General features: G+C 46.7%; 2 protein-coding genes across 2 annotated transcripts; one reads left to right on the top strand and one right to left on the bottom strand.

Moving 5' to 3' along the window:
* Nucleotides 1-271,221: 271,221 nt before the first annotated feature.
* On the bottom strand, nt 271,222-271,752 carry LOC146832791 (GTPase IMAP family member 9-like). The gene has a single exon (XM_085603980.1). The coding sequence runs from the start codon at nt 271,750-271,752 to the stop codon at nt 271,222-271,224; it is 531 nt and encodes a 176-aa protein (XP_085460106.1).
* Nucleotides 271,753-274,866: 3,114 nt separating this feature from the next.
* SLC6A19 (solute carrier family 6 member 19) lies at nt 274,867-1,068,114 on the top strand. The gene is made up of 12 exons (XM_085606111.1): nt 274,867-275,721; nt 312,421-312,561; nt 356,625-356,762; nt 453,253-453,434; nt 562,854-562,964; nt 572,772-572,884; nt 652,617-652,745; nt 708,721-708,877; nt 796,594-796,798; nt 880,087-880,246; nt 967,976-968,138; nt 1,066,600-1,068,114. The coding sequence occupies exons 1-12, from the start codon at nt 275,505-275,507 to the stop codon at nt 1,066,810-1,066,812; spliced, it is 1,929 nt and encodes a 642-aa protein (XP_085462237.1). The 5' UTR covers nt 274,867-275,504; the 3' UTR covers nt 1,066,813-1,068,114.
* The last annotated feature ends 85,319 nt before the right edge of the window (nt 1,068,115-1,153,433 follow it).

Genomic DNA, 1,153,433 nt, shown 5'->3' with positions numbered 1-1,153,433 from the left:
TGATTGCTACTGCGAAAAGTGTGGTGCATATGATGTGAATAGAAAGATACAACCTACATAAACCTGTATCTTGTAAGGGAAGACCTCACAAGAATGTTGATGTCACCTATGGGGAAAAAACACAGTGACTTTAAATTATGCACAGTGAAGGAGATTTAAATTAAGCTTGTACTGAATGATGTGCTCCACGTATGGGTGAGCAGCCCATCGTGTGGTACCTTAGCATGTACAAAACACTTTGAGTGTATCATAAATAATTAGAAAAAGATATGCTTACCCAAAGAAGTATGGGTCAACACCTCACCTCACCTGGCAACAGCTCAGGACGTGAGGCACCGCTCTGTAGAAAAGGAAAACTATAATTACAGAACCCACAAGCATTCCGTAAGTTAGCAAAAATGTTAAAGTCAAATCAGGCACCTCATGTGCATCTAGTGTTTGGTCGCAAACCAAAACGTATAAATCATGATGAATATTATATTATGGGTCATGCTTAGAGAGGTAGTCTCGATCTAAATAGCTTCATACACCAGTTGGAGTCCGAGCTATTTAGAGAAACCCTGCCTTCTCAACATAGAAGGAAATCTAGTCACAATATAAATAACCCCATCGCTTGATGTAAATGTAGGGGTAAGAAAAAATTCCAAAACAAAGGAGTCATGAGTGCCAGATGTCAAATGGTACAGGGCATAAATTCAAACTAGTGCAAGATGTATTGGTGACATTCTAAACATCTAGAGGCCCATTAGTATGTCCGGAAGATCGCCACCGCCCGCACGGCGGTGGGAATCCGCCAGACATATCCCCCCCCCACCGCCATATTACTATGGCGGGGAGGACCCTGGCGGACGGAAAGACCGTCCGCTGGTCTTCCGCCGGTAGGCAATCCGCCCGATTGCCTACCGGGTGGAAAAGCTGTTGATATGGTGGCGGTGTCATGCATATCAGGATGCATGCGGGGATTTGCCGCCACGGAAAGGCATGCGGTCTTTCACATTGGGGGCCCGTAGCGGGCCCCCAGGTAATTTTGGGGGGTGCACATGCCTGCATTTGCATGTACAACGTGGCAGGCACCGCGCAGTGCCTGTCATGTTGTTCATACAAATGCACAAATTGCATTTATGGCATTGCGGCGGGCGGGGCTTTCTGCACCGCTTGCCGCAATGTTAAAAATGCGGGATGCGCCCGCCAGTGTGGTGGGCGCATCCTAACTGTATCTGCGGGACCGCCGCATGCATTGCGGGCGGTCCCATTGTCATGTTCCCCGTTTCTGGTATGGCTGGCGCGCAAGGTGTTGTGTGCGCGCCAGCTCCCTTTGCAGAAATCAGCCTAAGCAGGTCGGCCGTCTAGTCTTCCTAGACGGGACCTGCCTCGCACCAACAGCTGACCGGCACTTCCGGGAGAGGACCTATATCCGAAGAGAAGCCGCCGTAATCGGCGCTTCGTATTACCGTACTGAGCTTCGCAGGAGCGAATGCCCTAACAGCAACCGGAATTCCTCCGGACCGCGCAAGGGCGCCTACAGAACCTCTGGATACGTGACTCGTGCAAGGGCACGGAGCCGCGCTTATTCCGACTTTCCCGCAGCACAGGAGCGCTTTCAGAGACACACACGACTCGTGCAAAGGCACGAAGTCGCGTCTACTTTGTTATTTGTTTCCCTGCAAGCGTAGGAGCGCTTTCCCTGGTTTTACGTGACCCGCGTGTAACACGGAGTCGCGTTCACTTTAGTTTCTCCCCCAAGCGCAGGAGCGCTCTCACAAAGCACCCACGACTCGTGCAAGGGCACAATGTCATACTTTGCTCCACAGTGCCAGAAAGCGCAGAAGCGCTTTTGTTTTCCTTTTCCCAGCAACACTCCCCTGGATACTCCCACCAGCACAGGAGCGCTTTTCTGGTTACCTCTGCAACGTGTACTATCGCACAAAGTCCCACACTATACTTTGGCAACCAGCGCAGGAGCGCATACTCTTATACTTTGGCAACCAGCGCAGGAGCGCTGTGAGAAGTTGGCCTGGCATATGCTGTCTCCTAGTTATAGGGACACCTGTACCAGTCCAATTCGACTCTTATTGATGATAGGTTTAAGACAACCTTTAAAGAAAGCTATCCTAGTGGTAGCTGTGGAGAGCAGCCTTCAGGCTAAGTCTTGAAGGAGTGTTAAGCTTATTGTTTTACCATAGATAACCTCTTGAATAACCAAATGTAAGAGTAGTCCACACAGGTATATATATAAAATATATGTATTTATTCTAGACAGAATCCCAAAGTCTCTTTATGAGGCTGTGGCAAAGTTACACATCAAACAAGCATTGATAGATACAAATAAATAGCACTGTTAACATTGGGCCCCAGGGGGGGACCAAACCATATACTAAAATAGTGGTATAAGAACCACAACAATTCTACAGACAATGCCTAGGGCATTTAGGATCGCTGGCCCCTTACGAATCCACCCCAGGTTATGAGGAAGGGGACCCACGGGAGGCGTGTGCAGTGGAAGTAGCTGCTATCGGGATCTCTATTAAAGCCTATGGAGAATGTTGCTGTTGGAAATAAATAGATTAAAAATACTTCTAGCAGGAGTACAAAGTTAAAACTTTAGACTTAAGCTTTTGAAGAGCCCACTACCACGGGAGTACCGAGGTACCACTGTTACCTGCCCCAGGGAAGCCGGGTGCATAGCTCGTTTCTGCTGTCGGGTCGCGGGCTGATTTTCAATGGGAAAATAGTCAAAAGTTCTGCTAGGCGAAAGCGTCGATGATTCCGTGAAGATCAAAGATGTGAAGATTGAAGAGAAGAACCTGAAAGCAGAGGGGACAGAGTCTGGGTCACGGCAAAGTGACCAGGAGGCTCAAAGCAAGGAGCCCTTCGATGTCGGGTGCTTCAGGTGGAAAGTGGTGTAGCTTGGATCTGCAGCCACGGGCTCCGGAAGGCTTCAAGGAAGGCCAGCTTCTGGAGTGCAACTGTACCATGTCGGATGAGGGTCGCTGCGGTGTTAGTGTCCGGATTGGATCCACTAAGCCTTGGCAACCGCAACCCACGCAAGATAAACAAATCTGCTACGGTGCAGACCCACGAGGTCTGAGAGAGGTCTCCTTCAGGGAGACTGTAGAGCAAGCCTGGAGCAACCAGGGGAGCTCTTGATTGTCGAGATTGATCTCTGCTAGGGCCCACAAGTCGAGAGACAAGGGACCGCGGGAGGCGGCAAATTGGAGTGCGTAAAAGGGCACCCACGGGCCACCGGAGGGGGCTAGGGCGCTGGTCTATGGCACAATTGCTGTTGAGTGGTTGGCTCGTAAACGGGCCAAAGCACAACTTCCCCACTGGTCAGGGTCGTGTGCTACGCAAGAGGTGGCCGGTGTCCTGGGGTATTGGGGATCTCGGCACCCACGCGGTCCACGGTGCCCAAACTCGTTGAGCACACTCACTGGCCTCTGGGATGCGCTGGAAACCCACCTCAAGGGTGCTGGAAGTCGTCGAAGTCCGCAGGAGCAGCGAAGTTCCAACCGGGTCACTTGCAGTGTTTCAGGTGCCTGCCAAGCAGGGGGATAACTCCTTTATCCCAAGGGAGATTTCTTCAGTCAGCTGGGCAGCAGCTCGGCTAAGGTCAAGTCTTTGAAGTCCAAGATTAATCTGAAGCTCTGGGGCCACGTTATTCACCTTTATCCTCAAGATTAGGGGGAGTGTCCAGAGTAGTGTCCACCAATGGCTGGTGAGGCGGGAAAGGGTGGCTACACCCTCTCCCCTTTGTGTGTTTCCCGCCTGGGCGAGGGGCAGGATGCCCCTGAACCGGTTCCAAGCGTTGTATGCAGAATGAGGACTCTGCAGCTGCCTACGTGCAACTCTGAAAGGACATTTGGTGCACCCACCCTGTTCCAATCCACATTATCTTGTCTGGGGAGATGCTAGCACCTCTCTGCCACAGGAGCCCTATTGTCCAGCTGGCGAGGCTGGGATTTTCCCCAGCAAAAGCCAGCCAGGGTCGTGTAGGTGGCGGGTAGTAGCCATTTTGTGCTACTTGTGCACTTTTAAATTGGTGTCTAAATTCTGCCGCTTTTCCCATATCGCCCCTCTAGCAGGGGGGAATCGTACCCTCATGCCCATGACTGGACTGGGGGTATGATTCCTACATGTTTGACACCAAACACAATATGGTTCTGTGTAGCCATTCTCAAGTTATCGCGATAGACTTATAATGCGGTTAAGAGTATATGGTATGGCTACACTACAAACAACCCAGCAATGATTTTATGAAGGTTGCAGGGAGGCCCTACTCATGTAGGGGTCCCCCCTCACACATACCTCAGCACCCTGCTTTGTAGGATTAGCAAGGCCTGCCATAGGGGTGACCCATGAGAGTACATGTGTTGTAATGGGGTGGGATATAGGGTACCTATATCCCTGTAAGGGGTGCTAGCACCACCTTACCCAGACTACAGTAGTGGTCTGGTGGTGTCAGTTTGTGTGGCTGTCCGAGGGTGGCACAATAAGTGCTGCAGCCCTGGTAGGCCTACTGAGGGACCCATGCCCTGGGTACCTAGGGTACCATCTACAAGGGACTGTCAGGGCATCCTCAGCATCCAATTGATTTGTACCTAGGGTACTTACAGTAGTTTTAGGGAGAAAGCAGATAGGCTGGGGTCCTGGATAGCAGGATCCCAGCCAGACTAGTCAAAAACCATTCAAATACCAGGCAAAAAGTTGGGGGCAACCATTAGTCAGATTCCACCTTCCTACAAGCGCATACTCTTTCCTTTCCACAGCAGCCTGTGCAAGGGTAGGAGACTGCCGTTTAGCTACTTACGGATCAGTGGTGTTCGCAACGCTGCTTCTTTGGGGATCCAGAACACTGCTAACTGGTCTTCTCCGCTCTATAAGCGCTGCATCTCAGGTGACTACACTTTTTCTTCTATTCTGTGTTGTTTCTCCTTGTTACCTGGGTCTGGAGTGTGTCCTACCCATCTGTTCCATTCCTTAGGCGGTGTCCACCACGCGACCCCAAGAGGATCCGAGGGCAGATCACTTCCAGCATCCTTCTGCGCTGCTTACACCCTATTTTGGTTGCCTCCCCCAGTCCCCTCTTCAGCCTAGTTAGTACTCAGCCCTTTCTAGGAGACGGAGGGAGCCGGAGGGGGTTATCCACAAACAGACGGTGAGTGTTGTGGGGACCTGACACTCCTTTCCCGGGGCTATGGCGGGCGGGCGGGCGGGGACAAAGTCTGCCCGCCATGCTAATGGTGCCTCAAGTGTTAACTGACTGGAAAACCAATTACTATATCCGGATACTAGTTAAACATCAGGTAAAATAACCACACTATTGCCCGGGACATACTTGAATCATCCACTCGTTTCGGTATTAAAGGCAAAGAAGCTGCTTCAACTTCAAAGCAGTGGGTATTGGGAAGCAAAGCACTTTAGTATAGCCGGTGATGGGGCCACACATGACCGGTTTACATTATAAAACTCGCCAGCAAAAAATGGATTTAGAACTCAAGTTCCAAGGCAGCGCATATTAATAACACCGGCTGTGCAAACTAATACAGTGGGGAGCTGACAAAACCTCTTCTTAGCGCGTCACGCATGCTGTTACTCACATCTCCGTCGGTACCCCGGACCTCAAACAAGCTGTAACCGGAGGGGCCTGAGGGCGGGGGTGGGGGGGTAATGCCCTTAAATACTATTAAAGCGTGCTAATTGTAAAACGGTGTGTGCAATTAAATAACACCATTGTCGTCTATTGCTGACGTAAAGCCCCTAGAGACTACAAGGAAAGCACAGGGACCATGGGAAATGTAGTGTATGCCGGGTTAATCAGGATACTCGAGCACACAAACTACAAAAAAATGGGAACCATGGGAATTGTAGTGTGTACCGGGTTTGTTGGTGTTCTCACGCCCATATGACAAAAAGCCTACAAAGCCAATTCACATGGGAAATATAGTGTGAACGTATTGAGAAACACAAGCTGGATGTATGCATCTGGACACAGCGAGTTAAAAACGGCTGTAGGAGAGTAGGATCTGCTTCTTACAGTTACCCTCACTATTGTGCTAATGTATCACTGTTTTCGACCTAGACTGACTGGGATCCTGCTATTCAGGACCTCAGTCTATCTGCTTTCTCCTCTACATTGATTGCATGTACTTTAGGTACACTCCAGATTGGATACTGGGGTACCGTTATCAGTCCCTAGTATATGGTACACCATGTACCCAGGGCATAGGTACCCCAGATGCCTCACAGGGTCTGAAGCATGCATTGTACCACCCCTGAGAGGCCATTCAAAATGACACCACAGGTCTGCTACTGCAGCCTGTGTAAGGTGGTGCATGCACCCCGTACTAGATATAGGTTACCTATATCTATTCTACATCACTGTACATATAAACCTATCAGTCACCCCTATGGCAGGCCTTATCCATCCTGAAGACAGGGTGCTGGGTTTTATGTGAGGGGTGCCCCTGCATGAGCAGAGCCCCTCTGCAGCCTTCGGAACCTATTTTCCGGGGTTGTCTGTGATGCAGCCAGTCATATATATTTAAGTGCATTATAGCCTTTCGGTAAATGCTAACTTTAAAACGGCTGCTTAGAAACATGTTGTGTTTGGTGTCAAACACCTTGGAATCATACCTCCCCTCCAGTAACCGGTGGGGGAGGTATGATTCCACCCTTCTAGAGGGACTTATGTGAGACACCGGTACACCCAGTACCAGCTTTCTCGACCTGGACATCACAAAATGGTTGCTGCCAGCCACAGACACGAGTCTGCCCTCCTGCTGCTGAACCAAGCTTGAGCAGAGGAAGGCCTGACAATAGGTTTCCTGTCACAGGGAGGTGTGACCACCTCCCAGACAGGCTTTAGTGTATTGGGGCTGGATGGGTGCACTCTGAGAGTGCCAGAAATTCTGCACTGGAGGCACATTTGGTATCCCTGTGCATAGTCCAGCTCAAACCGATTGCAGGAGCCATTAGCTCCTGCTCTGGCGTGAAACTGGACAAAGGGCATGGGAGTAGCCGCCCCTCTGGCCTGCCCTCCCCTAGGTGAGTCCCCAGAGTTAGTCCAACCCCTTCCTTGGGTATAAAGTAGGAAACCTGACTACAGGACCATAGATTTTACCTGGACTAAACTGCAAGCAGAAACCAAGTACTTTGATGATCTACACTTCGCTGGACGACAGAAGAATCTCCCTTGACCTATTTGCCTGTATGGGATGTAGGGGGGAGGGGGAGGAGGGTGGTCTGGTCTGGGGGGGTCCAGGGCTTGGTGGGGGGTAGGTCACAGCACAGCACAATGAATGAGGCAACATGGGGCTAAAGGTCTTAGGAAGCATAGAGGATGGTTTTCCTCTAAAAGGGAAGAGGAGGTCATGCTGGTATTAAAGGAAAGGAAAAGAAATAACTATGCCAAAGGAGAGCTACCCAAAATTGCTTTATGAATCCTATAAATCTTAGAGTTGTTACAATTAATATCTGTGGGCTTAACGGCTAAGCTAAGCGGCAAAGGGCGGCAATTATCTTAAAATCCATGCGAGCCGACATTCTGTGTGTTCAAGAGACTCATATAGAGGGCACTAGAGGAGGAGTTCTTGAACAACTTGGGTTTAGGTTATTGGTGGCCACCAAACAAGGCACTAAGACCAGAGGGGTCGCTATCCTCACCCGAAGGAATGACATAATCATTAAAAGGAAGCTATCAGATAGATGGGGTCGGTGGGTTTTAGTGGAATGCATGTTTGCTGGAGAGCCTTTCACTGTGTGCTCAGTGTATGGCTCCACTGCAGATGATCCAGAGGTATTGGAGTATTTAGATGGTGAGTTAGCTAAATGGCCTATCCCACTATTAATATGTGGCAATTTTATGGGCTAGGTGGACAGTGGGGCAATGCTGGAGATATATATTCTGAACGAAAGAGAAAGGTCTTTAAGGCACTTACCAATATGGTCAGAAATCATGGACTCATAGACCTATGGAACCATTTAAATTATAAAGACCCCGGCAGTACGTTTTTCTCTGCCACACATAAGGCAGTTTACATTCTTTAGCGCATCAGGCCAAAATAGAGAAGTACCCTAGGATATTATCGGACCATAACCCCCTAGCCCTCACTGTGGTCTTTACTAATTGCGAGCGCGGTGAGCGGACATGGACCTTCGGAAGGGGGTTCTTAACAGACTCTGAATATGTCCTCTACATGAAGGTGTGGATTAAGACTTATTGGGAAATAAATAGATACAGTGCCACTGCTGGTGCTGTGTGGGATGCTTTTAAAGCTGGGGTCAGAGGGGAGACATTTAGTTTTAGCCTCTATTGGCAGAAGAGGGAGGTGCACCTTGTGGAAACGCTCTATAAAAATGTAGCTAGATTCGAAGAGAAGTTGGCAATAGCGGTGAATGCTGGTTTGTTAACTGATTATATTTTGCTCAGGCTCGCCTGGGCTAAGGCAGAAATTGGAGATCGTGCTTCCGCAAAGGCAACTGAGCTTTTTTCAGCTAACTCAGGGTTATCTCAATAGCATACCAAGCAGAGTATTGAAGATGAGGACAGTGCGAAACTGGAGGCTACTCTGACACAGGATAAGATCTATTGCGCCCTGGGGAATCTTCCCTCAGGCAAGGCCGCCGGACCCGACCAGATTCCTTTGGAGTTTTACAAAACATTTTTGGAAGAAATCGGACTTGTCCTGGTTGATACGATCTGCCTTGCACAATCCGGGGGCTCAGTCCCCGATTCCTGGGCAGGAGCCGATATTATAATATTTTTTAAAAAGGGTAAACCATCTCGGGAACCCCGATCATATCGGCCAATTACTCTTATAAATTGTGACGTTAAGATTCTGTCCAAAGCTCTCGCAACTAGATTAAACACTATTTTAGGGAAAGCAATTCAGCCGTATCAACATGGGTTCATTCCTGGAAGAGGGACAACCCAGCATATTCGTCGGGTAATAACTCTATTCGATGCAGCAGAAGTCTCAGGGGACTCTTTGGCTTTGCTGTTCTTGGACGCAGAGAAAGCCTTTGAGAGGGTCTCCTGGGATTATTTATGGGAGGCAATGAAATGGTTTGGTATCGAGCAGGGGTTTATTAAAGCCATCCGTGCTCTGTATAGAGCACCAACTGCTCGTCTCAGAATAAACGGGAAACATACTGCGCCTTTTGTAATTAAACGGGGCACCAGGCAGGGTTGCCCGTGTTCACCCCTCTTATTTGCTATTTACATAGACCACTTAATTCGGCAGTTGGAGGCCTGTCGGGATATTGAGCCTATCATTTACCACGGGGTAGCAACAAAAGTCCTTGCATATGCGGATGACGTTGCCTTAGTCACCCCCAACCGCTTAGGAGCAATAGTAGCAGTTGAGGAGATAGTTTTAGCTTTTGGGGGGATTTCTGGATACGCCCTAAATAAGCAGAAGACCCAGATAGTCGCAAACGGGGAGATCAGCCTTTCTGATCCGTGGATGACAGACGCAGCAGTTTATCTCGGTATCACTATAAACCCAGATTTAAATAATCTGGTGGTTATAAATATTGATCCTGTAATCCGGAAGGCCAACATAGATTTTGACAAATTCCATAAACTGCACATGTCATTGGTGGGCCGCTGTAACATGATTAAAATGATATTTTTACCAAAAATATTGGATCTCTTCAGGGCAATACCCATAGAATTTGGGAAGAAGTGGTTTGCCGCACTGGATAATTTGGTCAACCCGTTTGTCTGGGCACATGGTAAAACAAGGAGGGCCCTACGATATATGACACTGCCTCCGGCCAGAGGTGGCTGGGCGGTCCCAGATTTTAAACTTTATTACTGGGCTGCGGCTCTTCAATATATGTGCGGGATGCTCGGTGGGCGATCCGAAGACCCCAGTGCTGAAGATAAGATCCCTGATGTATATAGGTTATTGGTAGGTGAAGATGCAGTAAACTGTTTTATGAAATTCAGCGAGCCTAGTTATTATAAGAGAACTAAATTTAAAACCATGCAGGCAGCCTTTAACATCTGGGCAGCCTTCAAGAAGAAGACGGGCCTTGGGAGGATGAATTTCTATACCCAACTGTTTGGAAACCCCACGCTGCCAGAAATCTTTTCCGATCGAACTATGGCGGAGTGGGCTGGGTGTGGCCTTTCGAAAGTTGGGGATTTATTGAGCTCTGACGGAATCTATCAATTTAAGGATATTCAGGACAAATTCGGTATTGGCACCAGGAATTTCTATAAATATCTTCAGCTTAGAAGCTTCCTGAGTAAAAAGGTGGACGGACTCAATGGATTTGGCAAAGTGAAAGCCATAGATATAATAAGAAGTGGTGATGGTTGCACCATAAAAGGAATTTATACTGAACTCACAGCACTTAAACCAGATGATATTGAAAAGCACTGTGAAAAATGGGAAGGTAGGTTGAGAATTGACGCAGATAATTTTTTTTGAGTGCCTAGAGCTGGGGCAGACAGTTTTATGTTCTGCTGGGTTTCAAGCCCAGCATTACAAAACAATCTTCTCACTATATTACACCCCGGTAAAGATTACACAATGGGGGGGCAGGAGGTAACTAGGTGCTCCTGGTGTGATTTTCCAAGTGCTGATTTGGCCCATATGTTCTCCACCTGTCCTCGCCTTGATACGTTAAAATCCTCAATTACGACATTCAGTGAACATACCCTGGGCCTTAAAGTCAAGCTAACCCCAGCACTAATGCTCCTTGGGGTTGACAATAGCCAGGGGCAAACTATGTCTTACCGCTTCCTTTTTCTTGCTATGGCAGTTTTGCAAATTTGTGTTGCCTCAGCCTGGCTAGATCAAGCCGCCCCAACTTTTCTGCAATGGCTTGCCAGGCTTCTTGCGGTATTTAATCTTGAGCGGGGAATATACGAAAGGAAGGGCAAGAGAGGGGGCGTGGCCAAGCAGGCTACCATGGCGGCTGCAGCTTGCTAGGGCTCCGAGATCGGGCCAGAAGTTCGACCGGTACCAGGCATTGCTCCTGCCCATCAACGCAGCCCCAGACGCCGGAACGAGTCTGGCATACGCCGATGCGGCGATCCGGTGTATGGAAGGGGAGATGAGCAGCGGCGACGAGGAAAAGTGCCGGGCCGGGACTCGGAGCCCCAAGATGGCGAAGTGAGGTGGGACTACCAAGACTGGCATGGAGATAAGTGCGCTCCCACTCCACGCACCGATTATAGGCATCCGTGCCAACATTTGACACAGTATGAGCAACGTCCATTTTTCCTACTAATGGCCCGATTCGCGTCTGGCCCTGCATGCATGCACCTCCGCCCCCCCCTCATACATTGTTGCACCCCCCTTAATAGGGTACGCAGGTTTGGACGCTTCGTTTCTGGCGATGGGTCCTTGGCATTGGGAATGTTTCCCGACCCCACTTGTTCAGTTGGTTTCCCCAGTTCAGCAATACCCCAACCCCCGCATGGAATGGCACAGATCCAGACACCCACTACCCACGGCCAAACAGCGTCGTGGGGTACAGGCACCCTCATTCCGCTAGTCCGATCGAGCGTAATGCACCTCAACAGGCACAGTCCCTGCTCATTGCGAACAGACACTGAGACATGGCACCGAATACGTCACACACTGATGTTACCATCCTCACCCTAAATGTTAGGGGGCTCCACACTCCGCGCAAGCGATATGCGGTATATTCGTATGCAAAACGTCACAATACCCCGATTGCTTTTCTGCAGGAGACACATCTCATTGCAAAAGAGGTTGGGAAACTACAGTCAAAATGGCGGGGTCTCATATGCGCCACAACTTATTCTGCGTATGCACGGGGGCACTGATCTGGGTTTGACCGGGAACCCCTTTTCAGGAACTTCGGAGGGTGGTAGACAAAGACGGCAGATATGCTCTACTGGAGGGCCTTTTGGACGGGCAGGCAGTACTTCTTGGTAGCATTTACGCCCCCAATGTAGAACAAGACAAATTTTGGGATCACCTCACCGGGGTCCTCGCCCCATTTGCTTCAATACCCTGGGTCCTGGAAGGAGACTATAATTGCACGCTCGACCTAAACCTAGACCGTTCACACACCCCTACGGCGCACTCCCCGGCACACAGGCAAACTGAAAGATTTAGGGCTTGGATTACACACTGGTCGCTTACCGACGCGTGGCGACTGCGCCACACCCTGACCCGATTGTACTCCTTTCATTCCATCCCGCATAATTTGCGCGTCCGTCTTGACCGATTTTATGCTCGGCAGCAATACTGCCCAAGATTGCCCACACCGACTACATGGGCAGGGTCATTTCGGATCACGATGCCCACATTCTCCGGCTAAACTGGCGGCCCCCACACCCCCCAGTCCCCACTTGGCGCTTGCCACGGGACTGTTTATCGGACCAAGCTTTCAGGCATGAGCAGGAAGGTAGGTAGCATCCAAGACTATTTCACACACAATGCGGGTACAGCGTCCTCCACTTTAGTAGAATGGGACACATTTAAGGTTGTGGCCCGAGGAGAGTGTATGAAACAAATAACTGGAGTTAAGCACTTGCTAGAACAGGCACTCACCAAGGCGGAGCAGCACCTAGCCGCTCTCACTAAACGGGATACCACATCCGAGGGAGAGACGCAGCGTATAGCCGAAGCAAAAACAGCTTATCAGACCGCCTCCGCGGATCTCCGCCGGTACAATTTCAGATCGTACGCTACACGGATGCATAAAGAGAGGGACAAAACTGGCACTCTCTTGGCGTGGCTGGCCAGGCAGGTCACGGATGTCAAGCCCATCACCGAGATACTGGACTCCCGGGGGGTACTGGTGCGTTCCCAGACAGAGATTCTTGGGGCTTTTTGCGACTACTACGCGGAGATATATAATGACCCAGCCTCTACCCCACAAGCCGTAGTGGATCGATTCCTCGATCCCTTGACTATCCCAAAAATCACAAGGACAGATAGGAAGGCTCTAGACATAACGATAACAGCGACAGATGTGACACATGCCCTAGCCCGCAATAAAGCTCCGGGATTAGATGGGTTCCCACTAGAATACTACACGAAATTCTCAGTACACCTGGTCCCTAGATTGGTGGCGATGTTTGCGGCGGCGCTTGAGAAGGGAGAGTTACCGAAATCTATGAGGGAATCAGTACTCGTGACTTTTTTGAAACCGCATCGGGACCCGCAGCAAATGGCCTCCTATCGCCCTATATCGCTGCTGTACGCCGATTGCAAACTCCTCGGGAAGATACTTGCGGATAGATACATACAAATAATACGTCCCTTGGTCCACCCGGATCAGTGCGGATTTATCCCAGGCAGGCGCACATCCCAGAACATACGCCGGGTTTTCCACATCCAAGACCAGGTGAAGGGGATTTACCCCCGGGCGGCCTGTCTCATCCTAGATCTCGAGAAGGCCTTTGATTCCCTCACATGGCAGTTTCTTTTTGCGGTCCTGCGGCGGGCGGACATTGGTGCCACCCTTCTCGCATATACACACCTTCTGTACACTAAACTGACCTCGCGAGTGTGCCTAGGTCGCTACATCTCGGCAGAGTTTGCGGTCCAGAGGGGCACGCGGCAGGGATGTCCATTGTCCCCCTTACTTTTTGCCCTGGCAGTCGAGCTCCTAGCCATACGACTTCGTCAGGAGGGAGAGCGTTGGGGCATCCCTATAGCAGGCACAGTGCACAGTGTTTCTTTGTACGCTGATGACCTATTAATATATGTGCGAGACATTACGGATGACTTGACCCCCCTCTGGGAGACATTGACGGAATTTGCGGCGGCCTCTGGACTACGGGTGAATTGGGATAAGTCCACGATATACCCGCTGCACCCGGGTCTACCCCCGCAGGAGGTTAGACTGGGTACTCAACGAGTGCCCTGGACTGCGGAGGCCCCTAGGTACCTTGGGATCCGTCTCTATCACTCCTCAACAGATATTTTCGAGGGTAACCATAACAGGGCGTTGGCGGGCATTAGGGCGGCAGTCGAATTCTGGTAGAGCCTTCCGCTGGCCCCAATTCCACGAGTGGCATTGGCCAAAATGTTCATGGTCCCACGATTGTTATACTTTTTTACCAATCTGCCAGTGATCCCACCTAGGGCCTTTTTTCGGGACTTGGACTCCCTCCTCAGTGCGCTTATTTGGGGGGCTACCAGACACAGAATAGCTTTGAAAAAATTGCAGTTGCCCACCACACAGGGCGGCCTGGGCGCTCCCTCATTCGGGGCCTACTTTTTGGCGGCACAGCTGCAGTGGCTGTCTCACTGGACGGCAGACAAGTACACTGTGGAAACTCACACCATCGCAGGGCAGATATCGGTTCCAGAGATCCGTCGCCTACTGCTCCCAGGCACTAAACCGAAATGTACGTACCCCCTTCAGGTGGCGGTGGCACGTAGGTGCATGCAAAGAATTTGCCGCATGTCCTCGGGGACGCCATTGTATTCCCCGTTACTCTCTTTGGTTGGATGGCCCAAACGGGAACACTATTACACAAACAGCGTGCTTCGCACGTGGACATCTTGTGGCATTACAGAGATGGAATCCCTTTTTGAGGACGGGCAGCTAAGACCATTCCGCAATCTTGTGGATGAATACGACCTTCTCCCGGGGCAGTTCCTGCTTCACCGCCAACTATTAGATAGCTACCGGCCATATCACGACCTCACAAGGGGGAACCGCACACCCACCCAGTTCTCCACACGCTCCTACACATGGGAGCGGGGCGCCATCTAACTACATGGCTCTATAAAGCCATACGAGAACTGACCAACAAACCACTAGAGACCCTGCGGGCCACATGGGAGGCTGAAATTGGGCACGTGCTTCACGAGAAGGAGTGGGAGAGGGCTCTGGAGTACCCCAAAAAGGTATCTAGAAACGCACGCTTTAAAAACATTCAATATTACATAATTCACAGGGCTTATTTAACACCAGCACGCCTCCAACGATTCTACCCCGACACGCAGTTCCTTTGTCCCAGATGTCATGCGCAGGATGCAGATTTCCAACACATGTTTTGGAGTTGTTCTATTATCCAAGTTTTTTGGCAACACATCCACACTGCTCTGGGTGACCTTACAGGGATTACCTGCATGAACACATGGGAGGCCAGTGCCCTAGGTATCTTTCGCGCACGCAAGCAACACAGGGTGCGGACTCGCTTCCTCTCCCTTGCGGTGCTATTAGCCAAACACAGCATTGCCATGCACTGGCGATCCCCCACCGGCCCTCCGCTGGCGGCTTGGGTGGGAGCTACACACAAATGGGCAGCGGCGGAGGAGGAGACACTGCGGGAGGAGGAGGTGAGAGGGGTCCGCAAGAACCCTATATCTATGGAATGGGCCATGTTATTATATCATTTCGAGCAGCTAACCCCGGGCGAGGACCCTAAAGTCGACACACCCACATTGTCAGCCCTGCAAGCGCAGTCGCAGACCCTATCCGACCAACCCCGTAATATACCGACGATATGATCACATACAAAGCCCCAGTATTGGGTATACTATCACAGTTGCAGGTCGAACCTAAGAGGAAGTGCAATTACGAGTCATAGAGGCACTATACCCATACGACTATTTATGCACTCGCTTGCGAGGACCGGATATGACCTTCCATGCCCATCCCCTAGTTTATACCTGTGTTACACCCCAGTTCCGGTGACATATTATGTATCAGAACCCATAGGGTACACACATCGTGATGTATTTGAACGTTTCTTTTCCCCGCTGACTCTCCACTAGTCGATGCAGGTGATGTGTGATACCGCATACTGTACAATATGGCATAACTACTCGATGGATCCGTATAATGTACAGTATGTGAACTTTGAAAATGTCAATAAAAATATGTTACAAAAAAAAGGAAGGGCAAGAGAGGAAAATCCTTAGGCAGACGTATATGGGCACCTATATATAGCTGGAAGGAATCGCAGGTTTATAATGGGCCCTAGATTACTGTAATAGAACGGCATCCAATTACTGTTGACACATAATCCCTTTTTTTATTTTGTCTGCCTGAATTTTACCTTACTGGATATGTGCTTGAGTTCTTCTCTTTTTTTTTCTCCTTCTATAGGCGTCCTTGCTTGTTAAAAAAAAAAAGAAATCAAAAGTGCTTTTCTATGAAATGTTGTTTGTAAAAGATGGTATGATTATTCCCCATACGTAATTGTAATGATCAGACATAAGTGGTGCTGTATATAAATGGAAAACACAATTATTTTGGTTGCCTCCCCCAGTCCCCTCTTCAGCCTAGTTAGTACTCAGCCCTTCTTAGGAGACGGAGGGAGCCGGAGGGGGTTATCCACATCGTCTTTGCGGGATTACTCCACAAACAGACGGTGAGTGTTGTGGGGACCTGACACTCATTTCCCGGGCCATGCTAATGGTGCCCCAAGTGTTAACTGACTGGAAAACCAATTACCATATCCGGATACTAGTTAAACATCAGGTAAAATAACCACACTATTGCCCGGGACATACTTGAATCACCCACTCATTTCGGTATTAAAGGCAAAGAAGCTGCTTCAACTTCAAAGCAGTGGGTATCGGGAAGCAAAGCACTTTAGTATAGCCGGTGATGGGGCCACACATGACCTGTTTACATTATAACACTCGCCAGCAAAAAATGGGTTTAGAACTGAAGTTCCAAGGCAGCGCATATTAATAACACCGGCTGTGCAAACTAATACAGTGGGGAGCTGACAAAACCTCTTGTTAGCGCGTCACGCATGCTGTTACTCACAGCTCCGTCGGTACCCCGGACCTCAAACAAGCTGTAACCGGAGGGGCCTGAGGGGGGTTGGGGGGTAATGCCCTTAAATACTATTAAAGCGTGCTAATTGTAAAACGGTGTGTGCAATTAAATAACACCATTGTCGTCTATTGCTGACGTAAAGCCCCTAGAGACTACAAGGAAAGCACAGGGACCATGGGAAATGTAGTGTATGCCGGGTTAATCAGGATACTCGAGCACACAAACTACAAAAAAATGGGAACCATGGGAATTGTAGTGTGTACCGGGTTTGTTGGTGTTCTCACGCCCATATGACAAAAAGCCTACAAAGCCAATTCACATGGGAAATATAGTGTGAACGTATTGAGAAACACAAGCTGGATGTATGCATCTGGACACAGCGAGTTAAAAACGGCAGTAGGAGAGGAGGATCTGCTTCTTACAGTTACCCTCACTATTGTGCTAATGTATCACTGTTTTCGACCTAGACTGACTGGGATCCTGCTATTCAGGACCTCAGTCTATCTGCTTTCTCCTCTACATTGATTGCTTGTACTTTAGGTACACTCCAGATTGGATACTGGGGTACCGTTATCAGTCCCTAGTATATGGTACACCATGTACCCAGGGCATAGGTACCCCAGATGCCTCACAGGGTCTGAAGCATGCATTGTGCCACCCCTGAGAGGCCATTCAAAATGACACCACAGGTCTGCTACTGCAGCCTGCGTAAGGTGGTGCATGCACCCCGTACTAGATATAGGTTACCTATATCTATTCCACATCACTGTACATATAAACCTATCAGTCACCCCTATGGCAGGCCTTATCCATCCTGAAGACAGGGTGCTGGGTTTTATTTGAGGGGTGCCCCTGCATGAGCAGAGCCCCTCTGCAGCCTTCGGAACCTATTTTCCGGGGTTGTCTGTGATGCAGCCAGTCATATATATTTAAGTGCATTATAGCCTTTCGGTAAATGCTAACTTTAAAACGGCTGCTTAGAAACATGTTGTGTTTGGTGTCAAACACCTTGGAATCATACCTCCCCTCCAGTAACTTGTGGGGGAGCAATGATTCCACCCTTCTAGAGGGACTTATGTGAAACACCGGTACTCCCAGTACCAGCTTTCTCGACCTGGGCATCACAAAATGGTTGCTGCCAGCCACAGACACGAGTCTGCCCTCCTGCTGCTGAACCAAGCTTGAGCAGAGGAAGGCCTGACAATAGGTTTCCTGTCACAGGGAGGTGTGACCACCTCCCAGACAGGCTTTAGTGTATTGGGGCTGGATGGGTGCACTCTGAGAGTGCCAGAAATTCTGCACTGGAGGCACATTTGGTATCCCTGTGCATAGTCCAGCTCAAACCGATTGCAGGAGCCATTAGCTCCTGCTCTGGCGTGAAACTGGACAAAGGACATGGGAGTAGCCACCCCTCTGGCCTGACCCTCCCCTAGGTGAGTCCCCAGAGTTAGTCCAACCCCTTCCTTGGGTATAAAGTAGGAAACCTGACTACAGAACCTTAGATTTTACCTGGACTAAACTGCAAGCAGAAACCAAGTGCTTTGATGATCTACACTTCGCTGGACGACAGAAGAATCTCCGTTGACCTATTTGCCTGTATGGGATGTAGGGGGGGAGGGGGAGGAGGGTGGTCTGGTCTGGGGCGGTCTAGGGCTTGGGGGGGGGGGGGGTAGGTCACAGCACAGCACAATGTATGAGGAAACATGGGGCTAAAGGTCTTAGGAAGCATAGAGGATGGTTTTCCTCTAAAAGGGAAGAGGAGGTCATGTTGGTATTAAAGGAAAGGAAAACAAATAACTCTATGCCAAAGGAAAGCTACCCAAAATTGCTTTATGAATCCTATAAATCTTAGAGTTGTTACAATTAATATCTGTGGGCTTAACGACTAACCTAAGCGGCAAAGGGCGGCAATTATCTTGAAATCCATGCGAGCCGACATTCTGTGTGCTCAAGAGACTCATATAGAGGGCACTAGAGGAGGAGTTCTTGAACAACTTGGGTTTAGGTTATTGGTGGCCACCAAACAAGGCACTAAGACCAGAGGGGTCGCTATCCTCACCCGAAGGAATGACATAATCATTAAAGGGAAGCTATCAGATAGATGGGGTCGGTGGGTTTTAGTGGAATGCATGTTTGCTGGAGAGCCTTTCACTGTGTGCTCAGTGTATGGCTCCACTGCAGATGATCCAGAGGTATTGGAGTATTTAGATGGTGAGTTAGCTAAATGGCCTATCCCACTATTAATATGTGGCAATTTTAATATTAATGGGCTAGGTGGACTGTGGGGCAATGCTGGAGATATATATTCTGGACGAAAGAGAAAGGTCTTTAAGGCACTTACCAATATGGTCAGAAATCATGGACTCATAGACCTACGGAACCATTTAAATTATAAAGACCCCGGCAGTACGTTTTTCTCTGCCCCACATAAGGCAGTTTACATTCTTTAGCGCATCGGGCCAAAATAGAGAAGTACCCCAGTATATTATCGGACCATAACCCCCTAGCCCTTACTGTGGTCTTTACTAATGGCGAGCGCGGTGAGCGGACATGGACCTTCGGAAGGGGGTTCTTAACAGACTCTGAATATGTCCTCCACATGAAGGTGTGGATTAAGACTTATTGGGAAATAAATAGATACAGTGCCACTGCTGGTGCTGTGTGGGATGCTTTTAAAGCTGGGGTCAGAGGGGAGACATTTAGTTTTAGCCTTTATTGGCAGAAGAGGGAGGTGCACCTTGTGGAAACGCTCTATAAAAATGTAGCTAGAATCGAAGAGAAGTTGGCAATAGCGGTGAATGCTGGTTTGTTAACTGATTATATTTTGCTCAGGCTCGCCTGGGCTAAGGCAGAAATTGGAGATCGTGCTGCCGCAAAGGCAACTGAGCTTTTTTCAGCTAAAAAAGAGCATTGCCATGAATTTAGTGAGCGGGTTGGGCACACGTTGGCAGCTATACTCAGACAAAGAAGTGTTGTGAGTGAGATAAATGAGATATAGATGAATGTGGAAATCTAGTTACGGACCCACCCGGGATCCAGATAGTGTTTCGGCAATTCTACCAACGACTATATGGTGTGGAATCCCAGGTGCAGCAGAATATAACTCAGGGTTATCTCAATAGCATACCAAGCAGAGCATTGAAGATGAGGACAGTGCGAAACTGGAGGCTACTCTGACACAGGATAAGATCTATTGCGCCCTGGGGAATCTTCCCTCAGGCAAGGCCGCCGGACCCGACCAGATTCCTTTGGAGTTTTACAAAACGTTTTTGGAAGAAATCGGACTTGTCCTGGTTGATACGATCTGCCTTGCACAATCCGGGGGCTCAGTCCCCGATTCCTGGGCCGGAGCCGATATTATAATATTTTTAAAAAAGGGTAAACCATCTCGGGAACCCCGATCATATCGGCCAATTACTCTTATAAATTGTGACGTTAAGATTCTGTCCAAAGCTCTCGCGACTAGATTAAACACTATTTTAGGGAAAGCAATTAATCCGTATCAACACGGGTTCATTCCTGGAAGAGGGACTACCCAGCATATTCGTCGGGTAATAACGGGTAATAACTCTATTCGATGCAGCAGAAGTCTCAGGGGACCCTATGGCTTTGCTGCTCTTGGACGCAGAGAAAGCCTTTGATAGGGTCTCCTGGGATTATTTATGGGAGGCAATGAAATGGTTTGGTATCGAGCAGGGGTTTATTAAAGCCATCCGTGCTCTGTATAGAGCACCAACTGCTCGTCTCAGAAAAAACGGGAAACATACTGCGCCTTTTGTAATTAAACGGGGCACCAGGCAGGGTTGCCCGTGTTCACCCCTCCTATTTGCTATTTACATAGACCCCTTAATTCGGCAGATGGATGCCTGTCGGGAAATTGAGCCTATCATTTACCACGGGGTAGCAACAAAAGTCCTTGCATATGCGGATGACGTTACCTTAGTCACCCCCAACCGCTTAGGAGCAATAGCAGCAGTTGAGGAGATAGTTTTAGCTTTTGGGGGGATTTCTGGATACGCCCTAAATAAGCAGAAGACCCATATAGTCGCGAACGGGGAGATCAGCCTTTCCGATCCGCGGATGACAGACGCAGCAGTTTATCTCGGTACCACTATAAACCCAGATTTAAATAATCTGGTGGTTATAAATATTGATCCTGTAATCCGGAAGGCCAACATAGATTTTGACAAATTCTAGAAACTGCACATGTCATTTGTGGGCCGCTGTAACATGATTAAAATGGTATTTTTACCCAAAATATTGTATCTCTTCAGGGCAATACCCATAGAATTTGGGAAGAAGTGGTTTGCCGCACTGGATGATTTGGTCAACCGGTTTGTCTGGGCACATGGTAAAACAAGGAGGGCCCTACGATATATGACACTGCCTCCGGCCAGAGGTGGCTGGGCGGTCCCAGATTTTAAACTTTATTACTGGGCTGCGGGTCTTCAATATATGTGCGGGATGCTCGGTGGGCGATCCGAAGACCCCAGTGCTGAAGATAAGATCCCTGATGTATATAGGTTATTGGTAGGGGAAGATGCAGTAAACTGTTTTATGAAATTCAGCAAGCCTAGTTATTATAAGAGAACTAAATTTAAAACCATGCAGGCAGCCTTTAAAATCTGGGCAGCCTTCAAGAAGAAGACGGGCCTTGCGAGGATGAATTTCTATACCCAACTGTTTGGAAACCCCACGCTGCCAGAAATCTTTTCCGATCGAACTATGGCGCAGTGGGCGGGGTGTGGCCTTCCGAAAGTTGGGGATTTATTGAGCTCTGACGGAATCTATCAATTTAAGGATATTCAGGACAAATTCGGTATTGGCACCAGGAATTTCTATAAATATCTTCAGCTTAGAAGCTTCCTGAGTAAAAAGGTGGACGGACTCAATGGATTTGGCAAAGTGAAAGCCATAGATATAATAAGAAGTGGTGATGGTTGCACTATAAAAGGAATTTATACTGAACTCACAGCACTTAAACCAGATGATCTTGAAAAGCACTGTGAAAAATGGGAAGGTAGGTTGAGCATTGATTCGGATAATTTTTTTTGAGTGCCTAGAGCTGGGGCAGACAGTTTTATGTTCTGCTGGGTTTCAAGCCCAGCATTACAAAACAATCTTCTCACTATATTACACCCCGGTAAAGATTACACAATGGGGGGGCAGGAGGGAACTAGGTGCTCCTGGTGTGATTTTCCAAGTGCTGATTTGGCCCATATGTTCTCCACCTGTCCTCGCCTTGATACGTTAAAATCCTCAATTACGACATTCGGTGAACATACCCTGGGCCTTAAAGTCAAGCTAACCCCAGCACTAATGCTCCTTGGGGTTGACAATAGCCAGGGGCAAACTATGTCTTACCGCTTCCTTTTTCTTGCTATGGCAGTTTTGCAAATTTGTGTTGCCTCAGCCTGGCTAGATCAACCCGCCCCAACTTTTCAGCAATGGCTTGCCAGGCTTCTTGCGGTATTTAATCTTGAGCGGGGAATATACGAAAGGAAGGGCAAGAGAGGGAAATCCTTAGGCAGACGCATATGGGCACCTATATATAGCTGGAAGGAATCGCAGGTTTATAATGGGCCCTAGATTACTGTAATAGAACGGCATCCAATTACTGTTGACACATACTCCCTTTTTTTATTTTGTCTGCCTGAATTTTACCTTACTGGATATGTGCTTGAGTTCTTCTCTTTTTTTTTCCTCCTTCTATAGGCGTGCTTGCTTGTTAAAAAAAAAAAAAGAAATCGAAAGTGCTTTTCTATGAAATGTTGTTTGTAAAAGATGGTATGATTATTCCCCATACGTAATTGTAATGATCAGACATAAGTGGTGCTGTATATAAATGGAAAACACAATAAAAATATTTTTTTTAAAAAGAAGACTCTCCCTTGGAGTAAAGGATTTACTCCCCTGCAGCAGCAGGCACCTTTACGCATCTGACCGGTTTGCATCTCCCAAGGTCCTGAGGACTCCGAAGATTTCTGCAACACAGGAGGTGGGTTCCCGAGCGTCTCTGAGGTCGATCTGCTCTCTCAACAATCCTGAGACCAGTATCCCTCGTGGGGACCGTGCAACCCAAACCCCTGTGCACCGTGTACTTTTGCAGCTGCATATGCTTTTTGGCAATCCCTGAGGCTGTGCTTTGGACTACTTGTAGTCCCAACACCGAGCAGCATTTCCACTGAAGATTTCCGTCCTCTACTCCACGAGTGCACCGTTGGCTGGTACTTCATAATTCAGCTTGAGGACCCTTCGCAATCCCTGGTCTGTTGACCTGTGGGTCCTAGCGAGGGTCACTTTGATTTCCCATGGGATTCCCTGGCTGCTTCAGATGTGCCCTGACTCCCCATAGCTTGAAGAATCTCCTCAACCTTGCTGGTCCTCACCGTAACTTGTGTCCTCTGCCTGCGTGGGTTGCATTTGCCAAGGCATGTTGGTGTTCAATCGGACACTGACCCCCCCCGCCAGCACTCGACATCCTTCGTGGGACAGCTCATCTCTAGACGTTGGTCATCATCGACGTCTCCTGGTCCCCGTGGCTGCAGAGTCAAGCATCCTATCTTCACACCCGAAGCACCCGACATCCGTGGGCATTCGTCTACCGAGCCCCTGGTCACCCTGAAGTGACCCAGACTCTGTGCCCTCTGCTTTCAGGTTCTTCTCACCTCGGATCCAGGCTTGGATTTCACTGGACACTTTTCATCTTCACAGCAGCAGCACTTCTTTGCATCACGCCATTGAAAACAATGAGGGTTTCCTACACCACTTGACCCCTATGCACCCGTCTCCTCTGGGAAAGGTAACATGGGTACCTCGGTACTCACAAGGCTGCTGGTCTTAGAACCTTCTATGTTCCAAAGGGTTTAATTGAACTCCTCTCGGAAGTGTCCTTAAACTGTAATTTTCCAACTCTGACTTTCCCATAGAGTTGTATGGAGCTCGCGTCTGTGTTCTCACACTGCACCCGTCCTCCGTGGGCTCCCTGTGTCACTCCTTTGGGTGGTTCCTTGGGGTGCCAGTGATTCTACGTGCTGTAGGCACTGTTTCTAGAAAAGTCGTTGTTGTTATACCATTTGTTTTGTATATGGTTCGGTCTCCCCCTGGAGCCTGCTGTGTATTGTGCTATTTACTGTCGTTCTATTGATTAAGTATTGTGTGCCTTGTGCTCTGATCTCATAAAGAGGTTAGTAGAGAGTGTTTAGTAATAAATACATATATTATATATAACACTTGTGTGGTTCTCCTTTCATTTGAGTATTCAGGAGGATCTGATCTGGTCAAACAAGCTGCTTTACATTCCTTCAAGACTTAGCCTGAAGGTTGCTCTCCATAGCTACCAGTAGGATAGCTTTTATGAAGGTTATCTTTAACCTAATCACTATAAGGGTCGTTTGGACTGGTACAGGGTGCCCACTTTAATTAGTGGACAGCATATAACAGGCCAACTTCTCACATTGGTGTGCAACGGTTGGGTTTCAAGCTCGGTATTGTTTTACCAGATAAATCTCATTGAGTGATTAACTGAAAACCACTAAAAGATTTAGACACATATAATACATCAAGATTAGAATAAGAAAGCGCTACTGAACTTGGAGTTGGGTAAGCCAAGGGTCTAGCATACCCCTTCTCCAACTCAAGAGAGTTTAGTTCCCACTAGGTTAGGTAGGTGCCTACACCACATAACACTAGTATGTCTTCTAGAGGAGAAGCCAGTGGCTCTCTGCCAACTAGGTATGACCATCTCTTATTCCAGGAATTGAGAAATATGTGTAAATCTAGGAAACTGAGGACAGGGAGAAGTGCAAGCACCCAACGTCTCATAGAGATGTTGCTTAGATGACCTCAGAAAGACCCCATGGTCTGATAAAGTAGAAAGAGTGGGTGGGACAGGAGGTGAGGACAGAGCAGGAAGTAAACATTTCTTTGATCTGGAATCAAACCCTGGCCAGGAGGATCAAAATGATTCCAACCTGGGAAATCCAACTCTTCCTTTAGGTGGAGAAGAAGGCCCCAGGGGCCTTTACTCCACCAGGAAGAGTACAAAGTTTGCCTAGAAGATCAAGATCTCCCTCTGTGGAGTCTAATAATTCAGGTACTTCTGTAGGGACCTCTGCTTCTCGTAGAAGACAATCCTCTTAAGATAAGAAGTGCCAATTACTAGAGTATGAGAGAATCAAACTCAAGCTCAAGAAAGAGCAATTGGTCTTACACAGAGAATCCCTAGAACTGCAGAGAGATTCCAGAAGATTGGGACTAGAGTCCCATGGTGGCAGCAACAGTGTCCCTAGAACTAGAGAGTATTCTCATGATCATAGGAACCTGAACAAGATAGTCCCTCCCTATCAAAGTGGGGATGACATCTACAAATGGATGACTACACTAGAGAGGGCATGTAAAGTACAGAGGGTCCCTCAAGAGCAGTGGGCACCTGTTGTGTGTCTCTCATTTGCTGACAAAGGTAGAGATAAGCTCCTCACTGTAAGAGAAGAGGATGCTGACAATTACTCAGTCCTGAAAAGTGCTCTCATAGATGGGTTTGGCTTAACCACTGAACAGTACAGGATTAAGTTCAGAGACACCCAGAAGACACAGACCTTGGACTGGGTTGACTTTGTAGATTGTGCCACTAGGGCTCTGGAAGGCTGGTTACTTGGCAGTAAAGTGTGTGATTTTAAAGGATTGTACAATTTAATTATGAGGGAGCAGATCCATTATATTTATCAAAATCAGTTGTTGCATCAATACCTGGTGGACTCTGATCTGACCTCTCCCCAAGAATTGGGAAAGAAGGCAGACAAATGGGTCAGAACCAGGGTGAAGCAGAAAACCCAGAACCAATGTGGTGACTCTAAGAAGCAAGATTCTAAAACCTGAGATAAGGGTGGGGAGAAGAGTAAAGACCAGAAGTCTTCACAAGGGCCCCAAAAGTCTTTATCTGGGGGGGGGAGTCACAATCAAACAAGGGTAAAGGCAAAAAGAAACCTTGGTGCTATATCTGTAAGGATAACACCCATTGGACAAAGGATGCTGATAGTCCAAAGGCCAAGGAATCTACTTAAACCACCACTGCCCCTAAGGTAACTGTTCCCCCTAGTTCAGCTCAAAGTGGTGGTATACAGAATAAGGGTGTAGTAGGGTTAACCCTGAGATCTGAGATGGATTCTGGCCTACTCAGAGTTCCAACTCAGGCTGTGTTAGTCTGTGATAGAGGCATGGATATTGCCTTCTTATTATTCAGATAATAGGGTCTGGCCGCACGATGCATCCTTGAGCCACTGAGCTAATTTAGGTGCAAGTTTGCGACCCTGTCACAAACCTCCAGATAGGAGTCAAGCATCCTATCTTCACACCCGAAGCACCCGACATCCGTGGGCATTCGTCTACCGAGCCACTGGTCACCCTGAAGTGACCCAGACTCTGTCCCCTCTGCTTTCAGGTTCTTCTCACCTCGGATCCAGGCTTGGATTCCACCGGACACTTTTCATCTACACGGCAGCAGCACTTCTTCGCATCACACCATTGAAAACGACGAGGGTTTTCAACACCACTTGACCCCTATGCACCCGGCTCCTTTGGGATGGGAAACACGGGTACCTCGGTACTCACAAGGGTGCTGGTCTTAGAACCTTCTATGTTCCAAAGGGTTTGCTTGAAGTCCTCTCTGAAGTGTCCTTAAACTGTAATTTTCCAACCGCGACTTTCCCCATAGAGTTATACGGAACTTGCGTCTGTGTTCCTACACGGCACCCGTCCTCCATGGGTTCCGTGTCACTCCTTTGGGTTGTTCCTTGGGCTCCCAGCATTCTACATGCTCTAGGCACTGTGTCTAGTGAAGTCGTTGTTGTTATACCATTTGTTTAGTATATGGTTCGGTCTCTCCGTGGAGCCCGCTGTGTATTGTGCTATTTACTATGGTTCTATTGATTAAGTATTGTGTCCCTTGTGCACTAATCTCATAAAGAGGTTAGTAGAGTGTTTAGTAATAAATACATATATTTTATATAACACTTGTGTGGTTCTCCTTTCATACGATTATTCAGGAGGTTCTGATCTGGTTAAACAAGCTGCTTTACATTCCTTCAAGAATTAGCCTGAAGGCTGCTCTCCATAGCTACCACTAGGATAGCTTTCATAAAGGTTATCTTTAACCTAATCACCATAAGGGTAGTTTGGACTAGTACAGGGTGCCCACTTTAATTAGTGGACAGCATCTACCAGGCCGACTTCTCACAACAGCACCCTCTCAACCCTGGACATGGCTAATACGGTTTGACTGAGATAACTGTAGACACATGAGTGAACTAATCACCTTTAACGGCATATACAAGCTAGATGTATGCATCGGGACACTGTGAAAAAACACAGCACCCTCTCATCCCTAGTAAAGCTTGTCCGGTGTGTATGAGATAAATGTGGACACGTGCAAAATAATTGCCTTTTACTGTATAAAGTAATCATATCTCATACATGCTACCATGACCACATAGAGTATTATTCAAATAGCCCATACCGTCATCTGGGAATCGAAAGCGTAGTGTTCTCTATTGAAGTACGAAGCAAGGTGTTATGCACAAGTATAATAACCCTGCTATCAAAGTGCAGGGTTACAGACATGCAACAAACGTCTGCGTCTGCTGACAAGACAAATCAGTGTCTGCACAGTTCTACTAGATAACAGTACAATGGGACCTCAATAAAGTCGGACCTCTCGCACGGCCCTGCTTATCTTACAGTAATAAGGTCTCATGAAACCACACGATGATATACATCAGGGCATGATCACGTGGTGCTACAGCAGGGTCCAGGGAATATCATCGTTCAAACCCCTAGTGTCACTTTTCAATTTAAAATCCATTTTTGTTCTTTGTAGAACAAAAAGTTTGTATTTTCTGTGACATGGGGAGGGGGGGGGGGGGGGGGTGAACCAAAGGTTGCCCGAAAACTGTTCATTTGAGTGCATCTGCTTTGTGTTTCATGGTTAAAAAATGATCCGTGAGTCCTGTGGCTTGTTTGTTACAACGGATTGCGCTCTTATGTTCATGTATCCGTTGTTTCACCTTGCGGGTAGTCATTCCGACATAGCGGAGCTGACAGGGACATATAATTAGGTAATTGACCCTTTCACTGTTACAATTCATGTGCTTAGTCAATCTCCATGGTCTATCAGTGCCTATGTCTATAGTAGTTACAACAAACAAATGATGGACGGAATGCTGACAATGCATACATTCTCCCCCAGTCAAGAGATCTGGGTTAAATCCATCGTTCTTTTGCCCACTACACCACCCCAGTTCAGACATGGCCATATGCAAATCAGTCTTGACCCTGTGCCTCATGGGAACAGTCCAGCCCGAACTGCCAAGCCATGTCTTCCCTGGACAGGAATCAAGCATCCTACGATCGGTTTCTGGCTATCAGCCGTCATCAGCCAGGATAGCTTGACTACAGTGGAGTAGTGAGCACGGGTCCCACGTCTGGGAATACCCATCCCACTTAGGGCGAAAAGCGTTACAACAAACAAATGACGGACGGAATGCTGACAATGCATACATTCTCCCCCAGTCAAGAGATCTGGGTTAAATCCATCGTTCTTTTGCCCACTACACCACCCCAGTTCAGACATGGCCATATGCAAATCAGTCTTGACCCTGTGCCTCATGGGAACAGTCCAGCCCGAACTGCCAAGCCATGTCTTCCCTGGACAGGAATCAAGCATCCTAGGACCGGTTTCTGGCTATCAGCCGTCATCAGCCAGGATAGCTTGACTCCAGTGGCATAGTGAGCACGGGTCCCACGTCTGGGAATACCCATCCCACTTAGGGCGAAAAGCGTTACAACAAACAAATGATGGACGGAATGCTGACAATGCATACATTCTCCCCCAGTCAAGAGATCTGGGTTAAATCCATCGTTCTTTTGCCCACTACACCACCCCAGTTCAGACATGGCCATATGCAAATCAGTCTTGACCCTGTGCCTCATGGGAACAGTCCAGCCCGAACTGCCAAGCCATGTCTTCCCAGGACAGGAATCAAGCATCCTAGGACCGGTTTCTGGCTATCAGCCGTCATCAGCCAGGATAGCTTGACTCCAGTGGCGTAGTGAGCATGGGTCCCACGTCTGGGAATACCCATCCCACTTAGGGCAAAAAGCGTTACAACAAACAAATGATGGACGGAATGCTGACAATGCATACATTCTCCCCCAGTCAAGAGATCTGGGTTAAATCCATCGTTCTTTTGCCCACTACACCACCCCAGTTCAGACATGGCCATATGCAAATCAGTCTTGACCCTGCGCCTCATGGGAACAGTCCAGCCCGAACTGCCAAGCCATGTCTTCCCTGGACAGGAATCAAGCATCCTAGGACCGGTTTCTGGCTATCAGCCGTCATCAGCCAGGATAGCTTGACTTCAGTGGCGTAGTGAGCACGGGTCCCACGTCTGGGAATACCCATCCCACTTAGGGCGAAAAGCGTTACAACAAACAAATGATGGACGGAATGCTGACAATGCATACATTCTCCCCCAGTCAAGAGATCTGGGTTAAATCCATCGTTCTTTTGCCCACTACACCACCCCAGTTCAGACATGGCCATATGCAAATCAGTCTTGACCCTGTGCCTCATGGGAACAGTCCAGCCCGAACTGCCAAGCCATGTCTTCCCTGGACAGGAATCAAGCATCCTAGGACCGGTTTCTGGCTATCAGCCGTCATCAGCCAGGATAGCTTGACTCCAGTGGCGTAGTGAGCACGGATCCCACGTCTGGGAATACCCATCCCACTTAGGGCGAAAAGCGTTACAACAAACAAATGATGGACGGAATGCTGACAATGCATACATTCTCCCCCAGTCAAGAGATCTGGGTTAAAGAACGATGGATTTAACCCAGATCTCTTGACTGGGGGAGAATGCCTGCATTGTCAGCATTCCGTCCATCATTTGTTTGTTGTAACGCTTTTCGCCTTAAGTGGGATGGGTATTCCCAGACGTGGGACCCGTGCTCACTATGCCACTGGAGTCAAGCTATCCTGGCTGATGACGGCTGATAGCCAGAAACCGGTCCTAGGATGCTTGATTCCGGTCCAGGGAAGACATGGCTTGGCAGTTCGGGCTGGACTGTTCCCATGAGGCACAGGGTCAAGACTGATTTGCATATGGCCATGTCTAAACTGGGGTGGTGTAGTGGGCAAAAGAACGATGGATTTAACCCAGATCTCTTGACTGGGGGAGAATGCCTGCATTGTCAGCATTCCGTCCATCATTTGTTTGTTGTAACGCTTTTCGCCTTAAGTGGGATGGGTATTCCCAGACGTGGGACCCGTGCTCACTACGCCACTGGAGTCAAGCCATCCTGGCTGATGACGGCTGATAGCCAGAAACCGGTCCTAGGATGCTTGATTCCGGTCCAGGGAAGACATGGCTTGGCAGTTCGGGCTGGACTGTTCCCATGAGGCACAGGGTCAAGACTGATTTGCATATGGCCATGTCTAAACTGGGGTGGTGTAGTGGGCAAAAGAACGATGGATTTAACCCAGATCTCTTGACTGGGGGAGAATGCCTGCATTGTCAGCATTCCGTCCATCATTTGTTTGTTGTAACGCTTTTCGCCTTAAGTGGGATGGGTATTCCCAGACGTGGGACCCGTGCTCACTACGCCACTGGAGTCAAGCTATCCTGGCTGATGACGGCTGATAGCCAGAAACCGGTCCTAGGATGCTTGATTCCGGTCCAGGGAAGACATGGCTTGGCAGTTCGGGCTGGACTGTTCCCATGAGGCACAGGGTCAAGACTGATTTGCATATGGCCATGTCTAAACTGGGGTGGTGTAGTGGGCAAAAGAACGATGGATTTAACCCAGATCTCTTGACTGGGGGAGAATGCCTGCATTGTCAGCATTCCGTCCATCATTTGTTTGTTGTAACGCTTTTCGCCTTAAGTGGGATGGGTATTCCCAGACGTGGGACCCGTGCTCACTACGCCACTGGAGTCAAGCTATCCTGGCTGATGACGGCTGATAGCCAGAAACCGCTCCTAGGATGCTTGATTCCGGTCCAGGGAAGATATGGCTTGGCAGTTCGGGCTGGACTGTTCGCATGAGGCACAGGGTCAAGACTGATTTGCATATGGCCATGTCTAAACTGGGGTGGTGTAGTGGGCAAAAGAACGATGGATTTAACCCAGATCTCTTGACTGGGGGAGAATGCCTGCATTGTCAGCATTCCGTCCATCATTTGTTTGTTGTAACGCTATGTCTATAGTAGTGGTATGTTCAGTTTGTGGACAGGCTGCGCACAAGCCGCATGGATAGTGACCTTGAACTGCCGGCATGTTCCATAGCGTCTCTTGTTTGGTGGGTGACCTCACTTTAGGTCTAGAGTGGACTAAGTTGTCCCGCAAGTTGAAACCCCTCTTGAAGGAGAACAGTGGCAAGGGTATTTATCTATTTCTTACGTTGAGAATGCGCCAGTGTTTTCCCACACTTTTCTGTATTCCATTAGATAGTGTGCTGAAGGTGTTGAAGCACGTGAGTCTCGTCATAGGTGATTTAGGTGCTCTATGTTCTAGGAGTGCCTCCCATTTATTATTGGAAGCACGCTTGTAAGAGTGCTGTATGAGGTTTTAGGATAACTCCTGTCAAGTAAATGCCGGCACAAGATTTTAGCATTATGTTCATATTTATCTTTCACGGAGCAATTCCTTCGTAAACGAAGGAATTGCCCCTAAGGCAAGTTCTCACAAAGTGACTTTGGATGATAACTGTAAAATGGCAACAGTGAATTCCTGACCATTTTTTTTGTACAATTCACTCTACAGTCCTGTCGCTGATGGAAAAATGCGAAGATCAAGGAAGCGCAAGCTCTCTTTGCTATATTCAACTGTGAATTTGAGCAAATTGTTTCTGGTATTGAGCCACATATGGAATTCAAGAATGGCAGTTTCGTCTCCTCTCCAAATGACAACAATATCATCTATATATATATCTTTCCAAAGAACAATCCTTTCATGGAAGGGATTGTCATTGTTGTGTATATGCTCTTGTTCAAAGAGATGGACATAAAGGTTAGCTAGGCTGGGCACAAAAATGTTGCCCATGGATGTTCCTGACGTTTGAAGAACAGATGGTCTCCTCAATTTAAAGAAAGTTTTCTTTCATAGCTATCCTAGCACACTCCATTATGAAGTGTACGGGAGTGATCGTGTCCAGAGCTCTCTGGGCCAGAAGTGTCCGTATCGCGTCTAGAGTCTCATTCTGGGGAATGCAAGTATACAGAGACTCAACGTCGAAAGAGACCAAAAAGTCAGTACCGATGTTGAACTCTGTCTCCGGTAGCAGCTGGAGGATATCATTAGTGTCCTGGAGATAGGTGGGCATCTCCTTAACCATGGATCTCAGAAAGTGATCCACAAAAGTAGATAGGGGGTTCCAGCAGGGAACCTATGCCGGAGATGATCGGCTGACCAGGAGGTGGTCTTTGAGGTTTATATATTTTTGGTAATACATAAAAACATGGCATGGCCGGATGTGTATTAGTGAGAAAGCTGGCCTCTTGGGGGGTGATCCACCCTTCTATTTTGCCCTCTTCCACAAGGTCAAAGATTTCTTTAGATATCCTGGGTGTTGGATCCACTTTGAGTGGACGATAAAACCGTCTATCGGTCAGTTGTCTTAGACACTCTGTGCTGTATGAGGACGTACCCATGATTACTATGGCACCTCCTTAATCCTCCGGGTTGATGGTTACTGTGACATCATTACTCAGGGTTTGTAGGGCCTTTCTCTCATTAGAAGGTAAATTGTGGAAGGAGCGGTTCTTTGTGGCGCATAGTGTGGAGACATCCTTCATTACTGCCTTTCCAAAAGTCAACACCTGGTCTGGTGGAAGGTGTGTAGGAGGATTGAAAGTGGATCAGGATTTAAGTCCACTATTCATAGATTCGGGTACAGCGATGATGTTATCTTTTTCCTTAAAAAAGAAATGGAGCCGGATTTTCCTACAAAACTGGGCCAGTTCACAATGAATTTGAAAAGGATCACCATGGTTTGTTGGGACGAATCCCAAACCCCTGTTCAGTACCGCTTGTTCATCCTCTGAGTATCCGGTCACTTAAATGAACAACTAGGAGGGTCGATTCCGAGTCCGGCCGCAAATCGTACCGACCGACACGGGCCAGCGCCGTACGACCTGTGCAGTATGATGCAACGCGTGTGAATTACAACCGACACGTACGGAATACGAGCCGTACGACCGAGCCGTAAGGAAAATAGTGATCCGGCCGAAAAACCGACGCGAATTTCACTGACCAACACGAACCTGGAATTAACCCGACCGACACGTACCCGCGATGTCTGATCCGCGCAGTACGATGCAATGCGTGTAAACCCAGACCGACTCACATGGAGACCAAGCCGCACGACTGACACGCACAGAAAACCAGGCCCACAAGTAATAGAGATCTCCGCGACCGACGCGTATGAAACACAGAAGATAGTCAGCGTGAACGAGGCAAAGCCCGCACGAGCCAACATCAGCATCCGTTTCCGTCAGAAGAACGTCTCCTTCATGCCTACAAAACCCAAAGGAAAAAAGACAAAAAAGGACCAAGCAAGCAATGACAAAGCCAATAAATATCAAATAAAAAAAACCTGGGACAAAGACACACCCACAACTCCAACTATATAAAGGACTACAATCACTACCATGATCCCTTGTAAACAGCCAGCAGGAAACACCATTACACAGCAACCACAGACACACTCAAACTCACCCATCACACAACTCACACACCATCAGCACCTCATCCAAAAGCACACACACATACAGCCAGCAAAACCAACACTAACCCACCCTCACTTGTACCCTTACACACACATCACCATGTCCCCAAAGAAGAATCCAAAGTTCACAGATAGTGAGTTAGAAGTGCTGGTAGACGAGATCATCAGAGTAGAGCCACATTTGTTTGGTACATTGGTCCAAAGGACCCCCATGTCACAGGAAACCAAGATGTGGGCGAGGATTGTGGACAAGGTGAACGCTCAAGCACCAGCAAGGTGCACAAAGGACGATATCCAGAACAGGTGGTATGACGTGCGCAGGAGGGTCAAGAAACTCATTGAAAAAGATCACGCCCTGAATGGCCCTCCTGCCAAACCAGTCTACTTCAGGACCTGGGAGGAGAAGGTGCTGGACATCCTAACACCAGAGAGTGTTTATGGTCTAACAGACATACCAGAGCCTGGTGAGTACACAACCAACATACTCAATATTGTGTGGCAAGGGGACAGTGAAGAGAAAAGTGGGAGAAGCCACTTGGTGCCTTGCACTGTTCACAAGTTTGAGGGATCCCCCCAAAAAACAATCTAATTCAGGTGAATTTCAAATGGAAATGAAAAGTGTCTGAACAATACACATATTTAATGAAACAAATATTAACATGTTTGACCAATCCGTATTAAGGAAAAATTTATAAAGATATTCTATGGTATATCAAGTTAATAATTTCTTAACTGAGTGTACAGGTAGGCTTTTCAACTTCCAACATAAAATAACAGTATTATACATGGTACAATGTTTTCAAGTCGTTGGTGAAAAGTGCCCAATGCATTTCGGGATCATAAAAGTCCCTTCGTCAGGAGCCAACCTAGAACAAATATGAACATAATAAATATTTCATGTGGTCTGAAAAAATATGAACTTGGTGATGCTCAGGTGGATGTTAGTAGTTGCACGTAGCATGCTGGTGGCTCTGAAGAATATCGATAGTAAGAGAAAGACGGCTGATGTGGGAGTGCACGTGTATGGAAATGGTGACGGATACAATAAACAAAGTGAGTCAGTCATATAGGTGATGATAATAGAGTAAAGTACTGTAGAAACGTTATCATGGATAGTGAAGTGTAATGACAACACATTGGGAAAACAAGTTGAGTCCGTGCGTTAGACAAAAAGCGGAAATGGAGTATGAAGAATGGTGAAGAAAAATGAGCGAATCTCGCTCACCTTGAAAACGCATAATAGCTGTTTAATCAAAGTAGTTCCAGGGGAAAAGAAACTGGAACAAGGGTGCAATAAATCTGTGGGAAGATGGGGGAATCGATGTATTACATGAAGTGGAATTACATGAATACGAGAAGTAGCAGGAAAAGTTGAGTGGCTGTACGCTTACCTAAGTTCACTGGAGGTGAAATGGCAGCGCTGCGTAATCCACAAAGGAAAATGTTCACGGTGAATACTTCTGGTTGAAGTGGACTGAGGTAGGTCGCTAAACCAGTGGCAAATGTGAAGGACGACTGCTGTGGGCTGTAGAAATGTAAAACGCGTCATTGAGAGTGCTGATCAAGTGCACGAAATGCAACAAGCATCAGCGTGTTTGGTGCCGAGGTATACCTGCGATCGTGTTCCAAGAGACGAGAAGCCTGATCCTGGTATCCGGAACTCGTTCAATAACAAGCGCGGTGATTGGAAGATACAATCGGGTCATTAAAAAGGTTGAACACCGTGGATCTGACGCATGGAATGAATGAAAGTGAAGATATACTACCAATATGGTAGCAAGGGAGCGTGAGTTGGAGAAAAAGAATCAATGAGACTTACTCATGAACATGAGTGGAAGTAAAAAGATGATGAATAATGTGGGACAACGGACGGGATAAATATCTTGGTGCAAAAGCGTTGTGTGACAGAAATAAATGTAATGAAAAAATGAAAGCGAATAGCAAGATCCCAAATAGAGTCAATGTCAATGCAAAGTAGTGACAAGTGTAATGTGGGTGGAAAGGATAAATGGAAAAAAGAAAAAAAGAATTAGTGAGGTGCTCGATATATGAAACGTGACAGGTTGACAATAATGAACAAATATTGTCTTTGCACATACAAATAAACACAAGTAACTGGACATTGGTATGGATCTATGACATCAATATAAAAATGTGTCCCCATGTTGTGTGGAATGAAGGAAGTTGGTGGGGGTCATGTTTGGTACGGGGACAAAGTGAGTGTGAAGAAATAGAATGTGTGTGATGTTTACAGAAAACAACTCATATCAATCCGGTCATTGAGCCCGGATGGAATCAAGGTGTTAAGATATTTGATCCAATAAATTTCTCTTTGAAGCAGTTTTTGCGTTGTATCGACGCCTGGGATGGTTTTGATTGATTCAACTATCTGAAATCTCAGTTGGGAAATGGTATGATGTGTTTCGTTCCAATGGGTGGCAAGTGGAGAGGAAATACTGCAGTTCCTGATTTTGCTTTTGTGTTCTGTGATTCTCACCTTGATTTTTCTTTCCGTTTTACCAACGTAAGCTTTGCCACAGGGACATTTAATGCAATAAACCACATTCATGGAGTTGCAGTTGCTCGAGTGTTTAAGAGTGATTAGTTTTCCGGAAGATGTATGAGTTAAAATATTTCCAATAATAACATTATTGCAGTGCACACAGTTATTGCATTTGGTCATCCCTTTGTGCTGCGCGGTAGATGAGGTAGTAGAAGGCGTAGATAGAAGTGTTTTGAGGTTTTTACCGCAGGTATACGCGAATAAAGGTTTGGTGGCGAAGATTTTGTTGAAATCCTCTTCTGATGATAACATCTCCCATCTGGCATTAATGATGTCTCTTATTGATTTCGCTGCTGTAGAAAACTTAGACACAAAAACTGTACAGTCAGTTGGTTTTTGTATTTGTTTTTGAAGAAGAGTAGTTCTGTCTAGTTGTTGTGCTCGTTTTAGACATTCTTGTAGGACGTTGTCGGGATATCCCCGATTTTTTAAACGTGCAATCTATTCCTGTTCTTTGTTTTTGGTAGTATCAGCATTTGAGCAAATCCGTCTGATTCTGAGAAGTTGAGAGAAAGGTAGATTCCTAAGTAAACTGTTGGGGTGAAAACTGTTATAGTGTAGAATGCTGTTACGATCTGTCGGTTTTAAAAAAACTGAGGTTTCAAAGTTGTTGTTGTCTTTAGTTTTGGTAATAAGTACATCTAAAAAATGAATTTTGTGTTGTTGGATGTTCCAGGTAAATTGAATCCTTGGATTAATGGTGTTCAATTCTGTTATCATAGTCTCTAGTTGGATGGTAGTGCCTGTCCAGAGGATGAATCTGTCGTCGATGTACCGACAGTACATTAGTATATTGTTCCACCGATTCAGGTTAGACATGATGTTCTCGTGTTCAAAAAGTGACATAAAAGTGTTGGCATATGCTGGTGCTCCTGAAAAACCCATGGAAGTGCCAGTGAGTTGTGCGTAAAACTGGCCGTCCCATTCAAAATAACTGTAGTTTAGGCAAAAGTGTCGAATTTTGAGGATGAACAATTTCTCTGTTCCAATGCCCGATGTTTGAAGAAGTGCCCATTCTGTGGCTTCTAGACCTGCTTGATGTGGAATAGATGTGTATAGTGCCGTAACATCAATGGTGCATAAGATAATATTGGAGAGATCCATGTCTTGAAACGTGTTCAGCTGTTGTAAAAAATGTGTGGTGTCTTTAGTATATGAAGGCCATTTTTGAACAAATTGTTGTAAATAGTGATCGACAAGTTTGCCTAGAGGTTCAAAGATGGATCCGCAGCCTGAAACAATGGGACGAAATGGTGGGTCTGTAGGGTTTTTGTGGATTTTAGGAATCATGTACAATTTTGGTCGTCTGGCATTTCTGGTTGTGAGGAAATTTTTTGTTTGGTCAGTAATCCAATCTTGTTCATTGCTTCTTGAAGTAATTGGAAAAGTATGTTTTCCAATTGTGTGGTAGGATCCTGAGGCAATTGCATGTAAGTGTTGGTGTCCGCGACATGATTGTTGACTTTGGATATATAATATGAGGTGTCCATGAGGACTATGGCACCTCCTTTGTCTGCTGGTTTCAAAGTGATGTTTGGGTTGTTCGCAAAGTTGGTGATAAGTGATCGTTCTCTGTCACTCTTCCTACTAGACTTACTTGGTTGAAGTCGAGGACGATAGCCAGCATCCACGGGAGCGAAGAATAGGGTTACCCCTCTGCCCTAAGGTATCTCTACCCTCAGTGATATTGTTACAACTGAGCAATAAATGACACCTCTGGGAAGAGCTGGGAACATACAGGGAGCTCTGGGTAGTAGGGCAGTGGTGGTTAGGTCTTGATGGGTATAGGCCAGGTACACGTAAGAAGCCCTGCAGCGGTTTCAAAACAAATAACAGGGAGACAAAGGGAAAGGAGAGAAGGACAAATTAGTATAGAGAAGGTACTAAGCAGAAGCACTCTATGTTCCCTCCCCCCTATAAGCAGACAGAAGAGTATGAGGCTAAGAGGTTGTGTACCTTCTTTCGTGTGGTAGCTAACAATGAGAGGAGGCCAACTCTAGAACAGTTCGTCCAATGAGAAGCCCATGCAGGGGAGAGTCGTATGGCCTGTTGGAATTGTTAATAAAGTTTTTTGTATGGCTGGTTGGAATTGTCAATAAAGTTTTTTGTAGAAAGCAAAAACCAAAATAAAGTTCACACCGTTATCCACGGTCAATGACTGCAGACTAAGTCTTTACCAACAACAGCCTTGGAAAATGGGGCGGAGAAAATCACAACTGAACAAGAGGTGAACGGAGTCACAATTACTCGCTTTATGCAGGAAGCGTTCAGTGCGTTCAACGTACCGGTAACGCAGCTGTCACACAGAGTATGCCGGTTTCCGCTGACTGCTGACTCCACGGACCCTTCGTGAAGAGGAATTTAGAACCCCCTTGGTCCAACGAGGAAGGAATAGGATCCCGACTATGTTCCCAGCGGGGGAAGGATAGGAAGTGAATGAATCCCAGCAGGCGTCACGATTGGAGGACCCAAAGACTGAGAAACAGAAAGAGGACTCCCAGTTGCGGGAGCAGTTCTCAGAGCCCAATGCCCAGGAGGGCTTACACCGGTCACAACCAAAGCAAGGCAGAACAACAGCCAGAGTAGACAAGAGTTGCTAGCAGAGCGTCCGAGTTCCGAGGTAGGCGGAAATCCAAGAATTCCAAATACAGGTGCGGCGAGGTTTCAACGAGGTTCCCAAGAGCTTCGAAAGCCAAGCACTGAACGTAAAGAGGGGCTTGGTTTTAAGCACATGTTCAACCAATCAGCTTGTTAGCTCACAGAAGGGGATGGTACACAACATAGAAGGGGATGGTACACAACCTAGAGCCATCCAGATGCATTATGGGTATTGTAGTGGGAAAGTAGTGAGTGCGGAAACAGTGCAAGTGGAGACACGTGTAACATTCTCGCTGTGTGAGATTGATATGTCTCAAGGTTTGGAAGTTGATGAGAGAAACATCTTTGTGTACCAATCGTTCAAAGGTGTCCAGAATTTTGTGAGACACTGGAGATGTGAATTTACTGCGTGGTTTGAATGGATTAGGAGGAGTAGAAGTTTCTTGTTCACCGGGGGGAACAATGTTAGTGAAGAAGTGTTTCAATCGTAATTGACGCATGAATCTGTGAAGGTCTACTTCAACATCTAATAAAGTGGTTTTGTTGGTAGGTACAAATGACATTCCTTTTGAAAGAATGTCTTTTTGTTGTTTGTTCAAGTTGTACGATGAGATGTTGATGACTAAGTTACTGTCTTCCCGCTCCGGAGTGATTTGCCTGTTTTTTCTTTTTCCTCGCCTTGTTTTTCTGGGGGACGGTTGAGATCCGTGACCTGTGATAAAAAAGGCGGTTGAGCCGTAATTGATGAAGGATCTCTGGGTGTAGTAACTGTTGCTGAGGTTGATGGTTGTGCTGATATTGGTGTTCTTTTGGTGGTAAGTTCTTGATCAGAAACTGTGCTTTCATCTGATGATGTTGTGCTTTTTTTATCAAATCGCCTTCTGGAATAGATGTCAGCCCAGGTTTAAACTTCATTTAATTTGTAGTCTATTGTGTCTCTTTTAAATTTCCGGAGTTTGCCCTCTTGAAGTTCCTTTTCATATTTATCGAGTTTCTGATTAAGGACCTCTAATTGAAGTTTCCATGCTTCAGTCTCTAAACGTGATTGAAGTTCACTTTTAAGGTTGTAAATTTCTTCTTCGAGTTCTCTTATGGTTTTTGATAATTCTTCTATGATAAGTAAGATTAAGTCAAGTGAACATTTATTCAGTATTGCATACCATTTCTCCATGAAAATTGGATTCAGATGAAAACGGAATAACATGGGTTTAATTGCCAATCTGAGACCCCTAGGAATGCGTTTGGCCTTGTGATACTGCACAAGGGTGGATGCATGTAATTTTTGATTGAGTTGTCTTCTGGTAACAAACTCTAATTGTCTAAGTTGTTGGGAAATTGAGCCTCCATGAGCATCTGAAAATTTTACATCCTGAATTAATGAGTAACTTTTGGTAGCTTCATCTGTGGTGTAGGTCTTTGTAATAGCCCTGTTATCAGTGAGGTTGGTAATGGAGTCGAACGACATTTTAATAGTTGGGTGCTTCCTTATTGTGACATGTGAGATAATGTGGTGACGTGGGAAAGGAGCACTCCCTGTGGATGAACTATACTAGGTTGTTAATCTTACAAGTTTAAAGAGTTTTAACGTAAGGGTGCTAAGGTACTAGTTCGGCTGTCTCTGCGGATATGTAACATTGAAGAGGAAAGTGGGAGAACCCACTTGGTGCCTTGCACTGTTCACAAGTTTGAGGGATCCCCCCAAAAAACAATCTAATTCAGGTGAATTTCAAATGGAAATGAAAAGTGTCTGAACAATACACATATTTAATGAAACAAATATTAACATGTTTGACCAATCCGTATTAAGGAAAAATTTATAAAGATATTCTATGGTACATCAAGTTAATAATTTCTTAACTGAGTGTACAGGTAGGCTTTTCAACTTTCAACATAAAATAACAGTATTATACATGGTACAATGTTTTCAAGTCGTTGGTGAAAAGTGCCCAACGCATTTCGGGGACAGTGAAACCATGCACCGTAAGCAAAGCCACAGTAACCAATAGATAATCATCCCAAGATGTGTATGCTAGTCAGACAAACACAATACCTGCTATCTCATAGTGACTTGGAACTGTTTCATGACATGTACAAACCTACAAACAAATAAAGCAAGGCAATAGCACAAAGCGAAATAAACACTGCCAGGCAGTTTGCCACCACAAACACACTACCTCACCGTGCAGCTGACTGACATGAAGGAATAGTGGGGATGCAGGTGAAGTGAGTGTATCCAAAAGCATGATGGGGTTTGTAGTCACAGATAATGCTCCCCCTCCTGATTGGCCCATCAAGACCTCTCTGAACCATGCCCACATCACAGGGAGTGGAAAATGACTGACAAGATGGCTGACACTGGGTCCTGCTGTGGGGAGCACAAGGCCCTGCTGGGAACTGGGCAACAACAATATCAAACTCTGTCCGTGACAAGCTGGAAAAAAGCAGTGTACATGCAGGCATCTGTTCGTATAGTGGAAAATGTCATGTTTGTGAACCATTGATGCCTGTAGAAACATAACTTACATTGTGTGTCTCTTCCAAACACAGGTGGTGATGGGGACCCAGCACCAAATGAAGAGGATTCCCACTCCCAGACTCTGGTGGACACTGAGCTCTCTGGTTTGACTCTGTCTCTGTCCTCTTCGGATGACGACGACCAACCTGGCCCCTCCGATGTGAGTCATCATGCAGCACCAGCAGCATCAACATCTGCACCCCCTGTACCCACCCCTCCAGCATCTGGAAACCGACAGGGCACCCCCGCCAACATGGACAGACCAAGGCCACTGAACACCCACTGCACAGGGACACAGGACCCCCCGGAAGCTACAGCAAACACCACCAGCAACACCACCCAAGGGGTCCCAGTGTCACATGTGCGTCCCACCCCTGGTCCTGCCCGTGTGGATAGGGGTGCTGGGAGGGGTGGGAGGCAGAGGGCACGCCTTGCAGAGGGGTCTGGACTGCATGAGGACCCCCAACTGACATGCATCATAGATGCGTACCAGGATAGCACCAGAGGATTTGGCCAGGTAGTGGGGATCCTCAAGGACATACAACAGGAGCAGGCTGCCCACCATGCCCACATTGAGGCAAAGTGGGATGCCCTTACTGCGGTGCATCGGGGCATACTCCAATGCCTCCGCCAGATCAACACAAACCTGTCCACACCTCCCTGTGTGGCCACAACATCTGTTGCAACACCATCTACCAGCGCCACAGGGAGGGAGGAGGACTCTGGCGGAGAGTCCCCTGCACCGCAGAGGCCTGCACCTGAGGACCCCTCCCCCAAGAAGAAGAGGGGTCGTCCGAAGAAGGACATGTGAGAGGCAGATGTCCCAGCACATCCCCCAGGGCCTCTAAACCTGTTCTGGACAATGTTCTTTGTGCGCAATCTGTTCACCTTGTTCAATCGCACACAACTCGCCCACATGACATGGAGGGTTCATGTTGGTCCAATGTAGCAGATGACTGTGGACTTTACTCTGGACATTTCATCTACCAGCACTTCCAACTCTAATGTGAACTTTGGATTCCAAAACCAATGTACAGCACCCACCACCCTGTGCACTTTCCTCACACATGTTCAAAAATAAACTCACCAGTACACCATACTTGCCTCTGTTGTGATTCCAACTTGTCATGTGTCATGGAGATGTCGATCTGCTACACAACACAGTGCATGCCAAATACTGCAACAATGTGACCAACGTTAGGTGAGTCATGGTGATGTGACACATGTGAGGGAGACACACCACTATGGCAACACAACACATACTCACCATGACCATGTTACTCATCCCACACAATGATGTTGACCTGAAACACATAGGTATGCCCAAACACAACACCTATCCACAGTCATTGGTAACAAGTCCACAGGTGAGGTAAGCAAATGTCACTCAGATGTGGGAAGACAGACAACGCACCTAACAAAGCATAGCACAGGTTCATTACACATCAGCAACATGTTTATTCAAAAATAGTTGCAAGGCAATTGTACGTTACGGTGGACACACGGTCACAGAGTGTCTGAGAATTGTAGTCCAGGGGTGTGTGGCACATCACTTGATGTCAATTGACTACTTCCACACTGGTGTCAGATTCTGGGTGTTGAGGATCAGTGTTGACCAAACAACAAGCAAATTACCCTGTGAAGGACAGAGACAATACACAGTCAAAAGCACAGCAGAACAGGAGAGAAAGGCAATACACATGCACAAAACATGTCACAAGAAACCTACACAGAAACAAGTTATCAGTACTACCCTATTGTGGAGTACACACCACCTGAATGGACACATCACTGCCCGCATCCAGTCAAGTGGCACACAGACACACCCATACAGCAACAGAGCAGCCACAACACATTCCAGGCTAACTCCATACATTGACATAACAACCCTGTAAACTCACATTCAGGTGAAGAAGTTGTTGATGAGCTGTGAGAGGACGTCACCCTCATCCTCATCATCACTGGCATCGTGGCCCAGGCCGGGATCCTCCACAGGTGGGGGAGGTTGGTCATCGTCATACAGATGACCTGTGCACACGTTATAGTATCAGCAGTATGAGTTACTATATGTAATGAAAAAAACAAATAAAACAATCATCAGATGGCGTTTTTCTTTCTTTGTGGATTTAATCGGTGATCAAATGCCCAGCCAACACGTGTTTCGTCAGGGTATGAACCCACGACTTCTTCAGGGCTACAGGATGTACAATGGCAAAGTATTAGCACAGTATACCACAAGGTACGAATGGCATATCAACCAGAAGGCGATACATTGTGACAAAGGTGTAACAAGAACCAGTACAACCAAAGACCAGAACCTATAATTTAAGATTTAGGACACATAGTGGCACCCGGATCAAGTTAGGGTGTGAATATAACTCACTTGTAAATAATACAACGTACGTAGAACATGTGCGTATTGGGCAACATTATTTCAGAGCAAAAGAGAAAAAAAGAAAAAAACGAAGAAACAGACATGGTAAGATTTTACTGTACAAGATATATGATACAGTGTAACAAAAAAAGTTATAGGAACCTATTAGGCATGACAATTGTTCAGGTGACATGGAGAAGGGAGACAGTAAACCAATAACCAATATGGAGATTAAGAGAAACACCCAGTCAAGAGCAACGGAGCTGAAGGGTGAAGGTAAGGGAAAAGGATAAAGGAGACAGAATAAATCTTACCTAATGGACAAAGAGGGCAGGAATGATAAATTTGTGAAGAGAAGGGGGTAATAGAGATGAAAAGTGGGATAAAATTAACAATAATTTTACAGAGAAAGTATGTCAAGCTCACCACTCCGCCAGTTGTAATTCCGTCCCGGCTGTAGAAGGGAGAATCAATCCCAGGAGGGGCAACAAGTACAAAACGGTGAGTACCAAAGTCAAAGCACTAAAGAGAGAAAAAAAAAAAAACACAGGATAAGGCGGTAGATATTATCAACCTGTCCTCACTTACTCTTACAGATGACATGATTTCTCTTCTAAAAAAGGGCTTAGGCTTCTGCCCAACTGACCGGGGGGATATATGTAAAGCAAAATTGGACTTGTTTAAATTTGTGAGAAATCTTAAACTTAAGAAATTGTTCTCTAACAACCCCTCGATTAATAAACATGCTAAGAATATTCCTCTGTGTGGAGAATTGAATGTACTTAGTATTCAAGATCTATACGACACACAACTGCTATTATCGATCACCAATCACGATGCAACACCAAATGATCTAAGCCAATTACTCACTGACCTAGATGTAGAAACTGACTACTTCTTATCCAGTGGGTTGAAATCCAAATCTAAATGGACCCCACACTACCTGGGGGGAACACAATTGATACATTCCATAAACTAGTCCTACAAGATATAGACAAACAAGAATAAAAAAGAATAAGCATTGGCATAGCCAATAGGTCTCGCCTTTGGGACCTTATAAGTGTTTAGCTATTCAACAGTTGCATAACAAAATACTTATAAGGTCCCAAAAGCGAGACCTATTGGCTATGCAAAGCGGCCGCAAAAGTGAAAGTGATCGTGATCACGATCAAACATCAAAGCATCAAAAGTGAAAGTAATCGCGGTAAACTGCGGCGCGTGCACCCGCGCACATGCACTGTAGCTCTAGGCTGGCCTGGTTGCACTTTTTGGAGCCCTCTCAATAAGTCTCGCCAGACCAGCGCATGCGCTGGGTCAGGCGAGACCTAAAAACTAACATGAGACACAATCAAGATAACCTGACACAAGGTAAAGGACAGGCTCTTACACTACTATCTACTAATGCATCAATCACCACCAGAGAGGCTGACAAGGGAGGTAATATTGTGATCATGAACAGACAGGATTATAACATGGAAGTCTTGGGACAACTCAATGACTCAACGTGCTATGAAACTCTCACAACCAACCCAACAGGCACACTCATCCTATTGATCAACAAACACCTCAGAACCTGGAGAGAAGAAGGGTTGCTCAGTGAAGAAGAATTTCTATACCTGAGGGTTGAAAGACCTAGATACCCGGCACTCTATGCAGTACCCAAAGTACACAAAAACCTCCCCTTCCCCCCTGGCAGACCCATCGTTTCAAGAATAGGGGGACCTACCGAGAGAATTGCAGAATATGTGGACATGTTCCTTCAACCCATTGTTCAGAACCTCCCGGCATACATCAGGGACACGAAACACATCTTAAGCCTTCTTACTGATCTCACATGGCAGGATGACATCATTTTAGCTTCACTAGATGTGCTTTCCCTATACGAGACATTGATCCTTGTATTGGTATGCAGGCCTTGGAATGGTATTTTAGCATGAAACCAGCCGCACAATGGCAACACACGAGAATGTTACTGACAATGCCTGAACTGATACTCAGCAACAATTGCTTTATCTTTGAGGGACATTGGTATAAACAAATACGCGGAGTGGCCATGGGCACTAAATTTTTACCTTCCTTCGCCAACCTCTTCATGGGGTATTTTGATATGGAGTGACAAAGGCAGTAGGTTCAACCAACACATTGGGGCCGATTCCGACAGCCGGTCGGACAGCTGTCTGTAGCCTTACCGTGCGACCGACAAGTACCCGGAGCCGGTCCGTCCTGTAGAGTAAGTACGATGCGCATAACTGCCAAAAACACGACCGACACGTAGGCTGTGAATCAAGCCCCATTCTCCGTCCAAGCCGTAACTCGAGAGGAACCGTGTCGCCCGGAAGCAGTATCCATAGCAGTTTCCGGCATGACAAGTACGATGCGTACTTCCTACGTGCCGGACGGGTCGTCACGTATGGCACGTCACAGCATCCGGAAAACAAGCATATCAGCTACGATTCGCGCCACAAATCAATACACGGCTACGAGACGGACCAGCTTGCAGCGGGTATGAGACGGAGCAACAAGCAGCGTGTACGACACAAACCCATCATGAATCCCATCGCGCAGGTCATACCAGTACTCTACATCTATGAACGGCTCAGGGACCGACGCCGACGGCGCAGGCGGTAAGTCAGACACCTACCACATAAACAAATGACACATACCCGCAAAATGGCACACACACACAGGGGATCCATATCCTGGCCACTAACAACAGCCCACCATAGGGGTTGCATGGCCAGCACCACTAGCACCCCCACCCATAGGGGGTCTGTTGCCCATCACTACTGCCACCCCCACCCATAGGGACTATGTTGCCCATCACCCCTGCCACCCCCACTCACAGGGCTTATGCTGCCCATCACCCCTGCCACCCCCACCCATAGGGACTATGTTGCCCATCACCACTGCCACCCCCACTCACAGGGGACCTGTTGCCCATCACCCCTGCTACCCCCACTCACAGGGGACCTGTTGCCCATCACCCCTGCCACCCACACCCCTAGTGCTTATGTTGCCCATCAACCCTGCCACCCCTACCCATAGGGACTATGTTGCCCATCACCCCTGCCACCCACACCCCTAGTGCTTATGTTGCCCATCACCCCTGCCACCCCCACTCACAGGGCTTATGTTGCCCATCACCCCTGCCACACCCACTCACAGGGCTTATGTTGCCCATCACCCCTGCCACCCCCACTCACAGGGGACCTGTTGCCCATCACCCCTGCCGCCCCCACCCATAGGGACTATGTTGCCCATCACCCCTGCCACCCACACCCCTAGTGCTTATGTTGCCCATCACCCCTGCCACCCCCACCCATAGGGACTATGTTGCCCATCACCCCTGCCACCCACACCCCTAATGCTTATGTTGCCCATCACCCCTGCCACCCCCACTCACAGGGCTTATGTTGCCCATCACCCCTGCCACACCCACTCACAGGGCTTATGTTGCCCATCACCCCTGCCACCCCCACCCATAGGGAGTATATTGCCCATCACCCCTGCCACCCCCACTCACAGGGGACCTGTTGCCCATCACCCCTGCCACCCCCACCCAAAGGGACTATGTTGCCCATCACCCCTGTCACCCCCACTCACAGGGGACCTGTTGCCCATCACCCCTGCCACCCCCACCCATAGGGACTATGTTGCCCATCACCCCTGCCACCCACAGCCCTAGTGCTTATGTTGCCCATCACCCCTGCCACCTACACCCCTAGTGCTTATGTTGCCCATCACCCCTGCCACACCCACTCACAGGGCTTATGTTGCCCATCACCCCTGCCACCCCCACCCATAGGGACTATGTTGCCCATCACCCCTGCCACCCACACCCCTAGTGCTTATGTTGCCCATCACCCCTGCCACCCCCACTCACAGGGGACCTGTTGCCCATCAGCCCTGCCACCCACACCCATAGTATGGGTGATGCACAACACATCCAGCATACACAAACATCAGGTATGTCTGCAAAATACATCCCCCATGAAATCATGACAACAGTGTGTAGTCTGTGACAAATGCCCACAACAGTGATTATGGCTACAAGCATACAATGTAAGTAACAGCACATATGTCGCCAACACATGAGTGTGACATACACAAGGCAAGCATCACCATAGCACTGTGCCAATGAAAAAAGAACACCCCCTCACTGTTTAGAACAAAAGTTAAGTGTGGGCTTCCAAACTGCAGCAGATGTTGAGCATTGTGGTGATGGGGTCTAAACCCCCCCTCATCACAGTGACCAAAAGGTAAGTGTCATCGTGGTCAAAGCTGCAAATAACAAACAGCATGTATGAACACTGCTCCCAACACATTAAACACTTCTGGGGTGAAGTAGTGTTTGTGTCCCATTCCCACAGAGATGTGGTGAGGCTAACAGTGCTGTGAAAACATAACACACTCTTGGCCATGTGCAGACAGGCACCACACATGGGGGCTGACAATCCATACAGTGTACAATGACACAAGAGCAGAAGTGACCACAACAAAGCATACACACATCTCGAAAATAGACACACTAACCAAAACAACCTGTGTAGACTGTAGGTGTCAGCTCACAAACTCCCATTTCATGCCAGCAATGGCACCTAACAACCAGGATGAATGTGCACAATGATGTGATATGACTCACAGGGACAGCAGGCAAAATCACAGAAACGGCATCCAGACAATGGCCCACGACAGCAATACCAATGCACTGATGCAGATGCACAATCACAAACAGGCAACCTCACACTGCACATCTGACACAACATGTGTGCATGTGTGTGTCTCAGTATCCCCAGGCAACTACGCAACACATGAGGGGGGTTGAACCACAGTAACACAGATGTGGACACAGTGCCATACAAAAGGAAAACATCATTGGGACACCCTCAGTGGGCAATCAGGCGTTGGGAGATGAGAGGAAGCACAACAGACACATGTGACACAAGCTGGAATGAACACCGACTAACACAGCAACAGACTGACACACAACACCACTACCCCCAGGGAACAGACAGTGGGGTGACACAAGCATGCATGACACCTCCACTGTGATGACAAAGGCAGATGTCGTACAAACTGGGAAACCCAGACATGTGTCCAGTGCCACAAACGTACATCACACATACACAAACACAAATCACTAAGCATGGTCCCTCATCCATGGACAAACGGGAGCTAGGGGACCATCCATGCAAACATTCACATCAGTCCACCATCAACACCACACACCTGAACTGCAACAATGTGTATCTGTGAAGTCCACATGGACAGGTGACATTGCACATGCACCCATGACAAACACAGGAATGTTGCCAGGAACTAAGGTGCACACACACATCACACAAGGACTGTTTACCACCCTGGGGAATGACAGACACACTGCACAATATGTGGTACATGGCCATGACCACAAAGGTCATGTAACCTTCAGAATCCCTGCCACAGTCCCAGGACTATGCAGATGCCAAGGAGGAACACAAGGCACCCATGCTGACACCTGCCAGCATCGCTGCCGTGAACCCGACCAGTGGGAGCAGTCACACACACATACAAATGTCTCAATCACTGAAAACTACCACCTAGGGACAACTACATGATATTGCGAACAAACAAGTGCCTTGAGGAACCCTGACTGTGTCCCATCTGTGTCTGACAACATCATCAACACTCAGAACTGACAAATCACAATGATGATACAACAATTAACAGTAGTGTGTCATGCACTCACACATCTGGTATCCCATTGGAAAAGAAGTGGGATGAACCCACCACCACTCAGCAAGCATCAACAACAGGAACATATCAAGGGAACCCTGTCTGTGTATGAACAGGGATGTGGACACGCACACATGCACATACAACACACACCATGGGCCCAGGCCATGTCACTGAACAACACACTAACGTGAGGGGATACAACTCCTGTGGGAGCCCAGCTGTGCCAAACATATTCACCGCAAGTCCCACTCATGTCTGCAGAACACTTGGTCAGTCAGCCATCAGTTACCACACAATGAAGGCACTGGTCACAACAGCCTGGGTATGGGAGTCTCCCCTAAGTCATCTGCACATACCCAAAACATATGTCTAGCAAGTTGCACAGAGGACCCAGTTGCTCCTATTACAATGATGCACACACCTGTAGGGCCTGTAGTGATGAGCACGAAGTATGTGGAAGTGACAATTTGGACAATGGGAAGCACATCATATGTGCAGGGGTGCAAGCCACAGATGTGACCATGCCAATGAAATGCTCACAGAGAGATGTACACAAATAGTTGATCCTGACACATCCAGGTAGCTGCAAAGGATGACATGGATACCCACCAGAATAGGATACATATCTCATGGACCACAGGGAGTACCTCACATCAACACATCAGTATGCAACAGTGTAAACCAAGCATTACAGGTGCAAGGGCATGTAAAACAACATCAACATGATGTACAGCTAAATCAAGTTCACAGGGACAAAGTAAAAAGCTTTATTCAGCATATGAAAAGTGAAACGTCTGTTCCAACAAAAGGCCAATGGCCAGTCCATGTCCAAATGGCAAGGAGTGAACTAGAGTGACAAATTCAGTATATGAAATGCTAAACGTCTGTGCAACCAAAAGGCCAATGGCCAGTCCATGTCAAAATGCCAAGGAGTGAACTAGAGTGACAACTGTCACACCTTGCCTGCCTGCACTGCTAAGGACCGGGGTCATCCCCTCGGAGGGGCATACATGGGGGTAGGCCAGGCACCGCAGGGACAGGATCAGGGCGCAGCAGAAAGAGGCAGTGAAGAGGTGGGGGATGCAGGCGAGACACTTGCAACTGCAGTGGAGCTGACTGAAGTGGTGGGTGCTGTCACAACTGTGGGGCACAAGTCAGATGGGGTGGGTGCCGGCACAACTCCAGTGGGCAGGTCAGATGGAGTGGATTGGCTCACCACTGCAGTGCCCAAGTCAGACGGTGTGGTTGTGGACTCCAAAGCAGTGTCTACATCCATGGGAGCGGAATGGGGGACAGGTGAGGTCGGCAGGGCAGGGGGGGGACACGGTCCCCACATCAGTGGCACCAACTGTCTGACCAGGTGTGGAGGAGCAAGTGCTAGGGGGGATGGCCTTAGCATTTTGGGGATGGTGTATCTGTGTGTGGGGGAACCCGGGTCAGGGAGTGTTGGGGGAACCTCTGGAGTGGTGGCCTGGGGGATGGAGGACGGAGACTTTGCTTTGGAGCTGCGTGGTGGCGGGGGGTCTTGCTCTTCTTGCGCCGGGGGGACTTGCGGGTGGGCGTCTCCGTCTGACTGCGCCTGGGGGAGGGTGTCCGGGTGTAAGGGACACTCCCTTCTGTGTGTGGGGACTTCCTCTTCCCCTTGTAATCTGGATCTGCTGGGTCAGTGGGGAAGAGGCCAAGGTCACAGAGGAAGAGGGGATGGGGTTGCAGGTGAGGCAAGGGAAGGGGGCTGGGAGGGAGAGGTCTCGGAGGACTGTGGAGTGGTTGTGGATGACTGTGTGTGTGTCAGCAAACAAGCCCCTGTGAGTGTGGAATCAGTCCCCTGCGCTTGCTTGTGTGCACGTCTAGCCCTTGGTTTGGGGGTTTCTGTGCTTGGGACAGGTAGGGTGCTAGGAATCGTGGGTGGTGCAGGGGTAGGTGGGTTGTGGGACTGTTGGAGGAGGGACACTGCTGCCGTCAGGGAGGAGGCCACGGACTGGTTGGTCCTCTGTAGGGCAGACATGCCCGAGGAAATGCCCTCCATGAATGACACCAGTTGTGTCAACAGACCTGTGTGTGCATGGAGGACCTTCAGCATCGACGTCTGCCATGCATGGATCTGTCTAAGTAAGTACACACACTCCTCACTCAGGGCAGCAGGGGACACAGCGGCAGGGGGTGCGGTGCCTGGCACAAAGGAGACATGCTCACGAACACGGGAGCCCACAGGGACCTCTGGGATGGGAGCCGATGGGAGGGGGGTGGTGGTGGTGGTGGCGGAGACAGCCTCAGTAGCTGGTGTTTGGTGGCTGCTGACACCCGCCTCCACAGAGGAGTCATCCTCAGAGCTGCTGTGGCCTTCAGCTGGGGGGGATGGTGCTGACGGCTCCTCTGTGTGGCTCAACTCGCCCTCCGTGCCACTGGGTCCACCTGACTCCTCTCCTTCTGTCGCTGTAAGGCTCTGTGGCTCCTCCTGGTCCATGGAGCTGTCCCCTCCTGTGGCCGTGGATGTATCTGGATAGTAATAGGAAGTAAGAGAACAACATCAGTCACCTGCACCGACTGCACACACCACAGTGAGTACATCACATCACAGGGCAAGCCCTGGCATCATCAGCTGAACACAGCTCAAAGTGCCAACACTGTTTAGGTTGAGACAAATGTCATTCTCAACATCAACCATGGCACACATATCCCTCCTTGACTTTCACACATATGTCCGTTGCATGTTGGATGCTAACACACCAATGTGCCAACATGCACCACCCACACATTAGTTGTACATGCAAGTGAACATGTAGGAGTATGTCACTAGACACACAGCACATCTCTTGCGACTGACTCAGTACAGGTGTCCGGATGAAGGGATGGGCAGAGACTCATTTCACATGCTTGAGATGCATACCAGCAACACACACTATGATGTACTCATGTCCTGATGGGCAAGGCCACAATGGGGTGCATGGTGCACACTTAAAACACAATGCAGGCTCACTCATAACAAGTTCAATGCCATGGCACTGGGATGCCCTGAAAGTCAGTCAACACGGTCTCCTGTCACAGGGGCAAGGCATCCAGACAACAACAATATGCACTGACTCACAATCCTAGCTCAGGGGTAAAGCTGACTCTGCAGATGACCGGTGCACTTGCCCATCCCATGCAAACAACATATCCAGGACCCAGAAGACCCCACATCATGCAAATCATTCATATGAGTCTCAGCAAACACAAATCCATGTACATTAACACATCACAGCCTGCCATGCATGTAACCCAGCTGCATGAGCGACACAGTTGCATACACCATTGTGCACTGTCAGATGATCACACACCTACATGTCACACAGATCTGGTCTCCCACAGTCACATTGCAGATGTCATGCTGACCCTCTGAATCATGGACACCCCAGTTGTACGTAGCAACAAGCCACACCCTAATGACACAGAGGCAGACACCTGAGGGCCCATGTCACTAAGCACAACCTGCAATTTCATACACAGGAGTGGGATTACAGAGTGTTTCTGAACGCCCTTGAGGGAGCATGACTGGGCAGGACTAAGTGAAACAGTGTTTTGCCCCGGACAGTAGTCAGGTGGCTAAGCAATTGTGACATACTTGATATACATACTCCTGATGCCCAAAAATTGGAGTCCCCTGCTGCATGGTTTTGTTTTGAATACCCCAGAAACATGTTGCGAGTCAGACCAGCAATTGGTACACATCTCAAGGGCACACACAGTTCACATGTAAGATCTCAGGCATTGTGTAAACAATTGACCCACCCATGAAACACAGAACAGAGTCACGGGAACTAATGCTGACTGGTACCTGAAACATAGCTGACTGCAGGGACACAGTGCCCGAGTGACACAAGTAATAGACTGTAGGGGCCACACCTGTGGAACAGATGAGGAGGGTGCATCACACAGATGAGGGACCTGATTTTGGGACTACAAGACCTACGTAATGTGGAAGTGTGACCAGGACAAAAGACTGATATTTGCATGTCAGACATAGTACACAGATCAGGCATGGACTTACCCCCTTCCTGCTGCTGTCTGGCCTTCAGCTGCCTATCCAGGTCCTGGGAAGACCACCGCCAGTATCCGGAGCAGGAGGGGAGTCAGGGTCTGGTGTCCGCCCCTCCTGCGTGGAGGTGACAGCTTCAGCTGGACTCTAGCTATCCTCCGGGTCCAGCCCCGAAGGTCCTGCCACCTATTCTGGCAGTTGCGGATGCGGTGCTTGTAGACCCCCACAGATCGAACAGCCCGGGCGATTGTCAGCCAGATCTCCTGCTTCTGGTGGGCATCAACCTGTGAGGATGACAAAGTGAAAAGTACATTAACACACATGCCCCACATTTTTGCAGCACACAATTGGATATACATGTCATGATCACAAAAGGAAATAAATTACACAGGTAGTGCAACCATGGGGAAGGACAAATAACCTGCATGTCTGACATGTTAACAATGCCTGGATAGTTTAAGCTTGCAACAATGCACGTTAGCAGCAGGAAAACTATTCATTACATGTACCTACACACTTTGGTGGATGAAAGTAGTCAGTAAGAATGCTTGCCACTGGTGTACACACTGCTAGTACTGCTAGTCAGACAACATGCATAATTAGGAAGGCAGTGGACAGCACACTCACCTGCTCCCCTGGTGTCCCATAGAGCTTTCTGTACTCTGGAAGGAGCCCGTCCAGCAGGGCCTGGTTCTCCTCCTCAGTGAAGGCTGGGGCCCTCTCCAGTGTACGTGCCATAGCAGGAGCAAGAGGATGCATAGACAGCAGCAGTGGTAGCAGGGATGTGGTCCAGTAGCATGTAGTGCAGGCAAGTGAGCTCCCTGGGGGCCAGCCAGCTTTATATCTGTGCTGCAGAGGCAGACTCTGTGCCATGTGTCCCAAGTGATAGGTCCAACACGGTTGCACCCTATGAATCTGGCCAATCCATTTAAAAGTACGACTCGTACACGCCTTCCGCATAGTTCAAATCTTCACCTTCATGGAACACTTGAATTTGCATCATTGTTGTAGGCATCCAACTGAATTTCCAGTGCACAACTCGTACAAGTTTTGAATTCGCATCCGTCTCCATGACAGTCCTGAGCCAATGGGTGCGCCCGGCTCGTTCAACTGACTGTACAACACGTATTTTGAATATACACATGCACCCGTCTCCATACGATTCTATGGTCAAGGCGTACGCCTGTCTCGGACCATGCCTGTCCGACGCGTATGCATGATAGTCACCAGCGTCGGACCTTCAATGACAAAGCGTACGCACAGCTCGGTCATGACCCGTGCAATGCGTACGCATTGTCACCCGCTTCGGACCTCATTAGTGTGACTTTTATACGGATGCAACACACATATACCGGCCATGGACACCTGCACACACCTGCCACACTACAGCATTGGCCACACAGTGTCCCATGGCATGTGAGTCTGCATTCCCTGGGTGTTTGAGGGGACCATAGCTGTTTTTTTGTCTGGCACTTTGTTATCTTGTACATGGGGGCAGAGTCCTTTGTGTGTTGTGCACATTATCACTGTGATGTGCAATTGGACAGTAATGGGCATGAGTGAAGGCCACAGTGTCAGGTTGGATATGTTTAAGACATGTCACATACACCCTGAGTCCTGGGGGTGATGGCATGTACGTCACAGTGAGACCTGTAGCCCCAATACTGATGTGCAACCACAGTCTGTGTGCATGTTGTGTCTGATCACGTTACCAATGGGTGGCAGTCTCCACATCCATGTTGGATATGCATCAACCTTGATGGGGTGTGTGTCTAAGAGACATACATGTAGGGCTGGCAGGAACAAAAGTGGCCACTACCTGTGGGACTTACGCTTGCCTTGTGGTGTGTACGTGCTACGCCATGTCCATTGCTGTGTTGATGTGGCAATACAGGGACCCTGGGTTTCTGCATGGCAAAGATCTGTGATGCCTGGGAGACATGAGTCCTCATTTGTCACTGGGGTGTTTTTTTTGACCGTTGCAGAAGCACATAGGTTGGGTGACACAGCCAGATGATTAGCCCATTGCACTACATGGCACTCATGTGGAATTGAGATGTGAGGTAGTGGTCTTGTAGGTGACATATGTGTCCATGCCCAACAGCACACACCTCAGTACATTGTGTAATGTCATGAACTAGCATGTGATAGTGATCGTGGTCATGGCCACATGGGTGGATGTACTGACAATCTTCCTTTGTTCATCTCTGTTCTACTGGGCACCAGCTGTCCATCGACCGTTCCCAGACCTTCAAACCATGCAGGAACGCGACTGCATCCGACGGTACCGCTTCACCAGGCCACTGATTGAGAAGTTGGCGGAGCAGTTGGCGCCACATCTGCTACCTGGTCGGACATACCCTACAGCACTGACCCCAGAGGTGAAGGTGACGGCAGCCCTGCACTTCTTTGCTACCGGTACTTTCCAGTACACTGTGGCTACTGCTGGTGGTATGTCGCAAACGATGTTTAGTCGGGTGCTACGCGATGTCTTGGAGTGGTTGTTGCAATTCCTTGACCTGTATATCAAGTTCCCGAGCCAAGATGAACTCCCTGAAATTAAGGATGCCTTTTATACACTGGGGAGGATTCCAAATGTCATTGGATCCATTGACGGGACACATGTTGCCCTGATACCACCACAGGCACATAAACAGGCATACCGGAACAGGAAGTACTACCATTCGATCAATGCTCTGGTGGTCTGTCTTGCTGACATGTTGATCACACATGTGTGTGCACGGTTCCCTGGTTCGGCGCACGATGCCTACATTATGAGGAGTAGTCACATTGCAACGCTGATGTCACAGATGCCAGCTCAGCGTGCCTGGCTTGTCGGTGTGTACTGACTGTTTCTCATTGTGTGTGTTTGTCAGTGTTGTATTCCGCACTCCTACAAAACTCAGCTACTTGTTCATTTTTGTGTGTGTAGGTGACTCTGGATACCCCAACATGCTTTGGTTGCTGACACCCCTCAGGATCCCTGTGACACCAGCCGAGCTGCGCTACAATGAGGCACATGGTCGGAGCAGGAGGGTGATTGAGCGAACATTCGGCCTCCTGAAAAGCCGCTTTCGCTGCCTGGACAAGACCGGAGGAGCCCTCCCATATGAGCCTGCAAAGGTGTGCAAAATAATACTGGTCTGCTGCATGCTACACAACATGGCGGAAGGAGGTGCGTCTCATCCAGGATGACGATGACGACGACCAACGTCCAAGACCTGTGGAGGATCCCAGCCTGGGCCAAGATGCCAGTGATGATGAAGATGATAGTGACGTCCGCTCCCAGCTCATCAACAACTTTTTCACCTGAATGTGAGTTTCCAGTGTTGTTATGTGAATGTATGGAGGTAGCCTGGAATGTGTTGAGCCAGCTCTGTTGCTGTCTGAGTGTGTCTGTGTGCCACTTGACTGGATGCGTGCTGTTATGTGTTCATTCAGGTGGTGTGTACTCCACAATAGGGTAGTACTGCTAACTAGTGTTTGTGTAGGTGTTTTGAACATGTTTTGTGCATGTGTATTGCATTTCTCTCCTGTTCGTCTGTGCTTTTGACTGTATCTTGTCTGTCCTTCCCAGGGTTATTTGCCTGTTGTGTGTTCAACACTGATCCCCAACACCCAGAAGCCAACACCAGTGTGGAAGTTGACAATTCCCTTCAACTGATGTACCACACAACCCTGGACTTCCATTCTCCAACAGATTGTGAGCGTGTGTCCACTGTTACGTAGAATTACCGCGCAACTAGTGTGGAATTAATGTGTTGTTGATGTGTAATGAACCTGTGCTACGCTTTGTTATGTGCGTTGTCTGTCTTCCCACATCTGAGTAACATCTGCTTACCTCACCTGTGGCCCTGTTACCACTGACTGGGGTTGGTGTTGTGTCTGTGCATGCCAATATGTTTCAGGTCAACATCATTGTGTGTGATGAGTAACATGGCCATGGTGAGTATGTTTTGTGTTGCCATAGTGGTGTGTCTCTCTCACATGTGTCACATCCCCATGACTCACCTTACGTTACTCACATTGTTGCAGTATTTGGCATGCACTGTGTTGTGTAGCAGATCGACTTCGCCCTGAACATGACAAGTTGGAATCACAACAGAGGCAAGTATGGTGTACTGGTGAGTTTATTTACAAACATGTGTGAGTGAAGTGCACAGGATGGGGGGTGCTGTACAGTGGTTTGGGAATCCAAAGTTCACATTGTAGTTGGAAGTGCTGGTAGATGAAATGTCCAGAGTAAAGTCCACAGTCTGCTACATTGGCCCAACATGAACCCTCCATGTAATGTGGGCGAGTTGTGTGCGATTGGACAAGGTGAACGGGTTGCGCACAAGGAACATTATCCAGAACAGGTTTGGAGGCCTTGGGGGATGTGCTGGGACATCTGCCTCTCACATGTCCTTCTTCGGACGACCCCTCTTCTTCCGGGGGGGGGGGGGGGGGATCCTCATGTGCAGGCCTCTGCGGTGCAGGGGACTCTCCGCCCGAGTTCTACTCCCTCCCTGTGGCTCTGGCAGATGGTGTTGCGACAGATGTTATGGGCACACAGGGGGGTGGGGACAGGTTGGTGTTGATCTGGCGGAGGCATTGTAGTATGTCCCGATGCACCGCAGTTAGGGCATCCCACTTTGCCTCCATGCGGGCATGGTGGGCGACCTGCTCATGTTGCATGTCCTTGAGGATCCCCACTACCTGGCCAAATCTTCCGGTGCTATCCTGGTACGCATCTAAGATGCGTGCCAGTTGGGGGTCATCATGCAGTCCAGTCCCCTCTGCAAGGCGGGCCCTGTGCCTCCCACCCCTCCCAGCACCCCTCTCCACACAGGCAGGACCAGCAGCAGTACGCACAGGTGACACTGGGATCCCTTGGGTGGTGTTGCTAGTGGTGTTGGCTGTAGCTTCCGGGGGGTCCTGTGTCCCTGTGCTGTGGGTGTTGATTGTCCTTGGTCTGTCCGTGTTGACGGGGGTGCCCTGTCGGTGTCCAGATGCTGGAGGCATGGGTACAGGGGGGGCAGATGTTGCTGCTGCTGGTGCTGCGTGATGGCTCACATCGGAGGGGCCAGGTTGGTCATCGTCATCCGAAGAGGACAGTGAGAGAGTCAGACCAGAGAGCTCAGTGTCCACCAGAGTCTGGGACTGGGTATCCTCGTAATTTGGCGCTGGGTGCCCAGCACGACCTGTGTTTGGAAGAGACACACAATGTGATTTATGTTTCTACATGCATCGTTGGTTCACAAACACGACATTTTCTACTTGTCATACAGATGCCTGCCTGTACACTGCTTTTTCCCAGCTTGTAACAGACAGAGTTTGATCTTGTTGTTGGCCATTTGCCAGCATGGCCCTGTGCTCCCCGCAACAGAGCCCAGTGTCAGACATCTTGTCAGTCCCTTCCCACTCCCTGTGAGGCGAGTATGGTTCAGGTTGATCTTCCAGGGCCATGTGGGTGGGTGTAGGTTGTCTGGGACTGCGAGTCCCATCATACTCTTGGCTACACCCCCCTTCCCAGCATGCCCATACTTCCTCCCTCTTGACTCTGCTTCCCTGTGAGGGGGTGTGACATCAATGGCAAGATGGCTGAATGTGAAATCCTGGTGTTTGTTTGGCTACAAGTCACCAGTGAGCCCCTGTGCTTCACACAGCAGCACCCAGTACGGGGTATCTTTTGCTGATATTTCAATGAGGTGTGTGTTAATGCATTGTACCCGGTGAGTTGTGTAGAGTTTGTGTTGGGGGGGTGTCTCCCCATGCTGATTAGTATGGTCAGAGCTGTCAGTCCTCCTTCCCATCATGAAACGTGCTTCCATTGTAGGGCATGCAAGTTGTCTTTCAGGATGTGAGTCAGTGGTGTCCTGCTTCTGATTTGCACACAAGCTCTAGCAGGGCCTTGTGCTCCCCACAGCAGGAGCCAGTGTCAGCCATCTTGTCATTCATATTCGACTCCCTGTGATGTGGGCATGTTTCAGAGGGGTCTTGATGGGCCAATCAGGAGGGGGAGCATTATCTGTGACTACAGGCCCCATCATGCTTTTGTCTACACTCACTTCATCTGCATCCCCACTATTCCTTCCTAACCGTCAGCTGCACTGTGAGGTGGTGTGTTTGTGGTGGCACACTGTCTGGCTGGGTGTATTTGGCTTAGTGCCACTGGCTTGCTCTATTTGTTTGTAGGTTGGTAAATGTCATGACACAGTCCCCAGTCACTATGAGATGGCAGGTATTGTGTTTGTATGACTGGCATACACATCTTGGGTTGATTATCTATTGGTTAGTGTAGCTTTGCTTGGGGTGCATGGTTTCACTGTCCCCTTGACACACAATCTTGGGTATGTTGTTTGTGTACTCACCAGTCTCTGGGATGTCTGTTAGGCCATGGATGCTCTCTGGTGGTAGGATGTCCCGCACCTTTTCCTCCCAGGTCCTGAAATAGACTGGTTTGGCAGGAGGGCCACCGCCGGTGTGCTGACTCAAGGCGTGATCTTTCTCGATGAGTTTCTTGACCCTCGTGCGCACGTCATACCACCAGTTCTGTATATCGTCCTTTGTGCACAACGTTGGTGCTTGTGCGTTCACCTTGTCCACAATCCTCGCCCACATCTTGGTTTTCTGTGAGATGGGGGTCCTTTGAACCAATGTACCAAACAAATGTGGCTCTACTCTGATGATCTCATCTACCAGCACTTCTAACTCACTATCTGTGAACTTTGGATTCTTTTTTGGAGGCATGGTGATGAGTGGTGGTGGTGGGGGATGTGTGTGTGAGGGTGCAAGTGATGTTGGGTTGGTGTTGGTTTTGCTGTGTGTATGTGTGTGTGCTTTTGTATGAGGTGCTGATGGTGTGTGAGTTGTGTGATGGGTGAGTTGTGAGTGTGTCTGTGGTTGCTGTGTAATGGTGTTTGCTGCTGGCTGTGTCTCCTGTTTGCAAGGGATGATGGTAGTGATTGTGGTCCTTTATATAGTTGGAGTTGTGGGTGTGTCTTTGTCCAATTAATTTTTTTAGGGTATTTATTGGATGCTGCTGTTGTCTCGTGTGGGCTTCTCCGCCTTGTTCACGCTACCTGTCTTCTGTGTTTGGTACGCGTCGTTCGCAGCGGTCTCTATTGCTTGTGTGCCGGGTTGTCTGTGTCGGTCGTGCGGCTTGGTCTCTGTGCGGGTCAGTCTAGTTTTACACGCATTGCATCGTACTGCGCTAATCGTACATCGCGGGTACGGGTCGGTCGGGTTGATTCCGGGTTCGTGTCGGTCGGTGAAAATCGCGTCGGTTTTCCGGCCGGATCACTATTTTCCCTCCGGCTCAGTTGCATCGTACTGCACGGGTCGTACGCCGCTGGTCCGTGTCGGTCAGTATTCGATCCGGGTCCGTGTCGGTCGGTTCGTTTTGTGGCCGGAATCGGAATCGACCCCATAGTGTACTGGGGCCGCTATATAGACGACTGTCTATTATTGTGGTCTGGGCCAGAAGAAACACTTCTTGAATTTTACCTCTACCTAAATACCAACACACTAGGAGTCCAATTTACACATCAACACAGGAAAACACACCTTGTCTTCTTGGATGTAGAGCTGTATGTTCAGAATGGTTCAATACAGAGCAAGTTACACCGCAAACCCACCGCTTGCAATTCGGTCTTGCATGCCGCCAGCACACACCCTAGACATCAAATCAAGGCCATCCCATTTGGGGAATTCACTAGAGCAAGAAGAAATTGTAGTGAGGATACAGAATTCCAAAAATGCATACATACCATGAAAGAGAAATTTCAGAACAGAGGTTACCAACAAACTAATCTAGACAAAGCAGAGAGACGTATCCTAAGGGTTTCACGCGCTGAGACACTAAGGGAGAGAGAGCCCAGGGGCACACAAACACAACCAGTAAGACTCATCACTAATCATAACCAGAGAGCAGATGTCATGACTAAGAGCATGTACAAACATTGGGACACACTAAGAGCTGACAAATCCCTTGAGACATTTACTACACATAGACCTCTTGTCACCTACAGAAGAGGAACTACTTTGAGAAGCATTTTGAGCCCTACTATTCCCAAGTCTTTGATTGACACAAATTGGCTTACCAAACGTACATCATGCTTCCATAAATGTGGGAGCTGCGGTGTGTGCAGGTGGGCTGTACACAACAAATCTAAATCCAGTGGTCCTGATGGGAGGGAATATCAGATCAGGCAGAACATCAATTGCATGACACGATTTGTAATATACATTGTTCAGTGTAAATGCCGCAAACAATACGTGGGCAGCACCATCCGGATGCTCAAAGACCGGATTGGTGAACATGCCAGGGCACTCAAACAAGGTGATAGTAGATATCCCATGGCAATCCATGCAATCAACTGTAAAGAACAAGGCAAATATAAGCAATTTAACTTTTTTGGTATAGAGGTTATACCAATACATCAGAGGGGTGGCGACAGAGAATTGTCCTTACGCCGCGCAGAGGCAACTTGGATTATACGTCTGAAAGCGGTAGAGCTAGGACTCAACACCGACCATGAGCTACAATTCTTTTTGGGTAATTGATGCACTGGTGTATACTCTGTGGAATTATGCTTCAGTATATGGAACACCTATATGTTTTATGTGCCCGGATCCACTTAGACACTGGACGATACCCACTCTAATTGAACATGTTTATGCTCTGCATATTTTTGCCTGATCTATTTGATATCGAGTTTAACTAGTACTGCTTCAATGGTGTTTTGCACTGTAACCTGTACGTCTAATATACTGCAGGCAACGCTAATAGAGATAGATCAATGTTTCACCGCTAATGAAGAACTATATACCCAGTAACTTGACACTTTACCTTTACCCTCCCTTTATCCTTGTACTTTTCCAGGTCTTTCTGGTTATCTTCATATTTGAGAAGACACGTCTACTGTTCGCTAGTGGAGATATATCAGTGTTTCACCGACAGTTTTGAATTTATACTTAGCACCTTGACACTCACTCTTGACCCCTCCGCTACTCCTGTACCTTCCTTAACGTTCTGGCTATCTTCACACTTGGATTAACCTGGTCACTGTATTCCAGATCAATGTCTGTGCGCACCCTCCTGTTGTACCTACACCCCACCCAGGCGCTTACTAACTTTTTGTGATACCTGGGATTGCTTTCTAACTTGGAGTTTCACACATGATGGAGTGCTTTCTTCATCCACTCTTGATTTTGCATACCACATAGCTTTTATTTTATCTCAGGATCTTTCGTTTTCCACTTGCTTTTTACTAGTTTCTATACAGTCATCATTGGTTACATACGTTGGGGGATTGTGTATCTTTTCGCGCATCGAGTGACTTACTTCAGGTTTGGTTACCGGTCTGGAGTCAGCGGTCTACCCTTTCAATTTTTACTGATATTTAAACGGAAGCCATGGATATCCGTACATTTCCGGTGGCTGCTGCATTCCTTCATACGCTGGCGTACTCGCTTGGCTCACCCCGCAGTATACTCTGTGGTAAGACTTGTCACGTTTGTCTGTGCTTAGTTTATTTACTCCCCTCCGTGTTTTAATTTGTTCTGATACCAATTTGGTGCCGTTTAACTTTCACCAGCTACTTCAACTACTCGTCCGGCCACCACTTTAACTTTGAGCCATGTAACTTACTGCACTCGCACTTCCACTTTTATCTACGCGCCGCTCATTAGACTTCACTGCCCATAGACTTACTTCCGTTGGCTCTAGCCCTTATGGTCTTGCGCCTCCGTACTTCCGATGCCTTGCTTATCAAAATATTTTTTCACACCCCTTAGCCAGACATTTACCGCAGGCACGCGCCTGAGCTTGCTTATTGTTTTTTCACTTATGCTTACTGTACGTAACCTTCCCAGGTCACGTTACCACACTCAATGCATTTACATATGAATGCTCTTTTAGCACTCGCTTTCACTACTGCATTTACTCATAGACCATGCGGTTATCAGTTTTGTCCTAGACCGCTCGCGATCTAGTCCTGCCACTGCACACCACACTGTTTTCCAGTACTCACAGATACAACTTTATAGTTCCTCCCCCTCCCCCACGTTCCTTTTTCCCCCCATTCCTACCTACCTTTCCCTTAACCCCACCACCTGCTATTTTTCTCTCTTTAGTGCTTTGACTTTGGTACTCACCATTTTCTACTCGTTGCCCCTCCTGGGTTTGTTTCTCCCTTCTACAGCCGGGACGGAATTACAACCGGCGGAGTGGTGAGCTTGACATACTTTCTCTCCGTAAAATTATTGTTCATTTTACCCCAGGTGCAACCTTTGCACTGACCTACTTTTCATCTCCATTACCCCCTTCTCTTTACAGATTTATTATTCCTGCCCTCTTTGTCCATTAGGTAAGATTTATTCGGTCTTCCTTTATCCTTTTCCCTTACCTTCACCCTTCAGCTCCGTTGCTCTTGACTGGGTGTTTCTCTTAATCTCCATATTGGTTATTGGTTTACTGTCTCCCTTCTCCATGTCACCTGAACAATTGTCATGCCTAATAGGTTCCTATAACGTTTTTTGTTACACTGTATCATACATCTTGTACAGTGAAATCTTACCATGTATGTTTCTTCGTTTTTTTCTTTTGCTCTGAAATAATGTTGCCCAATACGCACATGTTCTACGTACGTTGTATTATTTACAAGTGAGTTATATTCACACCCTAACTTGATCCGGGTGCCACTATGTGTCCTAAATCTTAAATTATAGGTTCTGGTCTTTGGTTGCACTGGTTCTTGTTACACCTTTGTCACAATGTATCGCCTTCTTGTTGATATTCCATTCGTACCTTGTGGTATACTATGCTAATGCTTTGCCATTGTACATCCTGTAGCCCTGAAGAAGTTGTGGGTTCATACCCTGACGAAACACGTGTTGGCTGGGCATTTGATCACCGATTAAATCCACAAAGAAAGAAAAACGCCATCTGATCATTGTTTTATTTGTTTTTTTCATTGCATATAGTAACTCATACTGCTGATACTATAAAGTGTGCACAGGTCATCTGTAATTCTTTTTACTAGACTTCGGTCTGCTTATGGGGTTTAAGGTTATCCCCCCACCTGTAGCACCGTGCTGATTTTCTGTGCTTGACACTGACGTTCATACGCAGAGGCGCAATCACGTACCACACTACTTTAAACCCCCTGCGAGAGTCTGTCGTTGGTCACCGTCATCCTGGATGAGAGTCACCTTCTTCCGCACTGCCATGTTGTGTAGCATGCAGCACACAAGGATTATTTTGCACACCTTTGCAGGTCTTGTCCAGGCAGCGAAAGCGGCTTTTCAGGAGGCCGAATGTCCGCTCAATCACCCTCCTGCTCCGACCATGTGCCTCATTGTAGCGCATTTCGTCTGGTGTCACAGGGTTCCTGAGGGGTTTCAGCAACCACAGCATGTTGGGGTATCCGGAGTCACCTACACACAAAAAATTAACAAGTAGCTGAGTTTTGTAGGAGTGCGGAATACAACATTGCCAAACACACACAATGATAAACAGTCAGTACACACCGACAAGCCAGGCACGCTGATCTGGCATCTGTGACATCAGCGTAGCAATGCGACTACTCTTCACTATGTAGGCATCGTGCGCAGAACGAGGGAACCGTGCACACACATGTGTGATACACATGTCTGCAAGACAGACCACCAGAGCATTGATCGAGTGGAAATGTTTCCTGTTACGGTATGCCTGCTCATGTGCCTGTGGTGGTATCAGGGCCACATGTGTCCCATCAATAGATCCGATGACGTTCAGCATCCTCCCCATTCTATAAAAGGCATCGTTTATTTCAGGGAGTTCAGCTGGGCTAGGGAACTTGATGTACAGGTCAAGGAAATGCAACATCCCCTCCAAGACATCGCGTAGCACACAACTAAAAATAGTTTGCGACATCCCACCTGCTGTAGCCACAGTGTACTGGAAGGTACCAGTAGCAAAGAAGTGCAGGGCTGCCATCACCTTCACCTCTGGGGTCAGTGCTGTAGGGTATGTCCGGCCAGGTAGCAGATGTGGCGCCAACTGCTCCGCCAACTTCTCAATCAGTGGCCTGGTGAAGCGGTACCGTCGGATGCAGTCGTGTTCCTGCATGGTTTGAAGGTCTGGGAACGGTCGGACAGCTGGTGCCCAGTAGAACAGAGATGAACAAAGGAATATTGTCAGTTCATCCACCTATGTGGCCATGACCAGGCTCAATATCACATGATACATCATGACATTACACAATGTACTGAGGTGTGTGCTGTTGGGCATGGACACATAAGTCACCTACATGACCATCACCTCACATCTCAATTCCACATATCCACATAAGTCTCATGTAGTGCAATGGACAATCATTTGGCTGTGTTACCTGACCTATGTACTGCTGTGACGTTACAAACACACACCACAGTGACAAGTGAGGCCTGATGTCTCCCAGGCATCACAGATCTTTGCCATGCAGATACCCAGGGCCCCTGTATTGCCACATCGACACTGGCATGCACATGGCGTTTCACGTACACACCACAAGGCAAGCGTGAGTCCCACAGGTAGTGGACACTGTTGTCCCTGCAGGCCCTACATGTACGTCTCTTAGACACACACACACACCATCAAGGTTGCTGCATATTCCACATGGATGTGGAGACTGTCTCCCATTGGGCACATTTGATCAGACACATCTGAGACACAACATGCACACAGACTGTGGGTGCACATCTGAATTGTGGCTACATGTCTCACTGTGACGTACATGCCATCACCCCCAGGACTCAGGGTGTATGTGACATGTCCTAAACATATCCAACCTGCAACTGTGTCTGTGACTCATGCCCATTACTGTACATTTGCACATCACAGTGGTAATGTGCACAACACACAAAGGATTCTGCCCCCATGTACACGTGCACAACCTGGGAGTGGCTGAACAAAAGTGCCACCCAACAAACCAAATGTTGCCCCACCCCCCAACACACAGGGAATGCAGCCTTACTTGCCATGGGACACTGTGTGGCCAATGCTGTAGTGTGGTAGGCGTGCACAGGTGTCCCTGGCAAGTAATTGTGTGTTTAATCCGTCAAATAGTCACACCAATGAGGTCCGACGCGGGTGACAATGCGTACGCATTGCATAGTTCATGACCGAGCCGTGCGTACGCCTTGCCATTGACTGCAATGAGGTCCGACGTGGGTGACAATGCGTACGCATTGCACGGTTCATCACCGAACCGTGAGTACGCTTTGCCATTGACTGCAATGAGGTCCGACGCGGGTGACAATGCGTACGCATTGCACGGTTCATGACCGAGCCGTGCGTACGCTTTGCCATTGACTGCAATGAGGTCCGACGCGGGTGACAATGCGTACGCATTGCATGGTTCATGACCGAGCCATGCGTACGCGTTGCCATTGACTGTAATGAGGTCCGACGCGGGTGACAATGCGTACGCATTGCACGGTTCAAGGCCCGAGCCGTGCGTACGCTTTGCCATTGACTGCAATGAGGTCCGACGCGGGTGACAAAGCATACGCATTGCACGGTTCATGACTGAGCCGTGTGTACGCTAGGCCATTGACTGCAATGAGGCCCGACGCGGGTGACTATCATGCATGCACGTCGGGCAGGCATGGTCCGAGACAGGCGTACGCCTTGGCCATTGAATCGTATGGAGACGGGTGCATGTGTATTTTCAAAAATACGCGTTGTACAGTCAGTTGACTGAGCTGGGCGCACCCATTGGCTCTGGACTGTCATGGAGACGGATGCGGATTCAAAACTTGTACGAGTTGTGCGCTAGAAATTCAGTTGGATGCCTACAACAATGTTGCAATTCCTAGTGTTTTATGAAGGTGAAGATTTGAACGATGCGGAAGACGTGTACGAGTCTTACATTTCCATGGATTGGCCAGATTCATAGAATGCAACCGTGTTGGACCTATCACTGGGGACACATGGCACAGAGTCTGCCTCTGCAGCACAGATGTAAGGCTGGTTGGCCCCCAGGGAGCTCACTTGCCTGCACTACATGCTACTGGACCACATCCCTGCTACCACTGCTGCTGTCTCTGCATCCTCTGGCTCCTGCTATGGCACGTACTCTGGAGAGGGCCCCAGCCTTCACTGAGGAGGAGAACCAGGCCGTGCTGAATGGGCTCCTTCCACAGTACAGCAAGCTGTATGGGAAACCAGGGGAGCAGGTGAGTGTGCAGTCCACTGCCTTCCTAATTGTGCATGTTGTCTGACTAGCAGTACTAGCAGTGTGTACACCAGTGGCAAGCATTCTCACTGACTACTTTCATCCCCCAAAGTGTGTAGGTACATGTAATGAACAGGTGTTCTGCTGCTAAAGTGCATTAGTGCAAGCTTAAACTTCCCAGGCATTGTTAACATGCAGGTTATTTGTCCTTTCCCATGGTTGCACTACCTGTGTAACTCATTTTCCTTTGTGATGATGACATGTATATCCAACTGTGTGCAGCACAAATATGGGGTATGTGTGTTAAAGAACTTTTAATTTTGTCATCCGCACAGGTTGATGCCCACCAGAAGCAGGAGATATGGCTGACCATCGCCCGGGCAGTTTGTTTGGTGGGGGTCTACAAGCGCCGGATCCGCAACTGCCAGAAGAGGTGGCAGGACCTTTGGGGCTGGACCCGGAGGATCGCTAGAGTCCAGCTGAAGCTGTCACCTCCACGCAGGAGGGGTGGACACCGGACCCTGACCCCCCAAATGCTCCGGATACTGGCAGTGGTCTTCCAGGACCTGGATAGGCAGCTGAAGGCCAGACAGCAGCAAGGAGGGGGTAAGTCCATGCCTAATTTGTGTTCTATGTCTGACATGCTATTTGCAGTCTTTTGGCCTGGTCACACTTCCACATTTCGTAGGTCTTGTAGTCCAATACTCAGGTCCCTCAATTGTGTGATGCACCCTCCTCATCTGTTCCACAGGAGTGGCCCCTACAGTCTGTTGCTTGTGTCACTAGGGCACTGTGTTCCTGCAGTCAGCTATGCCTCAGCTTCCGGACAGCATCTGTTCCCGTGACTCTGTTGTGTGTTTCATGGGTGGTTCATATGTTTACCCAATGCCTTGGATCTGACATGTGATCTGTGTGTGCCCCTGATATGTGTTCCAATTACTGGTCTGACTCGCCACATGTGGCTGGGGTATTTCAAACAAACCCATGCAGCAGGGGACTCCAATTTGTGGGCCTCAGGAGTATGTATATAAAGTATATCACACTTGCTTAGCCACCTGACTACTGTCCAGGGCCAAACACTGTTTCACGTAGACCTGGGCAGTCATGCCTCCTCAAGGGCATTTACAAACACTCTGTAATCCCACTCCTGTGCATCAACTTACAGGTTGTGCTTAGTGACATGTGCCTTCAGGTGTCTGTCTCTGTGTCATTATGGTGTGGCTTCCTGTTACGTACAACTGGGTGTCCATGATTTTGAGGGTCAGCAGGACATCTGAGATGTGACTGTGAGAGACAAGACCTGTGTGACATATAGGTGTGTGATCATCTGACAGCGCACAATGGTGTATGCAACTGTGTACTTCAGGCAGCTGGGTTACATGCACGGCAGACTGTGATGTGCTAATGTACCGGGAGTTGTGTTTGCAGAGACTCATATGTCTGATTTGCATGATGTGGGGTCTTCTGGGTCCTGGATATGTTGTTTGCAGGGGATGGGCAAGAGCATTTGTCATCTGCCGAGTTAGCTTTACCCCTGAGCTATGATTGTGACACAGTGCATACTGTTGTTGTCTGGATGCCCTGACCCTGTGACAGGAGACAGTGTTGACTGACTTTCCAGGCATACCAGTGCCATGGCATTTAACTTGCTATGAGTGATCCTGCATTGTGTTCAAGTGTGCACCATGCACCCCATTGTGGCATTGACTATCAGGACATGAGAACATCATAGTGTGTGTTGCTGGCATGCATCACAAGCATGTGAAATGAGTCTCTGCCCATCCCTTCATCTGGACACCTGTACTGAGTCAGTGGCAAGGGATGTGCTGTGTGTATACTGACATACTCCTACATGTTCACTTACATGTCCAACTAATGTGTGGGTGGTGCATGTCGGGACATTGGGGTATTAGCATCCAACATGCAACAGACATATGGGTGCAAGTCAAGGAGGGATATGTGTGCCATGGTTGATGTTGAGAATGACATTTGGCTTATTCTAAACCGTGTTGGCACTTTGAGCAGCGTTCAGCTGATGATGCCAGGGCCTGCCCTGTGATGTACTCACTGTGGTGTGTGCAGTCAGTGCTGGTGACTGATGTTGTTCTCTTTCTTCCTATTCCTATCCAGATACATCCACGGCCACAGGAGGGGACAGCTCCATGGACCAGGAGGAGCCACAGAGCCTGACAGGGACAGAAGGAGAGGAGTCGGGGACCCAGTGGCACGGAGGGTGAGTGGAGCCACACCGAGGAGTCGTCAGCACCATCCACCCCAGCTGAGGGCCACAGCAGCTCTGAGGATGACTCCCTTGTGGAGGCGGGTGTCAGCAGCCACCAAACCCCAGCTAGTGAGGATGTCCCCGCCACCGCCCCCACCACCACCATCACTACCCTCCCATCGGCTCCCATCCCAGAGGTCCGTGGAGGCACTGCACCCCCTGCACCTGTGTCCCCTGCTGCCCTGAGTGAGGAGTCTGTGGACTTACTTAGACAGATCCATGTAGGGCAAACATCGATGCTGAGTGTCCTCCATGCACACACCACTCTGTTGACGCAACTGGTGTCGTTCATGGAGGGCATTTCATCGGGCATGTCTGCCCTACAGAGGACCAATCAGTCCGTGGCCTCCTCCCTGACAGCAGCATTGTTCCTCCTCCAACAGTCCCGCACCCCTCCTACCCCTGCACTACCCACGATTCCTAGCAGCCTACCTGTCCCAAGCACACACACACCTGCACATTCTCACAAAGCCACAGACACGGGCAGCACACAAACACCCAAACCAAGGGCTAGACGTGCACATAAGCAAGCGCAGTGGACTGATTCCACACTCACAGGGGCTGGTTTGCAGACACACACACAGTCATCCACAACCACTCCGCAGTCCTCCGAAACCTCTCCCTCCCAGCCCCCTTCCCTTGCCTCACCTGCAACCCCATCTCCACAGAAGCTCTTCCTCTGTGACCTTGGCCTCTTCCCCACTGACCCAGCAGATCCAGATTACAAGGGGAAGAGGAAGTCCCCACACACAGAGTGGAGTGCCCCTCACACCCGAACACCCTCCCCCAGGCACAGTCAGACTGAGGCCCCCACCCACAAGACCCCCCGGAGCCGGAAGAGCAAGACCCCACCACCGCCACGCAGCTCCAAGGCAAAGTCTCTGTCCTCCATCCCTCAGGCCACCACTCCAGAGGTTTCCCCGCCACACCCTGCCCCGGGTTCCCCCACCCTCAGATACACCATCCCCAAAATGCTTAGGTACTCCCCCCTACCACTTGCTCCTCCACACCAGGTCAGACAGTTAGTGCCACTGTTGTGGGGACCGTGTCCCCCCTCTGTTCTGCAGACCTCACCTGCACCCCATTCCGCTCACATGGATTTAGGCACTGCAGTGGAGTTCACGACCACCCCGTCTGACTTGGGCACTGCAGTGGGGACACAATCCACTCCATCTGACCTGCCCACTGAAGTTGTGCCGGCACCCACCCCATCTGACTTGTGCCCCACAGTTGTTACTGCACCCACCACTTCAGTCAGCTCCACTGCAGTTGCAAGTGGCTCTCCTGCATCAACCACCCCTTCACTGCCTCCTTCTGCTGCGCCCTGATCCTGTCCCTGCGGTGCCTGGCCTGCCCCCATGTATGCCCCTCCGAGGGGATGTCCCCTGTCCTTACCAGTGCAGGCCAGCAACGTGTGACAGTTGTCACTCAAGTTCACTCCTTGTCATTTGATAATGGACTGGCCATTAGCCTTTGGTTTGAACGGACGTTTACATTTTCATATGCCGAATAAAGCTTTTTTCTTTATCCGTGTGAACTTGATTTAGCTGTACATTAGGTTGATGATGTTTAGCATACCCTTGCACCTGTAATGCTTGGTTTCCAATGTTGAATACTGAGGTGTTGATGTGAGGTACTACATGTGGTCCATGAGATATGTATCCTATTCTGGTCGGTATCCATGTCATCCTTTGCAGCTAACTGTGTGTGTCATGATCAACAAATTGTGGACATCTCAGTGAACATTTCATTTGCATGGTCACATCTGTGGCTTGCACCCATGCACATATGATGTGCTTCCCATTGTCCAATTTGTCTATTTCCCTGACTTTGGGCGCATCTCCACTGGACCTACAGGTGTGGGCATCATTGGTATAGGAGCAACTGGGTCCTCTGTGCAACTTACTGTACATATGTGTTGAGTATGTGCAGATGACTTAGGGGAGACTCACGTACCCAGGCTGTTGTGACCAGAGCCTTCATTGTGTGGTAACTGATGGCTGACTGATCAAGTGTTTTGCTGACATGAGTGAGACGTGCTGTGACTAGGTTTGGCACAGATGGGCTTCCACAGGAGTTGGGTCCCCTCAGGCTATGTCAAAGATGTGTTGTTCCGTGACATAGCCTGGGCCCATGGTGTGTGTTGTGTGAGCATGTGTGTGTGTGTCCACGTCCCTTTTAATACACGGGCAGTGTTCTCTTGATATGTTCCTGTTGTTGATGCTTGCTGAGTGGTACTGTGTTCATCCCACAACTTTGCCATGGGCTACCAGATGTGTGGGTGCATGACACACTACTGTTAATTGGTGTTTCATCATTGGGATTTTTCAGTTCTGAGTTGTGGTGATGTTGTCAGACGCAGATGGGACACAGTCAGGGGTCTCCAAGGCACTTGTTAGTTCGCAATATCATGTAGTTGTCCCGAGGTGATACCTTTCAGTGATTGAGACGTGTATGTGTGTGTGACTGCTTCCACTTGTCCGGTTCAGGGCTGGAATGTTTGCAGGTGTCAGCATGTGTGCCTTGTGGTTCTCCTTGGCTTCTGGATTGTCCTGGGACTGTGGGAGGTATTCTGAAGGTTACTTGAGCTTTGACATCATGGCCAGGTACCGCATACTGTGCAGTATGTCTGTCATTCACCAGGGTTGTGAACTGTCCTTGTGTGATGAGTCTGCGCACCTTAGTTCCTCCCAACATTCCAGTGTTTGTCATGGGTGCATGTGCAATGTCACCTGTCCATGTGGGCTTCACAGATGCACATTGTTGCAGTTCAGGGTGTGTGGTGTTGACGGTGGACTGATGTAAATGTTTGCATGGATGGGCCCCTAGCTCCCGTTTGTCCATGGATGACAGGCCATGCTGAGTGATTTGTGTTTGTGTAGGTGTGATGTACATTTGTGGCACAGGACTCATGTCTGTTTTTCACAGTTTGTAAGACATCTACCTTTGTCATCACAGTGGCGGTGTCATGCATGCTTGTGTCACCCCAATATCTGGTCCCTGGGGGTAGTGCTGTTGTGTGTCAGTCTCTTGCTGTGTTAGTTTATGTTCATTCCAGCTTGTGTCACATGTGTCTGTTGTGCTCCCTCTCATCTCACAATGCCTGATTGCCCACTAAGCGTGTGCCAATGATGGTTTACTTTTGTATGGCACTGTGTCCACATTTGTCTCACTGTGGTTCAGCCCCCCTCATGTGTTGTGTAGTTGCCTGGGGATATTGAGACACACACACATGTTGTGTCAGTTGTGCAGTGTGAGGTTGCCTGTTTGTGTTTGTGCATCTGCATCAGTGCATTGGTATTGCTGTTGTGGGCCATTGTCTGGATGCTGTTTCCGTGATTTTCCCTGCTGTCCCTGTGAGTCATATCACATCATTCTGCACATTCATCCTGGTTGTTAGGTGCCATTGCTGGCATGGAATGGGAGTTTGTGACCTGACACCTACAGTCTACACACGTTGTTTTGATTAGTGTGTCTATTTTCAAGATGTGTGTATGCTTTGTGATGGTCACTTCTGCTCTTGTGTCATTGTACACTGTACGCATTGTCAGCCCCCATGTGTGGTGCTTGTCTGCACATGGCCGAGAGTATGTTTTGTTTTCACAGCACTGTTAGCCTCACCACATCTCTGTGGGTATGGGACACAACCACTAGTTTGCCCCAAAAGTGTTTCATGTGTTGGGAACAGAGATCATACATGCTGTTTGGCATTTGCAGCTTTGACCATGATGACACTTAACTTTTGGTCACTGTGATGAGGGGGTGGGTTTAGACCCCATCACCACAATGCTCGACATTTGCTGCAGTTTGGAACCCCACACTTACCTTTTGTTCTACATAGTGAGGGGGTGTTATTTTTACTTTGACACAATGCTATAGTGATGCTTGCTTTGTGTAGGCCACAATCATTTGTTGGTCACACATGTGCTGTTAGTTACATTGTATGTTCGAAGTCATAATCACTGTTGTGGGCATTTGTAACAGACTACACACTGTTGTCATGATGTTAGGGGGGATGTATTTTGCTGACATACCTAATAGTATGATGGATGTGTGGCGCATCACCCATCCTATGGGTCAGGGTGGCATGGGTGATGGGCAACAGGTCCCCTATGGGTGGGGTGGCAGGGGTGATGTGCAACATAAGCCCTATGAGTGGGTGTGGCAGGGTTGATGTGCAACATAAGCCCTATGAGTGGGGGTGGCAGGGGTGAGTAGCAACAGGTCCCCTATGGGTGGGGGTGGCAGGGGTGATGGGCAACATAAGCCCTATGAATGGGGATGGCAGGGGTGCTGGGCAACATAAGCCCTATGAGTGGGGGTGGCAGGGGTGATGGGCAACAGGTCCCCTATGGGTGGGGGTGGCAGGGGTGATGGGCAACATAAGCCCTATGAGTGGGGGTGGCAGGGGTGCTGGGCAACATAAGCCCTATGAGTGGGAGTGGCAGGGGTGATGGTCAACAGGTCCCCTATGGGTGGAGGTGGCAGGGGTGATGGGCAACAGGTCCTCTATGAGTGGGGGTAGCAGGGGTGATGGGCACAGGTCCCCTATGGGTGGGGGTGGCAGGGGTGATGGGCAACATAAGCCCTATGAGTGGGGGTGGCAGGGGTGATGATCAACAGGTCCCCTATGGGTGGGGGTGGCAGGGGTGATGGGCAACAGGTCCTCTATGAGTGGGGGTGGCAGGGGTGATGGGCAACACGTCCCCTATGGGTGGGGGTGGCAGGGGTGATGTGCAACATAAGCCCTTCGAGTGGGGGTGGCAGGGGTGATGGGCAACAGGTCCCCTATGGGTGGCGGTGGCAGGGGTGCTGGGCAACATAAGCCCTATGAGTGGGAGTGGCGGGGTGATGGTCACAGGTCCCCTATGGGTGGGGGTGGCAGGGGTGATGGGCAACAGGTCCCCTATGAGTGGGGGTGTCAGGAGTGATGGGCAACATAAGCCTTGTGAGTGGGGGTGGCAGGGGTGATGGGCAACAGGTCCCCTATGAGTGGGGTGGCAGGGGTGATGTACAACATAAGCCCTATGAGTGGCGGTGGCAGGGGTGATGGGCAACAGGTCCCCTATGGGTGGGGGTGGCAGGGGTGATGGGCAACAGGTCCCCTATGAGTGGGGGTGTCAGGAGTGATGGGCAACATAAGCCCTATGAGTGGGGGTGGCAGGGGTGCTGGGCAACATAAGCCCTATGAGTAGGGGTGGCAGGGGTGATGGGCAACAGGTCCCCTATGGGTGGGGTGGCAGGGCTGATGTGCAACATAAGCCATATGAGTAGGGGAGGCAGGGGTGATGGGCAACAGGTCCCCTATGGGTGGGGGTGGCAGGGGTGATGGGCAACATAAGCCCTATGAGTGGGGGTGGCAGGGGTGCTGGGCAACATAAGCCCTATGAGTAGGGGTGGCAGGGGTGGCAGGGGTGATGGTCAACAGGTCCCTTATGAGTGGGGGTAGCAGGGGTGATGGGCAACTTAAGCCCTATGAGTGGGGGTGGCATTAGTGATGGTCAACAGGTCCCCTATGGGTGGGGGGGCAGGGGTGATGGGCAACAGGTCCCCTATGAGTGGGGGTGGCAGAGGTGATGTGCAACATAAGCCCTATGAGTGGGGGTGGCAGGGGTGACGGGCAACAGGTCCCCTATGAGTGTGGGTGGCATTAGTGATGGTCAATATGAGCCCTAGGGGTGGGGGTGGTAGTGGTGCTGGCCATACAGCCCCTATGGTGGCCTGTTGTTAGTGGCCAGGATGTGGATCCCCTGTGTGTGTGTGTGCCATTTTGCGGGTACATGTCGTTTGTTTGGTAGGTGTCTGACTTACCATCTGCGCCATCCACGTCTGTTCCTGATCCGGTCATAGATGTAGTGTACTGGTATGACCTGTGCGATGGGATTCATGTTGTGCTCGTTTCGTACACGCTGCTTGTTGCTCCGCCTCGTGCCAGTTGCAAGCTGGTCCGTCTCATAGACGTGGATTGAGTTGTGGCGTGAAACGTAGCTGATATGCTTCTTTTCCGGATGCTGTGACGTGCCGTACGTGGCGACCCGTCCGTACTTGTCAGGGCGGAAACTGCTATGGATACTGCTTCCAGGCGACTCGGTTTCGGCGTTAGGAGTTACGGCTCGGACGGAGAATGGAGCTTGAATCACAGCCTACGTGTCGGTCGGGTTTTTGGCAGTTATGCGCATCGTACTTCATCAACAGGACGGACCGGCTACGGGTACGTGTCGGTCGCAAGGTAAGGTTACGGACAGCTCTCGGAGAGCTGTCCGACCCGGATCGGAATCGACCCCTAGATCGTTGTGTCGGTGCTGGTCCCTGCTTGTTGTGTGCCGCTCTTTTTGCTCCTTGTGTCCCGTGGAGATGTTGGAGGGCTCCAATGTACCTGTGCTTGTTGTCCTCTTCTCCTTCCCCTGTAGCGTCCTCGGCCAGACCCTAAAAAAGGCTGGTTACTGAAAAATTGGGGTTGTGGGTTGGGAAAGCCCCAGGTGGCAGGGGGCCCCCATTGTGTTTGTGGTGGGCCCTGCGGGTCATTTCTCCATTGTGATCTATTGTTGCGGCTCCAACCTCCAATCTGTGGTCCACTCTGGTTAGACAAATCCGAATCACTTGACCAGTCTTCTGCGCCAGAGGAGGAGTAATTTGAGCCATACCGTCTGCCCTTTCTATTGCATTCTGGTAGCACAAAATTATCATTGGTGTAAGGATACACCTTTTCAAAAGAGAAACGTGCTAAGTCTTTTTAAAATTTGTCGATCTTAGTTATCAAGATCGTATCTTTGAATTCTTTGTTCGATTTATTAGACTCCTCTAGATTTCTTTTGTATAGAGTCGCAGATATGATGTTTTTTATCTGTCCTTCTAGTGTCTGAATTTCTATAAGAATTGTGTCTGCCACGCGCTTGGCTGTGCTGATAATTAAAATGAACCAAACGCGCGTGCATCGCCACACGATGAGCGACCAATCTTTAAGAAATGCTTTATCCTGAAGAAAAAGCCTCAGTGTGTTTGTGACAATCAAGCCCGTGGGGGCACAATTACCTCGAAGGTACTCAGTTATTATCGCGCTGTGGATGACGGTGCGGGAGTGTGATTTCTTAAGACCAAGTAACTTGGTCCAGTCATCTCCTCCGTTGGTTGCTGCACCTTCAGTGTGTCGATAATGCTGTGAGTTGTTAAGATGGCTTGAACTGTGGTATCGTCAAATGCCAAACCAGTCAGTTTCGTCATGATGGGTGCAAGATTGGCTTATAGAGCTATATGAACACCTGGATAGGTTGGAGGTGTAGTACTTAAAAAGACCCGCAGCCGTAGCTGCTTAAAAACAAACAACACAAAACGCTGGGTAGAGGGTCTAAGAGAACTTTTTTTTAAAGACCTGCGCAGATTAATTCCTCACAAACAACAATGTATCAAATCAATAATCAGCGAGTCTACTGAGCTCAAAACAGCTCAGAAGGCAACAATCAGTACGAGCATATATCAACCACTGAGGTGGCATGCTTCATCATGTGGGATCTCCTCTTGGTTGCAATCCCTAGTGCAACCAAGGGCTACAATCCCCTCACTAAAAGGGAGGAGCTCAGGGATGTTTTATTGATCAATGAACTGGATATCCTAAAATCCACTAGGTGTGAAGTGTCAAAAGTATTGAGGATGATGGTGGTAGTGCAAGAGATAGTGATGTGAACAGTGATAAATAAAATTGGCTACCAAGAGAGAAAATAATGTATTAATTAACTATTGGGTGCCGATTCCGATCCTGTAAAACCCGGGTACGAATGGTCGTACGGAGCGTATTCTCCGTCCGACTCGTATGCGGGAAAACCACCTTACAAACCCGCAAGTACGATTCGTACAGAAATGCCATTTCCGTACGAGTCGTACAAAACACCGACCGGCTAAAAAATACCCACAATTCCGATCCGGGACATCGCGTACGTGACGTCCGGACGGAGTCAGGCAGCGTTTTACGAACCAGCAAGTATGATTCGTGCCTACGTCACTCCGCACGTAGCATATTTTACGGGAGCCAAAAACTGTCGGGAAATTGAGGACGACACGAAGAAGGAGCACCTGTACACGACGGACAGCCATGGACCCCATCCTACGTTTCATCCCGGTCCTCATAGCCTACGACCTGGTGCACAGGAACCGACGCAGATGCCGCAGAAGGTCTGAACAACAGCCAGGGGCAAAGGTGGGGGGCAGGGGCAGGAAACATAACCCCCACCCAAGTTAACAAGTAAACATGCCCTGTACATACCTTACGCGTGGTACGGCCTGTACCCACATTCTGAAGGCCTGGGTACGGGCCGTACCACCATTCTTGGGCTGACGTAGGGGTACGCATGGTGCGACCCGTACCCACGCTCTGAAGGCCTGGATACGGGCCGTACCCCTACGGCACCCCAACATTGGGGGTACGGCCCATACCCAGTGTTGGAAACGGGTAGCGTGGTGCAGAGCAGTTGGGCCAAACTCCGGAGGAAGTGTGCAAAACATCCACGCAGTACACACAGGCGACACACAAGGCACACTACAAAAAGAGACACCACACCAGTTTAGGGAAAAAGAACTTTTGTATTGTCAAAACCACAAGGTGTCAGGTAATCTCTACACTGCGCCAACTGGCGCTTGGTTCAAATTTACAGGGGGGGAATTATGTACAGGGCAGGGCCAATCGGGCCCCTGCCGGAATCATTGCGATTTAGAAGATAGTAAAAATAAGTCCATCAGCTGCAACCCTGCAAGAAAAGCATCATGGCACAACATCAGCAATAGTCCGGGACACCTGGAATAAAAACATCATGGCATTCCCTTATGCATCACCAATATGATTGACTCCTGAGCCTGAGGCAGAAATTAGGGTAGGCAGTGCATCAACACATCAAACCCTGGCATCTAAAACTAGCGCTGCACATAGCAAATCAATGGCGCTTCACGTAGAGCCTGTTAACATAGCGCTGCACATAACAAATGACTAGCACTTTAAATCAGGCCTAGGAACATAGCGCTGCACATGACAATTGAATAGTACTTTAAATCAGGCCTAGGAACATAGCGCTGCCCATGGCAATTCATTAGCGCTCAGAGCATAGCACATAACCATAGCGCTTCAAACAGAGCATTTTAATACAGCGCCGCACATAGCTTTACACCAGGATTCACCAGCAAGTTGAACTCCCCCAATGGAAGCCTGTGGGGGGGGCAACATCATCCCATCCGGCGACCCTTAGGCATACGACAGGACCACCCACCTACTCAGGCCCAAGGACGTTGCAGCTGCCCACTGTCCTGCGGGGCAGCTGAGGAAGGTAAGTTAGTCCAGTCCGGGGGAACAAAGCAGCCCCTCCTCGGGGACCCTGGGATGGGGGTAATGGCCCCCGATGCGTTGCAGCTGCCCACTGGCCTGCGGGGAGCTGTACCGAGTCCAGCCAGTTCCTGCGAGGTTGAGGTCCCCGCCGGGACTTGGAAGGCAGGGGATGTACCCACAGTAAGTATGGGCCCCACGGGGCCCTCCGGGCATTCACCGGGGCGGGCACCGACTGTGTGCCCTGACTTCGCCCCTCCCACCAAGGTAAGGCCGAGCCACACTCACCGGGCTCACTTGAAGGACTTCACCCGGGTTCCCGCTGGGGACCCGGGACTTCGACGATGCTCCCGCTTCACGGCTCCACACGGGGCTTCCCTCGACTTCACCCGGGCCCCCTCCTGGGACCCGGGACTTCGACGATGCTCCCGCTTCACGGCTCCACACGGGGCTTCCCTTGGCTTCACCCGGGCCCCCTCCTGGGACCCAGGACTTCTCGGAGCAGATGCGCGGGGCTCCCCTCACGGCATGGGAGCCCTGCGAGAGCGCCGACGTCCTCTGGTCACCGTCCAGTGCGGGGTAGGCTCCCGCCTGGATTCTTCTCCCCGTCGGCTCCAGAGGCCCACGCCCGCAGCCGCCAATCCCAGCGCGGTCTGCAGGGGCGCGGCCCAACGGACGAATGGCACAGCGGTGGGGGCGGCGTGTGGCAGTCCGCCCCCGTCAGGTGACACAGGCCTTGGCTTCCAGGCCTAGCGTGGCCCTTGCTGGATGGCTTCAGGCCTAACGAGGCCTTCGCTGAGTTCCGGCGGCCCTCTCCGCCCTGGGGGCCAAGTTACCTCGGCTGCGACGGCAGCGACGGGGCCCCGGGCTTCTCCGCGGGCCCCGGTGATGGCGGGGGTACTCTTTCCGGCCCTGGGCCGCAGCGGTGAGTTTTCTTTTTGGGTTCCCCGACGGGGGGTGGCAGAAATTAAGGGCTGGCCTCTAGCCTGGGGGGTGGCGGTTTATTCGGCGCTCAACGCCCCCTTTCTTCCACAATGATGCCCTAGCTCAGGGCAGGCAGGCTGGGAGGCGGCAGGCCACACGCCCGTGGCAGAACCAGCTAGAGGGGGGCGGCAGCTGGGAAGGCAGCACTCTCCAGCCGAGCACAGTCCATTCAAAGGTAGCGCTCACCAACTATAGCGCTCTCCTTCCAGGGGCAGCTTGGATATAGCGCTCTCCTTCCAGGGGCAGCTTGTAAATAGCGCTCTCCTTCCAGGGGCAGCTTGTAAATAGCGCTCTCCTTCCAGGGGCAGCTTGTAAATAGCGCTCTCTGGTTCCTGCCCCTTGACTGAGGGTTTCTTGAGGGGGGAAGTTGCGTTGGTGGCTGAAGGCGGACTAATTAGTCTCTGCCTGTCGTCCCTGGATTCTCCTCTCGCCGGGCCAGATCAGTGGGTAGTTCAGGATCCCTCACTCACTTGAAAGGCAGCACCTAAGCCCTGTCACTTTCAGAGGCATAGGTCCCTGACTAAACCCTACCGCCTAAAACTCCTGCGAAGGCTTCTCCAGGACTGCGTTGCCCGAACTATAGCTTTCCCTCGCCCTGGGGACAGTAGAGGGGGGTAGGTAGGCTCAGGGCCCAGCACACAGGCCCATGTGGCGGTAACCCCTGGCAGAAGGTCCCCTCTCTCCCTGGTCCACCCTCTGTCTGAGCACATGGCAACCCAGCTCCGCCCTTTATACGCCCCTCACCCCACCTTCCAGACAGTGCCAGAAGCTTCTAGAAGTGTCTGGGGAAACTGGCTCTAACTGGCCTAGGGGGAGGGGTAGAGCACCCTGGGTGCCAGGCTTCCCTCCAAAAGCTGGGGTTGCTGGGAAATAACCACTAGACTGTTAACCCAGCTCAGTCAAACGGCGCAACCACACAGCTATGGCATCCATTTTAAGTTACATTTTTAAAATGGGGAAACTCAGTCTGCACACATTCAATCTTTGCATTTACACATGTGGTTCCCCAGAAAAGCGAAAAATTTCTGGGAAAAAGGGCCAAGTCCAACACCCAGGCCTTCAGAGCGTGGGTACGGGTCGCACCACGCGTACCCCTATGTCACCCCAACAATGGTGGTACGGCCCGTACCCAGGCCTTTAGAATGTGGGTACGGGCCGTACCGCCATTGTTGGGGTGACGTAGGGGTACGCGTGGTACGGCCCATACCCACGTTCTGAAGGCCTGGGTATGGGCCGTACCCCCAATGTTGGGGTGCCGTAGGGGTACGGCCCGTACCCAGGCCTTCAGAGCGTGGGTACGGGTCGCACCACGCGTACCCCTACATCACCCCAAGAATGGTGGTACGGCCCTTACCCAGGCCTTTAGAACGTGGGTACGGGCCGTACCACGCGTACCCCTACGTCACCCCAACAATGGCGGTACGGCCCGTACCCACGATCTAAAGGCCTGGGTACGGGCCGTACCACCATTCTTGGGGTGACGTAGGGGTACGCGTGGTACGACCCGTACACCCGTTCTCAGAGCGTGGGTGCAGAGCGCATCACGCGTACCCCTAGGGCACCAGCACATCATTGATACAAGGCGTACACACGCCATGAATGATGGGATAGGGCCTGGTGCAGCATCTGACCAGTATATTGGGGGGGGTGTATGGCCAGGTGAGCAGTGTACTGCACCAAGGGTGCAGGCGGGTGGGTGGGTGTCGTGCTACCATCCACATCAGTGGACAGAGACATAGGGGTGGGTGCCTATCACTCCCAGCAGTGCCCAGACATATGAGGGGTGGGTGCCTATCACTCCCAGCAGTGCCCAGACATATGAGGGGTGGGTGCCCAGGACTCCCAGCAGTGGACAGAGACATGTGAGGGGTGGGTGCCTATCACTCCCAGCAGTGCCCAGACATATGAGGGGTGGGTGCCCAGGACTCCCAGCAGTGGACAGAGACATGTGAGGGGTGGGTGCAGAGGACTCCCAGCAGTGCCCACACATATGAGGGGTGGGTGCCTATCACTGCCAGCAGTGCCCAGACATATGAGGGGTGGGTGCCTATCACTCCAAGCAGTGCCCAGACATATGACGGGTGGGTGCAGAGGACTCCCAGCAGTGCCCAGACATATGAGGGGTGGGTGCCTATCACTCCCAGCAGTGCCCAGACATATGAGGGGTGGGTGCCTATCACTCCCAGCAGCCCCCAGACATATGCGGGTGGGTGCAGAGGACTCCCAGCAGTGCCCAGACATATGAGGGGTGGGTGCCTATCACTCCCAGCAGTGCCCAGACATATGAGGGGGGGGTGCCCAGGACTCTCAGTAGTGGACAGAGACATGTGAGGGGTGGGTGCCTATCACTCCCAGCAGTGCCCAGACATATGAGGGGTGGGTGCCCAGGACTCCCAGCAATGGACAGAGACATGTGAGGGGTGGGTGCAGAGGACTCCCAGCAGTGCCCAGACATATGAGGGTGGGTGCCTATCACTCCCAGCAGTGCCCAGACATATGAGGGGTGGGTGCCCAGGACTCCCAGCAGTGGACAGAGACATGTGAGGGGTGGGTGCAGAGGACTCCCAGCAGTGCCCAGACATATGAGGGGTGGGTGCCTATCACTCCCAGCAGTGCCCTGACATATATGGGGTGGGTGCCCAGGACTCCCAGCAGTGGACAGAGACATGTGAGGGGTGGGTGCAGAGGACTCCCAGCAGAGCCCAGACAAATGAGGGGTGGGTGCCTATCACTCCCAGCAGTGCCCAGACACATGAGGGGTGGGTGCAGAGGACTCCCAGCAGTGGACAGAGACATGGGGGTGTGTACATCCTCCTCCGATGACCAAAACTCCATGGGTGCATGAAGGCATCCACAATGTTCGACTATGTTGAGAGTGCCATGACAACACATCACTGACAGCAGTGTCCCACTCCCATGAGGATGGATGTCCTTCCCCCACTGCATGACACACCACATGTGGGTGTGATGACAAATTACACATGCATACCCACCCCTGGCGGTGGCAGCACAATACACACACTGAGATCATGCAACAAGACTGTATACTCATGTTAAACCCTACTAAACTAAGAGGGCCTAAGGGAACACACACTGTCACGCACATTCCAGGACTGATAGGAATGTACAGGTGCTGGGGCAGCCAACAAGTTGTTGCCTCCCATGGAAGGAAAAGGGTGGAGTACCCACAGATACAATGCCCACAATTGTCAGTCAGGTGCCCAAATACCCTGCAGAACAAGTATCACATGTGTGCTAAGCTGGGAGTACACACATGCATAGTGCGGGAAAGGGGCCATGTCCACATGAAGCCATGGCAACATACTCCACACACAAGTACAGTGACTACCAATGATGGCACAGACGATGCAGGCGGAGCCATTGCTGAGCAGGCATGGCCAAAGTTGAAGGGATCCGTCACACACCAAGGAAATGCAGACACAGGTAAGCACAACAATTGGGAAACACCCTGCAGGGAAGATTTCAGGTGCCACAGAGGAAGGAACACTCCTTGGGACAATGTCACCATACAGTAAGAGCTTACATGACCAAAGATTATTTGCAGAGACCTTGTGATGGCACGCAGATACCAGAGTCCACCCCATGACCAGCACACAACAACATTTCCCAGACACCTAACACATTATCACCACCCCAACTCATGGAGCAGCAGCACCAACAGCAATCGCAGAAAAGCATTAGTGTGCAAATGAAAAACAAAATGCTTTATTCAGCATAAAAATAATATTTGAATTGAAATGTACACTATTTTCAAGGCCCAGAGGCCAGTCCATATGCAAACTCCTGGGGGGGGACACATTGGGACGCGTCTCCCCTAGCTTGCCTGCACATTTCAGAGTTCCTTTTCATCCACAGGGGGGAGGGCATCATGTGGGGGGGAAGGACCAGGCACCGCAGGGACAGGAGGGGCAAGGGTAGGTGTTGTGGGTGCAGGGACGGACGACTCCACCACAGGGGGTGGGGCAGCGCCAAAGGTGGTGGTTAGGATGGCGCTGCACATGGTCGCAGGGTCTTCCAGCATCTCCCCTGCACCCCATGGAACCACAGGCCCCAAGGAGGGGGGGGGGGTCGGAGGGATGGGTTGCAGCGCTACTGGGGGAGGGTGTGGATAGGGGGGGGACTCAACTCCCCTGCCCGGGGACTTCCTCGACCGCTTGCGGGGTGGTGTCACACTAGGGCTGAGGGACAGACTGTCCATGAAGGACTCTTTGTCTGACTGTTGGGCAGGGGAGCTAAGGGGAGTGGTTCTGGAGGAAGTGGGTCGTGAGGACTGCGGACTACCACTGTGGCTGCGTGGCTGCCGTTTCCCCCCCGACCCATTGGGAGTGCCTACTTCCCCCTGTGTGTGCGTGACAGGAGGTGTGCGCTTGGCCTTCCCTGTTGGTGTGCTGCCTGTGTCTGGTGGGGTGCGTGCATGGGGATGTCTGGGTGTGCTTGGGACAGGCATGAGAGTAGGAAGTGTGGATGGTGCAGGGGTAGGGGGGGACGGAGCACTGCAGGAGACCCACTGATGCCGTCAGTGACGAGTCCATGGACCTCAGCAACATCCGTTGGTCAGACATCGCTGCTGATATGCCCTCCATGTACGACACCATCTGTGTCAGCAGTCTGGTGTGGCCATGGAGGACATTAAGCAGCGATGTCTGACCAACCTGCAACTGCCGCAGGATGTCCACAGACTCGGCATTGACGGCAGCAGGGGAGACAGGGGCAGGGGGTGCGGTGCCTGGCACGAAGGAGACATGTTGCCGCCTAGCACGGACAGAAGGGACCCGAGCAAGTGGGAGGGCGGTGATGGGAATGGAGGAGGCGGCGAGAGATGGAGTGCTGCTTTCAGCTGTGGGAGCAGCCTCCGCCCCTCTGGGAGCTCAGCCTCGGACCCGTCAGCGTCATAGTTGGTGTTGGGACTGGACAGGTCCTCCGCCTGACTCCCCTCGCCCTCCGTGCCACTTGCTGCGCCAGACTCCCCAGCACTGGTGGCACCGGTGCTGGATCCCTCCTCCACGTCCGTGCCGGTGTCTCCCTCGGTGTCCCCCGACGATGCTGTGGGCAAGGTGAAGAGACAGGAAATAATCAGACACCTGTATACATATGACACATGAGTCCAAACTACATAGGTCACAGTGCATAGCATGAAAAGCATCATGAGTTACATCTACAATACTACGCACATATGTAGGCCCTGCACTACACAGTTGGTTGACCCACCATGCCACTTGGAAACAATGGAGAGCATGACACAGCAGCAAATAACTTGATATCGAATTATACAGAGAAGCAAGTATCTGTGGACAGTCGAGCACAGCATCTGGACCACACACCGTTGCAAAAAAAGGATGAGCAGGAACCATGTCTTTAAACTTTAGACACATGCTGCAAAGCACAAACATTAAAGCCTGCACAACGTGAGTGGGTCAATACTTGTTGAGTGCCTGTTCAGACTGTCATCACACACAGGCCAGACCTGGAAAGGAGACATAAGGTTTGGACATGTAGGCCTTGGCCGCACAACCCCCCACCCCCCTACCTGAGACTATGTGATTGAGACAGAGGAAGGACTTACACCTCTTCATCTGGGATCACAAAAATGGGCTTCATGTAATCCAAAGTGCACTCTAACTACCCCTCGTGGGGCTGCCCACACATATTATTGACAAACAACCATCATCAGATAGTTGTACCGAGACACACAGGCACTGGCCACAGTGAGTATGCACAAGCCACATTGGGTCACCCTGTACAGTGGACACATGTAGCACACTTTACGTAAATACAAATGAGGCCAGGGTAAAATGCCACAGAGCCCAACCTATGCTAGAGACACAGAGAATGTCCACAGTGTTGGATGACACACATGATTCCTAGGAAAAGGTGTCTCAGGGGACTGTAGTGGCCTCACTGCTCCTTGGTCCTGGATAGATCTGACTGCAACAGGAGTAACCGTCCCCGCACTATGCATATCTCCCCCTCATGCACATCATGTCTGAGGCCACAACATCGGTCATGCATGCTGCAAGTCTGTTCATTTCAAGCCTCACACTCCTATGTTGAGACTCAGCATCAGTGCCAACAATCATGGACCCCAAAATGACTGAACTGGACAGGGCAGGGGCAAGGTCCCATCACATGTCACAGACCACCCCCACACATGATGCTGCAAGCTTTGGGCACTTGGATTAACTGGCAGCCTAGATTACCTTGTGCAAGAGTGACTACACACAGACCACGGAACACATGTCAAGGAGGGGAAGGGAGGAAGAACAGCACCGGGTGACTTGGGGGAACAGGATAGGCACTGCACATATAAACCCTGACAGTGTATCCAGGCGACTGAGCACTTCCAAAAGCTGGTGACACACAACAAACACACATGTACCTACCCCCTTGCTGCTGCTGCTTCTCCTGTAGCCGCCTATCCATGTCAGGGAAGACCACCGCCAGGACACGCTTCATTTGGTGGGTCAGGCGCTGGCGCCCGCTGTGTTTGCGTGGTGGTGAGTCCCGCAGCAGGACCTGGGCGATCCTCCTGGTCCAGCACCGGATGTCCTGCCAGCGTTTCCTCACCTGGGCCAGGCGCCGACTGCGACCCTCCACCGACCTCACGGCCCTGACTGCCCGCTTCCATATCTCCCCCTTGGCGTAGGCGGCTACCTGTGAGGATGACAAAGTGAGACAACATCAATACACCTGCTCCATGTCACAGAGACACACATTAGAACAATTTGGCTTGTTTGAACAGGGCATAGTATGCAGCCAACTCATTGCACCTTTGTCATAGGGACATTATCCTCTAGGGAAGGCCAAAAGCACTACGTGGCATTGAAAGTACACAGGTGGCATGAGGGGTGCAAAACAATCACTGATCATGGCTCCCACTGTGCATCACAAGCAACACCAGGATTATGGACAGCACCTCAAAGCAGTCACATGCCCCAGGCCACTCACGCAACCTCAGCGGAGTACACAGACACACACAGGCACAGGCCAATCATCTGCCATTGGCAACTGCGAGTAAAAACCTCACTGCACATGTGCCACTTGACTGGGGGGTGTCACAGGTGTGGGGCTAGCTCGCACGTCAGACACACAGCACGGCTCCCTGCTCACATCAGATGGGTAGGGCATATGCATCCTCCATGCAGCTGGGGTGCAACACTCCACATAGACACTCACCCACATGACAGGGGACTTACACACACACCAATGTCCAGGGCCCGTACACATCATTTGGACACTCTCACCACAGGTACACTCAACTCACACACATCTGTGGGTGCAGTCACCTGTCACACTGGGGGGACCACAGAATCACATCAGGACTATAGAAACAACATTCCCAAGAGGATTAGCCAGGCTGAATGTGGCATGCACCATGCTGTGATAGTCACAGTAAGCACAATGCAAGTGAGGAGTGCAGATATGAACCACATCATGCTCTGCATGGGAGACATAAGGCATTCCCCCCCCCTGGGACCCACCATGAACAACATTGCATGTCTGTCACACCTGGACACAATGCCAGAAGTGACAGACACAAAAAAGGGGCACAGTCAAAGCTAGTGGAGTCAGCACTCACCTGCTCCCCTGGTCTCCAATACAGGCAGGGGTACTGTGGGAGGATGACGCCCAGCAATGCCTCATTCTCCTCTTGGGTGAAAGGCTGGGCCCTCTCCACAGACCTGGACATGGTGCCAGAGGAATCACAAGCAGCAGCAGTGGTGTGGAATGAAAGGTTGTGCAGGCAAGTGCTCTCACATGGGTCCTGGCTGCCTTATATCTGCCTTGCTGGGCTGTTTCATTTACAGGAGTACAGAGTGATTGGTCAATCTCATTTGCATCCTACGTTTCCTCCAATCCCTTTAAACCTACCCCAGTGAGGGCCTTTGCATGGTTCAAAATTTGAGCATGATGTCAAGTCAACAACCACTTTGCAACATAGTATATTGTCTCCAACCGACTTTTGCTGGCCACCTGATGAAAAAATTTGAACTGGAAACTCGGTCTCCATGACAACCAGCATGCATTTAGGCCCTTATACTTGTCCCTCATGTGTCCCCTATGTTATTTCACTATCCACACACAGGTACGGTGCGTTCCACACGTACCCCTAGGGCACCACTACTCCAGTGATACGGTCCGTACACGCGTGTGTACGGTCCGTATCACTATGGTAGTGTTGCCGTAGGCGTACGCCATAGTGATACGGTCCGTACACACGTGTGTAGGGTCCGTATCACTATGGTGGTGTTGCCGTAGGCGTACGCCATCGTGCTACGGGCCCTACACACGCGTGTACGGGCCGTAGCACTGTGGCGTACGCCTACGGCAACACTGCCATAGTGCTACGGGCCCTACACATGCGGGTACGAGCCGTAGCACTATGGTGGTGTTGCCGTAGGCGTACGCCATCATGCTACGGGCCCTACACACACGGGTACGAGCCGTAGCACTGTGGCGTACGCCTACGGCAACACTGCCATAGTGCTACGGGCCCTACACACGTGGGTACGAGCCGTAGCACTATGGTGGTGTTGCCGTAGGCGTACGCCCTCGTGTTACGGGCCCTACTCACGCGGGTACGGCCCGTAGCACTGTGGCGAACGCCTACGGCAACACTGCCATAGTGCTACGGGCCCTACACACACGGGTACGAGCCGTAGCACTATGGTGGCGTTGCCGTAGGCGTACGCCATCGTGCTACGGGCCCTACACACGCGGGTACGGCCCGTAGCACTGTGGCGTATACCTACGGCAACACTGCCATAGTGCTACAGGCCCTACACACGCGGGTACGAGCCGTAGCACTATGGTGGTGTTGCCGTACGCGTACGCCATCGTGCTACGGGCCCTACACACGTGGGTACGAGCCGTAGCACTGTGGCGTACGCCTACGGCAACACTGCCATAGTGCTACGGGCCCTACACACGCGGGTACGAGCCGTATCTCTATGGCGTACGCCTACGGCGACACTCCCATAGGGATTGGACCAGTGTGTACACGTACGTGTGTACGGTCCGTACACACACGCGTACTCCTACCCAAACCCCATATAGTGATACGACCGTACACACGCCCTCAGAGCGTGTGTACGGTGTGTTTCACAGCTCACACTGGTGATAGGAGATGCACAGGAAAGGAATGGAGGTGTCAGACTCGCACAAGGATGGACATCAAGTCATTGTCAGTGCAGTGCTTCATATGTATTTATAGATGCCCCTGATGAAGGGAAATGATTTTCCGAAATGCATTGGGCTATTTTATTAAAATCATGGCAAGTGGAACCCTACATGGAACTCTGTGTTTTTTTGGAACAACTACACTCACAAGATTGAGTAAAATTTATTGATAATGAACGAAGAGTAAAAGGGTTAAAAAGTATGATGAAACAAGGAGTAAATATGTAAATTCAAGAAATTGATACATTGGACTCAAACCACGTGCGTGGCAGTGCAGCCTGGTGGAATCAGAAAAGGGGTTCCTTGTGGTAATATAGTTCAAGTCACAGCGCATAGAGACGAAGCGCGAAGCAGGTTTTTGCACGCCGATAAAACATTACGGTTGAAGAACATCGGTTAAACTAAGGATAAAGAGGAGTGCATCTCTTTTCTCATGAACTCATCAGTTTGATTTTTTCGTCTCGCCATGAGATTGCACCCAGAATTAAATAATGAAGACACATGGATTACCACGGAAGAACTAGTTCGAAGTTCTAACAGCGTTAAGGCACAGATCTTGGGCTCCCTTCCATGGTGGAGTATGAGGGAGTGAGAAGCACCTAATCAAGGGACAGTTCTTTTTATAAAGACAGAAGCGGATTTATATACATATGTTAAAAAAGATAAAATAGATAGAAGTGGTTTTATTTACAGCAATGAAACAGCAACCCATATACATATTGATTACGGCACAAAAGAAAGATAATGGGTACGATTGCAAAGCATTGTGGGAGTTGTAGGAATACATCTGTGGGAATAACTACATTTCCTGAATAGTCCTTCGTTAATGTCAGTGATAGAATTTGTCAGGTACACACCGGTTGCGAATTAGAGGCTGAAGTATGGGCGTGAACATAAAAGTGAAGGTTTGTTCAATACAACAAGGTTCTATAACGTGTTAGCATTGCTCCGGTAGACGGAGAATGAAGGAAGGAAGATTTTAATAAACGCGGGACCCACACGCCATGGTAAGCCTACAATGGTTCACGTTTGTCGTTACGTCTTTGTTACAAATTGTCACATTGAGTAGTATAAATAGGGGTAAACGGATTGAGAAATCTGTGAGCTCAGTTTTAATGATGTAATGAAATAGAGCATAACAACGTACCTTAACGTACAGCATTGAGTAAACTGTTGTTGTTAGATTGCTAATGAAGCTTCCTGTTTTGAACAAGTTTTATAATGATGTATCCTTGTATTTATAGATGCCCCTGATGAAGGGAAATTATTTTCCGAAATGCATTGGGCTATTTTATTAAAATCATGGCAAGTGGAACCCTACATGGAACTCTGTGTTTTTTTGGAACAACTACACTCACAAGATTGAGTAAAATTTATTGATAATGAATGAAGAGTAAAAGGGTTAAAAAGTATGATGAAACAAGGAGTAAATATGTAAATTCAAGAAATTGATACATTGGACTCAAACCACGTGCGTGGCAGTGCAGCCTGGTGGAATCAGAAAAGGGGTTCCTTGTGGTAATATAGGGCCCAGGTGTGTCAGGCAGTGAGCTGGCACATGTCTCCTCATGTTTTAACCCATTAGTTGTGTGATGACCTGTGTACACATGTGATATGTGATGGGGCACTATGTGGCGCACTTCCCCTTGACACCTTTTACATGTGTGCATGTAGTTCAAACTTGTCAAGCACTGCATCACTGGCATGGCACAGTGACCAACACCCGCAACTGTCCCCTAATGCCAGGTACACGGATGATGACACATGACATCTCACTACCAGCGTGCCCCGATGTGACTATGTCATGTGTGTGTCATGTGTTTCCATGATCTTGCTATTGGTGTTCCGTTAACGGCATCTGCTGTAGCTGCATCCAACATGTGTCTGTGTGTAGATGCCCATGTCACACTATTACGCACACCAGGACACATGTGGAATAACACGTAACATGTGTCTGTATGCATCGAACAGGGACTTGCGAGCTTAGAACATATCAGCGTAGTTTTTATGTCTGTGTGATCATTTTTGACATGTACCCCTTCATGGCAATGTGTGTGGTCTGTCCTTTTTCCATGACATGTGACCTGTGCGTCTAGCTTGCCGGCAGCTGTCTGTATGAGATAACATCCTTCAAATGCACATATGCGGATGTATGTCACTCCTGTAATGTGTCTGGCTGTTCACTCACACTGGCCCACAGCTACTTTCATGGCATGTCATGTAGACCTTGACAATCCACGTTTGTAGCTGGCTCTTGTTAGGAGTATCACCTGGCTGGCATACGTGTGCAGGATGTATTGCACAAACCAGACTCTGTATGTAGCATATGTGTATTAGCTGTTGAACATGTGCTCAGTTCTTTGACATTGGTGTAGTAATGTATTCAATCATCGTTATTCCTTCCAAATTTCTGCAGGGCACCGCCTCTCCCCCGACCAATGCCAGACTTGGCTGCCATGAGGGAACGCGACTGCATACGCCGCTACAGATTCCCCCAACGGTTAATTGTGGACCTGACAAACAGGCTGGCCCCACACCTCCAACCGCGACACAGTTATCCGACTGCGCTGACCCCCAAGATGAAGGTGATGTCAGCCCTACATTTCTTTGCCACCAGTACGTTTCAATTGACCATAGCTGATGTGGGTGGCATGTCCCAGACCATGTTCAGCCGTGTCCTGCATGATGTTTTAGAAGCCATGTTGGAGAACCTGGATTAATGCATCCATTTTCCAATCCCTGAGCAGTTGACAGTTATCAAGGGTGAGTTCTATGCCCTGGAAGGGATGCCCATGTAATTGGGTCCATTGATGGGACACATGTGGCTTTGGTACCACCACAGGCACAGGAGGTAGCCTTTCGTAACCGTAAACATTACCACTCCATTAATGCCCTTGTGGTGTGTCTTGCTAACATGGTGATTTCCCATGTCTGTGCACGTTTTCCAGGGTCAGCACACGATGCCTACATCATGAGGCGTAGCAGGGTGCCAGAAATGATGCTGCAGCTGCACAACGAACGAGCATGTCTTGTTGGTGGGTAGACTCTGTTTGTCAAGTATTCAGCGGTATCTTAGTATGTGACGGCATCTCCTGACCCACTTCTGTACATGATGTTTCCATGTAGGGGACTCTGGCTATCCCAACATGCCATGGCTGGTGACGCCTCTCCGCAACCCGAGAACAGCTGCAGATCACCGTTACAACAACGCCCATGGGCAGACCAGGCGAGTGATTGAGAGGACGTTTGGCCTCCTGAAGAGCCGATTCCGTTGCCTCCACAAGACCGGCGGGTCCCTCCCATATGCACCGGTGAAGGTCTGCAAAATCTTCCTCGTGTGCTGCATGCTGCACAACATGGCAGTGAAGAAAGCTGTGCCACTCATTCTGGATCCCGATGAGCAGGAACATCCACCCGTGGAGGATGACGGCCTTGGTCACGAGGCAAGTGAGGAGGAGGAGGAGGAGGAGGAGGAGGAGGAGGAGGAGGAGGAGGAGGAGGAGGACATCCGGAGTCAGCTCATACGCAAGTTCTTCTCATAATGGTGAGTCCCTGGGTCTGAGTGTGCACGCTTGGAGCCTTGTGTGGCATGTGTTGCAATGTGTGTGACCAGCTGACTGTATGCAAAGTGACTTTGAGGTGTGTGCTGATGTGTCACTCGAGTGCTGAAGTCATTCCACACATTTTAGCTGACACACTCAATTGACAACTAGCATGGTGTCAACCTTATTCATGTAGAGTACATGACCATGCATGCGGATGACTATGTGTTTCCTGACTTCTTGTGTGTCTCTCATCCCCAGGTATTTGCGCATGCTGTCTGCGAGTGGCATCGTTGTGCTCCTGCTATTCCTCATGAGTAATGCAACGTGTGCTGAATCAGCGATACATGCACAGACATGGTGAGAAGTCTCCTTTGGGTAAGGATTGCAGCAAGGCTTTTTGGGTGTGGTAGTTGTTTGTAATGTGTGGGCACTGCTCCTGTGCAGGTATTGTTACTATGCATACATGTCGACTCACCATGGGGCACATAACATGTAGCATGACTCACATGAATTGATAGTCTCACTTCGTGACAGTCATCTGTTATGGGATTGTTGATTTTGATGAAGGCATCTGTGTGTGTACAACTTCCCTCTGAAACATACAGGAGGCTACGGGTGGACATATTGCGGGACATCCCCATGAGAGGCTCAATGGGGAATTGCAGCCTCTCCGTGTGCAGCAGGGGATGTTTGGCTCACCCCCTTCACTTGTGTGCCACTCCCATGGATTGACAGCATCTGTGGTGCGAAGGGGGTGTCCAATGTAGGTCCCACATGTTAATCCAAAAGACCATGTGAGTCTGTTAATATTGATGCATCTCCATAGGTGTGAGCCTGAGTAATAAAGGTGTTCCACAGCCTCCAAGGTGCCTCATCTCTGTCAATGCAGGTCTCTTGCCACTGTGCATGCGCCATCTCTGGCATGGTTGTCAAGGATTGTGCATATGAGTCTATGTGTAGATTAGCAACCTGCATGCTGTTCTACATGTATTTGATTCTCTATTGGGCATGACGTCCATGGCTATGTATGTGTTTTGGTATGTTGGTCCCCACAACGGGCCGTCAACACCTTTTGGGGTGTGTTTCCTGTGCGCAGCTTGGCCTTCAGTTTCATGATCCGGTGTCAGTCATCTTTGGGGATTGTGCATCCTTTGTCTCTGGGTGTGCCATTGAAAACCGGTCACTCCTTCCTTGACATACACCTGTTGCAGTAGTCCTTTCTGACATCCTAGTCTTTGTGTGGAAATTGTGGTATAGTTCCCAGGACATGCCGCATGCTGTTGCAGCCACTGCAGCAATGGCACACGAAGTTTCCTGATTTGGCAACACACACACATCAAAGATGCTCCTCCCTTCCTCCATCAACCCATTCATTTGGCTGTCATCAGCTTGTCTGTGCCACAGTTGCGGCCACGCCGTCCCACAGGCTGGACCGTCTGCACATGCAACGTGCACATTGCACGAGCCTCATGTCCTTGCATGACCCACATCACACTACAGTCTGATGTTGCAGCCACCCTCCAAGCAATGTCCATCCACACATCTGCCGCCAGCTCTCAGGCATACACTAAGCTCACACACAACACCTTTGCATGATGAGTGTGCAACTCCGACTGCCTACACAGTGCTGCCACGCCTTCCAGGCCCTGTCACACCCACCAGGTCATGTCCCTCCTACTCCACACCGGTTCTGTAACCTGGCAAGGACATGGGAGTGGGACTCAAGGCTTCTACATGTAGTGCTGTCGTTGTGAGGCACATGGCACAGGTATCATCTGTCAGCGTGTCAAACTACAATGTGTCCAGGACCCCCCTCTCCACCATCACATGCGCACACAACCTCATCATCAACTCGTATGCCATTGACAGCCAGATGCTCCTTACCCTCACCAAGGGCGCAGACATTGCCAGTTCCAATATTCTAGATTGCATGAGATCCATTGATGAATGGCAGAACAGCAGCCACCTGAGGCTGGACTTGTACAGGACTGAGGTCAACATCTGAGCATTGTCCCCTTACAGCTGGGTCAACTGCTTGTGTCCCACCCGCAGAAGCCCTGCACAAGCACCCAGTGTCCATGCACACAAGATGGTGTGCATCATGGATTGCTTGCTCACATTTGCCATGGTAATCACCAGCATCTGTGCCGCAGACTGCAACACCCTCTGCATTATGCACATGATCTCCAGATAGATCCACTCCAAGGAAAGACGGACCATCCCCTAGGTCCACGACAACATCCGTGTCAAATACTGCCCTGCCCTCTACGGGGCAGCCACATCCAAACTCCCAGGACACTTGTCCACATCCAGGCTGCATCTGCACACCTCAGCTGCAACATCCGGCACCCCAGCCACATCACCGTCCAGCAGAGATAGCTGCAATGGATCACTGTGTGCTGCAGGATGACCTTCAGACTCCCCACCCACACTCAGGAGCCAGGCCACAACCTCGACCCAACACCAACCTTGTACCACTGTCATCCGAGACCCCGTAGTGCCATCTCCGTGCATCCAACCTTGACCTGGCCACCATTCTTCAGATCCACCGTACTCCAGCATGCAGGACATAGTTCTCCCACCTGGGAACACATACATGGGACTCCCTCCCCGGGAACCTCCGAATGAAGCATGACCTTTACACCTTGATGGTACTCTTCCAAATCGGCCTGTCGGCACAGTATTGCATGCACCCCCTCAGCAGCTTGAGGCCATCACAGTTAAATATTGTGCTCCATGTCTGCATTGAATGATACATTGTGACCCATGTGTGTCCTGTACCAGACTCCTATCCCAGGGTATGGATGTGTGGAGTTAGTTCAACACTCAGGCATAGTTTGACATTTACACACACATATGTTGGGGAATAATGCTAAATGACAACAACAACTCATGACAAAATAAAGTATTTATTTTTGGTGGGGTAAGTCTTTTGATGGATGAAGTAAGGTGCTTTACCGGGTGCATAGAATCCAAAGTTCACAGGGGGAGATGGCATCCTTGTCAGTTGGAGTCATCAGAGTCGTGACCACAGTGTTGGTCATCATTGGTCAGACTGTGACCAGCAAGTCCATGTGGCAGAGAATGACATTGGGTGGGGTGGTGCTGTTGCGCCAGAGGGCCAGGTGCCAGGCCAGGTGACCTGGGAGATGTGGATGGTCCGCTGACTCTCACGGTCTTTTCCGTGGACGACCCACCTTCCTCTGGGGACCCTCAGATGCCGGCCTTGACGATGTCTGTGATGCTCCGTCGGACGAATCCTCCTCCTCCTCCTCCTCCTCCCTCCCTGTGGCTGGTGCTGGTCTTCGCCTGGTGTCACAGGGAGGGTTGCCCATGTTGTCGGCAATCCGACGGAGTGAACGGCTCATGTCCGTTTGCACCGCCAGGAGCCAGGAGCTCAGCTAGTCTTGCCTCCATCCGTCCTTGGTGTTGTTGACTGGCATGTTGCTCGGCCTGCAGGTTCTTCATCTCGTCGAGGGTCCCCTTCATCTCTGTGAGGCTCGACACTACCTGGCTGATGCCCCTGGTGTCACGCCGGTATGTGTCCAGGATGTGGCGTATGTGTGACATACCGGTTCCCTCAGCTGGCTGGTCAGGTTCGCGCCTCCGCCTGCCTCCACTCCCACCACCCCTGCCCGCACGAGCCTGGCCTGCTGTTGTGGGCACATTGGGTCTACGGGACCCCTGAGGGATGGCATTATCGGGTTGTCTGCCTCCTCCTGGGTGCCCGGAGAACCTTGTCCCTCCTGGTCAGACTGGCTGTGTTGTTCAGTGCGAGCAGGGCTCCTGGGTGTCTCCTGGGATGTGGCAGGAATGGGGGTGGTGGTTGGTACAGATGTACCTGACGCAGGTGCTGCAGGGGCTTGGGCACCAGAGGGGCCAGGTTGGTCGGGGTCATCCACGGAGTGGTGAGAGTCGTCTCTGCCGGTGGGATCATCTTCACGCTGAGCCTGGGACTGTGATTGTTCCCCCCATTGTTGGGGGGAGGTCGATGACGTTACCCTGTGTGTGAGAGAGAGACAATGTTAATGCTGTTTCATGCCACATCCATGTTTCATACATATTCAAGTTGTCACAGATCCTCCAGGTAGTTGGATGTGCCTAGCATTCCTCTCAATGTCCACTTGGGGATGGGGATGTTGCGGGGGACAGTTTAGTATGTTCTCCTGAGTGTTTGACCAGTAGAAGTTTGGCTCGGATGCTTATTTGGCGATGGATTGGTCTTGTTGTGTCACATGTCCATTGTGAGAGTGGGTGAATCCGTTGCCTGCCCCGGGGGGGGGTGTGCTTGTGTGAGGGGGGGGGGGTGTGACCGGGCCTGCTGTTGGGTGTAGTGTGATTTGTCATTGGGTCTCCCAGGTGATGTGTCTGTTGTCCCCTCATGGTGCATGCTGGCATGACAGTGAGTTTGAGTGCCTGTGCTAGTTATCTGAGCTTGTGTAGTTGGTGTTTGAGTGTACAGTGGTCACAGAAGGGCCTTGTGCTGCATACAGCAGGGCCAAGTGTCAGCTACCTTGTCAGTACTTTGCCAGTCCCTGTGCATTGGGCATGGGGCATGAATATGTACCTAGGCCATATGGGCTGAGGGCATTGGTGTCTGCTTCGGAGTTGCACAATGTGTTGTGTGAGCCACACCCTCCCAGCATCTCGGACATCCAGTCTTGGGTTTGTGGTTGGTGTGGCCTGGGACATGGCATTGCCTTTATTTGTGAATGGAGCATGGAGACGTTAGTGGCATGAGCGTGGTTTTTGAGTGTGGTTGTGTGCGGTGAGGGCTTGGGGGAAGTTGCGTGCATTTGGTGTATTTGTGGTGTGGATGGCATTCCCCCCATGTTACGTGAGTTGTTTGTGTATTCACCAGGCTCTGCGACTCCTTCGACTCCGTGTACTCCCACCGGCGGAAGCATGGCCATCACCTTCTCCTCCCAGGGATGGTAATGTACGAGTCTGCGGGGCAGCCTGCCTCCAGTGATGTTACTCTGGGCGTATTCCTTGTTCATCTTCCTCTTGACTGCCCTGCGCAGATCGTACCACCTGGCTTGGCATTCATGCCTGGTCCTTCGGATGGGCGCAACAGCATTCACCTTATCGACGATCTTCTGCCACAGGCTTGTTTTTTGGGCTATGCTGGTCTGTCTGACCAATGTTCCAAACAGCTGTGGCTCGACTCTGATGACTTAGTTGACGAGGAGGTCCAGCTCCGCCCTTGTGAACTTTGGATTCTTGTCTGTGGGCATGGTGTGGGGTGTGGGTGTGGATGGTTGTGGGTGTGTGGGTGTGAAGGTGTAGGTGTGTAAGTGAAGGTGTAGTTAAGGTGTAAGTAAGGTGCAGTTGTTTGTCTGTGGGGTCTGGCAGCAGTGAGTCTGTTGCAAAGGCTCATGGGTTGTGTGTGTGGGCCCTTTTTATTGGTCCATTTGTGGGTGTGGGTGTGGCTGGGTTTGAATTTGTGGTGGGTGTGTTATAAGAGGTGGATGTGATTTAGGGCCTCCGTTTGCCTATTTGGATGTGCCAGGTCAGTCATAGAGATGTATTTTGTCATGTTGACGTGTTTTGTGGTGTTGTGCGAGTCGAATTGACCCTCCTTGTGCTGTTTTACAGTGTCCTGGTTCTGTACGAGTCTTTTTCGCGTAGGTAAGGTCCGTACATACGCGATGCTGGGTGAGGGTGCTGGGGTACGGTGTTGGGGTATGGTGCGTACAGGTACAGGGCTGGGGTACGAGCCTGGGGTGCGTCGCGTACAGGTGGGGGCTGTGCTAAGGTGTTGGGGTACGGTGCGTACAGGTGCGGGGCTGTGCTACGGTGTTGGGGTACGGTGCGTACAGGTGTGGGGCTGGGCTACGGTGTTGGGGTATGGTGCGTACAGGTACGGGGCTGGGCTACGGTGTTGGGGTACGGTGCGTACAGGTGCGGGGCTGTGCAACGGTGTTAGGGTACGGTGTGTACAGGTATGGGGCTGGGCTACGGTGTTGGGGTACGGTGTGTACAGGTACAGGGCTGGGCTATGGTGTTGGGGTGCGGTGCGTACAGGTGCGGGGCTGTGCTACGGTGTTGGGGTACGGTGCGGGGATGTGCTACGGTGTTGGGGTACGGTGCGTACTGGTGTGGGGCTGTGCTACGGTGTTGGGGTACGGTGTGTACAGGTGCGGGGATGTGCTAGGGTGTTGGGGTACGGTGCGTAAAGGTGCGGGCTGGGCTACGGTGTTGGGGTACGGTGCGTACAGCTACGGGGCTGGGCTACGGTGTTGGGGTACGGAACGTACAGGTACGGGGCTGGGAGACGGGCCGGGGGTGCGGCGCGTACAGGTGGGGGGCTGGGGTACGGTCCTGAGGTACGGGGCGTACAGGTGCGGGGCTGGGAGACGGGCCTGGGGTGCGGCGCGTACAGGTGCGGGGCTGTGCTACAGTGTTGGGGTACAGTGCGGAGAGGGGGGTACGGTGCTGACATACGGGGGTACGGTGCTGACATGTGCAGGGTGAGGGGGGCTGTACGCTGTAGCTGTGGGGGCTACAGCGTTCGCTCCGTACGGGGCATTTTACATGCAGTTGTGTATTCGGACCGGCGGTACGGATCGTACTTACGCGCTCGGACTTCTGTTTTACGAGTTGCACGTAAAAATGTCCGGCTCCCTGTCGGACACTTTTCCCGACGCTATTCGGACGTAAAAATTTACAGCTCCCTCTCGGACCATTTTCCCGACGCAATTCGTATGTATTTTTCACGTACGATTCGTACTTCGCAGTTTGTACGGTACTTGTACGATTCGTACGTAAAAAAATACGGATACGATTCGGACGGTACATTTTTTTAACGGATCGGAATCGGCCCCTTGGTGTCAAGGTTAAAAACAGTGCATGTGCAGTTTAAGAAATAATGACTGCACTGGTCCGACAAACAGGTCTACATGTTTCAGCCATAGTGATCATAATTTGATTGTGGCCTTCCTCAGGACATAGATAGTGATTGCTACTGCGAAAAGGGTGGTGCATATGATGTGATTGGAAAGATACAACCTACATAAACCTGTATCTTGTATGGGAAGACCTCACAAGAATGTTGATGTCACCTATGGGAAAAAACACAGTGACTTTAAATTATGCACAGTGAAGGACATTTAAATAAAGCTTGTACTAAATGATGTGCTCCACGTATGGGTGAGCAGCCCATCGTGTGGTACCTTAGCGTATACAAAACACTTACTGAGTGTATCATGAATAATAAAAAAATTATATGCTTACCCAAAGAAGTATGGGTGAATACCTCACCTCACCTCACCTGGCAACAGCTCAGGACGTGAGGCACAGCTCTGTAGAAAAGGAAAACTATAATTACAGAACCCACAAGCATTCCGTAAGTTAGCTAAAATTGTTAAAGTCAAATCAGGCACCTTATGCGTAACAAGTGTTTGGTTGCAAACCAACACATATAAATCGTGATGAATATTATATTATGGGTCATGCTTAGAGAGGTAGTCTCTATCTAAATAACTTCATACGCCAGTTGGAGTCTGAGTTATTTAGAGAAACCCTGCCTTCTCAGCATAGAAGGAATTCTTGTCACAATATAAATAACCCCATCGCTTGATGTAAATGTAGGGGTAAGAAAAACCTCCAAAACAAAGGAGTCACGAGTGCCAGATGTCAAAAGGTACAGGGCATAAATTCAAACTAGTGCAAGATGTATGGGTGGCATTCTAAACACCAAGAGGGTCATTAGGATGGCGGGCGGACTTTGTCCGCCCGCCATCCTCTTGGGGAATGGGAACACCCGCCATCGGTGCGGGGGTCCCGTTGATGGTATTAGGATGCGCCCGCCACACTGGCGGGTGCATCCTGCATACTTGACATGAAGGCATGTCATGCACATCCATGCACAACGTGGCAGGCACCGCGCGGTGCCTGCCATGTTGTGCATGGAACGGCAGGGGGATACCATAGGTGCCCCCCATGTGCACCCCCCACCCCCCAGAATCCCTGGGGGCCCGCTATGGGCCCCCAATGGCAAAACCCACCTGCATAGTAATATGGATGGCGGTGTCTACCAGACACCGCCACCATATAAACTGCTTTTCCGCCCGGTAGGCAATTGGGCAGATTGCCTACTGGCGGACGGTCTTCCCATCCGCCGGGGTACCCCCTGCCATGGTAATGTGGCGGGGGAAATTTGCAGCGGGTGGAGGTTTTTGGAGAGCGTATCGCCACCACCATACGGGCGGTGGCGATCCGCCCGTTATCCTAATGGACCCCCATGTGTTAACTGACTGGAAAACCAATTACTATATCCGTATACTAATAAAACATCAGGTAAAATAACCACACTACTGCCCGGGATATGGTGAATGGACTTAATATCGAAGTTAAAATATCGATATGACATAATATAGAATTTTTTATATCGAATGTACCAAAATATCGATTTTTAGTATATCGAATGTCAAAATATCTTGATGACAAAATATAGGTATTTTGTAAAGGTAAGTAATATCGAAAATGATATTTAGGGGCCGATTCTGATCCGGGTCGGAAGGGCACAGAACGCGATCCGGCCGGAAAAACTACGCGCCGTACGCGTGTATTCCGCCCGACTCGTACAGCTGTACGAGCGAGCAAGTACGATGCGAGCTACATGAAATTCACCGACCGACTCGTTTCTGGGTCCGAACCGCTCCGTACGTCTCGGTCGTAAGCTAACCGTGGTGTGCAATGGATGCGATTCACGACCGAGCCAGAGTGTCCGGCTTGCAAATCGTCTGGGTGGTTGCCTTTGGAGGTCCGCGTCGGACCCCCTGTCACCCACAGCCCTACGACTCGGACACAGGGGGAGGCCCATGGGTCTCCCCAACACAGGCATGTACGGTGCGGATGGCACCGACGCGTACTCACTGTAGGGAGCGCACTTGTCTGCGGCTTACCCATTCAGTCAATGGGAGCCCATGTACGCGTCGTACGACCGGCTCCCATTGACTTCTATGGGAGTCCGACCGAACCGAGTCTGACAGCATACGGCCGCATCGTACTCGCTCGGTTGGACTGCAGGACTCCAGCTCAGTCGGAAAACACTCCGGATCCGGCTCGGTCGGAGTGCTTTCCGACCCTGATCGGAATCGGCCCAAGAATGTTAAAAATATTGAATTTTTTGAAATATCGAAATGTTATGAATGTAATAATAATAATGTAAAAATAGTATAAATAATAATTGTTTAAAATGTATTAAAAATGTTATTTGTTATATAAATTTTAGGAGCGGGATGTTGGGTTATTAGGGGATAAGGGTGGGAAGTGTTTTAATAACAAAAGATGTTCCTATAGTTCCTCAGAGAAGAAGGAGATAGAGTAGTGTAAACGCAAAGGCTTCAGGAGGATAAAACACACCGTACAGTCAGTGTGGAAAATCCTTATGTCGGATTTAAATGCCCTCACACACCCTTGCAGGTGTCATGCTTCATCATTTGGGCTGCTCCTCGTCGGGCCGGCGGTGCAATGCCCGATGGGCTCCCTAAAAAGGGGCTCTTTGGCGGAGATCTTCAATCCGACTGCCGTATAGATGAAGTGCGGGTATGGGGCCAAATAAATGTAGATAAAGATAAGTGATATTAAAATAGGGTAAGGAATGCCTATTTGAGGTAAATTTTATTGATGAAGCATGACACCTGCAAGGGTGTGTGAGGGCATTTAAATCCGACATAAGGATTTTCCACACTGACTGACTGTACGGTGTGTTTTATCCTCCTTGTTATTATTGTACCAGGGGCCCCTGTTCCTATTGGACCTCCCATTCCTTTGTGAGTGGAAAACGGCCTCTCCTGTCCCTCCATTTGTCCTCTGGGAAGTGTTTTAAACATATAGAAACTAAAAAAAGGTTAATACACATTTTTTTTGTTGAGAGTAAATAAAGATTTATGAGATATTATTAATTTAAAAAATGTATAAAAAAATTATTGGTTATATACATTTTTGGAGCGGGATGTTGGGTTATTAGGGGATAAGGGCGGGGAGTGTTTTAAAAATATAGAAATGAATAATATGTTAATACAATTTTTTTTGTTTGAGAGTAACTAAATTTTAATGTGATATTTTTAAATAAAAAAAAATATTTGTTATATAAATTTTAGGAGCGGGATGTTGGTTTATTAGGGGATAAGGGTGGTGAGTGTTTTAAAAGTATAGAAATTAATAATATGTTAATAATATTTAATTTTTGTTGAACGTATATAAAGTTTAATGAAATTTAAAAAAGTCAGTTTATAATGTTTTACATTTGTTAAATTAAAAAATTTAAATATTAATTTAAAATGTGTTTGTGATGTCATATTTGTTAAAAATGTTATGTAAAAAATATTGTTATATACATTTTAGGAGTGGTATGTTCTGTTGTAAGGGCATAAAGGTGGGCAGTGTTAAAAAAATTAAACAATTCTTCAAATCTTAATTAATAATTACATTTTTAGAGATTAAGGTGCCGATTACGATCCTGTAAAACCCGGGTACGTATGGTCGTACGGAGCGTATTCTCCGTCCGACTCGTCCCCGGGTAAAACACCTTACAAACCCGCAAGTACAATTCGTACAGAAATACAATTTCCGTACGAGTCGTACAAAAGACCGACCGACAAAAAAATACCCACAATTCCGATCCGGGACATCGCGTACGTGACGTCCGGACGGAGTCAGGCAGCGTTTTACAAACCAGCAAGTACGATCCGTGCCTACGTCACTCCGCACGGCTCATATTTTACGGCAGCCAAAAACTCCCGGGAAATTGAGGACGACGCGAACAAGGAGCACCGGTAAGCGACGGACAGCCATGGACCCCATCCTACGTGTCATCCTGGCCCTCATAGCCTATGACCTTGTGTACAGAAACCGACGCAGACGCCGCAGAAGGTCAGAAAAACCCCCAGGGGCAAGGGGGGGGGGGGCAAGGGGCAGGAAACATAACCCACACCCCACAAAAAACATATATATCCTGCACATTAATTACCTCCATGGTCTGGTCACTTCGGGGGACGGGTCCACCAATCCCACGTCCCGCCACAACGGAAATGGAAGTGGACGCGTACCCGTCACCACCACAATGGTGGTACGGGACGTACCCACGCCCCCCAGAGCGTGGGTACGGTCCGTACACGCGTACCCCTACATCACCACTACAATGGGGGTACGGACCGTACCCACGCTCTGAGGGACGTGGGTACGGTCCGTACACGCGTACGCCTACATCACCACTGCAATGGTGGTACGGACCGTACCCACGCTCTGGAGGGCGTGGGTACGTCCCGTACCACCATTGTGGTGGTGACGGGTACGCGTCCACGTCCACTTCCCGTACCCACGCTTTGGGGGGCGTGGGTACGGTCTGTACCACCATTGTAGTGGTGATGTAGAGGTACGCGTGTACGGACCGTACCCATGCTCTGGGGGGCGTGGGTACGGTCCGTACATGAGTGTACCACAGCAAGGGGGCAAGTGGGTGGGTGCAGAGGAATACCAGCAGTGGACACAGACATGTGAGGGGTGGGTGCAGAGGAATACCAGCAGTGGACACAGACATGCGGGTGGGTGCCTATCACTCCCAGCAGTGGACAGAGACATGTGAGGGGTGGGTGCCTATCACTCCCAGCAGTGGACACAGACATGTGAGGGGTGGGTGCAGAGGAATACCAGCAGTGGACACAGACATGGGGGTGGGTGCCTATCACTCCCAGCAGTGGACAGAGACATGTGAGGGGTGGGTGCCTATCACTCCCAGCAGTGGACAGAGACATGGGGGTGGGTGCCCATCACTCCCAGCAGTGGACAGATACATGGGGGTGGGTGCCTATCACTCCCAGCAGTGGACAGAGACATGTGAGGGGTGGGTGCCTATCACTCCCAGCAGTGGACAGAGACATGTGAGGGGTGGGTGCCTATCACTCCCAGCAGTGGACACAGACATGGGGGTGGGTGCCTATCACTCCCAGCAGTGGACACAGACATGGGGGTGGGTGCAGAGGAATACCAGCAGTGGACACATACATGGGGGTGGGTGCCTATCACTCCCAGCAGTGGACACAGACATGTGAGGGGTGGGTGCCTATCACTCCCAGCAGTGGACACAGACATGTGAGGGGTGGGTGCCTATCACTCCCAGCAGTGGACCCAGACATGGGGGTGGGTGTAGAGGAATACCAGCAGTGGACACAGACATGGGGGTGGGTGCCTATCACTCCCAGCAGTGGACACAGACATGGGGGTGGGTGCCTATCACTCCCAGCAGTGGACACAGACATGGGGGTGGGTGCAGAGGAATACCAGCAGTGGACACATACATGGGGGTGGGTGCCTATCACTCCCAGCAGTGGACACAGACATGTGAGGGGTGGGTGCCTATCACTCCCAGCAGTGGACACAGACATGTGAGGGGTGGGTGCCTATCACTCCCAGCAGTGGACCCAGACATGGGGGTGGGTGTAGAGGAATACCAGCAGTGGACACAGACATGGGGGTGGGTGCCTATCACTCCTAGCAGTGGACACAGACATGTGAGGGGTGGGTGCCTATCACTCCCAGCAGTGGACACAGACATGGGGGTGGGTGCAGAGGAATACCAGCAGTGGACACAGACATGGGGGTGGCTGCCTATCACTCCCAGCAGTGGACACAGACATGTGAGGGGTGGGTGCCTATCACTCCCAGCAGTGGACACAGACATGGGGGTGGGTGCAGAGGAATACCAGCAGTGGACACAGACATGGGGGTGGGTGCCTATCACTCCCAGCAGTGGACACAGACATGGGGGTGGGTGCAGAGGAATACCAGCAGTGGACACAGACATGGGGGTGTGTACATCCTTATCAGATGATCCCAACTCCATGGGTGTATGTACACATCCCGATATTTGGACTATGTTGATAGTGCCATAACAACACATCACTGACAGCAGTGTCCCACTCCCATGAGGATGGATGCCTCTCCCCCACTGCATGACACACCACATGTGGGTGTGAGGACAGATCACACATGCATACCCAACCCTGGCGGATGCAGCACAATACACACACAGAGATCATGCCACAAGACTGTATGGTCATGTCAATGCCTACTAAACTAAGAGAGACACTGTCACGCACATCCCAGGACTGATAGGAATGTACAGGTGCTGGGACAGCTACCAAGATGTTGTCTGTCATGGAAGGAATAGGGTGGAGTTCCCACAGATACAATGCCCACAATTGTGAGTCAGGTGTTCAAATACCCTGCGGAACAAGTACCATATGTGTGCTAGGCTGGGATTACACACATGCATTGTGCGGAAAAGGGACAATTTCTCCATGAAGGCATGGCAAAATACTCTATACACAAGTACAGTGAGTACCAAGGATGGCACAGACGATGCAGCCGGAGACATTGCTGAGCAGGCATGGCCAGAGTTGAAGGGATCCATCACCAACAAAGGAAATGTAGACACAGGGCAACACAACAATTGTGCAACCCTCTGCAGGGGAGATGTCAGGTGCCACAGAGGAAGGAACACTCCTAGGGACAATGTCTCCAAACACAAAGAGCAGACACGACCAAAGATTCTTTGCAGAGACCTTGTGAGGGCACGCAGATACCAGGTTCCACCCCATGAGATGCAGACTACAACATTTCCATGAAACATAACACATTCCCACAACCCCAACTCCTGGAGTCTCAGCATCAACATCAATACATGAAATGCAAGACTTTTCAAAACTGAAAAGAAAATGCTTTATTCAGCATGAAAAAATAAGATGTAGTAAAGAACACTATGTACAAAGGCCAATGGCCAGTCCAGATATGAAGTCCTTGGGGGGGACACATGGCCACGCATCTCCCCTAGCTTGCCTGCACATCAGAATCCTCTGGTTCATCGACTGGGGGGGGGGGTGGCATCATGTGTTGAAGGACCAGGCACCGCAGGGACAGGAGGGGGAAGGGTGGGTGTGGTGGGTGCAGGGACGGACGACTCCACCACAGGGGTGGGGCAGCGCCAAAGGTGGAGGCGAGCTCGGCCCTGCACACTTCTGCCAGATCTTCAAGCGTCTCGCCTGCACCCGGAGAAACAACAGGCCCCAAGGAGGGGGGGGGTCGGAGGAATGGGCTGCAGCGCTACTGGGGGAGGTGGTGGACAGGCTGGGGGACTTAACTCCCCTACCCGTGGAGTGCCTTGACCGTTTGCGGCCAGGTGAACTAGTGAGGCTGAGGCCCAGCCCAGCGAAGTAGGCCTCCTTCTCCGATTATGGGGCAGGGGAGCCAAGGGGAGTGACATCGGAGGGACTGGGGAGTGAGTCATGTGGACGAGGACTGTGGCTTCGTGCCTGCCTGTGTGCCCCAGACCCAGTGGGTGTGCCTGCTTCCCCCTGAGTGTGCGTGTCAGGAGGTGTGCGCTTGCCCTTACGTGGTGGTGTGCTGCTTGTGTCTGGTGGGGTGCATGTGTGTGGATGTCTTGGTGTGCTTGGGACAGGCATGGGTTTGGGACTTGTGGATGGTGCAGGGGTAGGGGGGGACGCAGCGCTGCAGATGACTCACTACTGCCGTCAGTGACGAGTCCAGGGACCTCAGCAACATCCGTTGGTCAGACATCGCTGATGACATGCCCTCCATGTACGACACCATCTGGGTCAGCAGTCTGGTGTAGCCATGGAGGACAGTCAGGATCGATGTCTGCCCAACCTGCAACTGCCGCAGAATGTCCACAGACTCGGCAGTGAGGGCAGCAGGGGGGACAGGGGCAGGGGGTGCGGTGCCCGGCACGAAGGAGACACGGTGTTGCCTAGCACGGATAGAAGGGACCTGAGCAAGTGGGAGGGCGGTGATGGGAATGGAGGGGGCGGTGACGGATGGAGTGCTGCTGCCAGCTGTTGGAGCAGCCTCCGCCCCCTCAGCGAGTTCAGCCTCGGACCCGTCAGCCTCGTAGTCAGGGTTGGTACTGGGCAGGTCCTCCGCCTCACACCCCTTGCCCTCCGCGCCACTTGATTCCGCCAACTCCTCAGCAGTGGTGGCACCAGTGCTCGATCCCTCCTCCACGTCCGTGCAAGTGTCTCCCTCGGTGTCCTCCGAGGATGCTGTGGGCAAGGTGAAGAGACAGGAAAAAATCAGTCACCTGTATACATCTGACACATGAGTCCAAACAAAATAGGCAACAGTGCATATCAGGAAAGGCATCATGAGTAACATCTAGAATACTCCCCACATATGTAAGCCCTGCACTCCCCAGTTGGTTGACCCACCATGCCACTTGGAAAAAATGAAAATTAGGACACAACAGCAAATAACTTAAAATCCCAAGATCCTGAGAAGCTAGTGTCTGGGATCAGTTGAGCACAACAAGACTATGACGGCATGCCACCTCTTTTTCACTGTGAACCCAACAGTAATGTCGCACCCAAGGCCAAATACCACATGCCAATGCAGAAGGTGTCCCCACACTCGGAGACCTGTGAGCACTTAGGAAACCCCAAAGAAATACATTGTTGGTATCAGCAACAACCAAGGACTAACCCAAATGCAACCACACTGTGGGAACATGTATATGTATGAACTCTAAACAAGTTTTGTTCAAACTGTGCCTTACTTTAAAATGTGCCAGAGGGTCCCTGGAAAGTGTAAAAGTGGTGTCTTGTGCACTTCCTTGGGAGACATCTGTCATGCAGGCACATTATTGTCCTTCACAACAAAAGAACAAGGTCAAGCATATGAAACATTGAGACATGTTGACAGGTGTAGTGATTGCCAAGGGACAATTTCTCTGAGTAACAACTTGAATAATGTCATTTGTCACATGGCTATCAGTCACCTGATTACACAGTTGGCTACAAATATGACCTACTGACTGTCATCTGGAGTGGCACACATGTCCACACCCAGGACAATGAATACGCTAATGGGCCTGCAATTGTTTTGTAAAAAAGCCTAGCTGTACTGTGGGGACACCCTCATGGCAAGACAGAATGTACCCACAGATGTCAGCACACAAAGTCACAACTGTGTAGCATCTGAACCACACACAGGTGCAAAAAATGTACAAGCAGGATACATGATTGTCAAAAACTGACACAGGCTACGAAGAACAAACATTAAGCACTGGCCAACATCACGGGGGCACTGCACAGTGACTTTCTGTACTGTGAATTATCACACACAAGTCAGAACTGGCAATGAAAAATCAGGGTTGAACATGTACGCCCCTCCCGCACACACCCACCCATACCTGAGTCAATGTGACTGATACCGATCAAGAAGTGACACCTCTTATTCATGGTTACAATAACTGTGCTTGAAAACTAGCTTCATTAACACAACATCACCTTGTAGGGCTGGCAAAACATATTTGTCACAAACAACCATCAACAGATTGTTGTGAATAGCCACACAGGCACTGCCCAGTGTGAGTATGCACAAGCAAACTTGTGTATCCCTGTCCAGTGGACACATGTAGCACACATGTGAAAAATACAACCTAGGCCAGGGAACAATGCCACCGAGGCAGGGCCATGCTGAACCCACAGTGAATGTGCACAGTGTTGGATGACACACATGATTAGGAGGGCAGGCTGTGTCAGGGGACTGTAGTGGGCACACTGCTCCATGGTCCTGGAATGAGCTGACTGTAACAGGAGCAACCGTCCCGGCACTATGCATATCTCCCACTCATGCACATCATGTCTGATGCCACAACTTTGGTAATGCATGCTGCAAGTCTGTTATTTTGAAACCTCACACTCCTATGTTGAGACTCAGCATCAGTGCCAACAATTATGCACCCCCAAATGACTGAACAGGACAGGGCACAGGCAGACCATCCCCACACATGATGCTGAAAGCAGTGTGTACCTTGATTAACTGGCAGCCTAGATGACCATGTGCAATAGTGATAACACACAGACCAGGTAACACATGTCAAGGAGGGGAAGGGAGGAAGAACAGCACAGGTTGACTTGGGGGAACAGGATATGCACTGCACATATCGCCCTGGCAGTGTAGCCAGGCGACTGAGCAGCTACAAAAGCTGGCGACACACAAAAAACACACATGTACCTACCCCCTTCCTGCTGCTGTAACTCCTGTATCCGCCTATCCAGGTCAGGGAAGACCACCGCCAGGACACGCTTCATTTGGTGGGTCAGGCGCCGGCGCCCGCCATGCTTGCGGGGAACCTCCTCCTTCAGCATGACCCGGGCGATCCTCCGGGTCCAGCACCGGATGTCCTGCCATCTCTTCCTCACTTGTGGCAGGCGCCGACTGCGACCCTCCACCGATTGAACGGCCTCGACGGCCTCCTTCCAGATCTTCCCCTTCTGGTAGGCGGTTACCTGTGAGGATGACAAAGTGGGACAACATCACCATGTCACAGAGACACACATTTGAACATCTTTGATTTGTTGAACAGGGCATAGTATGCTGGCAAGTAATAGCACCTTAGTCATAGGGACATTTGCCACTGTGGACGCACCAATGCACTACATGGCATAGTAAGTAAACAGGTGGCATGAGGGGTGCGAACCAATCCCTGATCATGGCACACACTGTGCATCCCAAGCAAAACAAGGCTGATGGACAGCACCGCAAAGCAGTCACATGTCCCAGGCCACTGACAAAACCTCAGCAGTGTACACAGACACACACAGGCACAGATCAATCACCTGCCATTGTCGACAGCGGATACAAAGCTCACTCTGCACATGTGCCACTTGCCAGGGGGGTGTCACAGGTGTGGGGCTAGCTCAGCAAGTCAGACACACAGCACGGCTTCCTTCTCACATCAGATGGGTCGAGCAGTTGCCTCCTCCATGCAGCTCTGGTGCAACACTCCACATAGACACTCACCCACATGACAAGGAACATTCACACACATCAATGTCCAGGGGGCGTACACATCATTTGGACACTCTCACCACTCTCACCACAGCTCCACTCAACTCACACACATCTGTGGGTACAGTCACCTGTCACACTGGGGTGGCCACTGAATCACCGCAGGACAATAGAACAAGAATGCCCAAGAGGATTAGCCAGGCTGAATGTGCCATGCACTATGCAGTGAATGTCACAGTAAGCACAATGCAAGTGAGGAGTGCACACATGAACTACATCAAGCCCTGCATGAGAGACATAAGCCATCCACCCCCCCCCCCCCTGGGACCCACTCTAAACAACATTGCATGTCTGTCACACCTGGACACAATGCCAGAAGTGACAGACACAAAAAAGGTGCACAGGCAAAGGTAGTAGAGTCAGCACTCACCTGCTTCCCTTGTCGACCATACAGCATGGGGTATTGTGGGAGGATCACATCCAGCAGGGCCTCATTCTCCTCCTGGGTGAAAGGCTGGGCCCTCTCCACAGTCCTTAACATGGTGCCAGAGGGAGACAATACAGCAGCAGTGGTATTGACTGACATGTTGTGCAGGCAAGTGCCCTCTCATGGGTTCTGCCTGCCTTATATCTGCATTGCTGGCCTATTTCATTTACAGGAGTACAGAGTGATTGGTCAGACTCATTTGCATCCTACGTTACCTCCAATCCCTTTAAACATACACCAGTGACAGCCTTAGCATCTTTCGAATTTGCAGCATCATGTCAAGTCAACAACCACTTTGCTACAATGTATAATGTGGCCAACTGCTTTTCCCAGACCACATGATGTAAAGTTTTGAACTTGACCTCGGTATCCATGACAACCAGCATGCATTTATGCCCTAATACTTGTCCCTCATGTGTCCCCATTGTAATTTTTAAATCCCCACACAGGTACGGCGCGTTTCACACGTACCCCTAGGGCACCATCACTACAGTGATACGGCCCGTACTCACGCGTGTACGGGCCGTACACGTGTGAGTACGGCCCCTATCACTATAGTTGTGTTACCGTAGGCCATAGTGATAGGGGCCGTACTCACTCGTGTACGGGCCGTACACGCGTGAGTACGGCCCCTATCACTATAGTTGTGTTACCGTAGGCCATAGTGATAGGGGCTGTACTCGCCATAGTGATAGGGGCCGTACTCACCGTGTACGGCCCGTACACGTGTGAGTACGCCCCTATCAAAATGGCCTACGGTAACACAACTATAGTGATAGGGGCCGTACTAACGCGTGTACGGCCCGTACACACGTGAGTACGGCCCCTATCACAATGGCCTACGGTAACACAACTATAGTGATAGGGGCCGTACTCATGCGTTTACGGCCCGTACACGCGTGAGTACGGCCCGTATTCACGCGTGAGTACGGCCCCTATCAAAATGGCCTACGGTAACACAACTATAGTGATAGGGGCCGTACTCACGCGTGTACGGCCCGCACACGCGTGAGTACGGGCCGTACTCACGCGTTTACGGGCCGTACACACGGCCTCAGAGCTTTTGTACTGCGTTTCACAGCTTACATTGGTGATAGGAGGCCCACACGAAAGGAATGGAGGTGTCAGACTCGCACAAGGCTGTACATCAAGTCATTGTCAGTCACTCTCTACTACACTCTCGCTACTACTCACTGTCTACTACTCTACTACTCACTCTACTACTCACTCTCTACTACGTAGTGAGTAGTAGAGAGTGAGTAGTAGAGAGTGAGTAGAACAGAGAGAGTAGTAGAGTGTGAGTGGTAGAGAGTAGTAGAGAGTAGTAGAGTGAGTAGTAGAGAGAGTCGTAGAGAGTAGTAGAGTAGTAGAGAGTGAGTATTAGAGAGTGAATAGCAGAGAGTGAGTAGTAGAGAGAATAGTAGAGAGAGTAGTAGAGAGCGAGAAGTAGAGAGTGAGTAGTAGAGAGTAGTAGAGAGCGAGTAGTAGAGAGTAGTAGAGAGTGAGTAGTAGAGAGAATAGTAGAGAGAGTAGTAGAGAGCGAGAAGTAGAGAGTGAGTAGTAGAGAGTAGTAGAGAGTGAGTAGTAGAGAGTGAGTAGTAGAGAGAAGTAGAGGGTGAGTAGTAGAGAGTGAGTAAAAGAGAGTGAATAGTAGAGAGTGAGTAGTAGAGAGTAGTAGAGAGTGAGTAGTAGAGAGAGTAGTAGAGAGTAGTAGAGTAGTAGAGAGTGAGTAGTAGATAGTGAGCAGTAGAGAGAGTAGTAGAGTGAGTAGTAGAGAGTGAGTAGTAGAAAGTAGTAGAGAGCGAATAGTGAAGAGTGAGTAGTAGTAGTAGAGAGAGAGTAGTAGAGAGTGAGTAGTAGAGAGTGAATAGTAGAGAGTGAATAGTAGAGAGTGAGTAGTAGAGAGTAGTAGAGTGAGTAGTAGAGAAAGAGAAGTAGAGAGTGAATAGTAGAGAGTGAGTAGTAGAGAGTGAGTAGTAGAGAGAGAGTACTAGAGAGAGAGTAGTAGAGAGTAGTAGAGTGAGTAGTAGAGAGTGAGTAGTAGAGAGAGAGTAGTAGAGAGTGAGTAGTAGAGAGTAGTAGAGAGTGAGTAGTAGAGAGAGTAGTAGAGAGTAGTAGAGTAGTAGAGAGTGAGTAGTAGATAGTGAGCAGTAGAGAGAGTAGTAGAGTGAGTAGTAGAGAGTGAGTAGTAGAAAGTAGTAGAGAGCGAATAGTGAAGAGTGAGTAGTAGTAGTAGAGAGAGAGTAGTAGAGAGTGAGTAGTAGAGAGTGAATAGTAGAGAGTGAATAGTAGAGAGTGAGTAGTAGAGAGTAGTAGAGTGAGTAGTAGAGAGTGAGTAGTAGAGAGTAGTATAGAGCGAGTAGTATATAGAGAGAGAGTAGTAGAGAGTGAGTAGTAGAGAGTGAATAGTAGAGAGTGAATAGTAGAGAGTGAGTAGTAGAGAGTAGTAGAGTGAGTAATAGAGAATGAGTAGCATAGAGAGAGTAGTAGAGAGTGAGTAGTAGAGAGTAGTAGAGTGAGTAGTAGAGAGTGAGTAGTAGAGAGAGAATAGTAGAGAGTGAGTAGTAGAGAGTAGTAGAGAGTAGTAGAGAGTAGTAGAGAGTGAGTAGTAGAGAGAATAGTAGAGAGTAGTAGAGTAGTAGAGAGTGAGTAGTCGAGAGTGAGTAGTAGAGAGTAGTAGGAGAGAGTAGTAGTGAGCAGTAGAGAGTGAGTAGTAGAAAGTGAGTAGTAGAGAGTGAGTAAAAGAGAGTGAATAGTAGAGAGTGAGTAGTAGAGAGTAGTAGAGTGAGTAGTAGAGAGTGAGTAGTAGAGAAAGAGAAGTAGAGAGTGAATAGTAGAGAGTGAGTAGTAGAGAGTGAGTAGTAGAGAGAGAGTACTAGAGAGAGAGTAGTAGAGAGTAGTAGAGTGAGTAGTAGAGAGTGAGTAGTAGAGAGAGAGTAGTAGAGAGTGAGTAGTAGAGAGTAGTAGAGAGTGAGTAGTAGAGAGAGTAGTAGAGAGTAGTAGAGTAGTAGAGAGTGAGTAGTAGATAGTGAGCAGTAGAGAGAGTAGTAGAGTGAGTAGTAGAGAGTGAGTAGTAGAAAGTAGTAGAGAGCGAATAGTGAAGAGTGAGTAGTAGTAGTAGAGAGAGAGTAGTAGAGAGTGAGTAGTAGAGAGTGAATAGTAGAGAGTGAATAGTAGAGAGTGAGTAGTAGAGAGTAGTAGAGTGAGTAGTAGAGAGTGAGTAGTAGAGAGTGAGTAGTAGAGAGTAGTATAGAGCGAGTAGTATAGAGTGAGTAGTAGAGAGTAGTAGAGTGAGTAATAGAGAATGAGTAGCATAGAGAGAGTAGTAGAGAGTGAGTAGTAGAGAGTAGTAGAGTGAGTAGTAGAGAGTGAGTAGTAGAGAGAGAATAGTAGAGAGTGAGTAGTAGAGAGTAGTAGAGAGTAGTAGAGAGTGAGTAGTAGAGAGAATAGTAGAGAGTAGTAGAGTAGTAGAGAGTGAGTAGTCGAGAGTGAGTAGTAGAGAGTAGTAGGAGAGAGTAGTAGTGAGCAGTAGAGAGTGAGTAGTAGAAAGTGAGTAGTAGAGAGTGAGTAAAAGAGAGTGAATAGTAGAGAGTGAGTAGTAGAGAGTAGTAGAGTGAGTAGTAGAGAGTGAGTAGTAGAGAAAGAGAAGTAGAGAGTGAATAGTAGAGAGTGAGTAGTAGAGAGTGAGTAGTAGAGAGAGAGTACTAGAGAGAGAGTAGTAGAGAGTAGTAGAGTGAGTAGTAGAGAGTGAGTAGTAGAGAGAGAGTAGTAGAGAGTGAGTAGTAGAGAGTAGTAGAGAGTGAGTAGTAGAGAGAGTAGTAGAGAGTAGTAGAGTAGTAGAGAGTGAGTAGTAGATAGTGAGCAGTAGAGAGAGTAGTAGAGTGAGTAGTAGAGAGTGAGTAGTAGAAAGTAGTAGAGAGCGAATAGTGAAGAGTGAGTAGTAGTAGTAGAGAGAGAGTAGTAGAGAGTGAGTAGTAGAGAGTGAATAGTAGAGAATGAATAGTAGAGAGTGAGTAGTAGAGAGTAGTAGAGTGAGTAGTAGAGAGTGAGTAGTAGAGAGTGAGTAGTAGAGAGTAGTATAGAGCGAGTAGTATAGAGTGAGTAGTAGAGAGTAGTAGAGTGAGTAATAGAGAATGAGTAGCATAGAGAGAGTAGTAGAGAGTGAGTAGTAGAGAGTAGTAGAGTGAGTAGTAGAGAGTGAGTAGTAGAGAGAGAATAGTAGAGAGTGAGTAGTAGAGAGTAGTAGAGAGTAGTAGAGAGTGAGTAGTAGAGAGAATAGTAGAGAGTAGTAGAGTAGTAGAGAGTGAGTAGTCGAGAGTGAGTAGTAGAGAGTAGTAGGAGAGAGTAGTAGTGAGCAGTAGAGAGTGAGTAGTAGAAAGTGAGTAGTAGAGAGTGAGTAAAAGAGAGTGAATAGTAGAGAGTGAGTAGTAGAGAGTAGTAGAGTGAGTAGTAGAGAGTGAGTAGTAGAGAAAGAGAAGTAGAGAGTGAATAGTAGAGAGTGAGTAGTAGAGAGTGAGTAGTAGAGAGAGAGTACTAGAGAGAGAGTAGTAGAGAGTAGTAGAGTGAGTAGTAGAGAGTGAGTAGTAGAGAGAGAGTAGTAGAGAGTGAGTAGTAGAGAGTAGTAGAGAGTGAGTAGTAGAGAGAGTAGTAGAGAGTAGTACAGTAGTAGAGAGTGAGTAGTAGATAGTGAGCAGTAGAGAGAGTAGTAGAGTGAGTAGTAGAGAGTGAGTAGTAGAAAGTAGTAGAGAGCGAATAGTGAAGAGTGAGTAGTAGTAGTAGCGAGAGAGTAGTAGAGAGTGAGTAGTAGAGAGTGAATAGTAGAGAGTGAGTAGTAGAGAGTGAGTAGTAGAGAGTAGTATAGAGCGAGTAGTATAGAGTGAGTAGTAGAGAGTAGTAGAGTGAGTAATAGAGAATGAGTAGCATAGAGAGAGTAGTAGAGAGTGAGTAGTAGAGAGTAGTAGAGTGAGTAGTAGAGAGTGAGTAGTAGAGAGAGAATAGTAGAGAGTGAGTAGTAGAGAGTAGTAGAGAGTAGTAGAGAGTGAGTAGTAGAGAGAATAGTAGAGAGTAGTAGAGTAGTAGAGAGTGAGTAGTCGAGAGTAAGTAGTAGAGAGTAGTAGGAGAGAGTAGTAGTGAGCAGTAGAGAGTGAGTAGTAGAAAGTGAGTAGTAGAGAGTGAGTAGTAGAGAGAGAGTAGTAGAGAGAGTAGTAGAGAGAGAGTAGTAGAGAGAGTAGTAGAGAGTGAGTAGTAGAGTAGTAGAGAGTAGTCAGTCAGTGTCAGTCAATCAGTGTCAGTGTCAGTCAGTGTCAGTCAATCAGTGTCAGTCAGTGTCAGTCAATCAGTGTCAGTCAATCAGTGTCAGTCATTGTCAGTCAGTGTCAGTCAATCAGTGTGAGTCAGTGTCAGTGTCAGTCAGTATCAGTGTCAGTCAGTGTCAAACTGTCAGTGTCAGTCAGTCAGTGTCAGCTAGAGCAGCTCTGCTGACCTGGTTCTCTGGTTCTAAAGCAGCTCTGCTGACCTGGTTCTCTCCCTCTAAAGCAGCTCTGCTGACATGGTTCTCTGGTTCTACAGCAGCTCTGCTGACCTGGTTCTCTCCCTCTAGAGCAGCTCTGCTGACCTGGCTCTCTCCCTCTAAAGCAGCTCTACTGACCTGGTTTCTCTGGCTCTACTGCAGCTCTGCTGACCTGGTTCTCTGACTCTAGAGCAGCACTGCTGACCTAGTTCTCTGGCTCTAGAGCAGCACTGCTGACCTGGTTCTTAGGCTCTAGAGCAGCTCTGCTGACCTGGTTCTCTGCCTCTAAAGCAGCTCTGCTGACTTGGTTCTCTGCCTCTAGAGCAGCTATGCTGACCTGGTTCTCTGGCTCTAAAGCAGCTCTGCTGGCCTGGTTCTCTGGCTCTAAAGCAGCTCTGCTGACCTGGTTCTCTCCCTTTAAAGCAGCTCTGCTGACCTGGTTTCTCTGGCTCTACAGCAGATCTGCTGACCTGGTTCTCTGGCTCGACAACAGCTCTGCTGACCTGGTTCTCTGGCTCTAAAGCAGCTCTGCTGGCCCGGTTCTATGGCTCTAAAGCAGTTCTTCTGACCTGTTTCTCTGGCTCTAGAGCAGCTCTGCTGACCTGGTCCCATGGCTCTAAAGCAGCTCTGCTGACCTGGTTCTCTCCCTCTAAAGCAGCTCTGCTGACCTGGTTCTCTTGCTCTAAAGCAGCTCTACTGACCTGGTTTCTCTGGCTCTACAGCAGCTCTGCTGACCTGGTTCTCTCCCTCTAAATCAGCTCTGCTGACCTGGTCCTCTGCCTCTAGAGCAGCTTTGATGACCTGGTTCTCTTCTTTAGAGCAGCTCTGCTGACCTGGTTCTCTGGCTCTAAAGCAGCTCTGCTGACCTGGTTCTATGGCTTTAAAGCAGCTCTGCTGACCTGGTTCTATTGCTCTAGAGCAGCTCTGCTGACCTGGTTCTCTGGCTCTAAAGAAAATCTGCTGACCTGGTTCTCTCCCTCTAAAGAGCTCTGCTGACCTGGTTCTCTGGCTCTAACGCAGTTCTGCTGACCTGGTTCTCTGCACTCACAATGCATGCACCGGACTTCGCGAAAATATATTTAAAAATATTATAAGTTTATTATAAGTACAAATATGTTATTTTTATGACTATTTTAGATAATCTCTTGCCCTAATATGTATATTAAAGACACATACAAATCATTTTGGAACATACATTTTTTTTGCGGGTGTCGCGCACCCAGCTCACGCCAGCACGTATATGACGTCACGAGGGACCCGCCACCACGCAAGCATCTCGTACCGTAATGCGCATGTGTCGCGAATGCGTGGGAGCAGGAGTCACGGACTGGTCGCATACCTATTGCGCACATCACGTAATATTAAATGTATATGATGTAACTGAAAAACACGCAGCCGTCGCACACCGTACGTGTATCCTTCACGACTTTTCTAAAATAGCAGCTAGAATCCACGCACCCACCGTGATGTGTACGCTTTGAGTGCGTGACTCGGAAATTATTTGGGAAAAAAATGTTTTTAAAAAGAAAATAATATAAATATATTAAAATAAAAAATGAAAACAAAAAAATTAATCAATATTTCAGTTTGAATTTTTGTGTGTGCAATTTTCAGAAAAATATATAATGTTATTTAATGAATAACATATTTATAAATAAACAGTTAAACTGTAGAAAATCAGTACAAAAAAATAGGTATAACTACTATCACACTTAAAAATTAGCATTTAAAAAACCTTTGAAATTCACTGAAAAAACCATAGGTTTCAGAGACGTTATAGTTCGAAATTAGCATTTAAAAAAGCTTTGAAATTCACTGAAAAAACCATAGGTTTCAGAGACGGTATAGTTAGAAATTAGCATTTAAAAAACCTTAGAAATTCACCGAAAAAACCCTACGTTTTAGGGGTGTTATAGTTAGCTGGCCATTTCACTCGTACAAAACCATAGAAATTCCTCCGTTATAGTTAGTTCTGCTAACTATAACTCGCGCGCCCGCAATGCACTGCTGATGATGTCACATATTGCATCATTCATGACATGGTCAGTGACATCACTGATGACATCTCAAATGACATCATCCACGTGACAATCTGATACACCTCGTCATACACTAGTTTAACCTTTCATCACTCACTGCAAAATACAGAGTACCATATTTGAAACCATTGACACACCAATACCAGTTACTACATACCCACTCACTGATTCCTAAGTCTACACACACAACTACCCATTCAACAACATAATCATTTACACATGCAGTCATTAATTAATAGAACACTATCAAATGCACTTATACACATATATAGACATTGACACATCAGCAGTCATCTTAGTCGGTTATGCAGTCATCCTATTCACTCATGAAAACAATTAATCACACTTACATTTACTCACACAATTATCCAACACCTCATTTATTCAAACACATAGTAACTCATGGTTAATATGTTAAAAAATCACCATTACAATTATACACTCATTCATATAGTTACTCTCACAATCACTGACTCCTACACATACTTATTTCTATACACCAACTCTCACATACGCCTTTTATGTTTTTTACTTTGTTGAAGATGTACAACTAAAACATATATTCGCTCACCAACACACAAATAATTACACTCAGTCAACCAAACAACTGTTTCCACATGCACTCTTAAACCTATACATCTAGTCAATCAACCATTCACACATCTATGCATAGAGTTACACACACCCTATCCAACCACACACAAACTCAGTGTCCCATACAAATTCTCACCCAACTAATCAATAACTAATATACACACTCATGTAGTTAGCAACCAACTGATGCAGAATGTTATACAACAGGGACAGTGATGCACACATTCACTTAGTTTAGTTACTAATCCATGTATCAAATGAGACACTTTTAATTATTTACTTAAACAGACTGTTAGACAGCTACTAAATCCTCCATCCAGACAGTTATATATCCACTCAATCTTCAATAGAGATTGGTATATATATAATACATATTTAAATTTCAAACTAAACTACATTCACTGGATGATGTCATCAGTGATGTCATCAGTGATGTCATTTGAGATGTCATCAGTGATGTCACTGACCAGGTCATGAATGATGCAATATGTGACATCATCAGCAGTGCATTGCGGGCGCGCGAGTTATAGTTAGCAGAACTAACTATAACGGAGGAATTTCTATGGATTTGTACGAGTGAAATGTCAAGCTAACTATAACACCCCTGAAACCTATGTTTTTTTCTGTGAAAAAATAATAATATATATATGTATATATATATATATATATATATTCACTGAAAAAATCATTGGTTTCAGGGGTGTTATAGTTAGCTTGACATTTCACTCGTACAAAACCATAGAAATTCCTCTGTTATAGTTAGTTCTACTAACTATAACTCGTGCACCCACAATCCACTGCTGATGATGTCACATATTACATAATTCATGACATGGTCAGTGACATCACTGATGACATCACTGATGACATCTCAAATGACATCACTGATGACATCATCCAGTGAATGTGGTTTGGTTCGTTATTTAAATATGTCTTATATATATAGCAATCTGCATTGAAGAATGAGTGGATATATAAATATAAATATCTGGATGGAGGATTTAGTAGCAGTGTTATTGACTGTTTATTTGACTTATTTATAGTGTCTCACTAAATATATTGGATAGTGACTAAAGTGTGTGAAAATCAGTATCACGTTGTCAGTTGTTGTGTAAAATGCTGCACCATTTGGTTAGTAGCCACATGAAAGTCTATATTAGTTATTGATTAGTTAACTGAGTATTTGTATGGGAGCGTGAATGTGTGTGTGGTTCGGTGGGGGGTGTGTGACTGCCAAAAGATGTGTGAATATTTGATTCACTAGGTATATCACGTTAAGACTACATTATATAACAGTTGTTTGGGTGAGTGAATATCTTTATGGGTGTGGTGATAAGGAAATATATCTCTGAATGGTACATGTCCAACAAACTAGAAATATAAAAAGCAGTGTATGTAACAGTTGTTGTATATAAATAAGTGTACATAAGACTCACTAATTGTATGAGTAACTGTATGGATAACTGTATACTTGTAATAGTGATTTTATAACACACTAAGTATGAGTTACTAAATAAATGAAGTGGTGTTTGTATAAGTGTGTAACTGAGTAAATGTAAATATGATCCATTGTTTGCATAAGTGAGTAGGATGACTGTATAAGTGAATATTTTGTGTGCTGGTGTGCAATGTCAATATAGGTGTATAAGTATTTTTGATAGTGTTCTATTCATCATACACAGCATATATGACTGAATCTATAGGTAAGTGATTAGATGTATGTGCAGATCTATGAATCACTGAGTGGGTTTTTAGAAACTTGTACTGGTGTGTAAATGAATTCAAATATGGTACTGTGTATTTTTCAGTGAGTGATAAAGGTTATATTAGTGTATGATGAGGTTTATTTGATTTTCACATGGATGATGTCATCAGTGATGTCATTTGAGATGTCACCGTGATGTCATCAATGATGTCACTGGCCATGTCATGAATGATGTAATATGTGACATCATCAGCAGTGGATTGCGGGTGCACGAGTTATAGTTAGTAGAACTAACTATAACTGAGGAATTTTTATGGTTTTGTACGAGTGAAATGTCAAGCTAACTGTAACACCCCTGAAACCTATGGTTTTTTCAGTGAATTTTTAAATGCTAATTCCTAACTATAACATACTTGAAACGTATGGTTTTTTCAGAGAATTTCTAAGGTTTTTTAAATGCTAATTCCTATCTATAACTTATCTCTAACCTATGTTTTTTTGCTGAATTTCATAGAATTTCTAAATCATTATTTTTAAGTGTATTAATTGCTTTATTTACGTTTTTTATACTGTTTATCTTAATTTTTGAAACTTCTTTTTTTTACATTTTTTTTTCAAAAACAATTACGTTTATAATGAAAAAATGTGTACAAATATTTTTAAAAATGTTTTAAATATTTTTTTTAAAAAATGTGTAAACTATATTGTTAATATTTTATTATTGTTTTTTTATTTTTTTTTGGAAGTCGCTCACCCAATGCGTATCGTTCTTGAACAATGCGCGGAACCTAGCCGCCAATTTACCACTATTGTTCAGGATCCGCGTAGGGTGTGCGATGAATACGTATTTACCTGCGTGATTGCTATGCGAACCATACACGACTTCCAGCACATACGCGACGCATACGTTGTACGTTACGCAACGCTCGCGCGCTTCCGCGTGACGTCATATACGTATTTGGCACGGTGGGTGCGCGATTCCCGCGAAATATTTCAATGTCAAAAAAGATAAATATATGTATTTAATATAAATATTAAGGCAAGACATAATCAAAGCTACTCATAAAAATAATGTATTTTTACTTTTAATCAACCTATATTACTTTTTAATGCAATTTCGCGAAGTCACGCTCGGTGAGTGCTGCCTATGCGCAGGGTGCGCTGATCCCATGTGACCTGAAAAAAAGAGATTTGATTGGTTCATTAGACTTCCTATTCTAACTATTGAAAGACCCCACCCATTTCAATCATTCTTCTTAGACCTTCTTTGGAGGAGCATCTCTGTGCTTTGAAGAACTTTTTCTTGGATAAGTGGACACTTAGTACAAACTTTTTGACAGAAACAATGGCTTCAGGACAGCAGTCATCACCCCCCATCTGAACATTCATCAGAAGATGAATTTTTGGTTGAACCACCACGCCCTGAAAGGTATACTTCTGTTGTGTGGAATTTTTTTACGTTCTCAGAGGGACCAAAATAAGACAAATGCCACCAAAGTGACATGTAAAATCTGTCAGAGAGTGCTGTCACGTGGTGATCCCACAAAGAAGTAATCATGTGGTACAGCCAAGATGATGAAGCATCTGAAAACTTTGCATCCGGTGAACCTGGCACGTGAAGAGTGCCGAAGAATGCGAGTTCTTCCAGCACCTTTAGCACCATGTACTTCTAGGACAACTCCCTCAGAAGAACATCTGGATATACGTCCTCAATTCGCAACACTGAAAGTGCACTGCATGAAGTGCAATGAATTATTATGCTATGGAGAGCAGTCCATTGATTTAATTTGCCGGTTGCAAGAGAACCATCGGTGTTAAAGGTTTTTTTTTCCGTGAAGTTCATTGTTTTGTTCCTCCAGTTCTGTTTTTTTCATTTTTGAAGACAAAACAAAACAATCAAAAAATTGTTCAGAGAAGATGGCGACCGGAGCAGACGCTTGAGCGCCCGGCTCCGTCGGCCCTTGGCCCCGGACTATTATCCTGATTCCTATCCTTGCCGACTCTCGAGGTGAAACGTGTACGACGACGCGCTGTCCACGCCGCCACTTCCCCGAAGTCTCAGCCCGCCCGGATGCCGGAGTTTTTGGTGTTTTTGTTCTCCGCCCTGGACCCCTGCTCCATTGTGGCCTTTGCCGGCCCCTAGGAAGCTCCGCAGTCCCCGGACCCGCTAGCGCAAATCCGAGCCCCGCGGCCCCGACCTCACCTAACACCACGGACTGTCGCAAGATGAGCCTGGGGAGGGACGGCCAGACACCTCCTGCACCCTGCGCCTGAAGGGCTGGGGCTGTAAGGTAAGCCCCGGTGAGGCGGGTCTCCTGCCCCGATCGGTGGACCGCGCTGTGGGAGGCTGCCGACCCCCCTCTTCTATTGCCTAGTCGGCTGCAAAGAGAACCCGAGGGAAGGGAGGCGACTGTTGGCTTTCCCAGTTGCGGCGCAGACCTGAGGGGAACTGACTCCTTGCTACGACCCCCCCCCCTGGCCATTGTACCGTCCGGCGGTAAAACATGGCGTTGTTTGCCTGCTCGCGGCTGGGGGGTGATACTCCGGTCTTGCCCGCTGCCCGCTTCGCCCTCCCTCCACCAGCCACCAGCTCCACAGTGCCGTCCCGGATTGCCGCCGATGTGGGGGTGCAGCTTCCGCTGACATGCGGCTCCGTACTGGCCGTCCTGCGGGACTTTCGTTTACAAATGTTTGCTCGCTTTCAGGCGCTAAGTGAGCAGTTTGACTCCCTGTTGTCGGCTGCGGGCCGTGAGCGCTCCGTCTGTCATCAACACGGCGTGGGTCTGCCAGTGCTTTTGTCCTCTTGCGGGGACGCAACGGCTGTGTGTGATCGTGCTACACTGGTGCCGGCATCTGGCTTTCCCGGCACCCAGGATCAATTGCTCTCCAGCTTAACAGCGGATACTTTGTTTCCCCGTTCATTGCTGCCTGCTTCATTGTTGCCTGCCTCACCGCGTCTGCAGGAGTATCCAGCTGAGCAACACCTAACATCCTCGAGGAATCGTTCACAGTGGCCTACTGCTTCTTTTCTGTGGAACTCCTGTACTCTACATGCCATGTCTGGACTTTATGTGGTGCACAAAGGGACCTCTACAGATGGTCGGCGGCCATTTTGGGATTCTACTTCACCATCTTCTCCCAAACGGCCATATTGTCTTTGTCTGCACGGGATGCGGGGCCTTCATGTAGGGGCTGGCTTAATCTCAAGCCCGCGATCGGGCCAGGGCTAGACTGATTAATATCGCCATGGTTTCACGGAGGGGCTGGACTGGGACTGGAACTGTATGTGTACTTTGTGCGCATTCGTCACGATTTGTCTTCCTTCATCTAAATTGTTGTGACAATTCATTTTCACACGACCGCTTTTGGGGTAGTGGGTTCTCAGTGTGTGGAAGCCAAAGATGGCCGATGGTTTAGGGCGCTCTGACGATACGTAGGCTCCTCCCCACCTTCTTCTTTTTGGGAGTTTAGATTAGAATAGTCCTATTCTTTTCTCACCCCCTTTAACATAGGTGTATTGTTTTTTTATCTTTCTTTACTTTATTCTTACTCTCTTTCTTGTCTAAATTTCGGGTTTATTGGGCGACAGGCACTATGCTGGGGGGGGGAAGGCCGTAGCCTCCGCATTGGTGTAGGGTGGGGGGGTAACTTACTGTTTTTAATTAGTTCTATGGGCCTTTTTTCTCTTTATGTTTCTGCGCTATACTTGTTTCGATTCTGGGTCCGGGTGGGGGGTTGACTGAGTGGGGGCGGCACTGGAGGGGTGCGTAATTGCTCATGTGACTATCCTGTTATATAACTGCATTGCCTCACTGCCTGCGATTTTACTTCCATTGCTGTTTTAATGATGCTGCTGCTCTCCCGTGTGGTGAAGATATCGTGCGGACTCGAATCTCCTTGGTTCTTATTCTTCACTGCCTATTTCTCGGATAAACTTATTTTGAAAACTTTAAAATTAACCTTCACTTCTCCTTTCCCTGGGGTCAAGGATCTCTCCAGTGTATGTTTCATAAATCGTTGCTAACCTTGACCGTTGAAGCACAGGGGCCGTAATGTTTGTATCAGTGCTTAATGTATCGTGGCCGGCCTGAAGGTTGTAGGCCCGTATTTGTTCTTTTAATATGCACGAATAAAGGTTTTAAAAAAATTTAAAAAAAAAAAAAAAAATTGTTCAGAAAAAAATAAATATATATAATACAGGAAAGAAGAAGAAAAAAAGTTATTGTCAGAACTAACTTCTCTGGTTAAAAAAGAGCTATATTTGTATGATAGTGTGTGAAAGTTTAGATGAATGTATGTGTAGTGCATAATTGACTGAACAAATGCATTAGTAGTGTATGGTGAATGTATAAGTGCAGAACTATGAGGAAGTGCTGCAGCATCACACAGTAAGCTCTTTAACTGCAGTGTGCTGTGGTACTTCCGAAGCACAGGGATGCAACATATGTACATAAATATGTTGCAAGTCTATGCTTCCCTCTGCACGGCTGCTTAAACTGCAGCCATGTGGTGACACAGGCACCCTTGCACCATGGTGTAAGGATATCTGTGTCGTGTGGAGTTTGTTTTTGTGCAGGAAGACACACCTTCTTGCACAAAAACAATCAGTAAAGGCATTTTTCTCCTTCAATGTATGCTGAGCATTGGAGCATATATTGAAAGATAAAAAATGAGGAGAAATGAAAACAATTCTCCTTGTTGTGCCTTGCTACACCAATTGGAGGATGGTGCAGCATTCACACACAAGTCCAGATTTATGATTTCTGATAAATCTGGAGATGTGTCTTGCTCTATGAGTGTTCTGTGTAATTACGCACAGCAACACCTATAGAACGCCCTTTCAACACAAAGTGGTGTGTATAATAAGGTCGTATTTACATGGAGAAGAAAAGGTACACAGAGTGCCTTTTCCTCTCTTTGTAAATATGAAAGAGTATCTTGTACTATAAGTATGTTACAAAAAGTGACATTTTTGGAACAGGATGCTTCTAAAATTGCCCTATAAGTGCTTAGGGATTGGTGGCAGACTATTACAATAACAACCTTTTGGTAGTACATTGTTTTAAAAATTGCATGAGAATGATAGGAGCTAAGCACAGACTATTGTCTCCAAAGATGCTCAAAGAAGAATGATTGAAAAGATTGCGGTTCTTCAATAGGTAGAATGGGAAATATTATGAAGCAGTCAAATCTTTTTTTTTTCAGGTCACATGATATCCTATGACAAGGAGATTCCAAACCTACATAGATATAAACTTGCTGTTTTGAAGACTGTATTAATACTTTAATGCTTTTTACAGATCTTTTTGCAAAGTATATAAAGAAATTTTCTTGTACTAAGGTTAATGGCTAGGCCAATCCTTAACTATATGAGTAATAAGTAGAGTAATTTCAGCACTGCAAACAGAGAACAAGATAAATTTATAAGTACTTACGTTTTGGCAAACCATGTCCCATTTATACCTCTCTCCAATGCAAGTCTTTGACCCTTTCTGCATATATCTGGTGGGTTACTTGGCCACAGGGACACTCAGTACTCATGTTAACTTTATCCTGTAACTTAAAACGCACACTGAGCATCTTTACAGACATATCTACTCCATCCATCTCCCGTTTCTTCACCAGTGTGGAAACACAGCCCATTGTGCATATTAATACTTAGTTAAATTTACCTTCACATTAATTGAAAAAAAATGCAACACATTTTTTTTTATAATTTACATTTCAGAAAATTTCAAATGTTAGAATTAGTATCTGTGAAAGAGAAGAAACAATACAGTTATAATATATAATAATATATTTTTTACAACACAACATAATTTGAACATTTTGTTAAATTATTTTCTTTGCCTTTTTTGCTGTTCTCAGAATAAATTGAATTTCACTACAAACAGTGATTTCAATCGTACTCATCATATAACAGCGGGCAAAAATACCCCAATCAATTAGATTGTTTAAAACAATAAAACTCTCTCTAACATATTTATCATATATGCAACTTTTTTTGAATATTCCACAAAAAGTACATCCTCATTAACAAACCATATAATACAAATCACCCATATGTAAAATGATTTCTGCTAAGAGAAATTTCTTACTTGAATATGTAAGAAATCAAATAATACGATAAACTATTACTCATACATCCTCAATAACAAACCATATAATACAAATTACACATATATAACATGGTTCCTTCTAAGCGAATTTTTTTACTTGAATCTGAAAGTACTCAAATAATGATTCAATGAAGGATTCTTTTTATAATTTCTGTACACTGTAAATGAGGTTTTAAAAAATATATGCTGTGAGAATGTGCAACAAAAAGTCCATAATTCAAATGTATACCTTTCCTTAGGGCCAAATGGTATTGCTGAAATCCTTTAAACAGAAATTGTCCAATAGTAATCATATTAAGACATTTTAACATATTCCTAATACCCTGAATTATGTTCCTAAAACTTTGACTTTAAAAATATTAGGTAGGAATTTGGTAATTCGCAAGGTAAGCGTTGTTTAAAATCCAATTGAGCATCATTACCATATGTCCATCCATTATCACATTTTAAATATGCATTGTAATGTCCAGATGTTGTAGAAGGACCATCATGGAAAATTATTGCTACTGCTACAAAAGTTCTTCCTGAAATTGATAGTTGACTTGCCACAAATTTTTTTATCAAAGTTTCCAATTTTCTTCCATCAGCTGTACAACGTTGCATCATTAAAATTATATATTTCACATATCTTTGTATAAATAATGTTGATAACATTTCTGAATTGCGTTGGCTACAGTCCATTTTCTGATTTGTTGATTTAACTAGTTTATTGAAAGACATTGATGTAAAGTCTGGTAACGTCAAATATATAAATCTTTCAGTGTCTATGTCAGTGCTACATGTGAACATACAATTTTCACATTGATGTTCCCATATATAACGAAGGCCAAAAAGATTTTCAATTTCTATACCTTCATTTTCCAATACAGTAAGCATACACATTAAAAATTCCTGAGCATCTTGTTGGATATTCTGCGTAAATTGTGTACAACCAGAACATATATCCAAAAGATTACGAATATTAGAAACGCTTTGCATTTTAGTTAAACTGTTCTCAATTTTTCATAAACAGAATGCAAGAAGGAACAAAATCTTTTTTTCCCGATTCTCCTAAATTTGTTCTTGCAATATTTCAAGAAAAAAAACAAGATTGACCATTACATTAGCATAACAGTTGATACCAGAAGTATTTTCAAAGTGATAACCAACAATCTGTTCTACAGTATCCTTTTTCTTTTTACTTGCAATCTCAACATTATTATGATTTTTTTCCTTTTCTAAAACTTCACTACAGAAATTCTCATATCTTCTTTTTCGACCTACCACACGCATTTCAAACACAGGATATTGCCCTAAATGGGGAGCATACACTCTTCTTAACCTATTATATTCTTTTACACAGTTTGCATCTGCAGTAATCTTTGACTCATCAAAATCAATCAAAAACAAACCAGATAAACTTCTGACTCGCGACAAAGCAACATATGCCATACGCTCTTTAAACACAGTACTTCCAATGTTCACCAAAGCACTGTCTACACTTAATTCTTGAGAGTTATGAATAGTCACTGCATATGCCAAAGAAAGAGGAAACTGTTTTCTACGTACATACAAATCTTTAACAAGCAAAAAACGAGCAGAACAACAAGCAATTTGTTTCACTTCTTCAATCTGATCAAATTTAATTTTTAAACATTCAATACCATCTTTTTTTTGATAATTCACAAAATCAACAACTTTTCCCATTGCTCCATTCACTAACCCTTTTACAACATCCAAATTACGCCCCAAAATAACCTGACAGTTTACACATACATAAAAATTATTTTCTAAACCTGCAGTTTTAGAAATAGATTTTTCTAAAGAATCTAACTTTGTTTTCAATTTGCCCGTCAAAATAATAGTGATTCCTTCATGCTCTATTTTATCAATGGCTTCAATTTTTATTATTTGTTCATTTTCTAGCTTCAAAAGTTCTTCATTAAAAAAAAGAGCACTCATGCACTGTTGGCATTAAGCAGATTATAGAATTTGTTTCTTCAACTTTTTTATATATTTTTTCTGGAAGTATATTTTCATTTGGAAACAAGTTTGTAAGTAGTCGACTTTGCAAAGCTTGTTTGCCATGTTCTGTCAGTATTTCAGTAATTCTTATATCCTGAAAAATACTTCCATATTCAGCATCATTTGCCTGTCGCATATTTTTCGTGAGTTCTTTGTACTCAAAATATGAACAAATGTTAACATTTCCAACACTTCCCAAGGACTTTTTGGTGTCTTCATGTGCAAGTGTTTTAAATACTGGTTGTCCTTTTACGGAAGTAAGTTGCAGTAGATCTCCAAAAACTATGACATGTTTTCCTCCAATTAACACATCATACTCAGTTTTAAGAATTTGCTGCATTCTTAAATGTACAAAAGCAAGCATTAAGTTTGAGACCATGCTTACCTCATCAATAATAAAAAAAAATCATTTTCTTTAGTACTCTGGAAACTTGTAAACAAGCTTCTCCAGATAGCTTGTGATATTCCAATTTGTTTTCATGCTCCACAGGTAGCATGAGTAAACAATGCAATGTAATTCCTTTAATGTTGTGTGCTGCCAACCCAGTTGGAGCAGTTACAACACAAGACAAATGTGAGTCCGTTGTTTTCTGTAGATAACTGGTGATTACTTTAATTAAGAAACGTTTTCCTGTTCCAGCTTGTCCACTCACATACATTCGTATAGGTTGAAATGAGGTGCATGTGCATTCTTTCTTTTCATGAAGAAGTCCATGGTCAATCTGTTGTCTGACTTGCTGATATATTTCATTCTGTTCAACATTTAGGGGCCGATTCCGATGGCTGGTCGGACAGGTGTCCGTAGCCTTACCCTGCGACCGACACGTACCCAGAGCCGGTCCGTCCTGTAGAATAAGTACGATGCGGATAACTGCCAAAAACACGACCGACACGTAGGCTGTGAAGCCCCATTCTCCGTCCGAGCCTTAACTCCCAAAGAGGAACCGTGTCGCCCGGAAGCAGTATCCATACCAGTTTCCGGCATGACAAGTACGATGCGCACTTCCTACGCGCCGGACGGGTCGTCACATACGGCACGTCACATCATCCGGAAAACAAGCATATCAGCTACGATTCGCGCCACAAATGAATACACGGCTACAAGACGGAACAGCTTGCAGCGGGTACGAGATGGTGCAACAAGCAGTGTGTACGTCACAAACACATCATTAATCCCATCGCGCAGGTCATACCAGTACTCTACATCTATTACCGGATCAGGAACCAACGACGACGGAGCAGGCGGTAAGTCAGACTCCTACCACATAAACAAACTACACGTACCCGCAAAATGGCACACGCACACAGGGGATACATATCCTGGCCACTAACAACAGCCCACCATAGGGGTTGCATGGCCAGCACCACTAACACCCCCACCCATAGGGGCCTGTTGCCCATCACCCCTGCCACCCCCACTCACAGGGGACCTGTTGCCCATCACCCCTGCCACCCCCACTCACAGGGCTTATGTTGCCCATCACCCCTGCCACCCCCACTCACAGGGGACCTGTTGCCCATCACCCCTGCCACCCCCACTCACAGGGCTTATGTTGCCCATCACCCCTGCCACCCACACCCATAGTGGACCTGTTGCCCATCACCCCTGCCACCTCCACTTACAGGGCTAATGTTGCCCATCACCCCTGGCACCAACACCCATAGTTGACCTGTTGCCCATCACCCCTGCCACCCCCATTCACAGGGGACCTGGTGCCCATTACCCCTGCCACCCCCACTCACAGGGCCTTATGTTGCCCATCACCCCTGCCACCCCACTCACAGGGGACCTGTTGCCCATCACCCCTGCCACCCCCACTCACAGGGGACCTGTTGCCCATCACCCCTGCCACCCCCACTCACAGGGGACCTGTTGCACATCACCCCTGCCACCCCCAGCCATAGGATGGGTGATGTGCAACACATCCAGCATACGCAAACATCAGGTATGTTCGCAAAATACATCCCCCATGACATCATGACAACAGTGTGTAGTCTGTGACAAATGCCCACAACAGTGAATATGGCTACGAGCATACAATGTAAGTAACAGCACATGTGTGACCAACACATGAGTGTGACATACACAAGGCAAGCATCACCATAGCACTGTGGCAATGTAAAAAGAACACACCCTCACTGTGTAGAACAGAAGTCAAGTGGGGGCTCACAAAATGCAGCAGATGTGGAGCATTGTGGTGATGGGGACCAAACCCCCCTCAACACAGTGACCAAAAGGTAAGTGTCATCATGGTCAAAGCTGCAAATAACAAACAGCATGTATGATCCCTGATCCCAACACATCAAACACTTCTGGGGCAAACTAGTGGTTGTGTCCTTTACACACAGCGATGTGGTGAGGCAAACAGTGCTGTGAAAACATAACACTCTCGGCCATGTGCAGACAAGCACCACACATGGGGGCTGACAATGCACACAGCGTACAATGACACAACAGCAGAAGTGACCATCACCAAGCATGCACACATCTCGAAAACAGACACACCAATCAAAACAACATGTGTAGACTGTAGGTGTCAGCTCACTAACTCACATTCCATGCCAGCAATGGCACCCAACAACCAGGATGAATGTGCACAATATGTGAAATGACTCACAGGGACAGCATGCAAAATCACAGAAACAGCATCCAGACGAAGGCCCACAACAGCAAGCACTGGTGCAGATGCACAAACACAAATAGGCAAACTCACACTGCACATCGGACACAATATGTGTGCGTGTGTGTCACAGTATCCCCAGGCAACTACACAACACATGAGAGGGGCTGAACCACAGTGACACAGATGTGGACACAGTGCCATACAAAAGTAAATCATCATTGGGACACCCTCAGTGGGCAATCAGACGTTGGGAGATGAGAGGAAGCACAACAGACACATGTGACACTAGCTGGAATGAACACCAACTAACACAGCAAGAGACTAACACACAACAGCACAATCCCCAGGGACAAGACATTGGGGTGACACAAGCATGCATGACACCTCCACTGTGATGACAAAGGCAGATGTCGTACAAACTGGGAAACCCAGACATGTGTCCTGTGCCACAAACGTACATCACACATACACAAACACAAATCACTCAGCATGGCCCCTCATCGATGGACAAACGGGAGTTAGGGGGCCATCCATGAAAACATTCACATCAGTCCACCATCAACACCACACACCTGAACTGCAACAATGTGTATCTGTGAAGCCCACATGGACAGGTGACATTGCACATGCCCACATGACAAACACAGGAATGTTGGCAGGAACTAAGGTGCACACACACATCACACAAGGACTGTTTACAACCCTGGGGAATGACAGACACACTGCACAGTATGCGGTACATGGCCATGACCTCAAAGCTCATGTGACCTTCACAATCCCTGCCACAGTCCCAGGACTATGCAGATGCCAAGGAGGAACACAAGGCACCCATGCTGACACCTGCCAGCATCGCTGCCGTGAACCCGACAAGTGGGAGCAGTCACACACACATACAAATGTCTCAATCACTAAAAACTACCACCTAGGGACAACTACATGATATTGCGAACAAACAAGTGCCTTGAGGAACCCTCACTGTGTCCCATCTGTGTCTGACAACATCACCAACACTCAGAACTGACAAATCACAATGATGATACACCAATTAACAGTAGTGAGTCAAAAACCCACACATCTGGTAGCCCATTGGAAAAGTAGTGGGATTAGCCCAGTACCACTCAGCAAGCATCAACAACAGGAACATATCAAGGGAACACTCTCTGTGTATGAACAGGGATGTGGACAAACACACATGCACATACAACACACACCATGGGCTTAGGCCATGTCACTGGACAACACACTAACTTGAGGGGACACAACTCCTGTGGGAGCACAGCTATGCCAAACATATTCACTGCAAGTCCCACTCATGTCTGCAGAACACTTTGTCAGTCAGACATCAGTTACCACACAATGAAGGCTCTGGTCACAACAGCCTGGGTACGAGAGTCACCCCTAAGTCAGCTGCACATACCCCAAACATATGTCTAGCAAGTTGCACAGAGGACCCAGTTTCTCCTATTACAATGATGCCCACACCTGTAGGGCTAGTAGTGATGAGCACGAAGTATGTGGAAGTGACAATTTGGACAATGGAAAGCACATCATATGTGCAGGGGTGCAAGCCACAGATGTGACCAAGGCAATTAAATGCTCACAGAGAGATGTACACAAATAGTTGATCCAGACACACCCAGGTAGCTGCAAAGGATGACATGGATAGCCACCAGAATAGGATACATATCTCATGGACCACAGGGAGTACCTCACATCAACACATCAGTATGCAACATTGTAAACCAAGCATTAGTTCTATAAGATCTTTTTAACAGAGATTCGGCAAGATCTCCTTGCTGTCTTTAGAGCTGCCCAGAAAGGAATGGTCCCTGACTCATGGCGGCAGACTACGATTGTCTTGTTTAAATAAAAAGGTAAGCAAGAGTTGTGCCCATCATCTTTTCGGCCAATTTCTCTTATTAACAGCGATTCCAAAATATTTTCGAAAATATTAGCCTCTAGACTAGTCGAGGTAATAGTCCCATTAGTATCCCTGCGCCAACATGGATTTATCCCTGGCCGTGACACAGCAGACCATGTTCGGCGTGTCATTGCACTATTGGATTGGGCCCAGGCCACGGCTTCTCCCCTCGGGGTGATCCTGTTGGACGCTGAGAAAGCGTTCAACAGGGTCTCCTGGGGGTTCTTGTGGGCCGTGCTCACGTGGAAGGGCTTTAGTACTGAATTTATCCATGCTGTTCAGGCACTGTACATCTCTCCAGAGGCAGCACTCCTTATTTCGGGCCAGATGACCGATTATTTCAATATTAGCAGGGGCACTCGACAGGGGTGTCCGTGTTCCCCCTTACTGTTCGCCATATACATTGATCCGTTTCTAAGTAAAATTGAAGGGGATAGGAGTATAGTACCTATAAGAGTTGGCACCACAGAGTATCGAGCCCTTGCCTATGCAGACGACATTGTTGTGTTAACATCGGATGTCTTCTCTGCACTTCAGGTACTTAACGTGTCTGCAGCACAATTTGGCTCAGTGTCTGGGTATAAGTTAAATGTGGCTAAGACCCAGGTTGTTCAAACACCAGATATGTCATACTCTGGGACTTTAATAGTCAGGGAAGCAATGTATCTTGGGGTAAGAATTTCAGCGGCAGTCGACACTATTCCGGATTTAAATATTCTTCCGGTAATAGACACAGTAAATACTAAACTTGAACGATTGGATCATTTACATTTGTCTCTTTACGGCCGATGCAGTGTTCTTAAAATGCTTATATTGCCAAAGTTCTTATATCTCTTTAGGACAATTCCTTTAGTAATATCTCAAAGCAGTCTGGCTAAGGCAGACAGGATCTGCTATAGGTTTCTGTGGGGGTATAAGTGCTCTCGCAGGGCTGCCAAGTGGATGTGCCTTCCTTTGAATCGAGGCGGTTGGGCAGTACCTAATCTGGTGCTATATTATTGGTCTGCAATAGTACAGACTTTGGGAGTGCCGCTTCTAGGTAATAGATTCAAAGTTTCGCTATGTAATCATCCTACTATTTTTGAGATTGGTTTAGGCACTGCGGCTGAGGGCATCCTGGTTAAAATTCTAGAACAGAGTTACTTCAAAAAAACTAGATTCAAGGTAATTAACGCCATGTTTCTAATCTGGCAGCGAATTCGGCGGAAATTGTCTATTCACCAGTTTAACGTATATACCCCTTTTAAAGCATCCCGACTTTTTTCACCCTCCATTTGTCAAGATCTGGTAATGTCTAGATGGCAAGTACAAGGAGTGCAGGTTATCGGAGATTTGGTGGGGGATGGGCAACTGCTACCTTTTTCAGGCTTGAAGGATAAATATCAGCTCTATCCTCATGATTTTTTTAAATACCTTCAGGTTATAGGTGTTTTGTTTGTACAGCTTGTAGGAAATCCCTCATTATTCGATAAAATAGAGATTTTTGAACTAATTCGGAAGAAAGCCAAAATAGGTATGATATATCAACATTTACTATCTAGCCTACCGGATGATCTATGTGCACAAGGGTCAAGGTGGGCAGATAAATTAGGGAAGACTGGTATGGATTTAAACCCGGCTTTGGAGTTCGCTAGTAAAGTCTTGGTCTCTGGTAGTCTTCGGACTCAAAGTTATATGTCAATGTTCGATCTTTATTATACACCTGCAAGAATTGCAAAATGGGGTAGTAGAAAAGGGAACCATTGCTCAAGGTGTGGGTTATACGCAGCAAATGCAAGCCATATGTTTTTTTCTTGTCCTAAATTGACTGAATTTATATCAGATATAGAACGTTTTATTAATTCTATGTTAAAGATTCAATGTACCTTGACACCTGAGATGGTGATAATGGGTTATGATGGGGTAGTATCTTTGGGCAATTCATGGCATACGTCTGCGTTTTTGTTCATTGCTATGTCCATGATCCGTTTATGTATAACTTCACAATGGCTTTCTCCTGAAGCCCCGACATTTATTAACTGGAGAACTAGACTGCTTGCTATCCATAAACTTGAATCCTCAGTCTATTCAATAAAGGGTAGGCGGAGGCGGGAGCTTGCTTCTAAGATATGGGCTCCGGTGGAGAAATGGATTAATTAGCTATGTTACTTTTTCTTAATGTTATTGAATATGTCTTTGCATATGAGAAGCAATAACTAGTGTAATTGTATCTTAGACTGAAAGCCATGACTGTATTGTTTGTTTGTGTATTTATGAAAATACAATAAAAATATTTTTTTAAAAAAAGAAAAAGTAAACCAAGCATTACAGGTGCAAGGGCATCTAAAACAACCTCAACATGATGTACAGCTAAATCAAGTTCAAAGGGACAAAGTAAAATGCTGTATTCAGCATATGAAAAGTGAAACGTCTGTTCCAACAAAAGGCCAATGGTCGGTGCATGTCCAAATGGCAAGGAGTGAACTAGAGTGACAAATTCAGTATATGAAATTCAAAACGTCTGTGCAACCAAAAGGCCAATGGCCAGTCCATGTCAAATTGCCAAGGAGTGAACTAGAGTGACAACTGTCACACCTTGCTTGCCTGCACTGCTAAGGACCGGGGTCATCCCCTCGGAGGGGCATACATGGGGGCAGGCCAGGCACCGCAGGGACAGGATCAGGGCGCAGCAGAAGGAGGCAGTGAAGAGGTGGGGGATGCAGGCGAGACACTTGCAACTGCAGTGGAGATGACTGAAGTGGTGGGTGCTGTCACAACTGTGGGGCACAAGTCAGATGGGGTGGGTGCCGGCACAACTCCAGTGGGCAGGTCAGATGGAGTGGATTGGCTCACCACTGCAGTGCCCAAGTCAGATGGGGTGGGCGTTTACTCCAAAGCAGTGCCTACATCCATGGGAGTGGAATGGGGGACAGGTGAGGTCTGCAGGGCAGGGGGTGGGGACACGGTCCCCACATCAGTGGCACCAACTGTCTGACCAGGTGTGGAGGAGCAAGTGCTAGGGGGGATGGCCTTAGCATTTTGGGATGGTGTATCTGTGTGTGGGGGAACCCAGGGCAGGGAGTGGCAGGGGAACCTCTGGAGTGGTGGCCTGGGGGATGGAGGACGGAGACTTTGCCTTGGAGCTGCGTGCTGGCGGGGGGGTCTTGCTCTTCTTGCGCCAGGGGGACTTGCGGGTGGGCGTCTCGGTCTGACTGCGCCTGAGGGAGGGTGTCCGGTTGTGAGGGGCATTCCCTTCTGTGTGTGGGGACTTCCTCTTCCCCTTGTAATCAGGATCTGCTGGGTCGGTGGGGAAGAGGCCAAGGTCACAGAGGAAGAGCTTCTGGGGGATGGGATTGCAGGTGAGGCAAGGGAAGGGGGCTTGGAGGGAGAGGTCTCGGAGGACTGTGGAGTGGTTGTGGATGACTGAGTGTGTGTCAGCAAACCAGCCCCTGTGAGTGTGGAATCAGTCCACTGCGCTTGCTTGTGTGCACGTCTAGCCCTTGGTTTGGGGGTTTCTGTGCTTTGGACAGGTAGTGTGCTATGAATCGTGGGTGGTGCAGGGGTAGGAGGGGTATGGGACTGTTGGAGGAGGGACACTGCTGCCGTCAGGGAGTAGGCCACGGACTGGTTGGTCCTCTGTAGGGCAGGCATGCCCGAGGAAATGCCCTCCATGAATGACACCAGTTGTGTCAACAGACCTGTGTGTGCACGGAGGACCTTCAGCATCGACGTCTGCCCTACATGCATCTTTCTAAGTAAGTCCACAGACTCCTCACTCAGGGCAGCAGGGGACACAGGGGCAGCGGGTGGGGTGCCTGGCACAAAGGAGACATGCTGATGAACACGGGAGCCCACAGGGACCTCTGGGATGGGAGCCGATGGGAGGGGGTGGTGGTGGTGGTGGTGGTGGCGGTGGCGGAGACAGCCTCACTAGCTGGGGTTTGGTGGCTGCTGACACCCGCCTCCACAGGGGAGTCATCCTCAGAGCTGCTGTGGCCTTCAGTTGGGGGGGGGTGTTGACGACTCCTCTGTGTGGCTCAAATCGCCCTCCGTGCCACTGGGTCCACCTGACTCCTCTCCTTCTGTCCCTGTAAGGCTCTGTGGCTCCTCCTGGTCCGTGGAGCTGTCCACTCCTGTGGCCGTGGATGTATCTGGATAGGAATAGGAAGTAAGAGAACTACATCAGTCACCTGCACCGACTGCACACACCACAGTGAATACATCACATCACAAGGCAAGCCCTGGCATCATCAGCTGAACACAGCTCAAAGTGCCAACACTGTTTAGAATCAGCCAATTGTCATTTTCAACATCAACCATGGCCCACATATCCCTCCTTGACTTGCACACATATGGGCGTTGCATGTTGGGTGCTAATACCCCAATGTGCCAACATGCACCACCCACTCATTAGCTGTACATGCAAGTGAACATGTAGGAGTATGTCACTAGACCCACACCACATCTCTTGCGACTGACTCAGCACAGGTGTCCGGATGAAGGGATGGGCAGAGACTCATTTCACATGCTTGGGATGCATGCCAGCAACACACACTATGATGTACTCATGTCCTGATGAGCAAGGCCACAATGGGGTGCATGGTGCACACTTGAACACAACGCAGGCTCACTCATAGCAAGTTCAATGCCATGGCACTGGGATGCCCTGAAAGTCAGTCAACACTGTCTCCTGTCACAGGGGCAGGGCATCCAGACAACAACAATATGCACTGACTCACAATCCTAGCTCAGGGGCAAATATGACTCTGCAGATGACCGGCGCCCTTGCCCATCCCATGCAAACAACATATCCAGGACCCAGAAGACCCCATATCATGAAAATCAGACATATGAGTCTCAGCAAACACAAATCCATGTACATTAACACTTCACAGTCTGCCATGCATATAACCCGCTGCATGAGGGACAGAGTTGCATACACCATTGTGCGCTGTCAGATGATCACACACATATATATCACACAGGTCTTGTCTCCCACAGTCACATTGCAGATGTCATGCTGACCCTCTGAATCATGGACACCCCAGTTGTACGTAGCAACAAGCCACACCCCAATGACACAGAGGCAAAGACCTGAGGGCACATGTCACGAAGCACAACCTGCAATTTCACACACAGGAGTGGGATTACAGAGTGTTTCTGAATGCCCTTGAGGGGGCTGGACTGGGCAGGACTAAGTGAACCAGTGTTTTGCCCCGGACAGTAGTCAGGTGGCTAAGCAATTGTGGCATACTTGCTATACCTACTCCTGATGCCCAAAAATTTGAGTACCCTGCTGCATGGTTTTGTATTGAATACCCCAGAAACATGTTGCGAGTCAGACCAGCAATTGGTACACATCTCAAGGGCACACACAGTTCACATGTCAGATCTCAGGCGTTGTGTAAACAATTGACCCACCCATGAAACACACAACAGAGTCACGGTAACTGATGCTGACTGGTACCTGATACATAGCTGACTGCAGGGACACAGTGCCCTAGTGACACAAGCAAAAGACAGTAGGGGCCACACCTGTGGAACAGATGAGGAGGGTGCATCACACAGATGAGGGACCTGATTTTGGGACTACAAGACCTACGTAATGTGGAAGTGTGACCCGGACAAAAGACTGCTATTTGCATGTCAGACATAGTACACAGATCAGGCATGGACTTACCCCCTTCCTGCTGCTGTCTGGCCTTCAGCTGCCTAACCAGGTCTGGGAAGACCACCGCCAGTATCCGGAGCATGTGGGGAGTCAGGGTCCGGTGTCCACCCCTCTTGCGTGGAGGTGACAGCTTCAGCTGGACTCTATCGATCCTCCGGGTCCAGCCCTGAAGGTCCTGCCACCTCTTCTGGCAGTTGCGGATGCGGCGCTTGTAGACCCCCACAGAACGAACAGCCCAGGCGATGGTCAGCCAGATCTTATGCTTCTGGTGGGCATCAACCTGTGAGAAGGACAAAGTGAAAAGTACATTAACACACATGCCCTAGTTTTGTGCAGCACACAATTAGATATACATGTCATCATCACAAAGGGAAATTAATTACACAGGTAGTGCAACCCTGGGGAATGATAACTCACATGCATGTCTGACATGTTAACAATGCCTGGATAGTTTAAGCTGGCAAAAATGCACTTTAGCAGCAGGACAAATATTCAGTACATGTACCTACACACTTTGGGGGATGAAAGTAGTCAGTGAGAATGCTTGCCACTGCTGTACACACTGCTAGTACTGCTAGTCAGACAACATGCATAATTAGGAAGGCAGTGGACAGCACACTCACCTGCTCCCCTGGTGTCCCATAGAGCTTTCTGTACTCTGGAAGGATGCCGTCCAGCAGGGTCTGGTTCTCCTCCTCAGTGAAGGCTGGGGCCCTCTCCAGTGTACGTGCCATAGCCGGAGCCAGTGGATGCATAGACAGCAGCAGTGGTAGCAGGGATGTGGTCCAGTAGCATGTAGTGCAGGCAAGTGAGCTACCTGGGGTCCAGCCAGCCTTATATCTGTGCTGCAGAGGCAGACTCTGTGCCATGTGTCCAAAGTGATAGGTCCAACACGGTTGCATTCTATGAATCTGGCCAATCCATTCCAAAGTACCACTCTTACACGCCTTCCGCATCGTTCAAATCTTCACCTTCATGGAACACTTGAAATTGCAACATTGTTGTAGGCATCCAACTGAATTTCCAGTGCACAACTCGTACAAGTTTTGAATCTGCATCCATCTCCATGACAGTCCTGAACCAATGGGTGCGCCCGGCTCGTTCAACTGACTGTACAACGCGTATTTTGAATGTACACATGCACCCGTCTACATACGATTCAATGGCCAAGGCGTACGCCTGCCTCGGACCATGCCTGTCCGACGCGTATGCATGATAGTCACCCGCGTCGGACCTCATTGGATTCAATGACAAGGCGTATGCACGGCTCGGACATGACCCGTGCAATGCGTAAGCATTGTCACCCGCGTCGGACCTCTTCGAATTCAATGACAAGGCGTACGCACGGCTCGGACATGATCCCTACAATGTGTACGCATTGTCACATGCGTCGGACCTCATTGGATTCAATGACAAGGCGTACGCACGGCTCAGACATGACCCGTGCAATGCGTACGCATTGTCACCCGCGTCGGACCGCATTAGTGTGACTATTAGACGAATGCAACACGCATATACTGGAAATGGACACCTGCACACACCTGCCACACTATAGCATTGGCCACACAGTATCCCATGGCATGTGAGGCTGCATTCCCTGGGTGTTTGAGGGGGCCACAGCAGTTTTTTTGTATGGCACTTTGTGCAGCCACTTCCAGGCTGTTATCTTGTACATGGGGAAGAGTCCTTTGTGTGTTGTGCACATTAGCACTGTGATGTGAAATTGGACAGTAATTGGCATGAGTGAAGGCCACAGTGTCAGGTTGGATATGTTTGGGGCATGTCACATACACCCTGAGTCCTGGGGGTGAAAGCATGTACGTCACAGTGAGACCTGTAGCCCCAATACTGATGTGCACCCACAGTCTGTGTGCATGTTGTGTCTCAGATGTGTCTGATCACATGTTACCAATGGGTGACAGTCACCAAATCCATGTGGTATATGCATCAACCTTGATGGGGTGTGTGTCTAAGTGACGTACATGTAGGGCCGGCATGAACAACAGTGGCCACTACCTGTGGGACTTACGCTTGCCTTGTGGTATGTACGTGCTACGCCATGTCCATTGCTGTGTTGATGTGGCAATACAGGGAGCCTAGGTTTCTGCATGGCAAAGATCCGTGATGCCTGGGAGACGTGAGTCCTCATTAGTCACTGGGGTGGTTTTTTTTAACGTTGCCGCAGCACATAGGTTGGGTGACACAGCCAGATGATTAGCCCATTGCACTACATGGCACTCATGTGGATATGTGGAATTGAGATGTGAGGTGGTGGTCTTGTAGGTGACATATGTGTCCATGCCCAACAGCACACACCTCAGTACATTGTGTAATGTCATGAACTAGCATGTGATAGTGATCGTGGTCATGGCCACATGGGGGGATGTACTGACAATCTTCCTTTGTGCATCTCTGTACTGCAGGGCACCAGCTGTCCATCATCCGTTCCCAGACCTTGCAACCATGCAGGAACGCGACAGCATCAGACGGTACCGCTTCACCAGGCCACTGATTGAGGAGTTGGCAGAGCAGTTGGCGCCACATCTGCTACCTGGCCGGACATACCCTACAGCACTGACCCCAGAGGTGAAGGTGATGGCAGCCCTGCACTTCTTTGCTACTGGTACCTTCCAGTACACTGTGGCTACTGCTGGTGGTATGTCGCAAACGATGTTTAGTCGGGTGCTACGCGATGTCTTGGAGGGGATTTTGCAATTCCTCGACCTGTATATCAAGCTCCCGAGCCAAGATGAACTCCCTGAAATTAAGGATGCCTTTTATACACTGGGGAGGATGCCGAACGTCATTGGATCCATTGATGGGACACATGTTGCCCTGATACCACCACAGGCACATTAGCAGGCATACCGTAACAGGAAGCACTACCATTCGATCAATGCTCTGGTGGTCTGTCTTGCTGACATGTTGATCACACGTGTGTGCACGGTTCCCTGGTTCGGCGCACGATGCCTACATTATGAGTAGTCCCATTGCAACGCTGATGTCACAGATGCCAACTCAGCGTGCCTGGCTTGTCAGTGTGTACTGACTGTTTCTCATTGTGTGTGTTTGTCAGTGTTGAATTCCGCACTCCTACAAAATTCATCTACTTGTTAATTTTTGTGTGTGTAGGTGACTCCAGATACCCCAACATGCCGTGGTTGCTGACACCCCTCAGGAACCCTGTGACACCAGCCGAGCTGCGCTACAATGAGGCACATGGTCGGAGCAGGAGGGTGATTGAGCGGACATTCGGCCTCCTGAAAAGCCGCTTTCGCTGCCTGGACAAGACTGGAGGGGCCCTCCCATATGACCCTGCAAAGGTGTGCAAAATAATACTGGTCTGCTGCATGCTACACAACATGGCGGTGCGGAAGGAGGTGCCTCTCATCCAGGATGACGATGACGACGACCAACGTCCGGCACCTGTGGAGGATCCCGGCCCGGGCCAAGATGCCAGTGATGAGGAAGATGATGGTGACGTCCGCTCCCAGCTCATCAACAACTTCTTGACCTGAATGTGAGTTTCCAGGGTTGTTATGTGAATGTATGGAGGTAGCCAGGAATGTGTTGAGCCAGCTCTGTTGCTGTCTGAGTGTGTCTGTGTGCCACTTGACTGGATGCGTGCTGTGATGTGTCCATTCAGGTGGTGTGTACTCCACAATAGGGTAGTACTGCTAACTAGTGTTTGTGTAGGTGTTTTGCAACATGTTTTGTGCATGTGTATTGCATTTCTCTCCTGTTCATCTGTGCTTTTGACTGTATCTTGTCTGTCCTTCCCAGGGTCCTTTGCCTGTTGTGTGGTCAAGACTGACCCCCAACACCCAGAAGCCAACACCAGTATGGAAGTTGACAATTCCCATCAACTGATGTACCACACATCCCTGGACTTCCATTCTCCAACACATTGTGAGCGTTTGTCCACTGTTACGTAGAATTACCGTGCAACTATTGTGGAATAAACGTGTTGCTGATGTGTAATGAACCTGTGCTACGCTTTGTTATGTGCGTTGTCTGTCTCCCCACATCTGAGTGACATCTGCTTACCTCACCTGTGGACTTGTTACCACTGACTGTGCTTGGTGTTGTGTCTGTGCATGCCAATGTGTTTCAGGTCAACATCATTGTGTGTGATGAGTAACATGGCCATGGTGAGTATGTTTTGTGTTGCCATAGTGGTGTGTCTCCCTCACATGTGTCACATCCCCATGACTGACATTACGTTGGTCACATTGTTGCAGTATTTGGCATGCACTGTTTTGTGTAGCAGATCGACTTCGCCCTGAACATGACAAGTTTGAATCACAACAGAAGCAAGTATGGTGTACTGGTGAGTTTATTTACAAACATGTGTGAGTGAGGTGCACAGGATGGTGGGTGCTGTACAGTGGTTTGGGAATCCAAAGTTCACATTGGAGTTGGAAGTGCTGGTTGATGAAATGTCCAGATTAAAGTCCACAGTCGTCTGCTACATTGGCCCAACATGAACCCTCCATGTCATGTGGGCGAGTTGTGTGCGATTGGACAAGGTGAATGGGTTGCGCACAAAGAACATTGTCCAGAACAGGTTTAGAGGCCCTGGGGGATGTGCTGGGACATCTGCCACTCACATGTCCTTCTTCGGACGACCCCTCTTTTTCCGGGGGGGGGGATCCTCATGTGCAGGCCTCTGCGGTGCAGGGGACTCTCCGCCAGAGTCCTCCTCCCTCCCTGTGGCGCTGGCAGATGGTGTTGTGACAGATGTTGTGAGCACACGGGGGGACAGGTTGGTGTTGATCTGGCGGAGGCATTGTAGTATGTCCCGATGCACCGCAGTAAGGGCATTCCACTTTGCCTCCATGCGGGCATGGTGGGCGACCTGCTCCTGTTGCATATCCTTGAGGATCCCCACTACCTGGCCAAATCCTCCGGTGCTATCCTGCTACGCATCTATGATGCGTGCCAGTTGGGGGTCATCATACAGTCCAGACCCCTCTGCAAGGCGTGCCCTGTGCCTCCCACACCTCCCAGCACCCCTCTCCACACGGGCAGGACCAGCGGCGGTACGCACAGGTGACCCTGGGACCGCTTGGGTGGTGTTGCTGGTGGTGTTGGCTGTAGCTTCTGGGGGGTCCTGTGTCCCTGTGTCCCTGTGCTGTGGGTGTTCATTGTCTGGTCTGTCCGTGTTGGCGGGGGTGCCCTGTCGGTGTCCAGATGGTGGAGGCGTGGGTACAGGGGGGGCAGATGTTGCTGCTGCTGGTGCTGCATGATGGCTCACACCGGAGGGGCCAGGTTGGTCGTCATCCGAAGAGGACAGTGGGAGAGTCAGACCAGAGAGCTCAGTGTCCAACAGAGTCTGGGACTGGGTATCCTCGTCATTTGTCACTGGGTGCCCAGCACGACCTGTGTTTGGACACACAATGTGATTTATGTTTCTACATGCATCGTTGGTTCACAAACATGACATTTTCTACTTTTCAAATAGATGCCTGCCTGTACACTGCTTTTTCCCAGCTTGTCACAGACAGAGTTTGATCTTGTTGTTGGCCATTTGCCAGCATGGCCTTGTGCTCCCCACAAGAGAGCCCAGTGTCAGACATCTTGTCGGTCCCTTCTCACTCCCTGTGAGGCGAGTATGTTTCAGGTTGATCTTGCTGGGCCTTGTGGGTGGGTGTAGGTTGTCTGTGACTGCGAGTCCCATCATACTCTTGGCTACACCCCCCTTGCCAGCATGCCCATGCTTCCTCCCTCTTGACTCTGCTTCCCTGTGAGGGGGTGTGACAGCAATGGCAAGATGGCTGGCTGTGAAATCCTGGTGTTTGTTTGGCTACCAGTCCCAGCATGGCCTTGTGCTCCCCACAACAGAGCCCAGTGTCAGACATCTTGGCAGTCCCTTCCCACTCCCTGTGACGCGAGTATGTTTCAGGTTGATCTTGCTGGGCCATGTGGGTGGGTGTAGGATGTCTGTGACTGCGAGTCCCATCATACTCTTGGCTACACCCCCCTTCCCAGCATGCCCACGCTTCCTCCCTCTTGACTCTGCTTCCCTGTGAGCGGGTGTGACAGCAATGGCAAGATGGCTGACTGTGAAATCCTGGTGTTTGTTTGGCTACCAGTCCCAGCATGGCCTTGTGCTCCCCACAACAGAGCCCAGTGTCAGACATCTTGACAGTCCCTTCCCACTCCCTGTGAGGCGAGTATGGTTCAAGTTGATCTTCCAGGGCCATATGGGTGGGTGTAGGTTGTCTGGGACTGCGAGTCCCATCATACTCTTGGCTACACCCCCCTTCCCAGCATGCCCATGCTTCCTCCCTTTTGACTCTGCTTCCCTGTGAGGGGGTGTGACAGCAATGGCAAGATGGCTGAATGTGAAATCCTGGTGTTTGTTTGGCTACAAGTCCCAAGTGAGCCCCTGTGCTTCACACAGCAGCACCCAGTACGGGGTATCTTTTGCTGATATTTCAATGAGGTGTGTGGCAATGCATTGTACCCGGTGAGTTGTGTGGAGTTTGTGTTGGGGGGTGTCTCCCCATGCTGATTAGTATGGTCAGGCCTGTCAGTCCTCCTTCCCATCATGACACATGCTTCCACTGTAGGGCGTGCAAGTTGTCTTTCAGGATGTCAGTCAGTGGTGTCCTGCTTCTGATTTGCGCACATGCCCTAGCAGGGCCTTGTGCTCCCCACAGCAGGACCCAGTGTCAGCCATCTTGTCAGTCATTTTCCACTCACTGTGATGTGGGCATGTTTCAGAGAGGTCTTGATGGGCCAATCAGGAGGGGAGCATTATCTGTGACTACAAACACCATCATACTTTTGGATACACTCACTTCAACTGCATCCCCACTATTCCTTCCTGACAGTTAGCTGCACTGTGAGGTGGTGTGTTTGTGGTATCAAACTGAGTGGCTGGGTGTATTTGGCTTAGTGCCACTGGCTTGCTGTATTTGTTTGTAGGTTGGTGCATGTCATGACACAGTACCCAGTCACTATGAGATGGCAGGTATTGTGTTTGTGTGACTGGCATACACATCTTGGGTTGATTATCTATTGGTTATTGTAGCTTTGCTTGGGGTGCATGGTTTCACTGCCCCCTTGCCACACAATCTTGGGTATGTTGTTTGTGTACTCACCAGTCTCTGGGGTGTCTGTTAGGCCATGGACGCTCTCTGGTGGTAGGATGTCCCGCACCTTCTCCTCCCAGGTCCTGAAGTAGACTGGTTTGGCAGGAGGGCCACCGCCATTACGCTGCCTCAAGGCGTGATCTTTTTCGATGAGTTTCTTGACCCTCCTGCGCACATCATACCACCTGTTCTAGATATCGTCCTTTATGCGCAACGTTGGTGCTTGTGCGTTCACCTTGTCCACAATCCTCGCCCACATCTTGGTTTTATGTGAGATGGGGGTCCTTTGAACCAATGTACCAAACAAATGTGGCTCTACTCTGATGATCTCGTCTACCAGCACTTCTAACTCACTATCTGTGAACTTTGGATTCTTCTTTGGAGGCATAGTGATGGGTGGTGGTGGGGATGTGTGTGTGAGAGTGCAAGTGATAGTGGTTTGGTGTTGGTTTTGCTGTGTGTATGCTTTTGTATGAGGTGCTGATGGTGTGTGAGTTGTGTGATGTGTGAGTTGTGAGTGTGTCTGTGGTTGCTGTGTACTGGTGTTTGCTGCTGGCTGTGTCTCCTGTTTGCAAGGGATGATGGTAGTGATTGTAGTCCTCTATAAAGTTGTAGTTGTGGGTGTGTCTTTGTCCAATTAATTTTTAGGGTATTTATTGGCTTAGTCATTGCTTGTATGGTCCTTTTCTTGTGTTTTTTCCTTTGTGTTTTGTAGGCATGAAGGAGACGTTCATGTGACGGAAACGGACCCTGCTGTTGTCTCGTGCGGGCTTCTCCGCCTCATTCACGCTGCCTGTCTTCTGTGTTTGGTAGGCGTCGTTCGCGGCGGTCTCTATTGCTTGTGTGGCGGGTTGTCTGTGCGTGTCAGTCACGCGGCTTGGTCTCCGTGCGAGTCGGTCTAGTTTTACACGCATTGCATCGTACTGCGCTAATCGTACATCGCGGGTACGGGTCGGTCGGGTGGATTCCGGGTTCGTGCCGGTCGGTGAAAATCGCGTCGGATTTCCCGCCGGATCACTATTTTCCCTCCGGCTCGGTCGTACGGCTTGTATTCCGTACGTGTCGGTTGTAATTCACTCACGTTGCATGGTACTGCACGGGTCGTACGGCGCTGGTACGTGTCGGTCGGTATTCGGTCCGGGGCTGTGTCAGTTGGTTCGTTTTAGGGCCGGAATCGGAATCGACCCCTTAGTTGTTCTTCCAAGTTGGCTAAGTCCATAATATCTTCTTGAACTTGATGCATTGCTGTTTCCACCTCATTCATGGCGATTGCTGCTTCATTTTCAACAATTGGTTGTACTAGTGGATCTTGACTCAGTGGAGCAGAGCTTTGACTGTCTTGAGAACTGTCCCTAGCAATCTCAGCTGCAATAGTAGCTTCTTGATCAATTTAATCGTTCAACATTTTCACATAATTCGCAAAAACAGAACATTCTATGGTATCTTTACAAGCATTGAAGGAATCTTCATAGCTGTGAAAATCTCCAAGTAATTCCAATTCTGAACACCATTGTTTGAACAGTTGCAAAAGTGCTAAATAGTAAAATTCTCTTTTATCAGGAGTGTTGTAACTCAGTTTCCTATGATTAATTAAATTTCCTTTCCTTTGTTTCACCAAACATCCTTCGGAACCAATAACTGCATATTTTCCATCATTGATGTTTTCTGTAGTATTCTGTTTAAAAGTGTAGTTTTGCAGCACTTCATAGAGACATATGTTCTCAAGATGATGACTTCTATTTGGATAATATGTGTCTAACATATTTGTTTTCAGAATATCTGTACTTTCTGGTTCATTTAATGCTAAATATTCAATTTCTTGTACAGATTTAAGAACTCCATTTCGTGTTGCAGCAAGACCTAGACTCACCCAAATGATTCTTCTAGATTTGGAGTCTAAACTTGCAAATGATAACCGAGCATTCATACGTTCCAATCTCTCGATGGGATAACATCTTCAAACTGAAACTGTATAATTTCTTACTTAGACTCTTCTCGTGAGAAATCTCTTCCCACATTTCTTTTAATTCCGTCTTTTCTGATTTTGTAATGTAAGATGTTACATACCGAGCGACAGCAATGGAATTATCCGCTACGTACTGAATATCCATGTTAGCATTCCACATAGAGAGAAGAACCGGATTGTAATCATTTATGTATTTTGATTCTTCACCTCTTCTCAAATTGTAGGAATTTTTGGGAGACTTTCTAGTGATAGTATGTCTCACTGCTGACATAAAACTGTTTACTCTTCCTTTTGATATTACAGGACGTGGAAATCCAAAACGACATTTGGTATAAAACTTTTCCTTAGACTTGTACTTTCATCGACAGTATTTTCCACATCGATGACTTTGGAATCGTAAGACTTGTCTTAAATTGTTTTCTTCTGTGCTTTTGGGTATGGCACATGTGGCATATTCTTCAATGAACGACAAAACAGTATCATCAGAATCAGTTCCGAATTTGGGGGCATCTTTGATCCATATGAGCATATGTATGTGAGGAGCACCTCGAGCTTGATACTCCTTTCTCCAAAAGAAATCCACAACTTCTCCAAGAGGAGGATTCTTTTTATTACAGATAAAAGACATCATAGCTTCAAATCTATGATTGAAATACCTGCATACATTAACAGGATCCAAAGAGCACAATTCTCCAGGTGTCTTGTATTCAATATTTTTTATATTCAAATTTGTCTCTCGAAGAAATTCAAGTAAATCATCCCAAGCGTATTCAGCACAGCTTAGGGTAAGGAACCACGTAGGAGTTCTACGTTTCTTAGCATACATTTAAGTTCTCCATGATGATGGTACCAATACTCATTAGTGCCACGCGGACATGCCATCAGATTAATCAGCTGAGATTCTAAATGATCATCTCTTTGATGTACTTTATCAATAAATTCCTTCGCAGAAACATTTTGAAAATGTACTCCTGTTTTCAATATGTGATTCACTGCATATGAAAGTCCAGACAAGTCAATCTTATCAATGGGATACATTGTCGAAATCTTGGATCTTCTGCATACAATCTTGTTGTCCGATATTCAGATGCAGGAATCTGCACAGGCCGTTCATCATATCGTCCACCAGTTACCGTTGGGAACAACTGCGGAAAACAACGAGCTTCCAAACTTTCTTCCCATACACTCATGGGACTTCCCTTTGCTTTTCTCATTTGGAATAACTCAATAGTATTCCCCATCACTTCTTTGGAATGAAGTGGATGTACACTGCAATGTTCATAGATTTGTTCACATCTGGACATGTCCACTTTTTCAGTTTGTCCACTTGACGTTTCAGTATCTTCTGCTAAATCTATTTCTTCTTCTCCTACATACACATTTCTATAGTACTCATTATTTTTTATCAGATACAATGTTGCCTTTTGCACTTCCTAATATCCACTAATTCTTGCCAGATTTTCTTGTTCTTAGTAGGAACACCATTAACTAGAATAACTAGTGGTTCATTTTCTACATTCTCTACACCAATAGTTTCAACATTTTTCTTTAAATCTAGAGGTAAATATACAACTCTTCCTTTTAATCCTCTCTGTAAATCTTAAGGAGGCAATTTACCTGTTTTAGGCTCCATACGAATGATAGCATGCAACGGGTGCACATATTGAATGAGAATAGACTCATAGGTATTTAAATCTATCAGCTCTGGAGGAATAGCAACCAACTCTAGATTATTATGAACAGCTCTAGCGGGCATTTTATTCTCATCTAATTTGTTATAACAATATTTGCAAATACGCTGGTCAGAACCCAAATCAAAACAATTCTCTACCAACACATAAGGTGCAAATTCCTTCCACTTATCATTATTTTCTCTTTCACTTTTTAAATACAGATCAACAGTCCTAGTCTTATTTTTATAGTGAGTTCGCCGGCAACAAATACAAGAATAATTTGGCCTATCACCTGAAATCACCTTAAACTTTGTAATTTGATCTTCAAAATGTTTTGTACTACTATGTTCAACATTCTCTTCAACATTTTCTTCTATTAATGTATCGGTTTCTGCACTCTCTTGTTCAGGACCAAAGTAACAAAACTCAATGTCATGACAAACCTTCTTTACATCTAAAACTGATCCACGCAAAAGAGCACTGTTCAACTCTTGTAACATTAGTGCTGGACTTTTTGCATAATACAATCTTCTGACTAATTTCCGCATTTGAGTATGGTGTACAGCTAACATCCTGAAATGGTGAAAAACACTTTGACATACTTTCTTAGAAAGACAAGCCAGAGAATGACCTTGCAAACCAGTATTTTTTCTCACTCTGCAAGGGTCTAGTCCTTGCATTATCTTAATCTTTTGTTTAACAGATTTTTTACTATATGCTCGTACAAAATTGCGTAAAATATCAATAGATTCTTGTCATACACTACAAATACTACTGCAATCCCGAATGTGTACACTGGGGGCCCGATTCACAGAACAAACTTAAGACTAAATCCTAAACTTACTACCATTTTTGTATTCACAGAATGCACCTACTACTACTGGTATTCACAGAGTGAACTTACTATTTTTGCTATTCACAAAATGAACTTAGGACTTTTGCTATTCACAGAATCCATTTACGACCACTAAACTTACGTCCGCACTCGGGCCGGAATTTCCGGCTCCGGAGCGGAAAGTCCGCTCGCGGGCCGGATAGTTCGCCTCCGGGCCGGAAAGTCCGCATACGGGCCGGAAACTCCGCTCTCGGGCCGGAAATTCCGCTCTCAAGCCGGAAAATCAGAATTGGGACCAGACTACATTAACTGTGGCCATTGATCATTTGAGCCAAGGGTAAACACCTGTCCAAGTCCCTACCATCCCCCACCATGCATCAGCTGACGCACTCCAGCCAATCCCAGCCAACAGCTCCAGTTAGCCATCATGTTGCTAGTGCCTACCATCCCCCACCATGATCCAGCTAAAGCCAAGTAACACTGATTGACCAGCAGCAAAAAACATTTAAAAGCAGCACACAGTGAAGGAACAGGTTTGGCCACACAGAGTTCTACTTTGCAAGCTGACACCGGCTAAGAAAAATGGACCTCCTGAAGAGAAAGAGAAACTACACAGCAGAGGAGACCACCATGCTTGTGGAGTTCATTGTCAGGCACCACAAACGCCTCTATGGACTCCCACCCTACTGCACCAGTGGGACACAGAAGGCAGCCCTGTGGCAGCAATTATCCACTGCTGTCACAGCATTGGGGGAGGAGAGGCGCACTGTCCAGGACCTAAAAAAAAATGGCAGGATGAGCGGCTGAGGGTAAAGGAGAAATACTCCCGGATTGAATTACAACGGATCCTCCCAGCCGCATACTCTGGACCACGCAACCGCCTCACCCCACTGGAGGAGGATATCCTGACAACCATACATCCCCACTTGGTCCATGGGCTGCCTGTCAGTGACGTCCTCTACGTGGTACCAGGTAAGTGGGATGAAAAGATAAAGTGCATGAATAGAATGTCTGTGTTGCACTGTCAGTGTGAATAAGGAAGTAGTCCAAAGTGTATAAATAAATCCGTCAGTCAGAGACTCCTGTGTCACCCTCTGTATGTAGCACTACAAGTCCCACAATCCTTAGCGGTGGAAATGGCAAATCCCTCCCCCACTTCAGAAAACATGGGCACTGTCCAGTTGCAGTAATACACCAGCCCGCTAAGTAGCAATTGACAAATATCAGCAGAGATGCGCCAGTAACAATGCCACACGCAATCCAACTCTTGTGCAACCGCGGATGCGTCACATTGACAATGCAGTGCACTGTGACGCTGGGATAGACAGATGGGTGTTGCAACTGATGGCATTAGGGGGGTGCTCTGCTGGAGTAGTGTCGCAAGTGTGACGCAACTCCAACAATGTCCATGGACCGCCTACACCTAACGTTCTGGGCCACTCATTACATGTGCCTCAAGCTGGTTTAAGTTTGCATGGCACCACCCTATGAAAAGTGACTACGTGAAATGCCGTCGATTACAATGCATCACTTGTACGAGGCATAACCAAATAAACACACACCCTGCCTACATCACAGCTGATGCATGTTTAATGTTGCGCAGGACCGCACACCATGAGGCATCCCCATAGATGCATAACATTGTGAATAAGTCTAAATGTGTCACCTGTATTACCCCACCGCTGTGTCACAGAAGTGACACAACTGCCGTGTAAATGTATTACAAGGGGCGTGTAAACATGTCACTAAATATCAAAGAAGTAAATCACCCTGTGCCAGCTTAAAGCACAAAGCAGAAGGTGAGAGAATCATCAGATCCAAAAGTCAGACACCTATTCTGTTGTACATTTCCCACCCTGCCACGCCATTACGTCCCCAATGCACCACTGCTCCTATCTGCCCAGTCAGCGGCAGTACTGCATAACACTGTTAGCATGCAGAAGAAATGGGGAAATCACAGAAATGTTCCACAAGCACATATTCCAGATGTTTAGTTTTCTCTCTTCTCACCCATTGACACATTCAGCCAGAGCACAGACAACTGCCGCAGCAGAGGTCCCTGCATCGACTGGGAGGAATCGCCACCGTACAGTGATAGGCATACCACCCTCACCGACTGGTAAGTCAAAGTGGCCAGGAGATGGTCAAAATGCATACATTGTCAGGAGTGACCGAGGGACATATAGTGCCCACATATGAAAGTCAACCAGAGATGAACAAATAGCTGCATTACTATTGGAGTTGTCAATGGACATCCACCTTTAGCTAATTATAATTGTGAACAGCTGAAGACAATATATTACATGTCTTGGCTCATCAAACCTTCGTAATTGTGGAACATGACATGTTTTTCAGCAACAGCCCCAGACCTGGCAATCCAATCCTGTTATCGAGTGCCACAACTACTCAAAAGGGTGTCCCCACTATGTTGTAATGGTGTCTGTAGACGTAATCAATCAAACTAATTGACCGAAATATGGCAATGATGAACAAGTGAGATCCCAGGGTCATTAGTATTGACAATGCATACACTGTCCAACTTTGAATGTTTCCAATATAGATAAAATTCCCAGTCCACACAGCTGGTCATGTACCACTTACATTGTCTGGCTTTTGTGTTGCCCATCAACAAAACACGATAGTGGACCTCACATGAGGATCCGTAGACATGTCATTGTGATATTGGTTGCATCCAGGTAGTGGGCCCATTCGAAGTCATGTGGGAGCAATCATGAAATTATGTATAACACACTTCAGCGACGCTGGTGGCCACAACTGCTTGTGCTCATCCTTTGTGCCAGAAATCTAGTGCATCACATGTGGCTGCAGGAATGTAAAGTAGCAAAACACACTTATCATTGTAGGTACAACGAGGTCCTCCCAGAATCAAAGACACACACTGACTTCTGCTACAAGGTTGGCTGTGACATCTGTTCAGGGCCAAACACTGTTCCGGTGCTGGGCCAAGGGAGGGGAACCCAAGAATATATCAGGCTGACTGCTCATGAAATGTGCCTTTCACGTCCGCCGTATGTTGTATGTGTATTACAACACTGTTGTCCTGCATCACAATATGCTCACATATGGCATTTGAACCCATGCAAGATCAGACCCTGGTGGCTAATGAAAGGATGACATAAAATGTATGCCAAGTGAGTGCAGAATGGACATTCAATAGTACCATGAGTCATATGAAGTGACCAAAACACAACCGGCTTGCAATTCAATGATAGGAAACACCATGATGAAAATAGCATGGCTGAGGCCAACACTGATACCAGTAGTGTACCTTTGAGATGAATGTAGGGGCTGCTAAGGTGAATCTTCATGCAGTTACACCTGCTAAATGACTAGGCTGAAGAGCAACACGCTAATCCAGTGCAGGCAGAAAGCATCAAAGCCTCTCAGCCTATCCGCAATGTGTGAGTATAAACCAAATGTTACATTCTGCTTGCCTCCTCTCCTACTGTATTCACATGTATAGGTGAGTGTTTGACATATGAGGTTTGGATGTCTGCTGTACAAGACACCAATCGTCGTCAGCTAAGTAGTACCATGATCTGGGAAATAGAGTACGCAAAGAGAGGACACTCAAAGGATGGACATAAGACATCTGTGTTCTCTCATACAAATATGTGTGACTTCATGCGTGGGGAAGCACAAATGAGCAACATCATGTCCCTGACTATTGCTAATCTCACACATGAAACCCTTTCTGACTTGACAACAAACAACATGAGACTCTGGAAATATGTAAGTCTGAATGGCAAAGGTGAAAGCAGTGTAATGGGGAGGAATCCGGGTCATTTATCCCTTCCTATCAGTAATCTTCTCATACATGTGTGTCTGTTGATGTGTCATCTTATTGATGTCACTGCTGTGTGGAGGAAATGGCTGGCAACTGCTGCATGTGAGCAGGTGCCCAAATATAAAGTTCAGGAGCTAAACATGCTGCACATTGTTCTGGATTACCCACAAATGGTCATTGAGAATGACATGTTGGCTCAGAGCTACCATCTGTGGTTGCAAAATATAGACCTGTATGTCTTATCACAGCTGCTGACCGGATGACACCACAGCAGCGTGCACCATCCCGGGGACTGAATGACATCCTGGCTGCAGCAGTTCAACCCTCGCGCACCCGTCCTTCAGGTAATTCTAGCATGAGGTGTCTGTTGATGTGTCATCTTATTGATGTCACTGCTGTGTGGAGGAAACGGCTGGCAACTGCTGCATGTGAGCAGGTGCCCAAATATAAAGTTCAGGAGCTAAACATGCTGCACATTGTTCTGGATTACCCACAAATGGTCATTGAGAATGACATGTTTGCTCAGAGCTACCATCTGTGGTTGCAAAATATAGACCTGTATGTCTTATCACAGCTGCTGACCGGATGACACCACAGCAGCGTGCACCATCCCGGGGACTGAATGACAGCCTGGCTGCAGCGTTGAAACCATCGCGCACCTGTCCTTCAGGTAATTCTGGCATGAGGTGTGTCACTGGCTTCGACTCCAAAGCCATGACAGAGATCCTGATTCCCCTCTGCATGTAATCAGCAGTTGTTGTGTACAAAGTGAAATACAAATCAGGAGTGTCATGTGCCTGTCTGACAATTGGTGATGCAGATAATTGAGAATGTTGTCACTTCCCTCCACAGCTGCTGGTTCAGGGACAGCTAGGCCTACAAAAGCCGTGAGGAGACAGGTCCAGCAGGTGACACTAGGGGGGAACACCAAGGGACAGAGAGTTGTGGCTGGAGCTGGTGAGTTTGCCTGTATCTGTGTAACACCTCAGTGCTATGGTGTGAGCTGTCATTTGTGGTGGTACCCTACACAGGTCACATGATCCTCACCTGTTGATGCAAAGTACAGTTAATACAAACCCTAGTGTTGCACCACATGTTATACCAGCTCAATCCCTAATACGGTTGCAACCTCTGTTCCAGGGGATGCTGATGACGAGGATGACAGGCCTATGACCAGTGCGGGCCGGCGGGGAATCAGAGGGGAGAATCCCCTGATCCTCCAAGCTGTGATGTCGGCTGCAAGCACTGCTCAGGAGGAGGAGGATGAATTTCCTGAGGACGTCTACTTGGTGGATGATAAGGACTACATGTCTGATGACGATGAAGATGCCAATGCGCGCTATCGTGCCAGATTGGCTAAATCGGTCAGGGCATCAACTCCTCTGCCAAGCAACGTCCGTCAGCCTCCTCCCAAGCATATCATGGCCTGTCCCCAGACTCGAGCAAACCAGCCACAGCAGCCACGCATCACAACACAGACATCACTCCCTCACAGTCCTCACGTCCAGGACCAACATGGTGGTTCCCCTACCCTCTCTTCCCTAGACAGTGTATCCCTGCCATCCTCTCCACCATCTGGGGGTAGTACCAGCCCTGTTGTGCTGCCGGAATCCCCTGGGCACCATTCACCTGCCCACAGGCTCCCACCTGCCACCCCCCCCTGCTGTAGGACCTGCTCGTCCCATCCATGGCAGACAGCTGCAGAGAGGGCCTGCACCTGGCTGTGATGGCCAGTGGGAGCAGGACTTCTACCAACAGCAGAGCGATGTGAGGCAGGACATTAGTGCCATAGGGGCTACCCTGTCCGACATGTCGGACTCCCTGCAGGACATGGTCCACTTCCCTCAGGCGGTGGAGAGGCTGAGCTAAGTGTTGGATAGGATGGATAGGACTTGGCAGGACATGTCCAGAAATATGCGAGACATGCTATCCATCCAAAGGGAAGAGAGTGCAAGACACCATGCCTTGGCCATGAAGATGATGGAGGGCATATTGAGAGTGAGCCAACCTTTCCCTTCACGGTTAATGCAGGGAGGGGAGCCATCATATCTGCCCACAGGACAGCACATCCCCACACCTGTACCAACTGCACAGCAACAGAGCAAAGGGAGACATCCACACCAGCGGCCTGAACTGGCACTCCCAACACCAACCCCTGTACAGGCACTCCCGCCACCTGCACAACCACCACCAACCCCTGTACAGGCACTCCCACCACCTGCACAACCACCACCAACCCCTGTACAGGCACTCCTGCCACCTGCACAACCACCACCAACCCCTGTACAGGCACTCCCGCCACCTGCACAACCACCATCAACACCTGTACAGGCACTCCCGCCACCTGCACAACCACCATCAACCCCTGTACAGGCACTCCCACCACCTGCACAACCAAAACCACCCCCTGTACAGGCACTCCCACCACCTGCACAACCACCACCACCCCCTGTACAGGCACTCCCACCACCTGCACAACCACCACCACCCCCTGTACAGGCACTCCCACCACTTGCACAACCGGCCCTTGTCCAGGCACAACCATCAAGTGTGCACACACCATCTGCACCAGCACATGTAGGTGACCCTGGACAGTCCCTTGGACAGTACCCACCTCCACTTAGGCGGCGAGCCAGAGCTGAGCACTCCGAGCGGTCCTCCCCCCCCCCCCAAATTGCGACGTCGCAAGCTCGATCCCCGGTGACAGGAACCCAGGACTATGTAACCACGTGATTGTGTGTTCACCAAATAAAGACCTCAAAATAAAGAACTCTGTTGTGTCTCATGTCCTGTGTAACGATGTAGGTGGCCTCGAGATGTGAGAAGGTATGTGTGTGTGTGACACAGTTACAAGTGTAACCCTTCATTGCAACAAGCCATTATGAGCATAGCAGATGACTCACCAAATATGTGTCCTGATTCAGAACCCGACATTCTAAATGAAGTCAAACAAGTAGAAGTAATTAGGATTCCTCAAATATATTTAGGCATCAACAGAACAACCGTCCGTTTGGAAGGGAGGAAGGAAAACAAATGATGGTCTTGGTGCAGAGGGAGAAGGGAACCTGGATTGGGGTGGGGCAACAAAAATATAACACGTCAGGGAGCGTCAGGGAAAACAGTCTATTTACAGGGGGAAACTGAAATAATTGTTCACGTCAATGTCTCCGTCAAAAGTCAAGTGTCCTTCTGGTCATCCTCTAGGACCACAATGTCCAGATCCTCTGAGTCCGACGCAGGCACACGTCTGGCAGGTGCAGTAACAGGCACCACATGTGTTCGTGACACACGAGGAGTACGGGGGGAAACAGTGTGGGGCAACAGACAGGGGGAGACATTGACGGTGGTATGGGAAGGGATTGGGGAGACAACAGACGACATGGCTGTGGTCAGTGAATTGATGCTGGTGGCGAGGGTGGCCATACATCGGAGCATGTCCTCTCGCATCATGCGTACCTCCATGCACACTTGTAGCTGGATGCGAGCGGACATGTCTGGCTGACCCTCACACATCCACATCAAGTCCACTGGCACAGCCACAGGAGGAACAACACCGGGAGGGGCCTGGGGGGAACAGGAGGGATGTGGTGCCTGAGGTCCGGAGCCAATGATGTTGTGGGGCTGGCGGCGACGATGAGGGGGACTTGTTGCAGGGGATTCAGCTGGAGCCCCCGATGGCATGGGGGACTCTTGAGGTAGGGAGGGGCTGATGGCAGGCCCAGGTTGTGTGTTGGCCTGCCCCGAGGACACCTCTTCAGGGCCCACAGGTGAAGTGTCATGGGGAGAGTAGCTTCCCAACACATCATGGTCCGAGGTGTCGGGTTCACCCCCCCCCCTTCAATGTCTTCAGCCTCCACCCGGGATGTAGCACCAGCATCAGGGTGTCCCTTGTCAGTCCGGGTGGGCGCAATCCCCTTGTCTCTTGATGTTGAGGGTCCCTCCTCATCCTCCTCTTCCTCGCTGGTGGAAAGAGGGTGTAGCTGCCGCCGCACTGGTGGCCTCTTGCTCCGGACCTGGTCCTACTGCCCTTCCGTTTCGCCAGCTGTTCCTGCAGAAATGTAAGCAAAATCATAATGTCATGGTTGTGTCATGCAGGACGAGACACATACATAGAGGAGCCAAGCTCAGACTTATTTTCCTCTGATCACACTTTGTAGTTGTCAGCGTCTATGAGCTGACATTACGTGTATGTTCACTGTCATCTACTGGATTTAGTCTGACATGGCCATCTCACGTGGATGTTTGTGGCTTATACAACTGTATTGCCCAACCCTCAACCTGGCATTCTGGTGATCTGTGTGTCCTGCCACTGCTACATGTGCAGGTTCCAAAAGCAGTCCACCAATGGAGAACATGAAGAGTCCAGATTTCTCGGATTTTGGCCATTCCTAGGGAGTCGCAGCTATTAAGGTCTGGACAAGTGTCAGCTGCTTTGTGTCATTGTATGGGACAAGACAAGTGGGGAATGGGGGTCACACATCCACTGAGGCTCTGGGCTATTTGTGTAGCTACATTGTGAGTCTAGCCTTGGGCTGTCCCCACACATGATCTGACTATCCAGTGGCACATATTGTCTTTGGTGACTGATATGGTAATGCAGTACACCGCTGAACAGTGGGGGATTGTTGTGACAGCTACCTGTACATGTGAAATGTCAAAAAGCCCACTGAGGGTGAGACGTCTGTCAGTGGACACCCCTTGCAAATTTAGAAGCACTTAGGAGTGATGCAAGGATGTCAAAGTCTGTCTTGACTCCATGGCACATGAAGATTTGTCACAATTTGAATACAAATGCAATGCAAGTCATAGCATCCAATGCCCTTTGGCCTGCCATGCTCACACTGGAAAGTGTCTGTCCCATTGCTCATCCAATGCACACATGATTTCCTAGTGCCAATTGTAGTGATGCGTGAGGAGCAGATTTCAGTATTAATGCACTATTATGGCTCATTTAGCCAGTTTATAAAGATACGTGGTATGGAGGAAAGGATATACAAATACATTCGAACAAGGACACTTTTAATTATCCATTCACATGTGATTAAATTCACTTCTCATTTTCTTTGTATTTGTGCTGAGCATATACAAAAACATATATTTACAGAACCAAACCTCTGTACATATAACAAAACTACGCTACTGTCCTAAACATTAATTTTCAATTGTGGGTCCACCCTTCAATAGTGTGGACAACCCCAGAGGGCATATACATTGCATGAGAAGTATCAATGTCCCCATAAATTCTAAGGCAATGCAAGGTTGTTGAATCCCAAAACAATCAAATTCTTATGGGTCCCTCTGTAAAACTAAAATGTCGACGCGGGCGCGTTTCAGCCAATCAATTCCTTTTGGCCTCTTCAGGACAAGGATAACCGCAGCAATCTTAGGCTGGTCCCTCTACTCAGCATACCAAGCGTAAGTACTGTACAATAGCCAGGAGTGGGACGCAGGGGATCCACGCCCTATTCCATCTCTTTATTGAAAAGTCAGCTGGGCCCCCTGTTCGTGTTCTAAAGTCAAGATTTCTTCCGTCGTGATTACACGCTTGCTTCTCTAGCCTCTCCTGGATAGCTCTTCCGCATCTATCGGTGCTAACTCTCGCTACGCGAGTTTGTTCAGGAGAGCACTATGCTGCAGATAGTGCGCTCCTGAACAAACTCGCGTAGCCTTAGCATTGCATTGCCTTGGAATTTATGGGGACATTGATACTTCTCATGCAATGTATATGCCCTCTGGGGTTGTCCACACTATTGAAGGGGGGAGCCACAATTGAAAATTAATGTTTAGGAAAGTAGCGTACTTGTGTCATATGTGCAGAGGTTATGTTTTGTAAATATATGTTTTTGTATATCCTCAGCACAAATACAAAGAAAATGAGAAGTGAATTCAATCACATGTGAAAGGATCATGAAATGTGTCCTTGTTCACAAATATAGTTATATCTTTTCCTCCATACCACGTTTCTTCATATATTGTGTTCACTTTAGCCAGATAATGGATGGTGTAATAGTTGGGTATACCCCTAGCTATCAGATTCATTTAGCCAGTTGTCATGACGAAACTACAACTCCCAAAATGCACTCTGCCCTGTACAGTCCATATGCCACAGTGTGCCTTTTTATGCTTGGTGACTGCTGCATGGACACAGAATCAGTAAATGGAAGCATCGGACACACAATGGTACAGCACTGTTTCACTCACATCATACTCCCAGACACATCGAGCATATGATGCACTTACCATGTCCCTGCTGCTCATGCTCCTCCAGCTGAGCATGGAGGGTCGGCCAAGCTGCTCGCAGGACCCTCCTGTACAGTGGGGATAGGCGAGGACGATGCACATGGTGCTGGGAGGACTGGCCCACCATCTCCTCAGCCTTGTGCCGGGACCACCGTTTCAGGTCCTCCCAGCGCTTGCGGCATGCCCTCGCACTCCTGGTGTGGACTCCCACTGCACTGCAGCGCTCCCCGATGTTGGCCCACAGCCTGGCCCGGGCTGCATTGCTCAGCTGGTGTTCAGGGTCCCCATATAGCTGAGGATATTTGCCCAGCACCCCCTCAGTCAAGATGTCTAACTCACTTTCAGTGAAAGGGGGTGCCTTCTCTTCATAACCCTCAGCCATTATGGGGATAATAAGTATGATGGGAGCAGCAGGCTGTCAGAGGATCTGATCTGTGAGTGAGGATGACTCAGAATGAACACAAAATGGCTGCCAACTATTTCCTGTGATGTATTTCCTGCCTCCAAGTTCCTGTAAAACATTTCCTGAATGAAATAATGTGTTCCGGGTCATTTTCGGAGTTTACGGCCCACGAGCGCAGTTTCCGATTCCGGAGCGGAGGGTCCGCGCACGCGCCGTACGCTCCGTGATCGGGACTTCCGCTTTTGTGCCGTAAACTCCGAAAAATGACCCGGAACTGATTTTTTAATACAGGATATGTTTGACAGGGAGTGGGAGGCAGGAAATACATCACAGGAAATAGTTGGCAGCCATTTTGTATTCATCCATATCCATCCACAATCATGAATGTAATCTACTGCCATCCTGCTGTTCTGTTGTGGATAAAAAAGAAAAGACAGTGCATGTGTAAATTATTAAAATGTAACAAGAGGGGGAAGAGACCATTTAAAGACATTTCTGCACTAATGGGCGGGGGGGCTGACACAACATGAAACCCCTGTTTCACTTTCTGATGCTTTGCATCATGGTACATGTAGTCCATATTGGGTGCTCAGTAGCAGAGTTGTGTGATGTGTTACGTAACATTGGGGTGGAGAAGTGTGGATATATCACAGACACATGGGGGCAGATTTATGTTCCCTGGCACATCCCTGCAGATCAGCAGGGATGCGCCATGGGAGATGCGTCACGCTAGTTTTCCCTTGCACCACCGCAGAAGCGCCGCATTCACAATGCCGTGCATCGTGGCGCAAGGACAAGCAGATGCGTGACGCATCTGGCCGGCGTAAGGTTGGCGCATTGCTGGAGTTACGTCTCAACCGCCACACAGCTCCAGCACGGCTCGGGGTGCCCCTATCCCTGACATGCTGCGTCAATCCTTAAGCCTGCTTCAAGCAGGCGCAGGGCTTTGACGCAGCATGGCCTGAAATGTGTCTGAGTGAAATCTTGTGGATTTCAATCAGCCACTTTTCGGAGGCATTCCTGTGCCAGAAGGCCCCCCCCCCGTGCAGGTACGCCCACATGTGGCGCAAGCTTGACAACGTGACGCATCTCCCTAGATGCGTCACGTTGTAAATAGCAAGCAGCATGGCGCTGTGTCGGCGCCGCCGCTGCGTCCCGCTGCGTCACTTAAGTAACGCAACGGGGGCGCAAAAGTGGTGCACGGGGTGTATTCATCTGCCCCATGGTGTCTGATTCCCCCATGACATCTTTTGGGGGTGAGTCACATCTGTTGATGGCACAGGCCCGCCAATGCTATGGTTAGGGCATTTTCTGATTCAGTGACCCATCCTCATGAGGTCCGGCTGTGTCTCTCAGTACATGTATCATTTTCCATCAGCGTCAATAGATTCTTTCGGGACATCCACTACACTGATCGCTGACATGGGCACATGAGCTGCAGCACGCTCAACCTTTTGACTACTGTCACCAGCTGTGATGAACATGCAGTTAGTGTGGCTTGCAAAGTTGTCTCAGGAAGGAATTTATTGACACAGTCGTGTATATCCAAGTTTCATCATTGAAAACAGACAGCAATCCACATTTAGTCTATTCCACTACAGGTTGCTCACGTGAAAAATGTGGCAACGAGCTGCTCACGGACTTGCATGCCCTGACCTCGGTTATGTGCCAAGGCCCGGTTTCCCAGATTCAGAGCTAGCCGAGGTTCCAGCGGTATGTGTAAGCCATGAGCTAAGGCAATGTTGTGCAAGACACAACAGGCTAGTATGATCTTGCACACGACTTCTGGGGAGTACTGCAGCACCCCCCCTGTACAGTCGAGACATCTGAATCGCGACTTCAACAGACCAAAAGTGTGCTCTATGATGGCTCGAGTCCGTATGTGTGCCCGATTGTACCTACGCTGTGGTACAGTGTTTGAACGCCTGTAAGGGGTGAGGAGATGTGGGGTGAGTGCATACCCAGCGTCACCTGAGGAGAGGGTAAAGGGCAGTTGGTTACATTTCCCTCTTTAACTTGCACAGGACATGATCTGTACTGTATTACATGCAGTATCTGTTTGGCCATGTATGTAGCTTTATGATTCTTATTGTACAATGGTTTATGTTGGGGGGCATTCATACATTTGCAAAACACATTTCCCTCATTTCTAACGCTTGGTACTTACCCAGTAGCCACATGTTGTCAAATTCTCCCGCAGCCATCCGCCGGGCAAGAGGTGACATGCAGAATATGAAGCTGTCATGGGTACTGCCTGGGAACACCGGATGCACATTGATGAACCTCCCCCTGGCATCACAGACAGCTTGCACGTTGATGGAATGCCATCGGTGTCTGTTGCAGAAGATGTGTGCAATGTGGCGGGGTGGCTGAAGGGCCACATGGGTACAATCAATTGCACCCAGCACACGTGGGAATTGTGCAATGAGATAGAAATCTCGTGCTGCCCTTTATCTCAGGGCCAGTGTACGTGGCATTTGGATGTGGTTGTGGGATCTTGCAGTGATGCATCTCAGTACCTGATGCAGGCACCGCGACTGGCTCGCCTGGGATATGCCCACATGGTCACTGGAGACCCTTTGGAAAGAGCCAGTGGCAAAGAAATGGAGCGCAGAGAGGATCTTGAGATATGCTGGGATTGCATGGGAGCAGCAGGTCACAGAGTCAAGTTCCTGCTCCCACTCACATACCATATCCAAGATGACTTCTGGAGGGAAACGGTACCTGGCCCTTACATCTTGGCTGGAAAGTCCAAATAGGTTGATCCTCTGCCTGAAGATCCTCTCTGCTTTCCTCCTCCTCCTCCTGGCTTTGCCGCATGGCAAGGGGCAGTGCAACAAACACATTCAGTGACATGTAAGGGTTTGTGTGTGTGTCTGCTCTGCAGTTATACGTGTTGCCGACCTAGGATTGGCTGGAGTGTGTCAGCTGATGCACGATGGGGGATGGTAGGGACTTGGACAGGTGTTTACCCTTGGCTCAAATGATCAATGGCCACAGTTAATGTAGTCTTGCCCAAATCGGAAGTTCCGGTCCGTGAGCGGACTTTCTGGCCCGCATGCGGACTTTCCGGCCCGTGAGCGGATTTTCCGCCCATAAAGCGGACTTCCCGCTCCGCATGCGGGCATTTCGCTCCGGACCCGGAAAGTCTGCTCCGGAGCCGGAAATTCCGGCCCGAGTGCGGACGTAAGTTTAGTGGTCGTGAATGGATTCTGTGAATAGCAAAAGTCCTAAGTTCATTTTGTGAATAGCAAAAGTAGTAAGTTCACTCTGTGAATACCAGTAGTAGTAGGTGCATTCTGTGAATACCAAAATGGTCGTAAGTTTAGGATTTAGTCTTAAGTTTGTTCTGTGAATCGGGCCCTGGGGCTTTAGGACGTCTGCCTAGAACTTCATCAGCTATCACTTCCTCTGCATTTCTGGTAACCATTTTCGCTTTCTCAATTGGACAACCATTTCTAACCTCATAAGCTCGACCACTGGTATCAACTGCATGCAACAAATTATTGGTCTGTAAATAACTTTCTTCATTAAAGAAAGGCTCAGAACTTGAACTGTGTTTCCATTCACCCCAAAAAAATCATAAAAATTAGTTCTGTTAATTACTCTTTTACTCTTACTTTTGGCCTTCATTAAATGGATTGGTTTATCTAGTGATCGAATTCTGTTTAAAATAAATAGTTTCCTTTTTATCGCAAAAGCCTTTTCAACAATGGATTCAATATGCTTCTTTTTATTTTAAATAAAATTGTGCTCTTTTTCTATATTTTTTCATATCTTTCATAAAATTAAGAACCACTCTTTTATAAAGAAAGTTTTTACGTATTTCTTTGTACTGATTTTGCCTTCTTTTACCCTACTTTGAATCTTTTGCATGTAAATAATCTTTTTTTCTTTTCCTGTTACTGATTTTCTTTTGTCTAGTCAAATCATTGTCATTAGTTTGCACATTCTGCACACTGTTTGTAGGCTTTGAAAGTTATTTAATGAATTCCTTGGTTGTCTTAACAGAAGACTTCTTCTTTTTAGCCACATGATGTTGGTCATCCAATACTTGTTGAATTTTCTTCGAATATTTTTCTTTTTTCTGTCCTTTTCTCTTTCTTGATTTTTCAGGCATGATAACTTTATTTTAATGATGATAAACAATATCTGTAAAAAGTAAACATAAATAAATGTAATTTAATACATTTATAAATTATACTTTTCAATTATTATACAAACACATTCTATATAAAAAACATTTAACCACTTCGTTTTCTCTTCACTAATTGAAATTGTAATTCAAGGTGATTACAGGTAGCGCATGTGTAATGGTCGAAGGTGTCTACCAGTGTTTGTGTTATGCCCTGGGACATTATATGAGTACTTACTCACTGACTGAATGATTACAGTCGTGCAAGGAGAATGCCTGGGTGAATGTATAAGTGGTTGGGTTTTGCTGCAGTGAATGGATTAGTATATGGTGCTGGATGTGTCATTATAGGACTGCATTAGGAATGACAGGGTGTTTGCTGGAAGTGTATGGATACTGACTGGGGAATTGAAGGTGTGAAAGACAAGAGTGTAGGTGCTTAGAGGACTGCATGCATAGTGGATAGGCGTTTAAAGCACTCCATGTGCTAAGGTCTGGCTCACTGCATGAGTACTTGGGTACTGACTGAATGATTAGAGTATTGCAAGGAGAGTTCCTGAGTGAATTTATAAGTGTTTGGGTTTTGGCACAGTGAATAGATTAGTACATGGTGCTGAATGGGTCACTGGAGGAGTGTAAGGGGAGTGACAGGGTGTTTATTGGAGTGTATAGATAATGACTGGGGTATTGAAGGTGTGAAAGACAAGTATATAGGTGGTTCGACATCTGCATGCATAGTGGATAGGGGTTTGAAGCAGTCCATGTGCTAAGGCCTGGGTCAACACATGAGTACCTGGGTACTGACTGAATCATTAGAGCACTGCAAGGAGAGTGCCTGGATGAATCTTTTAAGGTTTGGGGGTTTGATGCAGTGAATAGATTAGTACATGTTGCTGAATGGGTCACTAAAAGAGTACAAGGGGAGTGACAGGGTATTTGCTGGAAGTGTATGGATACTGACTGGGCAATTGAAGGTGTGAAAGACAATTGTGTAGGTGGTTAGAGGCCTGCATGCATAGTGGATAGGCGTTTGAAGCACTCCATGTGCTAAGGTCTGACTCACTGTATGAGTACTTGGGTACTGACTGAACGATTACAGTACTGCAAAGAGAGTGCCTGGGTGAATTTATAAGTGTTTGGGTTTTGGTTTAGTGAATGGATTAGTAGATGGTGCTGACTGGGTCACTGGAGGAGTGTAAGGGGAGTGACAGGGTATTTGCGGGAATTGTATGAATACTGACTGGGCTATTGAAGGTGTGAAAGACAAGTGTACACACTTGTCTTTCACACCTTCAATAGACAAGTATATAGGTGGTTCGACATCTGCATGCATAGTGGATAGGTGTTTGAATCAATCCATGTGCTAAGGCCTGGCTCACTGCATGAGTACTTGGGTACTGACTGAATCATTAGAGTATTGCAAGGAGAGTGCCTGAGTGAATTTATAAGTGTCTGGGTTTTGGCACAGTGAATAGATTAGTACATGGTGCTGAATGGGTCACTGGAGGAGTGTAAGGGGAGTGACAGTGTGTTTATTGGAGTGCATAGATAATGACTGGGGTATTGAAGGTGTGAAAGACAAGTGTGTAGGTGGTTACAGGACTGCATGCATAGTGGATAGACGTTTGAAGCAGTCCATGTGCTAAGGCCTGGGTCACTGCATGAGTACTTGGGTACTGAGTTAATGATTAGAGTAGTGCAAGGAGAGTGCCTCGGTGAATTTTTTAATTGTTTGGGTTTTGGCGCAGTGAATAGATTAGTGCATGGTGCTGAATGGATCAGTGAAGGAGTGCAAGTGGAGTAACAGGGTGTTTGCTGGAAGTGTATAGATACTGACTGGGGAATTGAAGGTGTGAAAGACAAGTGTGTAGGTGGTTAGAGGACTGCATGCATAGTGGATAGGCGTTTGAATCAATCCATGTGCTAAGGCCTAGCTCACTGCAGGAGTACTTGGGTTCTGACTGAATGATTAGAGTTTTTTAAACCAGTTATGTGTATGCAAAGACATGAAGTACCCCAAACCTTCTCTCAGAATGGTTCCTAAATGCATACAGACTCACAGTGTGATTCTAGACAACAAACACTATCCCTTGCATATTACCAAAACACATTTTCTCGTTTGGAATGGGTAAACAGTGTACACACAATCCACATATTTTACTACTGCACATTATTGTAGAACCCTGACTCATTTTACAAATACATAAGCAATTACTGGTCTCTAATTCTACCAAAGTGTGAGAACAGGATAGGTTTTTAAGCAGTTATGTATCTGCAAACACATAAAATACCCAAATCCTTCTCTCAGAACAGTTCCTAAATGCACACAGACTCATAGTGTGATTCTAGAAAACAAACAGTATCCCTTGTATTTTACCAAAACACATTTACTATTCTTGAAGAGGTAATCTGACTGCACACATTTCTCATATTTTACTACTGCACATTAGTGTATAAGCCTGACTCATTTTGCAAACACATAAGCAATAAATAATTTCGATTTCTACCAAAACGTGAGAACAGGATAGGTTTTTAAGCAGTTATGTGTCTGCAAACAAATGAAATATCCAAATGGTTCTCTCAGAATGATTTACAAATCCACACAGACCCATAGTGTGATTCTAGACAAACAACACTATCCTTTGCTTTTTACCAAAACCCATTTACTAGTCTACAAGGGGTAAGATAAGTGCATACATTCCACATATTTTAGCACTGCATTTTAGTTTTGAAGCCTGACTCATTTTGAAAATACATAAACATTAACTGGTTTCTAATTCTACCAAAACATGAGAACAGGATAGTTTTTTAAGCACTTATGTGTCTGCAAAAACATGAAACACCCAAATCCTTCTCTCACAATGGTTCCAAAATGCACAGGGGTAAAGTGACTGCACACATTCTACATATTTCAATACTGCACACTACTGTGAAAGCCTGACTCATTTTCTGAATGAATAAGCAATGACTGGCTTCTAATGCTACTAAAACTTGACAACATGACCGATTTTAAAACAGTTATCTCTCAGCAAATACCCGATGTAACCAAATGCTTCTCTCACAATGGTTGCCAAAATGCACACAGACTCACAGTGTGATTCTAGACAAGCAACACTATCCCTTGCATTTTTCCAAAACACATTTACTAGTCTACAAGAGGTATGGTGACTGTACACTTTGCACATATTTTACTACTGCACATTAGTGTAGAAGCATTACTCATTTTGCAAATACATAAGCAATGACAGGTTTCTAATTCTACCAAAACATGAAAACAGGATACGTTTTTAAGCAGTTATCTTCCTGCAAACACATGAACTACCCACATTTTTCTGTCACAATGGTTCCCAAATGCACACAGAAAAACCATGTGATTCTAGACAAGAAAAACGACTTTTGGACTTTTAGCAGCAGAAACACATTACTCTTATTAAAAACAAAATGCACCACATACATACCCTCACAAATTAATAACTCACCTTTCAAATTGTTTTGTAGATTAAAAAGTATGTCAGTCACGCACCAGATTTTCTTATACACAATCTCTGTATTATACTGCTTTCAGGAAAACCAAAGAATGGCAAAGTTTCCCTCTCATTCTGCACACATATACATGTAAATATCAAATCACATTGCTTCCCACATTAATTCAAATGCAAACACACATTTCTATTGGTTACACATTTCAACCCTTTCCAATTGACATAAGTTTGAACCCTACACCCAATTTGCCTTCTGCCTGTTACCACAGTAACAGTTCATGGAACACTCAACTGAGCACACTGGTCACAAGTTCAGCACACAGTGTTGCTAATCAAAACAACAAGTGTGCTTGACTTTTCACTATACCAGCTTATCCTATATGATGTTCTTTTCAAACAGTTTTTGTTAACCAATAAGAAACATGCTTTTAAAAAGGAGAAACATGCACTCTAGTTTTCAGATTAGAATGTTCTCAAACAACCAATCTTTTCTTTTTTCTTTTCAAAACTGTATCTTATCCCCCATTTTAGAAAAATCTTAGTTTTCAAACTGCCATTTCATTTACAGAGACCACCTCAGTGCATCCAGACCTCCTTTCAAGGTGCTTAGAGTGTGGAGTGTGGGACATAACTATATTTTCTGGAGCCACAGGTATGCAGAAACCAAAGGCATTGACAAAGACCTAGCTTTGCCAAATGTAGACATTAAATGGATTGGACAGAGAGGGTTAAAGTGGCACCGATTGATGCAATTGGTTAAATCCTTTTCACATCTCCAACACCCTGACCTCATAATTGTGCACTGTGGTGGCAATTACCTAGGCACTTTGACTGGGGTAGGTCTGGAAATGCTTATCAAGTACACCTTTGCAGAATTGATGTCACTTTTCCCCCAAACTGCCTTTGTCTATTCTAACATATGCCAAAAGCAGAAATGGAACTGATCCAATCAATTTTGTTCACAGATTGAGAAAGCTAGAAAACATGTCAATAAATATGTTTCTGCTTATCTCAGAGATTATAGGATGGGGTCCATTTACAACAACAATCTGCGTTTTAATATGCAAGGCATCTATAGGAGAGATGGTTTACATTTTACTGATGAGGGTAACAGAGTCTTCCCCAACAACTTTAGACTCTGTATAGGTACTCACTTATAAGTACAAAAATCTCTCAATGAACAAAACGGCGCTTTTTAGAGCCACTCAAGATCGAAACACATAAGCTTGATGTTTATCTAAAAAAAATGCATTTTTTTTTGCTTGGAGTCGCGCACCCAACGCGTTAGGAATCGCGCACCCTACGCGAGAGGGATCGTGCACCCAACGTGTACACACCAGGGACTGCAAGCGGAATCGTGCACCCAATGCGATAGGAGTCATGCACACAACGACTCCTAATTTTACCGTAAAAAAAAAATAGCACCTAATTTCTATTCTCCCCGGGGACCCCATCCCCCGGGGTCTATATATAACGTTGGAGACCGTGGGGGGATGCCCAATGCCCCCACTGTCCCAGCCGGCTCCCCGCGTCCTTCGTGAGCCGGCATTGCTTTTCCACACGGGGAGCTGCTAACATGCAGCTCCCTGTGTGGAAAAGCAATATGGTTTGCATTTCGAAAGAGAGAGCAGGTTTCCAGCTCTCTCTTTCAAAATCCAAACCAAGTTTGCTATGACAGGGCGGGAGCCTCGGCTCACGCCCTGCCATAGCAAACAGCAGTGTCCCGGGGGTGGGCACCCCGAGACACTGCAGGAGCTGGCCCTGGGGGCTTGGTCCCCAGGGCCATGACAGGCACCAGGATCGGGGCCACGCGGCCCCCCTCCCACAATATTAAATGCCCCGGGGGTGGTGGACCCTGGGGCTTAGGGGGGCTTTGAGCCCCCCCACTCATTTATTTTGTAGTCCCGGGGGAGGTGGGCCCCGGGACTGGGTGGCCCCCCTGGGACCCCTATTAAATTTTACAATTTTTCCCCCGGGGGCTAATTATTAAAGAGGCGCGGGAGCCCGCGCTTCATTTTTTTTTTTACTGCCAGATCCGCGCACCCAGTGCACATTTTGCAGTTTCCCCCCCCCCCAAAAAAGGTGTCCCTTCCTGCACAAAAACAATCTCCACACGACACAGACATCCTTGCACCATGGTGCAAGGGTGCCTGTGTCACTGCATCGCTGCAGTTTGTGCAGCAATGCAGAGGGAAGCACAGAGTTGCAACATATTCATGTACATATGTCACATCCCTGTGTTTCGGAAGTGCCACAGTGCAGTGCAGCTAAAGAGCTTGCAGTGTCACGCTGCAGTACTTCCTCATAAATCTTCACCTATAAATTCACCATACACTACTAATACATTCTTTCAGTCAATCATGCTGTATACATATATTCAACCAAACTTTCACACATTACCTTGCAATTATAGTTCTTTCTTTAACCAAATAAGGTAGTTCTGATAACTTTTTTTTCTTCTTTGTTCTTTTGTATTTTTTTTGTTTTTTTCATTCTGCACACTGTTTGTAGGCTTTGAAAGTTATTTAATGAATTCCTTGGCTCTCTTACCAGAAGACTTCTTCTTTTTAGCCACATGATGTTTGTCCTCCAATACTTGTTGAATTTTCTTCGAATATTTTTCTTTTTTCTGTCCTTTTCTCTTTCTTGATTTTTCAGGCATGATAACTTTATTTTAATGATGATAAACAATATCTGTTAAAAGTAAACATAAATAAATGTAATTTAATACATTTATAAATTATACTTTTCAATTATTATACAAACACATTCTATATAAAAAACATTTAACCACTTCGTTTTCTCTTCACTAATTGAAATTGTAATTCAAGGTGTATACATAACTAAATAGGTGATTACAGGTAGCGCATGTGTAATGGTCGAAGGTGTCTACCAGTGTTTGTGTTATGCCCTGGGACATTATATGAGTACTTACTCACTGACTGAATGATTACAGTCGTGCAAGGAGAATGCCTGGGTGAATGTATAAGTGGTTGGGTTTTGCTGCAGTGAATGGATTAGTATATGGTGCTGGATGTGTCATTATAGGACTGCATTAGGAATGACAGGGTGTTTGCTGGAAGTGTATGGATACTGACTGGGGAATTGAAGGTGTGAAAGACAAGAGTGTAGGTGCTTAGAAGACTGCATGCATAGTGGATAGGTGTTTAAAGCACTCCATGTGCTAAGGTCTGGCTCACTGCATGAGTACTTGGGTACTGACTGAATGATTAGAGTATTGCAAGGAGAGTTCCTGAGTAAATTTATAAGTGTTTGGGTTATGGCACAGTGAATAGATTAGTACATGGTGCTGAATGGGTCACTGGAGGAGTGTAAGGGGAGTGACAGGGTGTTTATTGGAGTGTATAGATAATGACTGGGGTATTGAAGGTGTGAAAGACAAGTATATAGGTGGTTCGACATCTGCATGCATAGTGGATAGAAGTTTGAAGCAGTCCATGTGCTAAGGCCTGGGTCAACACATGAGTACCTAGGTACTGACTGAATCATTAGAGCACTGCAAGGAGAGTGCCAGGATGAAACTTTTAAGGGTTTGGGTTTTGATGCAGTGAATAGATTAGTACATGTTGCTGAATGGGTCACTAAAAGAGTACAAGGGGAGTGACAGGGTATTTGCTGGAAGTGTATGGATACTGACTGGGCAATTGAAGGTGTGAAAGACAATTGTGTAGGTGGTTAGAGGCCTGCATGCATAGTGGATAGGCGTTTGAAGCACTCCATGTGCTAAGGTCTGACTCACTGTATGAGTACTTGGGTACTGACTGAATGATTACAGAACTGCAAAGAGAGTGCCTGGGTGAATTTATAAGTGTTTGGGTTTTGGTTTAGTGAATGGATTAGTAGATGGTGCTGAATGGGTCACTGGAGGAGTGTAAGGGGAGTGACAGGGTGTTTGCGGGAATTGTATGAATACTGACTGGGCTATTGAAGGTGTGAAAGACAAGTGTACACACTTGTCTTTCACACCTTCAATAGACAAGTATATAGGTGGTTCGACATCTGCATGCATAGTGGATAGGTGTTTGAATCAATCAATGTGCTAAGGCCTGGCTCACTGCATGAGTACTTGGGTACTGACTGAATCATTAGAGTATTGCAAGGAGAGTGCCTGAGTGAATTTATAAGTGTCTGGGTTTTGGCACAGTGAATAGATGGTGCTGAATGGGTCACTGGAGGAGTGTAAGGGGAGTGACAGTGTGTTTATTGGAGTGCATAGATAATGACTGTGGTATTGAAGGTGTGAAAGACAAGTGTGTAGGTGGTTACAGGACTGCATGCATAGTGGATAGACGTTTGAAGCAGTCCATGTGCTAAGGCCTGGGTCACTGCATGAGTACTTGGGTACTGACTTAATGATTAGAGTAGTGCAAGGAGAGTGCCTCTGTGAATTTTGTAAGTGTTTGGGTTTTGGCGCAGTGAGTAGATTAGTACATGGTGCTGAATGGATCAGTGAAGGAGTGCAAGTGGAGTAACAGGGTGTTTGCTGGAAGTGTATGGATACTGACTGGGGAATTGAAGGTGTGAAAGACAAGTGTGTAGGTGGTTAGAGGACTGCATGCATAGTGGATAGGCGTTTGTATCAATCCATGTGCTAAGGCCTAGCTCACTGCAGGAGTACTTGGGTTCTGACTGAATGATTAGAGTTTTTTTAACCAGTTATGTGTATGCAAAGACATGAAGTACCCAAAACCTTCTCTCAGAATGGTTCCTAAATGCATATAGACTCACAGTGTGATTTTAGACAACAAACACTATCCCTTGCACATTACCAAAACTCATTTTGAAAATACGTAAACATTAACTGGTTTCTAATTCTACCAAAACATGAGAACAGGATAGTTTTTTAAGCACTTATGTGTCTGCAAAAACATGAAACACCCAAATCCTTCTCTCACAATGGTTCCAAAATGCACACAGACTCACAGTGTGATTCTAGACAAACAACACTATTCCTTGCACTTTCCCAAAACACATTCACTAGTCTGGAAGGGGTAAAGTGACTGCACACATTCTACATATTTCAATACTGCACACTACTGTGAAAGCCTGACTCATTTTCTGAATGAATAAGCAATGACTGGCTTCTAATGCTACTAAAACTTGACAACATGACCGATTTTAAAACAGTTATCTCTCAGCAAATACCCGATGTAACCAAATGCTTCTCTCACAATGGTTGCCAAAATGCACACAGACTCACAGTGTGATTCTAGACAAGCAACACTATCCCTTGCATTTTTCCAAAACACATTTACTAGTCTACAAGAGGTATGGTGACTGCACACTTTGCACATATTTTACTACTGCACATTAGTGTAGAAGCCTCACTCATTTTGCAAATACATAAGCAATGACAGGTTTCTAATTCTACCAAAACATGAAAACAGGATACGTTTTTAAGCAGTTATCTGTCTGCAAACACATGAACTACCCACATTTTCCTGTCACAATGGTTCCCAAATGCACACAGAAAAACCATGTGATTCTAGACAAGAAAAACGACTTTTGGACTTTTAGCAGCAGAAACACATTACTCTTATTAAAAACAAAATGCACCACATACATACCCTCACAAATTAATAACTCACCTTTCAAATTGTTTTGTAGATTAAAAAGTATGTCAGTCACACATCAGATTTTCTTATACACAATCTCTGTATTATACTGCTTTCAGGAAAACCAAAGAATGACAAAGTTTCCCTCTCATTCTGCACACATATACATGTAAATTTCAAATCACATTGCTTTCCACATTAATTCAAATGCAAACACACATTTCAATTGGTTACACATTTCAACCCTTTCCAATTGACATAAGTTTGAACCCTACACCCAATTTGCCTTCTGCCTGTTACCATAGTAACAGTTAATGGAACACTCAACTGAGCACACTGGTAACAAGTTCAGCACACAGTGTTGCTAATCAAAACAACAAGTGTGCTTGACTTTTCACTATACCAGCTTATCCTATATGATGTTCTTTTCAAACAGTTTTTGTTAACCAATAAGAAACATGCTTTTAAAAAGGAGAAACATGCACTCTAGTTTTCAGACTAGAATGTTCTCAAACAACCAATCTTTTCTTTTTTCTTTTCAAAACTGTATCTTATCCACCATTTTAGAAAAATCTTAGTTTTCAAACTGCCATTTCATTTACAGAGACCACCTCAGTGCATCCAGACCTCCTTTCAAGATGCTTAGAGTGTGGAGTGTGGGACATAACTATATTTTCTGGAGCCACAGGTATGCAGAAACCAAAGGCATTGACAAAGACCTAGCTTTGCCAAATGTAGACATTAAATGGATTGGACAGAGAGGGTTAAAGTGGCACCAATTGATGCCATTGGTTAAATCCTTTTCACATCTCTAACACCCTGACCTCATAATTGTGCACTGTGGTGGCAATGACCTAGGCACTTTGACTGGGGTAGGTCTGGAAATGCTTATCAAGTACACCTTTGCAGAATTGATGTCACTTTTCCCCCAAACTGCCTTTGTCTATTCTAACATATGCCAAAAGCAGAAATGGAACTTATCCAATCAATTTTGTTCACAGATTGAGAAATCTAGAAAACATGTCAATAAATATGTTTCTGCTTATCTCAGAGATTATAGGATGGGGTCCATTTACAACAACAATCTGCGTTTTAATATGCAAGGCATCTATAGGAGAGATGGTTTACATTTTACTGATGAGGGTAACAGAGTCTTCCCCAACAACTTTAGACTCTGTATAGGTACTCACTTACAAAAATCTCTCAATGAACAAAACGGCGCTTTTTAGAGCCACTCAAGATCGAAACACATAAGCTTGATGTTTATCTAAAAAAAATGCATTTTTTTTTGCTTGGAGTCGCGCACCCAACGCGTTAGGAATCGCGCACCCTACGCGAGAGGGATCGTGCACCCAACGTGTACACACCAGGGACTGCAAGCGGAATCGTGCACCCAATGCGATAGGAGTCATGCACACGACTCCTAATTTTACCGTAAAGAAAAAATAGCACCTAGTTTCTATTCTCCCCGGGGACCCCAACCCCCGGGGTCTATATATAACGTTGGAGACCGTGGGGGGAGGCCCAATGCCCCCACGGTCCCAGCCGGCTCCCCGCGTCCTTCGGGAGCCGGCATTGCTTTTCCACACGGGGAGCTGCTAACATGCAGCTCCCTGTGTGGAAAAGCAATATGGTTTGCATTTTGAAAGAGAGAGCAGGTTTCCAGCTCTCTCATTCAAAATCCAAACCAAGTTTGCTATGACAGGGCGGGAGCCTCGGCTCACGCCCTGCCATAGCAAACAGCAGTGTCCCGGGGGTGGGCACCCCGAGACACTGCAAGAGCCGGCCCTGGGGGCTTGGTCCCCAGGGCCATGACAGGCTCCAGGATCGGGGCCACGCGGCCCCCCCTCCCACAATAATAAATGCCCCGGGGGTGGTGGTCCCTGGGGCTTAGGGGGGCCTTTGAGCCCCCCCACTCATTTATTTTGTAGTCCCGGGGGAGGTGGGCCCCGGGCCTGGGTGGCCCCCCTGGGACCCCCATTAAATTTTACGATTTTTCCCCCGGGGGCTAATTATTAAAGAAGCGCGGGAGCCCGCGCTTCATTTTTTTTTACTGCCAGATCCGCGTACCCAGCGCGCATTTTGCAGTTTTTTCCCCCCCAAAAAAGGTGTCCCTTCCTGCACAAAAACAATCTCCACACGACACAGACATCCTTGCACCATGGTGCAAGGGTGCCTGTGTCACTGCATGGCTGCAGTTTGTGCAGCAATGCAGAGGGAAGCACAGAGTTGCAACATATTCATGTACATATGTCACATCCCTGTGTTTCGGAAGTGCCACAGTGCAGTGCAGCTAAAGAGCTTGCAGTGTCACGCTGCAGTACTTCCTCATAAATCTTCACCTATAAATTCACCATACACTACTAATGCATTCTTTCAGTCAATCATGCTGTATACATATATTCAACCAAACTTTCACACATTACCTTGCAATTATAGTTCTTTCTTTAACCAAATAAGGTAGTTCTGATAACTTTTTTTTCTTCTTGTTCTTTTGTATTTTTTAGTTTTTTTCAAAAAATGAACAAAAAAAAGAACGAATAAAAGAGGAAACATTTGGAATTACTTATCATTCCAAAAACAAAAAAACAAAAAAATTAACGAGGGTTGCGTTGCGCAGCACAAACTGCATCCACTGACTGCTCACCGAAGCATATAAGTTTCTTACACTTCACGCAGTGTTGCTCGAGAAATGCAAATTCTGGCCTAATGTCCATTACAGGTGTTCCTGAGGACGCTCCAGATGTACTTGCCACAGCAGGTGAGGGGTTCAAAGCAGCTTGCCTCATTTCCTCCCGAGCAAGATTGAGAGGATGTGTGTTCCGGAGAGGCTTGTACATAGAAGCAGTGCCACAAGAGTATTTTTTTTCACTGCCTCTTGACAGGACTCGGTCACAAATTTTGCACGTCACCTTTCTCGCATTTACTTTCTACTCTCCAGGTGGAAAAGTGAAGAATTTCCACACGACAGATTCCGGCTTCTGTGGACGTGGTGCCTCCTGCAAGAATTCTTCTTCAGAAGATACTTCCTCCTGCTGCTGCTGCTGCTGTCCAGATGCCATTTTGTTTGATATTTTTTGAAAAACACCAAAAAAAAACAAGCAAAAAGGGTTCTTGGAGGAAAAGAGATGTCTCTCTAAAGATGCTCCAACAAGAATGATTAAAATGGGTGGGGTCATTCAATAGTTACAGTGGGAAATGTTATGAACCAATGAAATCTTTTTTTTTGGAGTTCACATGGGATCCGCGCACTCTGCGCTCACGAAGCATGCACCTGACGCGACTTCGCAAAAATATATTTAAAAATAATATAAGTTTATTATAGGTACAAATATATTATTTTTATGAATATCTTAGATAGTCTCTTGCCCTAATATGTATATTAAACACACATACATATCATTATATAACATTAAAAAAATTCACGGGAGTCGCTCACCCAGTGTGCCCCAGCACGTATATGACGTCATGCGGGACCCGCCACCGTGCAAGCGGCGCGTACCGTAATGCGCATGTGTCGCATCGTGAATGCATGGGAGCAGGAGTCGCGGACTGGTTGCATACCAATCTCGCATATCATACCATGTAATATTAAATGTATATGATGTAACTAAAAAACACGCAGCTGTTGCACACCGTACGCGGATCCTTCTCGACGTTTCTAAAATGGCGGATAGAATCCGCACACCCACTGTGATGTGTAAGCTTGGGGTGCACGACTCCGAAAATTTTGGGGGAAAAAAAAATTAAAAAAGAAAATATAAATATATTAAAATAAAAAAATACAAGAAACAAATTAAACAATATTTCAGTTATAATTTTTTTATTTCTTTTTTGCAATTTTCAGAATATATAATGTTATTTAATGAATAAAATATTTATAAATAAACAGTTAAAAAACTAGAAAATCAGTACAAAAAAATAGGTATAACTACTATTACACTTAAAAATTAGCATTTAAAAAAGCTTTGAAATTCACTGAAAAAAACATAGGTTTCAGAGACGTTATAGTTAGAAATTAGCATTTAAAAAAGCTTTGAAATTCACTGAAAAAACCATAGGTTTCAGAGATGTTATAGTTAGAAATTAGCATTTAAAAAACCTTAGAAATTCACTGAAAAAACCATAGGTTTCAGGGGTATTATAGTTAGCTGGACATTTAACTCGTACAAAAGCATAGAAATTCCTCCGTTATAGTTAGTTCTGCTAACTATAACTCGCGCGCCTACAATGCACTGCTGATTATGTCACATATTACATCATTCATGACATCACTGGTGACTTCTCAAATGACATCACTGATGACATCACTGATGACATCATCCACGTGACAATCTGATACACCTCATCATACACTAGTATAACCTTTCATCACTCACTGTAAAATACAGAGTACCATATTTGAAACCATTGACACACCAATACCAGTTACTACGTACCCACTCACTGATTCCTAAGTCTACACACACAACTACCCATTCAACAACAGAATCACTTATACATGCAGTCACTAATTAATATAAAACTATCAAATGCATTTATACACATATATAGACATTGACACATCAGTAGTCATCTTTGTCAGTTATGCAGTCATCCTACTCACTCATGAAACGAATTAATCACTTACATTTACTCATTTACACAATTATACACACACAACACCTCATTTATTCAAACTCATAGTTAATATGTTATAATTATACACTCATTATCATACTCTCATAATCACTGACTCTTTTATATACTTATTTATATACTTATATACTTAGTCCACAGGTGAATGGGAACACCCGTTGCCTCCAGAACGAAGGGCGCGTCGATGAAGAGACCTCCCAAACGCGGTCACAAATATTGTCCAAAACTTCTCCAAGTTCAAGAAAAGCAATCGACGCCGTGTCTGTGCTGAAAATTATTTATTGCCAGCCGAAAAAGCTAGACGCGTTTCGCCTGTCCTGCAGGCTTGTTCACTAGCAGTTTGGTAAAGTTTTCAAAGGCAATTTAAAACAGTGAATGACGATCAACGCACGTGATGGACTACAAGCATAGAAATAAACAGAAGACTCGTAGTTCACTTCAACTGCAATAGATACACAATCCTGGCATGTGCTATAAAATGTAAGACCAATGCATTATGGTCGAACACGAATAATATGTACTCATTATATTAGAGTATTTGATAACATTCATCAATTGTGACAATAAATGCATGGTATCTATAAAGTAACTTTATAGATACCATGCATTTATTGTCATTTTCAATTTGATATGCTAAATCATGTTTTGACACAATGACTGAAATTATATTCAGTGCGACTGATCACTTGATCCAAACTCCTTTGCAATGTATTAACTTTGCGGGCTAAAACAATATTCGTTTTTAATGTTTTCACAACTTGACCACTTGGGTAATAATTGTGTCACAATTGATGAATATAATACATATTTAAATTTCAAACTAAACCACATTCACTGGATGATGTCATCAATGTCATCAGTGATGTCATTTGAGATGTCATCAGTGATGTTACTGACCATGTCATGAATGATGTAATATGTGACATTATCAGCAGTGCATTGCGGGCGCGCGAGTTATAATTAGCAGAACTAACTATAATGGAGGAATATATATATATATCCATCCACAAGTTTGCCCAACTTGAAAACATCCACTCAGAAACTTGACTTCTTCAAGTGAAGTCTGCAGCCATCACAGCATACCGCTTCATCAATGTTGTCTGTGGCTTAACGCGTTTCAAATGCAATATTCTTGTTCACAAGCCAAACATATGACTGACACCAGCAACTCATTGTAACGACTGCATTTATTGATAAAAAGTCCCGCCATGGTAGGCGTGCTCTTGCGCCTCAGTGGGCGTGTGCTAAATGCATCATGGTCTTTGCAGTCTTAAAAAATAACCTCCACAGTGGGCTTTCTTTGTTGCTCAGTTCATGAGTACAGTTATAAATCCAAATCCCCTTCGTGGGTTGATATCAGCTAAGAGTGCTCAAGTGGCTGACAAGTACACAACACTCACTGTTGAAGGTTTCTGTCCCGATATCGGCATCAGAGTTTTCGGGCGTCGCGGGTCCGCCTCACAGCGGCGGGTCGTCCTCGCGACCTGAGCAAGGCCACAAAACATCCATCCACAAATTTGCCCAACTTGAGAACATCCATTCAGAATCTTGACTTCTTCAAGTGAGGTCTGCAGCCATCACAGCATACTGCTTCATCAATGTTGTCTGTGGCTTAACGCGTTTCGAATGCAATATTCTTGTTTACAAGCCAAACATATTACTGTCACAAGCAACTCATTGTAACGACTGCATTTAATGATAAAAAGTCCCGCCCTGGTGGGCGTGCTCTTGCGCCTCAGTGGGCGTGTGCTAAAGGCATCAAGGTTTTTGCAGTCTTAGAAAATAACCTGAGCAAACACTCTGTCACTCCCCTCGCACTCCTCTATTGACCCATTCAGCACTATGTACTAATCCATTCACTGCGCCAAAACCCAACCACTTATAAATTCACCCAGGCACTCTCCTTGCAGTACTCTAATCATTCAGTCAGTACCCAAGTACTCATGCAGTGACCCAGGCCTTGACTCATGGACTGCTACAAACCCCTCTCCAATACGCATGCAGTCCTCTAACCACCTACACACTTGTCTTTCACACCTTCAATTCCCCAGTCAGTATCCATACACTCCAGCAAACACCCTGTCACTCCCCTTGCACTCCTCTTGTGACCCATTCAGCACCATGTACTAGTCCATTCACTGCACCAAAACCCAACCACTTATAAATTCACCCAGGGACTCTCCTTACAGTACTCTAATCATTCAGTCAGTACCCAAGTACTCATGCAGTGACCCAGGCCTTAACACATGGACTGCTACAAACCCCTCTCCAATACGCATGCAGTCCTCTAACCATCAACACACTTGTCTTTCATGCCTTCAATTCCCCAGTCAGTATCCATACACTCCAGCAAACACCCTGTCACTCCCCTTGCACTCCTCTAGTGACCCATTCAGCACCATGTACTAGTCCATTCACTGCGCCAAAACCCAACCACTTATAAATTCACCCAGGGACTCTCCTTGCAGTACTCTAATCATTCAGTCAGTACCCAAGTACTCATGCAGTGACCGAGGCCTTAACACATGGACTGCTACAAATCCCTCTCCAATACGCATGCAGTCCTCTAACCATCAACACACTTGTCTTTCATGCCTTCAATTCCCCAGTCAGTATCCATACACTCAAGCAAACACCCTGTCACTCCCCTTGCACTCCTCTAGTGACCCATTCAGCACCATGTACTAGTCCATTCACTGCGCCAAAACCCAACCACTTATAAATTCACCCAGGGACTCTCCTTGCAGTACTCTAACCGTTCAGTCAGTACCCAAGTACTCATGCAGCGACCCAGGCCTTAGCACATGAACTGCTTCAAACTCCAATCCACTATGCTTGCAGTCCTCTAACCACCTACACACTTGTCTTTCACACCTTCAATTCCCCAGTCAGTATCCATACACTCCAGCAAACACCCTGTCACTCCCCTTGCACTCCTCTAGTGACCCATTCAGCACCATGTACTAATCCATTCACTGCGCCAAAACCCAACCACTTATAAATTCACCCAGGCACTCTACTTGCAGTACTCTAATCATTCAGTCAGTACCGAAGTACTCATGCAGTGACCGATGCCTTAGCACACAGACTGCTTCAAACCCCTATACACTATGCATGCAGTCCTCTAACCACCTACACACTTGTCTTTCACACCTATAATTGCCCAGTCAGTATCCATACACTTCCAGCAAACACCCTGTCACTCCCTTTGCACTCCTCTAGTGACCCATTCAGCACCATGTACTAATCCATTCACTGCGCCAAAACCTAACCACTTCTACATTTACCCAGGCAATCTCCTTGCAGTACTCTAATCATTCAGTTAGTACCTAAGTACTCATACAATGTCCCAGGCCTTAACACATGCACTGGTACAAACCCTTGTCCATTACACATGCAGTCCTCTAACCACCTACACACTTATCTTTCACACCTTCAATTACAATTTCAATTAGTGATTACAAAAGAAAGTGCTTAAATGGGTCTTTATATACAATGTGTTTGTTTAGTAATAGAAAAGTATAATTGATAGATTTATTAAAATAAATTTATATATATTTAGTTTTTTACAGATATTGTTTAGCATCATTAAAATAAACTTATCATGCCTAAAAAATCAGTAAAGAGAAAAGGACAGAAAAAGGATTATTATTTGAAGAAAATTCAACAACAAGTATTGGATTGGATCCGGTAAGAGAGCAAAACAATTTATCAAAAAACTTTCAAAGCCTATAAACAATGTGCACATTGATGAAAGTTCAAAGAATGCTTCAACAACAAGAAAGTATAATAAGGAAAGAAAAGTACATAAAAGAAAATCACATTCAAAAGACACAATGTATGATAAAAGGGGGAAAAGTCAGTAATTTGTTGAAAGATGTGAAGAAATACAAAAAAGAGCACTATTTTATAAAAAAGTAGAAGGAAATAGAAATTATTGTAGAGAAGGCTTTTGAATTAAAAAGGAAAGTATTCAATTTAGTTTTAAACAGAATTCGATCACTAGATAAACCAATCCATTTTATGAAGGCCAATAGTAAGAAGAAAAGAGTAATTAACAGAACTAATTTTTGTGATATTTTTTGGGGTGAATGGAAACACAGTTCAAGTTCAGAACCTTTCTTTAATGAAGAGAGTTATTTTCAGACCAATAAATTATTGCATGCAGTTGATACCAATGGTCGAGCTTATGAGGTTATAAATGGTTGTCCAAATGACAAAGAGAAGATGGTTCCCAGCAATGTAGAAGAAGTGATAGCTGATGAAGTTCTAGGGAGACGTCCTAAAGCCCCAGTGTCTACTTGGGATTGCAGTAGCATTTGTAGTATACGACAGGAATCTATTGATATTTTACACAACTTCTTACGAGAATATAGTAAAAAAAAGTGTTAAACAAAAGATTAAGATGTTGCAAGGACTAGATCCTTGCAGAATGAGAAAAAATACTGGTTTGCAAAGTCATTCTCTGGCTTGTCTTTCTAGAAAAGTATGTCAAAGTGTTTTTCATCATTTCAGGATGTTAGCAGTACAGCATTCTCAAATGTGGAAGTTAGTCAGAAGATTGTATTACGCAAAAAGTCCAGCACTAATGTTAAATGAGTTGAACAGTGCTCTTTTGCGTGGGTCAGTATCAGATGTGAAGAAGGTTTGTGATGAAATTGAGTTTTGTTACTTTGCTCCTGGACAAGAGAGTGCAGAAACTGACACATTAATAGAGGAAAATGTTGAGGAGAATGTGCAACATACTACTACAAAAAAAATTGAAGAACAAATTACAAAGTTTAAAGTGATTTCAGGTGAAAGGCCAAATTATTCTTGTATTTGTTGCCGGCGGACTCACTATAAAAATCAGACTAGGACTGTTGATCTGTACTTAAAAAGTGAAAGAGAAAATAATGATAAGTGGAAGGAATTTGCAACTTATTTGTTGGTAGAGAATTGTTTTGATATGGGTTCTGATCAGCGTATTTGTAAATATTGTTATAACAAATTAGACGAGAATAAAATGCCGCTAGAGCTCTCCATAATAATCTAGAGTTGGTAACTATTCCTCCAGAATTGATAGATGTAAATACGTATGAGTCTATTCTGATTCAATGTGTGCACCCATTTCAAGTTATTGTTCGTATGGAGCCTAAAACAGGTATATTGCCTCCTACAGATTTACAGAGAGGATTAAAAGGAAGAGTTGTTTATTTACCTCTAGATTTAACCCCTTCCATGCGGCGCGAATTCCGCCGCGGTGCTGACCGTTTCTTGCGCGGGCGGGCTCATGACGGAACGGTTCCGTCATGAGCACAGCTCAACCGACGCTCATGACGGAACCGTTCCGTCATGAGCATGGAAGGGGTTAAAGAAAAATATTGAAACTATTGGTGTAGAGAATATAGAAAGTGAACCACTAGTTATTCTAGTTAACGGTGTTCCTACTAAGGGGCCGATTCCGATTCTGGCCGCAAAACGAACCGACCGACACGGACCCGGACCGAATACCAACCGACACGGACCAGCGCCGTACGACCCGTGCAGTACGATGCAACGCGAGTGAATTACAACCGACACGTACGGAATACAAGCCGTACGACTGAGCCGGAGGGAAAATAGTGATCCGAACGGAAGACCGACACGATTTTCACCGACCGACACAAACCCGGAATGAGCCCAACCGACCCGTACCTGTGATGTACGATTAGCGCAGTATGATGCAAAGCGTGTAAAACCAGACCGACTCGCACGGAGACCAAGCCGCACGACTGACACCCACAGACAACCCGGCACACAAGCAATAGAGACCGCCGCAAATGACACGTACCAAACACAGAAGACAGGCAGCGTGAACGAGGCGGAGAAGCCCGCACGAGACAACAGCAGCGTCCGTTTCCGTCACATGAACATCTCCTTCATGCCTACAAAACACAAAGGAAAAAACACCAAAAAAGGACCAAACAAGCAATGACTAAGCTAATAAATACCCCCAAAAAACATGGGACAAAGACACACCCACAACTCCAACTATATAAAGGACTACAATCACTACCATCATCCCTTGCAAACAGGAGACACAGCCAGCAGCAAACACCAGTACACAGAAACCACAGACACACTCACAACTCACCCATCACACAACTCACACACCATCGGCACCTCATAAAAAGGCACACACACATACACACAGCAAAACCAACACCAAACCAACATCACTTGCACCCTCACACACACATCCCCCACCACCACCACCCATCACCATGCCTCCAAAGAAGAATCCAAAGTTCACAGATAGTGAGTTAGAAGTGCTGGTAGACGAGATCATCAGAGTGGAGCCACATTTGTTTGGTACATAGGTTCAAAGGACCCCCATCTCACAGAAAACCAAGATGTGGGCAAGGATTGTGGACAAGATGAACGCACAAGCACCAACGTTGCGCACAAAGGACGATATCCAGAATCGGTAGTATGACATGTGCAGGAGGGTCAAGAAACTCATCGAGAAAGATCACGCCCTGAGTCAGCGCACCAGCAGTGGCCCTCCTGCCAAACCAGTCTACTTCAGGACCTGGGAGGAGAAGGTGCGGGACATCCTACCGCCAGAGAGTGTCCATGGCCTAACAGACATCCCAGAGCCTGGTGAGTACACAAACAACATAACCAAGATTGTGTGGCAAGGGGACAGTGAAACCATGCACCACAAGCAAAGCTACACTAACCAATAGATAATCAACCCAAGATGTGTATGCCAGTCACACAAACACAATACCTGCCATCTCATAGTGACTGGAGACTGTGTCATGACATGCACCAACCTACAAACAAATAGAGCAAGTCAGTGACACTAAGTCAAATATACCCAGCAAGACAGTTTGCCACCACAAACACACCACCTCACAGTGCAGCTGACTGTCAGGAAGGAATAGTGGGGATGCAGGTGAAGTGAGTGTAGACAAAAGCATGATGGGGCCTGTAGTCACAGATAATGCCTGATTGGCCCATCAAGACCCCTCTGAAACATGCCATCACAGGGAGTGGAAAATGACTGACAAGATGGCTGACACTGGCTCCTGCTGTGGCGAGCACAAGGCCCTGCTAGGCCTTGTGTGCAAATCAGAAGCAGGACACCACTGGCTGACATCCTAAAAGACAACTTGCACGCCCTACAATGGAAGCACGTTTCATGATGGGAAGGAGGACTGACAGCCCTGACCATACTACTCAGCATGGGGAGACAACCCCTGACACAAACTCCACACAACTCACCGGGTACAATGCATTGACACACACCTCATTGAAATATCAGCAAAAGATACCCCGTACTGGGTGCTGCTGTGTGAAGCACAGGGTTCACTTGGGACTTCTAGCCAAACAAACACCAGGATTTCACAGTCAGCCATCTTGCCATTGATGTCACACCCCCTCACAGGGAAGCAGAGTCAAGAGGGAGGAAGCATGGGCATGCTGGGAAGGGGGGTGTAGCCAAGAGTATGATGGGACTTGCAGTCACAGACAACCTACACTCACCCACATGGCGCTGCAAGATCAACCTGAACCATACTCGCCCCACAGGGAGTGGGAAGGGACTGACAAGATGTCTGACACTGGGCTCTGTTGTGGGGAGCACAAGGCCATGCTGGCAAATGGCCAACAACAAGATCAAACTCTGTCTGTGACAAGCTGGGAAAAAGCAGTGTACAGGCAGGCATCTGTTTGAAAAGTAGAAAATGTCATGATTGTGAACCAACGATGCATGTAGAAACATAAATCACATTGTGTGTCTCTTCCAAACACAGGTCGTGCTGGGCACCCATCGCCAAATGATGAGGATACCCAGTCCCAGACTCTGGTGGACACTAAGCTCTCTGGTCTGAATCTCTCACTGTCCTCTTCGGATGACGACGACCAACCTGGCCCCTCCGGTGTGAGCCATCATGCAGCACCAGCAGCAGCAACATCTGCCCCCCCTGTACCTATGCCTCCAGCATCTGGACACCGACAGGGTACCCCCGCCAACACGGACAGACCAAGGACAATCAACACCCACAGCACAGGGACACAGGACCCCCCGGAAGCTACAGCCAACACCACCAGCAACACCAGCCAAGGGGTCCCAGTGTCACCTGTGCATAACGCCGCTGGTCCTGCCCATGTGGAGAGGGGTGCTGGGAGGGGTGGGAAGCATAGGGCATGCCTTGCAGAGGGGTCTGGAATGCATGATGACCCCCAACTGGCACGCATCATAGATGCGTACCAGAATAGCACCGGAGGATTTGGCCAGGTAGTGGGGATCCTCAAGGACATGCAACAGGAGCAGGTCGCCCACCATGCCTGCATGGAGGCAAAGTGGGATGCCCTTACTGCGGTGCATCGGGAGATACTACAATGCCTCCGCCAGATCAACATCAACCGGTCCACACCCCCCGTGTGCCCACAACATCTGTCGCAATACCATTTGCCAGCGCCACAGGGAGGGAGGAGGACTCTGGCGGAGAGTCCCCTGCACCGCAGAGGCCTGCACATGAGGATCGCCCCCCCCCAGAAGAAGAGGGGTCGTCCGAAGAAGGACATGTGAGAGGCAGTTGTCCCAGCACATCCCCCAGGGCCTCCAAACCTGTTCTGGTCAATGTTCTTTGTGCGCAACCTGTTCATCTTGTCCAATCGCACACAACTGGCCCACATTACATGGAGGGTTCATGTTGGGCCAATGTAGCAGACGACTGTGGACTTTACTCTGGACAATTCATCTACCAGCACTTCCAACTCCAATGTGAACTCTGGATTCCCAAACCACTGTACAGCACCCACCATCCTGTGCACTTCCCTCACACATGTTTGTAAATAAACTCACCAGTACACCATACTTGCCTCTGTTGTGATTCCAACTTGTCATGTTCCGGGGCGAAGTCGATCTGCTACACAACACAGTGCATGCCAAATACTGCAACAATGTGACCAACGTAAGGTGAGTCATAGGGATGTGAAACATGTGAGGGAGACACACCACTATGGCAACACAAAACATATGGCCATGTTACTCATTCCACACAATGACGTTGACCTGAAACACATTGGCATGCACAGACACAACACCAAGCACAGTCAGTGGCAACAAGTCCACAGGTGAGGTAAGCAGATGTCACTCAGATGTGGGAAGACAGACAACGCACATAACAAAGCGTAGCACAGGTTCATTTTACATCAGCAACACGTTTATTCCACAATAGTTGCACGGTAATTCTACGTAACAGTGGACATACGCTCACAATGTGTTGGAGAATGGAAGTCCAGGGATGTGTGGTACATCAGGGAATTGTCAACTTCCACACTGGTGTTGGCTTCTGGGTGTTGGGGGTCAGTGTTGACCACACAACAGGCAAAGGACCCTGGGAAGGACAGACAAGATACAGTCAAAAGCACAGACGAACAGGAGAGAAATGCAATACACATGCACAAAACATGTTGCAAAACACCTACACAAACACTAGTTAGCAGTACTACCCTATTGTGGAGTACACACCACCTGAATGGACACATCACAGCACGCATCCAGTCAAGTGGCACACAGACACACTCAGACAGCAACAGAGCTGGCTCAACACATTCCAGGCTACCTCCATACATTGACATAACAACCCTGGAAACTCACATTCAAGTGAAGAAGTTGTTGATGAGCTGGGAGCGGACGTCACCATCATCTTCTTCATCACTGGCATCTTGGCTCAGGCTGGGATCCTCCATAGGTGCCTGACGTTGGTCGTCGTCATCGTCATCCTGGATGAGAGGCACCTCCTTCCACACCGCCATGTTGATTTTGCACACCTTTGCAGGCTCATATGGGAGGGCCCCTCCGGTCTTGTCCAGGCAGCGAAAGCGGCTTTTCAGGAGGCCGAATGTCCGCTCAATCACCTTCCTGCTCCGACTATTTGCCTCATTGTAGCGCAGCTCGGCTGGTGTCACAGGGTTCCTGAGGAGTGTCAGCAACCACGGCATGTTGGGGTATCTAGAGTCACCTACTCACACAAAAATGAACAAGTAGCTGAGTTTTGTAGGAGTGTGGAATACAACACTGACAAACACACACAATGAGAAACAGTCAGTACACACCGACAAGCCAGGCACGCTGAGCTGGCATCTGTGACATCAGCGTTGCAATGTGACTACTCCTCATAATGTAGGCATTGTGCGCCGAACCAGGGAACCGTGCACACACATGTGTGATCAGCATGTCAGCAAGACAGACCACCAGAGCATTGATCGAATGGTAGTGCTTCCTGTTCCGGTATGCCTGCTCATGTGCCTGTGGTGGTATCAGGGCAACATGTGTCCCGTCAATGGATCCAATGACGTTTGGCATCCTCCCCAGTGTATAAAAGGCATCCTTAATGTCAGGGATTTCATCTTGGCTCGGGAACTTGATATACAGGTCGAGGAATTGCAACATCCCCTCCAAGACATCGCGTAGGACCCGACTAAACATTGTTTGCGACATACCACCAGCAGTAGCCACAGTGTACTGGAAGGTACCGGTAGCAAAGAAGTGCAGGGCTGCCATCACCTTCACCTCTGGGGTCAGTGCTGTAGGGTATATCCAGCCAGGTAGCAGATGTGGCGCCAACTGCTCCGCCAACTCCTCAATCAGTGGCCTGGTGAAGCGGTACCGTCTGATGCTGTCGCGTTCCTGCATGGTTGCAAGGTCTGGGAACGGCCGATGGACAGCTGGTGCCCTGCAGTACAGAGATGCACAAAGGAAGATTGTCAGTACATCCACCCATGTGGCCATGACCACTATCACATGCTAGTTCATGACATTACACAATGTACTGAGGTGTGTGCTGTTGATCATGGACACATATGTCACCTACAAGACCACCACCTCACATCTCAATTCCACATGTCCACATGAGTGCCATGTAGCGCAATGGGCTAATCATCTGGCTGTGTCACCCAAACTATGTGCTGCTACAACGTTCAAAATATACACCCCAGTGACAAATGAGGACTCATGTCTCCCAGGCATCACAGATCTTTGCCATGCAGAAACCCAGGCTCCCTGTATTGCCACATCAACACAGCAATGGACACGGCGTAGCACGTACACACCACAAGGCAAACGTAAGTCCCACAGGTAGTGGCCAATGTTGTTCCTGCCGGCCCTACATGTACGTCTCTTAGACGCACACCCCATCAAGGTTGATTCATATACCACATGGATGTGGAGACTGTCACCCATTGGTAACATGTGATCAGACACATCTGAGACACAACATGCACACAGACTGTGGGTGCACATCAGTATTGGGGCTACAGGTCTCACTGTGACGTACATGCCATCACCCCCAGCACTCAGGGTGTATGTGACATGTCTTAAACATATCCAACCTGACACTGTGGCCTTCACTCATGCCCATTACTGTCCAACTGCACATCACAGTGCTAATGTGCACAACACACAAAGGACTCTGCCCCCATGTACACGTGCACAGCCTGGGAGTGGCTGCACAAAGTGCCAGACAAAAAAACAGCTGTGGCCCCCTTAAACACCCAGGGAATGCAGCCTCACAAGCCAAGGGACACTGTGTGGCCAATGCTATAGTGTGGCAGGTGTGTGCAGGCGTCCATGGCCAGTATATGTGTGTTGCATCCATCTAATAGTCACACTAATGAGGTCCGATGCGGGTGAAAATGAGTACGCATTGCACGGGTTATGACCGAGCCGTGCGTACGCCTTGTCATTGAATCCAATGAGGTCCGACGCGGGTGACAATGCGTACGCATTGCACGGGTCATGACCGAGCCGTGTGTACGCCTTGTCATTGCATACAATGATGTCCAACGCGGGTGACAATGCGTACTCATTGCACGGGTCATGACCGAGCCGTGCGTATGCCTTGTCATTGCATACAATGAGGTCCGACGCGGGTGCCAATGCGTATGCATTGCACGGGTCATGACCGAGCCGTGCGTACGCCTTGTCATTGCATACAATGAGGTCCGACGCGGGTGACAATGCGTACGCATTGCACAGGTCATGACCGAGCCGTGCGGACGCATTGTCATTGCATACAATGAGGTCCGACGCGAGTGACTATCATGCATACGCGTCGGACAGGCATGGTCCGAGACAGGCGTACGCCTTGGCCATTGAATCGTATGGAGACGGGTGCATATGTATATTCAAAATACGCGCTGTACAGTCAGTTGAACGAGCCGGGTGCACCCATTGGCTCAGGACTGTCATGGAGACGGATGCGGTTTCAAAACTTGTACGAGTTGTGCACTGGAAATTCAGTAGGATGCTTACAACAATGTTGCAATTTCAAGTGTTCCATGAAGGTGAAGATTTGAACGATGCAGAAGGCGTGTACGAGTCGTACTTTTGAATGGATTGGCCAGATTCATAGGATGCAACCGTGTTGGACCTATCACTTGGGACACATGGCACAGAGTCTGCCTCTGCAGCACAGATATAAGGCTGGCTGGCCCCCAGGGAGCTCACTTGCCTGCACTACATGCTACTGGACCACATCCCTGCTACCACTGCTGCTGTCTATGCATCCTCTGGCTCCTGCTATGGCACATACACTGAGAGGGCCCCAGCCTTCACTGAGGAGAAGCAGGCCCTGCTGGACGGGCTCCTTCCAGAGTACAGAAAGCTCTATGGGACACCAGGGGAGCAGGTGAGTGTGCTGTCCACTGCCTTCCTAATTATGCATGTTGTCTGACTAGCAGTACTAGCAGTGTGTACACCAGTGGCAAGCATTCTCACTGACTACTTTCATCCACCAAAGTGTGTAAGTACATGTAATGAATAGGTTTCATGCTGCTAAAGTGCATTATTGCAAGCTTAAACTATCCAGGCATTGTTAACATGTCAGACATGCATGTGAGTTTTCATTCCCCATGGTTGCACTAACTGTGTAATTTATTTCCCTTTGTGATGATGACATGTATATCCAATAGTGTGCTGCACAAATCTGGGGCATGTGTGTTAATGTATTTTTCACTTTGTCATCCTCCCAGGTTGATGCCCACCAGAAGCAGGAGATCCGGCTGACCATCGCCCGGGCTGTTCGTTCTGTGGAGGTCTACAAGCGCCGGATCCGCAACTGCCACAAGAGGTGGCAGGACCTTCGTGGCTGGACCCGGAGGATAGCTAGAGTCCAGCTGAAGCTCTCACCTCCACGCAGGAGGGGCGGACACCGGACCCTGACTCCCCACATGCTCCGGATACTGGCGGTGGTCTGCCCACTCCTGGATATACAGCTGAAGGCCAGACAGCAGCAGGAAGGGGGTAAGTCCATGCCTGATCTGTGTACTATGTCTAACATGCAAATAGCAGTCTTTTGTCCTGGTCACACTTCCACATTATGTAGGTCTTGTAGTCCCAAAATCAGGTCCCTCATTTGTGTGATGCACCCTCCTCATCTGTTCCACAGGTGTGGCCCCTACAGTTTGTTGCTTGTGTCACTAGGGCACTGTGTCCCTGCAGTAAGCTATGTTTCAGGTACCAGTCAGCATCAGTTCCCGTGACTCTGTTGTGTGTTTCATGGGTGGGTCAATTGTTTACACAATGCCTGAGATCTGACATGTGAACTGTGTGTGACCTTGAGATGTGTACCAATTCCTGGTCTGACTCGCAACATGTTTCTGGGGTATTCAAAACAAAACCATGCAGCAGGGGACTCAGGAGATGTATATCAAGTATGTCACAATTGCTTAACCACCTGACTACTGTCCGGGGCAATACACTGTTTCACTTAGTCCTGCCCAGTCATGCCCCCTCAAGGGCATTGAGAAACACTCTGTAATCCCACTCCTGTGTATGAAATTGCAGGTTGTGCTTAGTGACATGTGCCCTCAGGTGTGTGCCTCTGTGTCATTAGGGTGTGGCTTGTTGCTACGTACAACTGGGGTGTCCATGATTCAGAGGGTCAGCATGACATCTGCAATGTGACTGTGGGAGACAAGAGCTGTGTGACATATAGGTGTGTGATCATCTGACAGCGCACAATGGTGTATGCAACTGTGTCCCTCATGCAGCTGAGTTATTTGCATGGCAGACTGTGATGTGTTAATGTACATGGATTTGTGTTTGCTGAGACTCATATGAATGATTTGCATGATGTGGCGTCTTCTGGGTCCTGGATATGTTGTTTGCATGGGATGGGCAAGTGCACCAGTCATCTGCAGAGTCAGATTTACCCCTGAGCTAGGATTGTGAGTCAGTGCATATTGTTGTCTGGATGCCCTGCCCCTGTGACAGGAGACAGTGTTGACTGACTTTCAGGGCATCCCAGTGCCATGGCATTGAACTTGCTATGAGTGAGCCTGCGTTGTGTTCAAGTGTGCACCATACACCCCATTGTGGCCTTGCCCATCAGGACATGAGTACATCAAAGTGTGTGTTGCTGGCATGCATCCCAAGCATGTGAAATGAGTCTATGCCCATCCCTTCATCCGGACACCTGTACTGAGTCAGTCGCAAGAGATGTGCTGTGTGTCTAGTGACATACTCCTACATGTTCACTTGCATGTACAACTAATGTGTGGGTGGTGCATGTTGGCACATTGGTGTGTTAGCATCCAACATGCAACGGACATATGTGTGAAAGTCAAGGAGGGATATGTGTGCCATGGTTGATGTTGAGAATGACATTAGTCTCATCCTAAACAGTGTTGGCACTTTGAGCTGTGTTCAGCTGATGATGCCAGGGCTTGCCCTGTGATGTGATGTACTCACTGTGGTGTGTGCAGTTGGTGCAGGTGACTGATGTTGTTCTGTTACTTCCTATTCCTATCCAGATACATCCACGGCCACAGGAGGGGACAGCTCCACGGACCAGGAGGAGCCACAGAGCCTTACAGGGACAGAAGGAGAGGAGTCAGGTGGACCCAGTGGCACAGAGGGCGAGTTGAGCCACACAGAGGAGTCGTCAGCACCATCCCCCCCAGCTGAAGGCCACAGCAGCTCTTAGGATGACTCCCCTGTGGAGGCGGGTGTCAGCAGCCACCAAACACCAGCTAGTGAGGCTGTCTCCGCCACCGCCACCACCACCACCACCCTCCCATCGCCTCCCATCCTAGAGGTCCCTGTGGGCTCCCGTGTTCGTGAGCATGTCTCCTTTGTGCCAGGCACCGCACCCCGTGTCCCCTGCTGCCCTGAGTGAGGAGTCTGTGGGCTTACTTCGACAGATCCATGTAGGGCAGACGTCGATGCTGAAGGTCCTCCATGCACACACAGGTCTGTTGACACAACTGGTGTCATTCATGGAGGGCATTTCCTTGGGCATGTCTGCCCTACAGAGGACCAACCAGCCCGTGGCCTCCTCCCTGACAGCAGCAGTGTCCCTCCTCCAACAGTCCCACACCCCTCCTACCCCTGCACCACCCACGATTCCTAGCAGCATACCTGTCCCAAACACAGAAACCCCCAAACCAAGGGCTAGACGTGCACACAAGCAAGCGCAGGGGACTGATTCCACACTCACAGGGGCTGGTTTGCACAGTCATCCACAACCACTCCACAGTCCTCCGAGACCTCTCCCTCCCAGCCCCCTTCCCTTGCCTCACCTGCAACCCCATCCCCCCAGAAGCTCTTCCTCTGTGACCTTGGCCTCTTCCCCACCGACCCAGCAGATCCTGATTACAAGGGGAAGAGGACGTTCCCCTCACACCCGGACACCCTCCCCCAGGTGCAGTCAGACCGAGACGCCCACCCGCAAGTCCCCCCGGCGCAAGAAGAGCAAGACCCCTCCGCCACCACGCAGCTCCAAGGCAAAGTCTCTGTCCTCCATCCCCCAGGCCACCACTCCAGAGGTTCCCCCGCCACTCCCTGCCCCGGGTTCCCCCACACACAGATACACCATCCCCAAAATGCGAAGGCCACCCCCCTAGCACTTGCTCCTCCACACCTGGTCAGACAGTTGGTGCCACTGATGTGGGGACCGTGTCCCCCCCTGCCCTGCCGACCTCACCTGTCCCCCATTCCGATCCCATGGATGTAGGCACTGCTTTGGAGTCCACGACCACCCCGTCTGACTTGGGCACTGCAGTGGTGAGCCAATCCACTCCATCTGACCTGCCCACTGGAGTTGTGCCGGCACCCACCCCATCTGACTTGTGCCCCACAGTTGTGATTGTGACAGCACCCACCACTTCAGTCAGCTCCACTGCAGTTGCAAGTGTCTCACCTGCATCCCCTACCTCTTCACTGCCTCCTTCTGCTGCCCCCTGATCCTGTCCCTGCGGTACCTGGCCTGCCCCCATGTATGCCCCTCCGAGGGGATGACCCCGGTCCTTAGCAGTGCAGGCAAGCAAGGTGTGGCAGTTGTCACTCTAGTTCACTCCTTGGCATTATGACATGGAATGGCCATTGCCTTTTGGTTGCATAGACATTTAGCATTTCATATACTGAATTTGTCACTCTAGTTCACTCCTTGCCATTTGGACATGGACTGGCAATTGGCCTTTTGTTGGAACAGACGTTTCGCTTTGCACATGCTGAATAAAGGTTTTTTCTTTGTCCCTGTGAACTTGATTTAGCTGTATATCATGTTGATGTTGTTTTACATGCTCTTGCACCTGTAATGCTTGGTTTACAATGTTGCATACTGATGTGTTGATGTGAGGTACTCCCTGTGGTCCATGAGATATGTATCCTATTCTGGTGGGTATCCATGTCATCCTCTGCAGATACCTGGGTGTGTCTGGATCAACTATTTGTGTACATCTCTCTGTGAGCATTTCATTGGCATGGTCACATCTGTGGCTTCCACCCCTGCACATGTGATGTGCTTCCCATTGTCCAAATTGTCACTTTCACATACTTCGTGTTCATCACTACTGGCCCTACAGGTGTGGGCATCATTGTAATAGAAGCAACTGGGTCCTCTGTGCAACTTGCTAGACATATGTTTTGGGTATGTGCAGCTGACTTAGGGGAGACTCCCGTACCCAGGCTGTTGTGACCAGAGCCTTCATTGTGTGGTACCTGATGGCTGACTGACCAAGTGTTCTGCAGACATGAGTGGGACTTGCAGTGAATATGTTTGGCACAGCTGGGCTCCCACAAGAGTTGTGTCCCCTCAAGTTAGTGTGTTGTCCAGTGCCATGGCCTGTGCCCATGGTGTGTGTTGTATGTGCATGTGTCTGTGTCCACATCCCTGTTCATACACAGACAGGGTTCCCTTGATATGTTCCTGTTGTTGATGCTTGCTGAGTGGTACTGGGTTCATCCCACTACTTTTCCAATGGGCTACCAGATGTGTGGGTGCATGGCACACTACTGTTAATTGGTGTATCATCATTGGGATTTGTCAGTTCTGAGTGGTGATGATGTTGTCAGACACAGATGGGACACAGTCAGGGTTCCTCAAGGCACTTGTTTGTTCGCAATATCATGTAGTTGTCCCTAGGTGGTAGTTTTCAGTGATTGAGACATTTGTATGTGTGTGTGACTGCTCCCACTTGTCGGGTTCACGGCAGCGAAATGATTCTTCTAGATTTGGAGTCTAAACTTGCAAATGATAACCGATCTGAGCATTCATACGTTCCAATCTCTCGATGGGATAACATCTTCAAACTGAAACTGTATAATTTCTTACTTCCTTCGGGTGCAGGGGAGACGCTGGAGGACCTTGCTAAGGTGTGCAGCGAGATCCTGGCCTCCGCCTTTGGCCCTGCCCCACCCCCTGTGGTGGAGTCCTCCATCCCTGCACCCACGACGCCTACCCTTCACCCTCATGTCCCTGCGGTGCCTGGTACTTCCCCCCCACATGATGCCCTCCCCGCTGTGGAAGACGAAGGAGTCTGACTGTGCAGGCAAGCTAGGGGACACGCGTCCCACTGTGTCCCCCATCCAGCTGTGACTCATGGACTGCCCTATGGGCTTTGTAAATATTGAACTTTATCCACACACAAATTTTTTTGTAATGCTGAATAAACCCATTTTTTTTTCCTTAGATCACTACTGCTTTTCTGGTATTGCAGTTGGTGGGGCTGCTACATGATTTTGGGTGGTGAACATGTGTTGGGTGTGTGGGAAATGTAGTAGTGTGCTGGTCATAGTGGGGACCCTGGTATCTGTGTGCCATCACAAGGTGTTAGCTAAGTGTCTTTGTTCATGTAAGCAGTTAATGCATGGTGAAATTGTCCCAAGGTGTGTTCCTTCCTCTGTGTACCCTGACATCTTCCCTGCAGGGTGTTTCCACTATGTGGTGCTGAGCTGTGTCTACATCAGCTGGGGGTGTGACGGACTCCTTCTACTTTGCACATGCATGCAGAGCGATGTCTCCACCTGCATCATTCGTGGAATCCTTGGTGATCACTGTACTTGTGTATGTAGTCTGTTGACATGACTTCATGTGGACATGTTCCCTTTTAGGCTGTATGCATGTGTATACTCCCAGCCTCGCACACATGTGGTACATGTACTGCAGGATCTTTCTGCACCTGACTGACATTTGTGGGCATTGGATCTGTGGGTACTCCACCCTTTTCTTTGCAGGGGCACTGCTGTGAGTGTTAGGCACCCACCACTCCTGTGACTGGGCACTGCTGGGAGGACTCTGCACCCACCCCTCCTGTGTCTGGGCACTGCTGGGAGGACTCTGCACACACCCCTCCTGTGTCTGGGCACTGCTGGGAGGACTGTGCACACACCCCTCCTGTGTCTGGGCACTGCTGGGAGGACTCTGCACACACCCCTCCTGTGTCTGGGCACTGCTGTGAGTGTTAGGCACCCACCCCTCCTGTGTCTGGGCACTGCTGGGAGGACTCTGCACCCACCCCTCCTGTGTCTGGGCACTGCTGGGAGGACTCTGCACCCACCCCTCCTGTGTCTGGGTACTGCTGGGAGGACTCTGCACACACCCCTCCTGTGTCTAGGCACTGCTGGTAGGACTCTGCACCTACCCCTCCTGTGTCTGGGCACTGCTGGGAGGACTCTGCACCCACCCCTCCTGTGTCTGGGCACTGCTGGGAGGACTCTGCACCCACCACTCCTATATCTGGGCACTGCTGGGAGGACTCTGCACCCACCCCTCCTGTGTCTGGGCACTGCTGGGAGGACTCTGCACCCACCCCTCCTGTGTCTGGGCACTGCTGGGAGGACTCTGCACCCACCACTCCTATATCTGGGCACTGCTGGGAGGACTCTGCACCCACCCCTCCTGTGTCTGGGCACTGCTGGGAGGACTCTGCACACACCCCTCCTGTGTCTGGGCACTGCTGGTAGGACTCTGCACCCACCCCTCCTGTGTCTGGGCACTGCTGGGAGGACTCTGCACCCACCCCTCCTGTGTCTGGGCACTGCTGGGAGGACTCTGCACACACCCCTCCTGTGTCTGGGCACTGCTGGGAGGACTCTGCACACACCCCTCCTGTGTCTGGGCACTGCTGTGAGTGTTAGGCACCCACCCCTCCTGTGTCTGGGCACTGCTGGGAGGACTCTGCACCCACCCCTCCTGTGTCTGGGCACTGCTGGGAGGACTCTGCACACACCCCTCCTGTGTCTGGGCACTGCTGGGAGGACTCTGCACACACCCCTCCTGTGTCTGGGCACTGCTGGTAGGACTCTGCACCCACCCCTCCTGTGTCTGGGCACTGCTGGGAGGACTCTGCACCCACCCCTCCTGTGTCTGGGCACTGCTGGGAGGACTCTGCACCCACCACTCCTGTGTCTGGGCACTGCTGGGAGGACTCTGCACCCACCCCTCCTGTGTCTGGGCACTGCTGGGAGGACTCTGCACACACCCCTCCTGTGTCTGGGCACTGCTGGGAGGACTCTGCACCCACCCCTCCTGTGTCCGGGCACTGCTGGGAGGACTCTGCACCCACCACTCCTATATCTGGGCACTGCTGGGAGGACTCTGCACCCACCCCTCCTGTGTCTGGGCACTGCTGGGAGGACTCTGCACACACCCCTCCTGTGTCTGGGCACTGCTGGGAGGACTCTGCACACACCCCTTCTGTGTCTGGGCACTGCTGGGAGGACTCTGCACACATCCTTCCTGTGTCTGGGCACTGCTGTGAGTGTTAGGCACCCACCCCTCCTGTGTCTGGGCACTGCTGGGAGGACTCTGCACCCACCCCTCCTGTGTCTGGGCACTGCTGGGAGGACTCTGCACCCACCCCTCCTGTGTCTGGGCACTGCTGGGAGGACTCTGCACCCACCCCTCCTGTGTCTGGGCACTGCTGGGAGGACTCTGCACACACCCCTCCTGTGTCTGGGCACTGCTGGGAGGACTCTGCACCCACCCCTCCTATTTTAAGATATGTACGCTTAGAACATACACAGGTGTGGGTTATCTCCATGCATACGAGGTGGGGGTACGTGTCGTACATACACTGTTGGGGTGGGGGGTACGCTCCATGCATACGAGGTGGGGGTACGTGTCGTACATACACTGTTGGGGTGGGGGGTACGCTCCATGCATACGAGGTGGGGGTACGGGTCGTACTTACACTGTTGGGGTGGGGGTACGCTCCATACGTACGCGGGTGAGGGTACGGGTCGTACTTACACTGTTGGGGTGGGGGTACGCTCCATACGTACGCGGATGAGGGTACGGGTCGTACTTACACTGTTGGGGTGGGGGTACGCTCCATACGTACGCGGATGAGGGTACGGGTCGTACTTATACTGTTGGGGTGGGGGGTACGCTCCATACGTACGCGGATGAGGGTACGGGTCATACTTACACTGTTGGGGTGGGGGGTACGCTCCATACGTACACGGATGAGGGTACGGGTCGTACTTACACGATTGGGGTGGGGGTACGGTCCGTACATACACTGTTGGGGTGGGGGTACGCTCCATACGTACGCGGGTGAGGGTACGGGTCATACTTACACTGTTGGGGTGGGGGTACGCTCCATACGTACGCGGATGAGGGTACGGGTCGTACTTACACTGTTGGGGTGGGGGGTACGCTCCATACGTACGCGGATGAGGGTACGGGTCGTACTTACACTGTTGGGGTGGGGGGTACGCTCCATACGTACGCGGATGAGGGTACGGGTCGTACTTACACAGTTGGGGTGGGGGTACGGTCCGTACATACACTGTTGGGGTGGGGGTACGCTCCATACGTACGCGGGTGAGGGTACGGGTCATACTTACACTGTTGGAGTGGGGGGTACGCTCCATACGTGCGCAGGTGAGGGTACGAGTCGTACGTACACTGTTGGGGTGGGGGGTACGCTCCATGCATACGGGGGTGGGGGTACGGTCCGTACATATCCGTACCCACGCTATGTAATGCTTGTGCGGGCCGTAACCAGGCCTTTGCCACGTGGGTACAGCCGTCCCGCCATTGTTGGGATGACGTAGGTGTGGGCGGGGTACGACTCGTACCCACGCTCTTAAGGCGTGGGTACGGGACGTACCTGTATTGTTGTGTTGCCGGTTCGCGTCGTCAGGCACTTCGGTTGTGGCGGACGCTGGCTTTGCTGGACACGCCCCCACCCCCTCGTAGTGACCAGTGCCTGAGGGTCAGGTATGTCCAGGGCATGTGTGCTGTGTGACTTTGGTGGGGGTTTTGTGGCCTGCCCCTGGTCCTGCCCTCCCCCCTTTCCCCCCTCCCTTTGTTGTTCTGACCTTCTGCGGCGTCTGCGTCGTAACCTGTAGAGGAGGTCGACTGCTATGAGGGCCGGGATGACACGTAGGTTCGGGTCCATGTCTGTCCGTCGCGTACAGGTACTCCTTGTTCGCGTCGTCCTGATTTCCCGGCAGTTTTTGGCAGGCGGAAAATATTCACCGTGCGGGATGACGTTGGTGCGAATCGTGATTCCTGGGTCGTGAATGGCAGGCTGCGTGCGTCCCGACGTCACGTCAGCGCTTTCCCGGATCGCATTTGTATGTTTATTTTCGTCGGTCGGGGTTTTGTACGATTCGTACGGAAATGGAGTTTCCGTGCGAATCGTAATTCCATGTTTATATATTTTGACGAACGGGTACACGTCGGACGGAGAATATGCTCCGTCCGACGGTTCATACCCGGTTTTTAAAGGATCGTGATCGGCACCTTTGTATTTTACTTTTATCAGTTCTCAATTTTTCATAAACAGAATACAACAGGGAACAAAATCTTTTTTCCAGGTTCTCCATAATTTGCTGTTGCAAACCTTCAAGAAAAAAAACAACATTGACCACTACATTAGAATAGCAGTTGACACCTGAACTATTTCCAAACTGATAACCAGCAATCTCTTCAACAGTGTCTTTTTTATTTTTACTTGCAATCACATTATCTTGTTTTTTTCCCTTCTCTATACCTTCACTACAGATATTCTCATACCTTCTTTTTCGACCTATCACACGCTTTTCAAATACAGGATACTGACCTAAATTGGGAGCATACACTCTTCTTAACCTATTATACTCTTTTACACAGTTTGCATCTGCAGTAACCTTTGTGTCATCAAAATCAATCAAAAACAAACCAGATAAAGTTCTGATTCGGGACAAAGCAATATATGCCATACCCTCTTTAAACACGGTACTGCCAATGTTCACCAAAGCACTGTCTACACTTAAACCTTGAGATTTATGAATAGTCACTGCATATGCCAGAGAAACTGGAAACTGTTTTCTACGGACATATAAATCTTTAACAAGCAAAAAACGAACTGAACAACAAGCAATTTGTTTCACTTATTCAATCTGATCAAATTTAATTTTTAAAAATGCAATACCATCTTTAGTCTGATAATTAACAAAATCCACAACTTTGCCCATTGCTCCATTAACTAAACCTTTTTCTACATCCAAATTACGCCTTAAAATTACCCGACAGTTTATACATGCATATAGATTCTTTTCTAAACCAGCAGTTTTAGATATTGATTTTTCTAAAGAATCCAATTTTGTTTTCAACTTTTCTGTCAAAATAATAGTGATTCCTTCATGCTGTATTTTATCAATGGCTTCCATTTTTATTATTTCCTCATTTTCCAGCTTCAAACGTTGTTCGTTGAATATAGAACACTCACGCAGTGTTGGCATTAAGCAGATTACAGATGTTTTCTGCAAGTTTCATATATATTTTTTCAGTAACTATATGTTCATTTGGAAACAAATTGCAAAGTTACAGACTCTGCAAAGCTTGTTTGCCATGTTCTGTCAGTACTCCAATTCTTATATCTTGAAGAATAGTTCCATAATTAACATCATTTGCCTGTCGCATATTTGTAATGAGTTCTTTGTACTCAAAATATGACCAAATGTTAACATTTCCAACACTACCCAGAGACTTTCTGGTATCTTCATGCGCACATGTTTTAAATACTGGTTGTCCTTTTACGGGAGTAAGTTGCAGTAGATCTCCAAAAACTATGACATGTTTTCCTCCAAATAACACGTCATACTCTGTTTTAAGAATTTGATGCATTCTTAAGTGCACAAAAGCAAGCATTAAGTTTGAGACCATGCTTACCTCATCAATAATCAGAAGTTTCATTTTCTTCAGCACTCTTGAAACTTCATCACAAGCTTCTCCAGATAGCTTGTGATATTCCAATTTGTTTTCATGCTCCACAGGTAGCATAAGTGAACGATGCAATGTAATTCCTTTAATGTTGTGTGCTGCCAACCCAGTTGGAGCAGTTACAACACAAGACAAATGTGAGTCAGTTGTTTTCTGTAGATAACTGGTGACTACTTTAATTAGGAAACTTTTTCCTTTTCCAGCTTGTCCACTCACATACATTCGTATAGGTTGAAATGAGGTGCATGTGCATTCTTTGTTTTCATGAAGAAATCCATGGTCAATCTGTTGTCTCACTTGCTGATATATTTCTTTCTGTTCAACATTTAGTTGTTCTTCCAAGTTGGCTAAGTCCATAATATCTTCTTGAGCTTGATGCATTGTTGTTTACACCTCATTCATGGCAATTGCTGCTTCATTTTCAACAATTGGTTCTCCTAGTGAATCTTGACTGAGTGGATCAGAAATTTGACTGTCTTGAGAACTGTCTCTAGCAATCTCAGCTGCAATCGTAGCTTCTTGATCAATTTCATCGTTCAACATTTTCACATAATTTGTAAAAACAGTACATTCTATGGTATCTTTACAAGCATTGAAGGAATCTTCATAGCGGTGAAAATCTCCAAGTAATTCCAATTCTGAACGCCACGGTTTGAACAGTTGCAAAAGTGCTAAATAGTAAAATTCCCTTTTATCAGGAGTGTCGCAACTCAGTTTTCTGTGATTAATCAAATTTCCTTTCCTTTGTTTCACCAAACATCCTTCGGAACCAATCATTGCATATTTTCCTTCATTGATGTTTTCTGTAGTATTCAGTATAAAAGTGTAGTTTTGCAGCACTTCATAGAGACATATGTTCTCAAGATGACGACTTCTATTTGGATAATATGTGTCCAACATATTTGTTTTCACAATATCAATATCTGTACTTTCCGGATCTTTTTCTGCTAAATATTAGTTTTCTTGTACAGATTTAAGTACTCGATTTCGTGTTGCAGCAAGACCTAGACTCACCCAAATGATTCTTCTTGATTTGGAGTATAGACTTGCAGATGATAACCGATCTGAGCATTCATACGCTCCGATTTCTCTATGGGATAACATATTCAAACTGAAACTGCATAATTTCTTACTTAGATTCTTCTCGTGAGAAATCTCTTCCCACATTTATTTCAATTCCGTCTTTGCTGATTTTGTAATGTAGGATGTTACATACGAGCAACAGCAATGGAACTGTCCGCAACATATTGAATATGGGAAACATCCTTTACCACGCAACCATTACAACGCGGTATGGTTACATCGTGGTTTTAACAACGCAAGTCGTTACACCGACTTGCACTGGAGGGCGCTGTAGGATAAGGAATAGTGTGAATTACTTTCCAACACCTTCCCTACTGTACGTAGACTGGAGTTGGAATAGTAATTCACACTATTCCTATGTCCAGCGCCCTCCAACGCAAGTCGATGTAACGACTTGCGTTGTTAAAACCACGATGTAACATACCGCGTTGTAATGGTACGCGTTGTTACATCATACATCCATTGAATATCCATTTTAGCATTCCACATGGACAGAATAACCGGATTGTAATCATTTATGTATTTTGACTCTTCGCTTCTTCTTAAATTGTAGGTATTTTTTTGAGACTTTCTTGTGATGGTATGTCGCATAGCTGACATAAAACGGTTTACTCTTCCTTTTGGTATTACAGGACGTGGAAATCCAAAACGACATTTTGTATAAAACTTTTCTTTAGACTTGTACTTTCGTCGACAGTATTTTACACAATGATGGCTTTGGAATCGTAAGACTTGTTGTCTTAACTTGTTTTCTTCTGTGCTTTTAGGTATAGCACATGTAGCATATTGTTCAATAAAAGACAAAACAGTATCATCTGAATATGTTCCAAATTTAGGGGCATCCTTGATCCATATCAGCATATGTATATGAGGAGCACCTCTTGCTTGATACGCCTTTCTCCAAAAGAAATCCACAACTTCTCCAAGAGGAGGATTTTTTTTATTGCAGATAAAAGACATCATAGCTTCAAATCTATGATTGAAATACCTGCATACATTAACTGGATCCAAAGAGCACAATTTCTCCAGGTGTCTTATATTCAATATTTTTTTTATTAGAATTTGCCTCTCGAAGAAATTCAAGTAAATCATCCCAAGCGTATTCAGCACAGCTTAGGGTAAGGAACCATGTAGGAGTTCCTATGTTCCTTAGCATACATTTAAGTTCTCCATGACGACGGTAGCAAGACTCATTAGTATCACGCTGACATGCCATCAGATTAATCAGCTGAGATTCTAAATGATCATCTCTCTGAAGTACTTTATCCATAAATTCCTTTTTTTTTTTTTTTACTTATTTTTATTGGCATTTAGAGGTTACAGTGACAAGGTATATTTGTATACAGAAAAAGTGAATTGTACTATACTCTATTTACCAAATGATCCAACTTTAGTCGTACTCTGAGTAGTCCATTGTTTAGGCAACCGTAGGGCGCCAGGATCAGTGATTGCCATTTAAAACTGGGGTACCAAACTGGGAAGGTAGGTGTAGAATTCTGGATACTGTTGTCGGATAATGGTTCGGGGCGATGCATGTAGATTGAACAGAGCAGTTGTACATTATTCAGGGGGCGTGAGAAACAGCTAGACTGAGGCATTCTGACATCTGGTCGACAGGTGCGGTGTGAGGTATAGTACTATACACTAGTGATTCTGCGGAGACGCCATGTGTGGAGATCTGGAGTGTGTACCGGGAGGCTGGTTTGACGGTTGCAGAGTTATGGGTACGTCTGGGCCTTGATCTGAGTCGTCAGGGAGCGGGGACTGTTTAAATTGGTGCAATAATAGGGCCCACTCCATGGAGATGGGAAGTTTGCATAACCCTTTCACTTCCTCCTCACGCAGTGTTTCCTCCTCTGCTGCCGCCCATCTGTGTACCGCTCCCACCCATGCCGCAATTGGGGGGCCTGAGGGGGATCGCCAGTGCATAGCTATGCCGCGTTTGGCTAGTAAAATGGCCAATGAGGCAAACCTAGTGGGCACTTTGTGTTGCTTTTGTTTTTGGAAAATACCCAGTGCACAGGATTCCCAGGTGGTCAAATGTGCGAGCCCGGTGAGCTCTGCAAGTGATTTGTGAATATAGTGCCAGTATGCTCGTATAAGAGGGCAGCTCCAGAATATATGATAAAAATCTGCTTCCAGTGAGTGACATCTGGGACATGGAAATTGAGTGTCAGGATAGAATCTATGGAGGCGGGCCGGCGTCAGGTATGCCCTGTGTAAGATATAGAATTGTATGATTTTAAAGCGCGCTTATCTGGATACTTTCTTGGGGAATTCTAGAGCCCTCTCCCATTCTTTTTCATGTAGGGGGCGTCCTATTTCCTCCTCCCAAGTGGTCCGTAGAGGCTCTAGGTGTCTATATGCAAGCTCCCTTATGGCTTTATAGAGCCATGTGGTGAGGTGTCGTCCCGCCCCCATATATAGGATTGTGTGGATGATCGGGTGTGTGGGTGGTTCTCCTGTCGATAAATCATGATATCGACAATAACTCTCAAGTAGTTGGCGATGAAGTAAAAACTGGCCAGGGGGGAGATCGTGATCATCTATGAGGCTTTGGAAAGGCCTTAGTTGTCCATCCTCGAACAGCGACTCTGCTTCGGTAATACCGCAGGCCGTCCATGTGTGTAGCATGTTGGGTGTGTAATAGTGTTCGTGCTTGGGCCACCCAACCAGTGGTAGCAACCGTGAGTACAGGGGCTTCCCCAGTAATATGCGGTGTATTCTTTGTATGCACTTGCGGGCTATCGCTACTTGTAGGGGGTAGGTCCGTCTTGGTGAGGTGCCTGGCACCAATAGGCGGCATAGTCCTGGGATGGGTATCCGGTCGGTTACAGTGTATGTCTCGCCTAAGTGTCTGCCTGCCGTCCAGTAGGATAACCACTGCAGGTGTGCCGCCAGGAAATAGGATTCGAAGGATGGGGCACCTAACCCTCCTTGCGTAGTGGGTAGTTTTAGCTTTGCCAGTGCTATCCTGCGCCTACCCTTTCCCCATATGAGTGAGCCTAGGAGTATGTCCAGGTCTCTGAAAAAGGTCCTGGGCGGGATCACCGGCAGATTCGTGAAATGGTACAGGAGCCTCGGGACTATTATCATTTGGGGCTAGCGGGAGATTCCGCCAAAATCCAACCGCCGACCTGATTCCAGCCAGCGCCCTACGGTGGTTGCCCTCAAAGATGTCGGCTGGGGAGTGATAGAGCCGGACCCCGAGGTATCGGGGGACCTCTGCGGACCAGGCCACTTGCCGGTCCCCTATCCAGATGTCCCGGGGGGAAAGATTCGGATGTAATGGGTATATCGTAGATTTATCCCAGTTCACTCGCAGCCCTGAGACGTCAGCAAATTCTGTGAGCGTCGCCCAAATGGGTGTGAGGTTTGCAGTGATGTCACGAACGTACAGAAGAAGGTCGTCGGCATACATAGATACACTGTGTACGGCGTCCGCTATGGGAATGCCCCAGTGTTGTCCCTCCTGGCGCAGCCGTACAGCCAGAGGTTCCACCGCGAAGAGCAGAGGCGAAAGTGGGCAGCCCTGCCTCGTGCCCCTGTGCACCTCGAATTTTGGCGAGATGTACCGCCCGATGCGAACGTTTGAGGTGAGTTTGGTGTATAGGAGTCGTGTGTACGCCAGAAGGGTGGGACCCAGTCCCGCTCGTTATAGGACCGAGAACAGGAACTGCCACTTAAGGGTATCAAAGGCCTTCTCCAGGTCAAGGATGAGGCAGGCCGCACGAGGATATGCGTCACCAGATTGATCCTGAACCAAAAACAGCTGGCGTATAGTTTGGGATGTGTCCCTGCCCGGGACGGAACCGCATTGGTCCGGGTGCACCAGCGAACGTATAATTTGTGAGTACCTGTCCGCCAGTATCTTTCCCAGAATCTTACAGTCGGCAGACAGAAGTGTGATGGGACGGTAGGGGGCCATTTGCTGAGGGTCGCGGTGTGGTTTCAGGAAAGTCACAATAAAAGACTCCCGAAGGGATCTTGGCAATTCCCCCACCTTCAGTGCAGCCGCAAACATTGCCAACAATCGGGGGACCAATAAAGGGGAGAAGGTGGCATAATATTCTAGAGGGAATCCATCGAGTCCCTGGGCCTTGTTACGGGCTAGGGCGCGTAGGGCTTGAACGATGTCGGTAGTGTGTATTGTCGCATCCAGTGTTGTTTTGTCCTCCTCCGCAATTTTGGGGAGTGTCAGGGGGTCAAGGAACTGATCAAGTATGCCCTGCTCGTCGGTACAGGATTATGATAAACCACTGAGCAATATTGGTGAAAGACCGCAAGGATCTCATCCTGGGACCGCACAAGATTTCCGAGGGGGTCCATTATTTCCGTTATGGGCCGCACGTCGGTGTCCTGTTTGGCTAACCATGCCAGCAGTGTACCGTCTTTATCCCGTTCTTTATGCATCCGGGCCTCGTACGTTCTAAAATTATAACGCCGGAGGTCAGCGCAGGCTGCTTGGTATTCTGTCTTGGCGTTCGCCACTAACGTCGCCGTTTCAACACAGGCTCACGTTCCGTTTAGTGGCAGTAGCGAGCTGTTGTTCAGATTTAATGAGAGCCTGTTCTAGCGTCCGTTTCACCCCGGCCCGTTGTTTAATACATTCTCCCCGGGCCACTACTTTGAAAGCGTCCCACTCCACTAATGTCGAGGACGCTGTCCCTGTGTTATTGGCGAAGTAGTCCTGAATACTTTGCCCCTATTTGTGCTTGAAGGTTTGATCTGTGAGGCAGTCCTGTGGAAGGCGCCAGGTAGGGACTGGGGGGTGTGGGGGTCTCCAATTGAGTCGCAGTAAATGGGTGTCATGGTCTGAAATAATCCTACCCAGGTAATCCGAGTGGTAGATTTTGGATAATATCGTCGTTGAACATAGGAATCTATCTAAACGGACCCGCAGATTATGTGGGATAGAGTGGAATGAATACAGTCATGCCTGTGGATTTTGCAGTATCCATGCGTCTGTGAGTGCCCATTATGTGACCCAAGCCTTAAACCTTTCAGTTTGCCTATATGAAGAGGAATTTGTTGGGGGGGGGGTGGGACCGGTCCAAAATGGGATCCAATATGCAGTTGTAATCCCCTCCCAGGATCCATGGAATGGGGGCAAATTGGGCCAGAACCTTTGTAAGGCGGTCCCAGAATTTGTCCTGCTCGAAGTTCGGGGCGTATATGCTACCCAGTAATACTGACTGCCCATCCAGGAGTCCCTCCAGCAGGGCGTATCTACCTTCCTTGTCTACCGCCCGCTGGATTTCCTGAAATGGGGTCCCGGGACGGACCCAAATTAGTGCCCCGCGAGCGTATGCCGAATATGACGTGGCGCAAATGGTGCCGCGCCATTTAGTCTGTAGTTTGCCTATCTCAGCTGTGGTAAGGTGCGTCTCCTAAAGAAATACGATCCGAGCATTCTGGCGCTTTACGTAGGAATATATAGCGTAAAGTTTGCTCGGCGTGTGAAGGCCCCTGGCATTGAGCGTGAGGATATTGATGTCAGTATTCTGCATTGTCATAGCCATGTATGGACGGTATCTCGTGCTAACGTGGCCAGTGTCTGCCAGAGCGTAGTGACCAGTGACTCCCGAGCAGCATAAAGCCCCTATGTGATGTATGCTGTGGCCTGTGCGTACAGTTTGGGTACCCTGTTATGTAGAATTCCGTGGGGGGGTGGGGCGATTCTGAACAGGGGTGATAAACAGTGGGGTCGGGAAACAGTCCCAATACAGAGGACCCAACGTTGGTGACGATGCGTCCAAACCGGCTCCCTCGAAAGAAAAAAGGGAGGGAGTACAACATTTTATAATGCAATGGGGGTGGCCGTGCATACGTGCCAGGCTAGGCGCTGATCGGGCCTTAGTAGGATTATTGTGCATCGCCTGAGGTGTGTCAGGACATGTCAATGTGGTATGGGCTCGATGGCCGAGCCTGTGTGTAGCAAGTCCATGCTGTGTTCTCCGTAGGACCATCTCATGACGAGAGGATGGGCGATTGACCGTCAAGCATGGCATCCGCTGTCTGGGGGGTGACTAGAGGAGGCTTGATTGAGTCCGCTCCTGACAGTGATCCGTCACTGTCGTCTTCTCCCTCCGATGAGAATATGTGCGGGGGCCGGTCTATGTCTTCCGTGAGAGGAGAGGCCTGCAGGTCAATCACCACCTGTAATGCCTCCCGTTGTTCCTTCATTATTAGCTCTAGGTCCGGAAAATCCTGTGTGCCGGTAACTTTGTTCGTCCCGCCATGGTTCTGCTTCGGGGTGCGTCTTCTGGAGCGTGGCGCTTTGAAAGAGGATCCTCGTGCTGCCTCTGCTTTGGGCTGCTGCGCACAGTGTTGTTCCGCCCATTCGTGCGCTTCTTCGGCATTTGTGAAAAAAATAGCGGAGCCATTATGGAGAACCCTGAGGCGGAAGAGCAGAGAGTATTGGATGTTGTTCGCTCACAAGTGCTGCTTTACCTCCAGAAACGAAGATCTTTTTTGCTGCACCGCTCGCGCATAATCAGGGGAAATCATTATCTGTTTATTGTCCACCCGTAGGGGGGCCGCTTGTCTGGCTGCTCATAGAACCGCATCCCGGAAGTGTAGGAACTTCGCCAACAACGGCCTAGGAGCGGATCCCTGCGGCGGTTTGTGGGCTGGTATTCTGTGGGCGCGTTCAATGGAAAAGAATGCTGTGCGGTCGGCCGCGGGGGTGAAAGTTTTCACCCAGGCTTCTAGGTACTCCAGCGGGCATGCTCCTTCAATTCCCTCCGGAAGACCCAGCACGCTGATGTTGCAGCGCCTCGAGCGTCCCTCTAAATCATCCGCGTGTTCCTCCACGGCGGATAGGCGACCCAGGACTTCCTGCAGCTTCTTCTGATGCGCCTTAACAATGGGCTGCATGTCGGCCAGTGTCTTCTCGCCTTCCCTCACTTTGTATGCCAGTTTGCAGTGGTCGTCTCGGATGAGGCTGATATCCGTCGCAAGGGTGCCAAGCCGTTTCTCCATGGATAGCCGAGAAAGTTCAATGGCGGTTAAGACCTTGTCCAATTTGGCCGAGATCGACATGTCGGGTGGGGGCAACGTAGTTGTGACCCATGCCTGGGTCTTTGGCATGTTCTCCGGGGCAGTCTCAGGGACCGTGGTGTGCAGTGTCGCTCTTGGTTTCCCCATTGTGGTGGCCGAGAAGGCGGTGCCCCCTGTGTGTATGTGCCAATGTTGGGTTGAATAGTCCTGCCGGAGAAGGGGCGTCTCCCTGGCAAAAGGCGGAGCTCACTCACTCACTCAGTGGTCTTCCGGAAGTGCTGGGGTGGACCCTCATTCTGTTCACCTCGACGGTGAGTTTCCCTCTCCACTGCAGCGGGGGAGAGGTGGGCACCACAGGGACGGGTGTGGCGCAGCCCGCACGTCGTCGCGGATAAAAAGGACCCAGCGGGCGCTCCCTAGGGGCTTAAGGTTAGGATGGGTAGGAGTGGAGGGCTGCGTCTTCAGGGCCCGGTAGCCACCAACATGGGTGCGTTATGTTCTAGCTGCCGATAGATGGATGAATCCACCTGCAGGGCCCGCGGTGGCCTAGTTGCCTGGTCGTGTGCCTCAGCGATGCTCCGGCAGAGAGGTCAAAGTCGAAAAAGTCAGGACCGTGGGGCCGGCATTTTAAGGTCAGGCAACCGCCATCGTGAGTACATGTCCCTGAACACGCTCAAACCGCCTCTCACCTCCGTCCCGATGATGTTGCACGCCTTCAGAATTCTGTGGAGCCGCCGATGTAGCTCCTTCGACTGTACCCCACCTCGGGTGCCATGTTGAGGTCAGGCGGCGATTACCAAATGGGGGCAATTTCGGCCTTCACAGCGACCATCGGTCTCCCCCGTGTCTGGGCAGCGCCGCAACCTCGCTCAATCAAGTAGCTGCGGCGTCGTAGGGTCCCCGCACCGCCACTGTGGCTGCGTTTGTGTGGCTATGCACCCCCCTTAATGCAGGGCACGGGGTGCCGGTCCGGGCTCACGGGGTCTGTGCTCGTGCTCTGGCGGGCGCCATCTTGCCGCTGAAACCCACACCGGCCACTTCTCGCCGGTTCGTCGTCAGGAGGGCACCCAGGTGTAACTTTGTCGCACCTCCTAGCGCTGCATGCGCTCCGGCACCCGACTGGTGTAACCACAGGTCAGGCGACGCTAGAAAACGGCTAGTCTGGGGGCCCGGTCGTGGAGCCTCAGCAGGTCCTGTCCGCCATTGTGGGCTGCTTGGCCACGCCCCCATCCATAAATTCCTTTGCAGAAACATTTTGCAGATGTACTCCTGTTTTCAATATGTGATTCACTGCATTGGAAATTCCAGACAAGTCACTTTCAAACAAAAGATGAAATATATATGGAATACATTGTCGAAATCTTGGATCTTCTGCATACAATCTTGTTGTCCAATATTCAGATGCAGGAATCTGCACAGGTCGTTCATCATATCGTCCTCCTTTTCCTGTTGGGAACAACTGCGGAAAACAACAAGTTTCCAAGCTTTTTTCCCATACACTCATGGGACTTCCCTTTGCTTTTTTCATTTAGAATAACTCAATAGTATTCCCCATCACTTCTTTGGAATGAAGTGGATGTACGCTATAATGTTCATAGATTTCTTCACATCTGGACATGTCCACTTTGTCAATTTGCCCACTTGACGTTTCAGTATCTTCTGCTAAATCTATTTCTTCGTCTCCTACATACACATTCCTATAGTACTCATTGTTTTTTATCAGATACAATGTTGCCTTTTGCACTTTCCTAACATCCACTAACTCTTGCCAGATTTTCTTATTCTTAGTAGGAACGCCATTAACTAGAATAACTAGTGGTTCATTTTCTACATTCTCTACACCAATAGTTTCAATATTTTTCTTTAAATCTAGAGGTAAATATACAACTCTTCCTTTTAATCCTCTCTGTAAATCTGAAGGAGGCAATTTACCTGTTTTAGGCTCCATACGAACGATAGCCTGAAATGGGTGCACACATTGAATGAGAATAGACTCATAGGTATTTAAATCTATCAGTTCTGGAGGAATAGCAACCAACTCTAGATTATTATGAACAGCTCTAGCGGGCATTTTATTCTCATCTAATTTGTTATAACAATATTTGCAAATACGCTGGTCAGAACCCAAATTAAAACAATTCTCGACCAACAAATAAGTTGCAAATTCCTTCCACTTATCATTATTTTCTCTTTCAGTTTTTAAATACAGATCAACAGCCCTAGTCTGATTTTTATAGTGAGTTCGCCGGCAACAACTACAAGAATAATTTGGACTTTCACCTGAAATCACCTTAAACTTTGTAATTTGATCTTCAACATTTTTTGTACTACTAAGTTCATCATTCTCTTCAACATTTTCTTCTATTATTGTATCAGTTTCTGCACTCTCTTGTTCAGGACCAAAGTAACAAAACTCAATTTCATCACAAACCATCTTCACATCTGATACTGATCCACGCAAAAGAGCACTGTTCAACTAATTTAACATTAGTGCTGGACTTTTTGCATAATACAATCTTCTGACTAATTTCTGCATTTGAGTATGGTGTACTGCTAACATCCTGAAATGGTGAAAAACACTTTGACATACTTTCCTAGAAAGACAAGCCAGAGAATGACCTTGCAAACCAGTATTTTTTCTCACTCTGCAAGGGTCTAGTCCTTGCAATCTCTTAATCTTTTGTTTAACAGATTTTTTACTATATGCTCGTAAGAAATTGCGTAAAATATCAATAGATTCTTGTCGTACTGTAACGCCCTGAACGTCTCAGGATCGTTTAACAGACACGATAATGAGGACGCAACCACTTGTGAAGGGTTAGGTATTTTAATGAAGGCAAAAAATAATACAAAGAATAAACAAAAGTTATAGTCCCTGGAATCCTCCAGGCTAAGTACGTTACCAGCCCACCGCACGGATGGTCCTAACCGTCCTCTGCATATACGCCGGTCCCGGCGTATGCCAACAGATGGCAGAAATGAAATGGCCGACAATGCCAATCGGTAGGCTGTGAGGGGCACGAAGAGTGTTGGGGAGAATCGAGGAGTCAGGGAAACACCCAGCCGGGGTCTCTACCTGAAGGGAGCAGCCGCTCAACCTCTTCCTCAGACTGCACCGGGACGCGGAGTCACCTCCTGGTGATGCGTCACCGATACCCCAATCAAAAGTAAGAAGACTGAACCGAGAGCAGCCGCTCGATCGATCCTGTGGACTTCCGTGTCTGTAACGCGGCAAACACCTCCTGGTGTGCGTGACAGCTGGCAGTCCCTGTATCTCTGGTCGGGCTGGGAGTTACGACTCCAACCAGCAAAAGCGCCACTGCGCTTTGACTCAGCCGAGTCAAAAAGCGAAGCTCAATGGTTGACCGGTAGAGCTTCCGGGTCCTTCACAGGTGACGATGGGGCAAGACACGGCCCAGGGAGTAACGACTCGACCTACCTCCGTTCTTGCCTTACTGGAGCACCACTCCGGAACACTGCTCTTCACGAAGCAGGTACATCGGTGTAAACACAATATCCGACAGCGTTGTACCTCCCGGTTCCTCCCTTTATAGGGCGTGTTTTCCTTGAGTTATGTAACAGCTCTCCTGTTTACATAAGAGCGTGTTTCCTTGAGTTATGTAACAGCTCTCCTGTTTACATAAGGGCGTGTTTCCTTGAGTTATGTAACAGCTCTCCTGTTTACATAAGGGCGTGTTTTCCTTGAGTTATGTAACAGCTCTCCTGTTTACATAAGGGCGTGTTTTCCTTGAGTTCTGTAACAGCTCTCCTGTTTTCATAACCTCTCAACCGCTAAGCATCCTGGGAGATGTAGTCCGTTGTCGCTGGTTACCGTTTTCCTCCCCACGCATGACAGGAATTCATGACACGTACACTGCAAATACTACTGCAATCCCAAGTATATACTGGGGCTTTAGGACGTCTGCCTAGAACTTCATCAGCTATCACTTCTTCTGCATTTCTGGGAACCATTTTCTATTTCTCAATTGGACAACCATTTCTAACCTCATAAGCTTGACCACTGGTATCAACTGCATATAACAAATCATTGGTCTGTAAATAACTCTCTTCATTAAAGAAAGGCTCAGAACTTAAACTGTGTTTCCATTTACCCCAAAATAAAAAATCACAAAACTTAGTTCTGTTAATTACTTTTTACTCTTACTTTTGCCCTTCATTAAATGGATTGGTTTATCTAGTGATCAAATTCTGTTTAAAACTAAAATATAGTTTCTTTTTTACTACAAAAGCCTTTTCCACAATGGATTCAATATGCTTCTTCTTTTTATAAAATTGTGCTCTTTCTATATTTTTTCATATCTTTCAGCAAATTAAGAACCACTCTTTTGTAATAAACTTTTTTTTACGTATTTCTTTGTACTGATTTGCCTTCTTTTACCACACTTCGAATCTTTTGCATGTAAATTATCTTTTTTTCTTTTCCTGTTATTTTCTTTTGTCTAGTCGAATCATTGTCATTAGTTTGCACATTCCGCACACTGTTTGTAGGGTTTGAAAGTTTTTTAATGAATTCCTTGGTTGTCTTACCAGAAGACTTCTTCTTTTTAGCCACATGATGTTGGTCATCCAATACTTGTTGTTGAATTTTCTTCGAATAATTGTCCTTTTTCTGTCCTTTTCTCTTTCTTGATTTTTCAGGCATGATAACTTTATTTTAATGATGATAAACAATATCTGTAAAAAGTAAACATAAATAAATGTAATTTAATACATTTATAAATTATACTTTTCAATTATTATACAAACACATTCTATATAAAAACCATTTAACCACTTTATTTTCTCTTCACTAATTGAAACTGTAATTCAAGGTGTATACATAACTTTATAGGTGATTACAGGTATGCATGTGTAATGGACAAAGGTTTCTACCAGTGTTTGTGTTATGCCCTGGGACATTATATGAGTGCTTACTCACTGACTGAATGATTACAGTCCTGCAAGGAGAATGCCTGAAAGAATGTATAAGTGTTTGAGTTTTGGCGCAGTGAATGGATTAGTACATGGTGCTGAATGGGTCACTAGAGGAGTGTGTAGGTGGTTAGAGGACTGCTTGCATAGTGGATAGGCGTTTGAAGCAGTCCATGTGCTAAGGCCTGGGTCACTGCATGAGTACCTGGGTACTGACTGAATCATTAGAGTACTGCAAGGAGAGTGCCTGGGTGAATGTATAAGTGTTTGGGTTTGGCGCAGTGAATAGATTAGTACATGGTGCTGAATGGGTCACTAGAGGAGTGCAAGGGAAGTGACAGGGTGTTTTCTGGAAGTGTATGGATACTCAGTGGGGAATTGAAGGTGTGAAAGACAAGTGTGTTGGTGGTTAGAGGACTGCATGCATAGTGGATAGGCGTTTGAAGCAGTCCATGTGCTAAGGCCTGGTTCACTGCATGAGTACCTGGGTACTGACTGAATCATTAGAGTACTGCAAGGAGAGTGCCTGGGTGAATTTATAAGTGTTTGGGTTTTGGCGCAGTGAATAGATTAGTACATGGTGCTGAATGGTTCAATAGAGGAGTGCAAGGGGAGTGACAGGGTGTTTGCTGGAAGTGTATGGATACTGACTGGGGAATTGAAGGTGTGAAAGACAAGTGTGTAGGTGGTTAGAGGACTGCATGCATAGTGGATAGGGGTTTGAAACAGTCCACATGCTAAGGCCTGGCTCAGTATATAAGTACTTGGGTACTGACTGAATGATTAGAGTTTTTTAAGCAGTTATGTGTATGCAAATACATAAAGTACCCAAATCTTTCTCTCAGAATGGTTCCTAAATGCATACAGACTCACAGTGTGATTCTAGACAACAAACGCTATCCCTTGCATATTACCAAAACACATTTTCTAGTCTGGAAGGGGTAGGCGGACTGCACACAATCCACATATTTTACTACTGCACAATAGTGTAGCAGCCTGACTCATTTTACAAATACATAAGCAATGACTGGTTTCCAATTCTACCAAAACATGATAACAGGATAGGTTTTTAAGCAGTTATGTGTCTGCAAACACATGAAATACCCAAATCCTTCTCAGAATGGTTCCTAAATGCACACAGACTCACAGTGTAATTCTAGACAACAAACACTATCCCTTGCATTTTACCAAAAGGCATTTACTAGACTGGAAGGGGAAAGGGGACTCCACACAATCCACATATTTTACTACTGCATATTAGTGTCAAAGCCCGACTCATTTTCCAAATGCATAAACAATGACAGGCTTCTAATTCGACCAAAACTTGAGAACTGGAAAGGTTTTTAAGCAGTTATGCGTAAGAAAAAACCCATGAAGTGCCCAAATGCTTCTCACACAATGGTTCCCAAATGCACACAGACTCACAGTGTGATTCTAGACAAGCAACACTATGTTTACCAAGACACAATCACTAGTCTGGAAGGGGTAAGGTGACTGCACACATTCTACATATTTCAATACTGCACACTACTGTGAAAGCCTGACTCATTTTCTGAATGCATAAGCAGTGACTGGCTTCTAATGCTCCTAAAACTTGACAACATGACAGATTTTAAAACAGTTATCTCTCAGCAAATACACGATGTAACCAAATGCTTCTCACACAATGGTTGCCCAAATGCACACAGACTCACAGTGTGATTCTAGACAAGCAACACTATCCCTTGGACTTTACCAAAACACATTCACTACTCTGGAAGGGGTAAGGTGACTGCACACAATCTACATGTTTCAATACTGCACTTTAGTGTCAAAGCCTGACTCATTTTGTGAATGCATAAGCAATCACTGGCTTCTAATGTTACTAAAACTTGACAACATGACAGGTTTTAAAGCAGTTATCTGTCTGCAAAGACATAAAGTACCCAAATGCTGCTCTCACAACGGTTGCCTAAATGCACACAGACTCACAGTGTGATTCTAGACAAGCAACACTATCCCTTTGACTTTACCAAAATACATTCACTAGTCTGGAAGGGGTAAGGTAACTGCACACATTCTACATATTTCAGTACTGCACTTTGATGTCAAAGCCTGACTCATTTTGAAAATACATAAACAATAACTGGTTTCTAATTCTACCAAAACATGATTACAGGATAGGTTTTTAAGCAGTTATGTGTCTCAAACACATGAAATACCCAAATGCTTCTCTCACAATGGTTCCCAAATGCACACAGACTCACAGTGCGATTCTAGACAAGCAACACTATCCCTTGCATTTTTCTAAAACACACTTACTAGTCTACAAGAGGTAAGGTGACTGCACACTTTGCATATATTTTACTACTGCACATTAGTGTAGAAGCCTCACTCATTTTGCAAATACATAAGCAATGACAGGTTTCTAATTCTACCAAAACATGAGAACAGGATAAGTTTTTAAGCAGTTATGGGTTTGCAAACACATGAACTACCCACATTTTTCTGTCACAATGGTTCCCAAATGCACACAGACTCACCATGTGATTCTAGACAAGAAAAACTACTCCCTGGACTTTTAGCAGGAGCAACACATTACTCTTATTGAAAACAAAATGCACCACATACATCCCCTCACAAATTAATAACTCACCTTTCAAATTGTTTTGTAGATTAAGAAGTATGTCAGTCACACACCAGATTTTCTTATACAGAATTTCTGTATTGTACTGCTTTCAGGAAAACCAAAGAATGGCAAAGATTCCCTCTCATTCTGCACACATATACATGTGTCAGGAATCACGGGAGGTTTCCTCCCTCTAACTCCACTGTGGCTACTATTTTTGCTTTACAAAACCATTCAAGCACAAACGACCTCTTTAGCTGGAGCAATTGCTGGCATCGCAGAAATTCCAACATGGCTGCCAATTATCCAATACTGCAACAGCATACCGCTGTTTAGCAGTCTAGTGTTTTCTGTATCAACTGCCTGAGGAATGTTCTTCAACATTCCTCGGTGCACTTCACTGAGGAATTCATGAGAGGAACACCTGTTTACAAGCGTCGTGGAAGATAGTTAGGGTAGAAGCGTTCACTCGGGGTTAGTAAACGCCGGTCTACTTACACTTCAGGAAAACAGGTCAGCCTATTTCATTCTTGTTAAAAATAATATTGTCTGAGAGAAAAAATATCGAGTTCATAAAAGATTTTACAGTTGTTAGAAAATTCTAAACTACTAATTATAGAGTAGGTTTATAGGTGAAGGATATTATTGGCAAGCACAGTAATTTCTGATCTGACTAGAGTATTCAAGTGCGAGCGTTATCTATTCAGACGCTGCACTTGACTGGGAAATCCCTTCGTAGCATACAATGTAATTCCTAGGAACAAAGACTCCGGTTAAGCTCTCGTCAACATTGTTTCAGAGCGCTAACCGGCACCCCTTGAAACCGCCAGTTGGAGGCTTCCGCTGACGTGTTCTAAATTTAGCCTGTCAAGTATTCCATTAACTCGACGCTGGCTTTTCTCATGTAGCGTGACACAGAAATCAGGCATTCACGCTAACCGAGGAAATGCGGTCTCGAGCAAGTTAAAAGAAAAAGAAACTAACACGAGGCTAACTTCATTAGCACTCCGTTTTCGATTCTTGAAGAAGGAGTCATTCTCACGCGGTTGCGTAAAATAAACGCGTGCATTAAAAAAATCTCAATTCCGAATAGCGGAAGAACCAAAAAGAATTTCGCTACATGTATTTATGGGAGGCAGTAATCGGGTTACAGGTCTAAAACTCCAATTAAGGAAAAAATAACTAAAAAGACAGCTGACATAACGGAGAACCCTTCTCCCTGATTTCATAATCACTGACCTCCAAGAATCAATCATCCAGAGACTAATTTACCAGGCTTCACCAGTTTCTAACCTCGTGAGTGGAGAGAAGGAACAAGAAAGACATATAGCATCACAACATACCTATAGTTAGCGACATACTCACCCTATTTTTCTCACTCCCTTTTAGTGCAGAATCAAGCAGGGAGACAGCCAGTAAAAGAAACAGAGTGAAGACTTCACTTGGTGTAAAATATCGCACAAGAGAAGTAAGAAGAGTAGCAAGCTCCAAAAGCCTTCCTGGTAAGATAAGTTATCTATAGATTAAAATACAGTAAGTTAAACAGAAGTACAGATTTTAAATTGCATAAAAAATGTTTTAGCCAGAAGACCAGAAAGAAGACCGATAGAAGACGTAGCAGGCCTGGCAGAGTTTTTTGGAGCTGTCTCTTCTCGTCCCATTCCCCTTTTCCCTTCTTTGGAACTTACCTGCTAGGAGTCCTAGTATCCGGCGGGAAGTTCCGAGCGGGGCATAGAGGGCTTAGCATCATTCTGCTCCTGTGCTTCCTTATGCAAGTTGGTAGCAACCTCTGACAGAGTGAAGTGCCCACGTTGGTACTAGCACCCGAGCAGAATGGCAGAAGGCTTAGATCTAAAGAGGCTAAGCGACATTCTGAGCAATATACAAAGGGATTTGGAGGCAGTCAGGGAGGATAATAAGGCGTTAAGACAGGAGATGATAACCTTTAAGATAGGAGCTTCAGGTCAAGGAATTAGTCAGGGTACCACATCCTCTGGAACTCTAAATCCCAACCCAAGCACATCGTCTTTTGCCCCCACACAAGTCATACACTCCTTGTCCCCAGTAATTCCCCTAGCCCCACCAGAAAGATTTAATGGAGACCCACAGAAGGCCCAAATTTTTTTTAACTCAATGTTCACTCCACTTTATGTGTCGCCCCACGATATTTCCCGATGCCCAGTCCAGGGTGGCATTCATGTTATCCTACCTCAGCGGGGATGCAGCTTCATGGTCCATGCCATTAGTAACCAAAGATGATCCAATTCTATATAATTTGGATGATTTCAGGAAAGAATTCCTTCGAATATTTGACCGGAGAACAGCTTCCCAGGCTTCAGATAATGAGCTCTTAGAGTTGAGACAGGGAAACAAGGAACTCGTAACTTATCTAGCTCAGTTCAATAAGTTAGTAGTGGAAACCAGCTGGCCCGAAGATAAACAAGCGGCAGTGTTTTATAGGGGATTACGAGAAGAATTGAAAGACGCCTTATCGCAAATTCCAAATCGCCCTACCGACATCTCAGCATTGGTGGACTTGACATTGGAAATCGACTATAGGCTAAGTGAACGAAAGGGTGAACGAAGAAGAGAGTTTAGATCTAGTGTCCCACGTTTCGACCGAACCAAAACGGAACCTGTTCGGTCGGCAGAAAATGCTTCAGGAACAGAGCCTATGCAAATTGGAGTCGTTAGAGGCCCGCTCACGAAAGAAGAAAAAGAGAAAAGAAGATTAAACAAACTATGCCTATACTGTGGAGGAAGCGGGCATTTTGTCAAAAATTGTCTAAAAAGACCCAAGTTACCGACAAAGGAGAAGGGAAACTAGAGGCACCACAGGTAAGCGGAGTTGGACCTGTGGATGCGAATGGAGCAACAACTCCAAACACTCACCAGTTGGCGAACACCTTACAAGTTTCTTCACCCCATTTGTTTATGACAGTCACACTAAAATTCCGAGGGAACATTTTGAATGGAGTGGCTGTCATGGTGGATTCTGGAGCAACCGGGAATTTTTGTGACCACAAATTCGCAGACCAAATTGGATTGCAAGCAGTCAAAAAGGAAAAAGTGGAAAAGGTCCGCGCAGTGGATGGTACGGAGTTAACTTCTGGGCCAATTACTAGCCACACTGAAGCAGTACATATGACCACAATCGAAGGACATCAAGAGACATTGCAGTTTAACTTGATCGACGCCCCCCAATTTCAATTGATTGTAGGACTTCCATGGTTAACCGAACATAACCCTTTGATTGATTGGGGAGCCCGAACAATTCAAATGAATTCTGAATATTGTATGGAACACTGTTTTGCAGAATGGGCTAATCATACGGAGGCCGGAGTGGTTACGCCGTTGTGTACTAATGGCAGTTCTGTATGTGCGATTCAAACAATGGAGATACCAGAAGCATATCAAGATTTTGCAGACGTTTTCGATGAAATCAAGGCAGAAACGCTACCACCTCACAGGCCCTATGACTGCAAAATTGATCTAGAACCTGGTGCCAACTTACCTTGCAGCAGAATATACGCCTTAACTGAAAAAGAGAATACCCATTTGAAGGAGTATCTAGCAAAAAATTTGGAGAACGGTTTTATCAGACCATCCCAGTCCCCAGTCTCTTCCCCCCTTTTCTTTGTTCCGAAGAAAGGAGGAGATCTTCGGACTTGCATTGACTTTAGGGCCATCAACAGAATCACAGTAAAAAACCGATACCCATTACCTCTTATATCAGTACTGATTGATCAAGTGAAGGAAGCTAAAATCTACACTCGTTTGGATCTCCGAGGAGCGTACCATCTCATTAGACTTCGAGAAGGCGACGAGTGGAAGACTGCGTTCAGGACCAAATTTGGACTTTACGAGTACTTGGTGATGCCATATGGTCTCTGTAACGCACCCGCGGCCTTCCAGTATTTCATCAACGATGTGTTAAGTGACTTCATTGATCAATGTGTCATAGTCTATATCGATGACATTCTGATATATTCCCATTCGACCGTTGAACATCAGGACCAGGTTAGAGCCGTGTTGCAACGCCTACGTGAGAACTCGCTCTACGTAAAATTGGAAAAATGTCTATTCAACACCGATACTGTGGAGTTTTTGGGCTTTGTGTTGTCCCCTAATGGAGTTCAAATGGATGAACAGAAGGTGCGAGCAATAACTGATTGGAAATCCCCTACTTGTATCAAGGAAGTTCAAAGTTTTATCGGATTTTCAAATTTTTACAGAAGATTCATTCATGGGTTCTCTTCCAAAATTTTGCCATTGACTCGTCTCTTGAAAAAAGGTGTTTCCTTCCAATGGTCTGCAGAAGCGGAACAAGCCTTCCAGTCGATGAAGAACAGCTTTATCACAGCACCAGTGTTACTCCATGCGGATCCTTCTGAACCCTTCTATTTGGAAACGGATGCTTCAGATCTAGCCATTGGAGGAATACTTTCTCAGAGGCACAAAGACACGGGGCAGTTGCATCCAGTGGCCTTTCGCTCCCGCAAACTCAACCCTGCGGAATGCAACTATACAATCACTGAAAAGGAACTCCTGGCCATTAAGGATGCCTTCAAAGATTGGAGGCATTACTTAATGGGGGCTAAACACACTGTCACCGTGTTCACAGACCACCGCAATTTGAAGTTTTTACGTTCAGCTCGCACTCTGACTCCACGCCAGTTGCGTTGGTCCCTGTACTTCGCGGATTTTGATTTCGTTATCACCTTCCGTCCGGGATCAAAAAACGGGAAGGCTGATGTTCTTTCCAGATTGGATACCGAAAACCAAACGCCACTCATTGAAAATCAGCAAATCATTCCAGAAGAAAAATTCATCGGACTTATCGCAGTGGAACCGTTTGAGCAGCTTGTTCGTGATTCATTGTCGAATTGGGATATAGAGACCTGGGCCTCTGAGGATCCACTTCGCTCCATCCGCCATGGCCTCCCTTACCACGGTTCCACTCTGTATTTACCCACTAAAGAACTTCAACTGAAAGCAATGCAGGAATGCCATGACAACCCTCTGGCTGGCCACAAGGGCATTTTTAAAACTGAAGATTTACTCAAACGAAGTTTTTGGTGGCCATTCATGTGCCGCGATGCTCGTCAATATGTTCTAAGTTGTGAGCTGTGTGCACGAGGTAAATCTGATAGGCAAGCTCCCAAAGGTTTATTACAACCCATGCCCACTCCTCCATATCCCTGGCACACGGTTTCCCTTGATTTAATTGTTGATTTACCTTCATCTCAGGGCTACGACACCATTTTGGTAGTGGTGGACACCTTCAGTAAAATGGCGCACTTTGTCCCTTTCAAAGGTACACCCACTTCTAAACAATTGGCACACCTTTTCAACCAACATATAATTCGCCTTCACGGTATTCCTAAAGTCCTCATTTCGGATAGGGGTTCCCAGTTTCTCTCACATTTTTGGAAGGCTTATATCAAGGGCCTCCACATTGATCATCGTTACTCTACTAGTTTTCACCCAGAAACTGATGGGCAGACTGAACGTGTCAATCAGGAACTTGAACAACACCTTCGCTTATATTTGATTGACGACGAGGGCGACTGGCCTAATCATTTATGGACTGCTGAGTATGCTTACAATAATGCACTCAATGTCTCTACTGGTTACTCCCCCTTTTTTATCAATTCAGGCAGACACCCGAATTCCTATGCTAATTTTGACCATGCTACCACTCCCGCCATCGGAGACATTGCCCAACAGTTCACTAGGATTCACCACACTGTAACTCAGAATTTAACAACTGCTAAAACCCGTTACAAACACTTTGCTGATCGTAAACGAAAACAGGCTCCTGAACTTCAGGTGGGAGAATTAGTCTGGTTGTGCACAAAAAACCTCAGACTCAAGGGTCCACGTAAATTCCAGCCCCGTTTCATGGGTCCTTATCCCATTGAGAAGGTCATTAATCCTGTCACTTATCGACTATCTCTCCCTGGTTCTACCAAATTCCATCCAGTCTTCCATGTTTCTCTACTGAAACCAGTTCACCCAGGGTTGCGTAGATCTTCTCCTCCTGATCCTTTAACCTTACATGGTGAGCCTGAGTATGAAGTCAAACGGATCTTAGATTCTAAATTCATCCATAATGACCTTTTTTATCTTATTGACTGGAAAGGTTATGATCCGGATGAACGCTCTTGGGTAAAGAATACTGATGTCCATGCTCCTCGTCTAATTAAAGCATTCCATGCCAAATTCCCTGCTAAACCTCATCTGGAGGAAACCCCGTTGGGAGGGGGTACTGTCAGGAATCACGGGAGGTTTCCTCCCTCTAACTCCACTGTGGCTACTATTTTTGCTTTACAAAACCATTCAAGCACAAACGACCTCTTTAGCTGGAGCAATTGCTGGCATCGCAGAAATTCCAACATGGCTGCCAATTATCCAATACTGCAACAGCATACCGCTGTTTAGCAGTCTAGTGTTTTCTGTATCAACTGCCTGAGGAATGTTCTTCAACATTCCTCGGTGCACTTCACTGAGGAATTCATGAGAGGAACACCTGTTTACAAGCGTCGTGGAAGATAGTTAGGGTAGAAGCGTTCACTCGGGGTTAGTAAACGCCGGTCTACTTACACTTCAGGAAAACAGGTCAGCCTATTTCATTCTTGTTAAAAATAATATTGTCTGAGAGAAAAAATATCGAGTTCATAAAAGATTTTACAGTTGTTAGAAAATTCTAAACTACTAATTATAGAGTAGGTTTATAGGTGAAGGATATTATTGGCAAGCACAGTAATTTCTGATCTGACTAGAGTATTCAAGTGCGAGCGTTATCTATTCAGACGCTGCACTTGACTGGGAAATCCCTTCGTAGCATACAATGTAATTCCTAGGAACAAAGACTCCGGTTAAGCTCTCGTCAACATTGTTTCAGAGCGCTAACCGGCACCCCTTGAAACCGCCAGTTGGAGGCTTCCGCTGACGTGTTCTAAATTTAGCCTGTCAAGTATTCCATTAACTCGACGCTGGCTTTTCTCATGTAGCGTGACACAGAAATCAGGCATTCACGCTAACCGAGGAAATGCGGTCTCGAGCAAGTTAAAAGAAAAAGAAACTAACACGAGGCTAACTTCATTAGCACTCCGTTTTCGATTCTTGAAGAAGGAGTCATTCTCACGCGGTTGCGTAAAATAAACGCGTGCATTAAAAAAATCTCAATTCCGAATAGCGGAAGAACCAAAAAGAATTTCGCTACATGTATTTATAGGAGGCAGTAATCGGGTTACAGGTCTAAAACTCCAATTAAGGAAAAAATAACTAAAAAGACAGCTGACATAACGGAGAACCCTTCTCCCTGATTTCATAATCACTGACCTCCAAGAATCAATCATCCAGAGACTAATTTACCAGGCTTCACCAGTTTCTAACCTCGTGAGTGGAGAGAAGGAACAAGAAAGACATATAGCATCACAACATACCTATAGTTAGCGACATACTCACCCTATTTTTCTCACTCCCTTTTAGTGCAGAATCAAGCAGGGAGACAGCCAGTAAAAGAAACAGAGTGAAGACTTCACTTGGTGTAAAATATCGCACAAGAGAAGTAAGAAGAGTAGCAAGCTCCAAAAGCCTTCCTGGTAAGATAAGTTATCTATAGATTAAAATACAGTAAGTTAAACAGAAGTACAGATTTTAAATTGCATAAAAAATGTTTTAGCCAGAAGACCAGAAAGAAGACCGATAGAAGACGTAGCAGGCCTGGCAGAGTTTTTTGGAGCTGTCTCTTCTCGTCCCATTCCCCTTTTCCCTTCTTTGGAACTTACCTGCTAGGAGTCCTAGTATCCGGCGGGAAGTTCCGAGCGGGGCATAGAGGGCTTAGCATCATTCTGCTCCTGTGCTTCCTTATGCAAGTTGGTAGCAACCTCTGACAACATGTAAGTATTAAATCACATTGCTTCCCACATTGATTCAAAAGCAAACACATTTCTATTGGTTACACATTTCAACCCTTTCCAATTGACATAAGTTTGAACCCTACACCCAATGTGCCTTCTGCCTGTTACGATAGTAACAGTTCATGGAACACTCAACTGAGCACACAGGTCACAAGTTCAGCACACAGTGTTGCTAATCAAAACAGCATTTGTGCTTGACTTTTCAATATATCAGCTTATCCTATGTAATGTTCTTTTCAAACAGTTTTTGATAACTAATCAGAAACATGCTTTTAAAAAAGAGAAACATGCACCCTAGTTTTCAGTCTAGAGTGTTCTCAAAAAACCAATCTTTTTTTTTTCTTTTCAAAACTGTATCTTATCCACCATTTTAGAAAAATCTTAGTTTTCAAACTGCCATTTCATTTACAGAGACCATCTGAGTGCATCCAGACCTCCTTTCAAGATGCTTAGAGTGTGGATTGAGGGACACAGCTATATTTTCTGGAGCCAAAGGTATGCAGAAAACAGAGGCATTGACAAAGACCTAACTTTGCCAAATGTAGACATTAAATGGATTGGACAGAGAGGGTTAAAGTGGCACCAACTGATGCCATTGGTTAAATCCTTTTTACATCTCCAACACCCTGACCTCATAATTGTGCACTGTGGTGGAAATGACCTAGGCACTTTGACTGGGGTAGGTCTGGAAATGCTTATGAGGACACCTTTGGAGAATTGATGTCACTTTTCCCCCAAACTGCCTTTGTCAATTCTAACACATGCCAAAGGCAGAAATGGAACTGTTCCAATCAATTTTTTCCACAGATTGAGAAAGCTAGGAAACATGTCAATAAATCTGTTTCTGCTTTTCTCTGAGATTATAGAATGGGGTCCATTTACCACAACAATCTGCGTTTCAATATGGATGGTATCTATAGGAGAGATGGTGTACATTTTACAGATGAGGGTAACAGAGTCTTCCTCATGAACTTTAGACTCTGCATCAGTATTTACTTGTAGGTACCAAAATCGGTCCATAAACACAACAGCTCTTTTTAGAGCCACCCAAGATCTAAACACATAAGCTTGATGTATATCTGAAAAATATTTTTTGGGTTTTTGCTTGGAGTCGCACGCGAGAGAAAACGTGCAGCGAACGTGCTGGAGTCGCGCACCCTACAGGTTAGGAATCATGCACCCGACGTGTGCACACCAGGGGGCCGCGCTGAGCGCCACGCTGGATGCGCGACTCCCAATTTTACCGTAAAAAAAAGAAATAGCACCTATCACTAATTTCTATTCTCCCCGGGGACCCCATCCCCCGGGGCTCATATATAATGTTGTGGACGGTAGGGGGAGCCCCAGTGCCCCCACGATCCCAGCCGGCTCCCCGCGTCCTTTGGGAGCCGGCATTGTTTTTCTACATGGGGAGCTGCAAACATGCAGCTCCCCATGTGGAAAAGCAAAATGGTTTGGATTTTGAAAGAGAGAGCAGGTTTCCCTGCTCTCTCTTTCAAAATCCAAACCAAGTTTGCTATGACAGGGCGGGAGCCTCAGCTCTCGCCCTGCCATAGCAAACAGCAGTGTCCCAGGGGTGGGCACCCCGTAACACTGCAGGAGCCGGCCCTGGGGGGTGGCGGTCCCCAGGGCCCTCGAGGGCTCCAGGATGAGGGCCACGTGGACCCCCTTCACAACATACAAAGCCCCGGGGGTGGTGGTCCCCGGGGCTTGGGGGGGCCTTTGAGCCCCCCCAACCATTTTTGAAAAAGCCCAAGGGGGTGGCAGTCCCTGGGGCTGGGAGGGCCTTTAACCCCCCCACCCATCTATTTTGCTGGGGGGTGGCGGTTGAGACCCCCATTTATGTTGTAGCCCCGGGGGCTGGCGGTCCCCGGGGCTGGGGAGCCCCTCTGGGCCCCCAATAAAATTTAAAACTTTTGCCCCCGGGATTTGGCCCTCCTGGGGGCTAATTATTAAAGCCCACACTTCGTTTTATTTATTTTTTACGGCAGGGTTCGTGCACCCTGCGCGCATTTCGCGGTTTAAATTGTTTTTTTTACGGCCCTGGGGGTCCTTGTGGGAACCCCTAAGCAGATCTAGAGGGTCAGGGCATTTCTACCCTGCCTCCTTTATGAGTTTTACACACTAGTTCCACTGATTTCTTCAGCCTCGCTTCTACCGATGCACAAAATGGCTGCCAACACTTCCTGGTTTAGAGTGTTGAAAGACAGTTTACAGCCAATTAGCATGCAGCTCGTGATCGGGAGGGTGCACTCAGGGTGCGCGGATCCAGCGCGGCCATAGATATATATATATGTGATTTTGATTTTCTCAGGAACTACTGAATGGATTGACACCATTTAAGCAAAAGGCATAACTCTCAACCAAGGTCTATCTTTCTGCCAAATTTGGTGTAATTCCGTTCAGCAGTTCGGGCTGTAGCTGTGACTAACAGTCCCTATGGAAAATTGCATGGGGAAAATTTGTTTTGGGACCCCCCTTTTTCCTCGGCCCCAGCTTGACCAATCACCCCGAGACTTTCAGGATAGGAGCAGACCGGAGCGGGCCACGAGTTTTGAAAATTTCACGAAGATTCATCAACCGGCGCCAAAGTTATTCCAAATAGAATGCTGCGGATTTCCTATGGCTAATAGGTCCTAACTATAGCTACCTACTGGCAACCACCAGTAGGTAATTTATATATATATATATATATATATATATATATATATATATATATATATATATATATATATATATATATATATATATCCATATATATCCAACAGAAAGCTGCAATAATCCTCAGTACCAGTATTCCTGAGACGATCAATCACAGAGCCGACATTCTATTTCAATCCAGCGTATGTTTATTCACACACGGCAACAAAATAACGTGGATTGAAATAAAGTGTTGGCTCTGTGATTGATCGTCTGAGGAATACTTGTACTGAGGATTATTGCAGCTTTCTGTTGGATATTTGAGGCTCGCTACCTCACCGTACACTCCTCACGTCTAAGAAGCGGGAGCTAACGCGACTTTGTTGGTTGGATATAGATATATATATATATATATATATATTCACTGAAAAAAACCATAGGTTTCAGGGGCGTTATAGTTAGCTGGACATTTCCCGCGTACAAAACCCTAGAAATGCCCGTTATAGTTAGTTCAGCTAACTATAACTCGCGCCCCCGCAATGCACTGCTGATGACGTCACATATTACATCACTCATGACATGGTCAGTGACATCACTGATGAAATCACTGATGACATCTCAAATGACATCACTGATGACATCACTGATGACGTCATCCATGTGACAAATTAGTGCACCTTCTCACACCCTAATATAACCTTTGATACACCGACTCAAAATTTCAAACGGCCATTTTGACAACCATAGATACTCCAATACCAATAACTACACACCCACTCATTGACTTTTAGGTCTACATACATGTCCACTCACTCACCTGTACAGTCACTCATACTTACAGTCACTCACATGTGGTACATTTAAATTACCTAGACTTAATTTATGCGGTAAAATACGATACGAATAACTCAGTAAAAATAAGAGGCAGAATCCGTGGTATTCGAGGGTATAATAGGGTATTTATTCCTTACAAAGGAATGATGGTTCGAACCAGGCAATCGAGTTCCGTCACCACGAAGGTTCAGGAAGGGATCAGCAATACATTATTGACAGGTTATGGCATATATAGTAATGCATTACAGTAAAGACAGATGCAGGAGGCGTAACAACTGATAAGAATATACATACGTAATAGAAAAGGCGTTACAATAGGCGTGCATAGAGGCGTAAACTAAAAACGTCATTATGATGATGACACAAGTGGGTGGATCCATAAGAGAATCCTGCAAAGTCAGCAAAAATACATGGCAGAGATGCGCGCGCAGCCGTATGACGTGTGATTGACGTGTAACTAGAGGGTGAAGGGAACTTGACATTTAGCCCTACATGAGGAGACAGAAGTCTGGGGTGTCAGGACAACCTAGTCCTAAATCATATCTAATATCTTGTGTTTAAGGAACTATATTATCTGGAAGGAAAGGTCTTCTCGGACAGATCCTATTCTATACTGACTGCTAGTGCGTGTACGAGCGTCTAAGTGTCTACATGAGATGCGAGGGGGCATGGGCCTACCATGGTAACGAAAGTCATGAATTACTTGCACGGAGACAGTAAGGCCGGGCCCTTTGCTCTGCAGCTAGAGGGATGTTTACCTAAGCTACTAGACAGGAATGCATTTCTTGAGGAACGGAGCAGATAACTTGAAGGCTGAATACAGTTTTTGGCAGGCAACAGGCCGGGCTAGGCACCGTTAGCCGCGCAGGAAGTAAGACAAAGTTCATGGATACAGATGCAGGTCCAGGCTGGAGCATTCAGAGGCAGAAGCAGGAAAAGGCTCGATGGCAGAATTCAGGGCCTACCTTGCCAGAGCTGGAAAACGTGAAAAGTACACCATATAAAGACGGTGGCAAGGCATACTTAGGGACGGAATATCTGGCCCATTCATGGCAGATATGAAAGAGTACATATTAACGTTGGACACAATTGTATTTGCGTCTTCATAGCTTGAAGCGGAGGGAACATACATGTACTTGTAGCATGTACATGGAGCCGTTGGGGTCTAGATAGGGGACACAATTAACCATAAAAATTCATATTTCCTCATTCCCTCCTTGTCCCCTACGGACCCTCATGAAATATCGATCTTCAGGAATCCATCAATTTGTTCATGTAACATCATTTGCTCTTCTTTCTTCTTCCGGGATCTTGAATGAAAACTTGAACGTGGAATACACGATGTGGCACACAGGCCGCAAATCGCTGGTCCACATTGTAGACATAGGCAGCAACTGAATACTATGAGAAGGCCAATACCTAGGAGGGATAGGACTTTCTATCCCCAGGCTGACAACACGCTCCAGAACCAACCGGACCATGTCCAAGTGCCTGCATTCTGATGTATCTGGTTTGCAATCTTGTGAAGACGAGTTATGGCTTTATATACGGATGGCGCGTTTTCTGGGATGAAAACACAGCAACTTGATCCGATGACCCTACAAGCTCCGCCCCTATCTGCTAGGATGACGCCGAGGACAAGACGATTTTGGAGAACAACAATCCGCATCGCAGACTGCTCCTCTGTTAAGTTGCCTAGGGCAGAGGTAGTTTCATTCACTACTGCTTCAAGGGTTCTAGTTAATCTACGTATCAGTTTACTGTTTGAGACAACACCTATGTAAGGAAAGAGACCTTTATTGAAGTCTGTATATTGTTCCCATGCTGTTTCGGTGTAGTCAACAATCGGGATATCTCTCTGGGGTCTATGGTGTACTAGATTGGTATTTCTATGATAATCAGGAGGGGCTAGGAAAACAGGTGGCAGAAGGAATGCAATGTAACAGGTACCATCCCAATCTAGGGGGAAGGCGTATATATGCGGTGTGACCACAGATGAAGTAGGAGTGACGGGAAGCTCTAAATGTAGACTTGCCTTTATCACTGAATTCGATCACAGTAGTACATTTACTATGACCCAGGTGTACTGAACCATTCTTTCTTACACAGAATTCACCTTTGACTGGTAATACGGACATAGCAGGCAAGACTAGTGTAGCTTCAGATTCAATATTTAGAATCATGAGGTTAAGTGTAAAATTACCTAATCCATATACTTCATTTTCTAGGTCAGTTCCTGTTCTTTTGGGTCCCTCCTTGTTAGGATAACAGGGTTTAAGCAAAACTAAGTTCAGGTTTCCCCATACCCAGTTGCTCTGGTAAACTACGGTGTTTGAATCTAAAGAGTTAATCAAACTAAACCATGCTCCACAGGAACCATTGTGTGTAAACGGATATGGAAAGAGAGGCAGAACTCCTTTGTACTTCTGATAGGGAGGGAGTCGGCCACATATCCAACAATTTGTAGCGTTGCTGGTCTGATGGGAATGATGTAACATACTAATGAATGTGTTGTTGCGCAGCGCAAATCTATAGGACAACTCATGTGGAGGTAGTTCACTAAAAGAATGTTCGGCTATGACATTGTAAGCACGCTTGAAAATAGGATAGTACATATGTAACAGTATACTTGCAGCAATAATAAGTAGACTTAGAAAAAACATAATCAACAATGTCACTATACAGTGACTATGAAGTGATTTACAGTATGCATGTTTCTTGAGCTGTTTCTGTCTATTTCTCTCTCTCATTCGGTCTAGAGGATACATGTCAAAGACTTAATTCAACCGATTCACCTTGGAGAGGACTTAAACAATCGAATTGTCTGACTTGCTAGACCTTAGTTTCAGTTTATAGTTCTGAGATTCGGTCGGTTCAACCAGGGGGAGTTTTGAATCAGTCTCTGGAAGGGGGCAGGGCTGAGAGTTCAGTTCGGCTGGTAGTCCATGAAATTTCTTGATATGACTCGAGTGTAACCAACCCTTGCGACCTTCGACCTTCGACCTTCACTGCTGTCCTCGTCTTTAGGAGAACCAGCTTCGGTTGTAGCCAGCGAGGCTCCAACGGGCTCCTCCTGTCGAAATTTCTGACGAAAACGAGATTTCCCGGAACTACTTCATGGGGCTTTACCTCGGTGTTGTCGGGAAAGGCTGCAGCTACCTGTGAACGGCAAGATTGTAGTGCAGACATCAAGGAAGCAAGGTAATCTGTCAGCATATTCCAATCAACATCAGTTATTTTACGAGGTATAGGCGTCCCCCACATATTTGGTGGCCTACCGAAGACCACCTCGTACGGGGATAGCCCTGTGCGAGAATGTGCTACCATTCTCATGTAAAATAGTGCAACCGGTAAGGCTACTATCCAGTCGACACCTTTCTCTCTACAGATTTTAGAAAGCCGTACTTTCAGGGTCTGATTATGACGTTCCACGAGACCTGCTGCCTCGGGATGTCGGACACAGTGGAATTTCCATTGATAGCCTAACAAGAGTGAAATGTGTTTCATTAGCTCGGATGAGAACGGCTGGCCATTATCTGAGTACACGATACGGGGCAAACCATACCGTGGGAAGAATTCACGAACTAATTGTTTGGCAGTAGTCGGGGCAGTGTAATCTGAGACGGGATACGCCTCTGTCCAACGGGAAAGAGCGCATACAACTACGAGGACATATTTGAATCCTCGACATCGTTCCATCTGGATATAATCCATCTGGAGGACTTCAAAAGGGTGATCGGGAGGTTGAAATCCACCCTGCTCTACAGGTACGCCTTTACCTGGGTTGAACTGACAACAAATCATACAAGTTCGGACTTTCTGTTTGGCTGCAGCTCGTAAGTGTTTGTTGAATCAAATGTGTTGAATACTGTCTAACATGGCTTTTTCTCCTAGATGTGCTGGACTATGTATTGTGTTAATGATAACTTGAACCATTGAGTCGGGGAGAAACCATATAGATTTCCCCTTCATCATCCATCCCTGATCTGTTTGGATCCCTCCTAATTCAGTCCATTTCTTTATTTCCTCTGGTGTAGCATGTGTCTGTATGTCAATTACATCAAGGGCGGGATCCTTAACTGTCATGCAGTGTGTCGGCGTCGGAACTATTGTCTTTGTCAAGTCAGTTGCATGAGTCTGATTCTGTGCTGTTTGCTTAGCTGTTCGGTCTGCTAGGTCGTTACCCTGGGAAATAATATCGGTGATTTTTGTATGGGCTTTGCACTTCATGATAGATATCGCAGTAGGCAGATGTATTGCATCTAACAGAGCTTGAATGAGGGGACCGTGTTGAATGTTGGCACAGTGAGAAGTCAAATAACCTCTCTCTCGCCAAAGGACTCCGAAGTCGTGTACGACTCCGAAAGCATAACGTGAATCTGTGTATATGTTAACTTTTCTATTCTTGGCTTGAATACAGGCTTGTGTCAGAGCAATAAGCTCTGCTGCTTGAGCTGATAAGGTGTCGATACAATTTGTTTCAATGACTTCGGTGTCTGTCGTGACTGCATAAGCGGCCACTAACTTTCCTGTACTTGTTCTCATACATGAACCATCTACATAAAGTGTCAGGTCTGGATCTGGTAATGGGACATCTGTCAAGTCTTGTCTGGGTTTCGTCGTAATAGTAATGACTTCAATACAATCATGTGCCAGTGGGTCTGTTCCACTTAATGGCAAAAGTGTGGCAGGATTTAATGTACTACAACGTCTGATTTCTATGTGTGGCTGAAACAATGTGAGTTCGTAACCTGTCAGTCGTGCTATAGTCAAGTGTTGTGTCTGTGTCCGGTTCAAGAGAACCTCTACTGCGTGTGGTACTTGTACTGTCAATTGATGTCCTAATACTATGGAATCGCTTTGTCTAATCGCTAGAGCTGTCGCTGCGACTGATTTCAGGCACGCAGGAAGAGCCTGAGCTACGGGATCTAATGTGCTAGAAAAGTAAGCACATGGCTTGTGTGATCCTGCTTGTTCCTGCGTGAGTACTGACAAAGCAGTACCTTCACGTTCTGTAACAAAGAGTGTAAAAGGCTTACTGTAACATGGTGTCGCTAAAACAGGTGCTTGGCATAAAGCTTTCTTTAAGTCTTCAAAAGTTTGTGTATGTTGTGGAGTCCAAGGGAGGACAGTCGATGTCGCTGCCTCCTGGGTTGTCAACTGAATGAGTGGTTTAGCTAAAAATGCATATTGGGGAATCCACTGCCTGCAGTACGAAGTGAGGCCTATGAAGGCCCGTACCTCCTTTTGTGTCTTGGGTGGTGGCATGTTTACAATTAACTGGATACGATCAGGTGTGAGCTGTCTCCCCCATTTGGACAGCAAGTGCCCTAGGTACACAACTTGCTGGGCACAAAATTGCAGCTTTGAAGGGGACACCTTGTGCCCCTTGTCGGCTAAGAAATGTAAAACCGTCAGTGATGCTTTTTCACATTCGGGTTCGCTTCGGGCGGTGATCAGCAGATCATCGACATACTGAAGCAGTGCAGTGTTAACAGGCATGTGGATGCTGTCAAGTTGTCTTTTCAGTGCTTGGCTGTAGATGCTAGGACTTTCTGTAAATCCTTGAGGTGCGCGTGCGAATTTAAAACTTCGTCCATTTAAACTGAATCCGAACAAATATTGACTTTCCGGATCGATTGGGACGCTGAAGAAGGCGTTCTTGAGGTCGATTACAGTAAAGAACGTTGCCTCTGAATCAATAGCTGTCAGTAATGAAGAGATATCTGGGACCACGGGGTATTGTGGTACAATGCATTTATTTAATTCTCGCAGATCAATAACTAATCGATATACTGGGGGTGCTTTTGGATCAGTTCGTTTAAGAATCGGAATAATCGGAGAATTACATACATTGGAGTCGGTTTCTACAACCACTCCTTGTGCAATAAGCTCGTCAATGATTTGCAGTAAAGCCACTACAGCATCTGGCGGTAACTTGTATTGTCGCATTCGTGGTAGTACCACTCCTGTTTTGAGTGTGACTCGATATGGTGTAATGTGCATACAACCTACATCAGTGGGGCCTTGTGCCCATAAGTGTGCAGGGAGATTCTGTAACCGGTGATCCATGTCTCTAGACACGTAGTGACCTTTAAAGTCACGCAAAAATAGTCGTACTCCGTCCGGAGAACAGCATATTATAGCTCCTAGAGCTTTCAATGTTTTTATACCTAACAAGTTTTCTGGGCATGATTTCGTAAGCAATAGATCTGTAGTCCGTGTTAATGGACCGACTGTGAATGCAAGTGGTTGCGATACTTCGTTAATAGTGGGCTTTCCTGAAAAACCAAGGGAAATATTTTGTGAGCCTGAGAGGGGTGCCCCTGGGACTTCATCGTGACTTATAGTTGTTCTGCTTGCCCCTGTATCAAGTAGAAACTTTCTGTCTTTCCCTAATACTTGACTCTGTACATAAGGACCCTCTTGATCTACAGGAACCTCAATGAGGGGTAAGCCAACTTCCCTCTCTAGGCTATTTCATGTGTAGCGTTGGTACTCTGGATAGTCATTTTGTGCATACTGGTACATCTGTTGTGTCGTGTTTTGTGTTGCAGCAATAGGCTGTGGCTGTGGTTGTGGTACGGTCTGTTGTGCAGCTTGCATAGGCTGTATATTCTGAGGTACTTGTTGTTGGATCTGATCCTGTCTAGGCGGACGTGGTCTCTCCTTGGTTTTACCCGTGGAGATATTATGTTTCAGAACTGCACAATCGTTTATATAATGACCTGGCTGTTTACAATAGTTGCATGTCCCTTTAACGGGAACCGCTGAATTACTGGACTGTGTTGCACCCTTTTTATGACCGTCAGCTGGAACTGACTGAGCGACAAGCATTTTCATTTTCGTGTCTTTCATACGCCTTGTTTCGTGTTCTTGTTCTTCTCTAATTCTATTCTGGTGATACTGTAACATTTGTAACATTTGTGAAGGAGTGTTAGCTTGCCAAGTGCTCTCAACTTTCAATACTCTGTTTTTAACCTGCGGCAGTGAATTCTCGACTAGTTTTGTTACAAAAAGGTGTGGATATGACTCACTATTTGCTTTCAGGCCGCTATTAATACCAAAACATTTTTCAAATCGGGAATACAAATCACTGGTGTCTTCCTCGGGTTTCTGTTTACAGGCTGAGATTGCTCCCCAATCTTCCTTTTTCGTAGTTAATAATCGTGGCAATACTTGCACTAATAGACCTGGCAATGCTTTTGTTTTGTCCCCAAGCCCTACGCCTGCAGTACGGTTATTTTCTTCATTTTCTAATGCGGTCCAATCAATCTTTTGGTCTCCCACCTCCCATTCCTTTTCCTTGAGTTTCTCATAAATACCGGCAGGCAATAATACTTTCAATATTTTCATAATGTCAGGATAGGTATAATCACCCATGAGTAACATGTCCTTTAGTTCACGGTGAAAACCTGCTGGATCTTTGTCATGGCTAGGCACCAATTTTTTCATTTCCAATAGTTCTATTTTAGTTATGGGCGTGTACACAAACACGCGTCTAAACGTATTGTCATCATTTCTTACCGGGTGTACTTCGCGTAAGGGATTCTGTCTGTCTATGTAATACGTTTTTCTCTCCATGGAAGGAACTGGATCATGTTCTGGACACAAAAAGGCACTATATCTATGTCTGTATTCTAGAATTACTTTAATTAGATCGGTACCTAAACCTCTCCATTTATTCATGAGTAGTTCTATCAATATATCAGGTAGGGGACCAGGATCGGAGTGTTGGCCTTTATATAATATAAGGAGATGTTGTATCATGTATATACTAGCCAAACGTTGTTCGTCTGGGGCAAGATTCAGAAACGTGTGTGCTAGCGCATCATCACTGTATTTTTCAGAGCTGTCAGCCCATTGTACTGCTGACCTGGCTAATTCTTGTTCATCCATAGAATCGAGCATATGGTACCCCCTTCGTTCTCGAAGTAATTTATCAGTAGCCTGGAATAAGTGTTCAGGGGTCCTTGGATTTGTAATAACTGTTTGAAAAATTCTGTTACATTCTGGATGTATCGGACGTATTGTTTTATTAAAAGATCTTCCTTTTCCTACATAAGCTATCATTTGTTTAGCTGGTAATTCAAATTGTCCTGTGTTCATTTCTGACTGTTCCTCCTCCTCTTCCTCTGATTCAGTTTTATCTGCTTCTACTCTGCTTTCATGTATTCGTTCTACTTCTTTTCTGATCCTTCGGCACATGGCTTCTATACACTTCTGTTTATCATGTCTCCCGTCTGTTATATTCTGACCCCATTTGGTAAGTGCTTGCATTTCCTCCGAATCTACCTCAGGCCTATCTCTATTTCTGATCAAGCAGTTTATGAAAAAGCGTAACAATAATTTTTGTATGTCTACTTTCTGGTACTCCATGGCTTCGGCAATACTTTCAGGACCTTGCCCTGATTGGATAAAGCGATATATTTTGTCTAGATGTTCAACCATTCCTGGTAACGTCATTAAATAGTTTGCAGCTCGTCGCAAACGTACTGAAGACAGCAACATTCTGTCGTGTTTTCCTGGCACTGGATCATATCTACAATCGGAAAGAGGCTCGTTTAATATATTGTCTGATATTCTTTGGGGTGTGCGTCGGTATGCTAAATCTCTATAAGTCAATCTAGTGTTTGGCGGTGGCGTGGAAAAACCTCCTGTCGCACCTCCTGAGGTGCCAAGTCCAAAAGGATTTGTTGGGTGCAGGGTAGAGAGTGTCGGTGCAGGAAGGACTGTAGAAACAGATGGAATTGTTAGAACTTGAGTAGGAGTTTGTTGCTGCAGAGGTGAGTGCAGCTGATTTTGGGGTTGAGTGTCGTTGACGGGTGGTGTGCGTGGCTGCACACCATTAACATATTCGGGGGCTGCATTGTCTAAATAGGAAGAAAGGAAAATGTCTTTTGCGGTCTTGGGATGTACTTTAATCGGGAGTAACGGAGGTGGCAGATCTTCTGGTACCTCCAAAGTGGCCTTAGGCAAACCCTCGGCCAGAAGAGGATACATACCATTCATAAGAGTGTTTCGTTGTCTGTCTACTTGTTCTGATTTTACTCGGGTACCTTCGTCAATTAATATGTTTTCTCGGGCCTTTTCTGAATCTTCCCTACCTTTCTCTTCCTTTCTGAGCGCTTTCTCTGTGCGCCTATGCGATTCTTTACGCCATAGTTCAATGGCATCTTTCTGTGACTGTCTGGCTTTCTTTTTCCATAAGGCTTCTTCTATTCTCATGATGCAATCTGCATCCCATGTTCCAGCAGCGGGCCATCTCTGACTCTCTGCCAAATCCTTGGTGTAGTCCACCCATAGATCAAGATATAATACGGCATCTAGGCCATGTTTATGGTACATAAAGTACCCTGGAGTGTCCCTAGGTGGGATAGGAACAGCTTCCTCGAGTATCCCTTTTCTAGTTTTTATCTGTCTTAATTTTGAAAATAACGGCATCTTGAACCTTGTTACTTAATTCTTACTCGGTTTTTGAACACAATAATTACAATAAACACAATAATGAAGATCGAACAATCACTCATACCACGACATTTAAAACATATCAAAACATTTTAGAACGAACAATAATAATTAGAATAAAACTAGTTAACTGCATAATACTAAATATACTGTATGTACTGCTAAACAGTACAGATACACTGCTAAAACAGTGCAGACCAGGTCTGTGTACCCAGACCCGTCTTGACCGGCACAAACTAATGTGCACGTCTAGATGCGTCCGCAGCAACGGTACTCACCGGGAAGCACGGAACGGAAGGCCTCGGAAGTCTGGACTGGACTAGACCAAACTGGACTGGACTCGACTTGTGACTTAGATACTTCGGAACTTCGGAATCTGGTGGGCCTCTGTATACCTCGGATCTTGCTCTCTCAGCTAGGCTCTGGTCGGGATTCTCCGCACTCCTCACCGCCTCGTCTGGGTGTTGATCGCAGCCTCAGTCGCCCCCGTTGGCCTGAGGGAGATACAGGAAATCCTGCGGGTACGCGTAATTGTCCGTCCGGCTGTGGCAGGAGACCGGGTCTGCAACGCACCTCCGGCGCGTGGGGTGTGAGAGGTGTCCCTGTTCGGGCGCCAATTATGTGGTAAATTTAAATTACCTAGACTTAATTTATGCGGTAAAATACGATACGAATAACTCAGTAAAAATAAGAGGCAGAATCCGTGGTATTCGAGGGTATAATAGGGTATTTATTCCTTACAAAGGAATGATGGTTCGAACCAGGCAATCGAGTTCCGTCACCACGAAGGTTCAGGAAGGGATCAGCAATACATTATTGACAGGTTATGGCATATATAGTAATGCATTACAGTAAAGACAGATGCAGGAGGCGTAACAACTGATAAGAATATACATACGTAATAGAAAAGGCGTTACAATAGGCGTGCATAGAGGCGTAAACTAAAAACGTCATTATGATGATGACACAAGTGGGTGGATCCATAAGAGAATCCTGCAAAGTCAGCAAAAATACATGGCAGAGATGCGCGCGCAGCCGTATGACGTGTGATTGACGTGTAACTAGAGGGTGAAGGGAACTTGACATTTAGCCCTACATGAGGAGACAGAAGTCTGGGGTGTCAGGACAACCTAGTCCTAAATCATATCTAATATCTTGTGTTTAAGGAACTATATTATCTGGAAGGAAAGGTCTTCTCGGACAGATCCTATTCTATACTGACTGCTAGTGCGTGTACGAGCGTCTAAGTGTCTACATGAGATGCGAGGGGGCATGGGCCTACCATGGTAACGAAAGTCATGAATTACTTGCACGGAGACAGTAAGGCCGGGCCCTTTGCTCTGCAGCTAGAGGGATGTTTACCTAAGCTACTAGACAGGAATGAATTTCTTGAGGAACGGAGCAGATAACTTGAAGGCTGAATACAGTTTTTGGCAGGCAACAGGCCGGGCTAGGCACCGTTAGCCGCGCAGGAAGTAAGACAAAGTTCATGGATACAGATGCAGGTCCAGGCTGGAGCATTCAGAGGCAGAAGCAGGAAAAGGCTCGATGGCAGAATTCAGGGCCTACCTTGCCAGAGCTGGAAAACGTGAAAAGTACACCATATAAAGACGGTGGCAAGGCATACTTAGGGACGGAATATCTGGCCCATTCATGGCAGATATGAAAGAGTACATATTAACGTTGGACACAATTGTATTTGCGTCTTCATAGCTTGAAGCGGAGGGAACATACATGTACTTGTAGCATGTACATGGAGCCGTTGGGGTCTAGATAGGGGACACCATTAACCATAAAAATTCATATTTCCTCACACACACCGCCAATCATCCATTGAGGTACTGACACATCTAGTCAGTCATGCAAATACTTAATCACAGTCCAATTTACTCACCTATACAGTTAAACACACTCAAGTTCACTTACTCATAAAAATACTAACAAATTCTGTGTCTTCCTGCAGAAAAACAAACAGCACATGACAAAAATATCCTTGCACTATGGCGCATACGGCCACTCCCAAAATCAAACACTCTCACATATAGATAGTTATATACTCTTACACACATATACACTGCGTTTCACATATGTAGTTACTGACACATGTACAACTGAGATATACATTCAATCACTAACACACCCTTACATACAGTCACCCAACCATACAGTCCATCACAGATGCACTCTTAAAACCATACACCCACTGAATCACCCACTCACACATCTAGTCACAGAGTCACACACACCCTACCCACACAAACACTCAGGCACCCATACAGATACTCAGACAACCAATCAATAACCCATATAGACACTCATATAGCTATTCACAAAACCATGCAGCCACTTATACACCAACACACAGACACATACAGACATTCACACAGTTTAGTCACTAGTCTGCAGTAAGATACATTTAATGGCTCACTTATAGAGTCAGTTACGCACCTAGAAAATCATCCATTCACACACTTGTACACCCACTTATTCTTCAACAGGCCTTTCCCTATATATATATTAAACATATTAAAACTGTTCAGAAACACATAATCAATGGATGATGTCATCAGTGATGTCATTTGAGATGTCATCAGTGATGTCATTTGAGATGTCATCAGTGATGTCATTTGAGATGTCATCAGTGATGTCATTTGAGATGTCATCAGTGATGTCATCAGTGATGTCACTGACCATGTCATGAGTGATGTAATATGTGATGTCATCAGCAGTGCATTGCGGGGGCGCGAGTTATAGTTAGCTGAACTAACTATAACAGGGGAATTTCTAGGGTTTTGTACGAGGGAAATGTCCAGCTAACTATGACTCCCCTGAAACCTATGGTTTTTTCAGTGAATTTCTAAGGTTTTTTAAATGCTAATTCCTAACTATAACGTGCATGAAACCTATGGTTTTTTCAGTGAATTTCAAAGGTTTTTTAAATGCCAATTCCTAACTATAACGTGCATGAAACCTATGGTTTTTTCAGTGAATTTCAAAAGTTTTTTAAATGCTAATTCCTATCTATAACTTATCTCTAAAGATATCATGAAAAGCATTCTTTTTAAAAGTAGGGTGCACATTAGTTTTGTGGAAAAGCATCTTTGTGATTGGTTGAGAAAAAGCAGTTTCAACGTGGAGTACATATCATAGGATAAAATTTGCTGAGCTCAACCATGCCTGCTACTTGCATTTGGAAGGCACTGTTCGAACTTAAAACAATCGTGAACTTTTAACCTGCACGTGTCGTTAAATGTTCAAGAAAATGTTGCAAAAAAAATCGTTACGTTTTAAAAAATTGATGAACTTTTAACCTGCACGTGTTGTAGAATGTTCTAGAAAGTGTGTTGATAGAATACGTTGCACTTCTGACTTCTATGTGTTGTTGAATATTAAAAAAACGGTTCATATGGAAAATTAAAACGAAACCAATAGAGAAGTTTTGAAACCTAAAAGAATCAATGAACTATTCTAATTTCCTAATTTATTCTTTACATGTATTTACGTGTGGAGCAACAAAATTATAGACACAACAGCACCAGGAAGAGAAAGAAGCAGGGAGTGGGGGAGGGGAGGAGGGGGGGAGATGGGCAGAATGGCACACATGTACAATTAAGTACAACACACATATAGACTAATAATGGCCAAAATGAAACACACCAACAAGGAGCACAAGTCACACAACCTGCCAACATCACACCACTGAACGAGCATAGAAGTGAAAACCACGCTGCATTCATACAGGATGTGTACAAAGGCCAGTGGTTGGTGTTGTGGGATGTCTGCGACCGTGGTCATCATGGATGAGATGCCCAGCATGTGGCACATGGTCGAGTTCACTGTGTGTTATGTTGCCAAACGGCTGCTCCTCCCTCCCACGAGCCCCCACACTTTTGTACGGTGCGCTGTTGTATCTCGTGCACTCGTATGGCACACCATTGTAATGCCTATTTGCGCATGTCCTGCTACATTCCAACTACACCATCACAGTGCCGTTTGGAGGTGGTGCATGCCACTTTACAACATCGACTGCTGCAGCACTTGTAGCAGGCCACACCAGAGACACACTTACCGCACTTCCTGTACACGGACATGTCCGAGACAGCCCGTTCCCCTTGCCGGATAGGCACACCCCTGCACTGACCTGTGAACCCCAGACCAGCACACGCCAGTTGTGCATGCAGGAGGATGCGTGCGTAGCTACATGTCCAGGCTCACTGCCAACCCTGAGGTAACAGCACACTGTGATGTTGCAGGGCTCGTGCCTATCATGCTAAGACAATTACCACAGGGACACACTTGCTAAGATATGGGTTTGGGGGGCATTGGCGGTCCTGGAGTTGTTGAGCCTCCAGGCCCATAGGAATGAATTGGAGATTGCATGAGCAATTTGCGAGTACCAGTAGGTACTCACAAATTGCTCATGCAATTTCAAGGGTGCAAGGGTGTCAAAATGACACCCTATTGCACCCCTGAAATTGATCTGTGCACATATGTTGCACACACACATGTTCTAAGGGCATGTGTGTGCGCAACATGAAACTTTGAAAAATGCACAAAAGTGCATTTTTCAAAGTTTTTGCAAATTACCATGAAGTTCAACTTCATGGTAATTAGCTCCCCCTATTAGCAAAATCGCTAATTTTTTCACTTTCATGCATTGCATTTAAGGAATCTCAATTTGGGATTCCTTAAATGCAATCGCAATTTAAGGAATCGCAATTTAGAGATTCCTTAAATTGCGATTTTTGCATTTGGGATGATGCATCCCAAATGCAAAAATACCGGTCGCAAAGGGGCAGATTCTGAGAATCTGCCCGTTTGCGACCGGTTTTTACATTGATGCATGTGCCTGCATGTGTGTACACTGTAAGTGCAGCCAATACCTCAGTGCAATTCAATACAGGATTTTAGTATTTAGAATAAATCGGAAAGGTGCACCTCATGTCTTTTTGCACGGGAACGGCTAGTCTCCATTTCATTATCAGCACTTTAACGGAAGTAAAGTTGAGATATATCTAACACACTATTCAGAAGTTAGTGCAAACTGCAGATATCACCAGTATTCCAGCGATAAGTGCCCCAAAATTTAACACCATGGTGGACTCCATCAAATAACAGTAATAAGAACAAGAAAGAGTCACACAGCAGTTAAGAGAACAACCAAAAACGTTAATAATTTTTTTTTCAAACTTTATTTTTTATAATCATAAATATGTAAACGATAAACTATTTTCAAACTTTATTTTTTTATTAACATATATATGAACGAGAAACTAATAATTAAAATGTATCAAAAATAATACAAAACAACAAGGCGGAACACTCCTGTGGGGACCATGGATGTCGACGACAGACCTGGAAAATCAGAAAGATTGTTAAAAAAACAACAACATGCTATTCTCAACAAAATACCACAAGAAACTAATCACAGATATATAAAATGCATACAGCTAACAAAATTTTATAAGTTTAACTTACAAAAACTAAATGTTGCCGCTTAAAATATTTACCGAATCTGAGGAATTTTTTTTACAGAAGGCACCACGCCCACGTTTTTCTTCAGTGGCGAGGACCTTTTTGACTTTTCCCAAGGGGCAAACAAAGACCAATGCCACCTTGGTCACGTGCAAGATTTGCAAAAGAGTTCTGTCACAAGGGGATCCCAACAAGAAATACTCGTACGGCACGGCAAGTATGATGAAACACCTAAGGGCCCTTCATCCGAACAATCTTGCACGAGAAGAGTGCAAACAGATGAGAAACACTCCTATTCTGTATCTGTAAAAAAGAATCACAAATAAATGTATATTAATAACTTTCAAAATTATACTATTCCATTACTGTACAAACACATTTTATATAAATACTGACTAAGAAACTATGTCCCTGAACCACAAGTGTGACGATGGTTAAAACACTACATGCAAAGTGCATACTACTTTGAAGCAGTTCATGCCCTAAAGCCTACCTCACTAAAACTCTACATGCTAACTGACTAAATGATTACAGTACTATAAGGAGACACACTGGGTGAGTGACAGGGTGTTTGCTAGAAGAGTATAAATACTAACTAGGGAATTGAAGGTGTGAAACACAACTGTGTAGGTGATTAGAGGACTGCATCCATACTGCATAGGCATTTAACGCAGTCCATGTGCTAAGGCCTGGCTCACTGCATGACTACTTGGGTACTGACTGAATGATTAGAGTACAGCAAGGAGAGTGCCTAGGTGAATTTATAAGTGCTAGGCTTTTCGAACAGGGAATGAATTAGTACTTGGTACTGAATGGGTCACTAGAGGAGTGCAAAGGCAGTGACAAGATGTTTGCTGGACTGTATGGATACTGACTAGGAAATTGAAAGTGTGAAAGACAAGTGTCTAGGTGGTTAGAAGACTGCATGCATAGTGGATAGGGATTTGAAGCAGTCCATGTGCTAAGGCCTGGCTCAGTGCATGAATACTTAGGCACTGACTGAATGATTAGAGTACTGCAAAGATAGTATCTTGGTGAATTGATAAGTGTTTGAGTTTTCGCACAGTGAATGGATTAGTACATGATGCTGAATGGGTCACTAGAAGACTGCAAAGGGAGTGACAGGGTGTTTCCTGGAAGTGTATGGATACTGACTAGGGAATTGAAGGTGTGAAAGACAATTGTGTAGGTGGTTAGAGGACTGCATGCATAGTGGATAGGGATTTAAAGAAGTCCATATACGAAGGCCTGGGTCACTGGATGAGTACTTGGGTACTGACTGAATGATTAGAGTACTGCAAGGAGAGTGCCTGGGTGAATTTATTAGGGTTTGCCGCAGTGAATGGATTAGTACATGATGCTGAATGGGTCACTAGAGGAGTGCAACGGGAATGACAGGGTGTTTGCTGGAAGTGAATGGATACTGACTGGGGAATTGAAGGTGTGAAAGACAAGTGTGTAGGTGGTTAGAGGACTGCATGCATAGTGGATAGGGGTTTGAAGAAGTCCATGTGCTAAGACCTGGCTCAGTGCATGAATATTTAGGCAGTGACTGAATCATTAGAGTACTGGAAAGAGAGTGTCTTGGTGAATTTATAAGTGTTTGGGTTTTGGCACAGTGAATGGATTAGTACATGCTGTTGAATGGGTCTCTAGAGGACTGCAAAGGAAGTGACAGGGTGTTTCCTGGAAGTGCATGGATACTGACTAGGGAATTGAAGGTGTAAAAGACAAGTGTATAGTATGTTAGAACACTGCATGCATACTGCATGTACATTTGAAGCAATCTATTTGGTACTTAGAAACTGACTAAATAATCAGACTACTTCTAGGACAGTGTTTAGGTAAAACTTTTAAATTTTCAGTTCTGCCACAGTGAACAGAATAGTACATGGTACTGCACCTTAGTGTCAAACCCTGACTCATTTTATCAATGCATAAGCAAAGACTAGCTTCTAATGCTACTAAACCTTGACAACATGACAGGTTTTAAAAGAGTTATCTGCTAATAAATACACGATGTTACCAAATGCTTCTCTCACAGTGCTTCCCAAATGCACACAGACTCACAGTGTGATTCTAGACAACAACCACTATACCTAGGAGTTTACCAAAAATCATTCACTACTGTGGAAGTGGTAAGGGAACTGCACACAATCTTCATATTTCAGGACTGCACTTTTGTGTCAAAGCTTGACTCATTTAATCAAAGCATAAGCAAAGACTGGCTTTTAATGCTACTAAAACTTGACAACATGACCGGTTTTAAAACAGTTATCTATCAGCAAATACACAATGTTACCAAATGCTTCTCTCACAATCCTTACCCAAATGCACACAGACTCACAGTGTGATTTTAGACAATCAACACTATCCTAGGAGTTTACCAAAACTCATTCACTAGTCTAGAAGAGTTAATGGTACTGAACACAATCTACATATTTAAGTACAGCACATCAGTGTCAAAGCATGACTCATTTAATCAACGCATAAGCAAAGACAGGATTCTAATGCTACTAAAACTTCACAACATGACAGGTTTTAAAAAAGTTATCTGTCAGCAAATACATGATGTCACCAAATGCTTCTCTCACACTGATCCCAAATACACACTAACTCACACTGTGATTCTAGACAAGCACCACTATCCCTAGGAGTTTACCAAAACTCATTCACTACAGTGCAAGTGGTAAGGGAACTGCACACAACCTACATATTTTCTGTCAAAGCCTGACTCATTTAATCAAATCATAATCCATAACTGTCTTCTAATGCTACTAAAACTTCACAACATGACAGGTTAAAACAGTTATCTGTCAGCAAATACACGATGTTACCAAATGCTTCTCTCACAGTGGTTCCCAAATGCACACAGACTCACTGTGTGATTCTAGACAAACAACACTATCCCTTGCACTATACCAAAAGACATTTCTTCATCTAGAAGTAGTACTACATTTTAGTATAGAAACATAACATAACTAATTTCACAAATTCATAAAAAAATGACTGGTTTCTAATTCTACCAAAATATAAAAACAGTACAGTTATCTGTCTGCAAACACATGAAAAACACAAATGCTTATCACAGAAGGGTTTCTACATGCACACACACTGTCAATAAGATTGTAGAGAAAAAAAGTACTCCCTACACTTTAGCAGGAGAAATACATTAGTCTGATTAAAATCAAAATAGTCTACATACATCCCCTCATAATTAAATAACTCATCTTTCAAGTTCTTTTGTAGATTAAGAAGTATATCAGTCACTCGCCATATTTTCTTTTACAGAATCTCTGCACTGTGCACCTCTCAGCAAAAACAAAGAATGGAAAAGTTTCCCTTTCATTTTCCACACATATACATGTAAACATCAAATCACAATCCTTCACACATAAACTCAAAAGCAAACACACATTTCTATTGGTTAAACTGTGGTAAATAAAATCTTCTTTACCGGACTGAATTTCATACGGAATCTTAAAATAAAATAAAATAGCTCAAAATAACAAGAGGCAGAATCCGTGGTATAAGAGGTTTTCTAAATGGGCTTTATTCCACTCAAAATGGCCGACTCGAGTCGCGGCCTTCAGGTTCCGTCACCACGAGGGTTCAGGAAGTGAAGTACAATACTTTATTGACAGACATGCATTTTTATAATAAGTACATTACAATGAAACGAATGTAGAAGGCGTAACATTTGATAAGAAAAGTAACATAACAGGTACGTAATCGAAACTAGGCGTAATAAGGAATAAAAGAAACATGATTGGTTAGGATTATCAGACATAGGTGGATCTATAAGATAATACTTGGCATAGATGCGCGCGCAGCAGCATGACGTGTGAGTGACGTGCAACTAGGGGGTGAAGGGACTTGACATTTAGCTCTACATGTGGAGACGAGAAGTCTGGGGGGTCAAGTCAACCTAATCCCAAATCATATCTAACATCCTATGTTTAGAGAACTATGTTATCCACAAGGAAGGACTCTCGGACAGAATCTATTCTATACTAACTGTGTGTGCGTGTACAAGCGTCTAAGTGTCTATATGAGATGCGAGGGGCAGAAAACTTTCCATGGCAACAGGGCTATGAATCATTTGCAGGAGGACGGAAAGGCTGAGTCCTTTGCTTGTGAGCTAAAGGAAATGTTTACCTAAATCACTAGACAGGAATGCATCGGCTGGAGAGCAAAATAGATAATTCGAAGGTGAAATACAGCTTCTTGGCAGGCAGGCGAAAACTGGCCGAGGCAGGCACCGTTAGCTGCACAGGGAGTAGGACAAAGTTCATGGATACAGATGCGAGCTCAAGCTGAAGCTGTCAGAGACAGAGAGCAGGGAAAGGCTTTGAGGACAGAATCGGGCCTACTTGCCTGAACTGTAAAAATGTAGTAACTTAGCCATATAAAGTCGGTGGCCTTTCATACTTAGGAATCGAATATCCAGCCCATCGATGGCGGATCTGACAGAGAACATGTCGACGGTAGACACACATATGTTTGCGTCTTAGAAACTGGAACTGGAGGGAACATACATGTACTTGTAACATGCATATAGAACCGTTGGGGTCCAAGATAGGGGACATAACTGATCAGGAAAATCCACATTTCCACATTCCCTCCTTGTCCCCTACTTGCCCTTCAAGAGATATCAATCTTCATCATTCCATCGATTTGCTCATGGAGCATCATTTCTTCTTCCTTCTTCTTCCGGTATTTTGAACGAGAACTGTGATATGGAATGCATGATGTGGCACACAGACCACAAATCGCTGGTCCACATTGCAGGCATAAACAACAACTGAAGAGCATAAGAAGGCCAATACCTAGGAAGGATAGAACTCTCCATCCCCAGGCTGATATCACACTCCAAAACCACCCGGACCACGTCCAAGTGCCTGGATTTTCGTGTATCTGGCTTACAATCTTATGAAGGCGTGTTATAGCTTTATATACAGATGGCGAATTTTCTGGTATGAATATGCAGCAGCTGGATCCGATGACCCTGCAAGCTCCGCCCCTATCGGCCAGGATGACGTCAAGGACAAGACGATTCTGGAGAACAACAATTCTCATCACTGATTGTTCCTCTGTCAGATTGCCTAGGGCGGCTATAGTCTCGTTTACTACAGCTTCAAGAGTCTTGGTGAGTCTGCGTATCAGCTTACTATTTGATATGGTACCTATATAGGGAAAGATACCTTTATTGAAATCTACATACTTGTCCCATGCCGTCTCAGTATAATCGACAACTGGGAGATCTCTACGCTCTCTTTTGTGTACTAAATGAACATTTCGATAATAATCAGGGGGAGCTAGGAAAACAGGTGGCAGAAGGAATGCTATGTAACAGGTACCATCCCAATCTAGAGGCAGACGCATATATGCCGTCTGACCACATATAAAGTAAGAATGGCGAGAAGCTCTAAATGAAGATTTACCTTGATCACGATATTCTACTGTAGTAACGCATTGGCTATGGCCCATATGTATGGAACCAACTTTTCTCACACATAATTCACCCTTAACTGGAAATACAGACATAGTGGGCAGAATTAGTTCAACTTCGGATTTGACATTCAAAATCATAAGATTAGGCGTAAAATTACCTAATTTATACACTTCATTTTCTAAATCAGTTCCTGTTCTACTGGGGTGACCCTCCTTATTGGGGTGACAGACTTTGAATAAAACTAGATTCAGATTTCCCCATATCCAATGTTGTTGATAAACTGCTGTGTCTGGGTCTATGGAATTTAATAAACTAAACCATGCTCCACAGGAGCCATTGTGTGTGAACGGATGTGGAAAGAAAGGCAGAACTCCTTTGTTATTCTGATAGGGAGGGAGTCGGCCACACACCCAACAATTGGTGGCATTACTAGTCTGATGGGAATGATGTAACATACTAATGAATGTGTTATTGCGCAGCGCAAGTCTATAGGACAACTCATGTGGGGGTAGGTCACTAAAAGAATGTTCATCAGTTATATTGAAAGCACGTTTAGAAACAGGATAATACATATGCAACAATATACTTGCAGTAACTATTAAAAAACTCAAGGAAAACAAAATTAATAAAGTCACAATACAGTGGCTACGCAGTAATTTACAATAAGCATGTCGTTTCATTATGATTCTGGACTCTACATCATTCAGACCTAAGGGATACATGTCGGGACAGATTCAACCGCTTCACCTTGGAGAGGACTTAAACAATCAAATCGTCCGACAGTTTGGATCTGGACCTGAGTTTCTGCTTATAGAATTCGGTGCTACTGGCCTCAGCCAAGGGTAGCTTTGAGTCAATGGGGGAAGACACACGGGGAGTACTGTTTGTGTCAGGAGGAAGTCCATGAAATTTCTTGATATGGCTGGAATGCACCCAGCCTTTTCTCCCTTCGATCTTCACAGCTGTTCTGGTCGTCAGCAGGACCAACTTAGGAAGCCTCCACCTTGGCTCCAGTTGGGTTTTCCGATCGAAATTCCTGACGAGAACATAATCGCCGGGAATTACATCATGAGGTTTCACCTCGGTGTTGTCGGGAAAAGCTGCGACTACCTGTGAACGACAAGATTGTAGTGCAGACATCAAGGAAGCCAGGTAATCTGTCAGCATATTACAGTCAACATCAGTTATTTTACGGGGTATAGGCGTCCCCCACATATTCGGTGGTCTACCAAAGATCACCTCATAAGGTGATAGCCCTGTTCGAGAGTGTGCTACCATCCTCATGTAAAATAGCGCAACTGGTAAAGCTACTATCCAGTCCACACCTTTTTCCTGACATATTTTAGACAGTCTGATTTTTAAAAGTTGATTATGTCGTTCCACGAGACCTGCTGCCTCGGGGTGTCGGACACAGTGGAATTTCCACTGATATCCCAACAAAAGTGAGACATGTTTCATTAATTCGGATGAGAAAGGCTGGCCGTTATCTGAATATACAACACGTGGTAAACCGTACCGTGGGAAGAATTCTCGAACTAGCTGCTTGGCAGTAGTCGGGGCAGTGTAATCTGATACGGGATACGCCTCTGTCCAACGGGAGAGAGCGCAGACAACTACGAGAACATATTTGAATCCTCGACAACGTTCCATCTGAATATAATCCATCTGGAGGACTTCAAAAGGATGGTCAGGAGGCTGAAATCCACCCTGCTCTACGGGAACACCCTTTCCTGGATTAAACTGACAACATATCATACAGGTACGAACTTTTTGTTTAGCTGCTGCTCGTAAATGTTTGTTGAACCAAATGTGCTGAATGCTGTCTAGCATAGCCTTCTCTCCTAAATGTGCTGGACTGTGAACTGTAGCTATAATGGCTTGAACCATGGAATCAGGGAGAAACCATACAGATTTCTCCTTCGTCATCCATCCTTGATCTGTCTGGATCCCTCCTAGTTCAGTCCACTTCTTTATTTCTTCTGCTGTGGCATGTGTCTGTATGTCAATTACGTCAAGTGCGGGATCCTTAATTGTCATACACTGTGTTGGTGTCTGAACTATTGGCTTTGTCATGTCTAATGTGCGATTCTGAGCAGTCTGTTTAGCTGTTCTGTCAGCTAAATCATTGCCTTGAGAAATGGTATCAGTAACCTTCGTGTGTGCTTTACATTTCATAATCGATATAGCAGTGGGTAGATGTATTGCGTCTAACAAGGCATGAATGAGGGGTCCGTGCTGAATGTGGGCACCATGGGAGGTTAAATAACCTCTCTCTCGCCACAGCACGCCGAAGTCGTGTACAACTCCGAATGCATAACGTGAGTCAGTGTATACATTAACTTTCTTATTTGTGGCTTGAATACAGGCTTGCGTTAGAGCAATAAGTTCTGCTGCTTGGGCTGACAAAGTATCTATACAATTTGTCTCAATAACTTCAGTGTCTGTTGTGACTGCATACGCGGTCACTAAATCTCCTGTATTTGTTCTCATGCACGATCCGTCTACATACAACGTCAGGTCTGGATCTAACAATGGAACGTCTGTCAAGTCTTGTCTAGGTTTCGTCTTTATTTCAATGATTTCAACACAATCATGAGCTAGTGGGTCTGTTCCAATTACAGGTAATAGTGTAGCAGGATTCAATGTATTACACCGTCGGATCTCTATGTGTGGTTGAAACAATGTCAGTTCATAACCGGTAAGTCTTGCTATGGTCAAGTGTTGTGTTTGTGTTCGGTTCACAAGAACCTCTACTGCATGTGGTACTTGTACTGTCAATGGGTGTCCTAATACTATGGCATCGCTTTGTCTGATTGCTAAAGCTGTCGCTGCCACTGATTTCAGGCATGCAGGCAAAGCCTGAGCTACGGGATCTAATGTACTGGAAAAATAAGCACATGGCTTGCGTGATCCTGCTTGATCCTGAGTGAGTACTGACAAGGCAGTACCTTCGCGTTCTGTAACAAAGAGTGTAAAATGTTTGCTATAACATGGTGTTGCTAAAACAGGTGCTTGACATAAAGCTTCCTTTAGGCTTTCAAAAGCTTGTGTATGTTCCTGAGTCCAAGGGAGAACAGTCGATGTGGCTGCCTCCTGTGTGGTTAACTGAATGAGTGGTTTTGCTAGAAATGCGTACTGAGGGATCTACTGCCTACAATATGAAGTGAGGCCTATGAAAGCCCGCACCTCCTTTTGTGTCTGGGGTATTGACATGTTAGCAATTAACTGGATGCGATCTGGTGTAAGCTGCCTTCCCTCCTTGGACAGCGAGTGACCAAGATAAATAACTCGCTGGACACAGAATTGCAGCTTAGAAGGAGACACCTTGTGCCCCTTGTCGGCTAGGAAATGTAAAACTGTCAGAGAAGCTTTTTCACATTCTGGCTCGCTTCTCGCTGTGATCAGCAGATCATCGACATATTGAAGCAGTGCAGTATTGACTGGCATGTGGATACTGTCAAGTTCTCGTTTCAGTGCTTGGCTGTAGATGCTGGGGCTTTCTGTGAATCCTTGGGGAGCGCGTGAGAATTTAAAACTGCGCCCATTTAAACTGAATCCGAACAAATATTGGCTTTCCGGATCTATTGGGACGCTGAAAAAGGCATTCTTGAGATCGATTACAGTAAAGAATGTTGCTTCGGAATCAATTGCTGTCAACAATGATGATATATCAGGGACCACAGGGAATTGTGGTACAATACACTTGTTTAGTTCACGCAAATCAATAACCAATCGGTACACTGGTGGGGCAGTAGGATCAGTTCGTTTAAGAATCGGAATTATCGGTGAATTACATACATTGGAGTCTGTTTCTACAACTACTCCCTGGGCAATCAGCTCATCAATGATTTTCAGCAAAGCCACTACAGCATCATGCGGTAACTTGTATTGTCGCATTCGTGGTAGTACCACTCCTGCTTTCAGTGTGACTCGATAGGGTGTAATGTTCATGCAGCCAACATCCGTAGGGCCTTGTGCCCATAGATGTACTGGTAAAGTCTGTAGTCGGGGATCCATGTCTCTAGACACATAGTGACCTTTAAAATCACGCAAAAACAACCTTACTCCTTCCGGAGAACAACATATTATGGCTCCTAGTGCTTTCAGAGTTTTAATTCCTAACAGATTTTCTGGGCATGATTTAGTAAGCAATAAATCTGTAGTTCGTGTCAAAGGTCCTATCGTAAGTGGTAGAGGCTGTGATACTTCATTAACAATAGGTTTTCCTGAAAAACCAAGGGAAACATTTTGAGAGCCTGAGAGGGGTGCCCCTGGAACTTCACTACGTTTTATGGTTGTTCGACTTGCCCCTGTATCGAGTAAGAATTTTCTATCTTGACCTAATAATTCACTATGTACATAAGGTCCTTCTTGATCTACAGGAATCTCGATAAGCGGTAAGTCAACTTCCCTCTCTAGGCTTGTTCATGCGTAACGCTGATACTCAGGATATTCATACTGTGCAGTCTGATACATTTGTCGTGTTGTGGTTTGTGTGGCAGTAGCAGGCAACGGTGGTGCAGCTGGCACAAACTGTATGGGTTGCTGTGAGGCTGGCATGGACTGTTGTTGAACTGGCATGGACTGTCCATGCTGCATAGCTCCTTGTTCATTCTGATCTTGTCTAACTAATCGTGGTCTCTCCTTTGCAATACCTGTAGCTATATTACGTTTCAGGACTGGACAATCGTGTACATAATGGCCCAGTTGTTTACAGTAATTGCAGGTTCCCTTTACAGGAACTGCAGAATCACCAGAATGTGTCACACCCTTTTTGTGACCATCTGCTGGTACTGTCTGAGAAACTAGCATTTTCATTTTTGTATCCTTCATGCGTCTATGCTCGTGTTCTTGTTCATCCCTAATTCTATTGTGATGATACTGTAACATTTGTAGCATTTGCGACGGAGTGTTACTTTGCCAGGTACTCTCGAATTTCAATATTCTATTCTTTACTGGAGGCAATGCATTTTCCACTAATTTTGTCACAAATAAATGTGGATATGAGTCACTACTTGCTTTTATACCACTATTTATACCAAAACATTTTTCAAATCGAGCATAATAATCGCTTGTGTCTTCATCTTGCTTTTGTTTGCAGGCTGTGATTGCACCCCAATCTTCCTTTTTTGTAGTTAATAAACGTGGCAGTACCTGTACTAGTAAACCTGGTAACAGTTTAACTTTATCCCCGAGCCCTGAACCTGCAGTTCGGCCCCTTTCTTCCTCTGCTAATGCTGTCCAGTCTATCTTTTGGTCTCCCACTTCCCACTCTTTTTCTTTCAGTTTTTCATAAATGCCAGCAGGCAAAAGCACCTTTAATATCGTCATAATATCAGGAAAGGTGTACTCTCCCATCAGTAACATGTCTTTAATTTCTCGGTGGAAACCCGCTGGGTCTTTGTCATGACTAGGTACTACTTTTTTCATTTCTAATAATTCCATTTTTGATATGGGTGTGTAAACAAATACACGGTGAAACTCATTGTCTTCGCCTTTTATTGGGTGCACTTCTCGTAGGGGATTTTGTCTATCCATATAGTACGGCGCTCTTTCTCTGCGGGGCAGCGAGAGAGAATCCGGACTTACAAAAAGGACATACTGCTTACGTGACACTAATATCTCTTTAATTAGCTTGTTACTAGAACCTCCCCATCTGTTTGTGAGTAGTTCCGTTAATATATCAGGTAAAGGACCAGGGTCAGCATGTTGGCTCTTATATAATATGAGGAGTTGCTGAATCATATAGATTCCAGCTAAACGTTGTTCATCTGTACTGAGATTAAAAAACGTGTGTGCTACGGTCTCATCACCGTATTTTTCAGGACTGTCAATCCAGTGAACAGCTGATCTGGCTAATTCTTGCTCATCCATGGAATCGAGGAGGTGGTAACCCCTTCGTTCTCGTAGTATTTTATCTGCGGCTTGAAACGAATGTTCAGGAGACTTCAGATTTATTACAGGCGTCGGATACGTTCTGCTATTATTTGGACATACAGAGTGTATGGGATCAGAAAAACATCTAGTATTTTCACAGGATCTTCCTCTGCCTACATAGGCTATGGTCTCTGACTGTCTTGCGGAATTCCCTGATTCGGACACTTCATCTTGCTCAAACTCGTCTGTTCCCAATCTCTCTTCATGAATACGCTCTATTTCTTTACGGATTTTTCGGCACATGGCTATTATACAATTTTGCTTATCGTGTCTCCCTTCTGATATATTCTGACTCCATCTTGTAAGAATAAGCATTGCATTCGGGTCTACCCCCGGACGGTCTTGATTTCTGATCACACAGTTTATGAGGAAACGTAACAGTTCCCCCTGTATCTCTACTTTCTGGAATTCCATAGCTCTGTTAATACATCCTGGATCTCGTCCTGTTTGAACAAAATGATATATGTTATCTAGATGCGTAATCATCCCTGGTAACCTCGCTAAATACTCTGCGGCTCGCCTGATACGTAATGATGCCAGGACCATTTCATCCTCTTTACCAACCACCGGGTCATATCTACAATTTACAAGGAGTTCCTTAAGCGTACGTTCACTTACGAATTTAGGTGTACGTGAATGTGCTGACTCTTGAAAGACAAGTTTATTTATTCTAGGTGGTGTAAAGGTAATGCTAGCACCTCCCGTGGCCCCATCTGGGGCGTCGGGTGTGAATGGGTTCGTTGAACGTGACACAGCAACTATGGGCGTCGACACCCCTGTAGAATCGACTGCGGAGACAGATGCGGAAACAGATGTGCTTGCCGACGCTTGCGTCGGGACTTGCTGTTGCACGGGTACAGATACCTGATCCTGACGTTGAACCCCTCCGCCAGACGGTCTATGTGGTGTGGCGTTAGCATACTCGGGAGCTGCATCGTCTAGATATGAGGAAAGAAAAACATCTTCTGCGGTTCTGGGATGCCCTTTTGATGTACCTTAATTGGAAATAATGGGGGTGGCAAGTCTTTTGGCATCTCTGTAACAGCCTTAGGTAGTCCTTCGGCTAGAAGGGGATACATACCATTCATAAGAGCATTTCTTTGTCTATTTACTTGTTCTGATTTCACTCGGATACCTTCCTCAATTAATAGATTTTCTTGAACTTTATTTGAACTTTCTTTACTCCTCTCTTCTTGTCTACGTGCTTTTTCTGTACGTCTATGAGATTCTTTACGCCATAACTCAACAGCGTCTTTCTGTGACTGTCTGACCTTTCTTTTCCATAACTCTTCCTCTACTTTCATGATGCACTCTGCATCCCAGGTTCCCGCTGCGGGCCACCTTTGACTTTCCGGCAATCCCTTGGTATAATCTACCCATAGATCAAGAAACAATATGGCATCTAAGCCATGCTTATGGTACATAAAATGCCCTGGAGTGTCCCTAGGAGGAATAGGAACTGCTTCTTCAAGCACCCCTTTTCTGGTAGTAATCTGTCTTAACTTCGAGAAAAGCGGCATATTGACAACTGATCTGATACTTACTCTTGAACTTACTTAATACGAAAAAACCCCAATAATGAACAGTGTACAATGAACAATCATTCATACCACAATATGCAAGACATTTAAACACTTTAAATATTGAACATTAAATATTTTAACAATGACCGACAATGATGACAGTCTGCCTAACTAATCACCACGCTGAATTCTTGACAGTAACTGAATACTTCGGAATACTTGATATACTGCTAAACAGTACATATACACTGCTAAACAGTGCAGACCGGATTTGTGTACCCAAATCCGTCTTGACCGGCACAACCTATGTGCGCGTCAACACGCCTCCCCGGCGATGGTACTCACCGAGTAGCTCCTTGAAACGGAAGGCCTCAGAGAATGGACAGGACTCGATGACTGCGGACAGCGGACCCTCTGGACATCGGGATTTCGAGAAACCTGGTGGGCCTCTGTATACCTCGGATCTTGCTCTCTCAGCTAGGCTCTGGTCGGGATACTTCGCACTTCTCACCGCCTCGTCTGGGTTGATCGCAGCCTCAGTCGCCCCCGCTTGACCGGAGGGAGCTTACAGGAAATCCTGCTGGTACGCGTTTATGGTCCGTCCAGTTGTGGCAGGAGACCGGGCCTGCAACGCACCGCCGGCGCGTGAGATGAGAAAGTGTCCCTATTCGGGCGCCATTATGTGGTAAATAAAATCTTCTTTACCGGACTGAATTTCATACGGAATCTTAAAATAAAATAAAATAGCTCAAAATAACAAGAGGCAGAATCCGTGGTATAAGAGGTTTTCTAAATGGGCTTTATTCCACTCAAAATGGCCGACTCGAGTCGCGGCCTTCAGGTTCCGTCACCACGAGGGTTCAGGAAGTGAAGTACAATACTTTATTGACAGAAATGCATTTTTATAATAAGTACATTACAATGAAACGAATGTAGAAGGCGTAACATTTGATAAGAAAAGTAACATAACAGGTACGTAATCGAAACTAGGCGTAATAAGGAATAAAAGAAACATGATTGGTTAGGATTATCAGACATAGGTGGATCTATAAGATAATACTTGGCATAGATGCGCGCGCAGCAGCATGACGTGTGAGTGACGTGCAACTAGGGGGTGAAGGGACTTGACATTTAGCTCTACATGTGGAGACGAGAAGTCTGGGGGGTCAAGTCAACCTAATCCCAAATCATATCTAACATCCTATGTTTAGAGAACTATGTTATCCACAAGGAAGGACTCTCGGACAGAATCTATTCTATACTAACTGTGTGTGCGTGTACAAGCGTCTAAGTGTCTATATGAGATGCGAGGGGCAGAAAACTTTCCATGGCAACAGGGCTATGAATCATTTGCAGGAGGACGGAAAGGCTGAGTCCTTTGCTTGTGAGCTAAAGGAAATGTTTACCTAAATCACTAGACAGGAATGCATCGGCTGGAGAGCAAAATAGATAATTCGAAGGTGAAATACAGCTTCTTGGCAGGCAGGCGAAAACTGGCCGAGGCAGGCACCGTTAGCTGCACAGGGAGTAGGACAAAGTTCATGGATACAGATGCGAGCTCAAGCTGAAGCTGTCAGAGACAGAGAGCAGGGAAAGGCTTTGAGGACAGAATCGGGCCTACTTGCCTGAACTGTAAAAATGTAGTAACTTAGCCATATAAAGTCGGTGGCCTTTCATACTTAGGAATCGAATATCCAGCCCATCGATGGCGGATCTGACAGAGAACATGTCGACGGTAGACACACATATGTTTGCGTCTTAGAAACTGGAACTGGAGGGAACATACATGTACTTGTAACATGCATATAGAACCGTTGGGGTCCAAGATAGGGGACATAACTGATCAGGAAAATCCACATTTCCACAAAACATTTCAACCCTTTCCAACTGAAAGACATTTCAACCCTTCCCCCAATCTGCCTTCTGCCTGTTACCATATAAACAGGTCATGGAACACTGCACTAAGCACACAGTTCAGAAGTTCAGCACACAATGTTCCTACACAAGAGAGGAAGTGTGCTTCACTTTTCAACATATCAGCTAATCATATATAATGTTCCTTACAATCTGTTTTTTTAACCAGTAAGAATCATACCTTTAAAAAACAGAAATATACACCCTACCTTTCAGTGTACAAAGTAGTCATACAACCAAAGATTTCTTGTCTTTTTAAAAAAAAAAATCCATGGATCCGCGTACCCAACACGATAGGATCGCGCATTTCGCCGTTTTTTTATTTTTGAAAAGGGGGCCCCAGTGGCTCCTTCTAGGACCCCCTAAGCACCTCTAGAGGGTCAGAGTATTTCCACTCTGCCCCCTTTATATGTTTTACACACTTATTCCCCTTGCTTCTTCAGCCTCGCTTCTACCGAGGCAGAAAATGGCTGCCAAAAGTTCCTGGTTTCGAATGTAGAGAGACACTCGACAGCCAATTAGCATTCAGCGCGTGATCGGGAGGGTGCGCGCTCGGTTCGGGGAGGGTGCGTGTACGGTCCGCAGATCCTCCGCGGCCATAGATATTTATGTACATTTAACTCTAATTTTCTCAGGAACTACTGAACGGATTCACACCATTTATGCAAAAGGCACGAGTCTGAACTGAGGACCACCTCTTTGCCAAATTTGGTGTCATTCCGTTCAGCGGTTTGGGCTGAATCTGCAACAACAGATCCTATGGGAAATTGCGTGGGGAAAACGCGTTTTGGGACCCCCCTTTTTTCTCGGCCCCCGCTTGACGAATCACCACAAAACTTTCAGGGTAGAAGCGGAGCGGAGCTGGCCAAAAGTTTGGAAAATTTCACGAGGATTCGTCAACTGGCGCCAGACTTATTGGGAATAGAATGTTGCGGATTTCCGATGGAAAATAGGTCCTAACTATAACTACCTACTGGCGACCGCCAGTAGGTAATATATATATATATATTCACCGAAAAAACCATAGGTTTCAGGCACGTTATAGTTAGGAATTAGCATTTAAAAAACCTCAGAAATTCACTGAAAAAATCATAGGTTTCAGGGGTGTTATAGTTAGCTGGACTTTTCACTTGTACAAAACCATTGAAATTCCCCCGTTATAGTTAGTTCAGCTAACTATAACTCGCGCGCCTGCAATGCTCTGCTGATGACGTCACATATTACATCACTCATGACATGGTCAGTGACATCACTCATGACATCACTGATGACATGTCAAATGACATCACTGATGACATCATCCAGTGAATGTGTGTTTTTCTGAAAATTAAATATGTTTTATATATGTATATCTCAAGGTCGATGGAAGAATAAATGGGTATATGATTTGTTTTTGAAAAATTGATTGTGTAACGGACTGATTAAGTGTATCATAGTGAATACATGGCTTAGTGAGTAAGGTTTAAATATGTAAATATCTGTATCAGTCTCTCACTTTGTGTATAAGTGGCTGCATAGGTTGGTGAGTAGCTACATGGGTGTCTATATAGGTTATTAGTTGGTTTTTTGAGTATCAGTCTGAGTGTCTGCATGGTTCAGTGGGGGGTATTACGTAGTGCATAGTTGCATGAATGAGTGACTCACTGTTTGTATGTGTTGAAGACAGCATGTGTGCAGGACTGTATGGGTGGATGAGTGTGTGTATGGGTGTGTTAGTGAGTGAATGACTGTCTCAATAGTGTCTTTATGAGTAACTACATATGTTTTAAACTAGTATATGTGACTATTGGTGTATATAAGTGAGTATATGTGAGAGTGAGAGATTGAAAGAGTTCCTGTATGAATAAGTATGTGTTTCTATAAGTGATTGTTTAAAAGACTAATTATGTGTAAGTTTCCGTAGAAGTAAGTGTGGTGGTGTGTGTATAACTGTATATGCAAGTAAATGTATGTTTGATTCTTTATTAGCATGAGTGACTATGTGTGTGAGTAACTCTATGGATGAGTGGCATTGTGTAACAGGATGTATAGGTGTATGAGTACATATGATGAGTGAGTACATGTATGAGTGATTGTATAGGACTGTTGGTGAATGAGTGGATGTGTATGTGGATCTTATAATTACTGAAGAGGTTGTTGTAACTGGTATTGGTATGTCCATTGTTTTGAAAATTGTAGTCTCTATTTTTGAATGTGTGTATAAAAGGTTATATTAGGGTGAGAGGAGGTCTGCCACTCTATCACAAGGATGATGTCATCAGTGATGTCATTTGAGATGTCATCAGTGATGTCATGAGTGATGTCACTGACCATGTCATGAGTGATGTAATATGTGACGTCATCAGCAGTGCATTGCGGGCGCGCGAGTTATAGTTAGCTGAACTAACTATAACGGGGGAATTTCAATGGTTTTGTACGAGTGAAAAGTCCAGCTAACTATAACACCCCTGAAACCTATGGTTTTTTCAGTGAATTTCTGAGGTTTTTTAAATGCTAATTCCTAACTATAACATGCCTGAAACCTATGGTTTTTTCTGTGAATTTCAAAGGTTTTTTAAATGCTAATTTCTAACTATGCCTACAGAGATAGGACATGTGAAGAAAGAAGAAAAAATGCACAGAAAGAAAAAAAAGAAGTGCAGAAAGAAGCAACAGAAGTCCTCAAAGACGAAGAAAAGTGCAGGAAGAAGGATAACGTGCAGAAAGAACAAAAAGAAGAGCAGAAAGAAGCCTTGTTGCAAAATCATCCTGTACCCTCAACTTTTTCAGACGGATACTGGTGGTAACTGAGTCTGACTAACCAGTCCTAGAGCCAGTGCTATGTTAAAAGACACTTAGAATACAGTGAAAACACCTACATACACTAGGGAACATTATGCGTTGGGGTCCCCCTGTGATTAGCATGACCTCCTCTGTAAGCCCCTAGTATATAATAGGGCAGGGGGATTAAAATTACCTCTTAAAACAGGCCACAGGGTGTTTTTGCACACGTTAACTCAGGCCCCGTCCCCTCCCTTCACCACTGTGTAAACACGCCCTGTGTCCGTTTTTAGTTGGGAGATTAAGTTCATTTGAATCCTGAGGGTCCCTAGGGTCCAACTAGCCCACTAGGTACCTCCAGTAAGTGCCACAGAGCTGAGTTGCAGAGAGGTGTAAAAAGTGGCACGGCCTGGACCACCTCTCTGCAATGCAGCTCAGTGGCGCTTACTGGAAGCACTTGGTGGGCTAGTTAGCCCCCAGGGGCCCTCAGTATTGAAGGGAAATTATATCCCCAATTTAAAACGTGCCATAGTGCGTGTTTGCACACGTCACCTCAGGCCCCGTCCCCTCCCTTCACCACTGTGTAAACGCACCCTGTGGCTGTTCTAAGTTAAGAGATTAAGTCCCCTTGAATCCTAAGGGTCCCTAGGGTCAAACTAGACCACTAGGTACCTCCAGTAAGCGCCACAGAGCTGCGTTGCAGAGAGATATAAAAAGGGGCTTGGCCTCAGAGCACCTGTCTGCAGCGCAGCTCCCTGGCGCATACTGGAGATGCCTGTTGGGCTAGTTGGCCCTCAGGGACCCTCAGTATTGAAGAGGAATTAATTCCCCAACTTACAACTCGCCAGGGGTCGCGTTTGCAGAGTGCTGCAAGGAGGGGGCGTCGCCTCCGGCACGATGCCAGTCTTTTATTTATTTTAATTTTTTAAGAAGGGGGGCTGTGTGGTTCCCCTTCTTATTCTAATTTATTGGCCCTGATGACCCCATCCCCCAGGGCCTGTCTCCTAATTATATTTTTTTGACCCCAATCCCCAGGGCCGGCCACTGTTTTTTATTATTTAAAAAAAATATATATTTATAGACACACCTAGGACATGCTGGACAAACCGTACGTACCTATCACCATGACGATTTGCGTGATATTCATTAAAAGGCGACTATGCATACAATGAATCCACGTGGAATGTATTTACACGACTAGTGAAGCTCTGACATGTCTGATGCCCTACCGTGCCTAATCCCGGTAGACACCCTTGTCGTTTATTTATACAAACATGGGTAGCTATTGACGGGCACATTTAATACACATGCACACCAAGCCATTCAAAGGGGATTCGACAAAAATTCGACCAAAACTATGCAAGAAACCCCCCTCACGATTAATAAAACACACATCCACTGCCGGATGTGTAATACTTTTTATTTTACTCTCTGGAAAGGGGACGAACATCACTTGAGAGTCACAGCGCGCTCCTGGCAGAGCCCAATGCTGTGTTACACCCACCATTGCCTGCTGAGTGCCACACACCTCTGTGTTGTATTCCACTAGCTAGTGCATATGCTATGACACTATCTAGCCCAAGTGCACTGTAACACCACCCCGTGAATATGTCATGCCACACTTGTCTTCGCACGGGTTATATTGCCCCATCTAACGTGCCTTCCTCGATGCCTATGTTATAACGCACAGTGCTATGCCATACATATTACAATCTGGGATCCATATCTTTGTCACAGTGCATATGCAACGTTACACTCCCCAGCACATATTTTATATTACAACTTTAGAGACTAGTTAGGTTACACAACACTGCCCTGTGCATATTACACTCCAAGGCGCATATTGCATAGCACGCGCTAGTGCCTGTGCTATCTCGCGCTCTCCAATGCATCTCTCATTGCGCACAATGTATTGCATATTATATTTCACGCCCGGTTCATCTTATATCACACTTTTTGGTGCATAGTTTATACCATACACTATATCTAGTTTTCATTTTCAATCGTGCTCTCAGGACTATGTTCTATATAACACTGTGTTCACCTACCCTTTTCACGGGCATTACATTTTGCGATAGGGGGTGGAGGGTCAGGGGGTGTTTCTGCCAAGTGAGCCCGGAGTCACAGTCACAAACGTCCTCTTCTTCCTGAAAAAAAGTGAGATTATGCTGCATACTTGTTCATATTTTAAGTAGTTCGCACAGACACACGTTTTAAAAACAATAAAGTTCCTAATACCCGCCTTCTCTGAACAGTTAGCTTGCTGCCCCATCCCCCTCCTCCCTATCCTCTGTTGTGTGAATCCATGGACTAGCCTCCTCCCTCCTGCCATGCATGGTCTGATGTGCTGCCACTGCCCTCAATTTAGTATGATGTACCAGTCCACTCCTCCTGCCCTCCATTGCCCAATTCTATGTCCCATCATTGACCTCCTGCTTAAACTCTGAGCTTAGCTTGCTGCCCCTATTCTCCTTACCCCTGCCCTCCGATGTCTTTGTGCATGCCCCTGCTCCATGCTTTTTGCCCACCATGTTCCATGGACCTGCCACTCCTATCTACTCTGAGTGTTCTGTTGAGCTGCCACTCCCCTCCCACCTGCCTAGCATTGTCAGATGACTGTAACCTGTCCCTGCCACCTCCACCCTGCCTGTCCACATGCCATGCCCCTATCCTCTTCCTCCTGTCCACATGGTCCATTGTACTGCCACACCCTTCTGCCCTCCCTGGTCTGTTGTGCTGCAACTGCTCCTCCTGCCTGCCCCGTGCGGTCTGTTGTGAGGCCCCTTCCCCTGAACTTTCTTGTCTGTGCACAGATCCTGACCCTCCCTTCTATCCTCCATCGTCCTTTGTGCATGCCCCTGCACCCTCCTTCTTGCCCATCATAGCCATTGTGCTGCCACTAACCCTCCCACTTGCCATGCATGGTCTTCTGTGCTGCCATGGCCCCTCCCACCTTCCCTGTGTGGTCAGTTAGCTGCCCCTGACCCCCTCCCACCTTCCCTCCATGGTCTGTGTGTATGCCATCACAGTCTCACTGTTGCTCTTTATGGTGTGTCTTGCTTCTAGTGCCCATCCTGCCTGACCTCCATGGCTATCTTGCTGCTCCTGCCCTGCCCCCTTGCCCCCAGCCCTCTGTTTACATGTGCAGACCCCTACTCCCTCCCTCCTGGCTTGTCTGTTCCATTGTAATGCCCCTGATCCGTCCCTCCTGCCCTTTATGGTCTGTTATGCTGCAGCTTTCTCTCCTGTCTGTCCATTATGGTCAGCTAGCTACCATTGCCTCTTGCCCCTCTGTTCTCTGTTGTCCATGTGCATGGTCCTGTCCCCTCCCTCTTGCTTTCTATGGATTGTTGTGCTGCACTCCCGTCCCGCATGCCCTGTGTGGTGTATTGTGCTGCTGCAAACCCTGATGCCTGCCCTGCAGGGTCAGTTTGGTGCACCTCTCCATGTCCCTCCTGTCCTCTGTTATCCAAGTCCATGTCCCTACCCCATTTCCTTCCATGATCCAATGTACCATACTTGCGAACATTTTGAACTTGGTAAGAGGGAGATTTTGAAAAAAAGCTGGGGTATTGATTTTCCCCTTTGAGTTACATTGAAAAAGAGGAGATTGTAGACAGGAGACAGATCAAATAAAGCCCATTTGAGCTTAAAAACATCGGACGTTTCCTGGCTGAATCGGGTCTGTTGGCATGTATGGTTGTACTACCATTGCCTCTTCCTTCTGCCCACAATGGTCTATTACATTACCACAGCCTCTCTTGCAAGTCCTGTATTGTTGGTTTGTTGCCCCTGCCCCCCTTTCCACTGCCCTTCATAGTCTATTGTGCTGCCACGGCCCTTCCTGCCTGCTCAGTGTGGTTAAATTGTTGCCTTTGCACCCTCCTACCTGCCTTCAATTTTCAGAGTCCGTGCCCCTGGCCTCTGCCTCTCAACAGTATCCTAATGAACAACTAGATTGCTAACATTCTATATTTATTACAAAAGTGTGGAACGCCTGACGTCATCTTGATGTAATCAAAACCGTAATACCTAGAGCATTTCTTTTAGAAATTACATATATGAGAGGGTCTTATTGGCATCAAAATTATGGTTAGTACTCTAAAAGACTAAAATAAGGACATATTTTCTGAGTTTTCAAATAGCGACAAAGCACTTTTAAATTATTTGTTATCTTTATGTTTTTTTATCCACTTGACCACTTGATTAAATGTTGCACTTAGGGGAGAGGATGTGGTGTTACTTCCAGAACTGCAGACTTTGCAACTTGGGATCGGGTTGGAGTTTCTGCTTCAGCTCAACATTCTGTGATTCTGGTCAAATCACTTAGTCTCCCCATGTCTACAACCAAAATGAATTTGTTCTTGTGTGATGTAAACAAAGCTCATGTAAAGCACTCCAATACCTGACAAGTCTGCACTATATAACACTGCAAAAACACAAAATAATAAGTGTTTTGCACACTTCTGTCATTGGGCTATATTTGGGCTACATCTGGGTGATTTTGGGCTACATTTGGGCTCTTTTGTCTCCGGTGGCCATTTTGGGAGATTTATTTGTTATGAAGTTTCCTAATTTCCTCATGTACTGCAGTCTCCTCAGTAGGAAATGCTTTCAGTTTTTTACTTTGATTCCATCATGAAGGTATTCAGATATGTCACACATTTGCCATAAATTCTGAATGTTAGCACTCTAGTTGCTCATTAGATCACTGTAGTAAAACTACTGTTCACCATGGAAGTCTGCTCCTGGTATTAAAAGTGCATGATTCAGTCTGCATGTCAGAATTTTTTTAATGAAATAGAAGAGGATTTGAGAAGTCACTCAAAATGTGCCCTCATTTTCTTTCTTCAGGATTAATCATAATTTCTATGGCAAAATGAACCCCCTCATTGTGTTCCTTTTTAAATTAAATGTTTTAAGTGTTACCAGTTTATTCCAATCAAGATGGCTTCAGGTGTGCCATACTTTTGTCATAATGAAGACAGTAAGTGCTCTAGTTGTTTTTAAGAACACTCTGGGACATTCTGTCATTGGGCTATACTTGGGCTACATCTGGGTGATATTTGGGCTACATTTGGGCTCTTTTGTCTCTGGTGGCCATCTTGGGAGACTTATTTGTTATGAAGTTTCCTAATTTCCTCATTTACTGCAGTCTCCTCAGTAGGAAATACTTTCAGTTTTTTACTTTGATTCCATCAAGAAGGCATTCAGATGTGTCACACATTTGCCATAAATTCAGAATGTTAGCACTCTTTTTGCTCATTAGATCACTGTAGTAAAGCTACTGCTCACCAGGTAAAACTGCTGCTGGTATTGAAAGTGCATGTTTCAGTCTGCATGTCAGAATTGTTTAATGAAATAGAAGAGGATTTGAGAAGTCACTCAAAATGTGCCCTAATTTTTCTTTCTGCAGCACTAATCATACTTTTTATGGAAAAATGAACCCCCTCATTTTGTTCCTTTTTAAATTAAATGTTTTAAGAGTTACCACTTTAATCCAAGCAAGATGGCTTCAGGTGTGCCATACGTTTATCATAAGTAGGACTGTTAGCGCTCTAGTTGTTCTTTGGAACACTCTGGGAAGCTGCAGTAGAACACAAAGGAATCAACTGACAGTCTCTGCCCTTGTTGGATGTACATGTTTTACTGAGAATGTCAGACTTCATTCTCACATGACTGAGAAAGATAATGTGAATTTACAGAAAATATGCTCTCAGTTTAGCTTATAGATCACCTTCCAAACCTCTGTGGGAAAAGCATGAGAAAATATTTTTCTCTCAATCATGATATCCCAGCAGAAGGCTTTTTCACATGGTGAAATCACCTTAGAACATACCACAATTCCTAAAATGAGTATGGTACCATCAACAAATGATTTATAATGTAACTAAGGTCTTAAAACCTTCTATTAACTGCAATGCTTTTTAATGAGGTGCTATCATGTATATTGGTCCCAAGATGGCTGCCAACACTTCTTGGATGAAGTGCTGACAGCCAATCAGATCTCAGGATGAGATGTGTGGTAATTCTCCGCCCACATAGATATATGATTTTACTTTTGATTTTCTCAGGAACTACTGAACAGATTGACACCAGACCTGCAAAAGGCACTTCCCTGACCTGAGGACTACCTCTCTGCCAAATTTCAAGTAATTCTGTTCACCTGTTCGGGCTGTACCTTGGACTAAAGGTCCCTATGGAAAAATGCATGGGGAAAACGTGTTTTGGGACCCCCCTTTTTTCTAGGCCCCCGCTTGACGAATCACCTCGAGACTTTCAGGGTAGGAGCGGAGCGGAGCGCCTCACCTATTTTGAAAATTTTGCGAGGATTCGTCAACCGGCGCCAAAGTTATTCCAAATAGAATGTTGTGGATTTCCTATGGAAACACGGTCCTAACTATAACTATCTACTGGCGACCGCCAGTAGATAATATATATATCAGATATATCAGTTCATCAAGGTTGCCCTCAAATAAAGACGCCGCACATGAGGACTTAACACCCTTTTATTGCGGACAGCAGCAGAGGCAGCATACCAGCACAATTCTCATCTTCCAATGCCGAAATGCCAGACGTGTTTCGGACATCCGTGTGTCCTTGATGCCAGGCTCAGCAGTGAAGGAGACAACAGCCATGATATGGTCCATCAGTTAAATACTGCAAGTCCCGCCCCAATGGGCGTCGGCAAAATTGCCTACTGGTACTTGTGGTTCCGTTAAATATCAAAGCCCAAGTGGGTGCTGTTGTGCAATGCCAGAAGTCTCTTACTCCAGTGGGTGAATCACGATTTGGAATAACTGCCCCTGCGCCCTTGTCTTCACGCAATAATGGCCTCCTCATTCCATCAAACGCCCGTGATTATGAGCGCGGTGGAGCAGCCATGCTTCAGCAATGGGGTGCCTTTCCGGCTGGACTACCCGCTTAACCTCTTCCATGCTCATGACGTCTCGCGGCCGTCATGAGTCACGATGGGCGTGTGCGGACGACGGCCGGGAGAGGTCATGACCACGCCCGCGATTGGAATGTCAGCACTGCGGTAGCGCTGCGGCGGAATTTGCGCCGCAGCGAAGAGTTTAACATCAGTTCATCAAGGTTGCCCTCAAATAAAGATGCCGCTCATGAGGAGTTAACACCCTTTTATTGCGGACAGCAGCAGAGGCAGCATACCACCACGATTCTCATCTTCCAATGCCAAAATGTCAGACGCGTTTCGGACATCGTGTGTCCTTGATCACAGGCTCAGCAGTAAAAGAGACAACCCATCAGTTAAATACTGCAAGTTCCACTCCAAATGGCGTCGCCAAAATTGCCTACTGGTACTTGTGATTCCATTAAATATCAAAGCCCAAGTGGGTGCTGTTTTCCAATGCCAGAAGTCTTCTTCCCCAGTGGGTGAATCCTGATTTGGAATAACTGCCCCTGCGCCTTTGTCTTCACGCAATAATGGCCTCCTCCTTCCGTCAAACGCCCGTGATTCCGAGCGCTGTGGAGCCGCCATGCACCGGCAGCGTGACGCCTTTGTGAAATCAACCTCCTTTTTAGGTTGAGCATTCGAGACCTCTAATAATTTCTTATGTTGGGTTAAAGCCATCCCCCAGCTTTTGATTTTTTTGTTTCAGTGTCCCTCAAAAATCATTGCTTGCCAGTGGTCAATCCTGCCTCTTTGTCCCTTCTTTCTATCTTCCGTTCCTCTCATGCAGCAGGGACTAAGGGGCTCATTATGATGGGATCGACCGCCAGACGTGCGGCTGTCCCACCAGCCCAATTAGGATGCGCCTGCCATACTGGCGGGCACATCCTGGCCTTTTACCATTGCAGACGGTGCTGCTGGCTGCAGCACCATCCACAATGGTAAAAGGGCATGCACAGCATTTCACTGCACCACGTGGCAGGCACCACGCGGTGCCTGCCACTTGTTGCAGGGAACTGCCGCAAGTGCACCACCTGGGTCCAAAATGGGCCCAATCCCCACCAGCCATGGCGGCATCGCCGCCATGGAAAGGCCTTTAACGGCCCACATCCTAATATGTCTGGCGGTGCCTCCTAGGCACTGCCACCATATTACTGGCCCTGTTCCGCCCGGCCGGACTGGCGGAAAAGCGGCGGACGGACTTTGCGTCAGCCGCGATACCCACCATCATAATATGGTGGCGGGTATTTCACAGTAGGATGGCGTAACGATCGCCACCGCCGTCCCGGCGATCGTTACGCCATCCTAATGAGCTCCTAAGTACTGTCTCATCACACTACAGTTCTTTGTCTGTTCTCTGGGGGACTACTTTATTTCTTTGATTCCTGCCCTGTTTCTGTTTGCCTGTGTGTAGTTTCGGCATCATAGCTTATCACTTTAAATATCGTTTTCCTCCCTCCCACCTCCTCCACATTTTTATTGGGGGTACTTTTTTCTCCATGCCTCCCTCTTCGTAGTTATATTTTTTTAGGCTTTTAAGCAATATTCGCTTTCGACCGTCATTTGGGCTTCCTTTTAGTAGGATGTTAGTTTGGGTTTGGGCTTTGTTTTACAGAGGATTGCGCTTGTTTTTTGGTAGAAGAGCAGAACAAGCCTTGGCAGCGCAAAAAGCTAGTAGTGAATGTCCGACTTTATGGCTTTGCCAGTGCTTGTTACCTATCTTTTCAGCACTCCTAATCAATTTGTAATACATAATTAATTTAGAAGCATAGTTTAGCTACAGCTATCAGGACATCACTTCTGTTAAGAGTGGTGGGTTTCAAGGACTCGTTTTACAGCAGTCGGGACATCTCAATAACACCTTTAATCTTGTAGAGAGGATGTCCTATCACTGATTGATGTCAGCACAACCTCCTCCGCACCCATGGAGACTCTTTCTCATCAGCTGAGACTTGCTGCTCAGAGAAACCCTTCTCACAAGTCTCACTTCTTAAATACACGCTGAATCCATGCACGAGCAGCGCTGGTGACCACCCCCGCGCCTCCTCCAATGACTGATCCGAGAGCAGCCTCCACCACACCTGATAAACGACCCCCAAATATGCCCTCTGCAGTGGCTCTCCATAGAAAGCATTTTTTGCCCCCCCCCCGCTAGCAGGGCTTCCTCAACCAAGGTTTGAGGATTGTCCTATCTGACATTTCTCCCTGTTGTTGTAGGCGGCGGTCTATCTCTCCCTTTGTTTTTGTGAAGGCCTCCTCGGCTTCGTCATACATGGGATGGCGGTAGTACCAGCCTCCGTTCCCCGTCACCATGCTGTTGATCATGCCAATCACATACCCCCGCTGCTCCTCCTTTTCTCTTCCGGAGGCTCTGTTAAAAGCCAGGTACCGCCTCCCAGAGGCGTTGATAAACCCTTTAAGTTTACCCTCTGCCCTACTAACTAAAGGCTCTATGGATCCATTGTCCAAGTCGTCTTTCCGGGTAAACAGCACGACCATGTACCACTCTGTCCCTCTCCCGAATAAATCTTGAATCATTCCCACTGCCCTCTTTTCTTCCTCCGTAAATCTCCTCACCTGCAGGACCACAACTATGGCGTGCGGCCCCGCGCACTGGACGATCTCTTCGATAATAGTTTTATTATAGCGGGTGGTGTGGAAGTGTCCACAATCGAGATGCATCTCCTGTAGAAGTCACAGGAACTTTTATGACATTCCCGTGTCACTGACCCTGGTGAGGGGCCGGACTCGAACACATCTCTCCCAAGGATGGTGTTTGCGGTGGTGCTTTTACAGGATCCGCTTTTGCCAACAAGGATTAACCTCAGCTCCGGTTCACAGGGGCCCTCAGCAAAGCTGGAAGAATCTGTAAATGAGAACAATCAACTTCTATTTCAAACGAATCACTGACAGAATATCGATGACAGAAATATCCACAGTAGGTAAAGTGTTGGATAGCGTAGGGGTAAAAATTACTGTTCGTACTCCAGAGAGTGCAACAGTAGAGAAAGTGTTGGATAAAGTAAGGGTTAAAATTACTATTCCCACTCCAGAGAGTGCAACAGTAGGGAAAGTGTTGGATAGTGTAGGGTTAAAAATTACTGTTCGCACTCCAGAGAGTGCAACAGTAGGGGAAATGTCGGATAGCGAAGGGGTAAAACTTACTATCCCCACTCCAGTGAGAGCAACAGTAGGGAAAATGTCGGATAGCGAAGGGGTGAAAAATTACTATTCCCACTCCAGAGAGTGCAACAGTAGGGAAAGTGTTGGATAGCGTAGGGGACTATTCCCACTCCAGAGAGTGCAACAGTAGGGAAAGTGTTGGATAGCGTAGGGGACTATTCCCACTCCAGAGAGTGCAACAGTAGGGAAAGTGTTGGATAGCGTAGGGGTAAAAATTACTATTCCCACTTCAGAGAGTGCAACAGTAGGGAAAGTGTTGGATAGCGTAGGGGTAAAAATGACTATGCCCACTCCAGAGAGTATAACTGTAGGGAAAATGTTGGATAGCAGAGGGTAAAAAGTAACATTCTTATCAATTAAAAAATGTGTTTAATTAAATAACCAATTAATAATTAATTGACAATAAATGTATTATGAATACCAATAAATTAAAATGTATAATTACTTTAATAAAATGAAATTACTTCCCACCCTATTCCCCTATAAATCCACAACCAACTCCGAAAATAAATTAACACAATTAATATAATAATTAATCAATTAATTAAAATGAATTACCAATTAATCATTAACAATAAATTAATTATCAATACCAATAAATAAAAATTAATAATTACTTTATTATAATTAAATTACTTCCCACCCTATTCCCCTATTAACCCATAACCCGCTCCTAAAATAAATTAACACAATTAATATAATAGTCAATTAATCAATTAATAAAAATTAATTACCAATTCATAATTAACAATAAATTAATTATCAATACCAATAAATAAAAATTAATAATTTATTTATTATAATTAATTTACTTCCCACCCTATTTCCCTACAAACCCACAACCCGCTACGGAACTAAAAAGCAAAATGTAATTAAAAATAATAAATTATTTCTCAAAATTATTATTAAATGTACTATAATTAAATTACTTTCCACCCTATTCCCCTATAAACCCACAAACCGCTACGGTACTAAAACGCAACATTTACTTTAAAAAAAATTGCCAACTACTAAAATGTAATACATATATTTTTTTCAAAATACAATACTTAACAAAAAATATAGAACGCATATATATAAAATACATACTAAAATACATAACACTAATATAAACATCGATATTATTAACAACGATATTTTTGCAAATGATATTACTGACTTTGATATTAACAAAAACGATATTTCTTACCTTCAGGTCGATATTCTGGTCACCGATATTCTTGATGTCGATATTCTGTCCCTTCGATATTTCCAACTCGATAATTCTGTAGTTCGAAATAAAAAACTCAATATTATGTCTGTGCACCATTTCAAACACCATCCGCTAGAAAACAATAGCGCTAGACACAGATAAGCACTAGAAAAACACAGCTGAATGTTTCTGGACTGTGTACAGATTCCAGGCGCGTCTTTGGCAGGATGCGGGTGGTTCCTGCAGAGGAGTTTGTTGCATCATCATGGCCTAAATCGGGCTTTAGCTGGGTTACACAGCACAGGAATTAATGCTCGTCTCTGACCATGTGCAGCCCTGGTGTCTTAAGACTGCGTCCTCGCTATAGAAATACCATATATATACTTACATGAGTAATGAGACGGTTGCAGGATTTTAAAGGCTACATAGAACAAGCATTTGCAATGCAATAGGTCTCGCATTTACGCGGGTTTGAGCTATTGACATTGCAAATGACAATGCCTTTTATCTTTGTTTTCGTTTTTAAAACATAAATAAAAGGTATTGTCATTTACAATGCCAATAGCTTAAACTCGCATAAATGCTTGTTTCTTTTCCTACGAATGCTTAGCAAGGTCCTACCTCTGCTACTACAAACACACACAAACCTATTATACAGGCCAGAAATGTTTCCTGCTTTTACTACTGTAGCGCATTATATTTGTGACTGGCCAATGCTATTATGAAACTGAAGTCCAAAATTGGGCTGCCAGGCTTCTGACTCGAATCCGTTGCTACAGCCATAAAATACTTACATTGGTTGAAGGTAAACAATGACATTACGTTTAAAACCGCTTGTATGGCCCACAAGGCTTTCTATAATGAAAGGCCTCAGGTTTTAGCTAAGAAACTCCAAGCACACAAGCCTAGCAAATGCTTGTGCTTGGCATAGGCTTGCTTATTTTGCATGCTTCTAATAAAATTTGCACATAAGGGAGAAAGAGCTTTCTCCTTTTTACCCCCAGGCTTGAAATAACCTATTTCTACGTTCAAGGGATGAAACCAGGACCTTAATTTTCGAAAGGGCCTAAAAACCAGGCGATTTGAACAATCTTACACTCACTGTCAGTAAAGACTAGCCAGATAGACTTCGGCTATAACAGGTAGTGCCAGGACACCCTTGCAGGGTAAGAGATGTGGTTTATAAATAAATACATATCGACATCAACAATAGTCTTTACTTGTTTCTTCTTGAGGTTTTCTATAGGCACTGTTTCCTTCTCCATGGTTCAGTTAAAACCAACTCGTCATCGATGTTAAGAAGAAGGAGAACCATTGGTCTGCTTTACTACGTACACTGAAGAAAGGAACGTGCTGACATCAGCACTGCCCTGGTAAGAACGAGCCCACCCAACATATTGATGAAATTCCCCGCATACCTCACTGTGACCAGCACGTGCTAAGCAGCCGAACAGTAACAACTTGCACGGCCCTGGAGATCTTTCATTTTAAACAGAGTGGACTGTGGGTAGTTCATGTTTAACTTTATTTTGCTCCTAGTGGATTTTTTCTCACTAAACACTTGCTGCCTGTTCTACTGGAGCATGAACAGGAACATGTAATGATATCACGGGTTGGCCGTTGAAAATAATCTTTAACCTTGCGACTCATCTCAAAGTATCGGTCAACAACATTAAGTGTGTGTAATCATACTGCAGTAGGCAATTTAAAGCTCGTTTCTAATGGTTCAAGCACGGCTTGTTTTACAACCCAGTTCGCAGAAGAGGAGGGGCAAGAGCCTGTCATAATCATCCCGGAATCATTAAAGTTAAAGTAATTGGGTTTGTGGATTGCACTCACATCTGCAACTGGAGTTTGATACTTGCAAAATGCCTTGTTACGACCAGCTTTAACCGATAAGGCATTAATAATTGTACAAGTTGACTTCAAGGGTTGTGCTGACGTTTCTTCATACGGCGGACTCAGTACCAAAGGTTCACTATAAATAGTTGAAGGCAGTACTGAAAGCTCCCAATTAGACTGAAGACATCCTTGAGACCACCTCACACGGCGCCCTCGCATGAGGAGATACAAAATGGTAAAACTACAGCTACCAAATCCCGGCTTGGAAAGCAGGATAACTTCCCACCAAGAGCTCGAGAGGATTGAGAAGGATGAGGCGAACGACAGGCCAAAATGGGACAACAAAGCACAGTACATGCTGACATGTGTGGGCTTCTGTGTCGGACTGGGAAACGTGTGGCGATTCCCCTATCTATGCCAGAGTCACGGAGGAGGTATGCTTTACATTTCTTACTTCTATTCAGTGACATAAAGCAAAATAATTCCCCACGGTCATTCAGCAGAAATGTGAAGCGAGGGATCCGATTCTCCCATATCTCTCAATTATGCATTCGTTTTGGGCTTAAATAAGGCGTCCTTGAACGTTTCAGGGTCCCCTGAAGGGTTGCCCCCCCCCCCCCACACGCGGTGCTAGGGCATATGTTACGCCCCTGCTCCTGTTATATGAACCGCGAACAACGTGCTTGCCTGTTTTTTTGTGCAGATTTATTATATAGCGCGAACTCGACCAAGGTATTGGAGCGCTTTACAGGAGCACCAGTTACGTTACACAAGGACACATTCATTTTTTTGGGTGGGCCCGGGGAGGTTACGTGATTTGCCCAGAATCACAGGATGGAGTCGCCCCCGAGGCTTGAATGTTGGTTTCCCAGCTCCAAAGTCGGTGGTCTAGCCGGGAGACCACATCCTCTCCCCTTTGTTTCCTTATGAAGTTTTAACCAGTTTTGTCATGTATCACTAAGCAATCACAATCCTAACCGGTTGTATTTTTGTTGGACTTATTTACACAGTAAAATTAAAATGGGCAGATATGCAGGTGGAAAGAGGGATGGATAAATAAATAAACAGAGCCATGTTAATTTTATAAACAGCGAATCCTTATAGGTTTCATTTTGGCCGTAGGTGCTTTTACTGTCAAAATAAAATAAGGTGATGCAATGCTTATTAAAAGTGGGATGGGTATCTTTGTAAATACCTGGAAGGAAAACGGAATGAGAGAAAGGGGATAGAGAGAGAAGGAGGGAGCCCAAGGCAGTGAAATAACTGAGGAATGGGAAGAAAAAGACTGAAAGGAGGAGGAGTGAAAAGGTGAGGGATGAGTTTGGGAGAGCGAGACAGCATGTGCTTAAGAACTGCATTCTTCTGCTTAAACTACTGACTCCACACCAAACATGCATTGTATTTCGTAATGGCTCTCTGCCAGTCTGTTTTTGTTACGTAAGTCATTGTCAAAGAATGTGTACCGAGTGGCCAGAACATTATAGAGTAGATCTCCTGAATCAAAGGAGTCTTTAGATTTCTGGGGAATAGGCCAAGATGCGTTCTCTTCTGAACTTCCTCTCTCTTTTATTTTTTTAATTGGCAACACTGGCATATATATTCACTGAAAACAACAAAAGTTAAAGTGACTTATATTTAAATGCAAATGTCAGTTTAAGTGTAATATTTTAAACAAAAAAAACTCTGAAATTTACCTGTCATATTTATTTGAAGTAATCAGAACTTGTGCCCTTGGAAGAGTGTTCTTTGTTTTGCTACAAATGACTTTGGTGGCGTTTGACAAATCATCATAAATGTCATCCACCTCAGCTACTTCATGGAAAGATTTTGGGTGATCCACTTTGCAAGGCTGAGAAAAATGGAGGGCTCACAAAATGCAATTTCTTAATGCAGACAACTCTACAACCAAAATGGCTGAGTGGCATTACACCAAAGTTGGCAGAAAGCTAGAAGATCTTTACCCAGGAAGCATGCTTTGTGGCTTGATGTAAAGCCGTTCAATAATTTTTGAGAAATCAAAGTTCAAAATGAATAGATATAAAGACAGCTGGACTTAAATTTTAAAAATAAAGTGTTCTCAATGGCTGAGGGGCTGAGGGGCTTTTTGGAGCAAGCGCTCTGGTTGGATGGCTGCAACATCAGAATAATTTTTTGGGCTGCCATTACAGGACATAGGTACTTGGTCCTGTGTCCTGGAAATGTTTTGAAAATACTATATAAGTGGGCAGGGTAGTGGTACCCTGACCCTTTGGACCTTGTGGGGGCCAGGGTACTCATAGGGCCCAAAATTAAAGAATAGGGGGGGGGATTGTTGCAATCCTGTGGGATTCCTTCAGAACTCTCTCAGGACTCCAGAGGGACCAGGAAAATGAATTACAAAATAGAAATGTGGAGTGTGTGTCCTTGGGGGTGTTGACCACCCACGGAGGTTGGTTATGGAAATAGGATCTTACTTTACGTTAAAAAAAAACTAGTTCACTGAAGGAAACAGAGGTCAAAGTAACATTATAGTTAGGTTAAAATGCCAGTCAAAATTTAGCATTTTGAACTCAAAAAACATTTAAATTCACCAGTTATAGTTTACTCCGCTATGTGTGACCCCACCATGCTCTGCTTATGAACTCACAGACTGAATCACTCAAGAAATGCTTAGTGACATAATTTACAGCATCACTGTAACATCTCAAATGACATCTTTGATGACAACACCGGGCAAGTGGGGCACACGTTCCAGTTAACTCAGGGAAACTATAACTGGTGAATTTCAGTATTGTTTTTAGTGTACAATTCAACGTTTTAACTGACATTGAGTTGTGAATATTTCACAGAAATTTCTTTTGATCGTCACAGATGAATGCTCAAGTTAAGTAATGTATTTTCATAGTCACAAATGAATGTCCAATTTGACATGATTCTTCATACAAAAGAATGCATGACAACCATACTTCTTCATTCAGAGTAACTGGTAACAGTCAACGCGTGTTTTGCAAATAATCGCTTTTTTAGGGCTATTCAGAAAAATAAAAAAGGCAGAAAATAAGGAAAAACAAGAAAATAGAACAACATCTTAATATTTATGACCACAGTAACTGTTGTAAAATACTATTGTCAATAAATAACATTAGTATAATATGCCATCTTTACATTGAGCTGACATCACTTTACACTACAGCATCCACCAAATAGTTCCATTTAGATATCTTAAACTTTAAATCACAGGTAAAACAAGGTACATTACTGGAAATCATGTCTCCAAATCATTTATAAAATACAAGAATTCTCTCTTTCCCATGTTAGAGTTCAGCAAAGTCTTTTGTGTAGTACCTCAAGTCTCAAGTAGCTGCACAACCTCTTCCTATCACCAATATTTAAAGAATTATTCAGTACGGCCTAAGTTATGGTCATTTTATTTCAAAAGTGATAACCCCTCTGCTTTTCCCTCTCATGTGCTTTGAGATAAAACAAGAAAATATAGCATTGTATCTGATCTCTAGTCTGCACTGGTGCACCAATGTGCAATAGACAACATTACCCTACTGATATTCAATATCAAACATTGCCCAACACATCCAATACACATTTTTATTTCTCCTAGTTACTTCCTCTTTGCATGTGTGCGGCATTCTGCAGCATGCATACAAAGATGATTGAGCCTCAAATTATAGTTTTTGTGCAGAAAGGTACTCGTTCCTTTACAAAGACTATCCTGACCTTAACATAGGCACCCTTGTGCTATGGCGCAAGGGTGACTGCATTGGAGCTAGGCAGTCCACAGTGCATAAGGGCAAGAAGAAAGCTGAACGAGTAAGAATGCTGTGCTTCTGCTCTATCCCTTTCATGCAACACAGCAATTTCCCTTGCTGCACTGAGTTGTGTACAATCGTAGCAATTCTGGGTATCATATTTATAATATTTTCACTCTTTCAGTTCATTTTACATGCTGACAATAGTGATAAAGACATGTACTGTCTCAGTTAAAATGTAGTAGAAAGAATGTCAGTGTGAGAAAGGGCCCCTTTTTGGGTGGTCACCCCCATACTTTTGACAGAAGTTTTGTGCTGGTTTTCAGACCCTGCCCTTTGGGGCACTGCTGTTTAGTGCCCAGTGTATATGCTTGACCCTTAAACATGTAGGAATTGGCTAATACCTGATTTGCATATTTAACTCTCATATGAGGCTATAGTATAGGGAGTAAAAACTACACCCATGGCATAGAAAGTTAATGTCACATATGGATTACTGCAACTATCGTGCCATCCACTAACTTGACAAGGAAAACATGGCTTCAGGACTACCAATGTAGGCAGACTACTGCCATTTAACCCTGCAGTCCAACCTGTCAAGCCTAACCCCTTTTGACAGAGAAAAATCTCAATTTTAAATAGTACTAAGCCCTTTGAAGGGCTTGTAGTCCTCGATGTAGGGTGTACAGGTTTTAAAAGTGGGACATGTAGAAAGGTAATGTTAAAATGTCTCTAAAGTGACAAGGCCTCAAATGCTAAATTCACTGTGGCAGGCCCTGGCTGTCCCATACGAAAAACTAGAGTACTGCTGAAAATATTAATTCTACTATCTCAAGTTTGGGAGGACCAGTTAGGTAAATGATTAAACTATACTTTAAAAAAAAGCCCAATTCAATGGTAAAATGGGATATTTAATAATTTATTAAGAAAAGTGACTATACAAAAGTTAACTTTTCCCTGCCTGTACCTCCTGGAGGCTTATTTGCATTAGCTCTCCAGCAACTGACCGGCCTCTATTGTCCATAATGAGGTATCAAAACAGCTCCCATGGCAGGGACAGTAACATGAGTGTGAGGAGATGTTTTGTTACCCTCGCAAGAAGACAAGTTGTGGTGGGCCCATAAACTTAACTATATCAAAGGGGCCTGCCCTGTCACAAGTAAAAACCACTACAAAAGGGGGACCCCTAAGACAATAGAGGTAGAGCAGCAGGGGATAAATCACAAATAAATACAAAACGATCTGCTATACCTATAATTTTTTTAAAAATTGTTGCATATAAGTCAATTTTTGAAAAGAGAAAACCACTCTATCTAGACCATGCATAAATCGTGATACAAAGCAATTAACAATGTTTATCTTTTTTTTATTTTATTTTGTTTTGTTTTTAGAGTTTAATTGAAAAAAACTTAATTGATAAATGTGCAAATAAATATTTGCAGAGACAATTTAATAAACAAAGGCCGAAATGGTCCTACAGAGTAATGACAAAAATGCCCACGGAAACCCTAATGTATAAAATATTCAGTGCTCTCATTCAAGCTCAATCATACCATAACCACATATACAACAAACATCCTAAAGGGTAAAAAAGTGAACAATTTAGAGGCCCAACGTGGTAGGCTGGTCTTATAAGGCGTGAAACAATACAAATGAAAAGTTGAACATGAATATTAATACAATCAAAAATATCCAGTAATGGAAAGTAATGAATCTGTGTGAAGCACTATTCAGTTCAAAACGCCGACGCGCGTTTCGGTGTGACACCCCCTTTCCCCTGGGGTAACACCTTCTTCAGGGCAATAAATTATTCAAATGTGGTTTCCATGGGACCTATCAGATAATAAACACAAAATATAAACATAATGTAAATATTTTAAATTGTTACATTGAAGGATCTAACATTCTCAGCACTTAAGACATTTCAATCATCAAAATGAATAGGCACTGGTCTAGGCCATTGAGTGGTTAAGGACATGATGTATGATTTGTATTAAAAACGTTGCACACATTGAACAGATAAATGAAAAATAAGAGATAGAACATAGGAAGTGGGGTATGTAAAGGAAAAAAGGCAATAAGAGGACAGTTTATGACAGAGGCCCAAGAGATGTTTAGAGGTTACTGCTAACTTTTCTGTTTCTAAGTGCCTAACGATGGCTCAGAAATAAAGTGCAAATTATTGATCGCCAAAACACACAGGGAAAAATGCCAACTTTCCTATTTCTAAATGCCTACCGATGGCTCATAAATAAGGTACGGATTCATGCTCACCAAAACACATAGGGAAAATGTCCTCTGGTTCAATAGGACAGGTTCAAAATTTCTTGCAGGGGATGTAGATAGCAAAAGAATAGAGCTCGTCCTCTAAGTGGGTTAGTCAATCTAAGAGCAAGTAAGGACAGAAAATTTTGATTAGATTATGGGAAATGTGATAAACGGATACTAAATAGCATAAGACGGAAACATAGGATTGATCTACCTGGAGTTCAGAGAGTAACACAGTATTTTGGGTGGGTGCTTCCAGACAGTTCAGTTAAAATTTTGAGTCTGGAAAGAAAAGTAAAAACACTGTCGTTGGGTCGTTCTAAAAAAGACTCCAAATAACGGACAACAAGCTAAATTATTGGGGTGAGCCACCTACTTGCTGAACAGAGGAAACAACTTGATTTCGCTGCTAGGTCCAAAAGGAGGGGCAACTCCAAGATGGTGGATGACGAATGATATAGCAATTTCTCAAGATCTGTGAGTCAAAAAATAATTGGTATTTAGAACGTAATAGAAAAGAAAAAACTAAGAACGACGTGGATATATGGGCACCTCTACTGACACAGTGCCGCCGTTTTTAGCAATTTGCTCACCGTAGGAAAATGTCCAGGCTACAACCAGAAAACAACCACGTAGCTCGGGTTGGATATGTGGATGAGACACTAATACGGGCAGGTCGCAAAACCTAAAAATAAACAGAGACACAAAAGTGACAAAAAAGTGTTGGCATTAATGGAAAAAGCGGGAGATCTAAGAAACTTCCAACTCGCCTAGTTACTCCAGTTGTTAAAACCGCTTACCGTGAACAAAGTCTTTTGGCACAATAAAACACCCGTCTCAGCTCATTCGAGCCGGGCAAACCATGGAAGGCGCTCTTTCCTAACGAGGATCTTGCTATACGGAAGAGGCCACGTAGCTCAAATTAGACGGCTGGGTTAGGCGATAAAGTGTGTTTGCCGCGAGTTCTAAGTATAAACGGAAAAACAGATGCTGTTAGCGTTCACGAGGAGCGCCGGGAGTCTAGGATAGCTTTAATTTAAATTATGCCAACAATTATTTGGGCCGCTTACCGTGGAACCGTTTCTAAGCTGGGTGAAAATACGTCTAAGCTCACTCGGGCAGCACGGACTGTAGAGAGTACTTCTCCCTCGACAGGAACTCTCTCCAAGGAAAGAGAAACGAACAGTTTGAGGGCACTCAGCTGTTTAAATATCGTCAGGGGGAGTGCACAAACTACATCGAAAAGTGACATGTAAGAAGTGGCTATGGATCACACCAGAAAGATCGGATCGGATTACTCAGGACTGATAACAAGGGCTGGTCGTAGAGAAGTGCACTGATTGTACCAATATTGCGCAGAGGCCCAGAATGGAGCAAGTCAAGTCGCACGATTGATAAAAGTGATAAAGAAAAAACCGATAAAGAAAAAAACTGAAAGAGCCATAACTCAGGTCAAAAAAATATACGGAAAGTATAAGGTCAATCCAAAAAGGATAAGTAGGAGTCCTACAACGTTACAGGAATCTAAGGTAAATGGATCCAAACACGAAGTAATTTAAGGTGGAACAAGATGATGGAGGTAATCTTCAAGAGGCAAAAGACTCACTATATCAAAAGGATTATATAATTGCATTTTCCCAAGGTAATTCCTCGTTTAATCCCTTTGTTTTGGAGTCCAGAAGAAAAATCCAAAAGACTTCTCGCTTCTTACGAATGCGAGCGCTGTCGGTGCCCTTTTGTGTTCTAACCTTCTCTAAGATGGTCCAACGCAGTTCTTTCTCTGTGTGTTTGGACTCCATCCAGTGTTTAACCAATGGGGCTGCTAGGTTGTTGCGCCTGATGTTGGACTTGTGTTCCCCTATGCGTGTTTTGCATTCTCTGCCGGTCTCTCCCACATATGGGATGTCACAGGGGCATAAGATGACGTATATGCAGTTCGATGTTTTGCAGTTTGTCATTTCTTTAAGGTAGATTGTCTTACCATTGATTACGAAATTGTCACCAACAATGGCGTTGGGGCATGCCTGGCAACTTCCACATTGATAGTGCCCCACAATCGGGGTGTTACCAGTTATGGATCTCTGTGTTGCAATATTCCGTTCTGGTAGTTTAGCCCTTACCAGCATATTTTTGAGGTTTTTATTCCGTCGGAATGCAAAGATAGGTTTCGGGATCCTAGTTGTCTGGTTGTCTAGATTGAGCAGATGCCATTGTGAGTTGACAATTTGACGTATTTTGTGGTTTATGGGGGAGTGTTTGATAACACAAACCAGTTTTTCCATCTCATTTTCTTTCTCTTTGGGGATGAATAGCGCATCCCGATTGTAATATCTCGCTCTCTTGAGAGCATCCCTAACAAGCCTGTTGGGATACCCTCTAAGTATGAATTTCTGTTTCATAAGTTCTGAGTGAAAGAGATAATCTTTGACTGAGGTACAGTTTCTACGGAGTCGTAGAAACTGGCTGAATGGTATGCTTGATTTTTGGCTGTTGGGATGAAAGCTCTTAAAGTGGAGCAGAGTGTTCCTAGCGGTGGGTTTCGTGAAGAGTGAAACCTGAAGTTGATGGTCTTCATGTTTGACATAAACATCCAGGAATTCTAATTTCTCCACACTGCTTTGTGCTGTAAAACGGAGATTAGAGTCTGCCAAATTAATCCAAGAAATGAATTCATTAAGGGATTCTTGGTCACCGCTCCAGACAAAAAATATATCGTCGATGAAGCGTGACCAGTGACAGATGTTCTCGTAAAAGGGGGCCACCTCGTTGTAGATGTTTCGATCTTCGAAGTGCCCCATATATAGGCAGGCGACACTGGGTGCACAGGCCGCCCCCATGCTTACTCCCTGTATTTGATGATAAAAATCACCATCAAACTCAAAAAAGTTTTCTTCTAAAACAATTTCCAAACATTGAATCAGAAATGTTTTATTGTGTAATGATGTTTCAGATTCGATTTTGTTTTTGACTGTTCTCAGAGCCTCTCCTTGTGGGATATTCGAGTATAAGGACTCGATATCCATGGTGACTAAAATTTCTCGTTCAGGATCGAACCGCAGGCCCTCTATTTTCGAGATAAAGTGTCCTGTATCCTTGACATAGGATTGGAGCATGGTAACCAAAGGTTGCAGATACCGATCTATATATTTTGAGAGTGGTTCTGTCGCCGATCCTATAGTGGATACAATGGGTCTCATTGGGGGGTCTTCTTGATTTTTATGAGTTTTAGGAACTCCATAAATAATCGGGGTCCGGGTGTGCGCGGGGGTAAGATACTCTGCTTCTTTTTCGCATATTTCCCCCCTCTCTACAGCTGATGTGACTACCTGAAGGATTCGTCGTTTCAGTCTAGGTTCCGGATTGATGTTGATTTTTGAATAATGTCTAGGTGCCCCCAAGAGTGCATGCATTCTATCCTTATAGTCACAGGTATCAAAGATCACTATGCCTCCCCCTTTATCACATGGTTTCAATGTGATATCTTTGTTGTTTTTCATGGTGGAGAGGGCATTATTCTCTTCCCTGGTGATATTGTTGGTGGGAAAGGGGACAAAAGAAGTAATTTTTTCAATCCTGTTCAGGACAGCTTTCTCAAAGAGATCTACTTCTTTCCCAATTTGATCTATAGTGGGGGTGAAGTTCGATGGTGGTTTAAGACCGGAACGATTCTCATTGTCATTATATGTCTCTCTGTTCTGGAAAAATTTCTTCAGTCTGATTTTACGAAAGAAAGCATGCAAATCCGTCATGAGTTCAAATTTGTTCAACTTGGCTGAAGGAACAAAGGATAAACCTTTGGTAAGTAAAGTTTCAGTGGGGTCATCCATCGTGTATGTCGATAGATTAAACACTGGAATTTTCTCTATGTTCGCCAGTATTGGTTCTGGCGGGTCCTGATGTATCTCTGTGGTTGAGCTGGTTCCTGGTATCTCTGTTGTTGGACTGGTTCCTGGTATTGACTTCTCTGATGTGAACCCTGATATTGATTTCGGTATTGGTTCTGAAATCGTGGGCGGAATCCGCCCCTTCGGTTCCCTAAAAAACGATTCTCACTCTGATGTCTCTCCACGTCTGATCTGTACTGGGGGGTTTGATAAGATGGCCCCTCACTGTCTGAGTCAGTTGTATCTGAGAATGTTATAATGCGTTTGTTACTCCACTGGGGGTTGGGGTTACCAGTCAGATTTTCATTTGTTGAAGAATAGAAGTTTTCGGATAGATAAGGATAGGCCTTTTCCTGGGAGAACAGTCTAATATCCTTTCTTAGCTTATCTGTTTTCCTTTTGAGTAGATATTCGCTGAATGAATCTAACTCTGTCACAATCTCTTCTAATTTCTTCTTGCCCTCCTCGAGGCCACTAGATGCTTTGAGTTTGTCTTCTAGGTCCTGGATCTCCTTATTTAGTAACTGAATTACCTCCCTGGCCGTTTCGACAATCAGGATCATCCAGTCCCTAGAGCATCTATTAGATATCAGGGCCCATTTCTCAAGGAATTGCCTAATCTCAACGAATAGGCCTGGTATATTCCTAACTCTAAGGCCAATGGGGATAGTACCCGCTTTCAGATACTCCAACATAAAGTTGGCATGTGACTCAGTACGTTTAGTTTTCTTCTTTAAGTTGAATAATTTAGTCCAATCTTCATTGGGGCCTTTCGAGAGTGAGAAAGGTCTATCTGGGTTAGATGTTTGACCTATAAGACGTGCATAGTCTTCATCAGAGAAACCAAAGGTTTTAATGCTGTCCATATGAGATTAGGAGTAATGGTCCGTTAAGGTAAATGGGGAAAAGAAGGAAAAGAAGAATTAATGAACAATAATATGAAAATCTAAGGAAGGATAACTGGTAAGTCCGAACGGGCTAAACCAAACTTAGAGTAAGGATAGAAAAATTGAAAAAATGTGTGCAACTTTCAAGGACCAATTCAAAGATAAAGGACTTTGAACAGAGACCCCCACAGCAAGCAAGGCTGGGAAGGAGATACCACTACAAAAGGGGGACCCCTAAGACAATAGAGGTAGAGCAGCAGGGGATAAATCACAAATAAATACAAAACGATCTGCTATACCTATAATTTTTTTAAAAATTGTTGCATATAAGTCAATTTTTGAAAAGAGAAAACCACTCTATCTAGACCATGCATAAATCGTGATACAAAGCAATTAACAATGTTTATCTTTTTTTTATTTTATTTTGTTTTGTTTTTAGAGTTTAATTGAAAAAAACTTAATTGATAAATGTGCAAATAAATATTTGCAGAGACAATTTAATAAACAAAGGCCGAAATGGTCCTACAGAGTAATGACAAAAATGCCCACGGAAACCCTAATGTATAAAATATTCAGTGCTCTCATTCAAGCTCAATCATACCATAACCACATATACAACAAACATCCTAAAGGGTAAAAAAGTGAACAATTTAGAGGCCCAACGTGGTAGGCTGGTCTTATAAGGCGTGAAACAATACAAATGAAAAGTTGAACATGAATATTAATACAATCAAAAATATCCAGTAATGGAAAGTAATGAATCTGTGTGAAGCACTATTCAGTTCAAAACGCCGACGCGCGTTTCGGTGTGACACCCCCTTTCCCCTGGGGTAACACCTTCTTCAGGGCAATAAATTATTCAAATGTGGTTTCCATGGGACCTATCAGATAATAAACACAAAATATAAACATAATGTAAATATTTTAAATTGTTACATTGAAGGATCTAACATTCTCAGCACTTAAGACATTTCAATCATCAAAATGAATAGGCACTGGTCTAGGCCATTGAGTGGTTAAGGACATGATGTATGATTTGTATTAAAAACGTTGCACACATTGAACAGATAAATGAAAAATAAGAGATAGAACATAGGAAGTGGGGTATGTAAAGGAAAAAAGGCAATAAGAGGACAGTTTATGACAGAGGCCCAAGAGATGTTTAGAGGTTACTGCTAACTTTTCTGTTTCTAAGTGCCTAACGATGGCTCAGAAATAAAGTGCAAATTATTGATCGCCAAAACACACAGGGAAAAATGCCAACTTTCCTATTTCTAAATGCCTACCGATGGCTCATAAATAAGGTACGGATTCATGCTCACCAAAACACATAGGGAAAATGTCCTCTGGTTCAATAGGACAGGTTCAAAATTTCTTGCAGGGGATGTAGATAGCAAAAGAATAGAGCTCGTCCTCTAAGTGGGTTAGTCAATCTAAGAGCAAGTAAGGACAGAAAATTTTGATTAGATTATGGGAAATGTGATAAACGGATACTAAATAGCATAAGACGGAAACATAGGATTGATCTACCTGGAGTTCAGAGAGTAACACAGTATTTTGGGTGGGTGCTTCCAGACAGTTCAGTTAAAATTTTGAGTCTGGAAAGAAAAGTAAAAACACTGTCGTTGGGTCGTTCTAAAAAAGACTCCAAATAACGGACAACAAGCTAAATTATTGGGGTGAGCCACCTACTTGCTGAACAGAGGAAACAACTTGATTTCGCTGCTAGGTCCAAAAGGAGGGGCAACTCCAAGATGGTGGATGACGAATGATATAGCAATTTCTCAAGATCTGTGAGTCAAAAAATAATTGGTATTTAGAACGTAATAGAAAAGAAAAAACTAAGAACGACGTGGATATATGGGCACCTCTACTGACACAGTGCCGCCGTTTTTAGCAATTTGCTCACCGTAGGAAAATGTCCAGGCTACAACCAGAAAACAACCACGTAGCTCGGGTTGGATATGTGGATGAGACACTAATACGGGCAGGTCGCAAAACCTAAAAATAAACAGAGACACAAAAGTGACAAAAAAGTGTTGGCATTAATGGAAAAAGCGGGAGATCTAAGAAACTTCCAACTCGCCTAGTTACTCCAGTTGTTAAAACCGCTTACCGTGAACAAAGTCTTTTGGCACAATAAAACACCCGTCTCAGCTCATTCGAGCCGGGCAAACCATGGAAGGCGCTCTTTCCTAACGAGGATCTTGCTATACGGAAGAGGCCACGTAGCTCAAATTAGACGGCTGGGTTAGGCGATAAAGTGTGTTTGCCGCGAGTTCTAAGTATAAACGGAAAAACAGATGCTGTTAGCGTTCACGAGGAGCGCCGGGAGTCTAGGATAGCTTTAATTTAAATTATGCCAACAATTATTTGGGCCGCTTACCGTGGAACCGTTTCTAAGCTGGGTGAAAATACGTCTAAGCTCACTCGGGCAGCACGGACTGTAGAGAGTACTTCTCCCTCGACAGGAACTCTCTCCAAGGAAAGAGAAACGAACAGTTTGAGGGCACTCAGCTGTTTAAATATCGTCAGGGGGAGTGCACAAACTACATCGAAAAGTGACATGTAAGAAGTGGCTATGGATCACACCAGAAAGATCGGATCGGATTACTCAGGACTGATAACAAGGGCTGGTCGTAGAGAAGTGCACTGATTGTACCAATATTGCGCAGAGGCCCAGAATGGAGCAAGTCAAGTCGCACGATTGATAAAAGTGATAAAGAAAAAAACGATAAAGAAAAAAACTGAAAGAGCCATAACTCAGGTCAAAAAAATATACGGAAAGTATAAGGTCAATCCAAAAAGGATAAGTAGGAGTCCTACAACGTTACAGGAATCTAAGGTAAATGGATCCAAACACGAAGTAATTTAAGGTGGAACAAGATGATGGAGGTAATCTTCAAGAGGCAAAAGACTCACTATATCAAAAGGATTATATAATTGCATTTTCCCAAGGTAATTCCTCGTTTAATCCCTTTGTTTTGGAGTCCAGAAGAAAAATCCAAAAGACTTCTCGCTTCTTACGAATGCGAGCGCTGTCGGTGCCCTTTTGTGTTCTAACCTTCTCTAAGATGGTCCAACGCAGTTCTTTCTCTGTGTGTTTGGACTCCATCCAGTGTTTAACCAATGGGGCTGCTAGGTTGTTGCGCCTGATGTTGGACTTGTGTTCCCCTATGCGTGTTTTGCATTCTCTGCCGGTCTCTCCCACATATGGGATGTCACAGGGGCATAAGATGACGTATATGCAGTTCGATGTTTTGCAGTTTGTCATTTCTTTAAGGTAGATTGTCTTACCATTGATTACGAAATTGTCACCAACAATGGCGTTGGGGCATGCCTGGCAACTTCCACATTGATAGTGCCCCACAATCGGGGTGTTACCAGTTATGGATCTCTGTGTTGCAATATTCCATTCTGGTAGTTTAGCCCTTACCAGCATATTTTTGAGGTTTTTATTCCGTCGGAATGCAAAGATAGGTTTCGGGATCCTAGTTGTCTGGTTGTCTAGATTGAGCAGATGTTTTGGTGAGCATGAATCCGTACCTTATTTATGAGCCATCGGTAGGCATTTAGAAATAGGAAAGTTGGCATTTTTCCCTGTGTGTTTTGGCGATCAATAATTTGCACTTTATTTCTGAGCCATCGTTAGGCACTTAGAAACAGAAAAGTTAGCAGTAACCTCTAAACATCTCTTGGGCCTCTGTCATAAACTGTCCTCTTATTGCCTTTTTTCCTTTACATACCCCACTTCCTATGTTCTATCTCTTATTTTTCATTTATCTGTTCAATGTGTGCAACGTTTTTAATACAAATCATACATCATGTCCTTAACCACTCAATGGCCTAGACCAGTGCCTATTCATTTTGATGATTGAAATGTCTTAAGTGCTGAGAATGTTAGATCCTTCAATGTAACAATTTAAAATATTTACATTATGTTTATATTTTGTGTTTATTATCTGATAGGTCCCATGGAAACCACATTTGAATAATTTATTGCCCTGAAGAAGGTGTTACCCCAGGGGAAAGGGGGTGTCACACCGAAACGCGCGTCGGCGTTTTGAACTGAATAGTGCTTCACACAGATTCATTACTTTCCATTACTGGATATTTTTGATTGTATTAATATTCATGTTCAACTTTTCATTTGTATTGTTTCACGCCTTATAAGACCAGCCTACCACGTTGGGCCTCTAAATTGTTCACTTTTTTACCCTTTAGGATGTTTGTTGTATATGTGGTTATGGTATGATTGAGCTTGAATGAGAGCACTGAATATTTTATACATTAGGGTTTCCGTGGGCATTTTTGTCATTACTCTGTAGGACCATTTCGGCCTTTGTTTATTAAATTGTCTCTGCAAATATTTATTTGCACATTTATCAATTAAGTTTTTTTCAATTAAACTCTAAAAACAAAACAAAATAAAATAAAAAAAAGATAAACATTGTTAATTGCTTTGTATCACGATTTATGCATGGTCTAGATAGAGTGGTTTTCTCTTTTCAAAAATTGACTTATATGCAACAATTTTTAAAAAAATTATAGGTATAGCAGATCGTTTTGTATTTATCTGTCACAAGTAAATGTCAAGTGACAGCTGGAGAGGACACACATTTGCCCAACTGGCACTAAACCCCATGGGAGCAGAACTACCCCCCCCCCCCCATATAAGTTTTGAGTGACCACATAGGAGAGAATTGCTAATTACTTTGGCCACACTTCTGGGTAGGCACATAGCCTCAGCAAAAGGAGAGAAGGGTTTCCCCATCTTGGATTTTAAGAATAAGATGCACTGTGGGATTGTTTGCAGTAGGGCACACAGGAACTCCTGTAAAATGGGTTGATAATTGTTACCCCAAATGTCAGGAAGGAGCTAAAAGTCAACCCCACACATTAGCTGGTGCCAAGGATAAATGTTGCATCCCCCAGGCACACTCCTCAAATCACTCTCTGGAAGGACTACAACTGCTGTTTGAAACCTATGATGAGACCTGAAGGGCTGGATTTGATCCCATTTGTACCCAGTGAAAAAAGTGAATTCCAAGGAGCAGTTTGGCTAACCTCCTGTGTGACTACAGGGACATAATAAGCTGCAAGAGGGCTATTCTCTGAATTGCCCAGCTGAGCAGTATCAACTGGACCCTGCCGTTGGCCTCTGCTAGAGTCTTGACCCCTGAGTACATTTCCTGTTGGTATAAGACTCAGTGGTGTGTCTAAGTGGACATTTCCTAATACCTCCGAAAAGTTGGGACATTTTGGACTTCCAGATCTCCATAGGACTGGGACCAACACCCACGCCAGTCCGCTCAAAGCATGACTTTGCTAGGCTAATGAAACAAATTTCTCCTGCTTGGAGCATCTCTGCATCAACAAATCCATTTCAGTGGGCGGCCAGAGTGTATCCGGTCTCGTGGAACGCATTATTAGGAAAGGCCTGCAACCGTGTCCCATGGTAGAAATCATTTTGGGGGGGGGGGGGCGGGGGGAGTTTTATATAGCGCGAACTAGACCGAAGGTATCAGAGCACTTTACATGAGCACCAGTTGCGTTACAGACGGACACAATTATTTTGTTATCGAATGTAGTTAAATCGCGCACAACCTTGATTTGTTGCTAGTTACTTGAGGTTTAGTGTGCTCCTTGGGTGTGTACTCCAGCCCAGTACACAATTGAAAAAATGAATTCTCGGTCTCTACTCTTGGGAACGTCCCCGTGGGCACTACCAGGCACCCAGAGGGTGTTTACACAGTTCGTGGCCAACGTTGTATGAGTGAATTAGTCAAACAATCATTATGGCTTAATTCATATTTATTTTCGATCCTCATATGAATTAATCTCAATGCAATCGCATTACACATCAATTATTGGCGATTCTTTTGATGCATACTCCTTATGTTCCAATGCATTTTGGGTTATGCACCCTTCTTCAGGGAACAATGTCCTGTAAATTAAGTTAAAATTAAACTCAATACACAAGGGGACTTTGTACTGTAATCTTTGAATTAATGTTACTAGTGAAGTGAGTGTTTCCGGTTGTCCAAGAAGTAGGTGAATCAACTCATGTTTAAAGTGCCAGTGCTACCGATATCGTAAAAACTGGGAAATTGTGATCGGGAATCTCAAAAATATACACGGTGTGACCAAATTCCAAGAGAATTAATGACCTCTATTAATTTCGGTGCCAACAAACATAAGTGCTCCAAACCTATAATTTGACCCGATTAATGACAAACGTGCAAGCTCAAAAAACATGCAGGATAAAGAAACATGCCGAACAAATAAGTGCGCGTTTCAAAATGAGACAGTTTGTGCACATTTAAAAAATATGGACATTAGTGCTCATTCTAAATAGACGATCCTAGTGTGAGCTAGTGAGAAAGAAAATTATAGTACAGGAAAATCCTAAAAGTCCTATTATACACATGTTACCGAAAATCCACAAGGACTTACATCAACCTATTGGTCAATTCTTAGACCGATATCTCCAACCGAGTGTTATCAAAATTATAACTTACGTGAAAGATACCACTGATTTTTTGATCAAGTTACAACAAGGGAAAATCAACAGTCAAGAACCCATTCTATTATGCACCATGGATGTAAAAGCGTTATATACTTCAATACCACACCAATCTGGCATAGAAGCCATTGAACACACACTGTTAGCAACTAACATTGATCAAGACATGAAAGTTTTCCTGATGGAATTGTTGTATTTTACTCTTTATCAGAGTTACTTTAAATGGAAGGAACACTGGTTTCTCCAACAGTCAGGAACTTCTGTGGGCAATTCGGCAGCGCCTGCGTATGCCAATCTTTTTATGGAAAGGTATGAAGAAGAACATATCTTAACCCAACATCCATGGAAAACACACAGCAAGTTGTTTCTCAGATACATCGATGATATATTCGCCATCTGAAGTGGGACCAAAACAGAACTCACGAATGCCTTATACAATCTGAATTGTATAAATTATAGAATCCAGTTCACGTTTGAAATACCAGAGCAACGCTTAACATTTTTGGACGTAGCAAGAACCAAAACGGACACCGGATTTGAAACAGACATTTATCGCCATAATACCCTAGATTACAACAGTTTCCACCAAGAAACTTTAAAACAACATCTTCCGTATTCTCAAATGTTAAGGGCTCAAAGAATTGTATTACAACCCAGTCAAGTTACAGAAAGATTCAATGAAATGGAACAGAGATTTTACGACAGAGGTTACCCCAAGTCAGTTTTGGAACAAGCAAAACAACGTAGTTTCATAAAAACCCGAATTGAATTACTCACGAAAACCGAGACTAAGAACAATAAAGGTCTGGTAGCAGTGACAACATTTTCAACCATGAGCAAGGCTTACCAATGGATTATCAGACGACATTGGTCTATTCGTGCACAAGAACATGATTTTAACAATTTATTCAAACAACCACCTATCTTTGTATACCAAAGAAGTCACAATTTAGGAGAATTGTTGAAACATCCCATTGAAGATGATAAAACCAAATACACAGGCACATTGCCATGTTACAATTGTAACAACTGTAACAATATCATTAAAGGAAACATGATTTCACACCCACGAAAAGGCAACAAGATCAAACTCCGTGTCACGGCAACATGCGACACTATGAACGTCATATATGCACTGAAGTGTCCTTGTGGGCAAGCGTATGTGGGAAAAACTGAGCGAAAAATTAAAATCAGACTAAACGCATACAAATCCAATATACGTAATAAAAATCCTAAATCTACAGTTGCCAGTCATTTGGTTGAAAAACAACACAGCATTTGTAAACTTAAATTTTTGATTTTAGAGGTTATCACCAAACAAGAAGGATGTGATAATAACACAATTTTGTTACAAAGAGAAAATCATTGAATAAAACTATTGGAAACCATCAAACCGTTTGGAATGGACGACAGAATGGAATTTAACTGTTACTTGTAATAGTCCCTGGTTGATCCGCATCTTGAAATTTTTGGTTGCTTTACCGGATTATCATTGGTCATTTGTTTTAAACATCGATATATTGTGTCTATTAATATTCATTTATTCATCCGATTTTGAAACCTGTTTACTCATAGATTTTCATTGTTTCACATGGTCAGGACACATTTCCTCTATTCTTGTCTTATGTTTCACCTCACCTTTTGAACCCCATTATCACCCCACATTTAATACCACCATTGGACACTCCTCTTTTTTAAGACTGAACCTTTTTTTTTAGATTGAACCTTTTTTATTAGAACGGACTTTTTATTTTATTTTTCACCCGAGTAATCAGTGGTGAGCAGCAGTACACCTTACTGTTCAACGTGATCCTTTCCAAGATGGCCGCCGCAGCAGCCTTATCATGTGGTAGTCCATCATCGATGCCCACTGTCGACACACGCCGGTTTAACATTCACCCCCGAGTAGCACTTCCGTTAAGCAAATTAAGGACGCGATGCACTGACACTCCAGTGAGTTTTCTTTCTCACTAGCTCACACTAGGATCGTCTATTTAGAATGAGCAATAACGTTCGTTTTTTTAAAATGTGCACAAACTGCCTCATTTTGAAACGCGCATATCCCGCATGTTTTTTGAGCTCGCACGTTTGTCATTAATCGGGTCAAATTATAGGTTTGGAGCACTTATGTTTGTTGGTGCCAAAATTAATCGAGGTCATTAATTCTCTTGGAATTTGGTCACACGGTGTATATTTTCAAGATTCCCGATCACATTTTCCCAGTTTTTACGATATCAGTACCACTGGCACTTTAAACATGAGTTTATTCACCTACTTCTTGGACAACCGGAAACACAATTACTCACTTCACTAGTAACATTAAATCAAATATTACAGTACAGAGTCCCCTCGTGTATTGAGTTTAATTTTAACTTAATTTACAGGACATTGCTCCCTGAAGAAGGGTGCATAACCCAAAATGCATTGGAACATAAGGAGTATGCATCAAAAGAATCACCAATAATTGATGTGTAATGCGATTGCATTAGGATGAATTCATATGAGGATTGAAAATAAATATGAATTAAGCCATAATGATTGTTTGACTAAGTCACTCATACAACGTTGGCCACGAACTGTGTAAACACCCTCCGGGTGCCTGGTAGTGCCCACAGGGACGTTTCCTAGAGTAGAGAACGCGATTCATTGTTACAATTATTTTGTTAGTCACAGGGAGATTAAGTGAATTGCCCAGAATCAAAGGAAGTTGAGCGTCCCTGCCGAGACTTGAAACTGGTTCCCCAGCTCTGAATTTGACCACTCTAGCTGTTAGGTCACATCTTCTTTACTGGCTGAAGGCGCAAAAAGTATCTGACTAACGAGAAGACTTTTTTCAGTACAAAAGTTGAATTTTCCAGCTCTGAGCTTTTCCCTCCAAAATCAACAGCAGGTCCTCGCCCAACGGCTATCTGAGCTCATTGAACTCATTTTGGATACAACCTGCGACCTTCCCCCACTGGAGACATTTCAACTTACATTGTAGAGGCAAAGACCCAAGGTAAAATCTTTGACCCGGACAAACCTGGTTGGTGTATCAGACCCATGCTCCATCGCAGTTGTCCTGAAATCAGTCTTAGGTTCTGGGGTACCCGCAACCATAGATTACCATTGTCACTTACTTTGTTTTGGCACTATTTTTCCTTAAATATTCTACAATTCATACCTCTAGTTCCCCTTTTTGTATTTTTGTTGTTTTGGTATATTTTTTTTATTAAGTTATACTCCATATATATACACAATGAAGTGGGATTTTTATTGTGTTTTTGACTTTTAAACTGTTTTGATAGTTCTAAATGATTTACACATTTTCTCTAAGTTAAGTCTGGCTGCTTTGTGCCACAGCTACCAGGGGTGGAGCTCGGCTTTAAATTACCGAAACTTTTGACTGGACCTAAAAGGTTAGTGCCTTATTACTTGTGTTGGACTTCGATCCATCGCAAATAATAATTCTTTCTTTGGAACTTTATTTCGATCACAAAGATCTTAAAAGTACAATACACTTTAAGTCCTATATGCTTTCTTAGGGAATGCTACTCTGTATCCGTGAGGTCCTTTCCCAGTTCCACAGCCCAATTCGCTCGGAGTGGAGTTAGTGAAATTCCTAAATTATGTTGTTATGAATTTGATTAAGCGCGAACAGCTGCCCCAGCAACCAGGCGTCCCGGCGCTAAAAACCATAAAATACCTGGTGAGGGAAATGGGGAGGGAGAGACAGAAGGCCTAAGACAGTGGGAACAGATGAGTTTTAATTGCCTTACGGAAGGCGGACAAGTTATTCAGGGAGCGAATGTTCGGTGGCAGGGAGTTCCAAAGTTTTGCCCCCAGAACTCTGAAGGAGCGGCCCCCAACACGACAGAGTTTCGTTCGAGGAACAGTCACAAGGTGTTGACCTAAAGAACGCAAATTGCGTTGAGGGATGTAAGGTACTAAGAGCGGGCGTAGAAGTTCAGGACATTCTGATTTAAGAATTTTAAAAGCAATAGTGAGGGTCTTGAATTGAATTCTAGATTTGATAGGAAGCCAGTGTAATCTTTGGATAGTAGCTCTGACGGAGCACCTACGGGGGAGGCCCACCACGGCCCTTGCCGCTGAGTTCTGTACCCGTTGCAGCCGTGCTATCTCTGCTTTATTGGCGCCTAAAAATAGAACACTGGCGTAATCCAACCGGGAGAGAATGATGGATTGGATTATTAGCTGGCGCGTTTTGGAATCAAAGAAACCGAGTATTGGGTTGAGGCTCCTCAGCAGGCCCACACAAGTAGCAGCCACTTTCTTTGTGTGGGTCTGAAAACTAAGCGAGGAGTCCAACCATACACCCAAGTTTTTCACCAGAGTTTTCGGTGATGGGATGGGGCCCTGCAAGGAAGGCCACCAGCGATCACTCCAATAACTGGAGATTTTTCCGAGGAGCAGCACCTCTGTTTTCCCAGCGTTCAGCTGTAGGCAGTTGCCCGTCATCCACTGGGCAACTGCAGCCAGGCCATCCCTAAATCTCGTGGCCGAAATAGAGGGGCCCTCAGTGAGAGTGATGACCAGCTGCGTGTCGTCAGCGTACGACACCAGAGTGAGGTCCCACTCTTTGGCTACTGCCGAGAGAGGCTGCACATAGAGGTTAAAAAGGGATGGACTGAGTGCAGAGTCCTGGGGGACTCCTTGCCGATGGAGTGGGACCGGGAGATAAACGGAGGAGCTGAGACCCGAAAGGATCTGTCCTTCAAGAATGAGCGGAACCAGTCAAGGGCGAGATCACTAATCCCTATAGCCTCAAGGCGTTTTAGCAAGGTGTTATGGGAAACCGTATCAAAGGCTGCGCTGAGATCAAGCAGAATCAGCGCAGCACTCTGACCGGCATCTAGTATATTCCGGAGGTGTTCGGTGTTGGACAAATGGGCAGACTCGGTACTATGACCTGGCCTAAACCCATTCTGAGATGGGTCCAAGATGTTGTTTTGGACCATGTGGTGGGACAGGACATTATTCACGTGGGCTTCTGCTAGCTTAGACACCCAGGGGAGCAGCGAGATGGGTCTAAAGTTTTCCAACTTTGTGGGGTCTAAAGTAGGCTTTTTAATAATAGGGGTGACCCATGCTTGTTTCCAGCAGGTTGGGACCACAGCCGAGGAAAAGGAGAGATTGAGTAGCGTGGCCAGGGAAGGGAGAAAAAAATCTAAAGACTCAAGAAATTGGGCCGGTCTCATGGGATCTGAAGGGGAGCCGGACTTAACCTTTCTACAAAGTTTGGCTAGGTCGTCATGGGAAATTTCAGGTAAGAGTGACAGCCTAGTGCCCTTGATAGGTGGATTAACGGGGTTAGTGAGGTCGGGAAAGTCCTGTGAGAAGGCACTATAAATTTTCCTCACCTTAACTATAAAGAAAACGGCGAGATCCTCACACTGCTGTGTGGAGGTAATACAGGAGGCTGGATTGCCGCAATTTTGAAGTTTTTGCACCAATTTAAAAATAGTTTTTGTAGGATTAGTGCTGGAGTTGATTTCTTTTGCGTAGAAGGACGCGCGTGCAGCGCATATGGCTTTGTGATAGAGTTTTAATTTGGACAGGTAAAGAGCTTTATCCCTGTCTTTGTACTCCTTCTCCAACTACGCTCAGCTACTTTACACTCTTTCCGCATAATTTTCAGATTTTCATTATACCATGGGTTGGAGGGGGAGCTACGTCCTTTAGTCCATTTAGCTGGTATAAGGGTGTTAAGTCCTTTAATAATCCAGTCCTGGAAAGCAGCATAGGACGTGTTGATATCCTTAGTAGCTTTGTGATGGAATTCTCCTAAAGTGGTGAGAAGGTCACCAGTTTGTAGTTTATGCCATGGTCTCTTAAGACAAGAGGTAGACACTTCTTTATTGGGCAATTCTCTTACCTTTATCGTAAATCTGATAAGAAAGTGGTCAGTCCATCCCATGGGTTTGGGTGGGTCAACCCTGGCCTCCGGGATATTGGTGAAGACAGGGTCTAGTAAATGACCAGCGGAGTGTGTAGTGGTATGAATAAGTGGATTTAACTGCAAGGCTGTAAAATCCGCCAGAAGGTTTTTGATGGTGGGGTCTAAAATGGAGTCGAAGTGGAGGTTAAGATCTCCCAGTATAGTAAAGTTAGGCGAGGTCACTACTAGGGCATGAGCCACCTCTAGAAGTTCCTCAATAAACTTAGAGGTGGGTCCCGCAGGTCGATAGATGTAGAGCCCGAAGAGAGCAAAGTGGGGTCCCGTAGTGATTTTAAAACGAGCACTTTCACACCCCTCGATGTCTTCCTTCATAAAAGAGCAGGTGTATAGCGTTCGGTATATGACAGCTATACCACCTCCCCTAGTGTCTCTATTGATAGACTTCATAGAGAAGCCCTCCGGCAGCGTGAGGCTCGGGATGCTGGTCAGATCGTCCTGGAGCCAGGTTTCACATAAAAATAGAATATCCGGATTCTCGTCAGATAAGAGAGTATTAGCTTCAGGATGGTGTTTTACAAGCGACTTGACATTCAGCTGGAGGACCGTGAGGGGAGTGTGTTTTGGCACACTGGCTTTGTGTCCAGATAAGCAGGGTTTGGGTGTGTCAAAGTTGCAGGACTTACATTGTAGGCCAGTCTGTCCAAGGCAGCCGACTAGCTTGTCACATCTCTGGGTCAAGTTCAGAGCGAGGAGACGCTCCCTATCATATCGGTAAACATTCCGTGGAGTTTGAGCAGGGGGACAGGCGAGAGGTGATGTCTTGGCGATGACGGGCGGAGACGGGCTTGCCTTAGGCGCGCCTTCGGCAAGGGGAAGGAAGGGCGGGGGGGGGCGTGGCCTCAAAGTGGGCGTGGCCTCGCGGCTCGCCGGAAATGGCGGCGGGAATAGTTTGGTGCTCGAGTCCGCAACCAGCGCTGAATCCGCTGTGCGGTGAGCTCAAGGAGCAGAGTCCTGAGGTGCCAGAAAAGGGTGAGTGCTATTAAAATCAGCAAGTAATAGTGACACACAATTTTTAAAAAAGCAGATAACTCCCAGCTTCCGCCTCAGGAGGATACGTGGTTCTGACTGCAGACGCTCGTGATCAGCGTTTTATGCAGAGCAGGGCGGGGGCATGGCCTCAAAGTGGGCGTGGCCTCGCAGCTCGCCGGCAATGGCGGCGGGAATAGTTTGGTGCTCGAGTCCGCAACCAGCGCTGAATCCACTGTGCAGTGAGCTCAAGGAGCAGAGTCCTGAGGTGCCAGAAAAGGGTGAGTGCTATTAAAATCAGCAAGTAATAGTGACACACAATTTTTAAAAAAGCAGATAACTCCCGGCTTCCGCCTCAGGAGGATACGTGGTTCTGACTGCAGACGCTCGTGATCAGCGTTTTATGCAGAGCAGGGCGGGGGGCGTGGCCTCAAAGTGGGTGTGGCCTCGCGGCTCGCCGGCAATGGCGGCGGGAATTGTTTGGTGCTCGAGTCCCCAACCAGCGCTGAATCCGCTGTGCGGTGAGCTCAAGGAGCAGAGTCCTGAGGTGCCAGAAAAGGGTGAGTGCTATTAAAATCAGCAAGTAATAGTGACACACAATTTTTAAAAAAGCAGATAACTCCCGGCTTCCGCCTCAGGAGGATACGTGGTTCTGACTGCAGACGCTCGTGATCAGCGTTTTATGCAGAGCAGGGCGGGGGGCGTGGCCTCAAAGTGGGCGTGGCCTCGCAGCTCGCCGGCAATGGCGGCGGGAATAGTTTGGTGCTCGAGTCCGCAACCAGCGCTGAATCCGCTGTGCGGTGAGCTCAAGGAGCAGAGTCCTGAGGTGCCAGAAAAGGGTGAGTTCTATTAACATCAGCAAGTAATAGTGACACACAATTTTTAAAAAAGCAGATAACTCCCGGCTTCCGCCTCAGGAGGATACGTGGAAAATAAGTGTGCCCTGATACCTCTATATAACCAATGGGTAAGGTGGCGTCCTTCTCCTATGAGGTGCACTGCACGGACCAGCTCATAGGTAGAGGGTTCAATCCCGTCAGGGGACCAGCAGCGCCTAATGCAATGAGAAATGGTGGCATGGAGGAGAAATAGTGTAGGGGGAACCCCATGAGTGAGAGCGAAGTTATCGTGGTCTACCAGCATTCCGTTACAAACAGTGTTCTAATTGACTTCACATCTTCCTGTAACCATTGGGACGCAACACGTTTAGAAACCAGTCCCGTCCCTGTAGGTATCCCCAGCGGAGGGATATTGGGAGAGTATGTGGAGACTCTTTTAGTGTACTGCAGCATCCGCAACCAGTATAGCAGGGCTGTTTTAAGCAAGGGGGGAGTAGCAGGCGGGATCCTAGTGTTCGGCAGTAATAATGTATGAAGGGTACCCTGAGTAAGGAGCTGTGGTGTATAACCTATTTCATAGCTATGATGTCCTGCTAACCAATACGCTAGCCATTGTAGTTGGCTGGCCATACAGTACGCCCGGAAGTCCGGAGCACCCATGCCTCCCTCTTCAGGTCGCAATTGTAGTTTATACAGACTCACTCTTCTGCGTCCCCTACCCCATATACGTTCTGAGAGGAGTGTGTCAAGTATACGAAATATGTTGGCTGGAATTAATATCGGCAGATTAGTGAAAAAATATAAAAGGCGAGGGAGCATTACCATTTTAGAAATGGCCACCCTGCCCATCACCAACAAGGGTAACGAGGTCCAGAAAGAGACCTACATCTGCAGAGATCTGATCGTTTTCAACAGATTGCCATCTATTAAGTCTTGGGAAGATCTATAGAGTTGTTTTCAACCTTTCTCTATATGGGAAAATATTAGACAAGCTGATGAAAACCCATAAAACATGAAAGTTATTAGGTTTGCACAGACTCAAAAGGGCATTCCAACCATGAGGAACTATTGCTTGCCGCTACCTCCATCGCAGAAGTGTGGCAAAAAAAGGAATTGCTAGTATTCAAACCCTACTATGGTATGAGCTCTGACATAATCAATGAGTTTTCAGAGCTCTTATGAGATCGCTGCCATAGTTTGTCGCAGCACTACATGGCATCAAAGGGACAAGTGGACTTTGTTACTGGATAAGTAGTTTTATTGAAGATTCTGTCACATGGATAAGTAGATATTTTATAATATTCCACATCCCTGAGGCTCCATGTAATCAGAACACTTCTCTTTCTGCAGAAAATAAGTGCATTCTGGAATTATTTCTTTTTCAGTTCAATCAAAGAGATCCGACTAAAACTGTTGAAAACTATGATTTCTGTAAGCAAAGGCCGGAACTGGAAATGTTGTATCTGAGTGACATAGCGCCATTTGATATTAGATGTGATCTTATCAAAATAGAAACAGTTGTATAGGGCCTCTTATAAAGTCACCAACACAGTATATATAATTGAAAAGCCTCATATCAATCTCATGCCTTAATGAAGAAAACAATGGGCCTGATTTAGAGTTTTGGGTACAGAGTTACCTTCGTCACGATGGTGGAAGACAATACCTCTGCCATCTTTAGGGACTTGCTACCACCAGATTTTGGAGTTGCCCACTGGCCCCGTGGACAACTCTCAAAGTTGACAGGAACTGCTGTCATGATGGTTCCTGTCTATGAAGGAAACATTTTAAGGATACTATCGTCAGACATGATAGTCCGCCACCATTTCGCGATGGAGGTAGCGGGAAGCAATAGTTCCTAACGGTTGGAATGCCCTTTTGAGTCTGTGCAAACCAAATAACTTGCATGTTTTAAGGGATTTCATCAGCTTGTCTAATATTTTCCCATATAGAGAAGGGTTGAAAATGTATTCCTAACAAGGCCAGAGGTAAACCTTCTTCCAGGTTTTGGGGGAAAAAAGGGGTCAGTGGGAAAGTGAACTTGTTACAGCGAAACAGATTTTCGCATGAGGAAATCTACCCATGATTATTTGCCAATGCTAAAATGCAATTCACAAATATTTTCCAGGAGTACAAATTCCTGACCTACTGCTGTAAATTCTTGTGAAGTCATGAAAGCCTCAAATCTGCACTACTGCAAGGAGTTTTACCATGGGTGCACTTTTGTGACTTCTTAAAAAAATTGGACCACCTAATTAAGTTTGAAATTTTATTTTTATCAAAATATTCTCCAGCTACTGGCTGGCTTTACTGTGTGCCAGCATACTGCTCTTTCACAAGGAGCATATTGGCATGCAAAATAGTTTTGTTCCGTGACGGGAAATACTATGGCAATGTTTGGTTTTTGAGACCAAAAATATTTTTGCTTTCGCCAATGTTTGTTACAATGATGAGGGCCCGGAAGCTCCCACAACAATAAAGTTACCAGTGCTTTTTATTTTTATGTTCCCTATAATTATGTTGCAACTAGTTACAATTATTTTTCCATTTTGAATATTTTGGGGAAATACTAGAATGCATCAGTACATTTTGCTAAACGATGCTTCAAAGAAATGGTACCTAAAATTTCACAGTAGTTTAGCAAAAACATTTTTTCCTAGTTGGATTTTTTTTTAACTTTTATTTTGAAGAGCAAAGAATCATCAATCTTGCTTTCAAGCTTTTGCATAAATTTGCATCTAATCAGAGAGCATCCTGGAAGCATTGTATGCAGCCTTATATTGTTAAACTTTGCAAACGTGTGTACACATTTTTATACTTGAACCACTGTCAGTAGTGCGGTCTGAACTTATATTTCCTTAGATCCCTCACCCTAATAATAAAGGCTTTGTAATAATGAACCTTAAATTCAAGTTCAAACAAAATTAACATATGGGCACAACTATTACCTTAACTACAGACAATGCCCTTCCTTGATCCATAATGTGGTAGTGTAATCTGGCAGCCAATGATTTTGCGCTGCAGGGGGTTGGACCTACTTGTCCCAAGGACAAAATAAACATGAAATCTTCCTGTCCTTGATCCCAAATAATATGTCCTGGGTGTCGGGCTATAGGAATTCCACACCCCTGCAGCCAAGCAGTGGCGTATCTCTACTATTTAGGCATTGGCCAGGTAAATAGTGAAATGTTTCTGCTATTTGCACAGCTGTGAGCCAAACAGTGCAGAATCTCTATTATTTAGTCAGAAACCAGGTATATTTCTAGGATGCAGCCAAATATTACATTTCTAGTATTTAGCCAATTGCCAAGTAAATAGCAGAGAAAATTCACTATTTGCCCAGTGGGTGGCTAAATAGTCGCTACCTTTAATATCATGTAAAAAACTTCAATAAATGGGTCGCCCGACAATCCTAATAAATCTAGAGCTAACCGAGGAGAAAGATAGTTAGGCTAACAGACCAATAGGGGTTGAGTATAGGAAAGAGAGTGAGAATTAATGCAGTGAGGTCATTGAAAAACGAATGCATCATTGTTGCTCTATGTTATACGTGAAGTGGCAGCCAGAATGGGGAAGGTGACAACTGAGAAGATCATGTCGCTGCAGGGCTACATACAGCTCTTTGTAAAAAAAAATCTGGAAGGGTGAGATGTGTGATGGGCTAATCTCTAACAAAGTCAACTATGTCAAGTTATTTTTTATTGGGATAAATTGTGTGTGATAGAATTTGTAATGATTTAAAATGGAAAGATCTCTCTATGTAGGAACAAACGTGAATTATTGAGCCTCTTTCTTATTTACATTATTCATTATCTTAATGCCTAACATTCAATTGTTTTCAAGGTAATAATACCCCTTTCCAGTTATTGAATGGGATATGTAAAAGCATACACAATGAAAGTTTTTGTAACACTAGAGGCCTTATTTAAGGTTTGGTAGGAGACCCGCTGTCTGCCAGGGAGGGTAGGTCACGAATTCTGCCACCCTAGTGGACTACAGCCTGCCATATTTAGAGATCTGTGCCAGCCTAGCAGTGTTATTTATACCTTCAGAGGAGCCGCTGCCACCGCTAAAGGCTTTATAAGACTGAGGGGCCACCACATATATAATGTGGACGCTCAACAAACTCTTATTTTTTAAAACAATCTCCCAGAGCTGGAGTTTAAAAGAAAAAAGAAATAGTTAATGACCCAGACACCCTGGAAGTTTAGTCCTAGGAAAGAGGGGGGGGGGTCTTTTTATTTACCTGGTGGTCTCGAACAGACATCAAAAGGTCCATCAGACCATGCACCCTATAAAATGGTAGAAAATCTGATGTGTTTAAACTGATGTCCCCAAGTCCGCCAGGCTGTCAGTGTATGGTTTCTGCAGGCACAGCCAGCAAGGGCACCACCAGCAGCACAATAACTGTCCAAATCTAAATAGGGCAGACAGACTATCAGTTTAGGATATAGGGTATCTGTCACATTTATGGCCCATATCAAGTCCACCACACTTTAAATGAGGCCCTAAGTCTTGCTATACGGCAAAACCAAAGGGGATGATGGACGGAGTGTTGAAGATTGCAAGCACTCACCCCCAGTCAACTGATCTGGGTTTAATCTATCATCATTCTTTAGCTCACTCCGCCACCCCAGTTCAGACATGGCCATATGCAAATCAGTCTGACCCTGTGCCTCATAGGAACAGTCCAGCCCAAACTGCCAAGCCATGTCTTCCCTGGACCGGAAACAAGCATCCCGGGACAAGTTTCTGGCTAATCAGCCGTCATCAGCCAGGCTAGCTTGAATCCAGTGGCAAAGTGAGCAAGGGACCCACGTCTGGGCATACCCTGCCAACTTAGGGCGAACAAAGCAAAACCAAGGAGGATGATGGACGGAGTGTTGAACATTGCAAGCACTCACCCCCAGTCAACTGATCTGGGTTTAATCCATCATCATTATTTAGCTCACTCCGCCACCCCAGTTCAGATATGGCCATATGCAAATCAGTCTGACCCTGTGCCTCATGGGAACAGTCCAGACCGAACTGCCAAGCCGTGTCTTCCGTGGACCGGAAACAAGCATCCTGGGACCGGTTTCTGGCTAATCAGCCGTCATCAGTCAGGCTAGCTTGAATCAAGTGGCAAAGTGAGCAAGGGACCCACGTCTGGGCATACCCTGCCAACTTAGGGTGAAAAAAGCAAAACCAAAGGGGATGATGGACAGAGTGATGAACATTGCAAGCACTCACCCCCAGTCAACTGATCTGGGTTTAATCCATCATCATTCTTTAGCTCACTCCGCCACCCCAGTTCAGACATGGCCATATGCAAATAAGTCTGACCCTGTGCCTCATGGGAACAGGCCAGACTGAACTGCCAAGCCATGCCTTCCCTGTACCGGAAACAAGCTTCCTAGGACCGGTTTCTGGCTAATCAGCCGTCATCAGCCAGGCTAGCTTGAATCCAGTGGCAAAGTGAGCAAGGGACCCACGTCTGGGCATACCCTGCCAACTTAGGGTGAAAAAAGCGAAACCAAAGGGGATGATGGATAGAGTGTTGAACATTGCAAGCACTCACCCCTAGTCAACTGATCTGGGTTTAATCCATCATCATTCTTTAGTTCACTCCGCCACCCCAGTTCAGACATGGCCATATGCAAATCAGTCCAGCCCGAACTGCCAAGCCATGTCTTGTTATGGCACCCCTTAATTGAATGGGACAAATATTGTGCATAGCACACGTTTTTTTTATTTCTAGAACGCCACAACTTGTTTCTGGGACCACTAGTTCACATTACATAAGAACAGTAAAGAGTGCACATAACACTTCATTCCATATAACCTTCATTCCGAGGCTGTGTATATATTAATGTGGGACCTTGTTGGGTATTAGTGGCTTTAGAAAAAGCGAGCATTCAGTTTTCAGAATTGCAGACTCGTTTGTGTATTTGCTGATCGTAAGTGGATCTGTTTTATTCCCAGTCACTACACAATATTGCCTTTGAGGCGCCCCGAATTTCCTGCTCGTTATTCCAATTATAAATTGTCAGCAGAGGCCCAACTTGGACACATGACTCACTTTTCACTCGCCCCACTCTCCACTGTTTTCTTCTCCACCTCCTGCTCCTCCCTGAGGATCTGGGCCAAGTACCCCATTCAGCGATTGACTCTCATTGTAGCAAGTGTTGAGCAGTCCAAGCCTTCTCGGGGGTGGAGGTTGATACAGGGAGTGAGCACAGGCTTACATCTCAAAATGAGTTCAATAGCAGCAACAAATTATTGTCCAACCAAATACTTTCTTTTATGACAAAAGCACTATATATATATGAATGCAAAGTAAAATACGGCATACACAACCAATACACACAGCCCCCTGAGGTCATGGCTCTAGTATTTAATGGCAGTTTCCTGATTTCCACTTCCCTCTCAATAGTGGTAATGGTTATTCCACATTCATTATAAGCAACATTCAGGTTAGGTCCCACTTGCAGTCAAAGTCTAAAGAGTCTCACTACGACTCCAATAGAAAAGTCAAAAGTGTTCCAGAGGTGAACCACCATCTGCTGGGGAAGTTCCCCCAGGGGCTTCCAGCCAACAGCTCAGTGTTACCTGCACCAGAAGGGGTTGTCTGACAGAAGTCTCAGGAGGGTCTCTCACGCAGAACCGGTGGCTGCAGCGGCTGCCTCAGGTGAGCTTCACATACAGGGCTCTGCAGGGATGGCGGCTGGGTGTACTCAGAGCTTCTCCAATGCAACTGTAATTCTCCTTTGGTCTTACCCTCAAGGGGGCGGGGATTGTTGGCGGTTCTTGATTCTGATCATCAGTCGAGGCTGAGAACAGCATAGGTCACCACAGCAGCCACTTCTCCTGACGATGGCATCCACCAGGCTGAACTCCATGTATTTCTTGGGTTGCCCCCTCCGGCATACGGGGGTCACGATACCTGCTCTTCACTCGATTGACAGCCTGATCGGCACAGCAGCAGGTTCCTCTTTACTGTAGCTCCTTCTGGCCTCTGGGGGTCACCGACTCACACCGCATATGATCACCACACAATCGGCATGGCAGTCCTCTCTGACATACGGGGGTCACCCACTTACATTTGGACACAGGCAATAACTTGATCAGTGCAGCAAAGTTCATAGTTCACTTCACGGTGGTCCTCCTCTGGCATATGGGGATAGTAGACTTAAACCTGCACACTGGCAATGACCCGAGTGGTGCAGCAGCACATTAAATACTTTATTTGGGCCATAGGCCATTAAAGTTGCCCAATAAAACAGAGTTAAAATACAATTAATTAATAATATAGCTATAAAGTACATCGTTCTTGATGATCTTCCACGCAGGAAGGAGAACATTTATATGTGTGAGTTCTCTATTTCAATATCAGCTCCAAGTGCTCCTGCATAGAACGCTAACCATAGACAAAAACCTAGTGTGGTCCGCAATGACTAATGGTAGGATTGCTGTATGTTCTTAGGGCCGGCAGTTAACTGCATAGTGGTGACCATAATTTGCTATGAAAGACCATAAGAGCAAAATCTAAAACAATACAGTTATTTAAAATGTTTTGAACGTACCAACTTGAAATTAGGTTAAAATACAGCTGCCTCTGTCTTACTGTCATTTCATCTTAAAACGCATGTACAATAGTAATAAATCAGCAATCATCTGCATCTTACTAACAATTCATCTTAAGAATTTATATATGACAATCATAAATGGGCAATTGCCTAACAATGGTTAAGTGTATCGGAGCAATACAAATTCTGGCTCAGTTAATTAATTAAGGAAAGAATATATTTTGGCATCTTTCACTGAGTGCTTAAAGTGCTTGTGCAAAATAGAAAAGTGCAAAATAAGTGCAGATAAAAGGGTCAATAAAAGATTTAACCGAGGGGAGGTTATCAGAGTCTTTGTCGAGTCTCTCTGATCTAATTCTCAAGCCCTAAAGCAAATATCTAGAAGTAACAAAATCGAGTTGTTCGGATGTATCACACCTCTTAAACCTAGTGGCCTCCCAATAGTGAGTTATACCAAGCAATTTACAGACAGGTGCAATGCACCTTTTTCTTGGGGTCAGGTATCCTGGGCAGAAGAACAAGGGACAGAAAGGGCAGCCAGACGAAGGATTTGTGGCCCTGTCCCATTTTGATGTGAAAGATCTGAGTGGAAGATTGCCAAATCTGAACCTGATGTATAGATTACTAGTATATCTAGGGCTAATCCTATCTATATAGGGCTCAAAGCTGGGGACACATTTATGCTGTAAGAATGTAGCTACAAAGCCCTCCTCTTTTTGGTCATTCTAAAGTTTGACGAACAGGCACCCTCAAAAAGTGTTCTTTACTGCATTTGCTGTGTCTTTCTGCAAAGCCAGTATAGTATGCCACACTTCTTCCAGCAGTCTCTTCACACATCGCTACAGGGATCCACTCACCAGGCTCCCACATTGAACCTCGCTCCCATCAGCTTTCACAGGGCTCTCTGGTCTTGGCAAGCAGGTAGACAGTGGTGCTCCAGGGACATGTGTTCTTGGATGTCACTGGGTGATGTCCCCTCACACAACTGGTAGAGTGGCAAACCTTAGGCTCCACCCTGGCCAAAAGCAGAAGTCATGCAGAGCTTCCCTTCTCACACAGCCCATATGGCTCCTGACAGTTGACAATTTTAGGGGCCTTGATCTCCCCTTCTTATAGTCCATCTCCAGACACCAAATGTGATTTTGGGTTTGAGTCTTTGAAACTTGTGTTGGGGGTCTGCTACATTTTTTTTTTAATAACAAATTTTATTAGGTTATTTTGCAAAATGTTGGGGTCGCAGCCCCACACTGGCCAAGGAGATGTAATTTTAATTTGTGTCAATAACCATATTTCTAATATATAACAGTACCTACCAAACACGTAGGTCTCATAAACGAAAAACTTAGTCCAGATTTTGCAGTGTTTTGCAGGGCATCCTCGGGCCTCGAAAACAGCAAACTCAGTCCCCATACATTTATCTAATTCAGTTTTCCATTTGCCCAATATCGGGGTGATGTTGCCTTCCACATTTGTGCAATATCTCTCTTGGCCACTGCGAGTGCTAAAAACAGGAGGTGCTGCTTATACCTATTCCCCCCATGTCTTCTGTGGAGTGTAATAAGAAAAGGTGGGGATCGAGTGGAAGATCCCATGAAATCACGTCATGGAGACACGAGCGAATTCGGCGCCAAAACGGCTGTAACGCCGAGCAGCTCCAAACCGTGTGTAGAAATGACCCCTCCTCCCCACCAAACCTCAGGTTCATGGGGGATTAAATAACACCCATCTGCCATAGACGTACCCTAGTGTAATATGCGCCATGTAGGTATTTAAATTGGATAAGGCGAAAGCGCATGGACACCGCCGCACCCCTGGGGCTGGCGATGGCTTCGGCCCAATCATCGTCGGTGAGTTAAGGTATATCTGCTTGCCATGCAAGCCAGCCTTGTCTTGTCCAGTGTGGTGGGTGTATGGGTCGTTAGTGTCTGATAGACCTGTTTGATCTTGTGAGGTCCCTGGTCCCCTGTAAGCAGTCGCCCCTCTAAGGGTTGAAACTCAGGGAGGGATTCTAATGTGTGGATGTGGGGTTAAAGTGCATGTCAGAGCTGAAGGAACTTATAGAATTGTTATTTATGTAGATTGAAATTAGTCTCCAATTGCTGAAAAGATTTCATTGTGGTGCCGCGCATTACATCGCCAAGAGTCGAGATCCCAACACGGTCCCACCCTTTGAACCCCGTTAATGTCGACACGGAGTCGAGATATGTGCCCTGCCATAAGAGGGTCATATGAGGGAGTGTCCCCCGCCAGCCCATCCGTCGGGTCGTAGCCCTCCAGAGTTGTATCACCACTCTGCAGGCTGGTGGTAGGTGATCAAGGCGAACCGGAATGTATGATAAGTGAAGGAGCGGGACCCGATCCAAAGCAGCATATTCCGCCGAATATGCTGGATCAGTAGGGGAGGAATACCACCATTTGTTTATAACCATCACATGGGACGCGACATAATAGGCACATACATCTGCTGCAGTGATCCCACCGCAGGTCTGCTTCATTTTGAAGTGACCACAGCTTCACACCTGGATGTCAGCCACAGTGATTTGTGTATGAAAGGTTAACAAAGGGCCTCAGCCCTACTCTTTACAATTCTTAAATCAGCCTCATCTCCTTCCTGAGATGTGCCAAGGCCCCTTTTCAGTGGCCTCCCTCTGGATCAAAGAGCACCCATGGATGTGTGCTGAAGAGCCGTGTTCTCCTTCCTCCAGTGTGTGCCCCACCCAGCTTATTGCAATGCAGCAATCCACAAATCTGTCTGGGGGGGGGATTTCTCAATTGCCTCATGCTCCTCCAGTCTGCCCTGGGTCTGCGAAAATGGAACCTTGAATCTTCCATGTATTGTACCATTTACAGGCACACATACACCCAGGATATAAAAGACGCATGTACTGCACAGCACTCCATGTTAACTTGATGTAGGCTTAGGGTGAATTAAGCACACAGCAGCTGACCTGACAGCCCCCAAGGTTAGTTACTGATGTCTAACCCTCTCCATAGGATAACTATGCCCACTGCGATCGATTGTGTTTGTATTAATGTACCTTAAGGCGCATATGCTGTAGTTGGTACGATATTCTGTTTTTCTTTGATCCTATGACTGGGCATTAAGCTGGTTGAACATATTCTACAAAAGACAACTTCAAGTATGGAAACCGAACAGAGGAATACAAGGATTGTGAGTGTAGGCCCATACCATAAAGTGGCAACTTGGTACCAAAGTTTGTCAACCCCAAATTGACCACTAAGAGATCACATGGCCAGAACCTGAGTCTCAGGGGAAAAGGCCCACTGAAACCCCATCAAACAACAGTCCTTGAGATCAGATGACAGGAGCAAGGGTTAAAAAAATCTGTTGACCAATTCCAACCTAAGCAAGTTGGAAGACATGACCCACTAGAGGTTTAGATGTAGGCTGAAGCCTGGCAGAGACCTTGAACTAGAGTTCCGTGTTCCCAATGAAGACAGGAAAAAATATAGAAGGGCAGTGCAGGGAATGCCATCCCTTTTATCATACCCAGCTATGAAGGGTGGGGTTGGCATACACAGCATTTAAAGTATAAATAAATAAAGAAGATCTGGGATAAAGAAGAGGGACATAAAGATAAAATATTTTTGTTAACGCATTTTTAGTGACCACATTTAATTGAAGAATGAAGAAGAGGTCGACCTTAAACTGAAACCACCACAATCTTACTGCCAAGCCATGAAAAGGGCATAATGCTTTCAGTCATTGAAAAGGAAACAGTAATTAATCAACTTGGCCCATGAGCAGGTTTTTCATTTTCCCCATTTTCCCCATTATATATAACCATTTGTGGTCACACTACTTTGTCTGTGTTCCAGACAGGCTGTATCTTGGTGCCTTCCGCCAGATCCTTCCGGTGGGTTGATCTGTAGCTGAAATACCATGGAAAATGTCCTCTTTCATACGTTCAAATATTGGGAGGTATGACACTAGCATGACAGAACAAATGATTTAAAAAAAAGTATGTTATGTCCTTGTCAAAGCTTTAAAATACAAAGAAATTGGGAAATCATATGAAAGATAAATCTTATACAATTAAGTGCATAGAGAGCCCTTTAAATAATTACTTATCTCAGTAGGGTTTTTAGGTATTTCACTATAGTGTGTCAGCAGATTGATGGTGCATTAGAGTGTACATGTATAGAAGGGTAGTTTGAATGTATAACCTGTACTTAACTGCAATAGAGTGATCATAATTCTCCTGCTTTTGGGGCATTCCTATGGAACTTGTAACAGAAACATTAAGGGGGAAAATAAACAATTGAAAATTCTGCAAACGAATGAAACCCCATGTCATTATTTTCGCTTATTGACCTGCCCTACTCTCTCATGTTTTTCATCACTCTTGTCCTCGAAATTAACCTCCAGGAGACATGCTCTCATTATATCATCCCCAAAATTAATAAACGTACAAATATGTTTAGAACATTTTCCATGTTGCATATTGAATGGTGCTGTTTTGTCATTGCAGGAGCGTTTATGATCCCTTTCCTTATCTTGCTGGTGGTTGAGGGTATCCCATTGCTTCACCTTGAATTTGCCATTGGACAGCGGCTTAGAAAGGGAAGTGTGGGTGTCTGGAGCACTATCCATCCGTGTCTAAAGGGAGTTGGTAAGTTACACTAATGGCCATAGTTTGTAGGATTAGTTTGTAGGATTACTTTAAGAATAAAATCATTTTATTACATTTCTATAATACTCCTTGGCTACCAATGTAGCCAATAGATTTATCAGAACAAAGAGCTCCAAACTATCAGGTTTGATTTATTTAAAATTGCATTACACATGCCATTCAAATGAATCTTAATTCAACTCGCCCTGCTGAAATGCCACATAATCAAATGCACATTAAAGCATTAAAACCTTATTTTAATTTAGGATTTCTGGACCATGTCGATATCATTTTAATGCCACAAGATAGTGATCATAAAGGTACCTTGAATTTGTAGTTTTCATTTGACTGATTAAAAATAAAAAACTAAAACATTACAAATATTTGTCATATTTCTTTAAAACGTTTTCAGCAATGGTTGCCTACTATGAAAACTTTACATTTCTAAATGTAATACAATCTCATCTCTTCACACTAATATAAAAAGACGATATTTTACACTCTTATATTATTCTGTTTGTAACAATTTTATGGTCATAACAGTTTTGTACAACCTTGCATTTATTCAGTCAAACAGATAGGAAAAAAACATATAGCAATCTAAAATCCTATTAAGAATTTAAGTATCACTTGTTTATAGGGCCTATATTTCCTTTACCCATAATTATCACCAAATGAAAAGAAACTTGAAAAAAAGATGTTGAAATGTCTGCACCAACAGCTTTATCCGAACATTATTTTGTTTATGAAAGCAACATATCGGCCCATTTAAATACTTCTTTCAGTTATGGGTGATCTGAGTGTACATAACGGACAAGTTGCAGAAAGTAGGAGGCCAGATGAAAGACCCAGTGTTGTTCCCTCCGGAACAGAGTTGGTTTGTCCCAACAATTACGTGCTTCCAGGATGGTCCACTGGAGGTCATCAGGGGTATGACTGTTGGTCACGAAATGCGTACTTATCTCAGTGGTACTTCGATTACACCGTAAATTACTGCGGTGTTCAGTGATCCTAGTCTTTGTCAGTCTTGTCGTCATGCCAACGTATGTTAGGGAACAAGGGTAGGTGATAAAATATATGCAGTTCTTGGAGATGCAATTGGTGTTGCCCTTCTGTGTCCACGTATGCAAAGGATCTAACTTGATTTCATTTTGTTGCTTTTGTAAGATGCATTCACCACATGAGCCACACAGATAGTTTCCTGAGACTGGGGGAAGGTTCCAAAGGTGACGTTGGTCTATCCTTGGGACAGCCCATTGTCTCTTGTGTATCAGCATATCTCTGAGATTTTGAGTGCATCTGAATGCATGTGTGGGCGAGGGATGATGAGAGAACCTAAATGCAAAATTGGCCAATGTTTCCGTAGAATTCTTTCTATGTGGCTGAAGTTTGGAGTGGAAGTGTTGACACTAGTGTTAATGTCATCTTCAGACCTGGTTTTAGGTTCTAAGAGTGCAGCCTGGCGTCATCACTTCTGATCAATCGGATCCCCCGATCCAGTTGATTAGCCTCTCTCCCTGTCCCGACCAACAGATTCCCCTCCCTCATTTCCCTCTCTTTGAAGGAACAGCTTTAAGTTACGTCACATCCATAAACAAATGTTTCTTTTTTATCAAAACCGGACCTAACATATGAGAAATGGAAGGGTGTTGCAGATATTATTTGCAGTAAGATGTGTTAGCTGCTGCTGTGTTATAATATTTAAAATAATGTCACTATCCCTGAATATTAGCTGTAAAAAGAATTAGCATTTGGAAGATTTCTCTTGGGCACTATCAGTGACGTGGTCAAAGAAGGCATGAAAGAGGATCATAAATTCAAAGCTGCTGCGAACAGGGACTGCAAAATGCACTTGGCCCAGGGCCCCCGAAATCCTCATGATGTCCCTGCTACAGTTACTTAAGGCTTTACTACAAACACGTGGATGAAAGTTAAAATAGCTGACGGTAGGAGGCTCACGAGGAAAATTGGTACGGAGATTGGACTAAAACAAGGTTGTGTTTTAGCTCCACACCTTTTTTTTTTAACGTTTTAGGAAAGATTGCTTTTTTATTTGTAAATTTTATTAAGTACAAACAGCGACATTTTGCCTCAGAATAAGGTGAGGGCAGAAACACAGTTAAGAATTTACATTTGCATGCCTGACGACACAGAGACAATTATAATTTCAGGAAAAAAAAAAAAAAAGAGTCCAGCTGGTCATGCAATGTCCTCGGAGCCAAATATACCAAGGCCAGGCCTTGTATCCACCAAGAGGGCAGCAGTTGCCTGCTAACAATAGGGGAGCAACTAGGAATGAAGGAGGAAGGGAAGGCAGGGGGAAGAGGGGGAAAGGGGAGCAGACCTCGCTGGCTGAGCTTAAAAGGGTGGTGTGTAGGTGCATGGGGCAGCTCCTCTCTGTGCCGTAGACTTCTTCGTTCTCGCCTATCGATCTACTGCAGGGGCCTGCGCTTGGTTAACCTGATGCGAGCGTAGAAAGCTTTGCAGTGCTTCCCATATTTTCTGAGGGCATGCTTGTTCAGGCATTAGTTCCCCGAACTCAGAAAGCTAGGTTTGGCAGAGAGCTGCATCTCTGAGCCATTCACCCCTAAGCGGCTTGCGCCTGCGGCCCAAGCAGATCGCCACACGTTTCCTCGCCATCAACAACATCATGGCGGCAAGTCTTCTGTTGTCTTTAGGGAGGTATTTGACATAGCCTAGTAGAGCTGTCAACGGGGTGCACTCTAGCCTACATTCCAGAATTTCATCCAGTGCATCAAACACATCCCCAGTATCTCGCCACCTCCCAACATTCTCATGCCAAGTACATGAAGGAGGCCTCAGGCATTCCACATCAGACACAGCGCACATTCGTATTAAGCCACGCCCTGCACATCCACACAGGAGTTCTGTATAATCTATGGAGGAATTTAAAATGAATAAGCCTAAGCATATAGTTCCGCGACATATCTCTGGATATCGTACAACAAAAGGTCCATACACCCTCTCCGAAAGGGGCTCCCAAGCTTTCCTCCCATGCGCACTGGGCAGAGGGTACACTTATTGGGGAATCATGCTGCATGCCAGAGTAAAGACGGGTTATAAGTTTGCAGGGTGAAGGATTGGATAAAAATGCTTCCAGAAATATTAAGTATTTTAATAACAACATGGTACTTAAGCACTGAAGCAAACACTGTCCCCCAAGCGGTGCAGGTAGCTAAAGGAGGAATCAGACCACTCGGCAAACTTGTTGTAAGTATCCTGTGTTTTTCGAAAGGAGCTATATGTGGAAAAACAGCCTCAAGCTGCTCAAACTTTTGTGCGAGCCAAAGTGGCAAGTCATCACGATTTTATTTAATAAACACATTTTTATTGATTTGACAAAAAGACACCAGCCATTCAATACGACACCATGAAGGCCCAGGAGTACAATCAATGATCTGCGCGACTCATTCTACAAATACGAATGAATACAAAGCAGCATACAATTGGACATGCCCCTTGAGATTAAACCATTCCCCCCAACCACGTCCCCCAGACCCTACGATACGTCTTAGGACACCCAAGTGCTTCATACATGGTTTTTTCTTGCGTGGCGCACCAATCGACCCCGGTCCGCCAGCGCCTGACACGTGGGGGGTCAGGGCATTTCCAGGAGGCCGCTATGTCCCTTTTAGCCACCATCATTGCTGTAGAAAAAACAACTTCTCATTTATAGACCCATCCAGCCCGTTGAGGATGCCCAGGATCGTGTGTTTTGGGTTATGTGGGACCTCCCACCCCTGTATTTCGGTGAGTTCCTCTTAAATCTAAACCTAAAATCTGCTGGTTCGTGGCCGCACCTAGTGCAAGCGGAGGTCGGGCTAAATCCTGCTCGATGAAGGCACACGGGTGAGGTAAGGTGCATGTAAGTAGTAGAGCTCTACCATACGCAGCCTAGCGGAGGCGGTGACCGTCCTGGGGGCCATAAGGGCATCACATTAGTCTTCTTCCTCCAGCGTGCCTACTCATTCCTCCCATTGAGCACGCAATCGATCTAGGGAGGTAGGGGTGTTATTGATCAGTGTACGGTAGATGCGGGAGATGCCACCCTTCCCCAGGTCCCCAAGCATAATCTGCACCTCAGGCAGGCTATGGTCAGGGAGCTGTGTGCCTGTTGTGAGGTGTGCCTGTTGTGAGGTGTGCGTGAAGAGCATGTCGCAACTGTAGGTATTTGTAGAACTGCGACTGATATAGGGAGTGTCTGGTTTGAAGGTCTTTGAAGGAACGCATATGATCACCCACCCACACATTGCCCAATTGTGAAATTCCTATAAGGTCCCAGGATCGGAAAACTTGCAGCCCAGTAACCTCCTTAAGCCAGGTCCCCTGCCACAGGGGTGTTCAATGGGTCAGTGTATGTGTCCACTTGGTGTGTCGCAGTGCGGCCTGCTAGGCCAGCAGAGCTGAGCGCGTCACCTCCGGCAACTGGGTCGGGATAGGGGCCCCGTACAGCATAGACTGGACCCTGGTCAGACCCAATTCACCTAGCTCCAGCCTATATGCCGGATCAAACCATCCCCCATTGAACCAGTCGTGTATGGAGAGCAGGCGCGTGGCGAGATAATACAGATATAAGTGGGTCATCCCTAGGCCCCCGGCATTTGAAGGAATCCTACAGACATTCAGAGCCCGTTGGGCCCTACCTTTCCCCCAGAGGGACTTATTGGCCATGCTATCCAGTTTGCGAAACCAGGTCCTGGGGAAGCAGAGGTGGGTGTTTTGGAGTACGTAGAGGACCCTGGGGAGAATCATCATTGTAAAGAGGGCGACCCTCCCCATGGGATTCAGGGGCAGTGTTTGCCACTTCTGGAGGTCTGCCTTGGCCCTCTTCACTAGTGGAGTAACATTGAGGGCCCAGCTGAGCTTGGCGAGAAGAGACACCCATATCCCCAGGTACTTGAACGATTGGCGATGGATTGGTATGTTGGACTGCCAATCAAAGCATTCTCGAGACAAGTGGAGAGGGACCAGGACCGATTTGTCGGGGTTCAGCCTGTTCAAAGGATTGTAGGATGTGGAGACAATGGGGGCCTGACCGGGCGGATTCCGCTAAGTAGATAAGTACATCGTCCGCGTAATGAGCAATCTTATCGCTCTCGGTGTTGGGCCAATTCCAACACTGCGCGTGCTCGCACTATCGTATCAAGGTCGCCAGGGGCTCCATCACCAGAGCAAAGAACAGGGGGGATAGAGGTCATCCCTGCCTCATTCCCCTGCAGACCGGGAAGGGCTCCGACAGAACCCCATTCACCAGGACACGAGCCCTTGGACGGGCGTAAAGAACCCCGACCAGACCTCGAAAGGGGGGACCAAAGCCCATCCTGTCGAGGACATCCTCCAAAAGTCCCCAGTCCACCGAATCAAAGGATTTCTCAAAGTCTACAAGGAGGAGCGCTAAATAGGGAGTAATCAAGTGGCGGTGGGCCAGGGAAAGTTGCAGCCTCCGGAGACAATGGCGGATACCACGCGAGGGCATGAGCCCACACAGGTCGGAGTGAACCAACGTGGTTAAGTGGGGTTTGAGCCGCTGGGCGAGGACCGTGGCAAACAGTTTCAGATCAGTGTTGATGAGGGAAATGGGACGGTATTCCGCACACCGCGGCGAGGGCGGCTGGGACTTGGGAAGGACCACTATGGTGGCCATGTCTGTCTCTGGAGGGAAGGAACCCTCCCGAAACAGACCCGCAAGGTGAGGAATGAGGGTTTCACGATATAGAGCATAGTATTCTTGAGGGAGGCCGTCTGGGCCTGGCGTCTTGCCGGAGGAGATGAGAGTGATCGCCTCCCCAATTTCTTCTTGGGTGATGCGGTGGTCCAGATCTTCTTGAGCTATGGGGTCCAGGCGGGGGAGGCAGCAGTTTGCAACCCACAACAGGCCGGTGAGAGAGAGAGTTGGAGTTCTAGTCGCATATAGCTGATGATAGCATGAGGCAAAGGCGCGGGCCATCTTCGCTGGGGAGCGGTACACCGAACGATCTTGAGCTATGATTTCAGGGATTATGTGGTTAGTCTGTGGAGGAGAGAGCCATTGTTGTCACCCCAACCGTACACCCTGGCCATGGATGAGCACCAGAGGAGCTTGGCCGCGTCCAGTGAAAGTTGTCTAATCTCCGAACGAATATGAGCAAGAAGTCTCACCTCGGAGGCATCTGGGGTTTGGGCGGATGTTCGTTCAAGATGCAGCACTTGCGCCTCACGCAAGGTAATTTGCTCCAATTGCGCCTGCCGCTGGAGTTTGAGCTGGCCCTTGGCGACCCCCCTAATCGTGGCCTTGCCAGCCTCCCACGGGGTGCCCAGTGAGGGTACTGGTTAGTTATAGAAAAGGTTATACCCCAAATCACTGGGACCTGGGTGAGGAACAGTATAGAAAGGTGTGGTCCCAGCACTATTACATCAAATCAGTGTAAGCATTAAATTAAAGCAACATACATTGAGAAAATATGACCAAAAAATATATAACTAAAGTGTTATTTAATCACACCAAGGTTCCAAAATTCATGAGGAAGTACATAAGTTTCAGCAAAACATTAAAACGTAATGTTGGCATGCCCAACTGAGTGAAGGGGGGGGGGGGAGTGATTCGTGTGTGATAGGAGGGTAAGTGACAAATATTAACTGCGAAATAGCACAATCAAATTGCTTAGCACTTTCTTCAGTGCCACATGTTCATGACGTTAATTCATAAAAATATGCATTACATTTATTCACATAGCCATGTACGAAATGCAGTCACAGTGTAATAATGCACTGTTGGTGATACTGGCATCAATGGTGCGTCGACGTTTCGACCCCTGTAATCATGTAGGTGGAATCTGGTCCTTACTAGTGGGGTCTTCTTCAGGAAAAAAGTGAGAGTGGAAGCGGCGGGGCGCCTAAGGATGAAGTAAAAGCGATGTCAGATCTCCCTAATTGAAATGACCGTAAAAAATGTGAGTAAATCAAAAAATATTTACCGTAACAAATTAAGGCAAAGGGCCTAATTGGTTCCACGTTCCAAAAGGGTGGTAGGGCTTCTAAGGCTCCAGAAGAAGTATCGGTGAGAGTGATGGACACCTGCAGAATTAAGGTGTCAGTTAAGGGTTGCCTGATACATTGGCACTACCATCGAGAATCCGAACTAAAACTTACATAGAATAGGAATAAGGATTCCAAACAGGGTCTTTAAAGCAGAATAAAGGCTGCTAGGAAAACTGTGGCGATGCCATCGGTTGAATGGTGAAATGAATCACGGTTACTGGCTTGGAAAATTGTTTAATTAATCTAAAGGCAAGACGGAAGGACAAAATCAGCTAAAGGAACCAAGTGGAGTTATCATAGAAAAAACAGAATTATCCAATCAACAGATGGAAAACATGGACTAATCTCATTCAGGAGCGCTCATGATGCTTGGAGAGAAACATGTAAAAGTATATCGGTGTTAGCGGTGGGTAAAATGCTGCCTCAGTAGTGTTTATAAAAGGATTAAAAAGTGCCACGTTTCAAAACGGTCGTTTTACCAAGTGCCGTAAGGTGTGCACATAACTAATAAAACACGAGGCATGCGGTGCGCGACGACATGTTAGTAGCATCTCTATTGATGGCAAAGGACCCGTTTAACAAATTAATTTACGCCTAAGAAATTGTGAACACAGAGATGTGTTATAAAGAGTGTAATGAGGGGCGCAAAGTGGTTAGTCAAACGGTAAAAAAGGGCATTTGAGACAAGCAGTGCTTTACGACATACTTGTGGCAGTTCCCACGTAAAGAGGAAACACAAGGAATGTACTTACATCGCCGTCCTGGAGTTAAAACTGTACACGAAATTGTGGTATTACGATATATTTATGTAAAGAAACACAGTTACCAAATGTGCGGAACCACATATTTACTTTGGCTGTTAGAAGGCCAAAACATAAACTTACAAGTTTGATATCAATAAAAACGCATGCAATGTGTGACGACACGCTAATGGGAGGGAGAAAGCATAGTGACCCAGTTCCTTGCCACCTTGGAAATCATGACACCTGAGAAATGTTCTAAACATTGTAATACGGGCGCACAGTGATTTTCCAATAAAAAAATTAATATAGCTCAGAGACAAGCAGTACTTTCCGACACGCTTGTCATGGCCCCTAGGTGAAGAGAAAACACATAGTACGCACATTTGTTGCCGCCCTGAAAATAATAATACCAAAGGCATTATGGGGTATTACAATGAATAAATAAAACGTGAGCTGAATCGCAGGATCCACTCGCTCTTCAGTGAAATGACAAGTACAGTATTGGAATAACCAAATCACCGAAATCATTGCGCGCGTCTAAATAACGTTGACAAAAGGTTCGGGATATTACATATAGTCGCTCTTACCCTCGGCAGATCGTACATCAATCAGTGATGTGGTGGAGTTGTCTGTATGAGTGGACGCGTTTTAAGTAAATCACGCTGAAGGCACCGGCAGCCGCATGACGTCTCGTGTCTTGCAGCCGCTAGATGCCGGTTGGTAACGTCGAGATGTTAGAAGAAAGACTAGAAACGGGGGACCGATCATGTTGGATTGAATTCCTAGGTTTTGAAAATAAGGGCAAATTGGAACTATTCTTGGCCATGATAGTAATATAGAGGTACAAGTGGTGTATGTTATTATTCTCTATTACGTTCCAAAATAAATGTTCAGTGATAGCAATATTCAAATGAATACATTACCTAAAGGGGACATACAGTATCTTAAAAATCAACATGCAAATAGTCGCAAATACATGGGTGCTAAGATTTTTTCATCATCGATACATATACTGTTTATAATTGGCAACCGAAATACTCAAATCATGAAGGCCAAGAATGGTGCTAACATCAGGAGAGTGCATTGTCTGCATTGGTATCTCGTATTTGACCGATGTTATCACAATTCTCATACACTGAGTGGTCAAATTTTGTGATGTTTGGTTTTTCAAGCATTGAACAATAAAAACATTTTTTGAAAATGACAGAAGGATCAGTATTTACAATTCGTCACTGGAAATTCCTAACATTGCCTAATCTACATCAGGGTATCACAAAGAAGAAGGGTTAAAAAGTTAATTGTTCAGTGATGTGATCAAAAAACTAAGGTATTGAAATTCAGCATAGTGTCATTACATGTCTAGACATGCCAGTTGGGCATTACTGGGATCCAATTTGTTTAAGCCGTTGGCAATGGTGTCCAGACGTACCATCCATTTTGATTCTCTGATGGTAAGGATAGAGGCAATATTGCCTCCTCTTGGTCCCAACTCTGCTTTTTCAATTACCAACCATTGCATTTGATCCGGGTTGTGTCCCTTCTGTGTAAAATGTTTAAATAAGGGCGAACCTATTACTGAGCAACAGATCCTGCTTTGATGTTGCCGTATCCTGGCTTTGATCTTCTGTTGTGTCTGTCCTACATATAAGTGTCCACACGGGCAGATAATCCAGTAGATTACATTAGTTGAATTACAGTTTGTGAAAGAATTCAGTATGACTGTGTCTTTGTGGGTAAATGTCTTTGTCGATATTGTAGTGTGACAGGCCTTGCAATGTCCGCATTTACAATGTCCTTTAACAGGTGGTAGGTTCCAGAGTGACTGTATCGTGGGTTCTGTCGGACTCTCCAAGAAGGAATGTACAACATGGTCTTTAACACTCATAGCTTTTTTGAAAGAGTGCATTGGTGGATTGGGTTGGTTAATGTCAGTTGAGATTAGGTTCCAATATTTATTTATTATTTTCTTCACCGCATTGCTTCTGGTGGAGAAAGTTGTAACACAAATTATTCTTTCTGACATTACGTCATTATTGACTCTTGGGGTCAATAGGGTTTCTCTGGGGTTGTACCAAGTTCTTTTCTGGGCTCTCTTCACCAGTCTTTTTGGACAACCTGTTCATCAAGCGGGTGCTCAAGTCCTCAGATTCAGTCATGTAGTCTGCCCTCTTGGTGCAATTCCTATGAATTTGAAGAAATTGACCCACCGGAAGGTTGTCCCTCAATCCGCGTGGGTGGTAGCTGGTATACCTAAGGAGGGAATTGCGTTCAGCAGGGTTACGAAATAATGTAGTGAATAGTTTGATATCCTCACAACAGACTTTGATATCGAGAAAGGCAATTTCATTGGCATCTGATTGGATGGTGAATTGTATATTTTGATCACATCCATTCAGCCACTGGTGAAAGTGACCTAAATCTGTTGCATCACCATGCCAGACACACAGTATGTCGTCAATATATTGTTTCCACAGATCCACCTGCCGGTAGAAGGGGTTATTATTGAACACATACCATTTTTCAAAATTATCCAAATAGATAATGGCCAGATCTGGGGCAAAGGCTGCCCCCATAGCCGCGCCCTTTGTTTGTACATAATAGCATCCCTGGAAGAGGAAGAAGTTTTTCTTCATAGCAATTGTTAATAGGGCTATGATGAATTCCGTGAGTACTCTCATCGGTGTTGGTCGTTGATTGAGAACATCTGTCATTACTTCCAGTGCTGGATCCTGCGGAATACTCGTATACAATGATACAATGTCACATGTCCCGAGGAGTTGTTCATTAGGATTGAACTGTTTTTGGTCAATCAGGGTACTAGTTTGCATAGTGTCCCTCAAATATGCTTCCGTCCTCTCAGCAATGGGCTTCAGAAAGTAGTCTATGTATTTGCATAGAGGTTCGAGTAAGGATCCACACCCTGATACGATGGGACGTCCAGGTGGATTCTGCATGCCCTTATGTATTTTCGGCAAGGTATAGATCGTGGGCAGACGTGGGTGTTTTTGGTTTAGGTAATCGAATTCAAGTTTGCTTAGGAAGCCCAATTCCTGGGCTTCAGATGTAATATTCAAGATTTCTTCGGCCAATTCCTTGGAGGGATCTGTTCTCAGCAAGGCATAACTTACTCCATCTTGAAGCTGTCTCATAATCTCGGATTTGTATGCTGACGTATCTTGAATCACTATTGCGCCCCCCCTTATCAGCGGATTTGATAAAAATATCTTTATTGTTTTTCAAAGTAAGGAGGGCAGCTCTCTCAGACTTACTGGTATTACAAGCAATATGTTTGGATACAGCAAGTAATTCTGTTACATCTTTCAGCACCATGCTCTAGTAAGTCAAAATTCTATTGGTCATGGCATTGGTTGGTGGGACGAAGGTAGATGGAGTCCTTAGTCCTGTCAATGATTTAGAGGGATTGTTTTCAGAGTTTCTGAAAAAATATCTGAGGCGGATTTTCCTAAAAGAAACGTGAAGTTCTGTTTTGAGGTTAAAGCTGTTGGGATAGGCTGTTGGCGCAAAGTACAGGCCTTGGGATAATATTTTTTGTTCTTCATCTTTCAACACATATGATGAGAGATTAACCACTGGATTGTCACTGGACTCTACCATCTGTAGACCTTGCGTCTCGTTGAGATCTCGCCATGGTTCTCCGGTTGGAAACGGACCTGCTTGGGTGTCGAGCATCTTCCTCGGTCCCCATTCGTGTTGGAGGGTTGTTGGCCTCGCGGGGGGCCTCTCGGCCTATTGCCACCCCATCCTCTTGGGGGTCTCCATTGGCCCTGGCCTAAAAAAGGATAGTAGCCTTTTGGAGGAAACCAATTGTCTCCGCTGGGAAGTGGTACACCGAACGATCTTGAGCTATGATTTCAGGGATTATGTGGTTTGCTCTGGGATAGGTGGTTAGTCTGTGGATGAGTGAGCCATTTTTGTCACCCCAACCATACACCCTGGCCATGAATGAGCACCAAAGGAGCTTGGCCGCGTCCAGTGAAAGTTGTCCAATCTCCGAATGAATATGAGCAAGAAGTCTCACCTCGGAGGCATCTGGGGTTTGTTTGTTCAAGACGCAGCGCTTGCACCTCATGCAAGGTAATTCTGGGATCAATGATGAGACAATCAGTCGAAGGAACGAAAAACGTGTTGATACGCGCCTGCGTATGGTGAGCTGCTGAGGTATGTGTGAACTGCCTGGAGTGTGGGTGCCAGAGACACCACGCATCACAGAGACCCAATGATTCAGACCAAGTCGTCGACTGTCTTGCCTGCCCGAGCCTACCAGGAGAGGGAGGGCCGGTCGTGTCTAAGTCAGGGGAAAGTGGAACCTAAGGGCAAAGATGCTAGCAGGCCGGCAGATTTGGCTAGGATCGTTGTCAACATCAAAGGGGGAGAATAGAGTTATACAAGATTGATGGGGCCACCGTTCAGCGTGCCACTCAGGGCCACGAAGGTGCCCTGAGCATAGTGGATGACACGGGCGGTCAAGAGAGGAAGGGAACGTTTCACCCAGATCGCCACCCGACCGGAGCCCCGAGTGAAACCCGAGTGCCGAACCCTATTGTAACCATATTGTGCTAAAAAGGGGCGGGAGTGTCAAAGAATAGTGTCTTGTTGGAAAACACCACTCGCAGGCGTGCCGGGAAGAGGAGCCTATACTGGATGTTAAGGGCTCTTAGCTTTTGTTTGACTTAGCCGAACGAGCGGCGCTGGCCCTGGACCTCACGAGTGTAGTCCGGAAAGACTATGATCGTATGATTTTCATATCGGAGTCGTTGTTTGCGGGCTTCAGCCAGGATAGAGTCACGGTCCTTGAAGTTGAGAACCCGCATTATAACCGGTCGGGGAGCTGCTCCTGGTGGTGGTTTAGGAGCGAGGGAACGGTAGGCTCGCTTGAGCATGAACCATGGGGGAGGGAGCGTTCAGGGATCCATGATCGCAGCCACTTCTCCAGGAAGTCCACAGTACGGTCCTGTTCCACCCCCTCCGGAAAACCCACCAGGTGGAGGTTGTTGCGTCGGGACCTGTTTTCTGTGTCTTCTGCCTGTCGGTGCAATTCCTGGGTGTGCAACTGGAGATGAGTGACCTGTCCCTTCAGTTGATGGACGTCGTCTTCCACGGATTCGGTCTCGTTGATCCGGGCCATGACGTTCCGAAAATCCTGCCAGATGAGGATCATGTCCACACGTACCTCCGCTATCTTGCTCTCCACAGAGGATTGTGAGGTGTGGATAGCTTGTAGGATGGTGGACAGGTCCAGGCTGTGAACGTTCCATGTCCGTGGATCAGTAGTTGTGAAACGGTCCATTTTGGTCTGGGTGGCAGGGGTCTTGGCCGGTCTGTCTCTGCCCATGATGCCACTCAACTGGGCAGGGGACCCCAAGAGTCTCTCCCGAAGGATTTCGTAGCAGGGGGGTCGTCGGTCCACCCCGGAAGGCCCAATGTCAAAGGAGGGGTAGCCAGATTGAAGGAGAAGGCCCACTCGAGACCCACCGCCGCTCGGTGTGTGTGCGGCCGACTCCACTCCTCCGGACAGGACTGCACCCCGATGGCAAAGGGACAGAGCTCCGGACCAAGGCCGCGGTGAGGCCCCCGTACTCAAGGCCCACAGGCCACACCGGGCTTCAATCGAGCTGGGTAGCTTGATGTCAGCGGCCGATTCCACCTCTTCAGGCCTCGACCCCAGTCATTAGCAAGGCGGTGGGAGGCCGATCCAGGATCTATGGCCAGGTCTCAGTAGGACGGGCTTGCGGACCCGGCAGTTATGGCAGGCACAGATCAGGGGGGCGGTGAGGGAGGTTGTCGCGTCGATCCCCACGCCATTTGGTGAATGCGTCCGACTGCCCCCGTTGCCGATGTCTCTGCCTCCGGAGGTGGTGTGGCTGGAATTGGGTTTTTCAGGGCCAGTACAGGGAGATCGCCAAACCTTTAGGCCCAGCGACCGCCTCAGGCCAGGGAACAGCAAGCGGGGGGGCAGGAGGGCGGTACAGGGCTCCCACCACGGGCCCCTCACCGCTCGATGGCCGCGGCCGACACCACCCTCCAGGTTTCCCCCAGTTAGGAGTCCGAAGTCAGCCTCAGAGCGCCACTACCAGTTACCGCCAGGATCCAGGAAAACCGGCACATGGGCTGCGGGGGCAGAGGGGGCGAGGGGACTCAGCCAAGCCAGGCAACAGGCAGCACCACTTGGGTGTCGGCCCCACTCTCCAGCAGGTCACCTGCACGCGCAGGGGCCCCCACACAGCTATCACCGGACCCCCTCCGCCGCTGGGACTCACCAGTCTGTAGGTCCACTGATTGCCGGGCCCCAATTCACATGGGTCGCATCACGGTAGGCAGGGCAGATCGCCGTCGCCCTCCAGTCCCCACCGCCCGGAATGGCGGCCGATGCTGCGGCAGCGCCACTGGGGGGCCAGGGCGCGGCAGTAGATGTCTCTGCAATCACGGTCAGATGGGCAGCACCGCGCCGGGTGTACTCTCTAGCGCCCGCGGGCAGAACCAGGCACCCGCAGCTGCCCATGTGTGGTCACAGTTGGGCGAGGAGGGAGGAGGACACAATCGGTGCCTCCGAGTCAGCAGTTTTATTCCAGATGCTCCAGCACCAGGAGGGCCCCTCCGCCTCTTCAGACACTCAGGCGAGAGATCAGGCGGCGCAGTTTAGAGGCGGCCGGCGCTGTAGCTCAAGACGAAGAGGCCGCCATGTTAGATGCGAGCCTCGGCCGATCAGCCGAAAGCGGCGGAGCGATGAAATGCGGGGTTCCTCGCAACCAAGGACACAGCCGGAGGTGCAGCGCAGGGATTTTCAGGACTGGATGGCCCGCAGGATGAGAGGATTATGGGCAGATGGCGGAGGGGTCCAGGAGCACTCTCAAGGTGAGTCCACCATCTTGGCTCACCAAGTCATCACGATTTTGAGGACGTTTGCCCATCACTGAGTTAATCATGATAGAACAATCACAAGCCCTTTGCTGTGACCTGGTGCCGGAGGAGCAGCTCCAGCCGGAGTTGCCTAAAGTGAAGGAGACATAAACTGTATGACTTGTATATGAAGATGAACCAACTGTGTGTATAATAAACGTAGCTCTACGATAGTAACATTGAGATAATTCGGATGTGGTGTAAAACCGGCCAAAACTGGCCAAGTGGCCTTGTCATTAGACGAGGGGCCCATTCGAACAAAATGTATGCTCCTAGGACGTCAACGGAACTGCAATTAATGCATAAGGACGGTGCCCTGCTGGAGGAGCAGAGGCCGTGTAAGCGTGAAATAAATTATAATTCACATGTAACACGAGAATACAAGTCTTCGAAGCGGTATGCAGGATCCGCCTCAACCATAAAATTAAAGGTAGCCCCCACATTTGAGACTTGGTGTGGAGTCAAGTAAGCAGGAACCGCTGCACGATTATGTGCCCCAATAGCGACCGGTTGTGCCATGTGTAAAAAAAGAGAACAAGGGAAACGGTAGCGCAAAATAGGGTCAAGATTCCTTTTAAACTCCAAGCTTGAAAACCGTATAGAAATATGGATACCCTACAAATATAGGAGGTTAAGCGCCCTCACCATGGACGTCTCCAAGTACCAGACCAAACGTTGGCGGCGCCATGTTACAGGGATTCTGCCCAAAAACAGAACTATGCATAGGATTATGTGACCTCAGTGCATAGGGACTGAGTCATCCTGCCACCTTAGTAACCATGAGCCCAGGACCGACTAGCTATAGTGTCTCACTTGCTCTCCTACTCACTCACAGAGAAACATATGATTAAACACCACAGAACACAACACTCCTGAATCTCTCAGGAATCGCGGTTGCAAGACACTCTCTTTTGCTCGCACTCTTGTTCTTGTCCACAATAAGATCTGACAGAGACACAAACAAGTTTTAAATGTTTATTTTAACTAACTTGCTCTAATATATAGTATACGTGCAACAACAAGCAGAAAAATGCATAATACAAATACAGCCAGCATAGCAATTATGAGGAGATGTCATTATGAAAAGACATAGAAGTAGTATTATTATATATTAGAATATCTCTGGGCGTTGTCTGCAGAACCCATACCTTAGTCTATAGATGGTAGATCTACATCATAGGTGCTATCTCGCTCTTCTCTCTGGAAAGGTACCTCTTCAAGTGTCTCCTATCTATTCATGTATTCCAATAAGACCAAAGTACGTTGTTCCAAACAACACCTGCACCCGCATTTTTGTTTAGGTGCTAAGGCCTGGCCAGACAAAATAACAAGGGGCATTGTTGTTCGACCTTGCTCACATTGTTCAGACAAAATCCCAGGAGCCTGTAAAGTGTGAACACAGCGATCGGTTCTCATGTGAAAATGACAATTATTATTATTATTATTATTATATATAAATTTATTAAGCACGCAGCTACCCGTGGGTTTCCCGGCGCTGAAGCATAGCAATGTAGAGCAGGCATGGGTACAAAGAGAAGGTTACAAAGAAAACAACCAAGTTTTCACTCCTTTGCGGAACTTAAGATAGCACATTTCAGACCGCAAAGGAATAGGAAGCGAATTCCAGAGTGAGGGCGCCAAATACGAAAAAGAGCGCCCACCAACTCTGGTACGCTTAAAACGAGGGACAGCAAATCTGCACTGAAAGGAGGATCTGAGAGTACGAGAGGGACAGTATTGGTGAACTAAAGTAGATAGGTAATGGGGAGATTTACCAGCTTTGATGCGATGCATGAAGCATAAAGCTTTAAATTTAGATCTAGATTCTATGCGTAGCCAATGCAGGCTGCGCAGAGCAGAGGAAACAGATGCAGATCTAGGCAAATTACACAGTAAACGGGCAGCCATGTTTTGTACCACTTGGAGCTTCCGGGAGACCTCTTTGCAGGCACCCAGGAGTAGAACGTTACCGTAGTCCAGCCGTGATGTCACTAAGGCCTGGACTACAAGCTTCTGGGTGTCATGAGGAAGCATCCACGTAATCTTCCTCAGCCACCTGATAATAGTAGTACAGGTGGCTGCGACTTTAATCACATGTTGTCTCATGGATAGCTGATTGTCAAAGAGGACCCCGAGGTTGCGAGCTGTAGTTGCCGGGACCGGCAATGGACCCATTTGCTGAGGCCAATGTTGAGGGCCCCAGAGAGCGGAGTCAGGCCCAAACAGGAGCAACTCCGTTTTATCTCCGTTCAGCTTCAATTTGTTAGTCATCATCCAATTGGCAATGTCCGTGAGCCCTGAACTAAGAGAGGAACAAGGGGAGTGTTGATTAGCAGAGAGAGAGAAGATGATTTGAGTATCATCTGCATACGAAAAAATAGATAGTCCAGACTGTACAGCAAGAAAAGCAAGAGGTCTAATGTAGAGATTGAAAAACAAAGGACTAAGAATAGAGCCCTGGGGGACACCGTGCGGAACATTATGAACAGAGGACACCGAAGAAGGAGAAAAAACCTGAAAAGTGCGGTCCGAAAGAAAATTGGAAATCCAAGCAAGTGCGGAGCCAGAGATCCCAACAGACCTCAGGGCAGAAAAGAGGATGGTATGAGAGACGGTGTCAAAAGCGGCACTCAAATCCAAAAGGATGAGTGCCACCGTCTCTCCTCTATCCACCTGACGTCTGATTGTCTCCGTGACTCCCAGAAGGGTGGACTCAGTAGAAAAGCCCGCCCGAAAGCCAGATTGGGAAAAGTGAAGAACGTTCGCCGACTCAATGTGAGTAGTTAGATGACGATTAACGTGCTTCTCCAGCACCTTCGAGAGGCCGGGAAGTAAGGAGATAGGTCGGAAATTGGCTGGGTTACTAGGGTCAGCGTTAGCTTTTTTCAAAAGTGGAGCAACCATCGCATGCTTCCAGACATTAGGGACAATAGCTTCAGTAAGAGAAGCATTCAATAGAGACAGTTGTAAAAAAAAAAGTCTTATAGTAATGTGCGCAAAGCAGCGAACAATCTGCAACGTGCTCATGCTAACTTAGAGAAGACGACAATGTCCCCATGGACCATGTGACAATCTGAGAATCTTGCAGCTAGTAGTATGTTGTAATACAAAACACTGCTTTGGCCTTTTTGAAGCTTTTTAGAAACACATTACTGAATGACACAGAACACATTTTGCCATATTGAAAGGCTTCTCTGACTCACAAAATGGGTTTGTCCATACTAAAAAAGATATTTTGCAGCTGCAAATCCTGTTATTTTGCAATTTGCAGTAAGCTTACTGGACGTTGGGACAAGGTCTTTGCACCAAGGAAAATAGTATAATTTCTACTGAACAAGGTGGCTTTAAGGAAGGCCATTCATCAATGGACCGTTATTTCAGCCTACGGGCAATGTTAGGGAATAACTCTTGCACCATCACCGGAGCGAAGAAAATAAGACACGAGGGCCTCAGCAATATACTAAATATATTTGTAGGTACCAATGCTTGGGAGAAGAGAAGACATGCTCATAACCTGTGCATGTGGAACAGGCTCCTTCTTCCCCAAGTGACCAGTGTAAGTGCCTTATATACAATGCTACACAAAGAAGGCACAGTGCCAAATATGAGCAAACATATAGAAATGCAGCACAAGCATAAAACTCTTTTGTTGTTATGTCGACTTCCAGGTCGCATTTCAACAGGTGAACAGAGAGATACTTAGGAATACTTTAAAAGAGCTAGAAAACCCAAGTCACTTGCTAAGTATATTTAAAGAACTCATAGGAGAATTGGGTGGGAGTAGAGTATAACTGGATCACAATGGCAGCTTATCCGAGAAAATTGCAATAAGAAATGGACTGCAACAAGGATGTGTGCTGGCACCTACACTATTAACACTTTACTTAAAGGATTTGCCATCAATGCTATCTAGTACTGCTTCTTTCTCTCCTAAGATGGGAGGTCATGTGCCATGCCGCCTCTATGCAGGCAACTTGGTGATAACGAATATGGTACAAGTAGGTCTGCAGTGAAAACTTTCACAGGTATTGCGAATTGAAAATCTTAATAGTCAATATGTAAAAAACAAAAATAATGGTGTTTGGGTGAAATGAGAATGCGTTTAAATGGCTTATTGGTAACGAAAAGGAGGATGAAGTAAAATTCTATAGATATATACGAATGCATTTTTCTGCAAACTTAAAACCTGATTTAGGTTTTGGCAGATGAGTTACTCTGTCACAACGATGATGGATATACCATCTGCTGAAATATAAATCAAATAATATGCTTTGGGGTTTATAGTTAGGCAGATGGGATATCCGTCATGGTTGTAATGGCGCAACCTGTCTACCGAAATCTAAATCAGTCCCTTAAACTAGAAAAGCCATTTTAAAGTGGCGAATGTAGGAGAGTAGGATCTGCTTCTTATAGTTACCCCCACTTTTTGCTAATGTTTCACTGTTTTAGACTTAGTCTGGCTGGGATCTTGCTATCCTGGACTCCAGCCTAGCTGCTTTCTCTCTAAATTGATTGCATGTACTTTAGGTACATCACAGATTGGATTCTGGGGTACCCTTATAAGTCCGTAGCATATGGTATACTATATACCCAGGGCATAGGTATCCCAGAGGACTCTCAGGGGCTGCAGCATGTATTATGCAACCCCTGGGAGACCATTCAAAATGACACAACAGGTCTGCTACAGCAGCCTGTGTAAGGTGGTGCATGCACCCCTTACTTGGATATAGGTTCACTATATCTATCCATATCACTGCACATATAAGCCTATCAGTCACCCCTATGGCAGGCCTTATCAATCCTGAAGGCAGGGTGCTGGATTTTATGTAAGAGGGTGTCCATGCATGAGCAGAACCCCTCTGCAGCTTTCGGAACCTTTATCCGGGGTTCTTTGTGATGCAGCCAACCATATACTCTTAAGTGCATTATAACATCGCGGTAAATGCTAACTTTAAAACGGCTGCATGGAAACATGTCGTGTTTGGTGTCAAACACCTTGGAATCATACCTCCATAACAGTAACTGGTGTGGGAGGTATGATTCCACCCTACTAGAGGGAGAAATAGGACTACACCGGTACACCCGGTACCAGCTTCACAGACCCTACATCACAAAATGGATGCTGCCATCCACAGACTCAGCCCTCCTGCTGCTGGACGAAACTCCGGCAGGGGATGGCTGGACAATAGGTTTCCTGTCACAGGACCACCTCCCAGACAGGCTTTAGAGTATTGTGGCTGGGTGGGTGCACTCTGAGAGTGCTTTGATGTCTGCTTGGGGCACATTTGGTGTCCCTGTGCATAGTCCAGCTCAAATCGGTTGCAGGGGCTATATCCTCTGGCACGAAACTGGAAAAAGGACATGGGTGTAGCCACCCCTCTGTCCTAACCCTCCCATAGGTGGGTTCCCAGAGATTGTCCCACCCCTTCCTTTGGTATAAAGTAGGAACCCCTGGCTACAGGACTTTAGATTTACCTGGACGAAATTCTGCTACAGAAACCAAGTACTTCAACTATCTCCACTACGTTGGATGACCGAAGAATCTCTCTTGGAGTAAAGGAGTTACTCCCCTGCAAGGCAGGCACCAAAGACGCATCTGACCAGTTTGCATCTACCCAGCTCCTGAAGGACTCTGAAGAATTTGCAACCCAGGAGGTGGGTTCCAAAGCTTCCCTGAGGCCGACCAGTGGTCTCAGCAAACCTGAGACCCAAAGCCCTCGTGGGGACCGTGTTAACCCAAACCCCTGGATTTGCAGCAGCATATGCTTTTTGGTGATCCTTGAGGCTGTGCTTTGGGCTACTTGTAGTCTTGACCCCGAGCAGTGAATCCACTGAAGATTACTGGCCTACACTCCACAAGAGTTCCGTGGGCTGGTATTTGGTGTTTCCTCTCTAGGTCCCTTCACAATCCCTAGTCCGTCGACCTGTGGGTCCCTGAGAAGGGTACTTTAACCTTCAGTGGGCTTTCCTGGTTGCTCCAGACGTGCCCTGACTCTCCATTTCTTGGGGAGTCCCCAGGACCTTGTAGGTCCACACCAAAGCATCTTTTCTCTGACCGAGTGGGTTGCAGTTGCCAAGGCTTGTTGGTCTCCAGTCCGGAAACTGACCCCCCAGCACTCAACATCCTTTGTGGGACAGCTCACCTGCGGACTTTGGTTGTCGTCGACTTCTCCTGGTCCCCGTGGCTGCAGAGTTAAGCTTCACCTCTTCTCACCTGAAACACCCAACATCGGTGGGCATTCGTCTACCGAGCCCCTGGTCACTGGCAAGTGACCCAGACTCTGTCCCCTCTGCTTTCAGGTTCTTCTCAGCTCCGATCCAGGCTTGGATCACACAGGACACTTTTCCTCTTCACAGCAGCAGCACTTTGCAGCATCACGCCATTGAAAACAACGAACATTACCGACACCATTTAAAACCTATGCACCCGGCTTCCCTGGGTTAGGTAACACGAGTACTCCGGTGCTCACATGGGTGCTGGCCTTAGAACCTTCTAAGTTTGAAAGGGTGTGCTCAAAGTCCTCTCCTAAGTGTCCTTAATCTTTAAAATTCCAACCGCGACTTTCTCATAGGATTGTTCAGAGCTCGCGGCTGTGTTCGCACACTGCACGCGTCCTCCGTGGGTCCCCTGCGTCACTACCTTGGGTGGTTCCTTGGGGTCCCAGTGATTCTACGTGCTCTAGGCACTGTGTCTAGTCAAGTCGTGGTTGTTATACCACTTTCTCAATATATGGTTTGGTCTCCCCCTGGGGCCCACTGTGTTTTGTGCTATTTACTGTCGTTCTAGTGCTTTAATATTGTGTATCTTGTTCTCTAATCTCATAAAGAGGTTAGTAGAGAGTGTTTAGTAATAAATACATATATTTTATATATACCTTGTGTGGTTCTCCTTTCATTTGGCCATTCAGGAGGTTATAATCTGGTAAACCAAGCTGCTTTACATTCCTTCGAGACTTAGCCTGAGGGCTGCTCTCCATAGTCACCACTAGAATAGCTTTCAATAAAGGTTGTCTTTAACCTAATCATCAATAAGGGTTGGTTGGACTGGTACAAGGTGCCCATTATAACTAGTGGACAGCATATACCAGGCCAACTTCTCACAGCCAAGTCCAATGCATTACCTAAAATAGTAGGGCCGCACAAATTTAGAAAGGGTTATGGGGGATCTGATCTAGTTCCGATACTAACCGCATTTAAAGCAATGGTACAAGAAATATTGCTAAATGGGACAGAAACCTTATTTTTCAGTAGGATGCAAAATTGGGAAGTTATAGAGGGTCAATGTGTGAAAACTGTGTTGAATTTGCCCAAATCTTCAATGTTATGGTGATACGGGTGGAGACAAGTTTGGCATCTTCATATCAAATTTCCATGATGTCAGCATTATGATTCTGCAACAAGCTCTAAACTGCGGGAGAAAATAAAATTGCATGTTACTGTAGGGAAGAAGTCCAAGGAAATGAGTTAAAATGGGCTGCAAGGTTTAGAGATCATTTGGATTAAATTATAGAACAACTCAGTCTAAATTCTTCCATTGTAACATCTCTAGTAAAACGTTCTAAATCAAAACTACAAATAAATACTGGAGAAGTTTCCAGAGATAAGTATTTTAGTGATTTGTTATTGAAGCAGTTCATAATATTAAAGGAGTGAAATAGTCTTTCTCTATATTTCAGTTTTACTGTATTCTGAAATGAGGCACGCAATTTTAAAATTTAGCAATGATTTAACCCTATTTTATGTCCGACATAAACTTGCAAGGTGACTAAAATGAAAGTATGTGGGGGGTGCTTGTATATGTGGAATTAGAATGACATGCAGTAATACCCATATTATATTTGCAGGTGCAGCCCATCCTTAAGGCCGGAGGGGCTTTAGCCCCAACTGCTTGCAGACTTGAGAGTGTTTGGCCAAGCAAGGGTCAGCCTGACTGACACTCTTTGTGTTCAGAACAGGCACCCAGGTGCTGTACATGTGCTTAATGACTGGGCTCTTGACCTGAACTTTGCCAGGCTCAGGATTTTAAAGCCCTGTGGGTGTGATCTCCTCAGCCTGACAAAGAGCTTGGAGGTCCTCTACCTCAAAACAAGGGGGCATGCCACTGAGAGACTTGAACTTAGGTGCTTCAGTTTTAAGCCCTGAAGTGTCCAGGGCAGACTGTTCATCAGTTACGCCTCGTCACAGAGTGAGGGGAGGTAAGCAGCCTCACTGACCCTATCCCACACTGCGACGAGTAAGGGACTGCCACCTCTTCTCATTGGCTGTCCTCCTGGAACCTCAGAGGTTTCCCTTTCACCACCACCCCTCACCCCTGCAGCCAATAAGTTTTAGTTTTGTTTAATGCGTTTGTGTGTATATGTATGAATGTATTTGTATTAGTGAGTGAGTGCTGTGAATAGGGGTATGCGTATGTATGTGCTTGTAAATGTATGTGCGCGGGATTGTGAATGTATGGGTGTGAGTCAATGTTCATGTAGAGTGTGAATATGTATATGTGAGCTTGGCAGATCGGGCTGGACTGTTCCCGTGGGAAGCCAGGTCAAGACTGATTTACATATGGCTGGGTCTAAACTGAGGTGACGTGACGAGTAAAATAGCGATGGATTAAATCCAGTTCTGGGACTGGGGGTGTTTTAAATTTTACACACTGTCCATCATTTTATTTTGTGATATAGCTATGTGCATCCTAGGTGGCTAAGGGTATGTCCAGATGTGGGTCCCTTGCTTGCTGCACTACTGGATTCAAGCTAGCCTGGCTCATAAGGGGTGATACTCCAAAACCAGTCCCAGGATGCTAGTTTCCATATCAGTGAGGACATGGCTTGGCAGTTCGGGCTGGACTGTTCCCATTGGGAGCAGTGTCAAGACGGATTTGCATATGGCTGGGTCAAAACTGGGGTGACGTGGTGAGTAAAGTGAAATGGATTGAGCCCACATCTGTGACTGGGGGTGAGTGTTTGAAAGTTTCAACACTCCATCCATCATTTTATTTTGTGATATTGCTGTATGCGCCCTCAGTGGCTTAGGGTATGCACAGACATGGGCCCCTTGCTCGGTGCACCACTGAATTCAAGCTAGCCTTGCTGATGAGCAGCGATACCCCAAAACTTGTCCCAGGATGCTTGTTTCTGGTCCACGGAGGACCTGGCTTGGTTTTCAGGCTAGATTGTTCTCATGGGGAGCAGAGTCAAGAATGATTTGCATATGGCTGGGTCCAAACTGCGGTGGCGTGGTGAGAAAAGTAACAATGGATTAAACCCAGATCTGTGACTGGGGGTCAGAGTTTTAACATTTAAACACTCCGTCCATCATTTTGTTTTGTGATATTGCTATGTGCGCCCTAAGTGGTTATGGGTATGCCCAGACATGGGTGTTTTGATCACTGTGCCAATGGATTCAAGCTAGCCCAGCTGAGGACAGGTGATACCCCAAAACTGGTCCCAGGATGCTTGTTTCTGGTCCAGGGAGGACCTGGCTTGGCATTTCAGGCTAGATTGTTCTCATGGGGAGCAGAGTCAAGAATGATTTGCATATGGCTGGGTCCAAACCCGGGTGACGTGTTGAGCAAAATTACAATTGATTCATCCCATGTCTGTGACTGGAGGTGACTGTTTGAATGTTTCAATACTCTGTCCATCATTTTAATTTTGTGATATTGCTATGTGCGCCCTCAGTGGCTAAGTGTATGTCCAGGTATGGGTCCCTTGCTCGGTGCACCACTGGATTCAAGCTAGCCTTGCCGATGAGCAGCGATACCCCGAAACTGGTCCCAGGATGCTTGTTTCTGGTCCAGGGAGGACCTGGCTTGGCATTTCAGGCTAGATTGATACCATGGGGAGCAGGGTCAAGAATGATTTGCATATGGCTGGGTCCAAACCCGGGTGATGTGTTGAGCAAAATTACAATGGATTCAACCCAGATCTGTGCCTGGGGGTGAGGGTTTTATAAGTTTCAAAACTTCGTCCATCATTTTATTTTGTGATATTGCTATATGCGCCCTCAGTGGCTATGGGTGTGCCCAGACGTGGGTCCATTGTTCACTGCGCCACTGGACTCAAGCTAGCCTGGCTGATGAGGGGTGATACCCCGAAACTGGTCCCAGGATGCTTATTTCTGTTACAGGAAGCACCTGGCTTAGCAGTTCAGGCTAGATATTCCCATTGAGAACAGGGTCAAGAATGATTTGCATATGGCTGGGTCCAAACAGGGGTGACGTGGTCAGTAAAATAACAATGGATTAAACCCAGATCTGTGACTGGGGGTGAGTGTTTAAATGTTTCAACACTCTTTCCATCATTTTATTTAGTGATATTGCTATGTGCGCCCTAAGTAGCGAAGGGTATGCCCAGCCATGGGTCTCTTGCTCGCTGCAACACGCAAAGAAGATGGACGGAATGTTGAACATTGTCAAACATTTGCTGCCAGTCACAGATCTGGGTTTAATCCAACGTTATTTTACTCACCGCACCATTCCAGTTTGGACCCAGCCATATGCAAATCAGCCTTGACTATGTGCCCCATGTGAACAGACCAGCCCGCACTGCCAGGCCAGGTCCTCCCTAGTCCGGAAAACAAGCATCCTGGGACCGGTTTCGGGGCATCGCCCCTCATCAGCCAGGTTAGCATGAAACCGGAGGCATAGCCAGCATGGTACCCACGTCTAGGCATACCCTTCCCACCTAAGGTGAAAATGCAACACAAAAAGATGATGGATTTGCATATGGCGGGGTCTGAACTGGGATGGCGAAGTGAGTTAAAGAACAATGATGGACTCAACCCAGATCTGTGAATGGGGGTGAGTGTCTGAAATGTTTCAGCGCTCCAGCCATCATCTCTTTGTGCGTGCTTTGTTCGCCCCAAGTTGGCAGGGTATGCCCATACGTGGGTCTCTTGCTCACTTTGCCACTGGATTCAAGCTATCCTGGCTAATGAGGGGAGTTACCCCCACACCGGTCCCAGGATGCCTGTTTCCTGTCCAGGGAAGACCTGGCTTGGCAGTTCGGGCTGGACTATTCCCATGAGGAACAGGGTCTTGCCTGATTTGCATATGGCTTGGTCTGAATTGGGGTGGCGAAGTGAGCTAAAGAACAATCATGGCTTTAACCCCAATCTGTGACTGGGGTGAGTGTCTGAAAAGTTTCAGCGCTCGGTCCATCATCTCCTTGTGTTTGCTTTGTTCGGCCTAATTTGGCAGGGTATGCCCAGATGTGGGGCCCTTCCTGAATTTCCCACTGGATTCAAGGTTGCCTGGCTGATTAAAGGTGTTACACCAAAACCGATCCCAGGATACTCGTTTCCAGTCCAGGGAAGACATGGCTTGGCATTTCGGGCTTGACTGTTCCCATGAGGAACAGGGTCATGACTGATTTGCATATAGCTGGGTCTGAACTTGGGTGGCGAAGTGAGCTAAAGAACGATGATGGATTCAAACCAGATCTGTGACTGTGGGGTGAGTGTCTAAAAAGTTTCAGCGCTTTGTCCATCATCTCTTTGTGCTTGCTTTGTTCGGCCTAAGTTGGCAGAGTATGCCTAGACGTGGGTCCCTTGCTCACTTTCCCACTGGATTCGAGCTAGCTTGGCTGATGAGGGGTGATACTACTCAGAAAGTGGTCCCAGGATGTTTGTTACTGGTCCAGGGAGGACCTAGCTGGGCAGTTTGGGCTGAACTGTTCCCATGAAGAGAAGGGTCAAGGCTGATTTGCATATGGCTGGGTCTAAACTGGAGTGATATGGTGAGCAAAGTAACGATGGGTTAAACCCAGATTTGTAACTGGGGGTGACTGTTTGAATGTTTCAGCACTCCGTCCATCATTTTATTTTGTGATATTGCTATTGCTCCTTAAATGGCTAAGGGTATGTCCAGATTTGGGTCCCTTGCTCGCTGCACCACTAGATTCAAGCTAGCCTGGCTGATGAGGGGGATACCCTGAAACCAGTCCCAGGATGCCTGTTTCAGGTCCAGGGAGCACCTGGCTTGGTAGTTCGGCTGGACTGTTCCCATAGGGAGCAGGGTCAAGACTGATTTGCATATGGCTGGGTCCAAACACCGGTGACGTGGTGAGCAAAGTAACAATGGATTAAACCTAAGATCTGTGACTGGGGGTTAGAGTTTGAACATTTAAACACTCCGTCCATCATTTTATTTTGTGATATTACTATGTGCGCACTAAAGGTTATGGGATGCCCAGACGTGGGTGTCTTGATCACTGCACCAATGGATTCAAGCTAGCCTAGCTGATGACGGGTGATACCTCAAAACCAGTCCCAGGATGCTTGTTTCTGGTCCAGGAAGGACCTGGCTTGGCATTTCAGCCTGATTGTTCCCATGCAGAGCACGGCCAAGAATGATTTGCATTTTGCTGGGTCAAAACTGGGGTGACGTGTTGAGCAAAATAACACTGGATTCAACCCATATCTGTGACTGAGGGTGACTGTTTGAATGTTTCAACACTCCATCATTCTAATTTTGTGATATTGCTATGTGTGCCCTCAGTGGCTAAGTGTATGTTCAGGCATGTGTCCCTTGCGCGGTATACCACTGGTTTCAAGGTAGGTTTGCTGAAGAGGGGTGATGCCCCTAAACTGGTCCCAGGATGCTTGTTTCTGGTCCAGGAAGCACCCGGCATGGCAGTTCAGGCTGGACTGTTCATATGGGAAGCAGGGTCAAGTCTGATTTGCATATGGCTGGGTCCAAGCTGGGGTGACGTGGTGAACAAAATAATGATGGATTAAATCCAGATCTGTGCCTAGGGGTGAGAGTTTGAACATTTCAACACTCCGTCCATCATTTTATGTTTTTGATATTGCTCTGTTCACCCTAAGTTGCTAAAGGTATGTCAAGACATGGGTCCCTTGCTCGCTTCGCCACTGGATTCAAGCTAATCTGGATAATAATTTTATTTTGTGATGTTGCTATGTGAGTCCTAAGTGGCTAAGGGTATGTCCAGACGTGGGTTCCTTGCTTGATGCGCCTCTAGATTCAAGCTAGCCTGGCTTATAAGGGGTGATGCCCTGAAACCGGTCCCAGGATGCTTGTTTCCGGTCCAGGGAAGACCTGGCTTGGCAGTTTGGGCTGAACTGTTCCCATGGGCAGCAGGGTCAAGATTGATTTGCATGTGGCTGCGTCCGAACTGGGGTGACGTGGTGAGCAAAGTAACTATGGATTAAAGCCAGATCTGTGACTGGGGGTGAGAGTTTGAACATTTCAACACTCCGTCCATCATTTTATTTTGTGATATTGCTATGTGCGCCCTCAGTGGCTTAGGGGATGCACAGACATGGGCCCCTTGTTCGCTGTGCCACTGGACTCAAGCTAGCCTGGCTGATGAGAGGTGATACCCCGAAACTGGTCCCAGGATGCTTGTTTCTGGTCCAGAAAGCACCTGGGTTGGCAGTTCAGGCTAGATATTCCCATGGGCAACAGGGTCAAGACTGATTTGCATATGGCTGGGTCCAAACAGGGGTGACTTGGTGAGCGAAATTACAATGGATTAAATCCATATCTGTGACGGGGGTGAGTGTTTGAATGTTTCAACACTCAGTCCATCATTTTTTTTTGTGATATTAATATGTGCGCCCTAAGTGGCTAAGGGTATGCCCAGCCAGGGGTCTCTTGCTCGCCGCAACACAAAAAGAAGATGGACGTAATGTTGAACATTGTCAAACATTCATCCCCTGTCACAGATCTAGGTTTAATCCATCGTTATTTTGCTTGCCACGCCATTCCAGTGTGGACCCAGTCATATCCATATCAGCCTTGACCCTGTTCCCCATGGGAACAGTCCAGCCCAAACTGCCAGGTCTGGTCCTCCCTGGACTGGAAAACAAGCATTGCGGGACTGGTTTTGGGGCATCACCCCACATCAGCAAGGCAAGCTTGAAACCGGTGGCGTAGTGAGCACAGGACCCACATCTAGGCATACCCTTCCCACCTATGGTGAAAATGCAACACAAAATGATGATGGATTTGCATATGGCTGGGTCTGAACTAGGGTGGCGAAGTGAGTGTCTGAAATGTTTCAGCGCTCCATCCATCATCTCTTTGTGCTTGCTTTGTGCTTGCTTTGCTTGCCCTATGTTGGCAGGGTATGCCCATACGTGAGTCCCTTGCTCTCTTTGCCACTGGATTCAAGCTATCCTGGCTAATGAGGGGTGCTACCCCGAAATCGGTCCCAGGATGCCTGCTTCCGGTCCAGGGAAGATCTGGCTTGGCAGTTTGGGCTGGGCTATTCCCAGCCCGAAGCCTGGAGTGTCTGAAACGCTCGGTCCATCATCTCCTTGTGTTTGCTTTGTTTGTTCTAAGTTAGCAGGGTATGCCCAGACGTGGGTTCCTTCCTCACTTTCCCACTGGATTTAAGGTTGCCTGGCTGATTACTGGTGTTATACCGAAACCGGTCCCATGATGCTTGTTTCCATTCCAGGAAAGACATTCCTTGGCAGTTCGGGCTGGACTGTTTCCATGAGGAACAGGGCATGACTGATTTGCATATAGCTGGGTCTGAACTGGGGTGGTGAAGTGAGCTAAAGAACGATGATGGATTCAACCCAGATCTGTGACTGGGGGTGAGTGTCTGAAAAGTTTCAGTGCTCTGTCCATCATCTCTTTGTGTTTGCAGGGGGCGCTAGTGTGCCGGCTGCAAGATTGACGCCACGTAGTGAGGCTCTGCAGGCTGGATTGCCAATCCATTAATTATCCTGCAGTCTGGAGGCCCATCAAGGCATACAAAAACGTGCCTCTGCTCCCTCTTCTCTATGACTGCCACCATATACTGGTCTGCTGCATCTCAGGGGCCTCTGCGATGGATTGGAGGCTCTGATTCGGCAGCTGCTTGGTGGACAAAAATGGCAGCCCTAGCCTAAACTGTGGGCACACCGGAGCCTGGTCTTGTGGAGTATGGACTGCCCGGCACCGCAGCTGCGACTGCGTTGATTGGGCTTGCAGCGGGTGCGGCCGGTGCCCCATGAGTACCCTCCACTAGCTGAAGACCGCCCGTGGGTGGGCTTCGCTGCGGGCCTTGGCTGCGTACACCCTGGGACGGGCCCCACCACAGCCTGGCCTGAATGGGTGCAGAAAGATCTACCGGGGTTCCGCCCGGAGAGAGGTGCTGCGGGGGCTGCCGCAAGGTGTCCTGAGGGAAGCAAGTGGCTTGCGGCGACTGGGCGGCGGAGAACATACCTGCGGGGCCCAGTCCTGTCCCGGCCACAGCTGGGCCTGCTTTACTTGCTCTGGCTGGTGAGTGTGCAGCCACGACTTGCTGTGGAGCCGCGGGAGCCTGGTGAGCCACGTCATTGCTGTGGTGCGAGATTGAGAGGCCTTGCTTCGCCTGCTGGTCCGGTGGGATAACACTGACCGGGGCTAGCAGGGCCTAGAGCCCATGACTACCGGAGCCCTGCTATCCACCAACCGGTCTGCCTTGGTAACTCGTCTCCTCTTTTGTGGCTGCCCCCTGGGTCCCCTGCTGGATACCGCCCCCCCACCCCCCTGAATCTCTGTTTTGCTGTGCCCGCGCCAGGAGTACTGGGGTACGTGGCACCCCCCTGGGCCCGAGCGCTGTGCCTGACGGGGCCCGTCTGCCACCAGGATTCTTCAGACTCACCACATGGGCACCTGGTAAAAGGTGGGGGCGGTGCTGCTCTGTGGCATCTGCTATCCGGCATCTTCTACTACAACCCCTGGAGACGGGGCCCCAGTAAGGCCCACACATTGAGGGACCTTTTTTGCTGCCTGACTGTTCCCTTTGCATCCACAACTGCTTCTGGTCCTAGAACCAAATACCCTCAATGTTGCATGCTTTGACGCATGAACTTGCCTCTCTGTTCAGTCCGCTGCTGAGACATTTTTGTACTGTCTAATCTGCGCAAAGGTGACGAATGCGGTAGAAAGGACTGTCACTGAGGATAAACTCTTCACAGCACGAGCTCCCGCTAGAGTTTTTTAAGGACATTTTCAGGCCACGATTGTCACGCGCTCCCCACGAGGACACGCTGAGCTACACCGAGAGCGTTGAAATTAAGCGCGGTGGGCCAGACATACCTGCCACACGACTTGTCTCCACTAAGCGTCCCGCTATGCTCACCCTGGGAGCTGACAGATTAGCGCAGGAGGCAGTCATCGCTGGTGGCTTGACCAGCCAGTTTGCCATAGGTAAGACGGACACAAGGCAACCCAAAATTTCGTTCAAGCAGTGGAAAACCCCGAGGGGGACCACCTCACCGGTCGAGGACCCAACTGCAGCGACCATGGATGCCACTTTTGCCCCAGAGCCCAACATTCGCAAAATGTTTGCCGATCTGAAACATTCTCTATCCGCCATTGACCTGAAGATTGACTGTAGGAGAGTAGGATCTGCATTTATTTTGCCCCCACTTTCTTTTCTGATGTTAACATTGGTTTCTGGCTATAGTCTGGCTGGGTCCCTGCTAATCAGGGCCCCAGTGTCTCTGTTCTCTCTAAACAACTTGGAGGGCATATTAGATGCACTAGTGATTGGATACTGTGGTACCTTATGAGCCCCTTGTATATGGTACCTTAGGTACCAAGGGCATAGGTACTTCACAGGCCTACCAGGGGCTGCATCATGTATTATGCCACCCCTGGGAAGCAGATTAAATCTGAACCCACAGGCCTGCTACTGCAGCCTGGGTGAGGCGGTGTTAGCACTCCTCACTGAGGTATAGGTTCCCTATATCTCACCTTACACACACACATATAAGCCTATCAGTCACCCCTAAGGCAGGCCCTATCAATCCTGAGGGCAGGGTGCTTGGTTTACATGTGAGGGGGTGCCTCTGCCTGAGCAGGGTCCCTCTGCAGCTCTCAGAGTCGATTCTCTGTGGCTGTTTGTGGATGCGGTTAAACCATATACTCAAGTGCATTATAACCTCGCGGTAAATGCTAACTCTGGGATGACTGCATCAAAACAGGTCGTGTTTGGTGTAAAACGCTTTGGAATCATACCCCCACACCAGTAACTGGTGTGGGAGTATGATCCCACCCTTCTAGAGGGGTAGACATGTACCTACTGTGGAAACACGGTAGAATCCTTAAAGAGCCCTGGCATCACAAAATGGATGCCATCAGCACAGACACTGGGCTGCCCTCCTGCTGCTGACCGAAACTCACAGTGGAGGAGGCCCAACAATAGGCATCCTGTCACAGGGAGGTGCCACCACCTTCCAGACAGGATTTAGTGTATTGGGGCTGGGTGCACTCCTAGAGTGCTTTGAAGTCCTGCACTGGGGGAGCAGTAGGCTCCTCTGTGCATATGCCAGCTCAAACCAGTTCAGGGGCTACCTGCCCCTGCTCTGGTGCGAAACTGGACAAAGGGAAGTGGTCATAGAGCTAGTCCCTCCCTTTCCTTTTGTATAAGATAGGGAACCCTTGCCATTGCAAACTAGATATCCCTGGACGACGCTCTACAAGAAGAATCCTGGACCTTCAACGTTCCACTACCTCTGGAAGACTGAAGAATCTCCCTTGGAGTCAAGGAGTGACTCCCCTGCTTGGCAGGCACCAAAACTTTGAATCAACGGTCGCAAACTTTCCTGCTCCCGCCGGGGTCCGAAGTTCCTGCAGCCCCAGAAGTGGATTTCCTGACTTCTCGACGGCCATCGTGAGTCCCCAGCAGAGCTGAGGCGAGTGTACCCCACGAGTGATGAGGAACAGCAATACCCGGGTACGGTGCACTATTTTCGAGTGCAATCCCTTCACGACGTTCTACGAACTTGTGCATTGTACCACGTGTGGTCCAAGCCTCCAGCAGAATTTCCACCGAAGATCAGAGGCCTACCTCGTCCCGAGTGACTGTGGGCTCCTGTGAAGTGAATCCTCCTGAGTCGTCTTCGCGAACCCTTGCCCATTGGCTTGTGGGTCCTCTGAAGACTTTTCTATTGAACCAAAGGGCTCCCCTGGTTGCTCCAGGCCTGCCCTCACTTACCCTTGCTGGGTGAGTCCCTCACACCTTGCTGGTCTGCACCGCTGACTTTCTTCACATTCCACGAGACTTGCTGTTGCCAAGGCTTGTTGGCTCCAGTCCGGTTGCCGGCACCTCAGTAAGCTGCAGACATTGTCGGACATGCCGAATCCAGCTCCTGGTCATCGTCGACGCCTCCTGGACCTCGTGGCTGAAGAGTCAAGATACCCATGATCACCTGAAATCACCCAATGACTGTGGGCATCCAACTTCCTGGGCCCTGGTCACTGGCGCTAGTCTGCACCGCTGACTTTCTTCACATTCCACGAGACTTGCTGTTGTCAAGGCTTGTTGGCTCCAATCCGGTTGCCGACACCTCAGCAAGCTGCAGACATCGTGGGACACGCCGAATCCAGCTCCTGGTCATCGTCGACGCCTCCTGGACCTCGTGGCTGAAGAGTCAAGACACCCATGATCACCTGAAATCACCCAACGACTGTGGGCATCCATCTTCCTGGGCCCGGGTCACTGGCAAGTGACTTTGAACACTGTCTCCTCTGCTTTCAGGTCTTCTTTCTTCAGAATCCATCCTTGGATTTCACCGGACACTTCTCCTGTCTTCACAAGCTGCAAGTCTTCTTTGGCTGCCATTGAAAACGACGCCACGACCCGACACCAAAAGACACCCATGCACCCGACTACCCTGGGTGAGGTAACTTGTGCACTCCGGTGCTCATGTGTGTGTTGGCTCTAGAACTACTTACCCTGTAAGTGACTTGCTTGTAGACTCTCCCGAAGTACCCTAAAACTATAAATTTCCAACCGCGACTTGCTCCATTGAAGTTTATTGGGATCCGCGGCTGTGTTCTCACACTGCATGCGTCTCCCGTGGGTCCTTTACTTAGCTGCCTTGGGTGGATTAGTGAGGCCCCAGCGCTTCTGAAGACCTTAGGCCTTCTCTCTTCTCAAGTCGTTCTTCTTATACCTCTTTTTTAGTATATGGTCTGGTACGCCCCTAGGGCCCCAGCCATATAAGTGGTTAATTTGTTGTGAAACATTGATTTGTGCATATGTTCCTTACTTCTAATCTCATAAAGAGATTAGTAGAGTATGTCTAGTAATAAATACATATATATTTTTTATATATACCTGTGTCGTGTCCTTTCATTCATTAATTCAAGAGATTATAAGGTAAAACAAGCTGCTTTACATTCCTCAGAGACTTAGTCTGAAGGCTGCTCTCCACAGCTACCACTAGGATAGCTTTCTTTAAAAGGTTGTCTTAAACTTATCTACCATAAGAGTCGAATTGGACTGGTGCAAGGTGGCCACTTTAACTAGTGACCAGCATATGCCAGGCCAACTTCTCACATTGACTCGATGTCGGATCGCCTGGACTGGCTCCGGGACAAGGTGACGAGCCATGATGAGCGCCTCACAGAAGTTGAGCAGAGGACATCCGCGCAGGAGGATAGGGAGTGACGACCCGGGAGAAGCTACTCTGTATGGAGAAAGTGCTGGAGGTCATCAGAAACAAAAACAAAGACCTTGAAGCGAGGTCCCGGTGCAACAATCTGCGCATTCTCGGAATCCCAGAAACAACTGCGATGACCCACGTAGAGGACTTCGTCGAGGAAATGTTGCGGTCCCTCTTTGGCGAGACTCTATCAGCAATGTGCATAGTGGAGCGTGCACACAGGTCCCTCGGTCCGAGACCCCCAACCCCCCCCTGGGGCCCCGGCACACCCAATCATTGTGAGACTTTTAAACTATAGGGACCGCAACACTGTGCTGCGAAAGGCCTGGGATCACAATGACCTCAGATATCAGGGCAACTCGATCTCCTTCTTCCCCAATTTCACCTTGTCTGTTCAGGCCTCCCACCGAGAATTTGTACCGGTCAAAAGACTGCTGCAGCAACAGGAAAATCAAGTATTCCTTGCTCTACCCAGTGAAGCTTTGCATCTTCAACTTTGGCAAGACAACCTTTTTCACAGATCCCGAGCTTGCTGCCAAGTTTGCACGCAGCCTCAAGCGTTCGAGACTGGAGGGCCACGTGAATGGGGACCAGGTGGCTGAAGACACCCTCAATGAAAATGACTGAGCCAGTCTGGTAGTGCTCTGTTCCACACACTCGTCTGGAGAGACTCTTGCATCCGGCTGAACTGGCGCACATCCGGACTTACTGTGCTCTACGTCCCTATGAGCATGTGAGGGAGTCGGCATTTGACTGGGCTACTTGAATGCTTTGTTCTGTTGCCCTCTTGGGGGCCCTTTTTCCATTCACCTGACTCTTTGGTGTTGGGTTACGCCGAGCACCCTGGCGCCACCCCCTGGGATGAATCCCATGTTTAATTTTGTTGCTGGCCTTGTTCGGCCTTGTATAGGCAGGGTAGATGCTCTCCAGCCATGTTGGGTGGCTGTAGTGGGTTGGGGGTGGGCTGTTTGGGGGCGGGAGAGCTACCTGGGATGGGTTATTTTGCTTCTTCTTTGCCTCTTTTCTCTTCTTCCTGTCCTCTCTCTGGTCTGGGTTGTACAATTGCTGACCCCTGCTCGCCGTGTGGCCCACATGTATGCATGGAAATGGAAGGACACTGTAATTACTGACGGGCACCCGCCCTCAAAGCGGTAACCTGGAATGTGACGGGTCTGAATGATGGTAGAAAGATGTGATTGGTGGCTGCGCTCCTTAATCGATAAGGGGTGGACATTTGTTTTTTACAGGAGCAACATCTTATGGGGACCAACTGTTCAGCCCAGCGGGCGGGGTGGATGGGCGAAACGTTTATAGCGGGTTACTCCAGTTATGCCAGAGGCACAGCCATTATCCTTAGGTAGAGTCTCCATTGGCATACGCGCACTGTGATATGCGATCCCCAGGGGCGTTATGTTTTGGTGGCGGGGGTCCTCGCCGGTCACCCAGTTAGACTCATATCAGTTTACGGCCCTAATACTGATGATCCCCAATTCTTCATGGAGGTGTGGCGGTTGGGGGACTCCCTAATCCCTGGGGTGGTACTCTGGGGGGGGGGGGGCAACTGTCGAGCGGCTCTGTCAGGCCTCACCCTCAAGCTGCGGCGCAGCTTCGGACCCTTATGGAAGACCACGATTTGATTGATGTTTGGCGTCGCCAACACCAACATGACCGGGAGGGAACCTGCACCTCCTCTGCGGGCCCCAGTTGGCCTAGAATTGACTATTGGCTTATATCTCGTGACGCGGACACCTACGCTAGACGTTGCACTCATCTTCCCCAAATGCTCTTGGACCATGCCCCAGTATTCCTAGAATTGTTTTTACCGGATGTGCCGAATAGAGCTTTCAGCTGGAGACTCCCAGCTGACGCTATTCGAGACCAGGTGTTCTGAGAGGAAGTCGGGTCCGCCATACAGGACTACTTTGCTACTAACGTGGACTCGGTAGAGTCCCTGTCCACGCTATGGGAAGCGTTCAAGGCTTTCATCAGGGACAAGTGCATTGCCGCGTAGTCCGGTGCCTGCGCTCGTTAAGGAACGATCTGCGGCGGCTTGAAAAGGAGATTCGCTTGCTCGAATTGAAATTTTTCGAGGCTGGTCAGCTCACAGTCCTTGGGCAGATTAAGGCCCAGATAGCGGACTTTGAGGAGGCGGCACACAGAAAAATGCACTACTTGGGCCGGGAGGCACGCGCCTGCCAATATCGGGAGGGTGACCGGGCCGGCAAAACCCTGGCGGGCCTACTTGAAAAGCCATGGGCAACTGATTATATCAGCAAGCTGGGCACAGACGAGGGGACGTTGCAGTCAGACAGGCATCAGTTCAAGCTGAAATGACCAACTATTTTTTGCCGCACAACAGTTGGAGACACTTCCTGATCTACCCCCCTTCTTTGACTCCATAGAGTTAGTATGGCTCAGCGATGCACACCGTAAGTATCTGGATGAGCCTTACACGGAGGAGGTGATTGGCGTAATCCGGGCCATGCCCAGGGAGAAGGCCCTGGGCCTGGATGGTTTAACCCCTGCTTTCTACAAGGAGTTTGCACCGCTTCTTGCACCCCACCTTCTCACCATGTATGAAGACTCGCTTAAGCGGGCGCTCTTCCCCCATGTCTCCGAGAGGCACTGATAGTGACCATCCTTTAGCCGGATAAAGATCCGCTTCTCTGTGACTCCTACAGCCACTCTCAATGATTAATGTGGATAATAAAATCCTCGCTAAGTTATTAGCTACGTGGCTACTTCCACTGCTCCCACGATACTTCAGCCCGACCAATGTGGATTTGTTCCTGGCAGGAGCACTGCCTATAACCTCCATACACTCTTTGCGGTGATGCAGGAGGTGGATCTCTCCCTCCCTGCCGCTGCTGTATTTCTGAACGCAACCAAGGCGTTCGATACGCTGGAATGGCCTTATCTGTTCTCGCTCCTGACCTGTATTGGTGTGAGCCCTGCCTTCCTCCAAAAGCTCGCATTATTGTACAGCTGCCCGACTGCCAGGTTGCGGATTAACGGTGTGATATCCCCCCCAATTGCTGTAACTCGTGATATGAGACAGGGGTGTCCACTCTCACCCCTCCTCTTTGCCATAGCCATGGAGCCTCTGGCAGCCAGATTGCGGCTGCATCATGCTCGGAGGGGGCTTGATTTCATGCCTAGGGTAATCTTGGAGTCAATGAACGCAGATGATGTGACTCTTTACGTCAATCACCCAGAGACCAATCTCGACCCCCTTATTGGCAAAATCGCCAGATTCGGTGGACTTTCTTTCGTCAATGTTAACTGGGTGAAGTCTATGATTTTTCCACTCACAGCTGCAACGGTCTTATTTCAGTCAGAATTCCCTCTCAAGTGGGTGACTTCCCCAGTGAAGTATCTAGGCATCTGGATCAGTAGGACAATGAGGAACTGTGGGGATGCAATTATGGCAGGCTCATGGAGTGGTTTGAGAGTAGGTTTCCCCGTTGGAGAAAGCTCCCTCTCTCCCTGGCTGGCCGGATCGCCATTGCTAAGATGGTGGTCCTACCAAAATTCCTTTATGCGTTTGTGAATCTCCCCCTCACCTCCGAATTCAAGAGGAGGCTGCGCTCCAACCTGATTTCCCTCGCTTGGGCGGGTGGGCAGCCTCGTGCGACCTGGGAGCTAATTATGCTCCCGTTTGAGCAGGGGGATTGGGAGCGCCTGACCTGGAATTACATCACAGCTGCGCGCAGGCCCACTTTGGGTTTCATTGGATCTACTCGACACTCTTTATGGCACATACCACCCCTGAAAGCGATCCAGCAGAACCAGTTCCACTACACATGGCACTGTTTCACCCACAGCGTCGCCCGTGGCCTGGGATTGTTACAGTGGGATGAACATTCTGGGTGTGGCAGCAGCTTCACCGCAGAGCAGGTCTGAATACTATGTTCGCTCCATCGGTGACGCTCTCTAGACACCCTGCAATGCCTTTCACGGCTGAGACTGGGGTCTGCCAGCGTTTATGCAAGCTCCAGGTACATACACTAGGGCATGCTTTCCCGGAAGGTGTTTTTGTTGACCTGGATACGGCAATGGGAGAGGACCATACTGGCCTCCTTGACAGCATGACTTACTTCCAGCTACGGGCGGCGCTTCAAGCCCAATATCCTTCATTCCCGATCGCACCCCAACTTTCCAAGTCCTGAAAGCATTTTTAACCAATCCCTACCCCTGCAAACTTATTTCACACATTTACTCTGGTATGCAGCGCGAATATCCAGTATACGCACCCCCCGCACAGCGCGAATGGGAGGCGAGCTAGGGAACTCCGTTCGGGGAAGGGTTATGGGCCTACTGCTGCGCACAGTCAGGGATATGTCACCCAATTCTAGACTGTGACTTATCCATTTTAAATTCCATCATAAGTGATATAGGACTCCTGTATGGCTGTGTAAAGCGGGTATGAGTGCGGATGTGAGATGTGTGCGGTGTGGAGTACCCGAGGCCTTCTTCATGCATCTGGCCTGGGACTGCTCGGACGTAACAAATTGCTGGGCCCGCGTTTTCGAAGCGATGGAAGAAATGCTGGAATGCAGGCTGGAGCGCTCCCCACTTATTGCTTTGCTAGGATATGTCAAGGACCTCCCGGCTAATATTAGGAGACTGGCTGCCTTGATGCTGCTATTGGCCAAGAGGAGGGTAGCCATCGGCTGGGGCCATAAGCGCAAACCGCGAAGGGATGACTGGCTTAGGGATGCTGCTTTCTGCCATAACCAGTTGTCAGAATTCTGGGAACTCATGCTGACACAGTCACTCCCTCATAACATCTGGCAAACACTGCAGAGCTTTCTACAACTTCACTCTGTTGACCATGCAAGCGCCCTGGTGCCCGAGGCATAAACGGTCACTGTGCTGCATATGCCACTATTGGGGGACCGCTCCACACGTCGGAGTACCCCCCTCTTTTGACCAGAGTGATTCCCCTTCTCTTCTTCTCTCCCTACACCTTTCCTCTTTCTTCCCCCCTCTCGCTGATCTATACCTCTGATCCCCCTTTCCACTCTGTCTTTCTTACTCATTCTGGTTGACTGGCGACTGCTGCCCTCCGAGCTGATGCACAACTGGCATAAACATGTAACGCTACTGAACTTTGCACATATAGCTGTATGGACTTTTAGCGTGACCGGATGACTGTTTAGTTGAATATCTACATGTGTTAACTTGCCTCTTGTAGGAATCGTTGATACTCCTTCTGGACAGTGTGTCGCAGTTCTGTATGTGCTTAAGATCTATAAATAAAGTTGTAAATCTCTTTGTGTTTGCTTTATTCTGACCAAGTTGGCAGGGTATGCCCCGACGTGGGTCCCTTGCTCACTTTCCCACTGGATTCGAGCTAGCCTTGCTGATGAGGGTTTATACTCCGAAACTGGTCCCAGGATGCTTGTTTCTGGTCCAGGGAGGACCTAGCTTGGCAGTTCGGGCTGGACTGTTCCCATGGGGAGCAGGGTCAGGACTGATTTGCAAATGGCTGGGTCTGAATAGGAGTGATGTGGTGAGCAAAGAAACAGTGGATTAAACCCAGATTTGTGACTGGGGGTGAGTGTTTGAATGTTTCAGCACTCCGTCCATCATTTTATTTTGTGATATTGCTATGTGCACCTTAAGTGGCTAAGGGTATGTCCAGACGTGGGTCCCTTGCTCGCTGCACCACTGGATTCAAGCTAGCTTGGCTGATGAGGAGTTATACCCTAAAACCGGTCCCAGGATGCTTGTTTCCAGTCCAGGGAGCACTAGGCTTGGCAGTGTGGGCTGGAATGTTCCCATGGGGAGCAAGTTCAAGACTGATTTACATATGGCTGGCTACAAACTGGGGTGTTGTAGTGAGAAAAATAATGATGGATTAAACCCAGATCTGTGACTGAGGAGAGTGTTTGAATGTTTCCACACTCCATCCATCATTTTATTTGGTGATATTGCTATGCGCGCCCTAAGTGGTTATGGGTATGCCCAGACTTGGGTGCCTTGCTTGCTGCGTCAATGGATTCAAGTTAGCCTGGCTGACGACGGCTGATACCCCGAAACGGGTCCCAGGATGCTTGTTTCCGATCCAGGGAAGACCTGGCTTGGCAGTTCGGGCTGGATTATTCCCATGAGTAACAGGGTCATGACTGATATGCATATGGCTGGGTCTGGAATGGGGTGGCGAAGTCAGCTAAAAAACGATGATAGATTCAACAAAGATCTGTGACTGGGGGGGTGAGTGTTTGAAAAGTCTCAGCGCTCCGTCCATCATCTCCATGTGTTTGATATGTTAGCCCTAAGTTGGAAGGGTATGCCTAGACGTTTGTCCCCTGCTCACTTTGCCACTGGACTGAAGCTAGGCTGGCTGATGAGGGGTGTTACCCTGAAACCGGTCCCAGGATGCTTGTTTACGGTCCAGAGAGCACTAGGCTTGGTAGTGTGGGCTGGACTGTTCTCATGGGGAGCAGGTTCAAGACTGATTTACATATGGCTGGCTCCAAACTGGGGTGACGTAGTGAGCAAAATAATGATGGATTAAACCCAGATCTGTGACTGAGGTGAGTGTTTGAATGTTTCCACACTCCATCCATCATTTTATTTTGTGATATTACTATGTGCGCCCTAAGTGGTTAGGAGTATGCCCAGACACTGGTGCCTTGCTCGCTGCGCCAATGGATTCAAGCTAGCTTGGCCGATGAGGGGCGATACCCCGAAACCAGTCCCAGGATGATTGTTCCTGATTAAGGGGGGACCTGGCTTGGCATTTCAGGCAGGAATGTTCCCATGGGGAGGAGGGTCAAGACTGATTTGTTTTTTGGTGGGTCCAATCAGGGATGATGTGGTGAGCAAAATAACAATGGATAAAGACAAAAATCTGTAACTAGGGGTGACAGTTTGAAAGTTTCAACATTCCGTCCATCATTATATTTTGTGATATTGCTATGTGCACCCTAAGTGGCTAAGGGTATGGCCAGACATGGGTCTCTTGCTCACTGCACCCCAAAAAGAAGATAGACGGAATGTTGAACATTGTCAAACATTCACCCCCCAGTCACAGGTCTGGGTTTAATCCATCGTTATTTTACTTACCACACCATTCCAGTTCGGACCCAGCCATATGCAAATCAGCCTTGACCCTGTGCCCTATGGGAACAGCCCAGCCTAAACTGCCAGGCCAGGTCCTCCCTGGACCGGAAAACAAGCATCCTGGGATCGGTTTCAGGGCATGCCCCCTCATCAGACAGGCTAGCTTGAATCCGGTGGCGTAGCAAACACGGTACCCACATCTGGGCATACTCTTCCCACTTAGGGTGAAAATGTAACACAAAAAGATGATGGACGGAATGCTGAACATTGTCAAACATTCACCCCCAGTCACAGATCCGGATTTAATCCATCATTATTTTGATTGTCACACCATTCCAGCTTGGACCAAGCCATATGCAAATCCGCCTTGACCCTGTGCCCCATGGGAACAATCCAGACCAAACTCCCATGCCAGGTCCTCCCTGGACCAGAAAAAAAGCATCCTGGGACCGGTTTTGTGGCATCACCCCTCATCCTGCCAGGCAAGCCTGAAACCGGTGGAGTAGCGAGCATGGGACACACATCTGGGCATAACCTTCCCACTTAGGGTGAAAATGCAAAACAAAAAGATGATGGATTTGCTTATGGCTGGGTCTGAACTGGGGTGGCGGAGTGAGCTAAAGAAAGATGATGGATTCAACCCAGATCTGTGACTGGGGGTGTGTGTCTGAAAAGTTTCAGCTCTCCGTCACCCATCATCTCCCTGTGTTTGCTTTGATCACCCTAAGTTGGCAGAGTATGCCCAGACGTGGGTCCCTTGCTCACTTTGCCAATGGATTCAAGTTAGCCTGGCTGATGAGGGGTGTTACCCCGAAACCGGTCCCAGGATGCTTGTTTGCGGTCCAGGGAAGGCCTGGCTTGGCAGTTTGGCGGGACAGTTCTCATGAGGAACAGGGTCATGACTGATTTGCCTACGGCTGGTTCTGAACTGGGGTGGCAAAGTGAGCTAAAGAACGATGATGGAATCAACCCAGATCTGTTACTGGGGGTGAGTGTCTGAAAAGTTTCAGCTTTACGCCCATCCTCTCCTTGTGTTTTCTCTTGCTCTCTACGTCACTGGATTCAAGCTAGCCTGGCTGATGACGGTGTGATATTCCGAAACCATTCCCAGGATGCTTGTTTCCGGTCCAAGGAGGACCTTTAAGTCCTGGCTTGGCAGTTCGGGCTGGACTGTTCTCATGAGGAACAGGGCCATGACTGATTTGCATATGGCTGGGTCTGAATTGGGGTGGCAAAGTGAGCTAAAGAACGATGATGGATTCCACCCAGATCTGTGACTGGAGTGACTGTCTGAAAAGTTTCAGCGCTCCATCCATCATCTCTTTGTGCTTTCTTTGCTCACCCTAATTTGGCAGGGTATGCTCGGATGTGGGTCCCTTGCTCACTTTGCCACTGTATTCAAGGTAGCCTGCCTGATGAGGGGTGTTATCCCGAAACTGGTCCCAGCATGCTCGTTTCTGGTCTAGGGAAGAACTGGCTTGGCAGTTCGGGTTGGACTGTTCCCATGAGGAACAGGATCATGACTAATTTGCATATGGCTGGGTCTGAACTGGGGTGGCGAACTGAGATCTGATCTGTGACTGAGGGTCAGTGTCTGCAAAGTTTCAGCATTCCGTCCATCATATCCTTGTGTTTCTCTCGCTCGCTGCATCACTGGATTCAAGCTAGGCTGGCTGATGAGGGGGTGATACTCCAAAACAGTTCCCAGGATGCTTGTTTCTGGTCCAAGGAAGACCTGGCTTGGCAGTTCAGGCTGGACTATTCCCAAGGGGAGCAGGGTCAAGATTGATTTGCATATGGCTGGGTCCAAACTGGGGTGATGTGGTGAACAAAATAAAGATGGATTAAACCCAGATCTGGGACTGGGGGTGAGTGTTTGAACGTTTCAACCCTCCATCATTTTGTTTTGTGATATTGCTATGTGCGTCCTAAGTTTCTAAGGGTATGCCCAGACGTGGGTTCCTTACTTGCTGCACCACTGGATTCAAGCTAACCTGGCTGATGAGGGGTGATACCCCGAAACCAGTCCCAGGATACTTTTTTCTGGTCCAGGGAGGACCTGGCTTGGCTGTTCAGCCTGGACTGTTCCCATGAGGAGCAGGGTCAAGACTGATTTGCATATGATTGGGTCTAAACTCGGTTGACGTCGCAAGAAAAATAACAATGGATTAAACCCAGATCTGTGAATGGAGATGAGTGTTAGAAAGTTTCAATATTCCTTCCATCATTTAATTTTGTGATATTGCTGTGTGTGCATATGGCCCGCCTACTCTCTGCCTGCTCAAATTACCGGCCTCCACTGTTTATTGGATTTTTTATTTTATATATGGAGAGGGGGGACATTTTTTAAAACAATCATAATGAAATGTGGAGTGATTAACCTATTGAAAGCAATTACGTTTTTTATTTCCATGCAGTTTTTAGATGTTTGAGCCACAGGACGTTTTTCATTAGTGATTAGGAATTTTGCTCTTGAATAGATTATTTCATTTAGAAATAAAATTGTAATTAGTGATGTGATGAAATTTATTGTTTTATGCTAATGGACTACAGTCTCAATAAACTTAAGTTTGAACTTTGTAATTTTCATGCATTGTTACTACAGAATTCTTTTGTACATGAGGCCTTAAGTTCTCGAGTGAGCGTTATACAAACATCATAATCATAAAGTTGCATGACTAGACTCCTGACAGAATCTTTAAGCCTCTACTTGGAATCTGCTCTGTTTAACAGCGTGATGCCTTAATAAACGGTATGTTAAGTCTTATTTAAGTGTAGTGTTCATTGACGGGCTTCATAAGCTTATCCAAAATTATCTCGTTCATGTTTCCAATTCGCAAATGACAGTTTGATGAATGACATGTAAAGGCAAATACCAAACAATTATCCAATTCATTTTCTCAGGTATTGCCTCAATGTTAGTATCATTCCTCGTGGGTTTGTACTACAATACGATAATTGCATGGGTGATGTGGTATTTCTTCAACTCCTTCCAAGAACCACTTCCATGGAGTAACTGTCCACTAAGTGTCAACAAAACAGGTACCGAATTTAACATCCGATATTATTGTTTATAAAGACACATTTTGGAGCCTTCAATTGAAAATGTAATTAATTTGTACTAACCTTTGCAGCTATTTCCAACATGATTTATGTCCAACGGTGTCAACTAAAGCATGCAATACTTATTCCTCTGATTAGTTTCCACTAAAATTATAAATAATGTAGTACTTGTATTGTACATTCCGGACAAGATTCAGAAGTACTACATAAACATGTGCTTTACTTACAGTACAAATGCATAGTAATGTTACCTATTGTTGGAAAGTTGTAACTGTATGAAAAGTAATTAAAACTATTGTGACATTGGAGCATGTGACGCCTGTTTGATGCATTCCCATAGTAAACAGAATTATGAGAGATCGTTTACCATGCTGTGCTACACCAAGAAACAGACTGGTATAGATGAGCGATAATGTAAACAAGGGCTTTGGTTCGGCCAGCAATTCGGATGGCGAACTAATCCAATGCACTTTCATGAATGGAGGCATAAAAATTGTTTTCAGGAGCAACCATTTATTTTTGGAAGTTTTATATAGCGTGAACATGATCCAAAGTATTGGAGCGATTTACATGAGCACCAGTTTCATTACACAAGGCTATACTCATGTTTTTGTGTGGCAAAGGAGATTAATGCAGAATTTATAATTTGGTAGACATCCAGGGTGACGGAGTAATTTACTCTGTGACCCTGATGGAGAAGCCGCCACCAAATTATGAAATGTCCACTGGCCCAGCGGGCATTTCAAGCATTGACATGAACCGCTGTCATGGAGGTTCCTGCCAATGCATTGTAACTTTGCCACACTGCTCTGTCAAACATGATGGACCGCACGCCATATTTACATTTATGTTTATTTTCAAAAAGAAAATAACGAAGCATGATTTTCTTTTTGAAAATAAAAAAGAATAATGCCCCTCTCACCAGGGGAGTTTTCTTCCATAGAGAGGGATACATTGAGCACTTTTCAGTGCCCCTTAATTCCAGTGTTTTTCCTGACAATGACGGACATTGAAGAATAGTTATATGTCCACCAATCTAAATTAGGCAGAGTCTTGCTTTTTTCTTTAGAACACCTAGGCACGACTTCAAAAAACTAAGGCACAACATGAACACTTTTCAAAATAGGACTCTACATACTTTAGAATACCGACATACAATGTGAACAAAGCTTAACACTCATTTTCCAAATAAAAGGTAATATTTATTGCCGCAAGTTCCCATATATCAAATGGCAATAATACACATGTAAAATAAATGCATGTAGTGAATATATATGTATGTAGGGGTATATATATATATATATATATATATATATATATTATACACACACAAGAATACATGTATGGAAAGATAACTGTATGTACACAAAAATAACCAATTAGAGCTTGGAATACTTCACCGGCTGTCTGTTTGGAATCATCCTCGCCAGCATGACTGGGGAACCTATTGACAGTCTCACGCAGAAGAGCTCTACCGGGCACACAAAGAAGGCCCTTGGCAGTGCGTCTGCTCCACAGGAGAGTTCCTGTCAAAGTGCCAGGAGGTCTCCATCTTTATACTCTTTACTAACATGGAGGGAGACTTCTAGAAGCTCCCCCTCCCTTCATCTGCGTTGTAGGTGCTGGCAACACTCTCTCCGTTGAGGTCACTCAACAGAGCTAGCCAGGTTCTGATTAGAGTTCTCAGGCATAATTCTTCACATTCTTATCCTTGGACACTGTATGCATCCCACACCGTATGTTCTAGCAGCTTATCTCTCGCGCTCGGTGAAGTGAGAAACATACACAACCTTTGCACCCAAGTAACCTGGGCCTGCCAGCGTTCGCAGCTGGAAGGCATGGTCAAACATACACAAGATGAAACTGTGCTCACAAAATGTAGTTTAAGCAAAATGGAGTCAATGGTCAAAACTACTTGTAGCATTACACTCCACCCCTTGACAATTGACTAACAATTAGCATAACTCATAGGTGTAAAAGTTATAGCTCTAGGATGAAACAAGAATATAAAGTTAGGCACACTTTGCATGCAGAAATAAATAGATATCAAAATCCAAATTAATAATGAAAATAACACTTAAAATATACATAAGTTCCCCAAAGTCTAGCAACCATCCAAATAATCAATCCTACCACCCCTTGTCCACATCTTGCTTCACTCCCTTGACTAATTCATGCATCTGCATTAAGATGAGAATGGATGGACGCATAATGGTCAGACAAATCGAAACACAATCCTTCAAAATCTGCACAGCCATGGTTATGTTTTAGAAGCAAATAGTCAATAGCAGTCCTATTCTGTAACACAGATTTTCTTGTTCCCTGAACAACCAATAGCAATTCAGCTAAAGCAGTATTAGTTTAATTTATATATTATTCCATTAAACATGCAGGTTTGTTTATTGACCTAGTATTATACACAGTTATCCCAGGAATGCTTACTATGGATGTAGCTAGGCTAATATATTCAGTTTTGAATAACAAGGTAATTTCAGAATCACAGTCTTTAGACAACTGAAATGCATCTCTAGCATTGCGAAAACGTAAAGCTGAATGCAAAGGAAACATCATAAGTACTAATCGTGTTAAGGCACATGGTCCACCCAGCAGGTTCACTGGAATGTAGGTATATGACGTATTGCCACACAAAAAGAGCCATCCCTTGCGTAATATAACATGCCTAAAGTGACTAGCAATATACACTATATGCTTTTAAGACATATTGTTATTTACAGTAGTACACATACTATCACTCCGTAACTGACACAATGTACGTTGCTCTCTGGAGATGTTACTCATAGAATTGTTAAGCTTTAGCTGCTGGCACTTGCCTATTTTATCAGGATCACATGTAAGGTTATAACAAACGCCTCCAACAGAGATATGTATGTTATGATATGAGTCATATTTTTCCACAGATTTCCTGTCATCTCAGGGCAAAACTTACAATACTCGTATAAAGAGGTGTATTCTAACATCGCTCTCCTCCACCACCTCATCAGCATTGGTAGTATTAAAGATGTGTAACCGAACATCAACAGGAGTAGGTTTTGCAACTAAACAGGTGGCGATAACGTCGAGGGTGCTCTTAATGTTCTGCATACAGAAATGAGATATGTTGAGCACATTTTTGGCCAAATAGGTCAACATGTTCTCCGATTGCTGTAATAATGTTGTCATTTGATACTGGTGGTTGAATCCCTTGGCTGTTGGCATCTCTGGACCCTCCCGGTCCCCTCCAGACACTCCCAAATACACTCCAAACAGTGCAATCAGACATAGACTGTGACCTAGAAGAACAGAGAACAGACAAGTATGATCATTTTAGCAAATGACATTTATCAGCAGGCACCTGTTCCCATTTCTCTTCTCCAGGTCTCATTACAACAAGGATGTTGTCTTTTCCTGTAGCTATAATTTCAGCGGGGTCAGGAGGGTTGTTGGGGGATTCAATCCATACTTTGGCTCCTTGGTTCTTATCAGTGGAGCAGAACCCTCCCTTCCCTCGTACAGTAAGAAGGGCTGGGACAGTCCCATTCCTAAAAATTCCTCCACAAACTGGCATGATGATAATCTGAGCAACTCAATCTCTGTCCGAGTTGCACTACTAAATCAGCGTCTCCACTGTTCAACAGTATAACTTATATCTCTCCTTGGTAATCAGAGTCTATTACCTCTCTCAAAACTTGGATGTCTTATAAGGTAAGCCCTGGTCGAGGGGCAATCAAACCAAAATGTTCCGGGGGAATCTGAATTCCAAGCCTGGTTTCAATTAGAGCTATAGCTCTGAATTTCAGTCTGTGCATCTGCAAAGCATGTAAATCAAGACCTGCTGCCTCTGGGGTGGACAGATATGGAGCTATGGGTCCAGGAGTTGTCTCTCAGTACAAGATAGTGTTAGTGGCCACGTGAGGCTGAATCTGCAAAGCTGGTGTCAACATTCCCAATAACAGAGATTCTGCATTTGTCAAAAGCCTGTTGTTCAAAATTAACAATACATCATGCAAATTATCTCTCCAACCTTTTAATGACCCATCTGACACTTTTTTCAGCTGAGCTTTCAACAATCCATTCATTCTCTTAATCAGTCCCACAGCTTGTGGATAGTAAGGGATAGCTATATCCACTCTATGTTGTGCTGTGCACAATAATCCTGCTCCAATCTGCCTTTGAAATGAGAAGCATTGTCACTTTGGATCTGTAATGGCATACCATAATACAAAATAAGTCAATTCAGTGTTTTCAAAGTATTCTGAGTGGCGAGTTTACACGTAACGGCTATCAAGTAGCTAGAATAAATATCAACCACTGTACATGCATACTGACAACCCTGACTAATTGTCATTGGCCCAATGTAATGTATCTGCCATATGCCCTGGCAGTTTTCCCCTACCTAGCTGACCTCTCACCACCTCTCACCACCTGTGGGACTGGTCTGTGTTGTGTTGTGTATGCATAATCGCAGTTTTGATCAAATCTAGAGAAATATGTATCCCCCGCTCACCTGGCTTTCTCTCCCAGGTGTCCACAATTTGGGTATGCCCACTTAGTCATTCCCACGTAATCAGAATCCTGTGCCGCCACCCTGGCCTTCAAACGTTTAGCTTTTTCATCTGCAAAGGAATTCCACCACTGTTCTAATGAGTCTGCTGGGCAGTGAGCATCTACGTGATAATCAAAAACTGTGTTTTGTGGTAAACTTTTACAGATCTCTTGCCACAACTCCTTACCCTTTCACCTCTTTTGAATGTATCATCCAGTTATGGGCATGCCATGTGGGAAGCCAGGTTGCTAAGCCATTGGCAGTAGACCACATATCTGTGTAAATGTGATACTTTCCAGGTAATTTCTGTCTCAAAGCTTGATACACGGCATATAGTTCTCCAAACTGGCTACGCTTTCCCTCTCGGTATTGGTAAACAATTTATTGGTCACAGGATTGTACAACACCACTTTCCAATGCCTCTTAGCAATAACATACCTGGCTGAGCCATCAGTAAACCATACATGTCTCTTGTCTTCTGAAGACAATGCTGCAAAGGGCTCACCCCATTTCACAGGCGACTCCTGTATCTCAGGCACTTCCTGTAATGCCTCTGTATCTTCTACTGGGGCCTGCGCTACCCGCTCATGCAACACTGCAGTATCTATGGGGCCTACTATGGCCCTGTCTTGTATGTACCATTTCCAATTGATTATGCTGACTTCCTGCGCATGCCCTATTCTATGAGTCTTGGAGAAACTCATCACCCATTGCATTATAGGAATTTCAAGTCTCAAAATCACATTGTGCCCAGGGTCAACTGCTCAGTGTCCATCAGGGCCCAATAACATGCAAGGAACTGCTTTTCAAAAGGAGTGTTTCGCTCTTCAGCATCTGGTAACTTCTTTGCCCAAAATCCTAAAGGCACCCTTTTCTTTCCTTGTTTCTGCCACAAACTTCAATTGGCATACTGCCCCTGGACTGTCACATTCGGCTCAACATCCCCCTTTCGTACTGGTCACAAACATAAGGCATGCTGTATAGCCTACTTTAGTGATTCAAATGCGTTCTGTTGCTGCTCTCCCCACTCAAACTCATGTTTCTTTAGCGTAACCTTGTACAAAGGGGCCAAAATCTGAGTTAAGTGAGTTATATGCGGTCTCTAAAAACCAAACAATCCAATGAACCTCTGAGCTTCCTTCCTATTTCACGGCACAGCAAATTCTTCAATCTTTTGTCTCACTTGCAGCGCCACCTCTCTATGTCCCTCATGGATACCCCAATATTTCAAATTTTGAGAGGGTCTCTATATCTTTGCAGGGTTTATCTCCCACCCTTTACTCTGCAAGTGTTCCACAATCCTGTTCAGTTGGATCTGCACTTGTTCTTATGTCTGTCCCTGTATCATCACATCATCAATGTAATGGCAAAGCTGCCCCCTGGGAATGACTGATACTTCACCCAAGTGCTCCGCTACCATCTGGTGACATATAGTAGGACTATGCAAATACCCTTGAAGAAGTCATTGAAATGTAAATTGCCTACCATTCCAGGAGAAATAAATTGGTCTTGGTTCTCGGGGGCTATCGGTATAGTGAAAAAAGCATTGGCAATGTCAATAGTCGCATACCACGTCCCAGTGAGTTTCCCAGTGAGTTTCATGTATTTTCTCAATTAATGTAATCATATTTGGGACAACGGCAGTCAGTGGAAGAGTATGCTTGTTCAATTTGTGATAATCAACTATCATGCGTCAACTATTATCCCTTTTGAGCATGGGCCACATGGGGTTATTCCTGGCGGTAGTGATTAGAATCACCACCCCTGCATCTATTAAGTAATGTATGGTCTCACTGACCTCCTCATTCCCTCTCGGAATTCTGTACTGTTTCATATGAATTTGCTTAGTAGCTTGGGTACCCTTCACTGGAGGAATCTTTAAATGACCCACTCTAGACTGAGATGTACCTTTTTGATGCAAACTGATGACATCCATCCTCTAAATACAGAGTCATGAGAGCGCCGGAGCTGTGTCTGAAGGATCCGCTAGTGACGCTGCGGTAGCGGAGCACAGCGCCGCTACACAGCCCGCATTACAGGGGGGAGAGGTGAGGAGCCTTGGCCTGTGGGACAGCTGGAGCGGTCCGGATCTTACCTGGGGAGAAGCCGGGAGACACTGAGTGTAAGGAGCAGCCTGGTCCTGTGCTGGCAAGTGGTGTCCCAAGACAGGGCCTGGCCCGATTGCAGCAATATATGAGGTGACCCTTTATATTGGCGGCCTGCGGTGGAGACTCTCGCGCTCCAGCCGCACAGTGTACCGTGGTGGCGCTCAAGCTTCGGAGGCGCGCTGTGTCACACGAGGGGTGGATGACAACGGGTGCCGAGTGCGGACTGTGGCTGGCCGTGATTGCACTGTGGGTCCTGGCGTGCCATCGCGGGTGCCTGCCCACCCAGAGAAGCCGGCGAACTTATTGAAGAGCCCTCCGGAGTGCGGAACCCGGCCTCGGCGTGAATCGCAGTCTGACGCCTAGCGGGCGGCGCCTTGATAGTGTGGGCCGCGGATGTTGTGAAGCCTGGACGAAATCCCGGCGCCCTGACCGACAAGAGGTGAACGCCGCTTGGTCCGCTCGCCCTCCACCCCCCTCTGTCTCCTGCCTGGAGCTAGCTGACGGCCGACAACATGGCGGACCGCGCTAGGAGATCCGGCGCGAAGACAGCGAAAGCGGTCCAAGCGAATAAACTCGACAGATACACGGTCTCTCAGGACCCACAGCAAGGGCACCAGCAGGAGGACGGCGACCGGGGTAGATCTGGACCGGAGGAACTCTCTCTTAAAGACGTCATGGAGGCAATAACGGGGGTTAAGACCTCTTTGGACTCGGTGGCTGTCGATGTCAACCTTATCAGGGCCGACCTGGGAAAACTTAATGAGAAGGTGAAGCAGGTAGAGGTCACCACCGTGGGCCTGGTGAGCGACGTGGCTCAACTGCAGAGGGAGGTACGAGACCTGCAAGATTCCCGGAATGCCGCAGACCTTAAACTGGACGATTACGAGGGCCGTCTTTGTCGCAACAACCTCCGTATCATAGGTGTCCCGGAGAAGGCGGAGGGACAGGCCCCTGACCTATTTATCGAGGACCTCATCCTCAAACACCTGCGACCCAAGGGACTCAGTAAATTCTTTGTAATTGAGCGGGCCCACAGGATCCCGGGCGGCCGACCTAAGCCAGGCGCTCCCCCGCGGCCCATGTTGGCCCGCGTCCTCAACTATCGAGACCGCGATGTGATTCTCCAGAACTCCAGGACTGGCGCCCCCATCCGTTATGAAAATGCGGAAATCTCCTTCTTCCCGGACTTTACGCAAAGAGTACAGAAACAGCGAAGACTTTTTATCTCTATCAAGCGAGTCCTCAGAGAGAAAGGCCTCAAGTACTCGATGCAGTTCCCGGCCCGACTCTGTGTCGAGGCGGAGGGGCGAGCTTGGTTTTTGATCGACCTGAGGACGTGGCCGACTGGATCGAGTATCGAGACACCAAGAACTCTGGGACGGGGAGAGCTGGCGGCCCTGATGACAACGCATCGACCTGAGGGGGTGCATCGATGAGGACAGGTTGTGTTGCGGCTTTGGGGGGTGGGGGGAGGGGGATTGGGTGGCGGGGGGTGCGGTCCTTGGTTTCCAACCTAAAACAGGGCTAATGACATAATGTCGGACATACGTTAAAGTAACGCTTATGGTGTGACATAGATGAATACTAAGGGCGTGGGCGCGGAGCTCCCTGCTTTTCCCCCCTGGAATGGTTTTCCTTCTTTCTTTGAACTTTCTAGGGCGACAGGCACTCTGCAAGTTGTTAATGGGCAGTTTCGAACCCGAAGGGCAGGGGAGCAGGGCGGGGGGTTGTTGGTCAGGGTTTTATTTGTTTAATTGGTTTTTGTTTGTTGCGAGTGTTGCTATGCCGATGGTACAGTTCCTTTTCCTAATGGGTCTTAATGCTACTCTCCGCAACACCATAGATGGGGATACGGCGTAACAAGGAAGTCAGAATCCTAAGCTGGAATGTGAATGGGTTGGGGGACAAAATTAAACGTAGTATAGTATTGCAACAGATTCGGAGGTTGTCGCCGGAAATTGTTCTACTCCAGGAAACCCACCTCATTGGTCATACGTGTAAAGCCATGCACAGATGGGGATATATCATGCATGCCCACTCGGGGTTTGCATCTAATTCTAGAGGGGTGGGGATCATGCAAAAGAAATCATTCCCCTTTTTGCCTGCTTCCACTCATATTGACAACCGAGGTAGATATGTGGGTGTCACGGGCTCATGGGAGGGAACAACCATCACCTTCATGTCGGTCTATGCCACCCCGGGACTACAGGCCACCACATTCTCCGACCTCAGCGCAGTGCTGTTGACGTTGCCAGAGGGACATCTAGTGATTGGGGGAGACTTCAACTCACTGGTATCAGGTACACTAGACAGACACCCCCCACGTACGTTGCCGCCCACCGCTCACTCTTTCTCTAGTTTTCTGGAGGCGATGGGGCTTGAGGACTGCTGGAGGGCTTACCACCCTGACAAGATTCAACACACCTTCCACTCGGGTGCCCATAACAACCTTTCACGGCTGGACTATATCATAGTCCCAGCCCCGCAGGTGAAGAACATACACGAGATACGGCACCTGGCCAGAGGCATATCCGACCATTCTCCTCTTTGGGCCCACATTGTCCTCAACGACTCCTCGGTGGGGCGTATCGCCCCAATCAATCCCTGGCACCTTAAGTGCCCTAAAATACGGACCGGTCTTATTAAATCCATCGATAACTATTTTCTGGACAATGAGCATTCGGTTGACTCCCCGCAGACACTATGGGAAGCCTTCAATGTAGTGGTACGGGGCGAAGCCCTCTCCTTAATAGCGCGGTCCATAAAAGACAGGCTAGCGGCGGTCTCCGAGAAAGAACAAAACATCTATCGCCTGGAAAATGATCTGGGCCCTGACCCCTCGCCGGAGGCTCTTCACGCTCTGCAACTCCGGCAGGAGCAATACCGAGCCCTGGTCACAGACCGCGCTAAGATCTTGGGACAGTGCAAACTAGGACGGGTGTATGACTGGGGGGACAAGGCCGGGAAATTAATCGTCTGGCTCGACAAAAAGGAGCAAGCCAGTCGACTGGTCCCTGAACTAGGGAATCCCGGAGGACCCGCCATAGTGGATCCCCAAGAAATAGTTGACAGCTTCTCGGCCCACTACCGTGCAATCTACCGCTCCATAGCGCCGCACACCGAAGCGGATTCCTCTGATTTACTAAGAGACATATCTTTACTGGTGCTGTCTGACGGTGACCGCGCATTCATGGACAGCGCCCTTATAGTGGATGAGATTGTAACCGCAATCAGAACACTCCGCCCGGGCAAGGCCCTCGGCCCCAATGGCATCCCGATCGAACTCTACAAACTCCGCCCAGACAAACTTGCCCCATATCTGAAATCGATGTTTGAAGCTAGTCTCGAGCAGGGATCGATTCCCATGGACCAGCGAATCGCGACTATCGTCGCGATCCATAAAGAAGGGAAACCCAAAGCTGATTGCGCCTTTTATAGACCAATTTCATTGTTGAACGCCGAGCCCAAAATATTGGCCAAGGTGCTCGCTAATAGACTGATCAAAGTAATAGGGGGCCTGGTGCACCCTGACCAATCGGGATTTATGCCGCGGCGAAACACTGCCCTTAACCTTCGCAGACTGCATGGGGTCTTGGGCATGGCGTTGACTTTGCGCGAGGACGCCATTGTGGTCTCCTTAGACGCCACGATGGCCTTTGACAAGCTTGAATGGCCCTATCTCTTCGCAGTGCTAACGAAATTAGGATTTGGGCCGGGCTTTAGTCAATGGGTACGACTGCTCTACAGTGCCCCCATGGCTCAAGTAGTCGTAAACAATAGGAAATCCGACCCCTTTTTACTTAGCCGAGGGACCCGCCAGGGATGCCCCCTATCTCCACTACTATTTGCCCTAGCCCTCGAGCCCCTCGCGGCATGGATCCGCAAGGATGTAATGATTCGTGGGTTGCGGTGGGCGACTGACTGGGAAGACCGCATATCTCTGTACGCAGACTATATTCTGTTATACCTCGCATCCCCTAAAAGATCCCTTATTGCATTATTCGACATCCTTTCCATTTTTGGTAGATATTCCGGATTTGGTATTAATTGGCAAAAAACTCTCATTTACGTCCTAAACGGGAAGGCCCCCCCAATACCCCGAAATTGTCCCATACCAATAGTCTCAGACGGTTTCAAATATCTGGGCATTTTTATTTCACTAGACAAATCCCTCCGTTTCGCCGGAAATCTGTCTCCCCCGATACAACGTCTAAAGCAGGACATCACGAACTGGAAATTGCTTCCCCTCTCCTTACTTGGCAAAGCGGCCCTCTTTAAAATGATGTCCCTACCCCGTATCGCTCTAAAAAAACTCACCCTCAGCTGGTTCGATGGGGGGATTGGATTACCCGACATAAACAAATATTATTGGGCCTCACACCTAACGGCAATAAACCATAGCATGTATGGGAGGCCTGACGATCCGGGGTTCGGTATGGACAAACTGCTCCTTCCTAACGGTTCCTTTGCCAGGGCCCTTTACTCTACGCCAAACAGATACCCCCTCACCGGCCCCACTAAGCACTCCGTCCACATTTGGCACACGGCGACTGCTTCATTGGGTTGGGCCAGCAAATTGACCCTGTCCGCACCCCTGTGGGACTCCCAGAAACTCGGAGACTTGGGCAACTCACGGGGTTTTGACAAGTGGGACCTAATTGGCATCTCACACATTAGAGACATGTGGGACAAAAACGGCATCAAGTCTTTTGACTCTCTCCAGCTTCAATATTCCATGGCGGACTCAGAGCATTTTCGCTACTTGCAAATCCGCCATGCGCTGCAAGCGGCACTACCCCGTGACACCTCCCCACCTGACTATTCACCGCTGGAGGACAGACTGCTTGACGGATATCTACCCGAGAGAGCCATCTCCCTAACATATAGGAAACTCATTAATAATATGGACGACCCACTGGCGCTGCTGCGAGAGAAATTGGTGAAGGACGGTATTGAGCTTGACGACGAAAATTGGCAGACTGCAATCTCCTCCCCCAAAACTGTCGCCATCCCGGCGCGCCTCCGACTCGTGCAACTAAAAATACTACACAGAATCTACATCACGGGGCCCCAATTACAGCCTCTGGAACCCATTAGAATGGAACTCCACTACATCCCGGACCGGTCTGGTGAGGTTGAGAAGTCCTGCTGCCCCCCCTGGCACCTGTACGGCTGATTCATGAATTGGGCCTACCATTGGCCACCGTGGTGTGGGCTGGACTTCAAGACACGCCGGGGCTGCCGGGCTGAGGGCGACTCGCTTAATGGCATCAGAAGCTGGTTTGGACGGCAGAGCCCTCTATCTAGCAGCTTTCTTGCTGCTCTGCGTGACCATGGCCCCTGAATGCTTCCCTTTTTGATCTGATCTGATTTTATTTAGAGTCTTATAAAGCACTCTGTTACAAAGAGTTTCCAGGCACTAAGAAACAATGATTAGTCTAACCAATGAAGCACAAGCATTATAGAAGCAGATGAGTTTTAAGAACTTTCCGGAAGGTAAGGTAATTAGGGATTTGTCTCCAAGTTAATGGTAACTGGTTCCACCGCTTGGTCCTCATGAGTATAAAGGAGCCCCCCCGGGCTTGAAGACAGATGATACAGCTACCCTACAGGGTCAGGGATTAAGATGGTTCACACTTCTTGATGCCTGAAGGTGATGAAAAAGCTACTCATGCCAAGTGATGATGATCTCTGTGGTCCGCAGTCTTTTCTCCAGCCAGCATTGATGTACAAGTCTCTTTGCTGACAAAGACAAACCAAGAACTGGCTGAGATATCCAGTACTTATACACCTCTTGTAGTCGCAGTGATATGCCAGAGCCAACCATAGAGACAAACATTTGTAAAATTGCAGGCTCCTCCAATCCCAGAAGAACATGTATCTGTGCCTATTGCTGAGCAGATTTTGTGGGCTTCTGAACCCAGAGTCTACAATCAGACCAGCCCTGACTAGTCAAATTTGTGTGTTTTTGGACTCAGATTGAATCCTATATCTTTTTCCTGTTGCCACGGAAGAAAAGAAAAGTACAGATAATGCATTTCCCCCAAGCAATTGAACCTACAGTGGTTTAAAGAAAAGGGTCTGGATACCATATATCAAAAAGAGAAACCGCCTTCTCCAATTCTTATATAAGGTATAACTCAAAATAAGGTATAACTCAAACAATAGTCACTCTCATGAGACAGACCTCTTCAGGACATATTTTTTTAAACATATTTATTTTTATAATACAATTTCGGGCTCTCTATCTTGAAAATCCATATCAGACTCCAGACTCATACGCTCAATCATTCAAACAAAACCCATCCAATCCACACATATAAAACATTGCTCAAACTCCAAGATAATATCATTATATATACCTATACGTCTATTGACATGTATCACAACATGGTCTACATTATTGTTATTCAGTACATTACTGGTAAACATAAAACAAGGTCAAATAAATTTACAAACGCACGTTTCGGTGATAAAAGGCTCAGACTGAAAGAGACACCTTCGTCAGGGCGCTGGATGTAAGATGATGGTGGGGTCATGAGCCATCCAACACAAGGGGGGCGTGGCCTGACGCCGATGTAGACGGTCGAGGATCTTGGAGCTCCTCCGTGGCCTCCCTTCGTTTGAATAGATCCTGCGCCATTGCGGGGGCCCCTACTTCTCCAACCAGACTGGGGACACCTGGTGACCAGGTGGGCGCTCCCTAGACGGTGGAGGCGACCCGGTGAAGGAACGGGGCTAGTTTCTTTACCCCACTGCGTTTCTGCCTGGATCGGCCCAAGTTGGCAGCCGCGACCTGCCGGTAAGGCTACTGTCAACTGCTGAGTGCTGGAGGCGGTGCATTGCCTGGGGGAGCAGCGGAGAGCCTCGGTGCTGGCGCCGCAGCGGTGACTGGCAGAAAGCGAGCCTGCAGAGAGTGGGCTGAGCGGAGGGCTGCGATCGAGCGCTACTGCTGCCTGGACCTAAGATGGCAGCCCGGAGCGGACATTGAGGAGCGGCCTGCCGGATGGTGAGGCAGACGAGAGGGCTCTCATGCATGGTCAACGGAGTGGAACCGCTACTCGTCTTCTGTTGTGGCCTGGAGCGATGGTGGGCTCTAGCTGAAGTGGAGTGAACCTGCTGGGCGGTTCCTGCGGTGGAGAGGCAGCCCTTGTGGTGAGTGACTGTCCGGCCCAGTGCCCCCGTTGATGCGGATTCCTGCCAGGAGGGCGAAGCTTGGCTGGGAGCCCTCCGGTGCGGCTTGGAGTTGGGTCGGCGCACTACTGCCCCCCTTGGGTGGCCTCCCCTTGACTGGCCAGTACGAGTGCGTAGCTCCCGTGCAGGGGTTGCTAGCTCTGGTGGTGACGGCGAGATACTTGATCGAAGTGGAGGCTCTGGAGCTCTACCCGTGGGCAGCTGGATCTAGGTGGCACGTTACTGCACCGAGGGTGACCTGTGGAGGCACGGTGGGCAGGAGGACCTTCGCGAGTGGCTGGCTGACCCCTGAGTTGCGTTGGCGGCACAGTGCTGCCCTCATTCATCCTCCTAACTCTGACTGCGGGGGTGCGTGAGCCGGTACCTGGTCTCACCTGGCTTGGTTGACGCCGGTGTAGCTGCCCTGCCCATCCGTGCACTTTCCGGGGCTTACCCTGCTGCGTCTGCCTTGCCGACCGGAATCGCTGCATTGCTCCATCGCTGCTGGAGCGGACACTGTTTTGCGGCTGGTGGTGACTGGTGTGGACCTGGGTGAGCACCTGTGATGGGGCGAACGTTGAGGAGACGGGGGTTCGCGGTCCTCCAGGACGCAGAGGGGGGGGGGCACCGGTCTGAGGTTGAGGAGATCGCGACACGCACAACCGGTGTGGAGACTCCGAGCGGCCCTTCCTTGGTGAATATCATGCAGGCCATCACGGCTTCCCGGGAGGCCCTCGAAACAAAGATAGATACTATTGGAGTGGACCTTGCGTTGCTAAAGGATGATCATAGGAGGCTGAAAGAGCGGGTGAAAGCGACCGAGAAGACGCTGGAGGAGGTGCCGGATAAGGTGACTACCTTGCAGCAGTCCTTGACGCAGATGGAGATAAGGGTGCGGACACTGGAGTTGCGAGCAGAGGACAGTGAAGGGCGCTCCCGCGGGAATAACCTCCGTATAGTGGGAAATCCAGAGCGGGCGGAAGGAGCTGATGCAGTGCGGTACCTGAAGGGCTGGCTTCGGTCGGAGGTGGCCCCGGAGGGGTTGTCCCCGTTTTTTGCCCTTGAAAGAGCTCACAGGGTCCCGGCAAGGCCTCCTAAGCCGGGAGCACCCCCGAGACCGATAGTGGTGAGATTGCTGCACTACAGAGACAGAGACCACCTCCTGCAACTAGCTCGAGAGAGGCAACATCTACAAATTGATAACTCCAGGGTGATGCTTTTCCCGGATTACACACGGGAGGTTCAGAAACAGCGTGCCTCCTTTGTAGCTCTCAAGCGGAAATTGCAACAACTTCACACTCCCTATACGATGCTCTTTCCGGCGCGGCTGCGGGTGGTGGATGGCCCCAGCACCTTCTTTTTCACCACACCGCAGGATGCGTGGCGCTGGCTGGAGACACGACAGGAGGGGCTGGAGCGGAGTTCGCCGGCAAGCGCTGCGGAAAGACACTGAGTCCGTCGAGGGCTCTACCGCTGCCAGACCGTCGCCTTGAACGAGACAGAGCTGTGCGGGCAGTGGTGGCGATCAGTAAGGGTGGTGCCAGCCCGGCTTCTGCTTCTTCTGGCCGAGCACAGGAGGGCTCTGGGTTCTCTCCGGATGGCAGCACGGATGGGGATTCCGAACCTGAATTCCAGTGGTAACCCCGCAGACGGTGGACTTGTTTGGCTGAGCTGGGGTCGGATGGCGGGGATGGTTGCCCTCGTACTGCAGCCCAGGTTTTACTGTTGGAGGGGACTTTCCCCAACGTACACAGGGGAGTGGGTCCTATTTGAACATCCTTATTGGGGCCCCCCCAAAGGGCTGTTGTTGGCTCTTTCACACGTAGCGAGGGGTGCTGGCGGGGGGCTCTGAGTCCCTTTTGGGTCGCCACACGTCTCACTCTCCATGTTGGCAAGGTTGATCGTTCTGTTAGTTTGGATGGGGGCTAGTTTTAGGGAACCTTTCCTGGGGTGTGGGAGTTGGGGGAGTTGGGGTGCTGGGGTAGGGGGAGGAGAGGGTGGGACCAAGCATGTCGCAGGGGGAGGTAGGATGCGCAGCATTTTCTCTACCATGTCATGGCTACCGCCGTAGGTATTAAATGTTTATCTTGGAACATTAGGGGGATGCACAGCATGACTCGCTGCCACAAGATTCATGCTTATCTCCGTCGGTGTGGGGTGCAGATAGCACTGTTACAGGAAACACACTTAAATAAACAGGAAGGGTTGACACTGCAACAGAGGTGGCGGGGACAGGTGTTCTGTACCACGTACTTAGCATATGCACGGGGCGCGTTGGTTTGGGTTCGGGCGGGGGTACCGTTTCAGAGTACTGGGCAGGTGATTGACCCTGAAGGTAGATATGTTATGGTGACGGGGCGGCTGGATGGCAGGGACATTGTTCTAGGGAGTATCTATGCCCCATAAATGGATCAAGCTTCCTTTTTTGTTCACCTTTCTGGGCCATTGGCTCCCTTGTTGACTGGCTCGGTACTCCTGGGTGGCGACTTTAATTGCATCACAGATGTTTCCCTGGATCGCTCTCATCCCCCTCTTGCAGATTCCCCGATACATCGACTGGCCATGGTGCGGCGAGACTGGCAGCGACAATGGGGGCTGACTGATACCTGGAGGGCACACCACCCGGGTGAGAGGGACTCTTCTTATTTCTCATCGTTGCACGACCTCCATGTTCGGTTGGACTCGATCCTTAGCTCCCCAGATGTTCATGGGGCGATGGTACATAGTGAGTACTTAGCCAGGACATCATCTGATCATAATCCACTGCTGACAGTTTTACACTGGCTGAGGGATCGCCCTGCCATTCCCACGTGGCGATTCCGACCTGACACGCTAGAGGATCCAGTGTTTCGTGCTAACATTGGGTCGGCCATTGAGGAATATTTTCGACTTAACACCAATACGGCATCGTCCCTGGTGGTCGAACGGGACGCCTTTAAGTCCGTAGTTCGGGGGCACTGTATAGGCGAGGTAGTGGGAGCGCGCAGAGTGTTGCTGCAAGACATCCAGAAGGCAGAACGACAGGTGGTGCGCGATTCGAAGAAGGAGCGTCCGGAGCGCCCGGACAAGCAGGCAGGGTTGCTTGAGGCTCGAGAGGCGTTAGCAGTCCAAATCGAGAGATTGCGCTGCTTTGACTATCAGGCCTACATAGATAAGGCGCATGTGGAACGGGATAAGGGGGGGACATTATTAGCTTGGCTGGCCAATCCGGCGCGTAGGGGGACCCCGATAATGGAACTGCGGGGGCAGGGTGCTGAGGTATTCTGCACCCAAAAGTACATTAATGATTACTTCTTACAGTATTATGCCGCGTTGTACCGGAGCAGGGTGGGTCCTGGGTGCCCGGGGGATGAGGAATTTTTGCCAGGGGTGGAGCTACCATGGCTTGAGGCTGAAGACGCTGAGGCTCTGGGTCGGGACATTGAAGCGGGCGAGGTACGCAGTGCCATAAAGCACATGGCCAGGAACAAAACCCCGGGCACGGATGGGCTCCCTGTTGAGTTTTATGCAGCTTACACGGATGTCCCTGGCGCTTTATAACACGGCACGCCGGGAGGGGGCCCTCCCTGTCTCCACGCGTGAAGCCCTCATAGTTCCCCTTCTTAAGTCGGGTAAACCTGCTTGGGATCGTTCCTCGTATAGACCCCTGGCGATGCTCAATCTTGACTACAAGATCTTAAGCCGCATCTTGGCTAGTCGGTTGATGCCCCATATGCTGAAACTGATCCATGAGGACCAAGCTGGATTCGTTCCCTCCCGCAACACTGCGATGAATGTACGCAGACTTCTGCGGATCTTGGGGTCCGACTCCTATGACAAGGAGGAGGCCTGCATTTTTGCAGTTGACATCGAAAAGGCCTTCGATAGCCTGGAGTGGCCTTACCTTTTTGATGTAATGCGGGCATTTGGGCTGGGGGAATGTTTTGTACAGTGGACGACGCTGCTATACAGTGCTTCCACTGCTAGGGTGAGGACAGGGGGCTTGATTTCTGCTGCCTGTGCGGTCGCTCGGGGGACGAGCCAGGGGTGCCCGTTGTCCCCCTTATTATTTGCTCTGGCGATGGAGCCAATGGCTGCTCACGCCAGGTCAGGACGGTATTTTTCAGGGCTATTACTGGAGGGACGAGTGCAACACATAGCATTATATGCGGATGATCTCCTCATGTTCTTGCCGGATGCTGGAGAAGCCCTACGGGGAGCGAGGGACTTGCTGGAGACCTTGGGGAGGGTGGCGGGCCTCCGGGTGAACTGGACCAAGTCATGTCTGTTTCCTACCAGGCCGGACGGGATAGTTCGTCCGGGGGATGTCCCGTGGGAATCCCGGTGCTTGCCATACTTGGGGACTCAGATCTATCATGCTCCCACTGATCTATTGGAGGGCAACGTGGGGCGGGCAGTGTGCGGAGCGAAAACCTGTTTTGATTTCTGGGGGACTCTCCCATTGTCGGTGGCCGGCAGGGTCGCCTTGGTGAAGATGGTCATCTTGCCCAGGTTTCTCTATTATTTTGGGACCCTCCCAGTTTGGATCCCGGGTAGGCTCTTCGCACAACTGAACACTTTGATTACAGGGTTCATCTAGGGAACTGGGAGATGGAGGGTAGTGTTAATTACTCTGTAGAGGCTCAGGGGGGAGGGGGGCCTTGCGTTGTCAGACCTGGAGGCCTACTACCATGCCGCGCAGCTTCAGTGGTTTACGAAGTAGGTGGCGGGTCACATTAGATGCCCGGAGGACCAGGGTGGGTCGGATCCGAGCTGGCACCATTTGTCTTGTGTGTTGCTACGAGTCCCGATGAGAGACGCTTCAGTGCCACCGGACTTGAGGATGATACGACAATGCTGGGCACGCTTGGCCAGGAGGACGCATGTCGCGATCCCTTATGCGCCCGAGATCCCTTTGCGGATGTGTGGGGTGTTGCCTAATGGGGGAGATTGGAGCCGGTTGTTGGCTTGGGAAGAGGCGGGAGTTATGGCAATAGGTGATCTGTATGAGGATGGTAATCTTCTCCCTTTTAACGACCTTAGGGAGCGCCATGATCTCCCGCGGGGGGACTTCCTCTTGCATGCAGCTCTGACTGCGGCTGTCAGGAAATACTGGCGAAAGGGACTGGTGGAGCCGGATACATCAATCGCTTGTCAATATGTAGTGATGGCAGCGGGTACTTTTAAGGCGGTGACCTGCCTCTACCGGCGGATTACTTGAGATATGCGTCAACCCCTGACGGCATTGCGACTCAAGTGGGTGGCGGATCTGGGGGAACCCATTGCAGAAAAAACTTGGGAGGAGATCGTGGAGCGGCCATGGAAATGTTCCTGAAATGCGCGATTCCAGCTCATCCAATTCTATGTTTTCCATAGGGCATACCTCACGCATAGTAAAATTGTTGAGTATTTTGGGGGGTTGGACGCTTGCCCCCGTTGTGACCACGATGGGGCGGACTTTCTCCACATGTTCTGGGACTGCCCATGGGTGGGAGATTTTTGGCAGGAGGTGACGACTGCGCTGCTGACTGTGACGGAGAGAGAGCTAGAGGTGGTACCGGGGTCTACTTGTTGCATTGGTTCCCACACACTGCCAAGACTAAGGTCACCAGCCGGTTCATTGACCTGGGGCTGGTCCTGGCTAAACGGGAAATTACTTCCCATTGGAAGGCGAGGCAGGGGCCTAGTCTCTTGCGCTGGAATAGGGAGATGGTGAAATGGGCAGGAAGTGAAGGGAACTGTTAGAAAAAACCCACTCCCACACCGGAAGGGTGGTGGTGGTGTTCTCCCAGACACGCTGTGGTAGCTTGGCTCGAGCGGTAAGGAAGGCACTGTGTTAAGCATACGACATACCCACACAATAACCATGCGTGCATCCGTTCCAAAAACGACACTACACCTTAAAAATTATACTGAAAATATATCTCTTTATCTTCTTTTCTCTTAGTTGCTGATTAAATAAATAATAATACAATCACAGTACACAAGGCTTTTCCTGTGGAAGGGTACGTCAAATAAATACTGTCTTAACGATTCAATAAATAAGGTAGATCACAAATAATCAAGGCATAAATATAAGTGCATTACATAACAGGCAATTAAATATTATGAGGCAATAAATACTGCGAGACCATAAATATTGTGCGACAATAAATACTGTGAAACAATAAATACTGTGAGGCAATAAATAGGATAAATACAATAAATACAGTGCTCTCAATAAATAATAAAAGCCAACAGTGACACTTGCAAATCAGTTCACATTCCTGAGGTACTATGGGATGACCCAATCCCAGCTTGTAGAGATTTGGATGGCCTGAGGGGTATACTCCCTGGCTTGGACAAGGCTGAGGCCTAAACTGAGGTAGATCAAGGGGGAATCTAGAGATCTGGCTCTCCCACACTACACAACCCCTCTGTATTAGTCTCAGCTCACCCCTGGCACAATCAAGCTGGTTCCAGCACCTCTCTAGCCCCTAGGATAGTCTCTTAGGGCTTCACAGGGCCTTAGGCGCCCTCTATTCCACTTACTGCCCTTTTTATGAAGCTCCGACGCCGCTGGAGTCGTGTCGACGCCGTGAGGCGGCTCCGGTTCGATGTTGGCGGCCTCGGCGCAATGTCAGTTCTTGACGACGTCGATAGGCGGCTCCGGTTCGATGTCGGCGGCCTCGGCTCAATGTCGACCTCCGGTTCGATGACGTCGGGCAGTCTTGGCTCGATGACGACTTCCGACGGCTCCGGTTCGATGTCGGCGGCCTCGGCTCGATGTCGACCTCCTGTTCGATGACGTCGGGCAGTCTTGGCTCGATGTCGACTTCCGACGGCTCCGGTTCGATGTCGGCGGCCTCGGCTCGATGTCGACCTCCTGTTCGATGACGTCGGGCAGTCTTGGCTCGATGTCGACTTCCGACGGCTCCGGAGTGCGATCTCCACTCCCGACCTCCGGTGCTCCTTTCCTCAGGTTCCGGCGACTCCGGAGTGCGACCTCCACTCCCGACCTCCGGCACGATTCTCTTCAGGTTCCGGCGACTCCGGAGTGCGATCTCCACTCCCGACCTCCGGCACGATTCACCTCGGTCTCCGGCGACTCCGGAAGGCGGACTTCACTCCCCCGTCGACGCCGCACACTCGACCTCAGGTGTCTTCCTCCACGACCTCTGGTACTCTCCACGACCTCCGTCGGCGCCCTCTCTCGACCTCTGGCGGCTCCGGGTACGACGTCTGCTTTCCAGTCAGCGCCGCTTCTCCACCTCGGGCTCCAGGTCTCTAGGCTTCTCGACGTCGGACTTCAGGTAGTTACCAGTAACCTGGTCAGGTACTTGCTGTTCTTTACTTTTAAGGCCTGTTCCTGCTGTCCAGGTCCTTAAGATGGTTTTTCTTGCTTTCTCCCACACAGGGCTCCAGGCTGGGCTCAGTCAGTAGGGACTAGTATCAAGGGTGGGTTTATGGACCCCACTCCAGGCACAAGTTTCCACCCCTGCTGCCTCACTCCTTCCTCCTTCAGGTTTCTGCTGCTCTCTCTTCACCAGTCAGGTGCCAACTGCCAGCTCCAACTGTCAACTCTGACTTAGCTTCCCAACATTCCAAACCGCCTCCAACTGTCACAGGGTTCCAGAATGTTGCAGAAGGTTCTAGTAGGTTCCAGTGATGTCACAGGTGACAATGGGTGGCCACCATTTTGTGCTCCAGGCCCTCAGACAGAAGTTCCAGGGGTAGATAAAATGGCTCCCTGAATCTGCATCAATACTAAAAAGTCTGGTGGTTCCCAAAAAGGAAAAATACTAACAGGGTTTGAGGCAAAAAGTGGGACAAAATAAATAATGATGCGGAGGGACCACCCAAAGGGCTGATAGGTCTAACAGGAACTATAGACTATGTCTGGCCCAGCGTAATGGAAGTGAGAAATCACAAGAAATGGCCCGGGCATGGGTGGCACTCCTGGAGCTGTTCAAACAACCGGCTGTAGATGACAAAGAGGCTCCTGAGGAGTGGGATATGGCATGGGGCCCTTGAGACACCCTTCACTTAAACAACTGGCTGGTTGATAAAGGATTAGCAACCTGGATGTCACATGCGTCTCACCTCCCCGCACATATTTGGACCATTCCCCTGTCCTCCTCACGCCACCACATGAAGACCTCCCTACCTCTCCTGGCGCCTCAACCCACAGACACTATTAGGCCCCGTCTTCAAAGATGAACTCGAGCAGGAAATATCAGACTTCTTTCTCCGTAATAATAGCTCAGTCCCGCACTACTCCACGATATGGGAGGCCTTTAAGGTCACCATACAGGGCGTCTGTATTCCTAAAAGTGGGGGGTGTTAAAAGATATCCACAATACACTTCGGAAACTAGAACTAAACATTAAACAAACTGAGTTGTCTATACAGTCCACACCCTCCCCTACCTTGCAAGTGCATCTACGTACCCTGCTCACGGAGTACCTGGAAAAAGCGGAACGAGAATGCAAATTTAGAGGGAAATAACACCAGGCCCGGCGCTATGGAGAAGGGGAGCGACCGGGATGGGCGCTGGCCTCCTCTATCCGACCCCCTCGATTTGCCAACACTGTCCTAGAGATTGAGGATGAGGACGGTCTAACACACAGAAACACTTCGGATATACTTGATGTTTTTAAAAAGTTCTATAAAAAACTGTATGCAACCCACCGACAAACCCCAGTAGATTTCACCTCATTCTTTGAAGACACTGCTATTGCTTGGTTGGGAGACGGCCAAAGGAAGCCCGAGAATCAGGCATCTTGCCCCAAACAATGCGCGAAGCACTCATTATTTCCCTACCCAAACCAGGTAAACCGCCTACACAAGTCGATTCGTATAGGCCCTTGTCCCTCATAAATGTAGATGCTAAAATCCTAGCTAAATTAATTGCAAACCGTATCAGCCCTCTTATGCCAGGGTTTGTCCCAACTAGAAGTACATCCCACGACTTAGGCACCCTTTTCTCACTACTCCACGACATGGACCCCGACAAGGATGCGGCCGCTGTCTTCCTTGATGCCACGAAGGCATTTGACTCCCTGGAGTGGGATCATCTATCCTTTGTACTAGTGCACATGGGCTTCCCTTTCCCATTCTTAGCATGGATAAATTTACTGTACACAGGACTCATGGCCACAGAAATGATCAATGGTATACGATCTTCCACCTTTCCAATAGCCAGGGGCACCAGGCAGGGATGCCCCCTCCCCCCTTCTATTTGCCCTGGCTATTGAGCCCCTAGCCACCAAAGTCCGACAACATTATCGAGATCACGCCATCATTTACCCAGACAGGCAAATACTTATTTCTTCATACACAGATTACCTCACCCTTTATCTACAACACCCGGATGTGAGCCTGAACCCCATCCTCCGACTATTCATTCTCTTCGGACAGCTTTCTGGGGTCAACATTAACTGGGGTAAATCCAAGATATACCCCCTTACCGATTCCACCCCTAAATTCAACCCAGACTATCCCCTCAAATGGAACGGATGAGGCCTAACTATGGACGCGCGCTAGAATCAATAACGGATAAAATTACGAGTTGGATCGCGATGCCCCTATCTATGGGCTGCCCTCATTAAGATGGTCATATTGCCCAAACTTCTATATCTGTTTGTCAACATTCTCTATGCCCCCAGTCGCCATTTCTTCTCGTCCATCAGGACTCAGGTCATAAGAATCACCTAGGGGGGAAACAAGCCAGGCTAAGATGGGACACCGTCACGCGCCCTTTCGATGCGGGGGGGGGGGGGGGGGGTCGGAATACCAGACATGGAGTTATACTTTAGTTGTGCGCAAGCCCACTTCGCCGTATACTGGATGAAACCCCCCTTTACATGCCCCACCTTGCGATTGAAAACGGATACATGGCCCCCGCCCACCGTACCGCCTAACTCAGCACCCCTGCAATCCCGCGGCGCCTCGCCTCACACTACTGTTCAATGCACCATTAACGCTTGGCACAACCTAGCTACTTAAACACAATACACACTGCTTTACTTCCCTCTCCTGCAACTGCCAGTGCGACAAGAAATTCAAGTGAAACAGAAGGGCGGCTGCCGCCGTCTCCTCCGTAAACTATCCATACAAACCTGGGGACAACTTTACACAGGAGGGAAATTTTGCACAAGTTAATAATTTTTTTGCGATACCAATCCCACCCCCATAGAGCGATTTTATTATATCAGACTGCGCCAGGATATGAAAGCTATTACACCAAATTTCCCACAAGAACCCCTTATAATGCCCCCACTGCACGCACTTCTACAACAAACCGCCCGCACATGTGCTCTCACTGCCATGTCGCATGGTACAATCTAACAGAGAGTATGACCCCCCCCCCTTTGTCCCGGAGCAGATGGGAGGAGGAATTAGGACACCCCCTTACTGATGAGCAGTGGACATTTTGCTGAAGGCAAACGGGAGAAATATCTGCCAGCAGCAGATTTAGAATTATACACTATAAATACGTAGACCGCCTCTACTATACACCAGCGCGACTGCACCGCCTACGGCTCCGAGATAATGACAAATGTGACTGCTATGGAGCAGAGGCGGCTAATTTTAAACACATAGCCTGGGATTGCCCACCCATTTACCGCTATTGGCCGGAGATACTAATTGCACTAGACCACATTACGGGGTTACACATTTCCGATGACCCCCTGACCACACTATTAGGCTACACCAAGCCCCTTGCTGCCAAAGTGCGGAGATACACCTCTCTTGCGCTCCTTCTTGCTAAAAGACAGATCGCCTGTAGGTGGGGACGAGGGAGGGCACCAAAATTTAAGGAATGGCTCCAAGACCTCATTTACTGCCAAGAGCAACTACATGCCTACGCAGGTCTTCAACCCCCTCATCCCGCCCAAAAGACATTTGGGCCCCCCTACAAACTTACCTATTGGAGCACACTACAGACACAGAATCCACAACGCCCTAGACATGAGGCACGGGGAACCCCCACCTAATCTACATGCACCATGTACTGGACAACAAGGGGCAACACGGGACACCACCATACACCCTATGGATCAGAGCGCATCACCACCTCAGATATGCATACTTCGGTTACAGTGCAATACTGGAAATGTTATTTGCTTTTTCCTCTACTGTTATTGTTTGTTATTACATGATTGCAGATATTCAACTGCCTTTAAAGCGCACCACTCCAACTATCGCGGCCGGCCCGATGTGGTTGTAGGCGGTATGCTGTGTATTCCCCTGCCTATTAGCTATATTATTTTCATGCTTGACACATCGCAATGCCGGCCCCTTTGGGGATGTAGGCAGTATGCTATGGCTCATATCTCTTTTACCGACAATAAAAGGTTTCTTTAAAAAATAAATTTCACATGGGCCCTGTGATAGTGCCACAGTGCTGAAAAACAAAAATAAACTTTTTTAATTTTGACCAGGTTGTTTATCTCTGGAAACCCTAACTTGTAGTCATTCTTTATTTTATCAGTTTATATGACACAGGAACCGAGTCCCCGAGCCATAAAATGAAGTCTGTAACTTCTTCTTCATGTTACGCTCAGCTAATGAGGTTGCACATTTTGAGCTTGCAGTACCGTGGTAGTTCCACTGTGGTAGGGCAACGCTGTATACACATACATTTTAAACCTTAAATTCTCAATAACTACTGAATGGATTTACACCAAATCACAAAAACACACTTTCTGGGTAAAGATCCAGCTTTCTGCTAAATTTAATGCAATTGTGTTCAGCCATTTTGGCTGTAGTGCTGTTTTGTTCAATTTTCCTATTGGAAATTGCTTGTGGAAAATGGATTTTGAGACCGCATTTTTTTAATCACTGCATGACGGACCTCCCAAAATGTCTCACTAAAGAGTTGTGTTGGTTTAACCCTTTTTGTGGACATTTTTGTGAAGATTCGTCAAATGGCACCAAAATTATTAGCAAACCAAAAAATCAATTTCCTGTGAAAACCCGTTTTTAACTATAACTACACAGTGGCGACCACCACTGTGAGAGAAATATATATAGTTTTAACTTTAATTTATGTACAACCTTCAAATTACTGTAAGTCGCTCACCCATGGTTGTCACCTTAGTCACCACACTACATTAACTATAACTCGCCACTCTCCCATGCACTGTGCTCTCACAAATGATGTCATTTGAGATCTGATAAGTGTTGTTAAGAATGCTATGATTTCACATGCTATAAGTGATGTAATATGAAAGGGTATATATAACCAGTTCATTAGGAAGGTGCGAGTTATAGTTAATGTAGTGTGGTGACTGAGGTACCAACACTGGGTACGGAAGTGCACGACTTGTAGTAATTTGAAGGTTGTGCATAAATTATAAATTAGAGTTTTAACTATAACTTTAGAATTTCTAATGTTTGTGTAATTAAAGTTGGGTTTGTATAGAAAGAATAAAGAATGGTTCCTAACTATAACTTGTCCCAAACCTTTGTTTTTTTTTCATTGAATTTCAATGGTTTTTATTTTTTAGTTAAATGTGTTTCAAATTGTACTGTTGAGCGAATTAATCTTTGTTTAGCTAATTAAAACCATAACAAAGGGGCGTGGCTTGGAGCGTCAAGATGGCGGTCGCATTCTAAGAGTGCTCCGGACCCCTCCGTCATCTGCTCTAAGTTACACAGCCCATCAGCTACACATTGTCACCCTCAACGGCGGAAAACACTCACCACAATGGCGGCGAGCTCCGGAGTCCAGTTCAACTCCTAAAACACTTAACCGACGTGGTCTGTAGCAATCCCTGCTTGGCGCTGGCGGAGAGGCTACCGCTAGATGGCGGACTGACCTTTGTCTCGGAGGCAACCTGGAAGGATCAGTGGGCCCTGACCATCGTTCCTTGGCACCCAAACCTCCTCCCGGTGCGCCTCCTTGTTCCATCATTGCCAGGATCCTTAACTTTAAGGACAGAGACGTAACCTTGCGTGAGGCACGAGCCCAAATCACATTGGCCTTCCACAATCATACTATAAGGATCTTCCCGGACTACACTAAATAGGTCCAGGCCCAGCGGCGCTCGTACACGGAGGTCAACCAAAAACTGCTTGCACTTTACCTCCAGTACAGATTATTGTTTCCAGCCCATCTCTGCGTCATATTCCAGGATAAAGCACATTTTATCAAGTCCCCGGAGGTGGCCTGGGCCTGGCTGACCAAAGACCGATTGTTCATCTTACATGACTGGTTTACAAGTGGATGGTCCAATCCTGCCTACAGGGTTGAGCTAAGAGACCTGGGACTCCCACACATCCAGACTATGATGTATGGAGGTTCATTGCCAAGAGCCTTGCTCTCAGTGACCCATGCGGTCCTGCTGGCTTGGCGCGCGGCCTTGCGCCACACCCAGTGGGATACCAAATTGAATCAACACACACCCCTTTGGCCGGGAGATTGGCTGACGGAGGTGCGAGCCTTGGAGGCATTCAGAGGCTGGGACCTTATTGGAATATCACAATTGGGGGACGTCTGGGTGGGGGACCACATACGATCAGTTTAAGACCTACAGCATCGCTACACCCTCTACCACTCACAGTTCTACAAATACTTATAATCACGCCATGCTCTCAATACACAACTAACAACGGGTAAAGCCCTTCCCGAATTGAGTGCACTGGATGCACAAATCATGATGGGTGACTTGGGAAAGGGCGGGGTCTCGCGGATATATAATTCCCTAACCAACAACAGCCAAACATCACTTGATTCACTCAAATGCTGATGGGAGGGGTGGCTGGGTCCCCTGGAGGACGAGGACGAGGACTGGCGAGACGCCTTAATGGCCCCCAAGACCATGACCACCTGAGCCAAATTTCACATATTCCAGCTAAACTACCTCCATAATGCCTACTTAAGCTCTGACCGTCTTTATAGAGCAGGCCTGCGACCCTCGTCGTCCTCTCCGCGCTGTGGTCTAGAACCGGCTGACTTCTACCATATGGTTTGTTTCTGTCCCCACCTCGCTTCCTACTGGAAAGCAATAGAATCTGCACTCACGCGTGTCTTGGGTTAAGATGTGCCACATAACCCCCTGAACCTCCTCCTGGGCATCATGGATGGCTTAGATGGGTCTAGACCAGATAAGCTCTTCCTAGGCACCACCACCATGGTGGCCAAGAGAGACATCGCCGTGGCATGGAAACAGTCTGATCCCAAGTATTGCTAAATGGCGTAAGGGTGTGGACTGGTGCTAAGTGCAAGAGAAGTCACTCTTTGAGGCTAGAGGTTGCCCAACCAAGCACTCAAAGGCCTGGGGCAAATGGCTGAACCAATTGTGATGTTTGTACACCCTGTCTCTTCCCGGACTATGATGGCATATGACAACACGCTCGCCGTGAGAGCGGCATGTATGTCAGCGCATGAATTTACCTGTGCTGTACTGTTCTCTGTTTATTCCAAAAATTAACAAAATTGAGTATTAAAAAAGTAACAAAATTATTATAAAACTGGCAAACAATTAATATTATATAAATAAAAAATGAAAGTCATAAATACCTCCATTTAAATATCATAATGATCTATAAATCAGCCATATAAAATTTATTCAAAAGAAGAATAATCAATAAAGCTTAATAGTGCTGATATTGAACCTTAATCATCAAAGTATATCAGCCAATGTAAAAGGTTCGGATAAACCAATAAAATACAGCAGTGTCTGCATTTTACCTTAAAGTGAACGGTACAAGATAAAATCAATACATTCTAGGTAGTTTTGGCATAGGGAATCATTCTAATATATAAGGTCACTTCAATTTGTAAAGTTAACTATGACTAATAAAATAGAGCAATGGCCCTGTTTTACCTTAAAGTGACCAGTATAATAGGGGGGCGTGGCTTGGCTGCCGAGCGGAATGGCTGCCTGAAACCGATAGTGGCCTGTTCTGCCGTCAGCCATCGCGGCTGGGTGGAGTACATCGGGAATTACCTGCTCTGGAGACACCAGTTGGCTACGTACCATAGTCATACTGGCTCCTGTGTCTCTCAGAGCCTCCCCTCTTTGGCCGTTGATGGTGACCCACTGCCCATACTTTACGGTATTTGCGGGCACCTGGATCTTAGGAACCATCTCCCGTTCTCCCAGGGACACTAAAGTGACACCCGCCCACTCCCTTCCCTTAGTTAAGGGCATCTCCTCCCCGAGCACTGCACTAGCTACTCCGGGGGTCTTTCCTCCAATGGGAGGGGGTGGTCGTTTCGGGCACTTCGCATCTCCCTTATAGTGTCCAACGCCACCGCACTCGAAGCAATGGACAACCCTTGGCTGCTGACTCTGGCCAGGATTAGGGTTTCTGGGTGGGTTAGCCCTAGGGGTGAATCCTGTTCCCTTTCCTTGGAAATTATTTTGGGGGCCTTTGGAGAACTCCTTTTTCTTTTCCCCTCCCTCTTTCTTCTGGGGGGCGCCCTGTCCGGCCTTTTGAGTATCCCTCCAGTCCCCCTTGTGGACACCCGGGTACTAGCCCAAATGTCCGCCTCCTCAGCAAGCTTCCGGGGATTGGTCAGCTTGCTATCCACCAGGTGCTGACGCAGTTCAGGGAAACATTTTTCGAGCAGGTGTTCCTTCAGTACTAAATCAAACAACCCCTCGTAGTTCCTCACTTCACTGCCCTGAATCCAACCCTCCAATGCCTTCTTTGCATAGTCCAGGAAGTCCACCCAATTCTGTGTGCCCAGTTTGTGACTACCCCGGAACTTCTGTCTGTACTTTTCGGGTGTTAGTCCAAACTTTCTTATGAGCGCCAGTTTCATGGTGGGGTAGTGGGTCTGCTCATCCTCCTCTAGGGCCAATAATGCATCCCTACCAGCTGGAGGCATGTACTTGTACAATCCCGCTCCCCAGTACTTCTCTGGAACCCCATGGGCCCTTAACGAGACCTCATAGGCCGCTAGCCACTTGGCGATATCGTCACCCGCCCCATAGCTAGCTACTATGTCCTTCGGCAAGTAGGGTTTGGGTTCCCTAGTGAACTCTCTTTCTTCGCTGCCACCATTAGGAACAGGGTGTGCCCTGACTCTTAGGATCTGAAGATCTATCTCTTTCAGCCTTAACTCATGAGCCATCCTCTGTTCCTCCTTCTCTTTCTCCAACCTTGCTAAGTCCCATGTGAGCTGTCTTTTCTCCCTCCGGTCTGTTAACTCCACTTCAGACAAGCCACCGCTAGAGGCACTGCTGCCCTTCCTGGAAAGTGTCCTGGGCCCCGCTAACAGGTTCCCCACCTCAGGTTGGTACAAACCAGCTCCCTCACTGTCGGGCTCTCTATCCCTGTCCTCCTCCTCAGCCTTGCTTTCTCGTCGTGCCTCCCCCCAAGCCCTTAAGCTGGTTTGGAGTGCACCCTTCTTTGCTCCTGGGGGATAATACACCCCCTCCCGCTGACAAAACTCCCTGAGTTGGGCCACAGTGTACGTTTCTAAATTCTCCAGTACAAACTCCATCTTGCCCACTCAGGTCAGAGGACAGTTATTTGCAGTAGCTATGCAGGGGGGTACCTTTAATAATACCTCCTCCCACCACCAGAGTAAATTTGGAAAAACAAAAACTCACAATTAGGAAGGCCGCTTTGAGAAAACTCCAGGTGTAGGCCTATGGACTACCCACAGTTATTGTCGAGTATACGTAGGCACAGCTCAATCCCGCCGCTGAACACCAATCATGTTAGAAAAAACCCACTCCCACACCGGAAGGGTGGTGGTGGTGTTCTCCCAGACACGCTGTGGTAGCGTGGCTCGAGCGGTAAGGAAGGCACCGTGTTAAGCATACGACATACCCACACAATAACCATGCGTGCATCCGTTTCAAAAACGACACTACACCTTAAAAATTATACTGAAAATATATCTCTTTATCTTCTTTTCTCTTAGTTGCTGATTAAATAAATAATAATACAATCACAGTACACAAGGCTTTTCCTGTGGAAGGGTACGTCAAATAAATACTGTCTTAACGATTCAATAAATAAGGTAGATCACAAATAATCAAGGCATAAATATAAGTGCATTACATAACAGGCAATTAAATATTATGAGGCAATAAATACTGCGAGACCATAAATATTGTGCGACAATAAATACTGTGAAACAATAAATACTGTGAGGCAATAAATAGGATAAATACAATAAATACAGTGCTCTCAATAAATAATAAAAGCCAACAGTGACACTTGCAAATCAGTTCACATTCCTGAGGTACTATGGGATGATTTGACCCAATCCCAGCTTGTAGAGATTTGGATGGCCTGAGGGGTATACTCCCTGGCTTGGACAAGGCTGAGGCCTAAACTGAGGTAGATCAAGGGGGAATCTAGAGATCTGGCTCTCCCACACTACACAACCCCTCTGTATTAGTCTCAGCTCACCCCTGGCACAATCAAGCTGGTTCCAGCACCTCTCTAGCCCCTAGGATAGTCTCTTAGGGCTTCACAGGGCCTTAGGCGCCCTCTATTCCACTTACTGCCCTTTTTATGAAGCTCCGACGCCGCTGGAGTCGTGTCGACGCCGTGAGGCGGCTCCGGTTCGATGTTGGCGGCCTCGGCGCAATGTCAGTTCTTGACGACGTCGATAGGCGGCTCCGGTTCGATGTCGGCGGCCTCGGCTCGATGTCGACCTCCGGTTCGATGACGTCGGGCAGTCTTGGCTCGATGTCGACTTCCGACGGCTCCGGTTCGATGTCGGCGGCCTCGGCTCGATGTCGACCTCCTGTTCGATGACGTCGGGCAGTCTTGGCTCGATGTCGACTTCCGACGGCTCCGGTTCGATGTCGGCGGCCTCGGCTCGATGTCGACCTCCTGTTCGATGACGTCGGGCAGTCTTGGCTCGATGTCGACTTCCGACGGCTCCGGAGTGCGATCTCCACTCCCGACCTCCGGTGCTCCTTTCCTCAGGTTCCGGCGACTCCGGAGTGCGACCTCCACTCCCGACCTCCGGCACGATTCTCTTCAGGTTCCGGCGACTCCGGAGTGCGATCTCCACTCCCGACCTCCGGCACGATTCACCTCGGTCTCCGGCGACTCCGGAAGGCGGACTTCACTCCCCCGTCGACGCCGCACACTCGACCTCAGGTGTCTTCCTCCACGACCTCTGGTACTCTCCACGACCTCCGTCGGCGCCCTCTCTCGACCTCTGGCGGCTCCGGGTACGACGTCTGCTTTCCAGTCAGCGCCGCTTCTCCACCTCGGGCTCCAGGTCTCTAGGCTTCTCGACGTCGGACTTCAGGTAGTTACCAGTAACCTGGTCAGGTACTTGCTGTTCTTTACTTTTAAGGCCTGTTCCTGCTGTCCAGGTCCTTAAGATGGTTTTTCTTGCTTTCTCCCACACAGGGCTCCAGGCTGGGCTCAGTCAGTAGGGACTAGTATCAAGGGTGGGTTTATGGACCCCACTCCAGGCACAAGTTTCCACCCCTGCTGCCTCACTCCTTCCTCCTTCAGGTTTCTGCTGCTCTCTCTTCACCAGTCAGGTGCCAACTGCCAGCTCCAACTGTCAACTCTGACTTAGCTTCCCAACATTCCAAACCGCCTCCAACTGTCACAGGGTTCCAGAATGTTGCAGAAGGTTCTAGTAGGTTCCAGTGATGTCACAGGTGACAATGGGTGGCCACCATTTTGTGCTCCAGGCCCTCAGACAGAAGTTCCAGGGGTAGATAAAATGGCTCCCTGAATCTGCATCAATACTAAAAAGTCTGGTGGTTCCCAAAAAGGAAAAATACTAACAGGGTTTGAGGCAAAAAGTGGGACAAAATAAATAATGATGCGGAGGGACCACCCAAAGGGCTGACAGGTCTAACAGGAACTATAGACTATGTCTGGCCCAGCGTAATGGAAGTGAGAAATCACAAGAAATGGCCCGGGCATGGGTGGCACTCCTGGAGCTGTTCAAACAACCGGCTGTAGATGACAAAGAGGCTCCTGAGGAGTGGGATATGGCATGGGGCCCTTGAGACACCCTTCACTTAAACAACTGGCTGGTTGATAAAGGATTAGCAACCTGGATGTCACATGCGTCTCACCTCCCCGCACATATTTGGACCATTCCCCTGTCCTCCTCACGCCACCACATGAAGACCTCCCTACCTCTCCTGGCGCCTCAACCCACAGACACTATTAGGCCCCGTCTTCAAAGATGAACTCGAGCAGGAAATATCAGACTTCTTTCTCCGTAATAATAGCTCAGTCCCGCACTACTCCACGATATGGGAGGCCTTTAAGGTCACCATACAGGGCGTCTGTATTCCTAAAAGTGGGGGGTGTTAAAAGATATCCACAATACACTTCGGAAACTAGAACTAAACATTAAACAAACTGAGTTGTCTATACAGTCCACACCCTCCCCTACCTTGCAAGTGCATCTACGTACCCTGCTCACGGAGTACCTGGAAAAAGCGGAACGAGAATGCAAATTTAGAGGGAAATAACACCAGGCCCGGCGCTATGGAGAAGGGGAGCGACCGGGATGGGCGCTGGCCTCCTCTATCCGACCCCCTCGATTTGCCAACACTGTCCTAGAGATTGAGGATGAGGACGGTCTAACACACAGAAACACTTCGGATATACTTGATGTTTTTAAAAAGTTCTATAAAAAACTGTATGCAACCCACCGACAAACCCCAGTAGATTTCACCTCATTCTTTGAAGACACTGCTATTGCTTGGTTGGGAGACGGCCAAAGGAAGCCCGAGAATCAGGCATCTTGCCCCAAACAATGCGCGAAGCACTCATTATTTCCCTACCCAAACCAGGTAAACCGCCTACACAAGTCGATTCGTATAGGCCCTTGTCCCTCATAAATGTAGATGCTAAAATCCTAGCTAAATTAATTGCAAACCGTATCAGCCCTCTTATGCCAGGGTTTGTCCCAACTAGAAGTACATCCCACGACTTAGGCACCCTTTTCTCACTACTCCACGACATGGACCCCGACAAGGATGCGGCCGCTGTCTTCCTTGATGCCACGAAGGCATTTGACTCCCTGGAGTGGGATCATCTATCCTTTGTACTAGTGCACATGGGCTTCCCTTTCCCATTCTTAGCATGGATAAATTTACTGTACACAGGACTCATGGCCACAGAAATGATCAATGGTATACGATCTTCCACCTTTCCAATAGCCAGGGGCACCAGGCAGGGATGCCCCCTCCCCCCTTCTATTTGCCCTGGCTATTGAGCCCCTAGCCACCAAAGTCCGACAACATTATCGAGATCACGCCATCATTTACCCAGACAGGCAAATACTTATTTCTTCATACACAGATTACCTCACCCTTTATCTACAACACCCGGATGTGAGCCTGAACCCCATCCTCCGACTATTCATTCTCTTCGGACAGCTTTCTGGGGTCAACATTAACTGGGGTAAATCCAAGATATACCCCCTTACCGATTCCACCCCTAAATTCAACCCAGACTATCCCCTCAAATGGAACGGATGAGGCCTAACTATGGACGCGCGCTAGAATCAATAACGGATAAAATTACGAGTTGGATCGCGATGCCCCTATCTATGGGCTGCCCTCATTAAGATGGTCATATTGCCCAAGCTTCTATATCTGTTTGTCAACATTCTCTATGCCCCCAGTCGCCATTTCTTCTCGTCCATCAGGACTCAGGTCATAAGAATCACCTAGGGGGGAAACAAGCCAGGCTAAGATGGGACACCGTCACGCGCCCTTTCGATGCGGGGGGGGGGGGGTCGGAATACCAGACATGGAGTTATACTTTAGTTGTGCGCAAGCCCACTTCGCCGTATACTGGATGAAACCCCCCTTTACATGCCCCACCTTGCGATTGAAAACGGATACATGGCCCCCGCCCACCGTACCGCCTAACTCAGCACCCCTGCAATCCCGCGGCGCCTCGCCTCACACTACTGTTCAATGCACCATTAACGCTTGGCACAACCTAGCTACTTAAACACAATACACACTGCTTTACTTCCCTCTCCTGCAACTGCCAGTGCGACAAGAAATTCAAGTGAAACAGAAGGGCGGCTGCCGCCGTCTCCTCCGTAAACTATCCATACAAACCTGGGGACAACTTTACACAGGAGGGAAATTTTGCACAAGTTAATAATTTTTTTGCGATACCAATCCCACCCCCATAGAGCGATTTTATTATATCAGACTGCGCCAGGATATGAAAGCTATTACACCAAATTTCCCACAAGAACCCCTTATAATGCCCCCACTGCACGCACTTCTACAACAAACCGCCCGCACATGTGCTCTCACTGCCATGTCGCACGGTACAATCTAACAGAGAGTATGACCCCCCCCCTTTGTCCCGGAGCAGATGGGAGGAGGAATTAGGACACCCCCTTACTGATGAGCAGTGGACATTTTGCTGAAGGCAAACGGGAGAAATATCTGCCAGCAGCAGATTTAGAATTATACACTATAAATACGTAGACCGCCTCTACTATACACCAGCGCGACTGCACCGCCTACGGCTCCGAGATAATGACAAATGTGACCGCTATGGAGCAGAGGCGGCTAATTTTAAACACATAGCCTGGGATTGCCCACCCATTTACCGCTATTGGCCGGAGATACTAATTGCACTAGACCACATTACGGGGTTACACATTTCCGATGACCCCCTGACCACACTATTAGACTACACCAAGCCCCTTGCTGCCAAAGTGCGGAGATACACCTCTCTTGCGCTCCTTCTTGCTAAAAGACAGATCGCCTGTAGGTGGGGACGAGGGAGGGCACCAAAATTTAAGGAATGGCTCCAAGACCTCATTTACTGCCAAGAGCAACTACATGCCTACGCAGGTCTTCAACCCCCTCATCCCGCCCAAAAGACATTTGGGCCCCCCTACAAACTTACCTATTGGAGCACACTACAGACACAGAATCCACAACGCCCTAGACATGAGGCACGGGGAACCCCCACCTAATCTACATGCACCATGTACTGGACAACAAGGGGCAACACGGGACACCACCATACACCCTATGGATCAGAGCGCATCACCACCTCAGATATGCATACTTCGGTTACAGTGCAATACTGGAAATGTTATTTGCTTTTTCCTCTACTGTTATTGTTTGTTATTACATGATTGCAGATATTCAACTGCCTTTAAAGCGCACCACTCCAACTATCGCGGCCGGCCAGATGTGGTTGTAGGCGGTATGCTGTGTATTCCCCTGCCTATTAGCTATATTATTTTCATGCTTGACACATCGCAATGCCGGCCCCTTTGGGGATGTAGGCAGTATGCTATGGCTCATATCTCTTTTACCGACAATAAAAGGTTTCTTTAAAAAATAAATTTCACATGGGCCCTGTGATAGTGCCACAGTGCTGAAAAACAAAAATAAACTTTTTTAATTTTGACCAGGTTGTTTATCTCTGGAAACCCTAACTTGTAGTCATTCTTTATTTTATCAGTTTATATGACACAGGAACCGAGTCCCCGAGCCATAAAATGAAGTCTGTAACTTCTTCTTCATGTTACGCTCAGCTAATGAGGTTGCACATTTTGAGCTTGCAGTACCGTGGTAGTTCCACTGTGGTAGGGCAACGCTGTATACACATACATTTTAAACCTTAAATTCTCAATAACTACTGAATGGATTTACACCAAATCACAAAAACACACTTTCTGGGTAAAGATCCAGCTTTCTGCTAAATTTAATGCAATTGTGTTCAGCCATTTTGGCTGTAGTGCTGTTTTGTTCAATTTTCCTATTGGAAATTGCTTGTGGAAAATGGATTTTGAGACCGCATTTTTTTAATCACTGCATGACGGACCTCCCAAAATGTCTCACTAAAGAGTTGTGTTGGTTTAACCCTTTTTGTGGACATTTTTGTGAAGATTCGTCAAATGGCACCAAAATTATTAGCAAACCAAAAAATCAATTTCCTGTGAAAACCCGTTTTTAACTATAACTACACAGTGGCGACCACCACTGTGAGAGAAATATATATAGTTTTAACTTTAATTTATGTACAACCTTCAAATTACTGTAAGTCGCTCACCCATGGTTGTCATCTTAGTCACCACACTACATTAACTATAACTCGCCACTCTCCCATGCACTGTGCTCTCACAAATGATGTCATTTGAGATCTGATAAGTGTTGTTAAGAATGCTATGATTTCACATGCTATAAGTGATGTAATATGAAAGGGTATATATAACCAGTTCATTAGGAAGGTGCGAGTTATAGTTAATGTAGTGTGGTGACTGAGGTACCAACACTGGGTACGGAAGTGCACGACTTGTAGTAATTTGAAGGTTGTGCATAAATTATAAATTAGAGTTTTAACTATAACTTTAGAATTTCTAATGTTTGTGTAATTAAAGTTGGGTTTGTATAGAAAGAATAAAGAATGGTTCCTAACTATAACTTGTCCCAAACCTTTGTTTTTTTTTCATTGAATTTCAATGGTTTTTATTTTTTAGTTAAATGTGTTTCAAATTGTACTGTTGAGCGAATTAATCTTTGTTTAGCTAATTAAAACCATAACAAAGGGGCGTGGCTTGGAGCGTCAAGATGGCGGTCGCATTCTAAGAGTGCTCCGGACCCCTCCGTCATCTGCTCTAAGTTACACAGCCCATCAGCTACACATTGTCACCCTCAACGGCGGAAAACACTCACCACAATGGCGGCGAGCTCCGGAGTCCAGTTCAACTCCTAAAACACTTAACCGACGTGGTCTGTAGCAATCCCTGCTTGGCGCTGGCGGAGAGGCTACCGCTAGATGGCGGACTGACCTTTGTCTCGGAGGCAACCTGGAAGGATCAGTGGGCCCTGACCATCGTTCCTTGGCACCCAAACCTCCTCCCGGTGCGCCTCCTTGTTCCATCATTGCCAGGATCCTTAACTTTAAGGACAGAGACGTAACCTTGCGTGAGGCACGAGCCCAAATCACATTGGCCTTCCACAATCATACTATAAGGATCTTCCCGGACTACACTAAATAGGTCCAGGCCCAGCGGCGCTCGTACACGGAGGTCAACCAAAAACTGCTTGCACTTTACCTCCAGTACAGATTATTGTTTCCAGCCCATCTCTGCGTCATATTCCAGGATAAAGCACATTTTATCAAGTCCCCGGAGGTGGCCTGGGCCTGGCTGACCAAAGACCGATTGTTCATCTTACATGACTGGTTTACAAGTGGATGGTCCAATCCTGCCTACAGGGTTGAGCTAAGAGACCTGGGACTCCCACACATCCAGACTATGATGTATGGAGGTTCATTGCCAAGAGCCTTGCTCTCAGTGACCCATGCGGTCCTGCTGGCTTGGCGCGCGGCCTTGCGCCACACCCAGTGGGATACCAAATTGAATCAACACACACCCCTTTGGCCGGGAGATTGGCTGACGGAGGTGCGAGCCTTGGAGGCATTCAGAGGCTGGGACCTTATTGGAATATCACAATTGGGGGACGTCTGGGTGGGGGACCACATACGATCAGTTTAAGACCTACAGCATCGCTACACCCTCTACCACTCACAGTTCTACAAATACTTATAATCACGCCATGCTCTCAATACACAACTAACAACGGGTAAAGCCCTTCCCGAATTGAGTGCACTGGATGCACAAATCATGATGGGTGACTTGGGAAAGGGCGGGGTCTCGCGGATATATAATTCCCTAACCAACAACAGCCAAACATCACTTGATTCACTCAAATGCTGATGGGAGGGGTGGCTGGGTCCCCTGGAGGACGAGGACGAGGACTGGCGAGACGCCTTAATGGCCCCCAAGACCATGACCACCTGAGCCAAATTTCACATATTCCAGCTAAACTACCTCCATAATGCCTACTTAAGCTCTGACCGTCTTTATAGAGCAGGCCTGCGACCCTCGTCGTCCTCTCCGCGCTGTGGTCTAGAACCGGCTGACTTCTACCATATGGTTTGTTTCTGTCCCCACCTCGCTTCCTACTGGAAAGCAATAGAATCTGCACTCACGCGTGTCTTGGGTTAAGATGTGCCACATAACCCCCTGAACCTCCTCCTGGGCATCATGGATGGCTTAGATGGGTCTAGACCAGATAAGCTCTTCCTAGGCACCACCACCATGGTGGCCAAGAGAGACATCGCCGTGGCATGGAAACAGTCTGATCCCAAGTATTGCTAAATGGCGTAAGGGTGTGGACTGGTGCTAAGTGCAAGAGAAGTCACTCTTTGAGGCTAGAGGTTGCCCAACCAAGCACTCAAAGGCCTGGGGCAAATGGCTGAACCAATTGTGATGTTTGTACACCCTGTCTCTTCCCGGACTATGATGGCATATGACAACACGCTCGCCGTGAGAGCGGCATGTATGTCAGCGCATGAATTTACCTGTGCTGTACTGTTCTCTGTTTATTCCAAAAATTAACAAAATTGAGTATTAAAAAAGTAACAAAATTATTATAAAACTGGCAAACAATTAATATTATATAAATAAAAAATGAAAGTCATAAATACCTCCATTTAAATATCATAATGATCTATAAATCAGCCATATAAAATTTATTCAAAAGAAGAAGAATCAATAAAGCTTAATAGTGCTGATATTGAACCTTAATCATCAAAGTATATCAGCCAATGTAAAAGGTTCGGATAAACCAATAAAATACAGCAGTGTCTGCATTTTACCTTAAAGTGAACGGTACAAGATAAAATCAATACATTCTAGGTAGTTTTGGCATAGGGAATCATTCTAATATATAAGGTCACTTCAATTTGTAAAGTTAACTATGACTAATAAAATAGAGCAATGGCCCTGTTTTACCTTAAAGTGACCAGTATAATAGGGGGGCGTGGCTTGGCTGCCGAGCGGAATGGCTGCCTGAAACCGATAGTGGCCTGTTCTGCCGTCAGCCATCGCGGCTGGGTGGAGTACATCGGGAATTACCTGCTCTGGAGACACCAGTTGGCTACGTACCATAGTCATACTGGCTCCTGTGTCTCTCAGAGCCTCCCCTCTTTGGCCGTTGATGGTGACCCACTGCCCATACTTTACGGTATTTGCGGGCACCTGGATCTTAGGAACCATCTCCCGTTCTCCCAGGGACACTAAAGTGACACCCGCCCACTCCCTTCCCTTAGTTAAGGGCATCTCCTCCCCGAGCACTGCACTAGCTACTCCGGGGGTCTTTCCTCCAATGGGAGGGGGTGGTCGTTTCGGGCACTTCGCATCTCCCTTATAGTGTCCAACGCCACCGCACTCGAAGCAATGGACAACCCTTGGCTGCTGACTCTGGCCAGGATTAGGGTTTCTGGGTGGGTTAGCCCTAGGGGTGAATCCTGTTCCCTTTCCTTGGAAATTATTTTGGGGGCCTTTGGAGAACTCCTTTTTCTTTTCCCCTCCCTCTTTCTTCTGGGGGGCGCCCTGTCCGGCCTTTTGAGTATCCCTCCAGTCCCCCTTGTGGACACCCGGGTACTAGCCCAAATGTCCACCTCCTCAGCAAGCTTCCGGGGATTGGTCAGCTTGCTATCCACCAGGTGCTGACGCAGTTCAGGGAAACATTTTTCGAGCAGGTGTTCCTTCAGTACTAAATCAAACAACCCCTCGTAGTTCCTCACTTCACTGCCCTGAATCCAACCCTCCAATGCCTTCTTTGCATAGTCCAGGAAGTCCACCCAATTCTGTGTGCCCAGTTTGTGACTACCCCGGAACTTCTGTCTGTACTTTTCGGGTGTTAGTCCAAACTTTCTTATGAGCACCAGTTTCATGGTGGGGTAGTGGGTCTGCTCATCCTCCTCTAGGGCCAATAATGCATCCCTACCAGCTGGAGGCATGTACTTGTACAATCCCGCTCCCCAGTACTTCTCTGGAACCCCATGGGCCCTTAACGAGACCTCATAGGCCGCTAGCCACTTGGCGATATCGTCACCCGCCCCATAGCTAGCTACTATGTCCTTCGGCAAGTAGGGTTTGGGTTCCCTAGTGAACTCTCTTTCTTCGCTGCCACCATTAGGAACAGGGTGTGCCCTGACTCTTAGGATCTGAAGATCTATCTCTTTCAGCCTTAACTCATGAGCCATCCTCTGTTCCTCCTTCTCTTTCTCCAACCTTGCTAAGTCCCATGTGAGCTGTCTTTTCTCCCTCCGGTCTGTTAACTCCACTTCAGACAAGCCACCGCTAGAGGCACTGCTGCCCTTCCTGGAAAGTGTCCTGGGCCCCGCTAACAGGTTCCCCACCTCAGGTTGGTACAAACCAGCTCCCTCACTGTCGGGCTCTCTATCCCTGTCCTCCTCCTCAGCCTTGCTTTCTCGTCGTGCCTCCCCCCAAGCCCTTAAGCTGGTTTGGAGTGCACCCTTCTTTGCTCCTGGGGGATAATACACCCCCTCCCGCTGACAAAACTCCCTGAGTTGGGCCACAGTGTACGTTTCTAAATTCTCCAGTACAAACTCCATCTTGCCCACTCAGGTCAGAGGACAGTTATTTGCAGTAGCTATGCAGGGGGGTACCTTTAATAATACCTCCTCCCACCACCAGAGTAAATTTGGAAAAACAAAAACTCACAATTAGGAAGGCCGCTTTGAGAAAACTCCAGGTGTAGGCCTATGGACTACCCACAGTTATTGTCGAGTATACGTAGGCACAGCTCAATCCCGCCGCTGAACACCAAACATGTTAGAAAAAACCCACTCCCACACCGGAAGGGTGGTGGTGGTGTTCTCCCAGACACGCTGTGGTAGCGTGGCTCGAGCGGTAAGGAAGGCACCGTGTTAAGCATACGACATACCCACACAATAACCATGCGTGCATCCGTTCCAAAAACGACACTACACCTTAAAAATTATACTGAAAATATATCTCTTTATCTTCTTTTCTCTTAGTTGCTGATTAAATAAATAATAATACAATCACAGTACACAAGGCTTTTCCTGTGGAAGGGTACGTCAAATAAATACTGTCTTAACGATTCAATAAATAAGGTAGATCACAAATAATCAAGGCATAAATATAAGTGCATTACATAACAGGCAATTAAATATTATGAGGCAATAAATACTGCGAGACCATAAATATTGTGCGACAATAAATACTGTGAAACAATAAATACTGTGAGGCAATAAATAGGATAAATACAATAAATACAGTGCTCTCAATAAATAATAAAAGCCAACAGTGACACTTGCAAATCAGTTCACATTCCTGAGGTACTATGGGATGATTTGACCCAATCCCAGCTTGTAGAGATTTGGATGGCCTGAGGGGTATACTCCCTGGCTTGGACAAGGCTGAGGCCTAAACTGAGGTAGATCAAGGGGGAATCTAGAGATCTGGCTCTCCCACACTACACAACCCCTCTGTATTAGTCTCAGCTCACCCCTGGCACAATCAAGCTGGTTCCAGCACCTCTCTAGCCCCTAGGATAGTCTCTTAGGGCTTCACAGGGCCTTAGGCGCCCTCTATTCCACTTACTGCCCTTTTTATGAAGCTCCGACGCCGCTGGAGTCGTGTCGACGCCGTGAGGCGGCTCCGGTTCGATGTTGGCGGCCTCGGCGCAATGTCAGTTCTTGACGACGTCGATAGGCGGCTCCGGTTCGATGTCGGCGGCCTCGGCTCGATGTCGACCTCCGGTTCGATGACGTCGGGCAGTCTTGGCTCGATGTCGACTTCCGACGGCTCCGGTTCGATGTCGGCGGCCTCGGCTCGATGTCGACCTCCTGTTCGATGACGTCGGGCAGTCTTGGCTCGATGTCGACTTCCGACGGCTCCGGTTCGATGTCGGCGGCCTCGGCTCGATGTCGACCTCCTGTTCGATGACGTCGGGCAGTCTTGGCTCGATGTCGACTTCCGACGGCTCCGGAGTGCGATCTCCACTCCCGACCTCCGGTGCTCCTTTCCTCAGGTTCCGGCGACTCCGGAGTGCGACCTCCACTCCCGACCTCCGGCACGATTCTCTTCAGGTTCCGGCGACTCCGGAGTGCGATCTCCACTCCCGACCTCCGGCACGATTCACCTCGGTCTCCGGCGACTCCGGAAGGCGGACTTCACTCCCCCGTCGACGCCGCACACTCGACCTCAGGTGTCTTCCTCCACGACCTCTGGTACTCTCCACGACCTCCGTCGGCGCCCTCTCTCGACCTCTGGCGGCTCCGGGTACGACGTCTGCTTTCCAGTCAGCGCCGCTTCTCCACCTCGGGCTCCAGGTCTCTAGGCTTCTCGACGTCGGACTTCAGGTAGTTACCAGTAACCTGGTCAGGTACTTGCTGTTCTTTACTTTTAAGGCCTGTTCCTGCTGTCCAGGTCCTTAAGATGGTTTTTCTTGCTTTCTCCCACACAGGGCTCCAGGCTGGGCTCAGTCAGTAGGGACTAGTATCAAGGGTGGGTTTATGGACCCCACTCCAGGCACAAGTTTCCACCCCTGCTGCCTCACTCCTTCCTCCTTCAGGTTTCTGCTGCTCTCTCTTCACCAGTCAGGTGCCAACTGCCAGCTCCAACTGTCAACTCTGACTTAGCTTCCCAACATTCCAAACCGCCTCCAACTGTCACAGGGTTCCAGAATGTTGCAGAAGGTTCTAGTAGGTTCCAGTGATGTCACAGGTGACAATGGGTGGCCACCATTTTGTGCTCCAGGCCCTCAGACAGAAGTTCCAGGGGTAGATAAAATGGCTCCCTGAATCTGCATCAATACTAAAAAGTCTGGTGGTTCCCAAAAAGGAAAAATACTAACAGGGTTTGAGGCAAAAAGTGGGACAAAATAAATAATGATGCGGAGGGACCACCCAAAGGGCTGACAGGTCTAACAGGAACTATAGACTATGTCTGGCCCAGCGTAATGGAAGTGAGAAATCACAAGAAATGGCCCGGGCATGGGTGGCACTCCTGGAGCTGTTCAAACAACCGGCTGTAGATGACAAAGAGGCTCCTGAGGAGTGGGATATGGCATGGGGCCCTTGAGACACCCTTCACTTAAACAACTGGCTGGTTGATAAAGGATTAGCAACCTGGATGTCACATGCGTCTCACCTCCCCGCACATATTTGGACCATTCCCCTGTCCTCCTCACGCCACCACATGAAGACCTCCCTACCTCTCCTGGCGCCTCAACCCACAGACACTATTAGGCCCCGTCTTCAAAGATGAACTCGAGCAGGAAATATCAGACTTCTTTCTCCGTAATAATAGCTCAGTCCCGCACTACTCCACGATATGGGAGGCCTTTAAGGTCACCATACAGGGCGTCTGTATTCCTAAAAGTGGGGGGTGTTAAAAGATATCCACAATACACTTCGGAAACTAGAACTAAACATTAAACAAACTGAGTTGTCTATACAGTCCACACCCTCCCCTACCTTGCAAGTGCATCTACGTACCCTGCTCACGGAGTACCTGGAAAAAGCGGAACGAGAATGCAAATTTAGAGGGAAATAACACCAGGCCCGGCGCTATGGAGAAGGGGAGCGACCGGGATGGGCGCTGGCCTCCTCTATCCGACCCCCTCGATTTGCCAACACTGTCCTAGAGATTGAGGATGAGGACGGTCTAACACACAGAAACACTTCGGATATACTTGATGTTTTTAAAAAGTTCTATAAAAAACTGTATGCAACCCACCGACAAACCCCAGTAGATTTCACCTCATTCTTTGAAGACACTGCTATTGCTTGGTTGGGAGACGGCCAAAGGAAGCCCGAGAATCAGGCATCTTGCCCCAAACAATGCGCGAAGCACTCATTATTTCCCTACCCAAACCAGGTAAACCGCCTACACAAGTCGATTCGTATAGGCCCTTGTCCCTCATAAATGTAGATGCTAAAATCCTAGCTAAATTAATTGCAAACCGTATCAGCCCTCTTATGCCAGGGTTTGTCCCAACTAGAAGTACATCCCACGACTTAGGCACCCTTTTCTCACTACTCCACGACATGGACCCCGACAAGGATGCGGCCGCTGTCTTCCTTGATGCCACGAAGGCATTTGACTCCCTGGAGTGGGATCATCTATCCTTTGTACTAGTGCACATGGGCTTCCCTTTCCCATTCTTAGCATGGATAAATTTACTGTACACAGGACTCATGGCCACAGAAATGATCAATGGTATACGATCTTCCACCTTTCCAATAGCCAGGGGCACCAGGCAGGGATGCCCCCTCCCCCCTTCTATTTGCCCTGGCTATTGAGCCCCTAGCCACCAAAGTCCGACAACATTATCGAGATCACGCCATCATTTACCCAGACAGGCAAATACTTATTTCTTCATACACAGATTACCTCACCCTTTATCTACAACACCCGGATGTGAGCCTGAACCCCATCCTCCGACTATTCATTCTCTTCGGACAGCTTTCTGGGGTCAACATTAACTGGGGTAAATCCAAGATATACCCCCTTACCGATTCCACCCCTAAATTCAACCCAGACTATCCCCTCAAATGGAACGGATGAGGCCTAACTATGGACGCGCGCTAGAATCAATAACGGATAAAATTACGAGTTGGATCGCGATGCCCCTATCTATGGGCTGCCCTCATTAAGATGGTCATATTGCCCAAACTTCTATATCTGTTTGTCAACATTCTCTATGCCCCCAGTCGCCATTTCTTCTCGTCCATCAGGACTCAGGTCATAAGAATCACCTAGGGGGGAAACAAGCCAGGCTAAGATGGGACACCGTCACGCGCCCTTTCGATGCGGGGGGGGGGGGGGTCGGAATACCAGACATGGAGTTATACTTTAGTTGTGCGCAAGCCCACTTCGCCGTATACTGGATGAAACCCCCCTTTACATGCCCCACCTTGCGATTGAAAACGGATACATGGCCCCCGCCCACCGTACCGCCTAACTCAGCACCCCTGCAATCCCGCGGCGCCTCGCCTCACACTACTGTTCAATGCACCATTAACGCTTGGCACAACCTAGCTACTTAAACACAATACACACTGCTTTACTTCCCTCTCCTGCAACTGCCAGTGCGACAAGAAATTCAAGTGAAACAGAAGGGCGGCTGCCGCCGTCTCCTCCGTAAACTATCCATACAAACCTGGGGACAACTTTACACAGGAGGGAAATTTTGCACAAGTTAATAATTTTTTTGCGATACCAATCCCACCCCCATAGAGCGATTTTATTATATCAGACTGCGCCAGGATATGAAAGCTATTACACCAAATTTCCCACAAGAACCCCTTATAATGCCCCCACTGCACGCACTTCTACAACAAACCGCCCGCACATGTGCTCTCACTGCCATGTCGCACGGTACAATCTAACAGAGAGTATGACCCCCCCCCCTTTGTCCCGGAGCAGATGGGAGGAGGAATTAGGACACCCCCTTACTGATGAGCAGTGGACATTTTGCTGAAGGCAAACGGGAGAAATATCTGCCAGCAGCAGATTTAGAATTATACACTATAAATACGTAGACCGCCTCTACTATACACCAGCGCGACTGCACCGCCTACGGCTCCGAGATAATGACAAATGTGACCGCTATGGAGCAGAGGCGGCTAATTTTAAACACATAGCCTGGGATTGCCCACCCATTTACCGCTATTGGCCGGAGATACTAATTGCACTAGACCACATTACGGGGTTACACATTTCCGATGACCCCCTGACCACACTATTAGGCTACACCAAGCCCCTTGCTGCCAAAGTGCGGAGATACACCTCTCTTGCGCTCCTTCTTGCTAAAAGACAGATCGCCTGTAGGTGGGGACGAGGGAGGGCACCAAAATTTAAGGAATGGCTCCAAGACCTCATTTACTGCCAAGAGCAACTACATGCCTACGCAGGTCTTCAACCCCCTCATCCCGCCCAAAAGACATTTGGGCCCCCCTACAAACTTACCTATTGGAGCACACTACAGACACAGAATCCACAACGCCCTAGACATGAGGCACGGGGAACCCCCACCTAATCTACATGCACCATGTACTGGACAACAAGGGGCAACACGGGACACCACCATACACCCTATGGATCAGAGCGCATCACCACCTCAGATATGCATACTTCGGTTACAGTGCAATACTGGAAATGTTATTTGCTTTTTCCTCTACTGTTATTGTTTGTTATTACATGATTGCAGATATTCAACTGCCTTTAAAGCGCACCACTCCAACTATCGCGGCCGGCCCGATGTGGTTGTAGGCGGTATGCTGTGTATTCCCCTGCCTATTAGCTATATTATTTTCATGCTTGACACATCGCAATGCCGGCCCCTTTGGGGATGTAGGCAGTATGCTATGGCTCATATCTCTTTTACCGACAATAAAAGGTTTCTTTAAAAAATAAATTTCACATGGGCCCTGTGATAGTGCCACAGTGCTGAAAAACAAAAATAAACTTTTTTAATTTTGACCAGGTTGTTTATCTCTGGAAACCCTAACTTGTAGTCATTCTTTATTTTATCAGTTTATATGACACAGGAACCGAGTCCCCGAGCCATAAAATGAAGTCTGTAACTTCTTCTTCATGTTACGCTCAGCTAATGAGGTTGCACATTTTGAGCTTGCAGTACCGTGGTAGTTCCACTGTGGTAGGGCAACGCTGTATACACATACATTTTAAACCTTAAATTCTCAATAACTACTGAATGGATTTACACCAAATCACAAAAACACACTTTCTGGGTAAAGATCCAGCTTTCTGCTAAATTTAATGCAATTGTGTTCAGCCATTTTGGCTGTAGTGCTGTTTTGTTCAATTTTCCTATTGGAAATTGCTTGTGGAAAATGGATTTTGAGACCGCATTTTTTTAATCACTGCATGACGGACCTCCCAAAATGTCTCACTAAAGAGTTGTGTTGGTTTAACCCTTTTTGTGGACATTTTTGTGAAGATTCGTCAAATGGCACCAAAATTATTAGCAAACCAAAAAATCAATTTCCTGTGAAAACCCGTTTTTAACTATAACTACACAGTGGCGACCACCACTGTGAGAGAAATATATATAGTTTTAACTTTAATTTATGTACAACCTTCAAATTACTGTAAGTCGCTCACCCATGGTTGTCACCTTAGTCACCACACTACATTAACTATAACTCGCCACTCTCCCATGCACTGTGCTCTCACAAATGATGTCATTTGAGATCTGATAAGTGTTGTTAAGAATGCTATGATTTCACATGCTATAAGTGATGTAATATGAAAGGGTATATATAACCAGTTCATTAGGAAGGTGCGAGTTATAGTTAATGTAGTGTGGTGACTGAGGTACCAACACTGGGTACGGAAGTGCACGACTTGTAGTAATTTGAAGGTTGTGCATAAATTATAAATTAGAGTTTTAACTATAACTTTAGAATTTCTAATGTTTGTGTAATTAAAGTTGGGTTTGTATAGAAAGAATAAAGAATGGTTCCTAACTATAACTTGTCCCAAACCTTTGTTTTTTTTTCATTGAATTTCAGTGGTTTTTATTTTTTAGTTAAATGTGTTTCAAATTGTACAGTTGAGCGAATTAATCTTTGTTTAGCTAATTAAAACCATAACAAAGGGGCGTGGCTTGGAGCGTCAAGATGGCGGTCGCATTCTAAGAGTGCTCCGGACCCCTCCGTCATCTGCTCTAAGTTACACAGCCCATCAGCTACACATTGTCACCCTCAACGGCGGAAAACACTCACCACAATGGCGGCGAGCTCCGGAGTCCAGTTCAACTCCTAAAACACTTAACCGACGTGGTCTGTAGCAATCCCTGCTTGGCGCTGGCGGAGAGGCTACCGCTAGATGGCGGACTGACCTTTGTCTCGGAGGCAACCTGGAAGGATCAGTGGGCCCTGACCATCGTTCCTTGGCACCCAAACCTCCTCCCGGTGCGCCTCCTTGTTCCATCATTGCCAGGATCCTTAACTTTAAGGACAGAGACGTAACCTTGCGTGAGGCACGAGCCCAAATCACATTGGCCTTCCACAATCATACTATAAGGATCTTCCCGGACTACACTAAATAGGTCCAGGCCCAGCGGCGCTCGTACACGGAGGTCAACCAAAAACTGCTTGCACTTTACCTCCAGTACAGATTATTGTTTCCAGCCCATCTCTGCGTCATATTCCAGGATAAAGCACATTTTATCAAGTCCCCGGAGGTGGCCTGGGCCTGGCTGACCAAAGACCGATTGTTCATCTTACATGACTGGTTTACAAGTGGATGGTCCAATCCTGCCTACAGGGTTGAGCTAAGAGACCTGGGACTCCCACACATCCAGACTATGATGTATGGAGGTTCATTGCCAAGAGCCTTGCTCTCAGTGACCCATGCGGTCCTGCTGGCTTGGCGCGCGGCCTTGCGCCACACCCAGTGGGATACCAAATTGAATCAACACACACCCCTTTGGCCGGGAGATTGGCTGACGGAAGTGCGAGCCTTGGAGGCATTCAGAGGCTGGGACCTTATTGGAATATCACAATTGGGGGACGTCTGGGTGGGGGACCACATACGATCAGTTTAAGACCTACAGCATCGCTACACCCTCTACCACTCACAGTTCTACAAATACTTATAATCACGCCATGCTCTCAATACACAACTAACAACGGGTAAAGCCCTTCCCGAATTGAGTGCACTGGATGCACAAATCATGATGGGTGACTTGGGAAAGGGCGGGGTCTCGCGGATATATAATTCCCTAACCAACAACAGCCAAACATCACTTGATTCACTCAAATGCTGATGGGAGGGGTGGCTGGGTCCCCTGGAGGACGAGGACGAGGACTGGCGAGACGCCTTAATGGCCCCCAAGACCATGACCACCTGAGCCAAATTTCACATATTCCAGCTAAACTACCTCCATAATGCCTACTTAAGCTCTGACCGTCTTTATAGAGCAGGCCTGCGACCCTCGTCGTCCTCTCCGCGCTGTGGTCTAGAACCGGCTGACTTCTACCATATGGTGTGTTTCTGTCCCCACCTCGCTTCCTACTGGAAAGCAATAGAATCTGCACTCACGCGTGTCTTGGGTTAAGATGTGCCACATAACCCCCTGAACCTCCTCCTGGGCATCATGGATGGCTTAGATGGGTCTAGACCAGATAAGCTCTTCCTAGGCACCACCACCATGGTGGCCAAGAAAGACATCGCCGTGGCATGGAAACAGTCTGATCCCAAGTATTGCTAAATGGCGTAAGGGTGTGGACTGGTGCTAAGTGCAAGAGAAGTCACTCTTTGAGGCTAGAGGTTGCCCAACCAAGCACTCAAAGGCCTGGGGCAAATGGCTGAACCAATTGTGATGTTTGTACACCCTGTCTCTTCCCGGACTATGATGGCATATGACAACACGCTCGCCGTGAGAGCGGCATGTATGTCAGCGCATGAATTTACCTGTGCTGTACTGTTCTCTGTTTATTCCAAAAATTAACAAAATTGAGTATTAAAAAAGTAACAAAATTATTATAAAACTGGCAAACAATTAATATTATATAAATAAAAAATGAAAGTCATAAATACCTCCATTTAAATATCATAATGATCTATAAATCAGCCATATAAAATTGATTCAAAAGAAGAATAATCAATAAAGCTTAATAGTGCTGATATTGAACCTTAATCATCAAAGTATATCAGCCAATGTAAAAGGTTCGGATAAACCAATAAAATACAGCAGTGTCTGCATTTTACCTTAAAGTGAACGGTACAAGATAAAATCAATACATTCTAGGTAGTTTTGGCATAGGGAATCATTCTAATATATAAGGTCACTTCAATTTGTAAAGTTAACTATGACTAATAAAATAGAGCAATGGCCCTGTTTTACCTTAAAGTGACCAGTATAATAGGGGGGCGTGGCTTGGCTGCCGAGCGGAATGGCTGCCTGAAACCGCAGCTCCGCCGATCGAGCACAGAAATCCTTCAATTATTTGCTGAACTGGGGTGCGAGCTCGGTCCTCCCCGCCCGAGACGGTAGTCCAGGGTGTCCGCCCTGTGCTCTGGCTGTTCTGACCCCGTCGGAGACGCGTGGGCGGAGAGCGGCCCGCGGGAAGCACGGAGACGCGGCGGCCTACAACAATCGCGAGAGCCGGGGCCTTGCGTGTGGAGGGCCCGAAACCTGTTCGAGGGGTGAGGCAGAGGCTGTTCGATCGCCCCAGGAGACGCGCGCCCCGCCGGATGTTCACCCCCTACGGCTGAAACAGTGAAGCTGAGACAGCGGCGGCTGGTGTGGAGGGACACCGAACGTGGACTGGAGGTGCGTCTAGGGGAGAGGCCTGAACGCTCTGCGGCGCTCTGGGAGCTAGCTGGCTACCGGGGACGGCGCGAAAGGTCTTGCTGCTTGCGATCGGCAGGCGCTGCTGGGCCCTGCTCTGGGAGCACGTGTTGCCGAACCTCATGGTCTGAGACTCTGATCTGTTCCTTTCTCTCGCCTGCCCCTGGATTGCATGCCGGTGAACAGTGGCGGGCCCGATCGGATGATTGCAGTGGCGGCCATTTTCCCTGAAGCCGTAGTTCTATGGTCGAAGGTTCCAGGGCGACGATCGGAGAGTCGTGGTCGGCTGCCGTACATGCCCCGACCATACTGCAGTGATGTTGGGGCGTTGACCTGGGATGCGGACAGTGAACGGCTGTACTAGTGTTGGCCTGCTCCGACGGCCTGCGCTGTGACTCTCCCCGCTTGGTCCGTTTCTCTGTGCCCGGTGCGTGCCCCGCCACTGGGGACCCAGCCCTCTTACCTACCAACGAGGCCTAACCGCCCTGCTGCCCTCGACGAGACGCTGGTGGTTGGCGACTGGCGGCGACTGGTGCAGTGTGAGGAGTTCGCGGCTCGGCCGCCCACATATACTACCGGCGCCGGGTGGCGTCCGGTGAGCGGCCATGGGCAAACCGGACACGCGGCAGCCGAAAATCACCTTCGACAAGTCCAAGCAGAAGCCGCCGGACCCAGACCCAGACCTCTGTGAGGCTGAGTCTTCTCGAGCAGACCGGAGTGGTGCTCAGGATGTGGACATTAAAGCCATGTTTCAGGAACTGAAAACAAGTTTACATGGCATTGATGGCAAAATGGAGGCGCTGGCGGCCCGCATGGACGGTATCACGTCTCGCATGGACAAACAAGAGGGGAGAGTGGAATCGCTCGAAACACGTGTGGCCGACACGGAGGAAAATCAGACCGGCCTTGCCGGCCAACTGCGGGGCATGGATAAGATCCTGACACTCATACAACAGAAAAATGAGGATTTGGAAGCGCGCTCGAGGCGCAACAACGTCCGCATCACGGGTGTGGCGGAAACGACGGACATAACCAACATGGAGCTCTTTGTTGAACAAATGTGTAAGGATCTGTTTGGGTCGGGTTTGTCTTCGATGTTCCTGGTCGAGAGGGCTCACAGATCATTGGGGCCCAGGCCTAAACCAGGTGCACCGCCCCGGCCTATTATTGCACGAATCTTAAATTATAGGGACCGGGACGTGATCTTACGAATGGCAAGAGACATGTCAGACGTGCAATACAAGGGCAACCACATTGCACTATATCCGGACTATACGATGCAGGTTCAGGCCGCTCGAAGGGAATTTTTGCCGGCGAAGAAACTTTTTCAACAGGCGGGCACCAAATACTCCCTCATCTACCCTGCTAAACTCCGGGTCCAAGGTCCTGGTAAACCGTCCTTCTTTGTTGACGCGAAGGCGGCTCTGAAATATGCCAAACAACTGTTAAAGGACCAAAAGTCTCAGGCACCTGCAGATGACCCGGACCAGCGGGACAGGCTAAGTGATGCTGAATGACTGCTCCTGTATGCTTCTTGTTAAGTCGCTGGGTATTGCCTGTCCGCACTGTGCTGGGCCATAGAGAATGTTTAATTCCCTGGAGTACCAATTTCAGATGCTGGAAGGGAGCGGAGCAGGACTGCGGGATTGGGGGGGGAGGGTCCTTGAGCTGGTACACTAGGCCCGCGCTCGATCGCCCTGTCATGAGTACAGGGCTTGTGGGTGGCCAACCTGCGTACCTCAAGGGATGATTCCCATTCATTGTTCACATCTAGGGACTGTAGTTACAGTTGTCGTAGTTGGGAGGGGGACCTGGGAGGTCATAGCACAACCTGATTGGGGGGTTGGAGCGGGTGGGGTAGGGGTTTGGTCGTGGTTGGGGGTTTTTGTTGAGTTCTATTTAAGTTTCAGAGCTGGGTCGGAGGAGGCGAAAACTGCTATTGAATCGCACATTGTGCACTGCACGCTGCCATGTCGACAGTCACCTAGCAAGAGGTGTTCTGGCATTTGCCGGGCAGGCTGCCCAGATGGCCGGGTGGGATGTGTGCTGTCTGTCAGAGAAGGGTTGCAGGAAGTGACGCAACGGGGAACAGGTCCGTGGCCTGATCGAGTTTTATTCCAATGCTTGTTGCCGTGTGGAGGTTCCCTACCTTGTCGGCGGGCTTACAGATTGCTGAGGCATGGCCGCCCCCATATGTTGAGACCCGCTGGGTTGGAAATGCTTGCTTCGAGATTTGGCAGGAATTGGCCGGGTGACTGGGGGGTTGGTGTATGTCTGATGCTTGCCCGAACTTTGTTACCACGCCTGGTGCTGTGAATAGCATAAAGTGTATTACCTGGAATGTACGGGGCATGAATGATAGACGGAAAGTGAGACTGATACAGGCCTTCCTAATTAGAAAAGGTGCGGACATTTGCCTTCTGCAAGAGACGCACCTGACGGCCAATGCTGCGCAGCTGCTCAGGCACAATCGATGGGGTGAGGTAGTCCACGCTCACTATTCTAACTACTCTAGAGGGGTGGCGATACTTATCAGAAAGGGGCTTCACTGGAGGACGCATGAGGAAATCAGGGACGCAGGGGGCAGGTATGTTCTGTTGGTCGGTTTGCTGTGCGGCGCGAGAGTGATTCTGGTGAATGTGTATGGCCCGAATGACGATAATCCAGAGTTCTACGAGGAATTGTGGCATAGGGTGCGGACCTGTGGACCTGCGGCGATATTGTGGGGAGGTGACTATAATGTGGTACTGTCAGATACTAAAGATAGGCAGGGCACAACTCGGAACATCACCCCAGGGCGTCGGAGGCGCTTGGCCATATTATGCAAGAGGCAGGGCTGGTGGACTCCTGGAGGACACTGCACCCTGAGGCCCGCGCCGGTACGTGTATCACACCTCATCGTGCGGCCTGGTCCAGATTGGACTTCTGGCTGCTGTCCAGAGATTTGCACTCATCGGTGTTAGAGGTGACTCACTTGCCGCGGTCTCTTTCTGATCATGCCCCGGTTTGCTTGACGCTATCCACGCCGCCGCAGTACATTCAGCCGTTTAGTTGGAGGTTCCCCTCCCGTGCGCTGCGCGACCAGGTCTTCCAGCATTGTTTGCGGGAAAGATTGGAGGAATACTTCGCACTCAACGAGGGCTCAGTAGATTCACCTGGCGTGCTCTGGGAGGCCTGTAAGGCAGTAACCAGGGGTCATTGCATGGCGCTAAAAACTGGGGTTCTGCGCTCCATTAGAGATACCCTGAGCAAGTTGGAATCTGAACTAGCCCAGCTTGAAGCTGCGATGATGGCGGCCCCTTCTGGTGGTGCGAGTGCAGCCTTCAGGACGAAACTGACCAAGTATCAAGAGGAGGCGGAGAGGGAGGTCGCGTTCTTGTCCAAAGATTCTCAGGCCAGACGTTACGGAGAGGGTGATCGAGCTGGACGAACACTAGCAAACATGCTGCGCCCGCCACGTGGGTCGGAGCATATTCTTGAGCTACAAGGGTCAGGGGGTGAAGTGATTCGAGATCCTCCGGCTATACTGACAGTGATGACAGATTACTATAAGGTCTTGTATACCTCTAAGGTGACACCTGATGACACTATTATTAGTGACTACCTGGACACCATAGCACTTGCGTGGTTCAGTAATAATGCCCGACAATATATGGACCTACCCTTCACGCAGGAGGACATTCGAGCGGTGATAGCCGCTATGCCACTCAGCAAGGCACCAGGCCCCGACGGGCTGACGGCGGCCTTCTACAAGGAATATGCAGGCCTACTGGTCCCGCGATTGCACAGTGTTTTTGAGGAAGCGATGGAGTTGGGCATCCTCCCTACCTCGATGCGAGAGGCCCTTATCATTACGCTGCTTAAACCTGGCAAAAATCCTGTTACCCCGGACTCATATCGCCCACTCTCGCTAATTAATCTTGACGCCAAAATTTACGCGAAATTACTCGCTGACCGTCTGAAATTTATGCTGCCACAGATAGCGTTGTCCGATCAGTCGGGCTTTGTAATGGGGAGGTCCACTTCCCACAATCTAAGAGTGCTGTTTGGGCTCCTGCATTATTTGGATCCCAAGGTACAAGCCGCGGCCGCATTGCTTGACGCCACTAAGGCGTTCGACTCATTAGAGTGGAAATTCCTACGGGCGTTATTCACTCGCATGGGTTTCAGCCCCTCCTTTGCCAGGCGTATTGGAATACTCTATAATCACCCGACGGCTAGGGTGCGGGTTAATGGTCAGACGTCTGCCCCGATCCCCATAACCAGAGGGACTCGGCAGGGCTGCCCCTTGTCGCCATTGCTGTTCGCCATTGCGACGGAGCCGCTGGCGGCTCGTTTGCGCCAACATCACACTCATCGCAGTATTGGCTTCACATCGCGTGGCCTGTTGGTGTCTATGTACGCCGACGACATAACCATATATATGATGAATCCATCGGACAACTTTGACCCACTGATGCGCGAGGTGACAAGATACAGTGGCCTCACAGGTATCGATATCAACTGGTCGAAGTCGGCGATGTTCCCGCTGACGGACGGTACGAGTCAATGCCATACGGAATTCCCGATTGACTGGGTCACTGATGAGATTAAATACCTGGGCGTACGCTTTAGCCGATCGGTGCAGGACATATGGCTGGCCAATTTTGGTGTGGCCGTGGAGTGGCTGGAGTGTAAGGTGAGGCGCTGGAAGGCGCTGCCGCTATCACTGATGGGCCGCATAGCAATTGCTAAAATGGTGGTCGTTCCTAAGTTTCTTTACTTATTCGTTAACATCCCCCTGCCACTCACTAAGTCGTTCTTCCGTCGGCTTCGCTCCGCCTTGCTTGAACTGGTCTGGGCGGGTAAGCAACCCAGAGTGGCCTGGAACCTCCTCACACTTCCCTTCCGTCAGGGAGGCCTCGCGGCCCGGACATGGAGCTATATGCGTACAGGGCTCAGGCCCAATACCTGCACTTCTGGCAGCATCCGATCCCTTACCAGCCGCCCGTGGCTATCGAGATGGACGTTGCGGCCCCCTGCCCCCTTCGTGCAGCGGTGTATCAGAGATACAGACGCTCCCGGGATGACATTGATACTGTTGAAATGGTCCGCTGGGCCTGGTCAAGCATTGCCAAACGTGCGGGCGTTGATGATCTATATGCGCCAAGCATGCCCCTTGCGGATAATCCACTATTGGGGCCATTGACGGACACGGCGGTGGCGCGGCGGGCGCAGGCCTGCGGCCTGAAGGTGGCGGGAGACTTGTACCCGGACGATACCTTCCTTGCATTGCGGGATATGGCGGCAGCGCCGGAACCGACGGCCTCGGAGCTTCTTCTCTACTATCAACTGCGGTCTGCATGCAAGGGCAGGTACCCTATGTTTCCAGATGCTCCGCCGACGCTTGCGGCCCTGGAGGACGTACTCTCGAATTCCTCCGCGCGCAAACTGATCACACGTATTTATAGAGCTACTCAAAACACAGCTCCGGTTGTGCACACTGACTCTAGATTCTCGTGGGAACATGAAGCGGGTATATCTATTACCGAGAAACAGTGGGAGTACTGTTGCTCCCAACTTGAAAACCTATCCCCTAATTATAGGCTGCGGTTGGTACACTTCAACTATCTGCACCGGACTTACCGTACGCCCATGCAACTGTGTAGGATGGGACTGCGGTCTGATGCGAACTGTTGGAGATGCGGTGAGAAGGAGGCCGCGTTCTATCACCTTGTATGGGTGTGTGGTCCCATACGCGACTTCTGGATTGCAGTCTTCAATACCGTGGGGCAGATTGTGGGGGTGGAACTGGAGCCGGACCCACTTGTGGCCCTCTTGGGATTCGTTAGAAATGTGCCTAAGGCCTCACGTAGGCTTGTGGCCCTTTTACTATTACTTGCTAAGCGTCAAGTAGCGCTACACTGGAAGAAGGTGATGCCGCCGAAAGAGGCGGCCTGGATAAGATCGGTGGTGTACTGTAGGGAGAAGCTGACCTCATACTGGGACCAGCTGCCACAGCGCTCGCGGCCTGTAGATATATGGCAGCCACTGGTGGATTGGTTGGCTAGAACGACAGCGTTGGAAGATGACTAGGCGGTCTCATTGTGGCTTTGGTGACGTGGCGAGGTTGGAGTTTGACTGTGGTGCGCTGTACGTGGTGATCCGCCTGACATAAGTGATCTGGGGTTTGGGGCTCGCTTTCTGTGGGGGGTTGTCAGTCGATTGCGTTGTCTGGGTGGGCTGTGGGCGCAGCGTGAAGGTGATTATGACATTTCGATTATTCATTGTTTGCTTCCTTTCGACTCGGGCTCTCTGTTAGTTTTGTTTTGTTTGGTCCATTGCAAAATGTTGTATTGCTGTTCGAATGTACGACCTCAAATGCTTGGGCGGAGTTCCGCCTCGCAAACTAGCTGCCTGCCTCCGGGTTGTTGGCTGAATAGCGGTGTACTCTTCGATGGAACAATAAAGGTTTTGGAAAACAAAAAAAACAACAAAAAAAAAGTGACCAGTATAATATACAAATATGTTCTCCTGGAGGTAGTTTTGCATAGGGAACTATTCCATATTTAATATATATAATTTCGCTCCAATTTAGAATAGGCATAGGAGTTCATTTCAGTTTTTATTGCATGGCCTTTTCATGTATCAACAGAAGTTTTATCAACTTACAATTCACTTGAGGGACCCCCGGATCAAGTCTTTTCATTATTGCCGACCTGCATGTTCGTATGGCCCCAGCATTAAAGTCCCTTTTAAGTAGTGTAACATGTTCTTCCTGTAAAAGGGGGCAGATGCAGATCAGATGTGTGAAATTGTCCTTCTCAGATCCACATAGTCTACATGAAGTAAGACCACTATATCTCCAGGACAATTGGTCTGCCAGTGATGGTAACTGGCCAAAACCGATTGCCATCAGCCGTCTCTTTATGTATGCAGAGAATTCCAGGTTTAAGTATAATGCTGGTTTTAGCCTGTCATAATATTTAAGAACCATAGAGGCATGGGAGCGCCTACTTATGATCCACAAGAGAATGCAATTTCGCAACTCTATTTACCACTTGCCTGAATGTTGAAAAATGCAGATTCTTATTCCTGAGCTCATTTGTGTTAGTCAGCTTTATCGATGTGTAGAGATATTTATAATGACTGGAGAGAGGGTTCCAGGGCTATCCACAGAGTGTTATTTAACAGGCATTGTTGGTTCAACCTAATTTTGTACCAGGATTTTATTGTGGTATATCTTTTTCAATGTGCCTGGTGCATGTGACAAAATTCCAAGCAGACTTGCGCTGGTGATGGATTTTGGGGGAGTCTGAATACCCGCTTGAAGGTGGTGATCTGTCGAAAAGGAGTGCGTCCTTCACATGCAAGGCAACACTTGGATATGCCATGGTTGGAAGCAATTTGATCACCATTACTGATAGCAATGGTTTAAAGGAGGGACCATCCAGCTTCTTAGCAAGAGTACAAAATGAGTAGATTAGGGAATTTCCTTTCCTTGTCATATACTGTGTGTTCAAGGAAATTTATCCTATTATTCATGTATACTCCCAGCTATTTATAGCTTTTAAGCTCCTCTAATGTCTCATCATCTAAACAAATCTTTGTCACTGGCCCAAATCGATTCCTCATTGTCATTATTTTTGTTTTTGGCAGTGTTCATTTCTAGTTCATTTACTTTAAAATTTTTACTAAATTCAGTGACTGAACTTTGCATTTCAACTTTCATTAGACTCAATAATACAATGTCGTCCGCATAGGACAGATGTGATAGACTTAAGAGAACCAAACGTTGGGAATGTGAATTTACACAGTCCTACTTCTTGGATAAGTCAGCCATGAATAGAATAAAATGATGTGGAGCCAACATGCACCCCTGTTTCAAGCCCTTTTCCGTAGGGTTCTTCATCGAGAGCCTTGTACCATCACCCAGTTTGACTTACATCCAGGTATTTGTATATAGCTGTTCAATGGCTCATAGAAGCCTTGTAGAGATTTTCATTTCCTTCAGTTTACTCCACAAAATCCCTCGATCTATGTGATCAAATGCAGATTTAAAGTCTATAAAGCAGAGGTACAGTGTTTTTCGGTGTCACTTCCACTTGTCCGATAATAATGTGAGTTTTAAGATCTTCATGGTTGTGCCAAACCCTCTTCTAAACCCAGTTTGATTTGCTGGCATAATGTTATTCAGATTTGACCACTCAATCAGGTCTATTAAGGTTAGGGAGGCATAATACATGGCTTCTGAGTCTATTAATGCCATGAGCCGATAGTTGGCGGGGATTGATCGATTTTCACCATTATAAACAGGGTTAATAATCAACCTTCTCAAATTCATCGGGATGGCACCTAACTTTCCTATATAATAGGTATAGCAGATTTGCCTAGTACTCAGGATCTTGTTTGAAAATGGCCTGCGGGATAACATTTGGTCCTAGCGTTCCATCACTCTTTTTCACCTTATTGGGTGAGTTAGGAAGGTTGCTCATATTCAGTCATACTGTCTTGCTCATCCAGTGGGCGGTTGGACATTCTATTTTCCGTCTCCCTTATATTTGCTTCTGTTTTTCCAGTAGGAGTTCTGTACTGTGTAATCAGTAGTGACCTTACTTTGATTGAAAAGTTCAAATCTCCAGATCTCTCCCCACTGCCCCTATACTAGGGACCCCAGCAAATGTCCCGTCCAGAAGCACAATCCAGGCTTCCTCCAACACATTTGAATTATTTATTACCTTGGGAGGTCTTGCAAGGCCATTTGTGTTCTCCCAATAAAGCCCTAGTGTTTGTTGACTTTGAATCACAGATGAGTTTTGCCTAAAACAAATCAGACTTTAACTTCTGATCTTCCCTGAGCTGTTATTTATATTATTTTTCAAAGTTTTAATTGTTTTCCATGAGGTTGATTGGGCATTTGATTTCTTTGAATTATTAATTGCCTTTTTAGGCCCCTTTTTAAAATTTGGCCTTTGAGCCAAAGGCCTGTCGATTGCTTACAAACTTGCCACTCAGTAGCTTCTACAGGAGATGTGTACTCTAATAACCTGGTTGCAAATACCGTCCAGCTTTCCATTTGATTACGTGCGGACACAGTACTTGCCTCTAATGGATCCTTAGCAAGGCAGGACAGGCCAGCTGGTGATTTATTAACCCACCTTAATAGTTTTAAGTTGGTTGATTTAAGTAGGCCAAATTCAGCTGGGTCACAAATTTGCTTTGGGGGGGCATATGCCCCACGTATGCTGCTGATAGGAGTGGTCACTTTGAATAGAATATTTAATTGAATCATTTTGAAAGTAAAATAGCAGTGAAAAATAATACTTTATAATATAGGAATGACTGTGTTGGCACCGTGATATGTATAATTGCGAGGGATGTCATCCTGCGTTTTCGCATTTATGACTCTTAGGCCTAGATTTTCTAAGGCTGTGAAGAGCGGCTCACCTTTGATGACATGGAATTTTGATAAGGGACAATACTGAGGTTGTACGTTCCAAAATATATCTTCAGTTGTTCATTTATCATCTTCATCAGGAGTGTGGAATAGGTTAGCTTTAAAATCCTGTTTCAGAATAATTTCTCATGTTGGGTTTACAAACTTTATTTCTGTTATCTCGAAGATTTATTTCTTAGAAATTATTAGTTTTTCCTCTGGATTTGAGTCCGGATAAACATTGAATAGCAGCCTGGCTGATATGGGGTGATGCCCCGAAACTGGTTCCTGGTTGCTTGCTTCAGGTCCAGGGAGGGCCTGGCTTGGCAGTTTGGGGTGGACTGTTCCTATGAGAAACAGGGTCAAGACTGATTTGTATATGGCTGGGTCCAAATTGTGGTGGGGGGGGGGTGAGCAAAAGAACGATGGATTAAACCCAGATCTTTGTGACTGGGGTTGAATGTTTGCTTTGTTCAGCATTCTGTCAATCATTTGTTCCTTTTGCTTTTGTTGCCCTAAGTGTGAAGGATATACCCAGATGTAGGTCCTGTGCTCACTGCGCCACTGGATTCAAGCTAGCCTGGCTGATGAGGGTTGATACCCCAAAACCTGTCCCAGTATGCTTTTTTCCAGTCCAGGGAGGACCTGGCTTGGCAGTTCGTGCTGGACTGTTCCCATGAGGAATAGGGTCAAGACTAATTTTCAAATGGCTGGGTCCAATCTGCGGTGGCACGGTGAACAAAAGAATGATGGAATAAACCCATATCATTGTGACTGGGGGGTGAACGTTTGCATTGTTCAGCATTCCGTCCATCATTTGTTCCAAGTACCTGGGCTTGTACTTCAACAGATTTTGTCACCGGCACATTCATGTTTTTATTATCTACTAGGGAAATTGCATTTTTGTCCATAATTACCTCCATATTGCTGCCGTCAGCTTGTTTCGGGCTTAAACTGTTTTTGTGTGGAATGAGTCGTTTTGGAAGACCTGTTAGATTTTCTGTAGTTGAATAGATGATAGCCGCCTGGTCCTAAAGGAAAGTTAATTTATAGTTGTCGGCCCCTTTACTGAAAAAGTTGTGTATTGGTGATACCAGAAGGTTATTTTCATTTGTTTTGGATACGCTGGTGGCCTTTAGACTCCTGGTATTCCTTTTTTAATTAATGTGTTTTGATCGTTTGGGGGGAGCCTGTTGTCTTATATGTCCTGATCTCATTTTCCGAGGTTGGATAAGTTAGGTTAAGTTGAGCTGATACACAGTTTGCTACACAGTTTGCTTATGCCTACACAGGCTCCTCGCAGCTCTAGTTGACTTTTTTGGCCCACTCACGCAGTGGGAGAAGCTGATGTATCGGGTTCAGCAAACCCTAGAAAACAACAATGTGAGGTATAGGGTCAAGGTGTGAGACAAAGAGGAACATATGCTAGGTACACAAACCGCACCCCACCTAGCGGGACTGTCTCCGTCTAGCTACACTCAACCTGGTATGGCTTGTCTAAACAGCCATCCTTCAGCACCCCTGCAACCTCTTCACTTGCCGAAACTGGCTCAGAATAGATCTGGCTCAAACTTTCTGGTCCCTCTGGATACTAAAGATCCCAATTTCATAAATGAAGGGGTTGTTCAGGATGATGAATATACCAGGGAGCTGGGGAATTCAGGTAGGCTGAGTGCAGTATTGCCAATGCAGGACAAATTGTCACAATGCCGCAAGTGGGGGATAGAAAGGGACCCACCCCTAAGCCTTGACCCTTGACTTTACTCTTGAACTGTACTCCTGCACTCCGTGCTGTAGTGCTGCCTGACAGCATCTGAAATCGAGGCAGTTCTCCTCCTCCTCTGTTGCTCGGACAACATTCCACCTGCCACCTTCACTGACACTAGAAAGGTTGGCCCCCCTTCCAGAGTCTCCCCGGGGCCGACTATGTGTATTATAGCCAGAAATCTCCCAAAATCTCTTTAAGGGGCCACTCCTGCCTGGCTTTCACTTATGCTATCACCAGGTAGCAGCAGTCGGGCTGTTGTCAGGTGGACGTTAATCAGCAGGCCGTCCCAGTCGAGCAGCGGAGCTGGGCTTCAGCAGTGCATGCCGCTCATACAACTTTTCAACTCTTCCCCTCCACTGCAACTACCTCACTGCGAGCTCACTGCTGCTTTTTTCACCTGCCCGGGGATCTGAGTCGCAGTGGTGGTAGATGCAGAGATTGGCAGTGGGAGCTGGCGTCCGTATTACAGCTTGGGGGCTCATTGCAGCTCAGTGGTTCGACAGCCCAGTTGCCCATATGCCTATTCCTCTTCCTCCTTTCGTAGCATAGTATCTACTCACTCCTCTCAACCAACAAAAAGCCAGATGTGCTGTCAATTGGAGATTTGTGCAGTCGTATGAAGGAGAGTGTCGTAGAGTGTAGTGTGGTAGAGTGGTACATTGTATAGTGGAATGAAGTGCAGTGGAGTGGGGTAACATGCAGTGGAGCAAAGTCTTGTACAGGGGAGTTGCGTTATGTCTCGTAGAGTGAAGTACTGGAGAGTGGAGCAGCATGTCATGCAGTGGAGTGGCGTGTCGTACAGTAGGGTTATGTGTTGTACACTGTCATAGAGTGGTGTAGAGTTTTATAGAGATGAGTGGAATGGAGTGGAGTAGAGAGAAGTAGTGTTGTACAGTGGAGTATCGGTGAGAGGAGTGTTGTAAAGTACACTGGAGGAGAGTGTCATACAGAGGAGTGGCGTGTTATAATGGAGTAGCGTGTCATAGAGAGAAGTGGAGTGGTGTCTCGTCGAGTGTCATCGTGTGTACTACAGTGGTGTGCAGTGGGTGGGCAGAGAGTGGAGTAGTGTTATAGAGTGTAGTAGTCTTGTAGAGTGGAGTTGCATACAGTGGAGTAGAGTGCTGGACCATGGAGAGGCATAGATCGCAGTATGATACAGTGGCAAAGAGTGGGATAAAGTGGAGTGGAGTATCTTGGAGTGGAGAACACTAGAGTGATTTAGCGTAACGTGTCATAGAGTGGAGTGTTGTAGAGTATATTGCTGTGGATTTCAATAGAGTGGAGTGGCATAGCATACAGTTGAGTAAAGTGTTATAAATTCGAGTACCATCTTGTACAGTATATTACAGTGGCATGCCGTACAGTACTGGAAAGTGTGTTATGTTATTGGATTTGTAGAGTGCAGATTATCACCTGTAGGGGTATCTAGGTGTTTGGGGTGTTGTCTGAATCTGGTAGTTCAACGATGGAGGGACTAGAGTGCTAGTTGAAAAGCCAGGTCTTCAGCTTCTTTCGGAATTCCAGTAGCGACGTGAAGGCCCTGATGTGGAGTGGAAAGTCATTCAAGCACTTCGGTGCGAGGTGGGAAAAGGATTGCCCCCCCCAGCTCTGCTTCTGTGCATGCGGGACATGTGGGTGAAAGAGAAGGAGGTATAGTGAAGGTGCCTAGAAGGTTGGTGGAAGTAGAGGTGGTGATTGACATAGAAGGGTCCAGTGTTGTACAATGCCTTGAAAGCGTGTATGAAGAGTTTGAAATGGCATAGTTCTGGACCAGGAGCCATTGCAGCTGCCTGAGGGGTGGGGTGATGTGGGTGCATTGAGGAACGCTGATGTTGAGTCTGGTGGCAGCGTTTTGGATGGTCTGGAGTGTTTGGAGGAGGTGGGCTGGTGTTACGACATGGAGTGTGTTTGCCATAATCCAGTCTGCTTGTGATGAGGGCCTGGGTGATGGTGCGCCTTAAATCCTGGGAGAGCCGCTTAAAGATCTTGCATAGCATGTGTAAGATGAAGAAACAGAACGATGTAATGATATTGACTTATGATAACATGGAGAGTTTGTTTAGAGGATGAACCCAAGGTTCCTGGCGTGCTTGGTCTGGGTCGATGTGGGGCCGAGCTCCGAGCGTCACCAGGAGGAGTCCCTTGAGGAGTTCATGCTACCAAAGATCAGCACCTCTATCTTGTTGGTGTTGAGCTTCAGGCAGTTCGCCTTTATCCAGTGTTGGATGTTGGTCATGCAGCTGTGGAAGTTGTTCCTGGTGTTGGTGGGGTTGTCCAAGAGGGAGGGAATAAGTTGAGTGTTGTCAGTGTTGGAGATGATGTTGAGTCCATGGGGTCTGACTTGGCTAGTGGAGTAATGTAGGTGTTGAAAAGGGTGGGGCTGAGCAACGATCCCTGTTGGACTCCACAGATTATTTCTCTGGGTTTAGAAGTGAAGGATGGAGGCATACTTATTGGGTTCTTCCTGTGATTAAGGAGGTGATCCATTTGAGAACTGTTCCTTGGATTCTGATGTAGTGGAGTCTGGTGATGAGCATGTGGTGTGAGGTGTTGAAAGCTGCAGAGGGGTCAAGAATGATGAGTGCGTCTGTCTCACCCTGACCGATTATGGCACGGATGTTGTCTGGCTGCGATGAGGGGCGTTTCTGTGCTATGGTTTCTGCGAAACCCTGTTTGTGAGCTGTTCAGGAGTTGGTAGTGTACCAGGTGTTTGATGAGTTGCTTTGTGATTGCTTCATCCATGACTTTGGCCAGGAAGGGTAGATGTGTGAAGGGTCCTTATTTTTTTTTACTTTGCTGTGGTCAGCCGATAGTTTGTTTAGGAGGGCGATGACCTCTGTGTGTTTTCAGCTTTCTGTAAAGCTGGCAGTTGTGATTGAGGCGTTTCTGATGTTCTTGAGCTAAGGGCTGGCCTCAGATCCACCGAGGTTGAAAATAAGGTGAGGCAGGAGTCAGTGGGGGCCTCTGAGTGAACTGTTTTCATGATGGCGGTTGTGTCCTGCTAAGTAAGTTGGATCCATTCGGTCAGTTGGCTGTCCGTCGAGCAGGTGGTGCTGGGGGGGATGGGGGGTGCGCAGGGGTTGATGAAACCCGACAGTTTGGGTTGAGGCTTGAAATTTCTGTCAACCTAAGATATCTTGTGCAATAAATCTGTGTGGTTGTCGCAGAGTTCTTACGTGGGGGTGATGTGGTAGGCTGTGGGTGAAGGGTTGGAGAATTTCTTGATGATCACAAAGAGTTCCTTGTTGTTGGGGTTGGATTTGATTCCCACTGCAAGGAATTTTTTTCTACTTTCACTTAGTTGGTGATGGTAACGGGTGAGAGCAGTTTTACATGAGGTCTTATCGGTGGTGCCTCTCCTAGTTTTGCCTCTCCTCTCTAGTTGTTTGCAGTGGATTGTGGAGTTCCTGAGATCTTCAGTGTACCATTTTGCTTGCATGTTGAGTCTGTCTTGCGGCATACGTGGGATCGTGGATGAGTTATGCGTGTTGAATGTTGTCTAGGCAGTCAATGAGGTCTGTGGAGTTGGGGTCCGAAAGTGTTGTAGACTACAGAAGAGTAGAGTTGCATACAGTGTAGTACAGTTTTCTACTGTAGAGTAGTGTACAGTGGTGTATAGTGTGCTAGAGTGGATTGGCATACAATGTAATACAGTAGAATGGTATAGAGAGGAATGGCGTACAGTGGAGTGCAGTTGAGTACTATGTCATAGAGTACAGTGGAGTAAAGTGTGATGCAGTGGCATACAAAGAGCTGAGTACAGTGTGGTATGGTGGATTAGAGTATCATAGAGCGGCACAGATTAGAGTGTTGTAGAGTGGCATACAGTATAGTATAGAGCTGTAGAGTTGAGTGTAGGGGTAGAGAGTGGAGCAAAATGTCAGAGAGTTTCATAGATTGTAATAGAATATTGTAGAGTAGAGTTGCCTAGAGTACAGTAGTGTCGTACTGTGGAGCTATGCAGAGTGGATTGTTGTACAGTGGCATAGAGAGAGGTACAGTCTTGTACAGTGGAGTAGAGTGGAGTGGCATAACATAGTATGGAGTAAAGTATAATAGAGTGTATTGTATTGTATTGTAATTGCATTTATATAGCGCTTACTACCCCTGACGAGGCGTTCAAGCGCTTTTTCGGCGAGTAGCATGCTACTCCGGAACCCATAAAGGATTAGTGTTGAATTTGTATATTGGAATATGAAAGTAATTTGAGTAGTGGATATATTAGTCAGTTATTTGGATTCAGAAGGATAGCGGTTGGATAGAAGAGGAAAAAAGGTTTGCATTTATATAGCGCTTGTCACCCTTGATGGGGTGTTGAAGCGCTTTTTTGGCGAATAGCACGATACTCTGGAACCCATAAGGGATTAGTGGTGAATTAGTATAGTGAAATATGAAAGTAATTTGAGTGGTGGATTTTAGTCAGTTATTTAGATTGAGAAGGATAGCGGAGGGACAGAAGAGGAAAAAACGTTTTGCATTTAAAATAGTGCTTGCTGTCCCTGATGAGGTGTTGAAGCGCTTTTTCAGCGAGTAGCACGCTACTCTGGAATCTATAAGTGATTAGTATATTGAAATATGAGTGGGCATGTTAGTTTGTTATTTGGATTGAAAAGCATAGTGGAGGAATAGAAGAGGGAAGGATTTTTGTTTGTTTGTTTTGGAGATCATAGCAGTAGGACAAGGCTTGGATGAGTAAAAGGGATGTGGAGGGGAAGAGTCAGAGGGAAGGGTTTAAAAAGGCTTGTTTTGGGGGGTTCGGTATAGTAAAAAGAGGTATGAGATGATGCAAGAAGAGGTAGAGTAGGGAAGAGTCTAGAAAGGGTTATTTTGGGGATCATAGTAGTGATACTGGGTTTGGTATGAATGAGAGAGTGGAGGTAGAGGACATTTTGATAGAAGTATAGGGTGAGGAAAAGGGTAATGCATTGGAAAGAGTAGTAGAAAGAGGTTTGAGATGAGTCAGAGAGCTGAGGTAGAAGATATATTGAGAGAGGGATAGGGTGAGAAATAGGGTAGTGCATTGGCTATACTGAATTAGGAGAAAAGTAATAAATATTTAGATCCATAAGTACATGGAAAGTATATAGATGCATAAAGGAAGTAAGTATATGTAGATTACAGATATTGATAGAGGTATAGGGTGAGAAATAGGGTAGTGCATAGGAAAGAGTAGTAGAAAGAGGTTTGAGATGAGTCAGAGAGTTGAGGTAGAGGATATATTGTGAGGTATAGGGTGAGACATAGGGAAGTGCATTGGATATGCTGAATTAGCAGAAAAGTAATAAATATATAGATCCAGGTACATGGAAGGTATAAAGATGCATAAAGGAAGGAAGTATATGTAGATTAAAGATGCATTATATAAACTCTGGCTTTCAAGTGTTGTACTTAAAAATGTATTTTATTAATGTGTTTTAAAACAATTATTCTACACGTTTACACAAAGCAATACACATACATATAGGTACATACCTATAGTACAAGAAATGCTTATACATAGAGGGATATGCTGTTTATTTCTGTTGCGTATGGTGGTTATGTCAGGAAGAGCCGATTCTTGAGTAGTTTTCTGAAGATAAGGTGGTTGTCTGTGGATCTTATGTTGGGGGGGGGGGGGGGTAAAGAGTTTCTCTGCTTGAACAGAGAAGATGTGCCACCTATGTTTTTTTCTTGTATCTTGGGAATTTGAGGCACGGTGCCACTCGAGCGGAGGTTCATTTGTTGAATGCGTTTGGTGATTTTATTCCTGATGTATAGGCATGTCAGCGAGTAGAGTGGAGTTCAGTGTAATCTCAGCATTGAGTCGGCCAAACTGTTATAAATTGGAGTGGCGTCCCGTTTAGTAGAGTGGAGTGCTGTGTTGTAAAGTCTTCAAAAAGTGTTGTACAGTGGAATAGAGTGTTATGCAACGGAGTATACGGGTAGAGAGTGGAGTCTAGAGTTTTACATTGGAGCGTATGGGGATAGAGTGTAGTACAGTGGAGTAAAGTGCCATAAAACATAGTAGTGCTTTTTAGAGTGGAGTTATACACAGTGGAGGAGATTGTCGTAGAGAGGAGTGGCGTTCAGTGAAGTACCATACAGTGGAATAGTGGACGATGGCATAGCATGCAGTGAAGATTAGATTGGAGTGGCATACAATGGATTAACATAGCGTATATTAGAGTGGAGTAGCCTATAGTGTTGTGGCGTAGAGTGGAATAGCATATGGTGGAGTGGCATCAATGGAATAGCGTACAATAGAGTGGCAAAAGAGGAGTGGCATAAACAGAGTGAGGCAAAGAGGAGTGGCATATAGTGGAGTTGCATACAGTAACACCATACAGTGGAGTGGTGTAGAGTGGAGTAGCGTAGAGTGCAGAGGTGAACAGTGTAGTTCAGTAAACTGGAGTAGCAGACAGTGTAGTGGGGTGTGGAGTGTAATAATACACAGTGGAGTGCTGTAGACTGGGGTGACACCCAAATGGAATAGTGTACAATTGAGTGGTGTAGAGTGGAGAGGCATACACTGGAGTGGTGTAAATTGGAGTATAGTGGCATACTGTGGAACAGCGTACAGTGAACTTTCGTTAAGTGCTGTGGCATACAGTGGATTAGATAGAGTGAAGTGGCGTAGAATGGAATAGTATATAGTGCCGTAGTGTACATTGGAAAGGCGCACAGAAGAGTGGCATACACAGGAGTGGGGAAGAGTGGAATATAATACAGTGGACTGACGTACAGTGGAGAGTTGTCCATTGGAATAGCGTAGAATTAAGTGGTGAACAGTGGAATGATGTACACTGGAGTTGTGTAGAGTAGAGTACTGTCCAGTGGAGAGGCATACAATGGAACAGCGAAGTGTCATAGAGTGGAGTGAAATACACTGAATAAGCATAGAGTGGAGTGACTCAGAGTAGAACAGGGTATACGGGATTAGCGTACAGTGGAGTGGCATAGACTGCTGTGTCGTGCAGTGGAGTGGGGAAGAGTGGAATAACATAGTGGAGTGGCTTAGAGTGGAGTGGCATAGACTGCAGTGACATACAGGGGAGTGGGTTAGAGCGCAATAAGATACAGTCGAAAAGTATAGATTGGAGGTGAGAACAGTGTAATAGTGTAGAGTGGAGTGGCTTAGAGTGTAGAAGCATACAGTGGATTGCATAAAGAAGACTAACATACATTGAGATAGCGTACAGTGGAGTAGCGTAAAGTGTAGCGGCATACAGTGGAGTAGATTACACTGGAATAGCGTAGATTGAAATAACATACAGTGGAGTGGCGTACAGTGGAATAACATGGTGTGATCATGAAGTGGTGTAGATAGGAATAGCATAGAGTGGGGTTGCGGAAAGTGGAATAGCATAGAGTGGAGTAGCGTAGATAGTTTGGACTGGAATAGACCGGAGTAGCATACAAATGTATAGCATATAGTAGTACTATGGAGTATTATAGAGTGGGATACCATAGAGCAGAGTGCCGTAAGGTGGAGTTACTTACAATGGAATAGTGTGTAGTGGCTTGGCGTACAGTGTAGTGATGTACAGTGGAGTGATGTAGACAAGTTTCGTACAATGGAGCGGCATACAATGCCGTGCCATACATACAGTGGGGTGATTAGCAGTGCAGTGGCATACAATGGAGTGTGGTAGAGTAGACTGGCATACAGTGGAATAACAGAGAGGAGTGGTGTGGAGTGGCAAAGAGTGGATTGGTGTACAGTGGTGTCAATTTGAATAGCGTACAGGCAAGCGGCGTATGGTGGAGTGGTGTACAGTGGAGTGTTGTTGAGTGAGATACTGTAGAGGGGAGTTTTGTAGAGTGGAGAAGGGTAGAGTGTAGTGGGGTAGACTGTAGTAATGTACTGTATAATAGTGTACTATGGATGGGGTGTAGATTTGACTGTTGTAGTGTGTGGAGGTGCCTATTGTAATAGCATAGAGTGTAGTGGCATAGAGTGTAGTGGCATAGAATGGAGTGGCATATAGTGGAGTAGGGTACCGGGGAGTAGTGTAGAGTGGAATAATTTCGAGTTTAGTGGCATACAGTGCAGTGAAGTAGAGTGGAATGGCGTATTGTTGAATAGTGCAAAAGCATACACTATATTGTCGTAGAGTGGAGTAGCATATAGTTCATTGGTGTACAGTGGAGTGGCCAGAGTGGCGAGGTGTACAGTGAAAAAGTATACAGGACAGGTGTGTACACTGAAGTGGCATACAGTATTACAGTGTAGAGTGTAGTGTCAGAGTGGAGTTGCTTACAGTGGAATAGCGTACAGTGAATTAGCGTAAAGTTGAGAGAAGTACAGACAGGGGTGTTATAAAGTGGAGTTGCGTAGAGTATAATGGCGTGGAGTAGAAAGGTATACAGTGGATTGGCATATAGTGGAGTGACATTGTAGGAAAGTAAGATCTGCTTTCATTGTCACTCCCACTTTTTGTCTGATGTCAGTATGTTTTTTACTTGGTCTGCTGGGTTCCTACTAACTAGGATCCCAGCAGCTGTGCTTTCTCCCCTAAATTGGCTTGGTAGGTACTGAATATGCTACTTACCAGTATGCATCTGTTCTTGGCATGTAGGGCTGCTGACATTCATATCTCTGCATAGATCGCCGCCTAGTGTTGGGTCCGGATGTTTGCACGTTGTTGTCCTGGAAGAGTCTTCGAAGTATCCTGAGATAGGTGACTCCTCCCCTGGACCACAGTGCGCATGGGCATCCTCTCCATCCTCAGATTGTTTTTCGCCATTGTGGCAATGATGGAGTAGATACAGAAAGTGATGACCATGTTATACAGTAATTCTGAGAGCTGCAGCTGCTACAGGCGCCGGGGAGGAGGGTGGGCGATATGAATGTCAGCAGCCCTACATGCCAAGAACAGATGCATACTGGTAAGTAGCATATTCAGTTCGAGGCATGTGGGCTGCTGAATTCATATCTGTGCATAGAATACATAGCAGTACCTCCCATTAGCGGCGGCTACCAGTGCCAGCTGCAGCGGTCTGAAAAAGAGTTTTGAGAACAGCCTGTCCTACAGCTGCCTGCTGTTTTGAGTGTACATCTACACAATAGTGTTTGGTAAATGTATGTATAGTGGACCATGTGGCTGCTCTACATATATCATGTAAAGGAATTTTTCCCAGGAAAGCCATGTAGGCCCCTAACTTACGTGTTGAGTGGGCTCGTGGGGGAATCGTTAATGTGCGTTTAGCCTTTTGATAGCAAATTTGAATACATTTAACGATCCATCTGGCTATACCTGCTTTGGAGATGGCGTTGCCTTTGTGTTGTGGAGAAAAGGCAACGAAAAGTTGTTTTGTCTTCCTAAAGCCTTTAGTTCTGTCTATATAGTACATGAGGGCTCTTTTGACATCTAGTGTATGGAGCATTCTTTCAGCGACATTTTGTGGATTCTGAAAGAAAACAGGCAGTTCAATAGTTTGATTCATGTGGAACTGCGATATTACTTTAGGCATGAATTTGGGGTTGGTACGTAGTACGACCCGGTTTGCGTGAACTTGTATGAATGGCTCTTGAATGGTTAGTGCCTGGAGTTCACTATCTCTTCTCAACGAAGTGATTGCCACTAGGAAAGCTACTTTCCAGGTGAGGAATTGAATCTCACATGAGTGGAGAGGTTCGAAGGGTGGACCCATCAGTCGGGTGAGGACCAAGTTGAGGTTCCACACTGGTGCTGGTGGGTGTCTTGGGGGAATTACTTGTTTAAGTCCCTCCAAGAAGGCTTTGATGGCAGGCACTCTGAATAAAGAGAGGTGCTGCCTGTTTTGGAGATAGGCTGCTATTGCGGTTAAATGGATACGTATTGAGGTGTATGCCAGATTGCATCGGTATAGGTGTAAGAGGTAACAGATTATGTTTTGAATGGATGCGTCTAGCGGGTTAATGTCATTGTTATTGCAATAAATGACAAACCTCTTCCATTTGGCTGCATAGCAAGCTCTGGTAGTGGGTCTCCTAGCTTCCTTAATGATCTCCATACAGTCAGGTGGCAGGTTTAGGTAAACTCTAGGACTTCAGGAGCCAGATTGCCAGGTTCAGCTGTTGCGGATCTGGGTGCTGAATTTCTCCATGGTTCTGCGTCAAATGCGCGGGTTTGATCCGCAGCCTTTGATGCGGCACCACGGAAAGTTCCAGAAAGGCGGTGTACCATGGCTGGCGTGCCCATGTTGGAGCAACCAGGATGAGTGTCAGTGAGTGCTGTCGCAGTTTGCGTGCCACCAGCGGTATCAACGGCGCTGGGGAAAAAGCATACGCAAATCTGCCGGACCAGTTCATCCATATCGCATTGCCCTGCGACTGTGGATGTGGGAACCTGGCGGCAAAGCTTTGGCATTTTGCGTTTTCGCTTGTGGCGAATAGGTCTATCTCTGGATGACCCCACTGTTGGAAGTACGGTTGGAGTACTGACGGGTGTAGCTCCCACTCGTGCATCTGGTGGCTGTGTCTGCTGAGCAGATCCGCCATCTGGTTGTCCTTGCCGGGGAGGTGTTCCGCATGAGGAATATGTTCCTGTGAATGGCCCACTTCCACATGCTCTGAGCCAGATGAGACAACTGTGGAGAGTGCGTTCCTCCCTGCTTCTGTATGTAGTACATGGCAGTCATGTTGTCCGTCCGGATCAACACGACTTTGTTGCACAAGTGTACCTTGAAGGCTTTCATTGCCAGGAAGATTGCCATCAGTTCGAGAAGGTTGATGTGCATCTCCTTTTGTTGTATTGTCCATAGTCCCTGCACTGTGTAATTGAGTACATGAGCTCCCCATCCCTGGAGAGACGCGTCCGCTGTCAGTATTATTTGTGGAACAGGCTCGTGGAACGGTCGGCCCTTGCAAAGGTTTTGTGGATTCCACCAATGCAGAGAGTTGTATGCCCGACCGCTCACCAACACTAGGTCTTTTAATTGCCCGTGAGCCTGATTCCATTGACGTGCCAAGCACTCCTGAAGCGGGCGCATATGTAGTCTCGCGTGCGGGGCTATGAAAGTGCAGGAGGCCATCATGCCTATCAACTGCATGAAAACTCGCGCAGGAAGGGAGTGTTGGGGTTTGAACTTTGAGATCAGCATTTGCATGCCGTTGATCCTCACTAAATTTGGCTGAGCTGTGGCTGCCAGAGTGTCTATGGTCGCACCTAGGTACTGTTGTACGTGTGCGGGTTGGAGATGTGATTTTGGGTAATTTAGTGAGAATCCTAGACTGTGAAGAAGGTGAATGGTGCGGGACATGTGGCCGGCACATTGCTGGGCTGACTTTGCCTGAACAAGCCAGTCGTCCAGGTAAGGATAGACGTGAATGTGTTGCCTCCGTAGATGTGCAGCCACCGTAGCTAGGCACTTTGTGAAAACTCTGGGTGCTGTTGTCACGCCGAAGGGGAGGACTTTGAATTGGTAGTGCTGCCCCTGAACAGTGAACCTGAGATATTTTCTGTGTGACGGGTGTATGGGTATGTGGAAATACGCATCTTTGAGGTCTAGCGTGGCTAGGAAGTCTCCCTGTCTGAGCAGCGGGAGAACCTGCTGTAGGGTGAGCATGTGGAAATGCTCTGAGAGAATGTAGTGGTTGAGGGGTCTCAGGTCTAGTATAGGTCTGAGTGACCCGTCCTTTTTTGGTATTAAGAAGTACAGAGAGTACACCCCTGTCCCTTGCTGGTGGACGGGCACGACCTCTATTGCGCCTTTTTGCAGCATACTTAGCACTTCCTGCTGTAATAATGCTAAGTGCTCTGAGGACATAGGACGGTGCTTTGGCGGTATTGTGGGTGGAGTGGAGGTTAATTCGAGGCAGTAACCGTGTTGGATAACATCTTTGACCCACCTGTCCGTGGTGATGGTATTCCACGTGGAGAGGAACCGCTGGAGTCTTCCCCCGACAGGTGTTATGTGGTCGGGGGGAAGGGAGAGGGCGTCACTGTTTGTTTTTGGGGGAGGACCTGGTATTGCCGTAACCGCGTCCTCTGCCCTTCGTGCTGGAGCCACGATATCCACCTCGGGTGTTTTTATCGTAGGTACTCTGTGTGCCCCCTTTATTGTAGGTTTGATGTGACCCCTGTCCTCTACCCGCTCCTCTATTTCCGGGGCGACGAAAGGAGCCACTACGAAATGTCTGCGTTTGCAGAGCCCCGATTGACTTTGCAGTGTCTGTGTCTTTTTTGATCTTTTCTAGGGTGGTGTCAACCTCTGGTCCGAATAAGTAGTCGGGGTTGACAGGCTGATTGAGGAGGTTATTTTGAACCTTAGGTTTGAATCCGGAGATTCGTAACCAGGCGTGTCGTCGTAGCATGACGCTGGTGTTTATTGCTCTCGCAGCTGTGTCGGCGGCATCCAGTGCACACTTAATGGATGCGTTTGTGAGTTGTCCCTCCCTGATGAGGAGCTCCGCTGCCTCTTTGTACTCGTCTGGTAGATGTTGGAGTAGGGACTCTAACGTGTCATAGTGTGAGCGATCGTAGCGAGCTAGGAGCGCCTGTGTATTGGCAATGCGCCATATGTTTGCCGCCTGGGCTGCAATCCTTTTGCCGGAGGTCTCTAGCACCTTGGACTCTTTGTCCGCGGGAGGAGCATCACCAGTTGTCTGTGAGTGTGCCCGTTTGCGAGCGTTAGCAACTACGATGGAGTCCAGAGGTAACTGGCCTCTAATGTACGTAGGGTCCCCAGGTGCGGGCTTGTATTTTTTCTCGATCCTGGGGTTTATTACCCGTGCCCTGGTTGTTTCCTTGAAAATGTCCTTTGCTGGCTTGAGGACACCTTTTAACATGGGCAGAGTCCTTACAGTCCTCTCTGAGGATGCTAAAGTGTCCACCAAGAAATCGTCCTCGATTGTGTCTGAGTGGAGTTGCACTCCATGATTGGCTGCGGCACGTTCAATGAGGGCGTTGAATGCAGCAGTGTCCTCTGTGGGAGATGTTTTTGCGCCATAAAGCTGCGTGTCCTGGGTATCTATAGCGGCACCCGGGTCTACAGGGTCATCCCAAGCTTGATCAGGGTCCTGCTGGTCCTCAGGGTCCATATCCCTGGGGTAGGTGGTGTCTTCACCCATGTAGTCCTCTATTGCGTCCGTGTCGGAGTGCGTCGGAGAGAAGGACTGTGGATCTGGATAGGAGGTGTGGAGGCGTTCATAAAGAACTGGTTCCGATTCCGCCGGCAGTTTTTGCTTTAGCGGGATTCTGTAAGAGTCCAAAGCCTGCTCGGAAGTGATCTTCCGCTTTCGGAGCATGAGCCTGCCGGTGTCGGCGTCGATGAAGTGGGACGGAGATGTCCCAGTAGGAGAGTGTTCAGTAGATGGGGACCTTGTCTGGGTGACACGATTTCTGATCTCGAATAGTTTTGGCGCCGTGGATGGCGGCAAACCAAAGGTGATGTTGGTTGGTGCCGAAGGTGCCTTTTGAGCCTTTTTCGGCTCGGAGTCCGACGTGGCCTGGAGGGCTGCCTTTTCTCCGATACGTTGCAAGGACGCTGCAACTTGTCGCACCGAGAACGCCGACGGTTCTTTGGCGCCGAGTGGTTCTGTAGAGGTAGGTGTGGACTTCTTTAGAGCCACAGGGTCATCGAGTCGAGGAGAGGTGGTAGCCGACGGCGTCGATGATTGGACCGTAGTCGCTGCTTTTGAGGTGGATTCCGATGGAGCGGCCATTTTAACCTTGGTGGTCGGTGCCGATTGTTTCGGTGCCGGGGGCCGAGGCGCTTTGGTGGTACCGATGGCCTTTCTCTTTGGATCGGCGTCGACATCGGCTGCAGCGAGTTCGGCACCGAAGTCCCTTTTGGTGCGGTCGGAGCCGACTGTTTTGGCTGGCGTCGAAGGAGTGGTGGTCTTCGAGCCGACCAGTGTCAGTTTCACTTTCGGTTTCTGTTGAACCGGTGCGACGATTGGTTTCGGTTTCGTGGAAGGGAAACCAGTCTTTTTGGGTAATAATGGCTCTCGCTGGATGTCCGAGGCCGGGCCAGAGGGCGGGGCCGAAGAACTGCGGGATTGATCTCGGGTAAGGCCCGAAGGCGATCCCTCGACCGGAGCCGTAGACTGACGCACTGTGATAGCCTCCGTTTGGACGGGTAGGCCCTGCTCGTCACCAGAGCTACCTTCTTCGGCCCCTAAGGCCTCATCGTAGTCTCCTACCTCATCGTCGGCTTCTTCCCTGTGAAAAAGCCCTTCATCTACGTCTTCCGATCTGGAACCGTGTTCGGAAGCGGGGCTGGAGTGTATGTTTTCCACGCTTTCAACATCTTCGTCCTCGGTGCTGAAGATGTTGGTCGGGGCCGGTGCCGCTTGCTGCGCTTCTAGTCTCGCGGCTCGTCGATTCTGGAGAGTCTTCTTGGATCTGAATCGGGCACAGGCCATACATTTCGATTCGTCGTGATCCGGCGAGAGGCATTTGTTGCACACCGGGTGGACGTCGATATGTGGATATTTTGCGTGGCAAACAGGACACCGCTTGAATGGGGTCCTCGATTCCATCGTCGATGTAAGGTCGATGGTCGGATGAAACGGATCCGAAAAAGTTGTTAAGGTCGCTAAACTAGCAAGTAAACTGTCGATACCGATCGGGAACAGTACCGACGAAAACGAAAGGCCTTTTGGCCTGAAAACTAAATTTTCCTAACTTGAGTCAAGATAAGCACATCAGAACCCAATGGCGGAAAAAAACAATCTGAGGATGGAGAGGATGCCCATGCGCACTGTGGTCCAGGGGAGGAGTCACCTATCTCAGGATACTTCGAAGACTCTTCCAGGACAACAACGTGCAAACATCCGGACCCAACACTAGGCGGCGATCTATGCACAGATATGAATTCAGCAGCCCACATGCCTCAAACTTTGGTAACTCCACAATTGACTACCGGTGTACCTTTATACGTCCCTGGGTATCCAGGGCATAGGTACACCAGGGGTCTCCCATGGGCTGCAGAATGTATTGTGCCACTTATGGGAGTACATTTAAATTGTGACTACAGGCTTGTCATGGCAGCCTGTTTGAGTTTGCACTTGCACCTCTCACAACAGATATAAATTTCTCTATATCAGAGGTCATTGCACTTAAAACCTATAAGTCACCAGCTTGGCAGGCTCTTCAGTCCTGAGGGCAGGGTGCTTGATTACAAGTGTGAGGGTGCCCCTGCAAGAGCAGCACACCCCGGAGTCGATTCTCCAGGCTTTGTAAGTGCGGTCTGCCATTTTAAGATATATAGTTGGCATCTGTCATTACGAGATGTCTAACTATATGATGGCTGCACCGAACCTAGTCATGTTTGGTATCAAACATGTTAGAATCATACCCCAATGCCGTTTCTGGTGCTGGAAGTATGATCCCATGAACTGGGGGGCTCCTTAGGGGACTCCCCTGCACTCCCGGTAACAGCCTTTCAGGGTCAGCCAGCAAGCTAGTGCTTCTGCCGACCACAGATATGATTCTGCCCTCCTACTACTTAGCTGGGCTTGAGCAGGGGAAGGTAGAACAGTAGGTTTCCAGTCACAGGGATATGTGACCACCTTCCAAACAGGACTTAGGGTATTGTGCTGGGGTGGGGGCGCTTGCCAGCGCCAACCGGCTACTTAGAAGGGCACATTTGGTACCCTCCTTGCATACTCCGGTTTGAGCTAGTTCAGGAACCCTTGGTTCCCGCTCTGGCACAAAACTGGACAAAACAAGAGGAGAGTATCCTCCCCACTGTCCAGCCCCTCCTCATGAAGGTACACTGAGTCGTTCCATCCCTTTCCCTAGGGTACTTAAGGGCTCTCCTGTGGGTGAGTCCTTGGATTTGTCGTGGAACAGGACTCACCTCTGAAACTAAGACACTCTTTGACTGTCTGGACACTTGGACTTTGACTGGAACAAAGATTGCATCAAGGAAGACTCCTGCTGCTCCTTGTCGCGCTGTTCTTCGAGTCTTCTGTGTCATCTGTGTCTGTGCTTCATCCAGGTTCTCCAGAGTGCCTTTAGGCATCAAGGGCTTCCAAATAAATCTCCCTTAGAGTGAAGCAGTCACTCCCCTGTATCTACAGGCACTGCAACAAATCTGACCAGTCTGCTGCTCCTGATGTCCCACAGACCTCTTAAGGCCCAGCAACACAGGTGGTTGTTCTGCAGCTCCCTAGAGGCCTGACCTGTCTTCTCAGCCAAAATGAGGACAGTATCCCTTGCCGGCACGCTGGGACCAAACCCCTGTGCACCGCGTTGACTTGCCAAGGCTTGTTGGCTCTGCACTCCAGAGATCTTCGGGCTACAAGAATCTCCAGCCTCCAGCACCTTATTTTACGAGATCTGCATCCTTACTGCATCCTCTGCACCGTGGGCCTCCATCTTTGGTGAGCTGCCTGAGGCCCTCCTGCAACTCCTGTGCCTTCCGCCTATGGGTCCTCTCAAGGGTCTTCATTTGCTTCAGTGGGCTCTTCTACTTGCTCTGGGCCTGCTCTGACTCTCCTGCTTTTGGTGAGTCTCTTGGACCTTGCTGGTCCCAATGATTGCATCTCTCTGCTTTCCACACCGGTTGCGGCTACCAAGGTTTGTTGATGCTCCCTCCGGAGACCGACCACCTAGACACCGATATCCGACTGCTCATGCATGGCTCCTGGCCTTCTTCAGCATTGCCTAGTCCACACAGCTGTAGCGACAAGGTCACTGTTGTCTCTTCTGAACCTCTCGACATCTGTGGGCATTGTGCTCCCATGCCTCCTGGTCACCTCTGGGTCGCATAGACTCTGTTCCCTCTGCCTACATGTTCTTCACTTCACTTTCAGAATCCACTCTTGGATTCCACCCGACTCCTCCACAATCTTCTACAGAGGCATCTTCTTCGAAGTTTCCCATTGTTGTCTACCGCAGGTTCTGACGACACTTCACTCCTATGCACCTGGCTTCCCTTGTGCAGGTAACCTGGTTCCTGGGATGGCTCTCCAACCTCATGTCTTCCAGAGGGTTTTTTCGCGGTCCTCGGGGTCCTCTGGGAAGGGTCCTTCTTCTTTTAAACTGCAACAGCAACTTTTCCGTTGACTTCCATTGGGCACACAACTGTGTTTCCACTCTGCAGACAGCGTCCGTGGGGTTCCTGGGTACTTACCTTGGAGGATGTTGTGTCAGTGTTGTCCTCAAAATAGTGTATTATCTGCTCCCTAATTTCCTCCTGTGCCACTCCACGTTATGTCACTTCACTGTATACTACTCCACAGTACGCCATTTCACTGTACAATACTCCATTATACGCCACTCCACTGTATGCCACTCCACACCACAACATTCTATGGTATTCCACTCTTCGCCACTCCACTGTACTCTATGCTTTACGCCATCACACTGTACCTTACTCGACTCTATGCCACTTTACTCTATTGCATTACACTCTCCGCCACTCTACTGTACGCTATTCCACTCTGTGCCACTCCACTCTATGCTATTCCACTCTACGGCACTCTATGACACTTCACTCTACGCTATTAAACTCTATGCCACTCCACTCTATGCTACTCCACTCATTGCTATCCCACTGTACGCAACCCCACTCGATTCGTTTCCACTCTAAGCTACTCCACTGCACGCTATTCCAGTGTACACCACTACACTCTACCTCACACCACTCTATGCTACTGCGCTTTACACTATTCCATTCTACACCACTACATGCTACTCCACTCTATGCTATAACACTCTACCGGCTCCATAATTCAACACTCCAGCGTACGCTGTCCACTCTATAGCACTCTACTCTACTCCATGCCAGTCTCCGCCTCTCCTGTCTATGCCACACCACTCTACTCCACTCCACTGTAACCCCCTTCTCTGAACGCGATTCCACTCTATACCACTCCACTCTGCGCCATTCCAGTGTATGCCTCTCCACTGTATGATGTCCCAGTGTATGCCACTCACTGTACGTCGCTTCACTTTACGCCACTCCACTCTACTCCATTCTAGAGCACTCCACTTTACGCCACTACACTGTATGCTACTCCCCTCTATGCTAGTCCACTCTACGCCACTCCACTATATGTCACTCCATTGTATGCTATTCCACTGAATGCCACTACAATCTACCTCACTCCACTATAAGCTACTCCACTTTAAGACACTCCACTCTTCATCATTCCACTGTACGCTGTTACATGCTATGCCACTCCATTGTACGCCACTTTGCTGTGCACAGTTTCACTCTTTGCCACTCCACTGTTCACCACTCCAGTCTATGCCACTCCACTCTACCCCACTCCAGTATATGCTATTCTACACGCCACCCCACTCTACTCTGTTCCACTCTACACCACTCCACGATACCTTATCCCACTGCGCACCCTTCCATTGTATGCTATTCAACTGTACTCCACTCTACTACACTACATTGTACGTAAATCCATTGTACACTTTTCCACTATACGCCACCGTGGTCTACACGATTGCACTGTGAATTGTACCCCACTGTACTATATGCTGTTCCACTCCATGCCACTCCACAATACACTATTCCATTCTATGCCACTCCACGCTATTCGACTGACGGCACTCCATTGTATGCCACTTCACTCTACGGTACTCCACTCTACTCTATGCTATTCCACTGTACGCCACTCCACTCTACCCAATTCCACTCAATGCCGTTCCACTGTACTACCCTCAATAACACCGTACTCCACTCAATTAGTCTAAGCCCCTCCACTCTACCACACTTGAATCCACTCTATAGCACTTCACTGTAGAACAATGTACGCTTGTCAGTGTCAGTCTGCAGCACTCTACTCACTACCACTGTAGGACACTCCTGACACTCCCTCTGCGCCGCTCCATCCAACTTTACTATACTCTACTCTGAGACACTCCTCCAGTCTATTCCAGTGTACTCCACTACTGCACTCTATGCCACTCCACTGTACGCTACTCTATGCCACTCAACTCTACGATAGTCTATGCCATTCCACTCTACCATACTGTACCCCACTCTGCTCTACTCCACGCCACTTCACTATACTACACTGTAATCCTGTGGCACTCCACTCTATGACATTTTTTCGAAACTTTACGAAACATCAGTCCACTCCACTGTACGACACACTACTCCCCTCTAAAACACTTTAATCCACTGTATGATACACCAGCCCACTCTACTCCACTCCATGCTACTCAACACACTACTCCACTTAATGCTACCCTTCTCCTCTTGACACTACTCCACTACACAGCACTTTACCCCAACCAATGCCACTGTATGACACTCCACTCTACACCGCTCCACTCTACCACACACTACTACACTCTATGCAACTCCACTCTACAAGAGTCTACTGCACTCTTTGCCACTATATTACAATGTGCTCCACTCTATGCCCCTACACTACACTGTACAACACTCTACTCTGATTTATGACACTTTCCAGCACTCAACCACATACCACTATACGGTACTATACAGGATGCCACTCCAATTTATGACACTTTACTCAACTTTATGTTACTGCTGTCCACTCTACTGCACTCCACACTACTCTACGCCTATCCACTCTATGCACTGTACTCCACTGTACGCTACGCCACTCCACTCTACAATACTACACTCTACGACACTACACTGTGCAACACTCTCCTCCGCACTGTTGTATAACACACAGTTAACGACACTCCACTCGATGAAACTGGACTGTACAACTTGAAACACCTTTTATTTAAAAGAAAAACATTAAAATTCAAGGATAACAACCAAGGTTAAACTTTAGTTAGAGTCAGGAAAACTTTATTTATTCTTTCTATACAAACCAAACCTAAACTAAACAAAGATTATAAATTATAGTCATAGTTATAACTTAAATGTATAATTTACTCACCACCTTTTACATTAATGTAACTTTATTTATTATTTCTATACAAACCAAACTTAAACTACACAAGCATTAGACATTCCAAATGTATACCTTAAATGTATAATTTGTATTGAACTCGGTAGCTACACTTCATTAACTATAGCTCGCGCCTTCTCAATGCACTGTTTATACCCTTTCATATTATATCACTTATACCATCTGAAATCATAGCATTTACAACACTTATGACATCTCAAATCTCATCATTTGTGAGAACACAGTTGATTCTAGAGTGCCACAGTCCCCTTGTGTGATCGTAGCCAGGGTGCTGCTCTGTCTCAGGCATTAGAATGGCTTTGTTGGGCAGCCACTGCATGGCCTTGATCTCCACGCAGCTCGCTCATGGCTGCAGACCTGCAGGCGAAGCCCACAGGTACATTACCCATCAATTCATTCAGCTGGGCCCCACTTGCCTCCAGCCAGGAGTGCCTTCATCCAGGGGTGACCTGCTATGCCCTGCCTTTACACGGCTGGTATCATCCTGCACTCAGGACCTGATTGCTTTCCTCTGAATTCTCCTATTGTAGACATCTCAGTCCAGGGCTTGCAGGACTCTCATTGCAGTTGCTGCACTTCCTTTAGTACATTCCTGTCCCAGATGTCTTACATGGGTCACTGGGAGCCCAGGGTTACCAGGGGATTGAGAATATCAGCCAGGAGCTGAGCTCAGTGAAGTCTGCTCCCCCTCAGCCTTTTCATTGGCAGTGTATTGTACGAATAATCACCAACATCACCTAACACCAAGAAATCACTTAATTATACCACCTCGTATCACAAAGAACCATTTCATGCTCAGGTAGAATTGGAACACAGAGACAGATCTGCTGCATGTCAAGGATATATTGAAGAGCACAGGGTGCGTAAATCATGGTTGTGTGGAATTCTCCCTGATCAACACTTCTCTTCTTGTTGCCTGCCTCTGGGCTTCCTTTTGCACACATTGGTCATAAGTGTCGGTTTGTGTGCTTCAGGAGCAACAAAATAGAATGACAACACTACAATATGTTCATTTCTGTTTTTATGAATGCCTGCCTTTCGGTTGTTATTTGATCACTTTTTTGTAATGACATGTTGTCCAACTATTGTTTCTGCGTCTGTAACTTAAATTCCTTTTTTAATTTGAAATGTATTTGTATTTATCAGTTATTTATAGAGCGCACTGTGACCAGAATGGTATCCTGGCGCTAGTATGCTACAACTCATTGATGAAAGCAGAAATAGTGAAAAAGAGGGTACAGCAGCGGAAGTCCGAAATGTCCCCCCAATGATAAGTTAGGGAAGAACCACATTTTAAGAGCCTTCCTAAACTTAAGCAAGTCAGTCTGGGATTTTACTTGGGATGCTAACTTGTTCCATAACTGTGCCACTTTAACAGCAAAGGCACGTCCTCCTTGCCGCACTTTGCTAAATCTCCGTTCTTGGACAAAATTGAGTGTGGTAAAACGAACTGACCTTCCAGGAGTGTATTTCCTTAAGCTTGCCTGCAATGGCTTTGGTCCTTTATTATGCAGAGGTTTGAAAACAATACAAAGTGATTTAAAAATCTGTTTGATGGGTAGCCAGTTGAGATCTCTAAGAGCACCAGAGGCAGAGGAGTTCCGAGGTCTGTTTAATGTTAATTTGCCTGTAACTATCTGGACGCGATCCAATTTCTTTAACAAGTAGTTAGGGGCTCACAGAAGTAGGGCATTACAATAGTCCAACCTACTGAGTATTACGCATCCAGAAATCCGGGACATTGGGTACAATTTCCAGAGACCTCAGACAAGGGTGAAGCAGAGTCAAGCTACTCCCTTCAAGTGCTTCTCAAGTGAAAGATCTTCATCCAGCATTACTCCCAGATTCTGGACCATCCTTTAGATGCCAAGAAGGGTCTTTGTAGGCAAAGGCCAGAAATTGGAGGGTACAGATCCTAAGATTTTACAGGGAGGTCAAAAAAGGAACTCCATTTTACTTCCATTTAGCTGACGGAATTTACACTCATCCAATTATATATGTAAAATATACAGGCCTGAAAATTACTAATCAAATCCAACGGATTGTTGTTGAGTGAAAGAATCAGTTGGGTGTCATCTGCATAATTGATAACCTTGTAGGATTCGATAAGAGAGATTAATGGCTTGATATAGACATTAAACCAAATTGGACTGAGTGAGGATCCCTGAGGAACGCCATTTTGAATTTTTCCGAATTTAGAGCAGAAAGGGGGCATGGCCACAGTCTGACAACGATCTTGTAAATATGACTTTATCCACTTTGCCACGGGACCACCAACACCCGCTGAGGATAGTTTAGACAGTAGAGTGTGGTGGTTCACCGTGACAAAGGCTGCCAACAAGTCAAGGAGAACATCACCAAGTGCCCGCTGTTTGTCATCCTACACATTTCGTCAGTAGCACAAAGCAATGCAGTCTCAGTTCCATGGCCAGGTCGGAAGCCAAATTAGTCTTCCTCTAACCATGAGTGATCCTCCAAGTATTAGGACAACATTTTGCTAACGTGTTATTCTGATATTTTTACTGGAAAAGGGAGATTTGTCTATAGTTGGCCAAGATTGTAGGATCTGCTGAAACTTTCTTTAATAGTGGCTTAACTGTAGCCCTTTTCCAGCATTTTGCCACCACACTGGTTTCCAGAGACTGGTTACTGAGTTGTAAAAAAGAATACAATAATTTATCTTCACATCTTTTCCATTGCTTTGGGAGAAAGATATCAAGAGGGGATCCAGACCTAAGTGAACTAAACAGTGTTGAATTTGTCTATGGGAATAGGGTTGAAACTCTTTTGCTTTGCTTTAGAGGGGTCGGATGACTGTAATATATCCCTACAAACAATGGAAAGATTATTGATACCTCTGTTAAGGAGGATGGCATGCCGGGGTGTACTACTTGTATTGGAGGTTGAAGTCTCTAATTCATAGGAATTTTCCATATCTTCTAAAATCAACTTAATTTTATTGTCAAAAAAGGCTGATAGATCATAACATAATTTCTGTGATGATATAATCTCTTGCTTGAGACAGGAAGGATTTGTGAGATCGCAAAGTATTTCACAGATCTTTTTGGCTTTATTAGAGACAGCCAAAATTAACCCACAATATTAGTCAGCTTTCACTTTCCTGACTTTATTTTAGTAGTCATTTAGGGATATCTTTAAACGTATTTTGTCTCCATTTAGGTAATGCTGCAGCCATTTCCTTTCAAATCGCCCACAAATTAGTTTTGCCTCCTTTAAGGTTGTATTGTACCAAGGGGCAGACAAACCTATGTGAGGTTTCGTAAAGGGAATCTGCTTATCTAGTACTTTTAAAATCTCATATTTCTACGTTTGGCAATTCTTTTCTATAGAGTCTAAGGGTTTAAAAAAAGTTTGAAAGATTAAAAACAGGCTCTGGTCCAGGCACAGAAAGTTTATGCCAAGCTCTAATTTTGGATCTAGACAAGGTGGTATTCTTGAGAAGCCCCCACCTTACCCACGTGTAGGTAAAAGGTAATAAGTGAGTGATCTGTCCAGCACAGAGGAGTGATTTCGCTGACTGATATCAATCCTTCTGGGGAGAAAATGAGGTCGAAAGTTTGACCACCAATTTGTATGGGGCCTTGAACCAGTTGCTGAAGACCAACAAGAGCTCATCAGTTCCTTATATGCCGGGAGCAAGTCTCTTTCTGCCCAGGGTTTGAAGTTTCCTAACAAGAAAAGGTTGGTATGCATAAGCGTCATGTTAGTTATAGTGTACAAGAAAGGGGATAGGGATGAGCTTGGAGTATTTGGCGGCCTATAACATAGGACCCCAACAGCCATGTTCCCCTTTTGCCCTTTCAGCTGGAACCCTAACGTCCCAGCTGTATTCAGAGGCTAGTTTTTTTTTTCCCTCTTAATTTTCATATAACGGACTGTGCCCTATTGTTGTACTTGTGGTGAGTTCTCTCATGCTGATTGGAAACAGAACCCAGTTGCAGAGTTTTTCAGTGTTGTTTCAGAAGTCACAGCATTAAAAACCGGAATTATTTTTACTTTTGTGGTGTAGGAACTGGGATTTGAAAAGTGACCAGATATTGGACAGATCAACAAATGGCCAGGTTTTGAATTTGATAATATTATAGATGAGAAGCTGTCAACAGTAATGTTTCCTAGAGGGATTCAAAATAACATCACAGACGAAGAGAAAGAAGCAAGGAATGACTAACACTCTCGTTGTTGATAGCTATCTGTCCACAGATTTATGCATCACTTTCTCCTAAGTCCTTCAAGTAGATCCCATGGACCATATGAGAAGGGGTTTGTAGTTGTGGGGGTCCACACAAAAGATGTCTACTTGGTAACCAGTGGGCCTTCTGATACTGTTCCCATCCATTGCCCTATCCTAGTCATAGCCACCCTTCCAACTGCATTAAATACATAAAAGACAACAGTCGAACCTCCCAATCTTCCCCATGACTGCCAAAACGGACCCTCTTACTTTAGTGTTGTATAAATAAAGAATGATGGAAACTCTTTTGGTTCCTGAGGGACTCCGTACACCTGTGACGTAAGCGTTGGAGGGTAATAATGTGAAGGCAGGTTTAGAACATAGAGTTCTTGCTTACACGCTGAAGAATAAAGACATGTATAACTACTTTCCATGTGTGGCTTAGTCATTGGCGAGTGCCCGTGCTGGGTATGACTCTACAACTGGTGACGAATAAGTAACCCATAGATCGACAGCACACTCCCAGTGAGTTTGCCCTGGTCCAACAACCTGCCTGTGCGTGCCACTTGTGCAGTCGAAGAGCAGAATCGCCCTGGCACCTGTGGAGTGTCAGCGCAATGCCAGCCTTTGTAGAGCTTTCGAGAATACAGAAAGCATCACAAAATGTCTACAAATCAGTGACCGAAAATCAAATGAAAAGGCTGCAGACAGAGGTACCATGCTACCTCACAATTTAATGCTACATGGCATACAGAGTGACAGTGCTAAAGGTGGATGCAACCAGGTTTTGAAAAGCAGCGTATTGTGATAATCCAGTGCAAATTAAGCTGTAATCTAATGTGCCATAAAGCATAGAGCAATCAGGTGTTTAAAAAGAGACATTTAAGCGCAAAGCCATTTGAGTATCATAACTTTACCTTCTTATCAAATCATTTGAATATGAAAGTACTTGTCTACTTACCGAAACAACTAAAGAGTCGTCATACTGCATTGCTGCTGTAAAGTGGTCCCAGAGGGAGGGCCGGGGTCGTGCTTGCGGAGCTGTCCATAAACGAAGCAGCCACCATCAAAGCTGCTTTGTGGGGGCTCCGAACTCCACAGATCTCCATCACCATAAAGAGTGCCAATGGAGAGCAAGGGTTGAGACCAAAGCTTCTCCAACTGTCAAAACTGACCCTGAAGCGATCACGACACAAGGCTCTAGAGATAGTTTGCATGAGCAAGTTCACCTAGAAGTATTAGAGAGACCACTGCTGTCCACCAATGGTTATACAGCTTCTGCTTTCTTAAAACCACCATCATCATTTGATACTACCAAAAATACAATATTGGTAATGAATGGACTGCTTGGATAAAGACTTTTGAGGATTTCATAGATGCCAAAGCTAAAATAGATGACAAAAAGATTATCAAGGACCTGAAGAACAAGGGTGGTGAAAGTGTAAATGAAGCAATAAAAAAGATACCACAAGATGGTGAAGAGACTTACAATCAAATCAAAGCCACTTTGAATGTCAAGTTCAATCCACTTTCAAATGTAGATGACAAAGATACATCTTCAGTCAAGAACGTCAGAGAGTATGTGAAACCCTTGATGAATTTGTTGAGAGACTTGATGTCGGAGGGATGGTCGGAAACAGAAGCTGGGAGGCCGTATAGGGTTAAAATGAGGTTTTTATTTTGGCTTGTAAATTAGATTTCAGAAAAATCATAAAGTTCTCAAACAAAACAAAAAAATACGTCTGAATGTCTGTTCCAGCACAGGGTTTATATAGTAGTTTGGGGTTATAGATCCAATCGGCTCTGGTGCTTCTGTGGAAGACAGCTGGGGTCCCGGTATCCTCTCGAAAAAGAAAATAAGAAAAGTGGCGGTCAGTATTGTGTGCTACGTGGTTTTGCACCGTCACCTAACCACGTGCAGTTAAATTAAAAGATAATGGGGTCTTAGGCGAACAGAAGATGACCAAAAAGGAGGGCAGAATGAAATGGGGAGTTGATCCGTATGTTGGATTCTTGTGGTAACGGTATATAGTGCTTGTTTACTCTTTATCTAGGAATGGGGCGAAAAGGGTTGTGATCAAGAGAGGTGAGGTAAAAAAAGAAACGGAACCAGCAAAAGCAAAGAACACCCATCACCAGAACGTCTTTCCCGTGTGTGCTCCCTTTTTTGTACCAGCCGTTTCCCTCCCTCCCCCTTTGTGCCGCCACGTATCGTTAAAATCCACAACTCTCCAGAGTTGTGGCGGCTTGTGCGTCTTCCAGGCTCCACCAGTCTTCTGTCCACGCTTCGAGAGCCTCGCCGTCTTCTTCCTCGGTGGTTCCAGCTCTGGTGCTTGCAGCGATGTCAGGCGGCATCTCTGCATCTCTCCACTCGTCCGCGTCTTTCCCTTCTTGATGCTTTTTTCCGGCTGAGACGCCGGATGCGGTCTCTTCTCCGCTTTTCTGCCAATCGGGACCATGGCCCAGCGTTGCTGATTGGTGGGGCGGGATATCCCCTCTGCCTCCTTCGGCACGCTCAGTTTATGGGTTACAGGCCTCGTCCTGTGGGGAGGAGAAGCCTTGAGTTAATCCCGATGGAGGCGTTTCGTCATCCTCAATGCGGTAAGGTGTCCACGCGGTCTCGGTTGGGGTTTGGGATCGTCCTTTAGGGAGCATAATAGAGCCCGGGTGTATCCAACTTCCATGGGTTCCTCTTTTTGTGGACAGGAACGTGCTATGTGACCGAATGTCCAGCAATGATAACATTGAACTCCTACAGGGGTAGGAGATCTAGAAAGTGGGGTTAAAGGCCTGGGTGCTATAGTGACAGTTTCAGGTTTGCAGGGAGTATGGTTTGGCCGGGGAATTCTCACGGGATGGCTACTGGCTTGTTTCCAGAACCCTTCTCCTTTACTCTTCTGTAGCTCTTGTACTCTAAAATAGGCTGCTGAAACCTCTACAGCTTTGTCTAGGGACAGGTCTGTATGTTGGTGGACCCACCTCTGAATAGGAGGGTGCAAAGAGGAGAGGAATTGTTCCAAGTAGATATTTTCCAGTATAGTTTCTTTGGAGGAAGTAAGAGGTTTCAACCAACGGTCAGCTGTATCACGGATACGGTAACAAAGTGGTCTGGGGTTTTCCTGAGGTCCTTTGCGTATATTACGGAGGCGGATTCTGTATGTTTCTTCGTCTACACCCATGCGTTCCAGGATACACCGTTTGATATCCGGATAGGGTGTGGTTCCGCGGGGATTGGCAGCTTGGTAGGCGGCCTGGAGATCCCCACTGAGAAGGGGACCAAGATATTGTCCCCAGCGGTCCTCTGGCCATTGGGCGGCCCTTGCCATCTGCTCAAAATTGGAGAGGAAGAAGTCTGGATCCTCTCCCTGCACGTACTTCTGTACCACTACTGAGGGAGGGGCCGTATACCCCTGGGGTTGTCTCAGTGCTTTCGCCAATTTTCCCATAGTGATTTCTTGGTTTTGGCCTTGTTCTGTGAGAGTCTTATGGAGAGCTTCCCTCTCTGCTTCGGCCGTCTCTAGAAACCGAGCCATTATTTTCTTGAGGCGGTCCTGTCCCTCCGCCATCTTTTTTACCACAGCCTCCATTTCCTCCGATCCCACTTCTGACACCAAATGTTGGAGGGATGGTCGGAGACAGAAGTGGGGAGGCCGTATAGGGTTAATAATTAGGTTGTTATTTGAGCTTGTAAATTAGATTTCAGAAAAATCATAAAGTTCTCAAACAAAAAAAAAATATATATATGTCTGAATGTATGTTCCAGCACAGGGTTTATATAGTAGTTCTTCTCTGAGCTATCCGGGCTGGGGGTTAGAGATCCAATCGGCTCTGGTGCTACTGTGGAAGACAGCTGGGGTCCCGGTATCCTCTCGAAAAAGAAAATAAGAAAAGCGGTGGTCAGTATTGTGTCCTACGTGGTTTTGCACCGTCACCTAACCATGTGCAGTTAAATTAAAACATAATGGGGTCTTAGGCGAACAGAAGATGACCAAAAAGGAGGGCAGAACGAAATGGGGAGTTGATCCGTATGTTGGATTCTTGTGGTAGCGTTATATAGTGCTTGTTTACTCTTTATCTAGCAATGGGGCGAGAAGGGTTGTGATCAAGAGAGGTAAGGTAAAAAAAGAAACTGAACCAGCAAAAGCAAAGAACACCCTTCACCAGAACGTCTTTCCCGTGTGTTCTCTCTTTTTTGTACCAGCCGTTTCCCTCTCTCCCCCCTTTGTCCCTCCACGTACCGCTAAAAGCCACAACTCTCCAGAGTTGTGGCGGCTTGTGCGTCTATCAGGCTCCACCAGTCTTCTGTCCACGCATCGAGAGCCTTGCCGTCTTTTTCCTCGGTGGTTCCAGCTCTGGTGCTTGCAGCGATGTCAGGCGGCGTCTCTCCACTCATTTGCATCTTCCCCTTCCGGATGCTTCTCTCCGGCTGAGACGCCGGATGCGGTCTCTTCCCGGCTTTTCTGCCAATCGTGACCTTGGCCCAGAGTTGCTGATTGGTGGGGCGGGATATCCGCTCCGCCTCCTTCGGGACGCTCAGTTTCCGGGTTACAGGCCTCGTCCTGTGGGGAGGAGAAGCCTTGAGTTAATCCCGATGGAGGCGTTTCGTAGTCCTCAATGCGGTAAGGTGTCCACGCGGTCTCGGTTGGAGTTTGGGTGATATTCGTGATCGCCAACCCGCGGTCTTCCTCACACTTGATCTCTTTATAAACTCTGTAAGTTCAATGAATGTAATGATGAAGAAGCTACACGCCTCAGGGTTATCGACAGATGTCTTTCAGATTCCTTTCGACGTTGAATACTGAAGGAAACTCTCAGCTTCGAGCAAGTCCTCACGGCTGCCCGAGCTGAAGAGCATGCTAATCGACAATGACTGAATGCATCAGTCCTGAACATAAAAAGTAAGCCAAAGTAGAAAGCTGAGGGATTCAAAGCGATGTCTCTCCTGAAAAAATAAATGTTTTTCGGATGTGGATTGCCGTTTCCACCCAATGGTAGATGTCCCGCCATTGGACAGATTTGCAACGGCTATGACAAAGCAAACCCTTTTGTAATGGTTGGCTAGGCGAAGGGATAAGTAAGTACGTCACAGGATGAAGAAAAAATGACCGACCGTGTGCTGCATCAGCGACGTTTGACGGACTCCCACAAGGCCAAGCCGTCACACCAACTGAGGCAAATGGACACCAAATGAAGTCACTCATCATCAAGGTAATTGTCAAAGAGTAGCTCAGTGTAGGTTTCAAGTGAAAGTGCCAATGATCATTGTGCAATGTCGATGTTTACTTCAGAGAGGCATGCATATGTGGGACTAGTCGAATATGAGAAAAAACAGATGAAAGAAAGTTCGACGTGAAAAGCTTCACAGATATACAAACATTGTCCGAAGATTACCCGGAAGATAAATGGGTGTTCGATCCCATTTATTATTGATAGCGGCGCGTTGATAAACAGTATGCCTGATGAAATATATTGTGAATTTCTCCCGTAGTACAACTTACGCCATCAAAAACTAAAGTATATACATGGGTTGCATCGATACTTTTAAAAAGTCAAGTTTTAGTTGCAGCCATGACAAAACACAAGAAATCAGTGATACAAGCGCCCATTCATGTATTCAAGGGACGGCTTCAAGTGCCTGTCTGCTCAGTTTTAATCCTGCTTCTTTTATGGGACAGATATCAGTGAACTACAAAATGAATGCTCATCGTGAACTGGTAAGTCAATTTCCTTCATTATTTCAGGAGTTAGGAATACTCAGGACTATGGAAGTACAGTTACATATAAATCAGGATGTTCATACTGTTGCCCAAAGACACAGATGAATTGCATGTCTCTTGCAAAAAGCTATTGAAAGAGAACTGAATGAATTGCTCAAACACGATATCATTGAACACTCCACTCGGTCAACACCATGGGTTTCTCCCATGGTAGTAGTGCCCAACAGACACAGTGAAGGAACTGTACACATTTGCGTTGACATGCATCAGGCCAACAAAGTACAAAGTAATCGAGTGAGAACAACATTCAGGTCCACACATTGCTGATATGATAACTCAATTGAATGGTGCAAAGTTTTTCTCTCGATTTGAATTAAACAAAGGGTATCACCAAATGGAACTTGAAGAGAATTACGGGTATGTTACAACCTTCTCTACACACATTAGTCTGTTTTGCTATAGGCAAGTGAGTTTTGGTCTATCCTCTGCTGCAGAACTTTTCCAAAACGTCATTTGACATATCATACAGCCTGTTGTAAATGCCTTCAACTATAGTAACGACATATTAGTCTTCGGAGCTATTAAAAAATAGCATGACAAAACTCTCATGCAAGTATGTCATTTGCTAAATATTGCTGGTTTGATTTTGAATGCGGACAAATATGAATTCTATAAGACAAAATTGAAATTCTTTGACCATATCTTTTCTGATGGGGATATGACACCTCATTCAGTTACAGTGCAAGCGCTATCTACTGCTAATCCCCCACAGGACATTTCTATATTACATTAATTCCTTGGAATGATCAGTTACGGTTCTAGATACATACAAGACTTTGCTACTGTCAGTGCACTGTTATGAGAACTGACAAAAAAGAATGTTGTGTTTCAGTGGTCACATGAGTGCAAAGAAATGAAAAATGAAGCAAGCCATCGAGAATGCTACTTAAATGGCCTACTTTGATCCCAAGCTTCATACAGAGGTTGTAGTTGATGCTATCCCTGTTGGGTTAGGTACAATCCTTGAACAGACTAATGGAGAGCCAAATGCCCGAAGGCATATCACCAGTAAAAGCTTGTCACAAACTGAACGTGCTTATTCGCAACCTGAGAAAGAAAGCTTGGCACAGGTGTTGGCTTGTGAATATTTCCTTGTGTCCTTATTTGGAAAGTCTTTCACAGTAGTGACCGATCATCAAACACTACTGACAGTATTTGGAAATCAAAAAAACAAGATGCCTCCTCTTATTGAACGTTGGGGTCTGAGATTACAGGAAACACAATTGTTCACCATCCAGGTAAAGTTCAAAATCCTGCCGATTATTTTTTAAGAATGCCATTACAATTCCCTGGTACCCCATCTAAGACGACTGAAGCCTACACACATATCAATCTAAAATTGAGCACACTGGCTGCCATGTCATTAGAACACATTGTCACTGCCATGAGCCAAGATAGAGACATGCTGAAATTGAAAGACATTATTGCTCACCAATCTTGGAACCAGCACTCTCGACCACTCACCAGTGACCGTGAGTACTTACAATTCAGAAATGCCAGAGATGAACTGTCTGTAACTCCGGAAGACCTCATCTTTTTTTTTTCTTTTCTTTATAGTCCTCATATATGACATAGGGAGGAAATAGAACCTAGGAGCGACCGAAAAATGCAACAAGACCCTTGGTTGTGGTTAGCTCCTTATCATATCTCCTTCAAACCACTAATGGGAGAATTCTGTGTCAACTGTCACCATCTCCTCAATTGTTTGAAACGTTGTCTTAATCCTTGGACTTTTGTGGATATGTGTGTGTGATTAATTACAACTTCTGGACACCTTCTGACCACCCGAGAAGTTAAGACCAGCCCGTCATGTTATTTTAACTTAACATGTTAGAATATAGAGGGACCCACATTTTATTTATTTTTTGCGATCCAATAGAGCAATCCAACCTCACAATATGTTTAGCATAATCAACCCAATAAGAGTACGAGGGTGGAATGAGGGAGGCCCATTTTATATATATTTCTCTGCAGGCAATAATTATCAAAGTGAAGAGTAGTCAAGCACGAAATTTCCCATTTTGTGTCCAGCTCCCTCACCAGCTAAAATCCAGAAAAAAATCGAATTGAGGCTTCTCCCCAAAGATTCCCGTAAGAGATTTGCCCACCTCCTGCCAGAAGGGTTGGACGGCTGGACACTGCCATAATAGATGGACATCATCCACATGCTCTAGCGCACATTTAGGGCAAAGCCTCTTCTTGCTTCTTCCCATCTTCGCGAGCTTCTTAGGTGACCAATACACCCTGTATAAGGTAAATAGATGATTCCTTCTAAGAGTGCAGATCTTATCATTACCCATAGTGTAGACATAGATATTGACATGAATGTGAGACATCAACTCCTGGTAGGTCTGCCTTCCAAATCACCTCTGGTAGGTTAGCAGGACCATCTTCACCTTGAACTAGAGCTCAATACCACGTGGACACCTCTTTTGTGTAAACCTGATTCCTCTGTAAATCTTCTTCCCTTTCTGTTTTGAGCCCGATATTGGATTGTCCACGGGCTCAGCTTGCCATCTGATAATATTTAAATCTAGATAAACTGTGATTTGTGCTCTTTGCTAGAAGGTCCTATGACACCAGGGATCCCTCTTCGAATAAGTGACCCCAGCATACCAAACCCGCGATTAACAGAGGGGTAGCTAGAGTATCTTGTAATCACTGGTGGGTTCCTAGCAATTTCCATATTGGTGCATAGCTGCTATAATAGGGGATTCCTTTTAACTTGAGTCCAAAGTTTGCATGCAGTGATTAAGATCTTAAATTTGATTTTTTTGAAGTACTTAGGGTGGCCAAACTTAAATAGAAACAGATTACCTTCATCGGGGAGGTTTTTTGTTAACACTTTAAACTGAGATAAAATATTGTGATTATTATCCATTAACAGTTGTCTTGTGTTTTTCAGAAAGAATGCCCAGTAGTATAGTTGAAAATCTGGGAATGCAATCCCTCCATCTGTTTTCTTTTCCGGAGTTTTTTCCATGCTATTCTGATACACTTGTTCCTCCATACAAAGCTACTTATTTCTCCTTGCAGCTTTCTAAACCATTCTGTTTTAAAGTGCAATGGGATAGTATTAATAAAAATAAAGAGGATTTGGAGAAAATTATCATTTTGACTGTATTTGTTCTGCCTAAGATAGCGAGAGGTAGGTAAGTCCATGAATGTAAAAGTATTTTAGTCTCCATCATTTTCCGATTGAAGTTTATATAAGCAATCAAATCCAGATGTTTGACCACACTTACCCCCAAGCATCTATTTCAGACTTTTCTAAAGGGGAGTACATTCCAGGTCATAATCTCAGCCTTGGACTCGTTAACCATATACCCTCTTCCAATGTCACCTGCTATTTCTATTATAGTTTGCAATGACGCTTTCCAGTTACATGTGTAGATTTTGAGGTTGTCTGCTTATAAAGCTTCTTTTCTAACACAATCTAAATATTGAAAAGGCAAGACTATCTGCTCTGCCCTTATTCTTCTTGCCAGTGGTTCTATGTACAAGTTAAATAGCAAGGGCGACAATGGGCATCCCTGTCGGGTACCCCTGCCTATAGGATATTGTGAGGTGAGCATTCTTGCTGTAGGGGTAGCATATATAGATCTTATTGCATTAAGAAAGTTAACCCCTAGGTCGTTTTGCTTAATTACCTCATAAAAATAAGGCTAGCGGACTCTGTCAAAGGCTTTAGCAGCGTCCACCATAATAATAGTTAGGGGAGATTTTGTTAGGGGAGTTATTGCTTACACACTGAAGAATAAAGACGTGTATAACTACTCTCCATGTGTGGCTTAGTCGTTGGTGAGTGCCCAGGCTGGGTTGAATGCTTCACCTGCATCCCTTTAAGTAATAATAAAAAGTAGTAATATAACTTGTTTCCTTCCAGCTTCCTCAGACACTTAGTCTTTCCTTTTCCATAAATTTTAGTTATTAATACCTGATGTTCTTCTACCCTCCCCACATACCTTTGCCATTTCATCCTCACACTCCTCGAGTACGCTATTCCTTGTCTACTAGAGAGCAAGTGGAGACAGGCACGCATTCAGGAGCCAATGCAGAGCACAGTAGATATGTTTTCTGTAGAGGATGAAGGCAGAGAAGAGAATGGGTGGAAGTGGCATAGTCATCATCCATTCAACCACTGCTTGAATGTAGAGCTGAGTGAGGCAGAGAAGGAAAAAGGAAGATTTTGGATCACCATCGACCTTTCCAACCCCTTATTTGGATCTCAGATAGTTTGGTGGAGGTGGTAAAACAGCACCAACCCTTCCACCCCGTATCCATCCCATCTCTAAAGAGCCAGACCAGGTGGGGGAAAACAGACCAAGCAGATCCTTCCCAATGTCTCATCTCTATGATGTTTCTGAAGTGATTAATAGGGATATGATTAACTTTTTCAAGCTGATGGGATCCTAAAGAGGTAGTGCACAACAATTAGAAGGGGAACTTTCTTTTCCCTGAAGTAGTTTAACAACTTGCTACATCACTTTGCATTGTGCCTACGTTAGGATTTATGAAAAATGAAGTAACTATTTATAACTGGGAGCTTTGTAGTGAAATGCGCATTCTTATATTTACAGGTTTTGTGAAGGAATGTGCTGAGAGTAGTCCAGTTGATTACTTTTGGTACAGAGAAACGTTAAATATTTCCACATCGATTGATGATTCTGGCTCTCTTCAATGGTGGCTTGTACTATGCCTGGCATGTGCCTGGGCTGTTCTGTACGTGTGCACAATCAGAGGCATTGAAACAACTGGCAAGGTATGTTTTTTCTTTTCTTTTGCATGCATGTAAATTTATTTAGGTTTTTGTATGACATGCACCCCATAAAGTGAAATGCTTCTAGTCACTTGCAAGGTAGAGTCTTGGAAGAGGCATGACAGAGTCAATGATGATATTGAATAGGTGGGTTTTCAGTTTTTTCCTCATTTTATGATTATGTGGGATTTGCATATAGGTCATGAAACATTATTTCATGTGCAATGTTCAGACACTGAGACACATCTTTGTCCTGTGGTCTTCAGTTGGTTTTAGGAATCCTTAGGAAGTTAGGATCATTAGAGCAGAGAGTTTAACAGGGATTTGTTTCCAAAGATATAATGGGGTAGATCTTTCTAAGCATCCGAAGGTGAGTATTTTGCTGTGCCTCTCTGTCACCGGTAGTATGTAGAGATTGTTGTGGTGTACAGTAATTCTGTTGTTTTACTAACCAATATATCAGACAAAATACAGCATTTTGAATTCTGTTGACCTGCTAAGTTGACAGGTCACTGAAGAGAGAGATTCTGTTGTCAAAGTGGAACTTCAGAAGTGGTCATACTACTGTATGGTATAGACGAGTACATATCATATATCAAAATGCCATGGCTGCTGACGGAACATAGGGAACACTTAATGGCTCCTCTGACATCCGAAGAGATACGTGGCGAGCTGCAGGGCATGGCAAATGGAAAAGCTCTGGGAGCGGATGGTCTTTCGGTAGCATTTTATAAAGAATTCCAAGATTTGCTGATTTCCCATCTTAAGATGTTATACGAAGAGATGGCCGAATCTTGAGTTATGATGCCTTCTATTCTGGAAGCGATAATTGTCACCCTGTTGAAACCGGGCAAATCACCTAATATTTGTTCCTCTTATAGGCTCTTGTCTCTCCATAATGTGGACGCCAAGATTTACGCAAAGATGCTAGCTAATAGGTTGGCGCTCCTGCTGCCGGGCATCGTTCGTCTGGAGCAAGCGGGATTTGTCCCAAGCCGTAACCGGTCTCAAAATCTCAGAACGTTGTTTGGCACTATACAAAATTTGAATCCCGACGTAAAGGCTGCTGCCATTTTTCTTGATGCTGAAAAGGCATTTGACTCTGTGGAGTAGAGTTTAATGTTCGCATACTACAAAAATTGGCAGTCGGGATATTTCTCTTCGCCTAGTGGCAGTACTATACGTATTACCTACAGATAAAGTAAGAATAGGCGATGTAATGTCCAAATCATTCGCCATCATTCGGGGAACACATCAGGGTTGCCGATTATCTCCCTTATTATATGCGGTGGTAGCCGAACCACTGACTTGTGCCATTCGCGAATATCACTCCCATAGGGGGCTGCGGTTCCCAGAGTACACATTAAATATATCTGCATACGCAGATGACACCCTACTATATGTTTACAACCCAGAGGTGAACCTTTCCCCTATACTGCGAGAGGTGGTACAGTTCGGTGGTTAATCAAGGCTGTGGATAAATTGCGATAACTCCATCGTTTTCCCTCTCACACCTATCACCATGAAGCCACTCATGGAGTTCCCGCTGCAGTGGACCTCACACGTGGTGCGGTACTTGGGTATACAATTTCACACAGACCCAGAGGTAGTGATGTGTGAGAACTATGGAAGAGCCACCCAGCGGCTGATTGACAACGATGATAAATGGATTAAGCTCCCGCTTTCACTGATGGGGAGAATATCCCTTATGAAAATGGTGGTATTGCCGTGATTTATTTTCCTGTTCCAAAACATACCTATCCCTCTACCGAAACTTCTCTTTAAAGGCTGGTGCACGCAACTGATACGACTTGCCTGGGCTGACAAGCAGCCCCGGGTTAGGTGGGACTCGCTTACGCTACCCTATGGAGGTGGGTGGACTGGGAGCGCCGGATTTGGAGAAATATTACAGGGCGGCTAACAGTACGAATGCTCACTACTGGGTGCATGGTCCACAAGACATACCATTTCTATATCTGGAGAGAAATGCAACGGCGCCTTTGTCACTACCTCAAAAGCTCACTTAACCTGCCTCTCGGAGACTGCAAGTCTTTGATTCGATAGCCGTTACAATACAAGCTTGGCAGAGGTTAGTCTACGCATAGGCAGGAGCCTTTTTATATGCTCCAGAAATGCCCCTACAGTGGTGTCTGTGGTTCCCGACGGCTAAAGAAGTTGGGGTGCAGCACGCACTGCAAACTATAGGCATAACGGTGATGGGAGATTTTGTCAAAGACAGTGGGCTGGCAACTTTGGAAGATCTACAGCGGCAGAACAGACAGCCAGGGGGTACAGCGTTGTTCCATTTTTTTTTAGAGCTAAGCACACCTGGCGAGTGCTTCTGGGCAATAACTTGCTGGAGCTGCAGGCCGTGGGGGCGCTCACGTTGCTTATTAAGACTGAAGAGCCTTCTAAACTGATAACTAAATTTTACACCTCTCTTCAAGACATACGCAAGTCTGAAGTTTTACGAGTCCGTTTGGAGTGGCAGCGCAACCTGGGGGCTCCACTAAGTGATAAGGAGTGGCAGTATTGTTGCACCCGAACCCGTTCGGTCTCACTTAATGGATGGCACAGGTTGATCCACTTTAAGTTTTTACACAGAGCATACTGTACCCCTGAGCGGCAGTTTCGGTACGGATTGGTGGAAAATTCCTATTGTCCTAGATGTGGGGAGGAGGACATGGGGTTTTGGCATTTATCCTGGCAATGCCCAGGGGTTCGTCAATACTGGGGTAAAGTGTTCCAGGTGTTGGGAACTATCATAAGAGCAGACTTGGAGCTGGACCCCAAGCTGGCGCTTCTTGGATGGGATCTTCCCATAGTAAAGCAATTACTTCCACTAGTGGCTATTGGTCTTTTACAAGCTAAGCGCCAGATAGCAATCCATTGGATGAGAGGCCCTTCACCACGTCTCAAAGAATGGCACGCAGACATGATGTACTGTAACACACAGTCCGATACATATAGAGAGCTGCTCCCCCCTAGAAGCCGTCCCAGGAATTATTGGGAACCATACAAAACGTATCTTTTAAGTGGAACTTGGGATACTAATGCGGAATCACACACTGTGGTTGCTTGGGCCTCGTCCCTGGGAACAGGGAGTTAGTCTGGCAAGGGAGCTACGAGCCGGGATGGAACTACCCTAGTATGATCGACGGAGCAGGGCGAACCAATTTCATGGGTTGTTGGTTTGAGTATGGATTTAATAGTATCATGTGGGATACCAAGTGTTCATTGGCAGGTTTATGTAGCTGATACTCCCTAAATGCTTACTTTACACTGATTGTGTCTCACCGACTTACTGTACTGGTGTGATTTTTTGTACTAATGCATCTTCCTACGATGTACTCATATTTAATGGTAATGGAAATTGTATTTATGTTTGTTGATAAAACTATTCAAGATAAAATAATTTAAAAAAAGGTATATGTGTGTGTCTTGGCATAAGAGTGGAGTAGAAGATTGTAACATATGAGGAAGTCCATGAGAGGTTTACTGTTTATTTTCAGGAGTGAAAATGATAAGGGAGTTCTGTTACATACCATGCAACTTACTGGGTGAGTAGGATAACAGAAAACATGCCAAGTCTGATTACTTGTGACCAGTAGGTCGCTCGGGGTAGTATCCCAACCCTTAATGTTTTCTCCAATCTGCTATCTCAGTTTGGATCCAGCCATATGCAAATCAGTCTTCACCCTGCTCCAAAAGGAACAGTCCAGCCTGAACCGCCAGGCCAGGTCCTTCTTGAACCCAGAACACAAGCATCCCAAGAACAGTTTCACCCTGATTGGGGCTCATCAGTCAAGTGTAGCTTAATTCCAGTGGCACAGTGAGTATGAGAGCCACGTCTCGCATACCCTTGCCATTTAGGGTGGTACATCAATCAAACAAAAGGTGATAGGAGGAATACTTGCAATAAGTCTAACCACTGGCTATCACTTGGGGTAGCATAACAAGTGTCATTTCCATGTGCTGTTCCAGACATTGATAATAGCTGTTTTTTTCTGGTTTGGGGGAGAATTCTGATTGTTAGTTGTACTGAAATGTTTCTAAATGGGGCTTGAGTTGTCCGGTGACAGTTGTTTCCCAGTTCAGTTCAGTAAGCCTTATTCGGCCAATGACATAAAATACAAAATATATTCCATAGAATTCGTTCTATACATATAAATGACAGTTGGACAGAGTTTTCATCATAAGAATTTGTAAAATGTCTCTTCATGATTTGCCCCAATTTATAGGGAAACCCTATAAAAATAATACAATTAGTAATAACTACGCAATAGGTCTCTAAAACGATTTTACAGGTAATAAAACTGGCAGGGAGGACTCTAATATACTTTGTAGAGGATATCATTTATAATATATACAGCAATGTAAAATGAGAGGTGCTTTGGGATTCTATTTTGTACAGAGAGCTTATACAAACAGAAATTTTGCAAAACATATAAAAATATTATAAATCGTAGAAACGAAAGCACAATAAGTCTCTAAGATTTAACAAAAGATAAAACTGGGACATGGGTCTCTAATATGCTATGCAGAGGGTTTCAATTATAATATACACAACAGTATAAAGTGATAGGTGCTTTTAACCTCTATTTAGTACAGCAAGGTCATACAAACAGAATTTAAAATTGAATAGCGATACCGATCTTAAAGCCTATTTTCAAATCTATATTTTTTCATAACATTTCCTAATCATCAAAGCTGTTTTAATGTAATTTAAAACTGCATCACATATCTCCAGAGTGGATAAACTCTGCAGAAATTCCAGTCCTGGTTAGTATTGTCTGATGTTGGATTCGAACAGTGCAATAAGCGCGGAGCAAAATACAGTGAACAGAGCACTGTGAAGTGGCTAGTACTTTGATTTGCGGCATTATTACAACGTCATGCTGGAATATCATGCTACCAGACATTTTGCACAAGGAATGCCATTTTAAGATTAATAATATTCATCCCCTTTACGTACTCTGATGAGATGGTACGCCCCTCGTAGATCTAACTTATAAAAATGGTGGCGTCTTTCATCTGGTCTAAAAGTACTGGGATGAGTGGTAACGGATATTTATTCTTTATAGTGACCTTATTAAGGGACCTATAATCTATGCACTGGCGAAGGTACCCCTCTTTCTTGGGTATGAAGAAAAGAGGGGAAGAGATCGGGGATGAGGAGTGTCTAATGAAGCCACATGCTAACATCTCCTCCAAATATTCTTTTAAATGAACTTTTTCTGGTTCCGATAGGGCATAGAGCTGGCTACAAGGCAGCATTCCCCCAGGTTCTAAATCCATGCAACAATCAAAGCTGCGATGAGGAGGTAGTGTAGTCGCTCTTGTTTTGTTGAACACATCAGCTTACTATAGATACACAGGAGGTATCGCGCTTTCATCGAGGATGATACAGGATACACACACCAGAAGGGAGGTCCATTCTATTGCCTCAGTGCTGGACGCAATGATTAGGATCCAAGGTCACAGTCCTCCATGTCCAATCTATTATTGGGTTATGCTTTTGCAACCAGGGCACCCGAGAATTACCCCAAAAGCAGAGTGTCTATTATATCAAAAGAGATCTCCTCAGAATGGCCGTTGTCACACACCAGGGTCAAAGGGGCAATATGTCTCGTGATGAGTCCCGACGACAATTCAGTCCCATCCACGGCTCTTACAAGTTCAGGCTCTTTCTTTTTCACACAGTCAACACTCAGGGAATTGGCTAACTGATTGTCCCAAAAATTGCCTGTAGCCCCTGAATCCAAGAGAACCGACAGCATCACTCGGTTGCTATTGGATAATATCATAATAATGTTAATGGTAAAGTGTCTAGGCACCCGTGCTACCGAGGTGCTCTGTAGTTGTTGGGCATACGCAACACTCTTTCTGGACACAGAGGTTTTAGGTCTAATAGGGCATTCGTGTGCGAAATTACCTCCTTTACCATAATAGAGACAAAGATTGAGGTTGCTTCTTTTATCTTTTTCCCCTCGAGTTAATGGTCCTCGAACCCCGCCGATCTGCATTGGTTCGGCTGGGGGTGTTCGATTGTCTTCCAACTTCCCAATTTTAAACACCAGAAGTCAGGGAGGGTCTCGTTCTCCCTCTCTCTCCACGCCTTTCCCGGAGCCTGTGGTCCTTCTTTATAACTAAATATGTGAACTCCGTACAATACTCCGGAGGGTCAACTATTTGGGATAAGACATCCTTTAATTCCTCATTCAGCCCCCCGATAAAACAACGACGTTCTTTTATCAAGTGGCCAACGGGTTTCTGCCACTAACCTATTGAAATTGTTCACATACAAGAGCAGAGGGTTCCTCCCCTGTCGAAGGTTTAGCAGTTCCGTGTCACTGGCCTGCATGAACGTATGCTTGTCGAACAGCCTCCTCATGTGTTCTTTGAAGGCGGGAAAATTGTGGAAGAGAGGGTCGTCTGTTTCTACTAATGGTATCTACCAATTTGCAACGGTACCCACAAGGTATGATATTATGAACGCTACCTTGGCTGAACCGTCAGGAAAGGCAGTAGGCCGGCACAAGAACTGCAGATGACATTGATTCAGGAAGCTACGGTATTTACCGCTTTCTCCGCTAAACCTTTCGGGAGCAGCTAGGGGAACTGGAACAGGAGTGACTACTGTGATGCTAGTGGGTGGAACCCCGCTACCCAATTGAGGTTTGTCAAATAAGGAAGTGGCAGGTTGTACCATGGGACAAGACATCTAGGGAATAGCCCCAGGCTGAGGACCAGATACAGCTCCTCCCCTTCTAGTGAGTAGTTCATTCTTAAGTAACTAATTCTCCTGTCTGAGACTTTGGACCTCGGTATGCATGACTACTAAAGCCACCGCTAACTCCTGGTCTGAAGCAACGGGACTAGCGTTGGCAGGGAACCGGGCCTCACCATTCTCCTCTTGATCCATCTCCGTTTGGGCGGTAGAATTTTCATGGACTTGGCTTTTTGTCACAATCCCACTCACCTGAAAACAAGGAACTTGGGAAATATTGAGAGAGCCCCCCCCTCTCCCCTCCAGACCAATCCTTCACACTGACTAGAACAGGATGAACGATTGATCTCAAGGGGAAAGGGACGCAAGTATGCCCCACAGGAAGCCTGTTGGGTCGGGCATACGGGTAACAGAAGGGGAGTCCTGGATTTCTTGGAAACAGGATGGAGGGGACAGCAGACAGGGTCTATTCACGTTGATGTCTTGGGCTAGATGGAGGGGGGAGTCCCAGGTCTGGAATACATAAAATGGGAGCAGGATATTAAAGAGGGAACGAATAAACAGGTAAGTGTACAACAGACGAAAGACCTACTCTACAGTGGCAGAAGGAAGAAAAGGCGGTGCACTCACCAGGCTGCACAGATATGTAGTGTCTTGTGGAATCATTCTGGTACTGAGTAAATTCCAGGTAGTCCTACTAATGTGTTAATATGTTGCAAGGCTCAGGAAACAAACAAAGAACCACTCCTGCAGTGTGGGAGGTATGGAGTGGTGCTTGCGGGTCCTACTGCGCACTGCCGGAGGGTAAATAACAAACAAAGAACCACTTCTGCGGTGTAGGGGAGGCGTGGCGGTGCCCGTGGCTCCTGCCGCGCACTGGGAAGAAAAGCAAACAAAGAACCGCTCCTGCTGTGTGGGAGGCTTGGAGTAGTGCTTTCAGGTCCTCACGCGCACTACCGAAGGATGAATAACAAACAAAGAACTGCTTCTGCAGTGTTGGGGAGGTGTGGTGGTGCCCGCGGCTCCTGACACGCATCGGGAAGGAAAGCAAACAACAAATGAACCGCTTCTGTGGTGTTGGGGATACTTGGCGGGGCCTGCGGCTTCAGCCGCGCACCAGGAGGAAAGCAAACAGAGAATAAACCGAGTTGAAAGCTTCACGGGGCTGGGATAGTGCTCACGGCTCCTGCCGTGCACTACAGGTTGAGTCAATTGTACAACAGACCGCTCCTGCAGTGTTGATGAAGTTAAGAGGTGCTTGTGGCTCCTGCCCCGCACCTGAACTGGATTAGAGAGCTGAGAACCGCGTCCACGGTTCTACATGTAGGATCAGTGCTCACAGCTCATGCCGCGCTCTCAGAAATGGGAGAACAAACATGAAACCGCTCCTACAGTTTTGAAGTGGGTGGAAGTGCTCACGGTTTCTGCCGAGCACCAGACAAGGGAAGAGTTAGTGAGAAAACCAGGATTCCAGACGACATAGTATGGTTAAAGTCAAGCAACTTGCATTGATATCATGTGTCTGTTAAATAGGACATCCTTTGTCACCTGGTGTGTTTGTAAGCCAATGAGGAAGGAGAGATTTGATTTGAAAAAGGAAGAGTAGACAAGAGAACAAGCATTTGCAATGCAATAGGTCTCGCATTTGTTGCAGTTGGAGCTACTGGCATTGTAAATGGCCGTGTTTTGTATCAATGTTTTTGTTTGCAGTGGAGTGATTATTTAAAAATTACACACTATACCATATTATAAGCTATTCTAGCAACTGTACAGTAAAGCTATGGCTATTTTAACGTAAAGGAGTGTGAATGGATGAATAAAAATACAAAAAACAGGATCTAAAAATTTACGATGGAATGTATAGCAGGGGACAGGGACTACCGATCACAACAAATGTACTTGAAGTGATTGGGGCATAATATGCAATAAAAAAAATCGGTAGTACGGGGTGTCAGCGACGCTTGTGCAAATGTTGTTCAGCTGGTGAAGTGGCCAGCTCTGTTTGCAGATGCAAAGTGGTGAAAGGTGAAGTATTCAGCTCTGTTTGCAGGCAAAAAGGGATGAATGGTGAAGTGGTCACTCTCTTCAGCGGTGAACATGCTCTTTACTGTTGCTCATGGGCATCAAGAGACTCTGCCAGGTCTAAGGCATTCCAGAGACCTTATATGATGGCTGGGGTTTGTAAATGAACCTACATTAAACACCACTAAGAGATGAAGCGATTTCTGCAACATCACATGATTTTTCTCCAAAATGTGTTTTTTCAGTTTTACTTTTTGGATTCCTGGGATGCTCTGGCATAAGATTCCCGGTTCCACCATGATTCATTTGGTACAGTAAATAAACACAATAACCAAAAATACTCTCAAACTGCAGTTTAACGGAGACGTGGTTTTCTGTGTAACAGACAAACGCCTGACCATGGTCCCAGCAGGGGCACGTGCCACCTAATCTAGAGATACTTCTCGCACAGGAGTTGTGCCAACTCACTTGCAGCCAAAGCTATGGGTCACGGGAAAATGGGATGGAGAGTAAGGGGGGTACAGGGAGAGAGAGAAAGGGGGCACAGGGAGAGAGAAATGGGGGCATGGAGAGAAATGGCAGACCGAGAGAGAACGGGGGAAGAGAGGCTGGAAGGGTGAAAACGAAAGGGAGAGAGGGCACTAGTGAGGGGGTTAGCGGAAGGGGAAGGAGGTGGACAGGTGATATACATTTTAAAAAGCAGGTCTTTGGCAGTAGGTGATGACTGCTGGCAAGGACCAACACCCGGAAAGGAGGTTTGACATCCGAGCCCCCCACTATTATAATGTGAAACTATCATGCAACTACAATATCACAAAAAGGTGCTAGTTTTCCAAAGACACATGACCTGCCTGATGTACACACTACAAGATTCTTATAAGTACCAAGAACATAAAGACAAATTAATCTGGCACATTGGAAAAAAATTATACTTTTCAAATAGCCCTCCGTATTAAATTTGCTCCATTTCTACGCTCGGTTAACAGATATGACTACTACCCAATCAATGGTATTCAATTGACCCACCTCGGAAGAATGAAGGCTGAGGCAGACTTGCCGGGAGTGTAACCTCTGCCCCTTACAAGTGTACGTCTCACTGAGCCCTTCTGCCGGTATTGTGTTGGACAGCAGGTTACAATTCGATCAGTTGAGCCCCTTATGTGTAGCCTTTAAACAGAAACACAGCAAAGCCCGCTTTTGTATTCGCCAGATAACTAGGAAAACCAGCTATACACGAGGCGCGAGCAGCAACCGGAGTCACAGAGGTAGAGAGACCAGCCTTGGCTCCGCCGGTTATGAATAACTTAATATCCACGTACCTACCAAACATGAATGTGTCCTTCTATAATGGATGTGGTATACATGTAAAGTGCTCCAATACCTACGGATTGAGTTTGCGCTAAATAAAAAAAACTAAAAAATAAATACAAACACCTAACAGATCTGTTCCATCTCAGGCAGCGGAGTCATAGTTCGCCCGACCCTTGTGAAGACAGAGCAGCCGTCCCTGAAAATCAGCAGGGCAAGGGCGAGGATGTGGTCCGTCGGCTAAACTGCAGACTTTGGTGCTGGAAACCAGAGTTTGAGCCCCGAGGTCGCATCAACATCCTGTGATTCTGGGCAAATCACTTAATCTCCCCGTGCCTGAATGTGTAATGTAAATACGGTGCTCGTGTAAAGCGCTCCAATAAACTTCGAGTCGAGTTTGTGCTATATATATATGCAAAAAAAAACAAGTGCAAAGGCAAGTAACAGTACAATGACATGTCGCCAGCTAGTCACATGCACTCATAACCACACCTACAGGCGACGCAACAGCACAGTGAACCCATCCGCCCAACACCGGACATTTTGCAACTTGCTTTTATATGGTGTACGCATAATTATACATTTGCCACACTTGCCTCATACCATCATCTCCTGCATATTTTTCCTTTTCTCGCATAATTTAGCCAACCCTGCCAGTTATACTATAATAAAGTAAACAAACTAAACAGTTCACAGAACTTACCCCAGTAAAACAAGCGTCTTCAAATAGGTCGTGTCTCCAATGAATGTCGCTGATTCGCCTTCTTTGAAAATGTTCAGTGCTGCACGTTTAAATAGAGCATTGGATGCACGAAAGATATCACTAATAGCACTAAGTAAACAAAGTAATTGCTAAAAATGTCCTAAAACATGCCGCCCTAATTATCGTTTGCCATGCAGCTTTTATGACTAATGAAGGCGTGGCGGTGGCGCCAGTAATACGCCTGCTCACGATCACAACACAGAAAGTGAGAATTATCACAGCATGAGACCCCACAGTAATCATTAGCACAGCATGTCGACAGGTGCCCCAGGCTGCTGGAGCACTCAACTATAATTAATGCGCAGCACGTCTTCCGGAGACGAGCACTCAACTGGAATTAACGCGCACATGCTGTTCCACTGTGAAGCGCGTTCACAGACCAGAATCGGCTCGTGCCCAGACCGGAATCGGCTCGTGCCCAGGTCTGTCTCCCTTGGGAGTAAACACGGCAACAATAGTCTCGTTGGCGGCAGCGCTTTGCGCTGCAACGCCAGCGAGACCTAAAAAGGACGTAAGACAGTAGTCATGCCTGTGATTACTAATGACAAGGATACGAGTGGTAACAGTAAGAAGTCATAAAAAGTGCAAAATGCAATTCCTGGTAATACGGACTACATGGCAAGTGAATAATATTATAGGTACATCGATGTGCATCCTCTGTCACCCATATTCGTAGTGCATAAAGGGAAATATAGATTTACTATACTTAACTCCACATCTACATAACTTGAAGATACATACATTGCGTAGGTATATATGTGGAGTAAGGTATAGAAAAACAATACCTATCAATATTTTGTATTTGCTATTCTGTCCTCGATATTCTGTACTATTGATATTCTTGTTTTGATATTCAGGTGCACACCATGTGTTTCTATTTAGAGGAATATGTGGAGTGTTTTAGGGTACTTAATAAAGCTCACTCAATCAACTTTTCACAATCCTACTTTAAATCATATCAATTAGGTGTTTTTTTAAGTAGAAGAGCGTTAAGTAGGCTTACACAACTTTGTGCATTTTCTGAATTGTCCATGCTTTGTGCAGTGCAAAGCTTATCAAGTTCTTAAAAAAAAAAATATATATATATAAATATATGTTCCCAAAAGCCTCCGCGCTTTAGAAGTGCACTCCACAAGAAATTGTTCACCTGAACCTTTATTGCAGGAAACGGTTTCAACAGCCCAAACAATTGATATCCCTACGCGTTTCAGTGCCACCTGCACCTTAATCATGGGATTTTGGCAAGCTGGAAAACAGGCATTGGATTACCATATATATGACCCTTACAGACACGTGTCCTCCAGTGAACAGAGGCTCACTGTTCCCAACGTTTCTGCTCGACAGAGCCAGTGGCCTAACGATAATTGAGGGCCCCCCCCTGCAAGGTACGTGGAGAGGCCCCCTCCGGACTCCATCAGGAGCTGGCCGATCGAAGTGCAGTGCTAAAGGGGGCCCCCTGGAACTTGGGCCCCCCCCGCACTGTGGGGGCCTGTGTTACGCCCATGGACAGAGCCTTGATCACGGGAGGCAGTCTCTCTGATTTTTGAATTGCCCACGTGATTTTCTTTTAAAGCGTGGGCTGTATTTTGCAGAGTGCGCGCGGGAAAAATATCCGACTTTAAATGAAGTAAAGCGCAATTTCATTAATGTCCTTTTATTACTATTCTGCGCTCAAAATCTTCTTCTCCTTATATGTCATTCCCTTTTCACTTCACAGTCCATTTTTACGTTTCCACTTATTTGAGAGCAACGTAAAAACGGACTGTGCAGTGAGGCACACTTTATTTTTGTGCAAAGGGAATGCGCTTTTCTTCATTTAAAGTCAGATATTTTACCCTTGGTACTCTGCAAAAGAATGCGGCCCGCGCTTTAAAAGGAAATCACGTGGGCAATTAAAAAAATCCGAGAGACAGCCTCCTGTGATCAAGGCTATGTGGTTTACATTCTTCCATGCGATTTTTACACATGTTAATATAACATCAAAGAAAAAGGCGACTAGTGGGCCGTCCATACAGTATGTAGGAATCCCTATACTGGGACATGCAATTTATTGCGAGATTTTAGCCATAAATAAGATTATTCTGCTTTTTATGGCATTTATCTGCTTTTATGGAGTATAATGCACTAAATTTGATTTTAATAATGATGCATTTACAATGGTTTTAATTAATTAAGAACATTGTTTAAAACTCCGCTTATCGCCTGAACCTAGAAACATGTATCACAGTGTGGACTTTAAGCCATTAATTCTGACAGGCATGAATTGTTTGTATCAGGTAAAAACATGTAACAAAAAGGAAAACAGACTGATTATTATGCAGAACGGTGTGCTAGTGTGTTTTCTATGTCTATATACCACGTGGTTTTAGTGACACAGCATATTTTTTTAAAAAATTAACTGCGTTTTCTGATATGTGATCAAGGACAAGTGTTGTCCGAAACGCGTCATATCCGAGGAACAATAAAAGAATAGTGCCAGAATTTCCAGTGGTTTGTGTTTCTCTGTTCGCCTAATGGAAGTGCGGAGAATTCATGTGGTCTTTGGAATCTAATTACGGAAGGTGGATGCTTCGTGAACTAACCCACTCCCCGTGAAATAGGCTGTCACTTTCAACCAGACTGTCAGGATCCGGGAAAGGAATTTTGGCGGCAGCCCCCGAATGCAGCTGGATATTCTCAAAGAAGCCAGGAAAAGGCGGCGACGCGGTCGGAAGACCGGTAGAGAGCAGTTTCTTACGGCGGTGAGTGAACCGGCGAAAGGCGTAGGTATGGAGGAGTGAAAGGCACGGCTTGGGCTGTTTCAGCGAGCATAACCGGACCACAACATCTATAAGAATTGTTCTTAGTATGGCAGCAGAGGCAGTTCGCGAGCGCAAGGCCGCAGCGGAGGAACTTTTCAGCAATCTGCCAAAGGTATCCGCAGATGGGGAGGTTCCTACCATTTTGGTTACAACTAAAGAAGGGGATGCCAAAACCCTCTTGAAAAGATTGGAGAAATGTATGTGATCAGAGATAACAAAATGGTGGGAGTACAAATCACTCACTAAATATGTGGAAGTGGGACGTATCCCACATGGGTTACGGATTTTGCTAGCTCCAAGTTTTGAGAGCCCGAATCCGAGCATGCTTAAAGAATGGGCGAAAGCAACAGTTAAAATACTTGTGAAATATGCTGAGACTGACCGACAAGCCCTGATTTTGGAAATAGAGCAAATCAATGAACAACTGAATAAATTGGAACCAAGTGAATTTATATCCAAAACTAGAAAGGAAATACAGGAAAGACTAACCAAGCAAGAGGACAAAATCAAAACCCGCAAAGCCTATAAGTTTTCCCGCGACAAGTCTGACTATGAGCAAGGTTCTATTTTCATCTTTGCTCGTAAATACTAAAATGCGAAGAAAGTAAAATTCAATACTAAACCAGTAAATGTGGCAACAATCTTGATGCAACATTCAAATGCTGGTGAAAATTAAACCTCTACAACTCTGAATGGTGATTCTCTCACTAGTGACTTATCATCCGAAAGTGGGAGCACTAGCAGTTTGGGAGATTTTGGACAAACAAGAATTTTGGATGTAGGAGAAGAGATTGATTGTTTAGCGTTCGACCGTCGCCAAACTTTGAGACCAAGGAATCAAAAGAGGAAAACAGAACTAGAAAAAACACAAGAAGAAGGGAGAGGCGCAAAAAGCGGAAGTATAAAACCCCCAAAACAAAATGTTGGCGCAGAAATTAATGGCAGAAGACAACACTATTATTAATCTTTCCATGATGGTTTTAACTGAGGCTGAGAAACAACCACTGCCTTTGGGGTTGTCTTTCTGCCCTATGAGTGATTTTAATTATGCGCGTACAAGGGTCGATGTCTTCTGTTTTATCCGAAAGTTGAAATTAAAGAAGTTATTTGCTATCAAAGAAGGACTTAACGAGACGCAACCAAGGAATGCCATTGGGAGCGAGTCAAGTACAGAACTCCAAGCATCTGATGTTCCAACTTTACTCGCTCTATATGATCTCAGCAGCAACAGGAACATGGGAGATCAGGACAATACTGAAAAACAGTCAACACAAGAGAGGTTGTCTGAAGCCAATGTTAAACAATGAGGAGCCGGCATGAGCCCTTTCAAATCCAAATCCAATTTCATTCCTGCCATGCCAAAGGATGCAATTGACATCTTCCATGAGGTGGTCATGGAGGATATAAAAAATTGACATCATCAAATCAAACATAGAAAACGTTACAGAAATGATCATGAAGTACAACATGCCAAATTGATGAAGAAATTGAGTAGTAATCGTGAGATAGTTGTTACTAAGTCCGAAAAAGGCAACAATATAGTGATTTGGCCGCAAAAAGATTATTTATTGGAAGCACACAGACACAGCAGTCCTGGAGGGCCAGAGGAGTTCAAATGCATTGGAGGCAACTCTTTCAGGGTATTCTAACAACCGAGAATGCTGCATGCTCTCTAGACACTGAATGCTCACGGCCCTGGTCACCTCTCTGTAGACACTCTCCCACTAAGAACAAGCATTGGCATGGCCAATAGGTCTCGCTTTTGGGACCTTATAAGTATTTAGTTATGCAGCACAATATCCTTGGTACAACAACATCAACGTTGGGGAGAGGCTGTAGCCTTAGGGCTAGAGCAGTCGACTTCGAAGCTGGGGAACCGGGTTTGAGTCTCGGCAACGATGCTCAACATCCCGTGATTCTGGGCAACTCACTTAATCTCCCCACGCCGAACAAAAAGAAAAAAATGAAAGTGTCCTTCTGTAACGAAATTGGTGCTCATGTAAAGCGCTCTGATACCGGATGTCTCGGGTCTAGTTTGCGCTATATAAAAATTCTTTAAAAAAAATAAAAACTGTTGCACGGCTAAACACTTATAAGGTCCCAAAGGCAAGACCTATTGGCCATGCCAATGCTTGTTAATACTAAGTTCAAAGAGGGACAGTCTTCAATAATACGCCTGTTTAGTCCAGTCTCCAGATAAACAGCTGAGGTGAAAGAGGGCGTAATGTGATGAGGTAAACAACATAAGCCTGGCTCAGCTCCTCAAGCAGGATATATGAAGAGCAACACTAAGGCACTGAAAGGAGAGGGCTAAAGAAACTTTAGTGAAGCCTGAGATAAGATCCCTAGGATGCAACAGCCACATAATTAGCTTAGCAAATTGTGATCATGGCTTCGACATTCTTATTACTTAGTCTTGAAACAAAAATCAAGAACTGAAATGGATCTACAAATAATGGTCATCTGCTAACATATAAACCAGTCCAGTGATTGGAAGAGTAAAAAAAAAAATCTACCCCTAAAAAAGGAAAGGATTGAATCTGGCAGATAAGACTCTCCTTGATTTTAAACACTCTGGACTTAGTCGATTTGGGACCTGTAATCACGTGTGATTTTGTAAACTCAGTACTTATCTCCAAACTATCCATAAATGCAATAAATGATTTATATACAAGCAAAAACACCTAAAGCTAGAAAATTGGTGACCCTCACTTTGTAAGCTGAAAAATTGAGTGCCTTCTCTCCCCGGCCTGTAAAGGACCCTGGCTGTAGGATTTGAATTAAGGGCCCTCAAAAAAAATAACAATGTTAAGATTTACCTTTAGTGAGGTCATAACGGACCAAAGTATGCTGTGATTCACACAATCAAAAGTCAAACTAAGGTCCATAAAAGTAAAACCACACTGATCGCAGTTAGTACAACTTGTCTAGATAGAGGAGTGCTTCCAACACGGTCTCTTTGCCTCGTGACATTTTGCGCTCTGCTACTTGTATTTTTTTTATTTTGTGTTATTAAAATTGAACTAAAAGTCCCAAAATGCAAAAACAATCCGCGGCTGGTAGTGGATCTGTGACCAAAGCCAGCTAGTAATAGCACGTGTTATCTGTCGGTCAGGTGGTGTTGACAGCTTTTCGGCAGGGCGGTCATTTGTGTAACACGTCGTGCAGACAAATGGAAAATGGTTTAATCTCAAGCATATGCCTGTAACTACATTCAAAATGATATAGGCACTGAAGCTGGTGCAAGCACCCAGCACCAGGGGCAAAGACGTTGAAAAAGCCACAAAAATCTTTCACAATGTGGCAATCTCAACAAGAGAGGAACCGCCTCCCTCGTCAAAATGTCACAGACTCCTTGCTATAAGGGGACTGCAAACAAACCGGTTGTTCTACAGCACCCATATTATCCAAAACTGATACAAACCCCTACGTTGCATGGATGTGCTGCAATTAGCGCCTAAAACCGAAACACACAAAAATGCCTCAACCGTACTGGTTAAAAAAAAAAGCAGTCAGGTCCGAGCTAAGTACCTCCTTGTTACACTTGCTACTTTTTTGCCAGTCCGAGGTTTTTCGCAAATATTAAGTTACAGAGTGGTTTGACTTAACGTTGCAAGTGATGGCTCACAAGCAGCTGCAAAGCTCTGTCTAAAAGAGAACAGGGCTGGCTAAGAAGAGGACCATTTGGCATCCACGCACACGTCCATCTATAATGCTCCAAGAAGACTCCACATCCTTATTTAGCGCTAATAAAAAAATGTAAAGCTTCAAGGCACTGCATATTCATGTAGTGGCGTCCGGCACACCTTTACACGACTAGGCCCAGATGCGAATGCATGGCCAGGATGTGGCCCCAGGTCTGAAAGGTGTGCCACAAAATAAATAAAAAACTATCCGGACAACTTTAATTTGCTTAAAAGAAACTCAACGGCGGCCTAAATCGAAAGTTTTGAAGTTCATATACAGGAGACAGACTGGCATGCACATCCTCGCAAAGCTAATTCCCCCCTCTTCCTGTCTCATCTGGAGGTGGTCGATGCTCCCCGGGTACCCAAATATAATTCACAAGTCACCCACCACACCTCCGAGGACTCACCTCCCCAGGCGATGGTCGGTGAGAAAAGAAGTGAAGCTGCACCCAGCCCAGGAAGTAGAGCTCCTCGGGTCCCGCCCTCTCCGCTTCCTCGCGGGGGCGTGGTCGCCTTGGGGGGGGGGCGCGACCCGTCCCTCCCGGTGATTCACCGCCCTGGCGATGCGCGTGCAGCTGAGAGCCAACGACCGAAAATGAAGGGCCGATGGTCAAGTGAGGTGATGCGAAAAAGCACCCTCTCGGGAGCGACATGGTCAATCAATACGAAGTCTGTGTAAGCAAACTTTTCATGAAAGGGCTGTTTCTCAACCTGTTTATTTGTACAGCGGTGCTGAAGTTGTCTTTTATCAATGCATGGCCTATCCGGATTTGTTATAAGATTTTCACCTTAAACTTGCATACTTGCAGTCGATTGGGAACACCTAAGAAGAAAGTTTAGAGAAAAAAGTAAAAGGAATGTAAATTCACAAATATAGAAATTAAATGGAGCGCGATTCTTTCGGAATGGGGACGCAAGCCCCTGCACCAATGAGCGCGCGGCGTGATTAATGTGGAGGACTAATGCACGCGCTCGATGCCGTTCATGGCTCGTCGCCGCTCAGTGAAACAATGTCACTGTAAAATCATTAGTAAGTGGAGCGGGGCCGGAAATCCATGGACAGCCTTTACCTTGCGGGAGCGAGCAGCGCCAGGCGCGATAATTGCAAACAGATGGCGCCGCTGCTCGCTCCAGCAAGGTAAACGCTATACATGCACGAGTACCCATTGGAAACAGTGCAGTACATGCACGTGTTTCCAAAAAAGTACAGAGTGATTGCAAGAGGTCACTCCAATGCAGCGCTTGCGCGCTGCGTAGGCGAGACCTAAAAATTGAAGCATCTACACAGTGAAGCACTTTGCAGCTAAAAGGAGGATTCCCTCGGACCACTGAGCCTTTGATTCAATGACGTTCCGAGGACATGATGGGAACTCAGAGATCGGCAGCCCGCTCCTCCTCAGCTGAAAGAATGAAAAACAAATCGGGACCAATAAGGGGCTTACCTTTCTTTGTGAAAGCTCCCTCTCCTCAGTAAAAGATGATGCCCATATAATAAGAATAAAGAGGACTACCTTATTCCACAGTGAATGTTAATTGAAACAAAAACAGGACTAGAAAGGAACGTACAATAAAAATAAAAAAAGAGAAACACCTAATCCCACAGTGAAGTAAAGGGAAATAAAAACAAGAATAAAAAGGGATAGACCTCTTCCTTTGAAAAGCCTCCTTCTTTGTGAAGGCTTCCTTTCTACAGGAAGAGTAGTAAAACCGATGCAGGACTAGCAAGAGGAACCCAATTAGACCTGGACCCCACTCCAATCACCTAACAGAATACATCTACTTAGCTAGCATCTACAACCACACAACGGAAGCTTACCCCCTCAAAACTTAACCCATACTGGTGAGCAGAAACACATAGGAATTTCTGGCCACTACTTTCCTCCCTGAGAGACAACTACTGGTGTTTCCTACGCTGCTTACCCAGGCCCCCTCTATCCCAGGACACTCTGACTCTAAACCCGATCACTTGCCCATAATACATGATCATCTGTCTATACTACGCAGAACTCTCCCGTATCTCTGCTGAGGTGCGATTGAAAGGTACAGCTACTATGTCAGTCCCCATCCCTACACCCCATGACACCATACTTGAGAAATATGGCCCCAACTCCTGGAGAATAAAATATCCCAAAAATCTCTCAAATTACGCAATGAAAAAGTTTAAACACAACCTTCTCAAACAACTTCCAGAAAAACTAATAGCCAATACCTACTACAGCTTGAACAACAGCAACAGGAAGACTGACTTTATCTTCTACTCAAACGTCCTGTAAAATGGAGAAATATCTTCCTTCTTCACTTATCAGTAACAAAAACAATCAAAACTCCTTATGGCGCCAAACTCATCATGGCTACCTCTCAAAGTTTTAGAGGGGAGATCTCGATATTCACCACCAGGGCATGGAACATCCTAATTTAAGCGAAAGATCATCACCTCACGATCTTTGACCGACACTTCTTGTCACTTTTCACCTTACTATGTCATGATGGCCCAGCTCCCTTTGCTCCCACCCCCCCCCCTTCTACCCCAGACCACTAACCTAGATCCCATTGGTCCCCAGGACCCCAATTCCACATTTTCCACCATTGCCACCCCATTAATTCACTGATTAATCAGGATAGTCCTGGATCGCTCACAATTGTGCCCTCCATTGACAGAACACTAACTCCCAATGTAGAACCCACCCAGTCCAATGAAACCCTCTCCATTACCAACCTCACTGACACTTTCCTCCCCTTCATCGATGATCGCTCGTCCTCCATAGACATGGGACCTGCTGCCTGTCCACCCCCATGCGACACATGAGTCCCCCGACATACCTACCCTGATTCATAGCTGAATTGAAAAAAAACTTGATTCTATAGCCAAAGACATTTGTCGTGTGAAAAATGACCTCGAGAACCAGGCCAAACTTACACCCAATTCCACTCATGTATGGAGAAACAGACTATCCCCCAAACTATCTCCTGTCAACAACCTTCATAAACACCAGGCCTTTATTCCCATTATCCGCCTGTCCCGCAGACCCTACCGAGCTCTCAGCTCCCTTTCACCGTCTGAAGTGGAACCACTCTGAGAATCATACATCCCAAAAACTCCTCAAGTGAACCCCAAGCCCCCATCCAGAATCCCAGTTATGATAGGCACAAATTGAATCCCAAGAGTTAACATATTGCCCACACCATCTACTCAATACACCACTATACACGCTTCAAACAACACTCAAATGCAGACCGTGAAACACACCAGCAGTCCCGGCCAGTGGATCAGCGAGTGCCACAGACTTGAAGAAACAGAGACTGCCATTTTGAACTCAATTGCTGTTAGAAGCCTCCCATTTTCCCTACCAGTTGCATCGCTGAGGAGGCGCTCTGCTGACGTTCACGCCCGGTGGGTGAGCTGCCACAGGATTGTGACTGCTCGGGACTACGCGTCCCACAACCATCCGGCAGGACTCCAAATCATCGACACCTGCAGCATGAAGCACAGCCAGCGCCCGCTGCCTTGAAAAACAGATACTGTCATTTTGCACTGAATTGCTGTCAGGAGCCTCCCATTGTCCCTACCGGTTTCATCGCTCAGGAGGCGCTCTGCTGCCATTCACGCCCACTGGGTGAGCCCCTGCAGGATCGCGGCCGCTGGGGACTGTGTGGCCCACAACCCCCTGCAGGCCTGCACATCACCGACACCTGCACCCTAAAGCACAGCCAGCGCCCGTTGTTTGGGCCATGCCCTGGTGAAGCCTGTGCCAAGGGGGGCCCATCCGCTCCCATCAAAGTCCGGAAGAGGCTGGGTCCCTTCTCTTGGACCCTCAACCTGAACCTCCTAAGGTAATGTCCTGACACAAGCGAAGACTATTTCTTGTTTTATCTTTATGTAGAATTTGTGGTGTACTGACATTTTCTTATGAACCTTTTATATTTCATAATTCATTCCTCTGTATGACCAACTGTAGCTGTTTTGGGTGGGATTAGTGCGCATAATTTAGCTTCTATGGGGAAGCGCAAGGCCACAAACCAAGCCCAGGAAAGAGCTAAGCCACCAAACAAATCAGATGCAATAGATGTAAGTACTCTAGAAGAAATAAATTATCTAACAGGGGAAGTAGAACTCCTCTTCTTCCCTGACCATCCCCAGCCGAGCATGCCCCAGACAGAAAGGAAGCAGGAGCATGCCCCACAAATCGCTTAGAGACCCCACAGCAAGTCTGAAAACTAAAAAGGGAGGTCTAGGGAATCCACAGGGGGTAAGGGGCTGCAAACAAACCAGGGACACACACATAATACAATGACTAGCTATCTAACTGGGCAACCTGTGCAAACATCTAAACCTAAAGAAATCCAAAATAGCGCAAATAGATTAAATCTTACAGGAACCATCCTCCCTTTGTCTCACGCTCAGTCAAATGGCACCAATCAATTTATTACCCTAGCCGAATCCTTACACACTGAGGAGCAAAGCAAGTCGGATACTGCCACAAAAACCATAATCACATTAGAAGTGCCTTTAAGTCATCTAAAGCAACAGATCAGGGATTTAAATCAGGAAGTTAGTGTCCTTAGAGCAATGGTTTAGTAGCAGTAGTAAAATTGCTGCTGGCTCAAATCCTACCAAGGTGCAACTCCAGGAGGCCCTTGCAGATTTTAATGCAGCACACTTAAAAAAAAAGGTCCTGACACCCCTATAAGGGAGGAGATGGACAGTGACCATGAGATTGTAGTCAGAACTCAAAGGTCCCCCATCCTAACTAGAGAGAATGAGGAACAAAACAGAAACCTCTATCCTAAACATGTAGTTAGAGTTGTAGTGATATCCATTCTGGGCCCATTTTGGTTCTCCCTTAGGTTTGCATACTATATGTTTTAGTCTGCCTTTGCTTTGCACAACCAAAGATAATACATTTGTTTTCATGCTATTATTTTAGGATTACACTATACATGTTGTTTGTTATTCAATGATTCTTATCAGGCGTCAGTCAGCACATTTCTTACAAGGTTGCCTGGAATACATAGCAAATCGTGTACTGTTTTCTTTGTTCAAGTCAGCAACAGCTCCTAACGTTTTGAACATAACAGCGTAGCACAGCTGCAGCTTTCCAACACAGTAGTTGCATCATATATACTAAGCCTCGTCCCCTTTAGGACAGAGAGGAGAATTACGGCAGAGAGATCAGTGCTGGAATGAATACCCACAGAGCCTGACATGCAGTGTTGCGTAAACTGAGTTTACACTCATGAAACTGACCACCTAACTACATACATACATACATCAGGTATGGGGTCTGTTGCCAATCGCAGAGATCACTTATATATCCCTGTGTCCTCACAGTAAGGGTCGGCCTAGACAGATATATAATTTGCCATGGTGGGGATGTTTATTTTATAAAGCCTGATAGTAATTATAATTACTTTGTTTAGATTCATCTGCCTAGTGATTGCAGCACATTTGCTACATAATAGAATATAATGGCTTCAATAAATATATTGCAAACTTTCTTTGTGTCTTTCTTTTGTTTGCTAAGGGCATGCATGAGTTAGAGAGAAAGGGTGATAATCTATTTCCACTGTTCCTTTTGGGACCAGAGCGTCATGTTCTAAGTTGCCAAAATCATCTGCTTCTCTGGGAAGGTTAGGAGTTCAGGTGAGGCACTGTGAGCTAGCCAGGCTTTGGGTAGACAGATACTGATGTCGTAGAGAGACTCAGTCCCTACCCCTACATTCTGATCAAGGCACAGTTCTGCTTTACTAGCAGAATACCAGCTACATGGCACTACCAATGATTTGTTAGGTATTTATTTAGCAGGTCTCTTAAGTAGTACTTTAAACTCCCTCCAGAGACGTCCACGGTTTTTGAGATTAATCCTCCACAGTATTTTAGGAAATACCCAATTTTTTCTGTTGGTTGTTTAAGCTTCAACCTTTAAAAGGATTACCCATATTAGTGTTTGCATTCTGTTTCCATTACAGTTTTATTAATGGCGGCGCCACAGGCTATACCTTTAGCTGACAATCGCAGACCTGCTGTCTATGCACATTTATATTTACATGGCCTTGGCCATGTAGGAAGTGAAATAATCTTTGTGGTTGAAGCCCACAATGCCTATCATTTTATTTTTTATTTTTTTGCATCAACTTTCCAGCTGTCGATGCTAATATAGGTATATTTCATGAATACACTAATGTTGCACCATCAGAATAATACAGAGCGTATCAGCTCTCAGAAATTCAACTGTCACATTGGGAAAATCATAAGGGGTTCCAAACCACGCCCTAATACCCATACTTAGTCATGTATCCATGGGTCCCCTTATTAATGAAGGGGCAACCTGGCCAGCGTTAGCTCGTTATACACGATTCCCTATTGTGCAAAATCTCAATGCTAATGAGCTAGTGCAATTATACAATGGTCTAGTTAGACTATATAGACGATTATCTCAATTTGTTTTACGCACCTTGATTGCTGTCCCAGTTGCCTGCTAAACCCCCAATAAGTCCTGTAATTATTCATCATTTAGTGGTTAAATGTCCACAAACCATGAGGAAATTCCTTTTTAGATAGCTCAAAAAATTGATCAGATTGAAGCATTGTTTCTCCTTACGGGACCACTAGACAAGCACAGAATATTGACTATGTGCTTACCCCATGGGATGATTCCCCAAATAGGTGTGGCTGTAAGACTTGGGGCACAGTCTTTGCTGCTGTCTGTACCATCACACATGGTACTCCATCTATGTCAGTCTTGCCAGAGGTGTTAAAACAAATACAGAATGAGGAGTTGGCCTAACGGCTAGGGCGCTCGAACTCGGACCTGGGGAACTGGGTTTGAGTCTCGGTAATGACGCTGAACATCCTGTGATTCTGGGCAAATCACTTAATCTCCCCATGCCTAACAAAAAATGAATGTGTGTCCTCATGTAACTTAACTGGTGCTATGTAAAGCGCTCTGATACCAGATTCGGATTAAGTTCGCGCTGTATAAAACTCTGCAAAAAAAAAAAAATGGGGCAGCTGCTGCCCTGAATTTGGGGACGAAATTAATGGGAAACTTTCCCGTGTTTTCCTCAATGATTCTGTCAAACATTAAAGGAAAAGCAACGTCTTTGGTTATACACCAGCATCTCACGCAGGTTGCACCACTCAACCAGGAACGTGACCTACCTATAATTATTACTGACATATATACTTCTATAGGTCGCAATAATTTGGGAGCTAGACCCAAGAAACCACTATTTGGCAAACCTTGGTTCTGACAAGGACACTGCCAAGCAGAATCCGGAGTTTTAAAAAAAAACCAATGAGACAAATTCAAACCTTTAATAAAAGGCTAGATCTTGAATGTTCTCTGCCTACAAAGCCCTCTGACAGACACTATAATTTGTGTGATTGCACACAGTTGAAAGCACCCGATCGGTATCACAATTTAAACCCCAATTTTAGAAAAAGAAAGTTGCGGCTTTAACCGCAAAATGTGCGCAATCTATGAGAACTCTCCTCCTGAGAAGGAGGTGGGCGGTGATTCTTCTTGAGAGTGCGGCAGTGGTCACTATACAAACCTCCCGGAATCTCCAGGAGTTTCTGGCAGCGAAACCAACTGATCAATATGTTACCGTTGAAACCCCAGCAGGCTAGTAACCCCTCCAGACAGATTATATAATTTGGATATACAAATTGAGGGTGACGTACAACGCACCATTCAGGTAAAATTCTAGGAAAATGTAACATTATCATGTGGCACTAGATCATATATAAACTGTGTCGGGCATGGTTAATATGCTATGTCAAATCAAATCAAATCAAATCAAAATCAAGCTTTATACGGTACATAAAAAATTACCATAATAGCATACTATAATATAAAAACAATACATCATTCACTAATACATTTATGTGCAATTTTTCCAAAGATTACTTCAAAAAGGTATTTATGTCCTTATTTTTTACATTAAAAAAGATGTAGTTTAACAAAATGTGATCTATTCATTTTCATAATTCAAGTTTTCCAAATAATCAAGATCCTTTCTTTGATTAATAGTCATCAATATAAAGTAAATTACCGCATTACAAATTGATACATTACCCAAATTACAAATTTGATTAAAAGCAGCTTTAAAGGAATACAGGCTATTAACAATAATAAGCATTGGCATAGCCAATAGGTCACGCTTTGGGGACCTTATAAGTATTTAGCATTCATGCAAGTTTAAGCTATTGGCATTGTCAATGACAATGCCTTATATGTATGTTTTAAAAACCAAAACATAAATAAAAGGCATTGTCAATTACAATGCCAAATACCTCAAACTACAAACGTACATGCGAGACCTATTGCAAAAGCTTGTTATATAGAGCGGACATTACCCATTTGCAATAAAAAAAAAAGCATTTGCTATGCAATAGGTTTCGCATTACTGAATGTTTAAAGTGAGGCGCTAGCTAGGACATAATAACATGTGAACACTTTACGGAGGGAAAGGTAAACAAGAAGCCCGCGGACGGGTCGCAAGGTGGCGCTAGTCGTTATCTTGCTTCCCACTCCACATTAAATCAGAAGTATTTGCAATGCAATAGGGCTCGCATTATTGAAAGTTTAAGCTACTGGCATTGCAAATAATACTGCCACACCAATAGCTCAAATTTTCAGTAATGGGAGCCCTATTGCACTGTAGATGCTGGTTTTAAAAGATTACGGGCCTCATGTAGGTAAATAAATTTTACCGGTTCATAAATACCGAGCCGTACCGAATCGGTAAATTAGAACCGGTAAGTTACATGTAGGTAAAAATTCGGTAACAGTTACCGATTCGGTAACAGTCGGTAAATACGAATCGGAATTCACCGAATCGGTAAATACCGAGGTGGTATCCACCGAATCGGTAAATACCGAGGTGGAATCCACCGAATCGGTAAATACCGAGGTGGTATTTAGCGAATCGGAAAATACCGAGGATACTACCACCTACCCTTAACTAAGTAGCCAATATCACAATCATGTCATTACAGAAGGTCTCACAGGCTTGAATAGGGGACCCGATACCACAAAGATCAGCTTAGTGAAATCACATCACAGGAGCATCAGGAGTCTCCTCGCAGGAAGGCTCGACTTCGGTCTGAATAATAAACATGATGTCTGAGCTATGAAAAGCACCAACTGTCAGGTATGTGCAGCTGCGCGTGTGCCATGGCTAAATCGTGGGTCGAACAACCTAGAGTGGAAAACATGCATTGTGTAACATTCCAGACTGTGTGTCACAGCATGTACAGACCAAGGTCGCTGCGCAGAGACTGGGATGGGAACAACAGAATGCACTCGTCTGAAGGAAGTCTCGAGTCAGCAGTTTATTCAAGAAAGAACATGTAAACGCAGTGTCGTGTGCAAAGACACAAATATGGCTACATAACATTCAACGTGGTTATGTCAACTGAACAATGCATGTACGTATTCAGGGAGAACTCACTACACGCCCCCTTGAGCGAAGCAATATGTAATAGGCAAGAAAAGAGAGGACGCAGAGTTCAGTTTCGTCAGAGCAGAACAGGGCGTAACCAATGCAGCGCCAAAGTCCTACAGTCCAATTAATTGCAGCATACAATTCCAAAAAACACAATGCAAGTATAGTGAAAAACTCAAGCAGACCATCAGGAAGAGAAAAACGAGAAATGAAAGAAATAAATGTTGCGCCAGGGTGCTGTCCAGTAGCACAGGCGCAATGGACGACAATCCAGTTAATCCATGAATGTATAGGCAGCATATGTGGCCACGGCTTCCAACAAGCAATCATTTCCAGGGCCACTAAAAGTTTCAGCCATCCAATTGAGTAAAGAAAAGGAACATACGTGTTCTCCAACCAACGGAGCCTCCAGCACAATCAGAGGGCACCCGGAATGTTCCTCCAAATAGCTCATGGACAAGAAGTCGTAGGCTGCCGCTGAGATGTCCCAATTACCCAGGATACCATGCGCCGCTCCACACGCCATGATCCGGACACCAGAACAGGCCAACTCGTGAGACACTAAGGGCCGCATCAGTCGATCGAAATCCGGCACCGGAGACACCATGTTGGTCAAGCACAAATCCAGGGGCCATTCAAAGGGACAATCCAGGCAGTGTAATACAGGTTGTACGCAGGTGAAGTAGGAATACCTGAAGGATAATCCATAAGCCAGGCTCAAAGTCGCCAATGGCAAAGTACCATAGAAGTCAAGCATCCTATCACGAAGAAGATGCAGACGGGACAGGTGCTCGTGTGGCACAGAAGGAGCAGGCATTCCGGAGTATGAAGAGTAAAAGCAGCACACCTGCCACCAGCGCCAGTAGCAGCGGAACACCTCCAAAGATGCTCGAGAACAGTGAATGAACAAATGCCGGAATTACACCAAAAATAGCTTGGAAAGAGGTCACGAGACCCGAGCCCCACATGTTAAAAAAAATATTGAGCCAGGCCGGTCGTGGACGAGGCATTGATAATACTTTGGATCAAAGAGCAGAAATGCAGGGGGAGGTCAGTATTCAGAGGCGCCTGTTCCTCAGTGCGCGTTGTAGCAACGTGAAGGACAAATATTTCACGAGAGGAAGTCAAAGGCACCTCTTTGTAGGACAATGGCGCTCTATTCTGCTCAACTTGTTGCACTCTGCCTTCAAGGTTGGAATCGAAGGCCAGATGGAAACATCCCGCCGCCCATGCGGGGGTGGAAAAAGAACAGTATAGCAGCAGACAACTTCATGCGAGACAGTTATGTACGGGATTACCACTCACATCCCGCAGCACACTTCATTAATCATAATTAAATGAATACCGTTTGCAAGCGCAGTGAAAGAAGGTGTAATCACAGGCACTGGGATACCTCGTAGGACGCACGCAAAAATCGGGCCTTGTACATTGCATGCGCCGTGTACTTGCATGTGCCTATTGTCTCATGAATGAATCCTAGAAGTGAGAGTGCTAGAGCTAATATCTACAACGGCTTAGGCCTTCTCCATGTTTGGTTGGTCAATAGCTCTCAGTCTGGAAGCCGCCTCACTGTGCGACAACTTGCAGACCTCGTTGTCAATAGCATGCGCGCACCTTTTGGTTCTGCCACCCACGGGACCATTCACAACATCATTCCATTCGGTGTGCACATTGATGGAGTGGGTGGACTTCCTGATCCTGTAGATGTGCTCTGTGTCAGCTGGTGGACAGAGTGGGATGTGTGTCCCATCAATGCAGCCAATATAATGGTGGTAGAAATTCCTGAAGGAACGGGACAGGCAACTCTGGGATACACCACCCACCGCAGCTGTCACCACCTGAGAAATGCCGGATGCCAGCAGATGTGGGCTGCAGAGCACCTGCACATGTGGGGGTATGGCGTGCGCCCTTCTTATTGGCTGGTCCAGGAGTGGGTGCGGGTCCCTGATTGAGTCCATGATGGTTTCGGGGTGTAGCCTGTACCTGTCATGTATCTCTGCATCAGTCAGCTGGAATAGTGTGATGCGCTGTCTGTGGATGCGTTCCTTCCGTCGCCAAACCCTCAGTCCTGCTGCCTGTAGACGTAGGCGCCTTGCAATGACGTACATAGCTGCCAGGGTGACCACGCTGTTGCATTTTGGGATTGCTTAGCTGCACTGTTGTTGGTTACCACCTGCTTTCAATCCGTGTTAATTACCGACTCTTATTTACCGATTTTCTTGGATTTCTTAATTACCGAGTGCTCCTACATGTCATTTTAATTTTTTCCACTTCATATTTACCACTTCATATTTACCGATTCGTTAATTATGTATTCGGTAACTATGACTCGGTATTTACCGCCTCATATTTACCGAACAGTGGTTTTTGGACTCCTACATCTCACTTGTCTGAATACCGGTCGGTAACGGCATATTTACCGAATTTCGGCCGTTACCGACCGGTATTTCGCTACCTACATGAGGCCCTACATGTCTTATAGACTGTCTGCTGTGACAAGAGAGGGGCGCTCGGGAGACAGCAGCAAGGGAAATGGTTAAGAGTGGAGGAGGGGTGGGTAGAAGAGGGTCGGACAGGACAGCGAGATCTCTCAACAGTGAACAGCGGGAGGGGCTGATTGGGGGATGGGGGAAGAACAGGCTGCTGTGAGCGTTCGGGAAAGAAATGAAAATAAAAGCGGCGCCATACATAAACAATTGAAGGCGCACCTAAAATGAATGTGGTGCAGTTCATTTACAAATGCACGCGCTCGTGTGTGGAAATAGTGCAGGAACATCTTGAACACCATGCTGGTGATGGGAGGGGGTCAAGTAGAAGCTGGAAGCTTTTGCTTCAAGTAGCCATAAGCCAGAGGAAGAGATGTTTCTTAGGGAGGAGGAAAAAAAAGAACCTCGCAGAGCACAATTGTAATACCACCCTTCGTAGTAACCCCCAAGAAACTATGAGCATTGGCGCACCAATAAAATGTGAACAAACTAGTTGCAATTTCATAACCCCGACAGAGAAGTAGTATTGGTAATGCTGTTAGAACAACAACCTCTGATTCACACCCACAAAATGGCAAACTCCCAGTTCATCCCAGCCTTAACTCAAAGAAGAGCAGGAAACCGGTCCTCTAATTCAATAGACTAACTCCCACATGCCTGTAACTATATGGGCAAATTTTTCTGCAGCTGCTGCAATTATGCACCAAAAATGTAAGTGTCTAGTCATCGAGCATGCAGTCGGCTCCATACCCAACACAGGACCAAAGGCTATACACTGACATTATGCCTTCCCCAAAACAATTCTCACAGCACATAAACCATCACAACAGTGCACCCTGCAAGCACCTGACTAGCCTCCATTCACACACACGCTGCTCAGCAAGGCCACCTGAACTGTGCAGCAAAACCTTTAGGCAGTCCGGAAGATGCCACTATGTGCATTCCAGACATCACAAAGAAGTGATGCAATGGACACACCCAGACAGGTCGTTAGAGTGAGGCCAGGCAGAACATAATCATGTCCCATACAAATACCAGTAACTTAGCACTTGAGCTGTGCCTATGTCTTTTATAAACTCTGGCCACAGATGTGCATTTGTGTGTAAGGATGAGATAAAAGGGAACAATGTGCAAGTAACCTTGCTATTTATTGCACATTACTCAAGGTTTACCTCAGTAATTGTATTACGCTGACACAGCACGCTATTTAGTTCCCGACTACTCCAAGAAAAGGGGTGGCAGTAAAGAACAGGGTTGATGTGCTGGAAAAAAAACATCTGTAACCATCCTGTCTGCCAGGCACTAAACCAAGCACAAATGCTGCACGGGAACTGGTCATGAACACTTGATTTAGTGCGTTGTAACTAATTGAGCCTAGACTCAAAAATCCGCACGAACAGACAAAGTTTGTGCCGGACATATTGGCTGCATGTACAGGCACCAGTTCATGTCAGGAAAAGCAGACATCACACCTTTGAGGGTCAAATCTAAGTTTAAATGATTTTAAAACTATGCACGAATATCAACAGAGCGTTATTTCAATAGCCAGAGGGTGCGTGCACTTGACGAGTGCCTTTCTATGAATAATGAGAGTGCAGCTGACCAGAAGAAAACTCCCTTTACTGCCCCACTCCCATTAACTTAAAAGCCATGTAAATCAGTGTTAGTACAATGACCTTACCTGCAGCAGCTATGCCCGTATTTAGAAGCGCCAGACTTGGTCCCTGGCGTGCAGGTCGCTCTGCAGAAAAGGAGCACTTCTCTATAAAATAAAAACAAGCCCGGCTTCAAAAGTGGTGCGCGCGCGAGTGAAAGTGAAAGCAGCGCGACGCGGCAGGTTTGGGGCAGAGGAGCGTTGAAAGCCAGATGTCACCTGATCGGGCGCTGAAAGCTGGCGGCTGCGCGCGTGCACGTGAACGCAAGCGCTAGGCCAGCCAAAGCAGCTTGTGGTAACACTTTTTAAAGCCCCTACTAAATGGCTCTCCGTGCAGCGCATGCGCTGGCGAGACCTAAAAAGGGGTAGCAAAATAGTTTTTCTAATATCTCTTTAAAAATCACAAAAAAGTTAAAAATGGAGAGTAGTCTGTAAAGATCTACCATCACAAGGGCATTTAGGTAAATTTGAGCTTCATGTACCCATCTTTGGGAATGCAACCTGGTAGTGGAGCGTATTCAGCCTTAATCTGGTTAAATAAAATCTATGTTGTATATTAGTTATAAAAATAGGATACGGCTGAATATGGATAAGGGTCCTTCAAGGTAGGAGCTTATACACGGTTTGGTACTCAGGGCAGACATGGATCTTAGGGATTTTTGTTTGGCCCCCAGAAGCCACGTCGCAAGCACTTTTTGTATGCCATTTACATGGAGATGGAATTTCTCTCAACAGGAAGCTGCTGAGAGACCTCGTGAGATTGATATGGTTAGCTTAGGAAAGGCTTTGGCAGTGGTCGACAATGGTATGACCACACTATCATCCAGGATTTATTCACAGGGCAACATTGCGACTTCTGCTATAGATTAAATGGAACAGGATTTGTCTATTCCTCAACATGGACAATCACAATTGAGACCTATTCTATTATTGAGCTGGACGCTATAATCAATGCGTTCTTGCCACATGCCCTGCTGTTACATCAACAGTATGACTCTGTTTTCCGCATATAATCCAATGAAAAGAAAGAAGGGAATGGCATGAAGAGATGCAAAATATACAATGCTGCACATAGCAAAAATCAGACCAATCACCTTCCACAGAATGGTTAATCCATGAGTATATCACACTGCCTACCATGACATTCCAATTTCAATGCTATAGATGCAGGAATAGGGACACTGAAGTTTTTTTCAGCTGTTCAAACTGTGAAAGTGCCTTAAGTGGTTCCTTAGTTTGCAAAGACATTTCGCTTCACGGAGCCTGTAATGCTTCGGATGCTAACTTGTCATGTGACTCAAAGGGTTCTCCAGCTGCCTTGATTCATCCATTGTTCGAGCTGCTCTGAAATGGGAACTATTCAATGCTGAATGATCAAGGCTGTTGTGGGATTGTGCCAGGCATTGCATATTTAGTTACAGTAAGTTCCAGGGTTACTTGTATGCAAGTATTGTTTCCACCGACACACACAGTTAGGGAGGCAACGCTATGACCTTCATTGAATGTTTCCTTTATGCAGTTTGATTCTCTGAGCAGACTGAAAGCCATGCTTTTGCAGAAGGATGTGGCCTTAACCGCAGCCCGAGAAACTTTTGATCTCAAGGTTGCAAGGTCTTCATCTGAGATTCAGGCGCTAGTCTGTACGAACTTCCTGCTCCATTTCGGGGAAAAGGTTCATTGTATCTTTAACATGTCTAATACGAAGGGGATCGTGCACCTATTTAACAGCATAGGTTCTGGACTATTAAGCACCTCTCAGACAATCTTCGAGTTATTCTAGCATTTAAACCCTCCGTATTAGGAAGTGTTTTTGGAGGGCTTCCGCTGGTCCTACTACTTGCAGTGGGTATCCTGTTTTTAATTTATTTTCCTACTACGCAATGGATGGCCGAGCTCCCCAAGAGATGAAAATGGCACTCCTGGTGCGATGTTTCCGTGAACGTATGGTACTCCATCTGGGCAAACCTCGGCTTCCGAAGCGAAGCCAGCATTGTTTCCTTTCATTCTGACCAGTCTGGGTTGACTGAATCTTGCCTGTTCTCAGCTTCCTATTCTGTGGATACGAATGCAAAGGCAAGCCCATCTGCTCCCGTCCGCGTTTGGAACACGACTAACGCTAGCCACGCTGCCCAAGTCAATACTGCAGCTAGAATTGCTTGGTCTAGAGAAGAGTTATTCACCTTTTCCCGAGTGGGCTGCTTGAGCCCATCGTGTATAGACTTGTCTACACTGGAGGGTAGGATGGACTACTTGGGACCACAATGTGATTCTTGTTCTTTTGGCTTGGAGAGGCGACCAGGGAAGGTTGGCAGGAGTTTGGCTGGTGCTTTGTCACTGCCATCTACAGCATATCCACGGATACCGTGCTTGCAGATGCAGGCCTGCTTAATCAACTGCAGATCCCTGCCAAAACATGCAGATGACATTTGGCTCAATCTAGAAGCTAACTCTTGGGATATCATGTTTTTAACTGAAACCTGGCTAAAAAGAGAGCTCTAATCCCGATTTAGGTCTGGCCATCCCAGAGGGCTACAGGATGGTAGCAGCCAACCGGGCTGATAATAGAGGGGGTGGACTGGCAGTGATTCTTTGGAAAGATTGGGAGATCTCGTCAAGAAAAGTTTATTTTGCAGGATCTATAGAGGCGATGTCCTTTTGCATTAGAGTGTCTCCTACCTGTTCTCATGCAGGACTGTTGGTCTATAGACCTCCAGACTCCCTGTCCTCTCATTGGCAGGAATTGTTTGATATCATTGCACACTTATCCCTAAAATACTCTAACTTTCTAGTTCTCTGTGACTTCAATGTCCATATGGACAATGATAATTGCCCCTCAGCCCCACAACTGGCCGATACACTTACAGGGCTAAACCTGATTCAAATGGTGTCTGCACCTATCCACACAGCTGGCCATACACTGGACTTGATTTTTTCCAACGATCATACCCTTAAGGTAATGGATCCTCTACCGCTGACCTGGACGGATCATCGATTGGTTCTCTTCACTCTAACTGGCCTGGTTGGTACCAACCAGCCTAGTTTAGAGTTTGAAGATAAAGGAAATTGGAGGAAGGTTCTACCCGAGCGTATGGGTCCAGAACTACAGGAAACGCTCCCCCTACTTACAGGAGATCCCAATCAAGAAGCGTCGGCCTTCGATAAATGGATTATCTTAGCTCTTGATAAAGTACCCCCCATTAAAACTTTGAAACCGGCCAGAAATAAACCAACAGCCCCTTGGTTTTCACCGGAACTCCACCAGGAGAAAAGCCTATGTAAGCGACTCAAGCGACTGTGGCGACAAAATGTATGACGGAGAGGCCAAGAGCACATATAGAACAGCATTAAAAAGATTCCACAAACTAAAACGGAAGACCTGAAGGAATATTTCGCGCATCAAATAGAGCTTCCGAAAACTCTGACCTTTTACCCAATTATGACCACAAATTACTCATTAAGGTACTACAAGAGAGGGTGCGAGCGGACGAGGTGGTCTTACAGTGGTTCATTTCCTTTCTACAGAAGTGCACCCAAAAAATAAAAATCAACAACTTCTTGTCTGAACTACACCCCGTCAACAGGGGTGTACCCCAAGGATCGGTTCTCTCCCCACAACTCTTCAACATTTACATGGAACCCCTCACCACTATACTAAAAAATTCCAACATCCCTTTCCACCTCTATGCAGACGACACCCAGATCTATCTCGAAACCTCCTCCATGGACAACATCCAAAGACTAAACGACACTCTAAGAGAAGTCCAACACTGGCTAGCACTCAAACACTTGAAACTCAATCAAGACAAAACAGAAATCCTTCTCAATTCAAATAAGGAGCAGAACCCCCAAGTCACAGAATGGGTGAAAGCCATTGATGTTCTTAACTGCAATCTCACCCTGGCCGACTCAGTGAAATCACTGGAAATCACACTGGACCCAAAATAAGACATGGCCAAACACATCAAAAACTCCGCCAAGAGCGCCTTCCTCAACCTTAAACTGCTCAACAAAATAAAACCCTTCATCCGTCCGAATGACCTTAAACAAGCTACTCAAGCCCTAGTGCTGTCCATGGACTATGGCAATGCAACCCTCACAGGAACAGAAAAATCCCACCTGGCTCCCCTCGGAGCAACTCTGAATGCAGCAGCCAGAATGGTCACCGGAGTAAAGATATTTTAACGCATCTCGCCTGCACTCAGAGAACTAAAATGGCTCCCAATAGAAATGCGTGCTTACTTCAGAACTGCCTGTCTCACTCACAAAGCTCTGCACACCGGGTAACCCGCCTACCTGGCCGCGAAACTCAAAAAAGCAGGCCAGTCAAGGAGACTCAGGAGTAGGAACACTCTACTCCTCATCCCTCCAAGAACTCGCAAACAAACAAAACGCATCTCGATCCTTCTCTGGAAATGCGCCCAACATCTGGAACTCCATCCCAGTCCATATCAGGACCACCCCCTCTTTTGTAAACTTCAAAAGGCAACTCAAAGACCTCTTCCTCAACTGATCCCTTCCAGATGGATAGCTGCTGCACAAACGCAAACTCCTGCACACTGCAGCACTCAGCCACCTGAACTTAAGCCTTCTACCTCACCCCCCTCCCGGAAAGTGAATTTGTATACTACTCCTATACACTGCAATTTCCTGCTAGCAATGTGATATTATACTCGCCATGACTCAATATGTATAATATTACAATACTGTTTTTCTTTGATTGATTTCACCACTACTTATGTTGTAAAGCGCTCGGATACCTTCGGGTCTGGCTAGCGCTATATAAAACTTCTAAATAAATAATAAATAAATATTCATTTCTTGTGCACTACACCGAAATAAGCCATTTTAAATCAAATTGCAAAGACTGACGCTTTTGATTCAGAAAATGTGTAGTGCTGGGGTGATATGCACATAAGTGACAGCTGTATGTTGCACGGAGTTGGCTAAAAGGATTTTTAGAGCCTTGGAGCTGCCATTCGCTGTGGATGGTTCGTTTACGTGAAGACTCAGGTTGAAAACTGCTGTAAAATTAAACTTAAAGGAATAGGCATAAAGTGAGCAAAGGCAGTAATCCCGAGTCTAGATCCATATCATATATGCCAACAATTTAGAAGAGGAAAATGGGAGATAAAACAAAAATCAGGAAAATGTATTTCCCCCATTAACTTCTGTAGAGGGAGAGTCAATTTCTATTGGGAAACAGCCAAAATAGAGCCATCTTTGGCTTAAAAAATCAGGAGTCTCCTGCTTCAATTAGGTCTATTGGCATATATGCCAAAGTAACATGTTCTTAACAAAATCCCAATGCAAGCTCCACATTTACTGCATTGACCCGACTAAATTCTCTGTCCAGGTCTTGTTGCATTTTGGGTAAATACCGTGTGATGTAACTACAGGAACAGGTCTGATTTGTGTAGAGCAGCTGGTATTTTTCTAGAAGTCTCTCATTAGGGACTCTGCATAACTGCATAATTTAAATCTTATTCATCACATATTCAATTAAGTGAAAAGTGATAGAAGATTGCAAAATATTCCGGATTCTGGGTCCTCCTGCATGGTACTGTGCAAAGCTGAAAGCCTTTTCAATTAGAAGTCAGTGTAGGTGAGGTCAAAAAGGCTCTTATCTATTTACATTGATCTCACTGTGCGTAGGAACACGTTGACTATTCGGTAACGAGGCGCATTCAGCATTAGTAAATTATGAGAGGCAAAAGAGAAAATGCAAGTCATATGAAAAATATAACTGAAAATATGATACAAAGTAATCAGATGTTATCATAAGAACCTAGCATTGATGTGTGTTTCTTGGCAATGATAGAACAGAGATTACATTAAAGATTTTTACCGATAAAAGAAATAATTATGACAACTTTTACACAAATGATGATTACGGGTGTTAAGTTCCACGTTATGAAAAATTATGCAAATAATACAATTCAGACTGGCATAAAAGCATGCAGGAGAAAGGATATATTTGAGACGTTTTATATGTTTAAATAATATAGATGTGCCTATTAATCATGAAATACTATTTTCACTCATTTATATGTGTTCGAATAATGTAGGAGAAAAATCTCATGTTATGGATTTTAATACTAATAGATTCGATTTTCATGTGAAAAAGTTACAAAAATGTTATTTCATGTTATAACGTGTGCACCGAAAATGACAAAAGAAAAGTAGGTGCTACATGAATATACTTAAATGTGCCTTCATGAAACTTCTTTAACGTGCTTTATATATGTATCAGTTGATCACATAAACGACAAGCATTTATATGGATATTCTTATGTGATTAATGTTGACACTTACAAAAAATTTATGAGTACCCCGTACTTACATGTTTTAATTATGAACAAACTGAAATGTTTAATAATGTATTCAGAAGTTATGTGCTAGTTTCTTATTGACGTGCGATTCACAATTTAACATGATCTGGTCGTATATTAGCAAATTTTCATGTAGGCCTAATTTATACTTTCCCTCTTCAGTCAAGTCATGGACTGAATATTCTAAAGCATATGGGAACTTCTTGAAATATAGCAAATTGTATTGAAATGATAGCGGTTTCTTTTGACATCTCCGTACTGAATAGCGTACCAAATTTTGTTACATTCTCGAACAGCTGCTAGGAAAAGAGCACACATAACTTATGTTTTCTTTTTTAAATGTCCTATTGTTCAACGTGTCCTATGCTCACATGACCTAAGGAAGAAAAACATTGCTTACATCGCATGTGATACATCGCATGCCATTACAACGCGGTCGTTACAACGACCGCGTTGTTACAACGCAAACCATCACAAGGCAAGGCGTTACAACGACGCTGCAGGGGCCAGAAGATGTTGGAGTTAAAATCCAACACCTTACCTACTGTTGCATAGAATGAAGTTGGAATAGTAAATTATACTATTTCAACATCCAGCACCCCCTACAACAAGTCGTTGTAACAACCGCGTTGTAATGGCATGTGATGTATCGCATGCATTGTAACTAGGGATCCCGGTTTTATGGTATTTATTTTTTTGCCATTTCCGTCTGTATTTATCCATATTTATTTTTGGGGCATTTTATCTGTATTTATCCACATTTATTTTTGCCACAATCAAAAGTTGACACTGCAGCTAGTATTTTTCCACATTTATTTAAATTGACAATTCACACATGCACTCATTATTGGCCAACACAATACATTCATCTGATAAATTTGCCATTTGCAGAATGTCCCAAATACGCTTAAAAGTGCTATCACAAGCCATTTGTCTCAGAACCTTGCAGTTTCTGTCATCAGTAGAGTGCCACATCCTCTCCTTCACTGAACACCATACTGCCACACTGAGAGAAACACACTAACTTCAGCTTCAACCCAATTGTGCCCCGCTATAAACACCTGGAAGCAACTCAATTCAAATATGCACTAGACTAGAGTAATATGCCACCTGAAAAAAAAGTAACAACATACTGGATAAAAGGAAACACTCACAGGGAAGACACCATAATGCTTTTACACTCATTATCCAGAAATCAATGAGTGTATTTGTTTGAAAACCTAACGACATGAAAAGAAAAGTAGTGCTTCACTTGCAAACTCTGAAAGGTGACGCTAATGTGTTTGGGTATAAATAAAACCAAACTGGCCACTTTGCAACTACTCTGTCTTGTTTTATTTAGTTATGTATTCATTGTTTGCATCTTAAAACCTTTTTTCTCTCCTCATGAGGCTGCATTTTGATGTAGAAAAATTCCAGACAAAGACATTTGCAGCAAACGTGTTTCTCCTTTTTTGGATCCATTTCACAGAGGAGCGAATGACCAAAAGGAGAGGAAAGAACAATCACGGTTTTCTACAAGTGAGGAGAAGCGCAGCAGAAAGAGAGAAAGAAGAGGAAGAAAGGGGGGGGGCAACAGAAGTGGCCACTGTCCTTGTCTTGACCAGTTAAAAGAGACCGCAACGGTTATGGGCTATGCAGTCAGCCACAAACTCTGCAAACACTCCAGTCAGTGGCGTAGAAAGGCTTTGAGTTTGTGTCCAGGTTGTTCTTGCAGCCACACATACACAGTGTACTGCTCTGCAGTCCGGCCACAAACTCGGCAACACTCCACTGACGTAGCTAGGCTTTGGCACCCCAGGGGATGCTGGCATTCGATTCCTGTTTTTGCCACCTGCAAAACTGCATATGCTACTGACTCCAGCCCCACCCCCTCCCCTCTTCCCCGAGGGCACTTACTTTTGTTTACTAATGGCTGATGAAGAGCTCACTCCAGGGGCTGAACGGAGCCCCGGAAATAAATGGCTGGGCATCAACAAAAACGTTTGATGTTACTTGTAGGCAGGCACAGCCCTGGAATCAGGAAGAGAGCTTGGAGAGGCAACTCTGCTGGAGCATGGCAGTAGTATTTTCCCGTTTTTACATATAAATACAGACAAAGCAAAACTTGTTTTCCGTCTGTATTTATCTGTAAAAATCCGTTTAAACGGAAAACCGGGAGCCCTAATTGTAACGTGGCCTATTCCTTAAGGAAGCTGTGTAATCAACGTACTTACATTTTTTTGATTTGTATCTTCAATCCTGTTGCATCACCCTTATCTTACTTTGGACTGACCAATGGAGCTGAGTGGTCTGACAGTTTGGTGATGCCAGGTGGTGTCACCCCGGAAACTTTGGGAGAACTGCAGGCTCTGTGGCTGCCTTTCATGATATGGGTTTCTGATTTTTTATTCAGATTCCAATGTTTGCTGTTGGGAGTAGGACTTGTTGCTGCTTACCGGTGCCCTGACACAGATTTAACTTTTCGGAAGAAGGGTTCTTGTCATGTTGCTGTTGTGCTTATGTTGCTACAGCGACAGACAGACAGATTACTGTCTTGACGAACAGGACTGGCTACTTCGAACTTTGCTGAACTTTCCTGAGAGTCTTTACAAGGCTCACCTGGCTTCCTATCCCTATCGACACAAACGCTGCACGGGTCCAAATCTCCCTTGGCTGAAGATGTATCTGTACATCCATCATATTCTTCCTGAATCTCAGAAGCTTGGTATATTTCATTAAATCCTTAATTAATTGATTATTAGTGCTGTATGCTACTTTATCTGAGTACAAGTGTTCTTTACCTAGAATGAATAACTAAACTTTAAATTCTTAAGCTAATTCTGCTGTTATGACTCATCATTCCTTGTGAGTGGTTTATTGGGTTTGGGTTACCTATGATAATAGTCTCTATGAGAGCTTCATCTAATTGTAATGTATTTGAGATGAAGATTGAGTTATCCTATTCCCGGTCCTCATTGGGTAACTGTGCATCCTGCAAATATCTAAGCCGTTTCAGCATCAAGCAAGATCCATTGGAGGACCAACTGTGTGTATAAGGTAGTGAGAGTTTAGGAATATATATATATATTGTATTTATACAAGGGCCCAGTAACAGCTACATCAGCAAGCTTTGATTATAAACACTTCAGGACTCCCTGGCATGTTTAGATCCCGAGATATTCATTTCTTCCAATCTGAGCATGCTAGAAAAGTAAAAAATAGGGCATAATGCACGTTTCAAAATAAAAGCATCAAAAGTAAAATTATATATCATTGCAACGTTAAGAAGTCTTAAAAGAAATTCTAATTATCCATCAAAGTCTTAGAAAACAAGAGGGCAGCCACTGTGAACGATACTTTGACAAAGATGTAGTTCATTTTGTAAACGGAGACTGTTGGATATGGGGTGTTGAAGTTGGATAATATTAATTTTAATAGTCCAAGATTCAAATGTGAAGATTATACATACTTCTTGGTGAAGCTAAATTTCCTGACAGCCTAATCTATTCAAGGGGCTAGATCCGATACAAAACGTGTAAACAAACAGATAAATAGTGAACACAGGGAAAGAAACACACTTCCATTCTTTCTATATTTTCTCATTGCCCTTCAAAGGAACTCTGATGCACAATAGGTACTTTGGCCTACAATAGAACCAGTTGATTCCTGACTCCAGTACAAGCAGAGGAAAGAAACAGCAGAACTCTCTTTGAAGAGGATGAAGATTCGGGGGAAAGGCTACTGATTAAAAAGTACATTTTACACACACATATCTGAGAGGAAATAACTAGGAGCTGCAGTTTGTGCTGTGGAAACAGGCTTCACTCCATTTTTCTGTACTTCTGTTTTCATTCTGTGAAATGGCAGTCAATTAGAAAGCCAAAATTTTAGATTTGCGGTTTGAAATGTAACACACTGATTGCAACCCTTTTGCCTGCTAAGTTTATCACATTCTTAACATTACCCTTTTATTATATAAACATTAAATACTTTCCTGTTTTCTAGAGAGTACAGTCAAGCCTTTAAGTCATTTTGTATGTTTTAAACTTTGTTTTTTTTATTGCGGATTAAAAAAAATCATTATGCCTGCAAATGCTATGATCTGACAAATCATAATCTAAAAAATAGATTTGGAAATCCATGCACCCCTGAACACTATGTATTGTGTAAAATCGTATACAGTTGCCTGTTAATAACTGAAAAATATAAGAAATCCCATTCATAGTCACTGTACTTTAGCAGAAGGCCCAATTAGAAGATCAATTCCAGGTTCACTTGAGTTTGTGTTAATTGGTTTACATTAGCATTTGTGTAGTTATAGAATCACTCCCAAACCACACTAGCTTCAGCAAATGATTATTCAATTGAAGTATAAATGTCTATTTCCACCATTTCCAAGTTGCATTTGTGTTGATGAGGGTAGTTTTTGTGTGTTGCCAAAGTCAGCATACTGCTTAAGGCCAAGCCAGGCTAGTATATACACCAGGTCTAATTAGGTTTCGACATACAAGATTGAGCGCAGATCAAATAAATTTGGGGCATTTTTAAGTGTCTTTAGTGGCTGATTGTAAGCTGTGATTTCATAATTGAATATGCCTCATCTTAATAGCATCAGTCAGAAACTCCATTACATTAATCATTAACATGCTAAATTGACAGAAAAATAGACAAATAGATGGCTTTGAGCGCCTTTGAGGTATTTAACTGTGAAAAACCATTATGCTACTATGGGCAGCTGACTGATAGCTATCAAGACCTAGTGGAAGTACCTTGGGAAAAAAACAGTTAATTGGTTGAATCTCTGTTATTAAATCATGGCTACATATAATGGCTACTAGATTTTGCATGTCCCTATGGCTGCTGAATGGAAAAGTAGCACTCTATTTTCGAAGGACAGTGTAAGCTTGGTTCGACCAGAAAATAGTACAGGAGATAGATGTGTTTGTACTGTGTGAAAGAATTACCAGCACAAATGATAAAAAACCCATTACTAACATATTTGGTAAATGAAGGAGCGGCTGACACTGATTGGGGGTGGTGAGGCGGGATGGTAAGTGGGAGCAAAAAAAGAAAACAAATAACTTACCACTTCTCCCTGCTGCCATCTCGCTATCGTCTATCCTGGCCGGTCTTCTAAAACAGGAAGCACTCAGGCTGAGGCTTCCCGGAGCCATTCACAATGCTGCAATGCAGCCTTGTGATTGGTTCCCCTAAGACAGAGATCTTCAAACTGTGTAGCGTGCTCCCCCCGGGGGGCCGTGACTGAATTCCCAGGGGGGTGCAGATGGCTCAACAAGTACTTGTAAATGAAGATGGCCTAGAAGCGCAACTAGGCACGTTTCCAAGCTGTCTTCATTTACAGGCAGTCCTTAAATGGTTAAAAAACAAACACATACAATCTCATAATGTTAAAAGAATGTATTTCCATCCCATTAGCTCAACATGCAATTATTTTTCGTTTAAGATTTCTGTATTATTTTATATGCAGATAACTGAAAGTGGAAAAACAAAAAACTTTTTGTTCCTTTTAGTCACGGGTTGACAAAAGTGTTTTGTTTTTCACTTTCAGGTAAATTGCATGTAAAATAATGGAGAAACTTTAAATGAAAAAATAATGCAGATTAAACAAATTGGATAGAATAAATTGTTTACATTATGAAATTTCATTTAGATAATGTCACCACTGTAGATGTGAGTAATAGTGACTTGTGTATTTATATTGCAACAAGGGCAGAAGGCACAGTGAATATGCACGTCAATATTTAAAAAATGTATTATACACAGTATAAGTTAGACTGCTGCTAAATCATTAGTTGTTTGAAGATAAGTAAGTGCTTTAAACCTATATATTTTAGTAATAGGTAAATAATACCTAGTGCACACATTTGTCTCTTAAAAGTACACTTTCTAGAACTCATCCTATAACAGCCTGACATTAAGTATCAAAAAGAATAACTAATTGTCCCCATGTAGCCTCAGATGATTCCACCAATTAAATCCTCAACTAGCTTCCAAGCAGCGTTTACATTTGGTGATTAACCTATTGCACACATTTACATTCTTTCAGGTAGCAGACACCCTGGTGAGAATGCCTGTTTTGTCCTTAGCTCTGTGTCGCTCCCTGAGCTTCACATTACAGGAAAACTCCTTCACCCCTCAAACCCGCCCTCCCTTCACTTTTACGCAGAGGCACTTAAAGAGCCACAATAACTGTTCCGGGATGTTTGTTTTTTAAAGAAAAGTATGAGAACTGCAAAAAGCATGGGGAATGTGGGTCCCCATAGATCCAGTCAACTTCAACCTTTGTTTACATGCACATGTCCTTCAAGGTGAGTCCAGTGGGTGACAGGGAGGAGGCCAGCAGGGTCAAGTTCAGACTGAGCGCTTTGATCGTCCCGACCCCGTGGGTCTCAGGGTAACGGTCAGGAGAAAGAGGAAAGTAGTGAGATCTTTGGATAGCATCAAAGAGTTAGCCCAGAGGAAGTGCTGCTATTTGGGGGTCTAGGGATATTTTTTTTTATTACAAATGATAGAGACAGCTTCCTCAGGGAGATGCCTCGAGGAAGGTGAGGATTTTTTTTTTGTAGGGCTTTTTAGTGCAGCAGGTGCAATTCCATTGGGACCGAGGCTCACAACACCCCTGTTTTAGTTTGATATATTTGTACTTTTATAAATCTCACATATAGCGTGGATTAAAAACTACAGAAAGTTCTTGAGATCTGGGACAAGATAGCGGTCTCCCGGGGTCTGACGACATTTCCATCCCCTAATACACCTATAGCCCGCAATCCCATCTTCCCTCCAGCACTGCAGCCTCAGGAGTTTAGTGCCTGAACGGAGGGTGAATGCCGGGTTATCCAGGTCCTCTTCCAGGACGGGGACTTTGTTACATTCGACCAATGTAGGCAAAGCTTCCATCTCCCTGGGGGAACACGCATGCAATATTATCAGCTACTTCACTGGCCTAGCTCTCCAACCCACGCCCAAGGTGCCACTAGACAACTCACTGTCCTTGAAACCTTGGTTCGTAACAGTGCTTAACTTGTAAAATTTGAAGTGCAGGTGCTCAAATCTTTGTCGGAGGCCACACCAACTGTTCTGTGGCTCCACCCACTTCCTCCACTGGCTCCACCCACTTCCTCTATTAGCTCCACCCACATCGACAACTGGCACTGTGAAAAGTCAGATGAATTTCAGCAAAGTAGTCTGCCTTCCTCATAGTAAGGTTTTGATAATGCAGATGACCATGACCCTCATCTTGTGTACCAATCTTCATAGCAGCAGGCTGTATAGACCCCGGAGCTTGCCCAGCTATCATCAGTAGCAGCAGTCTCTCTCAGCGCATTGCAAGCTGGGGTTTCACTTCCAGCACGTTTTCAGTAAAAAACCTGTGCGTACTACAATCAGTGTGCCTGTGTATGACCAGCGGCTGCTAGTACTAGTCAGCCGCCGGTCAGTGCATCTCATCATCAGTACTGCTCATCATTCCATTCATGCTACTACACGGTGACCGGGTGACGTGACCTGCTGCGACCGTCATGCCACCACCACGCTGCACATTATGCCTCCCTTTGCAAAAGGTTACTAAGTTCGCTTCATTTCATTCTAAAATAAACAACTCACAATGTTTTCTCTTCTGTTATGAGAGAAGTTACTTCTTGTGACCTTGAAGGGCGCGTAACCGCGTTGATTCCAGGCAGTCTGTCACATGAAGCAAGCAACCCAGAGAAATGCAGCTGCCTGCAGGCATCTTGTCCTGACCTGGCTGCACCCGGCACCCCCGTATAAGATTCAATCCCACGTTCACACTTCACACAGGAGTTTGGTCAGGGTCAGTGTTTTGTCTGATGGATGAGGCACGCTCGCCTCGCTTCCAAACAAAAAAAAGCATTGCTTGGTTTGACATGGGCACGCACGCCACCCACTGCACGGGCGGCAGATTCTTGATTTTGGTGGCATGGATTGGCATGGCCAGGTCTGGGCATGGCGGCTACGCTACTTAACTAATTAAACTTCCTCAAAAAATCTGTACTGTTTTGTTTTCTTGAATTACTGTTCCTGGGTTGGTTCGTTCGTGGTGGGCCGGTGGCCGGGACACACTTCAGTGCACTGCACTGCCTTAGGCAGTTGCACAGCAGTTTAACTGATTAGGCCTGCCAGGCCCTGCCTCAAGTCACCTGGTGCTGACTGTTGCATTGCATCATTGATGCCACTAGTACTCACTGGCAGTGTGTGGCAGCGGCTACTCATCAATGCAAAGTAGTCCGGGTTGCAGTGAGGGCAGGCACTCTCGGTTCTTCAACCGTTGAACAGCCATTTGAACCACGATGACTCGGTGGTGGGGTGCGTCCGTGCGCAATAGCAATGCGGCGAAATCGCAATCTGGAAAAAATCGGCGCGCGCACGCTGTCGCGCACAGCCACAACCCAGCCACCCACCCCCTGTCACGGCAGGTCCGAGTGTCAGAGGGAGTATGTACACAACCCACTAACCTGAGCCAGCCAGCAGGAACGAGGATATATCGTTGCGAGTCCCTTCCTTCCCTCTTCAGCTCCCGCCCACTGCGACGATTAGGCCCACGCAGTGCACGGGAACCAACGGGGGAAAACAGGGGGAAAAGGAAGTGGAGACTGAGGGAGGATTGACAGGGGGGGCACTCAACAGTCCTACACGGGTGTCCCAGGAAGAGCCCTAGGAAGGAGAAAGGGAAAGGTGTTAAGAGGTGAGAGTCTCAGCCTAATCTCCTCCTGCCCCAACCCTCTGCCCATGGACTCACTGTGATTCCTCAAAGATCGTGCGGCTTCCGTTTCTGCCAATTTCGGGTTCACCAGGGCGTGGAAGTTGCGCGGCTCCAGTGCCCTTTGATTGGGTATGGCTCTGAGGTGTAGATGAGGAGCGAGAACAAGGGAGGGTTCTTTAACCCCCTACAATCCAGCGTCTTGTCTCGCACCTCTGAGAAGTAAAATAAGTGAGTCCAGAGGAGCGGAATGAAACACAGTTAAGCAAGCTGTTTCCGTCACAGCTCTACCGGGGTTGTAAAGGGTGAACTCCGTTAAAACAAAAGGTAGCATCACGCCTCACACGGGAGGCGCGTTTCGCATCTCGACTGATGCGTATCGCTCGCCCGTTGTTTCTTCACAACGGGAACGGTGAAAGGAGCAAGGCTCTGCTCCGAGGTTACGCGCCTCTGCGCTGGTTGATACCTGGAGACAGGGGGAGGGAGAAGTCCGACGACTGGTCCGTTGCCTCCGCCTGCTTCTTTTCGTCGGGAAAGAATCCAAGAGGAAGGACGTCTTCCTGAAGAGTTCTCCTGGTGATACTACACGGGAATACTGCGGCGTCCGGAAAACGAGCTTCTTGGACGAAGCTCAGCAACACAAGGAAAAGATTGTCAAGCGCCTCCTAGTGGGCGAGGCGGCCTTTTCTACTTCCTGGTAGGACGCGGGTTCCTCCTTCTTGCCCCCGAGTGTTCTGGGTGTTGTAGTTTCTAGGCCCTCGTCGAGTAATCGCGACAGAACCCCCTCTCAAGGACTGCCGTCTCGGCGGTCGACCCGGCTTCCCAGGATGTGCATCATGGAAGGCTTTCAATAGGTCTGGGCAGTTTAGATTGTGTGCCGGTTCCCATGTTCTGTCTTCCACTCCAAAGCCCCTCCAATCCACTAAATATTGGACCCTCCCTCTTACAATATGGGAATCTAAGAGTTCTTGTACTTCGTACTCTTCTTGTCCGTCGATGTCTATAGGATGCGGTCTCACCGGGAGTCTCGTGCCTATCGGGCAGGGTTGGAGTAAGGACACGTGGAAGACAGGATGTATACGCCAGGCCCTGGGGAGGGAAAGCTTCAATGCTACAGGATTTACTATTTTTTCGATACTGTATGGGCCTATGTATCTGGGTTTAAGCTTATCTACTCCCTTCAACTTAAGGTTACGCGTTGACAACCATACCTTATCCCCTACTTTGTACTGGGGTTCTTCCTCCCTCCTTCTGTCTGCGTACTTTTTGTGTGCGGCTTGGGCATTAGCCAGATTCTGTTTGGCTTCAATCATCACCGCCTGTAGGTGCGCGTGATGTTCTTGGATGCTTGGAAGGTTTGATTGCACTGGCCAGTCAAAAGGGAGCACGTTGGGGTGATAGCCATAGAGGCAAAAGAAAGGGGAACACCCCAAAGTGGAGTGGTCCGCGTTATTATACGCGAATTCCGCCATCCAGAGTAACGGGTACCATTGCATGGGATTTTGCAATGTGAAGCATCGCAAATATTGCTCAAGGGTCTGATTTAAGCGTTCTGTTTTTCCATCCGTTTGTGGATGGAAGCTTGTGGAGGTTCTCATATCAATGGAAAGGGTTTCGCAGAGGGCCTTCCAGAATCTGGAGGTGAATTGAGACCCCCTATCTGTGATCAGGGTACTCGGAATTCCATGTGCTTTGATGACATGTTGGAGGAACGCTTGAGCCAGCTCAGCGGAGGAAGGGAGTTTTTTCAGTGGAATGAAGTGCCCCATCTTAGTTAAGTGGTCCACCAGTACCAGTATTACTGTGTATCCTTCGCAGGGGGGCATTTCCACGATGAAGTCCATCGAGATGGTGTGCCATGGTCGTGGGGGAATAGGGATTGGTCGTAATAACCCCACGGGTCTTGTATGAAGCGCTTTGCCTTGTACGCATATCGAACAGGTCTTTACGTAGTTCTGGGTGTCTTTACGTAAGGCAGGCCCCCAGAAGGATCTCTCGAGGCCCGATATTGTTTTATTGATGCCCATATGACCTCCCAGAGGGGCATCGTGGGTCCACTTGAGTACCCTCTGTTGGAGTCCAATGTTTGGTACATATAGGGCGTGAGAGTGATACAGCAGGTGGTCTTTTTCCTGTCGGTGATCGGGTTGTTCGTGTATCCAGGCTTGTGCATCCACATTCGCTACGGCTACCTTTAGGTCGTCGAGAAACTGACATGGGGCGCTCAGGGTGATAGCCATGCATGACGCCTTTTTGCCTGGAATGATCAATGGAGGTGCTTCTTCTTCCGTTCTTGTGCCGCTGTCTGTCTCTTCGGGTCTTGATAAAGCATCGGCCTTTCCATGTTGTGTTCCAGGGCGGTATTTAATGACGAAATCATAATCGGAAAAAAAAGCGACCATCGCAATTGTCTGGGTGTCAGGGCCTTTGCGGTTGTTAGGAAGAGTAAATTCCTGTGGTCAGTGTAAATCTCGACCGTGTGGCTTGCCCCCATGAGGTAATGTCTCCATTCCTCACAGGCTCTCTTGATCGCCAGTAACTCTTTGTCAGTGACGGTATAGTTAGTTTCACACGGGGTGAGTTTCTTCGAGTAATATGCAACGGGATGCAGCTGCCCTGTTTCCGGATGTCTTTGCGAAAGTACTCCTCCTATGGCATATTGTGAAGCGTCGGTCTCGACTACAAATGGTAGGTGAGTGTCGGGATGTCTGAGAATCGGGGCTTGTGTGAACCGTAACTTCAGTGCCTGGAACGCTTGGTCGGCGTCCGTTCCCCACTGAAAGGGGGTATTTTTTCGCAAGAGATTGGAAATGGGTTTAATGATCTTGGAGAAGTCTCTTATGAATCGCCGATAGTAATTAGCGAACCCCAAGAATCTCTGCACTGCCTTTACTGTACGAGGAGCCTCCCAGTCTGTAATAGCGTTGACTTTGCCCTGATCCATCTGGAAACCCTGAGCGTTTATGATGTACCCCAAAAAGGCTACTTCTTCCACATGAAATAAACATTTCTCTAGTTTCGCAAACAAGGAGTATTGTTGTAGCCTGTCAAGCACTGCTTTCACATGTGTGACATGGTCCTCTAGGGTGGTGGAATAGACCAAGATGTCGTCTATGTACACCACACAGCATGTTTCCAAGAACCCTCTGAGTACTTCATCCATGAAGAATTGGAAAGCAGCTGGGGCATTGCAGAGTCCAAATGGCATCACCAGGTATTCATACAGGCCGAATTTAGTTCGGAATGCTGTCTTCCACTCATCCCCGCTTTTCACCCGTACCAAGTGATAGGCCCCCCTTAAGTCTAATTTAGTGAACCATCGAGCTCCCTTTAGTTGGTCCAGGAGTACCGGGATCAACGGTAGGGGGTACCTATTTTTTATCGTAATACGATTGAGCGCTCTGAAGTCTATGCACGGCCTGAGTTCAGCACAATCCTTCTTCGGTATGAAAAAGAGTGGGGATGAAGCGGGGGATGAGGAGTGTCTGATGAATCCTGATGCCAGGTTCTCTGCAAGATATTGTTGGAGGTATGTCGTTTTGGGTTCTGTGAGAGCGTACACTCGACTACAAGGAATGGTGGCCCCTGGAACGAGGTCTATTTGGCAGTCGTAGGAGCGATGCGGGGGGAGTCGAGTTGCTTTTTCTTTGTCAAAAACTGTAAGGTATTCTTGGTAGACTTCTGGTACAGTGGTGGTACAGCAGAACCCAGTTTCCCTACACCCAGAAGCCAGAAAGCTTGCTTGAGAGATGTCTGTCCGTCCTTGATGGATAACTTGGTTCGTGCAATGTTCTACACAATATGTGGATTGCAAGGTAACTGATCGGTCTGCCCACTTAATAACCGGATCATGGAGGGTGAGCCAGGGCATCCCTAATATGAGCCCAAAATGAGGCGCATCTATCAGGTCAAAGCTGATGTATTCGTAGTGCGTTCTTCCCACTTTCATGAGGAGAGATACTGTCTGATAAAGAACGGGACCAGAGGACAGTGCGGTACCATCTACTGCCTTGACTTCCTCAGGGAGCTGTTTCTTCACCTTTGGGACTCCTATGTTTTCAGCATAGCGTATGTCCATGTAATTCCCGGTTGCACCGGAATCCAACATGGCTGGTACCTCCAGGGGTGTAGTAGAAGAAATCCATATGGTAACCCCTACGTAGAGATGCGCTACTGCCGGCTGGACAGTGTTCGCGACGGCAGAGGAGATCACGGCCTGTTTCCCACCCGGTCTAGGGATCTCTTCCAGACTCGGGCTTCCTAGTTTTCCGGCGTTTCTCCGTGATGCACTGAGGCACTTTGCAGGTTCACGTTACCCGTTTTATCGGTGAGACGGGTTCTGGAACGGCATTCCCTAATGAAGTGTCCACTCTTTCCACAGTAGAGACATAGTTTCATGTTCCGTCGTCTTTCTCGTTCCTCGGTTGTCAAGGGTCCTTTAATACCCCCGATCTGCATGGGCTCGGTTGTATCCGGGAGTTTCGGGGAGTCACTCGGGAGAACCTTAGGTCGGAAGAACGGTACCCGGCCTTCCCCTCTGGATCGGTCCCCCTTTCGTTCCAAAAGTCGGTGTTCTAATTGAACCGTGAGTGAAATAAATTCCTCGCATGTTGGCGGGAGTTGCACCACTTGAGACAGAACGTCCTTTAGCTCCCCTCTCAATCCTTGATAAAAAAGGGAAGTGCGTTTCTCTTGTGGCCAGTCTGTCTCTACCACCAAGCGGTTGAACGAGGTGATATACGTCAGGAGATCTTGTGATCCCTGCTTCAGGGTTATCAATTCCCTATCCAGTGTTAACATGTGCGATTTGCGGTCGAATAGCTTCCTCATTTCTACGCAAAAATCCCCGAAGTGGTGCAGCACCGGGTCATTTCTTTCCATCAGGGGAATAGTCCAACTGGCTGCATTTCCTCCCATGTAGGACATCATGAACGCTGTTTTCGCCGCTTCATCCTGGAAGACAGCAGGCTTACATAGGAAGTGCAATCGACATTGATTTAGGAATGTCTCAAATTTTTTGGGCTCACCATAGAATCTTTCGGGAGGGGCCAGAGGTATACTCGTGCTCTGCAACACATGTACTGTGGGAGCGGTATCTGTGACAGGAGCTGCGCTCCGAAGGGAAAATTCACCATTCCCTTTTACCTGGCCAGTTTGTTGCATCATACCGGGAGGGGGAAGCGTCCAGTCTTTAATGTATGGGCTCCTAGCTGCAGGTCTCCCTTGACGAGATAATCCTGCTACTTCTCTGCGTAGGGTACCTAACTCGGTTTTGAGATCTCTGTTTTCGGCACGGGAAGCATGTACCTCTACTTGCAACGCCGTTAGGCTCTCCACAAGGGATGCGAGGACAACATTAGTATCCATCGTTCAGGCTGGGACACAATCGTGGGCTTGACAATCTGTCACGGCAGGTCCGAGTGTCAGAGGGAGTATGTACACAACCCACTAACCTGAGCCAGCCAGCAGGAACGAGGATATATCGTTGCGAGTCCCTTCCTTCCCTCTTCAGCTCCCGCCCACTGCGACGATTAGGCCCACGCAGTGCACGGGAACCAACGGGGGAAAACAGGGGGAAAAGGAAGTGGAGACGGAGGGAGGATTGACAAGGGGGGCACTCAACAGTCCTACACGGGTGTCCCAGGAAGAGCCCTAGGAAGGAGAAAGGGAAAGGTGTTAAGAGGTGAGAGTCTCAGCCTAATCTCCTCCTGCCCCAACCCTCTGCCCATGGACTCACTGTGATTCCTCAAAGATCGTGCGGCTTCCGTTTCTGCCAATTTCGGGTTCACCAGGGCGTGGAAGTTGCGCGGCTCCAGTGCCCTTTGATTGGGTATGGCTCTGAGGTGTAGATGAGGAGCGAGAACAAGGGAGGGTTCTTTAACCCCCTACAATCCAGCGTCTTGTCTCGCACCTCTGAGAAGTAAAATAAGTGAGTCCAGAGGAGCGGAATGAAACACAGTTAAGCAAGCTGTTTCCGTCACAGCTCTACCGGGGTTGTAAAGGGTGAACTCCGTTAAAACAAAAGGTAGCATCACGCCTCACACGGGAGGCGCGTTTCGCATCTCGACTGATGCGTATCGCTCGCCCGTTGTTTCTTCACAACGGGAACGGTGAAAGGAGCAAGGCTCTGCTCCGAGGTTACGCGCCTCTGCGCTGGTTGATACCTGGAGACAGGGGGAGGGAGAAGTCCGACGACTGGTCCGTTGCCTCCGCCTGCTTCTTTTCGTCGGGAAAGAATCCAAGAGGAAGGACGTCTTCCTGAAGAGTTCTCCTGGTGATACTACACGGGAATACTGCGGCGTCCGGAAAACGAGCTTCTTGGACGAAGCTCAGCAACACAAGGAAAAGATTGTCAAGCGCCTCCTAGTGGGCGAGGCGGCCTTTTCTACTTCCTGGTAGGACGCGGGTTCCTCCTTCTTGCCCCCGAGTGTTCTGGGTGTTGTAGTTTCTAGGCCCTCGTCGAGTAATCGCGACACCCCCTTCGGGTCACACAGATTTATAGAATCGTTCCAGCCTGAGCCCGGGCCAGCAACACCGAACTGACGTCCGCCACGCCATCAATGATCAACATAGATATTAGTCAGAAAAATGAAAGAATATATTGAGATTTGACGACATTCATAATCATTCATGTTCATGAATCCTCTTGGCTCAGCCAGGACAGGTCAGGCTGAGGCTCACAGGTGCGCCCGCAACACACTTCGCGCTGGGAGTGGACTGGATGGGATGGGAAGGGAACAGCAGTGACTGGGACAGGCCGGTACATTGAGTGGGACGTGTCACGTGGCCATGGGACTCAGGACTCTGCACTGCCGGCTGCTGCGCAGCTTTATTAACTGATTGCAGTATTAGGCCTGCCTGGAGATTCATTCATCCTTAATGAATCTATGTCTCCTCTTGGCTCAGCCGGGACAGGTCAAGCTGAGGCTCACTAGCGCACCCGCAACACACTTCGCGTTGGGAGTGGACTGGACGATGGGGATGGGACGGGCTGGCCGGGGACAGTGACGGGGACCTGTTGAGTGGGACGAGGGTGGCCGTGGGACTCGTAACTGGGACTCTCTCTGTGCACTGCCGGCTGCTGCGCAGCTTTTTTTAACTGTCTGAGTGATTAGGACTTAGGCCTGCCAGGAGGCCCTGTCTCACCTGGTGCAGCTGTTGCCAGAACAGTACTGGATAACTCAAGGCTCAACGGCGTCCGAAGTCGTCCGGCCGGGTCGCGTCTCTCAGTACTTAATTGAGCCAGTGAGTACTGTGAACGGCCAGTGAACGAACCTCAACCATGATGACTAGGAGCGGCAGTGGGACGGGTATGCTGGGGCGTGGCAATGAGGCGAATGCGTGCGCAATCCACAATCTGGAAAAATCTGCGCACGCTGCCGCGCACAGCCCCAACCCCCACAGAGAACCAAAATCCAGCCCTGCCCAACTCAGTGCCCGCCCACTGGGCCGGAGGCGACACTGCTCTGCATCAACATTCGAGCCTCGAGCAGTCCGTGAGATCAGAAAGAATCTGATAATTGAGAACTTAACATTGCTCTGGGTGTGTATCCATCTCTGTTTTTGTCTGTGTGTTTGGGGTGTGTGACGACTTGCGTGGGTTTGTATGTCTGTGTGCGTGGCGTATCTTTATGTTTGGCGTGCCCTGTTTCGGTGATTGTATATCTGGCCGCCTGTTTTTATGTACGTCTGCATGCCTTGGTTCTGTGTGAGCTTGTGCATGTATGAGCACGACAGAGCGCAAATGTGTGTCTGTGTGTTTGCATAAAGTGCACATATGTGTGGGTCTGTATGAGTGTGTGTATGTCTTTTGCGTGTTTGTAAGTGTGCGTGGTTCTATCTATATGTCTTCGAGTGCGTGCCTGCCTGTTGTGTCTTTGTGTGTGCGTGAGTATTTAAGTTTGGGGGGGGGGGGGAGTTTTTAGGACTGTTTATGGAAGTATTTGTGTCTGGGGTGTGGGCATTTATGTATCTGTGTGGTCTGCCTGTATGAGTGTGTTATGCATGTCCAGGTTAATGTTTGCATGTGTGTACCAGTTGCCACTAATGATTTCTCATGAAGTGCCTTTCTGTCGTTAAAAAAAAAAAACTGCGTGCTTCTTGGTCCAGATGCTCCTGTGTTAAGAGGAGGGCGCAGAGGTCGACCCCTCCCCGTCCCCTCCCACATGGTTCCACTCCTTACATTCCCCGAGACCCCACACCTTGCGTGCCTTTATTTCTCAGGTGTCTGCCCGGCCTGTTCTTTGAACCACCAGCACCCGGCGCTCAGCCGCCTAGAGAGGGTTGGCAAGTGCCTTAGGGTGCATGAAGGGGATTTCATGCAGCAGGGGATTAAAACCTCGGCTCTTGAGAATGAGTGGGGTGTCTCAAAGAAGTGAAGGAAGTCATATTGGCAGACAGTTTCTGTGGATGAGAAGTAGTTGTTAAACACTTGAGTTTAACAGTAAAACTGTGCCCTATACATCAATTACGTGCACCAGCGTGTGTAGACTCGGCCCTGCTAATTAGGTGCCGGTGCTAAGCACCGGAAAGCACCGGCACAAATTAAGCACTGGTTCGTAACTTCGATGGCTTGAAGGGGCTAATTTCTAAAATATATAATGTCTTACAGCAACCCACGTCCCATGGCTATCAGACGCGGTGGGTCTCTGATTTAGGAGAGGAGATAACCTCTGAGGAGTTGACCTGTCTATGGCGAGATATTCCCAGGATATACCAGAGCACGCCGCAACTTGAGTCGGCATACAAGTTAATGATGCGGTGGTACTACACCCCAACCCGCCTACATCGAATGTTTCCTCAATCCTCCCCGACCTGCTGAAAGTGCCAGAGGGATAGAGGCAATTTTATGCATATCTGGTGGTCATGTCCGAGCACAATGAGAGATCATATTTGAGAATACAGATATCATAGAACTCCATCTCTTCCTTTTCCGAAACTCCATTTCTCAACATTCAGTGGGAAAACACAGACTCGGCTGAATGACGCATGAACGAGCAGCGCGATAGCGCTTTAAGAACAGACCCACACCGCCAAACCCATCACTCGGCGGCGGTCTGAGCGGAATCACTGGGGTAATCCAGAAATCTTTGACGAAGTAAGTAATGACATGAGTAAGTGTGGGAGTACAAGGTGGTTGTTCTTCTGGTAGACCGCCGGTCCCCAGTGTGAGGGTGAAAAAGCCTGTATGTCACGGGACCAGCAGCACGTATATTTGCCATAGAGCGATATTTACTTTTTCTGCTTCCCCCTGATTTTTAACCGCTTCGAAGCACGATGATAAAGGGTAACAGCGAGTGGGGAGAATTGCCGTAATGTTATCATTTGAGAACTCACATTGTTTTGGAAGGAGGTCCTTAGCCACATCAAGGAGATACTGGGATACCAGTCTAGCTCTTAGATATTAAACCTTTAGCACTGCATGCAATGTCACCCACAGACTGGCGCTTGATTCTCCATTTGTTAGGAGCAGCTAGACAGTTGATAGCCCTATTTTGGAAGAAACCACACCCTCACCCCACTGCCACCCGGTTCCTTCGAGTGTGGAATGTCTTAGCTCTTGGGCTGCTTACCGCCCGCCTTAACCACATAGACACCCATTTCAACCGCATTTGGCAGACCCTCTTAAGCTACTTTACTATGTCCCGGCATTCCCGGTTGATGCCCCCTAGACTTCGGTCTTTGCAGATGTTCGAAGATTCCCTTATACCATACTCTAGGGGCCAGAAACCTGACACCCAAGAATAACTTATCTAAATTAGCTTTCTACACTCTGATGTCCCCCTGCCGCTGTCCCAGAACCTGGCTCTGTTCAGCACATTTGTTTTTCACTTCTTTGTGGGAATTGTACACTTGGCCACACTTTCCTATTTTTTCTTTTTGTATGTACACTAATGAACAGTCCCCTGCTGCCCCCTCAACCCAGAGGCTTTCACAGTTGAGAGGTCAAGTTTAGATACCGCACTGGGCGTCTCCAAGGCCCCATTTTATCAATATTGTGAAGCCCATGTTTATTACTAAGGATCTTGGAATCCTTGCCTGCTTGTTTTTAGACTTGCCTTTTTCTGCTCTCTCTTTTTCATACTAAGATTATTGCTTGGATAATGAGGGAGGAGGTTTCAGCGTGCCCCATCCTTTTCCATTGCAGTATAACGTTATTGTGTACAGCCTGATAGTGTTTGCCTGAACTGGATCTTGAGATGTATGTTTTTCCTCCGCTGTTACATGTATCATGGAATGAGGGCTCTTGAGGTTTTTTTTTTTTGCCGGGACAGAAGTCGTCACCCTGCTTGATTTGTGATATTTGTCTTTTCTTCAATAAAAAGAATTTAAACAAACAACTACAGAAAAATACCCCTGAAATGATCTAAGCACTATCCTGGAGCTCACCCCTTCCCCTCCCACTCTCTCTATTCTTGCCATACATTTTTAGAAGGGGGGCCCGAAACCAAAACATTTCGCTTGGGGGGGCTCAGAGCAAAAAAGTTTGAAGACCTCTGCCCTAAGCCAATCACAAGGCTGCAATGCAGCCTTGTGATTGGTCTGAGCACCGGCCAAGCACTCATGCACACTTTGGAGTGAGCAAACCACTCCTTCCCTGCTCCTCTGTATCGGAGCGGTCCGCCCCACCTGCAAAGCTGCTGGCAGCAGGAAAAAATTAATGAAAATAACCTAGAGTCATTTTTTGTGTGTAATTTCTTTCACTGCTGCAAAGCAGTGGGGCAACACTCCTCCGCCTTAGCGGACGAGCTGCCACTGGGTAAATGCTTATTCTGAAATATGGTTTACGTAGAATTTTCTACAAGAAAAAGTAAATGGAAAAGTGAGTAAAGGGGAGAGTTAGAATTAAGGGACATAGATTTTGAAGCGCAAGTGCAAGTGAAGAGTGCAGAGCAAAAGTATTCCATTTAAGGAGAGCAAATTTGAATGAGAAGTTATAAATAAATTAATAAATGAAGATAGGCTAATTGAATGTGGGCATGGACTCATCAGGCTTTACTTAATGATCATAAACAATGTATATGTAAACTGTAAAGAGAGGCACAAAAACAGTGTTTGAACCAGTATTGCAGCGAATAGAAATATAATTAATAACCACTTAGACACTATCTTGAGTAGCAAGAAAGAGACCGAGTACACTGAAAAAGTCGTAGCTATGTTGCAAAATGAGATCATTGCTGTCATTAGAGAGAGGATAGACATTTGGAAGCTAACTACGGACAGTGCAGTCAATGATTTTCAAAATGCTATATCTACTTTGAGTGAGGCATGCACTCAAAAGGTCACCTTTAAGAGTCAAGCAGATTACTGCAAGGAAATAGAGGCATGGGGGATTCTGTCTTTGTAGTAATGCTAGCAAAACAATTAAGGACCATTGTGGTTCCAGGTTTTTATGTCAGGAGTCAAATTTGCTGGTTTGTCTTGCAGTATTTTTATTTCTAATGTTAATTCCATGTTCTGTTTCCTGCCCCGATAGTGTTATGAATGACTGTTAGTGCAAGTTGTTTTTAGACACTGGCAGAGCAGGAGGTGCAGTTCTGGGCTTTCTTAAATGTAGGTACAGTAAAGCTTGTCGAGATTCTCTTCAGTGTTTATGCATCAACGTTACTACATTTTGGCAATGAGGAGCCTGCTCAGTAGTCTGAAGCCAATAGACATCCGTCTTTCTGCGTTTTGAAGAATTGCCTGTACCGCGGATGAGGAGAAGTACTTGGAATTAGACAATCACACCTGTGAGATTTGTGGCTGCGATTGATATTGTTCCTGGCTCGGACTGAAGTTTTGTGCAATTATATGAAGAATACGGCCTCGTTGTGCATTTTACTCACGCTCTGGTAGTGTCGGCATGTGGCCCTTGTCGTGCCCTGGAGACTGTTTGTGACCATGAGGAACTCACCGTGTGCACTTTTCTTCACACGCAAGGCACACTGGGATACTGTCAATGTGTGATGGCAATGCACACAGTGTTGTCAGATTTGAGACCCGTCCCAAGCCCAAAGCTGCTCAAGTATGAACCCAAATATAGCCCAACGCAGACCAGTGTCAGCTCAAAAACCAGCCCAATGTAGCAAATCTCAAATTATGCAGAGATAATAATCAGAAACCATTTTCAAGATGAATATAAATTCTTGTTCAATATACAGATAGTGAGAGGGGGGTAACTTGGCACCTGTCTTAATGCTACTCATTTCAATACCAGTCCCCACTGTGACTTTGCAACATGTAACAGGCACTGCTAAAGTTACAATAGTAGGAAACAAAGAAAGGCAGCAATAGTATTATGTGCCAATTACTGCTCCCTCCAAATTGTATTTTAAGCAAATATGAAGAACTCACAGTGCCCAAATTATTAATTACATTACACAATAAAAATTAAAAGTATACATGGAAAAACTTCTCATAATGAGCAGCAATTTGAACAAACGTTTTTAATTTTAGGTTTTGCAGCTTTTGGCCGGATGTCGCTTTTATCAAGTGTACAGAAGTCCTCTGACACACCTGTACACATTGGAGCCCTCAGCAGGAGCCAGTTTGCTTTCTTTCATTTCAAGAGGGAATGCAAGGTCAATTGCCACATCCTGTGCCTCAAAAGGCTTGTTTCAAGCCGTATGTGGAAAGTACCTGTAACTTAAACACGGCCAGTAAAGTGAAATTACGAATGGCTCATTCAATCACTTCCGGTTTTTGGATTTTATGTTTCACAGCTTTTAGCAGGACGTCGCTTTGATCAAGTGCACATCAGTCCTCTGACACACCTTTTCACACTGGAGCCCTTATCAGGAGACAGTTTGTCTTCTTTCATTTCAAGAGAGAAAGCAAGGTCAATAGCCACATGCTATGCCTTGATAAACTGGTTTCAGTCTTTAAGCCATGCACCTGTAAAGTAGACAGCGGGTAAAGTGAAGCTCCGAATGGTTCAGTCAATCACTTACACTCAAAGTTTGCTTAAAATCTTTGTAATGGGCATGCATTTCTATATGGCAGTACTTGCATGCTGCCTTGGTATTATCTCATTTTATAGGACAATGCATCCTTTGAATTCAGAAACCACTACCACTCCTTTTTTGGTTTCGCATACACAGAGTTTATGCTGCGTTTGTGAAATCTATTGCATTTAATATAAACCTGAAAAGGGGCTCATATCCCACCTCCTTGCTTTCCTTACTTTTCCATAGTTCCTGTGCTTGCCACTTACTTTTCCTCCATTTTTTTGGGCTGTAGCATGCTGTTTCTTACACTTACCAATGCTTGCTGCTCTTGTGCTTCTCTTATCAGTTTCCTGTCTCCGAAGTACTGTTTCCTTTCGAATTTCTGGAACAATTCTCTTTGCCATTAAGACATCATTCCCTTTCCTCTACTGGTTTTCCTTTTTCCCACTTCTATTTCATTCGTTCTCAGCGCCTCATTCTTATTCTGGCAGCCGCATTTCAAGTGTGCATGCCGGCTCTGTTTTTTTTCTCTTTCAGTTAGCCTCTGCAGCAGAACAATGAGGCATTAGCAGACTGTTCTCGCTCTAGTCTTTCTTTAAATTAATCTATCTCCTGCACCCATTTCAAGCATCCTTGTTGCAGCATCTGTGTTCCAAGCGATGTTGAGTAGTGCCAAGATCACACATGGGGGGTCGCATCTGAGCTCCTGCGACGTCGAAGCCTGCTGGTTTCATTTGCTGGTGTGTGTGGCCATTAGTTTTATGGTACAGGATGTGTTGTTTTTCTATGACGCTTTTTCCTTAAACTCTTCAACTGTTATATTTTATTTGCGCATTGAGAATTTGAAAAAGCTACGTTTACTTCCCATCCCACTGGGGTGTGATAGCTGGGAGCGCTGAATTTACTTGTTTACTCATTTACATGGTTACTAGGGTTTCAGTCCTTTACCATAGCTGAGATCTTCCTTAGCAGTGAGTGCCGAGATTTTTTTTAAAGGAGATACTTTATTGTTTTTTTCACTTTTGCCAACATCATGCTCCAAGAGCCATTTTATACATGTGCATGCTGAAATATAGCATTGGAATAGATGAACAGTATGATATTATGTAATGTAACAACAAAGAGAAGAAGAAGAAAATAAAGAGAGGAACAAATGAAAAAGAAACAAGCTGCAATAGAAGAAAAAAGAAGCAATCTCATTAAGGAATGACCGAGTCTCTGTGCCGCTAGCCCGATGATCCATCCCTATCATCAACTTGTTGGCAGTATACATAATCTATCTGTTAGCCATGGAGCAGAACCTCTACGTCTGACGATGTGGGATGTTTCTGAGGGCATCCCTGAGCCTTAAATACAGGCTCATCCAACCCCATGCAGAAATCGAATCATCGCTTCCAAGCACCTAGCAGGGGTGGGGAATTTGCTTTCCAAGAACGGGCTATGTCCCGTTTAGCAAAGTCAGACCCGGAAACAGAGGGTGGCATTTGTATCTGTGTGAGAGGGAAGGTCGGAAAAAGAATCGAGGAGGCTTTAGTATGGGCTTAATGATGGCGTCTTTTATTGTTGTGCAGAGTCACAGAACAGATCATAAAGGAAGTGTTTTTGGGTCCTCCCGCTGGATGGTATCCTTCGTCCTTCCCGTCTTCTTCCAGGTGAGTGGTGGCTGGACTTCCCCGGGGTACCAAGAGGAAAGAAGAACAGAAGGCGGTACGGTTGACTGTTCTGGTTTGGGAAGGTCTCAGAAGGAGATAGGTGCCGTCACCAAAAACCCAGGAGTGTGGGAGTATGGGAAGTGCACTACGAGAAGAGCAGTGCAGAGAGGACAAACAGATAACTAAAAGGGCTCAGGACCTACAGACAAACCAGTCCTTTTTCCTTGCCACCCTGAGCTCCAGGAACCGGGATCAGTTATAACCTAAATTAGATTTTTTTTTTTTTTTTAAAGAGAAGGGTATCTCCCGAAAACAGAGCGGTGCACAAGCAGGAGGGAAGAGGTTATGTGGAATTTGCCTAGTTTCCTCGATTCAACAAAGGTTTTACTATTAGGCCAAAAGTATAATAACCATAGGGTGTGTGCTCGAACTAAACAGAAAAAAGAAAAGAGCCCCATACAACCCTTGTGCTCGGGTTCAACCAATCCGTCCCCCTCTCTTCACTCCCTCCCTGGCCCCGGATCACATACCGCAGGGGCTGCAGCTCTCCTGAGCTGCAGCGGCGTAAAGGCGTCCTCCGGGGGTGTCCACCAGTTCTCCGACCAGCTTTCCGGTTCCACGTCCTCCGCTTCCCCCTTGTGGCTTGCGTCGTTCCTGTGCCCGTCTTCTTCTTCGCGTCGCGGATCGGGTCATTTCTCCTGCTGTTGAGGTCTTCGGTAGTCGTCCTCTCTCCGGGTTCTCCTCGGTCTCGCCTCTTCTGGTGTCTTCCGGGTTTCCCTCAAGAGGAGGTTGCCCCGCCCCGGATTGTCCCGGTTCTCTTGGCCATTGGTCCTCCTGTTTCCAGAGGCTGTCCCGTTTCTGCACAAAAGCGGAGGTCGGGTTAGTTAACCACTGCTCTTCCAATTCTTGTGCAACCAATGGAGAAAACCTGAGCCGTGAGTCGGGAATGGGACTCGTGAGTGGGGTAAAGGCGGGCTCCTTCTCACAATCTGTTACCCCCGGCATCCTCAGTGATATGTAGTAATACACACCGTAGTGTACTATGTAGGGTCCACCCTAGCACCTCAGCCAGGCACCGAAACACTCCCTTCCAGAACTTATCAAGGGCCGGGCATGTCCATACCGTATGCAGGAATGTGGCTTCTTCCACCCCACAGCGCAGACATGCTGGGGAGATGATGAGCCCTGCCCTCCAAAACTTCAGGCATGTGTAAAATGCTCTGTGTAGGTGCTTTAGCTGGATCAATCGCAAGCGCGAAGACACTGCAGCTCCCTTGGGGGACTCCAGAGCCTCTCTCCAGTCATAGTTGCCGATGGGACCTATATCAGCTTGCCTGGTTTCTCTGAGAGTCTCCATTGTGGAGGCGCTGTGGGTGACTAGTGTCTGATATGTTTTGGAAATGTTATGGTCCACTAGATCTCCTATGAGGAGATTCCCTTCCAATGGGCTAAATACAGGGAGGGTTGTGAGGTTTCTAAGATGGGGTGCAAGGGCATGACGAAACTGTAAATATTTGTAAAATTGAGTGTGCAGCATAGAATATTCTTCTTTCAGGTCTGAAAAGGATTTGAGAGTAATGCCTTGGAGAAGGTCCCCCAATGAAGAAATCCTGATCTGGTCCCAGCTTTGGAAACCCTGTAGACGTTGCAAGTGTGGGAGGAGGCGATTACACCATAGCGGGGGCCTCACACGTGAGATGATTCAGCCAGCCTATGCGGCGAAGAGACTGTTGCCATGTTGTCAACATTACTTTAGTGGCTGGGGGGAGCAGGGGGGGGGGGGCGGGGGAAGGTGGGTATTTGGACATCCGTACAAATATTTATATAGCGACGGATCCCTAGCAGCCATCTCTCCATGGCGTATGCTGGTTCGTCTCTTGGGGGTTCTATAACAAGGGGGTAACCCGAAAAGCCACTGGACCCGGGTAACAAACAGAGCGGTCACAGTGGAATATACTTTTACTAAAACCAAATTGAATCATTCAAAAAACACCATGCTGAATATAAACAAATATACTTTTAATTATAACATCTGAATCTTAGAGACAGCCGTATTGTCTGTACAGTCAAAATGGTTTTCAGAGAAGGGGAATAGAGTGCTCCAGAAAGAGTCTGTGCTAGTGAGGGTTGTAGGAAAGGAAAGGCAATGTGCACTATAAACATCAATCAAAGCTGAAACCTATCCAGCCTAATGACGGCAAATTAATCCAAAATGCATAGAAAATCATGGCCACAGATAAATAATCTCCGTCGTCTGTGCTTGCAAAATAGTGTGAGACTGTCAACGTCTCGACCCCTAAGTACAATCCAGGTAACTCTCAGTCCTTATCTTGGGCTCTTCATCAGGACAAAAAGGGAAGTGAACAACAAGCACCGATTTTAAAAGCAGTTCGAGAAATCAGGCCGCAGATTTGGGAAGTTGGAGGGACAACAAGCTCTTGTAGATATGTGATTAAATCCCAAGTAGAAGCTGAAGTGGCGATGGGCTCAAGGGCCTCACGCCGTAGGGGGAAAAATGTTTGAAACTCCACACCCCAAGTGAGGTTGATAGGTAGCCTCCTAAAAATGAAATCCGAGTTTCCAGGGTAATTACCAAAAGGATGGGCCGATGGAGTATGTGCTTCGCATCGGTCCGATGGTGATTCATTCTGTGATTCAACGGACATGGCTTGGCAGTTCGAGCTGGACTGTTCCCATGAGGCATAGGGTCAAGACTGATTTGCATGTAGCTATGTCTGCACTGGAGTGGCGAAGTGAGCTAAAGAACAATGATGGAATCAACCCAGATCTGTGACTGGGGTGAGTGTCTGAAAAGTTTCAGCACTCCGTCCATCATTTCCTTGTGCTTGCCACACCGAGAGCCGCCACCTTAAGGGAGTTCAGCTCGGGCCTATCAACAGATTAATGGCCACAGGAGAATGGTCCAATAGACCCCAGGGAAGGATTGTTGCAGTTGGTACTCTGCGAGCATAAGTGTAGGGAATGAATATGTAATCTATCCTGGAATATGAGGAGTGGGTATGAGAAAAAAGGTGCAACTAGCATCTGTGGGGTTATGTGCCCTCCATGTGTCCATCCACCTTACCATATCTGCCAGGGTCCGTAGCTTGGTATCAAGGGGTCTCATGTTGGTGCCTGCAGGGTGCCATCTGTCTATATCCGGGGACATTACATCATTCTGATCTCCACCAACCACCGCAAGCCCGTCGGGCAGGGTGCCCCATATCCCCACCAGGTGGTCTAAAAAGCTCTGGCCAAGGGGCAGGGGGCGTAGTCACTACCAAGCACAATCCAAGCACAATCTGTTCCTCAACAACAGGCTCATGCACAAATATATATCTACTATTGATGTCTGCCCACTTCTGCACCAGCGTAAAAGCAATCCTACGGTGTATCAAGTTGGCTACACCCCAGCAATCTCACATGAAACCTGTGTGAAATGTGTGTACATATCCATATCGGGCCCGACACTGTTTTTATTTTGCCAAGCATGTGTGTCTCTTGCAATGGAAGGATGTCTGCACCTATGTGTTTGGCTGACAGAGCACTGCACCTAGTTGATCTTGTCCAGCATGACCCTTGTATTCCAGCTCACTATGTATATCTGCCCAGAGGAGTGTGCTTTGGGTTCTGCCACCATCATACCATGAGAAATCGATACACAGTAATGGATGACATGGGGGAGCGCAATTTCAGGGACTCTTGAACAATGCAGCGAAGGTGTCATAACAAAACAAACATGAACATGTGAAACATCCCTACCTCCTGCCATCCCAACCCAATACCTCAAAACAGCTGAAGTTTCAATTGCGGGGAGTACCGCATCCCGCTATCAACGGGGAGGTGAAGTGCAGTCTCCCCAATGGATCCCCTGAGTCCCTATAACATCCTGCACCCTGCGGGGGATGGTCTGGAGCAAACCAGTATGTATAGTGCATACTTTACCTGAATGGAATCAAAGGTCTACTGAGGGAGCCAAGACTACCCTCTCGGTGGGGAATCAGTCTGTAAGATCAGGAATGTTATTTCTTTTGGGGTGGCACATTCTCCAGGTCATTCTTGGAGTACCACGTGGATCAATGTCGTCGTTTCTCTGTAGGTTTTGGCTGTGAGCGGCTAGACTCTCCCGTCTAAGAGTCCGGATCTCTACGTGGTGGAGTATGTGGTTTCAGGGTCCTTTGTTCGTCTGTCCACTTGAAGACTTCTTCCGGGATGCCGAAAAAAATGGTGCGACAATTGACAACCACCCGCTGGCGAGCCGGATAATGAAGCATGTATGGAATCTTGAGGTCTCGAAGACGTGCTTTAGCTTCGGTAAAGGACTGAAGCTGATGCTGGACCATTTTTGTATAGTCTGGGAAAATCATAATACAATGGGAATCGTAGAAAGAATTCGACTTGAGCCTCACATGCTGCAGGATGACATCCTGGTCATGGAAGTTCAAGATTTGTGTTATCATGGACCGTGGTCTAGCCCCAGGCAGAGGTCGATGCTGCAGGGCCCTATGTACATGTTCGATCACAAAGCATGAAGAAAGTGCATTATCTGGGATCCATGAATTGAGCCAGCATGTGAGTAACTTCCCAGCGTCATCCCCCTTGCAGTTCTCGGGAAAGCCACCAAAACGGAGGTTGTTTCTTCTTGCCCGCCCTATCCACCCACAAGGCCAGTCTCTTGATCAATTGTTCCATGGAAGTGACTTTGTGTTGTAGTGTGGACACAGAGTCTTCCACCCGTGAAACCCTCATCTAAGTCTCTGTTATCCGGTCTACAGCATTGGGAAGGTCTTGGTGCAGAAGTGTAACCTCCGTACCCACTGTGCTGATCTGGGTTTCCAGTGCTTGCCTGGAGTGGGTGATAGCAGCTAGGAGAGCGGCATTGTCGGGTAGTCCTGACATGCTGTCCGAGGTTTCGGTGGGCTGCACCGCTGTAGCTGTGTATCGGTCCATGGTGAATTGTTTGGCCCAGGCTCGGGGCCTTATCTTTAGACATGCTGCACCAGTGACTCAGTAGGGACCAGTGCTCCTGTCTCCGGCAGTCTCCCCGGGTTTACTGGCACCCCTTAGTCAAGACTGATTTGCATATAGCTGAGTCTGAACTGAGATGGCGAAGTGAGCTAAAGAATGATGATGGATTCAACCGAGATCTGTTACTGGGGGTGAGTGTCTGAAAAGTTCAGCGCTCCGTCCATCATCTCCTTGTGTTTGCTTTACCCCTTAGTCGGTCCCCGGGGCAGGCCACAGCGACTCCGCGCTGTTGGCTGATAGGAGCTAGAGGCTTAGGCGCCACCGTCAGGCCCGACCACTGGAGAATTCGCAGGGTCCAAAGATGCAGACCCTAACTGTCGCCTCGGTTCCCACGGCGCCGCCCACTGGATCGCCAAGGCAAATACTGCGAGTCCGCCACGTGGGACGGGAGACGCTATGGCCACAGTATTCAACGCTCTGTGTCGCAGTTCGTGATGTCAAATGTTCATGGGGGCCTCAGCTCCTTGTTCCTGGTCGATCCCCTGGGTATGCTGCACTACTCGCTCCCAGGGCCAGCTGCAACTGTGCAAATCTATGCGCCCTTTTATACACCAACAAGGGAGGCCTAGGGAGGGCGCCCTCCCGACCGTACACCTCACTGGGATCTAGCCCAGCCGCTTCCATGACCAGGAGCGCATGCCCCCTCCCCCCCATTAATGGATGTCTCACAGTATCGGATTGGCAACGCGGGCACTCGGGCAATGTCCGAGGGGCCAGTGTCCGAGTTCCTGCTGTGAGCTGCTTTTTTTTTAGCCGTCTGGGGGGTCGATTTGGGCGTATCTCTGTTGTTCGGATACAGCCAGCGGCCCAATGGGTGTCTGAGTGGCCATTCTGGAGGCAGATGGGCGCTCGTTACCTTCCACTTAGCAACAGGCAGAGGTGTCTCTCCCTTTCGCTCGCTGAGCCTACCCATTAATGTATGCATACTGAGCGGAGGCTTTCAGGTGTGTTTCACCAGTGTAAACTAATCCGTGCATTTTTTATACCCCCCTCCACCCCCCCCATCTTTTTTTAATTCAATGTCACCGAAGCAGTGTTTTGATTGAGGAAAGGCAATATGCAAATTGTCTCGCATGCGCTGCGTAGGAAAGAGACCTTTAGTAATCAGCACAGCTTTCCCGGCAAAAACGTGCACAAGTTGCATTGCTTCAAATGGCAACGCGTGCACGTCTAGCAATTCACTTGCGGGAGCGAGCAGCTGGCACCATATGTTAACAATTATCGCGCCTTGCTGCTCTCTCCCGCAAGGGAATCGCGCAGGCCCCCTCCTCTCACCCCTCCCCCTGCTGCCGCGCAAGGCGTGCGCGCTTGTCTTTAATTTTCAAAGGATCCATTCAGTTTCACAATGGAAAGCCCTTTGATTAATATCTATAACGTAGGCTGCCATCTTGAAGCGTATTTAAACACGCAGGAAGACTACCCCTTTGGACCAAAAAAAATAAGTAAATAAAAAAATAAAATAGAATTCTAGATTAATATGCTATGTTTTTAACACAGATTATTTGCATTGATTTCTAAATATACCCAAAAATGTTTCTTGAACATGGCAAAATGTTTACAGTTAGCTGTAATTTGCGGTTACAACATTATACTATATATTGAACTACTGACAACTTAAAAAAACACAAGTTGGTCAAATTGTGCTTTGGAGTTAGTACCTGGTGGACTTCATCCTTCTAAAAAAAAATGTGCTTTCTTTATACGAAACCAATCCAAACCACAATGTCTCCAGATTCAAACAGGGAACTTAACCGTTTAAAAATGGTTGCTTCCTCCCACTAAACATTTAGCAGATTCCAATGCAACATGACTTCTTCATCTATGATGGGGCTGGTCCGTCGTCTGTTTCTGACCCGAGTGGCCGTTGGGAGCCTGTAGGAACGTGGGTTTCTGACCTAGAACGCACTGACGTCGTCGGGACAGCCAGAATCCAAGCCTTCCCGGCAGCACGCGCAGCCTCTTCAGCTGGCTCTTTCCTTCTTACAGTCGCCATGGTGAGTACTGCAGCTTTTCAGAAGGGACGGGAGTGTCGGCGGCAGTGGGCGCCGTGACAGTTGCGGGTATCGTGGTGTTTGAGTCTTACTGTAGATTATTTCGAGATTAGGCAACTCGGCCGCTAAACTAGGGGTTTCCTACACGCTGTAGTGTATTGACCATTAATTCAGAGTCTACGCCCAGGCAACTTGAGCACTGCCTTTCATGGACATTAGAGGCCTGCTGTCATTTAACTATAAACATGCTTTGTTCATGGTGCACCTTGCCCTTGATGTCCAATTCTCTCTCATCAGGAGTATACGTGCGACGATTGATATCTGAGTTAGTGTACACCACCATAGGCTGTTCCGTTGGACCCGATTCTCACTTTTGAAGTCTTTCCATTGCCTTTGATCAGTGTCTTGTTACTGCACGTCATGGGTTTTCTGTTAAAATATGCGCTATTGATAACACTTTACGCGATGTTTTCAATCTTTCAGAAGTTTTATGGAGTGTCCAAAACATTAAAAGGCTGATTGCTTACCAAATATACTGCACTTATGTGTTTCTGAGCATGATAATTAAGATTTGTTACTATTACACAATTGAATGCCAAGTCTTGGAAATGTTGTCCTTTCTGCAGGATCACCCCACTTTTTTTGCCTTTTGCTTGAACCATATTTTTGCTGGCTACAGAACTCTGTGCACGTTATCCCTGGTAACCAGTAACAAAATGCTTGTGCTCCTCCTTTTAACATTATAAAAATTAAATACACCCGAGTGTCATGTAAAACATATCTATATGTATCGGAATCCAAAAAATACCTCATATGTGTTCTATGTTTTGTCTGTCCTTATGTTTCAGGTCAGTTCGATAAACAAGCTAGAATCTTCCTTTGTTACTTATATGATTTATGGTTAGTTTGTATGACTGATTACTTGGATTATATGCACACATTAAGAATCAGTCACGCAGTAGAGTAGGTTACTTCTTTTCGGTCCTGATGAATTGCCAATAGACCTCCTAGGGGATAAAGCAGGCAAGAAACATGTTGACCTCACATTTTAGAAACTAATCACGACTGCTCTTTAGGATCATTGCATCCCACACGAGCAACACTGGTTTTAATTAGGTTAGTGAGCCTTACTAGTAAAGTTTACTGTTAGACCTGGCACCATTGGCGTAGGTCTCCCTTCCATTTTTGTCGTTTATGTCTCCTTCATGGTTGCTGGCGTTAGATATTCTGGGCGCTGTGCCACTGCCATTCAGTGACACAGCGCGAATGCTCCTTATTATAAAATAACTGATGAACCGGTGTAGTCCTAGTAGTACCAAGGAACATGCTAGGGAGGTCGAATTTGGTATGCTTCCGCTCCAAATATTAACATGCATCTGGTAGTAGTGATTGTCTTTATGTTCTGCGTGTGCAACTGCCGCTTTTGGAAAGTAGGTATCTTTTTGTCTAAGTCTTTCTTTGTGTTTCACTGGTATGTGTATTGGTTGTCTGGTTTAGAGGGCCAGGGCAGGCCGGGGCCAACCTGGGTCGAATGGAACAATCTGCCGTTGAAGTATGGGGAGGGGTGACCCCTTTGATCTGAGCAGGGCTGTGTCTGGCTCCACCTCCCGCTGGGTGTCTGATGGTGGGCCCCTCTCCCTGAAAGGGAGGATGCAGCCTCGTAAATAAAGTGGCCCAAGTCGACACCAAACTGGTTCTGGCCGGGACGAGTGATTTGTGACTTTCTCATGAACAAAGATGTTTGGGGTATAAAGATCTGAGCTTAAACCCCTTCGTGGTGTGTAACTTCGGGATGCCAAGACGAACCTCTTGCCGTGTAAACGAGAGAGGGAGGACTTTGAAACTTGGATCCATCCATGAAGCAACTACCCAAGGGCCTGAATCGAGCTTGCCTCCTGCTGAGGTCTCAGGGACATTAGACTTCATTCATCAGCAGCCCGGATTCTTATTGAGAGGAATCCTACTCACAGGTGAGGTCTCTGTCGAGAAATCCAGGGCCTCTGGATCTACTGTGGGGAACGCCGCTTTTGCTTTGCCTACGAAAACTATTGCTATCGCCACTGTGGGCCGCTATAGCAGAGGAGCTGTGCCGCTGAGTGCCCGCATTTGCCTTGTCTACGGAAAACTACTGCTATCGCCATTGTGGGCCGCTGCAGCTGAGGAGCTGTGCCGCTGAGTGTCCGCATTTGCCTTGTCTATGGAAACTATTGCTATCGCCATTGTGGGCCGCAGTAGCTGAGGAGCTGTGCCGCTGAGTGCCCGCATTTGCCTTGGCTACGGAAACTATTGCTATCGCCATTGTGGGCCGCTGCAGCTGAGGAGCTGTGCCGCTGAGTGCCCGCATTTGGCTTGTCTACGGAAACTATGGTTATCGCCATTGTAGGCCGCTGCAGCTGAGGAGCTGTGCCGCTGAGTGCCCGCATAGGCCTTACTACGAGATCCATTGTTGATGCCATTGTGGGCCGCTGCAGCCGAGGGGCTGTGCCGCTGAGTGCCTACCTTGGCCTTGCTACGAAAAACCTTGTTGTCGCTATTGTGGGCCGCTGCCGCTGCCGCTGCCGCTGAGAAGCCGTGCCGCTGGGTGCCCGCATCTGACCTACTACGAGAATCAGTACAACCGCCACTGTGGGCCGCTGCAGCCGAGGAGTTGTGTCGCTGCAGGCCCGCATTGGCTTTGAGAGTCCTTACTATCACTATTTTGGGCCGCCGCAATCGAAAAGCTGTGTCGCTGAGTGCCCAACCCTACCTTGACACAAGAATCATCGCTATCGTGGGCCGCTGCAGCTGAAGGGCTGCGCCGCTGAGTGCCCCCGCTAGCTCCACATCGAGAGCCTTGCCAACTTCCGTGTGCGCCGCTGTGGGTTCGCTTGCCATCCTGCACCCTCTCTGAGGAGCTGTGTACCGTGCCCCTAGGTACCTTGTACATCGTGCAACACCGGGTCGCATAGACCCCGGCCCCGAACCAAGTTCGTTCCACCCGCACGCACAAGTGCTTTCATCGCTCCTGAGACTAATCTGTAATTACGTGCATTGTGGCTCTTTGAGCATTTCCCAATTTCGTGTTTAATCTATATAAAGATAACTATTTTTTTATAATAGCTTGTGGTGTCTATTTTGTAGCATCTCTCCTGCGTTATTGTGTATGGTCCTAAATGCTTCACACCACAGGGTTCAGCAGGGGTTATCAAAGGGTGTAGCCCCCTTACTCTGACTTAGGAAGAAGGGCCACTATTGACATCGGCGCCAGCCGCTGTCAACTAGAGACCCCCAATTCTAACATTTACCCTGACCTGGCATCACTTAACCTATTTTAAGCACTCTTCTCACCACACTGCTCTTCACTCCCCACATACCCACACTCATCTAAATGGCATAATTAAAAGATCTCCGGCAAAGAGCCCCCTCGTGGGTGCCCATCGGGCATTGCAGCGCTGGCCTAACGAGGAGCATGCCCAGATGATGAAGCATGACACCTCTAGGGTGTGTGAGGGCATTTTCTCCTATTAGAGCATGCTCTACTGACCTGACAGACTATTAGCACCTATACCCTCTCCTAGAACTGCATACCCTTGTTTCTAAGCCATTTAACATCAAGGCCCTGAGTGCACTTTTTACAACATATACTAGGGACTTGCAAGCAAGATAAATGGGTCATTCAGAAATAAGCCAATTTAATCATGGCTAACGGGAGCCCGCACACTTTACTACTGGTTAGTAGGGATAAATGAGTCTTAAAGCCAGCAAAAGTATAGCGTACAGCACAAGACTAAAAATGCAGGATGACCACACAGTAAAAGTATATTTCCTACACAGGTAGTACACAGATCCGTCATAAGCTTAATCTACAGCTGGACATCTTGCAATCCAATCTCTTCATCCTGTGTTGGAACTGAAGAAAGTTGGCAAGAGCTGACCTTTGGTTGGAATTCCGAACATATCTCTTAAGAATACCTGGTATGCTCCTTCAATTGCTTTTTGTACCAAGCAAAAAGCTTGAAACCTGATATGCCTGGGCACCAACAGCCAACTGAACTTCACCAAAATTGTGTTCACTGATTTAAGATATTGTTTGCTTAGCCTGCAGTCACATTCTATAGGTGTTTAGGCTGTTGAGCAAACAGTCAGAAATGCTGAGTTTGAAAGGTATAATGTGGTTGTTTAGGAAGATGGCTATACAACTCCCAAACTTTATTTAAACTTAGGATGTCAGATTGATTACTATTAAGTTGGAGTTTCTTGCTTGGTTGAGCGTGAAGTTTTTTATCACCATCCTATTAGTTGTCTTGTATGTAGCACAAAAGGCACACTAATTGGTCCTACTATTGACCAGGCGGCAGAGCCGTAAGTAACATAGTAATACATGGTTTAATTCTCACAAATGCTTGTACGGCCACATTCTGAAAGATTAAGAGTTTGATGTGTACCCTCAAATATTTGGGTACAACTTACCTCATCGGGTGGGTGGTATATAAATGCTGACGCTTTATCTGTATGTTTATTCATTGATCTTAAAATTACTCGCTCTGGCATTTTTACTTCCTTTTCAGGTCTCGCCTGAGCCAGCGCATGCGCTGCTCTGGCGAGACGTTTAGCAAGTGGGCTTTAAAAAGCTCACCACACGCTTTTGCTTGTGGCCTAAAGCTTGCCGTTACGCGCAGAGGCTCCATCTGGCCTCTCTCATCATGGCTCATTAAGCGCATTGTTCGCCACTCGCCAGACGTGCCTCCTTTTTTTTTTTACTTTTAGCGCGAGGCCCAGGCTGACGCACCACTCGCGTGCTTGTTTTCTTTTTGTCCACTCTCCTGCTTTCCTTTCCTTCCTCGTTAGATTTCTTTAAGCCTTTGCTTCCTCCACCTTGATTTCCCTCCTCTTCACCACTCCCCTCTTTCATCCCACTTCTCTCATCCCCCTCCTCTAATTGCCTGCCCTCTTTATCCTAAGCATCTCCTTGCCTTATTCTCTGTACCTTTCGCCTAGCCTCTTCCTTTTCAATAGCCAGCCTCGCACATTTCCGGCGCCTCTTTTGCTCAGCTTCAAGCGTCCGTTCTTCGGGCATCATGTGATGTTGGCAGTCTTTTCATAGGGGATGGGGTGCCTTTCCTCGCCTCTATGTCCCTTCTCGGTTCTGATCGCCTTTCGACGTCCTCCACCAGTGTCCTTGTGCTGGGACTTGTTCTCCTTCTGGTGACAAATCAAACACAGGAGGGTTGGGCTCATTGTAATGCATTTAGTGGTGCCCAAATCAGGCCCATGAAAGCCAGGCCAGATGTGCAGGTTATCTAGAGAATTGACATCAGTACATAATGAAAACCTGGCATGGATATTGCACCCCTGGACCTAAGTAGGACATCCCTCTATTAAACTATTAATAAACTGCCTACCCCTAACTTCATTCAGCACTACAGTCTGGGCGTCTAAAAAACATTGGTTGGTTATTTTCTGTTTAAAGTCGGAAAATTGGGGAAATGTCAGCTTTATGTATCCTGGAATGCGAAAAATGTCCAGACTTGGCTTCATGTATAGCAATATCATTAAAAAAAACGTTAAATAATTTGAAATCACAAATTGCCTCTGTGAAAACATTAGTGAGCCGAATAAATGCTAATCTGGTGAGAATTCATGTAATTATGAAAGGAAAAATACACATAATTTTACAAAAGAGATCCGTTTTAGCGCTTTCATTTTTCATGATTGAATTTGGAGAACTGATTTGCGATAGCGAGCACGTTGTAAAATCGACAAGAACCCTTATGTTAAGGAAATAAATTACCTCAAGAGACAAATACTGCGATTATTTGTTTTAAAAAGTTTCACTGACAGGTACATGGGTGGGGCACCACCAGCCAAAGAGAATATTCTTAAAATTCTTCTTAAAACCACTCAAAAAAAATACACTAAACTGATCCGCAATCAGTCATCAGCGAACCACGGGATCGGAAAACGTGGGAACCTTAACTAGAAAACAAAACTAAATAGTTTAAAAGACACCAGTGAAGATTTCGCTAATAGAATTAACACAAATGCCATCTTTGCTTTTTGCCCAGGCTTGCTGGGAGTCACGTGGTTTTCACATGCTTATGGAGTTTTTCCACACCGGCGTGAATAACAGGCTTTTTTTCCGACGGTGAATAGCTGTGCGGTCTCTTTCACATGCGGATTAGCTTGTCTTTCGACTGTCTAAATAAATGGCGTTTCTTGCTGTTCTCCCTGTTGGCTGTATAGCTCCCAACCGTTTACATACAAATTTACGTGACGCTATAATTGGTATTTTTCAAAATCAGCCTCCAACATCTGCGTTACCGAAAATAAAGTTACTCCTCTGCACAATTCTACAATAATTGTTTTTTGAGTTTCAAAGAAGAATCCCTTTGAAAGCAGCTGTGCGCCCGCCCCCTTCACTGAGCCCCTACCTCATACCCCATCCCATCCCTGCAGGACCCCACCCACGGTTTACTGTTTAAATCTCATTACGTATTCCAAGATGACTTTCTTGGTCGGGTTAAGGACCCCCTGCAAGGCGACAAACATCGTTCCTTCTCCTCCTCCCAAGAAATTGTACCAACGCAAACACCATTGTTTCAAAAACACCATCCTAATGCACAAAACTAACAATTAAACAAGCATTTGCAATGCAATAGGTCTCGCATTTACGCAAGCTTGAGCTATCGGCATTGTAAATGACAAAGCCTTTTATTTATGTTTTCGTTTTTAAAACATAAATAAAAGGCATTGTTATTTACAATGCCAATAGCTTAATGTTGTGTAAATGCGAGACCTATTGCATTGCAAATGCTTGTTTTTTTTTTTTTTACAGAGGGCTAATTAATATGGACATGGCCTGCAAATTATACGTCATTCGAAAATATCATTGTGCAGAATTTGATCGGAATATTTCAGAACAACCAGATGGATCAAAAGCGCCTCGGTTCAGGGATGTGGGATCAATGAGCTTTGTGACACAACCAACTGCACGAGCACGAAGACAACAGCAAAGCAAATCTGGCAGACTGGCCTTGGAGGTCTTTCCCCAGAGGTCAAGGGCTCGGAAAGCCCAGAAGGGTTAGGGCAAAAGCCAGTCGACACCGACTACTCTGGCTCTCGCTGGCTGCCAGAAGCAAGCACAGAAGTGCCGGTGACCTGCCATTTCAGAACCCTGCCGCGTCACTGCCGCTGACCGCGGCCCCCGCAGGGGGCCACTCGGCGGTCGGCGCCTTAGTGGCCCCGGGGCCCCGGTCACCCCTCCCCACTCCCTCCTTCGGGGGGGGGCAGGGACACAGACTGGTGCCCCCCTCCGTGTCAGGGCCGGAAGTGACGCGCAATGCGCGTCACTTCCGGGCCCAGGTGTGAGGGGGAGGCTATTTAGCCTTCCCCCACCCTCAAGGGATGGTGGGCAAGGGCAAGAGTCGCCCCTTGCCCATGGTCACGCGCTGGCAGCCAGGAGCACTCCTGTGCTCCAGGTTGAGCAATCAGAGGGGACTGGCCAAAGGTTAAGTAAAACCCTCCCCGCCTTCATAGCCAAAGAGGGCAGGCCCAGAATTGTGAAGAGGGTAACCTGCCCGCATGGGGCGCGTATAGTTCTTGGCGCATCTCCCCAGGCCCACCGGGTCCCTCTTGCAGCGGACCCTATCCGGTTAGGATAGCGACTGGGGCCTTGGGGACCTAGATGGGGCCATCTACAACACCAGGAGCTATAGCTCACTGGTAAGTCTTGGGCCTGTGGACATAAGGGATCCCACAGGGTTTGAGTCCCGCTAGCGCTGTCACTCTGTCTATGAGGTGGCAGAATTTCAAACTCTTCTTTCTGCTAGGATGGTTCCCTTCCAGCTAGTTGCAGGAAGCAAAAAAAAAAAAGTCTTGTGCCTACGGTTGTAATGGTCTCACAGGACAGGGTTCGAGTCCCGCGAGCACTGTCAAACTGTCATGAGGTGGCAGAATGTCAAACTCTTCTGTCTGCAGGGATGGTTCCCTTCCAGCTAGTTGCAGGAAGCCCTAGATAGGAGAGGTGCAGGTAAGACTATAGCGGGTTGGTGGGGGGCCCTGGCTGCGACGGTTAGCCACCTCCAGGGCTGTGGCGGAGTTACAGGGCGATCTGGAAGCAGGCCGGTACAAAGGGTACCTCTGCGCGGCACCACGTGGTGCCTGAGCCAAAACGAGGAGCCTCCAGAGAGGTCCCGGAAGCCGGTCGGCGCCCCGCTAGGCCTGCGGGCGGTTGTGGGCCTGAACAACCGGAGGCTTGCTATGCGACGCTCCGCCCCGAGAGGGGGGGGTGTGAGTAGAATTTCAACGGCACGTGATCGTAAAAAAGAATCACTTGGGGGGCAGCACTTGCGGGTCGTTCCCGTGCTGCCCGGCTCATCAGGCGGGCAGGTGAAGTAGATGGCCGCCTGCCCTTGGATCGCCCGTAAGATAACCCACCTATTACATATACTGGAATTATGTAATAAACCTGCAGCATTTGTTACCCACTTACAACTGTTTCTTGTGTTTTCATTGGGTAACCTAATTTGGGGGAGGGGGGAAAGCGGGGTGCCCCTGGGGGTACTATGACACTGCCCCAACCCTCCTGGCCCCTCAAAAGTCCCCTTCCCTTCCGGTTTTAAGTGTGAGCTCCACTTTCCTCCGGCAGCGCCCTATCGGTCCCGGGAGGCTTGTGTTGCTATGTGTGAACCGCCGGCACAAACACTACTTTTTTCGTTCCCCTCTTCCTCTGTTCCTGCTCTATCAGTAACAAATCAGCAACATCGCACTTTTATTAGTGCTTCTCACTTTCAAATTCCAGCTCGCGCAGGAGGCTCATCATCATTCTGGGCATTCTTATTGGCAGGTATCCAGTTGCGATCTGCTGCTCGTCGCTGGAGCAGGGATCGGCCCGCTGGCGCTGACTGCTGCTCTCTGCCCCACTGGATCAATCATTAACTCTAGCACATCACAGATGCCTATATGGCACTGATTTCGCCCACATGTACTAGCAGCCCTGCAGATATATCCGCATATATGGTATAGAACGAGAGCTGCAACATGTTCTCATATTGGCAGGAAACAAGTAAATAGCCTTTCTACTCTTGAGTTTAACATATTGGGGCATTCTGGGAGTTGTAGTCTTCGATGAAGAATTAGTCCACTATCATGGCTGAAAGCAGTCACTTGTAGAAGGGAAGCAGAGGCTGTGAGCATGCTGTCCACCCTTCAAGGCTCCAAACCCAGATATGGTTGTCCCCGAATTTTGTAACTTTAGTACTTAAGTGCCATGATCCACCCCGCATTTCAAACCACAGCTCGCTTAGTGGTCTATCCGTACTCCCTCCAAATCAAAAAATATCTGCCGATCATAGGTCCCTTTTAATAACTGAGCAGACTCTTTCACATTGTGACTTTTGTTTGAACGATGGCATGTTGTCTTAACTTAGTACTATGGATGTGGTTTTATACAGGTATTTGTAGACTATCACTACCGTTTATCGCAAAAGGGAATAGTTGGACAGCAAAGATGCCAAGGGCGGGCATTGTCTCATTTGTGACAATATCGCTCCATGCTGACAAGTTGTTGTTCATTAGCCACTTTGCATGTTGTGACTTATAAATCCATATTTGGATAAGAGAACTACAAATTACAAAATGAAACTCCCAGCTGGGTACAAGGATACAAAACTGGGGTTCAGTGTGAAGTGTGTTGGAAGAAAAACACTCTCTTGATATAAAGACTGCTTTCAAAGTAATCACAATGTAGTTTTTTCAAATTTGTTTTAATTTATTGTTAAAACAAGTGTTAATAATATTAACTAAGTCTCATTTAAGGCTGGGGTGCAAGGATTTGAATCCAATGTTATCCCCTTGTTCTGCACTCTGCACGCACATTTTGAAGTGATGCATTAACGGATGCACCTACTATGGTTGTCTCGGTGCCAAAGTCCACCCACAGTGCAGTAACTGATGGTAAACAACAGCAGTAAGACCTGCTGGTCGTTACCGTGAGGGAACCGGAAGTTATTTCCAGGGAAACCGAAAGTGCCTGTATGTGTTTATTTGGTTATTTCAGAAACCTTTCCAATGGAAGGTGATATCCGGGAGGTGACCTGTGTGTTCCGGAGTCCGTGTGAACAAGCCTCCCGTGCTGACTGAGCCTTTTAGCTTCAATATTTGTGCCAGACAGGCGTATATGCCGCAATTTGGAGTTTACTACCTCGCAGTCGTAGTACCAGCAACAGCCGCGCTACGTTGTCCAAAGAACGGAGAAAGCCCGTGGTGTATATGACATACTGATATAAATCCAGCGCTTGTGTATTTCATTAAAATGCCTTTCAATTCACCGGATTGTAAATAACGCGCAAGGCTTACAGCTTCTGCCAGCCTCATTACATATCCAGGAGCTTCGTTCGAAAGAGCAATTTAATTCATTTACTTGTAGACATAATGCAAATGAGTGTCTGGTGATTTAAGGGGTGGGGGGCGGGGGGTGGCAAACAAACCAGAGGTTGCTTCATGAAACAGAGAAGAGGCCAATAAAAACAAGCGCCGCGAAAGCGACGCTAATTAAAGCGGCATTTTCGTTGCTATGGCAACAAAATGGTGTGGGACTGTCCACAGTGCCTAAGGACACGCGCTTGCTGTCTGCTATGGACAAATGGCAAGAGCAGCCATGTTTGTCCATGCAGACGCATGCACAAAAGCCCGCGGCAGAATCGATTACAAAAGGTACTCACAATAGCGAGAGCAGCGCATGCGCTGCTTTTGCCAGACGAAACCTAACAATGGACTGGGGTCGAGGCCCGGAGCGAGTGACAGTGTGCTGAAATTAATTCAAGCGTCCCACCCTTCACCTAGTTGTTACAATGGATCCTGACTGGAGGCACAGTGTGTGTCACAACACACCTTAACTGCAGTAATGGGATGAGGAAACCAAGGGTCAGATCTGAAAATACATTTATAATGGCCGCAATCCTGCAATTTGCTAAATCACCGGATTATCGACCATCAAATGCCTTTTTAGTATATATTAACTCCATTCTGCTATTACAGAGCTCTCAACTGTTGAACTGGGGAACCAGGTTCGAGTCTTGGCATCAGCTCAACTTCCTGTTATTCTGAGCAAGTCACATATCTCCCTGTGCCAAAAAACAAAAATTTATGTGCCTTTGTGTAATGTAACTGGTGCTCATGAAAAGCACTACAATACCTTCAGGTCCAGTTTGCGCTACATAAAACTGCAAATAACGAAGTAAATAAGTGCTTAGTGAATCGCATAAAAGGTTGTAGCAGTACCAAATAATTCGGAAGGGGCATGTTTAGAACATGCCTTCCAAACTGCAATGGTTTGTGACCACAATTTCAGTCGCAAAGCATTGCTAAACTACAGACTCCTGAAAGGAGGTGGTAACTGATTCACAAAAAGCAAATATTCCGCCGGGACACCTACTTTGTGAATGTAAAAAATTAAGCTTGTTAGAGAGTAGGCAGTTGTCAAGGGGACCACACCAACCTCTTGAACAAACTTTATTTAAATGCATGCCAGTTTCCTTTAAAATAAAAAGGGTTGCATTTAAGAAAGAAGTTTATTGAAAATAAATGACAGACATGGTGGCATGCTGATTCTTGGAGGCCAATATCCGTGTGATTGTGGTTAATTGGACTGAGCTGCAATTTTAATATTAATTAATTATTAATAATGAATATTAAGTAGGTCAAATTAGGAGCCAATCCAATTTTGTCTTTTTACAGTCCAACCTAATGGTACATAGATCAGATCATAAAAATATTTACTGGTCACAAATTGCCGCCAGGTTTTCGCAAGCAGTACACATTCGGCCCTTTTTAGGTCTCGCCTGACCCAGCGCATGCGCTGGTCTGGAGAGACTTATTGAGAGGGCTCCAAAAAGTGCTACCAGGCCAGCCTAGAGTTACAGTGCATGTGCGCGAGCGCACGCGCCGCGCTTTACCGCGTTTACTTTCACTTTCGCGGCCGCTTTGCATAGCCAATAGGTCTCGCTTTTGGGACCTTGTAAATATTTAGTTATGCAACTGTTGCATGGCTAAACACTTATAAGGTCCCAAAGGCGAGACCTATTGGCTATGCCAATGCTTGTTGTTCTTGCAGAGACTGTGCACGTACATGCACCACTTTTTGCCTCCGCCTGCACTTTACTGAAAATCGTGTTTTATTTGTAAGTAGGTATTGTTATTTATTTTTTACATGTGAATTATATTATTTACCACGTGCTCTCACGGCCTGCATAGTACTTAAAAAGAATGGTCCTATTACCCAACCTAAAAGAGCTTCTTTTTTTATCTATCATGAAAGTATATACATTTGCGTTGGCGATCTCTGAATTTGAACCTTTGAACTATAGATTCTTGCAACAGGTATATCCAACTGACGTATCTGGCCGCCTTCAATAAACAATAGAAAAAGGGAGCACCGTGCTATATAGGCCCCTCGAAGCGCTGGCTCAGTGTTAAGAAACGCCCACGATATAGCGCTCTAAGCCATACATTTACATGTTCCTCCTGTGTCAACAATCCCACTGCACCCATGGGGAGAGGCAGGACATGCACATTTCTAAAGCATGCATACACAGAGCACCCCGCCCCCACACTTTACAAATTCAAGGTCACAGCGGGCACTTCCGCCTGGAAACGCTTCTCTTGCATCGGTCTGAAAAAGTATATATAGCCACAACACAGACGTGCATATGGAGCTCAGGAAGAGGGGGGGTTTATACCCCAAGGCGCTGCCAAGAAAACCTTAAAGGGACACGTTCAAGAACAGGGCACGTGTTTACATTAGGATAATCTAAGTTGCATGTCATTGTGAATAAATGAACGCATGTTCTTGTGTCGTGCACGAAGCAAAGAGAATTCCCTCCTCAACACCTCAATGTTGGCATATAGGCGAAACAGAGGTGGGGGGGGGGGTTTATACAGTGGTTGCCCAGGATCACACCTGTATGGCACCTCATGCAATGACGTGTGAAGATTGGGATTCTGTTGAGCACGTATGGCACAGAGATACTGAAAGAGTACCACAAATGCAAGGCACAAATAGCAAGAACATGTATAAACTCTGAGTAAGGGCTAAGAATGTAGGGCTTAACAAGCAAGGATACGTATGAGCCCTGAGATACGGCTACACCACGCATGTGAAGCAAAACATACAAAGACTTGCAGAAACACTGAGTATGTGTCAGAAATATAAACCGCAAGATGAAAGTACAGGTCTAAAATTCAGACACAACCAACAACGTGAGGCAGAACCTGCAAAAATATGGATAAACGCTGAGATACTGACACGTATGTGAGACAGAACATGCAAATACATATAGAAACTGAGATTATGCCAGAAATGTAAGCCACTACATGAAAAGGACATGTATAAACATTGAGATACTGTCACAGAAGTAAAGTATGTCGTACAAGATGTGTGTACTATGCACGTAAGGCAGAACGTGCAAGGACATTTACACAAATATGTGGTCATGGTATACAGAGTTATGTAGAAACACTGGCATACTGCCATGTTAACATTAGACAACATGCAAGGACAATAAAAACCTCGATATCTTAGCCCAAACCAAACGTAAAGCATACCAAACAACAACATATATGAGCACTGAAGTACTACCAAGGGTGTAAGGCACAGCATGCCAGAATAAGTATAAAAAGCATTTGCAATGCAATAGGTCTCGCATTTATGCGAATCTGAGCTATTGGCATTGTAAATGACAATGCTTTTTTATGTTTTGGGTTTTAAAACATAAATAAAAGGCATTGTCATTTACAATACTAATAGCTTAAACTCTGGCAAATGCGAGACCTTTTGCATTGCAAATTCTTGTTTAAAAGGCAGGGACACTGCCTAGTACTGTATGATTATCATTGACTTGGGGAAGAACACCATGATGTGAAAAGACTGATGCTCTTAAATATTTTTCCCTGGTCCTCCTGAGGTGACCCGTCCTGGACTGGTCTGTGATCCCAGGGCAGTGCAGAGCGGTGTGCACGCACGCACAAACAGACATAAGGTCAGTCGCACGTGCTCTGCAGCAGCTCCCCCCAATTCACGAGTGCCTGTCACACACTGTGAGGTGTCTGGGCACTCTGTGAAGCCACGAGGAGGCGTGCTGGACACAAACACAAGCACAGACATCACGTCCTCGACCCACAATGTCTAACATCATGCATTGTCTGGACAGGAGCACATGGGATGTGCCCAGTGGTCGAAATGGGCGGGATCGGCAGGGCACGGCGAGCCCGTACTTCTTTAATATTATGCAATCCATTCCCCTACTTTTTTTATTTTAAAAATGTGTCCCTGGACAGCAGGAATAGCCGTGTCCAGGGCACAAGTCCTAAAAAAAGAAGTGGGGGGACGCTGTCACCGGAAGTGACGTCACAACAGGAATCTCATGAAAAGAAGTGGGGGGACGCTGTCACCGGAAGTGACGTCACAACAGGAATCTCATGAAAAGAAGTGGGGGGACGCTGTCACCGGAAGTGACGTCACAACAGGAATCTCATGAAAAGAAGTGGGGGGACGCTGTCACCGGAAGTGACGTCACAACAGGAATCTCATGAGTATTCCTATGCCTTTAGATGACGGGGCATTTCACAGCACTGCTACCCCTGGTCTGTTCCTCGATGTCCTTTGCAACCCCCCCTCCCCCCCACTCCCCCGAGGGGGTGCCCCAGTTGCACAACGAAGTGCTCAAAAGTGCACAAGATACAGAAGGACACACATTCCAAGCGTTAACCGCCAACGCCTGCTCGCTCCGCCTCCCAATCACTCCAGCCTGCACACACCACCGGTGCCTCTTAAAGTCTCCAATTACAAATATTAGCATATCTTTGGTAATTTACGGGAAACTTCCCTCCCACCCGGGCTCTCTGCTCACACAATGCTGTCCAGCTTTTGGGCAGGGGGGACGGCGTCCACCCGGAAAAACCTGGTAAAATAAGTGGGGGGACGCCGTCCACCCGCGTGGTACCCCGACTCGAGCCCTGGCCGTGTCCTATAGATAAGGCTCGGTGTTCCTGGCTGTTCGGGGACAGGCGGGGCGGGCATAGAAGGAAAAGGACTCTGTCTCTACCTTCTTGTCCGGAGACCACGAGGACAGTCAGTGTTCACTTCTCCTGCTCTGCTGCTGCTCCTCCTGTTTTTTCTTCTCTTCCTCTTCCCTCTCTGTCACTCCTCCTCACTTGCTGAAACCTGTGACTTCAAGAAACGGCTCCTACCCTCTCTTTTCCTTTATTTATTCCCCTGTGAAATGGATCCAAAACAAAAAAACACTTTTGCTGGAAATGTCGGTTTCCACCACACATAAGCGCTCACACACACAAATCAAAGATGTCAGGTTGGCGACCGCCCTCTCCTCCTGCAGCCCGCACTCCGGCCTGCAGTACAGCAGGATGTCACCCGACTCCACCGCACATGGTACGGCGTCTTGTGCCCTCAGTGAAGCGCCAAGAAGGGTGAACACAGGCGCACATTAAGTGTCACGTCTACTGCCAACAACAGCACTCGTGTCTGGTCTCAAAGCACGGTGCACAACATGCAGCGTCTGTTACTGCACCGGATAAGGAACACTCAGGCTGTGAATGTCCTGCACGCACCCTCGTGATGTCACTGCACTGCACCCCTATACACACACGTTTCCGTGCCATGCTGCACAGTGTCTTCAGCCGGCAGTGGTGCCAATGAAGGCCCTAGGCATTCATAATGCCTATATAACTTCAAGTCCAACAAATGCGACCCCCATTGCACTTTTAATGGTTGTTTTTTTTTAAAGTTTTATATAGCGCGAACTCGCCCTGAAGGTATTGGGGCGCTTTACATGAGCGCCACCAGTTACATTGCACAAGGACACATTCAGCTTTTTTTAGGCATAGGGAGATTAGGTGATTTATCCAGAGTCACAGAATGTTGAGCATACGCCGAGACTCAAACCTAGTTCCCATGTGACAAAGTCGGCAGACTTCTATTTTTTAATTTATAAATGGTCAGATCGCAAAAACTGGAGTACACTGCAAGCAACTAAAGATAACACGTAGACATAATATAGTATACCTAAGGTCGTTATTAGAACTGCGCACCAAAGACCACGTGGTTCTATCCGCACGAACAAACTTACCATCAGCCATTTGCACATAAGGTGTGTGTGCAAGCCTTCAGTCGGACTCAGTTCCTGGTTCATATTACAGGTGACCACAGACTACACTTCCCGTCACCCATTATACTTTGCAGTCATGGGCATCTGTTGTGTACCTGTATTGACTGCCTGGGGACACCGTTGTGTCACTTGCTTTTGCGTGTCCCTGCGAGGACACCGTATTGTTGTTCGAGACCAGCTGTGACATCACCAGCTGACAGTTGATGACAGTTGACAGCTGGTGATCCTCAGCAGCGGCTGCATTCTTGCGCTCCACGTTTGGAGCTGTGTTGGCGAATAAAGAACTTCTACATACTGTACGGATCCGCTTTGTTCTTTACAAAGTGGCGACAAGCGCCAACACCGGAACCCACTACCGGCATTTTTTTAAATGAAAAACCGGCGATTAAGTAAACCTGCAGTCCCTGAACAATTACCTTCACGTCGAGGTGTTGATAAACTGTGGAGAAAGCTGCTGCGGAGGAAAATACGAATTTTTGAAGAATTCAAGGGTGCATTTAGCAACCAATACGAAAAAGTAAATTTAAAAGCAACAATACACGAAGGAAGAATTGCCGTTGGAACTGTGAAGGAAAAGCCAGAACGAGTAAAGAGGACACTGTGAGTAACGAAGTGTAACAAATAATGTCAGCGTTTGAAACGTAATACACCGTTATTATCTCTGTCAGTAACGCTTCCGTGAGGAAAAACGCTTCGCACTCTCCAACGGAAAAAGTGTGACAGTTTAACGAAGTAAACTACCAGCTGATCAAGCGTCACGCATGCAAATTAGATGTGACGTAAGCCGACGCGCATAGGAATTCTTCAGAAACACTGCAGTGACGTATTACGTACTCAACGTGCGGCCATTTTGGAAGGTGTGAAATGTAAACAAACAAGTGAAATTGAATCTCCCGGGCAACGCGCGTTACGCGCTAGGAAAAAAACATCGGAAACTCTGAACTGAGCTTCAAATCAGCTGCCGGAAGTAAACAAAAGCTGAATTTCGCATGCCAGAAACACAATTTAATAAAAAATACACCAGTAATCAAAGACAATAAAAGTGAACTGTCATCACAGTTGCTGCACTGTATTTAAACATAAAATATAATAACAAATTAGACGCAGAATGTCATCTGGTTACTTGTGGAATCTTTCCCCACCACAATCATTCCTACCTGGCAAGGGAGAACCATTACTAAAATGGGAAGAATGGAGGGAGTATTTTAATAACTACATCTCGCAGTTTGATGATGATGACGAATTTACACCAAAAAAGAAATACAAACTCCTGCTACATTGCCTTGGAGCTGGTGGAATAAAATTGTACAACAGCATCAACAAGAAAGCAAGAGGTGAGGGAGAAGACGACGTTTACGCAAATGCAATAGATGACCTGAATGCGTATTACAAACCTAATGTGTGTGTTGGTGTGGATAGATATAAATTCTTCCACAGGAAGCAAGGGAAGGAAGAGTCGGTCGATGACTATGTCTCTGCACTAAAGGAGTTGGCATTGAATTGTCGTTTTGGGAATCTACACGACGAGTTCATTAGAGACCAAATTGTTATGCAGGGGTCAAATGCTGACATACAGGACAGCCTCTGGGCAAAAGGAGAGTATCCACTCCAGAATGTTATCGACGTTGCAAGAAAATCTGAATTAACAGGACGCTGTGCAAAGGCAGTGATAGCCGAAAGCAATGGGAAAAAAGATGGCGGAACTGTCAGCAAGGTGACACATGTCAAACAAAATACGAAGAATACATGGAACAAGTCAACAAAGAAAATAAGCAACAAATCTGCGGATAGCGAAGCAAGGCGTTGCTACAGATGTGGTGACAATACACATTGGGCCGACGACAAAAAATGCCCAGCACGGGGAGCAAAATGCACATACTGTGGAGTCATTGGGCATTTCCAGAAGGCATGTCGAAGGCGTAAGGCACGCTCTGTGAAGAACATCTATGAAGCAGATGAATCGGAGAGTGAAGAATCGGAGGATGACGACGTCAACATGTATGTCCTCAGCATCGAGGAGGAAATGATAAACGAAGTCAGTACAGATGGTATAAATAAAAAAAAGAAACCTACATGCAACATGGCTATTGGAGGCGTGGATATCAACATAGTCGCAGATTCAGGCTCACCATATACAATAGTGAACAAAAAAGTATGGGAAGAAAAGTTTACACCACATATTGGCAATCACCTTGAGAAAGCTGACATCCTGATCAAGTCATTCACTGGAGAAGCAATTGACGTGTGTGGCTACAGAAAACTAAATTTCGCCTACAAAGGGAGAGAAGCAGAAGGTAAACTCTATGTATCCGCTGTGGGGCCATCGGTCTTGGGCTGGATGGACCAGGGGAATTTGAGCATCATCTTGGACCCCAGCAGTTCTGACCCTGTCCTAGTGGTGCAGAACGCGTACGACTACAACAAATCCATTCTAAGCAAGTACCCCAATGTCTTTAAGGAAATAATTGGCGCACTTAAGGGATACCAACATAAGATAGTCGTCAAACCAAATGCTACACCTGTGGTACACAAGACTCGCAATCTACCATTTGCGATCAAGGACGAAGTTAAAAGACAAATCGAGAAGCTCCTAAAGGAAGGTATAATTGAACAAGTGGAGGCAAGTGAATGGGTCGCACCTTTGGTGGTAGCCAAACGACCAAATGGAAAATTGAGACTCTGTGTGGACTTGCGGGACCTTAACAAGAGTATAATAATAGAGCAGTTCCCGTTACCTAAAATAAGTGAAATGCTTGCAACAACCAAAGGGGTCAGATGGTTTTCAACAATTGACCTTAAGTCTGCTTACCACCAGGTGCCACTGCACCGTGAGAGCAAAAGGCTTACGACGTTCATTACGCCATTTGGGTGTTACCAATTTACGAGAGTACCCTTTGGATTGGCATCCGCTGCAGCGATGTTTCAGAGACTAATGAACAACATCTTCAAGGGAGTAAAGGGTATTCTGATGTTTCAAGATGATATCCTTATTATGGGAAAGACAAGGGAAGAACACGACGACAAAGTTGAGCAAGTGCTAAAAATCCTGGAGACGAAAGGACTCACGGCTGAGTACAGTAAATGCAAGTTTGCATGTGAGTCAGTGAACTATCTTGGGCACGAAATTAATGGTAAAGGAATCTACCCGAAGAAAGACTTGATGGAAGCGATTAAAAACTCTCCAGTGCCCAAAAACAAAGAAGAGCTGAAGTCTTTCTTAGGCCTAGTAGAATTCTATGCGAAGTTTGTAAAGAACTTTTCGGAAAAGACGTACGATCTACGACAACTATTAAAAATGAGAAGCGAATTTGTTTGGACCGACACATGCCAAGCTGCATTCAACACCATTAAGGAAGACCTGTGCAATGCTATACCCCTACAAGGATTTGACCCTTCACTCTACAACACCATAACAACGGATGCAAGCTCTAAGGGTCTGGGAGCCGTTTTGACTCAAGGAGATGACAAAGGTCTACAGTACACCATAGCATTTGCATCACGGTCATTGACACCGACGGAGGAAAAATTCTCTGTTATTGAACGAGAAGCATTGGCGTGTGTGTGGGCCTTGGAGCATTTTCGGAACTATGTGTGGGGAAATAAGGTCACGCTATGCACGGACCATAAGCCACTCACCAAGGTGTTCACTACTAAGGGTCTGTATTCGGCTTCACCAAGGCTGGCGCGTTTATCGGTACGCCTATTTGACTTCAATTATAATATTGAATACGTGCCAGGGGTGAAGAACGTTGTAGCTGACTATTTGAGCAGATTGCCGATAAAAAATGAAAACCTGGAAAATGGAACTGACGAGGTAGAATACTGTATTGCCAGCCTTGATGACAATATTCAGGGAATCTCTAAGGAAGAGTGGCTCACTGAGCAAGAGAAGGACAAGGACATCTGCCAAGTGATCAGAATGTTAGAAGGAGAATGGACACACAAAAATAAAATCACTGAAGCTATGAGACATTTCTATGAAGTGAAGCAGGAACTGTCACACGAGAATGACTTACTGTTGAGAGGTTGTAGGGTGATACCCCCAGTTACGTTAAGAAAAAGAATCCTTGATATTTGTCACGAGGGACATTTAGGCATAGTTAAATGTAAAAGGAGAGTCAAGGAAAGCTACTGGTGGCCCGGGGTAAGCAAGGACATGGAAAGAGTAGTCAGAAACTGCAACATGTGTCAGCAATCTGACAAGACCCAGGTAACTCTTAGACCACCATTACACCCCATTAGTTGTCCGACTATGCCATGGGAAAGAGTGGGGATTGATATCATGGGCCCCATAGAAGGAAAAGAGGAGCAATGGTATATAATAGTACTCATTGACCATTTTACCAAGTGGCCTGAACTTACATTCACGGTTAAACCTGATTCCAGGGCGGTGGTGGAGTTTCTAGATTCTGTTTTTACACGTGAAGGGCTCCCCAAACAAATAACCAGTGATAATGGCCCGCAGTTCCTCTCAGACCTGTTTAAGGACTATACTTCTAGGAACCAAATTGCACACAAAACCACATCAGTGTACCACCCTGCCGGTAATGGAGCGGTGGAACGCTTCAATAGAGTACTCAAAGGCATTATCCAGTTGTCCAACGACAACAGACTGTGCTGGAAAAATGAGATCCTAAAACCTGTGTGGGCCTACAGGATCACACCGTGCGAATCAACTGGTCACAGCCCTTTCGTACTTATGCGGGGCAGAACGCCTCTCTCTAAGGATAATGTGGGTTGGGCATTAGCTTCAAAGAGTGTACACTGGTCCAGTGACCAAGTAAGAAGGAAGGTTGGGCATGGTCAGAACAAAACAAAAAAAAGATACGACCACAGACATGGTTGCAAGGATGTGCAACTCTCCTTAGGGGAAACCGTTAAGGTAAAGAAAAGTGGCCACATAGCTAAGGGCCAGAACAAATTCTCTCCACCCCTAATGGTTAAAGAGGTGTATTGCAACTCCGCCCTCTTGAGCGACGGTAAGGTGCATCACTTCTCAGCCTTATCCGTGTGCAAGCCTACCATGGGAGTCACCAACGGAGTGCACTGTAAGCCAAAGGATAACAAGCACCACATTTCCCTATCTGACTCATCCGACAGTGAAGCCACCCAGTACCCCCTCACTACACACGCTGAAGCTCCTAACCCCGAGACACGCACCCTTAGCACAGATCCTGGTAGAGTTGTCAGAGTTTTGCCACCCACTCCCAGATATGACGAGTCACTACCTTCTAGTACCAGCAGGTGTGGCAGAAGGATAATACCACCTGCGAAACTTAACGATTACATTTGTGACTAGGCTTTTCTGTTTAGCCTTGTTAGCCAATGTCTCTCTGTTCATAAAGGGGGAAGATGTGTTGTGTACCTGTATTGACTGCCTGGGGACACCGTTGTGTCACTTGCTTTTGCGTGTCCCTGCGAGGACACCGTATTGTTGTTCGAGACCAGCTGTGACATCACCAGCTGACAGTTGATGACAGTTGACAGCTGGTGATCCTCAGCAGCGGCTGCATTCTTGCGCTCCACGTTTGGAGCTGTGTTGGCGAATAAAGAACTTCTACATACTGTACGGATCCGCTTTGTTCTTTACAGCATCCTAGATGTCTGGCCAATAGCCTGGCTCCGATTTCCACAGAAGGCCCAGAAACGCGAAGAGGTTTTAAAAGCGCCAAACAGTTTGAATAGTGTATGTGCGTCTCATTTCTGGCTATTCATCTGGTGCGCGTGATCTCTTTCATATAAGCTGCCTACTGTTAAACCTTTCCAGGTGCAAGTAACCTGCCTAGCACCCAGGACGGTGCTAGCGGAGCGAACAGTCTTACTTTATGAGCCTACCGTGCTCCTAGATTCCAGTCTGCCCCGCAATGATGGTGGACGCGGCCTCTATCCCAGGCGCCTCTCTTCCTCCCCAGTGGCAGCTGTACGTACAACAGTACCGGGAGCAGACTTACACCAGCTGGCCCTTTACAGAAGGCAGCGCCTGCACCCCTCGAGCGGTGAGAAAGGGTCGGGCGCGTTTGTGTGATCCCTTTGCGATGATCGTGGATGACAAAACCATTCAATTTATGTTTCGGGCATATGCTTGGGAGGTGGGGTGTACTGGCTTCTCTTTTCCCCTGCTTAAATATGTTATATGGCTGCCAGGGCCTAGAATAGGGAGGGTCTGAAGGGTTTCTCGTTTTTGTGCCAGTCTAGAGAGATTAATATTGTGCCCTCCGGTTAAGCGGGTGTTAGTTTATGGAGTGCTTTTAGTGGGATTAAAAAGGATTTGGTGGGGGCGGCGAAGGGGGCGTGGCTGAAGAAGCGCAATTTGTAATTACCTTGATGAGTGTCCCATGTAAAAATTGTGTATCATTGTCGTCGCATTGAATAATGAAACGGGTGCCGTAAATCCCCACAAACCATGAAGCGGGCGCAGTGGCTAAGTCTTGGTATTAAAAAAGCCCAAGTAGTCCCAAAGAGATAACTGAGAAAGGCCTACAGCGCAATAGAACTGTAGTTGGTCGGTGCTGCTTCCGATAAAAACGGAAGTGATGCATCGGACCAGCAACCAATAGGGTGGCCGGAAAATCTCAGTAACGCTAAATAAGCCAATTGCAAGCAGGAGGCAAGTGGGAGGCGGGATTACCCTCGTTATATGGATTACCAGATGTTTCTGAGAGACAGCGCATGCGCGCTGCCTAGCGAGACCTAAAAACTGATATGCTGCACATAAAATAGGGCATAGCAAGCAAGAATGTATGGTGAGCATTGAGGTACTGACCCGAAGGCGAGGCAGAACTTACAAGGACATGTATAAACATACAAATACAACCAATAATGTAAAACACAACATGGAAGGGCATGTATAAACACTGAAATACTGTCAGAAACGCAAGACAATATGAAAGAACGTGTATTCACATTTAGATACAACCACCAATGTGAGGCTGGACATGTATAACCACTGAAATAAGTAACACAACAAGCAAGGATATGAATAATCACTGAGATACTACCACAAATATACTATGCACGAAAGGGCATGAATAAACATTGTGATATACAAGCCATCACACCCAAGAACATACAAACACAAGGATATATGTAAAAAGCAACATCAAAGGACATGTACGAACACCAAGATATGTAAACCAGAATATGAAAGGACATGTATAAACCCTGAAATACTGCCACAAATGTAAAACATAATGAAAGAGCATGCATAAACACAGGGCTTTGTAAGCCACAGCATGAAAGGACGAGTATAAATACTACGGTATAATCAACGAGAGGCACAACATGCACGGACATGTATAAACATTCAGAGACACCCAATAGCGTGAGGCAGACCATGCAAGGGCATGCATGAACACTGAACTACTGCCACAAATGTAAAGCACATCATACATGGACATGTATGAAGAGATACTGGTGTGCATTGAGGCAGAACATGCAAGGGAAGTGCCACAGATATAAAGTACAGCAAAGAAGGGCAAATATAAATATTGACATACTGCCAGGGTGGTAAGCTAAAAAACATTATATACTAGGAAAAACGTAAAGAAAACCATACAAGGAAATATCTGAGCACTTAGTTATTGCCAGCGATGTAAAGTCTGCTGGCAGTTCAGGATAGACTGTTCCCAAGAGGAGCTGGGTCGGTACTGATTTGCATAAGGCAGGCCTCTGTCTAGAGTGGCAAGTGGGTGTTAATGCTCCAATCAATTGAAAGATTATTGCAAGCATTCCATCCATCACCTTGTTGTTTGTTACAATACATACAAGGCACAGCATGCGCGACTGCTCTGCTGAATATATCTTCATAAAGAATAATGAGGTACAAGAATATCGAGAACAGAATATCGAGGGCCAAAATATGGGAAAGATAAGTGCATATAGGGAAGTATAGATTAATTATGCCTAACTTGAGATATAGGTACCTCATAGGTACATATACGTGGAGATAGGTATAGAAAGTCAACTTACCTGTCGATATTTTTTTTGATTTTTTTTAACCTATATATTCAGTAACCTCGGTATTCTGACGCTGATATTTAACATGCACACACACCACAAGTGAGAATTTGTCGAAATACTGAACTTTGAAGGAAACTGAATTTTAACAGTAAACCATTCTAAGATGCGATTTGAAATAATAAATGTTGTGTAGCATCAACCAATGTAGAAGGCTGAACTTAATGTGTAATGTAAATTACTAAAATGTAAGAGCCGGGGCTATCCACGCAGTACAGGCTAATCCGGAATACACTGATCATATGCCATAAAGGAGATGCAGGTAGGTATATGAAAACGTCATAAACTCGTGCGGTAAAAGTACAAGGACAGGTCACCGACTGACAGAACCTTGAAAGGACCAGACTCAGGGCGTTAAGTGTGCAGGGTCCCGCGCTGCCCATCACTGTCAGTCCTAAAAAGCAGGTGCCGAGACGGGTCGCATTCAGGCCCACCATTTTTGTCCTCACCCTCAGGGTGCCAAAAGAAAATCTGAACTCTGCAGCAGTACCACCCTCCGCTGCCTTTGAGGCAACTCCAAAGAGACTTGTTAAAAGTGATTTCAGTCTAATCATTTCAGAACTGAAACATTTTCAATATTATATACAACGAAGTCATAGTTGTTGCTTATTTATCTTATGCAACTAACAACCATTGACATAGCCAGTAATCCTGGTTTGATGTAGGTATAATGTTTCTTGCTGTATCATATGTCTGGTTGCAATGACAAACAGCAAGATACCAGTCGAGTGGTGGCACATTATGCTGAGCAGAGATGCTTAGTTTACTGTTTTTAAGACGTGCCCGTAATTACATTGACCACGCCCATTTGAGAGAATGTTTTTTTCATCCCACTTGAAGCTCTGTCCAGGCTTCCATCTCCATGGGGGAAGGCAGGTCTGTTAACAGAAGGACGCTTGAACCGGCGGTTGCAGAGCGTCCCCCCTGCGGGGCCATCACACAGCCAGGCCACCCCATCCATTCTGCTTAAAAGGTGACGGCACGACGCATAGTGGCACAGAGCGTACGTAACGTGCTAGCGCGCGAGAGTTGCAGGCAGGGCACCTGGTTCCACAGCTGGCTGGTCACACACAATCCATCACGAGCCCAATTACACTGACTCCCACAGTGAGCAAACAGAGCCCCCACCCACGCAGGTGCCGTTGTCTGCAGATCCTTTCTTCACCTCGAGGAGCCCCTCACTGCTTCATCTGCTGCGTCAGTGTCAAGTGTCAAGGGAGAGATGTAAGGGGCAAGGTTAGTCAATAGAGACCATTCTCTCTCTGACCCGGAAAAGACAATAAAGAAAAGGTAGCAGGTCCTGGGGACTCAGTGAGCTAATGCATTCACAGCAGGGGTGTTTGTTTGACACGATGGTCACAGGTTTGAATCCTAGCAAGGCCTCTCACACCACCCTCCTGTAGTCTCTAAATGGAGCACCACCGAGTTGGAGGTAACAATAAATATCAGTTATCTGTCAACAGCGTCAAGAGATGCCTCTTCGTAAATGTGCACTACAATTTAACAGATTGCTGCCATCACACTACAAGAGATAATGGAAGAACACGCCTGTTACCTGTCCAAGGGAATGCAAAGTGCACCTCTACTAAGTGGGCTTATGGCACGCGACGACACCTTTAATTAGCAGAGCGCATGCTTGGAACTGTAGGCTAGTGCACAATTCTGCAAAAACTAGAACTGCAAGTTTAACAAGCGAAAGTCCGATTGGCCGCACTCTGCTCATTCTACCAGCGTGTTACCCCAAAGCATTGTGGTCCATGAAGTAGCGTCGGCGAGTACGCCTATGCCAAAGTTTAAAGTGAAAATGAGTGTCGCGTTAGCCATCCCTGGACACGTGTTTCGAGGTAGTTGTCTCTCGTCAGCAGGGAGTAGGTATGTGTGTGGGGTTGCTGCGTAGGCTGCCATAAAAAGTGTTCTCAGGTAAAGTACCACTCAAGGCGCGCAGGTGCGTAGCCATGGGCTCGTCAGCCCCACCGGCTCAAGGGAGCCTGAATATAAACAAAAGTCCGATTGGCCGCACTCTGCTCGTGCTACCAGCGTGTAATAGACACCAATAGGCCATGTGCGGAGCAATGCACCCGCCTTTGGCCAATGGCGTGCAGTCTTTTATGAAAAGACGCACGCAAAGAGGCCAAACGCGTAGCACAAAAGAAATCGCACGAGCGTGTGCGATTCCTAGGTCAGCTTCGATTCCCCGTTTTTCACCTACTAAATGTCTCGCGCTGCACAAGCACTGTATGCGCAGTGCACCGCTAGGCGCGAGGCCTAAAAACTCCCTGCAACAAAAATAACAGAAAACAAGCATTGGCATAGCCAATAAATCTCGCTTTTGGGACTTTATAAGTATTTAGTTATGCAGCACAATATCCTTAGTGCATCAACAACTGTTGCATTGCTATACACTTATAAAGTCCCAAAGGCGGGATTTATTGGCTATGCCAATGCTTGTTTTTAGCGTGCCCGGGCCGATTTTTAATCCCAGTCCAACCCTGGTGCCTCACCTCTCTCCTGTGCAGCGATCGCAAGATTATGCTGCCACCACGTCCCCTCCGAGTCGGCGCCACAGGTCACTGCGCAGCGCGTAGATCGGGCGCCCTGGCCCCGCCCGGGCCCCAACGTATTTCGGATCATGTTCACCCTCGGCGGAGCTCCACACCGCAGTGACGTCAGTCGAAGCACGGCTCCTCTTTAGCCCGGGACCCTGGTGGTCCCTAAGCGGCCGCACATTGCTTCTGCAGGGGGCGCGCACAGCGATCGCCAGGCCGCGGCCGACAGGGCAAGCCGAGCAACAGCGCCACTGGCCGTATGGAGTCCCGTTTTCGTTGTTAAACCCTTAAGGTAGCCCCTATGTCTCCGCCGGGGGTGGTAAGCAGATGTAGATTCTCGGACTTGAGAAGAGAATTGCTTTCAGCAGGATAATAGGATTTTAATGCAGGCCTGCGGAGCTCGCTCAGAGGAGCACGTCCGCCCTGATGGTCTGCTTGGCTCCGCCTCCGAGTACTGTGATTTCAATAGTGCATGGCTTTGATCCGAATGTTTATTTATATCAATGGTGATTTGCCTTCTATTATAATTAGCACTGTCAGACTACATTTATTTGATGTTACTTGTGGTTTTGGTGATGTTGGCTAACTCTACAAGTACACGTATCTCCTTCCTCTAAGGAAGACTTTGTTTACGCTGTGCGGAATGGAACCTTCGAATATCAGTCATGGGAATGTTACCTTAAATATACTTGCTTTCCCCAACGCTCTCCACCTGTCGTTTGGAAAAACTGCCCTGATGTGACCTCCCACCCTGACCATGTCAATGTAGGCCAGCCACTCTACCCTTCAAGAGAAGATCATGTGTCAGAATGGGTTAGGTTGTCTGTGACTTCATATCACCAGTCCCGTGCTTCTGGTAAACTAGTCAGTGCATTCTGGGAGTTGTAGTTCTTGGACAGTTGAAGTGAGCTAACAAAGTTGTTATAATAAATTATAAAAGAAAGGCTCGGGCTGGCAAAAATGTTGAAGCGGCACAGAAAGGTCGATGCGCATAGTTAGACTCCTTTCCTTCTCTATACAGAAGATAGTGTCTCCGGTGTAACTTCCAGTACTCTAATAGAGCGCCTGTTTTTGCACGCCACCTCCCACGTTCCTTACACCATTCACCTCCCGCACTCCATCGTCTTGCTTCACTCCTACTGTCCCTCATCTTACAGCCACTCCCGCTGTCCATGTTGGCTTGCACCAGTTCACCATAACAACAAAAGTACGAAGACTCAGCGGCTCTGGCCGCCTCACAGCGCTTTTTTTCACACTTAAAAAAAAAAAAGTATTTTGAATAACGCTGTGGTACTTTGCCACCCTGTTTTGAATTGCAGTTGCCATTTGCTTTATAATTCCAAGGCTGATGTAACTAATACAGCAGGCACACTGTGAAAATGACTGCTTTAGAGCTATTTATTCTTGCAGCATCATTTCAAGATACGTGGATGTCATTTCTGTTATATGCATGTGCAATGCTGAGGAAGAGCGTGTTAAGAATGCCTTTTATTGCTATCTTCGAGGATGGTTAGAAGGAAAGGAAGTGTAAATTCCTTTACGAGGCCATCTGGTATAAGTGCATGGCTGAAGGAGTGGCTCTGAGAGAAGCCCAAAGTAACCAGCCGTCTCTTTTTTAGTGTCCTGCACCTCATTTTTATGTTCAATGCTACACCTGTGATCGCTGTTGGTTTCCCACTCCCATGATGTTGCTTGCCCCCACCGCCCGTCATAATTGCTTGCACCTGCAAGCTACTAATGCACAAGTTGTCGCCATCCGAAAATTGGCAGCGTGAGCTGGCCCTGCGAAGATGTGCAACCGTGGCTTGCAGTTCACACATAAATGTCACAACAGGTGCTTAAACCCTTTCGCTGCCAGGCCTCCCCGTGCCATGCCATTTTTTTAGCTATTTGGGGTAGTTTGCGCGTAGGCTCCCATAACATTTTGCCCACATTAGGTCCCCTAGCCAAATTGGCGCCCTTTTCTTCCAACATGCTGAGGATTCTTAAGGTTCCCAGGATTTGTAGATTACCATGGAGGGGGTCGAGAAATTGGTCAAAATACAGAAACATTTTGTTTTTGGGGGGAAAATTAGGAAAAAGTTCTGCAGAACAAAGGGTTCTGTTTTTTCCCTATAAATGGTATCAAAGAAGGATTTGTGGTGCTAAAATCTCCATCTTCACAGCTTTCAGGAACCGGCAGACCTTTGTCAGAAAACCAACATTTTCTACACAGTTTTGGCATATTCCTATTTTCTGTGCTTTCAACCTCCTTCCAGTTAGTGGTAGAAATGGGTGCAAAATCAATAATGGATCCCAGATAGCTATACATTTCTGAAAAGTAGACAAAATCCTGAATTCAGCAAGGGGTCATTTGTGTAGAACCTTTTAACGTTGTCCTATAGAAAGTAACAGTTGAGATAAAAGAACATTGAACTTTAGTGTTGAAAAAACAGCCATTTGTGCCTACATTTTCACCTGTAACTTCTTCTAACTATGGTAGATTTTTTAAAGCTATATACCGTAACGTCCATGTGACCCGTTTGGTTGTGGATATATATGAGGATTGTAGGTTCACCAAGAACCTGAGGTACGCAGAGCCAATAACTCAGTTGTACCTTGCAATGGATATCATTGTTTACCGGTTATACAGTAATTCATTTGGTAAAATGTAGGAGTGAAAAATAGGTATCAAGGAAACCTATGTATATCTGAAATGGGAACAAGATGTGGAGTGTAAAAGCAATGGTTATTTGTGCATTTCTGAATTTGCGATTACCAATATTAGCATGTGAATTTGAGGGTATTGTTCAAAATGACTTTTTTTTAAAACACTGTCTTACATTTGGAAGGCAGAAATGCATAGAAAGACAAACTGTAATAACACTTGTTCTACTATTCTGTGTTTCCCTAAGTTTCACAATAAAAAAATTACCCCACTTGTGTGGATAGACCTAGTGTCTGCGACAGAACATTGCCCAAAACACAACGTGGACACATCACATTTTTCCTCTAAAAACTGACCCTTTTTTTGCAATGTGCCTAGCTGTGGATTTTGGGCCCTAGCTCAGCCGACACCTAGGGAAACCTAGCAAACTTGTACATTTTTGAAAACTAGACACCCAGGGAAATCCAGGATGGGATGACTTGTCTGGCTCTCACCAGGTTATGTTACCCAGAATCAATTGCAAAGCTCAAACTTTGTATAAAACACAATTTTCTGTGATGGAAAGTGCTGGAATCTGTGGGAAGCCACAAACTTCCACTCACCCAGCATTCCCCCAAGTCTGCGGATAAACGTGGTACCTCACTTGTATGGGTAGACTTAGTGCCTACAACAGAATACGGCCCAAAATGCAAGGTCGACACATCACATTTTTCCAGTGAAAGATGAAAGATTTTTTGCAATGTACCTAGCTGTGGAGTTTTGCGCCTTAGCTCAGACGGCACCTATGGAAACCTAGCAAACCTGTACATTTTTTTAAACTAGACACCCAGGGAAATACCGGATGGGGTGACTTGTGTGGCTCTCACAAGGTTATGTTACCCAGAATCCCTTGCAAAGCTCAAACTTTGTAAAAAAAAAAAAACACTATTCTGTTATGGAAAGTTCTGGAAACTGCGGGGAGCGACAAACTTACACCCACCCAGCATTGCCCCAAGTCTGCTGATAAAAATGGTACCTCTCTTGTCTGGGTAGGCCTAGTGCCCGCGACAGGAAACAGCCCATAACTCAACATGGACACATCACTTATCCAGTGAAAAATGATCCTTTTTTTGCAGTGTGCCTAGCTGTGGATTTTGGACCTAGAAAATCTAACAAACCTGTGCATTTTTGAAACCTAGACACCCAGAATAATCCAGAATGGGGTGACTTGTGTGGCTCTCACCAGTTTCTGTTAATCAGAACCCCTTGCATACCTCAAACAAAACACATTTTCCTCACATTTATGTGATGGAAAGTTCTGGAATCTGCGGGTAGCTGAAAACCTCAAACCTGTTCTTGGTGGTTATTTGTGGGACATGCTAGGTTTGGCCATTCATGCCTGGACTGGTTTCTGTGCCAAGTATGTCAGTGCCACTGGTACTCCTCACAGCTACAGGGACGTGGGAAGATTCCGTAGTCTGACTTCATCTTCCCATGGCCCCCTCAGGGGCCCCTTCATCGCATTGGTGGAGGGCAGGCGATGCTATAACTTTTTTTAAAAGGAGTTAGTGAACTGTAACACTTTGCTCGAGAGAGCCGGTGCTTTCCTACTCCTGCCCCGATATCTTGTTAGGCTGTTTACAGGCCTCCCTGACTAAGATTTGAAACTTCAAGCCCCCCCCCCCCCCCCCCAGCAATAATACATTGAGACTACACAATAACTTCAGAGGCCGCAGAGGAAATATTCACTCAGGACTTACCCTGGAGATGGCTGTAGTATGAGTACAAAGCATGTACCTTGAGGTTTTAGCCAAGCTTGGCCTCTCTCCATAGAAACAGAATACTGGCTCCTCTAAGCCACCTCCACAGCCTCCCATCTCCTCCGCCTCGCTGTTCCCAGGGGCAGAGGAATATTATTATGCTCCGCCGTAGGTAATCCTCCCCAGGCCATCCCCTGTCACCTGGCTCCTACTCTAAGTCCACCCCTAAGGACTTGTGCTGATGCTGGTTTGTGGGACCCGAGCGCGGGCCATCCTGCAGTGCTGGAGCTATCTTGTGGCTTCCTCCCAGTATAATATCCCTGCACCAGCGGCTGGGTCAAGAGAAAAGCCTCTAACATTTGGGCAAAAACAGGGAAGAAAGCGGGATCCCCCCTCTGGGGGTGCAGTGACTTTTTACCAGGTATGTGTGGGGCAAAGCGGTGGGGGGTAGATGCACATATCGCAGCGAAAAAAGTTTCCCTGCCCCGGAGCTCACAGCCACCTAGTGCACGACCGCCTTGTACCCCTAAGGCTGTGTGTCCAGAAAAAAAAATCCATTTATAACCGGACATCAAAATAACTTATTTTTTTGTACCTGTGATTCTTGCAAGGAATGAGTTGAGTCTCAGCAACATTGAGAGCTTCGAATTGGCAGACGTGAATTGTCTCTAAAAGGAGAGGGGGCTAACCTTAAGGAAAGGGTTCACCAAGTAGGACTTTCAATAGCCTTCAGTGCCTATGAGGAGCTACGCTTGATGCAAAGCCTTGATGCAAGAGGCTGATAATCCAGAGGACGTGGCGGAAGATGAGGGAGAAGAAGAAAGTGTCTTGGTTGCAGGCCCAGAGCCAATTCCAGAGGAGGAAGAAGAGATGCCCACAGGGATGAGGTCACCTGTAGTCCCTGTAGCTGGAAGCCATATTTCCTCTGCAAGTCTGGCCCCAAATCAGAGTTAGAAGACAGGTAGTTCTGAGATGGACCTGAGAATTCAGAAGAGAAGAAAACAGCAGAAGAGATCAGAGCAGCAGCTGAATAACCCTTAGAGGAAAAGCTGCTGCTCTGGAGGTGAAGAAGATTCTGTTGGCCTGTATGATGAGTCAAAAAGAACTGGGCCTGAAAGCCAGGATGGCCACAGAGACCAGTGAAGATGGTGGAAGCAATACCGGTGACTAAATGAGGTAAAAGGGTCCACATTCCCAAAGACCTGGTGCCTAACTTTGGGATGGGGTATGATATTGACAAGTGGTTTAAGGCCTATAGGGTGGCCCTGCAAATGCACACAGTTCCTGAGGAGGATTAGGGGGGGTCTGGAAGCATAGGCTCACTTCGGGTATGAGTACCCTACTGACCCTACCTAAAGGTGACAGGGTGAAGTATACACTCATAAAGTATGCCCTCATTGTTAAGTTTGATTTGATCTGAGAGAAGTACTGCTTAAAGTTTAGGGACCGCCATCCATCCAAGACTTATCCATGAAATTCACCAAAGCCGTGAAGTCTTGGGTGGATTTCATGGATTACTTTAGGTAGGCACTAGAAGGATGGGTAAATGGCAGCAAAGTGAATGACTATGATGGGATCTGCAATCTATTTTTGAGGGAGAACATGTTTAGTAATTGCTTTTGCAGAGCTGTACCAACACCTGATTGATTCAAAGCTTATTGTGTGTGTAGTTAACTTGGAAAGGAAGCTGACTTCTGGATTCGTACTAGAGTGTCAAAGAAGTCCCCTGGGGTGGGCAGAGTGCCTCCATAATGGTGTAACGGTTCCCCACTAGAAGAAGGAGGAGCAGATAAAGAAAACCAAAGGAGCCCCCAAAAGAGTTTTCTTGGGAAGGACTCCCAGTCTAATTCTGAGGAAAAGAAGGATGGTTTTAATGGGCCAAAAATAGCCCAGGGACGTCTTTCCAAGGGCCATGAATATTACCCGTATGGGCACCTTAAAGGGGACACCATCGGACCCGCAGGAAGCAATCCCCCACTATTGTGTCTACCCCAAGAATGGCTACTGGGGAATGAGATTTCTCCAGTTAGTTTTAGGGGAGTTCAGAGGTTACTCTAGTGACCCTGGATGACAAAGAGATGGTGTCAAAGGCTTACATGCCTGACAATAGCAAAAGAATATAGGCAGTGTGTCACCATGAATAGGCAAAGAGACACAGGAACCTCAGAGCAGGTAGTCCTTGAAGAAAAGGAGTCTACCAGGTTGTGGCAGTAGCCGACCAGTTGAGCCGCTATCTGATGGTTCTAGGTCCCTTTGAATGGGCGATCTCAGGTTACCTAAAGGTAGCTGTGAGTCCAGCCATGCCTGTTGACTGTTGGCAAGTAATCTTGAGCACATCATGTGAAAAGAGGTGGAGCTCAGGTTTCATTTAGAGATGTTGGTATAGCATGAGTGGGTGTGCCTAACCACACTTTCCATGGCAGCCCAACAGGGGAGTCAGAGGGCTTGCAGCCTGGAAAATGGCCCAGGTGCCTGCCAAGAAGAGGAAGGAGAAGCAGCGTTGGAAACTGGCTTCAGGTCTAGGAGGAGGCTGATCCTGAGGGTGACTCCCGAACTTACATGGGAAGACATTGATGCTCTGGGAGATCTACCTGAGTTAGCCGGGTGACGAACTGAGAGGGGGCCATCCATGTTATAGTTCTGCAAAGTGCAGAGGGAGTGCTCTACTCTTGAGGGCCTACAGAGGGAGGCTGATGTTAGGAAGCTTGATAGACCGCAGGTGATCACCTGCAGAGGCCAAGGACAGGTCAGCATTCTCCTGTCCAAAGGGCCACTTTCAGTTCAAAGTGATGCCCTTTGGACTGAAGAATGCATATACCACCTTTTAGAGGTTGGTCAACCGGGTCCTAGCTGGACTAGAAAACTTCAGCGATGCCTACTTGGATGACATTGCTTTTTTCAGGTCAAGCTGGGATGACCACCTGCACCACCCCAGAGAAGTGCATCAGGCCTGACAATCAAGGCAACTAAGAGCCAGATAGGGCAAGTATCAGTTGTATACTTGGGCCACCAAGACTGCCTCTCTAGCCAAAGATAACAACCATTATAGGATTTGGAGCCTCCTGAGATCCACATTGAAGTGAAAGCTTTCCTATCCCTCACTGGGTACTGCAACAGATTTGTTAAGGGATATGATAGTATTGTTGACCCCTTAACTGAGCGACTTCCAAGAAGGAGCCCAAGAAGGTGATCTAGATGGAGGTGTGTCTGAAGGCATTTGATACCCTGAAGGAGGCAATGTGTTTAGCACCAATGCTCAAGACACCTGATTTCTCTAAGGAATTTCTTGTGCCATAAGCTGCTCCTGAGCACGGCACTCCTCAACAGGACCTGTCCAACCCATCTTCAATGCAATTTACAATGTACATAGTAAAAAAACACATTAGGCTTTACAATGAAAACTTGACAAACAGTGAAGTGAAAAATGAAAGTTTATTTAGGGAGTTAAGTCATTACAGAAATGGTTAGAAGTCAGCCAGTTAGTCTTTTAAATCAAATAACAGCATGAAGCACAGAATATAACGCAAATAATAAAATAGTAGAAGAGAGTATAGTTGAGTTCAAATAATACAAGACATAAATCAAAAATCAGACCGACATAGTGACGCCTCCTAATGATCACAAAGAGTGAGCCCCAATACCCTCAAAAATGGTTTTCTATACATAAATACAATTATATCAAAATCACACAAATTGGACCAGTCAGGTTAAAGAAGATTGAAACATTTCTGAAATCACATTATTCAGCACTATCCCACAGATTCAGATTACGCAGTTCCCATCCCTCGTGCCTTTCAGACACCTACATTGTTAATACAATGTCAGTACTTGATATACAAGGACAATTTCTCATGAGAAATCACCATGGTCTTATTAAATGAGGCCCGGGGAACATTTACTGTCGGTGAAACAGTGTGTTAGAGAACTTGGAAGAAACATCTGTCTGTACCTGGAAAGTGACATTACATTTCAGAGCAGTGTTTACAAAATAGCTAGAATATGAATAGTCTGAGTGAGTGAGGTGGCTACTCCAGTTAATATTCTTTCCTCCTTTCAGTCGATTTCAGAGGCCGTAAGAGAATTGTTATCTGTCTTACGAAAGAATAAAAGAAACCCTCGTGGCTGGTTTAATTCAAAGTGCTCCGGGCCTTTTCTAATTTAAAAAGGCAATTACATTAGATTTCTAAAAATGTTGAAAATATAAGAAAGGTAAGAGGGGAATATAGAGTGGCCCTTAAGGAAAGAAAAGCCACAATAAATAAATAAATAAAGCTTGGGAATCTCCTCACAAAGCATCTATAAGGGTAGATAGTCTGGCTTTTTGGAGAATAGTAAAAACACCTCACCTGAATTCCAGGGAAGGGCCATCAGTGGAAGTTGCTGTATCAGAGACGCAGTGGATCAAATTCTTCTCAGGGTTGTACAATATAGATGAAAACTCTGTCATTCACACTGAGAGTGCTCCCAGGGAAACCATCAATAACCCTGAGGCCTAGTATTCTGATCTTCAGTTTACACTGGAGGAGGTGACACGTGCACTTTCTGTGAGTTTTGGGGGGAAGGCCCCAGGACCGGATGGGGTCCCCATAGATCTTTTTAAATTTAATATTGAACTATGGGGGCCATTATCACTCAGGTTTTAATGGCTAGTTGTCGCGCCCCCTTTCCAACAACTTGGGTAGAATCCACCATAGTCCCAATTTTTAAAAAGGGGGACCGTCAGGACCCGAAGTGTTATAGGCCAATCTCTTTATTAGATGCCTTGACCAAGGTGGCTGGACGCATAATATTGGAACGTCTAAATGATTGGGCAGAGGAAAACAATGTTCTGTCCGACATACAATATGGTTTCCGGGCAGGATTAGGGACAGTGGAACAGAGCCTTAATTTAGCAATTTTAGTTGGTAAATACACACGAGTTAAGAAAGGCAGGCTGTTTCTAGCTTTTGTTGATCTCACGGCCGCCTTTGACTCTGTGAGACATGAGGAGTTGTGGGTTATCCTTGAGAAGATAGGGGTAGATATACAAATTATTCATTTTCTTATACGCCTATATTGTGATGCCAAGGCGCGAGTACGCTTTGGCTTAGGTGGAGAATGCACAGCCTCATATCCTATTAGGAAGGGGGTGAGACAAGGTTGTGTCCTGGCCCCCTTTCTTTTTAACCTTTACATTAATGGTTTATGTGAGGCACTACTTAAGGATAACCAAGACTTCCCACAAATAGCTGTACGTCCCATTCCTGCACTTCTCTACGCAGATGATGCGGTTTTAATGTCCTGGACCCAACTAGGCCTACAACATGTTCTAGATAGTTTTACTAAGTTTATGGGCCACCTGGACCTTAAGGTGAATACTTCAAAAACCTACATAATGAGGTGTGGAACAGGGAGAATGGATCACTTGTCCTGTGGTATCAGGGTCTTAGATTTTAGGAAACTGTATAAGAAAACCCTCATATGAGTACACAGGTCGGGGGCGGTGTATCTTGATTCTCCGCCTTCGTGTACTGTCACAGCATCTTCATTGGGCTTCTTTTGTTAGTATGCTGTCCTCCACCTGGAGGTAGACCAACTGATATTACAGTAGCGTCCAGGTATCAAAAGAGAGAGGGATGTGCAAAGTGCTCATAGGTGGTGAGGTTAAAATTCCCTACTAAACTCAAAAAGCTACAAAAATTTTATTGAGAATACGAGTGAAGTGGGAAATTAAAACAAAAATGATGTTATGATAGACAGAGTTACTAGTCTATTGCATCAGTGAATAAGGTCTGTGAATAAGGTCAACATGTTTCAGCCTTCTCGTTCATTCTTAAGGCTTTCGTCAGGACCGAAATGTGAAAGGGGCCCGTTCTGCCGCCTTTTATTGAGTGATCAGTTGATCACATCTATGTTAATTCCTTTGAAGAGTTATTGTCTCTGTAATATAAATGAAATTATTTGCATTTCTTGTAATCATTTTACCCTCTTTTCAGCATTAGTGATATAGTGACCATTTGTCCTATATAATTAATGGGGCTGTGACAATGATAACGTGGTTCGTTAATTATCGTGCTTGCAATTGAGCAATTCAAAAGGGAAGTTGGCGCGCTAAAAACAATTGAGCAGTCATGGAGAGACTGGCATGTGGGCTATTAGAGGAGGGAAGTCATAAACGTGGTTAGAAGGCTTAATTACGGTAGCACTTGTGTAGGCATGTTAAATCTAATAAACAAAGCAGCCCAAATGAAACATTTCGGTAGCACTTTTGTAGGCATCTAAGATCAAACAGCACATGTACAACATTAACTCGCTTTATTTAGATGTAGGTCTGTGAGTATCTAGTGCGTGTCAATAATCCTATGTTTACGTGAATATAGGAGTTAATTATGTTATTGTTTGAGAGTAAATACGCGTTTAATAGAAAAGCGTAGTGGATCTGTTGTGCCGTCCGGGCCAATACTGTTGGTTTAGATGTAGTCTCAAGCGTGATAGCACTCGTGGGGGCATATCTGATTTAGTAAGTAAATCGACATTCATCCACTTATTCTTATTCTATGTGTGTTGTGAGCTCGCGTATAGCCAGTTCGTGTTATTCAGCCTTAAATAAGATAGAATAAACAGTATATGTTTACCGTGATTAAAGATACGTGCACATTTGACCAGAAAAACAAACAAATACGCAGATTGTCCGCTATGTCGTACGGGCCATCGTTATCAGTTTGATATGAGTATCATATTGTAGTCTCCATTACCTTGCTCAATGTCTCGTTATTGCTTCCTCGGGACATCAGAGATCAAGGAACCTGTTCCTGTGGGATTGAATGTTATTTAGTTGGGTGCTCTTACCGCATTAGTCTTTTGCCTCGTGGTTGTGTTCTCCATGACTGCTCAATTGTTTTTAGCGCGCCAACTTCCCTTTTGAATTGCTCAATTGCAAGCACGATAATTAACGAACCACGTTATCATTGTCACAGCCCCATTAATTATATAGGACAAATGGTCACTATATCACTAATGCTGAAAAGAGGGTAAAATGATTACAAGAAATGCAAATAATTTCATTTATATTTCAGAGACAATAACTCTTCAAAGGAATTAACATAGATGTGATCAACTGATCACTCAATAAAAGGCGGCAGAACGGGCCCCTTTCACATTTCGGTCCTGACGAAAGCCTTAACCTCTTCAGTGCCCATGACGAGCTGGACTCGTCATGGGCCGCGGTTGCGCTGTGCCCATGACGAGTCCAGCTCGTCATAAACCCCGCCCGCTAATGTAACGGCCGGCACAGGGCGGGGAAAGGGCGTGGCACTGAAGGGGTTAAGAATGAACGAGAAGGCTGAAACATGTTGACCTTATTCACAGACCTTATTCACTGATGCAATAGACTAGTAACTCTATCTATCATAACATCATTTTTGTTTTAATTTCCCACTTCACTCGTATTCTCAATAAAATTTTTGTAGCTTTTTGAGTTTAGTAGGGAATTTTAACCTCACCACCTATGAGCACTTTGGACATCCCTCTCTCTTTTGATACCTGGACGCTACTGTAATATCAGTTGGTCTACCTCCAGGTGGAGGACAGCATACTAACAAAAGAAGCCCAATGAAGATGCTGTGACAGTACACGAAGGCGGAGAATCAAGATACACCGCCCCCGACCTGTGTACTCATATGAGGGTTTTCTTATACAGTTTCCTAAAATCTAAGACCCTGATACCACAGGACAAGTGATCCATTCTCCCAGAACTTGATTTTTTGTATTACCATTGGAAGCTGGATGGATCACTGCTTCTCATTCCCTCCCCATTGATATTTACGTGTGGAACAGGGAGCCATAAGTGTAGGGACATGTTTTTAGAGGGTCAGAAATTAGAGCCCACTAAATGTTTTGCATACTTGGGAATATTATTTGACCGAAATAACTATTGGACACGAGCCATTATGGCAAAAAAACTTCTATTTGCTAGATCGACAATGGCCCTTGCTAATTTTGCAAGGAAACTTGGGAGAAGACCACCTTTGGAATTAATAAAGATTTACAAAGCAAAATGTTTCTCTGCAGCCATGTATGGAGCGGCTGTGTGGGGCTTTACAGATACACAGCCGCTGCAAACGGTGGAAAATATCTTTTTGAGATACATTTTAGCTGCTCCTAGTAGTCTATTTGTGTATGTCTGTCACTCGGAGTTGGGTCTGCCATATATTTTAGATCTAATAAAAATTGAGCCACTTCTCCTATGGCATAGGATCTGGACTAAACCCAAGACAAAGTTAAATCAGGATATTGTAGCAGACAGCTTAAAACTTGAAGAAGCTTTACTAATTCTGTGGCTGAGGTCCATTAGAAACTTTATGTCCGATCTTGGTCACCCAGAATATTATAACAACCCGAGTACCATGCAACTGATTAGCAGAAAGGAATTAAAAAGACAGGACCTTTTGCTTCTGTACACTATAAGATTAACAACAAAGAGTTTAAAACCCACTGTCCAGTATAATCAATTGATTTTATCTTCTTTTAGTATTCAGCCTTATTTATGATATGTACCTGGTGGCTATGATAGATTTTTATTAACTCGTTTTAGGTGTAGTATCTTCCACAGACAAGTGAGCTTCCCTGGTATGAATGATTGGTCTCGAATACTAGGACTGTGTCCCTGTGATAATCGCTCGGAACAATCGACAATACACATGCTTCTATTTTGTAGATTCTATAGTAATTTGAGGAAAGTTTTCATTGTTCCAATTTTAAAGGAGCTGGGCTTGAGACAATGTCGCCCTGCCTTGCTTGTGCTGCAGCTCCTGGATGATGTACACAGAGCCTGGAGGAATGGCATGTTCTTAAAAAAAGTACTTAGCCGCAGGAAACTTATTATTTTGTAATTAAGGAGACTAGTATGATTGTTTGTATGACTAATTCTCAATATGAAATCTGATTATGTATTGTATATAAAATGTTATAGTATTTAAGGAATGAAATGTTTTTATGTACTTTTATGATTGATTCATTAAACAATCGAATAAAGTCTCTTTGAAATTAGTCTGTGCACAGTGTGAGACATAGACAAAATAATTACATGCTGAATAGATGGCTGCAGACAGCACCAACCATTTTGAAATCAAGATCTACATTAGCTAATGTTAGGATAAATACAGTTCTCGCAACATCATGTCTTTATTTCAACTACGTGTTTATTTTCTTTTATTGTGTTAATGCAATTATACATAAAATTATAAAACTCTTTACCACACACATGTGAGAAACTGCCATGCATTGCGGTGAAATGGCCAAAAGGACTTCTAGAGCCTTTTGTCTATTCATTGGTTCTGATTTCATTGGTCGGGCTTCCTTGACTAGGCATACTCCTGTGCCTTCAGGGCTAAATTAGTATTCTCTGACCGTGATTGAAATTTGTAACCGGGTTTGTTTATATAGTAGAAGCAAGACAGATTTATGTGATTGTCACCGACAAGTAACCACCAGTCTGGTTTTGTGTTTTGTACTATTAGATGGGTTTGTACCTCTCTAATGACAGTGGTCTGTATGACAGTGGTCTGCTATTGCTTCCCAAAATGGTGACCGTATCATAAACAAGAAATGGAAACAACCCGCATATGCTCAAACTGAAAGTCAAGCACGTAAAATCTCAGCAGCTGCGAGCCAGCAGCGCTGTGGGCCAAAGCCAGCAGAGAGCATCGCAGTGAATCACAGAGAGGTTGAAAAAGCTTAGGGGGAGTTGCTGTGTAGGTAGTCCATATTCATATGGCTGGGGCCAAATTGATGTGGCATGGTGAGCAAAAGAACGATGTGTTGGAGTGCCACCCGAATGAAAGCCAGTGGTTAGATTTATTGAATGCAGCCTCCCATCACCTTTTGTGAGTTTAATGTACCGCCCTAAGTGGCATGGGCATGCCCAGACTTGGGTCCCATGCTCACTGTGTCACACGAACCAAGCTGTACCTGGCTGAAACCAGTCCTAGGTTGCTTGTGTTTCGGTTCAGGGAGGACCTGGCTTGGCAAATGGGGCTGGGCTGTTTCCATGAGGAACAGGGTCAAGGCTGATTTGCATATGGCTGGGTCGAATCTGAGGTGGCATGGTGAGCTGGAGAACAATGGGTTGGAGTGCTACCCCGAGCAATTGCCAGTGATTAGACTTATTGCAAGCAGCCTACCATCACCTTTTGTGTGTTTCAGGAAGCCTAGAGCAGACATCTCAGGGCGTACTCTTGTAAACAACAACATGGGCCCAAATAAGCATATTGGCTACATAAGCTAAAAAAATAAGAGTGTCGGGACCTCTGGAACCACCAAGCAGCAAAAAAAGGTGTTAAGATGCCAATATTGATTGCGTGTTATTATGGACTTTTGTGCTGTTTGTTTGAATTACATGATTTGTAGTTCTTCACACATGTAAATTCTGGACATTGTGTTTTTGTTTGTCTATGATGCTTTGAGCTGCTGTTTAAAAAGTAAAGAAATAGATAGAAAATCATTTGCCTGCATGGCAAAGTATTTTTCAGTGATATCTTATCGTTAAATTGAAAGCTAAATTGAAGAGTGTTCAGCAAATTAATCTGTCTGTTGGCATAATACTAATCAGAATTAAGCATTTTTGAAAAGAAGTCTTAGTTGTATATTCATTTGATTTATTTTTAACGTACTGTATTAATTTTAGTGCAGTTAGTTCTCCTTTCACCTTTAACCAACAAATACCCTATATACGCCACAATGATTTCACATATGATTTCACTCCTATTTTGTATCTCCCGTAACAGGCGGTATATGTGACATCCACTCTTCCATATCTGGTGCTTACAATTTTTCTTATCCGTGCCTTAACGTTGAAAGGATCAGTGAGTGGGATTGTGTTCCTCTTCACTCCAGATGTAAGTATTTTGGTGTATGAAAAGTTTTACTCGTCGTTATTTTGTTTATGGTATTAATTTAAATGGTACTGGTTTTACAAGAGTCTGTCATTTTGAGATTATCAACAATATTTTGGACGGATTTATTAATTGTATAATTATACGATTGGGTTTTATGTATCATTGTGCCACTGGAACTAAGCTGCACCCGACTGAAGAGCACCAATCAGGGTGAAACCGATCATGGTTTGCTTGTGTTCAGGTTCAGGGAGGACCTGGCCTAGCGTTCGGGCTGCACTGTTCCTATTGGATACGGGTCAAGAAAATATAGCGACATCTTATTTTTAATTTAGGTACCCCTGGCAGTATTTCCACTTCAGTGGTTGCTACAGGACACACTTTTATTACATGTGGTTTTTTTTTTTACATCAAACTATATGAGTATAGCAGAAAGAACAAAGGTAGTTGTACTTAGTAAGTAAATACCAAATGAATCCAATGAACGTCATTACTCCATGGGGCAGAATTTCCAGAGCGTTGCATTTTAGTGGAATTGTTAATGATTCAAGAAAAAAGATAACTACAATGTAATGTAATGGGCAACTTTGAGGAAACCATATATAATTGTAATATGTTGGCAGCTGTTTAGCCAGTTGGGGAGTAAAAATTGAATCTTCTCTGATATTTACCCAGCTGCTGGTTAAATAGAAATGATGTACTATTTGACCGGTGGGCTTCCAAATAGCAGAAAAACTTCCCTATTTACTTGGTAATTGACTAAATAGTAGATATTCTGTACTATTTGGCCAGCAGCTATGGAAATAGCAAAGCAATTGTACTATTTACCTGGCCTGTGGCTAAAAAGCAGACATTATGTACTGTTTGGTCAGTGATCGAGCAAAAAGAAAATAAACTTTCTGGCTCGCCCAGGCAATGGCTAAATAGCAAACACTATTCATTATTTATCTAGAAGCCATGCAGATTTCTAAGAAACTTCAAATTTTACCTGGTTACATAGAAGACATTATGTACTATTTGGCCAGTTGTAGTGTTACGATCTAGTGTTTAGCGCCCCAGTGCATGCTGGGAAGGGGCGCGGCTTCGCGCGACTGAGCGCGAACAGTAGAGCGCGTAGAGAGCCGGAGACGGGAGTGTTCCCGGTGCTCGGTCCAAGCATTCTTAAATAAATAGGATTTGCACAACCGCGACAGTGCCAGGGTCCTTTGTGCATAACACTATCATTACAAATGGCGACGAGGATGGGATAAGACCTGCACAGAACCCAGGCACCTCGTGAGGAAAACCGAACGTGGCAGAGGAACACCGTCATCACCGTGACGCAGGGAGAACAGCCAGGAGCATCACTGACATCTCGAGGGTGCAGCGCGCAGAAGTGGCGACGAGCAGTGCAGCCGAACACGTGGAAAGTGTGAGAGCCACAGGCAGAGACCACAAGCACAGGAGGCCTGGCAGGGTAAGCGGAGGCAGCACACCGACTGGCACGGGGCACACCTATGTGGGGGGGCCACTCCTGGTAGAGTCATCACCCAGCTGCGAAGAGGCCAATAGCACCGCAGCGCCCTGAGCGACAAGGGAGGCAGGAGGAAGGCTAGAGGCCACAGCACAGCACAGAGCGCCACCAGGAGCGACACAGGTCCAAATATTCCCTTCAGAAGCTAACGACAGACCTGGCGACCCCAGGGCCATCGAGGAGGGGGCAAGGCAGCCTTTCGCCCACGCAAGAAACCAGCTCAGGAGAAAGACAAGCTCCTGGGAGTCCACCAGAGACAGACGACAGGAGGAGTGCAGCCCAAGACGGCAGGGGCAGGATGTGCGCGCAAACTACGTCACTCACCAACTTAGTGCCCTTCCTACCCAAGAGAGGAGACCCGGCGATGCCCTGGGAGGACTGGAAACGATATTTCCTGAACTATATTGAAGCCTTAGAACTACTCCGTACCGACCACAAGCCACTGGTGAAAGTATTGACCTCGAGCGGACATGCGCATGCGACACCTCGCATTGCAAGGATGAGCTTGAGGCTGTTGGACTACGTATATGATGTGGAGTAAATCCCTGGGTCTAAAAACAAGGTAGCAGACTTCTTAAGCAGGGCAGCCGCCATGGAGCCCGCAGGAGATCGAGAACCTTCGGAATGGGAAGAGTACATGGTAGCAGTCACGAAGGACCACGAGGGAGCGGTCAGCATACAGGAATGGGAAGAAGCGTACGCAGGGGACGAAACTATGAACACAGTGAAAAGCTATGTGACACAAGGGTTGCCGGACAAAAGGCACCTAGATAGCGAGCTGAGGAAATACTGGGAAATTCGAGAAGAGCTGTCCTTAGGAGACAATCCAGTGTTTCTACTGAGAGGAGACAAGGTGGTCCCTCCGACCTCACTGGTGAGCCATCTCTTAACCATCCTACATGAGGGACACCTGGGGATCATGAAAACTAAGGCGAGAGCGAAGCAGGCATACTGGTGGCCAGCCATGGATGCTCAGGTAGAAAGACACGTCAGGACGTGTGAACAATGTAACAGAGCGGATAAGACGCAAACCTTACTACGTCCACCACTGGTAAAATTCACAGGAATGTCAAGTCCCTGGGAAATGCTGTCAGTGGACATCCTGGGTCCAGTCCTGAACGCGGAAGGAGTACCCAAGTACCTCATAGTGGCAGTGGACAGATACTCTATATGGCCAGAGGTAGATGTGTGTGAAAGCGCCGACACTGAGACGGTGTTAGCATTCCTCACTGCCACGTTCCTGAGAGAAGGAATACCCAAGATTATAACGTGTGACAATGGCCCACAATTTGTTTCAGAACGATGGAACGCCTTCATGACCTGGAATGGAATCAAAGTCAAACACACCCCAATCTACCACCCGGCGGGGAATGGACTTGCGGAAAGATATAATCGAGTGATAATGGGATCCATACAAGCGGCTATCAGTGCAGGGCTACAGTGGGAGAAGGAACTCCAACGCATGCTCTGGGCGTACCGAATCACTCCAACCACCACCGGGTACAGTCCGTTCAAGATTTTAAGGGGGCGAGAACCTTTTACGAAGGACAATGTAGCGTGGAAACACCTTATGGTACAGAGCAAATGGTCGCCGGCGGTGGTGAGGCGTAACCTGGACAAAGCACAGGCAATATATACAGAGTACTATAACAAACGCCGTAATACCAAAGGGGTGACCCTGGAGAAGGGAGAGTGGGTAAGAGTAAAACATGCTACGCTAAAAAGAAAAGAAAAGGAGAAAGTAAATTCAGTCCACCGCTGCAGGTCATAGAAACATACACCAGGTCGGCCTTATTGAGCGACGGGAAGGTATGGTCACAGGACAGAATGGCGAAATGCAATAGAATTGTGAAGTGGGAATACCAGGAGGACAGTAGAACACCGAGCCAAGCATCGGAGGGCGAGCAGGGAAGAGAGGAGAGTCAAGCGGCGGAAGAGCCAACTCCAACATCTCCTGGAAAAAGGGCGGAGATTCAGAGCCCGAAGACTTTAGGAGGAAGTAGAAAAGATCGCTTCTTGGAAGTAGAGAATCAGGTGCAAGAAGAAGAGGGACAAGGAGAGGTTGCGACCAGAGGAGTTGCGACCAGAGGAGAATCCCCGACTAGAGGGGTAAAGGTGGCTCCAGAGAAAAGACAGAACTGCACGAGATCGGGCAGAGCGGTCAAGATGCCAAGAAAGTTTGAGGACTATGATACGCACACCAAGTAAGACTGAACTGAGGGGGGGGGCACTGTTGTTTTGGTGAAAGCATTAAAAGGGGGAGATATGTAGTGTTACGCTCTAGTGTTTAGCGCCCCAGTGCATGCTGGGAAGGGGCGCGGCTTCGCATGACTGAGCGCGAACAGTAGAGCGCGTAGAGAGCCGGAGACGGGAGTTTTCACCGGCGCTCTGTCCAAGCATTCTTAAATAAATAAGATTTGCACAACCACGACAGTGCCAGGGTCCTTTGTGCATAACACTATCATTACACCAGTGGCCTCATAAATAGAAAATGCATTTCACTTTTTACATAGCTGCTAGCTAATTGGGAAACATTATGTACTATTTTGATGGCAGTCACAACGGGGTACTTGTTTCCCAGTAATAGGACAATTTCAGGACCATTATATGTGAAAGGACTCCAATCTTTCGCAACTAATAGCACAGTTCCTTACATTGTTTGCCAGTACTGGATTTAAGGGCATCCAGTTCCGAAACGCACTTATAGCATTTAATAACTTCAATTTTTGCTCACATTACCGATGAAGAATGTGCAGACATCGGAGCTCAAGGCTCTGAGAGAGATTCAAATGTTTGGTTGCGTGAACTCAAGATTTTGTAAAGGAAAGCCCCCCACAATGCAGGTGAAGACATTAATGATTCATTTATTAACTACAGTTAATATGACCAGTTTGCATTGTAAAATGATGTGATGGTAGGATGGTCTTTCTTTAAACATATTTTTATTGATTGTTTTAATTGATTTTTTTACAGCGTAGCGCATTGTTGTGGCGCCGCAACTATCAGTACAGTGGTTTATGATTCTCATATTTTGTGAACAGATGGTTACAATGGTGGCAAACCATCTATTGATCAATACGCATTTATGATAACCCTTTATGGTCAGTAGCATTCAATAATTAATCATTTGTTCTGGTTGTTACAATAGTACATTGTCCAGTAAGTCGAATGAGTAACATAACTTTTCATAACAACGCACACCCCACCCACTTGTCTGGCTCACCCAACATTAGTAAGATACAGACTTGGAGCTGTACCTTTGGCTAAGTGTCATGCATGGGGGTTGTTAGGTTCTAGGGACGGTGGCCAGATGGGTTGGCACAATGATCAGTAGAGGCAGGAGGGGAAGCTTGACGAGGTCACGTGACAGGGAGAGGGGGTATTGTGTATTATGTGCAGCGTGGCATAAAGGGGTCAAAGGGTTTGAGAGTCTCCCTCATCTGGTCTCATTCCATGGAGATAGGTATTTTACGCAACCCACAGTATAACTCCTTCCTGATGGTTGCGCTTTCTGCTCCACCCCATCTGACCATCTCCTCTTGCCAGTTAATTAGTGTATTGGGGGAAGGCTGATTTTCACTTCATTGTAATGGAGCGTTTCGCTATGAGGAGGGCCATGTCAGCGAAGAGGGGTTGTACTTGCTGTGATTTCGGGCACCGGCGTAGCCCAACAAACATCGTTCTGCTGTGTCCCAGTCGGGGATACCTGTTATTTCTTCCACGATTTGTGTGACCGAGGCCCAAAAAACCCCTAGGCATGGGCAGGCTCATAGCATATGTAGTATGTCTGCATCCTCCGCATGGCATCTAGGGCAGCAGACACGTGCATCGGAATATATGCTATTGAGGCACTTGCGTATTTCATGGGTTCTGGGTCAACTGACAAAGTTGCGCTGTCACTGACGAACCTCCCCGGCCTATTTGCACGATGGGGGGGAGATCAGCACTGGATGCCCCCCAGCTTCTCAGGTATGTGCCGGATTAATGGGTCCTCACGCGGAGCTCCGTTAGATTGCGACCGCCATGTTCGGCGGTTAGCCACGCCCCCCCATGGTGGGATGGCCTTACACAGATTGTTTCCATGAGTGTTCCCAGCCCATGGTGTCCTTCGAACCCCAATATTACTCACACTAGGCCTTCATGAGGAAAGTGATTCTCTATAGGTTTAATGACTGTGACAGGTAACTCCACCATAGATTGTAGTGAAGGGGTTGGCCCTGCTTTTTAATTTGTCGGAGATGAATCTGTAGGGGGTCCAGGAAATTTCCGCACTTGCCGTGGACAAGGCAGAATTCACGTGAGGGAGCCAATATTGAGTCATTCTTTTTGCAGAAATTTTGCTGTCTTTGCCGCAGTCCAAAAACCATTGGAAGGGTGGAGCGGAAGTGTACTCGGAAGTTAGTGGCAGCCCTAGGGTTTCTGCCAGCAGGGTGTGGTGGTCCCAGAGAGATTTTCTCATGGTGCGAGGCGTGAGAAAAGGTTGTGATTCCTGCAGTTCCCATAGGCTTTCTGAAGGGGTGGGGAGCTGTCTAATAGTAGCCCATGGATGGCCCAGTAAGGCAATAGTTCCACCGGGTAGAAGGTGTAAAGGAGACCCTGAGGAGATTGAGGGTCGGTGCTGACTGCCTGAGATTCCCGAGGTGGGCTAGTTGCTGACCCTGAGGAGATCTGAGAGGAGTGGTGGTCTTCCTAGGTTCCTGGGATGGGTTAGTGGTGGGCCCTAAGATGTCTGGGTTGGGTAGGCGATTGCCCAAGTACAGTGAAGGATATCATCCTAGAGGCTGTTTCACCCAGACCCTGTGCCCAGTCTGATGTCCAATCATGTAGGTCCTTGTGATGTAGACCCCAGGACAAGGGTTAGAGGCCCTGTAGATGGAGGGTATGCACAAAGTAGGTGAGCCCATCGTGATCCAACCAGGTCGCTGCATGATGCCTGCTCTTGAGGGAGAGGACCATGAGCATCATTCTAAAAGGAGGAAACCACATGGAGTGCAGCCCTGAGGCCCCTCAAAGTTCTGACTTACCAGGCATTGATTTGGTTAGTGAGTGCGGCCCTCAGTGCGAAGGAGCAGAAACCAGGTTTACCCTCAGTGGCACAACTAGGTGGCCAGGTGGTGCCTCCCCCTGCGGGAAGGAACTCTGTGCATCAATCTGGGTTGGTGCTAAACACTTACATCTGGAACTGTTGCTCTGAGCTGTCATAAGGGATGGCAAAGGGCTTTGCCTGGTGGACTTCTGCTGGGTGTACTTTGGGTGTACCAGTTATGGGCAGATTCTCATGAGAAGGTGACACAGGAGGTGGGAAAGGAGCCGGCAATAGCAGCCGGTGGCCATGTGGTGCTCGCTCCAGACAGAGGGGAGCTAGAGCATCAGCCAGGGTGGCTAGTGTAACATTTCTGTTAAGAATTGACACTATTAGCTGTCAGAAGCACATGGTGCTGAGGGCTCTGCTTTAGCAGACTTCTGCCTGGTGCACTTTAGGTGTACCAGTTTTGGGGTGCGAGCCCCTGAGGCTGCTTGGAAGTCCTGGGTTGCCACGCATAGACTCCTTGAGTGGGGGCGGCCCGTCAGCTAAGTGAGTAGGAAGGTGTCAGTGTGTGCCTACAGGGTGACCTTTTAAATTTCAAAAGATGATCTTTTTGATCCATAGTTGGTGTCCTGTTTGATCACTTGGAGGCTAAGAAGTGGCCCGAGGTGGGCCCAGGTGCGGCGTGACACTACCAGTTGATCCGGTAGAGCTTGAAAAGACATGGCCACCCCTTTTGTACGGAGGACAGGTGGGCTAGAGTTCCTGGGGTGGTTTCAGTGGTTTACTCTCTGTCAGGTTAAAGGTATAGGAAAGTAAGGGAATTTGTAAGGGTAGTGGGATTGGGAGAGGGGTATAGACAAAATAAAAAAGGGGGTTGAATGGCCCCTCCCCCCCAAAAAAATATCTTTAAAATCACACACACACACACAGTTGTAACCATGAAAAATGTGTGGTAAAGACCCTCAGTGTAATGCAACGCATTGTAAAGGTCCACGCTTTGTGTGACATGCATGGTAAACGCAACGTGGTGTAAACTAATGTTCATATGCACACTCAACATACATATGGAATGTCAGTTCAAGGGTATGGTACTCACTCTAAATCAGAACTTTATGCACGTGTCATTTGAGATGTCATAATTTTTCATGTTATGAGTGATGTAATATGTGAGTTCATAAGCAGTGCATGGCGGTGGCACAAGTTAAAGTTAACTCAGTAAACTATAGCTAGGGAATTTCAATTTTTTTTGTTTTAAATTGATAGTTTGTATATCACTACAAGGCCTAACTATAATGTCACTTTAACCTTTGTTTTTTTCAATAAATGTCAAAGGTTTTTTTTTCCAATTTTAAATAGGCTATTATTACAATGCCTAACTATAACGTCACTTTAACCTTTTTTTCTCCAGTAAACTTATTTGTTAATTATATTCACCTATCTCCGTCACTGAGCATACCTTTTGACCCTGAACAAAAGATGGTGGCAGGGCCCTGTGTCCAACCCCCAGCCATGTACTACCTTCGGCCTCTAGGCAATGGCCACATGTGTGGAGTTGGTCCGCTGCAGCCAACCCCCACTCAACTGTCAACACCCCATTTCAACTCACACGTTTGTGCATTTAAAGCTATTTACTGTTAAAAAATATAATATCTGCACCTAAGCAACATAATCCTCATCTAAAACAAACATCAAACTCAATCTTGTAACAAAACGTAACAAAAATACAGTATTTTCAACTTGGGCACATTGAAAAAATTATGCATTAAAATTAAGCAATACTTTTTTTTATTGAGGGTTGGAAAAGAAAGCAGTGATAAAATTGGAATTATGCTTTCAAAATGTACATGACTGTGTGTGTGGTTGCCTCTCATGAAAGACTAATTATATATATATATATATATATATATATATAAATGATAAGGTCAGTGTCCAGCCCACCAACTGTAATCCTACCATCTTTGCTCTTACCCCAGATTTGGATGCCATTTATAGGAGTGCTCCTCAGGTGGCTGTCATTCTCAGTAATCTAGTGAGGACAAGCTCAGTTCCCCAACTCTCTTCTATCTCCCAGAGCTTGCGCTCGCTTATAGATTGCCATGCTGCCAGCACCTCAAGCAATGCAAAACAAGACAGGAGCTACCAAATAGGAGTGACATTGCATTTCAGTGCATTTAAGTAGGCACATAAACTGAAATGTTTTAGTTTAACCTGCGATGCGTAGTACTTCCTAACAACCTGCTTTCACTTCCCCTAAGCTACAGGCCCTATTACTGCATCTCACCCAACTGACGTCCAGAAAATATCCCAATGTTTTCTGTCCCTAAGCACCAGTTGCCTCATGTACTGACCTCCCTCTGTGGCACAGACGCCATCTGTCTCTCTGCACTCACTGTTTGCTTGTTGGCTGCTGCTGTGTTAACAGGTCTGAAATACTAAGCAACCACTTTCTCCATAAAAAGAAGCTCAAAACATAGGCCCAAGATAATCACAGGACTTAAAAATCATCAAAAGGAGAAACATGAACTTAAAAAAAAACCAAATATATTCTTAAGAGGGAACAAATCATTTCCCGATATAACTTTTGAATCATGTGCCGATAGCCAAATACTCCCAGACTGTGCCACAAAATATCTATGTGCATAAGATGAAGCTCCTAAAGCAAAGGTTTGAGTTCTACATTTGTTATTCTAATGTTATACCACTGTAAGGGTAATTCATGCACTTGTTTTTATACATTTGTACATGCACTTACTTTCAAATGCTTCACATACTTTCCTGCACCCCATTACAAGATTTTCACTACGCTGCCTTTGGCTGGAGTCCCTTTTTTTGTTAATGTCCAGCTAAATAAAGACTTTTTGTGCACTATTTATCTCAGTCAACATTCAAATAGTACATAATAGTACATAATTATACTATTTAGTCTTGAACCGGAAAAACAATTCTGTTTCTGATAATTGGCCAGCCACCGTCTAAATAGCAGAGATTATGTACTATTTTGCCTGCCGTTGGGTAAATAACAGATTTTATGTATTATCGGCCAGCGGCCTAATGAATAGCCACTTCCTTAAACTAAACTACATTTGTACTTAAACTAGCAATTATAAATGTAAACCATTCTGACACTGTAATGACAAAACCAGGGATTTCAAATGTATTTTGACAGATTCAGATGTATTTTGACAGAATCAAAGAGTTCAAATGTAAAAAACTTCAAATGTAGGACCGAAAATGTATAATAATTTTCTCTGTTTTTTTAATTACTCAGCTTGCAGAACTGGCTAACCCCGTTACTTGGTTAGATGCTGGTGCCCAGGTTTTTTATTCATTCTCCCTTGCCTTCGGAGGACTCATCTCCTTCTCTAGTTACAATTCTGTTCAGTAAGTATGCAGTACTGAGTGTACATTTGTACTTTTTTCATGCTAAAGTGTCATTAAGATTGTGTGTTGGTTTTTATACCAACTTACATAAATCATTGATATATATACTTAAAGTCTATGTGATTATTTTAAGTCATTTAAGTTATTTTTAGTAAATATCTGATAACTGCTTAAATCATAACCTTCTTAGAAGCACAACACGAAGTCACAAATTCACTAATTTGTCTACAAAATCGAGTGCGCAAACTATGTGAACCAAGCAAAATCACGGAGGTCTAGAAGTTGCCACATTTTAAATCTCAGACCCTTCCATAAAGGGAGACAAATGACTACTCATAAAATATTAGGATGAACACATTCTTTAGAACTTCAGAACATTTAAAAAAATGTGTGTGGCGAAAAAAATATTAACTAAAGTTTAATGCCTTTTCTCTGGGTCCCAATGTGGTCAGTGGTTACATGGCAGTATTCTTGATAGCTAGTGTTGTTTTCCACTGGCTTGCTTTGGATACTATGGTACACTTACAAGAATGACTAAGTACTCTATTAGTTTTCTCACTCTACACGCATAGCTGAGCAAGCAATTGATGCAATGATGGTAGTTTTAAAAACTCAGATAAAGTATATAAGAAACAGGGGTGTTAGTTGCGGGGTGGAAGGTGCAAACCTCAAGCAATGACCTCAGTATTTGTTAGGGTGAATCACTAAAGTCACTAAATGAACCTGAGCTTAACCCCCTGGTAGCTATGACACAGAACAGACAGGCTCTACTTAGAGGCAATGTGTACAGCATATTCAGTACCAAAGCAGTCATAAAGTCAAACCACAACACCAGAAAAATCCCAAAGAAATTTTGAAAAATAAAGTGCAGTTTAATAATTTAAATGTCACCAAAAATACAGTGAGGGGAACCACAGATTAGAGTTTAAAAAGTTTAAAAGTTAGAGGTTACAAATCGCACCAAAAAGCATTAATCGTCAACCACAGTCACCTGGTTTTGCTTGACTGGTACCTAAGAGCAAGTTAAGCCTAACTGCCATGGGGCACGGGTCACATACAGAAAGCAGCTCAACTCAGTCTGAAGTTTTACCTTTCTGGTACAATTCGTACTAATTCAGTAAGATTGTGCATTTTGGTAACATAACGTTTAAAGGATGTGGGACTGAGTCCGCTTAAACCATCAGAATATGTAGCTCACAGTGCGCCATCTGGACCTCTAAACCTTACAAGCCTAGTAAGCGTAGGGTGTGCGGTTCTACCAGAATACCCTGTAGTGTGCAAACTCTCCATTTACCTGCAGGCCTGTGACATTTGTCAGCCATTTCTGGTATAGAATAGGCCACCATCCATCTCAGGATGGTGTTGGAATTAAGCTGGGCTAGAATTCAGGCATGGAGCGACCTCGACAATCCATCAAAAAGCTCCTATGTCTAAACAATGGTTTTGTGCAGTTTATATAATAAACTGGACCCATTTGTTCTGTGCCTGAACCCTGGTCCGCCTGTCATTGTTGATTCCACCAACCCATAGCTGTTGTCTAACGGGCAACAAAAACAACATTTTTCACTGTGTACCCAGTCCTTGTACAGAATATTCTAAGGCATGATAATGTGCCTACAAAGAAATGCAACTGTAAGGAAACTATTTCTGAGTACAGTATTTCATGTGGACATGCAAGCAAATGTGTGTTAAAAGTCATCATTTAAAAAGATGTCAACATTAAACCTGAGCATGTAAAATGGAAGTGTTTGTGCCCGTGGCTTGTATAACTTCTCGACACCCACTCCTTGTCTGTTAGGTGACTAAAAAGCATTATATTAAACCTAAAAATATACTAAAATCAAGGTTTAGCTTACTCATAAAACCTAAAAAGTCTTTAATTATAAAATCAAAAGGAAAGCCAAAGTGCATTTAAAAGCCAGTTTCAAAATGTGCATTTAATAGCTGTTTATTAAAAAAGCTATTTTGCAATATAAAACTTTGCATGAATGTCTACATTTTCCGAGAGTCAGATGAAACGATGTTGTTTCCAGCTTCTGCAGACAATGTTGCAGTGTATGTTGCTTTGGTGCTCCATAATCCTGCCCTTCACTGCCCTGGTTGTCATGCTAATGTACCTCTGTTTAGAAGGGCAGGTAATTATGTAAATACAATTGTTGGTGTTGCAATTGGCGTGAGACTTTTTTGACCCATCTTAAATTGGGTGATAGCTGTAGTTCTTTGGTTCTCTCAGTAAGGGGGCACACAGATCAAGAGCCACACACTGAGTGACCTGTGACCGGAGGTAGACCCCATAAAGCTGGTTGGTTGGTTATTGTGGCGTGGACTAGAGCGGGGACGTGTGTGGACCAAGAAGTTCTTCAAGTTGCTGGTACATTCGAACGCAAACCTGGATTATGATTATGGAGCACCGAAGCAACATGCGCTGCAACAGACTAACTACCAAACTCTGTCAACATTTCACAGAGAAGGGACACACACCTGATAGCTTAAGGTGGACAGTGATTGAGGCCCACCCCAACCATAGCAAACAAGGCCTCTTCAGGAGAGAGAAACGCTGAATTTTCATAGTATCCTGCGACAGAGATGGGCTCAATGAGGATATTCCGTGGGGGGAGGTAAATAATTAGAGCCTCCTCCTCCCCCCACTATCTGCCCTCTTGATTCCCACTGCATGCAGCTGATGTCACTAACTGCAGATACTAGCCATCTCCAGCGGGGACTTAGGATCCCTTGAACATGATCTACTTTGCCATAATAACCAAGCCTGGCTTCATACAGTGCCTGTTGCTACGCCCTCCTTCACCTCTTACATGTGATAACTATCATGACATCCCATCGGGATTTATAGCATGCAGAGATGTCAGTGTGGGTAGCTATAGAATTTTGACCCTAGCTCAGCCGACACAGGGAAACCTAGCAAACCTGTACATTTTTTAAACTAGACACCTAGGGGTATCCAGGGTGGGGTGACTTGTGTGGCTCTCACCAGGTTTTTTTTTACCCTGAATCCCTTGCAAACCTCAAACTTTGATTAAAAAACAAATTCCCCTCACATTTATGTGATGGAAGGTTCTGGAATTTGCAGAAAGCCACAAACTTCTTTCCACCTGCATTCCCCTAAGTCTCCAAATAAAAATGGTATTTCACATGTGTGGGTAGGCCTAGTATCCGTAACAGGAAACGGGGCATAACACAAGATGGACGCATGACATTTCTCCACTCAAAACTGACCCTTTTTTTCAATAAGGGTAGCTGTAGATTTTAGACCCTACCTCAGCCAGCACCTAGCAAAACTTAGCACACCTGTAGGTATTTTTTTACCCAGAATCCCCTGCAAACCTCAAACTTTGACTAACAAAACTCATTTACCTCAAATTTCTGTTATGGATAGTTCTGGAATCAACGGAGAGACACAAACTGCCTTCCACCCGGTATTCCCCTAAGTCTAAAGTCTACAAATGGAACTTCACTTGTGTGGGTAGGCCTAGACAGGCAATGACCCAAAACGCTACATGGAAGCATCACCTTTTTCCACTTTAAAATGGACCTTTTTTCAAATGTGGGTAGCTGTAGACCGTCCAACGTACATTTCAGGAGGCTGTAGGGCGAACCCCAACTGGGTCAAATTGATAGCCCCCCCCAATCCATCCGGGCAGCTCTCAAGTTCACTCCCGACTAAAAGAATTCCTAAAGGCTCTCCCTTCAGGTGCTCAAAACGTCAGATTCCATCGCTAAACAAAACGACAGACAGACCACTTCCCTAGGGCCTCTTGGGGCAGCTAAATTGCAACTTTTCAGCGTATCTGCCATCTCCAGGCCCCCAATTGGCATTTCTGACCCACTCTGTGATAATTATCTTCATTATGTGTTTTTACTGAAGCGACTAAATGATGTAGCGCTTAAAAATCTGTACGTAGTTGGACGATACTAAGGCAGGTAAAAGTCTTCTACCTGCCCGGGAGTCATTCCTTTGAAACTTTCCTCCGCACTGCAGACAAGAGAGCGCTGCTTGTGTAGCTGTTGGGTGTGACCTGGGCAACATGTTGTTGCTACTGTACAAGAGCTATATAAAACCGTGAAGCAAATGAAATGAATATTAAATGATATTGCCTTTTTTAATAGCACTTTGTCTTCCTAAGATCTCCTGTGTGCTCACTCGGTGCTGAGGATGTGGAAGTGAGAGACCTTAAGAGGGGAGGCGTAGAATAGATGGGAGAGGAGTGTAGGCTGGGTGAAGAGTGAGCGGGTGGGTAAATGGCCTTCAACAAAAGCTAGCATCTCAAGGGATCAGTGATCTGGTATCATGAGGATCCAACTTTGGGTGCCTGCTGCTCAGGAATGTTGGTGCGGCAAAGGCATTTGGTGAGGCAGTGGCAGGGGAAGACTGAAGGGAAGAGAAGATGGAAGCATTTAGCAGTCTTTGGGGCATAGATTGATTAGGAGAGACATTGTGGCATGTCAGAGTAAATTATGCAGCACAGCATACTTTTCTCGGTGTGACTAAAGCAATGATTCACTTTTTTTTCCTTCTTTTTTTCTTTAAAGGTGTAGTAGTAGTCATATTGAAAGGTAAATAATGCAATACCTGTCAATAACTGACTGTGAAACGTTTATTCCATGTGATTGAAAACATCATGGAAATATTTCTTTGTGACTAACAGTGGCTATTGACACCTAGGAATGTGGTTTCCTAGTCATTCTTTCCATTAGTTTACTTCTTGTCATCATCTGTTTGTCTGATTACTGTTTGCATTCCATTTTTTTCTGTTTGTTTTCTTGTTGCTGTTTTATTTTGGTTTTGTGTCATGCGAGTTACTTTACAGAGAGCATGACGCCCATCCCAGTTCGCCTGCCAGTTGGGTGACTTGGCAGTGTGGCGGAGCGTCACGGATTTGTGTAGCCCTGGATTTATGCAGGCGTTGTCCTACACACAAACTCCAGTTTCATGTTGTTTTCATGCGCCACTGGGGAATCCCAGTGAGTGGCGCACTTTCCAAAATGAACCTATTTCAAGCAGAGATTTAATTTATTTGAAATCGATGACTGGGACGAATTACCTGATAACAACGTTCAGTTCCTTGATTTTTAGCATCACGCGGCAGTCTGAAAATAGAATTCTTAGTGTTGCAGAATTGTGAAATTTTTATGTTTTTTAGGTCTTACATACAGACAGCTGTAGTTCATCGTCAGAGATGTCATTTTACCAGTACTAAACTGTACACAGTACAGAGAGAGCGTGCTTTTGGTCAGTCTCATCCAGCCATTGGCTGTTGACTTTTTCTGTTAAGGTTTAGCCAGTGGTAAAATAGTCATGGTATTGTAAGGAAGGCTGCATGTGTTTGACATTATGTTCTGACTAGGTGTTGTGATAGGGTGAGGTTATAGGAAGAATCTCGACCCTGTGTAACAGTTCATTCTGCTGCTCTCCACAGCTGGGTGCTTTTTTGTGCAGGATGTGGCCCCTCTCTCAGCCGTTTAGCTTATGACTTTCCCAGTGCTTGTTGAATTGTGTCCAAGCACAGTCAATGCCAACAGCGTCGCCCAGCCATTTGAAGTTTTTAGGTCGAGCCTAGCAGCAGCGCGCATGCGCTGCACGCTCTGGGAGGCATGCAGTAGTCGAGTATTATGTGGAAGCCTCGCCTTCTCTACGCCCATATTTTTGATTGGCTGGTGTCATTGTCCTTGGTAAATGCTGGTTTCCGATTGATAATGAGGCTTGTTAGTCCCTCCTTGATACTGCCCTGTCGCCATTTGTTACCTCCCATGAGGACTGGATATTTTACTTGTGGCGTTACAGGATCTTCTTCGTAAGTCGGTAAGCCCTATTTTTTCTTTGCAGCGCAGTCCTCTTTCACTTTAGTGGCCGCGCTTGTTTATTATTTTAATGTGGGCCGAAAGGGAGCATTTCTACTCACTAATCTAACAAGCACTTGCAATGCAATAGGTGTCGCATTTACACAAGTTTCAGCTGTTGTCATTGCAAATAACAATGCCTTTTATTTTTGTTTTTGTTTTAAAAACATAAATAAAAGGCATTGTCATTTACAATGCCAATAGCTTAAACTTGCGTAAATGCGAGACCTATTGTATTGCAAATGCTTGTTTTCCAATGTGAGTAGCTCTAGATTTTGGACCCTAGCTCAGCCGGCACCTAGGGAAAGCTAGCAAACTGTAAATATTTATAAAATAGACACTGTGTCTCTCACCGGGTATTTTTTCACCCAGAACCCCTGCAAACCTCAAACTTTGACTAACATTTACCTAAAATTTCTGTAATGGAAAGTTCTGGAATCTACATAGAGACACTGTGAGAAGTTGGCCTGGTATATGCTGTCCACTAGTTATAGTGGGCCCCTTACACCAGTCCAAACGACCCTTATTGATGATTAGGTTACAGACAACCTGTATTGAAAGCTATCCTAGTGGTAGCTATAGAGAGCAGCCTTCAGGCTAAGTCTCGAAGGAATATAAAGCAGCATGGTTTACCAGATTATAATCTCCTGAGTGTCCAAATGAAAGGAGAACCACACAAGATATATATATAAAATATATGTATTTATTACTAAACACTCTCTACTAACCTCTTTATGAGATTAGAGTACAAGATACACAATATTAAAGCACTAGAACGACAGTTAAATAGCACAATACACAGTGGGCCCCAGGGGGAGACCAAACCATATATTAAGAAAGTGGTATACCAACCACGACTTGACTAGACACAGTGCCTAGAGCACGTAGAATCGCTGGGACCCCAAGAAACCACCCAAGGTAGTGACGCAAGGGATCCACGGGGTACGCGTGCAGTGTGAGAACACAGCCGCGAGCTCCGTACAATCCTATGGGAAAGTCGCAGTTGAAATTTTAAAGATTAAGGACACTTAGGAGAGGACTTTGAGCAAACCCTTTCAAACTTTAAAGGTTCTAAGGCTAGCACCCTTGTGAGCCCCGGAGTACTCGTGTTACCTAACCCAGGGAAGCCGGGTGCAAATGGTGTCGGGAATCTTCGTCGTTTTCAAAGGTGTAATGCTGCAAAGTGCTGCTGTCGTGAAGAGGAGAAGTGTTCGGTGGATCGGAGCTGAGAAGAACCTGAAAGCAGAGGGGACAGAGTCTGGGTTACTGAAGTACTCCAATTTTTGAGACTCCAGAGGTGCTAGGGGTAGCACCCTATGACTTCGAGTACTTCCTGATGTGGTATTATAAAATTCTGCATATCTTGATAATATCACAAAGAACTTGGCAACAGAAGCTGAAATATGAAAAGACATCTTTATTAAACTCAAATGAGTGAGACTACGTCGCACAGAAGCCTTAGCAACTGAATGAGGCAGTCTCCAGAACAAAAACCAGTGTTCTCTTTTATAATGCATATTACGCTCTGGGCAACACCGCCCTTCTCTTGCAGTTGGTCATTCACATATTTTACTTCAAAGAACAAGCAGAGTCATGATTGCAATCTCACATTTCAGTTCAGCCAGCCCGCAATTATTTACCCAGCAAGGCTCAGATCCCACATCTGACCCCAATAAACATGAGCATCTCCTGTTTTGAGGAACAGGCCATAAAGCAGGAACAAGCAGGTGCGAAAGTGATTAGCCGGAGGCTTGTGTGCGATGAAAGGACTTTATGGTGTGTCAAGCCCTGATGCTAATCACAGGTGGCCGGAGGAAGGGGAGCTCGTGAGACCGGACTGACCTGGGGCAGCGGAGACCAGCTGCCCAGGTCATGGAGAAGTCAAGCAGAAAGTACATGTATTCTAAAGGCCCGTACTTGCTTATAATGTGTTTGTCTATGTGAGGGCAACTTATAAGATGGCCACCACTCCAAGATGGAACCCACGGAGTCAATGTATAATAACGTATACATAGTGCATTTGGCAATGGGACGTTATGCAAAGCGCTTGTAAATACCGCATTGACCAATCGCGGTTTGCTAATACATGAATAAACAGGGGTAGGGCCCTGTCTCCTACGGGGTCCCAAATACCAAAGTACGACAGACCCTCCTTTTGCCCTTACATAGGCAATCACTATACTCATACTGATCTTAGTCCAGGTCTATATTCACCAGATCATCAAGATGTTGCTGATGGAGCAAAATCCTAGTACTTGGACTCTCTCTCTGGACAGGTCTCCTTGAACACGAAGAAGCACAAAGGCCACATATGGCAGGACAAAATAAGGAATACCTCTATCTAGGTGGCATAAGATCACACCCCAACAATTAGTGATGTTCACTACTAACTAGTGTCGATGCAGGAGCTGTATAGAAGAATCGCTTACGAATTCTAATCTTTTAACCTGCTCATGTTCAGGAAAAGGGTGAAAAGAGTGAAAAAAAGACATAGGTTGGGAAGCGGGTGCAGAAGTCAATTGGGTAGAGAAAAACAATCCCACCCATAAATGACAACGTCATGTTTAAAACCCACTAGGAAACACGTTATTAAGAATATTTAGACAACGGGAGAAAGTAGCGACCACTATTACAAATGAAATATTTAGTAACATTTTAGGGCTCCTATACATTTTGTATGTTCAGGTGAAACAGTGGTGACCCTCATCAATGCTCTGAGGTGAAAAGGGGGCACCTTTCCACAGAAAATGGATTTTATTCTGTTTATACTAGACGATGCCAGCAAAACAAACAGTCTTCTAACACCTAGTCTATACAATCACACGGAAACCTCTTGTGAAACCACCTATGCCCAGAGTCCGTTCAAAAAGCCTCTCTGGCAGGCTTCTATTGTCCATCAAATCTTCTTCTGTTGTTTTCTTTTGCATGGGCCTCTTCATTCAAGCCTTTCATGAAAAAAAAGAAAGTACTGCTCAGTTGGAGTGCCCTCCTGGCAAACACTCACAGCTCACGGTCTCAATGTTTCAAGGCAGTGCACCTGTGTCTCTCCTCTGCTGCAGACACTACAAATAATATGCTCTTCATTGGTCATGGGCACAGGTCATCTCGTGCAGATTCGGGACCATTCTCAGATTCCAACACTCGTCACTCAGTGTCAGAGGACGCTCAGGCTGCTCTTTCATGGGCACTGGAATGTAGTGCCTTCTGTCAATCTTGGATCCGCCGGTGCACTGCACTTCCATTGAAGCAAAGGAACAGAGGGGGTATGTGTGGCCAAAAACTCAGGCCAAGGGGCTCAAGGGACTGCACACTGTCAGAGGTTACCAGCACATGACAGGCGCTCTTGTGTACTGAAATTCTGGTTCTGTGGCAAAACCAGCTCCTCCATCTTTTCTGATGTTGAACGCCTTATGACGAAGCAAGCGTGATGCTTTAACCAGTTCGTTGTATAACAAGGGGACTGTAAACAGGTGGCCTGCGGTCCTTCAAAGGAGTGGCCACACGCCATGGGACAATTTTGGTCCAGAATACACTGTCTTTCTTAGGAAGCAATACAAATAAAAAAGGCAGTAGGCAAAACAGTGCCTCTAAGCTTTTCAATTGGGTTTCCGTGTGAGAGCCTTCATCATCTAAAGGTAGATAACTACACGAGAATTCTATCTAAAATGGATGTCTTCACATATGGTGGCATTGTCTAATAGGGCAAACACACATTTTTTTCTGAATGATTACATATAAGTGTTTCTAAATTCCTTATCTAGGACATTTCAATAGAGAAATCACATGGTACAGATTATCATAGGCATGTAGAAACCTTTCATATCAGGTGCACTAGGCAATACACAGGCTAATAGTCAGATATGAAAACAAAAGACAAGAACTAGAGGGTCCTGATATTTGCATGATTAGAACACATCTGATCCCACCAAAAATTAAAGCAGCAGGAACAAAAAGGGTAAAAACCACATTAAAAATAGACATTGAAAATTCGTCATGTTCAAAAGGGTAAACGCAAGATATCCCCTATTGGTATGGAAAACTTGTCTTACTATAATATTGAGTCAGTTAGCCAGGCTATCGCTACCCTGACAGTCAGGCTGGAAAACATTGCAGCAGGCCTAAGGAAAATTCTTGGAAACCAGTCTGGTCATGCAAAAGGGAATTGTACATAATATGGGGGTTCCTGGTGCATCACTGCAGTCTGGAAGTATGTACCTGAACAATACACCTACAATAATAAATGGGCTGACTGGTGAAAGGAATACGGAAAAGGGAATTGGAACTAGGACACAACTAAAATCCCCAATCACTAAGCATAATGCGACATTGGGCAGGGAAGAAACAAAAGCAATAAAAAATAAAAATCTATAGGAAGGACAAGAATTTACTTGGGTGGTAGTCAGGCATGTGACATCACCAAGAGTACGGGTGATACACAAAAGGCCAAAGTCACATACGTTTTAACTCTACCGCTGGCGACTACACCATATACGGTAATCTTAGCTAATGTTCCAGTTCCTTCTGCAGGGAAAAATGAAAACCTAGTTTCCTTTTAAGAAGCAAAGGCCATATGCTACTTAGGAGACAGGACACCATTACCTCATGTAATATAGAAATTAAGCCACCTTGAGTCACAGATCTATAATTTCATCCTTGGGTTCAATCAAGGATACATAAATGTAGGGCTGCCTGTTCCTTTAAGGGAAGGGCAGTAACGTGACAGGTGACAGGTGACACACTTCGATCCTGTAGATCTTTTAGTTTTCTGTAATACCATTATAGCCAATTTAGACATGCACTGGTGAAGTGTTGCCTCTCATGTTCACAGCATGAAATATCATTAGCTGTGGAATTTAGTAACCAGAACAAGTTCAACCAACTGTTGCGTAGCGATGGGCATCGTCATGACCATCCCCATACAATATAGGAAAACTTGTAATAGTATAAAAAGCAGCAACAAAACAACGAAAACATGCAAAAAATAATAAAAACGCACAAAACGTAAAGCCATCAGATATACTTGCTGTATATCAAGCACAAAAAAGCATAGACAAAACAATAGCATATGTAAACAGCGGTGACACACAACACCATGTCATGTACTTTATGCACTGTAAAACTGCAGCCCAAAACCCAATATTTGGGCCTGTTTAATTTGTCAGGTTTAAAATACTTACCCTCCTTTTTGACAGTAGATCACCAGGCAATGGAAATCTGCTGTCAAACATAACTCTACTGTTTCTCTTCTAACATACAGGACCAGCAAGAACAATTCATGATAGAACCAAATACACAAAAATAAATTGCATTACTTAACTGTTACCCTCTTGTCAGTCCTTTCAACATCCAGCCACTCAAGTTTTACATTTCTAGAAATAAAAAATCGTTACACTGACACTCCATAGTAATTTGGCACCTACAATTTCCACTGTGAAAAAGAAGTCTTAATTGGCAATGCATTCTCACGTAGGCATGTAGCCTTAAAGAAATTTTAGAAAAAGGCTGCATCTTGTTTTCTGTCTAAGACTTAATGCAACACTTCGTTTTAGCAACTATAGCAGGCATCATTCTATTTTCTTTTTTTTTTAGAGCACCAATGTATCAGTAAAGCATTTAACATGATGTTTGGACTTTCAAAGAAAACCCCTTTTCCCGGTGGAATTAAGTTCTTTAGTTTTAGTGATGCTATGGAGAAACCAGAAACCCCACCTTTAGAGGCCCGTGTAGCAAGGTCATTCTGCATTCCACAGAGGCAAGGCCCTAATTTAAAAGGTCATAAAAGTCAACGTGGCAGCCTACTCATTGTTTACACTAAAGATAGCATCTCAGCAGCCTGACCGAGCCAGCCTCTGCAGCTCCCAACCCCCTGCTTCTGACACTCTGAATTCGTCAAAGCCAGAAGGCCTTCCTAATTCCTCCTAACTTGCAATAATTCGCTCTATGTTGAAAAATAATTTCTCCTTTTTAGGCGCTAAAAAATTATCCCTATTCCCAGATTGTTAAACTACATGTACTGTGAATAATTCACAAAACTTAATGACACGCATACCAGTTTTTAGAATAAATGCTTGTTGCAATCCTATGCAATGGTACACATTTCATCAACCTTAAATGAATAACCTTCTCAGTAGGCCCAGCTAAAGTTAGACTGAACTCCAGCAATTGGAACCGCTTTCTGCCCCAGTCCACTGGCACTGTGAATTGCATTTGCAATGAGTTTTGATATTTTCTTCATCATTTAGTCATTTGCCTTTATTCAAGCTCTGTTTGTCGCTTTCATATTAGCATATGAAACTCAGTGCCTCCCGCCAGGTAATTACAATATTTTCACCCCTACTGCTAGAACCTGCAATCTCATCTTTCCCCTCCTACTTACTCAAACCGGTACCATATTCCTCTTTATTCCCTTCGTCAATACAACCTTCCTCATGCTACTCTTCATGTCTTTATTACTCCCCTTCATCATCTCTCTTCCCTCCACGGCATTGTATTTTCCCAATTGTTCTTCTCCTTCCTACGTATTACCCAGTTCCTATAACCGTAGTTCTACATTTCTCCACCCCTCTATCATTACTCACTTCATCACGTACCTGCTCACAAACATCCTCTTTTTCCTTCATCAAAAAACAATTCTCCATTTCTCTTTCTCTATGTGGGTGCTAACTCCATTAAGGCCGCTTTTTATTAACATCAAATAGTTGCGGGTTGCGACACCATATTTTATTTAATTTCCCCAAGTTTTTTAAAAAGGTCTTGTTTTTCATAGCGTGTTCAGTAATATCGCGACAGACACAGCTAAAGTTAGAACCTTCAACCCTGATATTAAAACAAGCCTTTGTACTGGCACATTGACTCATTGAATCATAAGAAGGCACAACCTGTAAATATATATCAAAACCTAGACGTATGCATTTACTGAAGCCTGGAACACTTTAAACAGTACTCTGAATGAAAGAAAATGCAATTGAAACAGTCCTTTTAACCCAAATTCGACTTTGATATTTTAAGCATTAAAAAATGAATATCCTACAATTTTCTTGCATAATATGCATTACCAGAATGTCTATTACATAACCCATGAGTCAGGCATTGGAAATAATAACTTATACTGTATAAAAATGAGCTTGTTTGCGCCTGCGCCAAGGGAAAATTGTACGCGCGAATGCTTGTCATTTTAGTGATGCAACACAACTTAAATCAAATTTTGATGCTAGGAGGTCATAGTATGAGTATTAAGCTTTATGAATATCAAAAAACGATTTTGAAAAGCACTTATTTTTTAAAATAATTTTTCCCATGATTAATAATTTTCTTTTAAAAAATCCCAATTATTCGTTTTTGTGATAATTCCATGTATAAAAAACAAGCTGCATCCCTTGCCTATCATTTTGGACACATTTAACTTACAAACCTAAGCGCATAAGCCCAATTTGAAACGCGTCACATTTTTGCGCCACTTTCATTTAAAAAAGACGGTTCTGCCAAATTTCACCCGTGTTCAACTGGGAAGGTGCTGGCTGAATGAACATTTCTATCAAATATACTGCAGCTGAAAAGTTTGCCTGTGAACATCTAATAAAATGCATCTAAGGAAAATGCTGTAAATTTATTTACTTTTGCAAAAATAGATAATTTCGTTTTTGGGGCCTGATTTATATCTATCGAATGTGTTTCTAATTTTATCCTTTAAGCATTTAACGGCAGTTTTGTATATGTGCACAATTGCTCATTCTATAAATTAAAGAGCAACACATAGCTATTGTAGCACATCACATTGTTCATTTCTGGATTTTTGTTTTAAGTTTCTACTTGATATTAATTAACCAGCAAACTACTTAACAGACTGGAAACATCAGAAGATCCACAAACACATATTGAGCTCATTTCAGACATAAACAGAAAGGGGTCAAACAGACAATACAGCGCGCTTTAGCCATTTTTCATAAATAGCGCCGTCGCAATTTACTTACAGAAGTTGCACTAATGATAAAAAACCACAGACATTTAAACACACAGTTGACTTACAAATCAATACGCATGACAGAAAGAAAGAACAGCTCACAGACTATACTTGAAACAAACCATTTGCAAATACTGTTGTAGGTCATATTTACAAGCAACGCTTTTCAATAGTGTTCCAAAAGGCTGCATGAACAGCCCCACAGACAGATGCATGTCCAAGAAGTAGTGAATGCACTCAATTCACTAGCTCTGCCTAGCAGAACACCACACAAAATCGTTGTGCATATCTTCATTCGTGAAACTGCGCAGAATGAAGGATCCTTGTTTTGTATTATGTCATATTTTAATTCCCTGGGGATACAAAATCACCAAGTATGAAATATGTTTCTAAATCTAACCTATTTAGATATTTCCCACACTATGGTACCTTTCAAAACAAAAAGCAACACATTTTTCCATGTGAGCTTACAAACAGGCATGCCAAAAATATTGCGGAAAACGCAAGTATTACAATCAAAACCAAATGGAGAAATATCTCCTCATTACCTGCCTACACAAATTGCAATTCGCATATCCAAACTTATACAAACCAAAAGCTACATTTCCAAATTTGCTAAGATCAGGCATCTTATAGCTCACTAATCTAGCTCCAAACTTCAAGGGTTTATCTCTACCAATAAACTCGCAAATATGCGAGACCCTCGGTTTTGGTAATTGCAATGACCAAATCAGAAACCAAGAAACCAACCCCTCGGCTTTGGTAATTGCGATAACCAAATTAAAGACCCAAAGAACCAAAGGACTGGGAGCGACCCATTTATACTTAACTCTTACTTTTGATAATCAAAAGGTTATCCAAATTCTAATTGTCAAGTTCTACATGCCCAAACGTCTTTTATAATACTCACGCCAATTGGGTTCTTTTTCTCACCTTTTGAGTGACATCATGTGGAGGATCAAAATCAGGAAGAGCAGAAATATACCGGACTACATAATCAAAGAATCTCCAGAATCCCTGTGCACAGAGTACCTTCTTGGTAGAATCCCGGTCTGTCCTTCCAGTAGATTTCAGTCTCCTGACCAGATCACTCCCACAGAAAGTCACTTCTCTGATGAGGCCCCACGTTGGGCGCCAAACTGAAGTACTCCAATTTTTGAGACTCCAGAGGTGCTAGGGGTAGCACCCTATGACTTCGAGTACTTCCTGATGTGGTATTATAAAATTCTGCATATCTTGATAATATCACAAAGAACTTGGCAACAGAAGCTGAAATATGAAAAGACATCTTTATTAAACTCAAATGAGTGAGACTACGTCGCACAGAAGCCTTAGCAACTGAATGAGGCAGTCTCCAGAACAAAAACCAGTGTTCTCTTTTATAATGCATATTACGCTCTGGGCAACACCGCCCTTCTCTTGCAGTTGGTCATTCACATATTTTACTTCAAAGAACAAGCAGAGTCATGATTGCAATCTCACATTTCAGTTCAGCCAGCCCGCAATTATTTACCCAGCAAGGCTCAGATCCCACATCTGACCCCAATAAACATGAGCATCTCCTGTTTTGAGGAACAGGCCATAAAGCAGGAACAAGCAGGTGCGAAAGTGATTAGCCGGAGGCTTGTGTGCGATGAAAGGACTTTATGGTGTGTCAAGCCCTGATGCTAATCACAGGTGGCCGGAGGAAGGGGAGCTCGTGAGACCGGACTGACCTGGGGCAGCGGAGACCAGCTGCCCAGGTCATGGAGAAGTCAAGCAGAAAGTACATGTATTCTAAAGGCCCGTACTTGCTTATAATGTGTTTGTCTATGTGAGGGCAACTTATAAGATGGCCACCACTCCAAGATGGAACCCACGGAGTCAATGTATAATAACGTATACATAGTGCATTTGGCAATGGGACGTTATGCAAAGCGCTTGTAAATACCGCATTGACCAATCGCGGTTTGCTAATACATGAATAAACAGGGGTAGGGCCCTGTCTCCTACGGGGTCCCAAATACCAAAGTACGACATTACTTCAGGGTGACCAGGGGCACGATAGACGAATGCCCACTGATGTCGGGTGTTTCAGGTGAGATGAGGTGAAGCTTGACCCTGCAGCCACGGGGACCAGGAGACGTCGACGACGACCAAAGTCCGCAGGCGGACTGTCCCACGAACAATGTCAAGTGCTGGGGGGGTCAGTGTCCGGATTGGATACCAACAAGCCTTGGCAACTGCTACCCACGCGGTCAGAGAAAAGATGCTTAGGTGTGGACTAGCAAGGTCCTGGGGACTCCCCATGCGATGGAGAGTCAGGGCACGTCTGGAGCAACCAGAAAAGTCCATTTAAAGTTAAAGTACCTGTTGAGTTTATAATAGTACCCTTCTCAGGGACCCACAGGTCGACGGACCAGGGATCGCGAAGGGAACTCAAGAGGAGACACAAAATACCAGCCCACGAAACACTCGTGGAGTGTAGGCCAGCAATCTTCTGTGGAATCACTGCTCGGGGTCACGACTACAAGTAGCCCAAAGCACAGCCTCAGGGATCACTAAAAAGCATATGCTGCTGCAAATGTGAACGGTGTCCAGGGGTTCGGGTTGCACTGTCCCCACGAGGGCCGTGGGTCTCAGGTTTGCTGAGAGCACTGGTCGGCCTCGGGGAAGCTTGGGAACCCACCTCCTGTGTTGCAAAATCTTCAAAGTCCTTCAGGAGCTGCGTAGATGCAAACCGGTCAGATGCGTCTTTGGTGCCTGCCTTGCAGGGGAGTAACTCCTTTACTCCAAGGGAGATTCTTCGGTCATCCAACGAAGTGTAGATAGTTGAAGTACTTGGTTTCTGTAGCAGAGTTTTGTTCAGGCAAATCTAAAGTCCTGTAGCCAGGGGTTCCTACTTTATACCCAAGGAAGGGGTGGGACAAACTCTGGGGACCCACCTATGGGAGGGTCAGGACAGAGGGGTGGCTACACCCATGTCCTTTGTCCAGTTTCGCGCCAGAGCAGGGGCTGATAGCCCTTGTAACTGGTTTGAGCTGGGCTATGCACAGGGACGCCAAATGTGCCCCCAGTGCAGACATCAAAGCACTCTCCTTGTGACAGGAAACCTATTGTCCAGCCGTCCCCTGCCGGAGTTTCGTCCAGCAGCAGGAGGGCAGACTCGTGTCTGTGGCTGGCAGCATCCATTTTGTGATGCCAGGGTCTGTGAAGCTGGTACCGGGTGTACCGGTGTAGTCCTATTTCTCCCTCTAGTAGGGTGGAATCATACCTCCCACATCAGTTACTTGTGTGGAGGTATGATTCCAAGGTGTTTGACACTAAACAGGACATGCACAATGTGCACAATGTGCTCAACCTCGGCAATCAATTTATCAGCAAAAAACTCACCAAGGTCCTCAACTCGTCGATCTCCACAGCCCACTTCCCCCAGAATTGGAAACATACCAATGTGATGCTTCTGCTGAAGAAGCCTTCCACAGACCCAAGAGAACTGAAGAATTACCCTCCCATCTTCTTGTGCCCCTTTCAGCAAAGGTCATCGAGAAGGCAATCAATATCCAGCTCACCAGACATCTGGAGAACCACGACCTCCTGGACTCCTCCCAATCCGGCTTCAGGAAAAACCACAGCACTATGACAGCTCTAGACGCAGCCACAGATGACATCCGAATGCTTCTAGACAGGGAGAAACAGCGGCCCTCATGATCCTCAACCTCTCAGCAGCTTTCAACACCGTATCAAACCGCACACTGATCAACAGGCTCCACCAGATCGTAATCCAAAGAGCAGGCCTCAAGTGGATTGCATCATACCTCACAGGAAGATGCAGAAAATCATCCTCCCTCCCTACTCCTCGCACCCTAAGAACATCATCTGCGGTGGCTCAGCCCAACCCTCTTCAACACATACATGACCCCCATGGCCAACATTGTCAAAAGCCACATACTCAACATCATCTCCTACGCCGACAACACCCAATTCATCCTCTCTCTGACTAACAATCCCAGAACCATCAAAGACAAGTTTAAAAGATGTATGAAAGATGTTGCCAACTGGATGAACAACAACCATCTCAACTCAACACCGACAAGACAGAAGTACTCATCTTTGGGAAAGGCAAGGTCACACACTGGAACAACGAATGGTGGTCTCCGGAGCTGGGTCCTGCCCCGATACCCACCATACACGCCCGCAACCTCAGCATCATCCTTGACAACTAGCTATCCATGAAGAAGCAAATCTGCGCTGTCTCTACTGCCTGCTTCCTCATGCTCCGCATGCTCAGAAAGGTTTTCAGATGACTCCCAACCAACACCAGGCAAACTGTCATGCAGGCTCTCGTCATCAGCAGACTTGACTATAGCAACTCCCTCTATGTAGGAATAACTGCCCGACTCATGAAGAAACTCTAGACAATCTGGAACACAGCGGCAAGGCTCATCCTCGACCTCCCCAGATGTACGCACATAACCCCTCACCTCAGGAAACTCCACTGGGTGCCAGTCCTGAAGAGATGCCAGTAAAAGCTACTCACCCAAGCATAAAAGACACTACACATTGAAGGATCTGCTTACCTCAACCAACACATGACCTTTCACCAGCCCACCATTCACCCTAGCTGCCACCCGTTTCATCTGCCGGACCAACAGCGGTGGCCACTCTTTCTCCTATTTGGTGGCCAAGACCAGGAACGACCTCCCCATGCACCCTTGCTCCAGCAGCTCGGGAGGGACCTCAAAACCTAGATGTTTAACCAATAGAAGAACTAGCCGCATCATCTGATTGCGCCTCGAGAAATGCACGGGTGAAGCAGCCGTGCTCTACAAATCCTGATTGATTGATCACTTGTGTGGGCAGGCCAAGTGCCCACGATAGTAAATGGGCCAAAACACAACATGGACACATCAAATGTTCCACTGAAAGCAGACACTTTTTCCCCCAATGTGGGTAGCTCTAGGTTTTCAACCGTAGCTCAACCAGCACCTAGGCTAACTAAGCAAACCTGTACAGTTTTAAAAACTAGACATCTAAGGGTATGCAGGGTGGGGTAACTCGTGTGACTCTCACCAGATTTTATTCCCCCTAGAATCACTTGCAGACCTCAAATATTGACTGAAGAACACACTTACCTCAAATTTCTGTGATGGAAAGTTCTGAAATCAGTGGGAAGCCACAAACTTCCTTCAACCCGGTACTCCCCAAAGTGTCCCCCAAAAAATGGTACCTCACTTGTGTCTGTAGGCCTACTGCCTGTGACAGGAAACTGGCCACAACCCAACACATTTTCCACTCAACACTGACCCTTTTTTCCAATGTCTGTAGCTCTAGATTTTGGACTCCAGCTAAGCTGGCAGTTAGGAAAAACTAGCAAACCTATGAATTTTTTTTAAACTACAGACGTATGGGTATCCAGGCTGGGGTAACTTGCATGACTCTAACTAGGTTTTCTTACACAGAATACCTTGCAAACCTCACACTTTGACTTGAAAAACACATTTTTTGTGATGGAAAGTTATGGAATCTCTGGTAAGCCACAACTAAAAAGAAGGCCAAGATAGCAATATGCCTTTACCTCTTCTACTGGGATGCAATTTAGCCACCACTTAAAACTTTTCATCTGTACCCTCCCTTTCGAGCAGACCATTACTTTAGTCTTAGCTGTGAGAAGTTGGCCTGGTATATGCTGAACACTAATTAAAGTGGGCACCGTGTACCAGTCCAAACAACCCTTATTGTTGATTAGGTTAAAAACAACCTTTATTGAAAGCCATCCTAGTGGTAGCTATGGAGAGCAGCCTTCAGGCTAAGTCTTGAAGGAATGTAAAGCAGCTTGTTTTACCAGATCAGAACCTCCTGAATGACCAAATGAAAGGAGAACCACACAAGAGATATATAAATATATGTATTTATTACTAAACACTCTCTACTAATCTCTTTATGAGATTAGAGCACAAAGCACACAATATTAAATCACTAAAACAACAGTAAATAGCACAATACACAGCGGGCTCCAGGGGGAGACCGAACCATGTACTAAGAAAGTGATATAATAACCATGACCTAACTAGACACAGTGCCTAGAGCACGTAGAATCACTGGGACCCCAAGGAACCACCCAAAGTAGTGACACAGGGGACCCACGGAGGACGGGTGCAGTGTGTGAACACGGGCGCGAGCTCCGTACAATCCTATTGGAAAGCCGCGGTTGGAATTTTAAAGATTAAGGACACTTCGGAGAGGACTTTAAGCAAACCCTTTCAATCATAGAAGGTTCTAAGGCCAGCACCCTTGAGAGTACCGAGATACCCGTGCTACCAATCCCAGAGGATCCGGGTGCATAGGGGTCAAGTGATGTCGGAAACCTTCGTCGTTTTCAATGGCGTGATGTGGAAAAGTGCTGCTGCCGGGAAGATGAAAAGTGTCCGGTGGAATCCAAGCCTGGATCCGAGGTGAGAAGAACCTGAAAGCAGAGGGGACAGAGTCTGGGTCATTTCATGGTGACCAGGGGCACGATAGACGAATGCCCACCGATGTCGGGTGCTTCAGGTGAGATGACGCAATGCTTGACTCTGCAGCCACGGGGACCAGGAGACGTCTGCGAAAACCAAAGTCCGGAGGTGACCTGTCCCACGAAGGATGTCGAGTGCTGGGGGGGTCAGTGTCCGGGTCGAACACCAACAAGCCTTGGCAACTGCAACCCACGCGGGCAGAGGGAATCGGCTTCGGTGAGGACCAGCAAGGTCCTGGGGACTCTCCAAACTATGGAGAGTCAGGGCACGTCTGGCGCAACCAGGAAATCCCACGGAAAGTCATAGTTACCTTCACAGGGACCTACAGGCCAGGGATCGCGAAGGGACCTCGAGCTGAATCACAAAATACCAGCCCACGGAACACTCGTGGAGTGTAGGCTGGACATCTTCGGTGGAAATACTGCTTGGGGTCAGGACTACAAGTAGCCCAAGGCACAGCCTCAGGGATCGCCGAAAAGCATATGCTGCTGCAAAAGTACACGTTGCACGAGTGATACTGGGCTCAGAATTGCTGCGAGCACAGATGAACCTCAGAGACCTCGGGAACCCACCTCCTGTGTTGCAGAACTCATCGGAGTGCTCAGGAGTTCGGGAGATGCAAGCCGGTCAGATGCGTTAAAGGTGCCTGCCTTGCAGGGGAGTAATTCCTTTACTCCAAGGGAGATTCTTCAGTCATCCAGCCTAGTGTAGATCGTCAAAGTACTTGGTTTCTGTAGCATAGATTAGTCCAGGTAAAAGCTAAAGTCCTGGCTCCTGCAACCGGTTTGAGCTGGACTATGCACAGGGACACCAAATGTACCCCCAGTGCAGACTTTCTGGCACTCTCAGAGTGCACACACCAAATCCCAATACACTAAATCCTGTTTGGGAGGTGGTCACACCTCCCTGTGACAGGAAACCTATTGTCAGGCCTTCCCCTGCTCGAGCTTGGGTCAGTAGCAGGAGGGCAGACTCATGTCTGTGGCTGACCGCATCCATTTTGTGATGCCCAGGTCGAGAAAGCTGGTACCGGGTAGCCTGGTGACTCACAGTAGTGGTTCTAGAAGGGAGGAATCATACCTCCCACACCAGTTACTGGTGTGGAGGTATGATTCCAAGGTGTTTTTACAGCAAACACGACATGTTTCTAAGAATCCGTTTTAAAGTTAGCATGTACCGCAAGGTTATTTTGCACTTAAATATATAGGGTTGGCTGCATCACAAGCAACCCCGGAAAATTGTTTCTGAAGGCTGCAGAGGGGTTGCACCCTCTCACACTGTTGACAAATCAATGTATGAAACATGCAGAGGTTGCTTCTTTTTAAATGCATATTTTTCGGTCTAAAGATTTTATATTAGACAGTAATCCGTTGTTGAGTAGCCTTTATGAAAACCCATTTGAACCTTAGGGAGAATATTAGCCTCGCTTACCCAATCTTCTGACAGCCCTAGGAGATGTTTTGCATATACCTTGCTGGGGATATACAGCAATGTAATCCTACAGTAACTAGACAACAGGTCCCGCTTCCCCTTTTTATACAGCGGGACCCTAATACTGCCTTTCCAGGTTCATGGTATCTCCTGGTTGCTGATTTTTGCTCCAAATACAGGTGCCAGGACTTGGGTTTACAAGCCTGGGTTAATTTTAAATATAGAGGAGAGGCCATCAGTGCCCGGTGCCCTAGAACATTTGAGGCCTTTTATAAAGGATTCTATAACCCCTACTGTTGGAATCAAGTGGTTTTCCACCGCTCCAGATTTTTAGGCCCCAACCTGCCTACTCCTCCATCATCTTAAATTTGTAAAGCTCCAATAAATAACTCACCCATGTTTCCTCCGGGACCGGAGCTGCTACAATACTTATGGTTGCCCCAGCACTCTATTCACTATATTCAAAATGGCTTTAGTACTTCACAAACTGAGGGAGATAATTGATTTAGTTGATATACTCTCCTTGTCTTCCCAAGCTTTTCTTCTGAGCTCCTCCTATAGCTTTTCCTATAGTACTTAATTAGATATTCTTTATTCGCCTGCCTCTTTTATAGGCCTCCCTTATGTTCCTATATACTGCTGCCTTGGCCTGTTTCTTTTTAAACTTCTTTTTCATTGTATCAACATATAACAGGGCAGAAATTACATGAATGATTATAGCATAATGATACAGCCTATACAGGATAGGGTCAATCAAATAGCATTGAATAATCTGATGCATACAGATCTGTTTCCCTGTTCTCCAGGAGATGAACACAGGGTCAGCCTTCCCTCTCTGTAAAGATACCTTCTAACAACTATGTGGACTTACTGCCCTACCTTTCCTCAACATCTTGGTGTTCTCGAGACCCCAAGTCAGAGCTTGTGTCAGATTCTGTTTTCACCCTAGAATCCGGATATAGAAGTTTATCTGTAAGGGCCCGCCAGTGCATCCTGAAGTTTGTCATCCCTCGTACTAAGTTGTATATGTTTCTTCTCGGCTAGGGCCCACTCAGCCAGCTCTCTATGCCAGAGTGCTTTTCTCGAGGCTCGTTGTGATATCCATGTGATTGTAATTCGGCGCCGCACCAGTACCATGGCCAGTTGATCAAATGTATAAGTCATTTAACGCCCCTTTGGGCTTATAAAAAAGCCTAGTTAACAACATTGGGGCATCAACACTATGGGTATTCAGATGGCATATACCATTTCTTCGACTTCTAGTTGCCAGAAGCTGTACACATCATCGCACAAGAGGCTAAGTGTAAAAAGTACACCCTCCTAGTATTGGAACTAGGACATGTATCTGGCCAGGATTCAGCTATGTGATGGAGATCTTTAGGCGTTAAGTAGATTATTTGGAAAAAAAATTAATGTATCAGTCGAAAGCGGGCATTACTAGAGACTGTTTGCATTAGTTCACATACCCATTGCCAGTCTGTATCTCCCATTGGGGTGTCAAGGTCTAAATTCCAGGCCACATGGTCCTGTTGTAAAGTTTCTACTGTATCTGACCACATAGCTCTGTAAAGGTGCGTGATTAGGTGTTTCCCCGATCCATAGGCCAGCAGCATCTCAAGGGTGGGAAAAGGTTGCGGGCCGCTGGATAGAATGGCCAGGTGTGCTTGGCTGTTTCTGCTAGACCTGCATGTTCTAAGAATTGCCCCTGACTCAATCTGAACTCTTCACGGGCCTTTTTTATGATATGAAGGTCTCGTCTGGGTGCAGGTCATCGCATTGTTCACAGCCGGCCTCTTTCCATGTCTGAAAGGACATATTGATCGCCAGCTGCCAGGCTCGTTTTAATATCCAAACTGAAAGTTCTGAACTCTTCACAGACATTTTTGAATGAAATGATGGTTTCGTCTGGGTGCAGGTCGTCCCATTGTTCACAGCCACCCTCTTTCCATGTCTGAAAGGACATATTGATCGCCAGCTGCCAGGCTCGTTTTAATATCCAAACTGAAAGTTCTGAACTCTTCACAGACATTTTTGAATGAAATGATGGTTTCGTCTGGGTGCAGGTCGTCCCATTGTTCACAGCCACTCTCTTTCCATGTCTGAAAGGACATATTGATCGCCAGCTGCCAGACTCGTTTTAATATCCAAACTGGAAGTTCCCTGTGGAACGGTGTTCGCTTGAGTTCTGCAGCTACAAACTGTTGCCACACTCTAGCCATCTGTCGCACAATATATGGAGCATTGCTTCGTGTACCAGCGCCCTCCACTAGCAGTTCTGGAAGATGACTAGTGTCCACCATTCCGGCCAAGAGCTGAGTCTCTAAACTAGGGTCTGCACCCAGTGTAGGGGAGTAGGATATGCTTCTATGGTTAGCCCCACTTTTTGCTGATGTATCACTGTTTTCAACTTAGATTGACTGGGATCCTGCTATCCAGGACACCAGTCTAGCTGCTTTCCCCACTAAATTGATTGCATGTACTTTAGGTACACTCCAGATTGGATTCTGGAGTACCCTTATAAGGCCCTAGTATATGGTATACTATGTACCAGGGCATAGGTACCCCAGAGGCCTCTCAGGGGCTGCAACATGTATTGTTCCACCCCTGGGAGACCATTCAAACTGACACCAGAGGTCTGCTACTGCAGCCTGTGTAAGATGGTGAATGTACCCATTACTTAGATATAGGTTCACTATATCTATTCTAAATCACTGCACATATAAACCTATCAGTCAGCCCTATGGCAGGCCTTATCAATCCTGAAGGCAGGGTGCTGGGTTTTATGTGAAAGGGTGCGCCTGTATGAGCAGAGCCCCTCTCCAGCCTTCGGAACCTATTTCCGGGGCTGTTTGTTATGCAGCCAACCGTATATATTTAAGTGCATTATAACCTCGCGGTAAAAGCTAACTTTAAAACGGCTGCTTAGAAACATGTTGTGTTTGGTGTCATACACCTTGGAATCATACCTCCACACCAGTAACTGGCGTGGGAGGTATGATTCCTCCCTTCTAGAACCACTACTGTGGGTCACCGGGCTACCTGGTACCAGCTTTCTCGACCTGGGCATCACAAAATGAATGCTGCCAGCCACAGACACAAGTCTGCCCTCCTGCTTCTAAGCCAAGCTCGAGCAGGGGAAGGCCTGACAATAGGTTTCCTGTCACAGCAAGGTGTGACCACCTCCCAGACAGGTGTTAGTGTATTGGGGCTGGGTGGGTGCACTCTGAGAGTGCCGGAAAGTCTGCACTGGGGGCACTTTTGGTGTCCCTGTGCATAGTCCAGCTCAAACCGGTTGCAGGAGCCATTTGCTCCTGCTCTAACGTGAGACTGGATGAAGGACATGGGTGTAGCCACCCCTCTGTCCTGACCCTCCCGTAGGTGGGTCCCAAGAGTTTGTGCCAAGCCTTTCTTGGGTATAAAGTAGGAACCCCTGACTACAGGCCTTTAGTTTTTACCTGGACTAAACTCTGCTACAGAAACCAAGTACTTCGACGATCTACACTACTCTGGATGACTGAAGAATCTCCCTTGGAGTAAAGGAGTTACTCCCCTGCAAGACAGGCACCTTTAACGCATCTGACCGGTTTCCATCTCCTGAGCTCCTGAGGACTCCAAAGATTTCTGCAACACAGGAGGTGGGTTCCCGAGCGTCCCTGAGGTTGATCTGACCTCTCAGCAATTTTTAGACCAGTATCCCTTGTGGGGACTGTGCAACCCGAACCTCTGTGCATTGTGTACTTTTTCAGCGATCCCTGAGGCTGTGCTTTAGGCTACTTGTAGTTCTGACCCCGAGCAGTAATTGCACCGAAGATTTCCGGCCTACACTCCACAAGTGTTCCGTGGGCTGGTATCCATAGCTTGGAGAGTCCCCAGGACATTGCTGGTCCTCACCAAAGCTTATTTCCTCTGCCCGGTGTGGGTTGCAGTTGCCAAGGCTTGTTGGTGTTCAGTCCGGACACTGACCTCCCCTAGCACTCAACATCCTTTGTGGGACAGCTCACCTCCGAACTTTGGCCATTGTAGACGTCTCCTGGTCACCGTGGCTGCAGAGTCAAGCATCGCATCTTCTCACCTGAAACACCCAACATCGGTGGGCATTCATCTATCATGCCCCTGGTCACCCTGAAGTGACCCAGACTCTGTCCCCTCTGCTTTCAGGTTCTTCTTACCTCGGATCCATGCTTGGATTCCACGGGACACTTTTCATCTTCCCGGCAGCAGCACTTTTCTACATCACGCCATTGAAAACGACGAAAGTTTCCGACATCACTTGACCCCTATGCATCCGGCTGCTTTGGGATAGGTAACACCGGTATCTCGGTACTCTCAAGGGTGCTGGCCTTAGAACCTTCTATGTTTGAAAGGGTTTGCTTAAAGTCCTCTCCAAAGCGTCCTTAATCTTTAAAATTCCAACCGCGACTTTCCCATAGGATTGTACGGAGCTTGTGCCTGTGTTCACACACTGCACCCGTCCTCCATGGGTCCCCTGTGTCACTAATTTGGATGGTTCCTTGGGGTCCCAGTGATTCTATGTGCTCTAGACACTGTGTCTAGTTAAGTCGTGGTTGTTATACAACTTTCTTAGTATATGGTTTGGTCTCCCCCTGGAGGCCACTGTGTATTGTGCTATTTACTGTCGTTCTAGTGATTTAATATAGTGTGCTTTGTGCTCTAACATCATAAAGAGATTAGTAGAGAGTGTTTAGTAATAAATACATATATTTTATATATCTCTTGTGTGGTTCTCCTTTCATTTGGTCATTGAGGAGGTTCTGATCTGGTAAAACAAGCTGCTTTACATTCCTTCGAGACTTAGCCTGAAGGCTGCTCTCCATAGCTACCAGTGGGGTAGCTTTCCATAAAGGTTGTCTTAAACCTAATCATGAATAAGGGTTGTTTGGAGTGTTGCAAGGTGCCCACTTTAATTAGTGGACAGCATTAACCAGGCCCACTTCTCACACCCTGCAATCGTGCTGCGTGTTGCAGTTGGGCGGCATTATAATATAAGTCCAAATCTCTGTCCTCTACCCCATTTGCTGTATATGGCCTGGGTAATGTAGCCAATGCTACTCTGCCATGGCCACAAGCCCATAATATTGAGATAAAGAGTGAGTCCAGCTGTCGAAATACTTGTGCAGGGAGTGGGTACAACGAGTTCTGAAGTAAGTACAGACATCTGGGTAAAAGTACAATCTTTGAGATGGCTAACCAGCCCATTAGGAACAGGGGGAGCTAATCCTTAAGGCACAGGGTTTTTGAGAGAATCTAGCACTACCCATATTAAGCTGCAATTGATGTGCTCTGGTATGAGCTACCTGGATTTCCAGGTATCAAAACAAAACCAGTTCCCATCGGAACCCCAGAGTGCGGAGTTGTTCGACCGGAGTGTCGACCAAGGAGGCCAGAGGGAAAATCAGAGATTTTGTCTGGTTAACTTGGAGTTCCAATACGTCTCAGAATTCCTCCAGTTGATCCCGGAGCACTGGCATTGCAATAAGGTGTAAAGAGATATAAAATAAAGCATAATCTGCATACAATGAGATAATATGGTGTACCTCTACTAGTTGTATACTGCAGGCATGCTGTTGTTGTTAAGCTCTAATTGCCAGGGGGTCTATCGCAAGGACGAACAGGAGTGGGGAGAGAGGGCAGTACTGCCGCAATCCACGACCCAGCCTTGGCCTGTTTTTTAGCCAAACCCATCGAATCCTTCCTGCCCCAGCCTCACTTTAAGCCTGGTGATGCCATTTTGCTTACGGAGGCAATTAAATTCTCGTACTCCTGTACAATGAGCTGAGACAGCAAGGTAGATTGCACATTCAGTACATCCTTCATTCTATTTTGAGTGTAACATTTTAGTTTACCAATCCCTGCCAGTCTACGCTCATTCAAATAGTGAATTGGTACGCTATTTTCCCACATGTCTCTTAAATGTGTATTTCTATGCAGTGTGAGGATTAGGGGCTTATGGTCTCTGCCTGCTATACCACCTAATACTAAATCCTTAACTATACAAAAACTTTCTGTGGAGATCATTACATAATCTATCAATATACACACCCTTCCATTACTGAAAGTATGTGGAGCAGGCTGGTCCCCTACACATATACCATTTACAGTAGTCAAGTGCAAACTATCAAGCAACAAACCTAGTTTTCTCCCTCTATTATCCCCCCAGTGATGCTCCAGATGGTGACACAGGATACCCCAAGCATTTTCTTTCTCCCATTGGAATCTGTCCTTTGCTGGGTGAAGGGACATCTTAGCATTAAAATCAACCATCAGCAGGATTGATACCTTTGGAAAACTTGAGCTCACCATATCCATCAGAGCTTCAAGCTCCTTCAACTGATTATCCAGCATTTTATTCGGAGGGAAAAAGCAGTTAATTAATATTAAGTCTGGTCAGCCTTTTGACCCCTTCACCTTGCTTTTCCGACAATAAGCCACAAATTGAGATTGTCAAAAAATTTGTATTCTGCTGAAATAATATGTGCCCCTCAATTTCATATTTACGCTTAGCATTACAGCTAGGCCTCCGCAGGCTGACTGAAATTCCACTTAACTGCTCTAGTGCTAAATATCTTATAGTCGCTCATTTCCACATCATTCCCAGGTTTCCTGCAATACAATGATCAAAACGTTTCTCTGCTCAATAACAGCCGGCAAAGAGTCTGAATTATTTTTCAGGCACACAGTGTTCCATGACAAGTTAATCCCAATATCATCAGGATCTAGAAAATAGGAGTCTACAAATTACCTTATTATCATGTATTGCCGTGCGATACATTTCCCTGTGATGTCATGCTGGTTTGCTAAATTTTCACAATTGGGGAAAATCTGCCTTCCTTTTTCAGATTTCATGATGAGGATATTATCAAGCCCAACAAGCTCATGAACCTCTGACCCCCCCCCCCCCATCAAGGGAACATGATCGGACTGGTTAATTGAGGCTCCCGCACCCTTCTCCTGTGCCTTTGCCTGTGTTGTTGACACTTCGGGAAGAGACAAGCCTATGTCTGAATCAGTCATAGATGTCAAAACCTGACCTTCGAAGCTCATCCAATAAATTTGTGACTTTATCTGCCATGATACTGGAATAGAAATAGGGCCAGGCAAATGGCCATGATGTAGCCATCTCCATGGCCTTCAGGAGGACCACCAGAGAAATATCTTTAGAAGAAATTGTATACAATCTTGGAATTGACTCAAAATGAGATAAAATACATGATCTATTAAGAGCACATTACATATCGGCAAAAATATCCACCAATTGCAGATCCCACTCTGCTTCCTCACAGGGGCTAATTACCGATCCTTAAACCATCTCTGTTCGGCTGCAGACCTAAATGGCTCAGCTCCTGCATTTAGGGGGGGACTGAACTTGCTGTGTACTAGTACTGTCTGTCCTGTCCCAACTGCTCGAGTTCATACCGTGGGACATCGGTACCCCGCCCATTCATGAGAATTAGGGATCAACGATGAAGGGACTGCCCTGCCCAGGGCATCAGCAGAATCCTCTCTGCTAGTGATTGCCCAACAAGGGTCTCTTCTTATGGCAGCATAAAAGGTAATTTGAGCCTTCTTGCTCTTTTTGTTTTTTAACCGTCAAATTTTTCTTTTTCTCATGCCTGACTTCGTAACAGGTTCCTTTATATTAGCCGGTTTCTTACCATTTATTACTTTTTTAAATATCGGAAAACGTCATTACTTTCCCTATATCCCACGCTGGACCCGGCAATTTCTCCCTGTTACTGTGGACTACTTGTCCTAAACCATCTTGTTCTCCAAATATTATTCCAGCTGTGATTGGTCAACTGACATTTCACAGATATTAACCTGTTTTTTGATTTCCAACTCAGAACCCCCGTTTGGACTCCCATCTCCCTACTCCTTGGGACCGGGCTTTTAACACTCACAACGCTACTCCACCTACTGGTTTTAAAGTTTTAAACTGCTCCCTTACTTGACGGACTGAAGCTTGCATAAAGTTATTTTGGGACTTCTCTTCCCACAATTCTATTGAGCTACGGAATTTTACTGAGCTTATTTGAGTCTCGCTCCAACTATAGCCGTAGTCCCCCACCATAACCTGGCTGCCACCTCTACAATAACTGCTCCCGTCGCTGGTGCCACTCCAGAAAAAGGTTAAACTTTTGGTCTACTTTTATTTGCTTTTCATTTCACAAAATGCCCATCACTAATCAGCAATGCAGCATTTTTGTGGGGCTAAAATTCAAAAGGCTGGACGGGTCTCACTGGCTTCTCTTATACGACTGACTGCGAATCCTTGCGGCAAGCTTTTCTCATGGCCACTGCGCCAGATGGCCTCCAAAGCAGAGGGGGACGCCAAGAACATAGTGCCAATATCGGCAACTGTAGTCACATAACACACATAATACATCAATAAACCACACAACACTATTATAAGTGGAGAAATATTGCTGCAGGTTTATTAGCATAACCAATATGCAAACATGGTGGGTTATCCGATCCCAGGGCAGGCCAACCCCTATGCCACCTGCCCATCTGATAAGCCTAAATTTTACTGTGGCAGTCGCCAATTGGTGCATACCAAATCTTGGGAGGGGCCACCCCTCCCATCCGTGGACCACCAGTCCACTCGCTTACTCACGCCCCCCCGAAAGAGGTGGGCGGAGCGTCTTATGGCTGCCTCCGGTTGCTCAGACCCACAACCGCCCATAGGACTAACGGGGCGCCGTAGTTCTTCCAGGGGACAACGCTAAACATCCCTGGGTATCCTGGCTTAGCACAACGCTGTGCTGCTGCATGAAGTACCCCTTGGTATCTGCAGACTCTGGATCGCCCTGTAACTCCTCCTGCAACACAAAATAACAGGTTAGAAAACCTAACCCCCCCTCACTCCTTGTACCTCCGGCTGCCGGGTTAGCGGAGGACTGGGTAAGGTGAGACGTCGAGGGACAAGAGGGCGAACATCGCGGGGGGACAACCTAAATACCCTTGTCCCCTCCCCCTTGCCCGGAAGTGGGTCAACCGGACGTCCTCCCTGGCCATGGCCCAGGGACTAGACCGGTGCCTCCCGTGCCTTCCTGTGGCACTAAGGCGGCCGCCCTTTTAGGGGGGGCTACTGCGCAACCCCCCCGGGCAGCCTTGCATAGTGCCAATATCGGCAACTGTAGTCACATAACACACATAATACATCAATAAACCACACAACACTTTTATAAGTGGAGAAATATTGCTGCAGGTTTATTAGCATAACCAATATGCAAACATGGTGGGTTATCTTACGGGCGATCCGATCCCAGGGCAGGCCAACCCCTATGCCGCCTGCCCGACTGATAAGCCTAAATTACACCGTGGCAGTCGCCAATTGGTGCATACCAAATCTTGGGAGGGGCCACCCCTCCCATCCGTGGACCACCAGTCCACTCGCTTACTCACGCCCCCCCCCCCCCGAAAGATGTGGGCGGAGCGTCTTATGGCAGCCCCCGGTTGCTCAGACCCACAACCGCCCGTAGGACTAACGGGGCGCTGTAGTTCTTCCAGGGGACAAGGCTAAACATCCCTGGGTATCCTGGCTTAGCACAACGCTGTGCTGCTGCATGAAGTACCCCTTGGTATCTGCAGACTCTGGATCGCCCTGTAACTCCTCCACAGCCTTGGGAGTGGCCACCGTCACTACCAGGGCCCCCCACCAAGGTAGGCCTTTTAACTTACAACATGCTGATAACCGGGCTTCCCCAGGTCCAGCCAAAACAAGTCTTAGCCCCTACAGGACCGGAGCCAGCATGCCCCATCAGGACAGGTGCCCCCATTCTTTCAAAACTCCCCGTGGATTTTGACTGATATGATCTGAACCTATAAATAGGCGTTGGTCCAATGTTACCTTTGCATGGCTGAAGAACAATACCTATGACAAGCCACTCCTGCCAGGAAGTGCCAATGCGGGTGGAGGTAAGAGTTGACAAGCCCGCTCTACTTCCTCTTTCCTCAGCTATCTGAGTCTAGCACTACTCGTAGTATGACCATCACCTTCCGACAGTCACCACCCTATGTGAAGCCTTGCCCTCCCAAACTTCTGCTCGCATACCAGGGAGCAGACAGGACAGCGTGACCCAGGGGGGAACCAAAGCATAAAATACCTCTCTGTGTTGAATACTGGGAAGGCCAATAGTTCTCCTGCTACTTTGTAGCCCAAATATGTTTCCCAGGAGTTTCCCCCAATCATATGGACCAAATCACCACCGTTGGAAGGCCACTTCCACAACCTGCATAGCTGCCAGCCAGTGCTGGAGGGCGGGAGACGTTACCAATTACCGTTACTCACATCAATGGTACCATTTCGTCGAACTCAAGGACGGGCTACTAAGTGAGCTTACCAGGCTCTGCCCTTGTAACCAGAGGTCAGACCCAAGCCCCTCTAAGTTCTGCTGCTTCACCTGCCTGTAAACACGAATCCCAGGGCAGACCACCGGCCTCTAACCCATGCTTGGCCATGCCTGAGCTAAAACACCTCTGAAAAGCATGACAACAGGCTAATCACCAACATTGCATTCTGAATGTTCCTGACACTGCCAAGGAACATGCGCATAACTGAAGCAACTGGCACCATGCCATAAAAGTATCAATTTAGCCTTCTATGAATGCAAAATGTGCTCTTGTGGCTATCCGTATTAGTGCTCCCTCCCAACAAGCAGCCCTAACAAGGCAACCCGCACCCTCTTGGCACTGGCACACTCCCGCCCCAGCTGCCCTAGAGTGCCTGTTCGTGTGTAGCCACAACCTTACGTTTTATCACTGACGGATACCAGGGGTATGAAGAGACTCAGCTGACTCTACTGCTGAGTGCCCGTTGCACCATCGCAAGTATGTCTTCGCCTATTCAGTGTCTGGCTGCAAAGATGATGACATTGCCAGCCCCAGTACCGGGCGAAAAGAGAAGCTTTACAGCTGCTGGTGCTATCGACGGTACACGTAGCCTGATGGAACAGAATGCAATTCCCTTACTCCTGTTGGGCACGAACCCACAACCAATTGATCACCATGGTTCAATACCTTCCTGCTAATAATCATTTCCATGAGAATGTTGACAAATATATGTTCTGCAATGGCATTACTTAGCAGCCTGCACCATTCTGCCAGTGCTGAAAAGACCTTTGTCATGCTGCCTGGCCTAATCATTCCGGCCCTGCTCTATACGCGCCCGCTTCGGCCTTAGGTCATACAATTCACCAGTAACATAGCTTAGCAGAGTGTGCTGCAGGGTTCTGCCTCCTCATCCATCGCAACCAATTATGAATCAACCCTCATCCGGCCCTGCAGCAAGCAGGACTAGGACTCAAAGCGTCACACCAGGACTCACAGTCACAACCCCCGGAACGGACGTGCTTCCCCCAACCTACTGATCCACAAACCGCTTGCATACTGCTCACAGTATGGCTGAGAAGAGAGGCTGTTGATTTAAAACCCTTTTAGATGAACATTAGACACAACCGACAGGGAGCATCATACGAAATGAGATCGAAACCACCGCACCCGCCTGTGAATCAGCCCCGGTGATTTTTGTCAAGACCCCTCCTAAGCCCTTGGAGATCACCATCAACCACATGCAGTGGCCAGGTGGCAGGCACCCAGCGGGACCTTCAAATCCCAGATACTCTCCAAGTCCTTGCCGCCTGGCGGCGCTCCCTGCTGCAGGAATCTTGCTGCCCCACAACTCGCCCCTCTTGGCCCGCTGGAAATTAAACGCTGAAATTGTGTAATCACCTCCCGTGGGGGAGGGTCGGTGGAACGTATAACATGCGTCCCGAACGTACAATATACGCGAAGGTGGCAGGCGTAAAAAATCTGAACCTGCCAGTGACCGTGCATAGGACCTAGTATTCAAACTGCGACCTATCGAATATGCGTGGTGCTATGCAGCACAGCTTGGCCCATCTGATCCACTTCACAAACCTTGGAAGCAAGCCTTTGCTGGATACCCTCAGATCCTAGCCATGCACGCCTAACCCACAGGGGGTTCCCTTACTAACGGAGCATTAGTCCTAATGGTCCCAGGACAAGAAATGCTAAATCCACCACATAATCTACATTCTCCGACCGCAAGTGAAAGGATAATGTGTTCACCAAACCAATGTAAACTAAAATTGCAAGCAGCACTTGTCTGGAGACATACAACATCTGTCAAGAAGCGCAGCAACGTGGCAATCAAGCTTGGGGAGCTAACACGCCTCTATCTCCCTTGAACTCCAAGAGGCCAAAAGAGGCAAACACGCCCCCCCTCCCCCCCCCCCCCCCCCCCCCCCCAAGGCTAGAAGCATAGCTTGGACAGGAGGAAAGCTGAATGTAACCGACAAGCCAAATCCTACCACAGGGGAGCACACAGTTACTGCGAAGATGGGTACTCCTACCTTCAACAGGATCCAACCAAAGGAAGCTTCTGACAAACTTCCTATACAAAGTAAATCATGCTGCGCAACTTGGGACACTATTCATCCTCCCTACGTGCGTTCAGGCATGGCAATGCTGCCCCAAGGTATCCCCACCTGGTACCTGCTTTAACCTCTAAATAAAGGCAGTATAAGGGGACGAAAGATTACCAGTGCACCTAGCCATGGGCCTACCACTGCACATGAGATCCTGTCGATATTTTATAGGCAGGTGCCTGCTTAAGCTGCAACATCTCTGGCTTTATTTCATTTTAATGCAACTTGTGCTGGAGATGACGGAATAGCCGCAAGTCCCTGGCATATGGCCATAAGGCGTGGCATTGCATGGTACCAGTGACCTGGCTATGAGGAACTGCCTTACCACTGTTGTTGGCACATGCAGTGCGGGGTACGGCCGCCTTAAAGCATTCAAGGTTGAGATCTGTGGAGGGGTATCCCTGTGCGTATATATTGGCAGGGATGCGAGTGTTAAGAGACCTACCCCCTGCAGTACACAACCAATTGTATCTGACGTATACTGTTTAGTGCGTAAATGACAAAAAGCCGTCAGGGTACCTCCCAATGAGAATTTATGTTGGCAGCAGCCGGCCTCGGTGCACTTTAAACCTTTTATTACTATGGATTTTATGGGTCTCCTGTTCAAGTTTATATTCGCTCCACCCCACAGTACGGACATCCACATGAGTGCTAGGCTCCGGATATTGATGACTCCCAGGTTGGCCAACAATCTATCGCCCATCAACATATTTGATGCAAACATTCTTGAAGAATGATTTAATGTTGGCTTCCCACTAGAGCATTCTAAGCTGGCGTTATATAGAAGCAGCAGAGAGGGTCCCTGGCTAGAGCTAGATCCGCGTATCTCGTTCACCTGGGTGGTGTATGAACCACCATTATGCTGTGGCAAGGTTGAGGTCCCACCCACCGATGCACCCGGCGATCAAAATCAGGCATCACCATTGCCCCCCTTGTCCGGAGCACCCCACTTCCCTGCCTTCCTTCCGCCACAATCCGTTTGTGACGTGCCAGACTGGGCTGCCGGCAGCCAGGGCCAGCCTGCTTGACCGCACCATTCCTCTGCTCATAGCCAGAGCAACTCTGGTATGCACAGCAGAAATTATTTGCCGCGACTCGCCCGACGATATTGGAGCGCAAGCCTGCGCACCGCCTAACATTGCACCTGGCACGGGAGATAAGTGAATAGCCCAGAAGCACCGAACGGATTTGCGCGCCTGGGTGCGCACTGCATTGCCTGTATAACGGCACAGGAGATAAGTGAATTGCCCAGGAGCACGGAAAGATGTTGGCACGCTAGCGTGCGCCTGCATTACACTGCACAAAGGCACAGGGGATAAGTGATTTGTCCAGAAGCACGGAGCTGCGTTGGCGCGCTCGCGTGCGCACCGCAATACACTGCATGATTGATTTGTCCAGAAGCACAGAATGGTAAGAGCGTGCAAACCGCATTACACTGCCGAAAGGCACAGGAGATGAGTAATTTGTCCAGAAGCACCGAACGGTCTGTCTTAGCCTGCCAGCGTGCGCACCGCATAATATTGTACAGGGCACTGTAATATTTGAATTGCCCACAACACACAAAGTGTTAGCGTGCTAGCGTGTGCACTGATTACATTGCACATACCTGCCCAGGAGATTAGTGATTCGCCCAGCAGCGCAGCCTGGCTTCTGAAGTGCGGAGGTATATTAGAGAACATTGACAATTCCCATGTTGAAATTGACTTTTTTTAATTTTTTTATTATTAAAATAATAACGGACATTGACCGGCGACGGTTACCGGTTCGTGGTGCGAATTAGCTTATTGTTACAAGCTTTGTCCAGAGGGAGTTATTTAAATCCCAGCTTCCCCACCTATGCAAAAAGTGTGTTCTCTATATCTCAATTTGTCAAAATGTTTGATGAGTGAGAGGCGATTTAGTATGCATTATGGTGTCAACAAATACATACATTTGACTGACCCATTGCGACGCACTCATCTCTACATGTAAGGGCTGAGTCTCCCTCAGTTATCCCCCTTGCCACTTCAGAGTATCATTGTACAGCGTTAATATACTTTTCCAGAGTCAACGTGTACTACTTTCATATATGTGTTAGGGGACATTTCACTACACATCACTTGCTAAGGAATTACATTTCCACCGCCTACATGTGGTATATTTAATCTAATGTTGGTTCTGCATATCAGGTGAGGCGTGCTTGTGCATGTCTACTTCTGAACATGCCATTGGGACCAAAGGAGAAATCAAAAGCACCCTTCTCATTTTGCATCTCAAATATAGCGCGAATTCGACCCGAAGGTGAAAGAGCGCTGTACATGGTATGTTTCCACATTTTTTTAACTTAAATGCGCACTTGTATGTGGATGCCGGTCACGTTTTAGCAAATGAAGCAGCCACATAAACAAAACCCAACCCCACAGGTACATATTAGTGTTATGCAACAAATGGATGTTAACATATGCCTGTATTTAAGGACATCTCATCCCGTTCTTTAACCTCCAAATGCTGTCTATCTGCCCAGCTTTTGCCTGGAGTTCGTGGAAGAAAACATAAGATTCTCTCAGAAGAACCACTATTTTCAGTATTTTCCACTTTAAAAAATTAAAGAAATACGGACAGGCAACACATTGTTTTCTGTCTGAATTTATCTGTAAGAAACCAGTAAAATTGTAAATCTGGGAGTCTAATCATAATTTAAGAATATTTTGGGCAACTCCAAATTACGTTTGAACTGATGTCTTCTATTTGCTGGTTAGAAATGGTATTTCACAGGAGAAAAAGGCAGACCTTAGCTCATTTTCCCAGTTTTGTACCCGCAGTTGCATCACAATACACGCCTGAAGCTAAAATACTGGAATGGGGGTAAACCTGCCCTAAATTGTCGAAATTGCTTGCACCTGCACCCAAACGTGACGGAGAAGGGAATGATATATTTTTTAAAACAGAAAAATTGCAGAAGAGAAAGCTGTGACTACCAAAAATGAGATGCATGCTTCTCACAGCTTTGAATACACTTTCTGAATGGGGTACTAATAATGTCCGCGTGGCATTACTGCGGCCTGTAAAACGGTGCAGCTGTTCTCCAACTGACACCCTCCCCTTACGGGATAACATTAAAACAAAACAATGACTGGCTGCGACATAACTCACACTCGCAGGAAGCAGATCGTGCTGCGCAGAAAGTGATGCCTCTGCAAGGCTGCCCGGGGGGCTGCGTTACACAGATTTGGAGCGCTAAACATGGGAAACCCAGGCCCTCCAAGGCCCAAGCCCGGTCTGCCAACCCACCCGCGCACCAACCGGGAGCCAGCACAATCAGACCCCGATAACTCTCCCCACGCTGCACCCGACCGGCGCGACATGCGGGACAGGAGTCGGCACCATCATATCTATAGCGCGAACTCGACCCGAAGGTATTGAAGCGCTGTGCCGGAGCACCGATTAACATGACACATTCAGGCACGGGGAGAATAAGTGATTAACCCAAATCACAGGAGGAGGACGCGACCCCCAGACAAGAACCCTGGTTTCCTGCCCCAAAGTCGGCAGTTAAGCCTTCCCCTGCCTGGGGCTGTTGGGTGCCCCCCACGTGGGCGCAACCTCGACCCGAAGGTATCGGAGCGCTGTGCCGTAGCACCGATTTGCATTACACATTCGGGCAGGGGAGATTAAGTAATAGCCTAAGATCACAGGATGTGGACACGGCCCCCAGGCCGGAACCCGTGTCCTGCAGTCGATACCGGACTGTGTGAACTCTGCTCACTATTTCTACCAATCGCATGCCTTTGGACGCGACCCCGAGTCTCGAACGCTGGTTTCCAACACTCAAGGTATCGCTTGCCGCTACCCCGACACACACAGGAAACTACCCGGGAAGACAGCGACCGACCCTGGCGCATGGAGCCGAATCGCCCCCCCCCCTCACAGCGGACATCCCTCCACTGCAATGGTCTGGCAGTGCCGCTTAAGCTGACAAGAGGAAAAGGGGGGGGCGGGGCGGTTGCAGACTCACCATGGCACAGCTCCTGCGCAACCACGGACACGGCTAAACATGAACAGACGCGACCTCGATACAGCGGAGCACACCGCATACCTCCCCCTCATTGCCCCCTACCCAGTCCGCACAGTGTTGGCACTGAACGGAGGGGGTGCCGCTGCCATAGCCCACCCAGAGCTGCCCCTCCCCCCCTCACTGGCGAGCTGCCACCAACCCGAAGCCGGGTTGAGCAACCCCGGCCTCAGGGGGGGTGGGGGGGAGATCACTCACCGCACGTTAAGGCAGCTCCTGAGGACACGACCGATAAGGCGAGACGTCGAGGGACAAGAGGGCGAACATCGCGGGGGGACAACCTAAATACCCTTGTCCCCTCCCCCTTTCCCGGAAGTGGGTCAACCGGACGTCCTCCCTGGCCGTGGCCCAGGGACTAGACCGGTGCCTCCCGTGCCTTCCTGTGGCACTAAGGCGGTCGCCCTTTTAGGGGGGGCTACTGCGCAACCCCCCCGGGCAGCCTTGCAGTTGATGCGTCGAGGCCAGGCACTGCCCGCTCCGCCCCCTCTTGTTGCCCGCAATCGCCATAACATTGCAAGTGCAAAAGTCACTGCCTCCCTTTGCTGGCCTCTTGCACGTGTTCCCCCATCGAGGGAACCGGGGAGTAGGCACCGGGCCAAACTGCTGAAGGGCTGGTGAAAAATAGAAGAGAAAACCAGCGGCAGCAGTGGTAGCAGCCCTGCGCTCCCCTTGCTGCTCCCCTCACTGCTCGCCGTGGTCCCCAACAGCAGCTCCGCCTCCGTCACTCACAATTTGTGTCAGTACACCACAAGGTCCATAGAATGCTACATATTGGGTCAGGTTATGTTTGAGTCTGTAGCGTATACGCAGGTGCTCCTGAAAACGCCCACTATTCCTGCCCTGGTGGTAACCCTGGTACCGGCAGTCGACATCGGGTGTGTTGTAAGTGTGGTCGTTTGTTCCCTACGCAGAATCCATGCGAGCAGTCTCCCAAATTTGTCCCCTTCCCTGTGTAGTCTCTGCCTAAATTGTTTGAGCGTGTATTTATCCAGTCGGTCCCAGATATCTGCTATGCGTCCATGCACTGCCTGCTCCCTACAACAGTGTGTATCTGTGTAGTATACTTGTGCTCCTTACAAGATGGCCACTTGTGGTCTTTAGTCCTTCCTTTGTGTTCCCACCTCCCCAGCCTCCCAGAATGTCTGTGTGTATTCTACCTTGTACCATTGGAGAGTTCCACTCTTGGCAGTTGATGGTCTGGTCAGCTGGCGAGGTATATTGCTCTGCTGTAACTTAATAAACCTTATCCTGAAGGTGGTGAGCTGGTCGCCGGTGATCTTGTTCCAGCTCCTGCATGATCAGGAGTGGGCAAAGGTCGTCCTTGTGAGTCCAGATGGTCCCAGAACCACTACAGAGAACCTAGAACTACAATACAGAACTGTGACTGAGAGATTCCCAGGACCAGCAGGGAACAAATATTTTGTCACTACCAGGAGGGGTCAAAAGTTCCAGAAAATCACTTGTACCAGGACAGAGAGGTCAAGGAGGCCAGAGAGGTCTTCCCTTCCCCGGATAAGGCAAGACCACAAAGAGTTGATCATTATCTGTGTACTGGAAACTTGGAACATCCTTTTTCACTGAACTGTATAATTGTATGGGGTGAACGAAAATTCAAAGAGTAATAATCCTAGAATGTACACCCCTGGTATCAAACCTAGAGAAAGTAGGACGTCATGTAGTTGTTCAGTCTTTTGAACAAAGCAAGAGTACAAGTTTAAAGAAGCACAACAACACCATCAAAAGAATGCGAGACCTGGAACCCTGCAGTGACTAATCAGGGTATCCTGTTTATAAATATAAATCCAAAGGGGTCCTAGGGAGAGTGCTAAAATCTGCAAAAGAAAGGTGCCTAGAACCAGTAAATGTACAATGAGCCTTGAACCAGGTAAAAAGGCCCAGAGACTTTGGAACCAGTGTAAGCATAGAGAGTCCAGAACCAAGAAACTACGGAAACTACCAGAACTGGTACAGAACACCCACAATGGAGACAAAGTCCTGCTACTTGAACCTGGTCAGTTAGCCCACAGAACTGTGTCCAGAGAACTGTAAGCCCTTAGAACCCAGAGACCAGTTTGTGAGAGTATAGGAGAGGAAGGTACCATCCGGTGAAGACAGTTTCTGCAGCGACCACACAAAATTGCAAAGATTATTAAGGTGGTAGTACAAGAACACCTAGTGGTAGTACAAGAGCAACCTAGCCCATAAACTACATCTGGTTCTTGCTGGAAACTGGGAAATACCAGAGGTTTTTGTTGTGTACCGTGTAGTACTAGATGTGAGGACACAGTGGCATTCTGCAGTGCAAATAAAGGAACAGTATAAGCTTGTCCATAGGGAAAGTGCACTGTCGTTGCAAACGGGTTTGCAATTATTTGGAATCCAGCGGTTGCAAATATATGGAATCCATGGTAGTCTCACGGTTGCGATGGGTAAATTTTGCTCAGAGGACACCGGTCATGCTTTGGAAGCTGAGAACAGGAGTTCTGTAGTAGGGGATCTCTGTGTATAGTCATAATCTAGTGAATAGTCACGCCCATGTGCGTGGACCCCGGAGCAATAAAAAATAATCTCTAAAAGGTGACAAATCATGCAGACCTGCATACACCTTTAAGAGAGAATTTAATTTAAAGACAGATAATGCAGCCTATACCCACAGGCTACACTGTCCAGTACTTCAACTAGAATTCCACCAACATCCACAAACAGCACTGCCTGTCCAGTTTTTCTCCCCATAGGAAAAAACCCTGCCTCTACCAGCAAAAGCCTCTGGAATAATAGAGAGGAAGGAATGGACAGACAAGCCCCATAGGCTCCCATTATGTGGCTTAGAACAGGATACTGTGCCTTTAAGAAAACTTTCCAGATTTCCAGAACTTTCCCCAGTATCCCAGAATGCCCAGCAGGTCCCATTTACTTTCAGTTCTTTTTTCCGACTCCTGCTAGCAGGACCCTGGAGCATTGAGCTCTCCCCTTTTCAAGGGTTTATTGGAGATTTTGTCAATTTTTGTCACTTTTTCAAGTGCTTAGTAGCTGGTACTGTCAACATGCCTGGCTTGTTCGACAAGTGCCCGGAATGTGGTAGAAAGAAGGCTAAAACTGATCCACACAAGGTGTGTATAGGTTGCCTTCCCCAGTCCCACGTGCCTGAAGACTGTGATATCTGCCACTCGTTCTCAGCCAGGACCCTGAGGGACAGAATGAAAATCAGGCTTCAAGTTCTGGAGGAGAGAAGACTGAAGGCACCAGGTGGGTCTGGAGGGGCTGATTTGGCCCATACTGAGGCCTCTGGGGGGCTCCCCAGGGGCAGGAAGACCAGTAAGCGCTCCCACTCCCCGTCGAGGGCGTCGACGGCGACGTCGAGGAGGATGACCACCATCTGTTCGCCGTCTCCCCAGGGCTCTGGGGAGAAGCGGCGCCGACTATCGACGTCGAGGGACCTGAATAGGCCGCCGTCGACTACATCGGCATCGTCGGCGACGACGCCGTCTACGGCGCCGTCCAGCAGTCGGCGTCGAGATCGGACCCGGCGTCGGCGCTCGCCGTCGAGGGGAGATCGCCGTTCGCCGTCGATGAAGAGGAGACGGTCGACGTCGCCGCCGAAGAGGAGATCGACGTCGAGACGCTCGAGGTCAAGGAGATCGCCGTCGTGGCGCAGATCGCCGTCGTGGCGCAGATCGCCGTCGAGGCGCAGATCGCCGTCGAGGCGCAGATCGCCGTCGAGGCACAGGTCGCCGTCGAGGCGAAGATCGCCGTCGAGGAGGAGATCGCCGTCGAGGCGAAGATCGCCGTCGAGGCAGAGATCGCCGTCGAGGCAGAGATCGCCGTCGAGGCGAAGGTCGACGTCGAGGCGCAGGTCAACGTCGAGGCGAAGGTCGACGTCGAGACGAAGGTCGACGTCGAGGAAGAGAGAGTCACCGGGATCGGTGTACTCTGTGATGTATACGCCCCCTCGGATGCCTACGTCACCGCCTCCTCTCCCACCTCCTCCGACTCCGCCTCCACCACCACCACCACCGCCACCACCGCCGCCTCCACCTCCACCACCTCCACCTCCACCGCCACCACCGCCTCCACAGCCGCGGACACTGCCTCTGACGCCCCCACCTCGGTCGTTGCCACGCACTCCAGCGGTCGGTTTCTCTTCCGAGGTACCCGACTCCGCCGCAGGGGACTCCAAAGCCACGACGCCCCCGGTCGCCGAGACCGGCTAGACCGGCGGGCAGGCCGAAGAGGTCGCGCTCCCGCTCTCTCAGGAGGAGAAGATCACGGAGCCGTGGACGGTCATCGTCGGACTCAGGACGACGCCGTAGGAGGCACAGGTCCAGGTCGCACACGCGCTCCTCGACCAGAGACTTTTCCCCGACACTGTCGGACTCGCCGGGAACTAGGGTGTCTCCGGTGGACGATTTGGTCTCTTTCCAAGAGGTGCTGTTGAGAGGGGCAGCAAAATTGGGTATCACGGTGACGGTTCCAACACCCACGACGTCCGTGATATTCGAGACGCTTCATAAGAAACATCTGTCTCGCCCTCTACTGCCTCTTGTACCAGGACTGGTGGAGCCCGCGTTGGAGCTGTTCCTCACTCCCGCGGTGACGAAGGCCGCCCCCTCCAGGCTCATGAAAAAGTATAGGGCCCCGGAGTCGGACCCTACCTTTTTGAGGGTGGACCCGAAGCCGGATTCGGTCATCGTGACGGCGGCGAGGAAACAACATGCGACCGCACCTTCATCGACGGTCCCGCCTGACAAGGAAAGCCGCTGGCTGGATTCCGCGGGCAGGAAGGTGTGTGGGACCGCCGCCACCACCATGAAGGCGGCGAGTGCAGGGGCTTTGTTGGGCCGCTACGACCGGGCCCTGTGGGAGTCCCTGCAGCAGTATGCGGACCTGCTGCCCCGGGACAAGAAGGAGGACTTCTTGGAGACAGTGCGCGAAGGCATGCTGGTCTCTAATCAGGTGATCGGCGCAGCGGCGGATGTATCCTTGCTGGCCGCCCACGCCTACTGTCATGGCGTCCACCAGAGGCGGCATTCGTGGCTGCGCCTGACCTCCCTCAAGCCAGAGGCGCAGCAAAGAGTGGCCAACCTGCCCTTCTCGGGGGAAACCCTGTTCGGGAAACATGCGGATGATGAGATGGCCCGCATGAAGGCGGAGGCTGAAACCCTGACGGCCGTCGGGTTGGAGAAGGCCGAGAATAAGAAGAAGCGCCCGTTCCAGAGGCGGTTCGGGTCTTCGGGCAGAGGACGTGGGCAGGGCTCGGGACAGCAGCAGAAACAACAGCAGCAGTTCCGCAAGCCCTTCCAGAAGCGCCAGAGGGGTAGAGGAGGCCAGCAGGCTACTACCACTACCAAGGGCCCGGCCGGGTCTCGGCCCTGAGCGGCTACTTCCCCCTCAACCGTTACCCACTCCAGTGGGGGGAAGCATTCAATTTTTTCCGGCAGAGTGGAGAAAAATTACTCAGGACAAGTGGGTGCTGAATATTGTTTGCAATGGATACAGTCTTCGGTTTATCAGCCCGCCTCCAGCGATTCCGCCGGTCAGCTCTCGATTCCAGCTGAGAGAGCTCCAGGCGGAGGCAGACATCTTGTTGAGAAAAAAGGCGGTAGAAGAGGTACCTCTGTCTCAAAGGGGAAGAGGTCTGTACTCTCGGTTCTTCCTCGTTCGCAAGAAGGACAAGAACGAGTTCAGGCCCATCCTGGATTTGCGGCAGGCAAACAAATGGATTCGCAGAGAGAAGTTTCGCATGCTATCGTTGCACCAGATTTACCCTCAGCTGCAACGGGGAGACTGGCTCAGTGCCATAGATCTACAGGATGCGTACTTCCATGTGCCCATAGCACGGAAGCACAGGAAGTTCCTGCGATTCCAAGTCGGCGCCAATCACTATCAATACACAGTACTGCCATTCGGGCTAAAGTCTGCGCCCAGGACCCTCTCGAAGTGCATGGCGGTGGTGGCGGCACACCTGCGGAGGAACAAGGTGTTTGTCTACCCGTATCTGGACGATTGGCTGATCAAGGCTTCATCCTTCTCGGAAGCACAAGCTCACTTCCGATGGACGTGCGCTCTCTTACACAAGCTGGGGTTACACGTCAACATGTCCAAATCGGTCACGACTCCGGTCCAGTGCATACAGTACCTGGGGGCCTCCATCGATACGCGGTCAGCAAGCATGTCTCCTTCGGAGGAGAGACGGTTATCACTCCTTCGGAAGGCTCAGGACCTCAGGACTGCTCCATCGACGACAGTGAGGAAGGTGTCTTCTCTACTGGGATCGATGGCCTCCTGTATCTTCCTCACGCCTCACGCACGGCTACACATGAGACCACTGCAGGAGTGCTTGGAGGATCAGTGGGATCAGAGGACAGGCTCTTGGGACGACAAGATACGACTGTCGCTGCATGCTCTTCATTCTCTGAAGTGGTGGTGTTCGGCGGAAAACCTCCTCAAAGGGGTTCCCTTCCACAAGGACATTCCCACGACGAGTGTAGTGACGGATGCTTCTCTCCAGGGCTGGGGAGCGCATTCCGGGGACTTGCAGATTCAAGGAAAGTGGTCTCCTTTGGAATCGACATACCACATCAATTTCCTGGAACTCAGATCTGTCTTCCTGGCACTGAAGGCCTTCCTTCCGTCCTTCCAGACCAACTCGCTGCTGATACAGACGGACAATACAACCACGATGTATTACCTCAACAAGCAGGGGGGTCGAGATCGCGCACTCTGTCGCAGGAGGCGCAGGCGATCTGGCGTTGGCTGCTGGCCCGAGGGCTGACGATTACGGCCACGCATCTGCCAGGGGTGCAGAATGCTCAGGCGGACGCCTTGAGCAGGCTGATTCAGGAAAACCACGAATGGGTCATAAACGACGAAGTACTAGGAGAAGTCTTCGCAAGGTGGGGGACTCCAGACGTAGATCTGTTCGCCACCGCCGAAAACAGCAAATGCCGAGACTTCGCATCCAGGTACTACCAGCGGGGGACGCTGGGGAATGCGCTATGGATCGATTGGTCGAACAGCTTTCTGTACGCTTTTCCACCCATTCCCCTGATTCCGGCGGTGCTCATCAAGCTGTCCCAGTCCAGGGCGCGGATGATCCTGATCGCCCCGGAGTGGCCCAGGCAGTGGTGGTTCACGGACCTTCTTCACCGGTCTCTCCTTCCTCACATGCGGTTGCCGTGCAGGCCGGACCTTCTCACGAAGTTCGGGGGGCGGATGGTTCACCCCAACCTCTCGTCTTTGAGTTTGGCGGCATGGCTCCTGAAATAGTGCAATATGGCCATCTGAATCTACCAGACGATTGTATGGACATACTGAAGGAGTCTAAACGACCTTCCACTAGGACATCCTATGCTTACAAGTGGAAGAGGTTCTGTATCTGGTGTAAGTCCAAGAACTTTGATCCAACAACATGTAAGGAAGATGTCATCCTTCCATACCTTTTACATCTGGCGCAGTCTGGCCTTAATTTCCATTCCATTAAGGTTCATCTGGCTGCTTTGACTGCTTACAGGAAATGCCCTTCACAGACTTCCTTCTTTCAGATGCCTGTGGTCAAGGATTTTTTGGAAGGCTTGAAGAAAGTGTTTCCTCCCGTCAGACTTCCCTCGCCTTCCTGGGACTTGAATGTGGTGCTGTCCAGACTGATGAAGGAGCCTTTTGAACCCATTCACAAGGCTTCATTGCAGCACCTATCCTGGAAGGCGGCGTTCCTAGTGGCCATTACATCGGCCCGCAGGGTGAGTGAACTTCAGGCATTATGTTGTCAAGAACCTTATACTGTATTTCAGGCTGCTAAGGTTGTGATGCGTACTCACCCTAAATTTCTTCCTAAGGTTATCTCTGATTTTCATGTCAACCAGACCATAACTTTACCTACGTTCTTTCAGAATCCCTCTTCGCCAGCGGAAAGGTCTCTCCATTCCCTGGATGTTCGGAGGGTGTTGAAATTTTATCTGGATAAGACCAAGGATATTCGTAGGTCTGACCAATTGTTTGTTAATTATGGATCAGTCAGGACTGGTCTTGCGACCTCTAAGCAGTCCATTTCTAGGTGGATTGTGTCCTGCATACAATTGTGTTATCAAAAGGCTAATAAGACCTTAGGGGGTAAACCTAAGGCTCATTCCACCAGGGGCAAAGCTGCCACGACGGCTTTGCTGCGTAATGTTCCTATTGCGGAAATCTGCAAGGCGGCCACTTGGAAGTCGGTCCATACCTTTGCTGCGCATTACTGTCTGGACTCGGATGCCAGGGCAGATGCTCAGTTTGGGCAGGCTTCGCTGCGAAATTTGTTCGCACAGTAGTGGGTTTGTCTTGTTTGTTCTCCACCGCTGCTGTTGTGTGGGGATGGGCTTGCCATTCTATTCACTAGATTATGACTATACACAGAGATCCCCTTCTACAGAAGGAGTAGTTTCTTTTCTGTAACTCCAGTTCTGTAGTAGGGGTATCTCTGTTATAGTCATAAGCGCCCGCCCTCCTCCCCGGTGGAGATATATATATATATTTTTTCATATGAAGAATGCTACAGGTCTGGCGTGCTACGCCTTCAAAAAGAACTGAAAGTAAATGGGACCTGCTGGGCATTCTGGGATACTGGGGAAAGTTCTGGAAATCTGGAAAGTTTTCTTAAAGGCACAGTATCCTGTTCTAAGCCACATAATGGCAGCCTATGGGGCTTGTCTGTCCATTCCTTCCTCTCTATTATTCCAGAGGCTTTTGCTGGTAGAGGCAGGGTTTTTTCCTATGGGGAGAAAAACTGGACAGGCAGTGCTGTTTGTGGATGTTGGTGGAATTCTAGTTGAAGTACTGGACAGTGTAGCCTGTGGGTATAGGCTGCATTATCTGTCTTTAAATTAAATTCTCTCTTAAAGGTGTATGCAGGTCTGCATGATTTGTCACCTTTTAGAGATTATTTTTTATTGCTCCGGGGTCCACGCACATGGGCGGGACTATTCACTAGATTATGACTATAACAGAGATACATACCCCTACTACAGAACTGGAGTTACAGAAAAGAAACTACTCCTTCACCTCACCAAAGTCTCCACGGATCCACAGTTCGCTTGTGGATGAAGGTGTCAAAGAAAATTTGTGCAATCTTTAGCACCCCTTCCGGTGCTGCCCATCTTATCCAACAGTTTCTAATGTTTGGCAGGACAATGATCTATCTCCCAAAGCCAACATCCTCCGCACACACAAAGGACCTCAATAAACATTTCATTAAGCTGAGGACATTTTTGGGTGAAACATGTCTGTGAATGATTTGCGTTTAGACATTCAAGCCAGCTCTGTAGCCCTGTGTCTAAGAGTCCGAATAAAAAAGGAAAAGTGACACACAAGTAAAACCGCCCAGAAACCCGATAAAGATGAAGCATGCTGGATCAACGATTAATTTGTGTGACCTCTGCAAACATCCATAGCAGTTTTTCACCTAGAAATCTTGAAGAGTACACACGATTATAGTGTCTGTAGTTGAAATTTCTAATTTAACGCATTGAGACATCTGTTCAGCAAGTTATCTACGACTGCTAGTAGAAGGCAGTGGTGGACTAAGTCAGATTGACTGTGTCTGTCTCTCCCTGTTTGATCAGTTGAAGGGGAGTAGGTGATGGTGATCGTTGCCTTAGTAACCTGAAAGTCCAAGAGGTCACCGTTCAAGAGGTCGCTGACCTCCCTGTCCAGAGGTCGCCGACCTCCTACATGTCTTAATGATTTTTGAGTTGTTCTTTACCATGCTTTAAGCTTTATTTTTGTATTTTGTTTCCTCATTTTCTTTTCCCTGTAAAGGAGGAAGATGTGTAGTATACTTGTGCTCCTTACAAGATGGCCACTTGTGGTCTTTAGTCCTTATTTTGTGTTCCCACCTCCCCAGCCTCCCAGAATGTATGTGTGTATTCTACCTTGTACCATTGGAGAGTTCCACTCTTGGCAGTTGATGGTCTGGTCAGCTGGCGAGGTGTATTGCTCTGCTGTAACTTAATAAACCTTATCCTGAAACTACTAAGAAGTATCTTGTGATCCATCAACATCAATTTACAACAATCTGCTTCCCAGCTTTCAGCAAGGCCAGCTCTGCTTCCTCCTTGCTGAGTTACATCTGTAATGCCAATGAACTCTGCAAGTTAAGCCCATACACGTGCCCCTCAACGTTAATTTGAGGGCCTCCCACTCTGTAGCTCTACTGGTTGTGAAGCCCCAATTAACCGCCATGTCACCTGTCAAGGCCTGGAAAAGGGCTTCACGCCACAACGGGTCCGTTAGGATGTCAACCGGCATCCTCCCGGATCTTACAGCTTGTGCAGGCTTGCCCCACTTTATGGGGCAACTGACCGGGGAATGATCCGATTGGAAACGTGCTAAGTGTGTAACCTCAATGTCTTCCGCGCTTGGGAGCCCTGCCACCAATATTCTGTCCAGTCTGCTATATGTATTGTGTGTGGCAGAGTAACAGGGGTATACCCGCTGGGTTTGGTGGCTCATGCGCCAAACGTCTTCTATAACTATGTTTTGCATTATTTGACAGAGCGCTTCTGTCAGTGGTTTGGGGCCCGCTCGTGGTGCCTTACAGGGGCGGTTCCTCCGTTGTGGCAGAATAGCATTGCCCCACTAGGTGGCAGGACATTTAAACAGATGAAAAATAAAATGATAATACAACCAATTTTTATTATCATTTTATTTTTTTTCTTACCTGCAGGCTACCACCGAACCATGCATAGGGTGGGGCAGGGCCATGCAATCTATGTGCAACATTGGGGAGGAGGGGTGATGATCACTAAGTGCGTATGCTGGTTTGGCAGGCCATCTTAGGCTGGGCAAACCTTCATACGCACTTAACATTTTTCCACCCGGCGTGTTGTACAGCCGTTAGGAGAAGAGACACAGGCTCCCAGGCACTGTCTGAGTGGCAAACCAGGCCGCTCAGACCATTCCCATGATTGACATCTAAGAGCCTGCGCGGTGTGCACCAGTGCTGGATTTGAGGATCGGGAGAGGAGCAATACGGCGACTGCAGCAGCAGGTTAGTAAAGTTTTATATTTTTAATTTCTTTTTTTGTCAGTCCTTATTTTTGTATTCCCCCTGACCCCCCGGCTGTCCCAATGCTGCCCATTCCGAGCAGCCTCCACTGGTGCCTTACCAGATTAGAGTCTAAAATACAGTTGAAGTTGCCCAGCCATATCAGGGGCAAGTCAACACCTTCTGTTATCAAACCTTGGATGTTGTGGAAAAAGGCAGGTCATCATTATTTGGGGCGTAGGTGTGTTTAGTATGGTCAAGTCACGTCCATCCAGGGTCCCCTGTAACAGGACAAATCGACCTCCCACATCAACCTTCATATATGTAAGGGAGCGTGGGACCCCTGCACCACCAAGTTCATGGTGCCCCCGGCTTATGTGAAGTAAGAGGAGTGATAGATCTGTCCTCGCCATTTCTTGCCCAGTCGTGCGGCACCGGCGTCATTCAGGTGTGCTTCTTGCAAGCATGCTATGGAGATTCTGTGTCATTTTAAAAAGGAGTGAACCCTGTATATCTTGTATGACTTCACTGCGGCGTCATATTAGTTAGTCCAGCCTGTTCAGCACTATTATAGCCCCAGGAATCATGGGGCTTGTAGTGCGATCAGCTGAAGAGAAATTATTTCGTTATTCCTTCATACCTGAGAGTCAATAGTTTTTTTTTTTTATTAGTGATATGTCATATGGCGGTACACCAAAGCGGTTCGTGGGGCATTCCATGTATAGCCATATTGGTGAGTCCAGTATGTTTATTGCTACTAAAGTACAAGGCATCATGGTATTAGTAGGTATAGACAATTAACTGATACAAACCGAATATATACAAGATATATGCGGTATCAGAGAATGATCATTTGAATTATAGTGAGTGTTTCCACATAGTCATTGTGTGTTGCGCGCATAGTCATGTGTGATGTCTGCAGATAGTGGTAAGTGTACTATTCAGCCCAAGGACTAGAAAAGTTTCTAAGTGCGGGTCAATTGGCCCCACAGGAGTGCATCATTGAGCCCTCGTGTGTGTATATTGAGCTTATAAACCCAGCGCTGTTCTTTCGCTAATAGTCTTTGGGTCAGTCCTATGCCACCTTTAACTTTTTCAATTACAGTCCATTTGAGATCTTGATCTGTGTGTCGCAGTTTTACATAATGGGCTGTGAGTTTTGTTGATGTTCAGGCGCACCATATAGTGCTTCTATGCTCGCTTATACGTGTTTTCACCTTCCTGGTTGTCATCTAATATATTGGTTGTTGCAGGGACATGTGATCATATAGATTGCGTTGTCAGTATTACAGTTGGCATGGTGTCTTTGTTCCCATAAGAAGGGGAAGACTAAATCAATATGGGTGGTTTGTGCTGTAAAAGGGCATACCATGCACAAACCACAAGGGTATTGTCCTTACACTTGCGGGTGGCCCCAAAGGGTCATTTGTGGCTCTTGTTTGTTTCTCCAACTGCTAGTGTGTACCATCATATCTTGAATGCTCCTGTTTTGTTTGAAGGAGAATAATGGTTTTTCGAAGGTCAGTTGGTGGGTGGTTAGAATATGCCATTTTTTATTTATTATTTTCTTTATGGTGTTTGAAGATAAGTTGTATGTGGTAACACATATATGAGTGATTTGGTTTCCTTCTTCACATTAGTTTCCAGTAAGGTCGTTCGGGAAGTGTTACGGGCTCTTTTCTGGGCCTGTTCTATTTTCCTTTTGGAATATATGCTTTCTCCTGTAGTTTCAAAGCGAGTTTTCCAGATTCCTCTTTGTAGCTATGCAGGTCCGAGCAGTTCCTTTTAATCCTAAGTAACTGTCCCACTGTAAGATTTTCTGCCGGAAAACGTGGATGAGCGCTCTTGATGTCGAGTAAGCTGTTACAGCCCGTGGGTTTGGTGTAGAGGGTGCTTTCCAGTTTCCCATTTCTAGCTGTGATATTCACATCAAGGAACTATGCCATTGTGGTTATGTTATGTTATGTTAGTAGAGATTTATAAAGCGCTCGGCTACTCAAAAAGAGTGTCCCGGCGCTAAGGATAACCTAACCGAAAAAACCAAGGAGCTCATATACGACCTCTTGAACCTTCTCCCAGCGAAGTAATTGTAGACTATAGGAGATACAGCCAGGTCTTGAGATGCTTTCTAAAACTGAGGAGTTCAGAGATGCTTCTGAGGGCCAGAGGGAGAGTGTTCCATAATTTACTGACCATCACCTGGAAGGATCGCCCACCCTTCCTGGTTAGGAGGAACTTGGGCACCTGAAGCAAATAGAGAGCAGAAGATCTTAATGACCTCCCAGGACAATAAGGGATAATTCTCTTTTGAAGATAAGAAGCTCCTATATTGTGAAGCGCCTTAAAAGCAAGGACCAGGGCCTTAAAGTCAATTCTGTTTTTTATTCTGAGCCAGTGAAGAGCCTTGAAAAGGCTAGACAAATGGGTCCTGGGGCCGACCCTCAAAACAGCTCTGGCTGCAGCGTTCTGGACCAATTGCAAACGATTCAGCAGAAATTTCGGCAAGCCCAGATAAAGGACATTTGCATAGTCCAATCTGGAGATGATAAGAGCCTGCACTACAGTCTGTCTATGAGACCTAGACAGGAGGGAGAGAAAATTCCTCATCATTTATATAAGCCTGAAGCAAGTGCCAGTCACAGATTTTACTTGCGACTTCATAGAGAGGTCGTAGTCCAATAGGACGCCGAGATTTTTCACTGTAGACACAGGATTGGGAGGAGATGGCTGGTCCTGTGGCCACCAGTTTTTCCATTCATCCCCCGGTGAGTGACCAAAAAAGATGATTTCCGTCTTAGCCGAATTACAGGCTAGCTGATTCAGATCGGAACCATCCAAAAATATTGGACAAACATTCCCTAATTGAAACTTCATTAAACGGTTCGTCCTTCCCATAAGAAAACAGAATTTGAGAGTCATCGGCGTATGTAATGATTTTGGCTCCAGATTTTTTAGCAAGAAAGGCCAGAGGGGCCATATAAATATTAAAAAGAGTCGGACTTAACACTGAGCCCTGAGGTACTCCCACATTTAATTGGGGAATAACAGCAGAAAAAGGAGGGGACCAAACAGATTGCTGCCGCTCATTGAGAAAGGAGGAGAACCAGTTGAGAACCGTGCCCCGTATGCCGCATTCCCTCAGTCTCTAAAGGAGGCGGTCATGGGGCACGGTATCAAAAGCAGCTGAAAGATCCAGCAGTATAAGAACTGCTTTACCACCTTTGTCAAGAGTGTTCTTGATACTTTCAGAGATTTCTAACAGAGCTGTCTCGGTACTGTAGTTTGCTCTGAAGCCAGATTGGCTAGCATGAAGAGCATTGGTGGTAACAAGATGCTTGGTAATTACTGCATTAACATATTTTTCTACGGTTTTAGCAAAGAAAGGGAGCAGCGTAATGGGCCTATAGTTGTTAGTGACTGCAGGATCAGCCGTAGGTTTTTTCAAAAGGGGGGGTATCAAGCCATGTTTCCAATTCGCCGGGACAGTTCCAGTACTTAGTGCCAAATTCATCACATGGTTGACGGCTGGGTTCACAACATCTGCAATTGATGCTAGTATCTTAGCAGGACACGGGTCGGACGGTGAGCCCGATTTTAATGTTCTCATAATGGATAGGGAAACATCCAAGGATATAGGCGGAAATTCTTCCAAAATGTCCGTCTGAGAGTTGTCATAGAAATCAGAGGCGCTCTCAGACATAGATTGGGGAGATACAGCAAAAGAGTCCTGGATGGACTTGTTGTAAAAGAAAGTAGCAATGTTGGCCGTCCATATGGCAGTAGGAGTAAATGGATTCTGGGTAACAGTAGGGGTAACAAACTCCTTCACTACTTTAAAAAGAGCCTTACTACAGTTATTTGCGGATTCAATTTTGTTTGCTAAGAACTTTTTCTTCTCATTACGTACTTTCGAGAAGTGGGCTTTCAAAGCCTGTTTATAAATGAGCTTACTCTGGGGGAGATATTCTTTCCTCCAAGAGCGCTCCAGACATTTACAGGCTTTTTTACTCTGCTTAAGTTCCTCGGAGAACCAGGGAGCCGAGGGACTATTCCGTGTGTCCCTGTGTATTTTACGAGGTGCCAAGTGGAGTGTCCACGTATGTAACCCAATCATCAAGGGAAGATGCGGCATCCTCGAGAAGGCTATTCGCCAAAATAGGATGATCAATTAAAATCACCTTTAAGGCTATGGTAGTAATATTTTTAAACGATCTGGTTTCCTTAGATTGAGAGCTAGACAGTGCCCAGGTCATGTGACCTTCTACATGCACCCAAAAAGTGAGCAGGCAATGGTCTGACCAAGTCAGAGCTAAGGGACTGTCAAGTTCAATATTCTGAGACGAAAAAATTTGATCAAGTGTATGGCCTCTATCATGCGTTGGGGGAAAAAAAAGGGGCATATCAAAAATTATAAAGGATTCGCAAAGTTTTTTGGCCTCCATGTCCGTGTCTAGATCAAAGTGTAAATTAAAATCACCAAGGACCATACAGTGTTTATATCTGGCGGCAATGGGGGCAGTCCCCATGGTGACAGATTCAAGAAAATGGCCCACCGGTCCCGGTGGTCTATAGATAAGTATACCTGCAACAGATTGCTGTGCTGAAACAGAAATAAAGAACCCTAGCCCTTCGGCTCCGTCGAGGTCATTTATTGGTAACAAAGAGCACCGGAGGGGGGTTTTATAGATAATAGCTACCCCCCCACCACGGCTCCCAATACGGTCCTTCCTAATGATATTATAATTAGGGGGTATAGCGTTCGCAAGAGTAGGATTGGAGCCATCATGGAGCCAGGTTTCTGTAATAAAAATCAGATCAGGCTTATCGTCCCTTAGAAGATCATGTAAGATAAATTCATGCTTCTTCACAGAACGAGCATTCATAAGGAAAGCCTTAAGCTTGCCTGGCGCCCTATTCTTTAAATGAGGGAAGATTTTAAAAGTAGAATCAGTCCCATCAGGGGCGCAAAAGAATGTAGCCTCCTGTTGCAAGCGCTACAGACCAAAGAGTCCAAATGCGTGGCTAGATTAAAGGATGTGCAAGCACACGCTGGCGTTCTAAGCTTAGTTAATACGGACTTACTGTATTTCCGCCTAAACATGCTCTTCTCATTACTCTGAGTAGGGGCAGCTGCAGCATTCCGAGCTCCGAGCACCAACGTAGCGCGGACGGGCGCAGACGGGCTTGCCTTGTGCGCGCCCGCGGTGCGCCCGCTGCGCGCGTCCACTTTTAAAGTCTCCGTGGCGTCTAGAACGCTGACTGGAGTGAGGAAAATGGCATCACTTCCTGTGCAGGACTCACAGAAACCCCGGTTCAATTCCCCAGATTTTCTAAAGCACACAAGCTAAGTTCAGTACACAGAATAAGAATGAGTTTGGTGTAGAGGGTGCTTTCCAGTTTCCCATTTCTAGCTGTGATATTCACATCAAGGAACTATGCCATTGTGGTGTGAGTGGTCATAGTAAAATAGAAATATTCAGTTGGTTGAGCCATTTTCTGAATACTTGAGTACTTCTCTCATCACCGTGCCATATGTCCAAGATATCTTTTATATAGTGTCACCAGACACGTATTTCATTGTTGAAGGGATTGTTGGTCCATATCTTATCTTCTTCAAGATCAAGAAATTTACCATGAGGGCTATATGCAACAATGTCATGATCCAATCAATCGGTGCACACCATGGCCAGTCTTGTGTTTGCAGTATATTAGCAATGACAAGTAACCTTTCTTTTTTTGGGATGCTCTTGTATAAGGCTTCCACATCAAGGCATACCCTCATCTCATGTGTGGGGTCGGAATCCATGTTGGTCAGAATATTGAGTAGATGTTTAGTATCCTTTATATAGAATTTGATCTATGTAACCAGGGGGCGCAGGAACCAGTCTGTATACTGGGAGAGAGGTTCTAGAACCAAGCCTATTTAAGACACAATAGGTCTGCCAGGTGGTGGTGTTCTACCTTTGTGGATCTTGGGTATGGTATATGTGAAAAGTTGGCCTGGTTTATGCTGTCCACTAATTAAAGTGGGCACATTGCACCAGTCCAAATGACCCTTGTGATGTATGAGGTCAAAGATAACCTTTAGAAAGCTATCCTAGTAGTAGCTGTGGCGAGCAGCCTTCAGGCTTATCTTGAAGGAATGTAAAGCAGGTTGTTTTACCAGAATATCACCTTTAGTATTAATCAAATGAAAGGAGAACCACACAGTAGGTATATAAATATGTATTTATTTATATAACACTCCCTTGTATCCTCTACACGAGGATACCACACAAAGCGCACAATACTTTAGCAAATAAATTGTTGTAAGTAGCACAATACACAGTGGGCTCCAGGGGGAGACCAAACTGTGAGAAGTTGGCCTGGCATATGCTGTTCCTAGTTTTAGGGACACCTTGCACCAGTCCAATTCGACTCTTATTGATGATAGGTTTAAGACAACCTTTAAAGAAAGCTATCCTAGTGGTAGCTGTGGAGAGCAGCCTTCAGGCTAAGTCTTGAAGGAGTGTTAAGCTTATTGTTTTACCATAATAACCTCTTGAATAACCAAATGAAAGAGTAGCCCACACAGGTATATATATAAAATATATGTATTTATTCTAGACAGAATCCCACAGTCACTTTATGTGACTAGTGGCAAAGTTACATTTCAAACAAGCATTTATAAACACAATAAATAGCACAGAAATCAATGGGCCCCAGGGGGGGACCAAACCATATACTAAAATAGTGGTATAAGAACCACGACAATTCTACAGGCAATGCCTAGGGCATTCAGGATCGCTTGCCCCTTCAGAATCCACCCACAGTTAAGAGGAAGGGGACCCACGGGAGACGCGTGCAGTGCAAAGAGCTGCTATCGGGATCGCAATGTTAGCCTATTGAGAATGTCGCGGTTGAATATTTAAAGATTAAAGACACTTCTAGCAGTAGTACAAAGTTAAGGCTTGAGACTTAAGGCTTTGGAGAGCCCACCACCACGGGAGTACTGAAGTACCACTGTTACCTGCCCCAGGGAAGCCGGGTGCATAGGTCGATTCTGGTGTCGGGTCGCGGGCTGATTTTCAATGGAAAAGTAGTCCAAACTGCTGCTAGCTGAAAGCGTCGATGGAGTCGTGAAGATCTAAGATGTAGAAAATGTAGAGAAGAACCTGAAAGCAGAGGGGACAGAGTCTGGGTCACGGCACAGTGACCAGGGGGCTCACAGCAAGGAGCCCTTCGATGTCGGGTGCTTCAGGTGAGGAAGGTGCAGCTTGGCTCTGCAGTCACGGGCTCCTTGAGGCTTCAAGGAAGGCCAGCTTCTGGAGGGCGACTGTCCCACGTCGGATGAGGGACGCTGCGGTGTTAGTGTCCCGATTGGATCCACTAAGCCTTGGCAACCGCAACCCACGCAAGATGAACAAAGCAGTTGCTGGTGCAGACCCACGAGGTCTGAGGGTGCTCTCCTTTGGAGGGAGCGCAGAGCAGGCCTGGAGCAACCAGGGGAACTCTTGGATGTGAAGATTGTCCTCCGCCAGGGCCCACAAGTCGAGAGACAAGGGACCGCGGAAGGCAGCAAAATGGAGTGCGTAAAAGGGCTCCCACGGGCCACCGGAGCGGGCTAGGGAGCTGAGATTTGGCACGGATGCTGCTTGAAGGTTGGCTCAGAAATGGGCCAAAGCACAACTTCCCCACTGGTCGGGGTCGTGTGCTATGCAAGAGGTGGCCGGGGTCTCGGGGTATGCAGGGATCTCGGCACCCACGTGGTCCACGGTGCTCAGACTTGCTGGGCACGCTCACAGGACTCTGGGATGCTCTAGAGACCCACCTCAAGGTTGCTGGAAGACGTCGAAGTTCGTGAGAGCAGCGAAGTTCCAACCGGGTATCTTGCAGTCTTTCAGGTGCCTGCCAAGCAGGGGGATAACTCCTTTATCCCAAGGGAGATTTCTTCAGTCAGCTGGGAAGCAGCTCGTCGAAGGTCAGTTCTGTGAAGTTCTGGATTAATCTGAGGCTCTGGGACCACGTTATTCACATATATCCCCAAGATTAGGGGATGGTCCCAACTAGAGCCTACCAATCAGAGTAGAGGCGGGAAAGGGTGGCTACACCCACTCCCCTTTGTGTGTTTCCCGCCTGGGCGAGGGGCAGGATGCCCCTGAACCGGTTCCAGGCGGTGTATGCAGAATTGGGGCTCTGCAGCTGCCTATGTGCAACTCTGAAAGGACATTTGGTGCACCCACCCTGTTCCAATCCACATATCCTGTCTGGGGAGGTGCTGGCACTTCCCTGCCACAGGAGCCCTATTGTCCAGATGGCGAGGCTGGGGTTTTCCCCAGCAACAGCCAGCCAGAGTCGTGTAGGTGGCGGACAGTAGCCATTTTGTGGTACATGTGCACTTTTAAATTGGTGTCTAAATTCTACCGCTTTTCCCATATCGCCCTTCTAGCAAGGGGGAATCGTACCCTCATGCCCATGGCTGGACTGGGGGTATGATTCCTTCATGTTTGACCCCAAACACGATATGGTTCTGTGTAGCCATTCTCAAGTTATTGCGATGACGCGATTCACTTATAATGCGGTTAAGAGTATATGGTATGGCTACACTACAAACAACCCAGTAACCATTTTACGAAGGTTGCAGAGAGGCCCTACTCACGTAGGGGTCCCCCCTCACACATACCTCAGCACCCAGCCCTGTAGGATTACCAGGGCCTGCCATAGGGGTGACCTATGAGAGTATATGTGTTGTAATGGTGTGGGATATAGGTTACCTACATCCCTGTAAGGGGTGCTAGCACCACCTTACCCAGACTACAGTAGTGGTCTGGAGGTGTCAGTTTGTGTGGCTGTCCCAGGGTGGCACAATAAGTGCTGCAGCCCTGGTAGGCCTACTGGGGGACCCATGCCCAGGGTACCTAGGGTACCATCTACAAGGGACTGGTAGGGCATGCCCAGCATCCAATTAGGTTTGTACCTAGAGTACTCACATCAGTTTTAGGGAGAAAGCAGACAGGCTGGGGTCCTGGATAGCAGGATCCCAGCCAGACTAGTCAAAAACCACTCAAATACCAGGCAAAAAGTTGGGGGCAACCATTAGTCAGATTCCACTCTCCTACACAAACCATATACTAACATAGTCTTATAAGAACCACAACTGGAGTCGAGACAGTGTCTAGAAAACATAGTATCACTGGGACCCCAAGGAACCACCCAAGGTGAGTAGATAGGGACCCCAAGGAGGACGGGTGCAGTGTGCTAACACGACTGCGGGCTCCGTACAATTCTATGGGGAAGTTGCGGGTACCATTTTAAAGTTTAAAGACCCTTGGTAGACTTCGAGGAAACCCTTTGGAAGTTTGGAGGTTGGAGAGCCACCCCACCCGTGGATACCAGAGTACCCAAGTTACCTATCCTAGAGGAGCCAGGTGCAAAGGTCTGGAGTGGTGTCGGAAACCGCCATCATTTTCAGTGGAGGGCTTCAAAGAGCTGCTGCTGGGAAGGAAGAAAGTGTCCGTAGGAATCCAAGGGTGACTTTGTGATGGAAGGAACTTGAAAGCACAGGGAACAGAGTCTGGGTCACTTCAGGGTGACCAGGGGCTTGGTAGACAAATGCCCACCGATGTAGGGTGCTTCAGGTGCAAAGAAGGGATGCTTGACTCTGCAGCCACGAGGTCACGGAAATGTCGAGGACAACCATGAGCCAGATGCGAGCTGTCCCACGAAGGATGTCGAGTGCTGAGGGGTCAGTGTCCGGCTGGAGCACCAACAAGCCTTGGCAACAGCAACCCACGCAGGAAGGTCAAGCAGGTTACGTTGTGGGCCAGCAACGTCCGGGGGACTCACCAAGCAATGGGGAGTCAGGGTACGTCTGGAGCAACCAGGGAAGCCCAACAGAATTCAAGATGACCCTCAAGAGGACCCACAGGCCGAATGACCAGGAGTCACGAGGGGACCTCGAGCAAGATCACCAAGTACCAGCCATGGAGCACTTGGTGCAAGGAGGCCAGAGTTCTTTGGTGGAAATACTGCTCGGGGTCAGGACTACACGAAGTCCAAAGCACAAGCTCGGGAATTGCCAAGAAGCATATGCACTTGCATAAGTATGCAGTGCACAGGGGTTCGGGTTATGCCATCCCTACGAGGGATAATGGCCTCAAACTCGGTGAGAGGGCCGCTCGGCCTCAAGGAACTTCAGAACCCACCTCCTGTGTTGCTGGACCCTTCGGAGTTCGCAGAAGCTCAGGATCAGAAGACCAATGAGTTGCGTTATGGTGCCCGTGAAAGCAGGGGAGTGACTCCTTCACCCCATGGGAGATTCTTCAGATGTCCTTAATGCTCCACAGGTCCTACACGGAGCATTTATGGTGCAAGGGCACAGATGATGCTTTGGACGGAGAGTGAGACGAAGTCGGGCCCAGTCGAAGTCCAGACAGTCAAAGGTCAGTGATTTCTTATTCGGAATCTTGTCCACATTCAAATCTAAGGTCCTACAGCCAGGTAAGCCCTTATGTACCCACGGGAGAGGGTTGGACAGATTATGGGGACCCTCCTAGGGGAGAGTCCGGACAGAGGGAAGGGTTACTCCTATGTCCTTTGTCCAGTTTTGCACCAGAGCGGGAGCCAACAGTTCCCAGAACTGGTTTGAGCTGGACTATGCACAGCGTCACCAAGTGTGCCCCAGATGCAGACTTTCAGGCACTTTGGAAGTGCACCCACCTAGCCCCAATACACTAAATCCTTTCTGAGAGGTGGTCACACCTCCCTGTGACAGGATGCCTATTGTGCTGCCTGCCTTTGCTCGAGCTTGGCTCAGCAGCAGGCAGGCAGAAATGTGTCTCTGGTCGGCAGCATCCATTTTGTGCTGTCCGGGTCGAGAAGGCTGGCACCGGAAAGACCAGTGACCCCACGAAGCTCGATTCAGAAGGGTGGAATCATACCTCTCACACCTGTTACCGGTGTGAGAGGTATAATTCCAAGGTGTTTGATACCAAACACAACATGTTTTGTTTCAGCCGTTTTCGCGATAGCATTTACCACAAGGTTATAATGCACCTCTACCTATATGTTTGGCTGAGTCACAGAAAACCTGGGAGAATGGTCACAGAAGACTGCAGAGGGCTCTGCCCATGCAGGGGCACCCTCTCACGTAAAACCCAGCACCCTGCCTTCAGGTTTGTTAAGGCCTGCTATAGGGGTGACTTATAAGTTAAAACTGTAGTGACCTATAGATATAGTGAACCTATATCTAAAGTAAGTGGTGCAAGCACCAGCTTACACAGGTTGCAGTAGAAGACCTGTAGTTCAATTTTGCATGGCCTCTCGTGGGTGGCATAATACATGCTTCAGCCCAGGGGAGGCTTCTGGGATACCTATTCCCTGGGTACATGGGTACCATATACTAGGGACTTATAAGGGTACCCCAGTATCCAATCTGGAGTGTACATGGCATAACATTTTAAGGAGAAAGCAGATAGACTGGGGTCCTGATTTGTAGGATCTCAGTCACACTAGTCAAAACAGTGTAACATCAAGCAAAAAGGGGGGTAACTATAAGAAGCAGATCCTACTTTCCTACTGTATAGATTTGGGGTGTTCGTGGTCCAGTGGTATTGAGGAATTCCTTTTCCTTTTTCGTTATCCATCCTATTTCCAAGGCTTGTCCAGTGATGCTCTCTATAGTTTTTTGCAGTCGTTTTGTAGGGTCCCTTTAAAGTTTGATATAATGTTGTGTATCCGATAGTAGGGTAAGGCATACTTCCCTGTAGCTGCTCTGATTTCGGATGACAGTTGCCCCACCTTTGTCTGTTGGTTTTATCACAAGATTTGATCTTTTACTTAGTGACTGTAATGCTTCTTGCTCTTTTCTGCTAAGGTTGTTTAAGACATCTCTTCTGGTCTGTAGTTGTTCTACCTCCTTGATGACCGCTTCCTCAAATACGATGACTTCTTGAGGCATCATGGATATTGGAGAGTTAAAATTGGATTTCTTGCTCATGGTAGCTTAGCCAGTATCTATTTCTGTCATGGAGTTCCCCTCGAAGAACGGTTTTATTCGGATTTTTCTGAAGAACTCATTTAGCTCACGCCTCATCTTGAATTTACCAATTTGGGCAGTATGGACAAAACCAAGCACTTTTTTAGGACTGTCAATTCACTTGGTGTTAATGCTTCATCTGTAAGGTTCATCACTAGGTCTACAGTGAGCTCAGGCCTGCTTGTTGATCTATCGTCTGGCTCCTTGTGTTTACTCCCTTGTTGTGTCGTCCCATTAAATTTTTCTGCTCTTCCGTCTGCCTTTTCTTCCTCGTCTGCCTCCCTGTCCTAAAAAATACTGCTGGTTTTGATTTGGCTGAACATATGACATATTATGAAACTGAGGAGGGCCTTGATATTGCTGAGGGACATGTTGTCCTGCCAGAAAAACATCTGTGGTGGAGTGTACATGGGATTGTATCCTGCGCCCCTCCAGCGCCTCTGTTTTCCTCTCCAGCTCTTTAATGAGATATCACTAGACCAATCTTCTTGATCCGAGTAGGACGAGCCTGAGTCACTTCTGCTTTATGATTCTGCTCCCGAGTCATGTTGTTTCTTGTAGTCGTCCTTGATATAAGGATATACTCTTTCATGGGAAAACCTTTCAGGTCTTTTTGCAGTTTATTAATCTTGCTCTGCAGGAGGTAATCTTTGTGTTCTCCAATTTCCTTATTGATTTCCTCCAATTTCTTTTTAATCACTGATTTTGATTTGAGTGCTTCTTCACTAGTCTTGATCTTAATGAGTAGGGCGTCTGACAGCTATTTTGCTGTTTTATGATCAGTATAAGACAGTCTCCCAAGCACCTCCATGCTGTAAATTACCATTCTTTCTTAAAAATCAGATCTTCCAGAAAGTTTCTCGGTTCGTTGTTTACCAACAATCCTTTTGGAGCTGCATTACCTCGTAGATATTCTGTCATTATTGCGACGTGAAGCAGAATTTTCATCTGGTTCCCCTTTTGTTCCTTAAGTTCATCCCAATTCTGTGATTGGTTTGGCACTGCCTGATATTCATGTCAGGTAGCAAGGATGGTGCCGTTAGAATTGCGGGTGCCATTTCATCAGTATATGCTACTCTAAGTAACTCAGTCTTATCTGGTGATTTCTGGGTGTTTGTTTTGTATTACGTGCTATAAGTAATGAAATGTGGTTGTTTGAAATTATCTTGTACTAACCCTACAGCTGTGTGCTGCCCTAATACTGATATAGCTAAGGCATGGAAAAAGGGTGGATGAACCCTCTCCCAAGTCGAAAGAGTAGAGAGGATGGAAGGGGTGCTGGAGGGATACATCCTCCCTATTCAATACTAGCAAACCAGAAGTATCCCACCCTGTGTATGTGTGATATGCTGGACACTACACTCTTCAGGTAGTACACTGTCCAATTAAGGGCGGGAAAGCAAAAAATCCCTTTTTTTTATATATAACCCTTACACACTCTAGTAGTGTCATGCTTCCTCATTGGGTTCACCCTGTCTCCTAAAGGTGAGGGTGGGCTCAACCATATTTCAGGGTGCACTTAAGAGAAGTAGACCAAGGGGCATAAAGATTAAAAATCTTCCAATTGCTCCAAGGCATCCCTTTATTGGGAGAGTGTGAGAAGTTGGCCTGATGTATGATGTCACTAGTTCTAGTGTACACCTTATATCAGTCCAAATACCCTTATGGTGATTGGTTGTAAAGTCAACCTTATAGACCAGCTATCCTAGTGGTAGCATGGACAAGAGCAGTCTTAGGCTAAACTCTGAATGGCATGTGAAGCCAGCTGTGATACCATATATAATCCCTTGAATACCAAATGAAAGGACACCACAACAGATATATATATAAAATAAAGTGTATTTATTCTAGTCAAACCCTCAGCACTCTTTATGAGATTAGAGGTAAGTACAACACAGTCTTATTTAAGCATACATTAAGTCACACAGGTAAGTAATACAGTTAGGCCCTAGGGGCCACGCAAACCATATACTAAGTAAGTGGTATAAGGACCACTGTCACGGAAATAGAATAGGCCTAGGCCTAGGGAATCGCTGGGGCTACACCACACTAGCGTTAGTTAGGAAGTGGGAGGCCCACGGGATTCGTGTGCAGAGTGGAAACACTCACGCGTAATGCGTAAAAGTCAATAGCAATAGTACAGTTTAGAAAACGGTAGATTTAGGACACTTCCGGAGTAGCTAGGAAGTTGAGACTTGAAAACTAGACACTAGGATAGTCACTATCCTGATGAGCGCCGGAGTACCCAAGTTACCTAGCCCACAGGCTGCGGGTGCATAGGGGTGAATATGCGTCGTTTTCGTCGTCGACTCCTATGGATGCCTGAAGAAAGATGCTGACAGGCAGTCAGTGAAGAGTGTCCGGTGGATCCCAAGGCTGGGATCAAGAAGAGAGGAAACCTGCAAGCAGAAGGGACAGAGTCAAGGTCACTAGCCAGTGACCACGTGGAACCAGGAAGGAACCAGGCGATGTCGTGAAGATTGCAGGTGAAGGTGAAGCTTGTCGCTGCAGCCAGGAGGACCAGGAAGCGTCGAGGACGACCAGGACCAGGAGGCGAGCTGTCCCACGAAGGTTCTTGCTGTCGGCGGCGTCGAAGTTGGACTAGGACTCACCAAGCCTTGGCAAGCGGAACCCACGAAGAACGAAGGACTTGCTTCTGGTGCAGACCAGGAAGGTCTGGGGTGCTTCTTCTTTGCAGAGAAGCGGGAGCCAGTCTGGAGGAGCCAAACCAGCGCAGAAGATTTCAGGGTGCGTCGTCACAAAGGCCACTAGCCAGCGGGCAAGCAACCGGACAGACGCGGCAAGCAGGAAAATGCAGAAGGGCCCCACGCAGGACTCGTGGAGTGTGGGGGGCTGATCTTCGGTGCAGATGGTGCTTGGGGTTGGGGCTTCTCAATCCCCGGTGCACAACTTCGAGGGTGCCTCAGAAGCTGCGCTTTAAGTTGCTAGCCACTTTTCCCAGGTAGCCGGTCCCACGTCGCTCGTCGCCTCCACGGATCTCAGCTTTGCTGTGGATGTGGATCAGGGTCGGAGAAGTCTGGAAGTCAAGGCTCTGGTCGGGCTCTGCAGTCGGTTCCTCGTAGAACGTGGGCAAAGCAAAGGGTAGTCTCTTGATGGTGCCTGTTTGCACAGGGTAGCCACTCCTTGGCCACAAGGGAGATTCTTCAGTCTTCTTCTTTCGTCGAATGTCGAAGGTCCAGAGTTTCTGTTCAGTTTTGCAGGTTCAGGATAATCTAAAGTCTTGAGGCCCAACTCCCACTCTTATACTAATCTGGGGGGCTGGGATACCTGCTAGGTCACGCCTTATGGGTGGGACCTGGGAGGGGGTGGTTACACCCACTTCCCTTTGTCCAGTTTCGCGCCAGAGCTGGGGCTGGAGTGCCCCAGCGCCGGTTTGAACTGGACTATGCAAGGAACACCTTGTGTGCCCCAGGCATGTCTCATTCCTTTCAGCCCACCCTGCCCCAATACACTAAAGGCTGTCTGGGGAGGTGCTAGCACCTCCCCAAGCAGGAAACCTATTGTCCAGGCCTCCCTGGCTGGGATCACTCCCAGCTGCAGGAGGTCAGACTTGTGTTGTGGCAGCAGCATCCATTTTGTGATGCTGAGGCTTTGGTCAGAGGCTAACAGTTGAAGTATGATTTTAACATGTCTCTCCCTCTAGAAGGGGGGAATAATATGCTCATGTCCAGAAATGTCATGGGGGTATTATTCCACAGTGTTAGACACCTTACACGACATGTTTCGATAAAGCCAAACCATAGTTACCATAACCGTCTAAGATTATAAGGCACTTTAAGAGTATATGGTAGGCTATATCATAGAACAGCTATAAGGACTTAGTTCCGAAAGCTGCAGACAGGCTCAGCTCATGCTAGAGCACCATCTCACATGTTACCAAGCACTCTGCCTCCAGGATTGTTAAGGCCTGCCATAGGAGTGACTGATAGGTACACATGTGTCTATATGTAAGTTAGGTATAGGAATACTACACCTAAGCAAGGGGTGATTACACGACCTTGCCCCAGCTGAGTGATCAGCCAGTTGTGTCAAAATGGAAGGCCAGGCCAGGGGTGGCATAATACATGCTGCAGCCCCTGGTAGGCCTAGGGTACACCTATGCCCTGGGTACCTAGGGTACACTGTACAGGGGCCAATAAGGTGATCCTATCCAAATGGGTTATGCACCTAAAGTACATAGTATTAATTTAGAGAGAGAACAGCAGGGCTGTGGGTCTGATTAGCAGGCCCACAGCCACATCTAAGTCGAAAACCAGTAAAGCAAAAGCAAAAAGTGGGGGTGAACATAGAAAGCAAACCCTACTCTCCTACACAACCCCCCCCCCCAAACTTAGGGACATTAAACTAACCTTGACCAGTTGAGTCTTCATGTTCTAAGTGGAAATATCTGGAGAGTCCATCTGCATTGGCATGGTCAGTCCCAGGTCTATGTTCCACTGTGAAGTCCATCCCCTGTAGGGAAATGGACCACCTAAGAAGTTTGGGATTTTCACCCTTCATCTGATTTAGCCACAAGAGGGGCCTATGGTCTGTCTGAATCTTGAAGTGAGTGCCAAACAAGTATGGCCTCAGCTTCTTCAGGGCCCAAACCACAGCAAAGGCCTCCCTCTCAATAGCTGACCAACGTTTCTCTCTAGGGGTCAGCCTTCTACTTATAAAAGCAATGGGCTGGTCTTGACCATCTACATTCAGTTGTGAAAGAACAGCTCCCACACCTAACTCAGAAGCATCTGTCTGGACAATGAACTCTTTGGAGTAGTCTGGACTTTTCAGAATAGGTGCACTGCACATGGCCTGCTTCAGGTCATCAAATGCTTTTTGACAGCTTACTGTCCACTGAACTTTCTTTGGCATCTTCTTGGAGGTCAAGTCATTAAGTGGTGTCACTATGGACCCATAGTTCTTAACAAACTTTCTGTAGTACCCAGTCAGGCCCAAGAAAGCTCTGACCTGAGTCTGGGTAGTTGGAGGAGCCCAGTCCTTTATGGTCTGGATCTTGCTCTCCAGTGGTTGAACCTGACCCCCACCAACTAGGTGGCCCAGGTATACAACCTTGCTCTGCCCTATCTGGCACTTAGTGGCCTTGATAGTGAGGCCTGCCTTTTGCAGGGCCTCTAAAACATTCCTCAGGTGGACCAGGTGATCCTCCCAGGTGTAGCTAAAGACAGCAATATCATCAAGATAAGCTGCACAATAATCATCCAACCCAGTAAGGACTTGATTCACCAACCTTTGGAAAGTGGCAGGTGCATTCTTCAAACCAAAGGGCATTACCACAAATTGATAATGTCCTCCTGGGGTCGAGAAAGCAGTTTTGGCCTTTGCACTCTCAGCTAGTCTGATTTGCCAGTAGCCTGCTGTCAGGTCAAATGTGCTCAAAAACTTAGCAGCTGCCAGTCTGTCAATGAGCTCATCTGCCCTAGGTATTGGGTGGGCATCTGTCCTAGTGATAGCATTGAGACCTCTGTAGTCCACGCAAAACCTCATCTCTCTCTTACCATCTTGGGTGTGAGGTTTTGGCACAAGAACTACAGGACTAGCCCAAGGGCTCTCTGAAGGTTCAATGACTCCCAGCTCCAACATCTTTTGTACCTCAACTTTTATGCAGTCCCTGACATGGTCAGGTTGCCTGTAGATTTTACTCTTCACAGGCAGACTGTCACCAGTGTCCACCTCATGGGTGCACCAGTTTGTCTGACTTGGGGTCAGAGAGAACATATGTCTGTAGGATTGCAGAACCTGTCTGCAGTCCTGTTGCTGATGGACAGTGAGGCTGTCAGAAAAGACCACACCATCAACTGAGCCATCATCAGGGTTCTGAGTCAACAGGTCTGGGAGAGGGTCACTCTCTTCCTCCTGCCCCTCATCTGTAGCCATGAGTAGCCCCATGTCTGCCCTGTCAACATATGCCTTCAATCTGTTGACATGAAGCACCCTGTGGGGGCTTCTGGGAGTCCCAAGGTCCACCAAGTAGGTGACTTCTCCCTTTTTCTCAACAATAGTGTGGGGTCCAGACCATTTGTCTTGGAGTGCTGCTGGGGCCACTGGCTCCAACACCCACACTTTCTGTCCTGGCTGGTAAACAGTCAGTACAGCCTTTTGGTCATGCCAAGCTTTTTGGAGTTCTTGGCTTGCCTCAAGGTTTTTAGAAGCCTTCTTCATATACTCTGCCATCCTGGAGCGGAGACCAAGTACATAATCCACTATGTCTAGTTTGGGTTGTCTGAGAGGTCTCTCCCATCCTTCCTTCACCAAACACAGGGGTCCCCTTACAGGATGCCCAAACAAAAGCTCAAAAGGGCTGTAGCCAACCCCCTTTTGTGGGACCTCTCTGTAAGCAAACAGAAGGCAGGGTAAAAGGATGTCCCATCTTCGCCTAAGCTTATCTGGTAATCCTTTTATCATTCCCTTTAGGGTCTTGTTGAATCTCTCAACAAGCCCATTGCACTGTGGGTGATAGGGTGTGGTGAACTTATAGTTAACACCACACTCCTTCCACATTGCAGTCAAGTATCCTGACATGAAGTTGGTACCTCTGTCAGAAATGACCTCCTTTGGAAAGCCCACTCTGGAGAATACTCCAAGCAGGGCCCTTGCCACAACAGGAGCTGTTGTGGTCCTCAGGGGAATTGCTTCTGGGTACCTGGTGGCATGGTCCACTATCACCAGTATGAATCTGTGCCCAGATGCTGTTTGTGGGTCCATTGGTCCTACAATATCTATGCCCACTCTTTCAAAGGGGACCCCCACCACAGGTAGTGGTATGAGGGGGGCCTTTGTGGTGCCACCTGATTTGCCACTGGCTTGGCAGGTGACACAGGAGCGACAAAACTCCTTAGTATCTTCTGACATATGGGGCCAGTGAAAGTGAGGGACAAGCCTGTCCCAAGTCTTGTTCTGGCCTAGATGTCCTGCAAGGGGAATATCATGGGCCAAGGTTAGAAGGAAGCCTCTGAACTTCAGTGGTATGACCAACCTCCTGGATGCACCAGGCTTGGGGTCTCTAGCCTCTGAATACAGTAGCCCTTCATCCCAATACACTCTATGGGTACCTTGAGCATTCCCTGCAGCCTCAGCAGCAGCCAGCTGTCTGAGGGGTTCAAGAGAGGGGCAGTCTAATTGAGCCTGCCTCAGATCTGCCCTTGAAGGTCCCCCTGTCCCAAGAAACTCAACCTGATCAGGTTCAAGTTCTTCTAGGACAGTTCCTTCAGGGCTCTCAGAATCATCCTCCTGGGAGGGTTGATCCACCACCTGAGGCAGGGGGGAAGGCACAGCCTTAACCCTACTGCTCTTTCTCTTGGGTTGTGACTGGTCCATAGTTTCAGGATCCAGCACTTGTTCAGTGGTGCACTTTTTGGCCTGTGACCTGGTCACAGCAAGGACATGTGCATCTATCCCCAGCATTTCTGCATGGGTCCTATACTCCACTTCAGACCAAACTGAAGTTTCAAGATCATTGCCCAGTAAACACTCTACAGGAAGGTCTGAACTAATAACAACTTTCTTGAGGCCAGTTACCCCTCCCCAGGAGAAGTTAACAATAGCCACACTATGGGAGGTAGTGGCATTGCTAGCGTTGGTCACTAGGCAATTCTCACCTAGTATGATCTGTCCAGGGTCCACAAAAGCAGGTGTCACCATTGTGACACTAGCTCCAGTGTCCCTGTAGGCCTGAGCCATTCTTTGGTTGATAAAAGGTGTCTGTCTGTACTTGCCCAGGTTACTGGGGCCTACAGTAGAGGACAAAGCTAAGTCCCCATCACAGATCAGAACAGCCTGAGTAGGTACTCTGACTAGGCCAGAATCCTCCTCAGTTCCCAGGGTTAACCCTACTACACCCTTTTGCTGGGAACCACCACTTACAGCTGAACTAGGGGGTACAGTTGCCTTAGGGGCAATGGTGGCTGGGGGCTTATCCTTTTTGGTGCACTCACTAAACCAATGTGAGTTGGACTTACAATAGTTGCACCATGGTTTCTTTTGGCCATCTTTCTTTTTATCCTTTTTGGGACCACCCTCCCCCTGAGCCTTTTGGGGGCCTGGTGAAGACTTCTGGTCTTTTTGTTTCTGCTCATTACCCTTCTGGTCTGCCTTTTCTGATCACCGCCCTGGTTCTGGTTTTTCTGCTTAACTCTAGTCCTGACCCATCTATCTGCCTTCTTTCCCAATTCTTGGGGAGAAGTCAGATCAGAATCAATCAGGTGTTGATGCAATAGCTGGTTTTGACAGTTGTTAAGTATTTGTTCTCTCATGATCAAATTATACAATCCTGTATAGTCCTTAACCTTACTTCCCATTAGCCAGCCTTCCAGAGCCTTAGTGGCACAATCTACAAAGTCAGTCCAGTCCTGAGTCTGTGTCTTCTGGGTATCCCTGAACAACAACCTGTATTGTTCAGGGGTTAGGCCAAACCCATCAATCAGAGCACTCTTCAGGACAGTGTAATTATCTGCATCCTCATCACTAACTGTGAGGAGCTTGTCTCTGCCTTTCTCAGAGAAGGAGAGCCACAAGATAGCTGCCCACTGACTTTGGGGTACCTGCTGTACTTTGCAAGCTCTCTCCAAAGCAGTTATCCATTTGTGGATGTCATCCCCACACTTGTAGGGAGGGACAATCTTGCTCAGGTTTCTATTATCATAGTGCCTGTCTCTATCCTTAGGGATATTGCTGCCACCAGTGGGTTCTGACCCACTCAACTTTTGTTCTCTAGCCAGAGCAAGCTTCTCTTTGGCAAGGGCAAGTTCTTCCCTCTGAATCCTCAGATTAGCTTCCCTCATTCTGGCTTCATGCTCCTTTCTCTCAGGGGAAGTCATTCCCCTGTGAGAGGAAGCATTAGAGATGTTAGAGACATGGGAGTGGATGGATTCCCTTGAAGGGGATCTGTCCCTCCTGCTTCTCTGTGTAAGCCTACTTGGGGGTCTGTAAGGGGGGACCCCATTCAAACTCCCATGTAAGCTTAGGTTAGCCTGGCTAAGTCTTCCTACTTGGCCCTGGCTGTCTACCTCTTCATCTGAAGTCTCCTCTGACTCCTCTGTGGTGGGTAGACCCTCCTCTGTACCTAGGGTACCTGCCTGAGATGCCCTAATAATGTCATACTCCTCTAGGAGTTGTCTTAACTGAAGGAGGGTAGGGTTTGCACCCTGTTTTATTCCTCTGGAGGTACACAAGTGTCTCATCTCCTGGAATGTTAAGGTATCATATCTAGAGGGGGTCTTTTGCAGACCTGATCCTCCTGAGAGAGCATCTACTTGATCTCCTCTCAGACACATGATCTAGTGAGGGTGTGGTGTGTGCACCTACCTACACTAGTTGTATCTACTAAACCTCTCTAGTAGTTGTAGTCAGGGTGTGTTACTCCCTTCAACCTACAACTCCAAAGTCCAGTAGGACTTAAGTATTATAATCTATGTTATATGTACCTAGACAATATCTGTGTGATCTTTCAATTTAGTATCTCAAGATTACAATGGTATTACAACAGCAAGCTCAGATCCCAACCGCTGCTCACCAATGTGAGAAGTTGGCCTGATGTATGATGTCACTAGTTCTAGTGTACACCTTATATCAGTCCAAATACCCTTATGGTGATTGGTTGTAAAGTCAACCTTATAGACCAGCTATCCTAGTGGTAGCATGGACAAGAGCAGTCTTAGGCTAAACTCTGAATGGCATGTGAAGCCAGCTGTGATACCATATATAATCCCTTGAATACCAAATGAAAGGACACCACAACAGATATATATATAAAATAAAGTGTATTTATTCTAGTCAAACCCTCAGCACTCTTTATGAGATTAGAGGTAAGTACAACACAGTCTTATTTAAGCATACATTAAGTCACACAGGTAAGTAATACAGTTAGGCCCTAGGGGCCACGCAAACCATATACTAAGTAAGTGGTATAAGGACCACTGTCACGGAAATAGAATAGGCCTAGGCCTAGGGAATCGCTGGGGCTACACTACACTAGCGTTAGTTAGGAAGTGGGAGGCCCACGGGATTCGTGTGCAGAGTGGAAACACTCACGCGTAATGCGTAAAAGTCAATAGCAATAGTACAGTTTAGAAAACGGTAGATTTAGGACACTTCCGGAGTAGCTAGGAAGTTGAGACTTGAAAACTAGACACTAGGATAGTCACTATCCTGATGAGCACCGGAGTACCCAAGTTACCTAGCCCACAGGCTGCGGGTGCATAGGGGTGAAGATGCGTCGTTTTCGTCGTCGACTCCTATGGATGCCTGAAGAAAGATGCTGACAGGCAGTCAGTGAAGAGTGTCCGGTGGATCCCAAGGCTGGGATCAAGAAGAGAGGAAACCTGCAAGCAGAAGGGACAGAGTCAAGGTCACTAGCCAGTGACCACGTGGAACCAGGAAGGAACCAGGCGATGTCGTGAAGATTGCAGGTGAAGGTGAAGCTTGTCGCTGCAGCCAGGAGGACCAGGAAGCGTCGAGGACGACCAGGACCAGGAGGCGAGCTGTCCCACGAAGGCTCTTGCTGTCGGCGGCGTCGAAGTTGGACTAGGACTCACCAAGCCTTGGCAAGCGGAACCCACGAAGAACGAAGGACTTGCTTCTGGTGCAGACCAGGAAGGTCTGGGGTGCTTCTTCTTTGCAGAGAAGCGGGAGCCAGTCTGGAGGAGCCAAACCAGCGCAGAAGATTTCAGGGTGCGTCGTCACAAAGGCCACTAGCCAGCGGGCAAGCAACCGGACAGACGCGGCAAGCAGGAAAATGCAGAAGGGCCCCACGCAGGACTGGTGGAGTGTGGGGGGCTGATCTTCGGTGCAGATGGTGCTTGGGGTTGGGGCTTCTCAATCCCCGGTGCACAACTTCGAGGGTGCCTCAGAAGCTGCGCTTTAAGTTACTAGCCACTTTTCCCAGGTAGCCGGTCCCACGTCGCTCGTCGCCTCCACGGATCTCAGCTTTGCTGTGGATGTGGATCAGGGTCGGAGAAGTCTGGAAGTCAAGGCTCTGGTCGGGCTCTGCAGTCGGTTCCTCGTAGAACGTGGGCAAAGCAAAGGGTAGTCTCTTGATGGTGCCTGTTTGCACAGGGTAGCCACTCCTTGGCCACAAGGGAGATTCTTCAGTCTTCTTCTTTCGTCGAATGTCGAAGGTCCAGAGTTTCTGTTCAGTTTTGCAGGTTCAGGATAATCTAAAGTCTTGAGGCCCAACTCCCACTCTTATACTAATCTGGGGGGCTGGGATACCTGCTAGGTCACGCCTTATGGGTGGGACCTGGGAGGGGGTGGTTACACCCACTTCCCTTTGTCCAGTTTCGCGCCAGAGCTTGGGCTGGAGTGCCCCAGCGCCGGTTTGAACTGGACTATGCAAGGAACACCTTGTGTGCCCCAGGCATGTCTCATTCCTTTCAGCCCACCCTGCCCCAATACACTAAAGGCTGTCTGGGGAGGTGCTAGCACCTCCCCAAGCAGGAAACCTATTGTCCAGGCCTCCCTGGCTGGGATCACTCCCAGCTGCAGGAGGTCAGACTTGTGTCGTGGCAGCAGCATCCATTTTGTGATGCTGAGGCTTTGGTCAGAGGCTAACAGTTGAAGTATGATTTTATCATGTCTCTCCCTCTAGAAGGGGGGAATAATATGCTCATGTCCAGAAATGGCATGGGGGTATTATTCCACAGTGTTAGACACCTTACACGACATGTTTCGATAAAGCCAAACCATAGTTACCATAACCGTCTAAGATTATAAGGCACTTTAAGAGTATATGGTAGGCTATATCATAGAACAGCTATAAGGACTTAGTTCCGAAAGCTGCAGACAGGCTCAGCTCATGCTAGAGCACCATCTCACATGTTACCAAGCACTCTGCCTCCAGGATTGTTAAGGCCTGCCATAGGAGTGACTGATAGGTACACATGTGTCTATATGTAAGTTAGGTATAGGAATACTACACCTAAGCAAGGGGTGATTACACGACCTTGCCCCAGCTGAGTGATCAGCCAGTTGTGTCAAAATGGAAGGCCAGGCCAGGGGTGGCATAATACATGCTGCAGCCCCTGGTAGGCCTAGGGTACACCTATGCCCTGGGTACCTAGGGTACACTGTACAGGGGCCAATAAGGTGATCCTATCCAAATGGGTTATGCACCTAAAGTACATAGTATTAATTTAGAGAGAGAACAGCAGGTCTGTGGGTCTGATTAGCAGGCCCACAGCCACATCTAAGTCGAAAACTAGTAAAGCAAAAGCAAAAAGTGGGGGTGAACATAGAAAGCAGACCCTACTCTCCTACAGAGAGTTATTGGGAATATTAAAAGGGAATTCGGGTATTGAGGATATGATGGTCCTATGACCCTAAAACCAATATGTGTCAGCCCTATGTAATGGCCCTGCTGGATCCTGGGATATTTTGTCAGCGTAATTCAATTCTCCTCCCTGGTGTTGAGAGTTCAGCCTTTTTCTTGACAGTGTTGTGCAGGTATCTGCACCTAAATGGACAGGTTTATTCTTGCCCTTTATTCTGTTGTTTATTTTCTTTTAGGTCCAACCTGAAATAAAAAAGACAGTTTTAGCGACTGTCATTATATGTGCCAGTATCACACTTTATGGCTAGTCAATGTCTCATGTGAAATCTCAGCTAGAGATTCTGTGTGAAAGAATGCATCACCCATCGCATGCTCATTATTACATGATTTCGGGATATTTGTTCCCCAATCAACTCTGTATTGTGAATGTGAAAATTCCACAATCACGCTTATCTTGCTATAAGTGTAATACTAACAATATCATTTATTTGATCACATGTCACTGCAACAACCTATATAGTGGAATAGGACTGACCCAGAGACTATTGGAGAAAGAACAGCGCCTATTCCCTCGCCGCCATCGTCAGACAGCATGGACTCAGCATAGTTTCCTACGCCGATGACACCCAGCTCATCCTCTCCCTCACGAGGCCACCCGACACCACCAGACTCAGCTTCCAGGAAGGAATGAAAGATGTTGCATCCTGGATGAGCAGCAGCTGTCTGTAGCTCAACTCGGAAAAGAGAGAAGTCCTCGTCCTCGGACCCACCCCCTCAGCATGGGATAACACCTGGTGGCTCACCACCCTCGGCAAGTCCCCCCACGGACCACGCCCGGAACCTCGGCATCATACTCGACTCATCCCTCACCATGACCCAACAGATCAACGCCATCTCCTCCACGTGCTTCAACACATTCCGAATCCTTTGCAAGACCTTCAAGTGGATCCCCCTTAATCCACAAAGACTGTCACCCACGCGCTCATAACAAGCAGACTGGACTACGGAAACTCCCTCCATGCCGAAATCAACAAATCCCTGCTCCGGAAACTCCAGACTATCCATAACACCGCTGCCAGTCTCGTCCTCAACATCCCATGTCACAAACACATTACCCAGCACCTACGAGACCTCCACTGGCTCCCCGTCGAAAAGAGTGTAACTTTCAAGCTACTCACTCATGCCTACAAATCCCTTCACAACACCGGACCCCAATACCTCAATGAAAGAGTCTCCTTTCACGCTCTCAAGAGAAACCTCCGCTCCGCCGACCTCGCCAAAACCTTGTGCATCCGCAGAGCCAGAATGGGTGGAAGAGCCTACTCCTATATCGCATTAAAAACCTAGAATGAACTCCCGCTGAACATCATACATTCCCCCACTCTGCACACCTTCAGGAAGAGCCTCAAGACCTGGCTCTTCGGCTGATTCGGAGCTGCACGCCCTCCTCCCCAGCGCCTTGAGACCCTCACGGGTGAATAGCGAGCTTCACAAGTCCCTGATTGATTGATTGATTGGGTTTATAAGCTCAGCTCGCACCCATGAGGGCTCAATGATGCCATCCCGTGGGGCCAATTGTCCCACACTTAGAGATGTTTCTAGTCCAAGGGCTGAATAGTACACTTACTTCTATCTGCAGACATTGCACATGACTATGCATGCAAAACACAATGACTATGAGTAAACACTCACTATAATTCAAATTATCATTCTTTGATACCTTATATATCTCATATATATTAGGTTTGTATCAGTTAACCGTCTGTACCTACTATTACCATGATCCCTTGTACTTTAGTAGCCCTAAAAATGCTAGACTCACCAATATGGCTATACATGGAATGCCTCACGAACCGCTTTGGTGTACCGCCATGGACATCTCACTAAAAAAAACCCTATTGATTCTTGTGTATGAGGTAATAACAAAATGATTCCTCTTCAGCCGCTCGCACTACAAGCCCCATGATTCCTGGGGCTATAGCAGTACTGAATAGGCTGGACTAACTAATATGACGCCTCGGTGGCCACACTTGCAAATGAGCCGCACATGTGAGCAATGGCTAACAAAAATAGACGTCCTACCCTTGCTGTACACCTACTTGGTCCCGCTACTCTCGGCTCTCCAGCACCCGATATCCAGAGAGCCGAGAGTAGCGGGACCAAGTAGGTGTACAGCAAGGGTAGGACCCTTGATGAAGTAAGTGAAAGATGTGTGTGTGAGTGTGTGAGCAGCGACATTAAGGAGAGGCAATAACATCGCCAGCCTATCTTTAACGATTACAATACGCCTTCTTTTTTCTTCTACAACTTTATTGATCAACATTAGAGTGTGACTACAGGGCAACCCCCCCAACTGTGTACCCTCGTAGAGCGAGAGGTCAACTACTAATGGGTGAGTGACTACATACCTGATCACGACTGAGTGGCAATATAATCATGACATGACGATCTGGTGATCTTTTATGCACAAACAAATGGATGTATATTTTTTAGCGGTGCTTAACAGTTAATATAAGTCACATAGATGTGTCTAGAAATTAATATATATTATTTCATTTACAAAGAGAACCGTCACGAGATAAGCTTAAATGTGGAATTTTCATATTCACAATTCAGAGTTGATTGGGGAACAAATATCTGGAAGTCAAGTAATAATGAGCATGCGATGGGTGATGCATGCTTTCACACAGAATCTCTAGCTGGGATTTCCCATTAGACATTGACTAGTCATAAAGTGTGATACTGGCACATATAATGACAGTCGCCAAAACTGTCTTTTTTATTTCAGGTTGGACTTCTAAGAAAATAAACAACATAATAAAGGGCAAGTATAAACTTGTCCATTTAGGTGCAGATACCTGCGCAGCATTGTCAGGAAACAGGCTGAACTCTGAACACCAGGGTGGAGAATTGAATGACCCTGACAAAAGCCCAGGACCCAGCAGGGCCATTACATAGGGCTGAAACATGTTGGTTTTAGGGTTATAGGACCATCATATCCTCAATACCTGAATTCCCCTTTTAATATCTCAATAACTCAGCTAATAAAGGGATACCTTGGAGCAATTGGAGGACTTTTAATCTTTATTCCCCCTGGTCTACTTCTCTTAAGTGGTCCCAGAAATATGGTTGAGCCCACCCTGACCTTTAATAGTCAGGGTGAACCCATTGATGAAGCTTGACACTACTAGAGTGTGTGAGGGTTATATTAAAAAAAGGGATTTTTTCCTTTCCCGCCCTCAAACAGACGGTTTACCTCCTGAAGAGAGTAGTGCCCCCGCCTATCACAAATACACAGGGTGGGACACTTCTGGTTTGCTAGTATTGAATAGCGACGACGTATCCCTCCAGCACCCCTTCCATACAGTGGAAGATCCTCTCTACCCTTCTTAATTGGGAGAGGGTTCATCCATTATTTTTCTAGGCCCTAGATATATCAGTATGTCCCTAATCCCCTGACATTCCAGGTCAGTATACTGAGGTCAGCCCCCATCATTGTGCATGGGTTTGTGTAGTAGCATTCTTTCTCCCCGCCATGTCAGGTCCCCTGCCAACTGCTGCACAAATATAATCACTAACATACAATGCATAAAAAAAAAACAATGGACAAACATAGTTCAACCATCCAACTATCTATGTCTACCCCAGGCATATGCCAGGACTTGCACAGTCAAATAAACAATTTTAGAAGGAAGCATGCACTCACTGCCAATATTCAGGCAAGGACACCATAAGCCTGAGTGCAAAAACTGGTTGTGTATGGGTTAAATCAGTGATTCTTGTTGCTCATCCCTCTGGGCACTTAACATGACTGCTACTGTGCACAAAACAACTGTTCCTGACTACAAAGAAGTGCGTTCAGGGTCCAGCAGTAGGTGGCATTAAAGCTATAATTAGGTCTCGAAGAGAAACAAAATGGAAGCATGTCGGGTGGCACCACACGTCATTAAGCGTTTGATACTGCCTGAATGACTTGAGCTTCCATTGACACTTGAAGTTTGTGTAATGCAGAAGGTGTCAACAGTTTCTATACTTTTGTCTGCCCTCTAAATTCCCAGGGAGCTGATTATTGTGAAATTAAGTACTATTTAACGATCTTACAAAACTATTTAGCAGTCATTGATCACCTACTTTAGAATTAACTCTTCCCAACTGTTGAAACTTTGGGGCTGCAAAGTGACTATTTAGTTGAAGTTTTGGCGCCTCACAAAACACCAAATAAAATAAACATCTTAATAACGTACATAAGATGTTTGCTAAATCTCTTTTCAAGTCTTTGACATTTGACTGCTGTAATGTTCACAAGATTAGTACAATACATTTCCTCCTTTATTAGGGCCTATTCACAAACCTTTACTGTAACCTAAATGCAAAATATTCACTTGCGTGTTGAAATCCCCAATCTTGACTCCCAAATCCCAAATTAATATTTGCTGAACTTTCCTTGAACAAAGTGCATTGCTGAATTTCCACATGCACAAATTTAGCTGTAGGGATGATTTTGTAGACACTCCTGGATGCGTCCACCAGTAAAAGTTAGCAAACACCTACAAACTTACATGTCTCAAGGTATTCACGAAAGTATGAAGGTAGTTTCCTGCCCTGTCAAAGGCATGATTAAGCATGCTTCCAGGTTGAGTATGGAAAGAAGTTTCATCAAGTTAAAAAAAAGTTTACCTCCGGAGAAATAAATTAAGGTTAAATATGCAAACACTTCGAAATATGTGTACATTTCAGAACTTGATTCGATTCAAAAACTTTATTCAGCAAGTTGAAAACAACCATATAGGTACAAAGAATAATATAAAATACACAGTGTTAAAAAAAAGTTCAATAAAACATATAATGAACAATTCATAATCACCTTCCAGTCATTAAAACGTTCCGCATCATAATGGTAACTAATACATAGCACTTTCGCTTATGCAAATATCCTTCATAATAATTAGGGCAACATTAAGACATACATAAGGGTCATTTCAGAACTCAAAGACATCTCTGATTGTTTTAAGCTTCCTTGAGTACTCCTGGAACTTATTGAGAATTCCAAAAAGCGGGAAATGTACTACAAATGTGAAAGTGACTGTACTTGAACAACTGTACTACTTCTTCATGAAACTTGTAAACAATGCTCATGGAATCTCTAGGGTAAGAAGAAACTTAGGGGTTGATTTAAAATTTGACGGATGGATTGCACTCTGTAAGGGCGACAGAGTAAATGAATGTGTCGCCTTGATGGAGTGCCCGCCTGCTAAATTCATAAATGTCCTTCAGCCCTACGAACATTTGTGCCATTAGAGCTGTGCCGTACGGCTGTGTCAAACATGACAGAGCCATGTGGTAAAGTTTCAGAGTTTGAAATTTTTTTCAAAAACAAAACCCCAAAGCAGGTTAATGTTTTTGAAAAAAAATAAAAGCCCCCCTAGCCGTGGTAGTCATCTCCTAAGGTGGGGGAGGGGGTGGTTTATTTATTACTGCCCCTTACCGTGTGGTGCTGGGCATGTAAAAACAGCTATATGTTGCCCATCTCAATTGGGCAGGCAGAGATATACCCATTTCTCTGATGGCCCTTACTTTGTCAGGCTTTCGGAGAAGTTTTGCAATAGAGCAAATGGAGTAGTCTCTGCCGTTGCCAAATTATGGTCCGCCTACAAATTAATTCAGCAGGCGGACCATTATATTTGTGATAAAGATACTCTGTCGCCGTTGCAACGGAGTATGCTTACCGCTAATTTATAAAATGGGCTGTATATTGTGATCGTATTGTAACTATTTGTATGGAGTTCAGCACACATGCTTTAGGACACAACAGAGAGTGTGCCTGGGATAGTCTATTTCAGATGATAAGAGATATGAAGTAGGATTTGATGAGTCATCGACTGCAAAACAAATTGCACATATTTTAACCAACTGGTGTGTTAGCAGATCCTTAGCTTCATTATACTGACTTTGGCTTTGTTCTCGCCACACTTTCTCCCTGACACACTTTCTCCCTCTCTGCTGATAACACATAACAGATTGTGAGTTCTGAGAGTAAAGTACGTCCATTTTCTGCACTGGGTATCATAATGTCACTGTTGCACAATTTCGTGATACATTTGATATTAGTTCCAAAATGCAAAGACAGTTTACTATTTTTATACCTTTGCAGCAACAACTGTGAGAAAGATGCTGTTATCATCTCTATTATCAATGGCTGCACATCTATTTATGCTGCAACTGTTATCTATGCCATCATTGGGTTTCGTGCTACTGCCAGATATGATGACTGCTTTGACAAGTAAGTCACTGATATTCATTTTAAAAGTACTATTGGAATTGTTTTGCATATGTAGGGTTATAAAGGGAATTTGTTTGGGAAGTGATTCGGAGAGTTATGGTGGATTACATGTCCCATTCTTACACTTTGCAATACTCTTGTGAAATTAGATCACATTGTTATGTTCTGAACGAGGAATGATTTAACTTAAAATATACAATTTAGAGAATTAGAAATGTTTCCCTTTGCTTCTTTTCTCAGTCTCAGTGTTTCTAAAACGTCTTATTCTAAAGCCATTTGATAATCAGGTTTTCTAATGTATTACAGCCACTGCTCTAAAAAACGTTTGCCAAGGTTAATGATCCAACTAACTCTGCAAAACATTGATAATGAAGAGCATTTGTTGCAGGATTTTGTATAATCGTAAAATGCATAATACTGGACAGTTCTGAAGTGAGTAAATGCTATTTGTCAAAGAAGCCTCATAGTCTTGTAGTAGTTGTAAATTATAAGTTTAGTTAACACAACGGTTTGTTAAACTATAGCATTAAAATACAATAACATTAAAAAAGATAAATCCTACATCCTTCTTCAAAGCCAGTTAAAACCTACCCACCGTGCAAACGTCCATATCAAATACAAGTCTTATTGTATAAGCCCTTGCCAAAATCCCATATTATTTCAAAACCGGTTTTAAAAAGCAATATTTTAAGGATAAACAATATACACAATCAATTAAAACATGAATAGAAGAGCAGTGCACTCCTAACCCTCAGTTGCATATCCCCTCCCCATTTTAAAACTGGCAGACACATTGCTGAGTTGAGTAGACTAGATAAATACGGTTAGGACGATACATAGGCCCAGGATTCCCTTAAATAAACTGTGGACTTTTTTGTGCTTAGGTACTCCTGGCCCGTTCTCCAGGAATCCAACGCACCTGCACCTTAGTTACCTTTTTGATATCTGTAGAGGGACATCAACTGGCAACCCTGTATTTTAAAGAAATGGGCTAACCTTCCCAGGTGATCTCTTACCAGTCTTGCCCAACCTAAGTCACTGGTGCATATTTCTTTGGCGCACAGAACGGACACTTTTATATTACTTGCTGTTATTAATTTTTGCCAAAACCATAAACAAAGAGCTGAAATGCAGGCATTCCTAGAAATCAATTTAACTTTAACCCTTACTGTAAGGATCATTGACTGGAGCATGATGGGAGATCTAGGAGTATTTGTTAAACAGACTCCTTCCAATTTTTTGCAATTGTGCCTAGATCCTATGCCTATTATCACCACTGAGTAAAGCAATCGGGAGGGGGGGGGGGACCAAGCCGTCTCTGTAAAGTAGGCAGGGTATATGTTGCCCACCCGTTCCCACCATGCATAGGGAAAAAGAACACAGCACCATATCCTCCTGCAAAGACAACAATTGCATGTTAAAATCCCCCATGATTACATTTGGAGAAGGTTCAAATTTAGCGCATAAATTACCAAAGTCCTTACTAAACCAATGTACTTGGTGAGAGTTGGATAACTTCCCTCTCAATTCTACTTAAACATTTACCTCAGCAATTCTTTCTTGTAGCACATAGTTACTACAGGTTTTTATCATGCATGCATGTGTCCAGTCACACTCCGTTCTTAACCGCTCAATAGCTTTAGCGATTTTAGTTGATACAAGAGTCATAAAACCACCCAATGCTTGGCCTGCACCCAAATTCCACGCCTCAGTACATATTTGTGCAAAACCATCAATAATGATACTTTCCTGAGACAACCAGGTCTCTTGAAGCATTGTAGATCGGACAGCATTCTTAAACCATGTACATTCCATTAGAAGACTGCTAGGTTGTCTGGGGTACACACATACAAATTTAAATCACTAAGATTTGTCCACCCTTCTTTCTGCAACTTACTAAGAGGGCTAAAGTGATGGTGAAAAACGAGACTTTCATCAATCTTACCATTTCTATTTTGCAGAATAGATATTCTTAGGTTATCGCTGCTAAAAACCCTCACTCCATTTTTCAACCACCCTGACCTACTCAACTCGAGAGAAATTGACCTGTCTGCTACTCAATCCGGTGTGATTTTTAAGAAAAAATGTCACTACTCTTACCTCTAGACCACTTGTTTGACTAATCTTAGGCCCTGCCTATTGAACTCTTCCTCTGCATTAGCTTTTACCTTTTGGAGCAGAGGTGACTAAAAAGACCAGTTTTAAAAATGTATGACAAAGGTTTGCATACATAGGACATAAAATAACAATGTGCAAAGTTTCACATTAAAAAGGCAAGTTAAAAAGGTAGTATGGGAGAACAGTATGCTTATGCTAAACTCCCTTGGATACAATAACTGAAGGAAAAGACCTTATCTAAAAAAGTCACGCTGATGGGTGGGCATATCGTAGAGTAAGTATGGCTGCATCCCAGATACTGATTTGACCATAATACATTTTCGAAACAATGGCAAACAAATAATAGAGCTTTCCGTCTGCTTTCGATCCTAAGTGGTATATCTTCTTTAACCAGACAACATCTTGTTTTGTAATGCTGGATGGATTAAAATATAGCTCTGGTCTTCCTAATTTTTTTTAATTCTTTGTGATATATACCAACTAGGGTATACTAGATATATTATCTAAGACACTACCTTTGCACTCATCCATTACACTCAGGCACTACTCATGCACACATCCAATCACCAAGGCACTACCCTTTCACTCAACCATTCACCCAGGCACCACCCATGTAATCATTCATTTACCCAGCGATTATCTGTGCACTCATCTATTCACTCAGGCACAACCCTTCACGCATCCATGCACTGACACACTACCCATGCACTCCTACCTTCACTAAGACACTACCCATGCACTCATCCATTCACACACGCACTACCCATGCACACATCCAATCAGCCAGTCACTACCTTTGCACTTGTCCATTCCGTCAGACAGTATCCATGCCCATATCCATTCACTGGGGCACTACCCATGCACTCATTCAATCACGTAGTCACTACCCATACACTCATGCAATCACCCAGGCACTCCCCATGCACTCATCCAATCATCCAGGCACTACCCTTGCATTCATCTATTCACTGAGGCACTACCCATGCACTCAGCTACTAACTCAAGTGCTACCCATGCACTTATCCAATCACCCACAAACTACCCATGCACTCATCTATTCACCCAGGTACTACCCATGGACTCATCCAATCGCCCAGGCACTACCCATGCACTCATCTATTCATTCAGACACTATCTTTGTACTCTTCCATTCACCCAGGCACAACACCTTTGCTCACCCATTGACACAGGAAGTACCCATGCACTCATCCAGTCACTCAGGCACTGCCCACACACACATCCAATGACCCATCCAATACTGTTCCTCTCATCCATTCACTCACGTAGTACCCATGCACTCATCCATTCAATCGGGCACTGCACATGCACTCATCCAACAACCCAGGCCCTATCCATGCACTCACCTAATCACACAGGCACTACCCTTGCACTCATCCATTTATTGAGGTGGTACCCATGCACTCACCCAATCACCCAGACGCAACTCTCACACTCTTCCAGTTACCCAGGCAGTACCCATGCACTCAGTCACTACCCATGCCCTCATCCGTTCACCCAGACACAACCCATGAACACATCCAATCACCCAGACACTACCCTTGCTCTCATCTATTCACTGAGGCACTACTCGTGCACTCGGCTACTCACCCAGGGACTACACATGCACTTATCAAATCACCTAGGCTCTATCCATGCACTCATCTATTCATTCAGATACTACCCTAGTACTCTTCCATTCACTCAGGCACTAGCCATGCACTCATCCATTCAACCAGCCCCTACCCATGCACTCATCCATTTACCCATGCACAACCCATGCACATATCCAATCGCCCTGGGCCCGATTCACAAAAGTAATCTGAGACAAAATCCTGACTTTATGACTTTGGGTATTCACAAAAGGCATTTAGGAGTAGGAAAGTTAGGATTCCTAACTACTACTCCTAAATCTAACTTTACTACTCCTAAATGCCCTTTGCGAATACCAAAAGACGGAAAGTTATGATTTTGTCTCAGTTTAGAAGTAGTAAAGTTAGGAATCTTGACTTTACAACTCCTAAATGCCTTTTGTGAATCTTGAAAATCATAAAGTTTGGATTTTGTCTCAGTTTAGGAGTAGTAAACGTATTGTAAATGCCTTTTGTGAAGACCGAAAGTCGTAAGGTCAGGATTTAGTTTCTGATTACTTTTGTGAATTGAGCCCCCAGACACTACCTTTGCACCCATCCTTTACACTCAGGCAGTACCCATGCACTCATCTATTCACTAAGACACTACCCATACACTTATTTAATGACCCATCTAGTACCATTCCACTCATCCATTCGCTCACGCAGTACCCATGCACTCATCCATTCAACCAGGCCCTACACATGCACTCATCCAATCACCCAGGCACTATCCATACACTCACCTAATCACACAGGCACTATCCATGCACTCATCCATTTACTCAGGCACTACACTTGCACTCATCCAATCATTCAGACCCATGCACTCATCCAATCGCTCAGGCACTACCCTTGCAGTCATCCATTCACTGAGGAAGTATCCATACACTTATCCAATAACCCAGGAACTACCCATGCACTCATCCAATCACCAAGGCACTACACATGCAATCATCCAATTACCCAGACAAAATCCATGCACTCATGCAGTCACACAGGCACTATCCATGCATTCATTCAATCACTCAGCCACTACCCTTACACAGATCTATTCACTGAGGCACTACCCATGCACTCATTAATTCACCCAGTGATTATCCATGCATTCTTCTATCTACTCAGGCACTACCCTTCATTCATCCATTCCCTGATACACTACTCATGCACGCCTCCATTCACTCAGGCATTACCCATGCACTCATCCATTTACCCTGGCACTACCCATGCACACATCCAATCAGCCAGTTACTACCTTTGCACTCATCCATTCACTCAGGCAGTAACCATTCACTCATCTACTCACCCAGTCACTACCCATGCACTCATCCAGTCATCCAGATACTACAGTTGCACTGAGGCACTACCCAGGCGCTACACATGCACTAATCCAATCGCCTATAAACTACCCATGCACTCATCTATTCACCTAGGCACTACCAATGCACTCATGCAATCAACCAGGCATTCCCTATGCACTCATCCAGTCATCCAGGCACTGCAATTGCACTCATCCTTTCACTGAGGTACTACCCATAGACTGAGCTACTCACTCGGGCACTACACATGCACTTATCCAATCTCCCATGAACTACCCGTGCACTCATCTATTCACCCTGTCACTACCCATGCACTCAACCAGTATTAATTTTAATAAGTCACATGTAATGATCCTGAGACTTAAGAACAGCGAAAAGTGCAACTTTTTCAGTGCAGGGTCACACTTTAAGTAAGGTTGACAATTTTACATATCTAGGTATTTTCATAGATTCTAAACCCAGTTGGCAACCAAAGAGAACTGGTAATTTTATGAGAGCTTGTGTTAGGTTTAATGAATTTTCTTCTTGTTTGAGGGCAAAAGCCATTGAAAACCATGTTGAATGTCTATAAAGCTAAATGCATCCTAATCTCAACCTTTGGCAGTAAAATCTGGGGCTATGTCAACATAGATTCTTTTGGGATTGCTGAGAATAAATATCTCAGAGGGCTTTTCGGTTTGGGGCAATATATTCCTACAGAAATTTTACATGAAGAGTTAGGTATGAGTTATATCGTAGATTACATTTGGCTGCGACCTCTCTTGCATGGGTAGTGCCTGGGCAAATAGATGAGTGCATGGGTAGTTCATGGGTGATTGGATAAGTGCATGTGTAGTGCCTGAGTGTGTAGCTACGTGTATGGGTAGTGCCTCAGTGAAAGGACGAGTGCAATTGTACTGCCTGGATGACTGGATGAGTACATGGGGAGTGCCTGGTTGATTGCATGAGTGCATTGGTAGTGCCTAGGCGAATAGATGAGTGCCTGGGTAGTTTATGGGTGATTGGATAAGTGCATGTGTAAGCCGGGGTGAGTAGCTGAGTGCATGAGTAGTGCCTCAGTGCAATTGTAGTATCTGGATGACTGGATGAGTGCATGGGTAGTGACTGGGTGAGTAGACGAGTGCATGGTTACTGCCTGAGTGAATGGATGAGTGCAAAGGTAGTAACTGGCTGATTGGATGTGTGCATGGGTAGTTCCAGGGTAAATGGATGAGTGTATTGGTAATGCCTGAGTGCATGAGTAGTATATAAGGGAATGGATGAATGAAGGGTTGTGCCTGAGTGGATAGATGAGTGCATGGATAATCACTGGGTGAATTAATGAGTGCATGGGTAGTGCCTGGGTGAATGGATGAGTGCAAGGGCGGTGCATGAGTGAATAGATCTGTGTAAGGGTAGTGGCTGAGTGATTGGATGAGTGTCTGTGTGACTGCATGAGTGCATAGATTATGTCTGGGTAATTGGATGATTGCATGTGTAGTGACTTGGTGATTGGATGAGTGCATGGGTAGGTTCTGGGTTATTTTATATGTGTATGGATACTTCCTCAGTGAATGGATAAGTGCAAGTGTACTGCCTGGGCGATTGGATGACTGCATGGGTCATGCCTGAGTGATTGGATAAGTGCATGGGTACTGCATGGGTAACTGGATGAATGCAAGAGTACCGCGGGTGATTGGATGAGTGCATGGGTGCCACCTCATTGAATGGATGAGTGGAAGGGTAGTGCCTGGGTGATTGGATGAGTACATGGGTAGTACCTGGGTATTTGCATGAGTGTATGTGTAGGGCCTAATTGAATGGATGAGTGCATGGGTACTGTGTTAGTGAATGGATGAGTGGACCAGTACTAGATGAATCATTGGATAAGTGTATGGGTAGCGTCTTAGTGAATAGATGAGTGCATGGGTACTGCCTGAGTGTAAAGGATGAGTGCAAAGGTAGTGTCTGGGGGCCCGATTCACAAAAGTACTCAGAGACAAAATCCTAACTTTACGACTCTCGGTATTCACAAAAGGCATTTACAATTCGTAAAGTTAGGTATCCTAACTTTACTACTCTCAAACTGAGACAAAATCCTAACTTTACGACTTTCGGTATTCACAAAAGTCATTTAGGAGTAGTGAAGTCAGGATTCCTAACTATACTACTCCTGAACTGAGACAAAATCCTAACTTTCTGACTTTCTGTATTCACAAAGGGCATTTAGGAGTAGTAAAGTTAGGAATCCTAACTTTACTACACCTAAGTGCCTTTTGTGAATACCGAAAGTCATAAAGTCAGGATTTTGTCTCAGATTACTTTTGTGAATCGGGTCCTGGGCGATTGGATGTGTGCATGGGTTGTGCTGGGTGAATGGATGAGTGCATGGGCAGTGGCTGATTGAATGGATGAGTGCATGGCTAGTGCCTGAGTAAATGGAACAGTACAAGGGTAGTGTCTGAGTGAATAGATGAGTGTGTGGGTAGTGCCTAGGTGATTGGACAAGTGCATGTGTAGTCCCTGGGTGAGTAGCTGAGTGCATGAGTAGTGCCTCAGTAAATAGATGAGTGCAAGGGTAGTGTATGGGTGATTGTATGTGTGCATGGGTTGTGTCTGGGTGAACGGATGAGTGCATGGTTAGTGGCTGAGTGAATGGATGAGTGCATGGGTACTGCGTGAGTGAATGGATGACAGGAACAGTACTGGATGGGTCATTGGATGTGTACGTGGGCAGTGCCTGAGTGAATGGATGAGTGCATGGGTACTTCCTGAGTTAATGGATGAGTGCAAAGGTAGTGTCTGGGTGATTAAATGTGTTCATGTGTTGTGCCTGGGTAAATGGCTGAGTGCATGGGTAGTGGCTGAGTGAATGGATGAGTGAATGGGTAGTGCCTGAGTGAATGGAAGAGTACAAGGGTAGTGCCTGGGTGAATAGATGAGTGCATGGGTAGTTCGTGGCTGATTGGATAAGTGCATGCTTAGTGCCTGAGTTAGTAGCTGAGTGCATGGGTAGTGCCTCAGTGAATAGATGAATGCAAGGGTAGAGCCTGGATGATTGGATGAGTGCAAGGGGAGTGCCCCAGTGAATGGATTTTGGCATGGATACTGTCTGACGGAATGGATGAGTGCAAAGGTAGTGACTGGCTGATTGGATGTGTGCATGGGTGGTGAGTGGATGAGTGCATGGGTAGTGTCTTAGTAAAGGTAGGAGTGCATGGGTAGTGTGTTAGTGAATGGATGCATGAAGGGTAGTGCCTGAGTGAATAGATGAGTGCACAGATAATCGCTGGGTGAATGAATAATTGAATGGGTAGTGCCTGGGTGAATGATTGAGTGAAAGGATCGTGCCTGGGTGATTGGATGTGTGCATGGGTAGTGCGTGAGTGGATGAGTGCAAGGGTGGTGCCTGGGTCATTGGATGAGTGCATGGATGAGTATAAGAGAAGCGCCTGGGTGATTGAACAAGTGCATGGGTAGCACCTCATTGAGTGGATCAGTGAAGGGGTAGTGCCTGGGTAACTGCATGAGTGCATGGGTAGTGTCTGTGTGATTGGATGAGTGCATGGGTAGTGTGTGAGTGAACAGATGAGTGCAAGGATAGTGCCTCGGTCACTGGATGAATGCATACATAGTGCCTAGGTCATTGGGTGCATGGGTAGTGCCTGAGTGGTTGGATGAGTGCATGAGTACTGCCTGGGTGACTGGATGAGTGCATGGGTACTGCCTGGATGACTGGATAAGTGCAAGGGAACTCACTGGGTGATTGGATGAGTGCATGGGTAGGTCCTGGGTGATTTCATGAGTGCATAGGTAGTGCCTGGGTGATTGGATGCGTACATGGGTAGTCGTTGAGTGAATGGATGAGTGCATGGGTTCTACGTGAATGATAGGATGAGTGCAACAGCAGTGCCTGGTTCATTGGATGTTTGCATGGATACTGCCTGTGTGAATGGATGAGTGCATGGATAATAGCTGGGTGAATACATGAGTACATGGACAGTGCCTGGTGATTTGATGAGTTCATGGATGGTACCTGGGTGAATTGATGAGTGCAAGGTAGTGCCTGGGTAATGAGATGAATGCAAGGGTAGTGCCTGGGTGATTAGTTGAGTGCATAGATAGTCCCTGGATGAGGGGGTAAATGCATGGATAGTGCCTGAGTGATTGGATGAGTGCAAGGGTAGTGCCTCTTTGAATGAATGAGTGTATGGGTAGTACCTGACTGAAAGGATGAGTGCAGGGGTAGTGCCTGAGTGATTGGATGAGTGCAATGTAGTGCCTGGGTAATTGGATGAATGGAAGGGTAGTGCCTGGGTGAATAAGTGAGTTTGTGGATAGTTCCTGGGTAAGGGGGTGAATGCATAAATAGTGCTTAAGTGATTGGATGAGTGCATGGGTACTGCCTGAGTGATTGGATGAGTGCATGGGTAGTGCCTGGGTGATTGGATGAGTGCATCAGTAGTGCCTCAGTGAATAGATGAGTGGCATGGTAGTGCCTGGGTGATTGAACAAGTGTATGGATAGTGCCTGGGTAATTGGGTGAATGCATGGGTAGTGCCTGGGTGATTGGATGAGTGCATGGGTAGTGCCTGTGTGACTGGATGAGTGCAACAGTAGTGCCTGGGTGATTGGATGAATGCATGGGTAGCATGTCATTGAATGGATGAGTGCATGGGTAGTGCCTGAGTGAGTTGATCAGTGCAGGTTTAATGCCTGGGTCATTGGATGAGCACACGTGTAGTGCCTAAGTGAATGAATGAGTGCAAGGGTAGTGCCTGGGTGAATAGATGAGTGCCTAAGTAGTACCTGGGTGAATGAATGAGTGCATGGGTAGTGCCTGAGTGAATGCATGAGTGCAAGGGTATTGTCTGAGTGATTGGATGAGTGCCTGGGTGATTGACTGAGTGCATCAGCAGTGCCTGGGTGAATGGCGAATGCATGGGTAGTGCCTCAGTAAATGGATGTACAACAGGAAAAAGTATACTAGCCGTAACATTTTAGTTGCTGTTAATATTATTTAACAGAATGAATGATATGGTCTTAGGCATTTATTTACTATATAAATTTAATTTTTTACGATATAGGCACATTATTACATAAATCAGACCAAGGGTGATACTTGAAAATTGTCACACATTTAAACAATACATGTTGAACAAAAATTAGAAGTGAAACAAAATGAACATTGTGGTACACAAAGCAACAATAATTGCATACATTAATAGACCAGTCTTGTTTTTCGAAACAACAGCAGCAGCTGAGCAATTTTTGGAGGTGTGGTGCAGCAGCCAGGGCAGCTGACTTCGGAGCACAGGGCTCACGGTTCAATCCCCGGCTCTGGCGGCAGCTCACCTCAGCACCATGTGACTGTAGGCAATCGCTCACTTAATTTCCACAACAGCCCCCAGTGCCTGAGAGACCCGTAAGGGTGAGTAGTTCGCGCTTTACAAATACGGATTTATTATTTAACAAATTGTGGTGCTGCTGAACATGGGATAAATTATTAGGCCTAGTAGGTAGGTGCAAATGTATGCAACTTCCTACAAGAGGCAATTAATCAAATGAAAGTTCCTCGTGGTGTAAGGTGCTGTCGCCTTTCGAGTCCCAGGGTGGTGTTAGGGATTCTCTTCACAGTGTAGACTGGGTGTGATCTATAAGGGGAAGAATGGGAATTGTTCAGAAATCGATCTCTAAAGTCTCCTGCAAGCTATGTGATTGTATTCTTGAATTGTTCTGATACCTGGTAAAGAGGTTTCTTATTCTCATTAGAGAGCAACCCCAGGGGTCCAAAGGGGTTTCAAGTGACTCCGTCTGCAGTGTAAACAATACGTTTAGAATGTGTGTGCTGTCTCAAGTGCCCTCGGTGGTAGTTCCATAATATGGAGGTACATAGGAGACAAGCCTCGTAGCCGTTTTCTCAGGAAATGTGATATGCTTTTTGGCATAGCGGGGCTCAATCTTTTTTTTTTTTAAGTTTGAGTTTACAGGGCTCAATCTTTAACCGGTCATACTAGAAATGATACAATGTTGGATCACGTTTTAGTGAAGGAAACTGTGGGCCCAATGAATTGCGGCGTCTAGTTTAGTTACAATACAAGCTTACTAAGTTCGGGAGCTCGTGGACTCATATAGTAGGTCTTCGTCTCTCTTCGATAATGCAAATCACTTCCAGGTACCTAGCAGTTAAATACCGGGGACCCATCTCGTTGCATTCTGGGAAATTGATTCCTGGAGGAAAGCAACTTGATGTTTATTGAGTCAGTTTGGAAGACAACCTTAAAGTCTCCCTGTTTCTGAAATTTCGTTGAAACTATTAGTGATGCTGTTGAATCTAGCAATCATGTAGGCTTCTTTTCTAAGTAAAAATGTCTCAGTGTCGCCTCCACTTGGGTGTTGTTTAATGACAGATAGGACGGTCCATTTGAACTCTCGTTCGTCATGTTTTTTTTTGATGAAGTGATTAACAATGGGGTCAGCCATAATCTTGTTTTGATCCTCGAGTAGTGTACAAGTCGTTGCCTGTTCTCCTGATTGATCTTACCAATGTCAATTTTTGAGCATGGACAGATGATGGCGTATATCACGTTTTTTGTTTTACAATTGGAGAACTGTTTCCTTGTCCATTTGATGTTGTGGTCTGTGAATTCTGTACCTACTCGTGTAGTGGCACAACCTGAGCAGTTGCCCGTCTGCGGAGGCCTACCAATGGTTTCAATTTCAAATGAGTCCTCAGATCCTGATTTTTGATGGAGGGGGCTATCTCCACTCGTAGAATCCGTTGGCCAATGCTCATGTTTTTTTCATCGTGAAGAGTGGTGTTTCTAGTCTGTATTTCAGATTTTGCACAAGATGCCAATTCCTTAGGATAATTTGAGGAAATGTATTCGTGTATGCACCGTATGTAGACACACACTCCAATTTCTCAGTTTTGGGCCTAATCTTTTTTGTAAGTAGACATTCCCTCAGCATGCACCAAGCTCTTTTTAAAGCATTGCTGAATACAGGCCCCAGCTAGGCCTGCAAAATACAAGGGTTCGCCCTCCTGTAACGAAAGCTAGAAGGAAGTTGGCACGGAAACTGCAAATACAAAGACAGAGTTTATTAACCCTTAAGGGTGGTCCTACAACCTACACAACACTCTTCAGTATTGTATAGAGTAGCACAAAGAACTTGCGTACATGGTCCCCTTTTATACACAACAGAGGGGCTCATAAGTGGGTGGATACAACATAGAGCAAAATTCATTACCATTTATGGACATTTTCAATACAGGATCAATATATGGGCGGAGTTAACAATTTCCTGAGCCCGCGAAAACATGGTCAAACAAGGACTAACTGATAACAGATGTGGTCAAGTCTGGGCATGTGCCAGACGGACAAAGGAGCTATTTATAGACTGTTACTAGGCAGATTACAAGAGCAACTAGCGAAAAGGTAGGACTCTTCTCGTGCAAAGCACGTGGAGACATGACAATACAAAATGGAGTCCGGACATTAGTCAACATAAGACAAGAAACACATTTTAACTGTAGAGAATTCATGTCTTCAGTGAATGCTTAATCATATCGCTGTTTTAATTTTCAACAGACGACCCTTTCAGCATTTACTGAAGACATTCGGCTTATTAGGATAATCATCATATATGTCAATTTTCATCATCTCTTCCACCTCCTTGTCTAAGTGTTTCTGATAGGTGACATTGGCAATAGCTTTCTTATCAGGAATACAAAACGACACACATAAAGAACAGAGTAAAGGACCACACTGAACACAGATGCAGCAGGAAAACAGAACTGCTACAATAATACAGAGACCAGTTAAAACTTTCCATCCCCATGTAGTGATCAATGCCTAAAACCATCCAGAAAAGCTCCAAGTGCCATTTTCTGTATGAATCTCAGCTGCGATTTTATGCAATTTATTAATAGCGTTATAGACTGACGGCGTGTGGTCAGGAATGAATACACAACAGCTACTTCTGATAATCCTACATGCTCCACCTCTGTCTGCTAACATAACATCTAATACCATACGATTCTGTAACGCAACAATTCTAGTGATTTGTAATTCTTCCGTAAGATTCCCAAGAGCAGCAGCAGCTTGATTTGTTACAGCCTCTACAACTCTCGTTAATCGTCGAACCTTCCTACTATTCAGAGCAGCTCCAACAAAGAAAAACAATCCTAAGTTAAAATCAACATACTGCTGTAAGCTAGTGTCAGTTTGGTCAACATCATCAATGGATAGAGTACGTTTATATCTATTTACAGTTACATTGTTCAATAATTTCAAGTCTTTATGATAGGATGCAGGCGCTAAGAATACAGGGGGTAATAAGAACGCTACATAACATACTCCGGACCAGCCGGCTGGTAAGCGATAATAACCCTTATTCCCACATATGAAGTACGTATTATGGGAAGCTAAGAAAGTACTATTATTTAATCCATCTATATTCAAAACAATAATACAGTCACTAACACCAACAGGAATATGACCCACACTCTGAACACACAGGCCCGCTTGAGCTTGTGCCACTTGAATTACAAATTTTTCATTTCCAGCAGGGTCTCTGGTGTTCGTGAAGATGTAGGGGATTGATTCATTATCTGGTCGATATTCTTCCCACTTCCATATTGTTCCATTCGCTTGTGGATAGCCTTCTTTATCTTGATGACATTCCCTATTAATCCTATTAATCCTACAGTCGTCCCACTGTAGGTTTCCGTGTGGCAAAAAGCAAAGTGTACCATGCTCTACAAGAGCCATTATGAGAGAAAGGAAGAGGTATAAACGGTGTTCCTCCTTTCTTCTGATGAGCTGGCATCATACCACATATCCAACAGTTCGTAGCATTTGTAGCAACATGGGTATGATGCAACATCTGGATAAAAGTATTATTCAAATAAGACTGACGATGCTTCAATTCTTGATACGGAAGGGTGTAAAAGTAGTGCTCCTCAGGCACTGGAGTAGTCAAAACAAGCAACTCACGGGCAGGAGTCACATCCTCAACAAACCACGTGGTTATACCAACAATAGCTATAATGATAATGAAACTTGTCACACAAAGAATCTTCTTCTTCTCCATTTTGTAGTAAAAGTCAATATCTTCCTGAAACTCAAAGGTTGTCAGAACTCTTCCCCTTAGGCAGCCGTTGATTTCTTCACCAGCGGGCCAAGACGGGTGTCACTACACTAATGCCGGGCTGATCCCCCCCCCCTTGCCTCATTGGCTCTCCGTTTCACTAACCTAAGGGCCGTTCTGACAACATGTCCTGACACCGAGAGGAATCACTTCCTCTGTCTGAGATGATATCTTCTTCCTCCAGGAATCGCTTGGTCCGGAAAGAGCTCCTCAGTATCGTTCGGGTCCACAGCACGGCCTTTCTCTGCAGCCAGGATTTCTCGATGGTCAGTCAATACAGCAGGCTCCACTAATCCAGGCGGCACTTTACGACAGTGCAAGGAGTGGATCCACTTCTTCCGATTGGAGACTCGCACAGCTGTCCGCGTTGCGAGCAAGACTTGCTCAGGGCCAACCCATCTCGGCTCCAGACTGTTCGTCCTTTCAAACACCTTGATCATAACATGGTCTCCAGGCCGGAGGTTATGTCCTTCACCTGTGGACCGATCAGGGAGCGCTTCTCGAACCTGTTGATGAATAGAAACCAAATTATCCGTTAACTGTGCCAGATAATCATTCATCATTACACAAGGTACATCATGCACTGACTTCGGTTTCGGTGGACCCCAAATATTCATTGGGCGTCCGAACACGATCTCATATGGCGTGAGACCGGTCCGAAAATGCGGTATCGATCAAATTGACAGCAATGCCAGCGGTAAAGCGTCTGGCCAAGTCAAAGAAGTCGAAGCTTGGATCTTAGCGATCTTAAGCTTCAAAGTACCGTTATATTTCTCAACCAATCCCGCAGACTGAGGGTGAAACACTGCATGAAATTTCTGGGTAATTCCCAGTCCTTTCAGGACATACTTGATAACGTCTGCTATAAAATGGGGTCCGTTATCACTCCACAACAATCTACAAACACCATATCGAGGGAAGAACTCCTTCAATAGCATCTTAGCTGTAGTCATTGCAGTATTGTCTTTCGTAGGCTATGCCTCAACCCATTTACTGAAGGCACAAACCACTACTAGAACATACTTCAGATTGTTACAGCGCTCAAGCTGGATGTAATCCATCTGTAAAACCTCAAAGGGTGCAGTAGGTGTTGCAAATCCTCCTGCTGGAGTTCGTGTACCCTTTCCTGGGTTATACTTCAGGCAAATCATGCAAGTCTGCACTACCCTCTTTGCCGTACTAGCGATCTCCGGATGCTCCCAAACTCGCGTCAGTAATTTTACAATTGCGGAAGCTCCGACATGCGCTAGTCCATGTGCCATCTGAACCATAGGTTGTACGAAAGCTGTGGGTAACTTCCATTTATCCATCTGCTTATTTCTCCAACACCCTTCATCATCTACTTCTCCATCATTGGACCATTGCTCCCGTTCCTTATCGGAAGCGGTCCTCTGTATCTCCAGCACTTCTCTCCTAGTATCGTGCCACCTTTCTGCCTGTGACTTCTCAACATACATTGCAGTAGAGTCAGGCTGCATCGCAGTCTCTCGTGCCACCCGGTCTGCCAAAGCATTCCCTTCTCCAACTTTATCAACCACCTTTTTATGGGCACTACATTTAACTATAGCAATCTTCTTTGGATATGTTAATGCAGTCAAAAGGTTGTGAACTAACTCTCCATACATTATCTGTGCTCCATGTGACGTTAGAAACCCTCTCTCCTTCCAGAGTAGGCCAAAGTCGTGCGCTACTCCGAAGGCATAGCGGCTATCTGTATAAACATTCACACACAATCCTGCAGTGAGCTCACATGCTCGTGTTAATGCTATCAGTTCCGCTGCTTGAGCTGATTTCTGCGGTATGCGTGCTGTCTCCACTATTGTTTGTAATGTGGTAATTGCATACGCTGCTGAAGTCGTACCATCTGGTAGCTTCAGGCATGATCCGTCCACCCATAGTTCTCCATCTACATCTGTAAAGGGCGTATCCTGGAGATCAATACGACCCTTGTCTGTTCCTCAGTCACAAGAATACAGTCATGTGCTTCTCGTGCTTCAGACTGAGTTTCCGGGAACGGCAACAATGTGGCTGGATTTAACGTTGCACACCTCTTTAACGTAATATGAGGAGCCAAAAGCGTCAACTCATATCCCGTTAAACGAGCATTGGTCAAATGCTGCGTCTTTGTCTGATTAAGCAGGGCATCAACAGCATGGGGAACTAATACCAACAACTTATGAGATAACACGATTCCCTCGCTTTGGCGTATTGACACAGCTGTCGCCGCAACTGAGCGAAAACAACCAGGCAATGCTCGGGCAACAGGATCAAGTACAGCCGAAAAATATGCACAGGGGCGCTGCTTGTCGCTGTGCATCTGTACTAAAACTGATAATGCACATCCATCTCTCTCATGTACATACAATGTAAAGAGCTTCGTATAATCAGGGGTACCTAACACTGGTGCTGAACAAAGGGCTTGTCGCAATTGCTGAAAGGCAATTTCACACTCATTTGGCCAGGGAAGAGGAATTGGGGTATCTTTTGTCAAAAGTGCTAATAATGGCTTAACTATGTATGAAAACCCCAATATCCATTGCCTACAAAAAGAAGCAAGACCCAAAAATGCACGCACGTCCTTCTGTGTGGAAGGTACTGGCGTGTCCAAAATTGCTTGAATACGATCTGGTGTGAGTGCACGCCCTCCTTAGACAAAAGGTGACCCAAATAAGTCACCTTTGGTCTACAAAATTGCAGTTTCTTCTTCGACACTTTGTGATTGTGAGATGCCAAAAAGGAAAGCAAGGATAACGTGCATTTCTCACATAGCTCAGGAGTGTCGGCCGCCAACAAGATGTCGTCGACATATTGGATAAGGGCTACACCATCAGGCAGAACAAAGGAATCCAATTGTCTTTTCAATGCTTGACTGTAAATACTAGGACTCTCTGTATAACCCTGAGGGACTCTACAAAATCTGTAGGACCGATTATTCAAAGTGAAGCCGAAAAGATACCGGCTATCAGGATGAATAGGAATCGAAAAGAAAGCATTTTTCAAATCGATAACCGAGAATGTTGTCGCCGTGGGCGGGACTAGAGTAAGCAACGTCGTGATGTCAGAAACCACTGGATACTGAGGTATCACTATCTTATTCACCTCCCTTAAGTCAATAATAAAACGATAAACCCTAGTAGCAGTATCTTTCTTCAAAATGGGTAAAATAGGACTGTTGCAGACGTTGTAGGGAACTTCCTCCACTACTCCCACCTTAATCAAATCCTGCACAATCTGTATAAGTGCCTCCTCCCCCTCCTGGGAAATACGATATTGAGGGAGGCGTGGTAGCACAGCACCCTCCTGGACACTAATGTGGACAGGCGAAATCACCATCTGTCCCACATCAGTATCCGAAGTGGCCCATAAAGTACGAGGGAGAGAAGCTAATACAGTATCCTCTGCAACCACACACATCCGTTCTGTCATAGGGTGATTATCGTTCAAGATCACACGTACTCCAGTAGGGGAGCAGCGGATCGTAGCTCTGAAGTGCTTAAGCATATCAAGACCCATAATGTTGTCAGGCGTGTTCGGAGCAAGCAAAAATGGACAGGGTGCAGAAAGTCGGTCAACATGAAATGCAAGGGGCTGGGATAGAGGGCTTCGAGAGAGTTTACCATCAAACCCTACCGATGTAACCATTAAGCCAGATGGGGGAGCCCTCGGAACCAATTGTTTGGACAGCGCACTGCGAGTAGCTCCTGTATCAACTAGGAACCGATCAGTAGAACGCAGAACATTTGCTGTAACATAAGGACCCCTCTGATCAACTGGCACTTCAACTGATTCCAACCCCCACCCAACGCAATCCTATGCATGCTGCGAATCATGGTACCCAGGGCGGTCATTCCCAGACATTTGATACTGATTTTGCCGATCAAACACATTAGGTCTATCTCGTTGCTGCACGGTAGGCTCAAATCGGGCACGATCATTGGAATTCCCTCTGAAATTCGAAAAACCCCCTCTACCTCTCGGCGGTCCCTGACCACGTCCCTGACGGGGTGCATACAATACCGGACAATCCCTGGCCCAATGACCCAACTGTTTGCAATACGCACATTGATTTCTATTAATATCCGACCGACCCGAAGGGGGACCATAAAATCCTCCTCTACCTCTCTCAACACCCCGACGAGGCGGACCATACACTTGTGCTAACATCACCTTAGTTTTCAAATCTTTCGATTTCTTCTCCTCATGCCCCTTCGCTTCTTGTTCCTGCCGCTCATAATACTGAGCCATAGTCAGGAGGGATGCTGGAGACGAGGTGGACCAAGAACTTTCACTCGCTTTTAAACGAGCTGCTATTCCCGGTAATAAATTCGCCACATATTTATCAACAAAAAGATGTCGACCCGTATCATCCGTAAGTGACTGACCACTGAAATCATGAAATGTTTCCTCAAAACGCGTAAAGAAGTCTGAAGCTGATTCATCAACCTTCTGTTTACACGAGGCTAACATATTCCAGTCAATCTTTTTAGGGGGAATAATCGTTTTCAACTTAGTCAAGATAGCAGCAGGAAGATCTAAAATAAGCTGGGGTGGTTTTTGCGTGGGCTTTCTCTCCCTATCCTCATCCTCAATCTCAGACCATTTGGCCTTAAAAACGGCTTGATCATCCACCTTCCGCACAGATCGCCACATATCCGGTGGTAAAATATGCCCAAAGAACAAATCTATATCTGCTAAAGTCATAGTACAAGAATTCAAGGCCCCCTCGACCTCTTCATAAAAGGCCGCTGGATTCTTGCGGGGGTCAGGCAATGCATTCTTCAATGCCATAACATCAGTCCTATGCCAGGGAGTATAAACCCAATTATACACAAAATATCCCCTAGCATCGGGGGAAGACATGTCTGAACTAGTTCCCGTTCCTTTAGGAGGAACATACAAAGGTGCCGCCTCTCGCATCGGTTTAGCATGCACTAGTTCACTCTTATCTGAATGGGAGGTAGACGACTGTTTCCCGCCGACATGTGGATTCAATTGCTCCTCCTCCCCTGTCTTTTGGCGTGCTCTCTCTTTACGTTCAAACATCGCGTCCCGCAATGCAAACAGCCGTCGGACCGCATCGGGTACCTTAGAGGGAGAAAAAAACACCGTTACGTAATGCTTTAGAATCTAATACTATATCGTCAGGCTCAAAAACATCAGAATATTTCCGAAAGGCAGTAACCACTTCATCAGAAAAAGTTTCAACAAAATATAACTTTTCCCTATTCTGCCAACTGTCCAAAGATGCCAATAATTCAGTAAGAGATAGCTTGCCCTTAAGCGCACGAAAAGAAATTTTCCGTAGCTCACCCATACGATCAGTTGATAACATGGACCGCGTGTCTACCTTATCCGAAACCGATCCAGAATCCTGGGGCCCCGGGGCAGACGCGCCAACATAAGGGGGCGGAGGGCGATCTAATAAATGAAAATCATCTTCAAGATTAGAATGGACAGGATAAAGTGGCTGGCGGACAGCATATTGACCCGATACTTGCAACCTACGCTCTTTCTCTTGTCTCTCCGCCAGTTCTCTTTCCTCCCGACGCTTCGCTTCCTGCACTCTCACATGATCATTTTTCCGTTGCTCTTTATCAATCAGCGCTTTCTCACGTTTCTCCCGCTCACGCACTTCCTTCACCCATAACCGTACACATTCAAACATGTCTTGCCGAGCACGCCGTTTACACATACACTGTTCCACATACTCAATCTTACGCATATCAAACGATCCATACAAAGGCCATCGTAACTCAGGATCCTTTTTGGTGTATTTCCTCCACACTGTGCTGTACATTATAGAGGAAAGACCATGCTTCACATACATATCCCTATTAGGAATCCCCTCTGGGGGAGCTGGAGCAAATTCCTCAAGATTTAACCGGTTTCCAAAGCAGCAGCACCACTTACGGAGTGCGCTAAAAGCAGGCATGCTCAAAAATAATGCAAAATATGCAGTATTATCAAAAATGGCACTTAAACGTTGCGCCGTTCAAATTTAAACAACTCCGGAGAAATATCTCCACATTACCTGCCTATATGTGTTGCAACGCATATATTCTTACAGTAATCAATACAAAATATGACCGGTCATCACAAATCAAACTCAAATAGCCAACCCAGGCTTCAAAACTCGGAGCAAGTACCGTACAACGGTTCTTGCCAATCAAGAGTGTCCAGATTCCAACTGCCAAGTTCCAAATTTCGCCCAAACGGCTATCACGCGGCAAACCGACAGAAGAGGTCTCAGTCGAGGACCGGCGCCACCCAAATGGTCAGCTCGGAAGGGAAGGAAGAAACCCCGGGATGCCAGGACTAAAAGACGCCGCTGGCAGTGATCACATCCCCGGCCAAATTCCTCACCTTCGTCACGACCAATCCTTCGAGCATCCGAGTCGCCGATGAGCCCCACGTGACGGGCGCCAATTGCTGAATACAGGCCCCAGCTAGGCCTGCAAAATACAAGGGTTCACCCTCCTGTAACGAAAGCTAGAAGGAAGTTGGCACGGAAACTGCAAATACAAAGACAGAGTTTATTAACCCTTAAGGGTGGTCCTACAACCTACACAACACTCTTCAGTATTGTATAGAGTAGCACAAAGAACTTGCGTACATGGTCCCCTTTTATAAACAACAGAGGGGCTCATAAGTGGGTGGATACAACATAGAGCAAAATTCATTACCATTTATGGACATTTTCAATACAGGATCAATATATGGGCGGAGTTAACAATTTCCTGAGCCCGCGAAAACATGGTCAAACAAGGACTAACTGATAACAGATGTGGTCAAGTCTGGGCATGTGCCAGACGGACAAAGGAGCTATTTATAGACTGTTACTAGGCAGATTACAAGAGCAACTAGCGAAAAGGTAGGACTCTTCTCGTGCAAAGCACGTGGAGACATGACAATACAAAATGGAGTCCGGACATTAGTCAACATAAGACAAGAAACACATTTTAACTGTAGAGAATTCATGTCTTCAGTGAATGCTTAATCATATCGCTGTTTTAATTTTCAACAGCATGCTTCAACCTTTTTCTGGGGTAACCCTGATCTTTCAATTGTTCACAGCAGGCATACCCATGCACTTCAAAATCCTCTTTACGAGAACAGTTTCTTATGATACTAAGTATTTGTCCATAAGGTAAGTTGTCCTTAAGGTTCCTGGGTTGGAAGCATTTGTAATGCGAAATCGCATTTTTATCCGTCGGTTTCTTGTGCAACGTGGTCATGAGTGAATGATGGTATGGTTTAATCTCAACATCAACAAATAGATGAGCACAAGAGTAATGCCTGGATGATTGGAAGAGTGAATTGATAGTGCCTGGGCGATTAGATGAGTGCATGGGTAGTGGCTGAGTGATTAGATGATTGCATGGGTTTTGCCTTGGTGACTGGATAAGTGTAAGAGTAGTGCCTGGGTACTTGGATGAGTGCATGGGTAGTGCCTGGGTGATTAGATGAGTGCATGGGTACTGTCTGAATGAACGGATACATGCATGGATAGTGCCTGGGTGATTAAATGAGTGCAAGAGTAACACCTGGGTGATTGGAAGAGTGTAAAGGTAGTGCCTGACTGAATGGATGAGTGCATGGGTAGTGCCTGGGTAATTGGATGAGTGCTTGGGTAGTGCCTCAGTGAATGGATGAGTGCAAGGTTGTGCCTGGATGATTGGATTAGTGCATGGGGAGTGCCTGGGTGTTTGTATGAGTGCATGGGTAGTGGCTGAATGAATGAGTGCATGGGTACTGCGTGAATTAATAGATAAGTGCAAGAGTAGTGCCTGGGCACGTGGATGAGTGCATGGGTAGGAGCTGAGTAATTAGATGAGTGCATGGGTACTGTCTGAATGAACGGATGCATGCATGGATAGCGCCTGGGTGATCGAGTGCATGGGTAGGTGCCGGGTGATTGGGTGAGTGCATGGGTATCGCCTGGGTGATTGAATGAGTGCAAGAGTAGCACCTGGGTGATTGGATGAGTGCATGGGTAGTGCCTCATTAAATGGATGAGTGAAAGAGTAGTGCTTGGGTGATTGGATGAGAATATGGGTAGTGTCTAATGGAGTGGATGAGTGCCTAGGGGCTGCGTGAGTGAATGGATGAGTACAATTGTAGTGTCTGGGTCATTGGATGTGTGCATGGTTAGTAGCTGAATGAATAGATGACTGCATGGGTAGTGCCTGAGTGAAATGAAGAGTGTAAAGGTAGTGCCTGACTGAATGGATGAGTGCATGGGTAGTGCCTGGGTGATTGGATGAGTGCTTGGGTAGTGCCTGTGTGAATAGATGAGTGCATGGTTATTTTGTGGGTGATTGGATGAGTGCATGTGTAGTACATGGGTGAGTAGATGAGTGAATGGGTAGTGACTTAGGCCCACATGCATCAACACAAAAACCGGTCGCAAACGGGCAGATTCTCAGAATCTGACCCTTTGCTCCCGGTATTTTTGCATTTGGGATGCATCATCCCAAATGCAAAAATCGCAATTTAAGGAATCTTTAAATAGCGATTCCTTAAATTGCGATTGCATTTAAGGAATCTCAAATTGAGATTCCTTAAATGCAATGCATTAAAGTTAAAAAATTAGCGATTTCGCTAATAGGGGGAGCAAATTACCATGAAGTTGAACTTCATGGTAATTTGCAAATACTTTGAAAAATGCACTTTTGTGCATTTTTCAAAGTGTCATGTTGCGCACACACATGCCCTTAGAGCATGTGTGTGTGCAACATATGTGCACATATCAATTTCAGGGGTGCAATAGGGTGTCATTTTGACACCCTTGCACCCTTGAAATTGCATGAGCAATTTGCGAGTACCTACTGGTACTCGCTAATTGCTCATGCAATCTACAATTCATTCCTATGGGCCAGGAGGCCCATAGGAATGAATGGGACGTCATTCCTTAATTGCTACTCGCAATTTGCTAGTCGCAATTAAGGAAAGTTAAGGAATCGCTATTTGAATAGCGATTCCTACATGCATAGCCTTTTGCTATTCCTTATTAGTGAATCCTTATTTTTCGCTAATAAGGAATCGCAAATGGCATTGTTGATGCATGTGCCAGTATGTGAATGGATGAGTGCAAGGTAGTGCCTGTGTGACTGGGTGAGTGCAACAGTAGTGCCTGGGTGATTGGATGAATGCATGGGTAGCATGTCATTGAATGGATGAGTGCATGGGTAGTGCCTGAGTGAGTGGATCAGTGCAAGTTTAATGCCTGGGTCATGGATGAGCACACGTGTAGTGCCTAAGTGAATGAATGAGTGCAAGGGTAGTGCCTGGGTGAATAGATGAGTGCCTGGGTAGTACCTGGGTGAATGGATGAGTGCATGGGTAGTGCCTGAGTGAATGCATGAGTGCAAGGGTATTGTCTGAGTGATTGGATGAGTGCATGGGTAGTGCCTGGGTGATTGACTGAGTGCATCAGCAGTGCCTGGGTGAATGGCGAATGCTTGGGTAGTGCCTCAGTAAATGGATGTACAACAGGAAAAAGTATACTAGCCGTGACGTTTTAGTTGCTGTTAACATTATTTAACAGACTATAGGTCATTAAATGAATTATATGGTCTTAGGCATATATTTACTATATAAATTTCATTTTTTACCATATAGGCACATTATTACATAAATCAGACCAAGGGTGATACTTGAAAATTGTCACACATTTAAACAATACATGTTGAACTAAAATTAGAAGTGAAACAAAATGAACATTGTGGTACACAAAGCAACAATAATTGCATACATTAATAGACCAGTCTTGTTTTTCGAAACAACAACAGCAGCTGAGCAATTTTTGGAGGTGTGGTGCAGCGGCCAGGACAGCTGACTTTGGAGTACAGGGCTCACAGTTCGATCCCCGGCTCTGGCGGCAGCTCACCTCAGCACCATGTGACTGTAGGCAATCGCTCACTTAATTTCCACAACAGCCCCCAGTGCCTTGAGATCCGTAAGGGTGAGTAGTTCGCGCTTTACAAATACGGATTTATTATTGAACAAATTGTGGTGCTGCTGAACATGGGATAAATTATTAGGCCTAGTAGGTAGGTGAAAATGTATGCAACTTCCTACAAGAGGCAATTATCAAATGAAAGTTCCTTGTGGTGTAAGGTGCCGTCGCGTTTCGAGTCCCAGGGTGGTGTTAGGGATTCTCTTCACGGTATAGACTGGGTGTGATCTATAAGGAGAAGAATGGGAATTGTTCAGAAATCGATCTCTAAAGTCTCCTACAAGCTATGTGATTGTATTCTTAAGTTGTTCTGATACCTGGTAAAGAGGTTTCTTATTCTCATTAGAGAGCAACCCCAGGGGTCCACAGGAGTTTCAAGTGACTCCGTCTGCAGTGGTAACAATACGTTTAGAATGTGTGTGCTGTCTCAAGTGCGCTCGGTGGTAGTTCCATAATATGGAGGGACATAGGAGACTTACATTAGTTGTTCAATGCAAATTGTGTCAAAACCTCGTAGCGGTTTTCTCAGGAAATGTGATTTGCTTTTTGGCATAGCGGGGCTCAATCTTTTTTTTTTTTTTAAGTTTGAGTTTACAGGGCTCAATCTTTAACCGGTCATACTAGAAATGATACAATGTTGGATCACGTTTTAGTGAAGGAAACTGTGGGCCCAATGAATTGCGGCGTCTAGTTTAGTTACAATACAAGCTTACTAAGTTCGGGAGCTCGTGGACTCATATAGTAGGTCTTCGTCTCTCTTCGATAATGCAATTCACTTCCAGGTACCTAGCAATTAAATACCGGGGACCCAACTCATTGCATTCTGGGAAATTGAGTCCTGGAGGAAAGCAACTTGATGTTTATTGAGTCAGTTTGGAAGACAACCTTAAAGTCTCCCTGTTTCTGAAATTTCGTTGAAACCATTAGTGATGCTGTTGAATCTAGCAATCATGTAGGCTTCTTTTCTAAGTAAAAATGTCTCAGTGTCGCCTCCACTTGGGTGTTGTTTAATGACAGATAGGACGGTCCATTTGAACTCTCGTTCGTCATGGTTTTTATTTGATGAAGTGATTAACAATGGGGTCAGCCATAATCTTGTTTTGATCCTCGAGTAGTGTACAAGTCGTTGCCTGATCTCCTGATTGATCTTACCAGTGTCAATTTTTGAGCATGGACAGATGATGGCGTATATCACGTTTTTCGTTTTACAATTGGAGAACTGTTTCCTTGTCCATTTGATGTTGTGGTCTGTGAATTCTGGACCTACTCGTGTAGTGGCACAACCCGAGCAGTTGCTCATCTGCGGAGGCCTACCAATGGTTTCAATTTCAAATGAGTCCTCAGATCCTGATTTTTGATGGAGGGGGCTATCTCAACTCGTAGAATCCGCTGGCCAATGCTCATGTTTTTCTTTATCGTGAAGAGTGGTGTTTCTAGTCTGTGTTTCAGATTTTGCACAAGATGCCAATTCCTTAGGATAATGTGACGAAATGTATTAGTGTGTGCACCGTATGTAGACACACACACCAATTTCTCAGTTTTGGGCCTCATCTTTTTTGTAAGTAGACATTCCCTCAGCATGCACCAAGCTCTTTTGAAAGCATGCTTCAACAGTTTTCTGGGGTAACCCTGATCTTTCAATTGTTCACAGCAGGCATACCCATGCACTTCAAAATCCTCTTTACGAGAACAGTTTCTCATGATACTAAGTATTTGTCCATAAGGTAAGTTGTCCTTAAGGTTCCTGGGGTGGAAGCTCTTGTAATGCGAAATTGCATTTTTATCCGTCGGTTTCTTGTGCAACTTGGTCATGAGTAAATGTAAATGTAAATGTTGTAGACTTGTAAAGCGCACAGCTGCCCCAGCAACGGGGCGTCCCGGCGCTGTAGACCGCTGGGGAACCCGTCCTGGCTATCCCTGTGAGATGGTCCCTTTCTGGGTATCTCCAAGGTGAAACCAGGCATCCCCGGCGTCTGTGGGGGGCCGTTGTAGAGATGAGGCAAGCTTAATGCCCAGAGTTGCCGAGTGTGTTCCTGGTTAGAGTAGGTACCGAGGCGAGAATTATCGAGTCCGTTTTTTGACCCTGGTCCACGACCCTGCCGCGTCGGGAATTGAACCCTGGTCCCTGGCCGATTCTCTGCTTACGGGTCTGCCGCCTCTAACTAGTGAGCCACACCTCTCGTGAATTATGGTATGGTTTAATCTCAACATCAACAAATGGATGAGCACAAGAGTAATGCCTGGGCGATTGGAAGAGTGAATTGATAGTGCCTGGGCGATTGGATGAGTGCATGGGTAGTGGCTGAGTGATTAGATGAGTGCATGGGTACTGTCTGAATGAACAGATACATGCATGGATAGTGCCTGGGTGATTAAATGAGTACAAGGGTAACACCTGGGTGATTGGAAGAGTGTAAAGGTAGTGCCTGACTGAATGGATGAGTGCATGGGTAGTGCCTGGGTAATTGGATGAGTGTTTGGTTAGTGCCTGTGTGAATAGATGAGTGCATGGGTATTTTGTGGGTGATTGGATGAGTGCATGGATAGTGCCTCAGTGAATGGATGAGTGCAAGGTAGTGCCTGGATGATTGGATTAGTGCATGGGGAGTGCCTGGGTGTTTGCATGAGTGCATGGGTAGTGGCTGAATGAATGAGGGCATGGGTACTGCGTGAATTAATAGATAAGTGTAAGAGTAGTGCCTGGGTACGTGGATGAGTGCATGGGTAGTACCTGAGTAATTAGATGAATGCATGGGTACTGTCTGAATGAACGGATGCGTACATGGATAGCGCCTGGCTGATCGAGTGCATGGATAGGTGCTGGGTGATTGGGTGAGTGCATGGGTAGCACCTGGGTGATTGAATGAGTGCAAGAGTAGCACCTGGGTGATTGGATGAGTGCATGGGTAGTGCCTCATTAAATGGATGAGTGAAAGGGTAGTGCTTGGGTGATTGGATGAGAATATGGGTAGTGTCTGATGGAGTGGATGAGTGCCTAGGGGCTGCGTGAGTGAATGGATGAGTACAATTGTAGTGCCTGGGTCATTGGATGTGTGCATGGTTAGTAGCTGAATGAATAGATGACTGCATGGGTAGTGCCTGAGTGAAATGAAGAGAAGGTAGTGCCTGACTGAATGGATGAGTGCTTGGGTAGTGCCTGTGTGAATAGATGAGTGCATGGTTATTTTGTGAGTGATTGGATAAGTGCATGTGTAGTACATGTGTGAGTAGATGAGTGAATGGGTAGTGCCTTAGTGAATGGATGAGTGCAAGGTAGTGCCTGGATGATTGGATGAGTGCATGGGGAGTGCCTGGGTGATTGCATGAGTGCATGGGCAGTGCCTGGCTGATTGGATGAGTGCATGAGTAATAGCTGAATGAATGGATGTGTGCATGGGTACTGCGTGAATTAATATATAAGTACAACAGCAGTGCCTAGGTCATTGGATGATTGCATGGATACTGCTTGAGCAAATGGATCAGTGCATGGGGACTGCTGGATATTTTTTGGGTGAATGGATGAGTGCATGTGTAGTGTATGGGTGAGTAGATGAGTGCATGTGTAGTGCCTCAGTGAATGGATGAGTGCAACGGTAGTGCCTGGATAATTGGATGAGGCACGTTTAAAACTGCAGCGGGCTCCAGCAGCACGGGGAGCCCGTAATCCATTGCCGTGAGGGGAACGGCTGGCCATGCCCACCGCCGATGCTGACATCTCGCGCCCGGAGGCACGTTTAAAACTGCAGTGGGCTCCCCCAGTGCGAGACGTGCGCGGGCGTGCCCGTGCGAAGCCCTAGCCAAGGGCGGGCTCGTCTATGTCCATCCGAGACCGAACGAGGCTGGGCTGGGCCATCCTCCTTTAAAGTAGCATTGGAAGACGGCGACAAAACGGGTGAGTGCTCAATTCAAAAGCCTGCTATTGACTTTGCGTTGCTATCCCTAAGCTGTTATTATGGGGAAACGCACTACATTACAACCAACACGCCCCATAACTACCAGCATTGACAGTATGCTTGAAAGGGTCGTCCATATTGTCTCAAGTGAATTTGAGCTTACGGAGCAATGCCTGTCCATGGGTATTGAGGGACGGACTGATATTATAATCTATAGAGGCACTTTTCCAGACTATACGGAGGACCAGTCCCGCTCGCAGCCGGAGCTTATTGGGACCTATCAATCTCCAACTGCTTGTGGGGGTGTGAGTAGGCAAGTCATAAGTGAGGAAGCAGAGTCGCCTACTGATATTAACATTGCTACATTAGTAGGAATGCCCGCTATAAAACGGAAAAAAAAGACTGGGCCTGGGAAATCAATTTGCAGTAAAAGGAAGCAGCCTATTGCAGTGCCCCTGATCGTACCCAAACACGTCTTTTCACTTGGATACAGCCTTCATCAGGTTCTGATATAGCTGAAGCCCCTGATTCTTCTGCGCCCACACAAACTGTGAAACAGAGCAGCTCTACTTGCACACAGACTGAAGCAGCACCCTGCCTTGAGAATTATGGGGACATTGTTGCCAATATTGTCGCGGCGATGGTGACTAAACAAATCACTTAACTTATTGATAAAAAGTTTGCCTTAATACAGAGTTGCTCAGACAATTTGGCTATACTCATGGGAGGGGCTGGCCAATTGATGATAAATGTACAAATGGTGGTTGACAATTAGGATGGCGGGTGCGGGCAAATGTAAGCTTAAGGCATAGTAATGAGTATCCCAATTCCTGAAACTGTGTCACAAACAACCAGAATCATTGCTCCCATAAATACCCCGTGCTTGCCACACGATCAATCTAGGGGTTGTCCCCAATTGCCCTTGGATAGACATGGTACCGTACCCTCCCAAAACTATAACCGTCCCAAATATCCACCCTACTAGGGTCACCGTTAATAGGTTAAACAGGCCCAATGGTTTAGACCAGAACAGGTCATTTAGTACCAGGAGCAACAATGTCCCAGTTGCCCCAAGAATTAACTGCCCGTTGGCAAATCAGGATGTTGTGAGTCTGCCAACCACTGCTTGCCCCTATGTGCTGGTATTGTCAGGGGTACCAGCTTTGAAGAAGAATCAGCATGAGTCATGGGATCAGCTATTCAACAAATGTGCGGACTGGTTTTCAGGCATAGGATGTTTCATGCATCCGAAATAAAGGATATTATGGCACACAGAGTTGGGTGGGTGGGAGCAGCTAAAAAGAATATTGAAGCCCACTTTTACCACTCCTAATTTGTTTCAGGCCCTGTCTGGATTAGATACCCAGGACTGACTACCAATTTTTGGGGAAAATATTGATTCTGTTATTATCTCACCTTATGCCCTGCCCGTAACTGAGTCTACTATTCCCCATACGCAAATGACGGTCACAGCTCGCTCAGACCTCCGCATTCTAAGCTGGAACGTTGCAGGGCTGTACTCTAAACTTCACCAACCAGACTGCTTACAACTTATTAAAGACCAAGACATTCTTCTATTTCAGGAAACGTGGGCTACTCAAGATTTGTACATTGAGGGATTCGAATGCCATAATATTTTAGCCACAACCCCCAGGTACGGTCGACCGTCTGGGGGCTTATCAATCTGGGTAAACATTGAGACAGGGGGTAGCATAAAAACTGTATGCACAGATAATAATTTTCAATGTATATTGTTTAACAGGGGAATTTCTTTTTTGATAATAAATTTTTATACTAATGATTTTCACTCTGTTCCAAATACGCATTTTATAAATTTGTTTAATTTTATTGCATTTACTGAAAAATCCAAAGACTTTTAAGCCAGTGAGAATCTGTCTAGGGGTAAATTTAATGTTTAGTTATCTCAATCACGAGTAAGGAAACACCCACATAGCAGTGAAGAAATATGTAATAGGGGTAGAGAGCTAATGGACTATCTGAATATCCATAGCTTAGTCAATGTTATGGATATTGCTGCAATTACAAAAGACAATGCCCCCCCTGAACCGACATTTAGAGGGAGGGGCTTCTCATCGACATTTGACTATGTTTTTGTCTCCCCTGTTTTAGAAGCTAGCCTGCTTAAAGCCGAGATTATGGCCACAACCTTTAGGGACACCAATCCAATACAAATAACATTACGAATGTCTCTAGTTCCAATGACACAGAGAGAATGTGGTGTCAGGGATCTATCACGATCTACAGATAACCTCAGACTGGTATGGCGAGGCGTCAATAATGCCGACCATTCAGTTCTATGGTTAAGGGTAACATGAATCTCATTAATATCTGTGTTGAGGCCCTGGATCCACACCCTGAGGGTAATACCGCCTTCACTGAACTTTGCGGAGCCATAAAATCCCTGCTGTCCAAACCCATTTCTACAGTACAGCGTGAACCTAGATGGTTCAATCAGGAGTGCTCTATTGCCAACCGGGTGCTCCGCAAAGCCCTATCTCAAAATCCCAGGTGTAACGAACTGGTCAAGTCCTCAAGGTTGACATATAAGAGAGCTGTTGCTAATAGGAAGAAACAGTTAATAAATAAGCACTGGAATGCGCTCATTAATGCTGCTAGTCAAAATAATGGGAATATATTTTGGACTGCCATTAATGAGTTTAGATCAATGGGGCAACCATTAACTCCCATTAGCTGCAACATAATGAGTGCTACCTGGGAAAGCCACTTTTCCGCTATTTACCAAGCGCCTGCCTCTGAACCCAATCTCTTCAATAACCGGGTACTATCTGGAGTACCAATATCAATAAATGGGGTCGAGGAGGCTATATGACAGAGTGCGGGCAATAAAGCCCCTGGCCCAGATGGGTTGCCCATCGATCTTATTAAATACAAACCAGATTTTTGGGCCCCACTGTTGTTAAATATTTTTAATAACCTAATGAATGCTGCATTACCGAAGACATGGTCTACTAGTACCATTGTCCCAATTTTTAAAAAGGGTGATCGTACTCAACCTAGCTACTATAGACCAACACCCTTAAAATTTTAGGCAGAGTTTTATATACAAAAATTTTAATTTGGTCAGAGGACAATCATATTTCAGAACAATGCCAACTAGGCTTTAGGGGCAAAGTTGGCTCAAATGAGCAATGTCTAAATCTTAATCTGATTATAGGGAATTATACTATTGCACAGCACTTGCCACTTTACTTAGCTTTTATGGATCTGACCTCAGCTTTCGATTTTGTTAACAGATCTCGTTTATGGTCCATCCTTTTAGAATATGGCTTGGACGAGGCTCTTGTCGAGGCTTTCTGGCCTATCTTCATACAGATCTGAAAGCACAGGTCAGAATTGGCGGTGGGGGAGAAGTGTCCAATGACATCAGTGTAGGTAAGGGGTAGGTAAGGGTGTGTTCTTGCCCCCCTTCTTTTTATCATTTATATAAATAACTTACATAAGTCACTGACTACACTAACTAATGACGTCCCCAGAATAAAAGGCAAAATACACCCAGTGCTTTTATACGCAGATGATGCGGTTTTAATTGGGCGCACACCAAATGCACTACGCACTTTAGTCCGAGGATTTACAGATTTCATGACTGGATTAGAATTATGCACAAATTTTAAGAAATCCTTTATAATGTCTTGTGGGCCAAGGAAACATCCTTTAAATGTTAATCTCTGTGGTTGACCAAAAACTAAATCGCACTGTTACCTTCCCATATTTGGGGATGGTTTTCGCTGCAAATGGTTCTTGGTGTGAACATATGGCATACTGTAAAAAGAAGTTTTCGAAGGCCTTTAACTCAGTACTCAGTCTTCCCTGGCCTAAAAGAACAGGGACAATTCCTGCTATTTTAAAAAATGTTAAGACTCAATGTGTACCAGTAGCTACCTATGGGGCAGAGGTATGGGGTATTGCCAAATGTTTTAGCGTCCAATCTGAGGAAAATAGATTTTGCAGGAAACTTTTGGGCGCTCCAATCTCCACCCCCCTGTACATATGCCACCTCAAATTTAAATTAGGATATATCGAAGACATTATAAGGGCCAGCACCGCATTTATTTTGGCTAGTCATAACAAAGAACCCTGAAGCATCTCTCACAAGGGATATAATAGATGATTGTCTTCTTTGCTAGAAAGGGATGGATATCCCATGGCTTGCTGGGGTAGTTAAGAGTTTGGAAAGCGTTAATCTGGGTAGACTGTTTTCTAATCCGAATACAGCCGTAACAATGGATAAAAAAGTTTTAAAAGCAGCACTGTACACACTTTATAGCATGGAAAGATTAGAAAGGGAATCGAAGAAACAAACTGTTGCAAAATTTATATCCATTGAGTACCCTGAGCATTGTCTACCAAGCTACATTGCATTACCAATGTCTCAATGGGAGAGAGGCCTCCTCTTCCGTCTACAAGCAGGGTCTGTAAGATACCTGCTTTGTTTTCCCTATGGGTATAATGCAAATTTAGACTCTTTGCCATGTTCGTGTGACGGTCACAGCGGACAAACACTTTTACACTTTTTATTCTTTTGTAAATACTATATGAAATATGCACAATGGCTGTTTATTCCATATTTCAAAAAACTGTCTCCTACTAATTTATCGGAAGCTCTTGATTGTATACTTAAATTGGACAATGCTGAACTGATCTTGCGTATCGGCAACTTTTTGAGAGTAGCTACGGGTGCTCGGAAAACAATGTGCGACTTATGAGGTAATTGTACTTTGCAATTTATGATATGCACTTTACCTATGTTCATTGTATTTTGCTACCTTATGAACTTTGACATTGCTATTAATGTGTTTTTATCTGTATATGTTTACTTTTATGGATACGTTGTTATCCAATCACCCAGGCACTACCCATGCACTCATGCAGTCACCCAGGCACTAACCATGCACTCATCCAATTACGCCATTTAATGAGGTGCTACCCATGCACTCGTTCAATCATCCAGGCACTACTCTTGCACTTATCCAATCAATCAGGCACTGCATATGTACTCATCCAGTGACCCAGGCACTACTCTTGCACTCATCCATTCACTCACACACTACCCATGCACACATCCAATCACTCAGCCACCACCCTTGCACTCATCCATTCACCCATGCACTCATTCATTCACCCAGCGATTATCCATGCACTCAGGTACATACCCTTCACTCATCCATTCAACCAGGCATCACCCATGCACTCATGCAATCACCTAGGCACTACCAATGCACTCATGAAATCACCCAGGCACTTCCCATGTACTGATCCAATCATCCAGGCACTACCCTTGCACTCATCGATTCACTGAGGCACTACCCATGCACTCATCTACTCACCCATGCACTACACATGCACTCATCCAGTCACCCACAAAATACCCATGCACTCATCTATTCACCCAGGCACTACCCATACACTCATCCAATCACCCAAGCACTACACATGCACTCATCCATCCAATGTGGCGCTACCCATGCACTCATCAAATCACCCAGGCACTACCCATGCACTCACCCAATCACCCAGGCACTATCCATGCACTCATCCTTTCACTAAGACAGTAACCATGCACTCATTTAGTCACCCAGGCACTACCCATGCACTCACTCAATCACCGAGCCACTTCCCTTGCACTCATTCCTTCACTGAGGCTGTACCCATACACTCATCTAATAGCCCAGGCACTACCCATGCACTCATCTGATCACCCAGGCACTATCCATGCACTTATCCAATCTCCCAGCCACTACCCTTGCACTAATCCAATCACCCAAGCAGTACACAAGCACGTATCCATTCATTCAGGCAATGCCCATGCAGTCAGGCAATCAACAGGCATTACTCATGCACTCATCTAATCACCCAGGCGGTACTCATGCCCTCATCCAATCACTGACGCACTATCCTACACTAACCCATTCAATCAGATACTACTTATGCACTCTAATCACCCCAGCACTATCCATGCTCTCATCGATCACCCAGGCAATATACCCTTGTACACATCCATTCAATAAGGCCCCAAACATGTAAATGTAAATGTAGAGGTACTTGTATAGCGCACGACTACCCGGAGGCATCTCGGCGCTTGTACGAAAACCGCTGAGGAACCCTTCCTGGCCTTTCCCTGTGAAGTGTCCACTCCTGGGCACCCCCAAGGTGAGGCCAGGCATCCTAGCGTTGTTGGGGCCGTTGTGGAGATTAAGCAAGCTATTGCCCAGAGTTGCAGAGTGGGACCCATGATTAGGATAGGCACCGAGGCGAGAATTATCAGGTCAGAGGAAATTGAGCCCAAGACCCGCCGAGGCGGGAATTGAACCCTGGTCCCGGGCCAGACTTCTGCATCAGGGTCTGCCGCTCTAACCATTGAGCCACACTTCTCCACCCACTCCACATGCACCCATCCAGTCACCCAGGTGCATCTCTTGCACTCATCCAGTCACCCGGCAGTGCCCATGCACTTATTTAATCACTCAGGCTCTATCCTTGCACTCATTCATTCACTGAGGTACTACCCATGCACTCATCCAATCACCCAGGAACTGCTCATGCTCTCATCCAATCACCAAACCACTACCCATGCACTCTTCCACCCACTCAGGCACTACCCATGCACTCATCCAATCAACCAGACACTACTGTTGCACTCATCCATTCATTCACAAATTACCCTTGCACTCATCTATTCACTGAGGCATTTCCCATGCACTTATCTATTCCCCAGGCACTACCCATGAACTCATCCAATCACCCAGCCACGACTCATGCACTCATCAATTCACCCAGGCACTACCCATGCACTTATCCAATCACCAGGCACTGCCCATGCACCCATTCATTCACCCAGCTATTATCCATGAACTCATCAGTTCACTCAAGCACTAACTTGCACTCATTCATTCACCCAGGACTAGCCCTGCACACATACAACCCATTCACTCCAGCAGTCCCCATGGACTGATCCATTCACTCAGGCAGTATCCATGCAATCATCCATTGACCCAGGCACTACTGTTGCACTTATCCATTAATTCACGCAGTACACATGCACTCATCCATCCACTCAGCCACTGCCCATGTACTCATCCAATCACCCAAGCACTGCTCATGCACTCATCCAATCACCCAGGCACTACCCTTGTACTCATCCATTCACTCACACAGTACCCATGCACGAATCCATTCTCTCAGGCACTATGCATGTAGTCATCCAATCACCCAGGCACTACCCATGCATTCATGAAGTAACCCAGACACTACCCTTACACTCATCCATTCACTCAGGTACTACCAATGAGCTCATACATTCACTCAGCCACTACCCTTGCACTAATTCAATCACCCAAACATTACCCATGCTCTAATCCATTCATTCAGGAACTACCCATGCTGTCATGCAATCAAAAATGCATTACCCATGCACTTATCCAGGCAGTACTCATGCACTCATCCAATCACTGATGCACTACCCTTATACTAATCCATTCACTCAGACACTACTTTTGCACTCATCCAATTACTCAGGAACTACCTATGCACTCATCTAATCACCCCAGCACTATCCATGCTCTCATCGAATCACCTAAACAATATACCCTTGCACTCATCCTTTCAATAAGGCGCTAAACATGCACCCATCCAATCACCCAGGGGCTACTCTTGTACTCATCCCGTCAACCAGGCAGTACCCATGCACTCACCCAATCACCCAGGTAATACCCTTGCACTCATCCATTCACTGAGGCACTACCCATGCACTCATCTAATGACTCAGGCCCTACTCATGCTCTCATCCAATCACCAAAACACTACCTATTCACTCATCTAATCACCCAGGCACTATCCATGCACTCACCCAATGACCCAGACACGATCCATGTACCCATCGATTCACCCAGATACTACCTGTGCACTCATTCATTCAATGAGGCACTACCCAGGCATTCATCCATTAACCCAGATGCTAATTTTGCACTCATCCAGTCACTTAGGCACTACCCATGCAGTCATCCATTCACACAGGTATTATCCATGCACTCACCCAGGCACTATCCATGCACTCATCCATTCAATCAACCATTATCCATGCACACATTCAATCACCCAGACACTACCTTTCAACTCATCCGTTCATTCATGAACTACCCTTGCACTCATCTATTCACTGAGGCACTTCCCATGCACTTATCTATTCCCCAGCCACTACCCATGAACTCTTCCAGTCACCCAGCCACTACTCATGCACTCATCAATTCTCCCAGGCACTACCCATGCATGTATCCAATCACCAGGCACTGCCCATGCGCTCATTCATGTACCCAGCTATTATCCATGCACTCATCAATTCCCTCAAACACTAACTTGCACACATCCGTTCGCCGAGGCACTATCCATGCACTTATCCATTCACCCAGGAACCACCCATCCACACATACAATCACCCTGTTACTACCCTTGCACTCATCCATTCACTCCAGCAGTCCCCATGCACTGATACATTCGCTCAGGCAGTATCAATGCAATCATCCATTGACCCAGGCACTACTGTTGCACTTATCCATTCATTCACACAGTACCCATACACTCATCCATTCACTCAGCCGCTGCCCATGTACTCATCCAATCACCCAGGCACTACCCATGCACTCATCCAGTCACCCAGGGACTACCCTTGTACTCATCCATTCACATACACAGTACCCATGCACTTATCCATTCACTCAGGCACTATGCATGAAGTCATCCAATCAATCAGACACTATCCATGTACTCACCCAATCACCCAAGCAGTACCCATGCACTAATCCATTCATTCAGGCACGACCCATGCAGTCATTCAAATTTAAAAAGGCATTACCCATGCACTTATCCAGGCAGTACTCATGCACTTATCCAATCACTGATGTACTACCCTTATACTAATCCATTCACTCAGACACTACTTATGCCCTCATCCAAGAACTCAGGAACTACCCATGCACTCATCTAATCACTCCAGCACTATCCATGCTCTCATCAAATCACCCAGGCAATATACCCTTGTACTCATCCATTCAATAAGATGCTAAACATGCACCCATCCAATCACCCAGGGGCTACTCTTGTACTCATCCAGTCACCCAGGCAGTACCCATGCACTTATTCAATCACTCAGACTCTATCCATGCACTCATCCATTCAGTGAGGTACTACCCATGCACTCACCCAATGACCCAGGTGCTAATTTTGCACTCATCCAATCACCCAGGCACTACCTATGCACTCATCCAATCATGCAGGCACTACCCATGCACTCTTCCATCCACTAAGGCACTACCCATGCACTCATCTACTTACCCATGCACTACACAGGCACACATACCCATCCATTGAATCGAGCAGTCCCCATGCACTTATCCATTCAAGCAGTCCCCATCCCCCCTCCCCTTCCTTACCAAAGGTACGCCTAAGGCAACCCCGTCTGTGCCCGTCCGTGCCTGGAACGCGCCCAGCGCCAGACCCCCTGGCCCCCGCGAACACCAAGTCGCCCGACACCGCTACAACGCCAACACACTCCACGAACTCAACACCAGCCGATCATCCACCTGCTTCCAGGCCACCCCGAAACTCACTCACGGACCCTTCTCCTGCCGAAACTGCAGCTTCACCAGCCAGCTAACACCTGAACGTCCTGCCCCCCTCACCAAGGCAAGTCGCAACCATCTCAGATGCATACTACTCAACACTCGCTCCGTCCACAGACACGCCATCGAACTCTGGGACCTACTCGACTCATCCTCCCCGGACGTCACCTTCCTGACGGAGACCTGGATGAGCCCCTCCGCAGGGCCAGACATCGCATAGCCATCCCAGACGGCTACTGTAGCGATCACCCACCTGAGTACAGTCAAACAGGCTGTTCGCCGCAACACGTATAAGCCAGCTCCCGGGCTTAGATTAAGAAAAGGCCTCATGGACTACAGTTCCCAGCAGGCAGTGTGGCGAGTTAAAAGCGCAGGCCGTATATAAGCACCTCCTCCGTATGCGGAAGGTGCTTGACAATCGTGGAAGTTAACCAAGATGGCTGATGGTGCTCCCTGCCGGATTCCAGCAAGAAGCCTTTTCAGCGTCGTTTCTGAGTCTTCCTGAGGACAGTTTTTGCTCCCGTTCACCCTACCGGTGCCTTGGATTGCTTTGGATTGCCCTGGAAACAGTTCATTCAGCTGGACAGGTATTATGGGAAGAAAAGCCGGTGCGCTTCCTTCCTGTGCCGATTCTTGTTGCATTTCAGTTGTTCAGAGTCGCGAAAGAAACGCCGGGGCGTTTTCTTTGCTGCCGCAATTCTAGTTATCATTTACATTTCTTTGCCCAGCATTGTCGGAAGACGCCGGAGCGGGTTTCTTTAGCACCGTGACATTTTGGCTGTTCTTGGTCGCTGGTACCACTGTCTGCCCCTATTTTCTGGGTTCATGAGAACGAGGGCAGGACAAGATTCCTGCACGCATTATCGACTGGAAGTGCTGTGTGATTTCATGTTGTTTGGCTTTTATTTAAAGACTGACATTACCATTTTTCAGCACAGGAGTGCAGTGTTTATCTAAGAACGGTTGCTGAAACGTATTGCTTTTCTTGACTTACTCTTGTAATGCCGATATAGAATTACATGAGAAAACACCGTGGATTTAATAGGGATTACGGAGTAGTATCTCTAGGGGGTGTGATCGTTGGAATTATTTAGGTAGTTTGTATTACCCCATTCGTAGTTCACCACATTGCTTTAGAGGAACGCGTTATCCTTTTCCAGGTTCCTTTACAGTGGTGATTTAGTTTAGTATCCTAGCTGCTGAACTTCTGGTGAGTAGGTGTAGAGGTTAGTAGTTATACTTTCAAATATTAGTGTGAGCTCCCATATATCTGTTGTCGTTTTTAGGTCAAGCCTACAGCAGCGCATGCACTGTTGCTCGACTTTTGTAAGTGGGATTTAAAAGTGCTTCCCACCGGCATTTGCTGGTCTAATGCTTGCGTTCACGCGAGCGTGAACGTGCAATTACTTTCACTTTGGGCGCCGCTGCGCGCGCACCACTTGCGAGTTTGCCGGCGCGCGCGCGCCCCCAAATAAGACATTCGCAAAGAACCATGACAAAAAAGCCTTGACAAAGACAAAATGCTGGCAGCCAACACCCTATCGATTGACACTGGCAACGCTTGTTTACTTTTGCACGCACAGTGTCAGGGCCCCCTGGGCGCACGTTTCAGGACGTTTTTCCGGAGACAGTTGGTCTTCCCAGGCATGCATCCTTGGTGAAAGAACGTACCTTAATTCTCACTGGGTCTGTTTGTTTGTTTTATCGAGGCGCAGCTTGTTGATAGGAACTTCGATTCATGAGGTAATACGGCAGAGGTTAATTAAGAGTTTGAAAAAACAAACATCGTCTTTATTTCTCTGTGAGCACACACTAAATACAGACCAGATGATCGTTTCTAGAACACCACCATTAGATCCAAATGAACGAGTCCGTGTATCCAAAGCAAACATCAGGCCTCTTACCTCGTGACCGTTTTCACACTCTGCCCACAAAGAAACAGACCGGGCCAATCAAAATTGCCATCGCGGGGGCGTGGCCAAGACGCGGATGGAGTGAGACGCGCGACTCCAGGTCTCCGCTTCACTGCGTCCTGATATTGCTGTTGTTCCCTGCCGCCGGGTCTGTTAACCGGGGCAGGGAGCTTTGTCTGTAAGCAGTGGATCCTTGGAGGTTCCCCCGGAGATTGCTCCTGCCGCCATCTTGAGAGACGGGCCCTGCAGCGTGAAGGGCTGCTGAGCCGCGTGCGCTGGCCTGGAGTGCGCAGGTGAGGGGATACCGCATCGGAGCGACCTCAGAGTCGGCGCTTGCCCCCTGAGGCCTTCTGGACACTGAGGGCTGTGCGGAGGTGCCTTTTACCCCCACCGCGTCCGAGTGCTGCTGTTCGTGCCTGGCATACTGGGAATTTTGGAGGCTCCCCCGGAGATCTTTCAAGCCGCCATCTTGGGAGACGGGCCCTGTAGTGTGAAGGAGATCCTGGACCAGGGGTGCACAGGTGAGGATGTAACGCACCGGGGTGACACCGGAGTTGGCGGTTGCCCCCTGGGGCTTTCTAGACAACAGGGATGGTGCGGCAGCTCCTCGTACCCTCATTGTGTTGCAGTGCTGCTGCTGTTCCCTGCCTCCGGGGCTGCTAGCCGGGGCAGGGTGCTTTGCCTAGAGGTGGGGACACTGAGGAGAGCTCCTGGCAGAAAAAGGGAGACCCTGCCGTGCCTGGGAGCCTGCGAACTTTGGTGGCTCCCCTGCAGATCGTTTCTGCCGCCATCTTAGGGGGCGAGCCCTACAGCGAGAAAGTTCTCTGGGCCGCGAGCTCAGGCCTGGGACATGCTTATGAGGGGATAGCGCACCGGAGTGACCCCAGAGTCGGCCTTGCACCCTGGGGCCTCTGGACACTGGGGACGTTGTGGCGGCACCCTGTACCCCCACGAGATCCCTGATGACGACATAGCTGGGCCCGGCCTACTGGGTCCGGATGGTGCAGAGGTGGCCTACAGACCAGGGAAACACCGTGAGTCTTGTGGTGTGATTGGACTGGGGAGCCCTGTTGAGCAGTGGGAGAGTCCCATGACATTCTGGGCCTGACTGTACAGGGGGTTCTTGGAAGCACGGCCTCCTGCCGCCATTTTGTGACTTGAGCGAAGCAGAGAGTCCCGATAGGTTACAACTGGGTCCTGAAGTCCCCCCCAACGAGAGGCGAGAGTCCCCCCCCTTTACTTTTTGACTTTGAGACCTGTGCCGCGAGCTGTGGAATGGAGGGGAATCCCAAGCTGCCTCCCGCTTCAAGGGCCTTGCAGTGGCTCACGTGGACCTCACCTGGCATATACTTGCAATGGAATAGTCTGCTAGGGGCAAGTAGAGAGCTGTTGGACAGCTAATATCTCCTTGACCGAACCCAAGATTAATCTGACCATATAGGGAAGGGATTACCACACCTGCACTATTACCACCCTTTCACTTTGCCTTGGGGGCTGGGTCTTATCTACGGTTGGAACTGTGGTCTCCACCAACCATTCCGCCATGCCTCCTAAAAACAAAGCAAATAAAGAAGCTGAATCCGTCGCGCCGAGGGACAACCCAGTGACGTCCCTTTTGGTCCAAAACAAACTCGCAGGTTCAGGAAGACTCTAACTCCTCCATCCCGGCGTCAGGGAAACCCAACTCAGAAGTGCCAATCACCCAGGCATTTATGTCGTCCTTTTTGCAGGAAATCAAGGACAAAATTGGATCCCTTAAACAGGACTTCAAGGCTGGGATGCAGGATATCCACCGGGAGGTCACAGAGATCGGTGGTAGAGTGGACGACCTCGAACGCACCATGGACACGAGGACGGAGGATCATGAGAACCTGTGGCAAAAACTGACAGAAATTGAAGAGCAAAATATCACCCTACTGCTAAAGCAAGAAGACCTTGAAAATGGCAGTAGGCGAAATAACCAGCGCATTAGGGGTCCCACTGGGGACGGAAGGAAAGGACATTATGGCGTATACGGCGTAACTCCTACAGGCTATCAGAGAGAACGGAGACGTTTTGCCGCCTTTGCTTGATAGAGCTCATCAAGTCTTTGGCCCTCGCAATCGGCCTGACTTTATCCCAGACATCCTTACCAGAGTCCATTACTTTGCTGACAAGGAAGCCATCTTTAAAAAAGTTCAAGGGATCAAATGTGTTTCGTATAATGGACTCTCAATTCAATTATTTCAGGACCTGGCCTCGGTCACGTTCCGGCGGAAGAAGGGCTTCAAAACCATCACAAACAAGCTCAGGGACCTCAACATTAAGTACCAGTGAGGCCACCCCTTTGCTCTGATGTTTGTCTGGGAAGGCAAATTACGTGTCCTACACTCCCTGAGGGAAGCATAACTGCTTTTGCAACTTCCTTCGGATGCTGAGGGAGAGGACCTGTGGTCACCGCAGGAACACCAAGATGGGCCCCTCTGCCTGATATGGTCCACAGTCATGCCGCCTAGGTCCAAGCGCCGCATGAAAGAACTTGAATCTTCCCAAGTCAAACAAGATATCATAAGCCACATTTGTTCTCTGAGTGGTTCCTTTTCTCCAGCTCGATCGCCAGACCACAAGGAGTGACATTCTCTGAATATGCCTGTTCTCAGATCTTCCCTGGCGATTCTTACTGCAAGTTTCCGACGACACCTAAACTTCATCCTGTGACATAAAGTCTTGATTCCACCTGCCCCCTAGATGAGGTATGAGATGTTGCATACACCTGAGGGTAGCACTCGGATCTTCAACATGGCGCGGAGATGGCTTGGGTCACCCCCGCCATCAACATTGATGTAGATTTTCTTCGAGATGGCCCGGTGTACTGTCACGGGCCGGTGGTAGGGGAGACCCTCAAACTTCTTTCGATTGCCACCCCCCTTCTCAGAGTTTCTTAGGAGAGAAACTTTTCCTGAATGGCCCGTCAGATTGACAATGGGCTGTTCTCAACAGTCTCAGATATTGTGTGGCCCAGTTGGCCAATTGTTATTGTATTTCTTATGTTCCCTATCTTTCTCCCTTCCCCACTTGTTTATTTTTTCTTTCTGGATGCGCTGTTTTTGGGCGATTGCAGGATGGGCGTGCTTCATTGTGGCATTTCTGGTCTGGCTCGAGAGTGTTCTGTTGTTACGGGGCTTTGTGAAGAATACCTATGTGCCTGTGTGGGGTGTTAAGGGGGAAGGTGCATGCTTATGGTCTTACTGTGAAGGCTACAGAGGGTTCTTTTCTTCTCTGGAAATGTTATGGCTAGTACTATTAAGTTTCTCTCCCTCAACGTAAAAGGGCCAAACTCCCCTAATAAGAGGCGTCAGGTTTGACGATTTTTACTACATGAAGATCCCGATGTTATCTTTATACAAGAAACTCATTTGCTTTCATCAGATACTCACCTCATGGCCCACCCTAAATACGCTACTCAATATTGGGCCTGTTCCTCTTCTAAAACCGGTGGAATAGCAATCCTTTTGAAACCCGGCTGGCAGGCAATGAATTCTAAGGCTGTGATGGATGATGATGGGAGGTTTATTAAAGCTCAAATGACATAGGGTAGGTATGCCCATAACCAAAATCAGGACACATTCTTACGCCTACACCTTAGGGATCTCTTTCAGATAGTCACAACACTGATTCTCCTTGGAGGTGACTTTAACCTGGTTTGGTACCTGGAATGGGACAGTACTGCACAGGCACATCAGGGGGCTGGAGCGAGGAACGTCATTACGGACTTAGGCTTCCGGACACTAAAGATTACTCTTTCTTCTCTCATGCACTCCGGTCATATTCTCGTATTGACTATTACTTTCTCTCGCTTTCCTTGATATAAGCACTGAGGAGCGCAGAAGTATCTTTCATATCTCTATCAGACCATGCCCATGTTCTAATATCTATACAACCCCCCAACCCACGTAGGGAGCCCATCCCGCAATGGAAATTATCCCCTCAGGTCCTGCAAGATCCTGTAGCTGTGGCAGAAATCCGAAAAGAGATAGAGGCCTTCTTTCTGCCAATATCCTTGTTGACACCTATGCGGCCACTTGGTGGGATGCTTTTAAAGCCAGCATTCGAGGGGTCATCACATCCATCTCTATCGCTAGAACTAGAGAGGCCCGGATAGTAGAAACCACCCTCTCTAGTGATATTACAACCCTAGAACGCAAAGATCATTTGCAATCATCCCTCCGCAATCAACGGCTCCTTGCTGAATCGCGGGGCCAACTGCGCTTGCACCGCACCAATAAAGCAGAGAGACTCTTACTTGCCCTTAAGCAAAAAGTCTATACAGGGGGAATAAGGTTGGGGCATGTTTGGCACGACGCCTCCGTGCACATACCACGTGAGCCCATATCGCTAAACTTAAACGCCTGGACGGCACATAGGCTATTTGGGAGGCTGATAAGAGCTTGGAATTAGAGACCTTCTATAGAGAACTCTACCCCAATGCACCTTTCTCTCTAGAAGCTGTCAGTGATTTTCTAAATTCCTGCCCTTGGGATCTGATTGATGCCGATCATGCGAAATTAACGGAAGACCCTATCACCCATGACGAAATAGCAAAGGCCCTGAAACAACTCCCAATTGGCAAGACGCCGGGCCCTGATGACCTCCCAGTCACTTTCTATTGGGTCTTCTACCCGCAATTACGGGAACATTTGCTACATCTTTTTAATAGCTTCACAGATATCTCTGGTCTTACTCCAACTATATCTGAAGTGGAGGTAGTACTTATTCCCAAGCCAGGTAAAGATCATTCCCTACCTACGTCATATCGCCCTATTGCTCTTTTAAACACTGATGCCAAGATCTACATGAAAATTCTATCAATCCGCTTGGAACCTTATATTCTGGCTCTCATTGACCCTGATCAAGTGCGATTCATCGGCCAGCGAAAAGGGGCAGATAATATCCATCGGGTAGCCCACCTGGTGGAAAAGGCATTCTATAGAAACATCCCTGCCTGCCTGGTGTCCCTCGATGTGGAGAAAGCCTTCGATCGAGTGGATGGGGGTTTCCTCAGAGCGGTTTTACGAAGGGTGGGACTGGGCCCGGAGATGATGTCCAAACTAATGGCGCCCTATGCACGACCTACCACTCGTATTTGCTTCAATGGGCATCTCACTGCCCCTATCTCCATCCAGACTGGCGCTTTAATATACATTCACGGGCTAAACCACATACCCCCCCCACCCCCCCCCCCCCCCGCCACCATAGTCACTTGGTTCCTCCGTTTGTGGACTGTTTTAGCCCTTGAATTACTTGCTGCTCGAATTAACTACACAGATGCCAGATTCACTCGGACCTGGCAGCCCCTCATACACTATTTCACCATTACCAGACACTCCCGAATGGTTCCACCCCGACTACGCGTCCTATAAACTGTTTGATGACTCGCTCAAACCATACTCCAGGGGCCGGAAACCGGAGTCCCCAGAAAGGCCCACTTAGTTCCGAGGACTTCCTGTTTTCTCTCCTGACGATTTTGACATTTTTCTCATGGAGATTATACCCCCTCAGCTCATCCTCTCCTTTCTCCCTTCTTCCCTAAGAGAGTCCTTTTTTTTCTTTCTTTCCCACACGGCTAGACACTAAAGTTTCCGTCGACTTACCAACAGTAGAACACCATATATCGCTTGAGATATTGTGGGCCTCCTCTTAGTGTTTTTAGTCTGTCACTGGAATGTGAAGCCTCTCAAGATAATTTGTGATAGGGGGGATACTTCAATCTGTTCCTTTCTACCCTAGCTTAGCTCTAGGAGACTGATTCAGGGGTGTATTGGATGGGATTGATTCTACCATGTATGCTCTTGTCACACTGTCATACTATGTAATGTGGATAACGGCCTTAATTTGTTGTTCTTATAGGGATATGGGTCCTCAGTTTGTCTGATCTTTGTCATCTGCTATATATTCAATAAACAGAATTTGTAAATAACAAAAATTGGCATCACTTCATGGGAATGATGATACACCGCAGGCAATATGTTACAGGTGGCTTTGGAAATGTGTCCTGGGAAATGGTATCCCAGTCAACTGGTGAAGCACAATGGTGTTCAGTTAATGTATCATATGATCCAATAACATATGGACATGTGTAACATGCTTAACATGCAACATTTGTTGGTTTGGACAATCCTCAGTTAAATAATCAAACTGAGGGGAAAGCATAAATTAATGAAAGGGGAGATGCAAATGGCAGCCATGAAGAGGAAGAATGTCATATTTGAAACAATTTGGGCATATTGTACCTGGGAAAATCTGTCTACACATGTTGCTACTTTACAACTAGTGTGAGAAAGAGAAACCGGGACTTGATTGGTATGATTGCTGGTTAATATACATAGGCAGTGTGTGGCTGATTATGAAAGGAGAAGAGAGGTAGAGAAAGGAAAGTTTATTTTCAATGGAGTGGAGGAAAAAAAACGATTGCGGGTGGTGTCATCTGATAAGAAGCTGGTAAAGAAGAGTGATGTTAGACCAGTTTCTGAAGTCAATGTGGGATACAAAGGAGAGGAAAGTTTAGTTAAGCTGGCAGTGCAGGTTACATACCTGCATCAGGGATTACAGTCATTCTTATGCTTGCAAAGTGTCAGTCACTCAACATAACTTTATTCGGCTTTTTGTCATAAAGGACACATCATAAATTCCAATTCAATTCTAAATGTGTTATTTTTTTTTTTTTTTTTAAATTTTTATTGAACAATAAATCGGTTACAAGCATGGGCCTACAACCACCAGGGCCGGCCGCTAGATTCAGCAAGGATCATACATTAGTTAAGACAGTAGTCGACTCCTGGGGCCCAGCCCCGTAAATGGCTCCGGATAGTTCGAAGGAAACAGGAGACATAAGTTTAACATAAATAACACTAAAAACAAAAGGCGAGGCATAAGGGCATAAAGCGTGGGTCAGGCTACAGCCGGGGGACTCTACTTCAGACCTTCAAATAGCTATCAAGAGGAAGGAGTACTGATAGGTCGGGGGGGGGGTCACGGGAGAGGAACATCTATATTCGGTTATTACAAAAAGTTGCAAGGAACCATCAAGGGTCAGGGGGACAAGGCAATATCGGTGTCCACTAGGGGGGGCGTACAGATACCCCCACGATACGCGTTCCATTGCCCCCAGATTCTACCCCATGCCCCGGGTTTACCACGGGCCACATACACAGTCTTCTCCCTGAACATACACCAGTCCACGTTCTCCTTCCATACTGACACGGTGGGAGGCCGCTGGGAGCCCCAAAGCTGCGCTATATCCCTCTTGGCAATCATGTTCCCCAGGGCCGCCCACCAAGTCTGAGCTGCGTTATAGTCATTGGGCTCCCACACATTCAGGACACAGCGACGCACCTCCGGCAGCAGCGCAACTCCGGTGACTTGTCCCATGACCACATGAACCCGACGCCAGTATTCCGCCACCTCGCGGCACTCCCAAAGGATATGGAGAAAGGTGGCACTAAGCCCACATCCCCGCTTACAGAGCCCCTCTTCAGAAAATCCCATCGAGACCAAACGGGGACCCGTCACATACACCCGGTGGAGAATCTTTAGTTGGACCAGGCGGAGACGGGCTGGAATGGCTACTTCCTTGGGGGACGACAGTGCGGACTGCCAGTCCTCGTCGTCTAATTCCACCCCATCCCCCGTCCACGCCTCCCGAAGGCGCACCAAGAGGTCAGCCCGATTATTAATAAGTTTTTTATAAATTAAAGAGATAGTACTGTCGGGGACATGACCATCGAGTATGCGGTCCTCGAGGGGCGAAGAGGCAGGGATCTTGGTCCCCTCCCCAAAGACAGAGAGCAGGGCATGTCGAACCTGGGCGTATCGGAAGAACTCCCTTTCCGTGAGTTCGTATTCGCTCTGGAGCGCCGCGAAGGTCTTAACCGCGCCCTTCATCCATAAGTCTCCCACTCTACTAATACCAATCGTGTCCCAACGGTCAAACCCTTTCGTTGTCCAGAGGCTTCCCAGTCGGTCGGAGGCAAATAAAGGAGTAGCACATGTTAGTCGCTCACTCCAGCCCATGGCTACATTGGCCGCCTTCCAGATCCGTACCGCAATCTTAGTAGGGCCCGTCAGGGTCCGTCCAGCTGAGCGGGAGTAAAGCGCCCTGTTATAATTCCCGCCGGGAAGCAAGAGTTTATCCATCTCATACGCCGGATTCAGGCCAGGCGCATACGTGGCATGGTTAATGGCCGACAGCTGTGAGGCCCAATAATACCTGCGAATGTCGGGAAGCGCGATGCCCCCGTCGTACCAGGGGAGAGTAAGCTTGGCCAGGGCGATACGCGCCCGTCCGTCCCACACCAGTCTCCTCTGCAGGCTCTCCACCTCCCGAAAGTAGGCAACTGGGATGACATCGAAGGAGTTCTGAAGTGCATAGAGGAATCTGGGAAGGGACATCATTTTAAACAGTGCTGCCCGACCCAGCGGGGACAAGGGCAGCCTACACCACCGAGCCGTGTCTTCCCTCAAACGCCGAAGTGGAAGCAGGAGATTTTGCTCATAGCGAGCCACTGGGTCCAACGAGACGTATATCCCCAGGTATTTAAAGCCGGACAGAGATAATTGGATCGGAAGCCGAGGCGGCAAGAGAGGAGGGCCACCGGAGATAGGATAGACACAGGATTTAGACCAGTTAATCGTTAGACCCGAATTTCTCCCGTAGGAAGTCAGAACGTCAAAGAGAACGTTAAGCGACTGCCGCGGCGAGGTAAGATACAGGAGAATATCGTCCGCATATAACGAGACCCGATCCTCGAAGCCCGGGGCCCACCGGATCCCCCTGATCGAGGGCTCCCAGCGGAGCCAAGCAGCGAGTGGCTCCAGGGCGAGAGCAAAGAGCAGAGGGGACAACGGGCATCCCTGCCTCGTACCTTTACCGAGAGCGAAGGGCCGAGAGACCCGCCCATTAACCACCACCTGAGCCATGGGTCCCGTGTAGAGAAGCTTCACCCAGCCAAGAAATCCCTCCCCAAAGCCGAATTTGGTCAAGACAGCCCAGAGGAATGGCCACTCGATGGTGTCGAAGGCCATCTTGGCGTCTAAAGAAACCAGCACGGCCGGTTCGGAGATGTACTCCGCCCTGGCGAGGGCGCCGTGAAGACGCCGCAAGTTAAGGGCGGTGTTGCGATGCGGGATGAAGCCGCATTGATCAGGATGAATCAGATCGCAGATGACGCTCAACAAACGATTGGCAAGGACTTTAGCCAGGATTTTAGGCTCTGCGTTTAGCAGGGAGATAGGCCTGTAGGAGGCACAGCGGTCTCGCGGTTTACCTTCCTTGGGGATCACGACTATCGTGGCCAGTCGCTGGTCAGCAGGAAGGGAACCTGCCTCAAGGGACTCCTGAAACATACGACGGAGGAAGGGGGCGAGTTTATCCGGGCGCAACTTATATAATTCGATAGGTAGACCGTTGGGACCCATAGCCTTGCCCGAGCGAAGGGATCTAATCGCAATTGCTATTTCATCTACCGACAAGGGGGCGTCCAGCTGCTCACGGTCCTCGACGGACAGGCCGGGCAAAGCAATATCCCTCAGTAGAAGGCAAGAGTCTTCCTCATCCCTATCAGTCACCGGGGAGTACACGGCCCGGAGGTGGTCGGCGAAACATTCCACAATCTCACCAGGCTCAGTCACGCACACTCCATCCGAGACACGCAGCTCCGGGACCACACGATTCACTCTCTCCTTCTTGTCCAGCCACGCAATCAACTTTCCCGCCTTGTCCCCGGCGTCATACAATCGACCCTGCTGCTCCCTGTATATCGTTTTGGCAGCGTCAGTGACAAGAGACCTGTATTCAAACTGTTTCAAGCTAAGGGCATGGAGCCCGTCCGGAGTGACACCCGCCTCCAAGGCCGACTCCAGCCCCGAGATGTCAGTCTCCAGCTTCACCACTGCCTCACTCTTGAGCCTCTTAGCCACCACTATCTGGGAGAGGGCGTGTCCGCGGATTACGGTTTTAAAGGCTTCCCACAGGGACATTGCGGACGACACCGACCCCTCGTTTTCAAGGAAGTATTGGTCCATAGCTTTAACCAGACTGTCGCGAGTCGTAGGGTCTCGCAGGTACCACGGGTTAATGGGAGCGATCCGCCCTACAGACCGCGACTCGGTGTCAAAGAGCAGCCACAGCGGGGAATGATCGGAGATACCCCTCGCCAGGTGCCTGACCTCTCGAATTCGACCAGTCTGCGCCGCGGGCATAAGGAAATAGTCTAACCTAGAAAGACTCCCATGCGCCCCAGAGTGAAAGGTGTACTGACATTGGGTCGGATGCATTAATCGCCAACTATCCACCAGGCCGAAGGTCTCCAACAGCCCACCCAGCCATGCCTGGGCAGCGGGGAGGGTCCTGGGTGGGTGACGATCCAGGTCACCCGAAACCACCGAATTAAAGTCCCCGCCCATAAGCAAAAGACTGTCCGGAAGTTCAAGCAGCATTCGACCCAAGTCCGCGAAGGTGGAGTTCTGGAGGCCCGGGGGGACGTAAACTGAGACCAGGGCAAGGGGATGCCCCTCCCACCTCCCAGTCAGACACACATAGCGCCCTCTGTCATCTGAGACTACCCTGGTGATCTCCAACGGAAGTGAGGATCGCAGGAGAATGCCCACCCCCCTGGAACCAGTTGTGAAACCAGAATGAGCCACGAGGCGGTATCCCCCCCTGTTCATTGCATGACAAACATTACCCACCAGATGCGTCTCCTGGATAAACACCACATCAGGAGTCAGACGACGCAAATACTGCAGTACTACACCCCGTTTGATACGGTCCCCCAACCCATTGACGTTCCATGACATCAGCCTCAACCCGTCCCCCCCCATTCCCTCCAATAGATCAAAGGTCCCCCAGCAAGTAGCACAGTTCCCGAGGTTGAACAAAAATCAATACCTCGCCCTGCAAACAGAAAACACACAGCAAAACAACCCCTCCTTCCCCCCAACCCCCCCCCAAATCCAACTCCCCCCACCCTGCACCCCTGCGGGCCAAAAAACCCCCCCAACTTGCAGTGTGCCTGTCGCCCAACTAACCCCACTCTACGAAAAGACCCCGGAGGAGGAAAGGGACCCGTCCCCGCCCGCCCCCCACACAGGTCCTAGTAAGACAAAATGAACCAAAGAAGTAAAACCCAGCCGAACAGTGCAAAATGGCAAAATCAAGGACCAAAAGTCACTCCAAAGGGGACCCGTCACCTTCGGCGCCTGCAGAGGGCCCGGGACGGTCACCTCTGTCCGGCAGCGAGTCCAGCCAGTCACTCACGGCCACAGGAGAGTCAAAAAAGGCAGTCCGATCCTCGTGTTCCACTCGGAGTTTTGCAGGGTAGAGCATGGAGTACTTTAGGCCCAGTTCACGGAGACGACGTTTCACCCCCTGGAATCCCATCCGCTGTTTCTGGACCAGTTGGGTAAAGTCCGGATAAAAGTTAATGGATGAGTTCTCATGGCGAACCGGGCCATGAACACGTGAGGCCTGCAAAATCGCATCCCGGTCTCTGTAGTAAAACAGTTTGGCCACAATAGGCCTCGGGGGGTCCCCGGCCGTGGCCGACCGCCCGGGACTCGATGGGCCCGCTCCACGGCAAAGAACTTACTTAGGCCAGCAGGGGTCAACTGTTGGAGGATAAGTTCCTCGACCAGGAGGTCAACCGGGCGGTTGTCGGAGGACTCCGGTACGCCTATGACACGGATGTTGTTGCGTCGGGCCCGTCCCTCGAAGTCCTCCAGCCGCCGGGCCATCTGATCGTTGACCACCTTGATGTCACCAAGCGCGGCCTGCAGGCCCGACACATCCGCACCAAGGGTGGAGGTCCGCGCATCAAGAGCCTGAACCCTCTCGTTTGTTTTGGAGAGATCCGCCCGAATTAAGGTGACATCAATTGCCACCGTGTCGATTTTACGGGCCAGGGCCTCATATTGCGTGGCGATGGTCTCCCTGATGCCATCAATGGCGCCCATGATGTCCTGTAGGGAAAGCTCCGGAGAGACGGACGTGCCACCACCGGCGGCGTCCGGGGGGGACCGGCCGCTCCAGGGGAACCTCTGCCCTGAGTGTAGCGGTCCATGTTGTTGGTCTGGACCGATCCCCCGCGGAGGGAGGCTTTAGTCTTACGCCCCTCGGGGCCCCCCATGTGGCCACGGACACCGAGGGGGACCGCCGATCAAGAGTAGCAGAGGCACCGGCACCGGAGACCAGCGCCTCACCCGAGACCACAATATGGCGGTGCGGGGGGACCCAAGGTGATAGGCACTCTCGTGGCAGGTGGAGACAAAGCCTCGTGCAGAGGCCAAGGAAACACCCCGCCACCTCAAGCGCGGCCGCCGGCCAGCCCCCTGAAGTCAGAAAGTGAAACCGAAAGTGGTCGAGCGGCCCCTGGCACCGCGCTGCAGCCGCTGTTGTTCAATTACGACACGGCTCCACGGTTCACCTTCGCCCCGGGCACCTCCGTCGGGTGGGTCCCAAAAGTTCGAACAACGATAACTCAGGATTCCCAGGTCCGATTCAATTTCTGAAAAGAGATACGTGCTCAGCTGGTCTTCATCTCCCAGATTCCATAAACCACATCAGGATATTCTCAGGATAAATTCCGAGGAGCAGCAAGGGTCCGGGGAGCCCTGTGCTCACGCGACCATCTTGGATGCGCGCTAGGCTCCTCCTCCTAAATGTGTTATTTTAAATTAAAGACAAAAATTCATAATAAAGTGTCTTATCAAAAACTGTTATACAAAAACTGAGAAATTAAAATGCAAACCATGGAGAAATACAATAATTTAAACAATTGCCTAAATGCTATTGAATTTTGAATAAAATGTAAGGCTGAAAAGCAAATAATTTGAAATTCTAATCTTTGTAAAACATTAAGACGCTCTGTGTAACTTCCAATGCCTTCCGATCGAAAAATCTGCAGTAAAAAACGTAGGTGTGCTGACTTACATAGTATGAAAATACCATAAAGTGCATAGTGCTTTCAGCAGAAATATTGTCACATGGGCATTTCAGAAGTTTGGAAAATTAGCCGCCCTGTTGTGGGAAGGTCACAAGAAAATGCACCATACCTAAACGAAGAAAAGTAAGTCAAAAATATCTGCTGGGGTGAGCAGATCCAGTTAAATACAGTTCCGTTCTTAGAGTGGTGATTAAGACATTGTAATGTACAATTGTATTCATAGACTTTGACTGCAATTTTCTTAAGCTATACCTAATTTTTATAGAATAGGTTACAATTAACTTTCGAGGTAGCAGTAACAGAATCTAGGGCACTGAAATATTCTGGGATTCCTAGGTCGATAAAGGTGTATTTCACATAATTGTGCCATGGACTCCAATCAATAATATCAAGGGCAATGCATTCCTTCATAATAAGCCTGGAGAAGTCGTTCACAGGCGAATGAATACCAGATCTTAAACCACAGTAATAAAGGAGCAATTTGTATAGTGTCCTCAATATAACTCAATCCTAGTTCGTTATGGCAAATGTGGGTTGCGGTGATCTTAGGGACAGAGAGAAGTCTACTTAAAAAGCTATTTCAGTCCTCTGAATTATATCAGAATTTGTATGTCCCCATACTCCTGTCCCATAAGTGAACATTAGTATACTTTTGCATTTATATAATTGCAACATTTCCTTTATAGGTTTGTGTCCTCATTTTGTAGCAAACCTACACATTGCCTCATTTGCACTTTCAAGCTATTTAAAACTCGGATTTATTAGAAATCCCCATCTCATATCAGAGTCAAAAGAGACACTGGGATAATGAATATTAATCATCTTAATTTTTTTTCCCCATCTATGGTGTACACCCTTGTTTTTGCATTTTTTGGCCCACTAATCATTACAAACGACTTAGACAAATTAACTTAAATCACGTTCCTTTATAAAATCATTAAGAGCTTCTAAAATGGTTTGCAAGCCATTTGCAGTTTTTGCCAGAACAACTGCATCATCTGCATATAAAAGAATAGGGGCAAATTTACTAAGATTTTATACTGTGTTGTGACACAAATCAGCGCAAAATGTTTTTGTCTGATTTTATTTCCAGCGATAAACTTGTTTAGCGTTGTAAATAATGTGAAAGTAACACGAAGCAGCCCATAGCGCTGCTTTGCATTATTTGGTGCCAAGGAGGCGTACCATGGGTGGTGCATGGGTGTCCCTGTGCAACCACCCAAGGTTTCTGACGCTAAACCCAATTTACTAAATAAAGTAGAAAGGGTTTCGCATCACAAAACAGTGCACCCTTCAACCAGGCGCTATGAAGGAGAAATGCTTTTTTTCCCTTTATTTTCCGACTTCGCATGTGTACTGCACTGTACAGCACACAAAGTGGGAAAATGCTTACAATTAGTCTAAGCATAGTATTTTGTACTGGAAGGGTATCCTTCCAGTACAAAACCAATGCTTGACTCACGGAGACGCCCTTGCACTATGGTGCTAAAGTGTCTCTGTGGCACACAGCAGCTAATTTCAGTGGCAGAACTAGGGAGAGGGGAGGATAGTGACACATTTCAGTAAATTTGGCACTCTTCTGCCTTCTCCTTCTCACGCAGCGCAGCATTTGCAGCTGCTGCCACTGCGCTGCATGAGAAATTGTTAAATCTGGCCCTGAGTGTTTACTGGCCTGTGGCAAGTCTTTCCCTCTGTTCGATAGGTATTTTTCTAAATCATTTATATAAAGCAAAAACAAAAATGGAGCCAGTATATAACCTTCTCACTCCTCTATTAAAGGTATCGGGGAAGAACACTCCCCACCTTGTGCATACAGTACTTTCACTGTTGTGCCTTGGTACAAACATCTTAATGAATTTACCAATGTGACTTTGACTCCCATTTTCTCCTGCAAAGACCATGGCTTTGTACAGTTTACAGTGTCAGAGGCATAGGAGAGGTCCATAAAGGCCATGTTCTATGAGCCTCTCCTGGCTTTGACATATTTTCCCACCACCAGGGATAAGTTTAACGACTGCCTACTGTACCCAGGCCGAGTCGAAAACCAATTGTACATCAGTTAAGACCTTGGTTTGTTCTGCCGAAACCTTAAGTCTGGCTAAGAGGATGCGGCCTAGTATTTTCATGGTTGAATCTATCAATGAAATTGGTTGATAACAACTTGGCAAGTTGCTATCACCTTTTTTTTTATTTTTAAATCATGACTATTATTGCATCACACCAGGTTACATTATGGTTAAAAACACCCACTGGAACACCTCATGGTCCTGGAGGTTTACCTGCAAAACTTGTGTTAATGGCATTTGTAACTTTGGCAATTTCAATACTCACTTAGCTTTTTAGCCTTGTCATCGGGGTTCTTTAATTGATTATTCTCTCCAACAAAAAAATACCAAACTATATCTGAAGAAAATACTTTTTCAAAGTGTGCTACCCATAAATCTGCTGTTATGTGGCTTAACCCTTGGTTTTCTATCTTCTGTGAAAAAGGGACTTACCAGACCTGACAAAAAATTGTTAGCAAGAGCGAAGTTATTCCTCATAAGTAAACTATTTAGCGCAGCTCCCTATGGGGAGGGTTAAACATGCAAAGTGTTTTTAACATCTGTGTCTTGTGTTTTGTGAATGTTAAGCCTCAGTTGTTGGTTTGTGTTTTAGTGTCTGTTCACATTGTCTTCAGAGGGTTTGGTGTTTAAATTCTTTGATGTGAGAAGAAAGTTAATGATAAGTCTAGAAAAAGAAGAAGAAGAAGGGTCTTCCAAGACTAGTCTTCATGGAAGTAGTGGTATGGTGTTACCTGGGTGACCAGCTGCAGACAAGTTTGCCTCAAGAATGAATCTACTGATAATTAGCTTATTGCATTAACTAGAATACCATGCCCACTGAACAATGTATTACTGCTGACTCTTTTCCATTCAGTTGCAAAATTAGAATTTATCTTTTCAAGATACACTTGAGCAACATATTATATGTGCCACACCCAACTTCACCCAAAAGTCGTTCAACTTACACTTCCATCTTTTTTAATCCTTCTATCTTAGTTACTGTCCCTGATTTGAGACTAAACTTTATTGCTAACCTTGAACAGTGAGCGCATCTCCACTAAACATGGTACAAAAGACAATCTACCTCACTAGTGGATTGTTTACAGTAGTAATATCTATTTGTGGGTGCAAATGTTCACCGATCGTTATTCTTTGAATCAGGATCTAGACATCTGTGCTCTCGGAGTGCTTATCTGTGCACATAACTTCCACCTCGGTGTTCAGACATTTGTAAATTGGAAGCAGAATCATCAATGCACAGGTTTGCTTGAAATTGCCACATCATTTGGAAAAAAGTACACTATCAATAATCTCTTATGATCATTGTGTTTTTTTTCAGAAATATACTAACTTTGACAAATGCCTTTGACTTGCCAGAAGGAAATATAACCCAAGAGAATTATGATATGATGCTGACATATCTCAATGCAACAAATACAAATACAGTACAGTCACTAAACCTCCAGACCTGCAACCTGGAAACCCTCTTAAATGATGTAAGTTAACGTCTATTTTTGATGCAGTTCTATGATTCTGCAAAACTACTCTATGGCAAGGTATTACTTTGATGTGCCAATTAGAGGAAACGGTCAGTGATGGAAAATATAATGTATTCATCCTTTAAATTGTCCATTAATACTATGTAATAATGTTTTTTATCTGTTTAATTAATGTTGTTACTGGGCCTGCAGAAGATGAGGAAACTTTGTGTAAATTAGCTGAAGGGAATGCGGTAGAGAAGGAAAGGGAGAAGGTGTTATTAATGTGTCCCATTTGCAACAACTTCAAGATTTTGGGCCTCATTTAGACCACAGCGGGCAGTTCGCAGTCTGTCAGTGTGGCCGCTACTCTGGCTGGACTACCGCTCACTATATGGAGAGATCTTCGCTCACCCTGCAGAGATCTCCATGCATGCAGAAAAGCTACCATCAGGGTGGGTCCTCTGAAGCACAACAAATTGGCTGAGAGGCCACTGTGCTTAAGGCAGCCGCTCAGCAAGCATTTTAGGTTTTCAAAACCAAACTTCTCAATGAGTTTTAAATTTTTTTGTCCATTCATGACCTCCAGGCTTCAAGTGGCGGTTGAGAACTAGAAAATAGAACATCAAAGTGTATGCTCTAAATAGGGGGGCGTCTGATCCACCTACACCAACGGCCCAACTCTGGGCCCGATTCCTATGTCGGACGGACCAGAGTCCGTCCAACATCGGTCAGGAACTGTAACCGACTGACCTCCTGTTGTCAGTTACAGAGTTGCAAGTAGGATGCGACCGAACAGGGTTCGGTCTCAATCCTATAGTTAACAATGGGAACATGCATTCCGAACGGAATGCATGTACCTATTGTTAACTGCAGAGGTGCAGTTCATCCCTGCATCCTGTGGCCGGCACCTCAAGGTGCCTGCCACCCGGTGCAGGGATCAACAGGAGCCACCATGTGGCAGCCTCGCACCCATAGGAGCCCTACTGAGTGCCCCCAAAGACAGTTTCCCACCGCCTTTTCGTGCCGGAAAGACCGGCACAAAAAGGCAGTGGGAAACTGCCATCGTACTCCCGCGGCTGGCTAGGGAGTACTGAAGGGTTTCTGGATGGCGGACGGGCTCTCCGAGTCCGTTGTAAGCTATCCGGAAAACCGAGTCTGATTCCTTTCCGACCGAGCCCATCAGAATGGCTCGGTCAGAAAGGAATCCGAAAGGCACGTTCCAATGAGGGCAGGAGGGCTCTGACCGCATCGGAATCGGGCCCTAAATCGAGTCCTTAAGTCTGATGTAGAGAGTCATGGTAAATGTGCCTAAACAAATCGTACATTTATTGTTATAACCAGCCAGTTGTATAACCATTGATTCTTAGTTTGCTAAATGGAAGCTAAACCACTAGCAGAAACTCCCCCAGAAACGTTCCTGAACAGCCACCCAATCACATGGCTGAGCTGGTATTGTGTCTGGCTGAGAAGAACATCACAAAGAGTGACAACCCTTCACTATGATGTATGTAACTCTTTCTTGTTATCAGACCATAATACAATATAATTTGTGGCATTATAAAGCAAACGTCAAAGCAATATAGTCATTTATTATCAGGCTTATTCCAAATTCATCTTGCGCAACTATATACTTTTCACCGAATAGTGAATAAATAAGCTTTCCTGTTTTCCGTTTCTATTTTTGGTAAATTCCAGTGAGGGGTTTTCATTGATTTCAATACCTTAAAAAACAGTGGTTATCAGTGATTACACTGTTCTGCACCATTACAAACAGCAGACACAGTGTTTATCAAGTGTTTAGGGAACGTTTTGCTTTTATTTTTGCTTGCTTTCTACACTGATAGCGCATGTTATATAGACAGTGTAAGTACAATGTATATGATGTCCAAATGCATTTGTACAAATCAAACTTAATGTACTACACCATACAATACTTCTTCAGAGAGTCTTTGGTCATGTGCGATCACTCTTTCCTTCCCATGTAAACTTTTATCTGTGAAAAGGCCCTCTCAATATTGGCACTTGAGATGGGCAACGCCAAAACAGCCACAACACAATTTTCTAACTATGGCCACCTACATAGCTTTCCATGCCAATCCTGGTACACCTGAAGATTGTGATTCTCTGGGGCAGGTTCTGTAACATATGCATTGAACTGGGAGCATATACCCTCAGAGTTATTGAAGAGGTGAACATGCAGTAGAGTGTACTTTTTTCACATCACTATTAATATGCAACCGAAGATCCTCACATTTCTTGCCTTTGGCATCATCACTAAGCAAAAATTATGTAAACGGTTGCCACATGAATAATATAAATGACACAGTTGGAATGACTCTTTCTTTGATGCCACACAAAGCACAAAATGAGAAATATTTGTGTTTTAGTTCCCATGGATCACAAAACAGTGCTCTAGAATGGACTACAAAGTCAATTGCATTCTTCATTAACCCTGAAGATTGTATGGATGAATTCATAATACCATCTAGCAAGTGGCAAGGATCTCTTACAGGGAAGTACTTCAGCTCGATTTTGTCAGGTCATAACAACTTTTTCATAAACGTAACTGAATCACTGTAAATACAAACAATATCACTCCAATCTTTTTTGCCTTGGTAGGAACCTTTTGCAGCAGCATTCCAAGTGACACTGCATTCCATGTTTTTCCAAAAGTCTGGTGTCATGTTTTTACCACTATCCTAGATGCTTGGTGACCACACTCTTTTTACATAATCCAGTCACTACACCTTTCATCGAATACTTAAAACCTGGGCTGTTTGGCAATTCACCTACTATGAATACTGACTCGTTAGAAAAGGGAGCTGCTGTATCAAAGGGTTTCACCCACTATCTGTCTGTGGGTAAATGTGATGGTACATATTGGGAAAAATTCTTATGAAACCAGCCATTTTACCTATCTTTTTTTTTTTAATTATTTTTATTATCCACAGTATCAAAAACATCAATAAAATACATACAGAATCAAGTAACATGGCAAAAAAAAAAATGTATTTCATTCCATTATACCACAAAACAAGAATTAAATTAATTTGGATTGGTTATCTTTCAACATTTCATATGATCAATCATTGCCCCCCATATATATAGACCTAATTTGCATTTCCTTGATCGTTTCACAGAATACAGACTATGCTCCAAGATATATATATTATAGAACCGGGCTCGCCACATTTCAAAAGATGGTACTTCCGGCTGGAGCCAAAAAGACGCTAGATATAGTCGAGCAACCGCCAAAGCGATAAAAAGCAAAAACCGACATTTATGCATGGGTCTCCCTTGCTCGAGATCCTCACCAACCCCCAGCAACATCATAGAGGCAGAGATTTTGACCCTAATTTCTGTCATGAATTTCTCTATGTGTTGTATATATGGCCCTAGTTTAACACAGTCATAAAAAATATGGAGACTATCAGCGTTATCCGCGCTGCATCGGAAACATTTGCCATCATTGCCCCTCCCCCATTTCATCATCTTGGCCGGGGTATGATAAAGATTAAATGCGGTTTTAAAACACTGAGCTTTAAGATTCGCCGATAAACAAATTTCCCCGGCAATGCCAGTAGCCTTCTCCATAGACACACCAGGCTCTCCAACTTTTGCTGCCCACTTACAGTTATGTAATAGGATTTTATAAAGAACCCCTATTTTTTCTTGACCCCTAATAGCTTCAACTATTTGGAGTGGTACCATCGCCGTGGGTACTTTACTCAGGAAATCACGTATTTGTAAGAATTTAAAAAACTGATTTTTGTGGAGAGAGAATTTTTCCGCTAAATCTGAAAAAGTAGTATAAAGCCCCCCAACCTCATAAAAATCCCCGATTTGAGAGATGCCATTCCGCCTCCAACTACTAGCAACTTGATCATGAAATATTGATGGCAAAATGCCTACGGCCGTGGTTGGAGTATAGAAGTTTAATCCCTGAATTTGTAATAATTTTCGGACTACATTCTAGACTTTGAATGCAGCCCCTAGAATTTTGAAACGTGTTCTTTTGTAATAACTCCTATCCAGTTTCTTAAACAGACAGTTATTGACTTCTGAACCCAAAACCATCTGATAAATTGAAGGAGCCTCGGCCAAATTGCTGACGTCTTCTCCAGTCAGCATTATCTGCATATTCAATTGAAGGCAAGAATAATAATAGAGTGTAAAGTCAGGGGCTGACCACCCCCCCCTCCTCTCTCTGGGAAGAGTCATGAGATGCATTACTCTCCGGGGTTTCCCTGGAGTCCACAAGAACTTATCACAAAGTGCTTGCAGATGCTGTAACTGGGCGCGGGATACCTCCAACGGTACTGACCTAAAGAAATACAACACCTTCGGGAGTATATTCATTTTAAGGATGTTAGCTCTACCCACCAAAGTGAGATGTAGGCATTCCGAACTATCTAGCGATTGCTTCACTTTGCGAGTAATATCCCCCCAGTTAATATCGACCAGATCTTTCAAGTTTTCTCAGATCTTAACTCCCAGATAAGTAACTTCCTTAACCACTCTGGGGTCGCTGGCCATGATCTGTTTAGTACACAGAATCTGGGTTTTAGATGTATTCAACTTATAGCCCGAAACCGCGCCAAAATCAAATGCTAGGCGTTCTACTTCAGATATAGCAGTATTAGGGTCAGATGTTATAATGGCAATATCGTCCGCGTATGCGAATACACGGAACTGGTTTTCCAGAACGCAAAAAGGTTTAATCTGAGTACTTCTCTCTAACATTGTTAAAAAAGGGTTAATATAAAGGGCAAACAGCAGGGGAGAGCAGGGACAGCCCTGCCGTGTGCCTCTTGAAATTTTTATAGGGTCTGATACCAGAACCATAGAACAGATCCTTGCCGAGGGCGATCGATATAATACTTTTACAGCCTGGATAAAACCCTCACCAAACCCCATCCGCTGCATAACCCCCCCAAAGGAAATCCCATGCCACACGATCAAACGCCTTCTCGGCGTCTAGTAGGATCAGCCCTAAATCCCTAGCCTCGACCTGTGCAATGTCAAAGAGTGTCACAATTCTGTTAATGTGATTCACAGTCCCCCGGCCGGGAATAAATCTGTGTTGTTTTGGGGAGACCAAGGGCGAGATAACCTTTGCTAACCTATTCGCCCGGATTTTATCATAAATCTTCCATCACAATTGATGAGAGAGATCGGGCGATATGACCCTGGCAAATCCTGTGGCTTATCTTTTTTCCTAAAGATGACAATGTTGGCCTTTTCCCAAGATTGCGGTGCATTTCCCATTTGAGTGGCTAAGAGGACGGCCAACAAATCTATTTTAATCTCCTGAAAAAAAGTCCTATACACCTCCGAAGGGAGCCTATCGGGGCCCACTGCCTTACCAATCGCCATACTATTTATGGCTAGTTCTAACTCTGCCATAGTAATAGGGCTTTCCAAAATCTCTGCCTCCTCCTGACCGATTCGTTCCACCAGCTGTTGTATTGCTGAGTCCCCTGTATATACCCCTGGATCTTTTCCCGAATAGAGATTTTCATAGAGTTTAAAAAAGATCTGAACAATTTCCTGGGGATCATAGATCATATCACCTGACTGGTTCTTCATACTGGCTATTCTATAAGTGGCTTCCTTAGAGCGTAATCTATTAGCCAGGCAGCGCCCGACCACTTCTCCATACTCATAGCATTCCTTTTTGTATACTAGATATTTAGCTGCGATTTCCTTGCTCCAGGATAAATTAATGTTAGCCCTACATCTAGCCACTTTAGTCTGAAGATCAATAATATCATTCTTGGCCCAAATCCCGTGTGCCAAGTTTTCTTCCGCTGCCTTAAGCTTAATATACAATTCCTGCATTGCAAGCTTAACTTTCTTTTGCTGGTACAATCCATAACTCAGGACGTCCCCTCTAAGACAGGCTTTAAAGGCATCCCATAGGACTCCAGCGGAGGTTGAATGCCGATTATCTTGAAAAAAAACCTTGATCAAGTTTTTAATATGATCTTTAAAGAGTTTTTCAAGAAGCAATTTCCTATTAAAACTAAAAATTCGTAAATTTACATAAAAACCTATTGCGGGTTTATCCAGGACTACTGGTGCATGGTCAGATGTAATTCTTGGGAAAACTAGGATTTTAGCTTCTGTGAATAATGTTGGCGAAACAAAAAAATAATCGAGTCGTACTAGCTTTTGATGGGGATGGGAATATAAGGTAAAGCCAGGATCAAGTGGACATAGATAATCCCATACATCGACCAAACCATGATCCATAAGTAATGAGATAGCGCCTTGAAAACCCTAGGTTTCCTACCATTGTAATTTTGCGTGCCCAACTGAAGATCCTTGTTAGTCAGGCTGATATTAAAATCTCCACATAGCACCAAAGGGGTGGGCCATAATGCGAGCTCCACATTAAGCTGTTGCAACACTATGGCTTCATCGAAATTGGAGCCGTAAACAGTACAAAGCGTAAATTCTTTTTCCCCTATCAAACATTCTACAATAAGCCACCGCCTCAGCTTGTCAGCCAATACCAGTCCCGTGCTTTGTATAGCAGGTTTGGCTAACACTGCCACTCCCCGGGTTGATATAGATTGCTGAGAAGCTGCTAGAAGCACAAAACCCATTTCCGCAAAAAATTTCCGTTTACCCCACGGTACTTGGGTTTCTTGTAGACAAACCATATCTTGTTGAATCACCCGAAGTTCAGCAGCTACCCTTTGTCTTTTATTATAGCTGTTTAGGCAACATACATTCAGTGAACATATTCGGAACCCAAACCTAGCCATTAGATAAATAGAGGGGCAATCCAATATTAAATTCTCTGTAAACAGACATTAAATCAATTAAACTTAGACTTGAACTCAAACTCAAAAATATATCGATACTGTGGATTATTTTCTTTATTTTACCCCACCCAGACCCCCCAACCCCCCACTGCTCACTCCCGAACCCTCCCCACCCGCCCTACCCCTACCCTTCCATGAGGCTTTGGGACCAATGGTCCCTGTGATGCCAAGCTCCCAACACCCAGGTGAACGCCCCCGCACCATGCCCGTCACCCTATGAACCAGACAAGACATCATATAGATCATGTTAAATATGAAACATCCTTAAACCATAGACCTGTTGCTGATGCCAACTAAACCTTAATTATAACACCAAATTTTCACATAGGGTGAGACAACACACGAAAGAGAGGAGAGAGAGAGAAAAGGGAAGAGAAAAAAAAATAACCAGAAAAACAGTTGATATAGTTACAAATCGGGACCTAAATTCCTGCCCAGCTTTTCAATCTACCAAATTCATACTAAAATCCCCCATTTAGGCACATTTCACAAAGATTGTAAAAATTCTTTTGCTACTATCTCGGAGGAAAAGAACCGGGTTTGATCCTTAACAATAACTTTAAGCTTGGTTGGGTTTAACAAAAAGACTTGAGCTCCTTTGGCCTGAAATGGTGCAATAAGCTGACGTATATGCCAGCGCCTTTCCACCGTTAAATGGCAAAAGTCAGGCCTTACAAAAAATTCCAGCCCTTTCCCTGCCCTTTTTCTATCAGGGCGTGCCAAAGAATACACATCTTCCCTAGCCAAGAAGCTGTTAAGAGAGATCAAAATCACTCTGGGTCTATCCAAAGATTGGCTGGGTCTTGGGCGAGGATTAAATGGGAATCGTTGCGCTCTCTCTACTTCTCTTGCCCAGTCCCATTTGCTCAACTCTGGAAAAGCTTCCGTAAATAAATTGATGATAAAGTTGCGAGTGTCTTGACCTTCAATCCCCTCTGGAATTTGCAAAACTCTAAGATTGTTCCTTTGAGAGCGATTTTCAATGTCAGCTAACTTCCATTGTGTGTCATCTTTTAGGGATCGTAGAGATTCGGTTAAAGCCTTCTGTGCAACCAGTTCGTCTTCGAGAGAGTATATTCTTGCTTCTGCTTCACTAAATCTTGTTGTGAACTCAGTACAGGTCTTGGCTATACGTCGTACCGAGTTCTGTAGTTTGCGACATGAGCCCTGTACTCTCTGGTTCTCTACTCGGGCCTCCTCTCTATGAATTACCATAGTTTGATAGATCAGTGTTAAAGATATATCCTCGGGAGCCTTGATAGATGGTTCTGTACCGGCTCCCGTGGCTCGCCTACTCTCAATGCTTAAATCAGTTGAGCAGGAATAGTCCCACTGTAGGACATTGCTTCCATTGCCGCCATTCCTTGATTTGGCACCGCTTTTCAGATCTAATTTTTTACGCACTGTACGCGGGTTGCTATCTGATATATCCCCAGAGTCCTCCAGTTGTACACTACCATCACTGCGTTCATCATTCTGCAGACCAGCCCTAGCTGAAGCCCCTAACATAAACTCAAGGTCGTCGTTCGAGGAGTTTGATTGGTCAGATAATGAGAAAAAATATTCCCCAGTATCTATATCCTGCATTGTAGATTTGAGAAAGGTAGTGTCACCTATTGTATCCTGAATTGCAGCCAAGCCGGTATCATTGTCCCTAATCAATTCGGATTTCAAACCGGGACCAACAAGAGGTACCAGAGTAGGGGGTTCACCTGGATTTCTGGGAAACCTCCCCTCCTTGTTAATATCCTCATCGTGTTCTCTGACTTGGGCAGCCCTAGATATAGGGAGCGGTCCCGCGCTGATGTTATCAGTATCAACAGCATCAACATCTCTCTGATTGCAGGCTCTTTCAATCCGCTCTGGTTCTGAGGTGAGTCCTAATGCCATAGCAGAAGACATGCATTTAGGAGGTTAGGGAGGTTGGATAGCTTCCCCCTTATCCTTTGCTTTACCAGCAGAGAATAATAGCGGTATAGTGCGCTTTCCAATATTCTCCGTCGATTTCCCTCCTTTTCCTCCTTTTAACACAGTGTCTTTATTTGGTGATATAGAGCCACTCACTGTGTTTGATGTGTTTTTAATCGTAATTCCAGCGTTGTCCACGAGAAGGCGAGTCCTCCCTCTTGCTGCCTTGGGAGGCATCGTTGACGGGGCTCTATCCAGCCCTCTGCGGCCGCCGTAGTATGCAGGCGCCGGAGGAAAACGCCAGCTCCAACTCCGGACGTGCAGCCACCAACAGCGATATTGTATGCGGCGTAGTTTTGATGAAAAAGAGTCCTTCCCTGCAGCTCCTCTCTCAAAGGTATTCATGCAGCGTGAGCATGGCGTGGGGGGTTTTGGTCACCCGGGAGCAGCCAGCTTACGCGTCCAACCCAGCAGACGCAATCTTGCCTCGCATACAATCAAGAAGCTACACTTTCCGCCATTTTACCTATCAGTGAAAGAATTAAACATAGCCAAAATATCAACTATGATTTTGATATTTCCTGATTCTCTACAGTTCACAAAATAATTAACTAAGACCTAAAACATGCTTCTAAATCCTGCAACCTTAGACCAAAGACAACACAATTGAAAAATGAAAAGGAAGAAGAAACAATATTTTATTGACTCAAACAGAATAATTTTAGGACAGTCTTTCTTGCTGTTACCTTGTATGACAAAGTTACAATGTATTGGCCCCTCCAAGAAAAAACTAAAAATGACTTTTTCACTTTCCTATTCTTTTCTTTGGATGGCATTTAGTTTGTAGTTGTGCAGTTCTTTTTTCAGTGTTTCTGTGCTTTTACTGGCGAGGGCTATTTCCCTTTTGGTGGAGTTTTATCAGTTACTATGGGTTTAAACCTAAAACAGGATAGCCTATGAATAAATAACATTGCTTAATTTGTTTTTTTTTAAAAGTCCCAGGGCACTTCAGGAGGCCACAGCAGCTTGCAACACATTGCCACTGCAAGTGCTGCCAATGTTAGTAACAACACAACTACTAACCATCACACTCCTGCAAGTGTGGCAATTCAGACTAATACTGGCCCCAAAAATATAAGAATGGCTTTGGCTGCAGGTAATAGTAACTTTTAATGTATATTGAATTAATACTTGACTGTTGTTGTGGTCATCTCTAAATTAGCCAGACAGCGCCACCTTGTGGCAGATTGTCGTAAGCGCCGGTGTTGACAATTAAGCGCTGGTGTTGAGCATCGGAAACCACCAGCTCAAATTAAGCACTGATAATACATCATCTAAGTAAGTGTTAATTAACTAAATACCTCCAGAAGGTCTCAAATCTAGGGATATGGTAAGCCTTTAGCAAATTCTTTCCAGTTTACCAGATCTTTAAACTCAGCGTCTGTTCTAGATGTCTTTATACGAAGTTCTTCAGATGTTGCCCATTCAGTGATATCCCCTATCCAGTCTTTAATCAGGGTGGGCACTGTGCTGGATAACCAGGGTATACCTAATCCGCTCTTCATTAGCAATAATATAAACTTCGCTACTTTTCTTTTTATCTTATTACACTTTTGGAATATCGTAATTCCCAAGAAATCTATACAAGGTGCTACTTGTAAGGTTACATTCACACATTCCTAATAGCTTGTCACCATTTACTTCCAGTAATTGGTAATCGTTGGAAACATCCACGTTAGGTGAACGAACGTGGCAACATTAGTTCAGCATTTGGTACAGTGTATGTATGTAGCTGTTGTTATGTAGGATCTATGAAGTATATTGAAGCGAATCAATAAAAATCCAGCATTGATGGTTGTAGGAAAGTGCCCTTTTTGTATGGTCACCCCAATACTTTTTTCACCAATGCTGATGGTTATGGCTTTGAAAGTGCACAGGAGCCTGCTATCCAGGCCCCAGTGAGCTCTCACTAAAATGATGTAAGTAAATTGTTATCCCCAATTGGCAAGGCCTTTAACCCCCTTATAAGGCCCTGGGCAAGTGGTATCAATGGTAACCAGGGCTTTGGAGTTAAAGGGGTCACCAGGGCTTGAAGCACTAATTGTGCCATTCTGAGTGATCCAAGTAAACAGATGACAGCAGCCCTACCATTGCTGACTGCATGAGTCGTGCAAACTGCTCAAACTCGACTTTCCCTCACCATGAGTGGCATGGTCAAAGCACACCTTTTAATATTTGTCAGTCACCCTTTAGGTAGGCCTCCTAAGCCCAAGAGGTAGGGTGCATTATATATAAGATGTGGCCATATAAATGCAGGCTTATATGTACCTATAGTAGCCTCTTTCCATTAAGGGTTACTATAAGTGTTCAGCGGGCTATAGCATAACATGGGCTGGCACCCGGAGGTTGCCAGCTCCATTTTGGTCCCACTGAAAAGTGTCATATTTGGTATCAAACAATTTGTCTCATTAAATCTGACTTTTCCACAAAGTCAGATTTAATATGACATGCACTCAGGTGGCTACCTTAGAGTTTGCCCACCTGGTTGCCTCAGCCTTTCCTGTGCCCCGACTGGTAGGCTGCGGCTGCTGCAGCCAATACAAGAATCTGTACCCCTGCCAAGAGGTGTGAACACACCAAGGAGTCAGAAACAAAGGCCTGCCTGGGAAGGAGGTGACACCACCCTCCCTGACAGGATGGCTAGTGAGTTAGGTCTCAGGAGGTGTGATCACTCCCCGGAGTCAGAAACAAATGCCTGCCAGGGAAGGAGGTGACACCTCCCTCCCTGACAGGATGTTTATTGAAGTGGCACATCAAGGCGGTGAGCTTCAAAGGTTTTACCGCCTCTGATATGCAACCTGGCTGCCTCCCTGAGGCGATAAAAGCCCTCCCCATGCCCTCAGGCACATTTGAGCCAGGGCAGGTGATTAAATTAGGTAGTCAGGGGGTGAAATTCACCAGAAGGCGAGCCTCACTCCAAAGAAGGGTTCTACCATTTTTAAAAGTGGCAGAAGAGAAAGTTCTGGGTAGCAAAGGTGGAACACACCCCTAGATGTGGTCACCTCGGAAGCTGATTAGACCCTTGGGCTAGTAGCCCATTGGATACTAGCACCCACACCCCTAACGCCCATACATCTACAATTTAAGGGGCACCCCTGGCACCAGAACCTGAGATCTGAAACAACTTGCAAAAAAGGACAAAGAAGAGACCAGAGTCCGTGACTTCAGGATGCACAAAGCAAAGGTGCGATAACCTGCACTTTTGGCAACCACCCTGCAACTGCATGACGGCAACTCGTCTTGTACCAGAGACCAACTACAAAGTCACAAGGAACCTCTCTGAGCACCAAAGGCAACTCCATAACTTCCTTTGACTCAAGGTACTAATTCCCTGCAGCCCGCAGGTAGAAGCACAATCCCGAATCCAAATAATCACTGTCCATTGGGCCTACCGAGGGATTTCCCAAAAGTAAATGGTCTAGTACATTTTGGGAAATGTAGTCCTGTCCTCCAGCAAGTTTCAGGCAGCTACCGTTTTCTCCTGGACTCCAGGACGTGGAAGTAACCCAAAGCTGAGCTTGCCACTGCCAAAGATTGTTGGTGCTCAGTTCGGCTACCACTACCTTTATTCGACACTGTTCCTCGAGTGAACTCTAAGAGCAAGAAGTGTCCTAGCCGTCACCTTCTTGGTGAAGTAGTGTGATGTAAAAAACAATACATGAACAAGTGATACAAAACAACAAATTATACAAACATTATGTTACCGGTCTTAATTCACAAACAAAGCAGCTACTTGGACATTCACATTGTATAACTGAGTTAAGTAGTTGCTGTCACAGGGAACAAAATGTTTTTGGAAATTGGTGTCAGATTTCATGTGAGTCGTGTCTATTACTTATCTTCCATGTTGGTACTCTGAAAGGCTTAACACATGTTCTTCTACTAAAGCTTGACTGCTCTGTGCTACACTACCAGGACTCAGCTAGGGATTTATTATTGTGAATCCGAAGGACCTATATTTGGGGTATTATGAGAGTATTGCATAGTGAGGCCTAAACAGCCTCAGTACATAATTTCTACATTGGTATTACAGCAGTGGGATCCTGAACTTGTGTATCGCAGTACCTCTTGCCATAGGTGATAATTGCATGAGAAATCCACTTTTGACATTAGATCTAAATTATTTTTTCAGATTTAAAAAAAAAAAAATATTTATTGGCATTGTTAGGCCCCTGTGTAGACCCCCCATTCTAAAGTAAAGCAAAAGGAAAATTAGAAAGTTAGGCAAACGTTTTACAAAGTTTATTAAAAATGTAAACAGGTCCCAACGTTCAAATAAAAGGTAGTGCACAATGAAGGCTAGTCAGAACATTGACCTATCAGTCATCCCAGCTCTGAAGATCAATGATCTAATTGTTTTTTGCAAAGTTAGACTACAGAGCAACCGTCAAAAAGGAAGACCTTGAAAAGGTCCTCAGGTCCTATGAAAAAGAGAAACTATAGAGAGAGGGCCATTTCTCGGAAGAACACCCTGAAGAGGGTGAGGATGATGCCCTAGCCCAAATAGATGATGGTGGGAAGACAGTGAAGACCACACCTCTTCAACCATTCCCAGACCCCCTTCACCAGCAGGAAGTAAAAGAAGTCACTCTAGCAGAGCCCCCTACTGGTAAGGTGGCAGTAAGCCTCGAGGAAGAGCTTGATCTCCTCTTACTAGAGGAGAAAAAGATTAAACCTGGGGAAAGGAGACTAGCCCTTAAAGAAAGAAGTTCCAAGATGGGCTTGAAGTCCAAAGATAATGGGGGCAGCAATGTTCATAGAGAAAAAGAGGACACCTTTGTCCCTAAGATCACCAAGGGGATTGTCCCAATTATTTTTTTTTTTTAAATAGATTTTATTTGTCAACAAACACATAAAGTGCAGGCCCCTGAAGTCCCAGAGGTACCTGCCAAAGCATTGCAACCATGATATTATTGACCTTCTAGATTAGTAGAATACTTAAAGATGCACTACATTTGAAAAACAAACCCCCGACCCCCCCTCCTCCAACTCCCGGATCCCCCCCGACCGCACTATACCATGACCAATAAACAGCATCCTGTATGAGCATAAGCTTGACAGTTCCGACCCCGGGTCCAGAGTAAGCCCTCCCGCCCCATGGGAACTAAAGGGACCCCTCCTCCCGCTCCTCCGGGATTGGCTCCAGGAGGATACCCCTGTAGTCTGCCCAACGCTTCCATATCATAATGTTTACGAGGACACCCCCTGGCAGCGAATATGGGGAGCTCCAAACCCATGCTAAAGTCCAGACCCCTCTTCCACACGTTCCGAGAGGAAGCCACTGAGCCTTCCATGCTCGGACGATATCCCTCTTGGCCAGCATAAGGCCCAACAGTAGCAAGTGTCTCTTATATATGTTTCCACCATTATCGTCCATGACGTGCAGAAGTGTCAACTTAGGGTCTGCGGGGAGATCCCAACCCAGCACCTCGGATAGGCAGGACAACACCCCTCTCCAAAAACGAGACAATGACACACAGTGCCATACCGTGTGATAGAAGGAGCCCTCCTCCCGCCCACATCGGAGACACTCCGGAGACGTGATCAGTCCAGCCCGCCACAGCCTCCTACGGGTAAAATAAGCCCTGTGCAAATATTTAAATTGAATGAGGCGTAGTTGAATAACTATTGCTGCCCCCCGGGGCGAGGCCAGCGCCTCCATCCAGTCCGTTTCGTCGAGGGGCCCAACATCACCCTCCCATTTCCCCTTTAGATGCTGGAGCGAGGGGGAACTGTGAATGACGAGTGTTCTATATGTCTTGGAAATGTTCCGCTCTAGGAGGTCCCCCATGAAGAGCTTCGCTTTCACTGGGCTAAACTCGGCTATGGAATCCAAGCCCGCTAGGCTAGGGGATAGTGCATGACGGAATTGGAGGTACCTGTAGAACTGTGTCCGGGGCATGCTGATTTCTTGTTGTAGATCCTGGAAGGACTTCAGGGCACAGTCCCGTACCACATCGCCTATTGTGGAGATGCCTTTCCGATCCCACCCCTCAAACCCGGACAGGGCCGCCATCTGTGGTAGTCGCCCATTGTGCCACAAGGGGGTTTCCCGCGTGAACACGTTCCACCACCCAATTCGTGTCAGCGCCTGGCGCCAAATCTGAAAAACTACCTTGAGTCGCCGCTCCACCGCTTAGGCCGGATCCCCCCTGTCCCCATACCACCACTCTGTCAGAACTAGCAAGTGGGAGGCCTGATAGTAGGAAAGCATATCCGACGTAGCCAGTCCCCCTTCATACGTTGAAAGGAAACGCGTCCGCAGGGCCACCCGAGCCGCCCAACCCTCCCACAGGAACTGACCCAAGGTCGAGTTCACCCGACGGAACCAGCCCGTTGGAATCGTATACGGATGATTCTGCAGCTGGTACAGAAGACGGGGAAGGGCAACCATCTTAAAAATCGCAGACCGACCGAATATAGTGAGCGGCATACGGGCCCACAATTTGATGTCTTGGCAAACGCGCTCCCACACGGGCACCACATTACGCTCCCAAGAAACCGCCGTGGTAGTTGATAAGAAGTCCCCTAGATACTTGAGTCCCCCCGCCGCCATCCGCACCGTGGAGGCCCACTCCCGCAACTGGGTCGGACCCCCCAATACCCACAGGGTAGACTTCCGGAGATTCCTGAAGTGACCCGAAGTCTCACCGAAGATCTGCATGATACGGAGTATCCGGGGCCCCGTGCGGTCAAGGTCCGTCAGAAAAAAAAGGACATCGTCCGCATAAAGAGCAATGCGATCAACCAGTCCATTCTCCCACTCAAAACCGGAGATTTGCGCGTCTATCCGCACCCAGGCTGCCAAGGGCTCCATAGCCAGGGCAAACAGATATGGGGACAGTGGGCACCCCTGGCGTGTTCCACGTTGTACAGGGAATGTCGTTGAAGTCTCCCCCGCTACCCTGACCGAGGCCGTATGCTCCGTATATAGAAGCCGCACGTAGGATATGAACCGCGGACCAAAGTTCAAGCAGCAGGAACAGATATCGCCAGCTGAGGGAGTCGAATGCCCGATCCATGTCCGCCAACAACAGGGCTGCTGGAACCCCCAACCGCTGTAACTCAGTAATCGCAAAATGGGCCCGCCGAATATTATGCCGCGTAGCGTGGGATGGCATAAACCCTGCCTGATCCGGGTGAACCAACGAGGTAATGTATGGTAAGATGCGGTTGGCCAGGGCTTTCGCCAGGATTTTGGCCTCCACGTTGAGGAGGGAGATCGGACGATATGAGGCGTGCTCCTCCGGGGGTCTGCCTGGTTTGTGGAACACCACAATTTCAGTGTGCCTCCAGTCCCGAGGTAACAATCCACAGTCCCGAGCCTCCTCCACCACCGCCGTGTAATGTGGACCCAATTGGAGGAAGTACTTCTTGAAAAACTCACTCGGGAACCCATTTGGGCCCGGGGCCTTGCCCGGGTTGAGGCCACCCAGCGCGTCCCCAAATTCCTCCCCTGTAAGCAGGAGATCCAATTTAGTCCTAGCTGCCTCTGATAAGGCCGTGATAGGATGATCACGTAGGAACCGCTCTACTTTCGTTTCCGTGAGGCATTCACGGGGACTATATAGGCCTGCATAGTATGTAGCAAAGCTATTAGCGAGCGCACCTGGGTCCGCAAGAGGCGTGCCCTCCGGGTCTACGATCCCCGGGAGATCCTGGGTATGATGCACACCCTGACACAGCCTGTGTAGCATTGCGCCTGATTTATCCCCTCATTGGTACACCCGACTCCTGGTGGCCAGCCAAGCCTGGCGTGCCTCGTCTAGCAAGAGAGAGCCGTACGTCTGCTGTGCGTATAGTAGCCGCCGGCGGGACACCTCCCCCCGTTTCCCGGCCCCTACGCTCCAATTCCGTGACCTCGGCCTCCACTTGAATCAGCCCCGCTCGGTGCTCGCGGCGGGCCGCCGCGCAGTATGAATTATCCGCCCCGCGAAGTGTCTGCTTCAGCGCCTCCCACAACATATCTGCCCCGGACACGGATCCCACATTCAGTGTCAAGTATTGATCTTGCCCCCCGCGGCTGCCCCGGCCACGCCTGGGCCCGTAAATCTATCAATCGGCCCTTGTTTCGCCGCGCCTCCGCCATGTTTGTCCTTGGTCATTGTCGCAGACCCCACTCCTAGGCCACGGCCGCTCAAGACCCGACGGACCCGAGGGTAGGTCGCCTCCGCCGCCTACGATGCCGCCTCCGGGATGTTGCCCCTGCGAAGAGTCTTAGGCGCCAAATGTCTGGTGAAAGCCGTAGGGCTCAGGGTCCTGACCACCCCGCCCCAGGCACCCAGCCGCCGTCGCCTGGTCCGCGGGTCCCCAGCCTGTTCCGGACTAGGCCCAATCACCGCCAGAAGGATCCGGCCGCCACCTCTCAAATAAGGCCCCGGGGAGGGCGCGACGTCCGCACCCACCCAGCCGGCCAACCGAAGCAGGTCCCTCTGTCTCGGGGGTCCAGGAAGCTGCCGCCCGCCCTAACCGGGCCGGATTACTGTCCGTCCATCCCTGCCGCCCCCAACAGGTCTCCTCACCCCCTGCGGCCCGAATCGGCCGCCGAACCCCCGAATCTCTGGTGCAATGGGGGGGGAGGGGAAAGAGAGCACGGTGCCCGGAAAGCCAGGGGGCGACACTGGTGCAAGGCCCACTGCCCGGCCAGAACACTCACCACACCTCTCCACCACTCGCGCTACTCCAGGCCAGGACTCCCCAGGAATCCTCCGCAGGTCCCCTCCAGGCCGGGCTGAGTCGTCTCTACCCAGGGCGCTGCTCCGCCGCCACCGACTGGCCACCGCTGGGCTCGATGTGGGTCTCCACTGCAGCTCCGCGCACGACGGTCAGGCCCCGCCTCTCCTCGTACTGGAGACCGCGGCTCACAGCGCCACACTAGGCCTGAGGGCGCCGCTCGGGTGTCTGGCGGCTCGCGGGGGACTCCAGCCCTCGAAGTTGCTCGGGCTGCCACGGCTGTCCACCGCACCCCACCGCCGTCACGCAGGGCACCCCAGCCCCGGGGAATCAGGATAATATGCAGGATATCTGTCATGGGCGGGCGGGCGGGAGCCGACTCAGAGCCCGTCCACCATCTTGGCTCACCAAGCCATGCCCCCCGATTGTCCCAAGTTTTAGTGATTGTGATTACATTAATAAATGGTTTGCAGCCTTTGAGAAGGCCTGCAAAATGAGAACGATAGGTCACCAGCACTGGGGCTCTCTATTGTGGGTGTTGTTCTCTGTCAAGGGCAAAGATAGACTTCTGACCATTATTGAGGATGTGGCAGAATTCTATCAGCATATGACGGAGATCTTGATAGAAGGATTTAGACTCACCACAGTAGAGTACAGAGTGGAGTTTAGGAACACTCGTAAAGGTCAAAACCAGACATGTGTGGATTTCTTACACTCCTCAGTAAAATCCCTAGAAGGCTGGATACAAGCCAATGAGGTGGACATTTATGATGGGCTATATAATTTAATTATAAACGAGCATATTTTGGCTATTTGTCCAAGAGAGAAACTGCATCAGCATTTGGTGGATTCGAAATTGTGTTCTTCCAGAGAGGTGGAGAAGATAGCTGACACATGGGTCAGGCTGGGGTGCCCAAGAAGGCCCATGGTGGGAATGACAACAATAAGGGTGCTCAGACTTTGTAGCAGACTCCGAGAGTTCATTCGGATCTTAGCCCATGCCATCTTCCTAGCTGGACATCTGGGGCAAACCAAAACCTGGGAGAGGTTGGTTGACCACAGATTAACAACAGATGTCAGAAAAAGGGATGCATGTATTCCTTGTTTTATCTGATCCTGACTTCCGGTGAGCCGGTGTGAAATAAATCACTCAGATTTTGTAGGCGCTTGGAGATCCTACATTTCCACATGTTTGCAGAGTTTTGACTTGCAGTCAGGGTTCCCAGAAATGACTACGCTTAGGTTTAAACAGTTTTTAAATAAAAAGATAAAAAAGAATTCAATTATAGCAAATCAAGAGGCTTTAGTGGCAAACAAACATACCTGGTCAGTGATTAATTCCCATCATACTTTGCAAATCCATCCTTATTCGACTCCTTAGTTTCCGGCCCAAATGAGGGAAACATTTTCAAAATTAAGGCATAGTAGATACCCTACTAAGGAGGGCCCACCGATACAAACTGGACAATCAATGAATTTAGACTGTATGGGTGGCCACGTGATAATTTATTGCATATCTCATATGCCTGTTCAAAATAGCTTAAAGTATGCCGTACATTATTAAAACCTTTATTTCTTAAAGCAGAGGTGAGATCTGCTCGCCAGGCTTTCATTTTATGCTTATCTGGTGTTTCTATTCCATTGATTTGTCAGATGATAAAGTTTTTAACTATTGCTGAAAAAATGCTGGCATCTGTAGTTTAGATTTGCCTGTATAAGCTCTTTTAAAGGTTTTTTTAGGATCAGATAATAGGTTACTCGTTGAAGTTGTATGCAATTGTTTCTAGGCTATTTGAATTTAATGCTTTTCTAACTCTGAGATTTTAGCTCAATATTTGCATGTTTTAGCCTTAAATGATGTATCTAATTGAATTCTTATGATTATGTATTTGTATGGATCTATTTTTTACTCTCCTTGTATTTGTGTATTCAACATATTGTGAAGTGATATTTTGTGATGATTTTTATTAGTCAAACAATAAATGTATCATTATCAGGTTTCCTCTAGTGGTAGTGCACCATGCCACTAGGCACCCAGAGGCAATTGCCCTCTGGACTGTCACTGCTCCTGCAGTGGCAAAGGTCCTTCTTGGTATCTTTATAAGAGTGGGTTTCCTATAAAGGTGGTATTTGATAGATAGACAAATGTCATGGTTAATGTCTCCATACCTAAAATCTTTATGGGATGAATGTGATGTGTGTTACAAGTTCACCCCACATCGCTCTCAGACAAATGGTTTAGTTGAAAGATTCAACAAAACCATTAAGGGCATGATAATGGGCTTATCTAAAAAACTCAGCAGGAGATGGGATGTCCTGTTAACTTGCCTCTTGGTGCCTCAGAAGGGGGTTGGCTTTAGCCCCTTTCAATTTCTGTTTGGCCATCCTGTAAGGGGTCCATTAACTCTAGTGAGGGAAGGCTGGGAGAAACCTCTGAAAGAGCCCAAACTTGAAATAGTGGACTATGTACTGAATCTGCGTTCACGCATGGCTGAGCACATGAAAAGGGCAAACAAGGATCTGGAGGCCAGCTAATAACGTATCAAGCTCTAGTATGACCAAATGTAAGCACTGGTTGAGTACCAAACAGGTCAATTGGTGAGGGTGTTGGAGCATTTGGCTCCCAGGGCCCCCTAGGACAAGTGGCCTGGGCCCTATCCCATTTTGGAAAAGAAAGGGGAAGTTTCCTATCTAGTGGACTTAGGCACCCCTAGGAGTCCTCACAGAGTACTCCATGTAAATCACCCATAGCCACACCAAGACAGAGCTGACATGATTATGCTCATGGTCACTGATGGAGGCCAAGAGGAGCAAAGTGAGCTGATCCCTGACCTACTGTCAGATATACTCAACGATGGTTCAGTAAAGGGTGTTGTGTTATCAGACTCTGTGACTATGCAACAGCAATCTGACTGCAGGCAGGTCCTAGACCAGTTTGCTGAGCTCTTTTCATTGACTCCTGGACAGACAACATGATGTGTTCATGATGTAGACACTGGTGACAGCCTCCCAGTCAAAACCAAAATATACAGACTATCAGACAAAGTCAAAGTCTGCATTAAGGCTTAAGTCAAGAAGATGCTAGAAATAGGGGTGATAGAAACCTCTGACAATCTCTGGGCTAGCCCAGTGGGACTGGTCCCCAAACCTCGCCAGAGATGAAGTTGTGTGTGGATTAGAGGGGTTTAAATGCAGTCACTAAAATGGATGCATACCCCATCCCAAGTGCTGAGGAGCTTATTGACAAATTGGGTGCTTCCAAATTCCTGAGTACCTTTGATTTAACATCAGGGTATTGGCAAATTGGACTCACCCAGGAAGCAAAGGAGAGATCAGGATTTCCAACCCCTGTAGGCCACTTTCAATTTAAATTGATGCCTTTTTGGACAGAAGATTGCACCTGCTACTTTCCAATAGTTGGTGAATCAAGTTCTCTCAGATCTGGACAACCTTAGTGCAGCATATCTGGATGATTTTGCTGTATTCTTTTCCACCTGGGAGGATCTCCTAGTCCAACCGAGAGAAGTATTCCAGACCCTGCAGCAGGCAAGCCTAACTATCAAGGCCAGTAAGTGCCATGTACAGCAAAGTTCTATTGTTTACTTTGAGCAACATTGTAGTTAGAGGCCAAGTGCACCCTCTCCAACCCAAAATCCTCTCATTCCGGAATGAGAGGCTTCCACGGCTCTGACCCAAGTCATGGACTTTCCTTGGCTTGAATGGGTATTCTAGGAGGTTTGTGAAGGGGTATTGTACCATTGTGTCCCCTCTTCCTGAGATCACCTCCGAGAAGCAGCCTAGGCAAGTAATCTGGACCATAAGATGCCAAAATGCCTTTGACACCCTGAAAGAGGAGTGTGCTCAGCACCTGTCCTGAAGGCACCAGACTATGAAAAGGAATTCATTGTCCAAACAGATGCTTCTGAACATCGGATCGGGCAGTGTTGTCACAAACAAATGATGAGGACCAGCATCAACTAGTTGCCTACATCAGCAGGCAACTCCTCCCTAGAGGGGGCAGCATTGGAGTGCCATTACGAGCAAAGCCTTTGCTGTGGTTTGGTCCCTGAAGACGCTGAGACCATGCTTGTTTGGGACTCACTTCAATGTTCCAACCGACCATGGGCCTCTCAGACTGCTGATGCAAATGGGAGGAGAGAGTCCCTAATTGTTGAGGTGGTCCATTTATGTACAAAGTATGGACTTTTCAATGGAACACAGACCTGGGACTTACCAATCCATTGCAGATGGTCTTTCCAGGTTTTTCCAATTAGACGATAAGAACTAACAGGGTATAGGTTAGTTGCTCATCACCTTCTATCCAGGCGGGTCGTGGTCCTGTAGGAAAGCTCCCTTTTTGTATTGTCACCCCTTGTAGGAAAGTGCTTCTTTTGAGATGGTTAGACCCCACTTTTTGCCTTATGTCTGATGTCATTTTGAACTGTAAGTGCCTTAGTCCCTCCTAACCAGGTTCCCAGTGCCAGATCACCATTCTCTAAAACTGTACCACGATTGGCACAACTCCTGTTTCCCCTGTAAGCCACCTGTAAATGTTACCCTCGTACCTGGGATGTGAGGAAAGAAGAAAGTCCCCTAGGTACCACTCACCTGGTCCCAGTTGTCACAGTCTGCATGTCTAGGTGTAGTACAAACCGAAGAGTCGACATGGCACACAGCCCTCTGCACCTTGCCACCCTTACACTGCAAAAGATATAGGTAAGCCACCCCGGGCCTTGAGCCCTAAGGCAGGGTGCACTATAGCCTATGCGTGGCCATATCAGCATGAGCAGATGTCCCCCTACAATGTCCAGTCTATTCTGAGATATTGTAAGTGAACAGGGAAGCGGTAAAGAGTACATGGGCTGGATACTTGTCAACACGAGTTTCCAATCTCCATGATGGCTTCACTGATTTCTAAGATGTTTGGTACCAAACACCTTGACCTAGTGTATTTTTGCTGATGCCTGTGTCAGATTTATTAATAAATTCACACAGGAAACCCTTTTAGAAAGTCCCTTGAAACCTTATGACCCAATGGTGTGGTACCTGTCTAGTTTTAGCCAGCTTGCCATCACCAGACATGTTTCTGGACCCCTAGGTAGAGAGTCATTGCTCTCCGGATCCAGAGACAAAGCCTGCTCTGGGCGGAAGTGGTTACACCTTCCCCCCCTGCAGCGTCTGCCTTGGTAGAAGATGGATCTTCAAAGCCCATGCTGCTGTTGAACCCTGCCCCCAGCTGCTGCTGTTAGAAACAGATAGCGACCTTCCAGTCCTGCCCCACTTTTGGCGGGAAGACTGGTGGGAAAATTGGTAAAATAAGAGGTGGGTCTACCTTTGCCCTGTACTACCCCTCAGGTGGGGCACGTGAGGTAAACTCCACTTTTCACTATCTGTGATCTTGAGGAAGGGGATAGTAGCCTATTGGGAGTCACCCCCCATGAAGGGCATGCATAAAGAGGGTGTAGACACCCTACGTGTAAACAGCCCATTGGCTACTATCTGTTCTTCCCTAAAACGCCCCTAAATTCAGTATTTAGGATGACGGGCAACAAGAAGGCAATGGAAGAAGACTGCCGCGGTTAAAGAACTTAGTCCCCCTGCAGTAGAAATTGGCGGCAAACCCTGCTAATGCTAAGGATCTCGACAATCGCAACCTGCTGCCTTCCTGGAAAACTGCAAGTCCTCCAAGCACACTGCTGGTAAAGATCGACAAGTGGTGAGGACCGGTATCGTCTGTGTCGACGGGACTCACCACCAACTCTTCAGTTGCATGAGCCAAGGCTTGTTGGCCTTCACACCGGGGACCCACTTCCTCAACGCATCCACCAGGGAGAAGGTTCCTCATAGCATAGTGACCGATGCTGGAAACAGCCCCATTTCTGTGAACCTGAACCTGATTCCTGGTGGCATCGACTGTGTGACCACCCCAGGTTAAGACCGAAACTCCAGGTACCTCCGAACCAGGTTGCCCTCAACTGCCTACTGTAACCGAGTCCTGGGCCTCTAAAGACCCTTATCCTGCCATAGAAGATCAACTTTTGGACCCAGAGTGACCGCGGTCACCCAAAGCTCCACGGCGGAGTTCTGCTTCTATCGACCATATTGGTAACTGTGTTGGCAGTCCTCTGTTGTCTCCTTCTGCACTCTCTTAAGCAGCTACCGTGATGGTCCCTGTGTTGGTGGTGCCCCGACTCTATTGAACTCCATTGCTTTGACTGCTGACCGCAACGATTCCCGTGTTGGTGGTATCCCAAACTCCATTGCATCCATTGGTAACTACACTGACCACGATGGTAAATGTGTTCCGGTATTGACCACCTTGTGCTACAATACTAAAGAAGTTGCTTCTTTCACTTACACTGCTTTCATTGACAAATTAAAACTGTATACAGTATTTATTCTATAATTTTGAAGTCTTGCAAATTCAAATCATATATAAAGATACTGGTTATTTTTTATACAAATTGGTCTCAGATGTATTCTTGAGTGTGTGTCTCATTTATTGTCTCCATTAGTGCAATAAATGTTTAACGCTATCCTCCGATAAGACTAACTGCTCGCCTACACTACCACAAAAAAAGAGTTAGTATTATCTACTTTCTGCATCTATCTTCCTCTGGGGATATCTCACACTCTCTACATAGTGTACTTCATTTTATTACACTGTACGGAGAGGCAGGACCCTACACCCCCACACGTTTTCCCCAATGCTGATGGTTATGATTCTGAAAGTGAATTTGAGGCTGCTATCCAGACCCTAGTGCTGGTGCTTTCTCCCTAAGAATGATGTAAGTAAATTGGTAACCTCAATTGGCAAGGTCTTTAACCCACTTATAAGTCCCTGGTAAGTGGTACCAGTAGTACCCAGGGCATGGAAGTTAAAGGGCGCACCAGGGCCTGAAGCATGCATTGACCATGCCACCCTGAGTGACCAAAGTAAACAGATTACAGCATTTCTGCCATTGCAGACTGCATGAAAAGTGTAAACTGCTCAAATTCTACTTTGCCCTCACCATAAAAGCACTATTATTAATACACACCAGTCACCCCTAAGGTAGACCTCCTGAGCCCAGAAGGCAGGATGCTTTATAATAAAGGTGTGAACATATAAGTGCAAGCTTATATGTCCATATAGTAGCCCCTTTCTTTTAAGCAGTGGTGGTCCCTCCACTGCTCAGAAGGAAAATAAAATGATAATAACAGGTCATTATTACCATTTTATTTTTCCTATTGCAGTCATCAGTGGCCATGCCGCTTGTCACGTCCGGATCACTTTGATCATTACACCCCCAAGTGTGTTGCCGTTTTTTCAAGGGACCATACTCCTATTCTCGATATTCGTTTTCCTTTGAGGATTCATTTATACCTTCAAAATTGAAGATTCTTCCCTTATTGTACCTTACGTTTTGATTCAAAATGTATGTAATCTGCTTCATCTATGCCTCACTGAAGGATTTATACATATCGCTTTTTTAAAGATTCAGAAATTGGGATCTCGTTCCATGTATAAGCGGCAATATATACACGTTACACTTTATTGGGAGTCTCTTGAGTCGCGTACGCCTTTGGGTCTCATTATCCTGCAACCTTGATTGACTCTTAGCCCTGAAGAAGTTTCTGTGGCAAAAGGAACGAAACGCGTTGGCTGTTTGCTGTCTCTTAAATGATCTTAAGAATAAAAGAAGAACTTTTGTTATAATAAATATAAAAAAAGGGGGAGTGGAGAGAGGAAGTGTCCACCTGGACACACAAGTGGATTCTATCTCCCCGGCCACAATTCTAACAAACAAAAGGAATCCACCTGAATGAGATTGGTATGGTCCCTACAATGGTGGGGAGCACACTGTGTTCTTTAAATACCCCTCACACCCCAAAAGGGCCCTTGGTGTCATGCTTCATCATAGGGGTTTTCGCATCCCTCTACGGAATGCGGCGTGCTACTAACCAACGACTACGCGGGAGCACTGATGTAATAACTATGTGTGGTGCGTGAGGGTTTAGATGGTAAGTGAGTGGTGGGGTCAGATGTGAATTAATGCGTGAATGTTAAAAAATACCTGGCATGTGAGGGCTAAAAATATTTTAATAAACCTCCGTGCTGGTATTGCTAAAAGGGGTGTGGTGGAGGTATTTTGTATTTAATGTACAATACCTCTTGTGTGCGTCGACATGTTTCGAAGCGTAAAGCTTCTTCTTCAGGACGGGGAGCACAGATCCCCACCTTACTCACGACAGGGTTGTGTATTGTCATTAAATTACAAACCATATATGTGATATAAATGCGAAAACTAGACTAAATGTGCCTAATTACTAGATTCCTAATCATAAGTACCTGCAATGAGGACCTGATATCAAAAGAACACAGGGAAAGAAAAAGTACATGTGGTATTTAGTTACAACATCCAGCACGCTGGGCTAATGACGTAAAATAGGTGAAATAGCACTCTCTAGACATAATACGTCATCCTACTCCAGTGCAGTGCCCTGTAAAAAGATAGACGAATGACATAAAACACACACTCTATCATTAGTCCACTGGTTGATTAGGTTGTCTATATTCCAAAAAGTTTTTTTTCTGAGGTGTAGAAAGAGAGAGGAGGTAAGGAAGGAACAGTGCATACTTGCTACAAATTAGCGTATTGCATCATGAGCCTGTAATACGGAGGGACCCCGTGCTTAATAGCACTCTGCAGAGTAAGTAAGGAAGAAAAACAGTCTTAGTTTAGCGCTTAGGATCATACTCACTTTGTAGATGCGTTGGGGTTCACAAGGTTTTCACATCAGCTATGCCGTACTTACAATACGGGAGGTGCTCCCTGTCAAGACTGTCCCGTCCGCGGCTCCGCGGCTAAATGTGGAGCGCGGTGGGACCAGTATAGGAACTCTACTTAATTGGATGATTGGCAAGTCATTGAGAACAGCGTACTAACGGGCCCACATCACTGTCAGGGTGCCAGGGACTATGTCGAAAACTGATTTAACCGTGGAAGACCACCGGGGATTGAATTAAGGTGTCTAGTACATGAAGAGGTCCATCGTGTATCAAGCCAAACATCGTAGTGTTTGTCTAATGTTCACAAGTGGTGTCAAAATGGGGAGTCCAGGTAACCAACCTTGAGTGCATCCACCACCGCGCTTACCGGGTAACAGAGGATGAATCCGGCCGGGCGTCTCGCGTCTGAGTGAGCGCACGGGAGAGAGGGAGCTAATAAAGGCAACGCGTTTATGTGCACGCGGTGAGTATGGCGTGAATAGGACAGCAGCTAGATGTCTAGCATAGATTTGGGCCTCACCCTAGCTACCAGGACGCTAAAAACAGCTGATTCAGCACTCGCCTGAATGGACAATAAAATTATATACACAAAAGCTGAAACTAAGGCTGTATACACAGGGGCTGAAACGGTTACATTTACAAATTGTGTGCAACACTTCAAATATGAATGGATCATGTGGTATACTGGTAGGATTGGTAATACACTTGGATTACAAATTATAAACCGGCCCATCAGTTCATAACGTCTCCACTTGAGCAGAGGCCCAAAGGTATTTTGGAAGCTAATTTGCATATTGTAGAGCCATGTGCTACAGAAATTATGAAAAACAGACAAGTCATCAACAAACAATTGGCGGCAAGAAAAAAAGTGGCAAATTGAGATGTACATAGTAAATACATTCACAACAGGGGGGTATTTAACAAGACAACCATGGTTTGTGTTTCTAATATTCAGCATGTAGACCACAATGGGGAATAATTATTAACCAACTGTAGAGCCTACACAATTACTACAAAATTAATACCCAAATTACAACAATGACAGTTTAAGCATTCATGGAGTAGATATCACCGGGGTCAGAAAGAACTGTCTGTGAAATTCAACCAAGGTCTTTGGAAGGTACGAAGGGTACAAATGTCAGCCCATGGTCAACAAGGGTAATTGTCTCACAGTTTACTCCTGTTCATTCAAACCATGTTGGACAGTGTCCCAATAATGCATCCACTTGCATTCACGTAGATTCATGATATACGCAATGTTACCACCCCAAGGTCCCAGTTAACCTTTTCAAGGGCTACCCATCTAATGTTATCAGCGGAATGGTGATCCTTTCTCTTTCTCCCCCTCTTATAATTGTGTTTATATTTATATATGTATATATTTTTATAATTATACATGCTCTTTTCCTTGTGGTACACAACAGCACACGGCTCATCACACCCTTATGTTCAGACACACGTCACTCCCTATTGCACCTGCGATACTCTTTCCATCTAGAGATCGGGGGATTTTGTTCCCTTTTCTTTTTTTTGGAAAACAGATTTTATTGGTCAATTTGCATATAGGTCGCAGAGTTCTGCCCTCCAGAGATCCCCGCCAAATCAAACAGAAGACATACCTTACAGCAACCGACTTTCCCTCCCGCCCCATAAACAACCAAGCACAATACAGTGACATTTAACGACATTGCCCTACCCCCCCACCCCCCCACTTCCTCCCCCCCAAAGGTCGCACTAGTCCATTTCCCCCCCACTGTAGCACCAAAGGAGCACTCCGTGGGTCTCACCCCAAACCCACCACCCCCCTTGCTCCTGCCCACTCCTCCCCATAGGCCAACCTCCGGTCTTAATTCAACTGCGTAGGCTCCTCCACCACCGGAGGGTCTAGCCAGAGGCCCCTGTACTCCGCCCATCTCTTCCATATTCGATAGTGTTTACACGGGCGCCCCCTGGCCACGTAGATAGGCTGTTCCAGTCCCATGCAGAAGTCTAGATCATTTTTCCAGGCCGCCACAGAGGGAGCCCTCGCCACCTTCCATGCTCTGGCAATATCTCGTTTTGCCATAGTTAGGCCCAGGAGCAGGCAGCAGCGCCAGTTTCGGTGCCCGAATAAGTTCCCACCCCAATACCTCTGAAAGACAGGCAAAGACTCCCCTCCAGAAGTGGTTCAATGCCGCGCATTGCCATACAGTGTGTATAAATGTGCCTTCCGCCCGTCCACAACGTTAGACAGTCCGGAGAGGCAATCATTCCTGCCCGCCACAACCGTGTCCTAGTGTAGTACATTCTGTGTAGGTATTTGAACTGGACAAGGCGTAAACGGATGGCTATGGCCGCCCCCCGCGGTGATGCCAGGGCCTCCGTCCAATCCTCCTCCTCCAGTCCATCCACATCTGCCTCCCAGTCCCCCCGTAGTTTCCATAATGTAGGGGAGCAGTGTATAACCAGGGACCTATAGATGCGCAAAATCTTTTTGTCATGCAGGTCCCCCATAAAAACTTTCGCCTCAACCGGACTGAACTCTGGTATGGATTACAAGCCCTGCAGGCTGGGAGACAGCGCATGACGCAGCTGTAGGTAACGATAGAATTGCGCCTGTGGCATATGGAACTCCTCCTGAAGATCCCTAAAAGATTTCAGGGTAGTGCCCCTCAGGACATCACCCAGGGTGGAGATGCCGATGGCGTCCCACCCCCGAAACCCCCGAAGGGCCGCCATCTGGGGCAACCGCCCATTATCCCACAGAGGAGTTTCCTGGGTCAGGACATTCCACCATCCCATGCGCCGCAGCGCCTGCCTCCAAACCGTGAACACCACTCGAGTGACTGGTGGCAGCTGACTCCGCAGCCTCACCGAGTATAATATTGTGTGCAGCTTGTGAATCCCCATGAGATAGCGTTCCAGGGCGTACGCCGGGTCCCCCCTTTCACCATACTACCACTCGTTGAGGACCAACAGGTGCGAGGCCTGATAATACGAGAGCAGATCTGGAGACGCCAGACCCCCGCTATAAGTAGATAGGAAGCACGTACAGATGGCCACTCGCACCATCCCCCCTCCCCACAGAAACTGACCCAATACAGAATTCACCACCCGGAACCATTTGGGCGGGAACGGATAGGGATGGTTCTGTAACTGGACCCAGAGTCGGGGGAGCGTGACCATCTTAAAGATGGCCGATCGACCAAACAGCGTCAGTGGCATGCGAGACCAGATCTGAATGTTCGCCCGAACACGATCCCATACCGGCGTCACATTACGCTCCCAGGCCCCTGCCGGTACATCCGAGAGCACCACCCCCAAGTATTTCAAGCCGCCTGCCGCCGACTGGACCTCGGTCGCCCACGAGCCCACCTTCGACCGACCTCCCAACACCCACTGCGTGGATTTGCGGGAATTCATATATAGACCCAACCATTCTCCAAAGATACACATTATCTGCAGAAGCCGTGGCCCCGTCCTGTCAATTGCCGTCAGAAAAAAGAGAACGTCGTCTGCGTATAACGCTATTCTATCCGAGAGACCCGTGGCCCACTCAAATCCCCTCACCTGGGCGTCTACCCGCAGCCAGAGGCTCCATGGCGAGAGCAAATAAATAGGGCGAAAGAGGACACCGCTGCCGCGTTCCCCTCTGTATAGCAAAGGTAGAGGAGGTGGCCCCGCCACCCGCACCATCGCCGTCAACCCTGTATACAGAAGTTTCACATAGGAAAGAAAGCGTGGCCCCAAATTTTGTCTAGGAAGCAGAGCAAATAGATAAACCCAGCTCAGGGAATAAAACGCCCTGTCCATGTCTGCTAATAGTATTGCCGCCGGCTCCCCCAACCTCTGGATCGCCGCAATCGCCACCTGCGCCCTTCTAATATTATGCCGGGTGGCCCGCTGAGGCATGAATCCCGCCTGATCCGGATGCACGAGTGATGTGATATGGGGCATTAGTCGATTGGCCAAGGCCTTCGCAAGAATTTTAGCCTCCACATTCAAGAGAGATATGGGACGGTATGAGGCGTGGTGCTCCGGGGGACGGCCAGGCTTGTGGAATACCACCACCTCTGCATGCCTCCAATCCGGAGGGAGGCGACCACTATCCCGAGCCTCCTCCACCACCGCACGGCAGTGTTGGGCCAACTGCGCCTGGTACCGATGGAAAAATTCACTCGGGAACCTGTTAGGGCCGGGAGCCTTCCCAGGGTTAAGCTCCCCCAGGGCCGCCCCCAATTCCTCCACTGTCAACGGGGCCTCCAACCCGTCCCGCAGCTCATCTGATAACGCCCTGGGGGGTAGATCCACAATAAACTTCTCCACCATATCTGCCGACAGGCATTCCCTGGGAGCATAAAGATCCGCAAAGTATGTGGCAAAACTGTCAACAATTAACGCAGGGTCAGTAATCGGGTTACCCTCCGCGTCTAGTGCGCCCGGTAAGGGTTGCGCGTGAAAAGTGCCCTGACACAAGCGATGCAACGTCTTACTGGATTTATCCCCCTATTGGTACACTCTACTGCGTGCCGCCAGCCACACCTTCCGTGCCTCATCCATCTGTAAGGGTGCACACTCCTGTTGCGCCCACAAAAGCCGACGCACCTCCAGGGCACCCCCCGATTCTCTGCTTTGTCGCTCGAGAATTTCTATGTTCGCCTCAGCCCGGATCAGCTTTTCCTTATGCTGCCTGCGAGCCGCTGCACACCCTGAGATATCCACCCTTCTCAGTGTGGGCTTCATCGGCTCCCACAGAGAAGCTGCACTCGACACGGAGCCCACGTTTGCCAGCAAATACTGTGCGATGGCCTCTCCCATGTGCGCTGCATATTCTGCCTTCTGAAGATTCCACACTGCCAGGCGCCAACGAAATGGCTGCCGTCCCCTGCCTGCCTCCAAACGTACGAGCACTAGGGAGTGGTCTGAGAGCCCCCGTGGCAGAATCACCACCTCCACCACCCTCCCAGCCATGCCCCGGGGAACAAAGATGTAATCCAATCTAGAGAAGGAGTGGTGAACTGCCGACACATACGTATATTCCCGATCCGCGCCATGAGCCCGCCACCAGGTGTCCACCCAGTCCAGGCCTGTCACAAGAGAATGTAATTTGGTAGGGAACTCTCTCCCACAACCCTCCACCCCCCTGACCTGTCCACCCAGGTGCTCATGACATCGTTCCAGTCCCCACCCACCACCAACATTACATCCGGCATATCGGCCCACAACGATTGTAGCCGCTCGATGAAATTCCACTGCAATGGGGGAGGGGCATACACGCTACCTAGGATCATAGATTCCCCACCTACCCTGCCCCGGAGAAATAAGTAACGACCCTGCCCATCAACCCACTGCTGTTCGTGCGTATATGGGACCCTGCGATGTATCAGGATATCCACCCCAAGAGACCCTCTCACAAAGCCTGCGTGGAATACCTGTTGGTACCCATATCGCTGCAAACAGAGGGCCTTTGTGCCCTGGAGATGAGTCTCCTGCCATACTCTACCATGCGAAGCGGGTGAAGGCAGATATTCATCTGCCTTCACCCGCTTCGCATGGTAGAGTATGGCCCCCCGTTTTACCTTATCTAAGACCCCTCGCACATTCCAGCTCAGGATACAGAGACCTCCCTGCATCATCATCCCCCCACCAGACACGTCAGCCATGAGGGATTGTATCACTGTCCTCCGTTCCCATGAAGCCTCGGGGGCGTGCATACAGCTTGCAGTGGACCTGTGGTGGACGTGCAACCTGACCTCAACAACAACAACCGTTCCCCAACAAACCCCCCACCCCATACCTCAGAAAAACCCTTTGAAGTATCTGTCCCGGCGGGGCTGACCCCCACCCCCAACGGGGGGGGGGTGCAGGCTTCCCCGACCAATGGATCCCCAAGTCCCAGCCCATAACCTCCAGACAAGACTCCCGCCAGTTCACATCTGACGGTAGAGTAAGCCCAGTTCAAGACATCCCGGAAACCACCAATTGAAATCACACTACGCAGCACCCGTGTTCTCCGTTAAGAATCCAATGACTGTCCCCCAGGGGCCGAGCCCCCGCCACCGACAGCTCCTCTGGACTTAGAGCGCCGCCTGGACCTTGATCGCCTGTCCCCTCTTTTCCCCATGCCAAGGGGGCCCCCCGTGCCCCCCCTGCCCCCCCCCTCCGAAGACGAATCTGATTCTCCGGCCGGCGGCGTATGGGGCCGCACTCGCACCGTCTCGTCCGTCCATCTGAAGACCTCCTCCGGAGTATCAAAGAAGTGCGTTCGGGACCAAAAGACCACTCTGAGTCGGGCCGGAAAGAGCAACGCGTATGGGAGTTTAAGCTCTCTCAGCCGGGCCTTGGCGGCCATAAAAGACTGACACTGCCGCTGGACCTGCCGCGTATTGTCTGGGAAGATCAGGATCCGTGAGTTATTGAACAGGAGGGGTTCTTTGGCTCTGGCCTGCTTCAGGATGGCATTTCTGTCCAAATAATTCAAGAATTTGGCGATGACCGGCCGTGGGCGGGCCCCCACCGGGGGCTTCTGCAGGAGAGCCCGATGCGCCCGCTCCACCACAAAGCACCTGGAAATCGAGTCAGGGGGAAGCCAGCCCTCTAGCCAAGCTGTGAGAAAGCGCTCCATGTTTCCCTCCTCGCAGCCCTCCGGAAAGCCAACGAATCTGAGGTTGTTACGTCGGGCCCGTCCTTCCGCATCCTCTGCTCGGTGCATGAGGCCCCTTTGGACGGTCTCCATCGCCGCCACCTTGCGTTTCAACTCTGCAACGTCGTCCTCCACCCCAGAGATACGCGTTTCGGCTTCCGTGATCCGACCCACCGCATTTCGTAAATCCTGCCGCAGCAAGGTAACATCCTCACCAACTGCCCCTATCTTGGCATCCAACATGTCCCTGGACTGGGTGATTGCGTTCATCAGGGCCGCATTGTCCGGTACCGCTCCCGGTTGACCTCCGGTGGCCCCCGCCCCCGGACCGGTAAACTTGTCAATGGGCCCCTGCTTGGCCGCTCCACCGCCACCCTTGTCTCTGGTCATGCTGGTGCCGCGTGCACCCAGGGCCGGCCCGCCCCCGCTCGAACATTACACAGTCCCAGCGGAGACTGGTCCCGATTTTGTTCCCTTTTTCAAGTTGTTTGTTTATTTTTTATATCTTAATATTTTGTTGTGTTCCTTCTGTATGGACTCATAATTGATTACGCATATTTATGCAATATGTCGTAGAACTCAATTTATGGAGCGTTGACCGATTCTCCTGCTGTTAGGTTAATTGTAAACTGATTACATTCAGTGGTGCGGCACTGCGGAGTGAAGCAGCAAGCCACGCCAGCATAGTTGACATGGAAATGTATTTTGGCTGAGTGCTTCCTTACGCCCCTACCTATGCCATTCGATTATATTACTAATCTCCAATTTCATAAATTGAATACCCAAGCACACGTAAATTTCAACTGAAAGTTTCAGAGGTAATCACACATAAAGCACAATAAGTCAATCCATTTCTTTCTGTTTCTTTCCTTCTTTTTGAATTGGTCTTCACGTTTTCAGTTAGTAAGCAGTTCCCAAGCCAACACGTGTTTCGTCGCCTCAGTATAGTTGTACATGCGACTTGTTCACGGCTAAGTAGAGAATAATATGATGTTTTACATTACTTGTTACTCTCAATCATTTGTTAATACTAGAACAAATGTGCTCCCAGGGGAATTAGAATGGCGCGGTGCCAATTATAAGTTAGCACCTTGTAGTCTAATATTCGATCATGCATATAGTGCCATTAGTGACATTTAAATCAAAAGGTGAAAATGTTATTTGGCTGAGTGCTTCGTTACGCCCCTACCTATGCCATTCGATTATATTACTAATCTCCAATGTCAATAGCCTGCCTTGCTTGTCATGCAAATGTTTTGGATGATATTACACAAAAAATTTAATAAACATCATTTATCAAAAACAAAAATCAGCGGAATGGTGATATGACTCAAAATGTTCCACTAGGGGAGCCCCTGGAACCTCACATCGCACCCTACTGCAATGTTGAAGAATGAGAGTCTTGACCTTTTGACTGGTTTGACCAATATATAGCAAACCACAAGGGCTCACGATACCATAGATCATGTTTGTGCTATTGCAATTAGTGTGTGTCTTAAGTGTGATAGAAAAGTTTTCGTGGGTAAATGTCTTTGTGTTGCACAAATGTAAATGTAAATGTAACCATTTCAGCCTCTGTGTATACAGCCTTAGTTTCAGCTTCTGTGTATATAATTCTATTGTCTATTCAGGCGAGCGCTGAATCAGCTGTTTTTAGCGTCCTTGTAGCTAGGGTGAGGCCCATATCTATGCTAGGCATGTAGCGGCTGTCCTACTCACGCCGTAGTCACCGCGTGCACATAAACGCATTGCCTTAATTAGCTCTCTCTCTCCCGTGCGCTCACTCAGACGCGAGACGCCCGGCCGGATTACTCCTCAGTTACCCGGTAAGCGCGGTGGTGGATGCACTCAAGGTTGGTTACCTGGACTCCCCATTTTGACACCACTTGTGAACATTAGACAAACACTACGATGTTTGGCCTGATGCGCGATGGCCCTCTTCATGTACTACACACCTTAATTCAATCCCAGGTGGTCTTCCACGGTTAAATCCATTTTCGACATAGTCCCCGGCACCCTGACAATGGTGTGGGACCGTTAGTACGCGAGACGTACCTTCTGCATGCCTGGAGTTTTATTTATTTATTCCGGCACATTTTTATTTGAGGTTGTGGCGCTGGTAATCAACCAGTCATTGTTTCCCATTATTGCTCACCATTACCTCGGCCATCAGTCGGCCTTTTTTGGCCTTACTCCATAACTGCATCACTTTGCATCTCCTTTAATCAACATGGATATAACGCACATATGCACTAAACTAATGGTCTCCCCATGTAACGCTTTTATATTGACTGTCATATGCACTAGACCTCCATTACCTAATGGCCCTTCATTGTAATCCCCAAATATATGCTGATTTATTCTGCACTACGGTGGAATTAAATTGTCTGTTTTCATTTTCGATTGATTTTCCCCACTATGCCTCAATATTTCCAAGGCCGGTTTCTTCTTTACAAATTGCAGTTGAAGCCTCTTAATCAGTGAGTATTGGCTCCATTAACTGTTGCCCTTTTTTATTATTATTTTTCGATTGACCACTTATTGAGCACTAATGTGCCTCCCTGTTTTACTTTATAGTTCCATTCTGTATGCACTGTGCAACTCCTTTACCTGCTACTGGAGTGACTTAGCCCCATTGCCTATATTTTTTCACTGCCAATCCGGCAGTATGACACTAAGGTGAGCCTTGTTGCCATATACTTGTTATGTTATGTTATGTTAATAACTTTTATTAGGCGCACAGCTGCCCCAGCAAAGGGGCGTCCTGGCGCCTGATCAGGTACACAACACAACAGGTCAAGGCTAAGAAAGAGAAAGATCAAATAGCAGAGGCAAACAGATGTGTTTTAATGGCGCGTCTAAAAAGAGTCAAGCTATTTAGGGCGCGAATGTGTAAAGGAAGGGAATTCCATAGATCAGCCGCCAGGACACGAAAAGAGCGACCTCCCATCCTACTCAGCCTGAACCTAGGCTTGGTCGCCAGATGGTAAGATTCAGACCTGAGAGACCGCGTGGGGACGTATGGAGAAATAAGGCCCGCCAAAGCAGGGGGAGAGGAAAGCTTCAGGATCTTGAATGTCAGACAGAGAGCCTTAAATTTGATTCTCTGTCTGACCGGAAGCCAGTGCAGGGAGGTCAGAACAGCAGAGACAGAGCCTCGACTTGGAAGGCCAACAATGGCCCGTGCAGCAGCATTCTGCACCCTCTGAAGCCTAGTCGCCTCAGCCTGGTTGACTCCAAGTAGCAAGGCACTCCCGTAATCCAGCCGGGAAAGAATAGAGGCCTGAACCACCAGTTGCCAAGTGGGGGGGTCAAAGAATTTGAGGACTGGCCTCAGCCCTCGCAGAATACCAAAACAGGTAGCTGCTATCTTCTTTGTATGGCTGGTATAAGAAAGATTGGAATCCAGCCAAACCCCCAGATTTTTAACTTTGGCCGCTGGAATGGGGGACACCCCCAGATCAGAAGGCCACCACTGGTCTCCCCAAAGTTCCGCCTGCTTCCCCACAACCAGGACCTCGGTTTTCTTAGCATTAAGCTGTAGGCAGTTGCTACGCATCCAACTAGCCACAGCTATAAGTCCTGCACGGAACCTGGGCGCAGTCACCTCAGGGTCCCCACTGAATGTCACCGCCAGCTGCGTGTCGTCGGCATACGATGTCATAGTAAGGCCACATTGCCTGACGACAGCGGCCAACGGTTTCACATACAAGTTGAACAATGTGGGGCTTAAAGCAGATCCCTGAGGGACTCCCAGTTCCAAAGAATGGAAAGAGGACTGGCCAGGTTGAATGGCTACTTTGAAAAACCTGTCCGAGAGGAAGGAGCGGAACCACTGAAGAGCCTTCCCCTCAATACCCACTTCCTCCAAACGCCGCATCAAAATGTCATGTGACACCGTGTCAAACGCGGCGCTCAGGTCTAATAGTTGTAAATTATATACCCCGCTATCCCAGTCCCTTTGTACATTTAGTGATGATATTCACCTATGTGTAGGTTGCTCTGTCAATTGTCCTGATGAAGACCCAGTTGTAAGGAATTAATTACCTTACGCCCATCTCAGGGGTCGAAACGTCAACTTTACCTAGTTGCTGCACTGTACTCATTCATCCGGCCCGGAAGTGAAGAACTCCACATTCATTCATGACATCTCCTCACATGGGCTCTATAATCTGTACTTGGATACATTGATAGACAGGTCGTTTCTCAGCTTTGTAAATATTGTAATTATTTTACTCTAACCTTCACATCCCCATCCAATCATGGGCACTACTTTGAGCACTGTACTCACCCTTGCACCCTTGAGCAACCGTTGATATTGATATTGCAAAAAGGTTTTTTGATTAATTCCTAATGCAAACCTTTTGTTTAACCAAGATTCCCTGGTTATTGTCTATATCAATGTATGTTGGGGGTTTTATTAATGTTTGATTACTCCTTGAGATACTCACTAGTCAGTTGGACCACTTGTTGTGTGTACCACTATTCAGCCTTTTACTGGGTATACCCTATTGTTATGTAACAGCCAGTTGAACTGAATCACCTTTCATGCCCTCTACCACTGTTTCTTGACATGTCCGCATGTTTAAACTACGCCAAATGGGGTGAAGCCAGTAGATTCTCAAGGTACGCAGTTTCTCACAGATGCACAATATGTGAATTAATGTTTCCTCTTCACCCCGCATGCACGGCACTGTGTGGCTACGTTTCTTTTATACCCTTGGCCATACTTTGTATGCCGACAGCGGAATTTAGCCAAACCGTAGTTTCATTAGTTGGCGCTTCATTGTTGGATTTAAGAGAGAAGACAGGTAGAGTGGCAGGCCCTTGATTTTTCAAGATTAATGTGTCACTTTCAGGCTGACATTATCTTTGCTTGTTTGGTTAATAGTTTTGCTGCTCCCGTTGTAGGTTTGGGGGCATACCATGTTTAGCGAGCTTCCAGTGCTTTCACACAGTGTGTTAAGATTCGTGCCAGGTTGACCCCAGGTTGCTTATCATTAACCAGATGTACTTCTTTGGCATGTGGTCCCATGCTTGTTTGGCTTTCCAGCAATAGGCTATGAACCTGGCATTTAACATCAACTTTTGAGATATCAAATTGCATTCCGTACAGATTTGCGCATGGGAGGTAGAAGTTGGTTGAAAAAATACTCTACGGTAGCAAGCGGACTGAGCTCTGTCCAACCATGGTGACATTTTCTCTTTGAAGGCTATTGCGCCACGGGCCACTGATGGTAAGAATGTTGCCCCTGTAGCTCGAATTAGGGGAGTAAGATCAGGTGAACTCATGTGTGCATAAACACGAGGAGGCCAGAGAAAGATGGGTTAGTTCAGGGCGTTTTATTAATTCACGCAGGTCCGATATATAAATCATATAGTCCTTCTCTCCGCTCTTGTTATACAGGGTTCTGTATTTCAAGTCTTTTCCGGCGTTCTTCACCCAGGGTCGGGTAGGTGAAGACACTCAGTCGAGAGAGTCCGAATGCACCACAGAACAAGGAAAAAACAAAAAAAAAGAAGAAAGAAAAGAAAATGTTTAAGGACGAATCCTCTTCTTTATCCTGCTCTTTAAAGGGGAAGGGGGTGAGGGTTGTACACCCGTACCGTCACCAGGTGTTTCCTGAGCTTAAGAAAAGATAGCCCCGGAGCTTTAACTGTACCCTCCCTCTCCCCCGAGTCGGGCGTTCCTACTAAACCAGCCCCGTACCCTTGCACGTACCGTAGGAAGCCACGCATCTCCCGATGCATGGCTGAAGTCTTCGCGGTACCGCACTGGGTCCGGCGCCCTCTTTTGCTGTTCGCCGGGTTTCTCTGGGTCCCGCTGTGGATCTGTTCCGTGTCGTTGTCCTCGGTACATTGGGGACTCCTCGGGGTCTGCAACCTCTGCTTCCGCCGACCCGTGGGATGAGTTGGATGACGCCGCCAGGTAAACGATGGGGTCCCGTTCGTCTACTTTTTCCTCTTCCGTGAGGCTCCTTCTCCTCGCCACAACAACAGCAGCGCACGCCTCGCTTCCTTTCGCTGATTCAAATACCGCCGCGATTGGGTAGGCTTCGGTGGGGAAAGCACGTGATGCGGTCACATGGGGTGTGATGTCATCTGCCACCGGGTCATCCTTAAAGGGATCGTCGGTTTCTATTCCTCTTGTGGACTGTAAACAAAGAACAGGGGAGAGATAAGGGGGAAGATGTCTACCGTCCTCTTCAGGTGGCTGATCGTACAAAGACATCCCCTGACATCATGGTTTTCCTTGCTCTGCAGAAGGCCCCCTCTAACCACTGTGCCATTTCTTGCATTGCGGTGATGTGAGTAGACTGCCTTCCTTTATGTGGTCGCTTGCCACTGATGGAGTTACAACAAATTCTTAAATTGTGTGAAAGTGGGCAATCAAGATCCAGATGTAATCCAGTGTGGTCAGTCTGGAGTATGGGGAGTGGGTGCAGGCAGCTGGCAAATTGGTGGCTGATCTTATATTTAGGATTCAAAGGCCCCGTTGGTTAAAATAGGCTGCCAGTTTTAGACCATGGTTGTCTTCACGTTGGTACTGACTGCTTATGTCTGGGATGGACCACGTGAAGTTGACCAGTGCTACCAGAAAAGAATTTAGGTCTGATTCCATTAAATTAACATTGAAATCTCCCATTATTATCCATAGATTGTCTGGGTGCTGAGAGTAGCGGTCACTTATTGCTGGTAGCCTTTTGCTTAACGTTACTTCTCTTTGGTCCTAGATAGATGAAGATAGATACAACCTAAGGTCATGGAATGTTGATCCTGTTGATATCTGTTTTTAAGAACCTTGCCCTGATGAACATATAATCTCCATTTCCCGCGCATAATATTGATGTCTGTACTGCCAAATTATTTTCTACTTTTTCCTCTTCCGTGAGGCTTCTTCTCCTCGCCACAACAACAGCAGCGCACGCCTCGCTTCCTTTCGCTGATTCAAATACCGCCGCGATTGGGTAGGCTTCGGTGGGGAAAGCACGTGATGCGGTCACATGGGGTGTGATGTCATCTGCCACCGAGTCATCCTTAAAGGGATCGTCGGTTTCTATTCCTCTTGTGGACTGTAAACAAAGAACAGGGGAGGGATAAGGGGGAAGATGTCTACCGTCCTCTTCAGGTGGCTGATCGTACAAAGACATCCCCTGACATCATGGTTTTCCTTGCTCTGCAGAAGGCCCCCTCTAACCACTGTGCCATTTCTTGCATTGCGGTGATGTGAGTAGACTGCCTTCCTTTATGGTCGATCTATACACCCAAGTACTTATAAGGTTTTCCTTCAACATGCCATGAGCTTCTCCTCTTTATTTGTCTAGAGATAAACATCGCCTTTCTTTTTGCCTTCTCTATTTTCAAATTGTTTACTTTGCAATATGATGTCAATGTAGTCAGAAGCCGCTGTAGCCCAATCAGACTTTGATCGAGCATAGTGTCATCCGTGTATTGCAGCGATTTAATTTTAGTTCCAACAGCAAAAGAAACCCACGTCAAACCTTCTGATTGTCTGTAAGTTCTTGTGCTTGCCTTTCCTTTTTGTAATGTTCTGGAAAGGTTGAAAGTTCATGCTGTTGATGTTCCAGATTTCTCGAAGAGTCCTTGTTCAAAGGCTACTACTTCCACTGGGACAGTTGCGTTTGTGGGGCAAAAGGTTGACTTGTTGCTCACTCTTTCTGACTCCTTTAACTCATGCTGTTCTAATTGCCTGCTTACTGTAACCACCCTAACTGCCTAACAATTCTCTTTGTCTCTGTTTATGCATGTACCTGAATCTAAGGGTCTCGGATTATATATAAAACTATGTTATGTAAAGGGCTTTGAGACCTTCAGGTCTAGCTAGTGCTATATAAAACCTGTACATAAAACCTGCAAAAAATGTGTTGTCACATTCATTGTCAGGGGTAGGTCTGTCTTTGAAGTAGGCATTTACATCAGTCTTGCGGGAGAATTCAGCCACCTCACTTGTAGTTGGAATTTGTCCAGGTTGGGGACAAAACTCGGTCATTTGTTGAGGAAAGAGAGTTGGTCTTCCATGAAGTAGATGTCTGTCAAGTTCAATACTAATGACTGTGCTGGTTCCTGGGGTTGGTTCCTTCGTTTGGCTCCTCGTTGTTTCTCCTTGTTCTTGCTCTTCCCATCTCACGTCTATTTACCTTCTTCCTCTTTGGGCATCTCGGCTTCCCCATAAAAAAAGCAGTCTAAAAGAAGGGGGAGTCTTGGTGTGAGTCCCGGTGTGTATAGATTCATCCATCCTCCAAATTGAGGTGGAAAAGATGGTAGAACGGGACCGGAGGATTCTCATAATGTGGTCCTTGCCAATATGTCTGCCAGCCATGCCCTCTTACTATGCGTTGTTTGTTCCTGTTGTCATCCCTGCTGCTCCATCCTATGGAGTCTGTGGAACTTTCTCCTCATGAGTCATAGTCAGACTGTCCTGATTCTTGTTCTTTTGGGGGATTGTAAAAGATTTTTCCTGTGAGAATCTTTTGAGGTGTTTTCCAAGTTTATGTATTTTGCTTTGGGTCAGGATGACCTTCATCTCTGTCATCTCTTTGTTTATTTCCTCAAGTCGCTTCTTGTACGGTTGTTTTCAGTTTCGTCCCACTGATCTGTATCTTGACCATCATAGCTTCTGAAAGTCTTGTGGCTAGTTTGATTCTTTAAAAAAAATATATATTTTTATTTGCATTTTAACCAACACAAACACAGCTGGCAAGTCACAAGTGATTATCCACATATCTAGGCGCCCCACCCACCACCCATAGTGACAACATCATGATCATCAGTCCAACAAGATCCGTCTTCCTTTCACAAGGCAGAATTCCATAGTACCCTTTTATTCTCCATCAACTCCCCTCAGGCCTAGGGCCCACGGACCACCCCCCATCAGCTTGGGACAAGGCCTCACTCAGTAGGACTCTCAGCGTGTCAATCTGGTCCCAGACCCCCATCAAGACCATGGTACCTTCGCCATTTCCCCTATACTCTGCGGAATTTCCGGGGACAGCCCCTCGCTTTGTAGGTGACCCTTTCCGCCGCCATATACAGGTCCATTCCCCTCCTCCAATCCCCCAGTTGGGGAGATATTGACGCTCCCCACACCCGCACCACGTCCCTTTTTGCCACCACGAGGGACAGCATTGCAAAGATCAGATACGGGTGGCTCAAGTCTACATCAGTAGTTATCCCTAATAAAACAAATTTTGGTTCCATAGAGAGCGTGGCCTCCAACACCTTACTCAACTCACCCAGGATTTGTGTCCAATAAATGTGGATAATGGGGCAGTCCCAAATAACATGGTAGAAGTCCCCCTGCGAGTGTCCGCATCGAAGGCAACAGGTGTGACTGGCTCGACCCATGTGGTGTAGCCTAACCCTATCATAATATACCCTGTGCAGTATCTTATATTGAATGAGTCGTAGCCGGGATTTAATCGCGACTTCCCTGTGGTGCATCAGGGCTGCTTCCCAATCTATTGTGTCCAGCTCGCCCAAGTCCTGTTCCCAGGTTGCTCTCAGTTTCCCCAATCTATCTGGCTTGTTATTATTCAGGGTCGTATATGTCAGGGATACTAACTTATTGGGTATCTGTTCTTGCAGCAGATGACCCTCCAACTGGGCATATTCTGGCAAGGGAGAGGAAAGCGCCGCCTCAGCCCTCCATGCATGATGCAGTTGCGCGTATTTAAGGAACTGAGTGGGGCGTAGCCTGTACTCCATCACCAGGGTCCCATAGGACTTAAGATCCCCCTTCTCCACCAGGTCCCCCAGCGTGGAGATTCCAATGTCATCCCAGCCTCCAAAACCCCTGTGTTTGTGGAGCTCCTTCAGCCAGGAACAAGTCCATATCCGCGTCTGCTTTGTTGGTTTATGTGTCCACCCCATCATCTTTGTTGCCCTTTCCCAGACCTCTATGGTTATCTGTGTGGCCGGGAGTAATTGTCTCTTTCCAGTGGCCCCATACAAATAGTGCAAAACTAGTGCGGCGTGCCATGGTGTCCCTTTTTAATCTATACGTAGGGTGATCAGCTTATGCATGGAGCCATTCATTTATCGGCGCCAGGTGCTCAGCCCAGTAATATGCCTCCACATCTGGTAAGGAGATCCCACCATTATATTGATTTCTCTGGAGTGTGTCAAGGGCTATCCGCGGTTTCTTTCCCAACCATAACAGAGAGCGCAATTCCGCATTTATCACCTTGAATGTCTGTCTGGGTAGGGGGAAGTATTAATTTTGTAGTGCATATAAGAAACGAGGCAATGCAATCATTTTGAACATTGCGGCTCGACCCAGTATCGTGAGGGAAAGGGCCTTCCACCTAAGGGCATCGTCCGCAAAATTCACAATCACTCGCTGGATGTTTCTTTGGTAGGATGTGTTTCCATCTGTAGTCAGGTAGATCCCCAGGTACGTGAACCCCGCCTGCGTGACCTGGAGGGCCCCAAGGAGAGGGGGCCACGTTTCTTCCTGTCGTGGGCTATTCAGGATTGATTTATGCCAGTTTATCGTGTACTCCGAGAAGGAGCCATACCTGCCCAGGAGCCTAAACAGTGCGGGGACGGTAGTGGCCGGTTGGGCAACATATAGCAGAATATCATCTGCGTATAGCGAGAGTTTTTCTTCCTGCGTGTCAGTCTGCGATATTTGAACTCTCCGTATCTCTTCTGTCTGTCGGACCTCACAGGCCACTATTCCGACGGTGAGGACGAATAGCAGTGGAGATAGAGGGCATCCCTGCCGGGTCCCCCTCCTAATAGAAAAGTTTTCAGATATGATCCCGTTCACCTTAACCCGGGCTCTGGGGTCTGCATATAGAAGTCCCTCCCATTTCCTGAAGTTGGGGCCGACGCCAAACTTGATCAGCGCTGCCTCCGGAAAGGGCCAGTGTACAGCGTCAAACGCTTTTTCATCGTCCAGGGAGAGGAACATATGTGGGTTCTCCCGTCCCTTCACCTCCATGAGCCAATTGTGGGTCCGTAGTAAATTTTGCCTAGTCGCCCTGTCTGGCAGGAATCCTGTCTGGTCCTGGTGCACCAGACCTGAAATCACCTGGCGCAGTCGGAGGGCCAAGATCGTTGCCAATAGCTTAGCCTCCACATTCAGGAGGGAGATTGGTCGATAAGACGCGCATTCCTCAGGGGGCCTGCATTGTTTATATATGGGTATGATCGTGGCCATCCAAGGGTCAAGTGGGAGGATGCCCTCTAGGGTCGCGTCCTGAAACAGTGCTAGCAGGCGGCCCGTCAACAAATCGGCTCACTTTTTAAAAAATTCAGCTGGGAGTCCATTTGGACCTGGGGACTTCCCCAGACGGAGTCTGGTTATTGCCTCTCTAATTTCAGTGCCCAATATGTCAGTTTCAAGGGTCTCCCTGTCCTCATCCATTAAGCTTGGGGTTTGAATAGTAGTCAGGTACGCCATAATCTCGTCTGACTCACCCAATTCCCTGACTTTGTAGAATTCCCTGAAGTAGGAAGCAAAGGTCCGAACTATCTGGGCGTCCCCCCTCTGCAGCTGCCCCTGCCCATCGACCACGCGGCTGGTTTGATTCTTAGCACTAACCAATCTTGTGTGTAGTGCTAAGAGATTGAGGCCCAATCCTTCTTAAAGATGGGGTCATCCAAGTATATACTGGGGCGTTATCGACCCAGAGTCCTCTGGGTGCAATATTGTCTCTTAGGTACTTTGTCATCACGATCCCATGTATGCTCCAAATCACTCTGTCTCCGATGTCAGCCCACCGTCTGGCGAGGAATTTTCTGCTTTCTTCATTGAGAAATCAAGACTCATCTCCAGTGAACTTGCCTCCAAGGAGGCTCTTCTTCCAGCTTCCGGTTCCGCATCACCTCTTGTCCTCTTAGAAAAGCCCAATTTCACCAGCCTGATCATTAAGAACAATGCCTCTTGGAGCACCTTTACCCCTTTCAGTGAAAAAGACATCAACAGGATTCTTCAGTGACCCATTGCCCCCGACCATCTTCAAAGAGATCAAGAGCTTTCTCATCCCCACCTGGACAAGGATTGTAAACGCTTCTCTATCACAAGGCACGATCCCAGACTGTCTAAAAGCAGCGCAGGTATCACCGATATTAAATAAAACAACCGCAGATAAATCTGACCTCAATCATTTCCACCCCATATCTAACATCCCCACTCTAGCCAAACTACTAGAAAAACGTGTACAATCCCAACTTTGTGATCACATGGAGAATTTCCAACTCCTTAACCAGCATCAATCAGGCTTTCCGAAGGGGCACAGCACTGAATCGGCACTCACCCACGTTATGGACAACATCTGAAAAATGCTTGACCAAAATGACTCCTGCCTCCTGATCCTCCTTGATCTTTCTTCAGCATTCGACACGGTTAATCACGACAACCTCCTTTCCACTCTGAAGAATAGGATGGGATTCTCGGGTTTGATGTTACAATGGATCTCCTCCTTCCTCCACCACAGAACACAAAGAGTTACGGCAAACCACTCCCTCTCCCAGCCCTCTCCAGTACTCATGGGTGTCCCCCAGGGGTCCACCCTCTCTCCTATCCTCTTCAACCTTTTTTTGGAACATCTTGCTAATTCTCTAAATGGCATGAACATTCTCTTCCATATGTACGCGGACGACACACAACTTTACCTGAAAATCTCATCCCTGGATAACATCATCTCACTCAACTCTACCCTAACGTCTACTCAAAATTGGTTAACTGAGTACCACCTCCTGCTCAACACATCCAAAACTGAATTCCTTCTCCACCTCCTAAAGCCTGACCTTTGGCTGACTCACCTCACTGATTTCAGTTGCACCCCTCTCATCATAGACTCTGCCAAATCACTTGGAATCACCTTGGACAAGCACCTGAATATAAAAAACATATCAGCAACGTATGTAAGGGAGCTATTCACTTGCTGAGAACACTTAGAAATATCAAGCCCTTCCTTCCTCAAAATGACTTTAAACAGGCGGTCCAAGCACTGGTCTTGCCGAGGCTAGATTATGGCAGCGCTACGCTCTGTGGCCTTCCCAAATAAGGTCAGCACTAAACGTTGCGGCCAGACTAGTTACTGGTACCAAACGAAATGAGCACATCTCCCCAGTCCTAAAATCTCTTAAATGGTTGCCCTGCAAAGCTCGAATTCAGTTAAAGATTATCGTTCTAGCTCACAAAGCCCTGCATGCCAACACCCCTAGGTACCTAGCGCACAAGCTTGAATTATCCTGTGGCGAGAGAGCTTCAAGAAGCGCTAACAATTTCCTCCTGAAACCACGTATCATGAACAAAAAGAGAACTTGTCGTCGAGCCTTCTCAGGTGCTGCCCCAAAGATCTGGAACTCTCTTCCTCCTCAACTGCACATAATCTCATCAATAACTGCTTTCAAAATTGAAGTCAAAAGATTTCTAATGAACAAATTCTTGCCTTAATTTGGCTATGTGCATTTGCTCGTAACCACTGATCTTACAACTAGTGCACCAACAAGTGTTGCATTGTCCCTACAACTTTTTTACCAACTTGTGTTTCTGATCTCTGCTCCTCTCGGCTGTAAGGTGTGCCCCCCATAGCAGTCTGTCCTTTACACTATTTTCCATTTGTCTGTGATTATTGTGACTACAACTGTTTGGTATGTTTACTTGATATAGTTTCTGGAGTTTTATTCTCCCTCTCATCCCTGTGTAAATCGCTCTGATATCCCTTTGGATCTTGTTCGCGCTATATAAAACTTTATAAAATACAAATAAATAAATAAATGATGGTCATAATTTGCTCTCTTTTTTGGTCTGCTAGAGCCTCCTAGTCATTTGTTTGGGCTAGTGATTGGGTGATGTTCATTTCGATCAAGAGGGGGGCCTGAAAGGATGGAGTCTATTTCTTCGCCTGTGTACTTTAGTCCTAGATTCTCCGCCATGGTGTGGCATTCTTGTGTGATAGAACTAGGGACCTAATTTGGTGCTGATTGTGAAAATGTAGGGATAAACATCTGTTAGTCTCGTGTGGCAATGAGTGTGGTTCTCGGAAGCAGTGGGGGGATGGAAAAAGATAGCAGCTGTTTTCAAATGCCTGTCGATAAAAGTGAGTGGGTGCACAATTAACCCAGTCACTTGTGACAAGAAATGTTGAAAACAAGGTGTGCCTTCTATCAGGGTCTTATGGCTTTTACAGGAATACTGCCACAGCTGTACACTGCTTATACATCAACAATCAAATGGGGGGGAGATAGAAGCATAGGGAGGTTCAGTCAACTTCCATAAGTGTATTGTTATCAATCAAATGGAGAGCGAACTGCACTGGTATACGATGCCAGGGCCCCTTGAGTATTTTCCGAAACCCTCAACCAGTAATTACCACCAGTGGTGTAGGTAATTACCACTAGGGCCCGATGACCACACCACCACCAGAACCAATTTCAACAGATGCATGACAAACGTCGCCGACTGAATGAAGAACAACTGCCTGCAGCTGAACACGTACAAGACGAAAGTGCTGTTCTTTGGCAACAGCAGCAACACATGGAATGACTCCTGGTGGTCATCAGAAAAAGGACTTGCAACCACTCCCTCCAACCACACAAGAATACTTGGAGTCATCATTGACAGCAAGCTCCCCACAAAATCACAAATCAACACCGTCTCTTCCTCAGGCTTCCTCACTCTGCGCATGGTGCATAAGATCTTCATTCGGCTACCCCTACATAAGAGATGCTCCATGACACAAGCCTTCATCACTAGCCGACTGGACTACTGCAATCCCTCTATGTAGGAATCTCCACACACCTTCTACAGAGACTTCAGACCATACAGCACACTGCAGCCAGACTCATCCTCAGCCTGCCCCTGTAAACCCACATCACACCCCATCTCAGGAAACTCCACTGGCTCACCCTACAGAAGAGATGCCAATTCAGGCTGCTAACCCATGCATACAAGGCACTACTCAACCAAGGACCCGCCTACATTAACCACATCCTGAACTTCCACCAACCATCGAGCAGACTATGCTCTGCTTCCCTTTCACTTACCCATACTCCCCGCAAATACGACGTAGAAGTGTAGGAGGCTTCTTCTCACACATCGCAGCAAAGTCCTGGAACAACCTCCCCACGCACCTCTGGACCATCACCTCACTTCCAGAATTCAGAATGGCCCTCAAGACCTGGCTGTTTGAATAAGCCTCTGGGTCCTGCAAGCGCCTGGATACCCTATTGGGCGATTAGTCGCGCTTTATAAATCCTGATTGATTGATTGATTGATAGGGTGTCTTATTGGGTAGCGTATCATTGGGTTTCACATCTGGGTACTCACTTCTCCAGATGAGTAGTGCCTCCATCTGTAGGGGGTTACTGGTGGGATCTATGCAGTGAAATATAAAATTACCTCCTATACCTTAATAGTGAGTTTTAATGTGGACAAAGAGTATAGGGGTAAGAATAAAAGGTGAAGTGGTGCTGCTTGGACGTACTTACTATCCTTAGCATCACTTGTAAGTGGTTTACATGTTTCCGCCTTCGTTGCCCTAATGGGTCCTAGGCATTCATTAAAACCTTTGTAGTTGTAGTCCGATCCCTTCTACGATCATTTGTTGTCAATTTGGTAAGTACTGTTTACTTTCGCATCTTATTGTTGCATACCGAATACCAGGGATTAGCTACTCTGAGAGCAAAGGACCCGAAGACTGATAATGGTGAGATCTCTTCTGACCTGGAGTTCCTGCCTGTGCTGCCACAGAAACAGGAGAACTGGACTCGGCCGGCCCCTACCTGCCACAGAGTGTGTCACCATTGAGGGGGACTGCAAGTCCATCAAAGAAGTCCGAAACTACTATGCAAGCGTTCAGTCTTACGTACAGTGTAGGAAAGTGGGTTTCTATTGCAGTAATCCACCCACTTTTTGCCAGATTTCCAATGCACTTTGACTGAATGTACACTGGGTCCCTGCCAGCCGCGGTCCGTGCAGGTAACAGCGTTGGGGCCGTGTAAGGGGAGATTCCGAGGGATGATATAGAAGGAAAATTATTTATTTATTTAATTTTCCCTCAGCATTGTCCCTCGGCATCCCCCCCTTACACAGCCCCACCGCTGTTACCTGCACAGACCGCGGCTGGTTCCTGCCAATCAGGTTTCCAGTGTCTGTGTTCTTTCCCAAAACTGTACATTGTTTCCTCAACTGGCACACCTTTGGCACACATGTAAGCCCCTTGAAAAAAGACACCAGTGGTACCAACGACCTTGTGACCAGAGAGGGTCTCTAAGAACTGCTGCAACATGTATTGTGCTACCCTAAGAGATCCTTCACCTAACACATATACACTGCCATTGCTGACTGTGTGTTTTGATGCACACAAAATCTAAGAGTCAACATAGCACACATCTCTGTGTGCCATTCCTACAAACTGCTTCCTGTGCCATAGTTAAGTCACCCCTCTAGCAGGCCTCACAGCCCTTCGGCATGGTGCACTATACCATAGGCAAGGGCATAGCTGCATGAGCAATATGCCCCTACAGTGTCTAAGTCCGTTCTTAGACATTGTAAGTGTAGTGAAGCCATATTGAGTACATGGGTTGGGAGTTTGTCATTGCGAACTCCACAGCTCCATGCTGGCTTTACTGAATTCTAGGAAGTTTGATATCACATTTCTCAGCATAATAAACCCACATTGATGCCAGTGTTGGATTTATTGTAAAATGCACTCAGAAGGCATCTTAGAGATGCCCCCTGAAAAACAGCCAACTCTCTGGTGTGCAGCTGACTGGTCCATACCAGCCTGACACTTCCAGACATGTTTCTGACCTCCTGAGGTGAGAGCCATGTGCTCTCGTGGTACAGAAATGAAGCCTGCTCTGGCTGGAGGTGCTACCTATTATTGAGCCGAGCTAGAAGAGTCATCCAGACGCCGCGCCACAAGAAATAGAGAAGGCCTAATTGATAAAGGGCCACACATGTGTTTGTACTACGAATATCCAGAAGGAAAGGTATATTCGGGATGAGAAGCTAAGATTGTGAGATGCCAATCAGATACAAATACTAGTAAAAATCAGAGGTCGGGAAAAAATACAACGTATTACAGTTATTAGAAAGACTCAAAAGGAAAAGTGACCATAATAACAAGCTGTGAGAAATAATAAAATAAAGAGGAGACTCGAATTGTGAGTGTTGCATTTGAAAGAATAGGAGCAAGATCATTTGGATTGCCCTTTTGGAAACACCTCGCTGTCACACCTGAATAATCAACAGGTGCATATTTGGAAATTCCAAAATTAAATTGAGCTGTAAAAGAGAGCAAAATTCTAGTCTTGAAAAAGATGGTTTAAGACCAATGTATACCATCGAAATGCGTTGACGCACTTTCCTTTGCACAATCTGTTAATGCTGACTGTCTTAGCCGAAAACCAACAGAAATTGAAACGGAGGGTGTCAGTTGGCTTCTTTGTCTCTTCGATTAAAGATGTGTTAACTTGAATGACAAATAATGCTGTCTGATTATGTCTCTCTTGCTGCTTTGACAACTTTATTAGATCTGTCTAGTATATTATTGTATTAGAGTATTGTTAGAGTACTAAGACAGTTGGTGGGTTTAATATATGGATTGTTTTTAATTACTGTTGATATACACAACCTTAGGTTGGTATAAGTCATTTTTAATAAACTTTGTACTAATTTCTACTTTTAGTGTTCTATAGATTTATTGTTTGGGCCAAATTCTCAGAAATATATGTGGATGAGAGCTGAAAGAGTGTAACGGTTAGATTGAAAGTGTGTTGGGTTAGCAGTGTGAACTAAAGGATAAACTCTTCTTTTACCTCTTTGAGTACCCCTATCCTTTGGTCTCCCAAAGAGGTTCCTCTCATTTTAACTTTGAGCTTCACACCTAACCCCAAGGAGGAGCAGCATTCAGGGTGGTGAGCCTCAAAGGCTTCCTGCCCTTTGTTATGCTAGCCAGGACCTCTTCAGCTAGTGGAGATGGGTGCCTCCCTGATCAAGCCCCACTTTTGGAAGCAAGGTCAGTGGGAAAATTAGTAGACAGGAGAGGTGTGTTACCTCCCAGCCAGAACCACCCCTAAGATGTCCGGGGCTAAAGTGACCCCCTTCTTTAAAAATCCTCCATATTGGATGGAAGGATTTTAGCCAATAGGGTTAGGGATGTGTTCACCCCACAAAGGGAGTAAACACACAGAGGGTGTAGTCACCCTAAAGATACGTAGCCCATTGGACCTGTAACTCCCGGTAACACCCCTAAAGTTTAGTACTTTAGGGGGAACCCTGAACCAAGGAACTCAAATCTGCGACGAACTAAGAAGAATGAAGATCTCCCTGATGCCGACCCTGAAGAGCAGCCTGAAGACGACAAATGCATTGGCCCCAGCCCTACCAGCCTGACTACAGCTTCGAAGAGCCTGCAACAAAAAGGCGACCTGTCTCGCAGCCAGCGACCTCTGAAAAATCTGAGAGGACTGCAGCCTTCGAAAAAGACTCCAATCTCCCATGGACAGCTGGCCTTTTGAGAAGAAATCCATTCCAAGGATTCCTGTGCCATTTGCAACCACGAGTCCTGACCACTCTGCACCAGATGCAGAGGGCTCGAGTCTGAGTGGATCCCATGTCCAGTGAAGTCTCCCCAGCGATCCTGACCTCAAATCCAGCGTTGGCTGGCCTCCACAACAGCGCCTGCAGTGTGAATCTGAAGGGTCCCTCCAATCGCGACCGGTCCCGGAAAAGAAGAAATCTGACTTCTGAAGGCACCCCTGCACCCGCAACCCCTGGGCTTTGGGGAGCTTGACCGGTGGTGCCACTATGACCCCCAACATCCTAACTTACCTGTGCTGTTTCTAGGTTTCTGCCTGCACCCTCTGGTTCGGCGCCTTCAACCTGTTTCTAAAAAGATGAATCTCAATAGCACTGCATTGGACACCCGACGCTGTGTTTGCACCCTGCACCCGGCCACCCATGTGCTGCTGGTGGTGTAGCTTTGGTGCTGCCTTTTGCCCCCCTATGCTTGCCTAAACTCCAGACCTGCGCCCTGAAACCGCGGGTACTTACCTGCAACCAGCACCTCTCCTGGGTGCCCCCGGTCTCCATTGACTACCATTGGGCCCAGTGACCTCTGACCCAGCCGCCCCAATGCTGGCAGTACCTACCTTGATCTGACCCTCGCCCAGTGTTGGTCTAAACCACCAAAGACTGGATGTGTAAGTTGAGTACTTAACTGTAAATGTGCATAATGTTTTCCTCCCATAGGATTGCATTACATTTCTTCCTAATTACACTGTCTATCTTTTACATTGCTACGTTACTGCTACTGTTGATTTGACACAAAAAAGTATTTTCAGTATCCCTGTAAAGTTTTTCCATTGCTTTTGCAAACACATTTTACTGTACCTGAATAGTATTACTATTTTAAAACTGGTACTTATATGCAACTGAGTTTCTCTTGGCTCTAAAAATAAAAGTAGCAAGGCAATATTTTTATACAAAACAACTGGTCTTGGATTCAGCCTGAGTGTGTACAACAAAGGCTTAACACAATTATCTGATAAGCCTGACTGCTCAACCACACTGCCATAAAAAGAGAGTTCGGTATTATCTACTCTAGCCTCTGTAAAGCCTCTGGAGATCCATTGGACTCTTTGCACACTATACCTTACTTTGAAATTGTATATACAGAGCCAGCATCCTAGATACAGGCCTTGAGCTTAAAGGCCAGCCCCAGGAGTTCAACCCTGAGGTGGAGGAGGCAACAGTGGAAGGAGAATAGCAGCAACCTGAAGGTGTAAGTGTAGCCCCCACTCTGAGAAATTTAAAAGGACAGGACAGAGAAACCTCAGGAGCAAGTGGATGACTCTTTGTCATCCCACAGGTTGAAATCAAAGCATACCCAGGGCACTAGACGGAAGCATCCACCGGTCAGTGGATGGCCAGTGGTATGGTTTTTGACACTGACAGCAGTTAATGGCCTCAATTGGTTGCTTATCTTTTGAGAAGAGATGGCCCTAAGTTGTGAACCAAAGTCTGATCAATGGGACAGAAGGGGCCACATCACCTTGTTGGGCTTGGTGGTACTGTTCACCTGCTGGAATGCATCTGTGAATTGGCTAGGGTTCTCCCATGTGGGGTCTGCAGATGAGTCGTTTTTCTGTCTGTGGGTACGGTTGGTAGCTGGGGCTGAGCATGTGAGATTTGCAGCACTGTCAAAGGCAGAAAATGAGGGAAGGTCCAAAACTGTTGAGTTGGTCCCTCTTCCTACACTGGGTGGACTTAACAGTAATGTGCATATGGAACTGGCCGTGCCAATGCAGATGGCTTTTCCACATCCCTTCCACTTAGACAATGAGAACTGCAGAGGTAATGACTGAAGTTGCTCCTTGCCTTTTAGCAAGTAGGGTCGCTTTGAAGTGATCACAATCCTTTTTTGCTGAATAATAACATTGCTGTTTTTAACTCAGCATGCTGGAGCACTGCTCTCCAGGCTAACTTTTAATGGCCATATTTAACTTTCCAGTAAAGCCGTATATGGTGCAGAAAAATTCACTAATAGCATGAAAAGTAAATGTCCCCTGTGGACTGCAGCATATGATGTACCATCCAATATGCTGATAAAGAAAAATGGCTTCAGGACTACCTATTGGGACTTCCTGGTGATATCTAACAGTTTTTGTTGACAATCTGCACCCCACTTACCAGAATACAGGACTGCCCGAAGCAAGGAGAATAGTCCAGGCAGAATTAAATAATAGAGGGAAATGAGAATGGGATGTACAGAGTCAGACAAACAACAGGCTGAGGTCTTTCTCTCATCTCACATCTTATTTCACAATGATGTTTTCACCCAAAACATTCTGGTAACAGACTCTCTCTATATTCAAGGAAAGAGCATGTAATACTTAAGTAACAGTAGTTAACATATGGAACTTGCTAAGATGTTAGAAAGCCAGAATCACTGCTTCAAGATGACAGGTCGCATATTTTACTTGATAAGTTTGTTGGGTTCTGCAAAGGCAGAGGTCTTGAGCTGAATGTGTCAAAAAAGATGTACATGATGTTTGGGGCTGGAATAACATGAAACTGTGCTGTGAGGGCCGGAAATGAACTTTTGGAAATGGTTCTTTCTTTGATTATCTGGGGGTTAAACTATTTGATAAGTTCAAGTGGGAACATCAGATTAGTTAGAGCTCTTTGTTAATATAACATAGATCCAATGCAATCCTTCAATTGCAGAATAGAACTCTCTCCCACTCAATTTCCCCTGCTCTTGTAACCTATTGTGCTAAGGCACAAAGTGCAGCACTGTTTGGAGCCGAAATATGGGGGTATGCTGATTTTGTCAGATCCCTCATCTCAGTCCTGGCCAGAGGTCCCCTTATTCCTATTTTTCTTGATATGGGTATTAATAGAATTTCTGACATGGCATAACTGAAGCCCCATATATATTGGTTATGTCTCTGGTCCACACCAGAGCTAATTGATTCCTGAGATTTTCTTGGGGAACTGGGGAACATAAATAATGGCATGAAGGTCCCCTGGTTCAGGAGTGGAACGGGAAGCCCCTCTATTCCCCCCCCAACCAGAGAGAGCCATAACCGCACCAGCCCACAGCGCCAAGAGCGGTGTGAGCCGTTGTGAGAAGTTGGCCTGGTATATGATGTCCACTAATTAAAGTGGGCACCTTGCACTAGTCCAAACAACCCTTATGGTGATTTAAGAGGTCAATGATAACCTTAGAAAGCTATCCAAGTGGTAGCTGTGGAGAGCAGCCTTCAGGCTTAGTCTTGAAGGAATGTTAAGCAACTTGTTTTATCAGAATGCAACCTTATTGTATTGGTTAAATGAAAGGAGAAACACAAAGTAGTTATAGGAATATATATCTATTATTATAACACCTTAAATACCTCACAGTATCTGCTACACGCAGATAAAAACAAAGCACACAATACTGTAGCACAGAAACAATCGTAAGTAGCACTAATACACAGTGTACTCCCTGGGGAGACCAAACCATATACTAAAATAGTGGTATAAGAACCACGACGCAAGTCAAGACAATGTCTAGAAGGTGTAGAATCATTGGGACCCCAAGGAACCACCCAAGGTGAGTAAGTAGGGACACCACGGAGATCGGGTGCAGTGTGGGAATACGACCGCGTGCTACGTACAATTCAATGGGAGAGTCGCGGTAGCAATTTTAAAGTTAAAGGACCTTTCCCAGTGGATGACGAGGAAACCCTTTGGATCCTAGAAGGTTGGAGAGCCACTCCACCCTTGGATACTGAAGTACCAGAGTTACCTATCCCAGGGAAGCCGGGTGCTTAGGTCTGAAGTGGCATCGGAAACCGCCGTAGTTCTCAATGGGAGTCTTCAAAGAAATGCCACTGCTGGAAAGAAGAAAAGAGTCCGGTGTAATCCGCAGGTGGATTCTTGATGGAAGAAACCTGAAAGCAGAGGGGACAGAGTCTGGGTTACTCAGGAGTGACCAGGGGCTCGGTAGACGAATTCCCACCGATGTTGTGTGCTTCAGGTGAGAAGAAGGAGACCTTGACTCTACAGCTGCAGGGACCAGGAGACATCGAAGATGAATAGGAGCCGGAAGCAAGCTGTCCCACGAAGGATGTCGAGTGCTGAGGGGTCGGTGTCCGGCGGGAACACCCACAAGCTTTGGCAACGGCAACCCACGAAGAAGGTCAAGAAAGGTTATGGTCTGGCCCATCATGAAACCGAGGACTCACTACAGCAAGGGGAGTCAGGGCAGGTGTGGAGCAACCAGGGGAGCCCAAGAAAATCAGTATTTTCCTTCAAATGGACTCAAAGGCCGAAGGCACAGGAGTCGAGAGGGGACCTCTAGTAGTTTCACTAAACAACAGCTTGCACAGCACAGAGTGCGAGGTGGCCAAAGTCCTAGGTATGAAATGTGCGCATAGGTTGGGGCTATCAACAGCCCAATGCATGAAGTTGGGGAACGTCAACCAGCATATGCAATTGCAAAAGTACGCGGTGCAGGGGTTCGGGTTATGCAGTCCCCACAAGGGATACGGGCCTCAAACTTCATGAGAGGGCAGCTCGACCTCAAGGAATGTAGGAACCCAACTCCTGTGTTGCTGGAGCCTTCAGAGTCTGCAGGAGCTCAGGATCAGCAGACCGGTCAGTTGCGTTACGGTGCCTGCGAATGCATGGAAGTGACTCCTTCACCCCAAGAGAGATACTTCAGTTGTCCTTGATGCTCCACAGATCCTGCACGGAGCATGTAAGGTGCACGTGCACAGACGATGCTTTAGACGGAGAGAACTGCCAGAACTGGTTTGAGCTGGGCTATGCACAGGGACACCGAATGTGCTCCTCGAGCAGACTTTCAGGCACTTTGGCAGTATACCCACCCATCTCCAATACACTAAATCCTGTCTGAGAGGTGGTCACACCTCCCTGTGACAGGATGCCGATTGTGCTGCCTATCTCTGGTCGAGCTTGGCTCAGCAGCAGGAGGGCAGAAATGTGTCTCTGGTCAGCAGCATCCATTTTGTGCTGTCCGGGTCGAGAAGGCTGGTACCGGGAAGACCAGGCACCCACGAAGCTTGCTTCAGAAGGGTGGAATCATACCTCTCACACCGGTGTAGAGGTATGATTGCAATGTGTTTGATACCAAACACGACATGTTTTGTTTCACCCATTTACGAGATAGCATTTACCGCAAGGTCATAATGCACTTCTACCTATATGTCTGGCTGTGTCACAGGCAACCTGGGAGACCTGGGAGAATGGTCTCTGAAGGCTGCAGATGGGCTCTTCTCATGCAGGGGCACCCTCTCATGTAAAATCCAGCACCCTTCCTTCGGGATTGTTAAAACCTGCTATAGGGGTGTCTTATAAGTTTTAAGTGTAGTGACCTATAGATATAGTAAACCTGTATCTATCATAAGTGGTGGATGCACCATCTTACACAGGTTGCAATGGCAGACCTGTAGTTCTATTTTGCATGGCCTCTCATGGGTGGCATAATACATGCTTCAGCCCATGGGAGACCACTGGTGTACCTATGCCCTCGGCACAAGGGTACCATATACTAGGGACTTATATGGGTACCCCAGCATCCAATCTGGAGTGTACCTAAGTATGTGCATAACATTTTAAGGAGAAAGCAGCTAGACTGGGGTCCTGATTAGAAGAATCCCAGTCAGACTAGTCAAAAACAGTTTAACATCAAACAAAAAGTGGGGGTAACCATAAGAAGCAGATCCTACTTTTCTACAGCCTTCAAGCCAGGGATTGGAACCGATGCCCTGACACAGGACCGGAAGACAGAGGTAGAGGCTAAGAAGCCTCCAAAAAAACTGCAGAGGACCTTGTAGACCCAAGAAACATGACATTAGACCCACGGTTTCCTGGTCTCTCCACCCCTAAACACCAGAAACCCTACTGATGCTGGAACCCAAGGCCCCGAGAGCGTGTAGAGAGGAACCCCACCATCCCTAGAACGGCACCATCACCGAGGCGCGAGGCGTGCCCTGGTGTGGCATGAGGAGAGGGCCCCGTGAATGGGCATAGAGTCCCACAACCTACAGACCACGTAGGGGGATGGGGGAGATGGAGACTCCTGAAGCAGAAGGGAACTACCAAAAGAGAGCCAACAAGTCTCCCCCCTCTCCCCGCCCGGCTCAACAGTGTGAGGAGAAGTCTACACAAAAATACTCTCCGACATGTGTGGCCTCCAGCATATCCCTGTATAGAGGCCGGGGGTCCCCGACAGCCCCCTCTGAACCAGTTCATGAGAAGAGCTAGACCCGGCCACTCACATCTGAGAACAGGCACTACTACGCTCATATCAATAAATCCAGTACCTGGAGATGGCGCATCCCCATTAACACCAAAATGCCTAACACACATGGCTCGGACCCATAAGGACTAGACACTCACAATCCAGCGCAGAGAAGAGACACTGAGAAAACCACTTGCCTCACGAATTGGGACCAGTGCACAGACTGGGAATTTGACATTTGCAAAAGCAACTGACGGGACGGGCCGTCCCGGGGAGGAGAAACATAATGAGAAAAATAGTTGAGCACTGACGAATAATTTTCCTCCAAAACATGGGGAGACTACGATCAAATGTGGGGCCACAGACATCAAATCCAACACGGAACCCATCCCCAACAGCCAAAAACCACAACGCGGTAACGGAAACCTCTACTACCGCCTCCATGTCCGACAAACTGGACAAGGTACTGGCTGCAATTGATCACTCGAGGGTCACCATGGAAGATCGCTTCAGAGCCCTAGCCACAGACCTCAATTTATTGAGGGACGACCATTGCAAACTAGCCGACAAAGTCACAGATGGGAAGAAAGCTCTCTCAATGCTACAGCCCCTGGCAAAAACGCAACAGGAAACTCTACGAGACCTCCAAAGCAGAGTCTTACAATTGGAGGGAAGAGCAGATGATCTTGAAGGACGCTGCAGAACGAGTAACATCCGAGTGCTGAACTTACCGGAGGGGTTGGAAGGGTCAGACTTCATCAAATATTTAGAAACCTGGCTCAAATCGTTTACACCAGCCTCGGAACTGACTGCTTTCTTCTCCATGGAGAGAGCGCATCGAGGACCTGCGCAACAACTGCCTTCAGGATCTCCTCCATGGCCGTTATTAGCAAAACTCCTCCTCTTCCGGGACAAGGATGTGGTACTATGACCTGCCAGACTGACCAGGCCCATTATAGTGGAAGACAAACATGTCATGCTCTTCCCCGACTACTCTCAGGCAGTGCAGCGCCAACGGTCATCCTTTCTGGAGATAAAATGGCACCTCCGCCAAAAGGAAGTACGATACTCCCTGCTGTTTCCGACACGCCTCATAATAATACACAAAGAGATCACAACCTTCTTCACGGACCCAAAAGAGGCACTCGATTTGATGGAACTACACCTACAGATCACCCCAAACTCTGAGAATGCCTGAATGCCTGGAAAACTCAGACACGAGTACCCTGGAACAAAAACCGCCGCGGTAAGAACTCTCAACAACACCCCAGGTCTCAACTACGCGGAACTATCCTAGGGTTCCAGATCTGGAACAAATTATTGCTGAATGAAGAAAGGCCCTCTAAGCAGCAGCAGAGCTGGGCCCAGCCCTGATGATCTCAGACGAGGAAGGCGGTCTTCACATCTTTGACGCCCAAGGAAGATGGCAGCGACTTGAGCACTTTCTTCAAAGACTCATTGACCCCCACCTCTGGTCAACACACAAACAGTGGACACACTTATTTGAAAGACACTTGCATGGACTTTTATATCTTTCACCGTGCCTTCACTGAAAATGGCACCCCAATGTGTGAGTTCCAAACCGCACACAAACACATCTTGGGTAAACCCCTAACAACTCTGACCCCCACCGGGCACCGTTTGTTTTCATGGGCCACACACAATATAAGCCCCAGCTTTACACTTATGCCACCCCATAGTACACTGGTGCGTACGCACCATGCTATGTTTGGATGTGCTGCCTGTTGCTGCAGGTCCCCAGTATTGGGATTATGCCCCGTTTTCACCTTCCTCCAGCCCCATCCCAGTTCCCTACCTAGTTACAAGCAGTGGGCGACTGCTACTAATAAACCTTATCTGCTATTCACAGAGCAGGGGCAACATACACACGGCACCCCTAACCACCCCCTCCCAATGTCACTAACACCCCCCATTACCCCCACAATAGATATTAAGTTCATCACCCTAAATATCTAGGGAATGCACACAGCACGCAAGCGGTATGTAGTGTACTCGTATATCAAACACCAGCAAGCGCAGATAATATTGCTTTAGGAAACGCACCTCACCGCCGGAGAACTAGACCAGCTCTGTAGGCCCTGGCGGGTCACCTATTTGCGCCACCACATATTCAGCATACGCACGAGGGGCGCTGATCTGGCTTAGACCAGGGGTCCCCTTCCAGGAAACCCGCTGGTTGGTAGGGACCATTTACATTTCTAGCAGGGCTTCCTAGCTGACCAACAGAGACTAATAGGAAGCATATACGCACCAAACACTGAGGAGGGGAAATTCTGGGACTCTCTATCGAGCGTCCCAGCCCAATTCACAACTTCACCATGGGTCCTGGGAGGAGATTATAATTTCACACTGGACCTTTCCATGGACAGGTCTTATCCCCCCTCCCCACGTCCCTGGCAAGCACACAGACTGAGCGCTATCACATCTGTATGAACCACTGGTCACTCCTGGATACCGGGAGACACGCTGTCAAGGTTTTATTCCAAACTCCCAGGATCGGTGTGTTGCTCAAATGGGTCCACCTCTCAATCGCTCCACCCTCTGAGGCTGTAACAGCGCAGAGGGTAAGAATGATTAAGCGAGGGAAGGAAAGGATGGGGACAGCGGGGAGGGAGACCTACAAGTGAAAACAAAACACAATTACCAACTATTCTATCTTCAGCGTTTCTAAACTAATAACCCAAAACAATATACTATGCAGTATATACCTGTAAAGGAAAATACAACTGGCTGTCTTGAAATCAGTCTTGTGCTGTGAAGATCACCTATGCAGGCTCCTTTGCATGTTACATAACCAGGAAAAAACACCCAAGGTAAATATCTAGATACTGCACTGCCAACACACACACACACACACGCACACACACACACACTTACATACTCTGTTCCCACCACTATCACTGTAGTACTTGCATCACAGAGGGGGTTGAGCCTCTCTCACACCAAGACCCTGCTAGAAGAGAAAGCAAGAGCACCAGGGCACATACGGTATATGCAGGGTAATAACAAACGTAAATAAACTTATGCAATCATGGCATTATCCTCATGCCAAGCGTTTGCTTCTTGATGGTTAGCGTGGTTTTTTGAAGTAACACTTCTCGCAAGCACTCCTCTGCTGTTTTCAACACAGCGTAATCGTTTCACTTATCACACCAGTAGGGCTCTTATGAGTTTGAAGGTTCAGCACACACATACACAGAACATGTTGGAGAAATCACGTTCCCTTCCAGCACGAGAACCCAGGTTAAACGTGTGCCCCAATTGTCTGTTACACCACATGAATCACAACAATGTCTTGTACGTTCCCCCTTTGTTTGTTCCTCCGCATGGCGAAGGGTTGCTCCGACACGCCCCCTTAAGAGTGGTGACACCGTCACCCTTACCACCCTTTCACTGCCGCTTCACTAGGCGTCTAGATGCAAACGCGCTGATCCTCGTCTCGGCGGACGCTCCGGGAATACTGAATTCGCAGCACCGACGGCTGCCTCCGCCCCTCCTAAATGGCTTCCGGGTAGGCGCGTCATCGGCCTGCGTGCGCGCCTACCCGGAAGCGATGCTTGGGAATTGTAGTTTCCATACGGGCGGTAAAGCCCATGTTTCCGTTGCGCATTATGCTCTCCTGCTCCTGCTTCGGAGAGCATGACAGACGCACACCCAACGACTAAGCTCTACTCCTCCCACTCTATCCCCCACAACCTGCGGGTACAATGCGATCGATTCCCACGCACACCAGAAGTCATTTCTATGATAAAGACTATCTAGGCCGAGTTCTTTCTGATCAGAATGCACACAACATGATTTTCAAATGGTGCCCACTCCTACCCTCAGTTCCTACATGGAGACTGCCTCGAGGATCCAGTATTTTGCCACGAACAAGGAAAAAGAATACAAAACTATTTATCAGAAAACGCACATATGGCATCTTCCTGGATGCTAGAATGGGACACCTTCAAGGTAGTCATCAGGTGGCATGCATCTGAAAAATAGCAGGGGTCCGCGTGACACTAGACCGCACCATATGGGCAACAGAAAATAAGCTGGTGACTCTGACCAAGGCTGATGATGCCGGTACGGTGTTCCCAACACAGACAGCAGAGGCAAAGACCGCGTACTCAGCAGCTTTGGCAGACCTACGCAGATACAGTTTCAAGGCGTATGCGGCTAAGACGCACTGCTAAGGGAACTGAGCCGGAGCACTTCTAGTCTGGCTAATCCGCTAAGACACAGACACACAACCAATCACAAAAAAAAGCCGCCCCTACTGAAGGAAGTGACCCGATTAGGGCCACCCAGGTCACTCGCGACCACCTCTCAGCCTTCCATACAAATGAGTCAGTCAGACAGTAGAGAATACAATCCAAAGTTGTTTTATTAGTATTCGCTCGAGCGGAGTCCAGTCTGACCTGCTTCCTTAGATAGCTGCCGCAGGACTGACCCTCACCAACATAACATCAGATATTATACATTTCCAACACCCAACAGGACCCGCTCAGACTGGACATTTCCAGTTGGAGCAGTTTAACAAAGGAGGCACAGAAGGACGAGCTACCATCCTGAGACCAGGAACACACTATCTTAGCTTCAAGGTCACTCAGCCTGTGCCCGTCTCCCTGAGAGTGGGAGCAGGGCTACATAATGAATGAATGAATGAATGAAAGGGGATTTATAAAGCGCGACTGCTGCCCTAAGGCGTCCAAGCGCTGAGTAGAAAAACCGGTTCACTGAGGGACTAGCTAAGGGAGACAAGTGGGGAATTAGTTCCTGAACAAAAAAGTTTTTAATTCCTTGCGGAAGGAAGGGAGGATGGGATTGGATCTAAGGGATAGGGGAAGTGAGTTCCATAATTTGGCGGCGTTGAGGGTAAAGGCCCTGCCTCCTGCTCTTGACCTCTTGATTCTAGGTACTGTGGCTAGAAATGCATTAGTTGAGCGCAGTAGTTTCCCGGGGAGGTAGGGAGTGAGAAGAGAGTGATTGATCTCTGGGTTTGCTCTGTGAAACGCTTGATGGGATATGCATAGGGTTTTGTATTTTATTCTTTCCCTCACCGGGAGCCAATGGAGTGATCGAATTCCCGTTTTGGCAGATTCTCTTCTCGGTATCTTAAGTAGCGTACGTGCAGCACAGTTCTGGATTCGCTGTAGTTTTTGCAGCACGTATTCAGGGGCTCCCAGATAGAGAGCGTTGTTGAAGTCTATCCGGGACTGGATGAGGCCCTGAATAACCACCTGTTGGGCTTCGAAGGGTAGGAGAGGCAGAATTTTCTTCAGCATCCGGATGATACCGAAACAAGTTGCTGAAGTTCTGGTGGCCTGGGTGTTCAGAGTGAGTGAGTTGTCGAGCCACACTCCCAGGCTTTTGATATTCTCCTTCGGGGTAGGTGGTGGGCCTAAACTAGGGGGCCATAGCCGGTCGAAGTCAGTGAGGGTGGATGGGCCGAGGAGCATGACCTCGGTTTTATCCCCGTTTAATTTTAATGAGGATGCTGTCATCCATTTCCTCACCTCTTCCATGCAGGCCGCTAGGTTGTCCCGAGGGGGCCCGCTGTTCTTCTGTGCCAGGGAGACCACCAGCTGGGTGTCGTCCGCATATGAAATGATTTTGATACCATATTGGCGGACAACCTCAGCCAGCGGTCTCATGTACACATTGAACAGCGTGGGGCTTAGGGAGGAGCCCTGGGGTACCCCACAATCCAGGGATCTACTGGTGGAGCAGGAGTCGCCGTCGAAGACCTGGAAAGTCCTTCCGCTCAAAAAGGAGCTTAGCCAGTCAAGGGCGGCCCCGGCGAGTCCCAGATGGGATAGCCGGCAAAGAAGGGTTTTGTGGCAGACAGTGTCGAACGCGGCGCTTAAGTCCAGGAGGACCACTGCCACTGATCCCCCTTGGTCCAGGATCCTCCTGGATTCCTCCGTCACGGCTAAGAGGGCTGTTTCTGTGCCGTGTTTGGGACGGAATCCGGTCTGGGTGGAATCCAGTAGCCGGTTCTCTTCAAGGAATTTAGTGAGGTGAATGTTAATATGTTTCTCCAAAATTTTGGCTGTCCAGGGTAGCAGGGAGATGGGACGATAGTTATTTGGGCCATTCGGGTTGAGGGTAGGTTTTTTGAGTAGTGCTCTCACCATCGCCTGTTTCCAGGTTGGGGGCACTACGCCCTTTAGTATGGAGCTGTTGAGGAGTTCCAAGATAGTGGGGAAGATGACTTGGCTAACCATGTTCATCGTACGGGGGGTGCAGGGTCGCGGGGGGAGCCAGACTTTATTTGTGAGGCCAGGGATTGGAGTGAGTCTGAGTCCATTAGTGGGAATTTGTTTAGCGTTGCTTGCGCGGGGGATTCATTCAGCGTTGGAGAACAAGGTTCAGTGGCTGTGGGTTCAGGTGCAGGGGTTGAGAATGACGAATAGATTTTATTTATTTTTTAGTAAAAGAATTCAGCTAACTCGTTGCATCTGTCTATGGGGTTTTCGGCTGGGACGGCCGGGGCGGAGATCTTGGAAAGGCTCTTAACTATTTGATAGATTTCTTTTGGTTTAGACTTGGCGGACATAATCTTCTCTCTAAAGTAGGTGGATTGGGCTGTATTGATTTCCAGTTTATAGGTCCTGATGGCTTCTCTATACCTGATTTTTTCGACGGGGTCGTATCCCATGCGCCATTTTCTTTCAAGTTGTCTACACTGCTGTTTTTTCTTCCTAAGCTCATCTGAATACCACGGAGCGGTTGCTCGCGCTCTTTTTTGCATACCTTTCCTCTTATAAGAGGAAAGGTATGCAAACACTGAATGAGCTATTCATTAGTGCAACGAAGTTCAGCCGTAAATAATAAAAGAACAATCGGGGCTGAAGCAGACAGTGTGAGACAGAAGCTTAATTTCGATCATGGCACAAAATGGCGGCTGAATACAAAATGATGCCGCAAATGCTAACTCAACTCGCACAATGCTAGAAGGAGTCTGCTAGACATATTTTTCAGTCCAAAACTACAGGAGCCATAGCCCACACACAAGCAGAGATCTTACAGATCTTTTGTGACTATTACGCCAGTCTCTCTGAGAGTGGGAGCAGGGCTACATAAGAAGAAAGATATGCAAACACAGAACAAGCCATTCATTAGTGCAACAAAGTTCAGCCTTGAATAATAAAACAACAATCGGGGCTGTTCTCTGCTGAAGCAGTCGGTGTGAGACAGAAGCTTAATTTCGATCATGGCACAAATGGCGGCTGAATGCAAAATGGTGCAGCAAATGCTAACTTAATGCAGGAGAGTAGGATCTGCTTCTTATAGTTACCCCCACCTTTTGCTGATGTATCACTGTTTTTGACTTAGTCTGACTGGGATCCTGCTATCCAGTACCCCAGTCTAGCTACTTTCTCCTCTAAATTGATTGCATGTACTTTAGGTACACTCCAGATTAGATTCTGGGGTACCCTTATAAGTCCATAGTATATGGTATACTATGTACCCAGGGCCTAGGTACCCCAGAGGCCTCCCATGGGCTGCAGCATGTATTGTGCCACCCCTGAGAGACCATTCAAAATGGCACCCCAGGCCTGCTACTGCAGCCTGTGTAAGGTGGTGCATGCACCCCTTACTTAGATATAGGTTCACTATATCTATTCTAAATCACTGCACATATAAACCTACAAGTCACCCCTATGGCAGGCCTGATCATTCCTGAAGGCAGGGTGCTGGATTTTATGTGAGAGGGTGGACCTGCATGAGCAGAGCCCCTCTGCAGACTTCAGAACCTATTTTCCGGGGTTGTTTGTGATGCAGCCAACCATATATACTTAAGTGCATTATAACCTCATGGTAAATGCTAACTTTAAAACGGCGGCTTAGAAACATGTTGTGTTTGGTGTCAAACACCTTGGAATCATACCCCCTCGCCAGTAACTGGCGGGGGAGGTATGATTCCACCCTCCTAGAGGGACTTATGTGACACACCGGGCTACCCTGTACCAGCTTTCTCGACCTGGGCATCACAAAATGGCTGCTGCCCTCCTGCTGCTGAGCCAAGCTCGAGCAGGGGAAGGCTTGACAATAGGTTTCCTGTCACAGGGAGGTGTGACCACCTCCCAGACAGGCTTTAGTGTATTGGGGCTGGGTGGGTGCACTCTAGGAGTGCTTTGAAGTCTGCACTGGGGGCACATTTGGTGTCCCTATGCATAGTCCAGCTCAAACCAGTTGCAGAAGCCATTTGCTCCTGCTCTGGCGCGAAACTGGACAAAGGACATGGGTGTAGCCACCCCTCTGTCCTGACCCTCCCATAGGTGGGTCCCCAGAGTTTGTCCCACCCCTTCCTTGGGTCTAAAGTAGGAACCCCTGACTACAGGACTTTAGATTTTAGATTTTACCTGGACTAAACTCTGCTACAGAAACCAAGTACTTCGACGATCTACACTATGCTGGATGACTGAAGAATCTCCCTTGGAGTAAAGGAGTTACTCCCCTGCAAGGCAGGCACCTTTAACGCATCCGACCGGTTTGCATCTCCCGAGCTCCTGAGGACTCCGAAGATTTCAGCAACACAGGAGGTGGGTTTCCGAGGTCTCTGAGGTCGATCTGCTCTCCGAGCAATTCTGAGACCAGTATCCCTCGTGGGGACCGTGCAACCCGAACCCCTGTGCATCGTGTACTTTTGCAGCAGCATATGCTTTTTGGCAATCCCTGAGACTGTGCTTTGGGCTACTCGTAGTCCTGACCCCGAGCAGTAATTCCACTGAAGATTTCCCGCCTACACTTCACGAGTGTTCCGTGGGCTGGTATTTCGTGATTAAGCTGGAGGTCCCTTCACGATCCCTGGTCCGTTGGCCTGTGGGTCCCTGACTTTCAATGGGCTTTCCTGGTTGCTCCAGACGTACCCTGACTCTCCATAGCTTGGAGAGTCCCCAGGATCTTGCTGGTCCTCACCAAAGCTTATTTCTCCTGCCAGCGTGGGTTGCAGTTGCCAAGGCTTGTTGGTGTTCAATCTGGACACTGACCCACCAGCACTCGACATCCTTCATGGGACCGCTCACCTCTGGACTTTGGTCGTCGTCAGCGTCTCCTGGTCCCCGTGGCTGCAGAGTCAAGCATAGCATCTTTTCACCTGAAGCACCCGACATCAGTGGGCATTCGTCTATCGTGCCCCTGGTCACTGTGATGTTACGCAGACTCTGTCCCCTCTGCTTTCAGGTTCTTCTCACCTCAGATCCAGGCTTGGATTCCACCGGACACTTTTCATCTTCCAGGCAGCAGCACTTTTCCGCATCACGCCATTGAAAACGACGAAGGTTCCCAACATCACTTGACCCCTATGCACCCGGCTCCTCTGGGATAGGTAACACAGGCATCTCGGTACTCTCAAGGGTGCTGGCCTTAGAACCTTCTATGTTTGAAAGAGTTTGCTTAAAGTTCTCTCTGAAGTGTCCTTAATCTTTAAAATTCCAACCACGACTTTCCCATAGGATTGTACAGAGCTCGCGCCTGTGTTCACACACTGCACCCGTCCTCCTTGGGTCCCCTGTGTCTCCACTTTGGGTGGTTCCTTGGGGTCTCAGCGATTCTACGTGCTCTAGGCACTGTGTCTAGTCAAGTCATGGTTGTTATACCACTTTCTTAGTATATGGTTCGGTCTCACCCTGGAGCCCGCTGTGTATTGTGCTATTTACTGTCGTTCTAGTGATTTAATATTGTGTGCTTTGTTCCTTAATCTCATAAAGAGGTTAGTAGAGAGTGTTTAGTAACAAATATATATATTTTATATATCTCTTGTGTGGTTCTTCTTTCCTTTGGTCATTCAGGAGGTTCTGATATGGTAAAACAAGCTGCTTTACATTCCTTCGAGACTTAGCCTGAAGGCTGCTTTCCATAGCTACCACTAGGATAGCTTTCAATAAAGGTTGTCTTTAACCTAATCATCAGTAAGGGTTGTTTGGACTGGTACAGGGTGCCCACCGTAATTAGTGGACAGCATATACCAGGCCAACTTCTCCCACTTAACTCGCATAATGCTAGAAGGAGTCAGCTAGACATATTTTTCAGTCCAACAGCCCCTCCTTTTAGCATTTGCTAACTATTTTGTCTAATGCTATATGCAATGTAAAAGGACTATCAGTATATGCTAGTACACACATAAGTAATATTCATAAAAATACCCTAGAGGAATAGACATTAGGTCGTTGGTAGCCTGAATATTCATTAGGGGTGTTGTACGGGATGTATAAGGACATCAACACTGAAAATTATTCATATTTTTAATATCAGGAATAGAAGTTGCAAGGGACGTGGTAGAACTAAAAATGCCATCATCTATTTGCATCATTTTGTGAATATCCTTCTGCAACATAATGTCACCAGGCACCAGGCAGGTCGCTCCCCTCACCGCCACACAGCCCCCCTGTGTGCCCTGAGCCCGTTGCTGCTGCTGCTCACATTTTGTTGTGTCCCGCTTCCCGATCGCCTGCATTCCGAACTGATGTAACTATTACTGTGTTTTCTTCAGTTTTTTTCTGTGCGTGCCCCCGATTGTCTCCAGCTCTGTTGTCCTTTCCCCTTGTGCCCCCATTTTGCCCAGTGTCCACTTTTTGCCTTCTGTGACCCTGCCCGCTTCCCCCTCCGTGTTTCCCGCTGCTGCGTCCCCTGCGGCTCCGCCCCCCTGCTTCCCACTCGCCACCCCGCTCCCGCCTCCCAGCTGCTCCTCACTCCCTCAGCCCCACATATGGAGGCCGCGCAGTGGCTGCGCCTCTGGTGCGCTGAAGGGGCGCCTAAGGCAAGCCCGTCTGCGCCTGTCCGTGCCCGGACCGCGCCCATCGCCAGGACCCCTGGCCCCCGTGGACGCCACGACGCCCGGCTCCGCTACGACTCCAGCACCCTCCACGCACACAACGCCGGACGATCACGCACCTGCTGCATGGCCGCCCCGAGGCGCACCCAAGATGCATCCTGCTCAACACCCGCTCCGCCCGCAAGCACTCCGTCGAACTCTGGGACCTACTCGACACCAACGCCCCAGACGTCGCCTTCCTGACGGAGACCTGGCTGAATCCTTCCTCGGCACCTGACATCGCCATAGCCATCCCGGAAGGCTACAAGATCACTCGCAAGGACCGCACCAACGGAGTAGGAGGAGGAATCGCCATAATCCACAGGAACACTCTCAAAGTCTCAACCGAAACCGACGACACCCTCAGCACCGCCGAACACCTGCACTTCCAGATCCACACCGACCCCAACACCACCCTCAGAGGTACCCTCGTCTACAGACCCCCAGGCCGCAGTTCAGCGACTCCATCGCCGATTTAATCAGCACACACGCCCTGGCCTCCACGGACTATAGCCTCCTCGGGGACCTGAACTTCCACCTCGAGAACAACAACTACCCCAACTCTTCCACCCTGATCGACAACCTCGGACTCAGACAACTCGTCACAACACCCACCCACTCCGCCGGCCAGACGCTTGACCCCATCTTCTCAGCAAGCACCCACGTATCCTTCAACCGCACCACCGAACTCCACTGGACCGACCACCTCTGTGTCCACTTCACCTTCCGGAAACCCACCACACACCACCACACCCGACAGATGCCTCGCCGCACCTGGAGCAAGGTCACCGAGGACCAGCTAACCACCGCTCTCACCCAGAGCCCACCCGCAGACCCGACCGACCCCGACGCGGCAGCCCGCAGCCTCAGACAGTGGATCGACGACTGCGCCTACACCCTCGCCCCGCTCAAGAAACCCCCCAACACCCACACCAGCAAGAGAGCCAGCTGGTTCACCAAAGACCTCCAGGCCTCCAAGCGAACCTGCCGAGAACTCAAAAAGAACTGGACCCGTGAACAAACACCGGAAAGCTACACAGCTCACAAGAACACCACCCTCCCGCAGACACCACCACCTCAGCAGATCCGCCAAAAGGACCTCCTTCAAAGACCGCCTAGACTACAACGCACACAACAGCAAAGAGCTCTTCAGCATCGTGAAGGAACTCTCCAACCCCAGCTCCAACAACAACGACATCCCACCGTCACAAGACCTGTGTGACTCGCTGGCCACCTTCTTCCATCGCAAGATCGCAGACATCCACGAGAGCTTCAATGCCGTCACCACCCCAGCAACCGCTGAGACTCCCACTCCAACGACCACCACCCCCACCAACCGCCTGCTGACCTGGACCAACATTAACGACGACGACACCATCAAGATCATAAACACCGTCCTCTCCGGATCCCGGGAAGACCCCTGCCCACACCACATATTCTTCAAAGCCAGCAGCACCATCGCACTCCACCTCCGGAAAACTATCAACATCTCCTTCGAGACAGCGACTTTCCCGGAGAGCTGGAAGCACGCAGAGATCAACGCCTTTCTCAAGAAACCCAAGGCGGACCCCAAGGACCTCAAGAACTTCCGACCCATCTCCCTGCTCCCGTTCCTGGCGAAGGTCATCGAAAAGGCCGTCAACAAACAACTGACCAGCTTCCTCGAAGAAAACAACATCCTGGACCCGTCCCAGTCCGGGTTCCGCAGCAACCACAGCACCGAAACCGCCCTCATCGCCGCCACCGAAGACATCAGCACCCTGCTTGACAACGGAGAAACCACAGCCCTCGTCCTCCTGGACCTGTCAGCCGCCTTCGACACGGTCTGCCACGCACACTAAGAATACGCCTCCACGACGCCGGAATCTAAGTGAAGGCCTTGGACTGGACAACCTCCTTCCTCTCCGGCAGTACTCAGAGCGTCCGCCTCCCCCCTTCCGCTCCGAAGCCACCAAGCTCATCTGTGGCGTCCCCCAAGGCTCATCCCTCAGCCCAACGTTGTTCAACGTCTACATGGCACCACTCGCCCACGTAGCACGACGACACGACCTCGACATCATCTCCTACGCCGACAATACCCAGCTGATCCTCTCCCTCACCAAAGACCCCCACACCGCCAAAACCAACCTCCGTGAAGGAATGCGGGCCATCGCCGACTGGATGAGAAACAGCCGACTGAAGCTGAACTCGGACAAGACTGAGGTCCTCATCCTCGGACCCACCCCCTCAGCCTGGGACGACTCCTGGTGGCCGACTGCACTAGGAGCACACCCTACACCCACCGACCACGCACGCAACCTAGGGGTCATCCTCGACTCCACCCTCTCCATGACGAAGCAGGTCAATGCCGTCTCCTCCTCCTGCTTCAACACCCTCCGCATGCTTCGCAGGATCTTCAAGTGGATCCCCACCGAAACGAGAAGGACGGTCACCCAGGCCCTCATCAGCAGTAGACTGGACTACGGCAAAGCACTCTACGCAGGAGCCCCGTCCAAACTCCTGAAACGGCTCCAACGCATCCAGAACGCCTCCGCATGCCTGATCCTCGACATCCCTCACCGCAGCCACATCACACCCCACCTGAGAGACCTGCACTGGCTCCCCATCAACCAGAGGATAACCTTCAAGCTCCACACCCACGCACACAAGGCACTCCACAACTCCGGACCAGTGTACCTCAACAGCCGACTCAGCCTCTACACCCCCACCCGCCAGCTCCGCTCCGCAGACCGCGCCCTCGCCACCGTCCCCCGCATCCGAAGAGTGACCGCTGGCGGCAGATCATTTTGCCACCTCGCCGCCAAGATATGGAACACCCTCCCCATCCGCCTGCGGCAGACCGAAGACCTCCTAACCTTCAGGAGACTTCTCAAGACCTGGCTCTTCGGACAGTAGCAGCGTTTCCCCCCCCCCACCAGCGCCTTGAGACCCTCACGGGTATGTGGTGCACTTTATAAATACTATGATTGATTGATTGATTGAGTATTGTGGCGGACTGTCTTCTGCAGCTTAGGGGTAAGGAGTGTTGTACAGTAAGAACATCATAAGGAAAGGCACTGCACCTGAATGCAACAGACCACTAGAATCACAACAAAGAAGATCACTTTTTCCAGAATCCAACCCCATCCACCAAAGAGAGACCAATCCCAATATCCGGTCTCCATCCCCTTGACATTCTCAAAATCTCTAAAATGTGTTGGGTAATATTCTTTTTCATATTTGTGATCCCAACTACATACTGGTCTCCTACTACTGCGCACACTCCACCGCTCTTAGCTAAGATGACATTGACTGCATACCTTGTTTGCTCAGAGTATATTTGCATACTTTCCAACTGGGTGGTGATGTCACGCAAAGCCACTACTGTAGAGTTAGACAGTATCTGCAGCTTACATCCAAAATATTCTCTAGCCCTTTGACCCCTGGCCATAGCAGTACCACCAAACATAATAATGGAAGAAAGTATATACCCAAGGTAATACCATTACTATAATTATTGACCTCCAGGTCTGTCACTCCGTCGCAAAATTCCTTTGTTAACGTCCTTTTAACCCACCTTATATTTTGTTTAATATTCTTACAAGGCACCCCAAGGGGAAGCACCATTTCCAAAGTCACGTCCTCGGTACCATTATGACATTGGAATAAGTACCATTAGACAAGTAGTAAAAACCTGGGTGTGCATAAAGTGGACCTTGGTAATCTACAGGAGCATATCTGGTATTCATCCCCATTGTACTCAGATCATCTTTTTTTACTAAAGACATTGTATTCTTGAGCAATATCAGTCCGGAACAATTATGTATAAGAAAGCATCAGCACTATTTACTATCGGACAGCATGCGGGATAGTAACCTGCTTCTCGAGTGACTGTCAAATCTTGATAATGCCAACCCGTTAAAGTAATGTTCTGTTCCTCCATATACAGATTGTTGCAATACACATTAATCTTACAACCTGGATATCTATATCCTTGTGGGTTCCTATAGTACAATCAGGGACCGGGATATCCCATCCTGAACTTACCCTTTACCTCTACAAGTTGTGGTGGGCGAACATATGTATAATTAACCAGTTATAACGGGTAAGCAGTCCACAAACTCGTAACAGATTCAGTAAGATAACAAGCTGTACCTTCACCAAATAATTTCCTGTGCTTATCTAGAAATACATTGCTTGGTATTGCTCTTTTGGCACAAACTGGAGAAACAATCTTGTATATAACACATGATGGGGCATTACAATAGCACTCCAAAACCCAGGACCCCTCCCCCCCAAAATCAACAACAGTAACAAGACAAAAACAGCACAGAGCGCTTTCTTCTTAGCAGACCAACCAGACCCAGTCTGCCTGAAATGAATGGCTGCAAAAGGCTGTTCTTCCTCAATAATGGGACTACCAAATGGGTACATTTTTGGATCAGACGAAAGGACATGCATTGGAGCCAACGATGATAAGGAAAGGGGCAACATTCCCAGCGTCCGTCAGAGCCTCGCTGGTAGACTCCTATTGTTCATCTGCGGTGGTGCTGTTGAACTGTGGAGCTCCGCGATCGCAGCCTTTTCCGAAGAAATCCCACGTCATACAGGGTAGTGTACCCCCCTTTGTTTTCTGGGGAAGCACGTCGAATTCACCCTGTCCAATGTCTGAACAATGCACCAAACTCCCTTTCCCTACGCTACCGTTGGTACCACAGGCAAGGTACACCCTATTCTTTATCCTCGCAGTCCATCCCTACTAATCTGACTTTTCCTTTGGTGCACTGTTCTTCCGTTCGGGGCGCAGATTGTACCTAACTTCTCCAGGCACAGAGGGGTCAGCAAAAAGGGGCTCAGACTCAGAGGGACCAATGGGCAGGGGCGCAAACACAGATGAGCCAGCAGGATGGGGCTCTATGGACTGGGGCTCAAACACAGATGGGCAAACAAGCTGGGGCTCCTGGATGGCCTTAGTCACAGGTGACACCGCCTCTTTCAATACTGCGCTGCTCTCCTCCTCGGTAGGTGCCCACGTCAGTTGTGCATCTGAGAAGGTAACGAAGCGCGGCACCTGCTCCGTTTCAAAGTCGCCAATCCCATCGACAGTCCACTGGTCGTAGGGCAATGGAAGGGGCACCCTCCTGCAGTGGGTAGAATGAATCCAATTCTTCCAGCCGTCTACCTTCACTGCCATTCAGGTGGCGAGGAGAACCTAGAGATGCCCCTTTCAGCGCGGCTCCAAACTGCTTTGCCTCTGATAGTTCCTCACCAAGATAAAATCACCGGGTCGTATATCGTGGCCTGGCCCCTCGGGAGTTGGCGGTAAAGTTTCATGAATCTGTTGGTGAATAGAGCGCAAGTTTTTAGTCAACCCATACAAATAATCCACACGCAAAGAGTATTCTATCTCAGAAAAACGACGAGGTCGCGGGACGCCCCAAACATTTGCCTGGCGGCCAAACACAACCTTGTACGTGACAGTCCTGTTCTAGAGTGGGCCGTAGCTCTTGTAGACAACAGAGCTAATGGTAAAGCATCTGGCCATTGCAATCCTGTGCTTTCTTTGATCTTTGCCAGCTTCAGTTTGAGAGTATCATTGTACTTCTCAACCAAACCTGCCGACTGGGAATGGTTTGCAGCATGGAATCTCTGCTTGATATGCAAACCATCGCACACCAACTGGATACCCTTTGAGTTGAAGTGACTTCCGTTGTCACTCCAAATCAAGCGGGGCAAACCAAAACGCAGTAAGACGTCTTTTAAGAGTGCCATCACCATGGCTGTGTTCTCTTTAGTTGGTTAAGCTTCAATCCATTTACTGAATGCACAAACGACTTCTAACACATATTTCAGATTGTTGACTCATTCAATTTGATGAAATACATCTGGAGAACCTCGAAAGGGAAGGAAGGCGTGAAAAATTACCAGGAGGTGTTAGGATGCCTTTTCCAGGATTATACATCATGCATACCATATGGTACTTCACTAGGTGAGCAGCAACTTTGGGAATGCTGTCATTCTGCCATACAGGGTCTAACAGCTTACATATCGCCTTCGCACTAATGTGAGCTGGCCCATGCGCCATAGTAACCACAGGAAGGACATCTGCATCCGGTAGCATCCATCTCTGCTTCTATGACTTATCAGTCCAGCACCCATCCTCATCCAAACGTGCCTGCCATACTCTACTGCCATACTACTAACTCCCTGATCATTGCCTCACTCTGGATTTCTTTGACATTGTCTAGAGTGTCCTCAAACATGGTGGCCTCAGGTACCCATCTGGCAGGACCCGCTACAAACATCTTTTTCATCTTTGTTCGAACTGTCTCCTTAGCTATCTGATCTGCAAATGCATTTCCCCTCCCCACATCATCAGTGATTGCCTTGTGGGCAATACACTTCACTATAGCCAATTTCCTAGGGAGTGTCAGGGCAGACAAAAGCCTATGTATAAGGGGCCCATTCTGAATACGTGTCCCATGGGACGTAAGGAATGCTCTCTCTGCCCAGAGCCACCCAAAATTATGAGCGGCCCGAAGGCATACTGACTGTCAGTCTAGATATTGACGGCCAGTCCCTCGCTTAGCTCACAGGCTCTAAAAAGGGTGACTAACTCAGCTGCCTGGGCGGACTGATAAGGGACTTGTGAGGTCTCAACTACCGTGTGCAATGTTGTGAGTGCATATGCTGCAGTGGTGGTGCCATCTGGTAATTTGATACAAGAGCCATCTACATATAGTTCCCCTTGGGGGTCAGATAAGGGAACATTAGTCAGATCTACCCGTCCCTTTGTCTCCTCCTCCGTTCGAAACAGACAATCATGTATGCCTATTTCCTCACTCTCAGAAGGGAGGGGTAGTAATGTGGTAGGGTTCGGAGTGGCACATCTTTTTTGATTTCAAAAGTTTTTTATTGATTGTTTCCAAATAAAATTCTTACATACAATACATGGGGGACCTAACAAAATCGATATAGACATGGACATACAGAAGTAAACAATAAGAATAAAGCAATGACTACATGGCCAGTATAAGTCACTAGTAGGCGAAATGGTATGTCGGTACCTTGCAGAATAAACACGTGGTATCACAGTAACGCTCCTTGTACGGCAGGATCTGACAACGCTCCCATGAGCGGAAACTAGAGAGCATCAGGGATAACTTAGCAGGAGGGACAGACCACAGGAATAATTCTTGTTCAGTGACAGAGGATCATAGGCATATGAACACTAGGATAAGAGATCTTGTAGAAGGATATTACTATAAATGGTGAGATTCCTCCGTTCGAAACAGACAATCATGTATGTCTATTTCCTCACTCTCAGAAGGGAGGGGTAGTAATGTGGTAGGGTTCCGAGTGGCACACCTTTTTATCGTAATATGCGGGCGAAAAGAGTTAGCACATAACCGGTCAGAAGTGCACTGGTAAGGGGCTGTGTCTTGGTCTTATTCAAAAGCGTGTCCACAATATGCGGTGCCATGACTGTGAGGTCAGAATCAAGTACGAGCCCAGCCGATTGCCCTATAGAGATGGCCACAGCGTGACCGCTCTTAGACAGCTCGGTAGGGCTCTGGGAACAGGGTCAAGCAGAGCAGAGAAATAAGCACACGGCCGTTGCTTACCACCAAAGGCCGGTGTTAAAACAGAGAGCCCAAAACCAGCCGTCTCGTGTACGTACAACATGAACAGCTTTGCATAGTCAGGGTTGCCAAGCACAGGGGCGGAGCAAATCAAAAATTTTAGTTGCTCAAAAGACTGCTGACATTCATGCATCTATAGCAGGGGCTCATGCACGTCTTTAGTGGTTAGTGCTAGTAAGCACTTTATTAGTAATGAATAACTAGGGATCCAAAGCCGACAGTAGGAAGTGATGCCAATTAAGGCGCATACATCCCTTTGAGTATTAGGGATGGGCATTTTTACAAAGGCGCTAATGCTCTCAGGGGTCAATCTCCTTCTCTCCTTCGACAGTAGGTGACCTAAATAGGTGACCTCCTGTCAACAATATTGAAATTTAGAAAGGGACACTTTATGTCCATGGTGAGCCAATTGTAGCAACAACTTAACCATACTGTCCTTTCATCCCTGTTCAGTGTCAGAAGCAATTAGTATGTCATCCACATAATGAAGAAATACATTACCTGAGGGAAGCATGAGGGAGTCCAATTTGCCTTTCAAGGCTTGGCTATATATACTAGGGCTCTCCGTATAGCCCTGAGGAGCGCGGCAGAATCTAAAGCTTCTGCCAGCTAGTGTATAACCGAATAGGTGACTGGTATCATGATGAATTGGGATACTGAAGAGCGCTTTTTTCAAATCAATGACAGAGAAGAATTGGACAGAGGAAGGAATCAGTTTTGAGAAGGGCAGTAATGTCCGGGATCACCGGGAATTGAGGAGCCACTATTTTGTACACTGCACGCAGATCAATCACAAAACGATAAACGTCTGTGTTGTCATCAGGGGAGTCGGGGATGTCTTCTTTAAAATAGGAAGAATAGGGCTGTTACACACATTCGATGCTGTCTCCTCAACTACCCCGGACTCAATTAGATCGTGTATAATGCGTAATAAAGCTCTATTCCCTGCCTGAGGAATTTTGTACTGGGGAATACGGGGCAAAAAAGCATTGTCCCTAACGTTGATAGAAATTTGTAGGAGTCCCACATTCGTATCACCCGTCGCCCACAAAGTAGGTGGCATATCTTTAAATAAGGAGCCCATCTTTGGACAATCACTGCTTGGAACTCGTTACATTTGGTCCCATTGTCATATAGACACCATCCGGAGAACAAAAAATTGTCGCATGCAGCTTCTTCAACAAATCTCAACCCATTAGGTTTTCTCCACAATTGGATGTCAATAGAAAGGGCGAATCCACAGTAAAGGGGCCGATAGTCAAGGCAAGTGGCTTGGAAATGGGGCTCACATCCAGTATACCTAAAAAAGTTACCAAAACATTATTTTGGCCAGACAGAGATGCCCCGGAGACCAGCGAACTAGAAACAGAGCTATTCATTGCACTTGTGTCCACTAGAAATTTCTTAACCGAGTCTTGCAAATCTGCGGTGACCTAAGGACCACCCTGATCTACAGGTATCTGAACTGGTCCCTCACCCTGTCCCGGGCTGTCCTGGCTGTGGGACATCCCTGTCACCTCATCCAGATCATAATCATCGTGATAATACTGTCTCCCATGGTGTTCATCAAATTTGTTCTGATCAGAGTAACCATGCGATGTCCCACCCTCCTGAACCTTGTCCCGATCAGTTACTCCATGACCCCGTCTACGAGAACCCAGTCCTCGAGGGGCCGCAACTTTCTGCAATAACACCGGACACTCGCTACGCCAGGGCCCCTCCTATTTGCAATACGCATACTGATTCGGCCCTATAGGCGCAGCATTCATGCTAGTACGGGGAAGCTGCCATCCCGGGCCAGTACCATGACCCCTTCCATTTCTCCTAGACGCCTGCTTTAACAACACCTTAATTTTCAACTCCTTATGCTTCTTCTCCACCTTCTCCTCATGTTCCCTGTGCTCGTAATACTGTGCCATACTCAAAATTACGGAAGGGGAGGATGTCGTCCAAGTGCTTTCCGAAGCCTGCAACCGAGTCACGATCTCTGGGAGCAGGTTTGTAACAAAGCTATTGACAAACAATCGAACACCCCCTTCTACTGACAAATCCTGTCCACAGAAATCCCAAAACACACTCTCAAACAGCGTGGAAAAATCAGACATGCTCTCATCTTTCTTCTGACGACATGCCGCTAACTTGTCCCAATCTACCCTTCTCGGAGGAATAAGGGAGTGCATATACTTGATAATGTGGCCAGGTAAAGCTTTGGCTTCTCTCCAGGCTTCCTTCCCTAATCCCATGCTTTAATCTGATCCCATGTACCACCCAATTCTACAGCGTAATTCTGCGTGTGCACCTGTTTCCAAATGTCGACGGGCACCAGTAACCCAAAAAACATTTCAATATTGGCAAGTGTCATTACTGTTGACGAAGGGGCTTCGGTCAATTCCTTATAATATACAGTAGGATTTTTCCTAGGGTCAGTTAACTGAGTCTTAAGGGATAACACCTCACTCCTCTTCCATGGGGTATAGACCCACTGTTCTTGAAAGCGCGGCCTCGACCTTTGGTCTAATAACAGCATCATGCTGATCCCAAAGCTCTGGCAACTCAGTATGATATATGAGGTGGACTTCCTTCCTTGGAAACTGGGATACCATGGTCGGGCTCTTCTCAAACAACCTACCACGGTAAGCTACCAATGTTGCAACATTTCTGAAAACCTCCTCAGGTGCCATACCTACTACATATACATTATCTCTGATATCATAAATAATCTGGGGCGCTACAGCATTGAAGCACTGTTCCCACAATCCAATCAGTGTAGCCAACATGTGCTTAAGGGCATGCTGCTGCACAAACGGCTCATAATCCCTCATCACACTCCACACATCTTCAGTACTATAGATGGGATGACAGACCCACTGCGCTGCATGACTCGCTACTGCCTTCTTTTCTTCCTCCCCCACATCAAATCGTTTAAAAATTTGTCCCAACGTTCCCTAGCTGTCGCCCATCTCCCATCCCCCATCCCGTGAACAGGTGTTCCACTACCTAATGCTGCCAGGGAAGGGGTAGTAACTGAGTGGTTAGACACCAATGTCGTCAATGGCTGAGTTGTGGGTGTAAGGGCCAGAGAAAGAGAAGACATGGGCGCTATAGGCATAGCAAAGACACTAGCAGTTATCGCAGGCACGGAGGGCGAAGCCACAGAATAAACAGGAGGCGCAGCTGTTAGAGCAACTGAATCAATGACAGAAGAAACAGAATCAGCGGGGGCAGAAGAGACGGAGACAGCTGGCGGGGGCTGTAGCACAACAGGGTATACTCTCTGTGGGGCATATGGAGGCAGAGGCCTGGTGTCTAACAACTCCTCCACAAATGTATCGCCTTCCTCTCGGATAACATAGGATTTGTCACATTGCAATCAAAACTTTCTATCAGTGCACTCTATACCTTTTCTACTTTCTCTCTATCATACGAAACTGCTTTCTGTGTCACTGTCTGTATTCTCCCTTTGCGGGCCTCCTTTTCTGCCTTTATCTACCTCTGCTTAGCTTCCTTCTGCCATACCTGAAGATAATCAAACATCGACTGCCTACTCCGTCTTGCAAACAATTTATCCTGCAGGAAATTACATTTTTGTTCATCAAAGGTACCTGTTAACGGCCACTGCAACTTGGCATTGTTCCTCGTATATTTGTGCCATAATGTACTAAACATAATAGGGCCAAAGCCGTGCTTAACGTACATGTCAAGTTCCAGGTGCCCTCTGGGGGCGCAGGCTGCCTTTCCTCCAATCTAACATCAGTAGAACAACAACGACAACTCACACAACACAGTCGACTAAAACAAGGCCTCTTGAGACAAAACACGTTCACTAACGATGCCAAGCGGATAATTTTAAATATCTTACCAAAATCGGTCCACAGGCCTCACCAAAACCAGATCAAAGCAACACCATGTTCACAAAGAATTCAAACAAATTCAAGCGCTTGTCCAAAAACGATCCTCACACCATACCAAACTCAAAGAAAACAGCGCCATGACCCAAAACAAACTCACTTGGTGCACACAACTCAAATGAAGTTATTCTCCACTTCTGACTCTTCGGACCAGTCAGATCCAAGGGTTTCACCATTTTGGACCACAGCCAGGACAACCGCTGGCCAAGGCCCCAACCGGTTAGACAGATGGGGCAGCTGCGAGTTTGAGACTCTATCATGCAGGGATCCCCGATCCGCCCGTCCGACCCGACGCATCCCGTCGTCCTCAGGCAAAGATGGGTCACTCACCCGATGGGGTCCCTTTTCCGGCGCCAACTGAAGGAAGTGGCCCCGGTCACTTGCAACCTCTTCTCAGCCTTCCATACAAACAAAGAGTCGGTCAGACAGTAGAGAATATAAACCAAAGTTATTTTATTAGTACTTGCTTGAGCGGAGTCCAGTTGACCAGCCTCCTTAGATAGCTGCAGAGGGACTGACCCTCACCAACATCACATCAGATATTATATATTTACAACACCCTACAGGACCCACCCAGATTGGAAATTTCCAGTTGGAGCATGTTAACAAAGGAGGCACAGAAGGACGAGCTACAATCCTGAGACCAGGAACACACTATCTTAGCTTCAAGGTCACTCAGCCCGTGCCCGTCTCCCTGAGAGTGGAAGCAGGGCTACATAAGAGGAAAGGTATGCAAAGACTGAATGAGCTATTCATTAGTGCAACGAAGTTCAGCCGTGAATAATAAAAGAACAATCGGGGCTGAAGCAGACAGTGTGAGACAGAATCTTAATTTCGATCATGGCACAAAATTGAGGCTGAATACAAACTGGTGCCGCAAATGCTAACTCAACTCGCACAATGCTAGAAGGAGTCAGCTAGACATATTTTTCAGTCCAAAACTACAGGAGCCATAGCCCACATACAAGCAGAGATCTTACAGATCTTTTGTGACTATTACGCCAGGGTATACGGCGCCCCAGGACAGGGCGGTCCAGAATCAGCGAATAAATTCTTAACCCCTCTAACCATGCCACAACTTGCTCCTTCCGATGGAACCCCCCTTGACACACAAATCACGTAGACAGATATGAAAAACACGATCCAGGCCTTAGCACTAGAATACTACAATACATTTTCCGCAAAATTGGCCCCCAGACTAGAAGTGGTGTACATGGCAGTCCTGGAGGTCGGAGAACTCCCCAACACAATGCGCAAATCTATTCTAGTGTCGACCCCAAAGGCAGACCGTGACCCCTTACTGTTGACTTCATATCGGGTAATCACACTGTTATCGGCTGACTGCAAGATCCTCGGTAAGATCCTAGCGGATCGATACACCAGGATACTCCCAGCACTCGTACACCCAGATCAGTGTGAGTTTGTATCAGGCAGAATCACCTCCCAAAATATCCGCAGGCTGTTCCACATTCAGGATGGGATACAAGACCGATTTCCCAAAGCAGCGTGCCTGATCCTGGACCTGGAGAAGGCATTCAATACCCTGACATGGCCATATCTGTTTGCGGTGCTCCGGCGCGTGGGCATAGGCCCCACAATTACGGCGTCCACGAGGCTGCTGTATACAAAACTCACATCCTGATTCACCTTGGCTGCCACATTTCGACCCCCGTTTAGGTGGCGCGCGGCACGCAATGGGGTATCCCACTGGTGGTCACCACCCATTGTTCCCCTATACACCAACGACCTACTGCTATACATACGTGACATCACAATGAATCTCACGCCCCTATGGACCACACTCGCCGACTTCGAGGCCATGGTCCGATTGAAAGTCATCTGGGCAAAATCCACCATATACCCCTTCACCCTTATCTTCCAGAGAGAGAGATATGTGTTGGTAATGCCAGGCTCACCTGGAGTGAGAGGGTTCCTCGTTACTTAGGGGTCAGACTCTACCATTCCCCCAATGATCTCTAGGAAGGCATCCTTCGCAGGGTGCTGGCAGGCATACGTCCCCAAATCGCCTTTTTCCGGACCCTACCTCCAGCCCCCATTAGCAGAATAGCCCTGGCAAAAATGGTCATAGTACCCTGTCTCCTCTACCATTTTGCAAATTTGCCAGTTATCCCCCCCACGATCCTTCTTCCAGGAACTTGACTCCCTACTAAATTCCCTGATATGGGACAACAGTCGCCGGAGGGTAGCCCTAACAATGCTACAGCTGCCAACAGATCAAGGAGGGCTAGGGGCCCCATCCTTCGAAGCATACGTTCTAGCAGCACAGCTCAAGTATCTATTTTGCTGGACAGCGGGATGCCATCTGGAAGGGACAGGCTTAGATACGGGGCCCCAGTTGATACCAGCACTACATCGTCTACTCCTACCTGGCACCCGACCATTGTCAATAGATCCCATACAGATAGTAGTAGCCAGGTCCTGCATGCTACGGATCCACCACCTATCCTGTGGAAAACCGCTATATACCCCTCTACTGCCACTGGTGGGATTGCCCTGAGGCAGCAGTCACTATACTGCTCAGACCATGCGGGTATGGATAGAAACTCCCTTATTGAGACAGAGTTCCTGTTTGCAGATGGCTAACTCCTCACATTTTACCATATAGCGGAAGAAAGTGGACTCCCACATGGACAATTCCTTTTTCATAGACAAATTGTCTCGGATTGGCGATAGACATGGGACTTGTGCAAGGGGGAACCCGCAACACACCCGGTACTCCATACCATCCTAACCAAGGGCCCAGGATGCCATTTAATCACATGGCCATCCGAAAACTCACAGCCGCACCACTCACCCAGCTTAGAAAGAAATGGGAAGAAGAATTTGGGCACCCACTGCATGACAAGGAGTGACAATACGCTTTAGAGTATCCCAAGAAAGTATCCCCAAAACCCACAGTTTAAAAATATACAATTCTACATCCTGCACCATGCATAATTAACGCCAGCACGACTACAAAGCTTCTACCCCGAGACACAGTTCCTCAGCCCACGATGCCAGCTCCCCAACACAACATTCCAGAATATGTTCTGGAATTGCACTACCTTACAGCCCTATTGGGGTACAGTCCACAACACATTATGAGAGATCACAGGGCTCACTGACAGGGCCACCTGGGAAACAAGTGCGCTAGGAGTGACCCGACGCCAGAAACACCGTAAAGTGGAAACACGGTTTGCATTACTAGCCCTCCTGTTAGCAAAACGAGGTATTGCAATGCACTGGCGCGCTCGGACAAGGCCCCTGTTGGCAGCCTGGACAGGAGCGGTAGACAAATGGGGTATGGCAGAGGAGGACGCAATAAGATACGAGGAGGTACAAGGGATACGTCGCCACCAAATCTCCACAGAATGGGCCACACTCCTCCAGAGTTTCTGACAGCAGATGATAACAACCCATCCACCCACGACATCACCAACCTTAACTGGGGCACCAGACCTGGAGCCCACAGCTGCGTACACAAATGAACACCCACCTCTACAGAACCTCCCCAGCACTACACACACAGATGCCCTGGTAGACCCCCTGAGGAAGCAAATTCACCCTACATAATGACAAAATACACACACCCCACACCATAGCCATCAAAGATAGACCAGCACATGCCCACCCCCACTCCCACTCCCAACTTCTCACCCATAGTTCAATCCCAAGTTCAACAGCCACCCCCACCTTTCCACCTATCGATGACATCACAGGTAGATCCATCTCCCCAGGGTGGAGAACTTGCTTCTCTCCAGAACCCCTAAACTTTTACTATACAATCGATTCTTTACTATTGCTTATCTGTAATCCCCTTTTAAAATATCTTGAGATGTAATGTGACATAGCGCATGAAACTCTAATATGACACTGATGTTGAATGTAACTAGAGAATGCAAAACCCAATAAACTGGTTTAAAAAAAAAAAATGTGAAAGTGTTGTTAATCTGGGCATAAGCCTGAAGGTAGAAATATTGACGAGGCAAAGGTACAAAACATATCCAACTGACGAGACAACTTTGGCAGGCAGATTCAGAATTATTTTTATTTAGCCTCAAATAGCCATAAAAGCATGCTGGATATGTGCAAAATAGCAATTAAATACATACAAATTATTAAAAACAAGCAAATAAAATACAGAAAATCATCAGGTTTGGGATATTAATGACCAACAATCTAAATAAAGCAGGCTCAGATGAACAAAAAAAAGAGGCAGGTGCTAATTCATCACTATGGGGCATATGCATCAACATTAGCATTTGCGATTCCTTATTAGCGAAAAATAAGGAATCGCTAATAAGGAATAGCAAAAGGCTATGCATGTAGGAATCGCTATTCAAATAGCGATTCCTTAACATTCCTTATTACCGAATCGGTAATACCGAATCGGTAATAAGGAATACCTACCCATTCATTCCTATGGGCTTGGAGGCCCATAGGAATGAATGTAAAGCCATTCTGTATTAGCGATTCGGTATTACCGAATCGCTAATAGCTGGAGCACTTTCAAGGGTGCCAGGGTGTCAAAAGGACACCCTGTTGCACCCCTGAAAATGATATGTGCACATATGTTGCACACACACATGCTCTAAGGGCATGTGTGTGCGCAACATGACACTTTGAAAAATGCACAAAAGTGCATTTTTCACAGTTTTTGCAAATTACCATGCAGTTCATCTTCATGGTAATTTGCTCCCCTTATTAGCGAAATCGCTAATTTTTTAACTTTGATGCATTGCATTTAAGGAATCTCACTTTGGGATTCCTTAAATGCAAGAGCTATTTAAGGAATCGGTATTTAAGGAATCCCTATTTAAAGAATCGCTATTTAAGGATTCCTTAAATACCGATTTCTGCTTTTGGGTTGATGCATTGGGATTGGGTATTTTTTACTTAATACCGGGAGCTAATAAGGAATCGGTATTTTACCGACTGGATTTTGGCTTGATGCATAAGGGTGTATGCTAATTAATCTAAAAGCAGTGACCGCCTGAAGTGGACTGCCGCTTTAAGAAACAAAATCACACATATCGACACATTTCATCAGCTGGTAATGCCAGTAAAAAATTATATGCTTTCATACAAAGCCATAGATTCCTATGGCTTAAAATGGTATGAGGAATTTTTTGGTATACATTTCATAATATTCACAGAAGAAGAGATGTACCATAGTTTGTTTGTGTAAGTTAGTGCATGGGCATTCACTAGAGTTGAGCTGGGGTTGGTGTCCTGCCGGAAAATAAAGAAAATATTTCACTATACCCACCCGGAAGCACCCTTTCCTCTCTGACCCTACACCAACCACCTGTGGAGTCCCTCAGGGGTCCTCCCTCAGACCTACGCTCTTCAACGTCTACATGGCTCTGCTCGCCCCCAACGTCAGAACCTACAGACTCAACATTGTGTCATACGCAGACGACACCCAAATCATCCTCTCCCTACGAACCCAACACCGCCAGATACAAATTTCAAGAAGGCATGGAAGCCGTCGCCAAATGGATGAAAAACAGCTGCCTACAACTAAACACCAACAAGACGGAAATACTCATCACGGGCCCAAACCCTTACACCTGGAACGACACCTGGTATCTCCCTGCCCTCGGAAACCCGCCCACCCCCACGGACCACGCATGCGACCTGGGAATCATCCTAGACTCCGAGCTCAAAATGGACCGCAAGATCAACTCCGTCTCGTCCTCCTGCTTCCACACCCTCCGCCTCCTATGTAAGACCTTCATACGGGTCCCCCTCAACACAGAAAGACCGTCACTCACGCCCTGGTCTCCAGCAGACTCAACTACGGCAACGCATTCTATGCCGGAATAAACGAAAACCTCACACGCAAGCTACAGAACATCCAGAACGCCGCCGCAAGACTAGTCCTCAACCTGCCATGACACTGCCACATCTCCCAGCACCTGCGCACACTCCACTGGCTCCCCATCAAGGCAAGAGTCACCTTCAAGATGCTCACCCACGCACACAAGGCCCTCCACAACACCGGACCAGCATACCTGAACAGCCGACTCAAATTCCATTCACCCCAAAGGACCCTATGATCAGCCCAGCTCTCCTACACCGTGGTCCCTCGCACCAGAAGAACCAGATCGGGAGGCCGCTCATTCTCCTTCCTCGCGGCCAATGCCTGTAATGCCCTTCTGCTCCACCTCAGGCAGACAACATTGCTTCCCATCTTCACAAGAAACCTCAAAACCTGGCTCTTCGACGGACCCCCTCCTTGATGGACTGGAACCTGCACCCCACCCCCAGCACCTTGAGACCCTTACGGGTGAGTAGTCGTGCTTAACAAACGCCTGATTGATTGATTGATTGAAACAGTAAAAGCCTTTACCAACTCGTATTAGTACTTTGCCAATGGTTGGTAGAAACGGCTCCAGGATTAAGGTATAAGTAATGCTTACCACTTGATTTTTGTCTTTCAGCCCTCAACCTCTCTTCTTTAACTCGCTCTAGCAGCAAGACTTGTACTTGCTTTCTGACAGGGGCTGCCCGCGGCGTTCTGTCTAAAAACATATCAGCCAATCAAATGGCTTCCTGGGATTTCTTGGCTTACGCTATCCAGGGGATCAAAAGACCCATATCATATGCCAAACTGTCTAAAACTATCTCTCTAGTTAATTTTGTTTCTTCTGAGCTCCAGATAGATAGCCCCAAGAGAGTTGTCCGGCTATGAATAAAATCGCTCAGAAAGTCTAATCCTATATCATTGTGGCAAATAAAGCTAGAGGTTGACACGGGTGCTGACAATACTCTCCAACGCAATCGATTTTCCGCCCTCTGGAGGGTAGTTAAGTCAACCAAGCCCCATATGCCTACCCCATAAGTTGCTATAGGAACACATTGTGCCGAATATATTTGCAAAGGACTTTGGCAGGTACTAAATTTGATTTTTCCTGCCAAAACCTACATCTTCATCAGGACAGCATCCAAATGCTATCTAACATCAAGGGGAATTTGTAGGATATAGCTGCAACCTTGCCCCTTAGGAGGATTTCGACTTACACTTCACAGACTAAGTTAAAAAGTCAATTTTTTTACTGGGACAACCTGATTGGTGTATCTGAAATTAACACCATTACAGTTGGCCGGACATTGCAGCTATGTCTAAGTCAACCACGAACAGTGACTTCTTGCACTTTGAACCCTATAACTTCAAAAATGTATACATATCTCTGGTTCCCCTTATTAGATTTGTGATTTTGGTGTTGCCTTTCTTGTTCATTTCTTCTCTATTTTAAGAAAATATTGTGGGATTTGTGTTGCGTTGTTTTTGACTTTTTTGTTGTTTTGGCATTGCTAAATACTTTACACACTGTTTCTTAAGTTAAGCTTGTCTGCTGTGAGCCTTAGATATCAGAGGTTGAGCCCAGGTTTAATTATCGAACGTGTGTGTTGGACCTGACTAATGTTTAGACTTCTTACTTGGGGGGACTAACATCCTCGCTAACTAATAACCCATGTTGTTACTATGAGACAAGGGCTTGCCATTGTCACCACAAAAATCCATGTGTAAACACTGTCAGGGCGACAGAGGAATGGCACATTGCCTTCCTTAGAATGAGGTAATCTGCCAACAGATCATATCGAAAGTTTACCATGTGTCCACTACCTGGTTATGTTGGTGCATGGGGGGTGAGTATTACTAATTTCTCTGGTATGTTATTTCAGCAATTTCTTAACTATGCTAGACTTCCTTTCATTCATGTTCTTTTCCAAATAGTAATGTTTTTCCCTCTCTCTCTACAGGGTGTTGAGGGGACTGGCTTGGCTTTCATTGTCTTCACAGAAGCCATCACAAAAATGCCAATAGCACCACTGTGGTCCATCCTTTTCTTCATCATGCTTTTTTGTTTGGGTCTATCATCCATGTTTGGCAACATGGAAGGTGTTCTGGTGCCACTCATGGATTTAGAAGTTATGCCTAAAAAATGGCCTAAGGAAGTTATTACAGGTACGTAGATATTCCTTTTTCCAAAGTTAAACATGATGTGTGTCTTTAACCCCTTCGACGCGCTTGACGGAACGGTTCCGTCATGCACGTCGGTTGGGCTGTGCTTATGACGGAACCGTTCCGTCATGGCCCCGCCCGCGCACGGAATCTTCAGCGTGGCGCGGAAATACGCGCCGCGCTGAAGGGGTTAAGTTATTATTTTATAAATCAAATATACTTTGTTGATGAATGCACAAAAGATGATGGTGGCACCATACTGTGTTTTGTGATTTTATGATCTTATGTAGTTGAGTAGACCATTTTTATCTGCGTCAGTGAGAGTGTAGCCTACTGACTACTCTTGTTTAGTGTTCTGCTATTTTGTGAAACCCAGATCCTTGCTATGAAATTCTGTTTGCAAGTCAAGTGCTTATGCATGTTTAATATGAAATTAGCACATGTGTGATAGTAGGATGCTTTGAGTGTCTGAATATAAATACTGTTGTCAGTCGGGTCTAATTTGGATGCCCCTGGTTTACCATGGCCCAGTATGGTGGATGAGGACAGCTTCCCTAGTCACTGTAAGTGTATTTTCTGTATTTCTGAATTCCTGTGGTTGAAGGGTCGTAATTAAGCCACGGAAGTGGGGAGGCTGCCAACAGGGTTACCTTTTGAAATTCTATTAGGACTTTTGTTAGCACAAGGCAGCTGATTAGTTTTTCCTGGGCACCCCTATTTGATTGATGGTAGGGAGAAGGGGTAGGATTGCAGTTTATATTGTGCTAGGTGAGGAAGTTTCTAGGTCTGGTCTTCCCTTTTGTCTCGTCCCTGAATACTTCTCAGCAATGCTAACAACAGCTAAGTGCCAAACCCTCCAACTTCTTTGTGCGCATTATGTGGGTGCCCCAGTTTGGAGGCAGCCCCAGCGATATGATCTGCTTATGTATCTCCTATTGTGTTTCGTATATCCCAAGTATTCATTTATTTGCATGCAAATTTCTCATTTATAAATGCATGTTATATTTGGTACTGTTTGCACATATATACTGAGTAACATTTGCTTTATTGTAGTTTGATAGCTCTTGAATTGTTCATACGTATGTATTAATAAGAATTATATCAGATTACAGACTTGTATAAAGGTGCAGCAAGATTATTACATACATTTTTGCATTTGGAGGGGCATGGCCAAGACTACCGATATGGTGGTCACACTCTAGGATAGCTCCGCGTCAACACCTGCAATCCAGCGTACATCCAGACTCGTAATCGCCATCAACCATCCCACTAGCTAGATTTCAAAGTTTTAACTGTGGAGCCACTGTCTTCCTATCGCCTACAGCTTCCCACAGTGAGCTATGCGCACAACAGAGCTGTGAGGCCAGTGCTGCGCCTGACGGCAGAGGTGCAGAGAACGCCAAATGACTTCCGATCTTCACCCGTGTTTTGTGCTACGGTGCTGCAGACGAGGGTTCCCTATGTGCACCTGGCTGCCGGTGGGGTGCTCCAGCTGAATTACGGATCTGGCCCAGCGGTGGAGCGACTGTTGTCATCTGCCGGAGGGGCAGAATCAGCGCAAGCAGGGACCGACTCGCGGAAAGGACCCATCCGTGCCGCTGATGAGCCGTCTGCGTTCCACGGACAACACATCTACCTGTGGTGAGGCCTTCCCCTGACGTTTTTGAAGACGGTGCCCCGCCGCTGCCACCTTTTAGTCTTCTGCCATGGGGCTTATCCACGCAGCTGCTCGCGTGGGCCGTGCTGCGTCGCCGGCACAACTGTCTGCGGTGAAGCCCCCCCCCACCTCCGAAGGCCTGAAGCTCTGCTGCTACCTCCTTCTGGCTTTCCGCCGTGGGGGGCCCGTCAGCGCCGCTGATGGGGTGGGCCACGCTGCGCAGCCGACAGGACTGTAGGGTGGAATCATACCTCCCACACCAGTTACTGATGTGAAGGTATGATTCCAAGGTGTATGACACCAAGCACGACATGTTTCCATGCAGCCATTCCAAAGTTAGCATTTACCGCGAGGTTATAATGCACTTACGAGTATATGGTTTGGTTGCATCACAAACAACCCCGGAATAAAGGTTCCGAAGGCTGCATGGGGGCTCTGCTCATGCATGGGCACCCTCTCACATTAAACCCAGCATCCTGCCTTCAGGATTGTTAAGGCCTGCTGTTGGGGTGACTGATAGGTTTACATGTGCAGTGATATGGAGAGATATAGGGAACCTATATCTAAGTAAGGGGTGCATACACCACCTTACACAGGCTGCTGTAGCAGACCTGTAGTGTCATTTCCCAGGGGTGGCATAATAATAATAATAATAATAATACAGAAGCTTATAAAGCGCGACAGCTACCCCGAACAGGGGCGTCCCGGCGCTGAAAACATCAGGCAATAGCACAGGCAAAGAAAGGTCAACATCCACCCCTGTTATCTTAGTCTGACTTGAACAGCCAGGTCTTTAGGGCTTTCCGGAAAACAAGTTCTGTGTTAGCCAGGCGAAGGTGACCTGGCAGGGAGTTCCACAGTGTGGCCGCTCTAACTGAGAAGGTTCTACCCCCCAGACGGGCTTTCCTAAAGTGGAAAGAGTGGAGCAGATTTTGGGCGTTAGAATGCAGTGCGCGGGACTGTTTGTAGGGGTGTAGTCTGTCTTCCAGATAGCTCGGGCACCTGCCACTTAGAGCCCTGTAGGTCAGGGTCATAGCCTTAAAAATGATTCTCTTCTCTACTGGCAGCCAGTGTAGTCTCAGAAGATGCGGAGAGACATGGTCTCGAAAAGGCAGGCGGCAGACCAGTCTTGCAGCCGCATTCTGTACTATCTGGAGTCGATGAATCGCATATTTAGGAAGGCCAAGGTACAGGGCATTTGCATAGTCCAGCCTCGAAGTGACTGTTGCATGAACTACCGTTTTACGGCAGTCTTCAGGTAAGCAGTGCAGAATTTTCCTTAGGTTTTTTAATTTACTAAAACAAGTTGCAGAGACTTGCTGGATTTGAGCTGAGAGGGAGAGATCTGTCTCCCATCTCACCCCTAAATTCCGGATGCATTTAGCGGGGGAGGGCGGTGGACCCATTTCCACTGGCCACCACAGCTCTGCATCAGGGGCACTGCCCTGACCGAAGAACAAAACCTCGGTCTTCCCCGCATTCAGTTTGAGTTTGTTTGAGTTCATCCAGACCGCAATATCCCGTAGGCAGCCTTTAAAGTTCATAAAGGCCTCCGCCGACTGCTCTTTAAAAGAGAAAAACAGCTGGGTGTCATCAGCATAGGAGATCGCTTTAACACCCCAATTGGTGATCAAAGAGAAGAGCGGCGCGAGATATAGGTTGAAGAGTAGGGGGCTCAGGGCAGAACCCTGTGGAACACCACACCAGAGATGTCTCGGATCAGACTCAAATGGCTTAAGGGCGACCCTCTGCGTGCGGCCGCTCATATAGGATGTCAGCCAGGCTAGAACCTTACCCCCAATGCCCGCGGCATGTAACCTCTGGATCAGTATAGAATGGTCCACGGTATCAAACGCCGCAGACAGGTCCAGTAGCACCAGCATTGCCGAATCACCTGAGTCCATTGCCCACCTAACTGACTCAGCAACCTCAAGGAGCGCGGTTTCTGTACTGAAACCGGCTCTAAAACCTGATTGTGTGTCATGTAAGGCCCCTCTAAGCTCGATGAAAGAGGTCAATTGGTGCTGCACCAGTTTCTCCAACATTCTGCCTGGGGTTGAGAGTAGGGAAATGGGACGGAGATTGCTGAGATCGTCTGGGTCGCCATTAGGTTTCTTTTTTAATGGCAGTAGAGTTGCATGTTTCCATGAATCCGGGAAAATGCCCGTATCCAGCGAGGAGTTCCATAACTGCAATAGTGAATCCGCCAAAGGGTTAGCTATTGTTTTTCAAAGTTTTGGTGGGCAGGGATCGTCAGGAGCGCCTGAGCGACATCTCTGGATAGCAGTTAAAGCATCCAGAGATTGTATTGGGGTAAAATTGAGAAGCCCAGGGGCCCCTGGTGCAATTAGGGATTTGTCCGACACCGTAGTAGGCTCTGGTGGAGCAAAGGAGTCATAGACTTTTAAAAGTTTGTTTTCAAAATGATTGGCTATTTTGCCACACAAGGCTGGGGTGGGGTTTACTTTAGTCTCCAGCTCCTTGGGGTTAAAAAAGGATTGGACTACTTTAAAAACCTCGCGGCCGGAGTGGTCTGCATTCTGGATGCGATTTATAAAGTGAACTCTCATAGCTGCTTTTATGTCCCTATGGTAGTCTTTTAGAGCTTTTTTATAGGATGCCTTGATTGAGTCGCAGTAGCTCACTCTCCACTGGAGTTCCAATCTTTTGCACCTACTTTTTGTTGGTTTAAGGGCACAAGAGAACCAGGCGGCAGTCGGGGATAATCTCGTAGATTTAGCTACTGTAACCGGTGCCACCTCGTCTACTGCGGAGGCAATCCATTTATGAATAGAGACTGCGTCTGCATTCGGATCAGAAAATAGGTGGGGACGAGTGGCTTGCAAGGCCGCACTTAAGTCTGCCTCGTTCAAGTTTTTCCAATTTCTCTTTAGCGTCCAACGGGGGCCTTCCGTTTGTCCTCCATTTAGCAGGGGAAAGCCAAAAGGGATCAGATAATGGTCAGACCATGTTAAAGGGACAGGACTCTCCATCACTAACTCAGTGAGAGAGGTAAAGGTGTGACCTGCTATGTGCGTGGGGAAAGAGACCTGTTGGGTGAGGTTAGCGCCTGCCAAAGCAGATATCAATTGAACTGCTTGTGTGCAATTTGAGGTGTCCGCATGAACATTAAAATCCCCAAGAACCAGGAAATTTGTGTATTTTACTGATTTTTGGGCAATCAGACTACATAAGTTTAGCAGGGCCGGGGTGGCACAGTCGGGGGGTCTGTAAATAAGAATGCCCGCCAGGGCAAAAGACGGATTGAATTGGATACAGAAGTTGAGGCCTTCAATGCCCAGCTCGACCAGTGGTTCCGAGGACGTCATCACCCAAGAATCCTTGAGGATAATAGCAACTCCGCCCCCTCGTTTCCCGCCCTCGCGGTCGGCATGAAAGAAGTTAAAGCCAGACGGTGTAGCTAATGCAATTGAAGTCACCGTATCTGGTTGGATCCAGGTTTCTGTCAAGAATATTAGGTCCCAGACCCCATCGTTAAGAAGGGACCACACCTCCGTGGCATGCCTGACCAAAGATCTACAATTAATCAGGCAGGCTTTAATGTTAACCTTGCGCTCCTTAGCGTCCCCCCGAAGACCAGGTTGTCTCGTATTGGGGGCCTTAACCATATCCAAGCTCCTGTGGCAGGTCCCACAACTCGGTGGTAATGGAGAGGCCGCAAGATCATACATGCTGCAGCCCCTGAGAGGCCTCTGGGGTACCTATGCCCTGGGTATATAGTATACCATGTACTAGGGACTTATAAGGGTACCCCAGAATCCAATCTGTGGTGTACCTAGAGTACATGCAATCAGTTTTAGGGAGAAAGCAGATAGACTTGGGTCCTGATTAGCAGAACCCCAGTCAAACTAAGTCTAAAACCAGCAAAACACCAGTCAAAAAGTGGCGTTACCAGATTCCACCTTCCTACATCTTCCATCACACGTGAGGAAATTACACAGGCAGGTGATGTTTTGGGAGGGTCTAAGACCCCTGGCCTAAATGGCCTCATGAGGTAACTTCTACAAGGCCCTCAAACATGTTTTAGTCCCACGCCTCTCAGAGGTCTATGCTGAGGCACTTGAGGATGGCATTTTCCCGCCCACCTTATGAAAAACAGTCATCACTCTCCTCCTTAAACCTGATAAGACAGCCCACCTCTGCACCTCATACAGGCCCTTGCTCCTCCTCAACTATGACAACAAAATACTAGCTAATGTCATTGCAACACACCTGCCCTACTCATGGAGCATATAATCTCCCCCCACCAGACTGGCTTTGTGCCACATTGCTCCACCACCATTAATCTCTGTACTATATTTGCGGTCTTTAACCAAATCTCCCCGACTCTCCCAGCTGCAGTTGCCCTCCTTGATGCTGAAATAGCCTCTGAGTCCCTGGAGTGGTCATTCTTAAAGGCGACACTGACTAAATTAAACATACCCGAGACTTATGTGGCCTCATTATGCTTCTATATGCCAGCTCTATGGCCTGTCTGAAAGTGAACAATCAACTCCCTGATGCCTCCCTGTCTCAAGAGTCCCTTGTCAAGGATGCCTCCTTCCCCTTTGCTTTTTATTATAGCCCTGAATCCCCTGATCCGACATTTACAAGAATGCTATATGCACAAAGGGTTACGATGTCACAAAGGACCACTCTTGGCATCCTCATATGCTGATGATATCCTTTTATGTGTATGAGGACCCCCCATACACACACACCTCCCCCCATCATCTGAGAAATAATATGATAAAGGGCACTTTCTGGTCTCTTGATAAATTGGAGTAAATCTGAACTCTTTCCACTCACTAACGCAACTGTCCCCTGTGCACTGGAATACCCTGTTCACTGGTGTACTGACCCCCTAAATACCATGGTATAATACTTCACAGACCGATGGAAGAGGTGAACCATGACCCTGCATTTGACAAACTTACTACTTAGATTGACAGATGGATCCAGTTGCCACTATCCATTGAGGGGCATATTGCCATCTATAAGATTATAGTGAGCCCACGCTTCCTTTACCTGTTCTTAAACATCCCAATGGTATTAACCACCTCCTTCTTTGCCACCTTGCGCAACCTTCTGACCCTTCTCATGTGGGCCGACCGTCGTCCCATAGTAAAATTGGAGAAGCTGACCCTCCCATATGCAAAGGCTGGTTACAGTGTGCCGGATTTCCGATTGTACTATCTGGTAGCACAGTGGCATTTCTCCTACTACTGCTATCACCGAGATGCCAGACTCCCATACCTGAAACCGGAGCAGGACCAGGAGGAGCAGCTCCCATTATCTTCGATTCTACCTCATGGACTGCCGCGTGAACCCTCAGATATACACACACGCTCTACGACATGCTGGGCATGGTCCAATCTATGTAGGTACCAAGGCACCGACCTCTTATACTTCTCAGACCTCCCGGTCATAAATAATCCATGGCTACCAGCTACCCAGGAGGCACTGTTACAGGGCCCACTTTCGGCTCACCAACTATGCACCATGGGTGACCTCTTCACAAATGGCAAAGTAGACATACGCACTGCATTGGAGGCCGCGGGGCCACCTATTCCATGAACATATTTGTCTGCCTCCGCCTCCACATCATTCTATGTGAAAATGTCCTGCTTATCCTGCAGAACCGCAGAATTCCCTCCACTAACTTTAGTGATAACGACTACTGACAGTACCAGGTTGGTTTCCCACTGTTAGCACTCCTGCTTAGCACTAAACCCAAAGCGTGCCCTCACATCATGGGTGTTTGGGAATTCAACTTGGGATACTCTATTCCAGACAAAACCTAGCACTTCTACTGCAATCCGCAGGCACAGACGACTTCACTCTAAGTACCTCCAACAAGCATACACTTCTCCCAAAGCCCTAGTGCGATGTGACCCCTCACGCTCACTCACACCACTGCCCTAAGTGTGCATCTGACAATGCTGACTTTGTACATTTAACTTGGAACTGCACTGTTTTTTTTTTTATCTGATTCTTTTTATTGTTTTCTCTTTGCTATACATGAGACATTTTCTTCCATTCATGAGTATTGTTGTAGTAGAAGGGTATGACAATTACATACAGTAAGGGCATTCCGTGTCGACCGTATCTTCTGAACAAACAGTTGCATTGAGGGGTAGACAGAGTCCATGCTTTTCGGATACCAGCTTACAATTCAGCCAAAGAAAAAGGAAGGGGCGGGACCCCCATACATGTATCAAACAGCCATGAGTACTGGAAAAATTGCTATGCGTTATTATAACAATTTCCATCCCATGCATCTGTTATGTAGGCGCAGGCGTCCATGCTGACCATTATAGTGGAGCTTCACATCATGGGTCTATGGACCCAACAAGAAAACTCAAACTGCAATAAGGGGGGTTCAACTAACAGAGGGTTCTCAATTTTACCCGCGGTGCTTCACTGCCTTAGAATAAACACCTTCATTGTCCTGAAACGCTTGATTGCATTGTTATGCGTATTGCAGAGTGTGCGTGCAAGAGCATCATTACTGTGTAGATCAAAATGTTGTGCAAGCATGTTTGTGCTTGAGCGGATTACATTTCGCTGGGAGTGTCAGTATTGCCCTCTGGTGCTAGTTCTAATTGGAGTGCCACCAGTATTGTATCCCAACTGGAGGAGATTGGGAATTTACGTAGGCCCAGGGTATCTTCCCTGTAAACGGCTAGTCCTTCTTCCCTAGCCTAGTTGAGCATGGAATGGGACCAAGCCTGCAGGGACGGAGGGTCGCTTGCTTTCCAGCACCTTGTGATGAGATGCTTAGCCACCACGAGGCCAAGGTCCAGAAATCTGGTGCTGACTCTGTCTTTTTTGTCTCTGGTAAACACCCCTAGTATGCAGGCCTTCCATGTGCTTGGTAGTGTTCTATCAGTGCATGCAGATAATTGCCTTACCACTGCTCCCCAGTAGTGTTGCAGTGTGGGGCACGGCCATAACAAGTGTAAGATGTCGGCGTTGTGGAGGTTACAACGTGGTCAGCACGCATCTTGTCTGTGGAAATAGCGGTTAATTTTGTCTGGGGAGAGATATGCCCTGTGTAGTATGTAATATTGAATCAGACGGAACCTTGCATTCCAGGGGCCTAATGTAGGGCTATCATGTTTCATTCTCTGGATGTACACAGACATGCCAAATCTGCCTCCCAGTGGTTTCCCAGGTGCGCCAAATCTGTTGCTGTCTGCATGCATAGTGCAGCCGCAAACCATCTCGTGAGGTGGCACCCTGTGCCCATGATGTGTATATACTGCATAATGCGATGTTTTTATGGTTCATGTGTGATGTCACCCCAATGTCTTCGCAGTGTGTTGACCCAGGAGGCATGACTAAGAAACAGGCCCTGCATGACACCCTCTTCCTGGGTTAAATTCTCATAACACATGAGTGTGCCGTCTCTATAGAGATCGCCCGCCGTGTGGATGCCTGCCTCGTGCCAGGCCTCAAGGTCAACTGGCCTCATCCTCATCTCCCCTGGGCATTCCCAATAATGGAACAGCTGGTGCATATGGCGTAACTTGTTTGGTGAGGAATAGGCCCGGCTTAAACAACAGTGGGCCACCTGGACTAGTAGAGACCTGGGTAATCTAGTGCAGAGGTGGAATATTTGAAGCATTGTATCCAAGGCGAATGGGGGTGCGTTCTCAGCTGTGACGCTAAGCATAACTTCGCCGTCCACCTGGCTCCCAGCTGTATCTGGGATGCTAAGTAGTAGTGTTTAAGATTAGGCATGGCCAATCCCTCCTGATTATGGGGTAGATATAGTTTCACGAGCGCCACTCTACTGCGCGACCTGCTTCATATGAGGTCACGAACCATGCGTTCCAGTGGGTGGAAAAAGGTTAGAGGCAGATAAAGTGGTAAGTTAGTTAAATGAGACAGAAGCCGTGAGAGCACTACCATTTTAAGGAGTGCCACTCTCCCCGCCAACGAAAGGCTAAGTGTTTTCCGGAATGCTATCTGCAACGCCAAGGAGGTGACCGCTCTGTTGAGGTTGCCGTCTAACAGTGTGGTAAAACCCTATTCCAAGATACCGAAACATGGTCGGTTGCCAGGTTACCAGAGTATCACAGACAACCAGGCACGGATCTGTTGTGTGGGGGTGAAGGGGAATAAACATGATTTCCCCCAGTTGACACGTAGCCCGATATTCTTGCAATAAGATTGAGAGTATTAAGTATGTCTTTCGACACGTGTTGGACATCCCTGATATACAGCAGAATATCATCTGCATATAGCGATATGGTGTGCGTGTCTGTCCCTACCGGGATACCCCAGTGGTTCGCAGAGGCACGTATGGCCATTGCTAATGGCTCAGTGGCTAGTGAGAAGATTAGCGGGGAGAGTGGGCAACCCTGTCTGGTGCCCCCACAGATCCTTATGGCTTCGATATAGAAATTTTGGTTTGAACTCGCACTGTCCGTTCATCATATAAGAGTCTGAGTAGACAAAAAAAGTACGGGGCAATCCCATATCTTTGCAGTACACTAAAAAGGAACGACCACTCAATGGTGTGAAAAGCTTTTTCGAGGTCAAGCACCAGACACCCCAATCAGGGCCGCGTGTGCAGTGCACCTCTGGTAACTCGGAATAGTCTGCGTAAATTGAGAGGCGTTACGTGCCGGAACGGACCCGTTCTGGCCCACAAATATCAGTTGAGGTGACAACGAGGCCAGCCTTCCTGCCAGTACTCCCGCCAGTATATGATAGTATACATTTGGTAGCGCCAGTGGGCGATACGATCCTAATTGTGTGGGGTTTTGGCAGAGTGACTAATGCCACTTCAGTGAGAGATGCAGGCAACTGTCCATATTGTAATGCCTCTGCGTATAACCAATATAGTTGCAGTGCCAGGAGGTCTGCGTACTCTTTGTAAAATTTGGATGGGAAACCGTTGGACCCGGCACCTTCCCCGAAGCTAAAGCACGCATTGGATTTCGTATCTCGTCTGGTGTGATTGGAGTGTCTAGTTCCATTTGCGTATCCGGAGTCAGTCTGAGGAAAGCAAGGCCATCTAGGAAGTTATTAATATCTAGCTCTGATAATTCCAGCGCTCACTGGTATAATTTCGTAAAGTGGAGGACCATCTCATTATGTGTTTCATGTTGTGCGTATCTTGTATGCCGTCAGGACACAATAGTGCAGTGATAGGACTTGTCAGTTGGCTTTGTTTAATCAGCCAGGCAAGAAGTGACCAACAATGGTCAGACTTTGTGTGTGTTCTCGCTGAGTGTGCCGAGTAATTCAGGCATCTCAGTTGTTCAACCAACATCGTGTGTGCTTTACGCACATCTGTCAGTGCCGAGAAGCATGAGGGCAAATTTGCGGCACGCGTCTCTAGTGATAACTCAGCCTCCACTTGACGTCTCATACTACTTCCCATTCCTAGGCAGTGCCCTTGAGGTGGGACCTTTAATGCATCCCATTCCACCAGGGCCGACATGGCCGTGTCTGTGTTGTGCATCAAATAATCCATAATAGCCACACCAAGTGATTCACGGAAAGAGGCGTCTTCCAGCATTGCAGACTGCAGACACCATGTGGGGACCCGGGGGCATCTTGATCCCAAGCAAGTGTTATGAATTGAGGGTTATGGCCTGAGTGGATGCGACCCAGATAGTCAGTGTCTGCGACGGAGGGGAGCAGATTGGGTGTGCCCAAGAATCTATCGAACTGGACATGTAACGTGTGTGAGGCGGAGTAAAATGAATAGACCAGCGTCATGGTATTGCAGCGCCTCCAAACATCTACCAAGTCTCAGCGCTGTGACCAGTCCCTCAGCGTAGACGTGTTAGTAGATGCCGTGGTGTAGCTGAGGAGGGAGAAGGACCTAGCCAGACCCACATCCATGACACTGTTAAAGTCCCCTCCTATCAGCCATGGTAGGCCACACTATTTAGTCCAAACTGGTAAGAGCAATCTCAGAAATGTGTCTTGATCTACGTTGAGGGCATAGATTTTACCCAATAGAAGATGTCGGCCTTCCAATCTCCCCTTCAAGAAGAAGTATCTGCCGTCCGTGTCTGTCACCACATCCTCCACCAGGAAGGGAGTGTTTGGGCAGATCCAAACTAGTACACCCCGAGCACAGGAGGATACATTTGTGGCATATGCTCGGCCCCTCCACCTTTTGCAATTTAGATGTCTCAATATGTGTCAAGTGTGTTTCTTGCAAAAGGGCAATTCTGATGATATGCCTCTTGAGATAGGAATATACTGCATAGCGGCGGGAATGTGTGCGGCGGCCGCGCACATTCCAAGTAAGAATCCTTTGATCTGTCATGTTACTGCTACGGGATTGGCTTTGGTTGCTCTGATGACAAGACGTGTATGTGCGTGGGCAAAGGGACAGCAAAAGCACCACAGGGCGTTACCGCGACAGAACTCTTGTAACCAGATTTGAAACCTAAATGCCAACATATCAATGTACGAATACCAAAAGGGTAGTCCCTATAGACAGAAAGGGGCTGCCCAAACTAGTGCTTACACTCTATGAAACTAATCAAGTCACCAGATAGAAGATGGTGAGAGGGCATGTACCTCACAAGGCATTTAGGATTATCATCCCCCAACTTTACCAACAGTTGAATGTCTTACGTAGGCAATGCAGAATGGACTTCACAATAGATTGGTGCATTAGCAATTCCTATCCAAGACGATCCCGCTCCTTGTATTAACAGTATAACATGGTTATGTCGCGGACATGTAGAAAGACAGAGTAGCACGGAGGACAGTGGGTCGGTGTAGCCAAAATGTATTTCAAATAATGGTGTAATGTCTGGCAAGATGGGTGAGGCAGTGTCCAATGGGCAGAGCATTGAGGACTCCTCATCTCCGGAACAGCAGAGCGATGCCGCATCCTTCTCAGAACCATTATGGGTGTCTGCTAAGCGCTGTGCATCCCGGACAGCCCACTGTCGCTCTTGTATGATTTGCTCCAGGTCTGGCACTGCCGCCTGACCAGGCGGGCGTCGCTTGCTTCTCTGTTCACTAGTTCTGGGCTTATATTTCGTGATATTTCATTCTCCTGTCCTGCTACTTGGACAAGGACCTGAGAACTGACCGGGTGTTTCTAACCAGTCCCAGGTGTCCTGTGGCGTGTCGAAGAATCTGGCCTTTCCATCAGACAACATGCTGAGTCTTGATGGGAATAACAGTGAGTATTGGATATTCAGTTGGCGGAGCTTCTGCTTTACTTGCTGGAATGAGCCCCGTTGGCTCTGTAATCCCAATGTGTAGTCAGGGCAGAACATCATGCGTGCATTCTTCAGTTTGACTTCCTGCAGTATCCTGGTTTATTGCAATATCGCATCTCTGTCTCTATATTGCAGGACCTTGAAGATAAACGGACGGGCCCCGTTCTGGGTGCCGGTCTCCTGGAGGGGATTCGGTGCGCACATTCGACCATGAAAAAGGAAGACAGCGAGGAGGCAGGCAGTAGGTCTTTAATCCATCATTCCACAAAGGCTGTCGCATCTTGGCCCTCTGCTCCTTCTGGCAAGCCAATCTGGCGGACGTTATTCTGCCTGGAGCGACCCACTGCATACTCCACTCTGTCCTCCAGTTGACGTATTCTAGCCTCCTGCTCGCGCTGTTGCCTTTCCACTAAGTTGTATACTGGTTTGAGTTCCGATAGGGTGTGTTCTGCAGCCGTCACCCGGTCTGATGGCTTTCTGTGGTCTGTGTGAAGCAGCGTGAGGTCTGCTGCTACATTGTCTCTCTTGGACTCCAATGAGACACGAGATCTCTCAATTGCGTGCAATAGGGCATCAAGTCTATCTTCAGGGAGTTGGGGTAGGTCTGGGGCGTCTGATTGTTCCATTTCCATTATGGTCGAGGAGTCTGAGGAGTCTCTGAATCCAGTCCCATGTGTGCGGCCCATTCCTGCAGTCACTGCTAGGCGTAGGAGGCAGCATCAGACAACTCCTCCGTCCCAGTGGGTTAAACAGAGTAGTTGGTGAATGCTGTGGATGGGGCTCACTTTGGTGGTGGTGTTTGGCAGGGCCCTGCCCGCCTTGCTTGTGTACGTGTGCCCTACAGTTGACTGCCCCACAGCATGATACACAGTCTGCTGTTTAGGAGGCACACTGCCCCATCAAAGGCACCAACGTTGGTAGTGCTTGGTAGTATATCGTCCTTGTTGACGCTGCCCCAATGCTTACCTCAGCGGTACCGCAGGGGGTAGAAGGTTCACCACGTGGCTGACACCTTACCTCGACGCAGCTGGTGCTATTGTCCAGCAGGGGCATTTGCTGTGGAATGCCCACTAGCAATCTGCAGTGCTAGGGAAATTGCCTCCCATGTACCGGGTGGGTGCCCGTAATGCTCAGCAGTTCCTTTCAATTACAGTTCTGATGCATGGGGGTCTACAACACGAGACCGCGCATTCCTCACAGCTCCATCCTAGCTGCAGTCCGCACAGTGCTCAGCTCCTTAGCTCCAATACCATTGTCTGAGCCAGCTCGCAGTTGGGTTCTTCCACATAGGCCTGAGGTGGCGCCGACTGTATGCACTGTACCTCGACTGCGTCACGGTGGGCAGAATGGGCAGGACACTCGTCACCTCCTCCCGGTTCCCCACCTACAATACGCTATCACTGTGCCTTATGTCGCTGGATGCCGCCTCGTAGTGTGATGATTGGGCAAATAAGGGGGATATGTAGCGGAGCAACTCTAGATCATGTCTGCCATCTTGCCCCTGAAGCCATGCCCCCCCTGCACTGGTATTCATGCATTTTAAGGGGCTATATTTGCCTTGATTTCTACTATGTTGGAGCATACTGTCAACCCCAATCCCCTCATGTCACTTCTAGGATATGCTAAACCGTTGGACCCTGGTTTCAGACAATTCATTGCCATGGCTTTGTTGTTAGCCAAGCTGTGCATAGCCCTCTTTTGGGGTAGCAGCAGAACACCCACTACAGATGACTGGTTGAGGGATATGATGTATTGCGATACCACCACTGAACTGTACGCCTCATTGCAGCTACCTACCTCTAGGCCTAAAAACCTTTGGGCACCCCTTCGTACATACCTCTTGACTTTGAACTCTGATACCCTGGATCAGGCCGTTGGTTAATGCACTTGCTCTCTATGTCAGCCAAATACCAGCTCACCCGCTGGACCACCTTTTCAGGTATTAACCCTTTGTGGCCATCACAGTCCACAAATTTGCCACCCTGATGCTCCCCCCTCTGATTACCCTCCCTTTGACTGCATTTGTGTATATCGTCACAGCTTATTCTGTATATGTCAATAGGATGTAATGTCAACAATATTGTCTTTCTAGTATGATGCAGCACTGTTGCTGTTAATTGGAAATAACTAAATAAAAAGTCTTCTTGAACCATAAAGGAAGTGAAAGCCCCTAAAAGCTTTTGGATACCATTGGGCATCTGTGAAATCAAAACTGGGTTGTCTGCATAATGCAGAACAGGAATTGGGTGCCCCTGACTTGTGGCAAACTCAATTATAGCTCTAATCTTGTGTGCCAAACCTGCAGTTGATGCAGCGTGGAATTTTAAATCCTCCCTTCGTCACAGATCAAATATCACACTAACACATTCACTCAATACATTAATTGGTGGGGCCCATAACACCAACACTCACACTTCATTGATCCGTTCTCACGGGAGAGATAAATTGTCCAAACGCTGACATGAAAGGAATACCTTTTCAACTAAGGAACCTAATTTATCTGAACCTACATTAAGTACCTTTATTAAACTCAGAACCTCAAGATATTCCCTCCATTTAATCAATGAATCAGTTAGTTGATTTTGGATATTTGGTGACACAATTCTTTAATCTACATTTAATCTTTTTCTAATTTCTCTAAAAAAATCACCCGACACATTTGTTTGTTAGAATAATAATTTTGTTCACCAATTTTGTTAAACCAATTCACCGAACATCATATTTACCTAATCTGGCTATTAGTTGTCCTCTAAGTCAATCAAGTCGTGGAAAAGTCTTTAAATCATCAAAGTCAGGCAGCAATTCAGTCTTTCAAAGATTCAGGATAACAGCTGTCCAGCAGTGTCACCGTCCTCTCCGTCAGCATAACGTCAGGAAAAGTAATATTCGCTCAGAAAGAAGGATCGATTCTAATTCGCTTTGTCTACCTACATTTATAATGAAACTAACGTCAAAATGTAACAAAAATCAGGTTTAGGCCGTCCTGATTGGCAGGTTTTGGGGTCATTCGGTAAAGTTCTCACATAGTCCGTTAGGTTAAGTCATCACACTTGCTGGTTCCGGTTTTAAAGACAGTCCTTTGTTTCGTGAATTTGGCGATTCTCCCAGTGTGTCCTTGATTGGTACATCTCGCCTGGGGTCAGGACGAGGCCACTGTTGCTGGCGGTGGCGCAGGCGCACTTCACCCGAAACCTTGTGAAACGGTTGTAGTCACGTCGTGTGTCTCAGTCTGCCATCTTTTCTTAGGCCCAAATGGTCAACTTAAGCAAAACAAACACAAAACGTAATTAAAACATTGAAATGGCTAATAAAATGTTAAACCCTCACTAATTCCCCTATGTGTAAGTAATTTTCTAGCATGATAGCAACATTTAAAGCGTTTATATTCACCCAGTGATGTCATCTGGTGCAACTCACAATTACGTCACAAAAGCATTTATCATGCAATATTCTAATTTTCTACCATTAGTATGCGTACATATATTAGTATACAATTAGTTTAGCCATGAAAATCCCACGTGTAATTCTTTCGTTAATATAATTGGTGAGTTATCACTTCAAACAGATTAATAATATTACAATTAATAGATTATTCGGATTAATATAAACATGCAGAAATGGAGGAGTATGCAAAATTTTGTACTACCCGCTCCAGCACAGTTATCATTAGGCGGGTTTACTTTTCCAATTGCACCTTAATGCCCTCAGGCAAGTTTTTACATTAAATGGAGGTGCACTGAACATAGATACATAGTCCAAGAGTTGTTTTATGCTTTTCTTTGTTTAATTTTTATTTCAAGTAGATAGATACAAAAACCACAGCCAACGCGTTTCGTTCCCTTCAAGATATAATTTCTTAGCGGAACTTCTTCAGGGCTCAAAGTGACAGCAAATTAAATGCAGGCTATAGAGTTTTCAAATTTGGCGAGTAAGTAGTTTATTTTAAATTGTAACATATCCAGAGTTCAGATGAAATTCAGATAGGTCGTGGATGGTCTGATTAAAGTTAAGAATGCCATTCTTCGCGGTGTACAATATTTAGATCCAGTTGGATGGGGATTTGCCCAGATTCATAATGAGAATCTGTACTGTTCCTTTGATTCTGTTCTTATAGTAGATTTTCAAAACTTCATCTATAGTGGGTGCTCAGTTTGATATCAGTATAATTTATTAAATAAACACCTTATTAAGCGTTCTTCAATCACCTCCAGATTCTCCGGAGAATAAGGACCATCCACGACCTATCTGAATTTCATCTGAACTCTGGATATGTTACAATTTAAAATAAACTACTTACTCGCCAAATTTGAAAACTCTATAGCCTGCATTTAATTTGCTGTCACTTTGAGCCCTGAAGAAGTTCCGCTAAGAAATTATATCTTGAAGGGAACGAAACGCGTTGGCTGTGGTTTTTGTATCTATCTACTTGAAATAAAAATTAAACAAAGAAAAGCATAAAACAACTCTTGGACTATGTATCTATGTTCAGTGCACCTCCATTTAATGTAAATTATTGGTCAGATTCTGTACTGAGGCACCACTAGGTGAATGGTGCTGGAGAGTTTGTGCACTAACAGCCTGATAAGGCAGCAACTGATTGGAAGTGAGGTGCTACCATTTGAGTCCGTCACCTTTTTTTAGTTTGGATATTGCCCTCAGGCAAGTTGTTGTGCTACATAAAATAACAAATACAAATAAAGTCAGGGAAAAGGAACTGGACTGCCTGGTGTGCACCCAGGTTAGTTATATAAGTCTAGGATATTCAACGACATTTAGATAATCTTTGTGACAAATATTGCCTTTTCCATTGAAACTACAGAAGACACCTGCAAGCTCGGTGATTTGTCAAGTACAGCATGTCTAGGGTGTTACCTTTGCATAGCAGGATAGAAAACTCAAGGCTTACTCTTGAAAGTTGGTTGGAAGATACAACATTAGTTTTAGGCAGTACATATATAGTGTGCCACTACTTACATATTATGGCAGTGTTATATTTCTATAATTGAAATTAGACTTTTATACTGTTAACTGTAAACGTGTAATAACACAGAAATGTAGCATTCAATATTTTAATGCTGTGTGCAGTGCAAGTGCAAACAAAAGATGATGGATGGAGCGCTGTAACTTTTCAACCACTCACCCCAAGTCAAGAGATCTGGTTTTAACCCATCGATCTTTTGCTCACTGTGTCACCCTGTTTGAACTCAGCCATATGCAAATCAGTCTTGACCCTGCTCCTCATGGGAACAATCCAGCCTGAACTGCCAGGCCAGGTCCTCCCTGAACCGGAAAAAAACATCCTGGGATCGGTTTTGGGGTATCACCCCTCATCAGCCAGACTAGCCTGAATCCAGTGGCACAGTGAGCAAGGGGCCCATGTCTGAGCATACACTTGGCCACTTAGGGCGAACATAGCAAACACAGCAAGATGATGGATGGAGTGCTGAAACTTTTCAACCACTCACCCCCAGTCAAGAGATCTGGGTTTAATCCATGCAGTGCAAGTGAGCACTTAACAACACCTATTGCTTTAAATTGTCTCTCTGCGTAATCTCTGGACTATGTGAGTCTTACAAAACCATGACCAGCCATGCACAGGATCTCTCTTACCAGGATCATACTAGCATTCAGTGTCAGTCTAACAGTCTGTTGGGTGTAGTAACAAAGTGGGGAATGAAGAAGCTGGGTACAGTTCATAGGAATCTGTAGTTTTTAACTGTCTTAGTGTGCACTGTCAACGGGGACACAGGGACTAATCTAGGAAGTCAGGAACTCTTATGGTAAAACTCTTATGGTAACTATGGATGCGAAAAGAACAGGCATATTGAAGCAAGCCGGGTGCCTAGGGACTGGTAAAGTGGATGGTGACTGGGAGCCGTTCATGTCATGAACCAGAAAGCCAATGTAGTCAGGCGGCATACAAGGGACAGCACAGTGGGCTTTCAAATTATGCAAAATGGGAGAGAGGCCTCAGGCAGTACATATATTTGCACAGCAGCCTACCTGATGGCTTCTTTACTGTTGCCACATTCTCCTGGGGTCACACAGCTACAATCTTTTATCCAGGGGTGGGAAAATGCATTGTTCTCTGCCCTTAGCAATCTTGGGTCAGGCTGGGCAAAAATTAAATGTATCTAACCTTTTTAGCACTAAGCAGATCACAGTTCCTCGTACCTGACGTTAACCCTCTAGACTTAGTGCTGAGATCTAAATCAAGGCAGGTTTCCTGCATGTCCTGTAGTCTATCTCCTTATCATTTCAGGTGGCAGTGGCAGGAAGTCTTTTCCTCAGCCAAAAGTTCATTTCCTACTCTATCAGGAGATACAGACAAATTATCATAGCTCTGGACCAGTCTTTTCTCTCCAAACATGTATAGCGCTTATTCTAAATAAAAGTTCTACTCAGAGCTGACCTGCAGGTCCTGCTTATAACTTTACTCAAATCAACTGAGCACTCATAATTTACGTGCTCCTCAAAGTTCTAAAGGGGTTCAAAGTGTATTTTTCCTCAGGGTGTTGTACAGTTTCGTGGCAACGAACCGCACATTCCTCACCTTAAAATATTCCTAAAATATCAGACTGAATCTGGACATTTCTCTTCAGCAGGGCTCCCTTGTGCGCTAGCTGGTGCCATGGGGGTCTGCATTTGCTCCGTACGACACCAGAAGTGATGGAACAGCGATGCGTTTAAGTGCCACCCCTACAAGCTGACATCAGTTTCTTATTTCTCTTTCCATGACCTTAGATGTGGAACGTGAACAATTGTTAGTACCAGTGTGCTGATCTCTAACTTGGGACCTTTTTAGGTTTTAAAAAGAGGCCACTTCACAGAACGGGGTGACCGGTGGATGATTAGGAATATGTTGCTAGATAGAGTATTTATTGGAAAGAGGGGTACCGAAGGTAAGTAACTTGCTCTCCTGATGGATACTTCTAACCATAGATTCCTCACTGCTATGTGCCCAGGTTAGGCCCAAGAACAGAGCTACACATTTTTCTTACATTGTCCTAATTTATAGCATTTCTTCTGTTACCTTTTGCACATATTTGCGTGCGCTAATATGTTGGATTAGTTTCTCCGAAACTACTTTATTTACATAGCATCGAATGACATTATCATGATGCTTCGAACACCATGTACAAGGCCTCCTGATGCACTATGTACAAATGTTGTTCTATCTTCATCCACAAGGCGACTAGGGCTATTTACACATCCATAACATCGCTAATCTATACCACATCACAAGGATGCTTTCTATTATAAATAATGAGTATCCCAAAAGATTAGCAGAGGAGGCACTTCAGCTGACACCGAGGGTCCCTGCATGCTGAGACTTCGCCACGCAGCAGTTTCACATCTCCGTGAGGGGGTGTCCAGTTCATGACCAAGACGGGCTCCTACATTCTCTCCCACTGTGTAATGGGGTTGGATCATCGCTTGGGTTGATTCTTGGCTTCACACCCTCTTGGTACACTTAGAATAGGGTTTTGCATAGTAGGAGTACACCAGATTACTGCCTTGTTTATATGCCTGTGTATATACACACTGTTTTAGCACCATGGTAAAGCTATATCTGCTATTTACACTTTTGGTGATTGCAATCACTTTCATCTGCTTCTGTCTACTGATTATCGCAGCACATGTATTCTATACAAGAATAATGTTGGTTCAATAAATATATTGAAAACGTCCTACTGTGTATTCTCTGTATATTTCTCTGAGCACTAATAAGCATGAGTGACTAAACAAAAGGTTTTGATCTGTTACCACAATCCCTGAGGGGTCAGGGTTGTTATTTTTAGTTGTTGCCAGAAATATTTCGCTCCCTGGTAGGGTTAGGGGGGGCTTATGGTGGCACTGTGAGCTAGCTGGTCTCTAGACCAACATATCCTGTGGTGTTGCTCAGAATCAGTCTAGGCACCTCACCCAAAGTTTATGTTTTCCAACAAATGCGCAGGTCCTAGGGATTAGTGGAAACCACACAACATTACCTTATAATAGATACCAAAGCAGTAACTCCCCAGGTGGAGGGTCTGGGGAGTGGATTCGGACCACAAAGTCCTGAAGGGCGGAGTCAGCTAAGTGTGTGGGGGCATGGAATCAGTCTATGCACCTCACCCAAAGTTTAAGTTGTCCTAGTGGGAACTATACAACATTACCTTAGAATGGATACCAAAGGAGTACCTCACCAGGTGGAGGGTCTGTGGAGTGGATTTGGACCAAAAAGTCCTGCAGGGCAGAGTCTGCAAAGTGTTCTTCCCGCTGCACCCGGTCGTCAGGGCACTAGTCCTTCCTGAATGTATACACTAACGCCCATGTCGCAGCCTGGCAGATGTCAAGGGCAGCCACTCAGCTAGCCATCACAGTTGTAGTAGCCTTAGCCCTGGCGGAATGGGCTACCAGACCTTACGGAGGCTGCTTCTTAGCCAGTGCGTAGTAGATCCTAATGTATGGAGCTAGCCACCCAAACAGGATCTTCTGCACAGCCTACCCTCTCTTCGTCTCAGAGAACCCTCAAAACAGCTGATCATCTACACAGCGTTCCTTAGTACAATCAGTATAAAACCTTAACGGCTTTTGGGTTCCAGCCGATAGAGCCGTTCCTCCTCTTTTGGGGGGTTGAAGAGGAGGAGCAAAGAATGCATGCAGGGTGATGGATTGTCCTACGTGAACAGGAGTTACCACTTTTGCCAAGAATGCCTTCTGAGTCCCCAGCACTAAATAGTCCAGGAAAAAGGTGGTATATGGGGGTTGTATTGACAGTGCTTGGAGTTCGATCATACAATCATAAACTGCAGGTCAGCCCGTAAACTGCAGGTTAGCCACCAAACATGCCACAGAGCTGGCAGAATCCATCCTTACCCATGACATAGCCATAGCCTTCATCACGGAAACCTGGCTAAAAGACTGCTCGCCACCAATCATGGACACTCGTGCCCCCAGGCTTTGCAACCATCAACAAAGATCGAGAAGACCAAAGAGGCGGGGGTATAGCAATCATTCACAGCAACAACATATCTGTGACAGAAATTGACACCTTAATCTATAACACCTTTGAATGCCTGTCCGCCAATATTAACACAAGCGACAACAATACACTACACTGCCATCTTCTATACCATCCCCCAGGCAACACCTCCACATTCACCGAACACCTGTCCGACATGATTGCTCATTGCTCACTCCGAGACACCAACAACCTAATTCTGGGCGACCTCAACCTACACTGGAGTGATAAATACAACTCGCTAATCCAAAACCTGAATGAGCTACTACAAAGCAACAACCTTACCCAGCACTGCTCAGATGATACCCATAACAAAGGAACAACCCTAGATGCCATTATCGCCCAACATGACACAATCACAATCAACCACATCCTGCCCGTTGACTGGTATGACCGACCACCACCTAATCTTATTCCACAAGGTCAAGGTCCTGTGCAAGGATGAGGTTGGCAATATCCACAGCATGTTTAACTGCCGATCTACAGTTTAGGAGCACGCATTTGAGTTTTGTGTTGGTGTCTGTTGGTGCAGGTAGTGTGGTGGTGACTCTCGTGAGGTTGTTCTCATTTAATGTTCTGGTGTTTAGACTAGGTTCACTGAAGGGATCCGTGGGGATGGATTCTATATGTTGCAAGTTTGTTATGGTGGAGGAATGTGCCGGATCATAAGAAAGTAGGAGAGAATGAATATCCATATCAGACAGGGAGGCTCTACATCTGGAGGGGCGAGAAGGATTGTTAGCATGAAGAGCTTAAACCCAATTATGGGGTGTGTGGGTGATGTGGGACGGTGACAGACGAATAGACGGGGGAGTGGGAGCCAGGTACACACTTTAGATGGGAGCGAGCAGGGATGGTGATTGGGCAAAGAAGAGCAGCTTAGTCTGGAGGTAGCTGACAGTTCCTTTGCGATATGGAATAGGCTACAAACCTCTGCCTTCAGTTGTTGGAGGCAGAGTGCTATCTCGTTAAGTCTGCATCCCAATGAAGTGTGGGAGTGGGTTTGGGAAGCTAGGTTCAGGGGACCCTGCAGAGGTAGAGAGCTAGTGGAAGCGGGGGACAGTAGGGCAGGTGGCGAATTAATGTGCCCAGAGGGGAAGGATTAACGAATTGGTGCTGGGTGCTCGGAGGTATGGGTAGGATAGGGGAAGAGGGGAAAGACTGATAGTGACCCCTAGAAGCCTGTGGGAGGTGGTCAGGATTGCGGGTTGGGCTTGGGGAAGGGATCATGGGGAGAATCGGGGCAGTGCTGTGAACAGTGGAGCTAGGGGAGTTAGACCTAGCTGACAGTAAGGGGGAGAGCAAGCAGACTAGAATGCTGACTGTGCTGTCACGGCTCGTTCCCATCGGGCATTGAAGGGGAATTCATATTATGAGTTAAGGTAGCTAGAAAGGGGCCCATCAGAGCAAATTTATGGTCAGAGGAAGGTGAAAGAGAAGTATGCGATAGACTTTGCGGAGACTGGGGGACCGCAGGGGGGCCAGCCCCTCTGGAGGGGGCATATTTGCTGTTAGCCACTGTATTCATGATGGTGGGAAAAAAGTCTGAAGCTTGTATAAGGATGGTTCCGTTTTTGTAAAGGGAGATGGTGGCTTCAGCTCTGTAAGCAGAGGAGGGTGCAACCATCAATCTAAGACCATGTGGAGTCTTCAGAGAAGTGGTGATCCGGAGCAGAGAGAATATGGCCTTCCGCCATTGAGCATGGTGTTTAGTGTAGAAGATGAGATCATTTATGGTAACACCTTTCCTGATGGAGAAGAAGGGGTCTGAGATAAGGGTTTCCAGATGGGTTTTAAGTAGTCTGTGTTTGAAGTTTTTTGCATGCATTATTTGATAGGTTAGAATATATGATTCGGAAAGCATTATGGCCGGCCGGCTCAAGGTTCGGGGAGATGAAGTTCGAAAATGTAGGATCCATACCAGTGCACGTCTCGTCTCCTACCATAGGAGGCGTAGGTAAACCAAGAGTCTAGCCAGAGGTCAGGGATGTGTCAAAAAAATTCAGTTGACAGCTAGCGGAGATTTTCGTGAGGAGAAGGTGAAGTGATCAGTTGAATCATACTAGCTAACAACGAACCATCAGGTTCCTTTAAGTAGACCAAGACCCATGTGAGCCCGACTTTCTTAGGCTAAAAAGACAGGAGGATGGGCTGTGACAACTTGGAGGCAATTCCAAGGGTTGGATTTAAATCTTTATCTGCTAGGCAGTTCAGGCAGGGCATTTCACGCACGACCTTAAAGGAGAACACCACAACTAAATATGTGGTATTGGGGAATAATCCCGCTCAAGCAAGGCCACCCTCGGTGGAGAATTTTATTTGATTGCAGTAGGGTGTGAACGCAGGGCATTTCGTGCAAGTCCTTGAAAGAACAATTCAGAGACCAAGTATGTTCGAAATCCTGGATGGTCCACGTAAAAGGATGTACTTATCCTATTTTCCAAAGGGATTACCTGAACAGTAGAGCATGTACGATGTTAAAAGGAGAACTCGGGGACCAGTTGTGTGGGATATAGGTAGAATGAGCACTCCAAGATGGCCACATATGTAGAGAGTGGAGCATGCCTATTTCTCTTTCCATGACCAGCAGAGTATAGAGACCAGGGAAGAGAGCGCCCCTCTTCAGTTTTCATACCAGGATAACAAAATGGGTGCCCAACAACACAAAAATCCTACAAAATGGGTGCCCTTCATTGTAGAAATCCTGGCTTGGGGACATTATAAAGTGCCAGCAAGTCCAGGACAACCCATCTGCAGAACAGACCGGGCTCGTGTGGTAACCCCAGTGTGAAACAGGAAGAGTAGGTGACTCCTGCGTGCAGGCAAGAGCCGTAGCGACTCGCACTGAAGTGCAGCGCTAGACCGGCAGCCCCCATGCCCCCATCTCTCCTCACTGACTCAAAGATACGAAGCGGAAGCAGGAGAAATCGTCTGAAGGAAACTAATTCTATATTATCTACCTTAGTTTCATTATTTCCTACTTGTCCCTGTGTTAAAAGCATTTCAATTATGTATGAGAAACAACACACAGTCAGAAAGAGTAGCCATGTCAGTGCTGTTATAATCAATACCTTTCCCTGCAATGTAATTTTTTTTTTTTTTTTTTTTTAAACCTTTATTACAGAATGCAAAAGATATACAAAGATGGGCCTACAACCTTCAGGCCGGCCGCTAGCAAGCAGTTGGAGCATAAAACACAGTTATGAAACACAAGCGGCAAGTGATAAAGGTCCCAGAAGTCGAAGAAAGCGTTGGCGGCCAAACCGTCCGGACCCCCCAAATGGCGGTTCCATTTTTTATGAGAAAGTACAAACAAATCCACAAGGCAGCAAAAGTCAAAGCAGCATTATGAGCTCCCCTGGGGAGGACGCTACCGATCCACAGGAATAGGGGGAGGGGGGGGGGGGACGGGCCGGGACAGAAACAAAGTGAACACGATACACAGAACCAAGGTAACAAGCAGACTAGGGAGACTGGGCCACTGCCAAATCAGGCGTCAGCGGCGGGGTACAAATCCCGCCACGATAGGAGTTCCAGGGGCCCCACACTTTCACCCATTTCCCAGGCTTACCTCTCGCCACATACACTACCTTCTCCCGAAACATAAACCAATCCATGTTGTCCTTCCACACCGAGACCGTTGGTGACCTCTGGGAGCCCCACAATTGCGCTATGTCACGCTTGGCCACCATATATCCCAGTGTCACCCACCACGTCTGCGGCACCGTGTAATCAGTCGGCTCCCACACATTTAGCAGACATCTCCTAGCCTCGGGAAACAGCGTCACATGCGTGACCGCTTGCAACACCGCATGTACACCACGCCAGAAGCGCGCCACCTCCGGGCATTCCCACAAAGTATGGAAGAAGGTCCCCGACAAACCACACCCACGCTTACACATCCCATCCACGGCATATCCCATACGCATCAGACCCGGCCCCGTAACGTAGACCCTGTGGAGTATTTTGAGCTGGACGAAACGAAGGCGGGCCGGTATGGCCACCTCTTTCGGGGAGGCCACCGCGGATACCCAGTCCTCATCATCCAGCTCCAATCCATCGGCAACCCATGCCTCACGAAGGCCAGTCAGCAGTCCCGAGCGATCGTTGATGAGCTTTTTATAAATCAATGAGATAGTGCCATCCGGTACATGCCCATCTAGCACTCTATCTTCCAGAGGGGAGCACTCTGGGATGGACGCCACATCCGGGAATACAGAACAGAGCGCGTGACGAACCTGTAAATACCGGAAGTACTCCCTGTCCTGCAACTGGAATTCCGTCTGCAGCACATCGAACGTTTTGAATCCCCCCCTCGTCCAGAGATCGCCCACCCTGCTAATGCCTATCGTGTCCCACTTCTCAAAGCCTTTCGAGGTCCACAAGCAGCCCAATCGCTCAGATGCATACAGTGGCGTTGCCCGGGTCAACCGATCCTTCCACCCCATCGCCCAGTTTGCCGCGTGCCACACCCGTATCGCGACCCGCGTAGGACCCGTCAGACGTGCGTCGAGCGATCTAGAGTAGAGCGCACGATTATAGTCGCCACCCGGCAGCAACAATTTGTCCATTTCAAAAGCCGGGTTAAGGGCGGGCCCATAAAGGCCATGGTTTATCGCAGCCAGCTGGGAGGCCCAGTAATCCCGTTTGATGTCTGGGAGGGCAACCCCCCCGTCATACCACGGGAGCGTCAGCTTCGCGAGGGCGATACGCGGCCTCCCATCCCAAAACAGGTGGCGCTGCAGACCCTCCACCTCCCGAAAGTAGTGCGCCGGGACGACGTCCATCGTGTTTTGTAGAGCGTATAAGAAACGCGGCAACGACATCATCTTAAACAGTGCCGCACGGCCGAGCGGCGAGAGCGGCAAGCGCCTCCAACGCGCCACGTCCTCCTTCAGGCGCTGGAGGGGGGGGAGTAAGTTCTGTTTATATCGGGCCGCAGCGTCCAGGGTAATAAAGATACCCAGGTACTTAAATCCCTGCGGAGCAACCTGGATAGGACAACCCCGCGGAAGGATAGGAGCCTCCCCCGAGAGGACATACACACAGGATTTAGCCCAGTTGATGACTAAGCCGGAGTTGCGGCCAAAGGAACGCAATACATCCACTAACACAATCAATGATTCACGCGGGGAAGCAAGGTACAAAAGAATATCGTCCGCGTAAAGGGAGACGCGATCCTCATACTCGGGGGTCCATCGGAGACCACGAATCGAAGGGTGCCACCGCAGCCACTCCGCCAGGGGCTCCAAGGCAAGCGCAAAGAGGAGCGGCGACAGCGGGCAGCCCTGCCGCGTGCCCCTGCCCAATTCAAAAGGAGCCGATACTCTACCATTCACCACCACCTGCGCCATCGGTCCGGAATACAACAATTTCACCCAGCCAATGAATCCCGGGCCAAACCCAAACTTAGCCAGCGTCGCCCAAATATATGGCCACTCAAGCGTGTCGAACGCCAAAATGGCTGGCTCTCGTATGAATGGGACCCTCGCGAGCACCCCATGCAGACGCCGCAGGTTGAGCGCGGTGTTGCGATGAGGGATAAAGCCGGACTGGTCCTGATGGATCAGATCGCACACCACGCTAACCAGCCGATTAGCCAGCACATTGGCGAGAATTTTCGGCTCCGCATTCAGCAGCGAAATGGGCCTGTAAGACGTGACCCGATCCCGCGGCCTCCCCTCCTTATGAATAACCACAATAGTCGCAAGACGCTGGTCCAGCGGGAGGGAACCCGCCAACCGGGCCGCGAGGAACATATCACGGAGATGCGGAGCCAGTGTATCCGGCCGTAATTTGTACAATTCGATGGGAAGGCCATTAGGACCCATGGCCTTGCCAGAGGCGACCGAACGTATGGCGAGGGCAATCTCCTCAGATGTCGGAGCCGCGTCCAACAACAATTTATCCTCCTCCGAAAGGGAAGGCAGCGCGATGTCTTTAAGCAGGTCATGGGAATCCTCTTCCGAGCGGGAAGATACCGGGGAATACACCCCACGGAAATACTCAGCGAAACAATCAACAATTTCCTCCGGCTCAGTGACACACACACCATCCAGTCTCTCGATCGACGGGACAACTCGACTCGCTCTCTCCTTTTTATCCAGCCACGCAATCAGTTTACCAGCCTTATCACCCACATCATACAGTCGCCCCTGTCGCTCTCTACTCAGGCCCCTGGCTGCCTCCGTGACTAGGGCCTTGTAGTCCGCCTGTTTGAGTCTGAGAGCATGCAGTTTATCGTCCGTGACCCCACACTCCAGATCACCCTCCAACTCAGTTATCTCAGATTCGATACGGGTCACCTCCTCCCGCTCGCGCCTCCGGGAATGGGAAATGAGGGATAGGGCCTCCCCCCGAAGTACCGTCTTGAACGCCTCCCACAAAGAAACAGCAGACGACACAGACCCCACATTGTCTTCAAAATATCGCTCAAGAGATTTAACCAAATCTGCACGAATTGTGGGGTCACGCAGGTACCAGGGGTTGATCGGGACCACCCTCCCCTCCCCCCTCGGGACAATGTCGAAGTGCAACAGGAGCGGGGAGTGGTCTGAAATACCCCGAGCCAGATGTCGCACCTCCCCAACCCTCCCCGCCTGTGCTGCTGGCATCAGAACATAGTCAAGCCTCGAAAGACTGCCATGAGCCCCGGAATGAAAGGTGTATTGTATCTGCGTAGGGTGTTTCAGCCGCCAACAATCCACCAGCCCCAGGGTATCCAAGAGGCCAGATAACCAAGCTTGGGCGCGGGGGAGATCCCTGGGTGGGTGACGATCCTCAGTTCCGGAAATGACAGCGTTAAAATCCCCCCCAACCACTAAAATCCCCTCCGGCAGGCCAAGAAGAAGGCGCCCCAAATCAGCGAAAGTAGTCGTCTGCAACCCTGGCGGGACATAAACAGAAACCAAATCAATCACTTTACCCTCCAGTCTACCCACCAGAGCCGTATACCGTCCCCTATCATCATGGAGCACCTCATCAACCTCCAACGGGAGCGAGGTTTTAACCATAATGCCCACACCCCTCGAACCAGATGTGAAGCCCGAGTGAGCTACAAGGCGATAGCCCCGTCTATTCATGGCACGAAAGGAATTTCCAATGAGGTGTGTTTCCTGCAGAAATACTATATCGGGTGAAATCCGTTTTAAGAACTGCAGGACCACCCCCCGTTTTATCCTGTCCCCCAGTCCATTAACATTCCAGGACAAAAGCCTCAGTCCCCTACCCCCCATCATAGCCAAAACCGATCAGTCTCCCCCCAGAGAGCACTTTAGAGATAGCACAACAATACTTCTGCCTTGTGGTACAAATAAACAATACCCAACCCCAACCCAACATCCCAAACAAAACTCCCCCCTCCCTGCACCCCTGCATGAGCCCAGACAGCCCCCCCAACTTGCAGTGTGCCTGTCGCCCCTGTGTAAACTAAACTACAAAGACCCCCTAGAGGAGGAAAGAGAACCCCCTCGAGACACAGCACAACCTCCAATGGAGGGGGAACAAGACACAACAGTCAAGAGACCCTAAGCTTGGCCGAAAGGTGGCATTATCAGGAATGAGCCCCAGTGTCAATACCTCATACCCGGTCCGGTGGGCACTCTCCTCCCGCTGCCCCCATCCCATCCCGATCATGTCCCCCAGACAAAGTGTCCAACTAGTCCCCGGCCGTCTCAGGACGGTCAAAAAAGTGAGTGCGACCATCAGCCTCCACACGCAGCCTGGCCGGGAAAAGCATTGCGTATTTTAAGTTCATGTCTCGAAGCCGCCGCTTGACGCCCATGAAACTCAGTCTCTGCTTCTGGACCGCCTGCGTGAAATCAGGATAAAAGTTCACCTCCATGTTTTCCAGCTTAAGCGGCCCTCGCAGTCTGGAAGCTTGTAAAATTGCATCCCTGTCCCGAAAGTTGAAGATACGGGCAATAAGAGGCCGCGGGGGAGCTCCGACCTTCGGTCTGCCGCCAGGAACTCTATGGGCCCTCTCCACCGCAAAGAATTTACTCAGTCCTCGAGGCTGGAGATGGGTAGAAATCAGGTCCTCCACAAAGAGATCCGCCGCCGAATCCTCCAGTCCCTCAGGCACTCCGATAATGCGAACATTATTCCTCCGGGCCCTGCTTTCGGAGTCCTCCAGGCGCCGATCCGTGAGCGCACTTGCCTGCCGGAGCCGGCGCACCTCTGTCTGGAGGGCCGCTACCTCAGTCGTGAGGCCCGACGCGGTATGAGCCAAAGAGTCAACCCGGTCATTCGTCTTCGATAGATCCACTCTAACAAGGTTGACATCGATGAGGACCGCATCGAGTTTGTGCGCCAAGGTGTCGAATTGTTGGCCCACCGAGGTCTTCATCTCAGCAATGGCGCCCATGACGTCCTGCAAAGTCAGATCCGTAGGCAAATCCGGGGCATCCGGGGGGCACTCGGAAGACTTATGCGACCCGCCGGGAGACCCCTTCGGGAGGGTGTAGCGATCCATAATGTTGACTTGAAGTGCGGTGCCACGCCGGGTCGATTTGGCCTTCAGCCGATCTCCATCCTGCTTCGTGGCCATCGTCGTGTATCTCGCACCCTCACTAGTCACGCAGTGGAGAGCAAGCAATCGAAGCCGAGAACCCCGGAGGTCACCTCAGGAAGGCGGAGCAGGTCCCCGCAGGCAGGCAGGCAGGGTCCCCCAGCGAGGCCACCACCACACAAAGAAGCGCTGTAATCCCACTCGCGATGACGGCAAGGGGACTCAAAAGCGAAAGTGAAAGTGTGGGGTACGCGACTCGCCAGGCTCGTCCCGCCGTTGTTATTCACTTCTCCACTGGATCACCCCCAAACTCGAGTCCCGGGTCAGGAGAGAAGTAGGCCTCAAACTGCAGTCGATGCTCATCCCGGCACCCGGGGTCCGATTCAAAAACGGAAAACGGGTACCACCTCGGCTCAGGTTCACCGACACAGTCCCCTCAACCAATTCAGGATGAAGACAGGATAAACGTAGGAGGTTGCGGAGGTCCTCGGGAGCCTTGCACCTACGCGGCCATCTTGGTTGCGCGCTAGGCTCCTCCCCTCTGCAATGTAATTTTTAACCATTTCTTAGTGGCCTGGATGGCCACTGTTCCAAGTCGGGACAGCACAGGGGCAGGTGGATCAATTAACACATATTTACTCTTCCTCACTAGTACTAATCCAATGGCTCCTCTAGAGGATATCTCACCATCACCTGGACAGCCACAACAGGCTTTATACAATTTTCTACAAACTCCTCTATTCTAGTGGTATCAAAGTGCCACTCAAAATCACCCTCTAGATAGTTATCTATATCCCAGATTATACTGTTCAATAATAGTTCTTCTGTCTGTGTGTTTTGGGCTATTTATTCTTCTAGCCCTCAATCCTGAGGGGGTGCAGTTACATTGATGTATGTTGTTCGAAGACCTAAAGGTAATGCACAGTCAATACCTAGATGTTTGAGGATTCCTTCCATTAATGTGTTATTAGGTGGTGCTGGCCTTGGTGCTCTGCTGGGTCAGTGCCAATGGAGAGGGCGACAATCTGACAGTTATAAAGATGGATAATTAATTTGGGGATCTGCTGCAATTGATCACTCGCTGATTGTTGAGACATTTTCCTAGCTCAGTCAGTCTTTACAGTTACTTTGTCTAAATCAAAACAATTGTACCTTCACCAGACCCGAAGCTATCACCAGCGGCAGCTCCTCCACTAAGGCAAAGAAGCGTCGCTCCACGGGAAAAATAAAATATTAATACCATGTTATTATTATTTTACTTTTCAGTACTGACTTTGAAGGTGTGGAGCGGGGCTGCCCACAGAGAATGGGGAGGAGTGGTGAGCACTTTCTAGGTGCGCATGACTTTTTGGACGGCGTCTTGGGCAGGCCAAACAGACATGTGCACTTAGCACGTTCTCCACTCGGCTGTATTGCACAGCCGGGGGGAAAACATGCACAGTCTCCCACTGTCTGTCTGAGTGCCGAACTAGGCCGCTCAGACCAATCACGCCGCTGCTGTCATCAGCATGATTGGCTTAGGGGAGTCTGCTTCCTGCGTCGAGGATAGAGGAGAAGCTGTGGCTGGCAGGTAAGTGCAATTTTCTTTTTTTCTTGACCCCCTCCTTGCCTTCAGCCCTCCGCCCCACCACTACTGCTCCGTAGCAGCTGCTACTGGATATCATAGAGATCTTTTTAAAAGTTCCTCTTCAGTCCTTAAGGGGTTCTGATACCTGTGCCGATATCTCTGTTATGCTGGTGTCTAAATAGTAATACTGCTGTGGACGATGGTATTCTCTTCCAATGGTATGCGTATATCCTTATGGTTAGTGCATTTGATGTCTGTCTGTGGTGAGCAGAATTTGCACTGGCCCCTTCCATCTTAAATAAGACACATCCAGAAAGTATTTTTGGGCAGTGCCTTCAGAGGTGTTTTATTTTGGCACATTCATTTTAGCACCTTAATATTATTGTTTCTAATTTAACTATAATGATGGTCACTGTTTAGGTTTTCTTAGGAACCCTTACATTTGAATAGTGGAATTTCTCTGGGTACTGCATCAATATGTATATTCCATTAATGGATTTTTCCAGCTCCTGGAGCCAAATGTTCAGATCCTTCTGTATGATGTTCCCTTTCTTTACAACCCTTCTGGCAAGTTTTTATACTGTGGTGTTCATTGGCAGGGCAACATTCTACTTCACATTAGTCCTTACTGGGTCGATATTCATTTTGCCTATTTTGTTTTGGTGTTTGACCCATACTCTGTCATCTATCATAGATGGTTTATGTGATGATATAGTCTGTAATCCTGATCTGACAATATCAAACAATTATATCACAGTCATAGGAGAGGTGGCTGCTGCTACAACTCCTTCTGTTGGTCCCTCCTTTGACTCTTCTCTTGGTTGTGGGCTCATCTGCGGGGCAAGGCCTTCAATCCACCCTGCTAAATTATCTGTATAGAGTATGGCATTATACCATCTGTTTTCTCCTTGAGCAACTATCTCATTCGGGGGAGATCATTGCTGTGTGAAACCCATTGAACATGCAACTGTAGAATTAGCCTAATACGTATAACCAATTCCCCTGTAACCTCACAAGATCCTTTTCAGAGATATGGCTGACCATGTGTTCCCCAAAACGGTAACTGCCCAAACTCTGTCGCTCTGGTTTTCCTGATATTAAAGAAAGTACCCTGCTCTCCTTCTTTAGTTGTCTTTATAAACATATTAGTGTGGCTGGGTGACCTCTTTGATCCATCCCTTAAGGCAAAGTTGATGTGGGGCCTCTAAGATTGAAGCATTTCACCCATGTCATCTGTGTACCTATGTATTGATTCCATCCTGGCTGCCATTTCTCTGAAATTGATCTGATATATTATTGCAGTATCCTTATCTCCCTGCGTCTTTCTCATCTTTTCTATCTTCACCTTGTGACAACCTTTCTGAATGTTCTCTGGTATAATTATAAAGCTTCCTTTCTCCTTTTGCCAAGGTAGCAAATTATCCTCAGCCTTTTTAAAGCCCTCATCTTTTTCTCGAGGTACTGGCGTCGGGCCATACCAATAGTCCTATTTACTTAATCATTCCACCTTGTATCATCTGCATCTCTCCTTTGTGGGGTAGAAACTCGCTCTTTGACTACCCTTCCTGTTATGTCTCATTTTTGTAACAATTGTGGCATTGCTGATGAGATCTGTGATCGATCGTCATCATCTCCTGGATCCTGCCCTTCATCTCTAAACTCCTGGGAAGAGGCTTGATCTAAATGAAATGTAAACTGTGTTTCAAATTGTCCTGACAACTGTGAGTCTCCTACCTTTTGTTTGAGAGTACTTGTGTATTTTGGCCTTGATGTCTGGAGGGCAACACTAGGGTGTCCTTTCGGAGATAGTGGAGGGGTGACAACCTCGGGATTCTCAATTCCCCCCGTAGCTTCCAGTAACTGCATTAATGGATAAATACAGGGGACCTTGGCAGAGTTACTTGTAGGGTTATATGGGGGAGTTGACAAGGTACAATATGTGTCAGTATTTAAAGAGTTTTTTAGGCTTCTCACAAAATACTTGCCACAATACTAAGGCAGCTTTTCGCTTCTGTAACTTGACTCCTGTATATTTACTTTTAGGGTATATGATAGTGTGTTCTAAGATTTTATCATCAAATGTCCCTTTCTCTGGCCAGGGGGACGTATATTTTTGGGTAGCTTTAAACCACTGTTTACAATATTTCTGTAAACTTTTCTGATCAACAGGAAAGGGCTTTTCCATATGCTCTAGGGGAGTCTCCATAGTCCCCGTACTTCTAGCAACTCTTATTATAATATTTTTTAGCTTTTTATCTATTCCCTTGATGTTTTACCTAAACAAAACATCCTTTCCTGAAGTTTTACACTATCCTTCACAAGATACGAAATCAGTCAATCTGTTTCTTAGTTACACATTATGCATCATAAAATTATAAATCATAATTACTGTGTGGCAACATTTCTATTTATGTATACATACGTACACACATTCATAACCAACATATATATTTTCTTAAATATAAATACCTTAAACATCTTTCAAAAATCAATCTGTTTTTTCTACTCTAAACTACATACTAGGTTGTTAGCCATTGGTTACTTCCCTTCGCGCTCAAGAGAGGCTAACCCTCAAACCATGCGCCTCATAGGGCATGGAGTGACTTCCAGACATTAGGTATGAGATAGTGATTTGAGTGTTCAGTTCTTAATGAAGGTAAAGTTTAGCAACATCGGCTTTTCAACTGCCCATCTATGTCAAAATATTGGACCACATATTTGACTCCCAACTTCGAATCACCCACACTTGACCACTTCCAACTTTATATTGGGAAAACCTCTCTACCAACTACATAGCACCTTAACCTAATATTGTGCAATGTCCATACACAGTATTGCATGCGGTAACCCATTTACATGTTATTTACGGGAAACATCCTTAACATCGCAGTCAATACACCGCGATGCTGTTACATTGCAGTCGTTACAACGACTGCAATGTTACCTCGCTATGCCATTACAACGCAAGTCTTTACATCGACTTGCGCTAGATGGCGTTGTAACGACCGCGATGTAACGGCACGCGTTGTACTGACTCGCGTTGTTACGTCATACATCTGTTATTTACATTTACCAGTGCCAAAGAAACAAGTATTATAGACAAACATGGAACGGAGTCCACGTTCTCCTCACCTTAAAGACAGCAATCTCCGGTTCTGGTGTCTGTTTACTTTGTCATTAATGTTCAATATTGTATGCCACCCAAAGGTGGTGTTTGGGTGACAGCAGTCAGTCGAGAGCAAACGGGACTCATGGTTCGGCTCGCCACATGTTGGGGGAAAACGGAAAACCTGCTGAACTTGTGTTTCTGCTTTCTGGTGAACGTTAACCTAAATTGCATCTTTATGAAACCAAGGCATATATTGCCCCTTGACCACATATTGCTCTGTATTGCTCACAACTGATGTCTGTGGTAGCACAATTTCCTTACATTTCATTTTCTCCTTAACAGATTGCAGAACGGGTCTTTTATGGCTGAAAGTCAGCCGAATAAAGATATTCTGACTGATTGACTAACAGGACGTGTACATTAAAATACATATTCTGCAGGTCCAAGGACAAAGCAAGTCACCATAGTCCAGGCCATACAGGAACTGGGCCAGGCCGAACAAACTGAATTTGTCCTTCCGCCAGAAGATTTAGAGGTTAAGGTCCAAAATAGGCTTGAGACAGCGTCCTTTTTCAGCACAATGAAAGAATGAGAGTAACAACCCTCTCCTTTCCAAGTCTGGTACCCTCTCCATGATACCCTTAGAGAGTAATGCTTGCCCACCTGCAGAAGAATGAACTAGTGAACTAGTGCTGTTCTGAAATGCTCTCTGATATGTGGGGGGGGGGGGGGGGGGGGGTGACCAGGCAAAAAAAAAGGTAGGGCATAGCAATGCTAAACTATTTGTTGACATGGATAACATATTTGTCCTCAACTTGTCCATCATGAATTGTCTGACTATGGATGCCCGAAAGTCTTTTAATAACACTTACCCCCCAGTAAAGAGATCTGGGCCTAGATACATTGTTTATTTGCTAACCACACCATTCCAGTTTGGACCCAGCCATATTTAAATGAGTCTTGTTCCTGCTCCCGATGGGTACAGTCCAGCCCGAACTGCCAGGGCAGTTCCTCCTTGGACCGGAAACAAGCATCCCAGGACTAGTTTCATGGTATCACCCATTATCATGTTATCACAAAGGTAGTGAGCAAGAGATGTTAAGGCCAGTTGCACTCTCCCAAAGTCAATAATCGCACACAAAAAACAACTGGAATTTTCACTAAGATGGACGAAAAAAATAGATCCTATTGTCAGGAGGGGGGGTCGTTTCTTAACCCTCTTTGATATCCAAAGATATTGGATTAGACGCCTCACTCACTTTATCGTGACATGCTTCATCATCGGCACCTATCCACACCCTGGTAGGATAGTACCACGATGGCGGATTCAACCAAAGATATATAGATAAATCAAACTGAATAAGCAGGGATCCAGAAGAATGGATATAGTTAAAAAATACCTACAGGTATACCCACATTGTTCCTTTATCCATAAGGTACCTGGGGTATGGATACAAAGTTTATTAAGGTATATTATTGAATGTACTTGTTCAATTAAACCTGCTACATTTATGCCAACATGTTTCAGATCCCACTAGGAGCCCCTTCGGGTCTGTGGCCTTTGTGAGGGCTTGTAGAATGTATCACGGCTTTTCTGCTCATGCACATTCGTGACGCCTAAGGCTCTCTCCTGTTTTGGTCTTCTGTCCTTGGGAATTTTCTATGAGACAAAAGTATTGGCGAGGGTAAATTTGAACCTGAAACATTATATTCCATAGACATTAGAAATTAGAATTAAATTAAATCGTCCCAATCTATAAACAATTAATGTAATATAATGGACCATGATTGTCTAAATATGAAATGGGGGGAGGAGGGGAAGGGGTGGCCCCCTCCCTTGAATAGAAAAAGTGAAGTTGGTGACATGTGACTTCAGTGTAGGTACATTATTCCAATTATTGAAGTATCTACAGAGAAGTGTTTTAAGAATATTCAAGAATGTAGTGTTCTTGGATACAATCCTATCTTTAACTACATACAACCCTTGTGCTAAATGTGTTAAGTGACAAAGTGTGTAATAAGCAATTCATCCATGCTCTTATGCTTACACTATATTTTGAATTTTCAAGGGACATGGCGTTCTGGAGAGTGATGCCATCTTTTAGTCATACTCTTAGCAAGGAAAAACACTTGTTAGGTTAGAAAACTGAGAAACACCCATTTAGTATTGCAATAGTGGGGAATCAACGGTTAGAAGTATCCATCAGATTGTGAATGGATCAGCACACATTCAATCTCATCAAAGTTGCTGTATAGAAATGGCCTTTGCTGAGGTTCCTGATCTCTCGTAGTGTTGGCTGGCTAGCTCATACAGCCTTCATACACAAAGATGGTCACAAAGAGATCATCTTGACACAAAAACAAGGCTTTACAATGGCTGCAATAGAAAAGGAGAGGGAGGTAAATGGCTCTAAAGAACATGTAGGAATGGGAGACAGGAATTGGCTCATTTCTGCCAGAAAACGTATAAGGCATTCTATAAACTTTGGTAATACACATATGGAGGATACTACCTTGTATATTCCTTCTGGTGTATTTTTGTTTACCGATGTTGAATGACAAAAAAGAGCTGTTGCATGCCAAAAAAAGAGGTGATTGTTTTCAGGCCGTCAAAGAGTGAATGTTAATGTTGAACACCCAGGAGGCCAAAAGACAAGAATCTGGATATGGTGCATCTTTGGGATTGGTAAACAGGTTTTGATTGCTAGATCAAAGCTTCTGATGGAGGTGTATTCAGAATGTACATTTGAGTGCATGTTGAAAGAACACACACTTAACTGACTTGAAGAAACAAGCAGTGTATAACGTCATCTTTGTGGAAGAAAAAGCATACTAGGATAAGCTAACCCGGAGTTACTCACCATATAGAAATGAGATCATTAGTAGGTAAATTGTTAATCCCTTGGTGGTATGAAAGAGGTAAAACATCCTATCTTGCACATGTTCGGCACTGAGTATATTGCTACTTTGTAAGCAGTAGAATTGAACATTTATGATATCGTTTAACAGTGTGTCAAGGATTCTAGCGGATGCAGAAGCGGTAAAGGTGTCAGCCAGAGAGGACATGTAGTTGACTAAGGTGTATGTTGCTGCAAGGACATTAAATTAAGGTTATCCAAGTTTTGAGACATCAGTGTATGTGGACATAAGGTTGTCCAACAATCGATTGGTGTGTGAGATTAAGGTGAGAAGCAAAATATGTTAACGAGAATTTAGAGTGCTGAGATAGGAAAGGCAGGAAGAAGAACCTAAGTAATTACATTTTATGGACAACAACATGTAGACGAGATGGTGGAGAGAGGGAGAAGCGCCAGTAAACTAACAGTGGCTTGAATAGATAGAGGAAGAACTGGGTTGATGCTGTGACTGACGTCAAGTGCTGAAGATCACAGAGTTGGTCAAGTAGAATTTCAAGAAAGAATAGGTAATTGTGGTGGGGAGAGCTGAAAAAGGGGAAAGAAGTGGGAAGCAAGAGCCTAGGTCTAAACCCCACAAACTAGAGGCAAGCACGAGTCTTGTCTCTTGATGCCCTCACACATCCCGAGGGATGTCATGCTTCATCATTGGGCGTTGCATTTCGTCGGGCTGGCGCTGCAATGCCCAATGGGTCCCCCGAAGGGTCGCTTTGGCGGAGATCTTATATTGGTACTGCCATATGATGAGTGAGGGTGTGAGATGAAGGGTTCTTTGAATTATAACAGTAGCAAAGGGATAGCAGGGTGAATTAGGTTTAATATATAGGTTCCCCTGCCAGGTTAAAAAACCCGTAGGTCGTGTGTTACTGATGGGGGGTGATGGGCCTCAGTAACTTTCGTTCAACATGTTTCGCGCCATCTGAGTTGTCCGAACGATCCCTGGCGCTTCTTCAGGACCAATGAAGTGAGTGGGTCTAGAACCCTAGTAAGCAGAAATGGTCCAACCCTGTGTAAAACTACAAGGTGGCTACAGCTCTATTGAGTGGCCACTCCTGTTGCAACGTAGTCTAAGATTGTTAGTTGCTCCACAGGCTAGCGCGTGTGGTCGCATGCACCTTAATGGGAGATTGCCGCCGGGTACACTGCCTGCCAGCACCTACCCCTTACACACCTACCTGCATATGGCATGTAAGGGGCTGGTGCTGGAAGGCAGTGCACCCACGGAAACCCCCAGTAAGGTGTGGGCAGCACTATCAGGGCACTGAAGGATCGCATTGGGAGCACATGATAGCAGTGAAACAGGCTGGTGCCAGATATCCAGTAGTAACACACATAGCTGAATGTCTCGCACAGGACAGCCACAGAGCCTTCCCCTTCTAAGGGTTTGATACCGTACCTATAGATGCTAGGGGAGGCCATAGAGAGCTGACACTTAGGAGGAGGAGGCCACTTGGATCATGCGCCTCAAATGCGTGGAACTGAGTCTCAATACCGATCATGAATTGCAGTATTTCCTGGGTGACTGATGTGTATGTTCTCTCATCAGTATTGCAAGCTGTGTGTATTCTGGACATATGATTCTCTTTTCTTAATGTTCTCCTCTCACAACACTTGATCCATACATTGATAAGGATTCTATGTTTGAACCTAGTAAATGAGATGCGCCCTCTCAAAACTCGATTACGTACCCTCATGGGGATAGGACTGTGTCTGTAGGTCCAGTCCCTACTCATGATTAACTAATTAGAATGTGTTATGCTACTCGCTGCTTTTCCATACTACTATACTGTATGCCTGTCGCACCATAGTTTGCTGGAATCTCCTTTAGTTTGGAACACAATGCAAAAAGAATTCCTGAACATGGCTAAAAGTCGAATGTGCCACTAGTTTAGGATTTGATACTCCTAGTTTTTGTTCTCTCCCCATATAGTTATACTTATAATATGGATGACCGGCTTTTACGTAATCATTATCCTTCACAGCATTTTGGAACAAATTGGTTCATTAATTGACCATACAGTCCAAAGCCATCAAGTTGATTTTTATCTATTCTTTATATTCACTCAGGGAACTAGCTTCTAAAACTGTTCCCTCTATTCAGAGTGACAATGAAACACACGCTCAATATGGCCGCCACCCGATCGAGCACCATGACACGCACAGATGGAGAATTGCTTTCTCTACTGAGAGATACGATAGGCTACCGTAGGTGCCTTAATAGAATGCACAAAACTTAATAATCACCCACCACTAAAGACTACGAATACTTTGGTTAATGGGCAATCGTGTCTAGGTCTGCTTGGACAAACATAGGCCAGGTGGACAGACCAAGATGGCCGGACGTGCCACCTTCATTACAGCCTCCAATTAACAGAGCATCAATTTCCTAATTTGTCCTCTCTCTATTTTGCTGACTTGTCCTACTTAAGGAGAGGAGATCATTCAGCTGGTGAACGCCGTCCCTCTCACATGCGAGAGACTTCACCAGCTGCTTCACCGGCAAGAGATTACTTTGAGGGCCCGAATACTCATGACTACAACCTCCTTTTTGGTTGGGTGGTTCAAGCCGCTCAGTACTAGTTTGGAAAACAATGCAAAAAATTTCTTGAACATGGCTAAAAGTCGGGTGTGACTGTCTCTTAATGTTGCCACTAGTTTAGGATTTGATACTCCTAGTTTTTATTCTTCCCCCATATAGTTATACTTATATTATGGATGACCACTACCTCCTTTTCGGTTGGGTGGTTCAAGCCGCTCATTGCTATGGAGTACCCCCTACATAGGGACGCTATGCACTATGCACAAGTCACCATTTTAAGTAATGAAAGTTACCATGCCACAGGGCATTAATGACTGTTTAGTTTGTCACAATACCATACAACCACATTAAAGCTGTCACAATGATAAGTCACACAATTTCACTAGTGCTTTCCAAACACAGTTTTGTTCCTCATTTGATTAAGAATCTTTTTACATAAAAAAGCTTTGACACGTTAGATATTATGTTTGTAACAACTTGGGTTTCCACATGTGTTAAGAAATCATGTGCACCATGCTGCTTTTCTCTTATTTTACATGTCACAATGGGTGTCTGCCAATGGCGTTAATTGTCTTATACCCACTTTGATACAATTGTGTATCTTATATATTTCTTAGCCCTAAAGAAGTCGCTGTGTACTTCATGGTAGTGACAAAACACATGTTGGTTAGGCTAAGACTCTGTACCAAGGAACGCACAACAAGGACAATAAATCCTGGAACCACGCAGAGCAGTGGATGAACAGTGTTTCTTTCTTTCCTACACTCATTACTGACTAACTTAATATTATGTACTACTAGCGTGTGCAAGGGATCTTGGAGTTCACTTCCACATCAGCTTCCAATAATGCCTGCACAAAATATTCCTTTCAGCATGTACCTGAGTCTCTAAGGGTGATCTTGCTTTACATCTCTTTTGCAGTATATGACATAACAAAGAGTTCCCTGAGCCTCACCCTCTGGCCTGTGAGCATCTTGCTCGCATTTACCCTCTTTTTATGTCATTTGCTATGTCTATTTTCTATACTTTCAGCGTCTTAGGTTTTTAGCAAAAGACACACAATTGATGGACAAAATGCAGAACAAATCAAAACATTCACCCCCAGTCAAGAGATCTGGGTTAAATCCATCATTCTTTGCTCACCATGCCACCCCAGTTTAGACCTGGCCATATGCAAATCAGTCTTGACCCTGTGCCTCATGGGAACAGTCCAGCCCGAACTGCCAAGCCAGGTCCTCCCTAGACCAGAAACAAGCATCCTAGGACCGGTTTCGGGGTTTCACCCCTCTTCAGTCAGGATAGCTTGATTCCAGTGGCACAGTGAGCCCAGGACCTACGTCTGGGCATATGTGGCGCACTTAGGGCAAGAAATCAAAAGACACACAATTGATGGACGGAATGCAGAACAAATCAAAACATTCACCCCCATTAAAGAGATCTGGGTTAAATCCATCATTCTTTTGCTCACCATGCCACCCCAGTTTAGACCTGGCCATATGTAAATCAGTCTTGATCCTGTGCCTGGCAGTTCGGGCTGGACTGTTCCCATAGGGCACAGGGTCAAGACTGATTTGCATATGGCTTGGTCCAAACTGGAATGGCATGGTGAGCAAACAAACGAAGGATTTAGGCCCAGATCTCTGTACTGGGGTGAATGTATGACATTGTTCTGCATTCTGTCCATCAATAGTTCTTTTTGCATTTGTCACCCCGAGTGGGACGGGTATGCTCAGACGTGAGTCCCGTGCTCTCCATGCCACTGGAATCAAGCTATCCTGGCTGAAGAGGGGGGAAACCCCGAAACCGGTCCTAGGATGCTTGTTTTCTGTCCAGGGAGGACCTGGCCTGGCAGTTCGGGCTGGACTGTTCCCATAGGGCACAGGGTCAAGACTGATTTGCATATGGCTGGGTCCAAACTGGAATGGAATGGTGAGCAAGAAAACAATGGATTAGGCCCAGATCTCTGTACTGGGGTGAATGTATGACATTGTTTTGCATTCTGTCCATCAATAGTTTTTTTTGCTCTTAGGTTTTTATAACATCAGATGAAGTTATAGACTATACTTTTCTGTTCAAGGACTTTTACATTCACTCATCTTTCTCCAGGTTTGTGAAAGATTATGACTTGAGAATTTCTCTTTGTTAGAAATGAGGTCTCTGTTTGGCAGTGGTTTTCACCCTGTCCAAGTAGGGACCCTTATTCTAGTCATGGTAAGGGAGTCACACAACTATGATAACTACGGCTCACCCCCTTGGTAGCATGGAATGAGAAGTCAGGCTTATCTCAGAGGCAATGTGTAAAGTATTTGTACACACAGACAAAGTGAAACAGTGAAAAAACTTCTAAAGGAGTCCAACATCAGTCTAGCAAAATATCCAATATTTATCTGAATACAAGACCAAAGCAACAAAAACCAACATACACAAGTCAAAGTATCACTTTTAAAAGATTAAGCAAGTTTAGTCCATAGAAATCAATGGAGCTCTTCGTTTAAGCACAAAGTACCTTTGAATGTATCAAAAATCAAAGACAGTGCAAGGCATGGGAGAGGTGAGGTGCCAGAAAAGCAAAGTGATGCGTCGGTTCCTTATTGCACAGGGGAGATGATGCTTCGGTTCCTTACTGCTGGGCAGGGGAGGTAATGCTCCGGTTACTTATTGCCAGGGGAAGCGATACATCGGTTTCCTTGACATGCGGCTTCGGTTCCTTACTGCGGTGCGATGTTGATGAAGAATCTGCACATGGGGACGATGCATCGAAAATCCCGAAGTGCTGCGTCGAAGCAGGTGCTGCATCGATTACACAGCCGCAAGGCTGTCACTGCGTCGATCTTTTGCAGCGATGTATTGATAAAACAGGTCCTGGAAGTTGATGCGTGGATTTTCTCTTTAAGAATGCCAGATTTTACTTCCAAGGGCCCAGGAATTGGATTTGGCACCACTTGATAAGTCAGGACTGTCAGCAGAAGAGCCCAGACCCTGGTACGTGAAATCTTTGATGGCCCTGAGATTTCTTAACTTGAAGCAAGTACTCACCAGCCCTTGAAGAACATTGGAGGCAGGATGTATGTTAAACGGTAGCGGCAGTTTCAGTCGATAACCTTTCAAGTATTGCCCGGCGGTAATCACCTCTTATACCATTCGATGTTAAACCAATAAAGAGGCAGGCGCCGGAGACTGGAAGGCAGGAAACAAAGTTTTATTCCGTCGGAGCAGAACACATCAGATCAGACAGCAAGGTATCGTCACGAGGTGCTCTAACTGTATCTCTGAGGCCTAGCCTCTTATACACAGGTTTATGACTTTATTGCAGGGTTATCGTACATGGCACATTCTTGAGATTGTCTTGGAACATGAAAGAACATCCTCGGAATCCCCACTTCGAGCTCGTTCCCACACATATCTACAGTGGAAGTCCCCACCCCATCCACAGTAGGAGATGGCTATCACACAGCTGGACATTCCGCCAATTCCCGGGGGTGTGTGCGACCGGCCGGGTCTCAGGGGGTAGGGGCTTTGATCTACTGTAATCCCTTTGATGTGGAGTGTTTCCCTTACAGTAGGGGCAATAAACTGCATCCGCAGGGCTAGGTGATGGCCTGGGATCGGTTCGGACAATGGGGCGCAGAGGAAGGGGGTTATCAAAGAGATGCATGACCATGTATGGGATGTCGGTCAGGCGTGGGATGTGATTCCATGGCAGGGTCGCGCAGAAGGAGAGGGTTTATGGCCCGTGTATGAGAGAGCGGGGGTGGCCGGCGCGCGGGGGATGCTTGCAGCGCCAGGGGAACGTGCTGGCGATCAACAATGAGCGGGGAGAGAGAGTGGGGTGCCTAATATGGCGGCCGTGCGTTCGCTGTGCGTGGCGCTGGGGAGAGGCAAGATGGCGCAGATAATGTTCAGTTACAAGCTAAATTTCCACATGTAGAAAGCAAAGTCCGGTCCTTTCATTCCCAGTACAGAAGCAGCAAGCAGCAAAGAGCAGGCCTGCACAACAAAGCAGCAGGCAAAATGGCAGTCCCTCCTACAGCATGAAGCTCTTCTTCCTGGCAGAATGTCCTCAGCCCAGAAGTGTTCTGATTGTGGGGTGTCAGATGTCCATTACTTATGCACCTTTCTGCCTTTGAGGTAGGCAAACTTAAAAGGAAAGTCTAGTGCACAAGACCCTGCCGTTCCCTTACCCTGCTCCAAACACACTACAGGGGGTGGAGACGGCTTTGTGTGAAGACAGGCACAGCACTATTCAGGTGTCAGTTGAAAACTCCTTCCACCACTCTAGCTCAGGTGGCCCATCATCCTCGTGATGGCCCATCCGGATTTGCACGGCACACCTCAGCTCCCTTCGTGTGACTGTTTTGAGTGAATGCACCAGAGCCCAACTGTCAGCCAACCCAGACGTGTATTCCACAGACAGGCAGAGGCACAGAATGGTTGAGCACGAAAATGCCCACTTTCTAAAAGTGGCAGTTTCAAACAAGCAATTTAAAAACCAACTTCACCAAAAGATGTATTTTTAAAGAGTTCAGAGACCCTAAACTCCCAATCTCTATCTATTCCTAATGGGAAATTAAACTTAATAGATATTTCAAGGCAATCCCCATGCTACTCTATGGGAGAGATGGTCCTTGTAATAGTGAAAAACACAATTAGCAGTATTTCACTATTAGGACATTCAAAACACACCTGTACATTTCCTACCGTTTAAATACACTGCATCCTGACTATGGGGCTGCCTTGGACCTACTTTAGGGGTGCCTTACATGTAATAGAAGGGAAAGTTTAGGCCTGGCAAGTGGGGGCACTTGCCAGTTCGAAATGTCAGTGTAAAACTGCACTCACAGACACTGCAGCGGCAGGCCTGAGACATGTTTGCAGGGCTACTCATGTGGGTGACGCAATCAGTGCTCCAGGACTACTAGTAGCAATTGGTTAACAGTCCCAGGGCACACCTGGTGCACTTTATTTGGGACTTATTAGTAAATCTAATGTGCCAATCATGGATAAACAAATCACCAATACAATTTAGACAGAGAGTATATGCACTTTAGCACTTGTTAGTAGTGGTAAAGTGCCCAGAGTCCTTAAGCCAGCAAAAATAAAAGTCAGAAAAATACAGGAGGAAGGGAAACACTTTGGGGATAACCCTGCAAAAGGGCCAGGTCCAACATTCATCCTAGAAATGCATATACAGATTACTAGGACTAGGGTACTTTTTTTAATCTGCAGTATGTGGATGTTAATCACAGCGCAAACCCACCCTATTCTCAAAACTTGCATTCAACTACAATGTACAAAAGACAACCTGCAACAATATTTAAACAAAAAGCAATGAACTTACAGTCTGCCTGTTTCTCCAGTTCCCCTACAGAATGGATTTAAAACCAAGGGCCAGATTTTTTTGCCAGGGCAACAGAATAAATTACTCCATCTCACTGGCAGAGGTTCCATCTGCCAGATTTAGAAATGACTGGCAAGTAGGTGGTCATTTCTTGAACCAATGCCAGGTACTACCGTCACAACAGTTCCCATCAATGCTTTTTGCAGTTTGGTGCAGATCCCCGTCAACATGACTGAGTCCTGCACCAAACTGTTTTATTTTCAAAAATAAAATCCCAAAGCGGGGCAGAGAAAACAGACCTCTAATTCCGCCCATCTAAATAAGGTGAGTGAATTAGAGGTCTGTCTCCAACGGCCCTTACTCCACAGGGCTGTCAGAGCGATTTAATCATGTCGAAAACGGAGTAGTCTCCGCCGTGATAAAACCAAAGGTCCTCCTGCATCTAAATTCGGCAGGCAGACAATTATGTAGGTGGGAAGCATCAGGGCCGGACTGGCTACCAGGCGTTTTTTTTCTGGGGTGGCAGGATGGGGTCCAGGTTCACTGCTGAAGGGCTGATTTTGTTGCTGGGTAGCTGCCGGCGCTTCTAAATGAACAGTGCCAAACAAATAGCTTTAAAGCGTACTTTTTAAAACATTTGTTTTGCATTGTTTATTAAGGAAAGTCCGGTAGCCAGTCCGGCCCTGGGAAGCATTCTCCTTTGCCATTGCAACAGAGTATGCTTACCACCGACGTATAAATCTGGACCCAATTTTGTTCTACAGGCAAACTAAACAGAAATGGCAGATTTCCTCCACTTTTCTTCTCAGTGAAACGTTTCACCCAACCCAAGCCTTTACATTCCTCTGAAGGAGTTATACCAGACACACCTTTTCTCAACCTGTAGCATTAAAACTCTGTTAAGTGGGTTTACTGCAGTAAAACTATGAGTAATGTGCTTCTGTAGATGCATAAAACCGTATGTTCAAATCGACCAAACATTTAATTCCAGCACTTTCTAGATTGCAACAAAAGAAGGGCAAGCAAATTACTCAGTGACTTGGAAACTTGTAACTCTACAAGGTCTCTTATCAAGGTTCTCAGCCTGGTGCACCCTCCGTCCCCTTTAGTAATATGACCAACCTAGCTGTCCCTGATTGTGTCATAGTCCTTTTAATATCTCCCCTGTCCTGCTTCTAAATATATACTCAAGTTCTCTGTGTCCTCTCCCCAATCCTGGTCTAACTCTTTTCTTCCAATTTCTACGGGGAATGAGTATCTCTTAAATTGGTCTACAGTAAGAACAACATTTACACAAACATAACAGAATTCTGACCAATGGCACCTTGACCAACAGGGCTGTCAATCAGCATCCACCTTACCAGGGGATATCAACAGCTAGGTCATGTATCCCAAACCCTACCATTTCTTGTTGCTTTCTATCACAACAGTCTCTTGACTATTTATTTTCGCACATTTCTGTCATGGTTTTTAGTCAGTTTTCATCTGAGGTGTCTGTTGTGGCTCTTGGGACTTGGGAGTCTTTACTCTCTCTAGATCATCACCTCTACGGTAAGGCTCTATACTTTGCAAGTATATGAGTGGGTATATCTGTTGCTTCAATTATACACAGCAAGGTTTAAGGGCCCAGGGTCAATTAGTTCCTTACTTCCATTCTACCAGATAACCTTCAGGTTTGTTTATACTACAGAAGGCACTTCACCAACCAAATAGTGGCATGCTTCATGTTGGGTGTCCTACCTCACCCCGGTAGGTAAATACCACCTGAATGAGCTCAACCAGTGAGGTCATAGACAGTATTAATCTGGATAAATGCAAGGATCAAGGAAGGGTTGTGGGCGCTCGAGGGCACACATGCTAGATGGCCGCACTTACGTGAGGCTCTTGCTGCTCAGGGACCCGATTCAGTATTATCCTCCTCGTATGCCGAGCAATCGTCCCAAAAAAGCCTTGAAGGGGGATCGGAAGACAGCTGGCTCGTTTTGCAGCCAGCGACACCTTTGAAATCGGCCTAGACACCGAGTTAACCTCCTACAAGCTCTGCACTGTTAAGACCCCAAGATGGCGGCCGGGCACATCAGCTAAAGGCCCACATAGATGTCCCGGCGCTAGTGCTCTCTACAGCCGGAGGGGAAAGGCCGCATTGACACCGATCGGAGGACCCAGCGGAGGGCGCTGAGGTGGGCGCTCCTGGCCTGGCGGAAGGACGCAACCCGCTGGCCCTGGCGAAACCCAGTTTGGCGCACTCTGAGGGCGCACAGAAAAACGGCATCACGCCTCAGCTGCTGATCCTGCAGAGCACCCACACTCACTGCCGCCGATCCCGGCGATCACCGTCTCAGCCCAACATCAATTTCATGACCGCTGCAGACAGAATGAAACACATGCGGTGAGTGGGGGCCGCTCCGTGACATCACACTGTAGGAGGGGATGGCCGCGCTCGCCCCCTCCCCCCCCCCCTCACCCTACCGCCTGGGGCCGGCTCGCTTGTTCGGCTAGGAGCATCGGACCCTATGAACATTGCCAGTGTTTGGGGGCCGCGGGTGGTGCTGCAGGCCATGAGGGGGTCTACGGCGGGCTGGTCGCCCCCCCCCTGCTCCAACGTCATGAGTGCGGCCCAGGGATCTCAGTTGTGGAGCAAGACACAACCACAAGAATCCTGAGGGGCCCGCCAACTGCTGCGTTCACCGAGGAGTGCACCCTGATCCCGTAGTGCTCGCCCTACAAGACAAAACAGTACCAAACAGCCATCCTACACCTGAGACTCCCTGAAACGCTCACAATCACGAAAGTGGGCAACCACACCACCGCCGCTGCCCACTCTGCGGCCCTCTCCTGCTGTGTCCAGGGCTGACATAAACCCCGCAACTCCTTCAGCGGTGACAGCGGCCGTACGCAAACTGAGTACCGTGGCCACCACGGCCAGAACAACTTGAACCCCCCCACCTGACCGCCGCCACTGGCGTTACACGCCATTTCTCTCAGCCAGACTGCAACTATACCTGACAAGCATTAAAGCAGACAAGGCCATAGACCCTCCTACCCGTGACAAGGCCTAAATACCCGACAACCTCCCACGAAACTGGTCGACATACTCCTGGGAGAACCCTGCGACAATAGTGCCCTCACCCTCGTCACTGCCCCGCGACGACGGAGCTACGCTCTTGCTCCTCTGCCACTAACCTTCTTTTTCCGGGCACTTCACCATATCAAGCTGAGACGACCGACGCACAGAGAGCATCATAGGGAAAACGGACGAGAGACAAACTAAAATACCGTTCGAAGCTCGCCAGTCATCCAGAACGCAAATTGATGCTGAGGAAGTACCGACAGAAGCTCCTTCTGCAGGGGTGCCCACATCAACAGAGGATTTGAAGGATCTCCTCCTCACCATGAAATCCAGCCTAACCTCCATAGAGGCCAAAATGGACTCCATGTGCACACGCCTTAATAGCGTCACACACAAGATCGATCAGCACGAGGAGCGCATTAAAGACACCGAGCAGCACATCTCGGAATTAGAAGACACCTCCATTGAAAGCAAAGAGTAACTATTAAATATGGAACAGGTCCTAAAAGTTATAGCTGCCAAGAACGAAGACTTGGAGTCCACTCATACAGGCAGTATGTTGAGCGCCTACTCACCACGCTGTTTGGTAGAGAAGCTTTTTCTGCGATGCTGATAAGAGAACGTGCGCACAGATTGTTGGCCACCCGACCTCCTACAGGAGAAGATGTTATCTCATGTTCCCCTGTTGAGATCATTGTTGCGGGGTGAGTAGGGAGGGGCGGGAGGGCCATGCACCACGGCAGGATTGGGCTGCTGATGTGGGTGGGGGAGGGGAATTTATTGAAGAACCACCGCACGACAGGGCTATGACAACAAGCCACACTGATGCAACCCAATCACATGACACAACTATGACACCCATCGTCCAGAATAAACCACACAACTGAGATGAATCAGCCCAACCCCCTAGTTACAATATCCTGACATGGAATGTGCGCGACCTAGGTAATCCCCCCAAGCGAAGACATATTTTAGTGTACTTAGACAGGCACAACATACAATGTGCCATGCTGCCAGAGACACACCCCGGCCCTGTAGCCTCACCCTCATTTGCAGCCTGGTTGGCAGCTCATCACTGCTTCTCTTCATATTCCACGTATGCAAGAGGTACCACAATACTGGTCAAACACACTCTCTCATTCACCGCTATAGGCTCATACTCTGACCCAACAGGACGCTACTGCATCCTTTTGGGGGTGACTGGCCTCCCACTCCATAACATTTGTCAGCTGTTACGGTCCCAATATTGATGACCCCGAATTCTTTCACATCCTGTGGGGGGAAATCCTGGACATTGGCTCTGCGAATGTGGTTTGGGGAGGCAACTTCAACATTACGTTGGATCCAACTATGGATCGTTCGCACCCACAACCACATCACTATTCCAACGCCCAGCGCTACTTCAAGGACATTATAGCGGACCACGGGTTGATTGACGCTTGGCGCAGTCTCCACCCCAACGACAGAGAAGGCACTTGTTACAACACAGTACACTCTTCATGGTCACGCATTGATGGGTGGTTCTTATCCAGGGGCCTGTAACCCTGGCTAACCCAAGCTACATACTTGTCGCACACCTACTCAGACCACTCGCCTGTCACTCCCCCTTATGTAGAATCCCCATACAGGTCTTGGCGCCTACCCACCCATGCACTGTTAGACCCTGCCTTCAAGACTGAACTAGAACAGGAGATAGAAGACTTTTTCCCCCAAAATATACAGTCAGTGACACAATACACCACGGTGTGGGAGACATTCAAAGTTACTATATGTGGGATAAGCATTGCCAAGGGAGGGGGGATTTTAAAAGACATCTGGACCACTCTTTACAAACTAGTTAAAAGATCTCAAACACCGAGATGTCCAAATGCAGGAGACACCCTCCCCATACTTGCAGACGAAAATGAGAGAGATAGTAACTGAGTATCAAGAAATCGCGGAAAGAGAGTGCAAATTTAGGGGGAAATATTATCAGGCCCGGTAATAAGGTGAGGGACAAAAACCGGGGAAAGTACTCGCAGCAATAACACGACCGCCTAGGTTTTCAAATATAATACTTGAAATACCCGACAAAGAGGGCCGCATACATAGAAACACCCCAGACATTTTAACTGTATTACACTAATTTTACAGTACATTATACAAATCCCACAGAACGTAACCGGTAGATTTTGCCCCCTTCTTTGAAGACACTGCAATAGGCTGGCTGGGTGATGCCCAGCGCGAGTTTCGCCTAGCAGAATTTGAGGAGGATGAGATGAGAGCTGCGATCATGCAGCTACAATCGGGCCAAGCCCCCAGCCCTGACGGGCTCACTGCTGAATTTTATAAAACATTCCGCTCCGCCCTCATCCCAATTTTCCGAGAGGTCTACGAAGAGGTTAGGGAAACAGGGACGCTTCCCCAGACAATGCGAGAAGGACTTATCTCCCTCCAAAAACCTGGCAAACGAGCTGACCAGTGCGACTCGTACAGGCCGCTCTCGCTCATTAATGTCGATGCAAAAATCCTGGCCAAGATAATAGCAAACCGCATCAGCCCCCTCATGACTGCCTGGTGCTGCCAGATCAGTCGGGCTTCGCCCCTGGCAGGGGGACATCACACAACCTCCGGACCTTATTTGCCGTCCTACGGGACATTGAACCCGAGGCAAACGCGTGGCCGTCTTCTTGGACGTGACCAAAGCTTTTGATTCCCTGGAATGGGATTACCTGGCCTTTGTACTAAGACAGATGGGATTCCCCATACCCTTCCCGGCCTGGATCCAACTGCTATATACTAATCTGCAGGCTAGCATCCTGATTAATGGCACCCGCTCTCAAGCTTTCAACATTGCGAGGGGAACGAGGCAAGGGAGCCCGCTGTCGCCGCTCCTCTTCGCTCTTTCAATAGAGCCACTAGCATCTAAATTACGCCAGCACCATCGATACTACGCCCTCATCTATCCCGAATGACAACTTTTAATCTCACTGTATACTGACCATCTCACCCTCTACCTCCATAACCCGGAAGATAGTCTAAACCCGATACTACGTGTACTCATACACTTTGGGAGACTGTCTGGAATTAATATAAACTCAAGTAAATCTCAAATATTCCCTCTCACTTCCACAACCACGAAATTTGATCCAGACTACCCACTTGCTTGGTGTGCAGATACAGTCACATATCTAGATATCGTAATAACAAGGGATAGGGAGGAGTCAATGAGAGCTAACTATGGGCGAGTACTGGACCTCCTGACGGATAAGATCGCTAGATGGATAGCTATGCCAATCTCATTGGCAGAAAGGGCATTGTTAATAAAAATGGTAATCCTCCCCAAGCTATTGTACTTATTTATTAATATTCCATATGCCCCCAGTAGACACTGAAATCCCAACTCATCCGCCTTACCTGGGGTGGGAAACAACCGAGACTAAAGTGAGACACCCTCACTCACCCATTCACTGCCGGAGGGTTTGAGATTCCAAACATGGAATTATACTTCAGCTGCGCAGAGGCCCACTACGCTGCGTTCTGGATGGACCCACCACCCTACATGCCCCACCTAGCAGTGGAAAACAGATACATGACCCCAACCCCCAACTCAGCCCACCATCAATAAGCGCACTGCCCTGACCACAGTCGAATGCACGAACAATGCTTGGGGAGACTTGGCCAGCCGCCTCAAACTTGACATACTATATTCCCCCACGCTGCCTCTTCAAGGCAGATCAGATCTTCCTGTTACACAGGCGGGAGGATGCGGACAAATGCTCTGGAAATTCTCAGCTTTGACCAGGGGAGACTTATGCAAGAATGGGAAATTCCCCACCCAAGAGGATTTTTTCAGAGATATCTCATCCACATCTCTGGAACTCTTCCTGTATGTCAGACTGCGTCAGGACATTATGTCCCTAACCACAGACTTCCCATATTTACCTCACACCCTGCTCCAGAAGACCACTCCCACACATGTGGTATCTATGCTATATTGGACCACCCAGGTAGACAGCCCACATGCAGCCCCTGCTGCGCGCGCGCACTGGGAGGAGGACTTAGATCTCACGATAACAGATGATCAATGGACTTACTGCTGCCAACAGACTGGGAAAATATCTGCCAGCAGCAGGCTGTAAATTATCCACTGCAAATATTTGCACCGTCTATACTATACGCCTGCAAAACTCTTGCTTTTCCGCTTAAGGGACACCGACTGCTGCAATAGATGTGGAAGGGAGGGGGCTGACTTTCGTCATTTGGCTTGGGAATGCGCCCCTGTCCGAAGATACTGGACAGAGGTATTAGAGGCGCTCGATCAGATGACCGGACTGCACATACCTGACACCCCACATATTACACTGCTAAATTACACCAAATAACTCGATATCCGCTTCAGGAGGGACATATCATTAGCGCTCTTGCTAGCCCAACGCAGAGTGGCGTGTTAATGGGGGAGAGGGAGAGCACCCAAATTCAAAGAATGGTTAACTGATCTTATATTTTGTCAAGAACAACTGAATACATATGCAGAGTTGTTGCCACCATCTTCCCGCCCAAGAGACATTTGGGATGCTTTAAAACTATACCTACTGGCGTCGTCAGACACTGCTGAAGTCGAGGTAGTCGGGACGAGAAATGACTGATTACAGAATCCCGAGGGTGGCACACAGAGGCCTGCTGGGGCCCGGGGTTATCAGAAGCACAAATTTGTAACAACCCACTGCGGCTGGGCACTACAAACTGTAAGAACAAGCATCATGTCATTAATTATGTCATATTTTGCGAATGTGGCTTTGGTAGAACTTGATGTCGTATGAGATGTGGTCACATATTTAGCTTTTTCTTCTGTACAAGCAAACCTAATAAAACAGATTAAAATTTTTTTTTTAAAAAAGGATTTAGGAAGGGTAAAAATCATGATGGATATACCTTGAATATTTTCTTTTATTTAATGGGCATCTATAATCATAGTAAATAACCAGATTTAGGATGTTCAATGAAAGCACAATGGTTTCAAAATCATATATTGCCGACCTGTTTCAGCCACAAAATATTTTACCCAAACGGGTCACTCGGCTTTCATTCAGGCTTCTATACCTACCTGCCTACCCCTTCCTAAATGTGAAAGAGTGTGTACAAAAGGAGGCATAAGTCTCTCCTAACTGACTTTATTGTGATAGCAAACTGGGTTTATTCTGAACCTCATTCGCTGAGAGGGAGTGGGCACTTCCCTATAGTCAAACAGTGCTGCCCAAGCTCTCCTCCACAGTGCTGGGTATTATTATTTCAACAACCCTATTGGTTATCTGGTAGAACGGATGGAAGGAATTATTTTGCCTTGGGCCCTCGCACTTGTTTTATAAAATGAGTTTTCTTTGGGAGGATGTGTGAAGGTCAAAGAAAAAACCACTCTGTCTCTTACTGAGAGTGAATATCTGTTGTCTTCCCAGATAAATTATAGGTACACTGGATATAATTCACAGATGTGTAACAACATCTTGTTATATGATGGCTGACGTTCTGATCTTAGCGATCAATTTGGAGGAACTGATATGTAATAGATTTGATTTCCAATCTCTCTTGCTTTGGGAGAGAGTTTTGAACTGTGCTCTTTGTTCGACCGCAAGCTAGTGCAGCCGAAACATGTTCAACCATTCAAAGTTTGAAAATGATTTGAACCTAAAGGTTCTGAATATATTTACAATTAGAACTACCTGACTAGGCAATAGTCCAAGTTTAGTGGTATGCAAGCTGCCATTAAAGCTGAATGTTTGTCATTAAAGAGAATTTGCAGATTCTTCCTAAGGCTTCAAAAGACCTTAAATGAGAAGACTACTCTGCTGGCTTGCTGCTTAAGAGAGGTTTCCAGGTAAATTACCATACACAAGAATTCAGATTCAGAGGCAGTAGATGGAGGGAACCAGCCTCCATGGTCCATAATTTGACATCCCAATGGCCTTGGTTGTGATCCAGAAGGAGTAGCTTTGCTTTGCCAGCATTTGAGCATTAAGACATTACAACCCATCCACTGTTGGGTAGCTACCAAGTAATTACCATAAGGCCTCGAACTCCAAGAATTTAAGGAGCGCAAAAAACACTGAACATAGATCCTGATAAGTATGCAGGATAGAAATAACCCCTTAGGTACTCCCGTATTGCATCATATCTGAAGGGTGGATGAGACAATCTGAGGGCATTTGGATAGAAATTACTTGAACCATGCTAGTACAGGGCCCCAGATCCCAATATTTTCCAGGCGGCGGGATCAGAATATTATGATTCATGGTGTCAAATGTAGGAGAGAGAGACGAAGTAGGATTACTGCTTCAGTGTCACCCTCACCTTAAATAGACCACATGTTGTCGAGGGCCAGGAGAAATATGGTTGCAGTCCTATGGCCTGGGCACACACCCTGTTGCTAGGGATCAAAGCACTAGAATGATGCTCTAACAATGTTAAGAGCTGTTTGGTTATGCATTTCCCTAGCCCCATCCTCGTGAGCCTGACACAAAAACAACCGTTACCTCCTGGGCCAAGGGCAGGATAGAGAGAAAGAGGAGCCTGAAACAAGCTGCAACAGACTGTTCCCCTCCAGTGCTCAGATGGTGCTAGATTATCTATTGATATGGAGTGATGAGAAGGTAGAGGTGGCCTGTGCTGCATCCTATTTGCCGCCTGCAATGTAGAACAGAGCTGGTCCCTCTGGAGGTCAACTGGGGGAGGGACTGTGCCTAAATCTATTGGTCCCTTACTGCCCTGCCCTGAACTTCTATACTGCCAAATCACTGGCAACACTCACACCCATTTACTGGCCCACACCTTTTGCATGAGCGCTGATGAATATCCCACTGGAAAGCCAGCAATTATAAAGTAAATGTCCTAAGAGCAGGGGAGCAAACTTCTTTATATAACATAGCCTATACATTAAAGACTTAACCCACATAATAAAGCAAGGTCAGAGCTGACAGTGGTCTCAGAAGAGAAGGAGGGTTTGACTTTTGGGCCCCACACTGTGAGAATAGAGTCTACATCATCCCATGGGTTCTCCTCGGACACCGTGAATGGAGACAACTGAGACCACTTACTGCTCACCTGGTTAAGTCTGACATCTAATAGTGCATGCTAGGGGAGAGGAATTGGCAGTCCAACTCAACCCCAGCATGATGACTGTGACTGGTGATTGGTGGGAACGAGCTTTGTAGGGTCTGAGGTAGCCACATAGGGGTACCGGTCTTCGTAGACCCTAGAGCTTCAAGACTGTGTTCTGCCAGATCTAAACACGACAGGCCTCAGCTGTAAAGGAAGTGCACTCAGCTCATGGCTGGAGCTCCAGAACCTTGGGTCATGTTGGCCTCTTAAACAATGCTGGTGCGTAGATACATTGTGGATCCCCACTTTTAAGAGACCTCAAACAGCATTTATAAAAAACATTTCAACATTCAAAAGCTTCTTGGCTACAGGTTCTCAAGCCAAAGGCAAAGGGGCTGGACAACTAGGCCCCTCAATGAAGATCAGCAGATAAGAAGTGCCCCCCCATTGGAGAAAATTCATACTGTATTAATATAATATTTAAAGACACACCTCCAGAACCATCAGAGCCTAGGGGTAACACTAAGGTTGAGGAACAGGTAAGTGGTCCCCAAACACCCAGAGAGAGCTCTCTCTTTGAATTCCGAGCCTTTACGGTCTACTGAGGTAAACCTAAGTGAGAGGATCCTCGACCTAAGTCGTGTTGTCATGTAGTTCCTATTAATCTATATAGGATCTGCGCGTTTAGACAACATAAACTGTGGGATAGGTGTTCAGACTGATTCCAGACACCCCCACTGGATATGTTTCCATGTATATCAGCTAGCTAACAGTGCCACTATGTACTCCTCTTACCAAGGAGAAAATAGTTTCTGTCAACTATCGAACAGGACAACCCTGACCCCTCAAGGATCATGGAAACAGTGCAGTACTTTTCGCTTAGTCACTCGTGCTCACTTTGTCTCCGAGATATACACAGAATAAACGGTGGGGACGTTTTCAATAAGTATTTATTGAACCAGCGTCATTCTAGTGTAAAATATGTGTGCTGTAACAGCCATAAGACAGAAACAGATGTAAACAATGGTAAGCACCAACAGGGTAAATGATGGTAGATTTCTACCATAGTGCTAACATTATAGATATACGCAGGTATAGAGATATATGACAGTAAAAATACGTACTCCTACGATACTAACTCTAGCTAGATGTACCTAAATGTACCTAGCATGTATGTAGGTGTATAGCCAAGAATCCCCCTAGGAAAGAACCAACCCCATTACCTGGTGTGAGAGAATGAAGGACCCCATCTAGGTCTCCAAAGGACACCCCGCAAGGGATGTCAGACCGCTGCATGCTGGAGTGTCTGCATGCGGGAACCTAAGCATCTCACTTCAGTGTGTCAGCATGGAATTGTTTCTCCTCTGCCTACTTCTGCAAAGATAAGGTGTTTATATACCCAAAAGGTACCCTCAGGTGTTCTACCTTGCTGTGTCATGTCAACCAAGCATGACAAATGGGATTACCCTTATACATAGTTATTATGCAGAAGATGGTATACCAGCTGTGATTCTGAGAATCCTCATGCATAATAAATGAGGCTGGTTTTCGGTGAAAACCACACAAGATTTATTCAGCAGCTAACTAGGTAAAAGGTCAGCACATACCCGTTATGTAGCATAATGGCACAGTAAATGTAGGTTAAAGGTTAGGTGGCTACCCAAGCCTATATTGGGGTACATTACAACTCATAACACCCACTCCTTATCCGAATGGACAACATCCTAAAAAAAGGGAATGTCCTTTTAATTAATCATAAAACATTGTTAAAAATGTTCAGAATAAAATTTTCTAAAAGTTTTAGAAAAATGCCAAAACAAATCTGTAAGTCCTTTATATATGTTAAAAAAGCTCTATAAGTCCTTTAAAATATGTTCAGAGACAAAGATTGGACACCTGAGAGCATCTGAAAGCCATTGTGCTCAGCAAGAGTGAAGAAGAAAAATGTTGTTTAAAATTCCAATTTCGGTTGTTTTGGAAAAGGATGAAATCTTCCCAGCACACGGACAGCCAAATGTTTGTGTCCTATGTGGAAGACGGCGGTCCCTGTAACACCTCATAGATCAGATCGGGTCAGTCGAGCAAAGATGATCTTCTTCAGTTCGCACAGCAGATGCTGGGGAAGGCTTTGAAACATCCAAAGCTTGTGTGCCTGTAGTCGAGCTGGTATCCAATCCAACAGGAGCTGAAGCATCCCGTGTTGGCTCTAAGAATGCCGATATCAACATGGGAATATGCTGAGGAAAATGCACTATGTGGGCTGTTAACGGGTCCATCAATACATCCACGTCTGGTGGCGCAACCAATGGGAGTGTTAGACAGAGATCCAACACGCATTCTTGCCGCAGAACAAGCTGCGAAGAACAGGCAAAACACAGTCAATCCAGACTGGTCGGAATGATAGGAACCAAAACCTGCTTAGCTCCTGAAGTCGAGGTGTGCCCAGACGGAGTACCATGCGGTCACAGTAACGTTGCTCCAAGAGCATTTTTTCCATCTTCTTGGTGACTGGGATGTCCATTGCGTAGCAGAAAAAAAAAATCTGGATTCCGACTACCGGTGGAGGAGCAGGTTGAAGGTGCGAGCAGAGCAGAGCAGATCAGAGAGCTGAGAGCGGCGGGTGAGGGAACCGCGGGTATCGCAAGAACCGCGGCAGCAGTGCACAGGCAAACCTACGGACCAACGGAGCAGGCCAAGAGGAGCAGACACCGGTGGAGAGGAGTGGTGCGGTGCAGTGTGAGGCTGCTGCAAGGCTGCAGCTGTTCTGGGGTGGAGTGCCCGCAGGTGAGCGTAAGCGGCGGTGGTGAGCGGTGAAACCTACGGGGGCAAAGGTGAAAAGCCTACCGCAAACCGCCAACCGTGATCCGCCAACCGCATTTAACCCGCATCTAATCAGCATTCAACAAACTCCCCCCCCCCCCCCTTCAGATTTGGTCTGGTCCTAGCTTCAATAAACCACGGATTGCCCCAGCCTTCCCCACCACCGCAAGCAACATTAGTAACACAAGGACACCTCGCATTTACCTGCATTTTACCTGTAACTTGTTTCAAGGTGCATGCCGCTCACTCTGCACAGCCAGTCAGTATCTTTCCAGTGCAGGCAGGGGCCTCGATCATTTCTCAGTGTGTCCTCAGTGCGTCCTCCCCAAGTGCCTGCCTCTACTGCCTGACCGCGGCAGGTGCTGAGAGCCGAGAGCACTCCCAACGCTCCCGGAGCCATATGAAGCCTCCGGGGAGGGGCAGGAGCTTAACACATCTCTGGGGAGGCATAAGCCGCAACAAAACATCCTAAGAGGCCAGAGCTGCAACTAAACTTGCCTGAGAGCCGCAAATTAGGGACCGGAACCATTCCTTAACGCGGCAGAGTTACGTCAGAGTCTCGTTCATTGCAGCAGGAGCCGGAACCGTCTAAAATCCTCTTATTTAACACGGCAGGAGAACAAGTGCGGTTATACCTCCAACAGTGAAATTCGTCGGCGATCAACTCCTCTTTTCCCTTTTTCCTCTCCACTCCTCTCCACTCCCTTTCACGGAGGAAACGGCAGGAGCACCACCTCCAACGTACATAAAGGATATCCCCCCCCCATTGTCTGGTTCCTAAGGACTGGAAAGAGGATTGGAAAGAGCACCCCAAGGGGAAAAGAAAGGTAGAAAAGTAGAGCCGCCTGCGGACCTAGAGTACTTTAAATCTACTCTAAATATGAGGTCGGGCAGAGATAGGGGGCAGCCTGTGGCTGTTATCCGAAAGACTAAGCAGAAGGAAAAAGTAAAAGTAAAACCAATTTTGGTAACAGCCGAGGAGGAGGGTCACGGAGCAGAGGCCGCCAACAACCCAGCCAAAAACCCAGCGCCAAATATAGGAGGCTGCCGCCCCCTCCTATACCAACCAAAAATATCTTCGAAATTCCAATTTTTAAAAGATCCAGCCTCGATATTTTCCCCCAGTGGCAAAATCCAGGGCCTTCAAGCACCGCTCCTCCCCCTTTTCCCACAACAATGATCGACTACACTGGTCACAGTGGGAACCTTAGTGGCCCAACCTGTGGTCATCACGCCATCGTCAGAAAATATTTGTGAACACAAATCCCCCAAAAACTAAAGCCCGCCTGCCATCCAAGAAGGGGAGGTGGAATGGCGAGCCAAGGACTATACCACTTGTCGTCTTCAGACCAATCCCTCCCCAACTAGCAATGCCATCATTCTCTTAACCGATTCCAAAATGTGGAAAGAAGCACAAAACACACAAGAGTCTACAACAAAGACTGGCAAAGTCTTAAACTCAGGGCAGGAGGTCCCAAGTGGACACATACCGAATATATCATCAAAAACTGATCACCACTTTAATGTCTTGTCTCAAACAGACCCCCACAAATCCCCCATGACCCCATACTACATCAAGAGGCCACCAAATCGGCCCAATTGTCATCAGGCGCGGAAACAGGGGGCGCCCAGAATATTTCCAAAGAATCCTCTAAAACTGCACCGGATTCCCGCTCTTCTATGGGGGGTGGGCAGGAACCCCTCTCCTAACTGGGATCGCAGGAGTGGGCGGACCTATTAGCATCCTATGCACAGGAGACTCCCGAAAAACAGTCACCGCCCACAGCCAGTATCAGCACAAATCATGACGCGACACAAGGAAACGTCAAAGAAAATACGCCCAAAAGCTCAATTACTCGCAAAAACTCCCCAACACCTACTCTGATCTCAGGTTCTCCAATTCAACCGGGGAAACAGGCATCAAACACGTGGGCCATTCTATTAAACACAATGCAACGGACTGTTGATGTACTACATTACCAGTCAGACAAAATTTTACCTGCAGTTGTCAATACTAGATACTTTGGCCCTTTTTGTGGGGGGTATAGACGAAAAACTAGGCCAACTAAACCTCTTAATCAGCAGAGCCCAGCAGGAAGCTAAACTAATTTGCAGCTGCGGGAGGAGGAGCCTAGCGCGCAACCAAGATGGCCGCGTAGGTGCGAGGCTCCCGAGGACCTCCGCGACCTACTGAATTAATCCTGGCGATATCCTGTCCTTGTTGAGGGGACTGTGTTGGGGAACCGGAGCTGAGGCGCCACCCGTTTTTTGGGCTCGAATCGGACCCCGAACGCCGGTGGGAGCATCGATCGAAGGTTGCGGCCTTCTCCTCGCCGGCCCCCCGGATTGGAGTAGTGGGGCGATCCGGGCACAAAGTGAATAACAGCGGCGAGCGGGGCTGGGCGACTGGCGTACCCCGCACTTTCACTTTCGCTTTTGCGCCCTCCTAGCTCTCAAGCGGGGTCGGGCTGCGGAGCGGGGTGCGGTGGTGTGGCCTTGTCCAGGAGCCCGGCTGACCCGCCGGCGGTGGGTTGACCCGCGGTGCGGTGGTCGCCCCTGCCCCCCCACTGGCACCCGTGACTTGGTATAGCGGCCCGTTTGGGGAGCTTGGCACGACGGTGGAAGAGCCAGCATGTCCACCAAACAAGATGGCGACCGGGCGAAGGTGAAGACGACCCGCCGTGGCACGGCGCACCAGGCCAACAGTATGGACCGCTACACGCTCCAGAAGGGCTCTCCGGAGACATCGCGTGCATCCCCGGTGGGCCCGACGGAGGCATCTGCTCATCCGGTGGATCTGACCCTCCGGGACGTCATGGGCGCCATCGCAGAGATGAAGGCCTCGGTGGACCAGCGTTTCGACACCTTAGCGCAAAAAATAGACTCGGTCCTGGTGGATGTGAGCCTTGTGAGGGCAGACTTGTCCAAAACAAACGACCGAGTCGACTCCCTGGCCCACACCACAACGAGCCTCACGACAGACGTGGTGGCCCTCCAGAAGGAGGTGCGCCGGCTTGGCCAGGCGAGCGCCCTGATGGACCGGCGATTGGAGGACTCCGAGGGTCGGGCCCGGAGGAATAATGTCCGTATTGTGGGGGTGCCGGAGGGACGAGAGGCGGAGGCGGCGGATCTTTTCGTGGAAGAGTTGATCCTGACCCATCTCCAGCCCCGGGGGCTGAGTAAGCTTTTTGCGGTGGAGCGTGCTCACCGGGTCCCCGGGGGCAGACCTAAGACTGGTGCCCCGCCGCGGCCTCTCATTGCCCGGATTTTTAATTTTCGGGACAGAGATGCTATCCTCCAGACCTCCAGGCAACAGGGACCGGTCAAGCTTGACAACATGGAGGTACATTTCTACCCAGACTTTACTCCGGCGGTCCAGAAGCAGCGACAGAGCTTTCTTGGTGTTAAACGTCGCCTAAGGGACCTGAACCTCAAGTACTCTATGCTCTTTCCAGCTAAGCTGAGGGTAGAGGTGGATGGTCGCACGCACTTCTTCGACCGGCCCGAGGCGGCTGGGGACTGGCTGGACACCCTGCCTGGAGATCGGGGCGGGGGGGGCGCGGCTGGCGAGGAGGGCCCGCCGGATCAGAATTGAGGGGTGACTGAATAGGCCTTGCTCTGGACGTTGTTCCTTCACCATTTATTGATTGCGTATGTTCCCCTCCTATGGAGGTCGTGCGGGGTCTGTTGGGGGCTTCCCTCCTCCTCTGGGGGACTAGTTAGTATTTTAGCTACGGGGCGACAGGCACACTGCACTTTGGGGGGGCTGTCTGGGCTCATGCAGGGGTGCAGGGAGGGGGGAGTTCTGTTGGGACCGGGGGGTGGGGGGGGTGTGTTGTTTGTTAGCACCGCAGGGCAAACCCGCTACTATGTTGTTGATTTTAGGATGCTCGATTGGGGACAACCGATTGTTTTGACGTATGATGGGGGGTAGGGATTTGACTGTGTTGTCATGGAATATTAACGGCCTGGGGGATAGGATTAAGCGTGGTGTGGTCCTGCAGTACTTAAAACGTATTTCACCAGATGTTGTCTTCCTGCAGGAGACGCACCTTATAGGTAACTCCTTTCATGCAATGAATCGGCGGGGATATCGTTTGGCGGCCCATTCCGGCTTCACCTCGGGCTCGCGGGGGGTGGGTATTATGATCAAGAACTCGCTCCCGTTGGAGATTGACGAGGTGCGCCATGATGAGAGGGGACGCTACACGGTTCTGGTGGGAAGAATGGAGGGTAGAGTGCTTATCTTTATATCAGTGTACGTCCCGCCTGGGCTACAAGCCACCACATTCGCGGACCTGGGGCGCCTCCTTCTGGACCTTCCGAGTGGCCTGCTGGTGGTTGGAGGGGACTTTAATGCGGTAGCCTCTGGGTCTATGGATCGCCATCCCCCTAGGGACCTCCCCCGGGCACAGGCGTGGCTGCCCGGCCTTCTGGACACGCTGGGCCTGGTGGATTGCTGGCGATTAAAGCATCCCGCATTGCGACAGTACACCTTCCACTCGGGTGCCCATGGTAGCCTCTCGCGGCTTGATTACATCCTTGTCCCGGCGGCCCATGCAGGGAGGGTGGGGGAGGTGCGCCATCTGGCGCGGGGTATCTCAGACCACTCCCCATTGTTGTTGCATTTCGATGTCTTCCCGAGGGGGGATGGCAGGGTGGCCCCAATCAATGCATGGTATTTGCGCGACCCCACCATTCGTGCCGATTTGATCAAATCCTTACAGCGATATTTCGACGAGAATGTGGGGTCGGTCTCTTCGGCCATCTCCCTGTGGGAGGCTTTCAAGGTAGTCCTTAGAGGGGAGGCCCTCTCCTTTATCTCCCATGCCCGGCGGCGCGAGCGGGAGGAGGTGACCCGGGTAGAGGCCGAGATTGCAGAACTGGAGGGTGACCTGGGGAGCGGGGTAACAGACGCCAAGTTGCATGTTCTACACCTAAAGCAGGCGGCCTATCGGGCCCTCGTCACGGAGGCGGCCAGGGGCCTCAGTAGAGAGCAGCAGGGGCGATTGTATGATGTGGGTGATAAGGCTGGCAAATTGATTGCGTGGTTGGATAGGAGGGAGAGAGCGAGCCGCGTAGTGCCTTTGATTGAGAGTGTTGATGGTGCGTGTGTCACTGAGCCGGAAGCCATTGTCTCCTGCTTCGCGGATTATTTCCGCGGAGTCTACTCCCCGGTTTCCCCCTGCTCGGAGGAAGATTCTCATGCCCTGCTTCGGGACATCGCACTGCCCTCCCTAACGGTGGAGGACAGGGATTCGCTGGACGCCCCTCCCACCTCGGACGAAATTGCCTTGGCTATTCGTTCGGTTGCATCCGGCAAGGCCATGGGCCCCAATGGTATTCCCATCGAGCTCTACAAGCTACGCCCGGATGTGTTGGCGCCCCACCTGCGCGCGATGTTCCTGGCGGCCCACTCGCAGGGTTCCCTCCCGCCGGACCAGCGTCTGGCCACAATTGTGGTGATCCACAAGGAGGGGAAGCCCCGTGAACGGGTCACATCCTATAGGCCGATTTCGCTTTTGAACGCGAAGCCCAAAATCCTCGCCAAGGTGTTGGCCAACCGGTTGGTTGGCGTGGTGGGCGATTTGGTCCACCAAGACCAATCAGGCTTTATACCGCACCGCAACACGGCGCTCAATCTGCGGCGCTTGCACGGGGTGCTCGCGCGTGTCCCATTTGTGCGGGAGCCGGCCATCTTGGCGTCCTTGGACGCCACCATGGCGTTTGATACGCTTGAATGGCCATACATCTGGGCGATGCTGGCGAAATTCGGGTTCGGCCCGGGTTTCATTAGCTGGGTCAAATTGCTATATTCGGGCCCATTGGCGCAGGTGGTAGTGAATGGGCGAGTCTCGGCCCCGTTCGCGCTGGGGAGGGGTACGCGACAGGGTTGCCCCCTGTCGCCTCTCCTGTTTGCCCTGGCCCTGGAGCCCCTGGCGGAGTGGCTGCGGTGGCACCCTTCTATCCGTGGTCTCCGCTGGACCCCCGAGCATGAGGACCGTGTGTCCCTCTATGCTGACGATATCCTTCTGTATCTCGCCTCCCCGCGTAAATCACTGATCGTCCTGGTTGATGTTTTGCGCTCATTTGGTCGCAACTCAGGCCTGGTCATCAACTGGGCGAAATCCTGTGTCTATGTGCTTTCCGGGGAGGCTCCGGCCCTACCACGGGACTGTCCGATCCAGATTGCCTCCCAAGGTTTTCGATACCTGGGTATCTATATCACACTTGACCCGGAGGCCCGCTATGAGCGGAATTTGCTACCCCCCCTCCAGCGCTTGAGGGAGGACGTGGTGCGCTGGCGGCGTCTGCCGCTCTCGCCGCTCGGCCGGGCGGCCTTGTTTAAAATGATGTCCCTGCCGCGCTTCCTCTACACCCTCCAGAATACTATGGACTTGGTCCCGGCACGCTATTTCCGTGAGGTGGAGGGCCTCCAGCGGCGCCTGTTCTGGGACGGGAGGCCGCGCATTGCTCTGGCTAAATTGACGCTCCCGTGGTACGATGGGGGGGTCGCCCTCCCGGACATTAAACGGTATTACTGGGCCTCCCAACTAGCTGCAATTAATCATGGCCTTTATGGGCCCGCCTTGAACCCGGCATTTGAGATGGATAAGATGCTCCTACCTGGTGGCGATTACAATCGCGCGCTCTACTCTGGCGCGCCCGACTCCCGTTTGACGGGACCGACGCGTGTCATGGTGCGTGTCTGGCACGCGGCTAATGCAGCTATGGGGTGGAAGGACCGTTTGACCCGGGCGTCACCGCTGTATGCATCTGAGAGGTTGGGCTCCCTGTGGACGTCGAAGGGCTTCGAGAAGTGGGACACGATCGGAATCAGCACGGTGGGAGATCTCTGGACGAGGGGGGGATTCAAAACTTTTGAGACGCTGCAGGCGGAGTTTCAGCTGCAGGGCAGAGAGTACTTTCGGTACCTACAAGTCCGCCATGCGCTGGGCTCCGTCTTCCCGGACGTCGCATCCATTCCGGAGTCTTCCCCCCTGGAGGACAGAGTGCTGGACGGCCATGTACTGGACAGCACGATCTCCCTCATATACAAAAAACTGATCAATGATAGATCGTGCCTGCTGACTAGTCTCCGCGAGGCCTGGGTTGCCGACGGGCTGGAACTGGACGACGAGGATTGGATTTCCGCGGTGGCCTCTCCGAAAGAGGTGGCCATCCCGGCTCGCCTTCGTTTCGTCCAGCTCAAGATCCTTCACCGGGTTTACGTGACGGGGCCAAGGCTTCTGCGTATGGGTTTTGCTGGTGACGGAATGTGTAAGCGTGGCTGTGGTGCGTTGGCGACTTTCATGCATATACTGTGGGAGTGCCCGAAGGTGGAGCGATTCTGGCGTGGTGTGCATGAGGTCCTGCGTGTGGTTACGCGTGTCGCGCTGCTGCCTGAAGCGAGGAGATGCTTGCTGAATGTATGGGAACCGAATGACTATTCGGTCCCGCAGACGCGGTGGGTGACTCTGGGATACATGATAGCTAAGCGTGACATTGCTCAATTGTGGGGATCCCAGAGGCCCCCTGCGGTGTCGGCCTGGAAAGAGCATATGGATTGGTGTATGTTTCGTGAAAAGGTGGTGTATGTGGCGAGGGGTAAGCCTGGGGCGTGGGTGAAACTCTGGGGCCCCTGGAACGCCTACCGCGGGGGTATTTGTGAGCCACCACTGCTACCGGCTGCCTCGCCTGCTCCGTCTCCCTAGATGGCCCCCCTCCCTCGGCCGCGGGCGCGCGGTCCCCCAGTCCCTGATCTACTCCCATTCCCCTCCTCAGAGTTCTGCTGCTGGTTTGGATCCCCCACTTATGGAGCACGTGCTGTCACTTTGATCGCGGGTTGCCTTGCGGGTGTGGTTTTTTGGTGTTGTTTTGTTTTAAGAAAAGGGAACCGTACTGTGGGCTTGGAGCTGTGTGGCCTGCACCATTGATTACTCCTGTTTCACTGCTCTGCACTGCCGAGAGACTTTTACTGTATGTATGCAATATGCTTTTGTCATTCTAGCGGCCGGCCGGGTGGTTGTAGGCCCATACCTGTAACTTTTACAAACTGCAATAAACGGTTTCAAAAAAAAAAAATAAATAAAAAAAAATAATAATTTGCAGCTGCGGACCCATTATCGACAAACTATCAATACTCCCATCAATCGTCACTACCCTCATAGATGGCCTGCCAAAGTGCCCAATTTTAGAGAAAACATAGGCAACCTCAAAAGAAGCAGTGCCCAATGAACCGTTGAAAAAGGATCCCATTGTTGGAAATAAAACTGACACTAGACTCCCGATTTGTCAGGAAGGCAGTCCGCACTCTAGAACCATTCCATTACCTAAAGAGCAAACACCAAAGCTGAACGCCAAGCGATGACGTCAACTTAGGAGGAAAGGCCGAAACAAAATACCATCGCCTAGCCTCACAAAAGTTTATCCGTTGTTTACAACAAAACAACCACTGCAGCAAATGCAAGAACAAACAATAATAGTTCACATCCCCGAAGCTGAGGGAATTCCAAACCAGCAAAGGGAAACCCACCCTACGGGAAACAAGGACAACGCTAATAGGACAAAAGCGGAAACACTGCTGTCGTGGGCAACACGGTCTCCAATCAGCAATCAAACTGACTCCAAAGGAAATAGAACAACTAAAGCCAAATTGAAACAGGATGACGGCATTGATAGCAGAACATCGCAACTAATTGGGGCAAGGGAGACTACTCCGTATCATTGTCCAAGCCAGGAGATGAACTCAACTGCCACACTGCACTTACCACTTCAACTGGGTACTGATCCTAGTACTCCAACCACGCAAACCGAAGAGCAAGTACACACGCCCAGTCACAGCACAGTTAAGGCGCCAGGAGAGGAAAACCAACCAAACGATAATACATTTGGATCACGCAATGAAGTACATAGAGCCCCCAATGTGTTGAGGACTATTACAACTGGGCACCTGGGTCTCTCTTTAAATTCAGATCGAGGCCCTGGAGGCTCAATAGGTACTAGGCATCAAGAATCATTCATTCCTAAAATCCCCATTATGTCAACTCAGTATTCCACAATCGGCTCTAAGGAAAAACACTTGGGGCTGGAGTCAGCAGACCGAGCAGGGAACTCCATCAGTATTATCTTCACCCCAGAATACGAATCAAAAGGACCCTTCGATATCTTGAACAGAGGGAACATTCTCCAACTTCTAAGCTCAATACCAGCACTGAAAGGCATAAGCTCTATGGATCTGCTCTCAATAGAATTTGCAAGGCTGGACAAAATGCAAAGAACGGAATCCACCAAAGCCACCTGGAGGACCATCCAAATAGCAAACAAAATTTTGGATGAACAGGAAACCTTTAAAAACTGGGGGATCCAAGCCACAGTGTTCTATAACACCGGATACCCATTCCCTCTACTCAACATAACAAGAGAAGGTATAACCCGCAAAAACCATAAAACCTTGTCCATACTTAAAGGAGCCCGAGGAACGTCACCACAAAATGTGCATGCATCAAACACACAAATTAGCATAGTAGACAACAACGTAGCTGCCCCATCTCTCTTTCGGATCACCCGAACTATTAACATACCAGGTTACTCATACTGACACAGAAATTTAATGAGGCATGATGGAAACCCACGTAAATCACCTCTGAGGATCTGTTCATGGAACATCAACGGGCAAAACAACAAGGCGGTTGACGCTGAATTCCTTGGTTACATAAAGACATTCTACATTATCCTTTTGCAGGAAACATGGCAAGAGGAGCCTCTACAAATAGAGGGATACACCTGTTTCAACACCCCTGCCCTGAGGAAAAGCAGCTACGGGCGTCCATCAGGCGGCCTCGCTACTTACATAAAAACTACAAAAATTCATAGTGCGAAGGAACTACCTCCTCTACTTCCATCTGTAAATACCACAATGATTCAATTAGACCTCTGTGGGAAAAAGGAGGAGTTACAGCTGATTAACACATATATCAACCCGAAAAAGGAAAAACAGGATTCAAACACACTGATTGAACACCTGTATCAACTGATGAGCACACATACTACTCCAAATCTCATTCTGTCTGGTGATTTCAATCAGCACTTACTAGGTACCTCCCCCAAATGAAGACGTCCAAGTACAATCTTTTTATTGGAATATTCCAATTCAACTGAACAGCCCTCAAGGGAGAAAAGCCAAGGGTGTCCCGGAGCTGCTAAATGATCTAGAGAACATTGGCCTACGGTGTTAAATGGCAGATTTGTGGACGATTCCCCATTGACCGCCTCCTTCCACTCTGGCCGTGCAACCTCCACAATTGACTACACCCTAGTGTCTCTCTCATTTTTCGAAAATATAAAAGGCTACTGTCTAGGTGAGAAAGGGGACAGACACCATCGGCCTCAGGAAATCTCACTTTACGTAACACCAGACAAATCAATTCCAAACCCTGTTGGAACATACACATGTCACACAATAAACCTCAAAAGAATCAAGTCATTAATATCAAATTCCAGAGAAGTACTTATGGCAGCAAAACAGCAATTAAATTAGCTTAACCAAACTACGGGAAACCACATTTATATCTGGTAAACCTTTACGGCCACGTTTTCAAATTCCTATTCATCTGTAGTCCGGCACTCCCTGCCCAATGATCCAACAATCGAGGGAAGGCCACAAGCGCGCAAAGGGCGACCCTGAAAAGCCTCAAAAAAGCCATAAATAAAACACTAAGATCACTGAGGGAACCGCCAGGGATAAGGCTCTACACCAACAGCTCCACAAAAAAAAGGCCGAACTCAGGAAACTGAAATGGGATATAAGAAAACAAACTTTGGGCTAAATTCCATCACGACTCCAAAGGGAACAACGGTGCACGATTTTGGGCAAAGATAAATAAAATTTTGCAATCCGCACATGGTGGCCTAACATCATACATAACAGAAAACAATTGGACATCCTTTTTAGAACACCACTTTAATCAGCAGGTTCTCGGACCAAACACTAGCATGGACAAACAACCTGTATTTCAACTTCATACCATGACGACCGATGAGGTAATAGCAACTGAGATCGATGTCGACCAGATCAGAGGGCAAATATGTAATGGGAGGAAGGACGGTGCACCAGGGCCGAACGGGATCCCGACAGCTCTTTTTAAGCAGGAACTAGAATATTTGTCAGAATCCCTAGTTCCCACCCTCAGCTCAGTTAGGCAAACTGGGTGTATGCCCGCATCATGGAAGGGCTCTATTATATCGCCAATCTGTAAAGCGGGGGACAAAACACTACCAAAAAACTACAGCTTAATCACACTACTAGATGTAGAGGCAAAGTATTTTGCAGGGAACTTACTAATTGAATTACAGGAATGGGCAACAGAGCAAAATATAATCCCCCCAGTCAAACAGGGTTCTATAGACACACTGGAACAACAACAAACCTCTTAGCAATGTCTCTACTCATCGACAAAGCGATTCTAACCAAACAAACTCTCCACTTTTGCTTTGTGGACTTTAAGGCGGCATTCGATAACGTTAACCGAGCCAACCTTGGACGAAGCTGTCTCACTGGGGGATTCCTTCGTCCCTCTTGAACCTTCTAATCGAATTACATTCCAATACAGGTCAAGCTTGGCAACGGCTGTCATCTTTCGAGGCGTATTCAAACAACTAAAGGCCTTAAACAGGGGTGCGTTCTCGCACCCTTTCTCTTTAACCTTTACACAGCAGATATGACAACAGCACTTATTGCCTGCAATGCGCACGCCACCCGAATAGGAGGAAAAACCATATCCAGTATGTCTTACGCGGACGATGTTGTTCTATCCAGCCATACTCAAGTTGGTCTACAACGGCTACTCAACACACTGCTTAGGTACACAAACGAGAATTATCTGGAAGTCAACATCGATAAAACAAAAACACTGACAATAAATGGAAAACTGTCCCACTCTTGGTTACTAGGTAAAACTGCAATCACCAACTGTGATGTGTATAAATACCTAGGTGTTATGATCAACAAGGGGGGGTCACTTCACGAATCAGCTCAAAGCCCTTAAGAGGAAAGGAATGGCGATTGCGACCATGCTAAGACAACTCAAAACAAAACTGACAGGACCAACATTCGCTCCCCTTCTCCGTGTTGCGGAAGCAAAAATTCCATCATCTGTTACATATGGCAGCGAGGTTCTGAGAGGCAGGGATGCTCTACTACTGGACACCACTATTACAAAAGCATACAGAGTAATGTTAAACTTACCACCTTATACCTCGCCATCACAGATTCGGCTCGAGCTCGGTCTAACGAAGCAACTCCTCGCAAGGCGAGGCTCATACATCAAGTGTTGGCATAAAATTAAGAACTCCGGCATAAACGCACTGAACCACCAGCTTTGGCAGGAACTGTGCAGCACACCTACCTCACCGGCCAAAGCCTACTTGGAGGAATCGCTCGACATAACGGGACTTTCCGACCTATGGGAAATCCCAATAACGCACCTGCACTTTAAACGCATCACCAATAAGTTTGTTAAGGAAATCTCCCTTATAGAAGACAAAGGTGCATTTTCACACAGAAGCCATGCATGGATGACTCTATCCAATTATAAATTATTTGGATCACAGGCATACTTTGAATTAGGGTATTCAAGGAAATCTAAAGAAGCCTTTTTAAAGCACAGGCTAGGAATCCTGCCAACCACACCTCATCTTCCACCATGGCTGAGAAAGAACTACAGGAACTCATGCCGGCTATGTGGAGTCGGAAAGGAGGACATTGAACACATAATATGCTCCTGTACAAAGCTTAATAAGGAAAGGGTTGGCCTGCTAAAAACTTATTTTAACGAACGAAGCATACGCACTGGGAGACGAGCAGTTCTCGCATGCTTCAACCCACTAGATCCTCAACTGAATAGGAAGCTTGTCAAGTTCCTATCTTTAGTAACATCCAAGCAAAAGATGCTCTATACTACAACTAGTGTATAATTTTTCACAGGTTCCCAGTAAAAAGACTCTGGACACTCTGTACTTTTAATTCATGCACCTGTGCACCAACACTTAAAAAACCTTTTAACAGAGCATTGATCGAAAAGTTATTTTATCAAAACATTTTAATTGATTTTTTTTTTTATTATTTAATTTTTATTTCAAATACAATAAATGTTTTACTTACTTACTTACTTACTTACACTACCGGTAACAGGATTAGCAGAAGTCCTCCAAAAATGCTTCCAAATACGGAGTGTATAAAAGCTGGAATCACTCCGAAGCCTGTCTGATAGGTGCTTAACAGTCCAGAACCTATGGTCTTAAATAGGTGTACTATACCCTTCGTATCAGACATGTTACAGATACGTTGTTACATTTCTCCGAAATGGAAAGGGCAGTTAGTTTGTACCAGTGCCTGTATCTCAGCTGAGGACTTTGCATCCTGGAGATCAAAAGTCTCACGGGCTGAGGTTAAGGGCACATCTTTCTGAAAAAGCATGGCTTTCATTCGGCTCAAAGTATCAATTCGTATAAAGGAAACATTCAACGAAGGCCATAACAGCGCCTCACTGACTGTGTGGGTCGGTGGAAACAATTTTGCATACAACAAGTAACCCTGCAACTTACTGTGACTAGATATGCGATGCCTAGAAGTATCCCACAACAACCTTGATCATTCATCATTAAGTAACTCCCATTCAAGAGCAGCCTGAGCACTGGATTAATCATGGCAGCTAAGGAACCCTTTAAATGTCAGGAGAAGTTTGCAACCGTTACAGGCCCAGTGAAGAATAATATCCTGGCAAAGTAGAGACCCATCTAATGAAGGCTCGCAGTCTGTACCGCTGAGAAACACTTCAGTGTCCCCATTCCTGCATCTAAATCTATATGGTAATTCCCAAGATTCGTGGATGAAGTCCTTACCCATTGCTTCATATCTGCGTACCTGGTAGTGTTCTAGGCAATATTGAAATTGGAAAGTTGTTACTGGCAATGTTATATGGTTATGAATTAACCATTATGTGGATGGTGACTGCCACGGTGAAAGTTAATCCGTCTAACTTTTCAATGTGCAGCATTTTATATTTTGCATCTCTTTGTGCCATTCTTGTTTTTCTCTCTGATAGATTATATGCGGAGAATAGAGACGTACTGTTAATATATCGCCAAGGCACATGACCAGAGTGCAATGATTGTAGCGTCCAACTTAATAATTGAATGGATCGTAACTGCAATTGCCCATGTGGTAAGATGGACAGATCATGTTCCATTATATCTATTGCAGAAGACAGTGTTGCCCAGTAAATAAATCCTGGATGTCAGTGTGGTCATACAATTGTCTACCACAGCCAAAGCCTTTTCTAGGTTTTCTCTGTCAATTTCACACAATCTCTCTGCAGCTTCCTGTTGAGAGATTTTCCAAATTTCATTCTAGATAGCATATAGGAAGCATTTACGTCGTGGTTTACAGGGACCTAGAAAAAAATCCATTAAATCCATGTCTTCTAAGGACAAGTGTTGTTTTACCAGTGACAGTGTTGAGGTTCCTAGCCGATCTAAGCATAACTTTCCAACGCTGTATGATGTCACCACCCCCGGACGTTCTCGTTGTACATAGCGTAAGTCAGGCCTATGGATACTAAACCCTTTGGTGGTACCCTTGAATCTAGACTGACACCTATTTGTGTCAATAGACCCCTAGGCCACAACCCTCTCACAGACAGCCAACCATAGTGGGGTGTCAAAGTTCTGGGGAGATGTCAAGGTTTGGAGACTGGCAGTTACCTACTAATGTTTCTTTGCCCCATCCCACTAATCTGATTTTGAACAATTATTATTCCCCATTGTCTAATCTGGAGGCAAATAATTGACTGACAGTGTCGGATCAGCCACCCGTACCCTGTCACGTAACCCCTGCTGTAGGGGCTAGTTGTAAATTAGTTAGTTGGAATGTTGCTGGGATTAGATCCAAGAGAGCGGATCCAATTTGGCTTGATTTTTTAGGTAAATACGATATTATTGTCATGCAGGAATCATGGGACCCCTCAAGCAACTTCTGTCTGGATGGCTATTCTAGCTTTGCGGTACCGGCAGTCATGGGTGGGGCGGGACAAGCGAAAGGGGGTTTAATATTTCTTTTTGCACTACAATTGAAGGGCACATTTATTCGTCTGGTTTCTGATTCGAATAACTTTCTTTGTGTTGAATGGTCCGTCTCCCATTCTCTAAAAATTCTAATGATTAATTTTTATAACTCTAGGGACTGTGTTGACTTTAATCAACATGTGGCCGCTTTGCAATGTTTCATTTTAGAGTACAGTCAAAAACAAAACACTGGTTTCGAGATCGTCCTTATGGGCGATTTTAATGTTCATCCATGCGATGTTGAGTGTCATGCGAGGGTCTACGAAGCTCATGAGGGGCCAATAGGTGCTGCTGCCTCTCATTTTGAGCACACCAGGCAGGGGGAGGCTCTAGAGGAATTTCTTGCCACAATTAACATCTTTGAGTCCAATTTTGTAGAGGTAGGGGGCAGGGTTACCACATATAAAGGCACTACCTCGGGGACAGTGATAGATTATATTTTTATGTCCTCGGGCGCCTTAGCGAGGGCAAGAGCTTACAAAGCCGTCCCGTCTGCCTTCAGCGACCACAATCCGGTGTACTTGGAGTTGGATATGGTGGAGAGCTCGGGCGACTCGCGCCATGCTTGCCAAATTGACCTTCCCCTCATCATGAAAGATCAGGGTCGTAGGATCAAATGGGCCAAGGTGGTCCCTGCAACTTTTCTGGAGGTGCTTTGTGCTAAAATTGAAGGGCCTTGGGCCACTTGCCTTAATGACAATTCGCCCGCTGCGGAGGTAGTCAGTGCTTTTGAGGCAATCTGTTTACAGATTTCTAGGGACCTGACTTCCACCAATACCCGCAGATGTAGTAATCCCCTAAGATGGTTTGATGGAAGTTGCTCTAGGGCCCATAAGGTTTTGCACCAGGCGCTAAAAATCAGTCCTAGGGACAAGGCGGCAATGCCGTAGCGAGAGGGGCTTATAAAGAGGCTATCGCCAAACGGAAAAAGGTGATAAAATCGGAGGCTTGGGATAATCTCCTATCTATTGACGTCCTACGGGACAGTGGAAAGTTCTGGGCAACAATTAATCACCCATTCTTTTCGGGCATCGAGGGCTCAGACCTGGATTGCGTAATCCCGGTTGAGCAATGGTTTGATTATTTTAGCAACATGTATGGTGCGGGTGGTTCAAGTCCCTAAAGCAGCAGTACATCTCTAGAACCCCATTATTTGCCTTGCTTACCTTTTGATTTTTTGGATGTGGAGAGAGCCATAAAGGAATCCTCTAGAAACAAGGCGCCGGGCCCCGATGGCGTGCCGGCGGACTTATATGGCTCCTCTCCTAAACTATGGGCAAGGATATTAACAAATGTTTTTAATGCCGTCTCTGGCTACAGGTTCCCCGCATCGTGGGCTACCACGGTCATCATACCAATTTTTAAAAAGGGTCAGCGTGGAGACCCCTCTTGCTATAGACCCATCTCCCTGTTAGATTCGGCAGTGAAGATCTTGGGTAGGGTCTTACTCCTTAAACTTAGGGATGCTTTAGACAGTCGGGGTATCTTGTCCAATTTGCAATATGGGTTTAGAGCAAATAGGGGAACCTTGGATCAATGTTTAAATCTCCAGCTTTTAATCAGTAAATATACGGTGGCGAAGCACGGGTCCCTTTTTATGGCTTTTATGGACCTGTCGTCTGCTTTTGATTTAGTTAATCGGTCGAAGTTATGGCTTATTTTGCTGGAATTAGGTATTGACCCCCCCCCCTAGTTAGTTTTTTAGCAGCACTCCACCAGGATCTTTCTGCCTCAGTAAGGGTCACTCAGGACGGGAAATGCACTAAGCACTTTAGGTCAGAGAGAGGGGTGAGGCAAGGGTGTATCCTGGCCCCACTCCTCTTTACTATTTATATCAACGGCCTGGAAAAGTCCCTGGGGATCCCGAGGGCGGACGCGCCGCGTGTAGGGGATTTAGCTATACCGGTTCTCCTATACGCGGACGACGCTGTCCTGCTGGCTCGCGCAGGTGTGGGGCTTCAGAGACTGCTGGATGCCTTTGGCGCCTTTATGGCTGCCTTAGACCTTTAGGTGAATATAAAGAAATCTCATTTTATGGTAGTGGGGAAACAGGGCAAAAAGCTTAAATCTAGGTCTTTTTTCTGTAATGGGGAATAGATTTCGAGAGTAAAGGTTTTCTGTTATTTGGGGGTCCTTTTTGACGAGAGAGGCACTTGGGGCCCGCAAATCAAGCTTAAAAGTAACTCGGTAGCCAGGTCCACCTCAGCGCTGTTGAGCTTTGCCAAAAGACTGGGGGCAAGGCCGATGGAGGCCCTGCTGAAAGTCTACATCTCGAAATGCATGGCTATCGCCACTTATGGCGCCGCACTGTGGGGTTATGTTGCTCAGGACCTGATTCAAGTGGTAGAAAATAGATTTTTGAGACACTTGCTCTCAGTTCCCCAATCTACCCCCATTTTTTCTATTCACTCGGAGGTTGGCCTGGGTTATGTTACGGATAAACTGAAGATGGCCCCATTATTGTGTTGGGCGAAAACCTGGTTAAATCAGGAAATCACTCTCAACCATATGATTCTTAATGATATTCTAGCTATGGACAATGTTAAAAGAATACCCTGGCTGGAGTACGTTAGAGCTGCGTTCTCCCGTCTTGGGCGTCCTGAGCTTTTCTCATCCCCATTACATATTGTTAAGGCAGATGTAGTATGGATTAAGCAGTCTTTTTTAGACAGGGCAAAATTGGATCGCGAAGAAAGGGAACTTACAAAACCACGTGTTAGAGCGCATTTTATGCTTCTCTTATCTCCCTCGCTGGAACCCTACTTAAGCATTGTTTCTAATCCATACCATAGATTTTTACTGCTGAGATTTAGATTTAACCTGATTCATTATTCACTTGGTTTTTATCCGTCCTGGGGCAAACCTGAATGTAGCAGGCCGTGCCAATGTGATAATTTCTCATTCCAAGACACACTGCATTTTATCATGTTTTGTGAGGTTTATTCTGCTAGCCGGAAAAAATATTTGCTCCCAATTCTGGAGGAAGCCGGCTTTTTACAAGTTAGACCTGCTCTGCTATTTCTTCAGCAGTTGAGCAGTACCCGCACTGTTTTTAGTGTGGCAAATTTCTTGGTGGCAGCCGTTCGTTGCAAACTAAAAATCCCTCCCAGCTTGTGTAATCCTGACTGACCTTTTAGTGATTGTTACTAGGTATGGTATTTTTAACTTTGTGGATATGTTGTAAATATTGTCGGTATACATCATGTTCTTTGATTGTTTTTATCTATTGTATGAAATCTGTACTTTTATGATTTTAATTTAATCGAATAAAGTGTTTTGACTGATTGACTGACATATCTGAATTGTAGGCTATGCTTACTGCATGTCCCACTGGGCAACGCACAAGGGCACAGGTTCGCTGGGAAACCGACATAGGCAGGCCACTAACTCCTAAGGAATGGGAACACATCCTCTACAGAACACATCACACTGCGCACAACACAGCTGGGGCGGAGTCCACTTTTAAGGTCTTTTCATATTGGTACTACACTCCTGTCCGCATCCACAGCTGGGACAAAAGCATAACAGACCTTTTCTGGAGAGGTTGTGGAATGTCTGGCACTTTGGCTCATCTCCTGTGGCACTGTCCAAAGCTGTAACATTACCGGATTGAAGTCCTAGACATAGATGCAGTGTTTGAGATCTCCATGTCCCGCTCACCAGAATACACCCTCCTTGGCCTCTCTCATTCCAGGGTCTTTCAACTGAAATCCATTTGTGGTAGACAAATAGCATTAACACTGCTGGCAGCTAGACAGGTCATTTTAGCTTACTGGGGCACGACGACTACACCTGACGTGCTGTCATGGATTCATCGCCTGTGGCATCTATTAGCTATGGAACGCATGTCTCTTGGCGTTGAGGGCAAAGTGAAGGAGTATGCCAAACTGTGGGCGCCTTTCTTACAACTGTTAATGAAAGATATGAGGGAAGTGACCTGTCCTAAATAACTACAAATCCTTCAACTGCTTCCACTGGAGAAGCTAGCTAAGGACCGGACACCGACAACATGAAAATGCTGCTTTCTCAAAACCTGTACCTAGAGGTTCAGATATCCATAGTTAGGCAATAACTGGTGCGGAGGAGGGAGGGGGAGGGTCGTGAGGGTTTGGGAGGGACTTTGTTTTGGTATTATTTTTCTTTTGTCATCTCTTTCTTTGTTGACTTCTTTCATCACCTCAAAATTGGAAGATGCAACTTAACATACTGCAATCCTGCTTATTACGCTGCCAGCCTCCGGGTTGTGGGCTTAACGCTGTGTACTACTACCTTTGTCTCGCTCTGCAGGTCAATGGATGCAGGCAGAAAGCTGTGTCCATTTGTTCTGCCTTCCATCTAATAAAAACGATTGATTCCCAAAATTACCGTTTCTCCCTTTGGGCAATCCACAACAAACTCAGACGGCCAATCTTTTTCCGCTAAAAGGATGCTGTATCCAAAGGACAGATCCAAAAGAGACCTTTAATTTTCCTGGGTTTGCCCGCCTCCATGTGGAGTGTTATTTCATATAATCAATGTGGTACACTTTCCCTAGTATCAGGTGCTTCCACCGTCATTTGTTCCTTCAACACCGCTGTCACCAGAAATTACACCAGGTTCTGGTGAGCAATTGTTACTTGTGCTTTGCTGTCTAGCATCATCAGAGCCCATTCCAAGTTCAGAAGTTGAGTTCTCAGCCGCATGGGCATTACTTACTTTAAGGCCAGTAACTTTCTTCTTTTTAAATTGAGGTTTCACTTTTGCTTTATCTTTGTTTTTGATATTATAGTGTGAAGTACGATGTGTATCTCTGGACTTTGTTCGTTCTTCTGATCTGTGTTCTGACCGTCCTTCCCTCTTGGAGTTTATTGATGAATCCTGAAAGGAACTAGAGGAACGTGTATCAATATCCTGATACCCCTCAGGTTTTTTTTAAATGTTTTCACGATTCCTAAGGTTGTACATCCTTTTAGAGGGCTCCTGTTGAGGAGACCCAACCCTTGATTGTGATCTACTCTCTCTATACTTTTATTGTTTATTATCCCATTTCTTTTTGGAAGAATCAGGTGCTTGTTTGGTGTTTTCCTTTCCATGAGTTGAGGTTTTGTTGCTCTAGCTCCCAAATTATCGCTACCTAATTTGGCATATGTATCTTCGATAATTTTAGGTAATTCCCACTCTTGTTGTACAGGAGTGAACTCCCTCAGGCGTTGGCGTATTGCCACTGCTGCTGTCTCCCCTTCTATATTTGCCAACATAATCGTGGAAACCTGGGCAACATTTCCTAACAATTTCATCCCAAGTTCAGAGCAGGTGGTGCTCCATACTCATTCTTGATCTGTCTCAATACATCTGGTATCACTGCTATTGAAGGGATACCATGAGTTCTGATATAGATGGCAGGGAAAACTGTACCCCGAGAGGTACAGTCCTCTAGCGGAGGAGCTTTCCCAAATGGCAAGCAGATTGTTAGCATTCTGTGTTTTTCTTGAGGGCCTGTGTGTGGGAACACTGTCTCTAACTGTGTGATTTTCTGAGCTATCCAGAATGGCATCTTCTCACATTTAGTGGGCTATCTGGCATTCAGGCTTTGGCATTAAGAGGCTTTGGCATTCAGGGACACAGGAGCAAGTGTCACAATGGTGACAAACGATCTTCTGGCTTCTGAGTAAACCATACTTTTTTAAAATGTATTTTATTTATTTGTTTGCATTTTCAAAAGAATAACCAGGAACAAGATACAATTGCTCAAATCAGAGCTTTGTCAGAATATTGACATTGTGTAGAAATCATTCGGCAGAACATAACATTACAAAATTCGGCACTATAGATGCACACAGACATGGCAGTATGCTAAAGAGCATCGTACAAGAGGATAAACAATACAGTATTGCAAAAATCAACAGAAAAGAAAAAATGTAAATAGATATCTAGCACACCCATTCATCACACATTAGATACTGTTAGCAGATAGGCAGTGAGTGGACGCCAAATATGAATGAAAGAAAGGTGAGGTTTATATAGCGCAACTGTCTCTCCTGACGGAGTCTCCTGGCGCTGCAGATAACTAAAACTGACTGTAACTGTCCAGGCTAGATCATAGCCAGAGAGCAAACATCTGTTAGGCCGAAGATCCAGGTCTTAAGGACTCTTCTAAACAGATCTTCACGTTGAATCGCTCTCAATTCTTTTGGCAAGCTATTCCACGCTTTTGCTCCCAAGACCGTAGCTGATTTCCCTCCTTTAGATGACAATTTAAACCTAGCTATTGCAAGTAAGTATGCAGAGCTAGATCTTAGTGTCCTTGTTGTGTTGTATGATTTAAATCTAGTGGAGAGATAAGCAGGGCCCACTCCACGAGAAGCTCTAAAAGTAGTTAAAAGCAATTTAAACAGGATGCTTTTATGAATCGGGAGCCAGTGCAGAGTCTTCAATGCAGCAGAAGCAGACGCTCTACGAGGAAGTCCCAAGACCAGTCTGGCCGCTGCATGCTGGACTACCTGAAGCCTCCTCAGGGAAGACTTATTCGTCCCTGCGAGGAGGCTATTACAGTAGTCCAGCCGTGATAATATAAGAGCTACTGTCACCGTTTTCCTAGCTGCGAGCGGGATAAGATTAAAAATATTTTTTCAATGTTTTGATGTAGCCGAAACAGATCCCTGTCAGTTTTGAAACATGGGGCTTAAAGGAAAAAGAAGAGTCAAACAGTACTCCCAGATTTTTTGCAACCTCAACCGTTGAAGGAGGGGCTACAGTATCATCTGGCCACCAGTCTTTGGGTCGGAACAGATTGTTTTTTCTGATGGGAAGGATTTCTGTTTTGTCAGTGTTACAGCAGAGATGGTTGTTGTTCATCCATTTGATGACTGCCGGTAGTGGGTGTTTCACATCTATCATCAAAGCTCACTCGCTATACCCCCTCCAGACTCTTAAGATCATGTGCAAGGATTTGCTGAAGATTACTAGGTTCTGAAAGTTCAGGTCAGGGAGGCTGGTCGTTTTCCTTCCTTGCTGTCTTCTAATGGAATAACTTGCCACTGCAATTACGTATCAGTGAGGACCACATCCACTTCAGGAAATTTCTCAAGACTCACCTATTTTAAAGGTAGCCCTTTTTATGTGCCGAGATACCCCTACAGGGGTGATTTGTGCTCGTAATAAATCAAAATAACATAACATTGATACATCTCAGTAATGATCGCATTTAGGAGGAAGTTGAAGTTGAAGTTGAAAGGGATTTGTAAAGCGCTCTAATACCAAGCGCAATGTCCCTTTCATATCCCCAGGGGTGGCTCCTCCGCTATGGCGGCGGAGCGTCGCCACACTGCTTTTAAGTAGTGTGAAACAAAAAATGACACTAACTTAGAGTCATTTTATGTTTCCTGTCCTGCTGCTTTGCGGCAGGCGGGTGGGTAGAGCTGCTCTGTTCTCAGGGGAGAAGTGGCTGTTTGGTCGGCCCTCTCAGTCATGCGCACTTCCCTGTTCTCCATGCAGGTTGCATTACAGCCTGCATGGAGAAACCTGCCCACTCCTCAGCCCATAACTGAGCGCTGCGTCACGGTGCTCAGACCAATCACAACGCTGCATGCAGTGTTGTGATTGGCTTAGGGGTGGGAGCCTGGCTGCCTGCTTCCTGTTCCTGTCGGAGGCAGGAGAGCAGGAAAGCAGGAGCAGAGAAGACGTGGGACCCGGCCTCGAGGTACGCTTAAAAATAAAAACCTTTCCAGCCCAAGGCGCGACACCTCCCCCCACGCGACCCCCCCCCTTATCCCCCTCACCCTCTCCACTGGCGAGCCATGCCGACCGTGAATGCATATCCCTTCAAAATGATTTGCAAACATTTTCCATATCATGCCAGGGGTTAGTAAATACTAACATTTTATGGTTGCATACTCTGTGATTATGCAAATTGCAGGGTGAGCAAGCCCAATATATTTCACTTTTATTTTCATGATGGCACTCCTTGGATTTAGGCTAGATATCACGAAACCAGTCAGTGAACTTGTGACACTGAGCTAAGTATAGGCCTCTGGTGTAGATGCTCTGCCAACTCCCTCTGCTATTCGACACATTATCAGAATTATGTAACATAACTGGTGCTCATGTAATGCGCTCCATTGCGTTCGGGTCGAGTTCACGGTGTATAAAACTGCACACAAAAAAAAAATGTCTAATATCTTGGGCTGTTCGTTATTAAACTAGAATTATCAATGTGTTTGCTTAGACTGAGTATGTGCTGAGTTGTGCTCGGCTATAAGATTGCAGATATTTGTGCAGATGTTTGCTGGTTGTTTTGGACCAGTGATACTCAAAGTACGGCCCTCTAGACCTTTACACTCGGCCCCCTGGTGAACAGCAGCATGGGCTGCTGCTTACTTACTAAGCACAAATATTCTTAAAATATGTTAAATAAACAGGTAATAATTTATTTGCAGGTTAACTGAAGGTATGCAGCAACAAAGTAGGTGCCCTGCACCATTTAACTTTAGGAACAACTTTATTTTTAAAGACATCCTACAACAAATGTGTAAAAATAGGATTATTTTTCTTCAAAATTCAAACAATTGTATTTGATTAGCATGCAGAAGCGTTTTACCATACCAGTGCTTTGAGAGGTTTTTTTAAGTGATCATTTTCAAACATGAATTTAGACACATTCATGCTTCCCCCTACTATAACAACAATACCAAGAGTGAACTGAGGCAAGTCAGTTGTGCACCCTGTGGGTGGTCTAGGTTGCTAATATACTTGGGCAACATTATAATCAAACACTGGAGAAGGTTTTGTACAGCACACATTCTAAACTCATTTATTTCGAGGTCCTCTTATATACCATAATGAAGAAAAAGAAGGCAAAGTGAAGAAAAATGCCTAGGATCACAGTTTGGTCAAGGGGAAACATGCCTGGCTTCCCCTACAACCCCCTGAGCCACGCAGACCCCCTACCCCCATCTTGCTGGCATCAGTGCGGCCCTCGGTCACACCAAAGACCATACTTTGCAGCCCCTGGGCAAATGTTTGCGAGTACCCATGTTTTCGACAGTCAGTCACTTGAGTGCTCACTTTCTGATATGAGCCTGTTGCCCTCTCCTTATTCGCTGACGGTATAAAGTTTTTTTAATCAAAAAAGAACTCAACCAAATCCTTGTTCAATACAGAAGTATTTTTTGCTAAATGATCTGGTCTTTTTTCTACTTTTCTGGTCTACCTCACAGCAGTTGGTGATTGAGTCATCGTGGCCATTCAACTGCCATTCTGAAACATGTAGTTCTGTGGCAGGCTGTCAAGTAAACAAAGACAATGTAAATTCTTGTTTATTCTGTTTGTTCTCCATACATGAAACATTTGACTAATTGTTGCCATTTATTTTGCAGGAACAATATGTGCAGTATCATTCTTGATAGCATTGATTTTTGTGCTAAATTCCGGAAACTATTGGCTGGCCTTGTTTGACAATTTTGCTGGATCCATCCCCTTACTTATCATTGCTTTTTGTGAAATGGTCGGAGTTGTCTACATTTACGGAATAGACAGGTACAAGCTTATATCATTATACTGCTATAAATCCAGCCTCCTACACAGTATGTTTTTACATGTGTTAACATATTTTCCATTGCAGGTGCTAAGAATTGCAATTAAGCACACAAAAGGTGGCTCGTGGCCTTACCTCAAAGGCAAATACACATAAAGGGGCACCTCGGTATTGCCCTGAGGCAGCTTCTTTTACAACATTAGTGCCCATACACAACTCCACTAACGCACCTTCGTCCTTTAGAATGCAGCCAAAAGGACTTTAACAGACTGCTCTGACACTGTTTGCCTACTTCCCACAACTGGATCCCACGGAGTACCTGCTCCTACTTTTACACATCCTGATCTTTGCCATGTGTCCATGTCAAGTCCTGCCAAACCTCTGTGAATGACCCAGGTTGTGTGGTTGACATAGGTGCGGAGAACTCCTTTACATTTGTAGCATTCGTTTGTGCAATAATAGTAGCATGTACTATTTAGGCAAACTAAAGCAATTCAGTGTTTCTTTTGTGCAATGTAATTGATGAATGTATAATCAGTATCTGAAAACAAATGAGGCAGTATCGCTTTAATTTCCTTAACATAAGTTTCCAGTTACACAATCCTTATAGACATGAAGCAACTCCTGTGACAAAAGTGCAGACAATGTGACTAGAAATCTGTGCTGGAAACACGTATTCCACCGTCAGCCAAATTGTGTGATCCTGGATAAACAACTTTACATCACTGAACCTCATTTTCTTAATTTCAAAGTTTAGGACAACCTATATCTATCACCTGAACTATCATACCAGTACAAAGCCTAGGACAGAGAACCTTTTTTACGGTTTTATTTATTGCCATTTGAAAAAGTAACATCTTACAGTACAAATAATGCATCATAATAAAGTAGGAGTGATGGGAGAGAGAGAAAGGGGATCCATATGTCATTTACATCAACTGTATTACATAGAGCATCTCAAGCATAAATTAGACGTTGCATAGTAAGCTGACATTTCTAAGTAATTATCTCGAGGGTCCTTCTAATATATAGGATCTATTACACAGAAATCTTGCTCTGTTTGGATTTTCCAGCAGAATATAGAGCTAGACTACTTCATCCCACAGCTAACCTGTGTCAATCTTTTCCCCCTAACCAGGTGTGGGGATGTAGGGTTGTATTTGTTGCGTTCGATTTTATAGGAGGGTGTAGTAGCTCGCGAGCGCAGATATGATAGGAGTGGTTCCCAAATATCTTGCAGACAACTTTGTAGGGGCATTAGTACTCAGTATTCGGCCAATTGTTACTGGCAGTATGACGCGTCCTGTAGCCATAAGGCAACCTTGGGGACGCCCTTCCTCCCCCAGTGTTTAGCGAGTTGACGTTTAGCTAGTAGTAGCAGTATGGCTGTTAGGCGGCGTGAGGGCACAGGTATATATGTTTAACGTAGCCAAGAAGTCTAACTAGTGGGGTGAAGGGGATCACATGTCCTATTATTTGTTGAATTGTGGAGTGTATCTCCCGCCAGTAGTCTAGTATCTTGGGGCATTTTCAGGCCAATTGTAGGAATGATGCTATTGGTGTCCAGCATCTTTCACATCATGTCTCCTCGTTAAGGCCAATTCGTTTCAGCTGTAGGGGAGTGCGGTATAGTCTATGTAAAAATATGAAATGTATGAGGAGCAATCTGTAGTTGGGGGATAATGCCTCCGACTACATGCAACAATAGGACCACTGGTCCGTGGTGATGGGGGGGTCTGTGTCTAATTGCCACTGGGCTAGCGCCTTGGGGGTGCATTTTGGTGTCTTGTCGTGTGTCAACGCATATAACCTAGTGACGAGTTTATGATGGGAGTTGTGCGTGAGTACATCCTCGAGGGCGTGTAGTGTGGGTGGGCGTGCTGGAAAGTAGTATGATTTGACCGACACCTAGCTCGTATTTGAGGGTAGAGGACCGTATCCATCATGGTGGGCGTAGGAGTGTTGGTAGGCATGGGTGCAGCTACTAATTGGTAATTCGGTTATAGATCAGTTTATGTGTAAAGGTGTCTGTGTGGGCCCAAGTGCGCAGTCCCTTCTCCACTAATGCCAGTATCGCAGGAATGCGCATAATAGGGCTAGAGGGGGCATATAGGTAGCCCGGGGATGCTCATCTTCTCAGTCTGTCCCAAGCCCACCTCACTCAGTCCACCGTGTCCACAGGTGTCCGATAGCATCTATAGGGTTGATATAAAGCTGTGGATAGTAGCGTTGGGGAGGTTAAATCTGCCTTGACAGCGGAATGTGGCTGAAATTTGACCGGGTAGAGCCAGAAATATAAGTATTGGGCTTGGATGCACAGCTCATACAGTGTCAGGTCTGGGAATCTTAGGACTCCTTGACGAAAGGGTAATGTGAAGATTTCCCATGCTATCCTGGGTTGCTTGGCTGCGCCAGCTAAGGGAATTAGGTTGGATCTTAGTAGTTTGAGAAAGTGTTGAGGAAGTGGGATCCGAAGGTTAATGAAGAGGTAAAGAAACTTAGGCAGCACGACCATCTTGGCAATGGCCAATCGGCCAGTAAGCGAGTTGGGATTTCGGTTCCAGATCGGGATTCTCTTCTCCAGCCAGGCGATTATCCTGCCATAGTAGGCCTGCTATAACTCTTCCATGTTTCGACTAAACCATACACCTAAATATCTCACTGGTTCCATAGCCCATTGCAATTCAAATTCAGGTGCAAACTGCCTAGTACTGTCAGTTAGGGGGAAGAGGACGAACTTAGTAAAATTTATCGTTATGCCAAAAAGGCCTCAGAAATTGATGACCTCCCTGATGACACAGTCTAAATTTTCTTGCAGCTGCCTACAAGGCAATGCCGTCTGCGTACATGGAGACTAAGACGACTCGTTTGCAGAATCGGATTCCCCGGTGTGCATGGTACTGGAGTAGTTTGGCTGCTAGAGGTTCCATGCCTATGGTGAAGAGGAGTGGGGACATGGTGCATCCCTGCCTCGTGCCTTGTGTAACTGGAAATGGTTTGGATAGCAGGCTGTTAACGCGTATCCAGACTGGGGGCGGTGTATAGAAGTTTAATGAGATTTAAAAAAATGTGTGCTTAGCCCTATATGTTGGAGAAGTTGGAACAGGTATGGCCACTTTAGGGAGTCAAACGTCTTGGTGGCGTCAAGCAGGGTTGCCACTGCTGCCACGCTTCGATCCGTCCCATGCATGACCGCAAAAAAGGCACGGAGATTGTGTGCAGTAGATCAATCTGACACAAAGCCAGACTTATCTGGCCGTATTATGTCAGGGAGGAGCGGTGACAGGCGGTTGGCAATGAGTTTTGCCAAGATTTTGTTATCTACGTTTATCATAGAGAGTGGTCTATAAGAGTCACAGGAAGTGGCCGATTTGCCAGGCTTTAATATAGTGACAATGACCGCCTCTCGTAGTGATTGTAATAATTCCCCAGTTGCCATAGAGGACTAGTACATGGCCAGTAAATCGGGGATTAGTGTAGCTGCAAATTCTTTATAGAAGGATGTGGTGAGGCCGTCCAGGCCCGGGGCCTTATCATTGGGGAGGCTACAAATGACATGTAGGACTTCCTCCTCCGTAAACGGGGAGTCTAGATATTGACAGCGGACATCATCTAGCCATAATAATTGTACTGAGTACAAATAGTTTTTGATTTGGTCCGTGGTAATATGAGATTTGGTTTGATAGAGCTCGGAGTAGTACGTGGTCATGAAGTGCTGTATATCAGTGGATCTAGTGTGGTGTTACTCGTGTTCATCGACTAATTCAGCAATATAATTATTTGCTGTAGGGGATCTAAGCATATAGACTAGTGGCTTGGCGGGTCGCTCACCCTCTCCGTATCTGTGGATTTTAGCCCCCCCTCCTAGGTAGTGTATTTCTCAGTCCGCTTCCTCATTGTACTTGGATAGGGTTTCACGTATGCGCGCTAATATTCTTGTTCTAAAGCTCACAGCTCTGTCTCAAGGCTCGCATGTCTCGTACATATGGTGTGTAGGCCCCCTGCTTGTTTTGCAATGCTTACACCTCTTATGATGACCTTAAAGGCCTCCCATAACACCAATGGGGAATCTACTGACCCTTCGTTTGTTTTGAAGTAATCTACAATGGCAGTGTGTACCTTTATTCCAGGTGGTAATTGCCACGAGAAGGCGCGCCAGGAGTTTGGGGCATTGTGAATTCTAGCAGCACCGGGGCGTGATCTGATAATCTTCGGGGCATTAATGAAGTGTTTGTCGTCCACGCCAGTGCGTCCTTGGTGATAAGCCAGTAATCTATATGTGACCAGGCCCCGGTCGCTGATGTGGTGAATGTGCCTTCTCTGCTGGTGCCAAGCGTCTGTCAGGCCGTGGTTTTCTATTAGTGCATATAACTGTGAGGCAGCTTTGGGATGTGGGCGGCGGGTGGTGCTAGATCTGTTTATGTCTGGGTCTAGTATAACAATGAAGTCGCCCCCCCATATGGCCGTTCCCTGTCCGAGAATGGTAATATGTCGCCAAACATTACTAAAGAATTCAGGACAATTGGTGTTTGGTCCATATATGCACTCAAATATTTCGGGGTGATGGGGAAGTATACCAGCTGTGAGAACAAAGCGACCCTCTGGATCTAATTTCACATGAGTAAGTTTCCATGGAATGTTTTTGCGAATAAGTATCGCCGTGCCACGGGCATAGTTAAGAGTAGTAGGATGCATGAGTTTCTGCGCACCACTGGGCTTTAGGGCAGGTTGTAGTTGTAGAGGTAAGGTGGAGTTCCTGCAGGAAGCATATGTCTATGTGAAGTCTTATGAAATAGGTGTGTACTAGATGGGCTTTTCGTGCGTCATGGAGCTCCCTAATGTTCCATCTAACATTCAACGTCATAGGACTGTGTGTGGGTAATCTATTCATGTGGGTGCCCAAGCAAGTTTGATGTGTGATCCGTGTATCTCTGTCTGGTAGTGATAGATTAGAGTTTTGATATCGTAGGAGCGGATATTTATGCTAAATGCTCTCGCTGATTTAGTACTTGCACAGAATCAGGGAAAACCAGGGTAGGGACCTGCTCTGTGATGTGAGTGCATTTTAATAAAAGAAACAATAACACATAACAAATCCCATACCCACCCCCTCCCACTCCAACCCGCAAACTTGGTCGAGTGTCCCCTGCCCACGACCCACCTGTCCCCTCATCCAAAACCTGTATTGTCCAATGTAGGAAGGTGGAATCTGACTGCATGGTTGCCCCCACTTTTTTGCTGGTGTTTGAATGGTTTTTGACTAGTCTGGCTGGGATCCTGCTATCCAGGACCCCAGCCTATCTGCTTACTCCCTTAAATGACTGGTGTGCATATTAGATGCACTAGTGATTGGATACTGAGGTACCTTATGAGCCCCTAGTATATGGTACCTTAGGTACCAAGGGCATAGGTACTTCACAGGCCTACCAGGGGCTGAAGCATGTATTATGCCACCCCTGGGAAGCAGACTAAATCTGACACCACAGGCCTGCTACTGCAGCCTGGGTGAGGTAGTGTTAGCACTCCTCCCAGAGGTATAGGTTCCTATATCTCACCATACACACATATAAACCTATCAGTCACCCCTATGGCAGGCCCTATCAATCCTGACGGCAGGGTGCTTGGTTTACAACGTGAGGGGGTGCCTCTGCATGAGCAGGACCCCTCTGCAGCTGGCAGGGTCTATTCCTTGTGGCTGTTTGTGGATGCAGTTAAACCATATACTCTTAAGTGCATTATAACCTCCCGGTTAATGCTAACTTTGGAATGACTGCATCAAAACATGTTGTGTTTGGTGTCAGACATCTTGGAATCACACCCCCACACCAGTAACTGGTGTGGGAGTATGATCCCACCCTTCTAGAGGGTATGACATGTACCTACTGTGGTAACAGTAGAAATCAGAAAGAGCCCTGGCATCACAAAATGGATGCCACCAGCACAGACACTGGGCTGCCCTCCTGCTGCTGACTGAAACTCGCAGTGGAGGAGGCCCAACAATAGGCATCCTGTCACAGAGAGGTGTCACTACCTTCCAGACAGGATTTAGTGTATTGGGGCTGGGTGGGTGCACTTCTAGGGCCTGATTCACAGAACTAACTTAAGACAAAATCCTAAACTTACTACTTTTGGTATTCACAGAAGTTAGGATTTTGTCTTAAGTTTGTCTTACGTCTGTCTTAAGTCTGTCTTAAGACAAACTTAAGACAAAATCCTAACTTCTGTGAATACCAAAAGTAGTAATTTTAGGATTTTGTCTTAAGTTAGTTCTGTGAATCGGCCCCCTAGAGTGCTTTGAAGTCCTGCACTGGGGGAGCAGTAGGCTCCTCTGTGCATATGCCAGCTCAAACCGGTTCAGGGGCTACCTGCCCCTGCTCTGGCGCGAAACTGGACAAAGGGAAGTGGGTGTAACCACCCCCTACCTTGACCCTCCCCTAAGTGGTCATAGAGCTAGTCCAACCCCTATCTTCAGTATAAGGTAGCCAACCTTGCCATTGCAAAGTAGATAACCCTGGACGACGCTCTACAAAGAAGAATCCTGGCCCTTCGACGTTCCACTACCTTTGGAAGACAGAAGAATCTCCCTTGGAGTGAAGGAGTGACTCCCCTGCTTGGCAGGCACCAAAAACTTGAATCAACGGTCGCAAACTTTCCCGCTCCCGCCGGAGTCCGAAGTCCCTGCAGCCCCGGAAGTGGATTTCCTGACTTCTCGATGGCCATTGTGAGTCCCCAGCAGAGCTGAGGCGAGTGGACCCCACGAGGAACAGCAATACCCGGGTACCGTGCACTATTGTCGAGTGCAACCCCTTCACGACGTTCTACGAACTTGTGCATTAGACCATTTGTGGCCCAAGCCTCCAGCAGTTTTTGCAGCGAAAATCAGAGGCCTACCCGTCCCAAGTGACCGTGGGCTCCTGTGAAGCATTTCCTCAAGAGGCATCTTCGCGATCCCTTGCCCATTGGCTTGTGGGTCCCCCGAAGACTTTCTTATCGACTCAAAGAGCTCCCCTGGTTGCTCCAGGCCTGCCCTCACTTACCCTCGCTGGGTGAGTCCCTCAGACCTGGCTGGTCTGCACCATCGACTTTCTTCACTCTACACGAGACTTGCTGTTGCCAAGGCTTGTTGGCTCCAATCCGGTTGCCGACACCGCCATCAGCTGCAGACGTTGTGGGACACTCCGAATCCAGCTGCTGGTCATCGTTGATCTCTCCTGGACCTCGTGAGCGAAAAGTCAAAACACCCTTGATCACCTGAAATCACCCGACATCCGTGGGCATCCATCTTCCTGGCCCCGGGTCACTGGCAAGTGACTGTGAACACTGTCCCTTCAACCCTTGGATTCCACTGGACACTTCTTCAATCGCCGCAAGCAGCAAGTCTTCTTTGGTCTCCATAGAAAACAGCGATGCGACCCGACACCAAAAGACACCTATGCACCCGGCTTCCCTGGGTGAGTTAACTCGTGCACTCCGGTGCCCTAGTGTGTGTTGGCCCTAGAATTACTTACCTTGTAAGTGGCTTACTTGTAGACTTCCTCGAAGTACCCTAAAACTTTAAAAATCAAACCGCGACTTGCTCCATTGTAATCAATAGGGAACCCGCGGCCTTGTTCACACACTGCATGCGTCTCCCGTGGGTCTGTTACTTACCTGCTTTCACTGCAGTAGTGAAGCCCCAGCGATTCTACAGGCCCTAGGCCTTGTCATTCTGCAAGTCGACTTTCCTAACCCATTTTTTTAGTATATGGTCTGGTACGCCCCTAGGGCCCCAGCCATATTTGTGCTTAACTTATTGTGAAACGTTGATATTTGAATGTGTTCCTGGCTTCTAATCTCATAAAGAGATTAGTAGAGTGTGTCTAGAAATAAATACATATATATTTGATATATACCTGTGTGGTGTCCTTTCATTTGGTAATTCAAGAGATTATAAAGTAAAACAAGCTGCTTTACATTCCTCTGACACTTAGCGTGAAGGCTGCTCTCCACAGCTACCACTAGGATAGCTTTCTTTAAAAGGTTGTCTTAAACCTATCTACCATAAGAGTCGAATTGGACTGGTGCAAGGTGGCCACTATAACTAGTGACCAGCATATGCCAGGCCAACTTCTCACATTGGTGGGCAGCGTGTGGGATTCCAGCTTGCCATTGTTTTACCAGAAAATCTCTATTTGAATTACTAACTGAAAACCACTTAAGGTACTCAAGGTACATATAAAGTCAAGCTTGGTATCAATAAATTCTACTGAACTTAGAGCTGTTTGTGAAGGGATAGCACACCCTTGCTACAGCTCAAGCTAGGATCAGTAGGCCACAAACTAGTGTAGGTAGTGCAACACTGCATAACACTAGAATGTCCTCAAGGGATGGAGCCGGTGGGTCCACCCAACCCCAGTATAAGGACATGATCTTCTTTGACTTGAAGGCCATGTGTGTTGCAAGACACCTGGGATTAGGACAGAGCCCCTCCACACAACACCTGATAAATCTACTAGTAGCAGATGATCTTAGACTGGCTCTAGAAGCTGATGGATCTGGATCAGGGGGTGGGTCAGCCATAGTCTCTGGGTCTGATGATGAAAATCAAGATGACCTGGAGTCTGTGATTGAAGGGCCAGACCCAGAAAGGTCTGAACAGGACAGAGGAATTGACAGAGTGGGAGAGAGGCCTAGATCCCCTTCAAGGGAATCTAACCACTCATATCACTCTGACAAGGATTCTGTCCATCAGAGGAACTCATACTTACATAGAGAGACCTCCTCTGAAAGAAGGTACAAGATGCTCCAGTATGAGGAAGCTAGGCTTGCCCTCAGAACCAAGCAATTGGCCTTAGATAGAGAAGCCTTAGAGCTCCAGAGAGCTTCTAGAAAAGAGGGGTTAGATACCACTGGTGGCAGCAACAGTGTCCCTAGAGGCAGAGATTACATTCCAGACCATAGGAACCTGTCCAAGGTTGTTCCCCCCTACCAGAGTGGGGATGATATCCACAAATGGATAACTGCTATGGAGAGGACCTGTAAAGTTCAACAGGTCCCCCAGAAACAGTGGGCAGCAATCTTGTGCCTCTCCTTCTCTGATAAAGGTAGAGACAAGCTCCTCACTGTTAGAGAAGAGGATGCTAATGACTATGAAGCCCTGAAAAGTGCATAAATAGATGGGTTTGGCTTAACCACTGAACAGTACAGGTTGAAGTTCAGAGATACGCAGAAGGCACAGACACAGGACTGGGTGAACTTTGTAGATTGTGCTACCAAGGCTCTGAAGGGTTGGATAATTGGCAGTAGAGCAACTGACTTTAAGGGATTGTATAATCCAATAATGAGAGAACAGATCCTTAACAATTGTCAAAAACAGCTCTTCCACCAGTACCTGGTGGACTCTGATCTGCCCTCTCCCCAAGAATTGGGAAACACGGCAGACAAATGGGTCAGGACCAGGGTGAGGCCCAAGAACCAAGGTGGTGACCAGAAGAAAGATTCCACTAAGCCCAAAGAGAAAGGTGGGGATAATAAAACAGAAAAGTCCTCTGAAGGGCCACAAAAATCCAGTTCTGGGGGTGGGTCCCAAAATCCTTCCTCTTCCACTAAGATTAAGGTTTGATTAAGTCAATTGAGACAAATCTTTTCTCCTTTTGCCGGCAAGAGGCGGTAGAAGTACAGCTCTTGTTCCTTCACTGGCTAGGACCGGTACAGGCTTTCTGAAGGATGACCCAAATACTTTCTTGTCCGCTCTTTTCTCTCTGACTAGATCCCCGACTTTTGGGATCCAGACCGGTCTTGCCGTGACTGATTTGACTTCCCTAGTGACGATCTGCTTCAGATGGACGTTACTTTGCTGTATCCTGGATTCATTTAGATCCTGTAAAACAGCCAACCATCGTGGATGTCAAAAGGCTTTTCATCCGCCACTGCGCCTTCACAATCAAGATCAGGTACCCACATTCTTGTCCCAAATAGGATCTCATAAGGAGTGACACCCCCTGGAGAACTTCTTGGCATATTGTTAAGGGCCCTTTGGACTCAATACAAATGTGTTACCCAGCTCTCACCATTGCCTGATAATCTAGCTGCCAAAGATTGCTTTAAGTCTAGTTTTTTTCTCACCACAACTTAATTTCCCTCCTGATGGTATGGAGATCAGTACCGCAATGCTACACCCAATCCTCGCATGGCCTCCTTTAAGCCCGAGAGCTAAATGCAGGGCCCTGGTCAGAATATAATGTGCTAATTGCATATGTCCCTATAAAGACTCGGAAATCTTTGATAGTTCGAGCGCCAGCCGAGCGCTGGGGCCACACCCATAGGAATCTCGAGCAGGAATACACTGCAACCATGATATACTTGTAAGCCCCATCTCTTTTTAACACATTCGCTGCTAGGCCTTTTCCCCCCTGTGCTAAGCCTTTTTTGGCTATTTGGGGTAGTTCGCGCATAGGCCCCTATAACGTTTTGACCACATAAGGTATCCACGCCAAATTTGCGTCCTTTTTTTCCAATGTTATGGGGATTCTAAAGGTACCCAGGTTTGTGGATTCCCTTGGAGGGGACCCGTGAAATTAGCCAAAATACAGGTACATTTTTTTATTTAGAAAAATGGGAAAAAGGGTTACAGATGAAAGCGTCTGTTTTTTTCCCTGCAAATGGTATCAACAAAGGGGTTGTGGTGCTGAAATCACAATTTTCCCAGCTTTCAGGGGCAAGCAGACTTTTGTCAGGAAACCAAAATTTTTTGCACAGTTTTGGCATTTTTCTGGGACATAGCCTATTTTTGCTATTTTTTGTGCTTTCAAACTCCTTCCAGTTAGTGGTAGAAATGGGTATGAAAGCAATAATGGATCCTGGAAAGCTATACATTTTGGAAAAGTAGACATCATTCTGAATTTAGCAAGGGGTCATTTGTGTAGATCCTTCAAGATTTCTTCATAGAAACTAACAGTTAAATATAGGAAACATTGAAAATTAGTTGACAAAACAGCCATTTGTGGCAACGTTTTCACCTGTAACTTCTTCTAAGTGTGACAGCTGTTTGAAAGCAATATGCCATTACATCCGCTAGACCTTTCTGGTTGTGGGGATATATAGGACTTGTAGGTTCACCAAAAACCCGACGAACCCAGAGCCAATAACTGAGCAGCGTCTTGCAATGGTTTTTCATTATGTTACGGGTATATAGCAATTCATTTGGAAAAATATATACATGGAAAAATCGGTATGAAAGACACCTATGTGTTTCTGAAATTGGAACAAAATATAGAGTTTAGAAACAGTAGACATTTGCACATTTCCGAAATTGTGAGTACCCATACTAGCAGGAGACTTATAGGTCATTTTTCCAAATGACTTCCTTTTTACACATTGTCATTCATTTGGAAGGCAGAAATGCATCGAAAGTCAATAGGTAATAACAGTTGCTCTACAATTCTGTGTTACCCTAAGTCTCCCGATAACAATGGTACCTCACTTGTGTGGGTAGGCCTAGTTCCAGCGACAGGAAACGGTCCAAAACGCAACGTGGACACACTTTATTTTTACAGTGAAAACTGCCTAGCTGTAGATATTGAACCCTACCTCTGCCGGCACCTAGGGAAACCTAGCAAACCTATACATTTTTAAAAAGTAGACTCCCAGGGGAATCCAGGATGGGGTGACTTGTGTGGTGGCTCTCACCAGGTTTCTGTTACCCAGAATCCTTTGCAAACCACAGAATTTGTAAAAAAAACAAACAAATTTTCCTCACATTTCTGTGGTGGAAAGTTCTGGAATCTACGTGGATCCACAAAATTCCACCCACCCCGCGTTCCCCAAAGTCTTCAGAGAAAAACAGTACCTCACTCGTGTGGGTAGGCCTAGTGCCCGCGACAGGAAACGGCCCAAAACGCTACGTGGACACCCCACATTTTCACAGTGAAAACTGACCCTTTTTTTGCAAAGTGCCTTGCTGTGGATTTTTAACACTAGCTCTGCCGGCACCTAGGCAAACCTATACATTTTTGAAAACTACATACATACCCACGGGAATCCAGGATGGGGTGACTTGACTGACTCTCACCAGGTTCTGTTACCCAGAATCCCTTGCAAACCTCAAAAATTGTCCCAAAAACACATTATCCACACATTTTTGTGGTGGAAAGTACTGGAATCTGCGTGGATCCACAAAATTCAACGCACCCCACGTTCTCCAAAGTCTTCAGAGAAAAATGGTACCTCACTTGTGTGGGTAGGCCTAGTGCCTGTGACAGGAAACGGCCCAAAACACAACATGGACACACCACATTTTCACAGTGAAAACTGAACCTTTTTTGCAAAGTGCCTACCTGTAGATTTTGAACCCTAGCTCTGCCAGCACCTAGGGAAACCTATACATTTTTCAAAACTAGACATCCAGGGGATTCCAGGGAGGCAGGGCCGGACTGGCCGTAGCAGGCACCGGGCAATCCCCCGGTGTGCCGCACGGGTGGGGGCCGGTTTCGGGCCCCTGGGGCTGTTTTTGTTACAGGGCCGTTTTTGCAGCATAGCTGCAAAATCGGCCCTGTAACCAAATCGGCCAAAAACCATCCCTGACAAAGAGCTCGGCGGCACCCCGAAGCCCCGGGGGGGCGGACGAGCACTTTGCCAGAGCCAGTTTTGGTTCCCAGTCCGAACCTGCAGGGAGGTATAGCTTGCGCGGATCCCCCAATGCTTTCTTACCCAGAATCCCCTGCAAACCTCAAATTTAGCTGAAGAAATCACTTGTTCCACACATTTTTGTGTGGGAAAGTTGTGGCATCAATGGGCTGACACAAATTTCCTACCACCCAGCGTTCCCCCAGGTCTCCCGATAAAAATGGTGTTTCACTTGTGTGGGAGGCCCAAATACCCGCGACAGGTCACGGCCCAAAACGTATCTTCAAAATTGCCTATCACAAAACGACCTGGTTTTGCAAGGGGGGTCACCTGGGTTTTTGGCCCCGTGCTCGGCGGCCAGCTAGGGAAACCTACCAAACCCACACATTTCTGAAAACTAGACACCCGGGGTATTACAACTTTTTCTTACCCAGAATCCCCTGCAAACCTCAAATTTAGCTGAAAAAAACACTTTTTCCACAGTTTTTGGTGTGGGAACGTTGTGGCATCACCGGGCTGACACAAATTTCCTACCACTCAGCATTCCCCCAGGTCTTCCGATCAAAATGGTGCCTCACTCCATGGGGGCAGAAAGACTCTAATTGTGCACAGGGGTGAGGGCATCGGCGTGCCCATATTGGGCAGCCCCCACCCAAATTCCCTGGTTCTATTGGGCTTGCGTCCCCCATCTGCCCCCCAGGGAGGGCAGAAAGACTGAATTATGCCCAAAAATATGGGGGGAGCAAAGGCCCTTGCCCAAGGGGTCACTCCCCCCTCCTTTGGTGCCTAGTGGGTGGATCCCTGCAGGGATCCACTAGGGAGGGGTATCATTGGAAAGGTAATATTCTCCCCTTTCCAACAATACCCCTCCCATCTGTTTCGGTGCTCGTGAGGCTGAGATAGCCCCACGAGCCCTGAAACAATGAATTTTCATTGCAATGATGACAGCGCGCCATGCGCACGATCGGCATTGCAATCAAAATGCAAATTGGCCTCGGGAGGTTGAGGAAGCTCTTCCCCAACCTCCCGAGGCCAATAAAAAAAAGGGAAATCCCTCTGCTGTCTGCAGCAGAGGGATTTCGTGCCCCTGTCCTCATGACAGAACCATTCCGTCATGAGCTCCGAAGGGGTTAAGGGGCTGGAATGGTCCAAATAAACCGACGCTAATGGTTTGTCAGATATTAACAATGGTGTCTGTGCTGGACGTGTTACGGTGGAACCTTTCATCTGCTGACAGATATCGCATTTCAAGACATAGTCTTTAGTCTGCTTGGTTAACCCAAGCCACCAATAGCGTTGTTTCAACAATGAAACTGTCGCCGTAACTCCTGCATGTGCAGAACCTATTCCTTCATGTCCTGCTAGAATGAAACCCAACCTACTCTCCATGTTTGGAATTACTCTATCCCCCACTCCAGGAATCTGAGCAAATGGAATGTTATTTGCATCTAACTTGTAGGAGTACTTGATTGGAAACTTCTTTGGTAGTGCTTTGCTGTTTTTGCGTGAAGCAATGACAGCTACCATAATCTCACCGTCTATTCTCGTTTTAGAACGAGTGATTGCAGCTACGGAAGCTGTACGTATAGCTCTCTTTGCGGCTTCACCAGCCAATGAATTCCCTTCAATGTGAACGCCATCACGCTGATGACTCACTGTGTGTATCACGTGAGCCCTTGGTAGTTCCGATTTAAACTTCACTACCTGTTCCCATAGCATTTTATGCTTATTTGTGCCACCTTTTGTGTCTTTGAACCTGTTTTGAACCCAATACTGCAAATATTCATTACAAGACTGCACACAGTAAAAGGAATCACACACAATTAGTGTGGGAAATTCTCAATCTGTATTAACTAGTGCCAGAAGTAGGGCTTTTAAGTCTGCCAACTGTGCTGTGCAGTCGCCTAGAGATTGCGTTTTCTTGCAACTTGGATGGAACTTTCCATCCCGCATGCGACCTTCAACAATCGCACATGCCGCACTATATTGTTGTTGCTTACTCCCTATGGCCAGTTGAGCAGATCCGGGAGTGTAAAAATATATTCATACTGATCAAGAGGCATTATTTCATTTGGTAGAGGATATTCTAGTTCGGATTGCAGGAATGCTTGTGTCTTTAAATTTGGGTCGTACCTGTATTCTACATCTGTTGCAGTGAGAGAATTAGCCCATTGTATCCATCTCGGATGTAAGGTTTTAGCGTTAGGGACGCTTGCCTTTGTCGCAGCCTCAAAGGCTGGGACCGGAGTAACTACTATTATTTGTTTCCCCTGAGCCTGTGCTCTTTCTCCCACTACAGCAGTCAGAACCGCTGTTAGAATCTTTTCATTAGATGTAAAATGCATCTCAGCATTTGTATACAAATGTGATTTGTATGCTATTGGTACTGTCTCACCGTCATTAGATGTTAGATAGGTGTACCCAGATTGACCTGCGATTATACGGTTCACCAGGTTGCATACGTTTACGCGTGTCTGTAAATGTTTGGAAGCTTTCATATCAGCTTGTAAGGAATATAGTGTATCTGTATGTTCCTGTGTCCAATTTTCACTGAAAAATCAGGTTTTATTAAGTCGTGGAAAGGTTTTACTCTCTCTGCGTAATCTAAAATGTATGTTCTAGCAAAATTAGGAATCCCAGTATTGATTGTAGATTTTTTAATGATCTTGGAGGTTGGAGCAGCACGCATTGTTCTAAAAAACTGCCTGCCAGGCTTTTTCTTTCACTTGAAAGCTCATATCCTAAAAACAGGACACTAGCTGGGCAATTTTTGATTTTTTAAAGTTAAATTTGTAGCCCTAAGATGCAAATCCCAAAATTATGGTGTTTACTCCGTTCAAGAGCTCCTCTAGGTCATCGTCCATCAGCTAAATAACATCTACATAGGACAATGCCTCTTCATCTAATTTCTAAAGTAACTCAGTTACTCTGCCCGAAAACAACCCAGGGCTGTTCTTATACCCTTGAGGGAGTTGACGTAATTGCAGCTGGGTCCCTAGCACTGAGAAGGCTGTTAAATACCTGCTTTCAGGTGCTATATTTTGGCAAAAAAATCAATTTGAGATATCAAGTGTTGTTTTGTATTTTTTCCGCACAATGTTATTTATTAATGCAGCACTGTGTGCATTTTGGACAGCAAATGTCTTACTGCAAGTGTTTAAATGTCTGTAATCTAAAACTAGACGATATGTATTGTCAGGTTTCATGACAGAAAACAAAGGATTGTTCATTTGAGAGGTGCAAGTTTCAATCAGCCCTTGGTATTCAAGTTGGTCTAAGATCTCCCTGACCTGTTTTTAGGTCTCGCCTTGCTATCGCGTAAGCGATCGCAAAGCGAGACTATAGGGGCTTTTAAAAGTGCTCCCAAAAAGCGGATTGCATTGCTAGCACGCGCACAATCACGCGCTTGGTGCCGCCATGCACTCCGCCTTTTGGGAGCAATTCAAAGGGTCCGCTCCCCCGCCCCCAAGCGCGCGCGCCCGCGCCACGCTCCGCCGGGCTTGTTTTAAATATAGCACACAATAGGCCAAAGGCGGGCGCATTGGTGTCTATTACGCACAACGCTGCCATGTGGTTTCAATTATCGTGCCCAGACACGGGCGCGATAATTGAAACCACATGGGCTTGCTGTGGCGCGCGCACCACTCGTTTATCCTTGAAACGGCTACTAAGGAGGAAACGCGCTGGACGCCACTATGCTTTGTATCTTGACATAAATCGCGCGGTATCAGAGGACCCGTTATTAACATTCTGGGGCCAGGCCTCCCCTTTATGGCTTGGGCAAGTCGGGCCAAAAAAGAGAACATTAAAAAACCCAATGTGACACCTTGAATGTTACTCGATAGATGCTAATATTGTGAGCGTGCACAGCAAATTAACCCTCGTTTCCAGCGCTTTGTTCGGCCGACCCTGCACAGCGCAGTGCGGCTCAGCCGGGTTCAGGCCTCCGGAGACGAGCTTTGTGGCGCAGTGTGGGGCAGGGATTCCGATGCCACCGAGAGGTCACCGAGACAGAGCTGAAAAGGCGGGTATTGTCAGTCCTTTGGTCTTGTGGATGGTTCACTGATGCACTTGTATGCTGGCTTTATTGGCGTCGCTCATTTGTCCTGGGCATCTGTCTGGAGGCAGCAAAACACCACAAGGTATAGAAAACCCACTCTGCAATTTGGCACAAAGCACAGCGAAATTGAACCCAGTGTTTGCTCCCAGTTCCGGTATTACGGTAATACCGCACTCCAGAATTTCTGTGTATATCTTGCTAGGTCATTTCCGGTGACGTGGTGTGGTCGGCTGCTTGCTGGGAGGCAGTATGTTTGGCAGCTCCCTGCTCTACTAGTCTGGCAGGGCCACGGACGGGTGGGGCACTCCGCGGGTGAGTGATCAACATCCATTAAAAATTGTAAGGACCCCGCTTTAAGTCCGTCTGCCTTTAATTAGTGAAAGCCATAGACGTAGGTTTCGCTTAAATCCACATGAGCAAGTCAGTTTGTCCGTGGATAGAAGCCAGTGGTCTACACCGCGGATGGTCTTACGCACACCTCGCTGCAGTGGGAAGCCGCGACCTCCCATTCCCGCCCCCTCAGTGGCAGACCCACTCTGTCAGAGGCTGAAGTGATGTGCTGGAGTTCTCCTTCACTACAACATAATCAGCTTACTCTGGGCTAGACTACTCGGGGTGAAGGGGGCAGCTGACTTCATGTTACCAGTTACACCAATACTGAGCTTTCCTTTTACAATCATTATTTTACAATTGTGTTCACCCGCTTCAATTGAAAGAACCAAGACTGCAACTCCCAGAGTGCACTTTTCTCAAACCCCACTACTGGGTAATTACTTCAATTGCGATGAGTAATTATGTCAGTGTCCAGACAGGAATTCACATCATGATACTGGATCCTGCTCTGTAGTTTTTTGTTGCCCTACTGTGAAATACTCTACTATGCCTTTCACGTTGCGGAGTCGCGTGCATACAAGCAAATCAACAAGTTAACTATTTTACTTTTACATTGTACCTTTAGCAGTGATTCATTTTGCAAAGGCACATGCAGCACTTTACAAGTAAGTATATCTTAGCAGACAGGCCCATATTCACCCCATGACCGTGGGCATACTTGTCATGCAATGATAACACTCAATTCAAGGAGGAAAGAGTTTCCGTTAAGAAGCCGTGCATTTAAGTTATTCTATGTTTCAATAGTTAATCTCGGAGGTACGTTAAAGTAAAGTCATGCATGAGATGGTGTGAGATTTGTGTGGTGACGTTATGTTGTTAGCACTCTTCTCAGCCTTCTGATTGCTTGAACGCGTTCTAAAAGCAACAAGTATAATTAGCAGTGCACGCATAAATGTAGAATGGACATTTAAGTCGTATGTTCACTTATTAGAAACACATTTCTTTCATCTTTAAGCGATACTTGTATTTAGTACAGTGAAAAACATTTTTAAACGAAAAGGATGGTACATTGTTTATTTAATACGTTTGCAAATGCACTTTTGACTCACAAACGGCTGATAAAATGTAAATCTTTCATTCTTTTAAAGATGTAATAGTTTGGTGTAATAATAGGCAGTCCGTTATCGAAGGATTTCCTTGGATGAAAGGATTCTGCTGCCCCTTAGCAGTGGCTATTCCGGGCAAATATCTCTGTGTTTCAGGTCATATTGGGACAGTTGTTTAGCATATTCTGGCATCTCTTAGATTGTGCTAAGTTCCGGACAGGTGCCGGTAACATGACAAACCCTTGTCCTGTGCTCTTCAGTGTTGTCAGAGTGTATTACTTTATATTGCTGAGCAAATCGTTTCCAGAAAAACGTCAATAAAAATCTTCATCTACCTGCATTTCAGTCGAACAGCATGAAGGGATGTTTTCAATGCAATTCGTGCAAGAATCGGCCGCCTTTGTTTCAGCTAATTCTTGCAGCTATTTGCAGTAGTCTCAGAGGATGCATGTAAATTGGGTTCTCCGGTTCTAGGCTGTAGCCGACGCAATCTCTCTCAAGTTTGCAGCTGTTAACAATATCTCTCCTATACCCATACCTACTCTAACATGTAGTCTCACAAGTCTTTCCTGCTAAAGGTAGCAATCCCAGCCCGAATCACCTACTCCAGCTCTATCGTGCAGGCCCCAATTCTCCTTCCTCACTTCACGATGCAAGCTCCAATGTTTCGTTCTTTTATGGTGCCCCCAATCAGTTCTTTAGTTTGTTTGTTGTCTCTCCATTCTTTCTCCGGACTCTCAACTAGTGCGTTTCCTAAAGTCATCTGCCTGATTTTTTATTTTTATTTTTGGCGTAGTCGGACATTAATGTCGCTAGGGGTAAGTTTTGCATGGGTATTAGAGAAATTGAGCATGGCGCAGACTTACATTGTATTTTTAAATTTTTGTGCCACATTCAGAGAGTCCATAATACTGCACTTTGGTGCATGCATGGCAGACTCATTACGTTTTAAGCAAATTGTTATTCCCCTCTATAAACTGATAGTTTTTCTTGCACATTACAGTGACAGTGGCACTTGGAGAGCTCTGCATCAGAGTCACACAAAACACATTTTCACTCCACCAAGGACCAAACTATTGGCTTTGTCAGTGCTTGTTATGGAAGGGGATGTCCTGATCTCCCGCTCACAGCTCTTACTTCGGGCCTCCCCCCTGGCACTTGTCTAAACAATGCAGGTGATGTCACAGGGACATTTTAAGCAAGAGTAATATTGTGTACATTGGAATTATTTGGCTGTATTACATGTTTTTTATATTTTTTGTCTGATTTTCGTGTAACATTGGCTAGCTGCACACACACTCTCAAGGACACAAATTCATGCATAATTGACATCCTCAATGTGTGCCACAGCCCTTATTGGACATTACATTTGTAAATAAGGGAACAACCCTCGGCAGGTCAGCAGAGATAAACAAGCATTTGCAATGCAATAAGTGTCGCATTACTAAACGTTTGAACTATTGGCGTTCCAATAAATGCAACGTCATTAGCTCAAACTTTAAGTAATGCGAGACCTATTGCATTGCAAATGCTTGTTTAGCTTCTTGCTTGATTAGATACTGCCTCTGTGTAGTTGGAGTATTTTTTAAAGAAATAATGTGGTGGGTTGAATCCTCATCCCATCCAACATGGTTCTTGTACAATGCTGGAGCCTGGGCTACCACCCACTCCTGCGTGTATGTGTGTTGTAAGTGCCTGGGAATATGGTCTGAGAATGCTGTAAAAATTACCATTTCTCCTTTAGGGCAATCCATGACGAATGCTGGCAGCCAATCCTGTTCAGCTAATAAAATGTCATAGCCAAACGTAAGGTTCTCCCAAAGGAGACCTCTCATTTTTCTAAACTTGTCCCCCTCCATCTGGCGCATTATTTCATCTACTTAATGTGGGACACTTACCCTAGTATCGGGTGTTTCTACCGTGATATAATCATGCAAGTCCGCTGTCACCAGAAATTCCATCAGGTTCTGGTGAGCTATTTTTACTTCTGCCCCACTGTCTAGCATCGTCAGAGCCCAATCCCCGTTCAGTAGTCGAGTCCTCAGAATTCTGGACATGTCTGATCTTTAGACCTGCAACTTTCTTCTTTTTAACTGTGGCTTTTGCTTTGGCTTTTCTTCTTTTTTAGAAGTGTAATCTTGAGCGTGCTGCTTGTCTCTGGACTTTGTACGCTCTTCTTGTCTTTTTGACTGTCCTTCTCTCCCTGAGTTTTTCGATGAACCCTGAAAGGAACGAGAGGAACGTGTATCAGTATCCTGATATGTTGGACATGGCCCTTTTTGCAGGGTCATCCCTGAACCTTTTGCCTTCCTCCTATATTTTTTCTGACCTGGTGTTGGCTGTTTTATGACTCTGGGCACTTTACCACTGCTGACCAGGGCTAAAGTGCATATGCTCTCCCTATTATAAATTGATGTGTAGATTAGTGATTTCATGATTGGCTGCTTTGGTTTACCTGTCAGACCCTAGTACAGTGCACCAGGAGTGCCCAGGGCTGGTAATCCAAATGCTGCTGGTGGGCTTGCAGCACTGGTTGTGCCACCCACAGAAGCAGCCTGTAAAAGTGTGTCTAAGGTCTGCCATTGCAGAGCCTGCGTGCAGTCTGGTACTGTCATGCTGACTGGGCAAGTGCATCCACTTGCCAGTCTCTAAACCTTCCCTTTTATTCATTTCTGACACCCCTATGGTAGGCCCAAGGGCAGGGTGCATTGTAAGGACAAGGTAGGACATGCCCTGGTGTGTGTGGCATGTTCTAATAGTGAATTACAGCCATTTTCTTTTTTCACTATTGCAAGGTTACCTGTTCTCCATAGGCCAGAATGGGCAGTTTGGTTATTACATTTTATAATCCTAACTGACTCAGGGAAATCGAATTTAGTATGCCTGAACTCAGAATGATAAAATACATCTTTTAGTGAGGTTGGTTTTAACAGTCTATGTTTGAAAATGCCACTTTTAGAAAGTAGGCATTTTCTTGTCTAACCATTTAAACCTGCCTCTGCTAGGCTGTGTATTCCTTCTCTGGAGTTTGAGTGACAGGGCTGGGGAATTCCAGGAGACAGGGTGAGGCAGCCCAGTGGTGAATAGAGAGATCTACATCTAGATGGGAGGGAGGAGTTGCACCTGTGACCTGAATAGGATTGGGACTTCCCTCCACAATGCTGGCTCCACCTCCTGTGGTGCGTCTGATGTCTCTGCCCTGCACTCTGAAAGGAAAGAAGGAGTCATGTACACAAAGTGCTCCAGGACTGACCAGAACTGGTTTGGAGTAGGCAAAGGCCCCTCTGCCCTCAGAGGACAAAGGATTTTGGGGTATAAATAGTGGGACCCTGATCCCAAGAATTTAGATCACTTTTGGAACAAGAAGCAACCTTTACTGAGGAGCGGAACCTGAAGAAATTGAGGAGAGACTATCCCTAAGCTGAAGTGCTGCTTGGGGGATTGGCCTGCAGTGGTTTGCCTGAATGCCAAAGGAAGGAGAAGAGACTTTGTGTGCTTATTTCAACTTGTAAGGATCTCCAAGGGCTTGAAAGAAGAGCTTGCCTCCTGCTGAAGTCTCAGGGACAACAGACTTCAACCACCAGCTCCCCAAGAGTTCATTGGAAGAGCCAGCTGCTGTTTTGGGCCTTCTGAGGGACTGCGTGTCACAAGGAGCTGAAAGTGCGACTCAAGAGGAAGAAGCGTGTTGCCATCGCTGCTGCTGCCGTCGCATCTTGGTTGTCGCCGCTGTAGCTGTCGTATTGCACCGCATTGAGAGAAGCATCTCGCAAAGCCGGTTATTTTAGGAGTGTACCCCTTTACCCTGACTTGAGGAGAGGGTCCCTATTTGTCACAAGTACCTACCTGTGCCAACTAGAGACCCCCAATTCTAACATGATACCTGTCAGCTTTCATAATATCCCTATTCTTGAGATTATACCTCTTTTCAGAGAGCTCCTGTGGAGGAGATCCAGCTCAGGATTGAGATCTGTTTCCTTTAAACGTTTGTTGCCTTTTATTCTCCCATTTCTTTTTAGAGAAGCAGGTGTCTGCTTGGTAGTGTCCTTTTCAGGACTGCCCATCAGTTGTGGTTTTAAAGCTTTCCCACCTAAACTGTCTCTGCCTAATTCTGCATATGCAGTTTCAATTATTTTTGGTAGTTTGTGTTCCTGTTCAAAAGGACTGAACACTCTTAGGCTTTGGCGGGTAGCCACTCATGCTGCTTCCCCTTTAATATTAGCTAGTATTATGGCTGATACCTGGGCATAGTTACCTACTAACTTCATCCCTAAGTTCAGAGCAGGCTCTGTTCCATACTTGTTTTGTATTTGTCTTAATATATCAGGTGCTACTGCTAATGATGGGATACCATGAGTTTTGGTATAAACGGCAGCAAAGACTGCACCCCAAGTGGTACAATCCTCTACTTATGGTGTATCCCCATGGGCAAGCAGATTGTGAGCATTCTGTGTTTTTCATATGGGTAGTATTTGGGGATACTGTCCCGAGCTGTGTTATTTTCTGAGCTACCCAGAATGGCATTTGTTCATGTTTTGTGGGCATTTTTCCCATCACTGCGTGTAATGTTTTGTGGTGTGATTTTAGTTGATGTACCCTGAGATTGAGTTCCATTTGTTGCAACTGTTGCTGGTTGGACAGTGAATGTCCTCATGATGAATTGCGCAATGTTTTTATAGATTTTAATTAAATCTTTGTGTTGTATGAGTAAGTCTCCTGGTGGCATTGTTTCAATGTCAGGATGTGGTGTGTAGGTCACTAATATCGGCCATGTTGCCCCTTCTCCTCCAAGCAGGCCAAATCTTACTCTTCTTCGTATGTGGGGTAGGGCACCTTTAAACCAGCATAAGTGTTCCTGGTACGTGAGCAGAACCTCAATGTCCTCAAACGGGCAATATTCCGCGGGTGCATCTCCTGTATAGTAGTGAAATGTCTGTGTTCTTGCATCTGCTGCTGGGAATATAACCCACAAATAAAATACCTCTGTTTTGTTTGAGTCGTGTGCCTGAATCACAAAAGCTAAGCCATCCCTAACTTATAAACCATTTTCTAACAGTTTAAGGGTTACTGTATGTCTCAATTTTTCTGCAATCGGAATTGCATCTGCAGCTTCTTCTCCGGCTGAGATGTGTAGATTTATTATTGTGTTATCTCTTGTCTCAGTCATTTTTGTAAAGAAGACCTTTGTTCAAGGGAACTAAGATAAAGGTTTTAATGCACAATTTTAGGAACACTGTGTCCTTTAAGCTTGATTAACCAACAGCCAATAAATAGGATTTTGCCTACTCAGCTGTAGCGGATTTAGTGCCTTCCCACTTCAGACATCTCTGGTGTTTTGTGATTAGGGGTCTTTGAGAATAGCACAACTGAACTATTCTGATTCTACTGTTAAGTAAGGACCCAACCAACGTTGAGCGCCATGTCTTGTAGTTCCCATATACCCTATACCAGATCTGCGCGTTTGGATAACATAAATTGTCGGTTTGGTGGCAGACTGGTTCCGAGCAACCCCACTGGATAGGTTAACCTGCATAATGTATCAGTTTCGAACTAGGGAAAAACCCGCGTTCTGAATGCAGTGTCGTATCTAGGTAAAAGGTCAGTCCCTATGAACCGTTATGTATGTAATGTAGGGAAGGATAAAGGTAAAAGGTTGCAGTGTTACCTGCGCCTATATAGGGTACCTATAGGGAATATAACATGCTCTGGGCTCCTGCCAATCAGGTACCCAGGGCCTATGTTCTTTCCCTAAAACTGAATTGAAAACAAAACCCAATTGACATCCCTGGCCACAGGTCAGCCCCTGGTAAATGGTTCCACAGGCACCCAGGGCACTGTGACCAGGGAAGGCCTCTAAGGGCTGCAGCACTTATTGTGCCACCCTTAGAGGCCCTGTGCCATAACACTCACACACTGCCTTTGCAGGATGCGTGTTTTGGTGCAGAACAAAGTGAAGAGTCGACATGGCACACATCCCTGTGTGCCATGTCTACAACCCACTGCCCAGGCATAGATCAGTCACCTCTCTAGTTGGGTGCAATATACCAGTGGTGAGGGTACAGGTGCATGATCCCTGTACCCCTACAGTGTCAAATTCCATTCTTAGATGTTGTAAGTGCAGTGCTGCCTTTAAGAGAATATGGTGCTGGGAGTCTGTCATTACGAACTCCACAGCACCATAATGGCTGCACTGAAAATGGAGAAGTTTGGTATTAAACTTCTCAGCACATTAAACCCACACTGATGCCTGTGTGGGATTACATGAAAAATACACACAGAGGGCATCATAGAGATGTCCCCTGAAAAATGGCTGCCACCACAGACATGTTTCTGGACCCCTGGGTCAAGAGCCTGCTGCTCTCGGGGGCCTGAAACAATGCACATCCTGGGATAAGGTGCCAAGCCTTCTCCCCCAGGATGGGCAGGGTCCCCGAAGGAGAAGCTATAAAGGCTTGCTGCCTTTGTGAGCCTTCCCCAGGCCACTTGCTGCTTTCAGCAACTGGTCCCCACTGGTTCAGACCCCCACTTTGGGCAGGAGAACCAGCGGAAAAAACAAGTGAGGAAGAGAGGTGTGCCCACCTCTGCCAACTCCACCCCTCGCTTCTACTTACCTGTTTACAGGAAATGTCCCAGTGCAGTATCCAGGTTTACTGCACTGTGTAAGAAAAGTAATCTGAAAAGTAACTTACATGATATTCTACTAGAAATCCTATACAAAGTATATGTACTGTATTCTGAAAAGCATTGCATTATCGGCAACACCGCTGTAATAAAATCAAAGTACATTTACAATTGCAATTCAAACTGTTTACAAACTGCATTACTACTGTAAAGTATGTATTGCTTACCTGTGCCAAGCTTGCTTGGTTCTAGAAAATAAAATAACTAAAAGCATAACTTTTATACAAAAACAATTGGTCTGAAGTTCAGTCTCTGAGTGTGTGAATTCATTAGCTGACTGAGTGTGTACAACAAATGATTAACACTGTCCTCTGATAAAGCCTTACTGCTCGACCACACTACCACAAATAGAGAGTGAGGTGCTATCTACTTTACCTCAACCTACATTTTGGGTTCCACTGGACTCTGTGCACACTATAGCTCACTTTGGTATGGTATATACAGAGCCAGCTTCCTATAATGTTTTATCACCCAGGACAACAAGGGCCCCATACCAGGAACTATGAAGGGGGATAAGAACCTTGTCTTATCTGCTCACAAGAACGAGAATCTTTTAATAACCACCAACAAGGCCTTGAGCACAATGGTCAATGCGGCCTGCATGCATGCAGACAAGCTGGATGTCCAAATAAACATACTCCAGATGGTGGCCCATCTAATCTCAGGAATAGACGGCAAACTAGATCAATTGAACTTCTAGCTATACAGAGAACAGGATACAGCAGAGTTTACCCCAAAGCATGAGGTATGTCACTGCAGCCCAAAAATAAAGAAATTGGAAACGCTACCGGACATAATGAGGTCCCTAATTGAGGACTTGAAGTGGGAGGTAAATAGACAGCCATACAGAATCAACTCAGCCCCACACCAACAACAATACACATATCGAAACATGCCAAAGTTAAACAAAAGAGATCTCACACCTGAAGCCAGGAGATAGTGGAGACAATGTAGAAGGAACTCAGGGAAAAATCTTGACTACCACCCAAGAGACCCCAAGAGTCAATACAACAAAAGACTAAAGGCGAACATGAAGAGCCCGAGTGGGCCACGCCGCATATTCACAAGCAAGAAAGTGACACCAAACAAAAGAAAACAAACAATGAACAAGATATAATACTTATGCAAAAAAGAGTAGCCTCTAATCCAACACTCCATATAGAAGTAATAAATAGCCCCAAAAGTTCTCCCACGGAATGCCAGCCTCTGTCCAGAAAGAACAAGAAAAAATTGAACAAGTGCCAGAAAGGTAGAGAAGGACCCCTACTAAATTGGAATGTAAAGAGATAATGGTTCTCTCTACAAATCTAAGCTGTAATGGAATAGAGATAGAGCAAGCTGGGAAGAGCCAAATGTTCAACAGGGGAACAGCATAAATTCATAATAGGAGGACAAGAGGTAAAAACAGAATAGGAAAGAACCACACCTGTGGCAAAATATTGCAGAAGAAGATCGACCGAAAGTATCCAGTGAAGGAAATGGGTGGGGAAAAGAAAAAGATGTTTCAAACCCAAAACATATGGAACGCAATTCCTCCCAGAAAGCCCCACCTCATGCCCGACTATGGGCAGAAGGGGGTAACCTAAACAAAAGCAGCAATCACCGTGATACACCACAGTTACTCGAGACAGGAGGTAAAGGTAACAAACCCAAAGCAGACTCCCAAGTGGCAGCAACTCAACTAAAATCAGGCGACCAAATCTGGATAAACCAAAATCATAAAAAACCCAATGCCTCTTGGTGAAGCCCAGACAAAGCACAACAACTCCAAAATAAGATAGAGGGAGACAAACTATTGCCCCAATCACCAACTAACCAAGTACGAGAAGCGTTTAACCCCAGAAGTCAAGTCACAGATTATAGGGAAGATAAAAATGCTCCTTGGCAAGAAAGCCAGTACAAGACAAAACGAGTCAAAATGAGAACATCTCAAGGTGATATTATATCCTGAGTATATTTAACAAGGGAAATGGGACACTCAACAGAGGGAACATTCTAAAGCTTTACTCACACCTGTCAAGTTTAGAGAAAATTAACACTACTAACATCGATAGTGTGGCTTTCTGTCCCCAGATGCTGGCGACATAAATGAGGCTATGGAAATAACCTTCTTTAGTCCAGAAGTGGCAAGTGCCCTCAGAAGGAATAAAACCCAACTTCAAAGTTCGGAAATCCAGATTAGAAAAGTCGCAATATCAAAATTCCCAGAAATCCTAAAAGAAAGAACAAATAAAGTATACAAGGATAAACACCAAAGGGAGAATTATATCAACATAACAAGGCCCTAGCAAGTTCCATCTTACATGGCACCAGAGAACGGTCGAGAACTACGCCATTGAGAGAAGGAATTACAAATCACAATGGCCAAAGAAGGGGGTACGCACCAATGCATTATCAAACAAAAGAATTCGCAAGACTGAACTTGGCTCGTGCCGGCCCTTGGCTATTATTCCTAACAAGCAGGCGTAGAACAGAACAAAAGAGACTCCCATCCCTAATCTAAAAGTCTGCTCCTGGAACATACGTGGGTTAAACAACGATGAAGCCAAAAGGTCATCGATACAGCAACTGAGGAGCTTCGATCTTATCGCGTTGCACGAAACCTGGGTCTTGCAATCAACACCCTGGCCAGATTTTCCAGCTTATGAATGAAATACAACAGCCTCTCAATTAAGCGGCCATGCCTCGGCGGGGGTGTCACTTTATGTGAAAAGCAACTTGGCAGCACAAGTCACAATACTGAGCAAAGGTCATGGCGATTACATATTCCTTAAAGCATTGATGGAAAAACACAGGCAGTGATCTTAGGCTGCATTTATCTCCATCCGACCAGGGTAAAACGAGAAGCAACGTTAAGTAGTATGCTCCCAGCTATGAGGGAACTCTCAGTTCAGTTTCCAGGTGAACTGTAGATAATAATGGGAGATTTCAATGCAAACCTCATGAAGACAGATTTAAACACTCCTTTTGTGACCCTGGATGGCCAAACCTGGGCCATACCTGAGATAAAAAGCCAGTATCAAAGGACAGATAGCCATGGAGTAAGGGTAGCAGCTCATTTGAATCAATTAGGATTACGTATCTTGAATGGAAGATCACAAACTGACACACCAGCAGCCCACACTCATACCTCATGCTTTAGAATGGCCACATTGGATTACATTTGGGTGCCGATCGCACACTTCTGCACAATTCAAAAATTTGCAGTAACACCATCCATTGGCAGAAACTACGCAATGCTCACCTGTGCCATTCCAACTCTACAATACCCTCATGCAAAAACCAACCTGAATTGCCATGAAGACCAACCAGAACCAGTAAAAAAAGTAAAGTGGACTATGGAAAACCAAGAGATGCTATATGAAAGAGTGGAGTGGTTTTTGGATAAACTAAGCCAAGAACGAAATGATCCAATGACCGCAAATTTATAGGAACCGATATTGGAAGAACTGAGGGAACCAAATTACTGTGGCAAACCCAGGAACAGATAAATAATCATCGAAAGCCCAACATCTCACTGAATTCAAACAAACAATAGTGAACATAAAACGCAACTTAAACAGTATAATGTTCAGGCTCACCAAAGACAAATGTGATAACATAAAACTATGTGCGAAGGTCACGGCAACCCGTCAGGTTTACAAAAAAAGCTAGCTACACCTGTAAGAGGAAGTTGAAAGATCAACGCTGGGAAAATGCACATCAGATCTTTAAATCAAAGAACCAAAGAAAATGTTGGAGCTGGATGAATAAATGCTTCAAGCCAAAACAATTGCCAATGGTTACAAACATTGCACCCACTGCTTGGGAGTCCTACATTCAAACACTTTATGTGGAACCCCTCAGTGATGAAGGTGCAAGAAACAACACGGGGAAAAGAAACAATGAACTAAAGAACCCGAAGCACCATAAGGGAGACAGCGAAACTGCCAAAATAACATCAGCCCAAGTTGCATAATCATTAAAAAAGTGCGAGCACGTGGTGTGGTTGGCCCAAATGACATCCCAGCAATGGTGTAAAAGGGGCAGTGCAAAAATGGGCCACAATCATGGCACCCTTGTTTTGAGATTGCCGATTGGGAGGAAGCATCCCGGAGACATGGCGAGGCTCACTTTTAGTCCAGATTCACAAAAAAGGCTCTGGGACAAGTCCTGAAAATTATAGACTGATCGCCCTGCTAGATGTAGAAGGGAAGTGCTATGCCAGTATCTTACACCAAAAGCTGATGGTTTGGGTGGAAGAGCAAAAACTGATCCCCCTACGCGTAAACAGGTTCCCAAAAGGGCTGCCATAATGAAGATAACCTGATCAGCATATCCTATATGATAGAGTACACACTAGCAAAAAAAGGGAGGCTCCTGTATTTAGGATACATTGACTTTCAAACCGCATTTGATAGTGTATCCCGCCCAAGACTGTGGGAAAAATTAAACAACTGGGAGATACCCCAATCTCTACTAAAAGTGCTTATCACCTCATATTCAGACACTTGGGTGAAAATAAGAGTCACCTCTGGATGGGCCACTACTAACAAAACCAACAAGGGACTAAAACAAGGATGCATTCTGGCTCTGACACTCTTTTATTTGGCAGCCTCCCAGAGCATTTAGTTTGTGAGAGAGCATTTCCTCCCAAATTCTCTGGAATCAAATTCCAATCAATTTTGAGTACATGTGCTGGGAGTTTGTCATTACGAACTCCACAGGTTCATGATGGTGTTACTGAAAACTGGGAAGTTTGGTACCAAACGTCTCAGCATTATTTCTCATCGTTGCATGACCTGCATGTGTGGTTTGATTCGATCCTTAGTTCCCCGGATGTCCACGGGGGGATAACGCATAGTGAATACTTAGCCAGGACATCGTCTGATCATAACCCACTCTTGACAATTTTACACTGGCTGCGAGATCGCCCTGTCCTCTCCACTTAGCGGCTCCGACCTGACACTCTAGAAGACCAAGTGTCCCGTACTACTATTGGGTAGGCCATCGACGACTACTTTAATGCTAACGCTAACAAGGCATCTTCGCTGTTGGTCGAATGGGATGCCTTTAAGTCGCTAGTCAGGGGGCGCTGCATAGGGGAGGTAGTAGGAGCATTCAAAGTGCTGCTGCAGGACGTGCTTAAGGCAGAACAGAAGATGCGCGAATCGGAGAGGGAGCGCCCGGAGCTCCGGACCACCAGGCGGGATTGCCTGAAGCTTGAGAAGAACTAGCAGTGCAAATAGAGAGATTGCGATGCTTTGATTTTAAGGCCTACACGGATAAGGTACATGAGGAGCGTAATAAGGCTGGGGCATTGCTGGCCTGGTTGGCCAATCTTGCGTGCAGGGGGATAATGATAATGGAATTGAGAGGCCAGGGGGATGAGGTGTTGTACACCCAAAAGGGTATCAACGACTGTTTCCTACAGTATTATACCGAGTTATACCGGAGCAGGCTGGGACCTGGACTCCCGGGTGATGAGGAGTTTCTGTCGCAGGCTGAGCTACCTCATCTTGAGGCTGAGAATGCAGAAGTTCTTGGTCGGGACATTGAGGCGGGTGAAGTCCGCAGCGCCATAAAGCATATGCCCAGAAACAAAACGCCGGGCACTGATGGGCTTCCCGTCGAATATTATGCGGCCTACGCAGACGTTTTGACTCCCTGTTTGGTGGAGCTTTACAATAAGGCGCCCTCCCTACCTCCACCTGCGAGGCCCTCATAGTCCCCCTCCTCAAGCCGAGCAAACCTGCCTGGGACCGCTCCTCGTACAGGCCCTTAGCGATGCTTAATCTTGACTACAAGATTTTAAGCCGAATTCTGGCTAGTCGTTTGATGCCCCATTTGACAAAACTTATCAAAACGGACCAGGTCGGATTTATTCATTCTCAGAATACCGCGATGAATGTGAGCCGCCTTCTGCGTATTTTGGGGTCCGACTCCTATGACAAGGAAAAGGCCTGCATTTTCGCGGTCGATATTGAAAAGGCCTTTGATAGCATGGAGTGGCCCTATCTTTTTAACGTCCTGCTGGAATTTGGTTTGGGTGACTGCTTTGTACAGTGGACGGAGCTGCTCTACAGTGCTTCCACTGTCAGGGTGAGGACGGGGGGGCTTGATTTCTGCTGCCTGCACAGTCGCTCGGGGGACGAGGCAGGGGTGCCCGTTGTCCCCTTTATTATATGCCCTGGCGATGGAGCCCATGCGCTGCTCACGCCCGGTCGGGGCAGTATTTCCCTGGACTTTTTGTAGAGGGGCGAATGCGGCATATAGCACTATATGCGGACGATCTCCTCATGTTCGTGCCGGACTCTGGAGATGCCCTACGGGGTGCGAGGGCCCTACTGGAGACCTTGGGAGGGTGGCGGGACTCCAGGTGAATTGGACAAAGTCGTGTCTGTTTCCTGTTAGACCTGACAGGGTAGAGCGTCCGAGGGCAGGAGATGTTCCGTGGGAAGGTCGGTGTTTGCCGTACTTGGGGACTCTTTTCTATCATGATCCAGGAGATCTTTTGGAGGGTAATGTGGGGCGGGCGGTGCGCGGAGCGAGGGCCTGCTTTGATTTTTGGGGGACTCTTCCCCTGTCGGTTGTGGGCAGGGTTGCATTGGGGAAGATGGTCATCCTGCCCAGGTTTTTCTACTATTTTGGGACGCTTCCTGTTTGGATCCCGGGTAAAACTTTTTGCCCAGCTTAATACTTTGATTACGGGATTTATTTGGGGAGCTAGGTGGCGGATGGTAGCTTTGACCACTCTACAGAGGCCCAGGGAGGAGGGAGGCCTCGCACTGCCTGACTTGGAGGCCTATTATCATGCTGCGCAGCTTCAATAGTTTACGAAGTGGGTGGCGGGCCTCATTCAGCGCCCAGTGGAACAGGGTGGGTCGGACCCGAGCTGGCGCCACTTGTCCCGTGTGCTATTATGGGCCCCGCTGAGAGGTGTCTTACTGCAGCCGGATTTACGCACGGTGAGCCAGTGTTGGGCACACCTGGCCAGGAGGGCACACGTCAGGACTCCGTATGCACCTGAGATCCCGCTGAGGATGTGTGAGGCGTTGCCCCACAGGGGGGATTGGAGTCAGTTGCTGGCCTGGGAAGAGGCGGGGGTTACGGCGCTAGGTGACCTCTATGAGGATTGTAACCTTCTCCCTTTTAATGACCTTAGGGAGCGACATGATCTCCCGCGAGATATTTTGTCTTCCACGCGGCCCTGACAGCGGCATATAAAATCACTGGGGAGGGGGACTATTGGAGCCAGATATGTCTCTGGCTTGTCAATATGTGGTGATGGCCGTGGGTACCTTTAAAGCAGTGACCTGTCTCTACCTCCGGATCACCCGAGATCTGCGGCAGCCCCTGACGGCGTTGCGCCTCAAGTGGGAGGCTGAGGGAGCCCATTGCAGACAAACCTTGGGAGATGACTGTGGAGCGGCCGTGGAAATGTTCTCGGAATGCGAGCTTCCAGCTCATTCAATTCTATGTTTTCCATAGGGCCTACCTCATGCCTGGTAAAATTGCTGAATACTTTGGGGTAGCGACCACTTGTCCCTGGTGTGCCCAGGTTGGGGCAAGTTTTCTCCACATGTTTTGGGAATGCCCATGGGTGGGAGACTTCTGGAGAGGAGTGATGGCTGTCCTGCTGGGAGATAGCTGTGACTCCAGCGGTCTGCTTGTTGCATTGGTTCCCCCACACTACCAAGACTAAGATTACCAGCAAATTCATTGACCTAGGGTTGGTCTTAGCTAAGAGAGACCTTACTTCCCACTGGAAAGCGAGACAGGGGCCTAGCCTAGTGCGATGGAATAAGGAGCTGGTGAAATGGGCAGAAAGCGAGGAGAACTATAGGCTCTGTATGGCTCAGTTTAATGGGAGTGAGAAGTCATTGGAAATGGCCCGGGCATGGGTGGCACTCCTGGAACTGGCCAAGCGTCCGGCTATGGATGATAAGGGTACCCTTGACGGGAGGGATATGGAGCGGGCCCCTTGAACGACCTTTCCCCCATCTGGGAGTACAATGTGCACTGGGACCCCAGCGTGCACGATAAGAGGCTTCCCCCTGTGTGTCTCTGACCCCCATACTGCCCCGACCTCCGAGGTAGGGAGTCTGATAGGTGATACGGGAGACTTGTTTGCCTTTCTGAATGCCACAGTAACTGGCGATATGCTTGGGTGGGTGGTTGGGGTGGGGGGGCTCTGGTGGGGATGTTTTGGGTGTGGGAGGGGAGGGAGAGGATCACGACTGAGCTGCATCACGAGTACCTGGTAGGGGGCTGGTTGCTACTTTGTGCCCTGCTTGTCATGTTATCTATAGTACTGTATGCTGACTTTCTTCCTTGCGCATTCCGAGGGCTACAGGATTGAATGTATGTTTTCTGAAACTCAATAAAAATCTGTTTTAAAAAAAAAAGTCTCAGCATAATAAACCCACACTGATGCCAGAGTTGGATTTATTATAAAATGCACTCAGAGGACATCTTAGAGATGTCCCCTGAAAAATGACCAACTACTTGTGTATTGGCTGATTGGTCACCGCCAGCCAGCCACCACAAGACAGGTTTCTGACCTCATGGGGTGAGAGCCTTTCTGCTCTCGGAGGTCAGGAACAAAGCCTGCTCTGGGTGGAGGTGCTTCACACCTCCCCTTGCAGGAACAGCAACACTTGGTGGTGAGCCTCAAAGGCGGATTTGGACAGCTCCAACTAGTGGAGATGCCCACCCCACCGGCCCAGGCCCCACTTCTGGTGGCAGGACAGGTGGGAACATTAGTAAGCAGAGTAGGAGTGTCCAGCTCAGCATGGCACACCCCTAGGGTCGCCAGGATCTTAGCTGAACTCCTTTCTTAGAAATTCGCCATCTTGAATTTGAGAATTAGGCCAAGTGGGAATAAGGATATGTCCCTCTTCCCAGAGAGAGGGGGTACCCAAAGAGTTTAGTCATCCTGGGCGATAGTAGCCATTGGCTACTGCCCCGACCTCAGTAATGCCCTTAGATTTAGTATTTAAGGTCTCTCTGAACCTTGTTCCTGAGATTCAATGTCTTAAGAAGAAACAGGACCGAAGAGCTGTGCAGCAGTGGAGAAGAAGACAGTGACTGACTCGACCTCAGCCCTTCCGGTCTGTCTCCTCCTCCAGTGACCCTGCTTCAAGAAACCAGCAAAGCCCAGAGCCAGCAGCCTCAAAATCCTCGGAAGACCTGTGCTGTATTTGACAAAGACGCTTGCCTCCAGTGGACACCAGATTTGTCCAGCAAAGAAACCAACTCCAAGCCTCTGGATCCCGTTGAATACGCGACAGTTGAACCACTCTGCGCCCGATGCCCATGGCCCATGTGGCCCCACTGACCCAGTGAAGCCTCTCCGGCAATTCTGACCTGGGATCCAGCATTGGATGACCTCTCCTGACCTCCCTCTTGACGCCTGCAGCCTCAACCTGAAGGGTCCCCCCAACTGGATCTTGTGAGAAAATCTAACACCAAAAGACACCCCTGCACCCGCAGCCCCTGGCCTTTGGGGTGCCCAGCTGACAGTGTCCAGGCATTCCCCCACTATACACCTTAACTTTCCAGTCTTGGGATACCTTCAGCCAAGGTGTTTTCCCCAACCGAGGATCTCCAGTGATTTCCACATTGCCCCCAACGCCTTCTTTGCACTCTGCACCCTGGCCACCCATGCGCCACTGGTGGTGCTGTCTCAGTGTGGCCCCTCCAATGCTGATCCTAACCCCCAGGGCCTGTGTCCCAGAACCCTAACTTACCTGTAACTGGTGCCTCTTTGAGGTGACCCCAGCCTCCATGACATAATGCTGGGACCAGTGACCTCTGCACTCGGCCGCCCCAGTGCTAGTACCTATCTTGGTCAGACCCTGGCACACTGTTGACCCAAATCCTCGGAGACTGAACTTGAGAACCACTTACTTACCTGTAAGTTACTCACCTGTTGTTTTCCCATAGAATTGTATTGGGACCCTGCATACAAAGTATCTCTTTCTGTATTGCAAAGAATTGTGTGCACATAATCAGTATTGTTTAATGCTATACAAACATATTGCCAGTTACGTTGAAATTGCTGCACAAAAGTACTTGTAACTGAGTTCAACTTGGTTCATAGAAAAAAAAGTAACAAAAGTAATATTTTTCTACAAACCATTGGCCTGGAGTCAGTACTTGAGTGCGTGTTTCTTGCTTGTTCAACCCAGCTACCACTGAATTGGGAGTAAGGTATTGTCTTCTTTAACCTCTGCCATACCTTTGGGGACTCACTGGACTCTGTGCACACTATACCTCTTTTTGGTATAGTATAAAGCGAGCTTCCCACAACATGGGTAAAAGACATTTTCATTTACAACACCAATAGCTCTAACTCTCCCAAATGTGAGACCTATTGCATTGGAAATGCTTGTTATGGCAAAGGAATCGGAAATTAGTTGGCCTGTTCTGACCCTGGCTGATGGCTGCAAGTACGGCACTTTTATGAACTGCATCATTTTGCTGATTCCTATTGATTGGAGTGCTGTGAACATGTAATTCCAATCGAGAAAATCAAACATATTTTCTCTGGATCATATATAAGTGGAAAGTATGCCTAGTGGAGAGAGCTTCTTAGACTATACCCCTAGTTAGTAGTACTAGATCTTTACTTCATAACTGGGGATTTTTTTTATCAGAGTTCAAGAAAACATTCAATCATCAACAAATTTTAAACAAGGAAATAAAGAACTTGTAACTTATTAAGTTCTATCGATTTGCTTAATACACAAATCTGGTCAGCCTGGGAAACTTTTTTTAATTGGTGTTTACGTGATGAATTAAAGTATGCCTTGGCACACATAATAATACCAGAGGCAGTGACATATTCGGTTAGATTTTAGATTAATGAACATGGAGGTGAAACCTTATCCTCAATTAGATGATTGTAAAGATCAAGATTAAACTTACCCTTAACAGCAAGAGAGGTCAGAGAACCAATGCAAACTGGAAGTGTGCATCATTCTTTAACTAAAGATAAAAAATAGAAGAGGCATCATGAAATCTTTCTTTATTGTGGTCAAAATGGTCATTTTGTTAAAGACTGCAGGTTTACACCAAGAATATCCCCCCATGGGGGGGTTGGTGAACACCCTTTTAGAATGGCAACAGATGATTCTAGTAGAATGATTTTAAAGATGTTTGGAGTTCAGGGATCTTCTGTTGAGATTTGCCTGTGCATGACTTTTATTAACAGTTGATTGCTCTTAGTAAGCTGAAAGAGCATAGTAGGTTTTGTATTCAAGGTAGTCATTTTTTGTTAGGTGGTCAATGATGGGTATTTTTGCTTGATTTTGAGTACAAGTTATGTTCGAGGTCAGCAGCTTTTTCAATTATTTGTTGCACTGAAACATGTTAGACTTTTGGGTCTGGCTGAAGGGGTGGAGGGGCAGGACCCGAGAGGGTTTGTTGTTAATCTACTTAAGGGGGCTTTTCCTGAGGCCCACTGGCAATGGGAGCTGGAGATACAGCGGGCGCACAGGTTCCCTCTTACACAAAGGAAAATAGGGCAAGGGACCCTACCCAGAGCTATGCTAGTGTACATAGGGAACTATCTGCTGAGACAGGAGATAATTGATAAGGCCAGACCAGACTCAAAAAAATCCTTCAATGGTTCCTCATTCTTTGCAAGACCCGATTTCTGTCACGTGACGGTGGAGAGGAGATGGAAGCTAAGGCAATTAATATCTCCATTCCAAAAGTTAGGCTCAGAAGCATACCTACTCTTCCCTGCTAGGCTGAAAGTAATTACAGGAGGCCACGTAAGAATGTTTTTTTCGGAAAATAAGGCAAATCAATTCCTAGAAGAGTTAAAAGTTCAAAAGGGGTCAGCTGAGTAAAAAGGTAGAGGGAAAGGGAAAAAGACCCAGCTCTGGGTAGAAGTGGGGCCTAACAAGAAGTATTACCAAAGGTAGTTATTCGGGAGTTTAGTGGTGAGAGAGGCGACAACTACAGCTCACATGCAGTCACATATAGGTCATTGTTGACCTATTTGCCTGTACTAGGGGGGGGGAGGGTAGGGTGGGGAGGTTGGGTGGTACGGGTGGCTCGGGAAGTGGGAGGGGGGGTAGGGGGGGTGGGGAGGCGGGTGGTAATGGTCAAGCACTTGGTACACTTAGATTAGTTCAGCACATTATAATGTATTGCAAAATAATTTCATTGTTCAACTGGCAGCATGTTCATGACTGTATGGTTATCCTTTTTGAATTACAAACATCGGAGGTACTCATAGTCAGGTCACTTGTTCCTAAAAATGACTTGTAGAATTGCTACAATGAATGTCTGTGGGCTTAATGACTCCAATAAAAGAGTTAGAGTTGCTGCTTTACTAAAGACATTCCGTTTAGATCTGGTGTGCCTCCAGGAGACACATATAGAAGGATCAAGAGGGTACATTCTCGAGCAGCTCGGTTTTTCACTCTTGGCTAAAACTAAACAAGGGACAAGAACGAGAGGGGTGGCAATATTAGGGAGAACTGGAGTTGGGACGGTGGGGAGGAAACTGGAAGATCAGTGGGGGCGCTGGGTCATAATGGAGGTAACTGTCAAGGGGGTATTGTTTACCATAGTCAGCATTTACGGCTCAACAGAGGATGACCCTGACGTCTTCCAATACTTAGATATAGAGCTGGCACAGTGGCCAGAGCCAATTGTTTGCTGTGGCGATTTTAATATTCATGATCATAACAGCTCATTTTTGAAGCCAGGTGGACAATATAATGGGAGGAAGAAGAAGACACATAGGGCTCTTACAGATATGGTTCAACACAATTCCCTGGATGACCCCTGGATTGCATTACATCCATATATAAACGGCAGTACATTTTACTCAGCCCCCCACAAGGTTCTGGTTAGGCTGGATTATTTTTTAATTTCCAGGTCCTTGATGCAGGGTTCACAGATCGATAGATATCCTCGGGCTGTTTCCGATCACAATCCATTAGTTTTAACAATTAGAATAGGGAAGCAACAAAGTAGGTTGTCCCACTGGACGTTCGAAAGGAAATTATTAAAAGATGAGGTGTACCGAGGGTTCATGGAAGTCTGGATTAGAAACTATTGGGATATTAACAGGGGATCAGCTCCTCCAGGCGTGGTTTGGGATTCCTTTAAGGCTGGGGTTAGGGGCGAAACCCTGAGCTTCGTTTTAGCCAGGAATAAAAAGGAGAGACTTATGGCTGAAGAAGCCCTAAATAGTTTACGGAACGAGGAAGACGCACTGGCCCTTGCTATACAACATCATCGCCCATTAGAGCAGCACTTGCTTAAAATTACTGTACTTAGAGCTGAAATCTCCAAATCCATTTCCAGGAAGGCTGCTGAAAATTTTCTCATTAGAAAAGAAAATGCATACGAACTGAGTGAGAGAGTTGGCCATATTTTAGCTGTTCGAACTAGGCAGAGGTTAGCATTTTCAGATGTACAAGAGATCATTAATAGTCAAGGTACTACAGTTACCGAATCCGAGGAAGGGAGGGATGTTTTCAGGCAATTCTATGCAGATCTGTATACCGCGGATTTGGGAGATCGGACAAAAGAGATAGAGAGCTACCTGGGAGACATTCCTTCCCCTTCACTAACAGTGGAAGCTAAGGAGATGCTAGATGCCCCATTCCAAGGGGAAGAAATTATGACAGCCCTCTCTACGTTACCTTCGGGGAAAGCAGCTGGACCGGATCAGATCCCAGTAGAATTCTATAAAATCTTTCAAAGGGTACTCGGAAAGGATATGATTGATATAATGTTGCAAGCTCAGAAAGGTGAGGCTATCCCCGAGTCATGGGGAGGGGCAGACATTATTGTGATTTAAAAAAAAGGTAAGACCCCGTCACTACCAGGCTCGTATAGGCCAATCACGTTAATGAACTCGGACGTGAAAATCTACTCAAAAACGCTGGCAACTAGACTGGCCGGCATTATTGAAACTATGGTAAGCCCCGCACAGCATGGCTTTATCCCTGGGAAGGGAACTACGCTACATGTCAGACAGGTTATTACAGCGTTCGATGCAGCGAACACTCTAGGAGATCCAATGGCAGCCCTTTTTTTAGATGCAGAGAAGGCGTTCGATCGGGTCTCCTGGGGCTACCTGTGGTTGGTTCTGAAATGGATTGGTATAGGGGCGAGATATATGGTAGCTATCCAAACGCTATATAAAGATCCGACAGCTAGTGTAAGAGTCAATAGGGGAGCTTCGCACCCAGTTAAGATCACTAGGGGGACTAGACAGGGGTGCCCTCTGTCCCCCCTTCTCTTTGCTCTATATATAGATCCCCTATTAAGAAGGATAGAAGCTAATCACAACATCCCTCCTATGAAGTACAACACTGTCGAGGTTAAAACCCTGGCATACGCTGACGACATGGCCATTCTGACATCTAATCCCATGCTGGCTATAACGGAGGTGGAAGCAATGACTCAAACGTTTGGTCAACTATCAGGATATAAATTGAATAGACCGAAGACACAAATAGTGGAGAATAGGTATTCTGATTGCCATGATTCTAGAGTGGTTAGTTCAGCAGTATACCTCGGGGTAACAATTACAGCTGACTTAGACAAGCTGGTAGAGGGAAACATGACCCCACTTTTAACCAAGGTAAAAAAAGATTTGGAGAGGCTGAACAATCTACACCTATCCCTGGTTGGCTGCACGAACGTTATTAAAATGCTAATTTTACCCAGATTCCTGTATTTTTTTAGGACCATTCCTTTATCATTTGAAATTATGTGGTTCAATATGCTGGAGGCAACATTAAATAGATTCATCTGGGCCCAAGGCAAGACACGGAGGGCATATAGGTTTATTTCTCTCCCTAGGGAAAGGGGTGGTTGGGGTGCACCGGACTTTAGGTTATATTATTGGGCGGCAACATTACAATATATACAAGGGTTGATAGGAGGGAGTGGAACTGATTCAATATCGATCTTAAATTCCACTAAAATTTATGCCACTGTACTAGGGGATGAGCTGGAAAATTGTTTTTTGAACTGTATCGACTATGGGTATTACAAAAGAACGAGGTTCAAGACTGTCTGTGCGGCTCTTAAAGTGTGGAAAGCCTTCCTAAAGAATGCTGGGTTGGGAAGATACAACAGATATACTAAGTTATATAGGAATAAGTCTTTCCCTGCTGCAATATTTGCTGACAGGACAATGGCAGGCTGGGCAGACAAGGGAATTACTCAGATAGGAGATATTTTTGATTCTAACGGTGTGTTGCAGTTTACAGATCTATTAAAGAAGTTTGGTATTGATAGACAAGACTTTTTTAAATATCTCCAAGTAAGAAGTTTTTTGAAGAACAAAGAAGGGGGACCAGCAGGATTTGCAGAGAATGAAATATTAGAGAAAATTAAGATGCTGGGGGACTGCACAATTAGTAGTTTATATGCAAGTCTTATTAAGAGGAAATCAGACGACATTGAGAAGTTTAGTAAGAAGTGGGCTGTGACCCTCAATGGTGTAGAGCACTGGTTTCAGGATTCACTCGATTTGGGTCGCACAATTCTTTGTTCAGCCCCTTTGCAATCGCAACATTATAAGACTTTATACTGTTTATATTTTACGCCTGCCAGGATCCTCAAATGGGGGGGTACTGCAGGAACTTTGTGTCCTCGTTGCAACCTGGTAGGTGCAGATATTGTACATATTTTTGCGTCTTGTCCCCAACTGTATACTGTAATAAGAGACATAGAGGCGTTTATAATTAGATCTCTAGGCATACAAATTACACTGACGCCATTGTGGATATTATTGGGGATTAACCCAGATGCTGATACATCGCAGAGGGAATTTATGTTTATGGCTATGGCAATTTATAGACTTATGATAGCTAGGGCTTGGCTGGATAAGAATCCCCCAGATTGGCAAATATGGTTGGCTAACCTCTTGGCAGCATATAATTTAGAAAAACCTATATATGAAAGAAAGGGTAAGAGAAAAAGACTGCTTGGGCTTAAAATATGGGAACCTTTAATTAGGTGGAAGACAGGTTATAGTCAACACTAATTAGTTGAAATTGACCATATTATATGTTATAAATATAATGGTGGCTAATCTGTTTTATTGATAATTTGAAGTATTAATGCATTTTTCTTCAATGTTATGAATCTAAGGATTATATATCATATTGTACAGTCGCTGCCTAAGAACTTAATGAACTTGATGAAATGTAAGATAACAAAATGTATTATATGTGCTAAAATGGTAAAACAATAAAGAGAATTAAAAAAAAAAAAAAAAGAAACATTGCAGGGTTCCTCAGAGTGTTTAAAGTTTGTTTTGGTGCTGATAGGGTTGTGAAATTCATGAACTATTTGAAAAACACTTTTGTTGAGCATGTAGCATCTGCGATATGTTGAGTGTAGTAGATTTCATTGTTTTGATGGAGGCTGTGTAGATTCTGTACAGCCTTACTGAGTTGCCATAGGCTACTTAGATTCTTGTTTTCTATTAATATCTCAACAAAAGAGTGTGTGAACACTATTCTGCAAAAGCAGGGCTATTGCTTTAAGAATGCTAGGTTGAGGAGGAAGGAGACTAATACAGTTAAGAATGGAAAGCTGTGAATAAGCATTGTTTAACACTCCAATAAACTGAAGTTTTTAGATGTGGGTTGTGTATTTTTGTGGACTGTATCAAACCCTCGTCCAATTTTCCTGTTTGGTCAATTTCTAGAGAAGGTTTGGTGTGTGTCAAGTAGCTGCTTCATCCTTGTTTAGAAACAGAGGTCTGGTTTATGGTTCTCTAATAGATATAGTATCTCTTTTGCTTAGAGATCTAGATTTGATAAGCATGCATGACAATTGCTTGTTTTTTTGAGAGTTGTTAGGTCTGATTAGTATCCTCCTTACCATTGGTCAGCTTGGTCTTGATGCTGGGCTCATCTCAATAGTGGAAAAGTATGAATGTCTCTTTAATTTTTGGAGTGTTTTGGTGTAGTACTCTGGTGTCCTCATAGGCTCTTATCTGTGGTGTTGATTTGTAGCACCAAGATGCCTTCAGGTAAAACACACAAGTAATTCAAATTTAAAAAATCCTCAAATAAAATGTATCACCATGGAGTACATTTTTTGCTTGTTATCCTAATATGTGTGTTGTATTTCTCAACTGTCTTGTAAACTTTTTACATTTTAGTATTGTTATCCTACAAAAGTGTGCTACCAATTTAGATTGTGACTGATCTCACTAAACATAATAAAATGAATGATCTGCAGGACCAGATATGTAACCAGATTTATTACACTCCGAATAATTTATGGTTCAGTTTATTTAGCCAGTTACTTTATTTGCAATCATTGGATTAACCTCAGTTGTTTTGTCTTTTTTTCCTTGGACTTTCTTCCACCAGATAAGTTAATTTACTGAACATGGTAAAAACAAAGAATTAAAATACTTTACAGTTTTAATTCCAGTCGTGGTATTTTGATAATTATTATGAAAAAACAAGTTACTTACCTGTACACTGTGGTTATCCAGAATCGATATCTTTCATAGATTCACATGCTTGAATCTTCCCTGCCGTCATGGTGGCAGTCCAATGGTACTCAAATAAGCAGTACTAAAAGGAGTACATTTAAAAACATGTGAAAGCAATTGATTGTATTAACTAATTATCATCCTTATAGAAGACCCAAACTTCAGCCAATGAGGTATGAGCCCTGAGACCACAAGCCCCGGAAGAGCCACCATACCTCAGATTTTGAGCACAAGTGTGAATAAAATACTAGTCATCATGAGGTATATAGAGGTGGAGGGCGGAATGTGAATCTATGAAAGATATCAATACTGAAGATCCACAGTGTATAGGTAACTTGTTTTTCCTCCAGTATTGAATCTTTCATAGTTTCACATGATTGAATCAGAATAGCTAGCAGTACAAGACAACCAAAATAAAGCGTTTAAGGCTAGGACACTAAGAATAAAAGAGATCAATGAGCCATTAATAAAAAAACGAAAAACATGTAATTCATTGAGAAATCAATATATCAATTTTCTCTCTCTCCATATATATATATATATCTATATATATATATTATCTACTGGCGGTCGCCAGTAGATAGTTATAGTTAGGACCGAGTTCCCATAGGAAATCTGAAAATACTATTTTGAATAACTTTGGTGCTGGTTGACTTATCTTCGTGAAATTTTCAAAACTAATGGGGCGCTCCGCCCAGCTCCTACCCTGAAAGTCTCGGGGTGATTCGTCAAGCGGGGGCTGAGAAAAAAGGGGGGTCCCAAAATGCATTTTCCCCATGCATTTTGCCATAGGAACTTTAGTCGAAGGTAGAGCCCGAACAGCTGAACAGAATTACTTGAAATTTGGCAAAGAGGTAGTCCTCAGGTCAGGCATGTGCCTTTTGCATATATGGTGTCAATCTGTTCAGTAGTTCCTGAGAAAATCAAAAGTAAAATCACATATATATCTGGGCGGAGCCTAACCACACATCTCACCGTGAGATCTGATTGGCTGTCAGCACTTCATCCAAGAAGTGTTGGCAGCCATCTTGGGACCAATATACATGATAGCACCTCATTAAAAAGCATTGCAGTTAATAGAAGGTTTTAAGACTTTAGTTACATTATAAATCATTTGTTGATGGTACCATACTCATTTTAGGAATTGTGGTGTGTTCTATGGTGATTTTACCATGTGAAAAAGCCTTCCGCTGTGATATCATGAATCATGTTTGAGAGAAAACTATTTTCTCATGCTTTTCCCACAGAGGTTTGGAAGGTGATCTATAAGCTAAACTGAGAGCATATTTTCTGTAAATTCACATTATCTTTCTCAGTCATGTGAGAATGAAGTCTGACATTCTCAGTAAAACATGTACATCCAACAAGGGCAGAGACTGTCAGTTGATTCCTTTGTGTTCTACTGCAGCTTCCCAGAGTGTTCTAAAGAACAACTAGAGCGCTAACAGTCCTACTTATGACAAACGTATGGCACACCTGAAGCCATCTTGGTTGGAATAAAGTGGTAACTCTTAAAACATTTAATTTAAAAAGGAACAAAACGAGGGGGTTCATTTTGCCATAGAAAGTATGATTAGTGCTGCAGAAAGAAACATTAGGGCACATTTTGAGTGACTTCTCAAATCCTCTTCTATTTCATTAAAAAATTCTGACATGCAGACTGAAACATGCACTTTCAATACCAGCAGCAGACTTCCCTGGTGAGCAGTAGCTTTACTACAGTGATCTAATAAGCAACTAGAGTGCTAACATTCTGAATTTATGGCAAATGTGTGACACATCTGAAGGCCTTCTTGATGGAATCAAAGTAAAAAACTGAAAGTTTTTCCTACTGAGGAGACTGTAGTAAATGAGGAAATTAGGAAACATCATAACAAATAAGTCTCCCAAAATGGCCACCAGAGACAAAAGAGCCCAAATGTAGCCCAAATATCACCCAGATGTAGCCCAAGTATAGCCCAATGACAGAATGTCCCAGAGTGTTCTAACGAACAACTAGAGCGCTAACAGTCTTACATAAGACAAAAGTATGGCACACCTGAAGCCATCTTGATTGGAATAAAGTGGTAGCACTTAAAACATTTAATTTACAAAGGAACAAAATGACGGGCTTCATTTTGCCATAGAAATTATGATTAGTGCTGCAGAAAGAAAAATTAGGGTACATTTTGACTTCTCAAACCCTCTTCTATTTTCTAAAAAAATTCTGACATGCAGACTGAAACATGCACTTAGAATACCAGCAGCAGACTTCCCTGGTGAGCAGTAGCTTTACTACAGTGATCTAATGAGCAACTAGAGTGCTAACATTCAGAATTTATGGCAAATGTGTGACACATCTGAATGCCTTCTTGATGAAACCAAAGTAAAATACTGAAAGTATTTCCTACTGAGGAGACTGCAGGAAATTAGGAAACTCATAACAAATAAATCTCCAAGATGGCCACCAGAGACAAAAGAGCCCAAATGTAGCCCAAATATCACCCAGATGTAGCCCAAGTATAGCCCAATGACAGAATGTCCCAGAGTGTTCTTAAGAACAACTAGAGCGCTTACTGTCTTACTTATGACAAAAGTATGGCACACCTGAAACCATCTTGATTGGAATTAACTGGTAACACTTAAAACATTTAATTTAAAAAGGAACACAATGAGGGGGTTTATTTTGCCATAGAAATTATGATTAGTGCTGACGAAAGAAAAATTAGGGCACATTTTGAGTGACTTCTCAAATCCTCCTCTATTTCATTAAAAAAATTCTGATATGCAGACTGAAACATGCACTTTTAATACCAGCAGCAGACTTCCGTGGTGAGCAGTAGCTTTACTACAGTGATCTAATGAGCAACTAGAGTGCTAACATTCAGAATTTATGGCAAATGTGTGACATATCTGAATACCTTCTTGATGGAATCAAAGTAAAAAACTGAAAGCATTTCCTACTGAGGAGACTGCAGTAAATGAGTAAATTAGGAAACTTCATAACAAATAAATCTCCCAAGATGGCCACCAGAGACAAAAGAGCCCAAATGCAGCACAAATATCACCCAGATGTAGCCCACATGTAGCTCAATGACAGAATTGTGTATTTGCAGTTTTATATAGTGGAGACTTGTCAGGTTTTGGAGTGCTTTACATGAGCATTGGTTACATCATACAAGATCAAATTCATTTTGGTTGTAGACATGGGGAGATTAAATGATTTGACCAGAATCACAGAATGTTGAGCTGAAGCAGAAACTCCAACCTGGTTCCCCAGTTGCAAAGTCTGCAGCTCTGGAAGTAACACCACATCCTCTCCCCTAGGTGCAACATTTAATCAAGTGGTTAACGGGATAAAAAAACATAAAGATTACAAATAATTTAAAAGTTCTTTGTCGCTATTTGAAAACTCAGAAAATATGTCCTCATTTTAGTTTTTTAGAGCACTAACCATAATTTTGATGCAAATAAGACCCTCTCATATATGTAATTTCTAAAGGAAATACTCTAGGTATTACAGTTTTGATTACATCAAGATGACGTCAGGCGTTCCACACTTTTGTAATAAATATAGAATGTTAGCAATCTAGTTGTTCATTGGGATACTGTTGAGAGGCAGAGACCAGGGGCACGGACTCTGAAAATTGAAGGCAGGTAGGAGAGTGCAGATGCAACAATTTGACCACACTGGGCAGGCAGGAAGGGCAGTGGCAGCACAACAGACTATGGAGGGCAGTGGAAAGGGGGGCAGGGGCAACAAACCAACAATACAGGACTGGCAAGAGAGGCTGTGGCAATATAATAGACCATTGGGGGCAGAAGGAAGAGGCAGTGTTAGTACAACCAGACATGCCAACAGACCCGTTTCAGCCAGGAAACGTCCAATGTTTTTAAGCTCAAATGGTCTTTATTTGATCTGTCTCCTCTCTACAATCTCCTCTTTTTCAATGTAACTCAAAGGGGAAAATCAATACCCCAGTTTTTTTTCAAAATCTCCCTCTTACCAAGTTCAAAATGTTCGCAAGTATGGTACATTGGATCATGGTAGGCAAGAGGAATTGGGATAGGGACATGGACTCGGATAACAGAGGACAGGAGGGACATGGAGAGGTGCACCAAACTGACACTACAGGGCAGGCATCAGGGTTTGCAGCAGCACAATACACCACACAGCGCATGCGGGACGGGAGTGCAGCACAACAATCCATAGAAAGCAATAGGGAGGGGACAGGACCATGCACATGGACAACAGAGAACAGAGGGGAAAGAGGCAATGGTAGCTAGCTGACCATAATGGACAGACAGGAGAGAAAGCTGCAGCATAACAGGCCATAAAGGGCAGGAGGGACGGATCCGGGGAATTACAATGGAACAGACAAGCCGGGAGGGAGGGAATAGGGGTCTGAACATGGAAACAGAGGACTGGGGGCAAGGGGGCAGGGCAGGAGCAGCAAGATGACCATGGAAGTCAGGCAGGTTGGGCACTAGAAACAAGACACACCATGGAGAGCAACAATGAGACTATGATGGCATACACACAGACCATGGAGGGAAGGTGGGAGGGGGTCAGGGGCAGCTAGCTGACCACACAGGGAAGGTGGGAGGGGCCATGGCAGCACAGAAGACCATGCATGGCAAGCGGGAGGGTTAGTGGCAGCACAATGGCTATGATGGGCAAGAAGGAGGGTGCAGGGGCATGCATAAAGGACCATGGAGGATAGAAGGGAGGGTCAGGACCTGGGCACAGACAAGAGAGTTCAGGGGAAGGGGCCTCACAACAGACCGCACGGGGCAGGCAGGAGGAGCAGTTGCAGCACAACAGACCAGGGAGGGCAGAAGGGTGTGGCAGTAAAATGAACCATGGAGGACAGGAGGAAGGGGATAGGGGCATGGCATGTGGACAGGCAGGGTGGAGGTGGCAGGGACAGGTTACAATCAACTGACAATGCTAGGCAGGTGGGAGGGGAGTGCAGCTCAACAGAACACTCAGAGTAGATAGGAGTGGCAGGTCCATGGAACATGGTGGGCAAAAAGGATGGAGCAGGGGCATGCACAAAGTGGGCAGAGGGAAGGAGAATAGGGGCAGCAAGCTAAGCACAGAGGCTAAGCAGGAGGTCAATGATGGGCCATAGAATTGGGCAATGGAGGGCAGGAGGAGTGGACTGGTACATCATGCTAAATGGAGGGCAGTGGCAGCACATCAGACCATGCATGGCAGGAGGGAGGAGGCTAGTCCGTGGATTCAGACAACAGAGGATAGGGAGGAGGTGGATGGGACAGCAAGCTAACTGTTCAGAGAAGGTGGGTATTAGGAACTTTATTGTTTTTAAAATGTGTGTCTGTGCGAACTACTTAAAATATGAACAAGTATGCAGCATAATCTCACTTTTATTCAGGAAGAAGAGGACGTTTGTGACTGTGACTCCGGGCTCACTTGGCAGAAACACCCACTGACCCTCCACCCCCATCGCAAAATGTAATGCCCGTGAAAAGGGTAGGTGGACGCAGTGTTATATAGAACATAGTCCTGGGAGCACGATTGAAAATGAAAACTAGATATAGTATATGGTATAAACTATGCACCAAAAAGTGTGATATAAGATGAACCGGGGCATGAAATATAATATGCAAAACATTGTGTGCAGTGACAGATTCATTGGAGAGCGCGAGATAGCACAGGCACTAGCGTGTGCTATGCGATATGCGCCTTGGAGTGTAATATGCACAGGGCAGTGTTGTGTAACCTAACTAGTCTCTAAAGTTGTAATATAAAATATGTGCTGGGGAGTGTAACGTTACATATGCACTGTGACAAAGATATGGATCCCAGATTGTAATATGTATGGCATAGCACTGTGCGTTATAACATAGGCATCAAGGAAGGCACGTTAGATGGGGCAATATAACCCGTGTGAAGGCAAGTGTGGCATGACATATTCACGGGGTGATGTTACAGTGCACATGGGCTAGAGAGTGTCATAGCATACGCACTAGCTGGTGAAATATAACACAGAGGTGTGAGGCACTCAGCGGGCACTGGTGGGTGTAACACAGCATTGGGCTCAGCCAGGAGCACTCTGTGACTCTCAAGTGAGGTTTGTCTCCTTTCCAGAGAGTAAAATAAAAAGTATTACACATCCGGCGGTGGATGTATGTTTTATTAACCGTGAGGGGGGTTTCTTGCATAGTTTGGTCGAATTTTTGTCGAATCCCCTTTGAATGGCTTGGTGTGCGTGTATATTAAATGTGCCCGTCAATAGCTACCCATGTTTGTATAAATAAACGCCAAGGGTGTCTACTTGGAGAGTACCCACCGGCGGGGGCACCGGGATTAGGCACGGTAGGGCGTCAGACACGTCAGAGCTTCACTAGCGGTGTAAATACATTCCATGTGGATTCATTCTATGCATAGTCGCCTTTTAATGATTATCACGCAAATCGTCATGGTGATAGGTACATGCGGTTTGTCCAGCATGTCCTAGGTGTTTCTATAAATATATATGTTTTTTTAAATAATAAAAAACAAAGGCCTGAGGAGGGGGGCAACGCAGCCCCCTCCTAAAGAATAAAAAAAAAAAAAAGGCCATGACCCGGGGGTTGGGGTCCCCGGGGCCGATTAAGGCCTTGGGAGGGCCAAATTTATTTTTTTCAACAAAAAAAGTTAGGGTGCAGGCCCTGGGGGATGGGGTCTCCAGGGCCAGTAAATTAGAAAAAGAAGGGGGGCCACACAGCCCTCCTTCTTAAAAAAATAAATAAAAAACCGGCATCGCGCCGGAGGCCACGCCCCCTCCTTGCAGCACTCTGCAAACGCGCCCCCTGGCCAGTTGTAAGTTGGGGAATTAATTCCCCTTCAATACTGAGGGTCCCTGAGGGCCAACTAGCCCAACAGGTATCTCCAGTATGCGCCAGGGAGCTGTGTTGCAGACAGGTGTTCTGAGGCCACGTCCCTTTTTTCACCTCTATGCAACGCAGCTCTGTGGCGCTTACTGGATGTACCTAGTGGGCTATTTTGCCCCTAGGGATCCTCTGGATTCAAGGGGGCTTAATCTCCCAACTTAAAAAACGGCCACAGGGCGTGTTTATACAGTGGGATGGGGCCTGACGTGACGTGTGCAAACACGCCCTATGGCGCGTTTTAAGTTGGGGAAATAATTCCCCTGCAATCCTGAGGGCCCCTGGGGGCTAACTAGCCCACCAGGTGCTTCCAGTAAGCGCCACTGCGCTGCGTTGCAGAGAGGTGGTCTAGGCCGTGCCCCTTTTTACATCTCTCTGCAACGCAGCTCTGTGGCGCTTACTGGAGGTACCTAGTGGTCTAGTTGGACCCTAGGGACCCTCAGGATTCAAGGGGACCTAATCTCCCAACTTAAAATGGCCACAGGGCGTGTTTACACAGTGGGGAAGTGAGGGGATGGGGCCTGAGGTGACGTGTGCAAACACGCCCTGTGGTGCGTTTTAAGAGGTAGTTTTAATTCCCTGTCCTATTATATACTAGGGGCTTACAGAGGAGGTCATGCTGATCACAGGGGGACCCCAACGCATAGTGTTCCCTAGTGTATGTATTCTGAGTGTCTTTTAACATAGCACTGGCTCTAAGACTGGTTAGTCAGACTCAGTTACCACCAGTATCCGTCTGAAAAAGTTGAGGGTACAGGATGATTTTGCAACAAGGCTTCTTTCTGCTCTTCTGTTTGCTCTTTCTGCACGTTATGCACTTTTCTTCGTCTTTGAGGACTTCTGTTGCTTCTTTCTGCATTTCTTTTTTTTCTTTCTGTGCGTTATTTCTTCTTTCTTCACATGTCCTATCTCTGTAGGCATAGTTAGAAATTAGCATTTAAAAAACCTTTGAAATTCACTGAAAAAACCATAGGTTTCAGGCACGTTATAATTAGGAATTAGCATTTAAAAAACCTTAGAAATTCACTGAAAAAACCATAGGTTTCAGGGGCGTTATAGTTAGTTGGACTTTTCACTCATACAAAACCATTGAAATTCCCCTGTTATAGTTAGTTCAGCTAACCATAACTCGCGCGCCCACAATGCACTGCTGATGACGTCACATATTACATCACTCATGACATGGTCAGTGACATCACTCATGACATCACTGATGACATCTCAAATGACATCACTGATGACATCATCCAGTGAATGTGTGTTTTTCTGAAAATTACATATGTTTTATATATGTATATCTCAAGGTCGATGGAAGAATAAATGGGTATATAAGTGTCTAAATGGATGATTTGTTTTTGAAAAATTGATTGTATAACTGACTGATTAAGTGTATCTTAGTGAATACATTGCTTAGTGAGTAATGTTTAAATATGTAAATATCTGTATCAGTCTCTCACTTTGTGTATAAGTGGCTGCATGGGTTCTATATAACACTGCGTTCACCTACCCTTTTCACGGGCTTTAAGTAAGTAAGTAAGTAATTTTTATCATGCATGATTAATTAAAACCGTTGCATTCAGTACATTATAGATTGATATCAAAAGAAGTTACATTAAATAAAACAATTAAAAATAAGTACAAGATTAAAAAGAGCCTTTTGTATTGGAATTTAAAAGACATAAAACTGTTCCGAATATAGTAGCACTGCTGTCACAGGATTGCAGGCCCATTTGAAGACATTGTATGAACTGCGTAATTTTTTAAACCAGTGGAGCGGACCAGTTCAGAGTCTGCTGTAGTCGTTAGTAGGTCTCTACTGTTGGCAGCAAGAGCTTTTCAGTCTCTGTGCTGTCAGGTCAAAGAATTTTGTAAGGCGACAGTTTAGCTGCACTAAGGAGGGGTTAAAACACATCATCACTGTCTGCAGGACCGTACTCCGTGCTGCTTAAATAGTGGTTTTAACAGACTTTTCCGTATGTCGTCTAGCTTCTTGCATGTGCATATAATATGAATCAAAGTCTCAATGTCATTCGCACACAAACGGCACAAGTGATCGGCCCCTCTTCTTTCCCACGGTGGCATAAACGGGTTGATCGGACCGACTCCCAGCTGTAGCTTTAGAAATTTTTCTTTGGTCTCAAGCTTGGTTCCGACCTTAAGGTAGGGCTGAGGTTTTAGAACATCGTAGTTGTTAAGCACGGCCCAGCATTGAGCTCTCTTGGATACCGATTTCTTGTCATCTATAGCCGATATGAGCCTTGTCGATTTTGTTACTAATTTTTTTAAAACCAAATGGCCCATTGGTGTATTCCAGGCGTCTGCCAGGCCGAGGGCCTGCAGAGAATTCTGTAGGTAGACGTTAACTGGAAATTTTCCAGTGCGGGACAGCTGTGGCCAAAGTTGGTTGTTCAAGGTCCCTCTCTCACCAGCTCTGATTTTGTGCCAACTCTTTAAGAAAGCTCCCTGCCTTTCTATTTCCTGTTTCTGGATTCCAAATTCCAGCCTTATTTAGGCTGGTGAAACATATTTAGGGAGCTGGAATATCGCCCGGTAGGAGGTTGCAATTATACAGTCGAGGGTAGCAGCATCTCTTCCTGTCATGGATTCGCTCCCGTAGGTGATTACTGGTTGTAGTTTTGCTCGTGGAACCTTTAAAAGGGGGTCGAGTGTTAAGTCCGGCAACAATTTCTTTAGGGGCTTTAATGCCTAATACCCACCTTCTCTGAACAGTTAGCCTGCTGCCTCATCCACCTCCTCCCTATCCTCTGTTGTCTGAATCCATGGACTAGCCTCCTCTCTCCTGCAATGCATGGTCTGATGTGCTGCCACTGCCCTCCATTTAGCATGATGTACCAGTCCACTCCTCCTGCCCTCCATTGCTCAATTCTATGCCCCATCATTGACCTCCTGTTTAGCCTCTGTGCTTAGCTTGCTGTCCCAATTCTCCTTCCCCCTGCCCTCCGATGTCTTTGTGCATGCCCCTGCTCCATCCTTTTTGCCCACCATGTTCCATGGACCTGCCACTCCTATCTACTCCGAGTGTGCTGTTGAGCTGCCACTCCCCTCCCACCTGCCTAGCATTGTCAGATGACTGTAACCAGTCCCTGCCACCTCCACCCTGCCTGTCCACATTCCATGCCCCTATCTCCTTCCTCCTGTCCTCCATGGTCCATTTTACTGCCACACCCTTCTGCCCTCCCTGGTCTGTTGTGCAGCAACGGCTCCTGCCTGCCCTGCGTGGTCTGTTGTGAGGCCCCTGCCCCTGAACTCTCTTGTCTGTGCCCAGGTCCTGACCCTCCTTTCTATCCTTCATGGTCCTTTATGCATGCCTGTGCACCCTCCTTCTTGCCCATCATAGCCATTGTGCTGCCACTAACCCTCCCGCTTGCCATGCATCGTCTTATGTGCTGCCACGGCCCCTCCCACCTTCCCTGTGTGGTCAGCTAGCTGCCCCTGACCCCCTCCCACCTACCCTCCCTGGTCTGTGTGTATGCCATAATTGTCTCACTGTTGCTCTCCATGGTGTGTCTTGCTTCTAGTGCCCATCCTGCCTGACCTCCATGGTCATCTTGCTGCTCCTGCCCTGCCCCTTGCCCCCATCCCTGTTTCCATGTGCAGACCCCTATCCCCTCCCTCCTGGCTTGTCTGTTCCATTGCAATGCCCCTGAACCATCCCTCCTGCCCTTTATGGTCTGTTATGCTGCAGCATTCTCTCCTGTCTGTCCATTATGGTCAGCTAGCTACCATTGCCTCTTTCCCCTATGTTCTCTGTTGTCCATGTGCATGGTCCTGTCCCCTGCCTATTGCTTTCTATGGATTGTTGTGCTACACTCCCGTCCCGCATGCCCTGTGTGGTGTATTGTGCTGCTGCAAACCCTGATGCCCTGTAGGGTTAGTTTGGTGCACCTCTCCATGTCCCTCCTGTCCTCTGTTATCCGAGTCCATGTCCCTACCCTAATTCCTCCTGCCTTCCATGATCCAATGTACCATACTTGTGAACCTTTTGAACTTGGTCAGAGGGAGATTTTGAAAATAAACTGGGGTATTGATTTTCCCCTTTGAGTTACATTGAAAAAGAGGAGATTGTAGACAGGAGACAGATCAAATGAAGCCCATTTGAGCTTAAAAACATTGGACGTTTCCTGGCTGAATCGGGTCTGTTGGCATGTATGGTTGTACTAGCACTGCCTCTTCCTTCTGCCCCCAATGGTCTATTATATTGCCACAGCCTCTCTTGCCAGTCCTGTATTGTTGGTTTGTTGCCCCAGCCCCCCTTTCCACTGCCCTCCATAGTCTGTTGTGCTGCCACTGCCCTTCCTGCCTGCCCAGATTGGTCAAATTGTTGCCTCTGCACCCTCCTACCTGCCTTCAATTTTCAGAGTCCGTGCCCCTGGCCTCTGCCTCTCAACAGTATCCTAATGAACAACTAGATTGCTAACATTCTATATTTTATTACAAAAGTGTGGAACGCCTGAGGTCATCTTGATGTAATCACAACTGTAATACCTAGAGCATTTCCTTTAGAAATCCCATATATGAGAGGGTCTTATTTGCATCAAAATTATTTTTAGTGCTCTAAAAAACTAAAATGAGGACATATTTTCTGAGTTTTCAAATAGCGACAAAGCACTTTTAAATTATTTGTTTTTTATCCAGTTGACCACTTGATTAAATGTTGCACATAGGGGAGAGGATGTGGTGTTACTTCCAGAGCTGCAGACTTTGCAACTGGGGAACCAGGTTGGAGTTTCTGCTTCAGCTCGACATTCTGTGATTCTGGTCAAATCACTTAATCTTCCATGTCTGCAACCATGAATGTGTTCTTGTGTGATGTAACCAATGCCCTGTAAGGCACTCCAATACCTGAGAAGTCTGCACTATATAAAACTGCAAAAGCACAAAAAATAAAAAGTGTTTTGCACACTTCTGTCATTGGGCTACATGTGGGCTACATCTGGGTGATATTTGTGCTGCATTTGGGCTCTTTTGTCTCTGGTGGCCATCTTGGGAGATTTATTTGTTATGAAGTTTCCTAATTTCCTCATTTGCTGCAGTCTCCTCAGTAGGAAATGCTTTCAGTTTTTTACTTTGATTCAATCAAGAAGGTATTCAGATATGTCACACATTTGTCATAAATTCTGAATGTTAGCACTCTAGTTGCTCATTAGATCACTGTACTAAAGCTACTACTCACCAGGGAAGTCTGCTACTGGTATTCAAAGTGCATGTTTCAGTCTGCATGTCAGAATCTTTAATGAAATAGAAGAGGATTTGAGAAGTCACTCAAAATGTGCCCTAATTTTCTTTCTGTAGCACTAATCATAATTTCTATGGCAAAATGAACCCCCTCATTTTGTTCCCTTTTAAATTAAATGTTTTAAGAGTTACCACTTTATTCCAATCAAGATGGCTTCAGGTGTGCAATACGTATGTCATAAGTAGGACTGTTAGCTCTCTAGTCGTTCTTTAGAACACTCTGGGAAACTGCAGTAGAACACAAAGGAATCAACTTACAGTCTCTGCCCTTGTTGGATGTACATGTTTTACTGAGAATGTCAGACTTCATTCTCACATGACTGAGAAAGATAATGTGAATTTACAGAAAATATGCTCTCAGTTTAGCTTATAGATCACCTTCCAAACCTCTGTGGGAAAAGCAGGAGAAAATAGTTTTCTCTCAAACATGATTCATAATATCCCAGCAGAAGGCTTTTTCACATGGTAAAATCACCTTTGAACACCACAATTCCTAAAATGAGTATGGTACCGTCAACAAATGATTTATAATGTAACTAAAGTCTTAAAACCTTCTATTAACTGCAGTGCTTGTTAATGAGGTGCTATCATGTAGATTGGTCCCAAGATGGCTGCCAACACTTCTTGGATGAAGTGCTGACAGCCAATCAGATCTCACGAAGATATGTGTGGTTAGGCTCCGCCCAGATATATATGTGATTTTACTTTTGATTTTCTCAGGAACTACTGAACGGATTTACACAATTTAACCAAAAGGCACGACTCTGAACCAAGGGCTACCTTATTGTCAAATTTGGTGTAATTCCGTTCAGCAGTTCGGGCTGTAGCTGCAATTAAAGGTTCCTATGGAAAATTGCATGGGGAAAACACGTTTTGGGACCCCCCTTTTTTCTCGGCCCCCGCTTGACGAATCACCCCGAGAATTTCAGGATAGGAGCGGACCGGACCGCCGCACCAGTTTTGAACATTTCGCGAAGATTCGTGAACTGGCGCCAAAGTTATTCCAAATAGAATGTTGCGGATTTCCTATAGATAATAGGTCCTAACTATAACTACAGTCGCCAGTAGGTAGTGTATGTGTTTATATATGTATGTATGTGTGTGTGTATATATATATATATATATATATATATATATATATATATATATATATATATGTATTATCTACTGGCGGTCGCCAGTAGATAGTTATAGTTAGGACCTATTTTCCATTGGAAATCCGCAACATTCTATTCCCAATAAGTCTGGCGCCTGTTGATGAATCCTCGTGAAATTTTCCAAACTTTTGGCCAGCTCCGCTCCGCTCCTACCCTGAAAGTTTCGCGGTGATCCGTCAAGCGGGGGCCGAGAAAAAAGGGGGGTCTCAAAACACGTTTTCCCCATGCAATTTCCCATAGGATCTGTTGTCGCAGCTACAGCCCGAACCGCTGAACGGAATGACACCAAATTTGGCAAAGAGTTAGTCCTCAGTTCAGACTCGTGCCTTTCGCATAAATGGTGTGAATCTGTTCAGTAGTTCCTGAGAAAATTAGGGTAAAAAAGTTAGTGATATCTATGGCCGGGGAGGATCCTACCCGCACCGTAAGCGCACCCTCCCCGAACCGAGCGCGCACCTTCCCGATCGCGCGCTGAATGCTAATTGGCAGTCGAGTGTCTGTCTACATTCGAAACCAGGAACTGTTGGCGGCCATTTTCTGCCTCGGTAGAAGCGAGGCTGAAGAAGCAAGGGGAATAAGTGTGTAAAACATATAAAGGGGCAGAGTGTAAATACTCTGACCCTCTAGAGGTGCTTAGGGGGTCCCAGAAGGACCCCCTGGGGCCCCCCCCTTTTTTTTTTTTTTAATCTGGGAAATGCGCGCACTGTGCGCGCATCGTATCGCGTTGGGTGCACGGATTTTCTTGCGTTGGGTGCGCGGATCCAAGGAAAAAAAAAATGACATTTTTGGGAGATAAAGATCAAGCTTAAGTGTTTTGTTCTTGAGTGGCTCAAAAAAGACCCGTTGTGTTCATTGAGAGTTTTTGGTACTTATAAGTAAGTACCTATACAGGGTCTAAAGTAGTTGAGGAAGACTCTGTTTCCTTCATCAGTAAAGTGTACTCCATCTCTCCTATACATCTCTTGCATATGAAAGCGCAGATTGTTATTGTAAATGGACCCGATTCTATAGTCTCGGAGAAAAGCAGAAACAGATTTATTCACATGTTTCCTAGCTTTCTCAATTTGTGGACAAAAATTATCGGACCAGTTCCATTTCTGCCTTTGGCATATGTTAGAATACACAAAGGCAGTTTTGGGAAAAAGTGAAATCAGTCCTTCATAAGCATTTCCAGACCTACCCCAGTCAAAGTGCCTCGGTCATTGCCACCACAGTGCACTATTAGGAGGTCAGGGTGTTGGATATGCATGAAGGATCGAGAACAGTGCGTATAAAAAACATGGAAAAAAATATATAAAATTAAGTTTTGAACATATAGTTAAAGAAATATTTTTAAAAATATAAAAAAATATGTTTGAAAAACCCAATAAAAACAAATAATATTTTTTAATTTTTAAAAGAATTAATTAAAAAAATAAATTAAAAAAATGGTGATAAAAAAGAATTTCAAAAAAACATAATTTATGAAATTGACACACTGAATTTGAAAAATATAGAAATCCAATGAAAATCATTAGACATGATATCTTTAGAGATAAGTTATAGATAGGAATTAGCATTTAAAAAACCTTTGAAATTCACTGAAAAAACCATAGGTTTCATGCACGTTATAGTTAGGAATTGGCATTTAAAAAACCTTTGAAATTCGGTGAAAAAACCAAAGGTTTCAGGGGCGTTATAGTTAGCTGGACATTTCCCTCGTACAAAACCCTAGAAATTCCCCTGTTATAGTTAGTTCAGCTAACTATATCCCGCACCCCCGCAATGCACTGCTGAAGACGTCACATATTACATCACGCATGACATGGTCAGTGACATCACTGATGACATCACTGATGACATCTCAAATGACATCACTGGTGACATCACTGATGACGTCATCCATGTGATAAATTAGTGCATCTTCTCACACCCTAATATAACCTTTGATACACCGACTCAAAATTTCAGACGGCCATTTTGAAAACCATAGATACTCCAATACCAATAACTACATACCCACTCATTGACTCTTAGGTCTACATACACCTCCACTCACTCACCTGTACAGTCACTCATACTTACAGTCATTCAGTACAGGACAATCATATGCATTTTTACACCTATATAGACACTCACACACCGCCAATCATCCATTGAGGTACTGACACACCTAGTCAGTCATGCAAATAATTAATTACAGTCCAATTTACTCACCTATACAGTTAAATACACTCAAGTTCACTTACTCATAAAAATACTAACAAATTCTGACGCTCTTAAACAATTACTGATACAAGCACACACTCATCCATACAGCCACTCCCAAAATCACACACTCTCACATATAAATAGTTATATACTCTTACACACATATGTTTTTCAAAGGACCACCGTTTTAAAGACACACTCACAAGCGGCATGATCACGGCACCCAGCACTTCCTTTATTCAATTATTTTTAAATAGCCTTACGCGTTTCGGAGCATATCGGCTCCTGGGTCACAGGCAGATCAACATGGAAGAGCAAAAAAGTCAAAGGCGGCGTCGCCCAGCATGTTCTTTTGTAACGCCCTCCATTAGGCAGCAGGTGTTAGCAGCTTGTATGGCATGCTGGTACTTGAAGTTATAGTACATTCCCTTAGTAGGTTACATGCCTCCTTTGTTATCATTAATTACTTTTAGTAAGTTTCGCTGCTCCATGATATTATTGACATTGTTCATAGCCCTCCAGTGGGCTTTTGATCAAAGGAACGCCGTATTGTGGTGTAAGCCATTCGCCGCTTTTGCCAACAGGAGACTGCGCCAGATTCTGTGTCTCCATGGTCCCCTTTATTTTCAATGGGGCGGTGCAGTCTTCGCGGCTCGGTCTGCCGCATATAATATGTTTTTCAAAGGACCACTGTTTTAAAGACACACTCACAAGCGGCATGATCACGGCACCCAGCACTTCCTTTATTCAATTATTTTTAAATAGCCTTACGCGTTTCGGAGCATATCGGCTCCTGGGTCACAGGCAGTTCAACATGGAAGAGCAAAAAAGTCAAAGGAGGCGTCGCCCAGCATGTTCTTTTGTAACGCCCTCCATTAGGCAGCAGGTGTTAGCAGCTTGTATGGCATGCTGGTACTTGAAGTTATAGTACATTCCCTTAGTAGGTTACATGCCTCCTTTGTTATCATTAATTACTTTTAGTAAGTTTCGCTGCTCCATGATATTATTGACATTGTTCATAGCCCTCCAGTGGGCTTTTGATCAAAAGAACGCCGTATTGTGGTGTAAGCCATTCGCCGCTTTTGCCAACAGGAGACTGCGCCAGATTCTGTGTCTCCATGGTCCCCTTTATTTTCAACGGGGCGGTGCAGTCTTCGCGGCTCGGTCTGCCGCATATAATATGTTTTTCAAAGGACCACCGTTTTAAAGACGCACTCACAAGTGGCATGATCACGGCACCCAGCGCTTCCTTTATTCAATTATTTTTTTAAATAGCCTTACGCGTTTCGGAGCATATCGGCTCCTTGGTCACAGGCAGTTCAACATGGAAGAGCAAAAAAGTCAAAGGAGGTGTCGCCCAGCATGTTCTTTTGTAACGCCCTTCATTAGGCAGCAGGTGTTAGCAGCTTGTATGGCATGCTGGTACTTGAAGTTATAGTACATTCCCTTAGTAGGTTACATGCCTCCTTTGTTATCATTAATTACTTTTAGCAAGTTTCGCTGCTCCATGATATTATTGACATTGTTCATAGCCCTTCAGTGGGCTTTTGATCAAAGGAACGCCGTATTGCGGTGTAAGCCATTCGCGTCTTTTGCCAACAGGAGACTGCGCCAGATTCTGTGTCTCCATGGTCCCCTTTATTTTCAACTGGGCGGTGCAGTCTTCGCGGCTCGGTCTGCCGCATATAATATGTTTTTCAAAGGACCACTGTTTTAAAGACGCACTCACAAGCGGCATGATCACGACACCCAGCGCTTCCTTTATTCAATTATTTTAAAATAGCCTTACGCGTTTCGAAGCATATCGGCTCCTTGGTCACAGGCAGTTCAACATGGAAGAGCAAAAAAGTCAAAGGAGGCGTCGCCCAGCATGTTCTTTTGTAACGCCCTCCATTAGGCAGCAGGTGTTAGCAGCTTGTATGGCATGCTGATACTTGAAGTTATAGTACATTCCCTTAGTAGGTTACATGCCTCCTTTGTTATCATTAATTACTTTTAGTAAGTTTCGCTGCTCCATGATATTATTGACATTGTTCATAGCCCTCCAGTGGGCTTTTGATCAAAGGAACGCCGTATTGCGGTGTAAGCTCTTACACACATATACACTGTGTTTCACATATGTAGTTACTGACACATGTACAACTGAGATATACATTCAATCACTAACACACCCTTACATACAGTCACCCAACCATACAGTCCATCACAGATGCACTCTTAAAACCATGCACCCACTGAATCACCCACTCACACATCTATGCACAGTCACACACACCCTACCCACACAAACACTCAGACACCCATACAGATACTCCGACAACCAATCAATAACCCATATAGACACTCATATAGCTATTCACAAAACCATGCAGCCACTTATACACCAACACACAGAAACATACAGACATTCACACAGTTTAGTCACTAGTCTGCAGTAAGATACATTTAATGACTCACTTAGAAAATCACCCATTCACACACTTATACACCCACTCATTCTTCCATAGGCCTTTCACTATAAATAGATAAAACATATTTAAACTTTTCAGAAAAACACACATTCACTGGATGATGTCATCAGTGATGTCATTTGAGATGTCATCAGTGATGTCACTGACCATGTCATGAGTGATGTAATATGTGACGTCATCAGCAGTGCATTGCGGGGTGCGAGTTATAGTTAGCTGAACTAACTATAACAGGGGAATTTCTCTCTCTCTCTCTCTCTCTCTCTATATATATATATATATATATATATATATATATATATATATATATATATATATATATATATATATATATATATATATATATATATATATATATATATATATATATATATATATATACCTGTAGCCATATAAACAAATATATGATTTTATAGTAACACATTTTGGGTTTTTTTTGTATAAAAGTAAGTGACGTCAGAAAATATGATGTACTTTAATGAAACGGGCATCGTAACACTGATTGCTCAACCACCAAATTCCCTTTTCATGCCAAATCCAAACAGCAGTGTCTGGTAAAAGTATGGCCATTCGACCATGTTGCTGTTCTACAAATGTCTGGAAGCGATACTGTAGCAAATAAGGCTGTGAAAGTAGCCATCTTTCGTGTTGAGTGCGCAGTCACTTTAGAGGACAGCGGTCATCCAGCTTTTTCATGGCATAGTCCTTTCTAGGAGGTGCAAAAGATATGAGCAGCCGATCAGTTTTCCGAAACGTTTTTGTCTTATCAATGTAGAAGTTCAAAAAGCGTTTTACACCTAGTGAATGGCGAGCCCTTTCCGCAGATTTTTCATGGCATAGTCCTTTCTAGGTGGTGCAAAAGATATGAGCAGCTGATCAGTTTTCCGAAACGTTTTTGTCTTATCAGTGTAGAAGTTCAAAAAACGTTTTACACCTAGTGAATGGCGGGCTGATGGGTTACTGAAGTATGTTGGCCAAAATATGGGCTCATTCAGGTGAAATGAATCTGCAATCTTAGGTATGAACTTGGGATCGTCCTTAACTGTACTTTATCCTGTTTAAATTGAAGAACGGGTGCAGAGACTGTGAATTATTGAATCTCGCTTACTCTTCTGGCCAATGTCAGGGCCGGCAAGAGCAGTATCTTCCAGGATACATATTTGATGTCCGCCTTATGTATAGGCTCAAAAGGTGGCCTTATGAGCTGATCCAGGACCATATTTAACTGCCAGGGAACTGCTGGATGTTTTTACAGGTGGAAACACCCTGAAAAAAGCCTTTCATGAATTTCTTTATTTATTACTCTGGAGGACCATAGCAATATTTCTCCAGGCTTTCTTTGATATCTAGAAATTGCCGCTAAGTGTACTAAATGTAAAATTTTATACTTGTATAGCGCACTACTCACCCGCAAGGGTCTCAAGGCACTTGTACGAATACCGCTGTGGAACCCATCCTGGCTTTCCCTGTGAGGCGTCCACTCCTGGGCACCCCCAAGGTGGAGGCCAGGCATCCTTAGCGTTGTGGGGTCCGTTGTGGAGATTAAGCAAGCTATTGCCCAGAGTTGCAGAGTGGGACTCCATGATTGGAATAGGCACCGAGGCGAGAATTATCAGGTCCGTGGAATTTTTTAGCCCAAGACCCGCCGAGGCGGGGAATTGAACCCTGATCCCAGGCTAGACCTCTGCATCAGGGTCTGCCGCTCTAATCATTGAGCCACACTTCTCCACCTAATAGACGAGCGCGCCAATCCAGATCTTGCCAAGCTGTTGGTCCTGCTTAGAGAATCTGCCCAAGCGCTCTGCATGCCTGGGACATGCTCCACTAGAAGTGAGATGTTGTACTTCAGCAACCACTGCCAGATTGCTTGAGATGATGGTATTTGGGACCTGTTCTTCCTTGCTTGCCCAGGCACGACATAGTGGTTGTGTTGTCCGTTGATACTAGAACAGGAGAACCACAAATCCTGGGTAGGAGTGTCCGAAGCCTAGAAACACCGCCTTCATTTCCAGAAGATTGATATGCATTTGTGTCTCTTGGGGAGTCCATTTTCTGTGACTTTCTAGCTCCTGAAGATGTGCCCCCCCCATCCATGAAGGAAAGCATCCATAGTCATAATAAAATGCCTCGAAGGTGTCCAAAACAGCCCCAAGGAACACCAACGATTGACTTGGGATGAAGGATGATTTTTCCATTCTGATCTGCAGCCCCAGCGATTTGAAGAGCTGACGACAAGCCCATGAAAAGTTTTTTGCAGAGTTGTATGTGGACCCCTTGACTAGCCAGTCATCCAGGTAGGGATAAACCTTGTGTCCCTGCTTTCTTAAGGCGGCCACTGGCACCATGAACCTTGTGAACACCCAGGGCGCTGATTGGAGGCCAAAAGGCAGTACTGTGAACTAATAGTGGCACCCTGCCCCCTGGAACCGTAGTCACCGTCAATGTTTGACATGAATGGGGAGCTGAAAATAGGCATCTAAGATATCAAGAGATGTCATGAGGTCCCCTTTGTTGAGCATCACTAGAATCTCTTGCAATAATAGCATCCTGAAGGGCCGGTTTTTTTGTATACTTGTTCAAGCGTCTGAGATCCATGACCTGTCTCCATTTGCCACATTGCTTCTTTTTAATTAGGAAGAAGTTTGAGTGGAAGCCCTTTCATCTGTGGCGGTGAGGAACTTCCTCTATTGCCCCCTTGAAGAGAAGTACTGAAATCTCCTGCTTTAATAGAGTTAGATGCCAATGTTTTCTCGTGACAGGAGGGAGACCGGGACACTTGTGGATAAATTCTAAGGTATGTCCAACATCCATTTGTCCGTTGTTAAATTGAGCCCTTGATGATAACAGGCAACAGGAAATTGACCTTTTGAGCGCTTGCGTTGGTATTAGGTGGCTGGTGGAGCCGAAACGTCACTGACGTCTGGCGTTGTCCTGTGATTTTCCTCTTGATGGAAGATGCCAGCAAGCTGATTGCTGCGTGTAAGGCATCTTAAAGGGTTGAAACTGTTGTTGCCCAGCATATTGAGGTCGGTAGTCTGAGTATATGGCTGGTACTTTTGTAATTTAAAAGAGGATAGTTGCTGGTATTGACCTTTTCCTCCACAAAATGGTTGAAAACGCTGCTGTTGGAGTGTTCCAAGGGAATGTGCTGTTTCCGTATCCTCCTTTATTCCCTGAAGAGCGTCATCAACATGTTTTCTGAATAACATTTCACCATTTAATGGCATACCCATGATTTTTGATTGAATCTCAGGGCAGAAAGAGGTAGCCTTCAACCAGCCCTGTCTGCGAAGGACTATTGTTCCTGCCATTTTTTTAAAAGTATTAGAAGATATATCCATGGCAAATCTTTTTGATGCTTGTTCCAATAACTCATGGAACCCCCAATGTCCTCTGGCGGAGAACTGGCAGGGGAGGGTGAAGGAGATGGTAGGGATGGTACAATTTAGTCATCCCACTCCCTACCTGCAGGGTCTGTGTCTTGAACCAGCTCTCCTTCCTCCAGCTGCTCATCTGGGTCGCTTTCAATATAGTAATCTCTAATAGTTATGACTTGAGGGGCCGCCATACTCTCTTAAGCTGGAGGAGGTTCCAAAGCATCAGGTAGTGGTGTCAACCTGCATTTTAGGGCGTTCCGGAGTGCGGGGAACTGGTGTTTGCGATTCCAGAAAACATTTATAAGAGTCATCAAGCATTTGCCTGAGATCCGTGACAAGTGAAATTGGCACTGCAATGGTGTCGCCCCACAAAGGTGGCATATTTTCGTATTCCTCCTCGTAGTTATAGTGTTGTTGGAGAGAGTCATATTGGTGCGGCCCAGGTGGAGGATGAGCTTTAAAAGAAAAATCTCTCAATTTCTTTTTTTTTGTAAACAAACTTTATTAATTTTACAGCTTACAGCCATTAGTCGCTTATTGATGTCATTTCTTAACAATATAAATCGCAATTGTCTCTTCGATCATACAATTTCCCAATCTGGAAAGAACCCCAATACACATCCCCCCGATAAGCAATGCCCATTAATCATAGCCTCACTGTGAATCATAACAATTCTAATCTATCACACCCCCCATTCCTCCCCCCTCCCACCCACGCCCCAGGCATGTCGCTTCTAGTAATATTCCATATAGTCAATAACCATCAACTTTATACAATCAGAGGCAGTCCAGTAGTCTGATGATGTGATCATGTGCGTGCTTCAACCCCATGTCCACCTAATCATGTGCGTGCCTCAAGTTCCTCCCTGTCGCTGCTACTGTGTAACAATTCATAACAATTCTAATCTATCACACCCCCCATTCCTCCCCCCTCCCACCTCCCTCCCACCTCCCTCCCACCCCCCAGGCATGTCGCTTCTAGTAATATTCCATATAGTCAATAACCATCAACTTTATACAATCAGAGGCAGTCCAGTAGTCTGAGGATGTGATCATGTGCGTGCTTCAACCCCATGTCCACCTAATCATGTGCGTGCCTCAAGTTCCTCCCTGTCGCTGCTACTGTGTACTATTGAATAGAAAAATATCTCCATATACTCAAAAGTATCACCATGGTACTCCTCCTCATTGTCAGTATCTTGACACTTCACTCCTAATTGTGAGGGGCTGTACGCTGGTCCAAAGAGTCCCTCATCTACAGACTCTTCCATATCCAGAAAATGTGATGGAGGAAGCGGAGATAGCTTGCTCAGGGATGTCAAATCCGATGGCATCTGTAGGAGAGTAGGATTTGCTTCTTATAGTTACCCCCACTTTTTGCTGATGTTTCACTGTTTTTGACTTAGATTGACTGGCATCCTGCTATCCAGGACCCCAGTCTAGCTGCTTTCTCCTCTAAATTGATTGCATGTGCTTTAGGTACACTCCAGATTGGATTCTGGGGTACCCTTATAAGTTTCTAGTATATGGTATACTATGGACTCAGGGCATAGGTACCCCAGAGGCCTCCGAGGGGCTACAGCATGTATTGTGCCACCCCTGAGAGACCATTCAAAATGACACCACAGGTCTGCTACAGCAGCCTGTGTAAGGTGGTGCATGCACCCCTTACTTAGATATAGGTTCACTATATCTATCCTATATCACTGCACATATAAACCTATCAGTCACCCCTATGGCAGGCTTTATCAATCCTGAAGGCAGGGTGCTGGGTTTTATGTGAGAGGGTGCACCTGCATGAGCAGAGCCCCTCTGCAGCCTTCGGAACCTATTTTCCGGGGTTGTTTGTGATACAGCCAACCGTATATACTTAAGTGCATTATAACCTCGCGGTAAATGCTAACTTTAAAACGGCTGCATGGAAGCATGTTGTGTTTGGTGTCAAACACAATGGAATCATACCTCCCCGCCAGTATCTGGCTGGGGAAGTTTGATTGCTCCCTCCTAGAGGGACATACATGACATACCGAGCTACCCGGTACCAGCTTTCTCGACCTGGGCATCACAAAAGTCTGCCGTCCTGCTGCTGAGTCAAGCTCGAGCAGGGGAAGGCTTGACAATAGGCTTCCTGTCACAGGGAGGTGTGACCACCTCCCAGACAGGCTTTAGGGTATTGGGGCTGGGTGGGTGCACTCTGAGAGTGTTTTGATGTCTGCACTGGGGGCTCATTTGGTGTCCCTGTGCATAGTCCAGCTCAAACCCTGTTCTGGCGTGAAACTGGAAAAAGGACATGGGTGTAGCCACCCCTCTGTCCTGACCCTCCCATAGGTGGGTCCCCAGAGTTTGTCCCACCCCTTCCTTGGGTATAAAGTAGGCACCCCTGACTATAGGTCTTTAGATTTTACCTGGACTAAATTCCGCTACAGAAACCAAGTACTTTGATGATCTGCACGACGCTGGATGACTGAAGAATTTCCCTTGGAGTAAAGGAGTTACTCCCCTGCAAGGCAGGCATCAAAAATGCACCTGACCGGTTTGCATCTCCCGAGCTCCTGAGGACTCAGAAGATTTCTGCAACACTGGAGGTGGGTTCCCGAGGTCTCTGAGGTTGATCTGCGCTCTCAGCAGTTCTGAGGCCCGTATCCCTCGTGGGGACCGTGCAACCCGAACCCCTGTGCACAGCGTACATTTGCAGCAGCATATGCTTTTTGGCAATCCGTAAGGCTGTGCTTTGGGCTACTTGTAGTCCCGACCCCGAGCGGTAATTCCACTGAAGATTTCCGGCCTACACTCCACGAGTGTTCTGTGGGCTGGTATTTTGTGATTCAGCTCTAGGTCCCTTCGCGATCCCTGGTCCGTTGGCCTGTGGGTCCCTGTGAAGGTAACTTCCACTTTCTGTGTGCTTTCCTGGTTGCTCCAGACGTGCCCTGACTCTCCATAGCTTGGAGAGTCCCCAGGACTTTGCTGGTCCTCACCGAAGCATCTTTCCTCTGACTGCATGGGTTGCAGTTGCCAAGGCTTGTTGGTGTTCAATCCGGACACTGACCCCCCAGCACTCGACATACTTCGTGGGACAGCTCACCTCTGGACTTTGGTCATTGTCGATGTCTCCTGGTCCCCATGGCTGCAGAGTAAAGCTTCACCTCTTCTCACCTGAAACACTTGACATCCAGTGGCGTAACGAAACTTGAGGGGGCCCCCCTGCAAAGTACAGGGAGGGGGCCCCCCATTCTCCTCGCCAGTCAAGAGCCCTCAGGCCAGCGACCCGCCATACTGCAGGGGCTCACCCCAGCCATAAAAAAAGGATTCTGGTTCCTCTATTGGTCACATCCGCCCTCTCATCGAGCGATTTACATACATCAGTAAATGCTGCTGCGCCCTCCAGCAAAGTTACATAACACTGCCTCCAGCTGGCCCACCAAACACATCCTCCTACTTGATGACTCACCTTCAAGCGAAACCCGCTCAGTTAACCACCTCCAAACTCAGATCACTTCCGTCGTGCCTGCTACTAACTCATCCATTACACTCTACCCTCACCCCTATGAAACCCGCAATTATGCTTTTCTGCCCGCCTTTAAAACCACCCCTCGGATGTCACTGCAAACCTGTGACCGCCGCCTACTGCTCCCCTGTCCATCACCCACAGAAAGACTGATGACCGGTCACCATCTAACCACTGCCTACCAGTAAAGACAGAGCCTTTCAGCTGCTGGCCTCCCCAATGCCACTATGGAAGTTTTAAAAATGTTGAACAATCTCTGCAACTGAACACCTCAAAACATTTCTTCCTGCTAGCCTATACGGCATCAAAGCCGTTCCTGCTACTTTTCATCCTCTGCATCATGCACACAATAATATCAAATGTACAAAGGGTCAGATTTTTGTTTCCTCACGCCAACATTAATTTACACTATGTACCCCACTAAACCATACCTGCTGTCAAAGGCAAACCAGATCCCATATGTAGCACCAGTCAACAAGTACCCCAAGGACAAACAGCAGAGAGAATGAGCGATTCATGAATTAAACCTACAATGACAACGTAGCATTTCCCCACCAACTGTCAGCCCAGCGAAGTCTGCAACCGCACAGTAGCCATCAATACCAGCAACGTCTAAAGCGCATTTCCACTTCCTTTCTTTGGCAGCTCCTGATACATATACGTATGCCTTCTGGGCGCCATCTACCACAGACCACAGCATTCTTTGTGTCCCTAAGACTAACCGAATGCTGTTGGTGAACGCTTCTCTTCCCCCTTCCTTACTAATAACTAATGGAGGATAACGAAAAAAATATATAGTATTTTCTTATGCAAATAGCGTATCAAGCACTTGCTGCCCGCAGTCCTCGCCAGATCCACCCAAATCAATATTCTGCTATCGCACCATCCTGTCACCCCTATTATTATCTGAAGATATTTTTTTATCCCTTCCTTGAACTGGGAAAAGCAATACTTTGCACAAAAACAAGTCCCTTTAAAACCTTTGCTACTTACAGACTCGCAAAGCACTTCCTTGTTTTACTAACTGTTGTAAAGCAAACGGATAACTCATTCTAGGATTGGGATTATTGTTTAGAGGTGTGGAAGTTAATACTGAGACATAGGATGATTTTTTGCATACACTCGTTCTTCCCTGCATGCGCACACAAAGCAACATTACAATTTAGCTAAACAAATTGTTCAGAAATGTACCGGAAGGTAAAGAAACAGCCCAAATTATTTTTACAAAGAAAAATAGACAATCATCAACTTTATACCCCATGACATAAAAGCCTTAGCGTGCACAGCTTGCTCAAATCCACGCTACCTAATTCTACCAAACTCAGCACATTTGAACATCTCATAATTCCATGCCACACAATTCAACTATAAATAATTTAACCCTACATTCCATACCACATAATTACAATCCTAAAAATGAAAAAACATATATTTCTACTTCACTCCATACCACATAAGTCCACATCACATAATAACATTCCACACAACTTAATAGCACTCCAAACCACATAATTACACTCCACACAACAAAATTTAAGTATACATAATTCCACTTCAACCTATATAATTATACGTCACACAACATATTTACACTCAACTTTAAAACACAGAATTACCCTCCACAAAATACAACTCTGCAACATGCTACATAATTCCACTCCGCACAATTATACACCACACCATGCCACATAATTCCACACGTCTCACAATTCATCCCCACACAATTCATCACACATAATTACTCCACATAATACCACTCAGCACCACATAATTAACCTCGGCATAATTATGCTCTCATCCATATTGCATAAATACACTCCACATAAATCTAGTCTATGCCACGTAGCAACATTCCACATACACTCGTTCTTTCCTGCATACGCACAAAAAGAAACATTACAATTTAGCTTAACAAATTGTTCAGAAATGTACCGGAAGGTAAAGAAACAGCCCAAATTATTTTTACAAAGAAAAATAGACAATCGTCAACTTTATACCCCATGACATAAAAGCCTTAGCGTGCACAGCTTGCTCAAATCCACGCTACCTAATTCTACCAAACTCAGCACATTTGAACCTCTCATAATTCCATGCCACACTATTCAACTATAAATAATTTAACCCTACATTCCATACCACATAATTACAATCCTAAATATGAAAAAACATATATTTCTACTTCACTCCATACCTCATAATTCCACATCACATAATAACATTCCACACAACTTAATAGCACTCCAAACCACATAATTACACTCCACACTACACAATTCAAGTACACATAATTCCACTTCAACCTATATAATTATACGTCACACAACATATTTACACGCAACTCCAAAACACAGAATTACCCTCCACAAAATACAACTCTGCAAAATGCTACATAATTCCACTCCGCACAATTATACACCACACCATGCCACATAATTCCACACGTCACAATTCCACAATTCATCCCCACACAATTCATCACACATAATTACTCCACATAATACCACTCAGCACCACATAATTAACCTCCACATAATTATGCTCTCATCCATATTGCATAAATACACTCCACATAAATCCAGTCTGTCACGTAGCAACATTCCACATAACTACACTTCACACCATGCCTCATAATACCACTCAACATAATTTTCACCCAGCAGCGAACACTTCCACGTCACACATTTCAACTCTACACATTTCCATTCCACACCACATAATTCAACAACAAACTACATAATTCAAACCAACAACAGAATTACATAACACACCACATACATCCAATCTACACCACAAAATTCCACATCATGCTATAATTTTTAACAGCACACCACATAAGTAAACTCCACTACATACCACTCCACAACGCAAAATACCATTCCAGATAATCTCACTCCAAGACACACAATCCCACTCCATGACACACAATCCCACTCCACATAATTCCAGTACACTCAATACCACACAATTACTATCCACATAATTACATTATTTCGCTACACAGATCCAATCCACACAATACAATTCCACAACTAACAATTCCAATCCAAACCACATATGTCCACTTGACACCACACACATTCACTCCACTCCAAGCAGAAAACACATTGGTAAAATACACTGTCCTTTACAATGTCAATAGCTCTAACTCTCACAAATGGGAGACCAATTGCATTGCAAATGCTTGTTTACCTTCCAATGCGACCGAGCAGATCCTGTTCATTTTTTTAATTTTTATTTATTTTATGGAGTTTTATATAGCTCGAACTTGACCCGTATCGGGTATCATAGCGCTTTACATGAGCACCAGTTGCGTTACATGAGGACACATTCATATTTGTTAGGCACAGGGAGATTAAGTGATTTGCCCAGAATCACAGGATGTTCAGCGTCATTGTTGAAACTCGAACCCAGTTCCCCAGATTCGAGTTCGACCGCCCTAGCCGTTAGGCCAACTCCTCTCCCAAGTATGAGTAAGAATAGGCGTAAGAAGGGCTAAGCAGACGAGCTGAAGTATTTAGATGTAAAAGTAGTGGAAGGTAGGTTCAAGTAGGAGTATGCAGGAGTAAGAGTGCAAGTAGGAGTAGGTAGGACTAAGTTAATGGTAATAAGGGCATTGGTAAATACGGTAGCAAAAGTAAGAATAGCAGTTAGAAGACGTAATAGGAGTAAGAGGAGAAATGAGTAAGAGCAGGAGGAAATAGGCGTAATAAATTGTAAGTGGAAGCAAGAGTATGTTGAAATAATAAAACGTAAGAGTGGGAACAAATATGAGGTGCAAGAGAAAGGTAAAATTAAGAGGTTACGTAGCACAGTAGGAGGAAGTATGCAACATATGAGTAGAAACAAAAATCAGCAGTAGGCATAAGTAGGAAAAGTTAGTAAATTAAGTGCAAGATTAATGAAAGTAAGATTGAAAGAGACCAAGATGAGAAAAGAAAGACGAAGACAGCAAATCCTTCCATATTCTTCTACGACTCCAGTGCTTACAAAGCATGACATGCTTTTCATTTTATGCACACATCAGATGAAGAGCAAGGACCTTCCATTAAGCGCTATTGTAACACGCTTCAGTTGGTAACTTGCGTGCAGCTGAAATAGGTACAATTTATGTGTTTTATAGCGCTCACAAACAGCATAAGCGTGTTTCTTGGCACTATTTCAACAAAAGTTAACACTATGCCACTGGCAGAGGTGCAATTTGTTTTATTAATGGGTTGCACACAGACCGGTCTCTGTGACATGCTGTTCGACGAAAAAGTGCAAGAAAAGACTTCTTAATACCACGTGAGCAGCACTTCAGAACTGTTTGGATAAAGCTTAGCCGATGCCGGGAGCCGAATAGTGATTTTTGTGTGTCTCTGGCGCCCAGTAGCAGTGCGTTTACCCCGAGGGCCACATTTGGCATGTTCTGATTTGAACTCACCATTATAGAGAGAATGTAATACTAGGTCATTTATTGTCACATGCAACAAGGGTTGTCAATCCCGGCCCCCTTTCTCTGTAGTCCCCGGCACCTGTTTAGAGGTGGACAGACAGGAGCCCTCTCTCCTTCCAGCACAGCAAGCAATACCACAGAACAGCGCCAAGACCAACACAAACGGCTCCCGGTAGCTCAGCTCATGTGCCCCGGTAGATGTGAGGCTGTGAGCTGATGAGTAAGAGGTTTAGGAGCAGGGTGAGGAGCTGGCAGCCTACACCAGGGTGGAGCAACAGCACCGAGGCGTCTACAGCAACAGGGGACGGGTCTCCTCAGCTCCGAAGTGTGAGGCCAGCACGTGGGAGCCATGCAGCGGCAGCCAATGCTTGTGAAGCAAGTAATCAAGAATTGGCAAAGGTAAAATAAAACCAAGCTAGTGCCAACTAACACGAAGGGTGGGAAGGGGAATGGTAAAATTGGAGGCAGGAGGCAGGCCCGGCTCCAGGAATTTTTATTTGGGTGGGCCAAGGGTACATTCGGGTGGGCCACTGCTGGCCCGATTTATCGCTTATATATCTAGCCAGGCCTGCTTCTGGGCCCTCTTTTATCTCTCCTTACTCTTACAAGGCACAGTAAAACGCACTCTTTTCAAAGTCTCTTTCTAAATGTTATCACTCTCAAAAAGTGCTTTTCTTCCATGCAATGTCCCTTTGATGGGAAGAGGAAGTTTCTAAGGTGGGAGTATCAAGCAAGTGACACTACCCGGGCTTCCTCTGTGCGAGCCTTCAGGGAGAAACCCTCTTCATTACTACCTCCACCTGACCTCTGACTCTGCAGCGCACTCTCTTACAGGCTTGATTATCCACTTTTCTACCACCCTTCTCCATCACACCTTATCTCACACCTGACCTTGGGCCCTAGCCCCATATCAGCCACCATTCAGTTCCACTTTCACTATTCCCAGTAAAAAACAATAGTAAAATCACCTTCAAACTTGAAACATTGAATATAGCAGTAAAAATAATTAGCATGCATGATAAAGTATGCTCCACAGTTGTCCTAAAATCACCTGACTGTTAATTAAATAAATTAAAACAGAAAGGCCATGACAGGGCCGGCTTTATTGCTGGTGCAAACGTCTTTTTGACCTCTTTTTTGACCTCTTTCTCTGTAGCTAGCTTAACTACCACCCTCCAACAGTACCCTTCATCTCGCCATAGCCACTCCCCCTCATGGCCTCCTCCTCAGGCTCCCTAACTACCACTCTCCACCAGTGTCCCCCATCTTTCTGTAGCTCCCCCACACCCCATGACCTCCTCCTCAGATTCCCTCACTGCCACCCTCCACCAGCGCCCCTCATAGCTTCGTATTTCCCCCCACTCCATGACCTCCTCCTCGGATTCCCTGCCACCCTCCATCAGTGCCCCTCATCTCTCTGCAGTTCCCCCCCCATGACCCCCTCATCAGATTCCTTCACTGCCACCCTCCACTAGTGCCCCTCATCTCTCTATAGTTCCCCCCACCCCATGACCTCCTCCTTGGCTTCCCTCACTGCCATCCTTCACTAGTGCCTCTCATTTCTCTGTAGCCCCCCCACCCCATGACCTCCTCCTCAGATTCCCTCACTGCTCCCTCAACCAGCGCCCCTCATCTCTCTGTAATTCCCCCCGAGCCCCATGACCTCCTCCTCGGATTACCTCACTGCCACCCTCCACCAGTGCCCCTCATCTCTCTGTAGTTCCCCCCCACCCCTGACCTCCTCCTCAGATTCCCTCACTGCCACCCTCCACCAGTGCCCCTCATTTCTCCATAATTCCCCCCACCCCCATAACCTCCTCCTCCTCAGATTCCTTCACTGCCACCCTCCACCAGCACCCCTCATCTCTCCGTAGATCCCCCCACCCGTGACCTCTTTGGATTCCCTCACTGCCACCCCCCACTAGTGCCCCTCAGCTCTCTGTAGTTCCCCCACCTCATGACCTCCTCCTCCGCTTCCCTCACTGCCAACCTCCACTAGTGCCCCTCATTTCTACATAGCCCCCCACCCCATGACCACCTCCTCAGATTCCCTCACTGCTCCCTCCACCAGCGCCCCTCATCTCTCTGTAGTTCCCCCCCACCCCATGACCTCCTCCTCAGATTTCTTCACTGCCGCCCTCCACCAGTACCCCTCATCTCTCTGTAGTTCCCCTCCACCCTGTGACCTCCTCCTCGGATTCCCTCACTGCCACCCTCCACTAGTGCCCCTCATCTCTCTGCTGTTGCCCCCACCCGTGACCACCTCCTCTGACTCCCTCACTGCCACCCTCCACCAGTGCTCCTCATCTCACTGTAGCTCCCCACCCCATTACCTCTTCCTCGTTTTCCCTCAATGCCACCCTCCACTAGTGCCCCTCATCTTTCCGCAGCTCCACCCCCACTCCAGGACCTCCTCCTCGGCTTCCCTCACTGCCACTCTCCACTAGTGCCCCTCATCTCTCTGTAGTTCCACCCACCCCGTGACCTCCTCCTCTGACTCCCTCACTGCCACCCTCCACCAGCGCCCCTCATTTCTCCGTAGCTCCCCACCCCATGACCTCTTCCTCGGATTCCCTCACTGCCACCCTCCACTTGTGCCCCGCATCTCTCCGTTGCCCCTCTCTCATATCCATTCCATTTGTTGTACAGCGCTACTCATATGAGTGTAGGGTGTCACAGTACTTACATAACAGCACGCATTATACAGAGACAATAAATCAGTCTATGGGGAATGTCACATAAGCCAATGAGGATTACAAGGTGTAGAAATCACGTCATCCATACTGGTGGGCAATATATTTTACGGGGGTTTGGACTGGAGAAGCACAAACTCAGGATTTAAAGAGTACTCCAGTGGTTGGGGGTCAGCTTTACTGATAAAAATGTATAACTGCCCAAACAAACTCTTTTTGGCAACATTAGAATAATGAAGGAATGGAGAAGTTCTAAGTATATCACAATACAAAAAAGTGAAGTTTGTATGCAGCTCTTTAAAGACAGTTCATAGGTCACTGTCCTATGTTAGGATAGTAACTTCTGAACTGCAAGTAACACAAGGATATCTGTGACAGAGGTAGTAACCCACTGAGCTATTCCCATAAAATTCAGTTTATCAGCACTTAAAAACTACCAACAGACAAATGGTTTCTCTGCAGTAGGATCGTAAATCACCAGTTATCTGCACAGTTTTTATTGTAGTTGTACATCGGTGGCAGATTCACTGGGAGGGCCATGGCTCATGTTTGGGTGGGCCAGGCTCATGTTTGGCATGGCCCACCCGGCCCACCCCACCCTCTAGAACCGGGCCTGGCAGGAGGTAACATATCCTGCACTTGTTAGTGGTGTGAGACAAAGAAAAGGGTCAGCGACAGGAGGATATTTACAGCTGGGACTAATTAAAGTCCCAGATAACCTATCTGTAGAAATGTAAATGCTGCATTTTAAAACATATCAGGCATTTGTTTTTTTTTTTGTTTTTTTTCTTTTTTTTTGAAACCGTTTATTGCAGTTTATAGAAGTTACAGGTATGGGCCTACAACCACACGGCCGGCCGCTAGAGCATCAAAAGCATATTACATACATACAGCAAAAAACTTTCTCAGCGGTGCACAGTAGGAAGACAGGAGTGATCAATGGTGCAGGCCTCACAGCTCCATGCCCACAGTACGGTTCCATTTTCTTAAAGCAAAACAACGTAAACAAACCACAACCGCAAGGCAACCCTCGATCCAAAGTGACAACACGTGCTCCATAAGTGGGGGATCCAAACCAGCAGCAAAATTCTGAAGAGGGGGACGGGAGTAGATCAGGGACTGGGGGACCGCGCGCCCGCGGCCAAGGGAGGGGCGCCATCTAGGGAGACGGAGCCGGCGAGGCCGCCGGTAGCAGCGGCGGCTCACAAATACCCCCGCGGTAGGCGTTCCAGGGGCCCCAGAGTTTCATCCACGCCCCAGGCTTACCCCTCGCCACATACACCACCTTTTCACGAAACATACACCAATCCATATGCTCTTTCCAGGCCGACACCGCAGGGGGCCTCTGGGATCCCCACAATTGGGCAATATCACGCTTGGCTATCATGTATCCCAGAGTCACCCACCGCGCCTGCGGGACCGAGTAGTCATTTGGTTCCCAGACATTCAGCAAGCATCTCCTCGCTTCAGGCAGCAGCGCGACACGCGTAACCATTCGTAGAACCTCATGCACACCACGCCAGAATCGCTCCACCTTCGGGCACTCCCACAGTATATGCATGAAAGTCGCCAACGCACCACAGCCACGCTTACACATTCCATCACCGGCAAAACCCATACGTAAGAGCCTTGGCCCCGTCACGTAGACCCGGTGAAGGATCTTGAGCTGGACGAAACGAAGGCGAGCCGGGATGGCCACCTCTTTCGGAGAGGCCACCGCGGAGATCCAATCCTCGTCGTCCAGCTCCAGCCCGTCGGCAACCCAAGCCTCGCGGAGACTAGTCAGCAGACACGATCTATCGTTAATCAATTTTTTGTATATGAGGGAGATCGTGCTGTCCGGGACATGGCCATCTAGCACTCTGTCCTCCAGGGGGGAAGACTCCGGAATGGATGCAACATCCGGGAAGACGGAGCCCAGCGCATGGCGGACCTGTAGGTACCGAAAGTACTCACTGCCCTGCAGCTGAAACTCCGCCTGCAGCGTCTCAAAAGTTTTGAATCCCCCCCTCGTCCAGAGATCTCCCACCGTGCTGATTCCGATCGTGTCCCACTTCTCGAAGCCCTTCGACGTCCACAGGGAGCCCAACCTCTCAGATGCATACAGCGGAGACGCTCGGGTCAAACGGTCCTTCCACCCCATAGCTGCATTAGCCGCGCGCCAGACACGCACCATGACACGCGTCGGTCCCGTCAAACGGGAGTCGGGCGCGCCAGAGTAGAGCGCTCGATTATAATCGCCACCGGGCAGAAGCGTCCTATCCATCTCAAATGCCGGGTTCAAGGCGGGCCCGTAAAGGCCATGATTAATTGCAGCTAGTTGGGAGGCCCAGTAATACCGTTTGATGTCCGGGAGGGCGACCCCTCCATCGTACCACGGGAGCGTCAATTTAGCCAGAGCAATACGCGGCCTCCCGTCCCAGAACAGGCGCCGCTGGAGGCCCTCCACCTCGCGAAAGTAGCGTGCCGGGACCAGGTCCATGGTATTCTGGAGGGCGTAGAGGAAGCGCGGCAGGGACATCATTTTAAATAAGGCCGCTCGGCCGAGCGGCGAGAGCGGCAGACGCCGCCAGCGCACCACGTCCTCCCTCAGACGCTGGAGGGGGGGCAGCAAGTTCCGCTCATAGCGGGCCTCCGTGTCAAGATATCAGGCATTTGTTATCAACCCACAACATAGCATGTTTTTTGAAGGAGCTCACAATGAAACCTCACAATTAAAACTGCTAGACTTACCGCAACGCTGCAGAATGTGATCTGTCCTGCTCCTTACTTTGTCTAACCCCTCTCCCCGAAAGCCCCGGTGTTTCTGAAGAGTGCAGGGCCCCATCCTTTTTCCGGCCGGGCTCTGACTGAAGAGAAACAATGTAACTTGTTACTTTGTTTCTCTTCAGTCCTGCCCTGGGTCAGCGCGAGGAGCTCTGAGCAGGCTGCAGCCTGCACCTGCATTCTAGAGCAAGCCTTTCACACACAGCTCTTTACCGAAGAGCTGAGGGGGCCCCCTTCACCTACCGAAGACTGGAGGCCCCCCCGCACCGCGGGGGCTGCGGGGGCGTTTGTTACGCCCCTGTTGACATCGGTGGGCATCCGTCTATCGTGCCCCTGGTCACTGTGAAGTGACCCAGACTCTGTCCCCTCTGCTTTCAGGTTCTTCGCACCTCGGATCCAGGCTTGGATTCCACCGGACACTTTTCATCTTCCCAGCAGCAGCACTGTTTTGCATCACGCCATAGAAAACGACGAAGGTTTCCGACATCACTTGACCCCTGTGCACCCGGCTCCTCTGGGATAGGTAAGACCAGCATCTCGGTACTCTCAAGGGTGCTGGCCTTAGAACCTTCTTTGTTTAACTGGGTTTGCTGAAACTCCTCTCCGAAGTGTCCTTAATCTTTAAAATTCCAATCGCGACTTTTCCATAGAGTTGTAAGGAGCTCGCGCGTGTGTTCTCAACTGCACCTGTCCTCCGTGGGTCCCCTGTGTCGCTACCTTGGGTGGTTCCTTGGGGTCCCACCGATTCTACATGCTCTAGGCACTGTATCTAGTCAAGTTGTGGTTGTTATACCACTTACTTAGTATTTGGTTTGGTTTCCCCCTGGAGCCCACTGTGTACTGTGCTATTTACTGTCATTCTAGTGATTTAATATTGTGTACTTTGTTCTCTAATCTCATAAAGAGGTTAGTAGATAGTGTTTAGTAATAAATACATATATTTTATATATTCCTTGTGTGGTTCTCCTTTCATTTGGTCATTAAGGAGATTATAATCTGGTAAACCAAGCTGTTTTACATTCCTTCGAGACTTAGCCTGAAGGCTGCTCTCCATAGCTACCACTAGGGATAGCTTTCAATAAAGTTTGTCTTTAACCTAGTCATCGATAAGGGTTGTTTGGACTGGTGCAAGGTGCCCACTTTAATTAGTGGTCAGCATATACCAGGCCAACTTCTCACAGCATCCATGTATTTTCCAGTTGTAAAGTGTCTTTTTACTGTTCCATTGATGACATCGCCAACGGAGAGATGCTGTTTATGGTACTTGTCATCGTTGATCCCTGTATTGACATTGGGGATTTGAACACTGTTGTCTGGTCGTCGACGAGGTCGTTGATGAGGTAATCATCATCACTCCTCATGTCCTGGTCGGAGCGCTCATGGCGGCACAGTACTAAAAGTAGCCGTTGACGGTGATTTTGATTTTCCTGCCTTCATCGACGGGTCTGTTATCAGAGTTTTTTTTCGCCAAGGAAGATTTGTGAGAAGTGGGAGACAGAGAAGTGGAAGTATTCAATGGCTCTCTGCCACACGCTCAGCGGAGAGAGACACTGATCCACGCCTCCTCCAGTTTTTGGGCGAGTTTCGGTTTACTTTAAACTGAGGCATGTTACTGACAAATACAATACCCGTTTTTCACCGGCACCTTGCAGATTGCATGTTCCTTGGTCCAGGGAGGGACCACATTCACCAGCCTGCCTTGCACCAGTGCGGCGCCCGCCCGCCAGTGTCACAGAGCAGCACCAGGAGACGCTTTATTACTGACCGTGGGCTCCCGCAGCGCGTGAGGCGCTCGGGCGTGCCTGGTCCAAGGGCGGGCCCGTCTGTTCCCGTCAGCGGCAGGTGCCTGGTCTCTTGATTCTCTTGATTCCTGGTCTGGGATACCCGCACGCCGCTACTACTGGCCATCCAACACGGGGCGTAAAGAACAAACTCTTTCCTGCTCCTCCTACTCAAGTAACCACACCTTTGTCACGTAATTCAATTCCAATGGAATGGTGGCAAACTTGAAATCTTTGGGGGGGAAGGTGGCTACACCAAAAGCCCTGACAAACTCTACAATTGATTGTCTCCGGGCTGCAAAGGCTATTGACAAGGAGATCCGGGTTGCAGAACGTCGGTTGTCGGTGGGAGGGTGCTTGGCTGGTTCTTTTACTGACCCAACTGTTGTGGCTGATGCAGAGACTGCACTGGTCAAAATAATCGAGCATTCACCAGAAGTTTACTTGTCTCACCCCCCGCCCAGCACCATTGTTCACCACCCTCAGTTTCACCAGTGTGCGAAACCACTGTAAAAGGGAAAAAAAAGGTGAAACACCTGGAGCCTCCATGGTGCACACGGACAAGATCCAGGAAAAAGATCCAGGACCTAACCCCAGAAGCCCCCGCTGAAACATTACAAAGATCACCCCCTACAAGTGGCTCTAACTCAATTGTGCCTCCCCACCGTGAAGAACTATCCCCGCAAACCATTGTGGCTCTAACAACTTCCTTAGAAGATACTATTGCCAAAAACTTTTTACCTATCGTAGCTAGACTTGACAAATTGGAGTCAACTTTGGAATCAATCTATACTTTGGTTGCTGATACATCATCAGGGGCTAAAAAGGAAAGTCCTGGACGGGGAGGCAGCCCACCGGGGGGGGGGGAGTGGTAACAAATTCTGGTGAGGGGTCCACAGCAATAGATGTTGATCCATTAACCTGTAGTGTGAATAATGGTCCACCTAGAAATGTGGTTAATGTAGCATCACTAAGGCTCTCAGGGCCCCTGTGTACTAGACACCCGGGGAATGCAAGCTCGCCCACTAGTATAACCAGGCCTAGTTCCTCACATGCAACCTCTATTGGGAACATGGCAGGGTGCAACAGACAAACACCCCCCATAACGCAGAGCCTAAATGGTCTGATAAATCGAGATGATAAGGCGACTCTTCATCTTCCTCCTGAGTGTTGCCCTACGTAGCAATTCTTACTAATGTCCCCTCGCTGCAGGAAAATCAAAAAGAATCACAGAATCAGCTGAAGAATAAAGTCTGTCACTGGCTATTACAGAATAAAAATGTTTCAAATACCAATTATCACGATATTCTGTTCCTAAGGCTGGTAAGCTGGGTTGACCCGTTATGTAAGTCCTTGGAGACTGTATTGTCATAAACTGCAGATCTCCAATCCTAGCAAGCCAGCTGCTTGGTTGGGGGCCACACTTAACAAATCAAAGGATAGGCCCAGGGATCGACATTCTACCGCTTGGGTTCTTTTATAGGCACCTTGAATGCAGAGGGGGGAATACTCTCGCTACTAAGCCACCTATGCGTCAGGAGGTTCCCCTGAAACTAAGAAATAGATATCAACCATTGATCGATCTAGATGCCCAAGCCTAACTACCCATAGTATCTGCCATCCAAATAATTACTCCCGAGGTACCACCTGCCACGCACTCGGAAGAATTCCCTGAGATCTTTGTTGATAATGATATTGCCCCAAGCGACTTAGAGATTAAGAAGTGTCACAATTACCAACAACACAGGACGCACCCAGGAACCTCTATTAGAACTCCGGGACCTAAAAATCTTATTCTGTAATGTTGCAAGCATAAAGTCTAAATTAATTGACCCTGACTGGTGCAAGTTAGTGGATCATTTCCACCTATGCCTACTACAGGAAACCTGGGTGGTAGGGCGGGTTCATAGGATGGGGTTCACTACTTACAGCATTGAAGCTAAGCAGTCAACAGTCGGCCGTCCAGCTGGTGGTCTTCTAATATGGGTTAAGAACATGCTAACCTGCAAAATTAAGGTTTTACACCTTGGCTCTGAGGAAATACTTGGGTTGGAACTGTCCTCTTTGAAAGTAAATATCCAAGTCCTTTTATTTAACATCTACAATCGTTTTAGTAGTCCCCATAAGCTATCTGGCACAATAACAACGCTAACCAACTATCTTGATATAGCAAAGGGGAATCACCAACTTATAGTCGCAGGCGACTTCAACATAACCTTTGAACCTGTTGATTAAATACAGGAGCTAATTTCAGATGGAGATAAAGCTAGAGGGATTGCCAAGCTCCAGATACCACCCATCAAGAAATGCACTCTGGTGGGTCAACAGGTCCTATCATTCACTATTACTTATGGGGTCCGTGCCTGCAATGGTTGGACAGGTTCTGACAGAGAAGCATGCCATGCGTTTAAGAGAGGGGGAACTAAGACCAGGATCGATTACATTCTCGTCGATCTTGAACTCTGGTCTAATGTTAAAGATGTGGTTGTATTAATCCAGGAAGATAGCGACCATAATGCCCTGGAACTCACGTTGTCTTGCTCAGTGCTATTATATGGACAGCCCTGGGTCAAGAGTGCCCCAGTAATCACTAGTAATAACAGCAAAAGAGTTAAATGGCCAATGATGCTGGCTGATCCAACCGCTCTCCTTAAAATATACTCTGAGGTTGAGCAGAATCTCAGCGATCTGAGTAATATCGCTACTAGTATAGATGACACCATGGCCATATTCCTGCAACTGACCACTACAATAAGTTAATTTTTTAACAAACAATGTAATGAAGATTTACTTACACGGAGAACTGCTCCATGGTTTAATAAGGCCTGCAAAAAAGCAGAGGACGACCTAATACTGGTGGTGAAGTCAAAATCTCCTATAGACTTTAAAAACATCAGGAAACTGTATAAACTAGCACAAGCTAAGGCAAAAAGAGATTGGGAGACAGAAAATTGGGGCTCACTTATAGATGCATCGAGGCAGAAGAATAGCCAATTGTTCTGGCATCTTCTGTCAAAAGGGTCACCCAATTTGAAAACTGAAACTGACTTCCATATACAGCCCCATGTGTGGGAGGAGTATTTTGAGCAGTTATATGCAGGTCAATGGGGTGCCTATGACCCAGGCCCATAAATTAGATCCCTAGACTCCTCAATAACTGAGGAGACTTCTATCACCTTAGAGGAAACAACCTTAGCTATAAAATCATTACAGAACGGGAAAGCCCCGGGCCTAGATAAGTTCCTAGGAGATATGTATAAGGCTGAGCCTATCATATGAGGACCTCTCCTCCAAGTGGTCGACAATGCCATTTTGTGCGGTGGCGGAATTCCGGCGACCTGGAGGTGCGCAGAGATTATCCCTATTTACAAAAAGGGAGACAAAGGGTCTCCCGAAAACTAGAGGCCTATCAGCCTTATAGATGTCTCACAAAAAATCTTTTGTAAAATTATTCTAGCCAGAATCCAAAATTGGATCGAGGAAAATAATGTTTTGTTAAATCTACAGGCAGGATTTAGGGCCTCTACAAGCACCACAGACCAAGTTTTTAGATTTCTTCTGGTGATTTGGAAGGAAGTAACCATCAGAGGAGGCCACCTGTATGTTGTGCTTGTGGACCTAAAAACAGCCTTCGATTCTATAGATCGTACCCAACTTTGGCTAGCTTTGCAAGAACTAGGACTCCCATCATATTTACTTAACATCTTGATCCGTCTACACCACGACACATACACAGAGGTCAGGTGGAACTCTGATGGTAGTCTTTCAAAAGATATTCCGGTTCGTAAAGGCTTACACCAAGGCTGTGTTCTTGCCCCAACATTATTTACCCTCTATATAGACGGGCTGATAGGAGAGCTGTATAATTGTGGTGGCGACCCCCCAAAATTGGCAGGCAGTGTAGTACTCTGTTTTCTCTTTGCAGATGACACGTTACTCATTGCCAGAACACATAAGGGGATCCAGAATCTTTTGAACAAATTTGACAAAGCCTGTAAGGCTAGGGGTTTAGAAATAAACTGCTCCAAGACTAAATATATGACATTCAACCCCTATAAATCACACAAGGGTAAATTAATGCTGGGCACGCAAACCTTGGAGCAGTTTAAGGTATTTGATTATCTGGGAGTACGCATTAGCGACAGGCTGGTCTGGACACCACAAATTGAAAAGAGCACTCTGACCCTCCAGCATGCCGATTGTGCAATAGTCCGGAGGGCCAGGGCGTCTCCATATCGGCCTCTCTTGCCCATTCCGGAACTTCATAGGGCCAAAGGTCTAGGAGCAGCCCTATACGGGGCAGAGTTATGTTGGCTGGAAAATTTGAAGGACCTAGCCCTTGCTGAATATAAATTCATTAGGGCGACCCTGAACCTACCTGTGAATACTCCCCTCTTGCCACTTAGACTTGATCTTGGTCTTAAACCTATTAACCACTTTGCTATTCTTAGGGCTCTCCTGTTTTGGATAAGGATATGGACTAGTAATACACAGGTCCCGGTAAAGGTGGCCCTGGAAGAGCTAATTGCCTTGCATAAACAAACAGGTCACATTAAGTGGTTCAACATGATCAAGGATTGGTTTTTAAAACTAGGGACGGGGTGTATCTGGGAGGAGCCAGGGTCTATAACAAAATTAATGGTTCCCCTTCTTAAAAAAAGGTTTTGGGAGTATATGGACTCACAAAGTCTAGAAGGTAATGCACATGGCACTTTAACCTCTAGTTTTTTAAACATTAAAGGATGGTTTGGTTTCGAAATGTTCTTGGATGACATCGAACCCCCCCAGGCAACAGCCTTGTACATCCAATTTAGATACGGAACTCTCCCTTTAAATTCAAGAAGAAGTACCTGGGAAAATGTGTCTGTAACACCACTGTGCCCCACCTGTCACACTTCTCCCGAGACCCTTGATCATTTTCTTTTCTTTTGCCCCTCTTATGTTGACCTTGGGAAAACCTGGCTAATTCTTGCCTGCCGTATATTATCTTTTACATGCCACAGTGAAGCTCTACGTATTTTTAGGTAAGATACCACAAGGTGGCTCGTATTTGCAATTTCGAGATTTCTGCTCTTTGCCTAGTGGAAGAGGTCAAAAATGATCAAAAATGTTTCTGAAAATTTGATATGAATATGTACATCAAACTGACCTCAGGGAATAGATCTATGAAATTTACTAGTGATTTACTCAGGATCATGGGAAAAGAAGTCTAGTCCAATCTACACTGCAAGAGGTGGACCCAATTCAAAATGTTGACATTTCTAGATGCTATGATGGCTTGTTTTAAAACATAATTTTTTTATGATGCTTTGTAATGTCAAATTTTAACTGTTTTTATGCTTATGAAGGGTTTCTTTTATGATGTAAAAGATCATATATTTGACCGAATAAATAAATATATATGTATTCAATGGTCTCTTTTGACCAGAGCTTGAATATGGCTCTTCAGAACTGGCTTTTTCAGATGTTTTTCCAGCCTTTAACTTTTTTGGACTCGGTTTGAGATGAGGTAGAGGCCTCATTTCTTCGCTTTCACTCAGGAGTAGAGTGACTTGAGCTATCCTCATTATCTGAGCCAGATTCAAATCTGGATTTTTTCTGCTGCAGACATAATAATAATCTGGACTCTCTGACCTTCAGAGTCTTGGCAGAAAATGTACTGCAATATTTACAATCCCTCTGTATATGATTGGGATGTTAGCAATATAAACAATCCTTGTGAGGATCTTCTGAAAACAGCCTTGCCTTTCCACAAGATTTGCAAGGTCTTCACAGTCTCTTTTTAGGTCCTTCTGACATTTTGAAATAAAGCAAATACGCAATACCCTATGCTGAATTCCTTCAAGAATATTCCTAAAGAGGAACAACGCAGAGTCAAAAGTTCACCAGTAGCAACAACTGAGCAGAGCTCAGGAAGACTCCTTTTCACACGACGTGTGGTTGGAAATCTGAGGTTTGGTGGCTCTGCAGGGGCTCGTGGTTTCAGGGCTTATAACTCATTGGCTGAAGTTTGGGTCTTCTATAAGACTGAGAATTGGTTATCAAATGTGTAGGAGAGTAGGATCTGCACTTATGTTGCCCCACTTTTTTTCTGATATTTACACTGGTTTCTGGCTATAGTCTGGCTGGGACCCTGCGAATCAGGGCCCCAGCCTCTCTGTTCTCTCTAAACAACTTGGAGTGCATATTAGATGCACTAGTGATTGGATACTGTGGTACCTTATGAGCCCCTAGTATATGGTACCTTAGGTACCAAGGGCATAGGTACTTCACAGGCCTACCAGGGGCTAAAGCATGTATTATGCCACCCCTGGGAAGCAGACTAAATCTGACACCACAGGCCTGCTACTGCAGCCTGGGTGAGGTAGTGTTAGCACTCCTCACTGAGATATAGGTACACTATACCTCTCCTTACACACACATATAAACCTATCAGTCACCCCTAAGGCAGGCCCTATCAATCCTGAGGGCAGGGTGCTTGGTTTCCATGTTAGGGGGTGCCTCTGCCTGAGCAGGGCCCCTCTGCAGCTCTCAGTCCATTCTCTGTAGCTGTTTGTTGATGCGGTTAAACCATATACTCTTAAGTACATTATAACCTAGCGGTAAATGCTAACTTTGGGATGGCTGCATCAAAACATGTTGTGTTTGGTGTCAAATGCTTTGAAATCATACCCCCACACCAGAAACGGGTGTGGGAGTATGATCCCACCCTTCTAGAGGGATAGACATGTACCCACTGTGGAAACACGGTAGAATCCTGAAGAGCCCTGGCATCACAAAATGGATGCCACCAGTCACAGACACTGGGCTGCCCTCCTGCTGCTGACCGAAACTCGCAGTGGAGGAGGCCCAACAATAGGCATCCTGTCACAGGGAGGTGTGGGGCTGGGTGGGTGCACTCCTAGAGTGCTTTGAAGTCCTGCACTGGGGGAGCACTAGGCTCCTCTGTGCATATGCCAGCTCAAACCGGTTCAGGGGCTACCAGCCCCTGCTCTGGCGCGAAACTGGACAAAGGGAAGTGGGTGTAGCCACCCACTCCCCTGACCCTCTCATAGGTGGGGTCATAGAGCTAGTCCCTCCCTTCCTTCTAGTATAAGTTAGGGAACCCTTGCCATTGAAAACTAGATATACCTGGATGACGCTCTGAAGAAGAATCCTGGACCTTCGACGTTCCACTACCTCTGGAAGACTGAAGAATCTCCCTTGGAGTCAAGGAGCGACTCCCCTGCTTGGCAGGCACCAAAACTTTGAATCAACGGTCGCAAACTTTCCCGCTCCAGCCGGAGTCCGAAGTCTCTGCAGCCCCGGAAGTGGATTTCCTGACTTCTCTAAGGCCATCGTGAGTCCCCAGCGACGCTGAGGCAAGTGGACCCCACGAGTGACGAGGAACCGCAATACCTGGGTACCGGGCACTATTTTCGAGTGCAACCCCTTCACGACGTTCTACTAGCTTGTGCATTGGACCATGTGTGGTCCAAGCCTCCAGCAGGATTTCCTCCGAAGATCAGAGGCCTACCTCATCCCGAGTGACCGTGGGCTCCTGGTGAGTGAATCCTCCCGAGGCGTCTTTGTGATCCCTTGCCGGCTGGCTTGTGGGTCCCCAGAAGACGTTTCTACAGAACCAAAGGGCTCCCCTGGTTGCTCCAGGCCTGCCCTGACTTACCGTAGCTGGGTGAGTCCCTCAGACTTTGCTGGTCTGCGCCGCTGACTTTTTACACTTTCCACGAGACTTGCTGTTGCCAAGGCTTGTTGGCTCAAATCTGGTCGCCGACACCGCAGTAAGCTGCAGACTTTGTGGGACACGCCGAATCCAGCTCCTGGTAGTCGTCGACGCCTCCTGGACCTCGTGGCTGAAGAGTCAAGACACCCGTGATCACCTGAAATCACCCGACGGCTGTGGGCATCCAGCTTCCTTGCCCCGGGTCACTGCCAAGTGACTTTGAACACTGTCCCTTCTGATTTCAGGTCTTCTTTCTTCTGAATCCAGCCTTGGATTCCACTGGACACTTCTCCCGTCTTCACAAGCAGCAAGTCTTCTTTGGCTCCCATTGAAAATGATGCCGCGACCCGACACCAAAAGACACCTATGCACTCGGCTTCCCTGGGTGAGGTAACTCCAGCACTATGGTGCTCCTGTGTGTGTTGGCTCTAGAACTACTTACCCTGTAAGTGACTTGCTTGTAGACTCTCCCGAATTATCCCAAAACTTAAAAATTACAACCGCAACTTGCTCCATTGAAGTCAATTGGGATCCGCGGCTGTGTTCTCACACTGCATGCGTCTCCCGTGGGTCCATTACTTACCTGCCTTGGGTGGATTAGTGAGGCCCCAGCGCTTCTGAAGGCCCTAGGCCTTGTCCCCTCGCAAGTCGATATTCAGAAGTCTCTTTTTTAATATATGGTCTGGTACGCCCCTAGGCCATATTTGTGCTTAACGTGTTGTGAAATGTTGATTTGTGCATATATCCTTGACTTCTAATCCCATAAAGAGATTAGTAGAGTGTGTCTAGTAATAAATACATATATATTTTAGATATATACCTGTGTGGTGTCCTTGCATTTAGTGATTCAAGAGATTATAAGGTAAAACAAGCTGCTTTACATTCTTCTAAAGACTTAGCCTGAAGCCTGCTCTCCACAGCTACCACTAGGATAGCTTTCTTTAAAAGGTTGTCTTAAACCTACTACCATAAGAGTCGAATTGTACTGGTGCAAGGTGGCCACTTTAATTAGTGACCAGAATATACCAGGCCAACTTCTCACAAAATTCAATTGATTTTACAATGTTTTCTTATGTACCCATCTTAGTACTGCTTATTTAAGTACTGTGGGACTCCCACCATGACGACAGGGAAAATTCAAGCATGTGAATCTATGAAAGATTCAATACTGGAGAAACATGTTTTTCCTAAAACATAATCAACCACCGTATGGCAGAATCTTAACATTTCTTTTTCTATTTTTAGGTTTAATGATGACATCAAATTCATGATTGGCCACAAACCTAATATATTCTGGCAGGCCACATGGAGGGTCATCAGTCCCCTCGTTATGTTAGTCATATTTCTATTTTATTTTGTGGTGAAAGTGAACGAGAAACTGCTCTACATAATTTGGGATCCTGAATACGTAAGTACATTCATTAACATAGTATATTTATCAACTTGATCATTTGTAATTCTTAAATATCTTATATATGTCTCAGGCTCACACCTTAGTCTTATGGTATATGTAATTTACTTGAATGTCTGTTTCTGTTTAGGTATATCTCTTCTTGTAAAGCAAAGTCCCTGTGAAAATCCCTACTTGGGATCACTTGACATCTGTCCTTAGGAAACCTTTAAAAGTTGTGTCAGAAGCAATGCTTCCGAAAGTCAATCTAGATCTCTCCTAGGTGTTACTGACAGAATTTTCAAATTCAACAGTTGGTTCAAATCTTTGCTGGGATAGATAAAGAAAAAACTTTGAGCAATGTGCAGGATAGATTCTGCCAAGGATTATGTACAGTGCACACCACCAGCATTTATTCTAGAGGTCCATTGTTCCGTAGGAAAGAGTTCCAATCACCCTAAAAAAAGGAATGTCCCTCCCTGCCTTTCCTTTCCGTGAAGCCCACCTAAACAAGTTCATTATTTATTTATCATAAGTAAAATATCAAAACTTTGCAATAATCCTCTTCAAATGATCAGTCACATGTGAAGACTCTCTGAGTCTGTCTTTGAGGTAGCCCCAGCTCAAGATAGTAGGCTTAACTCACTAGCCATTGTTAGTACTTGGCAGCTGGCTACCAATGGGGGTTTGGCTGCGAGTAACAAGTTAGCTTTGGGGTAACCCCATCAAGTGTCCGTTTTTAGCTGGCCCTGCTGTTTAGCACCCCAAGGCCTGCTGTTGCGACCCAGGCTCCCCCATTGGCCCTGCATTCTAACAGGTCTGGGCACCCATCACCATGAGCTAGATTACAGCTCATGACAATGCTTAGCCTTCTTTTACTTTCCATCAGGCATTCGAAGTTGCCAGCCACTTCTGTGGTTCCCATCTCCAGGGATCCCCCTTTTTTAAAATGTCTCCCTTGAAGGCCCTACATTAAGAGGGCCAATCCTTATTTTTAGTGTTTTGCACCAATTGCTTCCTATTTGGCACTCCCCTCATCCTTTTCTGGCTGACAACCGCCTCCTTGTTGTGATGGCTCTTACTGCTGTGTTTTTTTTTTGTTGCACAACCACGTTGGCACCCGGGCAGGTGTATCTCTACATTATCTGTTTTGCCTTTTCCCTGGTCCTGCTACCTTCTTTCCTCATAATGGTTCACCTTAGACCTTTAAGGTGGACATTCTATCTAGGTAGGTTGAACGGCGGTGGGTTATGAATGTCTGCATTCAAGGTGAATGCAACTCTTCCTGATCAGAGAACCTGTGTCTCTTTCTACCTTTATTATTTACAATATTCTTTGCGACGACAGATTGATATTAGTAAGGATGATCAGGTTGTAGAACATGCGGTAGCACTCAGTGGATTGCAGGTGCTCCAGAGCTGTGTGATATGCTGCACTGGAGCGGACAGCACAGCCCTCTGCCTCCTTCTGAAGCACCTTGAGAAGGGCTAGGAGTGTGCCTGTCCATCCTGTTCAAGTCCTCCACATCTTATGTACCAGGGTGAGAGGGTTCAAAGTAAGTGGGAGATTGCTGTGAGGAACTCCACAGGAGGATAGCAGCATTCCAAGCCTCGCTTTTACACAGTTAGCTCCATTTTGATTCCCCTTTACTCCTATTATGTGCATGCATTCGATTACCAGAGCAGTCATTTTGTAATGACTTAGAAAGGCATTTATGCGGTGACAATTTATATTCAGTCACATATTGAGGAAATTTACTTTGACTATTGCATGTGTCTCCCATATTCACTTGCATATTTCCAAGCATACTGAATATTTCAAGTTGTATAACCAGGATTGTAACATAATTTTGGAAATTATTGTGACTGTTGCCCAGTGTCTCCCAGTCCCATCTGAATCTTTGTGTTCATTAGCGAGCTGCGCACTGATTTGAGACTTATGCACATCTTGTCCTTCACCTGTAAAAACAGACAATGGACTAGTTTAACACATTTTATTATTTCTTCACATACCCTAAAACTTGTTACAGATTGTAGAAGAACCCTTTGATTTATCAACCTCAGATCAGGCAACTATCTTTTATATTTAACTATTCACTCAATGTGTGGGTGATACATGCATTTCAAGCCACCCCAAAAGTTTTCACAAAGTAAAGGGCAGCCACAGTTTTTCTGGAAAAAATCCTGCTATAAATTGTGGCAATTGATTCAAGAAAGATGCCAGTGGATAGAAGGTGTATTGTTTTGTTTTATTTTGGGTCAGATGGACATGAAACTTTCATATCTCTACCTAATGTCAAGGCTTCTGAAAGGCAACCTGAGTATAATGACCACAAGCAGGCAATGAAAACGTTGGCGAACTGTTTCCAACCTTGAAATTCTATCATTTCTACACTAGGAAGTAGTGAGAGAGTAAAACATTTGAATAATTTCTTACTGAACTGAGAAGGTTTCCCAGTCCCTGCAACTTTTGTACCACTACTGACAAAATGATAAGGGATCAGCTAATGATAAATGCTAACAGTAAACCGATTCAAGAATGCTTGTGGGTAATAGGTGTTCCCAAACAACAAGACATGATCAAGATTAACACAGGTAAAATAAATGAACAAGGGAAGTCATGATAGGAGATTAAATGAAATTTGTTATGTAGGTGGTAAATAATATAAGAATGAGACCAAAATATATTGTAATAGTGAATCTAAAGTTGTTTGTTACAGATGTGGTAGTCCAGACCACGTAGCAAATTACAAATGATGCCCTGCAGTTTTCACAAAGTGCAGTGTCTGCCGATTTATCAGGCACTGTGCAAGAGTCTAACAAAATGAGGGAGGTACCCTTATACCTTAGAAAAGGGACAGGTCTGTGTAACACAAAAAAGAGAGCATTTCCGTTTCTATGAGATCTCTTTTTAAACAAGATGAAAATATAAGTGGTTATAAAAACCTACCTCGAACTTGGACCATGTGATATAGATGTTGATATTAACACAAATAAAAGCTTCAGGTATTATATCGACAAAGGAGGGACAGAGAAAACTACCCACAGGTTATTATCCACGCTGCTAGAATATGTTTCAGTAATGGCTAAAAAATACAATCACTACAGAAAACAATCAACAATCATGTTCTCATACACAAGTTATCTATTTAAAACAATAATACATACATATAAAAACCAAAATAGCTTATTTCAAAAAACCATTTCAAATATCCATTTGTAAAATACAAATTCATGTAACTCCAGTGCGTTTATAAGAAAAAACGTTTTTTCTTGATTACATGAATTACATCTATATTCATTTTGTTGTTCCATATCAAACAATCAAATACAAATTAAAGTTGTCCCAAAGAATAAAACATTATGGCGACGCGGCGTTTCGGCACAAAGTTTCTTCGCCTTCTTCAGGCCAGAAAATATTTCAATCTTACCAGATGAAATTCAGAGACCCAGAAGAAAGTTGTCTCTTGCCTAAATGGCAATAATAGGTGGAGGGGAACTGTATTTTTCTCCCGTAGTCCACTAACCAAAAGAATCTATGTGGTTGTCTCTCAGTTGTATTCGACTCACACATCATACTGGAAGAAAGAAGTGAGACGGAAGGCTGGTAGAGTGAATAATCGAACATACTGTGTCCAGTGATTACTTAACCTGGGCTGTTATAACCTGGGCCGCTACAATTGAGCATGATATGAATTTTAAAAAGCAAGGCAATAGTGTGGCAATATTGGGAATTGCCAGACTATCTTTATGCTCTACCATACACATCTAAATCAGGGAAATTTAACTACGATGCCAAAAGTGTGAGTTGAATACAACTGAGAGACGACCACATGGAGACCTACTGCTATTGCAGCCAACTGCCGACCGGCTGTCTGTGCACATTTAACACAGCATGGAGACCCTAATGTGGGAGCTCCTGCAATCTTTGTAGTAGAAGCGGGCGCTACCTACCGCTTTGTTTTTTATTTTTGGGCCACATTTCCAGCTAACACTTTTCATGAATACACTGTCTCACAGGCACCTGCTGCATATAGACCTTATGCACTTGTTGAAATTCCTCTTACGGTCTGGGAACACCAAACTTGGTTTAATGGCACCTTTCCCCATGTGCCTAGGTCAATTTGAATGGGTCTTCTCAGTAATGAGGGGGCTTCTTGGCCGGTATTAGCTGGATATACACCATATCCAGATTTAGGCAATCTAAATCTCGTTCAAACCCGCGGTTTGTACAATGTTCTTGTCTAATACAGATGTTCAACTCAATTTATTTTACGTACATTATTAGCTCATCCAGCTAGACTTGGCCTGCAAGTGCAAGCCCAGTTGCCTGCAGCACCTGTAATTAGTCCTGTAATTGCTCATTCAGTTAAGGGCAAACATCCTACTAATTGTGAGGAAATTCCTTTTTCGATTGCCCAAACAATAGATCAACTTTAAGCTGTGTTTCCTCTTATGGGACCATAAGACAAGAACTGAATTTTAACTATGTGCTTACCCACTGGACTGGTTCCCACTCTTGCAAACTGCAACACCTGGAGGACTATTTTAGCCACAGTCTATACTCTCTGTCATGGCACTCCCTCAATGGCCGTTCACCCAAATGTCCTCAAACAGATACAGGTCCTGCCCTAGGTTTTGGGATGAAATTAATGGGTACTTTTTCCGTAGTCTCCGAAATGATTCTTTCTAATTTGAAGGTGAAGCTGCATCTTTGGCTATACACCAACGACTTACTGTGGTGGCGGTTGCTGACTACGAACATGAGTTGCCTATAATTATCACTACTGTATATACATTGCTAGGATGCAATCATTTGGGAACCAGACCTTCAGTACCACCACTTGGCACGCCTAGCACTGACAAGGATACCAGTCCAGCCCATGAATTTGCTAAAAAAACATGGAATTAATTTAAACAAAAACAGAAGGGTAAACCTTGAGGAGGTTTTCCACCCTCAGAGTCCTCTGAGGAATGGTACAGTTTTTGTGATCGCACTAAAATCAAGACTCCAGACAGGTATCAGGTTCCTGATACATGGTCTCATCGTTCCTTTTAGGAATCATCTGACCAGCAGTATGACAGAAGAGGGTGATCTGAACACAGACAAGAAGAGTTTGTGAAACTAAAGAGGGAGCCACAACTCTCATCTGACGTGAAGATAAACAAGGAGGACAAAACTTCTCAATATATATCCCCATTTCTGAAAAAGAAAGTAGCAGCATTGCCTGCTAAATATGCCACAGACAGGGAGAACCCTCCTCCTGAACAGACGCTGGGAGGTGACTCTCCTCAACTGTGTGGCAGAGGTCACGATAGTACTCTGGAATCTCCAGGAGTTTCTGGTATCGAAAGCAACTGATACCTTTGTTCAGGGCCGGACTTCCTACCGGGCGTTTTGACATGCTGCCGAGCTGGGGGCTGATGTCAGTGCGGTGGGGGCTAATTTCGTTGATGGAGACCTGCGTGTGCTTCGAAATAAACAAAGCAAAACGAATTTCGTTCAGCACACGCAGGTCCCCATCAACGAAATCACCCCCCAGCTCGGCAGCATGCCAAAACGCCCGGTAGACAGTCCGGCCCTGCCTTTGTTACAGTTGAAACCGCGGATACACAGGTGGCCCCTCCAGACAGGTTATATCACTTTTATATTCAAATTGAAGGTGATGTTAAACACACCAGTAAATCAATATTCTGGGACAAATTAGCTACTTTTAATGAAATCCTCTTGGCGGAGGCCCCCATGATTTGTACTTGCATCCCCTTAGGGTGAGGATGTAATTGTTACTTCCTTTTCTCACCTTGTCCATGATGAAGTAAACAAGCATATGCTTACGAATGGCCCCTTGCATTGGCTCCTGCCCTTTGCCTTAATCATGTGGGTTGGGATAAGTATTCTTATCATATTATGAGTTGCTGTTTGGGTGGAAAGTTCTGGACTTTCGGCGCTACATTTGTCAGTGCCCAATTCAAATGTGGCACAATCCTCGTGAATGGCTACACCCAAGAGCCATTGTGAAGTTGAGGTTGAGGAAAGATATGGGGTAGTGCCTTCTTAGTAGATCAGCGTCAATAAATAATAGACGTCAGGAGAATGCTCGGATAAATATCGCTTATTTGGTTTTATTTGTGTTTTAGATAAAGTGCAAAAGAGAAAAGCCGAAAGCCGACACGTGTTTCGCCCTAGTGGCCCATTGGCCGTGGGCTTTTTCAAGGCGGTGCTTCGTTATCATCAAAATCTTCCTTTGAGGTCAAATGATTTGTCTCTGCGGTCTCGGAGAAACCGGGTCACGGTTTACGTAGTCAGATATTGCCTGACTTTGGTTTGAAAGTCAGCCAAACCAAAGTCAGGCTATATCTGACTACGTAAACCGTGACCCGGTTTCTCCGAGACCGCAGAGACGAATCATTTGACCTCAAAGGAAGATTTTGATGATACCGAAGCACCGCCTTGAAAAAGCCCACGGCCAATGTGCCACTAGGGCGAAACATGTGTCGGCTTTCGGCTTTTCTCTTTTGCACTTTATCTAAAACACAAATAAATCCAAATAAGCGATATTTATCCGAGCATTCTCCTGATGTCTATTATTTATTGACGCTGATCTACTAAGAAGGCACTACCCTCTATCTTTCCTCATCCTTATCATATTATTCCTACATTGTCCACTCCACAGATACAGCCACAATATCATATTAAACGGGACACTAAGAAATTCTTTCCCAGTTGGAGTACCAGGGAGTAACTGAACCCTGTGTCTCTCAAATGAATAATTCTCTTTTTCCTGTTCTAAAACCGGATCATTCTTATGGCATTGTCTTAGACTATAGACATTTAAATAGCCCTACACGAACATTTGCAATGCAAAACATGCACAGTAGGGCACTCATAAACATTGTAGCCTGTGAAAAAAAAAAACACATTGGACAAATGGATGAATACCTATGGGCTGTAAGAATAGCCCAGGAGTTTTTGCGGCAGGTATTGTGGCAGGTATTGTGTTGATTCTTCATGACATTGGCACTGACACTCTGTCCTATGTGGACGATATCTATTTGAGGGACGATGAATTAAATCCCCACTTAACCAGAATAGATTGCATAATATTGGGGTGTTATATGGCCATTAGGGTCATTGTCGACATTGCTAAGTTAGCATGAGCTTTGCTGCCATGATGCTGCTTTTGCACACGTTACTACATGACTTTATTTTTCCAAGACTCTGTTTATGCCTTTCACATGAGAACTGTCTGCTTTTCACGTTCTCTGCTGAGTTCCTGGAGTTTAGTCTGAACACTATGTGCAGGGTTGATAAACAATGCCCCTTGTTATTCTGTTCTGGTCAGTCCCTAGCACCTAGACATAACATGCTAAACACAGCTGCAATGCTGGAGACTCGTGTTTTGATATTATGGGGATGCATGTTGTTTTAACACACACTCGGAGAGAGCGCTTTCAATGGAGAAGAGCTATGCTGTTCCTATAATGTAAACCTTACATCCAGGCTTTAAGGAATGGGGTCTGCTGACAGCCCAGAGATCTTCCTTTATATAATAAACTTCTTCCAGTCACGGGGAGGGTGGTTACGCCTTATAGTCCCTTTTCCACTGTCTTTATATAATGACTTTGTACTTTATGGAATTGTTACAAAGCTAATTGTTTCAAGTTTATGCATTTTGCTGATGGTAGTGGCTCGTATACTGTATTGTAGAGCATGATAGTTCAAATAAAAATGTTGAACTATGAGTGAGCGAGCGAAAGAGTATGTCTTGCTACAGTGATACCTGAGAGAGTCGGAAGTGTTGTGTTCTGGGTTGTCTGATCGTTTGTAGCTTGTGATTTTTGTAGGGGAACGAATGAGACACTATAGCTAGTTGGTTTGGGGATTTTTGGCACTAAGGTGGTAGGTTGGTACATCCCTATACACTGAGGTCCCGTTTTCCTGTGCATAGTTCTGTGTAGGTGTAGAATCCCTGCAACATTGCGCCACCAGCGTTTGGTCTGGTTCTTATCTGCAAGACTCTTGAGTAGTGCTTGTGCTTGTCCACAAAACCCTCACTTCTGTTTCCGGAGTCAGCTGTGATGGTGTAGCCTCCTATATTGTGATATATTATAGGTTTTGCAAGCTTGAAATTTAAAAGGTCTTTCTTTTTTTCTTTTAACCCTTTGTTGCGCTGCCACGCATAGGTTGTTATTTTTTCTTATTCATCATGGCGGTTGCCATAACAGCTCCTACCCGCACACCACGCAAGGCTTATTTAAATCAATATGGAGTACCTGATGCAGGTGTTGAGCTTATCTTTGTTGTAGAAGCGGATCCAGCCTTCCGCTTTGAGTTATTTTATTCTTGCGTCACCTTTCTGGCAGTCGATGGAACAGACATTTTGTTTTACGAATATACTGCAACGCCGATTCCGCGGGTATATAGGCCATATAGAACTCTTGAGGTTCCGCTCACAGCTTGGCAACACCAGATTTGGTTTAATGGCACCCTTCGTCACCCAATAACGCCAGTCCGTTTAGGTCCTTTATCGATAGAGGGGGCCACATGGCCCGTTTTGGCTGGGTATACCCCACACCCATGTTATTTACAACTGCAACGGTTGCAGAACTCCTCGTATAACATACTTCCTTGATACGTACGCATAGAGCTGTTATACAGTTCATGTCGCGCAACTTTCAGGTGGGACCACCTGGCGTTACTGCACAACCTGCTGGACCTGGTGGTGTAATCATCAGTTCTCTTATGGTTAATTCAGTGATGGGCACGCATCCAGAGAATAAGGATGAGTTTCCTTATTGACTTGCTGAGAAATTTTGACAAATCGAGGCTGTTTTTCCGAATACCACTCGTGTAGAGAAACACAGGATCTTAACTATAAGTTTGCCTAAAGACTTAATTCCCGAATTAGCTGATTGTAACACCTGGGGCATGGTGTTTGCAGCAGTATATTCGAAGTGTTTCCGCACTCCCTCCATGACCGTACTCCTTTCTGTGAAAAGAACGTGTTCAAGATGAACACGGAGCCAAAGCGGTTCTGGAATTAGGGATGAGACTGGTGGGGGTATTCGATGTGGTGGCTGATATGATCCTTGCTAATGTTAATGGTGATGCTGTCAGCTTACAAGTGGCTAACCGCTTGGAGGCTGTAGCAGACGCAGACAAGCCACACGAAATACCAAAGATCATTGCTAAGGCTTATAAAACCATAGGCTGCAATAGTCTGAGAGTTAAGGCTTTTACGCAAACTCAGACGCAATCTCAATCTCAACAAAAAGCCCAGACTGATAAAGACGGGCGCCAGTTCTTTCCTACAAAGAACTGGAAAAATAAGAAACGGGCAGCAACAGCAGAATCAAGGTTTGCGTGCTGGTTCACTGACACCTGAGTCTTCTGAGCGTACTTATGACTTGCGCGACCGTGTGAAAATTAAGACTCCTGATAGATTTTAGGTCCCTGATCAGCGCTCTCCTCATTCTTTAAAGGACACATCGGAATCTCAAGTCGGTGGAGGAGAGCGCCAGGATCGTGGCAAAGGTCCAACCACTCAACAGGGACGGGATCAACCTCGACAGTTTGATGTTAAAGCCAAACAAGAGGACCTGCCTCGTTTTAGACCCCCGAATCAGAAGAAAAAAGTTGCCGCTTTAACAGCGAGGTATGCCTCAGATGGTGAGAATGCAACTCCTGGACTGGAAATGGGCAGTGACTCTGCTCGACAGCGCAGCGGAGGTTACCATAGTGGGGAGGCACTGCGTCCCTGTCTGGAGGCGACAACAACTGATGCATTCATTATAGTAGAGACAGCAGATACCCGGGGTGCCCCCCCGGATAGACTCTATGAGATTATTTTCCAAATTGAAGGCGATATACAGCGTCCAATCAGTACCGTTTTCTGGGAAAATCTAACCTCCTCGTACAACATTTTGTTGGTGGAGGCAGATTGGCCTCCACCCTTTGTGTTAGCCGCTTCTAGAGGGAAAGACGTGATACTTTTTAGTTTTTTGCGTTACGTCCCTGAGGAACATGCAAAGGCTTTCGCAGCTGAGTGGGCTCTGGCCCTTGCCCCTGCGGTGTACCGTAATCAGGTAGGCTGGGATATTGATTCACCTGCTCATGAGATACCTTTACTATCTATGCCACAGCCACAACTGCAATATCCAATCAGACATGAAGCCAAGGCTCACGTTTGTGACATTCTAACACAGTTAGAGTATCAGGGAGTGATTACATCATGTACATCACCGATGAATAATCCTCTATTTACGGTATCAAAACCTGGCGGTTCATATCGCATTGTATTGGATTTCCGAAATGTAAATCGTCATTGTCGCTGTGGGAGTGCGGGCCGGATAAACAGACGCGGAGGCTGTATATAGTGGGCCAGTTGGCAGCTTTTATTTAAGAATTCAGTTGTTTGAGCTATAAGTGTTCTTGATGGATCTTCGGCTTTCTTCTGGGTCTCCTTTCTGCCTTCTGCAACCTCGCCTTCGACTTTCTTACCTTTCGTCCGGTCTTCTCCTGGGTCGGGGGATCTCCCACTGAGGGTTATAAGAGGGAATGAAAAAGGAGCCATCAGTCCCCACTTAAAGAACACGCACGTAGGCTGTATTGTACTGGTCACCGCACCCGTTTGGTGTTTAGGATGTTGTGAGACAAGATAGGGGATACTAGTGAGGGTAGGGGTGGTTGTGACTGAGGGAGGTCAGGATAGTATCATGCATTTTGAAAAAGGGTCTAGGATATCCCCAGAAATTCTAACAATAATCAATCAGAAAAACAAATGGCACGTGAGGGCTTCCCCCTCTTTTACTCACCGGCTCTGCCGCAACTCTCCTGAGTTGCGGCTGCTCTCCAGCCTCCTCCTGTGGGGACCACCACTCTTCACACCACCTCTCGTCTTCTTCTCCGGTTTCCTCGTCTTCCTCCTTCAACTCAATGCCCTTCTTCTCCGCGTCTCTTCTGCTTTGTAACTCCGACCTTTCTCCGGCCCATTCGTGCCTTTCATCGTTTGATTCGGCCCTTTTCACTTACTGTAGAGAAGTGCTTCCGGTGTTAGTCCCTCCTCCTTCTGCCACGGTGTCACAAGCGTCTCGTTCCTGTATGGGCAGAGCACAGGGGGGTGGGGTTATCCTTATGGGGGACGTTGAAATGGAACTCTGATTCCGCGATGTGGTCACCCCAGGTAATCCATCTCTGCTATTGTGGCTTGTCATCCCAGGCAAAACACGTTTCGATCGGCACCCTCTCACATCCGCACTTTTGCAGTGCAAAACACACACAGCTCTGCGCTGGTGAACAATCTTTTTTTTTTTTTTTTGAAAATTTTATTGTGCAGAAAGAAGGGTACAAGCACGGGCCTACAACCACCTGGGCCGGCCGCTAGTAGGTAAAAAGTTCAAACAGTGCAAACACAATGACTGGCCCACCGGGGCTCCGCACCCTACAGAAGATCAGACTGCACATAAAGGAAATCAGGATACACCCTTTTAACATAAATAACAACTTAGAACAAAAGCGAGGCAAGAAAACATGAGATGGGCGTCAGGCCACAGCAGGGGCACTTCCATACCCGACCACCCGATGGCAGTCAAGAAGAAGGGGAACTAAGAGGTAGGGGGGGGGGGAGAAACGGGAGTACCAAATCTATACTCAGATGTGCCAGATAAGTAAGGAACCATCAAGGATCAGGGGGACAAGGCTACCTCAGACGTTTCCACCAGGGGGGGAGCACAAATACTTCCACGATACACATTCCACTGCCCCCAAATTCTGCTCCAAGCCCCGGGTTTACCACGAGCCACATACACAGTCTTTTCCCTGAACATGCACCAGTCCATGTTCTCCTTCCAGACAGACACGGTGGGGGGCCGCTGCGAACCCCAAAGCTGCGCTATGTCCCTCTTTGCTGTCATGTTCCCCAGGGCCGCCCACTGAGTCTGGGCCGCGTTATAGTCATTGGGCTCCCACACATTCAGAACACAACGACGCACCTCCGGCAACAGCGTGACCCCGGTGACTCGCCTCATAACCTCATGCACCTGACGCCAGTATTCCACCACCTCGCGGCACTCCCACAGGATGTGGAGAAAGGTGGCACTGTGCCCACAGCCACGCTTACAGAGCCCGTCCTCAGAAAACCCCATCGAGACCAATCGGGGACCCGTCACGTAAACGCGATGGAGGATCTTAAGCTGGACCAAACGGAGACGGGCCGGGATGGCAACCTCCTTAGGAGATGACAGCGCGGACTGCCAGTCCTCGTCGTCCAACTCAACCCCATCCCCCGTCCATGCCTCCCGTAGACGCACCAAGAGGTCAGCCCGATTATTTATCAATTTTTTATAGATCAAAGAGATAGTACTATCGGGAACGTGACCGTCGAGTATGCGGTCCTCGAGGGGCGAAGAAACAGGGACCGTGGTCCCTTCCCCAAAAACTGAGAGCAGGGCATGCCGAACCTGAGCGTAGCGGAAAAACTCCCTCTCACTAAGCTCATACTCGCTCCGGAGCGCCGCGAAGGTCTTGACCGCGCCTTTAACCCACAGATCCCCCACTCTGCTAATGCCGATCGTGTCCCAGTGCTCAAAGCCTTTCGTCGTCCAGAGGCTCCCCAGGCGGTCTGAGGCAAACAAGGGAGTAGCACACGTTAAACGCTCACTCCAGCCCATCGCTACATTCGCCGCCTTCCACACCCGTACCGCAATCCTAGTAGGCCCCGTGAGGGTCCTACCAGCAGATCGGGAGTAAAGCGCTCTGTTATAATTACCGCCGGGAAGCAGGAATTTATCCATCTCATACGCCGGGTTCAGACCAGGAGCATACGTGGCATGGTTTATTGCCGACAGTTGGGAGGCCCAATAGTACCGTCTAATGTCAGGAAGCGCGATGCCCCCGTCATACCAGGGGAGAGTAAGCTTTGCCAGAGCGATACGCGCCCGCCCGTCCCAAACCAGTCTCCTCTGCAGACTCTCCACCTCCCGAAAGTAGGCCACCGGAATGACATCAAAGGAGTTCTGAAGTGCGTAAAGAAATCTGGGAAGGGACATCATTTTAAACAGGGCCGCGTGACCAAGCGGAGACAGGGGCAACCTACACCACCGAGCCGTATCCACCCTCAAACGTCGGAGTGGAGACAGGAGGTTCTGCTCATAGCGGACCGCCGGGTCCAACGAAACATATACCCCCAGGTACTTAAAGCCGGATGAAGACGTTTGGATAGGAAGTAGAGGCGGCAAAAGGGGAGGGCCACCGGAGATAGGGTACACGCAAGATTTGGACCAGTTAATTATCAAACCCGAGTTTCTCCCAAAGGAAGTGAGGACATCAAAGAGAACATTAAGCGACTGTCGCGGCGAGGTGAGGTACAGAAGAATATCATCCGCGTACAGCGAGACCCGATCCTCGAAGCCCGGGGCCCACCGGATCCCTCTGATAGAGGGCTCCCAGCGGAGCCAGGCGGCGAGCGGTTCCAAGGCAAGAGAAAAAAGCAGAGGGGACAACGGGCACCCCTGCCTAGTGCCCCTCCCGAGAGCAAAAGGCTGAGAAGCCCGCCCATTGACAACCACCTGAGCCATTGGTCCGGCATAAAGAAGCTTCACCCAGCTAATAAATCCCTCCCCAAAGCCAAACTTCTCCAAGACAGCCCAGAGGAATGGCCACTCAATGGTATCAAAGGCCATCGTGGCGTCTAAGGAAACCAATACGGCTGGTTCAGAAAAGTACTCCGCCCTAGCTAGGACGCCGTGCAGACGCCGCAGATTAAGAGCGGTATTACGGTGGGGGATGAAGCCGCATTGATCCGGATGAATCAGATCACAGATAACGCTCAGCAAGCGGTTGGCAAGGACTTTAGCAAGGATTTTGGGTTCTGCGTTTAAGAGGGAGATAGGCCTATACGAAGCACAGCGGTCACGTGGTTTACCCTCCTTGGGAATCACGACTATAGTCGCCAGATGCTGGTCGGCGGGAAGGGAACCCCTCTCGATCGACTCCTGAAACATACGACGAAGGAAAGGCGCGATTTTATCCGGGCGTAGTTTATATAGTTCGATCGGCAGGCCATTGGGGCCCATGGCTTTGCCCGAGCGAAGGGAGCTAATCGCAGTAGCAATCTCATCTACGGACAAGGGGGCATCCAACTGCTCACGGTCCTCGACGGATAAGCCGGGCAGGGCAATATCCCGTAGTAGAAGACGAGAGTCGTCTTCATCTCTATCAGACACCGGGGAATACACCGCCCGGAGGTGGTCAGCAAAGCACTCCACAATCTCGCCAGGCTCAGTCACACACACTCCATCCGCAACCCGGAGCTCTGGGACCACACGATTCACTCTCTCCTTCCTATCCAGCCAAGCAATCAATTTACCAGCCTTGTCCCCAGCATCATACAACCTACCCTGCTGCTCTCTATACATGGTCTTGGCAGCGTCAGTGACAAGGGACTTATACTCGAACTGCTTCAGGCTGAGGGCATGTAGCCCATCCGGAGTGACACCCGTCTCCAAGGCCGCCTCCAACCCCAAGATGTCGGTCTCCAGCTTCACCACCGCCTCCATCTTAACCTTCTTAGCCGCCACTATCTGGGATAGGGCCTGCCCACGGAGTACTGCCTTAAAAGCTTCCCACAGGGACACTGCGGACATCACCGACCCATCATTCTCAAGGAAGTATTGGTCAATCGACTTGACCAGGCTATAGCGGATCGTGGGGTTCCGCAGGTACCAAGGGTTAATAGGAGCGATCCGCCCAGCAGACCGCGTCCCAGTGTCAAAAAGCAACCACAGTGGGGAATGATCAGAAATACCCCGGGCCAGGTGCTTAACCTCTCGAATCCGGGCAGTCTGGGCCGCGGGCATAAGAAAGTAATCCAATCTGGAGAGACTCCCATGCGCCCCAGAGTGAAAGGTGTACTGACACTGTGTAGGATGCATTAACCTCCAGCAATCGACCAGACCGAAGGTCTCCAAGAATCCGCCAAGCCACGCCTGCGCAGCAGGGAGGGTCCTGGGCGGGTGGCGATCCCGGTCGCCCGAGACTACCGAATTGAAATCCCCACCCATAAGCAGAAGACTGTCAGGAAGCTCAAGCAGCATTCGACCCAAGTCTGAAAAGGTGGAGTTCTGGAGGCCCGGGGGAACATAGACAGAGACCAAGGAAAGGGACTGCCCCTCCCACCGCCCAGTCAAAGCCACATAGCGCCCTCTATCGTCCGGGACTACCCTGGTGATCTCCAGCGGAAGTGAAGAGCGCAAGAGAATGCCAACCCTTCTAGAGCCAGTGGTGAAACCAGAATGGGCAACGAGTCGGTACCCCCCCCTGTTCATGGCATGACAAACGTTACCCACCAGATGCGTCTCCTGTAAAAACACCACATCAGGAGACATACGTCGCAAATACTGCAGCACAACACCCCGTTTGATACGGTCCCCCAATCCATTGACGTTCCATGACATCAACCTCAACCCGTCCCCCCCCATCCCCTCCAATCGATCAAGGGTCCCCCAGCAGATAGCGCAATGCCCGAAACTGGAACAGAACAAAGACCTCGCATTAAAAACAAAACACACAAATCAAAACCCCCCAACCCCCCCCAACTTCCAACTCCCCCCACCCTGCACCCCTGCGACCCGAAAAACCACCCCAACTTGCAGTGTGCCTGTCGCCCCATAAACCCCATTCTACGGAAAGACCCCGGAGGAGGAGAGGGACCCGTCCCCGACCGCCCCCCACATAGATCATAATGAAACAAACTGCAAAAAAGAAGTTGAACCCAGCCGAACAGTACAAAATGGCAAAGTCAAGGACCAAAGTCACTCCGAGGGAGACCCGCCACCCTCGGTACCATCAAGGGGCCCAGGCCGGTCCCCGCGGCCCGGCAGCGAATCAAGCCAGTCACTAACAGTCGCGGGAGAGTCAAAAAAGGTTGTCCGATCGTCGTGTTCCACTCGGAGCCTAGCAGGAAAAAGCATGGAGTACTTGAGACCCAGGTCGCGGAGGCGACGCTTTACCCCCTGGAAGCCCATCCTCTGTTTCTGGACAAGTTGGGTGAAGTCCGGGAAAAAGTTAATAGACGCATTCTCATGGCGGACCGGGCCATGGGCCCGCGAGGCCTGCAAAATCACATCTCGGTCTCTGTAGTAGAAAAGTTTGGCAACAATGGGCCTCGGGGGGGCCCCCGGCCGCGGCCGACCGCCCGGAACTCGATGGGCCCGCTCCACGGCAAAGAACTTACTCAGGCCGGCGGGGGCAAGCTGCTTGAGGATGAGCTCCTCCACCATGAGATCCACCGGGTGGTTATCGGAGGTCTCCGGGACGCCTATGACACGGATGTTATTGCGGCGGGCCCGTCCCTCAAAGTCCTCCAGCCGCCGGGCCATCAGATCGTTGGCCGACTTGAGGTCGCTGAGAGTGGCCCGCTGGTCCGACACATCCGCAACCAGGGTGGACGTCCGCACGTCAAGCGATTGAACCCTCTCGTTGGTCTTAGAGAGATCCGCCCGAATCAGTGCGACATCAATAGCCACCGTGTCGATTTTACGGGCCAAGGCCTCGTATTGCGTAGCAATAGTCTCCTTGATGCCGTTAATGGCGCCCATAATGTCCTGCAGGGACGGATCCGAAGAAATGGACGGGCCACCACCAGCTTCGTCCGAGGGGCCACCGGCCGCTCCAGGGGACCCTCTTCCTTGAGTATAGCGGTCCATGTTGTTCGTCTGGACCGGTCCCCCGCGGAGGGATGTCTTAGTCTTACGCCCCTCGGGGCCCCCCCTGCCACCCATGAGAACCACGCTCACCAACGGGGACCACCGGCCAAGCGTCAAGGGGGCACCGGCCACTCAGTCAGAAGCCGCACCAGATACCGTGATGCGGCCGGGCGAGGAAACCAAAGTCAACGGGCACACTGGTGGCAGGCGGAGACAAGGGCATCCAGCAGAGATAAACACCCAGCCGCTCCAAGCAGTTACGATCTCCAGCCCCTCAGGGATCCAAAAGTGAAACCGAAAGTAATGGAGCGGCCACTGGCACAGGTCCGCTGCCGCTGTTGTTCAATTACGCCCCGGCTCCACAGGTCACCCTCGCACCGGGCACAGCCATCGATTGGGCCTCGAAAGTTCAAACCACCTTAGATCAGGATTCCCAGGTCCGATTCGGTTTCTGAAAGAAGGTCAACGTTCAGCCAGAATTCGCCTTCCAGATTCCGTCAGCCAAGTCAGGATAAAGTCAGGATAAATTCCGAGGAGCAGCGAGGGTCCGGGGAGCCCTGTGCTCACGCGACCATCTTGGATGCGCGCTAGGCTCCTCCCTGGTGAACAATCTTGTTCGTAAAAAATACAAAACTACACTGGACATTTCCAATGGTTTCTACAGTTATAATCTCGGTCCTGAGAGCCGTGACTTGACAGCATTTACCGCCGTCGGAAATCAGAAAAATTTACACGTTTGCCAATGGGGTATAAAACGGCCCGGGTCATTTGCTGTATGTGTTGTGTCTTTGTTGCACGACATAGATCCGGATGCGTTCTTGTACGTTGATGACATTTATCTGACGGACGATGAGCTCATGCTGCATCTCGTCTGAGTCAACCGCATCATTTTATCATTTGCCGACTATGGATACAAGTTAAATTTTGCAAAATCGCACATCACTCATTTAGCGGTACTCTTTTTGGGCTATGAGCTCAATAATGAGGGTAAGGTAAGGGGTTAGCCCCCCACTTTCTGGAGAACTGTGCACACTTGCAACCGCCTTCTACACTGAAGAAACTTCAGTCTTTGCTAGGATTTCTGAATTTCGGGAGGACATATATTCCCGATTATGCCCAGCGTATCAAACTGCTTTATGCGTTGATACAACCAACATATTCTTCTGCCAGCTGGCTTCCGGAACATACCTCTATCTACATTCTTTGCAATCTGACATGCTTGCAACTAACTACTTGTTGACGCGTGATAACACCACGAACCTGGTGATACGTATAGTACCGGGGGCGGTGGGTTTCACTTACTTGACATTCAATGAGGGAGACACAGTACCTATTGCATACAAATCACATTTGTGAACTGCAGCTGAAATGCGTTTTTCAAATGTTGAACATTTTTTGACAGCGGTCCAAAGGGTGGTTCTGAAAGAATGCTCACTGGCGCAAGGTAAACGCATTCTTATGGTCACGCCCTTCCCTGCTTTGGAGGCTGTGACTAAGGCAAGTGTACCTAACTCCAAGGCACTTCACCCCCATTGGATACAATGGGCTACTTCTTTGACATCATCTGATGTCACGTTTATCTTTGACCCTGCACTGCAGATACAGGAGTTTTTACAGTATAAACATGTTCATCCTCCTCTGTTGTCGTTGCTTCCTTTACATGAGTACAAATGTATCATTTATAATGATGGCTCGGCTCAACCGGCCACCGGCTCCAAACTTGCATAATCAGCGGCTTGCGCGATTGTTGCTGGCTCAATTGGCGATGGAGAATTCAAGTCTTCCATAGTGCATACTCAGGCACTTGGAGACTGTACGGCCCCTTGTCGCTGGCATATAAACCCCAGTTGGTCGGGGTTGATGAGGCCTGGCAGATACGGGTAAAGTCGTGTTGCAAGGATTTTAGTGAAAAGTTTGGCATCCGTGTTAAGGAGGGCTATAGGGTGGTATGAGGAGATTGTGCATGATCTTCCCCACTTTGGGGATGAGTGAGATTTCCACCATTGCCATTGTGGTGGTAAGTCCAATGTGTTGCAAAAAGGAGTTAAAACAAATGTAGGAGGTGTTCCTGAAGCTGGGGAAGGAACGGTGGAAAAGTACCGGAAGCCCATCAGGTCCAGGTGCTGTGCCAAGGGAAAGGGCGCGGACTGCATTGTGCAGTTCATCTGCTGTGATGGGGTTGTCCAGGAGGGATGCGTTTTGTGTGGATAAGGACTCGCAGTCGCATTCAATAAGGTATGTGTGAAGCCACATAGGGGAGGGGTCCTCATAGGAATATAACTGCTGATAGTAGTTTTATAAAGCCTCCAATGTATATCCTTCTGCTGTCACCCAACCCGCATCGCCCACTTGCAGCTTAGCGATATGTGATTTAGAGTGCTGATAGCGTAACTTACGCGCCAAAAGTTTCCCCGTTTTGTTACCTCCCTCATAGTATCTCTGACGTAGGGATAGAAGGGTGTGCTCTGCCCTGCCAGTGTTTTGGGCACACAGTTGGACGCTTTTTAGGGCCAGCTGTCTCTTGGCACTTCGGGTGGGGGCCTTCTTATCCAGGCATTCTAGCTGCTTAATCTCCGCAGTAAGTTTGGTTTCTACCAGCTGCGTCTCTTGCGCTATTGCAATTGTCGTTATTGTGCCCCTGATAGCAGCATTAAAGCCATCCCACAGCGTATGTAGAGAGATTTCAGGGAGAGTATTAAAGTAAAAGTACTCTACAATGCCCTTGCGTATCTTGTCGACGTCTACTGGGTCGTGCAGCAGGTGTGGGGGCAGACGCCACCGTGGGGTGTGTTCATGTTGGGTACCGGCATCCCAAGTGAGTGCTAAATGGGCGTGGTCGAATATAGAGATGTCTGAGAGTTCTACTATGTGAAGGTGGTGCAGGATGGAAGGTGTGACAAAAGCATAATCTATGCGGAAGTAGGAGGCGTGAACATGTGAGTAGAAGGAATAATCCCTCACACCGGGGTGCCTATATCGCAACGCATCAATCAACCTGCAGTCTTCAATATCCATTTTAAGATTCGCTGACATCGCGCCCATGGTCTGGTATGTTGTAGAGCTTCTATCTAGAGAGGGGGTCGCAGACCAAATTCTCCCTCCACCCCGCAGTTGTGGGATGTGTTGGGGGCATATATGTTGAGCAGGGTTAGCATCTGCTGCCCCCTGAGCAGTAAAAGAGACAGGTAGCGGCCCTCCCTGTCTTGTGTTTCTTTGACCACTGAGGTGTAAAAGTTTGCCTTGCAAAGGATACCCGCAGTTGTGGGATGTGTTGTGGGCATATATGTTGAGCAGGGTTAGCATCTGCTGCCCCCTGAGCAGTAAAAGAGACAGGTAGCGGCCCTCCCTGTCTTGTGTTTCTTTGACCACTGAGGTGTAAAAGTTTGCCTTGCAAAGGATACCTACTACTAGGGTTTTGGAGGTGGTATACCCCCAGTGCCGCCTGGGGTATTTTGGATGCGTCATGCGGTGGAGGTCCTCCTTTACAGGTGCGTCTCTTGTAGCATTAAAACATCTAGATTATGCTGCAACAAATATCGCCAGATTTGTCACCGCTTGTTAGGGGAGTTCAGGCCCCCGACGTTTAAAGAGAGCAGCTTGAGGTCACCCAGGGCGAGTGAGGGGTCGATGGGCTTACTGATGGAGATGCTTGGCTGGGCTTGAGGCGAGACTGGGGTACTTATGTTATTTAGGGAAAAAGAGGCCATCCCCGCGTCCCCCATCCCCCGACCTCGTCAGACATAGCCCCAGTGCCGGAGCACCGCTTGTGTGCCCTTCTACATCTGTCCCCTCCCAAGACCACATGTTGCCTGCTATTGCCCTCGCCCCCTCTCCCCCTCCACACAGAACAATATTTGTCCCTTAGCTCTTGGCCTGCATTACTTAGTGTCCAACCTGTAGGAGAAAACAAAATACAACAGATAGCAGCAAGAGACCAACCAGGTCTAACTAGGGCTTCTGTATGCGGAGATTGGCCCCAAAGTGCTCCAATCCCACTAGAGGAGTCTATGGGTGGGGCGGCCATCAGCAACTTAGACGAAACAACAGGATCCAATCCTAAGGGCTCCCTCAGGGCCCACCTTTACCCACAATAGGCCATATAAGAGGAGGGTGCGATGACTTGGAGTCTGCCTGTATGTCACCATGTAGTCAGACAGAGCCAGCAGTGGAGTGATCTGGAGAAGTCCCTCTGCTGAGTGCCCGGAGGTTGTTAATTATGTCCTTCTTGATGTCCTGGGAGGAGAGTTCTGCACGCTGTTTATTGGTGCAGCGTTGGGGGACTATGGCCTACTTGGGTTCGTGATCACGTTTCGAGGAACGCAGCTTGGTCAGCCCATCTCCGGCCAAGGATTCCTCCGGCAGCCCCAGTGGCGCCCTGACCTCCGTCAGCGAATGTAACGAGCTGACGGAGGCCTACCCTCCCACTGGAAGAGGAGAGCAAAGGGGTGGTCGCACTAGTAGTAAATGCCCTGAGTGCAAAGATTATCCGTGACAGGCTGAAGGTTGCGGCGTTTCCAGAGGGTGACCGGGGAGGGATCTTGGTAAAGTTTTATCGCGTGGGCTCGGTAGGTAAGCTCTTTCTTGCCCCTAGCTGCCCGCATGATCGCTTCCTTTTCAGTGAAGAAGTGCCCCCGGTCAAGATATCTGGACCGCTGTCAGCTCACCTCGTCCTCTGGGAAACTCGGTGGGCTCGATCCAGGGCAGGAGGGGATGCATCATCGTCTCCCCGTACCGCCTGCAGGAGTTCTGCCGTAAAAGTCATAATGTCCATGCCCCCGGCGGCACACCCGGATGCGGTTATTGTAACCGCGGCTCCTATTTTCTAGGTCTTCCTGTTTAGTTTGCAGCTCGTTATGTTGATCCTCCAGAGCGTTAAATGCTCCGCCACAGCATCTCCTGATCTTCAGCTCGTGCGTTAACCTTTCGCTCCAGGTCATCCACTCTGTCTGCGATTCCCGACACCTCACTCTGGATGTCCCAGATGCCCGCTTTGAAAGTCTTTTTTGAGTGAAGAGATGTCGGTTCGTATCTTCTGGAGGAAGCGATCCATAAATCCTTGGGTGATCGAGGCCGATGGGTCGCCACCCGCCAACGTATTCGATGGTGTAGGGGGTTGCAAAGTCACCTCCTTCTGCAAAGCTATGCTCCAAAGGGATATTACCAAAGCATCCTTAGTCGCCTTGGAATGAGGCAAGGTATGGGGAGGGCCACCGGGACAGTCGGGAGATACACATAATCCACAGAGTTCACAAGCATGCAGGTCTGCACCAGCTGGCCCTCACTAACTCCTGACATGGCAGTAGGTGAAGAAAGGATAGCTCGGGTGTTCCTGGCAGGGGGGCGCCGCTCCACTCCACCACTCCAACGGGCGAGCCAAACGCTGGCAGTGGGGGGCCCCATTAGCTAGTGGAACTGGCGCCGAACGGGTGCCACAGGCGATGGCCACCACTATCCGCTCTCTCGCCGTAGGGCGCTGGCGGAGTGCCTCCCGTATGGTTCAATGTCCCAGTCCCTGGCTCTCCAGTCAAGATCTAAAGCTCTCCCAGGCCCAGTGAGAGGCTGTTGCTGTGTCCTTTGCTTACGATGCGGCATAGTCACCCACCCCACCAGCTCCAATAGGCGTCCTATGAGTGTCAGGTCCGGGGCCCCCCTCACAGCCTCCAGATCCTCATTCAGCTCTGGTGCCCTTAAGCGTGTGTTCCACGCTCCAGCAGTGGGCAGGACCAAGACAAAGCTTTCCCAAGCAGCGACCCCACAGCGCATGGGAGTCCCACAGGGCAGTGCCAGGGCCCGACGGGCTAGCCTTGGTTACTGTCCCAGGGGCTATGCCTGCCCCAAGCTGATATTTCCCGCTTACCAGCTCAGTCGCTCTGGGGGTTTACTCGATGGGGGTGTCGTGTAGTTCCTATATTACCTATACAGGATCTGCGCATTTCGGATAACATAAAGTGGGTTTGGTGGCAGACTGTCTCTGTGCACCCCCACCAGATACGGTAGCCTGTCTGTGTCAGCTAGCTCACAGTGCCGCTAGAATCTCCTCTTATCGGGGAGAGAATAGTTTCTGGCAACCTCAGGACATGACAACCCTGATCCCCATGATAGTAGAAACATTATACTACTTTTCGCTCAGTCACTCGTGCTCACTCAGTTCGTCTCCGAGATACACTGAATAAACAGCCTGGGCGTTTCCTAGCGTTCACCTAGCATCCATGTAGGTGTTATGCCAAGAATCCCTCTAGGATCTAGTCAACCCCATTACCTGAGAATTAGAGAAAGTGGGACCCCGTCCTGGTCTATATGAAAGGAATCTCAATTTCGTTTCTGAGTTACAAATTGAACTTGTTATTAAAAGGGTGAGTTTCTTCCAGCACACCACGAGCCAAAATGAGTCAATGGTTTATGTACCCTGGCTGGTAGACGCAACATTTTCGTTGCTTGCTTTCGCAGTAGACAGCCCCTGTAGCACCTCGCAGAGTACGTCGATTGAGCACAGATGATGTTCCACAATGTCCGCAGCCGGTGCTGGGGCAGTCTGTGGGCCGTCCAAAGCCTGGGTGTCAGTGGAGGAGCCGGTATCCATACCAACAGGTGCAGTTACTAACCTGCGGTGGCATCAACATTGGAATACGCTGAGGACACTGCAGAACATGGGCCATTATCGGGTCCAGTAGAGCATTCAGATCCGGTTGCGCACATGATGGGAGTGTCAAACAAAGGTCTAACACACATTCTTCTCTGCAAAATAGGCATCGGAGGACAGGTAAGATGCAGTCCATCCAGACTGGTCAGAACCAAGATGCACTTAGTTCTCTCAGGCGAGGCGTGCCTAGATGTTGTACCATTCTGTCACGGTATTTCCGCTCCAGGAGTACGTTTTTTATCTCCTTGGTGACTGGGATGTCCATTGCGCAGCAGATAGAAGATAATCAGGATGCCTGCTATTAGAAACCGGATTAGCGGAAGTCCTCCAAAGATGCTGCGAATACGGAGTGTATGAAGCTTTGGTATAACTACAAGTACTGTCTGAAAGGTGCCTAGAAGTCCTGAACCTATTGTTTTAAATTGGTGGACTATGCCTGTCGTATCAGACATGTTAAAGATACGATTTACCATTTCTGGAAATGGAAAGGGCAGTTTGTATGGATATTTCCCGCTTACCAGCTCTGTCGCTCGGGGGGTTTACTCGATGGGGGTGTTGTGTAGTTCCTATATTACCTATACAGGATCGCGCATTTCGGATAACATAAACTGTGGGTTTGGTGGCAGACTGTCTCTGTGCACCCCCACCAGATACGGTAGCCTGTCTGTGTCAGGCAGCTCACAGTGCCGCTAGAATCTCCTCTTATCGGGGAGATAATAGTTACTGGCAACCTCAGGACATGACAACCCTGATCCCCCATGATAGTGGAAACATTATACTACTTTTCGCTCAGTCACTCGTGCTCACTCAGTTCGTCTCCGAGATACACGGAATAAACAGCCTGGGCGTTTCAATAAGAATTTATTGAAAGGTTGTTATTCTAGTGTAGAATAGATGAGCTGCAACAACCATTAGACAATAGCAGAGATATATGATTAGCAGTTCTACCATTTTGTAATCATCATGAATATATACAAGTACATAGAATACATGATAGAAGGTACATACTCCTACTATGTCTCTCTAACTAGATGTACATAAATGTACCTAGCATCCATGTAGGTGTTATGCCAAGAATCCCTCTAGGATCTAGTCAACCCCATTACCTGAGAATTAGAGAAAGTGGGACCCCGTCTTGGTCTTGAGTTGGACACCCCGCAAGGGATGTTAGACCACTGCTAGCTAGAGTGTCTGCATGCAGGAACCTCAGCGTCTCTGGTCAGTGTGTCAGTTGGGAAGTCACAGTCTCCTCTGTCTTTCTAAGCAAGACATGATGTATATATACCCATAGGTCTCCCCAGGGGTCCTACTTTGCTGTGTTACTGTGTTGGCCTAAAGGATGATGTCGGGCCTAAACTTTATACAGAGATATTATACAGGAGATGTTCGTCATGCAGCCAGTCCTGCTGTGCTTCCAAGAAGCCTCATGCATGATGTATGTGTTTCAAACTAGGAAAAAACCTGCATTCTGAATGCAGTGTTGTATCTAGGTAAAAGTTCAGTCCCTATGAACTGTTATGTATGTACTGTAGGGAAGGATATAGGTGAAAGGTTACAATGTTACCTGCACATATATGGGGTACCTTTATGGAATATAACAGGGGGTCAGGTCTGGCCCCGGCCCCGGCCCACAGGTTCAGGGATCAGCGGCTCTTTACCAGGCCATCAAGCAGGCCTCTGTGCCGCCAGAAAGCCCAGTCTCCTCCCCCAAGCCCAAGCTGCCGATGCAGAGCACTGCGCAGTGGGAGGCCAGCAAATTGTCCAGCCCACTCAGTCCGGCTGTGGAGGGGTCACAGACATCTCTGGCAGCGGCAATCTTGAGGCAGGATCATTGGGCCTGGCTCTGGGCCGCCCAGCGGAGCGGCGCAGCAACCGCCTCCCTCAGTCACGGGCGGTCGCCGCAGAACCAGGGATGACTTCCATCAGCTCCAGCAGTGGGCGGCCCCTGGAGGTATTGTGTGGAATGCAGCTGCACCGTCGAAATCCGCTGGCCGTTTTGCACCTCAGGGAGCGACAGGCGAATGGCAGACTCGGAATGGCAAGATGGTGGCCGCCAATCGTCGTGTCTGGTCCCAGTGCTGGCAACACCTGTCTCTGTGTATCAGGCCAATTCCAGAGTTATCCTTCTCCATCAGGCACCAACGACCTTCAGGAGCACCCCAAGGCGCCTTCAGGTGCTACTCAGCAACAGACAGCAATGCGGCGGGCCCCGGGAGGACGGAAAGTGAGAGAGACACGTCTCACTCCATTACTTCCTTGGCCACTCCCCCCTAAAGTTCCTTCTTTTTGGGAACAATCAAGTTTCAAGTGTTAAAATGTAATAGTCCTCCTAGAACTATTCTTGAGCCATACTTGAGAACTGTCATAGAAGCGGCTAGGTGGGCTTGTGCTCCTGGTAGGTGGCTGGCCACCATCCGCTACATCTGTCTTGACTTTACCTACCCTCGATCTCCCAAGCCCTGGAAACCGAGCTGGTGGAGAGATAAAGGAAGGGGCCTAGGATCTACCTATGGTGTGCCTGTGTGGTTGGGATTTCTGTAACTTCCTGTAATATCATCCCTTCTGGGAAGGTGGCCCTAGTGCAGCGTGTGCTTTTGGAATACTCTGGCATCTGACCTCCAGTCCTCTGTCAAGATGTGAAAGGCATACCATTTGTGAGGATCTACAGCTGTGCCCCAAAGATGTTCATTTTGAGATTAAGTGTTACCTTCCAATCTGCTTTAAATTTATTTTCAACTACTGCAATATTATTGTATCAGCATGAACTTACCTACAAAAAACCCCAGATAATTTATGAATCCCCCTTGGTAGAAATGAAATCAGATGTTCAAATGGGAGGGCAATCCAACCGTTCAGAGTGCATAATGAGGAGATTTACATGCCTAAAGTACTATTATGGATTATTTTCCCACTATACAAGATAATAGGATCTTCGCTAGATTATTATCTCACCCCAAGTGGGGACCAGCTACTACTCATGTTTTAAGGTCTCCTTCTTTTGAAAGACAAATATTATGAGAGTTTACAAGAATGTCCAAAGATGCATGACACACCTCGTCGAATAACTCCGATTACAGGCTCAATGTCATTTTTTCAGTAATTCACAAACACTTCATGACTCTTTAGCCTGAATCGTTAACGAGGACTCAGATCATTTACTGTGTGGTAATTTACTGGCTATAGATCAATTATATAATGAGGTATGGGTCGATAATGGAATGTAGGGCCTAGTATCAAAATCAGGGGGAAATATGCTGCAGTCACAAATAGCCAATGTCCCTATATCTCCTATGGTATCTTCCATGCATTCAGTTTTGTCGTCATTATTAAAGTAAACTAATAAACAATTGATGGTTCAGGAGCAATCACTATGGATGGTTTCCTTCATACCAAAGTCAACTACAACAGATCAAAGTGCTTGCAATTTTTTTAAATACATGTTTACAAGGAACTGTAACAATCCAGTGATGAGCTATTGGGCCGGTAACTCCATGTGTTAAAAAAAAATTGTAGCTATGAAGTTGTAATAAAGAAAAGAAGGTTAACCTCTTTAAATAACTCAAACTCTGACCACCTGTTAACATTAGGGAAAAAAGGGAAAGTACTAAACATGTAGAAACTCTTCCAATTATGGATATTGTCTCTTCTAATACTACACATATATACAGAAAAGGAATCAAGGAAAAGAAATTAGATCAGTTCAGAGAAGAAGTTATATTTGTAATCAAAGCAAAAAAAAGCAAATGAAATATGGAGAATAAAAAAGAAACATGCAAGAAAAGTACGTTTCTAAAAGGTTTCAAGGGATTGTAAGGAGTCAAGTCTCACAGCCAATCCTTCAAATCAAGTGAATAACAATCTTTCAAATCAAAGGCATAAGACACAAAACAACTGCCCTTTGGTTTAGGATCCTACAACTCAGGAGTTCTAATTCGCAGTAAGCCTGGACCTAATATCGAAATTCAAACGATTGTTTGAGATCAGGAACCTCATTTGAAAAGGGTCACTAAAAGTGAAATTTCTTTATTAAATCTGCAGGTTCCTTCATGTACGTGAAAAGCTCATCCATGACTTATTTGCCTACACAGTCATACCATGCCTTTTCAGGAACCCTTTACTGTACACAAGGAGGATTAATCTCTAAAATTGCCACAATAGTCTTGCACCATTTATGAGTTAAGACTTACAACATCAAGATATTAATCTGGTTGAAATCTTTTCTAAATGTATAAATGCTCAAGTTCATCATGAGACAGCAATGCTTTTCTTTTCAAATGCTATAGCTGCTCAAATTCTGAAGCTCGGCAAAGCCTTTTATAATATGAGAATAGATATATCCTTAAACTCTTATTTGTGTGAGAAAATCAGAAGAAGATGCTGCACAAAGACCTATGTTTCGAAGCGTTCTTCCATTACATTTGAAAACTCAGGCAGCAAATATTTCTGTCCATCATAAAATGAGTGTGGACAAGTCATTGAAAAATCTTCCAGTCCTGTCTTCACTGCGGCATGGATTGTGCTCCCTTGTCATGGCTCCCCAGGGTTTTAAACGAATCCTGATGTCAATAAAGATTGTTGGTCACTACACAGCTGAAAAATAGCAGACCTGAAGAACTTGTTCACTCATCTGAATGTTGTTTCTTTACCTCATTTGTCTTTGATTATTTGTTTGCAGGAGACTTGGATCTGTGGAGATTTTGAAATGGACAAGTTAAAGATTTATTTTGGTTTCAGCCTATCTCTCTACCGAGGGTATGTCAAAGGGGGCTTATGCACCCTGCTGAAATCTGGTATGAATTGGCAGTCTACTAGATTGTTATTTTCTGCAAGAATGCAGCTTTTACTGTGATGATTTACTGTTCAATTCTAGATATGGATGGTAGTTTACTAGAATATCTTGTGTGCAATATTTATTTGTCACCCTCTTATTATTATTACTATACTGTTTTGTCAGAACTTCAAAAAGCTATTTTCAATGCAGTAAGTTTTTACTCGAGTGCTATTTTATTAGTGGTGGGGGATAGTAACACCAAACTCTCCTCAAATGTCTATAAGAATGCCGATTGTAATAAGTTAGCCACCCCATGGGAATTAGCAGAGTCTATTCTTCGGATTAAGAAGAAAGATAAGCATGCTCCAATACTATTAAAGTGGGCATTGGAATCCAATTTAGTGTTAATTAATGGCATATTTAAACATTGCCCTGTAAATAGTTACTCATGGCAAAGTGGAAATTAAAAATCTGTATTAGATTATGCTACTGTGATCTTGTGTAAATAGAATTTACACTAAGGAGAACATTTTAGATGAGGCAATAAAGTCCCTAATAAAACGTACTCTACATTTTTCTCCAAGTAGTATAAACATATCCACATTTTGAAATCTGATCACCTTCATTCAAAATGTATAAATGATTTCAAAGTCCACTGCTCAATCATTGTTTACATCTACAAAGATGCCCCAAAACAAAACTTTTCTTTTTAAAGCAATAAAAAAGCAGCAAAAAGAATACAAAATTACAAAATTATCATGGTCTATTCAAAGTTCCCTTACAACATGGAATATCAATAAATTCTGGTGCATTATAGCAAAATGTTTGGGCGAAGACCTCATGAAGACTCCAACTCCATTTGATGAAAAGCATTGTCCAGTTCCTATAGAGATGTTGTACACTGTAATCAACATACCTTCTCTAGCTTTAGAAATAGTGAACCCATTGTCTAGCAACTTTGAATGGGAACATATGTAGATGGAAGAAATCTGTAAAATAAATATGGAGCTGTAGGCCCAGACTAAATCTCTGTTGATATATTAAAATCTTGCCCCAACTCTTGGGCAATCTATCTCAAACCATTATTTTACAACTCTATAAACACTGGTTCAATTCCAGATTTATGGAATAGTAGTAAAATTATAGCATTATATAGAAAAAAAGATCAGAATAATCTTAAAAGTTACCCCCAATAGCCATATTGGATGTAACAGGAAAACTCTATGCGAAATGATTTTAGCAAGATTATCCTCCTGGACAAATTTGAATGATTTTCTTCTAGTCAAACAATGTAGTTCCGGGAGGGATGTTTGATGGTGGATAATATTTTATGTTTAATGATGACTGCTGAAAAATACGTCAAAATAAGAAAATCAAAATTATATGTGGCATTTGTTGGCTTTAGTAATGACGTTGATAAAGCTGTTCGACCAATGCAGTGGCAGAAATTCCTACCTTTTTCGCTCAATGGTTAATTTGTATTCTGAAAACTGGTTAAAGAGCTTATTAACATCTGTGTCAGAATGTACTTTCAAAATCATTGTCCTTAATGGCCTGAAACAAGGATTCATGATGTTGCCACTGTTACTATTTCATTTAGAAGATTCCCTAAAATAGATTAAAGAGGTCAATGCACATTTCCGGAAGTTAGGTACTAATATCGGTGTGTGCTAGTTTAGCCAGTTAACCACATGCTTCTGTGAACCCTGCTGCCGAGGGAAAAGGAAAAAGCGGAGAAGATTTTTTTCAGAAGGTGAAAATGCAATTCATCTTTAAAAGGTTTGACTAGGTCTTAATTCCCTTTACCCCATTTCCTTTACTTTATCTTCCCGTGAGGGGAACGGCCAGACTGCTGCTCCACGCCGTGAGGAGAACGGCTTACCTGTGCTTGGTTGCTCCCGCCGTGAGGGGAACGGCCAGACTGCTGCTCCACGCCGTGAGGGGAACGGCCATCTTCCAGTATTGGACCACAGCCCCCAGCAGCCCCGCAGAAGTGACGCGGCAGCGACACGCAACTTAATCCGTGCACGCATCCCGCAGCGTGGGACGCGCGCGGGCAAAACCCGGGCCAAGGACGGTCCCATCAGTGCCCGTCAAAGACTGGATAAGACTGAGCTGGGCCACCCTGTGACATTTAAGTAAGACTTATTGGTAATATAGTGGCAAGACCACCTATACACTCATGCGGGACATGATTTATCTTGCATTTTATTAATGCTGCGCAATAATCGATTTAGCGATTGTTTGTGTTGTTTTATTTTAGCATCTTTGTAGAAAGTTGTATATTGATATAGTATTAGGGTGTACATGCTGCACTTAGGCACAAACACTTGAATTTAGGCCAAAACTTGACCGTGGTGCTAACTGTGGGTACCACCTTGGTTATACTATTAGCAGCGGCTCTCGTTTTTGGCTTTTGGTTTGTGGCATTTGGCCATAGCAAAGGAGCTATAATAGCTATATTTGCACATTGCGTAATTTATCCCTAGGGCAATAATGGGGAAGAGGAAAGCAGCAGAACCAATGACAGGGAAAAAAAAGATAGCAAAGACGCAAAAGTTGGTTAAATCTGCTGCAAACAATTGTACTTTGGCAGCGATTGATGATTTGATAGAAGAAGTTGAAAATATGTTAACATGTGGCAAAGAGACTAATACTAAGGGGAAAAATAAAATCTCTTCTTACTATGGTAGAAGAGAAAAGGTGGTACCAGCAAAGCCGATTAGTCCTACTGTCATAGTCCACCAATCTCACACTAAAGCTCAGCCACAATTGCCAATTACATCACCCCTGAAGCTAAGTACGGGTACTGACACGACATATCCCTCCAGATCAGACAATACTGAAAAGCTAGATAGAAATCCAGGAAGCACTACCCGTAGAGAGGTGATTAATGTAGAATGCTCGAATAGATATTCACTTTTAGACGATAATCCAGAGGCTGTTCATATGGATAATACGAGCAGAAAGGATGAAATTGTCTCAATAAATTCTGGCATGATCGAGGATTGCAATCAGGTACAGTCACATGATACCCATAGTCTTGTGGTAGATCTTCATAACAAACTTAATGTACTCCAAGAGGAGGTCAGGATAATTAGAAGAATGCTAGAGGTCTTAACTTCCCACTCGCCAAGATATGTGGGAGGTGTAACTTCTGCATTGGAGGAGAAAATCCAATTAGAGAAGAAACCTCCATGTAATAATAGGGAGAGTCATCTGACTAAATCACTACCTGAAGTAATCCCAAATCATCCTATGAATCAGAGTCCAATCTTGAGTAAAAATACAGCTTCAAAGCCAGATCTCTCATCCATTCCTGGAAGAAACCTGGTCAATAGATATGATCATCCTAATAAGCCCATCTTGCAACATCAGGCACAATGTACTCATGTAAATTCAGGAACCCTATGCACAAATGGATTACTACAAACTGCCCAGGATTCCTGGAGGGGGTCCGGGGGATTAGAGCGGAAACAAGGCCTAGATCGGGCTCCTCATTCCTCAATTAGGGAGGACTCTGGTTTTTGTAGTGTGTTCCTTACAAATGTCCCAAGATTAAGGCTGGGTAGTAGGGAGGATAAGGACTCCCTAACAAATAAAGTCATATATTGTATTAGAAAGGAACGGCAGTGCCTCTCCATCATTAGATCAGATATAACAAATGTGGAACGGATTCAGCAAACTGAGGGAGATTTGGATGACATAAGGTTAACATTCTTTTCCAAAATCATTGCTGATAATTTAATAATTATGAACTTAAGATCTCACTCCCTCTTCAATTCTAGAATCGGCATTAGGCAAAAAAGAACTTGTATATATGGTAGGGATACTGAGCCATACATTTGTGGGGGGCAAAGGAACCTCGAAGCCATAGATTGACTGAGTCAAGCGTGGTACCAGCATCCCCCTGGGGGAGGGACACTCCCCATAGCGTCCGAGGCCCGAAGTGTAACTGTCGTACCATTCGAGGTGGATATACCTCATGAGATATCATGCCCTGAGGAAAGACAAAGTATTAATACTGCGGAGTCTGGAGGCTTTGATTGTATTAATGGTGTTAGTCAACATCCTAATCAATCAATACACACAATAGTGGGCTGCTATGGCTCCAAAATTAAACCCATCTACCCAAATCTAAGCTGTGTGAAGATGGTGTCTTGGAACATAGCTGGTCTTATAAAAAAGTTCCAGGAACCAGATTGGCAGGTGTACATAGATGCATTCTACCTTTGCCTTTTTCAGGAAACGTGGGTTAGGGAACCTCTGCACAAGGTGGGCTATAGAACATTTAGCGTAGAGGCTCGACAATCAATTAGAGGAAGACCATCAGGAGGACTCCTAATCTGGGCAAGGAACAATATAAATGCCTCCATAGGAATTATACCTATTGATACAGAGGATGCCCTGGGCCTAAGTTTTAAATTTACAAATAATTCATGGTTATATCTATTCAATGTATATATAAGGCCAAGAGATAGCTCAAAAGAATCAATAATACTACAGTATTTGTAAGAAGCCCTAGATTCTATAGCGCCTAACGGGCCTATCATAATTGGTGGTGATTTCAATTGTTGTTATGAACCGTTGTCAGGTTTAAATGAAATCTTTGAGGAAGAAGACATAGCCATGGGTATTCCATCTTTAGGGATGGAAAAAGCTCCCAGATGCTCTGTCTCTGCACTACAATTACTTAATTTCACCGTAGCGAAAGGCCTAAGATCATGTAATGGTAGAACTCCGTCTGATCTTGGTTGTTCTAACACCTTTTCGAGAGGCCCTTCCTCATCCAGGATTGATTACATCATGATAAGTGCTGCCTACTGGGCCTATGTGAAAGATTTTAAAGTAGACGGCAGAAGAGAAAGTGACCACTTCCCCCTATGCTTAGATCTCACAGAGGAACATTTTCAAATTCACCCATTGACTCATTTCGGAACAGGGATGGTAGTTACACAGCCTACAGTGAGCAATGATAGAAGGGCAGTAAAATGGCCTTCTATAATGGGGAAGATAGAATCCCTTACTTGTATCTATAATATTTTTAGCGACCTAGTATCGTCTTATCTAAATGAATGCCCTGGGACTACATCTATAACACAGATCCATCTAAAATTGGTAGAAAATATAAAACCATATTTAACTAAATCAGGGACTGCAAAGCTCAAACATACTAATAAGATAAGGCCAACTAATCCCTGGTTTAATAAAGAATGTGCTGCAATGAAACAATGCCTAATGGAGGCTTTGCATGTAAAGGACCTAATTGTTATTAGAGAAGCAAGGAAAACATATAAAAAAGTTTTGAACGCAGCCCGTAGGAACTGGGAAGAAGCAAGCTGGGAAGAATTGCTAATAGCATCAAAATCGGGTGATCAATTTTCATTCTGGCGGATTATTGCAAATGGCAGCAAATCAAGTAACCTAGCCCAAGTTCATAACTTGGATCCTGGCACATGGCATAGGCACTTTGCTCATTTATATGCTCCTCTGGCCCCTACGATGAGTGACTACAATTGCAGTATTGAAAATCTCATGTCATCAGATGAGATTGTTTCGCTATTCTTCAGTATAGAAGACACCAGATTGGCCCTGGCTGCTATTAAATCATCAAAAGCACCTGGCCCTGACAAGATACCGGGCCATCTTTTTAAACCTGCACCGGAGGTGTGGGCACCATATATTAATCTGCTGTGCAACGCAATTGCAGGAGGGCAGCCCATACCCGAATCATGGAAGGGAGCGGAGATTGTCCCCATATATAAAAAGGGTGGTAGGGACAATCCCGCTAATTATAGACCCATTAGCTTGCTAGATATATTACAAAAGGTCTATGCTAAACAGATTCTGGATAGGTTGAATGATTGGATGACTGCAAATTATGTACTTTCCCCCTGCCAAGCAGGTTTTAGAAGACGGACAAGTACCGTAGACCAGATGTTCAGATTGGTAACTATAGCCTGGAAATATAAAAGGCTAAGATCCGGCCATCTATATGTGGCCTTTATCGATTTAAAGGCTGCATTCGATTCAATTCCCAGAGACCTTTTATGGCTAAATTTATTACAACAGGTGGTACCTAAAAATATTCTACTGCAGTTGGTCAGGTTACATGAGAACAACTTTGCAAGAGTGCGTTGGGGCCAAGGGGGAGAACTCACTGAAGAGATACCAGTCAATAGAGGTGTGCGCCAGGGCTGCGTCCTGGCGCCAACCCTTTTTCTTTTATATGTTAATGACATGGTTGAGTTTTTGCAAAAATCCAACCATGATTCCCCGAAATTGGGGGGGAATCATGTTTGTGCATTAACCTTTGCTGACGACACAATATTGTTGTCGCAAACACCGAAGGGTTTGCAATGTCTTCTAAACTCATTCAATGAATATTGTAAACTAAAAGGCCTGGAAATTAATCCTACAAAAACCAAATATATGTCGATAAGGCCCCATAAGTGTTTTAAGAACGGCATTAAGTTGAATGGAGTGAGTCTAGAGCGTGTCCCTAATTTTATCTATCTTGGAGTGAATATTGATTCCAAACTCTCCTGGAACCCACAGATAACGAAATCAAGATCAATTTTAATACAAAATTCAGCACCAGTTTTAAAGAAACTTTTTGCAACCACGTCAAAGGCCATCACTCCAGCCCTAGAAGTTTATAAGTCTAGGGCCCAATCCGCTGCCCTATATGGCTCAGAGCTGTGGAGGGAGGGTTCTCTTTTGAACTTAGTCACGGGGGAAAACAAGATACTGAGGAAATTAGTCGCTCTCCCCCAAAATACACCTGTGACCCCCCTAATGCTCGATATGGGCATAAAACGAATTGGTCAAAGGGCTGTTTGGATGACCTTGTCATATTGGATAAGAATATGGACGACAGAGGAACTTTATACCTACAGGCAAGTATTGAGTGAACTTTTGGCCCTTGACACACATGTTAGTTTCCCGTGGTTGATCCATATTCGTAAATGGTTATTGGATCTGGGTTTGAGCAGGTTTTGGGAATACCCGAACTTGCTGATCCCTGACTCAAAACAGGAAATTAAGACCATTTACTGGAATTTTATTAGGCACAATGTTATTTTAAATTGTGGAGCTGGTACACTTACTACCCAATTTCTGATGTTTTAAATAATCCCCTATTTTGAACAATTCTTAGATGAGATTGAACCCCTACTTGCCAAGGTACTGTATCTAAAATTTAGGTACGGTACTCTCCAGATTAAGTCTTTTACTTCTAAGTGGGGGACAGCTCAGAAAGGGGAAATTGATTGTAGGTGTACCCAGTGTCACTTAGGAAGTAAAGAGGATGTCGCGCATGTTTTAATCTTCTGCCCTGCATATAGATACTATAGAAATAAATGGATAAAACCCTTGGGCAGGAAATTATGTATCAGGAAATATAGTGAAATGCTGCGCATTCTAAAAACTGACACCTCAAAGCTTATTGTATTTGGCATTAGTAGATTTTTATTGGCTGTCAATTTTATTAGGACTAAGAAAGGGCTCAAATTTTAACTTTATGAATTTAACAATATATTGTAATCATATGAGATCTACATGGAAAACCAAACGCTGAATTGTTAATTGCTGATGATTGTATATAAATATATACTGGGAGAGTTACGATTATACGATGCTATGCAAAAGGTATAACCTTCTTATCTTGCACTTTGCACTTTATGGAAACAATTAGCCTTTAGCTATTTGCACAACCTGGCCTTGAATTACTATGGAGTAACCCATATGCTAAAGTATTACGAATGTTAAAGTATCTACGCACTATGCACTTTGATTCCTAGGGAAACAATTATGTTGCTGCTTACGATATTGCAAGGTCTTACCCACTTCAATGTGAATTACTAATGGATGGACTAAAGTTTTGCACATGTAAATAGATTTCTTTTTTTACGTTTTTGTATTTATGCTTTTATGATTCTTTGAATCGAATAAAGATGCTATTAATTGACTGATATCATTTTGTTATTAATGTACACCGACAATTTGATTCTGATGTCCCTTACCCCTATTGGCCTTCAAAGACAGAGATATTAGCTACTTTCTCAGAAAGTCATAATATACTGGTAAGCAACGGAAGACAAAAATTATGATAATGGGGGCATCATGTTTTTATTTTCAAAATTATTGGAATTATAAGGGTCCCAAACTGAAAATTGTTTACAATATTTAAGGATTGTCATTTCTAATAACTTATCCTGGGTGAATCATATGAAGGGTCAAACGACCAAAGCAACAGCAATAGGGTTTGGCCTTCAAAGGTTTTAAAGATCTGTCAGTAGTGGAACATTTCTTCTCAACTACAGGATTATGTAGCCATAATTCCTCCTGTAGCTTTATATGCAGCAGAATGTCATTCAATCACTGCCCAGAAAAGGTATATTAGTACTGTATCTAAATCATGGAACAGTTATCTAGGTATGGGGCAGTCTACTTCAATTGAAATTATTCACTTAGAATAGGCCGTAATAAGTACCAATTTTAAGCATATGGTCTGTTAGACCTGAGAGCCTTATGGTGGTCTCCCCCCCCCCCCCCAACGTTTTGCCTTTCTCCTTTACTTTTCTGAACTCGTTTTTCGGGGATTAGGACTCTGCGCACTTTACCACTGATAACCAGTGCTTAAAGTGTTTGTGCTCTCTCCCCTAAACATGGTAAAATTAACTCATACCAAAATGGCATATGTAATTTACTTATAAATCCTTAGTAAAGTGCACTACATGTGCCCAGGGCCAGTAAATGATATGCTACTAGTAAGCCTGCAGCACTGCTTGTTCCACCCACTTAAGTAGCTATCTAACCATAATGGATCTGAGATGTCACATTTGGGCATTCGCAATTGACTACCTTTTGGGAGCTGATGCCGTCGGTATCCAGGCCTAGAGACATCTGGGAGCACGCTTGAAATAACATTTGTAATTATAGTGGTATGAGGATGTATGGACAATTATGTATCGATCAGCAACTGGCTTGTTGGTTGTAATGTTTGTAGCATTGTTTAAAAATGCCAATAAATAAAAATAATTTTAAAAAAAAGTAGCTCTCTAACCATGTCTCTGGCATGCCTTTGCAGAGCCTGTATGTGCACTACGATTTCGACCAGGCAAAATAAACATTTTGCCAGGCCCAAAGCTTCCCTTTTTATAGCTATATATCACCCCTAAAGTAGGCCCTGGACAGCCCAGAGGGCAGGGTGCAATGTATCTATAAGGCAGGACATGCACTTTAAAGTTTTGCATGTTTAAGTAGTGAAAAATGATTACATTCGTTATTCACTACTACAAGGCCTATATCTCCCATTAAATAACATTGGGATTACCTTATTACATTTTATGAGTGTAATTTCCAAATGGGAAGATTTAATTGATTCAGGTTTGGTGTCTCTGGAATCCTAATTTAAAATCCTAACTTATGGTGATGTCGGATTTTGAAGTACAATTCTGAAAATGCCACTTTTCAAAATTTGGCATTTTCTTGCTTTAGCCATTTGGTGCCTGTAGCCTCCCCCTGCTCACATGACTGGGGTAGTTGGCAGTTGGGCTGTGTGTAGTCCTTTTAGACAGCCACACACAATGGGAGCGTTGGTGTGTTTCAATAGGCCATCTCTGGTAGGATGGGAGGGAGCAACTGGGTACAGTCTCACTTACACCTGAATAGACTGTGCTCTGTCCGCATCACAAGCCCAGTCGACAGGATCCTTAACGACGACGCAACAGAACCTTGCACTGCAGCCTCACCACATCTCGGAACTGATGCATCGCCTCTGCTGTGCAATGCATCTTCGGTGCAGATCCACGCAAAATGTCCCCCAACCAGGATTTAAGGTACTCAGTTCACTGGGCCTTACTAGCTCCCTGTAGCCAGCCCACGCTCTATCCCGTTCGGCCTAAACTTGTAACTTTGTCCCACTCTGGCATGACCAGACATCCCCAATAGCGCTTTGTGCTTTTTTGGTGATATTTTTCACAATACACTTTAAAAATTAATATCCCTGGTCCTACTAATTTGATTTATGTCCTTTTGGTCTTCTTTTATTTATTAAAATCAGAGTTATTTTTCTAATCTGTTGTGGAATCATTTTGTGTGTTGTTTTCACTGTTTTACTGTTTGAAGTGATGTATAAATACTTTACACACAGCCACTAAGTTACGCCTGACAGCTCAGTGCCAAGCTACCAGAGGGTGAGCACAAGTTAATTTAGGGCTTTCCTGCCTCTTACCCTGACTAGGGTTGTGGTTTCTGCTTGACCAGGGCTCATGCCCCAGTCAACCAGTAACCTAATTTCTAACATAGGTGATCAGTGATGAGATTAGGACTTGTGTTTGAGGAGGAGAGAGGGGTGGGAGGTCAAACTACAGCTGGGCCAGTTAAAAATGGAGGAAAGAAAACTGACCATGATGGAGAAAAGGCTGAAAGGATCTTGGGAGAAAATAAATTGTTACTGGCTCACAAACTGAGTTTGAAAGAGCTGAACATCAAAGCCAGACAGGAAGATTCCAGTGGTGAGGGTGGCAGCATAACCAAGTGCCTGAGAGAGACAAAAGAGTTTGCATATATAAGGATATGGTGCCCAGTTATGTGGTGGGAGATGACATAGACAAATATCTTTCTGCGTGTGAGTTAGCCCTGAGGGTCCACAAGGTCTCAGAAGAGCACTGGGGCAGGGTGATCTGATGAAGCACATGCCTACTTTGGGGTGGGATACAATTCTAACACTAGAGGTTGGGGACCAAACCAGGTACACTCCACTGAAAGCCATTTCAATTGCAAAGATTTTGTCTTGACCCCTGAAAATACTGCCAAAGGTTCAGTGTACGGAATTGCCCTTTTTTGACATGGTCACCCCCCCCCCCCCTTTTTGCCTGGTATTTGATGTGATTTCGACTGGAAGTGCATTGGGTTCCTGCTAACCGACAGGTCCCCAGTGGCAGAGCTCTTTCTCGAGACTGCGTAATTGTTTTCCCCAATTGACGTTACCTTTAGTGCCCTCTGTAAATCCCTAGTAAATGGTACCCCAGGTACCTAGGGCCTGAGATACTAAAGAGGGTCCCCAAGGGCTGCAGCACAAATTGTGCCACGCTAAGGGACCACTCACAAGCTCATGCAAATTGCCACTGCAGGGCTGCGCGTCTTGGTGCAGACAAAAGTGAAAATGACATAGCACACAGCCTGTGAGCCATGCCTGCCGACACTACATGCAGTATACGTAATTCACCCCTACAGCAGGCCCTACCGCCCTAAGGCAGGGTGCACTATACTACATGTGAGGACATAACTGCATGAGCAGATATGCCCCGGTTCTGGTCCTTTCCATTACTGCCAGTACAAGTGATCAGGGAAGGCATTTTAAAAGCATGTAGTGGAAACTGGTGAAAATGAGTTACCCAGCTACATGATGGCTTCACTGAAAATAGGGATGTTTGGTTTAAAACATCTTGTATTTGGTAATGCATGCACCCAGAAGGCACCTTAGAGATGCCCCCTGAAAACCAACCAGTTACTTGTGTGATGGCTGACTGGCTTTCATTATCCTACCTCCAGGGACTGGTCCCTGACCCCCAATAGTAAGGACCTTTGCTCTCCGAGGGCCATAAGCCAAGCCTGCCTGGGCAGAGGGTGCTTAGCACCTCCTACCCACAGGATGACCTGTGGAGTAGCATTACAAGGCAGGGGTGCTTTAGAGAGGCCCACTGCCTTTGGTGTGTAATTCTGGCTTCTCACACAGGAGGGGAAAACAACCTTCTTTGTCCAGAGCCCTTTGGCACTTGGACAGGCGGGTAAATTAGCTAGGCAAGAGAGACATGTCGGTCAGTAACGCCGAAATTCGGTAAATTTCAGCGTTACCGACCAGTATTTAGCCATGTGCGATGTAGGAATTACCGAACGCCATCGGTAATAAGGAATCAGTAAAAATAAGGGAAACCAGTTACTGATTCCTTATTTTCCGATTTGCAGAAAAAAATACCGAATCGGAAAATAAGGAATCGGTAAAAATAAGGGAAACCAGTTACCTTCCTTATTTACCGATATGCAGACAAAAATACCGAATCGGAAAATAAGGAATCGGTAAAAAATCGCAAATGCCATGAACCAGAAATCAGTAATACCGAATTTGCTGAAAATCGGTATTTAAGAATCGGTAATTAGCACTGACTCAAAGCAGGTGGTAATCCGGTGCACTGCATATAAACATCCCCAAAATGCAACAGTGTGAACACAATGGCGGCCCTCTACGTGATAGCAAGGCGTCTACGTTTGCGAGCAGCAGGACTGAGGACCTGGAGACGGGAGGAGCGCGTGTACAGAGTGCGTGTTGCACTGTTCCAACTGACTGAGGCTGAGATCCATGAGAGGTACAGGCTACACCCAAACACCATCCGGGACCTGCACCCACTCCTGGAGCACCAGACACCAAGGGTGCACGCAGTACCCACTCATGTACAGGTACTCTGTTGCCTGCGCCTCCTGGCATCTGGCAGTTACCAAGGGGTAATAGCTGTGGCAGGTGGAGTCTCACAGAGTTGCCTGTCGCGTTTTCTCAAGAAATTCCTGGATGCCATGTTGCAAAGGATGCCACACTACATCAGATTCCCCAGCACACAGGCAGAACTGCTGAAGACCAAGTTGGACTTTTATCAGAAGGCCCAGTTCCCACACGTCATTGGTTGCATTGACGGGACAGATATACCACTCTGCTCCCCTGCTGCGACTGAGTACATTTACCGCAATCGCAAATCCGCACATTCAATTAATGTCCAGGTCATATGCAATGCATCATACATTATCACCGACATAGTTGCAAAATTCCCAGGGAGCACCCATGATTCATACATATTCAGGAACAGTGGTATCTATACCCGTCTTCTTGCAGGACAATTTGGAGAAGGCTACCTGCTAGGTAAGTACATGTGACACCCCCTCAAGTAATCACCTGTTGCTGCGATTGTAGACTGTGAATTGCTTACTTACTTCTCACACACAGGTGACAGTGCCTATGCGGTGCGCTCTTTCATCCTGACTCCATACCTGCACCCATCCACCTCAAGTGAAAGGCGATACAATGTTGCACATAGATCAACACGCAATGTGGTTGAGCGAACATTTGGACTCCTCAAAATCTGGTTCCACTGCCTGCACAAAAGTGGAGGTGCACGGCACTACCAGCCCCTTGTCTGCTGCAAAATCATAGCTGTATGTGCCGTGCTGCATAACCTTGCTACTAAGAGGGGGACACCTGTGGAAATGTGTGATTCTGAAGAGGAGGATGAGGAAGGTACACAGCCACAGCACAGCGCAGCAGGCGGCGCAGCTGCAGCAGGTGGGAGACAGAGACGGTCAGAGATCACACAAAATTATTTCTGAGTAAGTAATGAGACAAAGCCTGTTAATGCATTTGTGTCACGGTGTTTAATAGACCTTACAGCAGGCAATTGTCAAGCACACCGTAACACCAGCTATGTGTCCAATGGGTTACGTCACCCACAAGCGAATGAAAGTAGAGGGCCGTGCATATCTCCTGTGCCCCCGCACACCAGTGCTGCGTTTCACATGCTCACTGTCCTCACCAGCGCTGTGTCCTGCAGCAGTCCCATGCCTCACACTGCGCCTCCAGCTCTCTGGCAAGGGGGGAGTTACAGTGCTGCGACTGCTTGCCTCCTCACTGTCGTCCACATCCCCTGTAGCAGTGGCAGCAATTTGTTGAGTCTGCATCACCTCTACGGCACTGGTGACTGTCACCAGGCCCTGAGTAACCTCACGGCGGCACTTAGCCATTTCAAGTTGCATGGCCACAGATCTGCAACTGAGCACATGCGTTGCATTGCACAGCCTGTTCACAGACTTGGTGAAGCCTGCAAGTACCTGCCTGTCTCTCTGCCTTGCAGCGTGCTCACCATCCATCCTGCCACATAACTGCCTCACTGCCTCCGACACCTCCTTCAATCCCTCTGCCATAGTATTGTTGAGGCAGTAGATGGCCTCCTTCATGGCGTCGACCTTCCTGTTGTTAGCCACCATCTGTTGCTGAATGGCCCTCATTCACTTCCCCTGCAGGCGCTGCACATTGAGCATCTACCCCTCCAGTCCAGAGAAGACACTGGATTCCTCAGCGTCAGGACTCTGTTCCCTCTGTCGCCGTCTACGGGCACCTGTGGTGGTTGCCTCAACGGGGTACTTTGCCCCAGATGTCTGTGTGTCATCGCCCGGTGTGGTCTGTTGGGCTTCCTGCCTGGCCTCCTCTGTGGCATCTATCTCCTGGAGTGTGGCCACTGTGTACCTCTTTGATGGTTGTGGTGGTGGGGATGTTGGTGTACTGTCTGCAGGTGACATGGCTTCCTCCTCAATTGTGTGTTCCTCCCTGGAGGCCTCGCCAGTCTCCCCTTCTGCAGCCCGGGGCGCTGTTCCGCCTGTGGATACAGAATGGACTATTACTCACTTTTCTGCCAGCATCTGTCTGCAAATAAATTTCACAACTGACATTCTAGCTGTCTGTCCTCCGCTAACTCATCTATTGCTGTGTGTGACATACCTATGCTTATTGGGGGCTGGCTGATTTGCTAACAGTTGTTAGGGACTACATTTCCCATGATGCATTGCTGATCTTACACAAAACATGTTCTGGAGTGGGATTTTTGCAGGGGGATTGGGGTTAGGGAGGGGAGACAGCATGCTGTGCATGCATCTTACCTTGTCTCTTTGATGCTGTTGCTGAGCTATCCACGTCCCCGATGCCACTGACGCTCTCTGGCAGGAGGGTGGACTCTACCAGTTGGTCTAGGGCAGTTGGTGAAGGCGCAGTGGAGCTTCCCCCGCATGTCTTCCCTGCTTGTTTCTGCCGGTCAGCCACCCTCTCCTTCGCACGTGCCCTCAGGTCGTATCATCGCTTTTTCAAGTCCTCAATTGTGCGATGTGTGAAGCCAATAGCGTTGATCTTCTCCTGGATTGCCAGCCAGATGCTCCTTTCCTGGGACTCAGGGACGTTCAGTGATCTCTTGCCAAAGAGCTGGTCGTGGTCTTTGACTACTTCCTCTATGAGGACCTCCAACTCCCCCTCACTAAACTTGTGCTTCCTTTTCCTTCCGGCAGCATCTTTCCCCTTCTCCTGTGAGGTCATGGTGCAGTTCCTCTGTGTTATCTGGGTGGTGGCTGTGCAGCTCCTCTGCTCTTGCTCCTGCTCCCTGTCTCTCCAACAGCTACAGATTCAGTGCACCTGCATGGGTGTGGCCTCTTCCTGGTTGGGAGGTCATGTGGATGCACAGGATTGGCAGATTCGACAATTACGGATTTTTGGAATTACCGAATCGTTATTACCGAATCGGTATTACCGAATAGGTATTACCGAATCGGTAATATGGAATCGGTAATTTTTTTACCGATTTGTAGGAAATCGCAAATTTAAGCGATTATTACCGATTCGGTATTTTTTACCGATTTTTTTTTTACCTACATCGGAAATACCGAGTCCTTAATAGCAATTAGGTAAAAATCGCTATTAAGGACTCTGTATTTCGAACTTACCTACATCTGGCCCTATACTCCCTGAACGCCCCTATATTCAGTAATTAGGGGAGCCTTGGCACCAGGAAATCAGATCCTGCCAATCAAAATAAGAAAAAGGGCAGAAGTGCAGCGAAAGCAAGAACTGTAGAAGAAGTAACTGACTTGGCACCAGCCCTGCCGGCCTGTTCGCCTATTCTTGGCAATTGCACCAAAGTTGTCAAGCCCTGCAAGCTTCTGCACCTCCAAAGTCTGGGAGGACTGCCAGCACTTCTCCAAAGATTTATGACGCCCGTGGTGCATCCTGCAGGCACCCCAAATAAGACTGTGACACCCTGGAACCGCAAAAACCCGGCATCGCAAAGCGGCAGTGCACCCACGCTCCCCAGTCTGAGCTGAAGCAGGCCAATGGTGCTAGCGTTGTCCCCCGGCCCTTCAGAGACAAAGCCCGCCTTGGACTTCCTCACTGTGGACTTCCCAACGCAGCCTACAGTCTTTGTGTGCAGGCCCCCTCTAATACTACTGCTCCCAGTTATAAAAATCCGACGTCTAAGGACATCTCTCCACCCATCGCCCCTGGCCCATGGATAAGAGCACCAAGGGTGTCCCCAAGCATCATGAGAATTGAGCCCTCTTGTTGGTTGAGCCCAACTGGTCCCAAATCTGAGCCTGCAGCCTCTTTTCCGATGGACGGATCTCCGTAGACTTGAATAGGCACCCGTTGCTGTAAGGCACCTCTGCACCTGGCCGCCCAAGTGCTGCCTGAAGAGAACTGTTGGTGCTGCCTTGGACCCTGCCGCATACTCCCCTTAAGTTCAGAAGATTGGTCCCGTAAGTCGCTGCTGAGTGCCTGAATGTGATACATGTTTTTTCTCTTGAGGTTAACAATGCCACGAAGTGCTTCAATTCCAATTTAAAGTATCAAAATCACCTGATGCTAAAAAACACACCTCTGCACCTGAACGCCCCAGTTCCTCCCGAGGTGACCTGTTGGTGCTGCCTTGGACCTTGCCCCAGTCTCAACTTAAGACCCAAGAAAGGGTCCCCTAAATCGTTGTTAAGTGACCATATGCAGCTTATGTTTTCTACCTAAGTTAACATGGCCGCGAAGTGCTGCAATTACAATTTAAGGTATCAAAAACCTGTTTTCTTCAATCCTGCTATTTTAAAAGGCATTTATATTATTTTGATAATCTTGGTGCCTAAAGTCATATAAAGATAAGTGTTATTTTTATAAAATTATGTGGATCTACTTAATGAGTTGTTTGCATCATTCATTGGTTGTATGTGTGCAGCGGATGTCTAACACTCCTCTCTCATAAGCATAAGGCTGCTCGGCCCAAGTCAGGGCCGGACTGGGAGCCAAAACTGGCCCTGGTAAACTGATCGGCTGGCCCCCCATGAGGGTGAGGGGAGAGTGCGGCCAAGCTGTTCTCTAGGGCCGGTTTCGGCCGATTGTGTTACAGGGGGCTGGCAATATCGGCCCCTTGTAGCAAAATCGGCCTAAACCGCCCCCCACCCCGGCGGCCTACCGGGGAAACACCTGGTGCCCACTGCGGCCAGTCCGGCCCTGGCCACAGTACCCCCCTAGAAGAGCATCTTGAATTGCTGTAGCAAGTTCTGGTGCATTAGTAAGGGAATACCTGGACTAAGCGCTGTATACCTCTTCTTAGTATACCATATAAAGAGTAAGCTTCTTACATTGGTGGTACAGTGGTAGAGTACAAGACCTGACATCTGCTTTACCACATGGTTAATGGGCGATTCCACTAAGGAGTCCAAAATTGACTTTAGTCTAAAACATTTTTTCTGATTACGATTTTTTTCTAAACTGTTAAGTCCTTGTGTTAAGAACCACAATGAAACTGCTTAGATTTGAAAAAGTATTTAAGTTAGTTGGGCTTTGAAAAAGTATTTAGAATTGTTTGTAGTTTTCTGAAAAGATCCCAACTACTTTAATACCATGTCTGAGGCAGGTCTTTCCCAGGAGCTCAATCTAGGGCCCCACAGGAATCTTACGTTGTCTCAACTTAAGTGCCTCTGCAAAGCATGGAACATCACCATGGGACCTAGACCCATGAAGGTACATCTACTCGCAGAAAGTGCTAGTACCCTGGCTGAGAAAGAGACCCCTCTTGGAAAAGGGGCAGAGGATTCTGAGGTGGATGATGACGATGATTCCAATAGCAATCCTACCGCAAGCAACACTGGCAGTACTGACAGTATCTTAGGAGAAATAGACAGTGGAGATTCAGATCTTCAGAAACTAGCCAAGAGGATAGCCCTAGAGGCTAAACCACTAGCTATAGAGAAAGAAAGAGTTGAGATGGGCCTAGGACCCATCTCTGGTGTCAGCAAAATAATAAATAGGAAGAAAGATTAAGCTTTCGACCCTAAAATCCCCAAAGGGATTGTCCCCAAATACACAGAAGGTGATGATATCACCAAATGGTTTACAGCCTTTGAGAGCGCTTTTAAAATGAGGGAACTCAACCAAAAATATTGGGTCTCTCTTCTCTGGGAGATGTTCCTTAGGAAAGGGTAGGAATAGGCTCCTAACACTGAATGAGACAGATGCGGAGTCCTATGACCTCATGAAGGATACCCTGATTGAGGGCTTTTGACTCACCACTGAGGAGTACAGGTTCAGGTTCTGGGACACTCGAAAAACCCAAAGTCAGACCTGGGCAGATTTTGTAGACATTCAGTGAAAACAAAAGGTGGCTGGTTGAAGGGTAACAATGTGCAAGACTATGTTGGCTTTATAATCTTATTATGAAAGAGCATCTGTTGAGTAATTGTGTTCCTGAGGAATTACATCAGTACCTGGTAGACCTAGGTCCACCTTCTCCTCAAGAATTAGGGAAGATCCCTGGGTCAAGACAAGGGTAACTAAAAAAACTCCTGGTGGGTGTGACCAAAAGAAAGGGGTCACAAAGCGCCCCAAGGGCAAGACGGTGACCAGTCCAAAGGCAAAAACAAAGAGTCTTCTCAAGGCCCCCAAAAACCTTTTCAGGAGGGTGCGCCCTAAGCCAATACATAGACTAGGGGTGGGTACCGAGGTAGGAACTGCGATCCCAAAAAGGCTTGGTGCTTTAATTTCAAGGCCAATGGACACCACACTTGAGACCCTAGCTTTCCCAATACAAAGAGTCCCCCTAGTGCACCAGCAGTGAATGCAATGGTAAGCTCAAAATGGGATCTCAAGTGAGCCCTGACCATGTTAGAGAGCTTATCGAAGCAACTTTAGTCTCTGAGGTTGGGGTGGATGTAGCTGCCCTGGCTGTCTGGCCCATTAATATGGACAAATTCAGACATCAGCCTCATATAAATGGGATCAGAGTTGAAGCACTGAGGGATACAGGTGCAAGTGTCACTATAGTGACTGAAAGACTGATATACCCTGGATAATATTTGACTGGTGAGACATTCACAGTCCTCAATGCTGATAATCAGGCTAAGGTCCATCCCATGGCAATGGTGTCCTTAGAATGGGGAGGGGTTACTGATCAAAAGAAGGTAGTGGAATCCTCTGCAATTCCTGTAGAATGTCTGCTAGGCAATGATCTGGAGTCATTAGCATGGGCTGAGGTCGACAACCCCACGCAGCTATGCTGGGTATACCTGAATGTGTGTGTGTGAAAACCCTGAGCACAGTGCAACAACCAGGGTGAAAAAGAGGAGCGGGAGTCTAACATAATGGCCCAACCCGCTGAGAAAAAATACAAGAGGTCTGGGAGACCAGCTTCTGAACAGACGCAAGCTCAGGTCCCCTCTCGTCAGGGAGAAGACCTGTGCGCCCCAGTGGGAACTGAGCCCCAGGTACTTGGGCCTTACACAGCAGAGCTCCTGGGCCCAGGGGACCCTCTAGGGAAGATCTGTGGCAGGAACAGAGGAGCTGTCGCACTCTTAAAATCCTGAGACAGCAAGCTGCTGATCAGGAAACAGGAGATGTCAATGGCCCCAATAGAAACTATTGGGAGGAGGGGCTCCTTTACACTGAGACCATAGACCCCAAACCTGGTGCCACTAGGAGAGTGGTAGTGCCTCAGATGTATAGAGAGGTCCTGCTCACTTTGGCTCATGACATCCTCTTAGCTGGGCATCTTGACTAGGCCAAAACTTGGAGTAGGTCAGTCATCTACTTCTACTGGCCAGGTATGCCCCAGAAAGTGAAGGAGTTTTGCAACTCCTGTGCCACTTGCCAAGCCAGTGGCAAAGCAGATGGCCACCCAAAGGACCCCTTAATTCCACTTCCAGTAGTTGGAGTTCGCTTTTGAAGGGTAGGGGTTGGTGTTGTTTGTCCCCTGGCCCTCCAACAGCATCAGGTAACAGATTTTTACTGGTAGTAGTAGATCATGCTACCAGGTACCCTGAAGCAATACCCCTTAGGACTACTACTGCTCCAGCAGTGGCTTGGGCTCTCAGTATCTTTACCAGAGTGAGTTTCCTAAGGGAGGTAGTGTCAGACCGAGGTACAAACTATGTCTGGCTACCTGAAACACGTGGGCTGAATGTGGAGTGACTTACAAGTTTACCACCCCACATTACCCACAAACAAATGGTTTAGTTGGAGATGCAACAAAACCATGAATGGTATTATCATGGGGATCCCCTAAAAACTCAGAAGGAGATGGGTTATCTTACTGCCACTCATGCTTTTTGCCTGCAGAGAAGTTCCACAGAAGGGAGTAGGATTTTCCCCCTTTGAACTACTGTTTGGTCATCTTGTAAAGAGACCATTGTGTCTAGTGAAGGGAGGCCTCTCAAAGAGCCTAAGCAAGACATAGTGGACTATGTACTCGGCCTACGTTCAAGGATGGCTGAGTACATAGAAAAAGCATCTAAAAACTTTGAGGCCAGCCAAGCGCTTCAAAAGCTCTGGTATGACCAAAAAGCTGCACTGATGGAGTTCCAAGCAGGGCAGAATGTGTGTGTTTTTGAGCCTGTGGCTCCTTGGGCCCTCTGGTATAAATGGAGTGGGCCCCACCCTATCCTAGAAAAAAAGTAGAGGTCCCCTATCTGGTGAACCTTGGCACTTACAGGAACCCCAAAAGGGTGATCCATGTGAACTGCCGTAAACCCTTTCATGACAGGACTGAGGTGGCCATGCGGATGGTCAATGATGATGATCAGGAAGAAGAGAGTGAACCTCTCCCTGACCTTCTCTCTCACAACCCTAAAGATGGGTCAGGGAAGGAGTGTTCTTGTCAGACACCCTCTCTGCCCAACAGCAGGCTGACTGCAGGCAAGTCCTGTACCACTTTGCACAGCCTACCTGTCAAACATAACATCTACAGGCTGTTTGATCAAATCAAAGTGAGCATCAGAGCTGAAGTAAGGAAGATGCTGCAACTGGGAGTCATTGAACCATCTAACAGCCCCTGGGCCAGCTCAGTTGTCTTAGTCCTCAAACCTCATACCAATAGTGGTAAAACAGTCCTAAGGTTGTGTGTGGACTTTAGGGCCCTCAACGCCTTAACCAAGATAGATGCATACCTAATTCATTGGGCTGACAAATTGATTGAGAGGTTAGGGGCAGTCAAATTTCTCAGTACTTTTGATTTGACATCAGGGTACTGGCAGATTGATCTGACCATGTTAGACCTGGCACCATTGGCGTGGTTCTCCCTTCCATTTTTCGCTGTTATCTCCTCTGTTTTTGCTGGTATTAGATGCTCTGGGCGCTGTGCCACTGCCATTCAGTGCCACAGCGCGAATGCTCCCTGTGTAAATATGACATGTGTATTGGTATATCCATGATTGGCTTATTTGGTTCACCTGTTAGTCCCAAGTAGCATGGCCTGTGTGTGCCCAGGGCTGGTAAACCAAATGCTGCTGGTGGGCCTGCAGCGCTGGTTTGCACCACCCACAGAAGCAGCTTGTAAAGTGTGTCTCAGACCTGCCACTGCAGAGTCTGCATGTAGTCCAGAACTGCCATCTTGGCTGTGAAGTGCACCCACTTCCCAGCCCCTTAACCGTCCCTTGGCATCATGTGAGTCACCCCTATGGTAGGGTGCATTGTATGTGTAAGGTAGGACATGCTCTGATGTGTGTAGCATGTCCTCGTAGTGAAGTACACCCAATTTAGTTTTTCACTACTGTAAGGCTACCTGTTCTCCATAGGCCAGAATGGGCAGTTTGACTATTACATTCTATAGTCCTAACTGACCCAAAGAACATGGTAGAAAAACGAATTTAGTATGCCTGAGCTCAGAATATTAAAATACATCTTTTAGTGAAGTTTATTTTTATATTCTGTGTTTGAAAATACCACTTTTACAAAGTAGGTATTTTCTTGCCTAAGCCTTCCATTGTGATCTGCTGTTATGTGTATTGGCTGTCTGGTTTTGGAGGGACAGGGCAGGCTGAGTCAGACCTGGGTTGAATAGAGAGATCTGCATTGGAGTATGGGGAGGGATAGCTCCTTGACCTGAATAGGGCTGTGCCTGGCAAGGTGAATGCTAGCTCCACCTCCCACTTTGCGTCTGATGGCAGACCCCCTCTTTCTGAAAGGAAGGATGCAGCCTGGTAAACAGAGTGCTCCAGGGCTGGGCAGAACTGGTTCTGGCTGGGTTCAGTGACTTGTAGCTTCTGAGAACAAAGACTTTTGGGGTATAAATATCTGTGCTGAAACCCCTACAATTTGTATTGCTCCTGGACAACAAGAAGAACCTCTGTCGAGTGTAACTGAAGGAATCTGCAGGAGGTGACTGTCCTTGTGCTTGTGTGCTGTTTCTTGGATTGGCCTGGAGTGGTTACTACTTGACTTGGAAGAAGAGGAAAAAGACTTTGAGAGAACTTTTATTTTCAACTTGCTAAAGCAATCACCCAAGGGCTAGAAGAGAGCTAGCCTCCTGCTGGAGTCTCAGGCACATCAGACTCCACCACCAGCCTCCTGATTCCTGCCAGCGAGGATTTCTATCTGCAGGTGAGGCTCCTGTGAGTTGCAGGGCCTCTAGTTATACTACAGAGAAGAGAGTGCTGAAAATCGGCGCTAACGCCCGTTTGCGAGCCGCCGCAGCTGAAGAGCGTACGAAAAATCATCGCGCTGCTGCCGCTGAGTGCTCGCTACCGGAGATCATCGCATCACACGTTTGGGGGCTGCCAAAGGCTCGCTAACCCGAAGGTCATCGCATCGCACGGTTGCCGGCTGCCAAAGGCTCGCTAACCCGAAGCTCATCGCATTGCACGGTTGCGGGCTGCCAACTGCTCGCTAACCCAAAGATTATCGCATCGCATGTTTGCGGGCCTCTAAGTGCTCGCTAACCAAAGATCATCGCATCGAGTTCATCGCTTCACGACATCGCAGCGTGGACGCCGGGCGTCCGCCATTTTCATCGCATCGCATCAGGATCGTCGCTCCCTCGCGGAGCGCCATTTCTTTTCATCGCAACAAGATCGCACACGCAACAGGCTCGGCGCATCATCCTCCCTCGCGGCAAGGATTTCAACGCATCGCCGGCTTAGCGTGGAGAAGTTTGTCGCTTTGTCCCACACGCTTCTGCAGATCAGTGCATCATCCTCCCTTGCGGCAAGGATTCAACGCATCGCTGGTCTCGCGTGAGGAAAATCATCGCTACAGCTCCTTTGTGACATTTTGGTTGTTTTGCTACAGAAAACTACAGTGCACAGTATCCCTCTAGACCTATATTGCTTTATGTCAAGCTTTTGTGGGCTCACATATAAAAAGCACAAAACACCCTTATATACACATTGTTATTGTGTCTTTTTAAATTTAATTTCTTTTTTCACCATTTTTGCATACGAGTGAAATTCATCTCTTTTTTTTAAGACATAAAAAAATGTTTTTTTATATACAAAACAGTCCAAGTCATACAAAAATATAACAGTCTTTGCACTGTGTACTGTAGTTTTCTGTTCCCTTCCCCCTGTTCCCTGACCTCAAAGTAGTTTTTTAGGGGGTTGCCTTATCTCATTTGTTTTGCTACAGAATCCAGGTACTTTGTAAGTAAAAGGGTTGCAGAGACCACTGCTTTGAACTGAACTCCTCTTTGCACACTTTGAACTATTTTTGCAGCATTTCAAAAGTAACCCTATTTTTCTAGTATTATGGTTTATTACAGTTATTGGTCTTGTGTTAAGTCTATATATAAAGATACTTATTTTTATAACTACTTGTGTGGTGTCCCTTTGTAGTGTTCTTCACTGTGTTACTGTGTATGGTCATAAATGCTTCACACACTGCCTCTGAGATAAGCCAGCTGCTCGTGCTATGTTACCACAGGGTTGAGCAGGGGTTATCAAAGGGTGTAGCCCGCTTACTCTGACGTAGGAAGAAGGGTCCCTATTTGGACAGTGGCCAGCCATTGCCAACTAGATACCCCATTTCTAACAGACCCCAAGAGCAAAATCTGCATTCTCAATCCCAGATGGGCATTATCAGATCACTGTTATACCCTTTGAACTAAAGAATGTTCTTGCCACCTTCCAAAGGTTGGTGAACAAAGTCTTTGCGGGGTCCAAGGCTTTTAGTGCAGCATATCTGGATGATATTGCTGTCTATAGATCCACTTGGCAGGATCACTTGATCCACATTGGTAAGGTCCTTCAAGCTCTGCGAAAAGCAGGCCTTACTATCAAGGCAGGCAAGTGCTAGATAGGGCAGGGCTCTGTTGTGTACTTGGGTCACCTTGTAGGTGGAGCTCAAGGTCAACCCTTACAACCCAAGATCCAGACAATTGAGCACTGGGTCGCTCCAACCACCCAGACTCAAGTCCTTGCCTGGGTACCGTTGGAGGTTTGTGACGGGATATAGGTCCATTGTTGTCCCCTTACGAAGTTATGTTAAAAGAACAATTGATGGACAGAATGCAGAACAATGTCATACATTCACCGCAGTACAGAAATCCAGGCCTAAATTCATTGTTTTTTTGCTCACCATGCCATTCCAGTTTCGACCCAGCCATATGCAAATCAGTCTTGACCCTGCACCCAGTGGGAACAGTCCAGCCCAAACTGCCAGGCCAGGTCCTCCCTGGACTGGAAACAAGCATCCTAGGACCGGTTTCGGGGTTTCACTGTGCCACTGTCAGTCAGTCAGTCAATAAAACTTTATTTGTTTTTTTACAACCATAAAAGTATACAATAAACCGCATATCATTCAAATAAAATAAGCAAGTCAGAATCATAGAATATGTAATACATCTTCTTAAGCCTATAATTCACATATTCTTTAAAATAGGAGATCAATATCATCTTAAAATTTGTTAACACCAACTATTCCATTTTTGAGGCACATAGTCCTTCAAGTATGTCTCACACAATACTTCTATCCTTTAATAACTCATTCTCCTGATAACTTAAAAGATCTAAATTTCATCAGTGCTCTTTACATTTGAGGAATACTTTAACTTTATTTATTTATTTCCCAATAGCACAGACTATATCCAAATTCATCTGTGACAGGGGGTGAGTGTCTGAAAAGTTTCAGCGCTCCATCCATCATCTCCTTGTGTTGGCAGGGTATGCCCAGACGTGGGTCCCTTGCTCACTGTGCCACTGGATTCAAGCTATCCTGGCTGAAGAGGGGTGAAACCCCAAAACCAGTCCTAGGATGCTTGTTTCCAGTCCAGGGAGGACCTGGCTTGGCAGTTCGGGCTGGACTGTTCCCATGAGGCACAGGGCCAAGACTGATTTGCATATGGCCAGGTCTAAACTGGGGTGGCATGGTGAGCAAAAGAATGATGAATTTAATCCAGATCTCTTGACTGGGGGTGAATGTTTTGATTGGTCCTGCATTCCGTCCATCAATTGTGTGTCTTTTGCTTTCTCGCCCTAAGTGCGCCAGGTATGCCCAGACGTGGGTCCCGGGCTCACTGTGCCACTGGATTCAAGCTATCCTGGCTGCAGAGGGGTGAATCCCTGAAACCGATCCTAAGATGCTTGTTTCCGGTCCAGGGAGGACCTGGCCTGGCAGTTCATGCTGGACTGTTCCCATGAGGCACAGGGCCAAGACTGATTTTCATATGGCCAGGTATAAACTGGGGTGGCATGGTGAGCAAAAGAATGATGCATTTAATCCAGATCTCTTGACTGGGGGTGAATGTTTTGATTGGTTCTGCATTCCATCCATCAATTGTGTGTCCTTTCTCCTCATGAGGTTGACATCTAAGAAAATGTAGAAGCAAGTAAATTGGACAGAGCTGTCAAAAGACACTCTGAAGGAAGCGATTTGCTCAGCACCCTTTCTAAAAGCTCCAGATTATACAAAGCAGTTCATCATGCAGACAGATGCCACTGAACATGGGATAGGAACACCTGTCCCAAACCAATAATGATGACCATGACCAACCTGTTGCTTTCATTAGCAGGAGGTTACTCCCCAGAGAGCAGCGTTGGAGTGCCATTGAGAGGGAGCCCTTTCTTGTGGTTTTATCCCTGAAAAAGTTATGGCCATGCTTGTTCGTCGCTCACTTCCTTGTTCAAAGTGACCACAGGCCTCTCAGATGGCTGATGCAAAGGAAAGATGAAAACCCCAAACTGTTGAGGTAGTCCATTTCCTTACAGGAGATGGACTTTACAGTGGAACCCAGACCTGGGACTGACCATGCCAATGAAGATAGCTTTTCCGGGTTTTTCCACTTAGAAAATGAAGAATCTCTTGGGAAGGTTAGCCTCATTCTCTTTCGTTTGGGAGGAGGTTATGTAGACATGGTCACCTTCCACTTTTTGCCTGGCGTTTGATGTAATTTTGATTGGAAGTGCACTGGGTTCCTGCTAACCAGGTCCCCAGTGTCAGATCTCTTTCCCAAAACTGTGCAATTGTTTTCCCCAATTGGCGAAACCTTTAGTGCCCTCTGCAAGTCCCTAGTAAATAGTACCCATGATACCTAGGGCCTGAGGTACTAAAAAGGGTTCCCAAGGGCTGCAGCACAAATTGTGCCACCCTAATGAACCCTCACCAAGATCATGGAAACTGCCACTGCCGGCTGCGTGTCTTGGTGCAGACAAAAGTGAAAACAGGACATGGCACACAGCCTGTGTTCCCTGCCTGCCAACACCGCATGCAGTGTAAGTAAGTCACCCCTGTAGCAGGCCTTACTGCCTTAAGGCAATGTTCACTATATTAGATGTGAGGGCATAACTGCATGAGAAGATATGCCCCCCGTACTGGCCAGTCCATTACTGCCAGTACAAGTGATCAGGGAAGCCATTTTGAAAGCATGTGCTACACACTGGTGAGAACGAGTTCCCTAGCTACATGATGGCTTCACTGAAAATAGGGATGTTTGGTATCAAACATCTCATATTAATAAACTCACACTGATTCTAGTGTCGGACTTTAATAATAGATGCACCCAGAGGGCACCCTAGAGGTGCCCCCTGAAAACCGACCAGTTATTGGGTGCTGACTGACTGGTTTTCACCAGCCTGCCACCAGAGACCTGTATCTGACCCCCAAGGGTGAGGGCCTTTGATCTCCGGGGGCCATAAACTAAGCCTGTCCGGGCAGAGGGTACTTTGCACCCCCTACCCACAGGAGGACCTGTAGTTTAGCATTCAAAGAGGCCCATTAACTTTGTTATGCCAATCTGGCTTTTCTCACAGGAGAGGAAATCCAACCCCCTTAGTCCAGAGCCCTTTGGCACTTGGACAAGCAGGAAAATGAGGTAGGCAAGACACGCATCATCCTTGAACTGGGCTACCTGAAGTAGATGTGACTTTTCAGAAGTGACCGTCTTGATGATGGCAAATTTAGATCTCTGGGACAGGGTTATGCTCATTTCCACGGGAAGTGGTCGTGTACTGGGTGTAGTGACCCCAGGCGTAAGTAGCCCATTAGCTACTACTCTAGACCCCCCCTAAAACCCCTAAATTCAGTATTTAGAGGAGCCCTGGCACAAACTGCAGAAGAGGTAACTGTCTGGGCACCAGCCCTGCCAGCCTGTCCGCCTATTCTCGACAATTGCGCAAAAGTCATCTTGCCCTGCACGCTGCTGAGCCTCCAAAGTCTGGGAGAACTGCCAGCACTTCTCCAAAGACCCAGGAACTCCTGTGGAGCAGTAGAGTTGCTTCCCTGCATCCTGCAGGCACGCCAAAGAAGTTTGTGAGACTCTGGAACTGCAGAAGCCCGTCACCACAAAGTACCACTGCACTTGTGCTTCCAAGCCTAAGTTGAAGTGGGCCAATGGTGCCAGTGTGGTCCCCCGGCCCTCCATAGAAAAAGCCCACCTTGGACATGCCCACTGTGGACTTCCTGATGCCACCAGCAGCTTTGTGTGCATGCCCCCTTTGGCGTGACGATCCAGATGACGAAAATCTATTGCCGAAGGACACCTCTGCACCCGTCATTCATGGTGAAGAGAACTGAAGGTGTCCCAACGTCCCCACACATCGTGAGACCTGAGCCCCCTTGTTGGTTCAGTCCAACTGGTCCCCCAGTCTGAGCCTGCAGCCTCTTTTTCGATGGACCGCTCTCCATGGACTGGAATGGGGCACCCAACACTGTAAGGTACCTCTACACCCGGACGCCCCAGTACTGCCCGAAGTGAACTGTTGGTGCTGCCTTGAACCCTGCCCCATACTCACCTTAAGTCCAGAAGATTGGTCTTGTAAGTCGCTGTTGAGTGTCCGAATGCAACATATGTTTTCCTCCAGAGGTTAACATTACATAACATAACATGTGTATTTGTAAAGCGCATGTTCACCCATAGGTCTCTTGGCGCTGAATAATCATGTTTATTGTTACCAAACTCAATGGTACTCATGGTACAATGGTACATTACCACAAATTGCTTAAATTCTGCTTTATTGTACCAAAATCACCCGACACTGAAAAACACAGCTCTGCACCCGGACGGCCCAGTGCCTCCCAAGATGACCTGTTGGTGCTGCCTTGGACCTTGCCCCATGCTCACCTTAAGACCCAGGTAATGGTTGCATAAGTTGTTGCTAAGTGACTGCATGCAGCATATGTTTTCTTTCTAAGTTAACATTGTAGCAAAGTGCTTCAATTACAATTTAAAGTATCAAAAACCTATTTTCTTCAAACCTGCTAACTTAAAAAGTACTTACCTGATTTGTTATATAAAGATAAGTGTTATTTTTATAAATTGGTCTGGATCTCCTTATTGAGTCTTGTGTATCATGTATTGGCTGTGTGTGTGCAGCGGATATCTAACACTCCTCTCTGATAAGCTAAAGGCTGCTCGACTACACTACCCACTAGAAGAGCACCTTGGGATTGCTAGAGCAAGCCCCTGTCAACTTGTAAGAAAATACCTGCACTCTTTGCATGGTATACCTCTTCTTGGTATACCAAATAAAGAACCAGCTTCCTTCATTCGGGAACTGCCAGAAGCTCCCCAGCCAGTCCTTAATAGATATTTTGGATTACGCCATCAAGGCATTGAATGGTTGGGTGCGTGGCACCAAAGCAAATGATTACGATGGGTTGTACAATCTGACTATGCTTGAGCACATACTCAGTGTTTGTTTTGCTGAGTTGTGCCAGCACCTAGTTGAAAGAAAGGTGACTGACCCTAGGAAGCTTGTTGAGGAGGCGCACCTCTGAGCCAGTACTAGAGTGTCCAAGACTGTATCTGGGGGGGACTCCCACAAAGGTGATTAGGACTCCAACCAGAAGGAGGGGAGAGAAAAACTGAAAAATAAACAAGGAGTTCTTTGACAAACCCCAAACTAATTCTCAAGGGAGCAGTGGTAACTAGTCCCAGTCTAACCCTAAGAAGAAGGGATTATTTGATAAGCAGATAGGGAGGTCTGTACCCCAATATACTGAGTGCTACAAGTATGGGCACTCCAAGGGTGACACCAAATGTCCGAAGAGGGTATACCCCCACCAGTAGGCAGACACCTGGGTTGGCAAGTGTAGACCTTGGGGAGGAGATAGTTCCAGTTAGCTTTGAGAAACACCGATAGAGGTACACCTAGTGTCCATGGGAGATAAAGAGATGGTGCCAAAAGAACATATGCTTGACAATACTTCCAAGTACAGGCAGTGGGTCACCATCAATGGGCAACAGGTGGAGCCTCTGAGAGACACAGGAGCCAATATGACTACTGTGAAGAGTCACATCGTGTCCTCATAGCAGGTCCTCCCTAACACATTCCACCAAGTCTTAGTCGGCAACAATCGAGGAAGCCATCTACTGGTGGCTTTGGTTCCTTTTGAGTTGTGGGTCTCAGGTTCTCTGTAAGTAGGTGTGCCATATCTGTAGATTGTTTGTTAAGCAACGAAATGGAGCATTCTAACTGGAGATAGGTAGAGCTCAGGTCACACTTCGACATGTTGGGATTGCCTGCGTGGATCTGTATGACCACATGGTCCATGGCTGCCTGTGAAGGAAGTCATTGGCGTCTGGAGCTTAGAACAATGGCCCAGACAGCTGCCAAGGAAGAAAAGAGCAAGGGGCATGGAAAACCAGCATCTAGGCATACCCTTCCGACTTAGGGCGACGAATGCAAAAAGAACAAATGATGGACGGAATGCTGAATCAAACATTCACCCCCAGGCACCGATCTGTGTTAAATCCATCATTTTTTTACATGCCACGCCATCCCAGTTTAGACCCAGCCATATGCAAATCAGTCTTGACCCTGTTTCCCATGAGAACAGTCCAGCCTGAACTGCTAAGCCAGGTCCTCACTTGACCAGAAACAAGCATCCTAGGACCGGTTTTGGAGTTACACCCCTCATCAGAGAGGATAACTTGAATCTGGTGATGTAGCGAGCACGGGACCCATGTCTGGGCATACCCTTCCCACTTAGGGTGACAAATGCAAAAAGAACAAATGATGGACGGAATGCTGAATCAATCAAACATTCACCCCCAGTCACAGATCTGGGTAAAATCCATTGTTTTTTGCATGCCATGCCATTCCAGTTTAGATCCAGCCATATACCAATCAGTCTTGACCCTGTTGCCCTTGGGAACAATCCAGCCCAAACTGCTAAGCCAGGTCCTCACTTGACCAGAAACAAACATCCTAGGACTGGTTTCAAGGTTTCGCCCCTCATCGACCAGGATAGCTTGAATCTGGTGGCGTAGAGAGTACGGGTCCCACGTCTGGGCATACCCTTCCCACTTAAGGTGACAAATGCAAAAAGAACAGATAATGGACGGAATGCTGAATCAATTAAACTTTCACCCCCAGTCACAGATCTGGGTTAAATCCATTGTTTCTTTGCACGCCACGCCATTACAGTTTAGACCCAGCCGTAGGCAAATCAGTCTTGACCCTGTTCCCCATGGGAACAGTCCAGTCGAAATGCTAGGCCAGGTCCAAACTTGAATAGAAAAAAACACCCTATGAGTGATTGCTAATAAAGCACTCAGCTACGTCAGAAGAGGTGTCCTGGTGCTAGCAGACTAGTCAAACTCAGAAACCAGTTGCTACTGCCCCTGCCTAAAGAGCCAGGATTTTAGAGCCTTTCTAAAATCCTGCTCCGTCTCCAGCCCACACAAGTGGCTGGGCATCAAGTTCCACAATTTAAATTTCCCAATTGTGAAAGATCTGCCTCCTTTTCTCATTTTTTGAGAAACGGGGGACTGTGAGTAGGTGCTGTTGATTCAATTGCAAAGTCCGGGTCTGGTGATAGGGAATGATCCTTGCCCTGAGATAGCCCGGTCCTTTTCCATGATACGAGCATCCTAGGACCGGTTTCAGGCAGGATAGCTTGAATCTGAGGGCCTAACCAGCACAGGACCCACGTCTGGGCATACCCTTCCCACTTAGGGCAACAAATGCAAAAAGAACAGATGAAAGACGGAATGCCGAATCAATCAAACCTTCACCGCCAGACACAGATCTGGGTTAAATCCATTGTTTATTTTGCACGCAACGCCATTTCAGTCCAGTTAACAGCCATCAAGCCATACAGGGTCAAGACTGATTTGCATATGGCTGGGTCTGATCTGGGGTGGTGAAGTGAGCTAAAGAATGATGTTGGATTCAACCCAGATCTGTGACAGGGGGTGAGTGTCTGAAAAGTTTCAGCGCTCTGTCCATCCTCTTCTTGTGTTTACTTTGTTTTCCCTAACTTGGCAGGGTATGCCTAGACGTGGGTCCCTTGCTCACTTTGCCACTGGATCCAAGCTGTCTGGCTGATGAGGGGTGTTACCCCCAAAACAGGTCCCAGGATGCTTGTTTCCTGCCCAGGGAAGACCTGGCTTGGCTGTTCGGGCTGGACTGTTCCCATAATGAACAGGGTCAAGACTGATTTGCATATGGCTGGGTCTGATCTGGGGTGGCGAAGTGAGCTAAAGAGCGATGATGGATTCAACCCAGATCTGTGACAGGGGGTTAATGTCTGAAAAGTTTCAGCGCTCCATCCATCAGCTCCTTGTGTTTGCTTTGTTCGCCCTAGGTTGGCAGGGTATGCCCAGACGTGGGTCCCTTGCTCACTTTGCAACTGGATTTAAACTAGCCTGACTGATGAGGGGTGTTACCCTGAACCGGTTCCAGGATGCTTGTTTACGTTCCAGGGAAGACCTGGTTTGGCAGTTCGGACTGGACTGTTCCCATAAGGAACAGGATCAAGACTAATTTACATATGTCTGGGTCTGAACTGGGGTGGCGATGTGAGCTAAAGAACGATGTTTGATTCAATCCAGATCTGTGACAGGGGGTGAGTGTCTGAAAAGTTTCAGCACTCGGTCCATCATCTCCTTGTGTTTGCTCTTTCAAAATGCCAGGCCAGTATTGGGTTATTTTGTTAGCTCCTCAGATAATGCATGTGTTACATCTAGCACCATTGCATTACAAAATTGACAACTCAGGTGATAATGTGCAACTCCATTTTTTTACCCTCTTGTTAACTCCTAAATAAAGTGACCTAAATTTGAATTTTGTAAAACGTTCACTCTTGAATAAAACAGCATTATTCCACATCTAGGAATTATACAGTTCATTGGCAGTCTTGTAATCTGCCTACAGTGATCTAAATCACTTTGGTAGCTTTTTAATTTCCTTTTTGTTTTTTAAATTATACAACAAAGCTTTGATCAAGTTGTGTGCTAAAAACTTATCTGTGCTGATAAACGACACAGCCGAGCAGGAGCCCCAAAAACATGCACAATTAACTGAATTTCTTAGCTCTCTGAATTACAAAGTGCATCAAGGGAAAACACTCACAGAAGAGGACAAATACGGTAGGCCACTAGCCTGGCTGATCAAGCAAGACACTCCAATATTCCCATCACCCCTACTGCATTATCCCTGAACAGCATGTCACATTCACCGGCAGCCATGCATGCAGGCTTTTTTGGCCTTTACCAAACACTGTGTAGCCCCAAGAATTCCCCCTCCCCATCTCACATTACAGAATTCTTAGATGAGCTACCCACGCTGCCCTGACGGCTGCTCAGATCAAGACCATAAAAAACTCAATCACGGAACAAAAGATTTTAAGTGCCATACAGAACTTTTTGTTAGGTAAAACTCCAGGAGTTGATGGAGAAGGCAGTGAGCGGGCAACTGCTGGGTTTCGTGGTGATCATTGATGGAAGTGACGCGACACGCAGAGAACACGGAGCGGAGAATGGAGAGCCGCAGCCAAGCTGAGCGGAGCAGAAGCCGCAGCCACACCCCCAGCCATAGCCGCTCCTCCAGGCAACGTTTGGGATCCCAGCCCAGCATGGACATCAGCACCGGCCCCAGCACCAGTGTTTGGCGCCGTGCCGGTCAGAGGGGGTACTGGTTGGAGGGGGCAGACTGTGGACTGAGGAGCCCCGCCTCATATTTGGGTTCAGGCTCCGCGTCCGCTCATGAAAGCCCAGAAAAGGGGTAAAGCTCAAAAGCAAGTGCGATGGCAGTAGCTGGCCAGCAGATTGCGTCCCTCGAGGGACCCGCGGAAGTGCTTTGGCAAGGTGCCAGGTGTGGCGTGTGTGCATACCTGGCTGTGCCCCACTCGCAATTGGCAACATACAAGGTTTCCTGCCCCCTGTAAGAAGGTCACTGCTTGGGACTGCAGTACTCCCACCTCTGCAACAACCACAAAAGATTGGAAGTAAAGATTGGCAGAACACAGCGTGGTGCCAAACAGACAGGTGCAGTTTCACCTTCTCTCGATGTCGATTGGGAGCCAGACTAAAGTGGCCTAGAGCAGTCTAAAAGCAGCCTAAAGCAGTCCAAAACCTAATCAGCAACTGCATTGGGAAATCAAACGGACAGTGGCAGGTGCAGACACAGGGTAAAGGAGCACAACAGCAACAGAAAGGTGAGCGGCCATCCAGTCAACCCTTTAAGCCTGCTAAGTACTTGCCATCACCTTCTCACCAGACCTGGGAAAAAGGAAGAAAGAGAAAAGAGAGAGCCCAAACCAACCCAACCCCAAACCAGCCCCAACCCTAAAAAAATAATTTGCAACCATTTAAAAATTGATACTCGACAACTGAGTGCAATGCATTGATTGCATTGAGACAGGAGGGTCACAGGTTTGTGGCACTAGAAGCACTGCAGCAGGCAGGCCCCCTGGTTGCAGAAGTGGCCCGACCAGGGAGGGAGCAGCTTGCAGCTAGGAGTGGGTACCCATTTCTACTTTCCAACTAGCCAGCGCAAGCGGCTACCCTCATTTATCCTTCCTCAACAGCAGAGTAGGAGAGTAGGATCTGCTTCTTATGGTTACCCCCACTTTTTGCAGATGTATCACTGTTTTCGACTTAGACTAACTGGGATCATGCTATCCAGGACCTAAGTCTAGCTGCTTTCTCCACTAAATTGATTGCATGTACTTTAGGTACATTCCAGATTGGGTACTGGGGTACCCTTATCAGTCCCTAGTATATGGTACACCAGTGGTTCCCAAACTTTTGACTCCTGAGGACCCCCATTGACTCACCACTGGAAGCTGGGGACCCCCAGCAATTTGCACGATTTAAATTTCAAACATTAAAGGAGTAATAAAAAAAAAATAAACACACGTGCACACAAAAGAAATACTTAAATTACTAAGGATTTTAGTATTTTATATTGAAAGATTTTGCAAAAAATTGAATATTTTAATGGGAAGGTTGAAGCTGCATCTCCGTGATTAACTTTTAAATGGTTAGTTTTATTTCGCAGTACAAGGCTCCTGCTCCTGCCAGGGCCAGAGTGGAAACCCAAAGCAGCCCTGGCAAATGTTTTAAGACCAGTCCCCATACAGTGCACACCAAGTGCAGTGAGTGAGCCTGACCACTGCAAAGGGGGCTTTGGGAGGCTCCCCCCTCCCCCCCCCAAGAAAATGTAGGATTCAATGGTGCATTCTGCAACACATTTATCATTATATATTGAATTGTATTAGCTTACAAATAATAGTAAATGATGACCTTACTATGCACCAGGATACAACAATCTTTGTTGGGGTTCTTCAATGATTCCCTTATTATCACCCTTCAACAACAGTGCCTCTCGTTTCCCCATAGCACATCTGTCACATGTATTTCATTTGTTTTATAGCATCTCTCATACCATTGTAGGATGTCAGAGCACTTTACATCACATAGAGACAATGAATCATACTTGTATATTAGTGTAGAGAAAATGTTATATAAGGCAAAGGGGACTACAAGGTATAGGATTCACATGTCTTTCTTACTGGTAGGCATTTTTAATGAGTGCTTGGTCTGGAAAAGCACAAACTTAGAATTCAAAACATAACACAGTGGTTAGCATTGACTAACAATAAAAATGTATTTCCACCCAAATAAACCCCTTTAGCAGCATCAGGATAATGAAAGACTGGGAAAAAAAATAAGTTACTAACTTGTACCATGCAGTGTGTAAGCAGCTCCTTGATGACAGTTTATAGGTCACTGTGCTAGATTATGATTGTCTCATATGAGCTGCAGAGTAACAAAAGAATCTGTGACAAAAGCAGTAACCCACTGACCTATGCGCATAAAATACTGTTTTTTTAAATGCATGGCACACATTCTTTGCAGCAAGCATATTAACCCTCTGTGCTGCATTAGATAAGTCAAACCTGCCACTGGACAAAACTCATCTCTCTCCAGCAGGTACATTAATCAGTGGTGTTATCTTGACACTTTTATTGTTGCTCGAAAACTGCTAATTCTACAAGGAACATTGCAGTGCTTTTAAAACTGCTGCCTGCGGACCCCCTGGGAATGTGTCACGGACCCCTGGGGGGCCACGGATCCCAGTTTGGGAAGTACCCAGGGCATAGGTACCCCAGAGGCCTCCCAGTGGCTGCAGCATGTATTATGCCACCCCTGAGAGACCATTCGAACTGACACCATAGGTCTGTCCTGCAGCCTGTGTAAGGTGGTGCATGCACCCCTTACTTAGATATAGGTTCACTATATCTACCTTATATCACTGCACATATAAACCTATCAGTCAGCCCTATGGCAGGCCTTATCAAACCTGAAGGCAGGGTGCTGGATTTTATGTGAGACAGCGTCCCTGCATGAGCAGAGCCCCTCTGCAGCCTTCGGAACCTATTTTCTGGGGTTGTTTGTGATGCAGCCAACCATATATATTTAGGTGCATTATAACCTCGTGGTAAATTCTAACTTTAAAACCAGCTTTCTCGACCTGGGAATCACAAAATGGATGCTGCCAGCCACAGACACGAGTCTGCCCTCCTGCTGCTGAGCTGAGCTCAGGCAGGGGAAGGTTTGACAATAGGTTTCCTGTCACAGGGAGGTGTGACAACCTCCCAGACAGGATTTAGTGGGGCTGGGTGGGTGCACTCTAAGAGTGCTTTGATGTCTGCACTGGGGGCACATTTGGTGTCCCTGTGCATAGTCCAGCTCAAACCGTTTGCAGGAGCCATTTTCTCCTGCTCTGGCACAAAACTGGACAAAGGACATGGGTGTAGCCACCCCTCTGTCCTGACCCTCCGATAGGTGGGTCCCCAGAGTTTGTCCAACCCCTTCCTTGGGTATAATGTAGGAACACTGACTACAGGACTTTAGATTTTACCTGGACTAAACTCTGCAAGCAGAAACCAAGTACTTCGACGATCTACACTTCGCTGGACGACAGAAGAATCTCCCTTGGAGTAAAAGAGTTACTCCCCTGCAGCAGCAGGCACCTTAACGCATCTGACTGTTATTTATCTCCCGAGCTCCTGAGGACTCCGAAGATTTCTCCAACACAGGAGGTGTTGGAGAAGTACAATCCTCTATAGAGGGAGCTATCCCTATTGGCAAGCAAATTGTCAGTATTCTATGCTTTTCTTTAGGACCAGTATGTGGAAACACGGCCTCCAGCTGCGTTATTTTTTGTGTTTCCAAAAGGGCACTTGTTCACGTTTAGTGGGCATTTTATCCATCGCTGCGTGCAGTGTTTGTGGTGAAATTTTGGTTGTAGGAGTTTGGACTGGTCCTGGTTGTGTAGCTGGTGTTGGCTGAAGTGTGAGTGTTCTCATCACAAACTGTGTCATTTTTCAGTGAAGTCTTATTAATTTTTTTATACTGTATGAGTAAGTCTCCTCCCGGCATCGTGTCAATATCAGGATGTGGTGTGTATGCCGCTAGCACTGGCCATGTTGCTCCGACTCTTCCGAACGTACCGCGTCTTACTCTATTTCTTGTATGGGGGAGGGCGCCTTTAAACCAGTAAAAATGTTCATGGTAAGTGAGTGGAATTTCAATGATCTCATATGGACTATATTCATCTGGTATGTCATCTTCGACATAGTAGTGAAATGTTTTTGTTAGAGCATTTACCTGCGGGAATCTAATCCATGAATAGAATACCGCTGTTCTATATGATTTGTGTGCCTCACTCATGAAGGTCACTTGTCCACCCCTAATTGTAACACCATATGCTACCATTTTTAGGGTGACTGCATGTCTAACATTCTCTGCAATGTGTATGGCATCTGCATCATCTTCTTCTGTTGTGAAGTTTAGTGGATTTCCTTCATCCATGTCTCTTGGCTCAGTCATTATTTTTAGAACGGTGAGTGTTTCAAGGGAACTGGGATAAGGCGTTATGCACAATAGGAACACCATATCCTTCAAGCTTGATTAAACCAACAGCCAATACATAGTAATTTTCCTACTCAGCTGCGGCGGATTTTGTTCTCTCCCACTCCAGACGTCTCTGGGGCAATGTGAGCAGGGGTCTCTGGGAATAGCATGACTGAGCTACTCAGATCTGACTGTTAAATAAGTGCCAATACCAATGTCATGTAGTTCCTATAAGATCTATATAGGATCTACGCATTTAGACAACAAACACTGCGTGACTGGTGTCCAGACTGATTCGAGACACCCCCGCCAGGTATGTTAGCCTGTGTACCAGCTAGCTCGTAATGTCACTATACCCTATTCTTACCAAGGAGAGAATAGTTCTTGGCAACTATCGAACATGAAAACCCTGATCCCTCAGGAACGTGAAAACAGTAAATTACTTTTCGCTCAGTCACTCGTGCTCACTTTATCTCTGAGAGATACTCAGAATGAACGCTTTGGACGTTTTCAATAAGCACTTATTGAACAGTCATTATTCTTGTGTAAAATAGTGTACTGAAATTGTTGCAGGGATTCTGCTCATGCACAGAACTATGCGCAGGGAACCAGGACCTCAGTGAATGGTGGTGTACCAAAAACTCACCTCTGTACCCAGAACTCCTATCCGACTAGCATCAGTGTCTCATTCATTCTCCGTATCATCTCGAAGCTACCAATGATTAGACAACCCAGAACAAGCGACTTAGAGGACTCTCTGGAATGGTGGGAATCATAAACACCTTTTAGTTATTATTCTCATATCAGTCCACAACAAGAGTAATCAGAGACACGATAAAGTTTAAAATGTTTATTCTTAACTACGTGCCCTAAGATGCAGTACTTTGGCTAACATAAGCAGACAAATGATTAAAAACAAAACCATCAGCATTGTTACAATACCATTGAAAATGAAGGGAGAAATCATGTTATAAATATATAATGGAATAAAGCCACCCTCCCTTCACAAGTAAGCTAGTATTATGAAACTAATAGAAGGTCTATAGGTTTGAATGGGGAACCCCATACCGTAAATATCAGCTTAAGTGAATCACATCACAGGATCAGCTCTGCTCTGTGTCTGGAAAAGGTCTTCTCCAAAGTGTCTGAATCATGCATGCTAAATGCAATATTAAAGGCACCAGAGTTTCAGATATTTGCAGCTGTTTGCGTGTTATGGCTAGAGCGTGGGCCGATCAATATGAATTCAAAAGCATACATTGTTATTTGACCTTGACGGCTTCTGCACACAGTGTTCAGACTAAGGTCGCAGTGCACGTCTAGGGATGTGAACAACAGACCGTTCTCATGTGAAGAAAAAGCAAGCAAGCAGTTTTTCTTATAATAATATAACAACAGCTACCTGCAGTGTTGTGTGCAAAAGCAGCAAAAAGTGACAAGATGGCGTTTTACATCTAAGACGCTTTTGCGAACATAGCAATGTATGTACATGGAACTCCGTCACCACTACAAAATCACCAGTAGATAGGAGCATAGATAAATGAGTAGCAGCACTATGAAAGTAAACAGATGGTAGGTTTCTACCATTTTGCTAAAATCATATCCACAGGCGAGTATATAAAATGCATGGCAATAAAATGCGTACTCCTACGATGTACCCTAACTAGATGTACCCAAGTGTACCTAGCATGTGAGTAGGTGTAAAACCAAGAATCCCTCTAGGATAAAGCCAATCTCATTACCTGATGTAAGACTGCTGGACCTCGTTCTGGTCTCGAGCTGAACACCCCGCAAGGAATTTAAGACCACTGCGAGCTGGAGTTTCTGCATGCAGGAACCTCGGCGTCTTGCGTCAGTGTGTCGGCCGGGAAGACCTGATCTCCTCTGACTGTCTCAGCAAGATGTGATGTTTATATACACTAAGGTATCCCCAGGGGTTCTACCTTGCTGTGCCAGTGTCTGCCTTAGGATGACGTCGGGAATGAATTTTATACACCGTTATTATGCAGGAGATGATGGTCCTGTGGTAATTCCAAGAAACTAAGAATCCTCATGAATAATTTGAGGCCAGTGTTCAGGGAAAAACCCTACGTACTGTGTGTAGTATTGTAACTAGGTAAAAGGTCAGTCCTTCAAATCCGTTATGTATGAGGTATAGGAGATAATGTAGGTAGAGGGTTATGATGTTACCCAGACCTATATCGGGGTACCTATATGAAATATAAGACCCACTCCTCATCCGACTGGACGACAGTACTAAATTCTAGCGTACTACCAAGGCGTCTAGATATTTGTACGCAAGTTAACAGTAAAAACATTGTAAGAGAAGTTAATAATCGCTAAAAAAATCTTTTAAAAAGTTTTTCTTAAAGCATTCACTCAAGCACTGGCTCTAAAGTGTCCGTTTATATAGTCCAAACAGCTACAAGCATCTGAAAGCCATGCAGGTCAAAAGGTGTCAATTTAGAATTTTATTTAAAAGTGAAAGGCCAAATCTTCCCAGCATGCGACGGGCCAAAATTGTATGTGTCGTTACTGGTAGACGCAACATTGCTGCTGCCTGCATTCCCAGCTGACGAACCCTGTAACACCTCACAAAGAATGTCAATTGAGCACAGATGATCTTCCGTCCTGCCTGCAGCAGATGCCGGGGCAGCCTGTGCCATATCCGAATGACAGGAACCAAGAGGCGCTCAGTTCCCGTAGGTGAGGTGTGCCCAGATGTTGTACCATGCGATCATGGTATTTGCGCTCCAGGAGTGCTGTTGCAATCTCCTTGGTGGTTGGGACGTCCATTGCGTAGCAGAAAAGTAACAATCAGGATACCTGCTATTAGGAGCAGGATCAGCGGAGGCCCTCCATAAATGCTTCCAAAGATGGAGTGTATAAAGCTTGGTATAACTCTGAGGACTGTCTGAAAGGTGCTTAACATTCCGGAACCTATGGTCTTAATAGGTGTACCATCAGACATGTTAAAGATACGACTTACTATTTCTGTGAAATGGAAGAGGCAGTTTGTACGTATAAGTGCCTGTATCTCTGCCGAGGACCTTGCGGTCTGGAGATCAAAAGTCTGCAGGGCAGAGGTTAAGTGCATGGTTTGCTGTAAAAGCATGGCTTTAATTCTGCTTAGAGAATCAAACCGTATAAAGGAAACATTTAGCGAAGACTATACCAGCGCCTCCCTGACTGTATGTGTTGGTGGAAACAATACTTGCATACAGCAAGTAACCCTGGAGCTCACGGTGGCTAGATATGCGATGCCCGGAAGCATCCCACAACAACCTTGATCATTCAGCATCAAGTAACTCACATTCAAGAGAAGCCTGAATACTGGATTAATCACAGCTGCCGGGGTACCTCTTAAATAACAGTACAAGTTCGCCACAGACCCATTACAAGCCCCATGTAGCATAATATCCTGGCATATGAGAGATCCACTTAACACGTTCTCGCAGTTAGTTCCGCTTAGATCCCCACTCCTGCATCGAAATCTGTATGGTAAATCCCAGGATTCCCTGATGAATTCCTTACCCATTTTTCATATCTGCCTGCCTGTTGCTGTTCTAGGCAATACTGAAACTGGAAAGTTGCGACCGGTGATGTTATATGTCCGTGGATTAACCACTCTGTGGACGGTGACTCTGCCACAGTAAACGGTAACCTATCCAGTTTTTCAATACGGAGCATTGTATATTTTGCTCCTCTCTGTGCCGTTTTCATCTGTTTTTCTGTTAGATTGTATGCAGAAAACAATGACGTACTGTTGATAAAACGCCAAGGCACATAACCAGCGCGCAATGACTGCAGCATCCAGCTCAAGAAAATAATAGAACATAACTGTGATTGTCCGTGTTGCAATATGGACAAATCCTGTTCTAATACTTCGATAGCAGAAGATACAATGTTGCCCAGTGAATATATCCTGGATGTTAATGTAGTTATGCCATTGTCAACTACGGCTAACGCTTTTTCTAGGTTAATTCTATCTATCTCTCTGCAGCTTCTTGTTGGGAGATTTTCCATATTTCGGTATAGACCATACAAACTACGCTTCTGACGTGGTTTTCTGGTACCTAATAAAAAATTCCTGTGTGTCCACATCCTTTGTGAATAGGGACAAGTGTTGTTTCACCTGTGGTAGTGTTGAGGTCTTTAGCATTTGAGGCATAACTTCCCAACACTATAATCGTGGGTCTGACCTATGGATACTAAAGCCTTCGGTGATGCACCTGAATCTTTCCTGACATCTGGTTGTGTCTGTGGGATAAACTAACCATCCCTTCCAATTGGGATCTGATCTATTGTATTGCAATATGTCATCCATCTTATCCCCTCTATCTGATGTAAAATTCCCCTCGATGTTTAACAGTGTTGGAATTTGAGGCATGTTCAAGCCCTTATTCTTGGCTAGTCCAAGACAGGAAGTCTGTTGCACAGTGTCATTCAAAAAAATCATCTGCTGTGAAATGAGGCATGCTCTAAATAGTGCTTCTGTTCGCTGGACCTGCCAGTCTCTAGAACGCCAGATTGATTTTAAATCTACAGTGTCCATCCATAAGTCGAAACTCTGTTCAGACAGCTGTGTAATAAAGGAAGTAGAATAAATCTGTTTGTTTTTCGGTAACATATTTTTCTGTGCAGATATAGGTGCAACCTTATAATGATACGAGGTCGGGTCAGAAATGTTAAACCCTGAAAAGTATGAAAACTTCTACTTTTTGGTGGTGTAGGGAAATGTTCCCACTGGTGGTATGTAAAAACATTTCTAGGTTTGCTAGATTTATGCAAGAAATGATGACAATAATGTTGGTAACAATACATTTTGTCCAAATCTGATGTGTCTTCTAAATCAGACAATAAGTTATTAACAGTTTCAAAATCCCAATCATCAGAAAATGTACTGGAGGTAATGATATTGTTCAATGACATTTTAAACAAATGTGGAACCTTTAAAAGCTCGGTTGGTCCAAATATATCATAATTCACTTTGTCCCACACTATACCATCCGGTATAGGAACTGCTGAAATGTTCATGAAGGACAAGTCTCTTTGTTCACGATGAGATGAAACATGAGGTTTCAAAATTAAGTTTACTTTTGACGTTGCAGAGCTCTGTTGAAGATAAGTTCCATTGATGAGTAAATGGAAAACATTTACTAATCCAATCCAAAAAAGAAGAAAAGTATACCAGTGATTATCCAAAAGCTATAGCCAAGGTGATACTAAATAAGTATTTCCAATAAAGTTTTAAAAGTTTTTGATCCGTTGTTTGTATGAAATTTGGGCTGGCGTCATTTCAGGTTCACTTGGATCCAATGAAAAGGTATTGAAGTCGATGAAATAGCTAGATGCAGTTCAATCTATTTTTGGTAGCACAGCCGGTTTTGTTGAGGTTGTAGATTGCCCTTGTTGAGGCATGTTGACATAGATATCGTTATTAGCTTGAATTTAAATTTGTCTTTGATTTGGAAAGTTTGTGTCAAGGGGAACTAGTTCCATTGCATTGTTATTGATTCCGTTATGTTGTAAAGGTGACTCTTTAAATGTTATGAGTCTTTCTGTTTGAACTTCCTGTATTGTAGTGAGAGGAGGACGTCAGCTACTCAGGAGCCCACGAGGCCTACTATTCAGTTATGGCCACATAGTGTGGTTTGATCAGATCGATTGAGACAAATCTCTTTTCTTTTCCGACCAGAGACGGTAGAAGTACAGTTCTTGATCCTTCAACTGCCAGGACAGGTACAGGCTTTCGATAGGATGTCCCATATTCTTCCTTGTCCACAATCTTTTCTCTGACCAGATCCCCAACTTTAGGCATCCAGGCAGGTATTGCCGTGGCTGACTTGACTTCCCCAGTGGAGGTTTTCTTTGTCTCAACATTTCTTAAGGAGGCTCTGGATTCATTCTGATCCTGTAAAACAGCCAAACATGTATTGATGTCAAACGTTTTTTGATTCGCCACTGTGGCTTCAAAATCGAGATCAGGTACCCACATCCTTGTCCCAAACAGGGCAACGCATGGAGTGGCACCTCCAAGAGAGCTTCTTGGTTGGTTATTAAGGGCCGCTGGACCCCATACAGGTGACTGACCCAACTACCACCCGGGCCTAATACCCTTGTTGTTAAAGATTGCTTTATGTCCCGGTTTTTCCCCTCCACAACCGAATTTACCTCGGGATAGTAAGGAGAGGAGGACCACAATGCTACACTCAAACTTCCCATGGCTTCCTTGTACACCCTAGAGCTGAACACAGGGCCATGGTCAGAATGTAATGCACCAACTGCTTATGTCCCTATGAAGACTCGCAAATCTTTAATAACAGTTGGAGCGTCAGTCGAACGCTGAGGTCATACCCATAAGAATCTTGAACAGGAATCCACTGCAACCATGATATACTTGTAAGCCCCATCAGATTGCAAGGGGCCGTAGTGGTCCAGGTAAACGCACATGAGCGGTCTGTCTGATATTAACAAAGGTGTCTGCGCTGGGTGAGCTACGGTGGAACCTTTTACCTGTTAACGAATATCACACTTTAAGACGAAGTCTTTGGTCTGCTTTCTTAATCCTGGTCACCAATAGCGTTGTTTCAGTAAAGAAACCGTCGCCGTAACTCCTGCGTGCGCAGAACCCAGACCCTCGTGTGCAGCTAAGATTAAACCTAACCTGCGATCCATGTTTGTATTACTCTATCCCCCACTCCAGGAATCTGAGCAAATGGAACATTGTTTGCATCTAACCTGTAGGAGTACATGAGTGGATAACCTTTAGGTAGTGCCTTGCTGTTATTGTGTGAAGCAATCACAGCTACCATTGTGCTACCGTCTACCCTCGTTTTTGAACGGTTGATTGCAGCTACGGACGCAGTGCATACTTCCCCCTTTGCGGCTTCATCAGCCGATGAATTTACTTCAACGTGAATGCCATCACGTTGATGACAGCTTGTGTATCACATGAGCTCTTGGTAGTTTGTTCTTCAACTCTGCTACCTGTTCCCATAGTTTTCCATGTTTAATAGTGCTACTATTAGTGCGGGTAATTCTTTTCCCATATTTATCAGTGCCAGTAAGAGTGCTTTTAATTCTGCCAACTGAGCCGTGCAGTCTCTGAGAGACTGCATTTTGTACAGCTTGGACGCTACTTGCAGTCCTGCATCTTACCTTTTACAATAGCGCATGCTGCACTATATTGTTGCTTACTCCCTACGGCCAGTTGGGCAGATCCGTCGGTGTAAATAATGTACTCATACCAATCTAGAGGCATTATTTCATTTGGTAGAGGATATTCTTGTTCGTATTGCAGGAATGCTTGTGTTTTCAAACTAAGGTCATATCTGTAATCTACATCTGTTGCAGTGAGAGAATTATCCCATTGTATCCATCTTGGATGTAACGATTTTGTATTTGAGACACTTGCCTTTGTTGCAGCCTCTAAGGCCGGTACTGGGGTTACGACAATTATTAGTTTCCCCTGAGCCAGTGCTCTTTCTCCCGCTACAGCAGTCTGTACTGCTGTCAAAAAAATGTCTGTGGGTGCCAAACGCATTTCAGCGTTAGTATACAAATGCAACTTATATGCAATTGGTACTGTTTCGCCTTCATTGAATGTTAAGTAAGTGTACCCTGATTGACCTGCGACTACGCAAATCACCAGGTTGCATACGTTTACGTGTGTCTGTAAGTGTTTTGATGATATCATATTAGCTTGTAGGGAACAAAGTATATTTGTGTGTTCCTGTGTCCATTGCTTAACTGAAAAGTCTGGCATTATGAGGCTGTAGAAAGGTTTTACTCTCTCTGCGTAATCCAAAATGTATGTTCTGCCAAAATTAAAAAATCCCTGTATGGACTGTAATTTTATTTAATGATTTTGGAGGTTGGAGCAATGCGCACCTTTCTAAAAAGTTGGCTGCCAGGCTTTTGCCTTCACTTGAAAGCTCACATCCTAAAAATAGGACATTGAGGTGGGCTATCTTTTATTTTATTTTTATTAAATTTGTAGCCCTCAGAGGCGAAACCCAAAATTATGGTGCTCACTCTGGTCAAGGGTTCCTCTAATTCATCATCCGTTAGATAAATATCATCTACATAGGATAATGCTTTCTCATCCACATTCTGTAGTAACTCTGTTACCCTTCTTGAGAATAACCCCGGGCTGTTCTTATAACTTTGGGGGAGTCGACAAAATCGTCCCTGGGACCCTAGCGCTGAGAAGGCTGTCAATACCTACTTTCAGGCGCTATGTTTTGGCAGAAAAACCCATTTGAGATATCTAATGTTGTTTTGTACTTTTGCTGCACAATGTTATTCATTAATGCAGCACTGTGTGCATTCTGAACTGCAAATGTTTTTGTGCATGAGTTTAAGTGTCTATAATCTAAAACTAGACAGTATGAATTGTCGGGTTTCATTACGGGAAACAAAGGATTATTCATTGAGGAGGTGCATGGTTCAATCACACCTTGGTACTCAAGTTGATCTAAGATCTCCCTGACCTCTTTTAGCTTCCTGTTTTATAGGATACTGTCTTTGTGGAGATGGGTTTGTTTTAATTGGAATTACGTGGTGGGGTGACTCTTCATCCCACCCAACGTGGTTGCGATATAATACTGGAGCAAGGGCTACCGCCCTCTCCTGTGTATATGTATGTCTTAGGTGTGTGGGTACTAGGTTGTAAAAAGCTGGAAAAATCACAGTTTCTCCCTTTGGGCATTCCATAACAATAGTAGGCAGACAATCTCTTTCTGATAATAGGCTGGCGCAGCAAGATGTCAGGTTCGCCCAAAAGAGACCCTTCACTTGTCTGGGTTTGTCCCCCTCCATTTGGACTGTTATTTCATGTAACTTATGTGGGACACTCACACTAGTATCAGGTGTTTCCACTGTGATATACTAACTCTACTCCGCTGTCACGAGAAATTCCATCAGGTTCAGGCGAGCTATTGTTACTTCTGCTGCGCTGTCTAGCATCGTCAGAGCCCATTCCCCGTTCAGTAGTTGAGTCCTCAGAATTCTGGGCATGTCTAAGTTTGAGACATGCTACCTTCTTTTTAAATTGAGGTTTTGCTTTTGGTTTTTCTTCTTTCTTTGAAGCGTAGTCCGAAGTGCGTTGCCTGTCTCTGGGTTTTGTACGCTCTTCTTGTCCCTGTTTTGCCCATCCTTCCTTCTCAGAGTTTTTTGATGAACCCTGAAAGGAACAAGAGGAACGTGTATCAGTGGCCTGATACCTGTCAGGGTATTTAATGGTATCCCTATTTCTAGGATTATATCTCTTTTCTGGGGGCTACTGTTGAGGAGACCTTCCCCTGGAGTGAGATCTGTTCTTTTGTAGTTTATTACTGTCCCATTTCTTCTTCGAACAAACCAGTGCTTGCTTTGCCTGTTCTTTATCTGTACTTCCCACCAGTTGAGGTTTTACAGGTCTAGCTCCCAGACTGTGTCTACCTAATTCTGCATAAGCAGTTTCAATTATTTTAGGTAGTTCTGTCTCCTGTTGTGATGGAGTGAACTCTCCCAGACGTTGCCGTATTGCCACTGACGCTGCTTCCCCTTGAATATTTACCAATATTATCGCAGATACCTGGGCAAAGTTGCTTAACAACTTCATCCCTAAGTTTAGAGCAGGCTCTGCTCTGCGCCATACTCGTGCTGCATTTGTCTTAATACATCCAGTATTACAGCTAAAGATGGTATACCATGAGTCCTGGTATATTTTGCAGCGAAAACTGTACCCCAAGAAGTACAACCCTCTATAGAGCAAATTGTCAGTATTCTATGTTTTTCCTTAGGACTAGTATGAGGAAACACTGCCTCCAGCGGTGTTATTTTTGTGCTATCCAAAAGGGCATTTGTTCATGTTAGTGGGCATTTTACCCATCACTGCGTGCAGTGTTTGTGGTGTAATTTTGGTTGTAGGAGTTTGGACTGGTCCTGGTTGTGTAGCCGGTGTTGGCTTAAGTGTGAGTGTTCTCATCACAAACTGTGTCAATTCTTTATGCTGTACGAGTAAATCTCCCCCGGCATCATGTCAATGTCAGGATGTGGTGTGTATGCCGCTAAAACTGGCCATGTTGCTCCGACTCTTCCAAGAGGACCGAGTCTTACTCTATTTCTTGTATGGCAAAGGGCTCCTTTAAACCAGTAAAAATGTTTGTGGTAAGTTAATGGAATTTCAATGTCCTCATATGGACTATATTCATTTGGTATGTCATCTTCGACATAGTAGTGAAATGTTTTTGTTAGTGCATTTACCTGTGAGACTCTAATCCATGAATAGAATACCTCTGTTCTATATGATTTGTGTGCCTCATTCACGAAGGTCACTTGTCCACCCCTAATTGTAACACCATATGCTACCAGTTTTAGGGTGACGGCATTTCTAACATTCTCTGCAATTTGTATTGCATCTGCATCATCTTCTTCTGTTGTGAAGTTTAGTGGATTTCCTTCATCTACATCTCCCTGCTCAGTCATTATTCTTGAATGGAGAGCATTTCAAGGGAACTGAGATAAGGTGTTAAGCACAATAGGAACACTGTATCCTTCAAGCTTGATTAATCCAACAGCCAATTGATAGTAATGTTCCTACTCAGCTGCTACAGATTTTGTTCCCTCCCACTCCAAACGTCTCTGGGGAAATGTGAGCAGGGGTCTCTGGGAATAGCACAACTGAGCTACTCAGATTTCACTGTTAAATAAGTGCCAATACCAATGTTGGCGGCACCATGTTGTGTAGTTCCTTTAAGACCTATATAGGATCTGCGCGTTTAGGCAACATACACTGCAGGACTGGTGTCCAGACTGATTCCAGACATCCCCACCGGGTATGTTAGACTGTGTACCAGCTAGCTTGTAATGCCACTATACCCTCCTCTTACTAAGGAGAGAATAGTTCTTGGCAACTATCGAACATAACAACCTTGATTCCTCAGGATCGTGGAAACAGTAACTTACTTTTTGCTCAGTCATTCATGCTCACTTTTTCTCAGAGAGATGCACAGAATAAACGGTTGAGAAGTTTTCAATAAGCATTTATTGAACAGTCGTTATTCTTGCGTAAAATACGTGTACTGAAATCACCTGTCGACAGTAGCATAGATAAATGAGTAGCAGCACTAAGAAAGTAAACAATTGGTATGTTTCTACCATTTTGAGAAAATCATAACTACAGGCGAGTATATAAAATACATGGCAATAAAATGCGTACTCACACACCCTTTCGGGTGTCTTGCTTCATCATAGGGCGTTGCTCCTCGTGGGGGTGGCATACTAGCATACTAGCAGAACTACCTCGGATATGACTAGTAGCGATAAATAATAGCCATTATGAAACACTCTGAATACAGGCATAAAAACCTACCCCCCATTCACTCCGAAAAACATGTGGTATACTTGCACCATTTTCTGAATGGGACACAACAATGGCTTTAAATGGCTTTAATTTACTCAGAGTCTCCTTCTGTCACTAGTTTTCCACAGAAGCCCCCTTATCTCCCTAGATCATGATCCTTGGGTTTTTTCACACAAAAACTTTATTGACACAATATTATACATACGAGCAATTTTCTCGTTAATGCGGGGAGTTACTTCATCATGATATTTTAATAACCGATCCCCTAGACATGGAGCTCAGTCTCCGACATGAAGGGCACACTTTGACAACCGAGACCGCAATCTGTACGACGAACCGTCCTACATCAAGAAACGTCTACATATTGCCAGAATAACCATGACAACCATTTACATAACAATTAGACTGACGATCGCTCTCCAGACGCTACCACGTCTGTGAACAGCGTCCTACCTGTTGCCATAGTTACCGAACCACGCAACGTAGTGACGTCGTTTATCAGCGCCCAAAAAACCCCCAATCAGAATAGTGCAGCACTGGTAATCGGATATAAACAGAAGTTTTCGCTCTATGTCTATCCATTCCAGCGATAGACGGAGAAGGGGTAGGTCACTACGTCCCGGGCGGAGGAGCACGTGTGAGTATTTCCTAACGAGAGAGGTGAGCCTAGCCGCGCAATTTTTAGGTCTAACACAGATACCGATTATCGTGACACCTTTCTCTGTCTCCCCCTCTGTTAGTTTCTCCCAAATGCCAACTCCACTTTGCTGATGGAGCCCTAATCCCTACAACTTGAGGGTAGGCTTCAACTATTAATCTAGTCTTTTACCTTTTATTTTCACCTATGTTTCACGGATACAGTCAGTTGTGTTATCTTCACATAAACAAACACACCACTGTATAGATACTGCTCGTCTCCCGCTAAAGCCACGATAAAGCCAGCTTCAGTTCCCACGGGGTAAGTTTTCTTGCCTCACACGAACAGCTGGCCAAGTGAGACACTCGAATATAACAATACTCTCACTGCACAGTAACGGATTCAAGGCACTTTGGGGTCATAGTCCTCACAAACGAGTCCGTCACATGCGCATGTTATGTTGATTTTAGAAGCATGGCGTGCATTTTAAATTATCCTGTGTAGCTTATATGGCATTTGTGACATACAATGTACTAGTATTTACCTTGATGTTACTTTTCTTTGCATATGTCTCCCCTGTCCATGTGTGTGTCTCTCCACCCCTTTTTTTCCCTACCATTCCAGGTTGGGTTGAGGTTTCCAGAAAAGACAGGTAAACCTCTCAGCGCAAAGACGCTGGTCAACCTTAATATTGAGGTACAACAGGTCTACAGAACCACACTTCACTGAAACCTGTTATTCTATTTCACTCACAGACACTTGCACTCACTATTTAAATTGTCTTAGGTCCTGACGAAGCGCATTTGGGATCCCTTAAGGACCCACCTGTAAGCGCGAAACATGTTGACCATTCACCAGTAGGCTCCCCACTCACATTCCTGAGAGCAGCAGTTACTTTCCAGGATCTGCCCTCTTTTATTTTTTTCATTAAGAGTAGCTCCAGGATTACCATTTTTAACCATTTGCCAGGTAGAGCTGTGAATAAAGGTCTGAAACTCTACCCAGCAATTTTTTAACCGCACCACCCACTTGTCTTCCTATAGGCCCACACACACCCATGCACAACTGCGGCGTCTCCAACCAAAAGATCTCCGCCAAAGAGCCCTCTTGCGGGGCCCGTGGGGGACTGCAGCGCCACCCCCACGAGGAGCAACGCCCTATGATGAAGCAAGACACCCGAAAGGGTGTGTGAGGGCACTATATACAAAAGGAGAAATTCCCCACACCACGTTGAGAGAACACACACAACCATATTCCCTCAGGAACAGTTACCCTCTCGTAATATTTAAGTAATTCTGAGGGAGCACGGGTACTGGACCTACTTTCTAATTACGCTCCCGGTCCCCCCCTCTTTTTGTGATATAATAAAATGCGTACTCCTACGATGCACCCTAACTAGATGTACATAAGTGTACCTAGTATGTAACCCAAGAATCCCTCTAGGATAAAGCCAACCCCATTACTTGAAGTGAGACTGCAGGACCTTGTTCTGGTCTCGAGCTGAACACCCTGCAAGGGATGTCAGACCACTGCGAGCTGGAGTATCTGCATGCAGGAACCTCTGCGTCTTGCATCAGTGTGTCGTCTGGTAAGTCCTGATCTCCTCTGAGAATGTAGGTGAAGGGTTATGATATTACCCGGACCTATATCGGAGTACCTATATGAAATATAACAAGACCATAGAAAACTCAATCGTAGAGCAAGAGATTTGAAGCACCAAACAGAACTCTGGGATAAGTAAAACTCCAGGAGTTGATGGAGACGGCAGTGAGCGGGCAACTGCTGGGTTTCATGGGGATCATTGATGGAAGTGACGCGGCATGCAGAGAACAGGGAGCGTGAGTGAAGAGCCGCAGCCAAGCTGAGCGGAGCAGAAGCCGCAGCCACACCCCCAGCCACAGCTGCTCCCCCAGGCAAGGTTTGGGATCCCAGCCCAGCATGGACATCAGCACCGGCCTCAGCACCAGCGTTTGGCGCCGTGCCGGTCGGAGGGGGTGCAGGTTGGAGGGGCAGACTGAGGACTGTGTCCTAAGAAGCACCACCTCATCCTGTGGTTCAGGCTCTGCGTCTGCTCATGAAAGCCCAAAAAAGGGGGAAAGCTCAAAAGCGAGTGCGGCAGCAGTAGCTGGCCGTGGCATTTTAAGTTCCTCAAATGACCCGCGGAAGTGGTTTGGCAAGGTGCCAGGTGTGGCTTGTGGGCATACCTTGCTGTGCCCCGCTTGCAACTGGCAACAGACAAGGTCTCTGCCCCCTGTAAGAAGTTCACTTCTTGGGACTGCAGTACTCCCAGCTAGGCAACAACCACACAAGATTGGAAGTAAAGATTGGAAGAACTCAGCTTGGTGCCAAACAGACAGGTGCGCTATGAGGCAGTTTCACCTTCTCACTGTGTGGATTGGGAGCCAGACTAAAGAGGCCTAGAGCAGTCTAAAAGTAGCCTAAAGTAGTCCAAAGCCTAAGCAGCAACTGCAGTGGGAAATCAAACGGACAGCTATGGCAGTTGCAGACACAGGGTGAAGGAGCACAACAGCAACAGAAAGGTGAGCGCCCATCCACTCAGCCTTTTCAGCAGTGACGGTGCATCCATTAGGGCCCTGGGGCGTTGCCCCACAAGCCGCCAGCGCCCGCAGCTCCCTCGGCATCTCTGAACTTAAGTAAACTGACTCAGTTTACTTAAGTTCAGAAACGCCGAGGGAGAACTGTCTGACAATCATGTCAGTCAACATGAGGTTGGGCCGCCCACCTCCTTCAGAGTCATAAGGGGGTTGGCGGTCCAGCCTCATGCTGAGTGACTAACATACAGACGAGGGGTGGCGCAGAGCGCACAGCAGGCAGCAGTGCGCATGCTGGGTGCAGGTCGGCGAATTTTTCTGACCAGCCCAGTCATGCGCACTAGTGTCTGCTGTGGCTGGCGACTGCGCATTAGGAGAGCGAGGGTTCTTGGGAAGCCTCTCACCAATTTGGGATAATTGCGAAATTAATATCAAAATTGTCGATTTACTAATAGCAGTCGCTTTTCAGCAAATAACAAGAAATTGGAAAGATTTCACGAAAATGTCTTACAAAGCTTGGTGGTATGATGTATGCCACAATTATAGATTGGATACATTCCTCACCTTTCTTCTACACATGGCTACGAAGCAAATTCAGTTATGGTCACCTGTAATAATAATTGTGCACTGCAACATTCTTTACCAAACCCGTCTCAACAGGAAGTATTTAAGCCCCCATAATCTTTCTAGATGTTCTTCTAATTTCTACATAAATATGTTATTTCTTATTTTCTTTTTGCTGTGGTTTTATCTTTTATTCTCACTCATGTATTTATGCTGGAGTACATATGTGATGTATTGTTTCATGACTGATCATATGTATTGTATATTGACACCTCTGTGCCTTTAATAAAATGTTCTTTTGAACTGTAGGAGAGCGAGGGTTGAGCAATGCCACAACCCTCGGTCTCCCCTAATCGGCAGGCGGATTTTTCTGACCAGCCCAGTCATGCGCACTAGTGTCTGCTGTGGCTGGCGGCTTCACATTAGGAGAAAGAGGGTTGAGCAACGCCACAACCCTCGGTCTCCCCTAATGGGCAGGCGGGCGGTGAGTACCCCTGCTAAGCTAATCCTGGCGCTGCTGGAGCAGCGTCAGGATTGGCTTAGAGGGGTTGCCACGCAGTGCTGTTCCTTAGAAGAGGCGTCAACGGGACCCGCCGAGAAGCAGAGGTGCCGCGCAGACCTGGTCTGGTAAGCTTTCTTTTTAAAATGTTAATCCCCCGCGACCCCCTTCCCTTCCCCCGCGAGTATTGCGAGTAGCGACTGACTGACACGACTACTGATAGCTGCCTGGGGCGATAAAACGTAAGCAGGGGGCAGGTGCAGGCGATGTGCAGAGTTCATAAACTCACAAGTACATAAACCAGCAAAAAGACCACCGACTGAATCCAGAGGGGAGAGACTGTCCTTTTGCTACCATGCTTTCCTGTAGCCAGTATCATTCAAAACACATTGGGGAAGTGGTAGAGGCAGGCAGCACCGTGGTGTGCAGAAAGTGATAACAAAGGCACGAGAGAGAGGTTGACAGGCCAAGTGAGAGAGGAAGGGGAGGGAAGAGAAGCCATAAATGGGATGGTGAGAAAGAGAGCAAGAGATCGGAGCAAGCAGTGAGCGATACACAGAAAGGGTTGGCAGTTAGTAAAAGGCAGGCACCGCATGACAAAAAGTGAGTGTGCACCACACCAGGCTTGGCAGCTTTATCTCCCACCTTCGCGCCAAAGTGGTAAGCTAGCATCCAGGTTATGTTACCATTCATGTTAATTGTGCTTGTGTGCAAGAGAGAGGAGTGGGAAGATCGACTGGGGGGCGTTGCGATGTGTTTCAAATAAAACCCGTTTATTTATATGGCGCATAAGGCGGATTGCAGGTTGTCAGTGTGCTTTGCAAACCTCTACAAATGTGTCTATTTTTATCCGAAAAAACTGGCACCTATTGGCTTGTCTTGGAAAGGATGAAAGGCGGAGTCACAGCACCGGACTCTAAGCCTGTGAACTGCAAGTTGCACACAGATCTTTGCAGCAGATGCCCTACCAGCTGTTGTGTTTTTTTAAATTTATTTAGTGAGGTTTGTTTCGTGTCAGAATGGCAGCCTTGCGGCTCGCTTCAGAGGTTGAACAGCAGCCAACAAGATCAGGGCATGGCACGGGGGCAACTCAAACGAAATCCAAGAGTTGCGTGGCAGCGCCATGGCACGGAAAGGCAAACTACTGCCAACTTGGCCCGCATGAACACTCATTCTCCCGGCTACAGTGCAAGTGTTATTTATCAAGGGATGATGTGAGCCTTGCAAACAAAATGAAATAGGGGTTCCGGGCAGTCTTGTCGACACATTTCATGCTTCGTCTTTGCACAGTACCTACATGTTGTATGTATCCCTGCTTTCTTCTTGACGCTATTGATTTCAGTCTTTTCTCGTTTTTGTTCTACTTCCCTCCATTGTTTGATTTTTGATCCATTTTTCCAAAACGAAAGTCAGGTTTTGTGTCTAGCACTGGCCCACAAGGTTTGGTGTACAGCGTAGTTACACAAAAAAGTGTTGCCTCACTTTTCCTCGTGGACTAGCACTGGACGCCCCTGCATCTTAAATAAGTAAAATGTTATTCTCAGAGAGGTGACTCTGGTGCAAGCTGTTTTTGTTTGTGACCTAGCTGGGACTTTGTGGGCATCTGAGGGAGCCATCTACCTGTGTTTTTTTTAACACCACTGTGACAAAACACATGTTGAAAGAGCCCAGCCCCCATGGTCACAATTGTTTCAGTGCTGAAACGAATGTGGCCAGAAATTTGGGCGGGAGTCCTAGCATGAGCTGTCCTGCGGGCTATAAAGCCAAGATTTGATAAAGGTGCCCTTTGACAAATCGGAGTTGATCGAGATGCAGCTGGGATGAGGACGAGATAAAAGAAGTGGGCTGAGAGATGAAAAGCAAGAAGGAGATGTAGGAAATGAATAGGGCAGCAGAGGCACAGAAGAAAAAATGTCAGTGAAAAAGTTGGCGACTGAGAAAAGTAGATGAAGAAACAAAATGGAAACATGATAGGGAGTGAGATGTTATAGGCAGAGTGGTGAAAGGAGGAACCACTGTTGGTGTAATATGGACAGAGAGTTAAAATAAAAGCGTAAGAGGAGAGAGAGAGGGAAAGGAAGAGTGGGAAGAAGTAGCCGCGGATCAAGAAATGGAAAGGGCGGGAGCAAAGGGGTGTGCAAAGAGTGACAATGAAAGAAGGGGACAGGGAGGCAGATGAGAGAGAGGTTCACAGAGAGGAGGGATGGACTGAGGGGAGTGCAAAGAGTGACAATGCGAGGAGAGTGACAGGGATGGAGATGAGAGAGAAGTTGACAGAGAGGAGAAATGGACAGAGGGGAAGGGAACAAGTGTCAATAAGAGGGGGTGACAGATGCAGATGAGAGAGATTTGCAGGGAGGGACGTGGAAACAGGTACAGCAAGGAGAGTCACACGGATGGAGATAAAGAGCGTGTCATCCTGTTCATAAGGGCCAAATGAGGTTGGAAAGAATGGCAATGAGAGGAGAGGGACAGAGATGGAGGTCAGACAGAGAGTTTCACAGAGAGGAGGGAAGGGCAAAAGGGAGTGGAAAGAGTGACAGCAAGGAGAGAGTGACACTGATGGAGATGAAGAGCGTGAGATGAGATTCATAAGGGCCAAATGAGAGTGGAAAGAGTGGCAATGAGAGGAGAGTGACAGAGAGAGAGGTTCACAGAGAGGAGGGGGAGGGCAAAGGGGAGCGGAAAGAGTGACAGCAAGGAGAGAGTGAAAGGATGAACATGAAAGACGGTGCAATTCAGGCAGAGCTGTATGGGGGAAAACAGGAGGTAGAAAGAGTGATGGGGAGACCTAAAGGTGAGGGGGAAGTGCAGAGGGTGGCTGAGGAGAGGGTGGCAGAGATGGTGAAGGTGTGAGACACAAAGACACCGAAACACAGAAATGAGTTGGAGGCAGAAAAAGGAAGGTAGTAATTTTTTAACACAGAAAGAAACTCGACTTGCTGGGGCAAGCACTCAGTATTTCCTCATCCAGCCCAGCGTGTCTCCTGGAAGCTCCCAGAAAGGGAAAAGTGTGACCAGGGGTGCTTGTGAGGTGGCACCGGGCCCAGTATGTCTGGCTGCGGGTTTTGTGTTTGTCACTTTGTGAGTAAATTGAGTATTTCAACGTCTGCTTGCAGCTGCAGCGGTCTCTGTGTACTTTTTTGTGTACAGGTCTTTAAGCTTAAACAAATGTTTGTGACTCGTGCTTTATGTGTGTACTTGATAGTGTTTGAGTGTGTGCTTGTACTTGTGTTGGGGTGAAGTTGATGGATATAAGGATGTTGTTACAGATCTTGTCATAACACTTTCGCAAGTGCTTTATCAACCTTCCTGCTTCCTCAAATTTGCTTGAAAATGCTCAATTTATCCACTCTTTTTTCAAAATTTTCTCAGGGGGAGAACCCGCCCGAACCTCCCGTAGGTTGTTAGGGCTCGCTCGCTACGCTCGCTTGCCTCAGTGCAATACCATGATAAATTTACGCCTCACCACTTTCAAATGGCACCAGCCGCCACTGCCTTTAAGCCTATTAAGGACTTGCCATCATTTTCTCACACCAGACCTGGAAAAAAGGAAGAAAGAGAAAAGAGAGAGCCCAAATCAACCCCAACCCTAAAATTATTTGCAACCATCTACAGCCATTTAAAAATTGATAATCGACAACTGAGTGCAACTGTCAATATTGCATTGAGACAGGAGGGTCACAGGATTGTGGCACTAGAAGCACTGCAGCAGGCAGGCCCCCTGGTGTCAGACGTGGCCCGACCAGGGAGGGAGCAGCTTGCAGCTAGGAGTGGGCACCCATTTCTACTTTCCAACTAGCCAACGCGACCAGCTACCTTCATTTATCCTTGATCAACATCAGCAGCAGCAATCGCAACTGATAGCCTGACTAAGCCCCAACTCAAAAATAGATTAACACTTGCCAAAAGACCCTAAAATCTACAGATGATTAAAGACGCCATAAAAAAAGACCGAGAAATCTTGTCACAAGTCCAGGAACTCCCGCATTCTCCCCACTCTTAGCTTTAGTGAGCAGAAAAAACTCATTGGGAGCATGTCTAGGAGATCGTGCAGGGACCATAAGGGAGGGCAAACACCACCTTGAGGAAAAGACAGAGCCCCTGTTTTGTAGAGGGCTGGAAGATTGCCCACAGAGTTTTCCTTCAAAGTAGAGCAGCAGCAATGTCGATAAGGAACAAGCAGAAGCCACAAACAAGAAACCAAAAAAGTACGGTAGCAGCCCTAGAAGACGAGGTTGTCTCTACTAACTTGAGGGTCAGCGAATGCCCATCAACAAAGATCAATACACACATGGAAGGGTCAGTAGAACACAAGTCCTCAGCCACTCCCACATTAAATAGAAACATCTGGTCAATGGAAGAAATGGAGGGCAGACAAGGGCAGAAGCACTCACTGAGTACTTTCCAACTGTATCCAAAGGTGCCTCTATTTTCATCGGAGGAGGTCTTCTACCTGGCCTAACAGCGACCACACCCACAATAGATATGAATACAAAGGAGAACCAACTCAGCAGTATTATAATGCAAAGTTACACAACAAAGAGCAAGACGACCCCAACTCCTTAGAGCAGCACAACGTCTTCAAATAAGTTATCCCCCATTTTAACCTCCAGTCCAACGATCTCCCCAAAGAGTGGGAATGGCAGAGACCAGCAAGAGCTCGGGCCTTTAGCGACGGAGAATAAAAGCCCACTGCAGAAAATAAAGGAACCAAAACTGGTAGAGGCAGAAGTAAATGCGCAGGACGCTGACGGGGGCCCGCTGGAAAATAATTCTGCATTCACATGTGTAAGTGACCCTGAAGGCTCGGATCCGCTCCACTTGGGACTGGAGGCAAGTTCATACCAGCAAGGACTTAGTCTAAGTTCCCTGATCTTCGTGTCTGATAATTCATGCGACATCCCCTTGCATGACAATTTTGCTTCAAGTTTGGATCCCACCAAAGACCAAGATAAGTTATTGTCATCCATAAACATGACTCCCACGGCGGCAACTAATGAACTCACTTAGCAAACAAATTAGAAATCCAATTGGACATAATTCAAACAATAGACCTTGCGATTGTAAAAACCACAGCCTAACGTGACAACATTGAGAAGGGGCCTCTGTCAGGTTCCTATCCCCACGAACCCTGATCTGCCTAGCCTGTCTCACGTTCCCGCCCCTTTTTCTCCCTTTCAGCTGCCGGACTCAGATGCACCTCTTCAAGACCGTGAGGTTTCATACACCCCGTATAGCTGGCCGTTTAAGGCTGCGGACGAGGAGGACTACAGCCCTGCCCCTTGGGGGTGGGGATGCAGCGCGTCACCAGCGATTAAGAGGCGGGGAGTCTATGATATGGAGAGAGGAGACCGGAAGGAGGAAGACGTCCGAAAGCTGGAGAGCGGAGAAAAGGCGGAGAGCGAAAACTGGACGAGAGGAGCAGGAGTCCGAAGCACCATCGAGGCGGCAGCCGAGGAGACACCAGGAAGGCAAAGACACCACGCGACGTCCAGCCACGTTCCCGGAGGAACGTGGCTAGAGCAGGTGCATGCCCGTTTACGGGGGATCAGGAGAGTTGAGGCGATACCTCCGGGTGATGGGGAAGTTGACAAAGCGAGACCTCACTAGAAGCAGGAAAAGCAGAGCACGGCGTAATTCTCTGTTCCTTGTGGTGTCGGCCCCTTCCCTGCACAGTTCTGTGAGCCGACTGGGTGCTTTATCCCTCACACCCTTTCCCCACCAGTACAGACAGAACTTGGCACTAACGATAGTGCATCTTTTTGTTTTCTCCCTCACACCACATCTTTGAATCGCCCTGACGACCAACGCCCTGGGAGACGCCAAGGAGGAGAGGACGTAATCCCCCTGAAGAAGACGTTGCCTGGACAATGTCAGAGCACCTGTATTTGCTTACTCTAATAAACCCCCTTTTGCAATCAGACCTGTGGTGTCCCGTTTTACCTGCCCAGCGCGACAGGCTCAAAGCCTGAGAGAGCCATTGTACTGACATTGTAGCTAAAGTAATGAGATTCCCGGAAGGGCTGCTAACAATGATAAATGACCTAAGGAATCCCAAGCCGCCCTACCTGCAAAATATGTACTATTTCAAAACAGGACCTGACTCTATAGGACCTGACCCAACAGAGGGCCACAAACTACTAACACATAACTCACCTGGCTAGGGAGAAGAAGAAGCAAGAAGGAACTCCCAAAAACCTGAACCATCAAATAAGCACCTCTGTGCCACAAAGACAGACAACATTACAATTACCGATATAGGCACAAGTCAGGAAATTTCAAGCGTTTGCATACAACACAATGCAAAGAAGCTATCAAGGTGTGCGAAAAAAAGACTAAGGAAAAAACAGGAGTGTCAAAAGAAGACAGAAGTGAGATGGATCCGGAGGCTGCAGCCCCATGCCCAGGCACAGCCGTCAGTGCAGCCAACTTCGAAAGAGTAGGTGTCAGGAAACAAGAAGCCATACCCAATGTATACAAAAAGACCTAAGCAACTCCAGACACTCGAGACAACGCTAACAAGTTACATACATACATTGTAAAGAAAAAAGTGCCAGCGTTACAGGAATAAAATACATATTTACAAAGTTGACCTCATGTGAGTGCCAGATGGCCGTAAGGGTCTAGAAATGGGTTGAATTATTCCAGGAAGTGCCTTCGAAGGAGAAGGGTTTTAAGATCTGTTTTGAAAGTACGGAAAGATACGGAGGAATGGAGGAAGTGAGTTCCAAATTCTAACTGCATTACCAGAGAAGGATTAAGCCATAAATCTTTCCCCCTTGAGGGTAGGAGGTTCGTGCAGTAAGTTTTCCGCATTGCGTCAAGGTCTAGAGCCGCCTGAGATTTTGAATTTATTAGCCAGATAGCGAGGGGCGGAAGTGTGCAAGGCTTTGTGGGTGATACAAGCAGTCTTGTAAATTGATCTTGCTTTGATAGAAAGCCAGCGAAGAGACAACAGTATGGGTGTGACATGGTCATTTCTTTTAGCCCCATATACGAAGCCAGCTACTGAATGGAGGATGGATTTTAGAGGGGCAAGGTGGGATTTGGGGAGGCCAGAAAGGAGAGAGTTGCAGTAGTCCAATCTGGAAAGAATCAATGATTGGACCAAGGTTTTTAGGTCTTGCCAAGGAAAGAAGGGCCGAACTCCCCAGAGAAGGGGCAGTTGGTATTGTGCATTCTTTGTGATGGTATTCATATGGGACTGTAAGTTGAGCATTTTATCTAGGATGACGCCTAGAGATTTGGCACTGTCAACAATGGTAGGCTTGTGGTGGAGAATGTTCAGATTGTTCATCCAAGATTGGATAGGAGGAGGAGATAGTGAGGTCAGGAGTTGGCCTAACGGCTAGGGCGCTCAACCTCGGACCTGGGGAACTGAGTTTGAGTCTCGGTAATGACGCTGAACATCCTGTGATTCTGGGCAAATCACTTAATCTCCCCGTGCCCAACCAAAAAATGAATGTGTGTCCTCATGTAATGTAACTGGTGCTATGTAAAGCCATCTGATACCTGATTGGATTCGGGTCAAGTTCGCGCTATATAAAACTCTGCAAAAAAAAAAAAGGAGAAGGAATTCTGTTTTGGAAGGATTCAGAATTAGTTGATGTGTTGACAGCCAGTTTTGGATGGAGTTGAGAGTGGTGTTAAGGATTGAAATGTCGTGTGGAAGTCACCTTTAGGTAGATTTGGGTGACATCAGCATAGAGTGATAATGGATCCCATATTTTTTTTAGGAGATTTCCTAGTGGTTCCATGTAAAGGTATAACAGGGTGGGCGCGAGGATCGAGCCTTGAGGGATGCCTTGTCCAACAGAAGTGGAGAGACAATTTGCTATTTTGATCTTCCTGTATCTGCCCGATATGAATGATTCGAACCATTTGAGCACTGTGCCTTCAAAACCCATTCTTAGCTTTAAAGTGTTCAGAAGAGTGTTGTGATTAACAGTGTCAAAGGCTGCGGATAGGTCAAGAAGGATCAGAAGACAAAATTCACCAGTCAAGTACTCGCAGAGCATCATCGATCGCTTGTAGTAGGGTTGTTTTGGTAGTGTAGCTTTGAGTGAAACCAGATTGGAATTCGTCAAGGAGAATGTTGTCCTTGATATGTTGGGAAAGTTGCTTCGCCACACAACTTTCTGTAATTTTAGCAAGAAAAGGGAGGTTGGTGAAAGGGCGGAAATTGATTAGATCTTTCGCAATCAGCTCAGGGTTTCTTAAGAAGTGGGGTTACCTATCCTGTTCTAAGGGCAGCAGGAAAGGAGCCTTGGTTGAAGAAGAGGTTTATCAGACTGGTCCAGTAGTGTGGGTATAAAAGTCAATGGCAATGTCACTGGGGATGGGGTCAATGGAATGGTTAGAGGTTTTTGTTTCTAGAATGCTTTCAAGGAAGGCCGTTTCGGTGATGATGTCAAAGTTCTGCCATAGAACTAAGGATTTGTGGTCCTCAAGGCGGGGTAGGATGAGTGACATGATCCACAAGCGATTTTACTTTTTTATCAAAGAATAGAGCAAAATCTGCTGCTATCTTGGGGGGGGGGGGTCATCAAATATGGTGGAAGAGGGAGAGGTGTTGGTGCTTTTGAGAAGGTCAAATAACTTTTTAGGTCTGTTTCTGGCAGAATGGTGGAGGGTTCTGAAGTGCATTGCTTTTTCATGGAAGAGGTGTTTGTGGCAGCGAGCTCGTGCGAGGCGGAGATTGGTGGTGGAAGGAGAATGTCTCCATAGTTTCTCCATGCACCTCAAGTTTTTTCTTTATTCGTAGAGGGATTTATTGAACCATGGAGCAGAAGGAGTGGGTCTTTTCTTTTGACTTTGCAGTGGAGCAATATTTTTAATTACAGCTGATAGACTGGTGAGACTTTGGGTGGTAAGGTCATTGGCATCAGAGCAGGATTCTAAGATTGGAAGTGAACTCATAGCTGTGTTGCACAAAATGTCGAGGTCGATGTTTTTGGTGTTACGGAACAAGGTAGTAGTTCTTTTAGGTTGGCCATGGGTAACAGAATGAGATAGGTGCAGAGAGAAGGGGATGAGAAAGTGATCAGACCAGTCTAGTGGTATAGGATCAACAACAGTTAGCATTTCTACTTTGGAGATCACAAGGCCAAGAATGGAGCCCTTAGAGTGAGTTGGTTTTGTGTTATGTTGAACAAGATCATTTCCTAAGAGAAAAGTGGCACGCTTGTTGGTTTCTGAATCTTCCAGATTATCCCAGTGAAGATTAAAGTCTCCAATAAAGTCTGTTTGTCACTTTGCGAGTATTGGTCGCTCGCAAAGTCTTTGAATTTCTCTGTGAAGGCAGAGCTGTCACCAGGTGGTAAAGAGCTTCTGGGAAAAGCTTTGAGATGAGGGGAGTTTCTGAAGATAACTGCTACGCCTCCCCTGACTTTATCTTCTCTATCATTCCTGGAAATGGAATAGTCAGTGGGGAGCAGGAGATCGAAAGAAGTATGAGAAGTGTCATTGAGCCAAGTCTTAGTGAGGAAAAGTATATCCAGACTGTAGAGACTGATGATGTCTGAAAGTTCCAGCTTGTGTTTATTTGCGGTCTACAGATGTGAAGCAGACAACAAACCTCTGAGATGACTGTTTTGGTGAAGGGGGAGTCATGGCTTTTAGGGGTGATAGGGATGATGTTCCTGAGAATTGGTGACTGGATTGAAGATGGTAGATGTTTGGTGCGGGAGAGGGAGATGGTTGTTATAGTGCAGGAGATTAGTGTTCGCTGGAGAGGAGAAGATGTGGGGGTTGGAATTGTAAGAATTGTAGCTAGCCAATAAGTTGGAAATGTCAGTTGGTGAAAGATTATGTGAGGCTTTTTTGAGGCATGGGAGTTGGGTACTCATTGGGAGTTTGGGGAAGTGAGTGCTCGCCAAGGAAATGTTAGTACTAAGGTGGGAGATGGTAGATTCAAGCTGGGAGATAGCAGAGATGAGAAATCCTATTGTTTTTTTCTAAGGAGAGCAGAGCTGGGCACGGAATGTTAAGTTGTTTGATGTAGTCAGGAGGTGGTTCAACTTGAGAGGGAGAGCAAGGAGAGGGGGTAAGGATGGTGTGCTTGGAAGTAGGAATATAGAATGGAGGGAGACTCGTCAAGAGATGTTGATTCGAAGTAATTGTCAGTGCAGCTGTGGTGGAGAGAAATTTATGTTGGCACAAAGTGATTAAAATACAAGTATTGACCTCTAGCTGAGGTAGAGAAAGGTGTGGTCTGTAGTGGGAGGACAGGGGGATACAAGGGGGTCATCGTAAGGCATGAAGTTGGGGAGGAGAAATGAGGAAGAGGTAGAGAAGGTGCGCAGGCTGGGTGTAGTGAGTGTATGGGGGCTGTAAACAATCACAATGAGGATGGTAGCCGCGGTGGGTGGTTTATAGAAAGTGTAAAGTTCTGCTAGGTTAGAGGAAAGGGGGGAGGGCGGAGGTTGTCATAAGGGTATAGTGGTTCAAGCAGCAGTACTGGGGTGTTGGGGGTGAAGAGAGATGCAAGGGGTTTGCACAGGATACAGGATCAAGGGACGGGGAGGGGGAAGAAGGGATGGGTGGATAAGAGAGAGTATAAGGTGGAAAGGTCACTGTGTGAGCTGGGAAGTCAGGCTGTTGGAAAGATGGATTGGATGGGGTGATTAACCTGATGAGTGGGGAGGTTTCTGCGGAATTTCAGGCTGGTACAGTGATGTAAATGAGGGAGCTGCCATTGGCTGGGAAGGCGTGTTGAGGGTAACACCCCCGATGGGGAAAGAGGGATTAGGGGGAAGGGAAGCAGGGGTGAACCCAGGGAACGGGACTGCCAGGGGGACAACTGTGCCACTTGGGAGGACTGCAAACTGGTGTCCTGGTGGATAAGGGGAGGCGAGAGAGAATTGAGGAAGGAGTTAGATGAGGAGTCTGGAGGGATGGTCAAAAACGGAGAGATAAGTGTCTTTAGCTTGGATCAGGACTTTGCCGGTGTTGTAGAGTGAGATAGTGAGTGAGCCATTGAAACAAGCTGTAGGGGAGATTTTTAGTTGTTGCCCATGTGGGATAGAGGAGGAGGAAATAACATTGAAGGAGTTTTTGAAAATGGTGGTGTGGGATGAGATGTTAAGGGTGAAGAACATGAGGTCGGTTTTGAGCCTCCCATATCGACCGCTATGGTATTGGTCAATGAAAAGGGAATCAGGAAATTGTTCAAGGGTGTTGTGTTTGAGCCTTTTTCCTGATGCTTTTGACAAATGGGGGGGGGGGGAGAATGAGCTTGAAACAGTTGGCTCCAGCCTTCACTCGTTTCGTCAACATAGTTGTAAGATGGAGAGGGTGAAGTGAGGGAGATGGAGGGGAAGAAGAGAACACCACAAATGAAGTGATGGTGAGAAGAAGCAGAAGGAAGAGATGGCACATAATTCGGGGAAGAATTAAGTAACAGAGGGGAAGGGCGAGGAATAGAAAACCTGTTAAAGAAAAAGGCAAGATGATGTAGCTGAGCATCCAGGGCAAGAAACGTATCAGTTGCGGGTAGGGGCACATTGCTTCAGCTAATCTTCTGCTGTGTGCAAAGAGGGGGGCACAAGGAAAGTCTTAGGGGAAAACCATTGACGCTTATTTTGGTATAGCTCAATGTACCCAGGTAGGAGGTCACAACGTGAGGGGTGAATCACAGGTCAGAGATGCATAAAGATGAGAGCAAAAAAAAGATATGATGCAGGTAGGAGGTCACAACGTCAGGGGTGTATCACAGGCCAGGGATGCCATAGAGATGAGAGCAAAGATAAATAGAAAAGATGCAGCTGTTTCTCTGTGTGTATCAGTGGCGGGGAGAGGCTTGTTGCTGCAGCTGACCATCAGCAGTGAAGGAAGAGGGGTCACAGGGAGAGTCTTTGAGGGAAACCATGATGCTTAAGTCACTCCTGCACAGTCAATGTGACCAGGTAGGAAGCCACGACATCAGGTGTGAATCACAGGCCATACATAAGATAAATAGGATACTTAAAGATGAGTACATAAATATATCAACAAGATGCGTCCATGTAGGAGGTCCCCTGCTACAAGTCGTGCTCTGGCCTCTGGTGAGGCTCTTCACTTCAAGAAGGCGGACCCAGTCAGAGCCGGGTCCACAGGAGAGTGGCATTTGAGGATACTGCCAGTCCAGGGAGAAGTGGGTCTGAGCACTGGGAAAAACTCAGGGGCACAGAGGAGGTCCACAACGAGGCCCAGGACCTTCACCTCATCCGACCCAGGGTCGCCAATACAAGTTCGGACTCAAAGACAGATAGGATGCCGGCCCCAAGGGTGCTGCAAGAAAGGACAGGAGGGATCGGGTGGAGCTTGCATAGGGAAACCAGGACCTCCGCCACGCCTGTCCCAGGGTCGTCAATCATAGGCTTAAGCAAATGAACAAGCGAGTTGGCTGCCTCAATCAGGTCTAGTCTAGACAAAAGTCCTAAAGCACTGCCAGACCGGGGGTGGGGGGGGGGCAGGGAAGACTAGCCAAGGAAGCCTCGGACTTCAGCCATGCCAGATCCAGGGTTGCAGACCATAACTTGAGGCACATAAGCAACCAAGATGGCAGCCCCAATCAGAGCTGGGGCCGCAGGAGAGAACCAAGCCCCAAGGGTGCTGCCAGAGTAGGTGCGAGGGAGCAGGGTGAGAGGGAGCATGGGGAGACTCTCAGTCGGCCCCTGCCAGGTCTGTACAAGAACACCAACCACTGGCTGTGGCACAAAGATAACCAAGATAGTGGCTCCAGTTAGATCTGGAGCCACAAGAAAGATCAAAGGCCAGCGGGGGCTGCCGGGCCAGGCAGGAACCGGGGAAGCAGAGGCAGACACACCGATGTCGCACTCATGCTCATGCGATCCTCACACCCAATGCAGTCCCTGGCAGCATGTTCATGTCCCCAGCCATGACTCGAGAAATTTACTCCGCAACCAAGATGGTGGCTCTAGTTTGAGCTGGTGCAAGACAGACCAAAGGCAATCGGGTGCTGCCGGACCGGGCAGGAAGCAGGGGGAGCAGAGGCAGACTCACCGATGACGCACCGAGTCTGCTCATGCGATCCTCGCCCCAATGCAGTCCCTAGCAGCATGTTCCGTCTCCAGTCACGGCTCGATAAATTGACTTGGGGACGGAGAAAGGATGGAGGCTATGCCACTTGCTCGCAGTCAGAGGGAGACCCAGAAGATAGCGACGGCCCCAAGTCATCCGCTGCAAAGCCATGCCTCTCCCAGGGTAGGATCTCCAGGAACTCCCAAGGAGCAGCGAGCAAGCTGCTAGGCTTGATGCAACGATCACGGCGATTCTGTCAGCAGGGCCACCTTGCTCCAGGCCCCCACTATCTAGGGGGTCCCCTTATGCAGCAGACACCCAAACAAGAATATTGGGACCCTGATGGCTGACGGATGCTGCACCATCTAGTTGCAGGGGTCTCAGAGGGCAGGATGTCGAAGGAAAACCGAGCCGGAAACTTTCCTCTAGAGCTGTCCGTCGGCCATCTTGCTTGATGAATGCCCGCTCCCGCCCCTACTTTCGCTCTGGCGATCAAGCCTAGGGCTGTCTGTCTGCACCAGAGGGGAATAGAATGTGGCAGAGTGAGTGGCGATGAGACACACATTGTGTACCTGTATGCATATGATGCTGTTCTACTTTAGGGATATCCACACAGGAGTTGAAACAGCAGCATACATCCTACATACTTTTAAACTGGCATCAGGGCTGGGAGTCAACTGGGCAAAATTGTGCCTCTTCCCTCTGAGCCCCACATGTCCAATGCAGAAAACAACAGTAGGCGAACACTCAGTAGCATGGATGGCTTACACCATCCGCTGCCTCCTCATCAACATATATCATTCTAGTAAAGGCATGCTGGATGGGAACCTAATAAAGGCTGTATCCTCCCTGCGAGCTCAGACACTTCTCTGATGCTCCCTTCCGCTGAAAGTTCAGGGTCGTGTTGCACTGGCCAAAATGATGATGCTTCTGAGATTGCTTTACCACTTCTCAAACCTGCCAATCTGTGAACCCAAGAGCTTTTTTAGCACCCTGAATACCATGTTATGGGATCTTGTCTGGAATAGTGGAACGCGTAGAGTCAAGCTCTCCAAATTGAAGTTCACTATGTAGTAGGGAGGTCTCGGGGCTCCAGACTTTGAACACTACCACCTGGCGGCTCAACTCCACTAGCTCGCCCACTGATTAGCCAGCTGCCACCTCCTCAAAGTAGGCCATACTGACAGGAAAGCTGCACATGAGCTTTTTGTCCCCCAAACTGTCTTGCTCCCTCCCCTGCACCTCCAATATGCTGGTGTGCATCGCTCGCGAAAATTACAATAGGACTCTGGCTGAAAGTCACTCCTAACGCAACACCCTATTGTGCCAGAAATTCCTGCATATGTTGTTTCCATCAGACCATAAGGGGGGGATAATGGGGAGAATGCTGGTATCACCTGCACAGGTGGGGTCCTGCTACCCTTTTATTCACTAATAGTCCATAGAACAATATGGCATTTCAGCAGGCTCGTTTTCGACTCAGACACTTTACTGAGAAACTGAAGTAGGTCTGGGGCATTACCGACAGCGCCATCCCTACACCCCTTGACCCAGGCAATGTATTCCATTGGCTCAGGCAGGAGACTGATCACTTGGTTAGTTAGGGCCATTCCAGACCAAATACAACCCCCTGTGGCCCAACTCCGAACTCAATGGGAGAATGACATGGGACATCCTTTCACGCAGAAGGAGGGCTACTGGGCCCACACAAAACCTCCTGCCACACTATATTCCATTACATTCAACACAATATACTCCATCATGCCTACTTAACACCAGAGCAGCTCAGTAGACCTTACACATCGGTCACTTCTACTTGCCCACGTTGCCCATATGTTTGGGACTGCCCAAATGCTCAGACCTCTGGGGCACAGTCTGCACCAAACTCTCTTCTGCCACCGGCCACCTCTAGTATAACAAGCCTGAGTAGGCGCCCAAAGACCAGACGGAGAGTAACCACATTCCTAGATTTGGCCTTCCTCATTGCCTGATGGTTATGGAAGGCATTCAAAAAACCAAAAGGGGGGAGTGAAGAGGTTGTGCTCAGAAGAGCGATGGAGGTGGATACGTCCTCCTCTAGTCAATGTATAATAAACAAAAAGATCCACCCTTAAGCTGATATATAACTGTGTCCTCCCAGATTACACGTGTTTCCTACAGTGGTGGAAAACACACAGTTTTGTTAAAATACCCCTCACACACCAAAAGGACACTTGGTGTCATGCTTCATCATGGGGGTCTTCCCGCCCCACTGCAGGACGGGACGTGCTACGACCTACCACTACGCGGGAGCACTGTTCTTGGAAAACTATGTGTAGTATTTCCTATATATTTAGCAGGACACGGCACCTGGTTGAGCATCACTGATAAGGATAAAGAAAAATATATCACCTTGTACATAAGACAAGGCCCCTATCGCTACAGGAACGTCACAAAAAGTGACGTTCTCGTGGCGATAGGGGCTTGTACATATTCCCCCTGTTTTTTAGAGCTGCCGGTGCTCAGAAACTGCGGCACCTGGCCCACTTAAAGCCCTGCACTACCCCTTCCTAGCCCCCATGCCTTACCATGTTGGGGGTGAATAAACTGCCAAGTATGATCTCACCAATCAGCACATTGAGAGACGCCCTCACTCAGGTATACTGCACATCAGAACGGGGCCTGGCACAGTTTTGTTCCGTTTTATGAGTTCTTTATTCGTTTACCTGCCACACTGATTGAAGATGCATGTAATCACTCACAATCGTGTACCAAAATGTATCAGTTATTCGCCATCGACTAAAATATGTTACACCTTATTTCACCGCCTACGTGTGGAAGATGCCCCCTCCCCACAGCTTTGTCAAAACACTATGGGGGAGATTTACAAAAAAGTCATGCAACGCAGCACAGCCCCCCGCGAGGCTGCGCTGCGTTGTGCCACAGGGAGGGAGCAGGGGAGTGTCATATCTTCAAAGACATGGCTCTCTCCTCTCCTTTCCCTTGCACCGGCGTGGATTACAGCTGCCATGCACACACATTAGCGCAGCAGCCCTAGGGTGTGTGCATGAGTCCATCATAGGTTTTGTACAGGAAGGGTACCCTTTGTGTACAAAATACTATGCTCGACACAAGGGAAAGCTTTTCCCACTTTGTAAGTGTGCTGCACAGTGCAGCACGCATGCAAAGTCAGAAAAGGAAGGAGAAATTAAAGCATTTCTCCTTCCTTGAGCCTAGTTGAAAAAAGGCAGTTTTCTCACGCTAAACCCAATCTACTGCTTTTAGTAAATTGGGTTTAACGTGAGAAAACTTGGGAGGTTGCATGGGAATGCCCATGCACCAACCATGGTACGCCCCCAGGGCGCAAAGTAACGCAAAGCAGCTCAATGCGCTGCTTCGCATTACTTTTACGCTATTTACAGCGCTAAACAAGTTTAGTGCTGGAAAGTAATTTAGTAAAAAAAGATTTTGCGTCACTTTTGTGACGCAAACACGGCGCAAAAGCTTATTAAATCTCCCCCTATGTTTACTAAGTATGTATAAAAAAATGATAAACCTAATTAAACTTGATTAAAAAGACAATACTGGCAAAGAAAGCTTATGAAACGTATGAGGAAACATTAATCCTTATGATGAATCCTCCATCGGTGAATGTTTGTAACAGGTTGAAGAGTATTTTTATGCTATAAGAAAATGTATGGTTTAACTGAACTTGTTCATGGAAGGCATATTTGCACTTTTTAAAATTATGGTGATTGATATGTAGTGTTATGATCATATGTTATGTGTTTGAAGGCTCATTTGCGCATTTTAGAACTGTGATATAATAATGATTGATATTTGGTTTTATGAAGAAATTCTGCATACTGGAACACACATTTGTTCTTTTTAAACTTGTCATCTTATTTGACTGATATTTTCGTATGGTGGTACAGTACTATTTGTGTGGATTCACTACTGAATTACATAAATAAATAAATAGTACTTGTATTTAAAAGTTGCTCGGTAATCTGAAAGGAGACTAACCATGCGAAGTTTAGGACGGCCTTAATTCTGCATGTTTAAATTAGTTTATGCTCTCCTGATCTTCCTCCTCCTCGCAGCATTCTGGCACTAGCCTTTCCAGTGTCATCGCTATACAAAAACCTATGAATACAAATATTAATAATTCCAAATTAAAATAGTCGTCTAATGAAAAAATGTATAGATATAATTTATATCAGAATTACTTGCTTTGCACATTTGTTTTTTTATAGAAGCGTTTTAGTTAAACTATTTCTTCTTTACACCTGTCCTATTTCTTGGTCATTAATAAGCCTTTTTGTGTTTTTTAACAGGGTCTCTTTCCTAAATCCGAAAGCATCCCTTACCCAAATTGGGTATATGCGATAATTGTAATTCTGGCTGGGGTGCCGAGCCTTGTGATCCCCGGATATGCTCTGTACAAAGTTATTAGGAACTGCTGCTCAAAACAGAATGACCATCAGCAAGATCTTGTCCACATAGCAAGCATTGGATACCAAAATGGCAATGTGAAGAACCAAGCTTAAAACAGTAGTAAATCATGTATACTGAAATGTGTTAAATGCAAGATGGAAGATTTTGGCAATGAACTTGCAAGATCATTTTTAATTCATGTGCTGTTTTAGCACTATGAAGCCATTTACAGAAACTTAAAAACTGAAAGAATCAGCTACGGACTCAAAAGTTGAACTAATAGATGTGACTTATGGTAACTGTTCTACTTTGTGTCTCATAACTGTTTAGGGAAGGCGTGTACATTTTGTACAGTAAAGATTCAAAGTGTATGCAGTTCTTAGTGTATAATATGTAGACATGTTTCTCTGCTGCCACAAAATATCGTTATAAAAGAATTACAATGGTCCATTCAGTTGCTGCTGCCCTAGTTTTGATTAAATATTTTCAAAGATTTGAACGAATCCTGGCTGCACTGGGTTGCACTTATTAGAGGCGCAGACGATAATGCTTTACCACACTCTTCCCTGGAAGTCACAATATAGAGCCTTATGGGGGAAACTCGGCGCCTTCTTCGCTACCAAGAAACCTCCATGAACCTGCATGCCAAATGTATTGACTACTCCCCTCGGCACTTGTCATCCTAATGTGTTCTGGCTTCCCCTAAAAATTACCCGATCACAGTGAATTCTTACTCCACTTGCTACTGCGAACCTGCAACATCTTAACATTGTGAGCCATTGTCAATATATATTGTTTTCATACTGTCCTTGTAGTAGCTTTTCTGTGCCATTGTGATATATTTTTAAGATCATCGTATCTGTAGATTTTACAAATGTAACATTTGTTCAATACTATGTTATATTATAATTATTGATAATGACTATGCAATACTATACTCCAACTCTATTCCCTCACAGCAGCTACTTTTTGTATGTTTTATTTTTGTCCTGGGCATTTTTCAGCTTTCTTGTACTTGTATCTGTAGATTGTATCAGATTACTCATGCAAGGACTTTCCTTTGTATTCCTTCCTTGGATTATATTTGTTTTATGCGAAATTCAAGAAAAGTCTTTGAAATTAAAACAAATATTTTCAGAGAACCAAAGAAAGGTTTCAGGGTGAAGGAATCAATGATAATGTATTTGCTCCTCTTTTGAGTTCAACTCACTCCTCCGAATGAAGCAAATCACTTCGAGTCAGGAGAAAGACTGTTTGATGTATGTATGATGATTATAATTACAATCAATACTTAGCCTGGTCCACTTGTGTTATAATGTTTTGCAGATACTGCACAACTAAAGGCTTGCTTCCAGGTTAATTGAACTGCCATTTTTTGTGCAGGACAAGGTGTAATAAATAACAAAATCATATGAGTTCTTTAAGCTGCAACGTCTCAGATGACAGTCTGGGCATTCTTGCTTGGTTCAATGTAATCTTATGCCTTCTACGTGTGATTGTGGATGATATTCTGTCACCTCATCAAATGTTGAAATTCATCTTCCTCGATGAAATCTCAAGCTTCTTGGAATTTGCAGTGCACCATCAAAAATCAGACACTCTTTAAATATCACTTGATTGCGCTCTTCAGCCATCTCAGTAGGCAATGTAAGTACATCAATATACTGTGAAAGGTGAAAATGGATCAAAATCTCAGGCCTAAAATAAGAAGGCCTCAGCATCAAACCACCAGTGTGGATCCTCAAGTATGGCTCCCTTCTCAAAAAGCCCCAAATCTACCCCAGACATCTGGTGAATGTAATGGTATTCAAAAACAACACCTTCCAGGTCAAAAATGCTATTAGGACCACCTCTATAAGTTCAAAAGTAGCATTTGTCAGTATGCGGACGACAGAGAATGATCCCAAGAAGGAAACATAGGTGAACCCAGGGGTAGGCCAGCTCAAACACCCTCACAGCCTACACATATAACTCTCATCTAGAGGCACAGTCCTCAAGGTTCTCTAAAAAAATGGATGGCTGCCATCTGGATACACAGAGAAGAGGTTGTCCCCCCTAGCTCAAAATAATTAAACCAAAAATCAAAATTATTTAAAGGGTCTCACAACCAAAAAGAGACATGGTGTGATCTGCACATCACAAACAGAAGAACATCCAGTGCTGCAAGTGCAATCTCAAAATAGAATCACCACTTGACATTTGCAGGGTACCCACCACTTCATTAGACATACACAACTTTATAATGTCTAGCTTTTCAGGCTCCAAGCCATCAACCATAAATGGGACAACTTGCCAAGGAACAAGACTGGCCCCCAAAATGGTAAATGAGACAATGAAAAAGGCTAAGCAAGCCTGACTTCAGTCGTTTAAAGAAGAGGGAACCAGGCCCCATGAGCCCCGCACCTACCACCTTAATGACTGATGACACCTCACTCCTAAACCTAATTTTTTTCATTTCCTGTAACACCTCTAGGCTGAGAGAAGTCTATCAAGGATGAAAAACACCTGACTGAGAGCACCACACTAGATACTTGTGTCATCTGAAGGTAAGAGGCCTGGACAAAATTAAGTTTACACACTGCCTCTACTACAAACCTGAAGAGGAGCAAGAGGGAAAATCTGAAACGTCTATCTGTTGCATTCTCCCAAGTCAGACAATTATATTAAGATAGGAAAATAACAGATCAGACAAACTAGAAATTGTGCAGTGGATACCCAAAAATATGTGTGGAACTCTTGATAGTGGAGCATAATAGATTCTACTACAATTCCATACAATAACTGTCTACACTGGTAATTTGGTAGATGAGTTTTTGGGTTCTGCATGGGAAACTACTGGAGAATTAACATTGTGTAAGGTAAACCTAAATTCAGTTTAATCTCTGTCTTCCTCTGACAACCATAAACAAAACAGAAGGGCGAGTTATGAGCCTTATCATCGGTCAACCTCTATATTTTTCATGCCTGCGAAGCTTGTCCGGTCAATGGCATTTATTCAGGATGAGAGGGTCTCTGGATGCACCTACTATGAATATCTCTCTTGAAAAAAGAGTACAAATGTGTAGTAAATACATTCAAGTGATAATGTACTTATCTGACCCATGGAACCTCCTTTGTATTAGCCATAACTACCCTATGGATAGGTTACCATGAGGGGTAACTGCCAACCTACCATTGGATTAATTACCTTCCTCAGATGCAACAGGAGTTACTTTACTTACCACAGCTGATTGTACCACAAGTTTCAGAAAAGCCCAGGTTTGCAGGGTTTTCTGACCTTCCTAGGACCAAATATTACTGACACGCTCTATGTAAACCAATCACAAAGGGGGACTGAGGGCTTTTTAGACAGGTCCAGCATACATGCCCTAAGAATAATGAAGATACAAAAGGTATGCTGTTCCTTATATCGAGACACAGGAAAACTGGTTTTATGTGGTCCTGAAGTGTAGGAGGATGAGGATTCCTCCTCTTGGAATATAGGGCCCTCACACACCCAGCAAGGTGTCATGCTTCATCATATGGGCTGCTCCTTGTCAGGTCGGTGCTGCAATAGCTGGATCCTCATCCTCCTACACTTCATGACCACATAAAACCAGTTTTCCCATGTCTCGATATTAGGAACAGCATACCTTTTGTATCTTCACGCTCTATGTAAAGTCAACATTGAGTACACCTTGTGCACATTTACTGCATGCACTTTTAATCCCCATGTATGACACATGACTGCGCCATCTTTAATCATCTTGCGACTGGACTATTGCAATATCTTCTACTTGGGTGGCAAGAGATTTGTTATAAATAGACTGCATATTGTCCAAAACGCTGCTGTTAGAGTACTTTTCCATCTCCCTAAATTCTGTTTTGTCTCAAGGCTCCTTTGCGAACTTCACTGGCTTCCAATTGAGAAACATACTAAATTCAAAGGTTTTTGCATAGCCCATATGGTCATGAACAAACAAGGAGCACCTTGTATGGCTATTCTAATGCAACTATATCGGCCTATAGGGCACATACATGACTAAGATTCTTATTTGTCCAACCTCACAAGCATCTTCATATTAAAAATTTTAGAACATTACCCAATTTGTGGGGGGTGGGGGTGAGGGAGGATGGCAAACAAGGAGCAGATTGCGGGGTGTGTCGGAGCAGTGTTGGGTGTCCGACCTGCATGATCGTTGGCTCCATTGCACCTGTTGTCAGACGGCGGGCTGGCTCGTAGAGGGAGAGCTGTGGGCCGGCTCGCAGAGCAACAGCTGCGGGCCGACTGGTATAGGGAAAGGTGCGGGCTGTCGGCTTTCAAAGAGATAGCTGCGGAACAGTGATGTGGGGAGAGGGAGCGTGAAGATCGTATCTCGCAGAGAGAGACCTGCGGTATATTTCCAGTCTTGGCTTCACAGATACAATTGCGGGCCTGAGAACTCGCACCCGAAGAGCTGTGAGCCGACAAGTGGTTCGCAGAGGGAGACTTGCGGGCCCAAGAATGTTGTTGGAGGTATGCTGTTGATGGTGGAAAAGGGTGCGTTACCTGCTGATGTAGGGAGACGCAGCGTGAAAGCGGCATCAAGCACAGACAGAGCTCCGGTATATTAAATTGCCCCCGGGACCTTTCTTTTATATTTTCACTCGATGCGAGGCACAAGAGGGCTGCTAACATTTCCTGGTTTGAAGTGTTAGCAGCCAATCAGAGTCAAGCTCGTGCTCGGGAGCTAGGCACCGTCCAGATAAATATATATTTTTCCCTTTATTATCTCAAAAACTACTGAACGGATTTACACCATTTCAACAAAAGCACGCTTTCTGGACCAAGACCTTTCTCCTTGCCAAATTTGGCGTAATTCCATTCAGCAGTTTGACCTGTAGCCTTGTCTAAAGTTTCCTATGGAAAATGCATTGCGAAAACACTTTTTCGGACCCCTAAACTTTCAAGATACAAGCTGATCAAAAAAGAGAAACTTTCTGGAATATTTAGTAAAGATTCGTCAAACGACGCCAAAGTTATAAGCACATGAAGGGCTCCAGGAGGGGGGCTGCACAACCCCCCTCCCAACATTAGTGAAGCCCCGGGTCTGAGGGGACCACAGCGGGACCCCGCAGCCCCACCGAGCCCCCGCTATTATTTTTTAAGAAATGCCCCCGAGCCAACCCCGGGGTCTCATTAAAATAACGCGGGAACCTGCAACCCGTGCGCGAATAGCGCCGATATATATATATATTTTTTTTAGATGCTTTCTCTGGCCCTGAGGGTCCTTTTGGGACCCCCTGAGCAGGCCTAGGGGGTCAGGGTGTTTCTACCCTGCCCCCTTCTCTTGTTTTATAACTTTGTTTCTCTGTTGTCTGGTGACTCGCTTCTACCGAGTCACAAGATGGCTGCCAACACTTCCTCGTTTGGAGTGTTGACAGCCAATCACAGTGAAGCTCGTGCACAGGACTTAGGCTCCGCCCAGATATCGAAGCTTTTATTTTTCTAATTTCTCAGCAACTACTGAACGGATTTACACCATTTAAAAAAAATGGTCGCTTTCTGATCCAAGCACTACCTTTTTGCCAAATTTGGGGTCATTACGTTCAGTAGTTTCAGCTCTAGCCTTGCACAAAGTTTCCTTTGGGAAATTGATTTTTTGACTCTTATTCTTTGAATTTCTCAAAAACTACTGAACAGATTTACACCATTTAAAAAGAAGGTCCCTTTGAACCAAGCTCTACCTTTCTGCCATATTTGGGGTAATTCCGTTCAGCAGTACGAGCTGTAGCTCGTCGCAAAATTTCCTATGGAAATTAACATGGTTAAAACGCGTGTTGGGACCCCCTTTTTCTCAGTCCCCACTTGATGAATCACCCCCAAACTTTCAGGATAGGAGCTGATCTGAGACTTTTTGGGGAGAATTTCGCGAAGATTCGTCAAAACTTATTAGCAAATCAAAAAATGCTTTTCCTATGGAAACTAGGTTGTAACTATAACTACCTACTGGCGACCGCCAATAGTATATGGATACATATATATATATATATATATATATATATTTGCATAAGCGACTCCTGGACATGAAATACAGAGTCACGGACCCAAAGTTTCGTGGCTGGAACTTATTTTATTGATAAGCCATATGACGCGTTTCGGGTATACAGCGTACCCTTGATCACATGCGGAAACGCAGTCCGCTTTCTCTTTTTATATTTTAGTTGCCAAATCACCTGTGCTGAACATAAAAGAAACACTATCTGACAATCGTGTATCCAAAATTACGTGCGTTAATTGTGCATCAATGTTATTGACAGACCGTAATCATGTTGTCATTATATTTTAGTGGTAACCAACAGTAAATACATATTAACATATTTTGTTATCTCAAACACTCAGCTGCTTGGGTGAATCTCATCTGTATAAATACATCAATCTTTGATTTGACTAGTAACAAAGACTGTTTGCTAAAATTTTGGTTGATTAAAACCCCAAAATTGCATGTTATAAATACATATAATATAAATATAAATAAATATGTGTAAACAACAGATTTATTAAAATATATTTATGTGCCTAAAATTGTTTAAGCGCATAAAGTGCAACATGTGCCTATAACTGCATAAATGCTTAAAACCCATTATGGGTTTTCAGTGAGTATCACGCAATTCTGTAACTGATGTGTTGATCAATTGGTAGTTGTAATATTTGACTAAACATATACTATGCTCATATATCGCTTGTAATCACTTTGTACACTGTCCTAGTTGGTCAGAAAAATAATTATACACTGTAAAGTGCTGAGTGCTCCCTTGATACTTATGAAAGTGCTAGTGCTTGAAAACATGATTTTTAAGTGCATTAAAAATTGAAAAAAAGAAAAACAAGAGAAAAATATATATACAGGGAAGTTATGGCTTTGATGAACTGTTCATAAATATTCTAACTTCATCGTTAATCATAACAGACTATTATGATTAACACATTGCCAGTTAACGGTGGAAAAAACAACAAGATTATATTGCATAATAATCCATATAAGGGTAGTTAAAATGTCATAAAATTACCCTTATTGCAAATCACTTCAGACTAATAGACAGACCTATTTTGCGTAAAACTGCAACTACCTGATAATACTGAAACAAAGATGGGAAAAATGGGTAAAAAAATCATTTGTTTGTATGATAGTTCACCCTTATGTCAGACATCTGCAGCAAACCCTGAGTTGTGTCTATAAGAAGTTGTGAAGGTCTTCTGTGTTGTTTAGACCTTTTGGATGTTTGCTATCCAACTCAATATTAAACCGCGATTCTAATTGGCGTAACTGTCGTTCTCTATTACCGCCTCTGCGGGATTTTAATACTGAGCTGATTACAAAGTAACTTAAACAACTCAAGTTATTGTTGTGACATGCTTTGAAGTGTCTGGCGACTGGGTAGGCCTCGTCGTTATTTACGATTGCTCGGATATGTTGCAGTATTCTGACGTGCACCTGTAGCTTTGTGCTGCCCACATATCTTAAACCACAGGTGCACGCCAAAACATATACGGCAAACTCGGTTTTGCAATTGAAGTGGCCCTCAATTAGTTTGGGTTTGGTATTAAAAGGAGTTACATAGCTGGTAGTGTTGATCCCAAACTTACAAGCTCTGCAACTTGGACATTTATAGAATCCCTGTTTTGGTTGTAACCACATTTTATTGTCTAAGCTGATCTCTGGGCTGTTTTTGACCAACTGGGATTTCATGGAAAAGCCTTTCCTAAATGTGATTGTGGGGTTTTCTGACAGTTGTGGTGCCAATACCGCATCTGTTAAAATTATGGGCCAGTTACGTTTGAGAATTGCTTTGATTTTTTTCTCCTGTTGATTGAAAGTAATAATCAATCTTGGTTCAGAATCATCGCTATCTGCTGCTAGAGCTGTAGCCTTTTGTGATTCCAATAGGTCCTCTCTAGTCTTAAGTTTCACTTTCGCCTGTGCTGCATTAAGGATAGTTTCATCATACCCTCTGTGTCTAAATCTAGTGATGGCTTCATTTGTGCATCTTTCAAGCTCTTGTGTTTGGCTACAGATTCTTTTGATGCGAAGTAACTCCCCGTAGGGAATGCTTCTTATCAAATGCGTGGGATGTTTACTTGACGCATGTAGGGTGGAGTTCCCTGCCGTAGCTTTTCTATAAAGTGTTGTGGTTAGCTGTTGCTCCTTAATGACAATTTCAACATCTAGAAATTCTATTTTTTCTGCATGAATATTAGATGTATGTTGGGACCCCCTTTTTCTCAGCCCCCACTTGATGAATCACCCCCAAACTTTCAGGATAGGAGCTGATCTGAGACTTTTTGGGGAGAATTTCGCGAAGATTCGTCAAAACTTATTAGCAAATCAAAAAATGCTTTTCCTATGGAAACTAGGTTGTAACTATAACTACCTACTGGCGACCGCCAATAGTATATGGATACATATATATATATATATATATATATATATATATATATATATATATATATATATATATATATATATATATATATATATATATATCCAAAGAACTGCTCCTAGCTCTTCATGGATTTTCTCCTCGAACAAAACAGACGCGGACTATCAAGTACGTGCTCAAAGTGCTCAAAGTGCTAATTTAATGTCGGCATATATATTTAGAGCAGTAGATCTTCGCCCTGCCTTGAGTTAGTGTTTCTTTAACCACATCCGCCCCAGCAAGTGTGTGATCAATATTGGTGTAAATTTGATTTAGTCACACCTCAATATAAACCACACAGCCTGGGGGAAAAGGGTTAGGGTTGGATGAATGGTTAGGAAGGGGGTTTTGGGGAAAGGTTTGACAAAGACAAACACTACACATAAACAACACACAATCTAGGCAGCCGACCATCATAAATCTGTTAAGGGAGAAAAAGGAAATGCATGTATGCTGATGACTTACTTGATGAGTAGTACTAGACTAGTAGTACAGAGCAGCAGTATATTATTAATTATTATTATTATGCAATTGCCTTGCCTGTCTGCCCCCAGAGAGAACCAAGTTACATACATTTTATGTTCTGGTGCACCAGGCTTCCTTTTAAAGCTAGCAAAGAAAATAAAAATAGTCAAATATATGCAAACATAATAAACAATAACACACACAGTTGTAATGATTGAAGAGAAAAAATGAATCAAATGAAAGGATGGTACTATAATTATGGTCAATTTGGGAGTTGCATCTATGCATGGCCCCGCTCGCACACTTCGCCCGACAGCACGACCTCAACATAATCTCCTACGCCGACGACACTCAACTGATCCTCCCCCTCACCAAGGACCCCATCACCGCCAAAGCCAACCTCCACGAAGGAATGAAGGCCGTCGCCGACTGGATGAAGATCAGCCAACTGAAGCTGAACACGGACAAAACGGAGGTCCTCATCCTCGGCTCCAACCCTTCAGCCTGGGATGACTCCTGGTGGCCAACGGTACTGGGGGCAGCCCCGGCACCCACCGACCACGCACGCAACCTGGGAATCATCCTCGACTCAACGCTCTCCATGACCAAGCAAGTCAACGCCGTCTCCTCCTCCTGCTTCAACACCCTCCGCATGCTCCGCAAGATCTACAGGTGGATCCCGACAGATACAAGAAGAACAGTCACCCAGGCCCTCGTCAGCAGCAGACTCGACTACGGAAACGCTCTCTATGCCGGAGCCCCGACCAAGCTCATCAAACGACTTCAACGCGTCCAAAACACCTCGGCACGACTTATCCTCGACATACCACGCCACGGCCACATCACCCCCCACCTGAGAAACCTGCACTGGCTGCCCGTCAACAAGAGGATTAACTTCAAGCTCCTCATCCACGCACACAAGGCACTCCACAAGACCGTCCCAGCCTACCTCAACAGACGACTTTCCTTCTACATCCCCAACCGCCAGCTCCGCTCCGCCGACCTCACTCGCCACCGTCCCGCGCATCCGAAGAACAACCACCGGTGGGAGATCCTTCTCCCACCTCGCCACCAAGACCTGGAACACCCACTGAGCCTACGACAGACCCAAGACCTGCTGACCTTCAGGAGGCTACTCAAGACCTGGCTGTTCGATCAGTAGCGCCCCCCCAGCACCTTGAGACCCTCACAGGTATGTAGTGTGCTCTACAAATGTTTGATTGATTGTTTGATTGCCTTCCTCTTGGTCCTTCCTTGGACTCTCCGTCCATCAATCTGGAGTGCCTGCCTGGCAGATGCGGTTTGGTAAGGTAAGTGTGAGTTGTTTTTCCCAGTATAGCACAGGGTAAGGGCCAGCCTATAAGTTAGATGGAAAAACAAAAAGGATATTTAAAAATCAAGGAGAAAAGTAAAGTTAAACTGCATAAATTAAGGAGGAGTGCAACAAGAAAACTTTCATGGCTAAATCATGTCTACTCTGTTTCCAGCAGTAACCTACAACAACAGAAGCAGGCCCGCCCACCCAACCTCCAGTTAGCTTAGATTTTGAGCCAGACAGCACTGAGCACACATACACAGCAGCATAGCATTTTCCAAATTAAGTAAGAAAATCAATACACCGCTGTCAGTCATACCACCACCACACTCGCCTCCACCACTACACAGACATGTAGGTCTGGTGTTGTTGTTTACCTTTTAGGCCACTTCATGAAATGCCCCAAGTCATTCCATCAATCATCTCCGATCCTGCTAACTGACTGCGAGTCCCCATTCTTTGTTTTGAAGCAGTCCCATCAAGTGCTGGCAAGCTGTCCTCTGCCAGGGATGGGTCCTAGTCCCTTTCTCTTCTACCTCCGACAGGGACTGTGACGATATCCTGAGGGAGGTACGAAAGCTGCAAAAGGGGAAAGTGGATAACGCCACAGTACTTTTCTTCCCTGACTACGCCACGGGGTGCAGAGGGGGTCATTTCTATTGGTTAAGTGAGTTGGGCATCAAATACTTCTTCCTTTTCCCGGCAAGGCTGCGAGTGGTCTCAGACACGCGATTGTTTGACGCCGCTGAACAGGTCTGGACCTGGCTGGAATCTACTGGTCGCCAGGAGGTGCAGACAGGGATTGAAGGGTCTGCGCAACAAGCTGCCATTCACAAAGCCAGTCGTAGTGGGAGGCGTAGGAGGAGCAGTCGTCCCCATCACAACTACAAGCCACCCCCAATCTGGAGCAGGTTATACAAGAGAGACAGAATGTGCTGCATGTGGTGGCTACAATGCTCGATTGCACTCAGAGACAGGATCCCCACACTTCCTCTGAACGCTTTCCCAGCAACAATGGCTCCACTGCGATGTGGCCATCCGGTGCGGAGTCTGGGCAACCCCCGGATGTGACTCCTCAGATGGCAGATAACCTAATTTAATGTGTACTGGTTGTACGTCTCTCCTTCGTCCATGGTTACAGACAGCTCCGGAAAGTCTCCAGTTTTCTGCAGTTCCTGATCTCCAGCTTCCTGTTGCTAAAGATCTGGTGTACAGAGGTCAGCACTTAGAGTAGGTCAGGTAAAGTTGTCAACCAAAGGGAATGAAGCAGTTGTTCAGGTGAGCGATGCATATCAGGGTTGGTGGTGGTGGTCTCCTTGATGCTCCAAGCTGCAATGGTATGAGGTCCATGTCGTCATTGACCTTGCCAAGGATGAATTGTTAGAGTTCTTCTATTCTCCAAGGGCCTCATTTATGAAGCCCTAGTTGCACTCTTACAATGCTGTGACGTCACGTGTTTGACGTTCCGGTAGCGCCATCTGCCTTAGCATGTTTACCAGGCCATGCATAGCCACTTTATGTGGCTTTTCATGAACTTTTAAATATGTGCCCCTTTCATGCATTAAGCAGTGTGAAAGGGGCGTTCAATGGGTGTTGCTGTGGGCATTCCCATGCCAAACCAATAGAATCTGAAGCATTCCCAGGTTTACGAGAAATCATAAACCTTCGGAATGCGCCAAAATCTAATATCACCCCAAGGGTGACATTTGAGAGGCGATACGCGGATAAATGTTTCAATTTCTCCTCTTTTTCTCACTTTTTGTATGTGTGCAGCATTCTGCAGCACACAGAGAAATCAACTCCGCAACACAGTCACCCTTGGACCATGGTGCCGGGGTGCCTGCGTTAATGCATGCAGTCATTGTGCATGAATGTACGGGAAAAATACCGGGGGGGGCTACTAAATGTGCCCCTTCTGACCGTTTAAAATTGCTGGTGAGTCATTTTCTTTACATACTTGCAGCGTGAAATTTGCACCACTTATTTACAAATTGATGCATCTATGTATATGCGTGACCTTGTGAAGCCCTGTGCCAGATTATAACTGCATCTGGTGCGATGTATGCAGGGTGGGCATTCCCACGCAACAATGCTTCATATGAGTGGGTCAGTAAAATTTATCAGAATTCACTGCGACAATTTTAGGACACCACTGCAGTAAAACTTTACGCCTGCCTCATGGCAGGTGTAAGAGAGACGCAGAGACATAAGGATCGGCTGGCCCCAAGCAGTGCTGGAGTTATGTCATGCTTGCAACACAATTGCAGCAATTTGTGACCTTAGTGCTGACAGATACGTCAGGTTTCCAGACGTATACGTGATTCTTTGCTACATGGAGCGCCGTACAGTAAATACAGTGCATCCATGGTGTTGCAAAGAGGACGCGATGAAAAGTGTTGGAACGCTGTTTTGTCGCAGCAATGCAGCCCTTTCCAGGAATGCGCCCTATCTTATTGATAGGGCGCATTCCTGACCTTTTGTTTTGGCACTGGGCAGCTCAGCAATATTCCTTGCAGTGCTGTCTAGCACCTAAAAATCTTATATGATCACCCACGTGTTTGCACCAATTTTAAGACCGGCTATTTTTTTGGTCCTAAAAAACTACCTCTAACTGAACTTAGCGGCAGTTTTTTTGCTTTTGCACCATACAAGGATTTCCTTGTAAATATTGCGTAATGTGTTTAGCAGTCGTTTTTTCATAGGAACGCCTACCTTGCATCTCATTTTCATTCAGTTCCGCTAACAGAAGTGGCACTCTTGAAAAGTCACATTTACGCTGGAAAAGTGCAGCAGTAACGTCAAAAAAATGATGCTACGGCAGCATTAAGTTCTTGTAAATATGTCCCTTAATTTTCATCCCCTTAGGAACACCTTGAATAGGGACCTGTGGAATGGCCTCCTGCCTTTAAGCGTATATAGGGCGGATAGCCTTATTTAAGATGATGTGACCCTGCGCTTTTTGGATGTCATTGTGAACTTCCATCACCCAAAACCCTGAGGACAGCCCTGTTGTGCCTCTTGGAGGAGGTTGGGGGACTGAGACTGGAGAGAACCTTTATCGGCATGGCCACATTGTTGGCCAAACAAGATATTGCCCGTAACTGGAAGTCGCCGGAATCACCCCTCATTGGAGGAGGGAGGTGGACTGGTGTGCCCACCATGAGAAGCTGATCTAAGAGGCCCAGTTATGCCACCAAAAGAATGATAAGATATGGAGCGGGTGGTGGTCACCTCATGGGTTGAATGTGTTAACGATATTGATGATTATGTATTTACTATGTCTATATCGCTAATGCATTTTTATGTAGCCTTGTAGAATTGTTTGTGGAAAAGGCCGAAATCTGAGAACTTGAGTATCAAAAAAAGAATATGATACTTTAAAGTCCAACAGTTAGCTGGATAAGGACAACGTGTCCTAGTTTCTGCAGTGCTAAAATTAAAGCAGCTGCCACCCATGGGCTGTGCACCACAAAGTTTGATCTTACCCATGCCACGGGAAACCTAATTTCAGCCCTAGAAACATTCGGTAGTCTGGTTCACAAATCTGCAGCGGCTGGTGCTGGCAAGGTATAGCTGCCTATTTGCAACCATCTCAGGACTAGGATCTTCACGCTGCTCCTTGGAGTTAACGTTATGTTCTTTTGGGTTCTGATGCAGATTTTGAGTGCGTCAGACTTTACAATGTTGATGTAGCAGTCGAACTTACTGCGTGAGTCTAGACCCACACTGGTGTTCAAGGCCTCGTCTTGCAAATCTGAGGTTGCTTTCCCACACTCAATGTGACGTTCCAATTCTGGTCACTTCTCTGCTTAGGGTGACAAACCTGTCTTCTCCAGCAGCAGTGTACCAAGGCGATGGGTCTTGAATTCCCATGGGCCTTTCCTGGTATACAGGGTTTGTGTTACTCACATACGGAGGCAACCTGCTTGGGGTCACAGCTACAGCCCTAATATTCCCAAATTGTTGCACCAGGGCCAAGGTCCTTAAGTTCTTGTTGCTCACTCTTGTTGTGCAGTGGTTGTCTCTCACATTTAAGGCAGTTTCTATAGTCTCTGAAGCACTGTTCTAACGTGAAGGCCCTAAAGTTTCAGTGCCCCCCTTTCCTAATAAAGGGGTCATGTCTCTCACACGCGGACAAGTAGTCCAATTGGTGCAGTGGTTCGGATGCACCCTAATCTTACGCACTGCCTCTCAGATTCTTGCATCAGGACGTCTAGACCTTGCTACCTCCTAGCTGTCTCCTGAACCTCACAGAGTTCACTGGTCTTGGGTTAGGTAGAAGGTTGTGTTCCAGGTGAGAATTCTTGATCCTCTTAGTGATGTTCCCTCAGCAAGCATGGGAAACTGGGCAACTCTCGGGTCTCAATTCTTCTTTAAAGAAGCTGAACTTTTGTTGACTTCTTCCATGCTGATATCAGCTTCATTTGACAAAGTGCGAGTCTCAAGCCTCCTATTTCATAAACAATTTCCATATACACTGTTAGATTTTGTGTCTCTGCTTTTGATGTTCTTGTAAATGGGGGCCTACTTGGAAATGCCCACATCTCACATGACACTTACTGTAGTTCAACATCTATCACTGAAGGACAGTCTACAAATTTGAGAGGCCCCACAAAGGCCATCTTGATGTTCTCATCAGTGATATGTGGTTTAAAAGGTTACCTGTGACATTGGTCCAACTTTTTATGATTCCCTTATCAGTCCCATAGTCTTCCACTGATGTGCTCAGGCCTCCTTTAATCCTTCCAAATTAAAGAGCTACCTTTTGAAATGCAGTACAGACCCTTGCTCTCCCTTCACCCAGTGTTTTGCCTTCTAGTTTGAGAAAATGCAATCCATATTTCTTTTTTTGAAGATTTATTGATTGACAGCTGAACTTAGCGTTATTTATTTTTGATTATTAATACACATTTTTTTACTACAGTCTCAGCCACATGACCTCTTCTGACTTCATGGCAGAAGACAAAGTGAAAGAGTTGCTCCGCTTATTACTAAAAGCAGGGTGCCTTGATTTACTGTTGGATAGGGGGGGTGGTCTCTGTGCCAGTTCGTCCAGCTAGGCACGTGTCAGGTGAGGTAGCCGCTGCAGTACTGGTGTGCACCCCACCCCAAAGCAGAGCCAGTAGACATCATGGTACCCAGCAAAGTACTCACCTTTGAGAAGGCAGTCTTAAAAGAGGTAAATGGGATAGAACCGAAAAAAACGTACAACAACTTATCAGCCAAATTGAGAAAAGCCATATCTACACTTAGAAAAGATGAGAATATCATCATAAAACCAGCTGGAAAAGGGGGTGCCACTGTATTAATGAACACCTGTGACTGTGAGCAAGAATGTCTACGCCAGCTAGCCAATACCAAGTATTACAAGAGACTTGAAACCGACTCTACCGAGACCCTACTTACTCGGATCAAGATTGCAGTGAATGAGGCAGAAACACAAGGATGGATCACCACACACGAGTCTGGCTTTCTTATAAATACCTCTCCAAAAATAGCATACTTCTACGTGTTACGTGTTACAGAAGATACATAAAGGTATCCTTCCACCACCTGGACGTCAAATCTTCTCTGGGATTGGCTCCTTACTGGAATCTCTTAGTCAATTTAGTGACTTCTTCCTATACCCCTTGGTCCAGACAACTCCATCCTACCTAAAGGACACAAGGGACGTCCTCAGCCTTTTCGCAGGAATCAATACAGATATCATTGAAGAAATTGATCTCTTTTTGACCTTGGACATGAAAGCCCTTTACACGAACATTCCCCAAGATGGCACTATCCCAGTAGTGGAAAACCTACTACAGACAACAGAGATCCCGACTGATACCGCATTGGAGTTAATAATGGAATGCATCACCGTGGCTCTAAAAAACAACTTCTTCATGTACAAGACCAACCTCTACCATCAAATACAAGGTACTTCCATGGGAAGTACCTTTGCCCCGAGTCTGGCATGCCTATAAATGGCACATTTTGAGTCCCAACACAACTTTACTGACTCCAATCCCTTCCAGGAAAATATTCTGACATGGAAACGTTACATTGACGATATCCTAATCATCTGGAAGGGAACAGAAGAAAGCTGTCGCAAGTTCAACGACTGGATCAACAACCTAAATCCATACCTACATTCATTAAATCACAGTCTAACAAAGAACTCCCCTTTCTAGATCTACTGATCTCCATCTAACAGGGCCGCTTGCGCACACAAAAGAAACAGACTGCAACAGTCTCCTCCTGTTTGATTGTCACCACCCAAAGGCCCTACGGGAAAATCTCCCTTATGGCCAATTTCTCAGGATCTGGAGGAACTGCAGTTCCCTAACTGATTATGATTCCCAAGCAGCATTACTAACTACTAGCCTGGAGAACAGGAACTACCCTACAGGTGTAATGAAGAAAGCCAAGAAGAGAGCACGCAATAACAACCGCGAAGGCCCACTGCAGAACAAAATACAAACAGAGGAGATGTGATGACCTGTCTTGCCACTTTAACCGCTCTGTCCAACAAGAAACAAAATATAATATTGAAGAACTGGAAGATCCTGAATACAGACGCGCTGACCATAACACAACCTAGATGTACGACCATGTTTTTTTGCAAGTCGCAAATTTTGCTCACTTGCGAGTCGCAAATTACATGTAAAACAGTGTCAGAGACACTGTTTGCGATTCCCAATGTCGTCGCAAATTGCATGCCTCATCAATATTCATGAGGCACTCGTAATTTACAACCCCATTGAGAATGGCTGGCCCTCCCAGGGATGGTGGCCTGCTGGGCTCAGCAGACCTAAATGTCTGGGACTGCTTTTAAATACAGCAGTTTTTTTTTTTTAAATGTAGCCCGTTTTCCTTAAAGGAAAACAGGATGCATTTAAATAAAAAAAATGAAAATTTTGCGTTTCATATTTTAAGGGCAGGCAGTGGTCACTGGGTCCACTGCCTGCGCTAAAAAATATTTTCCCCTGCATTTGCAAAGGGAACGGGTCCACTGGGGACCCCTTCCCTTTTGCGATTGCATTACCACCCTCTTGAAGAGGGCGGTAAATTGCGAGTGTTTTGCAACCGCAATTGCGGTTGCAAAAAATTTGTACATGGCTTTTGGGGTCGCCCCTTCCTAATAGCGAGTCACTAAACACTATTTTGCGAGTCGCAAATTATTTGTGACTTGCAAAATAGTGTTAGTACATGGACCATAGGATTTTTGCATGAGCAAACGGGTCGCAAACCCGTTAGCGCATGCAAAATCCTGTTATACTCGTGGCCCGTAGTGTCTTCCATCTTCCATCTTACGTCTCCCATGCTATGCAACCAGATAAACATGAGGTCTTCAATCCACGTGCAATGTGGGATAAAATACACAAAAAGCACACACATCAGCCCCTTTTCACAACTCTTTTGACACCCCTTGTAACTGCCCACACTAGCGCAACTACATATTTATCTCCACCAATATAACACACTCAAGTGCAAGTTCCACTTTACGCTTTGCACTGTGTAACTCTCCAAGATGTCTCCCAATGAACCTCGAGTTTACATGCACACCTCAATAGGCATTCTTCACACTCCAAGATGGTGCCCGCGCATGCGGTAGAGCGAAGACACGCCCACCGGAAGTTAGGCAACCGGAAACCAGGCTGTAGGAGAGTAGGATCTGCTTTTTATGGTTACCCCCACTTTTTGCTGATGTTTCACTGTTTTTCGACTTTAGTCTGGCTGGGACCCTGCAAGTCAGGGCCCCAGCCTAGCTGCTTCCTCTCTAAATTGATTGCATGTACTTTAGGTACACTCCAGATTGGATTCTGGGGTAGGCTTAAAAGTCCCTGGTATATGGTATACTATGTACCCAGGGCATTGGTACCCCAGAGGCCTACCAGGGGCTCCAGCATGTATTGTGCCACCCCTGGGAAGCAATTTAAAATGACACAACAGGTCTGCTACAGCAGCTTGTGTAAGGTGGTGTATGCACCCCTTACTGAGATATAGGTTACCTATATCTCTCCATATCACTGCACATGTAAACCTATCAGTCACCCCTATGGCAGGCCTTAACAATCCTGAAGGTAGGGTGCTTGGTTTCATGTGAGAGGGTGCCCATGCATGAGCAGAGCCCCTCTGCAGCTTTCGGAACCTTTATTCCTGGGTTGTTTGTGATGCAGCCAAACCATATACTCTTAAGTGCATTATAATCTCGCGGTAAATGCTAACTTTAGAATGGCTGCATGAAAACATGTTGTGTTTGGTGTCAAACACCTTGAACTCATACCCCCACAACAGTATCTGGTGTGGGAGGTATGATTCCACCCTACTAGAGGGGGAAACATGACAGCACCGGTATACCTGGTACCAGCTTAACAGACCCTGGCATCACAAAATGGATGCTGCCAGCCACTGACATGAGTGTGCCCTCCTGCTGCTGGACGAAACTCCGGCAGGGGAGGCCGGGACAATAGGTTTCCTGTCACAGGGAGGTGTAACCACCTCCCAGACAGGCTTTAGTGTATTGGGGCTGGGTGGGTGTAGTCCAAGAGTGCTTTGATGTCTGCACTGGGGCACATTTGGTGTCCCTGTGCATAGTCCAGCTAAAACCGGTTGCAGGGGCTACCAGCCCCTGCTCTGGCGCGAAACTGGACAAAGGAAATGGGTGTAGCCACCCCTCTTTCCTGACCCCTCCCATAGGTGGGTCCCCAGAGTTTGTCCCGCCCCTTCCTTGGGTATAAAGTAGGAACCCCTGACTACAGGACTTTAGATTTACAAGGACAAAACTCTGCTACAGATTTACCAGAACTTCTACTATCTACACGACATTGGATGACCGAAGAATCTCCCTTGGAGTAAAGGAGTTACTCCCCTGCAAGGCAGACACCAAAGACGCATCTGTCTGGTTTGCATCGACGCTGCTCTCGAAGGACACTGACGAATTTGCAACACAGGAGGTGGGTCTCCAAGCTTCCCAGAGGCCGATCCATGCTTTCAGCAACTCTGAGATCCAAAGCCCTCGTGGGGACCGTGCAACCCGAACCCCTGGATACCGCGACCATTTGCAGCAGCATATGCTTCTAGGTGATCCCTGAGGCTTTGCTTTGGGCTACTTGTAGTCCAGACCCCGAGCAGTGATTCCACCGAAGAATGCTGGCCTACACTCATCGAGTGATCCGTGGGCTGGTATCTAGTGCTTCCTCTTGAGGTCCCTTTGTGATCCCTTGTCTGTCGACTTGTGGGTCCCTGAGAAGGGTACTTGTACTTTCAATGGGCTTTCCTGGTTGCTCCAGACGTGCCCTGACTCTCCATCGCTTGGGGAGTCCACAGGATCTTGCTGGTCCACACCGAAGCATTTTCTTCTCACCGAGTGGGTTGTAGTTGCCAAGGCTTGTTGGTCTCCAATCCGTAAACTGAGGATGTATGACGTTACAACGCACACTTTTACAACGCATGCACTTACAACGCATTTTTTACAACGCATAATCCATTACAACGCATGACATTACAACGCATGACACTACAACGCATTTTTAAAAACTACCTTTACAACGCATTTCCATTACAACGCATACTACCTTTACAACGCATACCATTACAACGCATAATATTAAATTGCATTTAAGGTAAGTATTAGATAGTATAGGGGTAAAAGTTACTTTTCTAACTCCAGGGGGTGCAACAGTAGGGCAAGTGTTGGATAGTATAGGGGTAAAAATTACTATTCTAACTCCAGGGGGTGCAACAGTAGGGTAAGTGTTGGATAGTATAGGGGTAAAAATTACTATTCTAACTCCAGGGGGTGCAACAGTGGGGTAAGTGTTGGATAGTATAGGGGTAAAAATTACTATTCTAACTCCAGGGGGTGCATCAGTAGGGTAAGTGTTGGATAGTATAGGGGTAAAAATTACTATTCTAACTCCAGGGGGTGCAACAGTAGGGAAAGTGTTGGATAGTATAGGGGTAAAAATTACTATTCTAACTCCAGGGGGTGCAACAGTAGGGTAAGTGTTGGATAGTATAGGGGTAAAAATTACTATTCTAACTCCAGGGGGTGCAACAGTAGGGTAAGTGTTGGATAGTATAGGGGTAAAAATTACTATTCTAACTCCAGGGGGTGCAACAGTAGGGCAAGTGTTGGATAGTATAGGGGTAAAAATTACTATTCTAACTCCAGGGGGTGCAACAGTAGGGTAAGTGTTGGATAGTATAGGGGTAAAAATTACTATTCTAACTCCAGGGGGTGCAACAGTAGGGTAAGTGTTGGATAGTATAGGGGTAAAAATTACTATTCTAACTCCAGGGGGTGCAACAGTAGGGTAAGTGTTGGATAGTGTAGTGTAATATTATGCGTTGTAATGGTATGCGTTGTAATGGTAGTATGCGTTGTAATGGAATGCGTTGTAAAGGTAGTTTTTAAAAATGCGTTGTAGTGTCATGCGTTGTAATGTCATGCGTTGTAATGGATTATGCGTTGTAAAAAATGCGTTGTAAAGGTAGTGCGTTGTAAAAGTTGCGTTGTAAAGGTTGTTCCCCGTAAACTGACCCCCCTGCACTCGACATCCTTCGTGGGACAGCTCGCCTGCGGACTGTGGTTGTCGTCGACGCCTCCTGGTCCCCGTGGCACTGGAGTCAAGCTTCACCCCTTCGCACCTGAAACACCTGTTAACGGTGGGCATTCGTTTATCTGGCTCCTGGCAAGTGACCCAGACTCTGTCACCTCTGCTTTCAGGTTCTTCACATCTCTGATCCAGGCTTGGATCACACCGGACACTTCTACTTTCCACAGCAGCAGCACTTTGCAGCACATCGTCATTGAAATCAACGACGATTCCCGACACCATTTGACACCTATGCACCCGGCTTCCCTGGGTGAGGTAACACGAGTACGCCGGTGCTCCCATGGGTGCTGGCCATAGAACCCCCTAAGTCTAAAGGGGTTTGCTCAAAATCCTCTTCTAAATGTCCTTATTCTTTAAAATTCCAACCGCGACTTTCCTATTAAATTGTACGGGGCTCACACTGCACACATCCCCCGTGGGTCTCCTGTGTCACTACCTTGGGTGGTTCCTTGGGGTCCCAGCGATTCTGCGTGCTCTAGGCACTGGGTCTGATCAAGTCGTGGTTCTTATACCACTTTCTTAACATATGGTTTGGTCTCCCCCTGGGGCCCATTGTATATTGTGCTATTTACAGTCGTTTAATAACTGTATTATTGTGTGCCTTGCTCTCTAACTTTATAAAGAGGTTAGTAGAGAGAGTTTAGAAATAAATACATACATTTTATACATATACCTTGTGTGCATCTCCTTTCATTTAGTTATTCAAGAGGTTATAATCTGGCAAACCAAGCTGCTTTACACTCCTTCAAGACTTAGCCTGAAGGCTGCTGTCCATAGCTACCACTAGGATAGCTTTCAATAAAGGTTGTCTTAAACCGATTCATCAATAAGGGTTGTTTGGACTGGTTCAAGGGACCCACTATAACTAGTGGACGGCATATACCAGGCCAACTTCTCACTCAGGCAACAGTAGCACCGCTACTTGATTGGGACCGGATACCTACCGGCCAATATGCAGGAACGCATGCGAGGGTAGGTGTTGCAGATTAGCGCACCCAGCATAAACCGTGAGTAAAATACCTTTGGTTCCCCATTGGCAACAGCCACCAGGCTATGCTGTCCAAACTGATTTTAAGCTTGGTACTCCGCACAGTTTTCTTTAAACTGTTTGTTTCTGTTCCCCTTTTTTCCTATTGCTAATCACAACCTGTTACGGTGCGGGCAGCTATGTGATAGCCCATGGAACCTACTGGACGTTACCAATAGGTAAAAACGCATTCAATTCAATGTTTCAGGTTTTGTGCAGTACATCGTACCGACAATCCATGAGTAGGATTGTATATGCCGCTAACTGATTAAATGAGCTTAAACCCTTTTCTAGGGCCGAACGCTAGCCCACAACAGTGAGTGTTTGCACATAGTGACTGTATATGGCGCATGCATTTTATACTCTAACCTGGCGCCAACAGCACCACTCTCCTGCCACGCAAGAGAGTTCATAATTTGGATGAGATGCCATCAATCATTGCATCATTGAGAACTGAACAATAACTATGTTTTCATGTCTATCTATGTATCGTCTGTGTGTTTTCAATCTTTTCTTGACTCTTCTAGGTCACAACACGAGTGGTTACAACAAGCTGGCGCCACCCTATACATACAAGGGGGACCGCTCTACCACTTCGAATACAGGGGTTATTTCATTTTTATTTTTTAAATGTGAATGTCACAATTAAATATTATCCTTTTTTGGTCCTGATGAAACGGCAAGGATAGTTTTGACCATCGTAGGGCGCAAGACATGTCGACCTGATAGTTGCTAGGGTACATTATTACCGTATTAGTAACAATAACCTACAGGTTCTTTTAACCTGACAGGGGAGCCAACATATTTAAAAACCTTTAAGAGATCCCCTAGCAAATTTTAAACACTCACTCACCCACCCACCTTCCACAACCCCTCTATAAATAAATCTCAATCCCTCACTCATCATACGGCGTAATAAATAAAAAAAAGATATCCGCCAAAGAGACCCTTTAGGGGACCCGTAGGGTATTGCAGCACAGGCCCTATGAGGAGCAATGCCCAATGAGGAAGCATGACATCCCTTGGGATGTGTGATGGCAACAAGAGACAAAATCTATGATTGTCTCTATTCGTGAGAACAGAACCTAGACTCTCCTTTTCCCATCTCTATCTTGTCTCTCTGGACATTATTCACGTCCTTATAGGAACAGTAAACCACTTTGTCAGCCCCGGTTATGTTGAGATGGAAGCTAGAAATGGAAAGTAGTAAAATATATGGCTACAGATGTACTGGTATGTTAAGGACACAGGGTTAGGCATGGAGGAATGAAGGGAAGATACAAAAGAAGAAGATACACAAAAGAAGGAGGCTACAAAAAGGGACGGAAGGTCTCGTACACAGACAGGGATGTCAGCAGGAGAACAACAAGGGGACAAGGCTAAGAACATGAGAACTGACGCTGTGGAACAGATTGGACTGCTTTTAAATAAAGCTGTCTTTTTTTATAAATGCAGCCCGTTTTCCTTAAAGGAAAACGGGATGCATTTAAAATGAAAAATGAAACTTTTCAGTTTCATTTTTTTAAGGGCAGACAGTGGTCCCTGGGACCACTGCCGGCTCTTAAAAATATCTTCTCACGTACTCACAAAGGGGAAGGGGTCCTCTGGGGACCCCTTCTTGTTTGCGAGTGGTTTCCCACCTACTTGAAGTAGGTGGTAAACTGCGTGTGTTTTGCAGCCACAAATGCGGTTGTAAAATAATTGTACATGTCATGATGACTTGCTATTAGGAAGGGACGCCCCTTTTGAGTCAGTGACTGGCAAAATAGCATTTATAAATGCCATTATCCTATTTTCGGTCGCAAATGGGAGGACCTCCCATTTGCAGCTGCAAAAAAGGGTAGTACATCTGGCCCCAAGATCTTTGCGAAAAGGTAAGTACGCTTTTAAATAAGAATTCTTTTCAGTTTCAAAAGTGTACACTGCAATTTTTGCAATGTTAACCTTTGGAGAAAACCAATAATGCAGTTTCACAGGTAAGTAACCAACTTACAAATCCAGTCTTCGGGTGGCAGGGTCATCTGAGGGCAAGGTTCATGTAAGGACAAACACTGCACGACTAGCAGCACAGGGGCGGGCAGGTGCAGGGGTCAAAGTTGAAGATCAGACCCGATATTACCCAATTGAAACTGGGGGGTGCTTGTAGACACACTGCCCGCAGGTAAGTTAAGCGGACGCAGGGCTCAAGCTTTGGAGTTTTTAGGCAAGCACGAGGGGGGCCACATGGCAGCACTAATCATACACCACCAGCGGCAAATGGGCTGCCAGCTGAAGGGCGCAAACACCGTGTCAGGCGCCCAATGCAATTCAATGGAGAAACTTGGTTTGGAAAACAGGCTGCAGTTGACAAACTGGAGGCTGCACGAAGGAAACCAGTGACAGTAGAGGTAAGTTGGGATGTTGTGGGTCATAGGGACCCCATTGGTCGAGCACCTCAAGGCCAAGTGGCTTCGGATGCAGGGCTTTCTCTTACCAGAATAGGTTGCGGTCTGGGGGGAGCATTAGGATTCACACTGCAGGCATCGTCGTGGAGTCCAGGAGGGGTCATCCATCGCTGGACTTGGACTCAGGATTGCTGGGGAGCCTTTTCTGGATTGGTGGCCCACCTGGACACAGGCCGGATGCATCAGGTGCAGGGTGGTCAAGGATTGCGGATTCGGAGGGCACCAGAGTCCTTTGTGTTCTTTCTTGTGGACAGAGTCGCTGTCCTCTGAAGTTCTGGCCTTCTTCAAAGTCAGGCAGTCCTCCCAGGGGCTGTGGAGGTCGCTGACTGCAGGATAGGCGTTGTGTCTTTGCAGGATCTTCGAGGATTGCAAACAGGCCGGTAGGGCTGAGATCAAGTCAGTGGGCATTGACAGTCTTCTATGCACAGCGTCTTCTTCATCCTTCTTCTTCTTAGGTTGGCAGAAACGAGTTGCAGGGTCTGAGGGAGTCACCTAAAATGCTAGATTTAGGGGTGTTTTAATGGAGTGACAGGGAATGCCAATGGGCACCTTACTTGGACTGTTTATACCCTCAATTATGCCACCCTCCTGCGGGAGGGGGCATAGTTCTAGCCCTGATTGGAGGAGTCCCTCCATCTTCCAGATGACAGACTGAAATATATGCTTTACCTCAGGGGTCAAATTACAATGGTGGCAGGCCTTTGAGGCTTCCCTCTCTAGCACTGTGCCCATCCTGGGGGAGGAGATGTGACTCCCTCATCCAGTATGTGCTTTGTTTCTGATCCCAGAGAGAGGGGCCTCTCTATGACCACACCAGGGTTGGTAGGTTTTCGGTCAGCTCCTCGGAGGTGCCCTCTGAATATGTTTCAATAAATTCCACACTGGCATCAGTGTGTGTTTATTAAGGGGAGTAGTTTGGTACCAAACACTCCTGTGTTCAGAGAAGCTATCATGGTGCTTAAACATTATGGGGGCATTTCTGCTCATGCAGATATGCCCACACCTTTGAAATAATACACCCTGCCTCAGGGCTTTAAGGCTTGCGAGAGAGGTGACATACCCATACCTTAAACTGCTAATTGGCATGACACACAGGCAGTGTTCTATATCGACTTTGTCATTTTTGTCTGCACCAGGTCATGAATGCAGCAGTGGCAGTCTGCATGGCCTGGTTGAGGGGTCCCTAACAGGACCCTCTTCAGTCCCAATGACCTCGGTACCCAGGTACCAGTTACTAGGGACTTACTGAAGGGCCAATTTTGGAAATGTTTTAGGGAAGAAGCACTAGCACAGAGGACCTGGTTGGCAGGGACCCTGTGTATTATAATTGAAACCACATCATTTTCCAGGCAAAAAGTGGGAAGCTAACCATGTCAAAAGAGGCACTTTCTCACAGATGTCTCATGCAAGCACAGTTCATATATGGGAATATGCCTGGACACAGTTTGATGAAGAATTCAGGGTGCGTATGGTCTTGGACTCGGAGGTCAAAATGGGGAGAGATCCACTCCGATCTCTGGCAACACATGATGGATCCGTCAAAATGTGGTAAAACAATATTCACAGCAAGACCTTTGTACGAACCAGCACATGCCCCGCAGGACTGAAAGCAATATCCTGAAGGTACCCAAGCACAACTTTACACAAAAAAGTGTGCATGTTTTCAATCAGAGAACAAGGGCACTCATAGAAGCTTCTATAGCTGAAGAAAGCACGGTCGGCTGTGCAAAGGTATAGGAGTCTTCCTACCTGGCATAAAAGTCAGAGGGTTGACACCATTATCCTCTTTGTATAGTGAATTTTGTAATGATAGATAGGAGCTATTATCATAATGATAGAAATATTTGTGGTGTTCACAGTTCTGGTTTAATTAGTAATAGTTTTATTTCATGTTCATCTAACAATTGCAGCACACTTAGGTGCCGATCCTGATCCGTTAAAAATAATTTGCGTACGACCCGTATCCGTATTTCTTTACGTACGAGTCGTAGAAGCACCGTACAAACGGCCAAGTACGATTCGTCCGTGAAAAATATCTACGAATAGCGTCGGGAAAAGTCTACGAGAGTGCGTCGGAAAGTTTTAATGTCCGAATATCGTCGGGAAAAGTGTACGAAAGTGAGCCGGACAGTCTCACGTACAAATCGTAAAACACACATCCGAGCGCGCAAGTACGATCCCGACCGTCCGTCCGAATACACAATCGCACGTAAAAAAGCCCGTACGGGGCCAACGCAGGAGCACACATGTACACGGGTAAACTCATGCCCGCGTACGAGCTGTACAGCCCCCCCCAACCCCAAATATGTCAGCACCGTACACCACCCTGTCCGCACTGCACCCCAGGACCGCATGTACGCACTGTACCCCCAGCCCCCCACCGCATTTACGCACCGTACCCCAGCACCGCATGTATGCACTGTACCCCCAGCCCCCCACCACATTTACGCACCGTACCCCAGCACCGCATGTACGCACTGTACCCCCAGCCCCCCCACCGCATCTACGCACCGTACCTCAGCACCGCATGTACGCACTGTACCCCCAGCCCCCCACCGCATGTACGCACCGTACCCCAGCACTGCATGTACGTGCCGCACACCAACACCTTACCCCAGCACCCTCACCCAGCATCGCGTATGTACGGATCGTACCTACGCGAAAAAGACTCATACATAACCAGGACACTGTAAAACAGCACAAGGAGGGTCAAAGCAACTCGCACAACAACACAAAACACGTCTGCATGACAAAATACAACTCAATGACTGACCTGCCACATCCAAACAGGCCAACAGAGGCCCCAAACACAACCACCTCTTATAACACACCCACCAAAATTCAAACACAGCCACACCCAAAAATTGACCAATAAAAAGGGCCCACACACACAAACCATGAGCCTTTGCAACAGACCTACTGCGGACAGAGCCCACACACAAACCACCCCACATAACTCATACCTTCGCTACACCTTCACTCACACACCTTCACACAACCTCCTCCACAAACATCCCCCTCTTCACATTCACACACACACACACACCTACAACCATCCACACCCACACCCCACACCATGCCCACAGACAAGAATCCAAAGTTCACTACGGCGGAGCTGGAGCTCCTTGTCAACGAAGTCATCAGAGTCGAGCCACAGCTGTTTGGAACATTGGTCAGACAGACCAGCATAGCTGAAAAATCTGCCATGTGGCAGAGGATCATCGAAAAGGTGAATGCTGTTGCGCTCGTCCGAAGGACCAGGCATGAATGCCAAGCCAGGTGGTACGATCTGCGCAGGGCGGTCAAGAGGAAGATGAATGAAGAACATGCCCAGACCAACATCACTGGAGGTGGGCCGCCCCGCAGACCCGTACACTACCATCCCAGGGAGGAGAAGGTGATGGCCATGCTACCGCCGGTGGGACTACACGGAGTGGAAGGAGTCGCAGAGCCTGGTGAGTACACAAACAACTCACGTAACATGGGGGGAATGGCATCCACACCCCAACCACAACAAATGCACGCACCTACCCCCAAGCACTCACCGCACACAACCACACTCAAAAACCACGCCCATGCCACGAATGTCACCATTCACCCTTTACAAATCAAGGCAAGGCCATGTCCAAGGCTACAACAACCACAAACACAAGACTGGATGTCCGGGAGGCTGGGCCCCCCACAACACATTGTGAAAATGAGACGCAGACAACAATGTCCTCAGCCCATATGGCATAGGTACATACCCATGCACAATGCACAGGAACTGGCAAACTACTAACAAGGTCGCTGACACTGGGCCCTGCTGTATGCAGCACAAGGCCCTCCTGGGACCACTGTACACTCAAACACCAACTCCACAAGCACAGGTATCTATCACAGGAACTCACACACACTGTCATGCCAGCATACACCATGAGGGGACACACACATCACCTGGGAGACCCAATTACAACTCACACTACACACAACAGCAGGCCCGGTCACACTACCCCCCCTAACACAAGCACACACCCCCGGGGCAGGCAACGGATACACACACTACCACAATGGACATGTGACACAACAAGACCAAACCAGAGCCAAGTAAGCATCAGAGCCAACTATCTACAGGTCACACACTCAGGAGAACATCCCAATCTGTCTCCCGCAACATACCCATCCCCAAGTGGACACTGAGAGGAATGCTAGGGACATCCAACTACCTGGGGGAACTGTGTCAACTTGAATATGTATGAAACATGGATGTGGCATGAAACAGCATTAACATTGTCTCTCTCTCACACACAGGGCAACGTCGACGATCTCCCCCCAACACTGGGGGGGAAGAATCACAGTCCCAGGCACCGCGTGAAGACGATCCCACTGGCAGCGACGACTCTCACCACTCCGTGGATGACCCCGACCAACCTGGCCCCTCTGGTGTTGAAGCACCTGCAGCACCTGCGTCAGGTACATCTGTGCCAACCACCACCCCCATTCCCGCCACATCCCAGGACACACCCAGGATCCCTGCTCGCACTGAACAACTCAGCCGATCTGACCAGGAGGGACAAAGTTCTGCGGGCACCCAGGAGGAGGCAGACAACCCTGCAAATGCCATCCCTCAGGGGTCCCGTAGACCCGATGTGCCCACAACGGCAGGCCAGGCTCGTGTGGGCAGGGGTGGTGGGAGTGGAGGCAGGCAGAGGCGCGAACCTGACCAGCCAGCTCAGGACCCCGGTATGTCACACATACGCAACATCCTGGACTCATACCGGCTTGACACCAGAGGCATGGACCAGGTCGTGTCCAGACTTTCCGGGATGCAGGGGACCCTCGATGAGATAAAGAACCTGCAGGTCGAGCATCATGCCAGTCATCAACAACACCAAGGACAGATGGAGGCAAGACTGGCTGAGCTCCTGGCGGTGCACAGGGAACTGAGCCAATCACTCAGATCGCCCAAAGTCTGGCAAACCCTCCCTCTGCCACCAGGCGTAGACCAGCACCAGACACAGGGAGGGAGGAGGAGGAGGAGGATTCATCTGACGGAGCGTCCCCAGCATCGTCAAGGCCTGCATCTGAGGGTCCCCGGAGGAAGGTGGGTCGTCCACGGAAAAGACCGTGAGAGTCAGTGGACCATCCCCATCTCCCAGGTCACCTGGCCTGGCACCTGGCCCTCTGGCGCAACAGGAGCACCTCACCCAATGACATTCTCTGCCACATGGACTTGCTGGTCACAGTCTGACCAATGATGACCAACACTGTCGTCTGGACTCTGATGACTTCCAATGCCAAGGATGCCATCTCCCCCAGTGAACTTTGGATTCTAGGCACCCGGTAGACCCCTTACACATCTACCAAAAGATTCACCCCACCAAAAATAAATTCATATTGTTCTGCACATGAGATGTTGCTGTCATTTTGCATTATTCTACGACATATGTGTGTGGAAATGTCTAACTATGCCTGAGTGTTGAACCAACTCCAGCCATCCATACCCTGGGAACAGAGTCTGGTACAGGACACACATGGGTCACAAGGTATCATTCAATGTAGGCATGGAGCACAACACTCACCTGTGATGGCCTCTGGCTGCTGAGGGGGTGCTTGCTAAACTGTGCGGACAGACCTATTTGGGAGATCATCATCAAGGCGTAGAGGTCATGGCCCATGTGGAGGTACCCAGTGAGGGAGTCCCAGGTATGTGTGGCCAGGTGGGAGAACAATGTCCTGTATGCTGGAGTACGGTGGATGTGAAGAACGGTGGCCAGGGCAAGGTTGGATGCACGGAGATGGACCAACGGGATCTAGGATGACAGACGTACAAGGTTGGTGTGGGGTCGGTTTGTGGACTGCCTCCTGAGTGTAGGTGGGGAGTGTGGAGGACATCCTGCAGCAGACAGTGATCCATTGCAGCTATCTATGCTGGACGGTGAGGTAGCTGGGGCGCAGGGTGTAGAAGCTGAGGTGTGCAGATGCCCCCTGGAAGTGGACCAGTTTCCTTGGACTTTGGATGTACTTGCTCCGTAGAGGGCAGGGCAGTATATGAGATGGATGTTGTCATGGACCTGGGGGATGGTCTGTCGTAACTTGGAGTGGATCTATCTGTGGATCATGTGCATAATGCAGAGGGCGTTGCAGCATGAGGTACAGATGCAGTGGACTAGCATGGCATATGTGAGCGAGCCAAACATGATGCACACCATCTTGTGTGTGTGGCCACTGGGTGCTTGTGCAGGGCCTGCAGCAGCAGGCGCCATCTCCCTGCCAAATGCCCCATGTTGCACACAAAGACTAGGATGTCAGAAGGACAACTGCAACAGGCGCATGTGTAAAGTAAGGAGTGTCCAGTGTCACATGGCACACCCAGAGACAATCCATGCACAATCACCAAAGAGCCATTACAGCGGATCAGGAAACTGAAGGGCGACCTGCGCACAGGAGACACACCCTCAGCATCTGGTGATGGCCCATTGTGTGGTCGACCTTGCCAAAATACAGACACGACCATGTACTACATGGCCAATAAGGAGCCTAATCCATGATCAACTGCATGCATGTCGCTAAACTACACATGGACTCCTATGCATTATCTACAGCAAGTATGCCAGAGATGCCGTATGCCAAGTGGCAAGAGACCTGCATTGACAGAGATGAGGCACCTTGGAGTGTGACGAACACCTTTATTACTCATCCTCACACTAATGGAATTGCATCCATTGGAACAGAATCACAGGTCATTCGGCTGAACATGTGTGACCTACACTGGACACCCCCTGCAACACACAGATGTGGTAAATCCTACTGAGCTGGCACACAAGTGAAGGGGTTGAGCCTCACACCCCTTGCTGCACACGGAGAGTCTACAATTCCACATTGAGCCTCATATGGGGATGTCCCACACCATGTCCACCATGACCATCCCGTATGTTCCTGAGGGAGTTATACACACATGTATGCCTTCATCAGAATCCACAATCCACGACAGATGACTGTCAGGAAGGGTGACTATCAATTCATGGGAGCCATGCAACACGTCACGTGGCCCATGGTGAGTCGACATGTATGCATGGTAACACAACATGCACAGGAGCAGTCCCCACATATCACAAACACGTACCACCCACAAAACGCCTTGCTGCACTCCTTACCCAAAATGACTTTTCACCATGTCTGTGCATGTAACTCTGATCCAGCACACGTTGCAATACTCATGAGGAATAGCAGGAGTGCAATGATGACATGAGCAGACGACAGCCGCAGGAACCTGGGGAGGACAGACACACAACAAGTCAGCGAGGAGCCAGTAATCCGCAGACATGTACATGCACTCTACAGGATTGATGTTGTCACCATGGTAAGAATGAAATTTGTGTTCCCGCAAAAATATGGGGAATGACAATATCACTTGAATGACACATCAGAACACACCTCCAAGTCACTTGGCACACAGTCAGCTCGACACACACATTCCAACACATGCCACACAAGGCTCTAAGCGTGCACACTCAGACACAGGGACTCACCATCATGAGAAGAAGTTGCGGATGAGCTTACTCCGGATGTCCTCATCCTCATCCTCACTTGCCCCGTGCCCAAGCCCTTCATCCTCCACGGGTGGATGATCTTGCTCATCCGGATCCAGCATGAGTGGCACAGCCTTCTCCACTGCCATGTTGTGCAGCATGCAGCACACAAGGAAGATTTTGCAGACTTTCACCGGGGCATATGGGAGGGCGCCGCCGGTCTTGTGGAGGCACCGGAATCTGCTCTTCAGGAGTCCAAACGTCCTCTCAATCACGTGCCTCGTCTGCCCATGGGTGTCGTTGTACCAGTGTTCTGTGGCTGTTCTGGGGTTGCGGAGAGGCGTCATCAGCCATGGCATGTTGGGATAGCCAGCATCCCCTACATGGAAACATCATGGACAGAAGTGGGTCAGGAGAAGCAGTAAGATATGAAGAAACCGCTAAATACAGGACTAACAGAGTATACCCACCAACAAGACATGCACGTGCGTTGCGCAGCTGCAGCATCATTTCAGGGACCCTGCTACGCCTCATGATGTAGGCATCGTGTGCTGATCCTGGAAAACGGGCACAGACATGGGATATCATCATGTTAGCAAGACATACCACCAGGGCATTGATGGAGTGGTAATGCTTGCGGTTACGGAAGGCTACCTCCTGTGCGTGTGGTGGTACCAAAGCCACATGTGTCCCATCAATGGCCCCAATGACATGGGGCATCCCTCCCAGGGCATAGAACTCACCCTTGACACCTGTCAACTGCTCACGAGTTGGAAAAGCTATGAATTCATCCAGGTGTAACAACATGGCCTCTAACATATCATGCAGGACACGGCTGAACATGGTCTGGGACATGCCACCTACATCAGCTATGGTCAATTGAAACGTACCCGTGGCAAAGAAATGTAGGGCTGCCATCACCTTCATCTTGGCTGTCAGTGCAGTAGGATACCTGTGTAGCAGTTGGAGGTGTGGCTCCAGCCTTGTGGTCAAGTTGTCAATCAACGGTTGGGAGAAGCGGTAGCGGCGTATACAGTCACGTTCCCTCATGGCAGCCGAGTCTGGCATTGGTCGGGGGAGAGGCGGTGCCCTGCAGAAATTTGGAAGGAATAACAAAGATTGAGTACAGCACTACACCACTGTCAATGGACTGAGCACATGTTCAACAGCTACTACTGTAGTGAGTTCTCTCTGAATACGTACAGGCATTGTTAAGTTAGCATAACCACGTTAGATGTTAGAAAGCCATCTTTTTGCTTTTGCACACGGCACTGCGTTTACATGTTATTTCTTAAAACAAACTGCTGACTCGAGACTTGCTTCACACAAGAGCAATCTGTTGTTACCATCCCAAGCTCTGCGCAGCGACCTTGGTCTGTACATGGTGTGACAAACAGTCTGGGTTATTACACAATGCATGTTTTTCACTCTAGGTTGATCGGCCCACTATTTAGCCATAACACACGCGCAGCTGCAAATGCCTGAAAATTAGTGCTTTTAGTATCACAGACATCATGTTTATGATTCAGACCGAAGACGAGCCTTCCTGCGAGAAGACTCCTGATGCTCCTGTGATGTGATTTCACTAAGCTGATCTTTGAGGTATGGGGTCCCCTATTCAAGCCTAAGAGACCTTCTATTAGCATAATCATAATATTAGCTTCTTAGTAAAGGGAAGGTGGTAGTATCCACTGTCATTATAATATGATCACCCCTTTTATATTCTATGGTATTGTAACTATGTTGCTGGTTTTGATATTAATCATTTGTCTGCTTGTATTAGCCAAAGTACTGCATCTTAGGACACGTGGTCTATAAAAATAAACCCCTTTTATTTACAACGTGTCTCTGTTGATTATTGTTGTGGACTGATGTGAGAATAATATACGAACAGGTATTTCCGATTCCCACCATTCCTGAGTATGTACTGAGTCGCTTGTTCTGGGTTGTCTATTCATTGGGACCGCCGAGCTAAATCTCGGATAACGAATGGGACACTTATGCTAGCCGGATACTGGGTTCTGGGTTCTGAGGTGAGTTTCTGGTACACCACAATTCACTGAGGTCCTGGGGTTCTTCGCATAGTTCTGTGTATCAGCAGAATCCCTGCAACATGGCGCACCTAACGTTTGGTCTATGAGTTGAAACGCCTTAGTAGTGCTTACATTTAGTCCACAGCACCCTCATTCTTGTTTCCGGATAACAAGTCTGACGGATTTAAACCTACCTAGTTCTATTGATATAGGTTCCTTCAAGCTTGATCATTAAAAAGGTTATTGAACCCTTGTGCTACTAAATACTTGAAGTATAGTTTGTCCTTATGGCAGTAGACATTGCGGCGCACAGCCGTGCAGCTCTGAAACGTCATTTGACGCAGTATGGGGTGCCGGACACGGGCATGGACGTCATCTTTGTGGTGGGAGCCGATGCGGCTCACCCGTTTGAGTTGTTCTATTCCTGGGTGACGATTCCGGCAGTCAGTGGGGATGACGATACCTTTCATTCTTACACTGCTACTGCCGTGCCTGCTAACTATGCGCCGTATAGGACACAGGAGATACCAATATCTGCTTGGCAACATCAGATTTGGTTTAATGGCGCCCTCCCCCATGTGGTTATACCGCCGAGAATGGGCCCTTTATCAATTGCAGGGGCCACTTGGCCGGTACTAGCCGGATTTACGCCTCATCCCCGTTACCTCACGGTGACGGTGGCTGAATTGCGTGTACTACACACTGCCCTTATATCAGTATATAGGGCGTTGGTGCAGTATGTGTCGCGCACTGTACAGGCGGGGGCGCCTGTTAGTGCGGGACAACCTAGTGATCGTCACGCGGTGGTCATTAGTCCTGTTATGGTCAATTCTGTTGTGGGCAAGCGCCCCCTCACAAGGGATGATTATCCTTTTTGGCTTGCTGAAAAATTTGACCAAATAGAGGCGGTTTATCCGCATACAACTCCTGTGGAAAAACACAGGATCCTCACCATTAGTTTGCCTAAAGACTTAGTACCCCATATAGATGATTGTGTATCCTGGGGTAAGATTTTTGCTGCGACGTACGCGCAGTGCTTCGGCACTCCGTCTATGTTACAGCTGCCCTCCATAATTAAACAGGTTCAAGAGGACCATGGAGCGGAGTCTGCGATAGAATTGGGGATGCGGCTCCTCGGAGATTTTGGCCTGGTGGCAACCATGATAATGGGAAACCTTAAGGGTGATGCGTTGCACTTTCAGGTTCGTAATGAACTGAAGAAAGTTGCTGAAGAGGACAAGCCGCAGGAATTTGCAAAAATAATTGCAGAAGCATATCGTGATTTGGGTCGTAGCTCTTTAGGAGTTAAGCCTGTGATCAAAAATCCCGATTCTAAGCAGCAGGGTAAGGCAGAAACTTTTGGTAAGGATGGTCGGCCAATTTTTCCAAAACAACCTTGGCGGACTAAACAACAGGGAAAGCAGCAGCAGAAACAGGGCTCTCGGCCTGCCTCTCCCGTTCAGTCAAGTAGTGAACGCACTTATGATCTGCGAGATCGTGCTACTATTAAGTCTCCTGATAGATTTCAGGTTTCTGAACCGCGCTCTCCTCGTTCTTCACAGGAAACATCGGCTACACAGTCTGGTGGCGGAGGCGGTGGCAAAGGTCGGGGTGCTCCACAACAGCGTGACCAACCCCGACAGACTGAGGGTAAAGGCAAGCAGGACGAGTTTGCTCGACAAAGACCCCCGTTTCAGAAGAAGAAAGTGGCGGCTCTGACGGCAAAATATGCCTCAGATAGTGCGGACACAGCTTCAGAACCGGACATGGGCGCTGACGCTACTGGACAGCGCGGCAGAAATTACCATAGTCCGTCAAGCTCTGCGTCCATTTCTGGCGGCGACAGCAACTGATGTATTGGTTACTGTTGAAACAGCTGACACCAGAGTGGCTCCCCCTGATAGACTTTATGAAATAGTCTTATTAATAGAGGGTGACATACAACGTACTATAAAAGGGATTTTTTGGGATAATCTGACCACCACCTATGATATCCTCCTAGCGGAGGCAGATTGGCCCCCAGCCTTCATTTTGGAAGCTCCTAGAGGGGAGGAGAAAATCCTCCCGTCCTTTGCGCACACGGTGCCTAAGGACCAAGCTGAAATGTACGCTGGTGAGTGGGCGCTGGCGCTTGCGCCAGCGGTGTATCGTACTCAGGTGGGTTGGGACCGGTTGTCCCCCTGCCATGAGATTCCATTGCGGTCTATGCCCCAGCCACAGCCCCAATATCCCATGCGTCGTGAAGCTAGACCCCACGTCGCGGCGATCCTTGAACAATTGGAATATCAGGGTGTAATTGAAACTTGTGTGTCCCCTATGAATAACCCTTTATTCACTGTAACGAAGCCGGACGGCTCGTACCGTTTAGTTTTGGATTACCGGCACCTAAACTCCCATTGCCGGACCTGCGCGGTACAAAATACACATAGCTCGGCTCTAGTCGACAGTCTCGTGCGTAAACGGTTTAAAACGACACTTGACATTTCCAATGGCTTTTTTAGCCATAACCTGTCCACACTGAGTAGCCAGTGGACAGCGTTTACTTCGGGCGGAAAACAAAAACAGTTTACGAGATTAGCCATGGGCTACAAAAATAGCCCTGGCGTCTTTTCCGCTCGCGTGGTTTCTATCTTAGAAAGAATAGACCCCGAGGCATACTCCTATGTTGACGATATCTACCTCACGGATGACGAGCTGTTGCCGCATCTGTCTCGAGTCGACAATATTGTAGTGAGTTTTGCTGACTATGGCTACAAATTCAATTTTGCGAAGTCTCACATCGCGGAATATACAGTGTTGTTTTTGGGCTACGAGCTCAATAATGAAGGTAAGGGGTTAGCTCCCCACTTTCTGGAGAAGTGCGCATGCTTGAGTGCGCCAACGACTCTAAAGAAATTACAATCTCTACTGGGCTTTCTGAATTTCGGCCGTACGTACATTCCTGATTATGCCCAGCGTATCAAGCCGCTTTACGCCTTGGTACAACCCACATTTTCGAAGTCTAGCTGGCAGCTGGAACATTCTAAAATTTTACAGTCTTTACAGGCTGACCTTCTTGCTTCACAATATTTGCTGACACGTGATAACCGCACCAACCTGGTAATAAGAATAGTGCCAGGCGCCGTGGGTTTCACGTATTTGACGTTTAATGAGGGCGATACAGTCCCCATTGCGTACAAATCCCACTTGTACACCTCTGCTGAATTACGTTTTTCCGCGGTCGAAAAAGTTCTGACTGCTGTACAGATGGCGATCCTTAAAGAACGCGCACTGTCACATGGGAAACAGATTCTGGTTGTAACACCCTATCCTGCCTTAGAAGCGGTGACAAAGGCAAGTGTACCAAATTCTAAAGCTTTGCATCCTCGGTGGATACAATGGGCCACGACACTGACGTCGCCAGACGTCACCTACATCTTTGATGCCTCATTACAGACTCAAGAGTTCTTGCAGTATGAATTCGTTCATCCGGCTCCTCTGTCTTTGCGCCCGCTCGAAGAATACCATTGTGTCATATACACTGACGGGTCTGCGCAGCCCGCAATTGGATCAAAGCACGCCTACTCAGCGGCTTGCGCAATTGTCGTAGGTACTTTCGTAAATGGTGAATTCCAATCTGATGCAGTGCATACGCAGTCATTGGGCGATTGTACCGCGCAATTGGCGGAGCTTCGGGCTCTAGTGCTTGCACTGGAGTTTGCTGATCCCCGAGTCACTACTCTAATTGTGAGTGATTCTTTCTACTGTGTCCAGTCCTATAATGACAATTTACACTTCTGGTCTCAGAATGATTATCGAGACACAAAAGGTGGCACAATTAAGCATAAAACGCTTTGGGTTCGAGTGGCAGACTTTAAAGAACGTCTCCCACTCGTGAATGTAATTCACACTCTTGGTCACCAACGACTTGGTGTCCATGCTGTCGGCAACAGCTTGGCTGACGAGGCAGCAAAAACAGCAGTGGCTACATACTTAGTGGCAGCAGTAACCAGATCAAAGAGTAAGATTGATGATGACATCTTGGCAGCTATTGCTGCTACAGAAAAGGGAGGCGATTACCCGAAGGGTTTTCCTTCTCGTTACATTTACCATTTAAGTCCTGATAATGTCCCATTAGTGAGGATTAACGACGTTGGTGACAGAATTATTCCCAACGCGGACTGCAGACCCGCACTGATTCTGGCTGCTCATGAGGGGTTGGCGTCAGCCCACGCCGGAGTGTCAGCCACTATATCTCTGCTACAACAACGTTACTGGTGGTTTGGTTTATATAAACAAGCGCGCGCTTATGTTCTTGATTGTGACATTTGCCAACAGATTAAACCTTCTACTGTTGCGCGCCCATCACAAACACAGTTGTACATATCCAATAAACCATTTGGTTGTGTTTATTTGGATCACTGCGGTCCTTTTTCTTCTGATACTGCGTACAAGTACATCTTGGTTGCAGTGGATTCGTGCACACGTTTTCTGTGGGTATGGCCACAAAGGAGTGCTGACTAGCGGACTGTCATCAGAGATTTGCGTGTCTTTGTGGGAACCTTTGCGTGTGGTACCTTCCATTCTGATCAGGGCCCTGCGTTCGCCTCTAAGGCTTACAAGGAGGCTATGAGAAATTTGGGGGTCCTAGTCAAATTTTCGTCCCCCTACCGACCTGAGGGTAATAGTGTGGTGGAGCGAATGAACCGTGACTTAAAGCAATCATTGACAGCCCGTGTTTTAGGCACAGGCCGGAACTGGCTAGCCCATTTGTATAACGTTCAACGTGCACTTAATAATCTCCCTAGAAGGTCTCTGGGTGGGCGGACCCCGTACATGATGCTCTTCGGAATCAGAATGTTTGTACCAGACCTTGATGGTCTAGACATGGCGGCGTCGACCGCACCCTTTGACGTAGATGATCACTGTGCTGTTTTACAGACTCTACAAGAAGCCAGAGACACTCTATCGAAGGAACACATGCCCTCCACATCTGACGTTGAAGTTCAGGTTCCGGTAGTCGGCTGGCTACCCCGAGTTGGAGATCTGGTCCGTGAGAAGGTGGAGAACAAGAAGGAGTTCGGCCCCTCTTATCGTGCACCAGTTCCAGTGCTTGGAGTGCAGGGTACAAGAACAGTCATTTTACCTCCACTTCCTGGTCGCAAAGAAAACAGGTACATCTCTATTGACAATGTCAAACTTCAGCGAGTGGCCGATACTTCTTAGCATGACTCCAGCAGTTTCATGCCAGACGATGCAAAGAAATTCAATGTTGACTCTTGCTTCTAACACCTTGCCTGAGGTTGCCATCGAGATGCAATCGGTTACTGATCCCTTGTTGATACCATCGGCTGGTGGTTTGCCCGAAGAGACTGAGTATGCTTATCCTACACGTGGTCCCTCGCCTGTTTTACAATCTACAGCACTTGGCCAGTCCCGTTTCTCCTTTGACACTAACTCGTTGCCCTCAAGCCCCCCATCGAACGTTGCTATTTTTTTCAGCTGGTTTAAGAGACATTTTTTGATTGCCCCTTGGACATACATTTGGCTGTTGCTTTTCAGTATTTTTTTGTTTATGTCCATTGGGTTCGTGATAGTTTTTTTCCGTCTTGTGGATGGCCACTATCTGACTGAGAGATCGACAATTAGACTTATCAATGGAACTTTGGCCCCCCACTCCTCGTCCCACATCATGAAGAGGGACCAGACTTTTGTGAATATTACTGCCTGGCCCGTCTTGGATGGAATCGCATGGGATGCTGTTAAATTCCAAATTCATGGGCCTACAGAGGTCATTAATGTACCTAATGTATTTCGTGTTTCTATGGGTGATGTGGTTAGGCAGAACATACATTCTGATGATTGGGATGTACACGCCATTGAATCACTGTTTTCTGATTTGAAATATTATGCCGCTTTTGATGCTGAAGATTTATATGAAAATGCGGCTAATTATGCGGAACAGTATTGTTTTCAACATTATGGCAATCATTTCCTGCATAAAGCAAATACATTTAGAAATTTTGTAAATTTTACCCAATGGGAACACTGTCCTACTCCCGAATTCGGAAGTTCACAAACACTAGTTAACAAGTATTCATATTTTACCGATTTCAGTGTTTCCAACCCGGCAGCGTTTTATTTTAAGGTGCTGCCTGAGTCTGCCGCAAAGGTTAGACTGACACACACGAAGCTACTTTATTCTAAGTCCTTTATGGACGAATTGTCAATCAAAGGTTATGATGTATGGAAGGCTACTATTGATCTAAAGTCGGTTTGGGGTTCCAAGCCGTGGCAGGTACAGGGTACAGAGGCTTTACATCGTGCCTGTCTTATACCAAATCATATTTTATTTTTAAATTCATCCATCTTCCAAACCACCTGTTTTGGATTGGCTACTTCTAAACAATTAAAGTCACCTTCTGTGCCGGATCTGGGCGCTTATCCCAATTGGGATAACCACACAGATCTGTCCCTTGCGGTTTTGCAATCCTTAGTTTCAAATACATCTTTCAATATTTCGAAAGTTAATAGTGAGGGTTGGTTAATTTGGCAAAGCAGTTCAGATTTCTGTCAACGACGTTTTCTGGGGCTGAAACCGGGGTATACTCAGGAACGCGTAGACCCTCGGTTTGAGTCGTCACATACTGTAACTACATACTCTGTGGGCAAGTTATGTCAATCTTGGCTGCAACATTCCACTTTGGCGTCTGTCAAAGTTCATTTATCACAATTACATGACAAAATAGATTTGAATGATTTTGTTAAGGGTCCTGTGGGTGGCAGAACCAAGAGGTGGGCGTATGCTATTTACAACGAAGTCTGGAAGTTGTCACAGATTGAGGCGGCTTCCAGATTGAGGGCTATTGACCAAGCCAACATGGAAAAGGTTTTAGCCGTTATAGATAACAGCATTAGCACTCTCTCTTCTAGGATTTATACATTAGATAATATTGTTTCATCAGTAGTTGATATTGTGCATGATGATATGTCTGTGTTATATCATGGTCAAAACCAGTTGCGTTCTGTTATGCAGTTTGCATGGACATTGCAGACTTTAAAGGCAGGGAGAGTCCCTTGGGACTATCTTAACACTACATCGTTATTTCTTCCCTTTAACCTTACTGACAAGCAGCGATTTATGTCCATGAAGGATGCTACATTTTCATTGTTACATATTGAAAAATTAGAACCATTGCCTTTTTCTGTAGCGGAGATCAATTCGGCTACGTGGTTAGTCCACGGATTGATAACTCTACCTTTTGCGCTTTTTAAGTTTACGTCTTGTATGAAACATTATGCTTTGGGTAGATATGAACCGCTGGGCACCGCTTTCATACATGAGGTTTGGTCCCTCCCCTTTACGCATAGATGTACTAGGGACGGGACTGAGGTTTATTTGAAGGGCGAGGAATGTACCACGTCACCTGACCATTCCTTGGTATGTAGGCACATTCAATTACACGGCGCATGCAATGTACAAGCACCGAACTTAGCATGCATCCTACGGGGTGTCCCAGTGCCTGTGATTACGCCTTCTTTCACACTGCTTGCTAACGGAAGTTATTTGATTTTGAATAGTGAAGCTTGCTGTGGGATGTTAGTGGGAATCCCGTATATAGTAACTGTCTCGCAGAAAGTGGTCTGCTGCAATAATGTTCTCTTTCCACCCCCGCATGGGCGGCTGGATGCTTCCATCTGGCCTTCGATTCCAACCTTGAAAGCAGAGTTCAACAAGTTGAGCAGAATAAGAGCCTTATTGTCCCAAAAAGAGGTGTCTTTGACTTCCTCTCGTGAAACATTCGACCTTCACGTTGCTAATACGCGCACAGAGGTACAGGCGCTTCTGAATACTGACCTCCCCCTGCATTTCGGCTCTTTGATCCAAACTATTTTCAATGCCTCGTCCACGACCGGCCTGGCTCATTTTTTTAAACTTGTGGGCTCGGGTCTCGTGACCTCTTTCCAAACTATTTTTGGTGTGGTTCCGGGCTTTTTTCATTCACTTTTCTCGAGCATCTTTGGAGGTGTTCCGCTGCTTCTGGCACTAGTGGCGGGTGTGCTGCTTTTCCTTTTCATCCTACGGAATGGCTGCTCCTTCTGTGCCGCACGTGCACCTGTCCCGCCTGCATCTTCTTCGAGATAGGATGCTTGACTTTTATGGAACTCTGCCATTGGCGACCTTAAGCCTGGCATATGGATTGTCTTTCCGATATTGCTACTTCACCTGCGTGCAGCCTGTGCTTCACTGCCTGGATTGTCCCTTTGAATGGCCTTTGGATTTGTGCTTGACCAGCCTGGTGTCTCCGGTGCCGGATTTCGATCGACTAATGAGGCCCTTAGTGTCTCACGAGTTGACCTGTTCTGGTGTCCGGATAATGGCTTGTGGAGCAGCACATGGGATCCTGGGTAATTGGGACATCTCTACAGCTGCCTACAACTTCTTGGCTATGAGCTATTTGGAGGAACATTCCGGATGCCCTCTGATCGTGCTGGAAGCTCCGCTGATTGAAGAACACGTGTGTTCCTTCTCGTTGATGGATTGGATGGCTGAGACTTTCGCTGGCCCTGCAAATGATTTTTTGTTGGAAGCGGTTGCCACATATGCTGCCTATACATTCATGGATTGACTGCACTGTCGTCCTTGGCGCCTGTCGCTCCTGGACAGCACCCTGCCGAGGCATTTACCTTTTTCTTTTTTTGCTTTCTCCCTGATGGTTGTTTTGTGTTTTTTTTATTTGATTATATTTTTTTTCCGGACACCACAGTTTCCCCTTTTGTTTTTCAATTTTTTCGTTTCAGACTTTAACTCATTCTGACCCTTTGGATTGGTTACGCCTTGTTCTGCTCTGACGAAACTGAACTCTGCGTTCTCTCTTTTCTTGCCTACTAAATAGTGCTTCGATCAAGGGGGCGTGTAGTGAGTTCTCTCTGAATACGTACAGGCATTGTTAAGTTAGCATAACCACGTTAGATGTTAGAAAGCCATCTTTTTGCTTTTGCACACGGCACTGCGTTTACATGTTATTTCTTAAAACAAACTGCTGACTCGAGACTTGCTTCACACAAGAGCAATCTGTTGTTACCATCCCAAGCTCTGCGCAGCGACCTTGGTCTGTACATGGTGTGACAAACAGTCTGGGTTATTACACAATGCATGTTTTTCACTCTAGGTTGATCGGCCCACTATTTAGCCATAACACACGCGCAGCTGCAAATGCCTGAAAATTAGTGCTTTTAGTATCACAGACATCATGTTTATGATTCAGACCGAAGACGAGCCTTCCTGCGAGAAGACTCCTGATGCTCCTGTGATGTGATTTCACTAAGCTGATCTTTGAGGTATGGGGTCCCCTATTCAAGCCTAAGAGACCTTCTATTAGCATAATCATAATATTAGCTTCTTAGTAAAGGGAAGGTGGTAGTATCCACTGTCATTATAATATGATCACCCCTTTTATATTCTATGGTATTGTAACTATGTTGCTGGTTTTGATATTAATCATTTGTCTGCTTGTATTAGCCAAAGTACTGCATCTTAGGACACGTGGTCTATAAAAATAAACCCCTTTTATTTACAACGTGTCTCTGTTGATTATTGTTGTGGACTGATGTGAGAATAATATACGAACAGGTATTTCCGATTCCCACCATTCCTGAGTATGTACTGAGTCGCTTGTTCTGGGTTGTCTATTCATTGGGACCGCCGAGCTAAATCTCGGATAACGAATGGGACACTTATGCTAGCCGGATACTGGGTTCTGGGTTCTGAGGTGAGTTTCTGGTACACCACAATTCACTGAGGTCCTGGGGTTCTTCGCATAGTTCTGTGTATCAGCAGAATCCCTGCAACACTACACATATGCTACATACAGAGTCTGTACTGTGCAATGCATCCAGGACACGTATGCCAGCCAGGTAACACCCCTACCAACAGTCAGCTACACACGTGGGTGCTCAAGGTCAACATGACATGCCATGGAACTAGCTGTGGGCCAGTGTAAGTGAACAGGCAGACGCATTACAGGAGTGACATACATCCACATATGTGCATGAGAAGGATGTATTATCATACAGACCGGTTGCGGGACACTAGAGGCACAGGTCACATGTCCTTGAAATAGGACAGTCCTCACACCTTGCCATGAAGGGGTACATGTCAGGAATGATCACACATACATTGAGACTACGCAGATATGTCCTTGTCTCGCAAGTCCATGTGCGATGCATACATACATCCGTTACATCTGATTCCATATGTGGCCTGGTGTGCGTAATCGTGTGCCATGCCCATCGACACACACACACATGTTGGATGCAGCAACTGCAGATGCATGTCACAGAACAACTACAGCAAGCTCATGGGAACACATGACACACACATGACATAGTCACATCGTGCAACGCCGGTAGTTACATGTCAGGTGTCATTATCCGTGTCCCTGGCATCGGGGGACAGTTGCGGGTGTAGGTGACTGTGCCATGCCAGTGATGCAGTGCTCGACTCTCCCCAGAGAGTAGCTCCTCTGTATCTATTGATATCAAGTAATTTGCTGTTGTGTCAAGCTCCCCATTGTTTCCCAGTGGCATGGTGGGTACTCCAACTGTGTGGTGCAGGGCCTGCATATGTTTGTAGTATTGTAGATGTCACTCATGTTGCTGTTCATGCTATGCGCTGTGTCCTATGTAGTTTGGACTCATGTGTCATATGTATACAGGTGTCTGATCATTTCCTGTCTCTTCACCTTGGCCACAGCATCGTCGTGGGAAACCGAGGGAGACACTGGCACGGACGTGGGGGAGGTATCCAGCACTGGGGCCACCAGTGCTGGGGAGTCTGGCTCAGCAAGTGGCACGGAGGCCGAGGGGAGTCAGGCAGAGGACCTGTCCAGTCCCAACACCGACTATGACGCTGACAGGTCCGAGGCTGTGCTCCCAGAGGGGGCGGAGGCTGCTCCCAGAGCTGAAAGCAGCACTCCATCTCTCGCCGCACCCTCCATTCTCATCACCGCCCTCCCAGTTGCTCGGGTCCCTTGTGTCCGTGCTAGGCGACAACAGGTGCGTGACAGACGGCAAGGAGGTGTATTTAAGAGGTGAAGGGTGCACTTCCACTCCAGATCATTCTGTGGTGTGTAGGCACATTCAATTGCATGGTGCTTGTCACATGCACGCTCATGATTTAGCTTGTATTCTGAAAGGGATTCGTGTGCCAGTTATGACCCCGTCTTGTACGCTGCTTGCTAACGGTAATTATGTGCTATTCAATGATGAAGCTTGCTGTGGGATGCTTCCGGGAATTCCTGACATCGTGACTGTATCACTACGAGTGGTTTTCAGTCATTACGTCCTTATCCATCTGGCCTTCCATTCCAACCTTGAAAGCAGAGTTCAACAAGATGAGCTGAATAAGGGCTCTATTGTCTCAAAAACAAGTCGTGTTGACTTCATCCTGAGAAACATTTGTCCTTCACGTAGCTCACACGCGCACAGAGGTGCAAGCGCTTTTTAACACTGATCTCCCACTACATATTTTGGACTCGGATTCAGACTATCTTTCATGCCTCGTCAACAAGTGGCCTGGCTGTTTTTTTCTAAATTGTGGCCTTAGGACTCGTGACCTCCTTCCAAACTCTGTTTGGTGTGATCCCCGCATTTCATCATTCGATTTTTTCTAGCGTCTTCTGAGGTGTCCCTTTGCTTCTCGCCCTCGTAGCTGGGGTGCCATAATTGATCTGCGTACTACGCTGTGGCTTCACAACTTGTGTTACAAGACAGCATGCATAGGCTGCTCCATCTTCGGAAAAAGATGCTTGAATTCTACGGCACTCTGCCGCTGGCGACCTTGAGCAGTGCCTATGGATTGTCCTTCCGGTTTCCCTTCTTTACCTGCGTGCAACCTGTCTTTCATTGCCTAGATTGTCCATTCGAATGGGCTCTGGATTTGTGCCTGTGTAACTCGGTGTTTCCTGACCCGGATTATGATCGACTGATGAGCCCCTTAGTGGCTCATGAGTTGGACTGTTCTGGCGTCAGGATCATGGCCTGTGCTGCTGCACATGGAGTCCTAGGCAATTGGGACATCGGAACGGCTGCAAATGATTTCTTATCCAGAAGTTATCTTGATGTCCCCACCTGTTGTCCACAAATGGTGCTGGATGCCCCGATTGTTGAGGAACACGTGTGTTCTTTCCCCCTACTGAACTGGATGGCAGACAATTTTGCGGAACGTTCAGATGATTTCCTCTTGGAAGCTGTTGCAACTTATTGTGCTTATACCTTGATGGATTGACTTTAGCCCTGCTCATTTCATGGTGCATCCATCGATGCTGATATTTTTTCCCCTTTTACATGGTTAATTGACCTTCAACATCGTTCATAATTGACATTTCTTTTCTGACTTTTTCGCTTCCCTTCTATGGACTTCCAGTTCATGCCCTTGGTTCCGTTCTATCATACTTGAACTCTGCGTTCTCGAATTTGCGCCCCTAGTGGTTAGTGGTACAAACAAGGGGGGGTGTAGTGATGATTCCTATCTCCCTATGTATAATGCTAAGTTGGCACCACCGCGTTAGTTGTTAGTAAGCCATCTTGCCAATTTTGCTGCTTTTGCACGCGACACTGTAGTTGCGTGTTATTACTTTTGAAATGCCTACTCGAGTTTGCTTCACATGAGGACTGTCTGTTGATTGACATCATTCACAGTGAGCAGCGAGCTTGTACTGTACATTGTGTGCACAAACAGTCTGGGTGACTAGACGGTGCATGTTGTTGTGTGCAGGTTGATCGTCCCACTATTTAGCCATAACATGCACGCAGCTGCAGATACCTGATAGACGAGTGCTTGCCATATTGCAGTGCAGCACGTTTGAGTTTCATTGTGATGGAGGACTTTAGCAGGAGATGGGACTAGATGATCCTGTGATGTGATTCCACTGAGCTGATCTGTACGGTGGGGGGTCCCCCGTTCAAGCTTAGAGACCTTCTATTAGTCGAATGATACTACTATTAGTTCACTGGCGACAGGAAGGTTGCTGTTTCCACTGTCATTTTCTTATGATTGCTCCTTTCATTGTCTATGATATTGCAACAATGCTGATGCTTCAGAACTTAACCATGTGTCTGCTTATGTTAGCCACAGTACTGCATCTTAGGACGCGAGGTTAATTGAATGGACTCTTTCAACTTTACCTTGTCTGTGTCTATTCTGTTGTGGACTGATCTGAGAATAATGGCGAACAGGTATGTCTGATTCCCACCATTCCTGAGAATGTTGTAAGTCGCTTGTTCTAGGTTGTCTATACATTGGGACCGCCGAGCTCAACCTCGGCTAACGAATGGGACAATTAGCTAGTCGGATGAGGGTTTCTGGGTTCTGAGGGGAGTTTGTGGTACGCCAAACATGTCTCCTTCGTGCCAGGCACCGCACCCCCTGCCCCTGTCTCCCCTGCTGCCGTCAATGCAGAGTCTGTGGACATTCAGCGCCAGTTGCAGGGTGGTCAGACATCGCTGCTGCGTGTCCTCCATGGCCACACCAGACTGCTGACACGGATGGTGTCGTACATGGAGGGCATGTCATCAGCGATGTCTGACCACCGGATGTTGCTGAGGTCCATGGACTCGTCACTGACGGCAGCGGTGGGTCTCCTGCAGCGCTCCATCCCACCTCCTACCCCGGCACCATCCGCACTTCCCACTCCCATGCCTGTCCCATGCACACCCAGACGTCCCCATGCACGCACCCCACCGGACACAGGCAGCACACAACCAGGGAAGGCCAAGCGCACACCTCCTGTCACGCACACACAGGGGGGAGAAGGCACAGGCACTGAGTCGGGGGGCAAACAGCAGCCATGCTGTCACAGTAGGAATCTGCATTCCTCACGACCCACTACCTCCAATACCACTCCCCTTGGCTCTCCTGCCCAACAGTCGGACAGAGAGTCCTTCATGGGCAGTCCGTCCCTCAGCCCCAGTGTGACACCACCCCGCAAGCGTTTGAGGGATTCCCCGGGCAGGGTAGTTGAGTCCCCCCCCCCCTATCCACACCCTCCCCCAGTTGCGCTGCGACCCATCCCTCCGACCCCCCCTCCTTGGGGCCTGTGGTGCCTTCGGGTGCAGGGGAGACACTGGAAGAGCTTGCGGCCGTGTGCAGCGCCATACTGCCCTCCTCCTTTGGCGCTGCCCCACCCCCTGTGGTGGAGTCGTCCGTCCCTGCACCCACGACACCTACCCGTGCCCCTCCTGTCCCTGCGGTGCCTGGTTCTTCCCCCCCACGTGATGCCCCCCCTTCTGTGGATGATATGGTACAGTGAACTGTGCAGGCAAGCTAGGGGAGACGCGTCCCAACGTGTCCCCCCCAGGACTTCGCATCTGGCGTGGCCTATGGGCTTGTTGAATGGTGTACTGTAGCTACTTTTCTTCGAGATGCTGAATGTGGTTATTATTTTTTCGTTTGCACACTATTGCTTTTCTGGTATTGCTGTTGGTGCTGCTGCTCCCTGAGTTGGGGCGGTGATAATGTGTTGGGTGTCTGGGAAATGTTGTAGTGTCCTGCTCATGGGGTGGACCCTGGTATCTTCATGCCGTCACAAGGTGTCTGCATATATTCGTAGGTCATGTTAGCTCTTACTGCATGGTGACATTGTCCCAAGGTGTGTTCCTTCCTCTGTGGCACCTGACATCTTCCCTGCAGGGTGTTTCCCAATTGTTATGCTGAGCTGTGTCAACATTTCCTCGGTGTGTGACACATCCCTTCGACTTTGGCCATGCATGCTCTGCAATGTCTCCACCTGCATCGTTTGTGGCATCCTTGGTGGACACTGTACTTGTGTATGGAGTATATTGACATGACTTCATGTGAACATTTTCCCTTTTCCGCACTATGCATGTGTGTACTCCCTGCCTCACACACATGTGTTACGTGTTCTGCAGGGTATTTGGGCACCTGCCTGACAATTGTGGGCATTGTATCTGTGTGTACTCCACCCTTTTACTTCCATGGGAGGCAACGACTTGTTGGCTGGCCCGGCACCTGTAGATTCCTATCATTCCTGGAATGTGGGTGACAGTGTGTGTTCCCTTAGGCTCTCTTAGCTTAGTGGTGTTTGACATGAGGAGGCAGTCTTGTTGCATGATCTCAGTGTGTGTATTGTGCTGCCTCCGCCAGGTGTGGGTATGCATGTGTAATTTGTCATCACACCCACATGTGGTGTGTCATGCAGTGGGGGACGGATGTCCATCCTCATGGGAGTGGGACACTGCTGTCAGTGATGTGTTGTCATGGCACTCTCAACATTGTCGCACATTGTGGATGCCTTCATGCACCCATGGAGTTTTGCTCATCGGAGGGTGATGTACACACCCCCATGTCTCTGTCCACTGCTGGGGGTCCTCTGCACCCACCCCCATGTGTCTGTCCACTGCTGGGGGTCCTCTACACCCACCCCTCATTTGTCTGGGCACTGTTAGGAGTAATGGGTACCCACCCCTCATATGTCTGGGCACTGCTGGGAGTGATGGACACCCACCCCTCATTTGTCTGGGCACTGCTGGGAGTGATGGGCACCCACCCCTCATATGTCTGGGCACTGCTAGGAGTGATGGGCACCCACCCCTCATTTGTCTGGGCACTGCTGGGAGTGATGGGCACCCACCCCTCACATGCCTGGGCACTGCTGGGAGTGATGGGCACCCACCCCTCATTTGTCTGGGCACTGCTGGGAGTGATGGGCACCCACCCCTCATATGTCTGGGCACTGCTGGGAGTGATGGCCACCCACCCCTCATATGTCTGGGCACTGCTGGGAGTGATGGACACCCACCCCTCATTTGTCTGGGCACTGCTGGGAGTGATGGGCACCCACCCCTCATATGTCTGGGCACTGCTGGGAGTAATGGGCACCCACCCCTCATATGGCTGGGCACTGCTGGGAGTGATAGGCACACACCCCTATGTATCTGTCCACTGTCGTGGTACGAGCCGTACCCACGCGCTGATGGCCTGGGTAGGGCCCGTACCCCTAGGGCACCCCAACTTTGGGGGTGCGGCCCGTACCCATGCCTTTGGGACGTGGGTACAGGCCGTACCGCCATTGTTGGTGTGACGTAGGGGTGGGCGTGGTATGTGCCGTACCCATGCGCTGATGGCCTGGGTAGGCCCCTACCCCTAGGGCAGCCCAGCTTTGGGGGTGCGGCCCGTACCCATGCCTTTGGGACGTGGGTACAGGCCGTACCGCCATTGTTGGTGTGACGTAGGGGTAGGCGTGGTACGGTCCGTACCCACGCTCTGGGGGGCGTGGGTACGTCCCGTACCACCATTGTGGTGGTGACGGGTACGCGTCCACGTCCACTTCCGTTGTGGCGGGACGTGGGATTGGTGGACACGCCCCCCGAAGTGACCAGACCATGGAGGTAATTACTGTGCAGGATGTTTTAGTAATTTGTGGGGTGTGGGTTATGTTTCCTGACCCTTGCACACACACACACACCCCTTTGCCCCTGGGGGTTGTACTGACCTTCTGCGGCGTCTGCGTCGGTTTCTGTACACGAGGTGGTAGGCTATGAGGGCCGGGATGACACGTAGGTTGGAGTCCATCGCTGTCCGTGGCGTACCGGGGCTCCTTGTTCGCGTCATCCTCAATTTCCCGGCAGTTTTTGGCTCCCGTAAAATCTGCTGCGTGCGGAGTGACGTCGGCACGAATCGTACTTGCTGGTCCGTAGAACGCTGCCTGACTTCGTCCGGACATTGCGTGTGCGCCGTCCAGAAACAGATTTGTATGTATTTTTTTGCCGGTCGGTGTTTTTTACGACTCGTGCGGTAATGGTATTTCAGTGCGATTCGTACTTGCGAGTTTGTGAGGTGTTTTTCCCAGGTACGAGTCGGACGGAAAAAACGCTCCGTCCGACCATTCGTACCCGGGTTTTACCGGATCGGAATCGGCACCTTAATGTACAAGAGTGAAAAGATTAAAGTAAACATTTGCTAAAATCACTCATGTTCTTTATATTTTGGGATGAAAAAAACATGGAAGCTTTTGCAAACAGCAATTTTTGTGCATCCCAAAATCCCCATGTCTTTAAATTATAATGGTTCCCCCATTTGTCTGTATGGTCCTAAGGAGTATGACTCATAAAGGCACAAACCACAACTTTGAAAATCAGTTTTTGCCATTACAAAACAAGTTTTTTTAAATATTCTGTGATTTGATTGGCCACTATCCAGGGTAATGTACCAAACACAGACAGGTCTGTAAACTAGACACCTAGCAGAGTCCAGGATAGCGTGACTTGCATGGACTTTGCTAGAGTGTTCTACCCATAGGCCTTGTAAACTTTGGCAAAAATGCATATTTTTCCCACTTCTCAGTTAGAGGAAGTACTGGAGACTGTGGACCACCTTCAGTGATATTTCCTACCCCATAGTGGTGTATGTTAACATACAGACAACCCTGTGATCTGTCACATATATGTGTTCCATAACAAGTGGAGTTAAAACCTAACACAGCACCACACTTCAAACTTCAAAAAAGAGCAGAAATAAAATAATAAAGGATATGGAGCCAACAAATGTTCACCAATGAAGGAAAATTAACTCAGTGCCTGAGCATCAGTCACTGCAAATACAGTTGATATTCTGGGATTATCCACAGGCCAACTGTCATGAGCCGGTGCGGCGGGGGTTAGCAACCTATGAAACATAAGGATGTATTTAACAAAAAAATGTATTTCGGAACAGCTCGCCCCATACCACACTTCCCACCCTTTGAACTCAAACAGTGTTTCTCATCTACCTGCGGGAACGTTTGGGGGATTGACCATCAGTATACCTCCAGGGGACAGAAAGCCTACTCGATGCCAGGGATATTGCTAAATGAGCATTTGCTAAGACAATAGGCCTCACCTATGTAAGATAAATTGGCTTTGAAGGAGTGGAGTGGCATTGCATTGCAGGGCGTTCTGTTAAGTGGAGTAGAGTCACATTGTGTGAAGTAGAATGAAGTGGAATGCTTTTGCGTGACGTGGAGCGGCATTATGTAACATGAAGTGTGTTGGCATATAGTAGACTAGCATGGTATGAATGAGTGTTGTACAACATGGAGTAGAGTGGAATTGTGTGGATTGGAGTACTGTGGTATTTTGTGGAGGGGCATTGTGTGGCATGAAGTTACATTTAGAAGAGTGGTGTAGAGTGGTATTCAGACAAAATATCGAAAGAAAATATCAAGGAACAGAAATATTGAGTTTGAAATATTGTGATACACTCTAAATAAATATTAACTTTATTCAGTTTCACAAAAATAAAACCATAAAAGTTGCATAAAAACCATAATATATTAAAACAGTTCATTAAATAACACACTAATTAAAATATAAAGAGAACCCATTGCACAACCTCCCATTACGATCTACATCAATTAAAAACATAATACCGTAAGAGCATCTCCCTTAGTTGAATTTACCCTGCTCATCCTCTAAGGTCTTTAATAATTTATTAGCCCAATAACTACATGTCCAAGCTAGCCCAATAACTACATGTCCAAGCAGGCCATGGTTTTCACTGAGGATTTTAGATAACCTACAATAAAAAAAACACAATCCTCCTTCAACGTTTGGAGATACAGGAGGGCTGGACGGACCTGTGTAAAATTCATCCTTTTTAAAATAGGGACTAAAAAATATCTCAGGGGAATCGCAAAAAATTTACAGCAAAACATAAAGTGTTGCAGATCCTGTGGAGACTGTCCGTCGCAGCCACAGGGTGCTAACATTTGACCTCTGCTACATCCTTTAGGCCTAGCTAGCAAGAGGTGAAAAAGATTCATGCGAAACCTCGTCAATAAAAAATGCTCATATTGGGATAAGGACCCCAGGAGATAAGGTTCGATATAAGGAGTTGTTTTAAGCATTAAAAAAGTGCGAACACTCAGTTTGAGAAGTTCCTGCTCGTTCCATTCCATTTTCCTAAGTGTGAGGAAGGATTGTGATACACTAATATTGGGTGTAAAAATATCGTAGACAAGAGTATTGTATTGTAATTGCATTTATACAGTGCTTACTACTCCTGACAAGGTGTTGAAGCGCTCTTTCGGCAAATAGCACGCTACTTCGGAACCCATTAAGGATTAGAGGTGAAATTGTATAGTGAAATATGAAAGTAATTTGAGTGGTTGATATGTTAGTCAGTTGTTTGGATTGAGAACGATAGTGGAGGGATATAAGAGGAAAAAAAGGTTTGCATTTATATAGCGCTTGCTACCCCTGATGGAGTGTTGAAGCGTTTTTTTGGTGAGTAGTATGCTACTCCGGAACCCATTAAGTATTAGTGGTGAATTAGTATAGTGAAATATGACAGTGTATTGAGTGGTGCATATGTTAGTCAGTTATTTGGATTGAGAAGGATGGCAAGTGGATAGAGGAGGGAAAAGGTTTGCATTTATATAGCGCTGCCACTCATGATGAGGTGTTGAATTGCTTTTTCGGCGAGTAGCACGGTACTCCGAAACCCATAAAGGATTAGTGGTGAATTAGTATAGTGAAATATGACATTCATTTGAGTGGTGGGCATATTAGTCTGTTATTTGGATTGAAAAGGATAGTGGAGGGATAGAAAAGGGAAAGGTTCAGAAATATATATTTTTTTGTTTTTTGTTTTGGAGCTCATATCAGTAGGAGGAGGCTTGGGATGAGTAAAAGGGAGGTGGAGGGGAAGAGTCAGAGGGAAGGGTTTAGAAAGGCTTGTTTTGGGGAATCGGAATAGTAAAAGAGGTGTGATATTATTCAAGGAGGGGTAGAGTAGGGAAGAGTCTAGAAAGGGTTATTTTGGTGATCATAGTAGTTGTTTGGGTTTGGGATGAATGAGAGTGGAGGTAGAGGATATATTGATAGAGGTATAGGGTGAGAAATTGGGTGGTGCATTGGAGAGTAGCAGAAAGAGGTTTGAGATGAGTATGAGAGTTGAGGGTAGAGTATATATTGAGAGTGGTATAGGGTGAGTAATAGGGAAGTGCCTTGGATATGCTAAATTAGAAGAAAAGTAATAAATATGTAGACTCCTCCACTGCTGAGCGGGAGGCACAATTTAGGGGGAAATATGCTACTGCCAGGAGGTATGGCGAAGGTGGCAGGCCGGGGCGTGCTCTGGCGCGTGACATCAGGCGTCCGCGTTACACCAATTACGTGCTGGAGATAGAAGATGAGCAGGGGGATAGGCACAGGGATGGCTTGGAGATTCTGAATACCTTCACAACCTTTTACGAATCCCTTTACTTGTCTAAAGGGGTGAATACACAGGATTTTGCGGCATTCTTCGGGGACATAACCTTGGGGTATCTTAGTGGGAGGCAGAGGGAGTTTTTAGCTACCCCATTTACGATGGAGGAGATCCGAGAGGCTATTGCCCAGTTGCCGGCGGGGAAGGCGCCGGGATCCGACGGCCTGCCGGCGGACTTCTATAAATTATGGGAAACAACCTTTAAAATGCAACTATTACATCGCACTACACTTACAACGCAGGCATTATAACGGAACATCCTTTACAACGCATGACACTACAACGCATACCATTACAACGCATACCATTACAACGCATGACACTACATCGCATGTCACTACAACGCAGGCATTACAACGCATACCATTACAATGCATACCATTGGAGTTAGAATAGTAATTTTTAACCCCTACACTATCCAACACTTACCCTACTGTTGCACCCCCTGGAGTTAGAATAGTAATTTTTACCCCTATACTATCCAATACTTACCTTAAATGCAATGTAACAGTATGCGTTGTAATGGTATGCGTTGTAAAGGTAGTATGTGATGTAATGGAATGCGTTGTAAAGGTAGTTTTTTAAAATGCGTTGTAGTGTCATGCGATGTAATGGAATGCGTTGTAGTGGATGTTGCGATGTAAAAATTGCGTTGTAAGTGCATGCGTTGTAAAAGTATGCGTTGTAACGTCATACATCCATAAATTATATATGGATCATCTCGCGCCGGTGCTGCTAGAGGTCTATTCTGAGGCGCTGGAGGCGCAGGTGTTGCCTGCTTCTATGAGGGAGGCCCTAATTATATCTTGGTTGAAACCCGGGAAACCCCCTGTCAAATGTGATTCATATCGGCCCCTATCGCTAATCAACGTGGATATCAAGATCTTTACCAAAATGGTGGCGAATCGATTGAATCTCCTCATGGATAAGCTGGTGCTGCCTGACCAGGCAGGATTTATCCCTGGGAGAGCAACGTCTCATAATTTGCGCACTCTCTTCTCGATTATGCATCAGGTGGCTCCGCACCTCCCTCTGGCCGCTGTGTTCTTGGACGCCACCAAGGCGTTCGACTCGCTTGAATGGGACTATCTTCATGCGGTCCTGCGCAACATGGGGTTCCCGGTAGGATTTTCGGCTTTGATACGGCTTCTGTATACCGCGCCAGTGGCTAAGGTCATGGTCAATGGTCACACCTCGTGCGCTATATCGCTCTCCCGGGGTACGAGACAAGGATGCCCGCTGTCGCCTCTGCTGTTCGCGTTAGCGATGGAACCCTTCGCGGCGCGGGTGCGGCAGTATCTTTGGGACAAGGCGCTCAGCTGCCCTTTGCGTCCCATCCTCATCTCGCTCTACGCGAACGATGTGACTCTCTATGTGAAGGACCCACAAAATAACCTAAATCCGCTGCTGGTGCGATTTGGGGGGCTTTCGGGGATCCACATTAACTGGGCTAAATCCCAGATCTTTCCACTTACGGCGGCTGTCACGCGTTTTCATACTGACTTTCCGTTGGAGTGGTGCGACTCCACTGTGCGGTACCTCGGGGTGCAGGTTTCAGCGGACCGTGAGGAACTTATGGGAGACAACTATGGGCGGGCGATTGACGCGCTGAAGGACACGGTTACGCGATGGATTGCCCTGCCTCTGTCCCTGGCGGACAGGATATCCCTTATTAAAATGGTGGTCCGTCCGAAAATGCTGTACTATTTCACTAACATTCCCTACCACCCGGGAAGGGTGTTCTTCGCTACTCTGCGCACTGAACTGTTGCAGCTAGTGTGGGGAGGGAAGCAGGCCCGCATCAGGTGGGAGGTCCTGGCCCGACCGTATCCGGCGGGTGGCTTGGATCTGCCAAATTTTGAGTTATACTATCAGTGCGCCCAGGCCCATTATGCGCACTATTGGACGGGAGGGCCGCGATACATGGCGCATGTGGCCACAGAGCACTGGCTGGCTGACCCCGTGCCGTTGGATGGGGCATTGTGGCGTGGCACCTCCCAACAGGACCGCTATCCTGATACTGTGGAGTGCACGGGCCGGGCTTGGGGGTGGATCATGAAGCGAACGGGCGTGGCTTTGCTGTATTCCCCGCTGCTCCCGCTCGTGTATCACCCCCATATGCCCTTGTTGCAGGAGGGGGTCTTCCATAAACTGAAGCAGCACAGAGGGCCGCGCACGTGGGGGGACTTATATAGGGATAGCAGATTCATCACACTGCAGCGGCCATGCTCGGACCCTCCCCCTAGCGCCATGGAGACCTTCTTGTACGTCAGGCTCCGAGCTGGAGTTCGGGCCATTATGCCTGACTATCCCTTAGAGTCGGCGCCGTCGCCGCAGTTGCATGCGATGCTGCGGTCTACTACTGCCTCTCACTTGGTGTCGACCCTATACCGCTCAATTTACTCAGAGACGGAATATGCGCAGTGCGCTGCACGTGGCAAATGGGAGGAGGAATTGGGACAGCCGCTGTCGGACCGGGACTGGTTGTTCAGGTGTAAGCATACGGAGCAAGTTGCCGCTAACAGTCGGCCCCATGTTACGCACTATAAGTTCATTCAGCGTTACTACTACACCCCAGTGAAGCTACATCAGTTTGGGCTGCGGGAGGACACTAGATGCAACAGGTGCGGGGCCGAGGGAGCGGACATGGTGCATCTGGCGTGGGAGTACCCCTCTGTTTATTCGTTTTGGGCTCTGGTGTTTGATGCGGTGGGGAAAATGATTGCTGCACCCCTGCCTCCGACCCCGCAGATGGGCATCTTGGGTTGCACAGAGAGCATACCGGCTTCCCATAGGAAATTCGGCTCCTTTTGTTTTCTCCTTGCCAAGCGCAGTGTGGCCTGCAGGTGGGGGAGAGGGCGAGCCCCGAAGTTTAAGAGCTGGCTTGAAGATCCGATACGATGGCAGGAACAATTAACATTGTATACGGACCTTTTGCCGACCGCCTCCAAACCCCGAGATATTTGGGACCCTCTAAGGGGGTACCTGCTTCAGACCCCTCTGACACAATTAGACACCGTGGCCACTGCGTCCTGGACGGGTGGCTGCGACACCTTACCTACCTGGCGGAGTCCTCTGTGCGGGCGCGCTGGCGGAGGTCATGCTTCAGTATAGCTGTACTAGCCGTGCCCCTCCCTCTGGTATCTTCCGATATTCCACTTGGGTGTTATGCTGTGATGCCATTGATTGTGTCGGACTGCACTTCGTGTTGCCTGACGTTCTTGCTCTTATCTGTTTTATTGTTCACGCGGCCGGCCCTGGTGGGGTTGTAGGCGGCATGCTGTGTTAATATTTCTAATGTGCTGCTTTCTGACTAAAGTACATTGCTGCCGGCCCCGGTGGGGTTGTAGGCGGAGAACAGCTGTGTCAGTATGATTGGTTTTCCTTTTGTCAATAAAGGTTTTTGAAAACGAAAAAACCAACAAAAAAAAAGTAATAAATATGTAGATCCATAAGTACATGGATGGTAGATAGAAGCATAAAGGAAGGTAGTATATGTAGATTAAAGATGCATTAAATACGCTCCGGCTTACAAGTGTTGTACTTTAAATTAATTTAATTTGTTTATTTTTATATATATTTTGTAAATCAATAGTGAAGCAATTGTAGATTAATAGTTATGATAACAAATTTAGGGCCAAATGACCGACCATTGAATTTAGCGCCTCACAATCTGTGACAAATTGCAAGGCGCAAATTGCGAGGCGCTAAATCCAATGTACAACAGTGTCTCAGACACTGTTTGCAATTCCCAATTTCCCAATGGGGTCGCAAATTGCGAGGCTCATGAATATTAATGAGCCTCTCGCAATTTGCGAGCCCATTGGGAATGACTGGCCCTCCCAGGGATGGTGGCCTGCTGGGCTCAGCAGACCACCATGTCTGGGACTGCTTTTATATAAAGCAGTTTTTATTTTTTTTAAATGCAGCCCGTTTGCATTTTTTTTAAAAATGAAACTTTTTCGTTTCATTTATTAAGGCCAGGTAGTGGTCCCTGGGACCACTGCTTTCCCTTAAAAAATATTTTTAGAGACAGTCACAATGTGGAAGGGGTCCCCTGGAGACCCGTTCCAAATTGTGTTTGCATTACCACCCTCTTGAAGAGGGTGGTAATCTGCAAGTGCAAAACATTCATACATGGGGTTGCGGTCGCTATTAGGAAGGGAATGCCCCTTCCTAATAGTGACTCGCAATTCCTAAATAGCGAGTCGAAAATATATTGCGACTCGCTATTTAGGAATTGTACATTTTGCATGCGCAACCGGTTTGCAAACCTGTTTGCGTATGCAAAATAGGGTTGTACATCAGGCCCTTACTAATTTATGCAGTCACTTATATATATGTTGAATACATAGAATAATGTAACTATCAGTAATATGTACATTTGTTAAGCAAAGCCAATGAATATCTACAATTTCCTTTTTAAAACATAATTATTCTACACATTTATACAAAGCAATACACATATATAGGTACATATTTATAGTAAAAATAAATGCTTATATGCAGAGAGATATGCTGTATATTTTTGTTTGCATATGGTGATTATGAGGGGAAGAGACAATTCTTGAGTACTTTTCTGAAGATAAGTTGGTTATCCGTGGAACTTATGTTGGGAGGTAAAGAGTTCCATAGTTTGGCTGCTTGAACAGAGAAGAATGTGGCATCCATGGTTTTTTAGGTTGAGCCTGAGCCAGCACGTCAGCCCTGCTCGGGTGATGATCTGGGGTAGTCAGTACGGGAGAGAAGCCGCGCCCACTCCCCCGCCCATATTTGTCATTGGCTTGTGTCCTTGTCCTTGGTAAATGCTGTCTTCTGATTCCTAAAAAGGTTTGTTAGTCCCTCCTTAGTACGGCCGTGTCATCATTTGGAACCTCCCTTGGCTACTGGCCCCTTTACTTGGTACGTGTAATATTTTATTTATTTTGTTTTTCCTACGTTAGGCACCACGGCTATGCCCGCTTTCACATTCGATGCAGCTGGGACAATGGCGGCCGTTTGTTTGCAATGCCATTTTAAATGCGAGACCTATAACATTGCAAATATTGCCCATCACTGCTCGCAGTTCCACTAATCACTTAATGACATTCTCTTCACTGAATTGTGACATCTGGGCGAATACTGCTCTTTCTATCAGTTGTCTCAGGTCTATTTGTAATCGGTCTGTATTTGTCAGGGTTCAGCGGGTCCAAGTTAGTTTTCTTCAGTAACGGGCGTATGTATGACATTTTAAGTTCTTTTGGAAATATTCCGATAGTTAAGGAGTTGTTGATGATTCTCCTTACTAGAGTGGAAGCAGAGTTAGTAAAAAAATTGTCTTGAAGGTTTGCGGTAGACACAGGTCAGAAGGGCATCAGGCAGGTCTGCTTGTTTAACCAGGTCCATAAATTCAAGGTGTGAAATGTATTGGAAGGAATGGAGATCCTGGGTTAGTATATTCTTGAATTGTTGTTTTATAAAACGGTTAGCATGAGTCCAACGTGTCTGGTTTGTCCGTGTAATGATTTGCCAGTTTGTCTGTGAAATCTTGAGTAACGGGATGAGCTTCTTCTAGGCAATTTGGTGACGTGCCTGCCACAGGGTGCAGGGATGAACTGCACCTCCCTCTCCTCAAAAGGGGCTTGTGTTACGGGCAGTATATTCCCAACATCAAAATAAGCCCCATTGTGTGGTGGTTTTAAAAAAAAATATATTGATTTAAAATATTTAATAAAAATTGTGTAATAGATATGTACTTTTTTCATTTAAAAATTATGTATATTTTTAAATGTAAAATATTTATATATGGGGCATGGCTTGGACAGCCAACATGGCGGACGCGGAATAAATGAGCCCCGCACATCCGCGACCAAAATCCTGATTAATCCTGCCCAATCATCCTACCCAGTGTAATTCCCTGGGTGTGGGGAGACCGGGACGCACTCTGCAACAGTACCGGTGGTCCGTGGTCCGGATCACTTACGGCGGAGCGTGTTTGCACCCTGAGGCCTCCCGGTGTCTGGCAGGGGCTGGTTCTACCGTCTCCATCCTACTCCCGGGCTTGGGGAGGAGTGAGGCGAGAGGCAGCGGGGTTGGATCGGGCCCCAAAGGTGAGGAGCTTTGTTTTGGCGCCGGGGCCCCTAACTGTAGATTGCCGGCGGGGCTCCCTTTGCTGACTCTCTTGCAGACCTGTGGCATGGAGGTGGGTACCGGGCCTGGCGGGCAGCGCGTGTGTGGGTCAGCTTCTGGCCGGGGCTGGCCTCTTGATTCGAAGTGCGGCCCGCTAGGTTGCGGGCACCCCGTTAACACCTGCCTCCTACAGCGCCCTATGAAGAGCGGGTGGTGCCGTACACCGGCACTGCAGGACTCTTCTCCAGCTGTTTTTATGAGGGGGCCCTCTACCGTGGCGCCACAGCTGAGCTGACCCTGAAGCTGGGGGCAATGGCTGATGGACCAGATTGGGCCGGTGGTGTGCTCTAACTGCCTAAAGTGGTGTTCCCAGGGCCCACACAGCACGCTGGCCGGGCCCTTGTGCGTTGTGGTACCATGCGTGGGGAGGTGACGTGTGGTGCTTGTCCCCCTCCTCCCCCACGCTTTCAAAGCCATCTCCTGCAGGCAACCGGGGAACCAGTCACAGGCCACCTTGGAGGATCCTGTGGGCCACAACGGTGTAATGTACGCATCGGGGGAGCTGTGGGCAGTTGCAGGACCTGAAGACGTGGCGCGGGTGCTGGAGCAGGGTTTTCTATTGAAACTTGAACTTCAGTTTATGTTCTATTTGTCATAATTAAAACTATTAAGAATTAATTACTAGATATTAATTGCTGTTGAGTGGTTTTGACTAATCAACCTTACTAATGAGAGAATTACACGTGGGAATGCAATTGCATGGCTTAAATTAATGCGTGGACTAAGTTGGTGAGCAGATTAATTAAATACGTGTGGCTAAAGTGCTATTTGTTATGTGTTTGCGCTTGAAATAATATGCTTTAATGGTTCTTTATGTCACAAATGGCTAGATAATTACATACACATAAGGGTATTATTGGGAATTAACACTGTATAATCAATACGATGTAGTAACGTTGTTTTGTATTTCTTTTAATTAAGATTGTCCATTCTGGCCTAGTGAAAGATGGCCGATATTTACAGCCTGCATTTGAGTAGATGAAATACGAAGAGAGGCCACGCTGAATATGGTTGAAAACCTGACCTCGGCCTCTGTCTGTGTTAAAAGTTTCCGCGAGGACAGCAGCTCTGGGCTCATCGCCAGCTATCCTTGGAAGAGAACAGTAGCCACAATGAACATTTTGATAAACTTGCAGTGGCTTCACTATAATTCCGGAGAAGAGCATCCATGAATGTTGCAGATTTGGTTTGTGCTTCCTTCTTCCGTGTTTTTATTTTTGTGATATTCAAGAGCGGAGGTTTTTTCTAAATGTTGCGAGCCAACATCCTTTCCTGCTTGCTCTGCTCAACGGACGTTTAGAACTTGTTTGTAACTTTTAATGTGTAAGTTTCAGTATAAATATTGTTAGACTAGAGAGGGTCTAAGGCCACTTCTTCCTGAACTTATGCTCAAGAGGATCGATGCTGATTGAGAGGACGGCGACTCGGGAGACTTTACTGAGAGACCTGTCCTGACCTAAATACGACATTTAGCTAGAATAGGTAACTATGAGAATGATGATTTTGCAATTGGATGACTTTTCATTTGAACTAATTTAGATAAAATAACCTTTGTTTGAATTCCAGTGTCGGGTGGTTATTTCTTTGTCATTTATTGAGATCTCAAATGTATTCTTATTGTTTAAATCATGACTCGAGACAAATCAATTAGGTTGCATTGACCTCAGTTTAGAAGCAGATTGATTCAGGAGTTCTCTCGTATATTCAGTGTGGATAGAGTAATACAATGAATGTTGGTGTGATGGGCCCTAGCGTATGGTGAGTGTATGCGCGTATGACTGTGGAATTACTCTGTCCATGGAAGTAGGGAGAATTTATATGCTCTGATCTGCAGCACGGGTGTTACGCGGTGGTGGGGGCTACGGCGTGCTGGTGGTCCGGCGAGTCTGGTCCCGGTAGGGGGGCCTACTTGGCTGGTCATCCAGGGCTGCAGAAGCGGCCGAGCTAGGCTCAGTGCTGCCTGCCGCTCTGGGGCGGTCAGTTTCCGTGAGGACCTGCACTTTCCCCATGCGGGTCCCCAGGACGGTGGGCTTGCAGTGTGCCATAGTGCGAGGTGCCCACAGCTGAAGCGCCTGGGGCCCCCTCGGTGAATATCAGTGATACCACATCCTTGAGTTGACTATGGGGAGAGACAAGCCCGGTGGCACTGCCATGAAGCAGGGAACCATCGACCAATACACCACAACGGCGACGGGCGGGGGGGCCACAAGCAGCACAATCCCAGACATCGCGGTGCTCCTGGCAGCCATCACCAAGGCCAGGGATACACTTGACGCAAAAATCAGCGCTGTTGAATGTGAGGTCTCATTTCTCTGCCATGACCTAAGAAAGGCAGTAGATCGCATCACTGAAGTGGAAACACGGGTTTCGTCCATTGAGGAGACTGTGACTAATTTGCAACAACGGGTCACTACTCTAATGGTGATCTCGCAGGATCTGGTATCCTGGGTCGAAGAAACAGAGGATCGCGCCAGATGCAACAATCTCCACTTCGTGGGCTTCCCGGAGGTCTGTGAAGGTACTTTCATGAACCGCTTCCTCACCCAATGGCTCAGGGATCTCCAACCGGACGATATGCTATCATGCTGCTTTGTAGATGAGAGAGCCCATCGGGCACTTATGAAGAAACCTCCTCCCGGGGAAAACCCAAGGCCAGTCATTGCTAAATTGCTTTACTATGCTGACATAGATGCTTTGTTGTAGTATGCTAAGTTACATAAGGACAAACTCATTTTTGATTCTCGACCTATACTGTAATTTCCAGATTACACTCGTTTGGTACAGCAGCAACGGCAATCATTTCTGGCAGCAAAGAGGCGGTTGCGCGTGCTCAATGTCGAATATACACCCATGTATCCCGCCAGGCTAAGTGTGGTATATAACTCTAAATCACTCTTCTTCTATGCGTCTGAAGCTCTATTTGCTTGGTCCGCTGAACGTATCCACCTGATGCCTCGCTTTCCGCCGCCACTGGGGTCAGATTCATCCTGTGGCTCACAGCAAAATTGTTCCAGAAGGACTAAATCAAAGAGAAGACATAGGTCAGGCTCCGACAGACTCTCCTGGAACGGGCATCCTGAACTGATCTGTCACTGGGAATCTTGAGTCCTAGTCCCCACCAATGGACTGATCTCTATACATGCCTTCCTTGGCACTTTGAGTTCCAGTGGACGCTGAGACATGCCTGCCCAGCCCCGGACATTTGAACCCCATGTTGACTCAGGCCACTCCCCTAAACACAGTACACCTCTGCGACAGGTAGTGGCCTTGGTGGAATTTCGCAAGTGGAACCTGATAGGTATCTCCACTTTGGTTGATGTGATGAAGGGCACTACTCTGAAGTCATTCCAGCAGTTACAGACCGAATTTCATCTACATAAAACAAGTACTTCCAGTTCGCCATGCTCTCACTCCCATCATTAGCACGCTGGATGCCCTTCTGGAATTTCATCCCCTGGAGGGCCGCCTTCTTATGGGGGATTTAGAAACCCATAAAATCAGACAGACCCTGATGACGCATGCTAAAAACGACCCTACATAAAACCAGAGAGGCGTGGGAGGCGGATATCCCGGACTTAACCGATGACGACTGGGCGAAGGCTTTGGCTAGCCCTCGGAGTGCGGCCATGTCCTCCCGATACCGCCTCATCCAGTTTTAATACATACACCATGTATATTATACCCAACTCTGTCTCTGGAAGATGGGGGTCATTCAATCCCCCCAGTGCCTACGGTGTGGCAGGGATGAGGGAACATTTATACACTCAGTATGGAACTGCACTGTAGTACAGCCCTTCTGGCGTAAGGTTTTGGCTTGCCTGGGTGAAGTGCTGTCCTGGGATCTCCCATACGTCCCCAAATTCTTTCTACTACATAGCACTGAGGTGGAAACTGGTATAAACAACACCTTCTATTTCTGGCTCTCACAATAGCTAAGCGTGATATCGCTCTATTGTGGAAGGGGACTTCCCCCCCACACTGGGGAAATGGTGAACAGAACTAGATAAATATATGAGAGCACAGATCTCGGTCTTCCAGGCAAGAGGATGTCCCCTGAAACAGAGGAAAATATGGTCCTGATGGGAAGTGTACTGGGGTATCGACCTCCCCCCTCTCCCCTCTCAGTCCCCCTAATTTGTGTGTTTCCTCTTGTGTCCTGGCCCATGATACACTCCACTCAACACCAGGCTTCAGGGGATGAAAGAACTCTAACCTACTTGCTATACTATGCGGGTAAAGGGTGTGTCTGAGCAAAGTTTGCATTGTTCGATTTTCTATTGTTACTAATTCTGTACACAAGTATGGTACTTTTGAATTATCCAATGTTTCACTGTGATTATACTGGGCGGCTGCCCGGACGGTACCATGTAAACTCAATAAAATATGTTTTTAAAAAGTATATATTTATATATGTTGTTATTTAATGTAGTTGTTCAAATATTTTTTTTTTAACTGAGCTTCTCTCTCTCTACTGTTGCACAAACTGGAGTGGGAATAGTACATTTTACACCTCCGCCATCCAACACTTTCTCTACTGTTGCACATACTACAGTGTAAATATAAACGTTTACCCCTCAGCAATAACACACTTTCCCTACTGTTGCACAGACTGGAGTGTGAATAGTACATTTTACCCCTCTGCAATCACACACTTTCCCTACTGTTCCACCGACTGGAGTGGAAATAGTAGATTGTTACCCTTCCTGAGTCCAACCCTTTCCCTACTGTTGTACTGAGTAGAGTGGGAATAGTACATTTTACCCGTCGCAATCCAACACTTTTTTTTACTGTTGCACAGAGTGAAGTGGAGCAAGGATAGTAAATGTTACCCCTCCTGCAACCAACACTTTCCCTACTGATGGATTACGGAGGGGTAACATTTACCATGCCCACTCCAGTCACTGCAACACTTTCCCAACTGTTGCAGTGATTGCAGTGGGAATAGTATATGTATTATTCCTAACATTTTATATTTTTGTTTATATAGTTCACATGTATATTATTATGGGCCTTATTCTGAGTTTGGCGGTGCAGGAGCAGGACTGCCCCACTTCCGCACAGCAAAAGCCCCGCCCACCAGATCAGGAGTTTTCTTCTGTCTTGTGGGCTTCTTTGGGCATTCCCACAGTGGTGCCTATGAAATGGGACCATCAAAATCAGTACCTGCATGGCATGGACTGATGAACTCCATGCCAGTAAAGCCCCCTTTGTTTCCTTACTCCACACTTTTCATGGCGGTCGTACCTGCCAAGCAAATTGCAGCCGCAGGACCACCACGTAGCTGCCAGGGAACCGCAGTTCCTTGGTGGTTGCAGTGGTCCCAGGGCAGCCTTACCGCCCTCGGCGTAAAAGGACGGTAAGGAGACTGCCACTGTGAGTCTGGGAGTCCATGGACAGCCAGACTCACAATAAGGCCATAGGATTTGTTTTTGTATTTTAAATTATATTATTTTTAATTAGTAATGTTTGTGATGTGTAATACATTTTTAGTAAATAGTAATTTTCATATATTGTTTATTTTTTTACATTTTATTAAATTAGTTTGTTTTAAAAACAATCCGTTTATTATATATATTTTATTATTTTTTTAAAAATAAGTACATTATAATATAATTTAACATTCTTTTAATAATAGTTTTAAATTATGAGTAAATGAGCATACACACATACATGTGTGTTTTTTTAAAAAAGGAACATATTTATAAACACTCTTAAATATATTTAATTTATGTTATATTACTGTTACAAGCTAATATATTTAGGGCCTGATTATGATGTCAGGCGGATGTGGCCGCGGTCTTGGGACATTCCGACCAACCTCTGGTTGGCGGTCCCGACACCGCCATTACAATGCAACCGCACATGGTGCGGTCTCATACTCCCATTTCCCTATGGAGAAATGAGAGCCTGTGTAAATCCCTGCACCACGGTGTAGGCACCTCACGGTGCCTGCCACGGGGTGCGGGGATATAGGCGCCCCCCAGATCCCCTACTGGAGCCTGTGGAGACATGGGGGACCTGCTAGGAGCCCCCAAATTCGCTTTCCGACAGGCAGCTTTTCATGTCAGAAAGCTTGACATGAAAAGCCTGTCGGAAACTGACATCATAATCCCCACGGCGTAAATGCCATACATAGGGGATTATGAGAAGCCTCCGACTGCCTCGGTCCAACAGGACGGTTTCAAATCCGACAGCCTTTATCAATAAGGCTGTCTGATATGAAACCTACGAAGTGAGTCGGAAAGCCTCCTCACATCGTAATTGGCCCCTTAAAATGTTTCTACTTTCAAATAAATATACGTTGAAAAAAAGATATTTCTGTAATTGATATTAGTATATAATGATATATTTTTTCAATATTTTAGTCATTTACATTATAAGTTTAGGAAAACGATATTTTTCGATATTTTTGACTCAATAGTTATGTCCCACAATATTTGTGGTTTCGATATTTTGTCATAGAACCGAGTGACATTGTGTATAATATAGTGAGTGGTTTTGTGCCGGTGGAGAGTAGTTAGTATTCTATTATGTGGAGAGGGGTGAAATTGTGAATTTCTACACAGTATTGTGAAATTCATTACCCGATGTACAGTTTTTCCGCATTACATTTTTTAACTGTTTTTCTCTTATGCATTAAGGAGCAAATTCAAAGACTTTGGTCCTGTTACGTTGTCGGGAGGAACCCCTTTCAGAAACTGGACCGACCGACCTCTGGTCAGCGGTCCTGACCGCCTCATTATTATGCAATCGCACACGGTTGTATTTTGACATTTCCCTATGGGAGCATGTGTTATGGCTGTAAACCAGCTGTAGTACATCCTCCCATAGGGAAATGTGGTGTTAAACCCTGCACCCCATGGCAGGCACCTCAAGGTGCCTGCCACGGGGTGTGGGGATTAAAGGGGGCCACCAACCGGAGGCAGCAAAGGAAAGAAGGCCCTGCTAGGGGCCCCCAAGCATGCATTACGACAAGGTTTCCAGGTCAGAATGATCAGCATGCAAACCCTGCCAGAAACCATGCATCTTAATCCTGATGGCTTAAACCGTCTTCCATTTGGATTAGGGCCGGTTCCGGCCCTAATCCAAGTCCGGTTTCAATTCCGACCAGCTGAATCAAAATCAGCTGGTTGAAACTGAAACCGACAATGGCGGTTGTAAGGCTTCCGACCTGAGGTCAGAGGCTTTACGACCGACATTGTAATAGGCCCCTTCATGTTGGAGCATACTAGTGGTACAGTAATTGTAATAATTATGTTGCAAATATACTTTGTGGGTTTTTCATGGTCATCCAAGGGTTCAGATGTTGAAAACATATTCAAGTTTCAGGTTTTCAAGGGTTGTAGTAAAAGTACAGCCTAACAATTATGGGTTCCAGGACATTGGGATAACTACATAGGCGGTTAATGACACACCCCAGAAGAGGCCATGATCAGTGTCCAGGGCAGTTCTTTATCCTGTCAAAAAAATAGAACAGATCCAGTCCTTCAGTGCTCCTCTCAGGTCATGGACACAGTGTCCACTCATGGTCTAGTCTTCATCAAATCAAGGAACTATTCTCAGAAAACTACTTATGAAATCCCCATTGAAAAAGGGACGATTATCTTATCAGAGGAGGTGCCGTAAAGACGTCGGTCGACGCTGGATGCAGCACCGCTGGTGCTTTTGAAGTCAGACATGGTACCTCCTCCTTGTGAAGAGCCGTTATTAATCTACAAATCAATAGTTGGCAAATATTACACGTGTTTTGATGTGGCATTGTAGGAACCTGGATCTCTATATAGTGCACTAAAGTAAGATACACTGTGCAGAGTGAAGACGACCCTTATTGCTTTACAGTGCTCAAATGACAAAGACTACATGCTCTATTTTGTGGCAGTGTGGGTGATCAATTTAGGCTTATCAGAGGATGGTGCTAAGCAGTTGTTGTACTCACAGATGCAATAAATGAGACACACACTCAAAAATATATCCAAGACCAATTAAGAAAAATGACTCCTATTTTTATATAAATTCAGATGCCACTAACTTTGTTTGCAGGTAAGTATTTTTGCGTTATCAATGTTAGCAGGTAACTCAACATACAATACAATGTGTCTTTACGTGTAATGCTTTCCTATGGAAGAAAGAACATTTACTTCATACAGATACATGCAATACGTGCCTGTGGGATCCCTTTCAGTCGTGACGTGATAGAGGGACCAGGACCAAAGTTTCACCAGCAGGTTGCCCTGGTGAGGGTTTACTGACAGAATATCAACCCCCAAAATGTCACGATACAAAAATAATGTGACCAAAATATTGATTGTTGGACCCGGCCTCGTAACAGGGCTCTACTGGTCCCCACACCCCCTAACCTGGTGCCGGCGGCCCCAATCCCCCGGCCTCACCAAGCCTTTCCACCAGAACACACACACTCAACCCGGACACCCTCGTCCATGGCCTCTCTCCTTTCGGCCACCCCGGGCCCGCGTGCCCACTTCATGCACCAAGATGGCCGCCCGGCCCCAGCGCGACCCGGGCCTAGAGGCGCCACTCCGGCTGGAGGACATCACGCTTCCAGGGGTTGAGAGAGGGAGGAGCAGTTTCTATCGCACCTCTGAACTCCCCTGGGACGATGGGTTTCGATCGGCCCTCCGGCCTCCCTGAAGGCTGGCTCCACGCCTGCTGGGTGTCTGGGACTCCTCCCGACCCGGCCCTGAAAGGATCAAAAGACAATGGCAGGAAATCCCCGACAAGCGACCCCCAGGTGACAAGACCCCTGCCTGCACAGACCCCGGACATCAAAGAGGGGTCGACCTATAACAAGGGGTGCTCTGGGACTGTCCGGCAGATTTGACGCTGGAACAACGAGAGCCTGCTGACGCGGTCGCGGCTCCTGGAACTTAGAACTACCTGAGCCCTGCTGAGTGACTCGCGGCTCCCTGAAGATCGTAAGACCTCCGAACTTGTACCTGAGCCCTGCTGAGTGACTCGCGGCTCCCTGAAGATCGTAAGACCTCCGAATTTGTACCTGAGCCCTGCTGAGTGACTCGCGGCTCCCCGAAGATCGTAAGACCTCCGAACTTGTACCTGAGCCCTGCTGAGTGACTCGCGGCTCCCTGAAGATCGTAAGACCTCCGAACTTGTACCTGAGCCCGCTGAGTGACTCGCGGCTTCCACAGACTCCACTGGTCCCGCCGGACCCTACGACAACCAGCCTACCCCCCAGCTCGAGGATTGTGAGCTGTGCGCCGGGTACGTCCATACCTTGAACTTTTGTGCCAAAGACTGTCCCGCTACCCCCTATCCCTTCCGAGACTCATTGAGCCCGTGCTCTCCTTGTACATATTTGCAGTGCTAACCTACCTGATAAAGATTGGTTCCTAAGAACGCACGGTGTGTTGTTTCTGTGTCGTGTGGTGCCCGAAGTACGATCCTCGATACGAGACTTCTCCTCCTGAGGAGTCTCCCGCCAGTGCCCGGCTACGATACTTGAGGGTGGGTCTCAGGGTAGTCAGGACTCCCTTCCCGGGCTCCTCTGAGGTCGCCGTCTAACATTGGTGGCAAGCGACGGGATTCGGGCCCATCACCGAGAGATCGTACTGTGAACGACGGACGCACTACCAACAAAGATGGCAGAAGGAAATACCGGGATCCCCGCAGAAATCAACGCCAACAGGGTGTTCCAGGTGGCACAACTAGAAGAATACACACACAAAGAACTAAAGCAATTCTGCAAAGAACTTAGAATCGCTACCACCGGTCTAAACACCAAGGAAGATTTGCAGAAAGCACTGAAAGCCTGGGTGGATACCGGGGCCTCCCGCCCGGAGAACACGGGGGAGCGCCCCGACGAGGCCGACCCTCCCCAAGGCGAAAGCAGCAACAATCAAGTGCGAAACATCGTACCAGACGGGGGCCTATCCCCGGAGGAACTCGCGGACAGAGAGAGAAGCCGCAATCACGAACTCGAGTTAGCTAAGCTCAAAATCGAAGGCGAATTAAAGTTAGCAGAGAAAAAGCTAGCAGTAGAGCAAATGCGCGTGCAAGGCGAGCTAGAAGAGAAGAAGCTCCAACGGGAACACGAAGGAAGGAAGCTCCAACTGGAGCACGAGCGCAGCTTGAAGGAAATCGAACTCAAGGCCAGAAGTGAGGAAGGGAGGCCCCCGGGAAACCGAGAGGCGACCTCCCCAGCGGAGCAGAAGGTCCACATCCCCAAAGATGTGGTCAAGGAATATTATAAAAACGATGACATTCAGCAATGGTCCAGGGCCTACGAGGTCGCCATGACCTCCCATCGGGTCCCGCAGAAGGACTGGGGGGCAGGGTTGTGGGGACGATTTCTGAGCGAAGGAAGAGACACCCTGCTCGACCTACCCCTCTCTCTGCAGACCGCCTACAGCCACATGAAAGAGGCTCTACTCACAAGGTACGGTCTCACCCCCGAGATGTACCGTCAACGATTCCGGGACTGCAGGAAAATCCCGGGCACCACCTGGGTAGAATATGTAAACTTTTTTAGTCGGGCCTTCGACGGGTGGGTCAAGGGCAGCAAAGTCACCACTCTTGAGGAGCTCACCGACCTCCTATTGTGGGAACACCTGGCTGCGAACTGCTTTGTGGAACTACGCCAGCATCTGCTCGACAGCAAACTCACCGATCCCAGGAAGCTGGCGGTGGAAGCAGACCGCTGGACCAACACCCGGGTCACCCGGGGCATGGTAGGAGAATACCCCCGAGCCAGTCAGGGACCGCCCCGCCAGAGAGGGGGGGGAACCAGGGAGGCCAGAGAGAGTCCCAGCCTAGTCCTCCGAAGACCCAATCTCCACCTTTCCCAGCGCCCCCCCCACCAGTAACCGGGCCCCCCGGGAGACGGGGACACAGGGTAACCGTCACTTGTTTCCGTTGCCAGAAGCCCGGGCACTACGCCAATGACCCAGAGTGCCCCATGGCCACCCAAAACACCCCTGCAAGACAGATAGCCAACATAGCTCTGGGGGAGGAGGTTGAGGAAGCCGGGGAATGGGAACCCGCAGCCATGGCCCTAGTATCCCTGGGAGATAGGGAGATGGTCCCTGGTAGCCTCCTGCCCTCCAACACGAAGAAATACGGGCAGCTCGTTAAGATCAATGGCCACCAAATAGAGGCCCTGCGGGACACCGGGGCCAGCATCACCGGTGTCCTCAGGCACTTAGTCCCCGAGGAGCAGATCCTCCCCAACGTCTTTTGCCCAGTCATTTCCGCCGATAATAGAGAGAGTATGTGTCAGGTAGCTCTGGTGCCGTTTGAGTGGGGTGGAGTAATAGGTAAACTGAGGGTGGCCGTAAGAACCTCCCAGCCGGTCGACTGCCTCCTAGGGAACGACCTGGAGAGTTCGCCCTGGAAGCACGTCGAACGCAAGGCCCACCTAGGGATGATGGGGCTCCCCGAGTGGGTGTGCGCCACCACCCAATCTATGTCAGCCCGACTCACCCCCCTGGGAGAAGTCGAAGACGCCCCAACCGAAGAAGTCAGAGCAGTAACCCCCGAGGGTCCTCCCGTCCCCCCATCGGAGGGGCCCGTCGCCAGCGACGAGCCCTCCCTGTCCGATACCGCCCCAGTCCCTGAGTTAGGAGATCTACCCGAGTTGGCCCAATGGCGCCACGAGGGTGGACCCACCCGGGAGGAGTTTTGCCGGGAGCAAGCCACCTGTCCTTCCCTGGTCGGACTGCGGCGCCAGGCCGAGGGCCAAGCCGCAGGCGACCAAACTGGCACGCACCGAATTTATTGGGAAAATAGCATTTTGTACAGTGAGCAGAAGTCGTGGAGCTGGGATCCGGGCGGGTGCTGGTGGTACCCCTCCGCTTCTGAGACTTCCTCCTGGGCTTAGCCCACGACGTCCCCCTTGCCGGCCACCTGGGTCAAGACAAGACCTACAGCCGTCTCGTGGCCCATTTTTACTGGCCTAAGATGAGAGCAGCCGTAGAAGCCCACTGCAAGTCCTGTCCCACGTGCCAAGCTAGCGGGAAGAGTGGAGGGAAGCGCAAGGCTCCCCTCCAACCCTTCCCGGTTGTCAGTACCCCCTTTGAACGAGTCGGGATCGACATCGTGGGGCCCCTGGACCCCCCCACCTCCCAAGGTCACCGTTTCATCCTGGTCCTGGTGGATCACGCCACCCGATACCCTGAGGCGATCCCCCTACGCACCGTCACGGCCCCCGTAGTGGGCCGGGCCCTGATGGGGATCTTTTCCCGGGTAGGGTTCCCCCGCGAGGTCGTGAGCGATCGCTGCACTAATTTTATCTCGAGGTACATGACGTCCCTGTGGCAACAATGTGGAGTGTCCTACAAATTCACGACCCCGTACCATCCCCAGGGGAACGGCCTAGTAGAGAGGTTTAACCGGACTCTGAAAGGGATGATCACCGGCCTAGAAGAGCCCCTCCGGCGTAAGTGGGACGTCCTGCTCCCCTGCCTCTTGTTCGCTTACTGAGAGGTCCCCCAGAAGTCCCTAGGGTTCAGCCCATTTGAGTTGCTCTATGGACACCCCGTCCGAGGTCCCCTCAGCTTGGTTAAGGAAGGGTGGGAGGCGGCACCCCAGACCACCCCACGAGATGTGTTCCACTACGTTCTGACCCTCCGGAACCAGACCAGGAAGTTCCGAGCACTGGCCGAGGCCAACCTAGAGACAAGCCAAGAAGAGATGAAGCGCTGGTACGACCAGAATGCCACTCTGGTCGAGTTCCAGCCGGGCCAACAAGTATGGGTCATGGCTCCCGTGAAGCCAGGCGCCCTCCAGGACAGGTGGACCGGGCCCTACAAAGTGATTGAGCGGAAGAGCCCAGTCACATACTTGGTGGACGTCCAGTCGCCTCGGGATCCCCTCCGGGTCCTTCACGTGAACCGCCTCAAGCCTCACTTCGTGCGGACAGAACTCAGCCTCCTGCTGGCCACCGATGACGGGGCCGAAGATGAGTCCGATCCCCTCCCGGACCTCCTGTGTGTCAAGGAGCAGGATGGCTCCGTGGAGGGAGTGAATCTCTCCCCAGCTCTCACTGCCCAGCAGCAGGAGGACTGCCGCCAGCTACTAGGACAATTTGCCAACCTCTTCTCCCTGATCCCCTGAGTCACCGACTGGTGTGTCCACGACGTGGACACCGGGGACAGCCCGCCGGTGAGACACCGAGCCTACCGGGTCCCCGACCGGGTCCGGTCCTGCATTCAAGCTGAAGTCTCAAAGATGTTGACCATGGGGGTGATCGAGCCATCTGACAGTCCCTGGGCCAGCCCCGTGGTCCTGGTCCCGAAGGCAGCGGCCCCCGGTGTCGCCCCCGAGCTCCGGTTTTGTGTGGACTACCGGGGGCTCAATGACGTCACCCGAGCCGATGCCCACCCCATTCCACGAGCCGACGAGCTCATTGACCGACTCGGGGCAGCACGGTTCCTCAGCACCTTCGACCTCACCTGCGGATACTGGCAGATTGCGCTCACCGAGGGGGCCAAGGAGCGGTCTGCCTTCTCCACCCCAGATGGGCATTACCGCTTCCGCGTAATGCCCTTTGGAATGAAAAATGCCCCGGCCACCTTCCAGCGACTGGTAAATAGAGTCCTGGCCGGGCTAGAAGAGTTCAGTGCGGCCTATCTGGACGACATAGCCGTTTTCAGTTCCGGATGGAGTGAGCACCTCCAGCACCTCCGGAGAGTGCTAACCGCCCTGCACCAGGCAGGCCTGACAGTAAAAGCCAGCAAGTGCCAAATTGGACAAGGATCAGTAGTCTACCTGGGGCACCAGGTCGGGAGTGGCCAGGTCGCCCCTCTACAACCAAAGATCGACGCCATCGTGGCCTGGGAGCCCCCCACCACCCAAACGGAGGTCCGAGCCTTTCTGGGCCTCACTGGCTACTACCGCAGATTCATCAAGGGGTATGGCAGCCTTGTCGGCCCCCTCACAGAACTCACATCCAAAAAACAGCCAAAAAAGGTTCAGTGGACACCCGCCTGCCAGGAGGCGTTCGATGCCCTAAAGAAGGCCATGTGCACGGCCCCCGTCCTCCAGGCTCCCGACTACTCCAAGGAGTTTGTAGTCCAGACCGATGCCTCCGAGCATGGCATTGGGGCCGTCCTGTCCCAGATGAATGACCAAGGCCTGGACCAGCCCGTCGCCTTCCTCAGTCGGCGGCTGTTACCCAGAGAACAGCGATGGAGTACCATTGAGCGCGAAGCCTTTGCCGTGGTCTGGGCACTCAAGAAACTACGCCCTTACCTGTTCGGCACCCATTTCAAAGTCCAAACCGATCATCAACCCTTGCGATGGCTTATGCAGATGCGGGGAGAAAACCCCAAGCTACTGCGGTGGTCAATCTCCCTTCAGGGGATGGATTTCACTGTGGAACACCGTCCTGGGACGGACCACGCCAACGCCGATGGCCTCTCCCGGTTCTTCCGCCTCAGCGAAGAGAACCCCCCAAGATGATGGGCAGTTCTCTCCGGCTTTCAGCTGGGGGGGACGCGTGTTGGACCCGGCCTCGTAACAGGGCTCTACTGGTCCCCACACCCCCTAACCTGGTGCCGGCGGCCCCAATCCCCCGGCCTCACCAAGCCTTTCCACCAGAACACACACACTCAACCCGGACACCCTCGTCCATGGCCTCTCTCCTTTCGGCCACCCCGGGCCCGCGTGCCCACTTCATGCACCAAGATGGCCGCCCGGCCCCAGCGCGACCCGGGCCTAGAGGCGCCACTCCGGCTGGAGGACATCACGCTTCCAGGGGTTGAGAGAGGGAGGAGCAGTTTCTATCGCACCTCTGAACTCCCCTGGGACGATGGGTTTCGATCGGCCCTCCGGCCTCCCTGAAGGCTGGCTCCACGCCTGCTGGGTGTCTGGGACTCCTCCCGACCCGGCCCTGAAAGGATCAAAAGACAATGGCAGGAAATCCCCGACAAGCGACCCCCAGGTGACAAGACCCCTGCCTGCACAGACCCCGGACATCAAAGAGGGGTCGACCTATAACAAGGGGTGCTCTGGGACTGTCCGGCAGATTCGACGCTGGAACAACGAGAGCCTGCTGACGCGGTCGCGGCTCCTGGAACTTAGAACTACCTGAGCCCTGCTGAGTGACTCGCGGCTCCCTGAAGATCGTAAGACCTCCGAACTTGTACCTGAGCCCTGCTGAGTGACTCGCGGCTCCCTGAAGATCGTAAGACCTCCGAATTTGTACCTGAGCCCTGCTGAGTGACTCGCGGCTCCCCGAAGATCGTAAGACCTCCGAACTTGTACCTGAGCCCTGCTGAGTGACTCGCGGCTCCCTGAAGATCGTAAGACCTCCGAACTTGTACCTGAGCCCGCTGAGTGACTCGCGGCTTCCACAGACTCCACTGGTCCTGCCGGACCCTACGACAACCAGCCTACCCCCCAGCTCGAGGATTGTGAGCTGTGCGCCGGGTACGTCCATACCTTGAACTTTTGTGCCAAAGACTGTCCCGCTACCCCCTATCCCTTCCGAGACTCATTGAGCCCGTGCTCTCCTTGTACATATTTGCAGTGCTAACCTACCTGATAAAGATTGGTTCCTAAGAACGCACGGTGTGTTGTTTCTGTGTCGTGTGGTGCCCGAAGTACGATCCTCGATACGAGACTTCTCCACCTGAGGAGTCTCCCGCCAGTGCCCGGCTACGATACTTGAGGGTGGGTCTCAGGGTAGTCAGGACTCCCTTCCCGGGCTCCTCTGAGGTCGCCGTCTAACATTGATGACAAAAATATTGTCATTCTATATTTGCAATGGGAAGTAGTCAGTCAGTTAAAGTAACTTTAATTCAGTTCAGAGAACCATAAAAGTGTACAAAACAAAAACCTTCTCAGTACATGAAAACTTCTTCAGACATGTTCACATACCATACCAATATAAATATCATAATCAATTTCTAATGTAGTGCATCTTGTTAATAGAATAGGCCCTAAAGCTGCAAATCAAGATTGAGGAGACAAAAAGCTCAGCCAGAAGCTCCTAGAAGGGTCTCATAAAGGGTCCACAATGTCACCCGGGTTACGTTTGTATTTCCAGCCTAGGGTGGTATTGGCAGATCACTAAAATGAATAAAATAAATAGTGGACAAGGACCAAATTAAAAAAATTCAAACCATTGATGAATATCATTCAACTGGACTAGTCCGAGTCTCCCCGACTATCCCTGGATGTGATGTGGGACACAGAAGTTTAGAAAAGAAAAAAGCTATACCCAAAAATGGATTATTAAATAACCAGGACTAATTAAGTACCTTGCACAGGAGGTATTCACAGATTAAGATTACGGCAATTGGGTCACTTAGAGTAGGCCCACTACTGATTTATACTGGCATGCTCCCCCGTAACAGAAAGACAACGTGACTTAATGGTTTCATTGCCTAGCAATCTGATGCAGATTTTACCCATAATTCTTTCTGATCATGGCAGAACTCCTGATGAAATGTGCGACCACAATACAAATATCACTAGAGGCCAGTGAGTACAGCAAATTGAAATCTTAGTAATGGGAGCAGAAATCTAGTTATCACAGACGTATTAAGTGCAAAGTGCTTGAATTATCACAGGGGCTTGTCCGACAATCCTCCTAGGTGAGGGAAAGATACCAAAAAGTGCATGGTGCCTAACTGGAATCTTGTGAGATTAAATCTGGTTTGCAGATTTGCGCTAAAAGCTAAATAAAACTGAGGGGTAGCCGAAACAAGGATCAGAACTCCTAGATGACCCTAGTGGAAAAGGCCAGTTTGATAGAATCTTTGGTGTTTGGGGGCATATTTTGGGGATTCTCAAATAGGTGGCCTAGCCCAAACTCATGAAACCTGTCTTTCAAATAGTGAAGCCAGGAGATCCTATAAACACTATGAACGGCAAGGCAATCCTTAATAATATCTCTCAAAAATGCCAGATCTTAGCCTATAAACACAAAGGGGCGATGCCAATACGATACTCTATAAACTCTATGCCCAATTCTGCGTGGCAGAGTGTTGTAGAGGCACTTTTTGGTACCATCAGGAATCTTCCAATAAAGTTGTTCTCGACTACTTGAGGTTTATGAAACTTGTTGAACCCCCATACGTGGCAACAGGGAGACATTTAGCTCTATAGAATTAGTAGTTCTTTTACTGGTTTCTGCCCCAACTGTGGGGCCGATTACGATGTCGGTCGGAAACACTTCCCACCGAATCGGTTTTGGAATCGTTTTTGACTGACTCAGGTTCTGCGAGTCCGACCAACTGATTACGATGCTTCCCAGCATCGTTCGATCGGACTCGCATTGACTTCAATGGGAGCCTGTATTCCAAAAGAGTGGTGTTTGGGGAAAACCTTGCACCCTGTGGTTGGAAAGAGGGGTCTCTTGGGTACCCCCACGGGCCCCAACCAGAGACCTATGGGTGAAGGGGTTCCTGCTACAGAACCCCAAGGTCAGATTCCGACAGCCGTTTCATGTCTGACAGACCGATTCGGAATGGCTGTCAGACTCTGTCATCGTAATCGATCAGTCGTAAAACGTGTCCATAGAGCTATACGATTAAGCTCCGAACAACTTGGCTGTCCGAACAGAATCAGACAGTCTGAATGGTTTCCTTGCATTGTAATCTGTCGGTCGGAAATGTATCTGATTTGGTCGCAAACATAGGTTCCGAATCGGATATGGACAAATCGAATGCCGTTTGGAGCCTCTCCGACTGACATTCTAATCGGCCCCTTAGATGCAAACCGAAATAGCACGTCCAAGGCCCTGCTTGTCTGCTGCGCTCTCACGGTATGCAGGGGATCCCATTTCATCGGAGTATTAAATAAGTTTCGCAAGTATGAGAAGTTTTTCACTTTTTCTATCACCTTTCCCTGCATCACAAAGGTTTTTGTTTTTGTAGTCTGAGGACGGCATACCATGAGGTATAATTTATTAAAATTAACTTTTAAATCAAGAGATATCATAAACTCTGTAAAAGCGTCAAGGAAAGTCTGCAGACTCATAGCTGTCCTTGTCAACAGGACTGTATCGTCTGCGTATGAGAGCAGTGTGATAAAATTTCGACCAATTCTCGGAAAATCAAGCTCCCTTTTCAATAAAAAAGCCTCTAGCCCATTTGTGTAGATAAGAAATAAGAAGCAAGCAAAAACTACAGCCTTGACGAGCCCCCTCAGTTGAAATGATTGTGATTTTTCCCCATTGTTGCCATATTTTATAGTGACCGTTGTATTTGTATGAAGCCTACGTAGAAGGACTACAAACGCTTCTTCGAGACGCATGTCTCCCAATATTACCCACATTTTTTCCTGGTTGGCAGTATCAAAAGCACTGGGATAGATGTCATTTGAGATGTCATCAGTGATGTCATGAGTGATGTCACTGACCATGTCATGAGTGATGTAATATGTGACGTCATCAGCAGTGCATTGTGGGCGCGCGAGTTTTAGTTAGCTGAACTAACTATAATGGGGGAATTTCAATGGTTTTGTACGAGTGAAAAGTCCAGCTAACTATAACACCCCTGAAACCTATGGTGCAGAAAGAAGCAACAGAAGTCCTCAAAGACGAAGAAAAGTGCAGGAAGAAGGATAACGTGCAGAAAGAACAAAAAGAAGAGCAGAAAGAAGCCTTGTTGCAAAATCATCCTGTACCCTCAACTTTTTCAGACGGATACTGGTGGTAACTGAGTCTGACTAACCAGTCCTAGAGCCAGTGCTATGTTAAAAGACACTTAGAATACAGTGAAAACACCTACATACACTAGGTAACATTATGCGTTGGGGTCCCCCTGTGATTAGCATGACCTCCTCTGTAAGCCCCTAGTATATAATAGGGCAGGGGGGTTTAAAACTATCTCTTAAAACAGGCCACAGGGCGTTTTTGCACACGTTAACTCAGGCCCCGTCCCCTCCCTTCACCACTGTGTAAACACGCCCTGTGTCCATTTTTAGTTGGGAGATTAAGTTCATTTGAATCCTGAGGGTCCCTAGGGTCCAACTAGCCCACTAGGTACCTCCAGTAAGTGCCACAGAGCTGTGTTGCAGAGAGGTGTAAAAAGTGGCACGGCCTGGACCACCTCTCTGCAATGCAGCTCAGTGGCGCTTACTGGAAGCACTTGGTGGGCTAGTTCAGTATTGAAGGGAAATTTAAAACGTGCCATAGTGCGTGTTTGCACACGTCACCTCAGGCCTGGTCCCCTCCCTTCACCACTGTGTAAACGCGACCTGTGGCTGTTCTAAGTTGAGAGATTAAGTCCCCTTGAATCCTAAGGGTCCCTAGGGTCAAACTAGACCACTAGTTACCTCCAGTAAGCGCCACAGAGCAGCGTTGCAGAGAGGTGTAAAAAGGGGCTTGGCCTCAGAACACCTGTCTGCAGCACAGCTCCCTGGCGCATACTGGAGATGCCTGTTGGGCTAGTTGGCCCTCAGGGACCCTCAGTATTGAAGAGGAATTAATTCCCCAACTTACAACTAGCCAGGAGGCGCGTTTGCAGAGTGCTGCAAGGAGGGGGCGTGGCCTCCGGCACGATGCCAGTCTTTTATTTATTTTTTATTTTTTAAGAAGGGGGGCTGTGTGGTTCCCCTTCTTATTCTAATTTATTGGCCCTGATGACCCCATCCCCCAGGACCTGTCTCCTAATTATATTTTTTTGACCCCAATCCCCAGGGCCGGCCACTGTTTTTTATTATTTTTAAAAAATATATATTTATAGACACACCTAGGACATGCTGGACAAACCGTGCGTACCTATCACCATGACGATTTGCGTGATATTCATTAAAAGGCGACTATGCACACAATGAATCCACGTGGAATGTATTTACACCACTAGTGAAGCTGTGACATGTCTGATGCCCTACCGTGCCTAATCCCGGTAGACACCCTTGTCGTTTATTTATACAAAAATGGGTAGCTATTGACGGGCACATTGAATACACATGCACACCAAGCCATTCAAAGGGGATTCGACAAAAATGCGACCAAAACTATGCAAGAAACCCCCCTCACGGTTAATAAAACACACATCCACTGCCGGATGTGTAATACTTTTTATTTCACTCTCTGGAAAGGGGACGAACATCACTTGAGAGTCACAGAGCGCTCCTGGCAGAGCCCAATGCTGTGTTACACCCACCATTGCCTGCTGAGTGCCACACACCTTTGTGTTGTATTCCACTAGCTAGTGCATATGCTATGACACTCTCTAGCCCATGTGCGCTGTAACACCACCCCGTGAATATGTCATGCCACACTTGTCTTCGCACGGGTTATATTGCCCCATCTAACGTGCCTTCCTCGATGCCTATGTTATAATGCACAGTGCTATGCCATACATATTACAATCTGGGATCCATATCTTTGTCACAGTGCATATGCAAAGTTACACTCCCCAGCACATATTTTATATTACAACTTTAGAGACTAGTTAGGTTACACAACACTGCCCTGTGCATATTACACTCCAAGGCGCATATCGCATAGCACGCGCTAGTGCCTGTGCTATCTCGCGCTCTCCAATGAATCTGTCATTGCGCTCAATGTATTGCATATTATATTTCACGCCCGGTTCATCTTATATCACACTTTTTGGTGCATAGTTTATACCATACACTATATCTAGTTTTCATTTTCAATCGTGCTCTCAGGACTATGTTCTATATAACACTGTGTTCACCTACCCTTTTCACGGGCATTACATTTTGCGATAGGGGGTGGAGGGTCAGGGGGTGTTTCTGCCAAGTGAGCCCGGAGTCACAGTCACAAACGTCCTCTTCTTCCTGAATAAAAGTGAGATTATGCTGCATACTTGTTCATATTTTAAGTAGTTCGCACAGACGCACGTTTTAAAAACAATAAAGTTCCTAATACCCGCCTTCTTTGAACAGTTAGCTTGCTGCCCCATCCCCCTCCTCCCTATCCTCTGTTGTGTGAATCCATGGACTAGCCTCCTCCCTCCTGCCATGCATGGTCTGATGTGCTGCCACTGCCCTCAATTTAGTATGATGTACCAGTCCACTCCTCCTGCCCTCCATTGCCCAATTCTATGCCCCATCATTGACCTCCTGCTTAAACTCTGTGCTTAGCTTGCTGCCCCTATTCTTCTTCCCCCTGCCCTCCGATGTCTTTGTGCATGCCCCTGCTCCATCCTTTTTGCCCACCATGTTCCATGGACCTGCCACTCCTATCTACTCTGAGTGTTCTGTTGAGCTGCCACTCCCCTCCCACCTGCCTAGCATTGTCAGATGACTGTAACCTGTCCCTGCCACCTCCACCCTGCCTGTCCACATGCCATGCCCCTATCCTCTTCCTCCTGTCCTACATGGTCCATTGTACTGCCACACCCTTCTGCCCTGCCTGGTCTGTTGTGCTGCAACTGCTCCTCCTGCCTGCCCCATGCGGTCTGTTGTGAGGCCCCTTCCCCTGAACTTTCTTGTCTGTGCACAGGTCCTGACCCTCCTTTCTATCCTCCATCGTCCTTTGTGCATGCCCCTGCACCCTCCTTCTTGCCCATCATAGCCATTGTGCTGCCACTAACCCTCCCACTTGCCATGCATGGTCTTCTGTGCTGCCATGGCCCCTCCCACCTTCCCTCTGTGGTCAGTTATCTGCCCCTGACCCCCTCCCACCTTCCCTCCATGGTCTGTGTGTATGCCATCACAGTCTCACTGTTGCTCTTCATGGTGTGTGTTGCTTCTAGTGCCCATCCTGCCTGACCTCCATGGCTATCTTGCTGCTCCTGTCCTGCCCCCTTGCCCCCAGCCCTCTGATTACATGTGCAGACCCCTACTCCCTCCCTCCTGGCTTGTCTGTTCCATTGTAATGCCCCTGATCCGTCCCTCCTGCCCTTTATGGTCTGTTATGCTGCAGCTTTCTCTCCTGTCTGTCCATTATGGTCAGCTAGCTACCATTGCCTCTTGCCCCTCTGTTCTCTGTTGTCCATGTGCATGGTCCTGTCCCGTCCCTCTTGCTTTCTATGGATTGTTGTGCTGCACTCCCGTCCCGCATGCCCTGTGTGGTGTATTGTGCTGCTGCAAACCCTGATGCCTGCCCTGCAGGGTCAGTTTGGTGCACCTCTCCATGTCCCTCCTGTCCTCTGTTATCCAAGTCCATGTCCCTACCCCATTTTCTTCCATGATCCAATGTGCCATACTTGCGAACATTTTGAACTTGGTAAGAGGGAGATTTTGAAAAAAAACTGGGGTATTGATTTTCCCCTTTGAGTTACATTGAAAAAGAGGAGATTGTACACAGGAGACAGATCAAATAAAGCCCATTTGAGCTTAAAAACATTGGACGTTTCCTGGCTGAATCGGGTCTGTTGGCATGTATGGTTGTACTACCATTGTCTCTTCCTTCTGCCCACAATGGTCTATTACATTGCCACAGCCTCTCTTGCAAGTCCTGTATTGTTGGTTTGTTGCCCCTGCCCCCCTTTCCACTGCCCTCCATAGTCTGTTGTGCTGCCACGGCCCTTCCTGCCTGCTCAGTGTGGTTAAATTGTTGCCTTTGCACCCTCCTACCTGCCTTCAATTTTCAGAGTCCGTGCCCCTGGCCTCTGCCTCTCAACAGTATCCTAATGAACAACTAGATTGCTAACATTCTATATTTATTACAAAAGTGTGGAACGCCTAACGTCATCTTGATGTAATCAAAACTGTAATACCTAGAGCATTTCCTTTACAAATTACATATATGCGATTATATTATTGGCATCAACATTATGGTTAGTGCTCTAAAAGACTATAATAAGGACATATTTTCTGAGTTTTCAAATAGCGACAAAGCACTTTTAAATTATTTGTTATCTTTATGGTTTTTTTATCCAGTTGACCACTTGATTAAATGTTGCACTTAGGGGAGAGGATGTGGTGTTACTTCCAGAACTGCAGACTTTGCAACTGGGGAACCAGGTTGGAGTTTCTGCTTCAGCTCGACATTCTGTGATTCTCGTCAAATCACTTAGTCTCCCCATGTCTACAACCAAAATGAATTTGTTCTTGTGTGATGTAACCAATGCTCATGTAAAGCACTCCAATACCTGACAAGTCTGCACTATATAACACTGCAAAAACACAAAATAATAAGTGTTTTGCACACTTCAGTCATTGGGCTATATTTGGGCTACATCTGGGTGATTTTGGGCTACATTTGGGCTCTTTTGTCTCCGGTGGCCATCTTGGGAGATTTATTTGTTATGAAGTTTCGTAATTTCCTCATGTACTGCAGTCTCCTCAGTAGGAAATGCTTTCAGTTTTTTACTTTGATTCCATCATGAATGTATTCAGATATGTCACACATTTGCCATAAATTCTGAATGTTAGAACTCTAGTTGCTCATTAGATCACTGTAGTAAAACTACTGTTCACCATGGAAGTCTGCTCCTGGTATTAAAAGTGCATGTTTCAGTCTGCATGTCAGAATTTTTTAATGAAATAGAAGAGGATTTGAGAAGTCACTCAAAATGTGTCCTCATTTTCTTTCTTCAGCATTAATCATAATTTCTATGGCAAAATGAACCCCCTCATTGTGTTCCTTTTTAAATTAAATGTTTTAAGTGTTACCAGTTTATTCCAATCAAGATGGCTTCAGGTGTGCCATACTTTTGTCATAATGAAGACATTAAGCGCTCTAGTTGTTTTTAAGAACACTCTGGGACATTCTGTCATTGGGCTATACTTGGGCTACATCTGGGTGATATTTGGGCTACATTTGGGCTCTTTTGTCTCTGGTGGCCATCTTGGGAGACTTATTTGTTATGAAGTTTCCTAATTTCCTCATTTACTGCAGTCTCCTCAGTAGGAAATACTTCCAGTTTTTTACTTTGATTCCATCAAGAAGGCATTCAGATGTGTCACACATTTGCCATAAATTCAGAATGTTAGCACTCTTTTTGCTCATTAGATCACTGTAGTAAAGCTACTGCTCACCAGGGAAAACTGCTGCTGGTATTGAAAGTGCATGTTTCAGTCTGCATGTCAGAATTTTTTAATGAAATAGAAGAGGATTTGAGAAGTCACTCAAAATGTGCCCTAATTTTTCTTTCTGCAGCACTAATCATACTTTTTATGGAAAAATGAACCCCCTCATTTTGTTCCTTTTTAAATTAAATGTTTTAAGAGTTACCACTTTAATCCAAGCAAGATGGCTTCAGGTGTGCCATACGTTTATTATAAGTAGGACTGTTAGTGCTCTAGTTGTTCTTTGGAACACTCGGGGAAGCTGCAGTAGAACACAAAGGAATCAACTGACAGTCTCTGCCCTTGTTGGATGTACATGTTTTACTGAGAATGTCAGACTTCATTCTCACATGACTGAGAAAGATAATGTGAATTTACAGAAAATAAGCTCTGAGTTTAGCTTATAGATCACCTTCCAAACCTCTGTGGGAAAAGCATGAGAAAATATTTTTCTCTCAATCATGATATCCCAGCAGAAGGCTTTTTCACATGGTAAAATCACCTTAGAACATACCACAATTCCTAAAATGAGTATGGTACCATCAACAAATGATTAATAATGTAACTAAAGTCTTAAAACCTTCTATTAACTGCAATGCTTTTTAATGAGGTGCTATCATGTATATTGGTCCCAAGATGGCTGCCAACACTTCTTGGATGAAGTGCTGAGAGCCAATCAGATCTCAGGATGCGATGTGTGATTAGGCTCCGCCCATATATATATATGATTTTACTTTTGATTTTCTCAGGAACTACTGAACAGATTGACTCCATATATGCAAAAGGCACATCCCTGAGCTGAGGACTACCTCTCTGCCAAATTTCAAGTAATTCTGTTCAGCCGTTCGGGCTGTACCTTGGACTAAAGGTCCTTATGGAAAATTGCATGGGGAAAACGCGTTTTGGGACCCCCCTTTTTTCTCAGCCCCCGCTTGACGAATCCCCCCGAGACTTTCAGGGTAGGAGCGGAGCGCCCCACCTATTTTGAAAATTTCGCGAGGATTCGTCAACCGGCGCCAAAGTTATTCCAAATAGAATGTTGCGGATTTCCTATGGAAACACGGTCCTAACTATAACTATCTACTTGCGACCGCCAGTAGATAATATATATATATATATATATGTATATATGTATATATCCTACTGGCGGTTGCCAGTGGGTAGTTATAGTTAGGACCTATTATCCATAGGAAACCCGCAACATTCTATTTAGAATAACTTTGGCGCCGGTTGACGAATCTTCGCGAAATTTTCAAAACTCGTGGCCCGCTCCGGGCCACTCCTATCCTGAAAGTCTAGGGGCGATTCATCAAGCGGGGGCCAAGAAAAAAGGGGGGTCCCAAAACGTGTTTTCCCAATGCAATTTTCCATAGGGACCGTTAGTCACGGCTACAGCCCAAACTGCTCAACGGAATTACACCAAATTTGGCAGAAAGGTAGACCTTGGTTCACACTCTTGCCTTTTGGTTAAATGGTGTAAATCCGTTCAGTAGTTGCTGAGAAAAGCAAAATCAAAATCACATATATATCTATGGTCTCGGAGGATCGGCGCACCCTATGCGCACCCGGCGCGCACCCTCCCGATCACGAGCTGCATGCTAATTGGCTGTTACCTGACTGTAAACACTCCAAACCAGGAAGTGTTGGCAGCCATTTTGTGCCTCTGTGGAAGCGAGGCTTAAGAAATCAGCGGATGACGTGTGCAAAACGTATAAAGGGGGCTGGGTAGAAATACCCTGACCCTCTAGATTTGCCCCAATTTTTTTTGGGGGGGGGAAACTGCAAAATGCGCCCTGGGTGCGCGGATCCTGCTGTAAAAAAAAATAAGAAGCGCGGGCTCTTTAATAATTAGCCCCCGGGGGGGCCAAATCCCGGGGGCAAAAACCGTAAAATTTGATGGGGGCCCAGAGGGGCCCACCAGCCCCGGTGACCGCCACCCCCGGTGCTACAAAATAAATGGGTGGGGGGGCTCAAAGGCCCCCCCAAGCCCCGGGGACCACCAGCGCACTGGAGCCGTTGATGGCCCTGGGGACCGCCACCCCCCAGAGCCGGCTCCTGCAGTGTCTCGGGGTGTCCAACCCCAGGTCACTGCTGTTTGCTATGGCAGGGCTCCCGCCCTGTCATAGCAAACTTGGTTTGGATTTTGAAAGAGAGAGCAGGAAACCTGCTGTCTCTTTCAAAATGCAAACCATATTGCTTTTCCACACGGGGAGCTGCATGTTAGCAGCTCCCCTTGTGGAAAAGCAATGCCGGCTCCCGAAGGACGCGGGGAGCTGGCTGAGACCGTGCGGTCATTGGGGCTCCCCCCACAGTCTCCAACGTTGTATATAGGCCCCGGGGGATAGGGTCCCCGGGGAGAATAGAAATTAGTAATAGGTGCTATTTTTTTTTACGGTAAAATTAGGAGGTGTGCATCCAGCGCGGCGCTCAGCGCGGCCCGCTGGTGTGCACGCGTTGGGTGTACGACTCCTATCGCATTGGGTGCACGATTCCACTTGCAGCCCCTGATGTGTACGTATTGGATGCATGATTCCTCTCGCGTAGGATGCGCGATTCCTAACGCGTCG

The sequence above is a fragment of the Triturus cristatus genome, chromosome 5_1 (genome assembly GCF_964204655.1).
Source record: "Triturus cristatus chromosome 5_1, aTriCri1.1, whole genome shotgun sequence".
Lineage (NCBI taxonomy): Eukaryota > Metazoa > Chordata > Amphibia > Caudata > Salamandridae > Triturus > Triturus cristatus.
This window is presented reverse-complemented; position numbering and strand designations above follow the sequence as displayed.

Excerpts from the sequence above, each read along its gene's own strand:
- LOC146832791 (XM_085603980.1), bottom strand. The coding sequence starts at position 271,752 with ATGCATCTCGATTGTGGACACTTCCACACCACCCGCTATAATAAAACT.
- SLC6A19 (XM_085606111.1), top strand. The coding sequence starts at position 275,505 with ATGAGGAGATACAAAATGGTAAAACTACAGCTACCAAATCCCGGCTTG. Across the intron at positions 312,562-356,624 it reads TCCGTGTCTAAAGGGAGTTG|GTATTGCCTCAATGTTAGTA; the intron begins GTAAGTTACACT and ends TCATTTTCTCAG. Across the intron at positions 572,885-652,616 it reads TCTAGTTACAATTCTGTTCA|CAACAACTGTGAGAAAGATG; the intron begins GTAAGTATGCAG and ends ATACCTTTGCAG.